Source organism: Typopeltis vanoorti, chromosome 5 (assembly GCF_054136105.1).
Source record: "Typopeltis vanoorti isolate ZY-2024b chromosome 5, IOZ_Tvanoo_1.0, whole genome shotgun sequence".
NCBI lineage: Eukaryota > Metazoa > Arthropoda > Arachnida > Uropygi > Thelyphonidae > Typopeltis > Typopeltis vanoorti.
This window is the reverse complement of record NC_143553.1, coordinates 115,536,893-116,649,636: the sequence shown is the minus strand read 5'-3', so window position 1 is coordinate 116,649,636 and position 1,112,744 is coordinate 115,536,893. Positions and strand designations below refer to the sequence as shown.

Here is a 1,112,744-nt window from a genome sequence, read left to right as displayed (position 1 = left end):
GATAAGGTGTTATTGAGCTATAAAGCTCTGATCATGGCAAGAGGGTAACAGCAATAGCCGAGCCTCAGTTAGAACTTCATTGGCTACAGCATTGCCATCCATTACCCTCCAAGTGTACCAATTTTAGTAGCCTTGTACGACATGCATTAGCTACATTGGTGCTATTCTTATCCCGGCAACCACACGGGCTAAATCATCAATCACCGCATCTTCTCGTTGCTATAAAATGGCTTTGATATAAAATACATAAAGGTGTGACTTTAATTTTAAAATTTTGGAGTTTTTTTAAGTAAAAAGATTTAATTAAAACTTTTTTATTAAAATTAAAATACTTTCTACAAAATAGTTATATATAAGTAACTGGAAATCAAAACTTTAGTATATTGAAAAATCTACTTCATTACAAAAATTAGTTAGTAAATGCGCAAATTATTGAATGATTTATAAAAATATCATATATTAATCATACATTATCAAAAGATTCTGCAATGTAGAGAACATCTTTTGGGAAGTATTACGAGTATGCGCGAGTAAGGAAAGAAAGAATCAAAAGATAGTGAAATTTCCACAAATCCCTCCACTTCAGCAATAATAAGAGTAGTGGTAGATATTTTTTTCCCGACGACAAATTAGCATTAATATTGTGAGAAATTATTCAAACTTGAAAATTTGAGATTTTACAGATATCACTCGCACGCGCCGATATCCAAATAGACAAAATGAACTGTTAATCAGACGAAATGTGGACAGATTACTATTTGTGTCTCAATTTTTACAATAACAGTGAGCAGTTTTTTAAACATTTAAGCTTGTAAAAGTGATACATATTTCATCATTTGCCAGTCTAGCAGCTATTCGTACATTCATCGTTTAATGAAATTAGATATAATTTCGTCTGTTCAAGAAAAATCAGGAAATTTAAGTGAAAAACGTTTATTTTTTTATAAAACAAAATGCCATATTTTCTTCGTAATTAAACAAATGGAAAGCAAACTCAATCTAAAATTCGAGCTAACGAACATTAAAAAAAAAAACTGTTTAACTGTTTCAATTAAACTTCTTTTAAGAAATTGTGGTATCTGCTTTGAAGTAGTTTACTTGTCACTAATTAACATTTTAATTACTTCCGCTGCTTAATTAACACTACAGGTCGCATTAAAATTTAGTTTGCTACTGATGTTCATTAAAGTGTTACATAAACATTGTGTTACACAAATATGTAAAAGAAACTGACGGAAACGACATTTCAAATAATTAAATAAATAAATAAAGGCAAAGTAGAAGGAAGACAGTAGAAGAGTCAAGAGAGATTTTTATGTTGGTTTCTTTTGGTAGCTAAGATCTCTCTCTAATGTGATTGCGAATATTGAAGAATTCGTATAAAACATTTCATAGAATGTTTCATAGAATTCATAAAAGTTATACGCCAACACGTATAACCTCACCCAGATATATATATATATATATATAAACACAAAAATGTGGTATACCGTTTATATGGAAAATGACGTTTTAAAATTTTAAATTTCACCCTTTGCATATTGCTCATGTCTCACGAAAGTGATTAAAATAAAAATGAATTTCTATCTGCATTTTTAAAATTAATTGCTTATAAATAAGAAAATGTAATATGGAGATGTGTTTGCTAAAACTGTTTAGCAATGAGATTTACCGATCGTTTTAATTAATGTTTATAGTTGGATTATGCCCAATTGTATCAAAACCCAAAATATGATTAATTTAAGCACACATAAGAATCCAGTATAAAAAAGTTAAATTGTCTTTTATATATATATATATATATATATATAGGAACTTGAAATTTTGACCAGATAGCTTATGAGAATACAATCCTCCATTGGATATACTTTAACTTGCAACTTAACTTAAAACACACGAACGCTATCCGGGAGTCTCCGTATTTGGCTTTTATTATTGCATTTGATAAAGGCCTCACTGACCTGACGGCTAGTTGGTTCTCTTCGAAAACCCAGCAGAAACCTTAACAGGACGGATCTTTAATATCCCCTATTTCTATATCATTTATTCGCGGTGGTGTAACTAATTACTTTGATAATGACTATTACTCACCGGAGAGTTCACTTATGAAAATACAAATCTCTGACACAGGATTGCTTGTACCGAATGGGAATATTTGCTATCTTAAGTTTTCTTCCTAGTCCTTGAAAAGAACAATAGGCCTGTGTACTCTTGAGGTTAGTCTGCTGCTTCGATGAGCGAAGTCTTAGCGCGGTGGTGGTACATTCATCTACATAGTTGTAATTTGCTTTGTTGATGCTCGTCTCAGGTGAAGCCTACATAAAACTACATATATACACACCGATGTTTTTGATTACAAGAAAAAATATTGCCTTTAAACACCAACAATCGAATATCTTTTTCTTTTAAAATTTATTCTATTCGTTTTCTTTCAGAATGCAATCCACACATTGCTTGAACATCTTTCATTCAATAGAAATGTCAAAGTCTTCAGTATTTCTACTGAGTGTATGTGTTCATCGGTGCAGATTCAGATCTTTGTCTATTGCAAGCAAAATGGATACTTATTAACAACAATCCATGCTGCCTTTATTCTCTCTCTAATGAAATAATACATATTTAACAAAAATAAAACGTTTTTATTACAGCAGGGAATCTGAATGGATTTATTTAATTTTTCATATTGCTCATTTCTTTTAGAAACTCGATAATAATAATAATAATAATAATAATAATAATAATAATTTTTTTAAAGCATTTTATTATGTCTCTGATAAATTACATACATAGATACAACAATAGTTTTATATACACATATATATATTTATACATAATATTTATGATACATTACAATTGTAATGTATTTACACTAAAATATTTACACATACATATTTACAATGGTTATCTTGAGTATAATAGTAATATATTTTTTTTTTATGTCTCAGATGAATTGCATACATAGTTGCTGTAGTAATTATATATATATAATATTTATAACGCATTACAAGTGTGTATAACAGATTCTTGCAAGTTAGTAATTTTCTTACTCGAAGCTTAGCAGAGCTTATCTGAGGAAGATAATAGATGACAGAGGGTGGTGGTTTCATGGTTGTGTTCCTATACTGGTCACAAGCCAGGTGTTGATTTTACTGTTTGTTGGTACGTGCTTGAAAGACTTCGACTGCTATTACAGTTTAACTTTTTTTTTTTTTTATTTTTATTTTTTTTTTTATTTTTGTGCAAATAGCGTTGGATTTAGACGTGGTGTGTTTGTTTCTTTATGTTCTTGTAGTGATAGTTTTTGAGAGGGGGGGGCCTTGTCATAGATTTGTGTGTGCATGTGTGGTGGGGGAGAGAGAGACAGGAATTGCTCTAATTTTCATTCTCGCTATAATATTTATATAGTGCCTGTTTCAGCTCTCTGTATGTTCCTAGGTTTCTGTTGTCGAACGGCAGTTTGTTTATCATGTCAGGTACGTAGAAGTTTCGGATGGCTTTGCCGTGATGATTGTTGTACTTATATGTTATGTAGTTTGTTGACTGTGGTCTTGTTATTTGATATGTTGTTCTGGTTACTCTATATGTTGGGCTGTAGTAGTGTTTTAACATGACTGTATAGTGGCGTAAGTGTTTCACCTTAAATATTTTGTGTTTTGTCCATGCTTCCTGCATAAGAGTGGGTTGTTCCCAGAATATCAGTTTTATCATTTTATCTTGCAACCATTGTAGCCTGTTAAGTCTGTAGTCTGCGCAGAATGCGTATGATGTGATTGCATATCTTAAAATGTTTTCACATAATGCTTTATAGATTAGTATTTTTATGTGGGTTGGGGCAATGTCTTTTAATCTGTATAGTTTGCTTGCTATTATCCTAAGCTTGGTATGTAGGTAGTTTGTATGGCTATTCCAACTTTGATCAGCATCGAAGTGAAGTCCAAGATAGCGTGTTGTTTTCACCTGTGTGATGGTTGTGATTTTAGGTTCTGCACTTTGTGTATAGGAGGATGAATGTTTGATAGTGAGATATTTAGTTTCTATGGGCAGGGTTTGGGGGTTTTTGAATATCATTAGCTTTGTTTTTCCAGGGTTTATATATATGCCGTTTTCGGTTAACCAGTTAGTGATTTGATTGATGTCGTGTTGCATATTTTTATAAGCGATATTTGCATTGTTGTGAATGGATACTATGGCCGTGTCGTCTGCATACTGGAAGATTTTACTTTTTAGGGGGAGTTGGCTTATGTCGTGTGTGTATATGTTAAATAGAATGGGAGATAGGACAGCTCCTTGCGGTACTCCACAGGTTACATGTACCTCTTTGCTGTGTGCTGATCCTATACGTGTGATATGCTTTCTGTTTTTCGTGTATGCTTTAAACCACTGGAGTAGACGACCTCCAATTCCGATATGGGTAAGTTTCGTTAACAAGGTTTTATGTGTTAGTGTGTCAAATGCTTTTGTTAGGTCAATGAAGACCACTAATGTTATTCTGTTTTTATCCAATGCAGCGTTTATTAGATCTGTGAAATCTTCCAGGAGTGTTGCTGTTCCTTTATTTTTTTGAAAACCATATTGTGTTTTGGGTATGATTTGAAATTTTTCAACGTATGTGGAGAGTTTCTGATGTACAATGCGCTCCATGATTTGGTTGATTACAGGCAGCGTGGCGATAGGTCTGTAATTACTTATTATGTTTCTTTTTCCCTGTTTGTGTATGGGTGTGATTAGTGCAGTCTTCAGTGTTTCAGGTATGTGTCCCGTTTCGAAGATTTTATTTAACAGTTTTTGTATAACTGGAAGTAGGTCGGTTGAGTGTTTCTTGATGTCTTTTGGTCTGATTCCGTCTATCCCCGGTCCTTTGTTAGGATTAATTTGTTGAATTGCCAGTGATAGTTCTTCTTTTGTTACTGTGGGGAACCACATCGACTGGATTGCTCGTGGACCTAGTGGAGAATGTTCGTTTGTGTGAGGAAAGGTTGTTTCTTGTAGCTTTTGGACAGAGTTCACGAAGTGCTGATTAAAGTTGTTTGCCAACTGTCTGAGGGATTTGGGGTCGCAGGCAAAGCTGTGTTTTATTGTTTCTGAGGCAGTTGGTCTGTGTATATTGTCCAGCATTTCATTAATCAGGTGCCAGGTTTCCTTTATGTCATTCTGCGCTGTTGTTAATTTGTTGCTGTAATAGTTTCTTTTTGCCGTTCTAATCTGGGTTGTTAGGAGATTCCGTTTTCTTTTGTATTCAGCTTTTAAAGCGATATTGTTTGGCAACTTCTTGTTTCCATAGGGCATATTTTCTTTGTATGTCTGTTAGTATGTTGTCTGTTATCCATGGATTTTGTTTCGTTTGGGGGCGTATTTTTATTTTTGTTAATGCTTTGTTGTATATTTTGTTAAATGCAAGTTTAAGATTATTATATACAGCTTCAGCAGAGTCTAGAGATGCTATCTGCATCCAGTCTGTTTTTCTGATTTCATCGTTCACTATTGCTTCGTTTACAATGCTATGATACTGTTTTGTAGTCTCAGTGATTTTTATGGGTTCTGGTTCAGTGTGTAACTGTAATGCTGTGAAATAATGGTCTGCTAGTTTGCATGTTATGACGGCTGCTGTGTGGCTGTTTGGAGGGACCCTTATATTTATATGATCAATGCAGGTTGAGGTTGTTGTGTTTCCGACTATCTCTTCTCGTGTATACGACTGTATGGATGGGGTTATGTTGTATGCCGATAATAGGTCTAGGTATTGTTCTGTGTTGCTATTTATGTTCCTAATGTTTATATTAATGTCTCCTATTATTATCAAGTATTTTGTGGTGCCTACTTTCGTGGCTGAAAGCCATCTGTTTAGTTCTTCTAGGAATTTTGTGGTTCTTAAGTTGGGTGGTCTGTATATTGCGTTTAATATCAGGGAGTTTTCTTGTTTGATGTTTTTAATTTCGATACATATGTTTTCTGCGTATTCTAATTTATAGTTTATTTCTGTTACTTCTAGTTTATGTTTGGTAAATATTATTACACCACCGCCTCGTTTTGTTTGTCTGCAGTGTTTGTGTTGTTGGAAGTGTGGCATTTGGTAGGAGGTTGCCTCTTCGTTTGTCGTAGATACTTCAGTCAGTATTAAAATGTCTATTTCGTCTATATCTTCCTTCAGATAAGCTTGCAGGGTCAGCCAGTATTTTTGAATGCTTCTGATGTTGATGTGGAGAATAGATAGTCCTTTTTTGGGGGATGTCCGTTGTTTCCATTCTGATATTGATTTCAGAATGTGGCAATTATCATGTTCTGGGGTGATTACGTCTGCTTGATGGTGTGCATTCATGTTGGTTGGTGTGTTGTTCCTTCTTTACGAGTTGTCAATATTCCTTTCAATGTGACAGCCTATTGAGGTCATCTACGGATTTTATTTCGATTGGTTTTGCGTCTTGTGTCTTTCTAAGGAATATTTTGCTGTCTCTTATCCATATAAACTGGTAATTGTTTTCTGTTTTTACTTTCCTTGCTTGGTAGAATATTTTCTGATAGTGTGGAGTAAGGTATTCAGACAACAACAACAATAATAATAATAATAATAATAATAATAATAATAATAATAATAATAATAATAATAATAATAATAATAATAATAATTTAACACAGTCATGCTAATACCCTAATTAATGTTAAAATTAATTGTAATCCCAACAAAAACATTTTACAGTTACAATTTTTTTGTCATTTTTGTCATTTACATTTTAATTTTACAATTTATTTTTATTCACAATTCACATTAACAATTACTTTTTTGTTAACATGCAATAGATAATGTTAAATACATTCATTTCACATTTCACAATAATAATTAAAATAAAAAAATCGACAACAACAATGAACAATTTCTTAAAATTTTACAACTTTACAATTTTACATTTCTGTACTGGCCATGTGCACAATTCGGTACATCGCTTTACTTTCACTTTTCATTACCTCTCAGAGAATGACATATATTTTATAATATTTAATAAACACTGCTATAATTTCTTACGTTACACTTTTCACTCTTAATATCATTATAATTTACATAATGTGAAATTTATATAATAGAACAATAACGATCACAGTAATCTTTTGCAAATATAGTTCACAGTTACACAAGGTAGTTAATATGATTACAGACTGCATTTTACATTTTGTTATATATATATATATATATATATATATTTATTTATTTATTTCCCTTTTTTTATTTGACAAAGTGCCGTCCTTATCATATAGCTATTTACATTTAGACTATTCACATATGATATTTGCGGTTCAGTGCAGAATGTTATATAATAATAATAATAATAATAATAATAACAATAACAATAACAATAATTATAATTATCATCATCCATATTATTATGGGTTAAGTTATTGTGACTTTGAAATTAATTGTCGTGATTGTCTAATGAGGATTATTTGATTAAGACGTGCTAATCTCACCTATTTCGAAGAATTGATTAGCTTTTATGAAGACAGTGGGATTAGCATACACTATTTATGTTTGGTATATTTATGGATGGAAAGTAGGTGTTGGATGCTGGTGGTTTGAAAAGTGAAAATAGGTGTGAGTGCTATATTATTTGTGTTGGTATAGCTTCCCTAGTTCGTGTTTTAATGTTCTGTAATTGTCTATGAGTTTTTAATTTTGTGGTAGGTTGTGGAGTGTCATGGGTATGAGATGTGATCTCACTGCAAAACGCTATGAGTTGTTGAAGGAACTAGGGTTGTAAAGAGTTGTGGTGGATCGTGTTATGCGACACGTGTCTCTGTTTTTACGATAGGTGTTGTTGAAGTAATTCCTCAGTGACATTCAGTAGTGTTTCCTATTTTTTATGCTCAGGATTTTGTGCATCGCCATAAAGGGTTCGGTTATTGGCTGGTGTATATGAGGCCTCCAAATCACTGTTGAAATAATAATACGATGTAATATTTCTATTTTCGCAAGTGAATAATAATAATAATAATAATAATAATAATAATAATAATAATAATAATAATAATAATAATAATAATAATAATAATAATACTGTCCAACCACAGATGCCAGATCCCTGGCTGTCAGATTGCCAAGAACTGTCAATTCATGTTGAAGGGTTGAAAGGAATAAGGCGATGTAGGAATTCGTCACCAACATGCGAAATCACCTAAACGCTTTTAACTGTTGTACAAGCAAAATAGTTACTACTTTAAAAACTACAGTTTTCATAAAAGAAAAGCTAATATGCCGAAGTTTAATAAATAAACATAAATCCGACGAAAATCATTGATTACCCTCTTATCGGAATGGATTCGCCTTCTTTTGCCATGCGCAAAGTTTCGAAGGGTCTCGCATCTCTGGTCGGACAGTAATAAATGTTTAGAAATTTTGGAGTGAGGTAAAAACATCAGAAAAATTTCTAACGACTCTCATGCCCACTTGGAAATTTCAGTCAATAATCAACAGAGATAATAAACATTCAGAGATAATCCAAGTAAAGTGAAAGGAATGTTTCAAGGTAACTCACTACCACCTCTATTATTCATCCTAACACTGATTCTTCTAACATTAATTCTAAAGAAAACTAGCTTTGCATATAAAATATCAAAGCAAACAGGAAACATATCTCATTTGTTATATATGGATAAGCTCGAGCTATAGGAAAAATCATCAAATTACGTTTCGGATTGCGACTCCCGGCATCAAGTGGTCTTGAATCTATATATTATTGAATTGGAGTGCATCCTTTCTTTCTCTCTCTCTCTCTCTCTCTCTCTCTCTCTCTTCATATTTTGGAAACTACTCCACTCCTGGAAGTCAAAATCAAACGGGAAGGATACTATCAATTTCTTTAAGATGAAGAATGACAGATTTGTCTTGAGGAATATATAAACTAACATCACAGCTCTATTAATTAACTTCCCAAAAAAGCTTTCCAAATTATTTTTTAATAAATTAATCCATTACGACTTACCGATATGGATTTCGTCAATAACACGTATAAGTGGCAAACTAGAGTATAGACGGAAACAGAGAGAAACAAAGAGTATAGACAGAAACAGAAATTATATATGCCCTTCTTCTTATTATTATTGTTCATTGAAATAGTTAAATTGCTTTAGTGAATTCTAAGCGACCATATGTTTAAATTTTCATGTACAGGAAGCTGCTTCCACAAAACTAACCTCAGTTGAACAAAAATATTCATATTAAATGCATAGAAAGAATATCATTTAATCATTAGCCAAAGATGCAATTAATGTTCCTTGATTGAATGTACAGTAGCGAACAATAATTTTGGTTATATTTTCGGTTTTGGTTTAATTTCAATATTTCGGTTGAGTGTTGCGTGTTTTAACTATGTCTACTATGTTTATTAACAGTTTTTTGCGTTTTAATAGTGTAAACGAGTTGTCATTTGTAGTATTTTATTAATTTTGTTGTTATAAAATGGATACATCTCCAAGAAACCGTTCAAAAAATGTACTTTTTCTCAGCACGCATCCATCACTTAAATATCCAAATAAACAAATTGAACTGTTAATCAGACGAAATCAGGACAGATTACTAGTTGTGTCTCAATTTTTACAATAACAGTAAGGTTTTTTAAACATCTAAACTTGTAAAAGCGATACATATTTCATCATTTGCCAGTCTAGCAGCTATTCGTACATTCATCGTTTAATGGAATTAGATACGATTTCATCTGTTCAAGAAAAATCAGGAAATTTAAGTGAAAAACGTTTAATTTTTTATAAAACAAAATGCCATATTTTCTTCGTAATTAAACAAATGGAAAGCAAACTCAATCTAAAATTCGAGCTAACGAACATTAAAAAAAAACTGTTTAACTGTTTCAATTAAACTTCTTTTAAGAAATTGCGGTATCTGCTTTGAAGTAGTTTACTTGTCACTAATTAACATTTTAATTACTTCCGCTGCTTAATTAACACTACAGGTCGCATTAAAATTTAGTTTTCTACTGATGTTCATTAAAAGGTTACATAAACATTGTGTTACGCAAATATGTAAAGAAACTGACGGAAACGACATTTCAAATAATTAAATAAATAAATAAATAAAGGCAAAGTAGAAGGAAGACATCGCTTTCGAAATGACATGTTAATGAAATGACATGACTTTGAGCAACGAGCTCTAGAGTCGGCGTGCCTAAAGACCAAAATTTGACTCAGATACGTCGACGATATTTTCGCCACTTGGTCCCACGGCCGCGAAGGGGGTGAAAAGGATCAATCGACCGTCAGATGCGGTGATTGATTCATTCAATCCAATACCCTTGGAGGGTAATGGATGGCAATGCTGTAGCCAGTGAAGTTCTAACTGAGGCTTGGCTATTGCTGTTACCCTCCTGCCATGATCAGAGCTTTAATAGCTCAATACCACCTTATTCCTACACTGTCCTCTACAGATAACGGGGAAGATGAAAAGCATTCTTGCTTCGCCCCTTTAAGCCAGTCCTTATAAGGATATAAGGACGGCCGCGAAGGACTAATACATTCCTTAGCCACCTGAGCAAACAACAGAAACGCATCGAATTCACCATTGAAATAGAAAAAACAACTCTCTTCCGTTCCTAGACACACTCGTCACACGTCTTCCCTTAGGACTGTCTCTCCTTCTCAGTCTACCGCAAACCTACACACACGGGCCAGCACATACAGAAAACTTCTTATCACCACCGAACACAAAAACTAGGGGTAATAAGCACTCTTAAACACAGAGCTCAAACTATCTGTTCAAATGAACAAGCTCCTGGTTAAGAGCTTGTTCAAATGAACAAGCTCTTAACCAGGAATACGAGATCATCAACCATACCTTTATAAAAAATGGATACAGTAAAATCTATCCACAAGATCCTCCACAGAGATACCACTAAAAACGAAAAAGATTTCAAGAATGCTATTGCCATACCATATATTAGAGGCCTTTCCGAAAAAATAGACAGAACACTACACAAAGACAACATCAAAACCACCTTTAAACCCCGACAAAATTAAGACACCTACTCAATATCCTACTCAATATCCAATTTTAATATCCTCTTCCACACCTAGCCCACCCAGGGGTGTACAAAATACAATACATATGTAACATACCATACCTAGGAGAAACAGGACGAACCATTCCAATCAGGAAGGATGAACACAAACGATATGCTAAATACCTCCATTTTGGAAAAATCGGCCTTTCTGACCACGCACTCCAAACATACCACAGCATTGATTGGAAAGGTACCAAGTCTCTACACCGCACCAACACCTGTTTCGAGAGGAAATTCAAAGAGGTATGTGAAATTCTCAAACATAATCCAAATCTGAATAAAAATGATGGTCTAACAATTCCAAGAATGTGGAGGACGCATCTGCAACCTTCATAGCAACCATAAAGAAAAATCTCAATACAGGAAGGCTTGAAATGTTTTTTATTTATTTATTTATTTATCTATTTATTTATTTATCCCGGAACATTCAATAGCAACCTGAACTGTACAAACCCAAAAGAAAATCGTAGTATTACAACATCAACTGTATAATTTCAGAAGAATCTTAGTGCATGACGACTTTAGCAGAGTTTATTGTAGTTTTCATTTATTTATTTTCTTTTTCTTTTTTATTTTCTTTTATTTATTTTATTTTATTTTATTTTATTTATCTCTGGAGGTCAGGCTAAGAAAAAGATTAGTTTACAACGTAGATTTAAATTACTTTTATAGAGTGCAACAGCATGTAGCTTGGTTCCTATACACATGTATCCTTCTGATGATGACCTCGATACACGGGTCGAAACGTCAAGTGTTATATTATTAATAATTAGTAAAATAATCATTTCAACACGTGTGTTTTGTGTCTCTAAATTCTTAAATATGAATGCTGATCACCGTGTAACCTTATAAGAAAGAGTATTTATTTTTAATTTCATTACATTGTAGAGTGACCATGAGATTTAGTTCTCTTCGTATGAAGAGATAAGCACTTTATGTTTCTGTTTTTATTAAGTCGGAATTCTATTTCTTTATAAAAGCACACGAAAAACTTACTTTTCGGAAGTGGTCATCATTACATTAGCTGTTTAGAGTAGAAAGACATACCAGTACGAAAAAGCATAGAACCTAAACAATTAGCGTGGACATAGGTAAGAATGTCTGGGCATGCGCAAATCGTTGGCATAATGAACCAACGCATTAGCTAATTGTTGATCAAGTGGTAAGTTTTGTGTTAAAAATTTGTGAAAAATGAATAAATATTATAAGGGAAAATTGTACTCACTGCAAAGAAAAGATCGCAGCACTGATGATGCTGCAAAAATTATATTTTGGCGCCCCCTAATTTTATCCAATACTCAAAATTTATGAAGTCCGAAAATTATGAAGAAAAATTAATGACACTAAAAAAATTATCAACTGCATAAAACATTAAAAATAATAAGATCCCAGGTAGGCAGCCCAATAAAACTATAAATAAATCCTATGAATATTCTTATGTATTCTTAGCATAATCCAAGCCTTGTCAATTTCGTTTACCACTGGCGCTGGAGAATGTTCAGGAATTAAAATCATAAGATACTCGTGTTAGCTCATTCCCTCTTTTGGACAAAACTTGGTACGTAGCATATCTTTATTTTAAAGTTAACGATGAGTCGTTATTCTCTATTCTACACATGCTGCCATCTATCGGAGCCTGTATTTATTGCCACTTGCGACAGTATGGAAATCGAATTAAATTCTAACATGTTTGTGCATGAGTTAGAAAGAATAGAAGAAAATTTTGAGTTTAAAAAATGTATGTTTGACGGAGAAAAAGAAGAAAAACAGCTAAAGAAGATCTAAACTAAGGAAATATTGTTGTAAGGTGTATTGTTTTTTAGTTTGTTTTAATCCTTTCTCAATTTCAAAAATTTCTACTGGAGTTATATCAGGCCAAACTCCATTTTTTCTGTTGATTTTGGAGTTTTCTTTCTATCTTCACTTTTATGCAGATTCATGTAAACATTTTTTGCTTATTCAGTGATTTCTTGTTTGCTAAATAATTTTCTTCCATTTTGTTCTTCAACAACTGTATTCTTCATCGATATTCTTTCTTCTAGATAAAAGATTATTTCTTAGAATTCTGAGGTTTATATTTTCATCGATGAATTTTTTGGATCATATCATCTTCTCTTTTCTTAATATCTTATTTTATTCTATATTTATACTTATTGCCTTATTTATTACTGCTATTTATTTAATTTTTTCCTTTCTGCAGTCAAAGGAACTCTCTGACGCCAACAAGCTCAGGATAGAAACAGATGGAGAGATTTGGGAAGCACCTATAAGCGTTAAAAGAACTCGAGACAGTCATATATCAGGAGGATAAGAAATTTCTGTAATGATCAACAGATGGCACCACTAGTAAATGGCTTCTTCCATAGCTTTAGTTACAGATGAATCCGATCAGTTGTTAGGTTTATTTCATATAAGCTATTTTAAACTTGGTTTTACTCCGTTTCCCAAGTAAGCAAACAGACAAACAAGTCAAGTTTGCGTCTGCAAGTGTTGCAAGTCTAGCTGACCCTGCACGTAGTGCAAGACCAAGGCAACTCATGGTAAAAGTCGAATAATAATAATAATAATAGTTGTTTGTCTGTTTGCTTACTTGGGAAATGGAATAAAACCAGGTTTAAAATAGCTTGGTATATATATATGTGTGTGTGTGTGTGTGTATAATATATATATATATATATATATATATTTTTTTTTTTTTTATTTTTTTTTTATATATATATATAATATATATAAAATATAATATATATATATATATATATATATATATATATATATATATATATATATATATATATAATGTTTTAAACAACAAAAGCCTGAGGCATAAAATATGCTCTATTTCACCTTTAAGCTCTTTAATTTTCCAGACTTTGCGAGAACCTCAAACCAATGCAAAAACTGACAAAGAAAGAAAGCTTACAAATTAAAATATCAAATGCATATTTTTAATATTTGGTGATTAATTTTTCTATTCTTCATTCCCATCGCATTCAGGGGTATTCTATCGTAATCTGAAACAAGAATATTGTACCAAATTTAATTGAACTAATAGATGACTTTTGGTCATATTTCTTTTGAATATAGCGATTTCTATTTGAAAGTCATGCAAAGCTCTTATGTTAGTTTGTAGAATTATTTACGTTCGGGGTGGTGAGTTCATTAGGAGTATCTTCTCATTTAGGAAAAACAAAACGCTCCTGAAGACGTTGAGTCAAGTGACTGTATTTGCTGTAGAAAGTAGATCCACAGGTATCTAACGGTTCTGCTTTTGTATTTGATTCATCAGAATGGATTAAAGGAGTGACGTAAGTGACTTTGAGCGTCATGTGATTGTTGTTATTTGTTGCCAGACAAGCAGGTGACAGTATCTCATGAGCGTTTACCCTTCTGGGTTTTTGACATACAACAGGGTTTAGAGGGTATCAGGAATGGTGTAATAACCAGTAAACTTCAAGACAACGGCATTCTTGTGGGCGGAACAGCTCATCGATGCACCATGTCAGAGAAGAATGTCAAGGATTGTGAACCCTGACAGGAAGGATAAAACCGGTCAAATCACATCTCAGTACAGCACTAGGGTCAAATGCTGTCCGCTAAGAACAGAATGATGCGACTGAGCACATGATCACCACTAGACAGCTGACGACTGAAAAAAATCTCCTGCTGTGACACGTCCTTGTTTGTACTGTATCATGCTGATGGCAGAACCAGAATATGGCGTCAACAACAACATAAGGCCATGGATCCCTCTTGCCAAGTAGAAACATTTGTATCTGGTTGCAAGGATGTAGTGATGCGGGAAATGTTTTCTCGACAGACGTTAGGTTCCCTGATTTCAGTTGAACACAGCCTGGATGCTACAGCCTATCTTAACTCTGTCGCTGATCATATTCACCTATTCTTGGCTGTAGTTTACTCATAGTTAAATACGTATTCCCAGCAAGACAATTTAATGCATTATGTCATAAACCGTGTGGTGTGTTAATGTAGTTCGAGCACCTTGCCACGAGCAACGTGTCTCCATCCAATCTGCAACAATTGGGCGATGCCATTGTGACAGTTGGTGAGCATCCCAGGGGAATGTTTTAGACACTTAGTTGAATCAATGCCACAGAGAATACAGACCATTCTGAAGGCAAATGGGGCGAGGGATACGTTTTCTTGACTCTCAGATGACCAAGACCTTCGTCTTGGTCTTGCAGACCTTCATCACACTGAAGCCCGCTACCAACTGAGCAGCAGCAGAGCATCCTTAAGAGAGTTCCCGGCTCATCACAAAAGCTGATCACTGCATAGGACTACGACGTCGATATCAGCGGGTCTAATTAATAGGTGACAAGAACCTTCTGAAAGGAGAAAAGAGGGCATCTTAGGCATTTTGGGCATCGTACAGAAACAGGTATTCTACAGGAAACTAACTCCCACTTCACACGAAAGTTTCCAAACCTGTGGAGCATCGGCTATATTAACATACACCACTCTCCAGCCATCCAACTTCATGGATCAGGAGACACTGCTGAAAATCACTAAAAAAAGCCCCCTAAAACTATAGGTGATCAGTACATGTTTTCTGATTTTGCAATTTACGCACTTATTAAAATTCAGACTGAGAAGAAAATACATATAATTTATGTAAATATATCACAAAATGAATAATTTGCAGTTTCGGCACTAACGTTCATCCAAAGCCACCTTGGCAATGTTAATGAGGACCACCTCATACTAGCAGTGGATTTCAACTGCAGTCTGGACCCCACAATGGATAAATACCAAAGCCAGGGACATCATTTCGCCTTCGCTCAGCTCCTACAGGATGAAATCAATAATCAATAATGACTGATACCTTCAGACACCTACACCCACATGAAACATTTTTCCTACAGCGCCAAAGGTGGTCTTTCCAGGGCCCTATCAGGCACGATTAGAGGTAGTAGACATCCACTCATACAATACTCTTCACAAAGAGACTCTCACATCTTACATCTTATGCATCAGATCATAATTTCATCCTCATTAAGCATCTCTATCCTTGAGCATATTAGACATAAAGGTGGAGCATGCTGCATCTTTAACAACAGCTTGCTACAGAACATAGAATATTTGGACATCTCCAGAAACCATATTTCTACTCTCACCAAACACACAGCAAGTTCACAACCAATCAGTGAATGGTGGTCACCCCCTTAAGACCAAAGTAAAGGTATTTACTCAAACGTACAGCGACTAGAGGTTTATGAGCAAGCATTCAATCTCACACGAAAGGCAGTAACAGCAATGCTACAATTTAGAACTCTCGTCTTAGAAGCCGATAAACTGTCACATTTGGAGCACTTTGAACTTAATAAGAGCACGGCGTAAGCACATTACCTTCACAGATGTATCCGTATGGCATTTAATTTCGTTAGAAGAACTCAACAAATGTCCAAAGCATTTCTACTATAACAACAGATAGAGGAAGCATTAGGAGGAGAGGGGGATCACGATGAAATATTATTAATATACTTTACACTACTATAAACACACAATCAAAGCTACCCAACATTCATCGATGCCACTAGTAAAATAATTTCTAATGGGAAAAGACTCTCCCCCCCTCAATGAAGCATAAACCAGAACTTCCCATCACGTTTTTCGATTTGGCAATTACCTGCTCTTCTCTACCAAAAGATAAATTTATCAGCATATATGATATGAGTTCTGAGTTTTACCAGTTGGGAGCACCTTGCCTATTCTCCAGAGAATATACGTTGAAACAACTACCACTGGTTTCCTAACCAGTATGAAAACATCTTCAATTAAGCGTATCTCAAAGAAAGGTGATGACTTAACAAAACTTGGTAAGAGGCGAGCCATTTCCATTATAAACAAAACGAATGTATAATAATATCAAAATCCATTGCCATCAGACTCAAACGCCCTCTGAACTAAATAACAGAGATGCGGCAGAGCTATGCTATTCTATCCCAGAATAATCGATCCATGAAACATGCTAATACTTGGATGCTCATTTCTGCATCAACATTAACAACAGTCTCACCACACTCTTGTTAGTAGCTTAGCTCCTGAAACAGCATACCAAGAATATTATCAAGCAACCTCAGGAGCCAAGCTACTAACAGGACTGTGGTGCGGGAAAAGGAGACGCCAAAAACCGATACCTCCCCCTATGCCTATCAACTGACTTACAGAGGGAAGCAAGTATCTGGGAATTTTAGAAAACAAATTTATTCTCTAATGTGGAGAGAATGTTTCCTAAATATTCTAAATATCTCTGATACTTGCAACAAGCAAGTATCAGAGAAAATGGTCGGCAATACGAGCCTCTGCTTCCATGTGAGGCAGAGCAATACTTATCAATAAAATAGCTTCCAGTGTCCATTTCGAAAAGTTCATCAAGAAAACACAATTAGAAAAATAACTCATATATATATATATATATATATAAACTGGCTCTCCTACAACAATTTCTGTCGTTGTCTTTATATGGGAAAGTAGGGAAGGGCTTGGTATCAGTCGACTATAAGGTGCCATCCTTATAGACACCGTCACGAAAAGCCACATAAACAGCCATGAAATGAATCCTCTAATCTGCTTCCTCTTCTGGCAGAGAGATACAATATCCTAAGAACATCGCATATGCTGATACATCTAATCAGCTTTTATACAAATGCCGTTCAAATGTGAAAAAACCTAGATCTTACTTCCTGAACTGAAATACTCAAGGAGATCCTCATCCACAACAACATGGTAAGTAATCCCACCACTAAAGAACAGCGTTCTTTCCCTGTATGGAAGTGAGCCATAACGAATATTTTATCCCTAAACGCATATGGCACTGTCCTCAATCCCTAGCAACCATAAATATAGGAACCAATCTGAGTAGATACATCATCAAATCTGCGCTTGCGATAGTAGCCTTGCAGAAGTTTCATCTGAAGTAAACTTTGAAGAACAAATAGTAGGCTATCCTATGGCCAAACATATCTGGCTAACCAGTAATACGATGGTGGTACTGACTCATCCAACGTGCAAATGGTGTATGAGTTCTCTAATCCCAAAGGCATAACAAGCAACTTCTCAAATAATCTTTCGCCATCGCAACGAGCACTCATTAAGTGGTATCTGCCTTACCGACGTAGAACCATTAAACTTGAGGCTAACTTACATACTATCTCTTTATCACTACGAAAACAAATTGAAACAACACCCATGTGGACACGAGCAATAACTCGTCCAGGTTACGATATGCATATGATTATTAGTAGTTATGTAGTATTCATCATTATAGACACAAGCAAAAACACAAAATGTTAACAAAAGTATTTGGACACCTTACGTGTCATGAAAATATTGGATTCTACCACATGAAAATATTCCGGGAGTGTCTATATAAGTGTGGTAACAAAAGTTGGGATGTGCTGCACGTTTAATGCAGTAATCAATGTTAAGATACCACGTTCAGCTGAACTGACAGACTTCCAGCTTGGGTGGTAGTTGGGTGTCACACCCAACTCCCACCACTCTCTCTCTGTCTCTCTCTCTCTCTCTCTCTGGACGTCAGCGTGACAGATGTCCAGAGAGAGAGGCATGCTTTAAGAGGCATGCTTTAAGTTACAACAGCAGAGCTGCTGCAAACAAGCCACAGATCCCCCCCCCCGAACGCCAAACGACGTTTGGGCTAGTGTCTTTCACACCATTGTGGGAACGATGAATCACGCTTCCAAATGTTTCGCTCTGATGGTCGTATTTTGATGTCAAGATTATCAAGGGAAGATTCCATTCCAGCAGGACTGCATCATTCCAACTATTTCAACTCTCAAGTTTGGTATAGCATCGCAAACGGTATTTGGGTGTTTCAGTTGAATGGGAGGGTTAGTCTATTAGTGGATGTACCCAATACCATCATGTTTGATTAAGCTTCCGAAGTTAGTTTGGCTGTGATCCTTGCATGTTTCATCCGACAATGTTATGTGCTAAACTGCCCTGATCTCCAAAATTGGTTTCAAAAAACAACATTGAAGTGTTGGACTAGCCGGCTCAATGTACAGATCTAAATCCCATCGAACATCATCGGGACGAATTAGAACCAGGAATTCTCTCCAGACAACAGCCATCGCCATCATTTTTAGCAATGGGATAGCTTTCCCCGAAGAATGGAAGAATATTCCTGTTGCGACGTATCAGAAATTGGTTGAAAGAATACAACAAAGGGCATTTAATCTCATTCAGACCAAAGGTGGTACCAGATTTCTAGTACTCACATGGTACTAGAAATATATTTAATTTTTTTTACCACAACTAGGTGTCCAAATACTTTTGGAAGCATCATGTGTGTGTGTGTGTGTGTGTGTGTGTGTGTGTGTGTGTGTGTGTGTGTGTGTGTGCGTGCGTAGAAAATTAACATTCGAATGTAAACAGAAAAAAAAGTTACATGTAGCATTAATTTTATTTGGGGAACAAAATAGTTAAATCGCATTTAAATTTTACATTTAACACATGAGCCTGGACCTTTGAACACAGATATGCTAGAATTCATTACCTGAATGCCATCATTTATACAATTATTTTGAACAGAGCTTCCTCATTTCTGTAGAAAAATAAATGTTCTTTGATTTGCGCTTTCCATTTGTTTTGGTTGGTTTCACTTCTTATTGATAAAAGTAATGTGTTGAATATTTATTTTTATCTTCAAGGATTAGCCATTTGCTTGTCTTGACTTCCCTAGTCTTTCCATCTTGCATTTGGTCTCTCTCTCTCTCTCTCTCTCTCTCCCTCTAAATAAATAAATAAATAACTACGTGTATAATGGTTGTATATTGCTTGTTTATTTAATTTAGGAACTATATTCCTACTCTTATGTCTACTAAAGAAATTATCTTGTTCGCTATTCACGTATTCCTTATTGTTTTTTTTTTTTTATGAATAGAAGTAACCTATAAAAGTATAAATATATAAGGTAGAATGTTTAGTTGGTGTATTTATTGCACGTGACAGTGTCCTTGTATTTGTTTCTGTTTAAAAGTTTAATTATTTTATTCGGAATCGAAAACACATGTTTCAGTGGAGTACGATAGATTCCTTCCCAAATTAAAAAATACCATATTGTAGTTTGCGTTTAATCCATGCAGAATATAATATTTTAACATATTTAAAATTAAGAATCTATTTAAATATTCTGTTTAAAATAGTACGTTAACATAATACTTACTTTCAGGAGAAGATGATTAATATCCTTGGAGGTTAATGGATGGCCATGCTGTAGCCAATGAAGTTCTAACTGAGGCTTGGCTATTGCTGTTACCCTCTTGCCATGATCAGAGCTTTAATAGCTCAATAACACCTTATCCATAATACTTACTTTATTTCCGCCATTGGTGATATGCGGTTTCCAGCTTAAATTACTATATCAATTTTTAATCCCAAGAAAGTTATTACACTGACTTTTTTTTCTGTTTCCTTAAAGTTACAATGTGAATTGTCCTGCAGTTCTAATCACACAAAAATAATTGTGCTACGAAGTTCATTTTAGTTGCATTTTGCAAATTAAAATTTACACATTTAGTTTTTGAAACATTCAGTATACGTTTATTTGACTGGAACCAATTTGTTACTTTTATAAAATCAGCATTCACTATGGTTTGCATTTGTTCGGCTGTGCCCGTAGAGAAAATTAGTACCGTATCATCTGCAAAAGTATTTATTTTACTGTTTAAGTTTAAGATGGCAGAAGTCATTGATATAAATACTCAATAAAATTGGCCCTAAGACAAATCCTTACGGTACACCACAGTCTACCGTTATGGAACTGATATAGCTGTTTATTTTTAAATTCGTGATCCAGCATTTAATAATATTTGAACCAATTTAGGACATAACTTCGTATTCCTATGACATGTTTTGTGCTAAACTTTTGTCTCATGCCAAATTCATTCATTATTTTTGTTCAAAAATTTCACTACTCTAATTCTTATTAAATTTTTATTAATTTCTCTAATATTGGTAGAAGGAACCTTCTTGAAATCCGATGGCAAACGTGTTCGTCATCAGTGATAAGTTAAAAATATACATTACAGGTTTCGTTATGTACATTTGATATTCTTTCATAATGTTAGTGTTAATGCTATCTATCCTAAGATTTGGCTATTTTAGGCTACGTATAACAATCTGGATTTCGTTTTTAATGTGGGTTAAAGATATATGAAGTTATCAATTATTGTGGAAGTGCAATTCCGAAGAGTGGATTTAAAATTCATTAGAATGCTTTCACTGAACCTGACAAAGTGCATGTTGAATTCTTCAATTAATCCTTTGTCTCTGTTTTCTCGATTCTCATCGATATCTTTAATTGTGGGAACGGTCTGTTCTGGTATATCTTTATTGGTTAATGTATTCCCAAACTTGAGTTGTTTTCTTGAGTTTCCTTAGCATGTTAAAATTAATTTCTGAAGTATTAGTTTTTCTTTATTTTAATTTATGGTGTATTAGATTTCTGAAGTACTTGAAACACTGGAACAAATGGCACTATTTGCTGTCTGAGCAGGGAAAGATCATCACAATCCAACATAGCATTATGCTCCCACCAAAAAAAAAAGTGGGAAAGAGATTTACCTGCCTATTTAATGATCTAGAGCAATGTGAATAATTTTCCTAAAATTGACTATAGATTTCACCAATCTTGTAATTACTATATTTAACTATCAATGTCTATGTAAATCCGCAATCAATACTGAGAAATCCCAGTTAATTAATGTGGTTGAGCTTTTGTGCATAAGACTGATATTCTTAATTTTAAAAAGTCTATTTATATAGAATTTAGAGCTCGCTGATGTTACTGATCCAGTCATCCTACCTGGATTCACTTCACAACGTGAAGTGAATCCAGGTAGGATGACTGGATTGCCAAAGTGTTGGCAATCCAACTTCCAGTGGAACTTTCTTTATGAGAATGCAATCATTAAACTGACACGGTAATCCAGTGCAAACTGATGCACAATATCCTGCCAACGCTAACGAAACCGCGCAGTTTCAAACTCAGCTCACTGCACTTAATGAAACACACCTGAAAACAGTAGAATACACATACTTCTCTGTTAAATACAGTTATGGATATATGCCCTGAATACTGCCTTAACTACCTGAAATCAATCACACCCTAGAAAATAACGATATTGACTCCACAGAGACCGCATTAGACACAAAATATGTAACTATTTCTTCATGGCTGCAAAAGTCAGCATCAAAAGTTTCCATCTAAATCCTACGAGAAACAACCATCATCCATTACTCGCCAAATCCTGGGCTCAGGATTTGGCAATACTGAGCGCAGGATTTGGAATAGTCTGTGTCCACTCTAAACAAACAACACCAACTCTGCAAGCCACTTAACAAGGGAGGTCAAGGCCTGATTTCCCTTGAAAACAAGATTAGATCCTTCAGGATAATCCTCCTCCTAAAGGCACTTCAGTGCAATCGAACTTATGTAACCACCTTCGATTACATCACGAAATCATCCACCAGAGGATTTACACTTTCACAATCCTCCGAATAGCCAGTCCTGCACCATCTCCACCTAAACTACCTCATTTTTACAAAGATGCTCTGCAGCGGCGGAAAAACACAGGACTTCATCACACACTTATAGGATCAACAGAGTCAGCTGTACTTACAGAACCAATATTTTCGTTCTGTAGACTTGTTATGTTTCGAACAGAAACATAACAAGTCTCACAACTGGCCAGCCCTTTCTTTTCCCTACATGGAACTGGGAAGGAATAAGAGACATAGGGGACCTCCTAACCCAGACCCTAAAGTGGAAAGTATTCACAAGCCTACCGATGAAGAACCCAAAAACTGAAAAGCAATATCAACAGCTGCAAGCCTCCATTATAAAAGCCTATCCAGATATCGCTACACCTCAGGAAATCCGTATTCCTTCTAGAAACTGCTCGGGACCGATATTTCATCTTGTACAATCTGAAGCCTCACTTCCAATTCTTCCCTCCAACTACAAGAAAATATACCACTTCCTCATGTCAGCGTCTCCATTCCCGCCCTTCTTATATTCATCATTAACCCTCTCATCTACAAGGCTGCATATGCCACTCTGTTTTCAGTGTGATCTGCCATATAAATCGAAGTGTGCCAAACCAGATTCCGACATACAGTGGAGACTATGGCATAACATCTTGCCAACTCCTTCTAAGCCCTACAAATTTCAGCTAAGAGAAACGGATCTATGTCTATTCTGTGACGTTTCGGGTACCTTGACACACACATCTAACCTGTCCCACAAACAAAGTGATAATCACCTATGCCCTGAATACTGCCTCTAGCACCTGTAACTACGTACACAGCAAAGAAGACTACTGGAATTTAGTCCACACAGAAGAAAACAGACACAGAACATGCAATTTCCTCTTCATCTGCGCCAAGACCGTCATCTACAGCTTCTACCTAAAACAGACAAGAAATAACCAGCACCTGTCCATCACTGAAACTGCACAAACCCTCATGTATATCCTCCGTCGGAAACTAAAAAGCATGCTTTTATTGGAACTTGAATACTTCAAAGAAACAAGAACTGTCGCGAAATTCATAGAGAAGTGGAATCCAATTGGTACCCTATTCTGGATTGATGATGACAATACGCTTCATCTAAAATATAACTCAGACTGAAACTGAACTGTAAATTTTGAATTCATTTATTGCATTCTCTGTTGTATACCCGAAAAGAAAATGTCTCTTTCTCTGTAATATATATACTTATGTACTTATAATATGTAAATAGTCCTTGTTACCTTTAATTTTATATTTTAATAAGTTAAATAAAATATATATATATATCTATCTAAATATCTGTCGCAACGCGGAAGGGTGCAGCCGTGTCGAAGGGCGCTCCTGCCTAAAGTTGTATATTGTGCTTTCGAAACTTCAATCAACTTCAAGATTTATACCTACATAATCGTAAGCACCTGATCTATCGCGTTATAAAATTAGTTTTCTAAATTTGCGAAGCTAAGAAAAGTTATTTTAAATTTTCAAATCTTCATTGTTCGTTTGCTTATTGTTACAACGGTATGCCCCTCGAGTGCCGGGAAAACGTGATATCTTACATTTCCCCGTATTCGCTGGAAGCAATGGCCAGTAAAAACCCCAGCATATCACCACCAGCAGCCGGTCTACGCCCGAGCTCAGCAGGAATCGGTGCAAGGTCACAGGATTCCGACTGGCAAAGGTCAGTACTCTCTGTCTCTTATGCCAATATTGTAGCTAATACCTCGGCGCGATTAATACTACTGCGACAACGACCACCGCGCGTGTAAACTTTCAGCTAGCCAACCGCGTTTCCCGAGACAAAGGAATTGTAATTTTCGCAATCGAAAATACCCCATTAGAAAAGTACCTAGATGCAGTAGTGCAAAATGTTCCCCCAAAAAATATGACTCACATTTCAAGAGTTGTCGGAACCATCCAAATGTACTTTTACAACGCATCTTGGTCTGAGACATTAATTAAAAAGGGAATAACATTGGAGCATGCCACGTGAATGTCTCACCAATCGCGCTAGCTCCCAAAAAAGTAACAGTGTCAAATATCCCACCGGAAATAAGCCATTAAATGCTTCGCGGATTACTGTCAAAATACGGCGCAGTGACAGGTAAAATCCGAACGCTACGAGCCTCTACAACCAGGACTGAATTCGCTCACATCAAGAGCTTTAGAAGACAGGCTCTAATGCACTTTGGCGACAACACAATCGGCTCCATACCCAAAATAATCAACACATACGGAGTACCCTACACCTTTTATATTACTGTTGCTGCTCAGTGCTTTTACTGCCACGAAGAAGGATATGTAAGGAAGTTATGCCCGTATATACCCAGAAATGAGAAACCAGTTAACAATACTACCAACCCTAGCGGATCAGAGAATCAGAAGCAGCAAGCAGCTAACCCCAAGAAACAGAGCATCCCTAACAAACAACAAAAGTCTCATGGAAACAACTCTCACTCGAATACCGAGGAGACAAAATCAAGTGGTGGCACTAAAGAAACCCAACGTTCGGAAGACCCTCCACCAACATCGATTAAAAGCAATCCTAGAGAAAAGGAAACAGAACACAGACAACTAACTATCTCTGATTAAGATAAAAATAACGAAAAGGTGCAAGAAACAAAAACGGAAAAACAGCTAAAAGTAAACCAGCGCAGCTGCAACAGGGAACCTTTTCCTCCAAGCATTCCGGAATGCTCCCAACAGCCTGTAGAGGGGGATGAAGAGCTCGAGCTTCTTGAGTTCTCAGATGATGAAGAGGAAACTGGAAATGCAGGTCTTCTGCACACTGACGGCCCACTTACAAATGAGCAGCTTCAGAGCTTTCTTAAAAACGTTCGAGGCTCTTCACAAAAACTGCTAACAGCCTGTGACTACATCGCTGACATCAGTGGCCTTATCACCCACCTGGAAGAATTAAGAACCATTCTGGCAGGAAAAAGAGGGAGAAAAACCACCAATATCAGGAAAAGGATATACTACCTGATAAACGGGCTTGAATCCCAGTGGTAGCGTAACTATCCGTAAAAGAATTGAGGATTACCGCACCAAAATAAAACTAAACCATAAAATAATGAACACCTCAGTAAACCTTCACTCACTAAACGCTAGAGGATGTGCCACACCACTGCGAAACAGGCTCATCCTGCAGCATATCCTTGCCCACCGGTCAGAAATAGTAATGCTGCAGGAAACTAACTTCTATTGCAACAGCAAAGCTTCAGATTAACACTGGAAGAACTGGCCTTATACCATGCACCACTGTTCTACCATACAACTTCATGGATCTGGAGTCAGCATAGGAATTCACCAAAACAGCGCTCTAAAAGTAGAAACAATCGATACTTACCTGGGTGTGCAATATATGCACCTATTACAACTCAGACAGGAAAGAAAATATATATCATTAACATATACATCCCACAAAATGAACAGCTTGCAATGCAGGTACTTGAGTATGTCCGAAACCACCTCAGAAAGTTCAATGACCACATCATACTGGCAGGGGATTTCAACTGCATTCTGGATCCTACAATGGACAGACAACAATGCCAAGAACATCGATACTCACTAGCTCAGCTTCTCCAGGATGTAATAAATGACTACGAGCCGACTGACACCTTCAGACACTTGCACCCACATGAGAAAGTGTTCTCCTGGAGAGCCAAAGGTGGTCCTACCAGTGTCCTATACCAGGCACGGCTCGACAGATACTACACATCGATGCACACAATACCCTACATCAGGAGAGTTACATATCATCCATCTCATGCATCAGACCATGATTCCATCCTTTTTTAGTATTTGCATTCCTGGACACACCAGACACAAAGGAGGAGCATAATGGATATTCAATAAAGCCTACTACCGAATGCAGATTATCTCAGAACCTCCAAAAAATATCGAAACTCTCATCAGAGATACCTAATTCGCAATCAATTTCCGAGTGGTGGTCACTCTTTAAATCCAACATTAGGGTATTTAACCAAAATATAGTCACCAGAGAAATTTGAATCAGCATTCATTCCTTAAAAATCTGCAACAACAACAGCAATTACATCACCCGGAATCTCAGGAATATCAGTCCTTAGAAGTCACCATACGCTCACATCTAGAGAACTCTGCAAGAAGACCACTAATAAGAGCACGACGCAAACACATTGACTTCACTGATGCACCCACAAATTATTTCTTCTCACTCGAAAAGCACCAACTAGAGTGCACCACTACATCTGCTATAACAACAGATGGTGGAAACATCATAGAAAAATCATGACGAAATTCTCTTATATATCTTGGTACTACAAACATTTACACCAAGCAAACTCAACATTTATGGATGCCACGAATATAATTCTCTCCGATGTAAAAAGACTCTCACGGCAACCAGGCGTAAGACAGAACTCCCCATCACGCTACACGATTTGACAACTGCCTGCACCTCCTTACCTAAAGATAAATCTCCTGGCATAGACGGGCTCACCACTGAATTTTATCAGTCCTTCTGGGAACAGCTTGGACCTATCCTCTACAGAGTATTTGTCGAAGCGAATACCAATGGCTTCCCACTCAACATGACAACATCAGTTATTAAACTCATTCCAAAGAAAGGAGACGCGACGAAATTAGGAAACTGGAGACCCATCTCTATCACAAACACCGACTGTAAAAGTATATCAAAAGCCATTGCCAACAAACTTAAACCCGCTCTGAGCGAAATAATAAATAGGCATCAGAGATATTCCATCCCTGGAAGATCTAGCCACGAAACCTTACACCTCATAAGGGATCTCATAAGCATAGCGAACAATAACAGTGAATCAATGGGTCTTTTAACACTAGACCAAGAGAAAGCTTTCGACCGCATTGAACACCTATACCTCTTCAGCTGATTGAAAGCATTTGGCTTTGGCTCAGGCATCATTCATTTTATTAAGATGTTGTATGCCAAGGCACAGTTTTGCATGAAAATAAACAACAGACTTACCATAACTGTATCATACAGCAGGTGTATTAAACAAGGCTGTCCACTTTCCGGTCATCTTTACACAATTTCCATTTAACCCTTTTTGTATAGACTCAGTATCTGCTTAGGGCATCCGCCCTAAACTTCCCTACCAAACCATAATTCTGACAGCATATGCTGACGATGTTACAATCATAGCCCACAAAGAAGAGGACTTCCATAACATACAAATGACCTACCAACAATATCGGGAGCCAAACTAAACACACATAAATCCACAGGGCTGTGGTGTGGTAAATGGACAAACCGAACGGATTCCCAAATGTCTGGTACCTGGTCCTCAGAGGGGAAACAAATACCTGGGGATTTACCTAGGAAACACGCCCTCTTATGTGGTTAAGAACTGGGAAACACTACAGAAACATTTGAAGCAAGTACTGGAAAGTGGGCAGCAATACGAGTCTCCGCCTTCACAAGAGGGAGAACAATAATCTTTAACCAAATAGCCGCCAGTGTCCTTTGCCATACACTAAAGATTCTGACGCCACCAGTGCAATTCATCAAACAATTAAAGTCAACCATATATCGATTCCTATGGAACAAATCAAACTGGCTTTCCTAGTCCAGGCTATGTATTTCTCTCAAAGATGGAGGGCAAACCTTGACCTCCATTGACAACAGGATAACAACCTTCCGCGCTCGATTTCTCTTTAATATCCTACAAGAGGAAATATCACATAAATGCACCACTGAATATATTTTCACTTCTGCCACTAGAAGTCGCTCTTTCTCCAAAACCTTAAGAATGACAACAGCTCAAGTGCCAGTAAATTTAACAAACTTCTACAAAGATGCCCTTCAACGATGGAAGAAGCAAAACCTCCAGCACACAGTGAAGACCGCATCCCTACCTGAAATCCTCATGGAACCCATCTGCCACAACATTATGGTAAGAAGCCCGATCACTCAGAAAGAGATTTTCTTTCCTCCATTGAGCTGGCGAAGCGTGAGGATCTTGGGTAACATTCTTTCTCCAAGCCTCACCTGGCACTTTCCAAAATCGCTCGAAAACCTGGAATATGGGAATCAGTCTGAGCAGATACACACTGTAAAGGCCGCTTTTCAAGTCGCTATGCCTGATAGCAGAAGAGAAGAGGGGCTTAGCCCTCCCAACAAAAGAAGATTTGGCGCCTATCTTTCTGATAAAAATCAATAACTCATGGGAGAAACTTACACCCAGCAACACCAACAAAATCTACAGCACTCTAACACAACAGTCGAACCAAAGCACTTTACTGGAAAATCCTGCATCATCTCATCAAACACTATTTCAATGGGACCTACCATATCGCACAAGAGCCATCAAACCCGACTCAGATATTCAGTGGAGAATGTGGCACAATGTATTACCCACTCCTACTATATTACGAAAATTTAACTCAAACGTCTCAGATAACTACCTGTTCTGCTACCAATTAGGAACAGCCCGGCATATCTACTTGGAATGCCCAGTCAACACCCAATTAATCAGTTTGTCTCGGGAAACGGCAGCTCTCACCTGTGGTAGTCTTCATACAGAAGAGGAGTATTTCAATCTCGTGAATGCGGAGTCAAATAACCATTCATTCTGCAATTACCTCTTCATCACCGCGAAAGCGGTAATATATAACTTCTACCTCAGACATACAAGACAGCACAGCAACTTCACAGAGAGAGAGAGAGAGAGGCAACTGACCCACTCATTGCAGCCTTCAAACGATAGGTGAGAAGTCGAATCCTACACGAGCATCACCACCATAGGCAAAACAACACCTTAGATCTTTTCCACCAAGACTGGAATCCACGGAATCAACTACTGGCTGAGCAGGGCGACTGCATGATTGTCCACTTTCCACCATAGAAGTGACATCATCCTCTCCCTCTCTCCCAAAGAAAGGAGAAGAAGGAATGTTGTGCTTAACAGTGCGAAAATTAATCAGCTGGTACTCGCATGTAAATATATAATATTGTGCTATAGTAACTATTATGTTCTTCCGCATTTATGTTCTTATACACTATCATGTCAAAATAAGTCTTAATGGCTTTTATCTAAAAAAAAAAATGTAATTCACCTTATAAGTGACTTCGATGTAACATACCTCAACAAGTGTATGAGCATATAACCTCTCTGCATGACGGCAGAGAACCCAAAACCGGTTAATCCTGTATATAAGATTGTTATGTTCACAATAAAAAAAAATCTATCATCTATCTTGACCTCTCTCTTTCACCCCTTGCTCTCTGACTCTAGGTAATACAGATGTTTAGTTCATGAATCAACTGTCCATAAAAATCAGTGAATTTTAACTGAAACTCCAAACTGAGTCTCCTTTCTATTTTACAGTCGCTGTACGTTGTTCAAAACATCCATTTGCCGAGACCTTTCGGACAATAAAAGAGGTAGGAAACATAAATTTTATCGACGTGCAGTGGCTTTAGGTGAACTGTGGAGCCATTTCAACTTGAGATGTCGGAAATAAAAGCATGTGCCGGATACCACGAGGTCACAAATGACTTTGGGAATTATCATTCTGTAAAGTAATGGCGACCTTTGTTGAATGTTTCCAGTCATTTATCTGGATGGAATGTTTGAGTGGCTTTATATGGAGAATAGCGAGCGAATCCTAAGAGCAACACCCTCACATATATATTTACAAAAGAAAGATAAAAAGAAAATAAAACAGTATTATGCGAAATTTATGAAACTTCCATGTTTGTAGCGACATCTAGTTGTAGAAATGGGAATTACCATAACGAAAAGGGACTTGATAAAAGAATGGGGTTTTTTTCTGATATCATCCGCAATATCTTAATATCGTTATTTATCTATTATTATCTTAATGCATAACGATCCATCTGATTTTGTACACGAAATAAATAACACAGTATATGAACAAAATTGTAATAAAATAAATTGATCAGATCTGTCGCTTGTTTTTCATTCTTTGTATTTTTTTCTTATGTTTTTTAAATCCTATACATACATAAGTAATTTTATTATTAAAATTATGTTTAAAAGTTGTATATTAAATCCATTTCCTTCTAAGACTAGCAAAGAAGCGAAACTTCCTGTATGGATCGTGCTGCCACCTAGTGCGCAAATATCATACTTTTCATACGTTCGTATGAAAAAACATACATGGCTCGATATTGATTGCTTATCTGACACAAGAGAGTTTTTTCAAAGGAGTTATTTTAATGGAGTAACGAATATGAAACATATGACTAATAATTTCGTTGCTTTCAATGCTCCTATCTATAATGGATCTCTGGTTACTTATACTATGAATAGTGACATGTTCATCCTACTTATATTTCCTCAGGGACGTAAATGTAACTCTCTTTAAAGTTAGGGTGACTTATTTTGAGAAAGAAATAGGAGAATATTTTTCAAGTCCCTTAATCCCTGACCACTCGAGAAATATTTGGAGACTCCATCTCTTGATCAGAAGTATAATCTACTTCAAAGGAACCTGGTACCGAACTGCTTCCCCCCCAATAACATAAAGATTACAAAATGTACCGTAACACACAAAGAGAGTGCTTTTGTCACCAGAGGGCTTTTTTTGTAAAATTCGCTGAATGCTGATAAAGCGAAATTATTCCAACAAACTATACATAGAATGCATTAAATTTCAACCCAAAGACGTCATTGACCCCTTAAATGCACTGCAAGAGAAAGATATTCTTATTTGTTTCCAATCAAAATAGAATCAAATAAAATAGAATACAGGGGAAAGTAATTCGGTTCTTTTTCGTTAGATGGCACTAGTGACTAACTTCAAATGAAACATCCATTTCATTAGTGTATTTTTTTTAAATTAATTTCCATAAAGTCAAGATTTATATACAGTGTCGACTCAAAACATTAGAAACACAACTTTAATATAAAAAATCCTTCTAGGTCATCCCGTGATAATACTAATAAAATTCGAATGGGGTCATATTGAGAATTAGGTAATAGGTATCAAATATGATATGAATGATATGAATTTATGCTCCTCAAAACACACAGACTTGCCTAACATTTGGATAGATTATTGTGATTTTTTAAATTAGTCGTTTTATGCTAAAAATAAACATTTTACGACTTATTTTGTCTGAAATATTGTTTTTCTATATAACAAAACAATTTTGGTCGATTTTATCATGATTCCCTGCTTCCTTGCCAACAATGGGTCCTGGCTTCGCACTAATCAGTACTTATTTCCGCCGTCTTAAACAAGGAATATCATCAGCCTTTCGATAGCTTAGCCAACTTTCATAATAATGCCCCACGTTCGCAGAACATATCTACTGCTTTTCGGTTGAGAGTTAAATAATCCGGAAATCTTTTTCTGGAGACCAAACATGAAACTTTTACAAGTCACTTGAGGTCTCTGTTGGCAATAATTTACAAGCTTCTAATCATTTTATCAAGATAATGAGAAACGTCGTTCGCGCCTTCCAGTATGCTTGCTGAGCACTCCATAATTTCCCTATGTAGAATATGTCATCTAGAGATGATAGATCTAGATTGCATTTTACCGGTGACTTTCATCACCCGGTGAAATACAATCGCCTTATGGCAGATTGTATTTCTGCCATAAGGCGATTTATTATTATGGGAGACCTGAAGTGATTGGTTCATCTTTGGCCTCTGGAGCATCCTTACCTGTTTCTTCTTGTTCCACTCGCTTCTTACCATCCAGCCTCCTGATCATCATCATCATCCTGATGGTACTTTGGTACTTACGTAATAGAAAGCCTCCACGAAAGCTAATTCAGCTGCCAATCATTCTGCTTGATTGTGCTTGGATTTTGATTGTGTATGGTTAACGTCACCCAAAGTCAAGGCCAAACTCTGAATATCATTCATCTCCTCTAACTCCTGCAATGCGATCAAAGCATCGTTCTAACCTTGCCAAAAAATAAATAAATAAAATAACGAATAGCTTCGATATGGTATATATATATATATATATATATATATATATATGGAATTACCAATATTGTATATGGTAGATGTATCATATCACCTTACATGTCCTACGGTATGGAAATTAGCTTATATTCACCCATCCCATAGAACGGAGATAAATGTCAGCTATGATGCTACTCTCCGATTTCATTCACCTTGTTCCTCCAGAAAACAACGGAAAGCCATCAACAGTCAACTCTTTCATCACTTGGAGGTTCAACAATTAACATTTAACCACCAATATGGATTCCGCTAGTGCCCGATCCATAGCGGAGTAGCTTACTACTATCACTTGTCAACCTGTAGCCGATACTCACATTAGTTTAACATCATTTTGTTAGTAAGGTACTCACATTAGTTTATCACGCTCATTACTCCCTCCATCTCCGAAAAACGACGTGTTGTTGTTTTTCATTCAAGGCATGGTGTCTTATTTGTGAATCATTTAAACTATATAAATTTTCCTTTTACACTTTATAAACTACCACTTTATCCTACCTTAGAATACTATTCTTAAATTTGGGAAATCAATATAGAATATATAGGGAAATATAATATATATAATATTTGGGAAATATATATATATATTGAACCAACTCCTCTTCCTCCTCTTTCATCTCCTGTACTTCTGTTCTCTGGAAGAGCTTTCATCATACTATTTTTCCCAGTTTCCAGCTGTTCAAGAAAAGCATCAAGAGATTCTTTCTTTCTTTCTGTTTCACTGTTTTCCCCATATAATTATATGTCATACGTTTTGCAATGTGACATGTGTGCGGGGAGTGGAACTGAATTTAAAAAAAAATACCAAATGAATAAGAAAATGGGATAAGTGCTGAACTTTTTTAATCCGTACTTCCTTGCAGAAGATTCAAATTAATGAGTCACCAAAGATTAAGCTATTCAACGCAAATCAGGCTCAGAGCGATTCTTTTTAAATCTTGTGTTTAACCTCCTTTGGCATATTTATCACAGTTATTCCTGTTAGTGGGGAGTGTCTCAACCTTTATTGGAAAGAAGCGTTAAATATTGATTATTCTATATGTCAGTAAGTCAACCCAGATTTTTTATGAAACTTCTAAAAGTATGTAATAAATATAAGTGACCATTTTTTCATTTTTTCTTTTTCATTATTCTCGCTTGTACCTCTGAATGAAATCTTTTTTAATTTCTTTTCCATATTAATGTCCTTTATTCCCTTATAGGTTAGTACGCGAGGCCTCTTAATCCTATCTAGCTTTTTGGAGACTGAGTGGGCTGTTCAATTTCCACCAGTACTTAATCGGAGATAGCTGGTCTATGGCCATCACTAATTATAAGCGACAACCGATGAAGAGATGGGCAAACAAGTGCTGCCATCTCTTGGTACCAATGATACGAAGAGATGCTAGCACATAATATGAGTTCTACGATCTATTGTCTTAAGTTTTTGGAAGAAAATCCCCTCTTGCCCTTGCCAATGATCGACTAACTTGTGACCCAGTCGAAGATAGGCTTAGAAAAAGTTTCTACAGTTGGCGACTAGACTTGAACTAAAGTCTATTTTCGGAAAGCCTAGCATAGAGTATGCAAGCGTCACTTCCACTGAGCTACACGGCCTTCTATTTTTACATTCAAATCTTTTTTTTCATAACATTCAGAAGTACTTTTTTTGTCCCATTGGACACCGTACGGCAGCTCGTATAGCGCATAGGACATTGGAAGGAAATTCTCTGCTAGAAGAAGAAGACGTGATTTGATCTGTACTCTCTTTCCAGAAATAAAATGTCAGCCACGAGATTTTGTACTTATTTCGGATTCATGAATCCCAAATAAATGTCAATAAAATGTAATTTTCGCGATAATAAAGAACAATATATACTGATGTTTGGACAGGTTGTCGTGTCTTGTTAATAGCTTAATTCTAATGAAGCAACTATTAAAGTTCAATCAGAGAGAATTAGGCGGTAGACTTGGTTTCAAATCCTGGGTGTAGAAGACGCGAGAAACGATCTTTAGGTTTTGTTTACTTAATGATAGCTTAGATGGTCTCATACAGAATTGGAAGATTTTTCTTTTCGGAGGTGTCGGTTTTTCATCCCACAAAACTTCCAAAAACCGGTCTGAGCATCTACGAATTAACGGACATCTTCCGTTATATCGCTTTTGTTGTTTTTGCCGTAATATCGATCCCGACCAATGCCGAAGATTATGGCTGCCCAAATACTTCCGATATTTTCGAATTTTAGTAGCACTTTTATGAGGATACTCAGAACGCTGTTTTATAACTTCCCCCACTAAATGAACCCTTTTCAGTCCCTTTTTAAATTCACGGCATGGTCTTCTAAATCTTTATTATTGGGTCTTGCGACAGTTGCTTTGTTTATAAATTTAGTGATACTCGCTGTTTTACTAGATGGGTAACGGTTGTGTTCACTATCATTCTCGCATAGCTCAAGATTTGTTTGTAAGCGACTTGAATGAAAGGGGGATACTCACTTGAGACTTGTCTTTCTTGGTGCAGGAAAAGGAGGGACTTGCTATTAGAGTTATTGTTAGTAGGAATGATTAGCAGACGGGATAGTAAAGAGAAACTGAAAAAAGATGGAAGTGGAATGGGAGCAGTTGTCGAAAAAGTATACTCTACCTTTTCTGTCTACACTATCTTCTATCTATAAAGAAAATAAAAAAAAGTTAAGATTGATGTAATTAGATATTTTGACGACAAATGGATGATACCTTTAGCGCAACAAATTCAAAAATGAACTCACACAAAAACGTGCACACGCATTACATAGCGGGGACTATGGCCGATCAGTCTTGATGATGATGGTGGTAAAGGTTTAATTTAATTCTTTATATTTCATTTTGGAATCATCCCATAAGGGGAGAATATAATGGTCTTCTTAACTTCATGAAATCTTCTTCTTTTTTTGCATGATCCAGGGTCAGTGTGGAAGCTGAACTAACAAGAGGTACTAATACTCTGTGTGATTTCCAGATCCTCTATTTTGAGCACATCTTAGTCTTCTATAACGTGGATGGATAATGCCGTCGTTCCTTTCCTTTATGGAATCTTCTGTTTTTGTTTCTGTAATAATGTTGGGAGTAGGGGACAACGCTATCTGAATGCACTTTGGTTCAATAAAAGAAACATCTAACGGTTGAATCTAATCGCCATCTTGGCACCTCACTCTGTAAATGATGTTGTTATAATGCGTGCTCGCCTGGTTCAATGGCTAGTTTGGACTTTATGAAATATCTTTCCTGTGTCTAACCAACTAACTGAATTATGTAGAAGACTGATTTGAAATCGGATTCAAACAAAGGCATTGAGAAAGCGGTTGCGGAGTTGTTTAATAAAGAGAAAACAGATTAATTTGTTTTGGTCATAAGTTCTTTGAATGTGGGAAATTTTTAGCCTACGGTGTCCAATTAAAAATATGCGTGGCTACAATACTTGGTCACCTCAGAGCGGAGACGTTATTACACAAAACATAATGGTCCAGTTTTACTGAAGTGAATCAATCAAAACCTTCTCAAGTTCCTCAAATTTCAAAGAGGACCTACCCTTCCCAAAAATCATAAGAGATGAGTATCTTTTCACGCGTGTAACTTTTAAAAAAGTCTGCACCCCAGATAAGTAATGTGTCCAGTCGTATACGTGAGGTTTTGAAAGTTGAATTTTACGAGGGGGGAGTCTCTTACGTTTTCTTATAAACACCTACAAAAATTATATTAAAGTAACTAATATAACCACAAAGTAGTAGCGGAGTTATTAATGTAACGTTTGTTCTTATATTCTTATATCTTCGTATGTTCTTTATTGTGGTTATGTTAATTTCATTTTTGTTCAAGTTGTTTATCAGAACTTTCCACATCTCTTCGTGTGTCCGATAGGCCTTAAAAACATCGCTACCATACCTTCACTTGCTATATGCACATGAAACTCTTGAATGTCTTTTTCGTACTACCTTACTACCTTAATGACAAAATTCTCTGGATAACGCTAGTAAAGAGCGTTATTTTTTTAACGTCAAAATCTCATGTTCTGTCGTATTATACTGAAATAAAATTGCTCTCATGCAACTGTAAAGTACGTATTCTGTATTTAAGATAAAAATATCGATTTTTCTTTATCCATTCAAACGATTTGTTATGCTTTATATACTACCCGGTTTCTTTGCCATCTAGACATGATATCAATACTCCAATACTTTATTAAGCTTAAATTTAGAGCCCAAAGTTTTCAACCATTGACCTTGCATTAAGTGAGACAGCGATCTCTTCCCGTCGAAGTTCAGAAGATAATTTTAAATTATAAGAGAATATCCACGCAGGCGTCGTTCCATCGCACTTTGCTTCTGGTACGTCACTCTTCGTTTGAAGATACCCTGAATGGGTCATCGAATCTAATTAATTTAGCTCAATATGAGCGGACTGAAGTCAATAATGTAGATAATCCATCATTTTAGCCTGTCTGTGATGTTAAGTTGAGACCTCCCGTTTAATCCTATAATCTACTTTACTCTCAACATGCACATAGATTATAAACACAGAGAGTGTGTGTGTGTGTGTGTGTGTGCGTGTGTGTGTGGAAAGATCAGCTTCAAGACGGAAATTACACCTGCACTGTAATATGAGGCACAGAAACATTGCACCACAAAAGCGGCAATTGGAAATGAGTAGAATGGAATGGTGGATGCAGAAAAAAGAAAGATGGTACGAATATAGAAAAGAGAACATCAGATCTGAAGTTTGGTTGTTTAAGATAACTCCATGAATATAACGATATCAAGTGAGTAATATATATATACCTATTAACGCTGTGTGTGCGTGTGTGTGTGTGTGTGTGTGTTTAACTCACGCTTTTCTATTTTCATTCCATTAGCGGTTGGATGGTTAAAACTTACGTACACTGTAAATTTTCTTGTAGCTCCTGGTGATCATGAAAGTACACTTTTTTTACAACAGATGTTTTTAAAACATGTAACTAAATAAATACTGGAAACTTGGCAATCATGAAAATGCACTTTTTTTTACCACAGTTTAAAAAAGTCAGTTTTATACAGTTTTTTTTTTTAATGAAACTAACTAAATAAAAAAACACCAAAATTATTCTATCAACTAATAACTTGTTAGCATACCAAATGGTCCAGTACGCTGCCCCATGTTTGGTTTTTTTTCCTTATTTTTTTTTTGTGAGATGAACTACGTTCTTGACTCTTATCCCTTCATCTGATTGAAGAAAATTTGTGGATGGAGTGTTATTGAGCTATAAGCTCTGGTCATCGCTAGGTCATCAATAGCCTAGTCTCAGTTAAAACTTCATTGGCTACAGCATTGCTATCCGTTACCCTGGGTCTTCCCACCGTCTAATCTGAAAATCTGGTTGCTGATTAACGCTTAACATTTCTGACTCCAAGGGTGAAGCAAAATGCTTCTCATACTCCCCGCTATCTGATAGGGAAACAGTGAGTGGAAATATTTATAAGCCAATTGCTCGCCCTGAGCGGGCTTAGAGATTAAACATCAGAATTCGAGTTTAAGATGACTTTTGGTCTTTTATGTTTGAAGTAATCTGTTGTTTCGTAATTTGCAGCTAGTTGAACCAATTTGTTGCGGTGTACAGATGCTTATGAAACGAACTTTGTTGCTATAGTTTGCAGGAAAGTGTAAATATAGGGGACATCTGTGTCCCGATGGAGTTGCATATTTCATACGAACCATGGAGCGTTTAGGATCATTCATAGACATTTATTTTGCACCCGTTGTAATTTGAGAATATTAGTATCAGCGATATGGCTCCAAGCCGGAGAAGCATAAGTGAGTATAGAACGAACCATCAGTTTGTAGATAAGTAGTTTGATTCTGGTGTTTAGTTTACTGTTCCTGCTGATAAGAGGATAGAGTTGAGCAATGGCTTTTGATGCCTTTACACAGAGAGCCTTGGTATGGCAGCTGAAAGTTAGCCTTCTGTCTGGTAGCTGTTTTTTTTTTTTTTTTTTTTTGGCTAGATGGGCAAAGCAAGAATGCTTTTCATATTCCCCGTTATCTGTAGAGGATCAGTAGAGGACAATGTAAGGATAGCGTGTTATTGAGATGATCTCTGATCACAGCAGTAACCGAGCCTCAGTTAGAACTTCATTGGCTACAGCATTGCCATCCATTACACTCCAAGGGTAATAATCACCGCATCTCACGGTCGATTCTGGTTGCTGATCCACAACTCAGAAACTTTTGATAGTTATGACAAACATTTCAAAAAGAGGTAGTTCACTAAATTATCTACAAATAGCAAAATAAAATAAAATAATGAATAAAAACTTAAAAGTATTTTGTACAATTTAATATGCAACAGGTTTATAAAAGAATTTCTTGAGTGAGAGCGACATTTAAAAAAAATGCAGTTTACGAAAAATCGATCCTACATCACAAGGTGTCGCTGTAATCACCTGGCTAAACATCGATTTATACAATCTAGTTTTCGAACATATTGAAATAAAAATTAGTGGCTATCAAAGTTATTAGGAATGAAACTACATTAAAAATTAAACATATTAGGTTTTGTCAAATTTATCTTTTTTGCATAATATATTTATAAAAAACAAAATTAAATATTTAAGAAATGTGATTTCTTTATTTCTAATAAGTAGAATTAAATAAAAATATAATTTTATTAGAATTATTTAAAAAAATAAAAAAAATGTAAAAACACCTTTTGGTAATTTATTAATTATCCCTATATGTTTTACTTTTGAATTGAATCGGAATCAGGATCGAGAATGAATCAATAATTGGATGCGGTCGATTGATTCATTCGCCAATGAATCAGTCGACCGCATCCAATGAAGTTCTAACTGAGGCTCCGCTATTGCTGTTACCCTCCTGCCATGATCAGAGCTTTAATAGCTCAATAACACCTTATCCCTACACTGTCCTCTACAGATAACGGGGAAGATGAAAAGCATTCTGCTTCGCCCCTTTAAGCCAGTCCTTATAAGAAATCGGAATCAATCGACTGTGAGAGAGATATGACTTCGTGTAGTTTGAATTACTGAACAACGATCAGAGTCTCTAATTAACTAATCGTGGTGTGGTGTTACTTACATGTAGTGGTAATCGATTGGCATCAAATTTTGTTGATTTATTTAAATATTTGTCTGAGGAAAGTTAGCAGATGAAACTGTTGCTTATAAAGCGAATGTTCCAACAGTTTATAGATCTCCTCGAAATGGAGATGTTTATCTTTCCAACTAGAGAATGTTTGCTCTTCCTTTATTTAGGTTTTTTGGTTCTTCTATTAAACGAAGCTTCATAGAAACATGATAGCGATAATGATTTTAAATGTATGCCTTTCCACACAGATACCATCATTTCAGACTCCATTTGCCTCTAAGCTAATACGTCATGTTCCTTCTTTTGTTTACATTAACAAAGAATAATTCAGTGCAGAAAATCAACGCCGAAATTCCCATAGGGAAAATGGAATTAGTCTACAAAAAGCGTACAAGAGGGAAAGTTCGCTTTTATTCGCACATATCAAATTTAGCAAGCACATAAAAGAAGCAATATTATGCCATAAAGGGGTTCTGAATGGTAGCTTTAACATGCCTCCAGATAAATTCCAATTCCTACAGGAAACATTCAAGAAACTCGCGATGGAGAATAAATAACAACTATAAAGATTATTCTGCAAAAATTTTGATTTCTTTTTATTATAAACAAATCACGAAATAAGATTTAGCTATTAAGTATAAATAAAATCAATATTCTCTCCGAAAACATACAGAAAATATTGGAATCCTAGGAGACAAGTAATTTGTTTGCTTTGTCAAAAACATTCATCTGGAAAGCTAAAAAAATTTATATGATAATGAAAATTTTAGATAATTTTTCTCTGTTAATTCAAAGCTTCTGGGTTTAGTCGTTATTCACCGTGTATTTCCCGCCTGACAAGTATTTACCAAGGATTGTAAAAATAAACCAAAGTTAAAGAATGCAATGACTTTATATTTAATTTTGTACTAAACCATGAACGGTTTCTTTAAATGATGGAGTTTCTTGATTTAAATTTCGTTGCAATTTACACCCATTACAGTTTCCACTTTCATGAACTAGAATATCAAAAGTAATACAACTGAAATACCGGAAGCGATATTAAAATAGTGTAGCTGCGCTCGTTGAAATGATGGCAAAAATAAATATCAAAATTCCAGTAAACATATGATCAAGTATACACATCTTAAATGTTTACCAAACTATATATTTTATGAACACAATCAGTATTTTTATTGTTCTGTTCACCATTAGATGGCGCCAGCATAGACTTTTTTTTTCGGAAGTCAATTGCTAAAGGCTTTAATAATAAATTAAATAATTGGGCATCTTTAATAATAATAAATATATTTGCAGTATATGAGTGTTGGAAAAACATGTTTTCGAATTTTAAATTGATTATTACAGATATATAAAAACTATAAAGCCAAAAATGCTTCAAGTTGGAAATTTTAATTAGGGATGTGAAGGATATTATATAGCTATAATACATAACTATTATAGCCAGATAAAATTGGAACTTCAAGCATCTGAAAATTTACTTCACGGCTCATGAGAAAATAAACTTCGGAGTTTCCTCAGCTTCCGCAGCTTAAAAAATAAGGTTCTGCCCATGACTCTTATATTCGCCTTTTTCTAGTTCCATTTTTTTAAGTTATAGTGTTCAGCTGACAGCTATTTCGACATGGTTTCCTCTTTCGCAGCGACCCTAATAAGAGTAAATTAATAAATCTTCTTAATCAAATAAAACAGAATAAAAAGAATTATGATATTTTTAGATCCAAAAGATATTCTAGATTAAATTGTTTTGAGTTCTATTTTTTTGATATTTTCTTTATATACCTATCCAAAGTTCACTTGTCCAAAATAGAACTTCCTGACACAGAATGGTTATAAAATTGGAGAAGAATGGATCAATAGACCGTGAGATGTGGTGATTGATTAATTCAATCCAATATCTCTTGGAGGGTAATGAATGGCAATGCTATAGCGAATGAAGTTCTAACTGAGGCTCGGCTATTGCTGTTACCCTCCTGCCATGATCAGAGTTTTAATTGCTCAATAACACCTTATCCACACACTGTCGTCTACAGATAACGGGGAAGATGAAAAGCATTCTTGCTTCGCCCCTTTATGCCAGTCCTTATAAGGACTGGCTGTTATTATATTAAACTTCAGACATTACAGAATAAGTGCCTGAGGATGATTCTGGATGCCCCCTGGTTCATAAGAAACACCCAGATCCATAGAGAAGTTAATATCCCTTATATCTCTTCCTTTCTCATAAATCTAGCTGAGAAGTTCTTTACCAAGACAAGTAACCATCCAAACCCGTTAATCAAGGAAGCCTCGGAATATAATGAAGAAGAAATCAACAAATATAAAAGACCAAAATCTATTTTAAGTTCAGCTGAACACAGTTTAACTTCACTGCCCTCAATGGGCGAGCATATAGCTCAGAAACATTCCATTCAAAGTTCTTCCATTACAAGACAAAGGGGAATCTGAAAAGCAATTTTGCCTCACCCATCTAGCCAGAAATGTTAATGTTAATGTTATTATATTATATTATGGTGGAATCGACCGTGAGATGCGGTGATTAATACCCTTGGAGGGTAATGGATAGCAATACTGTACCAATGAAGTTTAACTGAGGTTCGGCTGTTGCTGTTACCCCCTTGGGTGCAGAGCTTCGAGAGTCTGAGTTCGCTCTCTTAAGGTTTTTGCCTTAAGGGAGCAATTTGAGTCTCCGCGGGAAGTGTTCTCCGGCACTGCCCGGTAAGGGGCTTTGTCGGTGAATGCTTTTCTTCGGAATAAGAGCGGTTCTGCTCGGTGGTGAGGGTTCCCGTCACTGAGTGGAACCAACGCTGAGATATGGACGGTCTTTCGCCCACTATGGAGTGGCCTAGAGATCGTCCGAATTTTTTTTTTGAGTTCACCTTTACTTAAACAGGCGGTGATTAATACCCTTGGAGGGTAATGGATGGCAATGCTGTAGCCAATGAAGTTCTCATTGAGGCTCGGCTATTGCTGTTACCCTCCGCCATGATAAGAGCTTTAATAGTTCAATAACACCTTATTGAGCTATTAAAGCTAATAACACTGTCCTCTACAGATAACGGGGAAGATGCTTCAGTCCTTTTAAGGAATTTAAGGTTATTATATTATATTGAATATTAAAAAGATTGCGACATTGGCAAAGACTAATAGTGAATTAACAAATCTCCTTAATCAAATAAAATAAAATGAAAAGAATTCTGTTTTTTTAGAAACAAAAGATATTCTAGATTAAAGTGGTGTTTTGAGTTTGTTCTATTTTTTTTTTTTGATATTTTCTTTATGTTCCTATCCAAAGTTCACTTGTCCAAAGTAGAACTTTCTGACAAAGAATACTCATTATGTTATATTGAACAGAGAATTTTGTGGATCCATGTGATCCTTTTTTGGTTAGTACGTGAAACTGTGGGCTAATGCACCTTGGCACGCTTTGTCTGCCATCGAACAGAGATGTTTCGTATTGTTTTCTGAGCTATTGCTTCCTGAGCTTCAGCTAGTCATAATCTTATAACTGGAGCTACATGAAAGGATGGCCCATTTTAAATCATATCACTCCTGAACTTTTGAACTCACCAGAAGATTTAAAAACAATACTCTCAATCATCCAAGGGTCGGTAAACGCTTTCTGAGAAGAGTCATTCGCGGTCCAAGAGATAAAATCGAAAATATTATGTGCAGTATTTATATATAATAATGACTTTCCCGAGATATTAAATTTGAATATATACAAATATGTACCAATATTCACCGACGCTAATTCGTGATACCTGCAACTAAGAAACACGCCGCACTCAAAACCTTGTGAGCAGAAACAGCATCGATGGCAGCGCGCGGCGACGAGTGCAACATATAATCACTGTCACAAATACAAATGTGTGGCGACAGAAAATGCGCAAACGAATGGGCATGGCTGTGTCACATTATTATTATTATTATTATTATTATTATTATTATTATTATTATTATCAACAGACCTCCATGGAGTCAAGAGACTCATCGTGGGAGGTCATTCTCTTACATGCACAGCTCATCTTACGTCGACTTAAATGCATTCACTGTCCCTACACTCATCACACTCTCAGACAATGCATTCCAACCACCTATCACGCTCCATGCAAAAACTCTACTCCTCACCCACTTTGCTCACACCCACTTTATACAACATCCAGCGATGTCCTGTCGTTCTGTCCCTGTCTCCAGATGAAAAATCTCATCCACGTTAATCTGGTAATTACCCCTTAACAACTTGTATGTACTGATCATGTCTCCCCTTTTCTTTCTATCCTCTAGACTCTGTAATTTTCATCTTTTCAATATGTCCTCATATTCCAGAGACCAGAAACCAACTTAGCCAATCGTCTCTGTCCTCATATTCCAGAGACCAGAAACCAACTTAGCCAATCGTCTCTGAACCTTTTCCAATACATCTTCATCCTTTTGAAAACCTGGCGACCAAATCTGTGCGCAGTAATCATATGCGACCTGATCAAAGCCTTGTGTAATGGAATCAAAAAATTCTTCCTTTTACACGTCAGTGTTCTCCGTATCATTGCCATAATCCACTGTGTTTTGCTCAGCATTTTAGAAATGTCCAAGAAATTTCAACTTCCTCTTCACCATCAACCCCTTGTCTTTCATCTCTTCCACCGCCTCTAAGATATCTCCACCAATCCTAAACTCTGCAACCCTAATCTTTGCTTCGGAAAGTTTAAAATAGTCCATTTTGCAACAGTAAACTGATATTCGCACACACACACACACACACACACACACACACACACACACATACTTGCCCATTCAGACAGTCTATTTAAGGTCCTCTTGCACAGTTGCGACATCTGCTCTACTCCTCATCTCTCTCTAAATTTGCATCATCTGCAAACAACTACATATCACCAGTTAAGCCTGTTCCAATGTCATTTACATACATATTAAACAGTAGTGGACCCAAAACAAACCCCTGGGACACGTCACTAGTGACTTTCCTCATCTGTGATATCGCTCTTCCGTACACAACCTGCTGATACCTATCAGAGAGCCAATCTCCAATCCAACTCACTAATCTAATGTCCAACCCCATCTGCTCCAATTTAACTACTAGTTTGTCGTGTGGAAATCTGCCGAAAGCCTTGGCAAAATCTAAACATACTACTGAATGTGCATCTCCCCTTGTGCAATATATTCGTCACCTTGTTATAGTAAACAGATTGATGAAACACAATCTTCCTTTAACAAATCCATGCTGTCTATTAAAGAGAATTCTACTGCTCGAATCCAGTTCTGAATCCTTGTCCTCACTAGCTTCTCCAACACCTTGACCAGGCGAGCAGATTGGCCTATAATTCGAAGCCATAGTCTTATAACATCCTTTAAGAAGCGAAACAATTTTGCCATCTTTCCACTCCTTTGGAATATCAGCACTACTCTATGGCGTTCTACGTTCAAGTGAATCTTAATAGCAATTTCATGATTCTATAATGTAATTTATTTCAAAATGATCCTTAACTAGCGTACAATAATAGACGCTTGCGGATCAGGTACACAGCACGTACCTATTCTGTAATCAACAGGGTTGATTTGAAATTTAAAAATTGAAAGTGTATACACTTTTTTTTGCTAGATAAAATAATAAAATCTGATTGTAATTAATATGATTGTATTAATGACAATTGGATAATATGGCTGTTTAATAAACCCAAATACAGAACAGTATATCATGTAATTTAGGATTTCCAATACACCTTTTTCTTTTTTTAATAACTGAATACTTATTAAAATTTCGAAGGGTAGACACAAGATGCACAAGTTAATTCTTCTTGAGAGCGATGTCTATCGAAGTGGTTTATACAAGTTGTTTCAGGAAGAATGGTTTGTGAAGAATATTAAATATTTTTGTAGGCGGTAACATCGATTATTCTGAGTAAAAACGTTCACATGAACATGTCAATGGATGCGGAGATACTTGGAACAGCGTTATGCGATTAAATTTTGTGTGGGTTTGCATAAATCGGACTCTTTTAACATGATACGCGAAGCTTTCTACGATGAAGCAATGTCGAGGGCAAGTGTTTTTCGCGAGCATAAAACTTCTAAGGAAGGAAGGCAAAATGTGGAAGATCTTGAACGTGAGGGAAGACCTTCAACGTCCATCACAGAGATAATGATCAACACAGCAGCGATTGTCATCAACCACGTCAAAAGGAAGCGTCCATTGCTGAAGAATGGCTTCTTATTGCACCACGATAATGCAAGCCCAGATATTGCTGGTTGTGTAGTGGACGTTTTGCAGAAGAACAACACAGATATCCTACCACACCCTCCATACAGTCCTGATCTCGCACCGCGCGATTTCTGGCTGTTTCCTCAGCTCAAGAAACCACTAAGAGGCCGTCATTTCGAAAGCAACAAAGCATGTGTAAAAGCTGCGGAGGCGGTTTTGAAAGAACTCTCTCTCAAAAAACGGACTCTCACATGTGTTTAAGAAGTGAACGCAACGTTGGGACAAATGCATCGCATCTGATGGTAGTTACGTCGAAAAAGACCATGTAAATGATGACGATTAAAGGTAATCTGTTTTCTGTATAAATATAGTCTTATTACTTATTGAACAGCCTACGTATAAAGAGAATAAAAAAAGTTTATCGACCGAATGTTAGTAATTGTTCGAGTTAGACGCATGTCCCTCCAAGAAGTCGTTCTTAATAATAATAATAATAATAATAGAAATTTAAATTGTCATGATAGCTTTCTGAAGCAGCACTTTAAGTCACTTGATTTTGATCACGTGAAAAAAAATAATGAATTCGGTTTTACACTTTCTCTGTTTACACAAAATTCAACAGTTGAGTTATGCTACGAAGTAATCAACGGTAATGCCGTTATGATTATGCTTAAAGCCATAATTAGGATATTTTTAAAAAAATTTATACACAGAGTTTGTTGTTCATCTTCTGAGGTTCATCTTCTAGCTGTCATCTACCGAAACTTCTCCAACAAATAAATCATTCCGATAGAAAATATTGATATTATTCTTTTTTTGATATGTGCGACTTTGAAAAAGTATGGGTTTTGCTGTATAGAGTAGAGTACCAGCATTATCTGACTGTTTTCCACTAACTTACGATGTCTTGACAACCTTTACTTTGTAGGTTTCAAAAAAAAATAAAATTAAATTAAAAATAAGGTTAATAAATAATTATTTTAAAAATTCGAAGAAAACAGTTGACTTTTTTTCACCTACTGGCTTCCAGTGTAAGCTTCTACGATAGTCTTCAGATGTCAAAATCTCTTTGATATCTGATGTTAAAGATGTAATCTCTTTAAATGTGAAAGTGACATCTTTCGACAAACAGGAAATCAACGAAAAAAAAAAAAAAAGAAACAAATATTCTAAAAATTATCATTTCCGTTTATACCCGATAGTAAAAATTTGCAATTCCTTACTGTCAACATTTTATGAAAGAACAGTTAATAACCAATAAAAATACGCGAATTAGAAGAATATTAAAAATATTTTACCTAACACAATATGTAAGATCATTTTAAAATCTTTTTATATTCTTTATTATTATATTTGTCAAGAGAAAACTTCCTATTGAACTAAAATTCCAAATGGATATACCACTTAAATCACAATCTCCATTACATTTCCAATTTTCATTAGTCGTTTATTTAAATTGCTAATTTTCATTCCTTATTTGTAGCATCTACTAATTCTCATTTGTTTACAGCATGTTATTCGGCTTAGCAAATACATACTAACCTAGAGCATCATGACTTGATTGCTCGCTTGGCAACAATACATCTATGTCATACGAATAATGCATTCATTTGTAATGATAGGAAATTAATTAGCTTGTATAACTTGTTGTAAATCTATCATTCCCACGTGGCAGTTCATTTAGAGAACCAGATGTTGTCGGTGAAGTGAGTTGATATTGTCATCTATAGATTATGGCCAGAATATAATGATCTGCAGCAGATCATTAATATTATATAAATGAAGACGAACTTGTTGAAGAAAGAAAGAATTATAATTGACTAGTATAATTGCCTATTTTGTTAATAATAGACTTTCCGAGTTATTTTCTTTGTACGCAGACGAGTGTTATTTCGTAAACATAATACGTTATTTTATTTATGAATAATTTATGCGTAAGTTTCATTAGAAAAATAATGACCTGTCGTTTAAAGTGATGTAATTATGATTATCACAATATAATTAAACTAGCGTTAATAATTAAACACACAGACTATTATGAAATTATAATTATTTGAATATTTAAATTTATATTTATTTCATTTTAAACACTTTAAGGTTTTCAATTTAATTGAAATTTTCCTACAAATAAGGATTGATGTCTTCCTATCGCAACACACTTCCTTCCTCTTCTTCTTTGTCTATTTCTTAGAGTTTGAAAAGACAATGAAAAACAGAAACGTAGCAACTGTAAGTCACTGGAGTAATTGCCATCTGCGTCAGTGTCAAAGGCTTGCCAGTGATGTGATATTTTAACATTATCAAATGTGTCACACTGAAAAAAAATGACGTATTTTATAGGACCTCCCAGTAATTTATCTAAGCTGCTAATGAAAAGAGAGCAATAACGAAAAGTTAGTGACGAAGCTAAAAAAAATTGAAAGAAATATAAGTTTTTCCTTTTTTGCTGTTATAATAAAGGAGATATAGATTCAAATCCTACACGGGATTCAAATCTTCGAATCCAGTTTTTTTTTCAACGAAAGAGCATTGCCAAAAATCGACTGGGTTATGGAAGATCTTGTATTGCCTAATTCTGTAAATCTCATACAAATGTTCAAAGAAGCTAGAACTCATCAAATTTAAAACAAAAAGAGGGAGTGTGGTTAAGCTAGTACTGCTTGAACTATTACAAAACCAGTCTTATTGATTACGAAATCGATAACATTGAAAGTCACTCAAGAATATTTTTAAATCAAGAAATATTTAATATTGTCTGTGCCGTATTTGGTTAGCTGTTTTCTCTGCCTTAAAAATTAAAAAAACAAAAATTCGCATGAAAAATTCTTCTCAATAAAACTACAATCATGGCAGCTAAGCTATCTTCTGAAATAAATAGGTTATAATCAAACTTTCCGACTGCCCATTTACTATTGATGAAATTCGAATTCTAGCTAAGTGTATTAATTATGCTGTTACTCCGAAACGGATTCCGATTTCCGATTCCATAATCGATACGGGAAGAGAGGCATCCGTGACCTTTCCGCAGAAACAGCCAATGTCTTAAGATCTGAAGTTGCAACAAGTCCTTAACAGAGCAAAATATCTCTAACCATCTTAGTGTTGCAAAAAATGAATTTAGCGTTATCATGGTCTCTAATAATAATCATATTATTATTATTACTGCAGCTGATTTGAATGTTCTCTGAATGCATCGAAAAATGTCTCTGTTATTACTCTGCTTACAGGCTACGTAGGGACCGTCGTAGTTTACCAAACTGGGTCAATTTTTATGAGCTTATTTTTGCAACACAGATTTCATCACTATATGACCTCGACCTTGTGTTTGATACCAGTTTATGGATAATACTTTTGCCATATGGACTGTTTCAGGAAATGAACTCCAACAATTTTTCCATGACATCAAAGACCATCACATAACGTCAAGGCCGTCTTCTAGTTTGTCTTAAAAGCAAATAAAAAAAATAGTATATCAGACTAACTTTCAGAGCAGTTTTTTTTTTTTTTGGCTAGATGGGCGAACCAAGAATGCTTTCATATTCCCCGTTATCTGTAAAAGAAAATGTATGGATGGCTGTTATTGAGCTATAAGCTCTGGTCATGGCGGGGTAACGGCAATAGGCGAGTCTCAGCTAAACCTTCGTTGGTTACAACATTGCCATCTGCTATCCTCTGCATTTCATTCCTTTCCACACTCATATCTCAGAACAGCTTTTTTTTTTTTTTGGCTAGATGGGTGAAGCAAGAATGCTTTCATATTCCCCGTTATCTGTAGAATAAAGAACATGATATGTATGATTGGGGTAATATAGGGCTATTAGTTCTGATCATGGCAGGAGGATAACAGCAATAGCCTAGCCTTAGTTAAAACTTCATTGGCTACAGCATTGCCATACATTACCCTCCCTGGGTAGCCATTTTAGTGGCCTCATACGACATGCATGGACTACAGTGGGGCTGGTATGTATGTTTAGCAATCTCTAAAAATTAGAACGATCCCTAGACTACTCCACAGTCGCCGAAAGATCGTCTAACTCAGCGTTGGCTCCACTCAGTGACAGGCTCACCCTACCACCGAGAAGAGCCTCTCATATTCCAGGAAAAGCGTCCACCTAGAAGGCCCCACACGGGCGCCGCCGGAAAACACCCTCACCGGATACTCAAATTTCCCCCCCAAGGCAAAAACCTTGAGAGAGCGAGAATCTCGAAACTCTGCGTCCCATTTTAGTCGCCTCGTACGACATGCATGGGCTATACAGTAGCGCTATTCTTATCCCGTCCACCACAAGGATTCGGAACAGTTTTGATTTTTATATATTTATATATTGATTCATGAACTAAAAAATGAAAATGGTGTTTTTATTTGATTTAGAAAATGTTAGAAAATAAATTATTCTAAAGAATAAAAAAAGTAAGAATTATATAAAATAAAAAAGTAAAATAAACCCTATATTAAATGAATTCAAGTAGGCCAATGAGAGGTTTTATTATGGTGCTTTCTAGAGTGACAGTCACTTGGTATTTTATTTTACACAAAAGGATACACAATTTTATATTGATAAAAATGAACAGAAAAGCGTTCTTTTATCTGTTGTTGTTAATATCGGTAGTGAATCCAAATGACAGCTCCTTTCTGTTCCAGTTCCTAATAAATTCAGTGCAGTAATTAATCGTCATCTTCAGACTTTATCAAACAGAATCAAAAGTCTTGTAGATCATTTACTTAATACCAAAGCTATCACGTGAATTTTACTAACAAATAAATCTACTTAAACGTGAAGATCTTAATTTTAAAATGATTGCTCATCTAACCGGATATAATGAATTCAAACTAAGAGGCCACCTGGTGAGTTCGCTGGAACTAGAAACTTTGTATAGGTAGTTTTGAAAACGCATCTTGTAAACAGACGATCATGTGCGTGGTGACTGATTATTTATCAATACAGTCGTGGCATTCGTTATTATGTAAGGGTGCAACGTTAGCAGTTTTCTCTAGCTAAGTTTCATATCGACTTTCTGCGGGCATTCATTATAATTCGAACCGCATCACTGATTCTACTTGCTTGCAGTTACCATTACTAACCCTAAAGCCATATTTTACGACAAGCCATACTTTAAATGGTTTCCCTTGGTCCCAAATAAATGGTCTTCCAACCTGCTGATGGCGCACTATTTCTCTTCACCTCATACAATTCTTTGTGTCATTTAATACTAAATAATTTATTTCTTTAATTAGAGGGCGCTCTATATATCGGTACGTTATTACAGAACCTCAATGAAGGCCAAGATGTAGTACCCGTCTCATTTTCCAGTTTGAGATGTTTGTCGCTGCTCTTAACTTCCATTTACTAGCGCAACTACAATAAGAAAGGCTATCAGCGTGCATTTCTTGGAGAGGTTTTGTACTTATTACACATTAAGACATGGCGTTATAAGTGATAATGCTTATTACTTCGTGCACACCAGATGGGACTCCTTTGCCTCATGTAAGATGAAAATCCTTGGAAACCTGACAAAAACATTACCTATTTCAATTTAGACTCATTTGTTCCAAGAAACTTTTTCTAATGGGAATGTTTTGTTTTGTTCCACACACACACTACCTTCCAAAATATTAAGAATAGCAGTAAGATTATATTTAGAAGAATATTATGGCTGTAAATAAATTTTACAGTAGAAAGCTGTAAAAATTAACAACGCCGCGGGAAAAAAGCAAGTATGGAGTGATCGGAGATAATCCAACAAAAAAGTCGATTTGTCATTTTCATATGATGGTTCCTTCATTATACCAACTGAACTTAATAATGTTTTGGACCTTATTCTTATTAGGTGCGAGCATTTTTTTACTCCGTAAATACGCTATAATAAAGACTTCAACTTTACTTCTTAGAATGTCTTTTTTGTTTTAGGATTTTTAGAATTTGTTTCAATTATTTTTCATTCCTGCGATTGTTGTATTCCAATGTAGTTCTATATTTTACAAGTCCGTCCTTTATCGCAAATATGGTATTTGCCTTTTAACAGCCAATTAGAAATCACGTATTTTATATGTAAGCAAGATTTGTTCAACCTTTGAGCGTGCCTGTCAACTCACATTGAAATTTTCTTAATTTTTTATACGAGGGTAGTCTGAAAAGTTCTCGGCCTCGAATATAGATGAAACCACTATCTTCAATGTTTTTTTTTTACTTTGGTACATCTGTCATAAGCATCCATGCAACATTTCAAGTCATTCTATCAAGTAGTATGTTTTATACAGCTGTCTGTATCCCTTGAAATGGATAAAATTTAATATCGTGCAGTTATAAAATTCCTTGTAAAAGAAGGTTTAAAGCCATAAGAAATTTATTCGAAGTTCACAAAAGTATGGGTACTCTTCTCCTTCGTTTTCGACAATTAAGAAATGGACTTCCGAGTTTAAACGTGGCCGTACCAGCCTTAAAGATGATCCACCTGAAGGACGTCCAAAAAGTGTAACAACACCAGAAATCATTAATCAAGTGCACAATACGTTATTGGATGACTGGCGAGTCAACGTGCGTGAAATTTCTCAGACTATAGGCATTTCAAAAGAACGTGTGCGATATATTTTGCATGAAGAATTGTATATGAAAAAGCTTTGCTCAAGATGGGTGCCGCGCTTGCTCACAGCAGATCAAAAACGCATTCGCATGAAAACCTCTGAATAGTGCTTGGAGCATTTTAACAAGAATAAAACTGATTTTGGGCGTCCATGTATTACTATGGATGAGACTTGTATTCACCATTACACACCACAATTCAAACAGCAATCAAAAAAGTGGACAAAAGCCGGTTGTTAGAAGACAAAGAAGATAAAGTCAGTTCCATCAGCAAGAAAGGTCATGGCATCGGTGTTTTGGGATGCTAAAGGCATTTTGTTTATTAAGTATCTTGAAAAGGGTAAAACAATAACCGTTGAATATTATTCCGATCTTTTAACCAGACTAGACGAAATAATTCGTGAGAAAAGACTCAATTTGCAGAAGAAAAAAATCATCTTTTCATCAGGACAATGCACCTGCCCACAATGGTGTTTTTGCAATGAGAAAATTAAGGGATCTGCACTATGAATATTTGGAACATTCACCCTATTCCCTAGATGCGGCTTCTCTGACTTCTATGTCTTCCCAAAACTAAAATTCTTCCTCGCTTTTCAGCGTTTTTCGTCGAATCAAGAGGTGATTGCAGCTGTAGAGGGGTATTTTGGAGATCTTACTGAGAACCACTACAGGGAGAGATAATGGCGCTGGAACATCGTTGGAATAAATACATGTATATTAGTCTTAAGGGAGATTACGTTGAAGAATGAAAATAATTTTGAAATTATAAATTCGTTTTTTCATTGTTAGGCTGAGAACTTTTTGGACCATCCACGTATTATATCTCTCCGTGATAAACGGCATGTTACATGTTCCAAAACATGAAATTCTTTCCGTAACTATAGTCGAAACCCGTTATTCCGTCCGGCTTTATCCTTGTGACCATTAAACACATCTTCGGGATATTTGTAAGGATTGTCTGCCCTGCGCTAAACCCCCAAACTGGCAAACCTGAAGACTTAATTTTGGGCTTCCTTTGTCCGAGAAAGATTAATTTCACTATACAGCTACGAGATTTTCCTTCCCAAATAGGGGAGATGAAGAGTATATAAAGAAAGAAAATATAAATACCCCATAACTCTCAAAAACTGCAATAGCTTCCTACTGAAATTAAATAAAGTTTGTAAAGAGAAGCATCATCATCTTCTTCTTCTTCTACTCTTCTTATCGGGCTCATAAGCGTCTAATGATCTGAATGGTTACGAACTCCAAGGTAGCCTTGGTTTTCTTAACCATGATTAACCGCACCCGTAAAGAATATGTTCCATTTTATAAACATCACGGTGTATACAGGACTCCGTGTTCATGTGAAAAGATGTACGTAGATCAGACTGGTAAGTTTCGAAATCCAAATAAAGAATAACACAAAAGGGAAGAAAAAAGTATACTTGTTGTTCACATACTCAAAGAACATCGCACGCTAACTTGGCAGGCATCCTCTACTTTGAAGAGAAATGCTTCGACAGGTTGTTCGCTGTCGCTGAGGAAATGGCCTTTTCCTCAAAATCTTCCAGAAAAACATTCTTGAATTTGGGAGCACGGCCCATAAAACTTCCAAACCTTTCTGGATCATTTAAACAAATTTCATCAAAATATAAACTTCACACCCGAACCATAAGTTAAGGGTGTTTTAGCTTTTCTAGATATAAAACTTACTAGAACAACGGATGGTCACAAGATTTCTATCTTTAGAAAGTCAACACACACCGATAGATACCTACATGCTTCGTCTCACCAATATCCCCCACCTCAGAAATTAGAAATTATTCCGACACTAGCTCATCAGGCGAGATCTTTGTTGTCAGAAGAAGAGGAACTTCAACAAGAACTTAGTTACCTCAAAAGGACTTTCTTAAATAACTGTTACTCTCCTAAAAATATCTATAATCGTCTTAGTGTATGTAATCAACATAGTAATGAAGATAAGTCAAACCCAACAGCCTACATATCCTTATCGTATATAAGTTCTCTTTCACTAGCGAAAATCCTGAAGAAATTTAATGTTAAAACATATTTCTCCACCTTTCCAAAACTCCGATCTTGCCTCAGTCAACCTAAAGTAAAACAAACTTTCTTCAGTTCCCAGGTATAACAAATCATTTGCTGTTGCTGCAAACCATATTATGGACAGACATAAAAGTTCATCTCTCTCCGCCTAGAAGAACACGTTTTATTCTCGGCCAATACCAATGTTGAAGGACGACAATATCAAATAGGCTAGAACTCAACTTCAAACATCCAAAAATGCTCCGGTGAATTAGAAAGACGTTTCTTGGAATCCAAAGAAATAGCTGTCGACCCTACCCATCTAAACAGCAATCTCAGTTGCAGCCTGCCCGATGCACATAGCTCTGTAATCGAGTTTTGGGGCACTCATGATACCATTCATACGCACAGCGTATGAATGGTATCATGAGTGCCCCATTCTAACGCTCGGACTCAATTTCAAACATAACTACTACTTGTTCAAAACTCTGTTTTTGTCTAAAGTACAATATATTTTTAAAATGTTGTTTTCTCCATGGTACTGTATTCACCTGACAAAGTGGACATTTCTGATGAAACTAGTAGTGAAACCTTATTAAAATCTCTCTATATATATGTATATATAGTTATATATATATATATATATATATATATATACATGTTACATTGAATTGTTACAGGTAACAATTGAATATTAAATCTCTCTCTCTCTAATATATAATTAATATATATATATATATATATATATATTAAATTTAATATATATATATTAATATGTATAATATATATATTAATAATATATATAATATATATATATATATATATAATATATATATATATATAATATATATATATTTAATATATATATATATATAATATATATATATATATAATATATATATATTTAATATATATATATATATATATATATATATATATGTTCATTTTTAATATTAACTGACTTAAAACCCGAGAATTATAACAAAATGAGATTTATTTGAAAACGCAACATGTCTCGTCGAGATTGACTTCATCAGGCGTTAAGAACATAGAAAGATATTAAAAGACACTGAAAATAACATTGAGACACTCTAAAGCTATACAATTATAAAGTTATAATATTCGACTGTGAATTACAGTTATTATGAACTTGAGCTATAGTCCGTGTTAAAGTTCTATTGTTGTACACTTGTGCGTGTGTGGAACCACGCGATCTCCAGTATCTGATAGTAGAGCTGAAAGAGTCAGGCAAATTATAGCTGAGATTATTGTTCATATGAAGAGGGTCCAAGTTGATTTCTTTTGACTCCACATTGCGGCGTTCCACCACATCATGGCAAATGTGTAAAGTTGATGTCCAATTTATCTCATGTTGGCGGCTTTCGTTGTTCGTGTTTATTGAAAACAGGACATGGCCCGACAGAGCAGTTGCTCTGGTTCTCTTATAAGCAATGTCTCTCTGGTGTTCCTCGAGACGTAGTAGGATAGATTTTTCCGTTTGCCCATAGTAAGGCTTTCCGCACTCACATGTGACCTTGTACACCTGGGAATTGTAGAAGGTTGTGAGATTGTTTATAGTTGTTGAAACGTGATCTTATTTTTGGCAGAGTCGAGAAGCACGTTTGTATGTTAAACTTCTTTAGGATTCTACTCAGCTTTTTGGATAGTGTGCTGATATATGTCAAGACGATATGACCTTTGGAGTCATCCTGTGTCTCTACGTTGCTACGTTGATGGTGGGATAATTGGTTGTTAATATTTTTAAAGAGTAGCCATTGTTTTTAAAGGTCCATTTAAGACGTTGTAGTTCTTTTTTTAGTTCTTCTTCATCTGACAGTACAGATCTTGCACGATTCGCAAGAGTTGATATAATACCCAACGTTTGCGCTGGATGGTGATGTGAGGACGCATGCAAATATCTGTCCGTGTGTGTTGGCTTTCTAAATATAGAGACTTTTATTGATTCAGGCGTCTTGGTGAGTTTAACATCTAGGAAACAGATGGAACTATTTTCTTCAATCTCCATGGTCAATTTTATATCCTGATGGAGGTTGTTTAAATGGTTGAGAAACCTGTGAAGATTCTCAATACCATGCTCCCATGTGAGGAATATATCGTCCACATATGTAAGTCAAATTCTTGGTTTTAAACTAAAAGAGGAGATTGCCTTTTGTTCAAAATCCTCAAAAAAAATGTTGGCTAATACAGGAGAGAGGGGGCTTCCCATAGCTAATCCTTTGACCTGTTTATATAGTTTACCTTCGATTCAAAATAGCCAGAGTTTACACAGTGAGATAGCAGAGAGAACATTTTTGAAATCTTGTTCTTTAAAATATGGAGAACGTCCTGTGTCGGAATGTTGGTAAAGAGTGCTACCACGTCAAAACTCACCATGATGTCAGAAGATTTTAGTTTTAAGTCCTTTATTTTAGAGACAAAATCTGTTGAGTTTTTAATATAAGAAGAAGATTTTCTCGCATAAGCTTTTAACGATAACGCCAGATATTTGAATAACCTGTATGTGGGTGAGTCAATGCTGTCTACTATAGGTCTCAGTGGATAGTTTTCTTTGTGTACCTTAGGGAGACCATATAACCTTGGAATGAGTGGGTGTAAGGAACGGATGGAAAGCCGTGTATTTTGTGGGATTTCTGTGGTCTTTTGTAAGAGATTATTGATTCTATTCTGTATTTCTCTTGTTGGATCCCTTTCAATTTCCGAATAACTATCTGACTCTAACAGTGTTAAGATTTTTTTCTCGGTAGTCGGTTTTATCTAGAACTACAGTTGCATTCCCCTTATCAGCTTTTAAGATGACGACGTCCTTGTCAATCCATAGATTTTTAATTGCAAGTCTCTCACCAGGGGATATATTATCAGAAGGAGGTTTTGCGTTGTTGATTGACAGCATTGACTCACCCACATACAGGTTATCCAAATATCTGGCGTCATCGTTAAAAGCTTATGCGGGAAAATCTTCTTCTTATATTAAAAACTCAACAGATTTTGTCTCTAAAATAAAGGACTTAAAACTAAAATCTTCTGACATCATGGTGAGTTTTGACGTGGTAGCACTCTTTACCAACATTCCGACACAGGACGTTCTCCATATTTTAAAGAACAAGATTTCAAAAATGTTCTCTCTGCTATCTCACTGTGTAAACTCTGGCTATTTTGAATCGAAGGTAAACTATATAAACAGGTCAAAGGATTAGCTATGGGAAGCCCCCTCTCTCCTGTATTAGCCAACATTTTTTTCGAGGATTTTGAACAAAAGGCAATCTCCTCTTTTAGTTTAAAACCAAGAATTTGACTTAGATATGTGGACGATATATTCCTCATATGGGAGCATGGTATTGAGAATCTTCACAGGTTTCTCAACCACTTAAACAACCTCCATCAGGATATAAAATTGACCATGGAGATTGAAGAAAATAGTTCCATCTGTTTCCTAGATGTTAAACTCACCAAGACGCCTGAATCAATAAAAGTCTCTATATTTAGAAAGCCAACACACACGGACGTATATTTGCATGCGTCCTCACACCACCATCCAGCGCAAAAGTTGGGTATTATATCAACTCTTGCGAATCGTGCAAGATCTGTACTGTCAGATGAAGAAGAACTAAAAAAAGAACTACAACGTCTTAAATGGACCTTTAAAAACAATGGCTACTCTTTAAAAAGTATTAACAACCAATTATCCCACCATCAACGTAGCAACGTAGAGACACAGGATGACTCCAAAGGTCATATCGTCTTGACATATATCAGCACACTATCCAAAAAACTGAGCGGAATCTTAAAGAAATTCAACATACAAACGTGATTCTCGACTCTTCCAAAAATAAGATCAGGTTTCAGCAACTACAAACAATCTCACAACCTTCTACAATTCCCAGGTGTACAAGGTCACATCTGAGTGCGGAAAGCCTTACTATGGGCAAACGGAAAAATCTATCCTACTACGTCTCGAGGAGTACCAGAGAGACATTACTCATAAGAGAACCAGAGCAACTGCTCTGTTGGGCCATGTCCTGTTTTCGATAAACACGAACAACGAAAGCGGCCAACATGAGATAAATTGGACATCAACTTCAAACCTACGCATTAGCCATGATGAGGTGGAACGCCGCATAGTGGAGTCAAAAGAAATCAACTTGGACCCGCTTCATATGAACAATAATCTCAGCTATAATTTGCCTGACTCTTTCAGCTCTACTATCAGATATTGGAGATCGCGTGGTTCCACACACGCACAAGTGTACAACAATAGAACTTTAACACGGACTATAGCTCAAGTTCATAATAACTGTAATTCACAGTCGAATATTATAACTTTATAATTGTATAGCTTTAGAGTGTCTCAATGTTATTTTCAGTGTCTTTTAATATCTTTCTATATTCTTATCGCCTGATGAAGTCAATCTCGACGAGACATGTTGCGTTTTCAAATAAATCTCATTTTGTTATAATTCTCGGGTTTTAAGTCAGTTAATATTAAAAATGAACATATCCCAACCCCGAGTTAATAGTAGTAGTCATATGTGTGTGTGTGTGTGTATATATATATATATATTAAATCTCTCTCTCTCTCTCTCTCTCTATATATACAGTATATATATATATATATTGTTGAGAGAGATAGAGATAGATTGAGCTATTAAAACTCTAATCATGGCAGGAGGGTAACAGCAATAGCCGAGCCTCAGTTAGAACTTCATTGGCTACAGCATTGCCATCCATTACCCTCCAAGGGTATTAATCTTAATCACCGCATCTCACGGTCGATTAATCTTCCAACTTCCCCCCCCCCTATGTATAACCACGTAATAATTCAATTTATTAAGAGAATTTTATAAGAAAAAGAAAATGGTTTGCTCACAGACAGCAAAATATAATATATCCTATACAATAAAATAAAATAATAAATAAAATATAAAATTTATATTATATTATATTATATTATTATATAATATTATTAAATATAATATAACTTAACATAATATTTTAAAATCAGTAATTATTGGTATTTTTATATTAAAAATAGTCTTATTTTCCAACAAAGCAGGCATCTGCTAGAAAAACTGGTTTGTCAAACGTGCGTAACACATTCCCATCATATGGGAATGTGTTACTCACTCCATGCATTCAATTTATTGAAATTTGGAATCATAGCAAAATTTATATAGCCATTCTAATTTGTTTCTGTCGGAATGTTTGCAGTAGCAAGTAGCAGAATTTCGAAACATTTTCTCCAACTTGATGAAATTCAATAAAATTAGCTATTTATAATTTATACAAAACAATGTTCGTGGGCAATAATTTTCGTTTCCACACCATAATAAAAAAATAATGATCTAACGACTTTTTATTCCCTTATAGGGAGTAAGCTAGGCCTTTACACACTGTCTAGCTTTTGGAAACTAAGTGGGCAGTTCAATTCCCATCAGTAACCAATCAGAGATAGCTTGCCCAAAGTAACACGAATTATAAGTGACACCCATTGAAGAGACAGGCAAACCATTATCTGCCATCTCTTGGTACCTAACCCTAACAGGATATCTTATTGTCGTAAATAGCGTGAGGCCTACGGTCAATTTTCTTGAGTTTACGGGAGAAAAAAATCCGCTTTCCCCTGACATATTCCGACTAACCCGGGAACTGGTCGAAGAAAGGCTTAGAATAAGTTCCTCCTGTCGGCGACTAGACTTGAACTTAAGTCTCTCTTCAGGCTGCTTAGCGGAGAGTATGCAAGCGTCACTTCCACTGAGATACACAGGTGCTCCATGCTTAACATAAATTAATGTAATGAAATCTGGTATTTTATTAAATGTCTTTGAATAGTTCCAATTTTGATTTCAATCAAACTATTTTTAGTGGCAGAATTTTGTTTGGTTTGGCTTGATTGCATTTTACGGCGGGAGTAACTGAGGTTGCCCCTATTAATTGAGTGTATGAGTTGTCGATATATTGTTTTCGCGGAACCTTGAATGATGTGCCTCATAAAATATACGTTATTCGAAGAGGTCTTTGCAGCGGAAGTAGTACCTATGTAAAATTCGATAATGTGTTTAAAAAATATAGCGTGTTTATGAAACATAAACCTGTTTTGGCTTTGGCTTCTAGACATAATTTCGATTTTCCTATTGTCATCTGAATGGTCTGATTGAAGCACTGAACAAATTGAAAATATTAATAGAGATCATAAATATCAAATTTCATTTAGATTTCATCCCGATAGTGAGGAAATTTAATATCAGTTCGAAACATATGGAAAAAATAATAAATAATCAATAATTGTGTCGTGTCGAGAAACATCTCATGAGGAAGGTTGTTTCAGAAGACTCCAGAGGTATATGAAATAAAGGAGGAAGAGGAGAAACTGGTTCGATGTGTTTGCAGTTGTACTGAAAAGGGATGTTGGGCAGCTTCTGCTCTTGCTTCAACAGGCCCAACAGCAAAGTGAAGGAATGATGTCTGCCATTTCACTGGAGCAGCGATCTATGGAAATACCTGTAGAAGAGATACAGAGCTGAAGCACCACGTCTGTGAGATAGAAGTTGAAGTGAGCCTGTGAGGGTGGGTCATCTATGAGCTGAACTACTCTCCTCTGGATAGTATCAAGACTTTTTAGGAAGCTTTAGGTGTACCACACAAATGTGTGAACAGTATTCTGAGGATGGATGGATTTGGGATTTATATAAGGTTAGTAACTGGGTGGATATAAAATAGCTTCTTGAGCCGATAAGAATGCCTAGTTGTTTTGACATTTGCAATGCATTAAAGCAGATATGTTTTTTTTTTTTTTCAAACTACTTCTGGCCTTTAATATGGAAAACGATGGTCTCTGATGGACGAAGAAAATCACTCCATCACCAAATAACATTCTCAGACCTCCATGGCTGTGACGGGATTAAAATTCGCACCCTGTTGGTCCCACCATTACATCCCAACTATGTCAGTTTCTTTCTCCATTTTGATTTTGATTTCGCTGAACAAGGACAACAAAAACAGAAAACCAACAAAGGACATTTTTATTTAATCTCATTTACAAGTGAGGCGAAAGTGGAAACAATTATAACACCAGTAACAACGCATGCGCGATGTATAAAGAAAATGTTTCCTTTTTTATATATATTACTTATCGTCTGTGATGGCGACAACATCGTTTATGTTTTTAAATGGATTTTTTTACAGTCCTCTAAGGTTGAAAACTTATTCGATAAACAGGAGACCTTTTCAGCATACTTTACCAGTTGTGGAGAGCCGTACGACATATCTTAAACCGTAAGAAGCAAAAAATTAAGCTCCTATATTTGTTTTAACTCTCATCGCCACAATAGACTGTCTGTGGCAATAGGAATAATCCCCTTATCATTTGCATCTCAGCTACTTAGCCGTAATAAGATATTACATCACAACTGGCGAGATAATTTTTCAGTAGTAGAAACTTATTTGTTAAAGGAATAGCACAGTCTTATTTTAATTATATTGATTCAACAGTATTTTTTCTGTGTGCTACATTAGAATTAGAAGTAACTATAACAATATAAATCATTTAAAAGAAAAGAAGAGAAAACGCATCAACTAAAAGGATGGAAGATGCAATAGAAAAATTAATAAATTGCAATATTTTATTCTTGTTCTTGAGTGATTAGATATAAGAAGCTAACAGTTTCGTATTGCAATAATGCACATGAATAGATCTTACTCTTACTATTATATATCTTTCAGGTGTTATATTCTTAAAAGAATTCTTTCGTTCTTAAACTGAGTTAACAGTGAGAAACACGGAAGCCTACTCAGTGAACATTTTATACCAAAGGCTGAACAATTAACTGAAGGCTTCGGTTCTTTGTTGTAAAACACTACAAAGTGGATTCCCATTAAAATGATTTCAGATATTTTATGGAAGAACATACGAGACATATCTCTAAAGAAATTAGTCTTTTAAATAATGAAATTTTCATTATTTTAAATACCTTGTTTTCAAATGCCTTCAAAGTCTGCATCACCTTTTATTAAATCTAATCTGAATTGTTTGAAATTTTCCCTTTAAGATGCTTCAAAGTCTCAAAAAATATCCATACAACATTCGATTCTAAGTCAGCAGGATAATGGTCAAAGTAGATTATACATTTTTTGATAACAAAATAGTATCATCTAATTCATGCGTTGTCTCATTGACATCACACCGCGAGCGGGGTTTTCTTTTTTTTTTTTCCTTTTTGTCGTCATTCCATACAGCATAGGTCTTTTAAGCCCATAATACATGTGGATAAGCAGAAGGTTGAGTTGACTAGAAGAAAAAAGAAGGATGAACATTATACTAGAGGGACTTGTAATATAAAATAAATAGATTACTTGAAAGAACGGATGCCAGTTAGAACCTCAGCATTATTTTCACCATATGAGGATAAAGGTCAATCTTCCATCCCAGATGAATCCAACACCCTAACTGTGTAATCATAAGATGACCATATGATGAAAGCTCATTTAATGAGCTTTGGCATGGAGATGATTTTAAGACAATCCAATACCCTTGGAGGGTAATGGATGGCAATGCTGTACCAATGAAGTTTTAACTGAGGTTCGGCTGTTGCTGTTACCCTCCTGCCATGATCAGAGCTTTAATAGCTCATTAACACCTTGTCCCTACACTGTCCTCTACAGATAACGGGGAATATGAAAAGCATTCTTGCTTCGCCCCTTTAAGCCAGTCCTTATAAGGACTATATAAGCTTTGGCATAAAAGCAATTCCACGCCATAGAGTTAACATGGGCTAATACTTACATATACTAATATACTAATACTAATATCTGCACTGACAAATCCGATGTCGTTAGTATCGAACGGGATAAAAAATTGATATCTACAGATGATGCTAGGGGAAGGCATGTCCCTAAAAAAATTAGTAAATGAGCTTGCCAATGATATTGAAGCTTTCACTGAGAAGTATATGGCCAGTCATCGCTATTCTTCCCTCATATATAGACCTCCCCAGCCACTAAAATATAAGAATTATACTTGAAGAATAAACCAAAAAATGAAAAAAGAGCAAAGTGAAAACAACACTTGTTGTGATGTTTTCAGAGACATGTTCATGCAACACGCTACAAATTTATGGAACTTTACATCGATATCTGGAAAAAGTGTGACGAATTTAAAACACAAAAGAAGGCATGCTAGAAATACGGAAGAGAGCGAGAAAATATTTCCACCCTCACATGATTTTCACAGTTTAGAAGCATAAAGAGGATACGTGAGTAAACGTCCAGATAAGCAAAATCCAGATGAAAGAGTTTTTGGCTTCCAGCAAGTTCTGCCAACGCCACTTCTTTCGAATAACATTCCTTACTATACACGAATGCTATTTACTAACATTTTAACCATAAGACTGCTCGTTTGTTGAGTCTACTGAGTGGTATGAAGCAGTTGGATGGAAAGTTTCTGACCAAGTTGCTTCTTGTGTTTTAAAAAAATTGTGAGTATGGGTTTGCTAGATTCTGTAAACCATGTGAAAAAAAACTATTTAGACACCTACGGAGGGCAGAATCGAAAGATAAAATTAATATGGCTTTAGTGTTCAGTTGCATTGCTTAAAAAAACATCTCCAGAGTTCATTCTCCAGAAATTTCTGTTGTTGGGACACGAGTCTATACTATGAGAGTCATCAAGTCGCAATTGAAAGTGCAAGAGAAACAAACCGAACATGAAATGAACATCATGAAACCTAGACTCTGGTGGCAGTCTAAAATCAGAGTTAAAAAGAAGTTTCAAGTCACAAAGTTACTAAAATGAAGCAGAATGATTTCCTTGGTTTTTCACACTTTCCCAGTGAACTTCTGGTCAAACTAAACCTCGATGATGAAGGAGAGAAAGTGCAATAGCTCATCATTAAATGGCTGTGGTACATTTCAACTTTAAACCCAATCTGCTTCAATATAGCCTAGATGCTGAAACGCCGTATAGAACTTTAGATCTATAATATGATAATATTCCATGTACACGTATGCCATCTATTTTTTATCACATTTATACTGTATAAATGTGATATCGACATCCGCGTAAGCTGTAAACTTCATTGGACCTGGATGAGTAAAGACGGCGAATTTCTTCTTATGGAATACTTTACCTTCCTGTTGTTTTACTAAATAAGCATGTTTTGTCTCCTTCATGATAGAAGTAGACAAAACATGTGATCTGTGGGAAAACTGGAAAAATGTCTGACTTTTATGCTTGAAACCGCAAAGAAATATACAAAGAAAAAGAACTATTATATTAAATCATTTTAATATAATAGTTCTAAATAATTTTAATATAATTTTGCTTCTTGTTAAATTTCTTTAACAAGGAGTAAAATCAATAACTACTTATTGCCATTCATACTTTTGCAGGTGGGATGTAACTCAGGACTCTGTTATTTTCATTTGCATCTTATCTTTTTAATCTTCTCTTAATTTTCTCTGATTATTAAGTTGTAACTTCTTTTTCTAATGATGACACGATATATCTGGACGAAATATTACCTTTAATTGCAGTACACACTTCATTTCTATAATCTTTCAAATTTCTTTTCAACACGTTCGTTTGATGATATATTTTTAAGATTAATGCTTCCATTTATGATATTTAAGAAACCTTTTGCGTATATTATGTTATACTATACTATATTAAAAACAGTGGTATATTAAGTAAAACTGATTATTTCTTGTAAAATTTAACTTTAAAGCTAAAAATCAATTAAATATAATTATTTCTTTTTAGAATTTCTTGGGATTGTTATTATTTTTTCAATTATTTTTAAACTCCATAAATTAATTTTAAGTATTTCTCTTATATATGAAGATGAAGAAACGTTTGCATGTAATATCAACAGGAATGGCCACATACTTGCTAACTATACAGGATCAAACAATGCGGTTGTGGCAGGTCCCACTGAACCTACCCATCATAATACGTATGGCACTGCTGATGTCTTGGACATAGTCGTACTGCAGAACGTGAGACTACAGCACAGTTTAATGACACTAAATGATCTTTCATCTGATCATAATCCAATACTGCTGCAGTTAGGAAATCAAGAAAAACTGTCCCCCCCACACACACACTCATTCATTTCGGGAGTACTTTGGTTGACCAGAGTACTAGTCAAAGTACTCCTGAAATATATTGGTCCTGTTCCACTTATAAAATCCAAAGAAGAAATTGAAACAGCTGTTAAAGACCTGACCCAAAAAATTAACATAGCCTTTACAGCAGTCACTACTTCCACAACTACCCTCAGGTCCAACCACTTTCCAGGATATCATGAACCTGATCAAAATATCCTGGCAAGTGCACCACAAGACAAACGAATCCTACATAAGCTCAAGAAGTTGACTTCTATGTGCTTTAAGGGCATATATCACTGCAGAATGCAGTGAGAGATGCCCTTAAAGCACATAGAAGTCAACTTTAGGAAGAAAGATTGCCTTCCATCTCTCCTGACAATCACTCCATTTGGAATCTAATCATAAAGATCAAAAACAAAAACAAATCTCTTCCTCATCTCCAAACAGATCTGGGCCTCATCCACACCGATGCAGATAAAACCGAAGCAATAGCAGAAAGCTTAGCAAGCAATGTAAACCCTCATATGAACATCTAGACTTCAATCACATCTACAAGATCCATCGACATGTCAGATGTTCATTAAAATCTTCTGTAAGCTGCTACAATCAAATTGCATCCACATCACCAGCAGAAATATATGATATAATCAATAAATTAAAAACAAAATCTCCTGGACCTGATAGTATCACCAACAAGGTGATTAAGCTGCTGCCTCTTATAACTATTGTACATCTGGCCAACATAATTAATTCCATCCTCCGTTTCCAACATTTCCCTTGCTGTTAGAAGGTGTCGAATATAATTCCAATCTATAAGACCGGAAAAGATCCGCACCTGCCTCAAACTTATCGGCCAATCAGCCTCATCTCAAATTTGGGTAAAGTTGAAGAGAAAGTTAATTCTTACCAGACTACAATTCTCCGTACACAAGTTAAACATTCTTCCTAAAGAGCCGTTTGGGTTCCGTCAATTCCATAGTACCACAGAACAGATACATGGGCTAGTCGAATACATCTCCATTGGATACAGTTGGCATCAATGCACTTGGGCTGTTTTCTTTGACATAGCGAGTGCATTTGATAAAATTTAGCATTTCGGATTACTGCATAAACTGATCTCAACTGGAATACCATTGGAAATGGTTCACCTAATTAAATCATACCTTTCTGACAGGCGTATGCAAATGAAGATCAACGGTACAGTATCAGCACAGAAACGTATCATGGCTGGAGTCCCACAAGGATCCTTATTGGCACTGATTCTGCTTTCCATATACATGTCTGATATCTCGCACAATCCATTATCACCTATCATGACCCTCTACGCGGATGATAAAGCAATATTAGGCAGATCTCTACAGCCACATCTTGCCATCAAAAAACTGCAAGAACACCTACTACTGATTGAAAAATGGTTTTTCAAATGAAGACTGCAAGTGAATCCCCAGAAGAACATAGCCATGATATTCACCAGAAGACCGATGCTTCCTAAAGGGGACATCTTCCTGTTTAACACAAAAGTTCCGTGGCAAACAGAAGCCAAATACCTTGGTGTACTTTGTTGATTAGAGGATAGAGTTGAGAATGGCTTTTGATGCCTTTGCACAAAGAGCCTTGGTATGGAAGCTGAAAGTTAGCCTTCTCAACTTTATCCTCTAATCAACAGGAACAGTAAACTAAACACCAGAATCAAACTCCTTATCTACAAACTGATGGTTCGTCCTATACTCGCTTACGCTTCTCCGGCTTGGAGCCACACCGCTGATATTATATTCTCAAATTAAAACAAGTGCAAATTAAATGTCTACGAATGATCCAATGATCCTAAACGCTCCATGGTTCGTAAAAAATGTGCAACTCCATCGGGACACAGATGTCCCGATGGAGTTGCACATTTTTTTTGCACACAGATTTCCCTATATTTACACTTTCCTGCAAACTATAGCAACAAAGTTCTTTTCAAAAGCATCTGTACACCACAACAAATTGGTTCAACTAGCTGCAAATTACGAAGCAACGGTTTACTTCAAACATGAAAGACCAAAAGCCATCTTAAACTCTAACTATGATGTCTAATCTCCAAGCCCGCTCAGGGAGAGCAAATAGTCATAAATTTTTCCACTCACTGTTTCCCTATCAGATAGCGGGGAGTATGAAAAGCATTTTGCTTCGCCCTTGGAGTCAGAAATGTTAATCGTTGTATGTAATGTTCATAGGCAATTCATTCGCGAGTTGTTTGTCTTTCAATTAAATTGTGTGTTGGTTGTTTTAGAGGTGAAAGAAAAAAATATGATCTGTCTACTTCGGTTATGAAATTAGAATTCGCTGCCCATGTATCTAGGATCTCAAAAACCAATCATGCTTCATGTTGGATTTTCTTTACAGTTAGGTAAAAGAAGGGGTTATTTATGGTCAGCACTGCTTTGATAGGAATAATTGAAACGGAGATCAGTTTTACTTCATAAAATATCTTAATGTTCGCACGTATTCTTAAAATGGAATATAGTGAATTTTACTGAAGCAAAATCCATAATGTATAAAACGTAAAAATTAGCATTGAATAACAAGTTTGGTTAATTAACCAAATGCCTTCAAGATTACTGCCTCTTCAGCGTATTATGTATAATACAACTCCTCTACTTCACTGAACCTTCATCAATATAGCATGTAATTTGGAATTGTTCTGCATATCTAATCAATAATCCATCTCCACACTGTGTTAATGTAGTCCAATTTGCAGTAAACTGGCAAGATTTTTGATGTAATATTCATTCTTACAAACTCCAGTAAATAAATTATTCTTATGCAATATACACAGAGAACTGCAGCCAACATTAACAGCTTTTCATTTCATTATATCTTAAAAGCCCTTTCTTAGTTTTGATATATATTATTCAGAAAATCAATATAAATACCATTCATAATGGAGTTTTCAATTTACAGACAAATAAGCGAATTTAACTAAAAGAACAGAATTGTCGTTTCCGTATTTACATGCTGTGAAAGAAACGTTTTTGTTGCCATTATTAATCAAGTACCTTTATTTTGAAAATAGATACTGATTAAATATGCTCATCTTTTCCGTTTATTGATAGTCATTCTTCTTACTCGCTGCTTCAATGTTTTTCTGTATATTTTTCTCTCAGTTGTTATTGCAAACATTTCCGTCTAAAAAGGGAACTGATTTTTTTTTTCTTTTTATCTGTTGTGTTGTATATTTAAAACTGATTTCGTTTTAGAGCATTCTTGTGGTGGCTTAAGTAATATGGAAATTATCATACCTCTAAAATATAGTTTACCTATTTCATTCTTTATGCAACATCTACAGCTGACAGCGGAAATGTACATAGTCATCTGTCAGTAAGACAGGTCAAGAGCAGATCTGTTGAAGTATAATGCCTATGGTGTCAATTTTTTAACTTAAGTCTGAATTAAATGTTTCGATTTTGGCCTATAGAGTAGAATAAGACGATAGTATGTTTCCTGTTCAGACTATCATACCTGCCACGGCATTAGAAACTTTCAGGTTCTTCGCAGAAATCAGTGGTTTCCACATAGAAATGCGACTGCCAATACCGATATCCTCTTCAATTCACTGCGCATAGTTTGGTGAGATATGGGGCAGTAACAATTTTCTTTAAATGCTTCGCTCAATTGCAGTAAACAGAAAGTTCTCTTTGTCCGTACAAGCCTTCTCAGACGACTACGATCTCGTTCCTGTTTTAGAACCACAGTTACGCCTCTTAGACAAGCAGTGCGGGTTATTTTTCCACTGATTAAACATGGTTAGCCTTGTTGTTTTCAAAATTGTGGCTCCAGGCAGACGAATACCCACAATAAGCCCGTTACAGAATAATCCGAAAGATTATTCTTTTTCCCATTGTGATCTACACCATTGACAATTATTGACTAGCAGCATTCTTAAATAGTTTCCTAGAACACGTGGAAGCACTTGACCAAGTATTTTGCATATACGCTGGGTAAATGACCTTTACGTACATCTGCATGAAGGTTTCCTATTTCGTGGCTGGTATGGGTAAGACGATTAAGATCTCCAGTCTTTTGTGGTTAGGATTAATATAAAAAATGGGATTTCTTTGCCTAACCTATGGAATGCATGAACAGTTCGTTGCTGTGCAACATTGATGCATTACTTGCCGATTCCCTTCATAAATGCATTTCTCACTTAACTATTCTCCCCCCCCGTCTTCCAATCCGTAGTTTACCCTTTAGTTCAGAATACAGATTTTCCTCCAAATCCTCTGCCATTTTGGTTAACTCTTTTATTTTGTTTAATCTCGTGTATAATGAGAAATCGGCATTCGCCATACGCTTCTGCCACCAGGTGGTAAAATTCGCGTACTAAATTGTCAAAACCTAAAATTTCCTAAAGTAATGTGTATAGTTGTATTTTGAAATCATATTTTTATGTTTATTATTATATTATTATAATATAATTTACATGTCAATCCCCATTCGGCCTCTTAACAGGTCATATTAATCTTCTTGAGAATCCTCGGATAGCATATTGTTTTCTTGATTTTCTTAATTTTATACCACACCTTTTTGTTTCCTGATTTTTACCACATTTCGAAGGACAGTATCTTAAAATTACTGTTAAGTAGTAGGATCCTTTCTCCATTAATTAACTTTATTTAATTTGGTAATTAAATAAAGTTTGATAATTAAATCTAGGTTAAAGGTTGAAGAGATTACTTTTAAGCCATGGATGCGTTAATTATTTTCACGAACATGCACTTTAATATAAATAAACAGATTCTGTTGTCAATCTCCGGACATTGTGAATGCGTGATGGATGAACATTCATGGTATTCCTTCTTGCTTACTAATCAGATAGTCGATATTATCTTTCATCGCTTTCGATAGTAGGTATTTATGTAATAGGTTCTTAGTCGGTAAGTTTTTAGGTCGCTTAGCTTCTCGAAAACATAACTGGCCTGGTTGTACTCAAAGGATTAATCTTAAATTTAAAGGAGCCTGCTGAAAAAAAAAAAAAAATTGTGGATGATCGAAATATTAGAACGATACCACTTTTAGCACTTGAGAGTATCTGCAAAAAGTTAGCAACTGTTGTAATCTACATTACCTCTGTCTACGTTCAGCAGTTTTCTTCTTCTTCTGATCAATAACTTTCGTTGTATTATATTTTTAACTGTCGTTCAGTCATTACTGATATGTCACTTTCAATTTTTGTTTCTATCTCTTTCAAATTTCAATATTCTAAGTAACATTTTAAGTGCTAGTTATTCTCTCATGATTCTGCTTTAGTGCTTGTAATATTTATCAATTATTTTTTATTTCATTTTAAAGTTCTATTCAAACTGATGTCATAATAATTTTCTTTTAAAACGTATTTCAGTTTGTGGTACATTTAAGATGAGTCACTGAGCTTACACGGTAAAGACGATACCTTTTGTTTGAAAGACCACATAAGAATCCTGTCTGGAATGTGTAGAAATTTTATCTAAACTTTTCGATTTCATTAGTACACAAGTTTTACTCCCGGAAGCTTGTGTTCTTCATCTTTCAAGATAAACAGACTAGCCTTAGAACGCACGCATTTGACAGGTGTGAAAGACGTATGCAAATAGGATTAACTGCTGTTTGAAAGCAGCAATTAAGTTTCTATGAAGCCAAAATTGCTTAATTGCGACAAGCAATTGAGCTTGACACTAAACTGAAATTGTTTAGTATTAAGCGTGAATAGTTAATCTTCAGTAATCCGGCGACACAAGTTAATTTTCTCCAATCACGAAATCTTTTGATGGTTTATTTCGCGAAAAGATTTGCAAACTCCAGCTAGCTCCAAGAGCAAAGATTATCTTGAGAAGTTTCATGTCCAATAAGGAAAGTTTAAATTTAGAAAAGCCTAAAACGTCAAAGAATAATAAAGGTCTTGATTTATCTTCTAATTTGCACTATCAAAGGAGAATTCTCAAGAAGACTTACAGAAAGTTGAAGAATTTTTCCCCATGGATAGTGTGTAATGATGCTGAGGCAGTTATTGGGAATGTACAGCAGGAGTAACAACGGCTAATAAGGCCGTTGTATTATAAGTATTAACTGTGTGCGTGTGTGTGTGTGTGTGTGTGTGTGTGTGTGTATTTTTATGTGCATTTGAATGTTTCTTTGAGGACAAACTAGAGTTTGGCTGAAGCAAAAACCTTGCTATCTATGTGGGAAACTTTCTAACACACCTTCAGTTAAAACGACAACTCTCATAGGATACCTTGGAGTTGCATTGCATCAGAAGTGGAACAAATATTGAAAGATGAGGAATAAGTAAAGATATCCTACCTTTTATTCCCAGTGATAAAGAAAACGCTAATGACATCATCTCTGCAAGATGTATTTACTCATGAAATGAGAGAACTGTGAAGGAATTTATCGCGGAACATACTCTATACATGGGAAAATGATTTTCAGTATTTACTAGCATTTAAAACGTTAAAGATAGAAGAAAAAGGATTACTATCAGTAAATATACTGATAGTAATGGGAGATATGAATGCAAATAAAGGGAAAGGAAGAGTTGGCCCTTGGGGCTCGCGAGAAAGAAATGAAAGGGGAGACAGACTGATGGAGTTTTGTAGAAGAAGACACGAATTGATAGTGACTAACACCTGATTTCAACAACATGAGAGAAAACTGTGTACTTGAACAGCACCTGGACAGAGAAGTGAAAAAACGAAAAATCAGAATGATCACATATTAATTAACTCAAGATAGAGAAATGTAATAAAAATACAAAAACGTATCCTGGAGCAGACTGCAACAGTGACCATAATCTGCTCACAATTAAATTAAAAATCAGATTAAGACGAATAAATAAAGAAACTGCAACTAGAAAAATAAGAATTGATGCACTGAAAAAAAAATATCAAGCTGAACTAGAAAATAAGATCAGCAATATTAATATTGAGAGACCCTTGGAATAATGTGGACTGATTTAAGAGAGAAAATCAAGTAATGTGCTAACGCTCTTCTGGGTGAGGCAGAGAGGGAGGAAGCCCTGGATTACTGAGTAAATGATAGAAAAAAATGGACGAAAGAAGAAAATGGAAGAATAAGAACAACGAAGAAGCCCAAGTCAGATATAAAGAGATCAATAAACAAGAAACAATTCTGGCTAAAAATGGTAGTTCTGCAAGAAAATAGAAAAAATGATACAACAAAGGATATGAGAAAGGTCTATGAAGGCTTGAACTTGATTTCAGGGAAGAACAGAAGGAGAAAAAAAGTGGGGCTTTAAAGAAGGAAATAGGAAAGGTTTTTATTGGAAAATAATGAAAAAATGATAAGGTGGAAGAAGTATGTAACAGAACTTTATGGAGAAGAAAATGATCTGGAATCTGATCAGATAGAAAGGAAAGTCCTGGAATTGATGATATTCAAGGAGAGCTGGGAAAGGAAGGAATAAAACTTCTATCCATCGTCTTGGAATAGAAGACTAGAGGAAGATAGAATACCTAAAGACTTTGGAAGATATATTTTTATTTCTATTCACAAGACTACAGGAACGATGGATTGCAATAAGCACAGAACTATCAGCTTGATTAGCCACGTTGCAAAAGTCCTAAGGAATATAATATAGAAGAATGGAACGGTTGAGAGAGAGAGAGAGAGAGAGAGAGAGAGAGAGAGAGAGAGAGAGAGAGAGAGAGAATTAAATTAAGCACAGTTTGGTTTCAGGAGAAACAGGGGAACCAGAGAAACTATGACAACACTACGGATAATGGGGGAAAGAACAATCGAGTGCGATAACGATTTATATCTATGCTTTGAGGATTACGAGAAAGCTTTCGATAATGTTAATTACTCTGTTTTATTTGATATTTTGCATAAAATAGGAATAGATGAAAAAATGATCAGACTCTTGTTCACAATATATAAAACTCAAAAGCCATAGTTAGATTTGAAGGAGAGGATACTGAATGGATCCCTATAAGAAAGGGTGTCAGACAAGGGTGTGAGATATCCTCACTGTTTTTTAATGTCTATAGCGAAAGGATGATGAGGGAGGCCTTGGAAGATCTGAAAGATGGAATAGAGATAAATGGACATCTGATAAATAATATAAGATATGCAGATGATATTGTACTTATGAGCGAAACAGAGAAAAGTTGCAAATATTTTTGAATAGACTGAACAGGGTTGAAAATGAGAGATATAAAATGAAAATAAACGTTCAGACGAAAAACGTGATGAAGATTTCAAGTTAAGGAAATGATGGGATGGAAATCACTTTGAATGGACAAAGAATAGAGAATGTCAAATGTATTGAATACCTTGGGAGTTGGATAACAGATGACAATAGATCTAATTATGAAATTAAGAACAGAATTAAAAAAGCAAAAGCAGCATTTTCCCAAATATATTACATATTAGGAAAGAGAAATCTGAACAAGCAGTTCTGGACGATCTGGAGCGTGGGACATATGGATGTGAGTTCTGGACGATCAATAAGGAGATGACTGACCGATTGAAGGACATTTGATAAAGGCTTCTTCTGGGGAGCTCCCCATAATAGTATTGCAGGTGTTGGTGGAGGCAAGGAGAGTAAGACCCCGACTGCAAAGACAACATCAAATACTGGACGGGTAAGAGTCTTACAGAAGCAAGAGACAGCGAGGAATAGAAGAAGACTGTTCATCAGCTGCAACCGTCTCAAACGAGGAGGCCACTTGATTAGATGAGATTAGTCTCTATCTTGGGGCATGGAAATTTATGTACTATTCCAGTTAGTAATTAACGTGTTTGAGCAATTTATTTCATTTTCCCGGAAGCTAGTCATTTTATGAGGGTTTTCCAAACTGCGTAAGCTAAGCAATTATTTAAGAATTGTTAAGTCGGTGCATCCATATGTAGGAAGCTTATTTTAGGAGCGTATTGATATTAGGAATATGAGTCCTCAAAAAGTCTGTCGAGTCATTCTAACTTTTGTTGTTCACTGGACTATTTGCAGAAGAAAAAAGTTACACAACGTGTAGAAATTGTATATTGAAATACGTTTCTTGAAAGACAATTTTAAAACTTTTAAATTTGTGATTTAAAGATTTGAACAATTTGTGATTAAAAACCTGTATGTAAATTTTAAAACTTTTAAATTTGAGATTTAAAGATTTGGACAATTTGTGATTAAAAACCTGTATGAAGGCTTTTCAAGTGACGGTGAGTTACCCAGTCACGTATGTCATATATCATATATAGTTTTTTTTTTACTTGTAACGACGCCCTTTAAATTAGTCTGACTGGTTGAGTGAGCAAATACGCATGTACAGACTTAACACATCAACCCTTAGCTGATACGACAGAGGAATGGCAAGACTGAACAAGGAAGATAGGGTCCTTGTCTTCTCTCTTCGTCCCATTAATCCTGGGGTAGAGCAGAGAGAGAGAGAATGAAATATCTAATAACCGTCACATGAACAGCTTCATAAGTTAATTACATAATTTTCCTTCATAATTTTAGAGTTCAATAATCAATATTAAACGTAAAAGTTCGAAAATTGATCAGAGAGCTTATGCGAATAATGGTTCTAGCTGTATTCTCTTTTTTTTCTAATACTTAGAAACTATGCAGGAACGTTTATAGAGCAAAATCTCGATACTTCAGCAATCTCAAGTCAGAAAGTTGTATATTTGATAAGTTAACACACAGTCGGTAAGAATATAATGCGTTAAAATTCCTATTTCGTTTATTTAAATGCAAAATAATTATTTAAATTAGAACATTAAATATATTTACTAATGCCACTTTTTTTAAGTTTAGAATTCTAACTAAATTCTTAATATACTGAAATTGCTTCCTTTACCTTTTTATATTCTAAATATTTCTTTTATAAATTTTCTCAAACTATTCTTTTCAGGTTGCGAAGGAAATAAGAATCTACCGTGAGATGGGTGATTAATACCCTTGGAGGGTAATGGATGGCAATGCTGTAACCAATGAAGTTCTAACTAAGGCTCTGATATTGCTGTTACCCTCCTGCCATGATCAGAGCTTTAATAGCTCAATAACACCTTATCCTTGCACTGTCCTCTACAGATAACGGGGAAGATGAAAAGCATTCTTGCTTCTCCCCTTTAAGCCAGTCCTTATAAGGACTATTTTCAGGTTGCAAGTTAAGGCCATGCTTGTTCTTTTGCTTTAAAAAAAATTGAGCTTTCTTGAATTTTATTTGCAAACTTCAAGTTGCAACGTTTTAACCAAATATTGGTTGATTGGTTAATTAAATAGGTAATATTTGATTTTAAGTAAATTCCAAAATGATGGACATCATTAATATATCTGAATTTTGCAGACTACAAATTATGAATTTGCAACAATCATTATGAAATACTTATTATAAATGAAATGTTTTCATGGTTACATCAAATAATATAATAAATCAATTACTCAACCTCAGTCTTGTCTTACAAGACTGAAGTTGAGGCAAAAATAAGAGGTGACACTCTTTTTGCATTCTTAAATTATAACAGATTATACTGAATCCAAAGAGATTCAGTTCGGTAGTTTTGTGGTACCCAGGAATACTATTAGAACTTTTTGATCGTGCGAGTTATCCTCAAGGTATCAAGCTGTCTTTGAGGATGAGCACTCCAAACAGATAATAGTAATTGATGGATGGTGGAATTACACCTGAGAAATTGAATAATTCCACCATTGTGTTTATCTTAATTCTTATTCGTCATTTAGATGAAAGTGTCCAGATAGACAGTGTGCAACAAATAATAATTAAAAAATATGCGTCATTATTTGGACAGAAAATGGCACGTAATGTCAATGGGATCTTTATTGAGTCACTACTTATACTAACAAAATTATTATAAAGTAGATTATGGATATAAATCCATTAGAAAATAAAAAGTTAGGTAGAGATGGGGACGCATAATATCAAGCACCTCTCTCAGAATAACAGACATTTAGTGTAAGACTTCGCTCTTACGATGAGTTTTTATGCTTTGCAGAAATGATGATAAAGCAGACCAGCATGTTCCTATTACCATCGTATCATGAAAAAATAAAACTAAGATCATAACAATTAGGTACACATCTCATATATTTGTCAACATTTTTGCCTCCTCAGTTTCACTAAAATTATTTCTTCTTAGGAGTTTTATGAAACTTCTTTCCCCGGTTACAGTATGAATACTCAAGAACTTCGTCATGTGGGAATTCATTGGCAAATACGAACTACAACCAAGTCCTTCTCTTTACGTGTAAGGTAAAGCGAGTGACATTTATGAATTAGCAAGGGATGCCTGTTGAACGACAATTCAGTAGGAACCCTGAAAGTTCGATCTAATGAAACTCTGGTGAAACTTCGACAACCCCAGAAAGCTGATAGTGGATTTACTTCAGCTAATAAGAAGCAAAGGAATCAAAGCTTGAGGATATAAATGGTATACGACCGGTACTGGAAAGGCAAAACTGTGAGAATTGGAACATTGAACATATTGATACTTTTCAGGTAGAGTGGAGGAGTTAGTGGATGTTAAATGATGTACGGAAATTAGATGTTTTGTTTTTGAGTGAAACAAAATTGAAAAAATAAGGAAAGAAGAATTTAAGAGGAAACTATGTTTTGTTTTAGAAAGGAGTAGATGAGCAATCAAAATAGTGTTGTTTTAATCATCAGTAAAGAAGTAAATGACAGACATATAGAGTGTGATGAGATTAGGGACAAGATAATGAGGCTTCTATTTGAAGGTAATGGAATGCCAATCTTACTTATCCATGTATATGCACCACAGTAATGTTTAAATATGGAAGAAAAGACATCATATCGGGAACAATAAAAAGCCATAGTTAGAAATAAGAGCCTAATCATCTTTGTAGATCTTAATGAAGACGTTGGAGAAGAAAGAACAGCAGCAGAAAAAATGTCATTTTGTATTGGTGAAATAAATGAGGAAGGACAACAGTTTTTGATTTTTGTATTGCATCAGAAATTATTTCAAAATTGAAAACATTTCACTGGTTTGAGAAAAGACAAATCCACAGCATTGGAGGATAGTTGGGATGCTGAGCAAAATTCAATAATAGATTATATCATCCTCGATTAAGTCATCAAGTTTTCTTTGGTTTCTTTAGATTCATACGATTTCATTTCAATATCCACCTTTAAAGCGTGTATGGAAAATGAATATCGCAAGAAAAAAGAGATAGAAAGTTGAAGCTATTGATGTTGAAACAGACTGAAGCAAAGCAAGAATTTGAGTTTTCAAATTCAAGAACCGTGAGTTAATTACAGATAATGTGCATAAAGAATGGGGAACGTTTCTAGAAATAATAAGAGGAGCAGCATAAGAGGTGTGGGGAAGCACAGTACGTAATATAAATCCTATATAACCAAGAGCAACGCATTATATTACATTCTTTCTGTAGTCTTTCATTAGAAAGAAATAAGAAGAATCAAGTGGAAGCAGAAAAGGAAACGAAACAAGCTGGTCGAATGCATTCAAGACAAATACGTAAGCATTTCAGAAATTCGTGAAGATTAATAGATTTATAATAGAATTGTTTACGATTAGAGAAAGATCTGTGTAAATAATAACTAAAGAGGAAAAGATAAAACGATAAAACGCAAGGTTAATTTTACACATATTGTGAAATTAACTTGTTATCCACAATAAAGTAATTTTGGATTACAAGAAATGGAATAATGAAGGATAGAAGAAAAAGAAGAACCAATGAGGAACAAGTTTTTTTTTTAATAATGGGGATAGATTTCTCGTGACTGCTGGGAGAGAGATTACGATGATTGACAATATTGTTTTAGAGATCAATTAAACAAAGGAAAATGCCATCGTGAAATTAAATGGAACGAATACAGTGATGAGAGAGGAGAGACAACAAGAATATAAATCCAGAAGTGGTTGAGGAAGCATTCAAGGAACAGGAAAAATGGAAATTCTCTTGGACCGACGAATTGGATATTTAACAACTTGAGACTGATGTAGAGAAAGAAAGTGATGCCTGATAATTGGACCAAAGGAATTAGTGTTGTGTTATATAAAGGAGACTCAAGAAGGAAGTAGTAAGAAGAAGAATATTATTGTGTTACTGTATAAAGATTTATGAAAGGATTGAAGTTCTAACAGGAGAACAGTTTAGTTTTAAAACGAGTGAGGAAGTGTTGATTTGTTTTTTGCTGTAAGGACATTAGGAATTTGGAAAAATCCTATTTATGGCATTTCATTAAAGAAGATGTATTTTATCTCCACTGATGTTCACTCTGTTAATGAATAGTGTCTCTCCTACATATAATTTGAATGAACAAAAAAGTAGAAACAGCTGTGGTTATAGGCACGTTCAGAAGAAGTGTTACAGAGGAAGAGAACTACAAATGGTACATGTGTACACAGAACCATTGGCAACACATTAATAGCAGGAAAGGTGAGTTTAGCAAGTCTTGAAGACTAGTCAAAATCTCAAATATCTACGACATATACTTTCCTGTGTTGGAACTTTACATCAGGAGATCAGGAGAAATGAGGAGGATTTAAAGGGGGCCAAACCTTTTTAACGGTGTACGTAGTCTACACTGTAAGGTCTCACTGAAGTTCAAGCTTTTGATTAACAGACGTTACTTTGTCTTATGCAGAGAGGATAGGGAGAGACCAACAAAAAAAAAAGACACGAACAGACGACAAGCAATGGAAATTAAAGTTTTGCGAACAGCGTTAGCAAACGGTTTGGACATATACTGACACGGATTTAGAACGAACACCCAGAAGAATTATTATTAATATTTAACACCTCCAAGGAGTCCAAAGACTCATCTGGGGAGGACTGTACAAATCTGTCTCCGCCACTCAATCCACCAATTGACTGCAACTACACCAACGCCATCTGCTGCCTAGCACCACCACCACCACTATTATTTCCACAGACAATTACAAACATCCATGCCCACTGCAAGATTCGAACCCGCAGCCTTTTGGCTGGAGAGCGGATATGCAAACCACTCGGCCAGCCAGGCTGGCTTGAATGTACGAGGTGAAAGCTAAGGAGAAGAAACCAAGGGGAACACTACGGAAATGGTGGAGGAACCAGATAAGGGAAGATTTGGAAAAAACTGGCACAGTGTTCATGAAACAAACATTTGGGAGAATGGAAAGAAATGGCAAACTTAATCTACTTGACCCTGTTGGAGCAGTTCTTCATAAAAAATAAAATGTTGACATTCCGTGATATGGAAATAAGTAAAACAAAAACTTATGCTTAATAATAAGAAATTATTAAAGTATGTACGTGAGATACATTTATCCCAAAATCATTAGCTTTGTAGCCCCAGTACAGTTTATGAGGCTTGCTCATTTACTTAGAGGATGGGGAAAGGATTTTCAACTTTTCGGCAGAATCTCGAATATCAGAAGAGATGATTAAGATCGCTTCCTGTTGGGAAACCTTGGGATCGACTCCCTTCTAGGTGGTGAAGAACCGTCATGAGGAGTTTTCAACTGAAGGTAAGTTAGCCGGTCTCATAGTGAGAGGACAGTTTCCACGTCCGAAATCTTGGGGTTTCAAACAGATCAACCGACTTCCTGGATACACCTACATACAGGCATAAAATACTTCCCCCCTTAGAGAGACGCAGCAGGCGAAAATGGCAGGCTGGCTGCATCAGATTGCCTAAAACTCCAAATCAGGTGACTGAAGTAATGGATGGAAGAAAACTAATAGATATACTAATAATAATTCATCTCTCTCTCTCTCTCTCTCTCTCTCTCTTAATTTTTGAATTTAATTTATGATCTCCATATTCTGAAAAGTGAGACATGCTTGGTAGGAACACCAAGAGGGAGATTCCAGAATAGCCTCTGGCTTTGTAATTGAGCGAAATAATCAACAAATCTCTTTCTGTCGCGAAATGGTTCTGAAAGAAGTAAGTTCCCTTCACGCGGCGGACCACCATCATTACCGTATAGCATGATAGATATTAAATAATCATATCCCATAAATTCAGATTATATATATATATACTGTATATATTCATACAGGAAAAATTATTTAGTTACCGTACAACAAAATATGTTCAGTGCAATTCAGAATCTTCTGTGAAGATACTGACACTAAGTTTGAATTTGGTATTGTAAAGCACTGTCTGCAGTTCGGGACAAAATGACACATATCAAAGGAATCATTTTTCCTTTCTGGGTGGAATTAAAACGTTGTCCCAAATGCAATTATACAACTATCTAGGAGGCCTCGAAAGAGACAATGCTTTGCAAGCAGAAATAAAAAGAATGAAAGAAAGAAAAATGAAAAATAATCGAACATAAATTCTAAATATCTCAAAAGATTCAGAAAACGTTTTAAATTCAAAACTTAATGTAAACACTTTAACAGCAATCAATACATAGCCCATCCCTGTAATTACATATACTACAGAAGCATTTGACTTGACACAAGTCGATTTGGACAGAATTCGTCGTAAGACACGAGAATAAATGTTAGTGAACTTTACATCCAAGCTGTGATATATAAATCGATAATAACTCGCCAGAAAAAATGTAGAATAATGGAAGAAAAAAATTTAAAGATAAAGAGACAATGCTTTGCAAGCATTGTCTCTTTGCAAACATCTATCTCTCAAAAGAGAGAGAGAGAGAGAGAGAGAGAGAGGATATCCATACCCTGGAGGATGTCGAGTTCGTCGCTGAGATGTGTTTGAGTCAAAAAAGCTAGATGCGTAATTCAGTCGAAGAATAGACATACGTATTATAACTAGTAACTGGTAATAACCAGTTATTAGTGATGAAAACTTTCTTGCGAATAATAGGACAACATTGTGTTTTGGTAATATAAACGTTGATAAGATTATTGTCATCCTATTAAATAATAATAAGGATATTGGTTATAGAAGATCGTAAAAATCTCCCAGTATTGTAGTGCACATTGCATCTGCTACAAAGTTTGGCGAATGAAGAAGAGGATGATTTTAATCTCACCAGAAAAATTATGGAGAAGATTTGAAGTTCGTCAATTAGAGATCATTTGTGTACAGGAAGAAGAGAGTGAGTAAAAATGCAGAGTCTTGGGTACTTCAGCCTGGTAGGGAACTCCGAGGAGAGGAAGTCATGACTAGATAGGAATCTGGCAACTTATTTGCAAAGGAGAGAAGACGGACCCCAAGGTGGTAGCTTGTTGGCAGTCCTATGAGACAGATCCGATCAAATACTACGAAACTGAAACTTCTTCACCTGTATCAAGGACCTGAGACTGTTACCTATTGATGACATTTCTGATAATTTTGAGAGAACTGCAGCAAGAGCACCTCGACACTAGTTTGACGGATAACTGTTACAATATTTTCCTGGAATGAATTGAATGCAGGCTTGTTTAAGTGCAGTATGGTAGATGCCACACAAATATGAAGAATTGAAAAGATGATATGGAGGGGGTATAAATAACACAGTGTGAGGGTTGCAATCAGGAGCCGATAGATTGTTAGTGTCGAAACTGTTCGGAGTTCTTTTGATTTCAGTGAAAGACTAGAGGAGAAATGAATGTGCTGCTCTTGTGTGTGTGTGTGTGTGTGTGTGTGTGTGTGTGTGTGTGTGTGTGTGTGTGTGTGTGTGTGTGTGTGTGTGTGTGTGTGTGTGTGTGTGTGTGTGTGTGTGTGTGTGTGTGTGTGTGTGTGTGTGTGTGTGTGTGTGTGTGTGTAGAGGGGGGGGGGATTTGGCTGGTTGCGTTCATTTGTGCAGGAGCTGGAGGATAAGAGCTATGTCAGAAAGCCTGCATTTTGTTTAGAGAATGTTGCAGTTGTACCATAATAATTCCTAAAGGTTCAACTGCTCTTTGAACCGTTTAGAAACGCGGGATTTTATATCGAAAGAAAGCAAACAAACCAGAACTAACACAAAACACTGAACTCATAGCCTTAGTTGCTTTTGACGTAATTCTCAGTTATAACAACAATTATATGAATAAGGGTCAAGGTCAAGTTTTGCTCATTCGAAATGTTCAGAATAAGAAAGGACCTTTTTTTCGGTGAGGGGCATGGATAACTTCATTTGCACATATATGTTTAAGAACGAAGTTTTGGAAAGTAGTTGGATATTTTGATGGAATGTGAGATGAAATCTTCATTACACTGGGAAGTATTTTGGTTCAGTCGTAGCAGGTGTTTAGTTCAGGAAAATTGCAGAAATCAAGCCGTAAAAGTGAGGAATAGAACTCAGGACGAGGTTATCCTATTTGACACCCTAAAAAAGCAAAGAAAATGAAAACGGGAATGGTTAAGTTAAGACTTGTCCATAGTAAACGAATAAACAAGGAAGTCTGTTACAAAGAGGAGAGTGAACATCAACATTATGTTTTGATAAATATATAAAATAAATAAATATAATAAACGAAAAATATATTATATTATTTTATCGTATTATATTATATTAGTAAACATAATAAGTAAATAAAATTATATTAAAATATATAGACATATATTATATTATTACATAAGTAAATATAATAAATAAATAAAATATCAATTACTTGAAACCGAAATTAGTTTAATTTTATTTAAATTTTGAATGAAAACCGTACTGGGAAAAGTTGTATACTCTGTACCGTATTATAATGTGTACCTTATTTAGCAACAGCCACTTCCTCCAATAACTGAGGTGATGGTCCTTATTCTTATAAGGATGGCTTAAAGTGGCGAAGCAAGAATGCTTTTCATCTTCCCCGTTATCTGTAGACGACAGTGTAGGGATAAGGTGTTATTTTGAGCTATTAAAGCTCTGATCATGGCGAGAGGGTAACAGCAACAGCCGAGCCTCAGTTAGAACTTCATAGGCTACAGCACTGCTATCCATTACCCTCCAAGGGTATTAATTACCGCATCTCACGGTCGATCTCATATCAATCCTTTCTTCCTTCTTGAGGTAACGTCATCCTTAAATAAAATTATTATATAATTATAATCCATAAAGTAAAAAGGTGTTTAAATATATATGTATATAATAAAATACTTTAAATCCATAATTATTAAATAAATAGATTTGTGTATTATTATTATTAATGCATTTAATATTTTTATAGAATTCTAATTTCTAATTCAAAAACTGTCTTGAACAATTCGTTGATAAGTAAATGAATATCTTTCCACTAGTGTCAGCGATGCGAGCGCCACATGCTGTCTAAAGCAATTTAGGGTTACAATAATGAATTTAGTAGAAGAAACATTAAGAAAATTCGTGGATCCGAAACAATTGAATTGCATTCCTTCAAGATTCAAAATTAAATTAGCTTCAAGACTTTTAATCAGTTTGTAATTAATCCGTTCTTTAAGATGTTTTTGTGCAATATATTCGTTTTCGTTTACAAAAGACAGTGTAGGAAGTAATAAGACGATGTCATTAATTCCAATATAGCCAACTGAAGTTCTCATGAGAAACGTCAAGTAGTTGTGAAAGAATTCGATTGCTCATAAAATATTTAAAAAATTATTGTTTTAAAAAATCTTGTGAATGTACTTGGGCATTATTTCACTCTAAAAACTATTGGTTTAAGCATTAATATTATAACATTCACGCATGCACAACGTCCTGTTCGAATACGTTTGTTGTGTAACTGTTTCATCATAGCATAATGGATATCTTCTTCAACCCATCCTCCCCTTAGAATGGGTAGAGTCCCCTGATTAGGGGTCAAGACGAATTAATGCAGCAGACACGTCATTCCTCTACTGTATCCCGTACGGATAAGTATTTTGGGGTTGTAGATCGTGATCACGTGGACGGTTGACCCATTCTGAAGAAAAACCGGATTTTCTAGTAGAAAAGCTCTCTACTGCTGTATGATACCGTCTAACTCACCATAGAGGTTAACTTTCCTCCTCGGCAACTGAGGCCATAATCTCATACAAGTCTCCACTCTCAAAGAACGTCCCCACTCTTCCAACCACTCTCGACATTGCATATTCTGGCAATATAAAGGAGATAATTGGGATAACCTCCGAAATTTCTATTCCGATTTCCGACTATTGCTACCACTGACCTGACCCTAACACCATGAACGAGTCACAGGAATTAATCTCACGAGTACGAAATCCTTCATCTCCCATTAAAACCCATAATCAGCATCCACTTTCCAAGTCCTGGGTGAACCGAAAATGTGTCAACTCAGTCAAAGAAAAAATGCAGCTTATCGTATGTGGCTCGCATCAAGAAGTCCAGATTCATACTCTGCTTATAGCAAAGCACGCAACATATGCAAATCAGTAAGCAGCAGATTCAAATCCGATTTCGTAAAGGCCCCCAGAAGAAAACCGCCTCCTGTCCAAAGGTAGCCGTACCTTCTGGTCGCTTGCTAAGGCCGTTGGAACGCAATTTCTGCTCTCCTGCACTTCCACCTCTCTCTCTCTCTCTCTCACTCATCCTGATGGCACAACTCTTACTTCACCTCCTGCTGACCTCCTGATATCACTATTTTTCTCAGACTTCGGCAGAGATGACTAAAGGAAATCACCTCCTATCGTAATCCAAGAACCGTATGCTTCCTATAGCGTTTCGAGAGAAAGTCGTCAGAAAAGTACTAAATCACTTGGATACACTTTTAATAGATTTAGTTTAATCCTTTATCCAAGTGTGAGCAAACAAAGTTTGCAACTGAAAGTATCTTCAGGATTGGGGTAAGGTGGTACAACACCAGGGCACTCCTTGCAAAGGTGGAGCAAGCTACCAACACTCCTATCTCAGTATCTCCCATAATGCAAAACACATCTCCTTGCGGATATGTCTAATGTTATGCATTAAGGGAAGGGCCACAACCCAGACTAGTTTCGACTTTTATTGAGGTCTCTTCAGTGGGAGCCAGGCCCAAGTGGAGATACCAGGCAGAAGCATTAGCAGGTCATCTCTACCTATAGGAGTTGCCAAATGGTGTGCCACCCTTTTTTAATACATTGCTCTGGATTTAGAGAAAGATGTTGAAAGTTTATTTTTCACTTGGTTAGAGTATAATAAATTTAGTTTAATCCTTTATCCAAGTGTGAGCAAACAAAGTTTGCGCCTGAAAGTATCTTCAGGACTGGGGTAAGGTGGTATAACATATCCGCAAGGAGATGTGTTTTGCATTATGGGAGATACTGAGATAGGAGTGTTGGTAGCTTGCTCCACCTTTGCAAGGAGTGCCCTGGTGTTGTACCACCTTACCCCAGTCCTGAAGATACTTTCAGGCGCAAACTTTGTTTGCTCACACTTGGATAAAGGATTAAACTAAATTTATTATACTCTAACCAAGTGAAAAATAAACTTTCAACATGGATACACTTTTCTTGGCCAGATGGAATTTCTCCCCAATTGTTCTCAAAGACTGCGCTCCTGAGCTAACACCTGTCCTACAATTGTCTCTATAATTTATTATATATATCTGCTACTTATTCCAATGCATGGAAGAAATCTCATATTCATTCTATTCTAAAAAAAAAAAAGGTGATAGAAGTCTACCGTCAAACTACCGAGCAATTGCCATCACCTCTGCCATCCACAAAATAATGGAGAATTTCAACTCTTCCACTAATTAGAGACCGACCAACTAATCAGCGACCACCAGTATGGCTTCCTCCAGTATATATCCACAAACCTTGTAGCTTACATCACCCATCACCAGACACGTACCATGGAAAGGTTATGAGAAACATGCTGTCGCCCTTGACATTTCCAAAGCTTTCGACCGTGTGTGGAATCTTGATACACTCTGTAACTAGGAAGCCAGCTTTCTCACTGGTCGTTCTCTGCGATTCATGGTAGGTGTCTCCCTCTCTTCGAGCTTCATCATCAATGCTCGAGTGCTTCAAGGCTCTGTCCTATCACCTACTCTCTTTCTCTTGTTCATAAATGCCTACTCGCAATCTTCACTATCTTATCCACAACTTTCCTGATGATAGTACTTTCCACTCATCCTACTCATTCGCCAAACCATACAGTATTCTGACATCCCAGACTTTGCCTATAAGATCATCTACAACCAGTACCTTACACATTGATCTTCATACTATCCTTCAATGGAACGAGGACAACCGTATCATGTTCAATGCCACCAAAACACAGTATTGCTTTTTCTTTGGCAAAAAAGATCTCAGTTCACCTACCTTTATCCTCAGTAATACGCACATCACCAGAAAAGGTCAGATCTCTATGATTGGGTTAATGTTTAGCTCCATTCTTTCCTTCACATCAACAGCATCCAAGAAACTTGGCATTCTCTTTCGCTCAAGAGCCTATTTTACAGTCAACCGATTCTTCACTATGCACAAATCCAATCAAGTGATAACCATCATTCTTCCACTTTCTGTTGCGCCTATTAATACAAGAACTGCAGCCGCCCAGCACCCTTTACTGTACAACTGCAAACACAACGAACCTGCTTTTATTCATCCTCTTTTATTACGTCCACCTCTGTTGGAACAGCCTTCCTCAAGAAGAATTCCCAAACAACTACAACCTACAACTCTTTAAAAAAGAGAAAAGAGAACAAAAATCATCAATAGGCTTCTAACTCAGTCCTCGTCTGTACCGCCCCCCTCACACACTAAGGGAGGGGTACAGATGATCCTTCGACCTCTCGTGCATGGGATCAACATATAAAAAAAATTATTGAAAAAACCTGATAAAGGTTCCTCAAGTCATAGACGGGACACGAACTGTGGTCTTCCGGGGCTCGTTTATACCAACTGAACTACTAAGGATCTCAATGAATATAACACTTCAATTATAGTTTCATTGCAATTAAATGAATAACAGCAACTTGTCTAAAGCGTATGTCTATTAAAATCATCAGTTACCTATCAGACATGTCCCGTAACCATCAAGTAACCTGTTTGTGTATCTATAAATCAAATCCAATGGTATTACTTCGTGCATTATGCAAAGAATATACACAAAGCGAATTTTATGTTTTCTAAAGTTGTCATTTCTTTGGTTGTATTATTGTTTCGAGTTTTTCGATCTAAAGATGTGCATTGAATACATCACTGCAACACTTCTTACAGGACACCTTCTTTTCCTATCTTTATCTCTTTGTCTAATCTTTGGTTCTTTGAAATATGTCTTAAGTATCCTTTATAAGAGCTTTTCAATTGAAGGTAAGTTCGCTGGTCTCATCCGAATGGACTGGGGTTTTCATCGTCCTCCAAGACAAGCCGGTCAGAGAATGCAGGCAATTGCCAAACATAGCAGACTATGTTTTGGTTTATATGATCCAAGTAATTAGCCAGTGAGTTTAACATGTTAAACGTACTTAAGAACACATTAAAGCAGTTTTATTTCAGAATAAAGCTCTATCTACGAGTAGAAGGCCATTTTTGTGGCAATACGGAACCCAAATAGGATGATTTTGGTAGAACTCCTAATTTAAAATAATTAGCAATCGGTAATATATGCTGTCAAACGATATTAAAATTTAAGGAACATGTTTATAGATAACTTTTACAAAAAAATGAATTAATTATAAAGAAATTGTTGCTGTTTTCTGTGCAGCAAAATCTTCCAAAACTTTACATTCCTTGTTTCAGTCCGATTGTGCTCGGTCGACTCACTCTTGTACCGCTTATCCCTGTATAAACTGACCCTATACGCCATCATAACGGAGAATCAACTACTTAGAGTATCAGATCAAGGCTAGCGGATTGCCGTTGTGTATGTTTCTTCGTTTGCTTCTTTACTAGACCCATAATGTTCCTTTACTCAACTCAGCATTAATACCACTAACAAAGTACACTCTGAATAGTTCGCATTTAACTTTTTATATCAATCTATTTTATAACAATTTCACTAGTTTAATATTCATTGTTCATTTTAAAGTATTATAAGTAGAGATAATATAATTAAAATATAATAACGAACTATTTAGCTAACATTTATTCAATTTGTTCGACGAATGTTTTAAAATTTTTAAAAATATTTAAAATAACAAATTCAGATTTTAAGAGTTATCAATAGATTGTTCTCTTCATAAGAGATATTTTGAAGTCTTTAAAATCTAGACGAATGGGCTTACCCTTCGCATAATGATTCAATTAAACAGACGTTGCTTCTGTTTTCATTAATCATTTAAATTAAATTCCCAAGCAAAGAATTTATTTCCCAGTTATTTCCTCTTGTCTTTACTATATTAAGGAAAAGAATACTTACTTTCTTTCATGCAGCGTGGAGGGAAAATAAACACTCTTGGTAACGGAAAACCGTGAGTAGATATATAAATACAAAATTAATGACGGAAAATCTCACGTCAAAATATTTTTTTAATAGTATAATTTTCGCCTTTGTGTCACATGCATCTTCAGTACATGTTAAACTCGAATTAAACAATAGCTGACAATTCCAAAAAGCGCCACCTAAGTATCTGGTGTAAGATAACTAAAAAGGTCAATAAAATTTCTTAACGAAAAAAAAAAACAACTATATATACAGTAAAAAGTTAGGAAAGATTAGCTGATTTGTAAAGTACTATCTCCCATAAAGAGGATAGATGTAAACCATCTGATCTGTTTAAGTTAGGAGAGTAGAGTAAAGTTTCACATGTTTCTTTACAAGCCGTTCCGCGAGGAACCGACTTTTGTGAAGGACTCTTGTCTTTCTCCAATAAACTCTATGTCTAGGGAAGACGGCATGTTCTGCACGTCCATACTTTTCAGGTTTAAAGTATTCAATATAATATTGGTGTTCTTCTAGCCGAATAGAGGCATTCAATAGGAAGATAATTTTTTTCAAATTTAACTTCCTGTTTGTCCGAAATAAGACAATCCACAAGAGCAAAGAATCTGGTAGACACCTGGATGCTTAAGATGTGGAAGCTTGTCCTTAGGAGAAGTGAGAAAGGTGGAGATTTTTCTAAACGGTCGAAAGACAACAAAAATATTCAGTGGTTTTAAAACTTTCGCTATACGTTCACTGATGCCTTGTACATAAGGGATAGGGATGCGCGTTATTTCGTCCGTATTTGAAGAGGAAGATATATTAAATAAGAGAGAAATTAGTCGGAACACTAAATTCGCTGTATACAAGACAGTGTTCAAACCAGTTTTAACTTATGGATCTGAGAGCTGGGTCAGAAGTAAAACACTTGACCAAAGACTAGAGACCGCAGATATGAGAGTCCTGAGAAAGATTAGAAGCGTGAACAGATGGCATCAATGGCAATATCATATAAAAAACGAGGACATTAGGAAAGAACTTGACATTGTCAACATCCAGGAATGCGTTAGCAGAGCTAATCTCAGATGGTATGGTCACTTAAACAGAATGGGCGAAGAAAGATTAGCAAAACAAGTGTTCTCTGCCAGGTTGGCAGCAAAACGACCCAGAGGAAGACCAAGATATAGGCGGATTGATACGGTACAAAGTGCCTTAGACGATAGAAATATAAGATCTGATAATGTTGGAGTCTTGACAAGTAACAGACTGATTTGGAGGAAAATTGTAGATAGGAAGTTAGTAATGATGTAATTTTTTTGATGTAGTACTATCATATCCTGTACACCCCCTTGAGGGTATATAGCAGGAATTTGTTGATGATGATGATGATGATGACATATTAAAACTATTCAAAGCTCTTTTGATGAAGGAATTCTTGTATCCATTAGATAGAAAAGAAGAAGGAATATATTGCAGTTCTTTCTGTGAGAGATCGTCTGAAGAACAAAAGGAGTTGGCCCGATGAACCAGTGTTTTAATAGTTCCTGCTTTTTGACTGGGATGTTGATGAGATTTAGCATGGATATAATGGCCTGTATGAGTCTTCTTTCTATAGACTGAGAAATGAAGGTTACCATCTGGTTGGCGATGAATTAGAAGATCTAAACAGGCTAACTGATTATTTGATTCTATTTCAAGGGTAAACTGGATTGTTAGATGAAGTTCATTCAACTATATTACGTATAACTTCGAATTCTTACCTAAAGGTCTTTAATGATTCTCGTGATAAGTTAAAACGCAAGTTTGAATCTCTGGTCAGCCTACCTAGACCTCGTAATAATGTTATTGATACAGATAAAATAGTTATCAATGTTTCCGGACGTCCTCTAACAACAGTAAACGTTTTGTTTTATCAAAAGGTTATGATTTCGCCGTTGCTCCTAATAAGGTTCCCCTTATGGATTTTGTTCACAACATAGACAGAGGTATTCGATCCTTATCCCAAACAACAGCCAACAGGTTACGTTTTGAATGTGCGAAAATTCTCTTTAATGACAAGCCTCCTCGTCCTAATCTTTCTTACTCTGAATTTAAAGCATTGAAAGCACTGAAGAATAACAATAATTTAATGATTACGAAAGCTGACAAAGGGAAGGCTGTAGTTGTTCAAGATAGGATGGAATATGAGAGAACGATTCTCTATTACTCCACTACTATTCAACTTCTAGGCCCCTTAGATCGGATCTTACCGGGAATCAATTGAATAGACTTATTCTCTTACAGATAATGTATCGACATGGAATGAAGATCAAAAGAAAAAACTTAGAAGCTTCTTCGGTCGTCCACCTAGATTGCATGGTCTTCCAAATGTTCATAAACCAGGCATCCATTGCGGCCAGTTGTAGATTGTACAGTTTGTCCCACTTACAAAATTTCAAATTTTTTTTCAAATGTACTCACTTCCTCAACTACAAGAACTTATACACAAAATACTTTAGATTTCAAAAATAAAATTTCAGATCTTCATTTGGACGTTTCTGATATCATGATCAGTTTAGATGTTGTTTCTTTATTTAGAAATGTTCCTTTATCTGAAAGTATTGAATTACTGCAACAGGAATTTCCTTCAGACATTGTAAAAGTATTTGATTTTGTAATATATTCTGGCTATTTTTCCTTTAAAAATAAGTTGTATCAACAAATTGAAGGAACAGCAATGGGCAATCCTCTTTCTCCTGGTATCTCCAACTTCTTTATGGAACATTTTGAAAAACGTACCTTTCACAACATTTCTCCCAGACCTACTCATTGGTTCAGATATGTCGATGACATGTTTGCTATATGGAATGGCTCTTCTGATAAACTTCAACATTTTCTCTCGAAATTAAATGCATTTCATCCAAGAATCCAGTTTACTTTTGAAATATAATCTAATAAGCAGTTAGCCTTTTAAATCTTCTAATTCTTCGCCAACCAGATGGTAACCTTCATTTCTCAGTCTATAGAAAGAAGACTCATACTGGCCATTATATCCATGCTAAATCTCATCAACATCCCAGTCAATAGGCAGGAACTATTAAAACACTGATTCATCAGGCCAACTCCTTTTGTTCTTCAGACAATCTCTTACAGAAAGAACTGCAATATATTACTTCTTCCTTTCTATCTAATGGATATAAGAATTCCTTCATCAAAAGAGCTTTGGGTAGTTTTAATATGTCTTCCTCTTCGAAGACAGAAGAAATAACGCGCATTATTTTCCCTTATGCACAAGGCATCAGTGAACGTATAGCGAAAGTTTTAAAACCACTGAATATTTTTGTTGCCTTTCGACCGTTTAGAAAAATCTCCACCTTTCTCACTTCTCCTAAGGACAAGCTTCCACATCTTGATCATCCAGGTGTCTACCAGATTCCGTGTTCTTGTGGATTATCTTATTTCGGACACACTGGAAGATCTGCCTCTATTCGGCTAGAAGAACACCAATCTTATATTGAATACTTTAAACCTGAAAAGTATGGACTTGCAGAACATGCTATCACCACAAAAGTCGGTTCCTCACGGAATGGCTTTATAAAGAAACATGTGAAACTTTATTCCACTCTCCTAACTTAAACAGATCTGATGGTTTACATCTATCCTCTTTATGGGAGATAGTACTTTACAATCAGCTAATCTTTCCTAACCTTTTATTATATATATATAGTTGGTTTTTTTAATTTTGTTTTATTGACATTTTTAGTTATCTTACACCAGCTACTTAGGTGGCGCCTTTTGGAATTGTCAGCTATTGTTTCATTTGAGCTTAACATTTACTGAAGATGCCTGTGACACAGGCGAAAATTATACTATTAAAAAAATCTTTTTACGTGAGATTTTCCGTCATTCATTTTGTATTTAGAAAATAAACATTTTGGAGCACTGTCGTATATTATCTTTTTTATCAAAGATTTATTTCAGAGAGAGAAATCACAAATATGAGAGGCGAATGCTACTCATACAGAGTTTGTTAATGTTCTTTCGTATGGAAATAATGCTATAACTCTATTTTATTATAATCAATAAATTATATTTTAAATATTTTAAAAAATTTAAACTGTTTAAAATGTAATTATTGTCTACCAAAATGGTCGACAAAATCATGTCTCCCCTCTCCAACCAAACAAGCTTTGGTGCATAGAAGTTGGCGAAGTAATTAGGACCCGTATGGATTTCATTCCCTTGCTTACAGGAGACTTAAATAGCTTGAATAGCTCGCTCCATCGCACTTCAATATGTATAATATTCATTTATAATATGCTGCTATATCTAATGTATAATACATCTTTCGCTTTATACATATTGTCAATATTCTTGCATTTACGATAATGATAATTACAAGTATCAATATTTCTTTTTTTTTCGAAGTCGCTGCTTGAGGATTTTATTGGATAATCTTGCAAAGTCAAGAACGTTTTACTGAACACTATTGGTAATCCATGAAACGCTGCTCTTTTATGTGACTTGAAAAAATAATTAATTCTAAGTACCAGAATTTTCGGAGTAGAGTTTGGTTAGTGATTCGGTGAGATTAACAGACTTCATAAAGAATTTTGTATACTTTTTTGAAAACCAAATAATTCCATATTTTTATGAAATAGTGTCCATGTTTCCTCGCGATAATCTGAATATTGTTTTCGTTCATAAAGTTATATGATATTATATTATTGGATACATAAATTAATACAATTATCAAATGCATCAATAATAAAAACTTGAAGTGAAATAATTGGATACAACACGCAAACAATACATGTTTAGTTCAAATATTTTATTCTAAAAAAATGGAGAAATAAGAATATTACGAAATACGACAAAAGGAAAAAACGAAACATGAAAACAGTGTTTTAAAGTCTAAAAGACAAGTTACTAGTTACAACAACAACAACAACAGGATAATTATCAGTAACAACCACAATAACAGGAAATTTGTTGTAACAACTTAGTTGCAAGATTAAATTAGTTGCAACAACATGTAATTTATTAATTACAACAGGAAAGTTGTAACAACTTATTAATTGTAAGATTAACTGTTGTAACAACATGAAATTTATTAGTAACAACAACAATAAAAATAGGAAATTTGTTGCAACAACACTATTAGTTTCAACAGCAGTACTCAAGTTACTAGATAAAACAACAACAAAAAATAAGTTAATATATTAAAAGCAAAGATTTTGATGAATTTCAGCACTTCGGAAGTTAATTTTTATAATATGGTGGATATCTCTGACTAATCCCAGGGATAACATCTCAAGAGAATCAGTCATAGATATGCTGTCATTCTGAGTTGTTTATTTTATTTCTTTAAGACGCTTTACATTCATAATTAATAATGTTAAGCTGTTAAGAATATTATCATTCTTAATTAAGTCATTTATTTTAGTGTGTTTTGTGCATTTCTTTTGGTTGTCTTATTATTAAGAAATGCAGTGATGAATATCTTAATAATAAGACCTTTATTAATTAAATTAATACCAAAAACAACCTAAGAGAAACAGACACTCACTGAATAATACTAAGATTCCTAATACTAATGAGTACGAAGTGAAGTTTAAGTCGTTACTCTGACGCATCAACAAGCATAGTACTCGACACACATTTCACAATATGGAAGCACTGAGAAACAAATGACTTAATTAAGCTGATAACATTGTAGGAAGAATTCACGAAACAGCTGTGTCCTCGAGACCCTTCCATATTTCGCAGCACAGATAAACAAAGAATGCATAGAGAAGCGATATTAGTCCGCTGACCTATGTGTTTTCAAATTTGGTGCTTGTAAATCCTTATGTCATTTTCGGTAAGTAGTGGACGGTAATCCATAAACCTTGTTAGTCGATTGTTTGCGTTATTCCCAAAGCTATGTTGTCTGATCCATGAAATTATGTGTGTGAATTGTGTGTTCTTTGGACAGTTTATCTTTATGCAGAAAAACTGATTTTTCTAGAGGAAATTTGTTGTCACTTACCGTACAAAATCGACTAAATTATCTTCTTATGAAAAGTCTATCTGAATTTTTCTCTCTGTTTAGACGGGATTGGACCCAGTTGTAAAACTCAAAATACTAGTATATTTTCTTTTATGTTGTCTTTAATGTTTCTTTAATGTTTCATTTAAAAGCATTACATTTATTCAAATAAATTTGTGTGAATCCTACATACATATTACCGCATGTTAATGGCATGCATCAAACGAATGAAGAAAAAAAAGTGGATGTTCCTATATATAACGAAGAGATTATGACGTCATTAGAACCACTGTTTATATAAATACATATATTTTTACAAGTAAACTGTATTATGTTTCGATTTTCAAAGAATTTTGATTAATTAGAAATGTCACGTAATTATTATTATTAAACATCTCCAGGTGTGTCCAAAGACTCATCTAGGGAGGGAACCTCTTTTACAACTCTGTCTCCGCCACTCAATCCACCAACTGACTGCAACTACACCAACGCCATCTACCGCCAGCCACCACCACTAGTATTTCCAATGACAATCACAAACATCCATGCCCACGGCGGAATTCGAACCCGCAGCCTTTTTTGCGAGAGAGCGGATACACTAACCACTCGGTTAGCGTAAGTTAGCGTAATGTAGCATAAAACATAAAATGAAAATAGTAATGCATTGTTTTTCTGCATACATAAAAGTACATTATTGTAACATGTCTAATTGATCATTAGATTTCAAATAACTGTTGGAATATTTTGCTCCAGTTGATATAATAGTGCCGAAAGTGATGTATTATTTCTCTCATACATATTGGAATATAGGATCCAAATAAGGGATGAGACGCTTTGAAAGCATCTCATAAATTGCGAAAACAGCGATGTTTCGATGTTGACGATACTACAGTGTTAATTTTGCAATCGTGATCTATGAATAGATGTCAAGATAAAGTACCTTTGTAACACGGTGATAAAATAAATAAACAATATGAAATAAATAATAATATGAAACATATCAATAATCGAGATATATTATACTATATGAAGCAATCTCGAGCAAATCATAGGTGAGGGAGTTCCGAGGTTTAGATTTATAATCTACTATATATCTTTGTTTAATCTCCAAATATCTGAAGTATCTGAAGAATAAACTCCGAGTAAATATCGATGATTTCTCAGCAGAACAAATATGAGATTCAGATTCTAAAATCCAGTTTTCTTGCTTTTGAAACAATAGTTAAATAAAAGAAAATAAATAAATAATATATTTTCATTAATTGATAGGAGAAATTCATAATGAATCTTTCGGCTAGCTGAAGACAGATTGTGGAATGAGATAGCATTTTTACTTGGTATCCCAGTTCCACCTGTAGTTATTAACGATGTTCGTAGAGCGAACATGAGTTTTATCCGTAGGACAATTCTACTGGTAGTTTGACGAGATGCACTGATGTTCTAAACCCTTGTCAAAAGCACTCTTCTCTTCTTCCATTATAACCGACGTATATGGGTGGCTCGTATCACCAATGTCCATTGCTGTGCACGTCGAACTTCGAAAGGTCACGTGTTCATACTCCATAGTCGAACTTCTATGATCGCTATCTAATTGAGCTGTACAAAGAGTGGAGATCTCCATGCATCAGTATTGACAGCTTTTCTATGAGCAAAACTTTTTTTTTCTTTTCGTGAAATTTCAATTCAAGTTCCATATTCCCAGTAGAGAAAATCGCAGCACATGCAGAGGTTAAAGTTCCTTTGAGATAGACAGACAGACAGAGAGAGAGAGAGAGAGAAGGTGCTGCAGTCATTTCACCAATGTTGCTAATATATGCTGTGAGCGATTTTTTTTTGAGCCTTTATACGACTCATAGTTAGCTCAATATTTTTCCAAAATTAATCTGATATCGATTGAGGTCCATTTAGTTACTTTGTAGATAAGATAAGTTAGTAATAAAAGCAGCCATTGAAAACATCAGCTCAATATTCGCCCAATAAATCTGAGATCGACTTAAGAAAGATCCAGTTACCCTGCAGATAAGTTACTGTTGTAATTAAAACACCTACATTAATAAAAAAAAACGTTTTATATTCATGTCTTCAGAAGTAATGGTAATTTACTTCACTTAGCAAAATATACATAAATCTAGAACGTTTAAAGTATATTTAAGATGCTTATATGGGTTTAGTTTTATATGGGTTTTAAGCCCAAGAGAACAGAATGTATATGTTGTATATATTTATGATATATATATATGTTAAAAAGTTATTTAATTTCAATGACATGCGTATTCAATTCATTAATTTTCATAACACTATAAATATTGTAGCAGGCTTAAACAACGTTAGGACAGATGGATGGATGGATCAGATCCATATAATATAATAGGTTATTCAACTTTCCGAAAGTTATGATAAAACTGGGAGTGTTATATATTGAAAGGGTGCGGAATTACACATTATTGGTTGTGCTTAATACTAACAATTTTCTCAAGATTCTGGAAAAGTTGGAAAAAACCGTTGTGTTTTGTGTAATGGAGTTGGAGTCGGCTTCAGATCACCTCGGATGAGCTGATTATATATAAATAACTAATGGACATTATTCATATGTTTTAATACTGTTTTTTATTACTCTGATTATTTGGCAGAGTGAGGGTCAGCGTTGAAATCAAAATGATGAAAATGATATCCCTTTGTATGAGGGCAGCCGATAGGTGTGTCTGGCTAAAGCATTGATGATAAATCATAGAAATTCTCTGTAGTTAATACAGCCAGGAAGTTAGAAATATATCAAACTAAATTCAGGAAATCTAAGAAAGACGGATTGCCATAAAGTGGATGAAAAATGTTAGGAAGGGATGCAGGAAAGGGTAGAAAAGATCAATAACTATTCTCATCTGAACTTGCAGAGAAGTGGAGTCAAATCCCTTTACCAAAAAGAAAGCAATAGAGAGAAGTCCTACTTCGTGTACTTATATCAATATCGTCAAATAAAAACTTACAAGCTCCTAATCAAAATTTCCGTAATCTTTTTTGGATCGAGTTCTAGCTTCTTTACTATCATTTGATTTATCAGAATCTCAGTCTGTGCAATTAAATCACCTTTTGTTTCCTATAGACGGTTATTGCTGTTATCTTGTGCATCTAAAAAAATAGCTTGCTAAATACAGATATCCCGCATATATCTTAACTGGCAGAATTACTAATTGCATACTTTTTGTGTTTGGGTATTAGCAATTTTTCTTGTGATCAATGGAAATCTATGGAATACTTTTGTTCTTTGGAGAAGCCAGATTGGTTTTCTCAATAACTACCTTTGCGTGTAATCTTGCGCGATGCTACAGATTATTATACAAAGTCGTGACGGTGCTCTTTCTACTTGGGCGTACACTGCTCCTACATGACCTACGTTCTACCCTTTTATCCAATCACATGCACATTCAATTTTATAGGAAAAACCTAAAGAATTAAAAAAAAATAGAGAGAGTCTCTTACTTTGCTGTTAATCACATGCTGTATATTTTTAGTTGCATCTTCTTACTTGACTTTAATTTTCTTGTTCATTGGTGGTGGACAATACTCCACACATTCCTTCAGTAACAATTTATTAACAAAAGCCATTACCGCACTCTTTTGGGTTTTGGTTTGATACGTCGGTACTTCACCAGAGCTTTAATTATTCCTAAGGTAGAATGGAATCTTCCAGTAGCATTACTAACGACACGAGACAAATGCCATTATGGGAAAAATGCAAATCATTTGAGAGGGAGAAAAAGGATCAACAGGATTGTAACGCCCCGATGGAATTACCACACCTGATCAAATCACTGCCCAATACACTCCTCTACATAGATAACAATCGCCCTTCAACGCAACACCGTAACCTCTTATTCTTAACTAGTTATTCTTCCGAGTATACCGTGTTTGCTCTCCTCTTGGTAGTCCATACCCCCATTGTCGTCCAGGTTACATTGCTCTATAACATCTTTTACTCAAACATTCACATTCTTCGAATTTTTTTCGGAAGATCATCCCAATTAAAACTAATATTAAATCAGATGATCTTCACGATTTCTACCCATCATCTCCTGGGGCTGATTACTGTTTTCGCTCTTCTGATCCACACACTTGCTCAAACCGAACGATGAAAAATAATCGGAGTGAAGAGCTTTATGCTCTGTTCTACTGATCTCTGGCTACTGTCGAAGCCATAGTTCTCCTAAAAGCGTGCCAAGGTACTCCAAATATAAACACAAAAAACATGTATTCTGTCCTTGTCCCCTCGACACGCCACTGAGCGCAATTTCGTCTCTTTCATATTCTAATATCACTCACACTTGGATGGTGACATTGCAACATCATCCAAATATAAGAGACGGATTTTCTACCTTTTCATTATTGTCTCCTCCAACACATTGGACTACAATACCCGAAAAAAATTCAAATTCGTCGGAAAGAAATTGAAATCATCTTCAATATCTTGCAGAGATATAAAAATTCGACAAGTAATACAGTATTGGAGATTTGCCTCGGCTGCTTTCATACCTTGTGCTCCAGAATTAACATCCATCCTATATTGATAGCGCATGCTCTCACATTTCACTAATATTTACTGAACAGCATGAAAGCAAGCCCATATTAAACCTATTCCAAAAAAAGGAGATAAACGCCAGACACCAATCTGTCGTCCCATTGCTCTCACTTCAGTTCTCTCAAAAACAACGGAGAAGGTTATCAACGATCAGCTGGAAGTCCGCCGATATGGATTCCGCTATTGTCAATTCAGAGCATGACTTCTAGCCATTACTACCAACTTTTAGACACACGTCAAGAAAAATTGGAAGAAACTATTGTAGTTACTTTTGATATTTCGGGAATGTTGATCTCCCCTAATGCAGAAAGAATTCGTCAACGTAAGAAATGAAGTTCTTGGAAACTAACACATGAATCATATATTTTGCACTTACAGTCTAAGCAATGAAACGAATCGTGCTAAGTAGCATTGAGAGTCTTAAGAATTCATTGTGAAGTATATCATCTTCATAGATTCCTCCTTTAGACCTTATTCATTAGAGTATTCCTAAGGAGGCAGTTTTCTCTTTTCGAGGTTTAAAAATGAGAAATGATAATAAGATATCCCTGAAATATAACTGAAAGTAATATAATAAGTACCGGTCGTCAATCATCACAATTAGAAGGATCACGTTTTGAATAAAGCAACTTTTATTAAATAAATAAAGTAAGTTTTAATATCCTTACATCTAAGATATTTCTATCAGTCCCTTTTGAAAATGATATACTTCAATGGAAATTTTTATATGAATCTAACTCACGACAGCCTGTAAACCTATGGTGTATTAATGGTGGACCAAAGTTTAATAATCCGGGAAAACTTTTTTTTTTTTTTTTTGATGTTCACCTTACTGATCTCGAAGGTCCGTCGAAGGCCGTTTAAAAAGAATCAGACTAGCATGATGAGTAGGCTGAGCTCATATTTATAATAAAAAAACAGAGAAGAGTGGAGCATTTAATGAATTAATTAATTGTTACGTTAAATATGCCTTAGCACTATAGTCACACCTTAGGTTGAGAAAGTCGAACCTGGCTTTCGTACTTTTTTATTTGCTTTCCTGTATTTTTGGGAACTCTTAGGCACGGTACAAAAAAACGAGAGAGAGAGAGAGAGGGGGGGGGATAGAGAGAGAATGATTGGTATAGATTTAGCATTTGTTCATACGGTGCAACATATGGAGCAAAAGAGAAACCTTGTAGATAACAATCGTAATTTTTTTTTGTGTTCCCACTAGAAAAGATTGTAAATCGCTTCTTACATGTTAAGAAAGGCAATATTTACGATATGTTCATGTCACGATAGAGAGATGAAAGGTGAGAGTAATCGGAACGTGAACAATTTAACATTTTCACAGATTTAGACGATATCAAAAGTAAGACTACAAGAAAAGATTATTTTTATTTTATTTAGTTTTATTTAGTTTTGTAAGACATACGACAGAACTGCATTCTATAGCATTAAATCTTTGGAAACGTCCGCTGAAGAAATCCTAGGAGACATGATTGTTATTGAAATAGATATCTTAAATCATTGCTGATTTGTAACGTGTAAGGCTGGTCAAACGAAAAAGAGAAGCTACATATACTATCAGCAAAAATGAGGATTGGATTGATTTTGAGGCCCTCCGCAACATTCCAGCATCAGTTGCAGTGTTTCAGGATAAAAGATGCAACCACAGTTACACATAATTTGCGACAACTCAGTTGTAAAAGTCAAAAATAAATCACAAGATGAGAGCCTTAATTAACGTGCCATTATGAGGCTATGACGCCAGTGTATAACATCTGTAACTGCGTGTGTTCCTATGTCGATCTACATGGTTTTTCGTTTATTTTGCGATGAAAAACACAAGTGTCTGTATACTACCAACTAAATCATCTGCAGGCGAAAGGCTCGTACAAAGACCCTTTGCGTCTTAGACAGAATATCGTTAATATTACCGATACCGACTTGTCGAACGCGATCAAAGTTCTAAGAGATATTGTGAGGATCTACTTGATTTTTTCCAGAATTTTCTGTCATATTTGCGCAATGACGAATGACGTTAACAGAACAAAAAAACTCTGTGGACTGATGAAATCCATGTCACTGGATTGAGATCCTTTATCAGTTTTAATATGAGATAATTACACTGAATATGGGATAAGCTTTTAAGGTGAAAGATAGCAGAATGAAAGGATATAAAATGTAAATATAAATAGAAGTTAACTCTATATCTTCGGTTGTACTAAAACGTGAGAACAATCGAAGAAATGTCATCAAGAACAAGATAATTTTGTTATTCAATTCAAATCACCGCATCTGCAGTGGCAAAAAACAATCAGAAACTGCTTCTGTGAGTTTGGAGTTATTAGCAAAGATTGGAATAAACGTAAAAAGAAAGAGAATTAGCAGTTTTTTGTCTAAAAGATTCAATGAAAAGGTATGCAAAAGGTATACAAATGGAGGAGTAGTGGACTGAAGTTACTGCTATTAACATTGGCAATCAACAAAAAGGATGATAACCATTTAAACAGGATGGAATATTCGTGTTTATAGTCTTTTCACAATCAGTGTTGGAAGTAGTTATAAATCTTTAGTAAAGGAAGACAGAGAGTTTCGGGAACGGTTGTTATTGGGTTGCTTCTTATTGCAGTTGCTTGAGAAATTAAGGCAAAATAAGAGACAAGAATTTAAACTGATAAGCAAAATAAACTTCTGTGCTTATCAAAACATTTTAAGTGCTATTATTTGGATCAAAAGAACTGAAAGTAATTAAAAACAAATTATCAGAACGCTTTTTTGCCAGAATTGAAATCCGCAAAAAACGATCCGGAAAACGACGAAGGTCTAAATAGATTGATACAGTGTAGACAAAAATATAAGATCTGATCATATTTGAGCTTGACAGACAACAGATTCATTTGGAGGAGGGTGTTAATGGGAAGTCAGTAATGATCTAACGTTTTTACGTAGTTGTGCAATCGTATTATCCTGCACACCTCTTGAGTTGCTGATGATGGTTGTGGTGATGACTGAAAACAATAATTCAACTATGGAAATGAAGCACAGAAATCCCAAAGATTAACCCACCTGACATTCTTAAAATGTGAGCCAATACGAAGATTCCAGATAGGCTACGACATTTGCTTCAAGGGAGAACACAGCATTCCGTAATGATTAGAATTGTCTTGAAGACATAAAACATCCACAGCATACATCCACATAAAGCATCCACAGGCCTGCTAGAATACCGATGTTCTAGCAGGCCTGTGGATCTTTGATTGCATTAAATTCTTCAGCATCCCTAACTGCTCGATAAGTGCAGCTGGAAATGAATTGCCATATGGAAGTTGTGAATATTAACGCCTTCGAGGGAGATAACTTCGCTATTAGGAAAGGTAGAATGGAGATGATTAAGATTTAAAGAAAGGCGGGGAAAGGTACTATCAGACATCAGATATCAGATCAAACATGTATAAGTGCCACATTTGAGATCAAATGAGAGAAACTGTAATTTCTAGTTCTTCGGTTTCTGAAGAAGATGAAAGTTGTCTGTCTGTCTGTTAGCAGAAATCGCTTGTCAAACAAACCGAAAATGGAACATACCAAATACAATAAACTAAACTATTCATATGAGGAGCTTCATCTAACTCTGAAAATCACGACTTGTTCAGATACCGCTCTCTCTGCTCTCTCTCCAGGCACAATTCACAGACTAAAGATAGTAGAATCATTCACAAGCTTACCTGGAATTATTCTAAAGGTTTGCCGTAGGTTAGGTCCAATATACAGTACTAGCTGCTGGTTTTCAAAATTATTCATGATGTCCAACATAACTTTGAAAAGTTCATTTGTATTGTATGCTGTTAGAAATGAGAAAAAGAAAATTAAGCCTTTAATTAGAGGGGAAGTGAATATCCTACTGGTTTCATTATTATTACCTTCATGGTTTAAGCCATTTAAATAACTGTCTTAAATATATAACGATCTTAAATTCTATATAAACCTATATGAACCATATTAAAAGTATTGTAATTTTGCAAATCGTTAAAATAATAGTTTTCTTATAATTTATATTATTTTAATATGTTTATATATAATCTACAAAGCACGTAGATTTAGATGTGGTTAGCATTGCGAATCATTCGATACATTTTCTTTGATTATTCTAATTTTATGATTCGGAGGTGTGTGTAGAGAAGATTTCAAGTAGCAATAGATATGTGTGTGTATAGTCCTCAAAGACGAACATTTGCATAATTAAAACCGGGTGATGCAATTCACCTACTGGAAACGATGACTAGTATTTTGAAGGTGTTACGTTTTTTCTAAAACAAAGACCTTTATTAGTTCCCTTTCTCAATTTATTAACATTTCAGATATATACGTGAGTAGCACATTGAGCAAATGTAGTGTGTATTTCATCCGTGTTATACAGCGACATCTCATGAAGAATCAAACGTATCTACTGTCCGACCACAGATGCGAGACCCTCGGCTGGCAATGTGCCCAAAAGAGTAAATTCGTGTTGAAAGGGGAAAAAGGAATAAAGATGTACGAATTCGTCACCGACACGCAAAAATCACGTGTTTTATACGTAAAAGTTTCCAACTGTTGTACAAGCAAAATAGTTACCACTTTAAAAACTAGAGTTTTCATAAAGCAAAAGCTAATTTTCCCACGTATAATAATAAACACTCATCCCACGAAACGCATTGATTATCCTATTATCGGAATGGAATCGCCCCTTCTTCTGACATGCGCAGAAGTGTCGAGAGATCTTGCATCTGTGGTCGCACAATAAATGATCATTGTGTTTATTTAAGAGGGTTATTTAGACACGTTTTGATCCTTGTTAAATATCTTTTATGAGAAACATCCTTTCATATCAAACTACTTACGAAAATTAAAAATGAAATGATGGATTACAGTATGTTGTCTAATTAGTTAATTTTTTAAAAACTCCAAGATAGAACTATGCACCCCCCCCTCTAGAAAAGCTTGATTATTACGAAGACCATAAGGATTCAGAAATAATAAGACCTTATATGCGTGTGTTTTCAGATGGTATGTGCCGAATCGCTCTGATGGTTAATTTCACACTAATAACAGTTCGTATTCATTTCAACATTTACACTACTACGAGAGGGAGGGGGGTACTGAAAAATTATGAAAAACAGCTAGAACATGGTTCTACTTCAATTCCTTCATGGTATTTCTCACGACGTTTCAGCACATCCTCGTGCTGTTATAATTAAAACATTAATATTAATATGAATAATTATAATTTAGAATATTATGCATTCCACAAATTTGAATATTTTTTTATGCCCAATGCATCTCAATTCCTATATCTCTTACTTTCCTTCTTTTGTTTATTTTTTTTTTTTTTCGAAGACTTGTTTTAACAAATGTTTACAAGTAAACTTAAGGGACTATGCGGCATTCGTGTTTTTATTCCTTCTGGATTTCTTTTACAAAAAAAAAAAAAAAAAAAAAAAAAAAAAAAAAAAAAAAAAAAAAACAGAAAGCTACATTGAGGTGCGTTATTTATTCAAAAATGTTCAAGTAAACAAATCACATTTTAATATTATTCCGTTGCAATCGTATTTATTTATTTATTTTTATTTTTTGCTTACATGTTAGCTAAAAGTGAATAAACATAATTCTACGATATACTTAACCTAATACCACGCAAGTGAGAGGGGGGAAAAAAATAATTCCTAAGCCTCTTTGCATAAAGAATACGTATATACCATCCCCCATGGGAATTCTCCCTTCTGTTTTCGACACGCGGTACATATGAGGAAAACAAATGGGCTGAGTGCACTCTCACATCGTAATAAGGTGGGAACTATGAGCAACGTCAGCTGCTGAGGGATTGCACGGGAAAGGCAAAAACGAGAGAGAGATGGAGAAAACGATGAAGAAAGGTAAAAGCTTGGAAAATTCCAAAACTGCCAAAGATATTCGAGAAAAATGAAGCTCCAGTTGTCATATTAATTGCTGTTACCAGCGCCATCTAGTAGAGAATATTTGTCAAAAAGCCAGTTACTAAGATTTAGGATGCTTTGATGGATTGAGGTATGTTGTCTAATTTATTAATCTTTTTTTTCTTGGCGGAAAAAAAATCGTCTTTTTATCCGCCGAGAAACTTGATTACCATCCATTATCCACGTTTAGTTGGACATATGGCGATGAGAAAGCTAAAACAGCATGAAGTATGGGCAATATTTTATCAGTAAAATACCCATTTGTGCACTAATCAATATGTATTATCTGGAAACAGCTGACGAGGTATATCGTAATGATTAGCCAAAGAAAATAGAATTGCTTTATTAAGTTTCAGATGAATATTGTGATGTATAAGAGACAATTGTGAATCACTAAACCATTATTGTAATTTGATCAATTTAATGTAATCAGAAAGTCACGCAAAAACATTTCCATTTTCACGCAAAAACATTACCTAATTTTGAAATAATTTTATACGTCTGTTTGCTATATTTAAATATATACCATAAACTAGATTATTCCAATAAATTATATCGGGATTAAAATATTAAAATTCAAAACTTTATTCCTTTATCATCAAAATTATAAAATGTCTGGTTTAGTTTAAAGACAGTCACATTTCTACAGTCTTAATTCATTTAATTTATGCAAATAAAAATGTAAATTATTCTCTTGGTAATTATATATTAATTCCCCAAACGCTGCACAGGTGTCGTTACTATCGACAATTATCTTTTCCTTTTAGACATGGTAATTAGTGAGAAACAGATAGCATACATCATATAGTTATCTGGCGATGTCAATGTCAGCTTGATTGTTTGCCCCATTTATCTCGCGCTTGTCAATTTCAGGTCAATTGTTCGCCATTGTAACGTCCTCATTAATGAAGACAGTTTTGTTGGGAAGAGCAATGTGTATTTAAAAGTAAGAAATAATTACAGGAAGACATCAGTTGAAAAATGCTTAAAAAAACAGGTTAAAAATCCACCTGAAATAGGGATGTAAATTGTATTAATTAGCGAAGAAGATGTTATGCATTTAAGAATGAAATTAATTTTTCAAAATTAATTTAATTTTTATTACAAATAATAATGAAAACGTGTAATTCAATTTACTATTTTAGATTAGTATTTATATATTTGAAAAATGTTTTAGTAAATTCTAAATATATGCTAACACCTTTAATAATTCCATATCGTAAATTTTTAAATAATTTAACTTTTTTTTTTTTTTCAAATTTAATGTTGGTTGTGGACAAACCATTTCGTTTTTGTTTTTTGTTTTTTCATGTGATAAGAGCTCATATATAAACTTGCACAGCATATCCGAGAGAGATTTAGCAATGAATTGCTAGATAAAGTAAAATACGATCATTTCTTTAATAATCCACAACAATCTTTCCATTTCGAACTTGTACGTTTTGTAGACCAAAAATCCTTCATCGTTTAAGTGGCCCAAAGCCATCAAAACGTACTGCTTAAACCTGTGACACGATTGCAGGTAAGAAGACATTCTAAGGGTTTTAATACCATCTTTATTATCCCTTTTAAGAGATGTTCTGGAAAGCCTTTTATAAGCAACTTACCTTGATGTTGAGTGGATTGATAACGAGTTGGTTTCCAGTTGAATCGAGGTACCGAATGTTGTCAGCATTTTTGTTGCACTTCACTGCAAAAGCTACAAAGCAAGGATAAATCGCATTTGTCCTAAGAAAAAATTAAACGAGGAACTCAACTCCGATGAAAGAAGAAAATCTTTTTTTTTTCTGATTTTTTTAAAAGGATAAGCAAACCATTTACGCATTAAAGTACGTCTCATTCTCTCTATCCCAGGAATAAAGAATATCTAAAGAAAGCCTTGTTATGAAAAAGTGATTAGATTAATACTACCTCAAAAATTAAAATAATTCCAGGACGGAAATATTCTTCTATTTTAAAATACTTGAACCCAAATATCTCTGCCCTGCACGTAAAAAAGTAAGATTGTCAAATGGCTTTAAGAAAGATTAAACACCGTGTATATTTTACATGATTTATTCTTAAAAATTAATTTCATTTTTATTACAAATAATAATGAAAATGTTTAATTCAATTAAATATTTTAGATTAATATTTATATATTCGAAAAATGTTTTAGTAAATTCTAAAAATATGATAACACTTTTAATAATTCCATATCATAATATTATTATAATTTGGAATGAAATTTAAATTTAAATATTTAAATAGTGGTCTCCCGTGTGGTGGCCAGGATAAGAATAGCCCCAATGTAGCTCATGCATGTCGTACGAGGCGATAAAAATGGGTAACCCTTGGATGGATGGCAATGGATGGCAATGCCGTACCCAATGAAGTTCTAACTGAGGCTCGGCTATTGGTGTTACCCTCCTGCCATGATCAGAGCTTTATATATCTCAATAACACCCTATCCTTCACTGTCCTCTACAGATAACGGGGAATATGAAAAACATTCTTGCTTCACCCCTTTAAGCCAGTCCTTATAAGGACTTATATAAATTTAAATATACCCCATGTGGTGGCCGGGCTAAGAATAGCTTCACTGTAATCCATGCATATCATAAGAGGGAGATTCTTATGACATGCATGGGTTCTTATGACGCTGAGTTGGAAGGTCTTTCGGCTACTCGTAGGGAGTGGTCCGGGAGATCGTCATAATTTTTAGAGATGGCTTTAATTATTAATCCCACTGTAGCCCATGCATGTCATAAGAGGGAGATTCTTATGACATGGGATGACTTTCGAGAGTTTCGCGCTCTTAGGTTTCTTCCGAAATTTTGCTCCCGGTGAGGAGGGGGGGGCTTAGATTTCGGGGGTATATTTACTCTGAGAGAGCATTTTGAGTCTCTGCGGAGGGTATTCTCCGGCATGGCCCGTGAGGAGCCTTGCCGAGGGATGCTTTTCCCTGGAATATGAGCGGTTCTGTTCGGTGGTTGGGGGGGGGGGCGTTACTGAGTGGAACTAACGCTGAGTTTGACGGTCTTTCGGCTACTCGTAGGGAGTGGTCCAGGGGATCGTCTTAATTTTTAGAGGTGGTTTTACTTATTAATCCCACTTTAGCCCATGCATGTTGTACGAGGCGACTAGAATGGGAACCCAGGGAGGGTAATGGATGGCAATGTTGTAGCCAATGAAGTTTCAACTGAGGATCGGCCATTGTTGTTACTCTACTGTCATGATCATAGCTTTATAGCTCAATAACACCTTATCCTTACACTGTCCTCTATAGACAACGGGGAATATGAAAAGTATTCTTGTTTCACCAATCTAGCCAAAAAAATAAATAAATTTAAATATGGAGTGGAGCGGAAACCCAGGGCAACGGATGGCAATGCTGTAGCCTAAGAAGTTTTAACTGAGGCTTGGCTATTGCCGTTACCCAGCCATGACCAGAGCTTATAGATATATAGATAGCTCAATAACACCCCATCCATCCATTTTCTTCTACAAATAACGGGGAATATGAAAAGCATTCTTGCTTCACCCATCTACCAAAAAAAAATAAAATAAATAAATGAATATAATTCAAATATAGTTATATAGCTATATGTGGCTATCGTTTTAAAGAAACCTGTGTCATAGCTCTATACAATATACAGTATGACGAAACACGTTGTATGCTCCATATAATTAACTTGTTATCTATTTTCTCGGTTTCAGTCAGTCAAAAAAAAAAATAAATAAATAATATATATATATATATATATATATATATATATATATATATATATATATATATATATATATATATATATATATATATATATATATATATATATATATATATATATATATATATATATATATATGGCTATCGTTTTAAAGATACCTGTGCCATAGCTCTGAAATTAACTACCTAATTTTTAACCTACTGACGATGATCTGTTAATTTGGGACTGAAATATATGGCAGTATATTTGGTATATAATACTTTTATATTGTGTTTTCGTATCTATATGGTATATTATGTATCTATAATATTGTTAGATAGGTATAACATGCTGATTTCTAATGATATGGTAGACTAGGTGTTTTAATTGACAGAAAGAGTAAGGAAGATATATATATATATATATATATATATATATATATATATATATATATATATATATATATATATATATATATGTGTGTGTGTGTGTGTGTGTGTGTCTTTCTGTACTCATAAATAATGAACAAAGGTATATTATAATAAATACTATAATATGTTTCTATATTTAGAATTGATAGCTTCTTCAGAAGGAAGAACTAGAGAAATATAAGGAAAATACTCCAAAATACACTTCTTTTCAAACGTGATAATTCAAATTAACCACGTGACTCATCCAGCATAATACATTTAACGCGGGTTGTTAGATTTCTAGTCCAGCATATCACATGACGTTATTCTAGCAACCTTCTAAAAGCTATCGGATAACCTTATATCGACCCGATGTTCAAGTTTGATACTACGAACTTTTAAGGAATCCTCTGATGTTATGCATTCTCTGATCATCCCAAACAGAAATCGAGGTTCATCCTACACGGTATCTTGAAAGACTTTCATTCGATTAAGTTGCATATCAGACCAATCTATCCTACTCTAACAACCATTTTACAAGCAATGCAATAATAACAGCGAACATTATACTGTATGTATATATATATATATATATATATATATATATATATATATATATATATATATATATATATATATATATATATATATATATATATATATATATATATATATATATATATATTAGGATAACCAAGCAATTTTATATGCTTGGTTATTTTAGCTCCTAATCCCAAGTATGCAAACAATTAAGTTTGCGCCTGAAACAAAGTTCAAGTCTAAAGATGGTACAACACCAGGGCAACTCATTGTAAAGGTGGAGAAAGCTTTGATCACTATTCTTAGTATTTTCCCATAATGTAAAGCACATCTCACTAGAAGATGTATACTGCAATGCATTATGGGTGGGGTCACTACCCAGACCGGTTTACAATAATGTGTATATATATATATATATATACACATTATTGCTATTAATCTGTACTATCATAATTTTATACATATATTGTTTTGTTTTGTTTTTCAATTACATTAGTGTTTAAATATATTTCATATAATTGTGTTCTATAAGATCCTGACAAGACGTAATTTATATTATAACTATGGATTCTTTTTATTTCACTTTTCTGTCAGTAGATGGAGCCAAGATACTTATACGAAAGTGAACATTGGATAATTGACCATAAAGCGCTTTTTATGATGATTTAACAAAGTTAACATAAAATGACCCTTTTATGTATTTAAAATGGAAATATCACTTGTGTAGTGACTGTCAAGTCACTGGTCTGCATGCAATTATATGGAATAATGTTTTTTAAAGAAGTGTTTAACCTTTGCGGAAAAAAAAGTTTCTTGGAAAATATTAGAAAAAAATAAAAATTATTATTATTATTATTATTATTATTATTATTATTATTATTATTATTATTATTAAGAGATTCCTTTCTTTACCTCTACTCTGAATCAAGGGAGCAAAAAAAAAAAAAAAAACGAAATGCCATTGATACGTGATAATAAAAAATAATGTAATGCAAAATCAAAATCCATCTTTTTTTAAACTTAAGCAATGTTCTGGGTAAAAACCAATAGATTTGCAGTTATTTACGCAGTTTATAAGGCACTAGCTAAACAATGTCAGTGTCGGCAACAATGATGTCTTTTGGTTGTGAAGAAAGGCTGGTTGGATGTGAAGAAACTTTATAAGTTGGAGAATATTTATATTTTCTCTCCCGGATACTCAAGCTTTTATCCCATGAAACAAGAAAACCTAGAAGAATAACAAACGCAATGCAGATCGATAAACATTTGCAGAAAAATCTTTTAGGAAGGTAAAAAAATAATAAATAAAGAGATATTTACGATACAGAAAGTTGGTTTAAAAACGAAAAGTATGCAAACTCAGAAAAGGAGTGGAAATGATAAAGAAAGAAATAAGAATCTTCACTGGAAAGGGATGGGATATTTCCAAACTTTCGGGAATAAACCGTCAGTCAGTTACTACCCATTTTTATGTAAGAGTTAGCTTCATTTAAAGTAGGAAGTAATTACGATAAAATCTTAAAGAGTTTAAGAATGTTCTCAAATGACCGAGTATACGTAGAAATAAGCATCACCGTCAACAAATTCCTGAAATGTGTTCTCAACAGGTGCGAACGGATTACTATAATAATATTGAGTGAAAAGGTAACGTTCTTACTATTTTCTTAACGTTAATTTTCCTACAAACTAATCCAACTTTACCTTTAAATTAGTCCAAAGATCAAGAAGAAGACTGAGATCGAGGTGGATTGAATTGCATTGATCCTCATGGGTCTTAATTTTCCTCTGGATCTTTTTCTAGCATCAAAGACTTCTTCTGTTGACTTTTTCCTTCCCATTTAGTTAAAACAAGCATATCACCTAAGATTAGTCCTGCTCACACATTTATGAATCCTAACAATGTCAGATTTCTTTCTAGTGTATTCATTTTAATGGGATTCTGCCAATGATGCCATTTGTCCAATCTCCTCAATATTTGTGGTCAACTGTTTTATTTCTAACTCTGACTCTCAGATTTATAAGTTAAAATTGGTTTTCAGCGTACAAAACAGACAAAATGCAAACAGAAAACACACGAGTGGTAAACAGATGTAATACACTAGTCTTTATGGCCTTCGTTTTTTTTTTTTTTTTTTTTGTCCATAATTCCAAATAGCTCAATATCCATCGATACACTAGGTGAAAGAAAAGATAATAAAAGATCAGGTACGATTTCAAGAATAATAAACGTCAAGAATTTTATGTAGTAGCACATTATAAAGTATCACAACATACAACTTCATGTATTTTACAATATGGATCTTGTCATATAAAGGAGAAAACGTCATCTTAGTAATTCCATAGCATTTTTTTACAATTCTAACGTTCGCTTTTTCATACACTAAAACTCTTTACAAAAAGTGTTTCAACGTAAATCCTGTTGGTGCTGGCAATAATACGTGTAGGATATCCACAGTAATACTTTCGATTTGATTTTAAGGGTTTATGCGAAAGCATTTTCTTAAATGCTAGTAGGATTGAAATGCATTTAGTTAGTCTACAGGCTAACCAGTAATACATTGGAGGACCTCTTTGTGTCGTTTAATGCATATTGAAATCAGATTTTTGCTATGAAATTGAACTATCTAACCCGCGTTGTTTTCATGATCAATGTACGTTATTCATTTACAAAATCCTTGTAATTTCTGTTAAAGACTTCAAATCCTTAGTTCACCATTTCCATATGAATATACAGAGTATTTTCATACCGAAATATCTGTAAAGCCAGTTAGCAGCTTAGCATACTTTAATTATGCTAAGTTGATTTAAGTTTTCTTCCTACTGTTTCCGTCCCCCCCCCTTAAGTTAACTACTTTTACAAACGATTTCAGTAATTTATTTTATACATTGTGTTTCTTAAAACATCTCATTAATATTTTCCTTTAAAAATAAACAATATAAAAATTTGCTGACGCTTACTCCCCAAATGGAGTAGGCTAGGTCCGTATTGAGTCCCAAGTTTTTTGAAGATCGACGGCCAAAACAATCTTTATCCCCTTAGTCGTCACTGATAGCTGTCCCGAGATTATCAATGATTGAAAGACTTTCGGGAAGTAGAATACATCAGACAGCTGCTGCCATCTCGTGGTCCCTAGCAATAATACTATATAATAATTATGAAGAATAATGATGATGATGAATAAATTCCTGACATATGCCCGCAGGGGTCTACAGGATCTTAATAATGATAGTACTAGATAATTTATATCATTACTAATTTCCTATCAACAATTTTCCTCTAGTTAACCTGTTATCTCAATATTCCAGTATTATCGGATCTTATATTTCTGTCTTCTAAGGCACTTTTTACCGTATCAAGCCACCAATATCTTGGTCTTCTCTGGATCTTTTCCTGCCAATTTGGCAAAGAACACTTGTCTTGCTAATCTTTCCTGAGATTAGCTCTGCTAACGCATTCCTGGATGCTAAAATTGTCAAGTTTCATTCCCTAAAGGGTATATTGTTCATTCTTTTAGCATTAAGTTTTGTAGAAACTTGAAGCCCTTGACAACTGAGTCTGGAATACACTAGCAAATGAATTAGCAAGAAAACGTCTTTTAGTGGGTGACCTAGAATCGCACTTATAGCGACAATCATTCTGCATACTTAGCCATGGAATTTACCACGGCACGTTTAAAATATATGAGATACTCAAACATTGAATTTGTGTCCTCTAAATTTCAAAAATGCGTTTGAAAATATATTAAATCACTACAAACATTGAAACCTTTAAAAAAAAAAAATTTCGAAGGCCTTTGTTCAGTCCATTCATTCTAACAATTATCTCTCCACAGCAATTTGAATAATCCGTTTAGTGCATTCCTTTAATCCTTTCGATAGCTTAGCATGTATTTATTTTAGCATGTTATTTCTTCCTTTAGGTGTAAAATAGTTTTATTTATGCAACCCACTTTATACTGGCTACTACCACTCGCTAACAGAATTACTACTCTTTCCCACTTAGTCTAGACTCAGCATCTTTCTAGTTACGAGATGTGGCCATAAAGTAATAAGAGGGCAACATCATTTTATTCGTACTTTCCGACAGAGCATCACTTTGAGAACGGTATGCTTATAGAGATGTGCAACACATTTATCTAACTTTGCAGTTTTCTTTAAGAATCATCAGCAACAATTAAATGTACTCTGCAGCTATGTAACTTATATCTTTCGATATTTTTAATCCCTGAAAGTAAGAGATCTTTGTGGTCTTTTTGAGAGTAAGACCGATCAAGTAAGAACTTTGCCAATGTTTTTTTTTTTAATAAATAAAACTGTCTCACCAACATCCAGTGTGAAGTATATTATTATATTATTGTTATTATATGCATTATAGTTTCCCGCGTAAAAATTCTTTGTATACTGTAACGTTATCAATCTAAACTTAGAGATCAGTTCCACCACGATCACGAAGGACCAGGATTATGGCTGCAGTCGATCACTAAATCATTTCAAAACTTTGTTAGTATTGAAAAAATATCACTGACTAAAATCTCACTTCAAATAAACTCTTTCGACTTTGATGCTTGTTGCAGTCGACATGTATAAAGTTCATAAAATGTAGAGGAACTTCAGGTAAAACAGAATACCATTTTACATACAAAATCGTATTCCGTATTACCCAAAGTTCATATACATAAAACGATACGCATAGCATCGAAACATCTTAATAACTAGCTGCAATAAAAATTGTCAACATTTTTAAAACCTAGTGAATGAATAATAATGTAATTGCTTAAATTAAAATACTTAATGATAAAGTAGACACATAATTGTTTCCTTTATCATAATGATAGGTATAATCTCGATGGATACTATCTGAGGAGATAACCATCTGCTCTGATCTTCTTAGCTCGGTTGGTATTGCTCATGCCTTTTAATTGGAGTGACATAGATACGAAGAACTATTAAAAGGGCTTTACCACTGAAGGTAAGTTATATATATACATATAGTGATTTAAATATATCTGAAATTTGTTTGAAAAGCACTTTATAAAATTTCTTTGATGTGTTTCTGGACTTACTTAAGCTCTTATTAAGGTAATTGCTTCAAATATGATTAACCTAAGTAGAATTTGTTTATTGTACAATTAATAAAGAATATGAAGCAGTTTTTTTGTACGAGGAAAATAGTTTAACGTTATATCTTAACCAGAAAATTTAAGATATATTTTGAAGATAAACATGAGATCAAATAAACAAAGGATTTTACAAAAGTAACAAAATCGGCATTTTCATATAATGAGTGTCACTGTTAAAGTAGTAATAAAAATTAATTTTAGTTGTTTATTTGTTCAATGTATATTGGCATTGCTTTCTGGAAATAATGCATATAACAAATATAATGTTCTGTGTAGTAGGCATTGTTACCTTATTATATTTGGTAACAAAGTAAACATATATTATATATATGTTTACTTTAATCAGAAAACATAATTAAATGAAATATTATATCAAGTGAATTGAGATATTTGATTGATATTTCGATCTTTTATGAATGCTTTAAAAACTAAGATTTGTTACAACCCGTTTTGACAAACGTATGTCCGGAATCTTATGAACTTTCAAAACCATGTGTTGCAAGTACGTCATACTCAAACTGGAATTTATTCGTCCCCAATATATTCTTTGTTCTGAATAAACAAATATCGCATTTATCATCACGATATAAATCCCATATTCTTCGTTAAATATGAGAGCTAATAATACAGTAAAACACCTTAAATAACTCGAAAACAAATACACTTGAAACGTGAACACAAACAACACAAGTTATTTATGAACATGGTTTAACACGTACCATTTCTACTGTAAGTAGTTGATGAAAATAATTCCCTATTATATACCCACGCCTTGACAAACGTACATGGAAATAGTGCCTCTTGAATACAATCAGGTGACTTCATTAAAAGGTGACTTTCATCCAAAAGTGAATAAACATATTACTTGGAATTCCAGATGACTGTGTCGTATGACACTTGTTTTCCGTGTTAATTTAATTTAGATGAGGAGTTAATAACGTAAGAGCTTCGCCATATACATCAGTCATTCAGCAAACAATATTAACTATGTGAGAATTGCAAAAGACAAACTTGTTGAATTACTTCTCCGACAATCCTGTACTGGATACCTAAGTAAATCACGATTATTACACCAAAGCAATACCTGTTTTACTCATTACTATCTTTAATCTTTCAGAAGAGAGGATAAGATCAATTTTACTAATAAATGTCAAAAGATCTTTTCCTTCTGAGAAGTTTTCCATAAGTGATACTGAATTTGCATTCTTCTGTTCTAAATGCTTCCATCCATGCATCCATGGAGTAGTTTGAATAAGCCTACGTCGCGCACGCACACGTCCCCCCCCCCACACTAAACAGCCAAGAAACCAAAAATCTTATAAAAGAAAAAATAGACCCAAGAAAAAGAAAAATCTGAATCACAAAAATGAAAAGTACTAATAACGGAGGAGTGTTAATTAGTTAATTGAATCCAAAGAAAAGACCGATATAGACTTGCTACATAAAATATCTAAGGAATACAAAGACACATTAGTAGCAAATCCCGTAAGAAATATTTTCCAAGGCTGATAATATGTGAAATTGATACAGACAACGCAATAGACTCAATCCGCATGCAGAACGACGAACTCTTCATCGGCAACACCAAGATGACACAGAAATTTATCATGACAAATAAAGAAACGAACAAAAGAAACCTGATTATTGAAGTCGATCGAACGGTGAGGACCAAACTGCTGAACACTGATGTTAAAATGCTATGGAGAATTTGCCCTTGTGCAGACTACGTAAGCATTCTCGTATGATGGTGAATAAAAATCACCATCATACACGAGACTGCAGGGGAAAAAACACCTGTTCATTATACTTTAAAGAACATAAGTTCAGCGAGTGCCCACGAAATAAGTCCGAGATGAATTGCATAAATTGCCAAAATCACAACAAGCATGTCAAAACCAAAAACGACTGCAAACACATGGCATTAAGCAAAGACTGTCCGACATAAAGTACTGCTACAGACAGCTCAAAATTCAAAACATAGATTATGGAAAGCAATAATAAGGCTTGTAGAAACAGCACTACTTCCCTGACATGCCTTTAAATAAATCTACAACGCTCTATCAAGGCTGTCAATAACTTCACAGAAATCATAAATAGAAAAGATATAGGACTGGCATTAATACAAGAACCCTACAACATCAACAACAAAATATACGGCTTCCCAAGTAATTACAAAATATTTTCCAAAGAATCTGAAAGAAAGAGAACTGCAATACTAGTGATCAACCCTCAAGTCTAGGCAATATTAATTTCTCAGCACAACAACGAGGACTCGGTACTTATTGAAATTACGTACAGAGGAGTAAAACTTTTGCTGCAAGTATGTATCTAAACTATCACACTGACATAAAATACGACTTATAAAAAATGGACAACATCGTGGATTTTGCCATCAACCTCGGCCTAATCATCGGAATAGATAGTAACGCTCATTCTGTATTATGGTTTAACGAAACCACAAACAATAGAGGTAAAAATTTGGAAGAGTTCTTAGCATCAAATTTCCTACACATACTGAACGACGACTGTAACACTCCATCATTTGAAAATACCAGAGGAAGCAGCTTCATTGATCTGACACTGGCAAGCAAGGCTATTTTATCCTGGTTTTCTGAATGGAAATGCGAAGAAGAGGAAAGCTGTTCTGACCATTGCATATTGTTTCATTATCAGTAAAAAAAATATAAACGGAATAGACAACACAAACCATCGCATTAAGATCAAGTACTTCACCAATAAAACCAACCTAGAGATATTTGCTGAAGTATTAAAAAGATAATTTCATGCCTAATCTCAGAACATCACTTTAATGGGATCAGCAAACAACGGCTCAGCTTAGACAAGAACCTAGCCATCTGGGCATCAGAACAAGATGATATAGACTTCTTTGCTTATGGGCTTTCATCAGATCTGAAAACACCAGCGACCAAACACTCAGAACATTCAAGAAGCTAATCATCGAAGGAAGAAAATCAGTACCTTGGTGGAACGCGGGATTAGCAGTCCTAAGAAAACGTGTTAACGCACTCAGACGACTATATCAAAGAACATACAATAACCAAGATTTAAGAGAGAGAGAGAGTAGAAGACAGAACTACTATAAAGTCAAATATAGCTATCAGCCCAAAATTACAAAAGCAAAAACAGAATCATGGAAAAAATTCTCTACAGTTTCAACCGTATCGAATCCTTGGAATTGCATATATAAATTAGTAGCAAGCAAGAACAAAACGACACCTATATTATCAACCATCAAGAAAACAGACGGCAGCTACACTGCAAACTTAGCAGAAACTGCGGCTATTATAATCAACAAGTTTATTCCCGATGACGATGAATCAGCAGACAAAGAAATCCTTAAAACTTGCAGACGAAGAATGAAAACAGACATAGATACTTCTAACGACGACTTATTTACAACTAATGAAATCGAGTCAGTATTAAGATCAATGGATCCAAGTAAAACTCCAGGAGAGGACGAAATAACCAGCGACATACTTCTAAGAGCCTTTGTCGAATTCCCCGAATTCATATCAACAGTTTACAACGAATGCCTAAAAAGAAGGCGATTTCCTTCAATATGGAAACGCTCAAAAATTATACCCATAATCAAACCAGGAAAAGAAACATCCGACGAAATTAGCACATACAGGCCAATCAGTCTCATAAACGTTGCTGGTAAGGTGCTAGAAAAACTTCTTATAAACCGAATAATGTACTATGTATACTCAAGAAACCTATTAAGCAGTAATTAATATGCATTTAGACCTCAATCCAGCACAGTAGACTCAATTATGGAGGTAAAAGAGTTCACAGAAGACAGTCCACAGCAAAAAAAAAAAAAAAGACGTACTACTAATCTCACTCGACGTACAAGAAGCTCTTCGATGATGTTGAATGGTGGCCAGCCATAATTAATCAGTTAATAGATTTAAAATGCCCAACAAACTTCCTGGATCGAGCTTACAAAAAATTATTTTACAGACAGAAGAGCAACTATGACATTAAAAACTACAGCCCGTAACGAAAGAAGTCAAACGAGGCTTCCCGCAAGGCTCCTACTGTCGACCATGCTTCTGGAACATCCAGTACGACTCACTATTAAGACTTCCTTTCACTACCGAAACAAAAGTCATAGCTTTCGCCGATGATGCGATGATAATGATTCGAGGACGCAACGGCTTACAATTAGAAGTAACGGCCAACGAAGACCTCTTTAAAATTGCAGAGTGGGCACTCGAGAAGAAAGTTACATTCAAATAGCAGCAAGTGCTCCATATCTCACGTAAAAAATCAATACAACCTGTTACGGTCTAAACGGAAAAGTTCTCGAGGTTGCCTGTGAGCTAAAATACTTGGAGTAATAATAGGTGAAAGATTTACCTTCGACAAGCATATGTTGCCGAAAAAAAGCTTACAAGTTGTAAACCTCTAGCAAAGTTGGCAAGGATTAAGTGGGGATTAGGCCAACGAGCGCTGAAAACAATATATAGCGGAGCCATACTACCACCGATATCTTATGCTGCACCTGCCTGGAAACATTCATTAAAATCAACGAAAAATCTACAAAAGCTAAACAGAGTAAAATGCCTTATAGCCATACGTATAATTAAAGGATACAGGATATCGAGGCAGCTTGTGTTATTGCAGCTCTAACACCGATCTGCTGGAAAACACAAGAATTATCTCTAATATACGAAGTCACTTCCGGAAGATATATCGAAAGTTACAACATTGATCCAAATTGTTACGAACGTACACTTCACTACTTTAAGTGGCCTCATCCAGCAAAGAAAACAAATATCAAGGAGAAGGAAAGCTCTGAAAGTGACGAATTCCATATATACACTGACAGAAGCAAAACCGGAAGGAATGTGGGCTGTTCTTTCATTGCATGTAACAGGTAGTCCATTATACAAGAACGCTGATTTAGACTGCATCCTTTCTGTTCCAACAACCATGCAGAACAACTTGCTATAGTTCATTCGCTTACGTATCTCCAGGATATAGAACTCAACACCTCTCATCAAAAGACAGCAACACTTTACCGTGACAGTAGAGGCACTATAGACGACATAAAAAACAGAACAACCCTATAGCGTTAATAGAGCAGACTAGAAAGTTGGTTTGGAATCTCACTCTATCGGGATGGGAAATCAAGTTCCGCTGGGTGAACGCACATACTGGGGTTGCAGGAAACGAGAGAGCGAATCAGTTGGCTAAAGAAGCAGCTAGAAACGAACGGCTAGAAACAAGTTACCAAAAGTACTCGAAATCTGCTATAAAACATTTGCAGAAGAAAGAAACATAGACTTGTGGGAAGAAGAATGGAAAACATCAAAAACGGATCCACAACATAAGAATTCTTTCCTAGCAACAGTAGCAGACTCCGGTTGAAAAAACACGCCATTTCTTCAGGTTTAACCACGCTACTAACGGGACACGGAAAACTAAGATACTACTTACATAGATTCCATATCTTGGAATCACCATCATGTGTTTGTAGTTCACACCTTCAACAGACTGTTGACCACATACTTTACGACTGTCAGCTACTGGACTCCATCCGCATGTCCCTAATGCAACACGTCATTACTGCTGGAGACAAGTGGCCAGTGTCAAAACAGAGACTTATCGAAAAGTATTACTCAGAACTAATTAAATTTGCCAATAAGATCAACTACCAGTCATTGTAAAGTAACATAAATTACTGATATTGTATGAATTATATAGTGTAAATATATGTATATATAAAACTATAAATATAAATGTGCATGTAAAGGTCGGAGTATGTAGATGTAAAAATATAAATGTAAACAATAGTATTGATACAAAATTGGAAATGTAAATGTTAATCAGTACTTGGAAGCTACATGTAATATAAGCATTATATTCAATTGAGCTTGCAGGAATAAATTACCTCCTGGTAGGGTTACTATTAGGAGGAAAACGCAAAACACACCAACCCACCCACCCACATACACACAAAATCCGATGCTTGGTTTTCACATGATTCCATAAACATTCGGTGGTATTCGAATCAGGAGATTTAAGGGACCAGGAAAACACACGAACTACTGGGATATGGTTTTCGAACTAGCTTGAATAATGCAGCCTTTGTAACACAAGATGTTGTCTTGCTGGAAGAGTCAAGAACCATTGAGACACATTCTTACGGTACCCGGTCCGAAGCAATACACAGGTAAGACTTAGCAGTCAACCTGTATTCATTGGGGATAAGTGCACCTAATGATGTCTAAACAATCCTCTATAAAGCCATCACTGGCTTGTTTCTGAACAAATATGTAGTTTGTTTGGCCGAAAACAGAAGACTGGATGTTTTGGATCATGGAGATTTATAATAGGTTGGGATAACCACAAAAAATAACAATCTCTTCTACCATCCTTTTGATCGAAAAATTCTAAGATCGAAACTTCTGATTTAAACTCCTTTTCGTTAAGTATTCTTATCCTATGGCAAAAATCTTCGTCTTCTTTGAGAGAAAAAGCGAGACATTCTTTAACCGCAAGAGAAGCAACACGTTTGCTTAATTTGGATTTCGGCTATGACATCACCCGTATAATTATTACCATCCAGCTGAGTGTTACGGCAGAATGAGATAAATGACTAAATTACTAATGGGATGATAATATCGGTTTTCTCTCTCTCTCTCTCTCTCTCTCTCTTTCTCTTGTCTATGGAAGTTCGATCTGTGTTTCTAATCCAAATGTTTCTTAAAACGCATGTTTTTTAAGAAATAGATGGAAAACAAACAGACATTTGCCATGTTAATATTGCAAACTTTCGTAGTAGCTTTGCATCGTGTTTGTTTCGGTTCGCTTGAATCCCATAAGCATAAATGCAACTCTACTTGTATGATCTCTGTATAAGATAATGCAGTAATGTAATATGTTCCAGTGATGGATGTTTTCATGGTTTATCTTTCCATCTCTTGCCGCATTTAGGGATCAGAACCATTTACTAGCAATTTCTAAAGCAAAATATGTTTTTCACTACGCAAAGAGGTTCCATTAGTTAGTGATAAAGAATGGTTTCATATGAGAAACTCGACGTTTGAAACAACCAGAGAGTGGAAGTTTCCTATTTGCATGCATTTGTCAATCAAGCCCTTATGTCCTTGCTTTTTTTTATATGAGTAAATATCTGCATACATACTTGCATGGAAATGCGTCTTTGAATCGAAGATCAAACATAAAATAAATAAAATAAGAGTCTCCTTAAATTATTAAATGTTACAGTTATATATATGGAGTATCGTGTAGCTCGCGATATTATAGTAGGCACACGAGAATGAGTTGCCCAGAAAAAACGCAAAAGCAAATATGCAGTGTACGTAAAGCAAATAAATGCCTAAATTTTGAGCTTATTTTGAAAGAAAATAAGGGAAGAATTTATTTCTAAAAATAAGAAATAAATTCTCCCCTTATTTTGAATTTATTGTCTGTCTAATTATGTATTCTTTTTTTTTTCTATTTATTAACCTTTTTTTATCTTTCTCTTTCCACTCAGTCATTAAATGATCTTTCTTTTAGCTAATTTTTTACTTTAATTTCTCTTTCTCTCTCTCTCTATCCTAATATAATCTTCATCTCTTGTTGATTTTTCTATTCGAAATTTTTAGAGCATCTTTCTTTTATCTTTAATTTTTTCCCCATTGCTATCTGCCTTCCCCCCCCCTCTCTCTCTCTCTCTACATATTTATTTGATTTTTTTTCTCTTTCGCTTTATCTTATTATTGATATCAGTTAACTGCATCATTATCAGCTGAATATGAAAAGATTATCTCTTCCAAACTTTAATAATGTTGGACAGTTTTCAAAACGTAATTAACACTCTTAACACTTCCGTTGTGTGTGTTTTTCAAATTTTATCACTGAACATTATCTCTTCTGTTTGAAGAAAGGAAATCTTTTGTCATCATATTTTCCCTCGGTTTTATTCGCTACAGATGCTCGTGAGGCAAAAACTAATCTCTTGGGATTCCAAAAGGGAATAAGTTACTTCTGTGAAGATTAACCTAGTAATTGCAAACTAAAGTATTCACATGACGAAAGTCCAGTAGATCGTACGTAAACCTTACCGTGCTACAAGTAAAAATTAGGTAAATAGTTTATGATGTAAATGAAAAAAAAAAAAGATATTATTACCATATGACAAACGAAATCACTATTAATGACGCATGTAAAACCTTACTTTAGCAAATACAAGTAAACAATTTACTCATGTGCTCAGCAGTGATTAACTAAAATCTCCAAGGAATACTACAGTGAACTTCATAATCCGTTTTATTAGTAACATGCGAATACTTTTACTAAGATTTAGTACAACTCAGAACATCAACTTAAATACTCAACACAAACACAATATGTATATATATAAATATTGCATAATATATAAAATTATAATAATAACGATAGATAGATATAATATATAAATACAAGTAATATATAATATATAAAAAATAATACCAGGTACTTCAAAAATTAAAATGCTCCTAAAAAATACAGGTTCGCCTCAGACACCAAACAACTTTTTAGAAATGAAAACTACTAATAAATACAGAGATAAACTTCAAATGTTTTTGGGTATGCGGTAATGCAGTAATATGCATGAGTAATACCCTGGAAGTCCTAAAAAGGACTTTTTAGGACTTCCAGGGTAACAAATGGCAATGCTGTAGCCAATGAAGTTTTAACTGAGTCTCGGCTATTGCCGTTACCCAGCCATGACTAGAGCTTTTTAGCTCAATAACACGCCATCCACACAGATTATCTTCATTCAGATGACGGGATAAAGAGTCAAGGTCTCAGTCCATCGCCCAGTTCTTTTAAGAACTTCAAATGTTTTGGAGACCAGAATATCAAAGTATTTTTCAGGATTTCCAGGGTAACAAATGGCAATGCTGTAGCCAATAAAGTTTTAACTGAGGTTTGGCAATTGCCGTTACCCAGCCATGACTAGTGCTTTTAACTCAATATCACCCATCCACACAGATTTTCTTCATTCAGATGGCGGATGAACAGTCAAGGACTCAGTCTATCGCCCAGTTCTTTTAAGAACTTCAAATGTTTTTTTTTTGGCAACTAAAAGACTACAAACTAGCATACACACTTTAGAAAAGTGAATGGTAGACTGTAGGATCCAACTTAACCTCCAGAAAAGTTCAGCAATATTGTTTACTAGAAAGAAAATCCATACCATGGAGGATATTTATTTATTGGGAGTAAAGATTCCATGGCAGACCGAAGTTAAATATCTTGGAGTGATTCTTTTGTAGTAAACTCCTATTCAGCAAACATATTAGTTACATTACCTCAAAGACATCCAACGTCTTAGCACAGCTCTACCCTATGATCAACAGACAAAGTAAACTGGACACGCAAACAAAATTAATAATTTACAAGATGGTAATTCGACCGGTCATCATCCAGCATGGAGCCACACCGAAAATTCAAACATTCTAAAACTTCAGAGATTACAGAATAAGTGCATGAGGATGATTCTGGATGCCCCCTTGGTTTATAAGAAACACCCAGATCCATATCGAAGTTAATATCCCTTATACCTCTTCCTTTCTCATAAATCTAGCTGAGAAGTTCTTTACCAAAACAAGTAACCATCCAAACCCGTTAATCAAAGAAGCCTCGGAATATAATGAAGCAGAAATCAACAAATATAAAAGACCAAAGTCTATCTTAGGTTCAGCTGAACACAACTAACTTCACTGCCTTCAAAGGGAGAGCATATAGCTCACAAACACTCCATTCAAAGTTGTTTCATTACAAGACAAGGGGGAATATGAAAAGCAATTTTGCTTCACCCATCTAGCCAGAAATGTTAATGTTAATGTTCAAATGTTTTTGAACTCAGTGCTCGTGTTATAACCAGGGTGACCACATCTCATACTCTCGTATTAGATCTAGTAGTTTTTATTTTTATAAATTTTTAATGTTCTAGTACGTTGACCAACAGATCTAGTACTTTCTTCCTTCCGAATAATAATAACATCAACATGAGAGTTAGACATATGAGTTTAATATTTTTCTGTTCTCCCACCTCCCCGTATGTCACATTCAGTGACACAATCATGATTTCTCTCTTTTTTTCCTCCCCTTCTCACCGTTCGCTAACCTTTTCTTCCCCACCCCTGAACCCATAATGACGCAATCCGACTGGTATTAGCTAATGAAAATATATTCTTTGCTATTCAAACACTTCTCACGCGTTATAAGATCACTTGTTTTCATTGCTGTAGTGACAGCAATGAAAACAAGTGGAAAAATTAAATATTTTAATATGAGTAACCACCTTTTATTTATGCACAGCGTAAATTGTATCCCATTGAAAAGATAAATCCAACCGACAACGGGCAGTTTTTAGACATAGAAATGTATATCTAGGGGCGTTACGAAGAGCTTGATAGAGAATGGCAACTACTGAAGACTGTAGAAGCATTTGAAAAAAGTTTTTTTTGGAATAAAATTTTTGAAATGAAAAATGCTGTAGGATGAACAAATGCTTACTAATTTAACAACATTAGTTAAAGCTGTACTGGTCCTCCCTCATTTATCAGCAGCAACTGAAAGAATATTTTCAACAGTGATAATAAATAATAATAAAATAAGGATTCAACTATAAACTCCCTTGATGAATGGACTCCTTTTGACAAAAGAAAAATTGAAACTTTCATCAGCTACAGATTTTACTATCTCTGAAGAGTTAATTAATTTAGCAAGATCTACTAAAAATAATGAATAAATACTTCCAGTGTTTTTCTTGTGAATGGGCACCCCTGTATATGTATATATGTAAATAGCATAATAGCAAAAAACGGAAAATATAATGTTACATTATTTTAAACACTAAAAGTTATATATTAAATTAATACACATATTAAGTGGTAAAGTTACAATGGGGACTTCTGTTATGATGATTGGCAACTGCAGCTCTTGGACTCATAGATGACTACAGTGAGATGAGTTTTTTCTTTTCATTTTTGTCGTACATGTGTTAATTTAGAGGTTTGACATTGAGTTCATCTATGATAATCAGGTAGCAATATCGTAAAGTGTCCCAAACAGAGAAAAACGAGACCAAATAAAAATTTAGTACTTTTTTTTTAGATTTATTACTTTTTTCTTGCATAAGTTGGTACGAAATATTTTTGCTGAGTGGTCACCCTGGTTATAACCTATCACTAAAGAGAATTTTAATTAGCTAAATATATAAATGTTTATATATGTACATAAATTAATTTAATTTGTTAATTATGTAAAAGTACTTTTATATAATTTTACTTAATTTTAATCATTATGTACATAATTTTAATTTAACTAATTACATAAATTTTACTTGTGGACTTTACTTATGATAATCAGTATAACGTATATTTTAATATGTTTTAAGCTCAAAAAATGGTTAAATAGTAATTATTTTCAATTTCAAGATTTTAGGATCATTAAAATCATTGACACTTTTGGGTGGCTCTTCGCTACGGGCAACAAAAGTGCTTCCAAAACGTTTCATATTTTAATATTCATTCTCAATTTTTTTTTAAAAAAAAACGTTTTGCAGAATAAAACTTGAATATAAATTTGAATTCTTAATCATAGACGAATAAAAGTTGAACCTTATCAGTAGCTATTAATTAGAAGATTTAACACTAGGCGGCGCATTTCCATAATATCTATATCTTGATGACAGAAACGTAAAAATATAACAATTGAGAAGAACATGAAAAAAACAACAAAAAACATCATCATCATTAAAAACATTTTTCTCTTATTCCTTGGATTAGCCTCCATACGTCACTGTGCTGCTGCATGCTCTAAGGGCAAGTATTTTCGGCTGTTTGTGCTGATGGACAAAAACCCGAGTTTCCAGGAGGGGAAAGAAAAAAAACTATACCACCGTACAAGACCGACTAACTCACTATTTTGTTGAAAAGATCTGATAAACGTTCCTCATTACCAAGTAGCCCCTTATCAAAATAATAATAATAATAATAATTAATTAATTAATTAAAGTATATTTCATTGTAAATGTCTATTTTATTTGAATTTATGTCTTCATGTATACAAAAAATATGATTTATTTTTAATAGAACAAAATTTGGAATAGATTCCTCTTCATTTCGTATCCATGAAAATCCACATTTCAAGTAATTCATGTCATACTTACGAAGATTTTTCATCTTCTTCCTAGTTGGTTATCTAGAGATGTCAGACGACACACTCTTATTAATTTCATTTGATCCAGATACAATATCAACGGTTTTCTTGTTGCTTACAACTACTTCTATTTGCTATATTGCTCTCTTCTGTGCGTTTTATAAATCCAGTATTTAACCAGTGATCCATACTTGAGAATTTCAAAACAAATTACCGTATTTACTCGAATATAACTTGCACTTTTTTCCCAAAATTAAAGCTAAAAAATCGTGGTGCGAGATATATGCGGGGATTGTCGGAAACTAAAGTTTTCCGAAAAAAACTGAAAATGGTGTGACTTACCAAGAAGTTCCTATTCTATTCGTTATCGCTAATTTTGACATCTATGTGCATCGTAAAAGTCATCTACTCAAATAGCTTCATTTTCTTTCCCATTATTTCAAGCAAAAATTACCAGTAATTCACCAGACTTGAGATACGTAATGAACAATCCTTCACAAATGACTAATGAGAAGTAAAAGCAGAGCGAGAAACAGACAGCAATGGTAGGCCAGTAGAGATAGAACAGCTATGAAGAAGTGCACATGAGTGGTGCGGTATTAACAAAAGATCGCGCGAACCAAAGACAAAGGCAAGCCAACAGTTGAGTTGAAATGCTAATTCTCTTCAACCGAATTCCATAATATCTGAAACACATTCACTATATATTTCTTAGTTTTAACAGTTCACGACGCGTTGGTGTCAAGTAAAACAATATGTTGCACCAGCAATATATGGTTTAGCTTGAGTCTATGCAGCAGTTTCTGTTGGAGGGGAGATGTGATTCATTAATTAGTGTCGTTTATATTCCTAGTTCTCTCTAATTGCACTATTTGTTGAGAAATATATTACACAGACTGCAAAAGCCTCTGTACCTTATTCAGTGATACAATAAAACTACTTGTTTTTCAGCGTCTTCAGTATAGTGACGCTGTTGCGGAAGGCGTGTTGTTTATCGCACTGAGCGAGTTACTTTCTCAGGACGTGAACGTCGTGGCGATAGTAACTCGCAATTTGATTAGGAGAATTCATACATAATATATAATTTATGAAGAAATATATATGTTTAAAATAATCCTTTTTTTCTTAGTAATGATTCCGTGCATTAATGATGCATAGCCGAAAATTGCCACGTACCCCCCCCCTGAAGACCTTTCGCGTACCCCCCAGGGTGGGAGTACGCGTACCACACTTTGAGAAACACTGAGTTAGGTATATAACAGTTCTATAAAACAATTATTCTACTTAAAGGTCTCCATAAGCAAAAAATTGAATATTCGGTTTTGCTGAGTTGTGGAATAAAATTATGAGTTTCTACCTCAAAAAAAAAAAAAATGAAAAAAAGAAAACAAATAAAAATCCCTTGTTAATTTTTATAGATATTTTTTCTTCCCATCTGCGACACTAATGTAAATTTAAAGATAATTAATTTTATTTAATATAAATCTCTAACTATTTCTTCCTGTCTCTTTTAGTTTCCATTATGTTAGATCCATTAATTTTTGTTGAACATCCAAATTGAACTCTTCATCACCTGAATTTGGATCGTGGAGTCTTCATTTTTACACCTTTTCATAAATTTCTTTTTCTTTTTTATGATACAAACACGATTATAAAAAAATATAAAAAGTATTTTATTGTCTAGATTTTGCAGACACTGCTTTGGCAAATGTGCTGTTCCTTGTAATGAACTAGCTGAATAAATGAGAAGATTTTTCAAACCTAAGCATTGCAATCACTCACTTAATTTATTACAGTTAGTGATGCGGCAATGGAGGGGAAAAAGAAGAAAGAACAAATAGAATAAAGAGAATAAACCATAAAAAAGGTGACCGTCGTATGAAAAATCATTAAAACGGAAACAAGGTGATAAATAAGAGAAAGAAAGAAAGAAAGAGAGATTTTAAAAGATATATTGTAGGATCATTTCCTAACGTGTAAACGTGTTAGAAAATACCCCTACGAGTATATTAAAATAGCAATAATCATCGTCCAATTCTAAGAAACAAAACATTCAGTTTCTCTTAAAAATTAGTTCATTCGTTTTCTCGAGTGGTTTTGTGCACAACGAACGGAAGAATAGAATGATAAAACCAGTAGGTTCTGGAAGAAAAGTTAGCAAAATATGGAAAAGAAACACCGAAATTTAAGATAGAAATCAAGAGCGTTATAGAATGTGTGTATGTCTTCCATCAGGACAACAGATTGATTGAGAATAGTTTAAGATAAAGATTAACTATTGATGCAGTACGTAAACATTTGTAGCCGAAGGTGGATTTTCTTTAAATACTTGTAAATATATTCATTTATTCTAGAATAAATTCATTAGAATAACTTAAAAGCAAAACTGGAATTCCACCATTATAACTTCACGATGCAAACTCAGCAATCTCTGTCGGCTATCTTTGCTATGTTGGAATATTTTTGCTCGATAGAAAGGTCTCTCTCTCTCTCTCTCTCTCTCTCTCTCTCCCCGCGTATAAAAATGTTATTGGACATAAAAGAATGGCATTTTGGCAGAGACACAAAAAAAACTCTTCCGGTTCCAGTGTTTAATGATGCTCATTAAAGCCACGATAATTTTACCTCCCTCATTAATGTGTGTTTTCCCCCCTTTCCTGGCAAAGGAAACAAAAACGACGAAATTAGTGTGTAATCACCAGCCGATGTCTTCATTATTTGTTGCCAAGGCTGACAGACAATGTGCTGAACCGCTTCTTTCCTTTGCATCTTGCTGACTATGCAAGTAAGTCATTAATTAACTTTTTTTTTCACTATTTCTGTTTCCCCTTCCACACGGGCGGATTCGGTGACGAGGGACATTAAACATAAATTGAGAAACAATAATAATAAAAAAACTTAGTTGGAAATGATTTTCTTCCAAGACTGTTATCATTAAGCTCTGAAAGACAAGGTCCTTAAAGAATGCTGGTGTTCTGATCACCTTTACGGTACAATTATTGCATCCTTTAAGTGCAAAGGTTATCGCCCAGTAGAGGTACTTAGATCCAAATAGCGTGTGGTTTTCTAACTTCGGAAATGGACGTGTTTTTTTTTTTTTTGTGTTTTTTTTTTCTTTCAATTGCAGGATGTCTCTCTGGTGTTTAAGCTTTGGTAGACCACGGTGTTTTTCTTTTTTTCCCCTTTATCTAGCTGTCTTAATTACTAATAAATGGTTTCAATAACAAAAAGAAATCTGCAAATCCCAGTTTGATTACGTGCTTAACGACCACGAAGGAAAGTAGGTTATCAGACCACTCCCTGTTTTGTTTCTTTTTTTTGTGTCCTCCTTATAATAATTTTCAACCACTCATAAAATTCACCAATGCAGATAATCCCAACTTCCAATTTGAAAATCTCTCACTTCGATAAAAAATAAACACATTGAATAGACAAAGTTCTTTTTTTTTCTTTTTTCTTTTTTTGAGATGTAGCCTCAATAAACCATTATTAACTAAAAGGTTGAAATCAATGGAACATACTGCAAAAATATATTTGAATTTCGAATCTGTGAAAATTACTTTTTATTAAATAAATTAAATAAATTACTTTTTATTTTAAATTTTAAGAGGATTATATAATGCGTCATTATTATTTATTAAATACTAAATATACCGTATTTTTCCTTGTATAAGACGATACTTCTTTTCTAAAATTTTTAGACCAAAAATTGGGAGGTTATCTTATACACAAGGGGGGACGGTTGAGAGACCCGCGGTTGCCGGTTCGCGGTACCTTGTCTCCGCGAACAGGCTTCCACCAGTCACTAGCCTTTTTTAACTCTGTCGATTGACGCCATTAACGGCTGATTCTGAATAAACCAATCAAACTCTAAAAGCATTCATACGTCTGCAACTCGTTGGCGTGGTAAGTCATTGCATAAACAATATTTTGAGCACTAGCCCATAAAAACGATCGCCCTATTCTTCAAAATTCAAGTTAAAAGTAATCAATTACGCAAAAGACATGGAAATAAAGCTTCAGAGAGACAGTTTGGACCTCCTCCCACTGAGTGTGTGATTAGACAGTGGAGAAAACAGGAAGCACAACTACTCAAGATGGCAAAAAAGAATAGGGACTTACGAAGAAAACCAGCAAAATGGCTAAACTTGGAGCAGAGGCTTAAGACTTATCTATTATGGAGCAGCGCTGGAGTGGAATATGTGTGTCAACCTAGCTTATTCAATATGAGGCAAAAATGTTTGCAAGAGAAACGAACATTGTTGATTTCACAGGAAAGGCAAGATGGTTCTTCAACTTCATGAGGAGAGAAGAGCTGGCCATGAGAACACGAATCAAGTTAGCCTAGAAAATGCATCTTAAATGCACCTTGGTATGTATCTTAAACATATTACCTAATTATTAAATATGTACTTTGAATATATTAGAAAAAAATATCAAATGTGTTCTGTTTTATGTTTAAAATATTGATTTCTTAATTTTGGGTTCGAAAAAGTGGGGTTCGTCTTATACACGGAAAAATACGGTATATCATCATAGTCCACGCGGTTAGCCTAGTGGCGATGGCTTCGCAACCATATGCCTGGGGAAGGAGTGTCCTAGGTTTCGTTTCCCGTTGGCCACGGGAGGAGCTTAAGGATCTTTCTCAGCCATTACCAAGTTAGCCAGCCTTGGGCATAATTAGCAGGGTTTTTTCCACCAGTTCATCTCGGGTTTTTCATCCCGCAAGCAGGCAAACCGGTCCCAGTAAGTCATAGGATATAGTACGGCAAGGAAGGCAACGGGAAACCACATTGCTCATAGTCATTTCCCTAGATGGTGGCGTATACATAAGCTACCCCTAAACAGCCGAAAGTATATAACCACAACATATATCATCATACACTATTATTGTTATATATATTAAATGTACGACTATCTACTAAACATCGTTTATATTTATTAAAAGTAAATAGCATTTGTTATCATTATTATATAATAAATTATAAGTATATTCATTTGCTGTATTATCTATTAGATTAATATACATTAAAATAAGCTTGAAGTAGTTTTATTTTCAGCATGGCTCGTACAGAATGACTTCAAATCACGTATTTAACATGGACAGTATGATACTCCACCAATATGCGTCTCGTGAGACCTCGTTAAGACTTGAAATTGGCAGAATGACGGATAGCTTAAGTCTGCTTCGCTAGATGAGAACAGCTCGAAAACGTACACAGTCCAGGTGTAATACGAACGTGATAATTGCAAGTGGAATAATTCTGTTCGCTAATTGACGATTACGTTTTTATGACGCTGGTTTAACTACTCGCAATTAACGCAAGAGAAAGTGTAATACGCGTTAAAATTGAGTAACGCATAGATTCAGTTCTCATCTTCTTTCTAGCATGCAACTTGCAAAATCTACAGTTTAAAAAAAAAAAATCCAGTTTATTATTATTTTATTTTAATTTGTCTACTTTTTTGGTGTGGTTTCGTAAAAACTGTATTTCCCCTAAATTACTGCACTCAGCACCAAATTCGGGTGATTAGTTGGAATTTCCCTTTGGTTCCAATTAGTCATGCCACTGCCGAAAAAAAATCTGCAATATACAGTACTTTTCTCTTCATGATCTAGTTGTACAATGATTTTCAAATAATACTTCGTATTTTTATATTCAAAGAACCTTGAATATAAAAAACGAATTATTCAGATTTTTTAAAATTTAGTTCTGACTTTCAACTAATACAGTGCACACATAGCGATATACAGGAATGTAAGAGGCTTCAAGCTAGGTACAGCGCCATAGATAACAGCGCTAAACCAAGGCTCTAGCATATGGTTTGCAAGGCGGGAGTGTGGAGATGCAGTGGCAGTGATCCACATTGATTCGATGATATATCTAATCTTTACATGTGTATGTATGGGTAAATGTGCACGTATGTAAAGTTACCTGATAAAATTATCTCTATTCACTTAAAGTTTAAAATAACTAATCGGGCTGTCATGGAAACATGGAAAGACGTAACATATCAAAGCAAACTCTTCCAATTCTTCAAGGAAAGGAAACGTCTCCTGTTTTTCTTTTCGTTTTGGATTTTCTGATATTTCCATGTCACTTAGCAACTAATTTGTCCTCGAAACTTTAAGTTGTCACGCACACATAGTGGGTAACTAGCCCCTAGAAAAAAACAAACAAACAGAAGGAAGATATAATGATAACCAGTATACCCGTATATTGACACATCATAAGTATCAATGAAACTGCAATTTGAAGGACGCTGCGAAAAATATTGATTTTTTTTCCTTTTACGAAATTTCGGAAAGGAACTCCTTTATTTAAAAAAAATGCCTTTATTTTATTCCTACCTGGATTCGCATGCAGTTCTATCCAATCAAAGACTTGGTCGAAAACAACCTTGCGAGTAATTTATTGAAGAAAAAAAAACGCTTTGAACGAGAATAATTAAACAAATATATTATAAGTATGTTTAATAAGTACATCTTTGTTTAACACAGATATGTATATCTGCTGGCCTGGTTGTCTGAGTGGCTAATGTACCAGCTCTCCAACCAACAGGGTGCAGGTTGGAATCCCGAATTCCGCTGCTAACCTGGATATTTGTGATTGTCTTTAAGAAAATTAATATCATCACTCGGAATATGACTACAGAATATTCTATCAACAGGGGAAAGATAATCAAGACATGTTATGTTTATTGCCATTCAAAAACAGAGAGCACAATCTTTTCGCTTGCAGCAGCAACATCATGAGAGAGAGAGAGAGAGAGAGAGAGAGAGAGAGAGAGAGAGATTGTGTGTGTGTGTGTGTGTGTGTGTGTGTGTGTGTGTGTGTGTGTGTGTGTGTGTGTGTGTGTGTGTGTGTGTGTGTGTGTGTGTGTGTGTGTGTGTGTGTGTGTGTGTGTGTGTGTGTGTGTGTGTGTGTGTAGCGAATCTACCACATGTAGACGATCAAGCTATAGTTAGCAATGAGAACAGTTCTCACGCTACCTGGTTCAAGAAGCAAATACATAACCATCCAGCCAAGCTGCTTCAGAAAACAATATCCTCAATTATTTCAAAGTCCTTGTGATATATATGTGTTATTACAACATTCTGGAAAGTTTCCAAAGAATCGAGACTGGCATCACAATTTTACGTTTATTTTTACAGATATAAAATAAAATAACAAAAAAAACAGACCTTTTCAGAAAGGTAATAATTAGGAATTGATTTCTAAGGTATCCATCTTTATGTATATAACTATTCAAATGACTTTAAAATATGGGCCATAAAAAGAATTAATTTTTCTCAATTATAGTGGCCTTACTGAAAGAATAACAAAATATAAATATTTTAAAAAAATGCCTCAAAAGTGTGCTTTTTTTTTCTTGTGCTTTCATTAATGCATGTTTTTCAAAATGTCACACTTGATACTTTATGCGGCCTTACTGAATCTACTTAGAAACCAGGACATCCAGAATATACGCAGAAGTTCTTATTCTTGTTCTCTGGAGAGAACACTATCCATTGTCCTCTTCGACGTTGTCTCTAAATATGTGAAATACCGAGGCAACTCGTATTAAAATGTGTTAGTCTGCCTTGTTTGAAGAAACATGAGTATTTTTAATCTTGCTTCACGAAATCCCTGTAATTTTATTTGCACAGACTCATTCGAGATACACCTGGATAGAGATAGCTGGTTTAAAGCAATACATTAATCTGTATATCCGTTTTAATTTGTAATTCCCTATAAGCTAATTTTCCCATCATATTTTAATAATAAGTAATCTTAATAATGTAATATACGCGAACACATAATCTTATTATTACAATCTATTACAGTATCAACAGTAATAATTTTAATCTTCCACGGACTATCTTCTATCAGCCTCCATTTTTAAAATAAAACAACGTAGAATCATCAAACGAAGCCTTTGTTCGACTTTATAATATTCTCTTAGACTATTATATTACCATTCAACTATCATCAGATTTCCAAGACAAAAGTTTTAAAATGCAATTTATTTCGCCTTAGATATCTAGCTACATGAAACAAATAAATGTATAAATATGTATCTATCTACATAGTATTTAATTATTCCTTCATCTTTATTCTCTAGTTAGGAAAATTAAACTCAAACTAAGCTCTTTGAAATGCAAACATTCATTTGCACTTCGATGATCATAGTAGAAAAGTTGAAAATTTAAATAAACTCTTGTCTCTTGTTATATTACAATACACACTTTTAATTATCTTTCGGAGAGTCTACGAACGTTTTCATTAATTTTGAACGTGCGAGTGAAAATTAAAAAAGAAAGACAATTATAGATTCTGTTCAAATATAGAAATCTAAAACTTTTATGATAAAAGTCACGCGATACGAGACATAAGCTCGAGACAATTGCAAATTAGTCCATTTGATGTTTGATTAATAAAACCACGAGACAGCCGTCTTCCGCATGATATACTACACGAAGTATCTCGCGCTACATTTACCGTTAGAATCGAACAATTCATGCGTTGTTTCAATGTTTACATACTCATCTATAAAAGAGAATTTTAAGGTCTGTAAAAGCAAAAGAAATTGATGCTCAACTTATTACATCGTATTTTAGCATGCAAATGGACTAAGTGAAACGATTTTATGGTTATGAAATTCCACTTGGAACTTTGCCAGAAATATTGATAGGAAAGCACAAATCAAGATCTAAAAATTCAAAGAAATCTGACAAATTATACAAAATCCGCTGGAAAGCGAGAAGGGAAAAAAAAAATGAGGTTCTTGGCTCTTATCCAGAATAAAATGTAAATATTGAAAGCAGGAACTAAGCAAAGGAGCTATAAACACTACAAAAACATTAGTCACTAGAAGTATGAACTGTTAGAGAGTTGTTGAATGTAGAAACCATAAAAGAAAAAAAAATACGATCAGAGTATCTGCTGCAGACGATAAAAAAAAAAAAAGAAGAATGCATACACTACTGGTTTGAGAGTAGTTCGAGTGGGGATTTCACTATGGATAATTACATTTCATTTCAGGAACGTTTTATTCTTCGGAAGTGAAAGAAATAAAATAAACGACATTTTAATTTTCAATCATTTTTCCGATGATGGAATCAGTTATTGTTAAATAATATTTTCTGAAGAGCTCTCCTTAACCTGACTTATTTAATAAAAGAAATTTGTGAAATGCTTTAATACAATTTACTATTTCATTGCTGCTGTTCTTCAGGATTTTAAATGGGTTTCCACCATATCAATGAAAGATAATGGCAGCAAAAAAAATTTACGTAGAAAAGTATGCAAAGAACAATACAAAGCATCCATCAATGCGAATGAAAGTACAGGTGTAAAAAATATATAGAGATATTACGGGAAGAAGAAGATGAATGGACAATTAAATGTCCTCAGAGCCACATAAACAAACAGCGTGACTTTGAGTCCATTTGTGGATCAGATGAATAATTGTTTTTTTTTTTAATTTAATATACAGTAAAATAGAGCGAGCTATTTTGATAATAATTATTTACAAAATAATTATTATCATAGTAATTTTACATTTAAATTTTAAAATACTTTAATTGCTCAATAACACCTTATCCCTACACTGTCCTCTACAGATAACGGGGAAGATGACAAAGCATTCTTGCTTCGCCCCTTTAAGCCAGTCCTTATAAGGATTTTTAAGGAACGGGAGGGGGTAGGAGGTCAATTAATACCCTTGGAGGGTAATGGATGGCAATACTGCAGCCAATGAAGTTCTAACTGAGACTCGGTTGTTGCTGTTACCCTCCTGCCATGATCAGAGCTTTAATAGCTCAATAACACCTTATCCCTACATTGTCCTCTACAGATAACGGAGAAGATGAAAAGCATTCTTGCTTCGCCCCTTTAAGCCAGTCCTTATAAGGACTATTATATTATATTATATTAAATTTAAAAATACTAAGTTTTGTTTAAATTTTATAAATACCAAGAAATTTTTATACTTGGTTTTAATCCTTTTTCCCAAGTAAGCAAAACAAAGTTTTGCTCCTGAAATGTATTCAAGTCTGAGGTACTTATATACTGAGGCTAATGACCTTATATCCCTTGCCTTAGTATGTATCCCATAATACAAAGCACACCCCCTTTCAGTTGTGTGTATAATGCAATGCATAATGGAAAGGGCCACTACCCATATTTTGCCAGTGGACTTTCGGGTCTACAGGATTATTGGGCAGCAATGCTCTTGTCTGGGTAATGACTCTTCCATTAACACACCTGAAAGGGGGGGGAGTGCTTTGCATTATAGGATCCATACTAAGGCAAGGGTTCTTTTTTGATTCACATTAAATATCGTATGTATATTTTTAACGAGTATGTCCCTATTATACAATCTTACTTTTTAGAAATTTTAGTGAGCCTAAGATGGAGGTTACATAGTCAAATACGTGTAAAATGTAGGTTAGTGAAGATTCCTGTTTCGGCTTCGATGACCCAAATGATTTCGTATAAAAGTCAATGTTGGGTTGCGCCGGGCTTGATAAAGAGGTCGTAGAGCCCTCTCTACAGCAACATGGCTTAAAACTTTCAATTCGTATCCAGATCACCCACGTGATTCCCAACGTTAAGATTGTGTGATCTTTCGGTTTTAGGAAAACTTGGATCGGTTTACTTTGATCAGTAAATCGAATCAATGGCAGTGACTTGACCGATTTTGTTGATGTCATTGTTTGGTGGGACCTAATTAATTATTGTTAATGCTTATTTAAAATTCCTTAGTATTTTAATGACTATGAGTTAGTTCGGTATTCAAACTAAGAACGAAAGTATCAATGAATGAAGCGAAGCGGGATGGGGAGGTCCAGTTCATACTACTGGTTATGAAATTCGGAATATCAGAAGATGAAACTTTTTTTTCCAAGAATAAGGTGCGAGTGTGGATGGAATATCAATACAGTGAACTTTATTATGGCTATATAAGTCCTTATAAGGACTGGCTTAAAGGGGCGAAGCAAGAATGCTTTTCATCTTCCCCGTTATCTGTAGAGGACAGTGTAGGGATAAGGTGTTATAGAGCTATTAAAGCTCTGATCATGGCAGGAGGGTAACAGCAATAGCCGAGCCTCAGTTAGAACTTCATTAGCTACAGCATTGCCATCCAAGGGTATTGGACTGAATGAAACAATCTATGACTATATAAGAAACATACGATAAAATTTGAACTATGAAAAACAAAAACTTTGTGTGGTGTCTGCATTTAAGAAATGCATAGGGAGGAACGATAGAATTTAGAATACAGTGGGACCTACTTTAATTCGGTTGTCTTTTTGCGTGCATTGTTTTCATGATCACGAAGATTTAGAAAAACGTTTGAGAACTCCAGACATTATATCTCAACTACTTCTGTCACGCTTCTACTAAAATTACCGAATCATATTATACTCGAACTGCAAACGTGACAGTTACTTAATTCGTGTGTCGCCACTGGATATCTGGCCATGGCTGCTATGGCTTCGTCACATTTAAAGCATGCACATTCCTTGCTTACCTGACGTGAGCTACGGCATTTTACGAGCTGTAAGTTACTTTCAGGGCATTAAATCTGTAGAAATAAACTGCAGGCATATGAAAAAGGGGTTAAAATGTCCTGGATTGTCTGAAATAAAAGGTTTTCCATGTAGATGAATCGACGCTGAAATTGCATTCATTGAACATTTCTGTCTTTGTGGGTAGCAATGAATGTGACCGTGTTAGACCCATACGTCAAATGCAAAAGCAAGTAAAGCAACAATATTTTTTTATTGGGCCAATTATAACAAAAAACGAAAAACAAATAATCATTCATTTATCATTCTTGAACTAAACTGAAAATGAGTCGACTGCAAAGAATGCTTACGCCCCAATATACAACGTTAGTTGGTTGTGTAGTTGTTCAACATAAAACACAGTGTGACGCTGAGGTATTTAAAGACCATTATCGAATGATCATGTTTTTATAAAAAAAATTCCAGTTGTCAAAATTTATAAAATGCATTCTGTTGAGGACACGCTTTGAAAAACATGGATATAAGATAGTTTGGCCTGTTTTTATATATTGCACAATACTCCACACACTGAATACAAAGTTTTAATAAATTATACTCGATCAGATTGAAACTTATTGCAATGTTTTAAAGCGATTTATTCGCTTCTTCCCAAATGATACAGAAACTGAGTCTTGTCAAATTTCAAAATATTATTTGTCAAACTGTCATTAAAAAATCAGCTAATCTAAGATTGTCCCTCCCTAGATTAGTCGGGATAACCTAACATGTTCTCTTTAGTTGGAAAATACATCGCTACGATCCCATGATTGCCGTGAGGAACTTAAAATAGCTTTACCATCTAGATTTACTCGGATATTTTTTTCATTCCTCAAACAAACTGATAGAATGCGGTTAGACAACATCGAATGCATAATATGCCCGCTATAGCGGGCCTGAATTCAGGTTATTAGCTGAGAATGGTCTAAGGAATACTAAAACGGAGATGTCAAACAGGGTATGCCCACGTAGAACTTATACATGCAATCGGCTGTCTCAGGCGTAAATAAAAACAAAATATCAACAATTTGGTTTCATCTTGCGCAAAACAAACTAGCCGGGAATTCACGGTAAGTACACAGCATACATAGTTGATAGTTTTAGTGGCCTTCGTGCAAGTTCTATATATCCCTATCCAGTTTAGTAAATGGACTGTACGAAAGTGAATGGAAGAAACTAAAGAATTAATTCCTCTGAATACACTCTTTCGTTAGAATGTTAAAAGCGCAAGATTTTGGAATTCATTGATAAATTATGGGTGAGGCAGATTGAAATGCTGCCTTTCTGTCATATAAATAATAAAGCAACATGTGAGTTGAGCGATTCAAAATAAATATAAGCACTCAAAAAGATACCACTCCAATGGGCAATTAAATAATTAATATTACTCGAAAATATATGATTTGGTTTGAACAGTACTTCGATACTTTTCAATTCACGATATGAAGCGTGAAGATTTTTCCCCATTTCGATAAATAGTTTTACTCCTAATTATAATCATTTTTTGTAAAAAAAAATATAATACCATGTATACTATTTATTAGATCCTGAAGAACAAAAAATTATTTTTAGAATGATTTTTCCTCCTCGTTTTGAAAATTTAAAAAAATATACCGACTGAAGACCTTTAATACTAAACAATTTCTCTGATGTAATAAATATATCTATTATTTAGCATTGTCCTTCTGAGTGATCTGAAATAATAATAATAATCGATCATGTTGTTATCGAATAGCATGTTGGTATTTTCTAGTTAGTATAGGAATGCAATAGAGCCTGATATTATTAGGTGAAAGAAAAGACAGATAGACAGAATTAGAGATAGAAAATATGTCTCAGATCTTTTATATCATCATATAGCCAAATGTTATCTTTTTTTTTTTCTTAGCCAGTCTCATTCTGAACAATCAATGGATTAATTAAAACTTAAATCCCTAGGTAATGGATACCAATGTGATTAACCTTATTTATGTATGTTAACCACCTCGAGTTAGTGTTCTCTACATGGAATTGCTCTCCAGTCATTCTTGCAACTGACCCTATGACCACAGTGAAGTTAGAGGATGGAATTATTTAAAAAACCACTCATAATAAAAATAGACGGAATTTTATCTCCCCTTAGTGAATATTTCATAATGTGGGTTGTCTATGCCACCTGGCCAAACGTTAAGCGTCTCCTAGAATGCTTCTTTCCAAATACAAAAATCGCCTGACTGAACAATAAACTTTCCATAATACAATATTATAAAGTGTGTGAAGAGCCACCGTAGCTCAGGTATAATTTTATATATAGTGAGAGGATTTCTCATGGGGGGGGGGGTTAGCCCAGTGGTTCCCAAACTCTGTGCAGGTCTCATACGTAGATAGGGGTTTCTTTCACCCGGAAACTCGGGTTTTTCGTCCCCCGAAACTGGCAAACCGATCCCGTGAACACACACGGATCTATCTGCAGTCATAAATACTCAACCCCCATGAGGGGACTCAACTCGTCTCAATAGAGAAAGGGAAAGAAAAGGGAGAAAACTCCACACGAATAAATAAAGTGTTTATGTATCATATTACTGGTTTTCAAATCCATGTTTTGTTTTTACCTAACTTTCCATAAATGGTAATAATGTAAGTCATTAATTATAAGAATCAAAATTCTCTTTAAAAATGAACCTGTTCTGTTGTAAGTAAAGAAATGTCCAACACATTACATAATCTGCTCCAAATACGCATGACAAGAGGGCAGCTGTAGAATGCATGTTCTACTGTTTCCAATCGGTAATAGATGTCAGATTGGATCTCCGATGTTAAAATACCTCCATTTGATTGTATTGATTGGAAGGCGACCATATGCAATTCTCCAAGCAAGATCTCTCCTGTTAGGGTACCCTTGGAACTTCCTTAAGTTATGAAACGAAGTGGTATTATCAGTACGCAACTGTGGACGTTCGGTGCGAAAGAGGTTAAAGATTTCTTTATACTAAGTTTTGATTTTATTAATGGAAATAATGTCAATGCCAGAATGTTGTAGCAATCTTAGAATTAAGCACAGAATGGTGTCTTATTCAGGAATAATCTCAGCTTTTGGAGCATAAGGGAAGATGAAAAACCCAGGTAGTTCGGTAGAAAGGTCTGCACATGTGTGATTATCCGAAATATTTTACGGAGTTCTGAAGCTGTATTGCTTAACACTTTCATTGCCAAGCTGAAAATTGGGATTTTGTGTGGTGGGCAAATTTATTTTTATTTTTTATGTAGTTAGTGACGTCCAGGCGATAACGCGTGATCGGCCGTTTGGTGAGAACTCGCATCACGCGTGTCGTTCATTGCCAAGCTGAAAATTGGAATTTCGTGTGGTTGGCCAAATTTTTTTTTATTTTTTTATTTAGTTAGCGACGTCAACGCGATAACGCGTGATCGGTCGTCAGGTGAGAACTCGCATCGCGCGATATCGCGTGATTGGCAATGAACATGTTAAATAGCAAAATTGTAACACTAGAAGCTGAAAGCCTCCATGCTTAATCGATAGTTGAAGAAATTCTTTTTTAACTTCTTGGTATCGGCTGGACCAAAACAAATTGCACAGGATTACTATTTAATTGTTTTTCTTCGGCTTCTTATTTGTTATGTACAACTGAGCTGGGAAGATTATGGTTTTAAGTACTATGGCTTTAGAAGCAAAGGAAATGGCCCAATTTTCCAGTCTTCTAAGGTTTCAATGTATTTTGTATATAAGTTTTTTAACAGGTATTATTGGGTAAGAAGAGAAGGGAATTCCAATATAATGAGAGGCTTTCTCTTACGGGGGGGGGGGGTTAGCCCAGTGGTTCCCAAACTGTGTGCCGTGATGCCCTGGGGCGCCGCGAAATATTCCGATATTTTCACTGAAATCTTATTGAACTGTCTTGCGATTACAATACACTGAAGACAAAATTTGGCAGCATGGAACTAACTGACTTTTGGATATCAGTAAAAGATGAATATCCGCTGCTAAGTGATAGAGCTCAGCGAATCTTAATTCCATTTTCAATGTCACATTTGCGCGAAACTGGTGGTCGCTGTGATAAAAACGCAAGTATCGTGCGAAGATCAACGTGGAACAGGATTCATCAACGTGGAAAGCTGTGTCCAGTTTGATTCCAAGATTTGGGATATCCACAACAGGTTCACCCGTCCCACTAATTACAATTTATTTATTGAATGATTTCTTTGTTCAAAATATGTCTTTATTTAATACTTTTTACATAAATTGTTCGTGGATTTCAAATACGTGTTTCATTTATTTTTTAATTTAACCTATTTTAACACTAACACTAATTGAGCACAGCAACTGTTAGGTAAGCCCGTGTTCTGACTTTGGGCCCTGGGAATAATCCTGATACACTAAGGGCGCCGTAAACCGAAAAGTTTTGGGAACCACTGGATTAGCACAAACAAAATGGTTCTGAGATTCTACTTTCCAAATTTCTTCTAAATTTCCACAAATTTTGTTCAAATTTCCACTTTTAATTTCGTGTAGTTAGCATTGGATGTTAAACACTGGTTTTGCTGAATTTTTTTTCAAAATTACGAAAAAAGTGTATATGGAATCATCATTTCTCAAAGTGCCTACTATATCATTGGCACATGCTAATACCTTATTTTCTGTCATGGATGAGGGAACAGTTATCCTTAGGAGTGCTATACTGAAAATATCGATTTTAAGGATGCCTTATACTAGAGCGGAAGAATACGTGTCACATCCTTGCAAATATATGTTATTAAATGCAGTTTATATTACGTACTCAAATGAATATTAACCAATCTAAAGAGAAGAGCAGTAAGAATCCAAACTCATTAGTTGGAAGCGACTTTAATTACTCAGCAACAAAAATGGATGCAAGAACTCATAGCTTATCAGAGTAAGCAATTTAAATCATAATAGAACAATTAATTTAATTCTCTGGCGGTGTGTAATAAAGTTTCTTTAATTGAATAAAAAAAAAAGTCGATCCTTCGATTTGCCAACGAGGGAACAAAAGAAAGAATGATGCAATAACCTTAACTACCCATCACCACATGATGTTTAATTAGTTTTTTGTGATTGTTTTTAACAACAGAACAATGTTGTAGATAATAGGATTAATTGTTCGTGTTTTTATTGGTAGACTAAATTTAATTTCTCGAATATTTGTGGAAGTGTTCCATAGTTTCCGTGTACGGACATGTAATGAAAATAAGATTAATTTCTAGCAATATTATCCACGGTAATTTGGGATTTTAGCATGCGTAACCTTTAGCCGAAGCTGTTGGAAATGTTATTGAAAAATTAGAAACAGAAAGAGAAGATCAAAGTAATAAAAAACCTGAAAACGGTAAGGAGGTGTGGGAATCAAAAGAAAGGATTGAAAAATTGTAGGAAAAAATATGATAAAGAAAGGATTGAAAAATTGTAGGAAAAAATATGATAAACAAAGTAATGAAAATCAAAAGTAAAAAGAGTGAATAAAAGAGTAAGTGGAAAATGAAGGAAAAGAAATAAAAAAGAAAATTTTGAGAAAAAAAAATTAAAAACGTGGGACGATTATTTAGGTCAGGAAAAAAAATTAATTAAATTACATTATCATTAATGAAAAACAATGAAGGCAAATCTAGCGAGAATGGACAGAGGAACATCGTAATCTGCATAACATAAGAGAAAGATAAACAGCATAAGAAATAATTAAACAGAAATTTATTAAAGGGATTATTACATTTTAGCATCTAATTTAGAGGTTAAAATGGAGGTTACACTGCCTGCAGATTATAATGGATAATAATAATAATAATAATAATAATAATAATAATAATAATAATAATATTATTATTATTATTATTATTATTATTATTATTATTATTATTATTATTATTATTATTATTATTATTATTATTATTATTATTGAAAAGAATGTTTATTTATCGATAATTGTATATCATCTGTGTAATCCTTCCAAGTTACAGTAATACCATTGACTTTATTTAGTCCAGTAACTTGAAAAAAACTATGTTGACCCACTTAATTATCCTTCTTTCATATATCATTTGACTTCACGCATCGACTGCACATGGCAAGAAAACCTACTGTCTTTGGATTAAGTGGTTCCAGTTAATAGTCCCAGAAGAGATGCGATAATTTGTTATCGGAACATCTTATTGTTCTAAAAACAATAACTAAGCCAGCTGAAATTCCAGTAACCCTTGTGACGGAAGAAAACCGATTCATATAAAAGCGAAGTTACTTTTAGAAATGTGATAAAAGAAACTTTCTCTTGAACCCTTTATTATTTGATGATGACACGGCAATTTGGACTACCGCCAGGATTCTCCATGAAAACGGGTCTAAAGTTCCGTAAAAATTTTTGGAAAATGAATAGGAAAAAAAGTTGAAATAAAAGAACTATGGTAAATGCCTCTTTTTGTCTTTTGTTTGAATAAAGAAAACAAGCTGATAGCGGGTTAAGAAAAGCCATCCAATAGTACTTTCAGTTTGAATTTTGTTTCATGAGCTTTTTCAGAAGGGAAATGTTGAAAACTTGAAGGTATTTTCATCACAGTTAATAATGAATGCATACACCATGCTTATGATAATATTCTTATATTTATAAAATTTATGTTGTTGAAAACAACACAGATAAAAATAGCTCAGAAGTTCATCTGCTAATGATTTCAGAACTTATAATAACTCTTTTCTGGAGTTATATTAAAGCGGAGTCTACCGTAAATAGAGACAGATAATCCACTCTAGGAGATCTAGAAGCCATTATCCACCTCAGGCATCCAGTAAGAAGTGTGGTGGTGTCACATGGGGTAGTCAAAATCATCTAATAGAACATTCGTTGCAAAATTGAAACAGGTGTTCCACTGTAGATGCAAAAGGGATGATAGATTCTTGAAATTGTTATTTTGATTCGGTAATATACCTATAATCATGAATCACATTAGAAACGCCGCATCTCATAATTTTAAAAATATTAAAATTTGCTAAATATTCTAAATAATGTTCCGAATAAAATATAACTACAATTCGTACATAGGTTACGTGATGCACAAAAGGAGAGGAAATGTTTGACTGTTGTATCAGAAAACTTGGAGTACGCCTTATATGAGAGATTGTTCCAAAGGGATGAATGGCCAAAAATCTTTAAAAAATGTGATTTATATTGCGTTCCAAAATATTGGTAGAGCCAATATTATACTATAATTATGATAAATAAAATAAAGAAATCTTGTAACATCTTTTATTCCTCAAATGGATTAAGCTCTTTCAGTCCTAACTAAATTTTGAAAATAAATAACAGCCATTTTTCACTATTAGCTGTAGTCATGGCTTAATTCAGAATGGCTATTTCGTGATTTTCAACACATCGGGGAGAGAGTACAGACAATTGTCGCCATCTGATGATACTCAGTCTCACACTTGTATTGTCTGAAATACTAGTGTGGGATTATAAGGACGATATTTTCTTTGTGATTATCTGAGTTTTCAGGAGAAAAAAACATTATTCGCCTATGCTAGAGATCGACTAATTCGGAAACTCAGGGAAAAATGAAATGATCTAAAAGTTTCTCTAGACACTGAATCAATAATTACATTTCTTTTGTCCGTGCAGCATTTTGTAACTAGAAACGTTGTCACACGCCTACACAGCCACTTTAAATTTAATGTAATTAAATTTATCTTGAACCTTTTAAGTAGTTTTAAGAGTTTATTCTAGTTTTAAATTATAAACAGTTTCTAAAATTTTTATAAAATTTTAAAAATGTGACACTGTTCATCTAGGGCAGTGGTCGCCGAAGTGGTCGACATAACATTGTTAGGGGTCGATTCGGGTTCAGGAGTCGATAGAAAAATATAAGACATCATTATACGGGTAATATTTAATTCGGTTAACTTGGATTACCTCCATCCTGAATGACAACGCAATTAAGACTGAATCGTGGGAACAGTGACATGAATAGGACCTGGAAGATGGAGCAAGGTCATGAAAATAGTTACGGAGGCCAATCAAGTAGGCCAGAATAACGTATTTACCAATAAACGGATGTCGGTGGTTCCCGCTCGGCAACGAAGCACACCCTTCACATTGACAACGTTAGTAAATTGTATACTAAGTTAATAAAAGTCTTATTTATTTTATATGTAAGGAAGTTTGTATTATTGTTATTTTGTTATCTAAATAAAATTTTATATTTTATATATTAGTTATCTCTCCTATCGAATATGTAATGTTAAGAAGGATGTCAAAAACAAAAACGTATCCCTTTGACGTTAAGCAAATATAATAATATATACTATATTATGCATACAATAAACACTGTAACTATAAAATAAACAATCTAAAAATCTCACATAAGCGTCTTTTTTGCTTCCTATTATAACTACATAATAGTAAAATAGAGGGGGTCGATAAAAAGTCAAGAAACAGTTGAAGGAGTCGATGGTCAAAGAAGTTTGACGACCTAGGGTATCTAGGGTATTGCGGCTGGAATCAGAAACCCTGTGGTGTTTTGTGACACTCAATTACTTCAATTATTTTTTGCCATAAACACACTAATTTCAAGTTTCACGTACTTTGAGTCTCCCTTTCCTTTTCGAAATTAGTAGTAGGGTGGTCACTTCTGACCAAATAACGATAGGGTAAATGGTGGGGGAAGTGACAGCGGAAACGTGACGTCACTGCCATTTGACGTCATTGTGTGTGACGTCATGAGTTTGGAATGTTTGGAATTTCCCTGGGATTATATGTCTTAATGGCTTCAGTTCTTGTGTTTTGGTTGGCGTATGGTATTATTTAGTTGTAAATAAGCGACGTTATTGTTTTGAATGGAAAGGAAGATATATTAGTCGATATGCAATCATGTCGTGATTGTTGGGACACTTCTCACCAGATCAAGATCAAGATAAGACAAGGAATCGTGACGTAATTGTTAGTTGTAAATAAGTGAATAATAAATTTAGTTTAATCCTTTATCCAAGTGTGAGCAAACAAAGTTTGCGCCTGAAAGTATCTTCAGGACTGGGTTAAGGTGGTACAATACCAGGGCACTCCTTGCAAAGGTGGAGCAAGCTACCAACACTCCTATCTCAGTATCTCCCATAATGCAAAATACATCTCCTTGCAGATATGTCTAATGTTATGCATTAAGGGAAGGGCCACAACCCAGACTAGTTTCGACCTTTATTGAGGCCTCTTCAGTGAGAGCCAGGCCCAAGTGGAAATACCAGGCAGAAGCATTAGCAGGTCATTTTTACCTATAGGAGTTGCCAAATGGTGTGCCACCCTTTTTTTATAAATTACTCTGGATTTGGAGAAAGATGTTGAAAGTTTATTTTTCACTTGGTTAGAATATAATAAATTTAGGTTAATCCTTTATACAAGTGTGAGCAAACAACGTTTGCACCTGAAAGTATCTTCAGGACTGGGGTAAGGTGGTACAACACCAGGACACTCCTTGCAAAAAAAAAATTTAAATAAGTGACGTTATTGTTTTGAATGGAAAATGGAAATATATTAGTGGATAAGCATTCGTGTCGTGATTCGTGGGACATTATGAACCAAATAGGGGTAGGGTGAAAGGGGAAGCGACGTCAGTGTCCTGGATGTGTTATCAGTTGTAGATAAGTATATGGTTTGCGTATGGCATCACGGGTGATGGATAATGATAGGATAAATTTTGAAATGATTGTAATTTCGCTGGGGGCCCTCATCTGTCATTGACATCACATGGTGTGTTTGGTTCACTTATAGCATTGTGGATAATATTTAGAGATAAGGAATTCTGACGTTTTGTGTTTGGAAATTTCTGGGGAACATATGTCTCTGTGATATCACATGGTGTTTTGGTTTGCCTATGAAATTGTGGGCGATGTTTTTGAGATGATATCTTGGAATTTTCCCAAGTTGACACACGTCCATGATTGTCATCAAGTTTTGTGTTTGGTTGTCTATAGATGGGTGTAGTAATTTTCTAATACTGTTTGGGGTATTTCTTTCCTGTTAAAGGGTGGAAATTCTTAGATTGGAGTCGTGATGGCGGCAGTGATGAGGCTTTTCTGAATAATTTAATTATATGCTGGTGTCCCTCAAACACACACACATTAGACATGAAAAGTTGCTAATGTATCCATGATGATACTCTGATATATACCCTATGATTATTCTTATGGAAAAAAAGAACTATTTGGTAGTAGAATTACGCTTGCCAAAACATGTGAGCAATGATTATTGAAATTACAATTATCAATTGTTATGTTTATGTTAAAAAAAATACTAACTTATATTTCTTTCCAGAATGGGAACATCTTGGTACTATCTAGATTTTCTGAATATTCCAACTTGTTGATTTATAACATATATTCACAGCACAGAACACAAACACAAGTCTGAAAATGCAGTTGACTTTTTCATTATAGGTTATGGTGGCTAACATATATTCACAGCACAAAAACACACAAAACATAGGAGTTGAAAGATATTTCTGTAAATAACCAGAAAGGCTAGTTGACTATTTAATTTAGATTACTATCCGATTGGTTCTATGTATTAATTCTTTCCCACAGTTATTCATGCTATGTTTTCCCAAACCTGGTGAGAAAGTCTATGCGCCACTTTGTTTAGGGTAAGGGTTATTTCTGATTTTGAATTCAGACCGCTCTTAGAGTATGGAATTCTGACAAGTGAAATGATTTTTTTTTTCAAATTGATTGGTTATTTTTTATGTTTTACTTTTAATATTCAGTTTAACTACATATTCTAACAGAATAATTGAGCAAAATTAATAAATAAATAAAATGTATGTGAATTTATTTTCCAACTCTGTAGATTTCTCATTAAGTCTTATCTTAAAGATATCTCTCTTATCCGGTTGACAAATTGTTGTATGTAGGTGAGAAATCGTGTTTAGGTTGGAACTCTTCATTCCCATGGGAAATTATTGCTGTAGTAAATTAATGCTTACATGTATTTTTTTAAACTAATATGACTATTAATTTTACCTTCGATTCCTTGTGCTCTTAACCTATTTCTGTAACTGAAATTTATTATTTTTTTTTTCTTTAGCATTAGTAATTTTAAGTAACGGATATGAGACAAACAAGGTTTTCAACTCGCTGTTGTGTTTTGTTTAGAAATTCTTTTGCCAGCACAACAAATAAATAGTTATTTCTTATTATTTCAAATGAATATTAGCTCTGTAATATATACTTGGTTAATTTCTATGTTACCTTATATTTGGCTGTAATATTATTAACAAATTGTATTTGCTGAATCTAACATACAGAAATTAAATAAAGTGAAAAAGGCAGTATTTTTTTTTCTTATTCTTCTGCTTTAACATTTGTTCTGATGTTCATAGTGTATGATTTGCCACTGTGATTATTTTTTGTAATTCATGTGATTTTTCTCCATGTGACATTTTAAAACAAGTTGAACTATGGTTTTTACATAGCTCAATTATGTAAAACTCATTTCCGTTAGTCCCAATTTACTGTTGTCCTCTCATCCCGATGTTTATTTCACAGGATATTTATATATATATTTTAACACAATTATTATATTAGATATTCTCTCCAATGCAAATAAATAGTTATTTATTCTTATTTCAAATGAAAATTAGCTCAGAAAGAAAGAAAGAAATAAAGAAAACATTGTAAAGAAAAAAAATGTTTTCCCTCAAATAAATATTTATCATCAGAGCAAAAAAGAAATTCATCAGGTTTTACAAAGTTTTGAAATTCATGCACATATTGTTTTCATCATTTGTTATCATTTAAATGAAGAATGGGTCTGGCTATTAAGTTCGTTAATGTTTTTTTTTAATTTTTCTCTGCCAATGGCGAGTACTTTATGATATATGCATGCTGATTCACTTGTTATCTGCATGCTATGATATCTTTTTATTTTTTTGTCACTTTTCAGGTGAAATATTCTCCACTAAAATTCTGCCTATTAATTTAATACCCATTTCCTTTTGGGTATTAAATCAATTAAATCAATATTAAAAATGAAACTTTGTCAACTCTTGCTTCCAAGAATTGACAAAGTTTAACTGAGAGGATTTTCAAAAAAAAAAAAGGTTAGTTTGTGTCATGAAATTTCACAAGAAAAAAAAGTTATGGTCTTACTTAAATTTGTATAACACATCAATAACCCAATTTGTTCATTTAAATTTACACATTTTATTTGAATGAAATATTATTTACAAATTGTATTTACAGAATCTAATATACAGAAAATAAACAAAGTGAAAAATATAATCTATTTTTTCTATTCCTTAATCTTCTTATTGTAAAATTTGCACTGCTGTTCAAAAGTTCTTCCCCATGCTTGTGGAATTTCCATCATGTGGTTTTTGACAATGTGACTCTCATCTGAAAGTTAATTTTCATTTGGTGATCATTGGGAATTTATTATTGTAGTAAAATTATGGGTTGCATGTTTATTTTTTTGAAACAAATACATATATTTCTGAGCATTATTAAAAGCACAGAATCTTTCATTATGTTTCCAAAAGCATTTAAAAGTACACGTTATGTTTTCATATTTTGGACATCCGATTTCATTTAAATCAAGAACAGGCCTCCCTATTAACCTCGTTAATGTTTTTGATTTTTCTCTTCCTTTGGCAAGTAATATTTGATATTTGCATGTTGATTCTATCATCCAATTTCTTAGTTTGTCCAGAGGTAATGAACCAATTTCCCACTTCAGCTGATGGTTATATTTTAACACATTCGCTGCCAACTACGAGTATACTCGTAGTAGGTGAACCTGCTTCACAAGCCAGCTACGAGTATACTCGTAGGACGCTTACTTCCGGGAACGAGATTATTGTAGTGACCTTGAAGAAGCCAAAATGCTTGGCTTGTGGGGCTAGCATCAAAACTGTGAATTCTGATAGACCGTATATGCCCCGTACAAGCCAACTACGAGTATACTCGTAGGACGTTTACCTCCGGTAACGAGATTATCGTACTGACCTTGAAGAAGGAAAACTGCTCGGCGTAGGGGAACAGACCATGCCAAAGTAGCGTGGCAGCGAACGTGTTAATAACCAAGAATTCTGTTTTTTAACTCTTTCAGGTAATTCTTTCCAACTACAAGGTGATTTTGTCAATGCATATCTTACAATAATTCCATCAGAAATACAAATTTCTTTAGGAAATAAATTTTAACTCTTATTCAAAAGAAATTGGCAATCAATTATCCCAATGATAACTGAAAATTCGTATTTTTCACCCACTGTCGATTTTTCATAATCGTTTTCCTTCATTCTTCTTCTTCTTAGATTACTTCATATGGCACCACAAATAAATAGTTATTTATTATTATTATTATTATTATTATTATTTCACTGATTATTTGCTCCGATCTTATATTTTGTTAAATTTCTGTTACAAAATTCTAAACAATTAGAACTTTTCACAATGAAACTTTCAAAGCATTTTGTGGTTCACCCATTGTTTTTACATTACCAAACACAAAACACCACAACACAATACACCAGCTGCAGAGGATGAACATTTACCTTAAGTCCAAAGTCACTCGACTCTATGGATTTTTCTTAAGGTACTGTTTACCCTTACTATGCCCTACCCTGACCGTTCCTTCAAAAATGAACCTTTTCGCAGATTTTTCAATGACATGTTTTCACATGGTGCTGGATTTTGGTGTGTTTTTATCTTACTTATTGTGGGGAGAGGTAAAATTTGTATATGTGTTATCTGGAGAGTACCAACATTTTTTCTATACCAACCTGTAAGTCACATTTTGGGTTAATTATCTGCTGTCTCTCTGTAAAACAACAGAAATTCGATTATGTGAGCGAATTGTTTTCAGATGACTCAAACAATGTCAATAGGTAGCATTAGACAATTTCTAAATTAATCAATTACATGGATATCAGTTTTCAACACTTTTTTCCCTGTTGCTGGCATTAATTTCACAGTGGTGATTTTTAAAAAATGATTAAACAGAATTGCATTAAGGTATAAAGTTTTGGATTTAAATATCAATTTCTAATCAGAATAACTGAGTAAAAAATTCACTGTGGAAAAACACAACAACAAAAGCACACATTTTGGTTCATTTAAGTTTACTAATACATAAATTATTTTGCTCAAATACTATTTACAAATATCTTAACTGAGAAAAATTCGAAACATGTAATTACCTAAAAATATTTCACAATATTTAGTTTACACTCTTAACATTTTCCAAAGAGTTCAGTGGATGAAATTTTTGTTAATCACTGTTTCTTGGTTACATTACATCAAAATAGCTGGTCATGCAAAAGAGTTTTTAAATCAGATACCATGGTAACCACACTTCCATACATTTGGTATTGTGGCAGTCTGGAAATAGCATCAGGCCTCCCTAAACATTCTGCGTATTCTTTTGTCAGCAAATATACACAAATAGTTTTCGTAAAATGTTCTTAAAATATCCCAAAATAAAGAATATTTATTGAATTGGATAAAATCTTGAAAGTCTTATTTTACCATTGACGAATTTAAATGATTAGCGATAATATTCCACATGATAAGAATAGCTGATAATTCAGTTTCCAAAAATAATAAATTATTATCAATGTTGTACCTTTTTGGTGAAAATCTCTCACCATCTTCACATCGATTAGAAAAAAACTTTACTTCCATCAGCTCCTGTACCATCAAGTATTAGTTCCCCATCTTGGCATTTCAGAATATAACACTAACCAAGGTCCATTTCATAGTCAACTCTTTTTTGCAAGTAGCCGAGGATATCAGACACCTCCTGCATAACTTTTCCCAAGTGGTCCTGGATAAATATATCACAATGTACGTGTCTTCTAAAATAATAATCGGTTTCCATCCTTTTAGAGCTATGTGAAGAGTTTTGTCTCAATTTCAATGACTTTTGCGCTCACCCATTATTTTACTTTACTTTCCTGGATACAAAACACCATTGTATTGTGTCCCACCACAATACTATATGATACCTGCACTGGATGAATGAAATGCCATAACTACAAAGACAAATAACTCATTTGTTTTTCCTTATAGTACTCTCTACCTGACTCTTAACCCTGACTGTTCCTTCCAAAATGAAACTTTCATGCAGATGATTCACGGACATGTTTCTACATGTTGTTGTATATGATGTTGATGTGAGATCATCTTACTTTGAGTAATCAAAGGGCAAATATTATCTCTGTGGGTCGAAAGGAATTCTATATTATTTGTCCTTATTATGTGAAGTATCCTCAAAACGTGTTTTTGATGTTAGACCATGTGATTATTTCTGTCACTCACATGTCCGAAATTCTTGGCATGGGGGAAAAATAGCATTAGGTGGTGGAAGTGAAAAGGTCATCAAGAGGGTGACAGAGGTCTTCCTTGCAATGCTCCCCGACCCACCCCCTAACCCCCATCATCCCCCTATTCTCCCCACCTCTCCTCCAAAAGATGTCTGCTCAGGCTAGTGGCGATGAGTCAGCTCATAATTTGCAGATATCTTTTAGTAATGTCACCTCCAACTGGTACTGATAACTTAGGAGGAAAAAATGTGTTATTTTCCCCTCGAAATTTCAACTAAAGTTCACTTTATTTAATTTCTGTATATTAGATTCAGCAAATACAATTTGTTAATAATATTACAGCCAAATAAAAGGTAACATAGAAATTAACAAAGTATATATTACAGAGCTAATATTCATTTGAAATAATAAGAAATAACTATTTATTTGTTGTGCTGGCAAAAGAATTTCTAAAAGAAAACGCTACAGTGAGTTCAAAACCTTGTTTGTCTCATATCCGTTACTTAAAATTACTAGTGCTAAAGAAAAAAATAAATAAAATAAATAAATTTCAGTTACAGAAATAGGTTAAGAGCACAAAGAATCGCAGGTAAAATTAATAGTCAATATTGGTTTCAAAAAAAAAAATAAATGTAAGCATTAATTTACTACAGCAATAATTTCCCACGGGAAAACACAGGATTTCTCACCTACAATAAAATTGGTGACCTGATAAGAGAGATATCTTCAAGATAAGACTTAATGAGAAATCTACAGAGTTGGAAAATAAATTCACATACATTTTATTTATTTATTAATTTTGCTCAATTATTCTGTTAGAATATGTAGTTAAACTGATTTTTAAAAGTAAAATAGAAAAAAAAATCATTTCACTTGTTAGAATTCCATACTCTAACAGCACTCTGAATTCAAAATCAGAAATAACCCTTACGCTAAACAAAGTGGTGCATAGACTTTCTCACCAGGTTTGGGAAAACATAGCATGAATAACTGTGGGAAAGAATTAATACATAGAACCAATCGGATAGTAATCTAAATTAAATAGTCAACTAGCCTTTCTGGTTATTTACAGAAATATCTTTCAACTCCTATGTTTTGTGTGTTTTTGTTCTGTGAATATATGTTAGCCACCATAACCTATAATGAAAAAGTCAACTGCATTTTCAGACTTGTGTTTGTGTTCTGTGCTGTGAATATATGTTATAAATCAACAAGTTGGAATATTCAGAAAATCTAGATAGTACCAAGATGTTCCCATTCTGGAAAGAAATGTAAGTTTGGTTTTTTAACATAAACATAACAATTGATAATTGTAATTTCAATAATCATTGCTCACATGTTTTGGCAAGCGTAATTCTACTACCGAATAGTTCTTTTTTTTCCATAAGAATAATCATAGGGTATATATCAGAGTATCATCATGGATACATTAGCAACTTTTCATGTCTAATGTGTGTGTGTTTGAGGGACACCAGCATATAATTAAATTATTCAGAAACGCATAATCACTGCTGCGATCACGACTCCAATCCAAGAATTCCCACCCTTTAACAGGAAAGAAATACCCGAAACTGTATTGGAAAATTAGTACACCCATGTATAGACAACCAAACACAAAACTTGATGACAATCATGGATGTGTGTCACCCTGGGAAAATTCTAAGATATCTTATCTCAAAAACAGCACCCACAATTCCATAGGCAAACCAAAACGCCATGTAATATCACAGAGAGACATATGTTCCCCAGAAATTTCCAAACACCAAACGTCAGAATTCCTTATCTCTAAATATTACCCACAATGCTCCAAGTGAACCAAACACACCACGTGATGTCACTGACAGATGAGGGCCCCCAGCGAAATTCCATTCATTCCAAAATTTATCTTATCATTATCTATCACCCGTGATGCCATATGCAAACCATATACTTATCTACAACTGATAACAATACACATCCAGGACACTGACGTCGCTTCTCCTTTCACCCTACCCCTATTTGGTTGATAGTGTCCCACCAATCACGACACGAACTAATATATCTCCCTCTTCCATTCAAAACAATAATGTTACTTATTTACAACTAAGAATTACGTCACGATTTCTTATCTTATCTTGATCTTGATCTGGTCAGAAGTGTCCCACCAATCACGACACAATTGCTTTTCCACTAATATATCTTCCTTTCCATTCAAAACAATAACGTCACTTATTTACAACTAAATAATTCCATATGCGAACCAAAACACAAGAACAAAGCCATTGACATATATATACATACCCCCAGAGAAATTCCATACATTCCAAACTCATGCCTTCACACACGATGATGTCAAATGGCAGTGACGTCACGTTTCCGATGTCACTTCCCCCACCATTTACCCTACCTTTATTTGGTCAGAAGTGACCACCCTACTACTGAACTTAAATTCTTACTACTTCTATTTCTATTCATTTTTAAATTTTACGAGACTGCATTAATTAAATAGAAGTTTTTTTATTGCGATTTTGATAACCAGGGACGAATTTTCCATACTTGCTGCTCAAGCTCATTAATTGACAAAGAAGTAATATTTATTTGCTAATAAATGCATGCATTTATAAGCATTCCGTTTAGGCTTTTACTTTTGTAGACAGAAGACGTCTTAAGTTTGCACGGAAATAATTGAGCTTTGCGTTGTGTATCGAAGGCCAACGCTTGCTCGTCTAGTCAAAGCAACCTTGGCTTGCTCGGTTGTAGGAGCTTCCGGGTCCTCGCTGCACAGCACTGTGATTTCATGAGTATGCATAGCCATTCGACGTCATCTCACTCTGTTGCTTCAACACAGACTGTATGCAGTAAACGTAGCTCTAGCCAGTCAGAATCAGCCAGCCATTAGAAGTGTTTCTGTTTCTTGAAAAAATTAAGTTACAACCAACTTTTTATGAAAATGTTATTGACCAGTGCATAAAGAAGTATTGTAGAGTAGAATTTGTATTCAAGTAGTAAATTGAAAAAGATAGAATATGATTTGTAAAATAAATGTTGTATTTGTATGATTAAATGTACATAAATTTCTAAATATATTTGTTTTAAATGGAAAGTAATTCATTATTCCATGAAGTCTAATCAGACTTCAATCACACCTCTCACTCCCTGAATGATAACAAAAGCAAGCGTGAATTTCAAGACCAGCATTCGTCCCTATTGATAACCCTAAATGGCATTTCCATACAGTGAAAATTGAAAGGGTTAAAAATAATAAAACTAAAAATAAATAAACAAAAACGAGAGGCATTAATTACGATCTACTTTAATCAATGAGGTTGCAGGTGATCATGAAATGCATTCATGAGTCTAAGCATTATGACAACCCAGCCTGTTTCAGGGTTCAAGGTAACCAGAGCGCAAGGTTCTTTGAAATTAGGCTGGTAATTGTATTTTTCTTCTTCCCTTTAACCCTTTTTACTTATTAGTCCAAGTGGCCTTTTACGGAACTGTCCTTAGCCCTTCCAAACCGTACCCGTCCCGAGGATAAGGTGGTTATCCCTATGTCTGCAGATGCGTATGGTCACGGGGCCGGTTAGCCTGTTCTGGGGGATGAAAAACTCGAATTTCCTGGTGAAACCCCCCCTACCTCTTTCTGAGATCAGCTTTCGTCGAAAGAGATCAGATAAAGGTTCCTCACGTCACTGACGGGAATCAAACCCAGGCCTTTCTTTTTGACTAAAGGGCTTCGTCTACACCGACTAAGTTACGGAGGCTACCGATGATTGTGATATCCTGATATATGAATGGTTCTCATGGACATCACTGGGTCCTCTCATCACCATCGAACACACCTTGACCACTAATCCTTCGTAGTATTGTGTGGGACGAGGCATTGCGATACATGATGGCAATATGGCCAGAAGGATCAGGACTATTCAAGCAAGGCAACGCCCCAATCTTAAAAGGGATCGCATTGTGCAAGCATGGTTTGAAGAGTATCCAAGCTTTCTGTACAGTGTGCTGTACTGGCAGCCTAATTCTCTGGATTTGAATCGCATCGAACATTTGTGGAATCATCTGGAACGCAGGCTCCAGATGATTCCACAAGTAAAGGCCAGGGATTCGCTCAGTCGCTGATTTGTATGCATTGTTATGTCTAGTTAGTCCTGTACACCTTCTTTAGTTTAGCACAAGTAATGCCAAGACAAGGGACAGAAATACTCTGATTTCCAAAATCTTCCTTTCCAATTCTTCTGTCAGAAATTGGTGACAGGATCCCCTGAGATTCCTGTTTCACAAGTCGGGCTCTCGAGAATTAATTCGCCCATTGTTGATCTTTTCGTCAACACAAGCCACCTAATCATGGGTGCGGAATATTGCTGGTGGTCTCGCGTGGATGCTATTTGCATCTTCAAATCTTTTTGAATGCTATTGACCAGTTTAAGGCATTATTCCCGAAAGCTGTTGTAAGCACTTGATAACTATGACTTTTTTTTTGCCAAGTATAAGGCAAAACTTGATGCCCACACACGCACTTTGTTCATTAATTCCTTACAATGGGACAAAAAAATCGTGTCCATTTGTCAAAACCAGAGGCGGCTTGTGCATAGGCACTGCGGAACTGCAGCACCCCCAATTTTTCTCGATATATAAATATATTTATTAATTTATTTATATTTGCATGTAATATTTAATTTTATCATCAACAATCCTATACAATTCTCTTATTTTGTATAAAAAAAATAATAAAAATCCATCTTGTAGCACTTAGGAGGGCGAAGGACTCTAGCAGCACTGTGTTTACCACAGTGTCATATTGCTATGCGCGCAATCATATGCACGTCATATTGAGATGCGAGCTATTAACGTAATGAGGCACTGTCCGTCGCGCAGTTCCACTGTTGTTTATATGCAGTTTGCGCCAGCACTAGAATGTTTGTAGTGCTTATCGTGTTTACTCCGTCTCTTTAAATATTTGGACATTACAATTAAAGACATAACATTTGTTATAGTTTTTATTTTAGAACATTATTGGGGTTATTGACAATTATGACCTCAGAAATGCAATCTCAAGAAATAAGTTCCGTGACAGTAGTGAATGTAAGTGAACTACAAATTCTTCAACAGTCACACAAAAATCAAGGAAAAAGTTATTGACCTTTTCGCTTGAAACAAAACAAGAAGAATGGATTTTATTTTTAAGTAATTTTGAGTAATTTTAATTTTAAGTAATTATACCAAACTGTATAATTTTATCGATAATAAACACTATTTTTTTCATGTTTAATGCGTCTGTATACATATCCGCTTACAAAACAGTACGTTAGCGTGTTCACTTACAATAAGACAGGATATATATTGAGTTTCTGTCTGTCAACTGAAACACATGCAGTTAAAAAACAAACTTCTTGCTTCGTCATAGAATTATATTTCAATATATGTATTTATTTTAGAGTTCTGTTTGATCGCTTACAACTACTGTTTTGAAGTTTATCTAATATATTAAGTCACTTAGTAACCTGAAACGATTTTTAACCTTATAAAATAAAGATTCAAAAGCCCAAATCACTCAAACTTTCATACTCCTTATGTTTCGCATATTTTTTTTTTCTTATTTATTCATCCCTCTTTGTTTCTTTCTCCGTGCAGTCAGTCACCTAAATGGCGATGACATTTCCCTAAGTATATTAAATCCTAATTTCTATTTAAATTCCGAATACTTTTGCCCCTTCGGCAGACAACTTCCGCTTGGCGAGACGAATAAGAAACATCTGTCTGTGCCACATTATTCGCTCATGCATTATGCGCATGATCCGTCCCAGCTGTTTTATAACAGGCGGCAGAGCATACTTGCTTTTTCTTTTTGTTTGTTTGCTGATGACGACACCAGATGTTACTGACAGCGGAATTCCTTAATGCTACTGGAACGTCATTTGTATTTCCCAGATGACTGATTTGAGCTGCTCAGGGGATGTACATCACTGTCTAAAACTATTTGATCCCGCCCTCTGCTGGTGAAAAGTAAGTACTCGAGAACAACTTATATGGATACCAAAGTTCGGAAGTTTTTTTTTATTTTTATTATTATTATTATTATGATTATTTTCTGAGGAAGGAAACTGATCCCCTAAGGAACTGAAAAGGCACTGAAAACAACTGTGGAAAATAAACAAACAAAAAAAAGATTTCGAATTCAAGCTGATTAGCGGAAACTAGTTTCGAGAAAATGAACTTCCAGTGATGGTACTTTTGCAATGAATTTATAACAGTAATGATTCGGAATTTTTTTTTACACTAAGTTTGATGAGAAGGTCCATTGTAGTTAATTTTCTAACAGTCCAACGATTAGCAGTTCTTCGAAATATTTCACCTAAGAAGAAATTCATAGAATTTCTCATCCATAGTGTTGCTGGCCATATTCTAACTTACATTGATACGCGCTGTTATTGTCACAGAACAAATCGTACGGAGTACTGATGCAAAAATTAGAATGTAATCAGTAACCAACTTGACTATTGATTCATTTTGATTTTTTTTAATTATGAAAATTTCAAAGTCCTAATAATTTCTAATCAAGCCCAACCAATTTTATTCTTTTTTTGCTTTGTCTTAAAGCAAAGAATATATATATATAATTAATTTAAAAAATGTGGAAAAACGCTTAGCCCACTCATGGTGGTAATGTATTATAATCGTATATGTGTTATTATTTGCTGGCCTGGTTGGCTGAGTAGTTTACCTATCTTCCTTTAATGTTTCTTCACCCGTTTTGCTTGTTTGCTCTCTCTCTCTCTCTCTGTTTAAGTCACCCATCTGTGATTAGCTCTTCTCACATATTCATCAATGTAACAATGTCGTTTCTTTCTCATATCAATTTTCCCCATGTTTTTTTTAATTAATTTTATATATGTATTGAGTTTTACATAATCTAGAAACCCTGCTCTAGAGACAAAATATAGAACCTTTCTGCAAGATATTTCAGTCCTCCAGTAAGGAGGGTGACGAGCTCACACCAGGAAATTGAAATTCATCTCTCACCTAAAGATAATCACAAACATCAACGCCAGGAGTTCTTCGGTTTAATATCATTTTACCATTGATACCATCTGTTGACTCGCATAATTTTTATCTAGTGTCTACTCATCCATCAGCTGCTTTTCTTCCACCCAGCTTCCGGACCTGTAAGTTGAACTCGGCTGAATACTGTCTTGTGTACAGCGAGTTTAGTGTTGGGAGAATTTCTCTCTCATGCCATAAACATGTATTCAGTTGATTTCCTAATATACAAGTTTTGATAATTCTGTTCTATTTCCATATTTAATTTACATTTTCATTAAATCATGTAACTGGATTGTTTACTTGTTCTACATTCGACATGCAGCTAATGTTTTTAATGTTCCTTCCTACTTTCATAGTCGTTGTCTTTTGATTGCTGATTTACACACCAAATTTTTCACAACAGTTATTCAATTTGGTTTAAAAATCCTGCATAATTGTTCTGGATTAATTTAAGAGTATAAACATTATCAGCAAGATTAACAGCTCACATTTTCATATCGGAAATTGATGCCACTCTAAATCATGATCTGATTTATATTGATATGAGTGTAGATAGTGTGCACCCTCATCTTACACCAATGTTACATCAGACCATCTCCCTGTAGCTCCATCAATTCCTGCCACTTACAACTTAAATATGGGTTATATACTGCTGGATTTACTGTAGTGTCCTGTTCATATCATAATAACTGTAGTTTAGTTCTTAACAGTTTTTGTTTTAGCACTTTATCATGTGCTGTTTTTAGACGTACAACATTTAAGCACAGATCATAGCTATAATCCTATGATTTTTGACTATACCTACGAGATCATACTTGATCTCGTAGGTATACATTCGAGATCATACTTGATCTCCAAGTTTCACAATTTTTCTTGGCCTCTTCTCAAGTATGCTTGATAAATCTTATCTAAAATACACAGTAGATAAATCCCTTTGTAATTTTGGCATTCAGTTTTATATGCCATTGTATAGATGGATATTATGAGATATCTCCCAATCATCCGGAATTAAACCTTCTGACCTTATAAACATTTTGTCCTCTGAATTATGCAATGAAGCAACTGTAATGTTTTTATACTCCCATATTTGGGCATCATCAATTTCCTAATATGTACCTTCAAGGGTTGATCGGGCTATTATTAGAGCACTACATGATTAACTTGAAATTTTATTAATCTACTGTCAATAATTTGAGCGTGGGGGGTAACGACCCCACCTCGTAGTGAGTTATAAAACTCAAAAATGGGAAGCCAAGGCCCTACATGGAGCTGTAGTGCCAAAGAACAACAAGAAGAAAACTATCAATAATTTCCCTCCAAATTAGGCGACTACTTTTCAGCACTCGGTGTTGTCATATCTAACATTTCGTTCCTCTAAGAAAATTTTTACTGTGTCAGTCCACCTACATCTTGGTCTTCCTCTGGGATTTTTCCTTTCAACCTAGGAAAGAACACGTGTTTTGCTAATCTTTCTTCTCCCATTCTGTTGAAGTGACATTACCACTAACACATTCATGAAAGCCTTGGGTCCTAAAAATGCCCAAAATATTTTTGGGCATTTCTGGTCGAATATCATCTACTCCAGCTGTCTTTCCACATTTCAGATTTTTGATCGCCTCTTTCTATTTCAATTACTATTATGTTTTTCTAGTTGCATTTTTAATATGCCTAGTTCTTCCGCTTCTTGCTTCATTTAACACTCTTTCAAAGTACTTACTTTAGACATACGGAATATCATCAGTTTTTATGGCACTTTTTCACCTCTGATTTTTTCAGTACTCTTTTTTTCATTTCTGAGCTTTTTTAATAACCTCCATAACATTTCCCAATATTTATTGCTCATATTCTTACCAAAGTCATCATATGACCTTTGTTTAGCTACTTTTACATACTACTTGCTTACTTACGTTTTTCTCTATCTTGTCCTGTCTCAGACCACAAGCTGACTTATTTGTTGGAACTTTCGATAGCGTTTAGCTTTTTTTCTTCTTCACCATAATTGCCTTTGAAGGCAATTATGTTCTGAGTCCAATTATGTTCGTAGTTCAAAAGGTACTTTTTCTCTCTCTCTAGTTGAATCAATCGATGATTTTTTCAGAGTTTGCCGCTGCTTGTTCAAAGTTTGATTCTTGTTTTTAATTCTTTTTTTTTCTTCTTGAATAAAATTTGAATGTATGAGTTCATCTTTGAAAGTGGTAAAAACGTTGTTCCACTTTAAATCTTTTTTGAAAGTTCTATGCATATTTTTGTTTTTAATATAAAATTCATGTTTATCCTGCTCAAAACTAAGTGGTGTTCATTTCCTATTGATTTCCTGTGTATACTCTGGTATCCTGAACCAGCTATATCTTGCTGGTTCAGGATATCAGAAATATATCAAGAATTATGAAACTTGTCTTATTTCTAGTGTTTTATTTCATTGCGAATTTGTGCATGTTTTATACTGGAACATCATGCTAGTAATGATTATTTCATATCTGAAGAGAAATTCATTAGGAACTAATCTTTATTATTAGCTTTGTTCTTTTATCCAAGTTTTCCCAATATATTTCGATATATCTGGTATTCATTTTCAGATGTGCTGTTTTGATCTCTAATAAGAAATAATTTTTTCTTTGTCAACTGCTTTCTGTAATGATTAGAAAAATTCCTCCACTTCTTCTTTAGACTTTCCGTGAAATCACAGGTACAGGCGAGTGTCGTTGTCCAATTCTCCATTTGGATTAGGTCAATTTAGTCTGCTAGATCTCAAACTGTCATCTTTCTGTATCCAAGGTAGATATCTACTAATGGGATGCACCACGAGACGGTGAGGACTGAGCATTAAGTCAGAAGCCCTAGTTCGTCTTCTGTTTTTATGTTTATTTGATGTAGTAACTATGTCTATTTCTCTCGGCAGTAGAACTGGACGGAAACAGCGTTCCTGTGTTTGTTTTTCACTTCAGGAAATGCGCCTAAAAATATTTGCCGACCTACTTGAACGAGTGGATAGTGGAAAGAACCCTGGCCTTTGGTTCGAATACTACCGTGGCAATAAATGCTTATCTCCTGTTGTGAAACCACCAGCTTATTAAACAAGCGGGCAGCTTGAAAAAAAGTTCCATGTTTGGCCTCTAAGGAAATTTCGGCATTGTGTAGCCTTTAGTCCACCCATGCTGCTAATGTAGGAGAGCCTCATAATCGTTCCTGTGCGAAATTTTAAAGCAGTGCAAAAGAATATTTGAAGGGAGAGAGAGAGAGAGAGAGAGAGAGATGAGATTTTATTATTATATCTTATTGTGTTATTCATATAATGTACTTCATTTTTTCACAAATGACAATTATTTGAATTTACTTGTAGTATAAATTTGAGACGATGCATTTCATTTTTTTTTTTTATTTAACTAAAATTCCACAATATTTATATGTTAAAGAGGAATTCGTCCCCTATCAACCTCATTTTCTGTATCAACAGTTGACAGAATATAATGAATAAATAAACAAATGCAACGTTAAATTTTAAGTTCTTTATTTTATATAGAACTGTCTGAAAAATCAGTATTGCATAGGTAACCTGATCGACAAAAAAAAAGTGAAGTAACTTATGCAGTTTACGAGAAAAAATGATAAAATTTCCTATGGTACAACATACAAATAACTATGTTGTTACTATGGTCACATAACTTCAGTACATCATTTGCTTTCCCCCAAATGAGGGGATCAAGTGGGGGATAAATAGGGGCCTAACAGTGATGGAGCATACTCGATATAAAGGTGTATATAAGATTCTGTGGCAACAAATCCTATTCTTCACTAGAGCAGACTTTAGCGTACCAAGTGATCAATGCAACGTCCCAAGGGGATCCAACACATTTTCGATCGGATTCAACATCGTTAGATATCTTTATGTTCAAAATTCTCCTCCACCAGTATGAGTAGTTGCATTGTCATTGCATTTGCATTGTCAAAAGAAAATCTGATCTCAACCTTACTTTTACTAGTTTCAAAGAGCTCTTCTTTCTGTGATGTTGAGGGCGGTACCGCATTTCTCGTTCTCTTCAGATCGAATTGTCTAGAATTGTGTGTAGGCTAAAACGAGACTCATCAGAGACCAGAACTGTATCCCATGTGCCAGGGCTCCAAGTCACATGTTTATGATACTCGTTTTGACTCTCCCTCTTAGTTGGATTTAGCTTAATGGGATACAAACACTGGCTTCCTTGGATAGAGTTCACTTGAACTGAGATATCTTAATACAGTCCGGTTAGAAATATTTTCACCTGTAGCCACAGCGACCTCAAGAGACAGTTGGTTGCAGAACATCTCAGGATTCCATCTTACTTTTAGAACCAGATAGTGGCTCTAATAGCAAGACGGACTGCTCCGGAGGATGTAGCCGTCGGGTGACCTTAGCTAGTTCCTGTCTTTTGAAACTACGTCCATAGCGCCAAGGTGACAATTCGTGACACATTAAGCCAAAGTGTTACCTTCGCATGCGACTGCCAGCTTCAAATCATTCAACGGCTCGCGTCTCGTAGAATGCTGACATTCTGAAGGTATTGGAAATGTGGCTAACGCAAGCCAAAATCGGAATAAAGTACTGTGATTGCAACCATTGTTTTACACGTATGAGTAATTTGTGTGTGTGTGTGTGTGTGTGTGTGTGTGTGTGTGTGTGTGTGTGTGTGTGTGTGTGTGTGTGTGTGTGTGTGTGTGTGTGTGTGTGTGTGTGTGTGTGCCTGTTGAATGGTAGATCAATTTCTTTTGGATACTCTGAATTTGCATACCAGAATGCCTAAATGCTTATTATATCAAACATCACCCCTCAAAGAACTGAAGTAATATAATTTTATAATTACAAAAGTATATATATATATTTTTTTTCCTTTTTTTAAATTGTTGTTTGATGAACTGTTTTGTGAAAACTCTTCACTCTATCATTTCTGAGTCTCCGCAGTTTTTCTGTTCCAGGGATTCGAGGCATTTCTTCCCAAGTACTGGGAATTCCTAGGACTATACAATTTCGCTCATGAAAATTATTTTTAAGAATAATTATTATTTATTATGTTTTTTATAAAATGTGCCAACAACTGCTAATTAAATAACATGATTAAAACAGAATGAATTACCAAATGAGCTTCCATATCCAAATTTCAGCAACACGCACGCTCCATCTGTTGTTATTGCTCTAATATATGTTTTTGGTTTTTTTTTCAAAATTTTTCCAAACATTACATCCGAGTGTCAACAATATTTTGAATGTCTGTTTACGAAAATATTTCGTATATACGAACTAAGCCTAAGTTAAAAACTGTTGGGTCATCTGAATGAACGACAACAATTGAAATATCTTTTATTTACAGTTCTGGTCAATTCTTTCGAGTAAGACAAAACCGTAATCCGATTCTATTAATTCTTTAATTTTTGATATTTACTTTATTATCATTATTATTATACAGCTATCTCCATAGAGTCGTAAGACTCATTGCGGAAGACCCATTATTTACATAATACCTCTCTGTAAAAACTCATTTACTAACGTAGTACTCACAACTACCTCTGGCAATCAATTCCACCAAATTTACTGCTCTACATGCAAAACAAATGTAGTCTTAACATCCTTGCTAACCACACTCTTATACAATTTCACGGGTGATCCATCATTCTTCCCCTCGTGCAATGTATTGGGGAAAAAATCTTCAGTGTGATAAGGCATTATATTCCTATCCATCCAGTCCATAATTCTGTCTTTTACAATACCTTAATCACTCCCTAGATACTGATCGGCCTATAATTTTTAACTTCTGTTCACAGAAGTTAAAAAATAAATTAAAGATGTAACACATAAGGCTGCTTTGAAATTGATATTGTTCGGGGTTGTTCTAAGTAAACTACGGTTTCAATTATTTGCATTTCGAAACTAATTTTGAAAATATTAAAATTATAAAATGAATAAAATTAAAAGTATAAATAGTTTTTATTGTATCACATTTTCAAATGAGATCCAAGTTTAAAAATAAAAATAAAAATAGCTTCAGCAATATTATGAAAGTTCGTTGGATACTGGTGTGATATTTCGTTTTCGTTTAACTAAGGAACTGTCTTATCAGAAGGATAATTCTGTGAACTTTGGAGCAGCTGAGTGTAATAAAAATGTCTTTACGTGTAGTCGTATTAGTCATATAACGATAGTTTTATATTATATTTAAAAGAAACAAAATTAATGATCTATAAAATAACAAATAGCATTGTATTCTTTGTTGTCGATAAATATTTTAATTCGTAATATTTTTGCCGGAAGGCTTTGAACCTGATAAAAGGCACAACCAAAAAAATAGATATCAAAATAAAATTAAACTTTTTTTTTAACAGGGTGTTGTGTTCCACGTCTCGGTGGCGAGACATGGAACAAAAAACAAATCTAATAGCAACGCATGGGATAGAAAAATCTGTTATAAGCAAGAGAGATATGACACATTGAAATAAGGAAAAAAACTGGATTCAAAAATGTGGTAGAAGTTATTTGTAACAACAAAAAAGGTGAGAATTATAGCAGGCATGCATGACAATAGATGGATTTCAAGAAAAATAGACTAGTATTCCAGACAGATAAAAAGAAAACCTGATAGTTAACCTAGTAGATGGGAGGATCCTATATTAAAATCGGTAGGAGGGATATGGAGGATATTGGTCCAGGATAAAGCAAGTTGGCATCTTTGCGACATGCAGTTATGGAGAAAGCAAGACCGAGAACACAAGATAATCATGGAATCGTGGAATGAATAAAATTTGAACTATCGTCTACAATCTGAACGATATAATACTAATTTTTTACTAAAATTATAAATTATGATAAATTCGACTCTTTCCTGTTTAAGATTTGTAAATATCAATTTGTGACATGCCTCAAGTCTCGAGCTGCTTTTCGGGGACTCGAGGTAAGAAAGATTTGAATATTTCTGGGGAATTCTCGAGACAGGAATCCTAATTTTATAAAAATTAAAAAGAAGCGCTTTTTTAAGTTGTGTTTAGAACTGAAATTATATGAAAGAAAGTAATATATTCGGTAATTATTCCTCGGGCTATTACGTAAATAGTAAGGGTTTTCATATGACAGATTCGGCTGCCTGCATTTTCTATTATTACAATGTCACTATAGCTACATTGTGTGTGTGTGTGTGTGTGTGTGTGTGTGTGTGTGTGTGTGTGTGTGTGTGTGTGTGTGTGTGTGTGTGTGTGTGTGTGTGTGTGTGTGTGTGTGTGTGTGTGTGTGCGTGCGTGCGCGTGCGTGCGTGCGTGTGTGTGTGTGTGTGTGTGTGTGTGTGTGTGTGTGTGTGTGTGTGTGTGTGTGTGTGTGTGTGTGTGTGTGTGCGCGCGCGTGCTTGTGCGCGTGTGTGTGTGTGTACATGCACGCACGCACGCACGCACGCGCGCACACACACACACACACACACACACACAAAAGTTTAACTAATATAGAAATCAAATATCAGATGTGTAATAAATGAATACTTTTGAGATTTTTTATATATACAGTATATATCATATTTAAATTTAATTTTAAATAAACTTAATAAAATTTATAATATATTATGGATTTATTAATTTTTATAAAATTTAATTGATTAAAAATACATTTATTTACAATACACCTTTCAGTAGAAAAAACATTATTCTATATTTAGAAATATTTCAGCAAGCGTTGAATATCAAGGTCGACCGTGAGATGCGGTGATCAATACCCTTGGAGGGTAATGGATGGCAATGCTGTAGCCAATGAAGTTCTAACTGAGGCTAGGATATTGCTGTTACCCTCCTGCCATGATCAGAGCTTTAATAGCTCAATAACACCTTATCCCTACACTGTCCTCTACAGATAACGGGGAAGATGAAAAGCATTCTTGCTTCGCCCCTTTAAGCCAGTCCTTATAAAGGACTATAAGGCGTTAGAGATAACTGTGTTCAATTTTTAAACTTCCTTTTATAATCTCTAAACATTTTACAATCTCTGCTTGATATGAAAAATACTTAATCACGTGTTCTAGGCAACTAATTAAGTTTGTTGCTGGTCAGTCAATAGTGCTGATCACAATGGGAAAAACATCCGAAAGGGTCTTTCGGAGTTCCATAAAAGGCTTATTGTGGGTGCCAGTCTAGCTGGAGCCACGATTTTGAAACCAACAGAGCTGTCTGGTTTCTCTAAAGGTGAGATATCCCGCATGTTTAATCAGTGGAACTGTGGTTCTAAGACAATCTGCCGGGAACGATATCGCACTCGTCTGAGAAGGCTTGTACAGACAAAAAGAACTTTCTGTGTGCAGCAACTGACCGAAGAATTTAATGAAGGCTGACCCATATCTCACTGAACTATGCGCAAGGAATTGAAGAGGATCGGTGTTAGCAGTCGCATGCCTTGTGAACATGGGTTCATTCTAGCATTTAGGATCCTTACCACTAGTCTGAAACAGAATGGAATGAGGATCCTTAGATGACGAAAAAAAAAAGCAGAAAATAAGCCCACCCCAATAGACGCAGAGAGAGAGAGAGAGAGAGAGAGAGAGGGAGCGGAAGGTTGATTCACAGTTTTCTAAGAAACCTTTTAGCCTAAAAAAATGAATTAAAAAACTATCATTCTTAGAATGATGGCTTCCAGCGACACCATAACCATCCATAAAAAAAACCAAAACCAGTTTTCCAGTCACCAAACATAACCGAGCAAATCACCAAGACTCTATCAACAATTCTAATTGATTAAATAACCAGAGGATCTTCCACGTCACTAAGAACCAGGCCATTAGTACAGCCTGTCTTTCAACTCTGCTCACAAGCAGTGCATGATTAAGAAACTAATAATAATGATTATTATTTTTATTAACACTTCCAAGGAGTCCAAACCCACATCGAAGGAGGGCATCTACTCCACAACTCTCTGTCTCCACCACTCAATCCACCAGCTACAACTACACCAACGCCGTCTACCGCCCACCAACACCATTAGTATTTTTACAGACAATCACAAACATCCATGCCCACGGCGGGATTTGAACCCGCAGGCTTTTGGCTGGAAAGCGGATACGCTAACTACTCAGTCAACCAGGCTGACATACCACTAAAACTTTCCAAACATTGGAAGTACTAGTTATACATCATATATTATTTTCTTAACATACAACTGCATGAATCAGATCTATTCATTCGACTTCCGGTATGAATGAATTCTTTAATTTCATTATAGTTAGTAGCTGATTTCTGGCTGCTTCTGAAGATCAAACTTGCGCAGAAGTACAGCCACCAGCTGAAAGTGAGCAGACAGCAATTTTTCAAATGAAGCAGTAGTAGCAGCAATCACATCAACCGCTTCAGTGGAACATCACTCATTAGAAAATGCATCTAACCACTATTTATATATCAGGTCCATCACTTCTTGAAATTCTAAAGGATTCTCTCTTCCACAATACCATGATAAAAAGAAAAACTGCATAAAAACAGCTTTTGTTTATTGCCTTAGTGTGAAAGTCATAGAAGATAACTTATCCTTAAGTTTCACATTGCACTTCCCAATCCCTAAGCAGCCGTTAACATTACTAAATCTACTCCTCATCAGCCATGCTAAAACTCACACCTGAAACAGGCCGTCAACGATCAACAGCAGAAGATCTAATGCTAATGTGTCTGTTGTATCCGATAACACTTGGTTTGCGCTCAACCCTAACATCCGTAAAGAGTAATTACATGAGTATGTAATTATTAATCCAACGGACATCCTAAGTAGCTTCATTAGAGAATGCTTCATCATCTCAGTAACAATCACCGAAGCGGGATCTAACTTACCATAGTAAAACAGTCAACCCTTACTCTGCAACCAATGGAGAACTGGATACAATGACCTCCCCACCCCTCCCATAATACACAAATTTAATTCGGACTTTACGGAAAATTTTCTCTTCTGTAATCGAACTACAAATGTTCGCAATAGCTATTTGGAACACCTGTTCATCTTTGGAGATTACAGCTCGGTTTTAATCTGCCGATGTCTATTCACAGAAGAACACTTAAAGCATGTTCGTGTATGAGGGTTGTCTGAAAGGTTCTCGGCCTAACAATGAAAAAACGAATTTATTATAATTTATTTTTATAATAAATTATTTTTATTTTCAACATAATCTCCCTTAAGACTAATACATTTATTCCAGCTATGCTTCAACTCCATTATCGCGTCCCTGTAGTGACTCTCAGTAAAATCTGCAAAATACGCCTCTACAGCTGCAATCACCTCTTGATTCGAAGAAAAACGCTGACCACCGAGGAAGAGTTTTAGTTTTGGGAAGAGATAGAAGTCAGAGAGAGGCAAATCTGCGGGAATAGGGTAGATGTTCCAACAATTCATATTGCAGATCCCTTAATTTTCTCATTGCCAAAACACCTTTGTGGGCAGGTGCATTGTCCTGATGAAAGATGATTTTTTTCTTCTGCAAATCGGGTCTTTTCTTCTCACGAATTATTTCGTCTAATCGGTAAAAGATCGGAATAACATTTCCCGTTTATTGTTTTACCCTTTTCAAGATAATTAATAAACAAAATGTCTTTAGCATCCCAAAACACCGATGCCATGACCTTTCCTGCTGATGGAACCGACTTTGTCTTTGGCGCTGAACAACCGGCTTCTGTCCACTGCTTTGACTGCTGTTTCGATTCTGGTGTGTAATGGTGAATCCCAGTCTCATCCATAGTAATAATCGACACACAAAATCAGTTTTATTTTTGTTAAAACGCTCCAAGCACTGTTCAGAGATTTGCATGCGAGTGAGTTTTTGATCTGCTGTGAGCAAGCGCGGCACCCATCTTGCGCAAAGCATTTTCATTTTTCAATTTTTCATGCAAAATATATCCTACACGTTCTTTTGAAATGCCTCTAGTACCACATCGTCCAATCATCCAATACCATATCGTGCACTTGATCTGTGATTTCTGCACGTCCTTCACTTGGATCATCTTCACGACTGGTACGGCCACGTTTAAACTCGGTAGCCCATTTCTTAATTGTAGAAAAAAGGAGAAGAGTGCCCATAAACGTTTATGAACTTCGAATTAATTTCTTTTGGCGTTCTGTAAACCTTCTTTTACAAAGAAATTTATAACCGCACGATACTCAATTTTATTCATTTCAAGGGACACAGAGACACTCTTGATTCAGACAGCTGTATAAAACAAACTATTTGATAAAATGACTTGCAATTTCACATGGATGCTTATGATAGATGTACCAACTTAGAAAAAAAACAACCGTGCCGATAGTGTTGCTATCTATGGTCGAGGCCGAGAACGATTCAGATCACCCTCGTTCAAATAATAAATCATCTGGTCTACACAGATCGTCAACACTATTAAAGGAGCAATTATAACAGTTACTTTCGACACACCAGATATACATCACTGCATTTTCACTGAGTGAGAGAAGGGGGGGGGTGGACTGATCATCTTCTTGAAGTCTTCAAAGAGACGGTAAGAAGTAGTCTTCTCCACGACATCACAACAGTAAAATTATTGAACTCTTTTATGAACAAATGCACTGAAAAAAATCAGTTACTCAGTGAGCAAGACAAAAGGATCACAATCCACTACGCATTTACCAATCCGTATTGAAATAACGTACATTTAGTATTAAACATTATTTATTAGAATGACTCAATGCTATTATTTAGTTTATTCGTTGTATAAATGTGAAAACGTTGTTTTTATTTATTTATTTATTGTGTGGGGGTTCCCTTCGTTCTTCGACCGTCCCTTAGGACTCGTTGAACCCTCCTAATGAAGGATTAAGTAATATGCCCTATGACTGTAACCTGTGTGTTCATGGGCCGGTTTGCCTGCTTGCGGGTTGAAAAACCCCAGATAAAAACTCTGCTCTCCACGCCCAAGACTGGCTAACTTGGCTGGTCTTGGGCTTGGTGGAGGAAGATCCTTGAGCTCCTCACGTCGTCGACGGGAATCGAACCTAGGATACTCCTTCCATGATATATGATTGCGAAGCATAGCCACTAGGCTAATCGCGCGGACTGAAAACATTGTGAAGTATACCATATTAATACTTTACAGTATGAATTAGATATATTCTCCATTGAATAATTAACATGAAATAAAACATAAAATTCGATACTTTAGGAATCCCAATATACACAACACTTTGGGTTCCAGGGTTTTCCTATACGATCCTATGCATCGCTTTATACTATATTTAATATTTTAATGATCAGCCATATGCATGGAAAATAAAACCAATAAAACCATCGATGTATATGACCTTTCATTCATTCCCGAAGCCCTGAAAACATATTAGATGAAATTAAATATTATTGGGGGAAAGAAGAAGGACACAGAAATAGGGGCAAAGAAAGAGCGAAAAATGAAGTAAACATTAAAAACATGTTTAATAGGAATAAAATATTTCCTATGTATTTATAATAACATTTCTAACGTATATTACTGATGATGTTAAACAGTAGAATAATAAAGAAATGTCTGTTTTATTTTATAAGCAAAAGTCAAATCATAACCACCGAAACCACAGAAATCTTCGCATGATTAAAAGTCAAATCATGTTTCAAAACTAATGCAGGGCATTTTTTTAAAGTAGTAATCATCTATATGAGTTGCTTTACTATTGTACTTAAAATTACAATGGATACTTATAAACCTTTTAAAGTTCAGCCTTTTAATGTATTTTATGGATTTATTATTTGCAAATTTAAATTTAAAAAAATCTGTAGTAATAGTTGTTTTCTAGTTTTCAAATGAGGCAAATTGTTGTTGTTGTTTTTTAAGCATATAAATAACATAGTACACATTTATAAAGTTTGTTATCTATAGAAGCGTCACCTATATATGTCAAAAATTAAAGAAAAAAATCTAAAATCAGTAGTTTTTAAAGTACGTATTAAGATTTAAAACTTCATTGATTATGATATTTCATCTATCTATCTATCTGCAGGAAACAAACTTCCATTGCAACAGCAAAGCTTCATATCAACACTGGAAGAACTGGCCATATACCATGCACCACTGTCCTGCTATACAATTTCATGGATCTGGAGTCAGCATTGGAAATTACCAAAACAGCGCTCTAAAAGTAGAAATAATCGATACCTTTCCTGGGTGTGCAATATATATGCTCATTACAACTCAGACAGGAAAGAAAAAATATATATCATTAACATATACATCCCACAAAATGACCAGCTTGCAGTGCAGGTACTGGAGTTTGTGCGAAACCACCTCAGCAAGGTCAATGACCACATCATACTGGCAGGGGATTTCAACTGCACTCTGGATCCTGCAATGGACAGACTGCAATGCCAAGAACATCGACACTCACTAGCTCAGCTTCTCCAGGATGTAATAAATGACTTCGAGCTGACTGACACCTTCAGACACTTGCACCCACATGAGAAAGTGTTCTCCTGGAGAGCCAAAGGTGGTCCTACCAGTGTCCTATCAGGCATGGCTCGACAGATACTACACATCGATGCACACAATACCCTACATCAGGAGAGTCACATACCATTCATCTCATGCATCAGACCATGATTCCATACTTCTTAACATTTGCATTCCTGGACACACCAGATACAAAGGAGGAGCATACTGGATATTTAACAACAGCCTACTAAAGGATACAGAATATCTTAGAACCTCTAATATCTATATCGAAACTCTCATCAGAGATATACCTACTTCACAATCAATTTCCGAGTGGTGGTCACTTTTTAAATCCAAAGTTAGGGTATTCACCCAAAAATATAGTCACTGAAGAAATTTGAATAAGCATTCAGCCCTTAAAAATTTGCAACAACAACAGCAATTGCATCATCCAGAATCTGAGGAATATCAGTCCCTAGAAGCCACCATACGCTCACACCTAGAGCACTCTGCAAGAGGAGCACCAATAAGAGCACGACGCAAACATATTAACTTCACAGATGCCCCCACAAAGTATTTCTTCTCACTAGAAAAAGAGTGCACCACTATATCTGCTATTAAAACAGATATGGAAACATCATAGAAAATCATGACGAAATCCTCTTATATACCTTGCAGTACTACAAAAATTTGTACCAAGCCAACCCAACATCTATGGAGGCCACGAATATAATTCTCTTCGATGTGAAAAGACTCTCACCAACAACAAGGAGTAACACAGAACTCCCCATCACGTTACACGATCTGAAACTGCCTGCACCTACTTACCTAAAGATAAATCTCCTGGCATAGACGGGCTCACCACTGAATTTTATCAGTCCTTCTGGGAACAGCTTGGACCTATCCTCTACAGAGTTTTTGTCGAAGCGAATACCAATGGCTTTCCACTCAATATGACAACATCAGTTATTAAACTCATTCCAAAGAAAGGAGAGACGCGACGAAACTAGGAAACTAGGACCCATCTCTATCACAAACACCGACTGCAAAATTATATCCAAAGCCATTGCCAACAAACTTAAACCCGCTCTGAGCGAAATAATAAATAGGCATCAGAGCTATTCCATCCCTGGAAGATCTATCCACGAAAACTTACACCTCATAAGGGATCTCATAAGCATAGCGAACAACAACAGTGAAACAATGGGTCTTGTAACACTAGACCAAGAAAAAGCTTTCGACCGCGTTGAACACCTTTACCTCTTCAACTGCTTGAAAGCATTTGGTTTTGGCTCAGGCATCATTCACTCTATTAAAATGTTGTATGCCAAGGCACAGTTTTGCATGAAAATAAAGAACATGCTTACCATAACTGCACCATACAGCAGAGGTATTAAACAAGGCTGTCCACTCTCCGGTCCTCTTTACACAATTGCCATTGAACCCTTTTTGTGTAGACTCAGCATGCCGCCCTAAACTTCCCTACCAAACCATAACCCTGACAGCATATGCTGATGATGTTACAATCATAGCCCGCAAAGAAGAGGACTTCCATAACATACAAACGGCATACCAACAATATCAGGCAGCCTCAGGAGCCAAGCTAAACACTCATAAAACCATAGGACTGTGGTGTGGCAAATGGAAAAACCGAACCGATTCCCCAATGTCTGGTACATGGTCCACAGAGGGAAACAAATACCTGGGGATTAACCTAGGAAACACACCCTCTTATGTGAATAAGAACTGGGAAACACTAAACAAGCGTTTCAAGCAAGTTCTAGGAAAATGGGCAGCAATACGAGCCTCTACCTCCACAAGAGGGACAACAATAATCGTTAACCAAATAGCCACCAGTGTCCTTTGGCATACACTAAAGATTCTTACCCCACCAGTGCAATTCATTAAACAAATAAAGTCAACCATATATCGATTCATATGGAACAAAACTAACTGGCTTTCCTACTCCAAGCTATGTACTTCTCTCAAAGATGGAGGACAAAATTTGTCTCCATTGACAACAGGAAAACAACGTTCCGCGCTCGATTTCTCATTAATGCCCTACAACAGGAAATATCACACAAATGCACCACTGAGTATATTTTAACTTCTGCCACTAGAGGTCTCTCTCTCTCTCTCCACCACCTTAAGAATGACAACAGCTCAAGTGCCTGTAAATTTAACAAACTTCTACAAAGATGGAAGAAGCTAAACTTCCAGCACACAGTGAAGATAGCATCCCTACCGGAAATCCTCATGGAACCCATCTTTCACAACACGATGGTAAGAAGCCCGATCACTCAGAAAGAAATTTTCTTTCCTCCATGGAGCTGGCGAAGCGTGAGGATCTTGGGTGACATTCTTTCTCCAAGCCATATTTAATATTTTCCTGGCACTTTCCAAATTCGCTCGAAAACCTGGAATATGGGAATGAGTCTGAGCAGATAGACACCGTAAAGGCTGCGTTTCAAGCCGCTATGCCTGATAGCATAACAGAAGTGGGGCTTAGCCCTCCAAACTCAGAAGTTTTGGCGCCTATTTTTCTGATAAAAACCAATAACTCATGGGAGAAACTTACACCCAGCAACACCAACAAGATCTACAGCACTCTAACACAACAGTCGAACCAAAGCGCTTTGTTGGAAAATCCTGCATCATCTGATCAAACACTATTTCAATGGGATCTGCCATATCGCACAAGAGCCATCAAACCTGACGCAGATATTCAGTGGAGAATGTGGCATAATATATTACCCACTCCTACTATATTACGAAAATTTAACTCAAACGTCTCAGATAACTGCCTCTTCTGATACCAATTAGGAACGGTCCGGCATATCTAGTTGGAATGCCCAGTCAACACTAAATTAATCAGTTTGACTCGGGAAACGGCAGCTCTTACCTGTGGTAATCTTCATACAGAAGAGGAATATTTCAATCTCGTCCATGTGGAGCCAAATAACCATTCATTCTGCAATTACCTTTTCATCACCGCGAAAGCGGTAATATACAACTTTTACCTCAGACATACAAGACCAGACAGCACAGCAACTTCATAGAGAGAGGCAACTGACCAACTCACTGCAGCCTTCCAACAAAAGGTGAGAAGTCGGATCCTACACGAGCATCACCACCATAGGCAAAACAACACCTTAGATCTTTTCCACCAAGAATGGAATCCACGGAATCAACTCCTGGCTGAGCAGGGAGACTGCATTATAATCCACTTTCCAGCATAGAAGTGACACCTTTATCCCCCCCCCCAAAGAAAGGGGAAGAAAGAAGGATTGTTGTGCTTAACAGTGCGAAAATTAATCAGCTGGCACTCTCATGTAAATAGATAATATTGTGCAATAGTAACTCCTATGTTCTTCCACATTTATGTTCTTATACGTATCATGTTAAAATAACTCTTAATGGCTTTAATTTAAAAAAAAAATGTAATTAGCCTTATAAGTGACTTCGATGTAACATACCTCAACAAGAGTATGAGCATGTAACCTCTCTGTCTGACTGCAGAGAACCAAAAACCGGTTAATCCTGTATATAAGATTGTTATGTTTACAATAAAAAAAAATAAAAAAAACTATCTATCTATCTATCTATCCGTTTCTCATCCGACCAAGACGTGTTGAGTCCCCTGATTTTTTTTTCCTGCGCTACATCCCTCTGGGGACAAGTATTTTATAACACGCAGTTCTGCAGACATAAAATGGGCCGGTTTGCCTTTCTGGGGATCAAACATAAGTTTCATGGAGAAACCCCTCTAAACCTGTATGAGGCGAACTATGAGACCCTCACATCGTAAACGGGATTTGAACCGTGGTCTTTTCACTCAAAGGGCTCGTAATTCATATTTATACAAAAAGATTCGACTTGTTTTTGCTATGATTACGGCGAAAGGAATGAACAATACAAGATTAGTGTATTATTTATATTAATTGCGTGTGCTTCTGTTCATTTGGGGAAAACCCTGCTATCTCTCTATGATACCAATTAACAGATAAGCCCTTATGAAAATTATTCCCTTTCAACAGAGGGTACGAACGGGAGGCACTTTTCAACCAAAGAGCAATTTTATCTACCGTGCGGTCTGAATTGAATGTTTTAGATTAAACCCGTGTTAACACTCTTTGTCATTGAGAAGTTCTCTGTGTCTTCAGCTCACTTCCAATAAGTTCAAGTTAATAATTACTCACTAATATTCAACTTTTCCATCTAATGACCTAGATTTTTCAAGGGACAAAATTTCCGCGAAACAAACTTTATAAATATGTCCGATTTTAAAAAAAAAGGAAGAAAAATTAGGTAAAGTGATAATCGACGACCCACGAAGTCGTCTCTATTACCATACTATTGTAATTACGAAATGCAATGCTAGCTACGTAAATTCCAACCTGCTTATTCCCTTAAAGATATTCTCCTACAAAAAAAAAAAAAAGATCTGCTCACTAACATTAGCAGTTGCTGTTAAGTTTTTTATTTCCATTTCCTTCATTTATTTAATTAATTACATATTTATTTATTTTAGTTTTACTATTTTTTTTCAGTTTTAAATTGTATGTGTTTATTAATATAGATATTTCTTTTTACTCATGTACTTGCCTCACTTCTCTTCATATATATAAGTTAATTCAGTTTACCCAAAATAATATTATTTGTTCTTTAGACATTTTTCTGCTCGCACGTAATGAGTGTATAGATAACATCACGAATGTATAAGTTTAGACTAATAACAATGATTAATACAGAGATACTGTAAGTTTCTAAAAACAATTAAACGTTCTTTCTTCGTTTTATCAGCTATAAACCTCCATTCTTCGTTGGTCACAAATTTGCAGTAAGCTCTATGTTATATCTGCCTATGATGTATGTAGTGAAGAGGTCATTTCTGTATGTTTAGTAGGAGGAAGAATCCGTCTTTCCGGATGAAAATACCCTGCTACTCCCATCTGAGTTGAACTCATCCTTAGTTGAAACAATTCTAAAAAATTGTCCTCCCATCATTGATGGAATTCGAACAAAGATCTTCGAACATAAGGGTGTTTGTCGATCTTTCCAGTACAGCACGCTGGTTATCTTTGGTTTGTAGTTTAGCATCTTCCGCTTTTTTTCTCTGTAAAACATCTGTCGTGGCAAAAAACTGATTCCTTACAGCGTTGGCCAGGCGATGGTGACATTAACCGGATCCGACCATCCACTCGTAGAAACCTAAAGAAAGAAAAAGAAAACCCGATTATTCAACCGGATCCCTCAGATGATGATTACCCGTACGGAAAAACACCACTACAAACAGCCAGTGCGCGGTTTCCTCCCTCTCCTAACAGGCAAATGTCTGCCGCACTCCTGTCCCCCATCGCCCTCAGGATCCAGTTATTCTGTCTCATTTTTCGCCCATCCTCTAGGATTTTCTTTAAGCCACTCCCATCACTAAACCTTTGATGAGCTTTTTTTGTGTGTGTGCGCTGGATGTGCTACGTTTCAAACTATTCATCTGCCCATGCGGGAATAATTGTATGCTTTCTCCAATCTTCCTTACATTTATTTCTCTCTACGGCAGTGTGCCACTCGATTAAAATCCAATGCACTCATCACCCACCTCTCATCCTAAAGTATTTACCTAACATCGACACATATGAAAATGAAAGCCTGAGTCTCAGTTAGTAATTCACAATTCTATTTATTTATTCCATCGAAGTCTTCATTCTAACCGTTGACATCTGACAGATGTATATAACCTGTGATTAAGTAGTAATCGTGCTGTGTTTAAATACTTCTGCCCTTGGCAAGACTTGATGAGCACCATTCTGTATGCATGTTCAACAGATTACTATACACTGAGTAATGTAGAAATCAAAAAAAGATATGGATAATGAAAAGGAAAACTATCGTTTGCAAAAATAGTTTACAGTTTCAATAGTACTGCAGAACTGTATTCGATAATGCACCAGTCTGCTTTGCTTTACCAGAAGCAGCCTAGAAACAGGCTTTGAAAACTTTCGTAACTACAAACTAGGATGTTTTCTTTTTACTTCATTTTTAACTAATAAAAAGACCAGCATTATAAACTTCAGAAGTTAAACAAACTCGTTCAGAGTATCCTCTACAAGCATGCCCACAATGAATTTCCTTCCCCTAATGAAATAGTTGCTGCTTCCTTTTTACCGAATATCTTAGGGATTTTATTGAAGAGAATGCACTGGACTCTTTTTCGGAATTCATAAAATTTACACTAAACCCTACCATACCAAGCATCTTACTTTTTTGTTTCCTTTTATATTTTTAAACCAAACGATGAATCCCAGAGTTTTATGGTAATCCTATACACAAAAGATTCTCCAACAGTATCAGCATCGTGAATGGACAAACATTTGAGGAGGAAAAAAAAAACACTTTATTAACATTAGATTTCAAGATACGTCGATTGTGTACATTGTGCTGTTTAGAAAATAGCCAAGAGGGGAGATTATTCCAAAAGACAAAAGTAGGAGGAGGATTGAATGAAGAGCAAATAATGATTCCAAGGTTTTGATGTTGAACTATGAAGGAATGTTGAATAGCACCTGCACGTGAAAATGTTTGTTCAAAGATAAAGTGCTGCATTGAAAAAAATGCCACACCGTATTACGATGTGACATTTGTAATATGGTTATGTCAAGAGACTCCAGGTTAAGAGTAATTCCAAGTAGAGAAATCTAAGCATGTCCTATAAGGTTTCTAAGTCTCGCCTATTTTTCTCTTGCTGAGACTATACATTTTCACTCGTGAAAATTTTTTTAAATATATTTGTTATATTTTTTATATAAAAGGTGCCACCAACTGTTAAATGAATGGCATGATTAACGCAGAGTAAATTTTCCAATGAGTTTTCTTGTGTCCACATTTCTGATTTCTTGCTTCATCTGTCATTATAATCACAATATTTTTAATGATTCCAGTTCTTGTATTTTGTAAATCTACAACACACAATATTCTTAATGTGAACTGCCGAACATTTTCTTGGTATACGAACTAATCCTAAATTTAAAATGTCGGTGTTATCTGAATGAAAAACAATTCTGAAATATCGTTTATTTCCAATAATGATCCACTCAGACAAAGACTAAAACGATAATCCAATTTTGTTAATTCTTTTAAGTTTTGATATTTGCTCTTTTTTACATATAAAAATTAGCCTTAAGATATTTGACTGGTTCTTTGGTAATAATTTAAAAATCGTGTATAACCTACATGATACATTATTCAATTTGCCAAAATAAAATATTAATAAATTAGACACTTTTTTTCTGTTTCAGATTTGCAAATTTAAATTTATGAGAGATCTTGAGTCTCGAGCTGCCTTGTCTCAAGACAAAGATGATTAGAAAAATTCCCTGCAATTGCGTCCGGGAATTCCCTGAAAAAAAACCCTACTGCACACCTTGATACTGGATTAGACACCTTATAACTCATGCAACACTTTCATAGAAAATTAAAACAACACAGATATTTTAAGAATACGAAATAACCTTCGTACTCCTTATATTTTCCTATTTTTTTCTCATGCATACATAATTGGTTATCTTATATATATATATAGTTTCTCTGCCTTCCCTACCAGAATTTCTATATAGAAATTACAAATGTTTTTGTAGTTTTGGAATTTTTATTTATAAAGAAAAGGACTTGAATGAAATTTCACTACTACAAAGTTACAAAGTACCACTCCCACAGTTTTTATATTCAGAATGTGCTGTTGTGAATTCCGTTTTTCTCTCTACAGTTGTAGGAATGTTAATCCAATGTCATGTTTAGTGCATCTGGATCGTTAAGCAAGCCAAACGTTTACTATCTCTAATCCCACATTAAGATAACAAAAATCAAGAAACTAATTAACTAAATGAATCGTACCTGGCTTTTACGTTGGCATAAACAGCCTTCTCCGTAAAGCACTTTAACTAGAAATAAATAAAAGATCTAGATGGTAGCCCTACATTAAATGTTCTTTAAAACCATCTCTGAACAAGCGCACCATCAAACATTTTCTGTTATGTCTAATTGATGGCATTTTTGTTTCACAAATATCTCTCATTATTATTACAGTTACAGACAAGTTTGCACAGCTCGCTGTTGCTTTAAGAAAACCAAGAAAACTTTCTAAGGAAAGCTTTTAATTCACAGCGTGGGAATGTACGTAATCCTTCTATAAATTATTTATTAATAAAACGATATACTTTAATAAATAATATGATTTATGCATTTCTTTTTTAAAATATATTTAAAAGATTTAAAATTAATTATACTTAACATATAACTTCCCTTTATATTTTATACGAAATATTATATTTTTTTAAATATTTCGTATAAAATATTATACGAATAATAATTTCAAATGATTATTCGTATAATAATAATTTTACGATTATTCTTATATTCTATATTTTACGAATGTTCAAATAATTTTAATAAAGTCAAATGAATTTATTAAAATTATTTGACTTTATTTATACTTTCGATTTATAATTGTTTTGAAAGAGATATTTAATTCTATCAAATCTATCTGACGTTGCTCACTTTTCCATTTTTCTCCTTAATAAAAATGTTTCATGTTTGCAATTCGTGATGTTTTTCACCTCCTCGCTAAAATTTCAGTATACATTTTTAAATTTACACTTACATTTTTGAATGTAAATTCGAAGTACTTTTTAACTTTTAGATAATACTTTTATTCGTCCGGTTTTCTCATTTTAAAAATTGTTTTCATTTCTAAAGCCATAATAATGTTTCGCATTAGAAAGACAAACTATTTTGATTCAAAAGATTCTGATTTCACTCATCGTTTATAAGAATGAATAAATACCAATGACTTAATTTGCGAGAATAGCACGTCTGGCACACCGACAGATTGTTATATAACTGAAACATTTTTAAGCCAATCATAACAACTCTGATAAAAACGTTTTGATCGCGTCTATGTTACCATGGTGCTTATACGTAAACTGTGAATTTCATTTTTCTGAAATCAAATCTCAAGTCCATATCGGTAACTTTGAATATTTTTCCCTTAGGTTTTTGGTTAGTGAATGTGGTCGAATGGGGAACTGAGTCTTCCGTACTGGAATGGCAATTCGGTTGGAATTAAGGTTAGGATTAAGAATACATCTTAGCCCTAACTACTGCAGTCAAAATCGTTGCTTAATACAAACTGTTGCTCAATTTGAAATGCATATAGATTTCATAATAGAAAGGTTGTATTTATTATTATTGGAGATCAAACCTTTAAAAAGAAAGTCTATATAGGCATTCCGCTGGTTTAGAAAATGTTTAGTTTAATATATGTCCTCCTGGGTAAATGACGTTTGCATCCATAGCCCTAGGTAGTCCGAAGCAATACCCTTGTAAGTTCGATTCTAGTTTGCTTCTAGTGGAACTTTTTTGTAAGTCACTCTTTGTCCGATTCCCGAGTTAATCGAACTTTATAGAATTTTTCTACCAGGAACTCGTATTTTTTTTAAACCTATATATATAATAGAATATATAAGGACTTTACTATTCGGCTTACATACAGTGAGAGTTTATTAACTGCGCTCACCTAATAATGAATTGTTAATAAACTAATCATTCGTAGAATACCTGAAGTTTCGAAGCTTAGACCCAATGGATGCCACAATAGTAATCCTTAGAACGAGGCAAACTTGCTCTCATTCCTCACACAGAGTTCTTAGGATCAACTGACAAACGCAGAATGTTCTGTAGCAGAAGGATATCTTAATTCTTTCGGTTGTACATAATACATAGTGGATTTTTTGTCGCATTTGTTAGCGGTATATCAAATGCGTTTCAGTTTATAATGTAGATGATGAATGTGGAAGTTATTTAATAGTTTATACTGCATTTTTCATGTTTTCGATTTCCATCTAATATTTCCAATATATCTAAATAGTTTTACAAGATCATAGCCGCCTGCATAGCTCAGTCGTTTTTTTGCGTGTTGATTACACAATAAGATGTCACTAAAAGGAATAACCTCATACTTCCTTATTAATGTATTTTTCCATTTTTTTTTTTTTTTACAAAACGAATACAATTTGTGATAATAAATTATCTGACAAAGAATCCCATGTGTGGATGGTTTGCTATACTCCGAAATAGCCTTGGGTGCGTAAAGATTTTCTTTTTATTATTTTTTTTTCAACGCCATTCGCTCCTGAATGAAATAAACTGTTTATAGTTAATTTAATAGAAGTGCTTTATAATAAAGGGGCATTTAAGATATTCCAATTCTGCAGGAAACGATATTGTTATTAATTCTACTTGTTTATCAGACAAAAGGCTAGATTTCATTCTTTGTCTAATATTTCAGGTACGAAAGAATACAATGAATTTGTGTATATTTTAAATGTGCACCAAATTCTTTTCAAGAAGAATTGCTTAAATTCCTTAGGAAACATTCGAAGTAGTCTATGCTTCGTCACACATTCATTCATTTCATTCTCATACCTTATCCTAAATAATAGTTTCCTCTATAGTAGAATATTTATATTTCCATTAGAGAGGAGATTATTATTTGAAAAGGAATAAACTATTTAGAATGAAACAAAATAATGCCGACAATATTATTAGCATTGCTTTATTTTATTATCTTACTTGGTATTATAATTTCTGGAGTTTTTATTTTCAACAGTCTACAGGCCTTTGTTCCATAAGCACTATCTGATTAACTTCGATCCACAACCATTTCAAAACGAAACACCGTTATTATTCTTTTTAATTAATTCGTAGATTCTTTTCTAATTGCCTTCTGTTCATTTCATGCTAATTCCATGCCGCATAATTCTCACTCTACTAATTTAGTTGCTAGATTTTGTTGAATAGTTCTGTTTTCTTTCTTAATAATCTCCTGTCCAGTTGTTCATGAATATTTTAGCGCTTCATTTATATTAATTGCGTTTAGAAAGTTTGTTTCAACATACCATACTTGTCCCCATGTCTTGTACTTTATTTTCCATTATTTTTTAACTGATGTTTTTGAATTTAGTGCATAGAGTAAAACTCACGTCAATAGAAAAATGAATTGCATTGCGAATGTCCATAATTTTTCCCTAATAATTTAGGCCAATATATAGTATATTGGATTTATATTTCCAACGACAGTGTAATTCTCCGGGTTCTCAGATCACGTGCTATTGTTCGATAATACAACTGAAGAGAGAGAGAGAGAGAGAGAGAGAGAGAGAGAGAGAGAGAGAGAGAGAGAGAGAGAGAGAGAGAGAGATGCACCTACGCTGATATTTTGCAAACAATCAGCATGATTAATAGGGGGGATCAAAAGGAAGTCGTTGATTATTCAATTACAGATCCCATAACTTCTCATCTCCCTGCAAAATGGAAATTGGTCGAATCAATGATCAAATAAAATATTCCTAGGCTAACAGTAGTTATCCGATATTCCTGTGATTCGGTAATGCAATCAATAGATTAAATGATCAGGGTCGGATCCCGTTATCGGATACTGAGAAAGCAGAAATAGTCTGAATTCCGTAAATTCAGATCGTTTCTCCTGTTTTTCATAAGGAAAATACAATTTCCATATATATAACGTCCTGTCAAATTCTGCATGTAACATTTTGCTTGTTTAAGGCACTGGAACTACATAGTCTACTTAAATCTTGATCTTGTTCTGAGTATTTTCTGCGGTTCTGGTTCTAATATTGACCTTTTAATATGATTCTGCCATTGATGCCATCTGCTTATCGCCCTCCTCAAATCCTTCTCAGAACTGTCATATCTGTGACTTCTACGCTTCGATCAACTGTCTTATTTTTAACCCAGCTCTTAGATGAATAAGTTAAAATTAGTTTGAATACCCTTTTGTATACTGCTAGTTTAATAGTTTTTTTATGTGACTTCAACCCACGAAAGATTGCAATCCTATTGTATGTACTCTGATGCCTTGGTAAGCTAAATCATATTTGTTTATTTTTATATTATCCGGAAGTACTATTATGAAGAATAAACCATCAAACTAAATTTTCAGTCCACCTCCGGTAAGCAGGGAAGTGGTATCACAAAGGGATAGAAACATTTATCCCTTACGGAATACCCATGGCTGCATTTGAATCAGCAGCAAGTTGAATCGAGTGCTAGTAAGCTAACCACTCCATCAGTCAGGCCAATATGTTGGACCTCCTTTAACCCGAATTGCAGCACATATGCCGTTTGGCTTAGATTCCACTAGGTGGATTTGTTTTTCTAACATGTCGCATACATTCTCAATGGAGTTCAGATCCGGGCTTTGTGGTGGCCAAAGAAGATAGCAAAAGTTGCTGCTAGTTGCTATCATACTTGCTGAACCACTTCTGAACAATTTTGAGACGACAGTAGCATTATCATCTATAAAAAAACCTTTACCTGTTGGATAAAAAGTCGGCATTACGTTATGGACTTGATCAGCAACAAATTTCAAGGTATTCCTTGGAACCGACCTTCCAGCAATATCAGAAGGAACCGTTCCCTATCAACAAAACGTGCAAAACCATGACACCAAATCCAGAATCTTGAGTTGTGTTTACAAGGTAAGCAAGGTTCATTGGTTCATGAGGCTTGCGCCAAACTTTCTGCTTACAGTCAGTACAGAAGAATGTGTACCGAGACTCGTCGGAACACATGACTTTTTTTCCAGACTTCCAGTGGCCAGTGATAGTGTTCCTGACACCACTGTAATTGAACTTTCTGGTTCTTCGCAAAAATCAGAGGTTTCCGTATAGGACTGCTACTGCCAGTATGAATCCTCTTCAATTCCCTGAACATAGTTCGGTGAGTATGAGTCGGGAACAGCGTAGTTTAAATGCTTCGGTAAGCGTGTCAGCTCTCCGCCTAAGAGGCTGCGGGTTCGAATCTCGCAGTGGGCATGGATGTTTGTGACATCCTACAAACTTTGTGTGGAAAGGGAATCTGCGATCCTACCACTTATTCTAGCAGAAGACATCATTGCCAAAACCATGTGAGGCACGGCATTGGCCATACGGCGTCTACAGACGTCAAATGTGAATTTTTTTTTATTTTTTTATTTTTTTTGTCAGTTTCTGCAGATAGGAAGTTCTGTTTCTGCGTACAAGTCTTCTCAGACGACACCGATCTCGGTCGTAAGACAGTTTGTCAGGAATCCCTCTTAGAAAAACAATGTGGGTTATTTCTTCGCTGATTAAACAATCCGGATATCTTACCTTTTGAGAAACCGGTCAGCTCTGCTGTTTTCAAAATATGGTTTCTGTGAGACGAGCACCCACAATAACTCCTTTATCGAACCCATAAACAGCCTTTTTTTCCCCACTGTGATCAACACTGTTGACTATTACTGACCAGCAATATTTTTAAATCGTTGCCTAGATCACGTGGTGACGCACGCGACCAAGTATTTTGCATACACGCTGCGTAAGTGACGTTTACGTACATCTGCATAAAGGTTCATTGGACGGTATGTGTATATGTATGCACACACACACACACACACACACACACACACACACACACACACACACACACACACACACACACACACACACACACACACACACACACACACACACACACACACACACACACACACACACACACACACACACACAGCGAGAGAGAGAGAGAGAGAGAGAGAGATCTGAACCGAGTTCGTATGAAACGAATTATTCAGCAGAAAAATTTCTCCAAAAATATCTTTCCTGTTACTACAAAAAATAATTTCACTTTTTTTATATTTTTGTTTTGTTTATACTTGGAAGAATTTCCAGTAATGAATAATTAAATATTTTTCCTGTTTACCTACACTTTTGCGACAATCATCGACTACATATTCTTCAAGATTTGTATAAGAAACATATTCTTCAAGTACCTATAATAAAAGGTTCCACTGGAATTTTTTCCCAACTGATTAAAAGCAACTCAATTGTTTGTAAGCCAAAAGGGAAGTAGACTTTTGTGACAACAGTTCAAGCATCATGAGTATTCAAAGAATGTGATCTCTTTTTAAAGAAGAAAAAAAATCTTAACAAAAGAGAGATTTTTACGGAACAGTAATTGCATATAAATTTCCAACCCGAATCTCCAGTGAATAATCACGTGACCTGCTGTTGACATTTAATCGCTCATGCATTATTATTTTTCAATTCAATCTTATCATTTAGTTCCAATGATCTTGATTTTTCAACAATAATTTTATCCTGACATGATATTTCTTGTAATTTCGATCCCTTATTGTTAACTGTAGGGAAGACTTTTCAAGTTTAACAAATGTGATATGAACATTGTGCAATTTCCGATTAATACGATTTAGCATTTCAAAAAGCTCTGTTGTTAATTATATTTGTTGCCCATAGTTTAGAAATGGGCACCTATGCGCCTATTGAAAAAACTGCTATTATTTATACCTGTTAGGTAACATTGAAGCTAAAGATGGAAAGGAGGATATACTAACGAAAAAAAATCTTATATAGTTATCTATAATAATAGGTAACGAATATGTTTCTTTAGCGTTGCAAAGTGCGCGTGTTCTCCTGTCCGGTTTGCCTGTTTCGAGGAAAAATGACCTACGTTTCCTGAAAGAAAATCCTTCTACTTTCCCCATATGAGACCGCCTAAGCTGGATTCAATTGCAAAGCCATGATTTAGGTTCTTCGCATCCTAGACAAAATTCGAACCCGGGATTCCCGCCCATAATTTTGCTCATTGTAATAATTCCGTTTGCTAAATCTTAATATTTGACTTAAACACATTCTGTAAGTTAATTATATTATGCGATAAGGATTTTATTTCAAATAAAGAAAAAAAATCGAAAAGCAGAAAAGCATGGAATCGCCAAATAATAAATTATTTGACGATTCCATGCATTCTTGTACAACGCTGGCTAGGCGTTGTACAAGAATGTAGTTATTGTAAACAGCGAATGATAGTACTGACATAGTACAATCACAAAATTTCTTTCAAAAATGGAAAATCGATTGTAAAAAGATTTGTCTGCTGAAAGAAATCCTACTAAAAGATATATTTCATTCAACCCCAGTTAAAACTTAATATTTTCCACCGGCTTTGTGCTAACAAATTATACTTTTATTTCTATACTTTTTTATAAGTCAATTGTACTCTACTTGAAAAGGTAATAACGTTTCCAAGTATATTTTCAAGGTTATTATACAATTTTCATTGGATAGGTACTTAATAATAAATTTAAGTCTTCCTCTTAAAAATCACTTCCTAAAAGTTTATCAATTTTGAAACATTGTATTTGACATCATCTTCAGCAGCTCATGAATTGATGAATTTACTTTCTTCTTAGACTAGATAAATGAGAAATAATGAACATGCTTAATTTATGCAGCAGCGAGTATTTTATCTTCAGAAACAACATCTATACTTCCGCGTTTCAATGCCATTTTGAAATTATTATACAGAATAATGACCATTTTTGTATTACAAAAATATAATATCCTTATAAGGACTGGCTTAAAACTTAATATTGTAGCCAATGCTGTAGCCAATGAAGTTCTAACTGAGGCTCGACTATTGCTGTTACCCTCCTGCCATGATCAGAGCTTTAATATCTCAATAACACCTTATCCCTACACTGTCCTCTACAGATAACGGGGAAGGTGTTATTGAGATATTAAAGCTCTGATCATGGCAGGAGGGTAACAGCAATAGCCGAGCCTCAGTTAGAACTTCATTGGCTACAGCATTGCCATCCATTACCCTCCAAAGATAATCACTGCATCTCAGTCGAGCTATATTTAAAGGGAAAGCCGTTTCTAAAAATTCGGACAATCCCTAGGCCACTCAATCGTGGACGAAAGACCGTCCATCTCAGCATTGGCTCCACTCGGTGATAGCCTTCCACCCACACGCCACCACCGAGAAGAACCGCTCAAATTCCGAAGAAAAGCATTCACCAACAAATTCCCTCAGCGGGCCGTGCCGGAGAACACTTTCTCAGTAGAATCAAATTGCTCCCTTAAGGCAAAAACTTTAAGAGAGCGAACTCAAACTCTCAAATCTCTGCGCCCCAGGGGATAACAGCAACAGCCGATCCTCAGTTAAACTTCATTGGTACAGCATTGCCATCCATTACCCTCCAAGGGTATTAATCACCGCATTTCAAGGGCGAACCAGAATCAAAACGTAATGGATGGCAATGCTGTACCAATTTAAGCTGCTGTACCTCTTTAAGCCAGTCCTTATATAAGGACTGGCTTAAAGAGGCGAAGCAAGAATACTTTTCATCTTCCCCGTTATCTGTAGAGAACAGTGTAGGGATAGAGTGCTATTGAACTATTAAAGCTCTGATCATGGCAGGAGGGTAACAGCAATAGGCAAGCCTCAGTTAGAACTTCATTGGCTACAGCACTGCCATCCATTACCCTACAAGGGTATTAATCACCGCATCTCACGGTCGATCGTTCTCCAAAAACATAATGTCCTTATAAAGCATAATATAATTACTAGATCGCGTGTAGAAAAAGGTGTAAATATTTATCCTCTAATTTATTTTTAATTTCTTAGTGATTTTTAAAATTTTTCCTTATTTTATTTGTTTTTATACTAATCTTCAAATAACAGCTCATTGTAGTTCTTTCCACTAAAAACTAAATGATTTATGTCATGGATTCAAGTGGAGTGGGATATTTGATATCTGTGAATCTTGAGCATAGTGTGTTTTCACATAAAATGATAAACATCCGTTATGAGAAAAAAAAAGATGTAAAAGAAAAAGAAAAGATTAATTTCTCTAAGCGTGTTTGTCTGTATACATCCTCGCTCAGTGCGATATATAAAACACCTTTAGATATTTATTAAGCTAACGTTTCGCATAATAAAACAGCTTTTGACAGTAACACAGTAAATCATTTGGCTATTTGGTGTTTTAACGCGTCTGAATCTGATTGGCTGGCTGGCTGTAAAAGAGAATTATTTCTGGAAAATACGTGCCCCAGTTTGTGTACCGAGCAATCTTTCTCCCAGTTCATTCAACTTCCCCACAGAGTATTCATTTCATTACAAGGATTTTAATTGGTTGAAGCTTCTGATAAGTTATGGATAAAAAGATAACGTGGGAAGCAATTAGAATGGATGTAACAAGTGAATGAACTATGAAAAGTTTAAGACTTTATCCCCTCAGCAATTTTTCAAAATTTAGCCCCCATATGTGTATTAATTTTGACATTATTAATTCCTAACGGAAATAAAATATCTTTATAAAAATATTTTTTAATAAACTGCAAAAATAAATAAAAATAGCAAAAAATATTTGTTCATAAATCAAAACTCTGACAAATACTAAACTATTGGTCGAAATTCACATAGAAAATTAACATCAGTGACAAGTTATTTGATAGGATAAAAGGGATGTGTGCTTCTTCATCAGAAGAATATGAGAATTAATTTTGGGAAAGCAGTTTTATTGCATTGATTGGCTGATTATCCTAGAAGAAATTTGGATGCTTTGATGCTTTCTCACACTTGATATTTGAAATATTTGTATTTTATATTATTTGCATATTATCAGACATATATTACAAAAGTAATACATGTCTGATAATATGTTTACAAAGCTATTCGATATAAATCAAAATATGTACATAAGTCTGTACATATTTGATTTTTATTATTTGCATATTATCAGGCACGTATTACCGTTTCTGATATAAAGTTGCCTTCATTCAAACCAATTTAGGAGGTTTTGTTAATATAAATATTCAATATTTAGATTAATAAATCAAATATGTACAGACTTCTGCAAGTAGCTTTACAAATTAATTGGATATCTTGCTGGAGATTTGATCTTTAAAATGCATTAGACAGAATCGAATGGAAAAGATATGTAAACTTGCATTATCAAGAAATCTTAATACTATACGTAATAAAAGACTATTTTAAGAGGAAATCATCGTTAGACACTCTGGAATTAAATTTCATTCCTAGTTTGAATTGTATATTGATGGTTATTAAGATGAGGTTGAATATCCTGATAAAGGTTTCATTGTTTGTTTGTAAAAGAGTGGTTAGATGGGTGAAAACAGATTCTAGAGCAGAAAAGAAAGCCTAGTTTTTCAGGAGCTGAGGAAGCTATTGATGTGATTATGCTAAGAGAGAGAGAAAGAGAGAGAGAGAGAGAGAGAAAGAGAGAGAGAGAGAGAGAGAGAGAAATTGGGGGTAAATGCCAGTCCAAGGAGAGATAGGTCATCCTGTTTAGTGAAGTGTGTATTATTGAGGATGAGGGAAGGTGAGGTGAGATCCCTTTTGCGAGAGAAAAGGTAGGACTGCGTTTTGGCGGTATTGATGTTATCCTTGCCCAGTGATGGATGGTAAATGCAGATCAGTGTTTAAGGCACTGGTCGCACATGATCTTGATGTAAGGGATGTTTGGAAATTATATGGTTTGTCATAGGATACTGTGTGTGTGTGTGTGTGTGTGTGTGTGTGTGTGTGTGTGTGTGTGTGTGTGTGTGTGTGTGTGTGTGTGTGTGTGTGTGTGTGTGTGTGTGTGTGTGTGTCTTTCACACCATAACACCCTGTGAACGACCAGAGAGAAAGCTGACTTTTCCGTTACGTAGGGTAGCAAGTAGACGGAAGGAAGGCAGTTTGCAAAGCAGACCTTGATGTAAACACGATTGATGACTGCTGATGTCCAATATTCAGTTATTTAAATAATTTCAGGTTTAGAAATACTCCTGAAATTCTTGGGGAATTTATTTTTAAAAATCCATCTAGTCCAAATGCCTTGCTTTGAGCACTTCGTGTTTGAGTTCAGCTTGGGCCTAAAGTGCGTCATATTAGCAATGAATGCTATGTTTAGTCGAAATTTTCTGAATTATGAAGACCGAATGTGCAACTGCTGTATTAATCCAAGATCCGTTCGCGAATGTCAAGAGTTTTACTACATATTCCAAGCACTTGGAATATGACAACACTTGTCATATTCCAAAAAAAAAAAAAAAACCCTAAGAGCTGTGACGACATAGATTGTGATAATGGTAATCCAAAGATTAGGCTGGCCAGCAGTGACGTGATCCCTGAAAAGCACCTTTTACAAAACATAGAACCTCTGTTGAGAATCAAAAAAAAACCTAAAGAGCACCTTTTGAAGACATTGAGCTTGAGGATCCATCATTATTATAAGAAGTGTCTGTTATTTTGGTTGAGGAACACCAAAGACCCCATTGTCGCTGGAAACGTGTATCAACAGTGAACTGGTTTCGTTTATTAATAAAATGTTTACGAAGAACTCTGGTGTTCGCATGATTTTCTACAACAAAATGTATATTTTAAACGATAATAATAAACTGTAACGCACACAAGATAAAACAGCTGTTGGTTAAATTTTTGTGATGATCAATGGAACACGGATGTTTGTCAACGTTTTAGATGGTAGATAATGTTTCAGCGTTTTCTCTCTGGTACTAAAGCCATTCCCGTGCTTAATGTTATGTTGCTTTTATTTAGAAATGTTCCATTTAGTCGTAAGTGCACAGTTCCTAAATTATCTAATCTTTAGCCCAAATGTACTTTATAATCCTTAATTTGGTTTATAACATTTTTATGACATTCTCATGAGAAATTAAGAATTATTTAAGAATGCTATTGTGAAATACACTTTATATGGTTGTCTCGAATTATTTTAACACTTTATTAGTCAAATCTGACACATTTCCCCCTCCCTTTTTTTTTTTACGTTGTAGAAGCAGATGCATGTTTTCCAAATAAGTTCTAACTCGTTATGGAATCAATGGATGTCATCTCCTTCTATAACCTTCTTAAAGTTCGTTGGCACAGCCACACCAGTAACGTCAAACATATAAGATGTCGTCAGTGATATAATAATGTCATTTATAGCTATTTATAATTCCACTTCATATATTTGTATTATTTTCAATTAATGTAACTTGTTTTCTGTTGAAACTTTTTCCCGTTTTCCAATGCGATGTTCGTAAAGCTCTTAAATGACGAACAAAAAATGTCCAATTTCATTTGCTTCTAACGTACATTCTCGAAAATAATCAATAACAACAATGATAGTGATCTAGCGAGTGTAAAAAATCTGTATTCATTTTGTTATTTGACAAACCATAGTTGGTTCACATCAACAGTTCGGTCGTCACGCAATATCTTCATTTCGAAATACTCTTTCGTCTCCTAGCAGAGTAGGCAAGCGGAATACTATTCAAATATAAGTTTCTGGGCGTGTTTTTCTCATGTAAATCAAATCGTTCTCTAGAGAACGGTCTATTTTCTGTAGATGAAGCAATAGGTATGACCAATACATGGTGCAAATGAAAAGTACTTCGTCTCTCTTTCTCTCTCTCCTTTCATATCATCTAAGACCAATTCTTTATTTTTGACAGTTATGTGTAGACAGAATACTTCAAACGGAGAAATCATTTTTAGCTTAGCTTAGCGTAGTAACAACTTTGAAAACAAACTATTCATGGTATAGATTTAATATTCGACTGGCTTTGAACCCATTTTATTTACAATACAATCGAGATCGAGAAATCTTTATTTGTTCAGAAATGTGCCTTACAATCGAGTCAAGAGGAATTTGATTCAGAAGATATTTTTAGATTGAAATGTGCACCGTTCTCTGCAATTTACCTAAGAAAGCATTGGTACAGAGAGAGAGAGAGAGAGAGAGAGAGAGAGACGTTTAATATCAGTTGTAGTTTGGAAATGATGAAGGATATTTGTTATTACCTAATGCGCTGTTTTAACCACTTTGGCAATTGATCGTAAGTTATGCATACGCCTATAAAGCACGGATGTGGACAATCAGAACTTCAGGCTTGTTACATACTAACATTGCAATAGGGATATTATTCATAATATCGCATAATTTGAACGTGAAACTGTTTTTGGCATATTTATATAAATATAATTTTGTTTGGCCTAATCTTGTCATTAAAATGATCCAGTTGAAATCACGCAATAAATTTTAATGGTGAGCCAAATACAAATTTCATTTACGTTCCATCAATTAACAAGGGGGGGGGGGCAATGTTAGCATTTCAAATCGTTTTGGAATGATAAGAAACCAAACCTATCATCAAGTAATCCACTGCTATTAAGAAGTGGTTTAACATCGAAACATACTGTACTGCACAAATATAAACATACATTAAGCCAAGCAGACGCCTATGTGGGTAGCAAACAATACAATTTTTGAACTTGTTAGTTTGGCTCACAATGTCATGATTTCTGAGCCAATTTGACGTTATTCAAAGAACTCTATCGAGTGATGCTACTCCTATAAAAGTCTGACGAGTATGTTGAGCATTATATAGTATTTATGACAACTAATGTTTTTTCTTATCTAGTCTAGATGTATAATAAGTCCACTACATATGATTCTCTTGAAAATCAAATTTTGAAATGATTCAACAGAGGTCTTAAATACGAAATTTAGTTTAGTTCCATTTAGCCAGTGAAGAATTATTGTTATCACTGATGACCCGATTAAAACTAAAATGAGTTCATCCTAAATCGCAAATTTCATCAAATTCCATCCAGCTTTAGTAGCATTTGACGGTTTCTTTGTGTCTGCAAATTAGGATGGCTCGACTAATTTCTGTTCCAGTTCCAGTCCAATTTCAAGGAAATCCTTCCAGCCAGAGTTCCCGAATTCCTTTCGGCTTTTGTATGGATTGTCAGACAAAACGAATGCAACATATTCGGTGCTTTTTCGTTTGCTTGAAAAGCAATAAGTGCCGAGAAAAGGTGAATAAAATGATACAGCATCCGTTTGTGTCAAGTGCTAATATTAATAAAGGTACCGGTGTTCAGCAATCCCCCTCCTAAAAAAAAACACACTGTGGATATTTATTTTGTTTAACTTTTGTCAAAAGTATTGTAATTCCAAAGTGTTACATTTGAAATTTCAGATCATCCATGTCTTTTTTATTATGTTAAAAAGTAATTGAGTAAAATAATAAAAAGAAATATAAATGTATTACACCATACGTACATTATTACATTATATGTATAATATTATACTTAAGAAAATAAATATGCTTTCAGTATTTTACAGAACAAAAAAAAATTAAAATTAAATTCGTTTTTACATGAATTAACTCCATAGCTCAATTGGACGAGAGAGAAGACATTGTACCTTTCACTTGAAAAGATCTGAGTTCGATCCTCCAATAGAACCTGAGTTAGCCTATAAGGCGAAAACTTTTTTTCTTCTCTCTTTCTAGGAAACTTGGATTATTCATGCTGCATACAACATATTTACCCTAGTACAATTTAGACAAAAATATTATTAGCGGTGGTAGATGATGCAGTTTGTAGTTGATACATTGCAACGCTTGTGGATAGAGATTTAAATAGTGTAGACGGTGGGTCACCTACAGTGGAGTGCTGTATCGCGACGAATCCTAGGACTCCTTTGAGGTGTCACATAATAATAATATATACTTTACATAAGTATCTAATAATATGTTTTTTTATTATTTTGCATATTTTGTTTATTATGAAAATGATGTCAAATTATAATATTTACTTTAATTAACCTCATTCAAACAATTTCAATCAATTTTAATTTATATACCTTTATTATTTGTTTTACTTAAATTTAATATTTAACGTATTAATTTATTTTCATATGAATCTCGCTCACAGTATTTTGTAAAACATGTTTATTTTTTACTGGGGTGGGGGGGGGGGGGGGTGGGGGGGGGGGGGGGTGGGGGGGGGGGGGGGTGGGGGGGGGGGGGGGTGGGGGGGGGGGGGGGTGGGGGGGGGGGGGGGTGGGGGGGGGGGGGGGTGGGGGGGGGGGGGGGTGGGGGGGGGGGGGGGTGGGGGGGGGGGGGGGTGGGGGGGGGGGGGGGTGGGGGGGGGGGGGGGTGGGGGGGGGGGGGGGTGGGGGGGGGGGGGGGTGGGGGGGGGGGGGGGTGGGGGGGGGGGGGGGTGGGGGGGGGGGGGGGTGGGGGGGGGGGGGGGTGGGGGGGGGGGGGGGTGGGGGGGGGGGGGGGTGGGGGGGGGGGGGGGTGGGGGGGGGGGGGGGTGGGGGGGGGGGGGGGTGGGGGGGGGGGGGGGTGGGGGGGGGGGGGGGTGGGGGGGGGGGGGGGTGGGGGGGGGGGGGGGTGGGGGGGGGGGGGGGTGGGGGGGGGGGGGGGTGGGGGGGGGGGGGGGTGGGGGGGGGGGGGGAGAAGGATTCCGACAATATCATCAGCATACACAACAGTCTTGCTCTGTCTAAAGCCTATGGGCAGCAGTATTCCTCCCACTGCGTGAGAGTTCGTCAGTTTTATTTTAAAAAGTTCTAGTACTAAAGAGAAAAGAGGGAGAAGCCTTGCCGAACCCCTCTGCATATACGGGAATGGGGATCAGAATGGATCAGGAACCCATTCATGGCAATAGATGTTGTTCTATTGTAGAGGCTTTTGATAATTTCCCTTACGCAAAAGCCACACTCACTTTTCCTAGGATAAAGTGCAGGAAGTTGTGCTTTGCACTATCGAACTGCGAGTGCGAGTTCCTTGCTCGCCACGAAGTGAATAAGATCTCTTACCAGAAATAGGTTGAGTCTCATCGACTTACGGAACATCGCACACTTGAGTGCTGGTAAGTACTTTTCCCTTTCCTATGCCAAATTTAACAACATTAGAGACCACGTTACTTTTGTGAATAACTTGTAATCCGTATTGGTCAAGGGCCTTCAGCTACCCACACTATTCAGTGTCTTCTCGTTTTGGGAGATAAAAATCGCATACCCAATAACAGAATCAGCGAGCACGTGTCCGGTAGATAAAAAAGTAGTAAAAATCGACACTAGAATAGGCAAGATGAAATTCTGAATAGGCCGATAAAAACTCAACCCCAACTCCATCTAGGACAGGCTTTTCCTGAGCTTTCGTTCTTTGTAAGCCTGAGTAACGTTTTCCGATGTTATGAGTCTACTTTGAAGGGCGATTAGCTGTTCATGCATATATGTTATGTTCCAGGCGTTAAAGTCGCCTGTCACCATGGAGTCATCGGAAAAGGCTGTCAAATGATGATTAAAAAATTGCTGCAAGATATCTTCCGTGGTCTTGAAATTTTGACCGTTAACTTGTATTTGCTTTATCGTTTTATCGTCATATACTGCTATACGGTGTCCAATGTAAAACGCGGCCAAGGGTATTCCGCATAAAGGTGGAACAACCTAATGCGGAAATCGAGCTTGTTTTTTCTGTTGACGTCTTTAATTAGAAAATCACTTTGAATACCATTGCTCTGGTTTATATTGTTTTTCTTTCTACATAAGCCCTTTCTATCGAGAAATGTTGAAAAAGTTATTTTACCTCGTTTTAAAAGATGGCTGATGGGTCCCAGTAGTCGTTCCTCCATTTGCTGCACAGCAGTTGCAAATCCTCGTTATATACTTTCTGTAAGTTTTCAATATCCTTTGCATGTGTTAACGACCTGATGTAGTTGGTTACTTAAGAGAACCATTTTTGGTCTGTTACAGAACTGCCACCGCTATATGCCTTACTGTAACTAACCCTGACTCTAAGTTGCAAGAAATGTATACGCGGTCGAGACTCCTCCCCACGATCATGTGGTCCCGACTCTGCATGAATTATGCCTCCTCCAGACATCAATAAGGTCGACGTTATCACAGCGAGTTACAGTTCCCTAGAGCCATCGGTACAGAATTGTTGTTACCATCTACTTTGTCATATCGTGTGTCTTCGATGCAGATCCAGCACTATCCCCTCCGCTATGATATACCGAATCTCATAAAAATTAAAGTTCTAAGGAAGTGAAGAACCTACATCGCTGGTGGGTATCATTAGGGATATAGACAGTGAGGAAGCTGATGGTACGTCCCAAAAAATTCCTGTCTAGACATCCTGCAACATCTTTTTGTTTTGTAAAGGATTCCCACCTTCCCTCGTGCAGAATTCTCCGAAACACAAGAAGCTTTGTAAAGGGAAGCTTCTGCTAAAGTTTTCAGTCTCCTAAAACTTATAAAAATGCATCTCCTCTAGAAATATTATATGAACTTGATGATGTAAAATTAGTCTCCCAACAGTACGCTGTGCTGAAATAGATCGCAAACCGTTGACGTTCAGAGTGTCAACGCGAAAAGGGGAATTGCTAGTTATGTTAATAATTTAATATGATAAAACTCATCTTTCACTATTACAATTAAAGTCTCGTATAAGTCTGTTATGCACTCTTCATGAAGACCCATGTTTGAAACTGAGATAAAGTTCTTAAATAATTCTGATGAGACAGTTATTATAAGTATATCGGCTATGAAGAGTGTAGACAATTCAACATTCGCATAAGTATCGGCAGAATGTCGATTACTGCCAGGAGCCTTTCCATTGCACTAGTTGTACCCCGGAAGGAGCGATATATATATGAATGTCCCTCTCTTAATGTTACTTGGAATGGGTGGTGTAATATTTGTTGTTGCTTCGGTGGACTGGATCTGTGAAGTAGCAACTGCCTTGGCGAACGATGCATCTGTGGAGGGGGGGGGAGTTCTTAGTGAAAGCCCTCTTTTTGTGCATCGGCTTGTCCGTATTATTTGATGGGGACGCTGGGAGTGGTGTCTTACGCAGGTTGACGCTTCGTTTTTTTTTTTTGTTTTTTTTTAGCTTCTTCGTCACCATGTTCCCACTTTCGCTTAATGTTTGCCGAGGTTACTTCCATCTCTTCCATTATTATCCCCCCACTCCTTGGACAAATAATGATGGTTACTACGTCCTCAGCTGTAGCTGTTTCATCAGGACCAGTTGCTAGTAGCAGCGATGAAAATTCGTTGCCCTCTCTTTGTGCATCGGCGTGTCCGTATTATCTGATGAGGACGCTGGGAGTGGTGCATTGACACTCTTCCCCCAGTCATTCTGCCGCCGTCCGATGTGGACACGTGTTGATCTTGTGGTCTTATTGGCGGCATTTTCTGCAAGAGTTATTGCAGCGCTCTAGTTTGTGTCCAGATTCAAGACAGTTTCTGCATTTTGCTCACACACACACACACACACACACACACACATTCCACTCCTAGATGGTCACTGGAGCCACAAATAAAGCACTGCCTCCTAACTCCTGGATAGCTGACCATAACCCTGCAGATCTTATAAGAATGAAGTCGAGAACAGGGATGTTCATTTCTATAGTGAAAACATCTCCTCAGATTTCCATTCTGAGGTTTCGTTGTTAGTACATTTTAATCTCTTTGATACCTCCCCCATTTTGAAAAAACTTTGATGACTACTTTCCACATACTCTAACGGGAATTGTCTGTGGTCACTGTTCTTAAAAGACTTCCTATCATTATTGGGGTTACTTTGGCTCCAACATATTCAAAAACTTGCAGTAATTTGTCTCTCGTCGGCATGTTCTTGATCACTATTTGATATCTTCAACCCCCCCCCCGTAAGAAGTGAAGCTATAAATATTATTAGATACAGCTGCCTCACGTAAAGCTTAGCACACTACTCCTCTTTTTTTCTATTTTCGGATCATATTTCAAACCCTAGCGTTCTTACCCTAGGCAAGAGCGAGGCTATTATTATTAATTTAAGACAGAGAAAAGGAAAAAGAAAAGATAAGTATTGCGGTGAAAACCACTACAGTAGAATCTCGTAAGTCCTACCAACAAATATTAGTGTAGACCCTAAGGTCTACTAGCAAAATCCCGTAGGTCAGATACAAGATGTTTCAAGATGATTTCATAAGTTTTACAAGTTATCTTGATTATACAACAAGTATAGTACTCTTACTGAAAAAGAAATTGCAATAAATAATAATACTTCTCCGATTTATTCTAATTAATACTTCATATTCTTACTGAAGTTAATGGTTGTTGCATGTTCTTTGCTTTAATTCCTGAGCATGGGATTGATCTTCGAAAGCAGGAACTCCCACTTTAAATATCTTCCAATTCGAGTGATAATCCGGCATGTAATTAAAAAACAAATACATCACTCGTTTTATTGCTGAGCAAGTTATTACTGAAGGGGAGGGGACTTACGCGGCATGTTTACTATCCCTGAAATATATTTTTTTCGTCTTTCTTACGGACTTCTGAATGAAATCTTTCATACCCCAACGTGCTTTGTGTTGCAGAATCATTTTCGTTACATTTAATTACTATAAGATATTTTGAAAAGTTGTTCAATAATTTGCGCAGTTACTAAATATTTTTGATCTAATGAAATGTGTATACATTTTTCTATATACGAACACTTGATTTTCAGTTATTCATATGTCTAATGAACTCAAAAAATTAAGCAGAAATAAATCAATTTAACTGAAAATTAATCCGATTTAATAAATTTATTTGTTCCTATTTCTTCCCAATATGTACAAAATACTCCTGTTCTGTAATCTAAGATTGATGTAGTTCTGAATATATAGATTGATTGAAATTGATTGTTGTTCTTTTTAAATAATAAGATAACTAAATATTTTAGAGAAAACACTCTAGAGTTTTGTGCGTGTATAATATCTTATTTATATTTTTATTTTTTAAAGTATAAACTGCTTTAAAATTCTAAAAGTTAAAAAATTCGTTATATATCTTTAAATGATTCATATCATATTATTACAATTCTTTCATATCAATGCGTTCACTAGCTTAATAATTTGACTGTTGGCAAAAAAGGACTTAATATTTTGTAAAACATAAAATATGCGTATTTTTTTAAAAAAGACAAACGTTACATATACATATAAGGAGTCATAAAAAAATCGTTTAGAGCTCGCTTTTAGAAAACAACCGCTTTCCATCAGGGCATGGGATTCCAACCCATGATTTACCGGATTTACCGGACAAAATTTCCGGTTCGTATGTCAAATGTGAAAATTAACACCTGTTAATTTTAAAATGCTTTTAACCAAGATTTGCTTATCATTAAATTAACAGATTATTTTTTTGTTATTAATTTCCTGTTATTTTTGACAAATTTTGGCGAATAGGCCATATGTTGGAAAAACACTAGTGCACCCACCGATTCGAGACCCTTCGATTGCTGCGCATGTCAACAGGAGAAGAATCCATTCCGATAATAGGGTAATCAGTCCGTATTGTGGGATAAATGTTTATTATTACACTTCTCTTTTATGATCGTTGATTGTAGATAACTATGTTGCTTGTATAACAGTTGGAAAATTTTACCTATCAAGCACGTGATTCCTCGTGTTGGCGACCAATTCGTACGTCTTTCATTTCTTTCTCCCCTTCAGCATGAATTGACTATTCTTGGCAAGACGCCAAGCAGAGATCTACAAACTGTGGGCGAACTTATAGTAATTTAGCCGACATAAATGAGTCACGCTCATAAAACATGTTAGACGAATGATTAGCACGTGATCACACCAATCGAGCTGTAATTCGTTCTTTTGTCGTGTGGCATGACTTTCTGCGACAGTTTTAACGCGTGCCATGCCGATGTTCCGACGTGCGCTAAACCACGCCCAGTAGTGTGTATTTGTTTACTCGTGGTGAATGGTTTACGTATGTGTAAATCGACTTTATTATATAACAGACTTTCGGATTTAACGGACACCCCCCTAGCCCAAATTAGTCCGCTATATCGAGATTTTACTGTATATATACACACATACATACACATGAGGGTGTGCTGAAACATTGTAATAATACCATGGTCTAGGTATTAATGAGAACTTGATAAATACCTAAATATGTATTAGTCATAATGGATTACTAGTTATTTTGTAAATATTTTTGTGACTTCTTGTTAGTTCGGAAATAAATGAATATAACTGTGGTGTCAGTTTATTTCCAATACAGCTCTGAGGACATGTCCATCATTCGTCATATTGGAGAAACGGATTGCATCCTTCTTGATATACTTTGGCTGCGAGTAGGGGTTTATGTGATGCGTAGTAAGAGAGAGAGAGATGCAGTCCAAGAATATTCAAGACCGTTCGATGCGGTGAGTCGGAAGCTGGAATATAAATTGACGGTGACAGATTGCTGCTCGCATGTTTACAACTTTTGGAGACAGTCGCAGCAATATAACGATCTCAAATAAATGATAGTATCTGTAGAAAAAATACACAAAACGGAAACACTGTACAGCGTTGGTAAGCTTGGATATGAAGTGAATATCAGTAAGAATATAGTCGTTAATTTGTTTACTCTCCGTTGAACACCATCGGCACCTTTTGAATCATTGGAGTGGCATTCCATTGAGGGACTAATTGGGAACTTTCGAGCGAAATCAATTGCTCATTGAGAAACTTCTGAGGGGAAGATCAATACTTTTTGTTATGGATGGTTGGGCAGCTATAGATATCATCATTATTCCAGGAGAGGTTTTTATTCCAAGAAAAGCAATTCTTCTTAATTGAGAACCGAAGTCAATGACCAAAACGAGATGAAATAACGAAGACATTTGGTGGTGAAAACCAGGCTAAAATATAGTAGTCTAAATACAAATTCATATGTGGATATTTGTTTAGAAATTATAAGTCAGTACTACTTATAATTATAGAAAGAGATACGATTTCAACAAAAAAAAAAAAAAAAATTGTTCCACTTAAAATTTTTAGGCAACTTTCTAGATGTGGTCTTTTTTTTTTTTTTTTTTCACTTCTTCATACTTTTAAGTGCTATCCGCGATAGTTTACAAAGTCATCTTATATAAATAAATTATACTTAGCTAGAAAACCATAAAACATAATTTATATATTTTGAAATTCAAATGTTAATACTTTGTATAAGGCATATTTCAAAGGAATTTATGCAGAAAAATTAAATAATAATGATCAGTTAAACGTTACTTCCCATGTGACTGAAATATCTGTTCTTTCTTTTCAGTTTCTAATATAAAATCTTTTTTTTTGTGATTTTTTAATATTAATGTGAATGAATCTATTGTTCTGCTGATGTGCACAATAGAAGGATAAAATATGAACTTATTAACGACTTTAGTTTAAAATGATTCATAACGTATTAGGGACTTTGTTGATGCCACTGATGCTGTTTGTTTGATTATCCATGACGTAGTTTATTAATAGCGAACAAGTAAAGAATAAAATAATTACAACCACACTAACATATCGTCAAATTCTTTATTGTGACGTCAGAGTCAGGAAGACCCGCAACCTGGCCAACCTGTCACCACCAGCTGGCGCTGTGGTTAGGATGACACACTACAAACAATCCCTGATCGTAGGAACGCCACAACACACAAGGGGACGTTAGCAGAAGCATGATCGCTTGTGACGACGAGAGACCAAAGCTTAAAAAATATATTTCACCGAGTAAAATCAAATGGTCGCAATGTATTCTGGAATTCTTTATAGGAATATCAATCTATCTGAACCCCCAAGGACGGTTCAGCTACTGATTATTTGTAGTTTTCCTTTATTTATTTTTTTTTATTAAATATGTATTATTTCATTAGGGACAAAAGGCAGCATGGATTGTTTTTGTTTTTTTTCTTCAAAAAAATGATTAATTTTACTTACAATAGAGAAAGCTTTGAATCCACACATTGCTTGAACATCTATACTCAGTAGAAATATTGAAGACTTTAAAACTGGAAACATTTGACGGATTCCAAAATAGATTACATTCTAAAAGAAACATATTTGACTGCATTGATTTAAAGGCAATAATTTTCTTGGTAATCAGAAATAGAGGCGTACATACAGAGGTGTACGTAAGTTTAACATAAAAAAGATGATTAAACTACTGAACTCACAGAATGTGTGCTTAAATTCATCAGATTTGGGGTACAATTCAGGATAATCCAAGTAAAATGATTAATTAAAAACCACCAGTAAATCTCATTGCCAAACCACTTTAGGGAACAAACTGTCAAATTCCATTTTAGGATTTATAAACAACGTGTATCTTTTACAGCAGATAGAAATTTTCATTTTATTATAAACACTTTCAAAGACACATGAGCAATAATGCAAAGAGTTTGAAATTTAAAAACTTCATTGTTCATATAAAAGATATGCCACTTTGTTTGAAGTAAGTCATCTTTCTCATCTAATCTCTATTCTTTACATGTTAAAATATCCATATACAGTATTTCCGTTGTTACTTTGCTCTTTTAACTGCAGTCGTTAAACGAAAAATAATCACTACTCCTCTATTTCATCAGTATTCTTTATACCCATTTTTTTTTTGTTCAACACAGCATTAAATATTCCTTGCCAGTAATACTATAAAACAGGTTTCGTTAAGTTTTGGGGGGAAAATAATAATAATTAAAAAAAAAACACTTTAATAACAGATCTGTTGGGTTTTGTATACAAATAACGCTAACAAAAACTAATAAGTTCGGATATGTTAGAATTTGACATTATTCAGAAAACACAAACGGGATGAAGGTTTTAAATAGAATTTATATATATTATTTATATATATATATATAATCTCCATCACAGTAGAGAGATGTTTAAACATAGTTTACAACACTTTTCTTTTCTTTTTTTTTTTCCTCCTCTGCAGATGCCCAAAAAGGGACCAACATAAAATTCCCTCTTTTGAAAGGCACCACAAGGTTGTCATCGAACCTCAACAATTCAAAATTCATATCTGAGTTACCATTGTCCATTGGTTGATGTTTTGATATCCTTCCCGTCATGCTCTCTGTTCTCATCTACAGCAGATGGCAAAATGACCCTGTCAATGATAGTCTAAATAGAATAGGCTTTGGTGATATGCGAAGCAAATGTATCAACATCACGTGATACTTTCTCATTCTCTCTCTCTCTCTCTCTCACACACACACACTCCATTGGTGAATCAGCGCTGGATGTAGCAGGATGTCGATGTTGGGAAAAATGGATTTGGTGGGTTGATCATATGAAGGTGGGAACATTACCAAGAAGCAAGTGATGCGGTGGCGACAATTTCTAAGAAGAAAAAAAAAAAAAAAAAAGCAAGCAAAAAAAAAAAACAGCTTAAGCTTGCAATCCTGATAGCAATTTCTTTTTCTTTTCTTTTCTTTTTTTTTTTTGACGATCATCACCACAGTCTCATAGCATCAAACATCTTTTTCGTATGATTCTTAACTGCTAAGAGGTTAAAGGTCAGTTAGTAAATGTATTTGTCTGTGTATGTGGGTGCTTGCGCGCGCGTGTGTGTATGTGCGTGTGTGTATATATATATATATATATATATATATATGTATGTGTATGTGTGTGTGCCGCACAGAGAAAGGATCACAATAGACGACGCTCACAAAGCAGGAGACGATAGCTTCGATCGACCAGCGCTCTTCAAAATGCTTTTAAAGTTCTTAGAGGCCATCTGTACGACACTGAACAATTCTCACTGATTAGTTTTCTGTCGTGGCACCAGATGTCGCTCCTTTCTTCTTCTTTTTAGGTGGCAGTGGCGGTTCCTTTGGTTTTTTCCCTATGCCTTTTGGTGGCAAAGGAGGTTTCATCCTGGGATCCGGAACTTTACCTGCCTTAACATCGTCATAAAGGTCAGCGTAGAGAATATCGTCACTGTTGTCCGGCCTGTAAGGCTACAAAGGAATACGAGAAAAATGGTATAAGAATTGGAGAAGATTAAGCATTCAATCATTATTGATAACTAACATTTTATAGCTCTTCTCTTAAATTGTCGAGCAAATTTTTAAACAATCAATTATATTTCAAATCATAGAAATATTGCTTCATAAATCAATAATACACAATACTGTACTACAAATAGCAATGTCCGTGATATATATAGTCCTTATGAGGACAAGCTTAAAAGGGCGAAGCAGGAATGCTTTTCATCTTCCCCGTTATCTGTAGAGGACAGTGTAGGGATAAGGTGTTAATGAGCTATTAAGCTCTGATCATGGCAGGAGAGTAACAGCAATAGCCGAGCTTCAGTTAGAACTTCATTGGCTACAGCATTGCCATCCATTACTCTCCCAGGGTTTCATCCATCACATTGGTTGGCAATCTCACCATCATTCTCCGTGATAGTCCTTATAAGGACTGGCTTAAAAGGGCGAGGCAAGAATGCTTTTCATCCTCCCCGATATCTGTAGAGGACAGTGTAGGGATAACGTGTGATTGAACTGTTAAAGCTCTGATCATCGCAGGAGGGTAACAGCAATAGCCGAGCCTCAGTTAGAACTTCATGGCTACAGCACTGCCATTCATTGCCCTCCAAGGGTATTAATTAATCACCACATCTCACGGTCGATCCCATTCTCGGTGATACCTTATCCTTATAAGGACTGGCTTAAAGGGGAGAAGCAAGAATGCTTTTCATCTTCCCCGTTATCTGTAGAGGACAGTTTAGGGATAAGGTGTTATTGAGCAATTAGAGCTCTGATCATGGCAGGAGGGTAACAGCAATAGCCAAGCCTCAGTTAAAACTTCATTAGCTACAGCATTGCCATCCATTACCCTCCAAGGGTATTGGATTCAAGTTCTTAAGCAGAATCGTTAATACCATTCTCGGTGATACATTTCAATTTAAATCTTTTATCTTTAGCGATAATAAATATTGTATTGTGTCTCTATAAGCTAATTAAATTTACTTAATATTTTGGCATATTGCACTTGAAGCTTATTTATTAAAATTCGATTTAAGTATAAATAATAGTTTTATACTTAAAAATACTTTTGTAATAAATTGAACTATTTGATAATAAAATTTAATTTCAGAGTAAAATTGAACATATTATTATTAATAATAAATTACACAATCATAAGCAAGGAGTCTTTTTGGGACGTAAGTCGAGTGGGATTTTATAATCAATAGATACATGAAAAACAAACAAACCGTCTACTAGGATGAATCCGGTAATTTCCTTGGGTAACATTAAATATTTAGCGCAATTCCTTGCTCATTGCCTACAGGGCATTGTCCTTCAGTTACGATCTACCAGAGCAAGCTGGTACTGAGATTATACCTGTTTTTATAGTTAGAAGGCTATAAAATCACACGCGCTTATGTGCTTGATGAACAAGATTAGTTCTAGTACTAAAGCTTTGATGAATTCCTTTGTTCATCAAGAGAAGCGAAATCAGAAAAGTTGCCTTTCGTCAATCCTCACAAACTGCATTAGCGATGTGGGCAACAAAGTTAGAATAGCGGTATAAAAATCCTTTATAGAAAACACGTAAATACTCAAATGGTTAATGAGATCTTAAGAAATAAAATATAGAAAAATAAGGAATTATTTTATGTAAAAAAAAGTTTCATAAGAATTATTTAAATTTCTGAACGTGTTCAGTGCAAAATGTAATCTGCATTTAAATACTATGAGTGGAAGACATTCAGAGAATCAATCAGAGAACGAAAGAAAAATGACTAATAAGAAAAACTAAAACCCGTACTACTTTTGTCTATGATGGGATAATTAAATCTTACTTGACAAAAAAGGCTTAGAAATTCCTTGCATCATGTTTTAAAAAATGCCCTCGGTCATCAGAAGTTATGCTTATATTTTTAACATAACAATTTTAAGATGCGTATGTAACTGATAGTTAAAATGCAGTATGGTGAGAAAAGTGTTTTCCCCCTTTTCTCTTAAATTATTATTTATGCAATCGTCTATTTCTTATTTATTATATTTATAAAGGTTTTAATTTAAAAGCAGTCAAGTATTAATTTTTACAAAATAATTTACTGCAAACTTATTTATTTAAAACACTAACTGATATTAATTTCTAGCCAAAACTAAAAAGATATTTTATTACAATATTATTGTAAATATATCTTGTCTAAATATAAAGAATGATCTAATTATTAATATATAACTTATTATATTAATATATAACTATATAATAATAAATAATAAAATGTGTTTTATGCTATTTTTTCTGTATGTCTAACAAAACTGAAGAAAACTGTTAATTAATTTAAACTCTATCTTTGTACACCAAAATTATTTTCATTTGAAATTGTTATAATAAAGATAAATCAGAATATTGTGATTTATCTTTGTTATAATAATTTCAAATGAAAATAATTTTGGTGTACAAAGATAGAGTTTAAATTAATTAAAATTTTTCTTCAGTTTTTTTAGACATACAGAAAAAATAGCATAAAACACATTTTAAAATATAATTTAAATAATTTTTTTGTTTTATTCTATCTTTAGTTTAAAAACATTTACCATAATTAAATAATCATGAGCTCAGATCCAGTGACGATGGGAAGGGATAAATAAATGGTCACACAAAATGGGAAAAATAATGCTTTGTTAACAACCACAAACTAAGGGATAAATATACATTAAATGAAATAAAAAAATGGGCAGAAAGAAAATCTTAAATAGGCTCTGCTATACAAAAGCCTCTTCACGATTAGTGTAGGATATAATCACATTAAAACAACACCGATGTAGAAAAAGTGAAAATTATGTTTCTACAAACAACTGTTTCCGTGGTTGAGGGAAAGAAGCTTGAAAAATGCCACTACAATTGAGCCATGCGTGTATCTCAATAATTTGGAAGGGCAGTATACGATGCATTATTCAACAACAGACTAAATTAAATTTGTAGTCTTTTAATGAAATAGTTATTCAATTGTGCGCTCCTCCCTTTTTTTATCATTTGAAGAGGAATATGCATATTAAAGTCTACAGAAACGACCGTCTCTATAAAAACCGTTCTTACGGCACACACATACAATGAGTAACGGTTGACTACACACTATGCAGAAGATAAGGGGAGCAGTAAACACAGTCATAAAATGGAGTACACTAATCAGAGTCATTAGTGGGAAGAACACTAATATTCTATACCCTGTCACTAGGGGCACATAAACTGGTCAAGTAACATCGTAAAGCTAACTCCCTGAAGAACGTGTTGAGATTTTTACATCTCAGTACCAGAAGAAAGCATTGTGGCAAAATTACTAGCTGTAATGATTTCTTTTCTTGCCATGTTTGCTAAGAGAACAGGAAGTAATAATGGAGGATGCTGGTTGCCAAATTTCTGATATGGGCCTTTCTCAATGTGCTCTTTCGATTAAATTTGTCTTTTACTTTATCTATTTATGGTTTTGCTTTTTTCTCTCTTTTTTCAAACGCTTTTTTCCTCTTTTCTAATCTTTCGTATATAATTGGAAATGCTCATTTTTGAATGAAAAAGATGTCCACATTCACGAAATACAAATGTTTGTGGTAACCAAATATCTGTTTCCAGTTGATCATAATGAATTGTTTGCGCAGGCGTACATTGTTGGAATCTTGCAATATTTAATCTATTGGATTTTCTTTAATTATTGTTGATCCAGATTGTTGTTCCTGTAGCGAACATTAAAAAAAATAGTTTCAAAACAATAATAATTGCAAAAGTCAGACAAATGGTACAAAATTTTAGTAGCGAGCACAATTAAGCAGAGATTAACTCAAATTTAGTCTTCCAGATATTAACAAATCAGGCAGTGACTCTTGAGCCAAATATGGATAATGAGAGCCAAAATGTGTTCTGCTATAATTGTGGTAAACCAAATGTTAACGATCAGTACTTTTATTTGACAAAGGCATTAAACAGGACACAACTGTCGAAATCCGAAGAGTTAAACTTAATTTTTAAAAATAATAAATAAATAAATAATCCACAGTAATTGGAACACAGTGAAGCGAAAACACCCACCAAACCAAATCTATTTTTTGGCCTCTGTAGATACCTTTTCAGGTTTCATACTTGGACCATATTTGGGATGCAGTTGTTTCCTTAGTAGTTGAAGATCCCTTCAGAAATTCAGCCTTATCGGACTCAAATGAAGATGAATGGAGGAAGACAACTCTTCAAGATGCGTTTGCAGGTCGCATTCTTTAACCCATTTCAACCAAATATGGAATGTGATTATTCTTTGTTCTCGTGCTCTATTGAAATATCCGTTCAATTGAACAAAAACTCATGTGGGTGTGGTCAAGTCCTTCTACAGAAAACTTCTAAAGTAGCTACTTTCCAAATTTGGTCGAAATCGCCTCATATTACTGAGGTGATTTCGACCAAAATTCGAAAGAAGAAGCTATTGCTAACATAACCTAAGATGGAAGGAAACTGTAAGTGGGGTAAGCCGTCTTCACAGACGTCTCTGCAATCTTATCATTCAAACGACTTCGACGAAATTTATATACAGTTGTTTCTCTCGTTGTTTAAGGTTCCCTATTTATACAGCATCAGAAAATTAAATTCTATATATATACTGCTTTGGTCTCGTCGTTCAACTGATTGTTTTACCGGCTGTTTTATCTATTTCATCTTTTCTTTTAAAAGAATGATATCGCATAAAACATCTCACATGTAAAAATGTTGTTACTAATGTTAATATTTTTTAAAAGCGATCTCATCGTATGTTTCCGCAATCGATAATCCCGAGGAATAGGTTGGTTGCTTCTTGTCGAAGCATGTGTTCGCGGGGCCGGTATACCTGCTTTGCGGGATGATAAACCCCAGATAAACTAGGAGGAAGCCCTGTTGTCACGCCCAAGACGGGCGAACTTGACTATGGCTGAGGAAGATCCTTATGCTTCTCATGTCACCGACGGGAATCGAGCCCAGGACACTCCTTCTCCAGCATATAGTTGCGAAGCATAGCCACAAGGCTAACCGCGCGGACTAATTTCAAAGCGGTAAACTTGAACTTTATTTTCTTGTATACAATAGTCGATAGGAAGTATGCAATAATAAAAATAATTTTTACGTATATTTAAAACTGAATTAAAAAACAAAACAAATGGAAAATATATTTCGAAACAGTCGTCTGCGATAAAGTATCTTACCAACTATGACAACGTATATTCTTTAATAGTTTTTTTATGCATTATGACACAGTTAATGTATGCTCTATGCAAATTTCGTTACTTCTAAATGACGATACACAAACTCTCTTGATCGTTAAGTTTTTGCTGTCTAAATTTACAGTTTTTTAATAAAGTCAACGACCTGCAACTACCCATTACACAAATTGAACACGATACCTTTCTAAACTCTCGCAAAGAAATCAACATTTATATACGTTGTCAAAAGTAAAATCATACAAAATAAAGATATGTTCGCCGTTGCCTGAAACGTGATAGAACCATGCACCTAAATGGATTTTTTTCCTTATTTCGATCTTATATTTAAAGTTAAAGAAAAAATGAGATAATAGTTTTATGCTAATATAATATGCTATTTAAAATATTGAAAATTTTTTCTAAATATTTTGGAAAAATCGAAATTAATTACCCTTTTGAAATACGCCATTTTTTATTTACTTGAAACATAATATAATATTTATATTTAAAGTACTATGTATTATTATGTAGTACTTTAAGAAGGTTGGTTGGAGAGAAAAATCGACCGTGAGATGCGGTGATTAATACCCTTGGAAGGGTAATGAATGGCAATGCTGTAGTCAATGAAGTTCTAACTGAGGTTACCCTCCTGCCATGATCAGAGCTTTAATAGCTCAACAACACCTTATCCCTACACTGTCCTCTACAGATAACGGGGAAGATGAAAAGCATTCTTGCTTCGCCCCTTTAAGCCAGTCCTTATAAGGACTACGTATTATTACTTTGCAAGATCGACGAGAACTTCGGTGAGTTATAGCCAATGAAGTTTTAACTGAGGCTTGGCTGTTGCTGTCACCCGGTGCTTGAGCACTGGGGGTAATGAATGGCAATGCCGTAGCCTGTGAAGGTAACTGAGGCTGTTGTGTTGCCCCTTAGATGCTCAAATGAGCGGCTCTGCTCGGTGGTGGGAAAACCTGCCACGGTATAGAGGCTACCAGTTCTCCGAGATTCCGAATTTTGGTCCTGTGGAGCGCTCATCCGTGGGGATTGCACTTAAACATAGATACCGAGGGGTAACCGATGGCAATGCTGTACCCAATGAAGTTTTAACTGCGGCTCGGCTATTGCCGTTGTCCTGGGACGTAGAGTTTCGCTCTCTTAGGTTTCTTCCGAAATTTTGCTCCCGGTGAGGGGGGGGGGCTTATATTTCGCGGGGTTTGCCCTGAGAGAGCATTTTCAGTTTCTGGGGAGGGTGTTCTCCGGCGCGGCACGTGAGGGGCCTTGTCGGTGGGTGCTTTTCCCTGTAATATGAGCGGTTCAGTTCTGTGGTGGTGGTGGGGGTGCCCGTCACCGAGTGGAACCAACGCTGAGTTGGACGGTCTTTCGGCCAGTTGTAGGGGGAGGGTGGTCCGGGGGATCCCATAATTTTTAGAGATGGCTTTACTTATTCAGTAACCAAAGAAGTTTTAACTACGGCTCGGCTATTGCCGTTACCCAACCATAACTAGAGCTTTTAGCTCAACAACACCCCATCCATACATGCATTTTCTTCAATTAGATGAAGGGATAAAGAGTCAAGGACTCAGTCCATCCCCCTCCCCCAAAAAAATGCGTATTCTCTTATATGTTTAGTTTTGTTAAATTAGACGTTTATTGTTAATTTTCATTAATGTTTATTTTTGTGCTACATTAGATGTGTACGTTAATTTTCATTTATGTTTTATTATATATATATATATATTATTCTTTTTTATATATCATTTTTAGGAATCTATATCTACAATTTCTTCTAGTATAATATGATATAATGTTATCTTCAATATTTGAACTTTTGTTGGCATTACTGAAGATATTATTCTCCTGGGGAAAAAAAAAAAGGACGAATGATAGTTGATCACAGAAATCAAGCCAGTTAATTAATATAGTATTCCAATTAAATAAAAATATAAGACCCTCGTTTATATCTTTTTTTGCACTTTTTTTTTTGTCTCTTTCTTTTCATTTTACTTTTTCCAGACTTAGATAAAGACTTGTTGAGTTCGTAGGCTTTCAATTAATTTCAGTTTCCCCAAACTTTCCTCAAGGATCACTTCGTTCACGACAATTAGGTGCACTTCAACAACTACGAGGTTCGCTTGCAAGCGCGCGCACACACACACACACATATATACACAAAGAAAAAAAACTTCAGCCGAGACATTTTAAGATTTCTCTCAAAAGTCTTCTAGATTAATAGCTGTACTTCTAACGACACTGAAATCCATTATCTTAAAACCTAGAACATACTGCGGAAGATTTTAGTGGGTAGATAAAACAACTTCACCTTAATTAACACCATTCAGAAACGGAGTAATCCGCGGGTTGAATTAGTGCCGAGCTAAAAAGAAAGTCAAGACGAGAAATCTTCAAGAATGCAGTGGGAAATTTTCCAATCAGCTAAGTGGTGTTAAAGTGTCTAAACACGAAGCTTCCGCCACCCATTAGTCTAGAAGCAGCAGATACTACCGAACGCTATGAAACCCAGAGCTTAGACTCATTGTAACTGATCGCTGACTCATTGAAATGACAAAGCTCTGCTTTTCGTCGGGCAACATTTCAGCTTTTAATTGTTTCAATTCTTTCCAACAATATTACTTTATCTTCTATCGCAAGCCTCTCAGTTCGCATCTTTAATAATCTCATTTGTATTTATGTCAACAATGAGCAATTTTGCCAGGAGAATAATTAGGGGTAGCTCTTTCTCCTTAATTACACTTTAAACGCTCCCTTCTTCATGTACAAGCACATTTAGCCCTAATTACATAGGCCCTGCTAATTACTCCAACTTAACTTATAAGTGTTAGAAGATAAGACACGGTGAATAGGAATCCCCCCCTCCCCCTTTCAAAAAAGATTTTGATGACTAGACAGGGATGCCATTAAGTGCAAATTACTGTAAAAGGATCTCAATCGACCCAATAGAAGATTTCTAATGTTGGACCTATAAAATAGACTCGGAGAAGAATTTTGTTTTCTACTTCATTGAATAAAATCATTCTTAGTAAGATTTATCTAAGAAAACGTATACCACTTAAAACATCGAGCCTGCCTCTTTGGATAATATCAACCTGTTTTATTCGTTTATGAAAGAAACTTCCTTATTTCTTTAAGTGGTCGACTTCACATATAAATGTGTTGGTGATAAACTCTAAAACTACGCATGCGCACGTAATTTGTTTACAAAGTTCTGGTAATTTTCACCTTGACAAATATTGTGTAACCACAAGTGACGTGTAAAGTTTTCTTCATTTATTTAATTAGATTGCATGTCCAGTTATTTAATATTTATTTAATATATGCATGAGGTAGTTATTCATTTTCTTCTTAAGTGAGCCATAATAATTATTTAAAATATATTCCAAAGAAAAATTAATGAAAACGGAGACATTGAATTAAAAAATAAATAAAAACTCAATTTATTTTTTATTGTAATCAAGCCGTAAGATTGTGTATATAAATTTGTATAATATAATTGAAATGACGTTTCTCTGTTGGTGGGTTGGTTGTTTGGATATCATAACAGACCTTTCTAAATTGATCGTGATGAAATTTGGGAGATGTTTATGTCTTAAGCTATTGGTTTATTTTGTCCGCTATTTCGTTAGAGATTTCTGATGTTGCGAATAACCCGAGCTCTTGGCTTTATGAGCGAGCCATACTGACTCTCAAGAACCACCAAAGGATCAATAATACCGTGCTTAGTAGATTTGATGTAGGTGATTTATAAAGAAGCTTTAAGCAACACCGTATAATAATATTTTAGCTATAGTACGAATGAAATATTTCGTGGATATTTTAACAGAAAATTTTATGCGATATTATATATACAGTATGTCTTATTAAAAATGATATTTCTCAACCAAACAGTCGAATTCTGTAAATTATATATATATATATCTATATCTAATCATATTTAGTTTAACAATATATCTAAGGGCATTTAATTTAACAATAAATAAAATAATTTTTTGGCTAGATGTCTGAAGCAAAAATGCTTTTCATATTCCCCGTTATGTATAAAGAAAATGTATGGATAGGATAATATAGAGCTATAAGCTCTGATCATGGCAAGAGGGTAACAGCAATGGCTGAGCGTCAGTTAAAACTTCATTGGCTACAGCATTGCCATCCATTACCCTCCCTGGGTACCCATTTTAGTCGCCTCGTACGACATGCATGGGCTACTAATTAAGTAAAGCCATCTCTAAAAATTAGGCGATCCCCCGGACGAAGATCGTCCAGCTCACCGTTGATTCCACTCAGTGACGGCTCCCCCCCACCACCACCACCACTGAGCACAACCGCTCATATTCCAGGGGAAAGCATCCAACGACAAGGCCCCTCACGGGCCGACGGTGAACACCCTCCCCAGAGACTCAAAATGCTCTCTTAGGGCAAAACCCCCAAAATTTAAGCCCCCTCCCCTCACCGGGAGTAAAATTCCGGAAGAAACCTGAGAGAGAGCGAAACTCTGCGTCCCATTTTAGTCGCCTCTTAGGACATGCATGGGTTACAGTGGCGCTATTCTTAGCCCGGTCACCACACGCGGTTAAATAAAATAAATTTATAACAATTAACGATTAACATTTCTGGCATAAAGGGCGAAGCAAAATGCTTTTCAGACTCCCAGCTATCTGATAGGGAAACGGTGAGTGGAAAAATTTATGAACCGATTGCTCACCCTGAGCGGGCTTGAAGATTAGACATCAGAGTTGGAATTTAAGATGGCTTTTTGTCTTTTGTGTTCAAAGTAATCTGTTGGGTCGTAATTTGCAGCTAGTTGAACCAATTTGTTGGGGATGTACAGATGCTTTTGAAAAGAACTTTGTTGCTATAGTCTGCAGGAAAGTGTAAATATAGGGGACATCTGTGTCCCGACGGAGTTGCACATTTCTTACGAACCATTGTGCGTTTAGGATCATTCGTAGACATTTATTTTTTACACATTGTAACTTTAGAATATTAGTATCAGTGTATGACTCCAAGCCGGAGAAGCGTAAGTGAGTATAGGACGAACCACCAGCTTGTAGATAAGTAATTTGATTCTGGTGTTCAGCTTATTGTTCCTGTTGATTAGAGGATAAAGCTGGGCAATGCTTTTGATGTTTTTACACAGAGAAACTTGATATGGCAGCTGAAAGTCAGCCTTCTGTCCAGCAGTACACCAAGGTATTTGATCTCGGTTTGCCACGGGATTTTTGTGTTGAACAGCAAGTTGTCCCCTTTAGGAAGCATCGGTCTTCTGGAGAAGAGCATGGCTATGTTCTTCTAGGGATTCACTTGCAGTCTCCATGTGGCATAAATTTAAATCCTTATATCCTTATAAGGACTGGCTTAAAGGGGCGAAGCAAAATGCTTTTCATCTTCCCCGTTATCTGTAGAGGACAGTGTAGGGATAAGGTGTAACTGAGCGATTAAAGCTCTGATCATGGCAGGAGGGTAACAGCAATAGCCGAGCCTCAGTTAGAACTTCATTGGCTACAGCATTGCCATCCATTACCCTCCAAGGGTATTGCATCTCTCGACTCAATAAATTTAAAACTTTAAGATTGAATTTCTTAAAAAACGCTGATATTAATAATGTCATGGTGTACTTAATTTTTATCATTTATCAACTTTGCAATAAAGCAAAAATTAAAATAGACTATTTATTGTTTAAAATAATAAAACAGTAATATAAGTTTTTTAGATAAATTGAAGATTTTCATATTTCTATTTGCTTCAAAGGTTTTAATGCATTTAATTACTGTAAACTGATAGGTACTGAGACATTTATTCTTGTAACTGAATGACCGATTCGAATCTTGTTCAGGACAAAGAATATTTATAACCGCTTTTCAGCGAAATATAAGTTTGGTGTCAGGAGTTTATCTCCTTGAAACTTCGTTGTTTCTTTCCACAAAACAGACAGAAGCGGACATAATATACTGGACTCCATAAGCCTCAGCTGTTTGGTGGTAATTTCAAACACCAAACAACTCTGTAGTTCTGTATTGTTTCAGATTCTAATTCTACCGTCTGTAGGTATACATCTCACTACAGTATATATATTTTTCCAATCTTCCCACTTCAGTAGCGTTTATATTTCTGTATTTTATGAACAGTTCGCTATCTTACAAGTTACTCTCTGTAACCAAATAAAAATATTCTTTTAATTTAGTCATTTTTTTTTTTTTTTTGAAAGATTGATATAAAAGACCAGAATTTTAATGTTTTGGCTAGCAAGTGTAATTTAATGACATGTCGAGAAAATGGCTTTGTTTATAAAACGCAGGAGAAATGCTGGCTTATCAATGAGACATCGTCTTTAAGTTTTTTGGTTTGTTTGTTTCTCGTAGAAATATAAATGTATTTTTATGAATATAAGAGTGTGGTCTGAAAAGTTCTCGGCTTAACTATGAAAAAATGAATTTATTATAATTTCAAAAATTTTTTTTTTTTCAACATAATCTCCCTTAAGACCAATACATTTATTCCAGCGATGCTCCAGCTCCATTATGCCGTTCCTGTAGCGGTTCTCAGTAAGATCTGCAAAATACCCCTCTACAGCTGCAATCACCTCTTGATTAGAAGAGAAACGCTGATCAGCGAGGAAGAGTTTTAGTTTTGGGCAGAGATAGAAGTCAGAGGAAGCCAAATCTGAATAGGGTGGATGTTCCAACAATTCATAGTGCAGATCCCTTAATTTTCCTATTGCCAAAACACTTTTGTGGGCAGGTCCTGATGAAATATAATCTTTTCTTCTGCAAACCGGGTCTTTTCTCACGAATTTGTTCGTCTAGTCTGGTTAAAAGATCGGAATAATATTCTCCGGTTAGTTATGTTTTACCCTTTTCAAGATAATTAATAAACAAAATGCCTTTAGCGTCCCAAAACACCGATGCCATGACCTTTATTGCTGATGGAACCGACTTTGTCTTCTTTGGCGCTGAGCAACTGGTTTCTTCTGTCCACTGTTTTGACTGCTGTTTAGATTCTGGTGTGTAATGGTGAATCCATGTCTCATCCACAGTAATAAATCGACGCACAAAATCAGTTTTATTCTTGTTAAAACGCTCCAAGCACTGTTCAGAAATTTTCATGCGAGTGCGGCACCCATCTTGCGCAAAGTTTTTCATTTGCAATTCTTCATGCAAAATATATCCTACACGTTCTTTTGAAATGCTTATGGTGTCAGCAATTTCACTCACATTGACTCGCCGGTCATCCAATACCATATCGTGCACCTGATCAATGATTTCTGGTGTTGTTACACTTCTTTGGACGTTCTTCACGTGGATCATCTTCAAGGCTGGTAAGGCCACGTTTAAACTCGGCAGTACATTTCTTAGTTGTCGAAAACGAAGAAGAGTGCGCATAAACTTTTCTGAACTTCGAATGAATTTCTTTTGGCGTTAAATCTTCTTTTACAAAGAATTTTATAAACCAAAATACTCAATTTTATCCATTTCAAGGGATACAGACAACACTTTGGCTTCATACAGGCTGTATGAAACAAACTCCTTGATAGAATAACTTGCAATTTCACATGGATGCTTATGACAGATGTACCAACTTAGGGAAAAAAATCGTGCCGATAGTATGGTCGAGGCCGAAAACCTTTCAGACAAACTTCGTAACTAAAAACTTCATATTTTAAAAATTACCATAGTAGTACTACCTTTCTGTAAAATGCTACAGATATTAAAAATTCAATTAAAGTCGATTAGAGAACTATTAGTCTATTAAATTAAGTGTCTATTAGTCTATTAAAAAATCTATTAAAGAACTCTATGTAGAAATAATTTTAAAATTGAAATTAAAATAAATATTAAAATATTTATTTTAATTTCAAGTAACAGCATATTTAAGTCTCACTACGATAACATACTTCTGTAAGATTACAATACATTATTCACAGAGAATAATTTGAATTTGAGAATAGGGGAATATGTATGAAAAAAATACTTGCCTTGAATAAAGTATACTTACAGCCTCGAGCTCGCTCCGCTTCTCTGTTGAACTTTAATGTGGCGTATTCTGTTGGTGTATCTTTCCGCGCCACAGGTTTAGGGCCTTTGTTTGGCAACGCTAAATCAGCATATATTACTCCTGGTGGGTTAGTTGAACAGCTCAAATTCTGCAAGATCACATGCACACATGCATCAACACACCATGCAAGTCATGTTAGCATTAAAATCATTCAAAAGACTTCAAGAAAGTCTATTCAACATCATCGTCAACTATGTGACATATAAAGGGCAAACAGGAACTTCGTAGTATAAGGTAAAATGTTATCTACAGGCAAATAAATCATCAGATTCGCTTGTTATTCAAATTCAAGCAGTAACTACCAGAGTAATATTTGTTCACACATTTTATTAATCATTAAAGTTCCATTCACTCGTAGCTTTATAAAGTAAAAGCCATACCATATCTATTTGGTTATCGCAAACAGAAAACAGAAACGGGAGTTATACTTCGAAGAATACTTACAAGTTTATACAATAACCAACCAATTATTTAGAAAAATCGACCAATATCCAACAATTCTGGTATATATATATATATATATATATTGATCCTTATAAGGACTGGCTTAAAGGGGCAAAGTAAGATGATTATCATCTTCCCCGTTATCTGTAGAGGACAGCGTAGGGATAAGGTGTTATTGAGCTATTAAATTAAAGCTCTGATCATGGCAGGAGGGTAACATGAATAGCTAAGCCTCAGTTAGAACTTCATTTGCTACAGCATTGCCATCCATTACCCTCCAAGGGATCACCGCATTTCACGGTCAATTCAATGTATGTATATTGGTGTTTTTTTATTTTTTATAAGGACTGGCTTAAAGGGGCGAAGCAAGAATGCTTTTCATCTTCCCCGTTATCTGTAGAGGACAGTGTAGGGATAAGGTGTCATTGAGATATTAAAGCTCTGATCATGGCAGGAGGGTAACAGCAATAGCCGAGCCTCAGTTAGAGCTTCACTGACTTCAGCATTGCCATCCATTACCCTCCAAGGGTATTGGATTGAATGAATCAGTCACAGCATCTCACGGTCGATTGATCTATATATTGGTGTTCTTAAAAGAACTGGGCGATGGACTGAGTCCTTGACTCTTTATCCCGTCATCTGAATGAAGAATATCTGTGTGGATTGGGTTATTGAGCGAAAAAGCTCTAGTCATGGCTGGGTAACGGAGCCTCAGTTAAAACTTCATTGGCTACAACATTGCCATTTGTTACCCTAGAAGTCCTAAAAAGGACTTTTCTATATTGGTGTTCCTCATGTTTTAGTTATTTATTTTCTCATTATGTGATCAAAAATATGGTGTATTTCATAACTTAAACTTTTTGAAGTTGAATAAAGAAATTTTTTATATTTTAAACGCTATTTAATTTTCTTTAAAAGATTACATTTATTAACTTTATTAAAATAAAAATAATTAAAATATTGTGTTAAAATTAAAGACATTTTCATATCTTTCCAATAAGTAGAGTGAAAAAGAATCTAGAAATGTTCGGTGAATATTGGCAGTTACTTGGGAGTTTTCTCATCACAATTTGTGCCGAAGAATCAGGTTATGTCAGTCTTGTCAACTTGAAGTTCCTTTTAGACTGATTAAACTACACAGGTTATTTACGACTTACACTGTATAATTACTTTGTTCGTTTATATTATTTTCCTGTTTTGTATTAGATTAGTATAATACTCTCAAATTACCCTCATTGTGTAAAAGCTCCTGTATATTATTCCTTTTCGACAATGACTCCTGTTCACTCAGGACATCACCACAGCATTTTTTACATATTTTTTAAACTGAAGTGACTTCACAATAGGGATTAGATCCTTTCAGATTTAATATTTTCCTGGTGGCTTTATACTGGATGCCTTACTCGGGGTGCACAATATTTAAGGATGCAGCTAGAGAAGATAGCATATATCTTGCCCATATAATCTGCCTGAGTGGACTCTATACTACACGACTATTTTGAACAGTCTTATTTACTCAGATGTTTCTATTGTTTTTACTCACGGATAGAAGTAGTTTATCTTAAAAATCAGTTGTTGGTATGTTTAGTTCATTTTCATGTTTTTTTTTTTTTTTTTTTTTTTTTTTTTTTTTTTTTTTTTTTAGCAAAATAATTTTTCCGAAGAAATATTCCTTGTTCAGATTCACTACAAAAGTTTGCTATACGTACTTTTTATTATTATTATTAACTATTTTTTCTGTTTTCTTGTTGAAAATCTTTTCTTGTTGAATAAGTATTCATAGGTTAGTTTTTGTGACTTCGCCATTCGACATTATTTTTATTTGTTTCTTGTTTCGAATTATAAGAGAGTTTACAATTCTAAATTTATTTATATTGCGATATCTTTTTACTTTTATCGTCGTCTTTTTTTTTTTTTTTCAGTTTTTAGTGTATTCGTTCAAATAAAGTAAAAGAAATATAAAACTACAACAAACATTGTAGTAGTTTTAAGTTAATAAAACAAAACGTTTTACATTTTTAAATATTCGCAATGTATTTGTCTCATAATAATGTTTTGTATTCTCATTAGGGCACAAGGTTTGTGTTTTCAGCACATATGATTTGTACAATTATCAGCAATTTTATTCAGTAGTTCTTACTGAATTGCAAATACTGCGCATGCGCACGCGAACTCGGTTTTAATTAATTTTAAAAGTGCAAAAAAAAAAAAAAGTAAATTAGTTTTAGGGCTTCAGAAGCTTGTACTCTTCAACATGTACATTTCACCCCCCAAAGCAGGCAATCCGATTATTAGAAGACATGCAATTAACAGACAATACACTGGCCTCATAGCCTGAGTTGCTTAGGCCTAAATCCAAATAAACTTAATCGTGATTTACATGGAATTACTTTGGATAGAAATAGTGAATACTGCACTCTTTTCACTACCGTTGCTAACTTCTTGTTTATAGTAAAACTCATTTAAATACTGTTAAACAACGTTTTATTTCATTTTATCGCATAATTAATTTATTAATAAACAATTTATTGTGATTTGAAATTTTTAAATCACAATATTATAATTTCAAAATAATTCTTTTTAGAATATATATGTTTTATAGATAAATTTTAATAAACATTTTACAGTGATATAGAGTTCTATGATTATATATTATATTTGAATAAAAAGGTCTTCTGCACACTGGGGCTGCGAACGCTATTTGTGTCACGGGTGGTTTAACGTAATATGGCAACCATCTCAAAAGTTCTACACACTGCTCATGCGTGCTGAGTGAGATGACGAATTTGTTTCCCAACAGTTGCAAGCCAGACTAATAGTGCTCGTTTTCTGGGATTCAGGTAGAGAATCTCACAACGACCAATGTTTTTTAAATTTGAAACCTTATGTTGAACGTAAGGGTGACATGAGGACCGCTATGGGTGACACATGTGATGGAAATCGTATTGAAACACCTAGCTCATTCACAACTGTTTTGAGAATTATGTCTGAGATTTTGAAGAAGAGAAAAGTTCCTAGAAAAGTGGACCCACAATAGCTGATAAAGATTAACCAACAACTCCCAAAGGGATTGGCGAAAAGTTGTTGCATCGCTGTGGGATTGCAAGAGAAGAGTTTGGAACAGAACTGAAAAGTTAATCATCATAGTGAAAACAGCGAACATCTCGTTGTCTAAAAATGTCATTGGCAACAATCGAAGATTAAATTAATGATGATAATGGATTATTTCAAAAATGAGGGACAGCGACAAAGAGATACCCGCAGGGTCGACAGCTATATTACAAGACGTTTTCGCAAGACAATGTGCCAGAAAATTCTCAGTTTTTATTCCCGCTTCCTACGCAGTGTCAGCGTGTTACTTAGATGCGACTTCTTTGTTAGTACCACTCCCAACCGACCTGTCGCCTAGTCTGTCGCTGGGGGGGGGGATATTCTTGACTGTAGAAGCGTATGTTCACGGGGCCGGTTTGCCTGCTTGCGAAATGAAAAAAGCCAGATAAACTGGCGGAAAAAACCCTACTGCCCGCACCCAAGACCGGCTAACTTGGCTATGCCTGAGGAAGATCCTCAAATTCCTCACATCTTCAACGGGAATCGAACCTGGGACACTGCCTGAAAAGTCTCAGTAAAGTCCTAAATCCACATTTCTCATTACATTGAGATGTCACATGTTTCATGTGATGCATCTGATAGTATGAAAAAAAAAAAGAGTGGAAAGTGCCTCCACATCTCCTTCTGTGTATAGTCAATACCTGTGTGGTCTGAAAAGTTCTCGTCCTAACAATGAAAAAACGAATTTATAATTTGGAAATTATTTTTATTTTTCAACATAATCTACCTTAAGACTAATACATTTATTCCATCGATGCTCCGCCGCCATTATCCCGTCCCTGTAGTGGTTCTCAGTAAGATCTGCAAAATACCCCTCTACAGCTGCAATCACCTCTTGATTCGAATTAAATCGCTGACCAGTGAGAAAGATTTTTAGTTTTGGGAAGAGACAGAAGGCAAAGGGAGCGAAATCTGTGGAATAGGATGGATGTTCCAACAGTTCATAGTGCAGATCCCTTAATTTTCCCGTTGTCAAAACATCCTTGTGGGCAAATGCATTGTCCTGAGGAAAGATGATTTTTTTCTTCTACAAACCGTATATTTTTTTCACAACGTTTTTCGTCTAGTCTAGTTAAAAGATCGGAATAATATTCCCCGGTTATTGTTTTATCCTTTTCAAGATAATTAATAAACAAAATGCCTTTAGCATCCCAAAACACCGATGCCATGACATTCTCTTTGACGCTGAACAACTAGCTTCTGTCCACTGTTTTGATTGTTGTTTGGATTCTGGTGTGTAATGGTGAATCCAAGTCTCATCCATAGTAATAAATGGACGCACAAATCCATTTTTATTCTTGTTAAAACGCTCCAAGCACTGTTCAGAGATTTTCATGCGAGTGAGTTTTTGATCTGCGCGGCACACATCTTGCGCAAAGCTTTTTCATTTGTAATTCTTCATGCAAAATGTATCCTATACGTTCTTTTGAAATGCCTATAGCCTCAGCAATTTTTGAAATTTTACGTCGATGGTTATGACAGATGTACCAACTTGGAAAAAAAAAAATCGTGACGATAGTGTTGCCATCTATAGTCGAGGCTGAGAACTTTTCAGACCACCCACGTATGTTTCATAAACTGATAGAACCGCTCTATGGCAGCGCTACTCTACGAATGATAATAGATATACCATAATATTGTGCAGCAGTGATAGGAGATAAACAATGTAGATTATATTAAAAGTCTGTATTTTGTTAAATAAATGTTTGGTTTAAGAACAGGAGTACGGTGTGCAGAACTTTTGAAAGGACTTTCGCATTCCAAGGAGGGCTTTGTTTGTATTTGTTTTAATCCATTACACCAACTGGAATTTAAAAAAACAAACAATATAATCGTTCAAAAAGCCATTAACACTAGGAAAAAACGTGTCTAATTACTCACTTAGTTGGTAATTAATAACACCCTTTTATGGGGACAAATTTGGCAACCAAAAGAATGTACAAACTCTTAAGTGCAAGTTAATGGATTCTCTGGAAGAAATTTTCGTTGCGCCAGTGTTTCTGTGACGCATATACCTACTATGGATCCGGGATGGTGAACTGAGAATTAAAAAAAGTATTAGAAAAATCTTATTGTAATATTGATTAAGTATTGCTACTGATGATACGGGATAGCTTCTAGTTATATGTCGCATAATTTGGTCTACATAACTCCCTGATTAGGGAGTTGTGTAGGACAAAATATGCTTCTTTAGCTTCATTCTCTCTCTCTCTATCTCATAGTTTGTCTCCAAAATCAGTCTTTGATTTCCATTTAGCATACATATAAAGGCTAAGAAAATACACGCAGTTTATGCACATACGATTTTACCATTCATAAAAAAAAATTGTTTTTAAGAATAAGCAAAGAACCTGTATAATCATATGCTACATATAAATAACGAACCGAGTGTACGAAGCATTGTACATAAAGAACAAAAAAAAAAAAAAAAAACGCCGAAACAGTAACTCAAGTCGACTTCGTTTGTCGAGATAATTTTAGACATGCTTATTATTAGCAAATACAAATTAAATAAAGTGGAAATGTCTAAATGAATGAAATGCTTTGTTCTAAATCAAAAATAAAATTGTAGTGACGAGATAATAATTAAAAAGAAGGGAAGAACAAACACTCTTAGGATAAAAGTAGAAAATACTGAAAGAAGTATTGTAATTAAATTAGTCCACTTGCACTGATTTAAAGCTTTGTATATTATAATACGCATTGATTTATGCCAGATGGTCTGAGGACGATACATTGTCAATACGAAAAACCAGTTCTATTTGTTATGTATGCTAATGAATGAAAAGAATTTTACATGAAAATTATTAGCACTACATTGTATATGTGTTGAGTTTTGTTGAAGCTACGATATGTTTGTTTTGAAAAACATGTTTATTCATAGGTACAAACTCATGAATAAACATGAATAAACATGTTTTTGTACCTATCACAGTCTTCATTTGTAATAAAAATTATTTCTAAAGTATTTATATCTAATTTAATTTTCATTGTTTTTTCTCTCGCGTATTCCAGATGGCGTTGTATCATTTATCTGCTGTTGAACATTGGTTGGCTACCGCTATGAGGAACAATATAGCTTACAATATACTTTATTTTTTATGCTCGTGAAAAGACAAAAAGTAATATTAATATAACTGCAACTCTTGTTTTAACTTGGTTTATATTTGAACTATTACAAGGTTTTATATATCGCCACGTACACTCTAAATCAGTGCTTTGATACGATATGTTAAATTATTATAAAAAGTATGGAAATAATATGAAGGAAGTGCAATAAAGATATCATCTCTTTCTACACTTGGTAATATCCGACACATAATTTGAAATCGGTATGTATAATTTACGAATTACTGAAACGTTTCTCGTATTTAAACCAAAATGGAACGACATAGTTTAACAAAGTTTTTTAATGAAAAACTTTATCAAAATCCACTGACCAGTGTGACATAATTAATTATTTATTATTTTAATATAAGCATCCATTCAAATACGTATTTCGCAATCATTATTGCAAAATATCTGAATTTATTTCCGAAAAAACTTCAATGTAAAAATACACAAAATATTATTGCCAAACAGTACAATAATTTTTAAAATGTTAAATTGTATACTAATGCAACGGGAAAGCACCTGAATATAAATAGATTTTAATTATTCATAAGAATCAAATAGCGCAAATCCTTTTAGTCCAGATATTGATTTGGCTGACATGCATTAAAAGGGTGCATTTTGTCGTAAATACACCTAGAAAGCTATCAGGCATTATGTGTGTGTGTGTGTGTGTGTGTGTGTGTGTGTGTGTGTGTGTGTGTGTGTGTGTGTGTGTGTGTGTGTGTTTTATCTTTGTATGTCATCTACAGCAATTTATTTATAAACAAAATAAATTTACCGCTACGAACAGCACACGAACTTAATATCTAATTAACAGACATCTCCTATCAGACAGAAATATATTTATATTTTCGGCTTCTGAATTTTTCAGTCAGCAAACACAAAAAAGAAATATAATAATATACCAGCTCTTCTCCCTAATTAAATAGTTCGATTTGCTTGTACGTACACTTTTATTCACGAAGCTTTTTTTTTTAAGAAGTATTCTTTTATTAATTTGCTATGTTCAGTCTTGTCGAAGAAATGCAGCATGCAAGAGTTGATTCTATTTTCTCTTTCTCTTTCTCTCTGTATATATGGATGGATAGGAAGTTTAATATGGTGATGTCAGGGAATTTTTATTTATTCTATTATTATTATTATGAGGGAAGCAGCTGCCTTCTCGAGAAAATAATGTGTAATGAACTAATAGCATTTGTTAACATATATTAACTACTTAATTGCTTATTTTTTAAAAATGGCAAAAAATGTTTCTATTATTCTTATCATATTTAAAATGCAAAATCAGTGAAAATAATGTAGAAAAATAATTACTACTAATTAATTATTTTTAGGTTTATTTATGCAGTATAAAATTTCGACGGTGCTTAATTAGCATTGCTTTTTCGTTAAGGCAATCGTGCCGAGTTTATTAAATGTAATATTTTAATTGCATTGAATATTCGGGCACGATTTTTTGGTACGTGTTAAATCGTTCTTTATTAAGCCCTTCAATATATTTCGCAACACTGATCGTTAAGAAAATAACAGAGTAAAGGCTACGGAGATAAAAAAAAATGGTGAGGAACCGTTTGGCTTTAGGGGATCCAAAAGGGAAATAAATTCAGTAATTAAATAATTTTTTTGTGTCTGCAAAACTGTAAAAAAAAAAAAAAAGATTCCTATCGAAGACATAGCGATGTTGAACTTAGCATAATTATTGGTGCGTCTTTGAAGGAGATCTTACTGAAAAAGAAAAAGTGATTACGTTATTGGCGCTGCTTTGAAGAAAGTTGTTATCATCAAAGAGTAGCAGAGGATGCAAGCTGTCCACATGCCAAAATTCATCAGAGCCAGGCCATAGTCTGCTCTACACTATCCACCCATACTCTTCTTAACGCGTGATGCTAGTCGAGTGACACTGCTATCAACAGAATGTAAAGCGAATCATTATTCACTCAAAAAGATCTGGCAGTGGTGCAGTGGTTAAAAAAACCAAGGCAACGATGACAACGGTCCACGTTATATTTTAAATTCTCGGCATTTTATGATGCAGTATTCTTTCTTTCCTACTCTTATCCAAAATGATACTATTCTAATCCAATGAGATCCGTATCCAAACGCAAACATTTCTTTCGTAGTTTCTTTGAGTTTTTCAGTGTTATTTCCAGTGGAATTATTTTTGTATGACTGTCTGGAAAAGCACCTGCGGAGATTGTTTCAGTTTAGTTCATAATGAATGATGTAAATCATCAGACAAACAAGAAACTATGGATATACTTTAGTGGAAGGATGAAAATAATATTGCTGGGGAACCGCTATAAATCCTTATCACTATATTTCAGACCCATGACACTTAGGATCGAACTTCATACTAAGTAATGTCGTTCCTATTACCATTGTCTGTACAATATGAATGCATTTAACGAGCAAATAATTTATTATTATTGGTGTGTTTAAGCCACAGTCGGCCAACTTCGATTGCCATATCTCGATATTTAGTCATTTGTTCCAGTTCTTTGTTGTTAATGTTTTTATCACTGGGTATTGCGATATCGATAATCCAAACCTGCCGATGTTCGATAATTGTGATGTCAGGTCTATTGTGTTCCAAATGCGGATCGGTTTGTATTATAAAGTCCCAGAGAGTTTTTGCTGTTTCGTTTTGCAGTATTGTCTCTATTTTATGCTGCCACCCAGTTATCAGAAGTGGGAGAGCCATATTTTTTTGGATACAGGCAAATGAATTATTTTGGCCACTTGATCATGGCAATACTTATAGTCAGTTTGAGCTATTTTGCTGCAGGCCCTGATTAGATGTTCTACAGTCTCATCTTTCTGATCGCATAATCTGCGTTTGCTGTTATTATTGATGTTCAAAATGTTTGCTTTCATTCATTAGTTTGTAATGCCTGTTCTTGAGCTGCTAGAATAAATCCTTCTGTTTCTTTTTTAATGTATCCGTGTTGTAGCCATTGCCAAGTCTTGTTCACGTCAATTTTGTCCTCAGTATCTCTAAGAAATTTGCCATGCAAGGGTTTATTTTACCTGCGAACATATTGGTTATTTTGCTGTTCCTTTATTATTATTATTATTATTATTATTATTATTATTATTATTATTATTATTATTATTATAGGACATATTCAATCTGGATAAAGTTACACATGGTATGTTTAACAGAAGCTGTTTATCAAATGAGATGCGAAATGGCTTTGTGTTTATAACAATGTGCGACTGAATTTTTTCCAGTTCGTATCCGATTAAAAATCAGTAGAACGTGTAATTGTAAAAGCAGGTAATCCTAAACAAATATGTCATTCAGGAAGAAAAGAAAGGAATACTGAATACCTTTTGCATTAACTTCTAAAAACTGGATATTCCATCAAATTCTTCCTCTTCCATAATTGGAGTTCTAATCTTAGAAATTTGACTTCATTTAAAACGGTATTTGATATTTAATACAGCAAATCTATTCAATCATTGAAAACATTCAATCTATTGACTTGACATGAGATGACCCTGCATGAGAGCAAAAAAATGCTTAATGCATTTTGGTAAGTCATATCCATTAAAATACAAGAACTGATCATAAAATGAGTGAGAATCTATAAAAAATCATAAATTTCTTTGCCACTTTTGCAACGATCTTCTATACTCGTATCGCTAAAAACTATCGTCGTATTTCATGTAACTTGCAGCTTCATCAAATCTCTTACCAATGAAGGTTAATTAAATAGAGAAAAAAATTGCAAAGAATAAAGCAAAGTAAACCCAGACAATGTCCCAGTAACAAAATATTGTCTCAGTAAGGAAATGAGAGTTTATAAGAATCTATAACCCAATAGTAACATTTGTATCAATAATTTATAATAATTCATGTGTTTTACTAATCACTGACAGATATTTTTTACTTAATAATAAGCAAAGATTAGCACTAGTTTCTGATTGGAAAATATCACGAAATGCGCAAACGATAAATTACCTAGAAACAAAGTCAGTCTGCATGCTTTGTTGATCAGAACTCTTGTAGGGAACCCGAACTTTTTACAGCGGCGTGTATATATAGAGAGTGTTTCTATATGTTGTGGTGTAGAATAAAAGAGAATCGGAATTATTACAGGAAGAAAAAAAAAATGAGATCACCAACCTTAAGGCTAGCTCCGTTTTCAGTATGTCCACTATTACCACAGGTTCTGGGAGGTCTGTCTCTAGAGCTCGAATGTTTTCTCTTTCTTTCTCTCGTTGTCGGTACAGCATCCTCCATCTCTTGATTTCTGAGGTAAAGTTGATCTGCATTCATTAACTCTGTCCTTGGCCGTTCTATCCAGTGAGGGGGTGTTTTTCCATTTGCCTGATTTCCTGTTTTTTGAGAGCCTTTAAAACTTCTAGGAAATGATGGTACCTTCGCACTGTTCCCAGTAATGTTGGTGTCTCCAGACGTTCCATAGTCCTGTTTGTATCGAGGGATATTTTCGTATTCATGAACAAAATCTGGAGGGAGAGATTTGCGTATTCTGGAGCCAGAAAAGGGATGATTGGGTTGCTGAAATAGCAAAGAAGCCAACAAGCTTTTTTTTTTGTAAACTAATAGTAATCCAAGATCAATCAGAAGGAGAAAAGCTACTTGAGAATAAAAAAAGACAATTCATAGATTATTTTCTATTTCAAGACAGGTCATTACTCATGCAATGGCAGTTAGAATTAAAGCGTCTATAGAAAACCGTGCTTTAAAAAAAAAAAAGTTTCGGAAACAATGCATGCAAGATTTTTTTTTTCAATAACTTACCCCCTGTTGATGAAAGGGCATATTTTCGTACATGGCACTGCTTTCTGGTTCATTCGTTGGGGGCCCATTTTGTTTCCTACCTGATGGTGGAACATTTTGATAAAGGTTGTCTCCTGATTGCGAAATAGGCTTAGACGGGCTGCTTGCATCTAGGGAAGAAAGGAGAAAGGTCACTAAAATATCCATCTTCATAAACATGACAGGTGTGTACCACACAGGGGACACCTTAAATGTTTTTTTTTTTACTTTATCATTGAAAACACAAGAGGGATACAACAAAGGCGACTTTCGCTTGCTGATACTGTTCTGTTACAAACTTTTTGACATCAGCGAGAAAAAGTGATTAATGTTCGCTTTTGTTTATAAATCTAAGTTATTGGAAGTAAAAATGTTTTCAAAGTCGAAACTTGAAGTTTTCCGTTTAGAATCTTTACTAATTTGTAAGCTCATAATTTGTTTCTTGTTTTACTACTGATTCAGTGTAAGTACATTTTGATTAATTGCCGTGCTTTTAGAAAGTTATTTATTTTAACTGCCATTTATTTATTAGGAACATTGCCGTTAGGTGTCGCTTCGAGCATAGTTGTTAATACTACACCCGAGTATTGTAACAACAGTAGTTACAAAAATGAACATGAAGTAATCCATTCACGTTATATCTGACACGCAATCTGAAATGTTATTACCAAATAGTAAGAAATGTAATACCAAAATATAGCGCTTGAAAGGAATTTAATGTGACAAATTAAGTAATAAATAATGAGGATATTAAAGATCCATCATCGTTTTATAGCGAAACATAATGAAACTTGAAAAGATTCGAAAAGATTGACCGGAAAACTTCAAAAGATTTACCAGAGAATTTATGAAAATATAATCAACATAAGAGTTGTCGAAACTCTTATGTTGATTACAGACATGAACTTCGAAACTTTTCAATTTCGTTTTATCCTGGCTATAAAGTGATGATGAAAGCTTAATATTCTCATTATTTATTAAGTAAAATATATTTAAACTGAGAGACAAAAATATATAGTGGTGTTTTATTTAGACACTATTAGATATATTTTATAAGAACTTTTTATTATGGCTTTTCAAACAGGAAATGAGTAAGTGAAATCGGTATATTAGCTAGCTTGTTGGGATGATGAAATGCAGGTGCTTTCACTATTTTGCAGTGGTTATCCTTTAGAGTGACCCTTATCGCTTCTCGGCCTTTTGGCTTAGATCAAGTGTGTAGTATAGTTCGCGTTTTTTCGTGAAACAAACTGAGCATCTGTTCATAACCGTTGATATCGGTACGAGTCCCATCGGGCCTCACGATATATTTAACGGAGATTTACAGATCTTCCTAAACCCCGGACCGGGACAATAATAAACACTTGGGGGTGGGAATAGCTAGGCCCCCTCGCCAGCTATGGCCAATGTTTTGCCGCGCACGCGGACTCTCGGCATCGAGACTGACGCTGATCTCAGACCCCGACTTTTGGCTAAAGCCCTGATTGACTGCGTCGGTGCGGACCAGATATTTGGATTCACTCCTTTCGGTAATGGCAGATACCAGGTTGTAGTTAGGAGCGCAGAGACTAGGGACAAGTTGCTCAAAGGCTTTCAATGTAACGGAAAGTAAATTTTTCCGTTCATGGTGGGGAGCATTATCAAACTGCTCAAAATCTCCAGATTCCCCTTGGAATATATACAATGTGATGAAAAAATAATCCACGAAGTGTTTGGGAAATGGGGTGTTGTTCGAAACATACAAATCTTAAACGATGCAGACAACCCCCAATGGAAGTCGGGGGAAGTAAACATCTCGCTCGAGATGAAAACAGCGGTTCCAAACATCGGATCCGCTAGGGTAATGGTAAACTACCCTGGCGTTAAGAAGCAATGCTTCCGATGTGGATCCTTCGACTATCTAGGAGCGAACTGCCCAAAACTGACATGCAAAAACTGCCTAACGACAAGTCATTCACTGGACAAATGTCTCATGGCTTGCCTCAAATGCGGGTCCAAAGACCACAAAGTTAACACCTGCCCATCAAGAACGCATGCAGAAAGGATGGGAGGTGCTATTATACCAGTCACAGTCTCCTCAGTAGAGAAGCCTACAGCTACTACAGAACAAGAGTCGGAAAACACGGATTTTCCAATTATAAACGAGGCATACGGCAAAATAACGGCTATAGAAGAAAAGGCAGCCGCCACAGAAACCATAGCCTGCACACCCAAGAAAGAGAAGAAGCGAGAAACAGCCAATAAACAAGCTGTGTCACATGATGAAATCACTGCAGAAGGAAAAGTAAATAAAACAGAAAACATGGAGGCAAGCAGCGCCCCCTTCAAAAGACCTCTGAGTCCAGAGGAAAAAGAGATGAAAAAAATAAAACCAGAAGAATTGAGACTCCTCACGCAAAAGCAGGGGAGACTCTAAAGCATCTGGTTAAAGGTATCCCTGGGGTGGCAGAAAAATTTCAAGACGCAATAATGAGAATAGGGGAACCTGAGCTCCTCCTCGCTGGGAAATATGGTCCAAACGTAGTTAGTGCAAAATGGGGTGACTTATTTGTTGAAGACATCAGCCAAATCACCCCTGAGCAAGTACAGGTAGCCATGGACATAGACAAGGAGGCGGCATCAGCGTTCTTCATAGCTCTCTCCAAATTAGACATGGCCAAGGGAAGTGAGGTGGCTAAAAGAATAATGACTGCCCACAAAAAGCGACAGTCACAATAACCATCCCATGGTTTCCTGTCCACAGCAATAGCTCTCTAGTTCCAACAGGTGGGGGAGGGCCTGAGAACCTGAGCAGCGAAGGCCTACAGCGAGGCGGTGCAGCTTCTTGAGAGCTGCATCACTTAGGCCAGACCCTTTTCCCCCCATCTTTTTTTTTGGTTTTCCAGTTCTTTCTGTATAGTTTTATTTTCTCTGTACTTCATGTTTTTGTTTTTGTTCCATGTTTCCTTTTTAGGATTTTTCCTTTTTCTTCTAAAGTGAAAAATCAACGACCGTTTTAGAATCGCCCCTGGGGGGCAAACAGCTAAACCAGGTCAACTGAGGCCTCTTTTACCTACCCTACTACTATGCACTCTATCTTTATTTCCTCTCCCACTATCTGCTGACTCTCAGTCTATCTTACTCTACAGGCCGATGATGAAGTTTGTTGAACTCACAAATTATTATTATGATGATGAAACCCTGGGAGCGTAATGGATGGCAATGCTGTAGCCAATGAAGTTCTAACTGAGGCTCGGATATTGCTGTTACCCTCCTGCCATGATCAGAGCTTTAATAGTTCAATAACACCTTATCCCTACACTGTCCTCTACAGATAACGGGGAAGATGAAAAGCATTCTTGCTTCGCCCCTTTAAGCCAGTCCTTATAAGGATAAAATAAGTAAGTGGTAGAAAGGATTCATTCAATCCAATACCTTGGAGAGTAATGGATGGCAATGCTGTAGCCAATAAAGTTCTAACTGAGGCCCGACTATTGTTGTTACCCTCCTGCCATGATCAGAGCTTTAATTGCTTAATAACACCTTATCCCTACATTGTCCTCTACAGATAACGGGGAATATGAAAAGTATTCTTGCTTTGCCCCTTTAAGCCAGTCCTTGTAAGGACTATTATAATAAATATGTAAATATAACTATAAATAAGTTGTAAAGAAAATTAATTTACTTCATTAGAAGACGTGTAACCCTTGATTATTATTATTATTATTATTATTATTATTATTATTATTATTATTATTATTATTTTAATTTATTTTTAATATAAATTTATAAATAAATATATAAATATAAGTAGTATAAATATAAATAGTAAAGCAAATTAACTTAATAGCTTTACTTCAATAGAAGAGAATGTTATCCTTGATGATTATTATTTTTATTTCTTTTTAATTTTTAATTTACTTTTAATATTTATCATCATTGATTTGATAGTTTCACTTCAATAAATATAAAAGAATTTTACCCTGCTTTTTTTAGGTTACCTTTATTTAATATACATGACCTTTATTATCAATCTCGAACCCAGTTTGAAAATGTTATCTTTCATTTAAAACAAATTTCATTTAACAAATAGCAAGAAAATTAAATTCATTTAAGAAACTTTATGAATAAAAATAATTAAATGCGTTCTCATAATACTGTAAATCAACTGTAAATGATATTTAATTCTAATTTAAATACTATTAAATATTTTAATAATTTGAATTGCATATTATTTCAAATTGAATATTTTAACTTAAAATGTTTAAACATTATTAATTTAAAAATTTAAACACTTCAAAGACATGGCTGGAAGAGGGAGTAGCGTATTATTAGCATATGATCGCTCTCAACTAACAGATTGTGAGTTTCGATTCCAACCCTTGTGATATGGATGTAGGAATGTATTGAGACGAAACAGTTTTAAGAAGCAAAGAAATAAAAGGTAAATTCCCACTTAAAAGACGAATGACAAAATGGCGGAATATTTAGGAAAAGAAAACTAGATATGCAACAGTTTCATGAAAAAGAAAGCCTAAAGGAGGAAGATGGAAAGCTTTGATCCGACTACTATGGCAGTAATCATAGAACAATAGAATTAAATTAATAATAATATTTAACAGATAAATAGCTCAACTACAAATGAATCGAACCTAGGACACTCCTTCACAGGCAGATGGTTGCGAAGCGCACAACCACTAGGATAACCGCGCGGACAATGGTATTATTTATATATATATTATATCATGTATGCACTTTAACTAGATGTGTAAATTATATTTTTATGTAAATAAATAAATAAATGTGCTTTTGCAAGTTTAATTAAACTATTATTTTGTAACTTTAATAGATTTACATTTTGTGAATTTAATTATTATTAAAATGTTTTAAGACTTAAATCTTTAATGAAAAGAATCTATAAACCATAAAATCTTTTCTATAAGTTTTAAGATTATTAGATTGCTGTGAAATTATTTTGTTGTGCGTCAGTTTGCTGTGCATCATGCTGTTGAATGGATTTACATTCAGATCTTATATTCCATTTTTAACTACGTTTTATGAGCACTTTAATCCTTAATAAGGATTAATTTTATTTTGGTTTTCTAAAATAAATTATCTTTAGTTTAATATTTGAGTGTGAACTAGTCTACTGATATGAAATATAGATTGGATAGACATATTTGGGGGTAGGATATTTATCGCAACACGCATTTTTGGTGTATCTGTCACGTTCAGATGGAGGCAATTGATTGATTGGCCTTTATTCCATAGTTTTGAAAGAATCGACAAGCTGGCTTGTAGCATGGGTATTTCAACACCACACACACACACACACACACACGCACACTAAACAGATAATTTCACGAGATGTCACACTTAAGACGGAGAAATTATATTTAGCTTGTGGAACTTACAACGAGAAATCAGAAAACTTCAAAGTAAACAACGAATCTTAGAGAAACATTGAATTAATTCGATTAATATTAATTATTATGAAATAATAGCAAAAAGTGTGATTATATTTGAATGTTGAAACTTCGGTTATCCCTTCGGCAACTAGAAATATTTCTCGGGCAGTTTCTTTTCTTTTATTTATTTTTTATTTATTTATTTATTTTTATTTTTTTTTGAAATAAGACGAAATATTCTCATTCTAACAATTTATTTACACATAACCATTCATGTAAGAGTTTTAGTTAAAGTATACGTTATTGTACTTTGGAGAAACGAATAGATATTTTATTGTCTTGGTTTCACTGGAAATTTTAAACATAGGAACTAAAAGTAAAATATACATTAATCAAGTACTTCGAAGAAGTTCACGTTTGTTAAAAGAGTCAACATAAACAAAGGCAACATTTGAGTAAACACCCAGATTGCTGAGAAAATTAATACAGATATCATGGCCAAAACGAACTACAAAGGAGCTTCTTTTGGCGTCTGCAAATGAAACTAGAAATTTTATTTGACAGAGAGAGAGAATTTGAAAAAGAATTTTAAACGGGGCTAAACAAGAATAATTATGGGAATAGCATAAATCTACACACTAAACTAAGAAAGAAAGAAAAATGTCATTTTTTTACTAGAAATACAAATATAAATTCACAGGAAACCTCTTGAATAGGAATAACTTGAAACACGTTTCTGAATTGATCACACGCACACACACTCATACACACGTTTAATAGTAGAGTTTCATGCGCTATGACATTACGTGCATTGTAAACATATTTACACACACATCCAACATAATCTGTACCCATTCTTAAATGAGTTATGTGAAACTACTGAAATTATATTCGAATATCTTCACAGACAAAGGACTCAATGTCAGACTGTTTATTTATCGCCATCTTGTTTCTACTATTCAGAAAGTGGACTTTTCATTTTTTTATTTTATTTTATTTTCATTAGTTCTCTTAACATCACTGTTAATGAGTGTAAGTAGAAACCGAGTAAAATTCCAGGGATGATAACATACAATTATAAACTTATGTGAAGGATTAATATAAATGATCGACTTCGGATGCTCAGAAACTTTTCATGAAATGTAGTATGTCACGTGTCATTCCGTTATTCAATTAACTGCTAACACATTACTTTTATATATATATATATATATATATGTTAAAGATACCAAGAAATGTTATAGTTGGTTTTAATCCTTTTCCCAAGTAAGCTAAACAAAGTTTTGCGCGTGAAATATATTCATGTCTGAGCTACTTGTATATAGAGACTAATGACTTCCTATCACGTGCCTTAATATGTATCCCATAATGCAAAGCACACCCCCTTTCAGGCGTGTATAATGCAATGCATAAATTGCATTGCATTATGACCACTATCCAGACCGGTTTCGACCTTTATTGCGGTCTCTTCAGTGGAAGCCAGACCCGGAAGAGATACCAAGGTCCTTCCTTATAAGGACTGGCTTACAGGGACGAAGCAAGAATGCTTTTCATGTTCCCCGTTATCTGTAGAGGATAGTGTAGGGATAAGATGTTATTGAGCTATTAAAGCTCTGATCATGGCAGGAGGGTACCAACAATAGTCGAGCCTCAGTTAGAAGTTCCTTGGCTACACCATTGTCCGATACCAAGGTTGAAGTAATGCAGAAGTCATATATATCTCATATACAAGTAGACAAAAAGGCAATTGATCTTCTTAATAAAACTCTCTGGGTGAGAGAAAGATGTAGAAAGTTTTTACCTAGGGTGCAATATACGTTAAAGATACCAAGAAATTTTATAGTTGGTTTTAATCATTTTCCCAAGTAAGCTAAACAAAGTTTTGCGCATGAAATATATTCAGTCTGAGCTTCTGCATTACTTCAACCTTGGTATATATATCTCTCTCTCTCAGGTCTGGCTCCCACTGAAGAGACTTCGATAAAGGTCGAAACTGGTCTGGGTTGTGCCCCTTCCCTTTATACATTGCATTATACACGTCCGAAAGGGGTGTGCTTTGCATTATGGGATATATACTAAGGCAAGTGTTATGAAGTCATTTGCCTCGATATATATATATATATATATATATATATATATATATATATATATATATATATATATATCGAGTCTTATATATATATATATATATATCGAGTCTTATATATATATATATATATATATATATATATATATATATATATATATATATATATATATATTTATATATATGGGAATAAATTTTTAACTTGGGTATATTGTATATTAGGATAACCAAGCAATTTTATATGCTTGGTTATTTTAGCTCCTAATCCCAAGTATGCAAACAATTAAGTTTGCGCCTGAAACAAAGTTCAAGTCTAAAGATGGTACAACACCAGGCAACTCATTGTAAAGGTGGTTAAAGCTTTGATCACTATTCTTAGTATTTTCCCATAATGTAAAGCACATCTCACTAGAAGATGTATACTGCAATGCATTATGGGTGGGGTCACTACCCAGACCGGTTTCGACCTTTTTTGAGGTCTCCTCAGTGAGTAGCTAGACCCTAAATACCAAGGTTTTATATATTTATATATTTTATATATTTTATATATATATTTTATATATTTTTTATATATATATATATATATATATATCTCTGTTTGAATATCTTTTTTTCCGTTTTTTTTTTATCTGAGTTCCTTTATGATTTCCGATGTGTGCCAGTTATTGAAATGCTTCCTGGAGAAAACGTTCATCTCTGTGCATATTTGCTATCTAAGATCCCAGCAGGTGCAAGAAATTCGTGCAGTGTATGAAAATATTCATTTATAGCAAAGACTTCGCTTCCAAATTCTATCACCCCAGCTGGTAGACGATTTTGACACTGAAGGTTCAGAAAATGTTGACAGAACATTAAATGATAAAGAAAAGAAGAAAATCTTTGCTTAGGCAATACTACGCACATCATCAAGTGGTAAATTAATTTCATTTGTAAATTCGAAACTTTATTTGTGAAAATCAGAGCAGTTAATACCAACAGAACACCACACACACACACACACACACACACACACACACACATAAAATCGTTGACACAAAGATTTTATCTTTGTGTCAAAGGTCGACTTTTAACGGCAGCAATCGTTCGCCTTACTCTCTTCCCTGATGAGCTTTGAAATCAAATAGTCTTCGTTTCAGTTATCATTGACGGCTGCAGGTAAAAATCGGCTGCCTACCAAGCAAGTTACTTCGAGTTAAAAAGATCCGTCTACACTGTTAAAAATAACTTAGAGGATTTATTTGTTTTATTTTAAAATTGAAAAAGTATAAAAGTCCCTTGTCGTTTGGATAGAATAAACAGGATTGGATTCGACTATTCTTATACGCTGAATATTTTCTCGGTATAAAAAGAGAAAAAAAAAACTTATATTCACATGAATGTATTCTCTTATATGTACAAGAAACAGTTTTTCTTTGCTTGATCTTACCTCTGATTTGTCTTCTCCTCCTGGTGTCATCGGCTCTCTTGAAGGTTACAACTGGCCAACAAAGGATAGAACATGCAAGCAAAATCAGCAAGCAGGTAGGGTTTAAGTGAGGTAACATCAACAGAATTAGCAACTAATTAGGAACTAGCAGATAGCTTAACAAGTTCATAACGATAAAAAAACAAAAATTTATATACATAGCGTGCCGCAGGAGAAATCTACCAAGCTTCAGGGAATAGTTTGCTAAATGATTTACAATTTTTTAAAATTTACGTCAACATGGATCGGATTTCGGAAAGACTAAAAAGGTACATTCATTTCAAGAATAGTTCCCTAGTACAACATTAATAATTAATGTTTAATTAAGCAGTCTTTGTAGCCTTCAACAGCTCAGTCGGTATCGAAGATCTTTGGTTATAAAAATCCTGGGTTCGAATCCCATCTGGATTGCAACATCTTTATAACGGTTTCACATCCCGCAAAACAGTTTCTTCATGATTATAAAGTAAAGATAACTATTTTCAGTGCGTTTTAAGCAGTACTCCATTGAGTGCTATTAGGTTGATCGTGTATGTATTTTGCATTTTCATTACAAAACGTGCCGCATAAGTTATAAAACGTAGAGTGCACCCTACATCCATTTTGTTTACGGATTTTGTAAGAGCTGCAGTTGTGAAACAGCGGTGGAAATTTCAAGACTACGTTGTTCCTAATCAGACGTTCGTGATGAATAATCGAGTATGTGGGAATTTTGATCATTTGCCAAATATTTGAGGACGTGGCACATTCCAAGTAGTATTCAAACATTTTGAACTAATATCTGATATTCGTTTCTTAATATAATTCATTTTCTTATTCGCAAAATGAATGCTTAATCCGCTAATAAAATTTGTAGTGTAATATCTCCATAATAGTTAGACATCGTATACCTATGCCGCTATAGACTTTTGTCACTATAGGAATCAAATCAGAAGTATGGCAAATTGCCCCTGGAGCACCCTATATACACTTTTACAAATGCAGTATATATACTATATTATAAAATTATATGGACACCTGATTGATTGACAAAACATTTATTTTCATAAAACTGAAAGATAGACAGCCGTCATCTGACCCCAATTACAGAAGTCCCTCTTCCGAAAGTACCGTCTACAAATATAAATAAACGCACAAATATTCTGATTCATGTCTCTACCGATACGGAAGTTGCATACCTTAATAAATTGGATATTGGTCTCGCCTTTAACTGACATTCAAATCTGGTCTATAGGATTCATATCAGACTATGTAATAACTATTATAATCTTTGCACTTCCATTTTCTGAAACAAACTACTTCTTACAGTACATTTCAACATGAAATACAGCTTGATGTGATATTAACATTTAGCTGAATCGTATGACCAGAATCACTACAGCGTAAGACACACAAAATTATCCTGGAGTATTAATATGCGGTTTCGTGTCCATTTTTCCGAAATCTGTCACAAGGAATCATAGCCTAAAACATAAGAATCATACACACATCATAACATGTGTTATGGTGCATCCCTTGTTATGCTATATGACTAGTTGCCAGTAAAATATTAAAAATTCCTTAAAATTGGTGCCCAAATAATTTTTGCAACACAGCATATATATATATATATAAACTGTGTGTGTGTGTGTATGTCCGGGCAGAGGAAAAGCATGAGAAAATAAATCATAAATATTTAAAAAAAGCATTATTTAGTTTCCAAACTTAAAATTGAATCAGAAATTTCAGAACTCAGTACTGCAAAATAATGTCCAGTTAATAGATTTTTAGTAGTTCAATCTCGTGTTAAACTATTCGTGCAAAATATTCTCTAACTTAACTGAACTTATTTACACTAAAGTATTATTATTCAAATCCTATTTAAAATGATATGCTATATATCTCAGATTCTAAGATGTCAACGTGTTAATTCGATATAAGGAAGTAGACTACAAATAGATTTATTTATTTATATATGTAACGAATTATCATCAGCAGTTTGTTTATCTATCTTTACTATAGATTTCATCAAATATTTTATTTTAGAAAATAAAAATATGTAATCTGATTGGACAACACAATCAAAGGAAATTAAGCCTCTTTGAAGCGTGTGCCCACAAAGAACGAATTATAAAATTACTTAAACACTAACTTAAAATTATAGCGGAAACAAAACACATAAGTTTAAGTGTTTATCCATATAGAGCTCTCTATTAGTCTTGTCATTTAAATATTTTAATCGTTAATCAGCATGCCTTTGTTTAGTTTTAATTAACAAAGTGTAATTATTAAGCCCACAGAAAGAAATAAACACGTAATTACTTAAAAATCTAACTCGTAATTACTAAAATATTGATTTTTGCTATCTCATACATATGAAGAATCAATGAAACTACATTCCATTAATAATTTTTTATAGTATTTTAAAAATATATAAAAAATCCTTGTCTATTTGATATTATTTTTAATTTCAGTTACCACAGTTTTTTTTATTTTCATTATGGGATAACAGGTGGCGCTGCTTTATGTTCGCTAAAGACTCCTTCGTAAGAATAGCAAAAACGCACTTAGCTTTTCAATTGTTTCCTAGTCTTTTATCTCTAAAGAAATAACGAATTCGATTTTAGTTTCTAGGTTTTTTTTTTTTTTGCTTTTTTTTTTCAATGGTTTTTCTTGAATTTCTATTTCACTCGCAGTATAAAGTCTATACAAACCTAAATCTTGGACTGAACCATTAAAGAGAAAACGGAAGAGATTTACGAGTTACAAAGATCGAACCACACCATCCGCGCTGTGGCTAAGCTATCTGATTACGTCAAGAAAAGAAACAAAGTTTTTTTTTGTCGCCAACAAAAAATAGAGAAAGAATAAAATAAAACGAGGGTAAAAAAAAGCAGTAAGACTATTAACAACATATAGGATAGAAAAACTTTATTTTTCCAGCTACGAAAGAAAGTTTCTTACCCTTCTCGCTAGATGTCATTACGTGTATCCGCCACGAAAAATAAACAAGGAAATGTAAAAGGATGTGCGCTTGAATGAAGGGAAAAAATGGAAAGAAACGATTAATTTGTTTGTCCTAGATACGTAATGGAAACATGTGCAAGCGTCCTACTCAGCGTTCGTTTAGAGCACCGCAGGATTATAAATTAAAAGATGTTTGTTTTCTGATCGACAAGATTTACTGATACTTTCTTTGAAATCTTAGATGAAAAACATTTGCTTCTGATTCAGGAAACGGAGGTTATTTTAGAAACAGAAAAATAAAGACAAAAATCAAATATGTAAAATAACGACAAGACAGCATACTAACGAAAGTGTACAATTTGTACTGACGAGCATAACGACACGACAGCATACTAACGAAAGTGTACAATTTGTACTGACGAGCATAACGACACGACAGCATACTAACGAACACGTATATAATATAATATAATATATATAATATGTAATATTTTAGAAGCAGAAAAATAAAGAGAAAAATTAAATATGTATATGTAAAATAACGACAAGACAGCATACTAACGAAAGTGTGCAATTTGTACTGACGAGCATAACGACACGACAGGATACTAACGAATACGTATATAATATAATATATATAATTTAATTTGCATTTGTACTAACGTGCACATGCACTAACATGCCAGTACTGATTCATATGAATTGCATTATAAGTTTAATCGTTTATTAATTATTAAGGTGTATAAAATAATTTGATCAAAAAACTAAATAAAAAAATGATAAAACTTGACATTGTTTTTTATAAATAACTTTTATAAGTTTATTCACCTATTCTTTATTAAAATACTTAAAATTATCTTAATTTGTTTTAAAAACTAGCGAAAAATAGTAGAGTAAAATAGTAATAAACATTCAGTATAGTAATATATAATGGTATTTCAGAATAACGGGAATTTATATAAAATTTATTCATTTAATAATTATTAAGACGTGTAAAATTAATTTAATTAAAAATCTGAAGAAAACCCTATTTATTAAAAAAATACTATTATAATAAATATGGTTTAAAACTTAAATACTGTATTTCATAATTTTGCCAAGCAATTTTTAATTTCTTGCAGTTAGAGGGCAGCACTGTTCGTTAACAAATTTCTCAACAATTAGAGCAGGCATTAGAAATGTTTGTCAGTTAAATATATCACAAAGCAATCACTAATTATATAATCAATTAATATACCAACCTGTACATCCTTTTAAAGTTGGACTTCCATTCGATTGTGGGGAGACATGATAGGTGGGTTTATTCACAGTGGACTGATTTACTGGACCTTCAAAGCTATGACAAGACAAACAAGGGATGTGTTTTGTTTGGTTTTCATGCTAAGCAATGCTTGACATTATTGAAGTACATCACGTTCAGCCTCGAGTATGAAGAAAAACACATTTTCTGCACCTTTAGCTATTTGTTCTTCAGTCATTTTAAGACACTTAGGAATTGTTTAGAATTTAGAAAAAACGGAGAAGATTAAAACAATCCCTAGGTCATATTTTATCGAGATATCATTTTTAGTTCGAGTATCGAATTCCTGCTGCTTCAACAATTACTTTGTCTTCCAACGCGGCTACGCAAAATACAATCCTTCCCTTGAACAATTACTTTTTGTGTATTTTCAACAATAGAAAAAAGGCAAGTAGAACGCCCTGCATTTTATCAAACACGCTCGCGATAAACGAAGTGATATCTTTTCTATTTTCCATTTCCAGTTTAGAACTGCATATTGATAAATGGAATTCAAATGCAATAGCTCTTCTGGGAAAAACAGAAATAGCGCACAAATATTTTTAAACAATCTACCCGGAAACTTTTTATTTTATTTTTATTTTTTTTTATCAAAAACTAACTTTTGATTAAGGTGTATTTGATAGCTCGGGTAAGTGAAAAGGTGTTTTTGCTCAGTTAAATATGTTGATTACTACATGGTCTTTCTTTCCTCGTATATTTCTTTTTTATATAAAATAATTTACAGAGTATGTTATAGAATGCAAATATAAGAAATATTTTTATATTTTTGATTTAACATTCCTTTTATATTTTTGATTTAATATTCCACATGTAATTTATACACCAATATTTTAATTATATAAGAATAATCTAAATTGAAACACTATAAACTTTGTGATTAAATATTAATGCTTATACATTCTTTATTTCTATCTATGATTTGTTATAAAGTGAAGAAATGTATGTAAGATTTTGTAAGAAAAGAGTACTTAAATGTATGCAAATTTAATTTTCATTTTGAATTGAAATAAAATTTAAAATGAATCGCTGAGTATCAGGAGGATAGAGGATACTAATACTGACCCGTGATTTTATATTAAGGAATCATATAATGTTGATACAACACTAGGTAAACTTCGGAAGAGCATTGTTTTAATTATAAGAAACTTCTTTTTGCTGGAGAAAAGAAGTTTGTGATGTCATTACATAAAATCTCTGATCAGACCTATTACAGTTCGCATTTAATACGTAGATTTTTATAAACAAAATCGAATGCATTTATGTGGATATGAGAATTATAAAAATCAGTTCTTTAGTTTGTTGATTTTTATCTAGTAGGATATAGTGGTTTTAACTGATGTCTATAAGATAGTTTATAAATTCAGGAGCGTCTCATAGACTCGATATCTACTGTGCCCCCCCCCCTCCAAGCATGCAAAGCGCATAAACCGCTGTGGCGAATTTTTTAATGTCACCTCTATGAACGGAAGGCTGTAAACCTATCATAAATTAATATCATAGTGAGCGAAGAGTTATATAATCCAAAAATTCTGCTGAATGACCGATCTTGTAGTTTTCAAGCCACTTCAGGCCTCCCGTAAGCAAGATGGGAGTCACTCATCGAATGACGAAGATCAAACCACTTGAAGCCATTCGGAGAGAGAGAAACTCTATCTGTTCGGAGCACTAAGTCGGAGAGAATTAAACTATCCTTTAATTACTCAAATTACTTTTATGAGAAGTCACGCTACTTGGCAGTAAGAGATCATTGAGCCCAATGTACAAAGGAAGATGAGACCGAAGGTTATTCACATCCTCGAATAGGAGAATTCTGTTGCTTCAAACCAGACTTGCAGATGAAATATGATGTAAAAAGAATACGTCCCAGCCATATGCCGGTCCCGATCCCGGATAAAATTGGAAGGGGAGGGGGGATGGTGAACTACCCTGTAAAATTCTCACCAGGAATACTTTGTGGGCAATGCCTACAAAGTCACCTACGGTCGGAAACGACTGAAAGGGAAAACTAGTACCAAAGGGATGTTGATAACAGAATTGATGTACAAATGTTTATAAGTAATATTCGCAATGCTGAATAAGTTACTATTATTTGTTTGTAAAAAAGCGAGATTTATGTTGCGAAGCGAATGCATAAGCCAAACATTAACGCATGGAACGTGAGAAAGAAATTTGTATTGAGTTATTTTTAGCCTGTGTGTGTGTGTGTGTGTGTGTGTGTGTGTGTGTGTGTGTGTGTGTGTGTGTGTGTGTGTGTGTGTGTGTGTGTGTGTGTGTGTGTGTGTGTGTGTGTGTGTGTGTAACGGTTGATTATTAAGATATGGCTTAAATGCTGATAGATGTGTTGCGTACGAAGTTATTTTGCATCTTTGATTTGAGAGGATAACCTCGAAGAAAAAAGAAAGGTTTACCTCAGTTCATAGATGTAATGCTCAAGTTTAGTTAGATTGCATTGTGGGGAATGGATGATAATACAATAAGTGCTTTATAATCCGTTATGCAATTTTATTTGTTTATATCCGAGAGGATCATTCAAACTGATTTATGGTATTTTATAACTAAGTCAATAACTTTTCTAAAACCACCGACGCATAATTATTATAATAGAGTTTATTATTATGATCTAGCTCTAGTGTGGTTTTACGTGTGTCGATATTAAAATTCACGTTCATTCAAGGATAATTACAAAGTTTATTAATTAGGAGTTGTGGTTTATCGGAAAATGCTTCAACTAACAGTAGCAAGTATTTTCCCAGGCAACTTTATTAATCCGAAAAGAACAAAGATTGCCAATTACTTGTGAGCCGCTTATAATTGACTCAATTATCCTTTTCGCGCCTTCTCATTTTCTCTTTCTCCCTCTTAATTTCTAAGATATTTTCAAGTTCTGTTTAATTCCTCATACACAGCATACCGGTGTTGAAAAGAAATATTTAACAATCAAACAAAAAAAAAATCAAAAACTGTTAGAATCGTAGCACAAAATACCTCACTAATCACTTCGACACGCTTGTGGTTTGACACTAGAAGAGACTCCAACTGTCGCCTCTTGATTTTCTAATTTACAGGCTTAAGCACTTGAAACACGCCAAGCATCTCGTTCATTTAGCAATATTAAGCCAAGTTTCCTAAATGTAAGGAGCTCATCCCAAAGACTAAATAACATTAGTTCGTATTTATCAACGGTGCACTGCCTCTAACGTTCCTAATCGTAGCCAGATTTGCTGCACTGCATGCTGGGCTTCATTGCTCTTGTAACGGATATCTTTGAAATGCGACTCCTCGCGCACGAAAATGCCCTCCGGGGACTTTTGAAGGCTACGTGTGTGTGTGCGTGTAATGGTGTACCAGCATTCGGTGCTTCTCTTCCCATCTGCCAGCAAAGAGAAACCAGATGGCAGAAGGAAAATATGAAGCAGAAGGAAGAGGTTGATTAATATCGGAAAAGCAAATGTAATGTAGACATATTTACTGTAAATTAGATTAAACTAGGAGTGGGTCCGACAGGGAAGATCCGTAAGTAACTGACAAGACTTTACCGAAAGTGGATAACAGTAGCTTTATAGAAATATAATGACGCTGAGAGCTCTGGAATTAAATTCAAAGACCAGAGAAGGAAGATCAGAGAAAATATTCTCTGATTGGTACATTGAATAAACTTAGTTGCTGGTTGGATACGATCTGTCAATGGCATTTTAAAGTGACACTGGAATGCATTGATCAATCTTTCAATACCAGGTCTTTACAGACTACGAAAAAAAATTCCTTCATATCGATTTGCCTTTCTATACATATACGTAACGAATTTAAGATAAATGCTAGTAATGAGATATACACTTCTTCTTCACGCATTAGATGTGATATCTGTTGCGACCAAAACTTCGTTTTCTTTAATGGTATCTTTTAGTCTTTTTCTAGGTCTTCCTGCTCTTCTCTTGTTGTTTGGTTTCCAACTATAGACTTGTTTTATTACTCAATCTTCACTTCTTCTCTCCACATGTTCAATCCATTTTATTCTTCGGGTTGATACCCAATTGTTTATTGCTTGTATTTCACATTGTTTATTATATCTGTATTTTTTATTTTATCTAGCCCTACTTTTATTTACTATTTTTTTTAATATATTCCTTTCACCCGTGTTTAACATTTGTCTTGTTTTCCTAGTGTCTGGTCTTGTTTCTGAATGTCATAATAGGCCTGATTACTGCTTTATAAACTATAGAAAAAAAAATCTGGTTTTAGTCTCTACGCTAAGATGTTTATTTTTCCATATTGTTTCGTTCAAGCATCCTGATATTCATGCAGCTTTTGCAACATGTTCTCTGACTTCTAGACGTGACCTTCCTTCCCACTTCAGTTGATACCTAAATAGTAATTTGTTATTTGTTCAATATTAGTACCTTCCAATTCTAATTTGCATCTTTGTGGTTTGCGTCTAATTGCAACATTTACACAGGGGGTCTCAAAAGGTTATGATCATCATACTACACTTTATTGATTTTATGTGATCCGCCATTGTTTTCACTTTATTTTTTAAATGTAAATTTTCGGATAGGTTATTTAGATCATTAAACAATTCCTATGAAAAAATCGGAATGTGGTCGTAAACTTACAGTGCACACGAAGAGGCAAACCAACCTATGAACACACCGTATATAAGATATACTATTTATAATGGCACTGCCACCATCAGTTGTCAATATGGATGACCAGAATGAATGAATAGGCCTATTCCAGTAATATTGGTCGAAACCGAACGAAGAAATTTAGGATCATGCTGATCTCCTGAGTGAGTGAAAGGTATCTTCGCACTACGCCATACTGTTGAAGTCATAGAATGAATACAACGATATATTTTGTGAAGATACCATGCATGACTTCTCTTTTGTTTAGGCAAGCCTCTTATACGCATGCGCGTCTGCACCCAATTACATATAGGTGAATATTAACATTGTTGTATTACATAGGTACTTTTTAAATCACCGTATTTAACGGTGTGTTTGCATTAAAATACATTTCAGCTTAAGATAAATTATCATTTTTTAAAAATTTCGACCTTCTTAATGTATTGCTTAATTTTCCATTCTGCTCCCTAATATTTCTTTGCTATTTCTACTTACGTCGAAACAACCCAACCGCCAGCAGTAAACTGCAAAAAACACGCTGTGTTCGATTTATTTATTTTTTATTTTTCGCTGTTCGTTTACCCATTCGAAGCTTCTCCGAAAATGAAAAAGTGATATTGAAAGCCATACGAGATAAAAAGCAGCCCACTGCCGTCTCTTCCATCCCAAAGTGTCATAATTCCCGTTTGTCTCCAAAGCGAACGAAGACCAACCCTAGCGTTAACATTCTTCCGTAAGTCGATTTTTATGTTCCACCCCTGTGCCTTCCACAGCAGAACACACGAATCACTATCTTAATATTGATCAATGCAGTCAATCTACTTGCAAGAAGATTACATGGTGGAATTCAAATTGAGAATCGATGCTTTCCATTCTAAAAGCTTTAGAAATTAATCCTCTATCTTAGGGACATCGTAAAAGCAAAGATGTATGTCAGTAGATGACAGTTTAAAAATGTTACGGCTTCCATCAAGCTACTGTTCCCTATATATGTATATTAAATTACCATATACCTCTTTAAGGGTACATACTAGACACGTGGCGTGGGAGGGGGGGGAGAACATCGAAAGATTGATGACATTTGTCTGACCCATATCTCAAAGAAGCAAGCTCTCTCTCTCTCTCCTTTTATATATTGAAATATAGTTATCGCAAGTTCATATTACTGCATGTACGTGTTTGTGGCATCGATTAAAATATATCGGGTTGATTCAACTCAGTACGTACAGAATTGTAGACTGCCATTTAACAACATCGCTTGATATATTTTTTCTTAAACTCTTCTAATTTTTCTCATACGATTTGTTCACATAACTTTTATCGTATCATGCTTGGAACACCATACACCAAAGCAATGAGAAACTTTATGTATTTTCTCCCTAGTTAAATTATGATTAAAGCACATATTGATTGATGAACCTGTCGCGTATTAATAATCACATTATTATGATAATCACGAATCACCAGAGCGCGACACAGAACAATCAGGGCGAAGTTTTGAGAAGGGAAAAAAAAAAAAAAAACTGGTCTTCTCATGCTTTGCTAATAGTTTCAAAAGAAATCCGATATTCTAAGTTATTTGACTCAATTTCGAGTTCAGAAGACAAAAATTCTTCCGTTATATATTCATTAGGCAATTCTTAAAATGGGATAAATAATCTTAAGTTGAAATCATTATACATCACATTTATAATATAAAATTACACACGCAATATTTAGAATTCCTTTAAATACTTACTGCAGTGCGGTTATAGAAATAATTCGAGTTATATTTAGATCACGTCAAATTGTCTTTTTAATTTTATTAACTATAAAATGAAACCAAATTAATCTTGTTAACGAGGCATAAACTGTGATGTACTTCTGGCATAATAACGAGACACAAATCTTGATATAATTCTTGCACATCATGCACAAATTTACAACATGCATGTTAATTATTTATTTATAAACGCAATTATTAATTATAAAAATCAACATACAATCATGTTTTAAATAATAACAAAATGCCAATTATATTATGTTAAAGAAATAAATTTAATATTATTTATTTAAAAATAAAATATCTTAATGCACCTTTTTATTAATATTATAGCTATCAACTTTAAATGAATTAATGCAAAATCATTTTAAAATTTAAAAAAATTGCAAAATAAAGAAGGTGGCAATTATACATAAAAATGTGAAAGTGCAGATATTCATTAGGGTAAAGAGTAATGAGTCATTTAAAACAGTTAGGATAATAATAACAAATTTTTTTTAATTCATGCATATAATTATCATTCATAAGACAGCAGTGAGCGAGACCAAATGCATGCATTTTCAATGAATAACATGGGAAAATAGGATATAATATATAATATAATTATCATTCATAAAACAGCAATGAGCGAGACCAAATGCATGCATTTTAAATAAGTAACATGGGAAAATAGGATATAATAATATTTCTATATGCTTATAATAATAATAACACCCTGAATGTTGCATGTTCTTCAGAAATTATAAACATAAGCTATATTCATCTCAAAGGTGTGTTTATCGCAAAATAGTTACTAATATTTATTTCGTTTTAAGAACGATTTTTATAACAGAAATTTAGAAGAATATTAAATATCCGAAATTTTATTATATCCAAAGAAGAACAGAAGTAATAAAAATATCAAAATAAACTTACTTTTGTCTTTCTTCTCTATTCGGCTTGGTTGAGGCTGTGGAATTGGGAAAATATTCAGGTTATACTTACCACATAAATTTCAAGGCATTACTGTTTGCCGAAATAAAATTGTCTTAAAACTAGAGTACATGAAATGCATTTCTAGATCACAAATTTAAAGTGATGCAGATATAAATGCATTTGTATTTAATAAAAATTAAGTATGACATGCGACTCTCGTATGTAAGGTTAATTTGAAAACGAGTGAAACTTGAAGACAGCAGTAACTCCTTAAAATATTCCTCAAGGTAATCTTCGCCGGTAAGACAGAGTAATTCAATACTACACTTCCTCGGAGATAATTAAAGCAACTTAATCCTTACACATACACATATGCAAGTTACTTTACATTTCCGTCCGTGGAGTTATTATAGCACAAGAAATTTTCGATCTAACGTTATCCCATGTAGGTATTAGAGTATTATAAATGAGATTAGGCGTAGAATATGGTTACAATGCTTTCATGTATTCCTAAGCATCATAAAACTCTCAAGGGATTTTAATACTGTGAATTAGAAGTGTGTGTGGGTGGGTGGGTGGAAATTGAGTCAATTAGGCTTCGACTGATTCGCAATACAGGTTTCTGTAAATCAAATATGGAGGACCTTTAATGGTGTTCAACATGTAAATAAACTTCACAGTAGCTTATTAAACTGATAAAATTATTTAATGCACAATGAATTCTTCGCAAAGTATAATGAAATAAATTTATTGTACGGTAATGTTCTTTCTTAGCTCGTGTCTACTGATCTACAGTTCGTGACTGCTGTTTTTTTTTTATCCCTGCATATAAAACGCAATAGTTTACTCCTCAGTAATATTTTAATCGTTATTATAAATTATATGGATAAATGATTTTATCCGCAAAAAATAAGTATTTTGAAGCAGAATAAATCAATTAATTTGATATAAAATATATTTTGGTGTTGTACACAATTTCAAAGTTATTAAAGAAAAATCTTAAAAACTTCAGAAAATTTTTAAAGTTTATTGTCATATATAAATATTTAAATACTTTTAATGAATAACATTTAAAAATTCTGAATGTTTTATTTTGTTTTATTTTATTTTATTCATTTCTAGCAAGTGCAGATGAATTTACTTTATTTTTCAGGTAGATAAAATATATTCAGTGGCTCTTGTTGTCCAAAGTAACAAAACTATTAACCCAAAAGCAGGGAAAAAACTCATATAAAGAACTTAAATAAAAGCGAAAATGTATATTAAAATTTAAAAGCGAAACATATCTGCATAATAACTGGGCATACAGCAGGTAGTGCACTGAACTTCTCTGATTTTGTCAAACCTTTTTGATGACATTTATTCACTGAGGAATATCGATTGTTCAACAGTTTCGGCAATGATATATACCAGGGGTCGACAAAATGCGGCTCGCGAGCCACATGCGGCTCTTTGGGTACGTACGTGTGGCTCTGAAGTAAAATTAAAAATAAAAATAAAACTATCATAATTTCATTTATAAAATTTTTTAATTTTATAAAACGGAGAAATAACAAACGGAGAAAATATTTCTCCGTTTGTTATTTTTGTGTGATTTTTTCTTCATTTAATAAACATATAATTAATATTATAACTTGCTATATATTACTATAAATTTACTATAATATTACATTCAATTTTCCTTATTTGTAAAAATATATTTATGGCTCTCGAATAATTTTTAAATAGTTGTGAGGGACAGGTTTGGCTCTTTCGTCTCAAAAGTTTGCCGACCCCTGATATATACCATCATAAACATCGTGTTTCAATGCACTCGTATCAGCTCCTCTCGGAACTTTTTCACTGGTAAAATTCAGAGGCTTCTACTGGCAGAAGCGGGAAATAACATACTAAAGTGCAGGAAGTGTTGGGTTTGTTTCATCGAAGAAAAGTAATCAGAGAGAGAGAGAGAGAGAAATTACATTTCAGCACACCCTGGACAAACACTTTTCATATAATTCTTATTAGGTTTTAGCCTGGACCTATTCACTTCTGGACGAAGATCTTCCTCAATGTTCTCCATTCCATTCTTTTTTTCAGTTTTTCTCATCCATTGCATTCCAGTAATCCTGAAAATTTCATCTTACCATCTCTTACTCAGTCTTCTATGTACTGCCATCATTAATCTCCATTCCGTCAATAATTTAGGCCATCTTGCAATGCATCGTGCCCATCTCTATTTCGAATGCACAACGTAATGATCTAGGTTACGATGGAAGAAATAAACCCAATCTTCCCCATTAGAGGAGAAGGCATTCCTCAGTAATGAGAGAGAGAGAAAACAGAGGCTGAATACAATAAAATGCAACGCGATAGGTTAACTTATGTTGAGGATCCTAAATAAGATTCGAATTTGGTCTTTTGGAAAGAACAAATCAGCAATCACAGTTAGCAGATTCCTACTTTATATTATTCACACAGGACAATGGTTTTAAAGCCTTTTGCGGGTAGAATATATATATATATATATATATATATATAAGTCTCATTTTCTTTCCGACTGTGCAACGGAGACCATGAACTCCCCCCCCCCATCAAAGAACGATTCCAATGGAATGACGAAAAAGTCGTGATATAGTGTGACAACGTAAAAGTATAAATGCTTAAACGATGCAATTTTCAATTGAATTTGATAGCTTCCCAATGCTTTAGATCAATTACTTAAAACTATGGCTCTGAACCGCATATTTTTATGCTCTTCAGCTAAAGTACAACGATTTTTATTATTAATTAATCAATTTAATATTCAATTTCATGTAGTTTGTTCCTACAAAAAATAGTTTTAATAAAGAAACAGAGCATTGTTTTTTGCGTATTTCAAGCTGCTTAACTTAGTAACGTAAGTAAAAAAATATGGTTCGCATACTCTTTTGCTGCATATCACAAGGAGCCTGCTTCAAAATTTTGCATTGAGATATATCACTCCCATTGTCGGTCATCACTAGGCGAATTTTAGTTCTCGTTTTTTATATCCTAAACTGTCTTCTTCCCGGTCTTGTAGGTGGTTACAATAGATTTCACTGTCAAATATTCATTCTTCCTCAATAATCCCAAGCTTTTGTTGGTAAATGAAAATCGGTCACTCTCTGACAATGCGTTCTCGAGTGTCAACATCTGATATAACATCAAAGACGATAAGATATTGTAAATAAAAGTACCAAATGGATTTAAAAAAGGCAAACTAATAGTGATAAAAAGGAGGTAGAAAAATATCAATCTGCAACTTGGATTAACAATAATAATAATAATAATAATTAATAAATAAATAAACGAATATTGAACTCTCTCCGTAGTAGTTTATTTTTTTATATATATACGCCGAAATCCTAGTTCGTACGAACTTGTATGAAGACTCATGTGGTTAAATTATTTTATTAGATGAATTTTCGGACTTGAAAATAGAAACTAGATTATTATTATTATTATTATTATTATTATTATTATTATTATTATTATTATTATTATTATTATTATCAACATCATCATATACCTCACTGATTTATCTTAGCCGTCAGTAACCACCTATCTACTCATGGATAATATCTCTCTAAGGAAGTTGGTTGAACAATCTCAATGTATGACACACTTTGATAGAGTAAAATTCAACATCAAGCTCTAACAAGATAAGACGCCATCTTCATATCAAATATTTTAAATTTTAAAGAAACATCTCATGATTTTGTTGAAAGTTAACTCATGAAAATTCTATCCTAGTTTTAACTAAACAATTAATTACGAATTTTAATCGAAAATATTATATTACTAATTTTTATATAAATTAAGTTAAAAAAATTGAATATATTAGTGCTATCATTAAAAATAATTAAAGCCTGATAATTAAATAGCATAGCCGACATAGATCAGTTGGTTTCGACAGAGCAATTTGGTTGGAAAAATTTGGATTCGAATTCCGTCTATGACTCGAAGAACATTCATCGGGGATTTTCAATCAAAGGTAAGTTAGCTGGTCTCATACTGTGATGGACGATTTTTTTTTCTCGCCCGAGAACTTGGATTTTTTATCAAACAGACAAACCGGTCCCGTGAACACATATGTACAGATAGAACACTATTGGACAAGGAAGTAACGTGAAACCAAATTGTTCTATAATAATTCCCCAGTAAAGTAGCATTGCTACCTCCCCAACCACTAGATTGAGGGAAAACACGCTCAATCAATTGGTTATAATGAATTTCTGTATATAATTTTTTCTTCAATAGAGAGATGCCGGGCTTAATACTTAACCCCTTTTCGTTAGTTGAACAAGTTTGGTAAAGTTTTATAGTCAAACCTCCCATGATGCATCTTTTCAAGATTGTTCAGTTGTTCTTTGTTATTATATGATACAAGACCGAATGATTGCAATACATTCTCGAAGATACTTCTTAATATATTGAAGAAAGAGCAAAGTAAATACTAGATTCTTACATCAATGCAAATAAGTATCACTTCTATTTCATAAGCCAGTGAGACCATCTACTAGAAGCCTGATGCGAGAAAAAATAAATAAATAACACTAAGCTTAGAAAAGCAAACTTCTGTTTACAAGGTTAAAAAATGGAGAGATTTCGAATTTGATTTAGTGAGAACTTTGGACTTTTTTTTTTCTGTTAAGACGTCAAAAGCACTTAATCAAAGGTTTCTAAAAATGCACTGCGGAGATCTGTAATGGTACTGGAGGTGGAGTTCAATTTCCTTCAGGCCTAACGACTTCCTCCTGTTGTCGCCTAAAGACTAAGTTACCGGAAGGTAATGGCAGCATAAGAGTCATGTAGTGGAACAGAACAAAAGTTCCCTCATCCGTAAGCTATACACCCCAGCAGGTTTTGGGCTCAGAATTTTTCGCAAAGAGAAAGAGGTTTCAAAAATTCTCAAATCCCTTCCCCCCTTGTCTCTCCCCGTTGTCATATATTCGCTCGAGGCAACTTCTTTATGTGACAGTGGAGATGCGAAGCTTCCTGTCTTTATGGCCAGAATCAACGCTCACGGGCAAATTCGGCGTATGTGTAGGAAGAGGCCGACGAGCGTGACCTGCTTCAGTCGGAGGTCTTAACAGAGAGAGAATCCACTTGACCGGAAACAGTTGCCTTGCTAATGTACGGCCCACTGCTCTGTTCCGTTGGGTTTTTCATGCCGACCGCAACTTCAGCGAACTCCTTTGTCTACTGCAAAAGAAGCAAGACGACTTCCAGAACCACACACACACACACACACACACGAGCGCGCGCGCTCGCGCACACAAGCGTTGGTCGAGCGGAAACAGTGCAGTTTTAACAAGGGAGACAGGTAGCTTACGGGCAGAATTCAAATAGTAAGTTGGTTGTTGTTGCGGTGACCACATGCGGACACGAGATGTGAATGTGTGTAGAATTTACGAACGAATATGAAACGTGTACATCCCTCGCTATAAATTGGATTGAACTTTTGGTTGGATTGAACGTTTGGTCATTCTTCCCAACTATATAAGATTAGATTGACATATCTAAACTTTTTTTTTATGTGTATCTTACCCACGAAATGATTTTAATACAATATATACTTATCGTACATTTGATGTCTTAGGTAATCATTAAGCATGAATTCATGCTTAATCACAATGAACAATATGGCGGCTCACTACAAAGTAGTGAGCCACCATATTGTTTTTTAAAAAAAAAGCACTAGTTCGGGCTGTGTGGCATATTGTATAATATTCACAGCAAATTTCAGTTCTCTTTTAGCTTCTTTTTGTACCAAACTAGGACGTTATAAGATACTGAATATGTGCTTCTGCGCAAGCGTCGCTACCACATGGAGAATGCAGTTCAACAAGCACCATCATTTCCGCAAGCTGATCTTGTATACATATATATGTCTGTTTAACAGATAATCGATAATTTAAGGTGTCGTTTTTAGGTCTGGGTTTAATTCAATCAAGAAAAAAAAAAGCATTTGAGGTTGACCATCTCATGGCTCTTATATGAAAAAAAAAATAAATTCACAAGCAAAAACAAACTGAATGGAAAGTCAGGAGAAGCATGTTAGTGACGACATTTCTGAATATTCCTTAAGTACACTTCAGAAGACTACTAAAAAAAAAAAAAAGGAAAGGAAAAACGTTATTAACGAAATATGGAACCTAAATTCTTCACCATCCTCCATACTAATATCTAACAATAATGTTTGAATAATTTCATGTTAATATTTGACACGTAGTTTAGGACTTACATAACTCTATAAACTTTACTTGTGCAAATGAATACACATTTCCTATATCCTGTATGCGTACTGACCTCATTTCCCAGTTCTTAAAAGAACTGGGAAATGGACTGAGTCCTTGACTCTTTATCCCGTCATTTGAATGAAGAAAATCTGTGTGGATGGGGTGTTATTGAGCTAAAAAGCTCTAGTCATGGCTGGGTAACGGCAATAGCTGAGCCTCAGTTAAAACTTCATTGGCTACAGCATTGCCATTTGTTACCTTGGAAGTCTCCTAAAAAGGACTTATCTAAAGGTAACGCCGTCTCTGAAAATTCGGACGATCCCTAGGCCACTCAATCGTGGGCGAAAGGCCATCACAGCGGTGGCTCCACTCAGTGATGGCCTTCCATCCACACACCACCACCGAGCAGAACCGCTCAAATTCCGAAGAAAAGTATTCACCAACAAAGCCCCTCACCGGGCCGTGCCGGAGAACACTTTCCCCGGAGACTCAAATTATTCGCTTAAGGCAAAAACCTTAAGAGAGCGTACTCATATTATTAGCAATAGCCGAGTCTCAGTTCGAACTTCATTGTCTACAGCATTGCCAAAGGACATCATTTATTTCACATTTCTGATAATTTCCTCTCTATCCTTTTTTATAGTCCTTATAAGGACTAGCTTAAAGGGGCGAAGCAAGAATGCTTTTCATCTTCCCCGTTATCTGTAGTGGACAGTGTAGGGATATAAGGATAAGTTGTTATTGACCTATTAAAGCTCTGATCATGGCAGGAGGGTAACAGCAATAGCCAAGCCTCAGCTAGAACTTCATTGGCTGCAGGACAGAAGGAACATGTGGGGGGTGTCAATCACAATAGAATCATCACATCTGGTTTAGCTCATCATTTCTCAACATCAAATCACGTCATAGATTGGAAAAACAGTTCTATGCCTTACATCGAGGATGACTACAGGCACAGAACCTTCAAAGAAGCAGCTGTGGTACTACCGCACAGGCAATAATTTAAATAGAAATCAAGGTACTATTCTTAAAGACATATGGAAGAATTTCATCATTTCTCTCAGTTTAACAGAACTACAATATGCAAAAAACTACACAACACGTGGTTATGCACCGGATTCTGACTGAAGCATTCAAACGCATGCACGCCATCAAACACGAATTATCAAATGTAACGGCCTAGCAGTTACTAAAGTGTATGTTTTACATGTAACTTGATGCATTTGTTTTCACACCAGTACAGCCTTGAAAATGCTAGACTGTGGCTAGTGAAACTTGTTGGCTCTTTGTATTTGTAATCATTAAATCTCATGGTCTTTTAACAATAAAAGTTCTTAGTTTTAATACATTAGACCAAATATGTACAATTTAAATCTACGAATATATTGACAGACTGTTGCGTAAAAAATGGGATATAAAATAAAACAAAAATTAAATGAACGTAAGTGTCCAGTTAACAGTGAAAGATTTAGACAAGTGAATGATCAGCGTGTAGACTTAACAATGGGAGAACACGTGATGATGAAACAAACAATAAGAACATTGTTGAAAAATGAAAGACCAAAGCAGTGAAGAATTGGTCTATGAAATATTAAACAGACAACAGTTACAGAGTCATCAAATGTGGAAAGATAAATTTAAATACCTCTTTAATTTTGACTACATTAACTGGTAAGCACCACATGGCCTTAAAACGCATCCTATAAATGAACATTGACTTACTCTTTAAGACGAAACTCCCTGCTAATTTAACTGTGTTAGTGAAGTTAATAGAGGTCACATAATTCAAATTAACTTAGGTTCTGCATGAGTTGCTGACGCGCAGTGAATAATTGGATAAACACATAGATTATGCCATTATCAGAATTCAGCTGCTCTTGCGTTAAGAATCTACCAGTACGAGATTAATTGGACTTTCTGAAATATCGCATATAAGAATCTTCCTCTGAAATAAGACCGATGAAGATTAAACACAAGGGCAGATATTGTCAGGTATTTAATTAATCCCTTAAGGTACTAAGTTAACATATGATCCGTATTATTATAATTATACTAGTGATATATAGTCTGTCAGAGAATTGGTGACATCAACTAATTTATTATTAGCTCATAGTCTGATAGAGGTGGAGCAATGATACTCAAACTTCATTGCTAATACTACATGTGTGTGTAGATACCAAATTAATAGCTTAATCCCCAAGCACATTATCGCTATTGAAAACACATTACCAGACTCAGACAAGGGAATATTGGCTTGACGAACTGGGAGATGCATGGATAGTGCGTAGACAAATGGATAGCATACCAAATGAACGGCTAAGAAAAAGATAATCTGAAAAGAGAGGCTGATGGAGGAAGGGAGAGAAATGAGAGAGAATGATAAAAACAGAAAGAAAATTAAGTGACAGACATTAAGATACAGACCGAAAGAAAGAAAGAAAATGAATGAAATATTACTAATGCCATGAAAGAAAATCAACTGCATTATCGTTATATTTATTATCTTCGTTGTGACTGCTATTAATTATGATCAAAGAGGGAAAAAAAAACACTCCGCATACCAAGCTAGTTCATGTTTGGAACTTATAATGTCTGCGAGTAAAATCTCGATGCACAACAGAGAGTGTTGTGCACTTATAAAGCAGAGAGTGTTTACAGAGGAGGGGGGTGGGGTGTTTAAATGGGAGTGTTTGCAAAGGTGTCTGTATAAGTAAAATACAAACTAAGCTGAAATCTTTCTTTTACAACCTTTGTAGCAACCAGAGCAAGCCAAAGAAAAATCTCAATACAAAAAGACTTGGTGAAGTAATTTTTTCCCCTTAATAATCAATAGCAATTTGAACTGTACAAGTCCAGAAGAATCTTAGTACAGGAGGACTTTAGCAGAATTTACTGTAGTTTTTTTATTTATTTTATTTATTAATTATTTTTTTATTTTCTTTACTTTTATTTTATTTATTTTTTACTTATTTGTTTATTTTTATCACTAGAGGTCAGGCTAAGAAAAATATTAATTAACAGCGCAGATTTAATTTACCTTTATACAGTGAAGAGCATGTAGTTTGGTTTCCTATACATGTATCTTTCTGATGATGACCTCAATACAGGGGTCGAAACGTCAAGTGTTATTTTATTAATAATAAGTAAAATAATCATTTCAACACGTATGTTTTGTATCCCTAAATTCGTAAATATGAAAACTAATCTGAAATGTCTTGCTAATCGATGTGGATGATGTCGATCTTCCTAAAGGATGATTAAATGGAAATTTCTCCTGGGATAAAGGAGACAACAAATTAAAACTAAATAAAAAATACTAAGTTAGTAAAATACAAGAACAGGTTTATTTTTTTTTATTTATTAAAAAAAAAGGTGGGTTGTTAAATCGATATTTAAAACAGAAAGAGAGGAAATATTCCATTTAGCTGGGGACGGAAATTTAGCTCTGTGTTTCTGCACCTTCTTAGTTATATGGACAATTTAACATCATCGTTTCGATCCTCAAGCGGCATCCCGCTGAGGGTTTGGAAACTCTTCACTAAAGTGAGTTAAAATCCCATTTCCCTCTGCGGGTGATGCAGCTACAATGATGTTCTCTGTAGTTTCCCGAGCAAGTTGCACGGAAGTTTTGCTCCGATTCCGTGAATAATGAATCTTCACTCCTTGTGTGTATCAGGAAGAAGTTCCAAATGAAAGCCTTTCAACAATAAAAAAAAAGGTATGCGAAGTGGCTGGCTATAAAGTGATGGTTTTATTGTTAGCCTGATATACACTGCGCAAGAGTTACGCGTGCTGAAACATGTTCTGACAGGTTACGACTTGCACTTGAAATAGTTGGGTTACTAGAAATTGTTGGTATAGCAGTATACTACTAATAAAAATTGATCTTCGGAACAAAGAATTAATATCAGACGAGAGGGGTTGCAGAACCGATAGCGTATTAGTGCCATGTGGGTGGGAGGGAAGATATTAAAGAATTTGAAGCGAAATGTGTAATTTACATAAAAAGGAAAACTAAACAGATTTAGCAGTACGCTTCTTAACACGTACAAGTGTTCATAATCTGCTGTCATTTCCTCTTACAATCATTGAAAATACATCAACGCTCGCTTACGGGGCCGATTTTAGACACGAGATTTCTTCGTTCTTTGCTATTATTAAACAAAACACTAAAACTAAACTGGCTATTAAGTGTATCACGATTTCGTGCAATTTCTTCCCAGAAACATTATATTAAACTGAGAAATTTGCATTCCTCCCCATACAAATACATGATAACCTAAAGGAGCAATGGTACCCGATAAATACTTTTAACTCCATTAGAAAACTAAGTAAAACAGGTAAAGAAAGAACAAAAATAGTTATGTGCAATTGAAACTGAGAATGAACCCTGAATGGCTTGTTGAACATTTTACATGTTCGAGTAGATCCTTCAGTTGGCAGCCTTCCAAGTCTACTTTTTGGGGGTTATAATTATTCCGTCATTTCTATTAAGATTAGAACGAATCCCATTTTATTTTATAAAGGAATATCTTTGTTCTTACGTTTCGTTAATTATGTTTTATCTGATCTGAAAAAAAAAAAAAACTTTATTCAGGAACATTTATTACATCGTCTACTTCTGGGTTGTATTATTTTTTATTTTAATTTACTATTTAATTTTACTAAATTTGTCGAACGATTTCAATTTGGATTACTATTTTGTCATCTGTTTAATATCGTTCTAAATTTACGCTCTAGCGTCATGAAATTAAGCTTTATTCCTTAGTATGTTCAATCAATACCGATTTTTCTTAAGTCTGAATCAATAGATTAAAATATAGAATACGAGAGATCATTTCTGTTAGCATATAAAAACTAAAGAAAAACTTAATACAATATATACATATCCACGTCTTGTACACATTTGGACTCTGTTCCAATTAAACAGGTTTGCAAAGCGATAGATAGGCTTGCTGTTCAGATCTCATTAAACTCGAATTCTAATATTGTTCCACCTTTCAGACAGTTGATAATTGGCAGAAATGTTTAGAACAAATAAACAGAAATCTGCGATTTTCCTTGCTATAGCTTTCTCGGCATATAAAACAGACTTTTTTTTTTTCGTTATCCACCGGAAAAGAGAAAGCAACTCGGTTGTTTGCAGTAGCCCAAATATTTGTCTGATGCTGATCACGTCTGGCTGCGTCCGTAAGTTGACCCTAGTCACGCAGGTCGACTTCACTTCCCGTAATTATCCGATAACTTCGTCAGATTGGTGTTATAAATACATTACCGAGCAGACCCATTGGTGAGGAAATCGGTGCCAAGTATATGACACATATCACGATGGGGGAAGAAAAGGTGTGTGATCCCCAAAACTGGAAGGACAGGAAAAGAAAAGAAGAGAACTAACCTTCAAAACTACTCAACTTCACCAAGTCCCTAGTGGAAGCAATTGCCCCCCAGGATTTCTCACATTTCAAACTGCAGAGGTGCAATAACATTCCCTGATAGTCTAACCCTCCCTTCATCTCCAAATGGCGGAAAATGTGCTGACCACAGAAATGCTTAGTTGTTAGTACAGCCCGTGTTAGCGTTGCTTGGGAGGGTGTTTTATTACCTATGGCTAACTTGTCAGTAGCGCATGCACGAATTTGACATTGACATCTCTATCATGGTTACTTGAGGGCACGCGCGTCTGTTGTACACATTAATTTAGCCAAGGAATGATTTATTTGTTAAGGTGTAGTGTTTAATCACTGACGGATTTTGTGGTTATTAACTTTCGTCAACTGGAGAGAACTTCATTCAGCTTCTCCCCCACCTCACTGTCATTGTTCTAATCCCACAAGAAGAATCAAGGATTTTGCTTACTACGCAGACGTCTTCTCCTCATGATAATGATGACGAGAATGATAATGAGAAGGAATAAGATGGCGATTCCTCCAATGGTAGCTGCAATGATCAAGACATTCTTGTTCGGCAAATCACTAATTGCCCCGTTCACTGAAAGAGAAAGAAAAATCTGTGTTAAAAAAGGGAAAAACATCTATATAAAAATCAGTGTAGCAATTATTTTTCGTAGCATATTAACAATGGGTTTTAATTAATAAATTAAAAGAAATCTATGAAACAAAGATATTCATAGTTGAAGTACGTGCAGACGTATTACATAAAGGATGTCATACATGACGTCATAGTTTGCTTGTTAAAGCTATAATTTATATGTGACCTAAACAAAGCTATAGTATAATGTGTTTTCTACAGGACACATACAGTACATCCATTAGCAATAGAATTAATTCTATGAATTACCCAAATACAACGCTACTGCAAAAAATGAATTGTTTTTAAGAAAAAATTCCAGTCTTGATTTGCCTTAATGATAATAGCTTTCAAGATATATACTGTTTGATATATTACAAAGAATAAATATACCTAATATTTTACTACATGCAATATTGAATATATATAAAGATAATGAAATAAAAATAAAAATAAATGAAAAGTTCTCTGAAAAACAATCTATAAACCAAGGAGTAAGACAGGGATGCCCTCTGTCTTCTCCAACACTTTTCAATATTTACATTAATAAAATATTAATACAGTGGAACACCTTAAACAATCAAGGTATAAAAATTTACGGAATACCAAAATAAATACGCTATTATTTGCAGATGATCAGGTAATAATATCACATAAGAAAGACAATTTACAAAGAGCAATATATAATTTAAACATTATAGTAGAACAGTTTGGAATGAAAATTTCCATAGATAAAACTTAAAAAATGGCATTTTGTGGACAAACTCCAGTTAGAAGCAAAATAGCTATTAATAATAAAATAACAGAAGAGATAAATACTTTCAGTTATCTTGGATGTGAAATATCATATGAAAGAGAAAAAGACATAAAATTAAAAACTTCAAACTTTTTGCTGATTATAGGCCTGATAAATAGAACACTCAAGCAAATATAGTACAAAAAGAAACACGCTTGAAAATATACAATACTTTAGCAGTTCCCACATTATTATATGGCAGAGAAATTTGGGCAATAAACAAACAAGAAAAACAAAGAATAAAAACCAGTGAAATGAGATTTATGAGAAGAACTGCAAAATACACATTATTAGATCAAAAAAGGAACGAAGACATTTTAAAATTACTAAAAACAAAATCAATAGAAGAAAAACTAAACAATTATAAACAAAAATGGATTGAACATGTAAACCGGATGGCCAACACCTGACATCCTAAACAAATACTAAAATATAAGCCAATTGGAAAGAGAAGGCAGGGTAGACCTCAAAAAAGGATATTGGATGGATAATGAGACCGGAACAGACCAATATGGACCAATATACCCGTAATTAGTGTTATGATGATGATGATGATAGCTTACGTATTTCTTGAGTTCTTCAAGACAATCATCAACATTTCTTGCTGCCTCTCTCTCTCTCTCTCTCTCTCTCTCTCTCTCTCCATTGTATGTTAACATACAAAACATCACTTCATACAGTCTACCTTGGAAGTTCCAATGGATGAAATTTTTAAAAATAAATGATCATATTTATTTTGTTTTCTTGTGTGGCGTTGTGAGCCAATATCTTAATAACTCTTAACGTGAAAAATTTCTCAAGCCTAATATTTTCTACATAAGAAGTTTTTGTTATGTTGAAAATTATTTAGTTAGCCTAGGTATGTTTTATGATATCAATACATAGAGTCAAAATGTTTTTATCGTTTACATTCGGTATAAATTTACATCTCATTGAAGCTTTATATTACTGCTGTTTATTTACAGAGTGTTGATGTGTAGATCTTTCTTTCAATTCAAATTAATTTTATTATTTTGTGTGAACCACTTACTTTTTTTACCAGACGAAACTACAGCTCTTTTATATATTCAGTCAATGTAAATGCTTCAATTGAAATCAACTTAAAATAATTTAGTTTTGAAAAGGAAAACCAAAACTCAAAAATTATCAATTTTGATTTTAAAAAAGTCTAGTATTACTTTGACTTCATGAAACATAGGGTAATTAATTAATGCATACAAACATCGGCAGCTGCTACTATTGATTTAATTATAGCATTTTTAAGTTAAATACTTCCATGCTGTGTTTAGATCAATATTTTTTATTAACAACTTTTTTTATAATTCAAACGTGATTATCATGTGTTTAGTATTTGTGATTTAATTATATACGTCTAAGGAAACGGCAAAAAAAAATAATATTAACAATAATTAACAATTATTGTTAATATTAATTATAAATAATAATTAACAATTCTAATATGAAATAGACAGAATCGGGTTTCGCTTTTTTCCAATCCTGCTACCTGGTTAGCGGAGTGGTCGGCGAATCTGCTCTCCAACTAACAGGTTGCAGATTTGAATCCTAGTGCAAGCATGAATGTTTTGTGTATGTCTTTAGGTTGGAGATAAATTGCATCGTCCGATGTCAGACTACCAATAAACATATTAGTGGTCTGAAATATCTTCGAAAAAGAAAGTGCCATGATTGGTCTTTAGTGAGTAGATTTTCCAATTATTTAATCCTTAACCCATCCATGGCTAGTAAATAGTTGTTGGAGTCAACGTGTGCTGGCTAAGTAGAGATACGCGTGCTTATCGTAAGCACTCATGGATTGGTATTCCAGTAACCGATTCTAAAAATCACATCGGTGGATGCGTATTGGAAAGGAAACTGCTCATTTGTAGAAGCAAAACTCCGGGATTTTGAGAAATAAAAACCGTGTCAAACACCATATAAAGCCATCTTTAGTTGGAAAGTTCTTTGATCTTACTCATGTCTCCCAGCATAGAGAGCGCTTGTGAACATGAATGTTTCCAGCAGTTTGCAAACATTATGAGAGTTTATTAAACAGGGTTCATTCATCACGTATTTTATCGGTACTGATCTAATGAAATAACACAATTCTGATAGTGAGCAATGTGTTATTACAGTCCCTTCTATTGAGTCGTTTAATGTTTAGGAAAACGTGCATTAGCTGTAAAATGGAGTCATACAGAGATTGTCTTAAATATGGACCTAATATCCAAAATGGACGCTTTCCTCCTGTTTAATTTTCCAAGTTTCAAACTAATGAATTTTCACGCGGATGAAACTAGACGCGATCCTCCCTCGTAGGTAGTTTGTTTTCAAAGTAAGAAACCGCTGGAACGAAGTGTTCTTAACGAATTCTTGGAAACTGCAGTCAAATGAGGTGAGGAAAATCCGCTCACTAAACGGGGAGAAAATCTCCGAGGAATAAGCAACTAAACGCACAGCATCCGAGCTAAAAGTACAATCACTTCCGTCGGAAATCATCCGTCATCAGCAGCGCATACTTCCCGCTTCCCTCCTCGTGATTTACACTTGGACGTTAGCGGTTTTCCTCTTCGTGACGAAGAGTGACGCGCGCCGCATTTCCTTAAGCTTTGGTACACTTGATTGAGGAAGCCAAGTTTTGCAGATGATTTAACAAGGAATTTCCAGGAGCAGGTAATAGGACGTGCAGTTTGCAGCTCCTCCCTCTCCAGTGGCTTACTCGCATTATGCACAAATGCTGTGCAGAAAACTTCTCTCTCTCTCTCTCTCTCTCTCTCTCTCTCTCTCTCTCTCTCTCTCTCTCTTTTCGCAATGTAGAAATAAAAACGAACTCTCGCATTTTTTCCCAATCGTTTCCTCTCTATGTTCTTCTTGCAGTCTTTTATATTTTATTTTCCTTTCCAAATGACTGAAGAAGATACACACACACACACACACACACACACACACACACACACACACACACACACACACACACACACACACACACACACACACACACACACACACACAGAGAGAGAGAGAGAGAGAGAGAGAGAGAGAGAGAGAGAGATCGAATATATGTATTATCTAAGAAAACGTTTATAATTTTGAATTCGTTTTTTTCTCTTCAAGAGACTGATAACTTTCTTTCTAATTAATTAAATTTATAAATAAAATTTAAATTTAAATTTACAGCTTAGAGTACGCTTGGTTAAATGCGATGTATGGTCTGTACAGTGCAGAAACTTGGACCTTGTAGACAACACCAATAAAAAGCAATAAAAAGACTTGAAACCTTTCAGATGTGGTTATACAGACGAATACTAAAAATCCCATAGACAGCAAAAACGTCCAATCAAGAAGTTCTGAAACAAATGGAGAAATCACGTGAACTTTTAGATCCATAAAAAGAAAAACTGCATATCTTGGTCACCTACTTCGTAATGAAAAATATAAGATACTTCAATTGATTATAAAAGGGAAGATAAATGGAAGAAGAGGACAAGGAAGACGAAGAAAATCTTGGCTGGCAGACATCAGATAGTGGACTGGCATGAACTCTGAGGAACTGTTCAGAGTGGCTGAGGATCGCTTAAAATTTGTCAGGGTGGTCACCGACCTCCTTGGAGATGGCCCGCAAAGAAGAAGAAACACATAAGAAGCCATCATATGCTATTTTCGGCTCTAATTAATACCGAAACAGAATCTATTGTAACAATCATGTAGGATTTTTAGCAATGTTCCCTACCGAAAAAAAGATAGCAGTTTCATTGTAAGGGAACTGATCTAAAGTGCACTCATGTATATTTTTATCTTTTATCACATTCTGCAATGAACGTGTAAGAAACTTGTATACATCAAAATCTACAGTACCAGGAACGTGTGAAATATTAATAAGTAATGGGTAAACAGTACTACGCTGAAGAAAGTATGGCTCAAAATATCAAGGTGATGCTAATCGCTTTCTTTAAGACGTTTGAAGAGTTTGATTAGTTTAGAACTTCTGAAGCAACACGCCTTGCAAGTAAAACCAACACTAAGGCTTTGTACCACACTATACCATGCAGTTCTGAGTGTCCAATGATATAATGTGTGTACATGTACTTGATGTACAACAGTACAACAGCTCAGTATACACAATACTTGATGTACAACAGTACAACAGCTCAGTACAACACCAAAGCTGAAGGTTATTCCTTATTAGGCCCACCAGAAATGAATAGAACAAGAGAAAGATCACTTGAAAAACTGTATCCAATCAGAAATATCGTATTGTGAAAAAAGACAACTCAGAGTAACTTGCATTCGCCTTAATTTCCCTAAAACAATTTGGGTTAGACATTTTTGACAGCACTCGTAAAAATTATGTATATTGTGCTGTTAATGCAATAGATCAGTGTTTCCTAACGTTTTTTGGATTTTGCTCCACCTCAACGCCTCGTAGATTTTGATGTCCCCTCTCTAGCATAATAGTCAGCCAAGTTCTGAAAAAGTATAATATAAATAGGTCTTTAAATAAAACAAGGAACATAGGTAAAACTGTTTTTAATTTGACTGTCTTCAATGAATATAAATTTTATATCACACTTTGTATATTCTAAAACATAAATCGAATTGAACTCGGAAAATAAAATCCAAGTAATGCGATCCTTGAGCTTTATGTCTGCTACAAAGAGTTTTTACTTGAGGTTCTAATTTAGTCATTTTCAATCTCAAATCCCCATCGTTTGTGATATCCAGATGATTTCTTTTTTTCAGTTACAAGTCATTTACAGCACTAAAGCCACATTCAACTAAATATGACGACGAGAAGGGCAACTGTATTTTTTTGGCAAAACTAGTTGAATTTCGGTATTTCGTTTCTGTCTCATCAGAAAGCCATGCCATTGTTCCTTTTATGTTGAATAAATTTCTAATAGACTCATCATTTTGCTTTTCTGAGAGTTCTTCTTGATACTGTATTTATGTCGACTGCTGTACTAGTGATGTCAGCTTTTTTTCTCGGAAAGTCAGGGTTGCAACATCGACAATTTATCACCGACAATGGTGAGTTTTTTGAGTATATCGGTGATGAGGTGACGAATGCAACGTCATTTTCTAATTGCCCCCCCAAAATATATTCAAATTGCTCCCCTGCGGGGCGTACGCCCCACTTTGGGAAACACTGCCATAGATGTACGAAGCGCAGCTATGTTGGTTGTTATTCAGGGCATACACAAAATGTGAAGGGTGTTATGATATTATGCAACTCCTTTAAAGCACTAAAACTATATTTTTATAATTAATATTTCTTAGAAGAGAAATCTTCAATTAATAAAATATATTCCTTGCAAAAAAAAAATGTGTGTGTGTGTGTGTGTGTGTGTGTGTGTGTGTGTGTGTGTGTGTGTGTGTGTGTGTGTGTGTGTGTGTGTGTGTGTGTGTGTGTGTGTGTGTGTGTGTGTGTGTGTGTGTGTGTGTGTGTGTGTGTGTGTGTGTGTGTGTGTGTGTGCTCGCGAGTAATCAAGAAAAAGTAATTTGTAGAAGTATTTGTTGAAGCTGCACCCCCCCCCTTCCTTGATAAAGCATCGCGAGGAAGACTTTTCAAACGAATAGACGAGATGAATTGAACGAGAGGTGAGGATTTAGTTCGTGCCGAAGGTAGACAGTGAACTATGTTGGTCAGCAATTACTTATGTGTTTACATGCTTATAAGAAAGTGAAGGAATAATGATAGACAGTTCTGCAGAACTACGCTTATAAAAGTACCTAACAGAAAATGCAGAAGGCAAAGAAGGCTTAAAAAACCCGGTAAGAAAGAAACTGAAGTTAATCTGTGAGATAGGGATAGTCTGTTAAGCGGATTGACCTTTTCCAGATAGCATCAAACATTTCGGAAATATTTCGGTGCATCATCTTCAACTGTAAAAACAGCCTTCTAAGGTTCTGGGACTTATACAGTGTTAACTGAGAGTTAGTTGCTACTTGGTACTACTTGACTTGCTTCGTAATTGTGCGTTACTTGTTTGCTACTTCTTAGTCATTTTTACTGCAAGAGGAAATCAAGTTTTACAGAGGATAATATTGAGCCAGGAAACGTTAATGTGTAAGCCAATATATGAAAAGAAATCTCACCTTGCTTGGTGATATTATTAAAGCGGGAGTGAAATAAGATCGTTCTGTTTGCCTTACAAGAAATACCATCTAAAAGCTGCATGAGGAAAGAAAATCAGTATCTGAGGCTTAATATCCCAGAGAAAGTACGTGGTACTCGAATACGTTTGAGAGCATAGTCTATACGCTGAGGTAAAAGGATGGAAAAGCAAAGGTTTTGCTTCCTCCTATCAGTGAGTTCACTTCTATAGCTCTAGGGATTTTTGCTAGAAAATTATACTGAGCTGTTACTGTGGTACTAAAAAGTATTTGATTTCGGAGCAGTCTTCAAAAACTCATGGTTTAATTTAGAATTACTTAAAAGAAAGACTTGTAGCTGTAATCGTATTTCCAGTTGAAGCAGAAAGAAGCTCGTAGCTAAGGCCATTTCGAGTTGACTTTTAATAAGGAAGGATATATTGCTAGTAAAACTGTTTCAAAAAAGAAAAAAAAAGAGAAGAAGAAGGAGAAGGAAATATAAGATTATGGGGGCGAATCACAGGACAGAGAAAGGAAAGAAAGAAAAAGACAGCAGGAGTCTGAGTACGGAAAGTGCATTAAAAGCAAATCCTACATGCTTCATGTACGTCTTCGAACTGATATCAGTAATGAAAGACAGGATTAGAAGAAGTCACGTGTTTTTCAGCACAAAATGGACAAGTGAATGAGCGATGGTACAAAAGCTATAGCAATTTTTTTTTTATCTTTCATTTTTAATGTTTTTTTTAATTGAGGATAAAATGTGTGATTTCCTTAAATTTATGGATTAAGGCTGATTTTTATTTGGTTATTTTTTTAACCTGATAAAGGTGGTCACTGACGGGAATCGAACCCAGGTGTTTCTTTGCGAAAGCTATACGAAAAGAAAAATAGGAATCTGAACAGTTAGTTTAGTAACAAAAAACTTGAATCATCACCATAATCAAGTAATATATGTAATTAGCAAAGGTTGGTCGATTGGTAGAGCCTTTGCTACTAATGCCTCGCAAAAAGTTAAGCAAGTTTGAGCGCGATTAGTAGTTAGAAGAGGTAAATCGTTCGATGTTGTTGGCACACTCTCCCTCGAAGAGTCGTTGGACTCCCTGGAGGTGTCACATAATCATAATATTTATCTCATTTCTATAGATTGATAAATATTCATTGATCAAACCCTTGCATTTATTTCGATATATTTCATTTCTTGTTGATGGAGATTAGTTATTGAATATTATTGGCGATGCTTTAGGTATTATTTACTGATGTGATTTGGAGTTAATTTGGCTATAAAAATATTCTTCGGCGGCTTTGTCTGGAAAATAACAAACCGAATTTTCCAGAGAAATATTCTTCTCCTAGTATATGAGAATGGCTAATTCGCATTCACTTAAAAGGCCTATAAAGGTTATGTCATTTTAATAAAAGAGGATTTTTGATCTCTTAAGATGGCCTCTAATCAGAACCAACAGTTCGACACAGCTTTCAGGCCAGTGAAACCAAGTCTAAGCACTAATAAAAGGCGAATATATTGGCTTATGAACAGAGCGTGCCTTTTAAGTAATGCAAACGAAAAAAAATCCAGTGGCGAAGGTTAGATTTTCATATGCTGCCTGGTAAATTTCGAATCTTAACTTTCTTTCTGTATTTGGCTATAAAATATGAATACCTCCATAATATCTTCAATTTTAAACATAATAGAGTGGCCTCATAACCTTAGATGCTTTTACCGTGATTCTAAACAACAGCAACATCACATTCGTGATAAACATGTATTCCTATTTAGTACAGAGAAAAGTGTTCTGTTCCATCTGGTGAAGGTAAGTTATAATGATGGGAATGAGTCTAACATTCACTACGAACCCGTTGTAACGTTTAGAAAAATGGACACACGACACTGCGTTCACATTCTGGAAATGACATCAAAAAGAAATATATTGGGAAAATGAGATAAATGAAATCAGATAACTCGCTTATTGTTTGATGAGATTACAATATGATTGGTAGTGAAAGATGATACACTTTCAACTAGACGTTTAGAGTACATCGACAGAAGTGCAGCAAAGTATGAAGTATCAGTGGAAATAGCGTAGCTAGAGTTTTGACGCCCTTGGTACTTGGTAAACTCGTAGCTACGCGCCTTTCTTTTCTTTTCTTTCTTTCTTTTTATTTTTTAGTGTGACAGTTTCGATAATTGATAAAATATCCTGTCAGTGACGTCCTTTTAACATCGAGGCTCTTGGCAACTATCCCAGTGCTACAGCGTTCTTTCGCCCTTCATATATATATATATATATATATTTTTTATTTTTTTTTTTATTTTTTTTTTATTATTTTATATTATATATTCTAGCATAAATATTTTGAAGTATAAAATACATAAGTGGCTAATATATAATTCATGCATGTGGGGCGCAAACCAGAAACCTCAGACAGGAGTATCTAAAGACAAAATCCAGGAAATTTAAAATTAAAATGCTAGTTTATCAAATGTTAACAAACTGTACAAACATTTGTTAGAAAGAAAGGTTAAGGCTTATGAAAAAAAATTGCAATTATAAATAAAAAAAAATCGAGACCTTCTTCTTCTGCAACTTATCCCACCTAAGTAGCGTCGCTGTTCCCAATGAGCCTCCTCTGCATCCTCCTGTTTTGGGCTGTAACCACATCCAAGTTCTTCATCATCAGGTCCTCCTCCACCAGATCCCTCCATCTCTTCTCTGAGTGCCCGAACTTCCTTCTCCCCCTGCACATCAATCTGCTTGACCTTTCTTCCAATATACTCGTCCTCCCTTCCTCGTCAGATGAACAATCTCAACATTTTCTCCTGTATCTTCGCTCCAAAGTTCGTAACTTTCACCGTTCCCCTTACACAGTCATTTCTCAGACGATCCTTTCTGGTCACACCGCACATCCACCTAAGCATTCTCATCTCCGCTACTTCCATCCTGCTGATGTTATTTTTCCTCAGGGCCACAGTTTGCATAGCATACGTCATAGCTGGTCTCACCATTGTTCTGTGGATTTTCCCACTTTAGATTGACCAGCACCCTCTTATCACAGCACTCCTGGTATCTCTCTCTCCAGTTCCTCCATCCAGCTTTTATCCTTCATCCCACTTCCTTCTCAGCCTCTCATTCCTCTTTCACTGTTCAACCTAAGTATCTAAAGTCCCTTCGAGTTCTAGATCTGTCTCCTGGCTGCCATCCACTTTGCAACACATATACTCTGTCTTTCCAGTTTAACTGCCACTTATTCTCTTGATTCTGCACGCAGAACGATGTCATCCGCATAAAACATTGTCCAAGGGATCTTCTTTCACCTCTTCCGTCATCACAATATTACACAAGAACGGATTTAATGCTGACCCTTTAGGGGAAAAAACTCAACGGCTCATTTAGCTGTACGGGCGTGGCAAACCTGAGGTATCTAATGCTGGATCATGCCTTACTTCTTATAATATACATCTGTTATATTATCTGTAGACTGGTCCCTCCCCTTCTTTCCCTTTACCCTCTAATGCTGTTAGAGTATTCAAAGGCCAGGGATGAATCTTTCCTATATTTTGCTATTTCATTTCGTCTTATGCAGCCACCGAAGGGGTCAGCTAGCCCCAATAGGTGCCGGTCCCAATCCCGGATAAATGGTGAGGGTTGACGTCATGAAGGACATCAAGTCATAAAACTTCACTGCCATCTTTAACTGACTAAATCGCGACTTAATTCCATTAAACCTTATAGTCCTTATAAGGACTGGCTTAAAGGGGCGAAGCAAGAATGCTTTTCATCTTCCCCGTTATCTGTAGAGGACAGTGTAGGGATAAGGTGTTATTGAGCTATTAAAGCTCTGATCATAGCAGGAGGTAACAGCAATAGCCGAGCCTCAGTTATGACTTCATTGGCTACAGCACTGCCACCCACTACCCTCCAAGGGTATTAATCACCGCATCTCACGGTCGATTCTTCCATTAAACGAATTCCTTAGTCCTTATAAGGACTGGCTTAAAGGGGGGAAGAAAGAATGCTTTTCATCTTCCCCGTTATCTGTAGAGGACAATGTATGGATAAGGTGTTATTGAGCAATTAAAGCTCTGATCATGGCAGGAGGGTAAAAGCAATAGCCGAGCCTCAGGTAGAACTTCATTGGCCACAGCATTACCATCCATTACCCTCCAAGGGTATTGGATTGAATGAATCAATCATCACACTTCGCGGTCAATTGATTCATCCTCTCCAATCTCTTCCATTAAACATTGTATTCACTGAAATTTATTAAAATGTATTCTTTTAATAAAATGGTATCAATATGAAATCATCGTTTTTAAATTAAGTTTTAAAAAGCGTATTAAATAAACTCATAAAAATGTTTGCTATTAATTTTATTTAATTTTATTAAAGACAATATTATCTTTATTTTTAAAATAAATTTATTTATGAAAATATTTCTATAAAAATCCTGCAATGTAACTGGTTGCGTTGGCATTTCTGAAAACCTCCAACTATTCATAGTTATACGTTCAATAAACAAAGAAAATAACAAATTGGTTTTTTAATTCGAAAAATTAACATAAAAGTTTAATAAGCAATATCAGTTTTGCTTTCTTGGAAAGTAGTGATAGTTCTATGTATGGATGAAGTTTTTATTAGCTACATTCAGGTTGATGCAATTTTCTTGTATAAATAAAATATCTTCTCGGAAGTTACGGGGATGCTTAATGTAAGGTGGGGGGGGAGTACCTTGGTAATAACAGTAAATCACTTTGCATATATTTGTTTGTACACAGAAGGACAAACGCATTTTGGGAAATAGTTTAAATTAATTCCCAAACACTCTCAGAGTTGAATGAGATTACGGAAATTTATCGGATTTGTATTCATGAAGTCATTTCTGAGATGCTCTTAGAGAGAGAGAGAGAGAGAGAGAGAGAGAAGGAATAAGAAGCAGAAGCGTTATTGTTGATTCTGAATACTAATCTTAGATTACGCCAGAGAGCTGGGTGGCTTTATTGCGATCTTTATAATCTAGTAAGTTAATGGAAACAGCTGAATATTGTGGTGCACACACTAAGATTGGTAGTAATTCTTTAATAATTGTCCGCAAGATGGCGTATATGCTGTCGTACTTCTACGGAAAAAATAAACCGAGTTTTAATACTGGTAATAGGATTATTTGAATTCTATCCTGAAATCTAGCTAGTCATTATTATTATTATTATTATTAATTAAAATTAATTAATTAATAAAAACCACCACCGCCTCCGAAACCATAAAACACAGCTTCATGAAAGACGCAAAACCGATCCAACAATTAGGCAAATGACTTTAACCAATACTTTGCCAACTCCATCCAAGAACTGCACAGAAATATTCCTCCAATCACAAAACGTGACTCTCCACTTGGACCACAATCAAAACAGACATTATGGTTTCCAACCATAAAAGAAGCAGAACTTCTCTCTGCAATACATCAAATCAAACCAAACAAAGGCCCAGGCATTGATGGTATCAGAACTAAAGGTATAAAGCAACATGCAACTAGTTTAAGTCAGATCCTACTAAAATTAATAAATAAAATATTTAAAACAGGACAGATACCAAGTATGCTAAAGACCGCCGTAATCACACCCATATACAACCATGGAAAAAGAAATTTAATCAGCTATTACAGACCCATAGCAACATTACCAATTATCAATCAAATAATGGAGCAGATCATACTGAAGAAACTCACAGCATACACAGAGACCTTTCATATTATCCTCAAAACACTAATGGTTTTCAGAAAAATAAGATAACAACATCTCTCTTGGAAGACTTTACAGACGTAATTAATACCGCCTTAGACAAAAACAAAATTGCCATGGTAGTCTTTATTGATCTAACTAAAGCATTCGATACACTCACGCATCAAACCTCGTTAGAAAAGCTGAGGCATGTTGGAATAGACGGGCTACTTCACAGGTGGCTTACAAACTACCTTCAAAATAGAAAGCATATCACACGTATCGGGTCAAACCGAAGCAGAGAGTTACCAGTAACCTGTGGAGTACCACAGGAAGCTGTACCCTCCCCAACCCTATTCAACATTTACACGCACGATAATAATAGGCTACCACTCAAAGGTAAGATATTCCAATACGCAGACGATACAGCAATAATATCCATCCACAATAACGCAAGCATAGCCCAAACAAATATGCAACATGACATAAATCTGATCATAGACTGGCTCACGAAAAACTCCATACACCTAAACTCAGAAAAGACAAAATTAATTATATTTTCCGAAATCCACTGAGTCAACCAGTTGATAACAAATATATAACCATCCAACATCCACTTTCCAACATAAAAAACACACAGAACAGCAAAACCACTGCATTCACTCAGGTTGAAACAATACGATACCTTGGAATTTACTTCGATGCAGATATGAACTGGAATAGCCACATAAACCATGTACACAACAAACTCCGAACAATAAGTGGCAAACTCTACAGGTTAAAAGACATAATTCCCATACGCCAAAAACACCAATATACAAAGCACTATGCCAAAATATACTAAGATACGCTATAACAACGTATGCTTTCTGTGCACCCTACAAATTAAATTGATTAATGTTGCTACAGTACAAAATGATAAAACTGATCTTTTGGGAACAAAGAAAAAATATCGACCTTTTCTATATATTGCAATGTCAGAACACAAAATACTGACAGCAAAACATTTATGTCACTATGCAGCTTTGCTAAAACATTATTTCGATGCCAACTACAGGACAGTCAGAAATACATACCGTATAACAAGACCTCAGACAACTAATTATATCACATATAAATACAATAATCACTACAGAAAGGCCACGCGAAACTTCTACATCTCAGACATGATAAACAAATTACCTTTTGAATACAGAAACCTTACAAACTACAATAGACTGAAAAGAGCTCTAAGGACATACCATGAACAAGAATCACGCACCCAAAATACCATACAAACTTAATGAAACACAATATATTCGTTCAGGCTTCCAGTTCAGCGACGGATCAATACATTCCAAGTTATTTTGTGTGTGTGTGTGTGTGTGTGTGTGTGTGTGTGTGTGTGTGTGTGTGTGTGTGTGTGTGTGTGTGTGTGTGTGTGTGTGTGTGTGTGTGTGTGTGTGTGTGTGTGTGTGTGTGTGTGTGCGCGCGCGCGCGCGCGTGTGCGTGCGTGCTTGCGCGCGCGATTTTCTCAATCATAGATTTCGTAGCTTCCCAACACAGCAAAAAAAAAACAATAAATAATAACCAACTGGTGTCATCCTCAGATAAGCTTACATATAAGCTTCGAGGATGAAAGTAGAGAAATTAGTTCTCATCCAAGATGTATCATATGTAATCATATACCAAATGCATGTAATGTACGTATCACATGTAAACCAATGTATGTAATATACGTATCATATGTAAACAAATGCAAGTAATGTATCATATAACTGTAACAAAAGTATGCAATATAGAGTGATTATATCCATTGATATTGTATATATAGAGTGTAAAATTGCAAAGAAACATCTGTAATAATCATCATTATGATTATTATTATAATAATATACGTTGTAAACAGTTACTGTTATTATTATTATTAAAAATAGTTTATGTACGAGAAAGTATTTGTTGTGCATAATTGTGTTCATATAATGTATGTAATTTATCTGAGAAATAATAAAAATGTTAAAAAAAAATTGTTGTTATTATTTCTTCATATGTGCTGGCATTTATTAATATTAATTAAAAATAGAACATTAGAAATATGATTTTCCAAAAGAAGCTAGGCCTACTGATCCGAAACATGAAAAGTGGATACCTCTCTCTTTGGTCAACTGAGACATCTTTGAAACATTTGGGTTTAATTTAATATAACTTATGTAGCCCACAGAGAAAAGGTTATTTAATTTAATTTCTTTCTTTCTGTTCAAAGTTTTCGCTATCTTATTTCTCTTACTTAGATTTTATGTTTGGATTTGGTTTCGAATCTAATTTCATAAATTTGCATAATTAGTTCCATTTTTGTTTCTTCCTTCATATCCGTTTTAAATTCACTTCCTTTTTAAGAACACAATCTCTGGTAATCAAGAAGCAAAATGAAAATTCGCTTTGATGTTCCTGAAGAAAATAAATGTGGGAATATGTGCGTTAACTTGTGGTAACTTCCACGATAGGAGAATCATCTATAGAAAAAAGATTCAAATCTATTTATGTAGAGAAACTCTTTTCTAGGCTTTTTTCCCGCCGGTTTCCAAGTTCGTGGATCTTTTCGACAGTCAAGTAGGTTTATTCCCCCAAAAAAATTTCCTTTTTTTAACCACTCAATTTAGAGAAATCGAAATCGACTTAATGAAACACACATCCGAGAATAAGTGCCGATGAAGATTAGGAACATGTTTAGTACAACAGGCAGGAGAATTGTACAGGAGTACAACGATGAAGAAAAAGAAAAACGTTGCAAACTGGCTACACATCGATTTCCAGAAAGGCTAAAGAAAGGTTCTTTCATTTTCCTTTAGGTTTAGGAGAATGAAAGAACGCAAGAGTATAACTTATTTATTTTTAAGAAATACAATGGAATATGTAAAGGATTTGAGTAACTAATATATCAATATTATACATTAATTAATTACATAGTGATCTTGAAAAATATCTACTATTTCAATAAAAATTATATTTTTAATTATTTTCATATTGTGGATGACCGGCGATATACAAATCATATTATAGCTTTTGTACAGCTTTATTCAGTTGATTTATTCTGAAAATCTATGTAGTGTACGAGTATATTGTTCAAAATTAGAATAAGCCGTAGCGTGTAGAAAATTCGTTCCCCCAACGCATTTTTAAGAAACCCTACTTACTCCACAACTAGATTTGTAATACTAATGAAGGGGTTGGGGGAGAGGGGTTACGACACAATGTCTGGTTCCTCAGTGAGTATATGGATTTTTTGTTTTGCTTTTAGCATACCAGTAGTGATGACGGACGGAGAGTATTTTTTTGTAAATATATTGTTATTATACTCGTATGTATATATATTTCGTATGACGATAGAACGGCCGTGAGCCTCTTTTACGGGGAGGTACTGCACCTTTTCATTCCCGCCCCCTCTAATTTTTTTTTCTTTCCTCTAATGTCTTTCCGACCAAAGGGTTTCGTCTATACCGAGCTACGGAGGCTCATATATTGTTATTAATTTTGTCAAATGGCTATTAAAGTAATTAAAAAATAATGATTCAACTTCTGAATATAATTCAATGAAAAGATACTTACTTAAACCGGAGACAAGGAGATCACAACGATTCGATTTTCCCACTTCATTCTCAGCGACGCAAGTGTATTCGCCATAAAATTCGTCAGAATTATCCGGGAGGATGAAATAACTCTTCAAATCGTCAGTTTCAAAGTTGGCTAAAGTTTTGTTTTCCAGGAGCCAAGTGAAGTTCACAACAGATGGATTTGCTTCGACGTTACATACTAGGGTTGTATCTTCGCCGTTGGCGATTTCAAACACAGTACACTCAGGTTTATCTAAGAAAGAAAATAGGGTATTATCAGCGCACCTTCTTTAATAAGAAAATCTCTTTTTCTCACTGCTCGAAGCAAAACATTTCAAAGAAAGAAATTAAATAAAGAACTTCTGGATTTAAAGATAACCTTGAGATAAAAAAAAGGAAGAATGTACGAAGCTATTTTTGTATTCTCCCCTTCTCTCTTTTCTTTTTTCGTCAGCTTTATTTTATTTTTCTTATTCTGTAATAGACTGTATTATTTGTTTTATTTTCCTTATTCGCTCTGTCATAGATATCCTTTCAGACTTTTTTTTTTCTTTTCAAATCACGATGATATATGAAACTTAACTGCCTCCACAGTTCCTTAGACATACGTCAATTCTTATTTCAGTTGTGTTCTGCAAAATCGATGAGACCAAATATACTTCAGCACTATAATTCACAACTCGGTAAAGTTTAAAAAATGTATAACTATCGCAAGCGTAGTTTATGATGATTATTATTATGAACAACAAAGGTTCTAATACTATGCTTGCTTTGGTAGAACAGTTAGTAAAAATCACTGCTTGTTTACTGCAAAAGCTGCCGATTTATAAAGCACAGATGACTGAGAATGCTCCACTGGAAGAACTTATATAATTCCTCAAGTTTATAAAACTTTCTTAAAAAATTAGCGCCTCGAGTGAAAGATGAAAGATTAGACAATCCGGAAACACTACCCTAGATACTTCACATCTCCAAATGCACATGATATAATCTCGCACCAGACAATGAAATGCATCTACTAAACTAAAGCATTCCCACACTCATGTCCGCGGTGAGATTCGAAGGCATCTTAGTTGGTTGAACAGCTATTCTTGCTGTCAACTAGGTCGTTATTTTATTTATTATTATTATTTCTCTGCTTTCTCTACTTACACTTTCACTCGTTCATTTTTCCATGCATTTTCTTTATCGATGACTTTTTTTTTTTGAGATTCTTTTATACGGCGTCATGGAAGTTTAACCTACTTTAACAAGAGCTAAAGACCAATTCAGTTCCTGGAATGATTGAAGAAATTCGTTTAAAAACATTTATATAAAAGTTAAACCATCAACGATGAGCTAGATGCAGTCACTCATTCAAATACCACAGCTATGTAACTATTGGACGCAGGAGTGTTAAATGCGCACATTGTCCCCTTACCGAATTGTCTCTTACTTTATTTTAGTTCTAATTTCTAGGTTGTCGTAGAACAAAATTGCGAGCGAACTTTTGTCGTATAGAATGGAATAGTTCTAAATATAAATATTTATAATTAGGATATCATAAAATATATGTATTTTTGTAAAGCAACAAAAATGAGTAGTTAAGTTGCATATCCAAATAAGCCTTTTGAGTTGTGTTATACAGACGAATGTTAAAAATTCCATGGACAGCAAAAACGTCCAATCAGAAAGTACTGGAACAAATGGGGAAATCACCCGAACTTTTAGATATTATAAAAAGAAGGAAAACTGCATATCTTGGTCACCCACTTCGTAATGAAAAATATAAGATACTTCAGTTAATTTTAAAAGGCAAGAGGAATGGAAGAAGAGGACAAGGAAGACGAAAAAAATCTTGGCTGGCAGACATCAGTCACCCAACAAATAAGTTAACCTACCAACAAGTAAGAAGCTTATTTGTTGGTAAGTAACAACAAGAGTGGACTGGTATGAGCTCTGAGAGACTGTTCAGAGTGCATGGGGGTCGCTCAAAATTTGCCACGGTGGTCGCCGACCTCCGATAGGAGATGGCACACAAAGAAGAAGAGGAAGATCCAAATAAGCAATCTCTACATTAACAAAAAATGTACACAAAATATCGGCATATTACTTGGACAATTCTTCCTCTTATTATCATTATTATGGTTTTACAGCCCAAATCGAGCCTTGGCCTCCTGGATTTGTTGCCACCTATTCTGTATGTTCAAAATTTACTTCTCCAGTTTGTACACTTTAGTATGATGTGCTATCTTTACTATTGGTGTCTAACCCGTTTTGTTCTAGGTTTTCGTTTACGTCTTTTACAAATAATTTCACTATTGATTTTTGTCGTCATAAGTCAAAAACCATTTACAATCTTAATACCAAAGATTAAAATGATACTTTGTTCTATTTTATTTGAAAGTCTTTATACTAAACTGGAATGGTGTATCAACTTACCTGCACAATTCTCAGGTTAATATTAATGTAATAGTTTTTAATGCTATATATATATATATATATATATATATATATATATATATATATATATATATATATACATACACACACACACAATTTGGAGTTGTTATATGCTAAAAAAAAGCTTTGCTGAAAAAAAAAAGGAAAACCCCTAATCAAAGTCAGCATCTCAGTTAAACCTTACAAAACCTTTCAGCTGGATTTAGAAAGTCGTAATCATAGATTAATAAAGTACCACAAGAGGGCAGTACTTACTCGTTTCCTACCAACCACTCTAGTATTTCTTTATAATCGCATAATTATAAACCAACTGGAGCAACTTGTTGCGATTCTTGTAATCATTCTCGACAAAACAGACTATACTAATAGATTAATGGTTTTAAACAGAGCGCCAATAGAAGTTTTATCACTTCGACCATCTATGACAACTATTAGTACGATTCAATAATGACTGGATGAAAGACATTTGGGAGGAAACAAACAACGCATTGACGTATTAATTAGATAAGCAATCATTTTCATCTGGGCTATAGACTTCTAAACAACTTCGCCAAAGAAAGAATGAAAGAAAGAAAACATGGTCGTTAAGATCTTAATTGAAAACTCCATCATCGGCTGTTAATACGAACAGGTGGCCATGAAAGTAGGAAGAAATAAGATAAAGAATAAAATGAAGCGTAAGATGAGGCGCACATCACGCTTTAATGAAATTTATTAGGAAAGAATTAACAGCAAATTAAAGTGAAGTGAAGAACAACACCAAATGATGCCGACGATGGCAACCTGTAGGAACTTAAAGTATTAGCGTCAGCTTGGGTTCGTACATCATATCTAAACAGGAAGATATGAAATATGTGCTTCTAGCACTATGGCATGCTTCTTATTTGTTGGTAGGTAACAACAAAGTCGAGTCATTTATCTTCTAAGCTGACCACAGAAGAAAGGTTATAATTCTTAAGTCATCTCTAGCTTAGTCTTCCGTTTCTTACCCTGAAAATATAAATGCATTGAACTTTAATATAGTCGAATATCTCACGCTGAATACAGAATAATAAACCACCATTAAAACAGACAATGTATGTTGTCGTTGCTGTTAGCAACCAGATGAAAGCAACAATGTTATTTACTCTGACATAACAATGATGCGTCACAGCTACCCAAAGGAATTTAATGATGATGGAATATAATATCTGGCTATTTCTTGTAAACCGAGATGTTGAGATGAAAAAACTTTAATTGAAATTTTCATGGCAGAATTTTATGCAAATTCGTCTATCATGGAAGTAACAAAACATTATTAAATAAACGAATGAAAAAGTGAATCCAAATAAGATTTTACGTTGTGTACACTGTTTTTAATTATAAATGAAGAAATTCATTCAAAATAGAATGGAAGGTTGTTGTTTTTTAATATAAAAAAAAAGGAATGAATTACATGCGTGAACTCTCTACAAGTAAACTGTTTCACTGAAAATTGTGTTCGAATTTTTTTTTTCTCTGGACAAAGTTAAGAAATCGTTTGCTTTTGTATTGCATCACCTCTTCTACCTGAGTTATATTTTAATATTGAATTCCCCCCCCCCCCAAAAAAAAACAAAAAAAAACGTTTTACTTGAGATCAGTTAGAGGCATCTTAACAATACTCATTTATTTTACACACAGCTAAAATTTCGTTATAAGTCCATCGCTGATGCCTTGATAAATATATACGTATAATTAGGAAACTATCGGATTTATTTTGTTGTATATTAATCGCATTATATCATTAAATAAATGAAGATAAATTTCCTTATTTAAAAATAATGAAGCAAATCACAATCAACAGCTTCAAATGTTTATAATCTTACTTCAGTGCAATATGCGATCTTTAGAAGAAAACTTATAGACTATCAAATATTATTTTTATTTTTGAGAATTGGGATCGAACTAACATTTTGCAAAGCTATGGATTTCGTACTACATCGTTATGCTATCCAATATTTTACTATCTTAATATAAAATGAAACGAAGTAAGCAAACCTGGAGAAAGCCTTAAAGCTATTAATGGAGTATTTCGGATGCAATTTCGGTCCTCTAGAAAAAACAGTATTGAAGGCGAAAAATAAAGACGTTATCTGTGAGTAAGATAAGCAAAAGAACGATGATATATTTCATATTCATGTGTAGTGTGTAAGAAAATTAAAAAAAAAAAAGGTTAGATTGGGGAAAGGACAGAGGATTCCTTAATGCTTTCAATTGAAAGCTTCAAAAATAATCATTGGCATAAAAAAAAAAGACTAATTCGAAGCTCGTCCAGGAAGAGAGAAACGTTTCTGGGCATTTTTATTTAAAGGTGAGTTATCCGGTCTCAGACGAAGATAAAATGTTTCTTCTGGAAATTTGGGCTTGCTTACCGAAAACCATTTCACTCTGAAAGCACGCAACTGGCAGGCCTAATGATTTCGGGCTCTTGCGATTTCATAGCATTGACGAAATTAAAATGAATGAGGCGCAAAACTTGTGCACAAGAAGTGAAAAACTCCAGAGATAAATTAGCGAATGCTTTAACAATATTGCCAAACTTACCAAGGACAATCATAAACACAGCTAGGAGAACATCAATAAAAGTATGTAAGGTGTGTTATTATTCTATTAGTCATATCTCTGGTTTTGAAACATTCTATAACTTATTATTATGTTGTAGGAATCGTATTTTTGCCAACTATTTTGTTACGCAGCTTGCTTTGTGTCGTTCCTTTCAATACCTTATTTCTTAATTTTTTTATGTATTTATTTTTTATTAGCTATCATAAATTCCACGCAAGAGAGGTTTTCTTTTCTCTCTCTCGTGTTTGTACGGCTTATCTATTCTAGAAATATTGACATCATATTGATTTTCATCTGTTTAGAGTACTTCGATGGTATATACAGCTATTGTGTGTATGTGTGTGCATTATTAGAAGGATTACGAATGTCTTTAAGACCACTACTCTGGCTAAAAGAGATAGTCTTTGTTGCTTCCATTCTTATAAGATCGCTTTTATCGTCTTTGTCCTGTATGATACTTTGATGACATTTAATGTTGTTCCTTCTACGTTTTGTATTAACTTCCATTTTTCGTATTCTCTTGAAATTTCAAGTATTCTTCTTCTACTACTACTATGATTGTAATGCTATCTGCGTTTCAGACGTTCTCTCTATTTTTTTTTTCTGTTCTGGATTTTGCTGTGTTCCTTCTCCGTAGGCTTCATGTCATGTTTATTAAGATCAATACTGGTTTCATACATAGAATAAAATAAATAAAAGAACTTTAAGGATTCCCTTTTAGTATTTTCTTTATGGAGTGACAGTACACTTTTTTTTAAAAAAAAGTTTTTGTTCGGATTGAATTTCTATGGCGGGTTTTGCATGAGCTGCACATGATAGAAACCAAAAGTCTTCTATCTGTTGCACTCCCGTCTTTTTCGTTGCCTAAATCTATCATATCTCTTCTAGGATATCTTTTTTATGATGAACAACGTATCCAGTTTGAAGGAATGGTTACTTCAATAATAATGGTTCGCATTTCAATTGCGTAACGAAGATTGATTTGTGCTACATCTAAAAATAATACAAGCCGTATCCTTAACAAAGAATTATTTATTATTATTATTATTATTATTATGTGACACCTCCAGGGAGTCCAAAGACTCATCGAGGACCACCTACTCCACAGCTCTGTCTCCACCACCCAATCCACCAACTACAACGAACCGCAACTACACTAATGCCATGTACCGCCCACCACCACTAGTATTTTCACAGACAATCACAAACATCCATGCCCACGGCGGGATTCGAACCCGCAGCCTTTTGGCTGGAGAGTGGATACGCTAACCACTCGGCCAACCAGCCGGCGTGACGTATTTTCAGTGTCTGAGACCGCCGAACACCTCAAACACGAGGATGAGAAAAATTTAATGTAATTTTTCCAATATTATTTGGAAAACAATCTCTCCAAAACATACAGGTCTGCGATTATATGGAAATATTAGTTGTTTTCAGCGCGTAAAATAAAGAATAAAGTAAGGAATGGCAACCCATCAATCGGAGTTCTGCAATGCAAAATAATTGGTTGACGGGTCATCCCCTTGCGAGCCGACTCGTTGATAGTTCCCTGAGCTTGCAACACCACTTTTGATAAATGGTTCACACCACAAGTGGAAAATATTTCCATTAATGACGATTCCATTTACAGCAGGTAGATGGGAGATCTTGGCTTATTAAGCAAATAATTTTAGCCAATATCGAAGTAAGGTTTTCAAGGCACGTTGAAGTGCATTTGAATTTCCAGAGCTGCCTAATACACTTGACTGACTTTTCAATATGTAATAATTCTTTATGGCGTTTCATAAAGACAGTTGTCTCACAGATGAAGTGTGTAACCAGTTCGCTTTTAAACAAACTCTGACGGAGAGAGAGAGAGAGAGAGAGAGAAAGAGATAAAAAAATAATATCTTAGTCCTCAAGGTTAGGGATAGCGCAACGACCAAATTTCCCACTAATTAGAAGAGTTATGAAGCTGCTAAAAGAACCAGAAATAAATTAACTATTTTGCAGTGTTCTCATGAAATATTAAAAACATTTTGCAATGTCATAAAGCAAATAATGAGTACACTTAATTTCAGATTTCATTAGCAATAAACCATTGCTAGTAAAACCTGCATGAAAGTCGATCTTCCATGTATTAATAATGGATAGATTAATGATAATGATATAAGATTACGAAATATCTGCGAACAGTTCAGAACGAGGATTGGTAATTCATTTTATCGACATCGAAACATCCATAAATTTAATGTTCGAAGAAGCGGATCATTATGGTATTAGAAGACAGACCAGAACTGTTTAAATTTCATGATGTTGGGCCGCAGATAAGAGTAAAATATGATTCTGATAATTATTTATTTTAAACTAAAGTATCATGATCATGGATTTATCAGAGTAGGGACAATAAAGGAATCAAACCATCTGGAAGTATTGATAGAGTGTAAACGATTTCTAGTCGATGTGCTGTAGGATGTCCGTGTCATCTAAACTCTATCGAAACCCGCTGGATTGAACATGAGATGTAACATTAAATGATAAACTAAAAATATACGAATAATATCAACACATGGCAGAAAATAACACCTGAAATCTTAGTTTAGTAAAAAAAAATGAATGGCAAGATAAAACCATGTCACATCTTGCGATGAAATTCATCTCCACAATCATAAATATCAATTCTGACCTGGGATTTGGACCCACAATCTCTTTGTTGTTAGCGGATACATTAAACATTCTACAAACCAGGTTGGCAAATGAAAAGACATATTCAGTCTGCAGACGTAAATATGGCGGTATAATATCAAATGTAAAATAAAATGAATAAGTCGCTCAGATTATCTGAAAATTTATTTTCAATCCAATAGCTAAATTTCTTAGACAGTTGGTAAACGTACTTTTAAAGATGAAGCCAAAAGTGTCACTGGAATATTTTATTTTAATTATTTATTATATGTTATTATTATTTTTTTCCTGAACATGTACTGACACCTAGTGTCATTTTATGAAGTCACATCAAAATAAAATTAACTAAAAAACATGAGAGATGCTTAATTTACCAACAAAAATACATCAAATATAAATAACGACAACAATACCGCTAATAATAATGAAAACAACAACAATGACAAGAATCAAATTAGTAATTAGTGGTTGCGTGTGATGAAAGTTAAGTAATCGATTTTTGCGCATGATCTGTTTTTGGAAAAGCCAGCAACACAGCAGCGAAGAGAACATAAACAGAAGCTGATTTTAATGCGTCGATTTTAATTGCAAACCGAGAGCTCCGTTGCTTTATCGATCACTTTTTCATTAATTGCTGATGTGGCATTAATTAACGAACCTAGTAAGTTAATCCTTTTAGCATCTTGTTAATTCTAAAGAGTGATAAAAATTATTCCATAATAACTTGAAAGATTTTCTACTCAAATTAAAATATTTTAATTATCCGATAATCACCTAGAATGCCATTAGTCTACGAATTGTGTTAAGATATTGAACTACAAGAGTCAAGAGCAGTTCAACATTTTAAAGCGACTGTCATAGTAGCGATCTCATTATAAAATTCCGAGATAATCACATAGTTTAAAGCCATAATCCAAATATATTCAGATTATGATGGGTCAACCACTAGCGCCACCTGGTATCCATTTAAATAATTAACGTCGATTATTATAATTACGCAATTTTAAACTCTTAAAAGTTTGTTTTTAACAGTAATTCAAAGTTGTTTGTATCGTTCAAAGGACCACTTCATTTAATCCATTCTTTCCGTAATTTAGGTGATTCCATTTAATTGACAAAATTTGTGATATTTGTTTGCTTAACGAAGTCATTAGAAGGATCTTATCAAATGTTGCCGCATGCATTTCTCACATTCTTCTCTAGTTCTAAAGTAAATACTAAGAAGAAAGGGGGGGAGGAGAAAAAGAAAGTGAAAACAATTAATTTCAATGTATTCGTTTGCCGATTACCTACAGAGAACATTGATGACCGTCTTTGCTTCCGCCTGACCGAGTCGATTGGCCGCCACACATTGGTACGTGCCGGCTTTGTAGCGGGTCATGCTAAAATTGAGGGACAGTTTATCGTGTTGAGACACAACGATCTCTCCGTATCTCCATGTGAACTTGCTTGGGGGCCAAGACGATGCATAACAAGTGACTTCTTCGGGAACTTCGCCTTCTATAACCTCGATTTCCAAATCAGACACCGATACGTTTTCTGGTGGAACTATTAGAAAAATAAAGGGAAAAAAAAGAATAAAAAATGATTGAATGGAGATGCAGTTATGTCTAAGTTTTTTTTTTTTCTCTCTCTCTCCCCTAGTAAATAAAATAATTAAATTGACATTGCATACACTGAAATGTGGTATTTAACTGCATCTCAATATTTATATAATCAGCACATAATAATAATAATAATAAATTTATAACTTACTAAAGGTGTTTTTTAAACTAATCTCATAGATAAAATTAGCATTCATCGAGTCCTGTTTCTTCAATCGACCAACAATCGAATACTAAATACCAAAATTTCCACGAATAAATAACAGTGGTAGATTCAAGGTCACGAGTGTTGCCAACTCTGACGGTCTCGTGTTGCAAATGCCTTTTTAATTTAAAGTGGGCTTCACTACTCTCAGAGGCATACACTGCTTGAAAAGAAGTCAATGGACACTATAGTGTGAGGAACAAACAGCCATGCCGGACACCTTAATAAGATGTAAGGCTCCTTTCGTAGCGATGACTGCAACAATCTTACCTGGCATATTTTTTCACAAGCGTATGATTACGATCAATTTTTGGACCATTCTTCCTGTAGGCATGTAATGAGGTCCTGGACTGTGGTGGGAAGGATACCCCATCCAGTTCATCCTACAGATGTTCAGTACGGTTAAGATCAGGACTCTGTGGAAGTAAGTTAAGTGTGGTTGTGCTCGTGTCCATAAACCAGGTAGTTACAGATGCAGCCTTATGAGACGGTGCATTGGCTTTCTGATCGAAACAATGGCCAGTTCCACAGAAACGTCACAAAGTAGGAAGCATTACATTGTCTAGAATGTTCAGATACCTCTCGGAATGAATGTTCGTGGGACCACAAACAGAGGTCCGAGGCCAAACCAGGAAAATAAGACCATAACATTATACCGCACCTCCGAATTTCATAGTTGGGGTTACGAACTCCGGTAGGAGACGATCACCAGGCATCCGTGACACCCACACCCGTCTATCTGCTGGGCAGAGGGTGGAGCGTGATTTGTAACATAACACACCTTTCCAAGTCCCAGTTTAGATTCTCTTTGCATCATTGAAGACGACGAGGCATGTTGGATCGTGTAATGTGGGGCTTGTATATTGCAGTCCTACCATGGAAACTAATGTTGTGAGCCTCGGTTCCGAATGTTTTGTGCAGATTCGTGTGCCAACAGATATCAGGAACTCCACGTTCAACGTGTCGACCGACGAATGACAGTGTTCACATATTATCCTTCGTACCACCCTATAGTCACGTTTAATGAGTGTGTAGTTGACTCCGTGTGCTTCCATCTCAGTATGATATCACTGACTGGTGAACCTGGGATGATTGAATTTGTCAACAGTTTGCCGAACAGATAGTCGTGCAACATTACATCCTACCACTACCACTTCATCAGTTTCATTCTCACAGCTGTTTCACCCGGACCCAGTTTAACTGATTTGGGAGCATTAAATTCCTCCAGTTTATACCGGCTGCAAACGTGACTCGTTAGATGGCACGATGCACCTTGCTAATGGGGGATGTCAAATGACTTCTTTATAAGCAGTCTCACATCTCATTTAGAACACAAACTTATAAGACAAGCCGATTCAAATTCTCTAATAATTTAAGGGCATTTATACATATAAAAAAAAATGTTCCTTCTTTATATTTTGGAATAATTTATGCACCTCATGTTATTAATATAGGTGCACATCACCTGAAACGTTACCTAGTATCACCATGAAAAAGGTTCATTGATGATAATGCAGACTGTTTGAGTCTTATTTATTGTTGGATGTTTTGAAGAGCTTTGAAGTTTTGGCATTCAGAAAGCTTAACTGCACAAACTCTATACGTTATAAAGAACTTTTATAATATTCCTTATAATATTCAGCCAATATTATAAAATATTCTCGTGGATATTTCGAATTGGCTGAATATATCATAATTAATTTCTTATTTATGGATCTATCAGTCTTTTTCATCTTCGTCAACATTTATAGGGAGGACGGATACTTACAGATATTTAAAATTGAAAAATTCCTTATACAAAATATTTATTTTGATTAAAATCATATCAAGCAACAATAATTCATGAATGAGAATGAATACGGTTCCTGTAAATAATTGCTATTCGAAGATACATTTTCATTATCCAGAAAGCATAAGGCACTCTCCACGTTTTTTACACTTTTTATGTGAATTTCCACCCACAAAATATAATGTAAACTTGTGAAATAACAGTACTATTGGACGGCTAACATTTATCTCCAGATAACCCTACCTTAGAGACCAATAGAACTTTTTCTAACCATGTCAGGCCTCCTAATATAGAAGTGCGTTAGTCTCACAATGGACGATGAAATGTACTTATTTACTACGTAAAGACATTCAAAACAACAATGTCAAAGTGGAATTCAAACTCATAGCCTGTAGATTCATTATTATTATCATCATCAGCCATCGTCGATTCACTGCTGGATGAAGGCCTTTCCAAGATTACTCCAAAATTGTCTGTCCATGGCTCTCCTTTTCCATGTCACTCCTGCAAATCGGATGATATCATCCATCCACCGTGATTTAGGTTGGCGTAGTGGTCATTTTTCCTCTCGAGGAATCCAATCCAGTACTTCTTTTGCCCATTTTGTTCACCGTTGATCTTGTCATCGAGCAATATGCCCAGCCAATTCCCACTTTAGATGTTTCACTCTTCCTATGATGTCAGACACTTTGGTTTGATTTCTTATCCACGTATTCCTTTTGTCTTGTGATACTAAGCATACTACTTCTTTCCGTATTGAATTGTGTTGCTCTTAATTTTTTAATTTCCTTTGCATTTAGTGTCCATGTTTCACAGCTATATGTCAATACAGGAAGAATACATTGGTTAAAAACTTTTCCCTTCAGGCATAATGGTAGTAGTTGGTATTTGAATATTGAATGTAATTTTCCAAATGTTTTCACCCAAGCACTGCGTGTTTTAATTTCGTTCATGATATTTTGTTCCATTGATATATGTCGTCATAAGTATATGTAATGATCTACTTGTTTAATTTCATCATTATTGAATTTTATTATATTATATTTTATTATTCGGCTAAGAAACAATATGGGATGTAATATCCCTTAACTTAAGCAAGTCATATGTCTCCGATATGAAGCCTAAGCATAAGATTAGGACACCACTTGGCAATTCTCATATAAGGGATGTAAATTCTGTTCGCTACAAACTTGATATTACCTTGGTCTACCTACTCACTGATGACACCCCAATGAAGTGGAAACCGGTGCTGGCGGATCTGGCTTTGAGAGGCTCCACTTAGAGGTAGGTTTTTACCTGTCTCCGAGTGAGGTCACCCCTGTGATTATGGCTCTGCTTGGTGGTGAGGTGAGCCTGCCACTGGGTAGAGCCAATGCCGAGAAGTTCTTCTCGGTGAAGGGGTGAGCCTGTCATCGAGTGGAACAACGCTCAGTTGGGCGATCTTTTGGGATCGTCTTATTTTTAGAGCCCTCTTCACCTATACATAAGGTTGAAACCATTCTCTGATAATATAGAATGGTAATACAGCTCCTAGGGGCTAAGTTCACATTATGGGCAAATATCAAGAATAGCGATCGCAGCTTGCTCCACCTTTGCTATGAGTTGCCTCAGCTTGCACTACTTTAAGGGTCAGTTGCTGCTATCCAGGTATTTGCTTACGCTTGGAATCGCCGAACTTTATTTATATTTATATAGTTTCTATATTCGGCATGAAACTCTTTTGAGTTTCTTATTCGGCTAAGAAACAATATGGGATGTAATATCCCTTAACTTAAACAAGTTATATGTCGCCGAATTGAAGCCTTTGGCTCTTCATATAGCTAATGAATTTTTTTATTTCTGGTTGGACATAGCTATTAAACATAACTTGGGTCTTCTTTAGGTTTATCTTTAATTCAGCTGTTTTGTAAGCAATTTGGAGTTCTTGGATACGTGTCTGCAATTTTTGTGCGGTTGAAGTAAAGATAACTATGTCACCTGCAAAGCGCAAATGACTTAAATATCTTCCATTTATCTTCAGATCTTTCCTTTTCCAATCAAGAAATTTGAATATTTCTTCTACGCACACTGTGAATAATTTCGGAGATATTGTGTCACCTTGTCTTATACCTCTCTGTATTTCCACAGTAGAGATTTTTTGTTGGTTTCATAATGCTTTAAATATTGCATAAGTTTTTTCTGAATCAAAGGCTTTCTCATAATCAATAAAACCAAGACATAATAGTAACTGATATTACACAGTTCAATAATCTGTTGTACAACTTGCATATGGTCCATTGTGCTAAAGTTACTAAAGCCTGTAGATTGAGAGCCGATATGCTCTCCATACTACCAAACCATGCTACAAAAAAAAAAAAAAAAAAAGTCTCCATTGCATTGATATGACAAATTCTTATTTTACTACCAAAACAAACACAACCCAGCCTGACCTGAATTTGCCTTTAAGTGAGAAAGTATGTCATAATTTCGTACTAATCTGTTAGTTCTGTACACTTCACATATCCTGGCTATCACTGTGCTTTTACAGATACCTAATTAACTTATCAAGGTGCTCATTGGAAATCCATTATTAACCAAGCCTGACGTTTGTCAAGGATAGGAGAAACTTTACAGAGATATCTTAATCTAGAATGATTTAACTTGTTTGGAATGGAGATGAGATTCTTTTTTTTTTTCTTTCAAAAAGTTCGGTTTGCAACCCTATCCCCTGTACGGCAAAGAACAAACAGCCTGATAATGCTTATAACTGAATAGATCACGTGACGAAGGCTACATGACCTTCGTTGTCATAAGCAAGCCATCTGGTGCTAGAATCATTGACTAAAAATAACTACGTTTTTAATGAATTTGAAATTTTCGTCGCCTAATAATTTTTCATAGTCTTCAAGATACTACATTTCCGCAGTATCTTTTGACAAGAAACAGCAAAGAAGAAAAGAAGCTGACTTCCGTTAAATTTTGTAAACTACGAAACAGCGATAAAAGCTAGTTCCCTGATATCTTAGGCAATATGTATCTTCACCGCTGGACACCTTGGATTATTGATTCTCTGCTGCTGAAATGATAAATCATCATGGCTGCTACTTCCTACACGATTATACTTCGTTGCTTTAGACTAATCAGCTAAGATTTCCCCTTCTTTTAACACGGCCCCAAAGGCTGTTACAGTAAAGCTTTCTCGTTCCAAAATATTATCCAAAAGTGTCAAGTTGATCACACATTTTAAGCTCAAAATTACACTATTAATTTAGAAGAAAAATTAATCATTCATAACTTGTAGAAACTTTACGCAAATTCTTGTTTTCTTTTAACCGAAGATACAGCATGGGGTGGGTTATTATTCTGATTAATAGTTGTCAACAAATAAAAGCCCCTGAATCGTACACACCGATAGAAATTCCACTATCATCGAATATCATTGACCATTAGAAAATAATAACGAAAGTACAATAACGTAATTACGCGACGAAAAAACAAACAAATCGTTTTACGTGGAAATTAATGATTTGTTCGTATCCATGAATGAATAAATAACAGCCCCCCTCCTTAGAAATGGAACCCGAAAAGTGAACGCTTCCTCTGCATCCATAACCTGCAAAACCTTGACATTAACTCCATTCTGACAGAAGGATTAATCGGATTTAGATAGAAGAATAATAACAATTCTACTTTACCTAATTCTACATAATATATCTTCATGAGATACTTAAAATGGTGTAACAAGTTTAAGAAATTAGTTATGTGTATATTTTTTTATATTTTTCAAAATATGTATTTATTAAATAAAATAATTTAAATACATATGAATTATATAGAGAGATAATCGGAATTTAATACTTTACATTTAATAATAATAATTTATGTATGAAATGCATTCGTTATATGAGTCAAAAGTCAATTTAAATAAGTCCATAGATTTATGACTTTTATATATTAAAATATGGTACTGTAAAAAAAGAGTTTTAATATTAAAATATAGGAATGAAAAAGGAGAATTTAACCATTAAATATGTGAGTGAAAAAATTGGTATAATAGCCCTTTTAGAGAGCATAATGACATACATTTATAAAAACAACAGAAAAAACTGTTTAATTTCTTTGTATATATTATTTTGTAGACAATTAAGTGAACAAATCGATGACTATTTAAAATAATTCGCAATCCAGAAAAGCACTTTTAAACAACAACTGCTTTGTCATTACTTAAAATCATTATTTTTATATGAATGATTGTTCTGTCATCATGGAATATAATTCACCAATCTTAAAACTCAGAATCGTACCACATTCATCATCGTCTGTTCGGATGTCAACCCCGTTATTATTAATCAGGGATAGGTCGCCATGTCCTTAGAACTGAAATTATAAAGCGTTGAAGTCCACCTAGAATTTTACCTATTGAAAGGTAGAAGTGCGCTGTATCTCATTTTCTGCTACATGGTTTGTGTTGTTAAAGTATGCTATCTAAATTCCAAAACATATTATCATAAAAGCTTTGCTTTTTTTTTGGATTACCTAAAATAGCAGTTACGTAAAAAATTCAGAAAGTCACAAGTAGCAATAACTTCAATATTAATTGATTTTCTCAGTCGATTTTTTTTTTTTTTCGTTTCAGCTTTTGACAGTTTGTTATTAAATTCTTTAATCGTTGTTTAATTTCAATCTTTGTTTTATTAATTTCTTTATACTGGCTTAAAGGGGCGAAGCAAGAATGCTTTTCATCTTCCCCGTTATCTGTAGAGAACAGTGTAGGGATAAGTTGTTAGTGTACTACTAAAGCTCTGATCATGGCAGGAGGGTAACAGCAACAGCCGAGAACTTCATTGGCTACAGCATTGCCCCCCCCCCGATTGAGATGTATCCTTATAGTCCTTATAAGGACTGGCTTAAAGGGGCGAAGCAAGAATGCTTTTCATCTTCCCCGTTATCTGTAGAGGACAGTGTAGGGATAAGGTGTTATTGAGCTATTAAAGCTCTGATCATGGCAGGAGGGTAACAGCAACATCCAAGCCTCAGTTAGAGCTTCATTGGCTACAGCATTGCCATCCGTTACCCTCCAATGGTATGGTGGATTTTTTTTTCATATCCGATTGAGATGTAAGTCCTTATAAGGACTGGCCCAAAGGGGCGAAGCAAGAATGCTTTTCATATTCCCCGTTATCTGTAGAGGACAGTGTAAGGAGAAGGTGTTATTGAGCTATATAAAGCTCTGATCATCATGGCAAGAGAGTAACAGCAATAGCAGAGCCTCAGTTAGAACTTCATTGGCTACAGCATTGCCATCCATTACCCTCCAAGGGTACCAATTTTAGTCGCCTCGTACGACATGCATTAGCTACATTGGTGATACGTAAGTAAAGCCAATCTCTAAAAATTAAGACGATCCCTAGACCACTCAATAGTGGCCGAAAGACCGTCCATCTCAGCGTTGGCTCCACTCAATGATGGCCTTCCACCCAACACCACCACCGAGCAGAACCGCTCAAATTCCAAAGAAAATGATTCACCGACAAAGCCCCTCAGCGGGCCGTGCAGGAGAACACTTTCCCCGGAGACTCAAATTGCTCCCTTAAGGCAAAAACCTTAAGAGAGCGAACTCAAACTCACGAATCTCAGCATCCAATTAGTCGCCTCTTACGACATGCTTGGATTTACATTGGTGATACGTAAGTAAAGCCAATCTCTAAAAATTAAGACGATCCCTAGACCACTCAATAGTGGCCGAAAGACCGTCCATCTCAGCGTTGGCCCCACTCCGTGATGGCCTTCCATCCACACACCACCACCACCGTGCAGAACCGCTCATATTCCGAGGAAAAGCATTCACCGACAAAGCCCCTCAGCGGGCCGTGCCGGAGAGCACTTTCCCCGGAGACTCAAATTGCTCCCTTAAGGCAAAAACCTTAAGAGAGCGAACTCAAACTCTCGAATCTCAGCGTCCAATTAGTCGCCTTTTACGACACGCATGGATTTACGTCGGTGCTATTCTTATTCCGGCAACCACACGGGGATATTGAGATGTAATTTTTTATTATTATTCTTATTTTTACTGGCTTAAAGGGGCGAAGCAAGAATGCTTTTCATCTTCCCCGTTATCTGTAGAGGACAGTGTAGGGATAAGGTGTTATTGAGCTATTAAAGCTCTGATCATGGCAGGAGGGTAACAGCAACATCCAAGCCTCAGTTAGAGCTTCATTGGCTACAGCATTGCCATCCGTTACCCTCCAATGGTATGGTGGATTTTTTTTTCATATCCGATTGAGATGTAAGTCCTTATAAGGACTGGCCCAAAGGGGCGAAGCAAGAATGCTTTTCATATTCCCCGTTATCTGTAGAGGACAGTGTAAGGAGAAGGTGTTATTGAGCTATATAAAGCTCTGATCATCATGGCAAGAGAGTAACAGCAATAGCAGAGCCTCAGTTAGAACTTCATTGGCTACAGCATTGCCATCCATTACCCTCCAAGGGTACCAATTTTAGTCGCCTCGTACGACATGCATTAGCTACATTGGTGATACGTAAGTAAAGCCAATCTCTAAAAATTAAGACGATCCCTAGACCTTCCATCCACACTCAATAGTGGCCGAAAGACCGTCCATCTCAGCGTTGGCTCCACTCAATGATGGCCTTCCACCCAACACCACCACCGAGCAGAACCGCTCAAATTCCAAAGAAAATGATTCACCGACAAAGCCCCTCAGCGGGCCGTGCAGGAGAACACTTTCCCCGGAGACTCAAATTGCTCCCTTAAGGCAAAAACCTTAAGAGAGCGAACTCAAACTCACGAATCTCAGCATCCAATTAGTCGCCTCTTACGACATGCTTGGATTTACATTGGTGATACGTAAGTAAAGCCAATCTCTAAAAATTAAGACGATCCCTAGACCACTCAATAGTGGCCGAAAGACCGTCCATCTCAGCGTTGGCCCCACTCCGTGATGGCCTTCCATCCACACACCACCACCACCGTGCAGAACCGCTCATATTCCGAGGAAAAGCATTCACCGACAAAGCCCCTCAGCGGGCCGTGCCGGAGAGCACTTTCCCCGGAGACTCAAATTGCTCCCTTAAGGCAAAAACCTTAAGAGAGCGAACTCAAACTCTCGAATCTCAGCGTCCAATTAGTCGCCTTTTACGACACGCATGGATTTACGTCGGTGCTATTCTTATTCCGGCAACCACACGGGGATATTGAGATGTAATTTTTTATTATTATTCTTATTTTTACTGGCTTAAAGGGGCGAAGTAAGAATGCTTTTCATCTTCCCCGTTATCTGTAGAGGACAGTGTATGGATAAGGTGTTATCGAGCACTTAAAGCTCTGATCATGGCAGGAGGGTAACAGCAATAGCCGAGCCTCAGCTAGAACTTCATTGGCTACAGCATTGCCATATTTAAAGGTAAAGCCGTCTCTAAAAATTCGGACGATCCCTAGGCCACTCAATCGTGGGCGAAGGACCGTCCATCTCAGCGTTGGCTCCACTCAGTGATGGCCTTCCACCCACACGCCACCACCGAGCCGAACCGCTCAAATTTTCCGAGGAAAATAATTCACCGACAAAGCCCCTCAGCGGGCAGTGCCGGAGAACACTCTCCCCGGAGACTCAAATTGCTCCCTTAAGGCAAAAACCTTAAAAGAGCGAACCCAAAAACTTTCGAATCTCATCACCCAAGGGGGTAACAGCAACAGCCGAACCTCAGCTAGAACTTCATTGGCTACAGCATTGCCATCCATTACCCTCCAAGAGTATTGGATTCAGTCTATTCTGAGATGTAAGCCAGACATTTTACTAAATGTACTTCTAAGATGTAGTATTTTAAATGGTGTCAATATGTAAACATCAATAATATGTTTTTTACTATCATATATAACACTTATTTACAAAAAAATTATTTATTTATTTTTCTTAAGTAATTTATATATATATAAAGTTGGAAGTTTTTAAATAATACAGCACAAAGTGGAGAGGTTTGTTTTAATTCACCTTTAAAAAAAACGATAAATGAAATTTAATATAAAGATATCGGTCAGCATTTTTCTATAGCATATACTTTTTATTTATTTTAATAGCACCTTTATTAACTTCCAGATAGGCAGCATTGTCCTTATAGCTCCTACGTCCACAGGTGCTCAAAATTCCATATTTATTGTCACATGACTTTAATTAAAGCAGAGGTGTTCTTAAAGCAGGAGACGTTTAGCCTTCAAAGCATGTAGCATTCGAGTGGTTGGACTTTTAAAAATGATTTCGCTTATTACTTATAATTAGCATTTTCTAGCGTTTTAATAGCTAACATGGTTGCTTCGTTTTTTTGTTTTTTTCCCTTACCCTTGTCAAGTGCCAAAACTTAGGATATTCTCACTGCACACGGGGTATTTAAAAAAAATTAAAATAAACAAAAAGACATTCTCTAAGAAAACGCCTCTTTGGGAACTCACCTATAGGTAATTACTTTTAAAATAAGTGGCAGGAAGCATTTTTCTTCTTCTTGACTAGAAAAAGTTAGTATTAATAACCTTGGAAAGTTAATTAGAGCTGGATTAGTTTAAAAATTCTCAAACAGTTGACTTTAATTAAAGTGGATTAAACGAAAGACCAAGCCATGATTACATGCTTGCCTTTTGCACGTCCTTGGTTTTGTATTCTCATCCTCCACTCGTTCTTGAACAGTATACAAACACATCGGAAGCAGTTCTGGATGACTAAATCGACAGCAATGTCTATTTGGTTATCTATTCTTAAACGATTCAAACTTAAACATTAAACGAGAAGATAAATTTGAAACTTGGCAAATGAGATCGAATGGAAATATAAGTAGGTTCGTCTCAATTATCAAAAAAAAAAAAAATAGCGAAGAAAAAGAAAGAAGAAATAAAATAGACGCATTAAAAACTGTCAAAAGCGTGGGTGAATAAGGTAAGTAACAAATTATGAACATGTTGGGGAAAGAAAAAAGAGAAACAGAACGAAGATGTGGAAAATAAAGAAAATAATAAAGACGGAGTGGAACAGGAAAAACAAGTAGAAAACAGAGGAAAGAAGCAAAGCGTAAGAAAGAGAAAACATGAGACGAGCTAACTCCTCCGATTGAAAAGCCCTGATAAAGGTTCTTTCTGTCATAAACAGGATTCGAATGCTGATTTTTCTAACCCAATCGCTCTATAGAAACCAACTGAGTTAAAGAGGCTCAGCTGAGCAGTGGAAAGGGGGGGGGGGATGGTAAATAGCGAAAAAAAAAAGGAAATTGGAATAATAACAAGAATGAGACGAGAAAAGATAAAGGAAAACGATATAAGTATAGTGGCTCACTTATAATCAGACATAAGTGAATCACAAATAAGAAATCAGGTGAGAAATCTACGAAAAAAATAGGAAAAGAAAAGAATGAAATAGTATATGAACGAAAAAGAGATGGGAAGAAAGAATAAAATACAGGGTGGCCATAAAATAACTTTCCCTCTTTGGAGGCATCTGTAGCTAAAACCAATAAACGGAGACCAAATTTTATATTGAGACTTTTGAAGGCACGGGGAGATGAATTCCGCGAAAAAAAGATTTAGTACAAAAGTCGCCGATAGGAGAAATTTTGGCGCTGGTGGAGCCGAAAGGAGTCATATATTTGCAATAAACGCAGGTAAAAAGGACTATGCAAATTTTACTGTGCGTAAGTGACAGTAGCGCCACCAATCCCACTTAAAAAGGGATTGGGAACGTTCGAATGACTGACGAATTGTGCTCAATATGCGTCCTACCTTCCTCAGCGTGTTTTATTTGTTAAGTTGTTTTACCTTAAACAGTGCAATGCCGTAGCGTCCTTTCGGGAATTTAGAAGGCTTCATAACCTGCGTACAGGTCCTATGTCAGCTGTAGCACTGAGAGCTATGATTAAGAATTAAAATTCAAATTAAAAGAAACACACGTATTAACCACAGTGAAAATTATTTAAATGTAAATATTTCATCCTAAGTATCTTAAGACATCATCAGTTCAGTACAGTAGTTTAAAACAATAATAGGAATAACATACAGTTAGGGCGCATGATTACAATAGAATCTCATTAAACGTGCGTAACGTGTTACAGAAATATATATATATAAAAAAATAATAATTATTTAACAATTTTGTATGACAATTTCCGATACTTTAGGAATAGTAAGAACGTCGTTGCGGTTTAAGTTTGGTCTGTGTAGTAGGGCTTCAGAACTTTCTTTGTATAGACGTTCATTTATATAAAGATATATGTAAAAGTTTAGACTTTTCCCAATGGATCCTATGGTTTGGATTTTCAATTCCGTGTTGAGAGAGGCCAGATTTCTGCGGTTTAAAAAGACGAATGTGGTCTTGATGTTCCGAGATGTGTTTCTGAACAGACCTACAAAGTAAGACAATTTGCATGAGCATGGAATTTCATAAACGCCAGGCAACATAAAAGATGAGCGTTTGTCCTTAGGAGAAGGTAACAAGTTGTAAAGTTGGTTGATAGGTTTGTAAGTAGTGGCAAAATTGTATTTCTTCATAATTTTAGAAAAACGTTCGGAGATGCCTTTGACATAAGGTATGGGAATCCTATGGACTTCTTCCTGTCTGGTTTGATGTGTGGAGAAATGACTACTGATGATTTTTTGAGTTGTTTTCGGATTATATCCATTTAGGATGGCTGTATTTTTGATTACTTCTAATTCCTGGTTTAAAGATTCTTCAGAGGAGCAGAATTTGTGTGCTCTGGAAAAGTAGTAGTTGATTTAATAATGCCAGATTTCTGAGATGGATGATGAGCGGAAGAATTGTGAATGTAGCGAACTGAGAATGTAGGCTTGCGAAAGACAGACGTGGCGATGTTTAAAAAAATATGATTAAGAAGTTTGAAGAAACTGGGTCACTAGGAGTCAGACCTGGCAGAAAGAAAGGTCAGCACATTGAAAATCATGTATGTGGTCCAGGGGACCCTGATTCTGATGAATAAAACATTATTTCCTGTGAGTTCAATCACTACATTAATTTCTGTGTCTCTCGCAAGTTGTTGTTTTAGTTTAATTATTATTATTATTATTTTCATTGTAACGCGCCACACATCCAGCTGGAATGAGAGACGCGGCTGTCGCTTACGCCGGCTAAATGTTATTATTCCATTTTATCTGTCTTTAATGTAATTATCCGCTTGTTTTCGGCTCCGCCAGCGCCAAAATTTCCCCTATCGGCGACTTTTGGTACTAATTTTTTTTTTTTTTTTTTTTTCGCGGAAATCATCTCCCTATGCCTTGAAAAATCTCAATATAAAATTTGGCCACCCTGTACAATTGCGGTACGACGGAAATAAAGTATTCAAGGAGGGGCAATATACTTAAATTCGGAATTCTGAAATGTTTAGTGGAATAGATGAAGAAAAATACTATATGCCTCTCTCTCTCTCTCTCTCTCTCTTTCTCTCTCTCTCTCACATATATGCAGAGAGAGAGAGAGAGAGAGAGAAATAAATAGCATAAACAAATAAACAGAATAGAGAGTAAGTAGATATAGTGGGCCCGTAGCAGCTGAAGGCAGACATTGTAAAATATGATAACATTTTTTCGATATTCTAAAGATGAGGAGATAGACAGACAGAGAGAGAGAAAGAAAGAGAGAGTTTTTAAATATAATAAACTAAAGATCTAAAGACAAAGAATAAAATGCCAACGATCGAGTGGAAATGTATTTGTCACTCACGAGTTTAAAGATAACGTTTATGCAGGAAAAAAAAAATTCTCCAAAATTCAATTCACTGACTGTTAATTTGGTACTTTAGTGCAAAGTTGGCTTCGAGCCAAGCCAGAAATAGTGGAGTGTTCCACCCATTGATAAATGTGTCCATTTCATACTCGGTGTATGTGGTCGTAACGGTTCCTGTGGCGGTTATATATAGATACACGGATGAATATACATTTACATAACTTAAACAGCGAAACGTTACGAATCTTTTCTTGGCGGTGCAAAGATTAGGCAAGTGATTGTGACACCCAATGGAATATAAATATTCTTTCGCGAAGGGCTGACAAATCCACGAATTTCGGCACTTATCAAGACGTCAGAAAGGAAGAAGAAAAGAAAAAAGCGAATTTGTCATAGTTCGTAACGTTCCCTTGCTAGAAATGCATGATGAGGCTATCAAGTCCTTTCGCAGGCTCTCTGACATGCTTTTTTCTCAGCTAAAATGCTTGAAATTCACAAAAATTGAATCTAGGACAGCTGTTTTTATATCATCTCTATTACTTCTTTGAAAAAGTCTTTCTTACTGAACCTCAGCATTGCCATCCATTGCACGAAAACTTTGTCTAAAAGTCTGTTAGAGGATATAAATTTACTTTTATGAGACGATCGATGATGTTCGATCTCTTCTGAAATGATGAGAAAGAGAGGAAAGGTTATGCTCAGAAAACATATGATAATATTAATATGTGTATGTAACAGAGAGGAAAAAAGAAGTTGATTTCATTTGTGAAGTAAGTCAAATGAAATACTTGTTTCATATATGTTGAAATAAGTATTGATCCAGCACTATATTTCATAGAAATATATTCAATACAAATCCACTATTTTCTCTGATCTCACATTCGACCCTTCACTAGCCTGGTTATGCTAATGGATAGAGTTTATTATTTAAATTAAGGGGATATTAAATCCCACATTGTTTCAAAACCGAATAAGAAATTCAAAGATCGGAATCAAGGAGTTTCATGCCAATATAGTAACTATAAAAGTATCGGCGACTACTAGAACTAAAACACGTAGTCCAAGTACGTAGTACAAACTAGGGCAACTCGTAGCAAAGGTGGAGAAAGTTCTGATCGCTATTCTTGGTATTTTCCATAATGTAAAACCCATCTCCTACGAGATGTATGATGTTATACATTATGGTGGGAGGTCACTATCCATACCGGTTTCGATCTTTATTGAGATCTCATCAGTGAGTAGCTAGACCAAATATAATACCAAGGGTATAGCGAAAAGAACTTATATACTCTGCTATACGAGTTGTCAAAAAGGAACACCCATAAATAATTTAAAATAAAGAGCCAATAGGCTTCATTTCAGAGACGTTCTCCAACAAATAGACTGCTGGTTTTAATACGAAATGAATTTCGCAAACGGTGTTTACGAAAGTTTGGGATGTCGTGGATATGACCTTCTCCAGGCATCCCCATCGGACGAAACTTTTTGGGTGTTTCTTTGCTGCTGCTGTTCCGTATTACAGACCTCTAATGATCTTAAGATCAATCACGATATTCTTAACACCAATGAAACCTGTTGTTAATTGTCACGGTTGATGTTTAGACTCTGTACACTTTAGTAGAAGCCGAGAATGTACAGCTATCTTAGTTTCTGAGCTCCTCAGAATCCTTGTACACTCTTTTAACTCTTGGATGAGCGCTTCCATATTGAACTGTCGAGATTTTCCTACGACACTTTTCAAGCGCACTTTAGTGATGATAGCTTCTTTTCAGTTTTTTGGTTTGAAGCGATATGCTCATATTTCCATCCAAGATTAACAAAAGGATAAGCTAATGATATACCATCACACGATAACAACTGTTTGAAGTGTAATTCTTTCCCAACTGGGCACTAATAGTATAAGGATACAGTCTACGCTTTACATATTGCCAGTTTGCAGCTGAGATGTATAAGGAATAAGTACAAGTCCGATGCCAGGCGACACACGATCCATCAAACTATTAATTATTTCCTAAATTGAAGACACAGCTCTGCTTTGCACTATCTTTCATTTTGTTCTATTGAGAAAGAGAGAGAGAGTTAAGAAAAATTTCATGAAAATGAAAATTACGCTATTAATATTATTATTATTATTTCACCACAATCTATGGATGGGAAGCTACCACAACGGAGGCATTACTTTTGCATCCCTCGTATTTAGAATCATGATAAACTATCCATTTTTCACCGAGTAGGCAAACTAATGCTTGTGCTAAGAAAAACCGACTTGCGACATTATGATAAGATATAAAGCTTGGTCCACGTTTGTCACAGGTTGCCTCGGGGTTGCACTACTTATTATGGTAGTGCTCAGCTTATTTCGCGATAAGGCAAGCCGATAATTTTTCAAAACACAGCTCACAGGCGAATGTAAATAGAAAGACCGAGGTAAGTGTTTCTACCGCTTTAGGATGCACGCGAAAGCAAGCAAATATAGGGGAGAAAGATTACTTAAAACAAAATGCTATTAATCAACATTTAGTCAGATTAAATTAGAAAGTTATTGCAATTCCAGAGAATGAATACTGGATAAATTTTGTTTGTCTGGTATTCTTTGTTATTGAATTTTCAGGGAATCATTTAATGTATTAAGGAGGATAATTACACATAATTTGCTTTTAAAGTTTCGTGACTTCAAAAGCAAATCACTACATAACTATTTCGGCAGTAACTGATAGTTTGTTAACATATATATTATATTTTTATTCTTAAAAAATTAAAGCAACATCAAAGAATCAGTTGAAAGCAAATTTATTTATTCAAGGTATCCAATTATCGATTACTTTACTTAAACCGATCTGCGCATGCTCAAAAATGTGCTACTAATGGAATCCAAAACTTAACTACAGCGAAATTAGTTGTGACGCAGTGGTGAGTTTTGAACGCAACACAAGGAAGGAGAGAAGCAGTAAATATCTGCCTGTCTTTTGCTTTTAAGATATATCGGAGAAAAAAATGTCCAGACGCCATTTAGAGACAGTACAACTTTTTCAACCCTACAAATATTACAGCAGTTTATATCTGCACATTATACATTAAAACTGGTTAGCCTTTATCGAATAATAGCTTATAATGCTCTTATAAGATTAGATCGCAGTATTAGAGAAATTTTAATTTCTCTAATACTGCGTTCTGTTTGCTGTGATCATTTTTAAAACTAATGCACAGATTATATTAAATTTTAAACGCATTAAATGTATTATTTATCTAACATACAAAAAAAAAAAGAAAGAAATTCTCTTCTGTGAGAACTGCATCAGCGCCATCTGTTTCTCGTGGGGACAACTATTATACATTTTTTTTATACTCAATTAAGTGAAATCAGGTAGATAAATGAGGAAAAGTGGGGAAATATTAAAATATGTTCAATATTATTGCACTTTGTCAACACTAACATTTGGGAGGAGCTAGATATTTTCAATTTTGTATTCATATTGGAAATAAAAGAAAGAAAAGTAAAAAAAAAAAAAAGAGTGCGGAAAGATAGTAAAGACTTGGCTAGTAAGGCCTTATTTGCTTCTTCTAGACATCGTGAGCACGTGTATAATAATTATATTCCTTGACACGAAAGAAGTATTTCGGTTCTTAAAATTTTAGAAATTAAATGAAATAACTCAAGAAGGATCCATAGGTTAATCCTCCCATTTATAGGATTACCCAGCTATGCGTTTCCAGAAAGAGAATCTTTCTACCTCCGGATGGGACTGACTAACTCAGTTTTAGTTGCAAAAGTCCTTATAAAACTTTTTGTCGTACTACGAAGGGAATTGAAACCCAGGTCTTTCCGATGATAGGAGATTGTCGCAAATGGCTGCGCTAAAGACGGATTGAAATACTCGATTTTATTATATTTTATTTTGGAGTATCGTGTCCCCAAAACTGAACTAAAATTAGAGATCTTTAAAGATGGCTTGGAAAGTCATGAAATCATCTAAGAACTTCCACCTTCCTTCTGTATTGAAACTAGGTGGAAGCTCTTCTGAAAGTTAATACTTTTGTTTAACAATTACCGCATATGTCAGCGTATAACACAATAATTTAAGTTACAAAAAATGGATGAAACAAGGGGTCATCGTATACCCCTGGGGAAAAATCCGAAGTTGAAGCTATTTTCAGATTCATGGTGAAGGTTTTTAATGTATATATGATGCACCAAGTGAGGACCATTTTATTAACTTTTTACTAATTAAGTAATTACTAATAATAAATAAATACTAATAAGCATATTGTAAATTGTTCAGAGTAACTGGAATTAGCATGTTAACGTGCTAATTCTAGTTACTCTGAAACTGGAATTAGCATGTTAACGTATTAATATAGTTTGTTTATAAATATTTATAAACAAACGTGATGTATTACGTGATTGTTTTATATTTGCACAGTGCTTTTACTTATATTCAACTAAAAGCAATGTATTAGAAGTCGTTACCGGCAAGTGTAAAATTTGTGGTTGTGTAATACGGCAAGTATATCAAAATATATACAGCTTGAAAGAAATTTTAAACTTTTTAGAGTCTTGTACGCCAGCATATACGGTATTTCAATAATAACATGAATATTAGAGCATTGTATAATGAATGACTTATAAATAACTAATGAAATTGCGAGAAATGCAATTAGAGAATGAGAATAGTGGAAACAGGTGAGAGACATAGAAAGGGATTTAGGAAAGCTGAGTGCTGTATACGAAAACAGAAAGAGGTAGAGAGAGAGATAATGGTCGAATAAAGCAGGTAAACAATCATAATTAGGAATATGAGAAATAAACAGGTAGTTAGACAGTGGAGTTAAAAAAAAAGAAGTAAGTGAGACAGAAAGAGAGAGAGAGAGAGAGAGAGAGAGAGAGAGAGAGAGAGAGGGGAAGGAAAGGTGAATGAAAGAGATAGCAGAGAGAGAGAGAGGGGGGGAAGTGAGTGAAAGAGATAGCACACACACACACACACATTATCTAGAGCATAATGCAGGGTATAATTACAATCTACAGAGTAATTAGACGCTCTCTCTGAGAGAGAAGCGAAAGAAGAGCGACATGCCATGGCTACTCACTCACTCACACAATGCTATCTGCGAATGAGCACTTTAATGTCTTTGTTAACTTCGCTAAACTACTAAACTATCGACTTCCGCCTCAAATGAAACAGAGATTGCCACACTTACATTGGACCCGAAAGAACATGCTACTAGCAATTCCTTCCCCCGTTTCATTGTCTGAACTGACGCACGTGTAGTTCGCATTGTCTCTTTCGCGATCCAAGCGTCTTCCAGGCCAAGCGGTCATGTTCCATCGCAGTACGCTGGAAACGGAAATGAACCTGTTGTTGACCACATCTTCCGGATATGTTATGGGACGGATAATGTACAGGTCGGAGTCCATGATACTTTCGCCATCCTTCAGCCACTCAATGTCACACAGAGGATCGCACTCCACGGTGCAGTTGACACTGATAAATGGAGCATCCCAAGCGGCGCCATGCTGGTCCGGTAGATCATTGATGAACATCCGAGGCGCTAGAGGAAGATACCAAAGTGTACCTTAGTCCATTAGGATTTGCACAAGATAATTAGCATCATTGAGTTACTAGTGTTGTGAGATTTAGCGGTAGGGGTGCTTCGAATGTTTCTATGTACGGTAATTAAAGCGTTAACAATACGCTAGTGTAAAACTACTCTTTAAAATTAACAATCTACGTTGACCGTGAAAATTCTTTCAAAAATGTGATAATTCAAGTCTAGAGTTCTGCAGCACCTTAGTTGACTGCTGAATAAACACTGAAGCACCCCTTACTGTGCTATATTATAAATAATACACATCATAAATAATACTGTGACATATATAATAGGAACAATGTACCGATATTATAGCACCTAGTCTAACAATATTAAAAATGTTCTTAATAATATAAGAATAGACACTATGCTCCAATAAGATATTTGGGGGGGGGGGAGGTGGGGATTCTTGAGGATATATCTGAGGAGAAAGTATCATCCTATGTGCTGTCTGTGAATATACATTGAAATGCTAAAATTATGTTGTACAAAAATTGAAGACAGCTGAAAATCTACCCTTTTGGCTGAGATAAACGGTTCTTGAGTTGACTCCACTAGTCCACGGAAAGTTTTCTGAGGTATTCTGGACCAACCAGATAGAAGAACGTCCCGGAGGTGGGCAACCTAGTGAGGCATTGGCATTGATCAGCAAATGTTGCATTGCACATAATCACAAATACTCGATGGGATGCAAATCAGGAGAATTAATCGGCCAAAGGAATGACAATGAATGCTTGGATATGCTCTTTGAACGATGCTTGCACAATGCGAATCTTGTTGTACATGGCATTGTCTTGCTGGAAGAGTCTAGACCCATTGGGCCACCAGGATACTTCCATCCAGATATTGCTCGATCCTAAACAATCCTCAAGTAATAATTACAGATGACGATGAGTTCAGTGAAGTCCACGAGAACAAGCTCAATACCAGGATACCGCAACCACAGCTGTGTCCACTCAGTCATGCATTCTGGTTGCAGGGGTGGTCATAATATTTTGCTTCGTCAGTGTATATTAAAATACTTGAAAAAATCTTTTATTGTTACCAACTTTCTCCTCAACTTAAATATTACTAAAAAAAACTAAAAATGTCATTAATTTGCATTAAATATGAGAAAATTCAAGACATAAATCATAAGCACTCCAAATAATTTTTTCCAAAAATTCTAGATCTCTGCTTTCTAAGAAATGTCGACTTTAATAAATATTCCTTAAACAGACAATTATTCTGAATTGAAAAAAAAAAAAAAAAACATTGATTGCAAAAATGATAGTCGACTTCGAAGCTATCGAGAATTTTGCGTATTTTCATTTAGGACGCGATATTTGTTTTCGACGTTAATCAACTTCACCTGGTAGAAGTCAATTTGGAACTCGTTGCGTTATTTCTTGTAATTTTATTGTTGTCAATGTCGGTCATTTTTCATGTACTTAATTTAAAGTATTAGTTTACATAACAGATTTCTTTGACGTGAATTTAGAACGAACTGGCTATAGTTCATTTATTTTATAGCAGTTTATAATTAGAGGGTAGTCAAATAAGAATATAAAATAGCCTCTATAGGTTATGCATCAAAACTTTCTTTGAGTAAATTCTTAGATAATTTAAAAGACAGAAACATTATAAGACGCTTTCTGTACTTTTTTTTTTTTTTTTGCGTGGTTGGCAAGAGCTAATCAAAGTGTATCCAGAGTTTGTCGTTAGTCAATTTGAGATTACATCGCTAGGTGGCGCACAGCAAGGTAAGTTACCATAGCAACATTTAGCGGTACAGAAGCGTGATGTCATTATTTTGATAAAGCAAATTAGAGAAAAATTTTTGCATGAATTATTGTTTATTGTCAATATGCTGGCTTGTATTTAAAAATCTTTAAAAATATATCAACAACTCTAGTAATACTAATAGACCAGAATTACTACTTTCTCCTCTCTTTACATAACTTACTTCCATTGGAAAGAGAGGAAAAAAGAAGACTCGAACACCATTTTGTTTCTTACCTATCAATCATAAAAATATTAAGGTTCTTTTGAAAAAAGGATTTCCCCGTGTGGTTGCTGGGATAAGAATAGCACCAATGTAGCTAATGCATGTCGTACGAGGCGACTAAAATTGGTACCCTTGGAGGGTAATGGATGGCAATGCTGTAGCCAATGAAGTTCTAACTGAGGCTCTGCTATTGCTGTTACTCTCTTGCCATGATGATCAGAGCTTTATACAGCTCAATAACACCTTCTCCTTACACTGTCCTCTACAGATAACGGGGAATATGAAAAGCATTCTTGCTTCGCCCCTTTAAGCCAGTCCTTATAAGGACTAAAAAAGGATTGCTCCCTGTGTGGTGGCAGGGCTAAGAATGGCGTCAGCGCAACCCCTGCATCTTCCGAAATCTCTTAGGCATTGAGAGAGCATTTTGAATCTCTGGGGAGGATATTCTTCGGCGTGACCCGTGAGGGGCCTTGTCGGTGGATGCTTTTCTCGGGAATATGAGCGGTTCTGCTCAGTGGTCGGAAACCAGTCACTGAATGGAACCAACGCTGAGTTGAATGGTCTTTCGGCTACTCGTAGGGAGATCGTCTTAATAATCCCACTGCAGCCCATGCATATCGTACGAGGCGACTAAAATGGGTACCTAGGGAGGGTAATGGAATGCAATTCTGTTGTCAATGAAGTTCTAATTGAGGCTCGGCTATTGCTGTTACCCTCCTGCCATGATCAGAGCTCAATAACGGGGAATATAAAAACTCAGATAACGGGGAATATGAAAGGCATTCTTGCTTCGGCCATTTAGCCAAAAAAAAAAAAAAAAGGATTGCAAATTACGAAGCAACGGATTACTTCAAACATAAAAGACCAAAAGCCATCTTAACTCCAATTCTGATGCTTAATCTCCAATCCCGCTCAGGGAAAGCAATTGGCTCATAAATATTTCCACTCACAGTTTCCCTATCAGATAGCGGGGAGTATGAAAAGCATTTTGCTCAGAAATGTTAATCGTTAAAAAAAGGATTATGGAAAATTTATGACATTCTTTTTTGTGAATATCGTTTGAATTTTTTTCTTAATCTTAAAATATGAGAGATAATATTTACCATTAATTGATCGATATTTTCCAATAGAATTCAGTCTAGGTAAGATAATTGTTTCTCCAAAATAATGCGTTTCATGTCTTTCTTATAAATTCTTGTTTTAATCAATTATATAAAGGAATATCCGAGTTGTTACTGATTAGTGTGAGAGAATTTTACAAAACTTCTGACCAATTTGCATAATCTTTTTCCAATCGTCACAAAAGAAGGAGAGCGAGAAAGAGATAGAATAAAAAATAAAAAAAAGTTGAGATTGAACATATAAATGCACCAGAGGGAGCCACTAACCAAATTACCAATACAGTATGACAAAAAAGAATTTAGGGTGGGTAGATGGGTGGGGGAACACACATTAATCCTCTCCTGATGCGCAGTTAAATATAAAATGTTGGAGAAGTAATTAAGAAAAGAAATACCATTTCTGTCTTGGAGACAAGCGACTTTGAAAAAAAAAAAAAAAAAAAGAAAGAAAGAAAGAAGGAAAAGAAATAAAGAATACAGAGCTGTGCTCAACTTGCTCTGGCAGAAGATTCATTCCCTTGCCAATGTAGAGCTGACTGCTTTCCCGGAAGTAGAAAGTCCGGCATAATCTTTATAATTCAAGTCGTCTTAATGATTTAATCAGTGGGTCTTAAGCAGATTTGAGATATAATGGAATTTGCATATGAATCAAACTTATCTGCATCGATAGCAAAGAGAGAGAGAGAGAGAGAGAGAGAGAAGGCATTTGGAAAAATTCTTAAGATAGCGCGAAAGTCCTGTGGGGTTAAAAGGATATTTAATTTCCGTATTCAAGATGGAATTTTTAATGATTCTTATCAAAGAAATGAGAATAATGTGAAAGAGTCTGAATATTTACCATGGGAATGGCCGATTCTCAAATATACCTAGTAATGTGATCAGTTAAACACCAGATGCCGACGCCAATGAAAGATTTATGTGTCTTCTCAAGTGTTTAGAGGTTCCTTTTTGAAGCTTTTCTATGGCATTTACTGCAAGATAGCGAATACTTGCAACAAAAGTAAGAGTTAAAAGGTTTACTTTGAAGTTCTGATTGCAGTTTTGTGCTATTTTATTGATAGCCATTTATTTATCTTCCGACAAAATCTAAGTTAATGGTTTGCAAGTACTCTGCTAATTGATACACGCCCATTGGCTAATGGTTTCTGTAAGATTTAGGAGGAATACGAAATTAATTTTAGCATCGACAGTTGAGGATAGTAATGCTTTCAATTTCATGAGTTCATTTATTTAATTACGTTACAAGCAGTATATTTACGGTAATCATTTATTCATTTCCTGTTTTCCAGTATTTTCGAAATATTTCTAAAGTGTTTAGAATGGAAATATAAATTTAGAACTATGTTCGATTATAAGTTGATTTGAATTTCTAAAGAAACTGAATCAGTTTTCACATAACAATAAATACTTTACGTGAAGTCCAAATTAACGAAGCATTTGAAAGAATTATGTTTTCATACGTTATTATAATAGTCTTGTGTATTGATCATAGTTTATTAACGTGTATTGGTTGTCGTGGTCGCCTTAGGAGGGCGCTATGATCGATTGCAGAAATGGAGAAGCGTATTTAAAAAAAAGAAAACTACTTATTCATTACTGAAAGCCAAGGGAAGTAATTAAACAACAAATTATGAAATGCCTGGCTCATTTTTAAATACAACTTTTACTTACTAATATTTTTGTCGTGCAATGTTTTTTTTTTTTTTTTTTTTGGCTAGATGGGTGAAACAAGAATTCTTTTCATATTCCCCGTTATCAACAGAAGAAAATGGATGGATGTGTTATTGAGCTATAAGCTCTGGTCTTGGTGGGGTAACAGAAATAGCCGAGCCTCAGTTAAAACTTCATTGGCTACAACATCGCCAACCATTGCCCTCTGGAATCGCCTGAACTAAACCCGTGCAACTTGTTTTGGGCTTCTATAGATGGGTAAAGCAAGAATGCTTTTCTTATTCCCCGTTATCTGTAGAAGAAAATGTATGTATGGGGTGTTATTGAGCTATTACCGCTGGTCGTGGCGAGGTAACGGCAATAGCCGAGCCTCAGTTAAAACTTTATTGGCTACAGCATTGCCATCCGTGCAACTTAAAAAAAAAACGAAACAAATTCGATAGATGGAACTGAGTCCTCGACTCTTTATCCCGTCATCTGATTGAGAAAATCTATGAATGGGATATTATTATTATTATTGGGCTATATAAGCTCTGATCATGGCAGGAGGGTAACAGCAATAGCCGAGCCTCAGTTAAAACTTCATTGGTTACAGCATTGCCATCCATAACCCTCCCTGGATACCCATTTTAGTGGCCTCTTACGACATGCATGGGCTGCAGTGGAGCTAATCTTATCCCGGCCACCACACGGGGGAGTGCAACTTACAACAACAACAATGTTACTGACTTAAAGCAAATGCTTTTCATATTCCCCCGTGTGGTGGCCGGGATCTGGTGAGGTAACTATGAGTGGGAAAAATTTATGAGCCTATTGCTCTCCCTGAGTGGGCTTGAAGATTAGTCATCAAAATTGAAATTTAAGATGGTTTTTGGTCTTTGTGTTTGAAATAATCTGTTGCATCTTAATTTGCAGCTAGTTGAATTAGTTTGTTAGGGTGCACAGATGCTTTTGAGAAGAATTTAGTTGCTATAGTCTGCATGAAAGTGTAAATATAGGGGACATTTGTGTCCCGATGAAGTTGCACAGTTCGTACGACAATGGTGCGTTTAGAATCATACGTAAACATTTATTTTGCACACGTCGTAATTTGAGAATATTAATATTAGCGGTATGGCTCCAAACCGGAGAAGCGTAGGTGACTATAGGACGAACCATCAATTTATACATAAGTAGTCTGATTCTGGTGTTCAGCTTACTGTTCCTGTTAATTAGAGGAGAGAGCTGGGCTATGGTTTTTGATGTCTTTACACAGTCTTGATATGGGAGCTGAAAGTCAGCTCCCATATCAAGAAGAGCGTAGCCGTGCTATTCTCCGGAAGATCAATGCTTTCTAAAGGAGACATCCTCCTATTTAATACAAAAATCCCAATGCTAACAGCTCAAATATCTTGGCATACCACTGGACAGAAAGTATGCCAAGATATTTGATCTGTTAGCATTGGGATTTTTGTATTAAATAGGAGGATGTCTCCTTTAGAAAGCATTGATCTTCTGGAGAATAGCACGGTTGCGCTCTTCTGAGGATTCACTTTGAGTCGTCATTTGGCAAAATATTGTTCGGTTAGCAGTAGGTTTTCCTGTAGTTTCTTGATGGCTAGATGCGGCTTCAAATATCTGGTTAATATCCCTGTATCATCTACGTATAGAGCTTTGATAGATGACAATGGGTTATCCGGGATATCACACATGTATATGGAAACAGAAACGCTGTGAGCTGAGAAAGTTTATGAGCTAATTGCTCGCCCTGAGTGAGCTAGGAGATTAATACTCAGTGTTGGGGTTTAGAATGGCTTTAGGTCTTTTGTGCTTAGAATAGTCCATTGCGTCATAATCAGCAGCCAGTTGGATCAGTCTGTTAGGGTGCACAGTTGCTTTTCAGAAGAATTTGATTGAAACTGCATGAAAGTGTAAATATAGGGGAGATTTGTGTCCCGATGCAGCTGGACAGTTCGGATGAACCATGGGGCGCCCAGGATCATTCTGAGACATTTGTTCTGGATACGTTGTAATTTGATAATATTCGCGTTTGAAGTATGACTCTAGGCCGGTGAAGCGTAGGTGAGTATTGGACGAACCATCAGTTTGTATATGAGAAGTTTGATTCTGGTGCTCAGCTTACTGTTTCTGTTTATTAGCTGGTAGAGCTGAGCTATGGCTTTTGATGTGTTGGCACAAAGATTGCTGATATATGAACTGAAGGCAGTTTTCTGTCTAGTATTACACCAAGATATTTGATCTCTGTTTTCGACGGAATTTTAGTGTTGAAAAGGAAAATATCTTCTTTAGAAAGCAGTGATCTTCTGGAGAACAGGACGGCTAGGCTCTTCAGGGATTCACTAGGAGTCGCCATTTGGAGAAATATTGGTCAATTTGCATAGGTTTTCTTGCAGTTTCTTGATGGCTAGGTGGGGCTTTAAAGATCTGGCTAATATCGCTGTATCTTCAGCGTATAGGGCTTTAATTGAAGATAATGGGTTGTGTGGTATATCATACAAGTATAAGGAGAATAGGACTGGTGCTAGTAAGGACCCTTGTGGAACTCCAGCCAAGATGTGTTTTTGTGTCGAGACTACTCCACACAACCTGACTTGCATGCGCCTATCGTAGAGGTATGCCTTTATAAGTTGGATGATTCCGATTGGTACGCCAGATAATATTAGTTTGTATAGCAAACCATAATGCCAAACCTTGTCAAATGCACTGGCTATGTCAAGGAAAACAGCCCCAGTGCATTGACGCCAGTTAAAACCTGTGATGATGTGTTCTACCAATCTGTGTATTTGTTGCGTGGTGCTATGGAACTGTCGGAAGCCAAACTTCTCCTCAGGCAGGATATTTAATCGGAGTACTGAATCTTGAAGTCTGGTAAGAATTACCTTCTCGGCAATTTTGCCGAGATTAGAGATGAGGCTGATTTGTCTGTAATTTTTTAGGCAAACTGGGATCTTTTCCAGGTTTATGAATTGGTATTATGTACTCCAGTTTCCAGTAGGAAGGGAAATATTTATAGTGAAGGATGGAGTTGATTATATTTGTTAGATGTACAATAGCTTTACGTGATAGAAGTTTTATAACTTTGTTGGCGATACCATCGGGTCCAGGAGGAGCCTTTTTATTCTTGAATTTCTGAATAATAGCATATATTTCAGCAGGTGAGGTGGGTGCAATTTGAGTGGAATGTGTGAGAGCAGAATTGAGCTAATATTTGACGTTACGGTGGATCTTGTATATATGACTAATATCAAGGTGGTCGTATGCATGTTTGCATTGTTTTTCAAGATGATTTGCTATTGCTTCAACTTTATCAGCATCAGTGTGGATGAGACGTGAATCTGTTTGGAGGGTGGGGGGAAGAGGTTTATTTCTGTTTTTAATATTTCGGATAAGATTCCATATGGAGTGGTTGTCAGTGGAGATGGAGGTCAGTTTTTCTTCCCGGAGTTGAGTTCTATGTGCTGCGAGGGCATCTCTCACTGCAGAGTTGAACCTGTTCAAGATCCGTTTATCTTGTGGCGCCCTGGTGTTGTGGTATCTTTTTCTAGCCTTATTTTTTTCTCTAATCAGATTCATAGTATCTTCAGGCAAGTGGTTGGATTTGCAGGTAGTTGCAGGGGTAGTAACTGCTGCACAGGCTGCTGTAATCTGTTCTGTTAGATTTTTAACAGCTGTTTCAATGTCCTCTTTTGATTTAATGATGGGAACAGGACCAATATATTTTGGAAGTGCCTTGGAGAGCCTTTCCCAAGGAATGAATGAGTGAAGGGGTGGGGGGGATAATTTTCCAAGATTTCCTAATTTTAACCGTATTGGGTTGTGGTCTGATGATAGATCGTTAATCGTCATTAAATTGTATTGGACTCTGATGTGCTGTAATATGGCTATGTCCAATATATCAGCCCTACCATAAGTGTTGTGATGGGTGGGATCAGCAGGACCTATTACAAGAAGGTTGTTGAAACCAGCATAGTTCTGTAGTATCTATCCATTTTTGTTGGTGGAATGGCTATTCCAGGTAGAATTCTTGGCATTTAAATCATCAGCCACAATGGTAGGCTCTCCGGTATCAAATAAGGCGTTCAAACCCGAGAGCAATAATGATTTTTGTGGGGGTAGGTATGCTTCAAAGAGTTTTAATTTCCGACAGAACTCGTGAGAATCTCAATGCCGGTGACCACAAGGTTGGTGGTAGGAGGGATGTTTGTGAAGTGATCAGAGATGAAATTTTTAATGAAAATTGCCTTGCCTCCACCTCTGTGGGTTAATCTATCAGTTCTGTACAGTACAATTGGTATCCACAAATTTTGGGATTGTCTGAAGGTCTTAGGTGCGTCTCATTTAGTAAAAGGACATCTGGCTGATGTCTTTGGACAAAATTTTGAAGTTCTAGAATCTTATTTCTCATGCCACTCGCATTCCATGCAATGATTTCTAGAGATTCTAGTTTTAGTTTGTTACCATTCATTAGTGAGCGCTGAAATGATGGCTTGGATGTCCTTTAGAAATCTGTTAGTAGAACTTTGTGAAGGATTGGATCTGCTAAAATCTAACAGCATATTTGCCAAGGAAGAGGTAATGATAGCTGTCAGATTTGGGTGTGATGCTGACTGTTCCAGGGAGGATGTCTATTTAGGGCGAGTTACATACGCATATGTCCTAGACTGCTGATTTTGAGTTGTTCTTTTTTGGGAACTCAGTTTTCAGTAGATGGGCTTCTGAGTCTTTGTTCTGAATTATAGGAGGCTGTGAAGTAGTCGCTAATGTAGGTGTGCTAAGAGAGAAAGAGTATGTTCCTTCTTCAGATTTTCTATTGCGTGGATTATGCAAGCATCCTCTGTAGTTGGTAGTGTGAGGACCGCCACAGTTGGCACATTTGGCAGGGGTAGATTTTGGCTTAGTGTAGGTATTTGTTGGGTGACCGACCCCCCACTTCAGGCATTTAAACTCAGCCCTACACATTTTCTGGGCATGACCAAACTTTTGACATCTATGGCATTGCCCAGTTGAAGCTCTTTTTCTTAACGGTTCTGTAGAGATTTTCAATCCACAGATGGTCGTCAGGTCAAAATGTGTTTGTAGGTCTGACTGATCTCAATCATCACTGTGGCATTGGAGTCTTGTCTATCCTAGTCATTCTGCTGACCTTTACTGGTGGTAAATCATTCTGGCGCAAATCTGCAGTGATTTCTTCTGTAGAAACATCTTCAGATACACCTCTAATCACTACCTTGAGATTTTTTTCTGAACCAAGTGAGAATGTATGATACTGAATACCCCTAGTATTTAATTCAAATGTTAACCGACGATAGTCCATCACAGTCCTGGGGTGAATTTTAACACCGTCTGTGACATTCTTTGCATGGTTGTAAGAGATCTGTAAGTTGTTCATTGTAGTCCTTAGTGACATCCATTTATTCTTTTCACGCAGAATAATCGGGGGGATCTTTTCCCTTGAGGAGGTAGGAGAGTCTAGGACAGGGCCATCTTCTTCCATTTCATCTGAATTTGGAGGTGCAGAGGCTGACGTTTTGCGCTTTTTGAGAGCGCGAACCTCCTGATAATCAAAGTGGTCTGTAAGGGGATTATCATTAGCAGTTGTTGCTGTTTCGCTAGCGCTGTCTTGAAGAAGTTCTAAGAGTTGAGAGTCATCTATATCAACTTCTTTTATTTCATGAACTACCACTTTTACTGGCCATTTAGCGTGAAGCAAATTGCCTATATGTTTGAATATTGCCAGGAGCTGCTTAAATTAAGTTCTTCGTATGGTGCATCCATGGTTAGACCCAAGCCATGTTCTGTAGCGCAGGACATGACTTTTCCTTTCCACGATAATAAGTAGACAGTTTCTAATGAAGTAATGGTACAATGAAACAATGGCGAAACTAATGGCAGTAGGCCTACCGTATCGCCGTTGTTTTGAAAATTGGTTGACTTACCTACTCAGCTGATTCTTTGGACCAGTTTGAAAACCAAAACGATTGACTACTGTAATACTATTTACTGTTAGTAAATATACTCATTAACTTTCTTGGATCACATTTTATAATTATCAAAATCACGAATCATATATATGATTTACTTACTTTTTTAGGTGGGTAATTATAACTTAGTTCTTAAAAGAACTGGGAGATGGACTGAGTCCTTGACTCTTTATCCCGTCGTCTGAATGAAGAAAATCTGTGTGGATGAGATGTTATTGAGCTAAAAAGCTCTAGTCATGGCTTGGTAACGGCCTCAGTTAAAACTTCATTGGCTACAGCATTGCCATTTGTTACCCTGGAAGTCCTAAAAAGGACTTTTTCACCGCTAGCTCATTCTTACCTAATTATAACTTATTGGATTGAGTAATTAATTAAAGCTCTGATCATGGCAGGAGGGTAACAGCAATAGCCGTGCCTCAGTTAGAACTTCATTGGCTACAGCATTGCCATCCATTACCCTCCAAGGGTATTGGATTGAATGAATCAATCACCGACTATGTAAGTAAAGGTGAAATCTCAAAAATACGGACGATCTCTAGGCCACTCCATAGTGGGCGAAAGACCGTCCTAATCTCAGCGTTGGTTCCACTCAGTGACGGGCTCCCCGACCACTGAGCAGAACCGCTCAAATTCTGAGGAAAATAATTCACCGACAAAGCCCCTCAGCGGGCCGTGCCGGAGACTCAAAGTGTCCCCTTAGGGCAAAACCTAAGAGAGCGAACTCATTAACCCAGGATAACAGCAACAGCCGAACCTCAGTTATACTTCATTGGTTCAGCATTGCCATCCGTTACCCTATATGTATGGGCATCTCATATAAAACCAATCACCGCATCTCACGGTTGATTGATTCTTCCCATCAAGCCCTATACTCAATTTAGTTCTTAAAGTTCTTAAAAGAACTGGGCGATGGACTGAGTCCTTGACTCTTTATCCCGTCATCTGAATGAATAAAATCTGTGTGGATGGAGAGTTATTGAGCTAAAAAGCTCTAGTCATGGCTGGGTAACGGCAATAGCCGAGCCTCAGTTAAAACTTCATTGGCTACAGCATTGCCGTTTGTTACCCTGGGAGTCCTAAAAAGGACTTTTTCTATTTCATACTCAATTTACTTTTTTAGCTAGGCATAATGTACGAAATGTATATTAATATTTAAAAGGTGTATTAATAATATTAGTTATATGATCCAAATTTTTTAACATTTAAAACATAATAAGAAGGATTTTATTTTTGTATTTAATTTTACTTCTTATTCCATATGAATATTTACTTTTTTAGAGTATACATTTTTATATATTTTTGTACATTTTTAAAGCATATATTTTTAAAAGTCTGCGCGGTTAGCCTAGTAGTTATGTGCTTCGCAACCATATCCTGAGGTCGGAGTGTCCTAAGTTCGATTCCCGTTGACGACGTGAGGAGCTTAAGGATCTTCCTCAGCTATAGCCAAGTTAGCTGGGTTTTGGGCGTGGACAGCAGGGTTTTTCCTCTCAGTTTATCTGGGGTTTTTCATCCCGTAAGCAGGCAAACCGTCCCCGTTGCACGGAGGTTTGTTTAGTTGGTTGAGAGATAGAGGGTAACGGATGGCAATGCTGTAGCCAATGAAGTTTAACTGAGGCTGAGCTATTGCCGTTACCCCGACACGAAGCAGGCAAACTGGCCCGTGAACACACACACACACACACATACACGGATTACAGTCATGAATATCGCCCTTAAGGGATGCAGCAGAGGAGTGGAGAACCGGCCGTATTAATTTGCCAGTAACCCCCCTCATTAGGACAGAACTCAACCCTCCTAAGGGACGGATGAGAAGGATAGGATTTTTAAGAAGGATGAAAGCATTCCTTGTATCATCACTGACAATATTCTCGTATGACCTACTTGAAGTCCAAGTAGTACAAGAGATATTGAAGAAAAGAGTGAGAAATGTTAAAAAAAAAGTTGAGGCATATAAACAGATAATGGAGTAGTTATGAATTACTAGCAGTGTTGAACATTTTATACGGAGATCAAGAGGTCGTGATCATTGGAGATTCAGGCGTGCTGCTTACAAAAACTCCTAACCAGAGAACAAAAAGAGAAAGAATAAAAAACGTGTCTTACATTCAAGAATGAAGAAAAAATAGACATACATATTTTCCAATTAGTTGACTAATTCCTTTCATTAATTACATTTACTGAAAAATTATTACATAAAGAAAATCACCATCTAAAACCTAATTTAATATACGAAAGTAGGTTAATCAATAAAGTATTAGTCTGTGACCTTCCTTAGAGATCGGGGAAGAGGAGAGTTTCAGTGTGTGCTTGAGAATGGCTATTTCTCCCACTTTAGTTGATATGGAGTGAAGTGAGAGAGAGAGAGAGAGAGAGTTGATCATCACATTCATTACCCTCTCTCTCTCTCTCTCTCTCTCTCTCTCTTTCTCTCTCTCCAACAAGCAATGGGAGAACTAGTCAATAACAGTAAAATGTTGACGATGCCACAAAGTCGGCACAACCGTTAATTAGAAGCATAGCTATTTACCTTGTATACTGCCTTAGAATCACAACAAATTACGATATTAATGTTGGGCCTTTAATGAACTTGCAAGGCGCAAGAGAAGTAACCAAGATGATTAACCACCAATAGCATCTGGATGTGACATTAGATGCTTTGCTGATGACTACAGAAGAATGGAGGGAGTTTAGTGAAGCGTAAAAATTAAGGACAGAGGACAGTGGAGAGGGAATAGCAAACCAATATTTATCTTCTATAAATGGCCCTCACTATTCGAATTCTTCTAACAAAGTAAAAAAATAAAAAATAAACTTCAAATAATAAGATTCTTTGTATCGTTGTTCTTGTAGATTTTTTGCTAAATCCATTGTTAGTATTTTGTCATTATAATCAATAACTGCAAAAAAAAATATCATTAAGGAGTTCTAATGTAAGTCGTTTACGTATTGAGATGCAAACGCATAACAATAATGATAAGAAAAAAATATGATTAATGTTCATAGACATGATCAGGTATAATTACAATACATGCTATTTATTTACATAATCGTTATTATTTTAATGCATGTAGTACTGTAAATTTTAATGACTGCTTAGATTTGTAATAAGTTATGCAACTATACATTTGCGCTAGGCGCAACAATCTCTGTACTTTAGCTTTTATTGCAGCGCATATTTCTCCGGGTATTTTAATTCAGAAATTAAATTACAGCTGTCTGCATTTTTATAATAAATATTGAATCGCATTGTCTATTTGTAAGTATGTAGGCAGCAAGAATGAATTGTTAACCTTTTCGATAATGTTTTCATTATCTGCTGCAATTGGCTCGCATTCAGAGTTTATAAATGAGCATGCGCTGACACGTCACAGCCAATGTTGCTTTCCATAACTCGTTGAGTTAATCTGAATACAATACTTGTATTTGCGAAACTCTCTGCGGTCTCTTGGTAAGTGTGAAATTAGCAACGCATGACCAATGTAATCTAATAGTTTCAAAATACTTGGGTTGCCGATTCAATTTTTCTTATTTACAGTGGGGAAGGGGGGGGGGATAGGTAATCACTTCGTACAAGAAAGTACGTTGCTGTTAGAAAAATTGCAACAGGAGTTATTCATCCGTGGGCAAAGAGCATTGCAGTGCGACTGTTGGCAGGGCAAATAATCAGCGGGCAAGGTGACCTGCAGTCGAAAATTGCAACGGCGTCTTCCATATGCTAATTTCCCTGGCGCATTTCTACTAATTTGTTTTTTTTTTTAAACTGGCTTTGTTGATTAGAAAAGGATCTAATTAACAGTAGTAGAATATGGGCAATAAGATAACTTTAGCGTCACCAATTAACAGCAACGCATAACAGCGCACGCGCACGCACACACACAAGCACGCACGCACGCATACACGCAAACACACATGCCTGAAATGATGAGGAGATAAAAGGAAGATGAATATGGACGTGGAATATGTAGTCAGATACAGATCCAGATGGCATTTCAGCAATGTGTTCTTAGGGGACCAGCTGCTAATGAGTGCTGAAATCTGGCAAACAAGTCTCCCATATATAACATCACTCTCTCTCTCTCTCTCTCTCTCTGTGTGTGTGTGTGTGTGTGTGTGTGTGTGTGTGTGTGTGTGTGTGTGTGTGTGTGTGTGTGTGTGTGTGTGTGTGTGTGTGTGTGTTCTTTCCGTTCACTTTATCTTCGATTTCAGTTATCATGTTGTTGTTTCACTCTTTCGTTTCTTTCTATTTATATTTTTTACTCTATTATATATTATTATGTTTCACGGACCGTGAGCATCACTCTTTGTGCATGCCAACTCTGTATGTGTGTTTTTAGGCTGGTTTATCTAATTTATGTGAGGGGAAACTCAAGTTTTTAAAACCACCAGTTCATTTTTCTGAACTTTTTTTTCTCCTTTATTTCTTCCTTCTTTTTTTTCTCCTTTATTTCTTCCTTCTTTTTTTTTCCCAGAGTAATTTTTAATAGCCACTTTACTTCTGAAAACCACTCACCCAATTTTAACTATTTTGCAACTATCCTTTACTTATGCCGTATAGTAAGCCAGCGTGCGAAGTCACTCTGTTTACTGGATGCCTGAAGTGGCATGACAACGCCCCCTGTCTCCAAATGTTTATAATTCCATTTAGGAAAAAAATGACTGGTAATTAGAACAATCACGAACCATCCTCCACTAATTATTTATCTTCTCAGAAGAATATCATAACTCTTAACCATTCTTCGACCAATCTAGATCTTTTCTCTCATTTGTGCTTCTAACTATACAGTAGACATTATTCTGGTTAAATTCCGAATCAGGGCATAATTTCTTTTAGAGGCTATGGTGTGACATTTCCACAGTAATGTGCTATTTCTGTTATTACACAAATTCCAAATTATACGGCCTTAGTAAATTAACACAGCCATCATTTTTGTTTTGACTACTATTCTCTGCCTTAGATACTTCAATGCCTCGCAGCTAAAACAATTGTTATGGGTATGAAGACTTTAATTTCGATTCTGCGTTGCATCTTGACCTTGTATATAAGCCTATGCTCTTCGAAAAATCTCTCAAGTCTGTTCACGATAAGAATCAAGCATACCCTAACTATTTTTAAATTATCCAGTTTCATTTGGTTTGTTTCTTTGTATATAAAATTAAACTGACAATATTTGAAATTGTTATAATTCTTGATCACCCAGATTAATGCATAACTAACTCTTATTTAGAAGCATTGGTCAAGTGTTAATAAACTATTTAATCACCAACTAGTTTCGCCGGCAAAGTAAATTACAAGCTAGACGTTAACTGACAATTCTAATTCAATAACAAAATAGTATTGAGCGTGAAACAATACACGTGTCGCGGATACATGATTTACTTGTTGAGAAACATTTTGTAGTTGGCGCTGAAGTTCATTTCATGTGTGTTTAGTGATCTGATTAAGGTCTTCCATATATCAGGTAGGATTAAATCTTGGTTCCTGTTGAGGTTTTGTGTGGAACGGGCGTCTGTAGCTGCTTCTTTGAAGATTCTGGAACGGTAGTTTTCTTCTATATATAAGGCATATAACTTTTATTCCATTCAATAATGTGGTTGGTTGTAGAGAAGTGGGAAGAAAGGCCAGATATATCTTGTCTGTTGTTTCTTACATAACCGGTGTGTTCCCTTTGTCTCATTTAAACTGACAATAGTTACAAGCTACCAGCGGGTCTAAAGCTATTTTTAAAGTGAAATGTAGGAATTATCTTGTCTTACACAAATACAGTGGATTTTGTGATCTTTTGCTACAGTAATGTCGCATTTTTTGCATGCACTTCAACATTGTGTACGTACAAACTCAATATTTTTTATTTTATTTTCTATGTTATTATTTAAATAATTATTGAGATCGTTTCGAGTCAAAAAGATCATTATTATATGATATCTTTTATTCTTCTACCTAATTAAAAATCACACTAATCTAATAAGTTTTTCGGCTATTTCATCGCCAACTTAGTTTACTTCGTTTTCTTCTGACTTTTACAAGTAATTTGTAAATTTTCTCTCGAGTTGCATACCAAAAGTGATGCTGATGGATGGATCTTTATCATCAAGCTTTCCAACTAATACTGGAGTACCACATTGCTGCATTCTTTCACGTACTCTGTTCCTTTCACATATCAACTCTGTTCTCTAGTTAACTGCAATTCTAAACCAAATATGGTTAAGAAATTCAAATTGAAGTCAAATGGAATTGCATCAAATCGCACTCCTTTTTCTCATTACAAAAAGCCCATCATACTATACCAACAAACAAACTTTACAGAAGATTTAGAATTCTACTACCCTAAATTCATTTCTGCTCTCCAGATCATTCGTGTTGCTAATTTCGGTAGCATTTTCCAATAAATTTCTGTCTCTGTGATAAAAGACTTCTATTTCTTTCTTGGCAAAAACAGGTACTGTGTCCTCAGCATCTACAAAAGTAAGTTTTCTATTTCGCAAATCCATCCAATCAAAGAATATTTTAACCCATGTACAAGATGAACAAGAAGTATCTCTCTCTCTCTCTACTCACCATTAAGTCCACTCAATTAGTCCATTGTCATTCACGGAGACATTCGGTTTTTGCTGCTACATATCTTCGCTGAAGAAGTTTCCATGGTCAAAGTTCATCATGTTTAACATTATAAATTCCTCACATCACAACACATTAAACCATGTGCATAAATCATTTATCAAAACAATTTTCCCCTCTTCGTTTATCTTCTCAACTTTTCCAAACAACTTTCCTTACTTTGTATTTCCTAAAAAATTACACCCCTCAGATATTTATATTATAATGATAATAACATTCTTCTCTCCCCCTATTCTTAGTTGAATTTTGATCACGCACTATTGCTCCAAAAAAAAAAAAAAAAAGATTTAATCCAGCAAATCGTGCCGTTCAATCCCTCATGTGTGTTTATCTTGTCCACATGAAAGAACGAAGGTCTATCATTTATAAGGAAACACTCACTACAGCCAAGGGAGTAGGCTAGTGTGATGTGGCGTGCCCAGAGCAATGGCAATTTATAGCAGTCGCTGTAGTGTGTGGTTATTTGTCACCTCTACAGTATGTACTTTGTTGGCGGGATCACGTGAATGGTGGACACATTTACACTCTTTTTCAATCAACACCAGCTAAAGGTCTAACATTAAAGCTCTCCTCTGTGCCATTACACCTATCACTTCCCGGTGCACCTTTGGGGACTTTAAACATACTTTGCACTGTGGTTAGGGAACGAACTTTCCAGAAGTTGTTTATACTGTTGCTTAGCAGCTAAAGACCACAGAGTAACAAACAGGAACGGTCTCTAGAGAGTGTATAGAGACCTGGGATGATGGTTCGATGACATTTTCTTTATACAACAATAGCTTTTGTTTCTATTGAGAAACAAAAAAAAATGCTTCTATGAGCTACGTCTTTGTAGTCAGCAGACTGTTAATTTAGTGATGGTTGGAAGCTCACGGGATTTAGGAGACTGAAGAGCGATGGGGAAAGGATGGTTTGATTAGAGTGCTTGTGGGAGAATGACCGAGTAGCAACAAGTGAAAAGATCAGGCCAAAAATAAAAACAACTGTTGGTTGACAGAACAATGCAAATTAATTAGAGTGAAAGCATAACAGGAACCAACTCATCTCCCAGATAGAGTCGAGGAATATCGAAATTCTTAAATTATTTCTACCCCATTAACTTCGACGGTATCCCTAAAGTTTTTTTTTTATTTACTTGATTATTATGTATCGATTATACTTTGTGTAAAGAAAAAAAAAAGATTCCTGTAAGAGCATCTTTATCAAAGTTGTTGAAAGATGGTGTTATGGAGCAATGTAAATAGGATCAGAAAAAACCTACTAACTTCATAATAGCATATAAAAATTGTACCCAAAAGAAACGTATTGTGTAATTAATTCATTCATTAATTATTAACTGATGTGCGAAGCTTAATCTTTCTAAATAAAATTTAGAAAGTCTCACTTTCATTACAATCTGTTTCTGAAATTACAGGCAAAACAAGCAGAGATGCAACTGTGAATTCTCATGGAGAAAGATCGTGCAATTCAAAGGAGGTACCGAAGCGTGCATTAGACAAGCTAATTCCAAATTTAAGGACTGCAAGTCACGAAATATGGTGATATTCTATTTTTTTTTTAAGCTAGGCTTGAAAACAATCGTAACAGTTACTCATATCACAGTACCAAATTTCATTCATTAAAAATACATAAATAAAATGAAAGAAAAAAGTATATTTCAGTACGGAATTAGCTTGCAATTTTTATATTTTTGTATTCAGTATGAAGTCACGCCTAAACCTTTTAAGTATTAGAAAATATTCTCCAAAGATTAGATATATTTTGGATAGAGTCTCTAGATACAATCACCTTCTGTTCTGCTTTCATTTTGTCTCGTAATCCTTCTAGATAAAATAATAACATAATTTCCTATATTTCATAACATTCTTTTCAAAAAGGAATTTTTGATATAGATTTTTTATTTAGGATTTAATTTTAGACGATAATAAACTGTTGAATGTTCTGTAGATAAAAAAATCTCAAAATCCCTTTTGTATACAAAGACCTCAAAGAAAATAAACTTTAGATTAGCTTTGTGAACAAATGACCATGATATAATTTATCTGCGACAAGATCATTAGCTCCTCTTTCTAAAACTAGTTAAAAATAAATTAAAACTTGTACTCACCTTTTGGATCCAGGAAAAAATATCCTTTGGGACCCGTACCAACTCGATTGACAGCTGCGCAAGAATAGTTCCCTCTGGTGAGTAATTGTACAGGTTCGGTAGTGAAATTTTCACTGGTTTCATATAATTCTACTCCATCTTTTTCCCACCTGTAAGCTTCTGCTGGGGGTTGGCCAGGATCATCCACATCGCATTGTAACATGGTCTCCTCACCTTTTTCTGGATAGTCGCTGAGTAATTTTATTTCTGCAGGTCCGGGTAGAACTATAAATGAAAACGAATGAAATGTATTCAGATATTCAATTGAAAACAATCGAATTAGACAGAATAATGACAATCTCTGCATTTACCTGTTTCTGAAAACCACTGAATTTGAGAAAGAAAAAAAAACTAAAGATTTTAATGAAACCCCAGACTCAAAGCGATCTTACACACGATTACTTTCACACGGAGATTAAAGAGGGTACTGACTCAAAGAAAATCCACTTCATTTGCATACTGAAATTAATTTTAAACGCTCGATTTGTAGTTGAATATTGATTGGACCATAAGCTGAACTCTCCTTCAACTTAATACTGTTTAATACTCGCAGAAATTTCATTTTAATGTCCCAATGCTTTAAGCCAGAGTCATTCGCTATGGAAAATACAGCACATTAAAGTTCCATTAAGACTAACTTGCATGAAAACAGGATAATAGTATTAATTAGGGATGTTTGGTGGGTTACCAAAGGAATCGGAACTTGATTGCAGGTTAGCTTCGATGTAAAATACGTATTGAATGTTACTAAAATAAATTTCAATGAAAAATGAATAAGTTAATCACTTTAGATTATCAAAATTTTCACGTAAGCTAATATTACATATAAAATATGCTGCTAGTTTGATTTGCTTTTCTATTTTTTTCAAGAATTCAAAGATACATGTGATACATTTTAATTAATAAGTATAATTTATTCAAAATCTTTTAAAGAGAAATCCACATTTTTTAAATGTGTACTTTTTTGGATCGTTGGAATGATATATATAGAATGGTGTATTATCGCAAAATTTAAAAAAATGCATTGTATTTTTAATTGTTCTGATTATAATAAAAATTGTTAATGTTTTGAAATGCCACAAATTATTATAAAATCTATTAAACAAAACATGTATTTATTGGCTATTTTTCTGATTTCTCTATATGGATAGTGAGGCCTCTGGTTTTCAGAAACGTATGTAAAGTTTGAAGGCAGTGAGATGACCAAGACATTAAGTAAAAGTAAACTTTATATGCCATTAAATAGAAGGATTATTTATTATAAATTTGTTTCTCTAAAGCAAAATATGACTAACGTTAGGATGGGACTCTTTTTTAATTTAATATTTATTTATTTATGGTATAAAGAAGAAATTTCACCGAGTAAAATTCCTGGTTGTGACTTAGTGAATCATTTTTAATTGTTTACTGTAACTTCCATTTTAAATGAAAAACTGCCAAATTTAAAATCATCCCGTGTATATTTTGATCATTCCCACAACCTATTACCGTAGAGAAATATTACGTTGAGAAGATTATTATTATTAGAGTCCTTATAAGGACTGGCTTAAAGGGGCGAAGCAAGAATGCTTTTCATCTTCCCCGTTATCTGTATCTGTAGAGGACAGTGTAGGGATAAGGTTATTGAGCTATTAAAGCTCTGATCATGGCAAGAGGGTAACAGCAATAGCCGAGCCTCAGTTAGAACTTCATTGGCTACAGCATTGCCATCCATTACCCTCCAAGGGTATTAATCACCGCATCTCATCGGATCTCGGATCCGTCCCCCTCACATGTTTAGAAGTCCTTATAAGGACTGGCTTAAAGGGGCGAAGCAAGAATGCTTTTCATCTTCCCCGTTATCTGTAGAGGACAGTGTAGGGATAAGGTGTTATTGAGCAATTAAAGCTCTGATCATGGCAGGAGGGTAACAGCAATAGCCGAGCCTCAGTTAGAACTTCATTAGCTACAGCATTGCCATCCATTACCCTCCAAGGGTATTGGATTCATGTTTTGAAGAGTTGTCTACAGACCATTAAAATTATCTGTTATGAATAAAAGAAATTACTGCGTTAGCCTTTTATTGCTTATATTTTGAAAATCTTTATAAAAATTTAATATTAATTTGATTTTGAAAACATTTTTATATTTTATTAATTATTTTTAGTATTCTGTGAAACATTGAGATAAATAATTATTAAAAATTATAAATGCCAATAGCAATTCAAATTGGCAGTTCTTTGTCTTATAAAAAGTAACAATCGTTTGAATTTCTGAATTATTTGGAATTAAAACTCCCCAAATAACTGAATGCATTCTTGGCGAAAATCTCTTTTCCAAATTTAATCTCTTTATAATATCTACTGAAGAAATTAATAATTTTTTCTCTCGTCCATTTTCTGCTGCTTACTTCCTGTGTAATGCGTTTCGTGCTTTTCCCCCCCTTCTCTTGCTTTAACGTTCGCTACCCACCTACTTAATCCTCAAGATAATTGAACCTAGTACCTATCGCGCACACTTCTCATATCCATATTTTAGCACTTCTTCCTGGGAAGAATATAAAACTGTCTTCTTCTACTCCACGATATTTATGGAAATGCCAGACATTGTGCGCCTAGACGTTGATAATAAATCATGCTAACAAGGAAAACAAAAACATCTTCCCTTTAGGTAATAGACCCACCAAAGAATTCTGGGAGGAGGTAACGTAAACAAACAGTGTATTCAGTAATAAAACCAACAAATAAAAAAGACAATAATCTTCATTACTTTGTTGCATTTATTATTTCACAAAGGTACCAATAGGTGGCGCTCAAGACATGATAGACGAAACGATAAATGATCCTTCCATACTATGTGCTGGAAGTGGATGTTCAATTTTTTTTTTTTAAGTGCTATTCGTCAATCGCCTTGATCTAAACATCAAACAGCTGCCAACTCCGTATTTTGTTATCGATTTTGTTAATAACATCGCGCGAAGAAATCTTTCAACGTATATATAATTTTTTAATTGAAACTATTTTAATTTTTTTTTCTATTTTAACTCCAAACAAAGCTTTTGTTAGCTGAAATTATCCCGAGTTTAGTTCCTATTCATTTTCTTTACAAACTAAAGTCGACCACGTCAATATAAAAGATAGCATCGACTCAAGAATGCTGTTCTGCTTTCCGGAAAATAAGTGTTTAGTTTCAATGGAGTTCTCCAACAATTATGGAGTTCTCCAACATCTCGTGCACCACATGACGCCTCCGGGTTTCATGCCTTCTATTTCATTAATGCAAGTTCATTAAAGAGTGAACAAACGCCAGAGGGCGTTAAGTGTGCAAGTGAAAAGTTGAATTAAGTCTACTTTTGACTTTTTTTTTTATTTTGAAACCTTTTTAGGGGGAGGGGGAAGTGATCGTTGATAAAGTAATATACTCTTTACTTTGAGGTTTAACCACAATCTAAATAATTAAAATATTAAACTTTATTCTATCAGCAAAATTAATATAAGATACAAATTTGAATGCGATATGTGCTCGTCGTGTACCACATGCAAAATATCTGTGTTAGATGCAATGTATGATAAAAAAAAATAATCTGGACTGTATTTTTTACTGTTCCACAGTATTCTTGATATTCCTTCTAATTTGCTATCATTTCAACTCAGCTAAGTATTGGTTTGCATCCTTTGTTATTACAATGTTACAGTTGAATATGCTTTCTTTTAGTAACGAAGTAAATTTGTAAAAAGTTCTATTACATTGGCGTCAAATATTTTCAAATTTTGGAGTCAGTATCATCGATCGGAAAGCTATTTCGACTATTAAGCTTAACCTTAAACTGTATCTCTAACTAGAAAAATACAATTTCATAAAAATACTAAAAGAAAACGGATACTCAAAAGTAAAGAGAGAGTCTATGCTCATAAAGGAGCCTCAAATAAAGTCAGTGCAGTATAAATTTCGTATACATAAATATATATTTGGTCTTTCATTCAGATGTTTTTCAGGTGGGTGCGCAATTCTAATTCTTCATGGTTTTGGATGATTTTATACGACTGCTTCGATCATTCTTTCTACCATCTGTATTGGACACGTGATCGTTTTAATTAAAGTTCCGTTATCAATTATACAGCCACGAATATAACTAACTATACCATCTCTGAAGTTGACAGAACAATCACGTGTGATTTGAACCAAAAGAAATCGAAGCTCTCGACTCATTATTTCCACTGTCATTGATATTTCTAGCGACATTAACGTGTGCAGTGAGATTTTTCAAGGTTGCCCTTTTTTTTTCTTTTTTGTCCATGCACCTAATCCTTCTCTTGTTTCTATCGAACTGTCTTTTTCCTGCCTTTTAGTTGCATGATCGTTCTAATATCAACCATTATCAGTAAGCGTCCAAGAGATAAACTGCATTGACACACAGAAAATATTTTACCAGCTTTATTTCTTCAGTGATGCATTGGATCTAATACACATCAGCGATTTCATTAGTGTCGTGTCACTAAATATTGGGCTTTGTTCTTACCTTCTATACACTTATGTTTTCTGTTTATCATGCAGTAATTTATTTATAGAGATTTTGAATGACATGTGATATCGCATAGCGGATGTCACCTACAACACAGATTCAAAAAAACTCCAGTTACTGGATCGACTGCTTCTCTAATTTTTGTGCAGTGGGGTTTTGTGCAGTTTATAATTTTTTGGGCATAGATTTTGTTATATAATTTTCATGTAAAACATGTTGAATCCAAAACGGTTTGAAGTGTCTCTATTATTTATTATTTAGTATACTTTTTTATTTTAATGTAAAGGACAGAGAAACATAGAGAGAGAGAGAGAGAGAGAGAGAGAGAGAGACTTTCCCTTTCGCTTTATTTCCCCTTCCTTTTATTATTTCGAACAGAAACTGCGCGAACAAAAATAGTCTGTCTGACTGGCCTAATCAAAACATACTGAAGGATCTCTAGTATTGAAGTACTCAGAAAGAAAGAAAATGAGAAAAATGTCTTTTCTCTTTATTTATGCATTTTCTCTGTTTCTCCCGCACTCGATTTCTCCTTCCCTCCGCATTGATTTTCTCTTTCTTTCTTCTATATTTTCTATCCTTTCTTACTTCTCTCTCCTTGCAGAGCATGTAAAGATGTAGAGCATCATCTTGCTGTACATCATTTTTCTGTATTTCTATTTTAATTTCTTTATCTTTGTTTGTTTCTCTCTCTCTCTCTCCTTATATTTCCATCATTCTTCTCATTATTGCTTTCTTCTTTCTTCCCATTTTTAAGTCGTACTGTTTCTCTCAATTTTCCCCTCTGCTTCCTCTTTTACCAGTGTGTATTCCTCACATTCATTCTTCTATCTGTCTCTCTCTCTCTCTCTCTCTCTCTCTCACACACACACACACACACACACACACACACACACACACACACACACACACACACACACACATTCTTCTGTCCCTTTATCATCTCGTGTCCCTCCCTGTCATTGTCTTCCCGTTTAAACAACAGAAAACGCTTCATTGCTGTCAAGAAGGCTTCTACTTACAATTAACAACCACCTTCTTAGGCTCCGATCGTTCGCCCCATCCCGCTGCATTTTCTCCCTCGCAGGAATAGTTGCCGGTGATGTTTCTGGTCACATCCAGCCACATAATCTCCTTCTCCGTCGTCTCGTTCATCAGTTCGTCGTCCTTAAACCACCGTACTCGCAGTAGGTTCTGAGGATTGCCTTCGTCCATGTCACAGAAGAGCGAGACGCTCTTCCCTTCGGTCACAGGCACTGGAGAAATGCTCGGTTTCACTGTAGGCGGATCTGAAAATGAAAATGGAAATTACGGTTAAAAGACAAAGTGGTTTCTAACTTAAAAGGAAGGAGTGACGCTTGGAGAGCACAAATGCATACAAGACAAGAATTATGGGGATTAAAATTCAAGTTAATTTTGCGTTGAATGTACAGGTTAAATCACTAGGATGTACATTACAGCATTTTTAAATAAACACAAACGAAGATTAATAAAATAACCCAATGATTTTTAATTATGAAAATAAAACTCAAAATAGCATCAACTTCATAAATGCTCTTGTGTATGAAACCTTTCGTAGACAATGGTAACTATGGTAACAGTTCAAGGCACAAGTCATAAATGATCCCCAAACTGTTCAATACTATTAGCATCGCCGAGATTTTCTTCACATTTTTGAAGTACTAAGCAACACGAACATACAAGCATCCCCTACTCCAAACCCGTATAATCCCGGAGGTTATTTTATTCATATCGTAACATTTCTTCGAAGATTTCCCAAATTTGTAATCATATTTGCATTTCCATTTAATTTAATGTCTGTTATGACGAGATATCATATATGAAGTGTAATGAAAGCAAAGGCTGGTGATTATGTGGTTTTTATTAAGTGGAAGTTGCTATCGAAGTCAAGCATAACACAATTTATTATATTTTTCTATATCGGTTTCAAAAAATGGTTCTGAGTGATAGTTTTGGAAATACGATAATCAATGTAATTCATATTTATATTATCGTTACTTATATTTTGATTTTAAACTAACATTCAATGCATTAAATTACAATAATATTAAATTTTCATTATGACATCCTAAACTATGCGTTATCGGAACGAAATTTAAACTAATAACATGATTTGAAACTAAAAACTTTTAAACCACTTTAAACCAACATTTTATATTCTGTTTATTGATTAAAATTATAAACTACGAAGAAGTTCTTTCTTTTATCTGTCTACGCTTGACAAACTCTCTTATATGATGTTTACCATGTACTTAGAAAAATCTATGATAGCTCGCTATGTAGCCAATAGATTGCGCTGACATTTCTTCTAGTTTGTAAAATGCAATTTATTAAGCTAATACAAGTTATTTTTATTGAAATTATAATTCAATATAAAAATAATAAGTTTTCTATGATAACAAAATGCTGCTAAAATTTTATCTTCATTTTTAACCCTTTCAGAATAGTAAAATTGCTGACAGAGAACCGAAACATATTTGTTTAAACTATTTAGCAAATTCTTTATTTTAAACATATTAAATTGAATAAAAATTAATATCATAATTATGACGTATTTAAAAAAATGCAAAATGAATTTCTCTTTTCATTTACTCTTGATTATTAATAAATAGCATTAATTATTATCCACTGATATTTTCAAGAAAAAAATTGAAGAATCGTTTAAATATTTAAAAAAAAAACATTCGCCATTTACACTTTTCAACACCAGTGTTACCACAAAGCTTTTTTCTTGGTCCCTGTTGGCTCTTTCTCTTTGAAACCTAGCGAAGTATGTTTACACCAGTTGCATCTCATTTCTAAATGGGATTTTTTTTGTTGTTGTTCTTGGTGGTGTTTTATAAAAACATGTGAGAAAAGTCTTAACTTTTGTAATACCCTTGTGTAAACTAGAGTAGTTTTCTTGTTACTAGAATGCGTCATTCTTTGACATCGATTTTTATTAATTCAAATAATTGCAAACTCCTAGGTGAGTGCTTTTATTTCGATATTACAAGGCCTGCGTGAGGGATACGAAAGGGATATCTGGTAAAAAGAACTAAATTAAGAAGGCTCTTTCACAAAGTTTAATTTTAAAAAGGCTCCAAACTATTTTTTTTTTATCCTAGCCACCAGAAAACACGGTACAGTTTAATATCGCATCTATACATAAGCTCCACAAACTTTATTCGAAACTCACAAAACTGATGCAAGTTGCATTGTAATTAAATAATGTGCTGGCGCCGCAGATTTTCAAACATAAACATTATACAAAATATATATATTAAATATATAATTCAATACAGGATAAACTTCTTTCCATATTTTTACTACGTACATATTTATATATATTTATTATTTTTGGATTTGCGGAATAAATAAATATACATCATTTATCATAATCAGTATATACTTTATTATTTTATAAAAATAATTGTAATAATTAGTTATTAGCTAAAATTAATGCTAAATAAATTAAAATTTAATCAAAGCCCCTCTGTAAGCGCAATCAATTCGAAGAACAACCAGACATTACATCCTTTGACTGGAAAAGACATGAGTTCAATTCTCGTCGTCACTAATGGAATCTTTATATGAGCTTTTTCAATAGAAGGTAGTCAATCTCATACGGAGTTACAAGGGTTTTTTACCAAAAAAACTTGGTGCAGTTTACAGAAAAAATGACGTTGTGTGTAACTGATGGATTGTGCGGTAGGGTAGAGACAGTGACGTTTTGAGTAAATGGCGGGTTCAGGTTAAGTTTTAAATATGTTATAATGTTATAAAAAATATGTTATGGATCTTCGGATCCAAATTTGAATCATGATCTCGCACAAGAAGATATAAACGAGGGGAGGAGGTCTGGAAAGTTCTTATAAACACCTAGAACAATATAATATTAAAAGTAACTGACATATCCAAAAGAAAGAACATACTAATAGCAGAGTTATTAAGGTAACTTATGTTCTTACATCCTCGTGTATTCTTTCTCGTGGTGAATCGTGATCTTGTAATTGTTTAACCTTTGAAATACGGCTCTTTTTAACGATCTAAATCCTTATAAGGACTGGCTTAAAGGGACGAAGCAAGAATGCTTTTCATCCTCCCCGTTATCTGTAGAGGACAGTGTAGGGATAAGGTGTTATTGAGCTATTGAAGCTCTGATCATGGCAGGAAGGTAACAGCAATAGCCATAGTCAAGCCTCAGTTAGAGCTTCATTAGCTACAGCATTGCCATCCATTGCCCTCCAAGGGTATTGGACTGAATGAAACAATCCGGTAAAACCAACGACTAAATAAATGTGTCGCTATCATAATTAAATTATCTTATTAAATTACATAAAAGGTGTATTATTATTTTATCAAATTATTTATAAATGTGTAAAAATTTTAATAAATTATCTTATCTTATCTTTTTTTTCTCATTTTTTTTCATAAAATAGTAATAATTTTAAATGCTTAATTATAATATATATTACAAATTAATAATATTAAATAAACGTAATCGCATAATCTACTGATGTACAAAGAGAGGTCACAGTCTTACCAATTTCTGTAATTAGTATTGTATATTTCTGAATTGAAAATTGTTATTCAAAAAAAAAAAAAGTTAGAATTTAAGTTAGAATTTATAGAAGCTTCGATTGAAATTAATATTCTAGTGAAGAAAGCTACGGAAAAACGGAGTTTGTTTCCAATATTCACGAGAAATGTCGCTAAGCAAGAAAATAAGAAAGAATAGTCGCACATTTGTCTATACACAATGTCTAAAAGAAATATTACATAACGTTCATAACGCAAAAGGCTGGAAATGTGACTGTCAAAACAGTAAACCTTTGAGGGAAGTTATGGAAAGTAAGACAATAGCGACACTAATTAATGACATATCACGTAAATTGAAGAATTGTTTTGATAAACGTAATTCGTCGTGTGAAGGGATTAGAGTGTGAAAATTGGCAGTGATTTAGGAGATGAAGTCATATAAAGGAAGAAGGCGGCGAATTTGTAGGGAGTCAGTTCTTTCTAAGAAAGTCGATTCTACTGACACATATCTCATAAGTGGTTGGATTTTGAACAAAGAATTGAGTGAGCCGTTGATGACTGATCGGGTTGAGAGGGGAAAACATTCTAATGAGAACACTCATAATAAACAGGCGGACAACACGTCGCATGTCACGTGCAGCGACATTGAGATTTAGAAATTTTTGCCACTTACTCTGGCTACAAAATAGCGTAAATGGGGTACATTTTTATTAATATTATACCCAGATTTCATAACGAACATCAAAGTAATGGCAGCAAAATTGAATTTCACGTGAACTGAAGGTATGCAAAAAGAACTTAGAAAGCGTAAATTGGGAGGCCATTTGCATAATGATGAAAGAACATTAATAGGAAATATTTGAGGATAATTTTTGTAAAATAAAATGTCTTTAAGTTTATCCCAAAACGTAAATTGTAAAAGAAGGTTGAAATCAGTTGGATTAAGTAGTCAAGTTCTCAAAGAAAGAGGCCAAAAGCGAATACTTTGGAAAGATTAGAGATTTGATACGGATGATAAATAGAAGCACAACTTAGTTGTAAACAAATCCTTAAAGACTGTAAAGCTGTTACAATTTCAGTTACAGGAATACTAACATCAATTCTAAAGACTTTCTAAAAAGAGTAGAACGCAATCTATCATAACAAGTTCTGCGGATGTCCCTTTCAATGACTCAAACTTGGTGGAATAACTATTTTACGTGTTTATGTAGACAAAAGAAAGATTGAAGCAAGGATAATTCAGGTTGAGAAGTGTGATATGGCTATCGGAGGTGGAATGTGTTAATATTTTAAAACATCCGACAACTGATAAGGATGATGACAGAGATGACATATCTCTTTTAGTGATGCTTAACTGTAAATAAAGATTAATTAAACTGCTCAAGGCATTCTGAAAAAGTAATTACCATCAGGAATTATCCCTTCAAATGAAACATTGCAGAGATCGTTCGAATTTATGACACGGAGAATTATAAGTCAGTTAGTGTTATAAGTGGTATCGAAGTTTTCAGAGCATTCTTAATAGAAATACATATTGAATAAGTCCACTGCATAGTTTGTTCATTTTTGGCAGTTTGGTTCATTTTTAGGAAGTGTTCAAGACATAAATGAATCATATGGACAGCTATGGTATGATTTATTTCACATTTAAAGCTGAAGTTCCCTTGTAGGATGAACTGCAACTAAATATTTAGATGCAGTTAATATAAAAGATAAATATCTTTATTTTTCAGTATGCAAGTTAAATACATTTTTCCAAGAAAAACGAAGTTTTTAGTATTGTCTAACTCATCTATGCATGAGACTGTTTATTGCACTTCAAAGTATTGGATATATATATCTGCTGTTTATGTATGTTCCAGTGTATTCATTTATCGTTGGTTTTAAGCTATTACAGTTGTACACGCTATGGGAAAACAACAATAGATACACTTCAATAATGTACACACAGCGACGCAATCGGCAAGCACGTGTAAAACACAATGGACAAACATTAAACAATAGATTGATGATGTATCTATTCCATTGTTTTATTCTGTTGCAAGATTTCAACAAGGAAATCTAACAATATTGGGAAACCTAAGTCAGCTGACAACTAATTGGAATTTTCTCTTTTAAAAAATGGGTAAACGCCATTGCTTGATTAAGGGTATAGCGTTATTGCAATAAATTTAATACTATTTTAACGTCAAATGTATTTTCGTTTCAGTTAGCGTGCTCCTAAAAGGATTCTCGTAAAAGGTTTCAGTGAAAAAAAAATGCAATAAAAAACACACATTAAGAGAAGAATTCTGCTTAGTTGGAATCAGACGATGTTTATTTCTGTCACTTTCAATTCACTTCGTTAAAATAAAATAAAAAGTTCTAATCCCCAATATCTTTTAACCCAGTTCTGTTAATGACTTTGAGTCTCGAATAAGCCTAAGCAATCCCCATATTCTCGATGAATATTAAAACTAGTTTAAAAATTGCTTAAATGTTAATTACATACCTTCTCGCATCTTGATTAAAGTTTAAAAAAAACGAACGAAAAAAAAAGTGTTAAATATATGTGTAATCCATTAAAATGCATTTAGATGTAATTATAATTATCATTACGGAGGTGTTATATGAGGGCATGTCACAAAAAAGCCATCAAAATAATATAAAGAAACGAAAATAGACGCTACTTGTAGTGCAAGTTTTCTTGGTGGATTAATTACTATGTTTATGGGATTCGTTTGTTTGTTTCTGGTTTGCAGCATGGGTAAGAATGTGCATTTAATAAATTATATTACGTTAGTTCACTTAATTTCGCTTGCCACATGCCGCTTACCATGCAAACGGTGATTAGAATGTAAGGACTTTACACACAATGACGGAGGCCCCTTTATGTCCGCTCTTTCACTACTCCATTGTGAGCTAAAGTGTTATTGCATTTATGATCAAATATTTTTTGCAGGTGGCATTAAATTTATATTAAGAACCGTAGCAGCGCTACTAGACAAAGTAATTTGAGCTAAGTCATTAGTCTGATATATCTTCTTACATAATAGCATGGTTCTTAGATGAGACAACCTGTAGTGCATTTTTTGGTCCATCTCCCAAGACAACATAAGATTTTTTTTTATATATATTATTACTTTGTTAACGACAGAGGGTCTTTTTTAACGTTTAGAAATAACAAATTAATTAAGATCTTTCCTTATATTTCATTTTACTGAATTAGTTGGATTTATAACATAACTAATTTTATGAATTAAAAGTATATAATCATCATTAAATTATAAATTAATAAAATACGTAATTTAATTTCAAAATTAAAATAAATATAATTATACGTAATTATGATGAATCAATGCATAATTATAATTCTAAAATTGAACTTTGAATATTTTGAAAGATAACTTTCATGTAGATCCTTAGATGTAAGATAATAATTGCTGCCTGGTTTTCTTTGCTGTATGTGTGTGTGGCAAGCTAATAGTTTAAAATGTCATAACATTTAATTCCATTGTCTTGCAAAATTTGTTTTATGGTTTTATTTTATATCGACCTTTTGAAATTAGTGTCACTTCTCCAAAATGCCTTCCCGATCTTACCTGATTTTTCGTCTCGTTATTAAAAAAATTATCTGAATATCACTACAATATTCAGATATGCTTGATTTATTATATAAATAAACTTGGCTGTTCTAGTTAGAAGGTTTTTCATACACTTCATCTTATTGTTCTTCTATTTAGAAAAATATATGGTGTTTCAATGATTTACTAAAAATAATTTTTAACTTTAAAGAATCTTTAAAGAATATTAAACGATTTCAAAATACTAATCGAATTCTATAAAATTATATATTTTAAAATTACATAATATTCTGCATTATACTTTAAGAAAAGCTTTTGGTCAGTGGCTGCTCATGGCCTGAAATCGTGGGGGGTGCTGCAACTTTCGAAATATACATACACACTGTAAGTACAGTGTATACGTGTTTGGATGAAATATCAAAATTATGGTAAAAATTAAAAAAAAAAATTAAACATGAAAAAATATTGGATAAAATTATACAGTTTGGTATAATTCAAAATTACTTAAAAATGACTATAACAAATGTTATGTCTTTAATTGTAATGTCCAAATATTTAAAGAGACGGAGTAAACAAGATAAGCACTACGAACACTCTACTACTGGTGCAAACTGCATATAAACAACAGTGGAACTGCGCGACGGACAGTGCCGCATTACGCTAACAGCTCGCATCTCACTATGAAGTGCATATGCTTGCGCGCGTAGCAATATGACACTGGAAAACACAGTGCCGCTAGCGTCCTTCGCCCTCCTAATTGCTACATTATTTCTTATTTTATTATTTCTTTTAAAAAATAAGAGAATTGTAAAGGATTATTGATGATAAAAATAAATATTACGAGCAAATATAAATAAATTAATTAATATATTTATATATCGAGAAAAATTGGGGGTACTGCAGTTCCGCGCCTATGCACGAGCCGCCCCTGCTTTGGGTTACATTCAAGCTACAGTATTAACTTTATTAAATCAACACTCATAACAATACACATTATTTTCAACTGGCATTCATGTCCTTCGTGTAGGACAACTAATCTGAAGATAAAATATACATATAAAAATTAAAGTAGTCCAATATTATATGAAAATATATTTCATATATGAAATAAAGTCTAATAAATTAGAGAAGCAAAGGCAAACATCACGCAAAGTTGTCAATCAGATGATGACAACAGCCTTCACTTATGTTTTCCTTCGTTCAAAAATGTGACTTTTTCTTATTTTTTCACACATTCAAATATCAAAAAAAAAAAAAAAAACTTCAAATAGCGCTGAAATTATAAAAGATATATATTCATAAATCCATGTATTTTTAATTTTAATCAAAACAAAAATTGAGTTTTCATATTTTAGCACACACAAAAAAAAGTTTAATTCTGAATTTTACATAACTCAGTTTTAGCTTCCTCCATAAGAGCATCATTGATTTTTTTTTTCTTCGAGTACTGTGAGTTTCATTGTAATGCCACACGAAACCAGAGAGTAGATGATTAATTTCATTGCTACAGCATTTAATATTTATTTGAAAAAGATTTATGTAATCTGACTTCGTGTCACATTCACAATGCTCTCAGCCTTTAGTTTAATCATCTAAGAGCTCTTTAGCTCCGATGATTAGCAAGAACACGGACAGGAGAATACGAAATAATAATAATAAAAAAAGAATTTGGATGTGTGAATTCAAATTACATTTTATACACGCACAATATGATCCAAATCATTTCGAAATGCTACTACAGCTTATTGGTGTGAATGACGTCATTGAAATATATTTTCAGTTATTTCTAAAAATGAAATTCTAATTGTTAGAAACAAGCAGACGAGATTCTTGCAGCTAATGGAATCGCTTTCTCATTATTGAACATTGTAGTCACGTGCTTTTCAATTGTGATATTGCGATTGTGAAACCAAGCCGTGATTAATTTTATTAGATATGAAATAACTCTAAGAAGGATGTTAAAGCACTTCTGCATGTTTAGATATATTTTGCTTGCTGTAGTTAGGAAAATGATTAGAATTAAGTAGAGATGACTCGGTCTGGTTTGACAACAGAGGTAGATGGGCACGCTGGCAATAATTTAATGTAAACAATAGATTCCGCAAAAATTACATTGTCGAAAAAACTATCAACGCGCTATTTTCAAGACATTATCGAAAAGAAAAGAAAAAATTATAATAATAATTTCCTCAAAGGGGTTAGTAGCTGTTTGTTTAGATTGCAACAAAGTGAACTATGGGTTCATTTCGAAAGGTTATATATATATATATATATATATATGTGTGTGTGTGTGTGTGTGTGTGTGTGTGAAAAGTTTTTTACCCCTTCGGTATAATATATGTTAAAGTTACAAAGATTTTATAATCTTGGTTTTAATCCTTTTTCCCAAGTAAGCAAAGAGACAAGTAAGCCAAGTTTGCGTGTGAACGTGGTTCAAGACTCTTATGGTGGTAGTGCAACACCAAGGCAACTCGTGGTAAAGAAGGATTAAGTTCTGATCACTTTCCTTAGTATTTCCCATAAAAGTAAAACACATCTCCTAGGAGATGTATAATGTTATACATTATGGGTGGGGGTCACTACCCAGACCGGTTTCAACCTTCATTGAGGTCTCATCAGTGAGTAGGCAGATCCTGAAATGCCAAGGTTTTACCTATTTTTACCTATGCAACTTGCATAGGTAAAATTGATAAGCTCTGCACTGCTTAAACCTTGGCATTTCAGGGTCTGCCTACTCACTGATGATATATATATATATATATATATATATATATATATATATATATATATATATATATATATATATATATATATATATATATATATATATATATATATATATATATATATATATATATATATATATATATATAACCGCAAGGTTATATATAAACGCAAGGATTACTGGTTGAGAAAAGAAATTCGCTAATTAATTTGTTTTATCGTGAAGTCTCGTATAAATATTCCTTCGTACTCCGACCGGAATCGAGCTTAGGTCTTTTCAAGAAAAAGGATGATATCTTTTGCAAGATAGTTGAAATAATGTGTTATTTTGGCGAAGTGAAATGAGTTTACGTGGAAAAATCGTCGGGTGAGTAGATTATTTCATTATAAAGTGAAAAAAAAAAGTGATGGATGGGATGCAGATTACCAGAAATGTGCGAATTATCTTTCACACATGAACTTTGTTTTCAATAGATATCGGTTTTTTTTTTTTTTTTTTGTGAATTAAATAATAATGTGGCGATAAGAGTGATTCTTGGGTGGTTCTGGGATGAAAAGACAAGTAGAGAATAAAAACAAACGGTGGTAGACAAATAAGATGTTCTCTTCTATCTTATAAGTTCGTGATCACATAAAAAGAACAAACATAAGAGCTATGAGAGAAGGTCCTTTTCTGTTCAATCAAAGTTCTCGTGATTCATGTTCAGAAGGAGCCATTTGTGCCACTTACTCCTAAATCTATCGTAAAGAACTTCTTTTTGGTTCGTATGAATGACCTCATGGTAAACAGTAGTCTATAAAACAATTGTAATTGATCTACAATGTAATTTATATTTATATTAAAATGTCAATTGAAATTTTCCAATTTAAACGAAGATTGGAAATCATCGCTTTAGTGACCCTTTACGGCAACTTCAAATCTAATTCCATGGCCACAAATCCCATCTCCAGGATGTTAATGTACTGTTAACCTAACGTGCGTTATTCTTACCGTATTTGAATTGATTGGTCTAATACTAATCACACGGATTTAGTTCGATGTATAGCGAACAAAGGGGATCCCAAATAGTCCTAATGAACAATAGAATGCGAAACAAACATTGGAATAAGTCCTGTAGGGAAACAGCTCCAATATAATAAAGGTTTCCTATGTCAAACTTGAACATTACCAACTAGGATAGCTTTGAGACAATTACGTTTTGGGCGTAGTATTATTAGTGTATTTTAATGGACGTTTTATTTGATTAGTTACTCGCAATATGCTAAATATTGGATGTTGCACTGATTCCCCAGTGTGCCAACCTTTAGGGTATCCGTAATGGGCCACATTTATTATATTCGCACATTACCTGTGTCAGACCAATACTTCAACAGCTCCCCTCGTTGTAGACGTCCATTGTTACAACACTCATGCGTTCCCATAACAACATCTATAGTTACTGTGTGAAGATACATCAAAAGGCACTTTCTCTTGCCTTTATAATGTATAATAATAGCCTGCTTTGAATATCTGGTGGCTTTCAGCACTATTATATTCATCTCGGCGGTATTGGCCTGTAGAAAACTCGAAGAGTGGTGGTGAATTCTTTCCCTTCTTATATCCGAGCCGTAACCTCATTTATAATGAAAAAAAAAAGAAGAAGGGTGGGGAAGCTGCTTTGTAAAGATGGGAAAAGACAATGAGCCGATTTTCTGACGACCTGAGGGATAAAAGCTATGTAGGAGAGATGACCTACATTCTAAATTGCAGATAAAACAGAAAAGAAAATGGAATTCTACTGATGGTGTCAAGCAAGTCGAATCGGAGAATATAAAGATGTGCCACTATCGACATGCAGTATTTGGTCTATTTCATTATAGCAAGTGGAGCTAGTAATAGATCGCGTAGTTGCATGTTAGTCACGCCATCTGTTGATAGATTAAGGAATAGAATTTGAATAAAAGTAATTTTGAAATGAATTTCAATAATGATTAAACTGTGATTTTATAACAATAATATATTAGACTCGGCTCAATACTATATTAGAGACATCCTCAATTTAAATGAAATCAACTAGCAACAACACGTGATTGCCAACCTTGACAAGTACAACCTTAAATATACAGGGTGATCTAAAAGTCGCGCGCATCAAAGTTGAAGTTGAGTTGCATCGAAGTGTTTGAATTCTAATTTTTCGTCTCGCCTATAGATGGATGGCGGAACCCTAGGACTATTGGCCACTATCGTGTAATCTATCCGCCACGTGTCGGGTTTTGGGCACCTCTGACTCTGTTGTTACTCAAAATTCGACAATTACGAGATTAATCAAACGTTTTCGGGAAACTGAATCAGCTGCATGCAAACAGTGACATGGAAGAGTGCAGTGGAGAGCCACCAAACGATTAAAACGTTTTCCACACTACATTCACTTAGTTCAGGAATTTAAGCCATTGGATAAGGAAAATGTGTTGGGTACCGTACATGGTTTCGATCATTTGTTGAAGAAAATGGAGTTCACGATCTGGGGAATGTTTTCTTCGACGATGAAGTGTGGTTCCACCTAAGTGGATACGTAAATAACGAAAATAATAAAATTTGGTCATCGGAAAATCCTTATGATTTTTCCATGATACGTTCTTGCATTCTTTGAAAATTACGCCGTCGCATTGTCGGACCCAGCTTTGAGAGGACAGTGAATAGCGTACTTTACCAAGACATGATCATCCACTTCGTGGCTCTCCTTGAAATTGAAAAACGTGATTGCTGCTTTCAACTGAATGGTGCTACTTGCTATACATCAAATGAAATAATGGAATTTTTGCAAATGTATTTTGGTGACAGACTGATTTCTAAAGGACATTGGTCCCCAAGGTCGCCAGATTTGTCACGTCCACATTTCCTTATGGGATTACCTGAAAAGTAAGGTGTATAAAAATAATCCTCACACAACTGATGAACTGAAGATGAACATCATTGAAGCAATCAGAACAATAATTCCATTCTTCGAAGAGTTGCCTCCAATTGGATAAAAAAGATCACGTGACTGCGTTCAAGGACGAGGCGGCCATTTTGAACATTTGCTACAAACGAACCTTGTAACCGTAAAAATACGGTTATAAGCTTTGTTTGTAGTTTGAATCAAAAGAATTATGTCAAAAAATAATATTAACAATTCTAACTTATAAATATTCTTGATACAGTAATCTTCAAATAAGTAAATTTAACTAATGACCATTATTAATAAACAGCTAAGAGTTTTTTTAAAAAATGTAGCCAAGGATTCAGACATAATTATTTTAAATTCCGAGTGACTGTTAGCATCTGTAAAGGCCAATATTTTGACCCTTTAGGATTAAGTAAGTTACTAAACTTTATAATTAAACAAAACCTGAAAATGAGCAGCATCTAGAGCACCCTGTAATCTAGTTAGAAAATTAATTGGAATTTGAATATTATTATTCGAATAATATTTAAAATGACGTAAAATGATATGCACATAATGTACAGTATCTCCATTTAAGTTTCACTTCATATGAAACAATAATATTTAGATTTTTAACTTGGAATAAAACAGTGCATACAAACAGTGGTAATAATATTACCATAGCATAATACGTGCCTTATCAAATGAAACTTATGAATATTTGAAACGAAATTCTTACGTTTGCAAACACAGAATGACTCTTTTTTTTCCCCTACTTGCAAAGAAACATGCAGACAGTGATCGAAACGCATTCGTTCAAACCTAAATATTCACAAATCATGTTACTAATGCGTATTTTTCCCTTGAGGTATATAATTTACATGTTTAACTTCCAACCGTTGTGGAATAAAGAATAGTTTAAAATAATTCTCCAATAAATCAGGTAGTTACTGGAATCAGATACTTACGAAGTCTCTCTGGGATATTTCATTACAACAAATGCAACTTTTTTTTATGTACATAAACGCTCAATTTAAACAGCTTTACATCTTAGTTATTTTCTGAATTCTAACTACGCCATTCTCTCTTAAAGAGCACCATACACTACTAACAAAGATATAAAAATAAAATTGTGCTCAACTTTCTTCCAAAACACCAAATTTTCTTAACTACTACCAACCTTAGATGGAGTACTATCAGTCATCTTGGTAGAAACAGAGAAAATTAGCTATTACTCAGCTGAGGGAAACCTCTCTATAACTGTTATTATTTTGTCTTTAGCGTAGGTTTCCCAATAAACAGCTTCCAGGAAAAATGTACTCCATAACGGGGCTTACGTTGGTTGCTAGGGGAAACAGAACTCCAGGAGACGGGGGTCATTTTTCACTGCAAACAAGCCGAATTCATTACAAGAGATAGACTTAATGGTTCTCCTTTTGGAGCTTCTAGCCAGCTAGTTTCAATGTAATTCACAAGATCACCGTGTTCTTTACGAGAAGAAAACACACACACACACACACACACACACACACACACACACACACACACACACACACACACACACACACACACACACACACACACACACACACACACAGAGAGAGAGAGAGAGAGAGAGAGAGAGAGAAAGGAAATATATGGAAATTTTATTCTGCTTCTTCTGCTGCAAGTCCTAAAATGCATAAACACTTCTGAAATCTAAATAGCTTCCGCTCCAAAAATCAATCCACTTGCTTCTCAATTACATATAGAAATTGAATTATCACCGCTGTCTACCTCATATATAATTCGATCCCTTGTATATACATCCGCATACAATTATTCATCTTCTTAACGTGTGTAATGTTCTGAAGAACATGCGGTAAAACTACATGCGTGAAATTATATCTGTGAAATCTAAACTTAAACTTAGTTTTCTACTTGGCAAATTTTTGATAAAATAAAATTTCCTGAGTTAATATGACCTCCATAAACTTATACAGGAGGATGTACTTTGTTCATTCAAATTCTTTTTTTTCTTAATATTTATTTTTATTATTTAGACTGCTCATTAAGAATGAAAATTAATTTCGAAATAATAATTAATATACGCATATAATAATTTCACTCTACTATTCCAAACTTGCTATAAATTGTATTAACGTATTGAACAGGTATGGAAATGATCGGACACAATAATTTAATAACGTTGTGTTTTGCAATAACATTTTTCAAAAGTGACGTAAACCATTATCACAAATTAGAACTAGAGATATTGTGATTTGTCGCTGTATCCTTCTGCGTAATTCTTCCACTAGGAATAGTCCGATTTAACTAAACTTCAAATCACAGTAGAATCTGAGTAATGATTCTAAATATCAAATATCATATTATTATTATTATTATTATTATTTGACACCTCCAGGGAGTCCAAAGACTCATCGAGGGAGGGCACCTGCTCTACAAACTCTGTCTCACCCACTCAATCCACCAACTCACGGCAACTACCAACGCCATCTACCGCCAATCACCACCACCACTACTATTTCCAAGACAAGCACAAACATCCATACCCACGGCGAGATTCGAATCCGCAGCCTTTTGGCTGGAGAGCGGATACGCGAACCACTCGGCCAACCAGGCTGGCCATAGATGGCGCTGAAATCCATCAACTCTTCCATCAAATATTCCATCGATTAGATATAAATAATTCAAATGAATCGTTTGAAAACTTTATTTTGCTTAATTGTCTATCTAATCCGAAGATTGGACGAAATTTGATTTTTCATTTAATCTCAATTCCCATTTTGATAAATGGAAAAACTCGCTACAGCAACGCCGTCTATGGTCAGATAATGTAAATTCAACATATAATCTGTAATTTCTATATTTTGACTATTAATCTATTTCTTAGAAGAACTAAAGCAATATACTCACATAAAACGTTGATTTCAACAGTGTTCGATGCATTTCCCCATCCTATTGCATTCTTCAAAGAACAAGAATAAAGTCCTCTGTCTTTTTTAGAAACAATTTTGATGGTTAGATTCGGATATCCTTTATCATAAGGTTCGTACTTTTCCTTCAGTTCTTCATCTCCTTTAAACCACCTTACGTCGGTGATATTACGAGGATTAGCTTCAGAAGAACAATAAATAATGGCAGTATCGGATTCGTTTACAATAATACCTCCAGAAGGTTGGGCAACCACAACCGGTGGGTCTGCAAGAAAAACAAATATATTCATTTAAAATACAATAAATGTATATTTTTATACATTGAAATTACTTCATTGTTTTAATTAACTTTTACTTAAAAATCTAAATAAAAACTTAAATTTCATACATTTAATGTATTGTAATTTTAATTAATTCAACTTCAAATGAAATGATTTGCTAAATATGTATTTCTTTTAGTTGGTGTTCAGATTTTATTTTTCCATTACCGTAAGCAGGCATAAGAATCGAATATTATTTCAATATCTCCATTTTTTAATAATATAAAACTTAAATATATTCCTTCCTTGCTTTCATCCCTTCCATCCCTCAGAATGGATAGAGTTCGCTGATTAAGGGTCATTTCATTTAATGCATTCGGAATGCCTCTTCTCTTCTGCAACTCCTAAGAGCGGGTATTTTTATGTCTGTATATTTGTCTGTTCACCAGGTCTGTTGGCTTGTTTTCAGCGATAAAAAACAACCCGCGTTTTCAGGAGAAAAAAGCTAAGCCTACAAATGCTAAGAAGAGGTGAACACCTCTTCTTAGCAATTATGGGCGATGAATATGGAAACTGAAAACCGGCTTCTGTAAGTCAGAGCTCATGATTTCAGCCTACTGGGAATAAAAAGGCGTTACAGGATTTTAAATTTACTTGAAACATATAATGATACCGTATAATGATAAATTACCAATTTATATGGACTTTATTTTTGGATTGTTTTGGTGGCTTTTCATATAGAAACACTTAAACTCATCAAAGCATTATTTATTGAATTACTTTAACACCAATTCACTTTATGCGTTTCCATGTTAGGTGTCAAACACGGTTATCAATAAATATTAGATGGCTTTATGAAATATTTAAGAGACTTTTAAATCTGACTGTCTTGAATTGCATTTTAAGCCTATTTTGTAAGATTTAGTATGTTCAAAATGGATTCAGTGTGCATTCTATATTGATTGAATTGAAACAGTATTAATTATCTTCAAGTATGCATTATTCTTTGTTTCTATTTTAAATAAAATAATATAACGTCTTTTATTCTTAAAGGAGTTATGAAAAGTTCTATTAACCATAACTTTTTGAAGTTCTATAGGCAGTTGGTCTCGGCCTTTCAACCATCACTGATGGCTGATCTAGAGGCTATCACTCATTAAGACTTTTAGGGAAGAGATTACGCACATAAGTGCTGCCATCTCGTGGTCCTAAGAACTGCTAATAAATCCTTACATGTATATAATTTTGAGAAGGGAAACTCTATCAGTTTGTGCTCAATTTCAACTGACTTGAAATCCGATTAGATAGTGGCTTGAAAAAAGTTTCTCTAGTGGGATACAAGAATCGAACCTAGAAAGGCTTTGCATTGGACAGTTTAGAGAAATGGAAGCAACCATTTCCACAGGGCTCTAGACATCTTCTTATCTTCGTCTTATTCCTTTCCTCCTCTTTTACCTTAGTGTCGAGGATTTTTTGCTACATTTAACAGTTACCGTATCGAGGATAAAGGTGGCTACAGCCCTATGCCTCACGGTTTGTCCTATGTCTGTAGATGAGCATGTTCACAGGCCAGTTTTCCTGTTGTGGGGGACAAAAATCGGAGTTTCGGGTGAAAAAACCCAGAAACTCCGGATTTCTTTCGACTAAAGGTGAGTTAGCCGGCTAATTCACCTTTAGTCGAAAGAGACCAGATAAAGATTCCTCACGTCATTGAGGGGAATCGAACCCAGATCTTTCCGACCAAAGGGCTTCGTCTATACCGACTAAGCTGCAGAGGCTTGGGATCATACTTACTTCTTCTTCTTCTTCTTCTTGAGTATTCTGCAATTGAACAGGTTCTTCTCTTAGTAGCAAAAACTTTCCTTCCACTCTCTCCTGTTCTGAGCCTTCTCTTTCAAGGTTGTGTACCTATCTCCATTCAGCATGTCATCTAACATTGTTTTCCTTACTCTTCCTCTGGGTCTTTTTCCGTCTATTTTTCCTTCGATGGCATCTCTGGTGATTCCATTCCCTCTCAGAATATGTCCCATCCAGTTTCCCTTGCTTCTTTTTATCCTCCTTAACAAAGTTCTTTCTTCTTCTACTCTTTTTAAGACCTCTTAATTAGTTATTTTATCTGTCCATTTGATTTTTTCCATCCTTCTCCAAATCCACATCTCAAAACTTTCCAAAATCTTAATTTCTGCTTTCTTTGATGTCCAAGTTTCAGCTGCATAGAGGGCAACACTCCATACATAACATTTTATTAGTCTTTTCTTTAGGTTTCTATCCATTTTACTTCTGAATAAATTCCATTTTCTATTAAAGGCATCTCTTCCCATCGCTATTCTTGCTTTTATGTCACTTTTACATCTTCCATCACTGCTAATAACGCTTCCTAGATATTTAAATGTCTTTACTTGATTCAATTTTTCCCCTTTTATTCTGATATCCATATTTGCCTCTTTCTTTGCTATTTTCATTACCTTTATTTTTCTGATGTTAATTTTCATTCCATAATTGATACAGGATCCCAGTAATCTGTTCAATCGATGTTGTAGTCCTGTTTCAGTATTTGATAATAATGCCTTGTCATCTGCGTATCTTTACTATAAATACATATAATTTTATTGAACCTGTATTCCACAGTAATGTTAATCAAATAACGTACATTTTTTAAATTAAAATTCATTCGTACGTAGTTACACCAATCTCCCTTATCCACACCAGTTATGCAATACTGCTATTCCTTGTGTCACAAAATATATTGATTTAATTGAAAATTAAGCATCATAAGTGATACCATAGTTACTAAGGCTAATTTTATGAAGTTTCGTAATACGTCTCTAAATAATGGCATTTGAAATGCTTAAAATGTTAGAAATATCTGCACACCATTGCACGCTATAGAAGAATTTTCATAATAAGCAGTATTTAGCCTGCAATATCGACTTTTCATATCACAAATATCCAATAGAAAGAATTCTTGGAAATCGAAATGGCTGATAAAAAGAAATTTTAAAGAGACGTCTATCTGAAGTGGATTCAATACTTGATTAACTTCGGTAGCCGAAAAGACTGAAAAATATGTTGCTTACTACTGTTAACATTACAAATATTTCAAAAGTACTTCAACATCCAACACTTTTTTACTTTATCCTCGGTGTAAGATTGATCTATTCAACGCAAGATATCGAAATAGATCATTTGAATAATTACTTGGGCACTATGCCCTTTTGTAGGAAGGAAGTGCGCAAGTCCGTCGTTGTTACACACATAGCCTTCGCAGCAATCCATCGATTCCCAATGCTGTTTTAGTAAGCAGGTGTCAATGAAAGAATGGAAATGCTGAAAGAATTCAATACGTATATTTCCACATGGGGCTTAATATTTTCTCGAGATACAAGCATTGGCGAAATTCTTGTCGAAGATTTAAAAAGTACTGAATATCGGAAGATGTCTTTTCTTTTTATTATTATTATTATTTATTTTATTTCTGAAAATCTTAAATTATCTTTCTTTCTTTTAATGTCTTCCTCACTGAAGCTACCTTTTCGGATCCACGAATAATAATTGTTTAATTTTAGTCAGCATGATGCATATAATCACGTGTTATTTCAAAAGAAGCCATTGTTATAACAATGTGCTGATGGAAGCAAAATCTACAGTTTACTTGAATAATTCGCGTTAAACTCAGCTACTTTTATTACAACAATATACTTGCAATTAACAAAATAAAACAGTCCATTACGTCATCACTCGAACCGAAAAACATGAACTCACGTGCGAAACGGACTGAAAGTGATTCGTTCACTTCAATTCACGCGTCAATTCTCGAGCTGTCTCGTGCACAGCTACAAACAATCACTTTGTAATTATTAAACTAAAATAGTCAATTTCGTCGTCTTTTCAAGCGAAAAAAAAAGAAATGAACAACAACAAAAAAAATTTCCAAACGAGGCGAAATTGTATACTCTCGTTCTCTTGACAGTTATTTCACATATGTCACTGTGTCCTCGGGCTAATTTAAGAACCTTTTTCGGAAATTCTTCTTTCTCAAACCAACCGGAAATGATTTTAACGATCCATTTATTCTTAAAAATTCTAACGTCTACTTCTTTTCAAAGCTGCTACCAAGAGAAAAAAAAAAAACATTTTTGCTGAGATCGCACGTGTTTTTCGAAGACACGGTAATGAACTAAAAACCATTTTATTAATTGTAAGTTTCGGCCCAGTGAACCCTAGGTAGAATCGGTTTGTGAACATATCAAGAGCAGAACAACCCGAGCTGGCACTGCATTAATAACGTTTTTCATTTCGGTACCAAACATACTCCACTCCACGTGGTCGGAACTCCTGCTGCTTACAGAAAGTAAGAAAGAAAATGAATATTTTAAAGCGAATCTTTCTTCTTTCGAGTGATTTATGTATCCTGTTATTCACCATGAAGCTTTTATAAACTCTTTCATAACAAGATATGCAGCTTTTCATATATTTTTTTTTTCTTATACTGAAAAGCATTCAGACTATAGACATTATTCTTTAGCCGTAAACTATTCATTGAAATTGTTTAAGGCTTTGTTTAATTATTATGCAAAAAAAGATTGGGTAACTTCTCGTATATTAAGATAGATTATGTTACGGCGGTGTCGCGAGTTAAATTAGTGTTTAACTGTCTATTATATGCGTTTTCAGCTTTGCGTCTGTCTGTGGGGGGAAAGAGAAAGGGGGGGAAGGAAAGAGAGAAATCTGTCAGAAGAACTTTGTGGTATCCACCCGAGAATGACTTACTCAGACTCAGTTATTTTAATTTGAAATCAATTTCTCTTAATTTAACATTTGCATTAACAGAAATGAAGTAGCCATCAAACAATGTCTAGCTGTTTTTGAAAAACAGAGAATTACTGAAAAATTAAAACGACGTGTTGATGGGATTGTTATATAGTGAATACGTTTCCATGGCATCATCCAGTGTTCGCGCATGGTTACAGGAACTGGTCACATGGATTACATTTGGTTTGGTTTCGTACCAAAAGTTAAAGCGAGATAGTGTCTAATCTCAATTAATTTGTCTTAAACTTATCACGAAGTACTAACCGAGTGGACATATATATCATCATTAGTTCGTTTCATTTAAAAGTTGTGTACTGTTTCGAACTGGATATTTAGTTAATACATAAGCCAATTATTATAAAAATGATTGGGAGACCTGGTTGGCCGGTGGGTAAAAAAAAAAAAAAAAAAAAAAAAAAAAAAAGTTGGCCGAGTGGATAGCGCATCCGCTATCTACCCAAAAGGCTGTGGGCTCGAATCTCTCCGTGCGCATGGATGTTTGTAATTGTTTGTGAAAAATATTAGTGGTGGTGGGCAGTAGATGGCGTTGGTGTAGTTGATGCGGTTCGCTGTACAGTGCCCCTCCCTCGATGAGTCTGTGAACTCCTTGGAGGTGTCACGTAATAATATGACGTTGAAATAATAGCTAAAGCCTCGTCATTAAAAAGGGGAAAAAAAGACTTGTTCTCAAGATACTATTTCTCTCTTTTACCACTCCTAATAGTACTCCTATTTTTCAAATCGGCCTGACCTTAAAATAGTATTTGGAATGTAACATTTGGAATAGTGTACCAAAAAGCTTGCTTAAAATGTTCGATGCTATCCAGAAAGGGACAATTTCGTCAATGCTATCTCACAGACGATCTGTTTCTGCATTGTGTATTGCATAACTACTCCACCGAACTGATCATCAATATCCGTCCAACCTCAAAGCATGCAAAACTATAAGTAACTAACTGTCAGTCAACATCTGTTCACAGTCCAGAGTCAAACCATTCTTCCCTTCCATTCCATTTACCTCTGTTCTTCATAACAGCTTCCCTGTTTTCTCCAATACTACAGCTTTCATCTGTATGAAAAACACTTTAACGGATTCCTTTTTTCCCTTAATCACTTAATCTCCTCCCCCTCCCCCCACACACATTGTTTTTATATGTTCTGCGGCATTCATGTGTGTGTGTGTGTGTGTGGGAGGGGTGTGAGAGAGAGAGAGAGAGAGAGAGATTAAAAATTATATGGTTAATAATAATAATTATTATTATATTATGAATTACGGTTAATTATAAGTTAAATATAAAAATTGCGATTGGATATATTTTATCAACTTTTTAAAAATTTAATTTAAAAAATATACTATTGAAATTTAAATATAATTTATATTTATATCTAGAAACTGTGCTTTATATTTAGAGATGGTGCTTATTCCTCTAGAAATAGAAATCCAACAAAAAGGGGTTTTGGAATTAGAATACACCAGCTATGAGAACTAGAAGAAATTTTTGAAGAAAGAAAGAAAGAAGAAGTCTTATTAACATTAAATTTGAATATCTGTAGGTTGTGATTTTTCAGGGAATACATATGGAGGGAGATTGTTCCAAAAGCGAGAATAAAAATGACGAATAAAGAGAAGAGCTAACAGGTTTGTTCAGAAAAACGTAGAAATGGATGCCAGTTCGGATAAATAGTGGTGGCGGAATTAGATTGGAGGAATATGCGGGAACTGAAAAGGGATGTCTGTGGGATAGAAAGCGAGTTTGAATCAGAGAGAGAGAGAGAGAGAGAGATTCTGGGCTGAAGCAAATTATGCTCTTCTGAAGTCTCAATTTTTGAAGGATATTTTGGAAACCTCTCATGGAAGAAGCTATAGATGTCTTTTAATTATTATTTTATATATCTATTATTGGAAGTATTATATATTTCTAGAATCTCAAGAAATCCGATGGCATTTGTATATCTGAATAAAAATAAATATGAAAAATAAGGAGAAACGAACTTAAAACCTAATAAAATTAACAGATTAGTTATCCTTCAAGTCAATAGATAAAAGATTTGGATATCGTAGCAAATTGTAAGTTTCGTTTTTTTTTTTTTTTGTATTTTAATTTTATATTTTTTATATAACTTCTAGTGAGGGGAAAAAAGTACCTAATCTAGAGATATTAAATTTATCCATGTCCTTTACGTACAGGAAATGACGTAAGTGAACAATGTGAACGTAATCAATTACGTTCACATAGTTTATGATATGTTTCAAAATTGGATAAAAGTTTATTATTAATGAATTTTTCCTCATAACTTTTAGGGGGGGCGGGATTGAAGTAAAAACAATTGAGATAATGAGATGACATAATAGGCTTTCCATCTAAGGAAAAGATGAATATTGGCTAAGATAAATGTCAGTGGAATAGGAAAATATTAAAAAAATAAATAAATAAAAGAATGGATATAGATTTCAACTCGGGGTTTAATGACAGCGGAAGCAGACAGTAAGATCTTAAAATTGGCTGGCATAGTTTATCTTTATTCTGTCGAAAATTAAAGATGAATTAAGTAAGATGTATTTGGTATGAAAAGTGGCAGAATTTTAGGGTTTCTAATAAGGAAGTTCAAATATAAGTAAGATGGGCTTTGGTTCACTTTATTTTCTTAGGCAGAAGTACTAACCAATGAATTTAAAATGATAAAATTCATTTTATTAATTAGTAATTTATTTATTTAATTCTTGAAATATATAAATAAATATACATATCATTTGATTAAAACAAATTAATGTATTTAAAAAAATAGAAAATATACATTTAATTACTTGAAAATGCAGTAATCGTGTAATTGAATAAAGAATTCGAATGTATTTAAACTTATCTTTATAACATAATATACAGAAAGTTCCAAAAAGGTTTAGTTTATAACATTTTAAGATTTTTAGTACAATTTAAGATTTGTTTTAAACACCTTTTTAAAATCAAAATATTTTGTATATGTGTATAGTATATTACATATAATTAGCTATTTAGAGTTGGGTGATTGATTCATTCAATCCAATACCCTTGGAGGGTAATGGATTGCAATGCTTTAGCCAATGAAGTTCTAACTGAGGCTCGGCTATTGTTGTTACCCTCCTGCCATGATCAGAGCTTTAATTGCTCAATAACACCTTATCCCTACACTGTCCTCTACAGATAACGGGGAATATGAAAAACATTCTTGCTTCGCCCCTTTAAGCCAGTCCTTATAAGGACTATAAGGATAATTAGCTATTTACCACCGTAATCTTCTACTAACTTATCCCAGTCCTTATAAGGATAAGTTAGCTAGAAGATTACGGTGGTAATCGACCGTGAGATGCGGTGATTAATACCCTTGGAGGGTAATGGATGGCATTGCTGTAGCCAATGAGGTTCTAACTGAGGCTCGGCTATTGCTGTTGCCCTCCTGCCATGATCAGAGCTTTAATAGCTCAATAATACCTTATCCTTACAGATAACGGGGAAGATGAAAAGCACTCTTGCTTCGCCCCTTTAAGCCAGTCCTTATAAAGACTATAAGTTAGCTAGAAGAGAAGATTCCATACCCTTGGAGGGTAATGGATGACAATGCTGTACTAATGAAGTTTAACTGAGGCTCGGCTGTTGCTGTTACCCCCTGGGGCGCAGAGATTCAAGAGTTTGAGTTCGCTCTCTTAAGGCCTTAAGGGAGCAATTTGAGTCTCCGGGGAAAGTGTTCTCCGGTGAGGGGCTTTGTCGGTGAATGCTTTCCTTCGGAATATGAGCAGTTCTGCTCGGTGGTGGTGGGTGGAAGGCCATCACTGAGTGGAGCCAACGCTGAGATGGACGGTCTTTCGCCGACGATTGAGTGGCCTAGGGATCGTCCGAATTTTTAGAGACGGTTTTACCCGAACATATGGCAATGCTGTAGCCAATGAAGTTCTAACTGACGCTCGGCTATTGCTGTTACCCTCCTGCCATGATACAAGAGCTTTAATAGCTCAATAACACCTTATTCCTACACTGTTCTCTACAGATAACGGCGAAGATGAAAAGATTCTTGCTTCGCCCCTTTGAGCCAGTCATTATAAGGACTATAAGTTAGCAAGAATCTCCGTGTGATGGCCGGGAAAGAATAGAGCCTATGTAATCTATGCGTGTCGTAAAAGAGGCGACTAAAAATAGACACCGAGTTTCGAGAGTTTGAGTTAGCTCCTTTAAGGTTTTTGCCTTAAGTGAGCAATTTGAGTCTCCGGCATGGTCCGGTGAGGGGCTGTGTCGGTGGATGCTTTTCCTTGGAATATGAGCGGTTCTGCTCGGTGGTGGAGGAGCCAACGCTGAGTTGGACAGTCTTCCGGCCACTCGTAGGGAGTGGTCCGGGGGGGGGGGTCGTCTTAATTTTTAGAGTTGGCTTTACTTAAGTATTCCCGACGTAAATCCATGCGTGTCGTGAAAGGCGATTGAAATGGACGCTTAGTTTCGAGAGTTCGCTCTCCCAGGATTCTTTCGGAATTGCTCACGGTGAGAGGGGCTGATTTCGGGGGATTTGCCTTGAGAGAGCATTTCTAAGTCTCTGGGGGAGGGTGTTCTCCGGCGTGGCTCAAGAGGGATCTTGTCGGCGGATGCCTTTCCCTGGAACATGAGCGGTTCTGCTCGGTGGTGGTGGGGGGGGGCTGTCACTGAGTGGGGCCAACGTTGAGTTGGACGGTCTTTCGGCCACTATTGAGTGGTCTAGGGATCGTTCTAATTTTTATACAGGACGTATCAGGTCCGATGTAGCTCATGCATGTTGTACGAGGTGACTAAAATGGGTATCCAGGGAGGATAATGAATGGCAATGCTCAGGCTCGGCTGTTGCTGTTACACTCCTGCCATGATCAGAGCCTTATATAGCTCAATAACCCTATCCTTACACTGCCCTCTTAAGATAATGGGGAATATGAAAAGCATTCTTGCTTCGCCCATCTAGCCAGTCCTTTTAAGTTAGTAAGAAAACGTCAAAATATGAATTTTGAGTAGATTTCTGCTCGAAATCTAAACAATACATCAGTGGTATCGGTGATAGAAACATGTTACTATCAAGAATAAAGCGGTTGAACTGTCTCAAATAAAAAAAATTGTCTATTCATGAGTCATTAAATAAGTTGCTTATGCAATCTTCTTACAGGTACACGTTGGGGTGAACTGGATTACATGAGAAAAATCCAGGGATTATTCTCATTTACGACTAGTTAGTGGGGGGGGGGGGGAATTAACTCTCTGTTAAATGAATTCGTTAATAAATTCTCTTTTGGATGGTCAGAACGGATGTCATATTAACGATTGTATTGCAAATAAAGACACAGACTTTGTACGAAGATACTTTAAATAGAAGTGGTCAAAACAGAACATCATTTGAATTGTTAGAATGTGCTTTTTTCATCATAAATATGTGCTTTGTCAAAACTTCATTAGTTCTCACGTAGAGCTGAATGAGACGATCTTAGTGCATGTTGTTAGAAATATGAAACTTGAGAGAGTAGTGATAAAATTGTATTTTAAAAATAGCAAAACCGATTCAAAATGATCAGGAATAACTGTTTATTAATGCACTAAATTTTGAGTGGTTCGCACGATTTCGTGGTGGCGGGTATTCAAAGGAAAACGATCCATAACCACGAAGGTTTGTCACAGTTAGAGGCAGTGAAAATGTGCAAAGAGTTCCTGAGCACGTCAATAAGTTCACGAATGACTAGTAAAAAGAGTGCTGAGAGGAAGCAACAATTGCTTCATTACAATGCACCCGCACATTGTCATTGTCTTGCTTCGCAAATCCACCATAGCGCTCAAACATTGGCCTTTATTGGCACCAACGGACTTTTTTTTTTTTTTTGGTTTTTAAGAAACCTAAATAAAATTCCATTAAGCAGTGTTTCTTAAATTCGTGTGAACGCTGTATGTAAATGTTTCATCTTCCTGCAGTTTTTCCCTATCTTTATACGAATTTTAGATAGTTATTTAAGAGACAAACTGTGTATATACGATACTTTTTTTTTCATATCTCCCTAAGCTACCGTAATCATAATCTATTAATAAAATCATCGCAATTAATATCACAATATAAGCTGATACTCTCAAGCAAATATCCATGAAACAATATCTGAAACAAAGAAGTCATTGTTTGAAGTCATGAAGCTATCACCTTCATCATTTTCTTCAAACTTTTACTGCAACGAAGTGCTTCTGCGTTCGATTCCCATAGGGAACAATTTCTTTCGGTGTTATTTATCCTTGCCTGCAGTTTCGTATATGTTGGTTTGTAACATTAAACCCATAACAAGGAGACTATTCGTCCTTCTTAGAATCACTTTGTGTGCTTTTAGAAGTACCATTAAGACCAGTGTAATTAAAACAATGTATACGTTTTAATCCCCCGGTGGGAACTTCATCGCTATCAAATTAAGATTATTTGCATGATAAAAAGAGGTTTTTGTAAGCTTTTGGCCTCTTTAGCAAGTAAATAGTCTAATTTGCTGTGGAAGGAAGCCCCCCCCCCCAGCTGGGAACTGAAACACGTACACGGATTTTAATTGTCGCCTGCCTTTGAAAATATTTATTGGAGTTGTATCAATGAATCGGAAGTAAAGAGAATGCGAAAGAAGAATTAAACACACGGACTGAATCAGGATGCAAATACTAATTTAATGGAGGGGGGGAAACGAACAATGTCAGTGAACTGACATCCCAAGAAGAGGCACTTTCTCATTATAAAGAACGTTTCGAGAAAGAATCGGGGACAAGTAATGGTTACGATGTATCAGAAAGAAGTTGGTTTGAGAATTCGTTGATGCTAATTTCGGATAATGATTGAAATCAGAGATATTTTTTATGAGTTCAGGAAAATAATGTTATGAAATTCACGCCTTTTTTTTGTTTTAATTCTTCACAAAATTCAAATCAGGACTGTCTCTTGGGCACACCGACTTCGTGAAACCGTATCGTCACACTTGTAGCACGACATGGAACCTTCTCATTTTGATAACCCAAATGGATTGTTCTACAAAATGACCACAACGTCGGCAACACTAAATTTTCCATAAGGTCAGTGTAACATTCGGTAATTGGTCACTACAACTAAAGGGCCAGCTAATAACGTTTCTCCTGTCAACTGCCATAATTAAGCCCGTTCATATGTCTACCGTCTAGTTAGAGTAGAGATCTTCATCACGAATTCAAACCTGAGCATTGTACGAGTGGCAATCTCAATGCGATGCTCTTTTCACTATTGTTATCGTATTTTAATGATGATGTCCGCCGTAGTGAATTGTATAAATTAACTGTGGCGGTCTAATTTTGCTGAAATCGCAAGAACTGATTTATTATTAATATAGCACCATAAAACTTTGCTAAAAGTAGCTATAATTCAAGATTCTGGGATTATCTAATTTTACATATGCTTACAATACTAAAATACTACTATGTTTGTGTCTCATTTTATGTTAGGAGTATAGTCATTATAGGGACTGGCTTAAAGGGGCGAAGCAAGAATGCTTTTCATCTTCCTCGTTATCTGTAGAGGACAGTGTAGGGATAAGATGTTATTGAGCTATTAAAGCTCTGATCATGGCAGGAGGGTAACAGCAATAGCCGAGCCTCAGTTAGAACTTCAATAAAAAGGTTTTTATTCAATAAATAATAATAAGCAACCTTAAATTTAATACTTAAATATTAAAATACCTATTAAATCAAAATTTTATGACCACCTTCGTAATAATTCCTTATGCCAGTACTGCAGACAGGTGACTTGATATGGATTCTATAAGATCTTTAACGTTGCATGAAACCTGCCGTACCAGATGGTCAGAATTACTCTCGATAAATCTGCGACTGTTTGGGATGAACAACTCAAAAGTCTTATCTCTCTGTTCACATATTTCCAGAATTCTATAGGATTCAAATCCAGAGAAATCGGTAGCCATGGTAACATGTGGAAGTTGCTGTTCGCTGAACTAATTTCGAAAGATACCGTAAATGTGGCAGGCATATTATCCTGCCGGAACACATGTGATAAGAAAGTCAACATGAAAGAGTGGTGAGTTACGATGGATAGAACTTTGTAGCAATTATAGTCAGTCTACGAGTGTCAGCGATACGAGATTTCCTGGAAAACATGGGATATAAGGCTGCTACCCCTTGCCTATTTCTGTTGACCATGATATCGGGGTAATGCCACGTCCAACGTTTTCGCTTAAGCCTTCAATTCTGCCTACTGGCATAGCTGGAAGTGAGATTCATCTTAAAAGGCAACTTTTTAATAGACTTTCCAATGACGTCTCTGAAATGTAATCTCTGGGTGTAGTCGATGATTAGGCATAACCATATGCACCTTGACTGGGCACATAATTCGAAGGTTCGTGCAGAGAATACAACTTTCAACTGTGATCTGAGAAACAGCTCCATGTGTCCCCTAGTTAAATTCCATACTCACCCGTTTCAGTTTTTCCTCTGTGGAAAGAGGAAGGAGAAGATAAACAACCAGTATTTACCAGGAGTATCCAAAAGACTTTTAGAAATCTTAACTAGAGAACTCTGCAAACAGTATATAATATCTGCAGTTTTCTGGACTCTATCATCCTTCAATCGGTACCCTAGAACTTGCTTTTTTTCTAAGTCCGTCATATCACGTCCCTTGCCCATGTCGATCAGCAACTTCGAGTCCCTTAGCATGTCACATTCCTCCAGTACCATTACTGCTTTTCGCAGTAATAAGAATGCCACCTGGCAGAATGGATAGACTATTGTGAAACAAACGGTGGTCATAATATTTAGACTGGACTGTGCACATACAACTTGCAAAGATACATTTAGAAAGAAGACGTCGGTAGACACCAAGTTCTGCTTGATTAAAATGGAACGTAGATGGAGCAGAGATTGACAACTTCCAAGATTATCAAAATGACTAATTCTCAACAATATTTGTAGTATTCATAGCGCTTGAAAAGCAGGTAACACTTTGGAACGACTGAAAATGGTATGTATCTGAAATAATATGTATCTTACAGCAGCCAGGCGAACTCTACATCAGGACACTGAATTATCGAAATTGTAAAGTGGGATTATGGAATTGGTTCACAGATTTTTCGAGATGCTACTACCATGAACGGAAATGTACGTGTAGTGTACATTATAGACACCTCTCCACTTATCTATTTCTAATAAACTACCCAGCCGAGATCCCTGACCTGAAACACGCGTCAGATTAATTGGATTAATGTGTGGAGACCAATACTATTGGAGATTAATATCTCTGTATTCACGACTGTATTTCCTGAAGAATCTGTTAATTTCTCATGAAGTTACCCAAAGTACTTGGAGTTTATCAAATGCTGTGGTACAGAAGAAAGGTGAGCATACATCTATTTTTAAAGGCAATATTTTGGTCACTGTCAGTATTTCTCAACGTTCCCATACTTTTGGCAACGTAATCTATTTCAGAAAGCAAAAGTGGGATTTAAAAATAAAGATAGTTTTAATAAAATAAAAACGCGTTACTGTCACAAATCTGGTTGCCCCTCAAGACGAATGTTATTCGATTCCTTTTCTGGTTTAAGTTATTGAGAATGAATCGAAAAATCCAATACTAAAAGAAATACGGAGAGAATAAGGAATTTCCAATAAATGAATGAATGGAAAAATATCATAACACACAAGTGAAGGTTATATTTGTTGCCATTAATCCAATAGTGTTTCAAAAAGCTGTACTAAGATCTTCTTTTTCTTTTTCTTTTTCTTTTTCTTTATGTGGATTTATTCTCAGGTTGTTCTGAATACATTTGCCTGAAACGTTACCAACGGTCGAACACGACTGAAGCGTTAATTCATCACGTCTCGTATATATATTAATTTTGTAGTGCGTTAAGGTTTCGTGTTCATACGATACCCTCTTAAGATGACACGCATGGATAGAACATAGCGCTAATAATGAACACGACCTCTTCTTTGCATTATTTTTTTTTTTTGGTCTTTTATTTTTAAGGAAACTCGTTATTTTTTTATGATTAACGAAGAAACGCAATACCAACAACAAAAAAAGAGGTTAAGATATTTTAGTAGAAATTCAAAACAAGCGAAGATAACAAAGCACTCCTATTAATGTTGCGAACTACTCAACACGAGCAAATAAAGCTCTCTTAACTAATAAGCGTCTATAATGAAGATTTCTTAATGTAATAAAAATAATCGTTCATCTTTCGTTTCCTTTTTTAGTGTAGTTTTCATGAGAACATACTTAAAAAAAAGAGAGAAAAATTAATTTCGGGAAGAAAAAAAAAGAATAGATCGCTTTAAAGATAAGAAACAGGAAAAGCTAAAAATAAGAAAAAAAATAAAGAAAGAAAACCAGTACATTACTTCCTAGTGAGAATTTGCACCGTCGTAATTCCAAGGTTTTATCTGCGCTGTTGGATGCTTAATTAATTTAATCATGGATGGATTAAAACTATGCATATTAAAGAACTTCACTATTGCTCTTATGTATACTTGCTTTTATAGCTGTTGACAAAAGTTATGGATCAGATGTTAGATAATTAAGGGAATAAATAAATATAACGATTATAACTTCAGCCAAACTACGTATCCAATGAGATTGAGTATGAAGTTGCCATTCAAGGCAGCTATGTACCATAGACATTCTTTAACACACACACACACACACACAGAGAGAGAGAGAGAATGAGTAAAACAGATGGAGAGAGAGAGAAAGGAACTGAGAAAGAGAGAACAGAACATAGAGAGAGAGAGGAGAGGCTAATATAACAGAGAGAAAGAAAAGAAGAACAGACAGGAATGGAGAGAGGAACAGCGAAGGAGAGAAAGAAGAAGAAGAAGAAGAAGAAGAAAAGAGAGCGAGAGAGAGACAGAAAGAAAAAAGAGAACAGATAGAGAGAAGAAGAAAAGAGAGAAAGAGAAAAAGAAAGAGAGAGAGAGAGAGAACAAAAGATTCTCAAAGTGAAAGACAGAATAGGAGAAATCAATCTTATTCCATTCGCTAATTCCAAAAGGGACAAAGTATCACTATAAGATGAACGCTTAAGTAGCTGACATCAACTAGGAAATTAATTCCCATACGTGGGCAATACACTCAAGGGAAATGAGTTCTCTGATTACACAATCAGAAGGCATTGTGGCTATCTGTAGATACCTGCGAAGCTCTGGGATTATTGTAGACTCCTTAGCAATTGTTGTAATTATGCGTATCTTACTGTGTGCAGTAGCTGCTTTTGTACTTTGTGGCTATTTGCCCAGAGAAGTTCGTGTTCTGTGGAAGTTAACATGTACACTCATCAGACCATAGAACTAAGCAATAAACATAACAACTATATTATGTCATGTCTAATTCTATCTATTTATACTGTTTACTTCAAGCCTATTCAAATGTCTTATTAGGTAGTTGTAACGCATGACATTCCCGAAATGATAATTACTTAAAATAATGAAAACTATCATCTTTAGATCAATGACAGCGTAGTGAAATCCTTAGGCTTAGCTAAGCCTAATGGTAGGTTTAGTTAACTAATGCTTAAATGTTAAGCTCTTTTATATAACATCTATTGAAATGCTTTGTTATTCTTAGAATAAGTTTCTGATTGCAACAATCTTATACAAATGATCGATGTTATCTTAAATAATAAATTATATTATTTAAGATAATCCTTTTTCCCAAGTAAGCAAACAGACAAGTAAGTCAAGTTTGGGCTGCAAGTAGTGCAACACTAGGCAACTCGCTGTAAAGGTGGAGTAAGATCTGATCACTTTCCTTAGAATTTTACCTAATGCAAAGCACATTTCCTTGCGGAGATGTATGATGCTATGCATTAAAGTAATGGTCACTACCCAGACCGGTTTCGACCTTTATTAAGTCTAATGTTAAAATAGTGTTCCCAAATGACTGTTCGTTACTTAACTGAATAAAAGTGCATTCAGAATTACAGAAAAGCAACAAACAATTAATCGAAAGCTCGACCATTAGCCGTAACAATTCAGCAACGATAAATGACCTGCCACTATTTACTCCACTGATCTCAGAAGGGTAAAAATGGTAAATAAATCATTTTCTAAAGGAGAAATTCTATTCATGAGAATGAATAGAAGCATTGGGTGCGTTGCTTTTACTAAGGCATAAATTTTATATTTATAAGATTTGCAATTATAAATTAATACCATCTAAAATATATGCATTGTGAAGTATTTTCAATGTGCGAATAATTAAGTTCTGTGTTGTCACCCGAAAGACATTTCTTAGTCAGTTTGTAATAATGACCAATCTCTCTCTCTCTCTCTCTCTCTCGGCTTTAGTTTCATTCTAAAGTCCTTTACGGATGAGAGAATGGCTGATCTACTTGCGAATGGTCTAAAAGCATGATGCAGGAATTTTGCAGAGTAGATCCGTTTCCTCGATAACGGTATAGTGACAGTAACATCTAACCTAAGCCTAATCTTAGTTCTGTTAATGTATCGCCTTCTCAATCCTTATTGACACCTTCTCATTAAGTCGCAGACCCGTTACCTGATCCATTAACATTCCAAATGGCGAAACACATACAAATGTCGCAGTGAATCCTGGTATATAATCAATTAAATGCCGGCAGACTCAGCTCTTGAGTTCTGTTCCCATTTCTATAAGAGAAGTGCTCTTACGTATATAAATACTCAAACAAAACTGTTCTGCAGTTAACTGTTAAAAATGTAATTCTAAAACATCACGGTATGTCTTGTTTTTAATTATTAAGGTGTATATATTATTTATTATGTTGTAACAGAAATAAATTTTATAACTATCGCGCAATTTGAATTATGTTTTATTAAAATGGAAATGTTAACTATGTATAAATTCTGCTAACGAAATTTATATGGTATTTTAAATTATTTTAATATATGTATATTATTTATTGTGTCGTATTAAATTGAAAATATTAGTGTAAATGAAATATAAAATAATATTAATTGTTTAATATTCTATATTATAGTAAGATATAATTTATTTCATGAAAATGTTAAATTATATTTAACTTAAAATGAATTCATTAAACATTAAAACATTAACAAATGTATTTAAAATGAATTCATTTTTAAGTAACTTTAGAGTTTAATAACTCTGAATTAATTGAAATTAAAATGCGGAATTAATTGAAACTAAAAACACCATATAATTCTTTAGATAATAGAGCTCTAGTTAAAATGAAAAAAGTATAAAATAAAAGAAATGAAAAGAAAAAAATAAAGAAAACTATATTAGATATTTTATCATTGTTCATATGCAAGTTACTGTGTACTATATATACTATATACACTTTAATATATTTACAATATGATTTTTATATATAATTATAAACAATTTACTGCCATCTAGTGTTAAATTAAATAAGGACTAAAATGCAATTGCAATAAATTGTTCCTAAAGTGTTAAAATTAGAGAAATATAATTTAAAAACAATTTGATTAGTTATGTGATTAAAATAAGTAAACCTAAATTAACAATTAATTCATTTAAAATCATTTATAAACAAAAGATAATATTGTACTTACATTGGACGTGAAGAATAGTGGACTTGAGGAGTGGAGCTTCTCCTCTGTTCTGGAGGACGGGATTGGTTCCCTGGCAGAAATACGTCCCCTGGTGGTCATGACGAGAAACAATGATTTCAATTTCGTTCACAGTTCGATATGTGCCATCTTCTTCTAATTCCATATGAATATGCGGCTCTACTTGAACAACTTCCGATCTATTATACCAGGTGGCATTTGCAGCTGGTTTAGCGCCATCTATAGTGCAAATTAGGCGAACTGTTTCTCCTGCCGTTACTGGTGTTGTTGGTCCCGTTACTTGGAGTTCCAAAGGTCCCACTGTAAGATTTTAAAATCAGTATGTGAAGAAATAGGAATGATGATTTGTTAAAAAAAAAAAAGCAGAAAATATCCTCGAAATTATTCCTATAACTTTTAGAAATACTCTCGTTATACTAAACTGACTTTTGCTCATAATGGAAAAATCTTTGTATGACTTTGCATGCATTTCCCATGCTACTTTTAAGAAATGGAAGAAATCCTTCGTTTTATAAAATATCTTGTTTTTTAAAGTGGCTATACAAATTCCAAACTATGCATGCTTATAATTGTACGTTGCTCTATATATTTGTGCATTTCCTTATGCGTTTTTCCTTTGTTTTCATGAAATCTACATAATTGCACCACTTCCAAGAGACCAATGTTCGTGCTTACACTAAACACCTAACAACGCATTTGCAAAGTGATTTCATGTATTTTATTATATCAACATGTCTAGAGTGGCACATTTGCGTGCTTTTGCTTATCTATTAAAAATAAAAAATGCTACAGGAGTTTTAATACGTGAATTCATAATGTTTATTTGTTTTAGTCAAAATGGTGCTCACTAATATCAGAAAGAAGAAAATAAGGGATTTATATAAAAGGAGAGAAGAGGTTGGAGCAGGGAATTGGTTCATAAAGAAAACTCATTAAAGAAATAGCTGCTGTGCTGTTTGAATAAAAAGATATTATTGCAAACCTGGAAGGGATCAAACTTCTTAGTGTGCTTAGAGTATACCGAATACGTTAATGTGACTGTGGATTAAATCATTTAACTAAAACGAATAAGACTTTACTCATTCAAAAAATCGAACATTAGAGAGTCCCTCAAGTAGCATTTTTAGCTGAGCAAGACACCAATTATCCGATTGAATTATGGATGCTAAAAGTTTCAAGATTTCCGTATGTAAAACGTAATTTAATCTAAGAACCGAAGAAGCCAAAAGAATATTTAAATATCTTAACATGTAAGCAATTTCTATTTTAGATAGTCTTTAAAAAAACTTAAATGATATTTAGCCCTGTATTTTATACATCAATATTTTGCACAGAATGTTATCTGGGAATAACTTGCACCATTGGCGTTTTGTTAAATGATATGTATAAGTATCCTTTGGACTAGTGGATTATTTGCCTTTCTTCCATGTGCCAATCTTCTGAAACTGTACTTCCTACGCCCAGGAGATTTTTTAAAATATATTATATCATATATTATTATTATATTTTAATGTAAATATATATTAGGACACACAATCAATCGACATCATTTCATTAAATAAATAAAATTCAATTTATAATAAACCCCTCGATTTATTAAACATGTTTTTTAAAACAAAGTACGTTTAAAAATCACGTGATTTAAAAAAAAAATCGGAAACAAAATAAAAATTGTTTACTATAGTTTGCAGTGGAATTATTCAAGAGAATATCATAATTTTTTCTGGCAACGAGAGTACATTTTTCTGCACTTCTCTCAGCAAAATCAATTTCTTATATCCGTAATAGGCTGGTTTGCTTTATTGGTTATTTTGTTGACATTTCTTTCATATAATTTCTTAGCGGAGATGGTCGTCTGCATCTATGTTTGTTCATTAAGCCTTGAAATAACTTAAACTCTTTGTGTTATCGTCCACTGTTCCTTCTGTAATTCTTCCTTTACGAGCCGAGTAAAATATCTCTTGTCTGCACCCATTTATTACGTTATTTGTCGCTATCCGGAAGATTCTCTTAAAACCTAAACAGCTTCAGCATCGTACTTCACTGCTGGATCCTTTCTAAATCCGAATGGCTATTGTACTCTTACTTTACAGTTCACTTCTATAACAGATTTTTCTGTTAGCTATTTTGTATATTTTGAAGAAATATCGGATTAGAGAATATAAATGTACTTCAATAATATTATGAATGAAAATTCAGTATCCTTCATAATTTTCGTTATCTGTTCTGACCATATTGATAAAGTCACAAACACGTTTTGACCCATCTGTGAAAAAAAAACATACTCGACATTAGCGTTGTTTCAGGGTAATTAGGTATATGTAGTATCATATTCCTATCTCCATGGTATATAAAAAAAAACATTAAAATACTTTTCTATTTTTTGTTTTATATTCTTAAAAATATTCTTATTAGAATTTTTTTCCCTATAATATACTACTCAACTTACTAAAATTTAAAAAGAAATTTAATAAATTATGTAATATACCAAATTTATTTTTCTATATGAAATACTGAATAATCTTCAAATATAATAATTACGTAATTTCCCGTGTGGTGGCGGGGATAAGAATAGCCCTAAAAATGCTACTTGAGGGACTTTCTAATGTTCGGTTTTTTGAATGAGTTAAGTCTTATTCGTACGAGGCGACTAAAATGGGTATCCTGTGAGGGTAATGGATGGCAATGCTGTAGCCAATGAAGTTCTAATTGAGGCTCGGCTATTGCTATTACCCTCCTGCCATGATCAGAGCTTTATATAGCTCAATAACACCCTACCCTTACATTGTCCTCTACATATAATGGGGAAGATGAAAAGCATTCTTGCTTCGCCCCTTTAAGCCAGTCCTTATAAGGACATCATGTCATAATGTTTATGAATTACGTAATTTTCAAAACTCTGAATTTTCTTCTTAGTTCGTATATTTCTGTGATACCGTATGAGAAAAAATTCCTAAAACTCCGAATTATTTTCGGCTTAGTTCGTATATTTCTGTGAGGCCATATGGGGAAAATATTACAGTAAGTAATTTTGGTAGGTTAAATCAGACCTGTCCATATTTCCAGACTAAAAGTAGACCTCAAAATATTTGGAAGTTTATTCCAAGAGTGCTGATTCGTGTATTTTGTACTTCTTTAAGCCTCGATACTTTCAAATTACAGAAGCACTTGAAGTATTCGAAAGGTACCATCCGACTCCATAATACCAGTTAGCAGCTGAAGTACGCATATGGTCTTTCTCAATTTGGAATGCATTATATTTTGATCGTCACTATAAGAATATCGAATAAAGCTATTTTAAAATGTATTTAAAAAAAAAAAGTTTGCGACCCGATAGACATTGTCATTAGCAAAATACTTAAGTTGTATGTGTATGAATGAAACAAATAAGTGTTAAGCACAATCAGTAGGCAACATTAACCTAATAATTTCCGATTAGTTTTTGGTCTTGGATATAGTACGACACAATAACAACACAATCCCCATGATCCCTAGATACTAAGTCTTTATGTCATCATGTTATGATATCAGACATGTTTCACTAGTCTTTAAATGAATTTCGTTTTTAATAGGGAAATTTTGCGAGTTTATTTATAATAGTCGACAGTGTTTTAGTCTTCCATACACCTTTTTCTTAAAAACATTCTTCCATGATGAGAACAAGAAAAGAAATACCAAGCAACATTCAAGCTATTCATTCGCAGTATACAATCTATTTGAAATTCAGGAAACTAAATGAATGAATTAAGACGAAAATCTGTCACATTTTAATTATAAATTGAAACGTTTTGCAGGCAATTTATTTCGCAGTTTAGTATTATGGATAGTTCACAATATACAAAGGAGAATGGATTCAGGGTGGATTATTTGTGTTTTTTTTTCCGGCAGGTGGCGATAATGAACTGACTGTTATAGCATTCCGAAGACTTGCTCTCTCTCTTTTTTGTAGATTGCAAATTTTGTAGATTATGATGTCACACCATGATATTTAGAGGTGAAGGACCTAATATTATCGAATGCTGAGTACTGTGTGGAAACATCCTCTCCTTTACTGACCACTGAAAAAGATCTGCAATAATCCAGCATAAAAGTTAATGTTGGTTCCGGAATCATTTTGGCAGATTTCCTTCGTACTAGTTTCTTTGTCTGTTAGTGTATCATCATTCGGTAGAAAGACACATACACTAGTTGGCCTTCGTCATTTCCCCTCCTTATAGTCTTGACATATATAGCTCCAAGTGAGGAACTCTGCTGTCCAGACATTCACAAGAAACAGTGAGGTACAATCAGCTTCTGCGATGATGTTCTGTAACAGAGACACGGCTCTGTCACAGAACATCATCGTCTCAATAAGTGAGGTGGTTATGTTGAAATACTTCAAATTTACGATCCAAGACCAAGTTCAAAAGTGCCTCAATTCAAACATTTCCAGAAAAAAAAATCGAATATTACATTGTGTATGCCAATAAATATAATTTCTATAAACGTGACCCAAAATTCTCAATTATTGTTTAAATTTTAAAATAAACATTGATAATTTATATTTCATCCTTTTTTTTGTTTTTGTAGAACTAAAATATTATGGAATTTTTCAATTATTTTAAAACTTTTTCCCAAACCTTACTTTCTTTTTCATACGCTTGAATAACATTCGTAACATTTTTCATGCAGTTTTAAATTGTGAACAAACTCTTGAAAAGTTGTATCAAGAACGGTTAAAACTAATTTTCTCTCCAACTTCATGTTTGCTTCGAAAACAAAAGCACAGAAAACAATTATGTATATATTTTAGTGAACCCAAGTTATCAGTTTGCGTCCAACAGAGGCAACAGATGTTTCGATCACAGCATGTAACCAGAGCTAATTCATGTTCGATGCGACACATAAAAGTGGCCGATTATTTGCTAATATTATTCTAATTCTCTTTACGCTTCTAACCTGAGCTATTAGCTGTCAGTAAAATGCATTTTCTTGAAAAATTACTCGAACACTTTTGCATTCTCTCTTTTCTTTTTTTTTTACCGAAACATAGCTAAACGCTAGTAATTTCAATAGACATCATTTAAGAGAGCTGAAAACGAGTATAGTAATCAGGCGAAATGCAAACCTTCGGGCTGGAAGTTAATCATTTCATTCAGCCAGTTGTGTATCGCCCATTAAAGTAAAATATCTTTATTTAATTGTAGAACACAGTTGTGTAGTTGAGACTAATGAGTCAAGCTGCAGTGTTTGTGCACCAGATCGACATATAATAACATTAATTACACAGTAAGTCACTCAATAGTCAGTACTGGGCTGGTGCTGGCTAGTTTATAAGTGTTTTGATAGAATTGAGGCTATTATAATAACTCGGAACCCAAAACAGACGTGAAGGGCAAGTAGCAAGGAGAATGAAATAACCGTACACTTCATTAAGATTAAATATTGCAGATGTTTAGAATATCGGAAGAGCATTTTATGCTTTTGGTACTAACATTTTCCTTAATTATGCTAAGCCTCGTTAGGAATTGGATGCCGACAAATAATGCTTGTTTATTTTAATACAGTGCACGTAAAAGTTTGATGACTTCTTCACTAATCAGACAGTTATTTGGTAGAATCCTGATTAAGTTTATTTCTAAATAAAGTAACAGTTGATCTGATTTGTGACAAATTTCACCAGTAGCCTCTGATAATATGCAATTATAATTTGAATGCATTGCAACTGAATCAGATAAAAGGAACCATGCTTTCTAATAGGTAGGTTGCCATAGTCACGACTAATCTACTGTACTATTTGATTCAATAATACACATGTTTGGATGAGTCCCCCAATGATAAACTGAAGAAGGCCTTACTTGTATTATACGCCCCGACAAGTCATTAGATTGTGCTAGTCTGGGCTATTGTTAGAACTAGCGATGTTCTCCAAATATATTTTTTTAATTAAAAGAATAATGGTTTTGTCATCTTCTAAGATTCAATCAAGAGGCGTTTTTCTTTATCTGATTTTTCCCTTTCAGTCGTTTTCCGACCGTAGATGATTTTGTAGGCTTTGCCCACAAAGTATTCCTGGTGAGATTTTTACAGGGTAGTTCATCGTTGCTTTCCACAACCCCCCCCCCCAATTTCATCCAGCTCGGGAACGGCATATGGCTGGTCTCGTATTCATGACTGCAATACATGTGTGTTCACGGAGTCCATTTGCCTGTTCTGGGAGACGAAAAACTCGAGTTTCAGGGTGAAAAAAAATCCCCTACCTCCGTATGAGACCGGTTAACTCACCTTTCTTCGAAAGAGATCAGGTAAAGGTTCCTCACGTCACTGACGGAAATCTAACCCAGGTCTTTTCGACCAAAGGGCTTCATTTGTACTGACTGAGCTACAGAAGCTATTACGTTTTTGTATAATATGCAATTATAATTGCATGTTATGCAAAACTTTTATTACAATTATACTGTTCTTTATTATAGAATTATGCGAACGTAGTAGCTAAGGTTACGTTTATTATATCTGTTAACAACGTGAGTTTTCCTGGCCCGACAAATTTTTTACTATGACTGATCTGTTACAAGCATCCATCGTTCAAAGCCTGATGGACCCAATTTCTAAACACAATGGTTGTGGGTCATTGAAAATTTTAATTCATTACAACCTAATGACATTTATGTGTATTGCGAACTCTGTCCTCCCATTTTGCGAAAAGAGGGGCGTGTTTCTGGATATGTACTCATTTGCGAATACATTCTTTTATACAATCCCTCTCTCATACATTAGTTTGGTTATCCAAATGGATACCTCGGGACTTCATATAGTTCATTAGACTCGTTTTGGATTATATCATGATGATGATGATCATCATCATCATCAAATACCTGATATATATATATACCCTCAGGGAGTGTACAGGATATGATAGTACTACATGAAAAATTTATGTTCGAAAAATTGGATTATATTTGTACATAAATATTAGCAAGAAAATCTTACTACTTACTGAATATCTTTTATAATTATGAAATATGCTGGAAATCAATACCGAAATCAAATAAGAAATAAATACAGTAATTAAATTAACTATAGATGTCGAAGAAAATATTTTCGCTTACCATGAAGATCAATTTTTATCGAAGACGAAAGTGGATCTTTTATTGCTGCATTCTTGGCATGACACTCCACCTTTGCTCCAAGATCATCTCGGTCTAATAGCAAACTCAATCTGGATGTTACCGTAGCGGCTCCATTTTTTTCGGGAGTAGTTTCCGAAGTCGATGACAACTTTTCCGTATCCTTCCACCAAGTTAATTCTGGAGCAGGTTTACCCCCCGTCGATTCACATTCTAAATTAAGGGTGCTTCCTTCATAGAAGTAACCCACGACTGAACCATTCTGAACAGTTTTTCCTTCTTTTTCAATCACAGGCGCGCTTGGTCGAGCTAAAAAAAAATAGACAGAGTGTAAAAAAAAAGTGTCAATGTATAAGTGAGTTTTAATGTTAAACCATTAATGTAGTCATTTGCTACGTAAAGATGCAGTTTAGGACTATTAGGATAGACTAATTACAGCTAAAAACATGTAAGCAAAGTAAAACTGTCCATTGATCAATTAACCTTCTGAAAAAGTGGGATAAAAACTCGACAATTTTTATTTGTTTTTCGTATAATGAAATGAGTTGCTGGCTCCTAAAAAAAAAATGATAATATTGAATAGCACGAACTTGGCTGATCGCACTCTCTTAGACCATACTTAGAAACAACAACACACGAAAAAAAAAAAAAAAAGGTAGTGACAACCTCCTTGAAATCAAGCGATTAGCTTTTAATCCATTATGTATTTCTTTTAGTAGCGTTACAACAACCGGATTCTTAGCTACATCCAAAGATTCTCCGTATCGCCCAAAGTAATCGAAGTAAAAATTAAACCAACCATAAAAAAAAAAAAAAAAAACTCACTACAACATACGAACAAGAGTAATGATGGCGGACAGGGGCATTAATTGTAAATGACAGGAGAAATGAGGCACAACGAACGGAACAGGGAAGGTCTCATATGTTGACACCCATTAACATCTTCTTGTGTCAAGTTTCTTCAAAAAGACGTCTTTAGAAAAATAAAAAAAAAATAAATAAAGTGAACATCTAGAAATGATTCTTTCTTCCGATCATTGCCGAGAAAATGAAGAGAAAATATTTCGATACAGTTTCTTTTTTTAAAAAAATGTATTCTCTTACACATTCTTAAAAGCTAATCTTCAGTAACAGATGGTCGATAAAGCTGTCATATTGTTACACTATCCGACGAACATGTCGGATCCCAAGTGGCTAAGTACCCAAGGGTATAAGTTTGTTATCTAACAACCCATGCGTAAACCATTTAACGAGAACGGAAGCCTTTCCCCTATTTCCTTGTATACATAGCTATTAATGAGAGGCGACCATGTTGAATTACCATCATTTCGAGACGTGTTTTGGTACGCAGACAAGAAAGTTATCTTGCAAAAATCAACACATCTGGGAATTCTTTCCAAGACAGTTTGAAGATAAGTGTTGTCTCCAAACAGTGAATGATATATCAGTTTCATCCACTCTAAAACCGTTTAATCTTAACAATAGTCCGCGTAAACCTTAAGGAATTGTTCGTCTTGTCGGGTTGGCGTGTCTTAACCGATTTGAGAAAGTTCCGTTAATAGATACCGTATCAAATCGAGATGTCTTGTTAAGGGATGTTTATAGTTTCTTTATTCAGTCTGAGGCAACTTTCAACGCAAGGAAGAAAATATAATAAAGCTATTGAATTTCTCAAACCCTTGGTGGCGAACTTTCTAGATGGAGTTTATCTCCATAATAGCGTGTAATGTAACCTTCCTGGATACAATTTAATGTTTAAAATTACTTCGTCATCGTCGACGCCAAACTGTACACCACGCTGCACAAAAGTACTAGATAATAAATAGAAATATGTTCGAACAATTTAAAACAATGGTTGTTAATACTTCAATAACATGGCGGTCTTGTTAGTACATTTTCAAACAATAGCTGTTAGCACGTCAAACACAAAACACGCGAAGCTTATTACACCAATAGGAAACATTGTGGGCTTATGAAAATAATCGTTGGAGTTTGTTAAAACTATTTACAACAATAGTCACTCTCGTCAAAAGCTGGTCGTGTAACAATAATACATTTTTAAAAGGATTTGAATCCGAAAACAATAATAAGAATTTAATTCAAATTAAACGAAAGTATGTAGGCGTTTCACAAGCATGCATTGGCCATTTAAAATAATAATAATAATTATTGTTATTATTACTTTATTCACATAATGGATACACAGTCAAAACAGGATATCATTTAAACACAATTTGACTGGTGATACAGAACAATTCAGATTCTACCCAAGAAGCTAATAATAGTCTGTCAGGTAGCGTCGTAAAATATGAACTGTTCCAAGTAATACTGTTTTTTTTAAAGGTCATATGGGGTCAGTTCGTTGAGGTTTAATTGCTGTAAATAATTGGACAGCTTCTTTGAAATTGCACCAAGTGCACCCATAACTATTGGGATGACTTTTGTGTGTTTAAGCCACAGCCGACCAACTTCGATTGCCAGATCTCGATATTTAGTAATTTTTTTCCAGTTCTTTGTTGTTAATGTTGTTATCACTGGGTACTGCGATATCAATAATCCAAACCTGTTCGATGTTCGATAATTGCGATGTCAAGTCTATTGTGTTCCAAATGTCGATCAGTTTGTATTCTAAAGTCCCAGAGAAATTTTGCTATTTCGTTTTCCAGTACTGTCTCTATTTTATGCTGCCTCCAGTTATCAGAAGTAGGAAAGCCAGCCATATTTTTTACATACATCCCAATGAATTATTTTAGCCACTTGATCATGGCGGTATTTATAGTCAGTTTGAGCTATTTTGCTGCAGGCACTGATTAGATATTCCAGTCTCATCTTTCTGATCGCATAATCTGCATTTTCTGTTATTATTTATGTTCGAAATTTTTTCTTTGATTATTATTATTATTATTTTATTATTATTATTATATGTTATGTTATTTTTGAAGAGAAATTAACATAAAATGTCATTTGATTAATAGCGAAATGAAATCGAAATGAATATTACGATACCCTGGATGGGACAAACGTTGGTAAGAAAGAAAGAATCAATTTATTAATATTAGATTTCAATCTCCATAGATCGTACTTTTTTTTAGACAGTACATAAGAAAGAAGGTTGCTTTCAAGACCCACAAGAGGAAGAATGTGTTCTGAGTCGAATTCGAATGGGAAAAAAATGTTCCCAGTCGTGTTCCGAATTGAGTCAAAGATAGATTTAAACTGATCGTTTTGCGTGACATAACATTTAGAGGAATTATGAAAACTAATCATGCCAGGCCTACTAAACAGAGATCACTCTTATATCTATAGGAAAAGATGTTTAGTATTGGCGAGATAATCATTAAAAGACCTGAATGGCACTTTAGATAAGAGGAAAATAATCCAAACTCTATTCTAGATTCTAGACTACAGTAGTACCTCGCTTAACGCTACCCCATTCAACGCTGTTTCGTTATAAGGGCTCTTTTGCAAACGTTCCGAAATTCCCCAATCCTCAGAAGTCGCCACCTTCAAGTAATAATACCAGGTAACGGTACATAACTGCCCGAATTTTTCGGATTTAAGTACTAAAAAAGATGAAAAAAATCATATATATATATATAATCTACATGCAGAGTGTCTATAACGATAATGTTGCTATGGAATGCTAAAGAAAAATCGTTCGCAAATTATTTAATTTTATATAAACAATACATTTATTTCAGAGTGTATATTTAACCAAGCTATATAGATGTTTACGTAACCAATAAGTGGTAAAATTCCAGTTGACGTTCAGATTAAATTTTGTTAACACAACACTGTTAACACCTCTGCGTTTTTGTCAGAAACAAGCATTGCAGTTGAAAAGAACAAACGGCGAACGCTAAATCTCATTTACGGTAAAGAGTATGTTCGGAATATTTAATAAAATGCTAGGTAAGCCTGTATGCTAAACTTCATTTCTTTCATTAAAAATGAAAAAAAAAAATATATATATATATATATATCCGGGCACCTACGCACGTGTTGTAGTATCTGCTCAAAAGCATGCCTGTGACAGTTTTATTAACAATGTGAACACCAGAGCAAGCTTGTCGCGAGCAGTTCTCTGAAATCAACAACAATGTGTGCGTGTCTCGCGATAGAGAATGTCTTGCGCAGCTTGCTATAAGCATGTTGTGTGCCTTTCATGAAGCTAGAACAGTTTCAAGTATCTCACTTAGGCTCTGTTTACATTCTGAAGCACGAAAGATATTTTACTCCTTTTTTGTTGTTTTTTCATTTGTTAGATGACTAGAAACAGCCGAGAATTAAATCCTCATTATAAAAGTAACACTTTCTTGTTAAAAGATATAAGTAATAGATATACATACAATTCCAGCTTCGATTTCTTTTTCTAAAGAATAATAAATCGTGAAAGTTTTTTTTTTAAATAAGACTAGTGTTTAATGACATCATTGGACTTGATCTGTTGCAGAGTGGTAATACAGAGGAATTTAGAAATGGTGATTACTAAGCATTTATTATGCTATTGCAACTTTCAAAAGTGATTAGGAAACTAATTAGTTTATTTTATTCTTCTTGTCTTTCGTCAGCTTAAAAAAAAAAAAACACGATCTCTTTAATGGAGTTCTTTTATTCCACATTTAAAACGTAATTAAGAACAAATGAAACAAAGATCGGTATTATACCAAAAACGTTTTTTTTCTTTGTTTGTTTTTTGAGGCCTTTGCTTTATTTTGATATATTTTAATGCTTTTTTTAATCCGTTTTACTTCATCATCTTCGTCTGCATTTAGGGATTATTTATTATTAAAAAAAAGCAGGTAAACATCCGGGAAATTAACTATTTAATGAATAGTCAATATTCGGAATGACACAAGGTGGCGCTGATGTTGAATTGTTGAATCTGAGATTATAAACATTGATCACGTCCGTGGATATAACGAGTTTATTTTAGTTATTTTTTTTCTTTATTAATTTCCTCCCTTTTTTTTTTTTGCAATTACTCTCGTACTCAAACTTTATTCCAGACTTATCTTCATTTCCCATTTCTTAAGTGGAACATCTCTTACGTCACAACTTATTATATGACGGAAATAGCACGCTAAGTCTTTAGATGAAACTTCCGATGTTTACGGTTACAGCTCTCCTTTATTCTTACATGCACTCCATTTTAAGGAGCTCATGTAAGAATGCGTTCCTTAATACGCTTCCTATATGATTTGCTTAATATTAATTGTGATCGTGCGGGATAATTATCTTCGCAGCAATTTGTCAGCTTATCATAATGATAAAATGAGGCTCCAGAACTATGCCGAAAAGTGAAGGCTAATAATTTAGCCTTTCAAACACTTTACTCATATAAGTCAGCCTGGAGAGAGAGAGAAGAAATTAACAAATTAAGCATACAGCGAAGAAATAAACGATGTAAGATAGGCAGTGAAATGATGATTGAAAAACCTTCGCTCATTTCAAATAAATGCAAACTATTTTCTCGGAAGAAAAGGATTTTTTTTTTTTTTTCCCCAGAGATGGATCTAATCCATCCATAGAATTGACGTCTAAGTTTTCAACCTTTCGTGAGGAGATTCCCATCTATTTCTCAAAACATGATAAAATTATAGGAGATTAACTTGTTTTTCTAATTAACGTCAGGTGTCGTGAGGCGTGTAGACAAGGTCACTCTGTGTTACGTCAGTTGTTTTGTAGACGATGCTGAACGTCATTGGCGGGTTATTTGGTCATCCACGATACTGATTGAGCAATGTGTGAATGTACCACGTTTCAGAGACCAGTGTAGTATGCATATTAAATGAGTGTGTCCCCCTGCGTAATTTGCTGAAGATCCACTAATCCACCTTCTTGAAAAATCCTTATTAAAGATTGATACCATCCTGATCAGGATGGTATCAGTCCGTCTTTGTCCGTCGACGGTCTTATGGATCTTTTTCATGAGTTTTTGCATGCCTCAAACATCCATTAAAGCTATTTCGAAAGGGCCATGACGAAAGGGTGTTTTGGTGAAAGATTTTGGAAATGTTAGAACGTTGAACAAGCAGTACGTAGGAAATCTCATGAATGGATAAATCTCCATGACAACGCTCTCACAAACGCAGTCCAAACTAGTGCTGCAATTTTTAACGAAATATATCATTCTCATATTTTCGTTCACGACTTGTTCTGATTCGGACACTGCGCCAATCCTTCCTTAGCGTAGGCGAAGATTCCAATTTTCTGGAGCGATCACGAATTCTGTACCTCCCTCTCCTACCCCATAATAAAATATTACGAGTAAGTTTCGCCAATAAGAAGCTGATTATGCTGAACCTAAAACAAAGGAATAGCTCACTTGGGTTAGAGGAGCCCTTTGGTTGGCAAGACCGGGTTCAAATCCAATCTATGACGTAAGAAATCTTTGTCAGGCTTTTTCAATGAAATGATTAGTTAACGAGTTTCATAAGGAGGTGGATGTTTCTCCAGGAAACTCTGGTTTTCCGTTTCCTGGAGAAACGGAAACGTTTTTCTGGTTTTCCGAAGTTGATCTGATGCCGATGAATAAAATTCATCTCTCAAGACGATCAGAAATATCCATGCCAAGGGTGGGATTCGAACCAACAGTCTGTTGGTTGTAGAGCAGATATGCTAACCACTAGATCAACCAGTCAAGCTTTACACCTTTCCACTAAAGAAAACAAAAGTGCAGTAATATCAGCATCTATAAATATTTTAGTAGCAATTAAATAAGCCAATTGAAATATCCCAATGAACTCAGAAAAAAACAGCTGTCAAATTTCAAAAACTTCAATGAAAAAAAAAAAAAACTAACAGTAAAAGTTTCAGACTTTCTTCTTTTGTGTGAGATTTTTGCCTTTTGTTTGTAACTCTCCTCTTAGATCAGTTAATAAAGGACGTAGCGTGCTTTCCCAAAACGAATCCACCTATTTACTGTCTCACAATAACAAACACGCAACAATGAGTATTGCACTTGTAACAATCGAAGATTTTCGCACATAACTGAACTTTGGCTAGAATAATGATTGTTGTAAGTAACTGGACAGACCTGCAAATATTTCTCAGTATCATCAGCTACTTTCTTTGCTCTATTCCGTGCAAAAGTGCTTTTTATCAGAAAGAAACAGATGGGTTCCTTACGTGAGAAGAACAACGTAAGCAACTGAGTTATACGATGGTAAAACAGCGAGTCTACTAATGTTTTATACAGACTTTAAATGAGAATTCCTCGTACCATCGTATTATACATTATTTCTATTAAAGAACAAACTCACGTGTTTTCTATTAACTACACAGAACTCTAGACTCCAACAAACCTAAAATAATATTATTCTCTATTCTTTTTCCCCGAATAAATAATGTTTAGTTGAATGTATGAGGCACCTGCAAGAATGAGATTTTGATTTTAATCGATCCTTGAAAAAATATATTTAATTAAAAAAAGAAATCAGAAACAGAAGAACACTTATGATTGTAATTTACATAAAAGCTAAATACAATGAACGACAAACGTAACGTATATTATTACCTTACAGCACGAAAATATTTATTTCGTTTGAACTGTTTGGCAGATCTAATGAATTATTTTTTTGTGCCTTGCGAATTGCAAACATTGCGCTAAATTAAAAAAAAAAAAGGAAAAAATTGTATTTATTTTACTGTGTATCTTCTTAATGGAAAGCACTAAGAGCACTCTTTTTTCAGAACGAAGACATGAAAAAAAAAAATCTATTTGTTATCTTAAAATACTGGAGGGAATACAAGGGAAATTTCATTATGTAAGAAGCGTGTGGGATATTGACTCAAATGTATTTTTCCCTATTTCTTTTAGTCTCTTTTTTAACAAAATACTAAAAAATTCTAAATCATTCTCTCTGATGAGGAATATGAATGTCAGATCACCATTTCGTGAAACAAATCAATGAACATGGAATTATATAATCACTAATTATGTACCTCAGTGTTTCCCATACTTTTGCTTACCTCCTCTCAGGCAAAGGAAGTTGGGCAGAAGTTAAAATAATATTTCCTTTGAACTTGAATAACGATAAAGGTATTTATTTTTTTAACATCTGCATTCTAATGAATTACAAACATGAAACATTTTTAACTATTAAATACACTTTTAGTTATACGAATCCAATATACATCCGATTCTATATTTCCAGTCATAAATGGGGCTCCACGATGAAAACAGTCCTTTTTTTTAGTCCAAAAGCACATAAAACCCAACATCCCGCCTATAACTTGCACATTCCTTATAAAGTATTACACAAACCCGATTAAAACCCAATATCACATTATCGGCAGCATTAAAAATCCTTGGGGGGGGGATGCCTAGACTTCGGAAAACATTGACCTGCCTATATTAGACATAACAGGAGTTTATCACATTATCGACAGCATTGAAAATCGATTCCCTAAGACTAATAGAGTACAGAGTTAAGCAATTTAAAACATGTTTTTTTTTTTAAATAACTGGGAGATGGACTGAGTCCTTGACTCTTTATCCCGTCATCTGTAATGAAGAAAATCTGTGTGGATGGGGTGTTATTGAGCTAAAAGCTCCAGTCATGGCTGGGTAACGGCAATAGCCGAGCCTCAGTTAAAACTTCATTGGCTACAGCATTGTCACCCTGGAAGTCCTAAAAAGGACTCTTCCCTATATTCCTCTTCACAAGTATCCTTATAAGGACTGGCTTAAAGGGAAGAAGCAAGATTGCTTTTCATATTCCCCGTTATCTGTAGAGGACAGTGTAAGGATAATGTGTTATTGAGCTATAAAGCTCTGATCATGGCAAGAGGGTAACAGCAATAGCCGAGCCTCAGTTAGAACTTCATTGGCTACAGCATTACCCTCCCCGGGTACCAATTTTAGTCGCCTCGTACGACATGCATTAGCTACATTGGCGATGTGTAAGTAAAGCCAACTCTAAAAATTCGGACGATCCCTAGACCACTCAATAGTGGCCGAAAGACCGTCCATCTCACCGTTGGCTCCACTCAATGATGGCCTTCCACCCACACACCACCACCAAGCAGAACCGCTCATATTCCGAAGAAAAGCATTCACCGACAAAGCCCCTCAGCGGGCCGTGCCGGAGAACACTTCCCCCGGAGACTCAAATTCCTTAAGGGAGCAAACTCATACTCTCGAATTTCTGCGTCTCAGGGGGTAACAGCAACAACCGAGCCTCAGTTATAACTTCATTGGCTACAGCAGTTGCTCTGATCATGGCAGGAGGGTAACATTGGTGCATTAGCTACATTGTTGGTGCTATTCTTATCCCGGCAACCACACAGAGACCTTCACAACTATAATTAACGCTATTTTAATTCAATTATTTACTTATATATTTTAAAATGGTGTTAAAAGATTATGAAGAAATTAATAAAAAAATTTTAATATTTTAAAATTTTAGAAAATTATTTAATTTCCTATATTATTTACATACGTGTTTTATATTTGTTATTGACCGATACTCTTGCTTACATAATATTTATCATACTTTTTGCATGTAAATATAACCGAGCTTTTAATGGTTGGATTTTAATTATATTTGAAATTAACTTTGTCCAGCCATTTTGGATTTCACCTGCATCCAATGAATCAAAGAAATGCTTAGTGATAATTGGCAGCATGCTAACATATCACTGAATGTCAATATTCTTATAATTATAAGAATATTGCCATTCAGTGAATATTAATCATTTTAACGATCACTAGAATTCAAATCCTCATAATGGTAAGCATTTTACGAATCACATAAAATAGGCTTGCTGCAGTTGACTGGATATTTACTTAGAAGCCTATATGTTATAAGTCTTTTGGGATGGGAAATTGAGACAACTAATTTTTGGCAAAACTTTAACACAGAGTATAGCTAGCGATATATCTCTCTAGCTAACGCTTTAGCATGCGCTAATTACCAAAAGCTCATTCCTTGTGTTACCGTACCAGACTAATCACTTTAAGCATACCGTACTAAGCAGATTTTCTTTTTTGCTTGAGAATTTTTTATTTAAAAAAATGAAATCTCATTTAAAGAAGTAACAGATTTCATTAGTGATAATCAAGTTAGCTGAAACGGATTTATTTGGACATCCGTCTAAACCACCTTTTTCTAGAACCTCAAATGGTATTTGAAGTTGAAGGAAAGTTACTCCTCAAACATAATTTTGTTTCACTTTGAAACTTCTTGGGTATTTTTCCATATATAATGCTTCCTTAATACAAGTAAAAATAAGTGTAGGTTCAAATCCCGTGTAGTTTATGAGAAGCACTTAAACGGGAATTACCACTAAAGCATATCATCCTGTCTCACTAGATATTATAGGATTTTTTGAGTCTGCTGGAAAACCTGTGGAGAGACGACAGTTTTCGCCTCATGGTCTTAGCTGCCTCAGTTTAGTTTTAAAATAACAACTAAGTTAACAGCTAACATGTTAACGAAATAAATCAGAGAAAACATACATATATATATGCCTTTAGTTTAGCTCAGAAACTTTAATTAAATACACTAATAATTATGCATGTTGCATTTTCAATTCACGTCACCATTTTTTTAATATTTTACGAATGTCTTTAGATGGGAGATGAATTTTATCTCCTGGTGTGAGACCACCACCGGGAGATATTAATCAATCGGAATCAATCGATTCCGATTGATCAATCCTCTCTCTTTCTTTCTTTAGCCCTCCAATAAGCAGGATGGTGGTCTCACACCGGGAGATAAATTTCACCTCCCATCTAAAGACATTCATAAAATATTCAAAAAATGGTGACGTAAATTGAAAATACAACACGTGTAATTTCTTCTTATTATTCCTTCCCTCCTCGTTTACCCTGCGGTGTTGAGGATTTTTCTACATTTAGCCGTATGCTTCCCGATGTATCTTATGCCTGTAGATGCGTGTGTTCACGGGGCCCATTTGTTTGCTTCGTGAGACGAAAAACCCGAGTTTAACCCGAGAAAAACCTTTTAGTGGAAGAGACCAGATAAAGGTTCCTCAAGTCATGGACGAGAATCGAACCCAGGTCGTCTTTCCGACCAAAGGGTTTCATCTAAACTGACTGAGCTACGGAGGCTCGATACCTGTAATTTATTTAGTGAAAAATATATTTTTTATCTTATTGTTAAATCGAATACTTATTAAAATTCTTTGTGTCTGTTTTGTATCTTAACTCTGGATGCCCTGAAGTTCTGATTAACCTCCGAGTCTCAAGTATCAGAGTTCTACATTATTATACATTGTTTATTATGGCAAGAGTTCTATACGTAAGTTTAGCTTACCCAAGCCCAACTACACGTGAAAACAAATATAATATAAAAATACAGGACAAATAGAATGTTTAAGTTTTACCAAAATAAAAAAATAAATAAATAAACGAACTATAAATAAAATCATTCGTTTGATTCTGTGTATGTGTGTGTGTGCTCTCTCTCTCTCTCACTCTCACTCTCTCTATTCACATGCCTTTAGCCATCCTATTGCACAAACACACGCACAGAAAGAAACTATTTATGGCATCTTATAACACCATGCGGTACTAAGTCATAAGTGAAATAGTTGTCCCACTTTGGTATGTCATAATTGGTCTGGAAATAAGATTCTGCCTCTCGTGCACTCATGGAACGCTACCTGCCCACAGCGAAAAACAGAAGTTCTCCTTCGGTATTTACTGTAAGCGCTGAAATTGCTAACGTTATGTGGCATCACGGATTCCTGTAATGATAATGTTTTTAATTCCCGCTATTAAGAAAACCAGAGCATCAACTACCCAAGAGCAAACGGGGATGAGGTTGAGGGAGAACAGTAATTATTGTAAATGCTAAACCCCTTTCTTATTACAGAAATCCATCTTTGGAGAAACGCGAGGATCCATTGAAAGGCGAGCGTGCAAAATGTCTTCAAAAGGGGTCTGTCAATTTCTTTTTGAAACAAACGCAAACAACAAACTACTGATTAATCCGATGATTCGCAAACTCCTGAAGATGTATATTATTCAAAAGAAAAAATAAAAGAAATTCAGGCGAAAATTAATCATGCCTCATTTTTGAATAGTTTTATCTTCGACTACTTTGTTTGGTAAAACTAATTTTTCTGAAATCACGAAATGTCCAGTGCGAAAAGCAAATAGACGAAAGGCCCTTAATGGAAAAATCTTTAAGAATCGCAAGCCATAAAGATATTTTATAAGAATAATACCGACCCAGCACATTATGCTAACGTATTACTTCTTCTCTATCTTTCATTATTTCTAGCAATGGCAATAGATATGCTGTTGCCAGGGGCTGAATTAATTACAATATTTCCAAGGTTTTATTAAATCCACTACTAAAGTTATTGATTCCTTTTCACAACCATCAGTCTTATTGTGATTTCATTCCTTTGAAATAATGATTTTTATCATTTCTTATTGCCTTTCTTCTCAGCTGTTACCTTCTTGATGAGTACCTTCAAATGTACCTTGTATGCATTCTATTATCTTGAATTTACAAAATATTAAAGAAGAAACGTCAAACAATAGAAGTGGTAAATGAATTCTTAGGCCAATGAACAAAATCTTCTCCTACTTTCTGATGGCTGCTATGTAATTATCAAATGGTTATTGGCTTTTTCTTCCAACGAACTCCGTCTGCGTTTTCGTAAATCTTTAATTTATTTGCAGTTCCATACACAATGCTTTTAACCCACGTAGTGTAAGAAAGTAAAGTTTGAATAAATGATAATTACTAACTAATTGCTTCTTTTGATTCAGCTACCAGTTTGATTTCGTCAAATATCATTTATTCATAATAAAACTAAAGTTCGAATAGGATGATAAATTTTGCATGTTAAACCATTACTTAGATTTTGATTAAATTTAGTATAGTATAAACAGAATTCTATCACTGCTATGTGTGTATTTTTCCGATGTCATTATATCAAGAGTGAAATGTACAAGAGAGCATACAACAAAGATTTCATTAGCAGCTATAAGTAAAAACTCACGTCTTCTTAAAACATCATTTTTAAAACGTAATGGATTCGTCATTTTAAATATGATAAACTAATTTTATCGTGAGCAAAATATGATGACCATCCAGCTTTTCGGCCAACCTGACTGCATGATTTAAGAAAACAAGCCAGTGGTGGATAACCTAGTACGTGGATTATTCTGCTGGACATAGTCGCATCCTCTCATCCTCATAGAACTCACCTAAACAGCTAATTCTTCCCAGGGATTGTTTCGGACCAGGTGTGGTCCTATATAGTGATTGTAACGCGATAAATTCTGGACTATTCCAGAAATATCTTAGGTCACAAGGGCGGCATTGTGTAAGCGTGATTTGACGAGTATATCTAAGAATTCCCCGTGTTGGACCAGAATACCTCAGGACATCTTCAGTAATCTAGTGGAGTCAATGCTGAGACGGGTGTAAGCGATTATCTCTGCCAAAGGGGATCAGAATGCTTTTAGGGAGGTGGTCATAATGTTTTGGATCACACACACACACACACACACACACACACACACACACACACACACACACACACACACACACACACACACACACACACACACAGACCAGCCTAAACATTATGACCACAACCTATATAGCCGATCATGTGGGCCGAGTGGTTAGCGTATACCCTCTCCGGGACTGGGGGTTCGAATCCCGCCACTGATATGGATGCTTGTGGTTGTTGCATTCATTTACACATACAAATATATACCAAGATGGAGTTGGTGAGTAGATCCAGCCCTCCTGTATAGGGGAGAGGTTTTACTAATATATATATGTGTGTGTGTGTGTGTAAAAACTATTGTTTCCTAGCAGAATAAAATAAAAAATAAAAAATAAAAAATATATATATATATATATATATATTCTTTTTTGAATAACAAAAACATTGCGATAAATATCCTAACGGAAACTTCTCTTGCTATCTTTGATTTACATTTCCACTTCAGTGATATAATTTTACGTACCAATGTTTTTCCCACTTGACCAAAATTTGAAAAGGATGGACTTTTGTCATTTCTAAAACAGTGTATTTTCTTAGACAGGCGAACTGGCGACCGTTGTGAATGGTGACGCTTATCTTATGTGAATTTTCAAATAAGGAATATTGTAAAAGCCACATTTTACAAAATCATGGGAAAATCAAAATCTGCCTTTCGGCATTGCCTTTGTGCGTGTGGCAGCGATCACTCAGTCCACCACAATTCCCATTTTTTTACTCTTTCACTGTTTCCTAACATTAACTGTTAGAGTTATTCATAAGAATTCTGATTCTTTGTAAGCATTGAATGATTTTTTTTGCGGGCAAGTTTTTATTGTTTTCAAAATAAGTAAAAGTTCTACATTTTTTATCTCTCTTCAACACGAGAATGACTTAAAAAGAAACCAAATGGGACGTGAATGTATTTTGCTACCATTATTGTAACTCTCTGCCATAGAGAATATATTTATTGACTTTCCCAAAACGTCTTTTTATTGGAATAATACTAATAAGCAATTTTCATTAAAATATAACTTTGCAAAAATTTCACCTTTCTCTCTATTCCCCCCCCCCTCCTAGTGCTGATAAATTGCTACTAACTATAAATGTGAACGGAGATGTAAGACGAATCAATAAAATCTTTAAAGCATGCATGAGTAACTAAGATTTTAAAGAAAATGGAGGTACATTTGGGACATTTAAAGCGTGGGTTTTTAAAAACCACTACTAGCATTAATCTAATTGTAGGAAAGCCAAAAATTGCGAACGTTAACGATAGAACTTCGAAATGGTATTTAGGATGAATGTAGAGTACGGTGAGATGAATCACTGTGTTATTGCTAGAACTAAAGTCTTTGGATTTCATTAAATGCAATTATAAATGTTAATTTTTCTTTGATGTTTTAAACTGTAAATCACGTTAAAAGAGTTAAAATAAATGACTGGAATAAGAGAAATCCATATGCGAAATATGAAGCAAGAACAGTAATTATCTGGGAAACAAATTTGGATGAAGAATGAAAAAAATTCAGAGAACATGCAAAAAAGAAAAAAATAGAAAAGAAAAAGATTTACAGATCCATGAAAGCAAGATGACAATATGACGTCATCAATCATTGGCACACATTATAATATATTTATTCATACGATTATCACTGAAGATAGTCCAACGTTCTATTACAAACAGAATTCGGGACTTTTTAATTCTGTGCGTGAATAGGGGGAGGACATATATAAGTTTGTAGAACATACTGTTCGAATCGAATCTAGGACTATTATAATTTTTTTATATGTGAAAGTGGATTAACGTAGCCGGACTAATATTGTACTGCGGTTTTCAAACAGGCAAACCGGCCAGAAGAACACACGCAAGTTATAGGCACCACAATGGACTCATATCCTGGGTTGCTAATGCCTTCATTATAAAGAACAACCATCACCACCAGAACATTCTGTACACAAAATACAACACCTAATCCTAAAAATAACATAGAAACAGAATTTCTTTTATAAAATAGTTTAAGTGCAATATGTAGTTACACCATCAATGGATAGCTAAAAAAACGCTTGGTAATCTGCTACTGCATAATTAAAAAGTTCAATAATATATGCAGCGTAACCGTAAAACTATTATAACAAACACTTTGTTTACATTTTTTTTTGCTTAGTTTGAATCATCATTTATTACAGCCGCATAAGCTTTGGAAACACGAATATATTTCTACGAACCTCTCTCTCTCTCTCTCTCTATTGTCTATTCTATCTATTTTACTCTCGCCATCCAGCTGCTCGTTCTAACTTTTCCAAGTATTTTCTTTAACCCCTCCAGCTCATTCTGCTATTTTTGTCTAAATAAAATGTCCTAGATGGAAGCCAATAGCCGAAGCAGATGTTTACAATAAGCCTGTTTACCTACAATTTACTCTCTATAGGGCATACGGAAAACAATACGAATGACTAATTTTACTTAAGATGTAAAAGTTAATCAGCAGCAGCCTGTCTCCTGGGAAATAGAACGGCTAAGCATAAGTTTTCTGGCGCTTGAATTGCAAACCTTGAGTAGATGCACACACGCGGAAGCCCTGGCAGATAGACTAGCGCCGACTCCGAGTAGCGGAACAAATCTTCTGTAATGAGCATCTCTAAGCAGATTTCTTGACAAATATATCTTGGCTCCAAAATGAACCGCTTAAATATTTATTTAAAATTTAGAAGGGCTTTTTTTTAGGATACTAAATAATGTCGCAATTTTTTGTAATGGCTTGGCGAATTCGAATAAAAGCTTAACCTAAGCTTACTCTTGTAATGTAAACAGTGTTAGACATAACATAAAACTGCTACAATCTACTGAACAATAAGCTAAACAGAATTAAGGGAAAAATTGAAAAATAAAAATTAAATGAAACAAAGTATTTAATGAATAGATGGCGCTTGCATAGTTTTGTTTGTTTCAATGATCAGACATATTTCTTTGCTCCGATAAAAATATGGAAATAAAGTAAAGTCAATTTCATTTGTCCCCGTGAGGGAATGGGTGGGTTCTCCTCCCCACCATAGCTCCTTAAGTTCAACAACAAATTACAACTGGCAAGCGTACTTGAATGTTACTAATTTCATAGAACAATCATGGTGATAATGATCACGGGGATATTGGAGGTGCCCTTGGTAGGAAAGTCCTAGGTTGGAATCCCATCGATGGTGCAAGGAACCCTATAGAGATAGTAAATTACGGAGATTAAGTTAACTAATTACCATATCGTTTTGGAAATCAGTTCATAAGAAGCAAGATACATCTTATGAAACACTGCAGAATTTTAAAGACTTTCCAAAGCAAGGTAGGGATTAGAAGATTGTTTCCACTCGGTGTATGAAGCTTTTGTTATTGCTCGAAACATTTGAATGAACCGCTTAAATATTTATTTAAAATTTAGAAGGGCTTTTTTTTAGGATACTAAATAATGTCGCAATTTTTTGTAATGGCTTGGGAACTCGAACTCGAACAGAGGAATAAACCCTGACGACATAATACAATGGACTTTTCAAATTGTTTCCACCGTAATTCTAAATCTGTTTAAATAATACTTGGTCATTGAACTTAATATAAAATAAGATTGGATGAAAACGTTGAATCCGATGGTAAGTTGAATTGCTAAAGCAGATATACATTTGAAATTCAAATAAACCGAGGATTATTTTCTTGCTGAAGTTAGGTAGTAAAATATTCCTTTCTGTGAATTATTCAGTCTCAAATTTTGTAAATGGTAGAAGTTTCGTCTTCTTAAAATTCGAGTCCATTCCCCTCATCCCAAACCAGACAAGCCCACCAGAGAATGGGCGTGCACTTAGCAGACATAATTCATTCTTTTGATCTTAGTTTAGTCACCTATGCAATGATTCAAAACATTCCATCTTCTGTTTGCCTCTCTCTCTCTTAAAAATCTTGAGGCAGAGAGAGAGAGAGAGAGAGAGAGAGAGAGACAGAAATAAAGATAATTAACTCAAAAGGATGTAAATGCGTCCAGAGACTTAAATAAACAAATTTACATAAGAACGTTTCTCTTTTCTAGATAAAAATAATTAAATGATTCTTAAGTGTAAAGAGAAGAATATTCTTGGGTTCACACACACACACACACACACACACACAACGATTCCCCGTAATCTGTTAATATCTCTAGTGATGCTAGCACAATGAAATATTGTATATAAAATGTGCACGTGAAGATATGATTAAAATCACAAATCAGGTAATACTGGAAATGAAGCTTAAACGGGGAACGAAAACAAAGTGGCCACTATATTGACACCAGGATGTCTCATTCAAGTGTGCATCACTACCAGCGTCGGTTGTTTACATTAAAATTAATAATATATTTAACTACGTACTGAAATGTTTTCATAATCCGAAATGCTTCTATAATATCGACTTCATGACTCCGAAAAGTCATCACTGAAGAAACACAAAAAGAAAGAATTAACGATAAACTACAGAAAAACTAGGTAACGTGTGTTAGAGTAACAAAATATAAACCGATCGATGGATATCAAAGCTAGTGATTAATGATGAATTTTAGAATGTGGAATAACTCTTTATTTTATATTCTAAGGTCTCTCTCTATATTACATATCTGTCACTAATCACCTTACGAATCCTCCAGGACAGCAAAGTTTTTAAAAGAAACATGTCACTAATATCCAAAAGGAACGGAAGGACTGTAAGAGATTATCGAAAGCATTTTGCTCTTGAGTATTCTGTTTGTATTTTGACGTAAATGCTGTATAACCTTGGATCAGATTTAAAACGAATACTAAAACAGTGGCAATGTTTTAAATTTTATTATTTTATTGAATGATCTAAACTGTAATATGCTGTGGTATATTGATTACTTTTATTCCAAATGAACCGACATCGTTATTCGAGCTGTGGTAAATGTATTAAAATATTAATATTAATATTTTGTCTTCTTCTGGAGAAGAAGATAAAAATCATACATTTTAAATTCTGATGATATAGAGTAACTAATAAGTTTATTTCTAAAAAATATTATCCTTTAAACTTATTATGCTACGTAGAGAAATTGGATTTGCCTAAAGATATAATTAGTTATGTACAGAAGAAGAAGAATGTATTTTTTATTATTAGAAAACGACGAACCAATCGTCAAGTCAATGATATACCGAAGGAAAAGAGAGAGAGAGAGAGAGAGAGAGAGAGAGAAAGAGAGAGAGAGACCAACCTGCAGCCAGTGACGCATATATATATATTTCGCTACAAAATGAGAAATGTTTTGTTTTATCAGAAGAGTCCTGATTTAAAATATATCAACATGACACCTTTCTGTGATTTTTAAATTTTTAAACCACAATTATATTATTATCACTATTAATTATTATAATCTGACATTTAATATATATAATATCTTGTGAAATATAATAATAATAATTAATTTTTGAAGAAAAATTTAAAAATTCTTAGAATTAGGATAATTTTTGATAATATTATAATACACCTTTTAATTTTTATATATATTCTAATATTAAATATTTCACTGAAAGTTGAAGCTACCATGGAGAGTTAATCGACCGTGAGATGCGGTGATTAATACCCTTGGTGGGTAATGGATGGCAATGCTGTAGCTGATGACACGGCTATTCTAGCCAGATCTCGTCAACCCCTTCTCGTCACCAAAAAACTACAAGACACCATCCTGAATCTAGAAAAATGGTTTAAAGACTGGCGACTACAATTAAACCCCCAGAAAAGTACAACGATACTCTTCACAAGAAAACGAGCATCCCCCAAAGGAGACATCACCCTGTTCAGCTCTAAAATTCCCTGGAAAACTGAAGCAAAATACCTAGGAATACTTCTCTCTAAGCGATTATGCTTCAACAGCCACATCAAGAGCATATGCACCAAAGCTTCAAAAGTTATCGCCCAGCTATACCCCTTGATCAACAGACACAGCAAACTAAGCTCAACAAATAAAATACTACTGTACAAGACAGTGATCCGTCCCACAGTCATATACGCCTCCCCAGCCTGGAGCCATACCTCCAAGACAAACATCCTCAAGCTACAAAGATTACAGAACAAATGCCTGCGAATAATTCTGGACGCCCCGTGGTTCATCAGGGACGCCCAGATCCACCAGGACATAAATATCCCCTACATCTCTCCACTACTACGCTCCCTAGCAGAAAAATTCTTTATGAAGACATCTATCCATCCAAACCAACTGATACAACAAGCCGGAAACTATGACGGTAATGACTACTGGAAACATAAAAGACCGAAAGCCATCCTAACACCCAGCGACGAATAACCACTTCTGCCCACTCAGGGCGGGTTAAAATAGCTCACATATCTCTCCCATCACTGCTCCCGAAACAGACAACAGGGAATATGAAAAGCGTCAAGCTTCACCCTCTGCGCCATATACAGGGTGTTCGGGATAAATTTGACAGTTTCGTAAGGAAAAAGAAAATCTTCTTTGTATCTATTAAATTTAATGAATTGACAAAAAAACATTACAGGCAGAGTTAATTACAATACTATCAACAAGATTTACTCAAAATAACCACCATTAGCATCGATCACAGCTTCAATTCTGCTTCGGAACCTCGAACAAGCTGATGCTACAGTCTCCCTGGGAACGGCCGCAAAAACTGTTTTAATTTTATCCATTAACTGGGCTTTTGTATTACTGGAAGTGCGATTGGTGTCTTTTTCAACTGCGCCCCATACAAAATAATCCATGGGGTTAAGGTCTGGGGAGTTTGGAGGCCAAACATTTGGACTGGTGAAGTCGTAGAAATTTTCAGACAACCATTTTTGACTTTTCCCAGAGGTGTGGCAAGGGGCCGAATCCTGCTGCCATACATACGGCCTACCATTGGCTACCCTTGTTATCCAGGGCTTGACTACAGTTAGCAACTCCACGAACAAAGCCCGAATTCCAATGCCAGGGTTCTTCAACACCTGTTCCTGCAGATTTGCGAGGAATTCTGCTGTACGAACGCAATCAGATCGTCTGCTAGGGATCTTTCTTCTTGCTACATCCTCGTAGTCACCATTGCAAGTCTCTAGTTCATGCCTGATTGTTTTTACTGTATTCAGGGAGCATTGGGCAGCAGTCGTAGTATCCTTATTTTGATGGCGGGCACGAATCATCATGATACAAGTTATTCTCTTCCATGATTCAGGTGGGTTCCAGCTATCCATCCTTTCTGACATCTTGTATATGAATGAAGAAGGGTCCAAACTTTTAAATGAAGAGAAGTGTGTGTTAATACATGTAACTTACGGAAAAATATAATTAATTATAAATATGTCAAATTTATCCCGAACACCCTGTATGTCCTGCGTGTCCTGAAGCTACCATGAGGAATGAGAGGAATAATCTAAAGTCCTTTTCAGGACTTCCAGGGTAACAAATGGCAATGCTGTAGGCAATGAAGTTTTAACTGAGGCTCGGCTATTGCCGTTACCCAGCCATGACTAGAGCTTTTAGCTCAATAACATCCCATCCACAAGATTTTCTTCATTCAGATGACGGGATATAGAGTCAAGGACTCAGTCCATCGCCCAGTTCTTTTAAAAACTTTAAGCTACCATGAGATGCGGTGATTAATATCCTTGGCCAATGAAGTTCTAACTGAGGCTCGACTATTGCTGTTACCTTCCTGCCATGATCAAAGCTTTAATAGCTCAATAACACCTTATCCCTACACTGTCCTCTACAGATAACGGGGAAGATGAAAAGCATTCTTGCTTCGCCCCTTAAAGCCAGTCCTTATAAGGATTAGGACTATCTTTTATTTATTATTATATATATTTATATTTACATTCAAGTTGAACTTAATACCTAAACAGATTGGTATATTTCAATAAACAAAGATTTGATAGAATGAGGGATTGTTTGGCATCAATCAAATTATTGTGTGAAGGGTTAAATTTCCTCAAACAATAGAAACACTTTAATTGGTTGCAAGCAAGCTGGTTCAATCTGTAAAGTTCTTCCCAACAGTAAATTTAGAAGATGCTTGACTATATGTACATATAGCCAAGCATCTTCATTGATATCCCCATCCATAATGAAAAGCTAAAGAGCCCAACTAACTGAGAATAAAAACTTAAAATATACTCAAATTAAAAGCAATATATGGATTCTATTTACGAATCTCATCCTTTTGTTATAAGTAGTTTAAAAACAAAGAGTGCATGTGATCAAAATATTTTTTTCTCGGTTATATTACACCTCGCCTCTTAGTAATCGTAAAATCTTATTTTCTCTGTTTTAAGATTAATCTTGTCACCTGCTTCCCCTTATAAACACACACAGAAAAAAGAAGGGAAAAAAAACAGCCTCTACATTATTTGCGATACAAAGAGACTTACTTCTTGACTGTTCAACCACATCTGACTGCTCACACATACTCATACTGAAAAGCAACTAGGGAAACTGAGCTGCTTTCAGATTAACCATTTTATTTGCTACTTTTTTTTTTATTTCAGCTGGTAGAAAATCCTGTTCTTGTCTTTTCCAAACACACTTTACTAGAAAAAGTGTAACTTAAAAGAAAAAAAAAATTATCAAAGTGTGCAATGGGGAGTCTGTTGTATCCAATGAACTTTCGTTTCTTTTTTTTTTCCTTCTTTTTTTTTCTTTTTTTTTGTAACTTGTATTTTAAATAAATAAGAAAACTCGAAACACAAAAGGTAGCATTGTGAAGAGTACTATCGTTATATTTCTTCAATTTATGAAAACTCGGCACTTGCAAATATTTCTTATGGGGTTGTGCACGTCGCTGTACCAACCCTTATATTAAATACAATAAGTTGGAGCAGTTGCAATATTGATTTATCACATTCATATGCTTACGAGCTAGATAAATAACAAGGATTTCCAAGACGGTCTAGCAGAGGATGAGCAGAATTATGCACAAGACGACTACTGTTTGGATTTCACGTAAGGAGATAATGGATACTGTCAGCATTGAGGCTTAGGGTATTGCTTTTCTCGATACAGGTGAATTGCAATTGGAGGATTCCAATGTATTATGAAGATAACCCATTTCACACTACACACATGGTCTCTCTCTTGTTTCTCGCTGGCTGTCTTCTAAGCACGTGTTTGGAATTTCGCAAACAAAAGTTGCAAACAAATGGTATTAATGTTTGAAGATTTTTTTTTTCAGGCGAACAGTCTGAAAGAAGGATTTGAAAGCAAAAATATATTACAACTGCGCGAATTCTCGGTACTAGAAGCATTACTAATATAAATCATGCATACATATTGGTTTGGCATTTTAGTAGCTTTTTTTTTGTCCAATGGCTTTATTTTATACACTGTCTCAAAGATTATTCTAAATTAATTATCTTTTATCGCATTTCATTCAAACACGAAGACAAATGGAATATAATCCATTTAAGATTATTTCCATTTTAAACCTGTAAATGCATCCTTTGGAAATTTATAAATAAAAAGGCTCTACATCAGTTACTCACTAATGGACTGTTTGCATTACAAGGGAGTGATGTTGTAAGAGTCTGTTGAGATCAATTGAGTAAGAGATAAACGCTATTCAGTAAATTCTGTTCTGATTTATTCTTATGCATAGACCCACCTATACCATGCTGACTTTCAAAACCAGATTTGCAGGAATAAAAACCTGAGTTCGAAACCAGTTTGTAGGAATAAAAAACCTGAGTTTCCGAGAGGAAAAAAAAAAAACGCTGCCACCACCGCATGAGAATGGTTAACTCACTCTTAAATCAAAAAACCTAATAAATGTTCTTACCTTCCTAGACGGGTTTCAAATCTAGTTCTTTGCAACAGAAGGACATCGTCAACATCAACCTAACTACAGAAGCTCTGTTCAAACAATAAAAAAAACATTCCTTCCATAAGGAATAAAGGGAAGTTTATCTCCTAAAATCGCTTGATTCTTTCCAGAACAGAAGGCCCTTTTCCTACATATAACCCCTTTCTTACGACAACCTCCATAAAGCTGGTATTTTTCAGGACGCTGCTCCACCTAACTAGCCGAAGTCATTCTGCCACTTTCTCTAAACATGTAAAAACACTGGAGTCTGACTTGATTGTCTACCAAGTTTCAAACGTTGGTTAGATAAGTTTCAAACTTATCTAACCAAATTCTCATTTTCCTCCTTTTAATTAATCTTTTTTCTTTAGAAAACCTTCCTCATACGGCTTCTTCCCAAAACTACGACCTCCAGCTGTTCAAAAAAATACATCAACATGTTCTCATCTTTTTGTTAAGCGTTCAGAATGATTGTATGTGTATTTATTACTTTTTATTATGAATTTCAAAGCTTGTTATTATTGGAAAAAAAAATTTTTTTTTCGATTGTTTTTCCAAAAATTGGAAAAAACCGTACAGAGTCTGGTTTTGTTATAAAGGCACTTTCCACTTGATGGTGAAAGCTAAATTTGCCGGTCTCATGCGTATAAGGCAGGGTTTGGTTTCTAAAAATTTATTTTTATTGCTGAAAGAGAGAACATGCATATAGCAAACTATGAAAATAGAATTAACCATAGCGTAATTATCTACAATTATCATGATTTTATACAAAGGCAAGCTCTGGCAATAAGAGGATATATAAAACAAACTAGAAATGGGTGGAATTTTTTTACGATTAAAAAAAAATTGCATTTCAAAAAAAGGATTATAATTAAAAACTTGATAATTCATATTACTCCAAAAACGCAAAAAAATATATAATTGATTATTTCTCCTTTTAAATAACTTAATGGTCAATTAAACTGCATTTCTTTTTTTTCTTTTTTTCTGGGATCCGTTTCAACGAATCCACAGTCATGACATCTAACCGTATGTATTACTCCATAAAATAAATGGTCGAATGCAGTTTAACAAATAGGATTGTTCCAAGAAAGCAAATTTTAAAGCAGAAAAGCCAAACGAGGTTCGAAATAAAAGCAGATAGATTGATGATGTAGTGATGGTTGTATTTTATTTTACTTCGTCTGGCAAGTTCCCAGTTTATTTCTACAAAACTTTTGAAGTTTTTTCGATTTCCATTGAAATCTTTATATGTTAGTGCATGCTAATAGCTGCAACTCCTGGTGCACTCTTGACTGAGGGATTTATCATTTGTGATTTCGAAATACAGCACAAATCTCAAATTTCTCTTCGAATTACAGTTCTAAAAGCAATAAACTCTGCACCCACTCTTTACGTGGCAAGCGAACTAAGAATTTGTCTTCTCAAAAATCTATTTTTCTCCTATTTTCTGCTTTTACAATGTTGGAATTTGTAGTTAAGTGTCGTGCCTAGTGGGTGAATTTAACTAAGAAAGCATTTGTGCGCATGCCTTAAAAACAGGAAATCAACTACTAAGTAAGTCTTTCCGATTTACGAGAATCAACACTTCTGGTTTATTTTATGAAATGAACTTGAATCTACTGTAAGTCTCCAATTATCGTGCTTTTTTATAATAATTTTCTGGTGTAATGAACTTTCTGTCGCAGAGGGCGCTACGATCAGCATTGTTAGTTTCCATAGGGATAAAGCGATTCTCTTTTCACTTTGATACAGTTATTTGGTTCAGTTAAGTGAAATCAATTGTTTAGTAAAGGATTTAGTTTATTTATTAATAATATTCTAATATAAAATAATATTATATTATATAGTAATGCAATGCGTAATCAATGTAATAATGTTAAAAACAGGAATGATGTACTGGATGGTTCCAGAATCTCATTGTAATTGCACCAGTGATTAATCAGGTTACGACATAATGTTTATTTTTGACTGTTTTAATTCATTTTACTCTTTTTGATCTGTACATGCTGTCTGACGAATTAATATTCATGGGCATTCTTCGCAGTGGAATGATATGATTTTCTGTTTTCCCTACTACTTATAACCGAATGAAAATTTGCATGTATTGACATTTCTTCGGATTCTTTCGAATTTTCATTGTAATGCATTTTGTATTCGAATTTTTATCTCGTAATGATTGTTTTCATAATGAGATAAAAGACGTCATTTACTTCGGGAAGAAGCAATGAATTTATATTAACGTAAAATGAGTTTAATACGTAAAAATCAAACTTGAGTGGAGATAATTAAATTTATTTAATATTAATAATATTAATTTCATAATAGAATTAGCTTGTTTCACTTATTTCGAATACCGCATTAAAAAATTTAATAAGCTTAATGATAGCGAAATTAGTTGGTTTTAGACGGTAGTTTAAGTTTTCTTGTGAGATGCATCTAATCAAGACCAACTTTAATTTTAGTTTTTTCGACAATTGCATTATTATGATAATGCAAACTATAATTATTTTGAAATTTTCACTTAGTTGAATTTAATACTATTATTCGGGATAATGTATCCATTATATATTCGTATACCTTAACTCACAACTACACTCTTTCTGTCTCTCTCATACATACATACACTAGCCTGAAGCCAAATACTTAAACCTTGGAAGGGACATGTAGATGTGGTCAGATTAAAAATGTAGCAAAGGTAAACATTAGGGAAAATTCAACATTACAAGATCCACAAATTCATTAGAGAAAAGATGGCCCGGAATATAGCACATAGAATGGTAGCAAATATCAGGCTCGTAACAATGGTACACATACACCTAGTATCTCAGTGAAGTGCATGTAAAGCAAACAGGGGAAACGATTTCACACAATGAAATTCCTCCTACTAACAACGTATGCAAGTAGGGTTTGATTAAAACTGAATTAATCACACCAGAAGGCTTGTGGAAGGTTGTTGTGTACGCAAACTGTCTGTTACTAACGGTATTAACTCGAAGTCCAAAAGTATGGTGATTCCATTTGTTACAAAAGCCCATTGCAAGGTGCAAGTGTGGCCCCCTTAGCTGACTAATTACTTCCGCTTACAACAAAGCCGGCCATCTGTTGTCAATGTTTGCCGTTTGTGTTTATGTTCCTTTAGGAAACATTACAGTTGACCTGACGAGTTTGTTCGACATTGGAGACGGTATAATAAGAAGGAGGTGCAGCATGAGCCAATCCTCGCTTCGTATAGAGAAGAAGGTTACTAAAAACAAGAACAATGAGAGAGAGAATCGATAGATAGAATCCTGTAAATTGCGAAAAATATGAAATTGTTAGAGAAAAAGCGCCTGAAGCTTTTAGGAAATATAAAAATTTTCACTCTACCAGAATTTATTAATCATTATCAATGCGATTAATGAATATTTATTATTAACATCAAACTCTTAAATTGAAGAAAAATTTTAGAATAAACAATGAGTCATTTCCTATTTGAAAGTTTTCGTTCCTGAAATCTCGAATCCCAAAAGAAATCCACTGATCTATTAGATGCGACCGTTTTTTAATTTTAATGGATTGTCAATATTTGACATCACGAAACTGCTTTGTTATTATTCAGTTTGATTTTTATCAAAATTTGGGTTTCAAGTTATAAACGTTTTATTATTTAATCTTTTTACTTCTGAAATTTGATTAGACTTTAATTCCATAATAACGACAACAGATTGTTCCTGTCCTTGACAAAAATATCATTTCTAAAGATATTTTATTCCTTTAATTCAGAAATTTATTAAAATTCTGAAATATTATTCTTGTCTGTATCTTTATTAAAACTAAGCTAAAGTAAACAGAATGGCAAATAATTTTTATACAGAAATAATTTAATTCAATATCCAGTTGCTACTAAAACATTCATTACAATTGTAATACATGCATTGTGTCATAAAAAGCTATTCAAGAGTGTTATTATATCGATGCTTTTCTTCTTGCCAATATTTAATTTGAGTGCTTTTATAATTCTTTTGATTCTCAAGGAGAATTCTGATTTTAATTTCGATCTGTCAACTGGGTACAAATTGGATATTTCTTTATTTGCAAATTTTCAGAGAATTCCGGACATTACTTTTATTTTTTTATTTTATGATGCACAGATTAATGTTGACATAATATTTATAATTGACAATTTTATAAGAATAGCATTTTATCCATTCCGATAAATGATAGCACTGCATAACACCTCCAATTAAATAGTAATAACAAATATTAATGTTCTGTTGTTATTACGGGAGAACGAAATCTAAAAAGTGAAACACGCTTCAGATGATTACGTTAAGATAGGCCTGTTTAAATCATTGAAAGCTAAAACACAATTAGCTCTTTTTTTCCCCTTCTCTTTCTTTTGCTTCGTAGACATAACCCTCATCCCTCTCTCCCGTTTCCCCTCACACAATTCAGGTGAGCCCAAGCTTACTGCAAAAAACGAGTAACTCCGTCTGTTGTTTAGCTTCCGGCTCCAGTTTCAAAGGCGAAAGAATAAGCTGCCACCAGGGAAAGATTCACTTGACCTCTGAATAGCCACATAACTGTTAGTTCTCATCTTTGTCTTCGCCTATTTTTTTTTTCTTTTCCCACAAACGGTTTCAGCTTGTTTCTATTTCCTTTTATTAGTATTTTCCAAGAAAAAGGAAGAGAGAGAGAGAGAGAGAGAGAGAGAGAGAGAGAGAGAGAGAGGGGAAAACGAGTATCTTTATTCTTTTTTTTTTCATGCATTATCATCAACATCCGGAGAGGTTTCGATAAACACAACGACTATTTTCCTGTAAACTTTTTATTCCTCGCTTCTAGATCATTACCACATTGCCACAATTTCGCCATTAACTAATGACCTTCTCCTATGGAGAATTTCCGTAGTCCTATAAGTAATAACAAACTCATGTATCATCTCGCGATTATTCTGCCAGCGAGTAGATTGATTGCAGCAATTGTGGGAATCAGCAGTGCTGCCCTCTGTGTCATAGGAACACCTATGTACAGAATGAATACAAGCCAACAGTGGTGGGTGAATTTCATATAACTACGTATATATATTATTCTAATTATATGAATCATAACATTTTTATAACTAATATTAAATAATAATAATAATTGCTTTTCTGCTAATAAAAATAATCATCATTTTAACTGTCCCTCAAATGCTTCAATCCATATAAAAACAATAAAATAAACAGATCCTTTGTAACCCTGTAGAGAGTTCCATGCAGGTGTTTGTGTGCATTAAGTCGGGATCTTTCTTAATGGTGACCACACACGCGGTTTTAGGTTTGCGTGAGGCCACCGTTCTTTCTCGCTCAAAGAATATAAATAAAGATGGATATTGTGCATTATTTAGTTCTTCCTGGAAACCTTCGAGAACTTTTTTTCTCATTTTTCACTACGCACTTTGACTTACGTGTGTGTGTGTGTAGGAAGTCGCTATAAAAGATCCTAAAATGTACTTGCATGTTAAAGATTCTACAAAGAAGTACATACGTCCGCACTATCTGACACTTAAAGCTATCCTAGAGAAATGGATCTTGGGAGAGTTTAAGAATATCGTGTGGCCTTTGAACTTTTATTTCGCTTGGGGTATGGTGGGAAAGAATAATTCGGATGGCAATTCACGTTTTAATTTTACCATTTCTTTTATTCGGATTTTGTATGTTTTTTTTTTTTTTCATATAATTTTTCTCTGCTCTTTATGTAAATGTGGAATGGCGTGCTGTTTAAATTGCGTGAGCTTTCGAGTTTGCGTGATGTCAGCAAAACCTAACAAATCGCAATTATATATGCGAAAAAAATGCCCAAATCTATGTGTTTATGCTAAGACGTCTTCTTAATTTGGTTACATGATAATTTATTTTAAATAAATAATAATTAAAATTGTCCTTCAATAAAAAAAAATGTAGCAACAACACGCAAACATGTTTGTGGCTACTTTTTTTTTTTTGCCCTGCTACTTTACCTAACACAGAAGTGTTTTTTGTACATATCTTTTCATTTAAAAAAAAAAAAACACGGTTAAATTTTTTATAAGTGGGAAGTACTTTGTAGGATTAGTTATCCCAACGAAAAAAAGAAAGAGAGAAAAAAATAAAGAAAGAATTGTTAAATTCACTATTACTCATTTTGAATTCATTTTAATTGAGGTTTTCGTCGTATTCAAATTTTCTCCTAAAACTAAACTTGCTTTTCTTTATGCAGATTTAGCTCTTCCACTACAGTTAATCTCATGCAGTTAAGAATTCATATGAACCAACTCTCTACCCCTTTTGATCAATCTTATGGATTGATGGACGACAGCTTCTTATATCATCCCTGGTAGGTTTCTATATGGTTTAAAGTTTTTTTGTGGTTTTTTTTTTTTTTTGTATAAGTAGATATCCTTCGTGGTTTTAACATTACCAGCAGACTTCTGCAGTTTCTTAGAAAATTTCACGCTAATTCGAGCCTTCTGTCGCAGTTGGAAGGAAGATGGGACATGTGCTTTTCAACTAAAAAAGATTTAGGTTCAATTCGTTTTCATGCCGAGAAGAATCGTTATAGAAGTTCTTTCAAATGAAAGTGATTTAACCAGTCTCGTACGGATCAGAATTTTCCCTTACAGAAACTCTGTTTTTTTTTCTTCCTTTCTCTAAACTGACAAACCAGACACAGAACACACACACAACTGACAAACAAGAATACTGTGACGCGTAGGTTGACGATGGATTGCCTCCCCCCACCCGTTCATCAGTCTTCCGACTACTTGGAGATAAAAGAATATTCGCCATGGCTATTGGCATCGAACTGCTCCAATTAATATTTCTGAAGCAATTCTAAACATGTCAAAACACGTTTCAACATGTTTTGACATGCTGTTTCAAAAATCTTGTTCGTTTCGTATAAGATAATCAGTAAAATGAGTTTCATCCCTTTATATCCAAACATCGTATAAGCGTCCTATTACTGCGACCATTATTAGATTTTAAGTTATTTCCTTTTTATAATTTTTTCGATCCGAATTTCTCATTATTGCTTTGGATTTGAATGAACTAAAAGTTGCGATTATTTTAAAATATAGTTTTTTATTTGAGCTTTTGTGTTGGAGCACATTAGATGCTGCAGAAAAATAAAAGTAAATTGAGCTAAATTAAATTTCGTAAAAATTATTTGCATTTTACAATAAATTTCAGCGAGGAATTTTTTTTTGGTAAGGAAATATATTTTACTATAAAGCTAAGCTTTAGAAAGTCAAGGTTATAAGCATCAACGAGTTCTTCCTCTAGGGCGAGAAGTCTTATGATTGGGATGGCTCTAAAAATCCATTTACTATCAGCTTCCCTCAGAACCACATATTAATGGCGCTATCATTTGATGGGTGTTGTGATATCGGCAGCAGCATATTTCTGCTCTCCATTCTCCTGCATCTCTCTCTCTCTCTCTCTCTCTCTCTCTCTCTCTCTCTCTCTCATAACATTGATGAAAGTGGAGAGAAAAAAATGAACCAGGTCTCTTCCGGATTCATCGCCATCGGCAAACTCGTGATCGCATCTTTAGCAAAACTATTTGATAAGCTTCTTTGATCGTACACGAAGCGGAAAAAGTCAGCATTCCTGTACGGACAGACACGGAGGGTACGATTTCCCGTCGATAGCATTACGAATTTGTAAAGCATGAGATTCAATTTACAAGTTAAAAAATAACCAAAAAAAATTTGAGCAGTCATATCGCGTTTTTCTTTAGACCGATGTTTCATTTTTTTTCCTGATAAATATTGGAAATGAGAGAGAGAGAGAGAGAGAGAGAGAGAGTAGATAAAAATGGGAGAGAATAGTGGTGAGAGGAATACCTATGAAAGTTATCCATAAATTTCAACTTTAGTTTTTACCTTGCTAATCTCCTTTTACTCGGTCCGTGTATTTTGAGTGATGTACTTTTCCTTACTTTTCGTTTATTTATGAATTTATCTACTTTTTTTCTTTTTATTTATCTATTGCTAACTTTATCGTTTCTTCAGACAATTATCTAGACACGCTTTCTGTCAAACAAGACCATTTGGTTATCTTATTCCAAACTTCGCCTGTTTCTTTCAGGAAAAAGTCAAAACTTCTTTTTTATCCATCTACGGAATATCATCGTTCCCCCTCATTCTTTTCTTCGTCTTAGACTATCTCAAGATGTCGTGTATATACTGACGGACACAATTGATCCCATATCCTACTGCTACCACTGTCTCTTCTTTTCCGTTCCTATTATTGGCAGCACGGCAGCTACCGCTGCAACTCACGAGATTCTAAAGGGATACTCTAATCAGATAGGAAAGCCTCACTCGTCAACACCCGATAAAGTGAAAGCTTTCGTTGCTTGTTTTGCTCTCAGAGTCGCTTATATAACTAGAACAGCAGTTTAGCAAATTCTTGTTCAAGTGAAACAGAACGGGCGTGGAAGATTCGCATATTTTACATCCTGAAGTCTATTGAAAGGAAAATGGGAGGGACTTGTTTGTTTCTTTTATAATGTTTGCTTCAACTAGCAGTGATTATAATTCTTCACCTTCCATTTATCAGTGGCTTGTTTTAAAAGTTGTGAGCTTATCTTTCTCTCTTTGATCTACGTTTGAACAGTTGAAGCTGTGAATTAAGGAAGGGAAATAGAAGAGGAAGATAATAACACATCACAGGTTCATTATTAAGCTTTTAAGTGTATTGTACATTCTGGTACAATACACTTAAAAGCTTAATATACAAATAAATCAGCTTAACATACAAATCAGCTTAGATCAGGGTTTCCCAAACTGTGTTCCTCGGAAGGTGAATAAGAGTTCCACGAGAAGTTCTCCTGGAATTTGTCATTTTAGTTTTCTAAGCATTTTTCACGAATAAATATTTTATAGTGGAAATATTCTGAGGAGAATAATATTCGTGAATATGTCGAAACGCTCAGACCCAGAACGCCTAATAACACCAGTGTATCGTTAATTTTCACACATCGAAACCTTTCAACATGGAAAATGGAATACCGCTGTTTATGACCGGTCATAAAAATTGCCTGCAAGCCGATTACAACAATAGGCGGAGTAGTAGTAGATTTATGTCCCTAGAGAAAGGACTCCAGCTTCTTGTCCCTTTCTCTTCTCAAGTACAGTGTGAATATACCCTTCAAAAATATGTCGTTCGAACCCTACGATCCTGGCCCTCCCGCATTTCAGGGTTCCGCAGGTCGGCTGTCTACATACCACCGAACCCCTAACGTTCATCTCAAAATAATCAAGGTGTTCCGTTAAAATTTCAGGATTTATGAAGTGTTCTGTGGTAGGAAAAGTTTGAGAAACGCTGGCTTAGATAATGAGTGACCATCACCAGATGGCGATACGTTAATCTGCTCTTGTCTGGAGGGAGTCCGAGTATGGTGGGATGAATTAGATGAAACAGTCGCGGCCAAGCGTAGACAGAAGACAAGGTTCCCTCTGTGTGGGCGGTAGGTTTGCGAGTCTCTGACCTCCCATTACATATCCCGTTCCCATTTCGTATTCCTAATATTTATTTATTTATTCGTTCCCATATAATGAAGGCAACTTAATGAAACGCAGTTTTACTATATAACAGAAAACATAAAAAAACTCAAACGACCCCACTGATATTAATAATTCTTATAAAAAAAGTTTCTGTATCCACTAGAGCAACATCTGTGGCTTTAACGGCCATATAAATGAGGTACGCTACTTATAGTTATCCTCAAACCAGGAGAATTGTTTCTAAGGAAACCTCAACCATTGTCTATCTCAGCTGTTTAAACAACACACAGCACAGATCCTTCCTTCAAAAAGGCAGCACGTCTACATTCATCACAAATGATATTTCGCATCAGAGAATGCAATCTAGAATCATCCCCTCCCTCCCTCCCCCCCTTCGATTTGCTTTCGTTACCTTATGTTCCTTAAAATAAGAAACAATAAAGAAATTCTAATTACTGAGACCTTTAGGAGCTGCAGCATCTAGAACTAAAACTGGCTTCCCTTCTTCAGTTATACTGATCCAACAGGGGAACTGAGGTGTCTACCATTATTAATAACCTAACACAGATAGTCCACCTACGCAACAGAATAGCAGATAACCCTCATCATCTTCTCAATGTCTATGACCTCATCTTAAAAGTTCATCTTCTAAATACATACTGCGGATGTCGGCTCTCCTCTTGATAGCTCAGACTACATCCTCATCCAAGTTTCCTTTACCATAGAACAACCTTTATGCAACAATTTTCAGTCTCATATCCTTTGGCATTATAAGGGTGCGAATAGGATAATCTACTTGACTTCTTCTTCTCTTTTCCATGGTCCGAATATTACTTCTGTTCTCCTGATCTACACACTTCCTCAGACCACAGAAATTAAAACCTTCATCCCATATTCCACTCAAAATTTCCGACCACTATTCATGTCCTGGTTTTCCAGCAAATGTGCCAACCCAGTTTTAAGAAAATCATTCAGCATGCTAGAGACGCTAAAGCAAAATTTAAATTCTGGCAAGCTGAGACTTGATTAATCTCCTAATTATGGGAATCAACACATCTTTGAGGAATGAGAATTGAATGGTCGATGGTATATATATTCCGAGATAACCACTTCCACCCGCCTTGGGAGAATGGGGCGTGGTCATGCTGAAAGAGTTCAGATTCGTCGGGCCTGATTGCCAATACGTAAGACAATATCTTTTTCAAAACAATTCGCAGTTAACAGTTGGCAGTCAAGGTGTGTTCAGTGGAGATGGGAGGACTCAGTGACGATCATGAGAACAATTCCACATGCAAGGATACTGTCATCATCGACCTGTTTCCAACTAATCTAGGGACTACGGAAATGGCGTTGTACTCTGGCATGCAAAATAATTGGTATACTCGGAAACTCGAATGTTTTATCCTCAAGAAAATAGACCAAAGAACTTGCACTCTTTCAGACAATAATGTCTGAAAGAGTGCAAGTTCTTTTTCTCCCTAATGGTATATTAGGGAGAAAACGGGGATGCAGTAAAATATTTGAGACGGTCACAAAGGTTCCATGTGTTAGAAAAGGATGGACGACCCACTGGTTTAAACATTGGATTTAATAACTAATGAAGACATGTTATTTTTCTTTATAAGTAGCATGTGTTACACAAATTTTGAAAAATAATTTTATCCATAATATACCATTAAATCCAAATGAAAGTCAAAGATAGTCCATTTTTGCTTTCGTAAAAGTATATCAAATACATGAAATATTTCATGTCCATTTGAATGCGTTTTTTAAAAATGTGTATCACTTATTTTCCAATCTGTCTGCACTCATTTCTCGACTTTGGCAGGACAGGACAGATTAAGGTTCGGTTTTTAAGATCGTTATGGAAATTTGTTCATCCATTCTAATTTTGGTGGTATGTAGAATCTCAATTCAAATTTATCGTGAGATTTCAGTTTTTGGTTATGATCGAGACATTCTTTGCTATTCCATATTAGACAAAATAATATTATATTTGTCTACAGCATTTAAGTCCAAAATGGCTTTAGATTGCATTTATGATAAAAAAGGATAATTTCCATTCAACAATACTATTATAAAATGTTCAGTTTTTTGAGAATCTTTGTATTTTATCACTTATTAGCATTTTATCCTCAAAGCAAAGCAGGTTAAAAGAAATACGCCTGGTGATTAGAAATGATTCATATGTAGAATTACTTTAATACTTTTTATCAGCAGGTGTCAGCACTGTAACAACAAAAATGGCGCTGTTATATTGGATTATACAAAATATCACTTTCTTCTAAGCTACTGTCAGCCTCCATTTACAGGCTACACTACTGCCACCTATTGAGTAAAAAAAATTAAGGCTTTATCGACGTATCAAGAATTAGCTTTATTTTTGATTACAGTTACTTTTAACGATTTTCACTTTAGGATTATTATATTTAGAGCACCTTTTCCATCATCGATGATAATAATCTAGGGATTCCTGTAACGGCTCAGATTACATTATCTCATAACTGGGATTGTGTTTGTGCATACGTGACCCAAATTTGGAACTTCTGCTTGAGTTCTATTATTACAGCCATCAACTGATTCTAATCACTTGCATTCATTAAAATCCTTCGGAATTCCTCTAAGCTTGGAGCTGCAACACTATCGAGCAATCCAGGTTGCAAGCTGATGACGTCACCACAGAAGACGCTAAGGAGGATGAAATTTATGCAATAAGACAATTTAATAAGCATGTCGTTAGTGGCATTGAGGAACGGCTTGTTGTAAAGGAAGGAAGCGAGATGCTATTGGAGTTCGTCCAGCCGTGGAAGGTTACACGAAGTGGGATAATCGGAGTTCAGAATGTCACACAATCAGACTGAATTAGACGCGACCTGTCGGAAAGTGGTGCATGGAGATAAGCCGTTTAGAGTAAACACTTATTGATGAAAACGCATATTCATAAACGGAGTAAATTGGAAATACCTCACTTCCTAAACGTATTCTTATTGGTCACTAATAACTGTGACTATTATTAACCGTGTTCCTTTTGTTCTCTTTTGGTTCTTTTAATCATTCGTTCACTCTGTTAGTCGATCGATATTCGCTAATCACCCATTCGAATGCTGAAATGAGTTTAAATTATTTCTCCTCATGTAGAGATAAATGTGGATGCAATGTCAGGTTGTAAGCTCGGTGGAACCTAATTAGAAGCTTAAATAGATATGAAAATGCTTTGTCCAAGTTTGGACAAAACTTTCCCGCGTCCAATGGGTCAATGACTATTATTCGAATTCTATCTAAATTACATAATCATTCAAAATATGTCCTTGAACATTGGATGTATGATAGAGAGAAATTTTACAGTTATCAAGTGTGCTACGGTATAACATTAGGTTGATGCCAAAACAACACCAAAAATACGACTTTTTAATAACATTCTTGAAAACCATCTCTATGCTATCAACATCATGCTATAGAGACGTAGCTCAGTCGGTATAGACGAAAACTTGGGTTCGATTCCCGTCAGTGACGGGAATCGAATCGAACCTATCTGGTCTCTTTCGACTAAAGGTGTGTTAGCCAGTCTCATACGGCTAACTCACCGTACGCTCTCATACGGAAGTGGAGGGTTTTTCCACCCGGAAACTCGGGTTTCTCGTTTCTCAGAACAGGCAAACCGGCCCGTGAACGCACGCGGATCTACACTCATAAAATCCATACTTAATCCCTCATTAGGAGGGCTCAACCAGTCTTAAGGGACGGTGGAGGAACAGGGGTAACCCCATGATTCATTGCTTCGATCATGAGCCCAATTTATGTATCTAATCGGTTATTCCAACATCCCTGCATTGGTGTGCACTTGTACGTGGCACATATACAAGAACAGTCTTTTGTTTTTTAATATGAATCTTGCTCACAAAAGATGTAAACTGATAGCATATTGGTCCTGTGGGTGAACTAATGTGCCAATAATGAAAACTGACTTGAAACCATACCATATTTTCAAGTCAATTCAAGCCTAGTAATTAGAATGGGGATTTCTTATTTGTACTATAGAGTCTGGACGATGGCTGAGTTGTAAGGACAATTTTCTTTGGCAATATGTGCAACAGTCCTTAGGTCCCCTACCGTAAAAAAGAGATAAGAGAGAATTCAATTTGATAATATTCAAATTTCTATGCATATATATATATATATATATATATATATATATATATATATATATATAAGCGAAGAATCTTTATAAGGGCTTTGCAAATGAAGGCGAGTACGTTAGTCTCATAGGATGATAGTAGATTTTTTTAATCCCGGAATCCAAAGCATTTTTTTTTTTTTTACCGAAGAGCAAACTGACCAGAAGGCGTGCACACACAACGTTAACAGACACAGTATACTGGCTTCATACCTTCAGGTTGCTTTGGTCTTGATTAACTCAATTTGAATGGCGTTTCCTAAAAATTAAAAGTTGATCGCTTTAGGGGAATTGAAAGAAGGGAAAAAAAGTTATTAAAGGTATTTTTCATGTGACATATTCATTCATTGCGAAAACGTATCTAAAATATTTTGTGGTTATTGATGCTCACATTGATTTTGTATGTTTCGAAATCTATTTTAGATCTAACTCATGAATCAAATTAAGAGTTTGAGTGATTTTTATGTACCCATCATTCTTTTCACTTTAATTAAATAACTACATGATGCAATTCTCGATATATCATACATATCACAGACAAACTTCCGATACAAAATGCTTCACGCATCTCTGAGGAACGAAATTAAGCTCGAAGACTTTTCAAGTTGAGTTAGTTCCCTTCCCAAGCTGAATCACTAAAATCTGTTGCCATTACTGGAGCCTATATTTAGCTTCAATAATAACAAGCCTTAAAATGATAAAATAGGCTTAAATCATATGTGTTTTGAGTGCCCATATTTTTCTAATTCTTGACTACATACACGTGTGCTAATTGAAATCTTTAAATGATTTTTATAACCTAAGCTGTTGTCATAAAGACTATTTTCCGCTTATAATTCCGGAACCTGCTGTGTAATCATCACTTCACTGGCTGCACATTTTACTACTGTTCCATTTCCTCTCTTCTAATCATAATACATCTGAATCCTTTTCATGCATCCCTGCAAAAAAAAAAGAGAGTAAGAAAAGCAACAAAGCAAAAGGAGATAAACGAAGTCATGGAACTGGGATTGTTCCTAGCTTTGCCTTTCTTCATGCAACGGAGTACAAACATAATTTGCCCAATTGAGATTTCTAATAAGCAAGGTGAAAATATCGCAAGAATGATGAAAATCCTCTACTACATGGATGATCTAGGTGTCATCCATTGCAAAGAATAAAAAGTCAGGAAACTAAAGATGATCTTACGTAACATCATTCGCTTCTTTACCATATATTCATTAGAAGAAACAAATTATAACAACGGAAAAGCACTGCCAACTAACAGGAGTCATTGTAGATACCTTTTCACGAGCCGGTGAGTTCGTTAGGATGTCGATAACCCTTCAAAAAAAAATCCGATTTGTGACATTTTCTTACGGAAGAACAATCAAATCTACCTCGGGAATACGAACGAATGATATCGTTGGTTTTAGCAATATGGCTGATAATCGCAGTACTGGGTGGCCGAGTGGTTAAAGTATCTGCTCTCCAAACAATAGATTGCGGGTTCGAAACCAACTGTGTGCATAGGTGTTTGTCTTTAGTTGGGAGATGAAATTCATTGTCGGTGTGAAACCACCGCCCTGCTTCTTGGAGGCCTGAAATGGCTTCTGGAGAACTCATCCATGGTACTATTGTAGTTTAGGTTTACAGAAAATCCTTCCGTGGGTGGGGGGGGGGCATATAAAAAAAATAAATAAAATCACAAATTCTAATCAGTCCGAGGTTTGTGATTATGACAAGGAAATTACTAGGCGCTAATCAAGTTACGTATAAATATAGTTCTACCATTTTGATTACTAGTGGCTATTATAGTGTACATTAATCAGAATCTTAGTAGATGAAAAGAAATGAAGGTTCCTGCCAGTATTGTATCAACCACTTTCATTTTCCAGCATAAACCAGTAAATTTTCATCTTCACACAATAGAATTCGCCAGATCACTCACGAAAATTGTGGTGGCACAAAATCCTGTTAATTCCGAGTTGTAACCCTAGAGATTCAATCTATAGATCTGATCTCGTCTACAAAGTACCCCCTTCATCGGCGCAGAAACACACACGTGAGAGAGAGAGAGAGAGAGAGAGAGAGAGAGAGACTCAGTCTCTACACAGAAACATAATCTAAGATATATCCTGGAAAGCGCTTCTCCTATGCAATTACGCACATATTCAAGAGGATTACTGGCCGCTTCGGCACACCATCATTTATAACGTGTGTCTGTCGGACAGAACAAGCGGTGAATATGAGACATCAATCACTCCTCAGCAGGGAACATAGTGGAAGCTTCTGTAGGAAGTTGAAAACCCAAACCTTACTCGGTATTCACCACATGGGAAAAGGAACCCTGGGATGAAGATGGAGAACCAGACGGAAGGTTTATTTAACATCGAGGAAGACCGAATATGCTTTATTCTCTAAAATTAAATAAAAACACCTTTGTGCTGTTGCTAAGGCCTTCATGGATGTCGTTGTCCGTTGATCAATTCTCATTATGTTTACTGCATTTTTATGTGTTTACAAATACAGTATACTACCACGAGTATTAGGACACATCTCGTAGCAATAAGAAATTAGTCACTGGACAGTACTGTGTTATACTCAAAAGTGGTACCAATCGCTATTTATCGTAATATAGTGAAAAATCTTTCAAAAGACTCTTTACCCGAAGGTGAGTTTATCGACTTGCTATGGCGGGATCTTCGTCCAGAAAAGCACGGATCTCCCTCTTTCCCAGACTTGCAACTGCTGTCGACTCATGGTACTAATATTAGTACTTTAGATTTACTTCCCTTTGGGCGAGAGTCACTTAAAAATACTAATAAGAATGTTTCTGCTACTCTCTTTTTAACCATCTCTCAAACCGACTATTACCTATCCTCTTCTTCACCACATCACTCTTTCTGACTTATATGTATATTTTTTTTCCTTTATATATTCCCATATCTGTCACCCTCTGATATCACGCTGCCATACACTTCGTGCCATTTTTCAATATATCCTATGTTTATATTTATTTTTTATATCTTTTTTTGCCATTTGACTTTATCACACTATCTTTTCACTCTGTCATTTTGTATTTTATTGTGATTTAGCTGTATTTTTGTTTATGCGTACTTTTATCTGTCCATCTGTCTATCTAAATTGTTATCGACTTTTTTATTCTTTATTTGTCTAACTTCCTTTGTTTTTTCCTTTGTAAGTATCTCGTAGTTTATCCAACAATCGATTCTCTCTCTCTCTCTCTCTCTCTGTCACTCAGTGGGCCTAAACTCTATTGACGTTGACTACTAAGCTGTTTTCGATAACTCCCACACCTGGAACACTAGTCTAGCACAATATGGGAAGAGAATGTCCTATTGCACGCTACGACTCTCTGTCACAGACTGCATGGCATATGAAGACTCCTGTTCTATAATCTTTCACTTTCATGACTGTTTCCTAGCAGACAATTCTTGCAAGTGTAATAATTCAGGCACACTATTTATTGTAATTCCATGCATTGCTTGTCACAGACTCTCGCGACAAACATTTTCCAATAATAAAACGATTTAATCTACCTTTCTTTTGAACTTGAGAATTTTGTTTGATTTTTTTAAAGCTCTTGCTTGGATAATCTGTGGACAACAAATATCCCCAAGCTTCGCTTTCAATATTTCTTTTATTTATTTCCTTCTATCCTGTATTTTATTTTTTCCCCAATTTTTTTTAGAAATATTTTCTCAAAGCATTCAGCCAACATCTTCCAAATACCCTTAACTCATCAACACACTACTACTACTAATAATAATAATAACGAAATTCTAAAAAAAATTTGTTATCAATAGCGTCAAAAATAATAAAGAATAACATAATTTATCTGGGCCCAAAATGACAGCCATCCGCTGCACACACATACAACGAATACCTGAATTATTTCAAACAAATCGATCAACGCATTGTTTCGACACTGTCTGATAAAGCTTTAGTGCAAACGGGAATGGAAGCAGAAAAAAAAAGGGGGAGGAGGAAATATGAAAAATAAAAAATAATCTTTCCATTTAGGGACAACCATCGATTTGTAATATTTCTATCGGTAGACAGTCGCTTGTAATATTTCGAGGCTGGCGAATTATGCGTTATCCATGTTGCGAACTAATGCTGTTAGTAACGAAAAATCATGGCAAAACAAGACGGGAATGATGGATCGAATTCGGATAGATATACATATGGAAGTACCTAATCTTTGTTTTTCTTTAGGGGGTGGAAAGGGACCGGGGGGGATGTTTGGCGGATTCAGTAAAGGCTTCGTTTCTTTGTCATGACCCTTCCCCGTAAAAAAACAGCGTCTTTCTCCCAAAGAAGAAAAATGTCGCTAAGAATGATAAATTTAGGGTGTTAAGTCTTGTATTTTTAGACGACTCCAAGATGAGGAATGAATCAAGCATTGCTGAATGATAAATAGATCACGCAGAGAATAGATTTGGTAGCGTAGAAGTTATCAACAAAAACTGATCGACAATATTTAGTTTGATTAATCTTAATGATAAATTACAGATATTCTTTCCAAGTAAGATCAACATGAGATGTGTTTCATCGTAATTTAATATCGGATAAATACAATTAAGGGATCGTCTGTGGGTGGGGTAGAGTAACACTGATAAATTGTGCGAGACATTATTTATGCTTTCGGATGTTAGACATAGATCCGAAAAAGTAGAATAATGATTATACGTTAATATTCTGTAATTTGATGCAGTGACCGGATAGGCTATTCACTGAGCAGATAGTTTTTTTATTATTAATTAATCTTTTTATTATATTATTTTATGACACCTCTATCTACGAAAGATTGTAAATCTATAGATCTGCCAATGATTATCGTAGTTCGAGAGGGCAGTTCTGCGCTAGAGAGTACTGTTGTTTGTTGGTAGCCCACTGAGCAATAAAAAGTCATCCTCACCCAGATACAATCTCACTCCCTAAACACATTAAGTTTGAGAAAATATTAATTTTAGTGAATAATTCTAAATGGATTAAATATATATGATATTGTTTAAAGATTTTTTCTGCGTATAATTTATATTAATTGAAAAAATTAATATATAAATTAAAAACACCTTTTATTTTTAAACATCGATTTTACTTAAAATTTGCAAGCTTGAATTTTTAGCTCTAGAAAGTGAGACCCAAAAGTCCTTTTTAGGACTTCCAATTAACAAATGGCATTTGTTAATTGGAATTCAAATTAGCAAATGGTTAACAAATGGCAATGCTGTAGCCAATGAAGTTTTAACTGAGGCACGGCTATTGCCGTTACCCAGCCATGACTAGAGCTTTTGAGCTCAATAACACTCCCTCCACACAGATTTTCTTCATTCAGATGACGGGATAAAGAGTCAAGGACTCAGTCCATCACCCAGTTCTTTTAAGAACTGTTAGCTCTAGATGAAAAGATGAGAGCAGGTACATCGATAGCCTTGGAGGGTAATGTATGGCAATGCTATAGCCAATGAAGTTCTAACTGAGGCTCGGCTATTGCTGTTACCCTCCTGCTATGATCAGAGCTTTAATAGCTCAATAACACCTTATCCCTATACAGTCCTCTACAGATAACGGGGAATATGAAAAGCATTCATGCTTCGCCCCTTTAAGCCAGTCCTTATAAGGATAAGTTAGCTCTAGATGAATCAATCGACCGTGTGATGCGGTGATTGATTCATTCAATCCAATACCCTTGGAGGGTAATGGACGGCAATGCTGTAGCTAATGAAGTTCTAACTAAGGCTCGGCTATTGCTGTTACCCTCCTGCCATGATCAGAGCTTTAATTTAATAGCTCAATAACACCTTATCCCTACACTGTCCTCGACAGATATAGATAACGGGGAATATGAAAAGCATTCATGCTTCGCCCCTTTAAGCCAGTCCTTATAAGGATAAGTTAGCTCTAGATGAATCAATCGACCGTGTGATGCGGTGATTGATTCATTCAATCCAATACCCTTGGAGGGTAATGGACGGCAATGCTGTAGCTAATGAAGTTCTAACTAAGGCTCGGCTATTGCTGTTACCCTCCTGCCATGATCAGAGCTTTAATTTAATAGCTCAATAACACCTTATCCCTACACTGTCCTCGACAGATATAGATAACGGGGAAGATGAAAGGCATTCTTGCTTCGCCCCTTTAAGCCAGTCATTATAAGGACTATGTTAGCTCTAATTTGTTATTTGTTATGCACAGATTAAGCATAATAATGTGGTGATGTAAAGGATGTATTTAAAAGTTATTAAATTATATTGATATAAAGGACTAATAGTGATACAAAAAAGCCATTATTATATATTATATATAGATTCAGTTTTTCTTATATAAAGGACTAATAGTGATACAAAAAAGCTATTATTATATATGATATATAGATTCAGTTTTTCTTATAGCTTATAAGAATATAACCTTCGGAACCCGAAATGTCTTTGTTTGCACTACATAGAATACATGAATTTAGTCCTCGAACCCATATATTTGCCTTTTATTACCGTGTTTTGGATTCAATATCCTGACGTTATCCGATTGATAGCTAACTTGTATAGTTAACAAGAAGCCACGGTTAGAACAGGTGTTGGATTAAATGATTGGCTTAAGGTTGAAAAGGGAGTTAGTCAAGGATGCCTACTTTCTCCTCACCTGTTCAGTATCTATGCTGAGGACATCATGTGTGACACAGAGCACTGTATTATCAGTACTCTTCGACAAGGTTAATGAGATCAATAAGAACAGAGGGCTTCGGCTCAATCCAGCAGGACAAAGATTGTGAATCTCAAAGGAAATACAAACAGGGAAGCTCCTGAGAAATCAGTGCACCTTAATGGAGAAAGAATTGAGGAAGTCAGCAAGTTTGAGTACCTGGGATCCATTATTAATGTGAAGAATTGCTGTTCAGAAGATTAGGAATGACTAAAACAATAGTCAGAGATTAGTCTAAAATCTGGAATGATGGATCTATCTCCAAAGGAACAAAATTGAGGTGTGGATGCAGCTGTTTTTCCACCAGCGACTTATGGGTGTGAGACTCGGAACCTAAAGAAATCTTATAGGAAAAGGAAAGCTGCTTTTAGGATGTGATATTACAGAAGGCTGTTGAGGATATTATATACTGAAAGGTAGACAAACATTGGTGCTAGAAAGGATCGGTAGAGCTTTAAGAGCTCCTTAAGGATGTTGAAGTCCGAGCGGTTAGCCTAGTGATTATGCGCTTCGCAACCATATTCCTGGGAAAGGGATATCCTAGGTTCGATTCCCGTGGAGGACTTGAGGAGCTTAAGGATTTTTCTCAGCCATAGCCAAGTTAGCCAGTCTTGGGCGTGGACATCAGAGTTTTTTCCAACAGTTTATCTGGGGTTTTTCATCCACAAGCAGGCAAACCGGCCCCCGTGAACACACAGGCTACAGTCATAGGATATAGTACGGCAAGGCAGACAATATGAGCAAGGTGGTTTCCCACTTTGCTCATAGTCATTTCCGTAGCTGGTGGCATATATAGCTACTCCCAGATAGCCATAAAGCTAAATACTATCAATCAATCAAGGATATTGACAGAAGAAAGTTGAAACACATTGAAAGGATGGAAGAGGAACTTCTCAGAACAGTAATAGAAGGTAAATTTCCTGGAATAAGAGGAAGGGGTAGACCGTTAGTGAGATGGATGGATGGTGTGTCTGGAGTTACTGATCTTCAGAGCTAAAGACTCCAAAATAACATACAACAGGACCACTTGTCGAGGACTGATGTGGCGCATCACCGAGCAACTGATGATGATGTCCAATGAATAGATGGATGGATCTTGACAGTTCTCTGATGAGAACTGCCTTTCCTCATCAGAGATTAAGCAGAAACCTTATGAAGGAAAAAAGCCGGTATCCATCCATTCATAGCATAACATATGGGTAGTTATATACAGACATATATTCTGATTATATTTTCATAAGATCTCAGGAAATGTTTGGATTTCGCAATAAGAATAATAATGGATGCAAAACATCTTTTATATCAATAATTTAACTGCCAAAACGAATCCTTTAAGCTCTATATTTTAATATTTTTTTAAAATATATATTTGCAGTTTTAATGCTTGTTGATAACAATTGCTCATTCAGCACATTGAAACTGAGCAGCTAGTTTTAGTTGCAGAGTTATAACAAGCTAATTGATTCTGTAAATGCATTGATATATTCAGTGAAAGTATCTTTCACTGAATATATCATGGGATGTTCCAGTATCTATGATTACTGGAGCATCCCATGTTTCAACTCTTAGGTTTATAGAGCTGCTATGAGTGTACCAAACTCTGCCACATGGTTGCAAAATATGAACCACAGACCGCAAGTGCCGTAAAATACCATCGTCTCTTTCTTTGAAAACATCTCAACATTTGCTGGACATAGTAACACAAACGTTTATAGTTGCAAAGTATTGCAACACTAATTTTCCATTGCTAACTTCGGGATTTCCCATGTTACCTTTTTATGCCAGATACTCACCTACTAAAGTAGATCTTCTGAAGGAAAGCCAAAGAAATGATTTTTCCTCTCATATGAACTTATCCATGGCGGATTTCAAACGCACCTTAATACCCACAGGGGGGTTGCGGCTAAGGGACAGATAATCCAGAAACCCTACTATACTAAACTAATTATTTTCAAGCTACTTTACAATCCTCCAAGTAATAACATTCATATGCACAGTGGATTCGAATCCACAGTTTAGTTGAGCGAAAATGCTTATCCTATGTACTCGGTCAACCAAGCTAACAGATGCCCAGACCGTAGTCAAAACTATAAATAACCAAGAATTTTAATTTAGTTTATAAAACAGTTTTACTCCTTTTTTATATTATTAAAGTATCAATACATTAAATTTACGCTTTATTTTATATCACATTTAAATATTTTTGAAGTAAAAGTAAACATAAAGATAATAATAGCAGATCTTTAAAGAAAACACCAACTAGTTTCTTTTATAATCTCTTTTAAAATGAAGTTCGAAACTATAAGTGATATTATAAGTGATATTAGTTATTTTATCCGACACAAAGTAAATATATATCTCAAGGGAAAAAATCAACTGTAATGCGAGATAATTAAGAGCGACACAGTTTTTCAAGTAGGTGTCTCTTCGCATATACTACACTGCATTAAAGATTGTTTCTTTGTGAACTTATGCCAGACATTCTCTATTATGTACGGTTAATCTCTCACTCGAAAACACAACAGAGGCCCTTCACTTGCCATCTTTTCCTTTTTCTTGTGGCTAAATCTAATTAAATTTTCAAGCCCTTCGACTTGCGAAGAATTTCCCCCTTAACTTCCATGAGGTGCTAGTCATTGTTCATGGGTGAAACAGGTATCTAGGAGATGATTGATTGATTACACCATATCGGCTAAGGAATGCTATCCATCACTTTTCTCTTTTCCTATATTGCTTTTAAATGACGTTAAAGCATAGAAGACAAACGAGAAATTACTGAAGATCAGTGATGTGAAACCACCTACTCCCTCTGTCTTATCCCTCCATTGTTTTTTTCAGTGGGTTGAAAATGAAAGGGGGATAGTGTTGAACTTACGGTATCATAATTCCCTGGGATGCAGGGAATATTGTTGCTACTTGGAAACACACACACACGCTTAAGCCTTTATGTGTGTATGTGTGTGGGAAGGTAATCAATAGCCAATAATTGACTGCCAACGAACGTAGAGAGTTTGGATTGTGAGACACTCGATGGAGTTGGGAGATGAGGTGAGTTGGGGATTTTCTCTTTTCTATCCCGGCGTGTTATTAATCGGTCTTGTTATAAGGGGATTGACGAAGTTTTTAAAAGTTTTCTAGAAGGGATGATTACAGGAGTGGCTGCGATGGAAGAACTAGAATTACAAAAGAGAACGAATTATAATCCTGTAAAGTAATTCAAAAAAAAAAACGGAGTGATGGTTTGGCGACTATTTCGATCGACTGTGTTTACATAACGGTATATGACAGTAATGAAAAAAGTACTCATTTGAAATTTAAAAAAAAAGTTGCAAATATTAAAAAATTATTCACTTGATATAATGGGACCACGAAATTTTAAAAGTGATTTGTATAATGTTTACTTTTCTATTTAAAAATGCTCCGGAGTTGTTGCGATATTAGCTAAAACGGAACGTTCTTGAATTATGAAATAACCACTGCGGGGCAGAAATTTTAATTAATTCCCGGAACCGAAAGTAGTGTTGCCTATTCACATATTTAGCTTCCTTAGCTCAATTAGATTCAATGCTATCCATTACTTAGAGAAACTTGGGTTGGAAACCACTCTACGTGGAGAACCTTTATCAGAACTTTTGAGGTGAAGATGAGTTAGCCGGTCTCATGCGGAGTTGGCAGAGTTTTTTTACTTCCTGAAACTCGGGCTTTTCTTTCCGCGAAACAAGCAAACCGTCGGAACACATGCAATATGCAGACATAAGAGACTACGGGCATAAGGATTAACTACCCTATTCCGATCTGATTTCAAAAGCTTGCATGGTGTGGTCTACGTCAGCGTAAAACATTATGAAGAACGACTCATTTAAGTTATTCGGAATCATGTTAAAATATGTCTTTTATTTCTTCCATATCTGTAATGCTATCTGTCTTTTTAACCAATTCTCCTCCAGCTTCCAACCTTTGGTACTAAAAAGGTTCCAAGAGGAACGATCTGTGGAACTTCTACTTGTAATTTACGTGGTCATACTACTGCTTCCATTCCTAATCCAAAACATCTACTCTACGTTATTCACAGAAATCATCCTCACGGGCATGAAAGCCTTCCTTCCTTCATTCATCCAAAATTCTTTCCCGCTTTCCAACCCATGGCTTAACAAAATGTGCACCAAAGCGGTTGAATAAAAAAAAAACAAAATCAAGATACTGCAATGTGACTTGTCACAAGAATCTCAGCTTCGTATTCAACTTACACTTAATAAATGCAAAACAACCAACAGAAAATCCAAATCATACCTCATAAAGGCCGGTAGCAGAAAACGTGTGTCCTCAGCCTTTGCAAAGACAAACGGACTCAACTTTTGTTCATCTGCTCTCTAACTCCCTTCCCCTCTCTCTCTTTCATTCAAATGCCACTACTATCACAGCAGCAAAAGATAAATCACCTAAAGACCATCTGGAGTTAATCTTCTATTCCAAGGCGATTCGCCTCCTACAATACAGTAAAGAGAACACCATAGCTTCCTGTGGTCTTACGTCGAAAAGACATCAAAATTATACTAAATGAACTAGATAGAAAAAGTCTTCTGTAGGAATGATATTTGTCCATTTCTCCTGAAACGTTGTACTTCAGAATTTACATAAGTCCTTTATGGTCTCTGCAATTTTCTCGCATAGAAACAAGCATATATATCCGACCTATGTTTAAAAAGGAGATAAAAGTCTGCTCTCCAACTAACAACCAATAACTATCACCTAAGCCCACTAAAAAATAATGAAGAATGTCATCAGTATTGAACTACTGCTACCCGGAGGCCCACCAGTTAATCAGCAACCACCAGTATTGATTCCTCCACTCTATATACACATAGCTGACCTTTTAACTACAACACTCAGCACTGGACACGTAAAGTTAAGAGAGGCACGCATTATCGCTCTTGATTTTTCCAGAGCTTTTGATCGCTTCTGCCATCAAAGCCTGCTGGATAAATTGTCATGCTTTGGGCTACCTTCCATCCTCTGTGATTGAGTATCCATCTTTCTCTCAGGTCGTTCATTACTTATTACGATGGATGGTTACCCCTCTTCGAGATTTTTAACCAATGCACTCAGGACTCTATTATATTACTCATTCTCTTCCTCATACATATAAATGATCTACTCTCGATCAAACATAATCCTGTCTACAGCTTTCCCGACTATAGTACACTACATTCCTCGCACTCGTTCCATAAACTATGCAATGTGCAAATATTCTAAACTTCAAATCTAAAACAAGTGCCTTAAAAACTGAACTCGATACTATCCTTCAATGGAACGAGGAATTCTGATCACTTACATTGCTGCTAAACACTCAATCTTCCTTTTATACGCAGTTCTTCAGACAACATCATATCTCACTTCTTTGACTGACCTTTACTTGCAACCTCTCCTAGCATAAACGCATCACATTAGTTTCCCCGTTTTTCTAAAATAACTGGGCACTCTCTTCCGCTGAAGATGATACTTTTCACCGATCCAACTACAAATCCTGAACTCACCGTAGTGGACTGATAGATGATTCTTCCCTCCCTGACTCATTTCAACTACTATCCCTAGACACACTGTTTCAACATTATATCTTTTCTTCTACAGGTTTCGTCATTCATTATTCTTTCTCTCTCTCCGACGGGCTTGTCAAAACACGAGCAGTGGCTACCCGATATCCTTTCACAGTAAAATGTCAACAGATTCTTTCAATAACTTTCTACACGCACTGATATGTTTTAGATTCTTGCACGTTTTGTGGATGGATTCGATATATTTAAAAAAAAATCAACTGCATTTTCTTTTAAATTTTCTATAGGGGAAAAATTATGATGCACTAACTTAGTTGAAGAAACTCATTTTTCCCAATTACCGACAAGAGAATTCAAAAATATTTTGTGTGCAGTTATCTTCGATTTACAATATGCAATCTGCTAATTTATAAAGGGAAAAATCCCTTAAATGAAATTCCATAAAATCAAAACTTTACCATTCTCATTATCTGTTAACTGCCCACCGCCATATTTCTAATTCCAAGAATTGCAATTTCATAAAGACATTAGTGGACAACTAGCTCATTATGAAATAATTAATTAATATCGTACTGTCATATTTGCGTGGAAAACGATTTGACACTGGTGAAGAATAAAACTGTTATAATAAATTATTTTACCAGATTTCTTATCCCGATCTTTTCTAACGAGATGTATTTTTTTTTTGTTCGCATAGTGTGGATTTCATACAAATTCAAATTAAAACGTTTATTATAATTATAATTATTATTTTATTATAATGACAATAGTTTAATTTTCGCAGAATAATTACATAGACATAATAAAATAATAGTATATTACGTTTTTCTTAAAACACAGTACAGAATGCCCAGTGCATTCATGTTTTGTAGAGATATATAATTCTAACAGTATTAAGGTTTTATGCATTTATTGTATTAACAGGCTTTGGAAAAACAATATTTGGCTTATAGTAAAGGTGTCTGAAGATGATATTAGAGTACATAAACTTTACTACTACTACTGCTAATAATAATAATAATAATAATAATAATAATAATAATAATAATAATTATTATTATTATTATTATTATTATTATTATTATTATTATTTAATTAGGTCCACGCTGTTAGCCTAGTGGCTGCGCGCTTTGCAACCATATGCCTGAGGAAGGAGTGTCCTAGGCTCGATTCCCGTCGACCACGTGAGGAGCTGAAGGATCTTCCTCAGTCATAACCACGTTAGCCAGTCTTGGGCGTGGACAGTAGGGTTTTTTCCCACAGTTTATCCTGGGGTTTTTCATCCCGCAAAGCAGGCAAACCGGCCTTGAGAACTCAACGCTACAGGACATAGGTTACACAGGGGCATAGGGCTGACCACCTTATTCTGTGAACGGTTTGAGGTCCGATGATTAATAAACCCTCGACACCTCAAGATGAGATGACAGATTATTTAAATTAATATATAAATATTTGATATTAAATATTACTACAAATATCAGAATGCCATATGCAGGTAATACGTACGTCATATCTATTATTATTATTGAAACTGCTAGAGAAAAGGCTAATTCGCAAGTTGTTTGCAAAACACTCTCAACTGTAACCATGGTAACAAGTCACTCTAACACACTCGCACGAAAAAATAACATAAAATAAAAATAAAAACACTATCCTGGCCACTTGACTTCTTAATTAACTAAAGGCAAGATAAGACTTTATTAAAAGCGGGCGTACTTTACATACCTAACTACTAAGGACCAAGCCAAAATTTCAAGTAACGTTGTTAATTAACCAAATAATAGATTAAAAAAAGAGTTTAAAAGCTCGTAATAGCCACTTCCGGCACCCAATTCGGATTCTAATTAAGGAACACTTTGGAATTCAATTGTGGAGTAGTTTGTTGCGTTTTTCGTACTATCGTTCTAAGCTTATCAGTGCTATTTCATTGTACCGACCAACTTCAACGGTTGCTGTCACTGATGATAATTCTCTCCAAGAGTTACTTTTTTAGGGAATTCCTTTCTAGTTGCGCACCCCCTCGAGTTTGTATTAAGTGGTATAATTGATGAAGTTTGTAACTTTCTTTGATTAGTTGAATAAAAAAAAAACTGGAAACGTTTTATATCATTATTCGAGTAGTAAGTACGAAAACAATATTAAAAACAGATATGATAATATTTTTACTAAGTTTGCTTAAACTATATATATATATATATATATATATATATATATGGATATGGATACATATGGATATATATATATATATATATACATATATATATATATATATATACTATTTGTATTCTTCATTAGAAAAACTGAAGATATTCTAAAAATAACAAAATGTTCTAAAAATATTTAAGAATATATATGAACACCTTACAATTATACACTTAAGTAAATCATAAAAAAAGAAAGAGAAAATCACCGCATATCACGATTGTGGACTAGTTGAACATTCAATCCAATACCCTTGGAGGGTAATGGATGGCAATGCTGTAGCCGGTGAAGTTCTAACTGAGGCTCGGCTATTGCTTGTTACCCTCCTGCCATGATCAGAGCTTTAATTGCTCAATACCACCTTATCCCTACACTGTCCTCTACAGATAACGGGGAAGATGAAAAGCATTCTTGCTTCGCCCCTTTAAGCCAGTCCTTATAAGGACCGCATATCACGGTCGATTGATCACATTCAATCATCCACATAATCAGAATTAATAGTCCTTATAAGGACTGGACTATTAATTCTGATTATGTGGATGATTGAATGTGATCAATCGACCGTGAGATGCGGTGATTGATTCATTCAATCCAATACCCTTGGAGGGTAAGGGATGGCAATTCTGTAGCCAATGAAGTTCTAACTGAGGCTCGGCTATTGCTGTTACCCTCCTGCCATGATCAGAGCCTTAATTGCTCAATAACACCTTATCCCTACACTGTCCTCTACAGATAACGGGGAAGATGTGCTTCGCCCCTTTAAGCCAGTCCTTATAAGGATATAAGGAATTCTGATTATATTCATTCGCAAATGCAAATGAATTAGATTAATTCGGTATCTCTATTTAAAATAAAGATTCAACCTGTATGCATAATATAAATGTATAAATACGTAAATTGCCAACTATTTTTTTAAAATTATAACATATATATATATAAATATTTTTTTAAATTATAATATATAATATATGGATATCGATATCTAGCATGAATATTTCTTATCAGAAGTCCTAAAAACGAGAGTAAACTTGATTTGATTTTTAGAATAGTTGGACCATCTACCTATAACAGCAAAATCAATCATTGTACTCAGCCATCATCGTTTGAAGATGGTTCTTTCATCTTTCTTTGGCTAAAGCGGAACCCATTTGTCATTCCACTCGATACCCAACGTCTTCCGCCAGATGGGAATGATAATTATTAAACGTCACACGTTCGTAATTTTTTACCGCCCATAAAAATACAGCCACAAGTCATTCCCAAAACATCACGTTTCCAAAGACACATGTATCTGTATTCGTTATCTCTCTCATATATAACGGACTTTCGTCCGCTACCAATAGTTACATTGCCTGACACCTTTCCTTTTACGACATCCGCCTTAACACATGAGTGATCTAGCCGTTCCTGTAGCGATGATATGTGACACACCTGTCTTATGCACACGGCACATAACTAGAGAAAGGATAACGAGATTGGAGTGTCTTACAGTGTGGATGGTAGGCAGGTGTCGTGAGAAAGTGTCGTATATATGTGAGGCGATATTTTAACCGCTTTTCTTTCCTTTTTCATTGACCATACCAATATGCCGATGAAATTAATGCTGTTTCCATGGAAACCACTATATTAAGATTATAAGTGGGCGATAGTCGATATCTCCATTTTTCTTACAAAAGATTTCTTATTGTAGGCAATTTTCAGATAGACTATTGTGCATATTTTTATCATATTTTGAAATGCGCTTATAGAGTAATAAATAAGATAGGGGAACTAATAAAAAATGAAGAAATATTTCTCCAACGGCTTACCGATACATTATTCAAGATCTTCCAGTAGCAAAATTTCGCAGATATTCATATACCATCAAAATATTCGAACTTAAAGTCAGAGCAGATGTCAAAGTGGAGAGCTAACTCCGGTTATATTACTACACTAATAGTTATCGATAAAAGCTTCGATGAATGGCATTCTATGAATACAAACCACGATTTTGCATTATTTTTGGGAGTGAGTATAATTGCACAAAAATAATGGTCTCGTTTGTAAAGAGGGGGATCATTATGGCGATCCTCAGAGCCGAATATAAACTATATATATCAAAAACAAATAAAATATTTCTGTGACCTAAGGATCACAGCTAACTAATTTGATTTAGTTATAAGTTATTACGTTAATGAATCTAAGTTAACGAAGGTACAATATATACAGCTATAAATTAGAGCTAAATGTTATTTATAATGTTTGGTAAAAAAACGGTTTTAAAACAGAAGTTACAAGAATCCGATCGTGTACACTCTGAGGGAAATTAGCTTCATCGATAGCTAAAAAAAAATCCCAGGTAACCAAACCTTAGTCAGTACAGTAGGTGCGAACAAGTACTCTATTTTATAAATTATCAAGATGCTAATAAAGTAAACCTAGATAAGAATTAGTTAACTATTATATCTCAATTAAAACTTCGATTTTTATTAGTTACTTCATTAAACTGATATTTCGTCTTGTTAAAGTTGTGTACTTCTTCTGTATCTGTTGCTAACAGACTCCGTAAATGGCAAACATACAAGGACTTGTTGTTTCACTGAAATACAAACTGTTTACATGATGTCTTTGACTTTAATTAAACTTGAAAATCCACCTGTAACCGCCTCCATTGCTTAGTAACACACGATCTCATTCTTAGCATTCGTATTTAAATGTAGTTTGGCGTGTTCTTCCTCAAATACGTCAAGCAAGTGGATTAAAAGTTAGCATACATTTGTGTAAAGGATTAACAAAAGGTTGAAATTTGCATAGAATTTTCATAGAAATTTACAAACCGTCTGCATATCTGGTAATATTAAATCGAAACGGATGAAATGGAAGCGGGAGCGAAGCAAAGTCGAGTTGAGAAATGGTTTACGATATCTGTTCTCTAGTTAGTAAATCCTCCACGATGCACGCGGGCGGCAGGCCTCAGAGCAAAACAAATTGATTATCAGCTCAGCAAAGAGAAGAGAGAGAGAGAGAGAGAGAGAGAGAGAGAGGGAGTCTTCTCTTTCCCATTTCCGCCTTAGCATCCACATTAAAACGAATAGTTCAGATCAGCGGAAACTGTGATTGATACCTCTTAACTCTTTATGTATCGATGCAGAATTCATTTTGAGAAATTAAACTCTTGTAATGCTTCCAATCATCAATGTCGGAAACAACAGATCCAATTTACCCTGTCATTTACTGATGTCCCGGCATAGCATGCGCACATGGGATCGATCAATTGGCTGCCACATGCCTGTAGATGCTTCGCTAAACGAACGAACGTAGTCAATAGAAGCAGTAGAAATACAGTGCACTGATGTTGTATGCAACATTGTTATCGGGATGTTGTTTTTCCAGTCACGAATTGACTTTTTTTCCCCCTTTTCGTTCGTTCTATTTAGAGTTTGTTGCCCCATGTATCAGAATGTTCTCTTCCTTCATCTCCCTCTTCTTTCCTGTTTTTTCGCCCTTTCCGAAGCTATGGTGGGTAAAGTTAACAAGCCTGTATTAGAAAATCTAGCTCATAATCTTACCGTGTTTATTCATCATACCCATCGATGACATGAAGTTATTAGCTACGCTTAATTAGAGCATGTACGCTAGATATTTTTATATATAATCTATAAAATATAATGTAAAAAATAAAGTTCTAGGAATAAATTTAATTTTAGAAATTATATTAAAGCAAAACTAAGAAAATTTAATAAATTATTTTAATGTGTAAAATTTATTACATATACTCTTTATATATAAATACAAGGAAAGCTTTTGGAGGATAATGGATGGCAATGCTGTAGCCAATGAAGTTCTAACTGAGGCTCGGCTATTGCTGTTACGCTCCTGCCATGATCAGAGTTAATAGCCCCATAATTATTGTCCTTATAAAAGGACTGGCTTAAAGGGGCGAAGCAAGAATGCTTTTCATCTTCCCCGTTATCTGTAGAGGACAGTGTAGGGATAAGGTGTTATTGAGCTATTAAAGCTCTGATCATGGCAGGAGGGTAACAGCAATAGACGAGCCTCAGTTAGAACTTCATTGGCTACAGCATTGCCATCCATTACCCTCCAAAGGTTAATTATTGTCATTAGTTGCAAGCTAAATAGATTATTAATATTAATAACGTGTTTGTCATAATCATCTCCAGTGAAAACGTTTTGAAAAATTCCCGTCCCCTTCCAGACTAGCGAAAATATTTTTTAATTACACATATTTTTAATAATATAAAACTAAATATAAACTTTTCGAATATAAATTAAATTTGCTTTCTTTAATTTATCTGAGAATATAAATTGAAAAATACATTTGAAGAGTTTAATAAATTATTTCAATGTATAAAATTTATCACATATACTCTTTATATATATAAATATTATCATAGAGTATTGTCAAGTACTCTCTAAAATCACCAAGAATCTGTGAGTTTGGAATTTACATTATTGTATAACAATTAAACCTCCTTAACCATACAAAGAATTTTAAATTTCTTCATATGTCGTTAAAAATGTTTCATACAACTGCATATCCCATCCACTCTGTCAAGGAGAGTCTCCTGTACTTGGAGAACCTCCATTCTACCAATAATAATTTTTTATAAACATCATTCACTAATCATTATTACTCTGTTAAGATGAGGAAATTTTTTCCTTTAATTCATTTTTTCTTTAATTAATTAATGTTTCAGTAGCAGCTGGTCTTGTTTTCATTGCATGTAGTGTAAGTGGAGAGGTCATCTGATCCCATCCAATCTTATATTCCATTAACCTATACTTGGTCTTCACAGCCTACTAGTGATCTGTGGTCTGTTAAAGTCAAATCATTCGTTTCTTTTTTTATAAATCTAATTTTGGTTAAAGTAATGTGGTTATCCTGTGTCTGCTATGCATGTTAATGTTTTTTTTTTTTTTTAATTTATGTGTTTTTGGCAAATTTTGCTATTCTGCAGAGATAAAACGCATCCACCTACATAGCAAGAATTCTCCTTCAGGCGAATAGTAACCCCAGACACGTTTTTCTAACGAAACTAGAGAGAAGCCAAGGTGAGCCACACGCACATACATATTTACATGAGGCAACTGAAAAAAAAAAAAAAAAAACCTAAGGAAGGTAATTATACTGCTCAAAACAATTAGGGAATATTTTGGTGTAAATTTTAAAGTTATAAAAATAATTTACAAATGTAACACATTTATTTAAAAATATGTTTAATATACAACAGTGTAGAACACGCAGCTGCGTACAAAATCATGTTAAGACTTGTCGAAACGTGTCATAGCCGTATTAGCATGTTGGGGATATAAAAGCGTGGTTTGTTGCGCTCACTTCCACAGTGCATAATTATCACTTCAATTGTAAACTTGTGTCACCTACCACTAATTATTTTGTTAAAAATGGCAGAGCAACATGATATCCCAGAATCCATGGCTTGGAGTGCCATTGATCGATTAGAAGCTGGACAAACGCAGCAAGTTGCCGTGTATCTCAAAGCGTAATTTCGCGACTTTGGAATCGCTTTCTGGAGACGAGAAATGTTCGAAATCGTCTTCATGCCATACGTTTATATGCTCGAAGACCAATGGTTTGCATTCCCTTACTGCAAATCACAAAAGAGCCCGAAGAATTTGGGCACAGGAACACCGTAATTGAACAAATGAGGATTGGGCTCGTTTACTTTTTAGCGACGAGTCCAGGTCGACGAGTCTGCAACCAGATAACTGACATATCTCGATATCGCCTGAAAGTGGAACAAGAAATAATCCACAGTTTGTTCGTGAAAGACCCCAACATCAAGGTGGAAGTTTGATGGTATGGGGTGGATTTAAGTATAAGTGGCCATACTGATCTCTGTTTTATCAGAAACGTTCCTTAACAGCCCAAAGGTAACGAGATGACAATTTGAAACCAACAGTTCGTCCATATGCTGCTGCAATTGGCCAAGAATTCATTCTTATGGATGACAATGCTCGTCCACACCTTTTAAATTTGGTACAAGAGTGGTTTGAGGAAGAAGGTATTGAACGAATGGACTGGCCTGCCTGTTCACCGGATTGTAATCCAATCGAACATGCCTGGGTTGCTTTAGGTAAGCGCATTTCTTCTCGACTGGTGCCACCACGATCGCCTCAACAGCTCGAAATTGCTCTCACAAAAGAGTGGGGAAATACCCCACAAGAACTGTTTGAATCATCTTATCCGGTCCATGCAATCAAGACGTACCGCTGTTTTGGCTGTTAATGGAGACCATACGCCCTATTAAAAATTAACAAAAGCGTTTTTGGCTATTCTTGTTGTTATTCTTGTTAAACTTATTTCACGCTAAAATGTATAATTTGTAATAAATATCGATTATTTAAACAATATCTCATCAATTACACCCTATCCATAAGTAAGAAATATTTATTCATGTATAACGTACCCAATAGTTATAATTATTTGCAAAAATTTATAATTATCCGACAGAAACTAAAATATCCCGTAATTGTTTTGAACAGTGTACTATTAAGACTCTTAATTCTCTGGCATAACAAAATGTCATATTTGATTGCTGAAATGTTTGTCTATGTTATCATCTTAAGCCTAAAAATGCTTATGGACCCAATTTAAGTAGAATCATCATCTTTGAAGGAGAAGATCAATCTTCATAACATATTTTTCTATTCATTTTTGGTGTGATATTTTTACTGACTTTCTAGATGCGATGTTTAAAGCTGACTGGGCTTTTTACAAACATGAAAGTCCCATTCCTTTCTTAAACTGAAACTATATGTTCCTTTGTTAATAAAACATTTCCTTCCGTAAATCATTGTAGAAGCTATATGAAGTTCATCATGAAAATATCCAGTAATTATTCAAATAAGCAACTTTGTCCTCATTGCAAACGCCAGTTTTCGATGTCTTGTCCTTCTTCGATGTGTTTACTTTGGACATGGCTGTGCTGTTCTTCGGGACAAAACTCTGCTGGAGAGATAGTTGAAAACATAAATGAATCCAAACAAACAAAATATATCAACAGGTCTCAATTGTAGTGTGCACTGGGAATACAAAACTCACATTCTTTGAGATTTTTATAAAGTTGAGAAGTGGAAAGATTGCTGAAGATTAGGGAAGGAAAAAATACTCAACAGTATTATAGATATTATAATGATAATGCTCACATTCGGTACCGAAATTTTATTTTAATACATAAAAAGAAGGGGAGAATTCGATTGACTTAATCTTATTTCCACATGGCGAAGATTGGAACCTGTAACTAAACGTAAAGAATTTGAAACGCCTCTGATTATTTAGAGGTGACAAGATCTCGCATGACAGAAATGTACTTGGTGACTGCTTATGAATTATACTGATGATATGATGACGTAGATTGCAATTAGTAAGGACAGAATAATCACTGTTCCGCGACACTGAAAAAAAAGATTATCCATTCAATGCTACTGGAAAAAAAAAAAGTTTGAATCCCAACCTATCAAAGATTGTAAACGAGTGTGCTACATTAGAATCATCGATAGTTTGACGGCCAGATATATATTTCGGAAACACTGCTATATTGAGCAAACGTCAAACCTTTAAGCCACTTCAGGGCTCCAATAAGCAGAGCTGGTAACCTCAAGTAGGCGAATAAAATTCGTCTATCGGCTTAAAGAGATTCGCTGAGATACTACACTACTAATTCACAGTCTAGTGGTTTAGAAAGTGTTATTTTTTTTAAATTTTTTTGGGGGGGGGAGATGGACTCCTTGACTCTTTATCCCTGCGTCTGAATGAAGAAAATCTATGTGGATGGGGTGTTATTGAGCTAAAAGCTCTAGTCATGGCTGGGTAACGGCTAATAGCCAAGCCTCAGTTAAAACTTCATTGGCTACAGCTTACTGCTAATCGTTATATCCTCGATAACCCTGCCTAGAAAATGTTAGGGTAACTAATCTTCCATAATATAGTTTAATTGTATTATATATAGAATGATATAAATTACTTCTTGATCACTAGTTCAAAAAAAAATTATGTACTCTTGAAAAACTATTTAAATATAATAAAAAATATCATAGTATTTTGAATTATTTAGAAGAAAATATACAATATCGAATTTATGATATGATTTTATTGAAAAATTAGTTGGAATTCCATTCTGGACATGAGCAACCTTTATAAGAAATTTTAACTGAAGATAAGTCAGCTAGTCGCATATAATGTTGGCAAAAGTTCGTGCGTAGGGAAATTTGGATTTTAAATCCCGAAAAACTGATACTGGTCTTTGAAAATAAATAAATATAATGGCAGATATATTCGATGATGAAAATAGGATTGACCTTCTACTCGTAATACTGATTATGATTATATGAAGCCGAACTACCTGGTCAATTGAGTAAAAGAATATGCGCATGGATGAAAATTTCAATGAAATTATTTTAAAGATATTTATCAGAAGCTGTATTTGGGAAGTAATTTTAAAGTTTACGTAAAAGAATAAAAATAAATAAATAAAAAAACTTAAATTAGTTTAAAACGATCATTTTAAGCTAAGGAGAATAGCTTACGAAATCGCTCCAACAGACTTCTTTCTGTAGTCTATTTGAAATAGTTGCGATTTCTCGAACACGTCGTAATCACAGAAAACACAGCACACACCGAGTCCATACATAGGTGTCGCTGCTGTCGTAACAGATTTGTCACAAAGTTCGATTTGCAACATGTTAGATTCCGAAGTTAAAGTAGAAAAAGAACGGATAAGACATGGGAACCATTAGCAAAATGCTAAACACAATAGACGCGTGGTTTTTTTTCCTCCCGTCTTTTTCTTCTTCTGCCGATACAGTAGTCAATAATATGCCACCCTCCCCCCCATTCTCCTTCGACTTTCTTATCTCCAAGTGGAGAATTCGTATCGATTCCCTTTATATTTCTCTGCGTCTCTCTCTAGCCCAAGTTATAGGCCGCACACTGGCGAAAAAGGTTATTATGCATTGTGAGTGAATTAGCACACAACACACACACACGCACGCACTGCTCTTATCATTTTAGGAATTGCTGGATATGATTCCGAAAGCTAACCGCTGAATGGAAGAAGATGGAATACTAAAAGGAGAAGAAACAGAGAAATTTTAAAAAGTATTACTTAGATAGAGATTTACTAAATAAAATGGGATACGAAGAAGAAACGTAATCGGTTAATAATATAAGAAAAATAAAGTGAAGCAAAGATGTATTCGTCAATTTACAGATTACTACCAACACGGTTTTTAAGCACTACTGAATTGCTGTCCAAAGTTTATACTCCATCCTGAAAGACGGAGGTCATCGTTACGGACTGTATATCCAAGATAGTAAACAATCCTTAATCGATTGTGGCTAAGTGTGTCGATTTGATCAATACCATTCGCAGAGGGAATGGATATAAATGGAACGTGGAAAAGTAGTCGTTCCCGCAGGAGAGAGGAAAGTTTCTGATGGCAAACTCCCCCATCCCTAGTTCACGTTGGTATCCGTATGAGCGAGTCAGTCATATGACGATAATCGGCCGATTGGTTTTCATATCCGTAATAGCAGTCATTCATGTAGAAACGATTTTCCATTTTCCCAACCTGACTTATGGGTCAGTCTGTAATTGATTAAACAACATTCTCTTATACTTCTCTGAATTGACATTATTACGAGGAACGTTTAAAGCATGGTAGAAATTTCCTACCAAAGGGATTCTTCTGATTGTTAATCCAGCTAGTTTTATTTAGAAAAATACTCTAGCTTTTAGCTCTTTAGCTAAGTCTAAAATTAAAAAAAAAAAAAAAACTATTAGATAGTAGAAAGCGAGCTTCGCAGAGTTGTCAAAGAATTCCATGGTTTTATAAATAAATTGGGTTTAATGGATCAATAGAATATGCTGCAGAATCATCCAAATGATCATGTCACCATTTTGTCGAATGTATAAATTTGTAGATATTGAGTTAAATATTCAGCATTATAACTCATCTATAAAGTAGTCTGTGTATTGTAATAATGACTGTACATAAAAGCATGTCTTTTCAACTAAATGACACGTGTGCCTTTGTTTAAATCACGCTTAAACCACGAGGAATCGTTAAAATGACTTTTCAATGATAGGTGATTTAGCTAATCTTCTGTCAAATAGATAGAAGGGCGAACTGATGTCATTGAGATTCATCATATTTTCAATGAATCCCAGCTAACTTATTATTGTTCGGAATTATGTCCAAAGTAAGTAAGGGTGCAAGTCCACTGTACTGTATCTGTTAACTACATGTATTCTAACTCATCTAAGGCCTTTTGTTCTTAGAGTCCTAGATCCGAACCCAAGTCATTCCAGCCTAAAGGCATCGTGAATGTTAACTCAGCCATGGAGTTCTGTTTCTTAACTCTGTTTCTAAATTCTAAATTTAGCAACAGATAAATGTAAATTATCTTAAAGATTAAGACAACTTGTGTTTTTACAGTAGCATTAGAATGAGAAAACATGATTTCCCATAACATTATTATTTATATAACCATAACATCGGTAATGTGACTGATAACAGAAGGATGGAATAAAGAGAAAGAAGAAATAATAAAAAAAATACGTTGAAGCAAAAAAATAAAAAATAATAAAGAAAGAATTGTGAAAGGAAAAATAATCGATTGGATGAGAAAAATAAAACGAAAAGAAATTCAAAGAAAGAAAGAAAATACGAAACAATATACATGTACTAAATAAAATCAAAAAGGACTCACCATGAGTGATTAAGGTTGCATAAGACAGCGATGGACAATTTCCCTTCAAATACGTGACGTCACACTTGTAATCGCCTTCATCTTCCATTCTTAGCGGAGAGATACGCAAGTACGCCGTCGTTTGCTCAATGAAGAATTCGGCCCGACCTGGGGCTAATTCCTGTAGAGGCTTCGCGAGCGAATCGCTGTACAAGTAGAGTCGCTTCCAATCGTTCGACACGTTTTTCGTCCACGTAATGAAGTAAACTTTACCGCACGAGGTTATGTCGACATCACAGGGAAGGTCGGCAACTTCTCCAACCAGTCCGATCACGGTAGCATCACTCCCTGAAAGACATTGGAAGTATATACATTTAACATGTAGAAATTAATATAAGAATTCTTTATCTAATTTACAAATATAAATCGGTTAATCGAAGAGTTTTCATATGCTCCCAAAGTTCTAAATTTATTTAAATTATATTTTTAATTTAAATTCTAATTATATTTTTATGAAATATAAATAAAATTTTAGGAACTGAAATAAAAATTTAAATAATTAAAACAAGATGTTTGTTTTTAAATTTGAATTAAAAATGAAATAAAAATTAAAATACAGTAATTTATAAATTCGATAACTAAAAATTAAATAAAAGTTACATTTCTCTGTAACTTATGGAGGGTGATGGATGGCAATGTTATAGCTAATGAAGTTCTAACTGAGGCTTGGCTATTATTGCTGTTACCCTCCTGTCGTGATCACAGCTTTAATAGCTGAATTTAAAAGCATTCTTGCTTCTTCCCCTTTAAGCCAGTCCTTATAAGGATAAGGGCTTTAACTTATGAATAATAATTACACATCATTATTCACTTTGTTGACTGTTTGTTGTTGTGGGATAGTGGTTTCTGATAGTAGGTAGCAATTCATCTCATAAAATTTTCTGGTACACTTGTGCATTCACTGAACGTTTGGTGAAATGCAAACGACCAACACCGTGGTCAGAGGTCGAAATTGTAATTGTACTGTCAGAGAGAGGATTATCATATGTTCAGAGGTGATTGGGGAATCAATTCTACTCAATTGACTTGGATTCTCTTTTATGCAATCGCTCTCGGACCTCTTTTGTGGTGCCACGAACATTGAACTGCGAGAAGTATCCGAGCATCCTGAACAACGCAGTGCTTTCTACTTTGTAGCGGTTCTACGGAACTGACCATTGTCTTTCAGCAAGACAATGTACCGTGTCATAAGGTTGCTTCTGTAACTGCATAGTTTGGTGACATGAATTGCGTATAATGTGTGTTCTCAATGATGTGCGAAAATATTTTGAGTCCTGAAGTTTGAAAGCTTCCAAACTGCGATAGTTGGGCATTAAAAAATCCATCAGAACAGCATCAATTAGGACAATTAGATACCAACCATAAATTCATAATGTTTCCAAAATATAAGGAAGATTAATATACATTTAAGTTGCCATACATACAAAATATTAGCAGTGACTGCCAGTTTGTAATTAAGACGTCAGTATATTCTGCCTATCACATGAGTGTTCACCTACTTCTTCCTGTTTTTCGGGAAGAAAAACCAACTTTCTTTAAGAATAAACTCGCTACCTCCGTACGAGACTTTTTAAGCTCTCCTTCAATTGAGAAAGTTAATATAAAGTTCCTAGTAACTGCGCTAAGCAACAGGTTTAGCTTGTAAAATTAGCTTAGCTTGTAAAATTTAGACGTACTTTAGAGCTAAGACTTCCTTGAAGAACATTTGCGGATACCCTATGTATTGTCAAAAGGAGAAACAACAGACGAAAACCTGCGTCTAAGTCACTTTCTCCTTGAAAGAAACATAGAGAATTATTTGCGCTGAGTATAATTGCAATTGATGAAGTGTGGTTAAGGTGCTTGCACCAAAATTAAAGCACAGTCTGCAGAATGGCGTCATCGAAACTGGCGAAGGTCACACAAAGCAAGACAACATTGACCAAATTGAAATAAATGGTCGTTGGTGGAATACTCCACTGGTTCACTTTGCGTTCATCGAGAGATGCAGTTAGTTAAACAGTCAATAAAAAGTACTACGAAACAGTTTTTACCTCGAAGTTTTGCTTCCATTTATTTGGAAAAGGCATCTAATTTAAGAAACAGACCGATGACTCATTATGATAATGATTAGAGTCACAATGTCTGTCAAAGAATACTAATTCAGTTCCAACAGCGTTGTAGATGTAAATAAAAATTTAGGAACGGAAATTAAAATGTAAAACAATAAAAATAAAATATTGTTATTTAAATTTAAATTAAAAATTAAATTAAAATTAAAATACAGTAATATATAAATTAGATAACTAAAATTTAAATTAAAGTAACATTTGGATTCAATCCAATACCCTTGGAGGGTAACGGATGGCAATGCTGTAGCCAATGAAGTTCTAACTGAGGCTCCGCTATTGCTGTTACCCTCCTGCCATGATCAGAGCTTTAATAGCTCAATAACACCTTATCCCTACACTGTCCTCTACAGATAACGGGGAAGATGAAAAGCATTCTTGCTTCGCCCCTTTAAGCCAGTCCTTATAAGGACTATAAGGACTAAAAATGTTATTTTAATTTACTTTAAGTAACATGTTACTTTAATTTACTTTAAGTAACATTTTCTCTAAAAATGTACACAGCTATACTAGCCAGATCTATTAAACCGCACCTTGTCACCAAGAAACTGCAAGAAAACCTACAGAGATTAGAGCACTGGTTCTCGGAATGGAGACTGCAAGTAAACCCTCAGAAGAGTATCGCCATGCTCTTCACTAAACACACAATATCCCCCAAAGATGACATCTTCCTATTTAATATCAAGATTCCCTGGAAAGCAGAAGTCAAAATCTGGGTGTACTGCTGGACAGAAAACTAACCTTCAGTCCACATATAAAACCTCATGTACAAAAGCATCAAGAGTCATCGCACAGCTTTACCCTCTTATCAATACGAATAGCAAGCTGGATACCAAAATAAAACTGCTCCTTTATCAATTGATGATTCGACCCATTATTACTTATGCTTCCCCAGCCTGGAGCCACACCTCAAGTACAAATATCCTCAAACTACAGAAAGTGCAAAACAAATGTCTCCGCATGATCTTGAACGCATCATGGTATGTCAGAAATGTCCAACTCCACCGGGATACAAATATCCCCTACATCTACTCTTTCCTGCAGTCTTCAGCAGTAAAGTTCTCAGTATCCTCTTCACATCCAAATGAATTAGTGCAACAAGCAGCCAATTATAATGAAACAGACTTCTCAAAATACAGGAGACCGAAGGCCATCCTACTTCCAAATGAAGATCTCTGAATCACACTCACTCAGGCAGAGCATTTAGCTCATAAACTTTTCCTCACACAGCAATCCTTATGAGATAGCAGGGATTAAAAAAGCATTTTGCTTCACCCTTATAGTCAGCAACGTCTTGCGTCTTGCGTCTAAAAATGAAACTGCTAGTATTACTATCAGAAATCAAACGTGTTTTTTTTTTTTTTTTTTTTTTTTAATTTTGACTCCAAAATATGCTGTTAAGGTATACGGTCAAATATATTAACCGTATGTCAATTCGCCAGATTTGACTTTTTTTTTCCCGCTTATTTTTTTTTTATCATAAACAGTTTCTCCTTCACATATTATATTCACTGTATGCCAATTCGCCACATTTGACTTTTTTTCCGCTTATTTTTTTTTTTTTTTATTATCATAAACAGTTTCTCCTTCACAGTGGTAACTTAAAGGAATCTTTTCCCATTCCTTATTCGGTTGTCTCGAAGGAAACTTTTAAAAGTCGTTAATGTCTACCTAATAAGTCAAATAGAAAGAATACGGTTGGCTGTTGAAGACCTAAGAGCCCTTTGTATGTTACTGAGTTAGTAATCTTATTATATTGTGTCCATATTTTTTGTGCGAATGTGACAGAAGTGCGTACAGTTAACAAAGGATGCCGATGGAGTAACCACGAAAAATCAGGGTTTCCAGAAACGCCATAAAAGTTTGGATAATCTTGGAAAAAATCAACAGTCCTATTAACTCTGTTTCACAAACAATTAGATTTGATGAAGTTTATTAAGCATCTTAGGCAAAGAGAGAAAATTTCAAGCATCTATTATAGTTAATTCCTTTCTTTTTTTTTAGAAGTATAATAATTGAAAAAAGGATTTATCTCATATGAAAACCAACAGATCGAAAAGCTGTCACGCCAGAGTACCATAATTCAAGCACTAATAAAAGGTGGGCTCTTATGCGGAGTTCGTGTCTTTTAAGTAGTACAATACTAAGCCATATGAGAGATGCCGAAGATGATATTTTCACAAACTCTCTGATACATTTCGAAAGGTTTAAGGCTTTTATACATTTGGCTATAAAACATAGATCGATCCATAATATCCTCTATTCTAATATCTTATTTATGCCAAATTGAAGCCGTTTTACTTTAGTATTTAAAAAAAGGCAAATATATTAGTATGGTGAAAATAATATGAATAATTAAAACCTAATTAAAAGTACTGAACTCGTAACCTATATCCGAAGTATCTTTAACTTGTTTCCTTCTTTGTTTTCTTTACGTAGCCAACATCACTCTAATGCAGTTCCTTGATCGTAAGATGTGTTAATGAAAATCCTTCTCTCAGGAGGTGGCATCATTCTTCGTACAAGGATATCCTATCTGGAAATCAGCAGCATTCACTCATGGGATTTGTAGAAAGAAGGTTCAGTCTCGAGGGACAAAGAATGTAGCTGGAATTACCTCCGAAGTTAGAATCATCGAAGTAATGAATAAAAAAAAAAAAAGAACGTTAAATGCAAAAATATTTCAGTGAAGTTTGCTTAGAGATACCAATAAAGACAACGCCACATACGCAATTGAACTCTAACGTCTGTCGTTTCTTTCAAATGAAGATTCAAAGGTCATGACTTTTATGAAATGGTTAGAAAGACATCCTTCGACCAAAAGGGATAAACTGAATAAGAAATCCCGACTTAAATAAAGGAAAAACGCATTTTTGTCTCCTTCTGTTCCTTTTTTTTTTATTATTAATCAAACTCTCTTAAATGGAGAGTCTTTTTATGAGAAACAAGACTCCCATTGAAACAAATAGAGAAAACAGAGCAGCTTATTATGTGCACAAAAAATTCTATTGACAACATATATACGATGGTGCCTATTCTAACCTCATTTGGTAGCTTAGATTAACCTCATTACTTGAATACTATTTTTGTTCATGTTGTTTATTGAACATCAAAAGCTAAATTCATAGTCTGGTACTCACGATGAGCTGTTAGGTATAGTCACTTCCTGCACTGCTGCGAACACGCACTAGATCCCACCTCAGCACCATGGCAACGCAAGCAAGACATTCCGCTTCAAAAGAGAAGATCATAAACCTGGGTACACAAACTAATACAACTACATAAGAAGGAAGCAATCTCTTTATTTTTTTCTTCTTTTCTTTTGCTAACTTGTCTCAACGGCACTGCACATGCGTAGTGCATTAGCTCATAAAATCCTTCTCTAGAGGATTCAGTTTTAGAGAAAACGGATGGGACAACATTTAGCACTTTTCTCTGAGGACTCAGAATTTTTTTTTTTTCAGTGTCGTAAAATTGCGGAAGAATTTGATGGGCTCGTAACGCGTTTATCATCTGCCAATTGAGATGCTCGCAGAACAGGTTGTTTCACCCCTCCCTTCACCCCCCCCCCTGCTAAAAATACATGAAACTGTAGACTGATGATATGCGGGAATACATATTTTATTTCCTGATAAGGATGCAACAATCCTACCTCATTTGAAGTTATTTCCATTTTTCGGAAGAATTTCAACCAATAAACAATACTCACATTAGATAAGCAAGAAAATATGATTCAATACTGTGTACTTTAAATCATCCAGTTATAGGATCTAAGATGAGTTTCTTTGCACATTATTTTCCATAATGAGAAAGGTAATATTCATAATTCAAAAACTAATTGAACAAAGAAAAAAAACATCCATTTTTCAGGTACAATAAAAAAACTAGGCTATTATGAATACGCGATATGCAACCTTTAGATAAGAAATGGAATTGAAAGAATGACTAATCCTTAAATTATCGAACCCAGTCATAAGATAAGTGACTGATTTTTAAAATATGCACAATAAAGCTCTTAACTTCATCTAGTTTCGCTTTTCATAGCGCACAGAAGAATAGTTTTCGAAAGATAAATCTCTTCTCATCTTCTGTTGAATAAGCTAGTCCTCGTTTGTGTCTTCCTTAAACTTAATCTTTCACTTCTAATGGCCCAACAAACAATGTTCTGCAAAGAAAGCGCCAGCAGAGATAAAAGGTTATAAATGAAATCGACAAAATTAGATACCCCTTATGATATTTCACTAGTGGGGAAAAGCAAAGCATTGTTGGCCCTAATCGGGTGAAATAAATGGCTTCGAAATCTCCAATTGTGACGTCAGCGACTGATGTAATTAATCTAACAGTCGATGTCATTGTTATAAGTTAAGCGATTGTTACAATGGGGCGACAGAGCGCAAAATAGTGTAAAATTCATTCCATGGAGATTTACAATAATTAGCTCTTCTAGTCTTTTATCAACAGAAGCTACAATTTGATAAATGTGGTTATTCTTTCTCTCGATAAGTTTTAGATTCATTCGGTAAGTGCATTTAATGTACTATGGCCAATAAAACCGTTCCATAATGACTTCAATATTCAAGTAAGGTCGCATGTTGAATAATTTATGTTGATGTTCAGATGCCAGTTCTGTGTTTTCAAATATATCGTTGTTCGATGCATCCAGACATGAAAGGGTGATACTAAATGTCGATTGCAAATAGCAGAAAAAAATATTCGCGGTTCGTTTTCCTTTAATTACCATCCTTGCCTATAATTACAAATAGTCTTACCACACTTAATCGGTGATCGACTGTCTTTTTATCGTACTGTTTCAAAGGATAGAGGGCCAGTTGATCAGAGAACAGTGGATATTAGAAAGAATGCTTAAGGATATTGGAAGGCGATGTTTGCTAGTTATCATAGATTTCTTAATAAATCCTCATCAAGTCTGGATAGATGACTCGCTCAAATTAAAGATCAAAGACCAGATATAAAGCATGTCAAACACACCGTAAATCTCTCGTGAATGTTTTGTTTTTCTTATAAAGTATTAGGAAGTCTTAAAGGCCTATTTCCAGGGTACCTAATCCGACAGTGTCTACCTGTCTGCGCTGTCCACAGCGCTAGCCTACCCGAAGAAAGAGCGTTGTAAGTTCATTTCTAATTACCAACTAGAATAACTTTTAATAAGCCGGATTCCCAAGTTAGTCGATCTCTAGCATGGGCAAGCAGGTTTTTTTATCTCGGAAATTCGGGGTTTTTCTCCCGTAAAATAAAGAAAATGGAGAACTCTCACACTATTTTCATACAGTAAACATAGTGTTAGGAATATGAACCACAAGATGAAGGCACTTATCAGCCACTTCTCTTCACCGGATACGGTGTACCATTAGTGATAGTCTTGGGCCAGCTATCTCTGATTGACAACTATTATAGACTGAACTGTCTACCCCTCAATCTCCAAAACTTAGATAACGCTTAAATGGCTCGCCTACTCCCTATAAGGGAATAAATAAAAGGCGTCAGCTGATTTAGTTTTTAATATAATCCGAGAAGGTGATGCCAGCTCAGACCCCAAACGCCCAAAGAGCAGAGCTGTGGTGCCACACCGTGAGGTAAAAATATCCAATTATCTAACTTAGCTTTCTGCTAGATCAGAATATTTATTGCATTCTATTGACTTTTTGTTTGTTTGTTTGGTGTTGAAAAGAATCAGTATTCAAGAGGAAAAACCTTTTTAGCCTCTATATGAAATCAGTCTAACCACCATCAGTTGAAAAGTCGTTATAAAATTTTATCGTATCAAACAATAACTGTATCGACTGGTGGTATTGTTATTTCTGGCACTGAAAACAAACTACCGCATATTGTTGCAGCGCGGATGCTTTCCTGAGAGTGAGCTCACTGTAATTCCCACAAAAATCTATCGGATCTACGTGCTACTTGAGAATGACACTAGTGTTCATGAGTCTCTTCACTTAGGTACTTAAACATACCGTTTTTTTCTTGAGTGAAAGTTAAATGATCGCTAAAGTCATTTATCAAAATATGGGAACTGTGCAATTTTCACTTGAAATACTACCTTTGTATAATTTCAGTTTTCTTCGTAAGTTATCTCGATCAATAGTAGAGGTCATGACAGACCAAAAAAAAATCATCATTATCATCCCTTCGTCCATTACTAGTAACCTGTTATGACTAAAATAAGTGGCTTTAGCAATATAATTTTGCTTCATTTGGCCTGATTGTAATTATAATAGAAATAAATAATCAGTTGGCATAATGACCAGATTATTGTTTTTCAATCAAATCTGTCTGTTATTACAACATTAAAAACCCTATTTTCTGAAAAGAAAAAAATTCCTGAAATCTCGCTATGAGACTTGCTAACGCACCGATATTTGAAATTTCTTTACAAAGTTTTTCTGGTCCCGAAGGGATGATTCTAGGAAAAACGCTGAAAGATAGCGTAATGTTTTTTTTACTTTCGGACAAATGCTGCTTCCGGATACACAACGCAGATATCTTCATAAAGAATTTAACTCTGTATATACATTTCAAATTATGATATGTATATATAATTTATATTTATTTATTTTAAATATAAGTATATGCATTTATATATCATTAAAATAAATTAAAATAATACTTTATATTATATTTTATATATATTAACAAACTAAATTTTTTCTTTAGTTATTATATTGCTTATGAGGTCTTAAATAGCAACCAATTAATAGGCAAATTTTTGCACGTTTCAAACTAATCGAACTCTGTAAATTTATAAAGAACCTGCTATTTCTACAGACTAATAAATATATGAATTCCTCGTAGGCTTTCAACACATAAGAGATTTTGACGTTCAAATATGGCCAGGCTACAAGAAAGAGTTTGATTGTTCGTCAGAGCAGGTGTCCAAGTTGGAGAGCGCCTTTGTTTTCTAAGACGACGTATATTCTGGCCTAGAACCGTTCGCCAGGTCTGCCTTGAATTATTGGAGTGTGCTTCCCACAGGACGATAGAGCGAGAGCGCCAGGCAATTATCAGGTAGAAGAAACGGTGCGAGATACTGGCTTCGCAAAGTGTTGAGAGAGAGAGAGAGAGAGAGAGAGAGAGAGAGAGAGAGAGAGAGAGAGCGGTGCTCTGCTTGTTATATGGATCCAGTTTCATTATTGAGCAAAGCAGACAGAAACCACTCCGTTAATCCGAGGGCTGCAAGAAAAGATTAAGAAGATGATTCCCACTTCTCAAACTTTACAGGTTTGCTGAGGAACGGTAATCATCATCATTTTTTTTTTCTTGCTTTTAAATGAAATATTTAATGATGTTTGCAGTTTGTGGTTAGCTTACGGTTTTCTTGAAATTGCTTCTGTTAAAAAGTGCAAAGCAATCATCCTGGAATTCAAGTAACCAAGGCATTTATCTTAATTAGAAGTTCTCATAAATGTTAGAAAGAGATTAATATTACATTTCATGAAACTTACAGGATGACCATTTATAAAAGCAACAAACATCGTTCGTTGATTATTAATAATTTCACTAGGGGGCGCCGTTGAAGATGAAATTGTCACATGAAACCTCCTGATTATAAAACCAATTAATTTGTAAATTTCATCATGAAAACGTTTTGAATACAACGCAATAATTTTCTTCAGATCTGGTCTTTCTTGCCTGATAGAGAAACGCGAGAAATGCAACACTAAAAGGATGCCATCTGTTTGCTATTCGTGTCACGCGTACCGTATGGACGAGTGACTTATCTCATGTATTCCGGTCACTTTTATTTTGTCTTCCGGTAGACTTTCCGCTAAAACAAATCTAGGTCATCTTGTGCGAGTTTTTGCACCTGTCTCGCAACCTGTGATGGACAATCATTTATCGGAATCTGTACTGCGTTAGCCACCAGGCAATATACTCTATCTATCACTGAGGGATTTTAGAAATAGACTGCGTTGTTCGATACATCACTTTTGGTTGGAGGATTTTAGGTGAGATGTATTGACGCCAATTTTAAAGACGTTTTGCTAGAAGCAACTACAAGTCGCTGCTGTGAGTAGAATATATATGGAGCATCACGTTAGCTGATAGGACTTCATACGAAACACGGAATAGGAATGTCGTAGGTTTTTTTAAGGTAAAGTCTCGGGATAATGTCTTTCGCTTCAACTATATATAACCTTCACCCTCCAACTTAAAGATTACGATTCTATCGAAACTTTTATCTTCCGTGCAAAAAAAAATTATTTGTTCATATTTATAGGTGGCGACCTCTGGCGGCATTTGGTTCTAAAAACATGAAATCGGGAAAAATAGGAAAATAAATGACATGGTAGGAATAGATTTGCCAATCCATTTTAGAATCAAATAGTCCATTTATTTCTCTATTAAATCCATAGACACTCGCTTTCTAGAAAATGACAGAAAAACTGGAAGTCCTAAGTACTCTCTCTGTTGTCTTCTCTTTCTCTTGGTATATGTTGATAAAGCTATGATGTGAAAACCATGATGCATAGAATAGTAAAATATGGGATAAATACAGTTGACAAATGGTGAAAATATCGCGTTAGCTGATTTTTTGGTATCTACCTTGACGTCTATCACCCTACAGGATAGAAATGGGAAAACAGCTGCTGAGTTCAACTACATGGATTACAAATAAAGTTGCATGGGTGTAATAAGTCACTTAAAGGGAAGGAACACGTAAAACTTCTAAGCAAACAAGAACGCCTACTTGTTTCAGTAACTAGTAGTCACTCTACTAGTTACTGAAACATCGATATTGTTTTACCTCATCTGCTCAAATTGAAATGGACCTCTTTAACCTGTCTTGAGTAACGTCATCGGTGTGTGTAATATAGCGATCGACATTCGTATTTATTAATTTTAAGAACATACATATACTAATATTTTAAGGCTGAAAATGAAGTCTTCTTTCTTTCTTTCACGGTTTTCCATAGGATTATACTTTTTAATGATTTCGCATTTGTGAGGATTCGGAAAATATGATTCTCTGTGATGGAGAGATATTAAAAGATAACACCTTAACGATAACTTGAACTTTTATTATTATTATTATTATTATTATTATTATTGTTCCGGGAAACTCCAAGGAGTCGACAGACTCATCGAGGGAGGCCCTAATGTCAAGAACAACTATTCGACATTCACACAGTATCTATCATACCTTGCCTTGAACTCATTCACGGTCGTAGCACCCACAACAGACTCTGGAAGCTTATTCCACTCATTCACTACTCTCCAAATAAAAAACCTAGCTCTAACACCCTTGTCAACCACGCTCTTGCCCAGCTTCCATTCATGGCCCCTAGTCCTCCCACCACCAGTCATATTTTCAAAAATATCTTCTGGATCAATCTTATAGAAACCCTTCAGTAATTTGAATGTCTCAATCATATCACCCCTCCTTCGTCTATCGACCAATTTCTGCAACCCACAAATCTTCAATCTATTCTCATAAGGTTCATTCCACAGACCTGCTATCATCTTGGTCACTCGTCTCTGGATCCTCTCCACTTCCTCCCCATCACGAAGAAACCCTGGTGCCCATAACTGGGCAGTAGTCCAGATGGGGTCTTATCAAGGCTCGATACAGAGGAACAACAACTTGTTTGTCTCTGCATGTTAAACTATTTTTCAGAAGCCAAGTGATTTGGTGAGCTGTTTTAGTCACTTTTGCAATGTGCCCCCTAAACTTCAACTCCCTATCCACCAGCACTCCCAAATCCCTGGCCTCATCAATCTCCTGGAGTACAGTTCCACCAATGCGATATACTGCTGCTAATCTTTCTAGAAAATGATAGAAAAACTGGAAGTCCTAAGTACTCTCTTTGTTGCCTTCTCTTTTTCTTGGCATATGTTGATAAAGCTATGATGTGAAAACCATGATGCACAGAATAGTAAAATATGGGATAAATACAGTAGACAATGGTGAAAATATCGTGGAACTTATCGCGGAACCAAAGTGCATACTTGACACTTTGGCACATTAAATTGACATCCATTTTTCCTAGCCCAGTCCTCCAAACTATCCAAATCATCCTGTAAAATTTTGACATCCTGTGCACTCATAATTGCTCTACCCAACTTTGCATCATCAGCAAACAAGTGAACACTTCCTCTCAAATCCTTTCCTATATCATCGATGAACAAATTGAAAAGCAGTGGTCCAAGAACAGAGCCCTGCGGCACTCCACTAGTCACAACCCGTCTTTTAGACTCCACTCCTGAATAAACTACTTTCTAGTATCTCTCCTTCAACCACCCTCCTATCCATCTCACCAACCCTATATCTATCCCCATCTGCTCCAGTTTACTGATTAGGGTTCTATGTGGTATCCTATCAAAAGCCTTGGCAAGGTCCAGTAGTATTACTGTAAACCCATTACCCCTATCCAGTTCAGCCGTCACTGTGTTATAAAACGTGAGCAAGTTACTGAGGCATGATCTACCTTTCACAAAACCATGTTGTCCCCCATACAATATCCTATTTTCATCTGTCCAATCCTGTATTCTTTTCTTGACTAATTTTTCTAAGACCTTGACAATGATTCCTGATATGCTAATCGGTCGGTAATTTACAACAGCAGTCTTGGAACCACCTTTATGCATTGGAACTATTTTCCCCTCTTTCCATCTACTCGGGACTAACCCAGACCCGAGACTCAAATTAAACAAAACGGTCAAGGGTACTGACAATTCTTTAGCTGCTTCTCATACAACACAAGCTGGTATACCATCCAATCCCACAGATGTATTGACATTGAGGTTATGCAATAGACTACTCACCAATCCCACAGATGTATTGACATTGAGGTTATGCAATAGACTACTCACCTCCACTTCATTCACCACAACTCCCGTATAATCTACTGGTACATTCGTTTCTGCAATGTCACCACCTGGATGATATATACTTGCAAAGCGCTCACTCAGTAACTCAACTATATCAACTGATTCAGTTACCTCCCTACCATCGGCATTCTTTAAAATCATTCTGCCATGTACACTTTTCCTTTTACTTGATACATATCTATAAAACTGTTTAGGATTCTCTTTAGCCTGCATGGCCAATGTTCTTTCGTAATCCTTTTTTGCCTTTCTTACCACACTTACCCTTCTGGCCTGCGCTTTATACCGTTCGTGTGCTTGCCGGTCACCTTTCTCCTTAAATTCCCTCCATAGTTGTTTCTTTTTTTTTACAGCTCAAGCTTAATGGTGTTATTCATCCATTTAACCCCTAGTTGATTTATTATTCGGACTCTAGGTATACAATCAGCCATTGCTTCATGCAAACACTTCTTAACTACCTCCCATGCACTATCGACTTCTAGTCCTTGCAGTTGTACCTGCCATGGCACTGAACCAATCAAAATCCTAAGCTTGTCATACTTTCCAGCCTGATAATTCCACATGTACCCTGTCTTAATTGAAAATTCTACACCTTTAGCCACCTCCCAAGTCAAGACCCTATGATCACTCTCACCGATTGGTGACAATGTGGTCATATTTGTTACAGCCAAATCCTCAGATGTAATTACTAGGTCAAGCACTCTCTGACCCCTAGTATTTTCCATTACATGCTGTCGCAGATAGTTATCCCTTACTAACCGCATAAAATCCAATTCCTTCCTCCCGTGTGTCCTCTCCTCACTCCAATCAATGCGACCATAGTTGAAATCTCCCATAATAATCACCCTCCTTCCACCCATTTCTTCTATTTGCTTGTGCATACTGTCACCACCATCTTTTCCATTACCTGGTCTATAGCAGCACCCAATTGTATATTTAGTTCTGCTAGCCACAATCTCACACCAAATGGCCTCAAATGTGCTCTTTTCTCTATCCTGCAATTCAACTTCTATTCTCCTTGGCTGCAACTCATCAGCTATCATCAACAATACTCCTCCCCCCCATTTTATTCTCCCTGTCATTCCTGAACACACTATACCCATCACATTCAATCCCACTAGCTATATCATTTACAGTCAGCCATGTTTCACTAATACCAATAACCTGTGATCTGGAAGTGCCGACCATGGCCAAAAACTTATCTTAGTATTATTGCAAAATATCAAAATATAGTTTACTTTCCAGAGAGTCACTACTTTAATGCTTATTGGTAATTTAATTTGAATGACTAAGTCTATATAGCATTAGCTCTGTCGGCGACTTGACAGCAGTACTATTCTCGAATCTAGAAGTCTTGATAAAGTTCTGCTTTTGTTGTTTGGATTATGTAACTCTAAGCCCACAAACTCCACTAACTCTCCTGGATGAAAATAACAGAAAAACATTTAAATATACCAACAGATAAGCTTAAATAATATAAAATATTCATATACAGGATGTCCCAAAATTCACGCAAGAAGTAATTTTGATAGAAAACACAGGTTTTTAATTAAAAATTGTAATTTCTTATTGATTCATAAAGTATACAGTATAGGGTTATGCATGGAATAGCATATCGGGTAAATAGCCTCCACGGCTTTGCTGGCACATACGCACTCTTTTGTCGAAATTTTCCATGACCATTTTGCATAAATGTGGCTGAATTTCGTTGATACAGCGCTCAATTTCCTCCTTCTTGCGTGGGTGGTCGTGGTCTTGTTGGCATAAATCTTAGACTTCAAAAAACCCCAAAGAAAAAACTCCAACGGTGTTAAGTCACATGATCTCGGCGGCCAATTCTGATCACCAAAACGGGAAATTACACGACCAGGAAATTAGTCATGCAGTAATTGAATTGTTTCTCGGGCTGTATGGCATGTGGCACCGTCTTGTTGAAACCACATGTGGTCTACATCCGTATCTTGCAATTTAGGCACAAAAAACTGGATTATCATATCGCGATAGCTAGCACCATTAACTGTTATTGCCTTACCAGCCGCATTTTCGAAGAAGAATGGACCGATGATGCCTTCAGCCCAAAATCCGCACCAAACAGTGACACGTTGTGGATGCATTTGTTTCTCAACAATCACTCGTGGATTTTCTGAACCCCAAATGCGACAATTTTGTCGATTAACGAAGTCATCAAGATGAAAATGAGCCTCATCGCTGAAGATGATTCTGTTCGAAAAATAAGCATCCACTTGTTGTTGTTCCATAATCCATTCAACGAACTCTCTTCATTGTGTGTGTGGTCATTTTTAATAACCCTGAACTGTCAGCTGTCACGCTGTCTTTTTTTTTCTCGTTGGCAACACTTTACCGCACAAATGGCGCTAAATTTAAATCTTGCGTGAATTTTGGGACACCCTGTACATTAGATGGAGCCAACGGATTTCTCCATTATAGATACATCACTATATCATTTTGTTTCTTCCTATACTGCATGACGAAATTACATGCTGTAATTTCGAAGTGTTCGTTGAGTTTTTTAACCAACATGATATTGCACTGACCATTGAGACGACAATAAAATAAAGAGCATTATTGTGATATGGAAGAATTCCGAGTGATACAGAAATCAAATGTATAGCTTTCTGAAACGTCATACTGGATTATTGCAAATGATCTTGGCATTTTAAAATATTTATTACAAAACAATTTAAACACGGAAAGAGCTACAGAAGCGGATCTGATACCAGTAAGAAGAATGGCTCTCAAAGCTGCTAAGGTATCGTTGATGATCAAGTTTCCACATGATAAGTAATGAGTGTAGGAAATGGCGACTTAACAATAAAAAAAGCAAGTTTTCTTTTGCAGTTTTGTGAATTCAGACATGTTTTCACTGTTCAGAGACAGTTTAGAAAATAATTTTAATATACGCACCTAAAATCATCGTTTATACCTGTCACATTTATTAGCATTAAGGGGATAACTTTCTGAATGAGAGGTTGTCCGAGTGGTAGATCCGTTTCTGAATCCATATAGTAATTCCGATGTTTTCTTCCTCTCAATTTTCACCACATTTTTAATTTCAGCTTCTAACTTTTTCTTTTGCGTATGGTCAGGTTAAGGATTTTGTTCTCCGATCCATTTATCCCCCAAAAATAAAATGTACTGGAAATTTTCCTTAGACACGAGAAAAAATTTATATATCTAATTCTTCTAATTCCATCGCTTTTTTCTAAGTCTGTTAAACTTGAGAAGCATTCTTATCACTATCCATTCTCAGTCCAACTTCGACTCCACTGAGCTGACTCCTTCTCACTGTCTTGATGCGCCTCAGTAGAGGCGAAGTCTTTTGATCGGAATTACCTGGATTCGAATCCCATTTATGACGGAGGAAGTTTTATCAGGGCTTTACGACTAAAGGTATGTTACTCGTCTCATACGGAGGTGAAGGGTTTTTTCTCCATGGAAACTCTGGTTTTTCATCCAAACACACAACCGGCCCTTGAGCACACATATCTGCAGATTTAGAACACCTCGAGGAATGACAGTAGCCTGTACTAGTCTCACGCTACGAAATAGCAACTTCTTACCAATACTTCATCTTGGATCCCAATTTCAATCCTGGTATAACACTTCCATATACTAACAACAACCACATGAGCTTAAGAAATAAGCATTCTTCAATGGTGTCTTCCAGAGACTAAACTCCGCCACTATCTAATGTTCCTGTCAATAATTTTCTTCTCCCTAACATTTGGTTCATCTACTGTTGGTTTATTCGAAACATTTGTGGATAGAAATACAAACTTTTCTCAAACATTCTACATGCCACAATATATCGTTCCGACGATGTTCAGAAATGTAATATTTCTATTGTTTCAGGTCGCTCATCAATTCCCCTAAACCGCTTACAATATATTACATTGTATCATTAATATTTTGTGCTATCAAACCATGTAATCATCATTATTTATAACCTTTCATCTTGTTCGAAGTTGAAGAGGAATCTCACCAATTATCTACCGGCTTACAGATATTTTGAAATATTGGATTATCATGAATGCGTAGTTTGAAATCCAAAGGCATCTGTCGAAGATTATTCATATCGCATGATTTGTACTGATCATTATCAACAAATTTTTCTATTTTCATCTGGAATCAATTTAAGAATGATAATGATCTCAATTCGGAAATTAAGAATGATAAAGGTCTCAAATACTTATAAGGACTGGCTTAAAGGGGCGAAGCAAGAATGCTTTTCATCTTCCCCGTTATCTTATCTGTAGAGGACAGTGAATGGATAAGGTGTTATTGGGCTATTAAATTAAAGCTCTGATCCTGGCAGGAGGGTAGCAGCAATAGCCGAGCCTCAGTTAGAACTTCATTGGCTACAGCATTGCCATCCAATCGGCTACAATGCGGTGATTGCCATCCATTACCCTACAAGGGTAATGGATGGCAATCACCGCATTGTAGCCGATTTCCGCCACCTTCCGCTCACCCTATCACTCCAACACAGAACTCAGAAGTCGAATTATAAAATATTTATAATAAACTAATAAAGGTGTATTAAATAATTAATTCTTTTTTTATAATTAAATTGAATAAAATATTTAAATATTTTATAAATTAAAATATTCTAAAGTTTGCTATAATAATTTTAAATATATTTAATAAATTAATTTTATTACCTTAATTTTGATTTTTCAATTGGCTGTCAAGTTTGTGTCATTTAGTAGCCGAAAATCAATAAAATAACTGATCAATATTTTATTTCGATATTTATTTTTATTAATTATTGTTAAATGATTAACAATAACATGTAAATTATATTATTAAGTCTATCCCATCGATCTGCGTATAAATAATTCAAGAAAAATAACACTCTATGCAATACATTTCCCAAAAAAACAATGACTCGACGTAACAATTATCGAGCTAAACTTAAATCAACTGCAATCCGTCAAACATCTGTTAAAGGCCCGGATGAAGATGCTTTACTATTTGGCGCTCTCTATAATAAGTGTTCCGTTGCATGCATGTATATAAACAAAAATTCATCAATATTGCATATACTGCAAAATTGTTACATCTGTTCTTATAAACATATTCCATCAGTTGATATACTTTCTTTGATAAGAACAAAATGACAGTAGATCTGTTTTCCATTACAAGGCGGTGATCAGCAGCATATACAAAAAAAAAAAAAAAAAAAAAAAAACGTCGAAGATGTGAGCATTTTCGAGAAGTGCGGGAAAACTATTGTGAATATCAACCTCAAGCGTTTTCATTCCATCGGATTGCTTCTCTACTGCTGGAATCCGAAGAAACATTACAGTTCGTGCACCTTAATGGCATCGCATGGTTTTCTTTTGGAACGCAAAACGAACGCCGTACTTAGCACTTGACGGCAGTTTGCAAGGGGAAACGAACAAAGACAGCATCGGAACACCCGAGCGTACGTAACAGACTTAATGGAGCTTCGTTAGACTCATTTTAATCGCAGATAATGAACTAGCAAAAGCGGCAATACGACGACTTGGGACCGAATGAAAAGGCCCCATTAAAAGTCAGGCGATTACATCAAAGGAAAGTCGTACAAGCGATCGGAGCCATCAATAAACTTGCGGAGTGGAGAAATAATTTACTTTTGTGAGAACCGGTGTGGAATAAATTATCAACCTCATTTTTCTTTAAGTTCACAGCTTTGATAGAGGCCATCACATAATGACATTTGTGTGTGTTAAGGTCTGCCCTGCATTACTAAGAAATTCTCTTCGATTTGACATATTTCGCTTTAGTTTTAACGCTACAAATAAGAAGGCTTCAGAATGCCAAAGAGCTGATTCTTTGATTCTTCGGTACGATCCAATTCTCAATAGTTTTGGTTTGTAACTAAATCTAAGGGCCATTCACTTCCTCTATAAAGACGCACTCATAAAAGATGTACAGTTCAGTACAGTTCTTTTGTGTTATTTAGACATTTTTGAAGAGCACCATCCCATATTCTTTCATCGCAACTTTGGGAGTTCGACTTTAGATATATCCTCAGGCCATAAACTTTATAAACAGCATATCTTATAATATTAATTAAATATGATATGTTGTGGAAAAATAAACATTTTATTACGTAAATTTAATAATTTAAAATATAACTTAATAATAAATTAAAATTTCAAGTTTATTTATTTAACTGAGGCTCGGCTATTGCCGTCACCCAGCCATGACTAGCGCTTTAGCTCAATAACACATCATCCACACAGATTTTCTCCATTTAGATGACGGGATTAAGAGTCAAGGACTCAGTCCATCTCCCAGTTCTTTTAAGAACTTAAGGCTAACTAATGAAAAAGCCCTTTTTAGGGCTTCCAGGGTAACAAATAGCAATGCTATAGCCAATGAAGTTTTAACTGAGGCTCGGCTATTGCCGTTACCCAGCCATGATTAGAGCTATTAGCTCAATAGCACCCAATCCACACAGATTTTCTTCATTCAGATGACGGGATAAAGAGTCAAGGACTCAGTCCATTGCCCAGTTCTTTTAAGAACTTAAGGCTAACTAATATGTACAACATTGATTGTATCTTGGTAATTTTTTTATTCTAGTTTAAAGTAACAAACGGCTCATTTAACTCTCTGCCTAGTTGGAATGATACTATTGACTTTAAGGCTTAAGTCACTTAAAAAAAAAATTTAAGTTTTTACGTTAGCCTGAAAAAAAAAAATTTTTTTAGAGTATTTACGTTAGTCTAAAAAAAATGTTTTTAGGCTAACGTAAGAATTGAAAAGTACCTTGAATATTACTGTTTAACAAATCATAATTTCTATTTCATTTTACCTAAATTATTCGTATTCATTCCGGCTTAAACACTCCTTGTCAAGAATTCGAAGGTCCGCTCATTCCTACTGGCTTTTCAGAAAAAAAAAACCTCGAACTTAAAACTTTACCCAGCACAAATACCGTTTAGATCAGACTATTAAAGTAAATTGGATATCAGGAGATTAGTCTTTTAAGAATGTTTTTCCCCATCAGTGGCGCACTCAGGATTTAATCTTGAGCGGGGCCGAGTTGAGTAGAGTATTCATGACCTATGACTGAGCATATGCAATGATCACTAATACCCATGATCTCCTCTGTCCCGGCTTGGGCAAACGAAGTAGGCTCGGTCCACCCGAGCACTACTTCGTTCGCCTTGTTTTCACAGCGGCCGTGATTCCCGAGAGCTATAGGGTATTCGCACCTTATGTGACCGCTAATTCATAAGTAGTATAGAAATAGAAGACACGACACAACATAAATAAAAAAAAATGAATTTTAATTAGGAAAAGTTTCGGAAAATTTTCTAGTTTTTTTTTCTTTTTTCTTTGGAGGTGCTAGAGCCCCTTGTCCCTCCCCCCCCCCTCTCTGAGTGGGCCACTGTTCCTCATTAACACAAAATTTAGTGCAATATTTTTATAGTATGTTAATCTCCCACGGACGGTTGGGTTCAACGAGTAAGGTAAGGATTAAGTTACCTGAAAGATTTTCAAAGCAAGCAAATTCAGATCTCCACTAAGTAGGATGATCGTCTCCCACCAAGGCGATAAAAAATCATTTGCTACCTAAAATGCTTTCACAAACAACTATTCTACAGTAGGATTTTAACCTATGGTCTGTAGGTTGGCAGATATTACTACTACGTGTGTGTCAACTAAACTTTTAATATCCATTTATTCGTGGTATGATATACCCAGAATAATCACAAGCATCGGAGGGTTCTACGACTTACAGAAAAATGTTGGGAACTCAAGAACTAATGGGTATATGAACCAAAAATGGAAAGAAATGTTGCAAAGAAAGAAACCGTGAAAAATGAAGTCTGCTAAAGAATGGTTGAAAACTTATCTATTTAAGTAACTGCCCCTTAAAGTGCAAATTGTTATAATGAGATCTAACGTTTTAAGGAAACAGGATTGTAATGTATTTGTTCAAAAGCAGCACGCAAAACTTTCACAAAATATGCCATTTTAGCATAGGAATATTGTCCTCTCCGATAGAAGATTTAACTCATGTCTTGTGCATTTCACTGAATATAATTCCAACAGGAAGAATAAGAACACAAATGGTGTTAAAGATGAGCTGAATTGATAAAGCCGTTTCCACAAGTAAACCTATTCGTGATAAATCAATTTGTCCAAGTTCTAGCAAAATTAAAACCAAAAGATATAGTTTAGTAAGAATCCCCACATGACATACGTTCAGACACCATGTGGCTATAAGGCGTAGGATTCTATCAATTTCACAAATAAAAAATTCCCGAAACATTAATTTAAAAAGGAAACGCCAATGCTTCGCCTGATTGCTTACATATATATTAAAATCGTATCAAATAATGAATAATTGATTTGGTATGCAGAATAAAGCTATGTAAGTTGTTTCCTTATCTCGGTAAACTAGCCAAAATGTTGAATATTATGCCATTGTCTTCCAGTGACGTCTTGAAATTTCATAAAACCTCAATTTTCAATTATACTGCCAAAACTATCATTGATTCCTCGGCTCATTACATAAACTATTTGAATAGAGAGAACAGTAAGTATTAACAAAGATGCATTTGTTGTGTAGTATTGGCTTGCACTATCAGTAAGTTATTCTGGGACTCCATCTAGTAATAATGAAAGCGAAATAGTTTCGGAAATAATGATAAAATGAAGCAGAAAGCGAACATAAAATAATATGCATAGATCGAAAGAGTATTACGGAATATTTTTCTTGATGGCTAAATGAAAGAATAAAAGACATTCGAGACAAAAGAGGTTGGAAATGAACAGCCAACTCGAGCCGAATTCAAATGACCAATTCACTGTGGAAACAAAAATGTTAACAAAGAAAGAAAAGGAAATAGGAAGAGGTAGTTACAAACTTAATTTAAGCAGCAAAGTCTTTTGCTTTTCCTTCCAAGGAAATTATTAACCAGCAGTCCAAACTATTATTCTAAGCCGTCTTCGGAGAGTAGAAACTATTTAGAGCAATGCTTAGTTCATTAGCCCACGTCCGTCTGTGCATGTAATTTTAAACTATAGCAATAACAACACACGGAGCCACCCAGTAACTACTTGAAATACATTCTTAGGTTGCAAACTGGTGGAGAGAATCAAAGGGATGATTATAAAGGAGGCGATATTAACCTAACTTTGAAATACCGTCACGAGTTCTCAACTTGTCTGAGAGAGAGAGAGAGTTCACGAGCACTCCGTACCGACATCCTTTACCAGTAGAACACTATTAGTATGTAAACCGTCTGCCTGATTCTCATGTTGGCCCACGGCTAAGGTTGTAATTAGTAAGGAGACGGTTACGTGTGTAGCAGGAATACGAGTGTATGTTAGCAGGGGGATGTTGCTGGCAGGAGAATAAGAAAAAAATAGAGATGTGATGGAATATGATGGATTAACCAAATATGAGCTTTTGTTCATGCAGGGTTAAAACATCGGCTAGTGAGAACTGTTTACTGTCGAAGCCTTTATGTGCATTGTGGAAACAGCTTCGAATGTAGAGTTTTTTTTTAATTATCTACTGGGTATCAGAAACCAATGTTAATACCAGTGATGAATATCGATATTGACATTGACATATCTGGGACTTTCTAGTATTTTCTAACCGAGAATCAACCCCCTCTCTCAAAAATCTTATATGAAACATAACCTAACTAGTGAAAATAAGGCAGTTTATTCTGAAAAAAATTGTTTTAATTTATTTTTTTCTTGCTTGTTTAGATGTTGTATTTATCCTTCGGTAACATATCTATCTCCACTTTTTTAAATCCTCTTCTCTTCTGTTTAGGTACTCTATGCTGTTGCTTCTAGTATTTTTAAGGGAGTAAGCTAGTAGTGTGGTAGTACTCTATTAAAATAAGGTATTTTTCTAGAGAAAAATATATTATTTAAAAATAATTATAAAAGAATATTTTTGTTTTAAAAATAATCATAATTATTCTAATTTCTTAAAAGTTACTTGTACACCTTTTATTTAATATTATATACAAAATTAAAAGAAAGAAAGGCGTGATTTTTATTAGATTTCCGTGAGTGAAAAGTGATAACTTTTCACTCACGGAAATTATACTTGCAACTTTTAAAAATTATCGCACGATTTTGTTTATCTGTCTAGGCTGCTTAAAACTGCTTTCTCTTGTTTTTGTATATATCTTCCATGGACTAAAAGTGTGGTAGAATAAAGTCAGATTTGGACTAGCTTCAACGGACATTGGAAACATTACTAAATTATCAACGTCTTCATTTTCACTTCTTATTAATTTATTCATTGAAATGAGATTTTTGGAGTCAACTTTATAAAAAGTTAAAATCAATCTTACAGTTCCAGTGATGCTGTCAGATGTCCTGATTATTTTGCTTACAATTAATTATACCATATACGTTTGAGAAAAGCGTATTAAGTAATAGAAATAAAAATATATAAATAACCTGACATCACACCATTCCATGTAACTATTTTGAGTGTTTTTAGCATTTCGATAGATTCTGAACTCATTTTCTACTTTCATATTTAATTTGATATTGATTACTTTTCTCATATTTTTTCAAACGAAAGTGCCAAATACTACCTGAGCAAAAAAAAAAAGTTCTAAACTCATCAAAAATATTTTTTTTTTAAAAAAATCATTGATGCTGAAGAGATTTCAAACGAATGTATGGGCCTATCGCAATTGTAACTGTCGATTCAGTGTTCCCACAAGCTCCCTAATAAAACAAGTTCCGTGACTTCATTATCTGTGTATAGAGATAGATATAAATACAGAGCGAATGAAAAAATGCTGCTGAGAAAACAGTGAAAGAAAGATCAATAGGAACAATGAAAGAGGATGACTCCTTTTTGTAATACTGTTTATTTGGATGGAATTAATGAATCCACACAAAATTTATTTAAAACAAAAGAAAATAAAATTCCAAAATATTTCTTTAAAAACTGTTTTGATGAGAGGATTCATTTCCCTTTCCCCAACTTTTAGTGGCGCATTGCAGATAATGAAGTTTCGTCTTTGTGTACTATTATTGCGCTTAGCCACAGTATAAACCCATTAACGCTGTTTACGCATGGCAGTGAAGTAGGGATGGGTAGCGACATTTACAGGGGTATGCAGCTAATCCTCTTCGGTATTACAATGGGAGATTAGTTATCTGAAATGGCCACTGAGTTCAGTAGAATACACTGTTTTAATGGACTCCAAAGAACAACTACGAATTTAAGTGAGTTTTATTATGAGGTGTTTTAGCAAAGGAAACAAGCAACAAGTTCGTTCTGGATCAGCAGCACTACACTGCTGGAAACATCCTAAAAAGATAGATGTCCCCATGAAAGTGGAACGAAATTCCATCCTTCTAGAGAATTTAATTAAGCTACAGTAACGTTCACTTAGAGGTACGCACTTCGCCAGAGTGGAGCAGAACAATCCAGGGTGTCTAGATAGGAACTTAAACCACGCTGTAAATGAAGAACTATGTTAACAACCTGCCTTTTATTTCTTGTCTCTTTCTTGCTTGTCACGTAGGTGAGCCTCGACATGGGTGATGGTGAGAAGATGCGAAGTGGAAAGCCTTGTTTCTTGAGCAGGCTAGTGGCGAAACGAAGAAAAGTGTTTAATTCTGTGAGAAATAAAGAATCTGCTAAATAAAGGATATCCAGAAACGAAAATTTTCAAAGTGCCCCAAACTTGTGTCTCATGTGATTCAGAAAACGATGAAACTCCATAAACGGAGAATGTTTATCTCTAAATATTTCCTTACTTCATTTAATTCCATAGTAATTTAAAGTACTTCCTGCCCCCTCTTCTTTCTTTTTTCTAGTAAATCATCACCCATCTGTTATGGGCTTCAGTTTTCTAGGCAAATATTGTTACATTAAACAAATAAATAAAAATTGAATAAACTAAATCAAACTATTATATTATATATTAATCATTTAATTACAATACTTGAAATTATGTTAAGGTTTGGCTATTTTGCAATTAAGTTTGTATTTATTTCCTAGTTATTTCGAGTAGTTAATCTTTGTACGTTTTTGTTTCATAATTTTTCTCAATATTTTTTTAAAAAATTTTATAATTTTTATAACACAAATTACTTGAATATTTTTTTAAAAAAATTAATAATTTGTTATATTTTTTATAATACAAATTACTTGAATACGGTTACATATCTTTTTTTTTGGGGGGGGGGGACTGAGGACTGAGATGGACTGAGTCCTTCACTCTTTATCCCTTCATCTGACTGAAGAAAGTGTGTGGATGGGGTGCCATTTAGCTATGAGCTCTGGTCATGGCTGGGTAAAGGCAATAGTTAAAACTTCATTGGTTACTGATTAAGTAAAGCCATCTCTAAAAATTAGGACGGTCCCTAGACCACTCCATAGTGGCCGAAAGACTCCAACTCAGCGTTGGCTCCACTCAGTGATGGGCTCCCGAACCTCTCATATTCCGAGTGAAAGCATCCACCGACACAGTCCCTCACCGAGCCATGCCGGAGAACACCCTACCCGGAAACTCAAAGTGCTCTCTCAGGACAAACCCCCCGAAGTAACCCCCCCCCCCTCACCGGTTCGAAATTTCGGAAGAAACCTAAGAGAACGAAACTCAGCATCCCAGGGTAACGGCAATAGCGGAGCCTCAGTTAAAACTTCATTGGCTACAGCATTGCCATCCTTTACCATGGAATGGTTACTCATTCTGGTTACATATCTTGTCCTAATATGTGTTCCTTGGATTTAGTTTAATATATTTGATAAAGGGTGTATACTTATACAGAAAAAGAATTATGTTTTGTGTAATTTATAAATTCTAATCAAAGGTTTTTGTATTTTCAAAGCAAATAATAATTGTTAATTTTCTTAATACTACATTTTCCTATTATTAAATATCTCATAGATATGCGTTTATTTTGTAATTGAGCAAGTTGAAATTAAGAGAAAGGGTTCTATTTATTTATTTATTTTCAAATTCTAATATATGCTACATAACGACATCTCTAACGGATTCTAAAAATAAAAAATAAAAATTAAAAAAAAACTGCACTTTTCTGAATAACTGTTCTCTTTAGGCTCAGCAATAGTCTACTTAAACAGCATCTTGGTAAGTTATTTATTACTAAATGAATTTTTCCGGAGAAAGATAAATAAATAATGTCTGCTCGCTACCGAAAGATGCACTTGTGAATCACATGCTACCAAGAATTTATGGCATCAATTTCAGTGAGGAAGCAACTAGCCACACACACACACACACACACACACACACACACACACACACACACACACACACACACACACACACACACATGCCAGGAAGATTCAACTACAGCTAAATGTTCAAAACAGTAACATATTTTTAATTAGTTATGAAATTACCTGATAATGAGATTACCAGTACTTCGGGTAAATTAGCTTCATATGGGCTGTATGATTATTAATAAATGATGGGATCTCGGTATGAAATAAACGGCTGGCCATAACCAAGAAGAGGTAATAAAGAGACATCAGAAAATTACAATTCTAATATCCCTTTGTTAATAAATATGCATTACTAATAAATGTAAACATTCCTTCCGGCTTCGCTATGGTAAAGGGGAGATGTTTTATGATAATGAATTCTTTATGGCCTTTTCAGATCTTACGACCCTGTTGAAAACTTCAAGAATATTTATTCTTGAAGTAAATTAAATTCTCTCTTAACTCCGCTCTAAAACCTTCAAAGATGGATGGATTTTAATAAAGGTGGAAAGTAATTTGTACAGTGCCTTTGCCGTACTAAAATAAAACCTCGATATTAAACGAATGATGTTCAGATTTTTAAGAAAAGACTTGGAATGAAAGCAGGCTGAAAGAGAAAGTCATTCGAATCTGTTTGGTGAAAATCACCATATTTGTATTAGGAAGATCACGGCTGGTTGGAAACAAGGTTAACTTGCCCTGCTTGCTATCAGTAATATAGCAGATACAGATTCTGGGTCCACCAAAACCCAATATTTTTAAAAAAAAACAAAAGAAAACAAAACATGTTTTTAGGTTTGAAGTTATTGTTGTTTAAAATTTGAATGTTTTCTTAGAAATTTTTCAAAGGAAACAAACATGTAAGAAGATTGATTTTTGGGATCGTTAAAACAGTGAATTACAATCCGAATAAATGAGTGTACGAAATAATTTGGTATTTCTATCCAAACTTCTTCTTCTGTTAAATAAACATGTTTTAAAAGCTATATAAATACTTTAATGCCTTGTTATTCACAAAAGAAGTAAGCAACACTATTTTAACCCTAACATTTTAGAAATAGGCATCCGGTTACTCTTCTATTATCGCAAAGGATGAGTTGCATTTCCAACCCGTACTAAATGAAACAATGTTCCTAATTCCAAATCAGTGTGTATTTGCCAAATTTCTTCATGATAAAAAAAAAAAAACTGTGCCAAAGAGCATTTAATCTGTTGGTTTGTCTGAGACAAGTCTGGTAAAAAGTTTAGAATCAAATCAGTAAGTCGTAAGTCTTTCAATTGTAGATCTAACACCACATGATTTCAGGGAAGCAATTACATATTTCTTTATTATTTATATTACTGCCATTTGCGCAGTTTAAGTCGCTATGTTGATAAATGTGAATTTTTTGGGAGAGGAGAGGGAATATGTTTACTTTGCTTTATTAAAATGTAATTAATGTTACATATAGAAATCAAACTTTATATTCTGATTAAAACAAAAATAAAATATAAGTATAAAACTGAAAATAAAAACTTAGAAAATACGATACGAGATCTGAATTCAAAAAAGCTGTTATTTCTGCACATTATAATTATAATAGCTGTTGTATATATATACAACAGCTATTACCAGTGAGGTACTGAGGCTAAAAACTGAAAACTATCTGGACATTTCCAGTTTTCTGATATTCGTCAGTAATTCAAAATATCATACTCAAGTATCTTACCCATCTCAATACAAATTAAGGAATAATAGTTCGGTTTTAGGAAACTAAAATATCTGAAATGAATTTCATAATCTCAGCTAGTATGATGGTAGTATACTTGCCAAAAGTTTCGATTCGATCCACAATTTTATGAATTTCTTAAAATTTAATTTAACAACTTTTATTTTGTAACGAAGAGTGATCGAAATCATGGAATATCTACACAACATTCACGTAGGGTGTAGGCATCTTCGAACTTGGGAATGATCAGAATGCCACGACATCTAATCTGCAAAAGTACTGCAGTGTTGAGTATTAAAATGTATGCATTTTCTTTTTCAGATTTCTTATTTTAATCTCTTTCAATTCTGCTCAAGCTCTTACCCTATTTTTAATTCGTTTACTTTCACAATCGCTCTCAGCATTACCTTACTATCCTCTTCATTGAGGCGACAAAAAACCTACCTTCCTATAAATCTTCATTATAAAGGTAAGTGCAGCATCTATTTTCCAGTCTTAATGATAAATAGAATGAAGTTTTTATGGTATGGAAAATCGTCGTACAGATACATTGACCTAATGACATAGGTCACTTTTTAGATATCGAATGTTAAATAGTATAAACTTTACCAAAAAAAGAAGAATAATCCAAGGATGTTCAAATAAACAATTATATTTGGCTTCCCTAGAAAAGAATTGTAAAATGAAATATTTTGGCATTATCAATAGCCAGTAAGAATTCTATTACATATGAATGTACTAATACTCTAAATTCGGTTGTCTTCATTGAAATTAATCTTGCTTCGTATCCTTTTATGTGTGTTCTAATACCATCCAGTAGCCTCTGATTAACACCACATAGCTCAGTTCTTTACAAAAGAACGAAGATGTTAATGATTAAATAACGATATTGCATACCCGAATTATGATATTTAATTATGATTATATAATTAATTACTTTTGATTTTTTATACATTCAGTAAAAGAACTATTTCTTTTATTGAATTATTTCTTTTACTGAACTATTATAAAAGAATTCATTTTTAACGTAAACATTTTGCCTAATCTTATTTTAAAGGTTTATTTGAAAGAACACTTGGAGAGTAACACCTGCTGAAAGCGTTACCCCCCCCCCCTCCTTCCACTAACCATTGACTCCTTCCCTCCAAACATCTATTACGACAATAGTTGCCTATTCAAAGTCACCAATATTGCCAAATCTGACATTCCTATATTGCAAATATATTTCTACGGAAAATGGGCCTCATTTTTCGCGCGTATCTTACTAAATACAGGATGGTGAGCTAGATGTCTAGTCATAGGAGAGATTCAAAATATCATAGGGTAGCTACTAAGGTACTAAAGAAAGATCAGAAAGATTCAATTTTTGATTATAAGATAATGAGAGGATACTTTTTATTACTTATGACTCATTCAGCCAGTGTGTCAATCGCAGGGGTTTATGCACCCCAAACAGTTAGTCCCGAATTCATAACTGGTAAAGCGAGTTAGGAATTTTATGAAATACTACGGACAGTTTTAGATTGCTTGTTAAGGAAAGATATTCTCCTGCTAAAGAGATGTTCTCCTTAGCAGGAGATAAGTCCGTAGTAAAAGACTGTTGGAATTGAGCCATGCCAACAGATTAGTTACTAACACTTGTCTCCAGTAGCAACCAAGAGGTCCTTATATTTGGACAGCAAATATTTATAGGTGAACACATTGGAACAGTGGAAGACAAGTATCTTTAATGTACACACTTATCCAGGAGAGAGTATGGCGGTGACGTATGAGAATAATAAAAGCCAAAGTAAGACTGGACGAAATCTTCCAAGTCAGTTCTGTCTCACTGGACGTAAGTCAAAGTAATCTCCAAAGGGTTTACAAAAGAAATTTTAAAAATGGTGCTCTTTGGGAGACTGACAAGAACATACAATGCTCTTGGAGAAGAGAGAGTCCAGGTTGTAATATAGGAAACATCTAGCTCAGTTAAAAGACTCCTTAAAAGACAACATCTAGTACCATGAATCTCAGAATTGGCATGGGATCTGATCAACAGGAGGAGAGAGTTGGGATAAAAAGAAAATAAAAGAAATATGAAGAGAGAGTTCCAGATGAAGAAGCACTACAAAAACGATGTTTGGGTTAGTTCGTGACAACATGATTAAGCCCAAATCATTGTCATAAAAGATAGGAATGGAACAGTACTAAACGAAGAACTGGAAGTCAAAAATATATGGAAAGAGTACTGTGAGAATCTGTACACAGCAGAGAGGATGAGGAAAAGTTTGAAGAGATACCTTCCCAGGGGGGGAATGCCGTGCTAGAACCACCTCCAGTTAGTTATGCGGTTGGAAGAGCAGTTACAGAGATTAATAATAATAAAGATCAGAAGCAGACGGAGTCCAGACAGAGTTAATTAAGGTCAATGGGAAAGGAGGCGTGAGAGTGTTTCATAGATTGATTATGAAGATATGGATTAAAGGAGTGAACTCTGGAGACAGGGAAAAAGCAGTATTCATACCGCTGCACAAGATGGGAGATACGAAAGATCAAGAACTATAAAAACTATTAGTTAAATGTGTCATGTAAGCAATGGTTTACTAAAGAACTAAAGATTATTCTAACTGGGATTGAGGCTAAATTCGAGACTGAGATAAACCACCTGAAGAACAAAAAGGCTATAGAAAAGGAAAGAGTACCAGATATCAGATTCTTTGCCGCTTCTCAGATCATTGAGAAGTATAGAGAGTTTAGACTTTCTTTGGTAATGTAATTCATAAACTTCTTTGGGTTCAGCATGCGAATTTGTGGAAGATACTGAAAAAGAATGTGTTTTTCTCATTACATTATCTGGCTGATAGCTAATATGTACAATGAGCAAGATGCCATGATAATAACAAGTAGCGTTGGATGAATCGATTAGCTTCAGATATACAAGGGAGTTAGGCAAGGATGCCTATTTTCTCCTCACCTGTTTAGTGTCTACGCTGAGGACCTTGGGTATGTAGCACTGGATGAACTGAAGATAGCAGTAAGGATAGGTGGGAGGTGTCGGTTAACAATCTGAGATATGCTGATGATGATGCGATACGCCTCTCTAATGACAGGGAAGAAGTAAGGCGTATCTTGGACAAAGCTAATAAGATCAGCAAGAACAGTGGACTTAAACTAATCCTAGCAAGAAGAATATGGTTCTACAAGGAAATATAGATAGGGAAGATCCTAAGAAACAAGTGTACCTTAATGGAGAAAGAATTGAATACGTCGGAAAATTTTAGTACCTGGCAGCATCAAGTACTGTTATTCCGAAGAGAGAATAAAATTAGGAACCGCTAGAATAACGTCACACTTACTCGTATCTCAAGTCTGGTAAGATGAATCTATCACTACAGGAGCGAAGCTGAGGATTTTGGATGCTACCTTTTTTTTCAGTAGCCACTGATGTGTTTTAATTTGGAACCTAAAGAAGTCTAGTAGTAAGAGGAGAGCTACTTTTGAGATGTGATGTTACAGGAGACTATTGAGGATCTCATACTAAAGAGGGACAATTGGTTCTGTTCTAGAATGAGAGTTTTAAACGTATTGAAGATGAAAGCTGAAATAATTTGGTCACAGAAAAAGAAAATGAAAGGGAGACTTCTCAAATTAGCAAAGAGGGTAATGCTCCTTGAAAAAGATGGAGTGGTAGATCCTCAATAAGATGGAGTGATTGGTCTTTCGAGAGTGGATGTCTTAAGAAAAGGCAACAATAGGACCATATGACGAGAATCTGTGAGACATTTTTGAGTGACAATATGGAATTTAGTGAAATCCAGTGAAATTATGGTTTTAATAGTCTGATTTTTATATAGTGTATGTGTGTGTGTATGCGTGTGCGCGCGCAGCATTTTATTGCTTTCTAGATTCGGTTACTAACGGTGAATTTACAGGTTACTAATTTACACCTGCACCTGTAAATTCACACAGTAACAGATGTAATAATTAATAGTTTAAAAAATAAAAGGTCCTAAATAAATAAATACTAATCTTAAGGCGATGAGGTTAGTAATTGTTAACTGCTTGGCCCATTTACCTCTTTTATGGGTTGAAAAACCGAATTTTTGGGAGGTTAATCAGCAATTATCCATCTTCGTATAAGACGTTGTAATACTCGCCTACAATTAACATGCCCTTATAAAGGTCTTCACTTCCTGGAAGAGGAAGTTTAGATTGTTGCTAAAATTTAAGATCTGATGATTGACTGATTTTGCGTGTAGTAATCACCTGATTGCTTATAAAGAAAAACGTTTGTGAACATTCATAAAACGTAAAACATTATCCAAATAATAGCCTTATGACAATATCCAGATCTCTAGTCGGTTAGTATCTACTGCACACATCTTCTCTAAATATTTCTATGATATGTGTTCATCAGAACTGCCTCAATAATTCCTCCTCTATCTACTAAAATGATCAAAGTACTTGTAACTATCACCCATGTTTCTTCACTGTCCAACTCCATACTCAAAGAACACGTTTTCCTCTGCATCTTACATTCCTGCTGCTGATGTACTCTGGAACAGCCTCCACTTCTATACGTGTTCTAAGGAAGTCAATGCACAGGTCTCCATATCTACTGTAAATAATTTCCTCCGTATTCAAAAGTCTTCCCATATGCAGTACTCATGTACTAGTTTGACCAACCAACCTCTAGCGATAAGGAGTCTAACATTAAAAAAGTGGAAGTTTTTGTAGAATTGTTTTCAGAGTTAATGGAAGTAAATACAATAGTTATCATTTCCATTCAAAAATTTCAGAAAAAGAACACCTATCTAGTTACTCCGTGTGGTGGCCGGGATAAGAATAGCTCCACTGGAACCCATGCATGTCGTAAGAGGCGACTAAAATGGACGCACAGTTTCGAGAGTTTCGCTTTCAAGTTTCTTCCTGAATTTTGCTCCCGGGGAGGGGAGCTTAGATTGTGGGGGATTTTGCCTGAGAGAGCATTTTGAATCTCTGAGGAGGACGTTCTCCGGCGTGGCCCGTGAGGGACCTTATCGGTGGATGCTTTTCCCTGGAATATGAGCGGTTCTGCTCAGTGGTGAGGCAGCCCGTCACTGAGTGGAACCAATGCTGAGTTGGACGGTCTTTCGGCTACTCGTAGGGAGTGGTCCGGGGGATCGTCTTAATTTTTAAAGGTGGCTTTACTTATTAATCCCGCTGTTGCCCATGCATGTCATAAGAGGCGACTGAAATGGACGCAGAGTTTTGCTCTCTTAGGTTTCTTCCAGAATTTTGTTCCCGGTGAGGGGGGGCGGGCTGAGATTGCGGGGTTGTTGCCTGAGAGAGCATTTTGAGTCTCTGAGGAGGGCGTTCTCCGGCGTGGCCCGTGAGGGACCATGTCGGTGGATGCTTTTCCGTGGAATATGAACGGTTCTACTCAGTGGGGGGGGCGTCACTGAGTGGAGCCAACGCTGAGTTGGACGGTCTTTCTGCCGATCGTCTTAATTTTTAGAAAGGGCTTTACTTACATACCAGCCCATGCATGTCGTAAGAGGCGACTAAAATGGGTACCCAGGGAGGGTAATGGATGGCAATGCTGAAGTTTTAACTGAGACTTGGCTATTGCTGTTACCCTCCTGCCATGATCAGAGCTTATAGCTCTATATTATCCCATCCATACATTTTCTTCTACAGATAACGGGGAATATGAAAAGCCTTCACCCATCTAGCCAAAAAATAAAAATAAAAAATCCATCTAGTTGAATTATGTTTTGGATTATCTGCGTTCGTTCTAAAATACGGCCAGAAATAATCATATCGCATTATATGAATAACATTTCTTTCTTATCTCCCAAGTGATGGCATGTTTTGTGGTTTCGGCATCAAACTTTCATAAGTTCCGCACCGTTATTCAGTATCTGTTTGATACAAAATGTCATACGATGAATGGTGCCACTAGCAGATTATGCTCAAACATATGGGATAGCATAATGACAGCAGTGTGTCACACAGATGTTTGCCATGTCTAAAATAACATTCCTCGCATATTCCTATTAACCAACATTTCGCAACGTAATTAATGTCGTGGTTTGAGATACGAAGCAAATACGCAGCTAGAGTCTGTGGATGTTTTCATTTCATCATCGTGATAGATTGAGGCGGTTAAAGGTTAGTACAGAAGGAATTCTATGATATACCTATTACTGCCTTCATATAAACCTGGAATATTATGGATTCTTCCTGAAATAAATTTCAGGAATTCTCCTATATTTCGTTTCCGTGTTCGCCGAAACTTTTAATGCCAAAAGAAAATAGTTTGCCAAACCTCAACAATGAAATAAAATAAAATAAAGTGGTTTGTTTATGCCCCCAATTCGGTACTTTGAAATGAATTAAATAAAATTTATAACAGAGTACTTTGAACTCCGATATATAATATTATGCTGTGTAAATGGCTTTTCTTGCATGTCAGGTACGTTAGCATTTCAATGGATTATGAATGCCGAAATTGTTGTTAGCAATTTTTGTCAAATGTGTTAACAACAAATGCATTTTAAGATTTACCTTCGTTACTCCATGAATGACCGAATAATGAAATATAAATAAATGCAAATATTTTAGATTTATCCATCGCGTTTCATAATTTTACATAAACGGAATGATGGGTCTTCTTCAAAACATAAAAATCACCCTAGGGGTGGGCAAAAAAAAAAGTGGCAATCGTTCGAGGCATCTCGTTAATGTTGTGTTGTAAGAAATTAGTTTTTACAGGAAAAGCGAAAGTTAGATACGATTATGAAGGCAAAGGTGACCTCTAAGAAACATAAAATCATGTCTTGAGAATAAGTTGGGGGAAAGGAATAAAACGTGGAGGGTAGGGGAAACACGTTAAATCAGGGATTTCTTTGGAATGCTACACTGCTTACGGCCGTTACAGAAAAGAGTTTTGAATGAGATGCAAATCGTAGATAGCAGCCAAGCAGAAGGTTTTCTTGTTAAAACGAAGCATCTCATCAACGAAGTCCCCACCGACTTAAATGGTGAATGAATTTCACCTCGACAACGAAATTCTTTCTCTCGGAGGGAGGCCCTGTGGTCGATCTTAATAGTAGGTGACAGAAGACGTCCGTTCTATCAACCGATCCAGCAATGGGGGAAAGGGGGGGGGGTTGATTTTCCGCTTCTCAGAATCTTTTCCGAATGAGAACTTGGAGAAACAAAGCAACTTCGAAGATTTACAGAATATAAAAGGAAATTGGTTAAGGGGTAAACGAAGAATTCGAAAAGAAGAAAGGAGTTTTGATTATTTCTAGTAATACTAGAATGAATGTATTATCGACTTTTGCTTAGAAACTAAATTTAGGAGATACTGTTCATATTCAGTATTAATGCATCTTGCCAGTAATAGAGAGAGAGAGACATAAAATGTTCGCAATTATTAACATTTTTAAACTCCGTTTTGGCTAAACTTCATTCGTGGTTGTAACCCAATTATGTTAAACTGGGGCATAATAATTCCCTTTATAGTGAATGCAGCTGCAATTCCCTGTTTGGTGTACTGGAATCTATTTTAATTTCTTCTTATAACAAAGTTAATTATAGCAACTCTTTCGTGGGATCCTGTGAATTAGTTATTCTAATTAATTATAGTGTGTGTCTGGTTTACGAATCCACTCTAAGATATGCGAAATATTCAAAAGGTGGTTTTCAGCAAGAAATATCTAATCTCTAACGCAAATAGTGGGATTTTCCTGAAGACAGTCTAGAGTTATACTCGTGAAGCGTGCACTTCGAAAGGAAAACACCGATCACGACATTGAGATAGGATTAATTTCTCTAATTTAAAATGGAGTGTATGCACTGGAGCTAACATACCGAAATTCAACAGAGAATAAAAATAAGTTACGTTGCATAGCAATTAGGATCTCATCAGTATTCAGATGTCGAATACAAGAACTCATGAGGTTAATCATAATCTGATTAACTGACACAATACTGACATTGCTAATATGTTGGTGCAATTAAACCTTTTATTTTGTTTATTTTCATTACCTTCCTCTGTTAAAATAAAACGATAAAGAAAAAGTATGCACGAGAAGCAAACTTCCCCCCTGAAACAGCTCGAAGAAATCTCGCCTGTAAAATAAAAATGCGGATCAATTACACGTGCAATAGAAAACGCCTGAAAGATTCTAAAGATAGTCTTCTACGAGTAAAACCGAAGAAGTTGAGAATCGACTCATAAAAGTCGGCCGATGTTAAACCGTGTTGAGAAATCGAACATCAAATCCCACTCAGATTGTGAAGTGCAAAAGGCTAAGACAGGAACCGGCTACTTTCTCTCGCTTTCTCGTCTTGCACAGGAAAGAACGAGGAGACATCAAGAGTAACGACTAGGTATGATATATACTGATGGGACCACGAGGGTGTCCCAGATGCCTTATTTATCACAGCTACCAGAATCGCTACTATCAGTGCCATCTAGTGTCACCATCCTTTCGGATCTATGATACAGATAAAGTGGTTGCTAGTCAAAGTCGTACTATCTCTCTCTCTCTTTCTTCCGATTTTTTCTCCTTTATCTTGCAGACTTTCGTATTCGTTTCCATGGTAACGCGCTGCGGTGTCACTAGCTTGTTCTCGTAATGAACGTCTATCAAGTTTTCGCAAGGGAATTCCGATCACAGACAGGAGCTGATATTTCGTTATCAAACGCATGAACTACATTAAGTATCCCCGTTATGGTTTTTCCCTGTCCTTTTCCTTCAATCCCCACAGTGGTCGTTGGGAATGAACGAGAACATTTCTCATGACCTTGATGTCGTGACTTACAACGAGTTAGAACTTTTCAACTTTTCATCGGCATTTTTTTTTTTTTTTTTTTTTTTTTTTTAAAGTCGCGTTGGTCTTCTAACAGCGTTCGGGTGGAAAAATGAAAGATCGTAAAAGAAGATTCATTTGCATAAGTGAAGACATCGGCGTCGAGTTGGTTTAAAGAGACGAACGCGCACTTTATGTCGGAGGTGATTTCTGACGTAAGTTTCGTGTTAGGCATGCGTGCGTAAAACGCCGACCGTTTTACGGGGAAAAAAAATAAAAAAATAAAAAAACTTTGAAATTTCAAGATTTTCAGAAAGTTTAAAACGGGCACTTATAGAAGTTGGAATGATGTTGAACACACGTAGTTAATAAAACATCTCAGGGGCCCATTCGCTCACGACTGGAAGGTATTAGTTGATGTCTTCGCCATTCCAGGTCGTTGATCCGTATTGCCTAACTGTCTGGTTCCTCTCTCCTTTTTGTTGTTCTTTTTTTCTCCTATTTTTTGGTGTTTTTCTGGTTCTTTCTTATTTCTTCTTATTTTCTTTCTCTGTATTAGATTTCTTTCATGTTGCTTCATTCTTTATCTTAACATTTACTTCCTTGTTCTTTGATCTGCTTTTACTTTTTTGCATTTCACATCCCCTGCATCCCTTCTAGTCTCCATGCTACCACCACCCTATTTTTCTGTTCTCTCCTTTTATCCAAATTAAATGTCTCGGTACACATAGAGCGGTGTAAGAACTTTTCTATTCTCTTTTTTTAAAAAAAAAAAAATCACACATATAAAACATACACACACACCTTTATAGTCCAGTCGGTATCGACGACATCATTTGGATGGAAAGAACTGGGTTCGAATTCCATCTACAACACGAAACTTTAACAGAGATTTTCAAGTGAAGACGAATGTCAGCTGGTTCGTTATAAAGATGCTGTCTTTCGTTCTAGGCTTTTCGTCCCACAAACAGCCAAATAGGTCAGAAGAACACACGAAATCATTAGATCTATTTTCCTCAAAGTCTTATTTGGTTCAGCCGTAATCTCAAATAACAATTCACACAATTTTCTTGGTGATACTGTCTATCATTATAATCAAGTTATAATTATAACTTGAAGCATTGTAAAAGCTTACTGACCTTCAACTGAATTTTCGAACAATCATGTTGAAACAAACGAAGGTAAAATTGAACTGTTTATATTATTATCACTGTTACTAATATTATTATCACTATTACCAATATGCCAACTTCGTCCTTATAACGACTGGCTTAAAGGTGCGAAGCAAGAATGCTTTTCATCTTCCCCGCTATCTGTATCTGTAGAGGATGGTGTAGGGATAAGGTGTTACTGAGCTATATATAAATAAAGCTCTGATCATGGCAGGAGGGTAACAGCAATAGCCGAGCCTCAGTTAGAACTTCATTGGCTACAGCATTGCCATCCATGACCTCCAAGCAACTTCATCCAACGCACGAAGTATTATTTAGATATTTATTTATTTATTTATTTTGTGTATTTGTGCCTCTCTTTTTATAAAAGATATAGTCTCATATATCATCAGTAATATAAATGAATTAAGTAAAAGTTTACTATTTCTATATTATTTTACTTATTTTTTATATTTTTTTAATTTCTAATATTATTATTTTTTGACACGGTCCAACTCTAGTGACCAAATATTGAACTTTGACAATCCACTTCGATTCTCCAATATTCTAATAGTAATATTGCAATTTCCTATTTATTAAAATAAATAGTTATTTTTATACTCTTACTTTTATAAACATATTGCATTATTTATTTTTTAAATATACTACTGAGTAGAGATAAAAACGCTTAGAAAGTTGTTCGATAGTCTATAAAGTTTGAGAGACATTGCTGCAATATTCCCCATTAGTAACGCGACCACGTTAGCGTAAGATTAGCTTGCAGTGGACTGAGATCAAGGGTTGGTGAAGAAGATAACTAGAGGCAGTTATACATTCCATAAAGAAAAACAGTTTCTTGACGAAGTAACTTGGCACAGGTGAGTGAACTGTGCCCGTTGCTAAGCTATCTCTAATTGGAGGAATAAATCGACTTAAATCAACAAATAAATCGTTGCTTAAAAAAAGATTAACTTATTTTTCCCATTTCCTTTCCTAAACATGTGATTATTCGTCTATTGCTAGATTCGAGGGTTGCTTAACCGAAGTTACATGCTTTAATTATTCGCTGCAATAACTGCCCATCTCGTTCGCTGTCTCCATTAAGGAAACGCGGTAAGAAGATATGTGAAGGGGGTTTTCCGCGAGCATTGAAAATATCCGTTTTCTTATTGAGTATAAGTGTCGGGTCGCACAGAAGTTGTTCCTTGTTTTCTGCAAAGAAATACTTAAGAACACGACGCTAATAACCATCAGCGTGACCAATAAATTAATATAATAATCATTTAGCGCACGTCTTTTAATCAAAAGATCTTTCTTATCTGCATCTCCTGCACGCTCGCCTTTTTTTTTTCTTTTGTTGCTTGCCTGTGAAGAAGCAGCGGCGTACAAATCAAAAGAAATTAGCCCTGGGAGAGTAGTTGAAATCTTAAGAAAGAAAATTAAGGAGGAAGACATTCTCTCTCTGATGAATATTAGCTTGAGATGATGTGGAGGAAGGTTTTTAAAAAAAAAAAAAAGAAAAAAAGAAATTTCGAGAGATAAAAATCGTTGACTTGCACATTAAAGAGATTCATTGAGCATTTTAGGTGGCTCACATTTAATACTTCAATTAACGTAATGTGTACGCCGATAATTAATTAGTTATCTCGTCGTCAAGTGAAAGTTTGCGTGTTTTCTTTTTTTGTACTGAACTTCCTACTTCTCTTTCTACAGCTTCTTGTTGTATCACCTTTTATTTTGCAGTTCGTTGCACATGAAAGCAATGTGATAAACTCCCTTTCCAAATTTTAATAAAAAAAAACGTCTCTTAATTTTATAATTAAATATTAAAAAATTTAAATGGTGTATTATTATATTCCAAATAACTCTTATTATATAAGTATTTAGGAAATATTTTTATCTTGATAATAAATAATTATTTAAATAAAATTCTATTATTATTAATTATTTTATCTTATTATGAAATAATATCGCAAATCGATAAAATAATAATATTCCATAATCCTCATATCAATGGACATTGTACATCCAGATACTCACTTGCACATCACTTGATAAAGCAATTTATTGTTACGCAATAGTTGCTTTCATTGGGTTGAAGAAAGGACTTCTCAGTTCTCGAATTTAAATAATCCGACAGAATGTTTCATCGGATGTTTTGAATAGATGTTTGTGTTTTAGCTATTATTGAAATATTATCAAAAGGACTGAAATTATTTGATTTGTATAGACTTTACCTAATAACGCACGCTTTTCTTTGTAAAACGCACTAGCCATTTATTATCGAAAACCTTATAAAGATTTTATCAATTTAGACTTATCCAGCTGTTCTTTATTTAGAGTCATTCTTCATCATATGCTATTTACAGCAAACAAATCATGCTGGAATGAATGATTTTCTATTGGATACTTCATTGTCGACTTGAAATGAAATCAAACAACCGATATAAACTGGAAACAGACAGAATCAATAGTAATAGAAAGTTCATGAAAGGTGTTGGACTATCGAGTTTCTTCTTTTAACAATTGAAAGTCATAATTGATAATTTCTTCTAAATCATAAAAATGTATCAAAGTACTAATTTCATTTCAATAATGAAACCCTTTGAGATAAACAATCGTCATAATGTCGTCTGCTTTTCAACAATGGAAATTCACCTCAGAATATGAATTTTTTGATAACTTTCATCTTTTGATAAATTTCATCATTTCCATTGTTGAAAAGCAGACGAACAGTTATGAAGATTGTTATCATCTCAAAGGTTTTTTTTTTTTTTTCATTATTGAAACGAAATTGGAATTTTTTATACATTTTCATGATTTAGAAGAAATTATGAATTATGTATATCACATCACAATGAAAATTAATACGATGTGAAAATATTGCATAGTAAAAGAGGTGTGCATCTCTTTATTTAAATAAGGATTTACTATTCGCGTGAAATTCCAATTTTTTGCAAAACACTTCAATGACAGATAAATAAATATATTTATGCCCTTCAAACATAAGATTCCTTTATTTATTTTTTTTTTCGTTTTTAATTTTCTTATGTGACTCTGACCCACAAAAGGTTTTTGTAAACCTATAGTACAATTTGCACCGTGGATGAGCTAAGAATTTTTTCGACTTTTTAATAATCTTACATATTTTATATTATTTATTTATTTTTACACAGCCCAAGAAACCTTGCTGTGGAAACTAAACATGGAACTTTTTAAAGCCACTTCAGGAGTCCAATAAGGAGGGAGGAGAAGTCACACCGCACGATGAAATTCATCTTCCACTTAAAGACATTCATAAACATCCTAAGGGATTCGGACCTTCGGCCTGTTCGTTTTGAGAGCGAATACGCTAGCCACTCGGTCAACCAGAAAATTTATTCGTGTAAAGGTTTCTTCTTCAAAACACACACACACACACACACACACATATATATATATATATATATATATATATATATATATATAAACCAGAGAGCGAGAAAAAGAGGGAGTTAGCAGTAATACTGAACAATAACCATTATAAATCATTTATAAAATAAAAAAAAATACATGACTATAGAAATCACGTATAAAAATAATCAAAAATCAAGTAACACAATCTCAAACTATCAATGAAACAGTCTTAAAAAATAAAAAGAAAAGACAAAAAAAAAAAAGAAATAAAGAGCAAAAAATCAAAATTAGTCCGCATTTTTCCAATAGCCGCATACTGTATTGCAAAAGTCGCAAAAAAAAAAAGTTAAGTTTCATGGAAAATAAAAGACAAAACCGCTCTTCCATTTTCTGAAGGTGTAACTAAACGAGCGCATTTAATGCATTTTAGATAGTTATGGCGTGATCATAATACAACGGACAGATGAGTCGCACCGAACACTTTATCGTCTCGATAAACGATCACTGCCTTCCACTTAACTCGTACCTGATTTCTGTTCGCATCGGTAATGAACAGACGATAATGGCTTGGTCCATTTTCTTTTCTTCAATCTCTCATTTCATAGGAGAATATTTCAGAAAGATGAGTCATTAATTTTCTTAAACACTCCTTGGTAATTATTCTAATAAATTCGAAGAGATTACCGATTAGCAAAAATAAAGATCGACCACATTGTTTTAATAATGTTTCTATACAGAAAACAGTTTGATTAAATTTATTCATTGTTGGAATGATTCATTATCAAGAGTATTGTTGTTGAAGCACTGTTAGAAGTTTAACAAATAGTCCAACAATGTTTGTAGACACTAGTGTTTACGTTTTTCTTTGTATGCATTACTTCATAGTAGTGCATACCGAGGAAACTCCTGGCAAAGGTGGATGAAGCTCCTACTGAAAAATGTTGATATTTATTCTGCATTAGCAAGCACACTTTCATTGTCTCTCCGACATATTAAGTATGAAATCTAACTACAGTGCAAAGAGTAAATTTCTGAAAAGAAAAACGTGGTACCTATTCTACATTAGCCTTAATATTGAACTACTGAAATGAGTTAAACCGAAGAAATGTTAGACTGGTCTTTTGTAAGCATTATTTGTGTATTATTTTCCGAGGTATTAAATCACTATTTGGACTTTCTCCGATTTCGTTAAATACATTGATTGTGCAACATTTACATGAATCCAGAGAGAAAGAAAGAAAGAAAAGAGAGAGAGAGAGAGAGAGAGAGAGAGATCCATACAAAGAGAAATAACGAATCGTTAACTGAATGCGGCCGAGTTCCGATAATGGACCTTAAGAAGTGCAACTGTTATCCAACATCCCACTTCATCTAAATCCACATCTCCGTAAACAGCATCAGAAGAGAGAAAGAGAAAAAAAATAAAAAAAGTGCCGATAATATCCGTTCTAAGACGGAACTTGTGTAGCTCCCATTCAACTGTGTTATAGCAAACCCTATTTGTAACCCTTTTTCGATCCATAGCGACAACCGTAATCTGTTAGGAAATCTCCAGAGTACACACACACACACACACACACACACACACACCAAAGAGAGTAGAGTGTGTCGAACATTGAAAGTGACAATGGTAACAGATAGTGTCATCTTCGAACTTCTTGTCTTTTTTTTTTCTTGAAGAAAAAAAAAGCGAAGAAAGGGCAAGCGTAGAAATATAGCCTTCTAACTTACTCCTTGTTTTGTGTTTAAAGTCCGAAGCAGTGATGCGGGGAAGTCTGCGGTAGAAGTCATTGTTAAAGTTAACAGGTTTTGACAAATAGACCCATCATGTCGTACACTGAGTCCCCTGGGGAATGTCTCTCGATATAAGCTGAGAAATGATTCTCATACTTATTTATGATCGGCTAGAATTATATATCTTGGCAACTCTGTCGTTACTGATAGCAAAGTCCAAAATTCAAGTGTTTTTTTTTTAAACTTCTCTTGCTCAAATTGTAGACCATCACTTTATTGTTGATAAAAACTATTGAAAGGCAGGAGATAAAACTTTAGTCAGAATAATCACTAAATATTTAATGTTGGATAATTTTTTTTTAAAATTAAGTTGTTAATTGGTGCTATAAGAAAATTTATAAATGATTTCCTAATTTGTATCTAAAAGAGGAGAAAAATTAGCCAAGGGCAATTCGATTGATCAAAGAAGATTAGGGTATCTTTGTGAAAATTGATTTATATTTAAAAAAAAAAAGAGAGTCCTCGAAATTTCATTTTGACGATAATACTTAATGGGTTTTATGATTTTACGGCCTTGTGAAATTCTTTAGCTATTATTTGACCGGGAGTATATATTGATTCATTTCTAACAAAGAAATTCATCATATGGTGTCGATTTCGTCAGAACAGTCAGATTTTTCCGTATTGTCTTCAATTCTTTTCAACAACAGTGGTGTGGGTTTCTTTTCGACAATAGAAATTCATCTTGTGCAGTCGATCGATTTCTTCTCAAACCATGGAAATTTTTCAGAAGTTGTTGATTTCTTTTTTGACAATAGAAATTCGTCATAATTGACAATCTCTTTTCAACAATAGAAATTCATGGTGAAGTATCAATTTCTCTTTAACAATGAAAATTCATCGAAATGTCAGTTTCTTATCAATAATGAAAACTCACGAGAAACTCACGTGTCATTTCGTCATAATTGTCAATTTCTTTCCAACAATGGGAAGCTATTATAAAATATGATTCTGTCTACCAATTAAAATCCATCAAAATGTTACTTTCTTTTTAACAATGAAAAAACCTATTGTTGTTCATAACAAACATTTTGATAATGTGTCAACTTATTTCAACAATGGAAGACATTTATGAGTTGCCTTTTTCTTTTCAACATTCAAAAATCGTATTATATAGGCCGTTATTCTTTAAAAATAAAAACAAAATTCATCAGTGGATGAAATTTGGTTTTAATTGGATTTTGGTAAGTAATGATAATTTTTTTTTTTATATAACGAAAAATTTCAGTAATGTTTCATAACGATAAGTGAACAGACAGCAAAAATTTCACCTGTACTATAGAGAAACGTCTGCAAGTTGCACATCAAGAAACCCATTTACCAGCAGGAAATGCTATAAAAAATACTTTATGTAATCATCTTTTCCAAAATGATGTGACAATAACGTTGGCTGCTTAATCTTGCGCTTCATGTTCACAGAAAGCCATTACAGGCTTTATTAAGGAAAAATAAATTTTAACACCTCTAGCATGTTGAAACTGTCTTCTCTCAAACTAGTAGACTTCCTGTCGTTTATAGACAAAAATAAAAAAAAAAGCAAAGATGTCTGAAGACCCTCTCATCAATCAGCGTCCTGTTTCCTGAGACTCTACGTAATAATTGACTTCCAAGTAGGGATATAACGCCTGCTAGTGACAGCGAGAGAATAAGGACACAGCTGAATGTCATCGAAGGAGGCTACTGTTCTAATAATCGGGGATGGTGTGCACTTGTCTAAAGCTGTGTAGCAGGAACCAACTGTCCGTCGCTCAATAGAACACACTCGGTGTGTGGTCTCTTTATACGTCGACGGACAAGAGCTCAGCAAGCTATATTTGCTGGAGGATATAGCATGCATATTACACTCCCTCATAAACATCCCCAACTGTGTTACACTGGCAACAAACAGGCCACTTATAAATGGACGCACATAGAGTGACGCTTGGACACGACCGATGAAATAGTTAAGCAGCTTAGGATTAATTAGATAATTATTATCATTAAGAAATCCAATACAATAAATTCGTCTTTCAGAAATTAGCTTTTTGCTTACGTTTGAGTGCATTATTGGTGGACGACGGCAGTTATTTGGCAGGAACCTACAGCCGGTTAATTGACATTAATCTTTATGACCAAAGTTGATTGCTCTAATTACTTTTATATTTTAAAATCATATAAATCCTGTTTTAGTCTATCGTTTTATGCAATGATCAAAAAAGCTCTGTTTTTAACGTCTTAATTTATGTATTTTTTTCTTTTCCTGAAGAAGCTTCCTAACCTGAAACCTTGGAAAAGTAATAAGCAGTAATTCTCGTTGTTTCTCTTAAAGGCTAATTTCGGTATCAATTTAATATGATCAGTAGGTTATGTGTTTAATGTATAATTCTTTCAAATTGGTAACTTATTCGTAATTTTTATAAAGCTACACAAATATAAAATTTATTTTTACATCTTAATAAACTTTTTAAAAAATTAGTAATATAATTTTTTTTTTTTTTTTTAAATCTCATGAAAACTTTTTGTATTTCTTTTTCTTTTTGGCTAGATGGGTGAAGCAAGAATGCTTTTCATATTCCCCGTTATCTGTAGAAGGAAATGTATGGATGGGGTGTTATTGAGCTCTAAATTCTGGTCTTGGCGGGGTAACATCAACAGCCGAGCCTCAGGTAAAACTTCATTAGCCACAGCGTTAGATACTGCCATCCATTACCCTAAATTCATTTCAGGTATTATGAAAGTGTAAATTTCAAGATGTGAAAAGAACAAACATTATCGTGTGGGTTCTACTATTAGGATTTCCGGTATTCTGAAAGAGTAAATTTATATTTAAAAAAATAAAATAAATAAAATGGTGTGTTTCTATTTCCATAGTAATATAAGCTCTATATTTAGTAAAGTATTACAACATTTTTAATTTACTTCTATCATATTAAATTTTATAAAATTTTATTTTCGTTTATTCTTTTTTTCTTAAACTTTCCATTTTGACTTCAAAAGTACAAGTAACTGAGAAATAATGACATATCTTTAATAACGTAAAAGCTATCCAAATATAATTCCTCAAATCTGTTAAATAAAAATTTTTCATCAATCCATGTGCAGAAGATTCTAGTTAATTAATTATTAACCATTCAGATCAAATATATAAATAGAAGAACATTGCTACTTTCAAATACAACTGTCAAGACCTGACTTAAAATTTACTAACTCTTTGTTTATTTACTGAACCTTTCAAATCTCATATATTATTAATAATCGGAGAAAAATGAGATTGCAAAAAATATCCTATCCCTGTCACTAATGATTAAACTGGCTTACACTACCGATAGGTTGAGCCACGGTTCCAGTATTTGCGAGATTTCTTGCACGCTTTCAAGTGCTATATTTCATTAGATATCAATTATGCAAGAAAATTTGCACAACTGGGGTTGTTTTGAAAGTGATAGAGACACAGAAATTAGGTGGCACAGTGTTAGATTCTACTATGGTTACAGCCTACAGTTGTCTGATTACATTGACAAAGTGTGTTTGTTTTTCGAAATGAAGATGGAATCCTAGGTCATGTGATTTCACAGTCTTATCAAGAAATATATCGCGAAGTAGAAACGGCATCACCAAAGTCTACATCTCTTTGCATTAATCCAGTAATTGAAAAAATTTTATTTGAAAAGAGGGCAGAGAACTGTCTGTTTAGTGATTTCAAAGAAAACTAATTTATAATGAATAAAGTTTATTGCATTTTACATTCAGAATCCCTGGAGATATTCTTATCTAATTCTATATTTCTTTCGTTTATCAGAAAAACTTGTTTTATTACCGGAATCAACTAGTTTAAGTTACTAATGTCAAAATTAGACCTTTTTATGCAATTCTCTAAATGCTAATCTATCACTTTATACAAGAAGACGTTATGGAATGTAAAATAAATTAATTTAAAAAAAACCTCAAATAATCTGTCATTTTTTATAATATAAACATGCTTCATTCCAATCATCTTTATTGCATAAAAGTCCTAAATTATTCAGTTGCATGGGTTTTTTTTAATCATACAAGAATAGAACTGCTACAGCCTAATTGATTATTCAATAAATACAAGCGTCGAATACGACGCTCTTAAGAGTATTTGACGTTTGCAATCTCAGAGTATGTGGTCAACTAAAACTAATAGAAGTTGCTACTGAGTGTTCTCAGTAGCAACTTCTATTAGTTTTAGTTGACTACAAAAACTGCACTGAGTGTTCTTTTTTTTTTCTTTTTCTTTTACTTTTTTTTAAGTTATTCGTTTCTTTTCTCTTACAGTAACAGCTGATTGTCCCTGCTACGAAACTTCACAATGGAAACCAAACTAACGTTAAATATCACTCCTAATTCTGGATTTTTATCACTAGAGGGTGCACTTTATATGCATTTTAAGTATCTCTTCTGCGATAAGCACGCATTTAGAAGATTATGTCATAAACATTTATTATTTCAAATATTCAGACAGAGATCGACGAGTGTGTCGTTCTTAAAGTTCAACTAATTTCGGTAAATATTTTGATGTCTGTGAGAGTTTTCGTAGCTCAATCTGTTTGAATGATGTTCTTTGATTAAAAAAACATGAATTCGAATCCCTCCCGGAATACGAAGAATCTTTGCAATTACTTTTCAATTAAAGGTGAGTTAGCTAGTCTGAAGTGGAGGTTTTTTCCCTTAGAATCTCGTTTTTCATCCCGTAAAATAGCAAACCGGCCAGCAGAACATACACAATTGAAAACCGTAATATACTATGCAGATAGGATCAACTCCTGTCAGAGCTTTAAGCAGGTTTCAAAGAAGCTAACTTATTTTGGCCGTGATAGACCATTGGGCCTAATATGCAAAAGGAAAATGGAAAAATGGGATCTTGCTAACTGTTTTACTCTCGTAACAAATCAATGCATTAGTTTTAATAACCATTTGTTAGAAAAAGGGGAGAAATGGCCCCTTCGTATTAACAATTGACATATTATTATTTATGTTTGGCTTCTTTATTTAATTTAATTAATTTTTTTTTTGTAGTTTCGAGTCAGGTATATTTTTTATATTTTCTTTATATATCATCCTTACAAGAGTATGTGATCAAACGTCTTCAAATAAATTTAAAAAAAAAATTAATTTGGACAAAAAAAAAAGTTAAAAACAATAAAAAAAATAAGCGAAGAGAGGAATAGAGAAGTATTTTGAAACAGGCAAAAAAAAAAAATGATGGGAAGAGAAGTTTAAGCACAATTAGACCGACTTCACACTCAGTCACCAGCCTCCATAAGCACAATTGAAAAGAGTGCCAATATCTGCGAGTGCTTAAAAATAGTGAAAAAGGACTTCTCAGTACGAAGTTCATTTTACCTACCTTACCAGCTACTAATTACACTCGGAAACGAGTGAAGCTATCAACCACAGCGTATCGGCAAAGAATGCAACTCTTTCCTTTTACACGAAAACCAAACTAGTTCTGCAGTATTTGCATTTCTCCATAATTAGCATACAATCGACCGCAGAAAGCTAAGTAAACTTACTGATCTTCTTTAAGTTTCGAATCACTCGACAGTGATTCTAGGCCGAGAAGAATATATAAGGATTCAAACAATCAATTCTGAAAAGATTCATTTAAAGTACCATTTCCTAAAGTTTGTTTAAAAGTGTTATTGTTGTCATAAACAACAGACATATTTCAACGTATACAGGTCGTCATCAAGTCATAGTAAATACTCCACTAATCCCCGAGTGTACTTGAGGGCAAATGAGTCTTTTAAAATAAAAGGGGTGTAGCAGGCAAACTAACTGAGGCACACCATCGTTATTCTTCATTATTGGATTAAGCCTCTTCGGATGTCACGCAGGTGCAACTCTTTTCTCTCTTCCATTGTTCGCTGCTCACGTCATCCATCGTTCAATTAGAATGCAGTAAAGATGTTGACGAACAAGCTGAGATTACTAACCTATTACAACCGGATATTTCGTAACAGTATGGATTTTTTTTTTTTTTGTTTTGTTTCTTGTTAATAAGTGATTGTTCCTCGCTACAGTGAATGTTTTAAGCTTTTGTCTCAATGAGTTTTTTTTAATATCCTTTAAAGTCTTTTCTCTTAGTCTTTCTTTATTTTCATCATTTCGATAGCTCCACCCTAGAAATGACCTTATTGGCAAGTTGGCAACAACGAAAGATAACACCTGTTAGCATGAACGCTCCGGTTGCTATGGACACCGCTATACACACCACATCGAATAGAATCTCGTCTGAATTTCTTTTCCGTGTGATTTTTAAAAAGAACAAATTGGTTTTGCAAAAAAAAAAAAAATAAAAATAAATAAATAAATAAATAAGATAAATATCAAAACGGATATCACAAAGTATAATTTTATCTCTAACCACAAAACAATTTAAAATTCTTTCCGTATAACAGATTTTTTTCAGCGAAATATAAACGAGAATCGAATCGTTTAAAATAGTAATTATTATTTCATATTTCAAACAACAATAACGAAAGAAAAGAAAAGAAAGAAAGAAAAGAAAAGAAAAAAAGATTTAACTATATTGCATCAATTACAGTTGCAGGGGGCGCTGCTATCGCAACTACTACTCAGTTACATAATTTTATGCTAATTTTCTTAGTATTTACATCCTAATAAATCGACAATGGTAGAATCCAATGTCAAATTGTAACAAAAATTGTTTAATTGTAAATAACAAAAACAGAAATGTTCATTTCATTTCACACAGGAAAAAAAAAAAAAAAGAATTGTTTCATCTATCAAACGTGATTCTTGGTTTTGCCGCTAGAGGCCGCACTCCTTATCCACTCTCAATGTTTTTTTTTTTTTTTTCATCACATAAAATGCAATTGCAAAACAAGGTTCCGTAAAAATGTTCCTCTTTATATAAAAAAGCAAATAATCCGATTTAGTCTCCGGAAAGATAGAATTATTTTTCGAAAAATATTTTTTACACTTCAGGGAACAAAGAAAAAAAAACATCCAACCGTATTTGTTGAATACAAACCTTAAAATATACACCAACGCCAAAAGGAATCCTTTCAAGCTCAATTTCGCTAACGTATTCAAAACCAAGAGGTCACTGAAGACTTTATAGCTCACGAGTTATAGCCACAAGTTCTTTCATCTTCTCGTCAATGTGTTTACATACCTTTCATTTCGGCGTGCAGAAACTGTAAACATTTCGGCCTGTTCGTAACAACAAATGCGACTGCCTGTGATACAAAACAAGGCCAGCTCATTCTATCAAGATTTCTTTCAACAAAACAGTAAAGGTAGAATTGTCTACAAGATAAAAGGAGTTTTTATAACCCGCACTTGAAAGATTTTTTTTTCTTTTGTTCTACATTGCATTGTTTTATTACCACAAGCCAATCTGTAGAAAAAAAGGATTTTTTAATTGCCCTCTTACTACTTATTCCGTTTTTAAATAGAAAAGCGAGAGAGAGAGAGAGAGAGAGACGTAATCAAAATATCTTTCAGACGACAGATGGGTACCTTTTAGATGCATTTCGTGCTTTTACAAACATATTTATAATTTATAAACAGACTGATCCTACTTTCCTCTAAAATTGGATTTCATTCTAGTTAGTTCTATGCTATTTAAGAAAATATCTTTCGAAAACTGCAAAATCTAAAATTGAAGTAAAATGTCGACCATTTTCAAGAACTTCATAAATCTAAAATTGAAGTAGAAAGCGCATAACTAAAACTTTTGTATAAAGTCATAAATAAATTTTAATATTCATTTTGATGAAATGAATATTAATAAATTTTTTTGAAAATAATTTTAATTCTTATTTATATTCAAATACACCGCTCTAAATTTTGCATGAAGTTATTACATGAAATTATCAACTTTTGAACAGCCATTACAAAAATTATTAATATTCATTCTGATAAAATGAATAAAATAATAATTTTATTAATATTTCATTCATATTCATTATATGTTTTCTTTTATTCTTTTTGTCGTTTATACGTAATCATGAAGCCCTGCTCTTTCGACCAAATATGGAACTATCGGAAACCATTTCAAGCCTCCAATACGCAGGAAGATTGTTCAATGGCCAATGAAATTCATCTTATACCAAAAGATAATCATAAATATCCACATTCAGGGTTCGATTCGAACTCCACAATCTACTTGTCGGAGAGCGGGTACGTTGACCCCTCTGCGAAACCAGGCCAGAATTATTTGTCGAAAACAAGTATGTCAAAATGCACACATCAAATTTTAAAGGCATAGCGCAAAATTTAACCTATTTCAATTATATTAAAAATTCGAACCTTGTTTTAACTCAATTCGTCGCGGATATATTAGTACTATCTCGATAATCTGAACGAAATTAAAGCAAGAGGGCGTTTAAATTAATTTACATTTTCAGATTAATAGAATCTAAAAAAAAAAAATAGGTTTTTTTTTCAGTCAGTTATAATCGTAAGAACATTCTTAGTCTAACAACGGAAAAAGTATATACGGTTAGGCTACATTACGCTGAAGTTATTTCGTTCTTCTCTTTCATTTTGTTTCTTATGTTTCTATCTGTTATAGCAGCCGAAGATGCCAAAGAATCTTATTAGTAGGTATTTCCATTTTTTTTAAGCTAATGTTTCCATGTCTTTTACACTTTTTGGTTCCATTTGTTTCGTATATGCCTGATCAAGCAGCTGAAGAAAAAAAAAGAATATTATTAAGTGTCCATTTTCTGTCTATGTTATATAAACATTTTCATGCCTTTTAAACTGCTTATTCTAGTTTCACTAATTAGAAAAGTCTTCAACATTCGCAGCATCTTTTTTATGTTTGAAACTTCTTCTCAAAACGATATAACGTCCCCGCAGCGAAGCCATTGGCTTGGTCACCTTAAGATGGAAAGATCGGATTGGAATTTCGTCGACCGGCTCAATGGACATTTGCAAGAAATGCAATTTATAATAACCGAAACGAGAGGTAAATGTTCTCAAAGTTTGGGTGTATCTTCCTCCATGAAGGAAAATTTCAGATTTGTGACTTTTTTTTTATCATTACTAGAATTACGTTTATTTTAAAAAAAAAAATTAATTAATTAAAAAAAAACCGAGTTACTTGACTTTTAGGCAGTAATTGATTTTTTGCAATTTAACCTAATATGTTAAAGAAAAGAACACCATCTTGTCATTGCTGACAGTCCCAGGTTCATGTTTGATAAAATAATAATAATAATAATTAAGTCTTATCAGTGCGGTTGCACCGTATTTCATCAGTACTGCCGCCAAGTATAGACTGCATCAACATAGTCATTTTTTTTTCAGTTAAAGCAGAGGGCAATGTTTAAAAGTCCCAATTCCAGTACGGCATAAGTTAGGCCTAATGAGCAGGAGCATTGTAATGATGAATTTTCCATTTAATGGTTATCTACTTTTGCTGAAACAACTCTTTACGGATAGCTAATTAACACCTTAATCAGCACAAAGATCAGCAGGCAAGTCAACGAATGGACCATGCCATAGAACAGTTCAGTTTACCGAGTCAGATTCGTTTTTTTTATCACATCGTGTATTTATTTTGATTTGGTTATTTACCTGTCGGAAATCGATAAGCAAATCTTTACACATGTATAGTTTCTTTGGAGAAATTATGTATGAGCGAGCTGGTTAATTTAAAATTACAGTGTATGATCTTGTATTCTACTTATGTCAGCAGTCTACAGTATCTTCATTTATATATTTCTTGCTCAACCTGGAAAGTGGGAAAATTTGTAAATCTTCCATTAATGGAACCAGATGTGTTTAAGTATTTAGAAACCATGCGTAGAGATGCTATTTTGGTAGTCTAACTTTGGATATATTTTATTAATACTCTCTCTCTCTCTCTCTCTCTCTCTCTCTCTCTGTGGAACACTTCAATAGCTGCTGCGTATATTTCGGAGTCAGTAAATATTGAAAGAGCAACTGTTTTTCGGCCGTGACACTAGACGTCTATCCCAACCTCATATTTCATCTAGAATAGATGTACTTACAACTCATACGGCCATAGATGTCAGTAGGAAAAGTTATTTTAGGGGAATATCTAAGGAAATATATCCAATGCGAACACAGAACTGAACGATGGAAGATTGTCGAAAGAAACACAATGGCTGATACAAATGACCACGTGACCAATTATAGTTGCCACGATAGACTAATAGACTATATTTCTTTTCTTAAGTGCGAATAAAACTTGTGAATTTGAATTTTCTTGAAAAGTTATATGAAGAATCGTTTAGGGACTGTGCTTGTGTATTAATTTAAAATATGATGACAACGCATTAAGATAATTGTGAAGATTCTTCAAGACTTTCTCAAATTAGTTTGTTCCTTTCTTGAATGAACAGAAGAGCTTTTTTTTTTTTTTTCGTTTTGTTTTGATATCAGTCTGATATGCAGAGCGGATGGTGGGTTCGAATCCTGTTGTAGCGTGGATTAGGTGAATATACTGACATTCAATGTTTTGGGTATGGCCGTTCCTTAGTGGAGGCTTGAAGTGGCTAAAATGTAGAGTGCAAGGTCGCTATTTTGGAATTATTCCTTAGTGCATCCAGGAAATGCGCTGTGCAACTTAATGTGCTTACTTGTATAAATATAATAATAATAAAACTAAATTATGTAAGTATATAATAAATATAATTATAATAATAAACACAATAACTATAATAATAAAAAGAATGATATAGTAATAATAAAATTTATTTTGCGATTTAATTATAAAATGCAATTATATTCATTTTTATAATTCAAAAGCATTGAACCGTTTTCGATACCTTTTGTGTATAATTTTAAGCATTTCCAATAATAAACTATATAATTTTTTGGCTAGATGGATGAAGTAAGAATGCTTTTCATATTCTCCGTTATCTATTAGAAGAGAATGTATGGATGGGGGTGTTACTAAGCTATAAGCTCTGGTCATGGCGGCAATAGCCAAGCCTCATTCTGAACTTTTTGTTTTTTTTGGAGGGGGGGGAGGTAGATGGACTGAGTCTTTGATTCTTTATTCCTTCATCTGACTGAAAATAATGTGTGGTAGTGCTATATCCCTTCATCTGATTGAAGAAAATGTGTGGTAGTTCTATTGAGCTATAGGCTGTGGTCAAGGCTGCGTAACTGCATTAGCCGAGCCTCAGTTTGTTGACTACAGCATTGCCATCCGTAACACTGGGCTTTATCTTTCTTCTCTTCTCTGCACTATATCATTTCATAATAGAGTATACATAAAACAAAAAGGTGTATTTATATTATTATATTTTAATAAACTTTAATAAAAATATCTAAATAAAAAATAAATATATTTTGTAATTTATTACTATATATATTAAAAATTATATCCTTTTTATGATTTTGTTGTAATATATTAAAATAATAACTGATTTAAATAATAATAAATAAAGGTTCATTCGATGATTGACTATGGTTTAACTTCATTTTAATCCTAGTAAAATTTATCCATCGCATTCTTTTTATATAAACCGAATCACCTTTTTTCCATCGTCAAAAATGTGTGGTCCTCAAAGCTTTCTTAAGCTAGATTAGACCCTGAGGGGGAAAAAACTATCACTGTTGTCTCAGCGAATTCAGATGTTGGGTAATTTTAAAAATTCTTTTAGACGCATTTTGCATGTTTTCTTGTCTTGATTTGAGAGATTGTTTTTTCTTGCCATTACAATGTAACTTGATCACTTATGGTAAAAGCATAGTCTGTTCTTTGCTATTGCTACATGTCTTAGGCAATACAAACCCTACGGTAGTTATAAGAATTCTTTAAGACGTGCTCTTAACCGTTTACCTCTTGATTTGAGAGCTTTTTTTTTTCGTGTGACATTAGGGTGTAACCTTATCCTTCATGTCTTAATTGTGTACAGGAAAAATTTTTCTCTTTGCCAAACGATAAGAAACAGAGTCCTCTATCGTTAAACGAGGGCGTTGTTAATCACGATCGACAACATCAGTTTAGTTTTAGAGAGGCTGTCAGAGCGAGAAGAAAAATCAGACAATTTCTTGCAAGGGAAGTGCTCCGTCTCCGCTTGAACCGTTGTTATAATTAGAAGCACGTTCGCGTAGACGAACGCCGCTGTATTCAAGTCAGATGCACACCATTTTTCTAGCTTTATTATTGGCTTCTTAGTAGTCGAATCCATCCACTGAGGTAGTGTATTATCAACCTTTTGTAATTGCACTTACTGTGGGATGGGGGTGGGGAGTGGTCTGACACATGGTTAACGCAGTGGTAGAATGTTTATTCTGCTACTCCTAATGTGTACCTGTCAGGATATCCTCGTGACCCCCCCCCTCCTATCGCCTTTGCTTTGCCTTAGGTTTGTGTCTGATATATGCTAAGTCCTCTTCGTACTCCGATGATATTTGCAACATTAGCAACCCCGTCACGACTTCTCTCTCACCATTAGCGTATATCGCTCACCCTCTCGTCTTGCCATGAAAAACTGCTCCAACTACTATACTTCAACGTCTTTGATTGCCTTAAGTCTTCGAAGACATTTGTTTCAAGAAAAGCTTAGGTCGGAACAAGTCTTAAGAATTGGTGAAAGAAAGCCTTTAAGAATTAGACATTGTGGATCCCATGTCTGATGCTATTAAATACACCGTAGTTAAGAATGAAGGATCATTTAGAAACGGCATTCGCCTTTTTTTTCCCCCTTTTATTTTTTGAATGTTCATTACTGCAGCGAAGCTTCTCGAGATCTGCGCGAGCCGCTGAAATCGGCGAAGTGCGCGCTGTGCGATCCATTGTTCATTGTTACACTTGGAGGTAATATTCCTCGGGCCCTCGATTATCACTCTTTACAGGACTGCCTTAACAGCAATCGACGGGTGGGTTTTAATGGTTGGTGGGAGAGAGCAGGAAGTGTGGTTGGGATGCTAGTTCTCCGAGGAGCGATTAGAGCCCGTTGCTAAGGCCGTCATCTGAACCGTTACGTGTTGCTCTAGTGATGCATTTCTGATAGGGGTGTGGTTTATTGCCTTGCTCTTCATCTTGGCTTGTTCGTTGCATTTTTCTTACTTGGAGATGGGAGATTTTTTTTTTTTTTTTGGTTGTAGGGATGCAGAAAAAAAAATACCTTTTTTTCCGACACGCACAAAGACAAAGGCAGGTGCTGGATTAGACTTTGAAACTGCATTTACTGTGGGGATCGAGCCATTTTTTCCAGGCTACTCGATACTTTCACCTAATATACATTAAAAAAAAAACTTTCTGTTCAACGGGAAAATGTGTTTAGCTCTTTGGGGTGTAAATATTGGTTCTGTCTATATGCAGTAGTAAAGATTATAGATGATATACCTCTCTCTTGTTTCTAACAAAATTTGAAAGCTCAGTTTCTTTTCCAGAAAAACACAACCGCTGAAGCTGCGATGTTTTTGTTTTTATGCCATCCAGTAATTGGTAATGAAACTGAATGAGGAAAGTACGGAGGTTAACAAAAGCCATTCTAACATTAATAATTTATTTGACCTGTATGTCTTTAGAGGTGAAGCAAGATGCTTTTCATATTCCCCGCTATCCGTTGCGGTTACAGTGAGGGTAAAATGTATGAGCAGTTTGCTTGCCCTGAATGGGCATGGAGATTATGCATCGCTAAAGGAGACTAATATAGCTTTTGGTCTTCTATATTTGAATACGTCCGTTGCCTCGTATGCTGCAGCTTGCTGAACCAAATCGTTGGGGTGCGTGGACGTCTTTAGGAAGAACTTAGATGCTAAGGATTGCAGGAAAGAGAAAATATAGGGAATATTTGCATCTCTATGAAGTTGATTGTTTCTAACATACCACGGGGCGTTCAGAATCATTCTCAAGCACTTGTTCTGCACTCGCTGTATTTTGATAATGTTAGTATTAGAGGTGTGGCTCCAGGCCGGAGAGGCATAGGTGATTATAGGACGAATCGTCATCTGGTATAGCTGCAATTTGATTCTGTTGCTGAGCTTGCTATTTCTATTAATTAGCGGATAGATCTGAGCTATGGCTTTAGATGCCTTTGTGCACGCAGACTTGGTGCGCTGATTGAAAGATAGCTTTTTGTCGAGAATCACACCCAGGTAATTTGTTTCTGTATGCCAGGGAATTTTAGTATTGAATAGTAACACATCTCCTACAGGCGACATTGGCCTTTTTGAGAAAAGAACGGCTGAGCTTTTCTTGGGATTGACCTCCAATCTCCACTTAGAGAACCAATCCTCCAGCTTTAGAATGTTTTCTTGAAGCTTTCTGGTAATGAAATGGGGTCTGAGAGATCTGGTTAGTATTGCCGTATCGTCCGCATACGGGACCAAAATGGAAGTCATCGGATTGTGTGGGATATCTGACATGTATACAGAAAACAGCAATGGAGCCAGTACAGATCCCTGCGGCACTCCAGCAAAGATGTGGCGCTGGGAGGATGTAGAACCGTTGATTTTTACTTGCATTGATCTATTCTGAAGATATGAATGGATTAAATGAACCATTTTTAATAAATTATTCCTTATAAGGACTGGCTTAAAGGGGCGAAGCAAGAATGCTTTTCATCTTCCCCGTTATCTGTAGAGGACAGTGTATGGATAAGGTGTTATTGAGCAATTAAAGCTCTGATCATGGCAGGAGGATGACAGCAATAACCGAGTCACAGTTAGAACTTCATTAATGTAATGAATGGCAATGCTACAGCATTGCCATCCATTACCCTCCAAGGATATTGGATTGAATGAATCAATCACCTTAATAAATTATTAAAGCTCTGATCATGGCAGGAGGGTAACAGCAATAGCCGAGCCTCATCAGAACTTCATTGGCTACAGCATTGCCATCCATTACCCTCCAAGGGTATTGGATTGAATGAATCAATCTCACCACTGCTCCCGTAAAAAATAGTTAAATTATTGAACTCTGTTTCCTGAATATGATTACAGGTATTCTTATTTCTAAATAGGTGAACGTTCAAGCAGCAATAACATTTTCTTAAAATTTGTGAAATTTATCATATTTATTAAACATTTTCTTTATAATATATTTATATTTCCAAATAATTTCATTAAAAAATGCTTTTAATTTTAATTTTTTAGTGAAAAGTGGCAATATATATATATATATATATATATAGAGAGAGAGAGAGAGAGAGAGAAACGCACGGTCCTTCGTTAACCAATTGAACTGATAAACCGTAAACTTAAAGTTGTGTTAAAAGGCTCATCTTCAGAATTGACTACCACTTTAAAGATAATTTTATACACATATTTAATCAGACAGTTTCTTTATCTCTCCTTCTTCCTCACTTTATTAATTTATTCTCTTAAACTGCGCTTATTTTTATTTAAGATAAGATAAAAACTTCAGCTTATTAAATTAGGCTTCATTTAACAAACATGACGTTCGATTTCTACTTTAAGCTTAACTTCTTAATTAACGAAATTGTTTATTTACAAACTAGACGATACTATCAAAGTAATTACCAACTCGTCTCCCAAGTAATTCTCAGTAGAATTTATCTAAACATCATTAGCGTACTATTCATTTATTCATCAGTTTTAAGACTCGTTATCTAAAATCGCCATCTCCAATACCATTCTTTTTTCCATGCATGTATATTTAAATCTGGTTTATAAACTCGACCGTTCAATTTTTTATCTACAAAAGTATTGCACTCTTTTCAAACAGATCATTGGTATCTGCAGATTAAACTGAGATTGGTTTATTGCCGCTACATTTCCGATGATACATAAAGCAAGGTATGTCTTATCTTAAATTCTGAAAAACTGTACTATTTCATGTAATTTGTTGATGAGATTTTAGCTTTTATTTTTCCTATTTTTAAATTTCTAAACTTTTTTAAAGAAAATACTTTTTCCACATTTAATTAATTACGCAAATTATATTAATTCGTATATAGTTTATCATCTGGTTTTAGATTAGTTAATTAATCCTGAAATTAAAACTATCACAACTTTACTCGTAAGCCTAGTTGGTATTTCCTCGCTGGGTAAGCCAAACCCCATTTTTTGAAAACGGGCCAAATCACTAGAAGGCGGAGGTGACAATTGACAAGCGGAGGCTATGTATTGTGCATCGCCTTCCACGTCTTTTCCTACGTACTTTCACTTCACTGCTGACATCCATCTTGTATCAACTTTTTTGTTAAAACCCGAACAGCAAATGTGCAACTTCAAACAAACTGCATTTGCTTCTCTTCTTTTCATTTATTCCATCTGTTCTCTTTCCTCTAGAACAACAGTCTTCTTCATGAAGTGTTCCACAACAACTAAGCCTCCAATTCCTCAACAATAAATGTGAATAGATTTCTCATTTTCCAATCCTACACATGACAGTGATGTGCTATAGCTTCTTTTACATCTCTGGTATGAGATCGATATATTAAAAAAAAGTAGAAGTTTATCTATATGAACGTTGATTAAGTCCCCATCTCTCATCAGGTTTATATAAAAATAAATCCAAAAAAATTATCTTCAAGAATAACAATTCATTAAAAAAAAAAACCATTATTTTAGATTTTTTTTAATCTTCACACACCATCTCTGATCATTGTCACATCATCTATCTCTCCTTGGGATGTATTTTTTTTTATTACGGGATATTCGTATTATTCCTTGAAGGATTTATACTCAATAAAAACCATTTTCTCTGTATTAATGGGCGTTAGTCTTAATACTGCACTATATATCACAGGCTTGAAAACGTCAAAGGGCTCCAAGTAATCATTTCTAATAGTCAATGTGTTGTCAGTCTCCAAAATTGCCACTATGGATAATTTCTAATAGCTATATAGCAAGTTATATGCGCTCAACAGCAACTCTTAGAGTTGTCATAGTAATTACCCTTACGTTCACAAAAATTAAAAATATTTTCTCATTTATTCTATCATTTATCTATTATTAAAATTTAAAAAATGCCATTTAACTGTGTAACCCAATCATAATAGATAATAGATATAATATAATGGATATAATAGATACATGGCTTAGTACCAGAGAATCATTTTATTTAATCTTATATACAAAAAATAAAAAGGTGTTTGAAATACTTTACTTGAAATTCTGAAAATAAAATTATTTTTGTAATTTATTTTATTAATATTGATAAAATATCACGTTGTTATCTTTATAATTTAAGTCAATTTAATTAAATCATAATTAAATTATAATTTAATTTAAGTCAATTCCAAAACGCCTCTTCACATATGTGCTTGATCACCAAATATTACTTCTTCGAACTGTTACGTCATCGGTACTCTAGTACTACTGTATCATAGCATAGGAAATTCTGTATTAATACGATACTGAAATTCCAAATTTAACATATAATCTTTTCCAAGACTCCAATACGATATTAAATCGAAATCAGTTCTAATTCTTACATCTAAATCGATTTTGATTGATATAAGAATCAGAACTTGTTCTATTCAGCTAACATAAGAGAACAATGCAATGTTTTATACGAAACGAGACAAGGCCTTTACTTCTCCTGACACATGACCTACTATCCTCACTACCAGTAAGCATGGATGAACTAAAAGGCTAAAATAACATTTTTTTCCCTTCCTCTCCATCACGGTGAACTCTATGGCGCAGTAACAACAAAACCTTCTTTGGTTCTTAGAGTAATGGACTAAGATGAGAGTTCGTCCTTAACCTGACCGCGACCACTTTTAGGTAGCTCTAAGTTACAGAAAAGGAGTGTTTGAAAGAGAGAGAGAGAGAGATTGTTACTAGTCTTCCTGGTAATGGAAATTGCCGCCAAACCCGATAGAGCGCGAGCCTCTTAGACTCCTTCAAATGAACTACACATTAAGTTCCGTTTGCTACTAAACCTTAACCATAGTGTGTTGATGTAGCTGTTGAAGTTAATGCAATATAACCAGCAGTCATCTACTGAGTGGGCAGTTGTCAGGGAAAAAAAAAAAATAATTAAGTTCTGGAATAAAGACGCTGTGCGCCACTATGAATTCTCTGTGTTTGAAAGATTCTGATTCCCATAACACAGCGTATACATTTGAGGGTTTCCCCCCCCTAATAAAAGCTCAGAGAACAGTGTCCCTTTACCTTTTTTTTTTGTTTGTTTTTTCTGAAAAGAATCTCGACATTTTTGCACCCTGTAAATGAACATTCCCACAATCCTGCAAATCATTCGAAACTTCATAACATTAGTGTAATAACTAATTACAACAGAATGAGGACAAACAAAAAAAAAAGTCACGTAGTTTGCAGTTTATTAATTGGTCACTCATGCTGTGAAAAGAACAACCCACTTTCCTCTTAATTTTTTTTTTTTTCATTTATCATTAAATCGAATGCAATTTTTATTGCGATATTACACTTTCGTAATCTCGACGTAGATTTTTTTGCGCTTAAGTAATGAAACATAGTTAACAAAAATTAGCTTAAATGATTAGTAAACAGCTTGGAATTTCTACTTTTTTTCTGTAATTATTCATATTTTTTTCCTAAATGAGCTGCAGGGCAATTTTCTGAAAACTAAAGTTAATGAGATTGTTTGCCTATTAGAGGAAGAGAAAAACAGACTGAATTTTTTTTATTAAAAACATTTAAAAATGCTTACAGTTACAAAAAAAAAAAAAACTATAGCTTTGCGATTCTTCACAAATACCTAGACCAGGGATTCTCAACCTATGGTACGCGTACCACTGGTGGTACGTGAGCCTTACTGGTATACAGGGCCGCCGAAAGGGGGGTAACATCTGAGACTTCTGTCACGGGCTCGGCATCGAAAAGGGCCCGACCATCGGGCCCTGACGTGTCACATAACTGTGTTTATAATGCATGGTTTTAATTCTCGTAATAATACAACAATGATTAATAATAATGGCATATCGAGAATGGTACTGTGTTTTGTTTTAGACAGATGGCTACGCTCTTTAGCTCGCTGTGTGAGTGTCTGGAAGACACTGATTTTCTCTGCGCGGATCACTGTAGTTATAGCGGGTATGATGTCAATAGGCGATCGTGCAAGGTTGTTGCAGTTGGCTGCGCTAGCGCTAGCTAGTAATTGCATTCACAGTAATGTTCCCTGCCAGAACGCTTCGTTCTTATTAGTATTTCGATAGACGAAGGTTTTGTGATTGTTTGTAAAGGTGCAACTGTATAGGGTAGGCCGTGCGCAAAAATATAAAAGTAAGTATTCTTATTAATTTGATTTTTTAATTATCAAAATTATATTTTTAATAATAAAAATTTGACTAACAGAAATGTATCATCATAAATCTGGAAATCAAAAACGAAAGGAGAAAAGGAATCGTGAGAAGGCAAAATAAGATTTAAAAAACAGGCATTTACTACTGAAATATTTGAAGACAGAAGAACACCAAGATATTGAAAAAGTGTGCACTTTTTTAAGTGGGGCCCGGATCACAGACTTGTCACGGGCCAAAAATTTTCTCTCAGCGGGCCTGCTAGTACATCTAATATTTTGAATTAAATATAGTGGTACGCCACTGGAAAAGGTTGAGAACCCCTGACTTAGACAATTTTGAACGCTTCAGAGAAAATGCTAAAATCCATGGATAAGAACAATGATGATTCGAGTCTAACCCTAGGAAAATGTACGAAACTATGACTATGACGTTATGTTTAGATTTTGAATGTAAAATTGACTTGCATTGTTTCTATTTAACAACCTCGTTGTTTTTGGTGAGTATTTCGTCTGGAATACTGTTGAAATAGGAAAAAGATTACTGGCTTAGGTTTAACTTAAAATTTATTGTCAGTGAATTTATCATCCAATATTGCTTTCTTTTATTGAATCCAAATAACAGAACAGACATTGTAAGTCCATATTATAGCATAAATATGGTGTAGTTTCGTTCAAATAACTGTAATTCAGTCCATTTTGAAATGGAACAAAAGAATAATATTTTATTGATTGACCGTCTAGCACTCAAATTGAAGGTAAGGGATCTGAGGGAAACTGCAAAGAACGAAATGATCGATATGTGTCTATAACAATAAAATGATGAAAAGACAGAATGAAAAAAAAAAAAATAAAGAAAAGAAAAGAAAAACTTAGAACGTGAACAGCTTGCCAAGTAGCCTCCAAACACAAAGAACAAATCCCAATACCACCCAGCACCATCACCTTATCAAAAGATCATTAAGACAAGCAGCCTATGGGGATCGATTTTGTACTTTACTCAGTACAAGTGAAACCAACAATCAATGGAAAGGTACGTGCGTGTTTTGAGCCTCAATTATATCTGTCTTAAGACTCCGGAACTTTACTTCACAACTAGGAAAAAGTCATTATATCACTGATCCTTTTGATCCTACTTGGAGCTTTTCATTCACTCTTTTAATTACCTGGTCTTCGTTGCAACACCCAATCAACAACTTTCTCCCTTCTCTGCGATCAAGAACAACTCTTCCTTCCCATCTCCCCCCCCTCCCATCGTTACCTCCCCCTTTCAACTGGTCACTTGCAGGTTAACACACGCTGAGAAGGGCTGCGTGTGTTGAAGCTGACACGAAGTGTCTCAAGTCTACAATCCTGTTATTAAGTCAGTGCTCGCTTTGTTGCGTGCTAGTGGGTGCGAGTTGGAACATGTGGTTTATCCAACGATGAACTTTTTATTTTCTCGGATATTCTTTCAATTCGTAGATAAATTAAACTTCTTTTGAATTTTTGAAGTGTCAATGATTGCAAAAGTTACGCTAATTTATGATGGATTAATTCGCGCTGCACAAACATGTGTTGGTTGTCACCAATGCGACACTTCGAGCTGATAGAATTAATCACACTGCCTCGCATCAAATTCATATCTTAAACTATGAAAACATTCTAAGAGCAATCGATTATTTCATGCTAGGTTTCTTTGCTTAATTGTTTTTTCTTACTACTACTTGATAGGTTTCACAATGATCTATATGAACATAATAAAACATAGTGGTTCAGTTGAGTAGAAATCGTCCTTAATTTTAAACTACTAAACAGAAGCAAGACAACTAGTCAGTGCTTTCGACACCTACCTCGATATTGTTGTTCACAGCCTACAATACAGCTTTGATTTCATTCATTGGCAGAGGAGCATTATTTGTTTCTGTTTCGATTTTTTTATGAGACCTTTCATCTAAAAGGAGATCAGATTAATCTGTTGTTGTATTAGTATCATTAGTTTAATCAAGGGCGATCCCACAAGCAGCTTATTTATTGATAATATATTCAATATTCTTAATTATTACTATTAATACTGTTTATAATGTTGAATAATAAATAATGCCGTAATAAATTATGAAAGTTATGCAATACTTGTGATAAATGTGGAACTTATTTAATGAAAAGACTAAAGTACAATTAAAACGTTTCTAAGGTAAGTAGGAGTCACTAAATTGAATTTGAAAATTACTGATCTAAGAAATGTCACTGTGAATATTTGATACAGTCATTGTCTCACAAAGGACATTCACTTATTATGACATCTGTGAGCTATTTTTGTTCCTTCTATTCTTTTTCTAAAGAAATTTATGAAGGATATTCGAAAGTCATCTATTTCTACTTTATTCATTGTCTTAAGGAAATGGTTATGATTTCTGATCAATTGTTTCCATAAAGTTCTCATAAGCTTTGGTAGCACAATGCACTTTTGGGTTCGCAAATTTTGAAGCTATAAATTTGGAAATAATTTACTATAAATTAATATACATTAGCAAAAGTTATTTATATCTTTCACCCCTTTTACACGAAGTTCGTGTTGTGCCAAGTCAATTTAGAAAGCGCTATTAACTATAATAACAGCGCTAGACGATAATCTTTACTAAATATCGCCCCAGAAGTATCTAACCGGAAGATCTAGCCTCGTCACCTTAATAGATAAGTGGTTTGGGCCAGCAGTACCAGCTGTTACCACATATCTTCGTGAACTCAATGAGAAATTAAATACCCTCTGCAATCCCATGCGGTGATTTAAAAGTGAAGATGCACTTCATCGCTATCCTTTTCAGAGCATAAGTCGCGAACCGATGCCCTTTTACCTTACTCATGGAAAATGAATGGTTCCAGAGTATGTAGTGTTGTTAATTTCACTCTCTATCAAATACGAAATCACATGAGCGCGCGCACAGACGATAAGAATCCATTGTTGTCATCGATAGTTAATGCAAGGTTTATCCTAATATAATTAGGGCTATCTAATTGACCGTAGGATGTACCTTCGTTACAGTTCGGTTCAATTTAGCGTGTACAAAATGGATGCGGTTAAAACGTGCTATTTCACAGGATTTTCGTTAAATATTTATTAAATTGATGCTGGAATATAATGAATAGAATGCAATCATTCGAATAAAAAAGGATTAAAGGAATACCAAAGGAGACAAACAACTTTACTCGGCATAGAGGAGTGGGAAAAAAAAAAAAGAAATGGAAAAGAAAATACCAAATCTTTTCGGTGGAAAGCGCACATAGAATGCTTGCAATAAAGCTGCCAGTGGTACTCTTTTTTCTGATGTTGCCTGTCACATCAAAAATTCACTACTTTTCAAGAAATACCTTTTCATTGCCGACGTAGGGACCCCGTCCTTCTAACACTACATAGACTAGCCATTACCATATATGCTTCTCTACTTTCAATCAATAGCAGAATGACGGAAACTCTTGGCAGACCTAACGTATGAGGAAATAGGTTTTTCTTTTATACTGCATGTCCTTTTCAATAAGAACCGATATTTCAAATGATGATTTTTCACTTAGAATTACTCATTTCAACAACGAACGTTAGATCCTCGGAAGAGAAAAAAAAATGGATTACTAAAAAAGAATGGATGGAATGAATATTTAGTATTATCTGAGATGGGTTTGGGTATCCTCTACTTTCTTTTAAAACATTATTTTTTACATTTCTATTATTTATGGAAATTCCATCTTTCTATATGATCTGTAGAAAGTCATTCTTCAAAAGATCATTTCCACCGAATATTTGACCAAATTTCATATGACATTTTTATAGATATAGTTTTGTCATGAAAAATATAATTAATAAACAAATTAATCCTAAAAATAAAGTGTTTTTAATAATATTTATTTTAAATTTATTAGTTATTTTTTATAATATTTAAAATGTTGAGAAATTTTGATAATTAGTTAAAACACCTTTTATTATATAATAAAATGATTTTATATATAATCTACAGCAAAATTTTGTCGACTCCCAGAGGGGGCATGGGTAAAGGAGGTGAGAATTTAGATGATGAAAAAGTCCTTTTTAGGACTTCCAGGGTAACAAACGGCAATACTGTAGCCAATGAAGTTTTAACTGAGGCTCGGCTATGGCCGTTACCCAGCCATGACTAGAGCTTTTTAGCTCAATAACACTCCATCCACACAGATTTACTTCATTCAGATGACGGGATAAAGAGTCAAGGACTCAATCCATCGCCCAGTTCTTTTAAGAACTTAAGAACTTGTCGACTCCCAGGGGTAGTAGATGCGGAGACGGAGATTCATTCAGTCCAATACCCTTGGAGGGTAATGAATGGCAATGCTATAGCCAATGAAGTTCTAACTGAGGTTCGGCTATTGCTGTTACCCTCTTGCCATGATCAGAGCTTTAATTGCTCAATAACACCTTATTCCTACACTGTCCTCTACAGATAACGGGGAAGATGATAAGCATTCTTGCTTCGCCCCTTTAAGCCAGTCCTTATAAGGATAAGGATTGTCGACCCCCAGGGTAACGAATGGTAATGCTGTAGTCAATGAAGTTTTAACTGAGGCTCGGCTATTGCCGTTACCCAGCCATGACTAGAGCTTTTTAGCTCAATAACACCTCATCCACACAGATTTTCTTCATTCAGATGACGGAATAAAGAGTCAAAGACTCAGTTCTTTTAAGAACTTTGTCCATAGTAATATTGCTATGGACAAAATTGCTGTTATGGGGATTAATAATGTTATGGGTACGCGAATCCTGCTGTGGTCTTGGATGTTCGTGAATATGAGATGAACTTCATCATCCGAAATGAAAAAATCTAGCCCACCTAGAGTACCAATTTTATAATAACCTTTCGTGGATGACATCCACATAGATAAGCAACTTATTCATTTTTAGAAATTTCAATAGATGAAATATGCCTCTTTTTTTAAGGCAATCACTTGTAACATTAGTTACTGAAAAGAAGGAGCTCAGGTGCAAGAGAATTCCGCTACCAATGTCTGGAAAGAAACCACCGCTCTATTTATACTTTTTCTTATATCCTTTCTCTCTCTCTTCGTCTTTCTTACTTATTTATACACAAGGAAAACAAAATTCATACCAATCCTCAGGAAATTTAATATTCTAACTCTGAGCTTCTGAAATTCGTTTAGAGTTTCTTGTTTGTTTATTTCAGTTTCTTCATTCCCTTGCAGTCCGTCCACGTAATAGAGACAACTCCCAACCCGCAACCATAAATCATATCCCCTTAAACACTGAACTCTTATCACCTAACGTAGAAACTTTGTTAAAGTTTTGCTTCTGTCATTTTCACAGTTGTAAAACACACACACACACACACACACAAATGCAAGACATTTCTATCCGTCACTGCGTTTCCGGTAACAAGCAGGAAGTAAAAAAAAAAAAAAAAAACGCTAGTCCAAAGTTCAGTGATGCACAATGGCACGCGCCAAGCGAACAAAATTTAGTAAAGAATATATGCCCTCATGTTTTTCAGCAATCCGCGCACACACACACACATAACACATCAAAGGTAGGAGGAGTCTGCTTCACTCTATTACCTTCATAGACCCTAACAAGACTTCTGGGACACACACAAACGTATTCTCAAGAAAAACACAATACATCTGTTGCCACGTGCATCTCCGTCTTTCACGCATCCCTAGCAACGGTTACCAGGAGCAGCAGGAAAAACGCGCTGGTGCAGACACAGTCATATTTCAGCCGTGCTCGACAAGTCTTGCCAATCATGCATCCCCCGTCTCTTTTTAGCGATCCGCCTAGACCCTGATCACTAGGGCTCACGGAGGTCACTTTTGTGTTGAATCTCCGTCTTTGACTTGCTACATGATAAGACCAACATTTATTTCTGGACCTCTTCTTCGTCCAAACAGAAAGTGCCAGAAAGTTTATGGTTGATGAGGGGTGGATGTTTGTTTGTGTTTAGAGCCCACCCGGATATCTGTGAGGCGTATAATCTGACCAACCTTCAAACTCCTTTCAAATTTATGGAGTTTGGAGTAAACGTGGCTTAACTTCAACCACTCTTGCGTGCTAAGAATCACAAGAAAATACACAACTGAAAACGATAAAACATGAAACTATATAATCTGACCAACCTTCAAACTTCTTTTTAAATATATTTATATATTTATTTATAGAGTTTGGAGTAAACGTGGCTTAACTTCTACCACTCTTGCGTGCTAAGAATCACAAGAAAATACACAACTGATAAACAATAACATGAAACTATATACTTGAGAATATTTGAGAAAGCTCATTTAACCCGGCAGAGAAGTGTTGACATTTAATTTTGTTATTATTTTTTTTGGAAGGTGGTGGAAACGAATGACTCACTAGATAAGAACAATTCCAAGAAAAGAAAATAATAATATGTATATCTCATAACACTTTTAGCTTTGTATTTTATTTTATATTTTTTATTAATTTTTTTCGAAATAAAAAAATGTTTGGCTCTCTATTAGATGTTTTTATTAGCTTTCAGGTTGTCACTGTCAGCCATTAATAGAAAAGAAAAAATACTGTCTTTGCTGAGCAAGATGAGCTTGCATGCGAAAGAAAAGAAATCAGGGGGGAAAAAAAGTGGAATCCTAAATTAGCTTTATTAAAGTAGGACATCGGATTACATGGGAACGGTGAAGGTGCATTTGTAATAACTTGATAAAAACTGTTAAGAGAAACACGAGGACATTTATTCTGAATTGTAATCTTTTCTTTATTTCTAAGAAAGCAAGAGATGCAAATTATGAAACAATAAAATGGAAGAAATATGAATATGTAAGAAACTCGAGTATATATTTTTCTTTTGATTCGGCTCTTTGTAGCTACGGCGAAAACCTTGTAGACTTCAGGTTCAACTATACCGATAGAGATAATAAAGTCGCCGCCCATTTTTTCAAATGGTAAGCTTTAGATATAAAGAAAATTTCATAACAAAAATGTTTACATCAAAGGTGCTTTCTCATATTGCATGTCAATGATGAACGTCTCTAAGCAATCAGTTCATTCGAAGATTTGGAAATCTGTTTCTGGCATGTGAAAGAAAAGAAATCAGGGGGAAAAAGTGGAATCCTAAATTAGCTTTATTAAATGATTTTTTTTTTTTTGGAAGGTGGGGGAAACTAACGGAAAAATTAAAATATTTTTGTTGTCATCGTATAGTTTTAATTCTTCCTATATGTTCGCTAGTTCTCTCTGTCTATTTCACTTTCTGCCTTTTATTGCACTAATCACTTTTTAGTTTTTCCTTCTCTTTACCGCGTTCTCTCTCTCTCTCTCTCTTTCAATTTCTTGTATTGTATATTTTGCACTTCTTCACTATTACTTATTCTTTATTACTTTTTGTCGAGTTGTTTCTCATACTTCTGCTCTGTTTCCCTCATTTTTTCCCTCTCTCTCTATCTAACTTCGTCCATTTCGTTGTGCAATTTCTTCATGATCTTTTCTTCTCTCTATCCCACTGATTCCCCTTCTTTTTCTCTCACTTCTTTCTTCTTTAATTCTTTCCTGTCTATCTCAATCCTTTTCAGTTCTCTTTGGTGTGCACTATCACAATCATAGTAGTTTTTCTTTCTTTCTTTTATATCTACTTCTCCCCTCCTTTCGCCTTTCTCGCTTATTTTTTGCTTTTTCTCTTTTTTGTTTTCTCTCTCTCTCTCTCTCTCTCTCTCTCTCTCTCTCTATCTGTCTATCAATGGTTCTATCTCCATCTTGCTCCCCCTTTTCTCCCAATTTTCTTCTCTCTCTCTCTCTCTCGCTCTTTCTTTCTTTTTGTCTATCTATCTGACTAGGATTTTCTCTCTTAGCCCTTCGTTTTCTCTTTTCTCTTCGTTTACTCTCGCTCTCTCTCTCTTTCTTGTTTGTTCATCTACCTGACTAGATGAGCCTGCGTAGCTCAGTCAGAGACTTTGACGAAGTCTTTGGTCGGAAAGACGTGGGTTCGATTCCCGTCTGTGACACATGACGAACTTTTATCTCTTTCGACGAAAGGTGAGTTAGCCAGTCTCATACGGAGGTAGGGTAAATACAGTAAAAATCTCCCCAAGAATACTTTGTGGACAATGCCTACAAAATCACCTACGGTCGGAAAACGACTGGAAAGAAAAAATTAGTCAATCAGTATCTGACTAGGATTTTTCTCTCTCTCAGCCCTTCTTCCTTCTTAGTTTTCTCTTTTTCTCTTCGTTCTCTCTTGCTCTCTTTCTTTCTGACTAGGTTTTTCTTTCTTTCTCTCTCTCTAACTGACATCGACCATTGCGTTTCGCGATTTTTTTTTATTCTTTTCTTCATTCTTTAACACTGATTTTCCCTTTGTTGTCTCTATTTTTTCCCTTCGATATTTCTTTCTTCTCTCTTTCTCTGTCTTATAATCCGTTTTATTTCTGTTTTGTTTGCTCTCACTCATAGGTATAATCTTTTTTATATCTATTTTGCTTCCTTTCTTTTCGCCTTTCGCCCTTCTTACTTCTCTTCTCTCTTTTTCCCTCTCCTTCTCTATCTGTCTGTCTGTCTGTCTCTAATTTCATGCACCTGTTATATACTTTTCTTCCAAACCATAATTTTCGCTTTCGTTTTGATTGTCCTCGTCCTAAAATAATTTCAATCGAACTGCAAATAATGCAGACATCTTTCTAAATATCTTTTTCCCAAAGCGACTGATTCAGAAGATCCATTTAGCTGTCCGAATAAAATTTAATATTTCCATAAAACAAATTTAGTAAGATCTTCAGAATGCCTTTTCCATTATATCTTCTCTTACGTCTATCTTCGGGGATTTCTTAAGATCAGTACTTATAAATATGCATTATTGAATCATATTTGCGCAAATGTAATAAATATCATAAAAGACACGTTACACATTTCGCCTTAGCTAAGGATCTTCTCTCTTGAAGAAAAAGATATTTTTCTCTCTTTTTTTTTTTTTTCCTTTTCTAATTTTCTTCTCAACACTTTAGAACATCGCACGTATCCTGAAGGGATAAATTTAATTACTTAGCGAATATAATACTTCCAAGTCCATCCGCGAGTCTTATGAATTCAATTTAAAACTTTACCTTCTCATAGTATGCAGTTGATGTAGTAAAAACGTATCCCTGTGGCGTTACTGACGAGAGGTAAAATGAGTTTTCGATTCCAACTAGACGGCGTGGAGGTTTCGCGAAGCCTGGCCTTTGCGTAGGGTCATTTTTCATGAAGGGCACATGGTGACAAAAAATATCTTGCAACACACTTAAGAAAAAATAATAATTTCTCTTATTTTTTTTAGCTTAAAATATTTCTGAAAACAAATTATAGTTTTAAAAGTGGCTGAGTCAACCATCATAAATCTTTTCGTAATTCCTTCAACCAAATGACCTTCATTTTTTTTCAACTTGACGGTTATAAAGGTATATTTCAGAAACAATGTCGCAATGGTTAAGCACTATGGGGAAAGATGCAGCTATCCTCCCTCTTTCTCATGATGGAGGGAAGATATTAATTTTCTTCTTAAATTCCTTGACTAGTCGAATGCCATTCGTTATTACGGTAGCCTACATCTCGGGTGCCTTAAGCTGTTAATCCATTTGTTGTTGCTATGACTCGTTTTTAACACTGCAACAAATCCCGCACATACTTATTCGAAGTACTTGAACAAAAATTCAATTGCTATGCAAGTCCTTTAATTATCTGTTGCTAGATTTAACATTTATATTAAGATTAATTCATTTTTTTTAATTTTCTTCGGTTTAGTTAGTTATCCTCAAAGCTGCATATAATTTTTTGATCCTCTCCAATCTAAATATTTTATCCATGAAGCGTTTCTTTCTACATCTTACTTCTAAATTAATTTTCTTTCTTCTTAGATTTTTAATCAAAATTTGTCAATGAATCACCACATGCCCTAGCTTTATAAAAATCCGAATCTTTCTGTTTAGGTTGTATAAAAGGATCTAACCTTTAAAGGGAATTCTTAATCGACAGTGAAGTGAATTCACTTTGTTTTTTCAATCTATATTCAGTTTAACTGACTCGGGCTTTTTAACTTATGTCAATTTGAATTTAGCAATTGTAGCATTTGCCTCTTTTTCTAGTAATAATATTTAGAAGCATTTCAAATAAATAAATAATATGTGTGATTGTCTGTGGAAATACTAGTGGTGGTGGTGGTGGTCGGCGGTAGATGGCGTTGGTGTAGTTGCGGTCAGTTGGTGGAGTCAGAACTGTAGAGTACATGCCCTCCCTCGATGAGTCCTTGGATTCCCTGGAGGTATCAAATAATAATAATAATAATAATAATAATAATAATAATAATAATAATAATAATAATAATAATAATATCACTTTCTCCTTCCGTCCGTAGGTCACAAATTATTCTGGATGGATCGATTTTGATAAAGCTTATGATTCGAGATGATTTTTAATAGCTTGCTTTCTTGAATAACTTAATTAGTGCTCCAGTAAGACAGTTATCCTATCTGCAGAGTGCGTTATGGCTGTCAATTTGTGTGTGCGTGTGCGTGTGTGTGTGTGTGTGATCTTCTGGTGGGTTTGCCTGCGGGATAAAAAAAACGTTTTGTGGAGGGAAAACCCTTCCACTTCCATGTGTGAAATCTTTTAGCTCGAGTTTCAATTAGAAAAGTTGAAATTTCACTGTATACATATAATGGAACTTCGCTGAATGGATGGATTCAATATTTCACAAATTAGAATTTATCCGCACATTTCTATGTTAGTCAGCGCCATTTAAATTAGAGGTAGGAATGAAAATCAAGCACATTTTATGATTATGATAATTTCACCATTTTTTTTATTTTTCTACTTTTTCTACAGTTCAAAATATATATGGAATCCCATCATTATCCGAAAAATAGCCGAACTCATTCCTCAGTCCCATTTATTTAGTCCAATTCAGATGAGATTCTGAACTGCATTCAGAATCTCATCTGTTTACCTTCTTTCTAATAAATTATGACACCGACACAAATGCTAAAAAGATTCTACTCCTTCGAAACATGTGATTTACATATATTCTGCACAATTAGATTGTCAAAACTATATTTGAGAAATTCTGTATAATAGTATTTGAATTAAAGGTACGGATAGCAGGCAACTTGCATACTAGCATCTAATACATTAACGAATAATGTTTAATATATGAATGATTATGGCATCTAATAAATTAATACGAAATGCTCCATTGTCACCTGAATCATAATTATATTTTTAACTCGCATAGATGCGTTTGAATCCTGATTTGCTGCTCATTTTAAAACACGATAAAAATCAGACGAGACGATATAATGTAAACCTTTCCTGATTGATCACCAGATAGCTTTATTGTAGTCAGTGTCTTCTGGGGATGCGGACAAAGCTATTCGGCTAGGTGTCGGTAAAGTAAATTCTAATGAAAGAGGAAACGAATGAAAATATGACACGGAGAAGAAATGAATGTTTTCTATGGTATAGTATACGCCCACAGATACGAGACCCTTAGACACTTCTGCGCATGGAGAATCCATTCCGATAATAGGGTAATCAATCGGTATTGTGGAACGAGTGTTTATTATTATACGTTGGAAAATTAACTTCTCTTTTATGATCATTGTAGTTGTTAAAGTGGTAACTATTTTGCTTGTATAACAGTTGGAAATTTTTACGTATAAAGCACGTGATTTCGCGTTTTGGTGACCAATTCGTACATCGCCTAATTTCTTTCTCCCCTTCAACATGAATGGACTCTTCTTGGCACAGAGCCAACGCCAGCTCTCCAAAGTGTGGGCGTACTATACATATCATAAGATGTATGTATGGTGAAAACAACTCGAGAAATCATTCATCGCATGTCCGCGCGGTTAGCCTAGTGGCTATGCGCTTCGCAGCCATATGCCTGGGGAAGGAGTGTCCTAGGTTCGATTCCCGTCGACGACGTGAGGAGCTTAAGGATCTTCCTCAGCCATATCCATGTTAGACGGTCTTGGGCGTGGGAAGCAGCCTCCCCCCCCCCCCAGTTTACCTGGGGTTTTTCATCCCTCAAGCAGGCAAACCTTCCCCGTGAATACACACGCAGATACAGTCAAGAATACTTAAGACAATCCCTCCAGCCATAGGTCTGAATTGTCAGCTATGCCGGTCCCGAGCCTGGATAAAAATAGGGAAGAATTGAGATGGTGCTATCTCTCCGTAAAAGGGGCTCAAGGCCGTTGAATCACCACACGAAATGAATGAATTAAATCATTGCATGGTTCCTCCACCATGACAATGCGCCTTCTCATTATAAGCATTTTCACTTCCAAGAAACCATTCTATGATATTATATGAAATATATAATATCATACATATACTTCGTGTTATTAATATAGTTTATGAAATCAAATAACTTACTATATTTCTCAAAATGTAGATTTTAAGTAACAACATTTATATTTGCAACATAGAATTTTAGAGTTATATATATAGAGAGAGAGCAGGTCAGAACTATCGCTTATTTCATGTCAAATCATAATCCTTACTGTCTAAAATTTGATCCACAAAGATTACATAAAAATATGTATATTGTCTGAAATTGGATCCACAAAGATTACATAAAAATGTGTAAATTATTCTTTCATTAGTAACACCCGGAAGTTAAATAACGAATTTCTTTTAAATGTTAAGTATTACATTTTATTTTTGTTTTTTCTTTCTCTTCTATTTTTTATATATAAAAAGAAAAAGAGTGTGCCTTAATATTTTATAAAAAAATATGATTTATTCTATGTAATTCTTCCAAAAATCAAAATGTAACTCTAACTCTGTATAAATTTTATGCAAATATTTAAATATTATTATTTATTCGATTAAATTAATGATTGTTTCACCGGAGAATGCGAATTTTCATGTTTCGTACCATAAATAGTATTTTAATACAGAAAGATTTCACTTTTACGAAGTGAATTTATTCGGTCATAAAGATGCCTTCTGTAGAATGATTATTCTTTGTTCAAATGCTTTCTTATTATTCGTATTCACAAAATTTGCCTTTCATATTTGGGGAGTAATACATTTCCCTTACGAATCTCAAATATTCTGCATGAATAAAAAAAAATAATAAAATATTTCAAATTAAAAAAAAAAAAAAAAAAAGCAAACGTCTTACAGAGTATTCCAATCTTTCGAAGCAAAATAACGTTAGAAATATAAAATTTTCTAATGTTAATTACGCAAAACTAGAGAATAGAAAATACAAGAACGAAAAGAAGAAAGAAATATTCTCCATAAATCTGTAGCTACGTTACACATGCGGAGAACAATATGAGTGTGTAAATATTCGCTAAGAAGGGTATAAAGAAAAAGTTATTTTTACGACAAAAAATCTTTGTTAACAACAAAACCTCGTTCTCTTTTGGTTTCTTTTCTTTTTCCCCTTCTTCTTAGCGACAAAACATGAACGTGCTCATTAAGACGAGAGCTTCTCACATTTTCTTGCATCTTGCCGTCAGCAAGGACACGATTCGTGGGCACCCCTACTCGTAAACTGTCTTAATGAACCCAAAGATTAATTGCCTCCGATTCACACTCTTATGTACGAACCTTACAGCTCTACGAGACAAACGGAGAGAGAGAGAGAGAGAGAGAGAGAGAGAGAGAGGAAAATCATTAATTCTCCACCAGCTCATCACCTATGAGGTCAAGCACTTGTTATAGGATCTAATGATGAAGACGCAAACCATTCTAATATTCAATACTCGAGTGATTGTTGCAATACATTGTTGGTATTGGCAAGAAAATAAAGTAGTTTTCTTTTTATCCACTGATAATATGAGCAAGAAGCACAAAAAAGTTTGATATGCATTTCTCAGCCCGGAGTATCTAACCGGATAAAAAATTATTTTGCCCATTACTTTCACTGAACATAGCATATTTGTCGTGTAAAGTGTCAATTCCGGTTTGGTCTCTTTGGTCTCTCTTATATATATATGTCCTATGTCCGTAGATGCGTGTGTTCACGGGCTGGTTTGCCTAATCTGGGGTGTGGGGGGGAGCGAAACACCCGAGTTTCCGAGTGGGAAAAAACCCTCTTCTCTCTGAGACCGGCTAACTCACCTTTAGTCGAAAGATAGGTTCCTTACGTCATGGACGTAAATTGAACCTAGGTTTTTCCAACTGAAGGTTTTTCCAACCTCGTCTACACCGATTGAGCTACAGAGGCGCCTTTTTTCCAAAGGAAAATATTGACATTAATTGCATTGAATAATACCGTTATATGCTGCATGTGGCAAATATAGCTTTATCAAAATGTACCAAATATCTCGTCTTATTAATTTGTTTTTTTTTTTAAATATTCGTGAAAATTTTTCCACATATTCTATCTTTAGAAATAACTGGCATTAAAATAACCACCTTACTCCGTAGTATTGATTTTTCAGTTGCTGTTTTTTTCCTAGTCTGACAGCAACTAAATAAACTCGGTAAGAGAGAACAAGTTCAAGAAAGTGGAGACCATACATCACACAATGAGTGGTAACCAAGGTAACGTCAGGATATTGGATTACAGAATACTTGTTAACTAGTTCCTAACTATCACTCTTGAACTAATTTAGATCTCAGAAATTCGACAATAACGACCTTGGACTTGGTTTCCCATAAAAGTCAGTGAACTTCTAGTGTTACTGAAAACCTAGCGGCACTCTTGTAGGCCAATGGCACAGCATAGCTCTTCGTAAAGAGATAAAATACCGTACTTTCTCTTCCGGGAAATTCTGTCGGCTCGTGATTCTGTTACAAATAATAAAGGAACGTAGCTACTAAGCACTAAGCGCACTTACACAAATACCCAATTACGTATGGCGTTCAGATGTTTTGTTATTTTACCACTAACGCGAGATTTGATCAACAAAGAAATAGAGTACCATTTCTCGTTGACATGACTATCGTATGGAGTGATATATCATGTCTCGCGAAAAGAAGAAGATGAAATAGCATGGAGAAAGAAATCATTGGGTAGATGTCTCATCTAATTGGATCTACAACAGTGTTTCAATTGGGATCATCTGATGGGACATGTTTCTTCCCCCCTAATGAATTTTTTTTTTCGTTCTTTATAACAGTAAGGGAATTCTTCCATCAGAGCGAGCGTTTCACGTTTTCTTTTCGAAAAGATAAATAAGCGATTTATTCGGAAAAATGTACAGAAATTCGACAAAACAACTTTTTTATTATTTTAACCCGATTGTTATTTTTTATTCTTCTTTTCGAATATCTGATCTTCATATAATAATAATGATGAATCATTGAGAAAAAACCGAATAATGATCCTCTAGCTGAATAGTTTTTAAGTGTTTATTACTGTAAATAAACTTGATAGCTTTTCTTCGTCCTGGGATATCAAGCTTTGGGTCAAATTCACAGTTCAGTTAATTTGCGTTATTCTATTTTTAAAGTATACTTATTAGTTAATAAATGGGTTTTCTGTACAAATTTCCTAATAACGTATTTCATGATTTCGTTTAGGTAATGTTCGTAGATGCATACACTACTTGCAAACAAGTTAACGGACAACACCCCGATGGGCAAGATGCATCGTGTCATCTAACGAGTCACGTGTTTGTAGCCGGTAGAGCTTTGAGGAATATGAGGCTCACAAATCATTGAACTGTGTCCGGGTGAAATAGACACGAGAAGGGAATTGACTGAGTTTGAAAGAGGTCTTGTGATAGGATGCTATGTTGCAGGCCAATCTGTTCGGTAAATTGTTGACAAATTCGTTCATTCCAGGCCAACAATCAGTGACACCATACTGAGATGGAAGCGCACGGAGTCAACTTCGAGCGCTACCTGCAATGGACGGCCCATCACACTCACCAAACGTGACCGTAGGGTGCTACGAAGAATAATATATAAAAACCGCCATTCGTTGGTCGAAATTTCGTTGAATGCACAGTTCTAGGCATCGACTGGAACACCACTCTGAACAAAAATATCAAGAGTGGTGTTCCCGTCGATGCCCAGAACTGTGCATTCCACGTATGGGCCAATGAATGGCGGGTTTTGCATATTATCCTTCATAGCTCCCTACGGCCATGTTCGGTGAGTGTGGTGGGTCGTCCACTGCTGCCCGCAGTGGACGGCCCATCATGCAGCGTCATCTTATCCGAACCAAAATGCAGAGTGGTCTTCAGTGTTGTAAAAAGCGTGTACAGTGGGACGTGGAAGTTTGGAAAACTGTGTTATGGAAGAACGAATCAAGCTACACCTTCTACCGAGCAGATGGACGATTTGGTTGTGTCGGATGGCTGATAAACGTCTCTAAGCAGAGTGCGCAACTCCAATTATGAAATTTGGAGGTGGCGGTGTGATGGAATGGTCCTGTATTTCCTGATTTACCCTCAAACCTCTGTTTGTGGTGACCACGAACATTGAACTTCGAGTGGTATCTGAATATTCTGGACAATGTAATGCTTCCTACTTTGTGGCGTTACTACGGAACTGACCATTGTCTCTTTCAGGGAGACAAGCACCGTATCATAAGGCTACTGCTGTAACTGCGTGGTTTGTGGACATGAACGTCACCACAGTTGACTGATTTCCACGGAGACCTGATCTCAATCCTATTGAACATCTAGAGCGCCGGGTGAGGTTAACGGACGTCCGCCCTACAACAGTCCAGGACTTCATTATATGACTACAAGAATGGTCCAAAATTCTTAATTAATCGGTATTGTACGCTTGTAGAAAGTATGCCCATAGGATTGCTCCAAAATTCTTAATTAATCGGTATTGTACGCTTGTAGAAAGTATGCCCATAGGATTTCTCCAGTCATCGCAGCGAAAGGATATCCTACATCTTATTACGATAGGCGTCAAGGCTGTTTGTTTCTAACACTACGGTTTCCGTTGAGTTCTTTCCATGCAGTGTATAGATATTTATATTTTTTTATATAAAATTTCCGTTGACTTCTTTCCACGCAGTGTATAGATATTTATATATTTTTGTATAAAATATTAGATACCAAATTACCAAATTCTAATATAAAAGCATTATATAAAATTCAAAATGGTGCATGTTCATATTCTAAACTAATTAAAATTATTTTCAAAACTAATACTAAAAATATTTTAATCATATTAAATCTTGTTATATTTCTTAAATACAGATTTCATGTAAAGTTGGGAGGTTTGTCGATATATATAGAAAAATTCTTATGATTAATCTTGAATAATGTAAATATTAAATAACATAATTAATTTTATGATCCCAGACCACGAAAGGTTGCAAACTTATTAATAGATAGGTTTATTTACTTAATATATATATATATATATATATATATATATATATATATATATAATCCGAAAACTTTATTTTACTTAACAAATAAAAATTTATGTTATGCTATTTAGACCTCCAAAATACGTGACTGTATTCTTACACCGGGTAATAAAATTGATCAGACTTGATATATAAAAATTATTAACTCTCTCGAAATAGAGGAATCGACCGTGAGATGTGGTGATTAATACATTTGGAGGGTAATGGATGGCAGTACTGTAGCCAATGAAGTTCTAACTGAGGCTCGGCTATTGCTGTTACCCTCTTGCCATGATCAGAGCTTTATAGCTCAATAACACCTTATCCCTATACTGTCCTCTACAGATAACGGGGAAGATGAAAAGCATTCTTGCTTCGCCCCTTATAAGCCAGTCCTTATAAGGTCTCGAAATAGTCACATATGAAGCATTCTACCATCGTTCACTAAAAGGAACGTAACAGTTCAAGCATTAAAATTTCAAGAAATTTTGCATGGTCTTCACAGATATTGAATTTTACTTCAAGAAAATTCAATGTTCTAATAATATTGTTATATATATATATATATATATATATATATATATATATATATATATATATATATATATATATATATATATATATATATATATATATATAAAATTACAAACTTAAGATAACAGGCACATATTTTTGTATAGAAAAATTCACAATTCTTATTAAACTTTGAAACTAAATTTCCTGGTTCATTCATATTTTTTTCCCTACAATAATGATTATTTTCGTTATTCGGATTCCCTCAAATTGGAAATAGTCGAGCATTTTAATTAAGAAATGACAAGATTTTTAAACCGCTCAAAAATTCTTATTCACAATTACAAGGAGCTGGATATTAAATGTCAATACGCCTCGTGAGATTATGACATTGATAGGATTCCTTTTAAAATGACGTATAATGTTTCAGACAGAGTGAGGGAGAGGGAAAAAAAATTGTGCTTTTAATATCAGAGTCATAGTTCTTTTTTTTGTTGTTTCCCAGCTTCACAAACTAATTAAACGTTACACACACTCTTTTCACAATGAGCGTTCTAACCGTTCAGCACGCAACCCTGGCAATCGAGTTTTGAACAGTTAGAGATGAAATATTTCATAGCACAACAGAAATTTCTCTCTTTCAAGAGATAAAAGGATTCCAATAGTCAGAAAGACAAACAGCCATCTCGAAGCACGGACCACTTCTGTATTATTAAAGAAACAGCTACGGATTCTCAAAATAAAAAAGAACATAAAAATGCTTTTTGCTATTTAATCTTGTAACAATTTTAAACTATAACAGAGAGAAGCTCTAACGTCATAATAAATTGAACGAATTTTTTTTTCTCTTAGGATATAATCAATTGGATCCTATACTTCCTTTGTGAAATAATAATTGCAATTTTTTTTAAATGAACCCTTCTCATTTCATAACAATGGGAGAATTTTTTAACTATAAGGGGGAAAAAAGTCGAACTCTGTTGAAAAATTAATTTTTTGCTTTTAAGACAACTATAGCACAATTATATTTTCATCATATATGCATTTGTAAGGTATTTTAAGCTAAAAGGGAGAATTAAAAAGAATTCATTTGCTATTCTTTAGAAAATGTAACTAAATTTTACTTATTTAAAAGTATCATATTTACTGTTATACTTTTTTCTTTTTTTTTATAAAAAAAAAAGTAAAATGCACCGCTAGAAACAGTTAAACATTGGTGTAAAGTCTACATTTTAAAAATAGATACCTGCGAACTATTAATAACATTATATATTTTATACTTCATTTTTGAGTTATGTGCATTAAATGTCTATTAATAACAAGTATATTGTTAATAATTTTAAATGATTTTTCCAAGCAGTTTTTATTATTTATGCTAGTAAAACTTATTCACTTTAGCCTTTTTTTTTATTATTTTCATTGATATGTGTCAATTAATAAGTAAATTTTTAAGAAAATGGAAATTTGAGGTAATTCCATGGGATAATGGACGGCAATGAAAGAAGTTTTAATTGAGGCTGGGCTATTGCTGTTACCTCGCCAAGACCAGAGCTTATAGCTCAATAACACCCCATCCAAACATTTTCTTCTGCAGATAAAGGGGAATATGAAAAGCATTCTTGCTTCACCCATCTAGCCAAAAAATAAATAATAATAATAATAATAATAATAATAATAATAATAATAATAATCTTTACGAATTCGAAATGATTTTATATTTAATTACTGATTTCAAGTATATCTGTATTATCATTTACCGTAACAAAAAAATTATTTATGCAATTAAAAAGTTATTCACCTCAATATTTTTGTACTATTTAAGGTAATAATTATCCACCTCAGCTATTGTATATTAGTTACAATAATAATATTGTGCTTGTGAACAAATTATAGTTCAATTTTACGTTTTGAATGTTCATAATCATAACGGTACACGTTTTGTAATACTTCGTGTATTTTAAATGTTTTATAATTATTTATGTTATATGTTTGAAAAAATTTCATATATTTTCTTTTCATATATAATTTTATGATTTATGTTATACATATACTTGTAAAATTTTTAAATGTCTCATAAATTAAAAAGATTATTATTACTATAAAAACTGAATTTTATAGAGAGAACATGAATTGATGCACCTTTAGTTGTTTTGAATATAATATTGTGCTTTAAGCGATGTCATAAGTCAGCTGTGCAGCTAAGTAGGAAGCAATGAACTCACACAATGTAGAGTACATAAAAATCATCTATTCTTTCTATCGATAAAAGTTATTTTCCTCAAAATATCGTCCAGCTCTGAGAATTCTATCGTTCGCATGCATCCCTGTTTCTTCGATAGGAACACGTGAATTCGGCACAGTAAGCAATCCCTTCTTCAAAAAGCAACCTTACTTTTCTTCTCCCAATAAATTAGTTGCCTGCGATCAGCAAGACGCCAATTATCAGTAGAACAGATCATTTTCTAGAAGAACAGCTCAAGTAAACGCAAATTAATTACAATATCCTCCCTCCATCAATACGTCACGTTTGTATTAATCTCACAGAGAAGTAACTGTCAGAAAAAAAAAAGTTACTAATCCTTGCATTTATTTCAAACAGAAAATAAAATAAAATGTATAATTTTGCAGGCAATTAACCCAGTTATCATGTAAGCAGTTTCATCATTAAAATTACCTTGAGCAAACGTTAATATTATTAAGATCAGCATTCTTTCCTAGATGCAAGTGAATAAAGGGTTTAATTAACTTTGAAATCTAGCAACTTCATTTTTATAAAATCACAGAAAATATTATGAAACAAGTTGAATTAGTTCCCGATTTCTTCTAACTCCCCATTTTCTTTCCAAAGGATCATCGTAGTGCAATCACTAGGTAGATGGATCCTTTACCCTTAGGTTCAAATCCCTTTAGGATGCGAGGAAATTTTCTTAGGGCTTTAAAACTGATGACCAGTTATCTGTCTCGTACGAAGGCAGGAGACTTTTTTTCTTCCCGGAATATCAGATTCTTCATCGAAAAACTGAAACGCCGGCCACAAGAACACAATCAACAGCCTTAGTTGCTTCAGCTTGACAACTAAACCTATCTGTTGTTTGTTAGCCCTAAATTCAGTTTTTCTTCATGCAAAACATATTCAGACGTGTTCAAACTTGTTCCAACCTACTCTATTGTATTTTAATCTATCGCTACATGAGCTGAGTTGAAACACTTACAAAAGGAATTTAAATGAAGCTAATTTAACATGTTACATATTACTGACTAATTTATGATAAGTATTGTCCAAAACACTTTTGAAAACACACATATCTATAAAAAAAAAAATAAACTAAAATAAATTAATAAGTGATGGATAATTTTGGTATTGCAGATTTAGAATATATTAATTGACAAAATTAATTCATTAAATACAAGGGTTTAATTTGTGTGCCAATGTTATCAAATAATCCCCCCCCCCTTGCAAACTACGAATAAAATCACGTATTCTTCCTATGTGGAATTTTTCTTAGCTCAAAATTAAACTGGAAAATAATGCACGTTATCACCCATGTGACAAATAAAAAAATTACAGATTAATTCCTATTCAGAAATTTGTTATTTCAAAACTTCTCTGTTAAAGTGCAATATAGTGTTACCTCCTTAAAAGTTAGGTATATATTAATATATATAAATATTATTGCATTACTCTAAATAAATAACATCACAGTTAAACTGGAATTAATTTAGTCCTTATAAGGACTGGCTTAAAGGGACGAAGCAAGAATGCTTTTCATCTTCCCCGTTATCTGTAGAGGACCGTGTAAGGATAAGGTGTTATTGAGCTATAAAGCTCTGATCATGGCAAGAGGGTAACAGCAATAGCCCAGTCTCAGTTAGAACTTCATTGGCTACAGCATTGCTATCCATTACCCTCCCTGGGTACCCATTTTAGTCGCCTCGTACGACATGCATGAGCTACATTGGCGATAATTAAGTAAAGTCAACTAAAAAAAATTAGTTAGGACGATCCCCCGGACCACTCCCTACGAAAGACCGTCCAACTGAGCGTTGGCTCCACTCAGTGACGGGCTCCCCCACCACCGAGCAGAATGGCTCATATTCCAGGGAAAGGCATCCACCAACAAAGCCCCTCAGCGGCCGTGTCGGAGAACACCCTCCCCGGAGACTCAATATGCACTCCCAGGCAAGCCTCCCGAAATCTAAGTCCCCACCCCCCACCCCTCACCGGGAGCGAAATTCTGGAAGAAACCTGAGAGAGAGAGCAAAACTCTCGAAACTCTTCGTCCATTTAGTTGCCTCTTACGACATGCTTGGATGCTTGGATTTGCATTGGGGCTATTCTTTCCCGGCCACCACACGGGAGAAATTATTTAGAAATGTTTTCGGTTTATTTGTATGATTTGGTTAAAAAAAAAAATTAAATGGTTTGTAAACGTTTTCTCAAGTCAAGGAATACTAAAAAAAATAATATATTAGAAAAAATTAATTATTTTCTGTAATATATTTTAGTTTAAAAAAATTACATTTACATTTCCATACATTTTTTAAAAAAATTCAAATGAATGGGAGGAAAATATCTAAGTAAAACTTGATTAGATCACAAGATAAATAACATTTCGGATAATGGAACACATTCAACCATTTTTTAACAAGATCTGTGCTAAAGATAATAAATAAATGAAGCGATTTTAATTCAAAATGTGTTTAATGTTTTAAATAAGACAGATAGTTGGTATATTTAATATTTAATAATTTGCTTCCGTAAGCTGAATATTGCATGATTTTCCCTCATAGTTAAAGCACGTTTGCAGAAATATCGCTCCACTTGTAATGACAACACTTATGCGCATGATCAAATATTGCAGCCCAGTAATATAACGCAGTTTGTAATCTACCAAAAAAAAAAAAAAAGTTATCTTATATTTTATTTTATCATTTTGATCTTCTTTTAAGTTATAACAAAGAGAAACATACCAACTACCAGGTGTAGTGATTGTTGTTGTCTATGCTTGATAGTAAAGGCAACACTGAAAGAGATGGGAATTGCAACCCTGTTTGTGAATGTTTAATGTTGCTTAGTTCTATCTCATCATGCCATGCAATTGACAAGGTAGATTGGAAGCCGATCTACCACCGGAAATTGGTCACTGAAGAAGATGATTTCTGGTCTCTCTTATATACGGAGTCTATTCTAGAAGATAATGCCATGAATAATCTCCTAGCTACCAGTTCTTAATCAAGTATTTCTGCCTTTACTAGTCTAGTCTAACATGTACAAAAGTCTCACAAAGAAGTAAGCATACGTGGTTTGTCTTTTTTTTTCTCTCTCGCTGGCCTCCCTGACTCTTATACTCTTATGGCTTGCAATCTCTCTCTCTCTCTCTCTCTCTCTCTCCCACTCACGTGGTTTGTCTTTTTCTTAAAATGGCTCCATTTTAGGGAAAAAGAACTGCTATCTCTTATAGAATGCTTTATACACTATAGAAATTATGAGGCATTGATGTTATGTATACTATAAACATAAATACATCGTTAATATATCTTACTTCATCTCACAGTTCCAACACAATACAGTAGCTTCTGTCAGCAATACTATAAACAGATGACGGTTACAAGCAAATTAGACTGGTTTGCAATTTCCATGAGGGCGCGGTGTTCTACTCTTCTCTATAGATACAACCTCTTGTGTGTCTAATAATTGCAACATGCACACAGATGTGAGAATTACAAGCCAATAACAGCGTCTCTTGGGAAATTACGTTTGATGGAAAGTAACATATGACATCGTTGCATGTATTAATCCAAATAGCTACAAAATTCCTATTTATGCAAATTACTATCGAAAGTGCTAATTTTATCTATTAAAATGTACACAAATAACTTTAGATTTTTGATCATTTGCATTTCGTACCATTGTGCCTAAAGCAAAATTTAATTTCGTAATCAAAGGATTAATGTCCTCAGACGGCTTCCGTAGTTGTATTAGGTGACAATGGATTAATATTTGAGCGTTCCATGTTGTGTGGAGATGCAGAGACTAGGAAGTATTTACTTCTGGGATTAAAAGATAAGTCCTGGAAATTGCTATCTGGCTCAACCGTAATCTATACTCTTAAGACTTTCGACCCTATTTTTATTTTCATATTTTATTTATTATATTGTGTTATGTTTCGAATTCATCTACTTTCCTTTTTTATTTATTTATCATATTATATATTTTTTACTGTTATACTTATTATTAAAGTATAAAGAAAATGATTAAAGTATAATTTTACAATAATTAAGTAATATATTAAAGGATATTAAAGGATATTATAAATCCATTGATATTTTATAGCTAAATATAGAAATTTTTTAACTTTTCTAAATTTTCCATGATGCATATGAGAATTATAACCTTCGGCACTTGCATTGGTTCAGCTGTCAGATCGGTGAAAACTAATTTAGATACTAATAAAAAAACAAACAAAAGATAAATTTCAAAACTTTAAATTTTCTTTTTAGATCTGGCTATAAAATATGGATGGATTAATAATATCCTCCGATTTAGTATTTTATTTTTATATTTTTAATTGAATTTATTTGTTTATTATCAGTGAATACATTCCTTCTATGGAAAGAACAACCTCCAAAACTGTGTGCGAGTACATTTTTGAATAGTTAAAAATTATTAGTATTCCTAATGTATCAGTTACTATTTATTTAAAACAGACAGTTGAAAACATAGCATTTATGGTTACGCATGCTTCGATTTAAGCATAAAAATAAAACCAATGCGATAAAGGCAGAAAACTTCGCTAATAACATAAAAATAAAATAATACGTTTTTCTGTTTTGGTCGATTTCTCTCTATTAGGATTGGTCACGGTCTTTTATGCTTTAAATACGTCATAGGAACGCAATCGCTTACCAAGAACCTGGCTCGTGTCATAGCGAAGAGTTGAAACACTTCATTTAGAAGAACGTGCTTGGCGCGAGCTAACACCACAAGCTTGTGCAGCAAAATTGGAAATAAACATTTGATATTTATCGTTTTTTAACGTTTATTTTTGCTTCTACACAAACCGTAATTTTAGTTCTATTTAAGAGTAATTTAAAGCATGCCTTTTACAAACAACGTCATAAATCGTACGTGATCATTAAGTTGGTGGTTTATCTATAATAATCATGGCGTCGAAATCCATCCAAAGAAATCTAATTTAAATAAAATTCTCATAATAAATATCAAATGTATAATTTGGTTTCAAATTTTGCTGCAGAGGTATCATTAGTGTTGCGAAATCGTACATTAGCCCTACAATTAATTCAGTTCAGATTTACAGTTAGGAAAAGAACTTAATAAATAATTGAAACCCTGAATGGCTACTCGCAAAGAAAATGTTACATTTATTTATATTTTCATTTACTTTCAGATTACTGCTGCTCACATTTCGTATCTAGCTAGAGATACTTTTATTTTCTGTTTCACTAATAAGCCACAAGGCGATTGCAGAAAATTATATCCTAATATTCTATCGTTCATTATTCATCATTCTTTCTTTTCTGAATATAACAGCTGCTCCAATAATTATCTGTGTCCAACAGAAAAGAGAGGAAAAAATATTCGCCTACAGTGTAACGTAGCCATTTTACAGTTTCTCATACATCAGTTTAGATTTAATTTAAAAAAAAAAGCGTTTTCAATCTAGGAACCGATTAGACTCGAAAAACAAGGTAATTATCCCTTTTTCAACGTTTTTCTATCAAATAAAAAACGACAGAAATGATTCTCGACTTTCGGAGAATGTTTTAACAGATTTTTCTAAAATGTGATTAGAGACATTTCATTAATTGATAACTAAATTCAAACGATAGTTTTTTGTTAATCTATGTATTCTAGATGCTGTTACCAGCTAGAACTTTTAGGCTTAATACCTTCTCTTTCTCATTGGCAAACGGGTTTCGCTACATTTTTTTTTTTTTCATTACTGAATGACAAAGGAGAAAAAAGTAATTTTTCTTAGCGATGTTCTTAGAGACAAACAACACCTATAATACTAATACATCTTACGTAATAAAGCCGATGTAAGAGATCATGGAATGGCAGTTGTCTTTAGATTTTTTTTATTTTATAAAGGCTTTTTAAATTAAAAAATTAAATAAAACAGTCAAGTCATCGTGGTTAGCTGCTACATTAACAGAAGAGGGCATTATTTTAATTCAGTTTTAAGCAATCTCTGGTTTTTTATTTTATTTATTTATTTATTTTTTAAATTTAGCCATTTAAGGGAAATATTAATACCTATTATTCTGCATTATTTTAATTTTTAACAATTACTTTTCATTTCGTATATTTTTGTCTACAAAATCACGTGATTACAACAACAGTGTTGATATCCATTCAATAAATTATTTATACAGTTAAAACATGGCTTTTTTTTTTTTTAACCAATGGCTAATATGCTTGCTGACTTCTGACTCTCCTGTTTCATTTCTTCCAAGTTTCATTGTGCAGTTAGGTCAAAGAACTTGCTTTCACTCTTCAATAATGACCTTCCTCGGCGTATATTTTTAACACTGCTGACTTCCAATTTTTTTTTTTTTTTAACTTCAATCAATTCCCCTTTTTACACGCTTGAGCAAATTACACCTAGCAGACACATTTGAACCAAGTTTTGAAAGAACTAAAGATTACGAGCGAGGAAATAAAAACACCACATGTTGAGTGGTATCCATAATTTAACCTTTATTGCTATTTCGGACTTCTAGCTTCTTCTTCTTTTTTTTTTTTTTTTTTTTTTTTAATTGTCTGTATATATTACAAGAGTTTGCACGTGTCAGTTTCCGTAGAATATCATTTTCAGGTGAGATTTCTACACATTGTTGGCAATCCAAAGCAGTGAATCTATCTACTGAATTCTAATTCGCCTATAGGATCATTCCGTTACACACACACACACACACACACACACACACACACACACACACACACACACACACACACACACACAAAGAAACGAACTAAAAAAAAAAGAGTTTGACAAGTGATGGAGAGTTGAAAAAAGAACGCTCCCCCCCCCAAAACTGTTAAGCTAGATTTTTTCTCTTTGTTCCCAAAACTGTTGTATATGGATGGGCTATACAAGAAAGCTCCGCTCTAACCGCTAAATTCCTAGCGTGAGGAGAGAAATATGCCAATATTCTAAGGGATCTAGAGAGGCAATGCTCTTCTGATTCCTTCTTCGTTACTATGAAAATCCTCGCTACATCACTGGGCCCCAAAGTGAAGCCGAAGATCGAGAGCTCATGTTTAGCGAAGCTGCTCATCGTAAGACAAAGGCGAACTACTAGCAATACAACCACAACGATCACAAGACGATATCGCGTCGGGAAAATTTGAAGGAAAGCCTCCGTCCTTGGGTGTTGGGATATAGTGCTCACTATAACACCTCTTCCTTCGTTCTCTCTTTCACTCTTTTTTTATTTTTTCCCCCTTCTACCTACTTCGCGTTAAGGCTGCTAATCCAGGAACCGTAGAAGGTCCGTTTTCCATTTCTCACAAGAGAAAATTCTTCTTTTTTCTTCTTCCGGGAATAAAGTGATGAGGATGGAGAAGAATTCCTTTTCTTATGCATCATGGAGGGTTTTTTTTTTTTTTTTTCTTGAGGAGCGAAATATAAGCAACAAATGACCCCAAAATGGGAACGGCTGCTGTCTTGTGTGATCTGGATTTACGGTAAAACAGCCGTACCCGGAGATGAGGCCGTTGAACGTGCTCTTGGGATCGCAGAGCAATATTTTGATTGAAGTCATGGTGACAGCGTTTCACATCTATCCGAAGGCATTCACCATTCGCCCCTCTGCTCTCTCTCTCTCTCTCGTTCTCTCAACGAATGGAAAAGGAATGCTAATGGTTTGGTGTGAAGCTGAAAATTTCGCTCGGATGTTGGAAACGAAGCGTTATAAATTCTGACGTATTATTATGTGAAATTTCTTCCCGTAGATGTCCAACCATCTCCCGCATATCAGCCGACATTGCCTGGCCAAATACATTTGCGCTATCGAAGAACGTTTATTTAAATTTACCATTTGGGGAATTTTTTTTTTCCAACAAATAGGGTTAACAGTGCGTTTTAAACCGTAGCTGTTGACAGAAAGATAAGAGTATTCGCTACTAGAGCTAATTCATGTATAAACAAACATGCATTATTATTATTATTATTATTATTATTATTATTATTATTATTATTATTATTATTATTATTAATGATCTAAGGTGCTGATTGCTGGTCATTAAAATAGCTATTTCCATAGAAGGGATTAAAATTCTGCATTTTACAAAAAAAAAAAGTTTGAATCGCCTTCTATTGATATTTTTTCTGTATTATACAATAAAAGTATAGTGAAATGAAAATCTGTGATGGTTTTAATTCTTAATCTCTTTTTCTTCCCTTTAATTGTATGCAATGCTATGAGAGGGATTCTATTCTGTTTTACGCATACACGTAGGCCCACATCATATCATGTAGGCTTTCGAAACCAGATCTCACGGAACAGGGGGAGGTTAATTTTTATTCCATTAGTCTCTGATGGCTCTGCATCGGAGACAAGCTTGCGAGAGAAGAAAACTTCCATTTCCGTGTGAGACCAACAAAGTCAGATGAAAAGCCTTGATAAACGTACTTTGCGTCCTACACGGGATTTGAACCCAGGTTTTTCCAAATGAGGGTGCCGTCGAAGCCGACTGATCTAAGGAGGGATAGCGGGATTTATTTATTGAAAACCAGATAGCAACTTTTTATAATTTTAGATTTTAATTGTTCGCATTCAAAAATATCTAAACATGCAAGTAAGTGGGGAGGAGATTATAAAATATGTGTTAAACTGTCATGCGATACTTCAAAATGTCGATCGGTATTTTATTCATTTATTTATTTATTTTGAAAATTGTGATCGTAAATTTTTAAAGAAAATAGCCTGCTTACTTGGTTGGTCTCGATGGAGCCTTTTGATTGAAAAGATGTGGATTCAAATCTCGTCTATGCAGTAACGAACTTTATCAGGGCTTTTCAATCAGAGTTGTTAGTCGATGTCATACCAGGCTGGAGAGCTTTTTCCGTCGGAAACTCGATTTTCGGCTCCAATAAACCGATCCCTGTGAACACATATGTTTACATATATGGTATCCTATTGAACAAGAAAGGCAACGGGACACCACCTTGTTCTATAATTATATTTCCCTCGTAGAGTAACATGGCTCCCCCACCAACTACTAGGTTTAGGGAAAACACAACAGCCAAAAAAGAAAAGAGAGAATGAAATAAAGAAAAATCACATATATTAAATTAGTACAAAATACTGAGAGAGAGAAAATCAATTAAAAATGAAAGGGAAAAGCTTAAAAAAATGAACGTAGATGATGCAAAACGAAATATAAAGATTTGGTAAAAAGAAGAGGTGAAAGAGAACGATAGTAAGAAAACAGCAGAACAGAATAATAAAAATTAAATGGTGCATTAAAATGAAAGCAGTAATAGAAGGGGAAAGTAAGAAAGACAGAAAGATGGAGAACAGATAAAACTTATGATGGTGGATAAGTCTTCACTGGCGAAGTGTTTTAACTTTAATAGTTTGTGTTTCAAGTGAGGAATTCCGACCAAGAAATAATAAGCCATCTGTAGATTAATGCCAACTAGAAATTCCCTTCATTATTTCAACTGTACAGGAGAATATTACCCGTTCGTGCCGAACTCTGTTGGAGTATTAGTCTGGGTGAACAGTGAGAGGTAGCAATTTTGGTAACGGAAATCGAAACAAGAAACCTTTCGCAATGAGAGGCGAACACGCCATGCCCAGTAATTACTGTTCCTTCGGCTGAAAGCAGCATACAGAGAGATCAAAGAAAACAAAACAAAAAAAAAATAATCTTTTGACCCAAACGTTGCGTTATTAATGATTAGAAGCAATTAATAAAGCTGTGGTTCAAAGTGAAACTCCTGCTGCCCTAACAGATTGAAGGTGAACTTGGTGTATCGAAAAAACACCCCAGCTATAAAGAGGACAAAGTCAGAATTATCTTAAAGCGATCTTGGATGAATAAAAATACAGGTTTCATGGATGAAATTACAGTGAATAGTAGCCCTTCGAACCTCTCTCTCTCTCTCTCTCTCCTGGTGATTCAAGGTGACTCGTTTCCGCTTTAAAATTGCATCAAACGAAACGACCTTCACTTGCCTTTTTTCGTATCCGTTTTTCGCATTGCAAAGTGGGTGAAAGCTAATAGAATAATTTCTTTTCTTTTCCTTGAACAAAGTATTTTTTTAGCAGTTGTGCTTTCAGTCTTGTTTCCGTATTCCGCACGAGACATTCCCCCCCCCTCTTTTTTTTTTCTGTGTTCAGGAATGATTCGCGCTAAACACCTGCCAACGCCGCTGTCAAAAACGTGCAACCAACTAAACCAGCGTGTCCTATTAACCCCTACCTTAGTCCTCCCCCCATTTGGGACGGCGCTGTGTATGACGAAGATAGGGAGGGTGGCAAGTCTTCGTCGTCGTTTCCGTTGCATTTTCGTTTCACGCCCGTAGGCGAGTTTGTTTCCTCAGCAAGCGGACCGTACATGCGGACACCATTCGACCTGAACGCTGTGGCGAATCTCGGTACTATGGAACACGCAAAGAGGCGAAATAGGGTTTCGAAGAGCAGTGTTACGTAGAAGGATGAAGCGAAGGGTGAATTTTACTAGATTCCGAAGAAAGATATAGAAAAGAAAGAAAAATAAAAATGATGAAATTGCCATCGTGCTTACTTGTGTATAAGGGTTGACCTTTACGGTAGTAGGGGACGAAGATGGTCACGTAGGCCATTTAGGATATAGCGAAGAAGACTGTACGTAGTTTCTAGTCACTTTTGAAGTATGAAATGAAAGGGGAGAAAATACTAAAAGAAATCGCGATAATGGTATGTGAATATATCCCAAAGGAACTGGTGCAATGTCCTTCAGCCGAAGTGCGAACACTGATGGAGCCGTTTGGTTAATGTGAAACCAATACTTTTGACGGGCGTACTGTCCAATGACTTTATTATGCTTATTGCTCACTTCGAGTGGATCGTTCGCGTGTTTAAGTATCGAATTTCCTCTGTGCTAAGTTAGAAATGTCACTCTTCAACCCCATTCGCAAAGAAGACATCATCAGATACTTGACAGCCGACTTCTCAATTTTTGATCGACAATACATAATAGATATATCACGTGGATATTAATCTAATAGCTTGGAAACGCATGGCAATATATTCCACTATTATGTGACTATAAATTAAGATGCTCTTTAGAATTTCAAATTTTACTACCGTATAAAGAAAAATTTTAATTATAAATTAGAGACATTTGTTTAAATCAGAGTATTGTTCTTTCGGTGAATAACAATTAGAATCACAGGCTAATTATAAACTAATTAGGTGTGTTAATAAGAATTGTTATTTCCCAAAAAGAAATTATAATAGTTCTTGAATATCTACATACAGCAAATGATTCAGTTAATAGATAATTTATATTTAAATTTACCCCAAGTTATTGTGATACGTTGAGTTAATGTAATTAGTAGCTGTTAGATAAGAGGAATACCCACTTTATGTATGGATACATAATGAAAGCCTCCGTAGCTCAGTTGGTTTCGACGGAGACCTTTGGTTGAAAAGTCCTGGGTTTGAATGACCCGAAGAACCTTCATTAGGGCTTTTTTCAATCAAAGGTAAATTAGTCGGCCTGATACGAGGTTTTTTTTCCTCTTTAAAAGTCGGATTTTTCGTTCTTCAAAACAGGCAAACCGGCCTCCAATAAGCATAAAATGCTATTGGAATAGGAAGGCCAGGTTCTATAATAATTCCCTTAGTAAAGTAGCATTGCTAACCAGCGAACTACTAGATTAAGGGAAAAGCACGCACCTAATATAAACGAATTTCTAAGAGGAACAGTGATATCAATTTTTATATCTACTATCCTTGTTGTGTATTTTTTTTTATCCAAAAAAAAAGCAACGTCACAATTTTTCTATGATCTTAAAAGGGAGATCTCTTTTAAAAGTCCATACAGTCGGATAATCGGACTTAGTTTTCAACTTTTCAGCTGAAAGTGAGATTGGTGTTTATTCCTGCTGTTATATGAGGTTTTTTTTTTTCATGCAGACAAAAGACTAAGTGAATACCTGACATAATATACGAACCCTTAACCCTAGGAGGTCGCGGTCTAAAAAATTACAGCGTAGATCGCGTGTATCTATGGGATACATTCATTACTAGTATGTGCTAAAATGCGATAAAAAACAAAACCACTGCCAATATAATGGTTTATATTAACCATTTTTATATTAAATAAACATGATGGTTTATTTATTTTCAGTTACAATCTAGAAATTATTGAACAAAGAAACAAAGAAAAAATAAATAAACCAATGCTATACTGACATCGGAGTTCGCGTTATCCCTCAGATACAATTTATTATGAAATATCACACTCCTTTACATAACACGTGTTAAACCAAAATAGACCGCATAAACAGTGTGGAATATCACTCGTAAAGTATTAATGCGCAGCTACTCATGACCCACAAGTTATATAGTGGATATGTGTAAGAATATTTATGTTAAACATTTTGTTTGTATCTGTCAGATCAGCTGCGACCTCCGCAGGGTTAAGGATGGATCAGACACACGGAAAGGCTACATTTAATTGCTTTTAAACCTCTAATCAGGGAACTCAAGTCATCTTAAAATAGGATTATTTCCTATCCCTCATAATAAAGACATATTTTGTAATGTTAAGTGAAGCTTATGGATCAAAAAAATGAATAGTAATGATAATAATAATAATAATAAATACCATTAAATTTTACAGACAAGTCTACATTATTTATTAATGATCGGAAAGCTGAAGATGTTAACACATTTCCTTTTCTTTCTTTTTTATTTTATTTTTATAAATTCCACTCACAAAAGGTTGTAAATCCCAGATTTGTGCAGTGGGTGGAGTAAGGATTAGACAGTCTGAAGCATTTTGTTTTAGATACCAAAGTTGACATTTTTTAAGCCACTTCTGGCCTCCAATCAACTGGGCCGTGGTCACACAACGGCATTAAAATTCCTCTGCTACCTAAAGACATTCATAATATCTACGATCGCAGTGAGATGCATTATTATCGTTTAATGTTTTATCAAATATATTAATAAGTATTCATATATTTTCCTCTTTCTTTCTTGGAAATTAAGACGTTTTCTTTAAAATACAATTTTAAACTTTCATGATTTTCGATGTTTAATATTTTCGCAGTTGAATAATTTCGTATTCTAAAGTTTTGCACATTAAAAACCTTTTCTTACGTAAAACATTTGTCACCAGTGCGTGTCTAGTCGTCCCTCTATTCCAAAAGTTCCAACGAGACACAAAAGAAACCATTAAATTAAAATAAAAGCTATGTTTAAAGATTCAAGAGGGGAAAAATTTTTCTCTTGTGTCCAGGGAAAAGACGCTTTTAGCGAATTAAACCTGATGCGATAGAATAAATGCGAAAGTTATTTTCTAACAGGAAATGGAATTCTCATTTGTTGACATTCAGATTCGCTTCTTTGCTATTTCAAATAATTATTGTTGGAGTTTATTGCAATCATAATCTGAAATTAAAATCAAAGCGCCATCTGAACAGAACCGATAAAAAACATAATGAAAATTAACTTGACACGTGACTTGCACCTAGCAACCTATACTTGCGCATGCTCAAAAAGAGAAAAATCGACAACAATAAACCCACAATGAGGTATACAAAAGGATTCAAAAGAATAATATTTGTTATGCATTCACAGAATCACTTTGTGCAGGGAAATTCTACATAAAAGCAAAGACTCTTTACTCGCTTTCTTTAAAAAGTTGCTCATCACAAGATCGCACTTAATTCCCTTGAGTCAAACTAATATACGAAAATTGTTTGTCCCTGGAGACTGTGGACGAGAAAAATTCATCAGCATATTATTTTCGATCCATTTTGTGTCTCTCTTACCTCCTCTTTCTCATTTATCATTTATTACTTCATCAAATTTATCGTCATATCTTGTTGCTAGTATTCTTTTGGTCACTGCCAACCTTATTAAGGATAGTTAATTTTATTCCTTCCATCTATCAGTGTCGTTTTTCGTTTAATTCATCAAATTTAATTCCCTGCACTACATTCATAATTATTTATTAATGATCAGAAAGCAGAAGTGAAGACAAATTAAATTTACAATCTTTGTAAGGAGAGAGAAAAATGAAAAAAAAAAAAAAAACATTGCTTAGATCCTCTGCTTTATATGAGGATGAATTATTCATCTCCATCTCTACGCTTTTTCCTATTTTTTTTTTTTTTTCTACTAAGTACCGGTTTAATTGATATGATTTTAGCACAAGTGCATTGCATCGTGAGATTAGAAGACATATTTTTTTTTAGGATGGTAATGTTTGCATCAAAGAAGATGAAATCCGAAAGAGAGAGAGAGAGAGAGAGATACGACGAATGTAGCATATTATATAATTAACTAGATATACATTATCCATTATAGTTGAGTTATTTGTTTAAATTTCTGGCAGGAAATTATTTGTTAAACATATTTTAAAGAAGAAAAAATCTGCTATACCTTTTATCACCAGGTTTGTTGCGCTAATTGAGGAAAAAAAAAAAGCAAGGCAACACGCTTTGCATCATATTTAACCATTGCAAAAGTTTGCGTCACCAACTGTAGGATGCCCGAGATTTTTTTCTTTTTTAATTCTTACTGTTACCATTGTAATTGAGCCAATCTATACTATAGCTTTTTGAATTATAAAAAATAATAATTATCATTTATGTAAAAAATAATCCCACCTATGCTACTAATTTGCTAGAGGTTAACACATCTTTCATAAGTAGGGATCACATAAAGAGATCAAAAAAATAATAATCAAAGAACTCTATGCTCCAGAAAGAATATAAATGTATCAAGAAGGCGTTGTGCAAAAATCACGAAACATCTCGGTAGCTATTTGGGTCATTTTACTCAGGTAAGCCGATGTTTTGCAGTTTATTATCATATATGGAGATAACTGAACACCAAAAGGTTTTCTCAAATCACTTCCGTTATGTAGTAACGTTAAGCTGTCTCATTAACCAGATTCTCTATGAGATTCAAATTCTATGATCGGATCACACCGATATGTTTCTAACCTTGTTCTTCGTGTCATTCCAAACGAACCCTCACGAGGCAATGATGCGTTACCATCCTGAAACCATTAAATATAGGTGTATAGGAAATGCTGCATGACTGAGCACACAAGATCTTCCACGGTCTCTATAGATGACTATGTAACCTCTGGAAGTAAGAAGAGGACAAAGTTTATAGTGTCAGTGCGACCTCTATCCACCAGACTATTTCTCCACAGTCTGGTTCCTAGCTGTTGTTGACGAGACACCTCGAATACAACTTCTCATGTTGAAAAACGTGACACTGGAATTGGGCGCAACGGAACTTGTCACAATAGACGACCTTCGGGTTGTCAGTGATTCAATTGCTAGCGATAACATCGAAGGTTGCTTTTTTTTGTTTGTTTGTTTGTTTGTTAACTACAGAGGATGAACGGTTTGTGAATTAGGTAACGGAGTTAAAAATTATGTCTCCGACTGTGTCGTGATTTTTACCGGAAATCACTAAAACGCTCTCCATTCATTGGCAAGTTACTTCCCTTTTCCTGTATATAAATAAACTCTTGATGCGTATCCTAAGCATATTTTAAAGTAATACGCGCAGTAATTTCCGAGAAACTCTTGTATTGGCTATATATAAGGGGATGAACTAAAGTTCAAGAAACAACATTTAACTGAATTAATAAAGAGAAAAGGTATTTAAAACGTTTGCTTAAAGATCATCGGATATGCAACTTAATTGTCTGTTCATAGATATTTGATGGCTTTTCTGACAAATTCATTAAATGTAATTTATTCTAGATATATTCATGGCAACTAAAAAGCAATGGTCCATACACAGGCAAGAAGATTGCCATTACATTCCTTTGAAGATCGAGGATTTTCTTAGCAGTCTAAGGAATTTATTACCTGTTAAGTATGAAAGAGTCTGTAAATATTAAATAAGTGTTTGTCACTGTTTGACGCGTATAAACTGATCATCATGAGTGATCTTATACTCGGAAGAAAATGACCTGTTCAAGGAAGACAGAAGAAATAACTAGTTTCCTGAATAATATAATAAAATAACAATAAAAAGAGTTCTGCGAGACACTGGAACATGAACGCAATGGAATAAAATCAAAAGTAAAAAAAAAAGAAACAGTGACTGGAGCCAACAAAGTGATAACGAGGTGAAGAAATGAGATAAAACAAAAATAAATAAATAGATAACAGATAAGGTAAAGAAAAAATGTGAAATAAAAATAATATTTTACATAGAATCGTTAAAAATCATTAGAAAACAAAAATTTAAAAAGAATTTAATAAGTACACCAATAAAAATTACATATAAAAAATTTTAAATTTAGAGAAATGGAAGTATGTAGCTCATCAAATCGACCGTGAGATGCAGTGATTAATACCCTTGGAGGGTAATGGATGGCAATGCTGTAGCCAATGAAGTTTAACTGAGGCTCGGCTGTTGCTGTTAGGGGTGCAGAGATTCGAGAATTTGAGTACGCTCTCTTAAGGATTTGCCTTAAGGGAGCAATTTGAGTCTCTGGGGAAAGTGTTCTCCGGTGAGGGGCATTGTCGGTGAATGCTTTTCTTCGGAATATGAGCGGTTCTGCTCGGTGATGGTGTGTGGGTGGAAGGCCATCACTGAGTGGAGCCAACGCTGAGATGGACGGTCTTTCACCCACGATTGAGTGACCTAGGGATCGTCCGAATTTTTAGAGACGACTTTACCTTTAAATATGGTAATGGATGGCAATGCTGTAGCCAATGAAGTTCTAACCGAGGCTTGGCTGTTGCTGTTACCTTCTTGCCGTGATCAGTGCTTTAATTGCTCAATAACACGTTATCCGTACACTGTCCTCTACAGATAACGGGGAAGATTAAAGCATTCTTGCTTCGCCCCTTTAAGCTAGTCCTTATAAGAATGTAGTTCATGCATGTCGGACAAGGCGACTAAAATGGGTATCCAGATAGGGTAATGGGTGGCAATGCTGTAGCCAATGAAGTTCTAACCGAGGCTTAGCTATTGCTGTTACCCTCCTGCCATGATCAGAGCTTAATATAGCTCAATAACACCCTATCCTTACATCAGATAACGGGGAATATGAAAAGCATTTTTGCTTCGCCCATCTAGCCAGTCCTTTTAAGGACTACATCTATTTGAAGGGAAAAAAGTACACTATAAGAGCGAGTGATACACAGTCCATTTTAGTACTTCCAGGGTAACGGATGGCAATGTTGTAGCCAATGAAGTTTTAATTAAGGCTCGGCTATTGTCGTTACTCAGCTATGACTAGAACTTTTAGCTCAATAACACCCCATCCACACAGATATTCTTCATTCAAATAAAGAAGATAAAGAGTCCAGGACTCAGTCCTTTTTAGGACATCTGTTTGAAATCTCCATGCCCATTCAGGGCGAGCAAACTACATATGTTTGACTTCTATTTAGAAGAAGAGAAATTTCAGAGGGTAACAGATGGCAATGCTGTCGCCAATGAAGTTTTAACTGAGGCTCGGCTATTGCCGTTACCGCGTCCTGACTAGAGCTTATAGCTCTATAACACCCTATCCATACATTTTATTCTACAGATAACGGGGAATATGAAAAGCATTTTTACTTCACCCATCTAACCAAAAAAAAAAAAAAAAAACATCTCCAGTTTCATTTTTTTTGTGACTGTGAAGCAATACAGTACAGAGTTAATTAAAACAATAAAAACTTTTCTCTAGATCCAAATAATAGATACGTTTATATTTGTTTCTATTTTTAGTGAAATGTGTTTTATGGTACAGGAATGCGTTCAAACTGAAGTGTGGTTTTCTTTGGGTGCCACAACGTTATACTATCTACTTGGTTCAGAAGATGCTATATTAGAAATTTCGGTGAACGCACAGGTGGAAAAAACAGAACATATTTGTTTGAAGACATGAAAATGAAACAATTAAACGAGAAGAAGAAGAAACGAAATTGAAGTTTTCTAACACAAATAATGAAAAAATAGATAATAGCATGGCATAAAGATAATAATGGCATGGTCAGAACACACACACACAAAAAAAGGGGGGGGGGAATATAAAAAAGAAAATAAAAACACCAAGAAAAAGGACAATCAAGAAAAAAAGATTACGCTTGTGCAAAAAAAAAAAAAAAAAATTAGAAACAAATGAAAAAACTGAAAATAACCAGAAAGAAATAGATTACAGTATATAAATAGAACAAATGTATATATAAAGCTGTAAACTTTCATATAGAAACCAAAAGTCAAGAAAGATAATTAGTGAAACAGCCAGATTTGTGGATATTAATTTCTTAAGGTTCAAAACCAAACATCATTTACATGCGAGGATCACATATGTAAATTGGTACACTCGGAGAAGTCTGTGTGTGTGTGTGTGTGTGTGTGTGTGTGTGTGTGTGTGTGTGTGTGTGTGTGTGTGTGTGTGTGTGTGTGTGTGTGTGTGTGTGTGTGTGTGTTAGAGAGAGAGAGAGAAATGCTCGCTAATGCATCCTGTAATGTTAGATGCAGCAAGAATGTACTACACATTAGGAAAACATTCTATGAAAATTATTTCCTGGAATACCATCATTACGTTTAATAACACTCTTAAGACTTATTGCTCTTGAAGCAGCTTTAATTAGATCATTACGCAATAATTACGTCAAGTTCCATTTAGCTAACGCGATTTGCATTAATAGCAAAATACACTAAGGAAACACATTATTAGAAACAAAGTTCCCAATATCACACTCTAATCAGAAATTTATAATGCAAATGTCAAGAAATGTCAACGTTACAAGAAATTCATTGGAATATATCTTAAAGTATATGAATATTTCAGTATTTACAGAATTATTTATATACTTAAATATTTCGGTATTTATCATTTAAGGTGGAAAGATATGGTTTTTGTGCCCGTCTAGGATACTGGTAACTTTTATGAGGACTTTGCAACTGAAGGTGAGCTAGCCAGCTTCATATAGAGAGCAGGAAGCTCAGGTTTTTCATCCCTCAGATGAGGCCCACCAATAGCACTTAACAGATATACTGTTCACACAACTTACTTCTCTGGCCCTAATTCCAAACCAATCTAAATCTCAACACTTCATTTATATTACATTTATTTCTGCCCGCACACCACTAATACATAAAATGTACATCTGAAATTATTTCACCTGCTAATAATACAACAGCAATTTAAAGAAAGGTGAGATATGTTTTACATCTACGTCAGTTCTGATTTTTGTTAATCATCCTAGCGAAGCTGCGAATAAAATATACCACTATCATATTCTTAATATAAAATCCCAATCTAAAACTTAGAATACGATGAAATGACCTTTCATATTTTTGTAAGAACTATTATTATTAAAAGCAAATCCAAAATTCAGGACACAATGGCATATTTAAGTTCACACTAAAGTATTACTAAAAAATTTCAGTTTTTAAACACAACGAATCATAAGCCGCATTTTTGTATGTGACGTGCTTTATAAAAAAAAACACAACAAATTAGTCCTTATAAGGACTGGCTTAAAGGGGCGAAGCAAGCATGCTTTTCATCTCACCCATTATCTGTAGAGGACAGTGTAGGGATAAGGTATTAATGAGCTATTAAAGCTCTGATCATGGCAGGAGAGTAACAGCAATAGCCGAGCCTCAGTTAGAACTTCATTGGCTACAGCATTGCCATCCATTACCCTCCAAGGATTGAATCAATCAATCACCGCATCTCACGGTCGATATTGCCCACAATAAATTAGCATTAACTTATAAGGACTGTCTTAAAGGGCGAAGCAAGAATGCTTTTCAACTTCCCCGTTATCTGTAGAGGACAGTGTAGGGATAAGGTGTTATTGAGCTATTAAAGCTCTGATCATTTTAATCAATAAAATTAATTTTTAATAAAAATAAAAGCATATATCAGATAGAGATTCATATAATACTCTATCAGTCTTTATTTACTAATTTAGCACTTATGCTCTGTTGTTTTATTACTACACCATAATTAAAAATAGATTACTTTATTTGAATAGAATTTTTCCATCTTAAATGAACCCGTGGTATGTTTGGATCAATTATAATTAATCAACCGTGAGATGCGGTGATTAATTAATAATACCCTTGGAGGGTAATGGATGGCAATGCTGTAGCCAATGAAGTTCTAACTGCGGCTCGGCTATTGCTGTTACCCTCCTGCCATGATCAGAGCTTAAATAGTTCCATAACACCTTATCCCTACACTGTCCTCTAGAGATAACGGGGAAGATGAAAAGCATTCTTGCTTCGCCCGTTTAAGCCAGTCCTTATCCTTATAAGGAATAAATCAACCCGTGCAGATGAAACCCTGGGATGGTAATGGATTGCAATGCTGTAGCCAATGAAGTTCTGAATGAGGCTCGGCTATTGCTGTTACCCTCCTACCATGATCTGGGCTTTAATAGCTCAATAACAGCTTATCCCTACACTGTCCTTTACAGATAATGGGGAAGATGAAAAGCATTCTTGCTTCGCCCCTTTAAGCCAGTCCTTATAAGGACTATAAATAAATTAACCCGAACTATGATGGTTATATAAATAATATAAATCAACCCGAGCTATGGTGGTTATAAATATAAATAATACACGATTTTTAGAAGCTCTACGCCTACTGTCTGTGCTCGCTGTTTGCCAAAAACAAATATTTATGAATAAATAAATATACTTGCGAAAGAATGTTATGCAGTGTAACATGTTTACTTCGATTGTTGATTATATATATATTTTATGCTACTTTTATCGAACGAAAGTAAGCCGAAACTCCTTATGAAAAAAATTCAACGACTGAACGAAGTTGAAAACAAAACATCTAATACAAATACGACTTTAATTCATACACATAAGTAAACTTCTTGGATGGAGGCTTGGAATAAATATCCTTATAAGGACTGGCTTAAAGGGGCAAAGCAAGAATGCTTTTCATCTTCCCCGTTATCTGTATCTGTAGAGGACAGTGTAAGGATAAGGTGTTATTGAGCAATTAAGGCTCTGATCATGGCAGGAGAGTAACAGCAATAGCCGAGCCTCAGTTAGAACTTTATTGGCTACAGCATTGCCATCCGTGCAACTTAAAAAAAAAACGAAACAAATTCAATAGATGGAACTGAGTCCTCGACTCTTTATCCCGTCATCTGATTGAGAAAATCTATGAATGGGATATTATTATTATTATTGAGCAATTAAGGCTGTGATCATGGCAGGAGAGTAACAGCAATAGCCGAGCCTCAGTTAGAACTTCATTGGCTACAGCATTGCCATCCATTACCCTCCAAAGAATGAATCAATCAATCACCGCATCTCACGGTCGATATTGCCCACAATAAATTAGCATTAGCATTAAGAATTATTGTATAATAAGTTGTATATATAAATCAAAATGGTGTTTTCTATTCTTTTACTCTAATTAAATTAATTTTCTTAAAATTTATTATTATTTTTATTTTGAAAATTGTTATTTTTATTTTATTTATATTAATATAAAATATCAAACTTATGGAGAAAATTCATTTGCGTAATAACTTTCCTAAATGTGGATGTAACTACATTTTATAAGAATGCAACACTGTTATCGAATCATTTTACTTTACAGACTTCGTTTCGCATTTGGTTTACAGAACTTAAAGCACACGTTATCGGTGACCATGAGCTCAAATGTAGTTATTTTAGAAATTGTTTAAATCGCAGTTTAATTGCTTAGAACGGAGTGATATATAAATGCTTATATGAAATAAATTCAAAGGGGATTTTTATATTAACAATGTTGCATTCTCATATGAAATATTGTTACATCCACATTTAGGAAAGTTATCACGTAAATAAATTTTCTCCAAAATTTTTATATTTTATGTCAGTATAAATAAAATAAAAATAATGATTTTTAAAATAAAAAAAAAAGAAAATTAGATAAAGTTTAAAAAAAGTAATTTAATTAGAGTAAAGGAATAGAAAACATCATTTTGTTTTATGTATACAATCGCCTGTTATATATTAATTCTTAATGCTAGAATGCTAGGAGAACTCTGAGATGCGGTTATTAATACCCTTGGAGGGTAATGGATGGCAATGCTGTAGCCAATGAAGTTATAACTGAGGCTCGGCTATTGCTGTTACTCTCCTGTCATGATCAGAGCTTTAATAGCTCAATAACACCTTATTGGGGAATATGATAACGGGGAATATGAAAAGCATTCTTGCTTCGCCCCTTTAAGTCAGTCCTTATAAGGACTAGAATGCTAGTTTGTTCTAAAACAAGTGCTTCAGAATGATTCTGAACGCCCCGTGGTATGTTAGAAACAATCAACTCCATAGAGACACAAATATTCCCTATATATTTTCTCGTTTCTACGATCCTTAGCAACCAAGTTTTTCCTAAAGACGTCCATACACCCCAACGATTTGGTTCGGCAAGCTGCAGCATACGAAGCAACGGACATATTCAAACATAGAAGACCAAAAGCTATATTAACCTCCTATAGCGATGCCTAATCTCCATGCCCATCCAGGGCGAGCAAACTGCTCATAAATTTTACCCTCACTGTAACAGATAGCGGGGAATATGAAAACCATCTTGCTTCACCCCTAAAGACATAAATGTCAATTGTCTAGTTTGATGTGTGGAAAAAAGAGAAGACTACAGAGTAATGGGTGACAATGCTGTAGCCAATGACGTCTTCTCTTTTTTCCACACAACAAACTAGCATTAAGAATGAATATATAACAGTGATATATAATATATAACTCAAAATGCTCTCTCATGGCAAATCCCTCGAAATCTAATCTAAGCTCCCTCATCGGGAGCAAAATTTCGGAAGAAACCTAAAAGAGCGAAACTCAACGTTACCCTTTGACGTTGAGCTTCGCTCTCTTAGGTTTCTTCCGAAATTTTGCTCCCGATAAGGGAGCTTAGATTTCGGGGGGGGGGTTTTGCCATGAGAGAGCATTTTGAGTCTTCAGGGAGGGTGTTCTCCAGCATGGTCTCGGTGAGGGTTTTGTCGGTGGATGCTTTTCCCTGGAATATGAGTGGTTCTGCTCGGGGGAGTCCGTCACTGAGTGGAGCCAACGCCAAGTTGGACGGTCTTTCGGCCACTATGGAATGGTCTAGGGATCATCCTAATTTTTTGAAATGGTTTTACTTATTCAGTAGCCAATGAAGTTTTAACTGAGGCTCGGCTATTGCCGAGCCTCAGTTAAAAGAGCTTTTAGCTCAATAACACCCATCCACACATTTTCTTCAATCAGATGAAAGGATAAAGAGTCAAGAACTCCGTCCATCTCCACCCCCCTCAAAAAAAATAAATAGTTTGTTGTGTTTTTATATTTATATTTATATTTATATATAAATAAAGCACGTCGCCTGATTGTTTTCATTAGGTAATTGTAAAATTATCTGCATGATTTTGTATCCGTGCATGCGAGCAAGTATTTTAATCTTATAGTTACCTAATGAAGACAATATTTTTTTCTTTTTTTTATACTTATTTATCTATGACCTCTATAAAAACAAGGCAATTTCATCCGAAAACTGCTAATCAATCGAAGTAAAGCTTAAATAGTAAATGAAGGAATCCTTTATTGCCTGAACGAACATACTCTTGTTTGTATTCGCACACATACTCAATAAACTACAAGTTTAGTGTTCTTTAGAGACGATTGCCTTTTGCTAGGTGTCTGTCAGATAATCCAAGGCAGTTCAACTGATACATCTACCCATAGCTACAATGCTTTGGTCGATAGGCCAACGAGTAAGAGATAATGACAGGGCAGCTTTACTTCCCACCTTCGCTCCTAAGTTTCGATCTCTAGAGAAAGATCCACATCCTCAGGGGATAGAGAGTTAATTAGGAGAGTAACAACAGGAATGAGTAAATTAAGCTAAGGAAAGTAAAATGCAGAGAGAGAGACCCATTCAAATGCGGGACAGTTGATAACTTCTTATCGAGACGTTTCGACTCGCTCGCAACGACTTTCTTCAGACTAACCTTTAGTGATCATAAGACTGCTTAGAGATTCGGTTTTCTTCTTACATCCAAATGTGATGACGTCACTTTCTCAGGACTCTATTACAGGGAGTGCAGCGAATGTAACACGTCGGGGAAGACACACCCGTTCGTTTCCTGGGTATCCGAACCAGCTGACGTAATGACAGCACGCAGTTGCTCGGAATCAATAACACGAAAGCGCTGATTTCCCGCAGGATACATCGACAGACAGCTAGATGCAAGGTTTTGTTGCCTCACGTCCCACCCACTAATCCCTCCTTACACTAGGCCCTTCCGGCAACAGATTTGTGTATGGGGCGATGCAAGCAAGGAAACGTGTGTATGTTCCTATCGTCTTTTGCGTTATTAGCTTACTTTCACTGTGATCTTACAGAATAAGGAAAAAAAAAAAAAAAAAAAACAGAAATCTTCTTCGGATGATACTCGATTAAGGTAATTTTCTTTAGATGGACGAGTCTTATAAGACCAAAGATCGAATAGTAAGTTTGACGGGTTCCTTTTTCCGTTTAAGGGTTTACGGACTACTCTATTAATTCAGATAAATTAAAGAGCATGGGTTACCACTTACCTATACTTTTCCCATTATCTGTTCTTGTGACCTATTAGTTAATATCTACAAATAAACTGTTTTTCATTTTCATTCAGCTTTTAATTAACTTATAGCTAACCACTATTCACATCAACTCTTCATATTACATACTTCGAAGCTCATTCCTTCGAAGGAATTTTTCAGAATTCCTTCGAATTCTGAAAAAAAATTCTGATCTCTTTGATTATTTAATCTAGTCTCTAAAGATTGATTTTCTAAGCTTCAAACAACCAAAACGAGACAGTATTCCTTGAAGACTTCGATGTCACAACTCAAATATCCTTCTCTTCTCTAATTTCGCTGGTAAAGTTGGAAGAAGTAATCTCACACAAATTATCCAGTATCTCACTAGAATAACAAATCATTCTCGCCATTTTCCTAACACCTATCACCCTTTTTTTTAAGCGATCTTCTTCTAAATATACTTTAGATCACTTTGGTAACTCAGACCCGTAACTTCTAACTTCATGAAGGGCATCATGCGATGTCTTCCGTGAAGTCTATCCTACCTTCCATAGTTTTACTTTCCTGATCCAAACAGCTTCTCTGAATAAATAACTGAACTCATTCATGAAGTTCATGTCGTTACTACTGTAAATATCTTAGTGGAAAGCATAACAATTGAAAATAGTAATAATTTTACTGGAATTAAAGTCTTTTCCCTACCATCTCCTATTCCACTAATAATTCCTAGACTATCTAAGCATTGGTTCACCAACAAGTTGTACCAAAGGAGTCCAAGAAAAAAAAATGGAATATCTGTGAGATACAAAGATCACCACAGCTGCAAGAGGTCCATCAACTAATCCAAACCGTACTTTGAAAGGACGACTGCAAAAAACTTATCTGTTGTACAAACGGCAGTTGTTGAGCCATCAGCAAGGTGGCTGAGTGCAATTTCTGTCTTGCGTGCGCTTTGCCCCCTCCCCTAGACCGTAGCATCACCTTAAACATAATGCTCACCTCCTGTCATCTGGTACATAGAAGATCAATGTAAATTACTCTCACCATATCATGAACAGTTCGTTGCACATTTACTCTGAAGCCAGAAAGAATTTGAAAATATCCTGAAGAGCTACGATATGAAACATATTTTGATATCCAAGTGGATATCAATTATACTTGGAATAATCATCCACTCTGCGTTTCATTACAATATAAATCATTGCTGCTGTACCTTACAACATGAGATATTCTTTCTCTCATTTTTTTTAATGACGTGGATGTTTGTTATTATAGATTTTGGAACGTTTGGAATTTCGTTGGGGACTCAGTGTTTCGAGCTTTTCTGAATAATTTAATCATATGCTGGTGTCCCTCACACACACACACACACACACACACACACACACACACACACACACACACACACACACACACACACACACACACACACACACACACACACACACATTAGGCATGAAAAGTCGCTAATGTATCCATGTTGATACTCTAAATATGTATCCTATGATTATTCTTATGAAAAAAAACTATTCAGTATTAGAATTACGTTTACCAAAATATACGACCAGTGATTATTGAAATTACAATTATCAGTTGATATGTTTAAGTTAAAAATAAAAAAACACTTACATTTCTTTCTAGAATGGAAACATCTTGGTACTATCTAGGTTTTCTGAATATTCCAAATTGTTGATTTTTAACATATATCGTTAAAAATCAAAAATTCCAAACATTCCAAAATCTATAATAACAAACATCCACGTCACGATTCCTTATCTTATCTTGATCTTGTCAGAAGTGTCCCCACCAATCATGACACGATTCCTTATCCACTAATATATCTCCCTTTTCCATTGAAAACAATAACGTCACTTATTTACAACTAACAAATGACGTCAGTTATCTTCATCTGATAACAACAAACATTCACGTCACGATTCCTTATCTTATCTTGATCTTGATCTTGTTAGAAGTGTCCCATCAATCACGACACGATTCCTTATCCACTAATATATCTCTCTTTTCCATTCAAAACAATAACGTCACTTATTTACAACTAACAAATGACGTCACTTATCTACATCTCATAACAACACACACCGACGTCACGATTCCTTATCTTATCTTGATCTTATTACTAGTGCACCACCAATCACGACACGAATCCTTATCTCTAATGTATCTTCCTTTCCATTCAAAAAATTAACGTCACTTATTTACAACTAACAAATGACGTCACTTATCTACATCTTATAACAACACACACCCACGTTACGATTCCTTATCTTATCTTGATCTTGTTACTAGTGCACCACCAATCCAACACCAATCCTTATCTCTACCATCACCCATAATTCCATACGCGAACCAAAACACAAGAACTCACCTCACTGACACATATGCCCCCCCAGGGAAATTCCAAACATTCCAATCTCATGACGTCACGCCCACAATGACGTCATCTTCTTATGAACCACTGACGTCACGATTCCTTATCTTATCTTGAACTTGTCACTAGTGACCACCCTACTACTAACCTACTCTCCTTTGCAAATGGATCGCCAGATTCTTCACTGTCATTTATTACTTCTTTCTAGATTTTCTCACCGATGATAAAGTAACTTAGGACTACTTCTCGTAAGAAATAACTCACTTCATCTTCTCTTAATTTTGATGCTACTCATATCTTCATTCAAGATCCCATTTCTATTCTTGGATTGACTTAACCTTCAGACTTTCCTAGAAGCACATCATATTCGTAATCGCAAAAGAAAACAAATGTAATTTTTCTGCTCAATCATTTCTCACATGTATAACTGCCAATGCTGTAGCAATCCGAAATCCGCCCAGAATTATTATAAGATTTGGGGAAAGGTGGGGGGGGGATGGATAGGTGATGGACTAAAAACCTTTCTAAAATGATACTATACTGAAAAAGGGAGTCCGCTTAATAGGAAGAGTCGTCTTACACACACACTCATTCATTACTTTCGCACGGACATTTTGTTTCTGTCTTAGACATCTTCTCCGGACATGGAATTTTCATTGATGTAGTGCTGAAATGGCCACAATCATTCCTCCACTTTCATTTAAGCAACGAACAGTTTCTGGTCAAGATCCATTTACTCCAGCTTCTAGCTAACAGAACTAACTTCTCGTCTTTCTTCTCTTTTATTTCATCTATTCTTTTTCTTTTAAATGATCTTTTTTTTTGTCGTAATCAACGACTAAATCTTCCATATGCAATAAACATGTCAACAGGTTCCTTTATCCTCCTTAGTCACTTGTCAACAGATGGCACTGCTGTGTTATAAGTTTTTCAGCCTCTTGTGTGTATGTTTGTCACACACACACACACAGAAATTAGTATAAAGGTGTTATTCCATTTCCCACGTGATTAACAATAAGTGTTTTGGAGCTTCAAATTTTATACTTCTTAAATCTTTTAAATGTATTTGTTCCCGGGAACGAACACAATCAAAAAAAAAAAAAAAAAAGAGAGAGGGTAGGCGACAGAGAGAGAAAAACAAAAAGAGATGTGAGAAATGAAATAACCGTTTTCTGACTGCTATGCTTTTTCTTTTTTCCCCTTTTTAAGTCATTATTTCTGTAGAGTAATATTTCTTATTAATAGCAATTGTACTTAGCAATTTATATTGCTAAGTACAGTTGCACAAAGTACACAAAGTACAGAACCCTCACAAAGTATACAGAACACTTTGTGAGAGTTCTACATCTATTTCTATACAGATTTCTAGCTAACCGAAATAATCATCTGATGTTTAGATCACCAGATGCAAATAATTCTCTAAGCTATCATCTTGGATCTCTGAAAATCATTAAACTGTGACACATGACGAGATGGGAATCTGTGAGATGTATAAAACTTTTCAATGCAGTCGTGTCTTTCCCTGTTTTAATATTTTCTCCTCCCACTATAAAATAATCACTAATGATTCTTGTTTACATTTCAGACGACAGGTAAGAGGTCAGCTCTTTCGTCATATATGCAAACACATACTTGTCATTCTATGTGTGTATTGGTAAGGGGGGAAATAAAACCTCAGTTTTGAAATTTTCTAACTTTTGCAAACGTTTCTCAAAATAAGTGTGTCACCTGCTCGCCCATAGGTCATAAAACTTTCTCGTCTTGACGTTAATTTAAGAGGAAATACACACTGCGGTTATAGAATGGAGGTATACAGACATATATGTGGACTTGCAAAAGTCATCACCAGTTGTTCAAACCATCCATCCAATTTATGCGTATCATTCTCTTAAGGATAGAGCATCTATCTTTCACACCTACATCTTTTATTCGAAATAAAAAAAAATGCAATCCGAACTTCGCTAAACCGATCGCAAGGAAAGTCATCGTGTTCTTTTCCATCCACCCCCCATCAACGCTACCGCTCACCGAAATAAAATCCTAGTGAATCAGAAAGCCTAACATTTTATTCAAAGGTCAAAAATGTCTCGAACGGCCGTTTCCTTTATACTTTTTTATGTGACTCTCACCCACGTAAGATTTTTGTAAACCTATACATTAATAGTGGCTAGGCTAAGCCTTTATTTTTTCCATTTCTTTTATTCATTTTATATATGTTGTTATTATTTATTTATTTTGTATTTTTACATAGTCCGGAAACCCTGATGGAATTCTTTCAACCATTTCAGGCCTCCAATAATCGGAGTGGGTCGAGGGTCTCACACCGGGCGATGGAATCCATCTCCCACCTAAAGATCGCAAACATCCATGCCGACGGCTGGATTCGAATCTGTAGCCTGTTGTTTGCTGAGTTTTTATCATATGCTCTCCAACCAACAGGCTACAGCTACCAACACAGGTCATGATATCTGATCGTTGCAGATTTGCATTGTTGTTGCTATTGGTTACTGCAATCAGCCGGATTATCCTATAATAGAGAAATGTATTACTACAGAAGTTTAAAAAAAATTAAGACATCTGGGAAAGGATATTCCCTATATAATATCTACTAGGGAAATCAGGGCGAACAACATCTCAGCTTTTATTGTTTCCGTTTGCGTATATAAAAAGAGAAACTGTTGCTTCTTTGCAAGACCAACTTGCTCAGTCTTCCGCAAAATATTATTTTCGCCATTAAGTCATCTAAACAGCTGCCATTCATTTACTTGACTTTTGTAGAATCCGGAATGATTCCTTAACAATAATCATTCCGAATTTCACTAAAATTCGTCAAACACTTTTGTTCCTGATACTAGATCACAGACGAAAAGACCAGTACAACCTTCATATGAGCCATTGTTGTGCTTTGTGAGTAATAATCTGTAAATAAAACTTAATAAAAGCAAAAGAGATGAGAGATGTAAACGAAGTATTCCATATTATAAGGGGGGGGGGTATCAGTATGTAACAGGAGGTACAAAGAAATTGTCGATCGCTTCGATGGACAAGCATGTAAACAGACATTTTATTTAACTAGAAACGACAATCGTAATCATTAGTTGAATTTGCTTGGTAATCATCAGAATGGTTGGTGGGGGGGGGGGGTCGTACTCTTAGCCGAGCGCCGAAATCTCAGGTACAGTTGAATTCATGTTTGCAATGTGATTGGGCGCCATCAGCCAGGGGAGTAATGCTTCTAATTTTGTGTACGTAAGAACAAACGTAAACAGACGTTCGCAAATCACTGCATCCTGGGTCGAGAGTACGAATGTGCAGAGAAACAAAGTGTGTGCGTTGCTTGCTCGCTGTTCCGTGAATGGGCTTTTGTCGTAATACGTTTGCCTTTAACATCAATCTGTCTAGTGTTGCGAATGTCTCCGTACTTGATTAGAATCTTTCTTTCTTTTTACGTGTTTCATGGCTCAGTGTTTCTCCCTTTTTTTCTTCTTTTCTTTCTGTTTTCTTTATTTTGATTCCTCATTCTGTCTGTCTCCACCGCCTTCATATCCTCTTGCATTCTTTTCTTATTCCTGTCTTCCTTCCTTCTTCTGACATTTTATTTTTTACCCATTTTGTCTTTCTCCAATCCCTTATTAATTTTGGTTACCTCTCTCTCTCTCCATCTATCTCTCACTTATTATTTAGATCTTCCCCCCCCCCTTGTTACTATTCTTTTCTCATTTTTTCTCTCGTATCTTTCTTTTATTTTCATGTTGTTTCTCACTTCCTATTTGTCTTCACCCTTCACTCTCTCGTCATTCCTTATTGAAATCTTTCTTTCTGTATTTCTGCCCTTGTTCGTTCTTTCTATCTGTCTGTCTGTACACGTGCTGCTTCACTGATAACGAACGTATGTTCTCGTGGCTTGTAGTCTTCGTCGACACCTCAAAGAATGGGGGGGGGGTTAAAAAGGATGGCGAAAGGGAATTGATAGGTAGAAGACAGGGAGGTAGATCGGGCTGTACAAATGACCATGTGATTAGGGGTAGGGGGAAGCGTTAGGGTAGGTTTGTTGACAAGTGGCCTGACAATCTTCTCTCGCTCCGATGCGATGAAAGTGTCCAGTCGGTCAATTTCGGAAAGACAGCACGCGACTTAGGTTGTCGCTGGAATGTCACGGGACCCTTGTTGAAAAGAACGTTAGTGATGGTCTCGAGGCTTTATTCTGCTGCTTGTAATCTGTGTCACGTGATTCGCCATGTCTCCTGGGTCAATGGATAGGATTAATGGTAATTGGCAAATGATTGGGTTGGGATTAATTGTGAGAGCTGATGTACGTAACCTTTTATTTGCTATTGCAGCAGTGAGTCAGTCAAATTGCAAAAGTAGGCCATGAATATCCGTGTAAATATCAAGAAACCAATACATAGGCACATATATACTCATTTCCTCAAAACAGTACTTTCCCCATGCATTTTCCCTATGGAAATGGTTCCGAAAATGATAAAAGCTATAATTATGTAAATGGCTTACAATATGTGTGGTTCAAAATACTCAATGTTTGTGTTATTGTTTATCGCGATGTACTAAATGCATATCTTCAGATCGATATATAATCAACCTAACGAGGAAAGTGTTTTCGTTCCTGAAGCAACTGAGATTTTTGCAGATTTATATAACAAAAGTTTTTCGTTGTATTTTAATTAAAATAGTTTAAAATTCACGAATTTTTCTTTTAGAATTTAAAAGACATCTTTTAAAATAATGATTAAAATTATTACAGAAACAGAATGACTACAGATGTATTCGCCTTCTGCCAGTTTTGAAGTACAGTATTCTCAATTTCCAATGATTAGTATTTGTCCTTTGTACTGTGGCTATTGGTTAGCTTTGTATTGTTGCTATTGGTTGAGATTAAAAAAAATATGAATTTGGAGTTCATATTTTTAGATAAAATAAACATTTTAATAGATAAGTATAAAATTAAAAACAATATGTGAAAATTTTATTTAAATGTTTATCTCGATGTTAAATTTCAAATAAGAAAGCAAATAATTCATTTACACCTTTAAATAAATAGAATATATGTGATAGAAATTAAATAAAGATGAAAAAATTAAATAAAAAATTAAATATAAATAAAGTTAATCGACCGTGAGATGCGGTGATTAATAACCCTTGGAGGGTAATGGATGGCAATGCTGTAGCCAATGAAGTTCCAAATAAATTGGAAATTGGCTCGGCAATTGCTGTTACCCTTCTGCCATGATCAGAGCTTTAATAGCTCAATAACACCTTATCCCTACACTGTCCTCTACAGATAACGGGGAAGATGAAAAGCATTCTTGCTTCGTCCCTTTAAGCCAGTCCTTATAAGGATATAATTAAATAAATAAATAAAGATGAAAATATCTATTTCTATTCCAGGTTGAATGGTCGACGGTGATTAATGCTGTAGCCAATGAAGTTCTAAATGAGGGTCGGCTATTGCTGTTACCCTCCTGGCATGATCAGAGCTTTAATAGCCGAATAACGCCTTATCCCTACACTGTCCTCTACGGATAACGGGGAAGATGAAAAGCATTCTTGCTTCGCCCCTTTAAGCCAGTCCTTATAAGGATATTTATTCCAAGCCTCCATCCAAGAAGTTTACTTTTGTGTATGAATTAAAGTCGTCATATCCTTTGCATATTAGATGTATTGATTATTTGTATTAGATGTATTGTTTTCAACTCCGTTCAGTCGTTGAATTTTTTTCATAAGGAGTTTCGGCTTACTTTCGTTCGATAAAAGTGGCATAAAATATATATATATAATCAACAATCAAAGTAAACATGTTACACTGCATAACATTCTTTCGCAAGTATAATTATTTATTCATAAATATTTGTTTTCTGCAAACAGCGAGCACAGACAGTAGGCGTAGAGCTTCTAAAAATCGTGTATTATTTATATTTATATATTTATAACCATAATAGTTCGGGTTGATTTATATTATTTATATAACCATCATAGTTCGGGTTGATTTATTTATAGTCCTTATAAGGACTGGCTTAAAGGGGCGAAGCAAAAATGCTTTTCATCTTCCCCATTATTCCTTATAAGGACTGGCTTAAAGGGGCAAAGCAAGAATGCTTTTAATCTTCCCCATTATCTGTAGAGGACAGTGTAGGGATAAGTGTTATTGAGCAATTAAAGCTCTGATCATGGCAGGAGGGTGACAGCAATAGCCGAGCCTCAGTTATAACTTCATTGGCTACAGCATTACCATCCATTACGCTCCAAGGGTATTATTAATTAATCACCGCATCTCACGGTCGATTAATTATAATTGATCCAAACACACCACGGTTTGATTTATCCTTATAAGGACTGGCTTAAAGGGGCGAAGCAAGAATGCTTTTCATCTTTCCCGTTATCTGTAGAGGGCAGTGTAGGGAGAAGGTGTTATTGAGCTATTAAAGCTCTGATCATGACAGGAGGGTAACAGCAATAGCCGAGCCTCAGTTAGAACTTCATTGGCTACAGCATTGCCATCCATTACCCTCCAAGGGAAATTTCAACTCATAATGCATCTTTCACAGTTTGATTTCTTAAGTTCTTAAAAGAACTGGGCGATGAACTGAGTCCTTGACTCTTTATCCCATCATCTGAATGAAGAAAATCTGTGTGGATGGAGTGTTATGGAGCTAAAAAGCTCTAGTAATGGCTGGGTAACGGCAATAGCCGAGCCTCACTTAAAACTTCATTGGCTACAGCATTGCCATTCGTTACCCTGGAAGTCCTAAAAAGGACTTTAATATCAGAATTCACAGTTTGATTTCTTAAAGTTCTTAAAAGAACTGGGCGATGGACTGAGTCCTTGACTCTTTATCCCGTCATCTGAATGAAGAAAATCTGTGTGGATGGAGTGTTATTGAGCTAAAAAGCTCTAGTCATGGCCGGGTAGCGGCAATAGCTGAGCTTCAGTTAAAACTTCATTTGCTACAGCATTGCCATTTGCTACCCTGGAAGTCCTAAAAAGGACTGTAGTAATCGAAATTCACAGTTTGATTTGAGATGGAAAAATTATATTCAAATAGAGTAATCTATTTTTAATTATGGTGTAGTAATAAAACATCAGAGCATAAGTGCTAAATTAGTAAATAAAAACTGATAGAGTATTATATGAATATCTATCTAATATATGCTTTTATTTTTATTATAAATCAATTTTATTCGCAAAATAAAATAATAACAATTGGTTCAAATATGTTTCACAACAGTTTCAGCTGTTTTGTTTGGGGATTAAGTCCAAAGCAATTAGGTCTATTAGGCCAATGTGAATGTTTCTGAGAAAGAAGCATTTACAGCATGGAATAATTCTACTTCTTCCCCATGTCTTATGTGGAGATGGAATAGAATTACGATCCTGAGTTGAAAAGCCCTTATAGAGGTTCCTCGCGTCCCAGAACTGGATAATCGGAGCATTCATTGAACTGCCGTATCGTAGAGTGAACGGTGAAAAGTTTAGAGCAGTGCCAGAATTTCCTTCACATCGTAACGGTAACCTATATTTGCATATCCTTTGCATATTATGATTATACCTCAGCTATCCTAGTACCTTTAGAAATATAGTGTATATGGGGAAAACTAAATTCAAGGCAGCTGTTTTCGCCAACGAAGAGCATCTGTGCTTTACCATAGTCAATACCTGCATTTTATCATATTCACAAAGTACTCGTATATTGCAGTCGTTTTCAAACTGTTTGTCTGGCGCAACCATTTTAGGTAAAACGAAAAAAGAAAGTCCGCGCACCATGCCAGTGTACCATATTAAATTGAAATCGTAAAAAAAAAAAAAAAAAAAAAAATTAAATTTTCCTTTCTATTTTTAACTTCTCATTCCACCACTTCAGTGTGCTACCTATGATGTAAGAACTTAGATGTATATTGTATTGCAATATTCAACAGTCAAAATCTTAAGTAGACACATACTGCTAGTAGAAAAGCCGAAATTGTATTTCGATTTTGAAAAGCAGTTATAATTATTTTAAAACAAATTCAGATTAAAGATGAGAGTTGATTGGTTAGATTACTTCTACTTCAACTGGTTCCCACCAATAATTATACATTACCTTTTATCGTTATCAGTGAAACTAAACAAATGAAGAATTAGAACAATGTTTTAAGGAAATTTTATGTGTTTTCAGAACAAAATGAAAATTTTGAAAATGATATACCGACAGAACTTATAAATTACTCTAATAGAAAAGGGATGTTGTCAAAACAAGCATATTGTTTATTCCTGAAACACTTGGGAATAATAATAATAATAATAATAATTAAAATCGCTGTTTAAGGGGGGGGGAGAAGCAGCCAGGATGAAAACGCTCTTAAGAAAACGCAACCTCCTTACATTGTATTAATATTAAATGAAAGTATTAAAGAATATTTACATGTTAAAATATATAATTCTCATGTAATATTCAGGTATGGGTCTGCGCGGTTAGCCTAGTGGCTTTGCGCTTCGCAACCATATGTGTGGGGAAGGAGTGTCCTAGGCTTGATTCTCGGCGGAGACATCAGGAGCTTAAGGATCTGCCATAGCCAAGTTAGCCCGTCTTGGGCAGTTTTTTTTTTTTTTCCAGTTTATCTGGGGTTTTTTCATCTCGCAAGTAGGCAAACCGGCCCCGTGAACACACGGACTGCAGTCATGAATATCTCCAATAGGGATGCAGCAGAGGAGTGGCGTGATGGCTGCATTATTTCGCCGTGACTCCTCATTAGGAGAAGACCCCAACCCGTCTGTAACAGACGGAAGGGAGAGATAGATAGATTAAGGTATGGATGATGAAATTAAATTATAAAAGATAATTTGAATTCAGCAATTTGTTTTCCTATACCTAAATATAGCGTATAATAAAAGTATGATCTTTACTAATTTGGGATCCCTCCACTAGAGGGATCCCTGCCGAAATGACCTGCTTTCCTCCTGTTAATAGAAGAGGGAAAGCCTGCGCTGATGCAGTAATTAAAAGAATCCTAGTTTCGGTAATAAAATTCACCGGGCTGGTGTTTGTTAGTTGCTTACATTACCAAAGTAATTAAGGCTACGAAATGAGTAGTGGGTCATGTAAGTGCACGTGTTTTCAGTTTATTTCTTTATTTAAAAAAGAAAGAAAGAAAAAAGAGAATCCAGTATAAAAGTAATGCCACCTGCTCATAAGACTGCTAACTAACCTTGTAATAATAATAATAAAAAAAACAGTTGAAATGCCCTTTGAGATGAATCTAATCACCCGATATTCTTTTTGAATTTCTGAATAGTAGTCCTTGATAAATGATATTCCTTTGAACAGAGTTAGATGGAATTGAAGAAGAAAACTTAGTTCGGTGGGTTTGGATGTCGGAAAGAAGCTGCTGAACGGCAGTTCAGTGGCACAGATCCCATGGAGGTACCTGCGGAAAAGATAATAGGCGGAAACAGATAGAACGAGAATGAATAACTAGTCAAAACCGAAATGTTTTCTACCCTAAATGTGAGAACAGTATTCTAAGGTTGGACGAATTTGGAATTTATGCAAAGATAATAGTTGAACAGATGAAAATAATGTTTTGATCAGAAAATGACCACGAGTATTTTGCATGGTAATTAGGCTATATGTGATGTATTTGTGCCAGGAATAGACATAAAGGTCAACAGCCAAAGAACAGAGAGAGAGAGAGAGAGAGATAATTTTTCTTCCTTGATATCTGGGAAGGAAGTGCTATGTTTGACAGCAATGAAGGTGATTTAGATCGTCCTCACCACAATAAAGAATGGCATATACTGTATATTTTTTATCTCAGTCCAAACCACAAAAGGATTGGTAACTTATAGCACATTTAATACTGTGGTAGACTAACAGTTAGCTAATCGGAAAATCCTGCTCTGGACACTAAAAAAGGAACAATTTTCAGATCATTTGTTCGTGGAGACTTTGATGTTCCCAATAAATAGGATGATAGTCTCACAGTAACACTGTAAACCATCCACCATCTATCAGTGAAAATCATCTAAACTATTTTCCAGTAATTTTCAGATGAGTTACTAAAAACTCCATTGTAGACATTCAAATAATACTTAAAACATTGGAATAAAAATCCACAACACGCGAGTTTCAAGAGAGAAGTGTCCTAAAATCTGGAAACCATGTGATACCAAGTATTGTACAATTGCTAATGTTATAAATTTGTTTGTTTTAATTCATATATTTTCACATCTGCGCATTCCATGAAAGAAAACAAATCGAGATTACAAATAAAATAATAAAAGAAAGTATATAGGCTCCCTTGTACATCAAAAGGATATTATATTTCTTAATTTTCTATTCTCTAAAAACTAATCTAATGCAACATCCTTTCCTGAACGTAACATTAAGATATTAGTAAAGGGAATTTATTTTGAATTAAGAATGGTATAGGATTAAACAAAACTCGAGTTTAATTACTTGGTATATAACGTATATTATAATCCGTTGATATTTTGAAACATAATTTAGTAGTTCTCCAAAGAGTAATCCATAACATCAGAAGCATTATATGTCACTGTCTGGAAATGAGTCAATATATTACTTGCAGGGATTCAGATTTTTCCGGTATTCCATTAGCGTAAAATTGAAATATTGAAGAGTACTGGCGACTTTTATACCACCATAATAGAAACAATGATAATCCACATTCCATCTCACATTTTGGGGAAATTCATCCAGCTGACAGGATCACAATTGTTGAGACGTTACCAATGTGTCGCGAGATAATTATTGAAATAAAAGTGAACTTTCCTCGGAGAAATATGGAGCCCTGTGATAATTAACAACGAAAGGAATATATTCAGCCATTCAACACGTTCACTAATTGCAGTTTCGGGTAATTTGAAGCCTCATGATCATTGCACGACTGTGCTACACATAACGGTTAGAGTGGTAATTAAAATGTATAGTGGAGATCGTAGGAGCGTACATGATGATGGCTGGAATTGCCAAACAGTGCACTTTGATGTCGTGTTAGGCGATTTTAAACGTGATCCGTTGCATTCATTAGTGTAGACATGGTGTGCTGAGGTAGTCGGGGCTTTAAAATATGTTGCTCGTTCGTCTCGCCAACGTAGAAAGAAGATAGTAACCACTGCATAAATTTCCGCTTTCTGTCTTTGTAGGCGTCTATAATTGCGCGCTTATAGTGTAATCTCCTTCGTCTACTATCTGAAGAGTTCTCATCTCTAAGTGGGTTGTTGTTTTTCTTTATCTTAGATTACTTGAGCATGGTGGTGCAAGTCAGATTAACCTCTTGCCAAGATGTACGTACCAAGTGACATTAGATATCTTCGTCATTTGAAGTCCTTTTGGGTTGCAGTGGTAACCAACTCTGTCTACTCTAATTGGAAAAAAGCAAATAAGCAGAAAGACAGGAATAAAAGTCTGATCAAAGAGGGACTAAAGGATTCAGTCTTCTTGTCCTTGTTGTTTATACGCTTTGCTCATAGTCGAATCTTTTGGTTTTTAGCATTGCTTTACTATTAAATAAAAATATGATGGAATTTTCATTTTAAGGAAGCTAAAATAAACTATAATCTCACAGTGAATTAAACGTAAATTAAATAACTAAAACTGTATATTTACCAACTTAAATTGTACAGATACATATTTTCTTCTATCTTTTGTTTAAAAATACTACGTATATACTCATATAATGTTTAAAAATATAAAAATTATAAAACTGCACGTTTTCTAAATTTCTTTTCTATTTCCATTGTATTACTAGAGGTTAAATAAACCAAATAATTACTAAACTGTATGTTTAGTAACTTAAATTTGGCACTTGGATATTTTTTTTCTTGAACCATTCTTCGAAAAGAACGTATCTGTTTACATATTGCTTAAAACTATATATATATATATATCATTACAATATTTATAAAATAATATATTATGTAAAATGAATTTTTGAAACTTTCTTAAAAATGCTAAATTAACGTTTATTTTGCGTTTAAGATAATATATATATACTAAGAAACTAGTTTTTAGTTTATATAGAACAGATCCATATTTATGTGTGAGATACGAAACCTGTAATAATAATTTTGGATATCCTGGAATCCAAGTCCTTCTTAGGACTTCCAGGGTAACAAATGGCAATGCTGTAGCCAATGAAGTTTTAACTAAGGCTCAGCTATTGCCGTTACCCAGCCATGACTACAGCTTTTTAGCTCAATAATACTCCATCCACACAGATTTTCTTCATTTAGATGACGGCATAAAGAGTCAAGGATTCAGTTCATCGTCCAGTTCTTTTAAGAACTTTAAGAAACCTGTAATTTTGATAATTGGACTCTAGTAATCGACCGTGAGATGCGGTGATTAATACCCTTGGAGGGTAATGGATGGCAATGCTGTAGCCAATGAAGTTCTAACTGAGGTTCGGCTATTGCTGTTACCCTCCTGCCATGATCAGAGCTTTAATAACTAAATAACACCTTATCCGTACACTGTCCTCTACAGATAACGGGGAAGATGAAAAGCATTCTTGCTTCGCCCCTTTAAGCCTGTCCTTATAAGGACAAACCTGTAAATTTTTTTGGGTTATTTAATTTAGTTTCCTATGAAGAAAAGTTAAAGATTATTGGCTCTAAAGTCAGAGTCAGTGATGGAAAATAAAAAAAAAGTGGAAAGATTTCAAATTAAATATTGAAATAGTAGTCTGGTTCTTTAAAAAATGGAGAAAGTTATTTTGTGTTGTATTTCGATTTATGTTGCTCGAATTTTGTTAATTTGATGAATAAAATATAAAATACCAATAAAAATCGAAAGCTAAAATAAAATTCGAAAAGGATAAAAGTTATTAAATTGACAAAGGAGAAAAAAATAATAGAATTCATAACTTTGGGGTAAAAATATAAAGCTGGAATGGTAAAACAGAAAACTAAAAGTGAAAACGAAACCCAGAAAAAAAAATAGGAGCACTCAAATTATAAGAAAATCTTAAAAAAACAAATAAGCACCTAAACTAAGAAATAAAATTGTATAATCTAACCACCACATTTTTTTAAAAAATATTTTCCAAAACCCAAAAAAGAAATCCTATGATACTACCATAAATAAATTCTATATTGCAGCTCTTAAAACAGACTTCTTAAAGCACTGTTAAGCACTGTACATACTAGCAGCTCATAATAATTAAATTTCATTAGAATGAGTCTTGTATTTCAGATGTTTTTTAACGAGGTAATAATTTAAAAGAAATGGAGAAAAGCCAGTTGCGGTAATGAAAATTATCCAAATGTCCTTGGGATAAGAATACTAAAACTATCAGTCAATGACTACTCTTTTGTGCTTCTTCCAGCCTCTGTACATGCGATAATTACACAAATTTATATACATAGCGGTCTGCCTTTATTTCTTACCTCTCCTAAGTTTTTTTTTTTTTATTTATATTTCATTCCTTTGTAAGCGAAGAATCATGCGAAAAAGGGAAGTGGCCATAATTGCCATCACCACGAAATCACCCCTTAATAAAGCCCACTAAAAATAGCGTATTATAAAAATTAGCTTTCACTTCTCCTCTAATAAACATGTAATATGCAAATACAAAAGGCGCTCATTACCGCCCTGGTTGATGGTCTAATATGAATAATTGTTTCTTGGCAGAATCTTCGGTTTCCCAAATGCCATTTCACGTTGGGTTGTTAAGTGGAAGAAGAAGACAGCAAACGACACAACGACATGACAGCCTGCCATCTTCTATTAATCCAAAGTGATTCAGAGGGGGTACCATGTTGCTGGGAGGCACGCTCGGAGCTTGCAAGAACATTTACACAGGTTAGGAAGATGTACATTAATGATGAAAAATGATAGAGGTGGATTTTTCTTTCGCACGCTTTTCTACGGCGCATTTTTTCCCCTTTCCTCGCTGCGAGTTTGGTATGAGGCTGGCACGGTGTGAAATGAGAAAGATTCTTGATAAAAAAAAAAATTTAAATAAAAAATTAAATAATAGTCTACGGAAGCGAATATTGCGAGTGTGCATCACCAAACTATGGAAAATATCTTTAATTATAATAATAAAACTTATAATAATCTTAAATAAAGATGCAGTGGTTCTGCATCATCTAAAGTTGCGATTTTTCTGCATCTGCATAATACTAAACATATTCAAATTCGGTTTTATACAAACAAAAACTGTCCTTCGTGAGGTTCATACCATGGTCACCGTACATGAACGAATGTCTTCTGGTGGAAGGCCAATAATAATAATAATAAAGATGCATCATAACTAAATATGCAAATTTTCTTTATCGTCTAAAAATGCACTCTTTTCGGCTTCTAAAAATCATGACTTTAGATCTTTCGCAGCTCAGTAGCCCTTTCGGATCCCTTTAGTTGGAAAGACCTGGGTTCGAGTCTCGTTTATAACACGAGTAACCTTTGGCAGGGCTTTTCAACTAAAAGTGAGTTAGCCAATCATAACTTTAGTCATAATCTAATTATGACGCTGACTAATGCACCTTTTAGCCGGTCTCATACGGAGATAGAGGGTTTACCCCCAGAATTCGGATTTTTCATTCTTCAAAACAGGCAAACCTGTCGCGTGAACACACATCTACAGACCTACAATACTTATCCTTAGAGAATACCGCAGAAGAACGGCATCCGGTCTGTATTAAATTGGTTAAAATCCTTCATAAAGGGACTTAACCCGAATAAGGACGGACGAGAATTGGTTGGATGGAAAGATCATAACTAAAAGATGAAATTGTTCTGCATCTAAAGATCACAACTTCTTTACCTTCATTTCACTCACTGCTCGATTTAGGTCTTTCCCTTAACTTTCCAATTCTTTCTGTCTTTAGCCAATGTCCACCATCTTATGCCAAACCTGTAGATCATTCCTCCATCTTGTTCTTCGGCGACCTTTCCTTCTCTTGGTATCCGGTCAGTGCGTAAATTTGTCCAAGTTTCGTCTGTTAATCTAATAATGATGCCAATTCATCTTCATTACAATACTTCACAATATCTTCTACACAACTCGTCTCTCCAATTCTATTATTTCTAATTCTATCACCTTTTTCTGTGCTATGTGGCGCATTCTGCTCTCCAAGGATCTTTATGCTACAGTCTTCCTGTTTTGCAGTCATTGCTCAGGTCTCGCTTCCATCCATAACCAGTGGACTAATGCACATATTAAATAGTTTTTGTTTGTAAACATGCAGGTTATGATAACCAAAGGTAACTAAAGACGTAATTTTTCTGCATCTAAACATTCATCGTAACTAAAGATTCCATAATGATGCTGATAAAGAAAATTATCATGTCATATCAAAACTAGTAAATGGTAATAACAGCGATAATGTTAATAAAACAGTTATCATGACCATAATAAGAGATGTGGATGATTATTTAGTATCAAAAATAAATTCGTAAAACTATCGAATATAAATTAATTTTCTTTCTTTTTCTCCCTTACTAAGATTGTTTTGTCGATTGGATGGTGTTCTGTGAAGAAAGGAGAGAGAGAGAGAGAGAGAGAGAGAGAGAGAGAGAGAGAGAGAGAGAGAGAGAGAGAGACAACAATGAGGAAAGAGTTGCCAAACGCGTGCGAAGAATATCCCTCTAGGGGGTTACAAATTAAGGGTATTATTAAAAACTCGGCGCTTAAACCGATACAGCAATTAAAATCCTACAGCGTTCTATCTAAAGCTGCCCTTATCATCACACAGTTGGGCTTCGGCGTAATCCTATAGAAGAAAACCGCTAAGACGGGTTTAAACTGTTTTCCAAGAAAAATGACTAATCAATAGCCAGTAATGGATATCAGAGCTCCTAATGAGACTTCTCATTCACGGTGTTTGAACGCGACGCCTTTTGCAACGACAAAAGGGGTTCCTACGCGAACATCAAAGCGACAGCTACGGAAGAAATGTAGGAGTTTAATCCCCGAAAGTTCATTTCCGTCATTTAATACATTCCCTCCCCTGCTTTATAACCAAGCACAACTTTCCGCAAGAATGAACGCCAAAATCGTAATTTTCGCGAATTATTAAAAATCCATTCTACGTTACCTCCGACGAGAAAATGAGGTCAAATCGAATGCACTAAAAGACGGAGTTCAGAAAGGATAAGGATTTTTTTTTTTTTTTTTTTTTAAAAAAAAGGTTATTATCTTCATAATCTCAATTAAGACTACTGCGCGTTAATCTTCTTAATCTCAATTAAGTCTTCTTGGAAATAACCCCTGATATTAGCGAGTCTGTTGCGTCCGTTTCTAATATTTAAAATTCTTTTCTCTCTAAGAGATAATGAACAATGTTACATCATAAACAGTGCTGTACGTAACTGTGTTTAGGGGCGAGCGTAAAATGCTAATACGTCTTTCTAAATGTTGTACTTGGGATGAAGCACTAACTGCGTACACTAACCGATTAAAACAAAGCGGCTACTAAACTTTCACTGGTTTCGAACCCACATCCTTTTTCCACATTCAGAGATTATTTTTCCAAAATGTTGGTTGGAAACCAGATACTCATGCCATTTGGCCAACCAAGCTTCCGTAATAAGGTAGATCCCTAAAGTTTTGGGGATTTATTTATAAACATTCATGGGTTTCTTAATGTGAAATCAGTACTAAAACTCCGACCAAGAGATTATCATCCAACGACTACAATTTAAACACGTGTTGAATCTCTTAGGTTAAAAACCTTTCAATTCTATTTGCATATTTTAGAAACGAAGAACTCCAAACGTGCTAGATCTTGAGAGTATGAAGAAACTCCTTATACGAACGAGGTGCAATGAGGGGATGCATTGTAATGGTGGCGACACCAGTTGCCTCTGGTACCGAGGCATCTTTCAACACTTCCTCTTGTAACTGCCTTAAAAAAAGCGAGGCTTACAGTTTGGTCTTGTGGATGTACACTATTTTTTTTCACGTTCAATCTCACTTGATGAGCTTCGAAATGGGTTTCTTGTATTGTGTAGATTGGGTAATAAACAATGATACTTGCAAGTCGCGAATATATGTAATCACAATCCAAAACAGTCTATTATAATGGTAAACTGTAGACGATTGGTTCACCTATCAACTGTCCATCAAACATGCCGCCGATTTCCAAAGGTAAATCATTTATATATATTATTATTATTATTATTATTATTATAACGTAACACCTTCAGGGAGTCCAAAGACTCATCGATGGAGGGCACCTGCTCTACAACTCTCCGTCTCCACCACTCAATCCACTGACTATAACGAACCGCAACTACCATCAACATCTACATCAACGCCATCTACCGTCCATCATCACCACTAGTATTTTCCAGACAATCACAAACAGCCATGCCCACGGCGGGATTCGAACCCGCAGCCTTTTGGCTGGAGAGCGGATACGCTGACCACTCGGCCAACCAGGCCGGCAATTAAAAGATAGGTTTGTGTGATTTTGGTTTGAGACAGATGTGACCTGTTATACCCAAGTTTTCAATGGTAACAGTATATTCTACTTGAGACTGTTAGGCAAGTCATTCGTTGTACGGTACTCGCCCTTTACTTCCGAACATTCTACGTTCGAGTCCCTTTTATATGCCATTAACATCCTGAACTCATTTTTGTCCGATAGGCATGATATAAAAGTGACAATGAGATAGCAACTGGAAACAGAGCACATTGACAATTCAATACGTCAAATACAATATCAAATAAATTATTTTTTAAGAATTTTAGTATTGTACAGTTTCATATTATAAAGCGATATATCATATGAAGCATCATCTGAGCCTGTGTAACTCACCCACCTCCATAATGCTAGGCTGCTAGAAGAAAGATCGTTCCAGATTTGATTCTACTCGTTAACTAGGAAAAACTTTTGGTAAGCCTCTTTTCAACCGGTTACTGAGTTAGTCGATCTTTAGGCCGTGGGTTAGGAAGGTTTTGCGAAGACTCAAATTTTAACATTTAATTCTGAACTTAAAAAAAAAAAAAAAACGTAGGATTTTCAGCGTTTCATATAACAGTATCAGCTGTACTCTCGCAACCGATTTCCAAAAAGGTTAAGGTCCAAACAGGTCCGTGTACTACCTTTGGAAATTAAAGATGTTAGAAGATTTATTATTATTATTATTATTATTAGATAATGCTTTGAAAAGTATACGACATAACGTTAATTTATGCGCATGTCCCATGTGCAAGCAGACTTCCAACAATGGATACTGCAATCGAAGTTTGGAGCACCGATGTACGCATTAGGAAATGAGATCTAGTCTTGCATATATCCATACAATCAATTAATAATTCTAAATGGAAGGATAAACTGAAATATAGCAGAAGATACATAGAAACCATTCGCATAACGAGGCTGTATGCAAGTATTTTTATTTATCTTCTGTGAATATTTCAAATGAACGTGATAAATTGCTGGAATGTGTTCATCATAATGATGTCCAGCGTTAACTTTTTCTCAGAATAACTATTAAAAGATTTATTTCAAAGAAAATCCACATCTTCTTGTTTTATTTTATATTAAAGGTTTTTATTTATTTATTTATTTTTATTTTTAATTTGCAGAGTTTAGGCTTTTGGCATCTTGAATACATTTGTTTACAGATCGAAATTCCAGGGTTTACTTGATTGGAGAATTTCTCTCCCAAGTGTTTCTAGATACTTTATTATTGCACCTGGACTCATGTAAACAAAGTTGTTACATTAGTATTACAGAAGCGTTGTTTTCTTGAAATACCAGGACAATCGTTTTCCCTAGAAACAAAATCCCCGCTAATAGGTGGTTTCCAGCAGTTGATTAAGCAGTGTTGACTATGTACTCTCTTGAAACACGAAGATTTGAAAAGTAAAGTAAAACGAATGTGGTATATTATGCATGACCTGTGAATCCAAACAAAGCTTGAATATCCTGAAGTGTAACTAACCGACCAAATACAGGTGGTCATATGGGAATGCAATCAAAATCTCAGTTAAAGAGTGCTGCAAGTGCTATGAATAATTAAGTACATGCGTAAACAAATCAGATGGAGAGAATAGCCTAATTTCACGGAACACTGAAGAAAATGTTTCACTCAAGATCTTATTTTGTAAAATGAGAGAAAAATGGCGAGAATGAAGCGGAACTCTTATATGTACTATATTTATTTACCCATCTATGTATTCCAACAAGAGTGTATAGTAATGGTAGGCTTGTTGTTGACCTGGATTACGGCCGAAGCAACTGAGCTATAAATAAATCCAGTGTAAATTTCTGATAATTGTGGGTGTTCTGGCTGGTTTTGCGAGCTAAAGAAACCCAAGTTTTCAGGCTTAACTCACCTGATTACTATCTTTTAATACTAATAATGCAATATATTTATTATACATATAAAATATAAATAAAATCATTATAATTAATCAAATAGTTTTAAAAGATGAAATATTTATTAAGTTTCAAGGATTTTTTTTAGTTTAATATAAAACACCTTTTTATTTTTAATATAAATTTACTTGTTTAGAGATATTTTGAAAATTTTTGTTTTTCTTTTAGTAGTTGCGTTATCTGTTGTGATATCTCAAAACTTCCTACATTTTGAGTTATAGTTTAAATTGATTTTTCTCTGGTTTTTAAATTTTAACACATTGTGGTTTTGGCAAGATATCTTAAAAACTATTAGTCCTAGAATATTTTTTTTTTCTTACACAGCTTAATATATCCAGAATATATTTAACTAAACTTATAATCAATGATATGCATTTTAATTTTTAAGTTTATTTTTCAAACATGCAAGATTTGTGTAATAATCATTATATGAACAAATTAAATTTTTAACTTTAAAGGAACTGATATTTGTTCAATAATTTTAGTTTATATTGTTTTAATAGACATGATAGAATATCTGTAGCAAATTTGAACTAAAAAAATTATTTGTTTCATAAAAAAGTGACACAAAAATGCATAATTTTTAATAAAATTCGATTTTTTAATTAATTAAATTAATTTTTATATAATTAAATTAATTTTTATATAATTAAATTAATTTTTATATAATTAATAATTATTTAATATTTAGTTTTATTTAATAATTATAATAATTAAAACAAAATTTAATTAATTTTAATTTTTTTCCAATTCCATGGTACATTGAATCCTTGAAATAAGTAATTACAAACATTTCAAAATGGGTGTTCGTTTACTTATAATCTTTACTCTGAGATCAGGAAAGATTGCAAAATTCTTGAAAAGTTTACATAACGAAAGTTACATCGCACTATTCTGCGATGTAACGTACAAAATATTGCACTTCCTTTTATTTCTTCATTTTAAAGATAGATTTGTTTCTATCGTTAAATGTAAAGATGAGAAATAAAGCAATAGAAAAAGATTTCTTACATAAACATTTATGCAATTATTTTTGTCATATGCTTTCCACAAATTTGAGGATTTCTCACCTCCGAATTGTATTCTTATAGGTGGAAAAACCTACGCCATTAGTTTATCTACTTGGGCCAAAATAATACTTTTTTTTTAAGAATTAAAAGAAACCAATAACGTAAAGCTGTGCACTCATACAACTATTTTAAGGATTAAATTCGTATCCATAGCTACAATTCCAAAAAATTCAGAAATGACCGGATTAAAATTCGCAACTATCTCACATCATTCTTCACAGATACCAGTTAATCATATCTAAAGAAAAAAAAATTATTTGTTAATGGTCAGCCCGTGATTAAAATGTTGATTAAATATAAAAAGGGAAATTTTTCAAACAATGTTTATTTTTAGCTGTGACTCGAAATGTTCGAGTAATACAGAACCAGTGCCTGTATTAAGTTGCGAAGAAAGGAAAATACAAATGCATTAACAAATTCAAACAAAAAACCAGTCATGCTAAAAGCTATTGATTTCTCTCTCTCTCTCTCTCTCTCTCTCTTTGCCTTTCACCAATTATTGAACAGGTTTATTCTTGTGAGAATGGACTTCTGCATGCGTTTGTTATTTTAAAGGCAATAACAGCAAAACGTAGTCGTCAATAAATGATAGAGATGATTGCACGACGTGCGCGCCCTATAACTGTAGGCGAAAGCCAGCACCGCTTATTCCTATTCATAGCTTAGTGGTTTCGGAAAACGGAAACTGAACAATAGTTTCATTCCACTCGCCGCACTTCGGCAAACATTGGCGGGCATGCAGCTCGCAGATACTCCGAGGTCAGAACAATTCCTAGCCTGGAGGTCATTGAGGATGGTAACGTTTTCCCGCTCGAGCACTATACTGGCAATTGCACGTGCTACCGAAATGACCTTTGTGTTGTGCTAATAGAGTGGAACTTGGAAACGATACGAAAAGTACAAAATAAATAAATAAAAATCCACTCACTAAGGATGCGACGCATACAAACCTCTTTTCCTAGCAGCGAGGAGTAATGTAGTATTAGTTACGGTATTTCCACTCTCTTCGTTCTCTCTTTTTCCATTTTCATCCTTCCAATCACCGAATTCTTCAGTTGATCTTAGAAGAAATCCAATATTCGATAGGAATTACCCCTACAGTTTCATTTATTATATAAGACGAACGTTTCTAAGCCGCTCTGTACAATGTAGTTTCTCTCTCTCTCTCTCTCTACGAGAAGATATAGTCTATGAATAATGGCAATGACGAAACAAAGTCAAATATCCATGATTTATATCATAGGTACAGGCTAATGGATTAAGAAAGTGATCCAAAGCAATCGATTGTAATTTATCTACTGATCTCGCTGTCCATCAGGATTTTGGTGCTACGTTTGCTACTAAGTATAGCTTTATTTTATTATTATTATTATTATTGTTATTACGTGACACATCCAGGGAGTCCAAAGACTCATCGAGGGAGGGTACCTACTCTACAACTCTCGGTCTCTACCAACTACAACTAACCACAACTACACCAACGGCATCTACCGCCCACGAACACCTCCACACCACTGGTATTTCCATAGACAAACATCCATGCCCACGGCGGGATTCGAACCCGGCCTTTTTGGCTAGAGTTAACCAGGCCGGCAAAAAGATAGGATACACAGAAAAAAACTACAACTTTCCACAATAGAGGTTTGTTTGTTTATTTTTTGTGTGGGATTCCTCCATTTTCCTCATTCGTCCGCCAGAACCGGTTGAAGTTGTGACCTCCAATGAGGGACTTCTTCACTAATATATTTTTCGACTATAGATCCGTGTTTGTGTTCACGGGCCGGCTTGCCTGTTTTGAGGAACGAAAAACCCGAGTTTCCTGGAGAAAAAAAAAAAAAAAAAACTACCTCCGTATGATACTGGCTTACCCCACCTTTAGTCGAAAGAGACCAGATAAAAGTTTCTCACGTCTTGGACGAGAATCGAACCCATCTCTTTCCGGCCAAAGGGCTTAGTCTATACTGACTGAGCTACGGCGATTCCACAGTTAACTAGTAAATGTCATCATAGAAATATTGCGGTACATCTACATGCAGTCTTTGTGGGTATCCAGAGAGTTCATCGAAAAGGCAATTCATCGAATGAACAATTCATCGAACGACAATTCGTCGCAAATGCAATTCATCGAAAAAACAGTTCACCGAAAATATAAAATTTTCGAAAATGTTATGAGAAAATTGATCCATTTAGAACAAAACCTTATAGTTTTTCTTGTCCGATAACTGTTTCATGTCTGTTCAAGGGACTGATCTGCCTGTTTCCGGGAGCAAAATCCCAGCCGTCTCTATATTATGCCTGCTAACTTACCTTTAGCAGAACAGGACTGATAAAAATTATGCGTAAATGGGATCCAACTACCCAGGTCTTTCTAACTAAACGACTTCGTTTTTACCGACTGAACTATGCGGGCTTCATTATTATTGTTGTTGCTAGTAGTAATATGCGACCTCAATACAGCAATTATTATGGGATTTACTCAGATTCGCTATGTGAAACTTTTACAAGAAAATGTCGAATCGTTCCAGTTTTTGGTTCAAGTATTTTCGGGGAAACAAAGAAACAACGTGTGGAAATTATGCATTACAAAAACTCTCTGGCTTAGCAGAATTAGTAAAAGTTGTCGGTACAAGAAGCTGTCTGCACGGTTCAGTTTTTGTTCTAAATGGATTACTTTTACCATAACATTATCAAAAATTTAAAATTTTCGGTGAATTGTTTTTCGATGAATTGCATTTTACACGAATTGTTTTTCGATGAATTGCATTTTACACGAATTGTTTTTCGATGAATTTCTCCTGTAACCGTCTTTGTGTATGTAAGCATGAAGGATACGAAGATGAGGAATAAAAAAAGAACAGGTAAAAAAAAACTATAATATTAAAATAGGGGAGGAAAAGAAAAACAAAACAGAGAAAAGCAGAAAAAGAAAAAAAATACAGAATAGTTAACGATGAGGAAGATTGAAAGAGAGAAAGGGAGAAACAGAAGAGAATGAGGAAAACTAGAATTTTGAGAGAGAGAGAGAGAGAGAGAGAGAGAGAGAGAGAGAGAGAGAGAGAGAGAGAGAGAGAGTGAAAGAAGTAAAAGATAAACTCTCTCTCTGTTGAAAGTTAAGCACAAGTGAGGTTGAAAATAAAAAAACGATGCTCAGCGTTGAGAAAGAAAGAGTTGGAGATTCTAAGAAAAAGAGAGAGAGAGAGAGAGAGTGTTGGAGGTTTTACTTTTTCACGTCTTTACTACGAAATTCTATAAAGCAATATCTTTAAACAGAAAACCCTCATAAAACAGCAGCATTCATTTTCTTGCCTTCACTCACCTTTTTCTCTATTGCTAAGCCGATATATTTAGAAATGAATAAACAAGCATTAACGTGTCTACTTATCTCCATCTCCTGTATTAGTACAAACCCTATCCATGCATTGTTTTCTCTTTTTTTTTTCTTCTTCATTCTTTCTCTCCACAATAAACTTATTATGAAGCCACGATTAACTAAATGACGGTGACGCGAAGCCATATAATACCTCCTTGTGTAACAGTTATCATCTGCTCCCAAAAGACACGTGTTTGGCAAGCGGCCCGTTACCCCTAGCAACCGATACACATTACGCCAACATCTCGCAAAGCACCCTTGTGACAACTAGCAGACCACCACCAGTGTGACTCCCGTGTTGTTGCCAACAGAAAGATTTTTGAAAAGAAATAAAACTAAAATAAGAAAACAATGTCAAAATAAGGAGAAGAACGAAAAATAAGAACTCTTCACTACATACAGGAATCACGGTCTTGTTATAGCGTGGCTAATTACCACAGGGAGGATCTCGAAGCACAAATCACGGTTGGCTGCTTGCCATAACAATGTCACTTCTACCCCCCCCCCCCTTTTCCAACTATCTCTGTTTACCGTTAGCTACGTTCGACCTTCACTTTTTTTTTCCGGCCTACTGAAACCAAGTGGTGGTGGTGCAAGCAAAACTCTATTTCCGTCGAATATGGGGGTGGTTAAAGTATCATCCAGCAAGTCGGGACTGTTAAAGAAAACAGCGCGTGCACGGCAGACCTTCTTCCGTTACCACCCTCCGATCTGATAGTATATTTGGGCATTGTTGAGAAAGGCAGAAAAGAACAGGAAGAACAAGAACAATGTGACGGAAGACACTAATTATAATTGCTTGATATCTTACTGAGTAACCGACAGGTGTCACTGGAAGTACTACTATCGAAACCAGTTTAGTACGTAAGCTCTAAACATCACTACAATCCAGCAATCTCCTCGCTGCACAAATACCATCTGTTAGAAGACATTTTATTATAGAATATTCTGTGCTATTTTTTATCTTTCTTATATAATCTTACTATGACATAAGCTCCGATAGTATTTCTGTCTTATTTAATCTTGCTATATCTCTATAGTTAAACGTTATATCTTGCTAGAGCACATACCCAGTGTTAGTTTTTTTTTTCGTACTTAAAAATCTTTAATATAACATAATATATAAACATTTAATGTAATTATAATATAACATCAATATATATATATATTCTATATGATACTTTTGCTACATTATTTATTATTATTGAAGTTTATTTAATCCACTCTAAAATATTAAATATAAGTTGTTCATATCGAAATATCTCGTTAGAATAAATTGAGATTCGGAGAATGAATGAAAAGTCCTTTTTAGGACTTCCCGGGTAACAATTAGCAATGCTGAACCGAGGAAGTAAACTGAGGTTCGGCTGTTGCTGTTATCCTGGGTGTGAGTTTTTGAGTTCGCTCCCTTAGGGTTTTTGCCTTAAGGGAGCACCTTGAGTCTCCGGGGAAGGTGTTCTCCGGCAGGGCCCGCTGAGGAGTTCTTGTCGGTGAATTATTTTCCTCGGAATTTAAGCGGTTCTGCTCAGGAGTCGGGGAGCCCATCGGGGTGCTAGGATGGGGCGGCCGACACTGAGTGGAACCAACGCTGAGCGGTTCTGCTTAAACGGGGAGCCCGTCGGGGTGCTTGGACGAGGCGGCCGTCAATGAGTGGAACCAACGCTGAGACATGGACGGTCTTTCGCCCACTATGGAGTGGCCTAGAGATCGTCCGATTTTTTGAGATTTTACCCTTTACTTACTAATCAGGGTAACAATTAGCAATGCTGAACCAAGGAAGTTAACTGAGGTTCGGCTGTTGCTGTTATCCTGGGTGATGAGATTTTGAGTTCGCTCCCTTAGGGTTTTTGCCCTAAGGAAGCACTTTGAGTCTCCGGGGAAAGTGTTCTCCGGCATGGCCCGCTGAGGGGCTTTGTCGGTGAATTATTTTCCTCGGAATTTGAGCGGTTCTGCTCAGTCGGGGAGCCCGTCACTGAGTGGAACCAACGCTGAGATATGGACGGTCTTTCGCCCACTATGGAATGGCCTAGAGATCGTCCGATTTTTTGAGATTTTACCCTTTACTTACTAATCAGGGTAACAAATGGCAATGCTGTAGCCAATGAAGTTTTAACTGAGGCTCGGCTATTGCCGTTACCCAGCCATGACTAGAGCTTTTAGCTCAATAACACCCCATCCACACAGATTTTCTTCATTCGGATGACGGGATAAAGAGTCAAGGACTCAGTCCATCGCCCAGTTCTTTTAAGAACTAAATTGAGATTCGCGTTAGAATAAATTGAGATTTTAAGTGGGATCGAACGTGAGATGCGGTGATCAATACCTTTGGAGGGCAATGCTGCACCAATGAAGTTTAACTGAGGTTCGGCTGTTGCTGTTATCCCCTTGGGCGCTGAGATTCGAGAGTTTTGAGTACGCTCTCCTAAGGTTTTTGCCTTAAGGGAGCAATTTGAGTCTCCGGGGAAAGTGTTCTCCGGCACGGCCCGCTGAGGGGCTTTGTCGGTGAATGATTTTCTTCGGAATTTGAGCGGTTCTGTTCGGTGGTGGGGGAGCCCGTCACTGAGTGGAACCAACGCTGAGATATGGAGTGGCCTAGAGATCGTCCGAATTTTTTTGAGTTCACCTTTACTTAAACAGTCGGTGATTCATACCCTTGGAGGGTAATGGTTGGCAATGCTGTAGCCAATGAAGTCCTAACGGAGGCTCGGCTATTGCTGTTATCCTCCTGCCATGATCGGAGCTTTAATAGCTCAATAACACCTTATCCTTACACTGTCCCCTACAGATAAAGGGAATATGAAAAGCATTCTTGCTTCTCCCCTTTAAGCCATCCTTATAAGGATAAGGTTGGAATAAATTTCATCTTACCATAACGTTAATATTTAATCTTACTATGACTATGAAACATACCTATTAGCTTTTTTTTTAATTTAAAATTTCATGAAAATGTTTTTAGAAAATAGTTTTTAAAATTAAAACAATATTTTAAATAAAAGTTCTTATAGTGGATATAATCGATATTTAATTATTATATTACAACTGATATTTAAATATATTCACTCGTGAGGTTGCCAAAAGAAGAAGAAGAAAATTAAATCCATCTTATTTATTATTTGGAAGGCTTAAAAACTCTTCTATATATATATATATATATATATATATATATATATATATATATATATATATATATATATATATATATATATATATATATATATATACCAAGTTAAAGATTCCAAGCAATTTTTAAACCTGATTTTACTCCATTTCCCAAGTAAGTAAACAAACAGACAAACAAGTCAAGTTTGCGCCTGCCAGTATTGCAAGTCTAGGTAACCCCACACGTAGTGCAAGTCAAGGCAACTCGTGGTAAAGGTGGCTAAGCTCTGATCACTATTCTTAATATTTATCCTTATTGCAAAGCACATCTCCTGGAGGAGATGTATGATGCTATGTATTAAAGGCAAGGGGCCACTACCCACACCGGTTTCGACCTTATAAATAAGTGAAACGGGCTCTAAAAATAAGACGATCTCGAGAGATCGCCCAACTTCGCGTTGTTCCACTCAATGACAGGCTCATCCCGTCACCGAGAAGAACTTCTCAGCATTGGCTGTACCCAGTGTCAGGCTTACCCCACCACCAAGCAGAGCCATAATCTCATCTGTGACCCCACTCAGAGACAGGCAAAAACCTGTTCCCAAGCAGAGCCTCTCAGAACCCAAGTCTCACCCGCACCGGTTTCGACCTTTATTGAGGTCTCCTCAGTGGGAGCCAGTCAAGAAATACCAAGATTTTAGTAAACTTGACATGTTTGTCTGTTTGCTTACTTGGGAAATGGAGTAAAACCAGGTTTAAAATAGCTTGGTATCTTTAACATTTATTATACCAAAGGTAAAATACTTTCTACACATTATATATATATATATATATATATTTTTTTTTTAATTATACACTTTTAAAATTATTTTATTTTTAAATTTTCTTCCTTTGTTAATAAACCATTTGATTATTTATATCATTTAAGTACCTAAAAGTAAATTTTTAGGTTCTTAAAAGTAATATTTTTAAGAATTGGTAATAAATAAGAATGAGGTCCCATGTGTTCGGTAGGTATAAGAAAATAAGCAAAAGCATTGGACATAAATGTAGAAAATTTTAAAATTAAAATAGAAATAAGTAGAGCATATTGTATGGATAAAAAGTTGGACACAGTTGGACTAAGACAATCAGCCACTCCATATAAAGGAAGACGAACGCCTGGACGTCCAGAACGAAGATGGAAGGATGATATAATGGAGATGGTTGGAGAATGTGGCCATCAAGAAAGTCTCAGTAGAGAAAGATAGGAATAAAAGGAGAAGGCCCGTGAACCTAAAAATGGTTATAAAAAAAGGACTTAGAAGAAGATCTCATCATCGTTAGCGTTGCTGCTTTCAAACACTTCACTCTGCTATAGAGTAAAAGATAAAAATGATGGAGTTTGTGGAATTTCTGAATATATTGAATATTTAAGGAAGTATACATCATTGGAAGATATACGAATAATCGGAAGACAAAAATTGAGAAATATATAAAGTATTCAAATATAATTAAGGGCGATAAAATTCCAAAAAGCTTATATAACAACCATGTCGAGACTAATTAACACTAAAAACTTATTCTTTCAGCAAGAATAAAAGTGTCTGCATTATTTCCTTTTGTTTGAACATTTTATTTCATGCTAATAAGTGAAAAACCTGATAGCGGTTATTCAAAATGGAGTTAGGTATATGTAAATCCTTCTCAAAAAAAAAAAGTTCATACTGACACAGATGCCCTACGGGACTGACTCCAACGTCATCTGTAAATAGAACAATACTAAAATCAATCTGATAGCAAAGAGATCCGTCTTGTGGCGATGTCACCAATATTTTTTTTTAAACTAAAAAACAACTTTTTCTGACAGTAATTGATTATCTGGCGACGATCCTGAATTTCACATCGCACGTGTCTGCCTTCCAATAGAAACATGTGCTTTGAAAGTTATCTTTCCATTACATTGCACTGACCCGCTAAATGGGCCTTACCGAAAGAAAACACGTTTGTTACCTTTAGCTAATAAATAGGGACTGCTATCGATACCAATGCTTCGTATAGAGGTTGATAAAGGCGCGCGTTGTTTAGGCCACACATATTTGGAAACGGTGATGTTACGTTAGGCTATAAATACAAGCAATACTCCAAATGGTTTATTGATTTTGTCTGGGACACCCGTTGCAGAGAACCGAACTAATTCTAATCTTTCTCCGCGAGGCACTACAGCCTACTGTGATGTCATGTACAGATTGGTTTTGTTCTAATTTATAGATTTCCTATGTGATGATGTCTGCTAGAGGATATCTCTACCAATATGGGGATATTTGTCCTGCATGGAGTACAAAGGTTGTTCGGCGTACTGGAATAATCCAGAACTTTTATTACTCTTTAATCAATGAATAGCAACCTTTGATGGGAAGTAAAAGTATAATTATATGCATATGCATTTCTGTGTGTATTTGAGCGAAGAGAGAGAGAGAGAGAGAAATATATAATACTTTTCACACGCACACACACACATCATTCTTCTCTCTAGACATTCTAAATATCTTTCTAGTCCATTTTTTCGCCTTCCAAATAGTAATAAAAATGGGTTTTACAATTCAGAATGAGAAAACAGACACTCCCAAGATATTTGATCATGAAAAATTGATACACAAAGAAAAAAAAAGAAGCAAATAAGTGTAAATAAAGTCTACCAAAAAGTAAGATCGCACACGTAAGATATATTTCAAATATCTAGAGTATCTGTTTTCTTATCAAATGAAATCCTTTTCTCTCATTCTTTCTCTCTGTGTTTTTTTTTTTTTTTTTTTTTTTCTCAAGAGAAGCTGCAGTTATTCAGGAATCTAGGTCCCTGTTCTATTTGTTTAGGCAGCCGTACCCCCATTCTCATCTCTCTCTCTTGGCTGAGTTTCTTGCAGTGATGTCATGGCTGTACTAAACTCATGACGTATTGATTACGTGTTCAAAAACGTCATTACAGAACACTCTCCTCTTTGAGTCATCAAGTTCTAAATAGAAATAAATGAAAAGCTCCCTCTCTCTCTCTCTCTCTCTCTCTCTCTTGAATTTTCAACCAATATATAAAATCTAAAACAACAGTGTCTTTATTCTCCCACGATATCAAATATTATTGGTTTTAATGTCTGTTTTTACCATAATATAAATCCTCATTTGTAGAAAAGAGAGGTATATTTTTTATGATGTGAACAGATGTGCGAATGTTTTTTTTTTTTCGGTTGACCAGCAACGAAATATTTTTAATTCAACGCATGTCTCGCTGTAAGGTCTTTGATATGCAGTAACAACAACCATATTCCCTTTCTCTGCTATATCTTAGTCATTTGTGAATTTGCACACAGGTAGGTGTTCCTTGCATTATTTTTTCCCCTATCCATAAAATTCCACCCGGTATTCTTTAATATATTTACATAGTTCTGTCACGTTTCTTCAGCCAAGATCAATTTCAGCCTCTGCATCCAAAGACAGTTTCCTACATTTATGATTATCCCCACAATGCTCATTTGACTTTATTTGTAGCTTTCATTTTTCTTTTGCTCATTTTCTTCCACTTTTTTTCATCTTCGTCACAATGGGATGATAGATAGAGGATATATATCAAAAGAAATGACATAAAAAACAAAGAAAATAAAACAAAAGAAATATACACACACAAACAAAACGTTTTATCTCTTCCATAACTATTATTAGAGAATTTGTTTTATTTTTATTCCTTTCTTTTTTATATTCCGATGACTAATCATGCTAATAAAAGGAATCTGAAAATATAGTGATAAAAAAAATTAACTACTCTTCTTGAGTTAATAGTACCTATCTTAAAATAGAAATCTGCATTTATCTTTCACATACAATTTTGTTATTTATGAAATAAAAGAACAAAGTAGCGAGACTGATTTTCGTATTGAATTTGGTATCGAGTGATTATTGTAATATGGGTATTTATACTCAAATATTTTGCAACTTTTAGATGACGCTAGTTCGAAGAAAACATGACTACTTTTAGATTAATACGGACTAGGACATCTGGGCATTAGCGAGACGTATTAAATATGGATTAATATGAAAATTTATCAATACATAGATACAGAGAGGTTCTGAAATTACGCAAATGTTAAGCTATGTTTTACAGAGTCGATGCGATGTCTAGACTTTGTGTTTTTAACTAAATAAAATGTATCTCTTGTTACTTTAGGATAGTCTATAGTAAAGTCAATCTAACTAGCAATGTCTAAAGTACAATGAGTGCTCCGTTATATTTCTTTTTGTTATTATAAGTTCTTTTTTTTATAGTCCACATTCGCGTAATCATTATTATTATTATGAAGAGACACCTCCAGGGAGTCAGAGACTCATCGAGGGAGGCCACACACACACACACACACACACACGCGCACGCACGCACACGCCCGCTATCATACTTATTGTTGAATTCATTCACACTGCCTGCACTCACAACATCCAATGGCAGTCCATTCCAATCACGCACCACCCTCTGAGAGAAAAATCTAGCTGATAATGAATGCTACCTTCTTGGCGGCATTCATTCTCAGCTTCCAAGGATGCCCTCTCATCCTTTCCCCACCCTCCATAAATCGAAATCCTGTATGACCTTTTCAGAAGTTTGTAAGTCTCAATCATATCACCCCTCTTTCTCCTGTTTGCTAGTGTCTGCAGTCTACAAATTCTCAATCTGTCTTCATCATCAGTATTCCACAATCCTGTAGCATTTTTAACACTCTCCTTTGTACTCTCTCCGATATATCAGAACCACAACGAAAACCAGGAGACCAGACCTGCCCACAATAGTTCAAGTGAGATCTTATCAAGTCCTTGTAAAGAAGAAAAATAACATCCTTATCTTTACATGTGAACATTCGTTTCAGCATTGCAATTATCATTTGAGTTGTATTTGCAATCTTTGCCAGATGGCCCCTTAACTTCAACTTCCTATCTATTAACACCTCAAGATCCCTAGCCTCATCAGTTTCCTCTAGCCTAATCCCACCAATATAATACGACATTGGATATCTAATCATGCCGAAGTGAATTACTTTACATTTACTGACATTGAACTGACACCCATTTTCCCATGCCCACAATTCCAGCCTATTCAAATCATTCTGCAAAGACTGCATATCAGCAGCATTCCTGATTACCCTATCAATCTTTGTATCATCAGCAAATAGCTGTATGTCACTTGTCAAATCCTTCCCAGTATTATTAATGAACAGATTGAATAAAAGTTGACCAAGCACTGATCCTTGTGGTACACCACTTGTTATTATTTTTTTTTTATTATTAATCAACGCCATGCCACCAGTGTGCCCTGTAGGGCCCTCAAGGAAAGAACTGTTATAACCTTCTGCGCAAGCCCAAGTGTTTTAAGTCCTGATGGCTCTGGTAAACCTCGGAGTTTCCCCATGCTCCTCCCGTATCTTACTAATTAGATATTGGTTATTTTTATAATAATTTACTTTATTATTATGGCTATAGGCTAGTGGGCGCCTTGTTCCCACTACCTGGGTATCAACTACCCAAACGTCACATCTCTTTTAATCACTAAAAACCTTGCAGATTCAGATCCCCCGTATACTACTTTTTGATATCTGTCAGTCAGCCATCCTCTTATCCATGCTAATATTGTATAACCCAAACCCATTTTCTCATGGAAGACTGCTGCAATTTATGCAGCAGTCTTCCATGCTGTATTCTGCCAAAAGCCTTAGCAAAATCCAAAAGTATCATGGTGTATCCATTCCTCTTGTCTAGTTCAATGCTAACATTGTTATAGAATGTGAGCAAGTTGCTAAAACAACCAAAAATATGCACCTGCTAATATTGCGCAGTTGCCATTTAATTATTTTCGCGATACAAATCTTATCTTTTTCTGTAAGCGCGTAAAATTATATCCGGAAACAAGGCTAAGGCTGCCTGCTATTCTGAGTCAGCCGCATTCTACTGACAACGCACTACTCTCGCGGGCCACTTTCGCCTCCTTTCCAGATATTCAGGTTTCATTTGGTAGGAACGTCAGCACAAAGAACATGAAATAGAATAAGAAAAAAAAAAGTGTCGACAAATTTAATAAAAATTGGCTATTTATTAGAATTTTAGGATTACTCTCAGTATTATACAGCGCTTATAGGATTTGAAGGTTGATTTAGGGATTATTAAACAACAGAACACGGATCTATCTTTTCTTCTTTTTATAGCTTTACTGGGATTGCAATTCCAATATGTTTTTTTTTTTTTACTGAGTTCAGTGTTTAGTGCAAAACATAAAACCTGTTTGTGAAAAGTTAGTACTTCCGAAGACCTGCCATAAAATGATAAAAGAATAATAAGATATTACTCCAAATTTATTATATGCTAAAAAGAAAACTGCCTGCAAACTTTTTGCCTCTTCGCATATGATAAGCTTCTACCTATGCTCATTTTAGCTCCCGAGTATAGCTTTGTAAGCATTTATTACGAAATCAATAAGCCAAAACGGCGAAAACGAGAATTATAAAGTTTGTAGTTTCTTATTCGGAGATATTATCCCTCCTTCCATCAAGGAGAAAAAAAAATGCTTAAACGAGAGAGGAAAAAAAAAAAACTTAATGTTCCGACATTAATCAATCAGTAACATCATGATTAACCAGATGGTCGATAAAATTACTGAAATTACTCATCGAATGAGGTGCTCTAAAAAGCCAGCAAGTTTGATTTATACTATCAGAAAGAACCACAAAAAATAATAATAAAAAATTGCTAAGCGTTACTACATAAGATGCCGATCCAGGAATCTAGTTGAGCAAACAAATATAAATTATGGTAGCTAATATACATGTACGTAATTCTTAACGGCCTCTCTAATGTGATGTGGAGTGGAAAGCTTGAGGTATGCACATCACACTACGAAACATGAGAACATATTTCATATTTTTTTTCTTCCCCTCACATATAAAAATTCTTCTTATGTCCTTCATCTATAAGAGCTAGATGAAATTCCTATCAACACTGAGAAGCTTGCGAGTTTGCTAAAGATTAATAGTGTAAAGACATTTCAGTATAAGATGGAAGGAAGAGTTAACTAATTCTCCTCTTAAATGTTCAAGAAACATCGTTTTCTTTACAACTTTCTCTCTTCTACGTACTGCATCTGGTTTCTGTTTGGTGCATGCGAATTTTTTTTTTCTCTAGAATGTCGAGTCTTCGGTTTTTTTTTTTTTTTTTTTTAGTCTGCTTCGTTTGTTATAAGTTATCGCAGTGTATTCTAAAATAACTGGAAGAATCTTCTTGCTATTTAAATTATTATTAATATTATGATTGCAACGTTGAAAAAATATAGAGAATAATCTTATATATAAGATAACTTAAATAATATTATGTAGGTATATTAAACAAATGTTACTCTTCAGCAGTGGATCTTAACCTTTTCGAAGTCACGGAACACTTTTGATTATAAGAAAAATTTGGGGAACACCAAAAGCATTAGGGTCATAAAGCTAACAATAAAAATATGCGCATAGCAGTCTTCAGTTATCAGGATCAGAATAGCCAATTACACTCAGAACTGTGTCACGTAACATCTTTCACCGGCGGAACACTTGTAACTAGTTCGCGGAACACAAGTGTTCCTGAGACCACCGGTTAAGAACCACTGCTCTACAGGTTTGTATCAAACCTTACAAGTGTAGTGTAGTAAACAGCATTGCTATTATTATTATTATTATCATCATCATCATCATCATCCATGTTCAACCCTCTCTGTTTAATTATCTTTACTCTTCTATGAGTAATTATCCTAAGTGCCTTGATTAAGTTTTCTTAATCAAAGTGCTTAGGATAATCCTTAATTTATAACCACCTTTATTAATCAAGCTGGTTATTAATAATTACAAATTTAATTAAGTAAATAAAAATAAATAACAAAAACGAATTACTAGATGACAATTTGCAAAAAATGGAAACTGTGTGCAGCATATCGTTGAAGATTCTTGTAAAAGAATCTTCAACGATATCCAACATTTTGAGATGCTGGAATGCATCTCAAAATGTTCATTGTACATAAGTACAATGTTTTCAATAAAAATAAAATTTTTAAATATTTAATTTTAAAATTTAAATCATTTATTATTATTATTATTATTATTATTATTATTATTATTATTATTAAATTTACAATATAAGGGTGTTAACTTGAGCCATTCGACTTATTTCAATCTTCTAATAGAACATGGATGAAAGCATGAACATAATTGGTGTATTCTTATTTTACGAAATCCTTCAGTAATAACTTCTCTTAAATGTCAGGCTACATTTACGGACTCCATGGTACGATAGGTAACAAATATCTAAGAGTTCTGGTAATTACTACGTAAATTTTGAATGCTCTCATTAATACATTTTATATTTCATGTACCTATTGCATTCGATTATTTATTTACTACATTTTATCAAATTGAACAGAATAAATGTGCGATTAGCTGAGTCTTATATGTTTAACTAAGCTCTGATTGGATGGATTCTGTGCATGATCATTTTCATGAAATTAAATAATTGATTATAAGAGAAAACAGAACTAAATTATTATTTACTTTAAGTAGAATGTTACCATTTATGGTTATTAATATTCAATAAATTTTAAAAGAGATGTCTTTTTTTATATCAATTTCGTTATTTTATCAACAAAATATGCTACCTCTACGCTGTAAACATTTCAGATTAATTATTTACTAACGTTAATAAAAAAATAAAGTTGACGGACGTAGTAATGGCATAGGCTTTCTGTTGACATCTAACAACAAATGAACATCGGAGATGCGCAGTACGACTGCGCTCCATCATTGGCAATTCACCGGTGCTTATAACTTGCTTAGTAAACAGACATACATCATTTATATTTACACTAGTCATTGCATCGTACTCTTTCTGTTATTTTCGTAGAAATAAATTTCTCTTGTTCGAGAATAAATTACAATAATTATTATACTTAATTTGTACATTAAATATTTATATTCTCATACTAAAAAAATAAACTATTTTTAATTAAATTTTGTAATACTAATTGAAAATGAATTACACCTTTTTTAAATATGAATATAGTTATTTATATAAAAATAGTAAAAATAATTAAATTCTTAAAACGGGTTTCTATAATTAATGATTAATCGTATATATGGTTATTGATATTAATATTCATATTAATATTCATAAGTTTCTAAAAGTGATGTATTTTTTAATAGTTCCAGCATTTTGTTAACAAAATGTTACCATTACAAAAGTAAATAAAAGATCCTTCGATACAACGTTAATTGTATTCGGAAAATAAATAGATAGCAGATTTTGAATTGTTGCTTTTTTATTATTTAACGTGTGTCGATATATTTTCAGAAGGGTATTTCAATTTTTTTCTTCAAATCTAAGCCCGACATACTAAGACTTAGAATCAGAACATCTAATATTGACATTTATATATAAAACAGAGTTCAGATATTCTTTGAAACTTTTAGGAAGTTTTTTGTTGGTTGTTCTGATTACAGATCTGCACCATATCGAAGCCTACATACGTTGACGTAATTCTGCCTGGAAGCCATCAAACTTTTATGTAAAAAAAAGTATATTATTCATTAAGGATTCGAACGGACTGATTTAATAATGACATCCGGGGATTATAGTGGGGTCACGAAGAGCGGTCTTCCCGTGCCTCGGGTTGTCTGTGTACCGTCTGTTTAGCGATCGGTGGGACATTAAAAAATAAGACGCAATTGGCATAGTGAAGTAAACAACTTGATCAGATTGCGTTATCCGGAATGTGAGGCAAGGAGAGAGATGGGCTGTCAGAATCAAGCTATGGAGTAAACAAAATAAAATAAAAAATACCAGACAAGATCGACTTACTCCAACTAGAAGTAAACGGACTGTAGAAATTATTAACTGCAAGCCAGAACAGCGACAGAGACGTTGGTAACGAAAATATAGACAAAAAAAAACCCCCGAGGAACTGGCTACAGGAATAGAGAAAATGAAGATTATAAGAGAAGCACAGGTGTGTGTGTGTGTGTGTGTGTGTGTGTGTGTGTATACGAAAACGAATGAATCCACAGTACAAGATACCTCTGCATAGTAGGGCGATAGCCTGCGTACCAACTTGATTTCTTTCACCAGATACATGAATTTTTTTTTTTTTCCCTACACCTTTTCAGGCGATTCCACGTGCATCTTTTTTTGGGCCAAAATCGATTTTTTATGCAAGCATTTAAGTTCATTATTTATTTCTTTATTTTTGACGAAACTCTGGTGTTTATTCCCAAACACTGAGGTCTGAAATGGCTTGAAAAAGTTCCATGTTGGCCTCTTGCGAGTTTCCCAACTCTATAAACGTGGATAAAAAAATATAAAAAGTAATCATCGTCATCAGTGGTCCTAACAGACACTTAAGCGCCTACGATCTTCCAACTATTCTTGGATTTCGCAACCGAACCTTAACTCGAGGATAAGACGGTTAAGCCCTATGCTTCCCGGTGTGTCCTATGTGTGTGTTCACTGGGCCGTTTTGGCTGTTCTGAAGGACAAAACACCCGAGTTTCCGGGTGAAAAAACCCTCACCTCCGTATGAGACCGGCTAACTCACCTTTAGTCGAAAGACACTAGATAAAGGTTCCTCACGTCACTGACGGGAATCGAACCCAGGTCTCTTTGACCAAACGTCTTCCGTCTATATCGACTGAGCTACTGAGGCTCTATAAAAATTAATAGAAAATAGAAAAAAATCGTTAACCCAACCAGAGTACTAATGTACTATAGGTATACAACCTTTCGTGGGTGAGAGTTACACGCACGCACGCGCGCACGCACACACACACAAACAAAAAAAATCCATAAAATGGATTATAAAACATACACCCAAAATACACTATAATAGACAGATGTATTGAATATGTTGGTGATTATGAGTGGATATCAGCTTTCCTAAGACATTTTTATGAGTGATGGGTTAGATAAGAGAGAAATCCTGACAGGAAGGTTTTTTTTTTTTTTTTTTTTTTTTTTTCTTTTTTTTTGAGAGGGACATGATGATTCGTATCCATCAGCAAACCAAGGACACTACTAGACTATGAGGTACATTTATGCTTGGCATAAGTATTCTCTCTCTCTCTCTCTCTCAAATTTTAATTTTCTTCTCTTTCTTTTGAACAACAGCCGATGCAATATAACTTCTTCGTAATCGTTGGGAATGAACTATTGCTTGAAATTGTGACTACAACGTAGACAAATCAGAAAAGATTGCGGAAAGGAATTATATTAGCATTACTACTGAGGGCCCCTCCCATCTTAGAAGATGCTCCAAGATTTCTTTCCGCTAAAAATTTGACAGTAACATTAAGCTAGTCGCATGCAGAGACATACAGAAAGAAAGTAATAATTTTACCGTTGCTGTACAAGAAAAAAAAAAGAGAAATCAAGTATAATTAGAAGCCGAAAATAAAAAAAAAGTACATAAATATGTAAGCTTCGAAAATGAGCTCACTCAGACTCAAATAAAGAAAACAAATTTTCAAATGATAAAAGGTTCCTTTTCTCTCTGGAAGAACACAAAAAGAAGTTTGGCAATTATGCAAACAAACTAATAAAAAGTCCATTAAATATTCCATAAAATCAGGTAGAATTTCCTGCAGTGCAAATAATGAACTAAGGATTTGGTTTGTTTGTTTTTTTTTCTACTGCTTAATGTGCAGTTTGTTCTGCGACCAGAATGCATTATGTTAATACATGTAATAAGAGCAAAGGGCAGGAAATTGCCTGACAATATTAACTACAGCTTTAGAAGCATCGCAACCGAGAAAATGTTTGGATTCGCTATACGCGCTCCGATACAATGGGCAAAAATAGCAGAGAAGGTTGAACAAATTAACCGAATGGGATGGTTCGTGTTTAATATAGCTTTAAGAACTAAGGAAATTTGGCAGACAAGAGTTGCAAATAATGCAGAAGACCGAGCACTAATAGTATTTTAAATCCAGTGCTAAGTACCAGGTAGTACTGGAAACACACGCAATTTTGAGGATGTAAATGCAACCTCAAAACTCTCTCCTTTATTCTTCCGCATTCAGTGGATTCATTTACATACTCTTATAGGCTTTAGGAAACTAGTTTTTCTAGTTATCCGAGAGAGAGAGAGAGAGAGAGAGAGAAGGAACTATGACATCATCTCCTTGAATCTCTATCCCTACCGCTGTGATCTACCCGCCTATAAAAAAAAAAGTCTTAGTATAACTGAATCAGCTTCACCGCTTCAAAGAACTGTGCCGCCAAAGTGAGAAGTAATTTTTGGTTCCAGGCAGCAAGGCCTTCTGCTTTTATGGAGGTGATGAGGATCCAAACTGGAGTGGTGTACTCTTGCCAAACATGCGCCAAGTCAGCGGCCCAGACGGTACTTGGCGCTCATCCAACACTTCCTTCACATTTTCCTCCCGTCCACATCGGAGTCTCATTCTAGTGGGTTTTACTACTTGATCTGAACTTGTCCTCGCAGTTGCTAGAATGGCATTCGCAAGCGTGCACACCCATCCACCCACCCACACACACATGACAGATTTTGTTCGTGGGAGGAGATATTATACTTTCTTTTTATTTCTAGCCGTTGTTAAGCAATATCCGTACCCTTTGTGCATATTTTTTTTATTTCAAAGTAATTCATCCAAACCGTGGAAAAAGTGTGTGTGTGTGTGTGTGTGGAGAGAGAGAGAGAGAGAGAGAGCCTTCTCGCACGTAAAATGTTGGTGAGGCAACTTCCTCCAGAAGTATGTCGGGACCCCTGTAAATATAGTCATATGGTTGAGGAAAGTCGAGAACAATGTTCTTCCCATCTCATGAAACTAGAATCCTTGCTTCAAAACCAGCCTCCCTCCTCCTGAAGCATACAGCTGTTTACCTTCTTTGATGTGATTGTAATATCGCATATTCAAAATAAATAGAAAACTCCATAGAAGCATATACAGAATTATATTGCCTAAGATCTGGTGGTGTCACAGTACAACTGAATAAGTATGCTCTCTACACACAAAACGATAAACATTATACTAGATCAGTAGTTAGATCAAATATTTCAGAGATCTTACACATCTTATTACGAAACTGAAATAAAAATAGAATCTATAGAAATTATTTCAACTCTCGCTATCTTCATGAATCGTAGTTGGTCCTAATTTAATTCTAATGTTACTCAGTTAAACATACCGTCCACTGAATTAGAATCTTCCCAGAAATCAGTGGCTTCTGTGTATAGGCATGCGACTGCCAATACAGATCCTCTTCAATTCCCTGCGCATAGTTCGGTGAGATGTGGATCGGGAACAGCCCTCATTAAATATTTCAGTCAATTGATGCACACAGGAAGTTAAGTCTTCTCAGACGAAGGAGGTTCTCGTTGCTGACAGACTCTCTTAGGATCACAGTTACGCCTCTTAGACAAGCAATGTGGGTTAATTTCCCACTGATTAAACAGCTGGGATATCTCACCAGTCAGCTCTACTGTTTTCAAATTCGTGGCTCTAGTCAGACGGATACTCACAATATTTTTTTTTATATATATATATCACAATATTTTGCGCGCGCGCGCGCACACACACACACACACACACACACACACACACACACACACACACACGCACGCACGCACGCACGAAGATAAGTGTTTTTCTTAAAATGTTTGCTATTATCGGGTAGTATACATAGTTCCAAATGGAAGATATCTGAAATAAAAGAAGTAGAAAAGCGAAAAGAAAAATAGGAGTGTGGAAAGGGAATCTTTCATTGATTCCTTAAGAATAATGGTTTGTTAATTCAAGAAAAAAAAAATCAAAACCAAACAAAGTGTGAACTCGCTAAATTATAAAAATCAAAGCGCACACTGACGCATTCCATAGTCCAATAATGGATTTCTATTGAAAAAAACTTCTCCAGTTATGTATCTCCTAGAAGGAAACATGCCACCAATAAAAACTCGCTAATGCCAAGGAACCGAAATCATTTCTTTAACTCCATCCAAAGAATGCTTTGTAATAATTATAAAAATCTATTAACTTAAGCAAACAGAGAAGGCGAGGCAAAAAAGAGAGGAACGATAGCTAATTATCTGAACATATAGTACAGATTTGATCTGTAATGAAGGAAGCAGATGAAAATAAAGCGAAGATTAAAGTCTATCATTCCCCCCCTCCCCCTTCTTAATTTCATTTACTTTTAGTCTTAATAGTTTTCCGTGTGAATTTCAGTTTTTTCCTCATTGCTCTTGATGGAATCTTCATGACACGTTGGAACAGACAGAAGATAAAACACAAAGAGTGATTATATTATAAATGTAAACGCAGGAACCAAAGGACGTAGATAAGGCTTAGCAAGCAACGTGAGCACGCCACTCGCTAAAAGTGATTAATTGTAAAAATGCCATGCGGAACGAAGTTTTTTTTTTTTCTTTTCGAAACTACTAAAACTACGATACCTTTCGGTCATCGTCTGACCGAAACGGTCCACACCCCGTAAACCCTTGCCCCAGTTTCCACATAAGGATACCCTTCCCCTTCGTTCCCCCCTCTCCCTCCCTCTCCCCCAACAAAATAATATATATATATATATATATATATATATATTTATATATATATATATATTATTAATAGTAACCCGGGTTTCCAAACTTATTTCCCGTGTCTCAAGCACATCCCCATGTTCTTTCCCTCTTCCTCCCCCCCCTCCGTTTACATACAACCTTTCAGCAAGAGCGTGGATTTAGAAGGCTTCTTTAAACCAAAAACAAGGTATGTACAAAGTTTTTCCACATTTTCTATTCTGCCATAATTGCCTTCTCTACTCGCCCATAATGCCCTAATATATATATATATATATACCCCTTTTTGAGTTATGTTAGCCAATGTATTAAATATAAGGGACACTCCTAAAAAAAAACAGGCTAAAATAGCCGTTAATTATGTATATTATTTCTGGGAAAACTCCCATGTTACTCCTCTTTATTTAACTATTATAATTACAGCTTTTTGCCTGCTTCAGTTTAGGAGTACCCCTGTTTGAATGTCATTGGCTATTTACTCATGGATTCTTAGGGCATTATGAGTGTAGATGTACTAAAAAGTATATGTAGCCTAAGGAATAGAAAATTGCACATACCTTTTTCTGGGTGTTGTGGCTTTTCCTCTGTCTGCGATGTCGAAAACTGCAGAGTGTGTGTGTGGGGGGGTAGGCAGTTTGGTAGAATAAGTTAGAAAAACCCGGGTTTTTTCGTAATATATAGAAACATATACTTTTATATAGGGTGGGGAAAAAGTGAAAGGGTTAATTTTTTAAAATAGGGAGGGGGAAGGGGAAAGGTGGTTTTTTTAGGCCGTTAATTATATTAATTAATTATTGATGTTTTTATTTAGTGAAGATTTAATGACGATAATTAAATAGCCATTTTGACTATGCTCCTCATCAGAGAAATATTTACCCGACTGTCTATTTAGGATTTTAGGTTCCTCACGAAAAAAAAAAAGGGGGGAGAGAAATGAAAGAAAGAAGAAGAAAAAGAGATCTAGGCCATGGCTGTTCCCGTCTGGGAAACTTTGCTGACGTACGACTGCTATTCTCCATCCCCCCCTCTTCAGTTCTCGATTTGTGTATCGCTATTCTGAAGGTGGTTCCCCCCCCCCCTTGTGAGGTCAAAGCTCGCAGCTGCTCGCCGAACTTACCTCTTCTCAGTAGAGCATAAACAGGAAGAACACACCCCTTGGGGTAGTGCTAATTATGGATGTGTTTGTAGTAGGGTTCTCACGCAGACCCTATAGTGTCGACTCTACGGGGGAGCCGATCGTGTGGGAAACACCAACACCACCTGTCGATTTATGAGTGCATGGGGGAAAAAGGAGAAAAGATAAGAACTACTTTGGAGATGAATGAAACCGAGAAAAAAAAAGTTTGGAAAAATTTATCAACTTATTACTATCTCGTGACCTTTCTAATGCACGCAATACTTCAAAAATAATGTAATGGTAGATTTAGATAAACTTTATAGGAGCGTGATATCTCAAATACAGCCTTTAGAATATAACTGTATATATACAGGGTGTTCGGGATAAATTTGACAGTTTCGTAAGGAAAAAGAAAATCTTCTTTGTATCTATTAAATTTAATGAATTGACAAAAAAACATTACAGGCAGAGTTAATTACAATACTATCAACAAGATTTACTCAAAATAACCACCATTAGCATCGATCACAGCTTCAATTCTGCTTCGGAACCTCGAACAAGCTGATGCTACAGTCTCCCTGGGAAGGGCCGCAAAAACTGTTTTAATTTTATCCATTAACTGGGCTTTTGTATTACTGGAAGTGCGATTGGTGTCTTTTTCAACTGCGCCCCATACAAAATAATCCATGGGGTTAAGGTCTGGGGAGTTTGGAGGCCAAACATTTGGACTGGTGAAGTCGTAGAAATTTTCAGACAACCATTTTTGACTTTTCCCAGAGGTGTGGCAAGGGGCCGAATCCTGCTGCCATACATACGGCCTACCATTGGCTACCCTTGTTATCCAGGGCTTGACTACAGTTAGCAACTCCACGAACAAAGCCCGAATTCCAATGCCAGGGTTCTTCAACACCTGTTCCTGCAGATTTGCGAGGAATTCTGCTGTACGAACGCAATCAGATCGTCTGCTAGGGATCTTTCTTCTTGCTACATCCTCGTAGTCACCATTGCAAGTCTCTAGTTCATGCCTGATTGTTTTTACTGTATTCAGGGAGCATTGGGCAGCAGTCGTAATATCCTTATTTTGATGGCGGGCACGAATCATCATGATACAAGTTATTCTCTTCCATGATTCAGGTGGGTTCCAGCTATCCATCCTTTCTGACATCTTGTATATGAATGAAGAAGGGTCCAAACTTTTAAATGAAGAGAAGTGTGTGTTAATACATGTAACTTACGGAAAAATATAATTAATTATAAATATGTCAAATTTATCCCGAACACCCTGTATATATATATATATATATATATATATATATTTTTTTTTTTTTTTTTTTTTTTTTTTTGCAAGTAAAATGGTTAATGGCATGTCCATAAAAAGTGAAAGATCTCTTATGTCATTTACAAATCAAGTTCGAATTATAATTTTAGTAGAAACGATTTTTTTAATTGAAATAATACTCGGGATTCGAACCTATAACCAATTGATCGATTAACCACCTGGTTAATCAGACTAGTGAAATAGCACCTGGCATTCGTGTTTGCACATTCAAACACCGTTTTTTGGTACTTTTTTTTATTTCTGAAACTATAACAGATAATACAGCACTACAAGCGAAGCGACAATTATTCAATTTGTCATTCTTCTCTTTAAAACAAAATCCTCTGACCTGTTGATTCCAAGAAAAACGTTTGTTTGAGTTTTTCATTTTTTGTTCGCAATTTAAAATAAAAACTAAACGAAAAAATCGAATTTTGTCTTTAGTCTTGTTGAGTACATACAATAAGCTACTTATTGTCAAACTTTCAAAGTTCTGAAACAAATAGAAGATTCAGAATTTCGTGTTTGAACAATATCTTCTTAAAAAGTAGATTGTCTTCATTTATTTCTACAAGAAAATCCTATTTGGATTTTCTTCTAGAAATTCTGTAGATTCTTGTTTCAAATCTGGATTTTAACTGCATTAAAATTCTGAACGCCATAACGTGTCAAATAATAACTGGTAGAACTTAAGGAGAGGAGGGGGTAGTTAAGGGACCAGCGAACTTTACAAGAGAAATCAGCGCAAATTAATAAAAGCAAATCCATACATTATTTGTATTAGAATACAAATTATTATTTTTTAAATTGTTAGTAGGGAAAAATTAATAAATTATATTCATAAACTAAGAAATGTTAAGCGTAATAAATAAATATCACCCAGTATCCCTCTCTCTACCTAAAAATCTGCCCCCCCCCTTCTCTCACTAAACCTAAAGTTCTGGATCAGTCCTTATAAATATGAAATATTTCAGTTTTTAGACGTTACGATTGCCAGAGCGATAAAGCAACGTTAAATTAGTTCGCTACTAAACTCTCTATCAAGTCAATTATGGATTTTTCAGTAAACCAATGTTCACCTTAAATATTTAAATCTCTTTGAATTTTGATGTACAAAGGGAGGAGTAACTAATTATAATTAATTTCGACGATTACTTTAATTCCATAACGAATGTTTCAGATCATTTTTGTAATCTGTTTTTTGGGTTATCTACAAACCGAGACCAAAGCGCCACCTGTACGACAATGCTGACAGAGATCATATTAAAGTGATAAAGTGAAAAAAGGTGTTTCAACACGACCTCATCTTGTCTTTAGTGTTCTTGTAACTTCTTCAATGTATCTGTCTTATCTATTGATCTAGCAAACGTTTCTTGTAAGTACTTTGCCAATGGACTTACCACAGAGTTTCCCCCGTTGGTCCCATTAATCAAAGCTGTCTTAGATACCTACGGGATAGAAAAGACACACATACGAGTCACATGATGTGTGTAGTCGTTAAAAAGTGGGACAAGCTTCTGTCTAGTGACACTTTCTCTAGATTATAGCGTCATTTTACTAAAGAGAGAGGAAAAGTGATACCAATATGAGAGAGAGAGAGAGAGAGAGAATAAACAGCAGAGTGATATAGTTGGTGCAAAAAAAAAAAAATGAAATGATAGAGAGAAAAATGAAGGAAATAAGTGAAAATGCAGAAAAAGAAAAAAAAAACAATGAAAGAAAAGAGAGAAAGAAATAGATAATAGACTGTGAAATGAAGGATGTGTGTGTTTGGGGGGGGGAGGTGTTTAATTCACTGACATATGGCTGTGAGAAATGGACACTACATGCAAAGGAAATTCAAAAATTAAGAGCAACATAATTCAATACGGAAAGAAGTATGCTTGGTGTCACAAGACTAGATCACAAAAAGGAATACGTGGATAAGAAAGCAAACCAAAGTGTCTGACATCATAGAAAGAGTGAAACATCTAAAGTGGGAATGGGCTGAGCATATTGCTCGATGACAAGATCAGCGATAGACAAAAGAAGTACTGGATTCCGCGAGAGGAAAAACGACCACTACGCCAACCTAATTCACGGTGGATTGATGATATCATCAGATTTGCAGGAGTGACATGGAAAAGGAGAGCCATGGACAGACAGTTTTGGAGTAATCTTGGAAAGGCCTTCATCCAGCAGTGGATCGACAATGGCTGATGACAATGGCATATATATATATATATATATATATATATATATATATATAGAGAGAGAGAGAGAGAGAGAGAAATGGTTATCAGACAGTCAAATGAAGGAGGGCGAGTGAAAGGAAGAGAAAGAGAAAAAAAAAGAAAACGAATACAGATAGAAAAAATGAGACAGAAAGCTTGTGTTTGTGTTTGAAAGAGAGAAGAAAGAAAGACAATTTGAAAGACAATGAAAGAAAGAGACACGACTTTCGAAGAGAGAGAGAGAGAGAGAGAGAGAGAGAGAGAGAGAAAAAAAAAGAAATCAAGAGAAAGAGAGTATATGATCAAAAGAGAGAGAGAGAGTACATGTTTTGTTTGAAAGAGAGAAAGATTGTGTGTGTTTGAGAGAGAGATAATGTGAGTTTGAAAACGAAAGAATGAATGTACGTGTGCTTGAGAGAGAGAGAGAGAGAGAGAGATTTTTCTCCGTTTCATCCTCCTCTTCTCCAAAAGAAAGTTAGTAATCTTTTTTCTTCTCATATGATACTTCGAGCTGTTTCGTTGATACTACACTTCTCAGCAGGAGCGAGTATGTTTCTAAAACCGATTAAAGTCATGTTTTCTTGTAACATGAAAGTTTAAGAGAGGAACACACACACACACACACACACACACACACACACACACACACACACACACACACACACACACACACACACACACAGTTTTGGCGCTTTCCATGTGAATTTCGATGGACTAACATATGGCTCGACGCAACTATTCGTGCTATCCCGGTGGAATGCCGTCAGCATAGAAGAAATAACTTCGTCTGTTTAAAATAATCGCCGAGCATGTATTCACTCAGGTTTGTGTATCAGTCCATTCGTTGAATACAAGCTTACTATTTGTAATTCAACTTCTTCTTCTTCTTTTTGCAAGGCCAAACTTTCTTCAAAATCGGCTTTAGTTTCACTGCACGTTATCTCAATGACATCTCAGCGTTAAGAAGTTTAGGGCAAACACTGCGATTCCAACCATCCATCTTCCCTTGCATGTTTCTCTATTACTATCCACACACAACGAATTTCTTTCTACAAAATATTAAGGCTTTCCCAAGACAGAAATGGGAAGAAAAACGATAGCAGAGAATCTTTTACTGGAAGCTGCAATATTACAAAGAGACACGCAACGAAACGAAGAAAAATATAAACAAACCCCAAACTTAAATATAGTGTAGGTTATTAGACGACTCGTGGAAACTGCCTGCGGAGCTGTCAAAATTTGACATTCTATCTCGTTCTAATTTCCATATTCGACGTATTCGTATAGCAGCTGCGCCCTCTAGTGACTCGATGATGCGAATAAATATAGTTGGTAACAATTGTTCGGTGTCAATGCTAACAAAGACTTAGAAGGATCGAGTTGAGAGGAGGGATTCTCGAGATGCAAAGAAGGATCAGAAAATTCGTCGAAAGCTAGCGCGGGCATTAGAGGCTTTCCTTTTTGAAATATTAGGGGGAGGAGCAGAGAAGAAAGAAAATATTTGAAGGAGAATATAGTCGCTGCAAAAATAGGAGTTTCCATCTAATCACCTGTCTCTCTCTCAAACTATCACTTTATTCTGTTTTTCAGTTTCTTTATTTTTTTTGTTACTGTTAAAAAATAAAAACAATTAACACACACACACACACAAAAAGACATAACAGCAACGCAATATAGAAGCTTACCATTCTTGCTACATTTTTCAAGCGTATATTATATCTGTAAATTATGATTTTTCTCAGGCCGGTTTGTATATAATATGGGATGAAAAATCCAAGATTTCGTGAAGAAAAATGTTGCCATCATCTCTGTGCAAGACCCGATAATAATCCACGCAAACTTCGGTCTCTAATTCTAGAAAACACTAAAGAATTCATTTATGTAAAGTAAATCTATTTGTAATCTTTTTACGCATCTCAAACAACCTCAGTGTCACACTTCACTTCTTGCTCATTTATCCTTTCTGATTTAAAAAAAAAAAAAAACGAGTATTTACCTTTACATTTTTTTTTTTTTTTTCGCTAGATGGGTGAAGCAAAAATGCTTTTCATACTCCCCGTTATCTGTAAGTAAAATGTATGGATAGGGTAAGCTTTGATCATGGCAGGAGGATAACAGCAATAGCTCCTCAAGTAAAACTTCATTGGCTACAGCACTGCCATCCATTACCCTCCATGGATACCCATTTTAGTCGCTCGTACGATAAGCATGGACTACATTTATTTACGGTCCTTAGTTTTTATAAGGACTGACTTAAATCAGCGAAGCAAGAATGCTTTTAATCTTCCCCGTTATCTGTAGAGGACAGTGTAGGGATAAGGTGATATTGAGCTATTAAAGCTCTGATTGTGGCAAGAGGGTAACAGCAATAGCCGAGCCTCAGTTGGAGATTCAATGGCTACAGCATGGCCATCCATTACCCTCCAAAGGTATTAATCACCACATCTGACAGTCGATTCATATACCACCATATATATTATGTACGGTCCTTATAAGGACTGGCTTAAAGGGGCACAGCAAGAATGCTTTTCATCTTCCCCGTTATCTGTAGAGGACAGTGTAGGGATAAAGTGTTATTGAGCTATTAAAGCTCTGATCATGGCAGGAGGGTAACAGCAATAGCCGAGCCTCAGAATTTCATTGGCTACAACACTGCCATCTTTAAAGGAAAAGCCGTCTCTAAAAATTCGGACGATCCCTCGGCCACTCAATCGTGGGCGAAAGACCGTCCATCTCAGCGTTGGCCCCAATCGCTGATGACCTTCCACCCACCACCGAGTAGAACCGCTCAAATTTCGAAGAAAAGCATTCACCGATAAAGCCCCTCAGCGGGCCGTGCCGGAGAACACTCTCCCTGGAGACTCAAATTGCTCCCTTAAGGCAAAAACCTTAACAGAGCGAACTCAAAACTCTCGAATCTCAGCGCCCCAGGGGGGGTAACAGCAACAGCCGAACCTCACTTAAACTTCATTGGAACAGCATTGCCATCCATTACCCTTCAAGGGTCGTTGTTTTTACCAACCCGGATGGCCAATCTTATAGTCCTTAAAGGACTGGCTTAAAGGGGCGAAGCAAGAATGCTTTTCATCTTCCCCGTTATCTGTAGAGGACAGTGTAGGGATAAGGTGTTATTGAACAATTAAAGCTCTGATCATGGCAGGAGGGTAACAGCAATAGCCGAGCCTCAGTTAGAACTTCATGGGCTACAGCATTGCCATCCATTACCCTCCAAGGGTATTGGATTGAATGAATCAATCACCGTATGTGTAAGTAAAGGTGATATCTCAAAAATATCGGACGATCTCTAGGCCACTCATTCGTGGGCGAAAGACCGTCCAAATCTCAGCGTTGGTTCTACTCAGTGAAACTCGATTACCGAGCAGAACCGCTCATATTCCGAGGAAAATAATTCACCGGCAAGTACCCCTCAGCGGGCCGTGCCGGAGAACACTTTCCCCGGAGACTCAAAGTGCTCCCTTAGGGCAAAACCTAAGAGAGCGAACTCAGATAACAGCAACAGCCGAACCTCAGTTAAACTTCATTGGTTCAGCATTGCCATCCGTTACCCTATATGGGCATCTCATATTGAATCAATCACCGACTATGTAAGTAAAGGTGAAATCTCAAAAATACGGACGATCTCTAGGCCACTCCATAGTGGGCGAAAGACCGTCCTAATCTCAGCGTTGGTTCCACTCAGTGACGGGCTCCCCGACCACTGAGCAGAACCGCTCAAATTCCGAGGAAAATAATTCACCGACAAAGCCCCTCAGCGGGCCGTGCCGGAGAACACCTTCCCCGTAGACTCAAAGTGCTCCCTTAAGGCAAAAACCTTAAGAGAGCGAACTCAAAAACTCGTCGCCCAAGGGGGTAACAGCAACAGCCGAACCTCAGTTAAACTTCATTGGTACAGCATTGCATTGTTGCCATCCGTTACCCCCAAGGGCATTAATGAACCAATCGACCGCATCTCACGGTCGATTGTTCACATTCACCTTCTTTGGATGGCCAATCCTTATAGTCCTTATAAGGACTGGCTTAAAGGGGCGAAGCAAGAATTCTTTTCATCCTCCCCGTTATCTGTAGAGGACAGTGTAGGTATAAGGTGTTATTGAGCAATTAAAGCTCTGATCATGGCAGGAGGGTAACAGCAATAGCCGAGCCTCAGTTAGAACTTCATTAGCTACAGCATTGCCATCCATTACCCTCCAAGGGTATTGGATTGAATGAATCAATCCTCTTCCAGATTCAATTACTTCCGGATGGCCAATCTTACTAACTTATCTTACTAACTTAAAATTTTAATGTAAGTTTATCCTTCTTTTTTAATGGTGTGCTATAGGAAACTCTAAATTTTTGTTTGATATATCTTTTATCGAATAAAAAATATTAAAAAAATAATATTAATTTCACTTTTTCTACTATTTTAGTAAACAAATAGTGAACAAATAATAGTTCATTTTTTTTATCTAAGAGTTCAATTCTCTACTAGTATCTGATAACCAAACATACATTTATTGAAATAAGTAAAATAGCTTCACAAAAACCAAGTACAACAGCATAATGCACTTACCTTGTATACAACTTTCAATTGTTCGCGTAGAAAAATGCACCCACACATACATAGGGTCAGCTAACTTTCGAAATAAGTGCATAACAATGTCTTAGCTTAAGTAGTCTTCCGTATTTTTCGGTGTTTATCGCCCGAAGTGTTAAAAGTAACTTCTTGGAATATACCGTTAATGAAGGTGAAGTGTTTCTTGGTGCAGTTTTATAATAAAAGCTAATGGAAGCGCTTTTTGCAATGACAATTTAAAGAATAATCAATTTTGCGTGAGACAGGCATTGAAAATTAAAATCCTCGCAAAAAAAAAAAAAAAATCGACTTCTCAGAATAAAATGACTTTTGGCGTTCTTTCAACTGAGGACTCCAATGAGGATGCACGAATATCGATCGAAAGTTACGTGCTTTTAGTTCGCTTAAAGATGTAATATTTATGGGAGAGGTACAAACAACGCATTCGATATTTTGTGACTTGTAAGGAGAACCATCCTAACATAACACTCTTATCTACGGTGTCAAGGAATGTTACAATAGTTTCTTGTCTTAAGGCATGTTTAAATGAATAAGACATTGAATTCTCGAAGTGGTTTCTATTTATGCCTTTTCTCCTGGATTCTTCTCCACTTTGACCTAACAAAAAAGATTCGGAGAGGTCAAGCAGATGAAATAGCCTATGTATATGGTGTAACTGAATAGATTGTCTAAGTTAGTGCCCATAAATATTTTTATTGATCTCTAAACACACTTCACCAAGCTATATGGGCTTGACGATTCACTTAACTTTTGTGCTGTTAGCAAAATAGTACAAACGTTAAGTGAATCCTAACCACAAAACATATTGCTAACTTTGAAAACGATACTCAAAAATATTTTAATCTGCCTCGAGTAACTACTCTCTGGATAGAACAAACAAGTGTATATATATATATATATAAAACATTCAAAGCATATGTTTACTAATTCACTTATTTTGCTATTCATTCATGTTACTCTTTTCGTTTGCTTGTTTTATAACGAAAAGTTTGGCTTTAACAAACCATTAGTACAATTTTTTTTCTGATGAACGTGGACAATTATTATTCTATCCATGTATTTCATAACGGATTAAGTGTGCGAAAGCAGTTGAATACTCATACTCATAATCTTTACTTTAAATCAATTTTATTTTAAATATATTTCTGGTCCTTTAGTCCTTATATAAGGACTGGATTAAAGGGGTGAAGCAAGAATGCTTTTCATCTTCCCCGTTATCCGTAAAGGACAGTGTACGGATAAGGTGTTATTGAGCTATCGTGAGATGCGGTGATTAATACCCTTGGAGGGTAATGGATGGCAGTGCTGTAGCCAGTGAAGTTCTAACTGAGGCTCAGCTATTGCTGTTACCCTCTACATTGCTGTTATATTGCTGTTACCCTCTATTTCTGGTTTCTATAAAAATGTAATATACTAATTTTTCTACAAAAAAATAAAAAGGTGTATTCTTAAACTGTAAATAACTCTGAAATATTTTAAGCTATAAGCATTTAAATTATTAGAATATTATATTTTAATACTTAATTATTTTTAAGATATATTTAAATTAATATTGAAATAAATCACAATTAAAACATTCGTAGTTCCTAATTGAAGTCATATTTTAGAACACCAATAGTCTAGTTATTTGACTTCTGCAGCGATGTTCCAGTCACCTTAAGAAATTCTTAAAAATCTAGTTTTCCATGTCTTTTCGAATTTTTTTGATAATTTCAAGTTTTTTCCAGGCTTGGATTAATCCTTAGAATTCAGATATTTCAAGCTAAAGCGACATCCAAGAATTTCTTTTTTATGTTGTACTTATTTAAGAAGTTAACACAAAATTTTATATTCTCAGTAATTTAACTTAGATGGTTACAATAACGCTTCAAGAAAGTTCATGCAGAAAGTTGTAATAAAAGGAACATTGAGTCTGATTTTATGTTTCGTGTCGGGAGCCTTTGTGCAATTGTCACTATTAGAAATTTCGATTTCACGGGGCAAATACCTTTATTTTCTTAGAAAAAAATGAAGCTTTCCAGTTTAAAAATGTATCTTTGTGTCTCAAATAAGAATGAGAGAGAGAGAGAGAGAGAGAGAGAGAGAGAATTACCTTAGTGAAAATTGAAACGAATGGGAAATGGTAAAAGAGAGAGAAAAAGGAATGGAAAAGTAAGAATGAAAAAGAAAAAAACCCAGAGAGATATTTAAAAGGACGAACTCTGAAATAAAGAGCATATCAACAAAAAGAGGTGGAAAAATCGGGGAAAAAGAATAAATAGAAAGAGGGAGGAAGAACGAAAAATAATGTAAGAAAACGAATAGATAAAAAAAGTAAAGAAAGGGAATTGAAATGTGAAAAGAAAATAAGGAAATACAAAGAATGAAATTAAAAATTAAGCGCAATCCCGACATTAGAAATCAGGAAGAAAGAGGATCAGAAAAAAAAATAAAGAAAAAAAAATGGAGAAATTTGAATTAAAAAAATCTTTAAAAAAGGGAAAAAAATTGAAAGAAATAAATTAAGCAAAAAAGCAAGATCGAAAAAAAAAATTGGAACCACACATAACCACAAACTCCGAAGATATAGAAAGAATAGTGAAGCGAAATAAAGCCAAAAAATATACAGAAAGCAAAAGCAGAAACACAGTAAGACATACGAAGGAGTATTGAAATGAAATTTTCTAGCAACAGTGAATCTTACTTAGAGAAAGAAAAATCCCCAACTTCTTAACTAACATATGCGCTTCGCTTACAGCCCGATTTTTTTCACGCTTGGCAAGAGTTCGTGCAGCTCCATAAAATATCCATAGCAACGACCAAATCCGTCTTCATAAGGCGAATCTAACTTCGAGATACAACCCGATAGAAGGCTGCATTATTTACGTAAAGGAAGAGCTACACTGTCAAGCAGACATACAAAAAACGCAAATAAAGAGAAGGAAGTTGCTAACAAATCTCAGATTTCTGCAATCATTGCTCTGATGGATAAGGGAGAGAGAGAGAGAGAGAGAAAACACCCTAGTGAAACAAATGAATAATGAATCGGAGTTTTAAAGAATCCCAGTAAACGACTAAACAAGAATGTCTCTACTTTGTCCGATCCTTTCCACCTCCATCGGAAAAAGTTACGCTCCATTCGTATATCCTTAATTAATAAGTAATTCTCGCTCCATGTCGGTGCCCGTACTTCAAAGAAAAACTGACTCGTTGCTACAGAAGGATACTGTTAAACTTGGTACGATTGCACTTCTTGCGGTACTAAAAAGTGCGGTGATTAAGGTACAAGGGAGATGAAAAGAATCTTCTGTTTTCGTAGAGCCTTTTCAAAAATTCATTTTCGTTTCAGATATTCACATCTCTGGAGAAATCTGTCACCATCCCTTCTATCTCCTCATTCCATATGCCTGACGAGCTGATGCATTCTAGTCTTCTATATTTAGTCAATAAAAATTGGGGGAAATAGTACGGCGTAAATAGTACAGCGTAGTGAAGTGGCAAAATAAGAGAGAAACAATACACAAACTAACAATGCACCAAGAGGGGAAATAAGTCTAATACTGCAAATCAAATGCTCATGCAAATGTAGATTTTTTAAAAATTTTTCTCATTTATTAAGTAATTATAAAAGAGATTTATGAGAATGTTGTGATAGTCTGTGCAAGTATATTAAGCTTAAAAAAAAAAAAAAGAATGTAGCGTCTAAGTCAACGTAAGTAGTGCGACACTTTTTTTCCAACCACTCATTTCCCTAGCCCATCACTGAAATACATAAATTCACTAAATAAATAAATACTAAAAATACAGTACACTAAATATAAATACTTAACTAAATACTAATTACATAACTGTTCTTTATATAAATTTCTAATACATATACAACATAATAATATATCTAATCAGGAATATATAATATATGCGGAATATAATTAATATAATATATTATATATATAATTAGTATATAATATTTAATATATATAAGAAGAAATTAGAAGAATTCATAAATTACTACACAGAATTGTGGACAGACGAATACTTTAAAAAAGACAACTGGCAAACAATTAACGAAAATGAAAAGGAAATAACTAAAGAAGAATTAGAAATCAGCCTGAAAGAAACAAGAAACGGATAATCACCTGGAGAAGATAAGCTATGTTCGGAACTATATAAATACGCAGGAACAAGATTCAAAGAAAGACTCTTATTATTTTTAAATAAAATTTATTCAACTGGTATCCCCCAATAGAATGGAAAAAAGCAACTGTGATTCCTATCTTTAAAAAAGGTAATAGAGATGACCCTAAAAACTATAGAGGTATCAGTATACTAAATTCCTGTTACAAAATATATAGCAGAATCTTAAATAGCAAACTAATGAAATATTCCGAAAACTTTATTTTAAAAGTACAGAATGGATTTAGAAAAGGACGACCATGTATAGACCCCGGCTTTTTGCCTAAAATTAATAATAGAGAAAAGAAGAGAATACAATTTAGAAACACATATTGCATTTATTGACTTTGAAAAAGCATTTGACAAAGTTAAAAGAAGCATTTTATTTAACATATTGAAAGAAAGACAAATACCAAATAATATCCTAAAAGCTATCACAAGTATATATGAAAATAATCAAATACAAATAAGATTAAATCACGAGCTATCATATACGAAAGAGATAAACCAAGGGGTCCGACAGGGATGTCCCCTCTCAGCAACACTTTTTAATATCTACTTAAATGAAATAATAATAAAATGGAATAAAAATTTACATCAAGGAATTAAACTTTATCCTACAGTAAACTTAAACACTCTCCTCTTTGCCGACGACCAAATAATAATTACAAATTCTGAAGGTAACTTACAGAAAGCTATTTTAGATCTAAATGAGATAGCTAAAGATTATGGTATGATAATATCAACAGAAAAATAAAAAAAACTATGGCCTTTAAAGGACAAGATCCAACAAGAACTAAAATAGTAATAGATAACAAGATCTTAGAACAGGTGAATTCATTTAACTACTTTAACTACCTAGGATGTATGATCACATAAGTTAATGAAAAAGATATAAACGTAAAAATTGCAAAATATTTAAAAATAACAGGTGTAATTAACTCTATATTTAAACCAAACCTAGTTCAAAAACAAACCTGACTAAAAGTATACAATATATTAGCCCTACCGGTCTTAATGTATGGAAGTGAAATCTGGACAATAAAACAAAAAGACAAACAAAGATTAACAACAGCAGAAATGAAGTTTATGAGAAAAACTGCAAAGTATACCTATTTGATCACAAAAGAAATGAAGAAATTATGAAAGAATTAAACTAAGAACCAGTAATAGAAAAAATTAAAAAATAGAAACATAAATGGATATAACACGTTCAAAGAATGAAAACAGAAAGATTACCAAAACAAGCCTTAAAGTACAAGCCATTAGGGAAAAGAAAACCAGGACGTCCTCTTAAACGATTCAACGATGACTTCTAAGGCCGGAACAGGCCATGCTAGGCCTAAATCCTTGATACGCATGATGAAGATGACGATGATGATATATTAATATAAAATAATATATATGCTTTGTCAAAGTGTTTTGTAATATATAATTATTACTCGTATAAAATTATTATTATTATTATTATTACATGTAAATGATAAAATTTTAATTGTCAAAGAAAGAATACGGCTTCATTCTGGGATCTGTTTTCTATTATTTGTGACATGTGCAGTAATTCTCAGAAAACAGATTGCTGAAATATTTATTAACTAATTCTGCATTATTTTTGCCTATGTCTGGAGTTTTTAGCCCATAATCTGTCCATTTCTCATTACGCGTCACATTATACTGTTCCTTTTTAGCATATTTTATAAGAAATCTTTTTTTTTTTTTTTTTTTCAAGTAATCCTGCTATGAACTGCTCTCTGTATGTGAAGTCTATAAAAAAAGTTCTATACAAATTTGAGATGCAGGTGGCGCTAGCATACTACTTCTAAAATTTAACTCGATTTATTAATAATTTATGTTATTTGCATAAAATTGTATTTAATTTATATTTGGCAGATATTTTAAATTATTCTATGAAATAACAATATAATTTATATTATAGTTTTAATTTTAAGAATAATTAAGTAAATTAAAGTTTTTAACTCAAGAATAAAATTAACATAATACACCTTTAATTGTTTTAGATAATTAAATTATACATAGAAGTTGGTTAAATGGAGAGGCAAGAAACCTACACTGTCCTCTACAGATACAGATAACGGGGAAGATGAAAAGCATTCTTGCTTCGCCCCTTTAAGCCAGTCCTTATAAGGAGAGGCAAGAAATTAGAACAAATTCGAGGAGTCCTTTTTAGGACTTTCCTGGGGTAATAAATGGCACTGCTGTAGCCAATGAAGTTTTAACTGAGGCTTGGCTATTGCCGTTACCCAGCCATGATGACTAGAGCTTTTAGCTCAATTTAGCTCAATAACACCTCATCCACACAGATTCTCTTCATTCAGATGACGGGATAAAGAGTCAAGGACTCAGTCCATCGCCCAGTTCTTTTAAGAACTTAAGAGAGGCAAGAAGACAATCCAATACCCTTGGAGGGTAATGGATGGCAATGCTGTACCAATGAAGTTTTAACTGAGGTTCGGCTATTGCTGTTACCCTCTTGCCATGATCAGAGCTTCAATAGCTTATTAACACCTTATCCCTACACTGTCTTCTACAGATAACGGGGAATATGAAAAGCATTCTTGCTTCACCCCTTTAAGCCAGTCCTTATAAGGACTATAAGCAATAAAAAGGATCGAATGGTAATCGATCGTGAGATGAGGTGATTAATACCCTTGGAGGGTAATGGATGGCAATGCTGTAGCGAATGAAGTACTAACTGAGGGTCGGCTATTGCTGTTATCTTCCTGCCATGATCAGAGCTTTAATAGCTCAATAACACCTTATCCCTACACTGTCCTCTACAGATAACGGGGAGATGAAAAGCATTCTTGCTTCGCCCTTTAAGCCAGTCCTTACAAGGCAATAAATATATAGAAATATATTTTATTCTTTGAATAATACTTATGTTCATTATAATTCGTATGTTGAATTTCTAAGATAAACCAAGCAGTGCATCCTTCTTCTTGTTATTATTCATTTTATTATTCACTCATTTTTTGAATAGTTAAGTGATTTTAAATGCTTGTACGCATTTCATCTAAAACATTCAGTTTCGGTTTGAGATGTCTTGACTTTATGACAGAAAATCGTTTTAGTTATAATCAGTGCATAACAGGGGGAAAAGGGAAAAAAACAGGGGAAAGAGGGAAGGAAAAAAACTGAGCAATCTTTCCGCTTCGAAGCTTCAAGTGCGAGGCAAAATTTATGAAAAATTAGTAGTTTATTATGAAATTGAGTTGTGGAATGAAATAAGCTGCACATAGTAAGATAGAGTGCGTCAATATGCAATGGCCCGTGTGATTCCAGAAGCCATAAAAAGTGACATAAATTAAAACAAAATATATATCTGAGTGCTGAACTAAATATTAGTCCATGAAAGAGGAGTAATCTGTATTGCCAACATTTTTTTTCTCTTATAACTTCACTTACATTTTCTTCTTTTCCTTCTTGGTCTAATTTTTTTTTTATTTTTTTTATTCTCTCATTCAGTACTTTCTTACTCTCTCTCTCTCTCTCTCTCTTTATTTCTTTTTGTACTCTTTATTTTTCTTCACTTCATGTAGCAACTTTTTTTTTTGTTTCTTTCTCTCACTCACTGGGATTTTCTGACTATGATATCTTCGTAGGGCTTCAGTAAGCCTTCTCAATCTGTGTCATTCCTCCACTGCACTGTCATCGGAAATTTTAAACTGTCAAAGTGCATATAATGAACGTCACTTTGTTTAGCGAGTTGTGTTGCAGGAAAATTTTCACTTCTATTACTTCTCAAACCCTCATTTCAGCAAGAACTCCGTATATTTATTCTGATTGTATTACCGTTCCAATAACATTATCGACACCTAATACTTTTTTTGCACATTTATTTTGCTTCCATCTCGTTAAAACTCTGACATTTTTCCGAGTCAAGAAAAATGAACACGTGCAAGTCTTTTAAAGTCTTAGGGTGGACGTTTTTTTTAACGATCTCTGCTTCTTCTCTTTATGCAAGGTGTCAAGATGACAAGCTAGGGCTGTACTGCGTTCAAAACACACACCTCATTGATAATCTTTATAATCTCTAGGTGCAATTTAATTCCCCCGTCACTTTCTTCACTTCCATACCTAAACATTTTTTTTTGGCTTGAAGAGAACAACAGAAAGAAAACGCTTTTTTAATGCAATTTTTTAAAAAAATGATTTCTCTCATAGCTAGCAAAGTAAACATTATAAAAACCACCTTTAATCATTAGCCTTCCCTTCGAAGCTTTACAGTAAATTTCTTGAAATACAGAAGACAACCGGAGAGATTACTTCTTCGACTTATTACTCAGAAAACTAAATCTTAACCTTACTGAACAAGACATAAGTTAAGAAATATCCTCAAATTTCTGATTCATTTGATACTGAAATAAAGCAGCTTTTCCAAACTAAGTTTATAATGAAAGTAAGGCAAGAAAAAGGACGTTTAAATGGATCTGGTGTTTAGATTAAATAAAAATACTTCTCTACAGACAAGGAATAATCGTGTATATAAATTAATTTTAAAAAATGGGGAAACAAGGAGAGTGATAGAATGCTAAATCCATATACTGTACGTCCACAGATGCAAGACCCTTCGACACTTCTGCGCATGTCAAAAGAAGGAGAGTCCATTTCGATAATAGGGTAATCAATGGGTTTCTTGGGATGAGTTTATTATTATATGTCGGAAAATTAGCCTTTCTTTTATGAAAATTCTAGTTCTTCATATGGTAACTATTTTGCTTGGACAACAGTTGGAAAATTTATAAAGCACATGTTTCGCGTGTTGGTGACCAATTCGTACATCCTTTATTTCTTTCTCCCCTTCAGCACGAATTGACTATTCTGGGCACATGACGCAGTTCTATGAAGTGTGGGCGTACAATATTAAAGAAATCATTTACGTGGAACAGTCATTGAATAGCACACTGAGTGAAGGCAATGCCTTACAAAAGTCAATGGAAGAATAAGAATTGAAAGACTGTGAGAGAAAACAAGAGAACCACGATATGCTAATGCGCTCAAGATAATTAGATAGATAGATAGTGAGAGAGAGAGAGAGAGAGATAAAAAATATGGAGTGATGAATATATAAAGAGGAAAAAAGCGATTTAATAACGGATAAATTGAGAAACACTGCTAAACAGAGAGAAAGAAGGAAAGAGTGAAAAACAGAGGACTGTGAAAGAGACAGATTGGGTGAATTGAAGAAAAAAGGGCAAAAAGATGAAAGGGAGGATGAGGAGAAATACAGAGAGAGAAATGACGAAACTAACAGAGGATAAAGCGACTTAACGAATTTGAGATAAGTGACTAAAACAAAGAGAAAGAATGAAAAAGAGTGAAAGTGGAAAACTTTTTGTTTTCCACTTTCACTTTTTGAGAAGGGGGGGACTAAAGAAGCAGGAAGGTAAACAAGGAGAGAGAGAGAGAGAGAGAGAGAGAGAGAGAGAGAAAATACAGACATAAAGAAAAGAGGAAATGTCAAATGAATAGATCGAAATGGATCAAAACATTAAGAAATAAATAACTGATATGAACAAAAAAAAAGAACCTCAAAGGACTTTGAACAGATATATATAAATAAATACATAAACAAATAGATAGAAATATATACGAAGAGCGCACATAGAGAATAGATAAATAGCAGGATTTAAGTAAACCATAACAGCGCCATGCGAACTGCAATGCAGACGTAAGATGCTGCTGTGTAGTCCCAGGAGGTGAAACAGTCTCAAATATACAAACTATGATCACAGGCTTAAGATCACCAAGGGACTGCTGTATCGACATTCGTTTGCTTTGATTCATGCCGTACGGAGGATGAGGTGGTCCACTTTCAAAGTTCGTGCACGGAACATTTGTCAAACTAAAACACTTCTATTTGCACAGAGCCACTGGATGTCACATGCTTCGTGGCAAATGCCTCCTCTTCCGTTAGCTTGTTCTGAGTGTGTGTGTGTGTGTGTGTGTGTGTGTGTGTGTGTGTGTGTGTGTGTGTGTGTGTGTGTGTGTGTGTGTGTGTGTGTGTGTGTGTGTGTGTGTGTGTGTGTGTGTGTACTTTGTCCAAACAGTTTGCCGATTAAATAAATTCGAACGCTTGTGTTTATTAATCTTACGCTTATCTTCAAATGCCACTGGCTTCAAAGATTTCTAAATAGATATGTACCCTGGGGGTTAGAAAGTGACGTCGCTATCGTTTTAAAATAAAAGGCAGTACTACGATACATTGTGGAGTCCAGAATTATGAGTAGTGGAATAAAGGTGACTTACAGAAATGCACTCTTTACAGGGGCGGGCGCTCTTACTGCCAATGTAGGCTAGGGTTAAAAGCACTTGGGGCCTCGCTTTCCAGTAGCCTGAATGTATCCTTGCGTTTAGTGAAAGCTAGACAGCTGGAGTAAGGTTAGCTACTAGGAAGAGAGAGAGTGTGAAATGGCAGAGAATGTTCAAAGAAAGGTTTGGAAAGAGATAAGACATCATCGATCCATTAATAAGCGTTGCGCAGCTTTCAAAGCGAACTCGCATTTCTGGAGGACTTTCCCAGTGGGAGGCAGAAAGGCTATTGCTTAGTAACGGACGTGTTTTACGAGGGAGGCAGCAATAAGAAGCGGCCGTTAAGTGAGGAGTGTGCGGCGTTTACCGTCGGATAAGGGGCATTGTCCTACGGCCACTCTTCCGTCAGTAACCACAAAAAGAAACCGCTAGAGTACCGCTTGCTTCCGTCAAACGTAGAAATGACACGACTTCCCCTGTCTCTTACAATCTTTATTTGTGTCGTGCGGAAAGGCGGCAGAGGTCACTTTAGCGTTTGCTATGAATGTTGCCCTTTAGTCACACTCACAGCTGACACCATTCTTTCCCATTATCTTTTCTTTTCTCTTTTGCCTTATCTCTGTATTTATTTCCTTTCTTTCGTTCTATTTTCTTTCTTCTTTACGTTCTTACGGGTTTTTGTTCTTTTTGTTTTGCACAAAATAAGTTTGCTTGTTATAATTTTCTCTTTTTGATTTTTAAAAATAATTTCTCAGTTACTTCGATCATCATCCTTTCCCGCATTATCGTTATCGGCTATTATGATCAAGTTATTTGCTTTCGAGACTACAGAAAAGATATTCGTCCTTTTTTGGTTGTTATATCTAGAGAAAGCATGTTAAAGGATCGATTTGCCTTTTTGTTCTGCAAAAATTAAACCTTTGGTTTTAATTCAGCCTTCCGAAAAACGTCTACAGAATGCATTTCGTCAGGCACGCGATTCGAATCCACATCTCTTTCCTACTCGACTATTGAGCCGTTCCTTAAATAACAGGAAAAGCTGTAAAAGAGAATTAACAGTGTAATTTTTTTTGCCTTTAATCAGACTTCTTATTTCTTTCTCTCTCTCTGTCTTCTCTCGTTTTTTTTCTTTGCTACCCAGAACACACCAACAAGTCACTGAGTAAGGCTACCGACAGATCTCACCTTTATGGCATTTACATCCGTTAGGGATATGAAGACAACTTTTTAGGCCTTTCCATGTAAAGTGAATTGAGTTTCAGAAAGGTGACTATTTCTTACATCATTCTTTCTTACTACTAAACAGACACAATTGTCTGTGAACTGAAATGACACACCTGTCGCAACTTATTGTATGCTAATACTAAACAACGAAGTCTTTTTGCTCTAAGGATTTTCCTTGTCCTCTTTCAGTGTCACTTTCTCCATATAATGAGTACACGAGAACGGGTTCACCATATCATCGCACCACTGAACTGGTTTTGACCAGAACGATTTTTTTATGTGATTCCCACCCACCAAAGGTTTATTTGTGAACCTGTAGTACATTCGTACCATAGGTGAGTTAAGGTTGTTTTTTACTTTTTTTTCCCTATTTTTAACCAGTTCCAGAAATCCTACTCTAGAGACCATGCATGAAACTTTTTTCAAGCCACTTCAGCTCTCCAGTAAGGAGATAGATTTCATCGCCCGGTGTGATGAAATCTATCTCCTTCCTAAAGGCATTCATAAACATCCACGCCCACAGCAGGATTCGAACGATCAGCCTGTTGGTTGAAAGCAGGTACTCTAACCCCCTCGGCTAACCAGACCGAATGTTGTTAATATTGTGATTCTATACAGCCTGAATGCTGTATGCAAAAGCATATATTATTATTATCTTTCACACGCACGCATTCAGTGAGCAAGCACAATTTGTTCTTTCGAGTCTCTTCTATTAGAAGAATTAGAACGAAACTTGCTCTATTACTTAATAGATACAGCGAGACTTGATACAGAAAATATTTGATAATTATCATCTCGCTTCCAGATTGCAATTTGACGTTAAAAGAATCAGCATACACTATCTTAAAGGAACATCTTAACAAACAGCAAGGATCCTTCGCAGATTTACTTTGTACACCACCTTTAAACCAGCTCATCCTGGAAGTTGTCATCTTTCTTACCACCTATCAAAGATACGGTATCACCTTTATCCTCGCCAAATGCCCTTCTTGTCATCTTTGCTACATTGGATAGACTGGCAGTTCTGGTGCTATTAGAATCGAAAAACATCAACATTATATAAGACTTTTGGATTCTGAAGGTTCAAGCCCTGCATCTCATGTCATTGATACTAGACGCAGAGTTCACTAAAACCATACCAAGATGCTACACTAGAGTAAGCTCAAATGTAATCGTCTATTTTTTGAATTCATGTGAAGCCTTACGCCACCGTCCTAATCTTAATCGGACAGAGTGTATGCCTATTTCTAAGCTTTGGGAAGTGATTGCTGTTAGTTGTTTATAATTTTAATATTCTAAGACTAACCTCTTAGCTTTTGTCTAAAAGAACTAGTCGAGTTCAAATCCGGTCACTGTCTGAGACGGGATCTGAACCCAGATCTCCTTCTGAAGCAAGAAACATGGAATCTACACAGTCGCGAAGGTATCCAACTGAGTTGCGAAGGTTTTTATTTTTGCTATTGAATTTTATATATTTTTTTTATTTCTATTTTTCAGCCATATTTTCCCAATTCTTACCCATTTTCTCATTTTCAAAAATTAGTTGCTCCTTTCTTCTTTTTCTTTCTATATATAATTTAATGTTAATTCCTATTTCATCTAAAAAATGCAAATGATAATATTATTAGTTTCGGGACTAGTTTGAACTAAACGGAAAGAGATTTTTACTGTGATCCTTTTTTTGTATATTTCTTAAAAGGTCAAAAATATAAACAAATTTTGCATATTTTAAAAGTCACAAAAAATGCTTCTCACGAAGTGTTATGTAATTTTTATACGATATATTATTATTTGCAAACTATAAAATAAAATGAAAAGTAAAATAATTATTAATTAATTTAGTAAAATTAAAGTATTAATTAAATGAAGGCAAATAAAATATTTTTATAAAAAGTAAAATTACTTCCATTTTAATTTAGGTTATAAGATTTTATTTTATTTTTTTTAAAATACACCATTTCTGTTATATAATAATTAAATATTTGTAGTTTTGCTGTACGAATTGCACCTGCTTGCATTCTGGGAAAATGTAATTATATTTCTAATATTGCTCTTTAGTTAAGTTATAGTTTCGGCTCATGATAGTGTGCAAGATTGGGATTTCTTGTGGCGAGATTTGAAATTCCAATAGAAAAACAAAAGGCTTCCTCAGTACGACTTTATAATATAAAACAATATGCCAAACGTGCCGGGTTTGTTCAACAACGATTCAGTATGATCCAAATGAATCTTGCAAAATTATATACTGTAATATGATAGGAACGTAAAATAATAAAAAAGAATACTGAAAGGGGCGACCATATTTTTGATCTGATTCAAACTATTATGTACAATAAGAAATTCAGACCTGTATGTGAAATTAACTTCTGTTTCCTTTTGCCTGCTCTAGAATAATTAGTAGCTGCATATTATGAGTCGAAACTGATAATAGTGATTCACCAGTTTTCATTGTCAATACATCGAATACATTGTGACTGAGTTGTAAGCCTACACTACAAATCATCACCATATATGCACCCTGATGCCAATAGAACATTATTTGCTTAGGATGTCTTGAGAACTGTCAGGACTCTATGTCATAGTTGCATTGCAAGTCGTCCAGTAGCTGGAACATTCTCTGCAAACAGAATGGCGACAGATCCCAAAGGAACTGTTGGATAACTTGATCGATTCGATACACTGTCGTGTGAAGCAAGCAAGTGGAAACCATACAGAAGGGAGCTAAGCGACAGTCGGTCTGACAAACCCAACACGCTCTGTTTGACCATGACAGTCCATAATATTGTTTCTGAATAAATATTCTTTCTCTTCTGTCTGAGTTTGTTCTACTTAGCTTCAAACAATTTCAATGCGAAGTCTACAATTATATTACGAACGTTTATGATGGTTACTATGGTAACTTGTCAACAATAGAATTTATTCAAAGGATTCGTTATTTGGACGATAAATTAGTCTGTAGCGCCACCTAGTCACGATCTTCGGAATCGAACTTGAAATGCTGTGTTTCAGCGCCCCCTAGTGACGATTATGCATACTAGTCGAGACATTCACGAATATAAGAATTAAAAACTGGCGACCTTCAAGATTTGGCTTCGAGTAAAGGTGTGCGGTGTTCGACACTTGAGAAATTTTTGTGTCGGTGCCAAATATTTCTTCTCTACCAGTCAACAGCATTGTTTGTAGAGCCGTTCCCCCCCTCCATGGTATATGGATGTTCATTGAACCCATCGCTAATTTCGAAAGTGGGTTAATTACAAAGCGATTCTACTACAACAGCCATCAAAGAGTGCTATCCGAATATCGCACTTTGCCACAAATGCTTTTTTTTTTTTTTGCTTTTTATCATCCCCCCCCCCTACTTCGAAAGAGTTCACATTCAACCATGCCATGAAAAGGCCATTTCTGATAACTTAAATATTTGCTAGTTGAACCGGTAGTTCTCAACGTCATCACACATTATTATGCTTCGAGGTAATTCAATGGATAATTATTCAGTGGATAGGATGTCGTCGTTCACATATTGTGGGAAGCCTCTCTTCTCACTAATGTGCATTTAGAGAACAATAGCAACCCCATGTTTCTGAAGAGCACAATTCAGCAGAAATTGTCGTGTTTCTTCAGTGCATCAAACTGTTTAGAAAGTTATTCTACACAGGTGGCCTTTTCATTATTTTAGTGAGAGAGCAGTGCTAGATGACAGGGGATATATAAGTGGATAATTGAATTAAAAGCCTCTTAACGATCTATTGACGTAATAAAATTAAACACTAACTATAACTTAGGACACTTTTACAAATAGAGAATTTCCTGACTTTTATATAATTAAATAAACAGTTATTTCCAAACTGAATTCTAAGGAAGGATTAGCGAACTGGTGTGTACATCGTTTGTCTATATTAATATAAAGACAGGATGATGAGATTAGTAAAAAAGCTTTTAAAAGAATAATTCACTTAACAACTGCCTTACATAAACATGTTAAAAATATTAGTTGGTTCGTATTTTATCTCTCTTTAACACTGTGCAGTCTACTAGATAATCGATAGTGGCGTCGTCTAGCGGATATTCGCGAAACTTTTCCTGTGACTGATGGCATAATATAGATTGTTTCAGCTCATCACTGGATATCGCCATGCAGTGTGTTTAAAGAAAATTTAAAGAAAACTCAGCTACGAAAACATTGACATATGTATCCCATATGACAGATATTTCTCAAAGTGTGTTCATTATGTAACTTACATTTTGTATGGGAATCCCACCCATGAAAAATAGTTAACGTATTGTACTTTATTACAATGGATGGGCGAAGGATTGAATCTACCACCTCAAGAGATTCACAAACAGGTGGGATTCGAACTTCACAGCCAATTGGTTGGAAAGAGGATACGCTATCGACTCAGCCAATTAGATGGGTTTGTCAGATGAATGTACAAGAAAAATTGCGTTCAGAAGAATTTTTTCATTTGTGTATTGATAACTCTTTTTGCTGCATGCTGAATTTGAACCCGCATTTCCTCCAGTGTGAGAAGATTATTTAAATATACAATAGTTTTTTTTTCCAAGTCGTTAAAATAGGAACTCTGATGGAACAATGTTTGGACGTTTTGGTGATCATAAGCTTTTTTTCCAAATAAACTTCCTATGAAATACGACCTTAAGCCTGAAGGAAGTAATGCAGTGTGAACAATTTCATTTTTATAGAAAGTTTTTTACCTTGGGTATACTATATGTTAAAGATATCAAGCTATTTTAAACCTGGTTTTAATCCATTTCCAAAGTAAGCAAACAGACAAGTAAGTCAACTTTGCGCCTGCAAGTAGTGCAAGTCTGGGTGACCCACAAAGTAGTGCAAGTCTAGACTTGCACTACTTTGATATTAGAAAATAAAAATGTGTTTGAATACGCTTGGTTATGACGATCTGCACGTATTTCGTGAAACTTAACAGATTAAGAAAAATACTTCGTGTAAACAACATGGTTTACGCATGAGTTGAAATATTTCTTATAACCCAATGACCTATATCTTAGTTAAGAAATAAATAACGGTAATTTAAAGCAAAAAAAAGGCATCAATTTAAAATGCCAGTTGGAACAAAATCTACACCATTCCCAAGCGAAACATGCCACAACGAAAATAGAAACCAAGGACATCTTCGAGAAAATATCTTAAGAAATAACTCCCAGCTGCGTTCTAAGGGAATCAATCAGGATTTAATACCTTGACGCCCCTTTCTGTCTAACAAAACCTTCCCCATAATCTTCTGTCTGAAATACACGCACTGTTTTACAAAAATGTTGCTAAATTTACTACCGAGGTTAGTCACAAGGCTCATCAATATTCCGGTTATGTTAATCGAATGGGTGTGACTGGCCACACGAAAGATAGGGGATTTTAATTTGCGCGTGCTCATTGTGCTGAGAAGATTGGGTCAGAGAATAAAGCATTCCATTGGAAGGTCCCTTGACAGCTGCAATATAGTAAAAACAAATTCGTTGACAGGCACAGAAAAAAAAAAAACAAAAAAGAGAAAAGCAGAAAAAAGGTGAAATGAAGAAAATGTTTATTAAAAATAACAAAGTAATAAAAATATGTAAAAAGAGTAAAGAAAGGAATAAAAAAGTAAAAGATGATAAATGTTAAAAACGATCTTTTAAGAGCGGTTAATACCAACTGCTAAATTTTGAAATCAAAGAAAAAATATTTAAAGAAATAATATTTCAAAATGCTAATTAAAAAAATGTAAATTAAATTATTTAAAAATTAAAATTAAAAACATGAAAGAATGTAAATTTTTAAAAAAATGTAAATGATTATTTAAAAAATGAAAAAAATTTGAAGAACTAATTTTTGAAGAAATGCCAAAATACAAAATGAGAAAAATAAAATAAATGAAATTAAAAATGAAATTAAAATATTTTAAAAATGAAATTTAAAAATTTTAAAAACGAAAATTTATAAATGAAAAATTGAAATAGGGAAATTTAAAAGTGAAATATGGAAATTTAAAAATAAAAAATGGAAATTTAAAAATGAAATATGGAAATTTAAAAATAAATAATGGGAATTTTAAAAATTAAAACAATTATTTAGAATGTTGAATAAAAGATTAAGCTATAAAAATATTGAAGTATTATTTTAAAATATAATATAAAAGCATTTTAAATATACTAGAAGCGTAGTTTGTTGGGGAAAAAAACAATCGATAAAAGAAAAAAAAAAGAAAAGAAAAGAAAAGAAAAAAAATAAAACACAAGAGGGCTGACCGAAGAAAAATTCTACACATTAGATGACTATTCATATGGGTTTCCATTAAATATCGTAGTAAACCTGCCTGTTTACAAAGCCTTGACACTAGACACAATGCCTTATTTATAGATTGCCATTTGGTATGTGGGCCACAGACAGTGCCAGAACACATCTTTGATTGTGTCGATTTCGTCCTCGTGCACTCTTTATGGACTGGATCCAAGTGACGAACGTGCACTTTATAAACCTATTCGCATCTCCCCCCCACCCCTTGCTTCTTCTCTTCGTCTTGTCTGTAAAAATAAATACAAGTATGTCGTCATGAAGAGAGTCGTTGTTAACATAATGGCCGGATTTGGCAGTAATGTGTTTGCTTCCGTTTCTAAGAGAAATATGGCTGCAACAAATGGGAGTGAATTTGCGAGTGAGTGTGCACAAACACACGCACATAGTTGTATGCACCAATAAAAATTGAGATCTTCATGATGGCTAAAAGGGTGGGAAGCACATTCTCTTTTTGTTGGCGCGACTGTCTACGGAGCTATATATTAAAAAAAAAAAAAGATGGAGAGAATAAACACGAATAGTGAAGCCTAAACACTCCCTCAAAATATGGCATAATATTATTTTTATTGTTATCCACCTCTTCGCAGAATATTTCTGATAAAATAATATACTCTGGTTCAATAATAATCTCGTGTCTAGCTAGTCCCATTTGTTCGTATGAGAAAAAAAAATGGAATAACCGCAGAAAACAACTTTGACGGAATATTACATGAAACACAAGACTGCCGAGAAAACCTTAAAAAAATGAAAATGTGTTAACAAAAGCTAAAAACTCAACATAACTATGCAGATAGAGAAGATATGATTACAATGCTTTCTCAATAATATTTCTTGTTTATGGAAAAGAAAATTATATACAGGCTTTCTTGACATTTTCGCTCGTTTAATTTATTTAGAGGAAGTACCTAAATATACTTCAAGTACTACATGCAATGTATTCAAAGTACTTGTTTATTTCAAATGCAAATACTTTGAATTATCTGTACTGATTGGAGCATTAGGCATGAGTTTAACCATTTTATCTTCAAATTACGGCTATTAAACCCAATCTGGACAGGTCTTAAGCCTTAGGCCCATATGTAGCTTGGATTATTATTAACTTTATTTGATTATTATTATTGTTATTTGAAGTCTAATGTATAAAGTACCTGAAATATACTTCAAGTGCTTCAGGAAAATTGACACGAAAAGCTACACATATGAACAAAGTAAAAAAAAAATCATTTTAGTGATATTTTATTCAATATCCAGAAACCATACAAATCAGCAAAATTTAAAATTGGGATGTACGATTGATGAACATTTCAAAAGGTATTCAGATGACGAATACGAATAGATACTTAAAATATTCAAAGTACTTCTATTTACTTCAACTATTTCAGACTGCATGAAGAACTGAAGTAAAAAACTCAAATACTTAGAGTATTAACTACAAGTACTACTTTCAAATACTTAGTATCAAGTAAAAATAAAGCTTATTGTCACTTCGAGTATTAGTACTTTAACATTTATTTACAGATAGAGAAAGCTGCATATATTATTCACTCTTTCCATCTTACGAGTGAACTAAATAGCACCGAAAAACCAAATCTAAGCTTTAGATACACTCTTTAGTTATTCCGTTTTTTGTTCTAAGATTACGTAAAATGTGGCTTTATTTTCCTCATTTAATTTTTTAATATATTATATATCTTTACTAGTTTAGGCTACACTTTTCATTAGGTTAATGAAATATGAGGATATAAAAAGAGTGTTGTGTAGAGACTCATCTTCAATAAATATAGATAAAAAAAAGCAAGAACTAGCTTTCTTTTTTCCAGTGTAAATCATAATAATGAGGTCTTTCTTACATATTTTGTTAAAAATTTTCACATCTATTTTTCACTAGTCATTTTTATTTCTACAATTGGACATTATGAAAGAGTGTTCCCATATTTTACATCTAGCTTGTTAAGGTATATAAAAAAAAAAAAAAAAAAAAAAAAAGCTCTTAATGATTTACTTTGTTAGTTGATCAGATTACGCTGAAGTAACTTAAGCATAAAGGTAGAATATTTCGTTCTGTCAGTTGTGCGTGTTTCTGGCAAATTTGAGTAATATTTAGCAGAAAAAAACAAGCGAGATTCAGGGTGGAGGAATCATATTGTTGCATTTGTATGACACTGACTAAACTCGTTTTAGTTGAAAAATATTTTTTGAGAGAACTATTTTGTATTTGTAACCATACGACACAGCATTCGTAGAGCAGTTGGTTGGAAAGAGCCAAGTTCGAATCCCATTTAGGACACGAAGAATCCTTATTACAGCTTTTCAACTGAAGATGAGTTAGGCGGTCTCAGACGGAGGTGGAAGGTAAACCATCCATAAATATACACATACCTACAAACATTACTATTTATTGTGGAGCAATGAACACAACGGAAGAGCTTCGCCATCCTGTGATCCTGATAACTATTAAATTGCTATGAACCAAACAACGTCCATCTAGGTTACTAGATGGACGTTATTTATGGATCAAATATATATATATATATATATATATATATATACGCATCCTCATAGGCTTCGTATCCATCATTTATTTCAATGTAATAATAAATGGTATTACAATTTAACGTAATGTGAATGGTCTTACAATTTTAATATGCACTTCGCATCCACAGTAACTTGGATATACATATACATATGTGTATATCGTGTCAGTTGCGTGGTTGCTCTATTAATAATAGAATTATAAACAATTAAAAAAGGTGTATTTAAAAGAAAAGATATTATGAAAGAAAAAGGAAAATTGAGTCAAAAATGCAATTTAATTATTTATTTATTTAGCTTTTACAAATGGTTCAATAACAATAATTAAAATTAATGGTAAAAAACAAAAGAAAGACTAAAATGTCTTATTTAAAGCAGGACGAGGCAAAGTTACGAAGTATAGTTGTGTAGATAATACGAAGCAAGTTGGCATAAGTGTCTGTACATTGGCGTTAAGTGTCATAATTATTTGTAAAAGCGAGTTTAATTATGAATTTAATTAAAACATTGTTTAACCAACTAACGTAAATATAACATTCTTTAAAAATGAAGTTGGACGGTCATCAGAGTTGTTCACTTTTCGCTCTATTTTCACTCATTGTATTCTTGTGAAAAGGATCGGTTCTTGCACAAAAATTTGTACTTTTCTGTGCTCTTTTCGAGAAAAAAAAATAATAATAAATAAAATATCGTATATTTCGATAAGATGCAAAAGTTCCCAAAAGGCATGCAAACAACTTTGCCAATTCGAAAACATTCAAGAGGGTTTGATAAAACTGTGAACGTATTCAAAAATATTTCTTTAAAAAAAATAATAAAAAAAAACAGTTCTATTCAAAGCTTCGTTTTTCCGTAAAGGCAAAAAGGAAAAAAAAATTCAAATTATACAGGATTCATAACAGACGTAGGAACTTAATATAGAACAGAGCAGAAAAAAGAAAGCGCTCATGCTTTTACGTAATATTATTCACAGTTCTTTTTAAGTGCTCTGTTCGTTTATGCCCTCAAAAACTTCTCATCTCTCAGTGATATTATTGCTTATTCATGAGCTACGAAAATGAATCAAGTTTTTTTTTTTTTTTTTTTTACATTATAAAGTTCCGTTCAGTGCAGCAAGCCAAATAGGATAGAAAAGATAAGCACCTACCGAAGATTACTAATACACCTTACCAAATAAGGCCTTACAAAAACAAAGAAATACAAAAAAAAAAAAAAAAAAAACTTTATTTTTATTCATAACTGCTTAGTTTACAAGTTTTCACAGCCAAATAGCCGTTAATACCGGTACTTCTAGATGGCATTACTTGTGATCATAGGGGGCGCTAAAGATGATCTACAATGTAGATGATAAAGAACTATCGGAAAGGTAGGTTTAATAGACAAATCCAACCAGAGTATGGACTTCCGTGCTTCCGGTAAGCTGACAGCGCCACTCAGCGGTTCGTGTGATAATTAATACACTTAATTATATCAACAAAAATTGATTTTCAAAATACATTTTGAAACATGATGTTCAAGATTTTCACCTCAATATGTTATCGAAGAAACAATTACGTGATGTAAAAAAAAAAAAAAAAAAAAGCGAAAAGATGCACAATAATCTTGAATATCGGAAAGAATTAATAATTAAACATTGGTTTACCTTCGAACAATCAATAATTATTATAAATGTTATGTCGTGTCTTCTATTTCTATACTACTTATGAATTAGCGGTCACATAAGGTGAGAATACCGTATAACTCTCGGGAATCACGGCCGCTGTGAAAGCAAGGCGAAAGAAGTAGTGCTCGGGCGGACCGAGCGCTACTTCGTTTGCCCGAGCCTGGCCAGAGGAAATCACGGGTATCATGTATTGGCGATCACCGTAGATGTTCAGTCATAGGTCGTATGTAATGTGTATTATCAAATCGTCTACTCAACTCGTCCCCCCCCCCCCAAGATTAAATCCTGAGTGCGCCACTGACAAGGATACACATGCAATCAAGCGTCTAGAAGCGCATCTAATTCTATGCATAGTATACACAAACACATTATTTAAAACTGGTACATTGATACTTAAACCATTCTTATAGAATGAACAGTACATTATCGCCATTTCGTTTTGATTGTTACAAAAATGATTACAGTAATTGAATCGTGAAAATTCTAATCACGAAAACCAGAACATTCATAATCCTCAATTGAGCGATTAGAGAAATGTTACGACTGTCTACGTTTTCAAGCAGATTATACTATGCCTTATTATGCTACGTGAAATACAATCCAGTACACCTGGTGATTAATATCACTTAGAAATGTAGTGATTTATGTGATCACTAGTAAATGGTTCAAGCTGCAAAATCAGAAACACAAACATATTGTTATGAAATATAAGTCGAAGTTATAATTCGTATATTGCAATCATCGAAGAAGGCTGTTCTATTTCTTTTAGATCATACATCCATAGCGTTCGAATATAGCAAAAGATATTTATACCATCAGAAGGAAAGTACAGAAGCAACCATGACCATGATCCTTACAAGGATTGGCTTAAAGGGGCGAAGCAAGAATGCTTTCCATATTCCCAGTTGTCTATAGAGGACAGTGTAAGGATAAGGTGTTATTGAGCTATAAAGCTCTGGTCATGGCAAGAGGGTAACAGCAATAGCCGAGCCTCAGTTAGAACTTCATTGGCTACAGCATTGCCATCCATTACCCTCCCTGGGTACCCATTTTAGTCGCCTTACGACATGCATGAGCTGCATTGGTGATATTTAAGTAAAGCCAACTCTAAAAATTAGGACGATCTCTAGATCACTCCATAGTGGCAGAAAGACCGTCAAACTCAGCGTTGGCTCCACTCAGTGACGGGCTCCCCCAGCACCGAGCAGAACCGCTCATATTCCATATTCCAGGAAAAGGCATCCACCGACAAAGCCCCTCAACTGACCGTGCCGGAGAACACCCTCCCCGGAGACTCAAATTGCTCCCTCAAGGCCTTAAGAGAGCGAAACTCAGCGTCCATTCAGTCGTCTCTTACGACATGCTTGGATTTGCATTGGCGCTATTCTTATCCCAGCAACCACACAGGGACCATCCTTATCCTTATAGTCCTTATACGGACTGGCTTAAAGGGGCGAAGCAAGAATGCTTTTCATCTTCCCCGTTATCTGTAGAGAACAGTGTAGGGATAAGGTGTTATTGAGCTATTAAAGCTCTGATCATGGCAAGAGGGTAACAGCAACAGCCGAGCCTCAGTTGGAATTTCATTGGTTACAGCATTGCTATCCATTACCCTCCCAGGATTTTTCCCATCCGCAACTCAGACCATGACCATAAGTTTAGTAACTTAAATTAAAATGGACTATATATATTACAAAAAAAAGGTGTTTTCTTATACCTTAATTTTAATATAGAAAAATAGCAGTTTTCATAGTAGAAGATATGAAAAATAACTTTTTATTGAGTGGACGATTTGGTTTATATAAATTCAGTAGTTAATTTCATTTGAATGAGATACATTGACACACACTCATCTACAGAGATAGGACACACACCAGGAGGCATAGGTCTAACCACCTTATCCTCGATGTTACGGTTGCGGTTGCAAAGTTTAAGAATAACCCCGACACCTTAAAATAGAAAAGGGAGGATTAAGTAAGTATTATTAAAACGCGCTAATAAAAGATGAATATATGGACTCGTAGGCTGGATTCGTGTCTTTTAAGTAGTGCAAAACCAAAAGCAACTTCCATGACAAAGGTTATATACTCATAAGCTGTCAGGAATATATAATCTGATTAAAATTAGAATGGATATTTATATTTTATAATTATAATTTATAAATATAATCATAAAGATTTATAAAGTAATTATAATTATTCATAATTACAGTATGTATATATATAATTATAAATTTATAATTACAGTATTTATATATATATATATATATATATATATATATAATTATAATTATATATAATTATAATTATATATATATTATATATTATATAAATTATATATAATTATAATTATAAATAATAATAAATTATAATATCAAATAGATAACAGAAATGGCAATTAATAATGAAATTACAATAACTGAGACTTAATTATATCTTAATTTATCATTTCAATTAACAAATGGTGTTTGAAATATTATTTATGTAAATAATAAGAAAGTTACATTTTTAAAGTCACAAGCACTTAAACTACATTTCTTTTTATAAATGCATGGAGTATAATTATTAATGACATAATTAAGAACAAAAATTATTATCCTGCCAAAGTACATATAGTTTCGATTATTCCACTGTCTGTTTTTTACAAGATCAAAGTGATTATATCTTAGCTCTTAGCTAGATTGCGTTTCTAGTCATTTCCAATCTTTAAAATGACATTTCTCCTTTCGCTTTTTTTTTTCTTATTATATTAACTTTTCCGAAGCTATTTCTTTGACAGTAATGTTGATAATTTATGCACAATTACGATATCCTTTGCTTTGTGTGCTAAAGTTAAAATTCAATTATTTGCCTCACATAATCTTATATTTACTAAAAGAGTGCTTTAATTCTACTACTGCATGCATTTGCATGCTAAGAATGCCCAATTTACTGCACTAAATACTATTTCGAATCACGGAAAGATAATTTTCTTAATTGGTTACAGTCATTAGTTAAAATCATGAATTGTACATGACTTTCTTCACTCCACCTAGAAGGCTACACCAGATAAACTTCAGAAGACGAAAACAAAAAAGGTCAAATTTCATCTCGTGTTGCTCTTGTTGTTGGAAATAATTGTACAGAAGCGTTTTCTTTTAGTTGCTATGGTTTCCAATAGGGAAAACTCATTGTAATCATCTTTGTTTAGAATGGATAAAGAGGTTACAATAATGAAACTTAATGATCTCTAGAGGGGGGGGGGTGATTCAATTCTCTGTTTATGCGCGGAAAATAGGTAAACATTTTAGATTATCACAAAGTGAATCCCTTTTACAATGAACCTTCGCTATATAAGATTTGCTTTTCGAGTAGTTTTTGTAAGAAAATAGCTCATAATCCCCCAGTTTTTTAAAGCTATTTAGCACTTGCCTTCCTTAAATTTATTTAAATTAAAATAAAAGTTTTTTTTTTTAATTTATTCCAGCACCTATTTTGAAAACAAAATTTTTTTATTAAAATTTTATTATCAACTCAAAGCCTAACATTAACTTTATAAAATAAAATATTTAAAAAAATACATGGTGTCTATTTATAAAGAGATAAATATGTCTTAATTTTTAAAAAAATTGCAATTTATTTGAAAATTTCAAATTATTTTATAAATTGCAAAATAGTATAAGAAAACTTTGAATTTTTAAAGATTAATCTATTTAAAGAATCAATTTAATATTCCTAAATGAAAATAAAACCCTATGACTCATATACTATATGATTGTTTTAGACTGCAAAATAAATTCCAGATTACTAAAGTAATAAGATGATATCTAAATAAAATTACGTTATATTATTATTATGAGTCACCTGCAGGGGAGTCAGGAACTCATCAAGGGAGGCCATATATACACGGGCCAGATATCATACTTATTCTTGAATTCATTTGCTACTTGTACACACACAACATCCAAAGATAATCCATTCCAATCAGCATTCACTGGCAATCCACTCCAATCACGCACTACTCTAGGAGAGAAAAATCTAGCCCTAATTCCCGTTTTGACAGCATTCATTCTCAACTTCTATGGATGGCTTCGCGTCCTTTCCTCACCCTCCATGAAATGAAAAAGTCCATCAACTGAAATTCTGTATAACCCTTTCAGAAGTTTGTAAGTCTCAATCATATCACCCCTTTTTCTCCTGTTTTCAAGTGTCTGCAGTCAATAAATTCTCAATCTATTTTCATAATCAGTATTCCACAATCCTGATATCCTTTTTTCACACTTTCCTTTACACCCACTCGACTGTATCAGAATCACGGAAGCAGGAGACCAGACCTACGCACAGTAGTCCAAGTGAGGTCTTATCAAGGGCTTGTAAAGAGGCAAATTGCCATCCTTATCATTACATGTGAAAGGTCGTTTCAGCATTGCAATTATATTTTGAGTTGTATTCCCTGAAATTCAACTTGTAATCAGTCTTCAAGCCTGATCAGTTTCTTCTAGCATAATATACCACCAATATTAATACATTGGATATCTAATCATTCCTATTTGCATGACTTTACATATACTGACATTGAACTGACGTCCGTTTTCGCCATGTCCACAGTTACAGCCTATTCAAATCATTCTTCAAGTACTGCATATCAGCAGCATTCCTGATTACCTTCCTATCTTTGCAAATAGCTGTATGTCGCTTGTCAAATTCTTCCCAATATCATTAATGTACAGATTGAATAACAGTAGACCAAACACTGATCCTTGTAGTACACCACTGGTTACTTCAAATCTTGCACACTCACATCCCCCGTATACCACACTAATCCATTATAATCCAAACCCAAGTATTGCATAGATTGGTAACAATTTATGTAACAGTCTTCCATGCTGTATTCTTTCAAAAGCTTTAGAAAACTCCAAAAGTATCATGATTTTGTGTATTATCCATTCCCCTTATCTAGTTCAATGGTAACATTGTTATACAATGTGAGCAAGTTGCTAAAACATGATCTTCCCTTAGTAAACCCATGAAGTTCATTGCAAAGTAGATATTCACTGACAACCTATTTCTGAATGAGAACTCTAACCAATTTTTCCAAAATCTTTACAACCACTCTTGAGATACTAATTGGTTGATAGTTGGATACACCGGTCTTTGCACCACCCTCGTACATTGTAATTACCTTAAATTCTTTCCATTCCTGCGGAATCTTCCCTGTTCTGAGACTCATATTAAACAGCCTGGTCAAAGGAATAGCCAGTTCATCTGAACAGTATTTTATCACACGTGCTGATATCGAATTCTTATTCAGTTTGTGAAACAGCTGTGATACCTCTTCTTCATCGACCTGAGTTTCATCATTCGGTGAAGAGATAGCAGTGAACTCGGTGTTGCATACATCAGGTTGATAACTTTTAGCAAATTGGGCACTCCTTAAATAAATCCGTGCCCATTTTGATATAAGTGAGTAGCTTGATATTTCAAAGTAGTTAGGTTTCAGTGATGCATTTTTAGGCTCAGTTAGGAAACTATGAAGATGTTGATCTCATATATAGCGCAATGCACTCTTCTTGGTATTTAGTCATACAACGAAAGGAGTATTATCTCAATATATGCCATCATCCTTTTGAAAAAATTCAACAGAAATTCCAAATTCCACATGAGGTTAAATTACTGAAATAGAGTAAGAGCTGGAGATAAATTTTGTCGCTTCCAATAACCACAGAAAACAGAATAAAATGGATGCGGAAATTGTCATATATTAATATATGACATAAATATAAAATATTTTATATTAATCTCATAGAGGAAAGAAACACAGAATTCGCTGATATTCTAAATAGAATGAAGTTTGTAGGGGGGGGGAGGGATATCTTATTGCGACTAAAATATAATATTCTGTAATGAAAAATAAATGTTTAATAAGTAATACATTTCTATCAAGATAGACTGCTAACGTTACATTAAGGAGAGAGAGAGAGAGAGAGAGAATGGCTGAGATTAGAGTTAACAAGATTTTCTGTTCTACAGATTAGCATTTTTAGGAGCTGATAATAGATATTTTAAGGCATTTTGTTGTGCTATCATCTAACTACGGCTGCTTTTAACTGACAATGAGCTCGCTACTAAATGCAGGTGGCATCACTTTGCTATTAAAAATGGACTTGATAGAAAAAAAAAAAAGAAAAGAAAATTGCCATTTAAAAATGGGCTTAAGTAAACTCAACCAAGCGCGAAGCTATTCTATTTTTAAATCATAAAAGTCATCAATCAATGAATGATATGCAAAAGAAAAAAAATAAATAAAATGTGAGTGTTGCATGTACGGTATCGTGCGATGTTTTTACTTTTAAGAGTAGGTTTAACAATTTTTTATTAGCAATAACACAATTACAACACTAAACCTTACTCTTACAAGGAGTTGAATGGTGAAGAATTTCCCTATATTTCTTTATTAGTTCAGGAACGAAGGAAATGAGAAAAACCAGAATATGCTTTATGCTCGCAATACGCTTTATTCTTGTTACAAACAATCTAATTTAGCAGAATGCTGATAACTTCAATCATCACGACAATAAAGAAAGTTTTGCAAATGGTAATTCATAAATATTAATGTAGTCGAACGTAGTTTTTCGACCGATATCCAATGTATAATTTATTAGTAATGTATAAACTACTTCTAATGCATGACTTATTTCTGTATAAAATGTAATTGAATAGTGATTTTATGCACCATTTTTGAGTGTTAATGCATAAATTTTATTTATTTATATTTCCAAATATCAATTGAAACGTTTTTTATGCTACTGTGCATCTGCAATTTAAATGAAATGTGTTTCGTGAAGTATAAAGTACACATTGCCAATGAATCCTGAATGAATTCCATCGATTCCTTAGATTCAAATTGTAACATTCTACAACACACATACACGCACCACTGTTAGTAACTCAAATTTTATGACTACAATATTATATTAAAGATGAAAAATCAAGAGTGATTGATGATATCTGTAGACGTACTAGAAGATATTGTCTCGACTGCGAGGATATCCCGAAACTAGATTCGAATCCTGTCTAGGACATGAGGAACCTTCCTCTATAGAACAATACAAATGAAGATAAGTTAGCCGATCTCATAAGAGGCTTCCTACAAAACAGACAAACAGGTTAGGAAACACTCAATTAACAGACGTAATTAGTATCGCCTTAGTTGTCTCGTGTAATGCCAGTCATTCCGAATACTTGAAGGGTAGTTTAGGTTATCTTTACAGTTATGATTATTACAAGAATACTTGCTTAGATTCAAATACAATGGGAGGGTAATTATGGGTGTGTCTGGAGTGAATAGCGTGTGTTAGATGCTTTGGATAAACAGTATTATAGAACTCTACTTACTGCAATTTCGCAATAAATCTAAATCTTTACTTCTAAGAAACTAAGTAGAATAAAGTATGCATCTTGCTTGTGCATATTCTTGGTTGTACATCACTTTGTTATTTTTTTTCGTAAGAATGAAAAAAAAAATCACTTTCTTACCGTACTGCTTAATTTCGTATAATCAGAAAATGTCCAAATGCAAGACATTCAGATATTCACAATAAAGTCGAAAGTGGTTTCATTCACTCCACTTGTACACTCCCAGGCAAAACTATTAGAGAGTTATTACAGAAAGAAAAAGAACTGGTCAAAAGTTGCGACCTCGGTAACTTCTAATGGAGAATGTGAGAGTCACACTGACCTCCTCGCCAGGAGTATCATTAAGATGTAGTAGAATATTTCTTTCTATAAAAAGAAGTATGTTCTTTCTACAGAAAGAACACTTTCTTTCTGTACACCAATATTGTTCCAATATATATAAAATAGGTTCAAGACGGAGGTGTACTAACTATAGAGGAATAAGATTGTTGTGTCACAGTGCAAAGATTTATGAAAAGATGATGGCAACAAGAATAGGAGATAAAACAAAAGGTCTGAGAGGAGAGCGGTTCGGTTTTAGAAAAGGAAAATCAACTATTGATCTAATTTTTGCTGTAATAGAAATGATGAAAAGACAACGGGAATTTGAAAAAAGCCTTTGATTGAATTCAAAGGGGAAAAAGTCTGGAAAAGATAGGCATACCAAAAAATAAGAAATAATCATGATAACGAATATGTATGTTAAGTGTAAGAGCAGTGTGAAGACTAAATTGGGTAATGCGGATTGGTTTACACTTAAATCGGGACTGCGACAAGGAAGTGTGTTGTCTCCATTGCTGTTCGTTATGGTGATGAATAGTGTCCTGGATGCTGTTAATAGCCGGAAAGGAGAAATAGTTGTGTTTTCAGATTAATGTGGTGATTTCGGCACATTTAGAAGAACTGCAGATGAAACTGGACAAATGGAACAGTGTGACACAGAACTATGGCTTACATATTAATAGCAGGAAGAGTGAGAGCTTGGCTTTACTTCGTACTGGAAATGTAAACGTTAATAGTGTTAGACTGAAAGGGTTCTTCCTGTTGGTCTCTTCTCCTCAGGTTTTTCCTCTCAATTTCACTTCTCTCCTCAAGTTGAACACATTTGAAGAGTAGTAAAAACTTCATGAGATATCTGGCATATCTTCCTAGATATTTTATGCCTCCCAGATATCTGGGAATCAAAAATATTTGCAAAGTAAATTTGCATACGCCATCTAGTATAGTTATTAAGTATTGCTACAAGGCAATAAGAGAATAATCTAAAAGAATTCTCACTTTGTAAATAACTTACAAAAGATCTTTAGTTCTTTATGTTGAGTGCGATAGTTTCTCTATAATGTATATAGAAAAGATTTAATGATATGTTTTCATTAATAATTCATATCGTTTTTTATTTCTACCACTTATGCCATGAAGAACTATGATATTACGTTAGTTTCTTATACAAACACACGTGGGTAAGAATATTTTATTTAAAAAAAAAAATATCGATCTTTCTATATCATGGCCCTCGATATCATCCAAAATATTCTCTCACCGCTAATGAATATAAAACAAAATTAGTTACAGCTGAAGAGACTTGGTCTTCACTGAAGGATTTGTATCCTTCTTCCTATCCCACCGATTATTAGCTTTCATAAGAGCGATTACCCAAGGCTAAACGGTGAGTTAAAAGGTTTTTATTGTAAAGTTTTCATTGTTTGTTAGTTAATAAAAAATTAATTTTGAATTTTTATGCATTATTTGCGTTTTATTGCAAGATAATGGAAATAACGGATTTCACATTTACTTTTGGAATGTAAATATATATATATATATATATACACACACTTTTAAAGCAAGCCAACTGGCCGGAGAACATATGCGATTAAGAGATGTAATACACCAGCCTTATAGACTTGAAGTGCTTCACCAGTAATTCCTATTTTACCAAGGTGCGGTTTAAAATCCGTTATATTATTATTATATGGAAAATCACAATATCTTCTTATTATTATCAAGGATTAGGCATTTGCCTATTCGGGCTTCGCTGGTCTTTCTATCCTGCAGCTGGCCTTCCTTTCTTTCTCTCTCTCTCTATCTTTCCCTTTAGCCTATATTTCTCCATCTCTTTAAGTTGCCGATATCTTTCCATCCTAAAGAGATGTACTTTCCATTTCTCTCTATATTTCTTCATCATTTCATTTACGTTGTATATTACTAGCTTTTTTCTGATGCCTTCATTTCTTATATGGTCAAATTTTGTGCATCCTGTAATTGTTCTTAAAAATCTCATCTCTGCAGCTTGTTTTTTACCTTCATCTTTCTTTTTAATCTTCTGTTTCTTAACCATATTACAGAGTGGGAATACCCATTACTTAAAATTTTAGCTGAGTTTATCCTTTTTTTTTTTGTTGTTGTTGTTGTTCAGTAATCTTTTAATTGTTCTACAGATTTTCTGAAATGTCTTTATTTTTTTTTTGTCTATATCTTTATCTTTTAGATATGTTATTATGCAGCCTAAATAATTAAACTGTGTCATCTGTTCTACCATTTTATTTTTTATAACTATTTTTGACCTAACATGACCCGATCTTTAAATATCATGCCTTTTGTCTTCTTTTGCGCAATTTTTAAATTGTATTCTTGTCTTTTTTTTTTTTTTTTTTTTTTTAAATTCGTGAACTGATTTTTTGAAGGTGATCTTCATTGTCTTGTAATATAATGTGATCATCTGCATACGGCATTGTACTGATAATAGTTCTTCTGGTTAACTGGATACCTTGTTTTGTTGTTGTTTTCCATATTTTAATAATTCGATCACTATAACATGTTGAACAGAGTTGGAGATAAACTACATCCTTGTCTTACACTTTGATTAATTTCAATCTCTTCTGTTAATTTATTACCTAATTGCAACTTTTATTTTTGTGTCTTCATATAAACTTTGGATAAAATGATAATATTTCAATTAAAATGTACAGATGCACCCTTTTGTCTGCTACTGTCTAATTGAATAGTATGATAGACTAAATAAAGTTCAATATAATAAATATTACGGCCAGCATGAATTACAAAAAGAGCATTTAGGTGAACCTGAACTTTTTATACACCTTATACTTTGTATTTATAGCAAAACAAAATCCCTGAGTATCTTTAACATATACAATGTTAAATGATCCACGGTGACGCTTATGGATGTAATATCAGCGCGCGTGCCCATACACATATATTACAGATGCCTATTTATTTAGACTGTAAACTTTAATTTACATTTACTTAATATAATATGTACATATATATCCTATATATGTATATAAAAACCTTCTTCCCGTATTGTTCGCATACTATGCAAATAATTTATTTATCACATACCCTCACGCTTAATTGATTTTTTAACTAAATTCCTACCAAAAATAACCAAATTCTATCAGTTCGATACTATTATATTAGTCCTTATAAGGACTGGCTTAAAGGGGCGAAGCAAGAATGCTTTTCATCTTCCCCGTTATCTGTAGAGGACAGTGTAGGGATAAGGTGTTATTGAGCTATTAAAGCTCTGATCATGGCCGGAGGGTAACAGCAATAGCTGAGCCTCAGTTAGAACTTCATTAGCTACAGCATTGCCATCCATTACCCTCCAAGGGTATTGGACTGAATGAATCAATCACCGACTATGTAAGTAAAGGTGAAATCTCAAAAATACGGACGATCTCTAGGCCACTCCATAGTGGGCGAAAGACCGTCCTAATCTCAGCGTTGGTTCCACTCAGTGACGGGCTCCCCGACCACTGAGCAGAACCGCTCATATTCCGAGGAAAATAATTCACCGGCAAGTACCCCTCAGCGGGCCGTGCCGGAGAACACTATCCCCGGAGACTCAAAGTGCTCCCTTAGGGCAAAACCTAAGAGAGCGAACTCATTAACCCAGGATAACAGCAACAGCCGAACCTCACTTAAACTTCATTGGTTCAGCATTGCCATCCGTTACCCTATATATGGGCATCTCACGGTCGATTGATTCCTCCAGATCCATACTATTATTACACACCAATTTAAAAAAAATAAAAAAAAAGAGAGTGATGCTACAATTTCTTAATATAAGCGAAATATATTTCGCTTATATTATTAAGAAATATTATATTATATTATATTATATTATATGCTTATATTATATTAAGAAATTGTAGCATCACTCTCTTTTTTTTAAATTGGTGTGTAAGGAATTTTTATTATAAATAAATTAGGGTTAAAGTAATAATTATAATATTATATTTATATTAAGAATTTTATTAATATACTTCAGTTTATTAATGAATTTAATTTTTTAATTCAAAGTTTAATAAAACTTTCTTATTATTAAATATGTTTATTATGAATTCTTAATAACTACCTGTGCAAACTTCGACTGAATTTCGCTGGGCTTACTTTTTATAATAATTTTTTTCACAATGAATTTAGAAAGAATTGATTATAAAAGAAATTCTTTGAGATGGAAATTATTATATATTCTACTGCAATTTTGAAGAACGAATAGGGTTATTTTACATTGCAACTTTAGTCGTTCTTTTATTTAGACTTCCCTACTCCCTTAACAATCGCTGATCTCAGTGCTCAACTTCCTATCTGCGTACTGGCACTGCGTTCTGAAAAGGGGAATATCCCTCACACGACAGATGTGCTTTATGCTATGAGAAAAGGAGGTCAAGGTCATCCGATTGTTGCCCTATAATACATTTCTTTGTATTGGTTTCTTAAGTTAAATTTATTCAACTGGAAAAAAAAAAGTATATAAAATAATTGGTTAAATTGCAAATATAATATATTTACTATAAATTAAGAAATATTTAAGGAGGATAGAATAAAGAACGAATATCAGAAAGAATAACATAAAAGAATGGCAGTGCTAGCATAGGCTCGGAATCATTACAGAACATCTACTAATATAAAGCATTATAGGAAGATCATGGAAGGAAAGAAATTTCTGGAGAAATGAGAAATGGAAGCATAAACGTTACACTCTTAGAATCCGACACAAAGAAATAATTAATTTTAAAATAATTTAATTTTCAGAAAATTACAACGAAAATGAAAGAAAAGAAAATTACATAGTTTGAATTTGATGAAAATCAATTTATAAATTAATTTCTTTATTTAATCAACCTATTTATTTACTGACTGTGCTTGTTCAAACAATCCCCCACATAAACAACGATACCTAATTATTAGTAAAAGTTTTGTTAAGTAGCATCATTTCAAAGTAAAATTCCATCCAATCATCGCTAGCTGGCGTTTCTCATTGAGAATGATGAATATTATACATTTCATATTCTGCTAACTTTTAATTACTTTTGCCTACAGGCCTCTTTCCAAGGCTTCTAATATTCAGAAAACAAAGATAATAACATGACCTCCTTGTCATTAAAGATAAAGCAATCGATTGCATTCTCAGAGAATTCCCATCGTTGCATATCACCTCACAATTTCTTGTGTTCCAGAGAGAGAGAGAGAGAGAGAGAGAGGCATCTGGCAATTCACTGCAAGCCAGCAATACGATCTAACCATCTGTGTCTAATATGATATTTACTCGAGATGACGTATTGTTATTTTGCTAGAACAAGCATTTATTATAGATAAGACATTTTATTAAACAACCTAGTTATTCTTGCCGTATGAGAAAGGATAAAATAGAAGACAGAGAACGCTACCACCTGTCCTTTGGTAGCATTAAGGAATGGTGTTTGTTTCGTGAAGCCAATATTTGCATGCAAACTAAAGATAAAATAAATTGTCGTTTTTTTTTTTTAAAGTTTAATAAGGCGAGTTGTTCTATAAAGATTTTTTTATAAGTTTAGCAAAAATTGGGTCTCTTTTCATATCTGTTTTCTCATTATACCGAAATGAATATATTATATCAGTATAATTTTCTGGAATTGTTTCGTAGTCATTATTTGGATCAACAGTCATATTCAATTGCGTTACTCTGTTCGAGTATCCAAATTCACAATATATTTTTAAAAATTAAAAAAATATATATATCATTTAATTTCTTTCTTTTTTCCTCGTTTTTTTTATTTGGTAAGACAGAAATGTATATTTTAATACATTTTTGTCCCTCTAAACATAAATAAATGAAAGTTTAAAGTTGATCTATTTAATCTTTAAATTTATATATAAAATATAAGTTTAAATATAAAAATTTAATAGAATATTGTAATAAAATTAATGGATAAAAAACATTTAAATTATATCTTCTTTTTTAATTTTACAGTAATTCATTATTATAATAATTAAAGTATATATTTAGTTTTTTGTGATACTATCATTTTCAGATAATGTAAAAAAGTGTGCATTTTATATGCTTAAATTCTAAATCTAAATATATTTACTTTTTTTTTTTTTTAACAAAGAAAAAGAAAGGCCTTGAACATTTTTTAACGCGGAAGTAAGGAGTTTTTTTTTTTTTTTATCTTCTCCCTTCCCTCTGATTTTTTAAACTCATATGCATTTTAGTGTTTTACAGTTCACATTTCCGCACGCTTCACAATCCATAGGCTTTTCGTACATACGTAGTATGAAGAAATCGCGGACTAGACTTCCAGACACTTATTTATAGAGTGCTGGATGGTATCTGGGACATTACTAGTTGCCAAAAATCAGTCTTAGAGTTTTCCAATTTTTAAACGGAAATGACACAGCGTCAGTCTTATACCTCGAGTATAAATGGAAACAGTGATGGGGGTATGAATCAGCAATAGATTTGGTTCACTACATGGGCTTGTAAAAGAATTTTTTGTTGTTGTTTGGTGAAGATCATTCAACTCATCTTCCTCCCCTGCTTTTACACGTGTACTGCTTAAAAATTATTTTGAACATACTAATTTTCAACGTTTGAAACATATTTATTTTTAAATAATTTATGTACTATTTTTAATATTCTTAAATACTAATTTTTATTTTTAAACATGTTAATTCATTTATTCATAGATATGTTTCACGTTTACAGTTTATATTTCAAAAAGGTTTAATTTAAAGGTAGATAATTAGTTATTTTAGCAATTTATAATTAAGATATAATGAATTTTATCTCTCAATAAATAATAGCACTAGATTGTTCTGTGGGAGCGAGAAAAACAAAAATAAGCAAGAAAAAAAAATTACATTTCAAATGAGTTGTCTGTAAAAAAAAAAAAAATAATAATAATAATAAATTACCGAAATCTGACACGTGCAAAGATTACCAAAAAGGCTTCAGACGAAATCAACATTGTTTGCACGCGACCATGTTTTTTTTATTGTTGCAGTGCGCTCACAGAGCGTGATGTGTGAAAGCGACATGTACTCTATCAGCAAGATTGGCAATCAACAGAAAATGGATATGCATAATCCTTTAATAAGTAAATGGAGAAAGATATATGAAATAGTTTTTCATATTACAAATGAGAAAGATATGTAATAGAATGGATAATTCCAGGAAACTCACGAAGTGAAACGCATACATCATATTTCCTATGTTCAGCGCCTAATTCTGCATACGTGAGATTGCAATAACACAGCGATCCACAACACATCTATCATATTTTTGTCAGTTGTTTCGTTTTTCACCGACTCGAGCTATTACTAGCAATAATTTGATAGCGTTACGGTCTATACAGACTCTTGTTAAAATTTCTTGGTAGCGGAACATTTTGTTTTTAAACATAAATTGTGTACGATAAAGAGCACATTCGAAATAATTAACATTAGCTTTTCTCAAAATTATTCCACGAAATTTGGAAAGCAAAGTCCACAGTTGCAGGAAATCACCCAACTGATTTCTTTATTCTTAATAGTCCTTATAAGGACAGATTTTTCATTCCTTTTCAGGAATGCTTTTCATCTTCCCCGTTATCTGTAGAGGAAAGTGTAAGGTATTATTTTATTGAGCTATTAAAGCTCTGTTCATGGCAGGAGGTTAACAGCAATAGCCGAGTCTCAGTTAGAACTTCAATGGCTACAGCATCGCCATTCATTACCCTCCAAGGGTTTCATCCAACTCAACCATTTACTTCTATTCTTAATAATAGTCCTTATAAGGACTGGCTTAAAGGGGCGAAGCAAGAATGCTTTTCATATTCCCCGTTATCTGTAGAGGACAGTATAGGAATAAGGTGTTATTGAGCAATTAAAGCTCTGATCATGGCAGGAGGGTAACAGCAATAGCCGAGCCTCAGTTAGAACTTCATTGGCATTGCCATCCATTACACTCCAAGGATACCCTCCAAGGATAGGATTTGCTGGCTATTCTTAATAAATTAAAATGTCAGTTCTTAATAGGTTGTTATATATGAAATTAGAAACGGTGTGGATATAAAATATAATTAATATTTTAATTTTATTTTAGATTGTTTTAAATAAAATTAAAATAATCTAAAACACTTTAGATTATTTTATTTAGATTATATATTTTTTAAATTATTTAAAAAATATATCTTTCATTGTTTTTAAAATTAAAATGAAAATAATTGATTTTTATGCTTTATCGGCCATCAGGATGATAAAAAATCTCAGTGCTGCCATCTAACGGTCGGTTGGAGATTTCTCTAGATTTGGAAGCAATGACATATTGAGAAATTGATGCTAATTAGGTTGAATCAACGATGGTTTGGTAGCGTTCCTTCTTATTTTCGTGAAACATATTTGGTACATTTTGACACTTATTCATATCATTGCTATTAGCGTAAATTATTTCAATGGAGAAATTTTATTTCAAGAAATAGCAACAAAATTTATGACCGTCGCTATACACACAGTAAGAAACTGGGCAATTCTTATCTCTCTTTTCTATTCCAGCAGGAATGAAGGCAAAAATCTGAAAAGCAGAAGAAATGTTATCTCAATTCCCAAAGACACTTCTGCATTTACTTGAGACGTATTATCTTCTTGGAGACACCTACGTCTCCCCAAGCACCAATTATAATGCTCAATAGTATTCCCGTTTCTTCCTCCATCTGTCTTTCTCTGTCACATTTTGCACATTTCGTAACGTATTTCTTTTCTTTTTTGGCAAAGAGACAATACCTTTATCACGAAAGGGGCGGGGCCGCCATTTGATCCGACAGAGAATGATTAGGTGTGTATGGTCACACCTGGTGTGCATGTTTCTTCGACCGGGTGGATATAATGGTTGCAAAACCCCTCGTGGGGACGAACTTTACCTTTTTAAAGGTCTCCGTTATCTTAATGCGTGGCTCTTCAACTTATGGTACTTATTTCTTGGAGGAAATTTCTAAAAACATACAACGATAAAAAAAAAATACAAATGGAGCAAGCTTCAGATAAAACTCATTAGAGTTAAAGAGGGAATCGGTTTGCTCCTGCGTGATCGGCATTTGTGGAATTATGTTAATCGAATGAGATGAACACTATGGAGATCGCAAGCAAAGAGAGTAGAACAAAAGTTATTTTGGCTACTGTGTAAATAAACAAAAAGGTAAACTCAAAATTTATTTAGCAAGCTACTCTCTGTAGTAGATGGTATATGGAAATTTATTTTTATGTTAGATAACTATGTAGTTAATGAACTCTGACCTGAATTATCGAGGTTTTTGACGTGACCCTTAACTCCTTTCTGAATCAAAAAAAAAAAATACTTCTAAAAATAATCTACGATACAAAACTTGTATAACCCATCAAAGAGATTCATAAAAACACAGATTTTCAACTGCATGGCCATGTAAGTCCCTCCACAGAAGGAAATGTAACAAAAATTGTAAGCATAACAAAAACTTAAACATTTTTATGCAAGATATTTTTTGATATATTCACAAGCTTTATTCTGTACGATAAAACACTTGATAAAATCAATCAAAGCTAGTTACAGTGCTCTGACTGTAGCCTATTTGATTACTCAGAGAATCTGCATACGAACGTAAATATTTAATCAAACATTTAGATGTCTACATGCACTACTCTAGTAAAACGACTCAGGTTCATTTTAGGGTAACCTTCAGCACGCATGAGTCATTGTCATAACTCACAATGTCAGAATATTGTCAAAATATTTGAGAAAGAAAAATAACCGGTTTTCTGAAGAAAAACGCTGCTACCTCCACATTACACCAGAAAAATTACCTTCAACTGAAAATTCGTAGAATTTCTAGGTTTTTCACTTCCTACGGGGGGGGGGGGGGGAGATTCAAACTAATCTTTCCAAGCAAGGCCATCCTCAATTCAGCTGAGCTAGGAAGACTCTACTCCCTTCACCCACTAGAGATTGATTGGTGAATGCTTGTGTTTATAGCTAACTTCTACACCCCCCCCCACACCAATTATCCCATTTTGTATTTCCTATTTTTTTTATTTTCTATATATTGTGATAATCACGTATAATTATCTTTGCATCAATTGCTATTAATTAAGCTATCATCTATCCATAACTATTTAATTATTTTAAATATAGCTAAATTTTCCTATTGATCATATTTTCTCTACAAAGTGCGTATATTCTTTGGTCGTTTTGTCTATTTATGGGATGGAAAACCTCGTGTTCAAGAGAGAGAGAGAGAGAGAAAGGTAAAAACACACGCTCTAAAATGGTCCAATACAGGATATCCCAAAATTCACGCAAGAAGTAATTTTGATAGAAAACACAGGTTTTTAATTGAAAATTGTAATTTCTTATTGATTCATAAAGTATACAGTATAGGGTTATGCATGGAAAAGCATATCGGGTAAATAGCCTCCACGGCTTTGCTGGCACATACGCACTCTTTTGTCGAAATTTTCCATGACCGTTTTGCATAAATGTGGCTGAATTTCGTTGATACAGCGCTCAATTTCCTCCTGCAAGGCGTGGGTGGTCGTGGGCTTGTTGGCATAAACCTTAGACTTCAAAAAACCCCAAAGAAAAAAGTCCAACGGCGTTAAGTCACATGATCTGGGCGGCCAATTGTGATCACCAAAACGGGAAATTACACGACCAGGAAATGACTCATGCAGTAATTGAATTGTTTCTCGGGCTGTATGGCATGTGGCACCGTCTTGTTGAAACCACATGTCGTCCACATTCATATCTTGTAATTTAGGCACAAAAAAACTGGATTATCATGTCGCGATTGCGAGCACCATTAACTGTTATTGCCTTACCAGCCGCATTTTCGAAGAAGAATGGACCGATGATGCCTCCAGCCCAAAATCCGCCCCAAACAGTGACACGTTGTGGATGCATTTGTTTCTCAACAATCACTGGTGGATTTTCTGAACCCTAAATGCGACAATTTTGTCGATTAACGAAGCCATCAAGATGAAAATGAGCCTCATCGCTGAAGATGATTTTGTTCGAAAAATAAGCATCCACTTGTTGTTGTTCCATAATCCATTCAACGAACTCTCTTCATTGTGTGTGTGGTCATTTTTAATAACCCTGAACTGTCAGCTTTCACGCTGTCTTTTTTTTCTCGTTGGCAACACTTTACCGCACAAATGGCGCTAAATTTAAATCTTGCGTGAATTTTGGGACACCCTGTAGAAACGATATATTTTAATAATGAATCCTAAATAATGTCAAATTAATAAATGAAGTTCATGTTCATTAAATAAGTATATTAGTATAATTCTAATTTCATTTAATGAATTTCATCGTCCTGTGTACGACCCCCTACCCTGAAGTAGCTTCGAAATTTTCCTGTTTGGTCTCTAAACCAATATCTTTGAAGTGTTTAGCCTTTGCTCCATACTAATATACTGTACTATAGGTTTACATTCTTTCATGCGATTCGTATAAAAAATCCATTATTCAAGAGAAAAATTATTGGTGATATTGGTAAAATACTTCATCACCAAAAAATCAACTGAAGGCAACATACAGTGCAAGTATCTCTGAAATAGTGTTCTCCTTTACATAATTTTCTTTAAAATGACACTGAAACGTATTTCTTTTGTAATTTTATTCAATGCACTATTTTAAATGTTCTCAGTACTATCATCACAGTTTTGTGTCTTCAAGAGGTTTTGCAGTTTTCGAAAGAGCCAAAATAGCAAATGGTGGGTGATCAAGTTGTCAGTAATACCTCTTCACGTTGCCAAAAACTCGACCTATCACTTATAAACAAACTTTTCAAAGTGAGCCAACACTTCTGTTCAAAATTTCTACGAAACCAAGTCTTGCTGTTACTTTATTTAAAATGCACTTTCTGTCTATTAATTGTGGGAATCTCTTCATTCATTTCATTGACATTTTTGCGACCTATTTACATTTTTGTATACTTGTCAAAAACTCATAAATCAGTCGAATAATATCACAGCGTCTTAGTTTCCGACTTCCTCAAATGCCTGAGAATTTGACTGTAATTCTTGTTCTATGAAATGATAATGATGGCTATCATTGAAGCTTAGTAAGTCAACAATCAAATAACTGGGTATTAATCGTGTATATATATATATATATATATATATATATATATATATATCTTTTTTACGCCCTTTCCCATATTTTCGAAGGTAGTGTACATGTTTTAGACTTAATGAAGAATATAGTCTCCTACACATTATGATATTGTTATAGCTTTTCTAAAAGGCCGCATGAAGAAAGCCTTAAACTGTCGACCTTAATATTAAAAAATAACAGTAGTTGACAGTCTTACAGGTTATTCATGCGTGCGTTTGTATCGACTATAATATTTATGAATAAATATGTTCATATGCAAATAGTGGTGCGGGGAATTGCTTCTCAAATATCTGAAAACCTGCTAGATAATGAACTTCCATTATTACTGTAAGAACATAACGGGCTGAAGTCTATATATACGGAGGTATTTTGTTCTCGTAAATAAGTGGCGAGCAACCGCTTCTCCTTTGTTGTGCCGAATTTAATATTAAACTCTAGGGTTTTTTTCACGAAGGGGGGGGGGGGGAAGGAATGAAGCAAAGAAGGGGGGGGAGAGTTCTTTCTCTTCAGAAACCGGAATTCCATAGCGCTAGCCTTCGATGTACGGAAAGGAGAGCAAAATAGCATAGACAATATTAGGCCCTCGCATTCAGCCTTGATAAAAGCATGTGGTTAGCCAATAAGGACCTTATTATGCGTTGATGATATTAGCACTTTTCTTCTACGTCTATCTCACTATCTCTCCATCTATCTATCTTTGTTGGTGGGTAGGACATGATTACCGCTTCTTGTCATAGAAACAGCAAAGACGGAGCCGACGTTATCTGCCCCCTACCAGTGCTAATGGCTATGGAGGATGAAGGGATTGGGAAACCGAAGGGGGTGGAGGGTAATGAATCCTTTGTTTCCTTTGCAGCTATTCTATGTGCCATTATAACAGAGACTCACACGGTAAAAGGTGGATCCATTACGCCCTGCTTCGTACAGATGCTAAATTCCTAACTTTTTTTTTTTTTTTTTTTTTGCGTGGTTTTCCACTGTTATGAACACATAGCACCAATTTCTTGTTTAGCGAGCACAGAGATGGAACGTCACCCTCCCACCCTCTTTTCCTAACTCGATGGTAACAAAGAATAACAAAAAAAAAATTCTGAAACAATGAGATGATGAAGGACTTTTGCATCCAAACGTTTCCACAAAAGCAAAATCACGCTACCGGAAGTTGCGCGACTTAAAAGAAAAATGGCGTCCTTTGAGACTGCGCATCCAACTTTCTTTTCCAGTTAACGATATGAGATTCGCCACGTCTTAACAATGAGGTTATTTGTGGGTCTGTTAGGTTTGTTCAGCTACATAATTTCATTTTTTTAAAACCCGCTTTCATTACGCTCATAGCAAATTTTTCAAATGTAGGTTTTCTACTTCATTCTTTCTTAATCACGTGACTCTATTCTTTATGGAATATTCTAGAAAGTTGCTGGCGGAACTTCACTTCCTTAAACCAATTTCTTTACGCGTGAATGGCGTGCATTTAATGAAACTAGACGTCATGTCTAGGACGCAGTTACAGCGCTTATTATCATATAAAGATGTGAATGGCTTAGTCTGGATTATCGTAAAATGTATGAATACGATGAGCGTATTATCAATATATAGTAAAACCAAGACATGAAAGAGAAATCAGATTGTTAGTAGTTATGTCTTTCTAATACTAATTTTTGTTCGGAAGTTTTAGACGGATATGGCACAATGATATCATCAGGAGGTATTTTCAAATCCGGAGGTTCTGAAATTTAGTGTCCTGATCCTGCTACAAATTGGAGAAAGCATAAATAAACCCAGGTACACTGCCCACCAGCATATAAAACTACCTACGAAAGTCTCTGGCTCCTAAAACTTTAATATACTGATTATGACTTTCCACGTTTTCACAACAAATTAAAGAAATTTAGTATATATTGTTTCAAAATATTAAATATTTATTATATAAAAAATAATACATTAAAAAAACTTTCAGAAATTTTATTTCTATTTTAAAAGAAAGTATCTTTTTACATAAAAATGAAAAATAAATAATACACCTTCTAAAATTTCTAATTATAAAATTATAATTAAATTCTGAGCTAGCGATTTAGGGTAGAGGTGGTGACGATGAGAAAAAAAGTCCTTTTTAGGACTTCCGGGGTAACAATTAGCAATGCTGAACCAAGGAAGTAAAACTGAGGTTCGGCTGTTGCTGTTATCCTGGGTGTGAGTTTTTGAGTTCGCTCCCTTGGGGTTTTTGCCTTAAGGGAGCACCTTGAGTCTCCGGGGAAGGTGTTCTCCGGCACGGCCCGCTGAGGGGTTCTTGTCGGTGAATTATTTTCCTCGGAATTTGAGCGGTTCTGCTCAGGAGTCGGGGAGCCCGTTGGGGTGCTTGAACGGGGCGGCCGACACTGAGTGGAACCAACGCTGAGCGGTTCTGCTTAAACGGGGAGCCCGTCGGGGTGCTTGGACGGGGCGGCCGTCAATGAGTGGAACCAACGCTGAGACAAGGACGGTCTTTCGCCCACTATGGAGTGGCCTAGAGATCGTCCGATTTTTTGAGATTTTACCCTTTACTTACTAATCAGGACTTCCAGGGTAACAAATAGCAATGCTGAACCGAGGAAGTAAACTGAGGTTCGGCTGTTGCTGTTATCCTGGGTGTGAGTTTTTGAGTTCGCTCCCTTAGGGTTTTTGCCTTAAGGGAGCACCTTGAGTCTCCGGGGAAGGTGTTCTCCGGCAGGGCCCGCTGAGGGGTTCTTGTCGGTGAATTATTTTCCTCGGAATTTGAGCGGTTCTGCTCAGGAGTCGGGGTGCTAGGATGGGGCGGCCGACACTGAGTGGAACCAACGCTGAGCGGTTCTGCTTAAACGGGGAGCCCGTCGGGGTGCTTGGACGGGGCGGCCGTCAATGAGTGGAACCAACGCTGAGACATGGACGGTCTTTCGCCCACTATGGAGTGGCCTAGAGATCGTCCGATTTTTTGAGATTTTACCCTTTACTTACTAATCAGGGTAACAAATAGCAATGCTGAACCGAGGAAGTAAACTGAGGTTCGGCTGTTGCTGTTATCCTGGGTGATGAGTTTTTGAGTTTGCTCCCTTAGGGTTTTTGCCTTAAGGGAGCACCTTGAGTCTCCGGGGAAGGTGTTCTCCGGCAGGGCCCGCTGAGGGGTTCTTGTCGGTGAATTATTTTCCTCGGAATTTGAGCGGTTCTGCTCAGGAGTCGGGGAGCCCATCGGGGTGCTAGGATGGGGCGGCCGACACTGAGTGGAACCAACGCTGAGCGGTTCTGCTTAAACGGGGAGCCCGTCGGGGTGCTTGGACGGGGCGGCCGTCACTAAGTGGAACCAACGCTGAGACATGGACGGTCTTTCGCCCACTATGGAGTGGCCTAGAGATCGTCCGATTTTTTGAGATTTTACCCTTTACTTACTAATCAGGACTTCCAGGGTAACAAATGGCAATGCTGTAGCCAATGAAGTTTTAACTGAGGCTCGGCTATTGCCGTTACCCAGCCATGACTAGAGCTTTTTAGCTCCATAACACTGTATCCACACAGATTTACTTCATTCAGATGACGGGATAAAGAGTCAAGGACTCAGTCCATCGCCCAGTTCTTTTAAGAACTTTAAGACTAGTTACTTGGATGGGGTGGTCGGCGAGAATGGATTGATTCATTCAATCCAATTCCCTTGGAGGGTAATGGATGGCAATACTGTAGTCAATGAAGTTCTAACTGAGGCTCGGCTATTGCTGTTACCCTCCTGCCATGATCAGAGCTTTAATAGCTCAATAACACCTTATCCCTACACTGTCCTCTACAGATAACGGGGAAGATAAAAAGCAATCTTGCTTCGCCCCTTTAAGCCAGTCCTTATATAAGGACTAGTTACTTAGAGGGATCAATCGACCTTGAGATGCGGTGATTGATTCATTCAATCCAATACCCTTGGAGAGTAATGGATGGCCATGCTGTAGCCAATGAAGCTCTAACTGAGGCTCGGCTAGCTGTTGCTGTTACCCTCTTGCCATGATCAGAGCTTTAATAGCTCAATAACACCCTACACTGTCCTCTACAGATAACGGGGAAGATGAAAAGCATTCTTGCTTCGCCCCTTTAAGCCAGTCCTTATAAGGACTATGTTACTTTGGAGTGAGGAGGGAAGAAAAAAAGTCATTTTTAGGAATTCCAGAGTAAAGAATGACAATGCTGTAGCCAATGAAGTTTTAACTGAGGCACGGCTATTGCCCGTTACCCAGCCATGACTGGAGCTTTTAGCTCGATAACACTTCATCCACACAGATTCTCTTCATTCAGATGACGGGATAAAGAGTCAAGGACTCAGTCCATCGTCCAGTTCTTTTAAGAACTTTTAGACTAGTTACTTTGGGTGTGGGAGAGTGGAAAATCGACCGTGAGTACGGTGATTAAAACCCTTGGAGGGTAATGGATGGCAGTGCTGTAGCCAATGAACTTTTAATTGAGGCTTGGCTATTGCCAGTTACCCAACTATGACTAGAGCTTTTAGCTCAATAACACCTCATTCACAATATTAACGCAGATTTTCTTCATTCAGATGACTGGATAACGAGTCAAGGACTCAGTCCATCGCCCAGTTCCTTTAAGAACTAATTACTTTCATTAGCAATTTGTAATAAAATGAGGATAAATATTATATTGTCTTTTTAATTTAATTATTTGCAGTCAGCTGATGTGTGATATAGACATCTACGATATAATGAATTATTTAACTACAGATATTAATAATTAATTAAACGACAGATGATTTTTAATGCAAACGTTTATTAAAATATAATGAAAAATTTTAATAAAACTAATAAAATATCCTAAACTACACATCGTTGCTAATAATAAAAGCATATATACATGCATATTATAATTAAATTATTCACACCGAAGATCCAGGTTAATAATGAATTAAAATTATTAATGATTAACTTAATTGATCGTAAATTAAATATAACAATTATCGATGAATAATTAATAATAGTGATTAATATTAACGCAAATTTGAGTGATAGTAATAATAATAATAACAACAAAATAGTGTGAACGATAATAAGCAAAATCGCATGTAGTAGATAATACAAGAGGAATCAGATTCATAAGAATTACATTACAATACAATAGTAAAGTTTTGAAATAACATTATTCGAATTTTTATTCTTGTATTATGTCTTTAAATTGCCTGAGTTCCTGTGGCCGATAAAGTGTGAAGTCAATTATTTTACTTATGAAATGAAAACCGAACACAGAAACAGTTTAGTAAGCTTGGGATGTTCTGAAACTTTTCTTTTCAAATTATTTTGAAATTTGAAAATAATTTGAGTTTCAAATGATTATTATTTTATCTTTCTACGTCGCTCGCTAGCAAACTACTAGAAATATTCCACTATAAATCAAAAAAAAAAAAAAAAAATTCGCCAAGTATGCAAATGTTAAAGCGAGCTTAGAAAGTTCGGCCAACTTCTTCTTCGTTTATTAATTCGTAATTCAGAAATTTGGTGAGATATAATTTCAAATATCTGTCGGAGATCCCGATTGGAAATACGTTCTTCGTCATTATTTGCAATTTACGCTGACGGCTTATTAGCTTTTCACCTCGTTCATTGGCCGCTGCCGATGCGGGGCATCAAAAGGTGTCATGTGACCATAAGAGCATTAGTGGCTAAGATCGGTAGCATTGGTTGCTGAATAAGCAAAAATATCCCGAAGCCGGTGAAGTGTTACCGCTGGAAAATTACAAGAAACCCCACGACAAAATAGCGATTTAATAATCATATTAGAGAGAGGAGGGTGGTGGTGGTGGGGGAGGGATTTCTCTGAAGAGTCATGGCATCCATTTACATTTCGAAGAGAGAGAGAGAGATTGAGAAAGATTTGATGAAGAAACAAATGGAGAAACAAGTAAATTGCTTTTGAAAGAAACTCAGCGGTAAGGCAGTAGGAAATCAAAAGTAAGTAAAAGTAATATTGGCGAGAAATTTTGCTGAAAAGGTGAAAACAAGAGAGAGAGAGAGAGACGAAAGAAATTATAGATAAAATAAAATTAAAAACAAAAACACACGAGAGCACAATAAATCGATGAACGAACCAATCAGCCAGAAATAGAGAGAGAGAGAGAGAGAAAGCAGAGAAGAATAATAAATGAACAAACAAAAATAGAACCCAGAACTAGAAAACACACACACACACACGAGAGAGGAGGGAAAACGAGAGAGAGAGAGAGAGAGAGAGAGACTCGGAAAAATAGAAAACAAATTGAAAGTACATGGTTGAAAGGCGGTCATGGTTGCACTAAACGACACCAGATTGCGCCATTTACAGTAGTACATCATAGTTTTAGGTCTTCCTTAAACCAATATCGTCCACGCGGTTAGCCTAGTGACTATACGCTTCTCCACCATATGCCTGGGGAAGGAGTGTCCTAGGTTCGATTCCCGTCGACTATGTGAGGAGCTTAAGGATCTTTCTCAGCCATAGCCAAGTTAGCCGGTCTTGGGCGTGGGACACAAAGGCTCCCCCCCCCAATTTATCTGGGGGTTTTCATCCCGCAAGGAGGCAAACCGGTCCCGTGAACACACAGGCCTACAGTCATAGGATACAGTACAGCAAGGAAGGCAACGGGAAAACACCTTGCTCATAGTCATTTCCCTGGAAGGTAGCGTATAACATATATAGCTGCCCCTAAACAGTCGAAAGGCTATAACCACAACAACCAACAAACCAGCATCTTAGGAAAATTCCACGATGCTCGACATCATCGGAATACATATAATCATACGGTATGATATTACGTATTTCCTTGACCAGTTCTTCTCTTTACGCTCAATATGCGACAGACTCGTAAGGCAAAGACTGGATCCCATGTGCTTCCAACAGACTACCACAAGTCGGTGAATTCTATCTGTGAATTAGTGGTTCCTCTTTCATCAACAGACTTACAGCGTTTGACAATCTCTCACTTCAGTACCCCCCCCGTCTGTTTGTGTGCCTCTTGTTCTACAGAGAGGATGTCTACATTCTCCACGAGTACTCTTACCAGCACCACAACACAAGCGTGTTCTGGTCGTGTTTTACTCAACCACGAATATTTTCCAACCTCCCAGAAAAAGAAAAAAGACAGAAAAAATAAGACAAGATAAGAAGACAATATGTATAATAAAAGATTGATAATAAGGTACGAATAAAGATAAATAAGAAATCATGGGTTACAAGAAACTAATAGTTGAGAGAGAGAGAGAGAGAGAATTGTTATAAAAAAGTCTCTTTTTCCGAAACATTACCTCCACGCCTCCGCCCATCAACGATCGTCCGCTATTGCCCAAAAATGAAAACTTCAAATGGAGTGATTTCGTATGGATTTGGGTAAGTCTTTTGCAACCGCCTAGCTCGAGTTTTTTGCTACCTCTTCTGTATATACCAAGAACTGCCACTAAATACTTGGTAAGTTTATTTTCTGATGCTGCTAGAGGTCGCCAATTTCAACGAAACTTGCTAAACTGAATAAATAATAGATAAGGAATAGAATCGAAAGTGCACACGATGAAAATAAGTCCTTCGCTTTCTCAGATGAAAAATCGACACTTCATTCCTTTTAACAGCGACGTTACCCCCCGGTCGCTATTGACAACGGAAGGCCACTGCATTCAAACATTTGGTTTCTGCCAACATTGACAAAGTTCAAGCAAAATGTTACTCTATTAGTAACGATGTGCATGCGATAGGCTTAACTCTGTAATACGCTTTAGCATCTATCGGACCATAAGGAAATTCTAAGAGACAATAGTCTTGGTTTGCGAGGCTAATTCAAAATATTAATCTCTCAATCTTGGCTCTCCTTTCTTGGTAATGCTTAATGCGGGGGACTCGCAAGATGGTAGTAATATGACGAGCCGCAATGCCGGTCGGAAAACGTCACTTCGTATCATCGGCAGGAGATGCGTTTTCACTTGGTTAAACAGCCTCCTAGCGAAGCTCTGCAGATTCACGAAAAATTCCTCCCTCCCTCCCTCTCTCTCTCTCTCTCTCTCTCTCTCTCTCTCTCTGCACATAGCATAGGTCTTTTCGCGAGCCATTTGCAAGCTGTTTTTCGATCGACAAACTAAAAGGAAAGAGTGCACAGTGATAGAGCGAGCGGAAGTCCTAAGTCATACCGAATTGTGAATCCATTACTGTAAAAGACGGATTTCATCCAAAAAGAAGATCCTTGCTGACATTGTGTACGCTGCGTGGCGTTTAGCATGTGGTTCTTGCATGTCCGTGTGGGGAGGTAAAACAGGCACTCACTTCTCCAAAGGGAAAAAAAAAAAAAAAAGACATAGATGACAGAAGATTTTTTTTTTTTTTTCATCGATAAAATGCTTCCAGAGGAATTCTCTGTCCAGCCGAGGCACATTGGAAGAGGGAATTCTCCATATGACATGCTGAAATTATTGATAGATACGCGGTTATTAAGTGAGAGTCTTCGACGGAAGTGGATCGTATATCACATCATAATTCTTTCCCACCGCTTCCAATCTCTCTTTATTATTCATTCTAAATTTTTCTTTATTCTCGTTCCCTCTTTGTTTTGTATTGTCCGTTTTTCTTTATTATTCTTTGCTTCTTTCGCTAACTTCTTCTTTCTTTCCTATTTATTCCCTATTTTTCAATATTACATTTTTAGAACTCTCTAATCTTTTTATCTTATTTTTTCTCTTCATTCCTTGCTTCCCTTTCTTTCCCGATTCTCTCCTTCTTTCTTTCCTCACTATGTTTTTGTTCTTTTTTTTGTTTCTTTCTCCTTTTCTGTTGTTCCTCTTTTTGTGCATCTTCTTCTTCTCTATTCTTATATTCTCTACTTTTTCCTCAATTCTTTCAAATGTTGTAATCACTTTCATTCTTCGTTTTTCTGTATTCTCTCTCTCTCTCTCTCACACACATACACACACACAAACATACATTCAAGTGTCTATCATATTGTGGAACCTAAAATGCGGAGGTTCAAGACTTTAGATAAGTCCAACAAAGGCACAGAAGGATCCAAAATTTTTATGCATTTAAAGCTTGTGATGAGAGTATTCAAAATTATTAATGACGTCATAGAGCAAGTGTTATCATTTTCTTTTCTATCTTTTTGTTTGTACTGTACGCAAGGGTGGACTTAATTTCGTCTCCCCTGTGCACTATATCTCAATGTGTCTTTTACTCAAAATAAAAATAACAGCCATACGCATTCTCGTATCATTTCTTACATCAAGGAAAGGATGTAAGAAGTGACATGATATATATATATATATATATATATATATATATATATATATATATATATATATATATATATATATTATATATATATATATATCATGTCACACACACACAGGAATGTGTATGGCTGTTATTATTTTTGTAAAAGGGAAAAAGACGCATTGAGCTACAGCGCATAGGGGATGCTATATATATATATATATATATATGTGTGTGTGTGTGTGTGTGTGTGTATAATCCAGACACCCTGCTTTACAGATCAAACATGGAATAATAAACAGAGATGATCTCGCACTGGACGAAGAAATTTATCTCCCACTTGGAGACAATCGCAAACACCCATGCGATTTCAACCCGCATCTGTTGATTGGAGATCGAATATACTGACCACTCTACCAGCCAAGCTGGTAAAATTTATTTATAACGTGAATTATATTGTAATAGTTTAAACTTACCTAAAGTTTAAGTGCCATTTTAATGTGAATATTTTTTGTCGGAGGGCAGTCTGCAGTTAACTTTGCATAAATGCAGTACTAATTAAACGCATCTTTAAAAAAGTGTATTACGAAGATATTGAAATAACATTTTATATTCAATAAAAGTATTTTGATAATTATGATAAATGGGTGAGCTTTGATAAGTTTAAAATGTTTATAAAACTTTAAATTTGAGATAAATAAAAAAAAGTTTTGAAAAAAAAAATTGTTGAACTTTAAAAATAAATTCAGGTCATGAAAATCAACATTGAGAGAGAGAGAGAGAGAGAGAATTAATGGTGCTAATATGATCACTTCACTTCTTGGGGAAAAAAGAAATAATAGGAGAAAGTCATATTTCCAAAAAAAAAAAAAACACCAACCACAAAAATTGTTCCAATTTTTCTTGCATTCTCTTTCACTTATCGTTAGCTATCATCCCCTCTTCTCTCTCACTCTTTCTCTCTTTACAATAGTTCTGAGTTACACTTGACGACGTAAGCCTAAAGGAATGTTGACAGTGGTTAGACGGTATCCCATCTAAAACGTGCAAAATCGAAGAAATTCAACAACTCCGGAGGCTCAATTGGATGACAGGGAGACAATGCCATGTTCACTGATTCTTTCCGTGACACCCTCCCCCCCTCCCTTCAAACTTCTGCCTCCCGGAATAAGGACGTAAGGAGATAGCTCCAGGTAAAGATATGATACCTCTATGGAACGTTAAAGAAATAAGGAACAAGAAAAAACACTTCCCATAGAGAGCAATAAAAAAAAAGTTACTAACTCACAAGGAAACATGCTTAGAAACTGAATAAAATATTTTCTGTTTTGTGCGTTTTTTAATGGCTATAATATACAGATAAAGTGGGAAAAGAATAGATTTTAAACGCCTGAAAGCATTTATGAAATTGTCATTTGAAGAAAGATTCCTATAACTCAATCTCTATGAGGATCATGGCGACACCTACACAATTCGAAAGTCCGTTACTAAACAAGCCGACTGAAATGGTCCATAAAAAAATTAATAATGTTGTATACAGAAAAATAGTTATCACACCGCACACTTATCATTAATAATCACACGTAAAGTAATGCAAATTGTGTTTATTTTTAGTTTCGTTAATTAAAAGTAATTAGATTTATTTATTAGAACAATCGTGCAATGTAAACACAAGTGTACACAGCGTAATTCAAAAGCAACACTTTTTTTATGAATTTACTTCAAATTGATTAGCTATTTAATAACAATCTTAAACGTTTTCGTAATGCGATCAAACCGATGGTATTTACTTGATTTAGTTAACGATTTCGGTTCAGTAGATTTCTCTTCCAGCCGAATGGGTTCATTAAATTGCAGAGAGCGACTTGTTGCCATGGCAACGCGACTGTAAATATTTACAAATGAATAACATCGACGGCAATTATTCCTGAAAGACGTAATTTCGGTCGGTGAATGAAATTCTTCGTCGCATTCCTTTTAAGGTGGATTCGATTATGCATATCTGATGAGGGGGGGGGGGAGGTGTGAAAGTATAAATAGTAATATTTAAATTTATGATAACATTTAAGTTAACCGATGCGAACAACTAACCTGGTTTGTGTTCAATTGAAGGAAATGATTTTCGGAACTTTTATTTAAAAAAAAAAAAAAATTCGAATAATCCGATCAACAGGAGAGACTGAAAAAAAAAACCACATCCAAAGTGGTCTACTAGCTTCTTTTGATCCTCAGACGTATCTCCTTTTCTTTTTACTTCTTTTGTCAAACGATAAAAAAGCAAGCCAACAGATAATTAGGGTGCTAATAAACCACTTATCAAATAATGATATTTTCTCTTTATCAGCAAATCTCATTTCGGATCACGTAAGTTGGTAGATCGATGCTTTCCCAGCTAAATGTGTAATTCCTGATTATTATTCTTTCGTACGATATCCTTTTATTGTGACCGTGCTCTGCTCAGGAGCATACATATCGTATTACGTTTTTTGTTTTTAAATGCTGTGTATAAGCCACAACTTCAGATGCTAAGTAGCGCTTTTATTTTTTTTTTTTTGAAAGATGTTTATTGAACAGCTCGTACAAGGGCGGTCTAAAAAGTTCTCGGTCTAACAATGAAAAAACGAACTTATAATTCAAAATTATTTTTATTTTTCAAGATAATCTCCCTTTAGACCTCCCTCTAGCATCCCAAAACACCGATGCCATGACCATGCTCCAGCTCCATTATCCCGTCCCTGTAGTGGTTCTCAGTAAGATCTGCAAAATACCCCTCTACAGCTGCAATCACCTCTTGATTCGAAGAAAAATGCTGAACAACGAGGAAGAGTTTTAGTTTGGGGAAGAGATAGAAGTCAGAGGGAGTCAAATCTGGAGAATAGGGTGGATGTTCCAACAATTCATAGTGTAGATCCCTTAATTTTCCCATCGCCAAAACACCTTTGTGGGTAGGTGCATTGTCCTGATGAAAGACTTCTGCAAACCGGGTCTTTTCTCACGAATTTTTTCGTTTAGTCTGGTTAACACTTTCATTGCCAAGCTGAAAATTGGAATTTCGTGTGGTTGCCAATTTTTTTTTTTTTTTTCAATTTAGTCAACGACGTCCACGCGATAACGCGTGATCGGCCGTTTGGTGATGTCTCGCATCGCGCGATATCGCGTGATTGGCAATAACGTGTTAAAAGATCGGAATAATATTCCCCGGTTATTGTTTTACCCTTTTCAAGATAATTAATAAACAAAATGCTATTAGCATCCCAAAACACCGATGCCATGACCTTTCCTTCTGATGGAACCGACTTTGTCTTCTTTGGCGCTGAGCAACCGACGTCTGTCTTCTTTGGCGCTGAGCAACCGACGTCTGTCTACTGTTTTGACTGCTGTTTGGATTCTGGTAGGTAATGGTGAATCCAAGTCTCATCCATAGTAATAAATCGACACACAAAATCAGTCTTATTCTTGTTAAAACGCTCCAAGCACCGTTCAGAGATTTTCATGCGAGTTCGTTTTTGATCTGCTGTGAGCAAGCGCGGCACCCATCTTGCGCAAAGCTTTTTCATTTGCAATTCTTCATTCAAAATATATCCTACACGTTCTTTTGAAATGTCTAATAGTCTCAGCAATTTCACGCACTTTGACTCGCTAGACATCCAACACCCATATTGTGCACTTGATCAATTATTTTTGGACGTCCTTCACGTGAATCATCTTCAAGGCTGATACGGCCACATTTAAATTCCGCAGCCCATTTCTTAATTGTCGAAAACGAAAGAGAAGAGTGCCCATAAACTTTTATAAACTTCGAATGAATTTCGTTTGGCGTTAAACCTTCTTTTACAAAGAATTTTATAATCGCACGATACTCAATTTTATCCCTTTCATGGGATATAGACAACACGTTTTATTCAGACAGCTGTATAAAATAAACTACTTGATAGAATGACGTGTAATTTCACACGGATGCTTACGACAGATGTACCAACTTAGAAAAAAAATCTTGTCGATAATGTTGCCATCTATGATCGAGGCCCAGAACATTTCAGACCACCCTCGTATAACCTCAAATGCCCAGGTTTCTAATTCTAGATCAAGTTTAAATAAAAGCAAGTATTTATTTATTGAAACTAAATTCAGTCCAGTATTTTATACAGTTCGAAAGTTCATTTGTTGTATAATTGAATGAAATAAAGAAACCTCTCTTTCTCTCTCTCTCTCTCTCTAAATTCTTTAAGATTTCACTTTTTCGGGGGGGGGGGGAGGGTAGAGGCACGTAACAGGCATTTTTACATTTCTAGATAACTGAGTTTTCATATCTAATGACGATTTTATAAACTTACAGATAACGAGAGTACAACCGACTACCGCCGCCATCTTCTGTTCCTAACGCAAACTGGTATGATTACCTGGAATAGTTTGAATTCTATTATTGATTTTTTTGAAGATTAAAAACATGAGTTTCTGGAAGGAAAACCATACTCTCTTATGAAAGATTAACTAACGCGAAAGATCGAATAACTTGAGATGCAACTAAAAAACAAATGGAAGCGTAGAAACGTTCCTCTAATCTGTGGCTAGAATCGAACCTATAAGGATGTTTCTTCAGGTTGTCTAGAGGCTACACGAGTCTACTGAGCTAAGTTGGCCACGATAATGCAATTTGATTGGAAAGATTTGTTCCGGTAAACCAGCTACAGAATACACGAAACTGACAGACAACTATGTACATAGGATTAACCTCTCTTGTAGCGTTAATTAGTTTTCAATGAAGTATTAATTAATTAAATCTAGGAAGAATTAATTATTATGTACAGTATTAATTAGATTTTATATATATTATTGTTTCGGATTTTTCTGTTTTTTAAATAACAGTGAAAAAGCGTGAAAAATTAATAAAATATTTTAGATATGTGTTATACTAATTGTTTTTCTTTTAGACTTATTTACAATTAAAATACCATGACGACAAAATATTTAAAGGCCTGAAACTCCTCAATGTCTAATAGACAAATTGTTGAATCGTGCGAGTGACATCTAGTGAGAAAAATAAAAACTAACCAATAATAAAGTCATATATTTTATTATTTATGAAGCGTAGAATGGAGTGTGTTCTATTTTACAAACAATGATAAAGTAAAGATGTTCTTATGCTAGATGGTAGAGGAAAAACCATGTGTTTCATTATCGTTTTTCCTCAGCTTATTTGAGTATTTGTTACTTAGCAACCAAACACGCCCCAAAGGGAAGAATCGAGTACAAGCATGTCACGCTAACTTGTCGTACAGCGTTTTTTGATTTTCATTTGAATGATAAATCTTCTTAACATTAGCTGTCTGAGTGTATCAAAGCTTTTGTAAAGAGACACACAACGCACAAAAGATGTTTGTTATTTCTGGTTTGGTTATTGCTTCTTGAACGAAAATAGGCGTCAAGAATAGATGGTCAAAAAGCGTACGAAATAGAATCAAAATGACATAACGCACGACAGTTTTTGTCCGCATTTGTTACTCTGAACTCAGTTTCTCGAGTACAGCAATGCAGAAAAAAAAAAAAAAACTACGAAATATTCAACATGCTATAAACATTTTCGAAAATGCATACAAAGTAAGCAGGGTTTCAGGAAGCGTGCAAATACAAACAGACATGCATCGAAATAGTGGAATTTCGATGTAAGTATATTTTTCTCTTACGCAAATAAGAATGTAAGACAGTTCTCGAAGTGTGTGAGAAGAAACAGGTTTTAGGAACTAAAAGAACTAGCTGCAAGAAGAAAATTTAAAAACAAATCGTACTTTGGAAAGTTAAACTCCTCCTAAACAACTTATTTTAGTAACGAAACAAAAGAGAAAGAGAGAGAGAGAGAGAGAGAGAGAGAGAGAGAGAGAGAGAGAGGAAGCGATTTCGACAGTCTGTTATTTGAATTCAAATTTCTTGGTCTGTTACCGAATTTGGGTTCAGTTCCTGAGATCAACAGGATTATCATTTTCAGGGACTCCAAGAAAAAGAAAATATTTAAAACAATTTCATAAATCATCACTTTAACTCCTACGATTTGTTTTGACATATTCTGTAATTTTAACTGTTCGGATTAGGGTCGTGGAAGATAAGCTCATCGGATGTTCTATGCATTTGTTATGTCAACTGTGTACTTTGGCTGCTTTGTGAATTTACAAGAAAGAAAAGGAGAATTTTATGAAGGAAAAAATCCACTTAAATTCATTTCAGACCTCCTCATTCCTATTTGGAAAAACGTTTCTCTTATCCTAAGGGATATTAGATCAAGTTTTTGTGCTTAAGTAGGACGCTTCAAATAGACAAAGTTTGGGGAAATCTCAGCTAAGTTCAACTCTACAAAGACGGTTATTTAATCGATAACTTTTTTTATCGAGATGTTCAAATCCTTGTTGTATTCTAAACGGAATTCAACGAGGACGCGGAGGACTTAAGCTCAAGGTACGCTAGCTGATTTCATATGGAGGTGGGTTCCCCCAAGAAGATCTCACTCAGTTAATATACTGCCATAGTTGTTTTGGCCGTAATACCCAACGATAACTCGTCTGTTGTTTCAATAACTCAAGTTGGTTAACATGATTTAAGTTCGTGCAGTAATAGAACTACGAATTGCATTTACCACATGATTGAAATTAATGTAAAAGAACAACCAAAATGATCAAACGGGAAATTAGGAAATAACTCCTATGGGTTTCGTTGCCTAGAATGAGTGTCTTGTATTTTCAATTATCATCTAAAATGGATAAGAATGTAGATTGGTCATAACATGCACATCGGCTTCAAATCTTGGAACGATTCTTGAATATTTCAGACAATTCAAATTGATTTATTTGTGAATAATAGTATCATAAGTACCATCATCCAATAAGTATGGCCAGTTACTTCTAAATAAAACTTTTATTTAAACAAGTAAATTTCTCATTATTTTAAAGCCGGATACGAAACTCGGAGATCGAAAACTATCGAAATCTAAGAGTTTCATGCCGAAGAACTATCGGCGAGTCCCAAGCGTAAGTCAACACCTGGGTAGTACAATACTAGAGCAACTCGGAGGAACTCCGAGTGTTGTACTACCCAGGTGTTGACTTACGCTTGGGACTCGCCGATAGTTCTTCGGCATGAAACTCTTAGATTTCGATAGTTTTCGATCTCCGAGTTTCATATCCGGCTTTAAAATAATAAGGGATTTATTATCCTCTTAACTTAATTTATGCCCCCGAAAAAAAATAGCCTCTTGGCTTTATCGAAGTAAATTTCTGTTAAGTATATGTATTCAACTGACATATTTGAACGTGGCAAAAGTTAAAGATTCTGGGCGATGCAGTCATCTTCAACACTTTCTTTGGATATCTAAGAGAAGTGAATTGGAATGATCAATCATGAAGAAGTCCCAAGCATTTTAAGTTTTGCAATGAATGTGCACTGACGTTAGCTAACTATCTGAATCTATTTTGTTCAGATATGTTCAGATTTCATGACGTTTTGTATGCTTTTCTTCGTGGATCGAATTCATTCCATTCTTCTGGAATGAATTCGATCCGAATTGAAAACGAGTCATATTTGTTTATTAACCTGTAGTGTTATCAATACTACTCAGTGAAATTAATTTGAAAATTGATCAGGCAATCAGGACAAGAGGGTCGGAAAGTGAAACGGCCGTATTCTATTTCACGAAAGCAATATACCCAATCAAGTATTCAGTTACAACTCAGATATGACAGGACTCAAATATCCATGACATGTTCTATGGCCGTATCAAATGACAAAGGTTCTCAATATTCTATAGAAACTGCTGTTCTCGATGCCGATGATGAGCATTTTCAGACAGATAGGAAAATAACCTTATATCTCCCACAACAAATGTGGGAAACCAGAGAAGTGTCCGAAATCTCTCTTTCTATGTTCTACTATGCATTCAGGAATTAGTATATTAAGATGACTACTAAAATAAAAAATCATTTTAGTGCATTCATTCTGTCCAAAAAGAAAAAAAAGAGAATAAATCTGGATATATTTTGGACAATTTAAAATGTGCAAGATACATCGCAACATCAACAGTGGATAAGGAATTTAGGGAAGAAGTAAAGAGGTTTTGGCCAAAATTGTACGCTATTACAGCCTGTTGGAACTTTCCAAAATCAAGAGTGGTTAGCATTATGAAACTGATAGAAGACCTAGAATTACAATGACATTGTTGAAAAACGATCCAAGCAGGCAGGTTGAAAAGACGTAACTGACGAATCATGAAGAAGATGGTTACACCATTTATGAAAACTCCTGTGCACAATATAAAATATTATACGTCGAACAGCTTTTATCAAAAAAAAAATAATAATAATTTTTCCCACTGAAGCTAAATATGCCAGAGTTTTCTCCTAAATCTGAAACTAGCAGAAGAACACATATAAATAATATAAAAAATAACATCGTGGTATCCAACAAGAAGTACAAATACGTTGAAGCATTAATGACAAATAATGTGGAGATGGGAGGAATGATTTCCTAATTAAAATTAGTTCTTCAAGATTAATGTCTTCGTAGTTTTCTAGAAAATGGCTAACTCAGCTTCAGTTGAAGTCTTTATAAAGATTATTTCTGGAATCACAAATGGGTCGCGTCAGTTCCTGCATAGTGCAGTTGCTAGAACGTCACGACACTTTCCCCTCTCCCCTTTTCCGGTTGAAAAGCCCTAGGTTCAAATCCTGTACAGGCCGGAAGAAATCTTTATAGAAATCTTTGTAGAGCTTTTATCAAGTGACTGTTTAGTTTTTCTCATAGGTGGCAGGATTTCTGTTCATGAAAACTGGTTTTCACCCCCACAGTTAACAGACATGGTACACTGCCTGATAGCGTTACTTATTTAGGCCATAATTCCATCCATCCAACCGTATTCTAGATGGGATTCGAATTCAGGTCATTCCAGGAAAGATAAACCCCATTGTACTTCTGATTGTTCTGAGATTCAGGCAGAAGGCCCATACTGTAAATTTTTAACTGGAAAAATCTAGTTTGGAAACCGGATAAAATGAAAGTAAAACTTAGAATCACAACTAAAGTGAAACTGAGTTAAAGTAAAGTTAAAGTGAAACTGAGTTAAAGTTATTTACTTCCGAGACGGAAGTAAATAAAGGATTTTATTTACTTCCGTCATATAAGAACATAAGTTTAATATCATTTTTGTTCTAGGTGTCGTTTCCAGAAATTTCCAGAATCCCCCCTCGTAATTTACAAACACAATACACTTGTATTTTGACCTGGACTACTTGGACGCTAACTGTAAATAACGAAATGTCTGGAGTGTCTGAATACTTCGAACATATAATGCATCGACAATGAGTCTTTTATGTAAATTAGTTGGAGATACAATAATAAATAATAAAAATGCTTTTAGACAGTATATATTCTATGGAAGCAGCTGACAAAAAGAATGTCATTGTTTAAAGGAACAACAACGCCACCTATATTACTCGTTTGTGTTTATTTAATGACAATAGTGTAGCTCGTTATGCAAACTAGTTTTAGAAAAGTGCGTACTCCTAAAAATCGAGGTAATTAAGCCAACTAAAAGTACACAAGACGCAGATGACGTCCCATTTTCTGGGGATTGCATAATCTGTGGGAAATATAAAAATAGAGAATATTTTCTTAATTCTCAGCATTTTTTTTTTTGCTGTATTTTTTCATAATTTTCGTTTGCATCATTAAACGGATGCAGTGACCGTTGTGTGTCCATCTTGCACCAACTAATTGCAGTGCACTTTACGAAGGGAGCTTAACCGTCTTGTTAGCAGACTTGGTTACAAAGCGCACAGGTGTTTTGTAACTGGTAACAAAAGGAGCAATTAGAGAGGTGCAGGAGGTCGTTTGGAAGTAATGGCGCGAAGCAGATCATGAGGACAGCCAACAATGACCTTCCTATGGGCGTTCGTCGCGACTAGATACATGGCTCAGTGATTTTCACAATCAACTTGCAAGGGAGCGGTAAAAACAGTTGATGAACACCATTATTACTTCTTTGTTTAGTGGCAGACGTTCTAAGTAAAGACCTGGTTAAAGTAAGAGACTTCACCTCAGTCAATGTGAAAAGTCAAAAAACTGATAGCACTTCGGTAGAATCGTTAATTTACTTGCTGGTAGAGATTCAGTTAAGCGAAAATGAAATAAAACCCAATAATTCAATTACTACTGTATTATATTATACTACTACATTATAATTTCGTACCTCTCATTATACTACTACATTAGTGTGTAGGGATAAGGTTTTATTGAGCTATTAAAGCTCTGATCATGGCAGGAGGGTAACAGCAATAACCGAGCCTCAGTTACAGCATTGCCATCCATTACCCTCTAATGGTATTGATCACCGCATCTCACAGTTGACACGGCCTAATCACTACTACATTATTCAATATAAAACTTTCTTAAAAGATACTATATAAAATATATTAAGGTATATTTATAAATTTGAAATTATTTAATACTTTTTTAAAATTATTATTATATTTTATTTATATAATATACTATTTTAATATTTACAATTATTTGTATATAAAAATAGTAAACAAAAAATAATTCTATTTATATTTTAACTCATTTTTATTACCATACACATACACACACAAATCTAGTATTGAATATATTCGTTGCTTGCTAACTCCTGTACTTCTAATTTTTGTTTAGGATACAGGGTCAGAAACGGAAATACTTTAAATAGCCAAGTTCTATCAGCCATTTCTACATATAGTTCATGAGCAAGTACTCACTTTAAACTTGCGTAACGTCTGTGTAAGAAAACCGATTACGTCAGACTAAAAAAGGTTATGCCAATGCTAATATTACTTTTATTAGTGTAACGTTTTAATCTAGCGCAGAGATTTCTAGACCAGAAAACTGTAAAATAATCTATCTGTAGTTTTAGTAATAACTACCTAACTCAATTTTTTTCGTAAACTGTGAATAGATATTAAAACGAAGGCAGAACACGTACGTGCTTGAATAACAAAAATTTAAAGGGTCGTTCCACTCTTTCGGCGTTATTTATTAAAGATTATTCTTATACTTTCTACTGTCTTTATAACATTGAGAAATACTTCTTTGCCTAGGTACGTTTATTAACAAATAATGAACCGAATTTAAATAATTCTATTATCATTTTGGATTTATTAGTAGACCATAGTTATTCATAAATATACAGTTGTCGACACGTTTTGCCAGCTAAATTTATAAATATGCATTTGTCAACAAATGCATATTTATATTTATATTTATATTTAAAATCCATAAGAGCGAAACGGATTTACTTTAAAATTTCTTTAGCCTTACTTCGTGAAAGAATCCAGCACATCAGATACGTACTTAGTAAAACAGACCTCAAATGCTTAGATCTTTTTGATGACATCTCTATCAACATAGATAATAAATTTGTAACATACTTGACCGCACGGTGTAAAATAGTTACAACAAAGTTTTTTCGAACCAGTAAAGAATTGCTAATTAAAAAAGTCGATAGACTTTATGAAAGAAAATGTAATTCTAGACCATGTCTCCCGGATGATAAAGTTATTTTCAACCTTTCGGACCACACTCTTTCTAAACAGGAATCGGACATATTAAAAAAAAGGTTTCAAATTCGCCATAGCTCCAAATCACATCCCAAAGATAGATTTCTTTGGGATGTGATTAGATAAATATGAACCCAAAGATAAATATGAAAATAGCATATTTTTCAAATACATCATTGTGCACGTTTTTCACGTCCTTTTTTGGTACAAAACTTCAATTGATTTAATTAAATATTCTAAATAAGCTAACGACGGTTGGTTGTTATTCTTTGAAAACTGAATTATTTTCATTATTTTTCATGCATAGTTTCGCTCTTGTTTAAAAATTCATATTATTTTATAAAATATTTTAAATTATTGATTAAAATTTTTCTTATTATTATCTAATTTTTAAAATTAACTATTTATTATGAAATACTTATTATATACACCTTTAATTTTTTTATATAGTTCTTATTGATAACATAATAAGAAAGAGGTGAATATATTATATTAACTTCGGTCTTCTTTGGTTTATCTTATTTGGTTTATTTTATTTTAAATTCACTTCTTTTCTTTATATTTAAATTTTCACTTCGGTCCACTTCTTTTCTTTATCTCTATCTCTACCTTTAAATTTTTAAAAGTAGAAACATATCAAAAATAAATCTATTTAAAAGGTCCAGAACATTGATTTCATAAAGCCAAGCCTTGTGTTTAGTTTCAAAACATCGTTGAAGCTAAAGACTTATTTTCATCTGAATGCCAATAAATATGGAAACAAGACCCACGAGTGTCATCAGAGTCCCCAATAAGGAAGTGTGGTCTTCGATTTATGCGCATTCTCCTAGGAAGGTATTGAGTGAAATATATAGTACGATATTTGATGTAATTCGATAACTAATGTTTAATGCAGTGACGTAATGTATCTTGTAGACTAAAGCTAGTCGAACTTCTTTTAGGAAACATTATCTTATCTTAAACTACCTTGTTTCAATTTCATTTTTACTAACACCCCCTCCTCCCCTCACACAATTTAGCACTTCATATAACACAAATGAAGTACACAGTTGCCCTGGAGTGTGTCATAGCGAACATTTTATGGCAAAGTTAGATGAAATTCTTCCATTTATGTAATGACATTCATAAAAGCTGTGTCATTGAACACAGTTTTCGCCATAATTGCATCCCCCCCCTCTTTCTTGATAGCATATCTAAGATGCTTGTACATCGTAAAGACTGCACAGTAAACAAATCATAAATGAGTAAAGTGCTCATTTACTAAAGGACGAAAGTGAAAAGTACGTGAGTCTCCATATTTTATACAAGTCCGACAAAATGATGACCTAATGGTTTTGTACGGGTGTGTATGTGAAGAGAGAAAGAGAGAGAGTTTATGGCCTATGTGATTTGGTGACATCGAAGAATTCTGTCTTTGAAGAAAGTTGCTTTCTCGATCCTTTCTTTAATCAGATATAGGGGACGCTTTTTATCGAACATAAAACGCCAGAAAACGAGGGATTATAAGAGGTTGACTACGAAGCAGGCAGAAGCTGAACGCGAAGTTCATCAGATGGAGAAGCGAAGTGAAGTGACTTGGGGATTTTTTACTCTCCTCCCCCCTCCAGTTTTTTTTTTTCTTTCTTGTTCATAAGTCCATAAATCATCCATGGAACGCTAATATCATGACGGTGGGAGTGAAAGACATGGAAATAGCGTTCTTTACGAATCTTTAGCCACTCGTTCGCTATGGGCCGCAACTTGAGGTCGAGTTGGCGCAGTTGCTGGGCTGTAACATTGATAGGCATGTGAAGAAGGGATTGACTGATGGATGGATTTTCAGCCGACGGCAAGTCAAAACATTTTATTTAGCCCTTTCTTATTCTCTACAAAAGAGTGTTTGCTTTTTTGGACAAGGTACACTGCGGATGGATGCTCCAAATGCAGGTGAAACTGATGCAGTGGTGATTAATGTGAATAATTCTGCAAACGAGGAACATTAACCATCTTTCTCATCATTTAATAAATTTATGATCCAATAGTTAAGATTAAATATCAAATACATTCGTTTTTATTTCGTTTGTAAGTATATTCGGTTATATAAATTGAAATAAATTTGACAAGACTCACTTATCGACTTACCTCAGGCAATATTACGAAATGAAAAATTAAAGACATAAATATTGTATTTAACGACAAAAATTTCAGTTCTGCATCTTCAATAATAAACTTCCTTTTTAAATTTAAAAATAATTATATTTAAAAAATAGAGATAATCATGTAAGTTTCATCATTATTTCAATTTCGATTGTTATCATATGGCTTTTGAAAACGTGACTATCATTTTGAAAAGATATTCGTATTACATTCTAAATAAATTGCTTGTTAGTTATTTAAAATTAATGAAGCAATTACCTACAGGTTTCTGTACGAAACGAAATAATAATAATAAATACATTAAAACAACATCTTTCATATTAGTATCATCGATACTAGCGCCATGTAGTGAAAATATTTTAATATAAAACGTACAGAAAATGTCAAGTCATTTATATATGGCTTTGACAGTCAAGTAACAAAGCGAAAATATCGCAATGAACATTGCATAACAAATATCAAGTTCATCAGTCGATCCTTAAATATGCAGATATAATTTGTATGTTGTACTACCTCAAAGTATTCAACTATTCACCAGGTATCATTTGATTGCTCTACGCTAAAACATTCACTGAGTCATTGATCCCAACCTGCTAAAAATTTCAACAAACATCTCTTGATAGCTGAGTGTTCAAATATTTATAGTATTGATTACGTTCAGGACCAACCATTATAAACAGCCCTAAAGATGTGTTGCGATTCCATTATATCCTAACTGTAAGCAAACAGACATCCAACGTACTCCGTAAAAGTACTGAAAAAAAATCGTAGATCATAAATGAGGATTAAACAAATAGCCAATGAGCACATTCATATTTGAAAAACAAACATGATCAGAAGTCCATTTTGAAAGAGAATTACTGTTGTAAACAACTGTCCTGGATGAAAAGGTCATTGACCATCTAAAACATACATAAAAAGAGTATTCAATGTACGTTGAATCTCCTGGAAGCAGTTCAGTAAAACGAAGCTGGAAATTATATATGTTACCAGTTGAGAGATTCCATAGATGGAGTTATTAGGATCGCACATACTTTGGAAGAGTCCACATCTTCCAAAGGATGTAGCTAAAGAGAGGGGGGGGGGGGCATTTCTGCAATGAATGACTAAAAAATACGTTTGTTGGGGGGGGGGGAATTTAAACAATGCCATTTACAAATTTTGAAAGTGTCTTAATAATCTATCTATACGTACATATTATTTTTGAATTTCGATTGTTGTTTGAAATTCCTCCAGCTAGAAAAAAAAGCATCTAAATTAGGTTTTAAAATCACTATTACAGCAACAGTACTTTCCTTTATCTGGCAAAGTAATATAATGTTCACAGTAAAGAATCACCTAATTCCAAATATGGCAGCGTCTAGTGATTATATCTCTTATTCTTGTCACCAGACTACTGCCGATAGTTTAAATTTCACAATGAAATATGATATAAAGTCAAAGAACAAGCAAAAACTGTCATTAAGACAATTGGGTTGTAACGGTTCTAAAGTTCTAAAAAGAACTGGGCGATGGACTGAGTCCTTGACTCTTTATCCCGTCATCTGAATGAAGAAAATCTGTGTGGATGGAGTGTTATTGAGCTAAAAGGCTCTAGCAGCAATAGCCGAGCCTCAGTTAGGACTTTATTGGCTACAGCATTGCCATCTAATACCCTCCAAGGGTATTATCCAAGGGTATTATAGTCCTTATAAGGACTGGCTTAAAGGGGCGAAGCAAGAATGCTTTTCATCTTCCCCGCTATCTGTAGAGGACAGTGTATGGTAAAGTGTTATTGAGCAATTGAAGCTCTGATCATGGCAGGAGGGTAACAGCAATAGCCTAACTTCAGTTAGAACTTCATTAGCTACAGCATTGCCATCCATTACCCTCCAAGGGTATTGGATTGAGCATCACTCCCCACTCCAAGGGTATAAACCTTGAATCACTCTAAATAGTTTGACTAAGAATAAAAGTTGTGGGTGTTTTAGCGAATGCTTTATATCTAGATAGTATGCAATAAATTACACGCGTAATTGATAGAAATGTATAAGTAATTTTTGTTCATTTATTATTATAAATGAGAATAAATTATAATAATTTATTTATGAAAATACTTTTACATTTATAAATAAGTTTTTCTTCTAATAATAGTTAATATGTAGTATTAACTAACTAATATGAAGGATTAAATAATAGTTAATAGTAATATGTAGGTTTTCAGTCGAATAAATATTCACCGAAAGATAAATATTCAAGTTTTTTTGTTTGTTTTTTTTATTCAGTCGTTTCTTCTATTCCTTCTAGGCATATCGAAAGCAACAGGTAATGATTTAACGGAGTAAGTTTTCCTTTTGAACTTTCAGATCAGTTAAAAACGAAGCTTCAACAAATCTTTGACGTTTGTCTTAGAAAAAGATGACGTCAAGACCAGTGGGTGGAAGTGAAGGGATCAATTTATTAAACGGAGAAAGATACGTCACGGGAACCCTGCGGATGACATTAACCCTACTGAAAGAGTAGTCTAAAGAAATAGAGAAGGCATCTCTACAATGTAGTAAGAGTAGAGACGTACACGAGCGTGGAGCAGCGACAGGCCTCAGGATAAATAGATTAGTAAAATAAAGATAAGCGGAAAGCTCCAAAATTTAATTCCATTCCGCTGTCACACACAGAGATAAGTATTGTATTTGGAAAGAATGCAGAGATTGGATGGCGGGAGTAATGCCGTGATGTCTCTATGCAAAATATCTTTCCCACTTATGAGATCATCACTAAACTTAATTTGCTCTGTTTGGTGATATATAACAGTTTATTATTTCTTATACACTGTCTTTCCAAAAGTTAAAGTACACTAGTTTTTTTTTTGGGGGGGGGTTGTAATTATAGATTTTCTCCAACATCGTCTATATAAATTATGATGAAAGTTGTATGGTGTGTTAGTAATGATTATTTTTCAGTCGCTTCTTATGCTTCCTATAACTTAGCTTTATTTTTTTGTATTATGATACATTTCCTTACGATACGTCAGAATGACTCGAAGTAACTTCAAGTAAGTTTATTTTATCAGTCAGAGCCTTCCATCTGAGAACATATTTTCAATGCAAATATTTAAATTTAAATGTCAATCACGGCAAAGATGTTGTATAAAAGCTTAAATTTGCATCGAAGATTCCAAATTCTAATGATTTGTTGTCGCATTTTTGATAATTGGAGGGAAAACAAAATTTGGAAGTAAACGATTAGGTATAAGACAACAGGAAGGAAGGAATTATAAATTCTGAGAGAAAGATTTCAAATGGACTGCGATCGAAAATCCTCATCCATCCCGCCCCTTATACTAAATAGTTCACCAGTGAATTAGCCCTTTCCAAATGTGTTGATTATCTTAAACATAATCCATTTCTTCCACTAAGTGTCTCCTGATCACCAACAGAAATTAATTATAGATTTTACTCTAATAAAACAGGTTTGTGAATTCAGAAAGGTTTTCTCCCATTTTTTCTCTCTCTTCAGCTGTCTGACTTTTTCCTTCTGCTTTTTTTTATCTATGTATTATATTCACTTTTATTTTTCTCATTTCTTTCTCTCTAACTTCAGTCTTTTATCTATCAAGGATGCGAGAAAATTTTAGAAGCTTTTCAGATGAATATGAGTTAATCAGTTAGACGTAGGTGGAAACTTGGAATTTTTCTTAACAGACGAACTCTCCGGTGAATAGATTTGACAGCCATAATGCTATTAAATCACAAACAAAGCCCACTCTTTTAGTGGGCTTTGTTTTGATTTTTTTCTTATCTATTTCCTCTTATTATTATTATTATTATCCTCTTTCTCTCTCTCTCTCTCTCTCTCTCTCTCTCTCTTTCTCACTCACTCATTTCATCTATTTTTCTTTCTCTTTCGTTATCTCATCTCTTTCTTTCTTTCTTTTCCAGTTTTTCTCATCCTGTATTTTTGTTTCCGTAACCAAATAAAACAAAAGTTTCTCGCTTGTGTTTTTATCACGCACTCAGACAAAATGAGAATTATTATAGGTTTCTGGACTGTTCTGACACGACAGGGTCTCAAATTAAAATAGACAAGAAGGTATATTGTGAGTACTTCCAGTGTACATTCTTTTCTACATGAATTTTCGTCTATTTTAATGCAGTAACATCTACCTTTAGTTATACATTCTCAGGTACGTCTAGACTTCAAAGTACAATGCACTGAAGAATGAAAGTCTGGAAGAATGCCAAGCTGGCAATCAAATATCGTTTGGCTTCAGAATAGGTTGCAGACATGTTTGCACAATTCTAAACATGCCTAACTTGAAAACAAGAAGAAAAAAAAAGAAGGAATTAAAGTTAAAAGGAGTTGAAGAGAGAGAGCGATGTGTTCTACTGTCCAGTAATACAAGGGCTAATGCATTTATACCATTTAATTGACTTGATGAAGACTTCTTGTAGCAGCATTTGAAACATTCTATCAAACCAGATGGTGGAAAATGCACATATTTCATTGCCAAGAATATATTTGCCAATAAAAACCAAAGTAGGAGAAAGAAGAATGGAATAAGTGCACGTCTTTCCCATTACAGCAAAAATGTTTAAGTAGCTTATGAAAAATCTGTACGCTAACATCAAATTGGCTTCCTAAAAAAAAAAAAGCTCTTGATGGGAGTGATTAAAAGACTGAAAGTATTTGCAAAGAAGCACGCATAAACAACATGAAAGCCAAATAATCTCTGAACTGGCAAATCCCGACGTTATGAGAGAAGTGCAGTAAGAAGCTACATTTATTAATCCATAACCGTATTGCTGTCTGAGTCTTACCCAGTTCACCTTAATCTCACATTTACTCTTCTCCCTGAAGCTAGCAGTGACGTGCGTTTAGACGCAAAACCATTTAGACGTGGATTTCTCTAAAGAATTGCTCTTTTAGTGGGCTGCCAGCGGGGAAGATGACTATAAACATCTTCTCGGTTGAGAGAGAGGATATGCTATAAGACAAGACGTTATTAGGCAAGTTAGGGTAAAGAGAGTTTCCAGATAGAATTCTTTTCTCGTTAAGCACTGCACTCCATCTTATAGAAGAGACGAGATGGGAGAATGTCCTCTAAATAGAGATGCATTTCAGGTCAAAGATTACAATAAAAAATAAACACAAAATATTTGCAATTTTTCGCGAAATCAGAACACTGTAGTACTCCAAAGGTTTTAGGTATTCTTTAAAACGTGGAAATCATCCAAATTTATAATCTGTATTTTAGTGTCAAATTAAATTTATTTAAAAAAATTAAATTAAATTAAATTAAAATATGAAATGTTATTTAAAAGTAAAATTTGTTTCAAATTAAAAAAAAAGATGTCATTTTTAAACACCATTTTTTATTTTAATAAAATTTTCTATATATAATTATGTTATATGTCTGTGTATAATTGAAGTGGAATTGTAGAAGATGAGAATCAATCGACCGTAAGATGCGGTGATTGATTTTATATGAGATGCCCATATAGAGTAACGGATGGCAATGCTGAACCAATGAAGTTTAACTGAGGTTCGGCTGTTGCTGTTATCCTGGGTTAATGAGTTCGCTCTCTTAGGTTTTGCCCTAAGGGGGCACTTTGAGTCTCCGGGGAAAGTGTTCTCCGGCACGGCCCGCTGAGGGGTACTTGCCGGTGAATTATTTTCCTCGGAATGTGAGCGGTTCTGCTCAGTGGTCGGGGAGCCCGTCATTGAGTGGAACCAACGCTGAGATTAGGACGGTCTTTCGCCCACTATGGAGTGGCCTAGAGGTCGTCCGTATTTTTGAGATGTCACCTTTACTTACATAGTCGGTGATTGATTTTCAATCCAATACCCTTGGAGAGTAATGGATGGCAATGCTGTAGCTAATGAAGTTCTAATTGAGGCTCGGCTATTGCTGTTACCCTCCTGCCATGATCAGAGCTTTAATAGCTCAATAACACCTTATCCCTACACTGTCCTCTACAGATAACGGGGAAGATGAAAAGCATTCTTCCTTCGCCCCTTTAAGCCAGTCCTGATAAGGATGTGTAATTGTTACATGTCTGTATGATTGATTTTCAAGTGTGTGTGATATTGCGTGTTATAATCGTATGTTCAAGTACAAAAACTTGTTAATGAATTTTACACATAATTTTATTTTTTATATATAAACTGTTCATGCTAGCATTTCTTTAAAAAGATTCATGTATTTTGATAACAAAAACCAAAATTTCAGCAGGATAGAAGGTTAAAAAATGCATATTTGCAAAATGTATTTTGCGAATAGACCTTATTGGATTCGCCATGCAGGTGGACTTGAAGCTGTACGAGTTCAGTAACACCGTTGATTAATAAGTATAGAGATATCCACAAAGATGATGATGAATGTGGTATCACCATGACATATAAATAGAAGATATTGAGTTGTTTAAAGATGTAAGCTTTTATGTTAAACTAATGGGTATGTAACAATGAGAAATTTATAATTATTTATTATTTAAATAATTTTTTCTCATTCGAATATCCTTATCTCAAATTCCGCGCGGTTAGCCTAGTTTCTTTGCGCTTCGCAACCATATATTCGCCTGGGGAAGGAGTGTCCTAGGTTCGATTCCCGTGAACGACGTGAGGAGTTCAAGGATCTTCCTCAGCCATAGCCAGGTCTTGGGCGTGGGTGGACAGCAGGGTTTTTCCGCCAGTTTATCTGGTGTTTTTCATCCCGCAAGCAGGCAAACCGGTCCGAGGACACACATGGATTACAGTCAGGAATACTAACCCAGCCATAGGTCTGATTCATCAGCCTATGCCGGTTCCGGAGCCCCGATAAAATTTGAGAGGGGGGGGGGGAATAGATGGTACCGTGAACTTCCGTAAAAAAGGGGAAACACTGTATCATCACACGGAATTCTATTTATTTATTTTATCTCAAATTATCTTTTATTATTTTGTCGTATTTATTTATTTTTATTTCATTCTTCGTTTCAATATTCCTTCTTTACTTTTTTGTTTTCATCTTCGTAGTCCGACACTGGTACATAAAAGATTATTGGTTTCTTTATATCATTTTTGGTTTATTTAATGAGAAAATAAATGATTTAAAATCCGAATCTCGACACGTTACCTACTTCTTATATCAAATGCCGTCCAAATAATTTCTTTTGCTTATTTATGAATAGTAATTTGCAAATATACATTTGCAAATTATATTTCTCTTTTAAGTGATAATTGTTTTGACAATTATTTGTACTGCTAAATAAATAAAATAATTCCGCTTCACGAAAGACACCAATCCTACAAAAACGAGTCTTTTTTGATCAGCTGCGCGCAGTCAAACCACAATAAAATGTAAAAATCGTGTTTTGAGATTTATATTGTATTATGATCGTATTATTCATGCAATGAAATATCATAAAAACACTTTAATATTATGAAAAGAAAAAGTTTAGTTCGTAACATTCTCAACAGTGTAACTCTATAAATTGACTTCGCCTAATAGAGAACATTACCGATAGACAATTTGCGCTTGCGTCGTGAAGATTGATAGGAAGAATACGATTGTATTAGGTTAACACACGTGGGAATATAAGTTACTTTTCCTAACACCACTCACGAAAGGGTGAAAAATTAATCGTATATCAATACTATGGATAAACTGAGGATTATAAGAAATCACAGAATCCTGTTCTAACGAGCACTAACATAAAACTTTTTAAGTCATTTCAACCCTTTAATAACTAAGTGGCCGTATCACATCTAGTGGTGAAAATCATCATCCATCTAAAAGCATTTACATACCCATCCTCACAATACGGGAATGACCATACGGCATCTACGAACGTCAAATATGATTTTTTTTAAACTACAAAATGAACTTAGTAGTTTTAGCCTTATAATTTTTTTATACTATGCGATCTCCATTCAAAATATGTTATAAATGTATGGAATGTTATCATCATCGGTGCACTAAGTACTTTTTTATTCTTTATTAATTTTATATATTTTTAACTTATTTTTTATATAATACGGAAATCCTGACCGCAATCACACCAGCCGGTGAAATTCATCTCCTACCTAAAGACAATCTCAAACATCCTCGGCTACGACGAGTATCTTGTTGAATATGTTAATCAATCAGTCAACCATCTGAATATTTATAAACATATCCGATTAGATATTGACCTGCTATATTTATTTTATATAATGTGTTTCAGAGAGATTCTATTTTTTTTTTTTTAATGATTATCCTCATAAGAGAAATCCAAGTACGTTAAGAGATAGCTGTGACCAGGGATGGTGTATATAAGCAGATGTTTTTCATATACTTGAGAATACTAACTTTGAACTGTGTGAATGTTCCTCTTTTATCATTCATCAACGAAAAGTTGTTTCATTTCTATGCAGACTGTTTCATTTTGTGTGTGTGTGTGTGTGTGTGTGTGTGTGTGTGTGTGTGTGTGTGTGTGTGTGTGTGTGTGTGTGTGTGTGTGTGTGTGTGTGTGTGTGTGTGTGTGTGTGTGTGTGTGTGTGTGTGTGTGTGTGTGTTGGTTACTCACGAGTTCTATGTGAGTTTATTTCCTGCATGAGGTCAACTAGTGCAATGCCAGTTCCTAGAAATGGTAATTGAAGTAAGCGAAATGAGTCACTGCGATGCATTTAGTGTTTGCTCCCAAGGCATAATATCACTTTCGTTACACTATTTCATAAAGAAAGCAACTTAGTTTCATCCACTTCACTCAGCGTGCAAAAAAAAATAAATAAATAAAAGCATCAAAACTATAAACAGAGAAATGCCCTAAATCTTCACAGGTGAAAAGTTGAGACAAAACAAGAACAACACGATTTTGGTGTACTTCAATATTCCTATGTGAATTACTGCGAACTATTGCGAGATGGACCAGTTCTTGATCTCTTAAAATTGTTGCAGAAGGTCGCATTTCTTAAAGGACATTGATAGGATTTCAACCGGCAAAGAAATTCTACGCAGAATTTGAACCTTAATCCTGTAAGCTGACAAAAGCTACCAGTATTATATTTCTTTCATCGGTTATGTGTTGTAGATCGTATGACTGGTTGCACAATGTTGTTTCTCGGACTTTTCTCACTTAGACGTGTTTACCATACCATTCTTTGGATATTTTATTTCTTCTCGAAAATGCATTACGTACAAAAGCGTGAAATCCGAGATGTATTCGTCTCAAAATTCGAAGTTCTACAAAAGTCAGAGAATACTTAAAAAAAAAAAAAAAAAGGGCCAAGAAAATATTATTATTTTTAAATAAAATACAAATTGGGTTTAATCCACGTGAAGATCATCACCCGCGTTACTTATTTTTCTTTTTATCTTTCTTGGTATATCTTTCGTCCAATCTGTTTCAGCTAAGATTTAAAATTCAATTTTTGTTCTTTTCTAATTTTTATATCGGTTTTTTTCTTCTTTTCTATTTATTAGTCTGCTTTTACGTTTTCTTTGGTTTAAATCTCTCCTCTAGTAAATATTTTCTACTCTTTATTTGTTATTTAACTTTTGCAAATGCACATACTTCTATACATCCACTGTAAACATGCCGTTTGAAATAATGTAAATCAGTCTATAAATATAACGGGGAATTAATTATTTGCGAAATACATTTCGTATTTTCTAGAATATCGGGTTTTTGTAGTAGTTCTTGAATGCAGCGACTTTGTGCAATGTCAAGTTAAAGTGTCCCGCATACTGTATCTTAAAATAAGGAAGAAGTAAGAATTCTAACAACTTAATTCAATAAACGAAGCTTAACAACTACTTTGGAACAAAATATTGAAACACTGCCTGTGATCCTAGTGTATTTACGGTAATTTTCAGGTGAAAAGATCTAGGCTCGAGTCCTGTGTAATATTTGGACTTTTCAACTGAAGGTGAGCTCTGCCAGCTTCATCTGGAAATGACAGTGTTTTGTTGTTTTGTTTTTTTCCTCCTGGAAACTTTAGGTTTTCATGCTCAAAACAGACACAATTAAAAACATATAATGCAAACTGCCTCATAGCCTTAATTTTTTCCGTAGTAATTCCAACCAACTAAACTCATTCGCAATCACCACGTTACACGAGGTGATAGTGAGAAAAAAATAGGACGAATAAAAGAAAAGAAAAGAAATGTTTAAGAAGAATCAGATAATCACGTATTTGACAGAATAAAAAAATAAATAAAAACGGAGTCAGACATTTATTTTTGAAACTTATATATTCTTAACTATAGTAATACATTAATGTAACAATGTACATATATGTTTCAAAAATTTGTAATTGTTAGTGGAGCAGGAAAATATTTTGGTCTAACGTGACTTGTCACGTGAGTGACTAATTGGAAAAAATCAATATTTTAAAAAAAATTGTACACTATATCAAAATATCATCTTATCTATCGATTCGATGGTGGTTACGTTTATTACTTTTTTTTCCTATTTATATAGATTTCTCTCGTTCTCCATTTTCTTCTTTTTCTTCTTCACGTTCTCTGGCTCTTTTTCTTTCTTTTTTACGCTTCTCATAATTCATCTGTTATCGTTGTCTAGCTCATTAACTAAGTTTATTTTCAATATCCATTTATTATCTTTACTCTGTCTTTCTGTTTCTTTTCCTTGCTATCTCTTATCTTTTTGTTTCTCTTTCATTTTATTTCTGATATTTTTCTTCTAGTTCTATTTGTTTTCTTAAGATCCTTGTTTCTTCAGCGCTTTTTTTTATTATTTATTCATTCTGTCTTTCTTCATCTATGTTTCTTTTTCCGAACTCTCTCTCTCTCTCTCTCTCTCTCTCTTAGGGATTTTATCTATCTTTTATTTATAATATTAACGATAGATATTCTTTTATTCATTCATTTTAGTTTTGCTTTCTTCCATTATTCTAATGATAACGTGAAACCCAACTAGAACGGAATAAATAAATAAATATAAAAATACCTGACTATTTCCCTTTCGTTATTATGATCAGCTATTAATAACTTTGATTGTATTCCTGAATGAGGAGAAATTCGTCGGAATAAAAGAAAGAAGAATTTTTTTTTGTTGTCAAAATCCTTTTTTTTTTTTTTTCGCTCATGAAAACTTATTTCGTATTCCAATTCTTCCGCTTCGAACAGACGCTCGAAGCTGTGCATAAACCTTTAACAAACAAAGCCTCGAGTAAATTACGAACTGTTTCCTCTAGGAACATTTACCCTCAGTAAGCTGGTGATTTAGATTGGCTGAAGTTACCAACCACGGTGGCGAACGATCAATGTTTGCCATCTGTTATGATTGCCGACTTATTGTTTATTGCTCTTTCAACTCTCTTCAGAGAGGGGGGGGGGGAAAGCAAGACAAAAAAAAAATATGCTCTCTATTCTCAATGTTAGTATTTAAAATTTCAAGAGGAGAACACTGTCACATGTGAAGATACCGAAGAGAGAAACTCTCTTCTTTCCCCGGAAACGAAAGAAGAGAGAAAAATTACTTCTATGTGGCATGGGAGATCTCTGCTATTATTTCGACGTCAAAGGATAGCAGTGATAAGAGCCGATGCTCTCAATAAGGAGAAACGACCATTTAACGTAATAAAATTGTTCAATTACTATATTTAATTTAATATAGTAATTAATTTAATTATTTCTTATATTAATCTTTTGAATATTTTCTCAAAAATTGATATCTGGGTAGGAGAGAAACAACCACTGTTAATATCCACAGAATTAGATTATAGTAATGGCTATGACGTAATTTATCTGAGTTTGCGCAAATCCTCTGATAGTTTTCCACTTAGGACTCTCTTGATTGCAGTGTTTCAAATGGATATTGATGTTCACTTAGTGAGATGAATAGGAAATTGGTTGACATAAACACGACCGGAAGTGGGATTCATACGGTACGGAAGTGTTCTGAGAGTTAGGTGGTGAAGAGTTCTACAAGATTAAGAATGACGGCTCTTGTTGTATTCATAAATTAATAGGAGCTTATATATATAATATAATATAATATAATATAATATAATATAATATAATATAACTATATATATATATATATATATATATATATATATTATATTAATAGAATATATTTCCGGTCATACATATATATATATATATTATATTAATAGAATATATTTCCGGTCATACATATATATATATATATTATATTAATAGAATATATTTCCGGTCATACATACATATATATATATATATATATATACATATATATATATATATATATGACCGGAAACGCCACCGGAAGGCACTAACAGGGACACAAAGATCCAGAAATAACACAAGGTAGTAAGTAGTGTAAAAAACGTTATTAGGCGTAACTGAACAGTTCAATAGTAGTTGGATACATAATATGGTAAACGAGGTGCATATCTGCCCTCTCAGCGTTCGTAAAACGACGCATGTTCGTACGACGTAGAAAGCTTGAATGAGGAAGCCCCAATTGCTCACCTGCAGCGCTGGCGAACAGCGCCACCTATCACTTACGGGTGGCGTTTCCGGTCATGCTTTCCTATATGAATATGGTTGATTTTGATGTTCTCTAACTCCCTTCAAAGTTTGTAACTGGAATTTTGAACCACCTTGTATATATATATATATATATATATATATATATATATATGGATATTTTAGTTGATCTGAAATATCCTTAATTGCATTGGTAAGGCAAGTAATACAGTACCACTGTAGCTTGTTCACTGTCGACGAAGCCTTTGATTGAAAAACCCGGGTTCAAAACCAGGCAAACTGGCCACTAAAAGACTCCTAATTCACACACAAAAACCTACATTTAGACATAACAATAGCCATCTTAACCTAAAATTATGGTACGAAGGCCAACCTAGGCAGGTGGGCCTAAAGGACCTGTGAATAATGCAGATCATTATACCCTTATATCAAGTCTCTTTCGTCAGCTATATATTGACTAATAGCTCACAGTTTTTTAATGGGATTATTTCATATCAACAGGTTCCTTCTTCTTCTTTTCTTGACTACTTGCCTACATATGGCATTGATCTGCTGAAAGTTTTACAGTCTCTCGTGCGTGGGGGTGGCATAAAAAAAAATAATAGTAATAAAAGACAGCAGGAATCAGTTGCATCTGGATCATCTGCTGCTAGAGGCTATAATAAAATGCTATGAAGAAGAGCTTTATATATATATATTTCACTTTAGAAATATGATCTACGTAGACAGATGAAATTTTCTCGAACTGTCAAATTAATTATCATCGCAAATTCCTATTTTCAACGTTAATTAATTTGAATATCAAATATTCAATTATAAAGGAATGCTTCATTTTGATCTCCAAACAGTTTCTATTCAAAATATAATGTTTTTATTATTTTATTCTATTTTAAAGTTATCAACTAGTAGACACATTCCTTCTCTAATTAACTTAGAAGCGAAGAGAATGTATGCACAAGAGCAGTCTCTGACATACACACAGGATATGAACTTCTTTACGACAGCAGAGCAATATTAATGTTTTTTTTGTTATTTTCAAATTCTATTTGTATTTATAAAAAAGGGAAAAACTGCTAAAATAAGATCCAGTGAAAATCCTAGAGGAATAAAAAAAAAAAAAAATTGACGCAAAGGCTTACTAATACTTTAAGACCAAGACGACATTAAGGCAATGTAGGATGATACTAACGACGTTTGGTTTCCTTAATAATCTTTTTCTTTGATTTAAAAATGAAGCAATGTTTGGATTTTTTTAAAATTGAAACAATGTTAGTTGGTAATGAAAAGTATCTAAAGGGTAGTTTCAACTTAGGGAATAACTTGAAGTTTGGAGAATTCGTGTGAGACTGTAAAGGGTGAATAAATGAAGATTTTGGCCTTTTTCAAAAAAAAAAAAAGGGGGGGGGGGCAAAAAATTTATGCAAGAGCAGTCCGTCTACAAAGAAGTCACACTGTACGTCACTGCGGAAATTTGGACGTTAAACTATTATGATAATCAACGAAAGCAATCTAAACTATGATTAATTTGTCAGTACTCATCAAAGTAAATACAAAATGCAACGTTACATTCAAATGACACGCTTAGCAAGAAAAAAAATGCAAATACAGTATTTGCATATCCTTTTGTCCTTTACAATCCTCACACAAACTCAGCAGACTTCGAACTTTTCCCTAAGTTGAAACAACCACTCCTTGGGAAATGTTTCGTCGCAATTGACGAGGTTTCTGCTGAAACGACCTATAGTACCAAACATATCAACAAAAAAAGTTTGCTAACAGACATATAAAACTTATCCAAACATTAGACAGGTGATAAGGAAATGGCGATTATATTAAAGGTCTGTAAATGCATTTTTGTTAAATAAATGTTTGTTTGAGCCTCCGTAGCTCAGCCAGTATAGACGAAGCTCTTTGGTCGGAAAGACCAGAGTTCGATTCCCGTCACCGATGTAGAAAACCTTTATTTGGTCTCTTTCGAAAAGATGAGTTAACCAGTCTCATACAAGGGTAGGGGGTTTTTTCTTCCGAAAACTCGGGTTTTTCATCCCTCAGAGCAGACCAGTCCCGTGAACAGACATGTCTACAGTCATAAATACTTATGGTAAGGAAGGCAACTGGAACCACTTCACGTCATATCTCCCTAGTAATTAGCTGCAACCCTCTCAAAAGAGAGGAGACCACAGGATTAGGAAATGTTTGTTTAACAACGAGTACATTGTGTAGACATATCCCTCCTATTAAACATACTGGCAAAAGTTATCTCTACGCCAATATAAACATTAGTCTATTGATCTAGAATGTTGGAGGAAAGGAGTGGTTGATTATATCGCATTACATCCATGATCATTGCAACACAAATTGTTCTTAACAACATTCATGAACTTGTTTATTTAATGTCTGCTTCATAGACGCATTGAGTCACACGCTGAGTCACATCCTCCCTCCTGAAACTCAGTTTTCACTTTCTCTTACTGAATATAAAAAAATGTACGCTTCTGGTTTCTTCAATTTCATGCGCTATTGTTCGTATTGATCATGCAACTTTATAATTTATCACAGAGATTTCTTATTTTAAATTAAAATTACAGACAAAACTCTCACACTAACTCGAGTGGCTGGAGGTTGGTTGGGAGTCATATCTGGAGAATAGTTTGGCAGTTTCGTCCCTTATCCGGAATCGTATGTCTAAAGATGCGAAATATTTAGTGTTTAAAACATTTGGATTTTGAATTTTTTTTAAATGTTATTATTATGTTTCATTCAGAAGTTTTTGCTTGGACTGCAGGACTTGTGAATCTTAACATGTTTTGGTTGCATTTTTTATGATAATCCTACCATTGTAAGATGGAAAAAAATCTATAGTTTATTATCACAAGAGCTAAGGGTTAGATAAATAATGTACAAAACCTATTCTAGAGACCAAGCTTGGTACTTTCCCCAACCATGTTTGAAATATGCAAAAATAGACTGGAAAACTATTAATCCTATTTAAATATTGAATAAAAAAATGCAGAAAATTTAACAAAAAAAATTTTTTTTTTTTATCATCAGCGTAGCTTTAAAAGGCTAAAGAAATGAAATTTGACTTCGAAGAAACTATTCAAAATACAAATACAATATGCATGTTTTGGATTTTTGCTACAAATATTTTATCAAAAACAATTTCCAAACTAAAACTTGTTTATTACATAATTTTTATTATATAATTATCTTTGATCAGTTCTTTAATTTTATTAAAAAAAACAAAACAAGAAATTAAACACTATCATTGTGCTTCCTAATCTCAGAATCATAAGATAGTATGGGGGAAAAATAAAATAAAATAAAAACTAAGATAATAAACCAAGACTCACTTCAACATTACTCTCACAGGGAATTGTTCTAATAGTCAACAGAAAGAATATTTGAGCAGATATTTAATTTGTAGGATATAAAATATGAAAGAGCAATTTCAGCCACGTTGTACTTTAACCGTGGAAAAAAGAACATCTGTTATCGCACAGAAAACACTGATATTTGCTACACAGAGCGGTCATCTGTAGCTATCTTTTCCTATATCTTCCTTGCGAGGTTATCAACAGTTGTTCTTAGCTGACCCAAGTTAATATTATATTTTTGATGCAGGTGGTATGTATTAAAGCATAAATTTAGGTGATGGATCCAGTGTTCTTATGAGACACATTTCCCGAAAAACTTCTTCGAATAAATGGCTTTGAGAAAACAATCTCAAGAGTAACAATTGGCTAAGATATTGAAGTAGCCGAGTGTGTTTTTTTTTTCTTTTTCTTTTCCCTTTCCACATATAACAGAATCTTTCTACTCACGTAAACGGTAGAAATGATAATATAAGTCATAAACAAATTGTAAAAGACGATATATATATATATATATATATATATATATATATCAAGAATAAAATCCATTTCTTTATTCGGTATTTATTTTACACAATTCAACGCTGCGTTTAAAAATTATTGAAAAAATACTCCAATTGTATGTTACTGCTCATATACTTAGACATTAATTGAGTTCAAACTTTAGTAAAATTATATTATATTATGTACCTGACTCATTTCTAGAGTTTCATGCCATTATATATAATAAATAACTTGTATTATTTATAGAATTTGTTAAAATGTTTAGAATTTTAATAAATATTTAAATTTATTTTTAAAAATTTGCTATATTATTAAACACCATTTCTTTATTTATAAGATATTTTACATAAAGTGACAGATTGCGAATATGAATTCGAAGTTATACTGGTGGCTTTTCAATAGAAAGCTATTTTTTTTGATTTGGTAAGTCCATTAATTAATTTGAAAAAAGCAAAGAATTTAATTCAATTAAGCTATCAAAAAGCCATTTTTTCAAAGCTGTTCATAGATTTAACCAAATTTACTAGTTTTAAAAGTACGTAATTTTATATTTACTTTTTTTAAAGCACATAATTTTATAAGAATGATTTCTGTAGTGTAGCGCCACCTCTTGAGCAAAACTGAGTGTAGTATCTGTTCTTAGTAGGACATGTATCGAGTAATGGATATAGGCATGAGTCGTAACAAAATAGTTTCATGGACTACAGGCTGAAGACACCCTTGTTAGATTAGGTTATCGCGATCATCTTAGTATTTTATCCAGTACATTTATGAATATTATCAGAAAAAACACCAATAAGTTTTTTTTTTGTGTGGTATAAGTCTCTTCAGTTTGGGATTCAGTGTAACAGGAATTGCTTGTCATCTCTCTCTCTCTCTCTCTCTCTCTCTCTCTCTCTCTCTCTCTCTCTCACACACACACACACACACACACACACACACACACACACACACACACACACACACACACACACACACACACACACACACAACAACAGGAACACTTCAAACTGCTTTATAGTAACGACATAAATATACGCAAAACTGAACAGTAGATTGCATGTATCACCATTATCTTTCCTTAAAGTTATACCGCAAAAGCAATACACATGCATCGGTCAATCTTAAGCTGCCGTGCTTTTACGCCAAAAACGTGCCACTCCACAACAATATGATATACACCATGCAATACTAATAACAATATGCGTAGAATAGATCCAAAACACTTCTTTTTTTATTGTGCATGCAATCGGGTGTAGAATTTCTTAGAGACTTGCTTCTTCAGAAAAGCACCAAAATATCGCCAGTTTTAGTTATAAAATGTTTATTTAGATCACGTGCAATGTGAATAAATAGCTTTCACATTCTCCATAATAAATAACATGTAGATCATCTGGGTATCTTTTGCATCAAAAGTAAATCACCGACTTTTGTAGATGTCTCCCTCGTGCATTAGGATAAGGGAGACGCCTTTCTTCTTCCCAAACCGCCAATTCATCTATCACCTTAGTCGACGTGCGATGACTTCTTCTCTATTTTCTACAAGCCCTATTTTTGTTAAATCTCTTTCTTAAGATAGTTTTTGTTTTCCTTCAAAGTTTTTTTCCCCCGTTACTCTATTCTCACCGATTTTTTGTACACTTTATTCGATGCTCTCCATACCTTTTATTTCATTTTCAAATCTTCTTTCCCATGTCTTTTTGATCCGTTACTGTTCAAGTATTATTTTATACCCTTTTCCCCCCTCTAAGGGTTTCTACTTTTGTGCATTCTTCCTCGATATATTTACCATACGTATTTGTTTTGTTTGTTCTGTATGCTTTGGAATTCTTTTAAAATATGTATAAGCTAACAATGTATAGAATTTTTACTTTGCAAAAAGTCCATTTTATCTACTATAACGCCATTTTGCGTTAGAAATGGAGTATTATTACATCACAACAATACTGGAAAAAAATGTGCCCGTATGTATCTTCCAATAACGAAAACGCTCTGTAGCCAATTTTCTAGCATTTGTTTATAGTAATACGAGTCAAGCACTTTACATTTATGAGAGGAGAATAAAAATAACAGCAGATTTAAAAATACTTTCATTTTTTTCCATAAAATGCAACACAAATTCCGAATAATATAAATTATATATTCATTGTTAAATTATATTTGGTCACTCAATTACATAATTTAAATTGAATATATTGATTTTTAATTGACCAGTGATTTATAAACATACAATGCCAACAAGTTTCGCCAACTGAGCTGTTCGGCTTCTTCAGGGTTCATAACGATAAGAGAAAACTCGTGGCTAGTACAGAGAAAATGGAGTAACACTATCGTATAAATTAAAAAATCGAAACAGACTCTAACATTATACGCATCGAGCGTGTTGTAATAGTCACTGTTGTGGTAGCACGTTCTGTAGTTATGAGCGAAATGAAATTCTAACAAACTGAGTGATCTTATTAAGGTTTTCCATATGTCGGCTATTATCATTCCCTGGTTTCTGTTAAGATTTCTTCCAGAACGGAGGACTACTACGGCTTCCTTGAAGTTTCTACAACGGAAGTCTTCTTCTAGATAAGGCATGGAGGCTCCTATCACACTCAATAGTGTGGTTTGTCATCGCGAAATGATGGGCTAGACCTGAATTGTCTGTTCTGTTGTTATTAGCATCATCTATATATTTTTGTTCTTTTTTTTTCGGATTTCAAGGCTTCTCGACGTCTGTCCTATATAGTATAGTTTAGCCACAAGAGATGTGGCCTAAACTATATACTAAACAAGAGATGTGGCCACATGGGATGTTGTACACTCCAGTGTGTTTGAAGAAAGCATTAATTTTGCCATTGCTATCTTTTGGTGATCTTTAAACGTGGCGGACAGTCTTTACAGGTTTGAACGCAACTCGGATGTTGAAAGGCCTAAGAAGGTTTGCGATCTTTTTCGACACTGTACATGTATATATATAAGGAATAACTATGGAAGATCTGTATTCAGTGGTGGTAGGTTGAGAAGTCTTGAAATCCGAAAAAAACAAGATATAGGCGAAACAACAGAACAGACAATTCAGCTCTCGCCCATCATTGCCCTTATAAGGACTGGCTTAAAGGGGCGAAGCAAGAATGCTTTTCATCTTCCCCGTTATCTGTAGGACAGTGTATGGATAAGGTGTTATTGAGTTATTAAAGCTCTTATCATGACAGGAGGGTAACAGCAATAGCCGAGCCTCAGTTAGAACTTCATTGGCTACAGCATTGCCATCCATTACCCTCCAAGGATATTATTAATCACCCCTTCCTCATTCAAGCCCATAGTTGGCATTGTATGCTTAAAAATTGTATATACTTTAAATATACTTTAAAAATTGTATATACTATATTTAAAAATCATAATGGGTTTGATTCCCCTCTTCATTCAAGGGCATCATTGGCATTGTATGCTAAAGAATTGTATATACTATATTTAAAAATCAAAATGGGTTACTTCCTGCATTCTCATTATTTTAGAAAACACATTTTATTTAGTAATTTTAAGCATATTTTGCTATTATTTTTAATAGATGCTTTAATAATGCATACAAGTTATATGTTAATTATTAAATATCCTAAATTATTTTGAAGCATATGTTTCCATTTTGGTCATTCATTCTAGTTTAAAAGATCAAATGAAATTAATAAAATAAAGCGATGTCAGTTTTTTTTTTACTTAGTAATTTATAGTTTACATAAATTGATCTTATATGTCTTTTGCATTGCCAGCCAGATAAATGATGTAACGGCAAACCTATCCTGGACAGAACAAAGTGATGTTATTCCACTAGCTAACTACACCATTGAACAAACTATAGTGTCTGAAATGATTTTTCATACCATTTACAAATGAGTTCAGTGTTTCTTTTGTATGGGTAGATTTACATTTTTCGTCTTTATCATCTTATAGTGCGTGCTTTCAAAGACGTACCGGGATTAGCCTTGTTGTCGTTATTATTATTCATATAATCTTAATACTTCCACAGTGAAAAATAAATCATCTCTGAAGTATAGTTATCTTATATCAGATATCGTATTTTGGCCTTAATATTTTAAAAATCCGTATATGTTGGTTACAACTTGGAGGCTTTTCCATACAAAGATTACCTTAGTAGGTCTTAAACAGAGATTTTACATGACATAGATTTTTTTTTTCCAGCAAAGCATTTGGCGTGATAGCGAATTATGGACATACTTCTAGTTTTTTTTTGTTTTTGAAAGCTAATCAATTCACCCAGAACTGGTTTAGCTTAATAAAAAGCAAATGACGAGTCTTCTGTTTAAATTTACTGTGTTAGACTGACTTTTTTTTTTTTTAATGTCAAATCTACCCGCGCGAGGTTGAAAATCTACTGCACATCATTTCCACGAATGGGACAAAATAGTACAAATTCTTCCCCTCTGAAGAAGATCAAATGTAGTTTTTATGACTTTAGGCCTTCGTTAAGCAACATAATGAAGACTTTTACATGGATTATACATGAGTTAGCAATACAATGAAATTCAAGGCATATTTTTGGGAAAAACTAAAGCTTTATCCACTTATAACCAACTCAGGACATTTATATAATCTGTTTGTAAAAGAATAACAGGAAAAGAAATACAATATTATATAAATGCTATTTATCTGAAGGGTACAGTGGGGAGGATTCGACCTCTGTTCACTTATGCCCCCCCAATCAGCGGAAGTAAAGATATGACTTGTTTCAATTTGTCTGATTTATTCTAATATTTTTACTCACTACAGAAGGAAAATGTTGGTTTTAGTCTTTACCTATAGGTGCCGGTCTTAGTTCTGCTTAAAGAAATCCCCTCCTCCTTTTTTTTTTAAGTTATCAGAGAAAAGTTGATTTAATAGTTTTCTGCCGAAGCAACTGTTTTGCGGAATGAAAAACTTCTGCCCTCCGTATGAGACCGGTAAACTCACTTTCAGTTGAAAATCCTGTATAAAAATCGGGATTCGAACCCTGTTTTTCTATCGAAGGGCAAATGTCACATCCTGGTAACTGTGCCACGGTGGCGCTATTTTTATAATAGAAAAATTTACTCTTTTGTCCATATATTTTAAAATTTTTGATAGAAATTTCTCCCTCTTTCTTTCTTTCTCTCTCTCTCGCTCGCTCACTCACTCTCATTCTCTTTCTTCCTAGTCATTTTCAGTTTCTGTTTTTTTTTTCTTTCCTCAAAGTTATTCCTAACCACATTCTTCTACCTTCTTTTTTTTTTTTTTATCAATGCCATTATATCCTTCAAAACTCTTTAGCTGACTAAAATTTTTCCTCATTTTTCTAGGTTGCGTTCATCGTCAACGTTTCCACTTACCTCCAGACAATAATTGAAGATAAGGTCACGATTTCCCTCTATTTACAGACAGGATGCCAAATAAGTGCTAAATAAATCGAACCGTGAAGCAAATGACAGGCGCGGAAGAACACGTGAGTGGAAAACAACCTAGCAGTCTCTTCTAAAGATGGATGAGAGAGACGAGAGACAGCAAAGACGCGCGCGCACACACACACACACATCATCACCGCATTTCGCTTCAAGGCCTAAAGGAAAACAGCTTAACGCAAGATTATGTGCAATAAGTTCGCTAAATAGCAGTCCATGAGATTTGCAACCTAGGGTGTTGTTAGAAGATTTCATTAATGACCGTACAGTCCTTGCACGGCTCAAGAGGACAGTTTGTGACGTCTGTGAACGAGGATATATTTATCATAAAACCGACAATGCTTCCGAAGCTCTATTAATTGGGATTGTTAGAATAGCGATGTGATTTGTGGTATTTTCAAGAAAACTTGTTTGCAAAAGTAGTTATTCACTCGTTAATGTGTCTTCTGTATTATATATGTCCTAAAATGCCTATTTTATATCATTCGGAGAGCAGTTAGATGTCTTTATGGTGTTGATAAATTTAAATGGCACAAATGCCTTTAAGACCTTCTCATTTGTAATAATTGTACTGCGCAGATTAAGTAGAGTTAGCGTTATAATAAATGAATGATATTATTAGTCTTATAAATCATTAAGATGAAAAGGCTGAATAATGTGTAAACTAATCCAAGGAGAGATTCAGTAGGAAATCCGAACCTAATAAAATGACGAAAAGAAAGAAAATATAATTGGAAACGATTTAGTGGAATATCGAAATGGTACTCGGGTGATATGCCCCATTGATATATATGAAACTAATAAAGACTTTTTTTTTTCTTTTTTTTTTGGCTAGATGGGCGAAGCAAGAATGCTCTTCATATTCCCCGTTATCTGTAGAGGCCAATGTAAGGGTAGGGTGTTATTGAACTCTGATCAAGTCAGGAGGGTAACAGCAATAGCTGAGCTTCAGTTAGAACTTCATTGGCTACAGTATTGCCATCTAATTCCCGCCCTGGGTACCCATTTTAGTCGCCTCGTACGACATGCATGGGCTGGTATGTAAGTAAAGCCCTGTCTAAAATTTAAGACGATTCCCAGGACCGTCTTAATTTTTAATGTAAAGACCGTCCAACTCAGCTGTAGTTCCACTCAGTGACGCCCCCCCCAACACTGAGCAGAACTGCTCATATTCCAGGGAAAAGCATCCACTGACAAGGCCCCTCACGGGCCACGCCGGAGAACACCCACCCCAGAGACTCAAAATGCTCTCTCAAGGCAACCTCCCCCGCCTCACCGGGAGCAAAATTCCGGAAGAAACCTAAGAGAGCGAAATTCTCGAAACTCTGCGTCCCATTTCAGTCTCCTCTTACGACGGCTATAGTAGCGCTATTCTTATCCCGGCTATCACACGGGATTTATAAAGACTTAATTTGCATTTCAATTTATATTACTATTACAATAAAAATAAAATTAGGTGTGTTATATTTTTAAGTTATAATAAAATATAATGAATAAATAAATTTTTATTAAACTTATAATATACTTATATATGTTTCTACTTTTTTATATAAAATTTCTAAATATTAAGAAAATTTTGTAATGATAACTGAAACATTGCAATCTTGTTCCTTTTAATCCTTTCTTGGTTGTAATGTTATTAATAGCATAATTGAGAACAGCGAAGAGAAAATAAGAAAAGTGCAAAGAATGCTACACGAAAAAAAGAATATGAAAGAGAATGAATACAAATACGTAAATATATATAAATAAACTGCTGATTAATAAATAAATGAAATATATGCAAAAAGAGTAATATATATTACTCTGTATATATAAATGGTACAAAATAATAGAAATCTGCAAAAGTAAAACGAACCCTAACAAATCTAGAAAAAATAAAGTATAAATGCCTACTTCTATTTATAATGTAAAAAAAAAAACAGAGAGGCGATCACAAAAAGAAAACGAACCAAAAAAAAAAGCGAAGAAATTAAAGCAACAGAGACATCATAACATTAAATGGGAGGAGAAAAACTAAAAAGTAAAAACAGAGAGAAATTATTTAAGATTCACTCTATAATTAGGGGACTAAAACGGAGATAAAGATTTTTTTAATTTCTCGCAACCTCCAAGATAGTAGGAGCCTTAATAAGATAAAGATGCTGACCCAGTCGTGGTTAATTGTTCAGCTATTACGTCACTTGCATGATTCATAGCTCAGTAAGAGGCAGCTCATTGAGCACTTAACTCCAATTTCCATTGAAAGCGTTAACATCATTGAGACAACAGCCAATTGGAAGTTTCCATTTACTTGCAGCTTATTTAACATGATTGAACGTAGAGTGTTGCATGACGACCTTTGATGGGTCAACTTAATGCATTTAGTTGTCCATTTGTAGTGCCAAGAGCATCCAGTATCGCCTTCCGTAGCGTACCGACGTCCTCGGCAAAGAGGAAACACGTGACATCAAATGACCTCGTCAACTGGTCTGAAAATGGAACGGGGGGAGGGAACAGTACTGGGGGTTACCCCCCAACCGTATTCTAGATAAGATGCGCGACCAAACGAAGAAAACGAGAAAGTTTTTGTGTCGTTACGGGACAGACGGGAGAAAGTACGACCCTTGAGGGGAAACCTGTAACGGCCCACTATTCGAAGAGGCTGGTGCACGTTCGCCACTCGAAAAGAACGCACCTGAATGCCAAAAGCAAAAGTTAGCTTCTGAAACGAGAAGACTGGGAACTGGAGAATCTCTCAGAGCTGCTCATCTTGCTGCATTTTTACCTTTACGGACAACACGGATTGCATTTTAACTGCGTATTTGACTCCATTCAGCTTCTCTCAGCCACTTGCTCTCTCAGGCATCCAGGCAAGTTGATAAAATATTGCAAAAAAGCTCACCGTAAATGCTTGAGTGTTTATATTCGCCTCCCACGTAACCTGAACACACTCACCAGATGTTAGAAGTGTAAATATATGTTTTCTGTATGCCCTACCAAGAATCCCTTCATTAAGTGTTTTAATACTCTGGTGAAAGAGATGCGAGAATAGATGAGCTTATCAAGAGAAGCTGTTATCACTAAACTGTCCAAGAAAAAGGAATTGATTCTCAGAATGTTTATGTTTCTTTCTAGTATATCAATTGAGAACCTTTCTAACTTCAATCTGTTGTTCTTGGTTTCTTTTAAGGATAAAGAAAAAAAAAATCAATAATATCGAATTAATGTCTGCAATCCACTACAGCCCTACCATTATTGGTTTTATTTCGTTTCCCTTTAAGATCAAGGGGAAAAAAGTGTTCTAGCAATTGTTTTGAGTAGTTCACTGAACACATCTTTCTCCGTTTAACTATGGATACCTTCTGTGTTTATCGCTAATATAAAAGTTCAGGATAGATTATAGAAAACAGAGTTTGTTATATGTTTTGGAGTCTGTTATGTTCTCGCCTCTGGCTAATTAGATTTTCATTTATTACTACTTCTGGATTTAGAAAGATATATGATTAGTTATTGGATATATGATTATTATATGGATAACATATTCGGGATCATCTTAAAATAAATAAATAAATATCCTAGTTTTTATGTGTTTCCGTCTCATCTTCAATGTCACAAACTGTTAGTTGAAACCTCCCCCCCCCCCCTTGTTGCAAAGAATTATTGACAAATAGCCTTTTGTACACACGTTTAAAATATTCACATTTCCTTTATCTATTTTCTTTTTTTTTGTTCTAAGAAATATTTGTGGCTTCATTTGGATTAAAATACTTGGAAAAGCGGTACCTACGGTTGCCATGGAGAAATGCCGCGTTCGACTGTTGTGTCTAATGAAACGTTTTTATTATACAGAGAGATGGTTAATAAATAAAACTACCGATTGAAAAATTAATCTATAGAACCATATTCTGAAATCATATGGTAAATTAAAAACAATTAATGTTGGTATTCAGCAATTTTTATAAATACTCCATATTATTATTTTATTGGTGTTTAAACAGATTTGACATTTCATGAGTAGTTTAGAGCCAATTTATGTACCAAATGTAAAAGTAATTACTATAATTAATTAGTAACTAATTATATAATATTAAATAATTAGTAAAAGTTTTATTTCAAAGAAAATTCAAACATTATCTTAAAAAACATTTTGACTGCTTTGCTACATCACCTTTTTTGTCAGATATCACCCAACCCAGAGAGTCAGGAAGTGTTATAGTTATATATTTCATTACAGCTGTTTCTATTCGCTATAATTTAATATTGTCAATTGAAAATTGACAATATTTAATTATAGAAAAAAAAATTAAATCAAATAAAAACATGTAACATTAAACAAAAATTCCCCCAAATTTGCTTGTTTATAACCTTTGAATAATGAACATTAGTACTAAAATACTTGCAAGATGCATTAGGAGATTCTTTTCCCTTGGTGTACTTAATAGATTTAAGTAATAGCTTAAGATATGTATAGGTTTTAAGGATAAGCATAATAAAACACATTTCAAAGTATCATTTGACTCTGTTTACTTTTCTATATTATATTAATTTTTCCCATCTAAACTAGCATATGTAGAAGTTGTAGTTCCTAAAGACCAGTATAGACAAGGTTTACAAAGAACTGCTAATTTCTGAACTTTGAAATACCGTCGATGCTCCAATAGATCGATCGTTGCAATGCAATTAAGTGGATTAGAACTTTATAAAAAAAATCCCGCAAGTTTAGCATAGCCCTGCTCACAATTTTCCCCTCTTCTAACTCGAATCTGATTATATTTTTTCCCCTTGTCTCTATCTGTGCGAGTATAAAACATTACTTTTCCATTTTGTTTTTCATTCTCTCTAAATGACACCTTCCTATTGCGATATTGTTTGAGGACTCAAGATGAAGTGGAACAAGCATTCTCTTTCTCTCGAAAGTGAAACGAGTACATATCTGTAACAAATTATACTTGTTACCGACTGTATCAGTATCTAAGTGCCGAGATAGAAGAAACAGCCTCATGCTCTTGTGACGAACCCCCCGGTTTACCCCCTATTACAGAGGCCTGCAGAAACTTTCCTAATTGCACCCAAATGCTTGTGTTATCGATTTGTGGGTTCTTGAAGTAGCTCGCGACGTTTAATTAAGGCGATTTTGTCACAAAGGGTTGTTATTTGGCTCATGAAAACTACGTTATGATCAATACTGGATACATTAAGATGCTCTGTAAAAAAGGGGGTTAAAAGTGGAGGGGAGGATATCGCCCTTCAATTGTTTTTTGATGACCTTGCCGATTTTACTAATCACCAAAACGGGGATGATTTTTTTTTTTATCGGTTGATTACCACCGGAAACTCTTCACTTTTTTTTTTTTTTTTTTTCAATAGACTATCTATCGGGACGATAAAAGCTATTGGATGAAACAGAAAAGGATTGCTGTTGATAGAGAGAATTTGAACAAAAGCAAATCTCTTGAGTTTGTAATGGTCCCCAAGATCGAGTTAGTAAAAGAAAATGGGCGACTTTTACTTAGCTCACTTTAAACTGATTTAACCTCCACTGATAGCTTTTTATGTTCTCGATAGCCTGTTATTGTCTAGAGATTTTTCAGATCTTAGAAAGGGTATTGTCGATGATCTGTGACAGTCACTTGACTAACAGACATCAGAATCATTTAATGTCTGGAATGTAATGGTAAACAGAATGCTATCATTTACGACTTCCGTAAATGAACTTGTTAAAAAAATAATTTAAAAAAATCTTTTATCTTCTAGTGCTATTGAATTCCGTCTCATCCTTTTTTGTTGCCTCTCTCCCCCCCCCCCCCCAAGATTTGGCAAAAAAAAGGGTCTCATCGTAAACCTCATTAAATTCTAGGGCCCTCTATAGCCAGATAGAATTTCCAATAAAAAAAGCTGGCCAAAAGTGTTCAACTCATGCAAAGAAAAAAAAATCTGAAGGGGAAAAAAAAAGCCAATGGTTGCTTCTTCTCATATTCTTCTGTTAATCCTATTTCCCCTCCTTTCCTTCCTTCAAGGCTTTCACGGCAAAATAGGCGGAATCCATACAACCAACCAAATTAACCTTACAATAGTCTCACGGCAACTAGCGCTGCTCGCAATGAACACAAAAAATATTCTAAAATATATCTATGAATAAATGAAAAAAAAAAAAAGCTTTGAAAAGCCAGAAATGAAATTGACAATTTTTGCTGTTAAAACGAGTATTTGAATATTGTGACGTCACTGAACTAAACAGAAGATACGACTTTATTTATGTGATCATTTCGTCAATTTTTTTAGCTTCCTTTTGCTTCGCATTTTAGAAGGGCTCGTAAGCAAGAATGTTCCGTCCGTACCACTGCGTGAGCCCGTGTATTTATAGAACGCTTGGAAAGTGATGTTTCCTCTGTCTACAAATAACCACTACGGAGAACAGTTTTGGAAACAAAACAGCTGATGGGAGACTCCCAGAAAAGAAGAAAAAAAAATGACCACCGTTTGATTCTTTTAAAACACGAAATATTACGAGTTGGTTGTGCTTCTAGAGAGAGAGAGATAGGGTTGTTGGGGGGGAGGAGGGAAAAAATGTATGAGATTAATCACGTGGTTTTAAAATAGGTTTGGGAATGCGTGTGTGGAAGCGAATCTTATTTTTTTTTTTTAATCGAAATTTTATATTTTTATGAATTTTTTCGTTATCTTTATTCGTTTAGAAAAGATTAAGAAAAAAAACGAGCAAAGGCAAGAAAATAATTAATTACTAAAATGTGAGGAATATAACAAGAATTACGTAATTTACAATTTAGGAAGTTATTTACATGCCATGGATGGAATTTTTATTGCAAAAATTTCCAAACCTGATAAATGACAATCTAGAAGAGTCAATAACATTTATTTAAGAAGAAAAACCCTACTGCATTCTGCTTCTTAATCGGCTTACGAATGTGAAAGAAGTTATGCAACGCCTGTCTTCTATAACCTTGTCTCCAACTATAGTACTACGTACAATAACCTATGACGTCATCGACACGTTGACAGACTTAGGTGTCGATTTCAAACTTCGATGTTGTTGCTATAGCAAAATTTCGATTAGGAAATCGATCATATTTGTTAGTGTCTATATCTTTCTATTGTTGGCATGCGTTGATTTTTAATCTAGTGTTGCAATAAACAACACATTGTTGCGTGGCAGACTAAAACGTCGACTATTCATTTTAATGTTTAAAAATAGAATTATCCTACATTCTTAACGGTTATATTAAAGTACATATTTATATAAAAACACATCATTTTCTAAGGTATGTTTATCTATTAAATAGTTCAGATAAATTTTTAAAAAAATCCAAGTGCTTACCTTTCACTCCAGGTGTCAAGCTGAATACAAGGAACGCTATAACACTTGTAACTCGAGAAAGGCTTAAAGATAGCCAGTGGGTCCTGCCCATCATCCGGCTTACTGTTGAAGCTTGCGAGGTGGTAGCAACGTTATTTGATCGCTTATGGCCTGCAGGTATCATGATTGCCAAGGGTTCACTGGGACATAGTAAAAACCACAAATATAAGTTCACACGACGAAAAGCAGACGAATATTTGCATGCGTTATTCACTTGATCACACAGGTGGTGCTAATATCCTATAGCAATGCGTTGTCAGGTGACATAATGCTATATATGAAGCCAGGACGTGGAAGAGAATGAAGGATGTGTGCGAACCGGCTGCGCGTCTGTCGTAATGCAGGAATAGAGGCAGCCGTCCACCCCGTACCACAGTCGCTTAGCGAATGCAAGCCACGGTGGCCAAGTACTCCTGTCTCTTTCGTCCTCCGCTAGGTGGAGCTTAGGTGGCCACGGCCGTCGATTGCCACCGAAGTGGGATAGTCGCGGCTGATGCAAAGAAGAAGAAGCGAGCGGAAGTTGGAGGGAGAGAGTTGCTGTCGTGGTCACGTGGATGCGGCAGAGAACGCCAATAGGCGTCATCTGTTGGCCATTTGAAGTCTGGCTTTTTTTCCCCCGTTCGAGTAAAGTGGAGGACGATCGAGATATCCGCTAGAGGTCGTTGTTAGTCCTAACCAAATTCTACCACCTACGAAAATAGTCTTACAATTGGAGCGTACAGTGAAACGCCGGCATTTGCTGTGGTGAGACTAAGAAAGCACAGTCAGTGCAGCTTCTTAAAATCCCGGAAGTGAAGCGGATAAGATTTTATCGAACCAGAAGAAAAAAAAAAAAAATCAACAGGTCACCGACTTGCTTCTCGTCTTCCGGCCACCCATCTGGAGTCACTAGGTATCGTTTGTCTGCGAGAGCCGGTGGTGGTATCCGCACGGAGGCCGTTGATACACGTGTGTTGGGGTGTCGCTGATCGCCAGCTGGAGTGGCGGGGTGGTACGCATAGGATGCTGGGAGCGCAGGTGTCTGCACACGCGCGCCACTCAGCGTTTGTCACAAGGCCAGGTGGAAAGGCGGAGCACTGAGGCCGTCAGTTTGTGACCAAGAGACCTGCTTAGCAGCGTGGTAGAGTTAGTGCTCGCCTAGGGAGATAACGTGGCACGCTCTCTGTCGAATCCCTGTTCTGCTATGTATAGGATAGGCCAGTGGAGAATGGCACTCGCCATGTGGGCGTCCTGGGTCCTTTTATTAGTCGTAATGTTGGAAAGTAAGTGCATGTCTTTATTCTAACTTCTCTACGAATCTAGAAAAATGAGTTTTTGTTGTATTGTTGCTACTTTTTGCAAATGTTCCTATCAATTGTTTAAATCCATTGTTTATTCTTTTCTTAAGTCATTACGAAGTTCTGTAAACAGAGGATCATGTTGGAACGAATAAAAAAATAACATTCATTGTTAATTCCTTATCTGTCCCTCATTATCCATGGGGATTAAGGATAATCCTTATTTTTTATGGAGGACACTGAAATGAGAAGAAAAAAAATCTTTGTAATAGGCTTAACACAAAACAACAGTTTTTTCCTACTGATTACTCACTCTCGTTAGGCCTAATATATTAATCACTAATTATGCTTAAATTATCAAATCAATTAACCACTCATCACCTTCATATAAAAAAGATGTGCACTAAAAATGACATTAATAATGATTTTAATACTTCAGATAATAAAAAAAAACTTCGTGTCAGTAATCTGTCCTTTTAATCCATTTTTGCCAAACTCTTACAAGGATGATAAGAATTTCTGCATTTTTTTTTTTTTTACTTTCCCATAAGGTAGCTAAAAGGTGTGTCTACTACTTTTCTTATCGTGCTCATTTATTTTTTATCGTTTTGATATAACAAGACAAATCACCTTTCTTAATACCATATTTCAAGCTAGCAACAAACGGAGAAGAAAAAAGCGATGTGATAGATCCTAAGATGTAGGTATAAGCATTTATGAACCGGACTAATTATGGTAAAGAGGAAATGAGTTCCCCTGAATTAAGTAGGCCGTCATTATGCAGTGATGAATGGGAATGATTAGGCCTTCACGTCAAGTTTAATTCCCGTCTTCTTAATTGTGAGTCCGCCATCATTCTTTCACTTTCAGCTGGTGATGTAACATTGTTTGTTTTTATTATTACATAAAATGATTTTTTTTTTTTTCGAATAACGTGTTTATCTTACTACAATTTTTATGGTTGATATTTTCGGTTGAAATTGACTTGTTTCTATGATGCGTGCTGCCATTCTTGTTTTAGCGCGCGCCTGTATCACGTGGTACAATCATTTCTTTTATTTCTGGGTTATACTGTTTCGAGCTCAGAGTTAGAATTTCGAAATCTAGACAAACGATGTTCCGTTTTTCTTTTTCTTTATACAGTTTTGTACAATGAATAAAAAGAGTATGAAGTTTATTTCACACGAGACACTGCGTGTTTCTAAAAAATTGCTTTCTTTTGGAACATTATTTATAGACATTAATTAAAAGTGTATTGATTAAAATAAATATAATTCTTAAAAATAAATGTACCAATTGTGATAAAAAAAATATTTATCTATAACAATAATTATGTAAATTATTATAATGTAATCGTTTTAAAAATGTATTATATTATATATGAAATGTAAATATGAAAGAATTAAGTAGAAAAAGTAAGTTTTGTTATTTATTAATAAGAAAGAATTAAGTAGAAAAAGTAAATTTTGTTACTTATATTTATTTCTAATTCCTCAGTATGATAAATAAGCTATTTAACTGCAACAAAATTACTAATTTTGCAATGCATTTCGATAACTCTCAGTCCTTATAAGGACTGGCTTAAAGGGGAGAAGCAAGATTGCTTTTCATCTTCCCGGTTATCTGTAGAGGACAGTGTAGGGATAAGGTACTATTGAGCTATTAAAGCTCTGATCATGACAGGAGGGTAACAGCAATAGCCGAGCCTCAGTTAGAACTTCATTGGCTACAGCATTGCCATCCATTACCCTCCAAGGGTATTGGATTGACAGTAATAACTCTCAGTAAAAATTAATGAAATTTATATATTATTGTGATAGTATTAATAAAAAGGGTGTACTTTTAAAACTTTTAGAAAATTCAACAATATTTGAATTAAGAAAAAAAATAAGTAACTCAAATATTTTATTTTTCATATATATATATATATATATATATATATATATATATTAAATAATTTATATATATAAATCTATATTTTATTTTTATTCAATACCGATTATGTGACATATTTTTAATATGATTCCAATAAATGAGATTCTTGACTATTTTGAAAAACTGAAATAAAGAAAGTGAAGCTGTTTCTAGCAAGTCTGTATTTCAGTTATAAAAACCAACATTGTTATTAAAGAAAATTTAAAAAAAAAAAAAAAGAAAAAGGGAAGAATTTTTATGAAAAATATCTCCAGTTATGTGGTAGAGAAGATGTCACTTTGATGCTTTTTTAATTTTATTTTTTAAATTGCAAACCAAAATATTGTAAATCTACAGTGTATTCAGTAACATTATGAAAGGACAGAGTAAGATAATACGAAAAAATCTTGCTCTAGAGACCATACTTGGAACTTATGTTCAAGCCACTTCAGGCCTCCCATGTGGAGCTACAAATGAATATCAACTATCACTCAAACTTTTAATGACAACCGGTGGATCCATTTCACTGTTGTCATTAAATAATAAAGAATATACTCCGGATAAATGTCAAACAAATCCACATGCTAGATTGGGATTCAAACCCAAATGGAGATGGGATCCATTTGGCCAATCAAGCAACAATAGAAGGGGAAGGAAGGATAACATTACATTAAGGGATCTTCACTAATTCTCCGATTTTCATGGTAACATATCGGTGTGGTTGGAAGTAAATTAGAGCAATTAAATATTTAAGTTTGAAGATAAAATTTTATTTTGGATGGAACAAAGATATTAAAGGTCTGTGTTAAATCGCTCTTTAATCCTGTGTCTTAACTCTTCAGTCGTCTTGAGCAGTGAAACGGCGTTCTCTTTGATAATGATGTCATTTAATGTTCTAATTCAACAGATCTCTCTTTCTCTCTCTCTCTCTCTCTGTCAAATACGTCTCTATCTGCTAATCCAGAACTTTAGTGTTTGACATTTCACACGTTCTATCTGTAAAATCCCGTTTTACGGTATTACTCTGTCTAAAATATCTTTTTTTTTTTTTTTTTTTGAGATTAGTCAGCCTCCAAGAGAACAAGAAAGATGGCTTAACTGCCTGAACGTGTCAAGTGCAATGAGAATTCCGTAAATAGAAAGAGAAATAGCACTCCAAACAGAGAACTGCATTTATCTCCGCATCTCATCTAGAGATCAACACATTTTATTTTCTTTCTTTTTTTTCTTTTTTTTTTTTTGAGAGAAGATTAAGAAAGCTTGACGTCACAACTCGTGCCCATTTACGAACGAGTTTCTATTCTGTGAAGTGCAAAAATACATGGCATCAATTTAGACAATGATAATGGATCCCAGTTTCCGTGTAATGTTGTCCTATGACAGTTCTGATTATTCTCCAGTATCTCATAGTCACTTCTCGCTTTTGGACAGATCACAATTGTTCCTGTACGGATGAAAGGACTTTTCGAAGATTTTCTACTTTAAAATGACCTTTCGTGTAAGAAAGTAGAGTATTAAGATCTGTAATGATAACGTTATCTTATCGGAGACCAATAGGATTCTACCAAGCTGACTTACACAAATATGAATGGCGCGAAAGTATTTTTGGAAATACCAAAGTGAAGAAAGGGGGGGGGGTTAGAAGAGCATTGAACGTTCATCGTCAAGTATACGGCACTTTTTTTGACGTCCTGCGATTATTAAGAAAGCAAATGTTCAGTTGATATATCTTTTCCTCAGGAGAATGGTCAATGTGATATTTTCTTTTCTATGTCATTAGTTATTTAAAATTTATTGGTCTAATTCAATTGCTGTTGTTGTCATAGTTTTTTTTTTTTTTTAATATTTGGAGTCCAAACATTTTGTTTTAAAGCGAGCCTTTCTTGTTGTCAGATAGATGTTGTTTTTCTGAGGATTCAATTAATTCCACCTTTAAACCTTTCTTCAAGTTAACTCAACAGATCGATTGTGGAGTTAGTGAGTGGAAATAAAAACCGTAACGTCAAGAGTAATACTATGTTTTTCAAATTCTCTAACTGTATCATCGAAAATTTCATGTTTATTCCCTTTATAATTTTAATTTTGCAAATGATTCTTCGTAAATTGCTTATTATGCTGCCTTCCTCAGGTTTAGGAAAATATCAGCTAAATTTTATTTAATATTTAGCTAAGTTCATTAATATTAGATAAAATTTAGCTGATATTTTCCTGAATCTGAGAACGGCAGCATAATAAGAAAATTACGAAAAATCATATGAAAAATTAAAATTATAAAGGGAATAAACATGAAATTTTATATAAACATTAATAATATTATGTAAACATAATATTATTATATTATAAATGAATAAATTATACTTTTTATGATCACTTTATCATCTATACACTCAAATGTTTTCTTATTTCAATGTTCAATTCTTTAAATATCACACACACACACACACACACACACACACACACACACACACACAGTGTATTATATATTTGCCTGGCGATGAAACAAGTAGTAACGTATTTGGCTCATACCCCCCCCCCTCCAAAAAAAAAACCGATTTGGTACCCCCTAGCTATATTAACCAAAACTGCATATCGTAGTTTGTGTTGGTATACACCAGGGGATGTCAAATCGTTTTTTTTTTTTTTTCAGGTATGAGTCAAATGCGTTAGTATACTACTTGTTTCATCGCCAGGCAAATATATAATATACTGTGTGTGTGTGTGTGTGTGTGTGTGTGATATTTAAATAATTATTTGTCGTATAAAGAATTGAACATTGAAAAAAGAAAACATCGGAGCGTATAAATGATAAAGTGATCGCAAAAAAGTAAGTTCTTAAAAGAACTGGGCGATGGACTGAGTCCTTGACTCTTTATCCCGTCATCTGAATGAAGAAAATCTGTGTGGATGGAGTGTTATTGAGCGAAAAGCTCTAGTTATGGCTGAGTAACGGCAATAGCCGAGCCTTAGTTAAAGCTTCATTGGCTACAGCATTGCCATTCGTTACCCTGGAAGTCCTAAAAAGGACGTTTCTCCTCCTCTCACAAAAAAGTATAATTTATTTATTTATAATACAGTATAATAATTAGAAAATAAATATGGTATGAAATTTAATTATAGCATACTTATTATAATATTTAGATAAATTAACATTAATAGGCAAACAAATATTGTATTTTAAAAAAAAAGCATACAATTTTTTAAAATATTGTGTAAATTTACTTATAAATATTCATAAAATTTCTTCAAGATGTTTCTCTGTAATTTAGGGACAAAATTTGTTTTAAGGTATTTCATTATAATTGACTGGCCGCTTTGTTGAAAGTGTACGCAGGTTGTAGGCTGGCATACTTAGTTTAGACGATTATGTAGAGAAGGTCACCATGAATACGTATATAGCCAAGAGTTTTTCATTCCTGATTCTTATTTATCACACTATTTCAATAATATGAGACCTAAGCAACTTTTTATGTATACGCTTTCGTGTAATAAAGAGAATATGAATGTGTCCGAGATAATTGCGTAATTTTGAACAAAATTCGTGAATTGCTTCACTTTACAGGTAGTTCAGTAAAAACATCCAAAGAAGACGTGATTATGGTCAGTGATAGTGAAAAGAAGCCAAACGCGTATAACATGTTCCTACATTGTTCATTACAGAATGTAATGTATTATTTCGCTGACTGTATATTTTAAAAATTTTGACAGGCATAGCTTAATCAGGCGAATCTTTAGATATTTGCCAAATGAATTCTGTAATAATTACAAGCCTCTTATTTATATGATTTTTATTTCATTTCTGTTGTGACAACATACAATCTTAGGTTGAAAAGACTGAGGTTCAAGTTCTAATTAAGAAGTAAGGAGCGTTATAAATTTTTTTTTCAGCTAAAGATGAGTTATCAGAAAAAGCCTTATGTCAACCAGAATACCCACATTTAACACACATAATGTACGAATCTCTTAGCTGTAGTTATTTTATTCTTCCTTGTCTTACATTGTAAAATACTCTTACACTGTAAAATACTATTCGGTCATACTAATTAATATTTATAGACCTTAAAATCGCTTATAAAAATATCTGAATTCCTTAAGCGCGTATGAGAATGAATCAATATTGATATGATGGTTAAAAAATCAAGCTGCTATGCGTAAGAAATAAATAGATATAAAAATTAATGAAAACTAAATAACTGAAAGACCTCAAAGATGAAATGAGAAAGGAAAAAAAAACATTTAGAGAGAGAGAGAGAGAGAGGGAGAAAGAGTGATTATATTTTTGTGTTTTGTTCTATAGATGGCAGATATCTAGATAGATATTTGCACGCGAAATAGAAAATCTCAGGAATATTTTCCATAGAAGAACATGGGATAAATGGATTCGAATTTTTTTCCAAAAAAAAAAAAAAAAGTTTGAGTTGTTTTTTTCCAAAAAAAATCTTTGAGTTCTGTTTCCCAACATTTATTCTGCTTAACCAACTTCTTATAGATGTTTCATTTCGCATCTTACTTCTAATTCCACTGCAAAAAGAAAGTGCAAATAATTTTGCTGACGCAATACTTTATGCAGTTTCTAGCATAGTCAGTATCCAATTTGATTTTCTCGTGTTTTCTAGGTCTTTCTACTTTAATTTCCAAAAGTGAAAAGGGGAGAACTCAATTTTTTTATACATTAAATCTTTAAACAGAACTCCCAGAGAGCTTTTGCTACTACAGCAGATGTAATTGAAGTAAAAAAAAAAAATATGGGTTTTATTTCTTTTATTGTACACACAGCTTTTAAAAAGAAGCTAACTCTGCAAATTCGCGATCCATGTTTCCCTACATTTTTACGACTACACAAAGGAATAGGACTGCAGTTTGGCATCTGGCTTTCATCACCATATTAATGCATATAATAAAGACGAGCGCCTTTTGGTTTCTCCTAAGACTGTACGCATTATAGAATGTTAAGTTTCTGTACTAGCTCTCAGACACTTGAAGAAGAAAATTATCGTGAAAGATTTTCCCATAATTCAGCTGTTTAATCCGAGTAGTGCTTAATCTAATCCTTTGGTATGGGAGGAAATTTAATATATAGTTCGTTTAGTGTTCATTAATGTTAACGTTATAATAACTAAGAAATTTGCATAATTAAAAAATGAAATTTTTAAAAGCAATACAAATATTTTAGCTCAGAGCTTGCTTCACCTTTGCCCAGAGTTGCCTTTGGTGTTATAGAAATGTCATTTTCAGAAATATCCTAAACAAAACTGTAAAATATTTTTAATTACTAAATAACATTCAATTGTTGATTTATTTGTTCCGGTTTCAGAATAACTTGTTCAAAAGACTCAGTGTACGAAAAAGTGTTATAGGTTTTTAATATTTTGTTTTAATATTTGTTATATACAAATATTAGAACCAATCTGTGTAATAGACTCTACTCAGTTATATTTGAATGTGTAAATAACAAAATATCTTTATTTTAAAAAAAAATATAATTTTTAGTTAATCCTTTCCTGTAAAAGTAGCTTCACTGCAGCGCAGTTATTTACAAGAATATTTGAACTTTCGTTTAAAATATTTCAGTACATCATACATGTGTGCGGGAGGATCAGAAATTTACATTGCTCTCAATTTTTTTTTCTTTCTGTCTATAAATCAATAATAGCAATACAGAACCTCCTCAGTAAAAAAACAAAACAAAAAAAAAAACATAGAGAATAGTCTGCATACGTATTACTATATTAAAAGAAAAAAAACCATTGGAGTGTATTGTAAATGCTGCAAACTTTCTACTTGATAGACTGTTAATCAAAAGCGACTTTATAAAGCTTTGTTCCAAAAAGTCAGGAGTTATTATGTTATACAAATATCCTTCTCATTCTTAAAAATAGTTTCCGGATCAGTAGAGCATATTTGAATTGAATTTTCAATAACAAATCTTGTCATGCATAGCGAAGTAAATCTGTGTTTACATACCTACAAAACAAGAACTCTAAGAGGGAACAAGTAAGATTTTAGTACGGATGAAAAATAAAATAAAAAATCAACCTTTGTGATTCAAGCGAACAAATCACTATACTTGACTTCATGAAAGGATTGTGTTACAATCACCTAGTTGAATCAGTGCCAAAAGTGGCCTGATGCCAAAGAACCCCACCCTTCATTTCCCCACTAGGTAGACTTTTATGTGAATTTTTCTCTTGTAATACTATTTGCATTACACAAATCTACAAAAGAAAACTTCCAAGTGAGATATGTATTACAATGAGATTATACTTAGCTGGTAGCAAATATTGATTGTGAATATGCCACTAAGTCTTGCGAAATAATACAGAGGTTGTTTAATTATGTTATTCAGTAGAGGATTCACAACCTGGGCGCTATTTACCGTTACAATCTCAGCATGGCTTTTGTGAGGCGTGCATCGCTCTTGTTCCTAAACAGAGCAAACGAGCCGCCACAAGATGGTGTTTCAAATTAAGTTGTAACTAATTAAACTGTAAAGGCTTTATTCAATTTTGGACACGGAAAATGTAACAATAGAAATTTGATTAAGTACCATATAGAAAGCCAGCACTTGAAACGGAGAATTTTACAAGATGCACTGGCTAGCTTTCGGTTTATTTTCTTTTATTTATTTACTATTATTTAGTTTCAAGCTTTCGTCCACTACTATTGTTGATATTATAATCTTATTCGTTTTTTTTTTTAATTTTCTCCATTCTTTGATTCATTTTTCATATTTATATTGTTTTCCTTGTGAGTCTTAGAATACATTTCAAGCTATTTATTTGATTTTTTTCCACAGTAACCAATAAAAGCAGCAAAATTGTATATAAATACGAGGCATGCTGTTAATTTTAGACAGGATAGTTCCACATTTCAGTAATAATTTATCTTATGAGAGGCTATGTTTCTATTATTCTTTTAATTATTATAAATAATGAATTAAATTACCAATTTTTTAATTGAGACTTCCACCCACAAAAGATTTTTGTAAACCTATAGCATACTTGTACTGTGGATAGGCTAAGGAACTTCTTTTCTATTTTATTTATTTTTGAATAGTTGGGAATCCTTCTCTAGAGACCAAACATAGACATTTTTAAACCACTTCAGGCTTTATATATATAAAACATGGCGGGATTTGAACCCGGTAGTATCCGCTTTCCATCCCGCAAGTTGGAAAGCGGCTACCTGGCCAACTAAGTCGGCAAAAGTACTTTTTGATATTTTATTAATGTCTAAGAGTGTCAGTAACAAATGTGAAAGTATTCCTGTAGTTCTGTTATGAAAATATGCCAGTGAGGTTAATGTATCCGAATATCTTTTTTTTTCTTCTCTTGAAATCTTTCTACCTCTTCCCCTACCCTTTATCCCCCCCCCCTAATAGCAGCACTGCGATCATGCTTTCGTCAACGACACGCAACGAACAAAACTTTTCTCCGATAGGTGTACTGAGTGAGTGATCATTGCCCACAGGTCTCGGAGGTCCTTGTAGCCATAATTACCACTTCTCCCTTCATAAAGCCAATAACACAGTAAGATTAGTAATGGTGGGGTAGTTGCGAAAGTATTTAACGTCGAGGCTCATCACTTTGATGGCCTTGGTAAGTAAGCGAAGCAAAGTCGATAAGAATCAACCGTCCCCTAAGTAATACTAACTAACAGCCGACTTGGAAATGTTTCCACCTCTTTCTTCTTATTTCTATCAGACCTATTACGTTTTCAATTCGAGGACTGTCTGTTATTCTAAGCTTTTTTTCCCGTCTATAACCTAATTACTTTTCCTGATCCAGCATAGTTTATCCTTTTGTGTTTATTCTATGTTTCTTTTTTCACTCATTGAGTGACTCACGCTTCTTAAATGTTATATAAAGTTTCATAAGTATCCTAATTGCACTGCTTATTAAGTACAACTTTGTGATACCATACAACATATCATAATTTTAATTAAGTCCTTATCCTTATTAGGACTGGCTTAAAGGGGGAGAAGCAAGAATGCATTTCCCCGTTATCTGTAGAGGACAGTGTAGGGATAAGGTGTTATTGATTGAGCTATTAAAGCTCTGATCATGGCAGGAGGGCAACAGCAATAGCCGAGCCTTAGAAGAATAAATCCTCCCAGGGTTTGTTCTTCCTTCCTAATTTTTTATGTAATTAATCACAGCCCTCCTGTGTAATTAATAGTCCTTATAAGAATAAGGATTTTCATCTTCCCCGTTATATATACGTAGAGGACAGTGTAGGGATAAGGTGTTATTGAGCTATTAAAGCTCTGATCATGGCAGGAGGGTAACAGCAATAGCCGAGCCTCAGTTAGAACTTCATTGGCTACCGCATTGCCATCCATTACCCTCCAAGGGTATTAATATTAATACTACCATTCCACAAATGTAACTAAGTTCTTATAAGAACTGGGCGATGGACTAAGTCCTTGACTCTTTATCCCGTCATCTGAATGAAGAAAATCTGTGTGGATAGAGTGTTATTGAGCTAAAAAGCTGTAGTCATGGCTGGGTAACGGCAATAGCCAAGCCTCAGTTAAAACTTCATTGGCTACAGCATTGCCATTTGTTACCCTGGAAGTCCTAAAAAGGACTTTCTCTCCTCTAAATTTTTAATTAATATTATATATTTATATTGTATCTAAAAATGAAAACGGTGCATTAAGTATACCATATATTAAATTTGAGAAAGTTTAAAATCTTTCATTTAATGCTTATTTGTAATCATTAAATAAAAGAAAATATCTTTAAATAATACTGTTTAATTTATTCTGAACTTTATTAGAATTTTATTCACAAAAAACTCACTTTTATTAATTTAACCACATTTTTTTAAATATTTAATTTAATAATTTAGTTTGCAAAAATACTTTATATAAAATATATTATGTTTTAATAATTTAGCTTAGTAAAATACATTATTAATTTAACAAAAATTTAAAATAAAGTACTTAAAGAAGCTATGCCATTCATATCCAAAAACGTATTAGATGTTATTCTCAAAATTTTCAAATATTATATAATATTAGTTATATTTATTTATTTGTTTGTATATGTATATATGTATATATGTATATATATATATATATATATATATTTTTTTTTTTTTTTTTTTTTTTTTTGTAAATCCTTTACGCCATGGATAGATACTTCGTATGTTGATACCTTGGGTTAGAGAGAGAGAGAGAGAAAGGTCGATCGTCCAATTCCCATCTTTAGATACGTTGGAACTTTTTCAAGCCACATAAGACTTTGTTATAATTTGAAATGGCCAACACATATGAAAATGCTACGTGAAATGGCTATTAAATGCAAGCCAATATTTATTATCTACTTCCTAGTTAATATCTACTTCCTAGTTAATAATTATATAATATTATATTTAATAATATATAATATCATATATTTAATAATATATAATGTTATATATTATTAATTATTTAATAATATTTAACTTAGTATTTAATTCAATTTTTATATATTTACTTTATTTATACTTTTATAAACTGTATATGGAAAAATTGAATTGTTACTAAAATGACAAATTACTAAAGGTTGATGTTTATAATACTTGCGATATATTTTATATTAGTATGATGTTTAATCTATTCTCAAACATAAACAGCAAACTATTCGTACAAATCATAATCAAATTACAAATCAATTTTAATGGGAATAGTTGTATGAAAATCGAAAATTTTCATACAACTATTCAAGTGAAAACAAGCATCAACATTAGTAAAAAAATGAAAATTACTAATTTTCATAATTGTAATTTCAAATTATATATATATTTTTTATATTTATTATTATTATATAAATTATTTTATCATTTTATGTTTTGCTAATTAATATATCTCGAATCGTCATGTGAGATATTTTAGTCATAATTTCTCCATAGATGTCGCTGCTATAGAATGCTATCGATTATTAATAATATCTTAAATAATCTCGCTTATAGCGCAAACCAAAACACGAATGTAAAAGAGAAAGGAGAGTAATTGCAGCTTATCTATACTTATCTTTGGCTTTCTTCCCAACCAGACATTTGTCTGTGGTTGTTTTTCTACCCATCCTTTTAGTAGAGCGATTTTATTTTATTTTTTTACCTAGAAAAAGGGAAAGTCATAGATTTAATTACCAAAAAGCGTTTCCTGGAACTAATCTGGTAAGATCAAAGTTAGGCTCGAAAATTGCAAATTGAGTTAGAAGCGAAATTTTGCTTGGCGTTCGTAGTTGCTACTTTCTTTCACTCATATCCAGATAATTTCATAATATGGATATAAAATAAAAATTTACTTGTTTGTTTATATCATTTAAACAAGTCCACTTAACCATAAATGGATAAAAATATATTTTTAAAAATTTTGTTTTCATCAAAACCTCTTTGACGAAGTTGCCTTGATAAGTAGGTCACTAGATGGGCTTGGATTAAAAGCAAACAAGGTTATCGTCATATCTTCGGGGAATACAATGATAAAAGTCCCTGTGTAATAACGTCAAAGTGATAGGAATCACACTAGCTGGTTCGAAAGATAAATGGTTCCTCTTATGAATTAGGCTTAATACCCATATTTTTATCCAATCTACAGCTTTGTCCTACTTTTTTTTTTTTCGTACTGATCCCTATTATCTTATGACCTGAAGATACATTAAATTATTTTAGTGATTCTCTATTTAGCTTTGGTTCACAACAGGGAAATCTACGTAAAAGAATTTCGCAGTACCCTAAAAGATGAGATGACTTCAGTATAGAGACAGAGTTTGCTGCAGACGTAGACAGTTCTAAATATATACAATACTCTCGATCTCAATGACTTTACGCTCAGTTGGCATTCGACCAACAGCGTATATCCCATTTGTTTGACAGAGTAGAGCGAAGACGTTTTCACAGAATAAGTGTTAGGGTCTATAAATGTTACATGTTATGAGATTTACAAAATATTTTATTGATTTTAATTTTGAAATTGTTAAGTTGCTAATGAAATATAAAATTATTCTTGAATGCATTTAAAGGAAAGGGTTGAATATTTGATATACAAAATATAGCTCAATAGATTTTTAAAAGATTAAACTTTTTGAAGACTGAGTGGGCAGTTCAATCTCCACTGGTACCCAATCAGAGACAGATGGCCCAAGGCTATCACTAATTAAGCGGTACGCAGTGAAGAGAGACGGCTCAAATGTGCCGCGATCTCGTGGTTCCTAGCCCTAACACAATATATTTAATGTCTGAAATAATGTGGGTTCTACGGTCGATTTTCTTGAGTTTATAGGACGAAAAACCCGCTTGCCTGTGATCGACTAACTCGGGAACTGGTCGAAAAAAGGCTTAGAAAAATTTCCTCTAGTTGCCGACGAGACTCGAAACCAAGTCTTCCTTCGTGCTGTCAAGCGCTGTGGTATGCAAACATCCACTGAGCTACACAGGCTCAAAATAAGAAATGACTTTGACATAATATGACTTCAAGATGAGTTTAAGGGTAGAGGAGAATGAATCGTAGTTTAATGATTCTAAGTAAGATTTGCATTTTTGACTAAAGCGATCGCGGGCTGTTGATGGGATTGCCGTAGCTTCAGCGGACATATGGAAAAAGTTGTAAAGAGATGCAAGAATAACTGTGATGCTGAGAAGGACAATAGTATAGAAGGATTTTAAAAAATAATCATTCCTCTTTATAATGTCTTGATGCGATACTGGTCTTATTGACTGAGTTTTTTAGAAAAACGTAAAAACAGCAGTGCAGAATCTGGTAAATAAGATAATGTGAGAAATATGGAAAATGTTGAATACGAGAACGGATTAAGGGATTGCAGAGTGTAGAGGAAAAGAGGGAATTAATAATGAAAGCATTTTAGGATACATAACGGAGGAATTTTTCGCCGTATGGTAGGGGTGGTATCCTTGGAAGTTGAGTAAGAATGTAATTAGCAAGGAAGTAAGAAGCAAGTTTTTCTCATGCTGAATAAGTGTAATATATTCCCTCAGGGAATGAGTGATGAGTGTATATAATAAACATGTGATCAGTTTTATTAACAAACAGAATTCGTGGTGCCTTTGTAGCGTTCTGGAAATGGAGTTTTCATCCACAGCGTTAGGCTGTAAGATGAAAGACAGTATAAGTTCGATTCTAGTTGTCAACTAGTAGAACTTTTCTAAGCTTTTTCTTTGGGAAACTCAGATAAAGACCATGAGATGACGAATAAAATTTGCTAAGTCATCATCTCAGTTTTGGCTTAAATCTATTTGAACTGCAAATAAACAATTCGAAATGCTACAAAATGTCATATATTGACAAATAAATACACCAAAGCTTAAAAATTGCCAATTAGTTCTATGTCTGCCTGTCGTGATAATAAATTACATATACACCATTGTTTTCAAGTAAACTAACCAGATAATTAATCAGTTCAATAATAATAATAAAAAAAGGCATATCGTAACAATTATGGTTTGTAAATAATACAGAAACACTGATGGAAGTCCAGGTATAAGCGCGAGGTCCAAAAGGGATGATATTATTTAATTATAATCTTTCCCCATAACTGAAAATCAGAAATTGTTAAATATTTTAAGAAATACTTATCGAGATATCGATAAATATAAAATAGTTGATGATGGTAATCACTGATAGTGAGTACAACAATAACCAATTAAAACTGCTAATAGTGAACACTGATGTTTGTGAATAGATTTAGGTTGATCTAAATTTCATTGTTCGGTGCAAGACTTCCACCCTGTAACCAAGAAGTCTGAAGTGGCTTAAATAAATTGCTATTTTTAGTCTATAGATCCATGTTTCCGATCTACCATAAATGTATTAAAGATTTATAAACTTTCGCGGTGATATCCACATAACAAAATATAAACGTAAATTCTAAGTATTTCTTATTAATATACATATATTTATAATATGATATATTTTAAATATTTATAAATTATCTTATTTTTATCGTATATTATATTGTATATAAATTATATAAAATATTTATAATATATATTATTAAATATTTCTATTTCTTAATAGAAATAAATAAATAAATGAAAATAATCGAAATGAAATATTTATGTGATAAATAGTCAAACAGCAAATAATAATAATTATTATATTTAATATTTAAAATATACTTATAATAGCATTAAATGATATTTGAATTGCTGATATTGAAATTAAGTAAATAAATCAAACACACAGAATGCACTTAAACTTGATATCCGTACTTACAAAACACTTTTTGATCTTCTTTAAAATATGTTTTACTTTATGTCCAAGATGACACATGATTTAATCTAGGCAAAGAAAAAAACAACCTTAATAACGTCTGCTCACTGAAGGAGAAAACCCAACCGAAGAAAGAAATGTAGAAATACTAATCTGTAATATGAAACCCAAAAGTTAATATCTTATACGATGATTTACGCTTTTTGTTTCATATTAACTTCCCAAGTAAGGAAATGCAATAATATAAACCCTCGGAAGATTTACAAACTGCAATATCCTGAAAAATATCGCGGATATTTCTATTGTCCTCCATGTTCGAAATAAATTTCATTGATTGAATTTCTGTCTCCCCTCGTATATCAACACTGCATATGGAGAAGACCATCTCTGTAGTTTTAGCTTCAAGTTTCGCTGTTAAATCATGATAACTTTGTTCCCCGTACGGAAGTAGAATATTACTTTTCTGTTGTGATATATGATCCATAATACGTCTTATATTTTGCCTTAGCAGTGTATGTTTCCTAGAAATTACACTTATATATAGTTGAAATGTATTGTATGACAGACGTGCAGTTTTACGTTACCGTAAGTAGGCACTTCAGATAAAATTAAACTGATACTATTGTGATGACGTCATAATCATGCTGTAACCTGAGACCAGACAGATATCAGGCCTGTGTTTTAAAATAAGATACACCGATTTGGTTTTTGCAAATTGGATATTCATGCGTGATAGAGCGAGAGAGGTGTCTAATCCTTATATAATAGTTTGCAAATTTGTGTTCCACCCTTCCGTTATAGACGTTTTATAGATCCTAATTTATTTGTTCCTCTTCCTGGTATCGAGGTTATCTGGCGTAATTCCTATGGATGGGAACTTTTTTTGCTCTATCTGGTGGGGGAAGAAATTCGTCATGCAAGACGACCCAAGAAAATCAAAGAGCATTTTAAAGATAACATTTTACTTAAAAATAAATTTACGTTCTTTTTATATTTTAAAAAACTTTCTCTTCATAAAGAATTGAATAAAACATATAATAAAATCAAAATAATAGATTGTAAGCTAGGTCACCATGCACTGCCATCTAGTGAACAAAATAAGACTTATAAAAATTAACAAAAATTTCATACTCAAAAATTTTCTAATCTCTTCCGGTTTATGTTTTTTTTTTCTTTTTTCTGTATTTCATTTCTTTAGACATGATGCATCCAATGAACGTACAAATGTGCAATGCTCATCCTACACAGATGAAAACAGAAGCATATTAACATGCGAAACATCTTTTTTTTTTTACTTCCCAAAGTGTATTAAAAGCCCCAAGCGTTAGTCACGCAAAAGAAGTAATTTCCTGAGGACAGTGATGATGCAGTCACCATAGCAACGAGGATATTCTAGTTTCATAAACCTACTTCCAGGAATAGCCTTGAATAGTTGGTCGTGTAGAACTGAATCACGCGGAAGAGAGAATTCCTTGTTTACTCAGCCACACGTGATCTGTTCATATTCACATAGCGACAAACAGCTTGAAAGAAGACACTTTTATCAGGAAAGCAATATTTACAGAAAAAAAAAAAAAAAAAAAAACTCGGGATGTAAAATTGTAACTCTCTAGGGTTCAAATACTACCTAAAAGGTCAAGACAGAAAAAGGAAACCCTCTTTCAAACGACATTTCAAGCAGCATTCAAACGACAGAATCACTGCATTTGTATCTTTTCACGCTTTACTATTCACACACACACACACACAGACAGAGAGAGAGAGAGAGAGAGGAAGCACGCGGAGAGAGTAACCATGACGTCACACGTTCGCCGCATAGGGAATTGCAGGATATGAAAAACTTTTTCCACTATATTTCTAACCGTATTGCAAGCCCTGCGAATCTTTCACTTTCACTCTTTCCCTTAAAACATTCTATCTTGATTTTTCTTAGCAATTAAGAAAACTTTAATGTTCTTTCTATTTCTTTTTTTAATCAATTCCTCTTTCATCCACTCCTATCCTCATTTTTCTCTACTTTAAATACTTCCCTTCTTTTTTTTATGGAAAATTAAAAAAGAAAATATACAGTATCTATCTTATATTCCTCTCTTTTTTTGTCTTTATTCTTTTATTCTATTCTATTCTTCTCTCTCCTTTTCTTCAGTTATATCTTTCTCCTTTATCTTTTCTTCTACTGTGGGAGCACACATGTTGCCAACAATTTTCATGTGCAGTTGAAGCGTCACTTGACTTGCACCACATTTTTCAACTTTCCAAAAGCAACGTGTCATTTGCTGACAACCAGAACATTTCTAAATATAAACCATACGGACTTCTTTGCCAAAAAAAAAAAAAAAAAGTAGATAAAGGTGTAAGTTATTAACATATTTTGTGCTTACGTTGAACGCTGTTACCTATTAACTCAAGCGTTGAAAAAATCTTAAGAGTGTTTTAAAAACTTTTGGCTGGTTTATTTAATCAAGGAGAGAAATGTGTAACAAATAGTAGCATTCACCTAGCGTAGCATAGCTTCAGTTGTAAACAGAAGCGAATTTAGCTGCTGAGACATCTTAAAAAAATCCTGTGTTGTCTAGACTAATATAAGAATTTGTCATAGATAACAACTGTGACATTGTTAAGACATTTTCGAGTAGATTACCAAATCAGTTTGATATCCAAGTCGGATTTGCAAGTTGTTAAAAAATATCACTTCTACGAACTTATTGATAGCTGTGATTAAACACCTCGTTAAGAGACGATTAACTGTAAAGAACACCCCATTTCTAGCCGTATACTCTATAGTTATTTTTATACATTTCTTCACCTTTATGCTGCAAGCTGATCTCAAAAGGTAATAGTCAGGTGTTTGTCTTCTAGCAACGTCTGTTTCCTTGTAGAAATAAGTAAGCAATTGAATCCACGTAGTCGAACAGACATAACATACCTGCCTCATATTAAAGAGAACGATCAATATGAGGGCAACTAGGAAAGTGTAAACAATACTGGTTGAATTATTTAAAATCAACGCTGAAGCCATGTGGACGGTTTATTTTTCCCAGTTAATTCAGCTTCAGCTGGAAATAACTAAAAATGTTTCTAGCATCTTTGACTGGTTTCGAACCAACACTTTTCAAATCATCTGTCTTTTTGACTGCACTTAGGAAGTGTCAAGAAAAAAGGAAATGTAAAGAGGATCAAATGAAAAGAAATAATTTCATATGAGAGAGAAAGAGAGAGAGAGAGAGAGAGAGAGAGAGATTATATTTTCTTTTAGCCTTTTACTATCTTTTGTTCTTTCTTGTTTTCTTTCTCGCTTCCTCCTAGTCATCTGTATTTGTTTTTTTTTTCTCTTTCTTTTTCTAGCTGACTACCACGTATTTTATTTATTTTTTTCTGTCTCTTTCTCTATTTATATGCATTTTGTTTCCTTCTATCCATCCATCCGTCCTCGTTATCATCTTACTTTAGCTTCGGTCTCTATCGATCAATGTCTACTCTGTCTTTGGCTTTCTGGATGGAATGAACGACAAAGAAAGTAGGAGAGAAAGAAAGAAGTTAGAAAGAGAAAGAAGAGGATGGAGAACGAAAACGATAGGAAGTATTAGAGAGAAGAAATTAAAGAAATGATGGCTGGATACAGAGAAGGAGAAAATGAAAGAAACAGAGAGACAGAAGATTAAAAAACGGAGACAGAGGAAAATAAAAAAAAAAGAAGCAAATACCTCAGAAAAACAGAGAGAGGGAGAGAGTAAAAACGGATCGATACAGGAAAGAAAAAGTGTGAGAAAACATAATGGAAGCTAAGTTTAAAGATAAGAAAGAAAGAAAAGAACGAAGAAGGTAAAAAAAAGATGGAAAGGAAGAGGATTAATTGATTGATTTGAATTACTACCGAAACAACAAAAGCTATGAACTAGTGCATCGTAGCTACTACTTGGCTTTTCTGTGAGATCAAAAAACCCGATTTTCTGAGGGGAGAAAACCCTCCCATTCTCGTATGAAATCAATTGACTCAAAAGAAAACGGGGAGAGAGAGAGAGAGAGAGGACTTGATAACAAACAATAAAGCAAGAGAAAAGGGAGATAACAAATTTATAATAAAGAGAAAGGGGAGATTCCCCTTTTATTTAATATTCTCCAAGTGTGATCCTCAGCTTAAGAAACAAACAAAAAAACACTCTTAGCCCAAAGTCTTGTGCACAGAAAGAAAACTCCTAAGAATCGAGTTTGCTCGAATGATTAAAGAGCACCATACGTCTGGCTGTCAATTGCTATAAGAAAAAAAAAATCCCTTCTGGGTTAATCAGCTGGGGGGAATGACAATAACGAATTGGAATGTCGGCCAACAAGAAGATAAACTCAGGGCTTCGGTCAATTTGAGACGAACTTTAAAATGGAGCAGTGCGCTAAGTTTTCTTTTCTCCAACTTTCCGAGATCGGCATTACAGCTACGGCCAATTCTATGACCCTCACGCGAGTCGATTCGTCATGCACTGCGTCTCTCTCTTAGTGCACTGATGTCGTTTCCGGCTTGTGTGTGTTCACCTCCGTGTAGGGCATCCCGTCCGAACCCAGGTGGGACAATAGCAGCAAAAAATCATTACGGTCTGTTTGGCGAAAAGTCAACGGAAATTCTCCTAGGGAAGAGAGGGGGGGGGCAACGAAATATACTGCCAGTAAGCGACACGGGGGGGAAAGGAAAGATTAACCGAAAGGAAATGCGTTTTCCTGTCACGATTGAACCATGAAACTGGCGACATTACGGAGAACAAATTACGTTCGTGAAAGTTTAGGACACCATCGGATTCCGCTGTTTCTTTCTTTTTTTTTTTTTCCTTTTTTTTCTGTTTCTGTACGGTGTTACCTCTTTTGTCCCCCCCCCTTCTTTTTTTTTTTCCACTTGGAAACTCATTGAGATTCCGGTACACTCTTTCGCGCTAACCGTAAATAATTGGCGGAACACAATTCTTCGCCCGTTATTACGAAAGAATTCTATTTGAATTTAAACACATTCTGGAAAGGGATTTCAGAGTCGGAAGAACTTTGGGTCGACAATACCGAGTCAAGAAACTCTGAGATGTCCTTAGAGAGAGAGAGAGAGAGAGAGAGAGAGAGAGAGAGAGAGAGAGAGAGAGAAAGAAAGAGAGAGAGAGAGAGACTAAAGCTTTTAGCCTACTTTTCATCATTAAGTTGAAAATACTTTGGCGACAACTTTCCTTCTCTTTCTCATTCTTTCTCTTCTTTTCCTCTGTTATCATTTTTTTGACTTCACTAATCCATTCGATTTTTCTCTTTTTTCCCAACATATTTGTTTCTCATTAGATTCGTATTGATTCAATAATTGAATGCTACCTTATTTCATCACTGATATGTTTTGTTTTAATTTACGAAATCTATAGGGTTGTTCAGTTTTGCTTATCTTGAACACACACACACACACACACACACACACACACACATACATACATACATACAAAGAGAGAGAGAGAGAGAGGACGATTCAGTTTAAGGGCCTTTTTTCCACATGAACTATATGAAAACGAGTGGTTAACAGATGTATCTGACGTTCTCCAACTGTCTTTTCAATTGCAGCAAATTATTCGGGTATGAGACGTAGATGGAAAATTTATCACGAAAAAACTCGGGTTTACTTCCCACTAAGGTTTATGCTCAATAAGGATCGTATTGATGTTCTTCTTCAAAAACTGCAGGCCAAATAGTGGTTTGGAGAATGTAAAACAAAAGGCCCACTTTGATGGGTTCTTTTTACAAAGAACCCCACAGGCGACAGCTAGCTTTCACTTTTCAAGATGAAGGAATGGAGAATGAGTGTCTAGTTGGATTGCCATCATGGAAGCATCTGTAGAAAAGAGAAAAAAGACTGCCTACTTCATAAATATTATATGGTTAAGCTTAAACGTCTAATCAAAACTAAGAATTCTTTAATCAGTATCGATTAATTTATGCGTTTCTCTTTTTATTTTTAGGAATAATGAGCTGAATATGTATAGAAGTAGAGGAGAGTAGAAAAACATCACAGCGCACAGAAACAAGAGATGATGGGCGTTAATGTTGAGATGCATCAAGCCAAATATCTTGAATAGACAAAATTCTTCTGGTCGTTTTGTGGTGAAAGGTCAGAATGAGGAGTGGTGGAATATTAGAGTGTATTTGTATGTGGAAGCTCAAATAGGATTCAACCAAGGTATTGGCTAGAACAGTGGCGCACCCATGGGGGGGGGGGGGGTAGAGGCCCTGGCATCTCCCCAAAGAAAAAGGAAAAAAACACTAGAAAATTTTCCAAAAATTCATTTCTTTATTTATGTTGTGTCGTGTCTTCTATTTGTATACTACTTATGAATGACCGGTCACATAAGGTGGGAATACCCTATCGCTCTCCGGAAAATCACGGCCGCTGTGAACGCAAGGCGGACGAAGTAGTGCTCGGGCGGACCAGGCGCTAAGAATATTTTTATCCGTTCAACTCGGCTCCCCCCCCACCCCAAGATTAAATCCTGAGTGCTCAACTGGACTAGAAACTAGAAAACTCGTTGCACTTTGCTATTCCTTATTCATATTTGGATTTATTAATTTTTGGCAAACTGTTTAGAAAACCTAGTGTCGATGTACACTTGGTTTTCTAAACAGTTTGCTAAATTCCCTCCCTACTAGATATAGGGAGGGAATTTTCAGTGGATTGATGAATGAAGGCCTTTATCCCAGTTTGAAGTATTTACGTAACACAGAAATAATAAAAATCACATATAATAAAAACAAACAAAAAAAAAAGGTCACAGCGAATGTTTTGGTCATGTGGACACAGCAGTTTGACCATGGAAAACATGAACAGAAGTTATGGAGGTCATTACACTATAGCGTCAAAGGACACGAGATTTAAAAGTGACAGTGGAAAGGACCTTCTTTAGGTGGGGAAACTTGGAGAGGGTTGTAGGCGGAGTTACCTAGATGAAAGAAATAAGAAAAGATCGAGAATGTTAGAAAGTGATGGGATTGGTATTTAATGGATAAATTGATCATTTGTTTTGCATTCTTATTACTTAACAGCAACTATCTCAACATTTATTCTAACTTAGTTTTTGGAATTGGAAAAATACTGACCAGTTGGAGTGGTGAAGATTGAAATCACTAAAGAAGACGACTTCACTGCTCGAATAGTTGGTTTGAAGGAAATCGAAGTTAACAGATAAAAGGTTAAAAAAGCTAACTGAACCACGGAATTTGTAGAGCAGGAGAAAAACATAACAGAGTAAGAAAAAGTCAAAGAAGATTGAAAAGAACATTGACATTATGTACTCTCTTAGGACATCTTATTATTATCATTATGGTACTTGCGCAACTATAATAATGTATTTCGTCCTGCATTGTATACCGTATTTACTCGAATATAAATCGCCCTGGCGTATATCTCGCACCCCTGATTTTACTTTACGAAAAAAAAAAAAAAAAAAAAAAAAAAAAAATTAAAAGGTCGCAATGTTATGGCAGTTTGAAATATTTTGGAATTCGGTTGAAGAAAATCTACATTTCAATTCAATAATCGTCGGCTTGCCTTTCGTTGAGTCGCGCGATCTTTTGTTAATACCGCACCAGTCATGAGATAGAGATGGAAGCAACCAGTAAAGGAAAGAAATGTTGAAGTGAGAGCATCGACTTCTGTTTGGTCTTGGATTTCCCGGGGGGGGGGATTAAGAAACCATCATTAGAACTGTTGTACAACCGAATTTTGAGAGCATGGGACATGATTTTGCTAAAATAATTTAATTATAGAAGCCTTGTCGCTAAAGGATTCAAATATATCGGGTGATGAAAGTGAGCGGCTGATCGCGTAAATAACGTTCATAATTAAAATTTAAATGCATTAATTTTATAAATAATGTGGCAGTTATAATAAATACTGAAGATTTAATTATAAACGTCAATTTAGTTATTTTCCTAAAAATACTTTAGTTTCCCTAAATCCATGCATATATCTCGCACCACGATTTTTTAACTTTAATTTCGGAGAAAAAAAGTGCGAGTTATATTCGAGTAAATACGGTAGTTATGGCAATGGCGTAGCAGTTAGCTGATCTTTAATTCATTAAGAATAGGAGATTCAGCTTTAGACTAATGTAAGTTGTTGTAGGTGTCCTCTGGTTGCATCTTTAAGAAAGCATTTTTTGCTAGTTGCAGAAATTACTATACGGTTAGAAAAAATATGTTAGGTTTTGGGACCTATCACCCATACAGATGACATATCCGTTTCTTGATCAGTGTCCTAGATTGTATCCATTGCACACTGTCTTCCTTCATACACCTTCCAGCAGAGTAGGAGATTGAAATTATTCCCTAAAGGACAATAAACCTCATGTCGAAGCGGTTTACTGCTGTCCACCGTATGAGAGGAAAGTAGGTCTCAAAATGTACAATCTAGGCTTTATAGACTAAAAATGAATGGGTCGATCCCTTCCCAAAAAAAAAGATAACGGCCTAATAAAATATGCATCGTTATTCTAATTTCGTGATACTCATATGTAACGCATGCGCAGTTGAATCCCATCGAAGTGCACTCTATCTGCCACGCCCACAACTTCAACCGAAAACAGCATATTTCAGAACCACCGAAGCGAAATACTTTATAAAATAACAATTCTTTTGTCTGAGAACAATCTGTGTTGTACCCACTCCATCCATTCTCTTTCTTTAAAATATATTTTTTGCCTTTATTAGGATTCTTTTATCGGGGTCAATAAGATGCTTTTTTTTCCCTCGATTTGTTTCTTAGGAAATGAAAGTCTAGGGAACGATGTTCTTTTGTCATCCATTTAATCTCGTGCCCAGACAAGATTAAAATCTGCACAATGTACGGCAAAAAAAAAACAAAAAAACCTAGAAATGTAGATTTCCCAAACGCTGCTTGCCTACGTACTGTATCTTAATCTCGTTACCAGATATAATTTGCCACAGTGGAAACAACAAACAGAAAAAAAAAAAAGAGTCAACAAACAAATAACCCGTGCAAGTACTTTGAGTTTGGATTTGTTTTTAGGGGTGGGTAAGAATTGGGGGAATAAGATTTCTACATTAAAGTAGCACTTCTGAGGGTTGATCGATGGGTTGGCGTACCACAAGCTTGAGCAAGTGCCAAGAGTACTTGACAAAATTCAGCAAACTCTCCTATAGAGGCACAAAACACACCCGTCCATCTACCCACCCACCCACCCACCCACCGAACGTGTTGAGAGTTTTACTTATTCATAAACCATCATAGATTTAAATTTAATTTTTAACTAACCCATAAGTCGCGACGTACATTTCTTTGATGAATTATCCACTTCAACCATGGGACACTAAAAATAGTTTTTTTTTTTTTTTATTGGACGCTAATAATTTTTCCAGTGAATAAGCTCGTATTTTTTAATCTTCACTTACTTTATGACAAATCTTTACTGCTTATGGGTTAATGAACAAAGGTATAGTTTTATCAATAATGACAAAATACTTTGGACTTAAGTATTTGTCTTGTTTTTACAGATTTCGAAAATCAATATACTTATAACAAGAATAAAAACAATTTTTTTTTTTTCTCGCTTCCTTGTTTCTGCTATGTTTGTAGCGATCTATCTTCTTTTCATTGGCAGCTCTACATCAAGCTAGATTCGCTCTGGTCGGCTTCTGAATAATACATACTATGTCGGAAATTATTTTCGGGCAAGACTTCCCTTCGGATTATCCGTGTGTGGCAGGAAATTGAGAGAGAGAGGGGAATCCTCCAATACATCGACTAGCGAATCTCTGATCTGTTATTTATCATGCTGTATTGAACTCAAGTTTAGTTCAAACATTGTCTTACTAAAAAAAAATAATAAATATAAACAACATAAGCATATGATGAGCTGAATGGGCCAGTTTAATTTATGGTCCTTCTTAGCTTCATTGACTAAAATAACGCTAGAAAAGTTATTAACTTAGATGCGAATAAATTAGATTTGTAAGATTATTGCAACATATCTAAACATGTTAAAGAAAGTTACCGATGAGTATTATTAAGACTGTCATTAGGATCACCATATTACGTGAATTGGATTTTGCGTCACGTGGCGTGTTAATGGAATTGATATCGATTGGTAGATTGTATATTTTAGGAAATATAAAGGGAAGTTGTTCCGAAGTAGAGCAGCACAGGAAGTGAACGAATATAAAATTTTTTCTGAGAGTCTAAGTAGAGCTAATTTAAAGTGATGTAGTCACTTAAACAGAATGGGAGATCAAAAATTAGAAAAGCAGGCATTTGTTACCAGGATGGCAGGAAAAAGATCCAGAGGAAGACCAAGATGAAGGTGGGTTGATATAGTAAGAAGTGTTTTAGAAGATAGAAATATAAGATCTGACGATGTTGAAGTCCTGATAGATAACAGATTAATTTGGAGAAAAATTATTGACAGGAAATTAATAATGATGTGAACTTTTCATGTAGTACCGTCAAAGAGTATATCCCCTGAGGGTACATGTCAGGATGATGGCGATGAGTTCTGATGAATCGTGACCGTGTAACATCTGCAGAAAAAGCATGCAGTAGAAACTGGGAGTCTGTGTGAAAGAGAGCAGAATGGATTGCAGATAAAATTAAAATTAAAAGAGAGCAGATATTAATTAATCTCATTGTGTCAGTTAGGCCTGTTTTTAGAGTCAAATTTTAGGGAGCTCTTAAATGTACGGTCGGGCTGGTTGGCTGAGTAGTTAGCGTATCTGTTTTCCAGTCAAGGGGCCGTGGGTTCGCTTCCCACCAGGGGCATAGGTGTTTGTGATTGGCGTACTAACTCTTTATGAAAAAAGGCATGTGAAAACCGAATCATTTCTTTTAGCAGAAGCTTCAATCCCAAAACTAAATGAGTTGCGGGAGTAACCATACTGTGGCAAAATGGCGTCACTTGTGAATAACTGATTAAAATCACCATGTGAAAGTATTATTAATGAGGAGATAGTTTGTTATTCGTCTAGATTTAGTTGTTCAGAGATAAAGTAACAGATTTGACAAAAGAGAAAACTTGATTTTTTTGGATGCTGAGAAAGTGATAGTTGTAACAAGTTTATGCCAAAAAGAGACTAGATATAAATAAATAAAACACTTTCCCTTTCTAGAGATTAGAACTAACAAATAAATAAAAAAAATAAATTCTCACAAAAGTATTTTGTGTGTGTCAGAGAGAGAAAGAAAGGACGATGGGATTTTTTTACTTACACTGGAGTTAATATGATTACGCAAATCCACGAATACGAATGGTTGAAAAGAAATAGGATTGTAATACAATATTTCTGGAATAAGAAAGAAAAAAAAAAGAGTATGGTGTCCTGTTCTTCTTTATTCAACCTTATCTATGCTTCAGAATAGAAAGATATTAGTCCTAACTAATGCTGCAGCTCCTGGATCACAACAAAAAAAATTATAAATAAAAGGAATATATTATCGTTATACTGGAAACACTGTTGTAACAAAATGAGGTGCATGCATAGCAGATATTATGATCCATTGCAGTTTTGTACTGAATAGTAATTCTAATTGACATTTCATCTAAATTCATCCTGCGGTTCAATAACTTTGTAGATCGCTCCCCCCCCCCCCCCGTCTCATTATTGCTTTACTGACAATTAGCTGCTAAAAGGTAAAAGAAGATTCATGATAATTGTTGTTATTCATACTTTTTATTTATTTATTTTTTAAATAGTTAAATCAAATAAGTTATGAAATGTGTAGGTAACTTCAACCCAAGAGAATTTCTCCTCAATCCAATTGCATACGAAGCTGGATTAAGCAAACATCAACGGGACAAGCGTTTTCTCTGCAATTTTCGCCGTGAAGACTTAATAACATTATTTAGTCTTCAGGGTTTCGTCTAATGCAAACGAAAATTGAAATTCTTAAACGGCTAAAAATGAATGAAAATTAAGAAAGCGATAATAAAATTTTGAGAAGATCTTATTTAAAATATCCTGGCTAACTAGGGCAGCGCTTCCCAAACTGTGGACCGCGGCTCCCTTGGGGGCCGTGAAATAATGAAAACAAATTTAAAATATTTTAAGACTAAGTGTGGCATATCAAATGTGTATGTAAGATGCAATGAATGTAATATTTGCATTTAAGTTTTGCGATATTCACTGTGTATGTTTTGTATTGAATATAAATACAATAAATATTAGAATAATATATATCTGTATTACGATTTTTTTTTTGATGGGGGCAGTTTACATCCATAAGTTTGGTAAGCATTGAACTAGGGGAATACCATTTAAATGCACATGATCTCATGAAAAGGGATAAAAACACGTGTATTTAAACAGCATTTTTGCCTTTCAAATAACAAGGAGTATCTAAAAAGTTGTTTTTAATAAATCACAAAAGTATTTGAACACAAAATAATAAAAAAATAAAAAATAAATAAAGTTCATGGAACTTTACTGTTAAATACTGTTAAATAAAATTACAAATCATTGCAAGATTATTATAATTATATTGATATATAAAAAAGGTGTATATTATAAAACTTTACTAATATTCTAGAAATTAAAGAATAATTAAAATATTTTTAATAATTTTAATAAAAATAATACTTTATATTACATTCTATATGAATCTTTAAATTGATTTTATAAGTAAATTATTTTTTAAAATTAGAAATGACATTCAGAAAAATGAATAGATTCAGGCAAAGTGTTTGGCAATATTTTATAAGATAACTGCTATCGAGAATTTTTTTGTTTCACGCAACCATTGTTGCAAATCCATTTGTATATTTAAATACTCAAAACTGTAGATCTATTATTTGCCAAATAACATCTCTCGTGTATGTACATTACAATATAAAGAATTTGAGAAAAAATTCGTGGCTAAATTTGTTCACTGAGTGATCATTTGAGTTGATCGTCATCGGCAGCCGACTTGAGCTAACAGTGGTAGTTAGCGAAGTCCCATTACCATGTCGACCGTGGAGGCGTTCACGTGTGCCTGTGAATGGATCACGCGTGCGGAATACGTAACACAGCATGGCCAACACACAAGTTCATGATCTCGTGTAAGGCAGTGTTGATAAGCGACGCTAGTGGTCGACACACGTGACTCGCATGTCATTATTGTGACGTTATCGGCAAATTCTAACAGGACTCGTGGCATTTCTTCAGCTGGTGATAGACGACACTGTTTCTTGCCACGGAACGTGTGAAGCGCGTGAATAATTTACACCCCATAACACGACACCGCACGCTGGCCTGTTACGAAAGCTGTTTAGCGGTCACTAACAAGTCTGAATAGGGAAGGAGAAAAATTAGGACGAAAATGAATCTCCACCTTAGAGATGCCTTTTATTTCCTTTTCTCTTCATCGTCTTTTTTATTCTCTCTCTCTCTCTCTCTCTCTCTCTCTCTCTCTCTCTCTCTCTCTCTCTCTATCTCTCTCTATCTATCTATCTATCTAAATTTTCATCTGATTTTTCTTTGTCTATTTTATTTTATTCCTCTTTTTTTGTTTATTTATTTATTTTATTCTGCCTTTTCCTTCTTATTCTCTCTCTTTCTCTTTATTTTTTTTTTTTAGTTATTTTGTCCATTTAAAAAAAATCATTTTATTTTTCTTTGTCTGTTTTGATTTTGTTCTCTTCCTCTTTCCTTTCTTTTTTTTTTTTATTTATTTCTTGGATTGACTTAATTCTATTTCAATGCTTTGTTTCTCTCACTCTGCTAGTCCCACCATAACAGTTTTAGAAATTATAGCCCAGAAATACTGTACATAGATCAAGGATTAGGTAGAAACGAAGGTTATTAATATGTTTTCAATGTTTACATATCGTATTTTCTCTGAAATACTTAGACGGCGCTTTTTATACGAATTAAACTGTTTTGAATACAGCCGAAGTATCGAAAACGGTGAGACCTGACTAGTGGATCATGAATATAAATTGCTTCCAATAAACAATATCTGTTTATTGGAATATCTGTCCTAAGTATATGTAATGATCTACTTGTTTAATTTCATCATTATTGATTTTTATTATTTCTGATAGGACATAGCTATTGAACATAACTTGGGTCTTCTTTAGGTTTATCTTAAGTCCAGCTGTTTTGTTAGCAATTTGAAGTTCTTGGATACGAGTCTGTAAGTCATGCGCAGTTGAAGTAAAGATAACTATATCATCTGCAAAGCGTAAATGACTTAAATATCTTCCATATATTCCATTTTCCATTATCCTGATTTATCTTTTTTCGCATATCTTTTACTTCTAAACTATACCTATGTAAAAGTTACAACCGACTGCATCTCTAAGCGAGCAGCCACGACTTAGTTCAAGAAGCGTTGAAACACGCTGATTAAATCCCAACAATACTTCTCATTGTTCTGTTTCGAGTCCTCACGAACATGCATTAACACACGATCATTTCCCTCTGGGTGTGTATGTGTATGTATTGTATATATATATATAAATCCCTCTACAATAGATTACACCCCAACATGCCAGTAACCTATTTTCCATTGTTTCATATCTCCTATCCGCTTCCTCCTTGACAAACCAACCTATTTCCATTTCCTTCTTCGATGTCTTCACAATAAGCATCCCTCTCTAATCTCAACCAGCACCCACCCTACACTGCCCAAATTCCAAGGAGACAATCACCAGGAAATTGTTGTACTGAAGATTATCGTGTATACATGCAAGCTTACCTTTCTAGCAGTTCGTGCTGAGTGCAGAAATACTCACATTTGGCTGTGGGCTTAAACGTAACAAAGATCTGGCGTGACCAAACACTATTTTTCTTTATTCTCCGAAGTATTTCTTTTGATGCAAAATGCTTTCCTTAATGTAGTACTTCACTTGTCATCTAGGTATCACTTTATTATGCGATTGCGTGACTTGATAAGCAAACAATACATGGTTTCAAATGACCATCCTAGTCAACAAGGTGCTAACAACATATCTTTGCAGTCATGTGATATAATTAATGAAAGGAATTTTTTTTATGAATCAGTCGAGTCAATTTATCTGTTTGATATTTGCGATGCATTATCAAAAAATAAAAGTATTTTCAAAATAATTCACTAGTGCTTATAGATTATAATTATAAATATTATAAACTGTTGAAATTATTTTAAAATATTAATTATTTTGAAAAAACCCTACTTATTTTCCAAAAAAATTTTGGCACCGACTAATTTTGACTAATTTTAGTACATTCCGGTGTATAATTATATTATGATCGATTGGTTTGATGATTGCCTGAATTAATTCTCATGAAAAATTGTCACGGCTTGGTTCATTTTATTTCAATTGAGTCCACATCACTGCAATTCATATAAATTTTCCGCAGAATAATTTTAGGATTTCTGTTAAAATTTATAGATTATTTTAACTTTCACTTCAATCGGATCATTTGTAGCGAAAAAATTAGCTAAGAAAAATTATGTATATTTAGAATGCATAAACAAAAATGGGTCTAAGTCAGTGGCTCTCAACGTTTTTTGGATCATGCCCCACCTCAACGTCTCAAAGAGTTTCATGCCCCCCCCCCAGCATAATAGTCAGCCAAGTTCTGAAAAAGTATAATATAAATATGTATAAAGATGTACATTTTCCAACTGCCCCCCGAATATTCAAATTGCCCCCCCCTGCGGGGTGTACGCCACACGTTGAGAAACACTGGTCTAAGTGAAATAACGCACATAAGTTTTGACAGGTTCATTGGATTTTTACAAACTCGGCAGATCTCTTTTAACAATCCGTCACAGACATCGTGATAGTTCTTTCAAAATGAAGAAAAATATCGAAAATAAAAAATTAACTCTGAACCATTTATCTTATATTTGCATGTGAAAAAAAAAGCAAACATAAGAATAGAGAAACTTCAGAATAGTCATTTCTGTTGATAAACCAATTCTAGGTTCAAGACTGATCAATGGCCTTTTTCTATTTGCAAAACGATTTGCAAAGATGATGAAAAGTTCTTCATGACTGCCTAAGATGTCTTCTTTATTAATTCTCCCTCTCGATAAATAAATATTCAGCCGTTTTCCCTATTTAAATTTTTTATTTAAATTAATATAATATTTAATTTTTCATTTTAATTTATTAATTTTATTTTAATTATTAATTACCGATATTTAATTAGCATCATTTAATTATTGAAATTAAAAATATTATACTGAATAATCATAATTAAAAATTAGGATTATTCAATATAATAATCAACAAATATATTTAATAATCTTTCCTGAAATCCCAATAATATTTTCTAGATAGGCACTTTTCCATTGGTTAAGAACCTCCAATGAGAACTTTGAATTGATTGCAACTTTATGTGCAATAAATATATTTAATTTAGAAAAAATCTAACACTAGATTTATAAACAGAAAATCTTATTATGAATTTAGTAAAGAGTGTATAATATTTTTAAATACATCAAAGTATATGAATTAAACCGAATAGTATAATATATACACATTGTAATCGTTGGCTATTATTTAAATAAAATAGTGAAATAAATACAACGAACTGGATATTCTAGGAGCAAAAGAATTCTCTCACTGTTGAATAATTAATGCTGATTATGATGAATATCTAAATAAAATTAAAAAATTTTTGCTATAACTAAAAATTATATTTAAATATTTAAGATAAATGAATGCATTATATAAACATTTTTGAAATAAATTTTAAATAATTTTTGAAATTGTTCCAACACCAATTATATGTTTACAAGATGATTATAGAAATGAACTTTTTGTAAGCTTGCGTATATGCAATGATGCTTGGGTATATATAAAAGTCAGAAATACACAATCAGTCCTTATAAGGACTGATTGTGTATTTCTGACTTTTATATATATATATATACGCAAGGATATAAATTTCTGTTATTTACATTCTTCTATTTTGCATTCTTCCTTCCACCATATTTTAAGTTTCGGAAGTATAACAATTCCAGAGTGAGCTCATTAACTTGCGATAAATATTCAGAGGACTGTACGACACACATCTGCAGCATCCACTCTCACTTCTCTTTCACAAAATTCGAGGATTTGGGACGACTGATTAAGTTCTGAAGTTAATTTCTAAAGACGAAGTTGCAAATGGTTTCTTCAAACAGTTAAGCATTCCATAAGACTTTTTTTTTTCTTTTACTTGCTCAAAGACTTGTTACTTTCTATGGAAGTGGAACTGCAAAAAGGAAAAAAGGTACTTTGCCGAGTGCAGGAACGACAAAGTCGTTTGTTCTTCATAGGTGGTGCGTGGCCGACAGATCTTCATGATATGTTAATTATTCTCACATGATAGTAGCACGCACTGGAGCGTGTGAGAGAATCAATGAATTTTAAGTAAGTGTAACTTACACTCCTAATGCCAGCTAATTATTTTAGAGGAGAAAAATTAAGATCGCTACCTTACGACTTCTGTAAGTGCCTTGACGAATTAGGAAATTTCAACTTTTTTTTTAATCGTCTTCAGGATTTTCTTAATTAGCGAACTCTACTCGGAAATATACGTCGGAAACAGAAAAGTTAAGCAAAGAATCGTCTAGGGGAGATTGAATTTAACGTGACGATGCAAACCATTATATGCCAACTTCCAGCATGCATTCGCTTTTAATATTACATATTCAGCGATTAAGTCTCTAAAACTAAATATAAATACAATTTATAAATAATGATAAAGGGCAGTCGGTTTAAATAGAATTCCATTTAGAATAGAGAAATGATATTTATGGATCATCTCATGTAAACGTTTGCTTCTTTAGCAGTATTTAATTTATATTTAATAAATATCCTGATAATTTCTATTAAGAAGAACCCTGTGCATTATTTGTACTTTTCGAAAAGCATTCTCCTGGCTGCCCAATCTCCTGATTTGAATCCCATCGAACATTTGTGGGATCATTTAGAACGCAGCATCTGCTTGATGACGAAAGTGCATCTCTCAGTCGCTGACATTTAATACGTTTTTCTGTGTAGTTGGTTGAGAATACTTCGGGACAACTTCTGTGGTCTAGTCGAGTCAATGTCAAAATGCAAGCGGTTATCAGGGTCAAAGGAGATCCAACACGCTACACGTTTCGGCTAACGAGCGTATATCTCATAGAATAGACAAGCCAAACTTTAGAGCGCACAGAATTTATAGCGGCATTAATGGAAAAAGACTTCAATTCGAACATCAAGTATTATGCATATTGTTGAAAGACACGTAAACAGGTGTGACATTAATAGAGTATTAGATTAACGCTGACAATGTTGACGATATATATGAACAAGCATAGTTTGTTGATCGTTTTGAAAAGTGGCTTGCTTTGTTAAATTAGGGCTCAGTGAAACTTTAATTAAAAGATAAAAGAAATGAAAAAAAGATGGGGAGTTTCTACAGAAACTATGAGCTAAAAGGATTGACGTTATCTTACATTTACCGTTTTCTAAATGTTACCGAAAATCTGTAGTGATTTCTTTAAATGATCATGTGCAGCCTTCTTGTCTATTAGCTTTCTAACTTCTTGCGTGACACTGCACTTATGTTCTTACAGAACTATCTTTAGCCTTTAACCTGGAAACAAATACATCTATAAGGATTATTAAATCGTGTGCTTTCCTCTTCACTTTCTACATCGACAAAAGACCACACGCATAATTTCATATAAAATTTCATACTACTATCCCTGTTTCCGAGTCACAACTTAATTTTTTTAATTAAAATTTTATGGAAAAAAATGTGACATCATTTTTGCTCCAGTTTTGTCATACTTCACCCCTATTATTATCATAAAAATAACCCACGATTCCAGGAAAGTTTGTGTCGTCTTGTGTTGTAGTATATATATATATTATGGGTTCGCTAATGAGTGAGCTACTTGGTCTATAGTAGGTAGACGCAAATATATTTCTATAGCCGTTATTATAATATTAACAGTACACATCGAGGCGACCCAAAGGCAAGTGGTTTCTGAGAATAAAGACTTGATTGCGTTAAGCTTGTTTTAAATGTACGGATTTTTATCCCATATCTATTAAAAGTATTACTGTTGTGTTATATGCCACAAGTAGCAAAATAATGCTTATGTTAGACATTATAATGCCATCTATAGGCAACATTTAAATACTGCATTGCAGTACTTGATAACTTCACCGATATGCAATTTGCAAAAGCGACCTCTAACGGTAAATAGAAGCATTTTCTTAACATACATTCTTTTCGGGTTTTTTTTTTTTTTTTTTTAGGACGAATGATCTTTACAAAAATTCGTTTTTATTAAAAATCCATAATTTTGTTGTTCACATTTAGCTAGCGAGTCGCTTGAATAAAAGCATAAATCTACAAGAATATCATACAAAAAAGGGAAAAGTTCTCTTTTAGAATTCTTTTTACTTGCACTCATAAATATCCGTCCGACAATTGTTTCCTTTTAACCTACTAGTCATTGGTGAACGTCGTAAATTAAGTTTTATTCGACCAGAAACAGGCGTCCTTGTCTGATTTGGGCATTGCTAGTAACATTTCTATGACAGCATAAAAGTCTATGGTCAGAAAACCTTCGCGTCGTTGTCTAGATACGCCTATTGATAATGTAATGTTTTCTTTGTCTTTTCCTATAAAGATATTTGCTGGTTTATTTCCGATTCCACCAACAAAGAAATGAAATTCTTTGCAAGGATGAACAGATGAATTTCTGTCATTTGAACCCATCAGCAAGTGCAGGATCCAAAACTTATATATGAATGAAGGGCCGTTTGATTGTTTTTGTTTTTTCTTTCTATCTCTTCCTAGACACAACGTGGTTATATCTAGACCGCGCAGTCTACCAGTAGGAATCAATAGAGAAGATTTAATGCATTTTTGAGTCGGGATCTTATATCGATATTCACAATATTAATGTCGAAATGAATTTCACTGCGCCCTCTATAGTATTTCTCTAGGCCTTTATTGGTGCAAACATCTTGTTTGCTTCGATCTCAAACAACAAGAAGAATCCTTCCATTTTCTGTGCTGCCTCTATTTTTACTACAAACAGATATTTAATTATAAATTCTGATGGCTTCCTGCATCCATTCTCACTGTTTGTTTTGTCTTCTCTTAGTTTTTCCAATTCTTGCATTATAGTTTAAATTTAAAAATATTTTCAATTTCCTTATTTATTTTATCCACTCTTCTATCCAATGTATAATATTTCATTTTTTGCTACTTCTACGTTGCTATCCTCCATTTTATTTTCATTTTTGTCTAAAGTTTACTTCCGTATTCATTTCCTGGTGTTATAATGCATCTATGTATTGTTTATACAACATTTTATATTACAGATCAATTCTCAACTCACTCTTTCTCTCTCTCTCTCTCTCTCTTTCTCTCTCTCTCTCTCTCTCTCTCTCTCAGTCGAATTTTTATTTGTATTTATCTTTCTCGAGGCCTTCTGACTATTTCTTTTAATAATTATCTGATGTTCATTCTTTATTTCTTCCATATCTAACATGAACTGTTTATCTTGCATTCCTTCCTACTTATTATGTTCAGCTTCTATTCTTTTTTCTATTTAAGATGTTTATTTGCTCTATACTGCAGTCTTATTTACTTGTAACTTCATTGGGTTATATACACCGAACTGTACAAGCTCTAAGGATGGTTCACTAGATACAATCCGAAGTTAATTACAAGAACTGTACTGGGACCAACCACATAACATTAATGAGAATTGAGACTTGCATCCATTGATGAAACGTTGAAACAATTCCCTAAACTGATAATTAAAACTGGTTCTTTAGTAGCAGACTTTTCAAAGCATAGACTGTATGGGAATTTAATGGGACACCTTGAATGTATGAAGAATATTACCAAAAATGCAAATACTATTCCAAGTTGAGAACAGTTTTCTTATGAATTTCCACTAACTTTCATTCTCAACTTCTACGTTGTATTGCACGATAGTTTTAAAATGACAGGTTCCTTAAAATCTAGCGCAGTGGTTCCCAACCTTTTTCCACTTGTGTACCCCTTTTAAACCCATTTCTATAAATGGGTCTAAAATAGCTGTTTTTAAATACTGACACTTTTGTTCAGTGCCTATCTTAATATAAAATAGTGGTTTACTTGTTTTTCCGCTATTACTGATTATTTTTTGGTGCACCCCTGAACGGCCCAGTACATATCCCCGGAGGTACGCGTACCACCGGTTGGGAAGCAATCTAGCGTATGGATTCTCATCATTAGACTTTTAAGTCCCAAATTTGTATTGTGATTAAGACTTCAGATATTCCCATTATATGATCGACTTCTGATTGGTTCACATTAATGACACGTGACTGCTGATTTCTATTTGGTTCAAGATGTTACCACAATTTCAATAATTGTTATCTTTATTAACCGGATGATATTTGCAGAATGGAAAAAATCCTTCGAAAACAGTTCGTAGACAGACAATTAAAAAAGTAATTCATCGACAAAAAACTTATCGGAAAAGCAACTAATCGAAAAATAAATTATGCGACAGAACTATTTGGTTTACCACTTCATCGATATTCAATGTTTCTTCAAGGTTTTCATCCATCATTGATGTGGATGAGCTCCCTGGACGTTCTGTCTCAATGGCATTCATGCAGCCATTTTGCAATATATGAATCTTCTCTTATACTCTTCGTAAAATACCGTTACCGTAATATGCTGTAAGATTTCAGTGGAGAATTTATTTGCTTACAGTTAAAGTCCACGAAAAATCACATCACTGCTCACTATTCTTCTTTGATGCGTATAGTTGGCGAAACATCTTTTACACGGTTGTATCAACAAGGGAGCAAATTTTTCAATAAGAAATGCGTTGAGATTTTATGTTTACCATTTTCGGAGAACCTTGATACTTTCTGATACTTTCTGACTTATCATGGCAGATATCTAAATATGTATTTAATTATATGATTATTAATTTTGATGGTTATTTTGCCTATTTTTCTTTAGGAGTGCCCTTTTTTATAATGTCATTGGCTTTTAACTCACTTTTTAGAGCATTATTGATATTTTAAAGTCATAGATACATGAAGAATATTCCTTCCTTATATTCTTCGTGGACATACCTTTGTAGGATGTTCTCGGTTGTCTTTTTTTGGAGCAGCATCACGTGTATAACGATAAACATTCATATACCACTGCTGAAGTGTGACATATAGGATGGGGGTGGGGGATGTGGAGATAGAAAAATGTGGGAGCTACAAATGCCGATAAAACAAAGGTATGTGAATTTAAAATCCTAGTTTCCAAGGGTAGGCTGTAAATTATTTGGTAAGAAGGAGGATGTAAGGAGGTAAGAGTATGATGAATCAAGATTAGGGGTAGGAGTCTGTGGTTTATATGGATTAGCAGTGATATGGTTCATCTTTTTGGTTTAAAGATATTGATTTTGTTATTAAGCATCAAAATATTTTTATTTTAACGAGGGTATTATATTAAAAAGCACAGTTAAAATTCATTTTGATTCTGGATTGGGTGATGTTTCTCTACTGATAGCGATAATATGTGAAATGTCTAAAAACGTTTTTTTTTTCAGTTTCTTTATAATATACTGTAGCTTTGGTCTATTTTAGTTAACTACATATGATGAAAAATTCCTAGATTTCAGTAATGCGATTATTTAAATAGTAACATCTTCGTGTGGAAAAAAAATTCCCCGATATTCTTAAGCAATATTTGGGCTATCTAATTAAAATAGGAGAAGCTCCACCAGTTAGCTGATGTCTTCCGTGAATATATCTGAATCGATCTGGATAGTGTCCGTGCAAAAGAAAAATAATAAACACTCCCCAGGGTAGACAAGGAGATAAGAACGCATCATTTGACATGGTACCATTCATCCAAGTGTTTTGCCTTCTTAACTGCAACATATCTTGATTGTCACCAGCCGATGTGATATCATAGTAATGAAATAAACAATGTTGTATATTTACCTCATTTTTTTTTAAATTTTTTTCTCTCTCTCTCTCTCTCTATCGGGTTATTTTTTCTCACTTGCTTTCTGTCTATTTTTGTTAGTTACTTTATATTTTTCGCTGTTTCTTTCATTCCGTTTTGATCTATCCATTCTTTACTACTAATCCCTTTTACGTATAATGTTTACAATCTGTCTATTTCAATTGTCTGTTTTATCCTTGATCTAGTTCTGCTTGCTTTTATCTTTGCAGCAGTCATTTTGTTCTTTTCTCTGTCATCCATTCCCCATCCTTTGTTTCATGCGATAAATATGGAAGATATCGTCTTGGTTTTCATTTCTTCTTCTCCGATTAGGTAACCTTGCCATGCCATTAGTATAATATATCGAGTCATTTTAAACTGCATGTTCATGGTACCCTATCACTCATGCATTTTTCACATCTCTACCTCTATTGTTCTTCTCTTTTATCTGTACCCAACGCAGTCGCAACAAAAACAACACATGGTTCATGTCTCGCTGTTCATTTATTTAATTTTCTCTTTCCTCCCTCTAACGGTTAAATTATGTAGCAGAGAATAATGAAATAAAATACTCTTATCATTTACCATCAAGGATAGTGTAGCCGTTATTTAATATGCCAGAATCAGAAGCGCCACTTGCTTGAAAGAAATAGAGTTAAAAAAAAAGGCGAAAAATTCACAGTGACTAATGCGCAAATCCAAAAGGCAAAGAAAAGTACCCAACATCCGAGTTACAAGAACATTTATCAGCCTCGACTACGCTAGCGCAAAGAACAGTTTAAATAATGACCCATTTGCTAACCCCCCCCTCTCTTGTTTTTTCCCCATCTTCTTTCGTGTACATTAGCAGCTAGCATCTCCCGATGTAAGCGTCCAAGGATAAAGAAATATTCCACCGTAAATATCGTCCTGTTGAGAAATGATTTGTTGCCTGCCTGTGAGGCTCCGATGACGACATTTTTGAATACACCTGCTTTGATGTGTCGCTTACCGTGTGCTCCGAACCATTTCATTCAAACACGTTTTCCTATACTAATATATTCTCTCTTTCGTTGTTGAAAGGGTACCGTAGCAAGTGGTTACGTTTTATCCTCTACTTTTTCTTCAATTACTGACAAATTTCAATGTATTAAAATTAAAAAAAAATCTCCACTGTTGTATTTAAAAAACAGCAAAAATTGGTTACATGGAATTTATTTTTATATTATTTATATTATTATTTATTTTATTTTTTGACAATTGACATTTATGTCTTTAGGGGTGAAGCAAAATGCTTTTCATATTCCCCGCTATCTGTAGTGGTTACGGTGAGGGTAAAATTTACGAGCATTTTGCACGCCCTGAATGGGTATGGAGATTATGCATCGTTATAGGAGGCTAATATAGCTTTTGGTCTTCTACATTGGAATATGTCCGTTGCCTCGTATGCTGCAGCTTGCTGAACCAAATCGTTGGGATGTGTGGACGTCTTTAGGAAAAACTTCGATGCTAAGGATTTGTAGAAAACAGAAAATATAGGGAATATTTGTGTCTCTATGGAGTTGATTGTTTCTAACATACCATGGGGCATTCAGAATCATTCTCAAGCACTTGTTCTGCACTCTTTGTATCTTGATAATGTTAGTATTAGAGGTGTGGCTCCAGTCTGGAGAGGCATAGGTGATTATAGGACGAATCGTCATCTGGTATAGTTGCAATTTGATTCTGTTGCTGAGCTTGCTATTTCTATTAATTAGCGGATAGATCTGCGCTATGGCTTTAGATGCCTTTGTGCACGCAGACTTGATGTGATGGTTGAAAGATAGCTTTTTGTCGAGAATTACACCCAGGTATTTTGTTTCTGTCTGCCAGGAAATTTTAGTATTGAATAGTAATACATCTCCTGCAGGAGACATTGGCCTTTTTGAGAAAAGAACGGCTGAGCTTTTCAGGGTGTTGACTTCCAATCTCCATTTGGATAACCAACCCTCCAGCTTTAGAAGGTTTTCTTGAAGCTTTCTGGTAATGAAATGGGGTCTGAGAGATCTGGCTAGTATTGCCGTATCATCCGCATACAGGGCCAAAATGGAAGTCATCGGATTGTGTGGGATGTCTGACATGTATACAGAAAACAGCAATGGAGCCATTAGAGATCCCTGCGGCACTCCAGCAAAGATATTGAGCTGGGACGATGCAGAAAACCGTTGATTTTAACTTGCATTGATCTATTCTGAAGATATGAATGGATCAGATGAACCATTTTTAGTGAGGCACCGGCTGAGATAAGTTTGTGCAGGAGTCCAAAATGCCAGATTTTGTCAAATGCTTTGGATAGGTCTAGGAAAACAGCTCCTGTGCACTGGCGCCAGTTGTAGCTCGTGGTGATGTATTCCACAATTATGTGGATTTGCAAAGAACAGTTTCGTTTTCGGCAACACCATAGTACTACCCGAAAACGAAACTGTTCTTTAGGTCATTTACTGAGGTTTGAAGTCGTAAGAGGATGACCTTCTCCGAACCTTACCCAGATTGGAGATGAGACTGATTGGGCGATAATTGTGCGCTAAGTGTGGATCTTTGCCTGGCTTTTGTATAGGAATTACATCAGCCAGTTTCCCGGTGGAAGGAAAATAGTCAAATCTTAAGATTGCATTTTTTATACTTGTCAGGTGCACTACTGCTTTTCGGGGCAGCAGCTTGATCACCCTGTTCGAGATGCCGTCTGGTCCAGGAGCTTTATTGTTCTTAAGTTTTTTAATAATATCATATAATTCAACAGGTGATGCAGGTGCAATATGGTCAGCACTGGTATCTGGGAGATTTAATGCATGCCTGACCTGTCTGTGGATTTTGTACAAGTGACTGAAATCTAATTTGTTATAAGAAGGTTTGCACTGCTCCTTAAGATTATTTAGTATGGCCTCTGCCTTATCTGCATCTGTGTGGACCAGGTCCTGGTTTGAGATTATGGGGGGAGGGATAGGTTTTTATTTTTGATGTTTCTCAGTAACCCCCAGATAGAGTGATCAGTGGGTGAGATAGAGGCCAACTTTTTATCCCAAACTTGGTTTCTATCCTTTTTAGTGCATCTCTTACTGCTCCATTCAGTCTATTAAGCACTGTCTTGTCCTGAGGAACGGGAGTGTTACGAAATCTCTACCTAGCTCAGTTCTTCTCTCTGATCAGGTCCATAATATCCTCAGGCAAACGACCAGGCTTGGGAACAGGTTTGTGGAAGGTTGCAACCGTTATATCGGACTTAATCTGTTCGGTGAGGCTAGTCACTTCTGGTGTGCATATGTGAGGGACGGGTCCAATTTGATCCCGAAGTGCTTTAGACAATTTCTCCCACGATATGCCTGAATGAAAGGGAGGAGACAGGCATTCTTGTTCTCCCAATTGCAGTAGTATTGGGTTGTGATCCGACGACAGCTCGTTTAGTGATTTAAGGCTGTACTGTAGTTTAATATCTTGCAGGATAGCTATATCCAGGATGTCAGCAGTGCCAGACGTACTGAGATGAGTTCGTTCCGTGGGTCCAGCCACAACAGCATAGTTTGGTCCTGTGTAGCTAGAAAGGATGCGACCATTTTTATTGGTAGATTTACTGTTCCAAGCAGGATGTTTTGTATTGAAATCTCCAGCGATGACGACCGGTCCTTTTACTCCAAGGATGGCATTCAGATCTGGGGTCAATAATGTCTTTAATGGAGGGTTGTAAGCAGAAAAAATTTTAAGGTTTCCAATTGAGTTTGTGAGGACATTAATTCGTGTGATTTCGAGGTTGGTTATTGAATGATGACTGATATAGTTTTTGATAAGGGTGGCTGTACCTCCACCTCTGTACCCAAGTCTGTAGTTTCTGTAAATCTGATACCCTTTGATTTTCAGGGTGTCAGCAGGCCTCAGGTGAGTTTCATTGATTAGAAATATATCTGGGTTGTATCTATTATTGAATTCCTGGATTTCTAACACTTTATTTTTGATACCGTTGGCATTCCAAGCAATAATCCTAAGAGAATTTGGGGAGATTTTTTTCCTATGCATCAGAGAGTGCAGATAATATGGATTGGGTTTGCTGTAAGAATCTTTTTGTAACACTTAGTGATGGATTTGAGTTGCTGAAATCCTGCAGCATGTTTGCAAGAGAAGAGGTGATAATAGCTGATAGATATGAATGTGGATTATTGAGGTTCTGTGCTATCTGTTTGGAGCGGACCACATCGGCATATGTTCTCGCTTGATGTTGAAGATTCATTTTCTTAAGGGGCTAAGTTAATGATGGGCGAGCATCTGTTATCATGATCTTACTCTTGGAGAGGACTGAGGAGCCTGAGCTTCAGGAACTCTCGCACTAGATGACGAGGTAGATTGATGATTTGGATCGTTCCATCTGTTTTTGGGGTGATGTATACACCCTCTATAATTAGCAGGGTAAGGACCCCACAATTAGCGCACTTAGCCGGGATCGATTTTCGCTTGGCTCAGGTGTTTGTGGGGTAATTCTCGCCACATTTTAGGCATCTGAACTGAGTTTTGCATAGCTTCTGGGCATGGCCAAATTTTTGGCATCTGTGGCACTGCCCAGATGATGCTTTCTTTCTCAATGGTTCTGGGATTATTTTGAGTCCACAGATTGATTTTAGATTATAGATGTCTTTGTAAATGTTGTGAATTTCTACTAAGACTAAAGGCAACATATTTGATCTAAACATTCTAGTGACCTTTATGGGAGGTAGATCCTGTAAGTTAAGGTCAGTAACTATTTAATCCGTGTCAATATCCTCGGAGACTCCTCGTGGGACCACTTTCAGATTTTTTTTCGGAAGCAAGTGAAAATGTGTGATATTGAGTTCCTCAATATCACACATTTTCACCTTGTGTCCAGTTCCTTTGTAAGATTTCTATAATCAGCCGCCGTGGTGGGCTGAATTTTTATGCCTTCGTCTACATTTTAGCAGATCTCTGACTTATTTTTAAGTTAGCCATGATGGTTCTTAGTGTTCCATCTCGGCTTTTCCCTTAGGATAATTGATGGCACCTTTTCATTGGGGGAGACAGAGGGATCTGAAATGGGAACATCCTCGTCCATACCAACATCATTTGTTGGCTCAGCAGCGAGAGTTTTTCTCTTCTTACGAGCGTGGATTTCTCCTTGATCAAAAGGATTAGAGGTAGAGACAACTAGATTGAGTTTTTCCTCCATTTGAGGAGCGTCTTCGATTTCCTCAACGTCGACTTCAGGTGAAGAATATAAGTTTAAGTAGCCGGGTCAATCCTGTTCAAACGTTTTTTGAGAAGCTTTTTAATAAAAGTGAGTGCTAGCCTTTTATCCAGTGACTCGATAATGATATCGGGGTAGATCATGCTAGTAGGCCATGTCAGCTTGAACTTCTTTTGGAGTTTATCAATAAGTACAAGAGCCGGCTCTTTATCGAGCAAATCAGTGAATACGTCTAGGTCAGGTACGCTCATATCGTTATAACTGCGTATGAGCGCTAATAAAAATCCCGCAGATCTAAAGACCTGCCAGCAGAAATTTTTGTAGAATATCCCACAGCCGCAAAGGACTGCCAGCAATACCAAGCGTAGGCTAAAGAAAGCAATAGCAATTAAATTGCATCTAATCAAAGTCTTACCCCTCTGATATTTCACAAAATGAAGAACGCTTCGAATTCATTCACAATCTCTTATGCGACAACTGCTATCGGCCGTTTTCTACTCTCACCCTTTTATATCGGCCATTTTTCTACTCTCACCCTTTTAAATTATATTTTGTATTATATTATTTTCTACTCTCACCCTTTTAAATTATATTTTATATTATATTATTTTCTACTCTCACCCTTTTATTTTTTCTACTCTCACCCTAAAATATTTAATTTTTTTTTATTGTCAACTTTAGGAGTAAATGAAGTATGTTTAATTTTGGTTTCTTTTGAATCTTCTTCTAATTTTTTATAAAGTTCGAAAACTCTTTGGAATTATTAAACATTTTAATTTATTTTAAATATTCTAAATTTATATTATATAAAATTTTTGTTTTTCTTTATTATCTGCTACACAAGAAGTAATTAAATAAAATGGTAAAGAATACTGCGTAAATGTACTTCATAGCTTTCAAATCCGTTATAATTTATACTTTTATTGGGCTTATTTAATTTATTAAAATAATTATTTAATTCCTACGTGTTATTTAATTCCACTGTTAAAGGATAACGCACGTCTCTTAATCGTTGTTCATTAATAATCTCATATTATTATAATTTCATCATCATATTAATTAAAACATATAATTTGGAATGCAATGTGAATAGTTTAAGAGATAAAAGTTGCTCAGAATATTTCAAACTCGTTAATAATCAGTGAGGATTTCATTTCGCTCATTCCACAAGCGTTAAATTTGAAAATCCAAATTTAAAGGAATCTAAACAAAGAAATATTTATTATAATATATTAAAATAAAGGATATTATTTATACGTCGATATTTTATATAAAAATATAGAAAAATCTGAAAAGTTTCAAAATTTACCAGAGTTTGTGAGAATGTAATCTTTGGTATTTGGAGTTGCCTTGCCTTATTTTACAATTACTTAAAAGACACGGACTCTGCTCAAGAGCCCATGTAGCCGATGAAAAAAATCCTTCACATTTTATTAGGGATTTGATTAGATTAATTTCGACTATTTTATATTTGGCTATAAAATATGGATGGATGTATAATATCGTCCATTTCTATATTTACTAATGTCAATCTGAATCTTTTAATTCAATATTTTATTATTAATTATAATTTCTTATTACTATTCTGATGAATATTTACTACACTAAATATTTACTGGATTTAGTGTAGACTTCCCAAAGAACTTCATGCCTGGGTTTTCAAATATCTTTAAAGAAATCCAGTCTTGCCTAAAATTAAATTTAAAGACTGCTAATCACGGAATTAAGAATTCGCAGTCTATATCTTACCAATGACTTCTCACTAATGCTTTCGATGTAACAAAGAGTGTAATTAAATTGGTAAACACAAACTTATATTTCATTATTAATATAGCCGGAAGCAGTTTCAATGTAAAACTTAGTAACCATAGCAGTAAAAGAGTTGTTTGCAATTTAGATGATAAATTTTAGATGATTATATTTCTTTTATTATCAATATCTGTGTATTATTCAGCAAAACTGATTACGAAGAACAAAACATCTTTCTTTTTCCTTAAGAAATCTTAAACTAAAAATGTATTATTGCTCTATGTTATTATTAAGAATCAGCCACCATTAATAGAAATGTATTGAGGAGTAAACAAACATATTTTTCCATGATAATCTCTGACAAACTGACATAGTTACTCTCATGAATAGTTAATATGTAAAATCATGCGTAATGCATAGCAAAATCAGATTAAAATTACTTGATATCTTTGACTCTTCTTTCTTCAAGCAGTACATAATAGTTTGGAGAACAATATGCCTTTAACATATTGTGTTTAACTATAATTAACAACAATTAACTGCATTTTACAATATGGTCTTTACAAATAAAGTTCAATCAATATATAAAATAATGCACCTAAACTGTATTCTGGGTTGACGTTTTAGTAAGGATCCCCTATACAAAATTACAAGTGAGTTTAAAAGATAAAAGTGCTAACACAACACACAAATACTTTGTAGGCATGAAACATTATCTTACTTTTAGCTATGCCTGAAAACTAAAATTTGTTATATTTTTTGCATTTATTAACTTATATTTTCTTTAAACATAATTATTATAGAACCAACCTATTATTCTCTTTCCCTAGATTCTAAAGCAGCTATAAAGCATTTAACAGCATCGAAAATAGCAAAGAATGTGCGAATTTAACTTCCATCTACCGGAATAATAATCGCTTTGAGTTAACATTCTGGCTTTTCTTATTGGACACAATAATTATTTACTACCTACCTTTCTTAAAATATTTTTTATGTTAGTTAAATTGATTCAAAATAGTTTTTATTCGTGATTTTAATTAAATACATAATAGCTCACTGAAGAGTAACTTTTGTTGTTGAGTTAAATTTATTTTATTTATGCCAACTGCAAAGTGTTAATATGGCTGCCATGGTATGTCATGATGGAGAAAATTCTTTACAGTGACTGGTTACGAAATCCAATCCAACCACTTTTACTCACATATTAGAGCCAATTGTTATGGCGAAGTAATTTGGTATGCATAAAATTTTCTGGCATTATTGGCCGATTAGGTCCCCCTCTTAAACCAACAGGCATCTGGTTCGAATCCCACGGTGGACAGATGTTTGTGATAATCTTTAGGTGGGAGATGAATTTCGTCGTCCGGTGTGAGATCGCCTCCTAGTTTATTGGAGCCTAGAAATGGCTTGAGAAAAGTTTCATGTTTGGCCTCTACAACAGGGTTTTCGGACTACATAAAAATAAAAAAATCCTTAGCCCACTCACTGTACTAATGTAACTACACGTTCACAAACATCTTTCTTAGATTGAAGCCACAGCGAAAAAAATCTACATCGTTTATTAATTCCTTTTTGTTCACAAGCCTGCTTTATGGAAGGATTTGTTGAATAGAAATTATGGATCACCGCTAACTCCCCTTCGGTTGAAAAGTCTTTATTAAAATTCCTCGTATCTTAGATGGGATTAGAATCCATGTCTTTACAACCGAAGGGCAATGCCATGACGTCATTGCCAATGAGTTATGGAGGCTGTTTTTTAGGGAGGAAAAACCTGAGTTATACGGGGAAGAAAGCTTCCGTCTTTTTCTTCTAAAACAGGTTACTTAACTTTTTCCTGAAAAGATCTAATAAACGCACTTTCATCACAGATGCAATTTGAATCCACCTCTTTTCCATTAAGGGACCATTAATAAAACTACTCGGCCACGGAAGTGTACATTTCATTTCCTTACTGACACTTCCTCTACTTCTGCGGAGTCTCATCCCAGCTATTCAGGATCAGCTTTTTAAGTTCTTTCCTTCCTTCTTTGGTCTTCCTTCTTTATGTGACAATTCTCATAACCTCTAGCCATGTTTTTAGGTCTTTAGGTCCATTCACTTATAACCTTACAATTCTCAACTTGGATTTGTTTCTAGACTTTCTTCCACATGACCAGATCATCAGATGATCTGATCATGTGGAATTTCTGTTCCATAAATTATAGCTGGTTCTTCCATCTCTTAAAATGTCTTTTGTTTTATTAGCAATTCACGATGATATAATACTTTAACGATTCGTTTCCGCTTCATCAAGCCATTTCCAGTTCTGTTCGTAACCTTACCATCAATTTTCCCACGATATTGCAAAGAATTGATTCTTCTTACCAATAATCTTTTCGGCAGTCTTAACCAAAGTGCTGCTGATATTTTCTTCCTCACCAAAACGGACATCATGTATTCTGTCTTGGATGTATACTAATCTTTAACACTTTGGCTTGACGACATTTCCCTTCATAATTCGAATTTAGCATAATCATCAAAGATTAGACACCGTGGTATCTCGTCTTAAATATCATGAGTCAATTCATCCATCATTGATGAATTGACACATGGTGTTAAATGTATTGTAAAAGGAAGCACTAACTTACTTCTACGCGAGCTTTTTTACAAATGATATAGTCACGTTATACATATTCTCAATGGTGTCAATATATTTGCAATGAATTATTTTCCTATTTAATATCCATCCAATAAGTTCCATAAAAAGTCGACAGTAGGCTTTCTATCGATGTAATCGTCTTCGTTTTTAAACGTAATAATAATTTTTTAAATTAATTTACTGATCCAACAGTTTTATTTATTATTATTTTTTTTAAATTTATTTATTTATTAATATTTATTTTTTTATATTGATATTTATATTGATATCATTTTAAGTGGGTTCGGGCATTTTATAGATTCATTTTATCTGGACTATAGCTCGGTGTCTTTCCATAAGTGAAAAACGTTAAAAATACTGTTTAATAAACATCGGGCAACCGACAACCTATCTTCTTTGAAGAGCTTTTTTTTTTATTTAGCTCTGCACATTTTTTTTAATGTAATTTGAAATTTACTCTATACTTCAATTAAATTTAAAGTGCTTGAATAATTGTTTGTATTTGTGTGCATTTAGTATTACTTATTGTGTTACCTTCCTCATTAAAAACAATATATTAAAATATTAAAGATTAAAATTAATATTAATTAATATTAAAATGCAAAATAATTGTCTTTTAATATTTTCGGCTAGCTTACGTGAATGTGAATTGACTAACCCTTGGAAACCATTCTTCTGTATATCTAATTGTTTATTTATACCGAATGCTTATTTTATAATTACATTGGATCATTTTAAAATTTGCTAAAAATTCTTCTATAATTAAAAAATTAAAGTATATTTTTATAATTATTTTCCGAATCCTTTCTAACACCATTTATAAGGACAAAAGTAAAATAAATAAAATTATATAAAAGAACCCGGAAGTAACGTAACTGGATTTTAATTGCCTTAAAAGCCCAATTACAATAAATAAAAATTCGACATTGTGCAATGCGGCTATGAACTCTAAAGACAAATATTGCTGATAATTACGAGGTCAGTGTGCACGATTAATGCAAAGTTTTGTTCACAGCTCAGATGTGAACCATAGAGGAGCTATAGACTCAAGGTTAAATAAATTTCTCCCTACGCTTACAAGAGCAGGGATAACGAAGGAAGAGAAGGTCACTTTAATACAGCACTCAGCATCTCCTCTGCGAAGCCTCACGAAAACTACTTAAGACTGAAGCGTCTCAAGGCTGCCTGAATTCGTAATTGACTTTTTAAAAATTTCTTAAAAACACTGTTTTAGAGGCAAGAAGTTTTGTAAACTAACTACACTTTCTGATATGTTTTTTTTTTCGCTTGCTTAATGCGGCACAGAAATAGCTTTACTTCATTCTTCGATTAAAGAGAAGTAGAAGGAATCCATCACGCATGCGCTTACCAAAAATTGCAATATCATTACCTAATTACTTTCCCATTTGTCTCGCTTGAACTTGCCATGTGGCAACTATGAAGTGGGCTTGTAATGACATTTTTTAAAACACCTCTCTCTCTCTCTTCATTTGAAGTATTGTTTGCTAGATGCGTGTAACGTATCCTTTACTTCCTGAATCGGCTATTTTTAGTATGAAGTAATTAGCAAACTCTCCATAGAGATGTGGATGTTTTTATTGTTAACGTATAAAATAAAACATTCGGGTGTGAGAAGCTAAACCAATTCATGAAGCGAATGGCTCATTTCATTTTGACTATCTTTTCATAAAATTGTGTAATAGAAAGCACAACTACTTGATTTCTTCTCAAGACAATCCAATTTTACAGTCCTCTCTTCAGTGCATTATTCATTTTAAAGGTTGTATTAAGAAAAAAGGTGTATTTAAAAATTTTATAAATATTTAAAATAAATTTTAAATATATCAAGTTGTTTTAATTTTTTTCTTTGTTATATAAGTTTATTTATTATTCTATATAAAATATATAAGAATTCGACCAAACCTTGTAAAAACAAAAAATAATGTTAGCTACCATTACAGAATCAAAGAAAAAACAAAAACAAACAGATGAAACCAGGAATTATATCTATCTTTATAGTGGAGTAAAGATGGAGGAAAGGGCAAAGTCAGGCGTAATGATGTTTATACATAAATATTTGAGAAGAAATATTATACGAGTACATTACAACTACTGCAATGATAGAATCATAGAGACAAGACTAAAGATATATAGAGAATATTTAACAATAGGCAGCCCCAGAAGAGGAAAAAGAAGAAGAATCAGACATTTTTTTATCAACTACAAAAGATCATATATCAAAATAAATCCTTCTGATTATATTATAATAATGGGTGACCTAAATGCAAGAATTGGTAATATCTCACATAAACTTAATATAGGACCGATAGGTGAACTAACATGTAATAAAAATGGGAAGAGATTAAGAGCATTCGCCTTATACAACAATTATAGAATAACGAATACCTACTTTAAACAAAGATATTCACAGATTTACTTCGCAGGCAATAAATACAAAAAGTATCATAGAGTATATAATAGTTAATATCCCCTCCCTATGGCTTTAACAGGCCTTTAAGGCCCACAATCTTCCAAGTATGCTTGAATTTCGTAACCGAAGTACGAGGATAGGATGGTCACCCCTATGTCTCTAAGTATTCCTGGATGTATCCCTGTGTGTGTTCACGGGGGACGGTTTGCCTACTTGTGGGATGAAAAACCCCAGATAAACTGGCGGAAAAACCCTGCTGTCCACGTCCAAGACCGGCTAACTTGGCTATGGCTGAGGAAGATCCTTTTAGCTCCTCACGTCGGCGACGAGAATCGAAAACCTAGGACACTCCTTCCCCAGGCATATGGTTGAGAAGCGCAAAGAACGCTAGGCTAACTGCAGGAACAATAGTTAATATGAAATTATCAAATATGATCATAGACACCAGAGTATACAGAGGAGCAGAGATACAGTCAGACCACTGCTTACTGGTAGGGAAAATTAAATGGAAACTAATTTGGGAGGGAAGAAAAAATCAAAAGAAAATAGAAATACAGAACTATATAAAATTAAACTCTTAGACGATGAGAATATTAGAGGCCTGTGTCAGAATAGAATTAGAGATTGGTTGAGTAAAATCGAGAAAAGCAGGACAGTGGAGGAAGAATGATCAAACATCAAATATATATTAGAAAATGCTGTAAGAGAAAGTTTGGGAACAACAAGAAAATGGATAAGACGCAGAGGCCTAAGACAATGGGACGAAGAGATCAAACAGATAATTGAAGAAAAAAAAGACAGCATATATATACAATGCCTAAATTTAAAGACAGATGAATCACTCATTGAATATAAAAGAAAAAGAGCAATAGCAAAGAGAGCATGTAGGGGGGAAAAATAGAGAAACGTATGAAATTTTATAGCAAAATTAGAACGAGACTGCACATTAAAAAGACCTCATACATATAGAATCCTCAAACAAATGAATAACGATTTAAGAGAAAGAACAAAAATCGATATGATCGAACTAGAAACTTGCAAGGAGTATTTCCAGAAGCTATAGCATGATAACTCCTTGATACAAGAATCTTCCCCAAAATGTGACGTCAGTAATATAGGTGAGTTTACATAAGAACTACAAAATACCTTCAAACAAAGCAAAACAGGCAAGTAACCAGGAGAAGATAATATAAACACAGAACTTATTAAATTTCCAGGTAAAGAATTTAACATCAGATTTCTAAAATTTATAAACCAAATATACAAAGAGGGAAAAGCTCCAAAAAGCTGGGGTAGAGCTCTAGTGTTACCAATTTATGAAAAAGGTCTAAAAACAGATTGCAATAACTATCGTGACATCAGTCTCCTCAATACAAGTTATAAAATCTATGCAAAGATGTTAACAAGTTAATATCCTATGACGAATCACAACTGGGAGAAGAACAGAACGGATTCCGTATGGGAAGATCATGTATAGCCTCAGCTTTTATCTTAAAAATAATTATAGAAAAACTTAGAGAAAACAATATTGAAAAACACATAGCTTTCATCGATTATATAAAAGCATTTGACAAAATTTTAAGAAATAAACTATGGGAAACTCTAAAGCAATATCACATTCCAAACCATGCTCAATTAAATTTAATATGCGCTATTAAACACATACCATTATAATGGAATAGCAATACGACAAAATGATATCATCTCCACTTGGAAACCCATAAATAGAGGAGTCCGTCAAGGTTGTCCTTTATCACCCATATTATTCAACATATATATGGACAATATTATCAAACAATGGAGAAAAATAAATGCATGTGGCTTCCAAATCAATCGACATACAAATATAGACACACTACTCTTTGCTGATGATCAGATCATCTTTGGAAAGACTGAAGACGAACTGCAGAAACGAAGCTATAATTTAAATAATATTATGCATCTGTACAACAATATGGCCTAGAATTGTCAACGGAGAAATCTAAAGTCATGGCTTTTTACGTAAATAACCCTGTCAGAAGTAAAATAATAAATAATAAAATAATTGAGCCAAGTTAATACATAAATGAAATAGATATTGATTTTAAGGTGATAAACTATAAAAATCACTGGAGTAATTAACAGAACCTTTAAACCCAACTACGTACAGAAACACACAAGACTTAGAGTCTATAAAACAATAGCCAAACCGACACTGTTATATGGAGTGTGAGATTTGGACCTTCGGAAAAAGAGATATTCAGATAATTCAGGCGACAGAAATGAAATTCCTTAGGAAAACAGAAAAATTAACCCTATTAGATAAAAAAAGAAATAGTGAAATAATTAAAAATCTCAAAATCAACCCATAACAGACTCAATGATTAAATTTAGGAAAAACTGGCTAACCATATAGCAAGAAAGCAGAAAGAAAGATTACCAAAAAAAAAGATCTTAACATATAAGACTAGAGGAACAAGAAATAGGGGACGACCAAGAAGAAGAATATGGACTGAGTCAGGAACAGGCCACGTAGCCTAGAACCTGGATAGGAAGACGTTTTTACTATTTTATGACGTTTTACTTGTTTTAAATGCTAATTATAAGTTAACTGTAAATACTAAGTGTATCACTTTGCTAATATGGTCCATGGCAGATAATAATGACACCTTGTGGTTGGAGCGACCTTGCTTTCAGTTCCAGCCATGGTACGAGGGGAATGCATTTAGTTGAATAACTTCATCTAAACTTTAATCAGCTAATCCCATACAGAGATTAAGGATAATTTTTCTGATAAATATTTAATGTTGCATTAGATAATTGAAGTCTATCTTGGTATTTAATGTTACTTTTCATTCATTTCAAGAATGACGAGATAAGTACTGTCATGCGAAAATATGTTTTACAATTTTATTTTCATTCCTAGCTTAACGATAATAATCTGTACTTTTTCATTGAATTCCATTGTTGAGTTAACGCTTTTCAGGTTACGATTATTCAACCAATATTTATCTAGCAGTTGATGATATAATTGTTGTAAGGCGTGTGCAAGCCTAGTCTTATTAAACCAATATGTTGATACTAGTTGTATGTAGTTTTTCTGTAAATTTCGTGTTTGCTACTTTAAGGGATGAAAAATGGGAGTTTCGGGAAGGAAAAATCCTGCCAAAAAGAATTCTAATCAGTTTTTTTTCCAAGGACAACGTTGATATCGACTAGAAGAGACTTTCAATCAGTAAAATATACCATAGGTCAGTGGTGTTCAACCTTTTTTTACAACGCGAGCTACTTTTCTATAAAAAGTTATTCGGCGATCTACTCTCTTATATAGATCACGTTCCCCCAACCTGATATCTGACTACGCTCAAATAAACAACTAAAAAATACATTTACACAACTAAAAACTTTATTTGCGTATTTAAAAATTTATTTATCACTTTTAATTATTTTAATACAACAAATATTTTAATATAACAAAAACAAACAAACAAATATATTGGAATAAAATATTTATTTCTCTATTTTGGAAAACCAAAGTTAGAAAACACATCAGGTTGATTACAAACTCACAAGTTACAGGAAATGTTGGTTGATTATAAAAAAAAAGTTAATGTGAAATTTGGCATTGTTAGAACCTCGCAATATTTTCATAGTCAAGTTGATATGAAGAAGTGGCCAATCGCAGACAATCATCCAAATGATCATTTGTAATTTGGTTCCTTGATTTATTTTTATGACGGTCATATTTGAAAAAGCGGATTCTGACAAGTATGTCGATCCGAAACACGACAGAATTTTTCGCGCAATATCAGTTAATATTGGGAATTTTTCACGTGCATACTTCCAAATGACTTCATTGTTTATTGATTTCAAATGTAAACTATTCTGAATGTTTATTATCTCAAGTTCTACTTCAGCTTGGTTTATATCGAACAGCCCACTAATTTTATTTGAAATTTCTGTGATGTTCAAGTTTTCTTGAAATGGATTATTGATAAAAGATACAATCATTTCAGTTTTATTAAAATCTTTAAATCTTGAATTTATTTTTTCCTCAACTAATTCTATTTCACGAATAAATTCTTTTAAATCATAGCGAAGCATTTCTTGATTTTGTTCAAAAAATTTTAATATTATGGGAGATGTCTAAATTCGCGGTCATTTATATTTTACTTTAATAAAAGTAAGTATGGTTGGAAAGTTTTTATTGAACTTAACATGTCAATTAAATTTTTATCTCTACCTTGTAACCCTAAATTTAAATTGCTTAATTTCATACAGAAATCTACTAAAAATGATAAGTGTAACAACCATCTTTTATCACTCAATTGTGGATAAATATCTCATTTTTCACCAAGAAAAAATTTTTATATCGTTAATTAATACAAGAAATCTTTCTAAAAATTGACTTCTGCTGAGCCAGCGAACATTATTGCACAACAGAAGTTCCCTATCATCATCTGCCTGTCATTTAAATCGCCGTTGCAGGGCTTTTCCTCGAACAGAATTTACAATTTTAAATGTAATATCCAAAACATCTTTTGTGTTTAATCTTTTACTACACAGTACTTGTTGGTGAATAATACAGTGGTACGTTAAAAAATTTGGATATTTGTCATCGTTTTTACATAATGAAATGAAGCCTGATTTATTACCTATCATTGCAGGAGCACCATCAGTAGTAATAGACACAAGTTTAAAAAGCGGAAGTTTGTGTTATTTCACAAATTCATCAAATGCCGAAAAAATGTCTTCTCCCCTAGTCCTTCCCAATAATGGTATAATTTTCAAAAGTTCTTCTTTACTTGAATAATCTTGAAATACCATGCGAATAAATACCATTAACGGAGCAATATCAGTGAAGTCGTTTGATTCATCAAATTGTAATGAAAACGCAACACAATGAATGTCTGACATTAACCTGGCCTGGAAACTTTTCTCCGGCAATTGGGACTCCTCCTTTCGGCAATTTGAAACCTTGTCTGTGGCCTAGAAGTAGTCTCTCTCTGGCGACGTCTCGAACCGAGAAGCTCCTTTCTGGAAGCAGGGAACTCCTCTCTCAAGCAATGAATCCGGGCAGTCTCTCTGACAGCGATTCTGGAACCGGAACCCCTTTTGCTTGCTTCAGTCCCTTTTTATTAGGCCTCCTCCGAGACTTCGCATGAAGTTTGGCATCCCCCAAAGAATCGGTATGAGTCTTTCATCTTAAGTTTCAAGTTTGGCAGGCCTTTTGTTCTCCTCCGCTTTCTTTTGATTGTAAGTTGCCGGCCATCGTAAAGTTTGTTTGAACTCTTTCTGACTGACTTCGGAGATGTTTACACTTAGAGTCTGCAAGCCTTTCCTCATACATACAAGTTTCAATAACAATCTTTCTAATGCCGCCATATACAGCTTCGGCGACAAAAACATTGCCTTTGTTTTTAACACTCTAACATATTCTTATTAAAGCAGTATATACAGTTAGCTTCAAAAGAATTATTTACAAAAACATCTAATACAAACTATACCGAGACAAACAAAGTTTATTTTTTTACGATATTCACAATGGACTTAACTTAAGCAAAAAATCGATGTAATGTGCTTTGGAATATTTAATATTTAAGCTACAATCGAGTTTTTACATTTTGCTTATAATCGTATTCACTGGACTCGCTGTTTGACTTCCACTGATCCAAATTAATTCATTTACCTGGACTTATAAGAAAATGACTGATTTGACAATTTTAACGAAAAATAAATAAACAATAGCAATACACTTAAAGCGAATTGAAAATAATACAAAATAATGATAAATAAAATATTAGGTTTTCAGTTTTAATTAAATTTGTAAGTAAGGAGGAATACACAACAGATCGACCAAAAAACGCTCCTCGATATCGACCGGTCACCTCTATATCGTCCTTCACCTATGGCAGGGGTTGAACACCACTGCCATAGGTGACGGACGAGTCAAGTATTTCATCAGTAGCTATAAGTGAAATTTTTCATCCATTTAATATTTTTGTATACTGAATTTAAGTTTTCGTGTATCTGGATTCAAACGTACGTGACAATGTTATGTGGTGTATTTTGAATTCGCAATTAAATGAGTTAGCAAATAAATAAATTAATTAAATTAAATTAAAATAACAACGAAAATTTGAAAGATCTGTGTATTTCATTTACGGAGTCTACTTTACGTCCTTGTTTACTGATAGTAATCATTGAGAATATATCCGTTATATGCGAAAGTTGGATATAAAGTAATTTTTATAGTGACCCAGCAGATGGGAATTAGAGTTGGAAGTTTTGTAACGTGTCCGACGTTCCGTCGCAATGTTTTTGATGCTACCATGAGTTCTGTCGTATTTGTTTCAGAGTATTAGGAATGAAAAGCATAAAAATAAAATGTCTTTCTCGTCATTAGATATTGGCGTGGCTGAAATCTTATTTCAGCTCTAAGCAGAAGTATTAGGGAACATGGTTTTCCAATGTCGTGTTTTTAGAAAAGTAAATCCAGCGTATCTCATTCAGAAGTGTGAGATACCCTTGTATCTCATACTTCTGAATAGTGGATGAAGATGAGTAAATGTACTCCTGCTGTGTGTCCAAATATACTGAAGATAAATTATGTACTTGTTTGCCTAGATTTCAATGAATTCGTCAGTAATCTTGGTACACGTTCCTGCAACTTATCATTATTCACTGTAAATACAAAACTATATTTTTGAATTTGTTTCCCTAAAGACATTCCAACGAGCTAAATCAAAAAAAAACCCTCAAATGTATGTTAAGTAATAAAATTTCGCGCGCGCGTGTGTGTGTGTGTGTGGGGGGGGGTTTACCTAGTGATTTGTCATTCCATGCTCCAAGCATTTCGGTCCATTCCTTGGTTAGTACGATAATTGCCTAGATTCTCTATTGTAGTTGACCTTGCTTTATTTGTTTCTATGGATACTCTGAAGAATTTTATTCTGCACCGTGTCCACGTCAACTTTTCTTTCACATTTCCTCAAGCCATGTATCCACAGCACAGTCCTGCACCATAATATGACGCATTTTACCGTTGATACTCAGCTGAGTCATGTCGATGACAGTGGCCCTGCACTTGAGAGATAGCAATATATTTTGGCAGAGAACATTCTCCTGGCAGCTACCATTCCAGTACAAATCCGTCTATTTTTAAAGTGTCTATCGTGATTTACAACTTTATTTCACAGCTTACAATAGACCATTGTCTAATCATCAAGTGATCTGCATTGTACGCCACAAGCTCCATGGAAATTGAATCCCTGTAATCACAGAACGTGTTATAATCTGACCTAGGAGTGAAGGACGTCTAGAACTGTAGTTTAGATGCAGAAAAGTAGACGTTTTTGGTGTATTCCTATTCCTTTGAGCTCCCTCCCCAGCCACCATCCATTGCCGTTTTTTTCGGTTTTAGGTTGATGGGATAGAAGGAACATGTAGTATAATGAGTTATGTATCTGAATTCTTGCTATATTTAACTAACCTTTGCTATCACTATTAGCAACGTTTAGTGTAATAAACTTTTAGGCTAATAGTGATAGCAAAGTGATAGCAAAGAGTTCACTTTAAAGTGGGGGGTGGTCAAGATGCTTAAAGTGACAACTCGTATTTCTGATCTTATTATTATTTTAATTACGCATTTTTGATTTTCTTTCTTTGCAAAGAAAGTGATATTAAGAGATTAATTTTATACGAAATAAAAGTTCCCTACGTGTGTTGCTATAGAAATCGGTGATAAAATTCTCTCTGTTCGATGTCAGGTTAAAGACGCATAAAGATTCAGTGCTTTGCGGACTTATTTGATTTTCACTTCTTTTTATTGCGACTAGCTTTACAGATCAATAACTGCTTTCTATTTTATTTAGTATAAGGCTAACGAGAGGACAAGAATTTTAAATTCTTGTCCTCTCGTTAGCCTTATACTAAATAAAAAAACATTTTATTGGTTTTTTATTTAGCATAAGGCTAACGAAAACCTTTCAATAGGAACTTGCAATATAAATCTGTATAAGATAATGTCTTCCATTAATCGCAGTATTCCGATGTGTATTTATGAAGCCGAAAGAAGTTAAACAGAAAATTCTGTCCCATGGTTCCGTAGAACCATGGGACATGATAAAAAAATATTGATAAAAAAAAAAATACTTTTTTATCAAAAAAAACAAAACAGTGTGGATGTCTTAGTGTAGGTGAAACAAATTCATCCACCTTGCTGAAAAGTAAGATCATATCTTAAATTCGGATTAAAACATTTGACTTCTAGCCTTGAAATACGATTCAAAACACATCTTAGAGTGGGCGCTGGCATTTTTTACATTTCTATAAACACGAATATAACTGGCCAAGCAAAAGATATTTTCGACACCTTCCTTGGGGGGTAAAAATAGCTTGCATTTGTAGTTAAAATTGTGCCATCTGGGAATGATATCTTTCTGTCCGCCCTCGGAAACTCCAATGTTCAGCTTTGAGCGAAAGCTGAACACTCTTCATACCATTTCTTTTGAGATTTTATGTAAACCGTCGTCAGAAAGAGAAATGAATTAAAAATCTCAAATAAATGAAAAGGTCAAATAAATAATATGATAGTAAGAGGAATAGACACTCCAATAAATGAAAAAGACTGGCACCATCAACAATATATTTGCAGATATTAAGGGGAAAAAATGTATATTGATAGATAGAAGAAACGAAAGATACAGAAACAAGAAAGATAGAGGGAGAAAGAAGGAAAAAAAAAACCCATAATGATGCCTGGAAACCAATTACTGAGTTGAACACCCAGCAAATGATCGATAAATTCTGCTATAATTAATTCGCGCAAGGCAAATTCCACCTTACACAAGTAAGTGTTGTCGCAAATAGAATAACAGGAAGGCGAGGTTTTTGAAAGGAAGAAGAGTTGCTAGTAATCAGTTGTAAATAATAACGGAACTAAATTAAACAAAGCACAAATTAAATAATCGACCGTTGGATAGACGACAGATAAGAATACAAGGAAAGAAAAAAAACTAACAAAGGAATTAATGACAATCACTTCTGCGCATACTCCAATAAATGAAAAAGACTGGCACCATCAGTTTTTTTGAACAAAATAATAGAAAAGGTGAAAATAAGCCGAATATTATAGAAGGAAAAAATCGGCATCCAACATGCAAAAATTCTAATGTTTGGTTGGGTGGGTGGTGAGATGAAAATGATTTCCCTTATTTGAAATGGATGGTAATTCATATGTTTGCCCTGCGACTCGAGGCTTTATCTGCCTAATAGAAAGCAACATTAATAAGTTATTAACGATGTAGTGCGAGGAAGCATACCAGGAAAGAACGAAGGAACTGCAGATGAGTTGCGAATGGGGGAAAATCCGTTTATTCCGGTGTGAAGAAATAATTTAATTACGGCTCTGTGCACTGATTGAGAACGATGAATTGTGTTCAGGGAGGAAGAACCAACGGAGGTGGAGTTGAGACGGGTTGATGAAAGATATTGATGACTCTTGCTATCAGTGTCCATTCTATATCAAACGAGGGAAGAAAAAATGATTTCGCAGATAAAGAACAAAGAATGTAGATATCTAACAAAGCATCCTCTGGATTTCCTACTTCCGAACACTTTTTTTTTCGTGTTATCTTTATTGCAGAGATGGAAGTGAAATCGAAGAAATTTTAATGTGATTTCGTTTATCACAAACATGGTTTATTGTGATAAGAGAACAATAGAGAGATCAATAATTCAATCAGCAACAGTACAACAGCTGATTAGCTTAATTGTACGTGTGTATATATATATATATATATGTGTGTGTGAATATGTACGTTTGTGTATATCTATTATCATTTTGGTCCGTACTGGTGGAACTCCCAGGAAAAAACTCTCCCGGAACTCCAAATGATGAAATTATCTCACGAAGAAATTCTCCGCAGTTCGAATTAAAATAAACGTTCTAATGTCCTACCTCCCCCACCTCTCACCCCCCACCAATGGGAGAAGGCGAAATTCTTTTAACTCTAAATTTTGAAAATCAGTAAACAGACATTAACCACACTACCATCATTGGTACGTGCAGTTCATATCTGCCTACGATTTGTAAACTTGTGGATGACGAATGGTACGGTAGATAACCGCATCCATCTCGTGTTCCTAATCCTCATTTGTATTATTGTGTGAAATAGTGTAAGTTCTACGTTCGAATTATCTGAGTCTCAGAGTTTATACTCTAAGAGATTAGAGTTTAAATTCTAATTCTAATTTTTCTCTAAGAGAGAAAAGATCTCTTCCGAAGATCTCCTAGTTCAGGAACAGTCAGAAAAAACGTTTTGGAAAATTTCCTCTAATCATAATAAAATAAAACCTATTTGTAGCGGTATTTGTTTTGCAGACCAATACTAATGAAAGATATTTTTTTCGCACACAATTTTTCATTTGTTCTCTTGTTATACTGTTGTTGCTCTTCTTATTGTTAATATTTATTTCCTTTGTTATCATTTTAACAGTTAAATGTCTACTTCTTATAAAACATCTCGTTTTCCAATTTTACAACAAAGTTATATTTGTTAAAGTTAGATTTTTCGTTGTTATAAACATATTTCTCCCTTGAAGAAAACCTCCCGTCCTCCTCACGAGATATGCCTATCATATCACCTCCATAAACATAGTTTAGTCGTTTCAAGTACATCGGGAGCTTTTTTTTTTTTTTTTTTTAGAATTTCTCTAAAATTTTATACTGATTCTCTGTTTCAGATATTTATCACCTCACCCATGTCAAAAATGTGTTAAACTATCTCAATAAAAGCAGTTTTTTCTCGACACAGCAACTACTAGAATAATTTGACATAACACAACGAAAACATGTAGGAATTCCTCTGAATAGCGCTGCCGTAATTTTAAATCTATTGTAAAATTTTAAAGATCATTTAACGCAATAATAGTTATATTTTCTAAAAGCAAATGATTAATATTATTAAATTTCTATTAAATTATTGTTCTACATAAGTCTTTTTAAAAGATAATGTATTTTGCATTCATACACCATCAAATATTTGTTTATTATTACATATAAAATATAATATAAGATATATATATATATATATATATATATAGGGTGTTCGGGATAAATTTGACATATTTATAATTAATTATATTTTTCCGTAAGTTACATGTATTAACACACACTTCTCTTCATTTAAAAGTTTGGACCCTTCTTCATTCATATACAAGATGTCAGAAAGGATGGATAGCTGGAACCCACCTGAATCATGGAAGAGAATAACTTGTATCATGATGATTCGTGCCCGCCATCAAAATAAGGATATTACGACTGCTGCCCAATGCTCCCTGAATACAGTAAAAACAATCAGGCATGAACTAGAGACTTGCAATGGTGACTACGAGGATGTAGCAAGAAGAAAGATCCCTAGCAGACGATCTGATTGCGTTCGTACAGCAGAATTCCTCGCAAATCTGCAGGAACAGGTGTTGAAGAACCCTGGCATTGGAATTCGGGCTTTGTTCGTGGAGTTGCTAACTGTAGTCAAGCCCTGGATAACAAGGGTAGCCAATGGTAGGCCGTATGTATGGCAGCAGGATTCGGCCCCTTGCCACACCTCTGGGAAAAGTCAAAAATGGTTGTCTGAAAATTTCTACGACTTCACCAGTCCAAATGTTTGGCCTCCAAACTCCCCAGACCTTAACCCCATGGATTAATTTGTATGGGGCGCAGTTGAAAAAGACACCAATCGCACTTCCAGTAATACAAAAGCCCAGTTAATGGATAAAATTAAAACAGTTTTTGCGGCCCTTCCCAGGGAGACTGTAGCATCAGCTTGTTCGAGGTTCCGAAGCAGAATTGCAGCTGTGATCGATGCTAATGGTGGTTATTTTGAGTAAATCTTGTTGATAGTACTGTAATTAACTCTGCCTGTAATGTTTTTTTGTCAATTCATTAAATTTAATAGATACAAAGAAGATTTTCTTTTTCCTTACGAAACTGTCAAATTTATCCCGAACACCCTGTATATATAAAATAAAATAAAATAAAAGAGATCAATCGACCGTGAGATGGGGTGATTGATTCATTCAATCCAATACCCTTGGAGGGTAACTGATTGTAAAAGAGATCAATCGACCGTGAGATGGGGTGATTGATTCATTCAATCCAATACCCTTGGAGGGTAACTGATTGCGATGCTGTAGCCAATGAAGTTCTAACTGAGGCTCGGCTATTGCTGTTACCCTCCTGCCATGATCAGAGCTTTAATATCTCAATAACACCTTATCCCTACACTGTCCTCTACAGATAACGGGGAATATGAAAAGCATTCTTGCTTCGCCCCTTTAAGCCAGTCCTTATTATATAAGGACTAATGTTTTTGAATTTAGGAAACAGAGAATGGAATAATACCCCTGGAGAGTAATGGAAGGCAATGTTGTAGCCAATGAAGTTCTAACAGAAGCTCGGCTATTGCTGTTACCCTCCTGCCATTATCAGAGCTTTAATAGCTCACTAACACCTTATCCCTACACTGTACTGTCCTCTACAGATAACGGGGAAGATAAAAAGCATTCTTGCTTCTCCCCTTTAAGCCAGTCCTTATAAGGACTAATTGAAGATTGTTGATCGACAGTGAGATGCGGTGATTAATACCCTTGGAGGGCAATGCTGTAGCCAATGAAGTTCTAAATGAGGCTCGGCTATTGCTGTTACCCTCCTGCCATGATTAGAGCTTTAATAATGTTCAGAATTGTTGATTCGTTTATATCCCATAATAATACAGGAATTTTTAAATAATTTAAAAATTATATATAATAAATTAAATAATAATATTATAATAATTTATAAACATGTGGAATTTTCTAGGAATGGAAGATATATATATATATATATATATATATATATATATATATATATATATATATATATATATATATATATATATATATATATATATATATATATATATATATATATGTGTGTGTGTGTGTGTGTGTGTGTGTGTGTGTGTGTGTGCCGAACACGTAAAGCTCGTAAATTTCAGTAAGGGTATACAATTTACTATTTTGTAAACACTGCACCTTTCCAAACGATATTTATATTAACACACGACCAGAGGACGCTTTCTTAAAATAAACAAGCTAATGGAAATCCCCAACAGCAAGTCTCTAAGATCGATCGTTAAACGGTTTATTTTGTAAGCTTCGTGTGTATGTGCGTGTGTGTACCAATCTTTCAGCTATATACTGTGGCTACACACATACACACACACACACACACACAAGCACATCTTTGTCGTAGTTTATGAAACTTAACGACACACTGAAGTATTTCTTTGGTTATTTATTTTTTTCTTTCCGTCCATCAAGAATTCCGAAGTGCTGATCTAACGGGGAGGAAGCCACGCTTTTTCGCCGGTAGCTGACGCCTTCATTCCCAAGAGAGTACATCCTTCGTTTAATCTGTTTACCTATTTTTAGATCGGGTCGTCTGGCCATGCTTCACCTTACAACTATTTCAGTGATCTTCGTCTTGGCTTTCTCCCAACCCAGCAAGGTTTGGTAAATCTGTATAGCTAGAATATTCTTTTCGTATGTGAAAGGCGTTTGCTTCCTTCTTTTTCTTATTAAGATAAATTGAGAAATTTATGTTCGGTAGAAGAAAAAAATGAACGCTTTCAAAATAATGAAAAATAAAAAATTGCTTTAATTTTTTTTTTTTTTTGATATTCTAAATTTTTTGAAACATTACAAATAGTTCTGTAAACTTTTTTTAAAAAAAAGTGATGTGTTTTAAAATAAATTTGGAACAATTTTGTCCAACTTTTAGAATTTTTGATTTTTAGAAAAAAAATATTTAAATGCCTTTTTTTTTGGTTAGAATTACTATAAAAGTATTCAAATTACAAATGATTTGTAAACTAAAAAAAAAAGATCTAAAAAAATAAAAATGTTGAGAAAGTTTCTCAATCTTTTAAGATTTTGTATATTTTTCCAAAAAAATATTAAAACACTTTCGTTTTTGAAATTATTCAAAATATTAATTATCCAAAATACAAATGTTTTGTCAACTTTTTTAAAAAACATTTGGAGCAGTTTTGTCAAACTTTTAGAATTCTAGATAATAATGGGTATTTGTTTTTGGAAATGAATTAAATATTTATATATTTTATTAATTTAACATTATAAAATTATCCCAAATACAAATATTATATTTTATTCTTTATACAAATATTTTTAAAGTGATTTTAAAAAAATAAATTTGAACAATTTTTTAAACTTTTAAAATTTGAAATTTTTTTGAAAAAAAATTAAATATTTCTTTATTTTAAAAATACTGTAAAATGATTATCCAAAATATTTAAAAAGTATTATCCAAAATATTCAAAAATTGTATCCAAAAAATATCGAAAAGTATTTAAAAATATATTATTAAAATCAACTATCTTTTTTTAAAAAAAAAAAATTGCATTCTATAAATATCTGAGTGGAAATCTTACTGAATACGATCAAATATCTATAAAAACAATCTCACGCGTCTGTAATAATTCATGCATGTCTCATCGAAAGTGACTCCCAAGAAAAGCGATACGCCTCTTGTAAGTGCCTCCAACCATGTAACTGCCTGTTTTTCACCTTCCCATTTGTTCATCATCATCATCTGTACTCATCTTTGCTCTTTTAAATTTTACTCGCTTCAGGATATGCGCATTGTAGTATCCCATCTAATTAAAGATAATGCGAAGCAAAAAAAAAAAAAAAAAGATTTTTTTTTTTTTTTTTTTTTTACATAAGCTGGGTAAAGGGTAGGGATAGGAATGAGGAGCAACAAACGCACGAGGGAGGACATGTGCCAAGGACAAGAAACACACACATACAGACGCAAGCACAGACACACCGACACACGACAAGTTTTAGCTGGAAGCGATTCTTTTATCAGATTGTGTTGGTGGTGAAAAGCTCAGCGCTATTACAGCGAGCTGATAAGGGATATTGTAAATGGTTGGCAGCCAGTTTTTTTTTTTTTTTTTTAATTCTAAGAACCTGTTTCGAACTCCAGGGTAAGTAGGAACATTGCACTAATCTATATAATGTCTACAGCATTGTATTGGATGCTCATTAGCTGATGTCGTTTCTTGATAATACTTTATACTCTTTTTTTTTTTATCTTTCTCTCGTTACAGAGGAGGGGAAAAGCTAGGAAGTATCCTTCCCTGATCTTAGAGATTGCAAACAACCCAGTAACATGTTTTTTTTTTTAGGATAATATCTCGCGATTACGATATAGGCGTGTGCTTGACTTTTCCACGAAACAAGTAATTTTAATTGTCGCTTAATTTTATTATACAAAACAATAAGAGCAAAAAAATCCGACCTGAAATATAAAAAAATAGAAAACTATCCAAAATTATTTCCTGTTTCACCAATATTCGCGGAGTACACACACACACACACACACGCGGGCGCGCGCGCGCGCGCGCGCACGAGTACATAAACAGTGGCGGCTCGTGGCTTGAAATCGTGGGGGTGGTGCAACTTTCGAAATACACATACACACTGTAAGTATACGTGTTTGGATAAAATATCAAAATTATGGTAAAAATTTAAAAAAAAATTAAACATGAAAAAATATTGTTTATTATCGATAAAATTATACAGTTTAGTATAATTCAAAATTACTTAAAAATAAAATCCATTATCATGACCCCAATAATGTTCTAAAATAAAAACTGTAACAAATGTTATGTCCTTAATTGTAATGTCCAAATATTTAAAGAGACGAAGTAAACACGATAAGCACTACGAACACTCTACTACTGGCGCAAACGGCATATAAACAACAGTGCAACTGCGTGACGGACAGTGCCGCATTACGCTAATAGCTCGTATCTCACTATGACGTGCATATTTTTGCTCGCGTAGCAATATGACTCTGTGGTAAATACAGTGCTGCTAGCGTGCGTTCCTCTCCCTCCTAAGTGCTACAAGATGGATTTTTATTATTTTTTTTTATAAAATAAGAGAATTGTATAGGATTGTTGATGATAAAATTAATACAAGCAAATATAAATAAATTAATAAATGTATTTATATATCGAGAAAAATTCGAGGTGCTGCAGTTCCGTAGTGCCTATGCACGAGCCGCCCCCGTACATAAATAATGCAACACACGTTCAGATCTGACTTTCTATTTCTGACAGAGCATCGAATATCAATCTCACTGTGCATCACTGACTGTACAAAGTACACTTTTTATTTTGTACCACTTTGTATTATTATTATTTTTATTTTTTTTTTTTGCCGCAAGGGTAGCACTTGTTTTTTGTGTCTTTTTTTGACTCTCTCTGGTTTAAGATTTAATTTCTCTATTCAGTTAAATTCATCTTCCGTTATGGGTGCTCTCCAAATTCTGAAATCACTCCGATTCCCTCGATATTTGATCTTTGAAGTTTGACTGTCCCCAATCCAACCACTCAAACAGTGAAGTCGTATTCTTAGAGTGACTTTAATATTCACAATTGCTCCTTAGCTTCCCATTGATAGTTCTACTGACCAAGCTGGAGAGAATACGGAAGTATTTCCTGCACACAATGATGAAACGTAGATCGTCCGACTATCAACCATAATGCGAAATAACTTCCTCCACTCTCCCAGCGTTCTTGATTTTTCATTAAGCACTTTTCCATCCAGACATACCACGGAGGTCACTTCTCCTTTCGGTAACTCAGACCATCATTTTGTAAGTTTCCTTTTCCGCAAATGACTTTTCCCTCAGCCATTCTCGACCTTGTGTCCTTTAACAGTAAAACGTCGCCAAGTGTAATGACCCCAGGACTATTACTCTTTCGCTCGCTCTCTTTGTCTCTCTCTCCATGGTCAAACCATTACTCCACTCTCTTGGTTTAAACACCTGCTTCTAAGTGAGTTATTTTTTTCTGGAAGACCTTTAGTCTTCATTCTATTCCAAATTTCCTTCCGCGATCTCTGCCATTATTTAACAACTGGTGTGCTAAATCAGTCTAAGAAAAAAAATTCAGCAAACTGCAACGGTCTTGAGAAAACTCAGATTCATTGTCAGTCTACAATGAAGCGAATAACAATTGCAAAACAGCCATCAACAAATCTAACATCAGCAAATTCAAATCTGACATTGAAACGGATAAATAATAAAAAAAGGAAAAACTCGCTTCTTGTATAAATGGCAGTTGTGGGTTTAGAACTTTTGAAAAGGTCACTGGACGAAATTTCTACCTCTCTCTGTCTCTCCTTGATTGCACCACTGTTATAACGCCCAAATGAAGATAACTTCCCAGCATCATTCTTCTCCTGGAACTCCTGTATAACGAACTAAGAGAATTCACCTCCTACAAAAGCACAAAGAGTTTATCACATGGTCTTTCGTAGACAACATACTACAAGAATTTTAAATAATCTGGATGCTAAAATGTCTTCTGTTCCCGATAGTATCATCCCAACTGTCCTTAAAACCTGCCATACGTTATCTTTATGTTCTTTAATAATCAACGGACATCTGCACATAAACGGAAGCAGGTCTATGCCTATTCAAAATAAAGAGTCTTCCGTCGGACTATTTGTTCATTGTTCTCATCTGTCCTGAAAAAACTAAATAATACAATATATTTCCAAATCAACTTCACACTACTTATTCACACCCCCCCCCCAATGAATTCGCTCAATTTTGATCTACGGCAGATCTATTCTATTTTCTCAACTGTGGATAGATGCCACTGAAAGATTTTGAGAAATGCGGGTTTCCTTGCTAATTTCAATACATTGGATCGGCTTTGGCATCTTCCTCAACAAATTCGTTGGTAACTTCCACTCAGTAATTGATTAACCATTTTTCACTTGCGTTGATCCCAGTCCGTCATTATGAATGGCCTCCTATCTTTGGGCATTCCCGACAATGAAAGACGGGAATCCAGGAACTTCTCTTTACGATAGTACACTCCATTCCACTTATTCGGCAAACCTTGCGATGCTCAGATAAGAACTTCGACAACCTCTAAATGTCTCTTCTCGGAATGACATTTATCGCTTGTAGTCTTTCCTAGCACAACCTCATAACATCTATCGCGTTTGCAGTCTAAAAAGAAAAAAGAAAGGGATATCCTTTGTGGATCAAGACGCTACTTTTCATCAATGGAACCGCTAACTCAGTGCACATCCCTAACTGCTTATCCTAAGAATCCTGTTCACATATTTGGGGAAGTGTACCAAAACTTCCCCAATGTTTCTATGCTGACCAAAGGAGAGCAACTCGTCCGATCCCTTCTCCACTCGCTCACTCCCACCTCTATCTCACAAAGGTTCTATTTCAGCTCTGCTTGTTTTCGAAGACTCTGTTCCACTGAACTACCATCCATTATTTCTCACCACTTTTCAAGAAAAATAACGACAAGTTCCTTCTCAATTATCCCTTATTTAACCATTGCGTTAGCACTATAGATTCTGCAATTTCTTGCGTGTGGATAGGTATTATCGAATAATATATGAGAAAATTCGATCAAATGATATTTCAAGGTTTGTACTTTTTTTTTTTTTTTGCTTTCCCCAATTTCTATTTATTTATGTTAAGGATAGCCCAGATGAGCCTGTTTTGCGATAGGAAACCTAAATTTCGTTAAAAATAAATAAAATAAACTACATCTTTGGTTTCAGTTAATTTTTTATTTCGAAAATAAATAAACAAAAAAGCGATGTATAATTTTGAAAGTGGCTTCTGTAGTTTTTAAAAAGACTAGCAATAATTCTTCGCATTTGTAACAAAGTCTCCCCCCCCCCCGTTTTTTTTTTTTTTTTTTTTCAGTCGAGAATCTTGTACCTTGTCAAGGTACAAGATTCTCGACTGAAAATCATACAAGATCTGAAAAAACGTACAAGAGCATACGTTTTCCTACTCATAAACTTGTTATAAATTTACTCAAGACAAATAAAAATAGCAACACACCTTCTATTACTTACGTGCTAACTTATATATTTTCCTACTTAAGAAAAAAATAAATCAAAGAAAAAAAATCAACTTCATAATATTTCCGACAAGGGATTTAGCGGAGCCTAGTACGGTAAACCCTTGATGAACTCTATTTCAGAATAAGTTTACATCTCAGAGAATCTTTTGAATTTATCCTAAATCTCCCCAAGTTTACTCGTAAAATACACAGAGTAGAACGATGTAAGGCATTTGTAATTCGATATGCATCTGCTTGTACCAACACAAAGCATACTAACGCGAGAAAATGAGCAAATATTTCAAAATCCTGGCTAGGAAAAATATTTCAATCCATATTTATCTAACAGGTTGAGTCGAACGGATGTATTATTATTGTCTAAATCAAGTTGTCGAGGTCCATCACCGAACTTTAACTCTCTCTCTCTCTCTCATAAAGATATCAACCATCATTTTATTTATGCTACAAATAAAATGTGCATGATTTCTGATTAATACCCCAATTAAAAATGGAATATGCGGGTTACCTAGCCCTAATTCTGTACTTCTGTCTACTACATGATAATTTTAGTGGCCCTGTTCAACTCATAAAGAACTGAAAAATGTTATATCGCAATAAAACCTGAACTTATGCTTGCTACGAAATATAAATGTGTGTGTGTGTGTGTGTGTGTGTGTGTGTGTGTGTGTGTGTGTGTGTGTGTGTGTGTGTGTGTGTGTGTGTGTGTGTGTGTCATTTGAATTAATTCATTTGAAATAAAACAATCTAGAAAATCTTAGATATTCCGATTAGCTTTTACCATATAAACACTTTTCATGAACCCAAAGAGAAAAATGCATATATTGCATAATACATGTCACTGATTTTCGTGACTTTTCACATATAAAAGAACTGAAGGATTATAATTATCTTAAAATAGAAGAATTACGTAAACAAAAGATCGATTTCCTAATTAGCTCGACAACTTCATACTCTCTCTTCAATCCTAGACCTTTTTTTTTTCACTTCTGTTCAATGATAATAATTAATGTGAAAGCGAAAGAGAAAAATATATCTTAGCATTAGTAACCCAAAGAAGAGAAAGATATTACATTATTTGTTGTGCAATCTCGATTTTAAAATATTTATAGCGTTCATAAATAATGTAATTACTTATGTCAATATCACAATAGGTAATACTTAGCAATCTCTAACATCTCATGAAAAATAAATATGAAATGCAATGAATCCATTGTTGACATTATTATTAGAGATTTGCATTGCGACGTAACCAACAAAAGAAATTAGTATCCAGTTGAAAAAAGGAATATTAACATTATAGCTTTTAGATTATTTGTTCAAATACCATTGCCTTTCAAGCTGATAAATACTTATCGTAACAAGGTTAAGAAAAGAAATTATATTTACATATTTTAGTAATTAATATATTATTTATAAAACACATAATTTAAAAAAAAAACGTATTAAATGAAGGCAGTTCCTTCATACTCGTAACAATCGAAAGAGAGTGAAATGTACATAACAATGAGCATGCGCTTATTGAAATGAAATGAAATATACAACATAGCACTGAATGCGTATTGTTGTCATAATCATTTATGAATGATAAAAACGTCTGTCTGAAATGTAACAATGTATATTTCATTTGAAATGAACAATAATTAAATAATTGTTATGATAAAATTTCCGTTATCTCTGCACTATGTGCTGCCCTCTGGCGTATAAAATTTGTTATTGCTTTAATTTTATCCCTTATGTGTACATGAAATATACTTGAAGGTAAAATAGGATTTTTAAAAACAATAAACGTAGTGAACTGGAGATAATTATAGTTTATAAATATCCACAATATCTCCCAGTTATTTCCAGAATATACTATTTTCTTACTGCATGCTGAAAGCAGTATAAAAAAAAAAAAACTGAGCCTTGTATCTTAATAGATAATGTGGAGCTTAATAGATGATGTGATAAAAGGCAAGAAAGAACTCCGATAACTTTTAAGTTCATTTTTTTAAAACATTTGCTCTCGATTGAAGTTTAGTTTCGTATAAATATATTTCCGAAAAAAAAATTTTTTCTGCCTACCCCCTCTACTTAAATGTTTCTTCTTTATTCATTTGTGGCTATAAGTAGAAATTATTTTTCTTTCTCTGTGGTTGACGCATGACGTGTGTCAGTATGATTTATTGCCCATTCCGACAATCAATAAACACATCCCCTGCGGTTCTAAGCTAGCGGAATATTTTAATACAAGATTTATACAACTCCTAGAACAAATTGCCCTCCCAAGTGCATTATTTGATAAATTTAAGTGATCTAAGTGGAATGGAAATGAACGAGAGATTTGATTCAGAAGAAACAAACAACAATAGGCAACACTGCGCATGTATGATACTGCGCATTTAGAATACAGGCGAGCAGCAACAATAGGCGCATGCGTACTGTTATCCAGATTACGTTCTCTGTTGACTGTTACAAGTATGTTGGAATTGCTTTTAGATTCGATAGTTTTTTTTTTTTTTTAAGTATGTAGTCTACAAATGATAAATTAACTCGATATCAAAATATGTAATTATAATTTCATTTTTATATAGGTAAGGTACGTTCATATTTATTTTTTTGAAGTATCAGCTTGAAAGACAATACTTGAATGGATAATATAATATTTATATGTCAATATTCCAGTCTTTTTAAATGGTTATCAATTTAGTTTTATTTTCTTTGGTAATTTTTATTCCTAAAGAATTTCAACTATTATTTCTGATATAAAAAACACAGAAAGCTTTTTAAACTCTAATTAAGTAGCTACACAACCTATCATTTTGTGCATTTTTTTTTAAATTCTCCCTCGATTCTTTAAACTATCACTGCTGGGAATTTTATCTTTTTTTCTTAAGACATTCTCCCCAAAGTATACCACAATAAGAAACGCATTGGAAGTCTCAAGAGCTATAATAAAGTACGTCTTTCCACATTCTGCTCTTTTTTCTATCCACAGCATTTTGTCCCTTGTGTGAGAGAGATATGAGGATCACAGAGTAGTTTGGAGAAATAAGAACAAAAAAAGAGTTTCAGAAATAATACTGATGTCAAAAGTACAGTGGGAGATTTTTCCATTTTTTTTTATTTTGTTTGAGGTCGGTTTTTATTTTACCCTATGGAGTTTGTTCATTTTTTTTTCAAAAAAGGGGGGCTTAATGTTGTTTATTGTTAGGTATATTGGAGTCCTTGGTTAAAAATAACTGAATATGAGAGAGTTGAAAAATAATAATTAAAAAAAAAAACAACGGATAGGGTATTCTGATTTTTAATCCTTGACTCTTTTTTTTTTTTTTTGGCATTCTCTACCGAATTTTATGAAATACCAGATTTTTTGGGTCCATATTATTATTATTAATATGTTTAGCATCGTAGAAATTTATGCAGCGTCCAATCAGTACTTAGATAATAAATAGCAAATATGTTTTTTTATCTTTATATAATTTAAAATGCTTAAAAATACATTGTTAAATGAAACATTTAATATATTTAATATATTCATGGCCATGCTAAATTATTGTTATAATTTAGAATGGCCATGCTAGTAATTTCTTTTAATGGTAAGTGTCCAATTTTGACACCAGAGGCGCTGCTATTTTACGGATGTTATAGACTTCGTAGCTTATTCGGTTTCTAAGGCATCTTTTGTTTGGAAAAAACTAGATTCGAAATCTGTCTAGGACATGAACCTTTATAGGGTCTATTCAACTGAGGATCAGTTAGCCGGTATCACACGGATCTGGATGAATCTCCAGTTTCCTCAAGAAAACTGGGATTTTTCATCCGTCAGACCCATCAAACCAACCAAGAGATTTACATTCAAGATATATAAAGACTGACATTGTGACTGACCTTAGTTTCTTTGCTTGTAATTCCATACACCATAAAAGATCCTTTTTGAAAACAATTCAACATTCCTTCTCTAGAAACGAAACATCGAACTTTTTCCAAACCATTTCAGGCCTCCAGTAAGCGTGACGGTGGTCTCCCATTAAAGACAAGCGCAAACATCCATACGCAAGGCTGGATTTGAATCCACAAACTGTTGGTTGGAGGGAGTGGATTTATGCTAATCATAAACGAGCCGATATTTGATTAATATATAATAAAATATTAATATTTCGAAAGCCATATTAATAGTTATATACTAATATATTAATATAATAATATAGTAATATAAAAAACTAAAGACTTGAAAATATAATTAGTTTTCTAAGAAAAAATCAAACATAACAAAAACACCATAAATTTATCATAATGAAAATCATAGAAATAATAAAAAAAAAAGCTTGCACTATTTCGAAGGAGGAAAGATCGAACGTGAGATGAGATGTGTTGATTAAGATTAATACCCTTGGATGGCAACGCTGTACTAATGAAGTTTAACTGCGGTTCGGCTGTTGCTGTTACCCCCCTTGGGCGCTGAGATCCGAGAGTTTTGAGTTCGCTCTCTTAAGGTTTTTGCCTTAAGGGAGCAATTTGAGTCTCCGGGGAAAGTGTTTTCCGGCACGTCCCCTTGAGGGGCTTTTCTTCGGAATGTAGAGGCGTTGGTTCCACTGGACGCCACTATATTGAGTGGTCGGATCGTCCGAATTTTTAGAGGTCGCTTTTACTTAAACAGGCGGTGATTAATATCCTTGGAGGGTAATGGATGGCAATGCTGTAGCCAATGAGGTTCTAACTGATGCTCGGCTATTGCTGTTACCCTCCTGCCATGATCAGAGCTTTAATAGCTCAATAACACCGTATCCCTACACCGCCCTGTACAGATAACATGAAAAGTATTCTTGCTTCGCCCCTTTAAGCCAGTCCTTATAAGGACTTTCTTCGACTTTCAAATTCGTTGTTGCCCATGTAGTTTTTCTTTCTGTTTTCCTAGTGTCATCGTATTCTTTTCTTCCTGGCATCTTTTTATTTCTCTCTTGTTTTTCCTGCTCCCCTTATATCCTTGATCTTCGGTTATGTCTCATTCCTTTAAGAATGATTAACTGTAGACGATAGTTTGATTCGTTTTAGCTCCCCCCCCCCCTTTGCCATTAAATGTTTCCCTCTACTCCCACCTTTAACTAATAAACTAAAATTTGTAATTAATTTTTTTTTTTTTTTTTAAACGTGGCAAATTTCCACTTGACCTGTCTGTGCAATTTATTGTTATAAGTGGCGTAGCTTTAAAGTTTACTCTGCCGTTCGTAAAAGTTGTCGGTTTTCTTTGTAAGCAGACAGAATTTATCTTCTTAATAATCGGATTACGGGAATGATGATCGTATTAATAACCACAAGATCCAACGAACAAATGAATCTTCGGAAATGATTCTTTGCTTTCAGAACATGAACACGCACTCTCGAATATATAAAAAAAAAAACGACAGTTTAAGCAAATTAAGTCATTAGCATTCTAATTGGGTGTCTTAATTAGAAGGATCACATTAATTCCTTTACAACAACACGCAAGCATCCCTCTTAGAATTGCCACCAACTATGAGAGAAGTCAGGTGTTCCGGTTTTTTTTTTTTTTTTTTTGTTTGTGCGCCGTGCACAATACAGAGCATCTAAAGCCTTGAGGTAGTTGAACAGGTGCAGCAGAAACACCTGTTTCCGTATACAACACAACTTCCGTAAGACCCACACTGGCTGTCTTCCTATATTTCGCAACGTAAAAGTTCTTAGCCAAACTCCATAATCCTTTCTTTAAACTTAAGAAAAAAAAAAGTTTTACATGAAAAGCGGCAGGTTTTTTAATATCCCTGCACTAAGAAAGAAGAAAAAAAAATTGAGTTTAAGTTCATGGAAAATAACATCAAAAGACTATTACAAGTTAGGAATTACAACGCACAATTAAAAGCAACGAGTATTTAATTAGAGTTTAGGAGAGCTTTCTTATTAATTCCCAGTTCTGTCGTGTGAGGTTGAGTATAACTCACACCAAACATTTACATGACTCTATAAAGCAAGTCTATTTCCTTATTGTGTGATTATACTTAATATGATACTTCACTGGATACCTCAGATCTATCTTATTACCCACAAAAAAGAACCATTTTCCCCCAGTATTATTTTTAATAACACTCAAATTCCCAGACAAGATGAAATTTCTCTTCTCGCAATTACCATGACATCAAGCCTCTCCTGGCATAAACACATCACAACCATTGCATCCTCAGCTTCCAAAAAACTAGGCTTTCTCTTTCGTTCAAGACGTTACTTCACTTCAAAACAGCTGTTAACCTTATACAAATCACAAATCCGCCCCAGCTAACAAATACTGCTCTCACATTTGGAGTGGGGCTCCAAAAAGCTCCCTCAAAATGCTTGACTCAATACAGAGGAGAGCAATTAGACTGATAAATGATCCATCTCTTACCGACTCACTCCCCCCCACTTTCACATAGACGTTTAGTCTCTGCAATTTGTATATTATATAAATATTTTCATGGAAAATGCTCATCCGAAATAACATCAATAATTCCACCACTCTGTGCTAAACCCATTGGAACACGTACAGCCACCGCCCAACATCTCTTCACATTACACCTTGACTCACAGAACAAGTTTCTTTTCCTTCTCCTTCATCCCTGCTACTGCTATATTGTGGAACAGTCTTCTGTATTATATATATATATATATATATATACAGTAATCCCTCCATTAATGCACCCCCGATTAGTGGGTCATTTTTTTTCGATACCCAAATTCGATTAGTGCGCCTATATACATCTTAAAAATAAATGTTACAGATTTTAAAAATTTTCTATTTATACATTTTTATGCCTAACTATTTTAAAAAATCACTCACGTGAATGAAATAATTTAGTTACTGATTTTAAACATTTTACAAAGTTATTTTTAATGAATACTATGCTATTTCCATGTACGCTATGTATACTATGTTACAAATTTTTACCGGCAAAATTTATGTCGTCTGATAATTACATAGCATTTTCCTGATCGTATCTCGTACCTCCTTTTGCAATTATTTTCCTTACATTTTTTTTTAATTTTAAAGTATTTTCCCAACCTTTCATCATGAATAAAAGGTTAGTGAGCAAAAAAGAGTGAAAGTGTGAAAATGATTCGAAAAGTGATCTCATTGGAAGAAAAACTTGAAATAATAAAGAAAGTGATCAAGGCGAGTCCAGAGCAAAGATAAGACAAGAACACAAAAATGGGTGAATCAACCATAAGAGTAGTTTTTAGCGAAGCTGCTGAATACAGTATTATAATGATTGAATTAGAGAGACTTCTTTGTACACGGATCGAAGATTGTAACCAAAAACGGATCCTGCTAAGAACTGACCTTATTAAATCAAAAGCATTAAGTCTCTTTGCAACCTTGAAAGAAAGGGCTATCAATGATGGAAAAGAAGAATTCCACGTTAGTGCTGGGGGGTTTGAGAAATAGCCTACACAATGTTCTGATCACAGGCGAAGCAAGTGCCGATGGTGGCTGCAAATTATCCAGAGATTTGAAGAAAATTGTATAAGAAGAGGGCTATTGCGACCAACAAATATTTAATGTCGATGAAACTGGCCGTTGTTTGAAAGCCAATGCCTTTCAAGACTTTTCTGGCCAAATCAGAGAAATCTCAGCCTGGTTATAAAGTCGCAAAGTCGAATGAAATTACTACTAGCAATATACGATCCATTTGGAAGCACATTCTTTCAAATAATTTTAGGGGCTTTTCAAATGAACCTAAGTTAATTAAATCTCATTCTGAGAAACTGAGTGATTCCAGCCTGCTAAATTTAGATGCACAGCGGGAAGATCCTGAAGAATATGAAGAAAATTTAAATCACTGACAAGACCAAAGAGATTTCACAGAAACAAATTTAAAATATTTGTTTAAAAAAAAAAAAAAAAAAAATATATATATATATATATATATATATATAAAGATAAGCCAGGAAATGTGAAACGTTTTTGTGTCACGTTTTTTGTCGCTGACCAGCCCGGAACTCGGGGGGGTTGGGCGCCGTAGACACCAGGGGGGGTAGAGCCCACTAGTGTATATATATATATATATATATATATATATATATATATATATATATATATATATATATATATATATATATAAACCTCGGCATTTTATCATTTATACAACATGTCATATTTTTATGTATACGATGCGTCTTCATCTAATCCACAGAGTACAGGATGCATCTTCATCCAAGACACATACAGTAAAGGATGCATCTTCATCCAATTCATATATCGCTGAATGAAACCCCATCCAATTCATATATCGCTGAATGAAACCCCATCCAATCCACAGAGTGCAGGATGTATCGTCAGTCAATCCACATATTACGGGATACATCTTCATCCAACTCACGTATTATATGATGCGTGTTCATTATCGGTATTCACGTTTATCAAAATCTTATAATCAAATCAAATGTTTATAACTGTCTTCATAAGATCATTGGCATATTATGTGGCTGCATCTAATGTAACTACATCAGATACATACGAACATCTGGATTGAATCAGTTCTAATTGTTTTCATAGGAACATTTATTGCAGAAACGAGGACTTTGCGATAACGCGCTTGAAGATCTATGTAAGATCTTCATCGTCGGGATAGTACGTCATCAAATACAAAATACACTCACGAGCCAAAACATTATAACCACGTACTGTGTAGACTTTCTTTGGCGGAGATAACCGCTTGCATCCGTCATCTTGAAAGTGCCTCCACTAAATCACAGGTGTCCTGAGATATTCTCAGTAGACAAGATTACGTTTCGGAGGTTAGTGACTGAGCGAGGCACTGGCGTCGAACAATGACTGCTGCCTTCTATGAATCAAACAAATATTCGATGGGATTCAAATCGGGAAAATTAGGTGGTCAGAGGAGCATTCGAAATGCTTGGTATGCTCTTCTATGTTTGCACAATGCGAGCCTTATGAGACTGGGAATTTTCTTGCTGTGAGAGTCGGATCCATGGGACCACACTGTCGCCACGTAGAGCAGTATCTGATCGTAAACAATTCCCAGCTCAGAATCACTGTTCTAGGTGGGATCAACGGGGATGAAAGGACCCAGTAATGTTCATAAGAACAATCATCTATTCCAGGATACCGCACACCACGGGCCTGTTTCCGGAAATAGGCTGGCTGGTCATGATGTTTTGGCTCATCAGTGTATATATTAGGTTACGTGAAGAGGTGATCTTTGTCAGATGAAGAAATGGCGCCTATACATCGAATGAACATGCACTATATCGTAATTGAGATGAAAGGGCAAGAGCAGGAAGGTTGAACAGGAAACTTGCTTAATGGGCATCGTAAGCCGAATTTTTAAATATTTGCTTATATCCTGACATCAGCCTTCGCTGCCAGATCGGAATGCTACTGACGATGTAGCTGTCATTCCATCATTAAATTAAAACATTGATTTTTTTTTTTTTACTTGATGCAGCTGTATCTAAGGAAAAGTGTCTAAACGCGTTTACAGGTGCACTGACAACTTGTCATTAATTAGTTAGCCGGCTTACTCCACTTCAAATGTAAACTTAATCAGCAATTAGAATCGCATTTGGCATGCGTATTTCTAGAAAGAACCTGCCTGTTAAATAGATCAATCTATGTCAATGGAAAGTGAAAGGAATATGCCGATGTTCTCTGCACTTCAAACATCTAATTAAGCTCGTTAATGTCTGCAAGGGAAGGTAATTATAAATTACACTAAGTTGAAGAACGCTGAGAAACCTGTAGAGTCTTATCTCGTTCTTAATCCACTTTATTTGGATAACTCACTGTTTTTAAGAAATTAATCAGAAAAATAATTGGATTTTTTAGATAACTTGATTGAAAACAGTCTTATACATATACATAGAGAATTTTTAACAAATTCCACTTCCTTAAAAAACGAATTGAAACAAAATTACAATTTTATAACACTTAAATCATTTCGAGAAATCAACCAGCTCAGATATTATTGATCATATGAAAAATAAAAAGGTATTGGAGGATTATATTTAGTTCATATATTTATTTTTAAAATTAATTTAAAATAATTAGAAATTAAGTATTACTTTATTATTACTTTTGTTTTATATACTTAATTAAATTAGTAAAAATAATTACATGTCATTTTTTTCTACTTTCTTACTCCAATCAAATTAACCTTTATCTATTAACAGACTTTATAAAATAGAAATCTGACCTAGTCCATTTCGCAAACGTAAACTAACTTTCAGTAATTTAATTAACATTTTCTATCTGTAAAATATTACATTTTGCGAGTAATCTTAGAGCAGTGTTTCTAAAACTTCAGATATTCAAGTACCCTTTCTTAAAATTTCATTATTACCAAGTACCCCTTATCAAAATAATAAATAAATAAATAAAGTATATTTCATTGTAAATGTCTATATCAACGTTTTCTTGTTGCTTACAGCTACTTGTGTTTGCTATATTGCTCTCGTTTGTGCGTTTTATAAATCCAGTCTTTAACCAATGATTCATACTTAAGAATTTGAAAGCTAAATAAAAAATTACCGTATTTACTCGAATATAACTGGCACTTTTTTCCCAAAATTAAAGCTAAAAAAATCGTGGTTAGAGATATATGTGGGGATTTTCGGAAAACAAAGTTTTCAGAAAAAAACTGAAAATGCCGTGCCTTACCAAGAAGCTCCTATTCGCTATCGCTACTTTTGCTTTTGGCTTCGAGAACAGTTTCCTTGGTGTGCATAGATAAAGTCATCTACCCAAGTAGCTTCATCTTCTTTCCCATTATTTCAAGCACAAATTACCACCAATTTACAAGACTTGAGAAACGTAATGAACAATCCTTTCACAAATGACTAATGAGAAGCAAAAGCAGAGCTCAAAACAACAGCAATGATAGGCTAGTAGAGATAGAGCAGCTATGAAGACGTGAATATGATTGGTGCAGTATTAACAAAAGATCGCGCTGTTCAAAGACAAAGGCAAGCTGACGGTTGATTTGAAATGCTAATTGTCTTCAACCTAATTCCATAATATCTGAAACACACTCACTATATATTTCTTAGTTTTAACACGTTCTCGATGGGGTGATGTCAAACAAAACCCTATGTTGGCCAGTGGAACATATGATTTTGCTTGAGTGTATACAGCAGTTTCTGTGGGAGAGGACATGTGATTCATTAGTTATTGCCGTTTGTATCCCAGTTGTTTCTAATTGCACTATTTGTTGAGAAATATATTACACAGACTGTAAAATGTCTCTGTACCTTATTCAGTGATACAATAAAACTACTCGTTTTTCTTGCGTCTTCAGTATAGCGACGCTGTTGGGGAGGGCGTGTTGTTTACCGCAGGGAGCGAATACTCTTGCCAGGACGTGAACGTCGTATAATTTCCATATAAAAAAATGGAAAATATCCTTATATATAAGGATATTTTCCTTTTTTTTTTTTTATTAATTTATACATACATACATATATATTTATTTTTTCTATTTGTTTTGCATGGTCCGGAAACCCTGCTCTAGACGTCCACTAAAAAGACAATCACGAACATCCATGCTCACGGCGGGATTCGAACCAGCAAACTATTGGTTGGAGAATGAATACAATAACCGCTAATCCAGCCAGACCACTGAACCTAACACTTAAGGGAGAGTGTTGGAATAAATAAATATCTATCATTAATTAACTTTACTATTAGTTAAGTTACTAGTGCCATGGATAAAAGCTTCTAAACTTTAATTATTAAAGTATTTATATAATTATGATTTTCAAGATTTTATCATTTGAATTATCACTTATTGATAATAATAAAATATACATTAATTTTAATTACATAATTTCGTTCTTCAAGGATTGTGAATTTTAAATCAATTGGCTTATTCTGACTGTTCTAAATCTTGTTTGCTAAATCTCGTCTAAATATTTTAGAATTAGAAATACTTTTGCTTCTTTATTGCTTCAATATCGGTATTGCCTTCTATGTTAAAAAATATTATTTACTCTCACACGCCAATAAACAATTTCTCTAGGACATATTGTAGTAATTACCAAGATATTGACGTCCCACAAAAAAGTACAGTCCAAGGTTATCGCTTCAACCGTACCCTACTTTCTTCGTATCTACTAAAGCCCAACATTTACTTGTAGTGTTTCTTTCTTTCTTTTTTCCCCCCTTTTTCCGCAATGACTACTTGTGTTATCTCTTCTGCGTTTGCCGCACTTGATCACATTTGTAGAAACTTCGCTGTCCTCAATAGTTCCAGAGAACTTAACTCCTCTCTTTTTCCAATTTTTTTCCTGTATTCTTTAATCAAAAGAAAAGAATTTACGACTTATAACGGCTTTTTAGGAGCAAACGATATTCTTCTAATAGGATTATAAAAAGATTGGCAAAAATCTTTGCAATGCTACGTTTTCTCTACTGATAAAACACATAATGCAAAAACATTGGGGCTCAATATTGATAGAACATGAATAATAAGTTCTATATGATTCACGTAATCTTTATGTTAGATTTAGGCAGTAAATGTATGTACATGTATATGCTTACTTTTAGACGAAGCAGCAATGCGAATAAAACTCGCAAGCAAGTTTAATTTTTCATTATTTCAAACGACAACAATGACGTTTATTCATTGTTAAAGCAGACAGCAATAAAAAGTGTACATTTTGGTATTGCTGTCTGCTTTAACAATGGAGAAACGTCATTGTTGTCGTTTTAAATAATAAAAAATTAAACCTGCTTGGAAGTTTTATTTGCATTGTTTTATTCGAACAGCATTAAATTTCTTTGTTAGAAATCATCATCATCATCATCATCATCATCATCATCATCATCATCATCATCAGCCTTAACATGCACTCAAGCACTTATAACCTTTCAAGTATCCTTGGATTTCGTAACCATAATTCCAGAGTAAGATGGTTAACCCTATGTAGAATACTCTAAACTGCCTGTGTTCTACTGGTCAGGTTTCGCTGGACGAAAAAACCGAGTTTCTAGGCAGAAAAATCCCCTTACCATCGTATGAGACCGGCTAACTCACTTTCAGTTGAAAATCCCTGATAAAGGTTCCTCGCCTCCTAGACAGAATTCCAACCCAGGTCTTTCCAACCAAAGGGCTTCCTCTATACCGACTGAGGTATCGAGTCTCTTTATTGTTAAAAAGCTCTAATAATTGATAGAGAACCTGCGTAGCTCAGTAGGTTTGTCTTGTACGTTTCTCTATTGGTAGAAAGCTCTAGAAAATTTTGCAAGTTTCTCTAGGAATTGAAACCTCTCGCGATTTATATTATAGTATATTTCTCTATTGTTAGAATACTGTAATAAATATTGTTGATTTCTCTATTGTTAGCAAGCTCTAATAAATATTATAGATTACTCTATTGTTAAATTTTTAAATAAATATTGTAGATTTCTCTATCGATTGAAAGCACTAGTAAATATTGCAGATTTCTCTATTACTAGAAAGCTCTAGTAATTATTGTAGATTTCTCTATTGTTAAAAGCTCTAGTAAATATTACAGAATTCTCCATTGTTATTAAGTGGAATAATAGGAATTGCAGACTCCAATATCTATTCACTACATTTGAAAACATGTGTCGATTAAACTGACTTCATTTTGACTCCATTTTGCAAATGATTGCACATGTATTTATGCCATCAAAAGATTATTATAAGTTAGTCAAGTCAAGAATTATGATACTTCAAATTGGTTTTACAGAATCTTCCTTTATATGATTTTTAAATATTCAGCAGTATTAAATAAAACTAAAGTGACTTAATTCTATTGGTCTTTTTATATGATGGATATTCAATTATAGTGGATATTTGTCGAATACCTGTAATGTTCATTTCTCTATTGTTAGAAAGCTCTAATAAATATTGTATATTTCTCTATTGTTAGAAAGGGTTATTAAATATTGCAGACTTCTCTATTAGTAGAACCCTCTCGTAATTATTGTAGAATTCTGCATTGTTATTAAGTAGAACAATAGAAAATCTAGATTCCGATATCGATTCAAATCAACATCTAGTAACTGAGGTATGGATTCTTTTACGAAGATGGTTAGTAATCTAACAACATGGCAAAGAACATGAACAGTCAGTGCACATTCAGGAGCTGTTATAGCAAAGTCAGCTGCTATAATTGGTGGATATCCGTCATGACTTCTAATACAGGCAAAAACTGATAAACAGGCACATTTAGTTGAAAACAAAAGTTTTTGTCGCCTGTGTGTGTGTGTGTGTGTGCGCGCGCGCGCGCGTGTTCTACATTCTGCAGAAGTGTTCGTCATTGCACATAACCCAGAAGCACGAGGATGAAAGAGTTATCGAAACCACACGAGTGTTGTAGCAAAGGGACCGAGGAATCTCGTGCACACACACACACACACAAACAAACAACCGAACTTTTCATTTTTCTTTTGTTGTTTTATTTGAAAAGTAAACTCGATTAATTAAATGCTGTCGTTTATTCGATGTCACTCACAGAGGTTTGTGTCGGTCCCAGAGCGACACATCATTACAGTGGGATCCGCTGTTTGGAGTACTGATTATGTGCTTGGCATCCTCGCATCTATCACAACACACGCGCTGAAAGAACAAAAGAAAAAGAAACAAAATGGTTTTTTCTCTGTAGCCGATGTCAACATCTGCTTCCAGATGTGTTTACTTAATTCGCAAGCAACATCTAATCGATTCTGTTTATATTAGTCGATAAGAAAATGAAGAACCTTTCCTTCTTTCTTAAATAGTCCAGACGGGACAAAATTACACGCTAATGTTGTCGATTAAAAAAAATATTCTAAACACCATTAACTTGAAGAATTTTAGTTTGGGAACAGGGGGGGGGGGATTCTTCCTAGAAAGCGATTTTAAAAGGTTTGATATTCGTATTTTTCTACTTATTGCATAGCGACATCTTACTGTTCTGGTAGATGTTCGTATAATTTTTCAGTAAGACTATGACGTCATTCTATTTCAAACATTGTTGAAACTAACATTTTTGGAACGTTAGTTTCAACATTGTTTTCAGCAGAGCTTGTACTCATGCATTGCTTATTTTATGAATATAATAACAGTTATCAGTGTGCCTTTATAGTACTGGGGTACTATAGTACTTCACTTCTCTGCGAGGTCTACTAATCCCCATTTTACGATTAAAGTAGATTTTATTTTTTTTTAAAAACCCTAACGTTTATGTTAATCCTATACAAGAAAGGTAGAAAACCTCCAACAACATTTAGTGCCGTTGATAGATAAATGTTAGTTATCAGGGTCCTGTCAAACATTTTAAGACCATTTCAAGCTTCCAGTAAGCAAGTATTCGTTCTCAAGAAATTAGATCCCATATTTGTTAACTTGACAATATTTTGTGCAATAAACGAATATCACACACACACACACACACACACACACACACACACACACACACACACACACACACACACACACACACACACACACACACACACACACACACACACACACACACACACACTCATTGAAGCGAAAATAGATTCGTGATGAATGTACCCACGTGATACACGGAGGTCAGAGAATGTGCGAGTCACATTCTCTGACCTCCGTATATCACGTAGTTGCTCCAGAATACCTCAGAACACATTCCGTAGTGTACTGGAGTCAATGCTAAGACGGATGCAAACGATCAAAACTGAGATACCTACCTGAGCATCTATTATGTAGATGCTCATGTTTTGGCTCACGAGTGTATATAACACATAAAAATTTGCTTCACAAGAGTACTCATGACTGTGATGTAATAACATTATAAATGCTTAATACATCCAATATTACATTATCGTTAATCCTCAGTTGCAATATTGAAAACTATAAAAGTTGCAGTGCCGACGTCACGCACTTGTTTTAAGTACCATGACATTGCTAATATTGCGTTGGACTAGAACTCCATGTGGAAGCATTAATATCACTACCAGATATTAAAAAAAAAAGATTGTCATCAAGTTAACAGGAGTGCGTCCCTTCCAAGAAAAAAAAATGGGACAAGTGTTGTGAAGAGGAGGCTTGGAAGGGAAGGGAACATGATCTCTACTAAAAGCGATTAGTGGTTAGTTGAACTGACACGTCAAATAAATTGTAGACAGGAATTACACGAATAATAAAAAAATATAAATCGAAACTCTTGACTAATAACATGCATGCATCAGTTTTTTGAATAGTCAAAGGAACTTGACTGAAATTTATATCAATGATAGAGCACTATTTTTATGAGTCCAAGTTTAACCGACCTACATGACCTTAGATCGCCGTTTGTCCCGTTTGTCAATACATTAGATCGACCAGTTTAAATTTATTCATTGTTAAAAAAACGCAACAATGAATTCTGATTATATAACAGAAACAATTGTAAATTTCCTCATGGTTACTACAATCAACAATGGATATTGTAAATTTCTCTTTCAAATTGTCTAAGTTTTTTTTTAAGTATGTCTGTAATTACAATACGTATTCTAATTACAATATCTAATTTGCATTATCAACTATTGAATTTCTCTCTATTTGAATATATTTATTTTCGAAATAAAAACGCGATAAAAATAAATTAATATCGTGCTGGAAGCAGTATTGATTATTGCATACCTCAATTTATTTGCGAGTATCACTGGTTTCAAAAACGAAAAACTCTATAGGATTTTATCCATTGAAATTCACTGTTAGGTCAAATGGTGGGAGGGAAAGGTCAGTGATTTCCAAAGGTTTGGCTCAGAAGAGCTACTTGGGGCTTATGACATCCAAGATGAATGTTGTAACAAGGTCGAATATGTACAAGTTGCCCCGGAAATTCTCATAATGAGAAGGCGTACTAAGATATGTTCAACTTCGAGGGCTCTTGTGAACTTTGACATCGGCTTTCATGCATTCAGAAATAAGTCTTAGCGAGGCAACGTACTCGAATTTATGAAGTCAGAATTCGCTTGTATCCGTCACACGTGAATTCTCAATTTGCTTTCGCATCGCACAAAAATTTTGCTTGCATCAAATTGGAGTGTTTTTCCAATATAACATCTCAATCCAACGAATGCAAGTAGGCAATAACTACTCAACCATCTTAACAAGCAAAACGGAAAGAATTCTGTTAAATTAGAGTTCGAGCTAGAACGCAGCATGAAGAGGGTCAATCATTCGAGTTAGTTCGAGAAGATACTGGGAAATATTAAACTCGACGTCTGACCATTACAATAATTGGAGAAAAAAAATCCTAGTAGTTAAGAATATTTTCCAAATAAATAATCGATCTGTATACGATGAAAACCACTATATATATTTGTAGAGACTCTAACTTATACTGCTAACAATACACCAGTTATTTTTTTTTAAAACATCATAATAAAAAGATCGTAGTTATACTTCAAAAAATTCTGGAATTAGTCTACTAAATATCGATATTATTCTGAGTAATCTTCCTAAAACATTGAAACTATAATAGTAAATGATTCGTGGTTATTCAGAGTAATCCTATTGAAACATGATTTTAAAATGATTGGCTTTTGTTATTCAAAGATTTATTAGGTTTACGTAAAGTAATCTTGAATGATCCGAACTAATCCTACTAAAATATTATTCAGATACTTCGGATAACGATTAGGATAATCCTACTTAAACATTATTAGGAGAAAGTAGGATAAAAATTAGAATAATTACTATTATCTTAGTTATCCTATTAAGACATTTGTTAAAATAATGTAGGATAATTATGATGGTCTTTTATGTTATGAAAACATTTATTAGGATAATATTGGATAACAATTAGGATAATTACGATCGTTTTATTTATCCCTATTAAAACATTATTAGGAAATTATAGGGTAATTAGGATAATTATGATGGTCATATTTTAAAAAAGATTAGGATATTATGGGATAAGACTTAGGATAATTACGATGGTCTCAGATATCCTATCAAAATATTATTAGAATAATATAGGATAATGATTAGAATAATCATGATGGGTCATGATTATAGGTGGTCCTAGTTACCCAGATAGGATAGTACTGAATTAAGGAGGTGATGATAGCAAATGATTCCACGTGCAGGCTGTGTACAAGATATGGATGCAAGGTTTTAGATGTGTAGAGTGTGTTTGATGGTAGAAAAGACTTGTATAAGAAGGGTGGCCTGCACTTGAATTCTTTTGGCATCAGGAGACTGAAGAAATTACTTCTTCAGGTAATTTCTTCAGGCTCCTGACTCTCTGCGTTAGAGAAAATAGATCTTCAAGGGAGGAATTGGGGGAAAAATGTCTGTGAAAGTTCAGCTATGGTATGCAAACGTGATAGAAATATCAGTGCCTTCGAACATGGTTATGTATGTGGCGAAGGGTTGGAAAAATATGCTTTGGGTTCGGACCTTTTAAGTATGTCTGCGGAGGGAAAAGAGAAAATTCTAGAACAAGACCAAATAGATTGCATATTTAATCATAAGAATAGGGTAGGTGGTACTTTGTCTACACACAAATTCCAGGAACATTGGAAACAAAGGCGTTGAGTTTGTTGCTTTAATGAATGTGATGTGGCCTAAGATTGTTTTCATTAGTGAAACCTGGCTATCAGAATCAGATATGGTAATTGGGATCCAGTGTAATGGGTATACTATTTTCAGGAATGACAGAAGAGTTAGGAGAGGAGGAGGAGGGGTACTACTAATTATATCAGACCACTTAAGTCCAGTTAGGGCTCAAAATACAAGAAAACAATGATGGTAACAATGTCCCATGTAGTGAGTTTGAGTCTATCTGGTGTGAAGTGAATGATATAAAATGAAATACATGGTGGGGTGTTGCTACAGATCTAGCAGCTCATTTGCAGGGGACGAAGAAATGCATTGACAATTTAGTCTTATGGGTACCAAATGAGTGATCATTATGGATGACTTTAATTTTCCAAACATTGATTGGGTAGAAGATAATTCTCATCATAAGAAAGAAGAGGAATTTATTGAATTGTTGCGAGACAACTTTCTCAAGCAGCATGTAAAAGAAGGAACTCGGGGTCAAAGAATGTTGGATTTGCTCATAGCGTCAAAAAGGATCTCTTCAAGAATATGGCTATTTTATCACCAATTGGTGAGAGTGATCATGCTGTTCTTTCTTGGGAAGTATCTGTTGTACTTGTATTGAAGCTCCGATTAAAACAGGTCACATGATGAAGTACAAAGCTGTAAATTATAATCAACTGAAGAGAACTGTATATTTGGTCCCATGGTATCAGTTATGGCAATTAGGGATGCTACTGATATTCAGCAATTACAAAATAATTTGAATAGGCTGAAAATTTGGGCAAACGAAAATCGCTATCAGTTTAATGTTGGTAAGAGTAAAGTTATGCACTTTGGAGCGATGAGATTTCCAGCGGTATATTATATTAGCGGGGTTATGCTACAAGAAACTGATGAGGCCAGGGATCTTGGCGTATTAGTGGATAGGAATTTGAAGTTCAAAGGTCATCATATACCAAAAGTTGCAAATACAACTCAGAGGATGATTGCGATGTTGAAGCGAACTTTGACATGTAAGGATAAGGAAGTTATTTTGCCTCTTTATAAGGCTTTGATAAGACCACACCTGGATTACTGTGCGCATATTTGGTCTCTCGGCTCCCAAGGGGATAAAGAAGGTATGGAAAGGGTGCAAAGAAGAGTTACAAAGATTATATCCGGATTATGGCATTTAGATTATGAGGACAGATTGCGTGTAAGTGGATTGCAGCCTATGATTAACAGGAGAAAGAGGGGTGATATGATAGAGATCTATAAACGTTTGAATGGTGTTATAGGTAATCAAGTGATGAAGATTTTGAAGATTTTCGTTATATGGAAGGTGAGGAGAGAACACGGTGGCATTCATGGAAGTTAAGCTTGTTCGTAGTCAAGGAAGGGAGTAAGAGCTAAGCTTTTCTCTTACAAACCAATGGGTGAGTGAGTAGAATAGTTTGCTTTAAGGGGTGTGTGTGCATCTAATTGGAATGAATTTAAGGGAAGGTATGACAGCTGGTTTGGGTGATTTATAGTCTCCCTCGATGATTCCTTGACTCCCTGGAGGTCTCAGATTTTTTTTTTAATAATAATATTTTTTTTATTGATTGCTAAAATATTTATACATACAATAAACATCTTATGTGACATTGCATCTTATAATTTTACAGAGTGAGTTCAGCACTAAGTGCTTCAATTTCTACATTGGATTTTAATTAAAATTTTTAATAATACTTTTTTGCCTTTATATTATGTATTTACAACACCTGTTCTTCTAATATTAACAATGAAGATTATACAGAATTTTTGTATAATTTTTTATTTTTTTGTTTTATTTTTATTTTATTTATTTATTTATTTATTTATTTAAGTTTGAGAAAGAGTGATTATTCATACAAATTTCTGCATTTGCTTATAAGGCTAACTTGTAGATGAGTGAGGCAAGTTAATCCCACCTACTTCGAAGCTTGAGTTAGCTTTTATGTAGAGAGTGGGATTTAGCTTTCACTATCTTCACTATTTGTGTTGTTGCTACTGTTTATGTGGGATGTAGGCTTTGGATGCTAGTGATTTGTGATGTGTATATTAGTGTTTCTTAACTTTGTTGGTATATTTTCCAGAGTTCGTTTTTTAATGTTCTGTAGTTATCTACGTGTTTTAACTTTCTTGGTAGGTTGTTGAGTTGCGTAGGTATCTGATGTGATCTCACAAAAGAACCATATGAGTTGTTGAAAGGTGTGGGGATGTAGAGAGTTGTTGTAGGTCGTGTTATACGATATGTGTCTCTGTTGTTTCGATAGATGATGTTGAAGTAATTCCATGTTAATGTCATGTAGTGTTTCAGGTTTTTAATGCTCAGAATTCTGTGTATCGCCATGTGCTTGTCGGATATTGGTTGTTGCGTGTAAGGTGTCCTGATCACTGTTGACACGATTTTCCTGTGTAGAGTTTCTAATTTTGTTAGGTGGCTGTTTGATGTATTTGTATAGACTGTTATTCCGTATCTGAGTAGGGATTCGCAGATACCGTGATATAGGAGTTTTTTTTTTATGTTGGATGGAATAATGTCTTTAACTTGGAAGAGTTTTGCTGCGATGATCCGGAGTTTGGTGTGTAGGTATTCTATATGTTTTGTCCATTTTAGGTGGCAATCAACATAGAAACCGAGGTATTTTGCGTGTGTTACAGGTTTGATTTCGGAACATTGGCAGGTATTTTTGTTGTTAATGCAGCGGTATGTGTGACAATGTATCGTTAGTGATGCGGGGAATATGATTCTTGGATTGTGTATTATCAGCATCTGTGATTAAAACTTATTGTTTAAATATTATTATTATTGTTTAAATAATATTTAAATGTATTAAAAATTATTAGGATAATTTAGATGTCCTTAAATACTCTATTAAAAGCTTATTAGCATAATGATTAGGATAACTGCGATAGTTATCTTAGGTATCTTATTAAACATTATTAGGATAATTATTATGTTCTTGGTTATCCAACTAATACCATCATAACTATCTTGCTTAAACATCTAATGTAAGGAATCATACTTTATTTATTCGTGTGAGATTTCCCCCTTTTCCTCAACGGTTCCTTAGGACTGGTTGAGCACTCCTAATGAGTGGGTTAAGTATGTATTTTTATGACTGTAGATCCGTTTATGTGTTCATGGGCCGGTTTGCCTGCTCTAAGAAACGAAAAACCCTCTATCTCCTCACGTCATGGACGAGAATCGAACCCAGGTCTTTCCGACCAAAGAACTTCGTCTATACCTATTGAGCTACGGAGGCTCTAAACATTTTTAAACATCTCATTTATTAGGCACCTTACTTTAACACTGGAATTCTCATTTGTAAACGTCTTTCTTATGGAATAGTGCCACTTGCTTAAGCGAAGTGTAAATATAAATAAATTAAACCGATGGTCAAGTACCCTGTAAAGACTCCGGAGTTACCTTCCTTAAACTTCCAAGTTATCCTAAAACAGCGAAGATATCGCAGTCCAATTGCGCACTTATTGAGAATTACGCCACTCAAACCTCGTACTCACCCAGAGTAAGCCTACTTAAACATCGAAGTTTTCCAACATATCGAAGAATAATGAAATAAAGTTTTATAATGAAAACGAATCCGATGTAATTCAAATAATTCGCTTTACAGTTGATGCTAAACTATTTCTCTTTCGAATATTCTGAAGATCATCAAAGCTTTCGTAACAGATTTGGCGTCATAGAAACACTGTACACTATCCTAATAAAACACCACCATAAAACCAACAGTATTTAATTTCAGCGATGTTAACAAATTGCTTCCACTTGATAATTGTTTTCGTTTGCGTGTCAATTGTTTTACTTTGACGTCTCTTCCCTTTTAAAATCCATTGTTAGTAACAACATTTGCTTTGGCGCTTATTTTCATTATTGTTGGAAAGTGACATTTCGTTTTCTGATTGTTTTCATGATTGCGTGTTTATGGTTTCATTGTTGGGAATTTGATTCGTTTCCTTAGTCATAAATCGTCTGCTTACATCCAATTTTTATTCTTTTCTTCATTCAAGTATTCTTCGCTATTGTCGTAAGAACAAATATTTCTTTTTACGTGTTTAATTACATGTGTACTCTACGGGGAATTTAAACGTAACTATTGTAATTACTTCCTGTGTCTTCTTGTTCGATGTACGGTACAGCCAGTAAATAACGAAATTTTTAGAATCCACCGAAAACTAATATAGTCAAAAAAGAAAGAAAATAAATGAAATCCGGCCCTAAATCAATATGAGAAAATTATCGGGAAAAAAGGACCGTCCCATGAAGACTGACATGAGATGTTTCGTTAATTGAGACTCAAGATTTATTCTTAAAAGAACTGGGAGATGCACTGAGTCCTTGACTCTTTATCATCTCAATGAAGAAAATCTGTGTGGATGGGGTGATATTGGGCTAAAAGCTCTAGTCATAGCTGGGTGACGGCAATAGCCGAGCCTCAGTTAAAACTTCATTGGTTACAGCATTCCCATACGTTACCCTGGAAATCCTAAAAAGGACTTTTTTCTATTCTCTCTCAATGTTTATTTATAGTCCTTATAAGGACTGGCTTAAAGGAGCGAAGCAAGAATGCTTTTCATCTTCCTCGTTATCTGTAGAGGACAGTGTAGGGATAAGGTGTTATTGAGCTATTAAAGCTCTGATCATGGCAGGAGGGTAACAGCAATAGCCGGGCCTCAGTTAGAACTTCATTGGCTACAGCATTGCCATCTATTACCCTCCAAGGGTATTAATTAATCACCGCATCTCACGGTCGATTCTAAATTTCCTTACCTAAGGTTTATTTTTGCGTTCTTAAAAGAACTGGTCGATGGACTAAGTCCTTGACTCTTTATCCCGTCATCTGAATGAAGAAAATCTGTGTGGATGGGGTTATTTTAGCTCTAGTCATGCCGTTACCCAGCCATGACTAGAGCTAAAAGCTCTAGTCATGGCTGGGTAACGGCAATAGCCGAACCTCAGTTGAAACTTCATTGGCTACAGCGTTGCCATTTGTTACTCTGGAAGTCCTAAAAAGGACTTTTTTCCATAATTCTAAGGTTTATTTGTAATATACTGTAATCAAATATTGTAATATTATAAAATATCAAAAAGGCTGTGACTATTTTTATTTTAAAGATATAAAGCTAAAAGTCTTTTATTTAGATAAATAAGTAATTCTCGGAGAATATTATTGATGTATTCGTATTTTATAGAAAAATTTTAAAAAATCTTAAATATTTAGAAATTTGCCATAGAGCTAATGAGAATATGAACATGGACATCAGAATGATTTTGGTTTGCAAACGAACTCTGATGATTTGGGTTAAACTATGCTAAAATACATCTAACATAAATATTATACGAAAATTATAATTTAGAATATTATGAATTCATCTATTTATAGCCAAATACAGAAATAAACTTAAAGTTGCAAACTTTACCAGAGGCTTATGAAAATATAACCTTCGGCATTGAAATTTCTTTAGTTTGCCATATTCAATAAATACGAACTCTGCCTACACGCCTGTTGTTCGTTTATTTTTAGTGCTTAAAATAGATTTCACTGACTTTTGAGTAGTATTTTATGCTTTTGTCTCTTAAATAGTGCCAACCAAAACAACTTGGATTCACATGTTTATATTCTCATTAGTTCTATAGTATGGAGTATAGTATAGAGTACTAGCGCTATAATATAGTATAATTTAGGTTTTTCTATATTTATCTATAAAATATGAAGGCATCAATAACATTCTCCTTGCATTTTCTAAATCTCTTAAAACTTTTTTTTTTAATTTATATTTTAAAATTAAAATTACTACACCTTTTTATATTTCATAATATTGCAATATTTGAATGCGGGATGTTAAAAGCAAACGAAAGTTGGTGGAATCAGTCTACCGTGTGATGCGGTGATTGATTCATTAATGCCCTTGGGGGTAACGGATGGCAACAATGCAATGCTGTACCAATGAAGTTTAACTGAGGTTCGGCTGTTGCTGTTACCCCCTTGGGCGATGAGTTTTTGAGTTCGCTCTCTTAAGGTTTTTGCCTTAAGGGAGCACTTTGAGTCTCCGGGGAAGGTGTTCTCCAGCACGGCCCGCTGAGGGGCTTTGTCGGTGAATTATTTTCTTCGGAATTTGAGCGGTTCGGCTCGGTGGTCGGGGAGCCCGTCACTGAGTGGAACCAACGCTGAGATTAGGACGGTCTTTCGCCCACTATGGAGTGGCCTAGAGATCGTCCGATTTTTTGAGATTTCACCTTTACTTACATAGTCGGTGATTGATTCATTCAATCCAATACCTTTGGAGAGTAGTGGATGGCAATGTTGTAGCCAATGAAGTTCTAACTGAGGCTCGGATATTGCAGTACCCTCCTGCCATGATCAGAGCTTTAATAGCTCAATAACACCTTATCCCTACACCGTCCTCTACAGATAACGGGGAAGATGAAAAGCATTCTTGCTTCGCCCCTTTAAGCCAGTCCTTATAAGGATATAATCAAGCGAAAGTTATAGGTTTGTTAAAAGTATTACATAAATAAATAAATAAATATACGATGTATATTACATATTACATAAATAAATAAACAAATACGATGTATATTACATAAATAAATACGATGTATAAGAGACATCTTTTCATAGTTTCCACTTTCAACGTCTTAAATCCTACAATAGCCAACAAATATTGTAAAAATTCTAGCTCCATATCTAAGCACATCGGTTTATAGTTATTTATCAAAGTAAAACTGGATGAGTAACTACCCCCTCTTGTTCTGCCCACTTTGGAAGTTCGACAGCGTGGGAAATATTCAAGTGCTGTTAGCAATTCCTTTTATTGTAGAACGTAAAAAAGCAATTCTCTTGTTGAATAGAAGCACTTTGAGAGTGCCCTTTTCAGAAGCATATACACGGCTGGTAATTTATGCAAGCCAGTATATCAAGATCTTATTTATAGCATGTAATAGATGTGGGAGCTACGGATACTGTTCTTGTCAGCGCAACGGCTATGAAACCAAACCCCCCAAGGGTAGGGGGGAAGTTATTGAGAGAATAATAATTCAACTTTTCCGGAGTGCCTGGTTTCAAAAACCTAGATGCATGGCTATGCCTCGGACTCGATTAAATCTGTCATTTAGGAAATATGATTAATAATACGTCAGGATGTGGAATTATAATTTTTTTCGGTGCGTTATTTATAGCTCTATCTCATTACTTCTAGAGCCCTTCTGGGTTTAGATAGGAATACGGGCTCCGTAGGAGTTCGTTCAAAGTTTTGCTAATAAAAAATGAAATATAGAAAAAAGATATCCCGCCTTGTAAATGATGGACGGATAACAGAAAGAAATTAGAATGGAAGAGAGGGTTGGATAAAATAGTGTTGTGTGGAGAATTAACAAATCTTGGTCCACTACGCGATTAGAGGAAATTAATCATACAATATAATTTCAACGCCTTTTATTATATAACAGAATTAATGGAGTCCTTTTTGAAAGATTACAGATGGAAATAATCAATATTCTACGTAATGATACCTTTTATAATGACTAAATAAACTTAAATTAATGAAGCGATCAACAAATAATTGATAAAATTATGCCGTTTTTAATTGCTTATAGAAGTATCTATTAATCGAATTATGTACAGGTGGCAGAGCAATATATGATTAATTATCATCAAAATTAGGTGGGAAAACATGTGACGCTTCTAATTTTAAAATTCTGCGGTTTAATTTACTGAAAACAAAGCCAAGCGAAAAATGTAAAGCAGTAAATTGATCAACAATTAATTTTTTTTTTTTTTCATATTTTGAATATTTTGGTAGTCTAATGCTTCATGTGTGCTCGGTGTTTTTTTTTTTTTTTTAATTAATTGTTGTTTTCAGGTATGCTTCGTTGTTGTTTTGAGAAAACGTTTCACTGCTTAATTTATACAATGAATATTTCGTGATACATGCACTTACCATTACGTTAATTATTGTAGAAAATGGAATATATGCGTAGCAGTTAAGTGTTGAATTGTTATAAAAGGAAATATTATAATTAAGATTTTGAAGGGAAAAAAAAAAGAAATGATGGAATAAAACAATATACGTGGTCTGTGTAGGCTACAAACTGCACAGACAAAGAAGCTTTTGTGTATCAACATGATAGACAAACTACCATCTCTAATAAAAGAAGCATTAGGTTCTCTAGAGAGCTGAAACTGCAATATAGAGGTATTATAATTAGAGGGAAAAGTCTCTCTCTCTCTCTCTCTCTCTCTCTCTCTCTCAAACACACACAGTTCCTGCACTGAAGTATAATCCGTAAACGCCCATGGCGCTTCAAAACCTAAACCATAGTTGCCTAGAATTATTCTCATATATTAAAAAGTGATATTAATGTACGCTTAATCCATATAACACTTCACTGATAAACACGTAAGCAATACAATAGTTAATCTCAGTAACCTTCAAGTTTCCCATCTTTCCCCCACATTTAGGCTGGCTTGAGTATATTCAGAACCGAATAACTTCGGCACACTCCCTATTTTCTCTAATCGTTATTTGTTTATTTTTACGTACACTGAAACAGCGGTGACATATTAAAGTGCTAATCGCATATAAGCACTTTGCATCAATCAATATTAATGAACTTACCCTCCATCCGTTTCAGTAATCTAATTATTAAAGCTATCAGAATTCTATAATGCTGCTTAAGCCCATTCCATACTTTTCCAATCTTAACTTCGTATAGTTAATATAACTTCCTACTACTACTTATTTTAGTTAATCCTATAATCTCTTAAGTTATAGTGACCAATAATTTTCCTGAACTTAAATTTTTTTCTACTTAACAGATTAATTAGTATTAAATTCATTGGGATGCGAATCCACTCATTTTAATATTATTCAGCTTAATTTTCTAAAAATGAAAGAGGCCTGAAATCACCAGAACGAATAACCAAAAATTAAAAAATCAAATAAAAAAAACGATTTTCTTTTTTTTCAATTGTCAATAATATTTCACCTTAATCGTCTGCACTGGTTTTTTATTATTGTTGAGCAACAATGAAAAAAATTATTCGTGTTGTTTTCATAGAGATGCACATTTCGTTGTCTGCTGCTCTTGCCTTTTGAAAATCCAAAATTATTCGTGTTGCTTTCGTAGAAATGTATATGATTTTATTTATCAAATGTGCGCCTGCTTCGTGATAATAATGCAGCCCAGTCTGATGTATTTAACTTGACGTACACACTTCGTATAAAAGCCACTGCTTTTTTTTTTTTTTCTTATTCATCACGCAGTAGCCAGGTGGATGAAGAATTGACTTCAAACCAGATGTTCTTTTTCACGGTGAGTGAGTAGCGACCCATGAGCTTTATTCCTCACGATTACCAACCCCCAAATTCACTTCCTGTAATGGTGTGGGGTGGGAAATGTTTAGCGTGAATCACGTGCCACAGGAAACGATGTATTCCCCAAGTTAAAAGTCTGTAAACATACACCATGTGGTATTTTTCCTACACAAACTAAACCACCTTTTCTCCCTTATTTATAGACGTTCAGCTATTATTGCATTTTCCATTTCACTGAGACTTATCCAACCGTGAATTTAATCACTAAAATAATAACTACCGAAGTTAGCTATCAGTTTAAATACGTCGCGCAATCTGATTCTAGTGAAGCGTATCTTGCAACTTTTAACTTACGTAACTAAACCATGTTCTGAGGATTTTATTTATTTTATTTTTACCCCATTCGTCGTGGGTAGGGTAATATCCCTAGTTCCCAAGAGTTGCTAAGAATCGGATCCCATTGGCAATGCTTCTCTGGAGAATTACTTATAAATTTTTCAACAGTCAAATATTCTAACAATTGCCTTGAGGTTGTCATGACAACCAAATCTCGAACCGGTCATAGAGGAAATCAACAAGTTCTGAGAATTCGGTTTGTCAGTTTCCTGGTCACAATTAACTTTGTTTTTTTTTTTTTTTTTGTTTGTTTTTTTGTTTAACTAGTCGATAAATATATTTCTTTGACTTCTTTCAATTTCATGATAGGCAATAAACAAAGAAAGAACGCCCGTGTGGGTTTCGATCTTTACGAAGAAATTGATTTTCAAGCTTCCTCGGCACAATACGATACTTCCTTTAGATTCGCATTTCTTATGAGCCGTGTGTGTGTGTGTAAATAGGATGGCTGTTTCAAAGTTGGTGCAGTTTTCCCCCAACACTAACATTATCTTCAGTTGACTAAAAATTTCCACCTTCTTGAAAGGGTGTTTGGTTACTTTCCACTGTTTAAAACTTACCTGAATTGAAGTGAACGATAGCCAACTTCACAATTCAAGGAGTCATAAATCTTTTTTTAAGTGTTGCTTCCAACTCGGTAAAATGCTGCGTGTCGTTGTCATGACAACCGGATACTATTCGAGATACGAAGTAGAAGCTGACAGTTATATATGAGCCATTGCTTTTACATATCAGATTTGAGTAATCAATTCAATTTCTTCTCTCTCTCTCTCTCTCTCCGACGTTCTTTCTATCAACGTTCTATAGCTATAGAACGAGAAAAGATGACAGAGAAATTTAATTTTTCTCTGTCATCTTTGCAAACATAAATTCTCTCTTTATTCATTCACGTTCCTTCTTCGCACGGTCCATTCTACATAATTATTTTACCAATTAAGATTTAATTAGTCTTACCTGTGTGTTGATCATAAGCTTCTTTTCTGTATCATCTGTACGCACCAACTCACCAAACTTCCCTGATCCCATAACTCCTCACACTACGTTCGATACACGAAAAGAAAAAATAAATAAATATATAAAATAAATCAACTAAAAATAAAGAAAAGTAGATGAACCTGCTAGTAACCGCAGACACCTAGCAAGAAAGCGTGCTAACAATCAGAGCAGGTCGCTGGCAACAACACACTCCAAGCTGCGGTTTGCAGAGTAGTAGATATTTATAAATTTCTACTCATCCGTGAGTTTGCACCGCTACTGAACCCAAGTGTATTGCGTAAAATTATCAAGCGTGCCGTAATCTGATTAATTATCCAATCATGAAACCAATAATAATCATACGGTTGCGTGTTGGTGGCCGCAAAGTAGGTAAGTAACGGTGGAAGCGTTATAATGATGGGATGCAGATCACAAACAAAGTCGTTGAACTTATTAATTGCTTTTGTGAGACCGTCTCTACAAACCAACTTAAACAAACGTATCAGACGTGAGTGAAATCTCAATCAGTCGAAAATTTTCACATTCTTTCAATTCGGTCTTATCACTGAATGAAAAGATCGAATCCAAATGACCGAAAAATTCTCAGAACGACATTTCGTAGCCTTATCATTAGTAAGAACAAGTGAAAAGACATTTTGAAAATGATGTTTCAATGTAGATTATTTAGTAGTTGCTATATGATTAAAGTAGTGGTGTGAGATGGCTTCATCCATAAATCTTAAGATACTAAGGAGGTACAATAACAATTATATTTATTTCTTTTTATATTATATTACAAATACTTTTATATGTATAATGAACATTTTGAGCTGCATTCCCATATCCTTTCAAAAAATCTGCAACCAAGTACTACGTAACATTCTCCATTTTCTACAATGATGCTTATTTTGCATCTAATAATTAATATACCTTATTTATTTAGGCGTTAAAAAGATTTAATTGAATTACATTAAAGTAGATTAGATTAAAGTAACGGTGTGGGATCGTTTCTATCGATAAATCTTAGGATATTAAAGAATTGCAATAATAATTATAATATTTTTTTAAATTTCTTTTTATAATATGGAGTTTTTAATAATAATAACGTTATTATTTTTTATATATGATATTTACAATACTTACTTGCACTAATCTGCATACAGGTATTTACACGTACCGCTAACATGTTTTTACTAATAATAATATTTTTTTTGTATACAAGCAAATTCTGTATATATCCATATATATTTACATTACATATGCATAACATTACATATACTTTTTTAACATTTTATTATATCTCAGATAAATTACATACCTACATACAGTATTTTTTTTTTGAAATTGAAATAATTTATTGATTGCTAAAATATTTACATATACAATAGACATCTTGAGTGACATTGCAACTTATAATTTTACAGAATTCAGCCCTAAGTGCTGCATTTTCTACATTGGATTTCAATTAAAATTTTTAATAATACTTTTTTGCTTCTATATTATGTATTTACAACACATGTTCTTCTAATATTAACAATAAAGACTATACAGAATTTTTGAATACAGAGTATACAGAATAATAATAATAATAATAATAATAATTTATTTATTTTTATTATTATTTTTTTATGTGTCAGATAAATTGCATACATAGATGCTGTAATAATTATATATATATAATATTTATAACACATTACAATTGTGAATAATAATAATAATAATAATAATAATAATAATAATATATATATATATATATATATATATATATATATATATATATATATATATATATATATATATAATACATTACATGAACAAAATTGTGCATAACAGAAGATACTTGCACGTACATAATATTTTTTAAATAATAATAATTGTTTATAACGTATATTATTATAATATTAACAATGATGATTATTACAGTTTTGTCTGCATTTTTCACTCTATATATACAATAACAACAGATATAATTTCTAATAATAATAATTTTTGTATTATCGTCATACAGATTATTTACATATGTACAATTAAGACATATTACATTTTCTGATCTGTACAAAATTCTGTATGCAGTTTAAGTACCTTATTTTTTAAATATAAATACACATAATTTTTTTCATATCAGTATCATCATTTGTTATTATGCACCGTACTGACATTACAATAATTTGCAGTCTATACTACTACTACTACTACTACTACTAATAATAATAATAAGTCTGTACTAGACTATATCGACTAGATATATTCTATGTTCCTTGCAACTTTATATATATCATTATTGCATTACAATTAATAGCAAGTACGATCATTGTAATAAAGAGATAAAGAATATTCCTTCACTCACAAATGTTTCCAACAGATGTCGCTGATGACAAGGGTTGATAACTTTAAATATACTTCACGCCTTTAAAAGTTTTTTTTTTTTTTTTCTAATTCGTTGTAGCCTTGTCAAGGAATTTTTTTTTTTTTCTTTTTAGAAATAGATGGTCAAATTCGGTAAGACTCGAATTTCACTTGGCTGACATGTCAGCCAATCATATTACTAAAACGTATGAATTTGAGTTTTCTATTATAGGATTATAGCAAGTGCGTAGTCATTTACATGACATCCTACTACATAAAACCAGTCTGCGATATTGATTTGTTTGACACCAACGGTAGAATTTAATTTCCGGCAGTCTATCAAAAATTCAAAGACGATTGACTGCTGCCATCAAAGTGCAGAACGAGAGAAGGAGAAAACAGAGAAAGAGAGAGAGAGAGAGAGAGGGAAATTCTTCGTTTCTCTTTTACGTTCACCCATTAAATTTCTAGCATTCCCATGAGTTTAAAACAAAATAAATATCCCGAATTAATTACTCGAATGGCATTTAAATGCGTTACTGTCGATTATCTTCGTTCGCTAATAAAAACATTTCGAAAAGTGTTTTTCTTCCACTTCCAAATCCAACCCAAACCTTAATCAATTGTCGTGTGCAACATACAACTGAGAACTCATCATTAATCGTGTAATTTGTGTTGAAGTGTTAACTGTGATTCGTTACTTTCCCTAAACAAAACCAGGGAAAAAAAAATTGAAATCCTTCAAGGAACATTAATTTTAAGTAACGGATAGCGATAATAAAAAGAAATTACCATCACGCCTCGTTAAGACTACTTCTGTACGAGGTGTTGCTATTGATAGTATTTGAATACCAACAGTAATTAAGAAATTCACCTTAGCTTCAGGTCCACTTTGATCTAATCAACCGAAATTAAACAGATATGGAAACATATAAAAATGCATTTAGTTAAATGCATATGTAGCTATTAGATTCCGTCTGTCTGTCCGTAAGCAAGCTCCTTAGGCAAGCAACGAAAGCTATGAAACCAGTGTATTATTATGTCTGCGTGTGTTCGTTGGCTGGTTTGTTTCTGTTTTGTGGTGTCAAACCCAGTTTTTCATTCCTCACAGGATTTATCGAGCCAGCCATTTGAATTTTTATTTCAATTGAAGAATTTGCATGGGCATAAAGGGACCAAACTTGTCGAAATTATTCATTTAGATGGTCAAATTTAAATCAAAACTGAAATGCTCCACAAATCTCGATAACAATCACAAATAATAATTTAGAATAAAAATCTAGGTAGCCAGAATGAAGCAGAGATCGAAAAAAACGCACCTAGATCCCACGCGTTTTGCGAAACGCACTTTACAAAATATTTCCTTATTTTAAAATTATTTTAAGAGTGCATTATAGTGATTAACTTATGACTGAACTTACTTGAGAAGAAAATGTATGATAGTTCTCCATGTGACCCATAGGTGGAGCTAGTGTTCTAGATTTACGTTTTTATATTTATATAGCATATAACACGAAGATGCACCAAGAGGTATTCTTTGATGGTGTTACTAATACATTGGATTATTTTAAAAGCATTAATGTCACAGCCATTTTGTGTTCTGTTCGCCCCATTTAGCACTCTCAAAATATTCGGTAATCGAAAAATCAACTAAAAAAAAATGCATTCATTAATTATCTCCTGTCATAATGTGGGTATGTTGGTCTAATAAAAAAAAAAAGAAATGAAAAAGTAAAGTTATTAACGCTTACTTGGAAATATGCCAAAATTTTAAGTGCCATTACTTTTGTTAGGGGAAGTACTGGCTTTGCTCCAATAGAAGATGGCGTGCAGAAGGGGGGTTGGAGGGGGGTGAAGGACCACGATTGCAACGAAAGGATTATGGCTTAATAAACATATAACTGCACGGTTACTTAATTTCAATCAATAAGAATTTCTTCATCAAAAATTAAGACGAAAAAGCATCCAAATAAAGATATTAACGTAATAAAAGTCTTGAGAATGTCTGCATTTTAAAAAGAAAAATGACTTTAATTTTATGACCAACTGTTGAATCCAAAGGAAATAAAAGGCTGTTATTCAAATGGATGCTTTAGATGGTTTAATGTTTTAATAGTTAAAGGATAAATCTCAACCGGATTCAACAAAACACGAAATCTTATTATGAGGTTTTTTTTTTTTTTTTTTTTTTTTTTTTTTTTTTTTACTGAGACGACTTCTATCAACAGGAAGATGTTCAGCGGACCATCTCTTCTGATGTATTTTGTTTCCTTTCATCGATTTTCTTCCTTGCTAATCAAATTCGTGTCATCTTTCCATGGGTTTAATACTAAGCAGAAGAGATGGTAGGAAAAGAATGAATAAAAAATTCAATCAAGAGATAAATTTAACATCAAATAGATTACTATCTTTTCTTCCCGGTTCCTCCTTGCTTTATTGCTTCAACTTTCCGCTTATTCTATCAACGATGTTTTCCGTTATTTCTAATTTTGGTATCGTTTTCAGGAAGCAAGTACATAAACTCCATTTGGAGATTAATGGTGCAGAGCAGATGAAAATGGTAGCAAGCTATTGATTTGGTGTTTACTACTGATATCAACCACCATTCAGAGATACGAAGATATCCCATTTCTTGTAATTCTTTTTTTTTTTTTAATTTGTCAGAAGATAGATGGCCATGATCGAATTTTAAGAAATGTTAGAAATGTTAAGGAAGGACGGTAGAACGAAAACATCAACAAGTTGGTTGAATTATTATCGCTAGAAGAGCCATTAACACAACTTAAAAAACAAGTCTCGATATAAATTATATCGCAAATATCATAAATATTGAATCCATAAAATATTTTGGGGTTAATATTACGACACTAGTACAATTCAACGACTGTCGTATCTGTCTATTGCATGTATTCTTTACAAATATAGTCTTCTTTTTGTTTAATAGATGATTAACACGGTTATGACGTTATGTTTCTGTGACTCATTTGGCAACAGGTAGTTTCGTTTGTTGCCATGGTGACACAGCGGGTTCCGAATAGTATATACTAACTTGGCACATGATATTTTAATTCGTCTATTGGTCTATATATACGAAATAATATATACATGATATATTATTTCGTCTTCAAGAACGAAATTGATGACCGTCCGTAGTTCGTTAGCAAAATCTCGCACGATTTCAAACTTTTGCTTTTTGGATTCGATTTATATCACAAATATGCGTACTGCATTTTAAAGAGCTAATTAGGAAATATTTCAGCGCTTCTACCAAAGGTGTGATTATGTAAGAACCATCCTCTCAGAGCATTACATCAATTCGGAAAGCTTTTACTGCCATTATTCTTAATGCAACATATGATGCGACATATATTTATTCTTGATAATTCATATATGATAGACTATCAAGAAGATGTCGGACCACAAACAGATGGACAGCATTGGGGGGGACACCTATAGCCAGAAGTGGCTATAAAAAGGGTTAAAAGAAGAAAATGCATCATATAAAAATTCTTCATTATTCAAGAGTAAGATTCACGCCGTATATAGCTTATAATAATCTGGATACTTGCAAAATGCAGAATTACATTATTTATATGTAACCTACGAAATAAAAATCTCTGGAGAATGCGGCACGTGTCAAAAGTTCCTGAACAATGTTTACTCTAAAATTTAAAGAAAATATGCATGAAAAAAAAAAAAAAAAGACTTGCCTCAATTGAAAGGGGCGGATATGATATATTTTGCCATATACTTTATATCTTGATGTATGTGAGCATTATCTGTCACACTAGTTTCTTGAACTTCCTTACATGAGTAAGCTAACCTGTTTCTGTTGAGTTTGTGATGGCAGCATCCCAAGCATTCCCTCTGATGTACAGGTCCCGTCGCTTTCGAGTGCGTTTGGGAGAGGCGGAAATATCTTGTGGAATACCAAGGTGTCTTTGATAGTTTTCCACATCCAGAACTGCAAACAGCTCAAGTATGTTTACACACGTTTCGTTTCTCATCATTATTCAGAAAAAAAAAAAAAAAAAGTCGGATAATGCGTTGTACACACCACTCATCTAAACCTCGAGAACTCTGTCGTCATGTTCAATAATGTGATGCGAATTCTCTAAATTTAAATCCTTACGTTGTACGTAGAATTTTTCATGGGTATCTCTGATCACTGTTCAATCTCATAAGCATTTTCGCTGAAAATGCCGCATACAAAATGGTTTGTTGTCCTTTTTCAAAGCGTGTAGAATCCATTCCTTGTAAGGGAATAATGCACCTCCTTTGATGCATTTGTCCAGTTGTGCAATGGATTCACATTTCTCTAGTATCATCTCGTTTTGACTGGAAGGGAGACTCTGCAAAGCTGTCTCTTACGAGCTGTACCTTTATTTCACTTGTACTTTTCGGACCGCTCTCTATAGGGAATTATTAGAGGTCACGTGACATGAATCTAAAAATCCTGACACTACAAGACATAGTATACATATCGTTTTTTTTTTCTTACAAACCGAATCCGTCTCTCGTATTGAACGAGATTTCCAGATAGAGGTTTAATTACCTTCGTCATTCTAAAAGTGGCATCAGAATAGAATGGCAGGTGATGGACCCTAAGAATGTTCCCTATAGAGAAAGAAGCGAGCGGTCCGATTTTGTACGATTTTGTTTACATTATATACCATTTTTCAACGCCTTTTGGTATATCCTGTATCCTATCTTGGATACGACACAGGATATACCAATAGACTTTGACATTGAAAAATGCTATATAATGTAAACAAAGTAACTCTAAGAAAATGAAATGCGTCGACGAACAAAATCCGAAGTTAAAATTTAATTCACTGAAATCCTACAGCATGTTTTGTTTTTAATTGTAATAATATTTTTTGCATTGAATATAAATCATATGCATAATATAAATTAAATGAAATGTTGCCCTTTACTAGAAATATATCACATAACCAACAATTTTCTTATATAATCCTTATAAGGACTGGCTTAAAGCGGCGAATCAAGAATTCTTTTCATCTTCCCCGTTATCTGTAGAGGACAGTGTAGGGATAAGGTGTTATTGAGCTACTAAAGCTCTGATCATGGCAGGAGGGTAACAGCGATAGCCGAACCTCGGTTAGAACTTCATTGGCTACAGCATTGCCATCCATTACCCTCCCAGGGTACCCATTTTAGTCGCCTGGTACGACATGCATAAGCTACATTGGGGATATTCTTATTCCGGCCACCTTTTTTCTCTAACAATTTTAGAAAAGTTCTAATAGTTCTATGGGCGATGGACTGAGTCCTTGACTCTTTATCCCGTCATCTGAATGAAGACAATCTGTGTGGATGGGGTGGTATTGAGCTAAAAGCTCTAGTCATGGCTGGGTAACGGCAATAGCCGAGCCTCAGTTAAAGCTTCATTGGCTACAGCATTGTTATCCGCTACCCTGGAAGTCCTGGTTAGTAAGTAAAGGGTAAAATCTCAAAAAATCGGACGATCTCTAGGCCACTCCATAGTGGGCGAAAGACCGTCCATATCTCAGCGTTGGTTCCACTCAGTGACGGGCTCCCCGTCCTAGCACCCCGACTGAGCAGGACCGCTCAAATTCCGAGGAAAATAATTCACCGACAAGAACCCCTCAGCGGGCCGTGCCGGAGAACACCTTTCCCGGAGACTCAAAGTGCTCCCTTAAGGCAAAAACCTTAAGAGAGCGAACTCAAAAACTCATCACCCAGGATAACAGCAACAGCCGAACCTCGGCGCACTTGAAGAACAAAAATAATTTATTATTCATAAATGTTAAATATTTTAAAGATGCATTATACTCAAATTTAGAATATTATGGATCCGATCCTATTTTATACCAAAATATATAAAATATACTTAAAATATAAAAGTTTCAAAATCTATAGCAGAGAGAGCATGTGATAATATAACCAACGGAGTTGCCTTGATTTGCATGGCTTATAAAAGACACAACCTCTGCCCAACAGTCCGTATACGTTTGCTTTTTTAGTAGTGCTCAAATTGCGTTTCACTGACCGGATAGCTGTTTTTCATCAGAAACCTGGCATCACCTAGGGCGCAAAAATTCTCTCAATACCTTAGCAATCCGATATCAGAATGTGAAATTCATCACAAGAGAACTCTAAGTAGGCGCATAAATCACATTACCAAAGTGAGAATAGATAAAATCAACAGTTCGAAACAGCTGTTAGACCAGGAGAACAAATGGATTCCTTGACAGAGCTTGTATTTTTTAATTGTGAAAACCAAGGAATATAATATAATATAATATAATACCATTTTTTTTTGGCTAGATGGGTGAAGCAAGAATGCTTTTCATCTTCCCCGTTATCTGTAGAGGACAGTGTAGGAATAATGTGTTATTGAGCAATTAAAGCTCTGATCATGGCAGGAGGGTAACAGCAATAGCCGAGCTTCAGTTAGAGCATCATTGAATACATCATTGCCATTCATTACCCTCCCTGGGTACCCATTTTGGTCGCCTAGTACGACATGCATGAGCTACAGCAGGGCTGGTATGTAAGTAAAGCCCTCTCTAAAAATTAAGACGATCCTTAGACCACTCCATAGTGGCCGAAAGATCGTCCAACTCAGAGTTGGTTCTACTCAGTGACGGTCCCCCCACCACCACCACCACCACCGAGCAGAACCGCTCATATTCTAGGAAGAAGCATCCACCAACAAGGTTCCTCACGGAAATGCCGGAGAACACCCTCCCCAGAGACTCAAAATGCTCTCCCAGGGCAAACTCCCCCAAATCAATCCCCCCCCCTCACCGGGAGCAAAATTTCGGAAGAAACTTGAGAGAGAGCTCAAAACTCTCGAAACTGAGAGTTCATTTTAGTCGCCTCTTATGACACGCATGGATTGCGTTGGCGGTATTCTTATCCCGGCCACCACACAGGGTAGTTATCCATATAATATTTTTATCCTTATAAGGACCGGCTTAAAAGAGCGAAGCAAGAATACTTTTCATCTTCCCCGTTATCGGAAGAGGACAGTGTAAGGATAGGGCTATGAGCTCTGATCATGGCAAGAGGGTAACAGCAATAGCCGAGCCTCAGTTAAAACTTTATTGGCTACGGTATTGCCATTCATCACCATCCCAGGTGATGAATGGCAATACCGTATTTCAAATAATACAGAGTTAAGCAATTAAAAACTCTTCATAACTTTTTTTTTAAAATAACTGGGAGATGGACTGAGTCCTTAACTCTTTATCCCGTTATCTGAATGAAGAGAATGTGTGGATGGAGTGTTATTGAGCTTTGAGCTCTGATCATGGCAGGTGGGTAATAGCAATAGCCGAGCCTCAGTTAGAACTTCATTGGCTACAGCATTGCCATCCATTACCCTCCCAGGGTTTCATCCATCACTCCTTCTCCAATATAATATTACATAATGTAATTTTATATATAAACTAGGGGGGGGGCTCCTCCCCCTGACGCCTACGGCACCCAACACCCCGTGTTCCAGACTGATAGGCTAGGCGTCTGTTGTTAAACCTTATTTGATACGATACATGACACTGCATTCAGACATATCTCCGAATCCGATGACTCGAACTTTGAAGACTCGACACTCAGGGTAGCCCCTGAGTTTCAAAACGTTTCAAATAACTGGACAAAAACGTTACATAAAAACGTTACAGCCTACATCCGTTTCAAACCGACGTCACTTCCGTTTCTTATCCTTAAAAGGACTGGCTTAAAGGGGCGAAGCAAGAGAATGCTTTTCATCTTCCCCCGTTATCTGTAGAGGACAGTGTAGGGATAAGGTGTTATTGAGCTATTAAAGCTCTGATCATGGTAAGAGAGTAACAGCAATAGCCGAGCCTCAGTTAGAACTTCATTGGCTACAGCGTTGCCATCCATTACTTTCCCCTTTTTCCACATCCGTTTCCAATTTCAGCTTATCATTTTATAGTATAGAGTAGATATAATTATTTGAAACATTAAAAGGTGTATAATACATTTTTATAACATTTAAAAAATTTAATAATTTTAAATTACTTTCTTAAAATTTAAAATTCATTATAAGTTACACTATTTTTGTTTTTTTTAAAAAAATAAAACTGATTAAATTATATAAAAATAAAACATTATTATTCACGACATAGTTTCTGTAGAAAACAAATCAGCAAGCAAAACATATTTCATAGTATAGTATTTAAAATTAATATTTAATATTTAAAATTAATATTTAAAATTGTGTCATCAAATATTTTTTGCAATATAATTTTCAACCTCTCAAGTTTTTGTTCCTTTTTTTTTCGGGACACTCTACTTTTCACAAGCTTTTTACAACATTACATAAAACACCCTCAATAAGTCATTATTTCCAGAAGAAAAAAATGCTGTTAATATGCCAAAAACTAATAATAAAAAAAACTAATCGATTATCGGAAATTTAAATTTATTTTCTTCTCGGCCACTCAAGCCATTCACTGTAAAAGTTTAGCCTTCGCCGTACCTTCCGCATCATCGACAACTGCATCCGTGTTTGAATCGCCAGTTCCATTAGCACACCACAGTATTCTTTCACTTGTCGGTTCCGATAATTAATTGCTTTTAACCTTAAATCATTTACAAGGAAAAGCCAACACAAGGGAAGACTTGATTTTTATTAATTACCACCCATTTGACTTTCACCAGGCCCCCAAAAGTCGGTTTTGCTAATTATATACTTAAATTAGACCTTGGTGGGAAGGAACTCTATCTAACTTACTTAGAGTGAATCAAAAATAGCTTAAGGTTGTTTTATTTTTTTTTAATTCTATTTTTTAAATTCCCCCACCGATGATTGTCATGTCATTGCGTAGCCTGTAACCCAGATTTACTGTGAACTGTCTTCGTCAGGGAATTCCATTAGCACAAGTGAATAATGTTTCGGGGAGTCTCATGAGGGTTCTGGATGAACGAGTAAGCGCGTTGTGTTTTCGTTTCTATCGTTCATTCATCATTCTTATCTGTATGTAAAAAAACAAAGATTAAAATTACGGCCAAATGCGGTCCTACGAATACTTGAAAACTTTTTGAGGTAAATATCGTGTTGAATTTGGTTCTTGCAACAGAGAGAGAAAGAGAGAGAGCGAGAGAGAGAGAGAGAGTAGAAGAATAGTTCAATGTAAATCATGATAGTGTTACTGAAACAAAAGGTATTAAACAGATTGATTGACTAAAGTTCTAAATCGTTATGCCTAGAGCAAGGTGTTTGGTTTATTCCTCTCAAGGAGATGATATTTTTTTACAAGCCACTACTCCTATCTTCATCTCTGAATAGGTAACTAAGTAAACGATATCATCTCTCATAGATGGAATGCTGGGTAACAACCAACTGCCTTCTAGAGGATTCTCCTACACCTTTAAAAATACACCAACGAATAAGGTTTCTAGTTTATTTAAGCCTTGGCTTATCTTTGCTTAAGTTGATGATTCGTCATCGTCCAGTAGCATCCTCTAGCAAGAGAGTTGCAGCAGATGAGTAGCTCTTCTCCATTTCTCTCTATCTGTCGCCTCCGTCATTCTTAAACCAGTCCATTCCACGATGTCATTGAACCACTCTCTAGTTGGTCTTCCACGTCTTCTCTTCCCCTCAACATTCCCTTGTAATATAGTTCTTTTGAGGTGTCCCGAAGAACCTCTCAGAAGATGTCCCGCAAATCTGGTCTTTCTTTGCATAATATTCTTGAGCAGTGTTCTTTCCATCCCAACTCGTCTTAAAACTTCTTGATTTGATATTCTCTCTGTATAGCTAATCTTTTCCATCTTTCTATAACACCACATTTCCAATGCATTAATTCTTTCCATATCTCTCTTTCTGAGTGACCATGACTCACTTCCATAACTTGCAATACTCCAAATTGTTGCTTTAACTATTCCAACTCTAACACTCATTTTAATACTCTTGTTTATTAAAATCCTCTTCATTTCTATAAATGCCGATTTAGCTTTGCCTATTCTATTTCTAATGTCCAACTCTGAAGTTCCTTTCTCTGAGATCCAACTACATAAATATTGAAATCTTTCCACTTCTTCTAAAAGTTGAAGATTAAATAAACAAAAAACAATCTACTCTAGAGACCAAACACTACACTTCTTTAAGCTACTTCAGGCTTCCGTTAAACAGAACAGTTGTGGTTGTGTTGTAGTCTTTATGTGGCATCTGAAAATCACCGATCACATAAAGACTTTCACAACCATCCACATTCGAATCATTCATTCTTCGAATTCCAATTGAAATTCGAAGCCGCAATCAGTTGGCTTGAAAGTGGAGTGCTAACCAGCCGACAAATCATATTTGCTTTTGTTCTGACTAGTTTGCGGGAATTAAACTTTTCTCACTTCTGCATGAGACTGGCAAACTCTTCTTCAACTGAAAGTCTTATAAAGTTTTTCGCATCCTAATGGGATTCAAAACAAGTCTTTACAAATTTCAGCAAGTCATTCTTTAACATCTTGTAAAACATTTTTGGGAGATACCGCAGAAATGCTAACAGATATCGTATACTGACGGTAAATTGCCAGCTTAGCGAATAATATCACCGCTCTCCAATCAACAGGCTATGGGTCTCACTAATGCATAGTGGTCCCACTACTGCAAGTCCCACTACTGCATAGCGGTTTGCACGAGTCTTTACGTAGAAAGCGATTTTCGTTGCCGGTTGGACACCACTGCCATCTTGATTATTGAAGAACTGAAATGACTTGTATAAAAGTACTATATTTTGTCTCTAAAGCAGAAGAGCCAAATTATCTATCCTTAGCCTATTCAAAATATGTATGATAGAAGAACAACCTTCGTGGGAAATATCCCCCCCCCCAAAAAAAAAACCGAATCACGACTCGTTTATAAAATACGTAACACTTTTAGCAGATATACAAAGATATAAAAATAAAATTGTAATTTATGAATAAGTTAGAAAAAAATTAACAAAATAAAAATTTTCTTTAAAGTTTTCCATCATCAACGAGGAGAGAGAGAGAGAGAGAGAGAGTAAAAATTGAAAATAAATAAAATATCGAAAAACAAAACAATATTTTTGTTCAAGTTTGTTCAAGAGGAATAAGTAGAATTTGATTATACGGTTGTTATATACCTAATACCGTCACTAGAGGTCGCTTCATATTTGATATTCTAAATATATATTACTATTATTATGATTGCTCGCATTATTATTAATCATCCACAAAGCTACTGAAGAAACTTCAGAATTTCTAAATCCATCTTTTATTATATGTAACACTACCACTGAAATCCATTCGAATCTGATTTTTAAACGGAAAACTAGAAGCTCTCAGAAGAGATCACTTTTAAATTATGCTCCCCCCCCCACTATCCTAGCGAGTGTTGGAAAAAAATTGCTCATCGGTAGCAAGTCATATAATTGTACCCGTCCTACGTTGACTTGTCTATTTTCACATTCAGAGCTTAAATTTTCCATTTCTTTTTTTTTTAAATTTCCTCTCGCCATCCCTTTATATTAATTTCATTTTTTCAATTATTATTTATTGTTTTTAATTATATATAGCTTTTGGAAGAATAAAAAAAAGGCTTGTGAGGAATGAAAACCTTGAAAATCATTTGATTTAAATAAATAAAAATAAAAAGTCCCTTGAATAAATTTTCTTTGATAAACTATGTTTAAAACATCGCTTTAACTTGAATGAAAAGCGGATGTGTAGTAATATACTTAATACCGTCACTAGAGGTCGCTTCATTTTCATATTCTAAAAGTCGGTTAACCTTTTTTTTTTTTTTTTTCAAAGCATAAATCGCTATTTTAATTTTCTTTTTTGTGTTGTCTTTTTTCACTCCCAATACACACTCAGTTGACCGAATATCGAAAAATTCAATTTTTCCATAAATAATTTTAAAAAATTACTGTTCACATAAAAAAGAGACAGATCGTTAACAGAGCATTTAGATATTAAAAATTTAAATTTTCTGCTTCGCAACTTTGGAATTTATAATCATCTTCCGCATTTAAGTTTTCTGACTGGTTAAAGAATTTAGCAAACACTCATGAAAGAACAGAAATCAAAGTAAAAGAAAGAAAGAAAGAGAAAGAAAGAAAGAAAAAAGTTAAAAGTGCGCATGAAAGATAGAATTACTGTGACCGTCTCCAATTACTGCAGTCGAGGATTAAACTGTTCCTTCCAAGAAGATTAATGTACTTCACTGCAAGAAAAAGATGCAGTATTCTAATTAATTAATGTATTAAAATTCGCTTTTATGGACGGATTTATTGGAAAGGTCCTTTTATCTGATGTTGACATGGTTACAGTATTTAAACTGTCGGTCTTTTATTGATTATTTTTGAATGAAAGAGAGATTAGGAACAGTTTTTCAACAGTCGATTTTCCCATAACCAAGAGCTTTACATTGTATGTATTGCAGCAAAGTATCCTTTAAAGGGGCACAGTGATGATTTTGCATCGCTCTTGCACTTATCCTCATTTGTATCTTTATTTGTATATAACTGAAGTACTTTTTGGGACATCTCATTACGATTAACAAAAAATGGTTGTTTAAAAGAAATTCATTCATTTTCACTTAAAAATCCCATTCATGTATCAAACGAAGTTAAAAGAGAGTTTTTTTACTCTCTCAAATTTTATAATCGACATATCTTTTCCACGTGCGTTGCCACGGCAACGTCACAATAGATAATTACTGTGTAGCTGCTAGAATTATTGTAGTTATACCTCAAGCTTGGCGCACTCGAGTGGCATTATTATGTTCGCTTGGGGAAACTGTTGCGTGCCTTTAAAATATTATTGTGTAATTGTTGACATAGCGTATGATGTGATTGCGTGCGTTGGTAGCCACTATCCCTGATGATGTATGGCCAAACACACTCTCTCTCTCTCTCTCTCTCTCTCTCTCTGTATGCGTGTATTAGCATCGCATCAAAACAGACTTTACGAATACTATAAAATATATGGCGTTTACTTCTGGCATACGTGCATGCAAGAGTTTCTTTTAAATTAATAATGATGTATTTCCATATTTCGGATCAATTGTGGAGAAAAGCGGGAGATGTTGTTTACCATGGAAGATGCTGTTATCTTAGAATCTTTTAGAGAGAGAAAGCAACGGAGATTTCATCAAAGGCTGTCAACATTAAATCTCTATACTATATTTTAATTGGATTTTCCTTTACCACAACTACTCATCGCCGTCTATTTCTAACTTCCGTTTTCAAGGTAATGACTTCTAAATAGAATTAATTATCAACATACACGCCGCCAAGAGCAGCTACTATATCTCTACATAATACGTTTTCCAAATATCTACCTTTTCGTTAATTTGTTTTCTCCTGTAGGCGTTTGTTTGTTTGTGCAAATTCTCTCTCTCTCTCTCTCTCTCTCTCTCGCTCGCTCGCTCGCTCTCTCTCTCTCCCTTTTATGGTTTCAATGATTCTTCTGTAAATTGCTTTTAAGCATTTTACTGATTTACTTTCATTGTAATTGCTTTATTTTCCAATTTCGTATGTCATCCTTACTTCCTTTGTATGCACTTCTATGTAAACTGTATTATTTCATTCTAAATAGAAGTATTTAATTATCATTTAAAACTAACGAAACTGAATTGCAAATGTAGCAAAGTTCTAATGATTACAAAAGGGATGATAACCTGGAAATTTTCGTAATTATGAATATGGTGACCGGCCATGTGATTAAGATACTCGAATTAAAGACTGAATTATTATATGTGCAATTTTGAAGCAATTTAAACTTCAGTTTCTTTGTAAAATCAACATTAGAAGATTGATCACAATTTTGGGCATATAGATTAACAATATTTTGTTTCAAAATATTGGGAATTATCAAGAATGCAACAGAGAGTATTTAAAAGCTGTTTTGCAGAGTAAACAGGACATTTTTTGTTTTCATAGTTTTATTCTCTCTCTCTCTCTCTCTCTCTCTCTCCATTCTTTTTTTTAATCAAATCTAGTACATACAGAATACCATCGATGCAATTGTTTTGTTGATACCCAAGTAGCGGGATCAAAAGAAGAAAAAGAAGAAGCGACCTATTCCATTTCATTTATAAAAGACCGGATTTCGATTTTTATCATGATGACAGTTTATTAAATAAAATGAAATTCCTGACTGAAGGTAGGATGGTTGTTCTTATACGAAGGCATAGGATTTTCTCTTCGGCTAATAGACAAACCAGCCTGTACGCACACATAAAGGAAAACCAAGCAGCTAGGGGGGGGGAACATAATGATCCCCATTAAGAGATCTCACTAACTGTGTGCAGTCAGAAAGTCTGTGAGCTTGATTCTGGAAATAATGCTCAAAAAGATATTAAATTGATTAGGCCAGATTTAACACTCATTTGGAAAAGAAGGTGCTTGAATTACTAACTGCGAATCATGAATAAGAAGTCCGCGGGGGTTAGCCTAGTGGCTGTGTGCTTCGCAACCATGTGCCTGGGGAAGGAGTGTCCTAGGTTCGATTCCCGTCGACGACGTGAGGAGCTTAAGGATCTTCCTCAGCCATAGCCAAGTTAGTCGGTCTTGGACGTGGACAGCGCGATTTCCCCCTCCCCCAGTTTACCTGGGATTTTTCATCCCGCAAGCAGGCAAACCGGCCTCGTGAACACCCACGGATAACGTCAGGAATACTTAAGACAATCCCTCCAGCCATAGCTCTGAATTTTCAGCTATACCTGTCCCGAGCCCGGATAAAAATAGGCGGGATCGAGGTAGTGCCGTATACCTCCCCGTAAAAGGGGCTTACGGCTGTTGAATCACTATACGAAATAAAATGAATGAATGAATGAATGAATAAGAACTTGATATCCCCTTTCATAACATGCTAACCAAAGTGATTTTAGTTCAAAAATTAACATATTAACATATAGCATATAACATATTAACATAAACATTAACATACCTAGTTCACTTTTACGACAAGATTAAGATTTCAACAAGATAACACGCTGCTAAAGAGGTTGGTCTGAGGTGGTTTCACTTCTAACATTCCTCTGATTTCTTAGATAGCTTGCTGTAGTCAAGGGGAAATCAAATGCAATCTTTAGCGGTTAATACAAGTTAGTTGGGATCGGAAATAGGATTCTACTCACCTGTCTATATAGTTTCTCGATGCAATCTGAAAAATATGCCTTCATCATTACCTTCACGCTTACAAATTAAACCAATCTAAAAAATGTACGCATCTCTGTATCTGATTTTCCTCAATTTATTAAAAATTCATCATCGAAGTAATCCAAATAACCATACATTTACATGAATTAAAATAAATAATTTCAGAATGAAATTCTATATCCTTACAATCTGTAAGAATTCATTAAGAATTCAGGATAGATCTTTCTCTTCGGTAAAGTTTCAAAGACTTTTGTGTGTGTGTGTGTGTGTGTGTGTGTGTGTGTGTGTGTGTGTGTGTGTGTGTGTGTGTGTGTGTGTGTGTGTGTGTGTGTGTGTGTGTGTGTGTGTGTGTGTGTGTGTGTGTGTGTGTGTGTGTGTGTGATTTTTATTTCGGCTTCTTATAATCAATGAGTAATGAGTTCTGTTTAAGAACCCGTGTCTTCCAAATCGCTGCGTTTTGTACAAGCTTTTCTTAGTGAACCGGACACGAAATTGTATAGAACGATCGATATAAGATTAAGGGAATGCCTTCATTGAAATCTTTCACTCGTGTGTACACAGACAGAGTCACAAACTCGGAATAAGGTCCATCATTAATATCACATTAGTAATGGCACGCTAACCTAACCTTGCAACATTCCAGACTCTATCAAATACATAAGCCAAGAGAGAGAGAGAGAGAGAGATGGGTTAGGAAAATTCCGAATTGCATTCCAAGCTTGTATATCAATAATATAATATGTTTTCTGGATATTTATTCATATAAAATATTAATTTCATAGAATAATATGAGAATCTAACTTACCTTGTCATTCCCAAGTTTTTCCTTTTGGTGATTCTTGAAATTTTCTTATTAATGTATTCATTAGAGAAATAATGAATATATTATACAAGTTTTCATATTTGTTTGTTTTAATAAGCACACAGTGTGTTACGTATACACCTGCTATGAAATGAAAAATAAAACGAACTTTTAATTTAAAGTTTCATATCCTAATCGAATGTAACCATCTTTCAACCGAAACATTATTTAGTTAGATAAATTTTTCAATTTCCTTTCTTTTTTTTTTTTTAATTGCGGCCTACCATTTTTAATCTTTTTATAAAATAGCATCGGTTTGATTGACTAAGGTGAAAGTGAAGTTACATGTTTCCATGGCAATAGTAGTTTCTTCTTGGGTCCACCAGGTGGCAAACTAGCTAGCATAATTTGTGTTAGCAATGCCAAGTATATTATATTTTAAAACGCAACACACGCTGAAACTATAGTATTAATATATATAAAAGAATTGCGAAAAACAAGTGTTAAATACCCTGAAAATAAAATAAAGCAAGGCATTATAGGAAAACATCTTAAGATATACTAAAATACATTACCGATTCTGTGCGGACTGCAAAGCAAATTAATATTAGTACAATATAAAATGGCCATGCTGATTTTATGATTTTATATATATATATATATATATATATATATATATTTTTTTTTTTTTTGTGAAACCAAAGGCGCAAAGTTTGTCCATTATTTAAAAAAAAAAGCGATGAATTTCAGAGACAGATACAGGATTCTAGAAGTGTTTTGATTTTTGTTGTCTTTGAGATGCTACGGGTATATATCTTTATGCTCTTATTTATATGCAAAACTGTCTTAGTAAAATACTTGAAAACAAGATGACGAATCGCCAGAGTCAAGGCCAAGTCTGGTTATGACATATTGCAGCAACCTATCAGTACAATATTTTCAAAAGTTTATTCTCATCAGGAAAAGTTTATTTTTTTTAAGAGACATTTCTTAAAAAAAAAAAAATGTTGATAGATGTTTTAAAAAAATGATCTCTGTTAGAAAAATGCATTCTAATATATTCTACATTGTATGATTATTGAAGGATTTGAGTAAGAAAATAACAACTGATAGCAGAACCGATTGGAGCATGCGCAGTGAATACACAGAGGCCATAGACAGAGCGCACGACCTAAAAATTCTATTAACATCCAACTTTGCTCTTTTCAGATACCATATAAGAAAAGGAAGAGAAAAATGTTTTTTTTTTCTTCAAGAAAATGAATGTAATAAAGAAAATATATGGAACTTTTGCTCGCAACTTTCAAAATGCAATATAACACAATAGCAGCTAAACACGCAACTCAGATTTTTAAAGAAATAGAAAGATGAGGTCTCCATTTCTTTATTCAGCTTATTTCTTATTTTACTGGATTCTAGACAAACTAGCGAGCGTGAAACTGACCTCATTTTCCTTTATTTTTATGGTTTCAGGTGTATTATCCAGTTACGAGGTGTGGCTATTAAATAACGAGACTGGTTGCAAAATGTGGTTTATTATTGCAATTGTACAACTTAATTGTTATCCTCTTCAACATACTCCCCTCCTCTGCATACGAATTTTCCATTGTTGGAAGCAGTGCTGCAAGTTATCAGGTGTTATCTGCTTCAGTAGCGCTGCCGTTTTCTCCTTTACCTCATCCACAGACTGGAAATGGGTGCCCTTCAATGCGGATTTCAACTTTGGAAAAAGGTAAAAGTCGCATGGAACTAAGTCTGGCGATTAAGTTGGGTGATCCAACACTCGGATCTTCTTATCAGCCAGATACTGCTTTACAGGGCACTATGGGCTAGAGCGTTTTCCAAATGGAGAATCCAAACGTTGTTCTTCCATCGGGTATCTTCTTCCACACTCGTTCTCTCAGTTTGGTCAGAACCTCAAGGTAATGTTGATCAACTGTCTGACCCTCTGTTATCCATTAAACCATTACCACGTCATTGATATAAAAAAAGATCTGCATTACTTTCAGTTTTGACTTGCAAGGCGTTTTTTATAACAGAGATCATTTTTTTAAAACATCTATCAACATTTTTTTAAGAAATGTCTCTTAAAAAAAAATAAACTTTTCCTGATGAGAATAAACTTTTGAAAATATTGTACTGATAGGTTGCTGCAATATGTCATAACCAGACTTGGCCTTGACTCTAGCGATTCGTCATCTTGTTCTCAAGTATTTTACTAAGCCAGTTTTGCATATAAATAAGAGCATAAAGATATATACCCGTAGCATCTCAAAGACAACAAAAATCAAAACACTTCTAGAATCCGGTATCTGTCTCTGAAATTCATCGCTTTTTTTTTTTTTTTTTTTAAATAATGGACAAACTTTGCGCCTTTGGTTTCACAAAATATTTAATTTTAAAATTTGTACGGATAAATGTGAAGATAATTTATCATCTTCCTTATCCTTATAAGGACTAGCTTAAAGGGGTTAAGCAAGAATGCTTTTCATCTTCCCCGTTATCTGTAGAGGACAGTGTAGGGATAAGGTGTTATTGAGCTATTAAAGATGGTAATATATATAATATAATATACATATATACATATACAAGATGGCAATGGTTAATATATATATATATATATATATACAGCAGGACTGCACAAATTGATTGTCTTTAACACGTTCATTGCGAATCACGCGATATCGCGTTATGTGAGTTCTCACCGGGCGGCCGATCACGCGTTATCACGTGGATGTCGCTGACTAAATAAAAAAAAGAAAAAAAATTTGGCCACCACGAAATTCCAATTTTCAGATTGGCAATGAAAGTGTTTAGGGCCAAATCCAACTGGACCACCTGACCAAAGATCAGGCCACCACTTCGGACCTTGAATCTTAGACTAGTCCACTGCAGCTAAACTTAATTAATAATTAATTAGTATATAAATTAATTAATAATTAATATACTAATTAATATGCATATTTAAATTTTTAGAGAGCTACAATTAAAATTATTTACAAACAGATATAGCTACAAAATTTCTCAATAAAAACCACTTAAACATAAACACAAAGTTTACTAATAATTTCACTGAAAATATTATGCTTATTCTCAGTGTTTGTCCACTCAGGGTTAAATGCTCGTTGTTCCGAATCTATTTTACGCTTTTTTACTTAAGCTCATCGTGTCGAGATTGACAATATTAATTACAAAAAACTAATGATGAAAAACTCACAATAATGCAGGTTATGATAACAGTTATGTAATGTATTGCTCCAGCTACAACTAACCACTACACTGCCAAAGCCAGTCAAGGCAGGGCCAACTTTGTGTAATACGATTCGTTCTCCTTCGTAGACATCAAATCGTCATCACGGAGATGTAACATTGAATTTCCCCGCAGCGACACTAGCGCTAACAAAATCTCGAAGCGATTGTAATAATTTGTTATTAAATACGATAGTGGGAATAACTCCAAATGCAATTTATTGTCGAGTTGAGAAAGAAACATGATTGTGACATTAATCGCATGAACGTAAACATGCAGAGTCTTAGTAAAACTTTAATTCAAATCGTCTAATTTCATATTCCCCCGTATGATTAATTAATTTCAATCAGGCAGACGAGACAAAATAAATAGCATTGCGGGCCGCATGCGGCCCGCATGTTGTGCAGGCCTGATATACAGGATGGTAATGATAATATATAATATACATACATACAGGATGGTAATGGTAATGTACAGGATGGTAATATACAGACGGAACAAACTACTTATACATATATACAGGATGGTAATACGCCCAGTCATCACTTACGCATCTCCTGCATGGAGCCGTACCTCGGATACAAACATTCAAAAACTGCAGAGGATACAGAATAAATGCCTGAGAATGATTCTGGACGCCCCATGGTTCATTAGAAACTCCCAGATTCACAGAGAAGTCAACATTCCCCACATCACATCCCTCCTTTATGATCTAGCAGAACAGTTCTTCCCCAAGACAAGCAATCATCCAAATCCGCTGATCAAGCAAGCTTCAGACTACAATGAAGCAGAATTCTGCAAATACAAAACATCTAAGTCCATTCTATGCTCAGCTGAACACAACTAATCTCACTGCTCTTTCTAGGGAGAGCTGAAAGCTCAATACCTCTCCACTCAAAGAACGTCCCTCTCAGACAAAGGGGAATTATGAAAAGCATTTATGCTTCACCCATCAAACCAGTAACGTTCTGCGAGTTGTGAAAATCAATTGCAGCAGTGAAATTTAAAGTGTAGTATTTATTATTTTCTTAGCATTAGATTCAAATTCATTTAAACTCCTGATTGGAGAATCGCTTACGGTTGACTCCCGGTGGAACTAGTAAAATCACGACATCGTCCCGAACCTTGTGACCCCTTTTGCGAAGTATGCAATGGAAACTGTAAGTCACTTCTTCTACCAGTGCAGCGCATTTGGCGAAGGCTGGCCGAAGTGTTTACGATCCCGTTGCACACTTTCTCCGAGGTGATACTATTGCAGTTTCACCCACGGGTGAGAAAAAACAAAAAATACCTCATTTTTCTCATTAATGTTATAAAATATCACGTATGGAAAATACATAAAAACACATCTCTCACTGAGGAAGACAATCTACCACCGAATTAGGAACTGAATAAAAGATACCTGTTGGGCGAAGAGCGGTTCCCAAGGAGGTGTAGGCCACCGATCATATATCAGATTACATAGGGGGAGGGGGGTTAAAGTATGCATATATTTGTAACATCACTGTTTTTATGACCTTTTAAACTCAGATTTTTTTTATTAGTTTTGTCATTTTAGTCTAATTTCTTTTTTAATTCCATGTAGGGGGGGGGGGGGTCCTGAACAAACCCGGGCTGCGAAGGACAAGATCGAGGTAGTCTGAGCCCTTTTAGGGGTGGGGATCTCCCTGGCCAGGTCTCCCCTGATTTAAATAATTAAACTTAAAATTACAATTGGCATGAATGGTTTTGAAATGTCTTTCTATATTACTTTTTTTAAGAAATAGCCACACTATTATTGCATAATAAACAAATACATGAGCCATTATGATTGATAAAGCAAGGCGCTCGCATCTGATTTGAAACTATATGCTTGATTATAAAAAAATAGCAGATGATGTACAAGGCCAGGTTTCACATTAAATGCTATCGAATGTATATTTTTTGTGCTCATTTTTTATTTTTATTTTTTATGGTATTTTATATGGAAAATACTGAGGAAAGAGGTCTGGAGCTTGCTCCACCTTTACTACGAGTTGCTCATAAGGCACTATTTATGCTTGCATCCGCCGAAACTTTTAGTTTCTATACATTTGGCACGAAACTCTCGTAGTTTCTATATTCCGCTATGAAATAATGTTGGATTCAATATTCACTTTGTACCATCCTGTATTACATTTGCAATGTTTTTTGTTTATGTTTTCTTGCATTTTAGCACATACTAGTAATGAATGTATCTCTCAGATATACTGCGATCTACGCTGCAAAATTACCGCTGCGAACTTCAAAGTAGTTTACAAAAATTTCTTTGATGGCGCACTAAAAATTCACTGCGGGCGCCATGGCGCCCTCGGGCACTGCGTTGCCGACCCCTGATATATACGCTTTAGATTAAACATACAAAAGGTATAGAAAAAATTATTTTAGTATTATATATATTATTCTTAGGAACTCTTATTATTTCACTTTTATTGAGATGCCTGTAAAATATAATTGTATATATTATTCCCAGAATAATGTATTTCGCATTTAAAAGAGAAAAAAATGAGAAAGATGTTAAAATTCGACTGTGCGTTATTTATGATGTAAATAATGGATTTCAATGCCATATATTAATTATTTCTATGTCTTTATTTTCAATTACCGCTAAGTGAATTGCAAATAAGTAAAAATATGTATTTTTCGATAGCAACGCAGTCTTTTGTGATAAAAATGAAATCAATTGGATAGAAGCGCATCTTCGTTTTCTATTCAAAACTCTATCTAAGAGCCATTGTTATTTTCACCATATTTTGCCTTAATCCTCATTGCAGATGATGGCAAAATCAAAATATAGCCCGGAAAATGGGTTATGAATCCCAAACAAGACTTTCAAATAAAATATGATACGCACTCCTCCACTGGTGATTATGCATATACTTCGCAAATGTTCGGATGATGAATAATTTGCAAATATATTTTGACATTCTGTCACTTTAAGTTTAGTTGAAAATTATGATAAAGTTCGCAAATGGCGTTTAGAAAAATCCCAGACTCTCATCTTGATAGCTTTCGTTATTATTCTGTCCCTCCCCAGTGAAACTCTAAACGTTTGCCACATCCGGTAGAGAATTCTTGGAGTGAATAGCTTGGCTTTTGTCTGACGGGTTAACGTATTCAAATATGGCTCTGAATATCCGATCATACACTGCCATTTCTTATTCTAATATTTGAATTCAGGGTTGAGACAGCAGTAAAGCTTGTTTGTAGCCGCAGAGATTGTGGGTTGCGATGGTCGCAAAAGGGAGAATAAGTGCCGCAATCTCTCACCAAAGTAACAGAGTGTGGGAATCGTATCGGATAGAAAATCTTTAGTAAGTGTTTATTTGAATACATATCGCTTTTTCTATCTAGCTATGTTTCTTTTATATTTGTTACCCTTTTCCTTTACTCTCTCTCTCTCTCCCTTACGATCCCTAGATAAATCCTCATCGTCTTTTCTTTTTTTTTTTCTGTACATTATTTTTTACTCTCTTCAATATCTTATTTCAATCTATAAATAGTTTTCTTTTCCAAATTTAATATACTTCAGTTTACTAAAATATAGACTTCGATTTGGCTTAATTAAGATAATAAAATTAAAGATATTATAGATTCATTCATATTTTGTACCCATATATAGAAAGAATCTTAAAAGTTTCGAAATTTGCCAAAGATCTTAAGAATATAACCTTCAGCATCGGAGTTGTCTTGGTTTTCACTACTTAAAAGACATGAATTCCGCTCAGGAGTTCATATGTTCGCATTTTATGAATGCTTAAATTAGGCGTGATGTGTTTCGATCTATCGGTTCTCATCAGAGACCAGGCAGAAACCTTAAGAGAGTCAAAGTCTCTATTTAATTGCCATAGCAATCCTATGCTTTAAGTTCATTTCTATATTTGATTCTAAAATATAAATGCATTCACAATATCCTCCATTTATCTCTGTTTTGAATAATTAATTTTTTTTTCTGTCTCTATTTACATATTTTTTGGTTTCGTCCTCTGACGATTTTATTTTTATTTTTATTTTCTGTGAATCACCATCAAGGAAGGTTGTAAATCTATAGTGCGTAACTTGAGTACCCTGAGTAGGCTAAGCGTTTAGATAATCCAGAACGCCCTCTAGAGAGCGAACAATATTCTCCTGCAATTTGGAGATTTTCAGAAAGATGTGAATATTATTGCCTGCAGTGAGATTTAAATCCACCCTATTATTGATTGGAGAGTGGATTTCACAGTATAATTTCGAAGTATAAGTACTTTATACATTTCGATATTTTATCTTAAATATTTTTATAGGGACATTTCAGTACTGGGGGGTTTATAGCGATTGATCCTTGTCTAAATCATAGTCCGTTTTAATTCTACGGGAAAAAAAAACGGGTTAAAATTCCGTCTGTAATGAAAAAGGATTTCTGTCTGTTTGAGTTTTCTCTGTGGTTTTTGAGCAGAAACCGCTTGTCATAGGTTTCTGTTAGAAATCACTGACCTGATCTTCCTTTTCAGTCGTTTCCGACCGTAGATGACATTGTAGGCCTTGGCTACAAAGTATTCCTAGTGATTTTTTTTACAGGGTAGTTCACCATTGCTTTCCCCAATCCTCCGAATTTCGTCCGGACTCGGGACCGGCATATGGCTGGGACGTATTCATGATTGTAATTCATGTGTGTTCACAGGGACGGATTGCCTGTTCTGGGGGGACGAAAAACCCGAGTTTCCGGGTGAAAAAAAAACCTTACCTTTATATGCGACTGGCTAACTCACCTTTAGTCGAAAGAGACCAGATAAAGTTCCTCAAGTCACTGACGGGAATCGAACGCAGGTCTTTTCGACCCAAGGGGGCTCTAGAAATCTAATATTAATACTGACCTCTTATAATAATTTTTTCGGCAATTTTTTTTAGCCTCCTAAAATAGAGGAGGCTAAAAAAAACCATTACTGCTCCCCTCTCTCTCTCTCTCTCCTTACTTCCAATGTTTTTATTTGTTTATTTTTCTGTTTTCTAATTATTTAGTTTTCGTCTTTCTATTCCATTATCTCTCTTTCAAAAGAAAAATCTTTTTTACTCGATTTTAGTTTAATGCATTTCCAGACGAGATGGACTGTTAAGTAAAATTGAAACATAAACTCCTTAAGGAAATCGAGCTTTCATATTCACCGCTTACCTTAGCGAATTCTAAAATCAACACGGAGTGTTTTTCTTCACAAAGGAGACTCTTTATCGAAGCAGCGAGTCTTACAAAAATATCGCCCGTCTTTGTCTAATGGGATTAAAAAACTTTATCTCCAAGCACCGATATTTGTTTATTTGTCAACGTCAACTGTTAGAATGATATTAATACTTTTCACAGACGATATCTCAAAAGACTCTTAGATCGAAGCAGTCTTTTCATTTGCCACTTAATAACAACTGACGATTTATCTGCATGGAAGTCGAAAGATTGTTTTTGTTTAAAAAAAAAAAAAAAAAACTTAAAATATTTTGGCAATTTACTTCGAAATAGTTTATTCTGTTTATTTTAGAAATGTGTAAATATCGAATTTTTTTTTCCATTTCAGAAACTGTATTTTAAAATTCTGGTTTCTTAAAAAAAATATAATTTAATATTCTTCTAATAAATAAATAACACAATGATCAACAGTAAAATTTATATAATTTTTAAAATTTTCGGGCTTAATTCTTCATTACGTTTTAAATTTCGGTTCAATAAACATCGCTATGATTCCAATGTTGATTTGACTTTTCGTTTGAAATTTCGTATCTTGTTTTTCTCCTTTCGCAGCTGGAAATGCCATAAGCACTCTCTTCCAAACTCCCTAAGAGCCGCAGAAAGAGTGTTGGAGCAAGAGGAGGGGGTCGGATATCCATTCTTGTAACAAAGTCGAACAAATGTACCTTTTGTAACAAGGCTAGTGCTATTAATCAGTACGACAGCAATCCTGCTGGCTATAAGCACTCAGGAATTCACTGATCTGCTGTGTTTATTGAATGGAAAACCTACTACTGCACGGCATGGGCAAAGAGCAATTCCGAAAGATAGAGAGAGTAATATTTGTTATTTAGTTACCGAGACTGTTCATGTCACAGGCATTTTAAAACATTTTCTTTTACCAGTTGTCATTTACGCTCTTTGCTGAAAGATGTCACTAGTGATCTATTCTTTCCTGCTGTTGGAGCTATTTGTTTACAAAATTTTTTTGAAACTTAAAAAAGAAAAAATATAAATATAATTATAAAAGATATCATATCATTAATATTTGTAATTGCAGGTATATTTCGAAAGATATTTTAATTAGTTCTTACACACCTTTTTATTATTATTATAATTTTCCTATATTAATAGAAGATAAAAAAAAAATTCTGAATTTAAAAGGATTGATTCATTCAATCCAATACCATTGGAGGGTAACAAATGGCAATGTTGAACCAAGGAAGTAAACTGAGGTTCGGCTGTTGCTGTTATCCTGGGTGTGAGTTTTTGAGTTCGCTCCCTTAGGGTTTTTGCCTTAAGGGAGCACCTTGAGTCTCCGGGGAAGGTGTTCTCCGGCAGGGCCCGCTGAGGGGTTCTTGTCGGTGAATTATTTTCCTCGGAATTTGAGCGGTTCTGCTCAGGAGTCGGGGAGCCCGTTGGGGTGCTTGAACGGGGCGGCCGACACTGAGTGGAACCAACGCTGAGCGGTTCTGCTTAAACGGGGAGCCCGTCGGGGTGCTTGGACGGGGCGGCCGTCAATGAGTGGAACCAACGCTGAGACATGGACGGTCTTTCGCCCACTATGGAGTGGCCTAGAGATCGTCCGATTTTTTGAGATTTTACCCTTTACTTACTAATCAGGGTAATGGATGGCAATGCTGTAGCCAATGAAGTTCTAACTGAGGCTTGGCTATTGCTGTTACCCTCCTGCCATGATCAGAGCCTTAATTGCTGAATAACACCTTATCCCTACACTGTCCTCTACAGATAACGGGGAAGATGAAAAGCATTCTTGCTTCGCCCCTTTAAGCCAGTCCTTATAAGGAATAATACACATTGAGTCTACTAATGATCGATTTTCACCACCACTTGACCGCAATTAACTATATCTCACCCAGTAACTTTTAAGTCCGTGAACGTGCCAATCCCACACTAAAGTGTAATCGTGATAAATAACCCCTTATTTGTCGTTGTTTTTTTTTTTTTCATCTTTCTCTATAAGCAGTGGAAGAAAAAGACTATTCATTTGTAGTTTGCTCGCAATGGCACGCGCTCTGATGTAACAAGCCATGCTTGTCGATTTCAGCACGCGTAATGAACGTGTTTCACTTTGAAGGGTACAACAATCGAGCAGCTCCGCCTATTGCAAGTCAGAGGAAACTATAATGCTTCAAAATGACATAGACGAATGACAAAGACTCGAAGAAGTTCAAAAGGTAGATGAGACCTGAATGAAAACTGTGCTACTTGACACGAAAATATGTGTGGAATTTTCACTCCAGGAAATGCTAAAAACTAAGAGCCTTCTTTCATTGTTGTCTCTATTATTTTCTATAATTCTAGTTAAAATTAAAATATTGGACAGTATTATAACTTTGAAACCCGAATATTTATTTCATTTTTTATATAAATAATTTAGAACATAGGGGAACTTCAAAAACATCTTTTATGAAAATCAACTATGTATCGATCACTCCATAATTTTCTGTACATTAGCAATGCTTCACGCTGTAAGAGGGCGTTTCGATCGTCTGTGAAAAAGTAAAGCAGCAGTCAATTCGAAAACTTAGGCCATTTAATTCGCTGAGAAAACTAAGGGAACTTATACAACAGATATTAATATTTTATTAATATATTAATAAATATATTAATAAAATATTAATTTACATTTGCTGAAATACATTTAATACGGATTTAATGCATTTTTATTTTTAATTTAATTTAATTTTTATTTAATTTAAATATTTTATGAAATAATTTAATATTAATATTAATATATAATATATGTTTCTCGTTTATAAATATGAACGTTATTAATTTATATCTGAAAAAAATTGTAATAATCTTTATCTCAGTCCATAGAATAAATTGAATCTTTTCTGTTTAATATAAAGTTTTCAACTGTTGAAAAATATACAAATGCGTTTAACGCCTGTTCTTGCATCCTCTGAGACTTTTGTTAAAAACAGGGGCGCATCTTACAAACAAAGAAGCTTTTTTTTTTCAAGAGCTGCGAAAAAGGCAAAAATAAAAACGTTTCTTCGGTATCGCATTGCAAGTGGAGAAAACCCGTCTCTGAAAACACCATTTAAATTAAAGATAACAACAAACAGCAAAGGAAACTTCGTTATAAGTAAAATAAATCGAACAAACAAAACAGTAAATGAAATTGACAGTTTGTGTACTGAGAGCACGTGTCACGCTTTAATAGCACAGTAGAAAATAGAAAATGTTGACGTAACCAAGTACTGGAATGCTGTTCTATAACCAAGTATTCCACGCGTTGTTATTTTAAAAGTATATATAGTTTCTTTTTATTACTGTTTTATTATATTTTCTCTTTTTTTTTTAAGTTTCTGAAGATGTTGAAAGCATTCAGGAAAAATTCATCAACATTTTAAGAGTACAGAATAGTTTTATATATTTTTTCAATAATATTATGTTTTCTTTTACCCAAAGGATGCTTTGTATTCTCTTTTCAGCGGTTATCTCTTGGGTCTTTTTATTTACTTGATTTATTTGGGATTTGTCTGCAAATTGTAGACATGCGTTGAAAGTCGCAGGTGTGAGCAAATTTAGGTACCATGAGACCAATGGAAACTTGTTATAAACAAAAGAAAAAAAAAACATAACCTCTTATTTTTTTCCCCAAATATTCTTGGGGAAAAAAATAAGAAGTGTTCAAAACCAGATATTGCACAAATAACGACATATAAGAAATTAATAAATTTATTATTAAGGATTAAAAAATTAGTAATAAACTACACTCAATGGTGTTGAATTATTAATAGTGACAAATATCTAAGGCGCCTTTAAATTTCTATAATAATAATAATAATAATAATAATAATAATAATAAAACAGGTAAATCGATCGGGATAAATATCACAACGCCATCTATGAATCAGGCAGAGAACTATCCCATATCTTTCTACTCCAGTATGAGATATATTTCATTCATCACTAAGTCCTTTAATTTAGACAGAGAATGTATTTTGTATGAGATATAAAACTTTCATGAAGGCAAATATTTAATTTTAGTCATTATTGCAATTATTCTTGCTGGCAAGAATGATCACATTGAACTCTCACATTTCATTCACACTGCGACAATGTTAACTAGGTAACTAGCTGTTGAAAATCTCGTTTTTGTGCCATTTTAAAAGCGTTTCTCCTGCTGGGATTAGTGTGTAGAAGTGTCATTTTTTGTGTGAAGACTGTAAAGAGAAAGTCGATGTACAATCCAATACGACAATTCACAAGAACGTGCGTGTCCACTTCTAAAGCGTATAATTATAGCACGCAACGACACAAGATGTGTTTGCTATTCTACTTAAAAAAAAAAAAAAAAAAAAGCCTTTCCTCAGAGGCGCAAATTATGGGGATTGATTTGACCATAGTGTTTGACGTTCAATGGGCAAACAAAAAAAAAAAAGCGTTTTTCTTGGTCGCGTGATTTTGTCATACCCTGCATCTCTGTTTCTCTGTCATCCCCGGTTGCATCGCTCTGATTTCGAGTGAAACTACGTGCTCCGCATGGTTGCTGACTGCAGCATATTACCGCTTGGCGTTCCACTCAAATTACGGGTCTGCACTAGCCAGCGGCTAAAGTGCTCTTGACACATCGATTGTTCTTAAGACACGTGACTTCCTTCAGCGTCGTCTTCGGTGAAATTACCCCATCTGCTGACCTTCTTTGTTCGAGTAAGCGACGGGGGTCAAACGCTGTTCACAAGCACCCCCGCTTAAGTCGTTAAGGAAATCACACGTCATCTATGTCGCCACATCAGGGACCTGCTATTCGTTAAGTTGTCTGTTTGGCTTCCCACTTGGATTTTCCACGTTCACCACCCTTAATATGTTAAGGCGGGCAGATTAAAAATAAGTTCGGTTTCTCTCTTTCCCATCTTTGAACAGACCACAACCGCCGCGAGACGATGACAAAATTCCTACAGTATCCTAGACGATCGTCAGATGGCGCTGCGAACACGCGCGTTCTGCTTCAGGTGATAAAAGTCCCGAGCGTGGTTTTTAAGAGAACGCTACACATTCTAGCGTGGACGCACTCGATAAATCTTTTTGTTTGTGGTCATCGGTGAACAGCGGTCAAGTAAGGTCACCGCATTGAAAGTAACGTTCCGCAAACAACGCCGTAATCTCTTCCACAACCCCTGTAGGCATGCAAAGTTACGGTTCTGCTTGTAGTGAAAAGAATGTGTTCGGCCCAATGCCAAACAAGAAAAAAAAAACTTGTTTTTGTCGTGATGTACAATTTTATCTATTGAATTGTTGTATGACCTCTGTGGGAAATTCAAATACGGATATCCTCCTTGTGTCATGGGATCAAGGATTCATACCAACATGATCAGCATATCTCTATTATTGTCCCATACAAAACATTCGTTTATGTGCAGCAAGATGTGGTCCTAACAGACTTCCTAGAATGGGACTTCTCTTTTCACTTTTGTTGAGCTTAAAAAACACAAAACGTTTTTTCTTCTATCTTAATTTTTATGTAATTCCGACCAAGAAAGTCGTAAATCTATAGTGCAATAGTACGTGGATAAGCTAAGGATTTTTTTTTATCTGTTTTGCATATTTTTTTTTCAAAAAAAAATCAATATTTACTTTTTATTTATTTATTTTTATTTTTTATGTATTCAGTAAGTACAAAACATAGATTCTCTTATAAAATGTCAGCTCCTTTTCAAAAATGAGAATAAATGTGAAACGAACAAACATATAAGATATAAAACGTCATATAATTACCCTTCTTGAAATGCGATAAGTAAACAAAAAATAACATGATACTACATGCGCATGAAAAAAACACCAAAAGTTTTAAAAATAGACTGAACTGTTAGCGACTATTGAAACAGACCTGGGAACTAGATTAAGTAACCCATGGAAACGAAGTCAATGAAATGCCATCTCTTGGAAGGACCTCTGTCGGACAATCTATGAAATCCATGTCCGATCTATGTTTAACCACCACTTTCTATTTTATTCTCAGAAAACATTCTTTGATTTGATGGAAATGGAGATAAAAGTGAACAGTAGCGCAAGAAATAGAACGAGTCTTTTATGTATGTCCATTACAAGGAATGAGCTGACCAGACATTTTTTTTTTTCTCGTTTACTTGGATAACAAATAGTTCGCTGTGGGAAATTTCTACTAACAGTGGATATTCGCATGCAATATATTTCTTTCACAATAGCTATCATCATGTTAGTAAAACAACCTTCGAATGTGCCAATATCCATACTTTAGAATACTTCTTTAATAAAACTCCCTGAATGGAATTTGGTGTTAATAGTTCTCTAACTAATAAGTAAGAGTTGGAACAAAGCTAGTTGTTGCTGTTATATTCTGTGGCATGACCAGTGTCGCATCCCAGTTCAGCGGCTGTTAGATTTTTAATGAATTCTGCAAAACGTAGTTCTGTAGGAACGATTTCTGATAAAATCTAAAAAAAAGCTGCAATAATTCGCATTGTTTATTCCCTAGAGAGTTTAATAGACTCCAGTCGAATCCTTTATTATTTGCATGTCTGCTCTAAGCGTGCAACCTACAAAACTGAACTGTTTTTTTATAAAAGTAACTTCTCATTTCAAATAGCAACCTGGTTGGACTTCTCTGCATTTTCTTCAGCATATTAACATCCTTTAAAAGAATAGACTCCAGGCTTCGCAACACATCTAAATGAGATTTCACTATAAGTTTCTATATGAGAATAATTACGTCTTTGTTTGCTAGCAAAGTTCCTAAAAAAAAAAAAAGTAATGAAAGTATTCTTTGTTGTTTTGGCCGAGTACGTGTTATTAAGCAGACAAAACAAAACACGTATATGCTACTGTTCCCACTTCCTTTTTACTTTATCCTTACCCATGGATTATTTATTTCCCAGTCTTTATTTAAAACTTATATGCAAACTTTTTTAAATATGAAGATAAGCAACAGTTTTTTTCACTTCTATACATATGCATTATGGGAAAAATGACGTTTTTACACTACACATTTAATTTCTACTAGTCAGGAAAATCAATCGCTTTTCTTTTCATTTTTTTTTTAAATCGCAGCATACGAGTATGTTTCAGAATAAAAGGAAGCGTGAGTGAATACTGCTGAAGGAGGGTCTATGTTGTAATTACTTTTTTTTATTTCGTTTTGATAGATCAGAAGGAGGGGGGGGGAACATAACAATCTTTAAAATTATTGCTTGGCATATAACTAATAAAGGGGAGGATTAATTTTGAATGCTTCCTCTGTAGCTAGCAAAAAATTCAATATAGTATTCTGTGTTTTTACAAACATGTATAATACATTATAAAAAAAACATATGGTTAGATGGCTGGTGATAACATTGTTTTGCTTAATTTATGAATAGAACGCCTTTAAAAAACTGAGTAAAGATTGTTTATAGCCCGATTTCGCTCTATAGGCCATGACTACGAATTCCATGAATGTTTGTGAATTTTTTAGGTGGAGGATCAACCAGTATGAATTACATTGTTCGGTGCTACCGGGGAACGAGTTTTGGTTTATTGAGTAGACTTTCCGATCTTGATTACATTCGTATAAGGGTGGGATTATCAAAATAAATAAATAAAAATCGAAAACATGATTCATAATGTAATCATTGCCTGTATTGTGGGTTGATGATGGGTTTTTTTTTTCGCTATACATTAAATTTTTTATTAGTAATTTGTGGATGATACAATAATGTAAAACTAAAATGTATCGATATTATATTTCTATAGTAAAATATTTAAAACATAGATATAAATTTCTTGAATTTATATCCATAGATTTTCTCGGTGATAACCATATACTGATTTATAATTTTGATTTAGTAAGGATATTTTTAAAATAAAAAATAATATTACATTTATTTAATGTTTGATTTCTCTTTTAATTTTAACTTATAAAATTAAAAACTTTATACACCATTTCAAAAATATTACAAATGTCTTATAAATAAACAGGGAAGGTTGACATTCTGTAATTTAATATATATGGGAAGTCAATTGAATAAATTCATATGGAATAAGAGAGAAATTAGTCAGAACACTAAATTAGCTGTATACAAGACAGTGTTCAAACCAGTTTTAATTTATGGATCTGAGAGCTGGGTCAGAAGTAAAACCCTTGACCAAAGACTAGAGACCGCAGATATGAGAGTCCTGAGAAAGATTAGAGGCGTGAACAGATGGCATCAATGGCAATATCATATTAAAAACGAGGATATTAGGAAAGAACTTGACATTGTCAGCATCCAGGAATGCGTTAGCAGGGCTAATCTAAGGTGGTATGGTTACAAACAGAATGGGAGAGGAAAGATTAGCAAAACAAGTGTCCTCTGCTAGGTTTGCAGTAAAAAGACTGAGAGGAAGACTAAGATGTAGGTGGATTGATACCGTAAAAAGTGCCTTAGAAGATAGAAATATAAGATATGATAATGTTGGAGTCTTGACAAGTAACAGACTGATTTGGAGGAAAATTGTAGATAGGAAGTTAGTAATGATGTAATTTTTTATGTAGTACTATCATATCCTGTACATCCCTTGTTACTGATAACATTACTGATAACATGGCAGGAATTTGATGATGCTGATGATGATGATATATATATATATATATATACAGGGTGTTCGGGATAAATTTGACAGTTTCGTAAGGAAAAAGAAAATCTTCTTTGTATCTATTAAATTTAATGAATTGACAAAAAAACATTACAGGCAGAGTTAATTACAATACTATCAACAAGATTTACTCAAAATAACCACCATTAGCATCGATCACAGCTTCAATTCTGCTTCGGAACCTCGAACAAGCTGATGCTACAGTCTCCCTGGGAAGGGCCGCAAAAACTGTTTTAATTTTATCCATTAACTGGGCTTTTGTATTACTGGAAGTGCGATTGGTGTCTTTTTCAACTGCGCCCCATACAAAATAATCCATGGGGTTAAGGTCTGGGGAGTTTGGAGGCCAAACATTTGGACTGGTGAAGTCGTAGAAATTTTCAGACAACCATTTTTGACTTTTCCCAGAGGTGTGGCAAGGGGCCGAATCCTGCTGCCATACATACGGCCTACCATTGGCTACCCTTGTTATCCAGGGCTTGACTACAGTTAGCAACTCCACGAACAAAGCCCGAATTCCAATGCCAGGGTTCTTCAACACCTGTTCCTGCAGATTTGCGAGGAATTCTGCTGTACGAACGCAATCAGATCGTCTGCTAGGGATCTTTCTTCTTGCTACATCCTCGTAGTCACCATTGCAAGTCTCTAGTTCATGCCTGATTGTTTTTTCTGTATTCAGGGAGCATTGGGCAGCAGTCGTAATATCCTTATTTTGATGGCGGGCACGAATCATCATGATACAAGTTATTCTCTTCCATGATTCAGGTGGGTTCCAGCTATCCATCCTTTCTGACATCTTGTATATGAATGAAGAAGGGTCCAAACTTTTAAATGAAGAGAAGTGTGTGTTAATACATGTAACTTACGTAAAAATATAATTAATTATAAATATGTCAAATTTATCCCGAACACCCTGTATATATATATATATATATATATATATATATTTATATATATATATATATATATATATATATGTATATATATATTTATATATATATATAATGTATATAAAATAAATTTAATATATATAATGTCAGCCTTCCATTTTATTTATAAGATATATAGATGTTTTGTAGTTTAATATATAATATAATAAAGTGCAATTTAATAACATTGAATAAATTTTAATGCTGTCACACGCATGACTTCTTTCGGGTGCAAATTTACGTTATAGAAATCTAAAAAAGCTCTTCATATCGAAGCTCGCCACATTTAAACACAGATACTACATACCAATGACTTTGTCTCCTTAAAATATCTGGGTAGTATTTCCATTTGTATAGCTTCTCTGCTAAAAATAAATAAAATAAAATATTGCTTTCTCACAAACCATTCAAAAATTGTGGTCTTTTGATATCCCTCAAGATTTCCATATTTTCAAGAATCCTCGGTGTTTGTAAAATCTTCTGTACCTGCGGTAAGCCTTGCATAGGCCAAATGGTAGAAAAAGAGAAAAGAGAAATCCCCTCTACTCACTCAAATGATGTCAATCAACCATTTGGTCGACTGGTCTATAGCTACAATGACTCGTTTAGAAGATAATTCCTTGGCATTTCGTTTCACAGCAATCAGTTGACGTTATCCGTTTATTCACAAGGAATCCTAAATAAGAATTAAGGCCTAATCGTGCGTTACTGATAACATCTCTAAATTGATCCTGCAGTCCTTCAAATTCAACTGCTTTTCAACAATCCTAGACAAGTAATAAAACAGACAGACAACTGATAATTGATGACATGGCATATTCAACTCATGATTCATTTTTCTATTATCAATGATTTATTGCATTTCATTTTCTAAATATTAATTTTTTCTTGCGCTTATAACGCCACCACTCCTTATTCATAAAGAGATCCTTATAAAGTGTTAAATAAACGACAGTAAATCTCGGTTATTCCAACTTTATTAAAAGGACTGGCTTAAAGGAGCGAAGCAAGAATGCTTTTCATCTTCCCCGTTATCTGTAGAGGACAGTGTACGGATAAGGTATTATTGAGCTATTAAATCTCTGATCATGGCAAGAGGGTAACGGCAATAGCCGAGCGTCAGTTAGTACTTCATTGGTACAGCATTACAATATTGAAAGGTAAAGCCGACTCTAAAAATTCGGACGATCCCTAGGCCACTCAATCGTGGGAGAAGGACCGTCCATCTCAGCGTTGGCTCCACTCAGTGATGGCCCTCCATCCACACGCCACCACCGCTCAAATTCCGAAGAAAAGCATTCACTGATAAAGCCCCTCAGCGGGCCGTGCCGGAAAACACTCACCCCGGAGACTCAAATTGCTTCCTTAAGGCAAAAACCTTAAGAGAGCGAACTCAAAACTCTCGAATCTCAGCGCCCCTGGGGGTAACAGCAACAGCCGAACCTCAGTTAAACTTCATTGGTATAGCATTGCCATATGTTAAGGTAACATATGGCAATGTTACCGTCTCTAAAAATTCGGACGATCCCTAGGCCACTCAATCGTGTGCGAGAGACCGTCCATGTCAGCGTTGGCTCCATTCAGTGATGGCCTTCCACCCACACGCCACCATCGAGCAGAACCGCTCAAATTCCGAAGAAAAGCATTCACCGACAAAGCCCCTCAGCGGGCCGTGCCGGAGAACACCTTCCCCGGAGACTCAAATTGCTCCCTTAAGGCAAAAACCTTAATAGAGCGAACTCAAAAACTCATCGCACAAGGGGGTAACAGCAACAGCCGAACCTCAGTTAAACTTCGTTGGTACAGCATTAGCATTGCCATCCATTACCTCCAAGGGCATTAATGAATCAATCACCGCATCTCATGGTCGATTCGATTCATTCTAACTGGAGCCCCAACTTCATTTATAGTCCTTATAAGGACTGGCTTAAAGGGGCGAAGCAAGAATGCTTTTCATCTTCCCCTTTATCTGTAGAGGACAGTGTAGGGATAAGGTGTTATTGAGCAATTAAGGCTCTGATCATGGCAGGAGGGTAACAGCAATAGCCGAGCCTCAGTTAGAACTTCATTGGCTACAGAATTGCCATATTTAAAGGTAAAGCCGTCTCTAAAAATTCGGACGATCCCTAGGCCACTCATTCGTGGGTGAAAGACCGTCCATCTCAGCGGTGGCTCCACTCAGTGATGGCCTTCCACCCACACACCACCATCGAGCAGAACCGCTCAAATTCCGAGGAAAATAATTCAGCGACAAAGCCCCTCAGCGGGCCGTGCCGGAGAAAACTCTCCCCGGAGACTCAAATTGCTCCCTTAAGGCAAAAACCCTAAGAGAGCAAACTCAAAAACTCTCGAATCTTATCATTCAATCACCCATGGGGGTAACAGCAACAGCCGAACCTCAGTTAAACTTCATTGGCTACAGCATTGCCATCCATTACCCTCCAAGGGTATTGGATTCCCAACTTCATTTGAATTGGAATATATATATATATATATATATATATATATATATATGAGCTTTTGCTAAGTGTAAATTTGAATTAGGCTAAGTTATGTTGGATAAAATGTAGAAAGTTTAAAATATCTCTGTATATAATGAGGATGTTAAAGATCCATCATCTTTTTATAGCTAAATGAATTTAAACCTAAAAGTTTTGGATTTTACCAGACAGTTTATGATAATATATCCTTCGGCATGGTTGGCACAATTTAAATGACGTAAACTTTGCCTAGAGGCCTGTATGGTCGTCTTTTATCAGTGCATCTTTTATATCGAAGATTCTATTTGCATAAACCCCCTGGTGAAATTTGAAACTTTTAAGTTTCAGTTTACTTTCTATAAAAAGGTAATGGCTCTTTAATATTCTTATTATGTATTACTTTACTTGCCAAACTGAATTATTCAGGTTCTATATATTGATGCCTGTTCATATTTTTACAGTTATGATGTAACCCATCTTAGCTGCACTATTTGAAATCCTGAGAATAAAAACAAAAAGTGTTTTTTTTTGGGGGGGGGGGGACGGGATGAATACTGTTTTCTTCATTTCGTTGAAATTTTCCTTGTAAAAATTTCATCTAATTTTTATTTTATGAGTTATCGCTTGTAAATTTTTTACTTCGATTTTTCCGGTTCTATTAAAGGTCCGTGATCATTCAAGTTACAGTTTTCAAACTCACCCCTATGAAGAGAAATAAAGTGACCGGCCTTATGCTCAATGAAATGCACTTTCTCAAAGGTTTCTGTATTCTTTGCCAGATTTGAATTCTTTGCAGGTTGAGAAATCCGAGTTTCCGATTTTTATGAATCCAATCTGTATCTTGTCATTGCTAACGTGGATTTCGAAATAGAATTCAAACTCAGCTGCAGGCTTATTAATAGACTGAGAACTTCATATGTAGGCGGGGTTGATAACTGACCTCAAGTCTACTAAAATTTCTTGCCCTTTTTAGTAAAAGTTAGGCCAAATTCTTCTACTATCATTTTTCTTTCTTCCTGACACTCCTATTTTAACTCCTCTGAATCTTTTTTTTTTTTTGTACTTTGATCGATGTATTTCAGATTCTATACGCTGATATTCAGGATATTTTATGTTTTATCTTCTTCCTCCAATTCTTTGGAATGACAGCTCCTTGGAGGTTGAGACCTTTGCTGACTGATGGTGGACACCACCAATCATGTGGAGTTGGAGGATTGGTTATAGCAGACTTCATCTTTTCTCCCCTACTTGAGTCGTGAACAGGTCTTGATCCAAACGAAATATGAGAAAGGGGGGGGGGGGAGAGTAATCCAGAGAAAACGACTCTTACTAAGTTTCTTTTTAGATGTGTTTCGCAAAATGCGCAAGCACAGTTTTGTTCTTCTGTTTTTGTCTGTCCGTTCCATTCATTATCATATGCTAACCTTGCTGTGAATGTATCATTTTAGGAGAAATTTTAAATCCGTGACCTGTAACAAAAAAAAAAAAAAAAAAAAAAAAGAAGAAAAAGAAAAAGACAATTAAAATGATGCAAAGTGAAGTTCACTGATGGTAGATCGTAGAATGTAATATATAGGAATTGTACTAAAATTTGATCAGTCGTTTCGGTTTTCTATTATTTTCGGTCATATTTGACAATCTTATTCGCAACTACAACATTACGTTACAAACAACCAACCAAATAGCGTAATAGTCGGAGTGCCTAAGCTACAAACATTTTTTTTATGATTTCTGAATAATTTTCATTTTTTTTTTTGTTCTTTAATCTTGGCTGATGGTAACAGCACTACCGTAATAATCGATTTCGTATGATTGCATCCTTACTTGATTGCAAGTAGAATAAGTATGGTGGAATATGATAGTTCGGCTTGAAGATTAAAAACAGATTTCTACGACTGTTTCCATGCATTTTAATTATCCTAGAATCTCTAGAACAAACATTTTCTTGGATATTATTATTTTTTCTTTTTTTTTTTATCCAAATAAATTCTCAATTCAATGCATAGGAAGCTTTTTTTTAAAAAATCTTTTGTCTCCATTCATGTCCATACGTAGGAGATTCACAAAAGGAAGGGCAATCAACACATTATCCCTGTAAGCTACGAGAATGCGAGGATTTCATCGCAATTACCAGAGTGCAGGATTGTGCTCTATAGCAGGGAGACGATGAATGATGATGGTAATGTTCTCCACCATAACACATTACCAAGTCTGAAATGCTAAAAAAAAAAAAAAAAAAAAAAAATCGTATGATCATTGAGTGGCTTCCGGAATCGTCTAACAATGATTTAATTGTATTTCAATATTCCATCCTTCCTGAAGATGCTACAAAAATAATAATTCAATCATAATTTTCATTCACAGAGCCTCCGTAGCTCAGCTTGTTTTCACGGGATCCTTTATTTGGATTGGTATTCCATCTACAACTCGAAGCATCTTTATCAGGATTTTTCAGTTATAGATGAGTTAGCCGGTCTCATACGGAGGTGGTGGTGGGAAAATTCGTCTTTTTCTTGTCTCAAAACAGTAATTCGGCCCGTAAACACACGCATCTATAGACATAAAAATTCTCGCCCTAAGGGGAAGGACGCAGAGGAATGGCAAGCTGGCTACATTAACTGCCTAACCATCCTTCTTTCTAAACCCATCTTCTCAAAACATACCAACAGTCTGATTTTTTTTTTTTTTTTTTTTTTGTATACGGCTCTAAGGATTTCATTTTCTGAATATATACGTCACATTTTCAAATTGCAAGATTTGAAAAGTAGCTAATGACTTTGTTAGCAGTAATGGTTTAACCTACCTAAATTGATGTTTTAAACTTTGTTCCTCCTTTAAGTTTTGTATTTCTTTTCTAAGTCTTAATTAAAACGAATGCACTGCGCTTTTTCTTCTTTCTCTATTGTTCAACCCTTATGTGCTTTTCATATCTGTGCTCACTCACTACACTTTCAAGAAAATTTTTATATTATTCACCAAACAAAATACTAAATAGACTGAATGGAATGTCGAGAATTTTAATAAAGACTCTCGGTAGGTATCTGAAAGGAAAATAATAACGGCTAACAAAATAAGAAAGAGATAAATTAAAATAATAACAGAAGCTTATCTTAGCCAAGAACGGTTACCATAACAACACTTAAGTGCTTTCGTAACATCTGGGAAAATGAATAATGAGTAAGCTTTTCACAAATCTTTTCTGCAAAAATGTGAAATAATTTTCAATAGAAACTTCTAAACAGCTAAATTAAAACTGTTAATATTAATAAACATCCGTTTTTATTTTAAATAATATATTTAAATAAGAAATTCAGATTTCATTTCCTTAGAAAATAAATGCATTTAATAAAAATGCTTCCAAATCCAGAAACGTTGCTAACTGATAGCCAGTAAAGTTTGAACATATGCGTGCATGTGTTGAGAAGCTTCAGTCAGTATCATTTATACGTGTTGCATGCACACGCGTAACATGATTTTTCGCGTATTGTAGTTCCTTACCAGACAGGAATCCGACATCCTAAAGAAAGATTTCAACTTCTCCATCACCCCTAATTTCATTCCAAAAATGGACTTCATTTGTGGAATTAAAAAAGGCCTCCGTCCTCTCCCAGAGGCTACAGCTAACGATATTAGATTCCAGACCACGATTATCCTTGCAACAGCAAAATAACCCAAACATAACACCACTCGATAGGAAGGCCATTCGTAACTTAAGAAACAACAAACAGATATTCATTACTAAAGCTGACAAGGGGAACTCCACAGGCATTCTTAACTCAAAAGACTATTTCACTAAGATAAACAATCTCCTGTCGAACAGTTCCACGTATAAAATACTAAAGAAAAATCCTATCATGACAAACCACCACGAAACAAACCTGCTGATCAGAAATATAACTGGTTGGCCTGAGGAATTAAAAAGAAAACTCAAATCCGCACATCCCATAACTCCTTGCCTTAATGGTTCCCCAAAGTGCATAAGGAGGATGTTCCACTGCGTCCGATTGTGGATGGCAGATCCTCCCCTACATACCTATTGGTTAAACACCTTGCCAACTTACTAAAAGAAAAAATTAGACAAACAGAGTCCTATATTAAGAACTCTCAACAATTTGTAAAGAAACTGAAGTACGTTAAGACATCACAAATGGACATAATGGCCAGTCTGGATGTAGTTTCCTTATTTATGAATGTTCCAGTGGAGGAGGCCATTAACATTAACATTATTAAAGATATCGTCCCTACAGACATTACACAGTTGTTCAATCATTGCCTGGAATCAAATTTCTTCAAAGTAAACAACATAGTTTACCAACAATTGAAAGGCTTAGCAATGGGTTGCCCACTGTCACCACCTTCAGCAGACCTATTCATGGAAATGTTGGAAAATGAAATTTTTACCAAATTACACCTAAACCATCGATATGGTGGAGATACGTTGATGATATTTTTATCATGTGGAATGAAAATATGGAAAACCTACAGGTGTTTTTAGAGAGAATAAACTCACTGCACAACAAAATTAAATTTACTTTAGAAGTTGAAAAAAAAAAAAAACAGACAACTCCCCTTCCTAGACTTACTGATGAAAAGGAAGGAGAATAATTTTAAACCTTCTATATACAGAAAACCTACAGATACTGGGCGTTATTTACATTATTCTTCCAACCATCATAGATCACGAAAACAGCATCATTTACATGTTACGGAACAGAGCCAAAAAGTTTATTTCAAACGAAGAAGAGGTACAGACAGAATTTTCTCAAATTGCTATAACACTATCGCAGAATGGTTTTCCTACAAACATCATCAACAAATTCCTTTCTGAAGACAATCTCCAACACCAAGGAACAGTCGCCGAGTACGTTTCAACAATAGTCATCCCTTATGTAGATTCAGTCTCTTCAAGATTAGCGAGAATGTTAAAATCTCACACATCAGAGTGATATTTAAGCCAACTGCTACCATCAGACAAGTATTAAGATCTCCTAAAGACAGTGTACCATTTTTCAAATATCCAGGTGTTTATAGAATTCCATGTACGGTGCGGTCTTTCATATATTGGGCAAACTTCAAGAAGCCTGGAAATCAGACAGAAGGAGCATGTTGGGAATGTCAATCACAACAGGACAGTCTCCTCAGGCTTAGCACATCACTTTGTAACTTCCACCCATGCAATTGACTGAGAAAATAGCTCTATGCGTATTAAGATGATGATTACGGTTACAGAATTTTCAAGGAAGCGGCAGTGGTATTAAGAACGGGTAATAACAACCTCAACAGAAATCAGGGTGCCATACTGAAAGATAGATGGAAAAACTTAATCGACTCACTCAGTTTAATGGAACTACAATACGCGAAAAATCATGTAACGCGTGTGCATACAACACGTATCCATTGATACTAACTGAAGCTTCTCAACACATGCACGCATATGTTCAACCTTTACTGCCTAACAGTTAGCAACGTTTATGTATTCTCTCATATTTTTTTTAATGTACCGTTCGAGCCTTAACAAAGCTAGACAGTCACTAGCGAAACCAGTAGGCGGGATTATACTAATATATGTATTAATTAAAGATATATTAATCAAAGGTACATTTATATTATTATATTATTAATTGAAGAACCTAATGGTCTCATAACCACAAAAAGACTAATTTTATGTTGATATTATATATTATATTATTATGACAATAATAATAAAATAATAAACGAACACTCTTTATATATATTAAACATATGTAAAATTTATTATGGTGTGTTCTATTTAGATCTTATTATTATGTAGTATATTAAATTTTTAAATTTATTTATTTTTAATAAATTATAAAGCTATTTATTATATATTTTCTATAAACCAATCATTTATTTTTTATAAAATTAGTAAGTAAAAATGATACATTAAATTTAAATATACAAATATAAATGCGACAATTACATATTGAACATATGTGGAGCTCTTGATGGTCTATTTTGTACAAATCTGAATATTTTGTACAAAGAAATTTCTTTTCAATGGGTTTTTGAAGGAAATACTTTTTAATAATGATGTTAAATGTAGCTCACGTAGAAATAATAAGTCCAAAAGAAGGTTGAACAGACTCAAGCTGTGGAAGTTCATGCATAAATAAAGGAACGAATCTTCGATTGATGCAAGCCACATTCGGGTTTCAGAACATTATAAATTCAATGATTATCAAAACAGCTGTAAACGTCGTGTTCAAATTGGCCAAAAATAAAATAAAATACCGAAAGAAAACGAAATGATTGAATGAATCAAATAGAAGTATGTTATTTTCGCTTTGTATACTTGTGTCATGTGACATATTGCGAATCTCGCTCAAAGTGACAGTGGCGATGACAGATGACAGTCTGAAACACGTGAGCTCTCAATCCATCACTGGTCAACTCTTTTCCCATCCCTGCCTTTCCCGTGTCTATCCCCCCCCATCCCCTCTCATACCCATCGTTCATTCAATCATTTGCCCACTAGAGGGAAGCACGAGTTGAATCTCGTGGTGTGCAACAAGGCGTATACCATGTGCTATTGAAAGAGCGATTAAAATGATCGGTAGACCACTCAATTTTCGCCGATTGCGGCCGTATTGGCTGAATGATGTAGCACAATATACCACTTGCCATCGGCCATGAAATATCTTTCTTGCAAGGTTAGCCTCGCCTTGCTAAGCTCCAGCTTAATGACTATTTGTTATTGATGAGGTTCGTAGAACATAAGATCAAATATTTTGTTATCGGGAACTGATCCCTAAGCAGTATCCCTCTCTCTGTTTGGATGGTTTCTCTTAGCTCAAACTGTGCATCATGTATAAGGGTTGTACGCCGCACTTAGACATGTTGTTTGATAGTCTCGAGGACACGTAAGATACACAAGACTTACTAGGTTTTATACCAGAAAAAACGCTTTAGTTTTTGACAGAATGCAATCAAAATTTATTTTAAATTATACTGATCTAACCGGGAATCTAAGAGCTCAAGAACATTAAGAGAAACAGGTAAGAAGAGATCTGCTCTTTTCCAACAATCTAGATGCTATCTAAAATAAAAAGAAGCGATTGAAATCTTCATTTTTCTTGAGAGAAAAAATTTTATTTATTTATTTATTTATACCTATGTGTTAGCCCTACATAGTAATTAAGAAATTTAATAGTTTATTCGCAACACAGAAGTAAATAAATAAATATTTTAATTTGTTAATCCGTGGATTAACAGACCACGTGCGATTAGATGCACAAGAATAAAGTGACATATTATTCTTGACAATGCGTTCGTTATTATTAGGCAAAATAATGGATTAAAATATTATTATTTTTTACTTCTGTGTTGTGAATAAATCAATAAATTTCTTTATTGCCATAAAGAATGGCATGGAGATCAGTGTTTAAGGATTTGATTGTATACAAGATCTTGAAATCTGTAATGTCGGTCATAAGGCTTATCAAGGTGATACATACTTTCATATTACATTGTATAGGAGAAAGAGAACTGTAATAAAGTCAATAGGTCCTGGCGCTCATCCGGTGGGGAGGGGCGGGTGGAGAGAATTTGAATAAATAGCAGAAGTTATCCAACACACGACATCCACTAAACGACCAGTAACAAACCCATCCGATTGCATAATTACAAAGAGTGGTAGGCAGCCTGCTAAGGAAAGCTTTTGTGCCAAATCTAAGAGTAACAGCAGTTTTCATCCAAATTTTCAATGGCAAATATCTAAAGGTGTCAGCTAAGTAATCTGTTGTGAATACTTGATGGAAACTGCAAAACGATAAAAAGGAATGAACTTGGTCTCAAGCTATGACGTCATTGGCAACAACGAATCCAAAAACGTTATTTGCTTTTTATTTTATAGTGTCGGCATTATATTGGAGTGTTCTTTACTATATCAATGCATGTGTTATGTACCAAGAGGATATATTAGAAGCAAAGCAGGCACAGCATATTCCATCAGGAATCAACTTTAAACTATAAGTCATGACACGAAATATTCGAGTGACCTCAAAAACATCTGCGCATGACTATGGAGGTAAGTTCACCGATAGACTGGTACATGTACTTAAATGTTCAGTGGCAATTAGGTGTACGTAGGGTCACGTGACACTTGTTGGCGAATCAATGTTGCTACAATCATCACCTGAGTCCTTGCCCAAGAAGTGGGGCATGCAACTGGGATCGTTTGAATGTTATGCCTAAAAAAAAAAAACCTAGATTTCTAATTTCATTATTTTAATACACTTCAATGACACGTGATTTTTAGAAGAAAATCGAATAACAGTTGATACATGCTATATAAGTTGCCTCACGAGTGATTTCGATGATGTTAGTCGTACAAACCTAAGTACGTTTATAGTCTTGTCAGAGAAAATTTTCACTCGCAAGCAAAATTTCATTTTAAAATATTTAAAAAAAAAATAGGAAATAAATAAATAAATAAGAAATCAGTGAAAGAGAATCATGATCAAATTTTACCAGATCAAATCAAACTTCAGAAGGGGGACACCGAGACTTTCGTATACTCTTAACCTACTTTACGCATTCTAAAGTGGCTAAGTAGCAACCTACTTGCCCAAGTTAATCCTTTCCTCTGGGCTGTAGCGGTAGGCGAGGAGCAGCACGTCAAATATAGTTTCTCACACGCGACACCTCTACAAATCCAGTGACAGCCACAACTGTAAGCTCTGCACAATCCGTGCATGTCGCTACCCTGAAATGTCAGGGCAAACATTCCATCGATGAAAGTAACTTCTCTCGGTAATTCCTCTCTTTTAGCCAGGTGTCAGCGTCACACGCTCTCTCCCTTTCGTCTTCTCAATCCTCTTTGCATCTCACCAATTCGTAAAGGAAATTGATCTTGTCTTCCAACAGACCGCTTGCATCTCAGTTAAGTTGGTCGCCAAAAAAGATTTTTTTTTTCCCGAAAAACATCTGTCGGCTAACAACATTACACTTTCACGTTCGCTGCTAGAACATCGTCGGAAACAGGGAGTGTTGGGCTGATGGGAGAATGGAGCAAAGATGGTGATTGAGGAAGCCGTAAAGGCGAAACCAGTAGCTGGGTGTAGGCACAACGGACGGTTGAGAACTCAAGACGAGTGTGGCGACGCAAACAAATGGAGAACATTAATGCAAATACTTTCTCTTGCAACGAGTATCTCTGCGTCTTTTTCTATCGTTCTCTCTCGTTTATGATCGCATTAAATCAACCAGTTAAAGTCTCGTACTTTGCTAACTAAATGTGGTTTTGTCGCCTCCTTGAATCCTTTATACCAAAAATACAAAATAAGGGGCAAATAAAAAATTATTGTTAATAAGGGCGGTGGGATTAATCTAAAAGTTCTCCAAAGTGTTTATTATTTTTTTCTGACTTCCATTCACGAAAAGTGTAAACCTATAGTTCATTAGGGGGCTAAGACATTTTTATTTTATTTTTACACAGTCCAGAAACCCTCCACTAGAAATCAAACCTGTAATTTTTTCCCGTAATTGTTTGTTTTAAATGGCTTTGATAGAATAAATAATTAGAAATAATAATAAAATGGTATAAAAATTTCCTTCAAGGTATTAAATTTCCTCTACTGTGAACTTAAACACTCTCCTTTTTTGCCGGTGACCAAATAATAATCAAATTCTGAAGATAACTTACAGAAAGGTATTTTAAATTTAAATATCTCATTTAAATTTAATTATAAATGAGATATCCAAAGATTAATGGAATGATAATATCAACAGAAAAATCAAAACGCGATTCACTTTAAAGGACAAGAGCCAGTAAGAAATAAAATAGTAATAGATAACACGATTTTAGAACAGGTGAATTCATTTAACTACCTGGGATGTACGATCACATATGAAAATGAAAAGATATAAACGTAAAAATTGCAAAATATTTAAAAATAACAGGTGTAATTAATTCTATATTTAAACCAAACCTAGTTCAAAAACAAACCAGACTAAAAGTATACAATACATTAGCCATACCGGTCTTAATGTATGGAAGCGAAATCTGGACAATAAAACAAAAAGACAAACAAAGATTAACAACAGCAGAAATGAAGTTTATGAGAAAAATTGCAAAGTTTACCCTATTTGATCACAAAAGAAATGAAGAAATTATGAAAGAATTAAACCAAGAACCAGTAATAGAAAAAATTAAAAAAATAAACATAAATGGATGGAACACGTTAAAAGAATGAAAACAAAAAGATTACCAAAATAAGCTTTAACTTACAAACCATTAGGAAAAAGAAAACCAGGACGTTCTCTTAAATGATTCAACGATGACTTCTAAGGCCAGAACAGGCCATGCTAGGCCTAAATCCTTGATAAGCATGATGATGATAATGATGATGGCTTTGATAGTTGAACACATGAATTGTGTAGTTGCAATTCTGGCTAAACAATCATGTTTTCGAAAAAAAGGCTCCCCTTCACAAACATTTGGCAATAGCCAACTGCTATTTTAAGCATTTCATGAAGTAGCTGCTGCTTCTGGTTTAACAAATTTCACACAGTTTTTGTTCCTGTGATGAAACGCGCAGGCTACATTAAAAGCAAGTTGACAAAAGCACCTCCAAAATAGGAATGAACCAGACATTAATATGAAGGATATTATAGCTTAATCGATATTTTATAGTTATATAAAAGAAGAGTAAAATTTTGGAAATTTACCAAGGAGCTTACGAGAATATACATTCAGACATCTGAGAAGCCTTGAGGCCTTTCGGCTCTATACTTTAGGAAATTGATTATGCATCTTCCGAGAGTTCACCTATGATGAACTTAAAGGAAAATTAAGTTGCCATAGGATAAAAATCACATATTACGGAAAGGAATTTCTCCTTTAAGGTTTCGACGTAGTCTCTGATGCGAACCAACAGTTCGAAACAGCCGTCAGGTCACTGAAACCTAATAAATGGCGAACATAGAGCTGCTGGGCCGAGTTCGTGTCTTTTAAGTAGTACAAACCAAGGCAAATTCGATACCAACAGTTATATTCTTATTAGCGGTCCTTGTAAACTTCGAAACTTATTTCTTTCTATATTTGGCTATAAAATATGGATGAATTCTATGATCCTGTTTCAAAACATTTGAATTAAAAGCACAAATGTGTGAACATTTCGATCACATCTCCAGTTTTTCTACAAAACATTAAAATAAAGAGTTTCTATTGGCCAAAGCACTTAATGACACAAGTCGTCTATTAAATAATTGTCACCATGCACGCATGCGCGACTATGTCCCCATCGGCATGACCTACGAATCCTTTGTGTTGCCGAGTTTGTTAGTGACTAAAGATCTGTAATTGTTAATAATTAAACTGTCTCGAGGGCAGGGGGGGAGGAGGGGGGAAAGAATGACACGAAGCGTGCATTAAGTCATTCTCGTCTAACACCGGGGACTTGTCGAATTCTTGCAGACTCAATTCCTGGGAGAAACAAGCAAACGAAATCAGATGGGAGCTGCAAATCGGAACGCTAGCGTTTGTTCGTTATTGTGATTTAGGGCCGCGTTAATTGAATAAGAATGTGGCAATTATCCAATGTTCGCTAGTTGAACGGTATGTTTGGGAGTTGAGGTTCTGTGAATGTCGGCATAACTGGAATCAAATCATTGTGGTGAAATAAGTCGATTCATTACGTGCGTGAGGTCTCCAAAGTTTGCACCAAATATGGTCGAAAGGAGAGTTATAGGTCTCTGCAAAAGTAATCCACATAAAACATGTCCATTCCAATTAAACGTGGCCCATATTTTCCCATTTAAATTATTAAATAATAACAATTACTCTATTAGTTCCATATTTACTGGAAATGGTCTGACTTCAAATTGTTCAAATGACGCAAATAATTTGCGTCATTTGAACAATTTGAATTCGGATTAATTGAATCATTCTGAACAGTGTTTAAGCAATTATTTCCCCTTCATTGAAATGAACTGGAAATAATTGCACTGAAATCAAGGAACAAACAACTGCTTGTTATATATTTTACTCTTCTTCCACATTGCGCTATCGATAATGACTCATTTAATAGAGATTTGTGTTTCAAAGATTAGCGCGTAAATAACGTGGTGATATCTTCTGCTATTCTTTCATTCTATAGAAAACATTATAAAGTATTCAATAAAAAACTTGTTTTGGACATGCGATCAGTTCAGTTTCGTGAAATAAGACATCGTTTTATATTTTTATTGTGTGTAGCAGCAGCATCGTATAAAGTGGCCTGCTCTAAATTTTAATTATAAATTTATTTTATCATTATATTTACTAATTAAATAGTATGTTAGATTTTAAAAATTCTAATTCAAATAATTTTTATGATTATTAAAGAGAGTGGAAAGTGAAATCAAAAACAGCTTCCGAGATGACAATTGAAAGATGCATTTGGACTGAAGTATTGAAAATCAAGTACGATGAATCGGATTTAATACGATAAAAGTTCAAAAGACTGTTCACATATTGTGAAATTAATTCTGGAAACAAATATTTCTTTGTTTTCCCCCTTTCTTTGACCTTTTTGCTCAAAAATATCTATTTGACCCACTTTTAGCCGTCTGAAATATGAGTCAAATCCCATATTAGATCAAATTCAGCTAGCGTTTCGAGGTCACTCTAAGTTTTCATTTATTTATTTGTTTTGTTATCTTCATTATTGTAATGGTGATTAATTAAAAACAACTACAGAATTAAATGTAGTACTGATACCAGCACATTAAGCTAAAAATGTACCAACACTTAACGACCTGCAGAAAAAAAAAAATTAAGTGACCACTGCCTATACCTAAAAATTATTATTATTCATTTTAGTAGGATTTCGATGTTAATTTCGATGTTAAACACAACAAAAACTCCTAGTGGCACTACTAACTAAAAGGTGAAGTCAGCATGTTTTGAGAGTTTATACTTTCCTGCTTTCATCTAGAACTAGTAACTCTTTTAGGCTTTGAATACCAATGATAGTTTAGGTAGTAGTTTAATCTGTATCCAAACATCATTTTAATCAGTCAATATTACAAAGCAGAATCCTCTTTGATGAGTATATTTCCGACAGCTAAAGAAGCATCAACATTGATATTTACATTTTACATTAGCAACAGTTCACAGAATCAAAGAGGATGCTCGTTATAGAGTAATATATGTATAACAATTTTCACGAATGCTTCCAAAACAGAGAGAAAAAAAAGTAAAAATAACTTCACATATCTTTTTGAAATTTTATTTTTGATTAACATAAATTAGTAGAAACTAATGACTAGAGTGACTTCTTTGATTGCCGAGTAAATAAAGTGTTTAGAAGGAGGGTTTTAAAGAAAAATCCTGATTAATATACACTCAAGGGGCCAAAACTATTTGACCACCTCCCCAGGAACGTTCTGGGCCTCCAATGGCCGCATACACTGGTCTTGGATTGATTCCAAGTCCAAGTCTGTCGAGTCACATTGTTACCATGTAGAGCATTATGGGTCCGAAACAATCCCGGGTAAGAATTTGTGTTCGTGGTGGTTTCAATAGGAATGAGAAGACCCGTTAATGCCCATGAGAACAATCTCCATACCAGATTGTCGTCACCACCACCACCAATAGTCTATTTTTTTTTTACTTGCCAATTGTGGTTTGGCTGGCCGAAAACAGGACTGAATAGCCATAATGTTTTGTGCCATGAAGGTAAAAACTAGGTCACCAGCTACTAGAAGCAAAACTTGGTAATTTTCTAACCTATCGGTATATCAGTAAAGGTATTTTAGAATTTAGGTGCATTTGTATTGGACAAACAATCAGACTTCGGGGTCTGAACTTAAGAAAGTATTTAAAATAGCAAAAATACTATTTAAAAATGTTGGTATGGATGAAGATGACTGTGAAATTTAGAAAAGTGCATCATGATAGATAGATAGATGAAGAAATTTGAACATTCTCGCTCGAATAATATTTGATTTGTAGGATTTTTGCGCCCATCAGTTTCTCCATATCCACTAGAGCTCTCTTTCCGTTTATCAAATTAATGACTTCTGATAGTCTACCAGTAGAGCGTGTCTCCTCGAACTGGGAGGACGTCATTTCCTGTCTCCACAAGAAACCTAGAGCCCTATCATGTGACATTCATCTCTCTCTCTCTCTGCAACCGCAGACATGACCTTGTGAACAAGTCCCGCTTCTCCTCCTAATATTATTACCGACGCTGTGACCGTGTCAACAGATAGGACACATATTGAATTTACTTGGCTGTTAAATTAATTTTGACACGTCACAACGAAACCGAAACCCTACTTGCAGAGTCGTTTCATATCGACGGGTCATAAAAATCGACGCATAAATCCCCTAAAGCACATGAAATATTGATGTACGTTCACTGCCGTTTCTCGTTCTTGTTTATTTTGGGAAGCTTGGAGGGAATTTAAGTTAAAGATGGCTTTACGCCGTCACACGTACAGAAGTTCGATTATTAGCACCCAGATGGCGTTAGCGTATTATGCAAATGAGGTTCGATCTATTTTAAATTTATTTCTTCTATAAAAACATTTTATTTATATAATAAAACATCGCAAATTTATTTTAAAAATGTTTCTAAAAATATTATTTTGATTAATTAAAATATAAATATTTAAAGGTTTTTTTTAATAATAAACCAATTTCTTGATGATATAATTGGAGTATTTCCAGATAATAATGATTTTCCTTCCCGTGTGGTTGCCAAGATAAGAATAGCACCAATGTAACTAATGCATGTCGTACGAGGCGACTAAAATTGGTACCCTTGGAGGGTAATGGATGGCAATGCTGTAGCCAATGAAGTTCTAACTAAGGCTCTGCTATTGCTGTTACCCTCTTGTCATGATCAGAGCTTTAAATGCTCAATAACACCTTATCCTTACACTGTCCTCTACAGATAACGGGGAAGATGAAAAGCATTCTTGCTTCGCTCTCTTGGGGTTTTTGCCTTAAGGGAGCACTTTGAGTCTCCGGGGAAGGTGTTCTCCGGCACGGCCCGCTGAGGGGCTTTGTCGGTGAATTATTTTCCTCGGAATATGAGCGGTTCTGCTCAGTGGTCTGGGAGCCCGTCACTGAGTGGAACCAACGCTGAGATTAGGACGGTCTTTCGCCCACTGTGGAGTGGCCTAGAGATCGTCCGTATTTTTGAGATTTCACCTTTACTTACATAGTCGGTGATTGATTCATCCAATCCAATACCTTTGGAGGGTAATCGATGGCAATGCTGTAGCCAATGAAGCTCTAACTGAGGCTCGGCTACTGCTGTTACCCTCCTGCCATGATCAGAGCTTTAATAGCTCAATAACACCTTATCCCTACACTGTTCTCTAGAGATAACGGGGAAGATGAAAAGCATTCTTGCTTCGCCCCTTTAAGCCAGTCCTTATCGTTATAAGGATTATATAATTTACATAATATGATATATACATTTAACATTAAAATAGTATTTTTATAATAGTAATTTCTAACTTATAATAATAAAAATAATATACAATGCATTTATCTTATAATAAAATAATCATTTGTTAAATTAATACTAAATTTATATAAAGTATTTATATTCATTAAATGTAAGACATGATAAATATATAGGATAAAATTTATTAAATGTGACATAAATGGAAATATTTACATAGTTCGTAGATAAAAGTGCTGTTGAGGATTAGTGCATCTCCAAATTTCTTGAAAGATGGCTATCCTGCCAGTTATTTTTAATTCATAATTGTTTAAAACACTCGTACTTCCATAAACGAAATTTAGATAGCTGTGAACCGGGTGACATTTGATGGAAAGGTCATTCACAAGAACTCTGAAATATATTTTAAAAGAAATTAAGCATATATTTTCTAGCTTTGGTTATCGATCAATAAACAAAAATATATCAATAAATAACACGAAAAGTATATTTTGAAAAGTACATTTTGAAATGTAATATGAAAAAAAAGTAAAAAAAATAAATAAAAGAGTTTTTTTCTTCTTCTAAATTGCTTTCTAAATTTTAATGAAAATAATTTGAAAGATATTTATGAATAATGGATTAAAATATTTCATCAGTTAAGGGACCGATAACAAAATCCTCCCCCAAGGATAAATAAATAAAGTATACGACGAAAGATTGGACTGATGACATTCTACACCCCAACATCTAATTGTGTCTTCAATTTCCCAGTTATAGCTTTTCTTGCCTTGTTGTACACGAAGTTAGTGGAATAATGTAAGCCGTTTCGTTCTTTTTTATGGGCAATCTCAGGAATTATACTGATGAGCTTAGTAAGGACCCGTTTCATGACGTTCTTTATCCACTCGTTGAAAACGAGGTGTTGTTGAAGAGCAAGGTTCCCCCCATTAAGCGTCTACTGGTGATTTACGGTGCTGCAGACAAGAATGGGGTGGTGTTGGAGGTTTTTTTTTATATGTGTCATAAGTCTGTAGGTACCTGAAAACACACATACGGGTTGTATTGACAAAAGAAAGTTGAAGGTGTAAAATAGCACCCGTGACGAGGTTACAGCTATGGAAAGAAGTCTTCCAAGTTGTGCTACTCAGTGTGTGTGTGTGTGTGTGTGTGTGTGTGTGTGTGTGTGTGTGGTTGATAACTTCATTTGCTCCGACTGAGTTAGGGAACTGACTGATTACAGGTTCCTTTTTACTAAGTCTGGGTGACAAATGAAGTGTTGGTTTTCTTGGATGAAAGAAAAGCATTTGCAGACGGGCTAGACAGACAGACTGGAGACAACAAGGAGAAGGAGAAAGCAAACAAATAAAACAAATCTTTAAAAAACGCCTTAAGCAATCATCTCACCATCTCTACACAGACAGGAAGAATAAACCTATAGCATAGATGGATGATTTCCGCTTACGGTTTCTTGATGCTTATCTAATTTGGATTATTATCTATTTATTTTCTTAACTAATTATGTAATTTATATAGATCGACAGATTTATTATATAATGTAAAGCAACTTGAGTCTTATTACATAATTATTCGCTCCCATCTGAACTAATTCAACGTATAAAGAAACTGTTGCTTAATCAGTTGTGAATAGTTAAGATGGTAAAAATTGCACTATTTACCCTATTGGACTAGGTTTTGGTATTCTCTTATGATATTATAAAACACGTGATGGAGAAGATAGCCATACACTGGCATCATAAATAGAATACGCTGTCTTTGCATCGTTTGATTCACGACAGAAATTTTTCCGTTTCGAAATCATTGACGATATCGATATGCAGAGTCACGTGACCATATGAATATATTTTGTGTTGAGTTTTCTAAGATTTGCATAGGCTCAAGTGAATTTTAAATATTGGCGAACAAACAAAAATGACTATTGCATTTATATTGCAAAACAGCATGCCGAAGAAGAATACAAGCTCGCCTTCACATTGCTTGATTCTTGTACGAGATTTTTCCGACATCTTTAATGTCCCGTGGTTCTGATGTCACGTAAGTCATAATATTAAATATGATGTATCTTGCGTATATGTGAGATATCATAACGAGTCTTTTCACTAGTCTGACTAGTTTATTCCGTCATTTCTTGGTATGTTACACTCTCCTTTCCTCAACTGCCGGAAGACACTAAAAATACTCATCAAGTAGATTGTCCCAGCTGCTTCAAAAGACTTTCACTCCTAAGACAAAACGGTTCCTTACAACAGTACTTCTCCTCAGGCGTTATCTGATCCACACTCGCAATTTGGCAGCGTTACAACCATGGATGACCTCAATTTGATCCCCGAATGTTGACCTAATTTTGTGAACACCGTTATGTGCTACTGAATAGTTACTCTGCCTTGACCTAAACAAAGTTAAGAAACACATGATTTGCATCATGTGAATGATGGAAATCATTCTCACTGCTTCCATCTACACGTCACACGCACATAAGTCTCAAATTGTGCATCCTTGATTTTAAGTCGTTTGTCAGTCATTGGTTTATTGTACGGTCTGTTAGTATTAATATATAATTTGTAGATTAATTAATGAAAGAGAGAGAGAGAGAGAGAGAGAGAGAGAGAGAGGTCAAACAATATACGTACAACAAATTGAATGTTTAAAATAAAATAACATAAAAAATAGTCTTGAGGTAAACATCCTCAGATTACTTCATATGTCCACACAAGGTGGCACTACATTCGTTTCTAAGTGCAGGTCATTTTCCTCAAAACAACTGGAACCATAGTTCCTTGTCATTTACCCAAGCCATACCAATACAATTGTCTCTTAAGGACGGATCCTTGGTAGATGGCGCTGCAGTTCCCTTCTATATATTTTAAGGTTCTTTAATATTTTGTTATCGTAAGCTGTCTCTGATACGTTGTTCATCCTGTTATAAATAATACGTAGGTGAATAAAGCACATGAACCATGTTTTTTTTTTTTGTTTTTTTTTTGGTTCTCTCCCAGGTATGTCATTGAACTGAATTAAGTATTATACAGAACTTGGGGAAATTCTTTGTACACTTTGGCCTTTATTTGTATGCAATCCTCCAGTCCGTGTGCATTAATATTTAACTGTAGCGAGGCATATGGCAAGGGTGTCGCATCAAAAGCTTCTTCTATGAGGGAGAAATGCGACTCGCCGAGAGCGAGCCGTCGCCTTCCGATGTCAGTTGCTTTATCGAAATATATCCGAAGAAATCATGCCCTGTACTGACGTATTCTAAGCTACACTACAGATCGGCAGGCAGTGCAATGAAAACGAAATTACGGTCTGTTTTACAAACAGCACCCTGCAAGCTGGTAGCATCAAATATCAATTTGTATGGAGGAATAGAAAATATTAGAATCTCTGCTGATATATGTTTCATTTTTCTTTGCATTTATTTTATTTTTTTACTGTAATCATAGAACTTATGGAAAAGGTCGAGAAATTTGTTTTCCACGCGGCGCTAGAGGGCGCAGTACTTCACCATTTCCGTATTCTCAATATATATAAAAAAAATGGAAATTAAATATAAACGTGTTTTTATTTGTTTTATAGAGGCTTTGGATAGTAAATAAGTAATTAATTAATAATTCTTTAAAAATTGAATAATTACGTAAATATTAATACTAGTTAAATAACATATTAAAAATCTGTCAAATGCTTTCTATAATTTAGTCTTCATTGCTGCTGGTTTACAGTCGAAATCCAATCAGAAGCAACAGATTGATGTAACTTCATCACGTGATTAAAGAAATGAACAAGCGAACGATGAGTTTTTTGTGAGTCATCGTTTGCTTGTTCGTTTTTTATTTTGATTGGTGGAACAATTTGCCTTTAAAGAAATAAATGTAAACGGCTTCTATTTCAATCAGAGGGAAATAAATATAAATAGCAAAAATTATAAATGGAATAAAAATAAATTTACTTATTTATTTAGATCGAAATATCAAGTAAATGGCTTTTTTTTTGACAAGTAATTCACTTTGAAATCGATAGCAATAATAATTTCTGACAATATTCAATTTTTTATCCTGTTTCAAGCAAAAATAATCAATTTACGTTTCACAGTCGAAGATTACACTGTGATCATTTATACAATTAAGGTTTTTTTTCTTAAAAATAAATTTCTGAAGACTGAATTATAAAAGTTATTGAGATTTACGTAAGAAATAATAAAAGTACAATTAAGTTTATTAAATGTGAGCATGCTACATTCCCAATTCAAATACATCATATTTAAGAACGTACTCTAAGAATTATAGTCATTAGCTCTGATGAGAGATTAAATTTAAAGTTGATTGAGAGAGATTGGGTGGATTAAGGGATTACATGTGCAGATAACGCGCAATAAATCTATTCACTACCGGCAAGCTAATAAAAGTAGAATCTATGGGAAAGCAATCAAATGAAAGTCAGAACTCGCTTCTGTGAAAAGGGCGGTTATAACGGCCACCACGAATTCTTGCGTGCAGACAGGTAACACCCCTAAATAGAAAAGGAATGAGTGACTTTTGTTACTCCTACTTCCGTGGTAGGAGGGTCAGCAGGTTGGCCTCGTGTCGGCCCAGTATGTGACTATAGAAGATGGCTGTAATGATAGACAGCACTTGCGTTTATACGAACATACAACTCCGGTAGTGGTAAATTTAACTTCTTTTTTTTTTTTTTTTCAATCTTTTAATGTGTACGTCAGCTTCAATAATCGCTAGAGTTCGATTACGAAGAAAATAGAGATAAACGAAAACGTCTGAGGGAAAAAAAAAAAAATTCTAAATTTAAAGTTATACACAGCAAAGCACATTCACGTTAGCATAGATGGGCAGATCAAAATCAGAAAATTTTCTCAATGTTGGATATCTTTCCATATAACAAAACAATGTCGTTTGTTGTCGATATCATCCTACCATGTTTCCATGACAACAAGTCGTGCTCACAGCAATCATTATAATCTTATTTTTACTGTTGTCCAAATGATGTTTTCGGCTATTATTATTATTATTATAAGGCTTTGCCTTTTTTATTCGTTGCTAATAGACTATGTTTGAATTCAAAATTCTGTGTTCAAACGTAGTCGTTTAAACGTACTTTTTTTTTTGCTTACGTTATGAGAACATTAAACTGACCACCATCACCAAAATTTCATGACTTCGCCTATTTAACTATTACTGTAACTAGTTGTAATTATTGTACACAGCACTTTAAGAAACTTCGCGAGTTCCAGTGAATGTAATGGCTTCAAAAATTCATAACACTTCTTATATGAATTCTTAATGATGTATCATGGCAACAGATAAAGAACAAAACAACTTAATAGTTCCATGATGAGGTCATGAGTCATGTCTCTTGTTCAGTTATTCGCTGTAAGGATGCTTATAACGAAGAGGGAACATCCCTCTCATCTCCTACGTCTCTTGAATAATATTGAGAAGAGTTTTCTTTTATTTCTGACTAGATTCAAGTAGATCGTTCCAACCGACTGGTGTGCATCCTATCAATAGCGCCACGAAGATGTCTTACACTATAAAAATTGTAAATAAAAATAAAATAAAAAAAAAGGCAAGGGTAAAAACAGATCAGCAAATAAAGCAATAAAGAAAAGGAAGAAGATAAAATAATTAGAGATAAAGTAAAAAATATATATATAAAAAAAAGTAATGCAACAACAGAAAAAAAAAAGAATTTGAGAGATCCCAACAGACAGATTAGGAAGTGTGTTGTAACAGGAAGGATGGAATAAGAAAAGATGCAGTTATAAGGCACTCTTACGATAAGTCTCGTCCATACAAGGCAGTAGCAGACTTTGGAAAGAATAAATAAGTCGCCACGTGGCATTAATAGCAGAAACGCACCCTATCAATACCCACCTTAGTAGCCAGAATGTAACATCCCCGTAATCCTGTGGACTGATGTAGGTCAGGCCAGTTAACCAATGGGTGTCGTCTTCCGAAAGGCAGCTACTCGGGATGAAAAATCTCTTCCGACCAACTTCTGCCGACAGTCGCTTTGTCTTTTTTTTTATTTATTTATTTCTTCCGTGTCCAACCGACGTTAGTGGTACGAGGGCACTTTATCATCTTAATCCACAAACCGGTATCGAGACTAAACAAAAAACAAAAAAAAAAAACAAAAAAAAAACGGCCAATTTCTCCTTTTTTTAGGAAACCATTTCCGATAGCGCTTTCAATAAAAATTGGTGGGGATTGGTAAACCCCACCCCCATCCTTCCCTCCAACACCACTCTGATGGCCGATCCATTAAGTCACCCCCTCCCTCATCGCTCTCTGACTCGTTAAAATAAATTTAATTGCAAGTTTTACGAGAAGAATCAGGTGATGCGACCCGACGGAAAAGGTTTACTGGAATTTCATGTACTTTGGCGCCTTCCCGCTCCACTGGACGCTGTACCGCCTTCCATCTATCACCACTCCTCCCCCCCTACTCCCATCCTCCCTCCGACCAAAGCTTTATAACTACCTCGCCCAACATTCTTTCCGCCTATTTGTAACTCCGTACTTCTAAACGCCTTCTCTCAACTCCCATCTTTATCTTGGCCTTGCACTTTCATTATCTAAGTGCCCCTTCGTTCGTCGGTAATGTTCGGAGCAAGGGGAAGATGGTGGGGAGGAAAAGGAAAACTTGACGTTAAAATTTCACCTTTTACGTGGTATTCATGAACAATTACGGTAGCACGAGGCTCCACTGTCGAAGGAAGTAAGACAAGGATAGATGAATTGCATTGCACCCATAAGGAAGAGAATCTTAATGGACATAAAGGCGTTATTTACTTAGTCGAGTCAAATTGATGAGACTTTGATTGAGACTTCCGATGTTTGTTAAGAGTTTTAGACTTGGTACACTGCATATGCAAAATGTAAGATACTCGACTTCTGACTCTAAAAGTTTTCCAGAAACAATTGAGTTTCTGTTGGCAATTGGAGATCTATAAATAAAGTGTCTTGAAGAACAGCGACAATATGCACTGGTCCTATAAACTTTGGTGTCTTATGAGAATAATCTAAGTTTGGCAGTGATCCAGCCTCATAAGGAATGTACAACGAACGTCCTCTGGACAGGATCCTGCTGTAGCAAAGACGAGATGTCATATGTCTTTGCTGCCATGGAAACAGTAATCTACGCTGTGAACTTTCTCAAAGGACGCCTCAACAGTGGCACTTAGACAAAAAGGAATCATTACTCGCACGTGGCAAACTATTTACTCTCTCTCTAGTTAATGTCTATGAAGCATATATTCCTTTTCTCTCTGCATCATGAAACTTAGGAAATCGAGGAGGGGGGGGGGGGAAGACCACAAGTGTCGCGAGTGGTGAACTTCAAACTGAAGCGGAGGGAGACGACCCTGACCTACTGAACTCCAAACCCTCCGCTGTGCGGATGGTGACACTAATATTTAGGACGTGTTAATAATATCTTATCCCTGTTTATCGTTTCTATTTTCCGATTAACCCCTCTATTTTTTCTTGATTATTCTATACATTTGGATCTATCTACCTTTTTAAATTTTCTTTCTATTTCCAGTATGTTTTTGTATTTTTTTAAATTCCTTATTATTCGTAGTGGCATAACTTCCATACCTACTACGAAATAGGCAGAGAAAGTGTAGCGTATCTTTTCGTTACGTAAATTACGTTCTATGTTACATAATTTAATCTGTAAAAACATTCTCAGTAAAAGTATTGTCAAAGAGTATTTAAAATCGGGTAGTTTGTGCTAGCTGATGAAGTAAACAACTACATCAAAGGTAGGTTATGCACTAAATGGAAGGAGGGGGAGCTGAAGTAATAGAAGAGGCATTGACATCAATAGGATAGCGGGGGAGTGAAGGTTGAGAAAGTGGAGGGTGATAAGGAAGACTACATCCTTCCACTTTAGAGTCATCCGACCTGGTGATAAATGGAAGAAAAAAGGAATTAGATGACGTATGTCTTGTAACTTGGTAACTGGAGAAGAAAGGACAATAATGTAAAGAACTGAATGGGACGGAAGATGTTGCTCGGATGTTTTGTCTATACTCCTCTCTCTCTATCCCTTCAATTCCGACCTGGTGATAAATGGAAGAAAAAAGGAATTAGATGACGTATGTCTTGTAACTTGGTAACTGGAGAAGAAAGGACAATAATGTAAAGAACTGAATGGGACGGAAGATGTTGCTCGGATGTTTTGTCTATACTCCTCTCTCTCTATCCCTTCAATTCCTCCTTCCAGTAAAATATAACTCACCTCTTACTTAGTCCATCCTTTGGCAAGCTAAAATGATAACCAATGAACCATCCAGTCTAAGCTATCATTTCTTTCTTCTTTATTGATGGTTTATTTTAGTCCTTACACTTGACTCGCTGAGGCATTAGCTTTTGCTAAACTTAAAAAAAAAAAAAAACTTTTAAAGGCTTCTGTGTTCAAGTTCTTGATCTCACTGAAAGTTATTGCGAATGGTATCAAAATCGTAATTATGTTATTGTTTATTCTGTCTTATCTTCTGTTCATTCTTTCTTATTCACGTCATTTTATTCCTTCCTTCTTTCTATCTCCATCTTCTCGGTCTTTCTTAATTATCCACCTGTTTTGTGCCTTCATTTATTTTACAGATAAGCCTTTGCATCTTTTTTCCATTTTCTTTCTTTCTATATTTTCCCATCTGTCTATTTGTCAGTCCATTTCTTGTTCCTTTCTGTTTTTTTTTCTTATTTCTCTTTATGTACATTTATTTTATCGCTTCTTTCTTTTAGGATCTGATTAATCTGTTTGGATTTATTCATATCGTTCTTCTTTAAGCATAATTCATTCTCTTCGTCTATCTATCTTCTTTTTTGACCTCTCTTCCATTTATCCGACTCTCTACCTTCCCTTTCTTGTTTCGATCTCGGTTTTTTTTTCTATTTCTTGTTCCAGCCCATCATTTTTTCTTTGTTCAGTCTATCTATCCTCTCCCTTCCTCTTTCTGTTCTTTTTTGATTTTTTTCCCTTCGAAGCAATTTCCATGCAGTGGCCATCTCGCAAGGTCACTGTGTCGTTGCTAAGGAATCAAACGACGTTTTCCATCTGACCAATGTCAAGAATGTCGTTCTTTTCATTTCGAAGAAAGGGACAGGCCGCCACATGCGGAACAACTGATGTCATTGGTGGGTGAAGGGTGTACATTCCTCGTGACACCGAGCTGCCACTAAGATCGATAACTTACTGGCTCTCGAACAGGACTTGCTCCGTCAAACATCTGTCAAATGTTTTTTTTTCTTCTTTTTTTCGGATATCGGTGGCTGTGGAGGTGGAGATATCAAAAGAGCTCTACAAGATGAGCTGCTAACGTCGAATCACGAGAGGTGAAGATAGCTGAGTTAGCCACATTCCGATAACTTCCTCAAAGTTCTGCTATAAAGCTGCTTTGAAATGCGTCGAGTGAGAAAATTTTTCTTTTTTTTTTTTAATTTTATTTTGGTAGTTCAATGATAGAGGGCAGTAGTATCATCATTGCGTCTTTCAATAGGTATATTTTGAAACATGCAAAAAGTATATAAAAATTATCGCTTAGATGCAAATATTCTTAATGATAAATCCTCCCTCGATGAGTCTCTGACTCCCTGAAGGTCTCTCTTAATAATACTATTTAATAATAATAATAAATCATTGTATGTAGTTGTCAAATTTGTGGATGTTCTCGCAGCATTTTGTCTGCTTTCAAAGATAGATTTCTTTGTGAGGAAGAAAATAATCCATCTTTGGCCTTTACTGAGACTGGATCACCTAACCTAGATTACTTCGCCCAAAGTATTGTACTTTTAGTATAATACAGACGTGCTCCATTGAGAACTATCATAGTTGTGATGATTACAGTACTACCTGATAGATATAGTACGCCCACACTTGCAAGAGCTTCGCTTGGAGACTTGCCAAGCGAAGCTCTCGCATAATAGTCGATTCATGCTGAAGGGGAGAAAGAAATTAAGGATGTACGAATTGATCGCAAAAACGCGAAATCACGTGCTTTCTTGTCTGTCGCTGTACTAGTAGTAGCTTGATTTTTGTTGTCGCAGAAAACGGATTGATTACCCTATTATCGGAATGGATTCTCCTTCTTGTGACATGCGCAGAAGTGTCGAAAGGTCTCGCATCTTTGGGCTTACTATACTACTGAAGCTTTTCAATGGCACGTGTCGAATCATGTGACATTGCAAAGTTTGATATTGCCTAAATTAACTTTAGGCAATATCAAAATAAACTACAGTTATTGTATTTAATTTCGGGTATTTATATAACATCCCCTCCTATTATAAAGTGTCATATATAATATCAGGCTATTAGTATTGATAATTATCCTTTGAAATAATGATTACAAAAAAAAAAAAAAAAAAGAAAGAAAGAAAGAGAGTTGACAAATATGGCCCAAATTGGAGTTATCTCAACTATGGATGTGTTTGAAACTTGTGAGTTTTTCTTAATCTTTTTGGTGTATTTCATTCAGGGTTTTATTTTATTTTATTTTTATAAATCCTTTCAATTTGAAAAAAATTTAATAGCTATGTAAATAATTTGTTGTTTCAAAAAAGATTGTTCCGTCTCACGAAAAGGATTCGGTAATTTATGCATGATCTCCTATTGGATATTTCCTTTATTTCTGAATACTTGTCTCTATGACGTCACAATCATGTAATTATTGAAATATCATTTATGGTCAACAATGAGAAATATATAAAGAATTAAGTATAGAAAAGAGGAATGCAAGGAATGAATGTAGAAAAAATAAATGCGAATGAAAACGACATAGAAAGATATAGACATAGAAAACGAACAGTTTTTTTTTTTTCTTTCGATGTGAATCATATTGCAAACCACCCTTTCCATTCTGGCCACTGGAAATATCGCAAGCTCAGGAATGTGACATTATGAAAACCACCAGATTGGTCGTTAAATACCAACAAAGCAATAAATGTCGAACTTACCATCAAAGCACACTTGTGACCAGCAATATGGTTCAATATACAGCACACGAATCTGTCCATTTACAAAAAAAAAAAAAAAAAAAAAAAAAATCTATTAAAGCTTTACTATAACAGCAATTGTATTTAATTACAAAACTCCCAAGCATTTTCCAATAGCAGAAAAAAGACAGATGGGGAAATGTTCGTGAAATGCTGGTTTGATGCGGTAGCATTCCTAAGATCTGCAGGAGGTTATCGTTGTTGATTTATGGGAGTTTCCCGTCAATGTATTTATTATCACTGTAGGGTGGGTTAGGGTCGTAAATTCCACCCGTAAACTTTCTCAAACTGCCGAACTTCATAGCCATAGAACTCCTTAATGATAGTGACATAGTCTGATAACGCTACAGCCGACTCCTACTGGCTGATAGATGGCACGTGCTATAGAGGTATGTCTAAAATGGTAGAGAGAGAGAGAGAGAGAGAGAAAGAAAAAAAAATGAATTGTCGACTGTACGATGGATGCTTGCAGTTGTGAGTTTCAACTTGACGTGGATATTTGTAACTTTATTATTACCTTCGATGACAATGTGATATTTCTTAGCAGGTAGGATGCTTGCCTGGTTGGATTCGATTTCCTTGCATGTTCCTTAAGGCATTTTTCTTGAGAAAACGAGGCCATATTTTTACCATTAAGATTTAAAAACCATTCAATGGTCTTCTCTATTTAGAATCTAATTTAAAGTCCTATCGTTTTGTAATGGAGAAAAATAGTAACGGTGCAAGTCGGTAGGTGGCGCTTCTGTCAGATGGCCAGCGAATGTTTTTTTTTTTCCCCTTACTTTTTTTGTTTTGACTTAGTACTTACTGTGGTCTGCGCGATAGCGATATAACGTAGGTACCATAAGCCGTCATTTCTACTAAACGTCTTTAGATCGATTTAGCTCAATCGCATTATTGATTTGCTTGGATTGAAAGAAGGAATTTTCGTTTTGTTAGCGATCGATCGTCAAACATAACCTCACAGTTTAACTATGGTAGCCCCCCCCCCACCCCCCATACACGCAGCTATCGATGACAACTAGCAATAATGTAGTAAGTCAAAAAAATCAAAGAATGAGAAAGGAGAAAAAAAAGAGAGAAAGAATGAAAGATAAAAGTTGTAAGAAAGAGAGAGAGAGAGAGAGAGAGAGAGAGAGAGAGAGAGAGAAGAAGAAGAAGAAGAAGAAGAGAAAAAAACTGCCAATCCTATTACACTTTTTGCGTCGAGAAGGTAGGACAGAGGAGGTAACTGAACATGCTGGCCGACTTTCGACTTGTTCGCTAGCTGAAAAACATGAGTAAGGAGGAGAATTTTACAAGATATCTTCACTTAAAAGCATCCTTTAAACATTCTCTTACAATGAAGACACATAAATCTTCACTTTTTTTTCATTGTGTAGAAGCTTAATAAAAACTACGGACAAATTTTTCTTCTTTTTTTTTTTTCACAAAAAATAAAAGAGGCGTTAGGTTTTGTGTTAAGATGTGTGACCTTAATTTCTTATTGGGTTTGTCTTGAGAATCTAATTAACGTAAAATGTTGAGAATGAAGATCTTAACAAGAAAAGTTTTGCTATGCATTGTGGGTAACGGAAGCTATAGCTAACGTAGCATTTCTCCTAATTGAGTCTAGATTGGGGAAGTCCTCGGAGAAATGAGAAATCTTCAGCATCCTCCTTCCAATTGTATATTCGCTAAGCCTACATCAGTTGTTTGAACTACAAAGCAGTGTAAATTTCTAATCCGATTTCAAAACGGTCAGTATGTTGTATACTAGATTCCTCTGTTACATTTCCACCTCCAGCTGCCTTTCGCTTTAGCGTTGAGGTGATTATGACACACGGTGGCGATGTCATCCGCTATCTTAACACAAGTAATTATCCTTTCGCTGCCTACTCCGTCAATGCCAGTTTCTGGTTGTCGGCCATTTTAACAGTAATGACAGATGTTGCTCAGAGGGTTGGTTATGGATGAAAGGAGGATTGATTGGAAGACGTATTTCCAAGCGAATCAGCCTAAGTTCATTAAAGTATAGTTTCCGCTACATTTTGAGCGGCAAAGAGGGAGGGAAGTCGGCCAAACGTGGGAGGAGTTCTTTTATTAAGTTGTTCAAGTTAATTGCAACTAGCTTTTCAACGCTAATACCCACCCGCCTTCTGTGTAGCTGATGGAATGGTGTTTGTCCGCGTATAAACTTAATCATGGAGTATTTACGAACTTGGAGTGTTTTTCGACAAGTAAGAGCTTTAAACTTTGATAAATTCAAAGGTCAAGAGAAGTATGTTTTAAGATGTCGACTATTCACTTGAAAATAACTTTGTTATTCGTTTGTGTTCCGAAAATTAGCAGGAATATGCTACAGATTATTTCTGAATATTTATTTTGACACAAATGCGTGAAAGTAATTTTACCATCTTTACAAGTGTGAGAACACAGTGATGTCATCATTCAATTGAGGGAAAAAAACGTGGATTGGTTGTATATATGTGACCTCAATATTATATGAGGTGTAATGAAAAAGTAACGAGATTGATTTTGTTTTTTTCCTGTTAACCTGTTTTTTTTTCGGTTGGTGATATGCAGTATCTGAAGAACATTCTACTCCTGTAGATAAGGCGATATTTTTGAATTGGTTCTGATTGTGGAAAGTCTTCAAAATCAGTGTATTCTTAGCTCATGGAACAACACTGAAACAAGTCAATTAGTGAAAAAATGAAATAAATAAATAAACGAAGTTAAAAATGAATCTTTCACAAAGTTCTTATCTTTAACTTAACTCGTGCATTTATAGTATACCTTCCTTCCGCGTACACATATTCGTATGCACTCATTGTACTGTAGAATGCAGCCCAATCAAAGCGTCTGAGATGAACTCTGTATGATCTCAATAATAAATGGTAATACGAAACATAAGAAACGGTTAGCCAGAAAACCGACAAAGGAATAAACAGAGGAGTTCTGAAAAGTGTGGTGAATCAACGGACTCTCTCCACAGCTGAAGGTTTTGCTATTATCTTCGTACCGAAACCTACGATCTCAATTTTCATGAAGATGACTTATTACGTTGTAAGCCAAACAATACTGTTCGAGTTCTGCGATGGGAGATCACAACGACTGACAGCAGTCCTCAGTAGACCATGGACCATAGAGCCAAAATTAACCTGAGTATTAAATATAACGAAGATGTTATGGTGTGGAAATAGCAAGTCTGCTTCGAATGGGATTCCTTGTCGTAATGTCCTGTGTCCCATTTCCGCAGATCTGTCGTCACAATCCTTGATGTATGACCTAGCTATACCAAAGTTAAGATACAAAATCTTTGTGTGAACCAGCGAGAAATGAAATCAATTAAGTCAAAAATCCTGTTTCCATTTATCAACCGTTGATGGACATCTGTTTTCGTAGCCAAAGACGTATTTAAGGTTTGCACAAATAAAGTGCTTGTGAAACTCTTAGGTGCCTGTGTGATATTTTGCCAAATAGGGGAATGGAATTGGTTGAAATTATAGCAGGGACAACTAGACATAGTGAATTAGAAACTTTTATGCAGATGTAGGTAAACGTCACTTACGCAGCGTATATGCAAAATACTTGGTCACGTGCGTCACCACGTGTTCTAGGCAACTATTTACGAATGCTGCTGGTCAATCATTGTCAATAGTCTTTGATCCCAATGGGAAAAAAAGAAAGGATCTCTCGGTGTTCGATAAAGGGAGTATTGTGGGTACCTGTCTGGTTGGACCACGATTTTGAAAATAGCAGAGCTGAAAGGCTTCTCAGACGGTGAGATATACCGGGTGTTTAATCAGTTGTAAAATAAGACGCATTGCTTGTCTAAGAAGCTTAACTGTGTTCCTAAGACAGTTTGTGAGAAACGAAATCGTCGTCGTCTGAGAAGGCTTGTACGGACAAACAGAATGTCCTACAGCAATTGATCAAAGCATATCTCACCGAACTATGTGTGGGGAATCGAAGAGGAACATTGTATTAAAAAGAAGTTTCCAATTCAATAGCCGATATGTGGACAACAATAATAAGTATCCTAGGACATGTCAATGGATAATAAGACAATATGTGTTTTCAGAACCATGATCAACAGTTTCAATATCAGCCACGAAGCTTTCCTTCTTATTTGATTTCAGATGATGCATTGTGGGTAGGCAGTTCTTTGGAGATTTGCAAATTCAGACTCGATTGTCTAACCAGAACACTAGCATGCTCTGTTAGGACTTGCTTTCATTATTCCAAACTTCACAACAAGGAATAATGTACATCAATAATAAATCTCATATAAAGAGCGGTCTGTTTATCTGTCCACTGTACAAATTTACAGTGAGGAACTTACTGCAAATTTGTCCGGACATATAAAAATACAGAGTCAGCTTTAAGATTCTTCGAGTCAGACGTGCAGGCCCTTAGGTTCCGACAGATTAAAAAAAAAAGTTCTTATTTCTATTAAATTTTAAGGGACTAGCAAGCAAATGCTGATTTGCTCTGGACCTTTTCCCTCCCCGTAGAATCGTCTATGAGTATATCATAAGACATTCAAAGCATGTACTTAGATCGTGCTTAAAAGAAGACGTGCCAGTTAGAACTCGTCTTATATGATGGCTTGGAAATCCCACTCGTACAAACTTTAGAAACTTTTAAAAGTACGTGTATATTCTATTTGGTTAGGATTATCCAGAGCCTTTTTTATTGTAAAAAAATCGTGTGTCAGTGGAGTTCCCCTGAACATAGAAAATTCAAACTATCGGTGATGTATGAGTATGGGAGTAATCGCCCAAGGATTTTAATCGATATTCTTAACATTTAATATTTGGATGTTTCTCAGCAGATAAAATTTTTCCTGCAAGAAAAGGAGAAATATATAAATAAATAAATCTCGAACTAGTGATTTAGATTATCCAGACATTTACGAAGCTAAATGATTGTACTAAAAATTCATAGGGATGTATGGGTGGGTTGGGATTGTGAGGGTATATAATCGACCCTTCTTGTACGGGATCGGTTCCTGTTTTGGAACTAGGCGAAGCCAAGAAAGTGGCATGAAAAATCACGGAAATAGATTGCATGCAAGAGCATTGCTAGATGCGGTGTAAGCAAGAAAACAGATGCTATAATGTTCTGTAGATAAAAAAGAACAGACAAGTGCTATTTGTAAAAAAACACATATCCGAATAAGAGAGAAAAAAAGTGAAACAAAATCTACTATATTAATCCCACATTTTACGACTAGAACTACCTGTTCTGATGAGACAATCTCGCCTTTATTTTCTCTGCTTTAAAATCAATCTTACTATCATATGATTATTAGTATTTACACTAAGCCATTGATCTTCAAATAGAAAATGTAATCCCCAAGATATCGTTTAAACTCTAGTCCATCCCCCCCCCCTTAAGGCTTCCCTGCTTTTCAACGATCAGTTTTCAAAGGAGACTTCTGTGTCAATCACGCATCGTTATTTCATGCCGTTGAAATCAGTCTTCCGCTGTCTGACCCTGTTTACGATATCACGCAAGCATTTATTCAACCAACCAACCTTTGAAAACAGTTACTTTCTTCTTCTCTCTTTCCAAGTTAGTCTCCAATTTCTTCGCTGCAACACACACACACACACACACACACACACACACACACACACACACACACACACACACACACACACACACACACACACACACACACACACACACACACACACACACACACACACACACACAAACTTTCACCACTAAAGTTACAGCTTACTTGCTTTCCTGTTACCAGAGACTCTTTTTTTTTTTTTGTTTTTTTTTTTTGTTATAAGATGCGTTTCAACTTACTGGTGATGTTATGGTAGTTGATCTCTTGATTTTTATTTTTTTTTTGGCTTTAAATCTTCTATTTTCTGTTTCCTTCCATAAATATCGAATACGTGCACTAAAATATTTTGATCTGTTTCGTTACTGATGCGTAATGCTAACATCAACAGAAGCAGCCTTGTATCCAACTATGGTGTAAACATCTTGATACAGATGTAAAAGGATGATATTCGAGCTTTTGTAGGTGTTACGACCATTTTTCAAATCTCTTCTGGCTTCCAATGGTCTCTAGACGGAATATTGCGAGATTTATTTCTGTCAGCTACTAAGTACTCCATCGAGGAGTTGTACGTTGAGAAATATAACAGGATTTAGTAGGAATCTGTTCTTATAAAAGACATAAGTCTACCAGATAATAATTTATTGTGAATAACTGCCGAGACAAAAGGAAGACAACAGTAAGGGATTATTCGCTTACTGTGTAAATAATGATACTATTTGTTCCAGCACGCAAGTCTGTATTTCGTTTGTTGTTTGTTCCGTGATATGAGAGGCAAAGATAAATATCTGTAGGCTTATAAAGTTCTCAGAGGACTGGATGTTATTCTTCCAATACATGTCCTCGAAAAGAGGATACAAGTGGTTTTAAAACAGCTGGAAGGGATGTGCAATTGATAATGGACCTGAAAATTATGCAACGATAATTACATGATGCACATTGATTATTTGTTCAATTATATGTGTTTAAAGGTCGATAGAAATGTCATCATTTATAAAATCCTCTGACACCTGTTTGTTCCCAGTAGGAGTATGCAACATTTTTAGCTCTAACTTAATGGAAGTCGGTAGACGGTTTCCATCTTTTCATCATTTCTGCAGCCGAGTATGTTTTGCGGCGTGGTAGATGAAGAGAGATGTTCCTAAACCTAATCAATATTTATTTGTATCTGCTGGTGTGTATGGGTGCAGTTCATGAACGGTTTCGCTTGGGTGAGAGATTAAACACCGTAGTTTATTCCCGAAGGAGGAAAAAATATCTAGTTGCTTGGAAAAGAGATCGACTAATCCTCTGGAATTGGTTGAAAAAAAAATGGTTGTTGATTGGAATCAGACCTGTAATGGTATTTCTTTTGCAGACCTATCATCGTGTAAATTGTCATGAGGATAAGACACTGAGATTTTCCTTATGGTTTACACATATAGACCATCAAAATATTAGAATTGGTTTCTCCATCATGACAATTCTCCTGCTCACTCCGCTTTGTCTGCACAGAAAGTTCTAGAACTACTTTTTTTGTTTAGCAACCTCCTTAATTCTCAAAAGAGTTTATGTCATCATTATCATAAAAAGATGCGAGTTTTAATTATAAGTTTCAAATCAGAATTTTTTGTGTGTGTGTGTGTGTGCTGTCTAATGGAAAAACCATCGTTTCCAGGAGAAAAATACACGCTACCTTTCACAGATAGTGGTAAGTTACAACTTACTGTAACTTACCTTCATTTGAAAGGATGAAGATTCCTCTTATCACAGATGGCATTCGAACCCAAGTATTTTCATCCAAAAAGCATAGTCGATACAGCCTGCAGAACTGCTCTAAAAACAGTAAAAATAAAAAAAAGAATCTGAAATATGTGGCCTCTACTAAGAGGTACATAAGATAGTAACACGTATTAGCTTGAATTCTGAAATAAATATTTCATCTTGTTTGTATGGTCTTTTCTATTTTCTTTTTTTTAATCAACTTAATCATGTTATTAGCTTGCTTACTTAAGTTATAAAAGGGTTAAAACAATTACATTATTTTATAAAAATTAAAGTGCTCATGGTATTATTAAAGGGTCATCAAAAATTTATGAGTCGCTCCCTTTCTCTCTCAATAAATCTTTGACGTTCCACTGATATTTAAGAATGAAGGTACAGTAGCCCTAGTACCCATAACGAAATATTCATGGCCTGAACAAGGACATGATTAAATGAATGCCGCTGTGCATTATGGGTATTTACTGAAACGGATTTAATGCAATTACTTTTAGTGATATTAACCTCTCGTTCTCTTCCACGGTATTTATCTCTGCTTTTTTTTTCATTTCCTTAAACATCAACTTAAAATCTTAACTAGAAAACTATTTTTTTTTCACCCTAAAACTTTACTTGACGCATGACAAGTTTTATATTTCTGTTTTAAAAGTGCTATAAACTGTAAAATAAAAACTATCGTTGCGTGGAAATATTTTATCGTCAGCCACTATCTGTGAACTGCAAAGTTATATATTTTGCGATGAACTAAATCTTTCCCAAAGCTGTTGCATAACACGGTAGATCTCATAAAAGAATTTTCTCGTCCTTATCGTTCGTAATATTCAGCAATGATTCGGTTTCTTCCCCTGTGCCCCCCCTCCGATTGCAGAAGCTATGACGCCAAACTAGAGAGAGAGAGAGAGAGAGAGAGAGAGAGAGAGTTTCCCCCCTAGGAGAATCTCTTGTGCAAGGCAGTAATGAGTCTGCCCAGGTTTCCAAGTTCCGTGAAAGGCGAAATATCAGAATCTCCAATCATCCTAGTTAATTTATTTCCAAATTACCGCAGCCTTTTACTTTACAGTGCCTCTAGTGGAAAATTTAAGAATAAATTAGGCGCCGAGCTTTCATAATTCCCTAATTTTATTATCAGAAAAAATAATATATTATCTACAAGGTTTTTATGCAAACATTAAAAAAGCGTTTGCAGTTCATTAATCTATCTAGCATCCAAATAAATAAATTTATCGAACGAAGAAGAGAGAAAATATGATAAAATAATTCACCACCACAACGAGATTTTGATCAAAAATGATCGTGACTGAAGCTATCAAAATCAAAATTCATTCTCAGATTTAGTGGACGGGCGCTATTCCCTTCGAAATACATTTTTGTTGCTTCCAGAGACACCAATTTGCTGGAAGGATTATTTAAAATTAAATTTGGAGTTTCGCTAATAATCTTTTTAGTCTCATTTTGTTTATTTTTTAACAAAGAAAACAGCATTAGTTGAATTTAATGCGCAGGCGCATTGTAATGGTGAAGTTCTCTGTTAAAATTTCTAGAGATGTAGTAAAATTCAAACTCCATAGGAACGAAACGTATTCAAATGAAGTACCTACTTGTATTCATTTGTAGCTGTTGATGAGTTGAATCGGGACTCATCATTATTGAATATTCGTCCATCTTTAAAACGCTAGCATCATCGAATAAATTTTTATGCCTACATTTTTCATCAGTCCATGCTAACAATAATTATGCTGTTTTTTGTTGTTTACACAATAAGAACCTTGTCCCAGATTGGTATAGTTCACCAGAAAGATAAATTGTCTTATTTATAATACGAGATCAAAATATATTCATCTCTAGAACGAAAGCATTTTAATTTTTAATTTTTTCTCCTCTGTTAAATATTTCTTTGTTTCTCTTAAAGATCCTCAGACACTACTTAACGGTTTTTTTTTTAATTGGATTTTAAAATGAAGAAAACTCCTTGCTTCGTTACTGGTACGTTGTTTACATGAAAACCCTTTCTGGATGTCTCAGCAGTTTAAACAATCTCGCTAACAAGTACTGTAATTATCTGAATATTTTTTCCGAATTATCCCAAGATTAATGATATAAAAATGAAAGAAACCCTATGTTTTCTGATTAGATATGTTAAACTACAGCTGGCTTGGTTATCTGAATTCTAATTGAGTTAAGTTCTTTTTTAGCTACAGAAGTTGCAGCAGAAAAATCTGCTATTCATATTCATATTTAAAATGAAAACTAATTTATGTATTTAGCATTTGATGATATATTAATGTCATGTCATCTGTGCAATGCACAAAATATTGCTAATGAAAAACCGAACAGAAATAAAAGTAATTTTGGTTTTCTTTCCAGGATACGAAGCCATCCAAATCACACGTCTTTCAGTGCCTAGATGGGTAGAAAATGGAACGCAAGATTCAGTGACATTGGACTGTGAATATGAATATTCAGACAAGGACGACAAACTAGTGGTAAAGTGGTATATAGATAATGATCCCAATCCTATCTATCAATGGATAACAGAACATGGGACCAGATCTGTGTCGGAAAAAATTTATGAGAATTTTAACTGGAATTATTCCGTTTCACCTTCTGACAACTTTACTCGCTTTCGTGCCCTAAACATTATTCGCCCCACTACGAAGCATAGCGGGAAATATTCATGCACTGTAGTGTCTTTGCATAGTCAAGATGTAGCAGAACAAGTCATGACTGTGTATGGTAATGATACAGTTTATTTGATTTTAGAAAATTTTCTAATATTTGTGTAGGTTTTTATTCTGTGTAATTATGGAAGTATAGCAAAAAAAAAAAAAAGATCCATTGTAAAATAAATGATATATTTTGAGGGGGAAAAAAGGTAGATATGTAGCATTGTTTTCGTATTTTCCCTCGTATTATACAATTAACAGAACTGTACTGTGGAGACATGCGACATGATCCGTAAGTAGTTTACACACACACACACACACACACACACACACACACACACACACACACACACACACACACACACACACACACACACACACACACACACATGGAATTCCGGGCATCGACTACAACACGACTCTGTACTAAAACAACGAGAACCGAGACTCGCAACATGGGTTTCACATGTACGACTGCAATATGGAAGCCCTGATTACAGGAACCAACCTGCAGCGTCGTCTTCAGTGGGTAAAGAGCGTGTACAGTGGGACGTAAAGGCTTGTAAAGCTGTGTTATGGAGCGACGAATCACGCTACATCGTCTACCGAGCAGATGGACGAGTGTAGGTTTGGCAGATGCCCTGTGAACGTCACTTACCAGAATGAGTAAACCCAACTATGACATCGGAGGTGGAGGTTTGATGGTATGGTTCAGCTTTTTCATGGTTTGCCCTCCGATCCTCTGTTTGTGGTGCCACGAACATTGAACTCAGTGATGTACCTGAATATTCTGGACAATGCAATGCTTCCTAATTTGTGGCGTTTCTACAGAACTGACCATTGTCTCTTTCAGCATGACAATGCTCCGGGTCATAAATCTGATGCTGTAACTGCGTGGTTTTGGGGACACGAACGTCACCACACTTGACTGGTCTTCACAGAGCCCTGATTTCAACCCTATTGAACATCTGTTGGATGAAATGGAGCGTCGAATGATGTTAAGGGACGTCGTCCCCACAACAGCCCAGAATCTTATTACATGCTTACAGGAAGAATGGTTCAGAATTCAAATCGATCGCAATCGTACGCTTGTGGAAACTAAGCTCCGTAGGATTGCTGCAGTCATCGCAGCGAAAGGAGGTCCTACGTCTTATAAAGGTGGGCACTACCTTTATCACACTGATGTCCATTGGTTTCTTTCGAATCAGTGTATACATTATGCTGACAAAAGTATTTGGACACTTACTTGTGGTCAAAAAATGCGTTTTGATTTCATTTCTACTACCGCGTGGAATTACTTTTTGGCCTAATGGCAGTAGCTACCCTTTGGGGCATGCTTTCAACGAATTTGTGATTTTGCAACAGGAATAGTCTTCCGTTTCTCGCTCAAAGCTACCCCATTGCTGATGCTGATCACAGCCGCCCTGGTCTGGAGAAATGCGGTGTTTTAATTCGTCCCAAAGGTGTTCCATTTGGTTAAAGTCTGGACTCTGAGCCGGCTAGTCCAACACTTTAATGTAGTTTTATGGAAACCAGTCTCGGACGTGCAGTGCAGTATGGCATTGAGCACTGTCGTGCTGAATCATGCGGAGGATTACTTCCGAAGCGCTTCCACAACTTTAGAAGCATGCCTTGTCCAGAAAGTCATCTGACCTTCATGGTTTTTGGGCACGTCCTTCAATGGACCAAGCCCCATCCAACTGAAACACACCCATACCAAACGATAGTTGGAATGATGCAGTCCTACTGGAATCGTTCCCCTGGTAATCTCCAGATCCAAATACAACCATCAAAGTGAAACACGTGGAAGCGAGATTCGTCACTCCACAGACCCTTTTCCAATCATCTACGGTCTAGGAACGGTGTGAAAGACACCAGTCCAAACGTTGTATGGAATTGAGGGGGGTTAGAAGTAGTTGTATGGCTTGTTCTCAGCAACTCTGCTGTCGTAACCTAAGGCATGCACTCTCTGCAGAGAGTTCAGAAAGGTTTATTGCTGACAACGTTTTCCAGGTTGACTACGAAGTCGCTGATGACGTGTGCAGGATAGGGAGAAAAACGAGAACTGGAGGGTGGATTTCCGAGTGTGGACTATGAGGATAGGTGGAACGAATGATGGTAGGATGGATGTGATTGTACGGTTACTCTTGCTTAGAATACGGGTTTATTTATTTGTTTAGAGTATGATGATACAGATAAATAAGAAGGGGAAAAAAAGAAATATGTATTGTATTAAAATTAATTTTCGTATAAAGATTTGGCCCATTATTACATTTGAAAGTTGCTAATGTAGACTGCGTTCTGGAAATGTACATCTAGTGTGCAAGGAAATAAGAATAGATCAGTGTTTTAAGTGAAACGAAACAACCAGAAAAACATAACCTATACAGGTTCTTACACACATGCAGCAATCTTCATTACATAAAATGAATATGCATACAGTATGCATACTGTATGTATGTACGAGTATATTGTTGCAGCAACATTCCATCGTATCTAACTCATGGTCGGTGTGTTCCCAAGGCTTCTCTGAAGTGATTACTTAAATCAAACATGAAAACAAACAACTCCAAAGATGAGGAATCTGCTTACTTTAAACACAATAGATTAATTACGAGAACTCCACTAACAAAGAATGAGTAGCGCCACCTTTTGGAGGTCTTCCATAACTGAATTATTGAGTACGAAAAAACCAGATGTCTATGAATTAAAAAAAAAGACCAGAAATCCAGGATAAAGTGGATTGTTTTGAATAAAAATAAAGATAGAAAGCACTTTCGTAAACATAAATGATAACTCCCAAGTTCTTCAGATGCCCACTGTTGTCATTAGCTATTATAGTCTCAATTTCCATAGTTAGTATCTGCCTTTTCAATCTTCCAGCGAAAAGCATTCTGCCTTGTCAACTCCGAGGGAAACTTGCATTAAGTGTGGATAGATAGAACAAACATACGAACATTGCCGAGAATATTTTGAAAACTTCTTCTTGACATGGTTTAATTAACAGAAATAATGAGCCTGTCGTGAAATACTCTTCTAGGGTATTCAATTAGATTTTCCCATGAGTTTCTGCGGGGCTAGTTGCTTTCAACAGTAATTAACCTCCCGCATCCTTTATAGATATGACAGAATGACAACAATCTGAGTATACGAGGACTCTCTTGCAACTTTTCCACCCAACTTTTCAACAATGCAACAAGAAGCTACGCATACAACGTCAATGACAGGAGCGAACTGTAAATGTTTGTCTTGCCAAGAAAATCATCATTGTTGATTTCATCTAGAGTCGAAGTTCTTTGCCAACCCTCCTTCCCACCCACCCCCATACACGCACATTCTATTCTGTAAACATATTGTAGTTGACGAAAGACACGATTATTCTTCGAGTAACTTTGAAAACTCAGTAAGGAAAACTTAAACTTAGAGGTGAACTCCTTAATTGAAAAATAATAAACTTGACATAATTAATTAGGAAATAGTTTTGAGAAAAATAACAATCGATGAAATTGCTAAAGATATTAGGTTTTATTCTTTTCGGTTTATTTATGTTATTTCTAGATAATTCAATTTTTGCATATTAAAGTACTTTGCGGTCTTTTAAAAGAATTAACTAGGGTTAAATTAAAGTTTTAGTTATGACACCAGGTTTACATAAGTGCTTAGTTAAACCTAGTTTTGAAAAGAGGCTTAGCTAAAGCTAATTATGAAACGAGGCTTAGGCTAAACCAAGTCTCGTTTCATAATTAGACTTATAAGCCTACATAAGTAAGACTCCTTTTGAAAAGAGGCCTAGTTAAGCCTAATTAGGCTTAACTAGGCCTCTTTTCAAAAGGAGTCTTACTTATGTAGGCTTATAAGTCTAATTATGAAGGAATCCTTCATTTAACTGCTTTAAGTTTATTTTTCCGAGTTAAGACTTTTACTTGTCTATTAATCATAAGAGCTTAACTAAACCTAATTTAATAAGAAAAGGCCAATTAAATAGGCTTAAGGGTATTTTTTAAAATAAAGATTAATTACTGACACAACTATTTTAAAAAGTATAAAAATCGCCTGACGAAAATTACTATAAAAATAACTAAAATAGAAGGGTTTGAAGCACTCTAGGGGGTTGGATAAGACAGACTTGACGTGGTTGGATTCCAAAATAGTGATAATAAGATAACCGTAGGAAGCAACCGTAAAACAGTGGCATGACATTCATTCTTGCGTGTAGCCTGAAATGGCAGTGGCAAAGAAAAAAAAAAGTTCCAAGTGTGTCTGCTCCATGACGGGAATACAGAAACAACCACCGAACAGCAACAGAATTTAAAGTATGTCTTTTATTGCTTTTCCGATGGGCCCACCAGCATCGCTATCACATCATGCAGCGCTAATAAAAATATGTAGTGCTCAGGTTTGGACATGCTTTCCGCAAATGGTAACATTTTATTTTATTTTTTTTATCGAATTTTCGATATGGTTGTTCATTCACATTATCGCTTATATATATATATATATATATATATATATATATATATATATATATATATATATATATATATATATATATATATATATATATATATATATTTTTTTTTTTTTTTTTTTATTATAGGAGCTCAAAATGAACGTTTAGCTCTGAATTATACAGGTTCAGTTAATGAGAATTTATTTTATTTTTTTTTCACCTTCTCTCTTTCCTTTTCCTTTTCATTTCTCTCTTTTTTTCTCCATTGTTGATCCTCTCCCCGTTTTGTTTTTACTTCTCCTATCTATCTTCTTCTATCTCCTCCTCATGTTCCTTTTTTTTTCTTGTTCTTTCTTGCTTACTTATTTCTTCATTTTCTTTCCGTTTTGTTTATTTCTACTCTCTATTTTCCTGCAATCGATTCACTCTTGCTTTGTTTTTACTTTTTTTTGTAACTATCGTTCTTTTCTCCACTTGTTTCTGTCCCACAGAAGACGTTCCTTTTGCGTGCGTGCGTGCGTGTGTACAAAGTACCCCAGTATTTGCATATCCTCCGGTAATACATACTGCCATCAGAAAGTATCAAGGCACTTCTCTATCGCAAAGAGATACCTGTCAGACAGTCGAGTAGGACTCCCAATCGTGCATCACCTGAGGAGGCTTCGTGCATTCGGTCGAGAGACCTAACGGCAATGCAGTAGTAGATTCACTTACCGCTGGGGAATCTCGGTGATACCAACTTTTTTAGAAAGTGCAATCAACAATAATCTACTCACTGACTGGTTATTTCCTTAGGCTCACATGATTAAAACATTTCTTTTGCACCGAAGTATTCTCAACATATCTCCATCTGTGTTTATAAATGTGTGCCAGAGGCATTAACACATAATTAGTAATTATTTGTCAAAAGTCCACTTGTTTTCTAGAGAGCAGCGCTGTTTGGAGTGCAATTAATATCGATACGCCATCTGTCGGAAGTTTGATTAACTTCGTTTTGCTGTGTAATGCATCGCAGCATTTCCCATCATCACAGACTTGATTCCCAAGGCCAACATTTTGGCAGTTTAGCTTAATATTTAGGAATTTAATATTACACTTGCAGAACTTTATTAATTGCCTATATTTCCGTCCAAACAGGCTGAAAATTGACACAACCCTCATAACATCGAGGGAGAAATGAAGCTTGAATAAACACCCTCTTACGTTATAACCGAGGTGCTACATAATTAGATTCTTGCTACTCTTAACGTCCTCCCATCCTTTAGTTTACCGTCGAGCGAACATAGTGGCGCCCTCTATATCCGAAAGGTATGTGACTTGAAAATAACGGATGGAAAAGGTATTCAGGAGGAGGGTTAAAAGGGGGAACAACGGGAGGAATATATCCTTGTGCCAATGCACCAGCTGTTGCAGCTTCGCTGACAAGGAAAGGGCATGTTTTACAGGGACGAAACCAAGCAAGTGATCGCCTTCCTTTTAATCCAGGCTGGAGCGGAGAGAAAGGTTTAAGGAATGCAATGGAAAAGATTTGCTTGCGTATAGAACGAGAAAAATCATCGCATTTTTTTGAACAAAAAAAAAAATCTAAGTAATGTATCTTACTGGAGATTTGAAATCCAACATGAAAGGCAAATGGAACAAAAGGAATTATGGGATTTTGACGCGTTTGCTATCCAAGAATATTGGTTTTGAAATCAACATTTTTTGGAACATCTACTGCGCATGACTGTCATTTTCAACCTAAATTTCATCGATTTGCTAAATGTGGTTCTTATATTTATTATTTAACACGAGGTTATATTAATTTTTAAATGTTATTGTTGATCAAAATTAACATTAAAAATTATCATCCTGATTATTCATGCTAGCAAAACATTTTTTTTTAAATGTAGGATAAGTTTTATTTAAACGTAAATTTTATGAAAGCTTGCAACTGAATTTTATGTATTGCTTAATGCCATGTTCTTTTCAGCTCCTGCCAAAGATGTTTCCTTCAACTACACGAGAATGAGTGGAAAGACTTTAAGTTTGTCCTGCGAAGCTGATGGCATCTACCCTCTTCCTGAAATCCAACTTTTTCAGATGGGGCCCACAGATGTCGATCCCAGACTAATAGAAGATCCCGAGCTGAGTGTTTCTGGTCTTGATGATGATGACGATGACGACGACAACGATGATAATAAAAATGGAAAGGATGATGATGATGATGATGACGATGACGATAAAGACAATGCAGCTGCCAATGGTAAAAATCAAAATGACAAAAATTCATCTAAGGACGCTCAACAAATAGGAAGAATAACAAACGAGATGAACAACAACGAAGAGGAAGATGAAGAGGAAGAAGATGCAGGAGAAGAGGAAAATAAGGACACAGAAGATGCGGAGGAGGAGGAGGAAGAGGAAGAAACTGAAAATGGAAAGAGTAGTAATAATGAAAATGGCAATGGACATGAAGAAGAAAACGGTGAAAAAAGTAAAACTGTCAATAAACATGACGATGATGAAAGTCAGGAAATGTATACGGTGAGAGCGACGATTATTTTGCACGAAAGTGAACTATCGCACGAAGGACTCACATTTTTCGATTGCAACATTAAACTGCCTGGCACATCGTACAATTACAGCAAACGAATTGCCTACATACCTCGTAAGTAAGCTTTCTACATAACATTTGTACATAACATGCCTGACCTTACACCAGGTAGAAGAAATTAATTCGAATAAGTTTTTCTTGCCCTTTTTAACGATACAAACATGTCACTAATGACGTATTTATATCGTTAGAATACTAACGTGTTTAATTTTAATAACCAGTTTTCTTTGCTCAAACAATAATAATAATGTATTTATTAAAATAAGTGATTTAACAGCTAATCATCTTTTATATATCATTAGCATTTAATGACTGAATCTCAAATGAAAGTCTAACAAATTAACCACCCGTTATGTGCTAGTGAAGAGTTGAAAACCAACCCCAACTTACCAACGATTATAATGAAACTTGGAGACTTAGGCTCACAAACCAATAATGAATCCTGTTTCCAAATTGTTTTGTTTTTCAGGATTGTAGGAGTGCATACACAACGGTATAAAAGAGAAATATAAACATTCTTATTGTAGTTGCATGCCAATAAAATCTCATAAAGTGACTTTTTTTTTAAAGACCAATTGGCATTAAAGTGCTTCAGAACGTTTTACGACTGGCACCTCTCCAAGCAAACCACAATCACATTTGGTTTTAGATACAAATTTCAACATAAAGAATAATAAAAACAGAGAAATGTTGAGTGAAACACTGTAACTGATTGATAAGAAACGCATACTAGCTATATACGAGATTGTGTGCCATTACAAAATATTTACTTGTGTATTAACTTGCAAATCCTTGTCCGAATGAGAACATTCATAGAGAAGGTGAAATATTTCTATTTGCACAACCTGAAGACGGTAGACTGTTTCTATTAAATGTTAGGCACAAGCAACATTGCAACAATTTACGGAAGCGGGATAGGCTGAGTTGCTGAAGAGAAGGCGTTGGATTTTGAGGTGAGTAGAAATAAAGTGAACATTGAGCAGCATGATCAGATTGTCACTGAAGACTGGAGATTGTGGGGGGGGGGGAGAATCGTTTCTGAATGTAAATTCATTTAAAAATTGTATGGATTTTTGCGGTAGATATATTTATCAAGAATTTATATGGCGATTTTATAAGCAAACACAGAAATCTTAAAAAGTTTCTCTCTAAACTGGACTAGTCTAATCACAGAATGTTGATTCGTTTAGCATTTGATTTTCAGTAAAAGAATAAAAATTCTCCTTTTTTCCTCAAACTACTGTTGCAGATGTGGCGGTAGTATGAAAAGGGCATTATCATGTATAAGGGTTTCTGAAGATAATTTGGGCGATTTTATTCAAACAGCAAACGTTTGAATAAATACACAGACCTGTCAATATAAATGAAGGATACTGGTTTAACATCTATCAAGCAATTTTAGTGAGCTATATCCAAAAATTTATCCGCTTATAAAATGAAGTTTTGATCCATATTATTCTGTTTTTTTATTCACTTTTTTTGAAAAATTTCATAGGATTTATTCATTACTATTCTTTCGTTTAAATTGTAAAACAGAATAACAAAACAAAACTTTATAATCTTCATAAGATTATTTAAGGTGAACTTTATAGACATTTATAATACGTAAGTATTACTTACGTATTATAAATGAATCTTCGAATTTTTTTTTTTTTTTATTTGTGAGGGAGAAAGAGGACAACTCGTGTGAAACCAATCTCACAGTCATAATCTTCTCCACTCTCACCTATCCGTTTATTTTTATTTTTTTACTCACATATTTAACACATAAATATATACACATTTATACGTTAGCATATAGTATATCAGACGATGCCGTTTAACCCTACATGAACTTTTCGAGACTGGGGAAGGGGGGAGAAAATCAGCTCAATCCTTAGCCATTTATACACCGTTTTGCCAAGACTGTCAATGATTTTAATTGGCATCCGGGAAAGACAGTATGGCAGACAACTACCGCCATCTTGTGGCGTGCCTAACCCTATCACTGTATATTATTATCTGAAATAGTGTGAGTTTTATATTCGATTTTTGTTTTTAGTGGCGGGATTAAAAAATCGTGTTTCCGGGCAGGAAAACTGAATTCATCGTACCAGGTTTTCACTAAATCGGGAACCGGTCGAAGAAAAGCTTAAAAAAATTCCTGTGGTTGACAAATAGAATGTAATATTTACGTTACATTTTTCATAATAATTTACGATAGAATAAATAACAGCAACAAGTGATAATTAAAACACGCGCGCGCGCGCGCGCGTGTGTGTGTGTGTGTGAATGTCATATCTCATAGCATTCTCAAAGAATGCTCATACATTCGTTGTAAATATTCTAACATTTTCTTATGTAATTCATGTAATATTTACGTTACAAAGATGATTGAAAGGTTCCAGATGCACTCGCCTTCATAAATTCTCTTTCTCTAACAAAGTGAGAGAGAGAGAGAGAGAGAGAGATGCATTAACTGCCTCAATTCTTTCTATCCAAACAGCTTTGTAAAGGTGAATAATAGAGTTGTGCTTTTTTGTTTCTAGTCACCTCTTAAATATTAGTTCCATTTCTCTCTCTCTCTCTCTCTCACTTTCTCCAGACTAATGTTCTCGCTAATTAGGGATTAAGTTTTTTAATGTTCTTAGAAGGAATGTCACAAGTTACTAATTGCTTCCTCCAACTTAAACGTCTTTATTTTAAAGCGAACAGAGCTCAACGTTTCATAACAGTTGCGTTGACTTATTTCCACCACCTAGAAAAGTTGCTAACTTAGTCCCATTTTTACAATGTCATTCAGTTTTAATAGCGTTGCTAATTGCATGCTTTAGAAAAGGCATTTAATAAGAGACTGAAAAGGACTACAGTCTAAAGAGATGGAAAGAAAAAAAAAAACAGTTTACAATTATTAGAATAATAGCATATAGTTGACAAATTTGGATAGAAATTTATGACAGCTTAAAATGTCCTAATTTAACATTTTCAGACACTCATTTAATAAGATTTTCAGACACAATTGATAGGAGATTATTTCTGAATTTTATTGCAAAGAAATAAATACTAATAAATACTAATAGATTAAATTTCATTGTTCGTACAATGTTTATATCGGTTCTTCACGCGCATGTTTATTTCAGTTCTTCACGTGTTTGTATATTTTAGTTCTTCACGCGTATGTTTATTTCGGTTCTTCACGCGCATGTTTATTTCAGTTCTTCACGCGCATGTTTATTTCAGTTCTTTCCAACAATAAAGTTTGTTTTATTTGTTGTAAAGCACTCAAAGTGTATGTTAATTTCATTTTTAGCTAACAATGAATTATTTTTATGATTATTTCTTTAAAACACTCCATTAGTTGTGCAAAAGAATTTTCTCAGAATAATAAAGCTGATACCTTTCACAAGTACTAGAATTGCGCCATAAATCGTGTTTTTTTTTTCTTTTATTCTTTTTAGAAGTAGCACTTTGGCGCAATCATTCTTTGTGAAATACAAGTTAAGTCCAAAGAAAAGAAGAGTCAGTTAAAACAATGTCACCCTTGAAAAGTCTAGAAAGCCAGGCTCGCAAAATCTTATTAAAAGTGATTTCTTCCCCTCAGGCCACAAGAGCCCATTCACTTTCTCTTCGACAGTTCAGAGATTTAAAACGTGTTCCGTTGAAAATCTCCCCAGAGGGCGTTTTCTCAATAACAACACACCAGAGCAACTACCTCCTGCAACGAATCAAATCACTGCATCTCGGCAAATGCCACACGTCCGTGATTTTTCTAACGTTTTGTGTCTCAGCTAGAGAAATAAAGTTTAACTAATCAATACATAGTAAGTTGAACTCTTTGCTTCCCTAAATACCATAAAAATGGTACTTAGTTTAAAGATAAACATTGCCAAGCATGCATCTATCGTCGCTTCGGATCCTAATGCGAGTTAATAAGTTTAATAAACTACGTGGAAATGGTACTAAGTCCGAACGAGCAACAGTTCGTCCCTCAGACTACATTTTAAGAATTAGATTAGGGGATGACGGGAGAAAAAGTCTTAAAAACTAAGTGGCGTGATTTCTGTAAACTTCAGTTAAAGAGAAAAACGGAAAAATGCGAAAGCGTCCGCAATTATCCGGAGATTTGAACCAACATCGTTAAATATTTACCGAATAAGTGTTTCTCAGATAGGTAAGAGGAAGGGGGCTAAAAACTATGAACTCTTCAAAAATATAAATTAAAAAAAAGTTCTTGTTATGCATTCCGATTAAATCCTCTTGAAAAATTCTTTTAGTGGCAAATTTCGTTTTTCTTATTTGCGTTAGGACTTACCGGATGTATTCCAACACTTTGGTTGTCGGACTGCATTTTAAGTAACCTTATTACCAACGTTTCGAGATGTGATCAGAGTTCATTTTCAAATCACTGTTGTAATTTGGATGGGCTCTATGTAAAATGTTATTTGGTTCGACAAGAAGTTTTTTTCGTACTTACCTTGTCATCTATCGAGATGGACTGCCTTGATCAACAGAAATCGATAAGTATTTTCATTTGCTTCTCCAATACCTTAAGAAGAGACAGTAATCCAATTTGTTGGTTTAAAAAAAAGGCTGGAAAATAAATGTGAACATCAGTGGCCTCGTGTGCCCTGCAAAAGTTCTCGTCAATTTGATCGTATGCATTGGCGTGCGTCAGCAGAAAAGTTTCCGGGGGGGGGGTGAGCTTGGAGACAAATAATTACATCAATAAACGTCTTTTAGCTTTTTTATGTAATTATTTGTCGATGTAAACTATAAATACATTAGTTTCATTTTGCATCGATTTTAATGATCTTTACTTCTTGGGGAAAAAAAAAGGTATTCAGAATTACTAGTTTTTAGTACAATTTCATATATAAAAAAATTGACCAGCATATTTTATTAAACATCAGCTCATTAATTAATCCTAAATTATATTATTTCATTTAAAAGCCAAAAAAAATCATAAAACTAACGAGTAACATAATATTGAATTACATACACTTACCTTTTAAAAATGTATTTTTCTGTTTAAATTTGTCTCAGTATAAACTTCCAATTCACTCAGTGACTCACTAGACACAGAGGACAAACTAAATGGTCACTGTTCACAAATCAGAAAAAGTCTAAACATGAATAAGTGAATTTATGATGGCATAATTAAAAAAAAAATTATGAAGAGAGAGAGAGAGAGTATTGCAGAAATAAATATGGTTTAATGGAGCAGCAAATCATTTCGTAAAATTTGTTGCCTATGTTATTTGTATTTCTCTGGTTTGTGTATATTTCGCTCCGTTTTCCAAGAATTTTCTTTTGTTTACTGAGACTCAGTATACATAACACCCGATCATTATCGGAATTATCCACACTTTCAAGAATCCTACATTCATCATATATTTTTTTTAAGTATCAGCGGTTCTTCTGTCTTATCAATCTCACATATGCTGGTATTTTGTTGTAGATCAACACCGTCTTATAATATACAGAATATTCAGTTTTATTCAGGAATAGATATTTTTTAATGTCTGTTGTTTCCGAAGACTACAATAAAATGTCTCTATACCGTTAAAAAACTTTGCAACCTTAACAGATGCTATACTGCACAAGAAAAAGAAAAAAACAATTAGCATTTTTCTTCTAACATCCACTTTCAAATTTTCAGTTGCAAAAAACATGTGTAACAGCTGTTTGTAACACAGCCATCGGATATAGAAAGCGCTCAACTCATGACAAGTTTCAATTGGATTGGTTGACACAATAACCAATCACAGCCACTAGGTGCTGGTTGAGCTCAAAATGTTAGCTCACCCAGCCTCGCCTTCTCAGCGGTTTACAAATACTAAAACGTTAATTATTTGACCTGCTGCTCCCTCTTCACATCTTTTCAAAGGGCTCAAAGGTGTGTGCATTTTGAAAGCACACCCGGGCTATTAACGCGAATGTGACGCAATGTATACGCGTCGAAAAGTGACCTCTTCATGAAGCACTAATGCTTCGTTATCCTCGTGAAGAGGGCAATGAAGCATTAGTATATTGTGTTTAATTTTAGGACTCACGCAAAGTCTGCAAACAATTGGGGGAGTCTTTAACGGGAATAAATGCAAAAATTTAATATGGGTCATACTGATATTTCGTGGATGAGCACCGCACACCTAGCACACCCGGAATATTCGCCCCTGGTGTACATATAGATATCTCCTTCTTTCATTTATCATGATCAACACTTTGCACAGCAGCAACTTGAATTTAATTTTAATGTAGAATTATTCGTACTGAAAAACATACGAGCAATGAGTCCTTTTTTCCAGTCTACAGACGTTTAAAATACTCGAGATACTTTTTTTTTTAAGTTAACTGCACCAAAGAAGGATTGTTGACAATCTGTAATAAGTTTTTGGTGGGCCAAAGATTATAATTGGCTCAGTTTCGGATTTCTCCAGAGTAGGGTTCTTATATCTTATCCATCGGCTTTAACAGGCCTTTTAACTTTAACCCACAACTTTCGAAGCATTCTTCAATTTCGTAACCGAAATGCGAAGATAAGATGGTCAGCCTATACCTCTAAGTATTCATGACTGTAATCAATGTGCGTTCAGGGGACCGATTTGCCTGTTTGCGGGTGGAAAACTCCCAGATAAACTGGGGAGAAAAACCCTGCTGTCTAGACCCAAGACCGGCTAACTTGGCTATGTCTGAGAGAGAGATCCTTAAGCTCCTCACGTCGGCGACGGGAATCGAACCCGGGACACTCCTTTCCCAACCATATGGTTGCGAAGCGCATAGCCACTTGGCTAACCGCGCGGACCCAGAGTAGGGTTCGACTCCCTTCTATTGGTATGTGGAATTTTTATAAGGGTATATCAATTAATGATGAGTTAGCCAATTTCATATGAATCTAAGGTTTTTCTAGCGGCAAACTGACCACACACACACACACACACACAGAAAGATAATATTACATTTGCGTCCTGGTTTTAGTTGTCTTCACGTCATACTACATAACTACAATTCCTGCTTTAATCAAGATAGTGGTAGTGGTGTTACATCGGATGATTTATAGTTCAGCGGCTTTTTATCTTTAGATAATAATGGATCACTTCATTGTTTATTGATTGCGTTTTATTACTAATACATTTCCAAAGCTTTCTGGAAAGAGTTTCTAAAAGACCAATGTCACAATGAGACTTATAACTCGATTTACTCATTTGGTAAGCAAAGCTACAACCCGAACTTCATCATGACCACATGATAAACCAATATACTTTTCTTATTGGCAAAATCAAACTCTCTCTCTCTCTCTCTCCTTTAAAACGTAATGTTAGGAGCACTTAGAGTGGTATTGTTATCACACTTGGTTACATAAAAATATGATCTAGGTAAGGAAAGAATGAAGGAATATTTATACTAAAGCATCTCATAAATTAGTGTAAAATATGCCACCAAGATCGTGTGCTTAATGTAGGCCATAAACGTCCTGTTCAATGAAAAAAAAAAAAAACGTTGGTTATTTGAAGTAGTTTTTCCGGCTGATATTCAAGAGAACCCATATTCTATTCAGGTTCTTATGGAGAAATAGATCCGGAGAGAATTAAGATCTAGTTTCAGTCAAATTTACTTGCATTACAGGATTTAAGAAATGACAGGATGATCTTGCGATTAATGAGACTTTTGTTGGAAAAAATGTATCTTATGGGTTCGATTATTAGTTGAACAGTGAAGTTGGTTACATTAGAAGATGATCTAGGTAAAAGCAGAAAACACATACACACAAAAAAAAACAAAAAAAAACAGAAAAGCAGAACCAGTGAAGTCAGCGGTGCAACTTTTTTAGTTTTCTTGTAATTTATTTATTGCGTTTTTCGTCGAATACATCCTATAAAGAATCTAAGCAAAACATGAATAGCATGATTTACTGTATACAGCACCTTTCTTTTAATTATTTCATTTACTAATTAAAGTAAGACCATAAAACTCTCGGATTCCATTTGTATATGTTAAATATTTAACTTTTAATCTCTGATTTACGTAAAAATAATTAAAGAAGTTGCTGCGAAACTGTGTATGGAATTCACATCATATTATATACTCGGATTATTTTTTTCTTATTATTACCAATTTAATAATTTCCTTGTTAACCAAAAAAATCGTCGGAACTCAAGCCGTTAATCGGGGAATTTTTAATGTTCTTCATATTAGGAAAAGTATGGTTATTATCTTTGCTAATAACCATACTTGGCATTCATTTGATCGAAAAAATCAACGGAGCGATCAAAAATATTTCGTTATTTTCGATAGATCGGCTTAAATGTTTCTCTGGAGATGTTTTTTTTTCTTCTCCAAAATATTTAGGCAGATTACAAAGTAAATCTTGAGCTCCAGAGAAAAATTTCTTAAAGAGTCTTTCATGTAAGCGTATTTATACTCGAAAGCGATAGAAGGCAGGTAAACTCATTAAGAAGAATTCTTTCTGAGCTCTGATTAAATCGGATGCATCTTCCAATCGGCTTAGATAACTTTCGAGGCTCAATGGCATAAATCCTTTAGTTGGACGCCCTGCTAATGACGTTAGCGGAGTACAAAATATTAAATACATGCATTCTTGTTCAACATCCATGGCAATTGACGAAAGAATTTGTTTTTTTTTCTCTGTTGTTGTTCTTGTTATTTGTGGGATTATTTTCTTTGGCGTAATAATAACACATTGAGAATACTTACGTAACTGAGATGCAGCCAAACAATTTCATAAATGGGAAACAGCGACATCTGGTTGTCCTTAATGAAATTAATGACAGATTTTTCAATTATTAATAGTATTATTTTTTCCTTCGTGTTTTGTTCATTAATATTAATAAGCTATGCAAGGCAGTAGCCTCCTTCGATGTAACTTTCTCTTGTGAAGCAACACACACACAGACACACATACACACACACACACTGAAACAACAAAAAAGAATGCGATTTGTTTTGTTCTTTTTCTCGGTATTTTCATTTTTAATTCACATCGAAAAATTTACATATGTTGTGAACATTGGGAATGTGTCTGAAGTTAGAAAAATAATTTTCCTGCCTTTTCTTAATCTTCCCCATCCTTCAGCAGGTTCTGCAAATGTAATCAGAAAAGAAACGAGAGAGAGAGAGAGAGAGAGAGAGAGAGAGAGAGAGAGATGACGCATTCTAAATAGACTGCGTTATATTCCACAAGCAAGGGGTTAAGATCTCTTCTTTTATTTTATTTTATTTTTTTTACTTTGTCATTGCTGTCAACATCGCAGATTACAAAACCACCCTGTAACACTCTTAGCCTCAAAATTAGAAAGAACGAATCACATTTTACCATAGACTGGCAGCGAGATGAAAGAACACAGAATTTGTGATATATTTTAATTCACTTATCTCCACCAGCCACTCTTATGTGTGTGTGTGTGTGTGTGTGAGGCAAAGGAAAAATCGATGCTAACTACTACACCAACACTTTACCGTCTCTGGCGAAGACCACTTTATCAACAATGAGACTAGCTGTGCCATGTGACAGCCTTCTTTGGCGACCTCGCTGATCTGTTTCCTTGTCCCTTTCACTCTCTCGTCAAGTTTGTGTTTTAGACTCTACTGGCGAAAGAAAGAGAGAAAAACAGAGAGAATAATGGTGGGAATATAACTCGAGCGTTTGCGTGCCTACTGGAAAGAAGATTAAAAAAAAATGCTAACAATCGAACAGTTGTTGGTATTTAGTGTTTAATCGCTTGAAATGGACATAATGAATTTTGTGTTTTCACTATGACAATACGCTATTTGTCAACAATGGTTATTTCTTGCATTACAGTTTTTTTTTAAGTAAATCGGGACCACTGTCTGTTTTCACCAGGCAAAATTTATATCCCGTATTTTATAGAACGTATATTTTTAATACTAAATTTCATAATAAAATAATAACTTTTAAAACAGCCTGAGGATTGTGTTGGATCGATCAATATAGTCCCCATCACCACCACTACCACCACCCAGACACATTTCATTTATCAATAAATAATTATCTGGTCTGAAAGAATTCTACAGACTGAATGAAAAGATGTTAGTTGTACTGGAATAGATCAAATGATTTAGCCTGGATTACTCGAAATCTAAATCCTAACCTAACATGCCTCATGCGCCTCGAAGATAAAACGCAGACAATGCACAGATTCACATCCTTAGTTGCCTCTATACTAATGTAGATAACTACAATTTGAAATATAAGCATAGAGAACACAAGCTAAAATTGCACTTTTGGCCTTTGCTCCTCAATAGGATTGACATACAAATTACTATTTTTCTAATGTATTCAGGATCCGAGCGTTAATAGTTTTGTATAATGTAACATGCAAAATATCAACTATTTTATTGCTCTTCGACGTCCACTATCTCACGATGTATTTTCCGTCTATCAAACCAGATTGCTTGCTTCACTCCATCAGCAGGAAATTTAATAGAAAACAAGCGAAGTATGATAACCACTTTTATGGTTTCTGCAGAAGTTGCCAGGGCTTTCAAATTTTGATAAGTCCAGCCATTTTTCTTTGGCATTCGTTTCGGGAGATATTAAAGCAAGTCATAAAAATGTGTAACTTTAAAATTTTTTTCGCATTTATTTAATTTTTTTTTTTTTCCGAAGATCGTAGAAAGCTGCATGCAGTTTTTGATGTTTGTTATGACTGAAGTGGAAGTAAACAAAAGAGAGTAAATATTTCGAGAATCAATTTAATCCGAAAAATCCTTTTATGTAAGATTAGTTTTGTCTCACGAATTTTTAAAATCACTTTTTTTATATATTTCTGTTGATTAAACTGGTTTACGAGTTTTTAAATCTGGTTAATAGCAAGCTAAACATTTTTTTTTTTAAATGTAAAGCTAAAACACTAGAAATCTTTAAAAGTAGTTACGTAACCATAGCAACAAGCGATCCGAAAGCTCTCCCTCTCACTCGTATTATTTCTATAGTACTTGTATTATAATTTTTTTTTAAATGTAGGCGCCTGCATCATAAAAGAAAGCTGCATTGGTGTAGACTTTAGACGAGTAATCCGACAAAGAAGTGAAGTAAATTAACTCAAATATCTTTAATTAATTACCATCGAAGCTAATTTCGACTATAACATAGATTTTGTATTATTTTGTATATACACCTTTATCTATATTATGATGTGAGCTAAATAATCTTAAAAAGTTAACTTCATTTTTAAGTAATATCTTAAATTTAATTATTATTTTAATACACCATTCAATATTTTACATAAAGATATTTATTGTTTCTCTAAATTTTAGTGAGTTTACAACCCTTTTTAGGACTTCCAGGGTAACAAATGGCAATGCCGTAGCCAATGAAGTTTTAACTGAGGCTCGGCTATTGCCGTTACCCAGCCATGACTAGAGCTTTTTAGCTCAATAACACTCCATCCACACAGATTTTCTTCATTCAGATGACGGGATAAAGAGTCAAGGACTCAGTCCATTGCCCAGTTCTTTTAAGAACTTAAGAATGAGTTTACAACCGTTCATTGGTTGTTTTGAGAATAAAAAAAAATCGTTAAGTAAATTTATTCTAACATACTTCAATTCCATTAGGATTTACACTTGTCATTATAAGCTATTTACTGCAATGCTGAAAATATCATATATCTTAAATAAAAAATCAAATATAAATGTAAATATTATCTTTATGTAAAATATTAAATGGTGTATTAAAATAAATATTGGTCCTCATAAGGACTGGCTTAAAGGGGCGAAGCAAGAATGCTTTTCATCTTCCCCATTATCTGCAGAGGACAGGGTAGGAATAAGGTGTTATTGAGCTATTAAAGCTCTGATAATGGCAGGAGGGTAACAGCAATAGCCAAGTCTCAGTTAGAACTTCATTGGCTACAGCATTGCCATCCATTACCCTTCAAGGGTATTGGATTGGATGAATCCTCCATCCACGAGGAACTTATGAATTAACGTTTTAATATTATTTAAGTGTATTATAATATAGATAAAGGTGTATATAGAAAATAATACAAAATCTATGATATAATTAAAATTAGTTTAGATAGTAATTAATTAAAGGTATTTGAGTTAAGTTACTTCATTTTTTTAAATCAGACTACTCTTCTAAATTCTAACGTCTACACAGAGGCGCTATTCTCTAAAATTATTATGAAAACTATGCCATTTAATAAATGACAAGGAACTACTGATGCAGGCGGAGATAAATCGTTAACTCTGCTTCAGAGACTGTACCTCAAAGTACTTCACGCTTCCATTAAGTGAGGTGTGGTCTCTCACCAGGAGATAAAAATCATCCACCATTAGACATTTAAAAATATTCATGCTACAATGGATTAATGAATCCACAGCTTTTACGTTCGGTAGCGGAAGCAATGTCTACTTGGCCAGCCAAACCGGCATATCTTGATAAGCAGTTAAATTTAATAAATCTAAATATTTATCGGAAATTTAGTAGGATCTTGAACAAGATCCCATTATTTTACTCTTGGCATATTTTATTTTAATTTTTTATTTATTTTATTTTTTTAAAAAAATCAGTCATCACTGATTTCCCAAACGTTCCAAGTCTACTATTCGGTAAAATTTTATGAAAAGTTTCGTATGTAATAAACGACAAGGATCCATTGATGCAGACGTCGTTATCTACAATGCTTGTCACTTATCCGAACTATTCGTAGTGAATAATTTGTGATCATGTTGAGTTATTTTCGGTTAGGGGGTTCTTCATCATCATTTATTTATTAATCAAGACCGGGAGTTATTGGTAGCTCTTTCATGTATCCCATTTATTAAATATCAACCATCACTTTAATAAGTTGATTAGCAACACTCAATTAAGGATTCCACGTTTCTCTTACTGCTTCGTTCTGAATTATGAACGCTGTGGGTTGTTCGTTGTTTGGATGTGTCGCTTTGGCTCGGCAGGGATAAATAATAAAGGCACACATATCATGTTGACATCTACACTCGCCTTCTTCTTGTACCGATCAAGCAAAATGAAGTAAGAGATCTTAATTAATCTATTTAATCTGATATGCCGCCAACTTCCGCTTGTTGTAAGACGTTAGAAAAATAAGCGGTCTTATCGAAGACAGTTATTGTGTTGAGTTACGATGTCTGTCACGGCAGAAAAGTTTTAGTCGAGTTTTGTGTTCGTTTATTGCATCGATCGGGAAAATTTAAATTGTGAAAATCATTGTAAATGTTGTTTGAAAACAGACTTTTGGAGTGGAGAATTACATCAGTCATTAAGGAAAATATAACCCTTAATTAGGTGGGATTGTTCGTAGAAAGAAGTAAACGATGCGGTAGAAGTTCGGGATGAACAAAGCTCTACCAGTTAAAGAAGTATTCAGATTCCAATAGAAAACGTAACTCGTTTAAGAACACGATATAACTCAGCTGTAGCGATCAATACAACTGAATACAAGCAGCTCATTCAGATGAAAAAAAACTTTTTTTTTTATTTTTCGCCTGATCCATGCAACAGAGAGCTAAGTTAAGGTTAATCTTAGGTCGTAATATCCCTAACGTATTTTATGGACTTATTTATACCCCAAAACGTTTTCATTTTATGGAAACTTCAATATCTTTTATGGCGTTTATCAAATATTTCCAGACCATCCAAACACGTTCGTAGTCAGATCTACCGTTATATTAATAGAGTTATTTATAAACCTTTGCATCCTCTCCAGTGACGTCATTTCCTGTATATAGAGTGACTGCATTCTGGTCTGTCTCACTTGGATATCTCATTATTTTTATAAATAGAGCCCTTGATACGAGTAAAGTATCCATGGAAACACTTTAGATTGCGCGCGCGCGCGCGAGTGTGTGTGTGTGTGTGTGTGTGTGTGTGTGTGTGTGTGTGTGTGTGTGTGTGTGTGTGTGTGTGTGTGTGTGTGTGTGTGTGTGTGTGTGTGTGTGTGTGTGTGTGTTAGCAAATCATTTATTTAACCATCACTATTAGTTTTGAGCAGGTATTTCTTATTTAATATAAGGGATGTTTAAAACATTACTAACACTTTTTCGAGCGAATAGTAGAAAACTAAATATATTAAGTAATTTATTCTTTCTCTCCAATTGGGTATGTGGTCATGTAAAGCATTTTGCATTTCCAAAAGTACATGTTAAGGGCAGTGGGGGCAGGATATTTATGGGCTATGGAAAGATGAAAACGATAGGTGGATGTTAATTAGAAATAAAAAGTGACGTCACGCCATTTCTTGAGTATTATTTAAGAATGAGAGGAAGCCGTTTGAATCTACACATTCAAGACTACTGAAACCTTTATAAGGGCTTATTAGCCAAAGGAAAGTTACTCTCATACAGAGAAGGTTTTTTTTATTTTCTTGAAACTTGGGTTTTTCTTTCCAAAAAAACAGGTAAAGAGTAATGTTTTGTTTGTAAATTCAGACTAATCAAACCAATGGTTTCTTATGCCTATTTTACAGCTATTGCTCGTGGCTAATCTGGTACTTCATCCACCAGTTGGTTTATTTGCTCATTTGGATTACAAGGAATATTTTAAGCTACTTCAGGCCTTTAGTAATCAGGATAATGGTTGGATCACAATGGACAATGAACTTCATCTACACCCAAAGATACAAACATCCATGATCACAGTGGGATTTGCAAAATTGCACTGGAAAAAAGGAATAATCGTAACTGAATTAGTTCATAATCATTCCTTCAAGAGGTCATTACCTTCCCGGTAATGACCTCTTGGATGGATACTAGTAGTAAGAAGATTCTTCTTCACGTTAGCTTTTAGTAGGCAAGGCGAATTCCGGTCCAAAGCTGATTTTAATGCACAGTGTGTGTGTTCGATGACTTTATGTTAGTATTTCAAAATTCATTCTTCTGTTTCTTCCCTGAGTCAAAACATGTCCTACGAACAACCGAATTATGGAGATTTGAAAAGTAGCCTGATGATTTGACAAAAAAAAAAAATAAAATAAAATAAAATTACTTAATAGGAAAACAAAAAGATTACATTGATCAGTTCAGTTAAATAAATATTCAAAGTGGTCACTGCCAGTACGAATACACATTTGACGCTGAAATTATGAAAAATTTTAGGAGCTTAGCGATTAATATGACCAATTAATTCGTCTCTCTTGTTCATCGTATTTTTGTTTACTTTACTGGACTAAGATTTATTGACTACATAGACTTATTCTGAGATTGCTCCAGCCAACCTATAGGTCAGGAAATTTACCTATTTAGATCCTAATCCGTATTATGTTGCTTTGAGCGGTCATCTATCGACAACATACTCATAAGTAAGCCACCTCTTTTCGCAATTGTCGATGGAACACGCCTATCTGGGATGTATCGTAGTCGAAATTGTTTTCAACACTTCCATGATCATTGTAAAACACACGTGCATTCTCCGTTCGCATTTACTTGTAACAGTGCTGTCATAGTCTAATACGACAGATAGCTGAAGTACCACTAGCTTGCACACAAAGCTGTCCGTGTTCCCTTGAGCATGTCCAGTTTCAAATAGTAAGTTCCGTAAAGGGCTGAGAATTGCATCTGTGTTCAAACGACATTTCTGACTGAGATAAATATCCTCTGGAAGAAACATCTTGATGTACTGACATAAGGTTATCGGACAATGTATATTTTTCCTTCGGGCGCCAATAGTGAATAAAAGATAATGTGCTTAATTCCACCTTTTCCAGGCAACATAGATAACAAAAGAGAGCCTAAAATTTAGAAAATAAACTCACCAAGCGACGATGTTGAAGAGTAGCACAAAACCACTTTCAAACACGTTATATGACAGCAGTATTCAACGATGCTGGCTATTACAGAAACTCAACCAGAATGATATAAAAAAATAAATAAATTCTTTGCAGAACCTTTGTTTTTTTTTATGACGGCCATGTGAAGTTTCAGAAAGAAACTTTACGTGGCCGTCACTTCGCATAACGCAGAACTTATCAAACTTTATAACATATTAAACTATGTTTCTTGTAAAAATCAGTGACTTGATGAGCGAGTGGCCACCCGACAAATATTTTGACGTTCTGCTAACTGAGTAGGTGGTTTGATTTGTGTATTACAACCAGAACTACTCAGATTTTCTAACCTCCCTTTGGATGTCTTGTTTACCGCCACATTCTCACACGATCGCACCTCTGTGTGAATACAACTTTATAGCTATGCGTTCATCGTTTTCTCTTTCTCTCACTCACTCGAGTTAATCCGTTCCATCTTTTCAAGTTTTCAAACGCCTCCTTAGGCATGTTTTACATGTACCGATCAAAGTGGCGTTACGACCAGTCAGTACGTCAAGAATAACGGAAACTGAAGATGGCAACAGGAAGAAAAGAAAACGCACAAGGTTACGTCGAATGTACGAACCAATTCAATATTCATGAGTTTATTCGTTACATCATCGATGGCGAAGGGTAGCATCAACCCTGACTACCTTCACACTTTGTCATAGAATGTCGATGAATTATTCATGGATCTCCCTTTGAATGCATCTTTTGGACCGCACTTAACGAAAATCAACGGACCACAGAAGAGTTTTCTGGGAACTTTATCAACGCTACAATAACCCTCGTGTGTATGCGTTTGTGTATGTGTGGGAGTGCACCAGCACATCCGCAAGCTTTTACCTTCGTTTCCGAAAAGGAAGTCCCTTTTGTCATTGCAAGTTAACTGTAGCACCACGGAAGAATGAGGCGTTTTAACATTTTAGGAAATTTGCATGCATTCGTTATCAACAAGATACTCATTTTTCACTGTAGAAAGCTGCTTACGCTAGCGTTAGATGATTCAAGTTGACCAATAATAGATCGTCCTGATCAAAGCTATGTTTTGAATATTATCACTTTGTTAAAAAGTCTGAATATCATATATAATGAGTAATGTAAGTTAATTAAAAAAGTAAGTAAATATATATAAAAGAACTATTTTTGTATAAAAAACTAGTTTATCTGTATTTATAGTTCTTATATTTTCAAATGTATGAAATATCTTAAAATTAAAAAACGTTAATTTTTATTTTGTAACGACACCTAATATTTATATGTATATATTTTCATTTTCCGTTGTCTGTCTACTGATTTTTTGTTTTGGAACGAGTATGAGATTCATTCAATCCAATACCCTTGGAGGGTAATGGATGGCAATGCTGTAGCCAATGAAGTTCTAACTGAGGCTCGGCTATTGCTGTTACCCTCCTGCCATGATCAGAGTTTTAAATAGCTCAATTTTTTGTTTTGTGGGATGTGTTTCAATATTCTGGAATGAGCTATTTACGGAATAACCTTTGCAAACATGTAAGGTTTATTTTTTCAATTTCAATATACTATTTGTCACTTTTAAAAAAATGACATAACAAATCATATAAATGATTAATTAAAAAATTTCAAGTTAATCGCTCTTTTAACCATGGTAGAGAAGTCCCAAATAATCAAATGAATTTGGTTGATAAAATTATTTATTTTTATTTTAAAATTTCATTTTAATATGACATTTTAAGTGTGTGTGTGTGTGTGTGTGCAGTTGTTGGAAACAACTGCACACACTAGCCTGCTTATTTTTTTAATCATGTTGAATATTTTTTAATCATGCTAAATATATAATACATTATAGCTTATTTATTTTTAATTAGATAGTCCTTATAAGGACTGGCTTAAAGGGGCTAAGCAAGAATGCTTTTCATTATCCCCGGTATCTGTAGACGACAGTGTAGGAAGAAGGTGTTATTGAGCTATTAAAGCTCTGATCATGGCAGGAGTATAACAGCAATAGCCGAGCCTCAGAACTTCATTGGCTACAGCATTGCCATCCATTACCCTTCAAGGGTATTAAACTATTTTTAATTAGATTCCTTCCTTATAAGGACTGGCTTAAAGGGGAGAAGCAAGAATGCTTTTCATCTTCCCCGTTATCTGCTGTAGAGGACAGTGTAGGGATAAGGTGTTATTGAGCTATTAAAGCTCTGATCATGACAGGAGGGTAACAGCAATAGCCGAGCCTCAGAACTTCATTGGCTACAGCATTGCAATCCACTACCCTTCAAGGGTATAAATCACCGCATCTAATAGTTCTCCCTTATTTTACAACTATATTAATTATTTTTAGGTGGATAAAATAATTTTTAATTTTTAAAATTTTTTTATGTAAAATTGATTTTTACAATTTTTATCTAATAAGAAAAAGCATTTACAATATTAAAATTATCATTCTATCTTCTTATTTATTAACTACCATTTCTTATTAATATTCAAATGAAATAATATGGATTTAAAATATAAAATTAAATGATATCAATAATTACAATTGTACATTCATTTTCAAAAAATCAAAGCATTCTACTATGATATTGAGCAGATCCTAATTTTGTTTGCATAACAAAGATTTTGAACGAAGTTTGTGATCAAATTCTATGGCAAACAAGTTAATTCTTTGTCCTTATAAGGACTGGCTTAAAGGGGCGAAGCAAGAATGCTTTTCATCTTCCCCGTTATCTGTAGAGGACAGTGTAGGGATAAGGTGTTATTCAGGTATTAAAGCTCTGATCATGGCAGGAGGGTGACAGCAATAGTGGAGCCTCAGTTAGAACTTTATTGGCTACAGCATTGCCATCCATTACCCTCCAAGGGTATTGGATTGAATGAATCAATCACAGCATCTCACGGTCGATTGATTCCTCCAAGTTAATTCTTATCCTTATAAGGACTGGCTTAAAGGGGTGAAGCAAGAATGCTTTTCATCTTCCCCGTTATCTGTAGAGGACAGTGTAGGGATAAGGTGTTATTGAGCTATTAAAGCTCTGATCATGGCAGGAGGGTAACAGCAATAGCCGAGCCTCAGTTAGAACTTCATCGGCTACAGCATTGCCATCCATTACCCTCAATGGGTATTGGATTGAATGAATCAATCACTCGACTTTCCTCCCGGTCCAAGTTAATTCTTATAGTCCTTATAAGGACTGGCTTAAAGGGGCGAAGCAATATTGCTTTTCATATTCCCCGTTATCTGTAGAGGACAGTGTTTGGATAAGGTGTTATTGAGCTATTAAAGCTCTGATCATGGCAGGAGGGTAACAGCAATATAGTCGAGCCTCAGTTAGAACTTCATTGGCTACAGCATTGCCATCCATTACCCTCCAAGAGTATTGGGATTGAATGAATCAATCACCGCATCTCACGGTCGATTGATTCTTCCCCAAGTTAATTCTGAAAACTCTGAAAACTATATTCCTATTTTGTGCAACTAATATTTAGGCTTAAAATTGGTGTATTACACCAATGTCTAAAAAATGATCAGAGGCTGGGCAGTATTGAAAGTTGTCTTACAAGGCTGACCTCTATCGGAGAAAAAAAAATCAAGAAAATCAATTTATTTGCAGATATAATATTATTATGCTGTTCATATCCAAGTAGAGAACATTTTACATTCTATTCGTCTAGATTGTAATAACAGATGACTACTTAACAATCGAATAATGCATTTTCATTTCTTTTTTTATGTGTCCGATAGCATGTTCATTGATCTTAAATTTAGAACAGGCTATGTTAATGGTCTTTTCTTAGAGAAATTCGTAAAAGATATTAGAAAGTCAAATTGGATCATATTTAAAACATCCAATTTCACTAAACTGTGGTAAATGGAAAGAAAGAAGAAAAAAAACGAATATGCGGTGACGGACAAATCTAATAGATTTCTTTCAACTGAAGCAGCAACGATTGGTTAGAAAGCTATTAGAACTGTAGGCTTCATTCAAAAATAGTTCACTGATCGCTTGGACGGGGAGAAAAATGACGCACGCCAACAATAGAGTGCATGCATAACAGGCGTTGAAATTAGGACGCGAGACCTGAGAAGGAAAAAGTGGTGTGCGTGGAATTTTGATAACGTACTAATAACCTACCAAACACATTGACGATTTCAAGTTGTACACGAGTAGAACGTCGACCAATAAAAATCAGCTACTAAAATGAACGTTTCGTCTGCTTCCAGGTTCATAATGATTTGCTAGTAGCCTGCTTGCTATACTCCCCTTCCTTTAATGGTCCATTGACCAAATTTTTCATTTACATAAACACAAATACCCTCTCCTGGGATACGGCGACAAAGGATACATATCAATCACTCGAAGCATAAAAGAGAATGAAGTTCCCATTTGGTCCATTGGGAATTTTATGTGCTCCTTAAGAATGTGCAAGTTTAGCATCACCATTTCGTTCGCGCTATTTCTAGGAGAGATTTCTGTATTTAAAAAAAAAAGAAATTGAAATTTCATTCTGAAGATTTGAGAGTGCATATTTTCCGTACTTAGTCCACTGTGTACGTGTCGAAGTATTGTTATTGATTCAGTAAATGGAAATTGTTGAGGGATCGATGATGGATAACTTGGACTAGATTCACTTTGTGAAAAGTAGGCGAAGAGTCCTGTTTATGGCTAATTTGCTTATTGACAGGGTTCGACAAATTATGCAAAACTGTCCTCTCCAGACAAAAAAATGCTCGTCCAAGACCTATTTTTTTAATGTACCCCAATACGCCAAGCAATTCTATAACGATTAGTGGTATTTGAATTTTCTTAAAGTTAAAAAGTATTTTGTTTACAAAATTCTATTGTATCCAGTATGCAGCTACTCGCCATGTGCGAGTGTATTTGTTTAGTTCCGCTTATTGATACTTTTTCTTCAACATAAGGGATGTCAAAAAGTAAGAAAAGAATTTACGTCGTTTGAAGAAATATTTATAGACATTTTGGTGTTTATATTAGTGGATCTTTGGATTTGTCTATCATTTTTTCTTGGATCTCCTTTTCTTTGAGGAAAAATTCTTGATTGTCCCTAAACGACGGAATTCCAATCACTTTCCTTGAACCATAGGCACATGCTACTTTTCCATTCTCTTAATATAAATAAAAGACAGAGGTTTTTGTCTTTTACTATGACAGGTTTAAGTGCTTTTCGCATGTTGTCTTTCTTGTTATCTGATATGCTCTCTTGACGTAATTTGGTATTTAGGATCTTGCCTAAAATTAGTAAACTCATCTTGATTTTGGTGATAGAGTGCGACACCGAAGGTTGAAAAGAAGAAGTCCAAGTCGAAGAGAAAGGATGGTGGCGAAAACAGAAATTCTGTACGGAACTAAGAATATCAGCGAAACGAATAGTATAAAATTAAGAGAAAAGTATAAAACGAATAAAAATAGAAAACGATATCAGTTTTGAATTAAACACATCCATTTCTAAAAGTAAAATTAGGCAAGATTTATATATAATAAATGACAATAACTAAATAGCATTTACAGTGCACATGCCATAAACAGCTATATGTTCAATTGCTGTGATGATAAATGACTTGATACAAGAATTCTATTGAGCTATGTACGATTTAGGATGGTTTACAATCATTTAATGACTTTAATAATAACTATATAGATCTATAAAAAGTAAAAATCCGATTATTTTATTGTTGGAGTAGTTATCAAGATAATATTTGATTTTTCTGGCGATGACATGCGAAGATGGTCACTTTTCAACTGGACTAAGTATTTTCCAATTAAGAAATAAGTTTGTTGTTTATCGCTACATGGATTGCTGAAGAATCATTTGAATCAAGATGATTGAAATAACGCCAGCAAAACGATGAATAGGAAGTTAGATTGTGGATAATTGGAATATCAACATCCTGATATGAAAAACAAAATACGTAACATAATAAATGGAAGAGTCAGAGAGAGACAGAACTTATTCTAAAAACAAGATAAAAGCAGATACGAAGAAGAAGAAAAGTATAAAACTGAACACACACACACACACACACACACACACACACACACACACACACACACACACACACACACACACACACACACACACACACACACACACATATGGAGGCAAAAGTTTAAAAAAAAATCTGTATGAAAACTAACTGAGCTCTTGAGTGACAGATAAAGCGAGCCACTATATGCGAAGAAGGCAAAAACACAGATAAACACGCAGTGTACACTACGAAACCCAATGGGAAAAGTGACAGTTTTCGGTAGTGCTTTGAGAAGTTGCAAACATATTTGAAGGAAGATACGCCAACTTCATTTACCCAACTATCTCTTTAAAATTTACCTTAAAGGAAATCAAGGAAGGTTTCCTTATCTGAAGAAAGAGTATCCACCCTCCCTTCTTAAGAGAAAGAAATTTCGCAAGAGTAAGGACCCTTAGGCACCTATAATGTCCGATCCACCCACTCTGAACAGGTGATTTCCTTATCGATCTACCTTTTATCTAGCCAAGAAAAGAAAACCTCAGAATCAACGTTCATAAATCGAATATTACCGAGGTTGATTGATCGCAGACGTGATCAAAGTGCCATCTAGCGGTAAAACTTTGAAGACAAGAATGCAAGCTAAAGTAATCGATATTGATATCAGTATCTGCTTTTCCTCTATCATCTATCTTGTGTATTGTTGGGAAGCTGCAAATATAATACATCATCTTTAAATGACACTCTTTGGCAAGGCTCGTTGCGCCATCTACACTCCATGCCTCACTGACTACTGTTTTCTTCGCTGCTTCAAGGACATTAATATATTAATGGGTTTATGTCTTGGCGCAAAAAAAAGTAGATTATACTCGTTTCATTTTGGGGCTGGCTATAGGGCAAATAACTCTCTCTCTCTCTCTTATTCTCATCTGTTTCTTTTATCGACTACAGTTCTTCGATTCTTTGCTTTCACCCTCATGCTACTTTCTCCTTTTCCTGTTCATTTGATTCTACATTTTCGTGCCATCTATTTTTTTTATCTACAATCTACAAAATCCACTTTATTGCTACAACTTATATTTATATTTATTTTTATTCGACAAATTCGACAAACGGTTTGAAATTGAAATATCCTCGAGTATTAGCATTAACATCATAATTATGAAAAGCATAGGCTTATTAAGCATTATTATTAAATAATAAAAATGGTGTCCGAGTTATGATAGACAAAAAAATTCAAAGAGAAATAGGAAATAAAGTTACGTTTTCTAAATAGAAGAAATTGTGATAAAAACGATAAACTAAAAAAGATGTCAGAGTATTGTATTATGAAATTAAAAGGACTACATTTGCATAATATAATACTCTGAAAATTTTATAAATATAGAAATATATCAATTAAAATTGAATACCTTAAAGAAAATTAAAATGAACAATAAACAGTTGATGTAAATATTAATAACTATAGTTATATAATAAAGTTAAATAATTCGAAAAATTTACAAAATAATATAAAAAATTAGTGTAAATTTAATAAAAATAATTATTAAATAAACTAATTTAATATAATAAAGAAATATAATAAATAAATTTAGAATAAATATACATAGAATAAATATTTTTAAATAAGTTATCAATAATAAAATGCATATGACAAATCAGAATTTCAGAATTGTAAAGAAAATAAATGAAAGTCTTTTACAGTAATCAGTTCTTAGTCAGTTAATATTGCTCGTTCAGTTACTGGTTGCCGGTAATATGCAGATTTATAAGTGATGAAAATACTACACAACTGCAGCAATTTCATGTTATGAAATATGATCATGATCAGTATTTATGATCCAATTCTAGCGGTATTATAGTCTAAAATAATATGAGTATTACAAGCAACTTTCCTGAGTTGAAGAATTAAAAATTCGAATTTTAAGAAAAAAAAAACTACTTTCCTGCGCTGAAGTTCGAGTGATATATTCACGGCGATCGTTTATATATATATATATATATATATATATATATGTGTGTGTGTGTGTGTGTGTGTGTGTTCTGACAGCTCTTATCATAATATAATTGCGGTAATATGACATGGAGCATGTTGGACCATATGGCAAAACTTCAAAATAGGTTGCAATATTTAAATGTTTAATTATAGATTATAAATGAAATATAAGTTACATTACTACTAATTATTTCCGAGAGATGGCAGTATATCGATAAACAGTTTAAAAGAGGACATATAATATAAATATATATGAAAAAACTAAAGTTGTATTTAGCAACCATATAATTTTTAATAATAAATCATTTATAATAAATTTATATCCTTTAAGAAACGAATATACTTTAGAGGAATCATTCATAGAATAAAAATGAACCGACAGAGAGAGAGAGAGAGAGAGAGAGAGAGAGAGAGAGAAGGTATAAAACGGAGAGATTTCCTATAGTTTATCGACCAGAAAGACTAATGTGTTTGACAAGAGAGCGAAGAAGAAAGATTAATGGCTTCGTGGTTGGGAAACGAATACTTCTCTACTCTCACCTCTGATGCATGTCAATAGCTTTAGCTGGATACGAACGCTAGCAAAAAGGAGTTTTGTTCTTGCGATTTAATACGTTTGGTTCTTTTCAAACAATCTTTCTTACCGAAAAATAAAATCGCACGTTTTATTTGTTCGTTATCTCTTCGTCTAATGTACCATTTTAGAAATCTTAAAGGATAACTAGGTACCGGGAGATCAGGTGGAAAAAACACCTTAAGATGATTAACAATCATCCGCTTGTTAATTCACTGATTTGAAAAGTTTTAACTAAGTGGGAAATTTTGGCTGACGATGAGAAGCCGTTCTGCATTATCAGAAAGTTTCGTATGAGCAACTGATAAAATAATGACCTTACGGAACTCTCCGTAAATCTACGCCGTTCTAGACTAAAGAGATTGTCAGTCTGCCCTTGTCATCTCGTGTAAGCGAAACCTACAAATTGCCTATAAGCTCTTTAAATCTATGTATTGTTCGCCTTGAATCGAGAGAATTGATGGGATTATAATTTCTAAACTACCAATTAAATTTACTCACCTGGAAGCATCTGATAACAGTGTATTATCTTGAATTACAAATGTGTATCCAAAATTACATCCTTTCTATTTACTTTCTGTTTCCGTAGCAGCATGGAAAGTCGGTTTGTTCTGATTATTAGTCTCCGAGATGTTCATCCCCTAGAGATTGGCTTCTCTGCATAACTCTAAAGCACGGCCGGGTAGCCACTATTCCATTTCGATTCCCAGCGGTGACATCCTTTAAACCTTGTTCACTACAGAAGCTTATATTGTGATTTTCTAAATTTAATTCGCCTCGTCAACGTTTGTTTTCACTTTCGCAACACTCCAGGCTGTAAGTGGAAACTCACAATGCTGCCTCTTTGCCGTAACAAAGGGGTCATTTGTTATCTACAACCCCTTCTAATCGGACGCTCGTCACATATCCGACGCGCGTGGTCGTTATTAGAGCGTTAATGACGACTAAATATAGTTTTCTGTACGTCCATCCGATGGAGGAGGCCCCTTTGCCGAAGCACTGTGTTTCTAATAAACCATCAGGGCGTAACCTGCCGTCTGTTTGACGCAATCATAACCATCAAATTGTTGCTCTGCCAAACTAATATAACGATGGAGTTCTGTCTATTATGAAAGCTCCCAGGAATGGGCAAGACATAAGCGTCAAAGAGAGAAGAGCGAAAAGGTATTATAAGTAAGACCAATATTTAACACCTTTTGTAATTAGCGACGTGCGGAGCGTCATTTTTGTTTGGAGGCGGAGTTGAAATATGTATGAGTACTAAATCTCCATAGAGTTAAATTGTCGGTAATTGACGCTGGAGAGAGGGAATTTTGTACGGCGTTCTTTTGTTCGTTTGGCTTTAATATGACACTAATGAACCCCTTGATGGTGGCATGTCAATGGGCGTCTTTACCTAGAATGGATGATACTATTTTATGACCTTCAATCAATGATAAGCCTCGTTCTTCATTTTCTAAGCCTAAACATGGTTGTTTAAATATTGTTCGGCGATGAGTATTTAACCATAATGATAGCTTTTAAAATATGGGTTCAGCATCATCATAAAGGCATTTTAATAGCAAATCCGGTTAATTATAATTTATCTTTAACTCTCTTACAATCCGTTTTGAAGAAAGTAGCTTGCAAAGCGCCCATATCGCTTATAACGTTTTATTTTTTATATACAAGTGCAGCATTATTTTTATAGTATTACCAGCTAAGTAATTATTTAACTTATGTTAATTAAATTAATTAAAAATTGTTGGTATGTAATTGTTACTCATCTATTAACTACGTTTTCTTTCTGTCATATTACAATTCTTATAATTGTTTTTTTTTTTAAATCTCAAACTTACTTAATTTTTTCTTGATAATTTAATTATTACACTCAATTAACATCAATTAACCAAATATTCCGTTAACTAACTTAACAAAGAAGAGATTAGTCTGAAATAAAAAAAATACATAACTCAACAGTTAATTGTTGTGCAAATAATGAGGAAGCTATTAGTTTGTTACCATGGTTTCTCTCATTGTTGGATTTCACTTGGGCGTTCTGTTTGTTTCTGTTTCAGGCTTAATTTCTTTGAAAAGCGACCAGCAATTAATCGAAAATCATAGATAAATGATAGTTTTCTATGAGATTTTATCTAAACATGAAAACAGAATCGCACACATTATAATTCAGTTTAAAAATCCACTAGATAATTTACTTCTTTTATTACATGATTTAAATATGAAAAGATAACAATTAAAAGCATCACCGTTTCTATTCTGCAATAATGTCGAATTTTAAATTATTATAGCAAAAACTAATAGCGAAACTTTCTTTCTGGAAGGACAAACGTGCGTAGAACATTAACGACAAAAAAAAAGTTCCCCAAAGGTGAAGGTTTCCTCTTGACATTTTGATCAGCAAATTCTTGATGCGTGTAATTTTGTGTGCTGACAATGCGACCGCCGTTATAACTGTCCCGGCCGGCCGCTTGCCGAGAAGCTGATGGGGTGTGACGTAGCGAGAGAAATGAGAATGACCAGCAGTGCCATCACAAGTTTTTGCGGCCTTTTTTGTTTCATTATTCCGTCAGTTTCGCCGGATACAATCACTCCAAAGAGCCACTTCCAACCCACTGGACCATATGGTTGAAAAATCTGTTGTATCTTTCCGGATCTACTCTAGATACAGTCCGAGATTTCTCTAACGTCTACTGACTACCAGCAAACGAAGCCATAGGAAACCGCTTATTGCTATTACTGCCCCCTTGCGGCATGTCACTTCCTTATGGGAATAAATGATCATTTTCGTGCGACTCAGGGATTCGTGGCCAAAGACCATTATGAGCACCTCTAATGGATACATTCGGGCCTGCTCGCTTGTAATAAACAAACGATGAGGAAGAGAACACTCCCAGGACATTCTCAGTTCTCTTATAGTCCATAAAGCTGATAAACTTTTCATGGCTTTTACAATGTTAACAGAGGTGGTGCACTTAGGACTTCAGGGAATAAACTTGCAGTCATAAATATTGCTTAGGAATATAAAATATGACATTGTTTTATTGAAGTAGCCTATCCACTCACGTTTATAATTATTAATAGCTGCGGCGTACACTAAAACACCGTCTACCGAATCGTAAGCGGATGTAATGATCTGCTTAGCAACGATGAACCCAGATAAGGAACAAAGGTGCTTCAATAGGGCAAACATTTTCTCGTAACTGGTTTATTTTAAATTACGTATGTAATTCTTTTGTCTGTCTCTTCATATATTTATCGATATTTATCTCTTGTTCATTTTCGTTTATCTTGATTCTATATCTTTAATATTCTTCGCTTGTTTTTTCTTATCCACATAAGTTTTGCTTATTGGCCCTTTGTTCTTTCTTTTTTATTTTATTGTTTCTATAAATGTTCTAGGATTCCCTATTATATGTATGTTTCCCATTTTCATTCTCTCCTTTCTTCTGTCTGTAATTTATTCGTTTTTACATAATTATAATATTTTCATACTACGAATTCATCTCCTGTTTTTCCTTCTTCTTCTTCTTCCTTTTTTCCCTCTTTTACCTTGCGGTGTCGAGGGTTTTCTATTCCTTTAACCTCAAGGATATGGTGACCAGTCCTATGCCTCCCGGTGTATCCTATGGCTGTAGAAGCGCTGAGTTTTCAAAGCCAGATTGCCTGTTTGAGGGATGAAAAACCCCAGATAAACTGGGGAGAAAAACCTTGCGGTCCACTCCCAAGACTGGCTAACTTGTCTGAGAAAGATCCTAAGCTCCTCAGTTCAGCGACGGGAATCGAACCCAGGACATTCATTTCCCAGGCATATGGTTACAAAGCGCATAGCCACTCGTCTAACCGTTTTCCCCCTTCTCTCTTTTTTTTCATGCGCACTTTTCTTTCCATATTTTCCTTAACTCTTTATTCTAAGTCGACCATTTTCTATTCATTGCGCTTCTTTCTTTTACCCACTTCTTTTAATACGTAGATTTGTTTTACAAAATTCTCTTTTAATTCATGTTCTCTTTTCTCTGTCTATCCATCCCTTCTTTCTTATACACAAACAATCCCATACATGAACACATCATAGAAGTTTCATTGCACCATCATTCTATTTATTTAATGTTTCCAACTACACACTCGACAAGCGATTTCCCTCCTATAAAATTTTCTATTGCTGCAATAAAACCTCCATTGCTTTCTTTCTGTGCATTTTGTAAAATGAAGCAACGAACAACCATCATAAAAGTGCATAATGGGTAACGTACTTCTCTTCATTTTCTTAAGGATTTAACTAGTAAACTCTTCACAGATTCATATAGGCGAGAAAATAGTACGATAATTGTAGTTTCATCGTGGAACAAAGGATCTCCAAGAAAAAAAAAAAAAAAAAACAGGAAAACATTAAAGTCAGTTGCTAGGCAAGTATTTGTTCAGATGCATTGAAAGAACTGTAGACTAACTATATCTCTACATAGGAACAACTGCTTTAATTAAATACTTTTACTGCTAATTCTGATTAAGAAAGCTGACTGAAAACGTCCCGATTTTCAGTAAATGAGTTTTAATAGAAACTAATCTTTTGCTTATATTAAAACTCTGATGATGCTTAATCCAAGCAAACTTCGTTTACAATTCTCATCTCGATTAGGGTTGTCAAATGTTTTTTTTTTATCGCCTTAGCTCAAATGAGAGCTGTTAATTCTCTAAGAAAAAAGAAAAAAGAAGGAAAAAGTCTTGGTAGCGAACTAAGTTATCCTAAGTCTTTAATCCTATTCATTTTAGTAATCCGTTGCAACTGCGGAGGGCAAAAGAGGGGAACATGAAGGCTACCAGTAGAACTGTGCAACCTCCTAGTGACTTCCTGTAGCACAGCACCTTCGTATCCATAATGCATGTCTAATTACCCGGCTTGGTATAGCTTTAACATTCGCTAATTACCAGCCCACATTACGACCACTAATGGTGTTAATTATTCACGCATTTCAGCGCCATCTTTCATACGATTCATGAAGCAGACCAAGTGAATTCCTGATCTCTCTCTCTCTCTCTCTCTCTTTCCCTTAGTCGCTGGGTATGAGATTAACTGAAGAGTATTTGGCTGTGAAGCGCGTGTGTTTTGAATTCAACGACTGTTTTAGTCGTGCATGGGCGAATTTGATGAAATTGTGTGGAAAAATGGTTTTGTTTGGCTTCTCTGCAGTTAAGCATTCTTTACTCTATTAAAAATAATAAAAATATATAATAATAATGGAACGAAATTCTCACCTGCGTTCACTCTTAAATTACGTTCTTAAAAGAACTGGGAGATGGACTGAGTCCTTGACTCTTTATCCCGTCATCTGAATGAAGAAAATCTGTGTGGATGGGGTGTTATTGAGCTAAAGGCTCTAGTCATGGATGGATAACGGCAATAGCCGAGCCTCAGCTAAAACTTCATTGGCTACAGCATTGCCATTCGTTACCCTGGAAGTCATAAAAAGGACTTTTCTTTTTCACTCTTAAATTATTCTTATAGTCCTTATAAGGACTGGCTTAAAGGGGGCGAAACAAGGATGCTTTTCATCTTCTCCGTTATCTGTAGAGGACAGTGTAGGGATAAGGTGTTATTAAGCTATTAAAGCTCTGATCATGGCAGGAGGGTAACAGCAATAGCCGAGCCTCAGTTAGAACTTCATTGGTTACAAGCATTGCCATATTTAAAGGTAAAGCCGTCTCTAAAAATTCGGACGATCCCTAAGCCACTCAATCGTGGGCGAAAGCCCGTCCAGCTCAGCGTTGGCTCCACTCAGTGATGGCCTTCCACCCACACACCACCACCACCGAGCAGAACCGCTCATATTCCGAAGAAAATCATTCACCGACAAAGCCCCTCAGCGGGCCGTGCCGGAGAACACTTTCCCAGGTGACTCAAATTGCTCCCTTAAGGCAAAAACCTTAAGAGAGCGTACTCATAACTCTCGAATCTCAGCGCCCTTGGGGGTAACAGCAACAGCCGAACCTCAGTTAGAACTTCATTGGGTACAGCATTGCCATCCATTACCCTCCAATGATATTAATCACCGCATCTCACGGTCGATTCCACTCTTATATATATATAAATACAAAAAACCGTATCTATCTCATATTCTCTTAAGTTGGTGATGTTTCTTTATGAACAGAGAAAATTTCCATAAAATAACATCAAGGCTTGATATTAATAATTACCTTTCTTATAAAGATGCAGTTGTTTACTTTAAACTCATTTTTCCGGAATTCTTTGAACAGTTAGTAGAACAGTCACGCAAGAAATTTGTTCTCACCATAAATTACGACTTCTGTGGGACGATTCTGTTTTAGTTTACAAGGATTAATATAAACTTCATTTTTAAAGAAGATTCCAAGCTAAATGTAATTAATCTGTATTTAGAACCGTCTTCTAATTTAAATAAAAATAGAAAGTGTTTTTGGAAGAACAATGAATTAAAACAGTGAACTCGAAAAAAAAAAAAAGCTTTTATCAGCTTTACCATATCATGATAACACACGCTGACGAATCTAAAACTCGAAACATTATTTTGATCAAATGCAAAGAGAAAAAAAAATGCAAGTTAAAGTAGGTATTTCCTCAAATCCATGAAATGCAACTGTATCAATTTCGAACAGATAGATGGATAGATAGATAAAGAGAGAGAGAGAGAAAGAGAGGGAGAGAGATAATCTATCTGCCTCGAGTATCCCGTTTTCTTTCAGAGGCAAACATCGATAGCCATCTAAGCATGTCTACTTCTGTGTTCACCTATGAGGGAGTAACCATCCTCTACTCCCCCCCCACACACACACACATACCCGTTCCTTCTCGTTTCGCTGTTACCTTCTCTCTTTCATCCATCAGACGGATCGCGTGGTGTTTAATGTGTTTTTAGAACTGTGGCATCTTTTTTTAAAAATCCATTTTCTTATCTGGTTTCCAGTGTGTGTGTGTGTGTGTGTGTGTGTGTGTGTGTGTGTGTGTGTGTGTGTGTGTGTGTGTGTGTGTGTGTGTGTGTGTGTGTGTGCAGCACGTGCCGTGACGTCTGTGCGAAGAAAGGCGCATGTGCCAGCTGGCTGAGAGTTGCTGATGAATGAATTTGTCAAGAAGACAGAAACATTCTGGGCCTACGATGCTCTACTTTTGTGCATGTTTCGGAGGAGAGAGAGAGAGATATGATTGATGCAATAGTGGCTCCATTCTTCAAAAGCCGGTTACAGAAACAGCTACCGTGAGGAAGGTACAATTGCCTTCATGCTAACCGCCAGTCTGGAAACAACTCCAGGTGTTCAGTGGTCACTGTGGATGCCATGGGAAGCACGGCTTGTAATTCATCATCATTCAGATAACACTGAAAGCTGACCAGGTTGCTATTAAAGTTACTTCGTGTGGTCCACATAAGTGCAATTTTTTTCTTTGCTCTGCTGTAGTCATACAGTTCTTCCGTGTCGCAACTCTTGGATGTTTTCTCATCCTTGTAAGAATAGAATTAAAAATCTTGCATTTAATTAGGTTGAGCTTGCTTTGTAATGTTTGTTGATAAACTCACAATTTCTTTTCTAATTTTTGAATCCCTTCTCATCTATTTTAATTAATCTGGACGCAATCTGGGGTTTAAAATTTAATCTGGGATTTAAAATAAAACGCAAGCATTGCATAAACTAGAAGTTTATGCAATGCTTGGGTTTTATTTTATTAACATTAGGATCATTTCCTCTCGTGCACTGACGCTGTCCATCATCCATTCAGTATTTTTTCTTGACACTCATTACCTAAAACATTATGGCCAACTACATCTAAACTGTCGTTTGGCCAGAAGCAGGCTGGTAGTTGCAGAATCCTGGTATACGGATTATTCTCATGTATATCATGGGTCCTCTAATCCCCATTGACCACACCTTGACCACTTAAGCTGATATTGCACTGTATAGTGACAATGTAGCCCGATGCACATGGACTCTTTACAGGAAGACAACACCCGTGTTACAAGGTTTGCATTGTGTAAGTGTGGTTCGGAGAGGATATGCATTTATTTCATGTGCACCCCTGGCCGCATATTCTCCTGATTTGAATCTCATCGAACATTTGTGGAATATGCGGAACGCAGAATCTGCCTGTCGACGCCAGTGCCTTCGCTGGGTCACTGATCTCCGGGAGATTATTCTGTCTAGTTGGTCCAGAATACCTCAGGACATCTCCGTGGTCCATTAAAGTCAATTCTAGTACGGGTGCAAGCCATGATATTGTTGCCAATGAAGATTCAACGCACTACTATGGAAGTGATCATAATGTTTTGGCTCATGAGCCTATATGAAAATTAATGCATTTTTTATTAATCTCTCTCTCTCTCTCTGTATTAGAGAAGATATCAAGACTATAAAGAGCAGAATATAATTTAAACATCACAGTAGAACCACATAGAATGAAAAAATAAAAACAATTGTACTGTGTGGATAAGTCCAAATCAAAAGTAAAATACCCGTGAATAATAAGATAATAAATATATTTTAATTATCTTGGATGCCAAATATGCTATGAAGGTGATTATTAACATATTAAATTTAAAAAAAGGCAAGTTTCACAAGTTGCAGGTTTAGGATAATAAATATATATTCAAAATATATTAAAAACATGAAATGAACAAGATAAATAATTTAACATTGCAAAATATCCGATTGTAAATTTCTTAATAATAATTAAGTTAAGAGTTGCGTCGACTGTCTTTTCCACTTTTTTTTTTTTTGCATTTCAAATTAAGATATGAAATCGATGTATATTTCCTGATTCCAGCCATTGAGGTGAAGTTTCCGTGGCCGCTTAAGCCTTATTACTTGAGGTGTCTCATCTTTGTCCCAAGATGTGTCCTCAGTTTTGATCTAGGATTTTAGACCATTTGTTATAATGGTCTAGTCGTTTGCATTCACAAGTTGGACAGTCATCGTCTACATAGACTATACAAATAACTAAGATAAATTGCATTTTCTTTGTTCCATCCCCTTACGAAATCCCCACATTATCTTATTTCTATTTAAACACTTCTTTCCCATCATTTTCTGGTTCCTTGGAATCAGTTGCAAATGCTTCACGCCAGCCTTTCTTATCAATTACAGGTGGCGACATGGTTTCTATGCCACTACTAAATAAAAAAACACCGGCTATCGTGAACTTTTTTCAGAAATTCTCTTATAGCATACGTCCTCATCAATTATTTGTTTAATTATTTTTATGTAGTGCCTTTTAAAAGGTCGATATAATACCTTGATCCAAAGGTTGGATCTTGGAGCTTATATATTCTATGGCAAAAACTCAACTTTATTTTACTGTTACAGCTAATAAGGGTTTCTATGCAGCACCTTGGGTAGGTCTGTATTCTAACAAACACAAGTACTTTAAGCTCCATATTGTTCTTCTTTAAACGATTACGCTTTGCTTGCAATAAAAGTTTATGACATAATTCGCTTTTGTAGTGAAAACACCTTGGGACTCTCGATTTTCCTATTTGACGTTGTGTGATTTAACGCCGCGTGCGCTACTTTTACTAAAGTCCCGTGTGTTGTGTTCATTGGATTTACAAGCTAATGTCTCATCGGGAAGCATGCGATAACTTTTAATTGTGATGGATGGTCATCAGCAGCTTTGGCGTTTGGATCGAATTTCTCCTGAAATTGCAACCTAGAGAATTCCGTATATTTTTTTCAAGAGGCTGAACCATCTCTTGTATCTCCTTGAATTCTTTCTCGTTGTTCCACACTCTTTGTGTATATTGTTTCAGCTTGACTCCCAACTTTAATTATAATTTTACCGGAGATAGGTGTTTCTTCTGCATATTCTTGAATAAATCACGTGAACACTAACTTAACCAATGAATAGTTTGTTATCCCGAGCAAAGTCAAGTGCAGTTTTTCTTGAAACGATCATGCTTTTTTTTTTGTTGTTGTTGTTGTATGGAGAACTTTCTATGAACATTATTTTTTTTATTAAATTGGAGAGAAATATAAATGTAAAAAAAATGTAAAAAACTAATTGACAAACTAACATATAAATGCGCTGACACGCATGCGCATCTATGAAAAGTTTGCTATTTTATTTGAGAACGTAGGAATGTTACTCATATTACTTCTAAAAGGTTTATTAAAATAATTTATTTTATTTTTCTTAAAATTATTAATTTAGTTATGTATAATAGTATACTTTTTAAAATTATAGAAATACAAAATACACCTTTAAATATTCTATATATGAAAGATATGTATATTACTCTCGTGTATTTCTTCATTTTTGTTCCGACCCCGAAAGGCCATCGTATATCTCACAACAATAATAAATGCTATGTTCAGGTTTAAGTACTTCCCCTCTGCATGGAAGTTGGCAGACGTAGTTCCTATATACAAACCAGGCAAGGATCCTCAGCAGCCTCAAAGTTATCGTCCCATAAGTCTGATATCTAATCTGGGCAAAATAGCAGAAAAAGCTATCCTTTCCAGAATTCAACTTTCAGTAAAAAAATTAAACATCCTTCCTTCAGAACAGTTTGGTTTTCGCCAATTTCACAGTACCACCCAACAAATTCACAGACTAATAGAATTCATTATCACAAGTTATAATTGGCATCAATACACCGGGGCAGTTTTTCTTGATTTAGAGAAGGCGTTTGACAAGTTATGGCACTTTGGACTACTATACAAGTTGATTTTAGCTGGCATTCCATCAGATCTAGTTCAAATTATAAAGTCATTTCTTAGTGACAGACGAATGCAAGTCAAACTAAATGATATATTATCTACCCAACGACGCATCTTGGCAGGAGTTCCTCAAGGGTCCCTTCTGGCACAGATACTTTTCACGATTTACATGGCGGACATTCCGCACAATCCAATGTCATCCATCATTGCCCTATACGCAGACGACACAGCTATACTAGCCAGATCTATTAAACCTCATCTTGTCACCAAGAAACTGCAAGAAAATCTGCAGAGATTAGATCACTGGTTCTCGGAATGGAGACTGCAAGTAAACCCTCAGAAGAGTACTGCCATGCTCTTCACTAAAAACTCAATATTCCCCAAAGATGATATCTTCCTATTTAATACCAAGATTCCCTGGAAAGCAGAAGCCAAATATCTGGGTGTACTGCTGGACAGAAAACTAACTTTCAGTTCACATATAAAAGCCTCATGTTCAAAAGCATCAAGAGTCATTGCACAGCTTTACCCTCTTATCAATAGGAATAGCAAGCTGGATACCAAAATAAAACTGCTCCTTTATCAACTGTTGATTCGACCCATTATCACTTACGCATCCCCAGCCTGGGGTCACACCTCAAGTACAAATATCCTCAAACTACAGAAAGTGCAAAACAAATGTCTCCGCATGATATTAAACGCACCATGGTACGTCAGAAATGTCCAACTTCACCGGGATACAAATATCCCCTACATCTATTCTTTCCTGCAGTCTTCAGCAGTGAAGTTCTTCTCAGTGTCCTCTTCACATCCAAATGAATTAGTGCAACAAGCAGCAAATTATGATGAAACAGACTTCTCAAAATATAGGAGACCGAAGGCCATCCTACTTCCAAATGAAGATCTCTGAATCGCACCCACTCAGACAGAGCTCTTAGCTCATAAACTTTTCCTCACACAGTAATCCTTATCAGATAGCAGGGAATAAAAAAGCATTTTGCTTCGCCCTTATAGTCAGCAACGTCTTGCGTCTTGCTTGCGTCTTGCTTGCGTCTTCATTTTTGTTCCTGGCGATTTTTATCGTGTTCAGCAGCGTTTTATGAACCGTGATTAACAATAATCTTTGGCTCAACGAATGTTAATAATTTTGTTCAGAAATCTTATGTTTCTCAAATCATTTCATGTTTGGTTTAAGCTGAATAATTTTAAGAAACTAAATTATGTAAAATGGTACAAAACCTGTAGGTTACAATATTATACCTTGCAGACGTTTAGTTTCAAACGAATGACGCTACCTGTTATCACAGGAATTGCAGAGGTAATTTCTTCAGGTCTTCACTATAAAATAAAACATCTTCCTATTATCATCCCTCATTCTACTTTGGAATAGCAAACACTACTTTGAAAGAGACGTCGTCGTTGTGACTTCCGTCCATCGACCTTGAATTGAATTTGAACTTCATTTTCTTTATCTACAGTGGAGACCGGCAGACTTATTAAGCTCCGGTAATTGGTAAACGAAAATTTCTTTAAACTTTAAAAAAAAAAAAAATTATCGAATGTTAATGAAATTAAGATTCTTTTACATTGATGGAAATTGCTTGAGGTCTTTAACAGCTTAAATTTTGCATAACGTTTTAAACGATCTGATTAATAATAATAATAACCTACATTCTCATTTTTGGCACAAACAAATTATTTAGTGGGGACTAAAAATACATGAATTTTAGGACATAAAAAAAAAAAAAAAAAAAAAAAACAGAGAATCATAAAATGCATTATTGTCCACGATTCTATACTTTCTATGATTGGGATTATATTTCTTATGCATTCTTTTATCTCGTATAAGAATGGCACTGTCGTATTAAATAATTGTTGTCTTTTCATGCAAATGTTTATTGTATTTCTGCCACTATTCACCCATTGTTAATATTTTTTTCTTATTTTTGCTAACCCCCTCACACAGCGCAATTCGTATAAAGTCTCTCTTTCGTTTTTTTTTCCTCTCGAATTGTTAATTCATTTATCTCTGTCATTTGTAGACATTTTTTATTTCTTCTCCACGCTCGGTTAGCTTATCTGGTTGTTTTTCGACTGTATAATCGACCAGAAAAAAAAAATTCTTTATCATAAAAGAATGTGCACGGTAATGGAAATCGCGTCAATTCTTTTATAACTCCTAATATCATACTACCAATTCCCTGTATTATAAATATCCCTATAAACTAGACAAGAAAATATTTAAGTCTCGATTTATATTTTCTAATGTCATTTACTTCCTTATGACTGACTCCTTCCTATTCCCCAGATAGGCCCCCACCTCCTTTTCAGTGCAATGTAAAGTATAGTACGCAAGAAGAGCGAACATGATCAATAACTTCATACAGCCATCAATAATAGGAGGTTCAAAACAAACGCTACATCTCTCTCTCTCTCTCTCTCTCTCTCTCAACTGCCTCTAGCATCTTTGGCTTTTCCAATTTCCTGCTGCCTCCCGTGTGTGGTGGTGCTATTTCATTATGTATTCAAAAGATAAAACGCAGGAAAAAAGTAGATAAATATAATAGAGAATGCGTTATGGCAAATTTTATGAATTTATCACCCATATGACTGGGAGGAGTTTACATGGACACAGTAAGGAGGGGATATTAAAACTTGATGTCGCATTTGTTCGAAAGATGAACCACTTTATGCAACGACAGTTTGTCGCAAATGATAAATTCAAATAATTCTTTGCTAATATGAACAGAATGTTTGATTGCAAATAGGATCAGAAGAAAGATTGAGAACTCTTTTAAGGATTGGGAGCATATTAAAAATCTCGACAATGATGGTGATCAGAGATGGCTCTTTGATTTTTAAACATTAAATTGCTTTTAATCTGAATTATTTACTGGATGACGATGTCGGATTTCAGAAATTAAATTATTCAAAAGTATATTCATTTTAATCAATTTATCTCTCGTCTTTCTATTAATGTTAAGCTTAGCCTGTCTTGTTTCGTATTAACCTGATTAATGCTATGATAGGACGATTAATCCTAGCTGCGAAGTCTTTAAGTTATTTAACTGCATCTAGTCAGTTCTGTTTTGTAGGAGGAGAAAAACATCCGAGTTTTTAGGAGCAAAAATCCTGACACTTTTGTGTGAAAGATCAAGTTAACTCGTCTCAACTTCATAAATCCTTCTAAATCTTCGCATCCTATGGGATTCTAATCCAGTCTTTTCAACCAAATGGCATCGTTCTACCAAAGGAGCTACGGAGACCTGATATTATATCTGTGTAATATTCAAATACATTTATTAATCAATTTATTTTAAGTATAGTAAAATATACATCCATTTTAGCAATTGTATTATTTTTAAAAGCTGTACGAATCCCACTTTTCTTTCATATCAATCATTGTTAAAGTTTTTCATTTAGTAATGAAAGAGTTCAATGTCTGACTGAACAAGAACGAATCTTATTGTGAAAGATACAAGAATGAATCTTATTATGAAATCTACAAGAATGAATCTTGTGAAATTTACAAGAATGAATCTTATTGTGACAGCTACAAGAATGAATCTTATTATGAAATTTACAAGAATGAATCTTATTGTGAAAGCTACAAGAATGAATCTTATTATGAAATCTACAAGAATGAATCTTATTTTGAAATCTACAAGAATGAATCTTGTGAAATTTACAAGAATGAATCTTATTCTGAAAGCTACAACAATGAATCTTGTGAAATTTACATGAATGAATCTTGTTTTGAATGAATTTGTGATTCTACAAAAATAAAATCTTGTGAAGTCTACAAAATAAAATCTTGTTTTCACAAAATCAGTTTGCTATTTTTTTTTTGAGATTATATTGAAGATAGTCTATTTTTAGCGATAAGCTAGAACGGAAAACGAAATTCTGGGCACAAGATACTAACTATAGCAGTTAATAGAAGCACATTTTCCCAACCTACGACTTTATAATAAGATCAGAAAAAGATTTGCGAAATATATGCATCATCGTATGTTTGACATACAGCGCCATTACCGTAATGGAATGGAGAAGATGTTATGTACGAACCAGCTAATAAAGTCATGTTTGATTATGTCTCATTACAGCAACAGCTTTGAAAGTATGGCTGCTATCCAGAGTGCTTTTCTATAAAGTGCAATGGCAACTTTTTAAACCATCTTTGTAAGTGTAATGGCCGGAGAGGGCTTGCTGTGGACATTATGCTTGTGTCCATAGATTGAGATCGTAAATCACAAGGCAGGAACGTCGCTCGCTGTGACTTTTATAGCACTTCGAATATATATGGCTACGAATGCTGCGAACATGCGCCGGGGTGGCCTCTTCTCTGTCCAGAGCCGGAAATGACGATCCTGAAATATGTGACCAGGTTCAGCCACCCTTATTTCTTGTATCACGTGCTTATTGGACTTTCCCTGCAGGTGTATTTGGAAGTGATTGATTAAACCATTATAGCTAGTCACCTCTCTTTTCGGTTTGGATCTTTTCGATTTCCCCTTTCTTTCTCTGTTTTATTTTATGTTTTTTTTCTCCGATTTTCAATGTTTATATTTATCATCTGTCTATGTTTCTTTCCTCTTTCCATTACATCTTTCCTTCTAGCTATTTGCTCTCTCTTTGTTTATTTTTTTTTTCTTACTTTCACCCACCAACCTTCAAAATGATTTAAACTTGTAATGCATTAATACCGTGAGAGATAAGGATTATTTAAATTTTTTTTACATAAACCGGAACATCAAACTGGGCATGAAACGCATCTCCCTACTAAAGACAGACATGGTGAGATTCGAACCGGTAGACTCTTAACCGGAAAGCAAATGTAAGTTTTTATAGGCTAGAAAGCAGCACTAAGAATTTTATCTTTGTTTTCTTCCTTCTCTGTTTTTTTTTTTTACCTTCGTGGTATTGAATTCACTTTTACAATTACAAAATACGTACTGTTTGTGATTATTGCATGGTATCCTACTTGGAACAAATAGACTTATAGTCCTTATAAGGACTGGCTTAAAGGGGCGAAGCAAGAATGCTTTTCATCTTCCCCGTTATCTGTAGAGGACAGTGTAGGAATAAGGCGTTATTGAGCTATTAAAGCTCTGATCAAGGCAGGAGGGTAACAGCAATAGCCGAGCCTCGGTTAGAACTTCATTGGCTACAGCATTGCCATCCATTACCCTCCAAGGGTATTGGATTGAATGAATGAAACAATCTCAATACTCCTTTTTCCTTCAAGGCAAATACACTTTGCAAATCATTTTCTATACAAGACACGATTATCAATAAAAATTAAAGGTGTATGTGATATTTTTAAAAAATTTCAGAAAAATTTTTAAATTTAAAATATATAACAATTTATATTAAAATATAATTTTTATTAAGGCATTTTGTATATAAATGAATTGTTTAAATTTTATTGATAAAGCACGTAAAATATTAAGCATAATGTCGAATAATTTCGTCTTCAAACTATCAAATGAGATTAAAAATCAGCACCTTTTGTTGTAAGGGAACACTCAGGCCATTCGTACAAGCACTTTTAATTTGTTTATAGGTTAGACATTTCCATTTATTCATATACACTGCAACGTGTACAGTTCACGTAAGTGAAATATTACCCATGTAGTGTTTATAAAGGAATTTATCTGACATGTATTCTAAGAAGCCTTAGAAATATATTATATAAAAGCCTGATTTACGACTTTGAAAATAATTTGATAGCCAAATTAATATTGATTCGGAGTAAGATTAACATAGAAATTAGATACAATTTGTGTAGCAGTTATCGAAGCCAAATTTCATGATGACTTTAGTAATTTAAACAGATCTTTGTTCCAATTTATTTAGTGTGATGTTTTTAAAAATAATTTCTTATGTGATTGCAAAACTTTTGTAAATTGAATAATGCCAAACAGATCAAATAGCAGTTTACTTATTCACTAAAGAATGCTATCAATTTGTTTATTCGAGGCATAATTATTTTCCGTTTTAATAGCAATATATAAAAATGGTGCATGTTTATAATATATTAGACAATATAAAAATAAAATGAAATAAATCTACTAACGCTTTTTATTCCACTAAGAGAGTAGGCGAAGCCGTTTAGCCCGAAGGTTTCCCAAGACTATCAATGCACCAAAAATGGCCTATATTATAATTTAGGCCATTTTAGTACACTGATATTCACAGTATTTGATGATTTATCTCTGTTGTAGTCTTGATGTACGTTTTCTTTTCATCTTCACACGTTGTTATGTTCAGACATGCGTATCTCTCTCTCCTGACCCTTCTGTTTGTCCCACATAGCACATTCCCGTGAATACAGAATTTTGTAGATCTGTTTGGGGAATGAAAATGAGAAAAGGGAGAATGCCTCCCTGTTTTCTGTCTTCAAGGGATTGAATGTACGAAAGTGATCCGCTGTTCTATATTCTTGTGCGTCTCGAATATTTATTTTTTAGAGGATTTTTTCTATCATTTTAATTACATCCCGACATTAAAAATCATCACATGCGAGATAAATTCACTGTTAAAAAAAACAGCAAATCTCGCAAGATGAATGAGAGAGTTTTTTTGACATATAATAGCAAAAACGTTCAACAAATGAGAAAAAAAAATATATAAGCGAATTTTGATTAGGGAAAACCAATAGCGACAAGTCTTCTGTGGTCAGAAAGAAACTGAATTTGAATCTTGTCTACGACGCGAAGAACATGAATAAGTGATTTTCAAGTGAACGTTAGTTATCCGTATCATCACACACACACACAGAGAGAAAGAGAGAGAGAGAGAGAGAGAGAGAGATCAAATGCATTAATAACTACTCACTTGTAAATACACGTTTACAAAGAAGCCAATTCATAGCCTTTGAGATTTCGCGTCTCTAAACATATGAATCGCGTGCCTTATTTACCCCAAGTACACAATAATTAAAAGGAGGAAAGGTCGATCGAAGTGGACGCGAACAATGATAACTGGAATTCCGAAGTTATTAATGACTGTTTCAATAATTACGCATTCCTTATGAGAAGGACCCTGCAATTTCAATAATGATTATAAATGTTCGTTCAAATATATCACTTAATGGCAGCCCACACATCAGTGTCGCAGTCCAAGTAGAGTTCCTTGTAACGAATTCGCTATGACGAACGTGTGATTAATGAAAATTGGCGGCATTAATAACAATTTAGAAGTTAGACGGGAGAGAAATATACGGAAAATAAGCAACTGGATACCCGAGTAATGGTAAGGAAAGTAGAGAACAAATTAAACTGTCACATATGGGCCACCTTAAGGATACGTAATGAAAGCAAATATAAATCAGAGTTTTTTTTTAATCTGTCTTCTATTGGTTTTTTCAACTTTTTCCTTTCTTCTTCTTCTTCTCTCTCTCTCTCTCTCTCTCTCTCTCTCTCTCTCTCTCTCTCTCTCTCTCTCTCTCGATATCTTTCATTACTTTGTATTTCTTTTGGCGTTCTCTAGTTGTTGATGCAGTCGCACCACTTCCGGTTCTAGCCAAGTTGTTATAATTGCCGGAAATCATTTCTTCGTGTTCCTCACCATCTCACGCGTCGTTTGACTGGTTCGCATCATTGACGGCATTTTGCACGACACCCCATGGAGATAAAGGATTAAGGAACTACTTGTCATCGCCAGTTTTTGGAGCTCCTTCAGTCATAAACTGTCGGAGTGTTCGGAGTTAGGTCATCAATATTAACTGCAGCACTTCTAAGAGCTGGTTGATCGATGACCCAAGTCATCAAAGTTATGTTAATCATTCGCTAAAAGCATCTAGATCAGCGAGAAATAAATACTTTCTTTGATCACTGCACCGTATTATGACCGTCATTATTATCATCTACGACAATACCCATTTTCGAAAGAATTCCGATAAAACAAAAAATAAATAGATAATATTTTACATTACGTGACTTGAGCTTATTATATTTGTAAAATCAACTGCTTTACAATGAGCGCTTATAAATTTATAAAATTCCGAGGATTATTTAAATGTACTAATCCTTTCAGTGATCCTCTGTTAATCAATAAGGATCATAAGATGAGTAAGCAGAATTATTAAATGATTAAGAAAAATCCGATAAAAGATTTAAAAAGTAAATAAACTGCTGTCGCTGGCATGATAAGGATTAATGTAAGATTAAGTCCGGATTAGTGAGGGGATATAAACATAAATGATTAAGTAGGGGAAAAAAGGAAGAATTAATTATCATCTTACAAAAAGAATAAAAGATTTGTATAAATTACTTAGCATTACTCTCCTACGGTGCTGAGTTTTAGTCTTTTATAAAGAGAAGAGTCAGTCGTTTCGTAAATATTAGAAGCCAGAAACACTGTTTCTTTTTTTTATGATAATTATACAAGAAAAAGATGTTGGTTCGAATTCCGGCTAGAACAAAAAAAAATTATAAAGCTTTGGAAATGAAGGTTAGTCATTCCCATACGGAGTTATTACAGCTGTTCCGTTCTGAATGGTTTTTCATTCCACGACAAATATAATGGCCAGAGAGCATGCGCAGTTGACAGATATGGTAAACTATATAGATAACATTCACGAGCTTAACATGGAGTTAATTAGGTTTTGATGCAACTACATTATTTGGCCATGACAGGCCGTTAAGCTTCACCAGTCAAGGAGAAGGTGAAAGAAATAAGCGGAGTACAAAGTACTTTCTTTTTTTTTTTTCTTTGTTATATCGGCATATATACAGTCCTTGTATAAAGTAAAAGTTTTGAACTCAATATGCGAAAAATTACAGGATTTGTTTTCAAACAATAAAACAAAACTTTTTTGCTGCTTCTCAACTTCGCTATAAGTCACTCGACATTGAAGGCACCATAGAACAATCAATTCTTCACTTATTAATCGAAGATAGCATTACATTTGAATGCTATATAAATCCCAAACCTAATATACAATAACTTACAAATAGACAAAAGCTTTTATCTTACAGATGCTAATTTTAAAAAAGTAGTAATTAACACGTAGAAATTATCAGCTTGTGCTATGATAGCCAAGTATACTCTTGCGAATAAAATATTGAGAATTGTGTATTATAAACAGTGTTGTAAGCATCTCTCGGGCTTCTGTTCTCATTAACATATACTGAATATTAATATACGATCCATTGAGGTAACATAATGTAAATGTTTAAACTTATATACTTATATACTCATAGTCAATTTCGCGACTTTAACCAAAACAAATTTCGTCAATAGTTTAATAGATTCTCCAACGAACAGAATAAGAAAAGAAAAAAAAAAGTCTGAGAAAGGAACTGACCAACACTACATGTTGACAGTGAAAGTCACGAACATTTGTCTCTGTCCACTATTATGTATATGAGTTGTCTGCATAGAAGACAATCTTTTGATGATACCGGAACTATCAATCACGTTGCTATGGGAACGAGCTTTTCCGATAACAGCCGGGAATAATGATGATGGTGGTAGCGCCTATATGCGCGCGCGTGTGTGTGTGTGTGGGAGTGTGTGTGGAAACGAGAGCTCCAAGTGGCGTCATTTTTCATCGAACGATTGGAATTCATTAGAAGCCCTATATTAATATATGTCGTCTCCGGCACTCCATCCTCTCCATGAAAAACGTCTTTTGAATACCAACTTCCGGCCTACCACCTACTGGATTTTGTAGGTAATTAATTACTAGTAATTTGCCTTTACTGGTATAGCGAGAAGCCACTATGAGCAGTGATAGATGATTGTATTAGGTTAACAAATATTTGAACGCATCGAACTGAGTTTAACCCCGAATATATTCACTTTAAAAAAATGCGTGTTACAGGATGTTATTTCTGTTCAAAGCTTGTGAGTTTGCAGTTAAAACTCTCTCCTGGAAATAGGGGTTGTTCGATGACTATCACTCACCCTTCCTGTCATTTATTTTCTTCCCCTTCCGTCTCCCTCCCACTTCCTTTTCTGAACTTCTTCTTCTGGGCTCTGGTGATGGAAGTTCGATTAAGAATTCCAGGTGATAGCTTTTTTTTTATGACTCATGACCAATTGATAGGAAGAGATTAATGACACACACGCTTTACCCTGGAGCCATAAAATACTTTTTTTACTCCTTTCATGCATTTTTTCTTGAGCCTTATGAACCTTTCTTCCAGTCTTCCTCGATTTTTTTTGTTTTGGTCAATCATTTTTTATGAGATTTGAGCTTTCAGTTTTTCTTCCAGTTTTTTTTTTCACTACCTATAAAGGTATTGGTTTCCGTTTAGCGAGTTAATACCCACCTTACCGAAAAACCTGTTGCCTGGACATTGTTTCTTTGAAAAAATGTCAAATGTGTTATGTAATATCGTTCTGTTTTGAGATAAAATATTTTATTTTCATGTAAAATGAAACCAAATTGGTTTTATTTAACTATTTTTGTTTAATTACACTATTTTTCTCGGCAAGTAAAAAACTAACTCAGACTTTGACAATAAAAGAAACAGCTTTAAAAAAAGAGTAATCTAAACCTTTTTTCTTAAAATTCTTAAAAGAACTGGGAGATGGACTGAGTCCTTGACTTTTTATCCCGCCATCTGAATGAAGAAAATCTGTGTGGATGGGGTGTTATTGACTAAAAGCTCCAGTCATGGCTGGGTAACGGCAATATCCGATCCGAGCCTCAGTTAAAACTTCATTGGCTACAGCATTCCCATTCGTTACCCTGGAAGTCCTAAAACGGACTCTCAACGTAAACCTTATAAGGACTAGCTTAAAGGGGCGAAGCAAGAATGCTTTTCATCTTCCCCGTTATCTGTAGAGGACAGTGTAGGGATAAGGCATTATTGAGCTATTAAAGCTCTGATCATAGCAGGAGGGTAACAGCAATAGCCGAGCCTCAGTTAGAACTTCATTGGCTACAGCATTGCCATCCATTACCCTCCAAGGGTATTGGATTCAATGAATCAATCACCGACTATGTAAGTAAAGGTGAAATCTCAAAAATACGGACGATCTCTAGGCCACTCCATAGTGGGCGAAAGACCGTCTTTATCTCAGCGTTGGTTCCACTCAGTGACGGGCTCCCCGGCCACTGAGCAGAACCGCTCAAATTCCGAAGAAAATAATTCACCGACAAAGCCCCTCAGCGGGCCGTGCCGGAGAACACCTACCCCGGAGACTCAAAGTGCTCCCTTAAGGCAAAAACCTTAAGAGAGCGAACTCAAAAACTCATCGCCCAAAGGGGTGAACAGCAACAGCTGAACCTCAGTTAAACTTCATTGGTACAGCATGGCATTGTTGCCATCTGTTACCCCCAAAGGCATTAATGAACCAATCGACTATGTAAGTAAAGGTTCAATCTCAAAAATATGGATATGGACGATCTCTAGGCCACTCATTCGTGGGCGAAAGACAGTCCAAATCTCAGCGTTGGTTCTACTCAGTGAAACTCGATTACCGAGCAGAACCGCTCAAATTCCGAGGAAAATAATTCACCGACAAAGCCCCTCAGCGGGCCGTGCCGGAGAACACCTTCCCCGGAGACTCAAAGTGCTCCCTTAAGGCAAAAACCCTAAGAGAGCGAACTCAAAAACTCGTCGCCCAAGGGGATAAGAGCAACAGCCGAACCTCAGTTAAACTTCATTGGTACAGCTTTGCGTTGCTATCCATCACCCCCAAGGGCATTAATGAACCAATCGACCGCATCTCACGGTTGATTGATTCTCCATCTCTCCATCGAATTTAAACCTACTGAACGAGAAAATTATTTTTACTGTATACTTGCCAACTATAAAAAGGTGTGGGAATACATTTCAAAATAATTTTTTAAAAAAAATGTAATTACTATTGTAATTAAAATAAAATTATGTAACATATTTATAAATATGTTATAGAATTTTATTTTACTAACTTCATCATTAACTAGTACTCTGTTTTACCAGCCATGAATAATTTAATAACTATTAAATGGCTACAGCATTTTCAAACCAAGCACAATGTTTCTACAAAAAATTCGGCATTAAAAACGTTTCATTTCCTAACGATTTGTGTTTGATAAAAACGAATCGGTGTTCGATTCAAATTTTAAATAAAACGATAGAATGAAAGTAATATAAGGTTTTGGTATAAGCCAAAACTGCATAAAAAGGGGTAAAGTAGCCAAAAGTGTTGAACAGGGTAATAGTTATTCTGCAGTCAAATAGAGATTCTATACGAAATTTGATGGTGAAATCATCCAACGGTTTGATGAGTCAAAACCACCTAAAAAACTGCACGTGGAGGAACGGACTTAGTGCACAGCCTGTAATCAAGTGTGAATGCTATGCATCATTTAGTAATGAGGTCAAACGAATGAATCTATACACGAATCTAAATGGGCAACCAGACCTCGTTCAGGTCAGTTAAATGTAAGTTTGTCTTATTATCGCATAACAGAAAATAAGCAATTCGATTTCTATTGAAATTCAGGGAAGTAAAACGCAGCAGCAAATCGAAGAACTCACAAAAAACTTTCATTTTCAGTTCAGTAATAACTGCTACTCACATTCAATGATAATCACCTCGTTTACTATCGTTACTTTCTAAATGTAATTAACAATTCAATAATAATCACTTCTCAGAATAATTATTACTATATATCATAATTGCAAAATGCTGGATAGAAATAAAGTATATATATATATATATAAAGTTTTCATCACATGTTTTCTCCGTATATATATATATATATATATATATATATATATATATATAAAGTTTTCATCACATGTTTTCTCCGTATATATATATATATATATATATATATATATATATATATATATTTTATTATGCTTTATTCATTACAAATTATTCAAATAAACATTTGGTGTAAAACCATTATACACATTCAGATTGAAATTTGGGAAATTATCGCACGTTATTCACTTTCATTTATTTAAATAAAAATTTGGTAATTACGGTTTATTAAAATATTTTTAAATATTTCAATATAATTTAATAGAATTATATTTTTTAAACTTTATTTAATATATACATAATAATATATAAGGAAATAGATCTTAACTTTAAATATATTTAATTAATATGACGATTAAGTGGAAAACAGATTCTTATTTGGGAACTAATAGGATATCACAATGAACCTCTGTTTGTTATTGTGGTTATAATAACAAACAGAGGCGGCTCGTGCATAGGCACTGCGGAACTGCAGCTGTCCCAATTTTTCTCGATATATAAATATATTTATTAATTTTTTTATATTTGCTTGTAATGTTTAATTTTATCATCAACAATCCTATACAATTATCTTATTGTATAACAAATAACAAAAATCCATCTTGTAGCACTTAAGAGGGCGAAGGACGCTAGCAGCACTGTGTTTATCCACAGTGTCATATTGCTACGCGCGCAGGCATATGCACGTCATAGTGAGATGCGAGCTATTAGCGTAATGCGACACTGTCCTCGCGCAGTTCCACTGTTGTTATATGCCGTTTGCGGCAGTAGTAGAGTGTTCGTAGTGTTTATCGTGTTTACTCCGTCTCTTTAAATATTTGGACGTTACAATTAAAGCCATGACAATTGTTATAAGTTTTTATTTTAGAACATTATTGAGGTTATGATAATGGATTTTATTTTTAAGCAATTTTGAATTATACCAAACTGTATAATTTTATCGATAATAAACAAGTTTTTTTTCATGTTTAATTTTTTTTTTAAATTTTTACTATAATTTTGATATTTTATCCAAAAACACGTATACACTGTGTATACGTGTTTGGATAAACACGCATACACTGTACACTGTGTATACGTATACACATATACACTGTGTTTGCACACACACTGTGTTTGTACAATGTGTTTGTATATACATGTGTAAGTACGTAAACACGTACTTACGCTGCGTGTATGTATATTTTGAAAGTTGCAGCACCCTCACGATTTTAAGCTACGAACCGCCACTGATAACAAATATACAGAATATAAAGAATTCTTCCTCACTGCATTGCTATTATTGTAAAGTAATTATATTCATTATTTTAAAGAACCAAGCATTTTATCCCGATGCCATATGCTATACCTCAGTAAAATCAGTAAAAATGAAAGAAATCGTATTTTCATAACACAAGTGCAGATAACGAATTCTCTCATTTTTACTGACTGAAATCACACATCACGTCATGGATTATCACATAATCTGTAATATTATGTCATATCTCACGACGCATTATTAAAAGCTTACGTAATATGACGTCACAGATGTTACGTCAAATATTCTTTATCGAAATCAGTACCGCGTAGAAATTGTCTGGAGTGCAGATAAACCTAAAAATTTCTTACCTTCAATCTGAAATCTCCCTATCCCCCCCCCAAAAAAACCCCCGATCACTTCGTTTTTATACGACCAATATTCCTCCAGCACTTTTAAACTGACTAAAGAGGAATTTCTTACTTCAAGTCGCTCCCGGCACAACTAGATTGACATCCTAGTTCTCTATCGGCTTGTAAACCTAACGGAATTAAGCGAAAATCTCTTCGTCATCCAACCTTTCCTAGCACTGAGTCACACATAATAGAAAAATCACCAAGTTTCCATCGCTACAGATTATACAACACGTAATCTTTTCTTGACTACTTTTTAACGGTTCGATGTATCTTAGAGCTTCAGCAGAGAAGGGATGCAGTGAAAGGAAACAAGAACAGTAGGGGGGAAAGGGCATAGAAATAGTTATAAAGTAGCTGGTTTTGTCGGTGGGTCTGCGTGTGTTCGCGATGCAGAGACTTTTTTTTTTTTTTTCCTACGGAGTTTCCTAATCCAGCTACGAACTGAGAGAGTCGATGCGAGATAGCTGGTGTTGAGACGGCTCAAGGAGAAAGAGAAGGACGATGATTACTACACACAAGATATCATAACATTTCCTTCAGTTAGAGCGTATTGGTGATGGAACATGTAAACATTCTGTGAATTTCTATCGAGGCCAAGAAACCAAACAGTGACAGAAATACTCCAGGAGTAATCAATAAACGAAAAAAAAGTTCACCATGAGTGGAAACGTAAGCAATGCAGCAAGCACAGAGTGACCGACAGAGAGAGAGCTACAAGGAATTATCACTGGATTTACAGACACTCTTCGGTCGAACGGATGCTTTTCCTCCCCTTAGATTTCTCGTTGTTTTTGTTTCTATTTCATATCTGTACGTTCTTGGTTGAAATCCTTTTTGAATTCCAACAGAAATCTTTGCTTACATTTTTCTATCTTCTTGTTATTTTAATGATATTGATGTTTTATTATTTCCTAAGGATCAACTGAAACTGAAGTGTGTTTATGGATCATCACCGATATATAATAAATTATTATTATTATTATTATCTGAGACCTCAAGGAAGTCAAGGACACATTGAGGGAGGTTATAAATCACCCAATCAGATATCATACCTTTCCTTAAATTCATCCATACTACATGCATTCACTACCCCCTTAACGGCAAATTATTCCACTCACTCACTCACTGCTCTCTGTGTGAAAATACGGTAATAAAACAGAAATAACTGAAGGTAAAAAAATATATATTTCTCTTAATAATAATACTTCCAATGTCTTGTCTTAAGCTTTCACGAACCATTAAGATTCTTAGCTTTGGACTTCACAACCGCTTTGAGGATAAGGTGGTCGGTCCTATGCCTCTCAGTGTGTCCTATGGCTGCGTGTGTTCACGGGTCGGTTTGCCTGTTCTGGGGGACGAAAAAAACCCAGAGTTTCCGGTTAAAACAAAAAACCTTTCCTCTGTATGAGACCGGCTAACTCACCTTTAGTCGAAAGAGACAAGATAAAGGATCCTCACGTCACGGACGGGAATCGAACCCAGATCTTTATGGCCAAAGTGCTTCGTATATACCGACTGAGTATATACGAAGGTTCAGGGAGTTAGAGAAAGTTAGGGAGGTTCACTTCCAATGATAATTTATTAAAAACATACCCAAAATATCAATAAGACTTAGGGAGATAGCGCACAGGCACGCACGCACGCACGCACACACGCACACACACACTGGTGGGGCGCATGTTTATGAGCGTACCAAAAAAAAAAGGCGTTTAAAAAGCAAGATAAAAATTTTTTGAAAGTACAGATATCGTATACCACCATTCCATTTACAAACTTCATAAATTACAGATTAGTTTGTTTTATGCACTTTCTTATTCGGATCTACAGTATATACAGTATTCATATTCTTTATATTTAGCACATATAAGCTAAGACAATTAAAATTGCTTTAATTTTTACAATCGATGCCTTGATATTACTAGGTACATAAATTAGGAGTTAGCTATATATCAAATGCATTTCTATAAAGAAAAAGAAATCAAAGGAAGCCAAAAAATATATATATTCACTCTTTGGTAATAAACTAGAATCCATATTATAAGATTCCTGATAACGTATAGAAAAGAACACAACGCAGATCACTCTCAAAAAAAAAAAAAAAAAAAACAGGTTGACAATCACTACTTTAGAAGAATTCGTCAAGCGTACTTATCTAAGCACATCATCATTCTATTAAAAGAGAAACTATTATTATATTTATCTCTTAGTATAATTATCATCTGTTTCTGGTTTGAATGTCAGCCGAAACAAACTAGAGATGTGAAGCCAGTATATTAATTGCGTATGTTCTTCTTACCGGTTTTCTGGAAGAAAAACCACTTTTTATATATATTTATTTATATACATCGGCATGTAGAGGGAAATGAAAAGAAAATTAAATAGTGGGTAAAAAGCAAATACACGTCAGTAATTTTTTTTTATAAAAAAATAGGGCTATCAAACATCCAATTCATGGTTCTACGAAGACAGCAAACTGTCCCATCCCTTAACATTAACATTATAACGCAGCAGCAATAAGATATATAATGGAAAAAAAGACTCTCTCGTTTCTTTGACGTCACTCTCCAGATGCTGAACCCTATTCTAAAAATGTCGCGATCAAAGATGACACGAGCTAATTAAAGCCTCAGAGAAGTGACAAAGTGATCAACGGCAAAGGTGTTACGGAACAAGGGAGGGGGGACACTGTTCAATAATTGAATCCTCTAATTGCCGCTTGATATAATGACTTGTATAATTAGAAATCAGTTGTCCTATGATCCCACATCACTGTTGCCAGAGCATCTCAATCCCTCTGTCTGTTTATTGTTCAATATTGTCTGCTAGACTGGCTAATTAACATTACCCAACGAAGTTGCACCGGCTGTGCTTGTCAAAAGAGAGGAAAAGAGTTGTCGTTAATTAGTCTTACAGTCTCGTATTATGCCATCTCCGTAGGAATTTTTTTAAACGAAACTTTAAAAAAAATTCTAAGCGTATTTCATGGTAATATCTTGCTTGAGCTGTTTTCTATTGAGGGACTATATATAACAGTCTATAGAATGATTTGAAACGAGCATGGCAAGTATCTGATCGTGACTAGATTTTCGAGATGAAATAAAAAGGTACGTCTTCGTCTGTTGTTAACAAGACCCATTGTGATATTAACTTTTTTTTATACTTTATATGAACCTCTTAAGTTCAAAAAGGTTTACTGTTGAGAGATGTTTCCTTCACATACCCTTTTTCATAAGAGAAAAAGGCCATGCTTTCATTTTAGCATTGCAATGAAAATATAAAATTACTCGATAATTTTAAACAGACAACTATAATCCTCCCATGAATTAGTATTCGGATATTAAACGATAGCTTAAAAAGATTTTTGACAATTGATATTTATGACTTAGGGGAAAAGCAATATGCTTTTCATATTCCCCGCTATCTGTTGCGGTTACAGTGTAGGTAAAATGTATGAGCAGTTTGCTCGCCCTGATTGGGCATGGAGATTAGGCATCGCTATAGGAGGCTAATATAGCTTTTGGTCTTCTATATTTGAATATGTCCGTTGCCTCGTATGCTGCAGCTTGTTGAACCAAATCGTTGGGATCTATGGACGTTTTTAGGAAGAACTTAGATGCTAAGGATTGTAGGAAAGAGGACATATAGGGAATGTTTGTATCTCTATGAAGTTGATTGTTTCTAACATACCACGGGGCGTTCAGAATCATTCTCAAGCACTTGTTCTGCACTCGCTGTATTTTGATAATGTTAGTATTAGAGGTGTGGCTCCAGGCTGGAGAGGCATAGGTGATTATAGGACGAATCGTCATCTGGTATAGTTGCAATTTGATTCTGTTGCTGAGTTTGCTATTTCTATTAATTAGCGGATAGATCTGAGTTATGGATTTAGATGCCTGTGCGCACGTAGACTCGATGTGTTGGTTGAAAGATAGCTTTTTGTCGAGAATTACACCCAGGTATTTTGTTTCTGTCTGCCAGGGAATTTTAGTATTGAATAGTAACACATCTCCTGCAGGAAATATTGGCCTTTTCGAGAAATGAATGGTTGAGTTTTTTGGGGGTTGACTTCCAATCTCCATTTGGAGAACCAACCCTCCAGCTTTAGAAGGTTTTCTTGAAGCTTTCTGGTAACGAAGCGGGGTCGGAGAGATCTAGTTAGTATTGCTGTATCGTCCGCATACAGGACCAAAATGGAAGTCATCGGATTTTGCGGGATGTCCGACTTATATACAGAAAACAGCAATGGAGCCAGTAGGGCTCCCTGCGGCACTCCAGCAAAGATATGGCGCTGGGATGAGGTAGAACCGTTGATTGTGATTTGTATTAATCTATTCTGAAGATATGAATGGATTAGATGAACCATTTTTAGTGAGATACCGGCTGAGATAAGTTTGTGTAGGAGTCCAAAATTCCAGATTTTGTCCAATGCTTTGGAGAGGTCTAGGAAAACAGCTCCTGTGCACTAGCGCCAGTTATAGCTGGTGGTGATGTATTTCACAATTCTGTGGATTTGCTAGGTAGTACTATGGTGTTGCCGAAAACCAAACTGTTCTTTAGGAAGGATGTTTAGGTCATTTTCTGAGGTTTGAAGTCGTGAGAGGATTACTTTCTCCGCAATCTTACCCAGATTGGAGGTGAGACTGATTGGACGATAATTTTGCGGTAGGTGTGTGTCCTTGCCTGGCTTATATATAGGGATTACATCAGCCAGTTTCCAGGTGGAAGGAAAATAGTGAAGTCTTAAGATTGCACATTTATTATATTGGTCAGGTGCACTACAGCTTTTCGAGGTAACAGCTTGATCATCCTATTGGAGATGCCGTCTGGTCCAGGAGCTTTATTGTTCTTCAGTTTTTTAATAATATTATGTAATTCAACAGGTGATGTGGGTGCAATATGGTCAGCACTGGTATCTGGGAGTTTTAATACGTGTCTGACCTGTCTGTGAATTTTATATATGTGGTTGAAGTCTAGATTTCATATGCAAGTTTGCACTGCTGTTCCAAATTTCTTGCCATGGCATCCACCTTGTCGGCATCAATGTGTACAAGGCCCTGGTCGGAGAGTACTGGGGGAAGAGATTTGCCCTTGTTTTTGATGTTTCTTAGTAATTTTCAGACAGAGTGATCAGTAGGCGCGATAGAGGCTAATTTGTCTTCCCATAGACGGTCTCTCACAGCCCCGTTAAGTCTATTTAGATTTGTTTTATCTTGTGGCGCACGAGTGTTACGAAATCTTTTCCTGGCTCTGTTTTTCTCCGTGATCAAGTTCATAATGTCTTCAGGCAGACGACCAGGCTTGTGGACAGAATTGTAGAGTGTGGCTACCGTTATGGCTGAATTAATTAGTTGGGAGAGGCTTGTAATTTCAGATTCTATGTCGTCTTTTGTACGAATGTGAGGAACAGGGCCAATACTATCCCTGAGCACTTCCGACAATCTTTCCCACGATATATAAGAGTAAAGGGGAGGAGACAGGTATTCTTGTCTTCCTATCTGAAGTAGTATTGGGTTGTGATCAGATGACAACTCATTTAATGATCTTAGGCTGTATTGAAGATTAATGTCCCGCACGACAGCTATATCCAGGATGTCTGCGGTTCCAAACGTACTAAAGATGAGTTGGTTCAGTAGGACCGCTACAACAGCATTGTGTTATCCCATGAAGTTGGAAAGGATGCAACCGTTCTTTAAATTAGATTGAACACAAATTTAAATTTGTAATCATTTGTAATCATAATGGAATACAAGAAATTTGATCGACCGTGAGATGCAGTGATTAATTAATACCCTTGGAGGGTAGTGGATGGCAGTGCTGTAGCCAATGAAGTCCTAACCGAGACTCGGCTATTGCTGTTACCCACCTGCCATGATCAGAGCTTTAATAGCTCAATAACACCTTATCCTACACTGTCCTCTACAGATAACGGGGAATATGAAAAGCATTCTTGCTTCGCCCCTTTAAGCCAGTCCTTATAAGGATAAGGACTAATCATAATGGAAAACCAAAGTGACTTCTTATTGCAAACGTCCAAATAAATAAAATTCTCAGTGAAAATAAAATTAAATGAAAAAAATATATTGCTTCATTTAGCTAAAGAGAATTGGACTTGTATTAGTAGACTTTTAAGTCTTTAGACTGGTTTAAAATATTAGTAGACTTAAAGACTGATTTAAAATGCGTTATTTAAGTGAATTTGAATAAGTGAATTATTCAAACTTTAATTAAATAGAATAGATTTTCACGAATATTCCCATATATATATTTTTTTTTATTGTTCATTTTTACTCGGTATATATATATATATATATATATATATATATATATATATATATATATATATAAATGGGAAATAAATGAAGAGAGTGCTATGAAGCGGTCAGTATACTTTTTTTCCTTATGTGGAAAAATTTTACATAAGAATATACCTCTTAGAAATAGCGACGGACTTCACTAGAACTATGCGAGTTCTATAGTGTATTATACACAACGTTACACTGCACTTTAGAAGCTATTTATTTTTTCCCTATTGTGTCAGCGAAATGTAAACGTTAGTTGTTACTGTTTCTGAAACACTCAGTAAGAAAGAAAGCCACAGATACTTGGTTCTGTTTCTTTAGAACTAGGTATCTGGTGACTTTCAGAATGTTTTGAAACCCTGGTAGCCAAAAACAAACGCAAAAAGAATTAACAGCCCTTATAAAGTACTGTTTGAACAACACCGATAGTCTAAAAGCTAATGTTGACTGTACCCTTCTGTGTTATGTGATGGTGATTCGTAATCTTTCTTTTTCTTTCCTTTAAAAAAAATAACATCGATATAATGGACGTCTACAATGTAGGAAACTTCATAGAAACTTAGGATTATGTAGTTTTCTTGTGCACTCTGGCTACTCGCCAGTCACAAACTTTGCTTTTAAAAGGGTTGCTTCGCTGATGTTATTTTTCGCCATGTTTTCGTAGTGTAGTCTTGGAGGACTTGGAAATGCTTTGTATTTCCTTATAACTTATAATAAGAAATGGGAATTTCTTTAATATAGATACAATATCGACGTCTTAATATCGCCACAAAGTTTCTTTCTTTCTTTCTTTCTTTTTTTTTTTCGGTATCATTCCTCTCACTGTAATTTTATGCCTGAAAGCTATTCAACTAGAAATCGATTTATCTTAACAGCGACACCTAACGGATACAACTTGAACCTGCTGTAATTGTTTACCTTCTAAAAGACATATCCGTGGTAGGACATTTGTTCGAAAAATACATCTACCGCATTGGCCTGAAATAAGGTGGAAGCACTTTTCACATCGCAACTGAAGACTCTGAAAAGAAAACTGTTATCTAGAAAGGTGAAGAAGAAATGATATATCTTGATCTTATGCTACAGATCTACGAAAAGCATTCATTGTAGAGAGGCTGGAATCCATCATAAATGAAAACATGGAGGTGATAAACAGTGTTGATATTTTCACTTGAGACAGGTGACGTATATCGATGGCTATGTGGATGTGTGCACTTGAGTTATTGACAACCAGTAGAATACAAATCCTGAACTTTTCAACATTGAGAGGTTGTATCAATCGATAGAATCTCTATCCGTTCTCTCTATCTCTCCCTCTCACTCTCTCATTCATCGAAGAAATTGTTTTCAATGATTTCTTCGATTTTCAGTTGTTTTTTAATGGCTAATTTTAGTTCTTCTACTAGGATTAAAAGGAAAAAATGTTTGTATTTCTGAAAAGATGACGCCACAATTAATTTCAAAACGTTTTTTAAGTGCAACACTATTCAATTCAGAATCCACATTAGCATTTCATAGAGAATTCAAAACAAACTTATTTATTCCATGTCATTTTAAAAATATTTATTAACAAAATATTTATTAATAAAATACATTAAAAATAGTATAATAATATAGTAGTAAAAAAATTTAAAAATGAGAAATTTTGATTGATAACGTTATAATACTTCAACATCTCTTACTTAAACTTTAATTAATATTATTTGTAGGTTAAAACTGAGTGGTTGTAGTGCTGTTATAAAGATATTACGGATACTGAATATGAATATGGACGGAAACGTGTGACTTATATTATATATAAGGCAAAACAAGAAGATGGAGTTACGTTAATGAATAGTAAATATTTCGATTCTATGCGAAAATTTCTATTGAATGATAATTTTTATCCCATTATTGAATGTGTCTGGTACGTGATGTAAAATTTAATTTATCAACCATGAAGTAATTTTCTTTCAAAGTGATTGAATGAACCAGCAAAAATAGATGATATAATAAAGGAAGATTTCAATTTCCTTTCTAAAATTGACCAGAGATTGATATTCTGCTCGTAGCACGATGATTTCTCTATTTCAGTTATATGTTTTTGTTTTTACGTCGATATGGAAATTATGCTAAACGAATAGCGAATATGCTGAACTTGAAGTTTTTCATTGTAAATTATGCGATTGTGGGGATTCATCTAAGAGAACTAAATTAAACAAAGATATCGAGTGGATTAAATTCTAATGATAAACAGGAAGTGTTCAAAGAAATCATGTTTTCCATCGACAACAGCTTTATGCTACTTAATCATTTAGAAATAATTCAACGAGAATAAGAACTGAATGGATCAATCAAATAATGAAAGAGAAAGCGACTTGGAACAACTATAGCGTGCCTATAGTTGTTCTAGTTGAATCCATAAATGAGAATCAAAGAGCGATATAAGTTATGTAGGCTTGTAAGTTTAACATCTGTTGTGAGTAAAATAATGTAGTCGGCTGTTAAGGACAGCTTTCAGCGACATCTAGATTCCAAGAAATTACGAACGAATTGCATAGACAGAATTACACCTTTAAAGGTGTAATTCCTTATTCATCAAATTTACTTAGTTTCTATAATATCATTGCTTTAAATGTAAAAAGGTTTCGATGTCATATTGCATTTTTAGTAACATATTATCATATTTACACACTGAGGAAATGCGGCATTAAGCGTAAGGTTGAAATACTTAGAAGACTGGTTAACGTGAGAGAAGATATTCCCCTTATTCTTAATTTATATCCATGGCTTTGAATATGGAATTTAAAGTATAATATCTGAATCTGCAGATCACACCAAAGTGGACAGAGTATTGAGAAGTAAAAGTTTCTTGCTTCTTGCAGACTTAAATAGGATATTTCGTTGATCTGAGAAATGATAATTAAAATTAAAAGTTTAAAATGTGAAATTCTTCACCTAGGTACAAACACCAAGAGTGTAATTCCAAACTTACTGTTAGGGATTACCCTTGGATGTTTGTTCCTTACCCAGATAAAAAAGGAGCTATAAATAATCTTGAAATTCAATATTCTATGCAGTGTGATAAATAAGAAAATTATAATTAGGACTACTTAGAATACTGTAATAAAGTAAAGAGAAGTTGAAAGAATCATAAAAAGGATGTTTCTGTCTTAGAGGGGATATTAATATTAACATACTGGGGAAAGTGGAGAAGGATAACCAGATTGATCTCCGAAATGAGTGTACTACACATGCTAGTCCCTGAATTACAGACTTTTATTTAATACCGTATTAAAAAAAGCCGTATACCTTTAGCTCGAATTACAGAACATGTTCGGTTTGGCATAGATTCCACAAAGTGTTGACTTGCATCTACGTCTACAAAATACCAAGCACCCACCAGAAAGTCCTTTAACTGATCCAGATTTCATGAGGACTTGCTCCCAGACCGGACTTTCCTAACATGTCCCATACATCTTAAATGGGGTTCCGATCCGGGCGTTGAGGTTGCCAGGAAAGATGGTGGAAGTCGCTGTCACGCTCGCTGAACCATTGCTTAACAATTCTTGCGCGATGGACAGTAGCATTGTCGTCCATAAATCAACCGTCACCTGCTGGATAGAAAGTCAACATTGCAGGATGGACTTGATCGGCAACAATGTTCAGATATTCCTTGAAAGACACCTGACTTTCCAGCAATATCAGAGTACCCGTTCCGTACCAACAGAACCACTTCCAGAACCTTCAGTTCTGTTTACAAGGCAAGCTGACTTCATTGCTTCATGGGGCTCCCGCCAAACTCTTTGCTTACCATCAGTACAGAAAAACTTGTACTGTAACTCGTCGGATCACATGATTTTTGAAGTCTCACAGTGTTCAGTCACTGTGTTCCTGACACCACTGTATACAAACTTTCCGTTTCTGATTGAAGTTTATATTTCGATTGGGAACAACACAGTACTAAGATAAATATAATTTTAAAATAATAATATTTGCTTTTATCGAAGACAAAATTGTGACAGAATAGCGAAAGATCAGTCAACCCATGGGACAAATCTCCGGAAATTATTACAGTAGAATATTTTTTAATATAAGTGGTGTTTTTTGTAGTTTGTATTTAATTACATTATTTTAGGTAAGTTTTATTCTTATTTAGAAATACTAAATACTTTTATTATTTACATTCTTTATTTATTCAGATATTTCTTGGTTGTATGAGATGTTGAAGGACATTTTACTCTCGAAGATCCTGTTTGCATCCTCACCTGACGTCAATGCCTTTTATGTTTTGCTTCCTTGGATAGGATTTTATTCTAATACTAGTAATTACGAATTAATAGAAACAAACGTAAAATTTTAATTACTTCTAATAATAATTATCAAAAGAAGATTTAATTGCTTAACTTGGTTGCATTAAATATTTTATCAATAATTATTATAAATCACAAAAACTTTGGATTCGACTCCTGTCTAATGATGTTCATGAATGCCCACTTCGGGGTTTTATAGCCTCTTTGATAAATATAAAGCTTTTATATAAATTAATTGTTGATGATTAAGTAACCGTTGATGACTGAGTCTTAATATCGTTATCATTAGGAATTATTATTATTATTTTATTTTAATTAAGAGGCAATTTAAATGGTTCACTATATTACATTATATATACGAGTATAATGTATATGATTTTGACAATTTTAATAGTTGATACACAGATAATAATCGTAAAATACATGCAAGTTATTATAAACTTGAATACAAATAACCGTAAAATATTATAACTAAAGTGTGGGATTACCTTTCCAAAAATTCGGAGTGATGTACGAGATCGTTCGAAATCTCATTGAGTGACTCAAAACGATCCACTTACAGCAATTTATAAAACACAAAATTATATGACTGGCACACTGATGATTATTTGTATAATGGGATTTTTAAAGGTATATAATAATAATATTTATGAAATTTAAAAATTATTAAAAATGAATCTTAAAATTTAACGAAAACGCTGTATAATAGTTATTATTATTTCTAATAAAAATAAATTAAATTACTTTGATAACCAGTGCAAATGTTGAGGATGTCACTTCCATTTCAAAAACACTAACAAGGTAAACTTTTTATATAGAGAGACGAGAGTTCTCCTCTACCTTTTTTAATAATTCAATATATTATTTCCTAAACCCATTTCTTTCTCTTTTTTCGCTGTTCGAAAAGCTGATGCTTTAACTTGGCAGAATTCGCTACTTGTAACTATTTTTCGAGTTGAAAATGTTCCCATTCAAAGTGTCATTTGTGATTGTAAGTTTTCTTGTAATTTCCCATTTAATTGCAAAGACAGTTATTCAATCACTGTCAAATCACAAAATACTGGTTTTCTTTGTTGATAAACCTATTTCCTGCTAACTTCCAAAATTTCTAAGATAAGAAAAAAAAAATCGATTTCTCGTACTATCCGCAACAGGAAACTTGTCGCCAAAATAATTGATTGTCTCGTGCTGTCTGCTCCACACTGTCTCTGCAAGTTAGGTACTAATAGATCTAATTTGGTTGGACAATAGGGGATGGACAACAAGCAAATAATGAACTCCATTGGATATAATTAGATGTGTAATGCTAAAGATTAGTGATCATTAAGCTGTTGGGCCGAAATTCTATAGAGAAATGGTGTCAAGAGATTCACAGAAGGGATTCTAGCAATTATGCAAAGAACTGTTTGCTTACTAATCAGAGAGAAAGATTGGCGAAGCATCTAAGTAAATATCAGCTGTGCTGAACAAATAGTACGTGTTATAATAAGGGGGGGAAACGTTCTTTTAAGATAGCGCTACTAAAATGGCGAGTAATCCTCAGGTACCATAGACAGCTCACAAGAGGCGTTTGGTAATTCAAGATAAAAAGTTATAAGATATAGTTGCCGGTTGAGTGGTTAGGGTACCCGCTCCCTAACCAACAGGTCACGGGTTCGAAACTACCCCGTGGATTCGAACCCGTGACCTGTTGCTCTCTTAGGACTCTACCTGGTCTCTGATGAGTACTAACAATCCGACACACCTATCATGTGCTTGTGAAACCTAATCAATGTACTAATAAAAGGTGAATACTAGCTCCTGGGCAGAGTCCGCATTTTTTAAGTAGTACAAGCCAAGGCGACTCTATATTGAAGTTTTATTCTCATAATCTCTCTGATAAAATTCAAAATCTTTGTTTCATTCATTTGATTGCAAAATGATGATGGATGTTTAACATCCTCCTAATTTTTTTACAATAAATCAATAAAATAAAAGTCATAGTTGAGTGGTTCTGTTTACGTACAAACAGATGGAAAAACGAATCTGATGGATTCTTAGGCACTTTGTGAAAAAGCAACTTCTCAATAAAAAGATGATAAAGAACAATGAAATCTGTAATATCATATTAATGCAAAACTTTAGCACATTATTATAGTTAAGATGAGAAATTTTATATTTCAACCTTCAAAAACTCTAACGTATTAATTCAATGCATTAATATGAAAAGTGTACTTTGTGATTATGCGACTAAGTTTTAATGCGATATTCCCTACGTGGAATTTTACAGAGGAAATAAGGTTTGATCTAAGTCTTCACGTTTTGGTAAACTTTATCCATCGAATGCACAATGAACTGAAGAAAAATAAAAAATGTCTTAAATTTTGGATGAATTTTTCAACAAATATTTTTAAAGTAGAAATCAAGAAAGAAGCTATGTATGTGTATATTAGCAAGTTTCTAAATCTTAATACGAGATAATTCAAATATAAACTTTGTATTTCTAATTCGTCAACTCAACGAAGTACAAATGAAACACATTAGGTCGAGGTATTTCAACAGAACATTTCGACGATAAAAGAATCTTTGTTAAAACTTTGTTTAGCATATTTAAGAAGTTACGGGAAGTGGGGAAGGGGAATGAAGATTTAAAGGCTGAATTTGATATTAATGGAATACATTGAGATGATGAGAAAACCTCATTTTTGTTAGATTAAAAGTGCTAACGAAGGTACCGTTATTTCAACAATCATTGCTGTGGGCAGAGTTAGCAGATTTACTCTCATTTAGGAATATCATAAATGCAATGAATCAGTAATGTCCTCCCTCTCTCTCTCTCTCAATTAGACTTTATTAAACTTTTCTGACGCAAAAGCAGGCAGAACATAATACCCCAAGGCACTGTGCTCCATTTACTCGTTGCAATTTAAATAAATTGCGAAGATTATTTTCTGAATATATTAAAAGTATATTAATATCTATAATAGTATATCAAAGTATTAAATTTTAGTCATTATTTATTATAATTATGCCTAGGGACCTAGAAGATCTCTCTTGGTTGTTTTTTTTTTAATTATATCTACAATAAATTTCTTGCTTTTCAAAGTTTCCGTTTAAATTGCATGAGGGGAGAGAGGGAGGGAGAGAAGAAAATTACGTGTCATATCCGTGCGTGCGGAAGGGTTGTGCTAGTAGATGAGACTAAAACTTCTAGTACGAGAGAGATTTATGGAAGAAGATTAAAAAAAAAAAATATGTAATAGTTGTATGTGATATTTTTCTTTAATTCTTGATTTTTTTTTATAAAAATAATTTCTGTGAATTTCTAATTAAAAATCAGATACAGTTCTGGAATCCTGTTCAAGGTTGGTTTCTGGTAATATTTGTAGTTAGGACTTACGGCTACCTTAACACTTCTATCGGTGAGTTTCCTCTTATGGTTTGGTCAGGAGTGGTGTTGGTGCACGTTCGCCTACGGCTGTTGGTCGTGATGTTATGTTGCGCTACACACACGCACATCCCCCCACCTACACACACACAAAATCATATTTTATATTCTGTATATCTTAGCGCCATTCCACGTTTTACTTACATATTGTGCACAAAGTCATTGCTTTAAATAAATAAAAATTGTGAAACAATATTATTATAATCATCATTATAATGCTAATTCCGAATATAAACCATATTGGTCTATTCCAGTTCAATATCCATCTACGATCTTCTTTTGAGGTCTACTCGGATTTCTCTTTCCAATTGGTTTATATTTTATTAATTGTTTAGGATATTGGGTGTTGTCCATTCGGTTTACATGTTCTATCCAATTTTGTTTGTTTAGTTTTTCTTCTATTGATTTATTTTTAGTTCTTTTAAAAATCTTTGTTCCTTTTTTTCACTTTGATATAAGTATTATGCTATTTTTTAAAGTATGAATGAGATTAGTATTATCTTCTCATCTTTACACCTGTGTTTTGTAACATTCAAGTAAGATTAGGTTGTCATCAATCATTGAAGTATGGAGAATAGTATAGTTAAGACGATGGTTGTCTAACTGGCTGTGAAGAGTAGGATGTTTGAGTACTAAAAATGTAAAATGAGGAAAAAAGAAGGTAAATAAATCAAATGAACGGGGCCTCTGTAGCTTAGTTGATATACACGAAGTCGGTTGGGTGGTTGGAAATATCTGGGTTCGAATTCCGTACGCGAAGAACCTTTTAGGACTTTTAGTTAGCCAGTTACATATGGGAATAGTTTTTATCCACTGAACCAGTTTTTCCTCCCTCCAAGAAAGCAAATAGCCCTACGCAAAATGCACATAGGATGAGTCATTCTATCATAAGCCACCCTGTCAAGTTTCTGAGAGGCAAGTTACTTGGCTCTGACAGACCTTGAAGTCTAATACGACAGGGAAGATAACACGATGTACGTCACATTATTTGGGGAATCTGCATAACTTCGTGGTAATTCTTATTATTCTATAACAATGTAATGAATTACAGGCTCGATCCTAATCATGGACATGGATTTTCTACGTCTTCTTTCAGCCAATTCCTTGATTATTCAGTTTTGGCCACAGGGAATATTTTTCCTGGAAGAAAAAATATTTTGATTCTGTAAATTGAATAGATCTGTTACAATAGAAACCTATAATATTAGTGAGAATTAGAAACTACATGTGTGCGGTATTGCTCTTCATTTCTTTTTTATCTAGCACGCTAACAGAAATGCACTCAACTGCCATGATTGTGAAAGGTTGATACAGAGAAGCCTATCGATTAAAAAAAAAAAGCTAGGCATAAAACACTGATACTTCCTTGTTTTGGGTATATTAAAAGAAGTTTATATTTTTATTTACATAATTCTATTTACATCCGATTCTTTTAACGTTTATTTTATTAAAATTATATCCTTAAAATCTAAATAAATAATATAAATCAGCGAACGCTTTTTATGCCTCTATAAGGAGTAGGCAAGACGAAGCCTCTCTTAACAAAGATTAAAGACCAGTAATCAGTAATATAATTAATAATTAATAAAATCATCAACTTCAAGCGTACTCTAATTATTTATGTAAACAAAAGTGGTTGGGAAGATCTGACCGACTACGAATATCATACATTTCTAATGCTAAGAAAAGAACATTTCAATTTATATTCATTGCATAAAAATACGTTTTTTATCCTTTATTAAATTAAAAAGATGCTCTTTTATCACTATGTACATTTTGGGAATGATATTTCCGAACATGTGGGAATTTGTTGGCTAGTTATTTATAATTTTTAACATCTGAATAAAATGGTGTCTCTTTCTTTATGAATGATATTTGATTGTTTGCTATCTCTAAAATAATTTTAGAGATATCATTATTCTAAGTTGATAAAAACTATAAAATTCTCACTGTTTTGTATAAGAATTTATCTTATATTCACATTGATCTTCGGTGGGTTAATGACTAATAATATCATGATGCATCTGTATTTTAATGATTTTTGCTCTTATCAGAATTACATTTAAACATAAAATTATAAAACAGAAGATTGTTTTGTAGTTCGTTTCTTAATGTTCACTATTATTAGTTTAATTTAATATCTTTCTATAACAATAAAGGAAGTATAAAGTACATTTGAATAACAACTTTTCAAAGTGTTATAAAAATAATATTAATATGTTTTTTATGTACACATTTACACTATCCAAATTATCATATAATTAAAAATAAAAGCATATACCTCTAGCAATGTAATACTGTAAAGTAATTACACTTAATAATGATGTTAAGTGTATTGTGGATATAATGCAGATAGCAACTAAGCATGCATGTATATAATTCAACTGTGACACACACGTATCACTTATTTCCTAATATTCCTAATATATGAAAACTGAGACTTATCTTTAAATTTTATTTTTTTCCGTAAAATTTAAGTGACATGTTCAAGTGTAAATCCCATTATTTCAAACAAGACTCGGGTAAATTTTTATATATTTTTCTGTCGCAATAAAACTATGAAATAATTTATAAAAATAGAAATTCTACAACTGCGTCTTTAACAACGTTAACGGTTGTTTTTGAACTTTCTGTCAAAGAATGTTTTATGGATAGAAGGAAAAAAAAAGCGGAATCTTTCACAATTGAATGATTGAACAAAAGGAAAATCCACATGAATATAACCCCATTTATCGGATTTTCCCAAGAAAAAAAAAATCTTGGGCGTTGTGAGGAGAAAAAGAATCCTAGGACTTTATACCTTTCACAGCGACGTGATAAATGATCTTACCTGTATAGAAATATTACGACTTCTTTATTTTAAGATTGCAGTCATACGTTAGAAAGAAACGGTTTTTTTTTTTTTTTCCCTAAGCAAAGGTGGTTTTCGCGTTAGTGAATTCCTCTGAAGACTGTCCTAGAAAATTAATGGGTCAGCGCGAGAACTTTTACAAGAGGGAGCACATTCTCCAAATTTCAGAACGAAGAATTTTTTACAGCCTTAAAAGACCTTCATGAAGAGAAATGCACTTGTCATATTCGTCATCCTTAAGATCCCTATTAATAGTTATTTTAAAGAAGACGGAGTAAACAGGTAATGAAATTTTGCTATTTACAAAAGCTTTTAAAAACACTTCAGAAAGGCGTTGTGAGTTTATTATATTTGGCAGCCATATTGCCAATTTCAGTTTATATTTTGCTTTTAATGGCAGCGCATGCGCAAATACTCATCTTTGTTAATTGCAATCAAGAAGCATGAGGAGGCAGACGATAGCTGGAATTTGTTAAAATAGAAACAACTTTTGGTATTTTAAAATCGCTAAATTATTATTATTATTTCTATTAAAATTAATTTTCGTTTTTCAAAGTTTATAAATCTCATTATCAATTTGTAGACTATGAGAAACTATCAATCTCTCCGTTAATTAAAAATATTAATTAACGGAGTTCCTTTCCATTTTATTCGCATACGGCCTTTTATAACGTCAGTGTTTGAAAGAACCAAACTGGAAAGTAAAACAAATGCAGTCGAATTGGTGGCCTGTTGCCCTCTTTTAGAGTGCATACATAACGGCATACATCAGGGCAGACGAGAAAGTTCTGTACGAAGCTGTTGAGATCGATTTGACATTTCGGTTTTCGCAAGTAATGTGCGCAAGCAACGAACAATGTTCTATTGACTTCATTAGTGTGGTGGAGCCTGAATTCCTGCACTTGCTAGATCCTTTCAATCATGCCTTTACGTATGAGACATTTTCTTCCCATTTTTTCTCCTCTAGTCTATCGGAATTTTTTGGTAGGCCTTGATTGCTACACGTTGCTGTTGTTATGGTAACAAAACACTTTGTCTTGCGTCTAATGCGTGCAATGTGTTGTATTTTTATGTCAGAACTGTCAACTACTCTCTGGCTAGTGATACAAGCGTTCATAAATGAGTAAGGATACAGCCTCTAACGAGTGATATAAATAATGTATACAGGAGATTAATTCCGTACAAGAATTGTTTCTATAACACATCCTGAACATGCAATAAATAGTCATCTAAAAAAAGAAGCAAAAATCATTCCACTATAAAGGATGTACAAGTCCAATTGATTCAGTACGATCATTTCATGATAATAATAATAGAAAATAATTTTTTTTATCTGCAGTTTATAAACAGTTCGTTGCAGGTATATATATATATATATATATATATATATATATATATATATATATATATATATATATATATATATATATATATATATATATATATAGCACCTTAATCGTTTCAGATTAGGGTACTAGAGTCACGTCAAAGATAGAAGAGCGATTTCTTCCAGACATGTGTTTTCGATGGTTAGACGAGAGTGTAAATTTGTTCCGAAAGTTAGCTCGGACATGCTTTGGTGGGACGATGAGGTAGCAGCTGTTGTGCAAAGAAGAAGAAGAAAGGACTGGGGTATACATGATAGAGTGATTGGAGAAGAGTATAAAGCTGAGAAATATGAAGCCCCACGTTCGCGAAAAATGAATGGACAGAGAGTGGGCGATACGTGCTTCGAAAAGAATAAGCTATCCTGAAGCAAAGTGTTTAAGAAATGCGGGCGATGATGTCGTAAAATGGCGAAACGGTCGGATGTTGTGGAATAATGATGAAGATGATAAATGATGCGATGACTGGCTCCCTTTCTCCATTATGTGCGATTTATAAATGACGTGGCATAGACAGGATTTCCTTTTACAAACTAACATCGTGTTGTAATCTTAATCGTAGCCTAACGTGTCTTAATCTTTAATCATTGGGCTAGAAAGAGTCGAGGAAGTGATGTGGATGGGATTTTCGTTATGGAAATCATTTTATGTTTGGCAACTCTACTAATATTAAAAAAAATTAATAGATTTTCGTTTGCTTATCCTAAATGCATAAATAATATTATTTCGAATCAGATTTAAAAAAATACAATTAAATAGAACTATAAAGTACTCCACATAATCTGATTAAAAATAGTCCTTATAAGGACTGGCTTAAAGGGGCGAAGCAAGAATGCTTTTCATCTTCCCCGTTATCTGTAGAGGACAGTGTAGGGATAAGGTGTTATTGAGCTATTAAAGCTCTGATCATGGCAGGTGTGTAACAGCAATAGCCGAGCCTCAGTTCGAAACTTTATTGGCTACAGCATTGCCATCCATTACCCTCCAAGGGTATCAATCACCGATGCTTAAGTAAAGGTGAACTCTAAAAATTCGGACGATCTCTAGACCACTCCATAGTTGCCGAAAGAGTCCGTAATGATGAAGTCCGTTGGTTCCACTCAGTGACGGGCTCCCTCACCACCGAGCAGAACCGCTCATATAGAAAAGCATTCACCGACAAAGCCCCTCACCGGAGAACACTTTCCCCGGAGACTCAAATTGCTCCCTTAAGGTAAAAAACCCTTAAGAGAGCGAACTCAAAACTCTCGAATCTCAACGCCCCAGCGGGGTAACAGCAACAGCCGAACCTCAGTTAAACTTCCCCTCCAAGGGTATTAATCATTGCATCTCACGGTCAATTAATCAAGATTATTCTGATTATATTCTGATTAAAAATTCACTTCTTATGTATTTTATATATTTTATCTATCTGATTAGTAATTTACTGTATAGATTATTTTAGTAAAAAAATAATAAATACCTATCGAGACAAAAAAAATTTTATTTTAAAAATCTAAGATTATTAAAGATTTAAAATACAGTTCTTTTCGATTTTATTTGCTTCTATTTGTTGTAGTGATGTGTAGATAAAAGATGTATTCTGAAGCTAGCTCTTACAATGTCCACTGATAAACTTGTTTCTACAATGATTGGCGGACTATTTGCAAAGTGGTTTATTTAAATGAAAACGGCTGCCAGTTATTGGCTATTTACCTTCTGGTCAGTGGCTTTAAATTAACGACGGCATAAACGTAGTATTCTGTGACCAGGTGACTGATCACTCCAAGAAGGGAAAAGTGTAAATGTTTTCCGTCAGATGTCGCTACCATTTCAAAATTACTTTACAAACTCTTTAATATCATTAGTGTTTCACAAGAGTATATTAATAAGGAACCGAATTATTCTTCTAGACTTTAACCTTAAATGTATGTTGTTCATAAGAGTGGTAGCTAATGTTTAACGACACAAGCTACTTTCCCCTTTCTCTTATTAACCTCTGTAAGGTCTCTACAGATGTAATGTCGTAACGACTGAGTCTTTTATATGCCCACATTAATTAGAATTTTTTTTATTTTGTTTTCTTACCTAATTCGCTCTGCGACTGCCCTCTGCTTCGCCCTTATAAGATTTTTTTTTACGTTCACACAACAGAGAGGGACATTTAATTAGATCGCGACTGAAATGAGCGTCTGTTGTTTTGCTTTTTAAATCTTTGATTAAAGCGCAAAAGGACAAAAGCAAAGGAGGGAAAATTGAGTGGGGGGGGGAGTGAGTTCCAAAAACAAAAGTCGATTTACTTAAGTCATTTTAATGTTTTTCTTACGTTTCTAAAATAGCAGCTTTCTGATGTAATACTTCTTTTTTTTTTTTTTCCCCGAGTTTCATTAATGGCTTAGAATTTTCCAAAATTAAGATTCTGTGATCAGGTTTTGACGAGATGCTTTGACAGTTTTAGCGAATCTAATTACTCGCTTTAGATACCTTATTAGAAATGCCTTTCGCTATCGTGGAAATTCAATACGAACATCATTACACCGATGGTAGAGAAGTATTGGAAGAATGACGACCAAATGGGAAGCGGTATAGTGTCCTTACCTAGTGCAGTCAATACGCATGCATTCGATTGGTTTATCGGGTTTTTCTTTTATAAGATCTGATGTTAGGTGCCATGATCCTTTTATTTTTGCTTCCCTGAACACTCACAGTACCATAAAATAACAAATTTCCGTTTTATTTTGTCATCTGCAATATTTTTTTTGCCATTAGGATTTCTGTACTTTAATATTCTGTCTTTCTAGTACCATATTTTTTTTTCGAATACTTCTAACGACTTGTTTTGGACTTTAATCCCCGTTTTACTGCCAGCTGTATATCCGAGATCTTACATTCGTTCTAACTGGCTGTGCACGTGTTATTATATTGTTCAACGCAGGTTAGCGATCTTACTTTGTTCGGAAATGTAGAAAGTTTGAACTATTCTCATTTGTTTAGTGTTTATGTTTTCCATTCAATGGATTAATAGTGAAGTAATAGTTTTTCTTTATTTTTGTGTTTTTGGCCAACAAAGCTTAGCAGGAAAAAAAAAAGTGAAGTTTTATTGTTTTCAATATTCTTAAGAGAACACACACACACACACGTTAACATAAAAATTTTAAATCATTTGTTACTTCAAAACATCGGTAATTATAAGAAATGCTTCAAAATTTACAAATAATTTAAATTTGTCCTAAAAATCCTGGAGACGAAATCGTATTATTATTTCTATCCCAGACTGTTATTTCACTATTATAGAAAATTATCTATGACGATCTTAGCACTTTTAAATTTAAATATTAAAATATAAATAAAACTTAAAATATATATTTATTATTAAAATTATAAAATATTTTTCTATTCTTTAATAAATCAAAAGTTTGTATTAAATATATAACCACACCATTTTTATTTTAGCATAGTTTTCTATAAAGTGAAGTTTATTCTATCTGTGACCTTTATTAATAATTTTAATTTCCAAACTATATTGGTATAATGAAATGCCATAAGTTGCTATTCGTATACTCCAGACAAAGATTTTCTTTTTTTCGGGAAAGTAGTATAAACCATTTTATGAAGTTACATTGGCTACTGTTTCCACTTTTCAACACAGATGCCGTGTGGGAATCTTATATTATATATTTTTGAGGTAGTATGTGATTTTCATCACTCAATGTGAGACCACCCACCCAACTTATTCAGTCTTAAGTATACGATGTTTGATCTGTAGAGGGAAAACTTTACAGATTTATCTATCTCTTAGCTCACCTACGGTACTGATGTACGATAAACTAGCAACATTTTGTTGGTGTGATGCATATAAAAATTTATTTCCATTCTAGTTATGTTCATACTCAAATTATCAGTTTGCAAACCTTTGCTCTTAAAAACACGTTCGAATATATATTTTAAAGTATGCAAATAACAAATGTGATTAGTTCTATAGGTACTGTATTATTCGAAATGCGCATGTGTGTTGGTTTAATTTGTATGCATTAACCTTAATCCAAAAATATATAAGAATTCAATCTATAAGAGTTAAAGACTTGTGGGAAATTATATTCTACATATTTTATACATACATTAGCATCTGCTTCTATAAAGTTTAAGAGTTCTTTATGTTTCAAGCAGGATATAGAAAATGTGGTGAAGTAAGGGAGTTGACATCCAGTTATGATTGCTAAACCACTTTTCATTTTTTGGGCTATTTGCGTTTTAAAAAAGGGAATTGTGCGGCGAATGAATTTAAATGTTTTATTTTTAAATTTTCTTTCCATGTTTTTTGCATCATGATTCATCGATAATTTTGTCCTCTTTCCCACAGATATCCTTGACTTATTTTATTCACTTCTGTTTTTAAGTAGTGTTGTCCTTTTCCACTTTTGACCTCAAATTTGTCGATACTTGGAATACTGTTCTCATATTTGGGGAATTGCAATAAAATTCTTTCTACAATTCTTGACACTCTTCAAAAGAGAGCAATCAGGTATTGATGAATCATATTTTACAGACTTACTCTAAACACTTTCTTCTAGGCATGATGCTTTGGTCTTGTGCCTTTTCTTACGGGCATTATTCTGCCTAACTCGTCGCAATCCTTTCCCCACCTTCCTTTAAGTCTAAAAATACGAGCAGCTTTTGATAAGGACTACAACTACTCAAAAGCACGTTAATAAATTTCTTCTCAACTACTTGTTCATGTATAAGTCCTGATATGCTATAGGTTTTGTAAACTCCAGTGTTTTTTTTTTAATTAATATTAAAGAAAATAATTAACGATTTTTTTCTCCGGATATTATTTAAATATTTCGCTGACTCGACAGTTGTTAGAAATGGTACTAAAATGTAATTTTAATGTTTTGTAGTCTCTTCTAAGGTCTCAAAATGCTCGTTCTAGATCAAACAATATACTAAAAATGTTGGCGTGGTATTTCTCCATCCTCAACACTTTTATAGCGTTGTTGTAACCGAGATTGCCAACCAAGTTTCCAGTAGAAAAACGCTTTCATCTCCGTGTGAGACAGGTTATCTCAACTTCATTAGAAAAGTCCTCATGAAGATTTCTTTGCATCTTAGAAAGGATTTGAACCCAGATCTTTCCATCCAAAGAACATCGTCGATATCGACTGAGTTTCTGCAACTTCTGCCATTTACGTGGCCACACAGTGAAGGATTTTGTTGAAATTCTTATCTTAAAAGGAAAATGGGAAGTTTCTAGTATTATGGGATAGGAGATATAAAGTCTTTGGATTGCGTAAACACAATAATTCATATATTTATACTCCTATATTTAATACATGGAACCTTGTGTATATCTGCATACATGTGAGAAGTGATATTGATTACGTTTATAGTTTAAAAGATATTTTATGAATTTCATTCGATGTTCCAGTTGTGTTTCGTACAGAATACTCGGTTTTTCATTTATGCTTTCTTTGTTGTCTCTTGCTATAGTTGTATTTTTCAATCTTGATATAAGTATCCCTTTTTAAAAGTTTTTATGACCTTTAGACTATAAGATTTTGCTTATGTTTTTATAATTCTTATATATTTATTTATATGTCGAGTGATTATGAAAAGAAATCATTCGAACAGCTTTACTTGTGTAAACTGATCTATATACGTCATTAAGCAGACGGAGAGATTTAGAAAAGAAGGGGCGGGGGATTTATTTTATAATTCCTTCGAAAATGGTTAACTATTGGTATTAATATGGATTCAACAAAGCCATGATAGGTCATTGAACCAATCACTTTTAAGAAAGATGACACACACACACACACACACACACACACACACACACACACACACACACACACACACACACACACACACACACACACACACACACACACACACACACACACACACACACACAGCGTAAAATAAAAGAAAACACTACATAATTTCAATAACTACATTACTATTTTGTACTTGTCTTGGATAATTATTTTCAGCAATTTCTTTATATAACCAAATTTTCTCTTATAAGATATTTAATTAAATGATAACAAAGATTTATTTTCAATTCTCTAGACAGTATTCAGCAATAGATATTACTGGTGACATTAGATGCTATCTCACCACGACTCTTCTGTGTTTCAAATGATGATTGGAATGAAAAGATTAGTCTTGGCAACTAACATCCGATGTTATCAGCGATTGTCAAGAAGTACTACAAAGGATATTATGAGTTATTACCTTAAAATAACAATGTAATGTTAGCCATTAAGAGTAATAAGCTACCAAATCAGATCCAAGTTTAGCAATGGCAATATGATTACCAGTGCTAAACGAACCCGATGCGATAAGAACCTTTGGAATAAATTATAATGGAGTCTTAATGCGGTGAAACACTTTTTTTTCACTCATAAAACACATTTCACGAGATTCTAATCTTCTCTTTATATAATTATATTCTTAGTTAAAACAAAATTCTAATTTTGTGATTCCCCAGACGAGTGCTAATTCAAAGAATTAGCATGAAGAAAACGAAATGAAATATGTAAATGGCAAGATTCTTAGCATCATCTTATATTACTTCTAAATCATTAAGAAAGTGATAGGACATTATGTATATTTTATCAGTAATTGCATAATTATTGATAATATGTATTTGAGCCAATGCGGTGCCTCTTGGAAGCTGCAAGGCGAATTACCCAGTAGCTCTTTCGCAGTTGGATACTGCTATAAATCACAATGTATTAAATAGTAAACAAATTTTATAAAGTCAATAAAATTTTATATATATAAATAGAATTTATCAAATAAAATTTTTAATTTATTAAAAGTTTAGTATTTTTAACTTATCTAAGAATATTTTATAATTAAATATAAATTTCAAACACCATTTATTATCTTACATAACTTTTATAAATAATAAATTCGAAAGATGGATTAAAGAAATCAGTTTTCGGTTTCGTTTTCCAGTTTTCCCGTTCAGCATAGGCGCACACTGTTGTCATTGGGTAAGGCCACTTCTAAGTTAAATGATCTTTCCGATCGCTGATTGTTGGGTGATCTGAGAATCGCCCGATTTTTGGCGAGGCCACCTCGCACATATAAGCAGGTCACCCTGGTTAGCATCCAAGGATTTGGGTACGTTGGGAGGGCCTCACCGTTTCCATGGAAAATATGTGCTCTACTCGCTGGTAGGAGTAAGCCTGTCGCTGAGTGAAATGATCTTTCGGGTTACTCCTTGTTCGGTTTGCCCAAGTGTCTTGAGGCAACCCAACATATAAACTGAGCATTTCTTGATAAAGTTTGTGTCAGATGCCGTTATAGTTCAACCCAAAAAGAGTATGTCAGATAGTTGCCTAGATTCTACCCTCCACGTAACTAATACTTTATGAAAGAAAACTATCCATGTATAGCTAATGATCGACAGTGCCTGGATTTTCAGACCCAGACGGACGTACTCACTGCAGTTGAATTGCAAGGCCAACTCATATATCGGACACGATCCACATTCTAGTGAAGAGATTTTAGATACCATATTATAATATATATATATGCTTCTCCAGGCTTAGCAAATGTCCATTTGAACAAACCATAATGGAGTTATTGACGTATCAGATTATCTTTAACTCAGTCAATCGTTCCATCACTTTTGTTAATGCTGTGTAGTTAATGCTGATCATTTTACCGTAAAGAAAAAAAAAAAAAAATAGCGTATTTGTTCTATCACTAGAGTGCATTCGTTAAATTGCAGATTTTTTCCAACAGTATTTTATTCTTTTCTTTCTTTCTTCCTAATTTCTTTCATCTTCAATGTTGTGTATCGTCAGTATTGGTGAGAGAAAATCGCCTCGCCTCTCTTTCTCTCGCTCTCTCAGAGGATCCATTAGTCGCCGCGCCGCCAAAACACAGTGGAGAAATAAGCGTGAATGAAAGTTTCGTCTATAATTAAGTCTCCGTGAAAATTAAACGAATTATTTTTTTTTCAGGTCTTTTGTCTTTTTCTTTTTTTTTTTTTTAGCCTCGAAAATGTGCGCGTCTCATGCATGCCAGAGTACGTGGCTGGCATCGCAAATACCCTTTGAGCCAGCTAGATTTTGCAAAGGAAATGGGAAAAGTGCAACGCACACGAGGGCGAGAAGTATTAATTAGGAAACTTGTAGAATTAGAAGGCGTCGTAAAATGACGCAATTTTTTTTTTCCGCCAAAGAGATTTAATACGACCATGGGTGTAGTCCGAAATCGTGTGTTTGGTAATGACACCGAAAATGGTCTCATTATAATGATCATTTACGTACAGTACATTATGATTCATACATTCATAAATTCCCTTGTCTTCTCTGTACTTTACGATACCTTGTTACAAGACTGCTTTGTCTTACTACATACTTTACCAATAAACGTTTCATAATCCTGTCGCTGTTGTGGGTGCAGAAGGGAATTGCTGGAATAAATTATGATCCTATAAATCCAGTATGTGTTCCACTTTAGACAGTTATTTCTATTGTTACCTGTTAAATAATCTCCTGATATTTAAATACAAATTAAACATTTAGAAATGATAAATTTGTGTGTGTGTGTGTGTGTGTGTAACTTCAAAACTATCGCATCTGAAAACAGCTTGACAAGACCTAAATCTTAGTGCGAACGACATTTACCTACAACTGTATATTAGATTCATTTCTTGGTATTCCCAGAAAGCAATAACATCAGAAGAAATAAACCCTACACTACGTTTCCAAAATATTGAGACAATAGTATTACCATACCATGTTCAAATGTAGATTGCGATAATTGTGCAGAATTCTAGTAGCGTAAAAGTATATACACGGATCTTTGTCAAGCACTTGTAATGGACTGTACGTCTCACTAAGCCAGTTTCAATGAGTTCAATGCACGCACATACACAAATTTAAACAAAATCACTCAAAAGATTCATAAGCTTATCAGGGAAATATGACCTAAACTGAGACTATGTCATATAACCTACACCAATGTTTTAGACTGAGCGAGTTGGATATGGAAGAAGCCAGAGACAGATATTTCATTTTCCACTAACAATATTTAAACCTTACTAAAGGGATTGAATTTAAGACATAGCGATAAAAAAATACTGCTTGAGAAACATGCCTGAAGTTTTATTAATCAACGAATCATAATTGTTCTTTTGGGATCTGTCAATGTCAGAAACAGCTTATCCATGAAAATGATTCGGATCTTCAAAGTGTCCTAAGGTAAAAGTGGGTTTGAGAATAGTTTATTCAGAGGTGGCTATTGACTGCTCTTAAGTCTTTGAAATGGTTCATTAAACTATATGATTACTTTTTTATATGTCCGACTACTCAATTATTGAAAAAAAAGGAATAATCTTTTATTCTCGATATATCCCCCATTGATATATCTAAGAATGATATGAATGATAGTCTTAACAGGCTTGATTTCCTACTGTAATGAATATAAATTCAATGAAAAACCTTATCTTCAGGTAGTACATGAATTTCGTCACCCTAAGTGAGACCATTTCCTGCTTATTGTAGGCTCGAAGCGGATTGAAAACAAAAATCCGTGGTTCGTTTTTAGAGCAGGATTCTGAAATGATCCAACTCTTATCCTACTTACGGTATTGACGTGTTTTAGGTGTACAGCCGTTTGTGGATGGAATTTGCATAAAAAATGAATCTCTCAATAAACTTAGCTACTTCGTTAAGAGTTTCAAAAGAAAATATTATTTGGTTTACCACAAGCTCGGTGGAAATGACTTAAACTTTCATTCTAAAAACTTCAAAGTTTAGTTGATCTAAAGAGATTTTAACTAGGTTTTCAAACCAAACTTCCCGGAGAATTTATGCCCTGTTAAAAATAGCTCCATTACGAAAAAATAGCCATAAACTGTCATCTGTAGATTTTATTTCTGCTCTCTTCAGTTTTATTGTGAACATTTTTCTTCAGCCGTATGGTCATTTTACATCATGGATAGCAGTGAAGATCGTCGACTTCTGATGGATCTTATGGAAACGAAGCAACCACCATTTACAACTTCTCCTTTCAAAATCTCATAACTTGCACACGCGCATAAGTTAAAAATACAGATAAAATAAATTACGGCTCCTCCTCTTTTCTTTATTTCCGCATTCCTTAAAGATATCAAAAATATTTAATCCAATTTCTTCAATTTTTCTTCTATCGCACATTTCCATCTTTATATATATATTTTTTTTTTCGTTAGGTCAGAAGTTAGGTACAAAAAAAAGACTTCGATAGCACCACTTGCGTGTCATATATGGCCCATATCTCAAGAAGTAAAGCCAGCTCTATGACGTACCATCACCACTAGCTGACAGTTATATGCTCTGCCTGTCACATCTGCCACCCCAGATGATCATATAAACCCGATAGGACATTTGGTGAAATGGCGCGTGTTATGCACAGTAGGCTTAACCCTGAAACTTGGGGAGTTTCCCGAAAATCACTTCAGAAATGTACTTGCGTCCTGATTTACGAACCAGCAAGAACAGGTTAGTGATACTTTAATGTACTGAGTTTAGTAAGAAGGTAGATAAAAGGCGACAGTCACATCGAGAAAGATTTATTGAAATTGCAAAAGAATTGTGTATGAGCAAGAAAAAAAAAAAACATTTGAAGAGACAAAAGGACTAGCGAAAAGGGGGATAATAAAAACTTTTTTTTTCAGGATGGAAGATACAGAGGTCAAATTTATGTTAGTCTTAGGTTCTAAATTCGATGTAACTTAACCAAAGGTGTTTAGATAAATAATTCTTTCTTTTTCAGAGAAATTAATAAGGAAGGTTATAAATTATTTAAATGAAATTATGTCTCATTTAAAAATGTAAACGCAAGAACATTTGCTTTATTATCGACATAACAACTTAAAATTAAAATGTGTATAAGCTCCAATATTATATCAAGTAAAATAAAATATAAATAAATTATTATTAAATAAAATACATTTTTCTTCTTTTTCTGCACTGTATAGAAAGCAGTATATTTATTATCAAGAAATGGTATAAATTAAAGATGCCACGAAATTATATTCTTGGTTTAATCCTTTATCCAAGTGTAAGCAAACAAAGTTTGCTCCTGAAGTATTTTCACCACTGGGCAACTCGTATAGAGAAGCTAATGACTTCACATCACTCGCCTTAGTATCCCATAATGCAAAACACATATCCTTACGGATATCAAGAAATGGGTACAGAGGATATTATAGATCCATCCTTATTTTATAGCCAAATTAACTGAAACTTAAAAAAAAAAAAAAGTAACGAAGTGTACCACAGAGACATTGGAGTTGCCTTGGCTTGTACTGTTTAAAACACACAGACTTTGCCAAGTATCTTCGTATTTTATTTTACTGAAGCTTTGATAAAGGTTTCTATTGCCTGATTACAGCCGTTGTTTCTCATCAGAGACCAGATCGAAACCTAAAAGGAATCTGCTTTTCAGTACCATAACAATTGTTCAAAACTTATCGAAGCCTTTTAAGTGCTAGGTTATTATTATTATTATTACGGGCGACTCCAAGGAGTCCTTAGACTCATCGAGGGAGGTCCTAAACATCATGTCCACACAACTATACGACATTCTCACAGTATCTATCATACCTTGCCTTGAACTCACTCACCGTCATGGCACCCACAACAGACTCTGGCAGCTTATTCCACTCATTTACCACTCTAAAAGTAAAGAACCCAGCTCTAACACCCTTACTAACCACTCTTGCCCAGCTTCCATGGATATCCCCTAGTCCTCCCACCACCACCAGTCCTGTTCTAAAAAATATCCTCTGAATTAATCCTATAGAAACCCTTCAGCATGTCTCAATCATCTCCACTTTTCCGCCTATTGTAAGAGATACAATCATGCACCTGCTAGTTCCAGGTTATATGTATATTTATAGTCCTTATAAGGACTGCTTAAATTTATAGTCCTTATAAGGACTGACTTAAGGGGAGAAGCAAGAATGATTTTCTTCTTCCCCGTTATCTGTAGACGACAGTGTAGGGATAAGGTGTTATTGAGCTATTAAAGCTCTGATCATGACAAGAGGGTAACAGCAATAGCCGAGCCTCAGTTAGAACTTCATTGTCTACAGCAGTGGTCGATATCGACCCCAGGGGTCAATATAACATTGTTAGGGGTCAATAGAAATATATAAGACATCATTGTACGGGTAATATTTAATTCGGTTAACTTGAATTATCTCCATCCTGAATGACAACGCAATTAAGAGTGAATCGTGGGAACAGCGACATGAATAGGACCTATAAGATGGAGCAAGGTCATGAAAGTAGTTTCGGAGGCCAAAATGACGTATTTACCAACAAGCATCTTTTTTTTTTTGCTTATTCTATTATAATTACGTAATAGTAAAATCTTTTTTTGCTTATCCTATTATAATTACGTAATAGTAAAATATAGGGAGTCAATAAAAAGTCAAGAAACTCTTAAAGTGATTGACGGTCAAAGAGTATTAATCATTAATCACTGTATTTCACGGTCAATTCTTCAAGTTCCATTTCATCCTTCTACATATTATCATGTTTATCAATAATATTTTATAAAAAAATAAAAAGCTGTCTTAACATATTCTAAAGAAACTCTAAAAATTAAAGAAAAAAATTTAAATAATTTAAGAAATTTAATAGTATATTATATTTGCCAAAATACTATATAATATATTTTTAAAAATATATTTTAATGTCATTTAAATTAGAACCAACGATGTCTGGTACATATGTTTATAGGCTTTATAAAACATAAACAGTATAGGTTGAAATGCTATATAAATTCTTGTTTCCAACTTAAGTTTTCTTGGATAAATCCGCTTCGACTTCCGGCAGTCTCCTTGACAACAAGAATATTGTTAGACTTTGGGTCTCTAGATACTGATATGTGACTTTGGTCTGTGTAATTTCACAAAATTGCTTCTGTTCTTTGAGCCATGAGTTTCTATACCGGTCTTATGAGGATAATTATTTGGCCACGTGGTAGCTGTTCTATAGTTTCACACCTACTTAGATACAGTAATTAACCCAAGAATATCTAAACGAACATTTAATTATAGGAACGGAGAGAGGATACAGCGGGAGGCAAGTAATATGTAACTGAGCTATTTTGCATACGAGTAGCGGAATCTCTCCACTGTCCTGCATGTTCGAGATTTTCATCTTAATCTCCTGTAATGCGATTAAGCCCGATGTGGGCCTTCAGCGTACTTCAATCATGACCAAACTGTGCTGAATCTTAAGCGAATTAGAAGAGGATGAAATAAAGTGGGTACATCATCAAAACAGAAAACAAGTTAGACTCGAAATAACCTTGTCTGACTTGCTCGCAAATGGCTTAACTTTAGCGAGAGAGAGAGAGAGAGAGAAAGAGAATAGTGTAATAGATACAATCATGCACCTGCTAGTTCCAAGTTCATAGTTCAGAATGAGGAAGAAATATTTTATTATTAGTAGATGATTATACTGTGTCACGTTTATGAAAGCTAATATTACGTGTTGATAATGGAAGTGCGGTAGAAATATACTTGGATGAGATAGGATTAACAGTAAAAGGAAAACTCGCATTCCTTTCAATAGAAATAAAATACCTCATTTAAAAAATTATTTTAATAACTTCTAAAAAGATACTTCAATTTCTTTTAATGGTGATACTGTGTCCCATCGGGTAACATTTGATTTGGAAAATCAGCTAAAAGACACAAGAGAAAAATGTGGTAAGGACGATGGATTGAAATACTCAATGCCATAATTAGCCTGATGTGATAATTTTTTTATTAGGAACAAAATCAGAAACAAAACAGCGGGTTTGTTTCTAATTTTGTACCTATAATATAAAAATAGTATATTTTGTTTTTAAAAATTATTAAATTTTTTTTTTAAAAAAGTTGTTTCAATTTTAAATCCAGCATCATTGTTAGCCCCTCTAGAGTTTTCTAAGTCCCAAAATTTATCTAAGGCAATGTTGCTTCCCAGACCAAAGCTAACAATATTAGCAAACGAACCCATGAAATAAAACACTGGATTGGGATGAAATACTTTTCATTACAAGAATTAACATGATTAGAGAAGTGGATGACGTCTTCACTCTTCAACCAATAAGCTGCGAGTTCGAATCCTGCTTTGGATGTCGATGTTTCTGATATATTTAGGTGGTGGATGGTTTTCACTGCCCTTCTCATAGACAACCTAGATCCTAGAAGATACGCAGTTGATAGACATAACGAAAAATGTTTCGTGTTATTACCTTAGATCACCATTTGAAGCAGCCATAAACAGAATCGTATCTCTAACTATTACCTTATATCATGTTATTGCATTTTCTCCCCAGATTCTTTCTGGATAGGTGCATACACCAACTTTTTTTTTCTGCTTGCTCATTGGCTGAAGCTTTTTTTTTTCTTTTGCCTTGCAACGGAAGTGTTATTACATGGCAAGACACCCCTTATTTGTTGCCGTGAACGAAACCTAACCTCTAAAATACATTACACTTCACATTCGACGAATGGATATTGCTAAATCGCAAAATGTTGTGGCAAAAGTTCACAGTTGGGAAGATTGGTGAGTATGGAGTTTTTCGCAAACGGTTTACATATTTCGCCATATGCGGTGATATCTGTGTCATCTGTTAGAACACCAACTCTCCAAAGCTTCATCACACTGGTTTTTTTTTTCCCTTTTTCGTGAAGTGAAATATCGTCCTATTACTTTGATATTGGTTTTCCTTCCTTTCTCTGAAACCAAAAACCACCTGAAAATATTTATGGGATAGAGTGATATCCTCCTACCATCGTTTCATAACATTCTACGGAAGCGAAAGATTCTATCATATTTCAGCCGAATGCAATGACGCAATAATTTCAGGTTTTTCTAAACGAAAATCGGAAGCTTTATGCGTGATATGTTTAATGAAGTCTCATTTGTGCGAGACTAGAATGGCGACGATAACTGGGAATTCAAAATAATACGAAATTGAAATGAATTTCTCTCTTACTTATTTAGCTTTATGTTTTAGAACTGTTTGTGATAAAATTCATTGCGATCCATTTTTCCATGTTTCGTGGTACTTGCTTTTGGCATTCTTTTTTTTTCTGCTTGCTATCCATTCCTTTACTTGTTGCAAGGCACGTTTTTTGTGTGTCTCTTCGTTTCTGATCTTATCAAATTTCGCATCAAGTTGAAAATAATTCAAAATAAAACTCATTTTCAGGTAAGAGCACCTTGGATATCGAAATTGCTTCTCTTAGGATCTAAGAAACAATTCTTATAAATCGCCAGTCATCTGGGTTCATTGGGAGCATATTTTTTTTTTCACCTACCAGTTCCCTTTAATTTATGTAAATAGGAAAATTTAAGATAGTTCGCTGCTTGGCGTGTAGATGGCGCTGATGTTCGTATTTTTGGTTCTGAGTAATTTAAAATTTTTTCTTATTGAAATGTGGTATTTGGAATTAGACAAAATCATGTCTACAGCACATTAGCCAACTGACTCTAGAGGTTATTATTGTGACAATAAATAATGCCAATATACCAAAATTGCGTTACAAAACGCCCACTTATTTACGAATAATTTCCTTGTTTACTATAGAAATAATTATTAACGCATCAGCGCTTAGACTCAGTAACTCAGCTAATATTAGGGCTATCCAATTTTGGATATTTTATGATCCATCATTTATGGAAGTCAATGATTAGAAAAAACGCTTGAAATTATGCTTCTCTGAGGGTTTTTAAGCTTCTTCTTTTGTCTTCATTTTAAGTTCGTATATTTTCAAAACAAGAACGACTATTGCAACAAGTTTTTTTTTCTAATAAAGGGCTTAGTTAATCGAAACTCTGTCGTGGAAAGGATCTCTCCTTCCTATAACTTGGCAAGTGTTTTAGTTTGAGTAGAATCTTCCAGAGAACGTCTCAATCTATCTTGGAATATCCTTTTATAACGACGGATACGTTCACCAACATATTTCAAGATGGGATCCAGGGATGCGATTACAAAGCGAATAGTCCAAGTTTAATAGGAAAGAAAACAATAAAATAGCTAAAGAATTAGTTATAGAATCTTGATAATATCGTGGATGGCTGAAGACATCAAATATATTCGAAAGTCTTGTATTTGAATAGCATCGATGATCGGAGGGATGCTTAAGCCTTTTTCAAGTGAGCTGAGTTATCTGGCAGGATTTTTCTTGTGTGGAGGATCCACAAGTGGGGGTAACTATCAAGCATACTGATAGGTATGCCTAAAATTCCTCTAGTAATACAAAGAACAGAACGAGAGAAATAAAAATTTTACTTAAAGAAAGACGGACAAAAACAATGATAAATTTGAGTATATATATCTTTTGATAAAAGTAAGGGTTGTTAATATAAATGATAGAGTAAGAAGAAGGGAAGAGAAACAAAAACAACTCCAGATGAAGTCCTTCGCTGCTGTTTCTTGCCAGCTAAATTTCTGTCTTCACTCTAGAACGAGACTATAAACGTTAAAAATACTCTCGAACACCAGAACAGTATCCCACTTAGGACACATTAACTAATCAAAACAAGTGTGCAAGACGAGGTTACATGTGGTAGCTGGCTGTCATCTGGAAGTGTGCCAAACAACGTATAGCATATTCTGACATCGACAGTACTACGAAAATATCAGTGATAGACTCGACTTAGATATGGTTGACTTCCCTAAAACAAGGAGGGTGAAGAGAACAATTTCGAAAGAATAGCAGTTTATTCCATCTCCTTCGCAGTACAAAAATTCTATTTACTAGGATTCATGGTTGTGTGTCAGATGGTTGATTTTTCTTGTGTACACAGGCGAGTTCGGTGTCATTGAGATACCGATTTTCTCTTCTCGTTTTGGTAACTTTTATTATCAATATATTTCAAACAAGCTAATCATATGACTGATCAGATCGGATAGACTTGAACTATTAGTTTTTTTTTCATACATTTCAGTGTCCTTGTAATGAGGTTGCTAAAAATGAGGGGAAAAGTGAATGAAATTGTAAGTTCTTTTTCTTATAAACATTAAATGACAATCTTACTTTATTCGATATCCTTTAGTCAGTAATTTTGGTCTAACATTCATCTCAATCCATTGTGTTAAGATCTAATGATGCTACAAATTGATACTCTGTGGACAAATCATTCATGCATATCCGGTTTCGTGGACCTAGCCACACTCCCCTAAACCGTAACCTTCTTAATCGTTCACATCAGTTTTCTCTGTCTTTGAAATTCCTCCACCCCCGCTCTTAAATGATGAAACGGCAAGGGATTGAAAACTTCAATGTTTTGCTTAAACATACACATCTGTTAACATCCCCGTGGCTATTTCTAGTTATAGCAACAAAGATAAGGAAAGCATCCTTGGCAGAAAGCCGAATAGAGAAAGTGAGTTGGGTGTGGCTGCATGGTTTTATAGCAGTTTGTCTTGTTAATGTACAGGCAGGAAGGGGTATTTGGGGACTTGGTAATGTAGGTAGGAAGCATTATAAAATTACTTAACGAACTTGTTAAGTGAATAAACTTGCCACCCATGTTAATTCCACGTTTGGGGAATTTTAATTTGGACATGTCCATAAAAGTTTACAGAGACACGTGAATCACATTTTTATCTCTACCCTTGTGGCCATTAAATCGTTACTTTATGTATCCCTTATATCTTGTTTGGTTCCGCACACACACACATTCTCATTAATGTATCTTTCCGCTTTTCTTTTTATCTTCGTTATATCTCTGATTCTGTCTCTCTCTATATTTTGTTTCTTTTGTATTTCTGTGTTCTTATTCTTAATGCTTCTTGCACTTAACCATGCTTTTCAATTTTATGTTCTTTATCGTGTAAACTGATGTGGCGTTTGTATTATATACAATAAAATATATAATATAGACCACACACGGAATTTATTTGCTATAGGCCTTGCATGTGGAAGTGATATAAAAATTATATTATGACCAAAGCTGATTTAAATTCATGGTTTAATTATTTTTCAGTACAGCCAGTTTAAATATAATTTTTAAAAAATTAGCTAACGCCTTTTATTCCCTTATAGGGAGTAGGCCAGGCCTTTATACCCTATCTGGCTTTTGGAGACTGAGTGAGCAGTTCAATCTCCACCGGCAGCCAATCAGAAATAGCTGGCCCAGGTCGATTACTAATTATAGGCAGCCACCGATGAAGAGGCTGGCAAACAAGTGCTGTCATCTCTTGGTACCTAACTCTAACAGGATATGTTCCTGTGTGGAATAATGTGGGTACTACGGTCGATTTTCTTGAGTTTACGGGACGAAAAACCCGAGTTTCTGGGAGAAAAAACCAGTTTGCCCGTGCCAGAGATCGACTAACTCGGGAACCGATCGAAAATAGGCTTAGAAAAAGTTTCTCCAGTCGGCGACTAGACTTGAACCCAAGTCTAATTTCGAGCGATCAAGCGCAGAGAACGCAACCGCCACTTCCACTGAGCTACAGAAGCCTTAAATCTAATTTTAATGAGTGTTATTAAGTTTATATAAATAAACCTTAAATAAATATTTTCTTTAGTGAATGTTCACTATATCACTATATTTAGTAAACAGATAAACATGAATAAATTGATTAAAATTCACAAATTAATGATATTTCAGTATATAAAAATATAAAAAGAGTGTATGAAGATATTTTAAATTTATTTCTGAATTTAGCAAAGTATGGTAATTTTATATTAATTAGATTACTATATTATAAAATACAAAAGAATATATTTAAAATATATGATAAATATTTAACTTACGATCACAATAAGGATCTAAACTAGTCTAGGTGGCAATTTGTAAACCCAAAAGTAATCTTTCTAGACATTCCGAACTCTGTAGGCGTGTGGTGGTTTTGTGCGAACACTTTCCGATCACGATCTCCTCCGTGTTATTTCCAATCACTTTAAGTGATTTCTAGCCAGTTTTTCCTGTGATTTTTCTACCAGAGTCGGTAACAATAATATAATGGACCATCTCTTTTTCGTACTAACAAGACATTTCTACCAAGTGCATTATATTTTAAACATAAAAGATAACGAAAAAAAAATGTTAATGTGTTATTATTATGATGTATAAATAGGACTTATAATTCATTCATGAATGCCAATAGATTTTTAGTAATAAAAGCTAATACAAAAATATATTTGAAAACACCCTAATAGCAGTTTCTGCTAATTATTAGGTGGTTGCGAATATAGAAACCATTGTATAATGCATTGAAATATTAATTTCAATGTCAAATGGGTGAATATACATAACAATTACTGGTGCTTCTGCGGGGAAGTCTACAAAGATCGGAACTACTTGCTAGCTTTATCTAACCATAAATAGAACTAAACATATGATTGATATTGCTAAACAAGTAGATAGGCAGTGATAAACAATCCTCGGATGCATACGTTCACTCAATAGAATCACTATCCTCTCGTCCTGTCTCACGAGATTAAATGTGTACATATACACTATGTTTATATGTATACACATATAACCATTCTTAGCTGCGAGGTAATATGCTTTGGTGTATTAGTCATCTATTATAAGTTACGTGGTTGTTTCAATATCTTTCTCGAGAGAAATATGCTGGACTAGAGATGACAAGTATTAACTAGCCAAAGTAGAGTTTCAACTTTGTTACTCAGTAGTTACATGGAGTCCGGGCCATCCCATTAAAATATTTTCATTCCTGTACCTAAAAATTAGTACAGCAAAATGAAGGTGCTTATGGTAACCTAACTTGATTTAATCTATTTTAATTATTTAAAAAATTAAAGATAATTTTAATTATAAATAAGCAAATTAATCAAATGCAAAAGGAATCACAATTAAAAGAGTCTAATATATATAAGTGATTTCAACACTTAGAATTGCAAACTAATAATCATCTACCGACTATTATTTTTCTGACAGTGAAATTACAAAATGAAGGCTGAACACATGCTGAATCTATTGTGCAATGCTCCACTCATAGGGTTGCAAAGAAAACAAAACTATAAAATATTAAAGGAAACTAGGAATGAAAATACCACCAACAGAGCGTTCCACTATCATTATCTTGCAAAGGCGAAATACAAGAGTCATCATTACTATTCTCTATAGGGTTATCTCATTCCTCTTTACTCTAATTCGACCTGAGCATAATAAGGCGGTGCCCTAGAGAGAAGTACAAAAACGGATACGCCCTTAGTAAAATAGTATAGCGAAAGAGGAAACAGCGGCTGACACTTTTACAAATTCTCCAAATAAAAGGAGACAAATCGGTATTCGGATCATTTGCTTTTCCTAACAGTCCAATTTCCATTCGGTGGCTAGCCATGGTTTAGGATTCGAAAAGATGACCGAGTGTTAAAATGAATGGAAGACGAGTTTGGAAAGGAAAATTAACCATCCACTACTATCTCACAAAAACACAACGTTTCTGAATTACCGATGTGGGCCACAACCCTGTCGCAACATCATTTATGAAGAGAAATATATCCTCGGAATTAACCGCATTGTCTCTACTTGAAGGAACATTTAAGAGTGTAGTTCATGTGTGCAGTAGAAAAGAGTTTTTCCCCTAGCGATACTTGTAGTTGGGTACAAGAGAAGTCATTCTATATTATCGACAGATTTATCGTTATAGTTAATGAGTTGGGAAGGAATCAATTTATAAAATGTTCTACAAAATACGTCTGATTCACAAATATCTTAATCGATTTCTATTTCATTTCGATGCAGTAAGTTGCATAAAAACATTTATTCATTTTTTTTTGAAGCAGGCGAATTAACACTTGTATTGATGATATTAATGATTAAAAATACTCCAGATTCCTAGTATACTATTTCGTTTATTATATAAAAAAAATGGTTTTATTATAAAATTTGATTTTTTAACAAAGATAATAAGTTTAATAAATATTTATTAATAAATTACACTTATTAATATAGAAAAACAATTTATTTTAGACAAAAAGTAAATTTTAAATTAATAATAATAATATACTTTTTTTTCTATATCTTTCCTGTGTTTCATAGCAAAACTGAGAAGAAACAAATTGATAAGATTACTGTAGTAGTAGTAGCAATTTTTTCGTGCTAGTTGAAATATTTAGATTTTTGTTATTCAATATTCTTCAGCATGAACATCCAGAAATCTTGTCTGCCTTGTGACTACTATTGTACTTCACTTTCTGTTATTCTTTCTGAGTTAATTAGAATACTTAACATTCATCACTGTTTTATGATTTTTCTATTCATTTTCAGCTGACACCTGATTGGTTGCTTACTAATTACAAGTTTTTGGTTCTATCTATTGATATTTCCATATTATATTTTTGGCAAGTTTGTTGAAAATTAAATACTTCTCTTTGTCAGTTATCTTCTGCGTCTGTTGCCATGACTACGTAATCTGCATAACGTATTAGATTTACTATATTAGTATTCATTTTAAATTCATTTAACTTCTTATGTTTTAGTTCTGTTATTTCATCTATTAAAATATTAAACAGTAGAAGACTTAACGAATCACCGTCTAGTTCTTTTTCTTCATTTCAGTTTCTTTTGATTCATTACTGCGGTATTTTATTACTCTTTTATTGTCTGTATAAATATCTTTGCTGTACGTTTTTATGCTGCTTTCACTGTTCTATTTAAGTATTTTGTAATTTGATGCTGTCGAATGCTTTATATAAATCTATAAACATGCACTCGCTCTTCAATTAACACGCTACGGATTCGAATCTACCGTGAGTATGGATATTTGTAATTGTTGTTATGAGTTAGAGATGAGTTTCATTGCCCGGTGTAAACAAGTTCCATATTTATTTAATGACTAAAGAGAAATTTCTGGACTATGTAAAAATAAATATGCAAATAAATAAATAAGAGACAAAAAACCTTAACTTGTCCCTGTGCTGATGTAGCATAGTTTTACGCCCGTTTATAGCGCTTTTGAAATTACGATTTCAAATTTTGAAATTGTTGGCAAGTTACAAACAAATATGTTACAATTAAGAGGGAGATGTTAAATCCCGTTTTATTTTATAGCCGGGTACGAAACTCGGGTCGAAATTCATCGACCTCTAAAGAGTTTTAATGCCGAAAAAACTATCGGCGGAACCAAGTGTAAATGATTCACTTGGATGGTACAACACCAGGGCAACTCCATGCAAAGGTGGAGCAAGCTCCCTCACTAATTTTAATATTCTTTCATAATGTAAAACCCAGCTCCTAAGAGATGTATATATATTGTTTTACATTATTATCTTTGTAGTTAACGATATATAGTACACCACTTTGGCAATTCGATAGTAGTGGTATGTAAGTTTCTGTTCACTTAAAACCTTGATATTACAGGTCTAGCTACTCACTTATGAGACCTCAAAAAAAGGTTGGTGTTGTACTATCCAAGTGATCATTGTGCTATAATTTCAAATTTTGAAATTTGAAATTGTAACATATTTTGTTTACATTTTATTTTATAATAAAACTAACAATTTATTTTAAAGGTTTATTTAAAAAAATTATAAAAATTAAAAGAAATTTTTATTAAATAAATAAAACATTAAGTATATAATAAAGAATAACAAATATTTTTAAATAAATAATTGCTTTCTTTGAAATATAAACCTATTCTTTTTATAAGTAACCGCTGAGTATGGCAAACAAACATTAGAGGTTGACCATAATTTGAAGTAATTTAAAATAAAGTACTGAAGGCGGTGGATGGATGGGTAGTTGATGAGTTCAAGAGGTATACACCATCTTAATATTAGTCTCGACTTGACATTAAATAAGACACGCCTCTTCCTTGACCAGTTCTGTTTTTTTTTTTCTTCTTTGCGGTAGTTAAGCTATCTCAAAAGCTATCCAATTATTGTTCTTTTGCCGGCTATAATCTGATGACTGTTTCAACGATAGCATCACCTCATTTTCTATTCTTCCTCCCTACAATCGCCAGTTATTTCTAAACGCGTGCGTTCTTTTCTTCAATGCGCCCAGTGACGATGCACTGAAGCGTTGTGAAATTATATAAAAACATACCACTTTATCATCCATTATGGTGCAAGTTAGAGTTAGAAACCTAAGATGAGAGGCAAGTATTGGGGGGTGAGGGGGTGGGGGAAGATTCTAGAGAAGCAAAGATTAGCGGGGGAGAAAAAGGGAATGAATGCAGACAAGACTAATCTTAGCAACCACCTTTTCTCTGCACACATTACTGAAGGGTTGCGTTGGCCCTCATGAGAGGGAATATATTTTACCAGAGGCTATAAAACTCTTAACCATAGTAATGAGATGAATAGAGAAGGCTTCGGTTGATCCTCAAAAGCCATAAGTTATGAGGTTCCCTTGAGTCCTCTATAGCCAATGTATGGGACGTAAATAAAAATAAAAACCCCGACTGTATTGTGAAGAATATCGATTTACCGTTGAAACTCCAAAGATGATTACATTTTCCTAAGGATAACGCGTTATTTTAAAAGTACCAACAATCTAATTTTAATTTCTTCCTCTCTCTTTAGTCTCTTGCGAGATCTTTCCTTGAACATAAATAGATTCTGCTTCCATAAAGTACCGTCTATCTACTAAAGGCACTTCTCCAGTGACAATAGCGTTTTTCATTTTAGGTACAGCTATTATTTGAAAGGCTAGTGGCTAATTATAAAAGCTCTACCATTTAATGAAAATATTTAATTTTAAAATAATTCAATGTTTTCACTAGGCTTTTATTATTTTGATTTTAGGTTACTGGGACATCATAAACGCAGTCAAGTGTTTGGGAGGAGTTTATTATTCATTTCGCTTTAATATAATAACATTAACCCATTTGTTTTATTACTAAGAAGTAATCCTTAATTAATGTCATATCCTTCGATTTGAGGGTCAGGAAAATGTGACAGTGTCGAGTGGTAGGAGATAAAAGCATCTCTAGAAATATATCGCCAATTTTCTTAGAAAAAACTTAAAATTTCAAATTCCAAATACAACACCTTAATATACTTTACGAATCTTAAAAAATAATTTAAAATATTCACAAGATAAAACGGCTGCGAACAAAATGAACTTATTACGAACTTATGATTTTAGATTATGATATTATTATTATTGTATGAGTACCTCCATGGAGTCCGAAGACGCATCGTGGGATACTCCCCTTGTTTTGGCCCCACCATCCAAGTGCTGAAACATTTCCCCTGCGTTAATCCTATAAAACTCCTTTAAGTAACTTAAATATTTCTATCATATTATCTCATTTTCTCCCATCAACCAACTTTTGCAAACCCTGAATCTATTTTGATAGGGAGCATTCCCCCAGGTGAGTCACCTCTGGATCCTCTCCACCCCTCCCCCCCAAAAAAATCAGATCATGAAACCTGAGAACAGTAATCCAGATGTGGACGCATCAAGCCTTTATAAAGAGGAACGACGAATTTTTTATATCTGCTGGTTAGTGTGTTCTTCAATAGCGAAATTATATGAGCTATCTTGGCAACTTTAGTAATATTCCCTCCAAACTTAAACTCTATCTACTAACACCCACAAATCCTAAGCCCCATCTATTTCCTAGTGGACAGTTCCATCAATGTGATACGCAGCTTGTAATCTGTTTATCCCAAAATGCATAACTTTACATTTTCCCACATTAATATCCATTCTATGCTCCCAACCCAGCATTATAAAAAATATAAATAAATTTCAAAAAAAAAAAAAAAAAAAAATTCTGAAGCTGTGATACTGGGGAACGGGAGTTCAAAAACACTGAAAATATAACATATTTAAATAAGCGCCCTCATCCCTGTTTATAAGACATCTTCATGAACTCCGATATCAATAGCTACCGCTAGAGGGAGTTAAATCACGTAGTTAAACCTAATTGAATTGTTGGTTGCTACCAGATAATATTATTAGGAATGATAAAGCTTGAGAGTAAATTTGATTTCAATTTTACACAGTGACACTATTTTGTGTTTTTACAAGTCAGTTTAAAACCTCTATTCTTTTAATCACTTTGTATATAAGGAAGTACCTAAAGGCAAACTTTTTATTGCAACTAACACCACTTAAACAAGAAATAATCAGATTTATTATACGATACTAAAAGAAAAGGAGAGAGAGAGAGAGAGAGAGACTGGGGGGATAGAGTGATAGAGGGAGAGTGAAAAGCCTCGATGAAGGACCCAAAACATTTACTCACTTGCTAACAAAATTTCCACATTGTCTAGCGAGCCATTACACTAGGTGTAGAAAAATGAGGCAGCAAATCTAATTCTTCCAGTCAGTTCAGTACAGTTGCTCAATTAATTTCCTGTCCTGCGTTTCTCCGTGCAGGGTAAAGTACCAGAAAGGTCACACACTTGCACCAATGTGTGTGTGTGTTCTAGGTAGAGACAAGTGTTCTGTTCTTTCAATACGTTGAAAAATTCTCCTTCAATGCTTTAGCGAAAATCAGAAGCGTAAACTTTCATGGAATATTTCATTAGTGACGGATATCAAAAACTCATTGAACACATTATTAGTCTAAATACTCGAATAATGGAATTAATACGTTAGTCTGCTAAACCCCGCGTCTGTGCACCATTAAAAAGAATATGCAAGTAGATAACTATACTGTATGATGCTTAAATACACAAATATGTTTGTTGTTTGCTTTTATGTGTGAAATATCCGTAGGGCTTTCTCTTGAACAAACCACGTGGGGCCAAGCCTATTCAATTTCATGGTAGATGTGCTAAAATATTATTAGTACGATATTTAAAAAAACGTGATAAATATTCTTAAATATCATATTTGGAAAGTACATAAAAATGTCAGGTAGTACTTTTTTATATATACATTTCGGTCATCCTCCTTACAAAATATACGGGGGAGAAGGGGGGGGGGGGGCTTCACTGCTAAATCCTAGCAGTGAAGGCCAACATTGAGGCGGTCTTCCCCCATTTTGTGCATTGGTCTTCTATATTACATTGCATTCTGATGGCCAAAAATCTTACTGAACGGGTCTATTACTAATTAATAGATAACTTGCTGTTCTTTCGAACACTTCCTATACATAATAAACAACATAAATATATAATAAAATTATATTATATTGTATTATATAGTAAAATTATAATACTCGTCTTTCTACCTATTTATGTATAATTGAGTTATTTTGTAGTGTGTAAACATTTAAAAAAATAAATTAAAAAAATACATCATTCAAAATTAATATAGTATACATATATATAAATATGTATTTTATTAATTTAAATTGTTCAGCTGTTTTATGAAACTTCTTTTTATGATTAACCGTGGAATCCACTGCTTCTATAACTTCAAATCACGTCATCGATGGAAGAAACGAAGAAAATGGAAACACCCGATCCTCCTATAACTTCTTTTTTTTGGGGGGGGGGGGGGTTGGACTGAGTCCTTGACTCTCTATCCCTTCATCTGATTGAAGAAAACGTGTGGATGAGGTGTTATTGAGCTGAAAACTCTAGTCATGGCTGGGTAACGGCAATAACCAAGCCTCAGTTAAAACTTCATTGGCTACACAGCATTGCCATGTATCGTTATATATCTCACTTGTATATGTATATATATATATATATATATACATATACAAGTGAGATATAAAAAAGAAGTTATATATATATATATATATATAACTTCTTTTTTTTTGGTGGGGGGGGTTGGACTGAGTCCTTGACTCTCTATCCCTTCATCTGATTGAAGAAAACGTGTGGATGAGGTGTTATTGAGCTGAAAACTCTAGTCATGGCTGGGTAACGGCAATAACCAAGCCTCAGTTAAAACTTCATTGGCTACACAGCATTGCCATGCATCGTTATATATATATCTCACTTATAATATATATAGCGATATATCGCTTCTTCTTTCTATGAATTTATTTATATCTATTTTAATTGATTATTTTGTAGGTATATAAACAGTTTATAATAAATTTTATAAGAAAATAAATATAAGAAGTTACAAACTAATGTAATAAATATAAACAATTATTTTATAGTTATTTTTATAAAAGTCAAAAATTTTTTTGACAAACAAATACATTACAAAATATTTCTTGTATATATTTTATATAATTAAAATTATAAGGTATATTAACATTTTGTTCATCTTCAATGATAATAATTAAATCTGCATTATTTTTAATTTAAAATTCATTAAAAACAAATGAATTAAAATTAAAAAAAAGTTGCAACAGAATTTTTAGTATATTATTAAAATTAATAGGCGGAACTATATTTAGTATCGATTGTAGTCTACTCTAGTTTAATAATTAATTTGAATAAAGCTTTGAATGCTTGATTAAACATAATCCCAAATTTTTGTTGTTATTTCACTCTAGTATTTATGTTACTTTCAATTAAAAAAAAAAATCCCATAAATCTTCTATAATTTAGCTATTTATCATTGAATAATTAAGAATAAAATATTCTAGAACATGACCGAAATTACCGAGAGAAAAAAAATCCTAATTAATGCATATTTTGTACTATTTTTCTTTCCTCTTTTTTATTACATTTTTTTAATATTCCATAAACTCACACAGCACAAATTTAGCTTGCAAAAATGTAATTAAAATTTCTTTCAAGTTAAAAGAATTAACCCTGTTGTAGTAGCTTTGGTTGCAAAGCTTTAGGTAGCATTATCTAAATGACTCTAAGCAAACAACTAAATTTAACTGGCTCGAGTATTTCTTTTTCTTTAGCGTTCTCTCGCAGTGTTAACGTACTCCTGAGCACGCGGGTTGCTAGGTGATCAGTACTTAACTATTGAGGTTATTTATGGCTGTATATTTTGGGCATTAGAGAAAGAAGAAAATTAATTTGTGCAAAACAAACTATAATATACATTGGTGATCTTAGGCCTAGAAGGGTAGCAACAGTAAAAAAAAAATTAACGTATACAAATAAACAATATAACATGGAAGACCTCGTTTAGTAGTAAAAATAGCTCTCTACAGACGAGCTAGTTGTATCTGTAAGACGTTACATCTCATGGTAGATACCATGTTGCAAGTTGCAAACGGTACTTTATTAAAGCGGTGTTAAAATTCTTATATTTATTTAAATAATTTTCAAACTATTTAAGGTCGCTCATAAAATATAATTTAACCTATTTTTTGTACGACTAAAATTTACTGTTTTTACCATAATAACTTTATTTTGAGCAACAGTTCGCCACAAATATCGCCTTACGGTGAGCCTCCGTAGCTGTCAGCATAGACGAAACCATTCGCTCGGAAAGACCTGGATTCGATTCCCGTCACTAAAGATGAGTTAGCCGCTCTCATAGGGAGGCAGTTTTTTTCCACCCGGAAACTCGGGTTTTTCGTCTCCCAGAACAGTCAAACCGGCTCATAAACACACATGGATTACAGTCATGAATTCGTCCAGTCCATGCACCAGTCCCGAGCCCGGATAAAATTGGGGGAAGGGGGAAGCAATGATTAACCAACCTGTAAAAAAAAATCTCACCAATAATAATAATTATTATTATTATTGGTGTAATAATAATAATAATAATAATTATTATTATTACACCAATATTTTTATATAATATTACACCAATTTTATATTAATATTACACCAATTTTATATTATTATTACACCAATTATTATTATATAATAATAATTATTATTATTATTACTATTTTGTAAAATGAGATTCGGGGTAAAATTTGTGGCTAAAATATTACTGTTATTTTAGTAATAACAGTAATATTTTCTAATCTGACTGAGTGCTTTATTCTTATTAGCTATATTCACTCAAACATTAACCTCTCTCTCTCTCTCTCTCTTTAGCTGTCAAAGTTCAATGTCCTTTCTGTAGGAGGTTTCTGTTGGCTGCCTCTTATTTCATACCTTATCTATTTATGCTCAATTTTATGAACCTAAAATTTCACTATCTTTAGAAACTGTTAAATCATATTATCAAGAATTTCTTTCTTAAGGCTTTCCTTAGACATATGTCATTCTGAGAACACCTCTCAAGGGTGTTCCTGTGGCTGCCTGTTTTGACTATTTGCTAAAAAGATGTTATTTACCTTTGGTCGGGTTTCTTTATCTCCGTGTTATGTTTAGTTTTGTGTCGATCTCTTTTGCTGAAGTAGTTTATATACGATTTTTTTTTCAGAGATTTGATGTAATGTTACTTCTCTTTTTTTCTCTTCTTTTTCATCTATAAGAAAGTAGAGTTTATTTATATGAGTATAAATTAATATGCTTTTTGCATATTTATAAGTTAGGAGAAAAAGAGATAGTCTCACATTTAAGTTTTTATTTTAAAGTTTAAGTTTCTCAATTTCCAACTTTTTTGCGGTGTAGTTCTTGTGAATATATATTTGGTCGTCAGAAGAAAAATTACCTAAAAAAGAAATGATATATATTAGTGCCTGTATAGCTCAGTGGATGTGGCGTTAGCAGCGCCACGGCGCTTGACTCAGTGGATGTGCGCCACAGACTGCACGAAGGAAGACTTGGTTTCAAATATTGTCGGCGACTAGAGGAAATTTTTGTAAGCTTTTTTTTTACCGGCTTGGTTGGCCAAGTGGTTATCATATCCGCTCTCTAGCCAAAAGGCTGCGGATTCGAATCCTGCCGTGGGCATGGATGTTTGTGATTATCTGTGAAAATATTGGTGATGGGCGGTAGATGGCGTTGGTGTAGATGATAATGATAGTTGGTGGATTGAGTTTCTGTATATACGTGTATATACAGAAGTATATACACGTATATACAGAAGTATATACACGTATATACAGAGACAGAGAGCTGTAGAGAGCTATGGAGAGCTGTAGAGAGCTATGAAGACAGAGAGCTGTAGAGTAGGTGCCCCTCCTTCGATGAGTCTTTGGACTCCCTGAAGGTGTCAAGTAATAATAATAATAATATAACCTCTTTGGGAAGTTTTTTTTTTTCATTTTAAATTTCCTTGTTAGTATTTATCTATTTACATGTTGCTGGTGGAGCTACCGTATCTCCTTGGGTGTGAACAATGCTATTTGATGGAAAACGTCAAAGTTTGAATCCTAGGAGGCGGATAACATTTTTAAAAGATTAAGTTAGGTTAGGTTGATTAGCTATTCTTTGGACGTGGAAGGATTTCCCTACCAAAAACAAGAAACAGAACACACGTAATTAAAACCAACATGTTGTTGGCCTAAACTTGTGTTCATAATTTCTGGATTTGGTGCATACCCCCCCCCATCTGATCTGAGCCTATTAAAGCTACAAGAAATATTCATTCTAGTCTCCATTTACTTATTGCTGGACAGCTTTTGCCTTTCCACGTGGATTTGCCTTGGACATTTACCTGATCTACGTCCTTTTGGGTTTCAAGGAGTATCTTCCATCCAAATATCAAGTTACTATTCTAAAGCATTCGCTATTTACATTATTATGTAAATAGCGAATCTAGGCCGATGTTCTAATACGATTGGTTGAATCCTTTAGAATTTAGAATGATTTGTGCCTTCCCAAATGCGAAGTTTGATGACGAAGACAGAATAGCTATTTCTCCTAGTGTGGATTCAGACCTTTGGTTGTAATACTTGGAATGATGGACGCCGACGGATATATGCAACCACTTCTGGATGTGGAAAACGTTTACTGATCTATACAGAGTCCAGATCGTTATCCAATAGAACATCTTTGGGACAAAATAAAATATTGGATATAGTCCGTGTGAGAACATGCAACATCGATAGATTGACAGGTGGGTATGTTGAAGGAAGAATGCTTCAAAACACCTGAGTGGTATTACCACTCAGCTGTTGGAGAGTATGTCGAGGATTGTATTCTCGTAAGCTCTCAGGTCAACTTACGAAACTTCCATAGTTTCTTCAAACATTCGGCTTTGAAATAATGCTGGATCTAGTATCCACTTTGCCGATGTAATTTTACATCGCCGAAATAAAGTTTTATAGTTCTTTCTTTTGTAAATACGAAAACTGCATTTACAAATAAGGTGGAATTAGCATTCATAAATTCACCTAAATCCCTCAGATAAGAATTTAGTATTAAAGCGATTGTCGTCTTTTTTTAAACAGACCTTTCGACGAATAATGCTAGACAGTTAATTATGTACTATTGAAAAGGGTTAGGTCCTAATTCAATAAAATATGATAACCTACATTTCGATTAAAAAAAAAAGATAGATGAGCAAAGGAATTTGCATAAAAATTTATTTACTGGCATTTTTGAATAATTTTAGAGAATTCATTGTCGAAGATGTTCAGAAATCTAAATTATATAACACACGATGCATCAAATTAGATTAGAACATTTTACTAATCAATAGAATACATCTTGCAATATAGACAGATCCAGAAATTTTTTCTAATTTAAAAAAAATCACCTTATAATTAAAAAAAAAGGTACACACTGACAATCTGGAGATGGAGGGAACTCTCAGATACATCTTTACTCTGTTTTCAAGAAAAAAAAGACATACGAGATAAAACGAAATAAAATAGAGAGAACTACATGTCATCTGCACATAGGTGAAAGAAGACGAAAGTAAAAAAAAAAAAAGCATCACGAAAACACTTCAAAGAACAGTACGAAATTTATACGGAAGAGATGTGTAATTACTGTGTAAGAATGCTCGACAAAGCACTTCCTAGAAATCTTGGCAAAGAAGTTCACCAGTTGTTTACGAAGGGTAAAAATAACACACACACACACACACATTACTCTTACTGTACAATACATTCACCCCTCACCTATATTTTTTTCCAAGGGTTCACTGACAAAATAGAAGCAGTGAACATAAATGCATGTACGAACTACACTTAAAATTAAAAATTAAACGAACAGTCTTAGATTTTGATTTGTTAGTTAAATCTATTAATCTTAATTTATTAAAGACACTGGATTGGAATGATTAATCGAAAAATTATTCGAAAGTACTTCTCTTTTATTTTTTTAATTGTGTTTATTCGGTGTATGTTCAAGGCTTTTGTGCTCTTCCCTCAGTCATCTATTTTGCTGCAAATTTCCATTTTGTACGACGTTGTTGCTACTTCTTCGAACTGCATACTTTAATCCGATTTAGGTTAACGGGCAACGGCATGAATATTTCAAAAATTGCAATAACAACTGAAATATTTACGCCAACGAGGTCTAAACATTCTTATTTAATGCGACTAACTGAGTCGGAATTCATGTTTAGTGTACGCATGTGCCTCTACATGCAGTATATTATAACGTGCATGGTATACTGCACGTTATGTAAAATGATCCCCCGAGATTGCTTCCCTGGAATTCAAACTGCAAACGCAATGAAATAACGTCACAGAAACTAAGATGTTATCCATATTGCTATGAATACATATATATATATATATATATATATATATATATATATATATATATATATATATATATATATATATATATATATATATATATATATATATATATATATATATATACTTGTTATATATATATATATATATATATATTTTGTTTTGTTCTAGTTAGGAAATCTGGGAAAGATAAAAATCACCCTTGATAGGCTTTTCAGGATAAATAAAGTTTCTACTACTGTAAATACTGTAAAAGATAACAAAATAATGACAGTAAAATGGTATACTCGTATTTCTTGGAACTGACGATAGATGGAGTGAGCTGTCATTACCATTTTCTTCTTTCTCCATATTAATTGATATTACATTCATTGTTGCACATGTGAAAGTCCTAGACCAGATCTAAACTTGTTATAAATTTAGTTCAGAATATTGACAAACAAATATTCACAGTAAATTTACCATTCTGAACTAAACTTATAACAAGTTTAGAGTTTATAACAAGTGCGCTCTGTGCTCCTGCGTTCTGAGGTGCAAAAGCGTAGTTTGGAAATTACTGACGTAAACTGGGTTTCGTGGCCCAACAACTATTTCGAACTGTTGGTTCTCATCCGTCTGAAGGGGACAAAAACTCATTTGTTCAATACTACATCAATCCCATGTCAAAGAGTTATATTTTTCATAAGTGAACTTATGAAAAATATAACTCTAAAATATTAAAATATTTTAATATAGAGGTTATCTAAAATATTAAAATATAGAGCCGGAAAACTTCAATTTAGAGTTTAATTAATGGTCTCTGATGAAAACCAACATTTCGAAACAGCTGTCAGTAAGCACTAATCAGAGGAGAATTATAAGGGTTCTTGGACAAAGTCCGAGTCTTTTAAGTAGTGCAAGTCCGGGCAACTCCGACGCCGAAGGCAGTATTCTCATTCACTGGTAACTTTCGATCCTATTTGAATATATCAAGTAAGGATTGATAATATCTTAAAAAAATCAGCTTATTAATTTAAGGGCTATCATTAATTTAAGTGTCCAGCAGTGAAGAGACGGCTCAACAAGGGCCACCAGCTTGTGGTTCCTAATCCTAAGACATATTTTAATGTCTGAAAATAGTGTGGGTTCTAAGGTCCATTTTGTTGAGTTTCCGGGAGAAAAACTCGCTTGCCCGTGTCAGAGATCGACTAACTCAGGAACTGGTCGTAAAAATGCTTAGAAAAGGTTCTTCTAGTCGGCGACTAGACTTGAACCTAAGTCTATCTTCGGGCAATTTAGCAGTCTGGTAAGCTAAATCCATAATTTAGCTTACCAGACTGAAGTGTTTTGGTGCTCTATATTTTAATATTTTCATCTCGCACTATCGTCTAGAAAGAGCCGACAAAAATTTAAGTTGTGAGTTTCTTAAAGATAAGGATAATATGTTAAAGAACGGGATATTTCATATTTTTTAAATATGAAATATCCTGTTTTATTATCCACTATTATGAAACTGCGTTAATATCATATATAAGATGATAATAACATGAAGGATATAAAAAAAAGAGAAAAATTAAAAACGTTGCTGTACATCACAGTAAGCAAGTATTTTAACGCATTTTTCTGAGTGTTTTTAAATTACTTTTCGATTCAGTAAAAAAAACGTACAGATATCATTCCTTTATCCCTTTTTTTGCACACCTTTTCCCCAGTGATTTGTGATAGATGTTCTTCCTTTCCATTTGTCCTGTCGCTCCCTTCTAGCTGCAACTTCAAAAACACATTTTTAATATCAGGAGAAAATGATTACTTTGTGAAATGGGCTATTAAAATAATCTCTGCATAACGACTGCAGCAGCCATCAACGATCTCACACTCAGCTTCCGAACAGCTGGATATCGACTCCAATAAAACATTTTTCGCCGCATCTTCAAAAGTTCCGGGCACACCGGGCAGATGCTGAGCTCGTCTAGAAAGAGCCGACACCTACTGCTAAAGACAATGCATTACTGGCAGTATTACTTTACTGTCCCCATTTCCACCGTTGTATATATATAAAAAAAAATCGAAAGTAGAGATCGAGATGCTAGGAAAGCAAAGAAGATAGGATGACGGTGATGTCCGGGCAACAGATGGTGCAGCAGTCCGTCGTAAAGTCAACCCGAGGGTCGTTGAGAGTCACTTGAAAAGAATGACAAGGAAGAAATTTATGAGAGAAGCCAACAAAAAATTTCTATTTGCAGTCTCTTTCCTTTTTTTCCCACTTCAATTGACTTTTATTTTTCTTGTAATGACCGAGTTCTGGATTTTGTGAGCACGTTGGTGTTAAGGCTTTCCTTTTGTTTGTGTCAATGTTTTGCGCACCTTCTTGCTCATTTTTATCGCGTTATTTTTTTCTTTTTTATTGTACTCTTAACACCTTTAGCACTGAAATTTATTCACTCTCTTTTCTCTCTCTCTCTCTCTCTCTCTCTCTCTCTCATTATGTTTAGTTTCTCTCTTTTTCTTTCTTTATATGCGTGTTTTATGTCATAATTTTTCTTTCTGCCTGTTTTCGAAAATCTTTCAAAAGGTGTTCACTCTCTCTCTCTCTCTCTCTCATTCATTTTCTTTTCCCTCCTTCTTTCCCCCTTCTGTTTCTCTCTTCATTCATCTTATAGCTCAGTCAGAATAGCATGTGTCCAAAAGTTCTAAGGAGCTGAAATTCATATTCTTGGACACAAGAAACATATGAGGGATTTTTACCTGAAAGTGAGTTAGCAGGTCTCATAACAGAAAGTTATTCACTCAGAAACTGAGGTAATTTTTACCACCGATAAACACACCGTCTTAAGAATCCACACACTTTCCAGATATTTAGCACAAGGATTTAGCTGCTTCACTATAATAATAATAATAATAATAATAATAATAATAATAATAATAATAATAATAATAATAATATTTTAGTTGATCTAAAAAATATTTACATATATTCAATAATCATCTTGACTGACATTCCAACATATTATTTTACAAAGTACAGCAACTAAGTGCTGCAGATTATGGTTCATTTTCCACATTAGATTTCTATAAAAAAATATAATAATTTTATTATTAAAATTATGATTATATATTATGCATTTACAAAACGTATTGTTATGGTTTTTAACAATGAAATTCATACATTTGTTGTAATTATGTATTAATAATAGTTACTCTAGTAAATTTTACTAATTAGTTAATGATAGTAATACTTTTAGTAATTAGTTACTGTAGTAAATTACTAATTCATAGTTGCGGTTGAATAAAGATTACATTTCTACAGTATTTATACAAAAACAATAAATTATATATATTTAGAATTTCGTTTTTAATGTATTTAAGTGTTGTAGTTGTAATAAATGGATTTTTTTTGTGTTGATCTCGATTGAGTTGCAATGTCTTAACTTGCATCCTCGAAGCTTTTTTATTAAGCTTATCTGAGGATGACACCAGTTACTGTTTATTGGTGTGATTGCTGTGCTGGAATTAGGCTGATACTTGATAGGTCTGATATTCACTACAGCCAAATTTGAATGTCATAACGCGTCGCTGAACTGGAAAGCGGGAACTAATATACTGTACTTCATTAAATTTATAAGGTGTTTAGGATGCTTGTTTATCGTTCATGGTAAGTTCTTAGGACCTTTTTCAGTCTATTGTCATTTGCAAGGATCGTCTATTCAAATGGTAATTTATTTAGCATATCTGGGATGTGGAAGCTTCGAGTGGCCTTTCCGTAGTGATTATTATATTTATATATGATGCAATTAGTTGTCTGAGTCTTGTTATACGGTATGTATTTCTGCCTGTCCTGTTGGCATCAAAATAATATTTTAGCATAGCTGCATAGTGACATAAGTGTTTTGCTGTTAGTATTTTGTGTTCTGACATTCCAATGTATATAAAGCCGGTATTGTCTCTTTGTTCCCAAAAGATCAGTTTTATCATTTTGTATTGTAGAGACATTAATCTATTTAGTTTGTAGGGTGCACAGAAATCATATGTTGTTATGACGTATCTTAGTATATTTTGGCATAGTGCTTTGTATATTAGTGTTTTCAGGCTTGTGAGAACTATGTCTTTTAACCTGTAGAGTTTGCTAGTTATTGTTCGGAGTTTGTTGTGCAGATGGTTTATGTGGCTATTCCAGTTCATATCTGCATCGAAGTAAATTCCAAGGTATCGTATTGTTTCAACCTGAGTGTTTGTAGTGGCTTTACTGTTCTGTGTGTTTTTTATGTTAGAGAGTGGATGTTGGATGGTTATATATATATATATATATATACATAAAATGATAAGCCTTTTTATGTCATCACGTTTTTTGAAACGTTTTGAAACTCAGAGGCTACCCCCGTTTCGAATCTTCGAAATTCGAGTCATCAGAATTCAAGGGAACCGGCCTACCAGTCCGAAACAAGGGGAAAAAAACCGATCTTTCTTTTTTTCCCCTTTTTATCCTAAATATAGTATATTAAAGATACCTTGTCATTTTTAGGTCTGGCTCCCACCGGCGAGACCTCAATAAAGGTCGAAACCGGTCTGGGTAGTGGCTCTTGCCTTTAATGCATAGCATCATACATCTCTGCAAGGGGATGTGCTTTGCATTAGGGGAAATACTAAGGAAAGTGATCGAAGCTTACTCCACCTTTACCACGAGTTGCCTAAGACTTGCATCACTTGCAGGCGCAAACTTGACTTACTTGTCTGTTTGCTTACTTGAGAAAAAGGATTAAAACCAAGTTTATAAAATTGCTTGGTATCTTTAATATATATATATATATATCTAAATATATATCCAATACGCAGATATATCCAATAAATCCAATATATATATCGTCTGCGCATTGGAAGATCTTGCCTTTGAGAAGTAGCTATTTAATATCGTGCAATTAGATGTTGAACAGAGTTGGGGAGAGAACAGCTCCATCAGCTCACGCCTTTTATTCCCTTATAGGGAGTGGGAGAGGCTCCCTTAGCCTGGATAATGTTTGGAGACTGATTTTGCAGTTTAATCACCACCGATAGCCAATCAGATATAGCTTGCACGAGAACATCAGTTATTTAAGCGGCATCTACTGAAGAGACGGAAAAATTCGTTTTTTCTCTTTTCTTTCCTACCCACTTATATTCTCTTTGTTTTCCAGCTCTTATTCAAAACTAATGCTAATTAGTGTTCTTTCTTTTTCAGTAACTCCGAGTCAAACTCGTGCTATCATATACACATTACAGCAAACCATAATTCAACAAGTAATGTCCATCCTATTCTTTTGTTTACTCTTCAATTTATTTTACTGTTTTAAACTTTTAAACTCATTAAACTATAAATCTCATCAACGTAATATTTTTCTTCATTCATTCTTAGAAATAATTTCCTTTTAAAATACGAACTGTAAATATTTAAATCCAATGGTAAGCAGTTTTTATTCTTTCTTTCCAATCTTCTCCTCCTCTGTGGTATTAATGTACTATAGGATCAACAACTCTCAAGGAAATTCCTGTCGTCTTCTGTTTTCTTTACTCTGTACTCCATTTTTCTAACCGATCTTTATTTTTTCCCTCTTTTTATCTTTAATTTTTCTTGTGCATCGCGTAGTTTTCATGCATTCTTATTTTCTTGTTTTACTTTTTTTTTCTATCTGCAGTATTTTGAAGCCCAAGAGAAATACATGGCTACTAACAAGGTTTTTAAGATGGCTGAGTTTTGTTTTTTTTTGTTTCCAAAATCACATCGCTGCCGCATTGCATCTAAAATGTACATCGTCTGGGATGCATAAAATTTCCGAAATACTTGCTGCTTGCTTATTCACTCATGACCACCGATACCTACTTTCACCTAGATGCGTCTACATTTTCTTTGAATACAAAGCCACCGAATGGGAAAAGAAAGAAAAAAAAAAGAAAGGTAACATAGGAGAGTTTTTCTTTTAGACTACATATATTTTCTCACCAGTCTGGTTTTTGCATCACAAGAATAATAAATGTAAAAAAAAAACGCGATCATTCTTTCTCAAGTTTTTTTTCTTTTCTATGATGTTCCTATAGCTTTTCAACAAGTAAATAAAAAAAAAATATAAAATGAAACAAAACACTCTTTCAGTTCTTTCTGATAAATCCTTTATGAAATCCATAATGTATTATTTGAATTCAACTTGTACACCTCTTGGATATACACATCACCGATCGATATTAATGTTTATGTCCTATTCTCCTGCTTTGATTATATACGAAGCGGACCAACAGGCTATCCTCTGGAAGATTTGGTCCTGTTATTCAGCGTGTGCTGTAATCAGAATCTTTTTTCCCTGCAGGGACCAAGAGCAGCTTAGATTGGTGTTAGAGGGTACGATAAAGCGTCAAGGCTATGCCAGCCAATTCCTTCTCATTCTTTTATTTTCTTTTCTTCCTTTCTCTATCTACCTCTCATTTCTTCAGCGCAATAACTCTCTACGTTGAAACCATAAGATGCCCAATGACTTCTGTAGAAAGACTGCAGGGGGGGGAACGAACAGTTGTGGTGGTGGGGGTCTCCTTTGCAGAGAGAGACAGACAGCACTATTACAAATTCCACTTCTCTACCTACTAGGCACACAGTCCTACGAATTCCTCACCAAAAAACTCTGAACCTCGCTGCCGGAGATTTATTGCGTCTTCTGTTGGAATAAAGAAATGAAAGAGGAAAGAAATTCAATCTCCTTCTCTCTCTCTCTCTCTCTCTACGAAGCTGGACCTATTGGTTGAGAGCTGCTTTCTTCGTATTCCATCTGATCTTCGTGTGTGAATCCAAAGGAGAGAAAATGACTTGTGTGCGACATACATACTATACAACCAAATATTCCTTCTCGTTCTAGCTCTTTTCATCTTTTTTTTAAATCCTGATTTGCATCTTTCTTTCTTTATTCATCATTTTTTTAGTCTTTCTCGCAAAACCTGTTATAGGCTATACGGTAATTGTTGATGTTTTCTACTCCGCGTCAGTTTTATCTACGAGAAAAAAAAAAGGCGATAAGCGCCACCTAGCGGGAACAAAGCGAATCAGCCAAAGAATACACGTGTGTCTGATTCCAAACGTTGATACAGATGTCATTGAGAATCTCTCTCTCTGTGTGCCGCCGTCTTTTGTTACTTGATAAACGGATGCTTAGAGAACTTGACATCTTCTCTACTCTACTGCTATACTACCTACAACAGAAGGGGACCCTTTTTATATTAAAAAAAGTTCAGCAGCTTCATCATAGTCAACATTGAAAGGCACCACCTGGTCCGATCTAGTTCTCTATCTCTTTTTTCCGTATGTTGCTTTTCTTCCAACATCCCTTTTGCTTATCTAGACGGAGTCCACCCATACATACATACATACATACACGCGCGCGCGCCAGGATTTTATTCCCACACACGATACATAAATACTTTGGAAGATGAAAATATATATTGCCTAGAGTGTCGCTCTGGTGCTACCTGTTAGAAGTTTTTTTTTTTTTTTTTTTTAAAGCGAAATTTAATTTACTACAAATAAAAATTTTGCACTTTCAGTTGTAATAAAGTAATTATACAAAACTTCTGCATCTTAAAATAATCAATAATGTAAGTAATAATCAAAAATGTAAGTAATTAAAGTCAAAACTAGTTAAAAATTAAACAAAAAAAACTCTTTAAATATGGAATGTTAAAAGCTCGTGATAAGTGAGTTTGCATCAAAACTGAATTCAAAAACAACACTAAATGTTCAAACAAAATTTTGTATTTGCCAAATAATTTATTTTTACAAAGTCTAAAGAAAGTTCGCAATTGCGCAAGTTTAGAACCTCTACGTATCTAACTGGATAGTTTGTTTATTTTTGATTTAAAGAAATCTCACTTTCTCCTCCGATAGTGGGTAAACGTAGAAGAACAGATGGTGCCCATGAATCAAAGCAATCAATGACGTTTTTAAAAAATATCTGTGGTACTGTAACTTGCTACTTTATCGACATCCTGGAAATTCGTTTCCAGCCTATATATCATGCAGCTATAGATGTGTCATTAAATGCAAATGTATATGCAAATATAAAGCGAAAGAGATGTAAATAAACCTTCAATAAGAAGATGTATGTGAATAGAAACTTGTAAGCAACAGGTGACTCTTTTTATTTACATCTTTTTCATATCTCTCGCCATAATCTGAGGCTTATTTGGTTTGCTTTGTTTTTTTAAGTTCTTTGGTCGATATCTATCGTGTGCATTATCCATATTTTTAAATAAAGTTTAGAGGATGATTAAAAGTCGGAAAGAAAAGTCCGTCTTTATTTAAATTTAAACGTTATTGATGTTGTGTGTAGCAAGCGCTTTAATTGGACAACCAATTAAGGCACTAACCAATCAGATTTCAAATTTTGCTAATGCTTAATTTTTGTGCCGTTTGTATATCGCTAGTACTTTAATAGATGGCATATCGAATTTTATTTACTGCCTACTTTATTTATTATTATTATAAAAATATTAAAGTATAAAGCAAAAATAATTTTAGCAATTTTCATTTTTATTTATATAAGCCATAAATTTATATATAAAAAAATTAAAGTTTTTATTGTAAACTATCAGAAATCAATTTGTTTCTATGTCTGCAGTTATTTACACATTCATAAGGTAGGTGAAGTATTATTCATTTATTTTTTCTTTTGAAAACGATGTCGCAATATTTAATGAAATATCACGAACGATCCTATTGTGAAGATAGTCATGGAGAGTGAATAAAAGCGACGTCGTTCATTTTGCTAAGTAATCGTTCTGCTTAAAACTGTTCCAACCTAATTCGCTTCTGTAGTTGGTCATGCCAGAGATGAGAAGCAATAAATTGAGTTTATCTTCTTGTTTTATGTGTCAACGTCTCTGCATACAAATTGAATATGTTGTTAATATTTTCAGTGAAAAAAAAAAGTGTTTTTTTTTAGATGTTGAAGTTCGTTTTTGGCAAGCAGTTGCTTAGCGGAAGTTTACTGAAATGATGTCGCCCTCTTCACTGTAGGGTCAGACTAAATTTAACCCTCAAGTGTCTGTTAGCTTCGATTCGCATGAGTTGTTTTAGTTTTTACTTGATTCTTTTTCGTGCGTCGATTTCTTTAACAGGAAGTCACGTGATGGCCAATAGACTTGAATGTCTTTTTATATAATGTATGTATATAAAATGAAACAAGCAATTTAGTGCAAGAGGATGAAATGGAGAATGTGTATTGCATCATGAAAAATATGCACTCAGTAGGCAGTTTATGGGATTTTTGTGTGGATTTACAGTTTATAGTTAATAGGATTTTTGTGTGGGTGGGTGCGTGTATGCATACTTACGCATGCATGCTAAATTCAACGTAATAATAATAATAATAATATTATTATTATTATTATTATTATTATTATTATTATTACAATTGGAATTTTAAGTTTGACTTTAATTTGCAGTGTAGTTATAATAATTTTATACTTTATGTATACAAAGAACTATTTGAAATAATTCACATCAACAGAATCAGGAGTGTATCCTGAAAAAAAAAAATGGAAGATGGGTAGATGGGTAATGCTTCAGAATATCGCTGGGCTTTCTTATGATAGGGGGATGGGAACAAAAACACATTTACCTGCCATTCTATACCCCCAAGCGAAAGAATTCACTCTGAGACTGATAACTAACTCTCCGAACAGGGAAATTGTTGTAAAATTCACCATTATTTTACCTTTTTGTGAACTATTTAAATATAATCTATGATTTTTATGACCTGTGGTAGTGTTATTTTCTTTATTTGGTGCTAAAATGAGTTCTGCGAAAAAGGAAAAAAAAAAATGTACAATCTTGGAACTAAGGAAAGTTCAAAGCAACCTCATACTTTTGAACCACGTGGTGGAGAACTCCAGCATGCTACTTCCGGGATAGTTTTTGCCAACTTTTCCCGTCCGTTCCTCAAAACAGCAGAACAAATACTGCACACCATTTCACAATTTTACTCCACGGAAACGAATTTGTAATCAATCCCAGAAATATCGAAAAAATATTAAATTAAATTTAAAAAAAAGTAAAATAAATAGTTAAAAATAAAACTTTAGGCCATCACACCAGTTTTGAGTTAAAAAAACTAATAAAATATTCTAAATCTGATTATTTTATTTTCCTCTACAAAACTAAGTTTAATATATCCAAACTTTTTGGCAGTTTTTCCAAGATTCCCTTTTGCAGAACTAGATGTACACTAAAATTCCGTTTTTAATACGATAGAATTAAGAATATGGTCATGTTTTACAAGAAATGACTTCTTGATGACGCAATGTTGAAATAAACGGAGAAGTGAATTTAAGTGATTCTCGAAATTACTTAAATTTTGCATACTGGGAATCTTATGTATCAACTATGACACCTACTGATAGGAGCGCATGCGCACAAAACTTTGAGTAGTCAAACTTTCGTAGGTTATGTCCATGACAATAATTTGGTTTGAAAAATATTTGTATTTATTATTATTTTTATTATTATTATTATTATTACCTCATTTAAAATAAGGTATATTTCTGGTATTTAAAATAAGGTGTACTTCTGAAACTTTGTTTTATATTTTTTTATGAACTATATAATTCTAATTAACGAAATAAACAATTTATTCTTTTATGTACAACATTTTCAAAATACGTGATTGGAGTCTACGACTTCATTTTTCTGACCGAAACTCCAATTGAGTTTCCGCCAGGAGAAATACTTTCTTCTCCCCCCTATCGAAAATGGTTTTCATTTTCAGAAACCTCCTAAGATGGAATTCGAATCCAGATATTTCCAGTCTTCTAATTATTGGATAGGAATATTAAAGAAATACGAGGCTTCTGATAAATTAACCACTCTGTTCCACTAATCATGTTTTTTCAATATCATCTCAAATAAAAAAAAAATGGAAGTGATCAATTATTACATGCAATTATTCCCACAGTGATTTAAGTAAAAATCTGTAAAATTTTAGAGTATTATTAGGATTTTTTTGATAAATAGATAAAATTATAATTAAATTTATTGTAAATTATAATATACTACTAATGAAAATTTTTTTCTCAAAATCTCGTTAATAATTTTAGTTTCATTAAAATCTGAAAATACACCATATTTTATATACAGGACAGTTTTTTAAAAGAATTTTACAAATCATTTGACACCAAAATCCCGAAAAAGTCCTTTTTAGGACTTCCAGGGTAACAAATAGCAATGCTGAACCGAGGAAGTAAACTGAGGTTCGGCTGTTGCTGTTATCCTGGGTGTGAGTTTTTGAGTTCGCTCCCTTAGGGTTTTTGCCTTAAGGGAGCACCTTGAGTCTCCGGGGAAGGTGTTCTCCGGCAGGGCCCGCTGAGGGGTTCTTGTCGGTGAATTATTTTCCTCGGAATTTGAGCGGTTCTGCTCAGGAGTCGGGGAGCCCATCGGGGTGCTAGGATGGGGCGGCCGACACTGAGTGGAACCAACGCTGAGCGGTTCTGCTTAAACGGGGAGCCCGTCGGGGTGCTTGGACGGGGCGGCCGTCAATGAGTGGAACCAACGCTGAGACATGGACGGTCTTTCGCCCACTATGAAGTGGCCTAGAGATCGTCCGATTTTTTGAGATTTTACCCTTTACTTACTAATCAGGGTAACAATTAGCAATGCTGAACCAAGGAAGTTAACTGAGGTTCGGCTGTTGCTGTTATCCTGGGTGTGAGTTTTTGAGTTCGCTCCCTTAGGGTTTGCCTTAAGGGAGCACCTTGAGTCTCCGGGGAAGGTGTTCTCCGGCAGGCCCGCTGAGGGGTTCTTGTCGGTGAATTATTTTCCTCGGAATTTGAGCGGTTCTGCTCAGGAGTCGGGGAGCCCATCGGGGTGCTAGGATGGGGCGGCCGACACTGAGTGGAACCAACGATGAGCGGTTCTGCTTAAACGGGGAGCCCGTCGGGGTGCTTGGACGGGGCGGCCGTCAATGAGTGGAACCAACGCTGAGACATGGACGGTCTTTCGCCCACTATGGAGTGGCCTAGAGATCGTCCGATTTTTTGAGATTTTACCCTTTACTTACTAATCAGGGTAACGAATAGCAATGCTGAACCAAGGAAGTAAACTGAGGTTCGGCTGTTGCTGTTATCCTGGGTGTGAGTTTTTGAGTTTGCTCCCTTAGGGTTTTTGCCTTAAGGGAGCACCTTGAGTCTCCGGGGATGGTGTTCTCCGGCACGGCCCGCTGAGGGGTTCTTGTCGGTGAATTATTTTCCTCGGAATTTGAGCGGTTCTGCTCAGTAGTGGGGGAGCCCGTCGGGGTGCTAGGACGGGGCGGCCCACACTGAGTGGAACCAACGCTGAGCGGTTCTGCTTAAACGGGGAGCCCGTCGGGGTGCTAGGACGGGGCGGCCGTCAATGAGTGGAACCAACGCTGAGACATGGACGGTCTTTCGCCCACTATGGAGTGGCCTAGAGATCGTCCGATTTTTTGAGATTTTACCCTTTACTTACTAATCAGGGTAACAAATGGCAATGCTGTATGAATGAAGGCAATGCCAATGAAGTTTTAACTGAGGCTTGGCTATTGCCGTTACTCAGCCATGACTAGAGCTTTTTAGCTCAATAACACCCCATCCACACAGATTTTCTTCATTCAGATGACGGGATAAAGAGTCAAGGACTCAGTCCATCGCCCAGTTCTTATAAGAACTTAAGAACTTGACACTAAAATGATTTTATTTATTTTATAAGTAAGAATTATAATATGAGTAGCTTGACATAACGTGACGTAATATAATCTGACAACAGTAATGGTAGCAATCTATTTTAATTAGAAACATCAAATTTAGGTTTTAAATCGACGAACGATTTGATGTTTACAAACATAAAATGACGTCAGCATTCGCAATTATCAAGAGTAATCTGTAAGAAAAGGCAATGCGAATAAAATAACTGATAAAACATTCTATTAAACTCTTAAGTTATGCAATATCCCTAAAGACACGCTTGGCAGTTACATATAAATGCTGTTTCTGAATTATTGATCAGAGGCTTTAAAAAATACAAATCTTTCAATTTCAATTTTCCACCGATTTGTCCTGGAGGCCCCTCCGTACTTCAGTATATATATATATATATATAGTTTAAATAAAATAGGAGTGCTTCTTTGAAATTGCAGTATTCCTAATCATGTGACTCGGAAGATGGGATTAGTGAAAACGGATATTCCACTTCAACGTAAATCACTGTATTAGAATCCAGTCCACAGAATCTCCAGTCGGGTCATGGCTTATAAAGATTGTTTTGTTGTGAAGCGGAAACCAAAACCTCATTACTGAAATACAAAGCGGGGATTTTTTTGTATATTATTTTACATATTTTGTGCATGACTATCGAAAGAATAAGATGTTTGTTTCGCTTTTGCAAGGCTCTGTAGTCGCGATCCTTATTATAGGTGAACGAAAGGTCTGGTAGGAATAAAGAAAATCATCACGATTTTTGACGGGCGTCAGAGAATAAAGAGAGTTCACAGTAAGTAGATGGAATTTCATGAGATTGGAGGGAGTGGCTATTGTCAAGCAGGGTTTTTGAATGTGACGGGTGATATTTGAAAGCTGTCAGCTTGTTGACGTAAAGAAAGACTTCTAAACAAAATAGATTTTTATGTTGAATTCAAGAATTAAAACTTCCTCGGAAATTTCTATTAATTGTGGAATATAGCTCTATGGATTTCTATTAACACCAATAGACTTGTTTAGAATTTGATGTCGTAGATTTAAATGTGCGTCCGAGAATAATGTCCAATATCCTTTTCCAGGATCCATTTATTCAGGAACTCTAAAATGTAATATATTTTTTTGAAATAAATAATTCCTGTTTTTTATCATATCACAGAGTTCCTTAACCTCCAACTAAATTTTGGAAATCTGTAGACAATCAGTGTCAACCCCTTAGCACCAACATGACTATCACCGATTTCGAGGTTAGCAACTTCCACCATTTTGTGATCCTAAATCCTAACTGGTATTGTCTGAAACAGTGTTAGTTCTATAGGGCTTTTTTTTTTAGCTGCTTGAGTTTCCGGGGAAAACCTACTACCGCCATCTCGTGGTTCTGATTGTAAACTTATATTATGTAAATTCGTCGGCCTGGTTGGTCAAGTAGATAGTGTACCTACTTTCCAACCAACATCCTGCGGGCTTGAATGAACTCTATGTACATAGATGTCTGTGAATACCATCAAGTAACAGATGAATTCTTTCTTCTTTAGTGAGAACTCTACCCTGTCCTGTTTATTTGCTTACTAGAGGCTTGAACAAGCTCGAAAAAGTTTCATGTTTGCTTTCTAGACTGTTTCAAAAACAGATGTTCCAAAAATATAAATAAAAAAGAGAAAATATTTGAGTTTACAGATGTATATCATAAATTGAAAAATGTTTTATATCCAGGTTTTTTACTCCATGCCTTGAGGAATGATTATGTTTATACACATTCTAAAAGGAGCGTGTGAAGTGTCATATTTATATCTGAAATTATTTTCTCTGTCTATTCATATCTTCTCATATTTTTTTCTATCTCATAAGAACCGACGAAGAAAAAAACAATGCTTTATTTAAAAAATAATATAATATACAATTATTAAATAAAAATTCTATTTTAATTTTTTATGCAGAATTTGACTACCAGCATCCAGATACACCATTTTATTTTTTACATACGTAAAATTGAGATAATCTGCCAAGATTTTAATATCAATGTGATATTAAAATCTTGGCAGATTATCTCAATTTTACGTATGTAAAAATGGATGGCAATGCTGTAGCCAATGAAGTTCTAACTGAGGCTCGGCTATTGCTGTTATCCTCCTGCCATGATCAGAGCTTTAATTTAATTTAATTTAATATCAATGTGAGGAGAATCAATCGACCGTGAGATGCGGTGATTGATTCATTCATTACCCTTGGAGGGTAATGGATGGCAATGCTGTAGCCAATGAAGTTCTAACTGAGGCACGGCTATTGCTGTTACCCTCCTGCCATGATCAGAGCTTTAATAGCTCAATAACACCTTATCCCTACACTGTCCTCTACTGATAACGGGGAATATGAAAAGCATTCTTGCTTCGCCCCAGTCCTTATAAGGACTAAATATCAATGTGCCCAGATCCGCCGGGACATAAATATCCCCTACATCTCTCCACTACTACGCTCCCTAGCAGAAAAATTCTTTATGAAGACATCTATCCATCCAAACTAACTGATACAACAAGCCGGAAACTATGACGGTAATGACTACTGGAAACATAAAAGACCGAAAGCCATCCTAACACCCAACGACGAATAACCACTTCTGCCCACTCAGGGCGAGCTAAAATAGCTCACAAATCTCTCCCATCACTGCTCCCGAAACAGACAACAGAGAATATGAAAAGCGTCAAGCTTCACCCTCTGCGCCATATATGTCCTGCGTCCTAATGTCAATGTGAGAGTCCTTTTTTAGGACTTCCAGGGTAACGAATTGCAATGCTGTAGCCAATGAAGTTTTAACTGAGGCTCGGACATATCGCCGTTACCCAGCCATAACTAGAGCTTTTAGCTCAATAACACCCCATCCACACGGATTTTCTTCATTCAGATGACGGGATAAAGAGTCAAAGATTCAGTTCTTTTAAGAACTTAAGATTTCAACGTTTGGTCATTTTGCTATTGAGGTGAGGTAATCTAATTTGCATAAAAAGTAATATTTCTTGAAATTAAAACACTAAATTCACTGTAATTACAAGAAGCTTTTTTTTTCTATTTCTATCCACCTCTGCATTTTACTGAATATTTTTGTGCATAATGTTCGTTTAGGTATCCATCGCTTGCTCTATTAACATCAAATTGCATCTGTGAAGACACAAATCTTGTGGGAAAAAAAAAAGGCTGATATGGTATATTAGATTATCAATGAGGCTCAAGAAAATTGTTGACAATTTTAAGGAAATTTTTTTTCATATTTCATTTCGCCATTTTTTTATTAAATGATATCAGGAGTGCTGATTATTTTTTGCTTACCTTCCCCATAGTTTACATAATTTCTTACTTCTTTTTAATTTGAATACTGATTCCCACACCGCTAGTCATGTAGACGGAGATTACTTTCTGAAATAAAAAAAAAAGTATCTCTTTTTACTTAAACTCAAATGACATTAGCCGGACGAGTAACGTAGTATAGCGAGGTGCCTGTTCGAAAGATGCTGACGTCAGCACACAGCGTTTAACAGAATAACAGACAAAACACATGGAAAACAAAACAGTAATTTTACTCCGAAACAAACAAACAAAAAAAATAATTTTATTCCTGCACCAAATCTTCTACACCATGCAAAAATGCTAAATAGTAAATTTGCCACAGAACGTCTAATGCGTATTTGAAGTCAATACACAGTGCCATCTACTGGGATGTACATTCAACTTTTTTTTTCTTCTAGTCGTATTCTAAGTACCCTCTTTCCTCTCTTATTTGCACTGCCTCATAAATACTACTAGAGATTTTGACGTATCGTTCTTTTATGTAACATCTTTTATGAGAGCGGGGGCAAGAGCAGAAGGTTTTACAAATGCGCCCCCTGGCGGTAATAAAGGGATTTTGAGTATGCAATTAAAATAGATTTGTTTCAGCGATAAATGCGCTCTGCCGTAACCCGAGTATTACATTAGTTTTATGGTCATGTTTTTCTCGTGGGCTGTTTGGAAGATCGAGTAGATAAGAGGCCATCATAGATTACTTGTAAGCCAGTAAGAGTTTAATGTGTTATGAACATATCGTGTTTGTTAATCGAGCGTATATGTCAGGTTTTTGCCACAAAAATTTCCACGGGGCTGAACATTTGCAGTTATTTCATAAAAAGATATTAATTTTCACCCAGTGCTAACGCTAGGTGGCGCTATTTTTTATTAAATTTTCTTCTGGACTCCGAGTTTATTTTAGTATCTTATCGGAGAGGTACTTAAACACAATCCTAAAGACTTTTAAGTGCCAGAAAAGTTTAGCGTGGAAGAAGCACATAAAATACTTTATTAGAGAAGTAGCAAATTACGAAAGACCTGTCGATCTTTTCTTTAACTATCTTCTTTTCTTACAAAATCTTTTTCCGGTGCATTCATTAGAAACGTATAAAAATTGTAATGGTATCTTACAGTGTGGATTTTCAATTCCTTTTTTTTTTTTTTGTCTTCCGTCGTCTGAAGAAAATTTACAGTAGATAGAAACTATTGGACTTTAGCCACATAATGGAAGAGAATCTCTCGGTAGAAGGATTGGTTTTAAAAGATATTAGATTGCTGTAGTGATTTCTGATATGTGGTATTGTAGAACGGTTTTATTTCTTTAGCTAGCCAGCCGGAATTGTACATTGTTGCCAATACAAGTTTGTTCTTGTTAATAAAAAGACGAATTGATCAATAAAAACAGTACTGGTTTGGATATTGGTTTTTTTGTCATGTCCAAGAACATAGGGATTCCAAATTTATTAGAGTTTTTTCCCCTCCAGAAATATCACAAAAAAATCTGTGGTTAAAATAATATTTTATATCAATGATGCTATAGTTGTTCAGAAGACGTTTTTATCAATATACAAAAATATGCTAATCAATTGTTGTGGCTTATATAATTCCAAGTTGATGTTGTTTGGATTAACTGACCAACTGTCGAAATCTTAGAACAACAGATATAGTGACACTATCGTATTGTATTGGTAGTGTACTGTTATACCAATAGATTTACATATTGTTGCTTTACATTTGCTTGATTTATTGTATATATGTTGTTAAAGCGAATCTATTGCTGTCATAAAATACTTGAGCAGTAACTGGAAACAAACAACAGATAAATATATCTGCAGTGATCCTTTACAATTGTAAAGGATCACTGCAGCAAATGATAATTTTACTAGAGCAAAAATGTGAAACAGTAACAAATCAACTGAAACAACAATCGACAATATATAAATCCTAACAGTTAGATTGGATGCAACAAAAACAACGGATAAATGGCTAGAAATTATATGCAATAAAATTAAGGAAATACGCTAGACCAACAGTAGATACAAAGAACAGATCAATATTAAAATGATGGACAAAACAAACATAGATTATGGGGATAACAACAAAAAAGTTGCACTCGTAGATGCAACATGAGAACGTGGAAATGAGTTGCGTATTGAACACCGTGGTATTAATATTAAATAAATTCTTATTCTTCTGCTGTCTTGCATATATTTTGCATATAGGGCATATTTAAAGGTTTCTATTTATAAACATAGAGCTGTATATTCGAAACCAACCGCTAATTTCTAGACAACAAAGTTACTAGATTACAGAAATAAAAGCGTAGGTTTATTTATGGATCACTTGGCAATGGCAAGTTTGTGTTTATAAGAGTCCTTGGTGGACATCTTCCACATATGGTTCTTCATAAAGTGGCGCCTAATACATGTAATGAGTATGTACGAGGCACTAAGAACTCGAGAGGAAATCGTAAACCTGTAGCGGGTATCGTTACAAACATGTGTTTCATCCACTTCCAAACGTAATAGCTTTCATGAAAGCATGGGAATGTCTTGAGTTGTAACTACTTCTCTCTCTCTCTCTCTCTCTCTCTGTGTGTGTGTGTGTGTGTGTGTGTGTGTGTGTGTGTGTGTGTGTGTGTGTGTGTGTGTGTGTGTGTGTGTGTGTGTGTGTGTGTGTGTGTGTGTGTGTGTGTGTGTGTGTGTGTTTCTGTCTTTGACTTTCCTGAGAATTTTAATGCGATTTCCACAGTTCTCATAGACGCCTTTAAAGCTAAATCTGTCCGATTTTACACTTCTTGGTTGTGTGCCAGCTTGCAAGGATGTCATAGCCAGCACCATCTATCGACAAACATAAGAACCAAGAGTGAAAATATGATAATGGATTTGTTTTGTTTGTTTGCATCTGCTTGATTATTTTATGAATGAAATCATTTATTACTGAAATACCTCTGATTTGTGGTATTAAGATTTTAACTTTCATTCATTAATTTTTTTACTCGATTCTGACTCCTCATATGCAAAAGGAAATGTAAATGTGTGTAAGACTAGCTCTTTGAGTGACACGTCGTCATATTTCTGCTTACAAATAGATTAACGCCATTTATAGATTGGAATTCCGAGAATTAAATAAGGCAACTTTAATCATTTGTCTATTATCCAGCGCATGTACCACTACTTTCTATTTATTAATAATAATATCTGTAGGTTTCAGATAGACCACTTCGTAGCTCCTAGTATTAGATCACTACCTGCTTACTACTGGCCTGAAGTGGATATAGTAAATGTCAGTTTAGTATTCAGAACAGGGTTTCTGAATTATTTATCCAAGGCACTAATATATAAGTGTAGGTTTACATCCTTTTGTGTGAGGGATTTGCATAAATATATTATTAATTTTATTGCTGATAACTTTAATTAAAATTAAGTATACATAACAAAGGAAAATTATCCAAACATCGACTGTTTTGGAATACAGCAACCCACTGACAAAACACGTGCTACAGTTAGATATAAAGACAAGAGAATGCACACTAAACGACCCTACTTGTGTACAATATTGAAAATGGAATACAGTTCAAACTTAACCGACTTCTAGTGAGTTGTTTTCACAGGCCACCAACCACTTTTTATTATTACAACATACTTGGAGCATCGGAGATAAGGTGATGTTGACATCATTGAAAGATAAAAATGTCGACTAAACTGCATAAACTGACGGAAAGGGATATTGCTGAATAGATGTGTGTGTGTGTGTGTGTGTGTTCCTCCAAGCATCATAGATCTCCTCCCTAGGAATTTAGGACTTTTGCACCTGTAGAAGCTGTGCAACCATATTACGTTCTGAACTCTATAGTCTCAATTTCCCTAGAAAGGCCACTCCATACTAGCCACCTATCATCCCAAACATTCTGCTGCTCGACTTTAATTTTGATGGAGTTCTTTGTGAAAGACCTCCACCAGAAGATACGTTTGTATAGTCTGAAAGCCGATACAAACGTGTAGTATAATGAAACTATAGATTCCGGTATATACAGGATTGGTAGTGGCAGTAATGTTATCGTATGGTGTAAAGTATGACATCTTGTCTTTCCCAGAAATACAAATAGTCCTCTGTGGGTAATACCTTTTCTTAATTGCGATGCTCTCAGGATAAGATTGTAGATTTGTGTTAGTTTATTTTTGCTGTTTCTATGTAAGCTGCAGGGAGTTTATGCTTCGTTCTCACAGACGTGTTCCATGGCAAGCTTGACTGCGTTATAGTTAAACCAATAATTGCGCAATTCATAATGCAGCAGGTTATGTTGTGCTACCAATCACTGTTTTTCTGAGACATTATTTTGATCGTTGTGATAAGCTTGTTCGATACAACACATTTCCACTTTTATTTATAAAAATCCCATCGTTTTATTTCGTATTTGCATCACACGACCGTAAAATAAATAAAAAATATAACGAAAGAATAAAAATAAAAACTAACTCCACTCCTTTAGTCCAATAAAGGTACTAACGTACTATGAGTTTACAACCTTTCCTACCTGGGAGTCACATAAAAATTAAAGAAAATTTATATTAGCGTCATATAAGATTATACTTGTTTTATAACACTCAGTTATACATCGTTTAGAATCGGTAGTTTCCAATTCGTTCGAGACTTTTTTTTTTGTAAGTTACTGTTGTGTAATTGTTCTATTCCTTTAATGTGCTATTTCATTAGCGGGGAATTGCGGATAACTTCCGGTTCCGGAAATGGTCTTAATAAACTGTAAATAACTGAATTTAATCCGCATGACGTAATGCGGATTAAATACAGTTATTTAATCGTCATTAAATAATTGTATTTATTACAGTATTTAATACATTATACTTCATTAATTAATGAAGTAATATCATATTACGTCATTAACTAATGTCATTAGTTAATGACGTAATATGATATTACGTCATTAACTTTACACACTATCCCAACGGTCGTAGCGGTGACTTCCATAATTATTTACAAGATTTGCAATGGTAAAAACAGTAAAAAACTATGTTATATTTTAAAAGATTTTAAATCATTTAGATAAAGTAAAAGTATTATATTTTAATGCATCAAAAATATATTAAAGAGAAATTATTTTTTTTATTGACAGAAAGAATAAATTAGAAAACAGTTTATAATTGACACTGATTTCATTTTAGATAAATGTTATATATCTATATAGATCCTGATTATTCTGTTGTTTGTGTTTTCTTATGTGTATTATATAATCAAAAGTCTCTGCGCAGTAAGAAAGTTTAAATTAGTGCTGCCATCTTTCGGCGAAAGTAAGCTTTACTTTTTTTTTTCTTACAAATTTAGAATAACGTAAGCCAGTAACTTTTTTACAGCAGTAATTAGAAAATGGAAATTAGAATATCCAGAAGAGCTGGGAGCACGGAGTAACCGAGGGAAAAAAAAAACAAACAAATGGAAAACAGCGGACATCCAGTGTCATCTCATTTGAAATCTTGATTTGGAAATGCGATCTTAGCATGCAAAGGCGCTTGAAAAGTAGCTTCTGCTTCCTTTGACTGTTTTTCCTGCAAGTAGCGCTTCCAATACATGCGTAATAAATCCACAGTCATTCCGGTTGCTCTTAGACGCTTTCTTTTGACCAAGAGAGCCATGTTTCCATCGGCTTCTTAGTAAATACACGTAAAGAAAATAGAAACTTCTTCTTCTCATTGCCGGTTGGTACCGTAGTAATTTTTTTTTTCTGTCTTTCAAGGAAAACCGAACAGATTTCTTCCTGTTTTTATACGCTTAAGAACCTTCCTCTGCTTGTCGAATGAAAATTTAACTTTCTCTGACTTTCCTTCGCTTTGCTTTCGTGTGCTGCACACGTAAATCTGAATTGAAGAAAACCTTCCACGTGCGAGCCTAAAGCAATGACGTACTACGTGCATCCGTTTTTTTTTTTTTTTTTTTTTTTTTTTTTTTTTTTTTTTTTTTGATGGCGCTCGAAGAAGAAAGTGAGATACGCTCTCTGTTCGAAGGAACTTCGCTCCCGGAGTTGGGTTCTCCCTAACTATTCACTAAATCTGACTAGTGCGGTAAATCTTGCACGCAAACTTCACCATTCACTAAATCTGCCTGTCGGTCTTCCTGCCTTCCTTCAACGAATCTGGTCAATACACGAAGGTGCCTAATATAAGCAGCATCCAAGATACCTGAGTGGAATAACTGAGTAACGTCATTGCTTGTATGCGCATTTTATAGTTGTCGGTATTAATCTCTTTCTCTGTCTTTCTGTCAATTCCTCTCATCTTTTTATAGTTTAACTGTCATTTTCTCTCTCCATCCGTTTGATGATTCATTTAAGTAATATTCATTATGAAATATCTCTTTAATTCCATCACTGATTTCTTACGTGATCTTTCACTACTCTTTCTCTCTATTTTCTTCCGATAATCCTCTTCTTTTCTCTTTCTTCTCTCGCTATCTGAATGAAATAAGATCTGCTACATGCGAGCCGAAAGCAATGATGAAAGTCAACGTGCTTCGGAATTATTGATGGCTCGGAAAAGAAAGTGTTACTCTTTGCATTAGTATCTCCTATTTGGAGATACTCTGAATGCAGATTTTGGAGAATGTCTTTCTCTCTTTATCGTGGAATATATTTATGTTTCTCCATAGGAAGTTGCTCCTTAGATTCGCTTTATATTCAACACTAAGCAGATCTCTGAATGATATAATCACGTAATCACAAGAAAGATATTTATTTAACCAAATATTTCGGTCTGGAAATAGCAGACCATCGTCGGTGGTATTACAAGAACAGTTTAAAAAAAAAATATACAAGCTAGAATACTTTTTTTTTTTTTTTTTTTTTTTTTTTTTTTTTTTTTTTTTTTTAAACTGTTCTTGTAATACCACCGACGATGGTCTGCTATTTCCAGACCGAAATATTTGGTTAAACAAATATCTTTCTTGTGATTACGTGATTATATCATTCAGTCTTATGTCGCAAGTATCCTTAAAACAACATAAGCAGATCTCTCTCTCTCTCTCTCTCTCTCTTTCTTTCTTTCTTTCTCTGTTTGCTAATTAATGTAAGCAGAGCAGTAAAAGCTTTTTCTTCCTTGTGCTTCGGTTTATATCTGTCGGGCAATTTTTCATTTGGTCTTTCTTTTTTCTTTCTTTCCTTTTTATTTCATATCACTCCATTCTTTAATCGTTTCATCATTACAACTGATCAACCACCAGTTGGCAACTGGTTTGGGAGACCTGAAATGGCTTCAAAAAAGTTTCATATTTGGTATCTCGAGTGGAATGTTTTGGATTTTCTAACTCTTCGGCCATGGACCACATTAATGTTAATGTACTACAAGCTAACATCATTTTGTGGTCGGGATTTTTTTTTATTTATTTTAAACTTTTAATAATCGACATTCGATTGAAGGCAGTATCCTGATATCCTTTATGAAAGCTGACATTCATGTTGAGGATATTTACGTGAATGTAAGAGACAGGATCTTCAACATGTTGAGAGGAGCGCTCAAGTATTTGGTACACATACTAAAAGGAGATGGAACTTCCTCCTTCAGCAAAGATGCTGCAATATTACAAACAAGTTGATGCTTAGAAATCAAATCCTCACGTATTTATTGAAAAAATGAATTACTAAGCTGAAATGAGCTCATTAGTGAGCAAGGAGACCAGAAAGTAATTTTGCATCTGGTCTTTATACGCATGTTGAAGGACTTCTAAGAAATAAAAGTTAGGTGAATTTAGTTTATGAATGATCACTTGCATGAAATATAAAACCAATTAAAAATCGATTCCATCTTATTCTCCGGTTCTTCTTTATATCTCCTTGTCATCAATAAACGGAGAGATAGTTACCGATGACATCTTTAAAATAACAGAACGGTGGCTCGTGAAGCTTATTTTGAATCGGTGAAAATCTTCAGTTTTTGAGTCTTTAGCAATGGTGCAGCTCTGTGGCAACGCTAACGACAGAAAAACAATACTAAAGCTTCACCAATTTTTACAGAAGGTTTGGAATGGTAGGCTTTAGTTCTGAGATTTTTGGTGCTCAAATCTGTAAAAATCTCAGTTCATATGCTAAAGCAATCATAATTCTTATTTTTTTTTCTCTTTATATTCCGTTAAAATAAACTTGGTATTAACTAAGATGTTTATTTTGTCTGCAGGTCACTAACTCATCCTGTACGAGTGTCAAAAAAAAAAGAAAGATTTTCTTCTTTCTTTGTCTCTGCTACCAGCAGTATACGATTAGAGTCAGTATTATTTCTTGTTAACGGATCTCTATAAATGGAACTGTAACCGAGGAAAGATGCTCCGTCTATAGAGAAAGTAGTGAAGCCATGCGAATACAAAATCACCTTTGATGATATATTTTTGTCATCGGAACGTGTTGCTTTTTCGTATGTTTTTGAAGCAGTTCCGTCCGTTGCAAGCTGATTTTATCTCATATTTATATTTTATATTTTTCATTTCATTATTATCTGGTTGCTCTATGTTTCATATAGCTTTTTCGTCATTTTTTCGTCATCACTATTGTATCTATATCCACATTTATATTTGGTAGAAATTAACTTTTCTCCTACTTTTTTTTTATGAATATGTCTATTCGTGTCTACCTCATCTGACCCTTGATAACTCTTGCTATTCTTCTTTCTCTCTCTTTTATTTGTAGCATTATTAGCACACTTTAAAACGAAAATATTCCAACAAATAAAAATAAACGACTGCTTACTAATGGTTCCTGAAAATAATCCCAAACAAGTAATCATCTAAATGTAGAATTATCATTAACTATCACTCGAGGTTTATCTGGTATTATGCTGGTATTCAGACAATTCCGTTGCATTGCCTGAAGGGATTATTGGAATGATCGCGTGACTGCTAGCCATAATGAAAGGTATATTAATGTTAGAGACGAGAACTTGCTTTCATCTACTGAATAAACTTGATGACAGCAGGTACTCGTAAATGTATATCCTCTGTGTTGCAGTGCTTCAATACTACAGTACATGCCATATAAGGAATGTGTCACTGATTTTATAATTTTACCCATTTTAACAAAATCAGCTATGCCGTATACAAAAAGTTAACAATTTAGTTATTATTATTATTATTATTATTATTATTATTATTATAGTTCTAAAAGCAGGAACAGGCGACTTTTATCCCATCTCGAAATCAAACTTTGTTACAATGAAACGATTTGTTGCTATGGATAACTCTGGTGTATTGCAATGTAACGACATATACAGGGGCTGCCGACGATTCAGTAAATACATATAATACATGCATTCATATATTATATATATATTATACATATTATACATACATATAATAATGTATGTATAACATTTTCAACATCAAAAATACAGCGCATAGATTTCCTATGCACTGATCGTATACAACAAAAGCATTGCTGTGTAGGATTAGACATGCGTGGATTGGAATTAAGACAGTTTCGAAGCTAATTGAAAACACTGCATGGATGCCCGCTTCGTGAAGCCTACTCTTCAATATGACTTGATGCATTTCTGTTACTCTTGCAATCGCGTGTGTTATCTATTGAGACAGGACGTTGAAGAGCTTTTTTTCCCGAGGGAAAAGAAGCACTTTCAATATCTTCTGTTGTTTGCTTACATCTTGTCCCCTCTCCTCCCCCCCCCTTCCCTGACTAGAATCTCATCTCAGGTATCCGAGCGCTCAGGTTTCACAGAACATCTAGTGAATTTTAGAATGCAGAAAACAAAGTATACCATCTCTTCGAAATAGAGAGAGAGAGAGAGAGAGAGAGAGAGAGAGAGAGACGGAATATTGTATATCTATTGTTTGATGGTGCTTTGCTAGCTTTAATCTCGTACTAGTGAGCCGTTTTTACTTAGTCTATGTTATCTTACTTGAGGACTTCATCTTGTGGTCTTTCTTACCAACATACAAATTATTTTTTATGTAAGATGTCATTCTGTTGACAGCAAATGACGTGTACTCGTTAGCTACAATGGACGTGGTCTTTATTTGATGCCATAAAGTAAATGTGTCGCATCATCATCATAGTATACGAGATGAGAGTAGATTATGAAGTTGTTTTATCTTCTTATCTCCACTAAGAAGCTTTTTGATTACTCTGAATGTTCGGAAAATATCTAAGTCCAATACATTTCTTTTTAGTGATGATTCCTCCATAGTGTGATGCATTGATCGATCTACGTTTGGCTTTTTTTTATCTGAAACATAGACCTCTGATGGATGAGGCAGATTTTCCTCAGGAATCTTTAACAACAGATTCTGAGTCTCATGTCCATGCTTTATCTAAAACTGTTCCACGGTTATTTTATTAAACAGTAATCAGAATAAATGTTTTTAAGAACCTGTTGTGGTCTCTTTTTCGCATCTATCTGTTCAAATGTAACAAAGCTTTTCTAACTGATGAATTTAAATGAAATTTGATACTTAAATTTTTTTTTTAAATTTCTCCAATTATTATTATTTTTTTTACTGAAATCAGACAAATTATAGTATCTTAATAATACATTATATGAAAATTACGTATATACTATTGTATTATAAAAGCGTCTAAATTTTTAATAAACAACTACAGATTGCACCACTCAACAAAAATGATGTCATTCATTAATACAAATATTCTATTTCGATTATGACACTTCCGCATGTAGACTACCGATGTTATAAATTAGGGGCTCCACCCTTAAGTTGTTTGGCGCCAAACCCTACTACTAAGTTGAGTGATTCATGCTATGAAGATCCGGACAACCTGCAGTGAATACTTCGAAAGTAGATGAAGCAAAATGGGATAAGGTGTGCGGAGAGGGGAGGAAAGTTATCACCATAAATCCTCTGACACTGGAGAAGAGATTTAAAAATATGATTATATTTTAAATAAGGAATGTAGGTCCTACGGATGTATGTTTCGCGGGTATAATTTACAAAAGAAATTCCATTGAATTTAGAAAATGGGTAATGTAAAATGTTTAGTTTTTGATTGATTTTTCTCGAAAAGTATCAAAGAAAGAAGGACAATGTTGAGCCTGTTTTATTGATTTTAAATCCTGCGCGACAGAAAAAGTTCCATTCCAATTTGGATCGTTTCGACTTTTGAAAAATAAAAACAAAAATATTTGTAAAATTGAAATATATTTGGGATTTTTGCCTGTCAGCTGACAGGAAAAAAAATCCAAAATGTATAATGTATGACGCATTCCAAAGGATAATATGCGCGTTTTTAAGAATACCGACAATGTCGGAACAGGTTCGAGACTTTTTAAATGAAGATGATGGCCTTGAAGACAGAACGAGAAGGTAAGTAGTTTTCCTAAGCTATTCCTTCTTTCTTATTTCAAAACGTCTGCAAGTGTGCCCTATATAAGGTAAGCCAGAAGAACATGGAATTCTGCAAATCCCCGGATGTTTATAGGAATTACTGTCTTTTGAAGGAAGGGAGCTATGTAGAGTTTGGATGGGCTTATAAACAATTCTAATATTATGGCTTTGGAGTAGAGTGGTGATTTTGATCGAAAGATTTCCCGTGTATAGGAGGATGGAAAGAGTGTCTCTAATAATGAATCTTTGTTACGGAGACATATTAGGGAATATTTTATACGAACTGGTTGAGTAAAAACTGAAGTTCTTTTTTCTCTCTATTATTTTAAAAGTTTCCGCCTTTTAAAATGGAAATTGCCCGTAGTGAGGGAAAACTTCCGGTAATGGAGTTGCGTTTGACTCCTATGTCAACCAATTTAATGTTAAAGTATCCTGCTTTTCTCACACCTGTTTTTATATCTGTTGGTATGCTATCCTTATTATCCTAATCAATATCTTAATAAATATTTATTTGAAATATTTGCTGTATAATATCCTGAAATAGGATTTCATGAAAGACCGAGATTCTTTCCTTTGAGGAAAGATTAAAGACTTCGGCTCTCCAAATTTTTTTTCTTTTAATTTTTTCTAAAAAATAGTAATGTAATTTTTATTCTACTTTAATTTTTTTTTTTTAATTTCTTGAAAAAATTTTCTAATATCTTAAAAAAATAAATGCACCTTTAAATTTTATATATCATAAAGTAACAATTAATATGACGTGTCAAATTATTACCAACCTATGAATCACTTCATTGGTTTCATGGTTTGACCTCATTGGCTTGAAAAATAGGTTTAATTAAATTATATCTCAAAAACTGAAATACTCCTTTAAATTTTATAGTTGTACCATAATGGTCTTCATTTACTTATTAACGAGCTATGAATGGGAATTCATAGGCTGGGTGAGAAGTTTCTAAATAAGTAATGCAATTTATATTAATAGTTGAATAAAGATTCTATTTCTTCCATACAACTTATTTCTCAGGGAATCTAAGATTTGTCCTGTTTATTGCAGTTTTAGATCTTTTATGTCTTCCGCAGATTTCCAGTCACTTTCCTCTTTCAGAGATTGCCAATAAACAAACTACACATCATGGAGAATTAGAATAAAGGCATTTCATCCTTTAGCTCAACATCAAATATTACTGATCTTCTATCGCTATTTGGCCGATACATTAGTTCTAATTAAAGTTTGATCATTCAAAATCTGGTGACAAATCTTGGCTATTTTAAGAATGAGAATTCTTTTCCCTGTTGTCTGCATCTAGATTTCGATAATACTACATTATACTAAATAATAATAATAATAATAATATGTATACTTTGATATACATATAATGGAGTATGAGCAAGTTACGAACTAAGGAAGCGGAAATTTATGCAGTAAACTTTAAAGTTAGGTGACATCTTTTATCATTAAACTTTTATAGAAAACTTAATTAGTTGCACAGTCAACTGCTTTGAGGAGAGGCATTTGAAAGTATATTCGTTTTTCATTCTCTGGCGATGATTGCAGATTATTTTATAATAGTAGACAATGACGCAAAATTATCTTACCTCACCCTATTAAATAAAAAATAATAATACATAAAAAACATTCACATCTCATTGTAATTTGGAGCTAAATTTATCCACAAAAAAAATCCCCATTGTTAAACGTTTCTAAAATTCTCTTGGTTTGTTACAGGATACGAGTTTTTTTTTGCAGTTTTCTTATTATTATTTGATATTGTAATTATAATATGGTGTTTTAGTGTTTGTTACGTTTATTATTTTTTAATCTTATAGATGCGCATCGTAAACTTCTTTTTCAGCATAAACATAATTTTGACTAACTTTAATTAAATTTCTCTGTTTTTCTAATCTGCTTCGTAAATTTGAACAATCAACTTTCGCTATAGTCTCTTGGGTGTTCTCGCTAGGAAAGTATCAAGTTCCTCGCAAATGGGTGTGGTGATGCGTTTCAGCGGTGAGAGAGGAAACAGACAAGGAGGGAAAACTTCATTTAATTACCGGCATCACCTTTAGCAAAATACTGTAATTATGGCAATATGGCCAGGATGCTAAGAACGGAGAAAATCTGTAAATATTATCTTCTGGGCTGGTGCTTTGTACTGGAATGGCTAAGTACCAGGATGGGATGAATACGAGACGTTAATCTTTCTCATTTAGAAGTGCAATTAGTGTTGTGTTTATTTGCGCTGAAACTATTAGGGATATAGTGATAGTGATTATGAAGAAAGAGAAGAAAAAATACAGTAGTAAGTGGAAGGAGAATGAATAAAAAAAGAGAAAGAAAATTGCAAAAAAGAGAGAAATGTTTGATAATAATAGAAAAACAGGAGTAGTCACTCGAAACGTGATAACCGGAAAAAATATGAAGGAAAAAGTAAAACATTATAAAAACTATTAAAATATCGAAGCGAATAAGAGAAATAATATCGATTAAGGACTCTCGAAGCTGTAGATCACATTACTAGAGCGAATTCAAAGAGATCCAAGAATTTATGTAGGTGGGGGGGGCAGATAATCTTCCCCTCCTACTCACAAGTCTTCATATGCAGTCTGAGGAATGGCACATGTCCTGTGGTTGGAAAGATATGGGTTCAAATTGTGTTCAGGATTGGAGGAATCTTTATAAAGACTTTAAAATCCATGACAAACCAGCCAGTGAACACATGCAATTGATAGTGTAACTGACAGGCAGGTAATTATTATTTCATGTTCTAATCGGTCTTAGAGTGATTTTTAAACAGCTGATTCATTGGCAGCATCTCAGAAACAAATTAGAAATATTAACGAAAGATAAAAATCATCTCCCATCTTAGTTTTATGAATAATCGCGAAAATATTCAGAACAGGAAAGAATGTTAGAAATGTATGGAATTAAAAGCAAAACAATAGAGGTTTTTTTTGTATGTCTCATGGCCTAACATGTTGCGTGTTGATAAAGGATCACGTGTGTTTTGTGTGAGAAGACCGACCTTGCTTATTGGAGACTGAAGTGGCTTGAAAATGTATCATCCATTTCTAGAGATGAGTTTGCATTATTCTAACACTTATTTCATTTCTAAGATAGTAAGGCAGTCCTTCCCAAGTAAGATTTTACTTGGGAAGGACTGCATAACCCCTACCCAAGGAAAAACAAGAAAGTGAATAATAAACGATGAGAACAGATGAAAGAAGAGATGAGATTAGGAAAGGGAGAGAGAGAGACAGAGAGGAGAGAAACTAAAAAACGAAAGAAATAAAAATGAAGCAGAGGGAAAATAAGTTATAGGAAGAGAAAAATAGAAACAAAAAGTTGGAAGTCAAAAATATAAAAGAGAAAAAGTAGAAAGTATCAAGAAACAGAAAGTAAGATATAAAAAGAGATAAATGTAGAAAATAGAAATCCACAATCATGAGAGAAAGAAGAGAAGGAATATAGAAAAACGAAGAGTTGGAAAGAAAGAAAAAGTAATGGAAATAGTGGAGGGAGAAATTTTTTTTTTTAAAAAAATCGGACAAATCTGTGTTCGTATCCGTTGTTTGTTGCGCGGCTAAATTCAGAGCTCGTAATAAAAATTCGCCGTGAAAAATAACGCAGTTCAGTGGCGGAGCTCGCCATTACTCCACCTGTAACTGAATTTGCCCCGAGAGCCATAAAGCAGCTCGTGAAGGGACGTCATTTATTTCTCAGTCCTTGCTTAGCGTACGAAACCTCGCTGTTGTGTGCGCGCGAGAAAATTGTATCTAATGACAAAGCCGTAGTGCCCAGCAAAGCAACTCCAGTCCCTTCTCTCATTCTTTTTTTTTTTTTTTCCTTTTCTCTCTTCTCTCCTTACAGACTCCACCAGCCGAAGACCACTTTGGGGGAAAGAAAGAAAGATACGGAAGGGGTAGTGCTCGGACGACCTTTGCTGCACCTCATAGCCATAGATCTTAGCCTGAAGCCACTGGTTTCGTAGCCATCTACCGCACGGGAGCTACATAAAGGCGACATTTACAACAACGCCGATGCCACTTACTGCCGCTATTAAAGAACCCTAAACCCCTCGATGCTCTGCTGTTTGTCTTCCATTTTGGCAGCCTGGATCACGAATAACTGAAATCTTCGAACGAAATCTTACGGCACCAGACAATAAGAGTTCCTTCCTGTCTGACAGAAAATCTCTTTTTTTTTTTTCCCTTTTTCTTCCCCCCCCCCCCACCCCCAACCAACCATCAGTGACACTTTGCCCATCACAAAGACGATGGTAGACTCCTGGGGGAGGAAAGAGGGGTCTACACGTGGTAAAGATGAACAACACACATGCCAGACATTATTTTTTTGATCATTGACGCAGCAAATGTCAAGGGAAGTTCAATAAAGCTGAAAATTGATGAGGGGAAAATACCTTCCAACTTTTTCCCTTTTGTTCCTTCAGTCATTCACCTGTGTTATGAGCACGTTAACTATACTTTCATCCCCCCCTCTCATATTTGTTCTTCGTTTTCTTGTTAACTTTTAATGTCATATCGATCGCGATAGAGGGCGCCACCTGACTAGAGAAATAGGTACATTTGTTTTCCTGGGGAAATCGACTAGATTGGTAACATAGAAAAGGTTTTTCCCAACTGCAAATCCTTCAGTTTATGTTTATTTCCATTGCTATCGACCAACTATCATAACGTCCGCATACCGATCTACAGAAAATATATACGAAAATGTCCCATCTTCAATATTTATGCTGAATTTCATATAATATCGCATGCTAAATTTAGAAACCCATATAGTTTAATGTTTATATTAGGAGTAAAGAAAATATTTTTTTTTGCTCTATCGATTTCCAAATTCACACCATTTTTAGATTTATATGTATCGAGATAAAATGAACATTATTTACTTTCTATCAACTTGAAAACTTGTTATTTTTCAGTTTTTTTGATGAAATCTATGATGGAAATGTAACGTAGATTGATGGATATTAGTTGCCTATTGTTTTAGAGTAAACGAATACAATATTTTATCCACTAAACATTTCTTTTAGACATGTAAATTTGAACAGAAAAGTCGAAAAGGAACTCTCAAACTCTCTAAGAATTTGTTTTCCGTAATCTTATGTGTATTATTCACATTTTCTCTCGCATTTTGGTGAAAAGAAAGATAAAGTGTGTTCATTTCCGCTTTGCACTTGGGTGCAGTCTGTTTTTTTTGCATATTGTACGCTTGAAAAGCATACGAAAGTAGAGCATTCATTTCTGGGTCAGTTATTTCAGCCATCCTAAGTTTCACGGTTGATTGCCCCTTATTTTGCATCTAATTGAGAAGACCAAGGCAACTTGCTAGTCAATTTGAATACGAGAATGCCATTCATGCAAATCGCTGATTCTACGACCGCACGTTTATTGGACGAAATTTTACACTGAACAGTTAGATTAAGTTGTGACGAGAACTTGTCTTCAATTACAGCCAATCGTGAAATTTTAGGAGGCCATTAAACTGGGATGCTCTCTCGTCTCTACTGTTTCAAGAAGTATTTTTTGCTTCAGTTTGTCTTTGAGTTTTCTACACTAATTTTCTCTCTCTCTCTCTCTCTCTCTCTCTCTCTCTCAAACACACACACATAAGATGAGAAGTAAGTCCTTGTATATATATTTGCTTTGTATATACCTTCGTTTCTGTTTTTTGTTTTTTCTAAACAATCTCGTGTTCGTTTTCTGTTATTTCTCTGTTTGTATCAGTTAACTATCATTGATTTCCAGAGTTAGTCCGGTGGCCTTCAAATGATATAAAAAATTTTCTTTGCTTTTTACCGGTCTGAAGTAGGTTAAGAAATCAACTATCTAATTAAGAATTAATTTCAAGTTTTAGAATGAATTAGTCCGTATTTGTATTTCTTTAATTGATTTTTTTATCATTCAATAAAATAAAATAAAATTGAATAAATATTATAATAATATTGTTTTGATGAGGATATTTCAGGATTAGCACAAAAGGCATTCAAACATTTTCATAATTGGAATATAAATTTTAATTAAATGTAAAGAGGATAATAATTAAACGAAACAGTCAAAATAGAAAGGGACTACTTAGATTGATGTGTTAATGCATGACCAGGAATATTTATTCTTTTTTTTCTCCTTTAATTCTCGCAAAATGGGCCCGACTAGTGCTAGACCATTTATTCCACAAGTTTTAATAACTAGCTGAAGCTGGCGATTTAAACTCGCTTATGTCAAATTCATATGTTGGATGATGGAGATAACAATAATTTCAACTGGCTCACGTACTTCATTGTTAGACTGATTATGGCAATAGTGTTGACTTTTAGGCTCATCTGTATATGAAAATTTCTTCTGTGGCATTCTTTTATTGCTGTTTCTTGTCTTAAATTTAGTAAGATTTTCTTTTTTGCTCATTTAACAGGTAGATCATTTTAAATGTGCTGTTCATAGAGGCATTGAAAACTCTTAGGAAAACTTTTTCTCTACGAGGTCCATTTTTCTGTCTATGAGTATTTGCAAAAAGCAAGGCCTTTCAGCCGCGAGCAGCAAATTTTCACGGGCCTCACCGCAAAAGTTCTGACGTCACCTGACCTCGCCGACCAGCTAATCAAAGTGGTAATGCACACAAAATAGCGAGACATCATTGCGCAAATAAGAGCTGTACGACAAACTGCAGCGCGTCTTTATTTCTTGCCGTGGTTCAAAAGCAGATGAAGTACCTTAAGGAGGGTCGCTCCGTTAATAGCGGATTTCTACCTCCGGGGATTAACGGCGTTTCATTAACCCTCGGAGTCATCTTGAGCATCTCGGAAGACGGTTCGAGTTAGTTTTACATGCCTCATCTTCTTTGTTTCTTTCTGTTTATTTTGCTATCTTCTTTTGCCTGAGTATTCAGTCCCATTTATTGCGCCTACTTCGGTTTCTGGTAGCGTATTGATCAGTTTCTTTCATACCCATTTCTTTCAATGCTACAGGAGTCCCAGGCTTTTGGAATGAAAAGTATGTAATGGTCATGCATTAAGTATGGATAGGAGAAAAAAAGATTTAATAAATTAGGATTTTAATTCTTGAAATATTAACCTATCAATTAACCAGCAACAACAGCATCAACAAAAGTTGATTCTTGCTTGATTCTTATTTCAGTCTTAGTTTAATACAAAATTTATATTGATTAAAAAATGGTGTATTTCGAAAACTCACTATAGCGTTTAATATATAAATATTTAGGAGGATTTTTCTTTAATGTTATTTATTAAATAACTTTTTCTTCTTTTTTTAATATATCTTATCTAATTATATGATATAAATAAAATAATACGTTACATTTTAATACAATCTTTCCTAAACTGATCATGGTGCCATCATACACTTGGTATGCTACTTCTGTCCTTTAAGCTCCACAGAGAAACGAAAGATAACCTGTGATTCATAAATGATGAATCACAGGTTATCTTTCGGTTTTATTCGGAGGTGGGCGGGTTTCCCTCCCCCCCCAAAAAAATGTCGTTTTATCTGTAAAGCAGGCATAGTAGCTATTGGAGACACACGATTGACAGACTGGATACATTGGCATCATATCATTAGTTGCTTTGATCGTAATAACAAACAGTCGTCCAGTGCAGTTTGACTCGTGCTGAATTGTCAGTTAAATGTGTCAGTGGCTTGGCAAATTTAATATAAGTCATTTAACAATGATAGTTCGTAGACATTCATCTATTAATACGCATATACATACAGCAGCAGCAAAACAACTACAAACATGTCGCTTCTTTACCTTTCATAAAAATGTTACGAATCAAATTGCGAAACTTCTGAAGCAAAGAACTTAAAAGTTGTCTTCACGGCTCTACAAAAGTATCCCTGATGCTAAAATCGCGAAAATAAAACGAAAGTCTCATCTCAAAACTAGATTTGGTCTTATAGCCTTCTCTTTACACTCCTCCTCTTCTCACATATATTAGGCCTAGTGGCCTGTTACGTTCGTATTAGGCATGGCTTATTACGATTTGAAACCGCGACCGCCTCGAGGATAAGGTGGTTAGCCCTATACTTCCCGGTGTGTTCTACGTCTGTAAATGCATGTATTCACTGGGCCGGGGACGAAAAACCCGAGTTTCCTGGTGAAAAAAAACCCTACCTCCGTATGAGACTGGCTAATTCACCTTCAGTCGTAGGAGACCAGATAAAGGTTCCGTACCTCTTTGACGGGAAGCGAACCCAGGTCTTTCCGAAGAGCTAAGGAAGCTCTTCTCTTTACCCTATAATTCAACATGAGAAGTTACACAGCACATCACAACAATGAGCCACGCGTTTGACATCTCGATGCCATATTCAATAGCTGGTTTATGCGCATTCGCATATAAAACATTATTTTAGAAACCTTTATGTCAATACCGTTTCTATTTGCAAGTAATCTGAAGATGTGCACGACAAGATGTACAAAAATAAATAACAAATATTTTTCTAATAAGTTATACGTGGTCAAATTAAGTAAAGATAAGCATTAGCAATTATCGTGTGAACACATCCTTGTATTATTATTATAATAAATAATAAATATTATTATACTATTATTAACATCGATTATTATTAATAACTGAGTTAAATGTTTAAGATAAGAATTCTTAATCATCACATTTACACATCCCAGTGTATTGTGTATTGTAATATTTCGCATCTCTCTCTCTCTCTCATGTATATATATATATATATATATATATATATATATATATATATATATATATATATATATATATATATATATATATATATATATATCAATGCAATAATATAATATATAAATGATATTTTCAGTGGACTATTCTTTGTAGTGCTAGGAAATGGATATTATTGATTTCAGTATCGTTTTTTAAACTGATATTTTCGAACCTATCACAAATGCAGACTTCCAATGCTCTTTTTCTTGTTTATGGTGATTTCAATATTTCCCATCATTCAGAACTGATACCTTCGTGGCAGATATATTAATGCACCAAGTCTAGCTTCCGACTTATCCACCCAATACGGAATATCTAACGCAGTGTATTTTTTCTTTCCTACTAGCATATTCGGGAATCGATGAAGCTTGCTTTGAAATTTTGTTCTATAGTCAAACTTTTGCCTACTCGAACTTACTGTTTGTTAAATTAAGACTGTTGGCTTCATTTATGTGTTTGTGAACAGTTGGATGAAGAGAGCGTATGTATTTGATCTGACGTAATACTTCGTGATTAGTTTCAATTAGATCAATCAATAGAGCCATGATTACGTGTGATTGATTAGGATTGCGGGTGTAATTCAAACGATGATCATTTTAAACAGCATATTTTGTATGAATTGAAGCAATGTGTGAATCTAATACGGGATCCTAAACGCAAGTCGTGTTGACACTCTTACGATCATTCCGATGAATAGGTTGGATAAAACTGTGCACAATTCCACGATTTATTTTCGCTACAAATTTAAAACTCTTTCTCTCTGTAATGATCACACTTTTACTGCACGTCAGTTTTCATGGGTTGCTATGGTAACGGAGCAAAGAGAGGAAGTCGGGAGTAAACACAAACCTTCTCACTTTCTCAGAGACTATGACGTGCAAGAAAATGACTGAGCTGGCTTGAAAGTATCCGATTTGCTGATTCAGTTCTTCGAAGAAATCCTACTTTGTAAAGCCATAGATTTAGTAGAGACGTTTGTCTGCTGCTTTAAATAAGCCGTCGATGCCGCGTTGTCTTCTGATGCCAACAATCATAAGCCCACGAAATGATCACTTAATGTTTTGGATTTTGGTGAAGGAGTTTTCTGTTATCCTCATCGCACTTCAGACACTATCCTCTCTTAGCAACGCACGCCACCTAGTGACGACTTTAAGGAATTAAATTGGACTTTGAAAATTTCGAAACAAAAGAATAGTTTCTTCCATCTAATCTCCACGTGCATGTTAGAACTAAAATAAAATTTGAGTCTTTAATTAAGTTGTAAATTTAATTCTCTAGTCGATTTTCTGGCAGGTACTATCTCAAGAATTTATAGGTTACTGCAGAAAAGGGAAAGACGTTCGACTCTTGCGTATATTGCATAGAGGATAACACGTATTGTCTTATATAACTTCTCTCCTCATTTGGTTTTTACACGTTTAATATATTGAACTTTTCCAATAACTTTTCACACGTTCGTGATTAAAAATGAATTCAAAGGGAACAGGAATTCTGGAAGTCAATTTGATATACGAAAAAAAATTATATATCATTTGTTATGCGTATTGGGACCTTCAATGAAATTAAACGTACTGAAATATGTATTGTGATCGTCACTGTCGTATTCTTCACATATATAAGGCAAACAGGTACAATATACCCTATACCCTTAGAGACAAATGTACATACATCTAGACATTTCCACTAACACGTAAAGAATTCAAAGACCGAGAAAGCCGTTATCATGGGATGCCCAATCAGTGGTTATTCGTTCGTAACCTTAGTAAAAGACTGTCACACGAAATCCACTATAGAAAACCATATCATCTAATAGAAATCAGAGTACTCGGCCAAGAAACCCAAAGGATAAGCAAGGAAACTTACACTAAGGGACTACAAGGTTTTTCTGAAAGTCGTACGGGAATATCTGCAATCGGATGTTGAAATGATAAACTAGGAGGAAGTACAAGGGAGTGCACAATGGATTCAGGTAGTAGTCGTAGTAGTATTAGGATACCACGTAAAGAGCTGCATAGCATTCATTTGTACAGAAAATCGAGCATCAACAAACACCGACGGTAAAGAACACCTTGATTGGTCTCTAGAGTAAAATCCTTGGAGTGAGGAATTACAATGCATACTTTTCTGAACGGATTGGTGAGTGTATGGCATATGCAAGGGAACTTCTGTCAGAGTATGGGGTCTCAATTGCGAATTTGGGTGAGAGAAATGTAAGGATCTGGAGCTGTTTATCATGATTGTAATACCTAGTAGGGTGAGCTCCAAAAGATGTGCAATACTTCTACGATGCTTTCTATCTTAAAGGCAGAATTAGGAAACAAATTCACAGCTCTTTCAACCTAATAATGCACCAGCTCCTGTTGCAAATGCTGTTTAAATAGTCAAGTTTAAGTAGAACATTTTTAGGACGTAATGGAAGATTGGATGTTGTATTACCAGACCAGTGCATCCTTTTCATCTCGAAAACTAATACAAAATTAAAATAATTTGTCGGTTTAATCAGTAAGGTGGACAGCGTTCTCTCCTCATCCAACAGAGTATGGGATTCGAATTTCATTTTACACATGGATGTCATAGAATGACATTAGATAGTAGATGGATGTCATCTCCAGTATAAGACATCATCGTCACGCTTATTGAATGCCTGCAGTGTCTTGAAAAATCACTATGTTTGGTCTCTAGAAGTGGGATGGAAATACCTTTGAAAATAATACACAAGATACAATAGTGTTGTTTTTCGTGGGCAGGATTTACATAAAAAAATCCTTCATATAAAGGGGTTAGAAAATTTGTTTTCTTCTAACTAATTTAGCCCTGTTTGAAGTTACTAAAAAATCGATACTTTTATGTCTGGCAAATAAATAAATTAAGATTTTTTTTTTACTTCACCAGGTCTGTAAATTCGCTGCATCTTCTTCTTGTAGGAAACCTTTAAAATAAAATCTGTTTAAAATTCCCTAATGCTCCTTCCGGACACGAAGTTTCTCATGGTCTTCTTTCTATTCTTCCTCAATGTCAATTTGTGAGGCTGCTGCTGTTACCATGGCGACAAGCAACGGAAAGAAAGTTTGAAGTAAACACACAACTGATTTCAAGAGCGCGTGATGTGGGGAAAATGACTCAGCTGGACCGTAACTATACGACCTGCTGATTCAGCTCTCTGGAGGATCCACCACCCTCCCGAATCGCGGATTTCTTGAGAGGTTTATCTCGGTATTTAAAAGAAGGGTAAAGTTTGCAGCTTTTTTACTTACCTGGCATAAACGTGGTTAGGTTTCGGACTTGCTATCACGCAAACGTAGGCCACTTGCCTCACTTCATCGCGTCCGCATACTTGTTTAAAGCTACCTAAGGTGAGTAGTAAGCAACATTGCTAGGCAATCATTTAATTTTCTTTAATATTATTATGCGAAAATAATAATCTCACGAAGCATAGCCGAAGCGCCATCTATTAAGCATTTGGTGAACTTAGATTACATTATGTACAAAATGATTTTTATCACCATCGTTTGCAGACGATTTTTGCAACTATCGTTTGCAGATGTTATTTTTTTTGTTTTAGGTATAATATTCATTAGCAAAGAGCTTTTTTTTTTTTTTTGCTAAAGATCGATCCTAATAGCATCGTTCATTTTCTCATGTGACCGTATGCTCATTTGTTAAATTATTTTGAATTTTGATGCTATAAAGCAAAACGCAAAAAAAAAAAAAAAGTCCCACTAGATGAAGTTGGAAAATATAAAGAGCTAAATCTAAGAAATGGTTTTTAATCTAAATAACATGAACTTTTACATTTCGGACCATTTTATTGTTCACTGCATGACTGAAATGATTACAAAAAGCAGACGTACAGAAAAAATTGATACGGATGCAAAGCAAATTTGTACTTTGCCCAGAAGTATTATCAGTAGAGTAGAAGAACTTAGTATTATTAGCATTATTTTTAGTATATACTTAGTAGAACTTTTAACATTTAGAATTAAATAAAGCAAATCTTAACTAGCATAGACTTTAGCCTCCTGCAATTAATAGAATAGTAAGTACATATAAAATAATAACAGTAACTTATCACAGTTACATTAAATTATTTCCAAATACTTGTTTACGTGTTAAATTATCTAAAATATCTACTACTGTTATAATATTTTCCGGAGGTTTATTCCCAATAGCTAACCTTTAGCTGCCCTTAATTACTTTACATTTTATGTCCTCCAGTTCGCAATTCCTGTGAAAATGTAAAACATTCCCATAATTTAAATTGTTCATTCTTTTAACAGTTTTATGGACTTAAATCCCCTCTTCTTGAGATTATTAAGTCCAAAAATATTTTGCAAAATGAAATGAAATGCTTTCTTTGTACAAGTAGCGTTCCGGATGTAATCTAGTTGCTCTCTTCTGTATCTTCTCCAGTATCTCTATACTTACATTTCTCCTACGACAGGGACTCCAAATCTCAATACCTTATATTGAGGAATGATTACATCCTTGTCTCTGCTAGCAAAGTTCAGGCAAATTAATGAGAGAATCCCATTTGTAGTTCTTACATCCGTATTTCACCGTAAAACATTTCATATTTTATTACTATTATTCCTAAGTCCTCTCACATTCCAAAGTTTTGAGTTTATCTTTACCCAAATAATAGGTTACCCTTGACGTTTTGCTAGCTGGATAGGAGAACTTGACATTTTAAACTGGTTAAATGTCAACTGCCATTTCTGAAACTAAAAATATTATTAAATCAGTCTGCAGCAAGATTTCTCGATCCCCCACTTTGGGAACATTTGAAAATCTTGACATTAAACTTTTAATTCCATTATCAATGTCATTGATTAAAAAAAAACAACAACAATGGACTCATTACTCTTGTGGGACCTTGTTAATTACTGGAACCCAATGGGAGCATTTAATACTTCCCTCTCTCTTAATCACTGTATAGCATCCTTAATCTTCTCTCCATTCTGACCACTTCAGTGCCTTATCCTTGATGTTGTATTTCTCCAATTATTAAATATGACAAGTACGGTATCGAATGCTTTACTAAAACCCAAATAAATAATGTCAAAACTATTGCCTGCATTTAAATCCTTTGTATCATAGTAAGTTTTATAAATGGTAACCTTTAACCAAACTATTACTATTTTAATATTTTTTTTTGCATTTAAATGTTTCTATACATTGTCCTTTATAACAGACTCCTGCATTTTATCTTTTAACAGATATTAAATAAAAATACTGCTTTTCTTAAGTATTGCTTGATGTAATGGGATGGGATGTATTCCATCTACACTTGAAATCTTAAATGCACACTTCATGCTTGTTTTTTTTTTGTGTGTGTGTGTGTGTTTCAAGTTCATTCTCACTTACCAAATTCCCTTTTAAGTTCGCAACCAGCACATAGTAGATTATTAGCTTCATACTACCATCATTTATAACTAACATATTTAATTATGTAAATGTAGATGCAAAACAAAATGTTGTCATGCATTTGCAATCTCGCATGGCTGGTATAATAATATTCCCATCGCTGTTCTTTAAAGGATTTTAGAGTCACACCTTTCCGTTTTGCTAATTTGTATGCATTTAAATCCTCAATTCTTTTTTTAATACTCCTAGAGAATCATTTTTTTTATATTCTGCTTTCATAAGTCTTATAAATTTAATGCTTGTTGATAAGCGATTTTCTATTTATTGTGACTAGCCGAATATCCTCAAAATCTATGCCTGTCTCAAAGAGTTTTAGATTTCCTTATCTGGCTGAATAATTTAGTTATCATCCATTTTGGAAAGTTTTTAGAGCGATATGCATTTTAAGAGGGATAAAGTAGATGACAGCTTAAAGCATAATTTCCACGAACAGATTCGATTTATCCTATTGATGTTACTATCGATGATTCTCGTTTCTTAAATCGTATAAACTCGAAACGTTACCTCTCCCATAACAAGGAAAATTACAGCCTAATTCTGTGCTATATACACTCGTAGGTCGAGTTCCTAACTGACATATGTGTTATAACCACACGCTTCAAGTCTATCGTTATTATAACGATCGAAAATGGCTACGACATGTTTCGATTGGTTTCTTAGCTGGTGAATTCGGTCCTAGCCACAAGAAGTGTTGATGTCTACAGATATTTCCTCGGGGCAGGAAAAATGACGTTGCTATCGACTTGGGAGAAGTCGACTTGATCAGATTATTACTGGGAGAAGTGTATTCGCGAAAGAAAATAAATAAATAAATAATATTCTTACAGTGCAAGCAAAACGATGACCAGCAGCAATGAAAGTGGTTTGTTAATGGCTTGTAATCATTCGCATGTTTTTATGTTTGAAGATAGAGAAAGTGTTAAAAAGATAACGCTGCTAGGGAATTCTGAACCTAGTTTAAATAGATCGCGGCTATTAGTGATTGATCGTTTGATTTGCTACTAGTTAGAGTACAGCTTAGTCTTTAAAAATGAAAGAAGATACCATAAGAGATCATTTTCAGATGTGTAAATTCGTCTTCATTTTAAGAACACATTCAACAGTAATGTGTAATGTTAAAAGATCTTCAAACGGCTATTTATTCGGCAAAAGGATTAAGTAGCTTTGAATCCTAACTTTTAGAAGATCGAAGGGCAGCCGGTACCGCCCTTAACCTCAATGGCAGTTCAGTATAAGCCTATCAATGATTTTAGAGGTATCAGGGAAAGAGTATGGCAGACAGCTTCTGAAATCTCGTGATCCTATATCCCAATACTCGTATTATTGACTATAATAATGTAAGTATTAGTTCAATTTTCTCAGAATGAAAAACCTTACTCGCCTATTCCACAGGTTGGCAACTTAATCGATGTGTGAGCTGTCACTCATGGTCCAAAAACTGGTGTCATAGTCCTAACACATGCAGTTAAATTTTTTTCTAAACTCATCCTATTTATGGGAAGTCTACTGACAGGAAAACATTAGCTAATGAGAGACAAGTGATTTTCGTAGATACCATTCATATCTACTGTCACCGTACGATACTCATGATGATAGCCTTTGTCATTTTCTTGAAGCAACTACTACCATAACTAAACGAAATGAAGATTTGACCTCTGATATTCCTTAAGTGAAACATTCCATAATATTCTACATCTCATACTTAATTTTAAAGTGTTTCATTGCCAACGTCAATCCATCTCGAAGAATTTATCCATCAACATATATGAAAACATCTGACAGTAAAATACAAATGACTGATAGAGAATAAAGACGAGATAAAAAAAAAAAAACGATTTTCAAAATTCAGCTTCAACTTTAATTTCTAAGCCACCGCCAAAAAGAAAAAAAAAAGGTGCTTTTTTGACTTGAGCATTGATCTTCGAGTATACATCCGTGAAAAGAGTAATCCTTACCATTCGTAAATGGATATGACTGGACTCGAATAGCGTTGTTTTCAACAGCTCCCTATCTTTCTCCATTTTCGATAATGAATGGAGACGATGCAAAAGCTAGCACTTTGGCTGTATTCGACGTTTATCTATGTACACGACAGAATGTGGTTTTCTTATCACCCTTGCATGGTCGATAAGCTTTACAAGAAATGCCACACTGACTTGCTTGGCTACTTCGCAAAAATCAAAATCGATCTAATAATAGCCATCAAGAAAAGAAAAGAAGTCATTTTCTGGAGAATATCTCTACGCTAACAAAAAAAAAAAAAAAAGAAAGAAAAGTGATTTGACTTATTTCCTTTGCCAAAAGAGTAAAAAAAACAACAACTTGGGGCTTTCTTCTCAGAGAAATGCGTCTATTGTTTGGGATGACACGTAAAAATAACACCCCTTTTGTCTCTTGACCTTAAAAAATAGCAATTTTAACCGTCTCTTTGAGAATGCATTTCTGTGTTTTTTGCCTTCCAAATTGACAAGAGTAATATTTACTTCCCACTAATTTAAACACAGATAAAACGCTCTCCTTCTTAAGTGCTTGCAACCATTTTTGACAACACAATGAGAGCTAACAGTTATTTTCCATTGATCGTCAAGATAAACTTGACACTGTTGGATAGCTTTTGCTTGACTATCTACAAAACTGTCTCAATGCAACCAGTTAATTCTAATTAGCCAATGAAATAACAAAACACTTTTCAAAATAAAGAGATTCTTCTACAGTAGCTCAAGGAACTAATTATTGCTCCCGTTTATTTTTTAGATAGGAGCGATTGGCTATCTAATTCTTGAAGTGAATAAATAAAAAGTCGATATTACAAAAAAAAAATTCACTTCATTCTACTTCGGAAGCATAAGAAATGCCTCTATTTTTTTAAATGGGTTTAACCTATGGCCCTTATTAAATAAAGATCAATATTAAAAGCATGAACAAAGTTTAATAAGGGCGAACATTATATGTAAAGACTTTGTAGTCATTAAAATACACTTGATGAATTTTTTTTTTAAGCTAAGAGTTTCTAGTAAAAAAAGAAATAGATTCTTAATTACAGGCATAGTTATAAGTTTCAGGTTAAAATCCATTTCGGAATTCTTTATTATTTAAAAATGTTTTTATGATTTGACCTTATTAAAATTGCTGTTATTAAGATTTGTTGTGCTTTTTTAAAATTTGAAAAATGTCAAATTCTGACAGACCATTTTGTACGATGTCGTCCCAGAACTTTTTTCCTGATGGTGTTGATTTGACAAGTGGTTCGTGTGTGAAAAAATGCCGCAAGGACATTGAGACGATGTCTGGGTAACAGAGGCTTTTAATAAACTAAGTATTTCCATTAAAATATTTTTCTTATTATTGATACGTCGAATTGTAGTTTGCGATCAATGAACTAGGTAGCAATTTGCGTTTATGATTTTTAAGGGGACGGAAAAACTAGTTGCCAAAAAAAAAAAGATATATCGGAGGATGGAAGTCCATATACTTGTAACAAGAGCTTCAGTAACTATCGCACCACACAGTTTTGTGGGTTTTTTGTAAGCCCCCAGAAATTGTGATTTGCCATTAGCATTAGATTTTTTCTTAGTTTTGTACATTCCAAAAAAAAAAAAAAAAGCTTGATTACTACTGCATATATTAAAATTCTGTGGTTAAAAATGCGCACAAAATGCAACTTTCGAGAACCATTTCCTTGATTACAGTAGCTGCACTGGCTTTCGAGTAAATATTATAATCAGAATGAAGCAACCGGCTTTATCTTCTCCGGCAATTACTGTTTAATGATTTCCATGTATACTTAATATGTTTCTTTTCTTTTTGAAAAGGCAGTTTTTCATGTTAAAATTACCAATTTACTACGTCCTAATATTACAGGGGAAAAATTGAAACCCAAAATGGAAATATAACATGTTTCTATTAAATGGCTATTTTTTCAATAATGTTGAAACAAACATCAGTATTTGTATACTCAAACTCCAGATCTAATACATGTACCAAATACATTAGCGACCTTTTTTTTTTTTTTTGGCTAGGCTAACCGATATTCAGAACTGTACGAAAGAAATTAAAGAAAGCAGATTGCTTGCTGCTTAATGATAGAGAGATTAATCTCGCGTAAGGGATCAAATCTCCAGTAGCAACGAATGAATCCAGTTAAGAAAGCATCTTGGGATCCAAAAATGTCCATAGCAGGTGCCAGACAGTTTTTTTTTTTGTTGTTGTTGTTGGTTCCCTTCGCATCCAGTAGGTTTAACAAATGGTCTTGCTGGCATCATTTCTCATCCTATCTGTCAGTAAGAGATTGGTTAAACATGGTAGTTCTTTCTATGTTTGTTTTTGTGTAAGGGTCGTCGCTTTCTGCCTATTCACCATCTTGAAGACTTCCTTAATACAAGAAAAGAAGTTGTGGAGAAAAATCAAATTTACAAGTCCATATAAAATCGGAATAAAAAAAATAGAATATACTTTTCGTTTTTTGATGATACAGTTTATTTTTATTAATAGACAGTTGTCATATAATTTATGGCTAACGAACAACCTTTTTTTAAAAAAAAATATATTAAATAACTGAAAAAAAGTAGACTAAGATAAAAACCCAATTTTAATAATCAAGTTCACAAACAAATGAAATGCAAGCAAAAGAAGTTGCCAAGCAACCACTCGAGAATTGTTGCTAAGGTAACTCGAGCTAATAATGAAATATCATTTGAAGGCATTTGAGTTACATAATTAAGAGTTCGCTACGAACCAATCAAAACAAGCACGAGATCTTTGAATAGGAAATGCACATTAAAGTATTTACTTTATTCATATTTGTATACTTGAATGTAAATATATATTTTAGAATTATCTTAGATAATTAGAAGTGAAGAGATTATACTTTTATAATTGCTTCAGAGCATTTAAAATTACATTTTAACTCATTTTTAAGAATTTCTTTTATAAACAAAGGTTTTTCTTTTACCTTTTTTTTGTGCTGTTTCTTTTTTTCGAGTGCAATGCAAATGACATCGTTGTTAAACAATCCACAGCCTGGTGTGCTTCAAGTCATGTCGACAGTTCAGCCGATAGGGAAAACGTTTAGATCCCATGCGCCATGCATAACATAACATACCTTTTTCCAGTAGGAAGCTTTTGATAATGCCATCGGTTTTTCGGATAACGTATCCAGTTTTCAAACGAAATCACTGTTGAGGTTTCTATATATATATATAAATTCTGCTAGACAGTAATAACGCAAGGAAGTGAAGCAGAACTACTTTGAGATTGTATGCTAAAAACCAAAGACTATCATTACTGAAATCGACACAAAACTTCTTTGTGAGCACGAACTTGCACAAGCATTGAGACCTCGTGACACTCAGTTCGCAAACCGACCAAGTGTAACGATGAACTTCGAGTAAAAAACTGATCAGCTCATGCAAAGCAGTAGGGGGGGGGAAGCGAAAAGGGGTTACTTGAAATTGCATAATGCTTATTCTAGAAGAAAAATAAAACTTTTCACAAACTTTTCTTAGAATTAAAAACTTTTTTTTTTCAAAATATCTAACTGAATGTTTTTCTTTTACAGCTGTATATACTGCAAATTCTGGTGAGTAAAATTTAACTGTTGTTAAAAAAAATTAATTTTCAATTCAGTAAATTGCAATTTGGATCAGAGATTTGCAAATTATTGGAAAACTAGATATTTAATTTTATATGTATGGAATTCTGGGTAAAAAATGACCTTTTTATACCACAACATATTTATTTGGAGTTGAATTACAGCTAAATGATGTGAAAATAAAAGTGCTTAATATTAATTAATAAAACTACCACCAGACGGTCCCATCTTCCTTTTCCCTCTTTATTACCTTGCGGTGTCAAGGGTTAATTAATCATCGGACCTCAAATCGTTCACAGGATAAGGTGGTTAGCCCTACTCTCCGGTGTATCCTATGCCCTGTAGTACTGAGTTCTCAAGACCGGTTTGCCTGCTTTGTGGGATGAAAAACCCTAGGAATAACTGGAGAAAAAACCCTGCTGTCCACGCCCAAGACTGGCTAACTTGGCTATGGCTGAGGAAGATCCTTCAGCTCCTCAGGTCTCCGACGAGAATCGAACTTAGGACACTCCTTCCCCAGGCATATGGTTGCGAAGCGCACAGCCAATAGGCTAACCGCGCGGACTAAACCAACCACTAGACGGTGTCTTTTTTTTTAATCTGCAAATACTTTTGAAAGTAAACAAAGTATAATGTTTTTTTGAGTTATTTATAAATATTATATACCTACAACAAAGTCATATTATGTAAATATAAATATCACACATATGTAAGAATACATTAAATAATACTATACATAAATAATTAATCGATAAATTAAAATTAACCATTTAATTAATTAATTAAAAATTAATTATTAAGTTTCATGTATGAAAGAAAACGATACATTGGATCAACATTCTAGTTTTATACTGCTAGACTGCCAGAAGAAAGACCGCTATCACTATGTTCGATTTTAATCGCCGAACAGAGGAACTTTTCAGTGGTCGTTTTCCGAATTAATGAAGCTATGGAAAAGGCAAGTAGAGTTCCCCCTCTGGAAAATTCATGTTGTTAACTCCGGACTTCAGAAATATCGACCATGGAACTCACGTTATTTCTGATTAATGACAGGTGGGGTTTAGGAACATGAAATGGCGGCAGTTATCTACCATGTTCTAAGCTACGAACTCAACTATCAGCGATGATTAAGATGTAGAACGGCTGCCTACCTACCAATATGCAAAAGTTAGTACTACGAGGGCTCTGCCTGTTCCTTTTGTTGAAAACAAGATGTTAGAGGCATTATTTTTATTAATTTATGTAAAAAAAATTGAAATTGTGTTAAATCATATTATACACAAGAAAATAATATATTATGGTTTAATTAAAATAACTAATGCAACGGTATTTTACTTAATTAATTATATAATATTATATTATAATGTTCGATCATACTATACGTAAGATAATAAATACATTATGCTAAAAATCTTCCATAATCAATACATTAAACTCTTATGTCTCCTTGCTATCCTCATGTGGAATTTTTGATAATATCTAGATCTTCAAAGAGGATCGGATTTCTTTACTAGGGCTGACTTCCACCTTTAGCTTCCATACAAACAAATCTCAGCCATTGCTTATTTAGCCTTCAAATATTTTGGTGTAGCCTTTCACTCAAGATACGACTTCTCCCACGTGACCTCCCTTACACAATAGTTTTCACACATTTGGGGTGATATACCTAAAATCTTACCAGCTCCTCTTTCATTCCATTCCACCTACTTTTGTTCCTTGAAATAACTTTCTGTTGTTTTGGAATAACACTTCCACAGTGTTATTATTATACTCTAATGTAATAATAAATATAATCTCTATACCTTCCCATACAGATTACGTTCACGAAGTCCATCTTTGCCACGTGTCCTTCGGATTTTGCGAACCATTCGTGTGTGAATTAAAACTAAACTAAGTACTGCAAAAACAGTCTAAACAATTCTAATTATATGCACTTGAAAATAAACCCCTTACAATTTAATTTTTTTGGATAGACAGGTGAAGCAAAAATGCTTTTCATATCCTCCGTTATCTGTAGAAGAAAATGTATGGATGGGATAATATAGAACTATAAGCTCTGATCATGGCAGGAGGGTAACAGCAATGGCCGAGCCTCAGTTAAAACTTTGGCTACAGCATTACCCTCCCTGGACACCCATTGTAGTCGCCTCGTACGACATGCATAAGCTACAGTGGAGCTGGTATGTAAGTAAATCCCTCTCTAAAAATTAAGACGATCCCACAGACTACTCCCTACGAGTGGCCGAAAGATCGTCCAACTCAGTGTTGGTTCTAATCAGTGACGCCCCCCCCCCACCACCACCACTGAGCAGAACCGCTTATATTCCAGGGAAAAGAATCCACCGACAATGCCCCTCACGGGCCACGCTGGAGAACACCCTCCCCAGAGCTCAAAATGCTCTCTCAGGGCCCCTCCCGAAATCTAAGCCCCCCCCCCCCCTCACCGGGAGCAAAATTCTGGAAGAAACCTAAGAGAGCAAAACTCTCGAAACTCTGCGTCCCATTTTAGTCGTCTCTTACGACATGCATGGGCTACAGTGGCACTATTCTTAATTCTAAAGGACACCACATGGGGTCCTTACAAATTAATTTTTTTTCTTTTAAATTAATTTAGCGGGGAATGTAAAAAGCAAGAATGCTTTTCACATTCCCCGTTATCTGTAGATCACAATGTAAGGATTGAGCTATGATCATGGCAAGAGGGTAACAGCAATAGCCGAGTCTCAGTTAGAACTTCATTGGCTACAGCATTGCCATCCATTACTCTCCCTGGGTACCCATTTTAGTCGCCTCGTACGACAAGCATGGGCTGTAGTGGAGTTATTCTTATCCCGGCCACCACACGAGGACAAACACCTCACAAATTAATCTTTTTCGAGTTATCGAATATAAATATATTATGTAAACTTATGAATGGGTAACTAAATTTAATTAAATATTTTTTCCTCTTAAAAATATAAGAAAATTATATAAAAATAATACAATGGTATTACAAAACTCGGAGTTCTGCTATAGTCACCTTTGACCTGCAGAAGTTCGAAAATTCTCGAAGAAAATCTCAACCTCGATACACAGTGGACAGATACGTACTAGGAAAGAAGCAAATAAACAAAATATACTGCGGGACTTTCTGTGAGAAACAAACTTTCAGTCTTTTTCCAATGGAAACCTGTGATGGAAAGTAACCCAGACGGACTTCAATAAACTGTTACGTTCGAATGGCAACTGTCTGAGTGTGACGCTTTGTTCCCGATGCCTTTTTACTGCTAAAGGTATCTTTCCACTGTTTTTATTGGTGTCCTTCTGTTAATGGGATCACTGCTGTTATCCTCATTTTCTTTTATTGCTAATAATAGCGAGACTTTAATTTCTGTTCGTCCCTCTCCAACTACTCCTACAATCGATTTTCTTCGTTATTTCTACTTGTACTGGTCAACTACTTTCTCTGTACTTTTACCTCGAGCAACACGTACACACTGTTTGGTTTTTCTACTGTTTTTGCACTTTTGCTATCATCTTCGTGCTCCACTTTTTTTTCAGTTATGAGAACGAATCTTTCAAATATTATTGAAAGAGTCGTTCTCATAATTGAAATAAAGTTATTACTACTGTATTTTATAATATAATACTTCATGTTTCAAAAACTCCGAGTTTTGTAATACCATTGTATTATTTTTATATTTCCTTAATAGTAAATAAATGTAAATATTTAATTTAATTAAATTTATTTAGTTTTATTATTCTAACACCATTTGACGTATGAAAAATATAAATATAAATAAAATATATATATAAAACAAAAAAGTAAACCCTTACAAAGAATTGTTTTTTTTTTTTGTTTTTTTTTTTAGTTAACGACTAATCTAAATGTATTATTGTTATCTGAACTTCCAAATGGTGTTAGAATAATAAAACTAAATTTAGTTAAATATTTACATTTGTTCCCTATTAAAGAAATATAAAAATGACATAAAAATAATACAGTGGTATTACAAAACTCGGAGTTTTTGAAATATGAAGTATTATAAAACACAGTAGTAATAACTTTATTCATGAAAATATAATTATTATAGTAATAGGTTTATCAATTATTAAGAAATGTTTTCAATTTTAATTGTCTTAGTATATTTAATTTTTTTTTTCCAATTTAGCAAACTTTCAAAGCTAACACTCCTAGGTTTGAAAATGCAAACTTAAACTCGGCACGCGTGTCTAATACCAGTGTATGCTTTAAGTAACATAGTTGAGGGCGATCATAGCAGTTGGCTATATGCTGCCAATTCCTGCTGTAGAACATGTATTCCGAAATATTCATACATCACATACTTCGGAGAAAGCTGTGATTATATAATATTTAATTAGTTGGAGAAATGATCTTTTTGGCTGTTTTCATTTCCACCTAAATTATCGAAAGATTCATTCTCATAGTTGAAAACAAAAAAGTAATTTATTTGAGTTAACGAATTGCTATCTTTTAAAAATAATAACAATACTAAATTTAAGTTAATTTAAATTAAACAGTATTTAAATTTAATTTCATTGTTATTTATAAATGGTGTACCTCTAAATTATTTAAAAAATGTAAATAAAAACAATAAATCAAATATTTTATTATCAGATTAATAAAAAAATTTTAATATCCCTTTTTTTTATATGAATAGCACATTCGTGTGAGCACGAAATAGCCTGATGATGTATAACGTTTTCCTCAATGCTCACTGGAGATTGAAATGGTTTCTCTTTCACATCATCTGTCGCACTTTTTAAGGTATCGCCACTTCTGGTAATGTGCGGTGGGTGGTCTCGGAGGAGATGAATGTTGCGCAATGTCTTACAGACTTTCAAAGATTGTGAGTGTAAGACACGCATGGGGATAATCAGCGGACACCCTGTGAATCTGTCACTTGGGGGTAGCCAGAGAACGCGTGCGGATTCTTAACAATACGGGCAAGCGAACATTACAGCAGTGACCATCAGACCTGCATTAGCAGAATGTGCAATAGAATGTCCACTTTACTGACACTTGGATGAGGTTATAGGGATGTAAAGGGGTGATAAGAACTCTTCACTTGCTGCGTTTACACTGTTTTCGAATTTATTTTCCTGTTCTAGTTCAGCTGGCCGTTTACAGAGAATAGCGTTTGTCGGCGACAAAAATAGCTAAACAGAAGTACGAGAATCGTACACTTGACATTTATGGAATTGTTTTTCGTGAAGTTCCCTTTTCGGCAAGAATATATGACGTGTAAAAGCAAACGGGCGTGTGATGATTTTTTCTGGTTACGTTGAACAAGACGATATTTGCAAATGCGCATTTATGAAGTGACATTTTCAGATATTTGTCTATTTATGTTTTCATTTAAACTCTGAGAGTGTAATCCGATTTTTTTTTTTTTTTAGATCGATAAAAAAGAATTCGGGATCTTTTTCTAAATTTAATTTTTCTAAGTCAACTTTTTTTTTTTCAGAAATCGAGATTTTATAATTAAAATTTTGTAATTTAATCCATAAGTATTAATTCTAAGAGTTATTTTACAACTAAAACTGTGGATTCGTATCCCACTATAGCCGTGAATGTTTGTGAAAGTCTTTTAGCAGTACATGATTTTCATCCGCCGTTGTGACCCCACCAATGTTATTGTATTGGAGGTCTGAGTTACAGCAAAAGGAAGACACATAAAGAAAATGAACATAAAGACTTCAACTATTTCTCACAAAGTCTTTACTTTTTAATCAAGAGGCTGCAGCTTCGAATCCTACCGTGACCATGAGAATGCCTTTCGGTGCTTGATTTTCATCGCCTAGCTTAAGATCACCATTTTGTTTATTAGATACTTGAAGTAGCTTCCAAAAGGTCACGCATGGTCATCAGGTTCCTGGATTATGCAATTCTTAGCCCACCCCCAATCCATTTTTTCGAACTTTCGTGGATAGAGTTACAATAAAAATGTAAGTAAAGCTGCATCAACTTATGGAGCTTGCTCCACCTTTGCCACAGATGCTTCCGTATTACTCTATTGGAAACGTCGAAATTTCAAAAAAAAAAAAAAAAAAAAGTCTTTTTGATGATGATGATGATCAGCGACTTTTTTAGACACCGACCTCTGCAATATACCATGCTTCTACTCGGCCTCTGAATATGACAAAGGATCACATCTTTTTAGTAATGCATAAGCAACTAGTAGAAAACATGGAGTAAGTTCCATAGGCTATCATAACACAGTTACATTTAAACACTTTATTTTCTTAAGAAAAACATCAGTTTGCTTGGCGGATATTTCGGAATTATTCTAAACGATTTAATCACAAAGCGCAACCATGTAAAGTTGTTATTTTTGGATACTGAAAAAATAAATAAATAAATAAGGAGAAAGAGAATGATCTCAGAAATTCTCGATTTTTTTAAAATCCAAAACAGCAGTTTATCCCCCCCCACCCGGGTGTCAGCAATAAATTTAAGAAACAGCTGAACTCTCTCTCTCTCTCTCTCTTCGTTTGAGGCTTATCAATTCAATTTCCGATGACATAAAAAAATTGTAGATTTATTTCTGATTTAAAGCCCTCCCGGAAGCGGCGCTAATATTGACCCAATAACTCCTCCCCCCCCCCTTTTTTTTTGAAAGGGGGGTGATGAGAGTGTTCAGGTGAAGATGGATGACGATAACCACTCGTCCAAACCACCAGAGTCCGGAACACAACATTCCTTCGTTTGATGCGTTCATTTTCGGCAAACCTCAAGGGGGAAAAACGGCCGCTATCATATCAAGCCAACCACCCCGCGTTAGTATGGTGCCGAGAAGAGTCAAAAAGGGTGGGAGCGTCGAGGGTAGGGATAGAATGAACGTAACATTTGCGAAGGGAATATTGCAGTAAGATTCACTGAAGCGGACGTCTGTCGATCGCAAAAGCTGAAACACTGGAGACCTGCCACCGCTAAACGGTGGTCGTCAATTGGATTGCAAAGCTCAAAAGAAAACGCTGGGAAACTTACGGCGCGTGCACTTTAGCACACTTTACAGTGAAAGCCTACGATCTAAGTACTGCCTTGCTCTCGACTAGAGCTGATTTTCCACACTGTCGACCGTAACATCTTAACTTTATCGGGTGGGAAGGGGGGGGGGGGGACGAAGGCTGGCGAAAAGAGAAAATACACGACCGTAGCAAAAAAAATCATGTCAGCGCAAAAATTATTTTAATATGTTAATCCCTCCCCCCCCCCCTTTACCACAGGGTTAAGATTAACATACGTCGTTAACTCGTCCATTACGAATTAATAGCATCGCTGACTTTCAATGACGTCATTTCGATTACGGAAATGGCCGCACACAAATTTCACTCGGCAGTCCCCCCCCGTTTCACCGAGGATTTAGAAATACGTGAAACTAGCGGCACATGTGCAAATGGTAGATACCCGTTATTCTGTTCGCCATCAAGAGGGTGCGTGCAAACGCTAGCTACCAGCGTGTTCGGGGTCTCCAAGTGAAAGCTGGCGTGTTAGCGATGTTCTTCACGAGCCACTAAAAGTTTTCGAGAATGGTTCGAAGTTCAATATTTTCAGGCGAAGAGGCACCGTCATGTCGCACTAGTAGTCGACCTTCGTCGAGATTCAGTGCGCTCTTGCACTAGTGGAGCATATGTTTTAGGTCACTGGTTAGAACCGATGAGAGAGAGAGAGAGAGAAGAAGGGAGCAAGTAAGAGAGAGACGGTTGATACCTTCTCTAAATGTTTCCTATAGTGACTCATAGCTAAGTTTAGTGCTTTATCGTCTATAGGAGGAACTTCACTAAGGGGAGCTCTTAGTCTGTGTGCACGATTAGAGTAGATATAATGGGCAATATTAAGCGTGCGAGGCCCAAGATGCATGTCTCTTCCAGGATAAGAACGACCATAAGGTCTTATCGAAGTTAGACAGAGTTCAGTAAATGGGAGTCCCTTTCACGAAGACACGTAAAAGTGACTGAAAGCATTGTCGATTATTCAGGGGGTGAGGGGGAAAGAAACATATATAGACAAGAGTAAGAATGATAAATGGGACGATCTCATGAGCTAGTCTTTGATACTGTTACTCATTGCGACTGCTAACTTTCAGCGCGAATAACAAGAACGAAAAGTAAACTCTATAAATGGAATAGATGTTGCTTTCAAAGATGCTCTTCAGGAAGTTTTACTGTTACAGTGATTGTTCACTTGCAAGAGGAAAAATATATTTGCCTTACTATCTTCTGTCAAAAAAGCGATGAAAAATGGTATAGCATGAACTACTGCTGTAAATCTTGGATCCGAACAATAAATAGTCATCTGTTCAGTACTGAACTGTGGCTATGTAAATCTTGAATTCAATAAACAAAATAGGCAATAAAAACAGAACAAAACGTTTGTTCTCCTGTAGGAGATGTCACGTCTATGTTCCTCAAGACGAAGTGAAACAGATGTATCTGTCTGGCCAAAATAAGGTCGGTCACAGTCGCACATAACTTTATAAACACCTGTAAAATGCAGTTAGTTGTGTTTTGGTTTTGGTCGTCTCAGAAAAGAACGAAGTTTTGGCAGAGCTGTATAGTCGGTCTTTATGTTGAATTTCTTCATAATCCTAGATAGTTTTGAGGTAAGAGAGCTAATAAATGGTAACTGTATGTGAGTGATAGGGTTGGATTCATCTTCTTGTCGAGGTTGTTGACGTGGTCTCAAACGTTTAGTAATGTTACGAGATGAATATCCATTATTTAAGAAGGTGCTTTTCAGGAAGTTAAGTTCTGTTTGAAGGTCTTTTTCTGGGGAAGTAAGACATATTGCACGATGGGCAAGGGTGGAGATGATGCCTAGGGTTTGAGGAGGGAAGTGATGAGAAGAGGCATATAAATATCTATCAGTGTGGGCGGTTTTTCCGAAAAATTGAAAACTTAAGACAGTCAGGTAATCTACTGATCTTTAGATCCAAGAAGAGGAGAACGCCGTTAATCTCTAGTTCTGATGTGAATCTAATGTTCTGATGTTGATTATTTAAATGGTTTAGGAAGTTTTGTAGTTCCTCTAAACCATGTTCCCAGATAAGGAAGACGTCATCAATGTAGCGTAACCACAGTTTAGGTTTTAAAGTAGCTATAGAAATAGCTCTCTCTTCAAAATCTTGTAAAAAAAATGTTAGCTAAGACTGGGGATAGAGGGCTGCTCATAGCTAACCCGCTTGTTTGTTTATATATTTTATCTTCGTAGCAGAAATAGCCGGAATTAATGCAGTGTGTTAGTAGAGCAAATATTTTCTTAGAAACCTTGTCCTTAAGAAGAGTCAGAACTTCATCTGTAGGTATATTCGTAAACAGAGACACGATGTCAAAACTCACCACTCTGTCAGAGTCTCTGAGATTTAAATTTTTTATTTTTGAAATGAAATCTTCAGTTTTTGATGAAATATGAGGAATTGCCAACTAAATGTTTTAAACAAACTGCAAGATATTTAGGCAGACTGTGCGTAGGTGAGTCAATACCTTCCACAATAGGTCTTAAAGGAGTGTTCAGCCTTGTGGATCTTAGGCAGGCCGTACAAACGAGGAATGAGGGGATGGAGTCTTGTGTGTCTAGGAAGTTCAGAAGTAGATTTCAGAAGAGTGTTTGTACGGTTATGAAGTTCTCTTGTGGGATCACTTTCTAGGGTAGAAAAATATCGTTCAAAGATTAACAACTTATTAAGTTGTTAATCTTTGAACGATAGTCAGATTTGTCTAAGATTACAGTTGCGTTCTCTTTATCAGCAGGTAAGATAATAATATCATTGCTGTTAAGAAGCCGGTGGATTGCTTTTCTTTCATATATATATATATATATATATATATATATATATATATATATATATATATATATATATAACTGCAAGTGAGATAGTCGAAATATTAATATAAGCTTAGATGTATCAGTTAATATCACCAGCAAGGATTTTAACTGTTCAAAAAAAGTTTAAAGGCAAAAAAACGTTTATTGAAAATGTGTGAATTATTTTTCAACAACTCAGAGCACGAATGAAATTGTGTGATATTTAAGATGGTCACTGAAAATAAACGATTGATATCACGTGAGTTACATTTAGATAAATAAATTGGAAGTTCATTTCGGTAGAAAAGTAGAACCAGGTGTTAGCTGATAGCGCAAGATTCGATAGCTTGGAGACTCGTTGAAAGAAAGCGGCGCAGACCTTGAAAGCAAATACAAAAGAAAGGGTTAACCGATGTTTTGAACAATGGCACCATCATTGCCTTAAGTGCGTAGCAGCCTCTCAAGGGGCAAAATTAAGTAGAATGAAACAAAACAAATGTGTTTACTGCCTCTACTTTATAGCCAACATCTTGTTTTTCAGACATAAAGTATTTAGAAGCATTGATTAAATTTTTATTATTTATAACCGTTTCGGTTAATAAAAATCAGAAAAAATTCTTAATGATATAGAAAATATCTACTACTTAATCACAACCACGATTATGCACATCATGATGGCACTTCCATCCACCCATCAGTGGCTCTAATAGGCACTTAAGTGTCCATCACCTTCCTACGATACTTGGAACGCCTTCTACTGGCCGGTTTTCCTGTTCTGAGAGACGAAAAACCCGTGTTTCGGGGAGAAAAAAAGACCTCTATCTGGTCTCGAAAGAGACGAGATGAAGATAAGCGAACCCAGGTCTTTCCGACCAAAGGGTTTCGTCTATATTGAGGCTCTTGACGCACTTAGAGGGTGAAAAGAATATTAGTTATTAGTTTATTAGGAAGTGTAAAAAAGAGAGAACGAATATGTAAAAGAAAGCACTACAAAAATTACTGACAAACGTTTTGAGTCTTTAAATTGATATAGTATATGGCGACTTTCCTTTTTTATGTCTGTGTTAAATCAGTCGCAAAAGCAAAATATCTTTCCTGATGTTTTCACACGAATATTTGGTATCAATCTATTATTATTATTCGCTAAATGATCTTTAAAGTTTCCAAAATTCGAATGAAATAAAAATAAAAAAATTAAATTATGAAATATCTGAATATGTGGAATATTATAATAATTACGTTTACAAAGCACTATAATAAAATAAAAAAATAAATAAATAAAAAAAACGGGGAGTGCAACTAAGTGAGGTAAGAGCAAGCAACGGAGGGGGTGATTCCAGTTGCAGAAGAGCTACTGTTTCGATTCCACATGAGAGGGCTGTTTTTTTCTTTATAAGATACATTAATCTTCACACTATTTGTATGATGAGTACAATTCAAAGATAAAGGCTCAAACTGTTATTCGGTCGATGAATGCGTTTGTTGACAAGATACAATTGATGACACGAAAATGATTGGGCGAAGACAGCGCTGTGTAACTAGAGTAGCATTTACTGTTCAGATATTGTAAAAGTAAAATAGCCAAAAAGAAGCATTTTCGTATCAAACATTGAAATATGATGGAAGAACCGCACAAACAACTATTCGAACAAGGAGCATATTTGCTCGAGAACCAAGCAATCTCCCATTTTCCTGCTGTGGGAATATTTCCCGAATATTATTATTATGTCTCGGAGTCAGAGAGCCAAACTCGAAATTCAAAACCCACGTGCCGAAATTTAATAAAGACTCAAGAATATAGGAGAGAGCGGTAACCATGACAACCAAAAGAAATCTACAGTTCCAGGAATGACAGCTTCCTTATTTTTTCTATAACTTTGGTTATTCCATAAATAACATCAACTTTCAGACGTTCTAGTTTGGGGGGGGGGGGAAGGGAAGGGAAGGGGAAACTGCATTGCCAAGATAATGGAGGGTAATCGGCAGCCGTCAAGTGTGGTCCCTGAAGAAACCTGGCTGATCACTACGGAATTCTAAGATTCCCCAAAGATTCGGAAAAAGTTTCATGCTTGGTGCAATTTTATTTTTTTTCTTACTGTTTTTTTTTTTTTTAGAATAAATACTCAAATAGAGAAACTCCTTTAGTATATGGTTCAAAGCAACAACAAAAAAGTATAGTAAAAAAAAAAACTGTTTTTCCCTTCTATCTGTTAATCCTGCTACTGCAAATAACAAAATTTCATTTCTTGACTTTGTATTTATGGGATTATTTCGAACTTTTCCATTTATTCCAAAATAATTCTGATTATTCGTGTGGATTCACAAATCACTTTGAAGAATTTTTCTTACGTAAGCGTTGTACCTTTCTTCAACTATTTTAAGTTAAGAATTGTACTTAAGAGTATTTTAGAGATTAGCTAAAATACTCTTTTTACCCCTTTTCGGCTGCAATGTTTTTATACGCTTCAGTTAACCGGAGAGTAAGATGATCGAAGTACCGAGTAATGCTGGGATTTTCTTCGTTGCTTAGAAAACCACGTGCTGCCATCTGGTGCACAAATAAACCATAATATGATATACAATTAATTGTCACTATACTGTATATATATGTGTGTGTGTGTGTGTGTGTGTGTGTGTGTGTGTGTGCGTGCGTGTGTGTGGATCTCATCTTAAAATATAGATAAATAATAATAATAGAATTTTTTGTAAACTGTAATATATTGTTTAAATTAATCAAATTATTTTCAAAAATAATCAATTAAGGCATTTAATTAAAATATATTAGTGCACCGTTTTTTTTTTTTTACAAATAAAATTAGAGATAAGGTAATGTTTTTCATTCATAAGTTATCACTAATGCAATTAGTAGAGGATAAACTATCCTTCATACTAGAATACTAGCGTGTTTCCACAGCCAACCGTGCTAGCTGGTTGAATGGAAACAGGTCGTGTGGTCGTATGATTTGGTCTAATACTCAGTTTTATGATTTGATTAGTTTTGATTGTAATGGACCAGGTAACGCTTCTTCTTTACAATAGGATAAAGGACAACTTCACATGCCATGAACGTTCAAGTATTAATAGAGTTTCTGATCTTAGATCAAGGAGTTGGTTGGACTGTGGTGCATCAACCACATGTAGTACTGGTGCCTTTAGCAGATTCCAACTACAGTCCAAACATGTTCCTAGGCGTTTTATTAGTTTGTAGTAAGAAAACCTGCAGTGTCTTAAAAACATACATCTCTGCTTGAGACCGGTAACTTTTTTTTTCAAGTTCTCATCCCCCCCCCTTTACTTTTTTTGGATAGATTTCAAAAAAAAAAAAAAAAAAAAAAATTCATCTATCCCACATTTTTAACCAAGAGGTGTTTCTTTCTAACACAGTGACGTTATCCTTGATAACAAATAATTAGAAAAGAGGAACTATCAGTGACATTCCTGGCATAAAGTTTCCATAATAAAAAACTTAATAAAGTACAGTGGATACCAGACAGAAATTTCTAGTCAAGTGGAAGGGGGGAAAAATTCCTGTATATGATGGAATTCATGCCTGATCTCTTCACAAACCATTACGTAAATTCAGATGACAAAGATTTTATTCAGTCAATGATTTATGCACTTATAATGACGAATATAATCTGCCCTTTTGTAATATTGAATCGCCTATGAATATAACTTCGAAAAGGCCATATTGAAAAGTGATCCACCCTGTGGTTGAAGAAGTCCGTCGTTGTTTTTAACAGTTTTATAAAACCGAAACCTGACTTAATTTTGATAAATTTTTTTCATAAATGCAGATTAGCATATTTTACTTTGTAAAATAAACATACCTTTTTTCAAGTTTTTTTTTCCTAATTGTCCATCTGTAAATGAATTTGTATTAAATGGATAAATATTATTACACTTTCAAACATCGATGAAGTTTAATAACATATGCTAATTATATCCATTAGATGGCTCCCTAAGCTTTCATTATATTGTTCCATCCATCCAAGACAGGTTGAGTCACCTGATTAAGGGATTTTGGCAAATTAATGAAATCGGATTGTCATTTCTTTGATTCATCCCTCCAAGTGTGTTCACTGAAAATATATACTTCAAAAGAAAGATTTCGGTATTGCGACCACATGTTTATTAAGATAAATAAAGATAAACAAACCCGACAAGTTCCGTATATCGTTTGACTTACATCTTCAGGGGTTAAAGGTAACTAAAAGTTTAAACACAAGAAATGAGAAATTACTCAAAATAGTCCATTAGATGTTGTCATGGCGGTCTAACTGTTCATCAAATTAAAAAATCCGATGCAGAATCGATACACACGTTAATGCATGCTCTGTTTGAACAAGGCTGGATGTTGTCACGTTCTGTTCTTCACGTTCACTCTGTCCGAGGTCTTCACTTAGGCCAGTGAAGTTGTATGGTATGCTAGGCCTGATTTGTGTTCACTCCTTTTTGGCACGTCTTTTTGATGTTCGTTCATACGAATTTCTCCTGATCTTCCCGTCTGACCTACATAACAGATGTCACAGGAACAGTAAATTTTATAGACACCTGGTTTTTTTTTAAAGGGTGATGTGGGGGTTTTGGGGGCTGTAGAAATCTTGATTTTTTTTTCTAGCGGTAGAAAAGCTACTTTAATGTTATACTTGGCGAGCTCACAATAAAACCAACGATCTAATTAAAAATATACCCAATTGGACTGAAGAATTAGAAAGAACTCTACAATCAAAACACCCATTAGTTCCTAGAATATATGGAGTACCAAAAATACATAAAAAAGATACTCCTTTAAGACTGATACAATGCTGGATGGAAGAGGCTCTTCAACCTCAAATCTGGCAAAACGCCTCGCTAACATAATCTTACCACACATAGGAAAAACAACTTCACTGATTAAGAACAGTGTACATTTCATTGAGAAGGTAAAGGATATAGACATAGAACCTTCAGACATCTCGACAAGTTTGAATGTAGTCAGCCGCTTTAGAAACGTTCCCAGAAATGAAACAGTGAATCTCCTTGAAGATTTTTTTCCACTGGACATTATAGAATTATATAAACATTGCATAAAAAATAAGTTCTTCACGTATCAAGACAAATTTTGGGAACAAAAAAGAAGGACTAGCAATGGGCTTCCCTCTATCCCCAGCTTTAGCAAACCCGTATATGGAAAACTTTGGAAATAATGTATTAAACAACTATCATAAAAAACAGAAAATTTGGCTTCGTTATGTAGACGACGTTCTCATCATATGGACAGGAACAACAGAGGAACTCACTGCTTTTAAAGATTATCTTAATAATCTGGACAACAACATCAAATTCACTTTGAAACAGGAAGAACATAAAAAACTGTCTTTCCTTTGATATCCTAATAGAAATCAATGAAAAAGAAAACAGACTATCTTTCCCCATTTATAGAAAATCCACCAACACAGGAAGATTTCTTAATGCTGCCTCACACCACCACCACCCCATGCAAAAAATAGGTTAAATAAAAACCTTGAAGGATAGAGTTTACAATATTTCCAGCACAGAAGAAAAGTGGAAGGAAAAATGACATTATTTAACACAGATCCTCACAAAAAATGGGTTTGAACCTAAGACAATCAAGAAAATCCTCAAGACACCTCCTACCAGCATCTCACAAAAGCAAGATTTCAAGTGTAATTTGTGATGCTATTATTTCTTGCTATTTATAAAGCCTTTTATAGAGCCTGTTTGCTTACTACGTCTTTGGAATACCGTTATTTTAATTAGCAGTGCATGCTTTCTCTCTCGTAACCTTTCTTGCTTATACTATTGCGTACTATATTTATCTAACTTTCGCACTACGAGGCTTATGCCTATGGATACTAGAAAATTTATTTTATTGAGACAGCGCCACTAATATCTTTTAATTGGCATAAAGCTCAGTAATACGGCTGGTTGATTTCTCTCTCTCTTTCTCTGACACAAATTCCTTCAGTAAAACTTTACACAAACAGTCGTAGTCTATTTGCACTTAACTATACGCTTCGGCTATCTCACTTGGTTTTCTGCTCACAAGTCCGAAACTTTTTTAGGAACAGTGCATTGTAAAATAAATAATCAAGTGGCACTCTATTGATATATAATTAAAACACATTTATTTACATTAAAAATAAAGTACATTAAATAAGCGATAGGGAGGTTACTCTCTCTACCTACCTACCTATCCTTTTGGTATAAAGAAACAAACTTTCCCTTTTCAATATTAAATGACTAAACAACACATTTACTCTGTTACTTCTCTGCTTAAGAAAACCAAATTGCCGAGACTAATTCACTCATAAAGAGATTAACTAGCTATGGAAGTTATCTTACAATTAATATTCCAGTTAACAACAATTCAGAGGACTCTCTTATAGATATTTCTTATCAGTCCATCTATGACATATCTCTTAGATTACCAAAAGAATGTACATTAAAGGATTGGAACACACTTACGGAGGCTCTTTGTCACGACACCTTCCAAAGGTCTTGCATCAAAGTCTCTATGGTTCTTCTTTCATCTTAGGCTTTTCTTTAGGGGGGTGTTTTGTCAGAGTATTATCGGTTCTTGGATTGCAATTTTCCTGGCACTCAAAAGCTCAGGCAAGAAGTCTCAGCATTACAGGCTTGAAGATCGTTCTGCGGCTTTTGGCTTCGGTTGACTTCCCAATTTTTTTCCTCTGGCGTGGGTTCGCCGTAAAGTCCGTTTCTCTGGGTCAGTATGCTTCTGGTTCTCTGCGGACTGCCTCTAGCTCTCTTCGATAACAGCGCTTCGCCTCTCCTGCTTTGGTAACTGGACCTCGCCTCTGATCTCTCAGAAGCTGGATCTCGCCTCCCCTCTGTCGGCAACTGGACCTCGCCTCCTCTCGACTACCTCTGGTTCTCTGCCGAAACTGCCCCCTTGATGTTCGGCTCAGTCCTCTTTTATTTCCGCCTTCTCGGGACCTCGCACCAAGGGTTGTAAACCCCGAATAAATCGGAAATTCTCCTTGATCCTTTTGTTAAGGCCGGCCCGTTCTTTTTTCTCCTCCGTGCGCTTTTTTTTCCTTGTCTTGTCGGACAGCGGAAACTTCTCTGAAACTAATGGAACTCTTTGATACTAGCTTTGAAGATGTTCATGCGCTGAACTTACAACTTTCTCACACACTTAATCATAAACAACTTTCTTGTTCTCTTATACATAGCTATTATACATTATACAAAGTTCCGATGGCAAGGCATTGCTTTTGTTTTTGACATTCTAGAAACTTTAGTTAAAACAATCAATTCCCATAGGGTTATTTACATTAAATATTTAGCAAAAATTACATAGAAACAAGGTTATTTTTGTAACAGTTCTCATGAGACTTGACCTCTGTAAAAATCGATGTAAAGCGCTTTGGTATTTTTAAGCTACATCGAGTTTTACACAAGAACGTAATCACGCCTCCATACATCAAGAATATTACAGACAAATTAGCCAAATTACTAAACAAACATAACATTAAAGTAGCTTTTCTACCGCTAGAAAAAATATCAAGATTTCTACAGCCTCCCCAAAACCTCCACATCACCCTTTAAAAAAGCCAGGTGTCTATAAAATTTACTGTTCCTGTGGCATCTGTTACGTAATCCAGACAGGAAGATCAGGGGAAATTCGTATGAACGAAAACATCAAAAAGACGTGCAAAAACGGAGCGAACACAAATCAGGCCTAGCATACCACACAACTTCACTGGCCATAATGAACTTTGGCATAAAACGAACATGGAAATTTAAGGAAGCTGCAAATATGTTTAGAATCCCAACCCAATGCAACAAAAATCAGGGCCTAATTCTACACCAAGTTTGGTCAGCATTCATAAAAAAATATACCTAAGTCAGACCTCGGACAGAGTGAACGTGAAGAACAGAACGTGACAGCATCCAGCATTGTTCAAACAGAGCATGCATGAACGTGTGTATCGATTCTGCATCGGATTTATTTTTTATTTTGATGAACAGTTAGACTGCCATAACAACATCTAATGGACTATTTTGAGTAATTTCTCATTTCTTGTGTTTAAACTTTTAGTTACCTTTAACCCCTGAAGATGTAAGTCAAACGACAAACTTGTCGGGTTTGTTTATCTTTATTTATCGTAATAAACACGTGGTCACAATACCGAAATCTTTCTTTTGAACTGCTAAACCACAGAAACCTACGCCTACAAATATATACTTGTTTGAAAGACTGATTCTCTTTCTAGCCCCAAATGATGATGACGACGATGATGATAACTCTGCCACCGTTTTGCTGTCAATGGAGTCACTAGTGATACTAACTGCATTTTTCCTGCCGTTGTTTTGGTAGTGGGCAGAGGTATGTATTCATTATTTGTTTATATTTGGCATTCATTATTACTCTATTGGAAATAGACTTTGGAATGCTTAAAAAAACTTTTTCAAATGAAAATTTCTAACGAACTTTTTCCACCATTTCAGGCCTATGTTGGTATTGGCGGATTGTACTCACTGACTTCTTAAAAATTCAGTATTTAACTTGAGGGATACGTGAAGTCTATCTGCCATCGCATTAAAGTGCCATCAGTATTCAGAGTCAAGCAGAAATCAACGAGAAATAATTCAATACAAACACACATATATATACATACACGCACATATACACCACACACACAAAAAGAAAGAAAGTAAGAAAGACAGAAGAAATACGTGCAAAACAATGTAATTCGTGTCATGGTGATGATCATCCGTCAAAATATTTAAAAAAAAGAAAGAAAGAAAGAAAAAAGCACTTATCCTCATGTCGCCTTCCTCTAGTCTACCACTGACTGCCCATAGCACGTCATGTTTATATGTTGTGTGTGTGTGTGTACGCTCGTATTTGCATCCTCCTTCCTTCACTGATTGACCTAGCCACTAAAAGCTGTGATTAGGGCGGACTGTGTGGAAATAAGAACACTCCAGAATGCAGATGGTCGCGATAGATAGAGAAATAAAACAAGACAGAGGAGGGAGAACAAAATGATCTCCTTAACAAATTAGTTATATTTGTTAAGGAGATCATAAAATGACCTCCTTAACAAATATAACTGGCACAAATTTTCTTCTGAAATTTCAGTGAGTGAGTGACAGAGAGTATATGCGTGTGTTTGTGTGTGTGTGTGTGTGTGTGTGTGTGTGTGTCTCGTTCAAGTGGATAAAGCAAATACTAGTTGACGTTATCCTAACTGGCACTGCGCTAATAATTTAAATATTCATTTTCAGCGTCTTTTTACATTCCTTCCTGCCTCATTATTTATTTCTTCTTCTTCGTATTTTTCTTATTTTATTTTATTTTTTTATAATATTAAACTCCAAAACTTTTTTGATATTCTCTTCTTCGAATTATTATCATAATTAAAAAACTCTCAAGAAAAATAAAGGTATACAGCATTCATATATAAAATATAACATTATTATATTATATGACAAGACCATAAAAATCAGCCTTTTTTTTTTTTAATCGTGGTCATAGCACTACCAGACTGCAAAAAGAGTTTGCTGAATTCTTTATAATGAAAATACTGTTATATCAACGTATCAAAGGCGTCAGAGGATTTATTTATTTATTTTTATATTTTATCAGCGTATCAAATGTTATTTTTAAATAACTAAATGGCATCGAAAAAAAATTACACAAATATTTCCTAATGGAAGAATGCTTCGTATATATACCCATTTGTTTTAGGTGCTCAACTGTGAGATTTTAACATAATATACGTTAACTCCATATCTATCTGTATTTTAATAAATATTTTAATAAGTTGCACTAATCAAACTGAATGTGATGTTACATTTCAAAGTTTCCATGGCAACATTAGTTTCGTTTACATCTACTAGGTGGCAAAACAATCACGTATACTCCCATTATCATCAGCGCCACTAAACGATATCTTAACAGTAACACACACGAAATCTGTAATTATCAATATTTTATTATATGCAGGCTATAATCATGTCATTTATACACTTTCTGCTAAATTCACTTGCAACTCACAACGCATGTAATTTTCTTGCTAATTAACAATTTTGGACGATTTTATTACGAATACTACCTAATATTTATTTATATAACATATGACTTTTATTTAGAAAATTACTATAAATATTAATGAAAGACCGACATTGTAGTATTCGGTTTAGAAATGCCACAAGTATTTCAAATAAGATTGTAAATGTGTAAATGTTGTAAATTTGGTGCTTCGTTCGATAAAAATATGGTGTATAAGTAATGTATTTCCACGAAATATTTAAAAGAACTTATACGGAATTGTCAAAATTACACTTTTTTTTGCGATTTCCACGAAATTACCTGAGGCCTTACTTTTGTAGGATCTAATAACCACCAAACTGTGTTTTAGTCCTATTTAGAATTTAGATTTAGTTGAATACAATGAAATAATATTTGACCTAATTCTATACACTACCCTATTTGAAATAAAAATTTTGCTAACTATCCACTTGAAAGAGACAGTCTGCAATTACCGTCTCAAATAATGCGAGGCTGTTTTTATTTTGCTACGCTCACAATTTCTGCCTCACTTGATGTAAACAGCATCAAGTACCTAGATTGCTAAATGCGCTCATGCTAGCTTTTATGGATGACGAATGCCGATATAGCTGGCCTTCGTTTTCAATGTACAGTAATAATAGGGTGAATGCATGCAAATATGTGTGTAACGTGGAAAAAAAAAAGAAAAAAAATACTCAACTACAGCTGTCAAGATGCAGCGTTATGCCTTGTACATTCTAACGTTTAGGCATCATTTTGTTTCTATTTGAAAGAAGAGTTAGTCATCTCCCATACGTTTTTAAAAGACTTCGAAGATTAATAAATTTATGTACCCTACAAGTTAGTGAATAAATAGAGTTTTAAAAAGAAGATGAAGTTGGGGGAAAAAGAGACTGTCTGTTAGAAGGAGAAAAAAAAAATTAAAAAAACATTAATTTGGTCCCGCTTTCAGAAAACTAACTTTATACGAGCTCAAAGTACCGGTCAATAAATTGTAATTAGAATCAATTCTTTAAATATTTTAATTTATATGTCTATTTCTTTCTTTTATTTATGCTACTTTTTTATTTACCAAAGTTATTAGTTAGTCGATAACACCTGTAGCGCCATCTAGTCATCTATTTCATATTCTTATCCGGACTTTGTGCTCGAGAAAAAAAAAAAAAGCTATCTTGTCCCTACCAATCGTGCCTGTTAAATGTATATATCAGCAATATGACTCAACTAGTCACTGTATCGAATAAAACTCTAGAGAGTGGTGTAGGGGTTTCATTTTTTGTTTCATACACTTCTTTTTTTTTTAATCTTATTTTTTTCTGAAATTCTTAATAATTCCTGTAAAAAAAGAGAAAAATATATATTATATATTTGAACTCATTTACTAAATAGTTGGTTTATTTTTCTCAGCAATAGCTGTTGTTCATTGTACTTTTATGAGTGACTCATGCTTTTTTTTTTTTTTTTGTTATTTTACTTCTGTTGGATATGTATCAGTCAACTCTGTTTTAGAAAGATTACAGCTATCATACTGAAAAATATCAAGTTCTGTGCATAAACTATACTTTGAAATAACAAGGTCTTCAGGAGTCTTTTATTTCACCTAACATGCACAACAAGTAACAATTATCAAAAAAAAAAAGAAAGGCTAAAAATATCTGATTTTCATCATGAACTAAGTGTCGGTGTGTAGATGAGTAGTTCGGTGGGAGAAAGGAGAAAGATCTGATCGAAATATCAGATGCACACTGAGAAGTGATATACGTACAGAAAAAAATAACAGAAAACACCAGATAATCTTTTAACATCTACCAACTTAATCAGTTTAATATTAAGTGAACACAATAGAACAGATATGTATGATGTTTAGAAAGCTGTCTTACTTTACGAATGCTTTACGTGGAATTCTGTAGGTAGCAGGACTCATCTTTCTTTTACAGAAAGTTTATATTTTTAAAGAGAGATTCGCACACTGTTATTATACAGGGTGGCCATAAATTAACTTTCCCTCTTCGTAGGTATCCGTAGCTAAAACTAATACACGGAATAAGACCACATTTTATATTGAGACTTTCGAAGGCATGGGAAGATGAATTCTGCGAAAAAAAATATTTAGTACCAAAAGTCTCCGACAGGGGAAATTTTGGCGCTGGCGGAGCCGAAAGCAGTCAAATATTTGCAGTAAACGCAGGTAAAAAGAATTATTCGAATGACTGACGAATTGTCCTCAATATGCGTCCTATCTTGCCTCAGAGTGCCTTACTTGTTAAGTTGTTATACCTTAAACAGTGTAATGCAGTAGCGGCCCTTCAGTAATTTAGAAGGCTTTATAACATGCTTACAGATCCTATGTGCTGTAACACCGAGGGCTATGATTAAGAAGTTTGAAGAAACTGGATCACTAGGAGATGGACCTTACAGAGGACGGAAAGCAGTGCTAGAAGAGACAGTAACAGGCGTTGCTACTGGTTCGAAGACACAGGAACCAGTACCGGTCCAAGCGCTCGTGCTATAGCTCGCATATGGTTGATATGGCTTATGGTACAGTCCGGAAAACCTTACGGAAAATGTTTCACTTCTATCCGTATAAGTTCAGTCGTGTGTAAGCACTAACTACCGCAGATTATGATAAGCGCATGACCTTCGCACTAACGTTTCTTGCCCAAATGGAGGTCGACAATGACTGGCCTTGGAGAATATTGTGTGATGATGATGAGACCCATTTTTCTCTGAATGGGTCGGTCAACTCACAACTGCAGAATTTTGGCATCAGAACATCCCCAAGCGATCCAGCAAATACCACTGCATTCTCCAAAAGTAACCGTGTGGTGTGGTTTCACAGCCGATTTCATAATAGGACCATACTTTTTTTGAGCGTGGTACCCCTACAGGTTCTGTAACCTGCTCCATTACTGGAGAAATTTATCGACGAATGCTGGAAAATTTTGTCATTCCTGCATCAGCAAAGACAATGTTTGAACTCTTCGTCTTCTTCTTCTTCCTAACATGGAATATAGGCCATGTGGCCGGTTCCGGTCTCATGCCATCTCTTTCTTGGTCTTCCGATTCTTCTTTTTCCACTTATTTTGTATCTGTATAATATTTTTGGTAGTGTGCTGTTGTCCATTCGATTTAAATGTTAAGTTGTTCTAGCCATTTTTGTTTGAACTCCATAATTTTTATTCAGGATGGAGCACGGCCACACATTGAACGTTCAGTACAGCGCCTTTTACACCAGCATTTCAGTAATGACAGGGTTATCAGTCAGTTTTTTCAGACGGCATGGCTGCCTCGATCCCGTGACATCACTCCATGTGACTTTTGGCTGTGGGGGTATTTGAAATCCGTTTTGTATGTTGGTGGCGTTCCCAACTTGCATGTCTTGAAAGAGAACATAAAACGGGCTGTTATCAACATCCAATCCGACTCCGTACGCTCAGCTGTAGAGCATGTCGCACACCGGATGCAATTTGGTGTACACAAGAAAGGTCAGCACATTGAAAATCGTGTATCTGGTCCAGGGGACCCTGATGCTGATGAATGAAACATTATTTCCTGTGAGTTCAATCACTACATTAATTTCTGTCTCTCGCTTGTTGTTTTAGTTTAATTATTATTATTCTTATTATAAATTGTAACGCGCCACATATCCAGCTGGAATGAGTGACGCGGCTGTCGCTTGCACCGTCGAAATATTATTCCATTTTATCTGCCTTTAATGTAATTATCCGCTTGTTTTCAGCTCCGCCAGCGCCAAAATTTCCCCTATCGACGACTTTTGGTACTCAATATTTTTTTCGCTGAAATCATCTCCCCATGCCTTCGAAAGTCTCAGTATAAAATTTGGCCTCATTCCGTTTATTGGTTTTAGCTACAGATGCCTTCAAAGAGGGAAAGTTATTTTATAGCCCCTGTATTTGATTACAAATCGTGGAGTATATACATGCCAGAATTGCATATGACTGCAGATTTAAATCTTAAAATGCTTGGTTCATAATACATGGATTGCCTTAATTGAGTAATACTGACTTTCAACATAGCCATTTTATTGTTTCTACTACGTACAGAAGATTTTTCACAAAATTTTATTTTTATGTAAGAGAGTCGTTTTCATGTAGCATTCCACCAGTGATCAGCAAATACATTGACGTTAGATCCTCCATGGTACTTCTTTATTACAGAAAGAAGTACTAAGGAAGATCTAACCATGTAGATCTAACCATCTTGTTCTTCGATATATCTCCGAGATTTCCAGGTAATTAATTTAAAGATGAGTTTAAGAAATTAATTTTCAAGGTACTTACTACAACCAAACTCTGAATTTGTTGAGAACATGTAATTATCATCCTTCTTGGTACTTTACCAGCCCTGAAGTCCCACAACCGGCCAAGTATCCTTGGCCTCTGAAACCTTTATTTTTTTTAGGATAATAGTTAAACTGCATGTGTTCGCCAGGTCGGTTTGCCTACTTGAGGCATTTCTTAAGAATACAGATTACAAAACTTTATTAATTCGCGTCCTTGTCTTTAAATAAAATTTTAATAACTTATTTAATTTCAATCCACACCTTTATCAACATCCTTCAAGATGACCTAAGAGATCGATAATCCAAGATCTGCTAATCCAAGGTTAAGTTCCTTATTTGAAGACACAAACCGAATATCATTTTGCTTCTGAAAGACCAAAGAATCTTTTTGACATGTAAGATCAACTTACATGAATGTTTTTGATAGCTGACATCATGATCATTGTACTCCATAGTTAGCCATTGCTTTTGTATTCCATACTCTATCATGTGATTATCACAAAAACACTTGGACATTTTATAATTGGTGTGTTAATCAAGAAGCTGAGGGGTTTTAAGTATCTGCAAAATAGCAAACCAATTCTTTTTAAGTTTTTCATTTCAAATCAGTTGAATGAGGAATAGTAATGGATGCATGAAACTTACCTTTACAAAGTAAAACATCTTTTAAAGAAAAATGGATATACTTTTCGGATTCACCATTCAACTATAAATAGAAAAAAATATTTAAGATAATAAAACCATCTCAGGAGTGCGCTATTAAAAATTTCTAATAATCGAATATTGTAATTAATTATTTTAATAACCGAAATTCAAAATTAATTATTCTTAAAAATTTAATATGAGATTTAATCATTGTAATCATTGAATAATAATACTTAAACTAAAAGAGATAACCTGAATATGTAAGCTACTCTAGAATACGAAGTTAGTACACAAACAGCTGGTGTTTTCTAATAATTGCACTTTTAACTACTAGCCATTTGGAACTGTCGTAAAAATCAACGTGTTCTAGCTGAGCCATGTTCTCCCTATTATAAGTTCATCGCCCATTAATAAACAGTCAAATTCGATCCGCGTAGGCTGTTCTTTTGTGGCAACTAGTTGGAGACACTAATGGAATATTCATGTCGCTACTCTACTCTAAGAAGGGGATGGAGGCGTGAGCTTTGATGACATGGTGTTACAGCTGAGATTATAATGCAGACTAAGGAGATCGAAGCAATGGACGATAAATGGAGGAGAGTGTCTTGATAGCAAGTGTTCAATGGTGCTGAGTGTGGAAAATGCGTGCATTTTGGTCGTTTCAGCTAAAGTATACAGAAATAAGTTACACAGAAAAGATTGCTTACATCACTGAGAAACACAAGGGTTATTATTCACAAGAGTTAACCAACCCTTTCCTTTAATTCGCTATTTTCCCCTTCTCCTTCTTAATTATATGCTTAATTGGTTCTTTTTTTTATTTCGCTCTATTCCTTGCTACGTCTTTTTTTTTTTTTTTCTTTTGCCAGATTAATTTTTAATTCTAACAAGATGCGTTTGTCTAAAATGTTGAAAGCACTTATGAGATTAGTTTTATTCCTTGGTATTTGTTTCGAAATGATAGAAAATATTAATTTTACTAGACATTTGGTATTTCGGATCTTTACTTAAATTTGCCGTGTAATCCTAATTGTAATCTAAATTGAATCTTTTTAGTGATCGAAAGTAGTTAAAACTGGAAAAGATGCAAAAAAGCGTGTTTCAAATGAAACTGTTTATGAAAATAAGAGAGAGAGAGAGAGAGAGAGAGAGAGAGAGAGAGAGAGAGAGAGAGAGAATGACAAGAATAGTTTTATGAAAATATGGGCATGAAAATGTTTCGGAAGAGTAATCCCTAGCAAATACTCTTTTTGGTTGGAAAAGACCTTCGGTGATTCCCATCATAGTATGGGAGAAGCTTTTAGAGGACTTTTCCCTTAAGATGAGTTAGCCGATGCCATACAGAAGTAGAGGTGTTTCCATCAGGAATCAGATTTTTATTCTGCAGAAGTTGGCAACTGGCTGGAGAACATACGCATTTAATAGATTGAATCCAGATATAATAATTCTCATATTCTTTACAACTAAATGAACGAAGATAAGTCTACAACGGATTTAGGTTGTGTTGCTGTAAAAAATAAATAAATTATATAAATGGCTTTCTCATAGGAAATTTACCTGTATTGATAGAAGCTCCTTTAAACAGGTTAATTAGCAGCCATACGATTTGCAATCTCCGGTTGTCTTATGATTTTCGTTTGCTCACACTCTTTATTTAATTTTATTCATTCATTTTTATATTTTCGCGACTGACAATATCCAACTAAAAGTTGGACGGGTATTTTCTGCAATCAGACATCCGCTAAGATAGCATAATTCTACTTTTATGTGAATTCTTCTTACGAATGATTGGGGGTCTCGAGTACATAAGTATTGCGGGCTGGCTAACAGATAGATAATCCGGATTTCTGATAAAGAGAAAAAACATTGTACTTTTTCGAGCTACTTCGAGTTTCTGATAATCAGGACAGTGCGACGAAAATCGTCTATCACCTATGGATCGAGCAAAATCCATGCCAAATGAATGGTGTGCCTGTTCTCCAAATAACACATTTCGGTTAATCGGAAGTCCGCCGATTTTTTTTTTTTTTTATAGACTGGCAAATGGATGAGACTATGTGATCATCATCATCATCATATTGTCTGCTGGAGGATAAAGACATGGAGAGGGATAACAGCGTTTCAACAGAAATGCAACTCGGATGTCATTTGGAAAGAAAAGTCTGTAGATGCTTTGAACAGTAATTAAGAATTCCAAAATTCATATTTTGGTAACGCAGTGGACGAATGAAATTTATTTTTTATGTATCGAGTATCTTGATGATGAGTTGAATAGTCAATCATATCGAAACATTCATTTAAACTATCATACCATTCATATATAAACTAGTTACTGAATAAAACCTGAAAGAGAGAGTATGTAGACGAGAGAATGACAATGTTAGGAGTTACGTAGAAGCGAAATTAGATCCCTCCAATAGGTAGTGACGGAGAACCTTCCAGATATTGACATAGAGTTATATTTCTCAAAGATACATATAGGTTATGAAAGATTCTCAATCGGGATTGTCCTTATATATTTAGAAGAAATCAAATGCACGATTTATGTTTAGCTGTCTAAATACAAAGGCAATGCTGAGTATGAGTATGTTCTGGTAGCTGACTTTTTAGCGATAGCCCTGGTTCCAAAATAACAAATATCTTGTGTAGTCGGGCCATGCTTCAGCAGGCATGATAATATTTCATTGTAGGTTATACCCTCATGTTTGTTTCTGATTTAAGCCAATACACAATACAAAATTGAATCGGATTGGCCTAAATTGCCAGTCTTTTGTTTCAGTAGCTAGGCAAATGCCTACAGATGGAATTGGAACGGAATGGAGATTGAGATCAGAAGCCCTGGTTGGTTCTCCACATTCCTAATTCCTCCGAGTTATCTAGTTTTGATGCTTAAGCTGTTAATGAGTTGGAATAATGTAAAATTAATCCTGTCGTGCTATCATCGATTCCTGTTGACAGTGTATATTAAGAATTTGGTTATGAAGATGATAATGAAAGGAAATGTGTGAACTCTTGTCGGGAACAGCGTGTACTGAGGGTAGGCCAAAGTCCTAAATTCATTCTTTCAGATGCTGCACTTGAGTTTCGTCAATATAAAGATATCTTTGGTTGGTTTAGTTTATTACTTCTATTTGATTTATACTACGGTAATTATACATTTTTCAAAAACCATCTCATTTGGATTTTAGATTTCTTGTTTTGTATTTTTGTTGAAAATTTTGGACTATGTTTTAACACGATGGTCTTCAAAACTAGAAATCAATACTTAAAAGTATTCTACCAATTCCGAACACGATAAACATACAACCAACGAGAAAAAGCATCTAAGAAAATGATTCTAATAATTTACTGACAATTTGAACGAATAAATAATTTTAAAAAAGTAGCCTACGATGGTTCTTTTTTCTATTTTCCCATGTTAAACAAGAATCATCATTAACGTTCAATTCAATATTTTTCATGCTCTAATCTTATCCGTATCGATTGTACTAGCTCATTAAGATCACCATTACAGTATCTAATTTTCAATAACTTCAGTTCACATTTCTGTAATCTTAATCTCGTGGCTAATCAATCAGTAGCTTGAAAGTTACTACATTAAGATGTCATTCGTGTTAAAGAACTTTTTTGATAACGACGATGGATGCTTTGAACTTCGAGCAGACCGTTTAATTCTTAAGAAGGATGGATAGTAACACAACATTTTTTAGACTCCCAGCAACAGTTGGATTCGGACAAACATGAGAAATAAACTAAACCACAACAGAGCGATTCTTCTTAATTTAGGCAGTCGACAAACGTCTAAGACATCGTGTCTGTCATCTTAAGAATGTGTCGTCATCGTCCTTATCCAAGCAAGTAATCCACTTTACGAGGAACATTGAGTATTCACTGGAAAAGGGATATTAGCAAGTCGAGCTTCAATGCATTTCCAAGTCATTATCATTATTATTATAGGTTTCCCATTGTCAGATGATTTCGAAGCTATAGATTTTTCGACCGGCTCTCATTAACTCGTGATGGCTTTGCTTGATAGCCGCCTTCTAGAGATGTTCGTGGGACATATGAGCTCACTTACATCGGAAAATGGACGATTTAAACGGAATCCGATAAGGCCACTGTACAATGGGCAGAGGGGGTTATTAAAAACACGTGATTTAAATAAATAGTTGCCATTAGCTTAAACATGCCTGCTGGGAGAAGTCTTAATGGAATAAGGGGGGAGGGAGAAGATCGTTTAGAACAATTTCTTTGAAGCACTTATGGTAGTGTTTGACGTACATTCGGACATGCGCATTTCGACACAAATCGAAAGTTCGTTGGCTTAATTGAGATAAGGGAGATTCGTCGTTTGGAAGTTATCGATGGGAAGGATTATTTGGAAAGTCAAGTGTATAGTTTATATTATCGAAATGAGTTAAGAATTAATTTTGTTGCTGCTGTTTGATTGATATTTTAAAGGGGAGAGTATTTATTTTGGCAAATATATGTGAGTAAATCGGGGAAAACGGACGAGATTCAATTTGTCAAATAAAGTATTTTTGTTTTATTTGATGTAATGGAAATAATGTAGTTTTATGACCATTTCAGATAATAAAAAGTCAACATTTTTTGGCTATTTTTTTTCGAGAAAGTGACAACGTTACATCGAATGCTACAGTATTCTGAACTCGGTCTTCCATGCACGCCATTTCTATTACTTACTTTCACAATACTAGATTAAGTTGAACGTAACATAAAATGTTTTATTTGACAAATTATTTTTTTTTTCTGCTTTGCAAAAGGAATGCAGTTTTTGTTCTCTTGGGAAGTCATGCCAAGTGATATTTATCGGCAGATGATTTTTTGTGAACTTGAAACCCTTTGTATGGAAAGACATGGATTCGATAGGACACGAATAACCATTATAAGGACTTTTTTTCAACTGCATGTAAGTGAGCTGGTTTCATATGGCGGTGAAAAGTTTTCTCCTTACTGAAAGTCGGATTTTTCATCTGCAAAACATCAACTGGAACAGAAGAATATACCCAATTAAGTGATATAATATATTGGTCTCGTAGTTGCTTCAAAAAATCTTGCCCTTCTGTATTAAGGAAAGAAATGTTTGTCATGATAGACGATATCAAAAATTCGCACAAGGCCGAATGATGGTAATGATGAGGAAAGGTCTGATGGACAGCGAACTTCGGACTGTAAGTGATACTTCTGTAGTTTTAAGGTGAGTGCAGGAATAAATTTGGGCTACTTTCCTATCTGTGAGTGATACTGTCAATCAATACTGAATCATATCATGACGTAATATTTGAATTTAGATATCGTGATATAAACGTTTACATTTGCTAGAGTCTCAAGTGTATTTGCTTCATGATGATGATGATGATGCCGAGCTATACGCACGCGCACACATACATACATACACACGATCTCTTCGGTAACACCGATCGCTGGAAGGTAAGTGGTTCATCACACACACACATATATATATATATATATATATATTTTTTTTACCGATAAATGCCACTTAGTATGTGTGTGTGTGTGATAATCTATGATCACAAATATCACAGAACACTTCGCTATAATTCGCTTTGGAATACAGTAGCGCCACCCGACGGACAAAAATTACAAAAAAAAAATACGAGAAGGATTCATTTGTATCTGATGAGATATTGCTAGAACATATCGAATAAAAAAAAGTTTACAAGGACTTTTTGATCTCCTCTAATACTTCATGCCAGTCGAGTTTCTGTCAATAATTGAAAATCTTCTCTGAAGAAAGAGTTAAGAAGGTATTATTTCGTACCTTGAAGGAATGGATGACAGGGCTAGTGAAACAGGATATAAATCCACCGATGAAGCTGAAAACTTAAACAAAAACATTGACTATAAAAAATAAATGCCATCTAACCAGAATCAATTATTATTATGATTATTTCGTGACACCACTAAGATGCCACGAATCCTTTCTCGATAATTAATTAAATATTAATATTAATTCTTAAAGATCAATAACATTACTTGTGCTACATTATGACTTTTTAAGAATTCGTATTAAAGTTTACACTTTGCATTATGACTTTAGTCTTCATAGCTCAGTCGGTATCGAAGCCCTTTGGATGTAAAGACCTCGGTTCAAATGTTGTCTAGGACGTGAAGAACCTTTATCAGGGTTTTTCAGTTGAAAGTGAGTTAGCCGGCCTCATACAAAGCTGGAGGTTTTTTCCTCCAGCAAAACAGACAAATTGGTCAGAAGAACACACGCTATTCATATAATATATTGACCTCATAGACAGTTGTTCAGGTGGTAGATCCAAAATAGACGAACAAGTATCATGACTTTTCCTATCAAAAATATATCACAAGTGAACGTAACCTTCGAATAAATTCACCGTCCGAATACGCATATGATGATTAAAAACATGGCAGTTGAGCGAAATTTTCTATGCTACAAGAGCTTAGTTCGGTTTGTATAACGTACATTGTTCGGTGATTCAGTGTCGGTATGTGAAGCCTCTCCTTTGGCTGGTGCTTTTTATAGCTAACTAGGGGGATCCTTCCCCTCCCTGACGCCTACGCCCCCCCTAGTTCCGGACTGGTAGGCTGGCTCTCCTTGAATTCTGATGACTCGACACTCGGGGTACTTTCAAATAACTTGACAAAAAACGTGAAACAAAAACGTTACAAAAAAGGCTTATCATTTTATATTATAGGGTAGATTAATATCTTATATAGTTCAGGCATTTGTGTTCAGTGTTGAAAGTCGGCATGTTTCATAAAAATTTCAATTGTCCTCAGGAGTACTGGAGCAGTTCATTTATGAAAAACATAATCATTCATTCGCTGTAAGGAAAGTGTTTTACACATCCTTCGGTAAGCGAGGAAGAATTAATGTTGATATGCATAACAAATCACTGATAGTTGTATTTAAAAACTTAAGCACCTTCTTAAAATTCCTCCTTAAGAGGCCATTACATATTATTCGTTTAACTCCACTTGTTCCAATTTTTTTTTCGAAGATATCGAAAGATATTCGATTATTTTTTTCGAATTTATTCTCCTGTATTCTCTTTAAGATATATTTGCCGTGATGTCGTCAACGATCAAGTGGATACTAATCACTCCACAGATCCCGCTGACGCTCTTTTATAATTTTTGCTTCGAACTAATTGAAGTTCGTATTTGAGTTTCAACATTTGGAACACAATTTTTCAACAAAAAAGATAAAGTCATAGCAATCATGTAGTTAAGTTAACAGAAGAAGATCGATTTTCTCTTCAGAATTTTTTAAAGTTCTCTGATTCTGTTGTTAGTGGTCATCAAAATGCGTTGCCATACTACTAAAAGATGCATAAGCAGTTTTATTTTTCTAAATAAAACAAACGTTGAGTAATCATCTCCTAAACGAGAATGATAAATAAGAAAATGTCACAATTTTTTCCGTTTTGTGTTTTTGAATTGATTTTTTTTATTTTGGCTTTGATTCTATTCTTTAATATCAGTGGCGGCCGGTGAAAATTTTAAGTGGGGGTGCTGCATATAAAAAAAAAAAAAAAAAAAAAAAAAAAAAAATTTTCCTAATCAGTAATGAATTTATTAATAAATACATTTACATATTAAAGAATTGCTTTATTAAAAATATTTCATCCTCACCACGAACAAATATCAATAATAAAAGTTTCGTATCAATAGCATTGACAAGCGCAAACGAACATCGGCGTTAGATCGCAGTGCATTTGTTTCGTGTAACGATAATTGAAAAAATATAATTCTTTTCATATTTTCAACAGTGACACTTGTGATAATTCAGCCTTGTATCTATAATAAATACCGTATATTCCGGCGTATAAGTCGACTTTTCAGCATTGAAAAAAAGTACTAAATTTTTTAGGTCGACTTTTTATTACTGTATTTTTTTTTTATATTTGGTTTTATTTCATCCCATACTTTCGCTACCCATTCACACATAGTTACCAAAGACGCATGTCGCATTTGTCCTCCTTTCGTGTAACTTTTTCTCTTCTTGCATCCACGCATTCCACTGTTCTCGTAAACTGTCTTTAAATGGCTTGTTTATACAAACATCCAGCGGTTGCACTAGTGAAGTTAACCCACTTGGAATCACTGCCATATTGGTATTATTCTCTCTTAATAAAGATTTTGTGCTCTCGGTTAAATGGGATTTGAACATGTCCCACACTAAAAGACTGTTTGGATTTTTTAATGCACCTTGTCGTGTATTCCAAATATTTTTTATCCACAGCTTAACTCCTGCTTCGTCCATCCAACCATTCTCATGAATATGGACAAAAACGTTTCTTGGAATTTTGATCCTTGGCATTGTTTTTCTTTTAAAAATTATCGTAGGTTTTTTTAATTTAGTACCATCAACGGCTTTTTTTGAAACGGCTTTTTTCATGTCCAGTTGTTTTTAAAGAAATAGTTTTACTTCCTTTCAATTCTACTGTACTATTCCCAATCATGTCAAACATAACTGGAGTTTCATCCATATTTCCGATTTGAGACAAATAATTTTTTTGCTTTCTTTTAACAATTATAAATCTTTGAAAACTTAATAACTTATCATCCAAGTCCTTTGGCAGCTTCTGTGCGATTTTCGTTTCTAGTCGAAGCACTATATTTTTCCTTTCCATAAACCCGCTACACCAACTCACTGTAGCTTTGAAGTTTTCGCTGTCCTTTTTATTTGCTTTGCCCCACTTCAAAGCAAATAAACGAATATTAATTCTCGTTATAATGAGTCCATTTTGGCGATTTTCTCGAACCCAATCCGCAACATTATTTTGCAGAATAGGCCACTTACAAATTCCTTTCCGTAATGCGCACTTATTTTTTGGCATTTTCATTATTAAAGTTTCATTTTTTCTCCAATCGCGAACTAGTTTTTCGTTTACTCCGAACTGAAGTGCAGCAAAACAGTTATAATATTTTCTTTTCCAAATTTAATCACTTTGCACTTAAAACTCGCGTCATATTTCATTCTTTTAAAAGGAGCCATTGCACTTTAGTTCACTATTGGTCAACTGGTCAATACGAAATAAAATTTATTTTGTCAACTAGGTATTTTATATCTTTTGCCAAAATAAAGAATGGAAAGACAAAAAAGGCAGTTATGATCCCAGTGGTTGACGCCTGTATAAAAATTTTACTTAAAAACTGTCACAATTTTTATTTTTAAAGAAAATTTTCGAGTCGACTTATAACGACGAGTATACTATAAAAACTCAAATAAACTCAAAAAATTCCAATATAGACTTATACGCCAGGTCGACTTGTACGCCGGAATATACGGTAAATAATTATATGTTGTTTTAACAAAATAAAATAAGATTTACAAAAAATAGTTCACCACGCACACGCACCAATAATGAACGTTTCGTATCTCACAGAAATAAGGCGCGTAAGCATACTAAACATACACTGCGGTTTGAGCAGTGTGGGAATGAACGTAACGCGCAATGACAAGTGCAAAGGAATATCGCGTTAGATCACAGTGCATTTGTTTCGTAATCTAAAGCGTTAAGAGAATAATTCCAATTATTAACTATTCAATCAATGTCGGAATATAAGCTGTAACCTTTAACATGTTATATTGCATCTATATAATGTTGTAAGCATTGTTATTATTTATAATTTTTTCCTTGGGGGTGCTGCAGTGTCGTGGTGCTTATGCACGGGCCACCACTGCTCAATACTTTTCGTTTTGTCTTTAACTTCATCTTATGGTATTTTATCCTGTAGAATGCAATGACATTTCTCATTTGTTTTTGAGAGCATAGGTCAAAATATAAGCAAATTACATTAATTCTAAAACGGTTTGAAATTGATAATAAAAGCAAAGAGGATATGACTTGCATTCAGTTGTATAGATGAACGGTTTGTAAGATGTGCAGATATATTAAAATATAAAAAGACTTTCCTAAACAAATAATACTTCTAAAATCTTTAATTTCCCAAAGAGAGTTGGAACAGAGTTCCATTAGTTATAAGTATATTTTATACTTATACTCTACGGCTACCAAAAAAAAAAAAAAAATCGTTACTGTCTTGGGATAGTAAGCTCCAAACTTACATATTATTTTTTGAAATAGTATAGTATAATTTCAGACAATAATATATAGTAATGTAGCATTTATTTCTCCGAGTTGCATGATTAAAAACATCTCGAGTTTTCAAAATTATGAAAACCTTAATTTTCCTTTTCCAAGGCTAATTCGGGACTCGACTGAAAAAAAAAAAACGGTGGGAAAAAATTCTTTAGTCAACAATTGAATCCAATGTATAATGGCATTGCTCCTGGAGATCTAGCATTATGGAAACATAAACATCGTCGCAAGGCTACTCAGGTAACTAAAATAAATCAGCTAACGCATTTTATCCATTGATAGGGAGTAGGCGAGGCCTTTCTTAACCACCTTACCGGCCATTATGGATCAAATACGCATCCTCATATGTTTCGCATCCATCATATATTTCAACGTAATATGAATGGTATTACAATATTAATATGCACTTCGCATCCATGATAAACTGGATGTATATATATATATATATGTCTTGGCCAGTAGCGTGGTTAATACTATCTAGCTTTTGGAGACTGAGTGGGCAGTCAGTCTCCACCTGTAGCCAAAGACTATCACTGATTATAACGGCAACTGATCAAGAGCCTGGCAACAATTGCTGCCATCTCTTGGTACTTAACCAAAAAAACTGGTGGAATAGCTTCCATTAGAATTACAGAAATAAAATTCACATCACATTACTGAAACATGAAAAATTGTGGACTGGCACAGAATTGTGTTTATAATTATTATATGCTAAATTGGATACAAACAACAGTTTGACATACTTCTGTAGGAACTCTAATATTATAATGTTCCTGATTCAATAATTGATGACTTAATACAAATCAACTGGATATGGTAACGTACTCCTACATGACATTATTTAAGCTATGAGTTCACTGCTCACTTTGGTATAGCATTAATTGCTTATTGCTTCAATGCATAGCATTCCACTAGTATTACTTCTCCATAATACTAGTGGAACAGCACAGTCTAACACATTGCCATTTGTACAGGTTTATGTATACCTTAAGGATATCAATGAAATAATATTGACAAAATTAGTCAAATAATCAAGGGTCAATGAATGACAGTCACTCTTAAGCCAAGACTTTATATAGTCACTGACCACTCTCAGTAAAGGAATCGCTAAAGACTAAGGTTCCAGATGGATATTACTGGCACCCAATTTATTTTTATTAGAGAGAGAGATTTAACAGGAAAAACTGTGAAATATGAATCACGAAATCCATGTAATAAAAGAACTATTGGTATTTCCAAATAACAATAATGATATAGTAATAATAATAAACAAAGTAAAAATAAATTAAAAAACCCTCATTGCTTTTCACGCTCATTTACTATGAGTCATAACTCAGCTAATTTTTGTTAAATCAGAAATATACTCTTTCTGCTTTGATTAAGGTTCTAGAAATATTTCAGCACAACTGGAAAATCGTAAGATTTTTTCCCTCTACGTCATGAATATATGTACTGTACATATACGCATATACTATTGAATTGAATTAACTTATTGGCAACTGAATTAGAAACTTTTAATACCGTGTTAGACCTCCTGTAGCCCAAATTACAGCACATGTAAGCCGCCACAGCGCAATTGGAAGAATAGCGAAACATTGCGCCCTTCGATTGCAAAACACCTGAGTTCGATTCTCGTCGTGACGAGGGAATCCTTATATGGACTTTTTCAATTGAAGGTGAGTTATCCGCTCTCATACGGTGGTAGCAGAGTTTTTCTGCCGTGAACTCGGGTTTTTCATCCTGCATACAGACAAATCGGCCTTCAGAACACATACAATTTACAGACAAAAAATACTGCTGTTTGTGATGATGGGCGATAGATGGCGTTGATTGTCGTAGTTGGAGAATTAAATAGTAATGGAGATGAGTTGTATTTAGCTAAGTAGTGTGCACTCCCACGATGAGTCCTTACACTCCCTGGAGGTGTCACATAATAATAATATGCAGTTTGGCATAGGCTTTCACAAGGTGTTGTATTGCATCTACATCTAAAATATACCAAGGATTCACCAGCCAGTCCTTAAACTGGCTCAGATGCGACAGAAGAGCACTTTGCTCCCTGTGTGGGACATTTTTCTAAAATGTCCGACACATTTTCAGTGGGGTAAGATCCAGGCTCTGTGGTGGCTAGGGAAGTGGTGAAAGTTGCTGTGAGGCTTACTGAATTAAATGCTGAACAATCGTTCCTCAATCGACAGTAGCATTGTCGTACAAGAAACATTCGTCACCAGCTGGATAAAAAGTCAACATTGCAGGATGGACTTGATCGGCAACAATGTTCAGACATTCCTTGTAGAACAACCGACCTTCCAACAATATCAGGGTACTCGTTCCATACCAGCAGATGTCCCATACCACTTCCAGAAACGTGAGTTGTGTTTATATGGTAAACTGGATTCATTGCTTCATGGAACTTCAGTTAAACTTTCTGCCTACCGTTGATACAGAACAAGGTGTACCGTGACTCGTCGAACCACATGACTTTTTCTAGTCGTCTAGTGTCCAGTCACGGTGTTCCCTTCACTACTGTAGACGAACTTTCGGTTCTTTGCAGAAATCAATAATTTCCATATAGACTTGCGACTGCCAATGCCGATCCTCTTCAATTCCCTGTGCATAGTTCGTTGAGATATCGGTCGGAAATAGCTTTCATTAAATGCTTCGGTAAAATGCTGCACACAGGAAGTTTTGTTTGTCCGTACAAGCCTTCTCAGACGATGGCGGTTCTCGTTTCTGACAGACTGTCTTAGGATCAGTTACGCCTCTTAGATAAGAAATGTGGATTATTTTTCTACTATTCCAACATCCGGGATATTTCACCTTTTGAGAAAACAGTCAGCTCTGCAATTTTCAACATCGTGGCTCTAGCCAGACGGGCACCTACAAAAAAAACCCTTTTATCGAACTGCCAAAGATCCTTTGTGTTTTTATCATTGTAATGAGCACTGTTGAAGATTACTGACTAGTAGCATTCTTATATAGATGACTAGAACACATGGTGACGCATGTGACCAAGTATTTGCATATAGAAAAAGTTCCTTTATTCGGTAACTGGTATCGAACCTATAATTACAAGACAAAAGAATCATTATTGGTTCGATTCTATCAACAATTAAAGAAATGTTTACGGGCTGTTTTATCTGGTTCACTAATTAGTCAACCTCTGGCATATACAAGTTGAGTTACTCCTTATCCCAAAAAATTTTAAACCCCATATCTCAGAAAATTGACATTACAACTAATTACAAACTATACAAATCTTAGAATTCAGGATAATTTGCTGGCGGCAGTTGTCTACCATGCTTTTTCCCCCAGTGTCTCTAATATCATTGATAGACATGAGCTCAGTTTTGCCTGCCACGAATGATGGAAACTGACCACTCTCCAACTTCCAACTAAAAAATATAAAAAAAAAAGAAGGAAAAAAATTACTCGGGTCCAATAGAGAATGAGATCCTCCTTGTGGTGAATATTAGCAGATTTTCAGATATGTTTAGCTCGAGAATCGAAGAAAAGCTTAGAAAAAGTTCCTCCTGTAGGTGACTAGATTTGAACTTAAATCTATCTTCGGACCATTTTTGTTCTTTATTTAATTTTTTTACAATAGGGTTCATTCTGTTCTTCAGTATTTTGCCGTATCTCTTATGATCTATGTTCAATAAACTTATTCTTCTATTGTTGTCGTTGTTATTCTTACTTCCTTTTTTAAAGATATGGGCAGCAAATGATATGGGTTTCTCTATATGGTATTTTCAAATTAAATCCTTTTCATTAATAAATAATCATCTCTCTCACGCACACAAAATTCATATGTTAGTATAAAATTATTGCATCATTTGGTGCAATAATTTTATACTAACTGCAATATTAATAGGTATAATTTGTTAATTTTAAGTTCATAAATGTAATTGTTTGATCCACCAGAAGAGCATCAAATGATGCAATAATTTTATATTAACGTATTTGTGTGTGTGCGTTAGAGAGATGATTATTTATTAATGAAAAGGGATTTAATTTGAAAATACCATATAGAGAAACCCATATCATTTGCTGCCCATATCTTTAAAAAAGGAAGTAAGAATAACAACGACAACAATAGAAGAATAAGTTTATTGAACATAGATCATAAGAGATATGGCAAAATACTGAAGAACAGAATGAACCCTATTGTAAAAAAAAAATTAAATAAAGAACAAAAAATAGTCCAAAGATAGATTTAAGTTCAAGTCTAGTCACCTACAGGAGGAACTTTTTCTAAGCTTTTCTTCGATTCCCAAGCTAGTCGATCTCTGGCACGGGCAAGCGGATTCCCCTCCCCCCCCCAGGAAGTTCGGTTTTCCGTCTTATAAATTCAAGAGAATCGACCGCAGAATCCACATTATTTCAGACAGTAACACATCAAGTTAGGGTTAAGCAGCAAGATATGGTAACACTTGCTTGCCCGTCTCTTCTTCGGTTTTCGCTTATTATTGGCCAGCCTGGTTGACCGAGTGGTTAGCGTATCCGCTCTAGAGCTAAAAGGCTGCGGGTTCAATTCTCGCCGTGGGATTGGATGTTTGTGATTGTCTGTGAAATACTAACGGTAGTGGTAGATTGCATTGGTGTAGTTGTGGTTCATTATAGTTGGTGGTGGAAATAGACAGTTGTAGAGTAGATGCCCTCCCTTGATGAGTCTTTGAACTCCCTGGAGGTGTCAAGTAATAATAATAATTAGTAATAGTCACGAGCCAGCTATCTCTGATTGGCTACTGAACTGCCCACTGTCTCCAAAAGCTATACAGGGTTAAAAGGCCTCGCCTTCTCCCTATAAGGGAATAAAAGGCGTTAGCTGATTATTTTTTTTCTAGAAAAAAAAAAAGATTTAAAAAAAGGAAGATCGATAGGTTATTATTCTAAATTATACATATATTCTAAATATAGATTCACCCTCAAACTACTGAGAAAAATAGAGAATTCAACTTAGAAACGAATCTGGCATTCATAGATTATACTAAAGATTTTGACATGATAGACAAATATAAACTCTTTGATATACTAAAAAAAACATTTTCCTATAAATTTATTAAACCACTCAACAGTAAAAAACACAACCAAAGATTTGAATAGGAGAACTAAGACAAGAATGTCTCCTATCTCTAGTATTATTTGAAATATATAGAACGAAATAATCAAAAAGAAGAAGATAATCAACGAAAAAGGAATCAGAATAGAAAATAATTTTATCACACATACCTTACTCTTTGCAAATGAGCACAAATAGAATTTAATAATAAAACAATTGCTGAAGAAACACATACTATGGTATTCAAAGCGAAAATGTACATCCGAACTAAAACAGTAATAGTAAGTCAATAATTTTACTTACTATCGCTATAAATTAAGTTACAATGATTTTACAGATTTCTAACAAAAATTATCCAATTCTTCAAAGTTGAAATAATAAATAAAACATTGGAGACAACATTAGTCACCAAAAGAAGTGGACTAATAATATGTTTAGTCACACCAACATTATTATATGGTAGTGAAGCATGGACAATAAGAGAAAGAGATCAAAGAATTATTGAGACATACCGAAGACATACTGTTATTATCATAGAATGCCACTTTTGCAACAGTTCAGTGAGAGATTCTGTCCTGCTTCAGCTTCCTCAATCAACTTTAAGTGATGTTATTATGAAGTGGAAACGCTTAAGAGCAAAAACAGCCCAATCATGCCCTGGTAAGACACAAAATAAAAGAGAGAGGAAAATGTTCTCATTCTATTGAAATATAAGATTAGAGTTTAGGACATTAGCTATAGATCTTCAAGTTTCTAATAATTGGGCACCATAAGGAATGTCAAATGAAAATGAGGAATGGAATGTACTCTTATTAGAAGCTATGGAGAGGACTTGGTCAATGAGAGTAGGTCATTTATGCCCAGGATGAAGAGAGTGAATGAAAGTGCAGAGCCCCAAGGTACCCACATTGGTGGGGAAATCTGAGGATAAGAAACTGTCTCTTTGATCCTCATTACAAGGCATGATGGAGGCTTTCTCTCCTTAGATGGAAGGCAGATCATAGGATGATAGCTTGGTGAGCAGGCTTCAATGCCTGACCCATTCACAAATACAAGAAATGTAGACAGTGACCACTTGAATTTCTCCAAGTTTTTCCATGACATAAGTCCAGAGATAGGTGGTGAAGGCAGCTGTGGATTGAAGGTGGCAGAATCGATATTGCTGGTTATTAACTAGCGGGTGGGCCTTCGGGAAGCACAGAGGTTGGCTGCTTGTGGTTTCAAGTTTTTGAGAATATAAAATGAGAAATTCGTCAGCAGTTTGTTGGTTGACTTTTATCACTTTTATTTGGAATAAGGACGTTTCTATACTATATGATAAATGTCAGTTGAGGTAATATAGGATAGGTGTTAGTTCTAGAGCTGACGTTTCAGCACAAGAGATGGGACATCAGGACCAGATATTTAGGGGTAGTGTGGAAGGGACAGTTCCTAGTAAAGTGAAAGGAACTTTGTCTTGGTCATCATTGAAGGAGTTGACATTACTAGTAGGTCAGCCTTGTCTTTGGGTGATACTACCGTATCCAGATTAGCAGAGAAAACATGCGAGAGTAGCAACTTGGTAAGGGATGAGAAAGCTCAAGGGTTATTTGGATTTGATGCAAGTATGCATTTGATCTTTCAAAATCTGATTCGGATTTATTTATTTACAACTGTTGCGAGCTGTAACACAGGTTGGGTGTGTAGCTGGAGAATTCGGTTTGAACTATTTGTACAGTGCCATATTTTTGTTTGTACTGCAGTGAAAAAGTTTAGGTGGAATAAAGGCGTTCATTCATGAGAGGATGATTTCTGTTACTCAGTTTGGATTGGCAGAATATAAAATGAAGAAATATATGTCCTTTGGCAATACAAGTGTTCTAAATAGGCGCTCTTATAAGTGTCAAGGGAGGCATAAGGTTGCAGTCAGAGTTACCAAGGGGAGAACTGACATCCATAGTATATTTGGAAAGGGAGCTTGTTAAGAAATCATGTGTTGGCAGATTGGAAGTTCTACAGGTAATGATTAAGTAGAAGATGATAAAACATATTTAGCAGGGGTTGGAAAGAAAAAAAAAACAAAGCAATGGCAAGACATTTTGGGACAAACTGAATAAAAATTTAATTGAGACAATGTAGTTAATCTTATGGAAAGATTATTCTTTCAGGACACTTTTCTTTTCCAGTATGTAACTTTTCTAGGTGATAACTTCAGAGAATTTTTCTATATATACAAGGTAGCAATTTTACTTTGAATTGAAGAGCGTGACTGTGCTTTGTGTAACAAGTGAAAATGTTAGGAGTGCATGTGAAATAATAAAGAAAACCTGCATTAAGAAATTCTGCTGGTACAGAACCTGAAGAAACAGTTGAACTGCTGTTTATTTTGCAGACGTTTATCATGAGAATGTAGGTAAATTAGTGCCTGATGTGGGCTTTGAGGTGAATGAACTGGGGTGCTTGGAATATTGCAAAATCTGGGTGAATTCTGTAATAGGATTAGATAGGATATCAATGTGTGTATTGCATAAATGTGTAAGGGAAGTTTAATTAAATTAAGGTTTAAGTCCAGCTTTGGCAGAGTCCCAGGATAGCGGGAGGAGCTTAAGAGTGTGCTATCACTTAAGAGATCCAAAACAGAGTGAAAATTAGAGACCTATTATTATCGTAAGAGTGGGTTTGTTAAGGAGAGGTCTTGGCTCAGCAATTTACCATTTCATTATTGTAACAGAGTAATGGTAATTGGATAAAGGCAATGCCTACACTGATATTCTTGGGCTTTGCAAAGGCATAGGACAGAAGAATTATCAACCAGACATCAAAAGGTAGTATATGAAGTAGAATAAAGATTAAGCAGGTGATCAGTGGTATGCCACAAAGATCTGTTCTTGGTCGATTGTTCCTTAATCTCTATATAAATAAATGATAATTGATGTAAATGGAGGAAAAATCTAATGAGTGATATTCAGTTGTTTGCTAAGTTAGGGGAGAGCAACAGTAAAGAGATACCTCATGACTCAAATAAGAATAACAATGTGGACAAAGAATAATGATTTTTTTCTTTCAAAAAAAAAAAAGTCAGCTAACGCCTTTTTATTCCCGTATACGGGAGTAGGCGAGGCCATTTAGCCCTATCAACTTTTGGAGACTGAGTGGGCATGTGGCAAAATATAATTATGCACTTTGAATTGGATATCTGATAATTGATGAGACCAGAGATTTGACAATCATGGTTGGCAGAAAACTGAAATTCAGAGGCCAAGCTGTAAAAATTGGCAAAACAGCACAGAAAATTTCATGGGTGTTTAAAAACATTCTGACTGGCATGCAAAAAGTCATTATCCCTCTTTATAAGGGTTTGATAACCTTGCATCTGGATCATGTGCTCAGATTTGGTCACTTGGGGATGAAGTGGTTGAGAGAATTCAGAGGTAGGTGAACAAGATGATTTTTTCTGTAGAATGCTTCACATGAAGATTTTGTGGGTTAAATAAATTAACTGACAGAGAAGAGGGGATATGCGGAAACAGTTGCCAAGAGCTTCTGTAGCAACTCTTTCCGCATATCTCCTTTTCTCAGTCGGAATGGATAAAGCCCTTTAATCAGAATGACCTGGATTTGATTTTCATCCATGATGTGAGGTGTTTATCAGGCCTTTTCGATTAAAGGTGAGTTAGCCGGTCTCACACAAGGGATTATTCTTCTTCTCCCAGACTCTCAAATTTTTAAACCCTTAAAATAGCCTCCTCCTTATGTACTAACATAGAATGGAATAACGGTAGCCCTCAATGGTTCTAGCAAGGAGAAGTACTTCTAACAAATCTTGAATCTGAATGCTAATACTGGTATCCTTGATACCCTCCTACACTAACAACATATGTTTCTAAAAGGGTTTTATAAGAATGGATGTGGGGATTATTCAATATACGCTGCTTGGAAAGAACTAAATGGACACCATAGCATAGGAATCCCATACGTCCCGTTTTATTACTTCTGTCCCGGCGTCCCGATATGTTTAGTTCGGCACGCTAAATGTCCTGGATTTTTTACAATATAAAAATATTAACATTTCTAATAAGAACAAGTCGTAATATTTTGGGATGCTTTTAAAATTGTATGTTTACAAAAAAAAAAGCAGACATATTTATTTTGTAGTTCGGTGAATTACTAGAATATTAGAATTTTGGGAAAACGATTTAGTTCCATACATTTCATTCAGCCGGAGAAAAGAATGCCAGAATGAGGGAGACAGTCGCCCAACAGTATGTTTAACTAACCGCAACCACGCATCTATTTCGTTCGTCTGGTCGGCCGTAAATTTTTAGCAATCTTTTGTCAAGCTTAGTTCGATATCCGAAGGTCCAAAATGTTTCTCATTGATCGACATGTTTTTGAATATTAACGCGCAACGATAGTTCATTTTCTTTCAACCAATGAAAAACATTTCGGAACATCGGATATCGTACGCTATGCAAACTAAGCTCCACACGTCAAGCGCTAAATTGTTTTTATATCGCTACAGGGCAGAGCCGCTGAGAGAAACCTTCGGGCCCGTGACAAGTCTGTGGTCCAGGCCCCACTTAAAAAAGTGCATCACTTTTGTTTAATAAAAAAAGTCATATAAAACATTAAACATTTATTAACAAAAAGTATACAATAAATTCAAAACTCGATACATTACATACCATACAAAAATTAAATAAAAAGAAAAATTTTAAATTTTTATTGCCAAATACACTTCCTCACTTTATAGTTAGAGAAATCTTTAATCATCATGTCATAATCAATTTTCATTGCCAGGTCATGTTCTATTGATAGCAAAGCTAAGTTGTTTAATCTTTCCTGGAGCATTGATGATCTACAGAAGCTCTTTCACCTTTGGCAACTGTTACTGGTATAGTGCAAAACATTCTGATTGAAGTACATATTTCGGGAAAAACACCGTGAAGTTGAAATTTATAAATGATATTTATTAAATCTAGTCCTGGTATAACATCTTTAAACGTGGCGTTATAAATCTTTTTTTGTGTGATAGATTTCGTCTTTCAGAGATGAAAGACGTTAAAAATTAAGTCTTTCGAATATTTATTTATTAAATTATTGCACGAGTCAGAAATTTCTTGATGATTCATTGTTTGACAATATTGGTGAAAATAAATTCTGAATGTTTTTTAATGATGTGAAACGCATGTGAAGTTGCGAAATAATTGTATATAGTATAACAAAATATAGTTCTTTTAAAATGTCCTTGTGTATCATCCCCATCTGCTAGCTTTATTCTCTTCGCTTTCGACATTTGGGGTTATACTCAATTGAATTGCAACAAGTGTAGCTTCAGAGAGAACATCTTGCCACTTATTTCTAAAATGTTAAGTTTTTTCAGAAGAGATTCAACATTTGCTGTTGCAATATCAATCGATATGGTACTAGATTGAAATATTTTGTTTTGTTCGTCAATGGAAGCTAAAATTTTAAACCAAATTGTTGCAAAAAGTATTGCTTTGAAACTTGAAAAATATCGTTTTAGACCAACAGCTTCAGAATGGCCTTCATTTGATAATTTCCCAGTCAAAATTACATCTTCTAAAGCTTTTAAAACACTTGGAAGCTTCTGAGCAACCGGTCTCACCCCATCGATTCTACAACTCCAGCGAGTTTGAGATAGACCATGAAGAGAACAGCCAGTTTTTTCTAATAAAATTTGCCATCTCATTGGGCTTGAGCTAAAAAATGCAAATAAACGCTCCAAGTTTCCAAAATATATTGTACTTTCCGAACAACATTTAGCTGCATTTACGCCCACTACATTCAGTGAATGTGCTGCACATGGGGAATAAAGAGAAGTTTCATTTTCTTTTACAATAAAAGAGCGAACACCTTTTATTTTTCCACTCATATCCCTGACCTCTGCAGTCTTGTATATCAATTTCTAGTTGATTGAAGCGTTCTAATAATTTTTTTGCTTTCTTCTCCAGTTTTATGATAAAAATCAAGAAATTCTATAAACCTTTCAAGAATTATCCAATTTTGAGTTAAAGAATCTCTGAAAACATATCGTAGTATTAAAACATTTTGCTCGATATGTGACGAATCTGGAGTTGTCACAAATTGTTGAATAATAAATGGCCTTCTTTCTTTTGCTTAAAATTTTAATACAAAATTGCTGCAAATGTCAATGAATTCATTTTGAGTTTGCCATGATAAATAATGGGCCTGAAGTCGTTGGCCAGTGTTTTGGGATTCTTTTACCTTTTGTAAATGTTCTTTTAGTATGGAATCATGATGCGCAATTAATTCTAATATCCCCAGAAAGTTCCCATTATGTGGATTACCAATTTGTTGATTAGCACCACGAAATGATACATTTCTAGACGCTAAAAATAAAATTACATGAAGCAACCTTTTAAGCAATTCATAAAATTTTTTTGTTTCGTTAATAACTAAATTTTCCATTTTGTTGTTTACTCCGTTAGCAGTTAGAGATTGTTCTAATTGCCTCCAGGATAAGTAGCACTCTTTATGAGATCGCGATTTTTCATTATCAGGCAAACGTGTATATAACATTTGCCACTTTTGTTTTAGAGGACAAAATCCTTCTGATTTACTTAAATCGCTGACAAGTTTTTTTTTTTTTATCATTGCTAAATAATAGGCAGGTAACACAATATAAGGCTTGTTTGCTTGAACTCCAGCGTGATCAGTCTCGAACTAACTGATCACGGCCATTTGATAACTGAGAATAAAGTAAATATGAAGAAAATTTTCTACCTTTACAATCTTTTGGCATTAACTTGACCATATCATTTAACTCAGATTCGGATTTTAGTCCTTTAACAACTATTAATTGCCGATTTACATCACTAAAGAAATCTAGCCAAGTACCTGGATCTTCGTAATTTATAACTTCGGTAGCTTGTAAGTTGGTAGTCGCTTCAGCTTCACCTCCAGTTGAAGTAAATTCTTCATATATTAAATATTAAATCGTTGTTACCAACTGCATCGGTTGTAGTGCTGATCGTTGCTTCAATTCCAGGTCCAAGCAACTTTTTTTTTTTTTATCTTGAAGGTTTAAATTGCCCCTAGCGTCTATTTCAGTGTTCACTTCAGAGTTAGCTGCTGCAGGTCCAGGTGAAGATTTTTTATTACTTTTGTCAGCAGTTATACTATTAGCACATTGTTTACTTGAAATTTCAATATCTTAGTGTTCTTCGGTCTTCAAATATTTGAGTAGCAAATGCTTGTTTTTTTAAATCTTCTTTTGCCTTCTCACGATCCTTTTTCTCCTTTCGTTTTTGATTTCCAGATTTATGATGATACATTTCTGTTGGTCAAATTTTTATTATTAAAAATATAATTTTAATAATTAAAAAATCAAATTAATAAGAATACATAATTTCATTTTTTTTCACGGCCTACACTATACAGTTGCACACTTTACAAACAATAACAAAACCTTCGTCTATCAAAGTGATAACAAGAACGAAGCGTTCTGGCAGGGAACATTACTGTGAATGCAATTACTAGCTAGCGCAGCCAACTGCAAAACAACCTTGCACGAACGCCTATTGACGTCATCACCCGCTATAACTACAGCGATCCACGCCGAGAGAATCAGTGTCTTCCGGACACTCATTGCGAGATAAAGAGCATAGCCGTCTGTCTAAAACAAAACACAGTATCATTCTCGATATGCCATTATCATTGATATATTATTACGAGAATTAAAACCATGCATTATAAAGTTATGACACGTCGGGGCCCTTTTCGATGCCGGGCGTGTGACATCTCAGATGTCACACCCTCTAGGCGGCCCTGCTACAGGGTATGTGATATAACCTAGTTTTGAACTGTTCATTTCGTATTCTTGCATTCTCGTATTAATTGTGAATATTGTATTTTTTAAATTAATAGTTATACCGTTTGTTAAAAATGCCCAAAAGAAAATAATTTCAATGAAAAATTGAAGGATCTTTTCCCTTTCATTTTCATAACAAAAAGCAGTGATTGTGATAGCGCCAGGGTTTCTTCTTGATGGAGAAGATCCAGAGATGAGTGACCAAGATGATAGCAGGTCTGTGGAATGAATCTTATGAGAACAGGTTGAAGATTTGTGGGTTGCAAAAATTGGTTGATAGGCAGAAAAGGGGTGATATGATTGAGACATTCAAATTACTGAAGGGTTTCTATAGGATTAATCCAGAAGATATTTTTGAGAATAGGACTGGTGGGGGGAGGACTAGGGGCCATACATGGAAGCTGGGCAAGAATGTGGTTAGCAGGGGTGTTAGAACTAGGTTTTTTACTTGGAGAGTGGTGAACGAGTGGAATAAGCTGCCAGAGTCTGTTGTGGGTGCTATGACCGTGAATGAGTTCTAGGCGAGGTATGATAGATAATGTGTGAATGTCGAATAGTTGTTCTTGACATGATGTTAGGGCCTCCCTCGATGAGTCTGTCGACTCCTTGGAGTTGTCCGAAATAATAATAATAGCTCAAGAGTGAAATGTAGCGTGTGCCATGCAGAATTTAACATTGGCCACGGAGGTAAGGCAGATACAACTGACCATGTCAATACAAAAAAAGCACCACAAGTCTGCTGTATCTGCAAAAAGTTCAAGTCAATCATTGACATCATTTTTTGGGTATCAAAAGTTAGGTAGCCAACAAATTGAGTTGGTTGCACAAGAGGCTACATTTGTTTTTCATGCAGTTAAACACAATCACAGTTTCCAATCTATGGATTGTATGTCCTGTATTTTAAAAAAATTCTTGAATAAGAAATTTTCATGTGCACAAATAAAGTGCAAGGTTATTATCAAATTCAAATAAATATTTAATTTTTTTATTTTAAAACATATAATACTAACGCATAAAATTTATTTCTCTTAACCCTCAATTCTACAAAATTTATTGTGTCCCGGGTTTTTGTTTTCAAAAAATGGAATCCTATAGCATGAGGAACAAACAGCCATGGTGCCCACCTTAATAAGAAGCAGAACCTCCCTTGACACTCCAGTTCATTCCACAGAGATGTTCAGTTCCCTTCATGCAGTCATTTCACCCAAAAACAGTTGCACTGACTTGAGAGCATCATACTCCAATTTATACCAGCTACAAACATGACTGGTTATATGGCATGATGCACTTTGCTCATGGAGATGTCCACTGATTTCTTTCCAAGCAGTGTGTGTGGTATAAGGAGAAAGATGAAGAGGTCATCATTCGAAGTAGAGTAAAACAGTTAATGGGGATAAAGCATTTAGATTGTTTGCTAAAAAAAGTGGCAAATGAAATGGGTTGAAGTTGCTAGTGTTCTTGAAATCAATTTAAGGATAGGCATGATAAAGGTAAACTGTGAATAATAGTTAGTGTGGGCCTCCTGTGATGAATTTTCAACTCCATGGAGATATAAGATTAATTATAATAATATAACATTTATAAATAAAACTAGATTGTTTCATTAATATTAATGATTATAAACTGCATATTGGTGTTCAGAGAGCAGTAGATGGAGAATAAAGGGGAAGGAGTTTGAAAACCATTTTTCTAAATTAGTTTGTATAGTTCAAAAAAAAAAGAGTTAATTTCTGCAACAGATGAACTTAATTGTGCACTATTGCACACATGAATTTTTTATTTTTTCTCATAAGATTTACATTTAATACAAATCATTTAACTTTTTTATTATGAAATCACATCAGCACCTTGGTTACTTTAACAATTTTCCAGTTGCTAGGCTACTTTTATGAAAATGAAATCCTTTGTACAAAAAAATGAAAAAAAGTTTAGAAGTGCTCCTAATTGTCATAATACCATATTTACTCGCAGGATTTTCCCAATTTGAGGAAATAAAAAAAAAAAAAAAAAAAAAAAGGGAGGGGATTTGGAATATATTTGCAGAATTTAGAACTAGCATTTAGCATGCATCATTATTATTCATATATGTATTATAAATTTTTACTCTAGTTGCACATTCAACAAATTAGATTTAAAAAAAAAAATAAAAAATGCACTCACCACCCAGTACTGTTAACAGCACAATTTTCATCTACTAGTCTTGAAGAAATTTAGGCAATGTCTTCAAGTTCCATAAATCTTCATTCACTGTTTAATATCCATCTGCTGTTGGGAGATGTTCCACTGAACTGGCTACTACCATTCGCCCATTTTCTTCCAATCATGTAAGAACAAAGAGTAGCCAATGCTCAACACCCACACTGTCAACCTCAAACAGACTGAATGAACTTATCTTCCTTCATTCCATCCACCTCTGTGATTTGGAAGAGTCCAGTATCCCAGTACTGTTTTTCACACTAGCACAATCCCCAATTCTTTACAAAACATTAATACTCTTTCTTTTTTAATCACTTACTCAGACACAGCACTGGTGTATATAGGTGTGGCCTATCATATTAAAAAAAATGCTATAAAAATATTTTTTATAAGTCAACACCATTGAAAAGTTGTGCAAAAGGTTATTAAAATTTGCCAGTGAAATGTTTCAACTACTTCTGAGGATATCATACACACTGACATAATATTGTTGCCCTGCTGGATGAGTGGATAATATTCCTGCTTTTCAATTACAGTAATCTCTCAATTATCCAATTACAGTGGAAGAGCAATTTTCCTGTAAGATAACTGAAGGGTTGGGTAACCAAGGTAAAATTACATGGTACTTTATTGGAAGTTGACACACTAACCTATTCAAAGATTAGATAACTGAGGAATCAGTTTTTAGATTATCTAATCCTTAGCCTATCCATTGTAATAATGTATGATTACAACCTTTTGTTGGAGATCTACATTAAAAAAAAAAAAAAAACAGCTCAACACCCACACTGTTAACCTCAAACATACTGAATAAATTTATCTTCCTTCATTCCATCCACCTCTATGATTTGGAAGAGTCCAGTATCCCCATGAGAAAAAGAAACTGAAGGACATGATTATCTGGCAGCAAACAGGAGAAACCACCACCAATGAAACCATAAAGAAGATAGAAAGTGAATATTCAGAGTGTTAGCTATATAGAAGTTGAAGATGTGTGCTAGTTTAATGAGTTGCAGTTACTGCTGCATCACATAAATGAATTGAGTTATATCTGACATGGCACAACAAAAATACAAGTCAGTGGATCTTTATCATTCGTTGTCCAGTGGAGATGGTATCACGATATGGAGTATGTCTGGTCAGAATAGGGACCCACATGTACTTTTTCATGATGTATGTCCCCAGAGAGAGGGTTCCAGGATGTTGTATTGTCACGAAGTTTAACTTGTAAGGAATTAGATCAAGGGTCATAATCCATAATTAATATAGTGAATTCACACTGATATCATTAGACATCTAGTAGATTCAATGCTACAACTTTTCTGACCATACCCCCCCCCCCCCCCCCCCCGATATGTTACAGATTTTGCACTCTCATGTGTAGGAGTTGATATAAAAAAAAGCACAGGCTACTTTCCACAAGAAAATTGGTCCAATACAATATTGAACAGTGGTCGTAATTCAACGTTATGTTAATAATGGATTATGCTATGTACTGTATACAGGTTTTAAAGATGAAAGAACTTCCATTGAAAACAATATAGCTTTAGAAGACTCTTACTGTTAAAAAAAAAGATGAAAAATATACCAAGCCGTTTTCTCCCAAAAAATTGCCATATGATCTGAAATTGAGATGTTTCTGTATGGGCCAAATTCAGATTTGTGTAATTTCATTTTGTTTCCCAAACTCTTAAAATAAATATATATATATATATATATATATATATTGAAAGGACAATAATTCAAAGATGTGGAGAAATCTGAAGAAATGCAACAAAATTCTTAGTCATTCTGAAATTTGTTTCACTGTGTTCCAGGACTGATTGGTAAAAGAAGCTTCAGAAGATGACTACTTTGCAAGAGATTAGCCAGGTGTTCAAAATATGTTGATATTTTTAATGTTCCATTCTGTTAAGTAAATACTGTGCTCTTACAGGAGCAACTAAATCACCAAAAAAAGATTGTTATATTCAGTTTGTTACTTGTACCAGAGGATTGGCAATTTACATATGTAGTATGATTTCAAAGTTCATTATTAGATGGTAAGATGCGCAGTCAATCAAAATTGTTGATTCAGTAATGCAATATATTTTTTTTTTACTAGTAAAAATTTAATGTAAAAAAATTATTAGCATATAAACTTTCCACTTATTTAGACCAAGAACTCTTTAGAACATCATCAGGAAAAATTCTGCAGGTAAATACTGTAATATGCACATTGTTGGTTTTTCTTTTGTTTTAGAAGCATGTCTCAAGAAATGGAAAAGAAAAAGTATATGTAGGCATATTTTCATCCATGCTTACCAAGAGATTTAACTGATTATAAAATTTCAACTAAATGCTAACAATAAATTTGAACTAATGATTTTTTTTTCTTTCTTTACTCAAAACACTATCACTACAGTCACTTTTTTTAATGATATTATTCCTCCAATCTCTAGTTTGTAGTGTTGCACACATTGAAGTATTTATTTATGAAATATCCTTTTTAAATAAGTTACTAAGACACATTTTAAAATAACTTTGCATATATGAAATATTCAAATTCGAGAAGTGGAATTGTAAAACTGATATTTTGAATTTCAATAACTTAACACCAATAATTCTTTCAGTTTTCTATTTCTGTTGCAAACACTTTTCAATCATCTGAATTATTTTACATCTTACATTCACTTCAGTTTTACAATATCATGAAATAACAACTTATGCATTGAATATATATATATATATATACAAAAATTTAGTTACCTAGTAAAGATGGCAAATCTAAAAATTTGCTGCAAAGCACTTTATTACAAAATAATTGCAAATGGCAAATTTCTAAGGAAATCAGTATGCCATGAATATTACAAACAAAAATGTTAAACAACAGCAGAGCAACTGTGTGTAGATGCATAGTTTATTTTATATATATATATACACACACCAACATTATTTGTCTTTCTACTTTTCTTTCATTATAAGCATATGGCAGCTATCCTTTAAAAAAAAAAATCATTTTAAGTAAAACAGCTTAAACATAATTTTTGTAATTTATGCTTCCATCACTCTGAAATCTTTTGCTTTAGAGAACATGCCACAGTATCTAAAAGCAAGAATTGATCATAAACTGTTTATGGAATGTAATTACAGTACTAAAAATAAATTACACCCCCCTGAAGTAGAAGAAAATTCATTACATGATAAGGTAAAACCACATGTCAAAGATTAAAGCAGTAGTAGCACCTGGAAACTGCTACTCTTAAAAATGGAGTCAAAACCTTTCATAAGTTCACAAATGCATAGTTTAATGTGTAATTTAGTGAATGAAAATCACATTTTCATTATACCACTTAGCTTATGAGTGTCATTTTGTCTTAAAATTTACTGTGCTCTGATGAATATTGCAGTTTCTTTTAATAGTACAAGGAAAAATCTACTAAATTTAATACTGCTTTTGCAAAATTTTAGAAATTAACCATGTTTATTTATAATTAGAATTATTGTTTTATTATTTTTTCCCCAATAAAAGGATAAGACATAACCCAGAAAATCTACTTAAATTTACAGGTCTGAACAGAACATATTACAATTACTTTTTTTAGTAATTGCATTAACTACCCAAATGGCTGTACAGATAAAATATATCAAAAATATAAGCTTAGGGTATCCATGTTATCTTAGTAGTATCCAAACATCATCATATTAACTTCAATGGACATTTCACATACATTACTGACGTGCAAACATGTCAAGGCCAGTTCGGTGGTTAATAAAGCATGAGGTTGAAATACTTGTAGACATATAGTCACATAAGGGATAACATGAAACTGTATAAATACTACAAAGATAAATTTAGTCTTTAATGGCAATCTCAGAAGCATATTTGTTAAGTGTTAAAAAACTTAGGAACCATTGTATGGTTTCTAAATTTTTTTCACATTTTAAGACTTTTACCGTTGCAAATAATGCAATTAGACAATGGAAACTTTTTTTTTTTTTTTGTTACTTCATTTCATTGCCTATACACTGTCATTTTATTCATTATTATTAGCTCAATTTGGTAAATGTTTTACTTTGCTATTCAGATAATTATAGTATTATTTATTAATGTTATAAAGGTTGCAGCATTACAACATTTCAATAAATTAATATAATACTGTGCTATTTAATAATAATAAATAGACATAAAATTCGAATAGCAGTTTTGCATTGGAATGCAATTTTTGGAAGAACAAACAATTCCATAATCGTTGATATAATAGTATGTCAAAAGAATATAAAGTGGGGAGACCATCCTCACAAAAGAAACAAGGGAAATAATATCAAGGCTTTATATGCCCAAAGGTTAGGTTTAATATACTTTTTCAATTTTTGGTAGAATTCATCACTATATTGAATTTTCATTACTAGTTGATAGCAAATTGATAGAATGAGAGAGATTAAAAAAAAAATGTCCTTCCCACCTGCCAGCAAAAAACCAGACATCATGAACCTCTCTTTCCTCAGGAAAAAAAATCCTGTATGCACATCAGTTAGCATTTCTTAACCTCAGCAGATTTATCTGTGTTCTCCTCAGTTCATTTGTTTTGATTGTGCCAAAGTAATTAGAGCTATGAAGTAAATGTACTTTGCCTGTAAATTGCAAATTTACATGTGTTGCATGTAAATTGTATGTGTTGTTTGGATGGTTTGCAAGATGCAAAATTGAGATTCAGGCAGGAAAACTCCAGATACTTTTGATCGAGACTGGGTAATTCATCTTTTTTTAGTTGAAAAGCCTTCATAAATATTTCTTTTGTATTAACAGGAATTAAACCCAGGTTACTGTCTTTCTAACCAAATCACCACTATCGAATGCATTACAAAAGGTATACAACTACTAAAGAATGGAGAAGAGTTGGAACTTTGTTATGCATTGTTTCTGTCTACAGTTTTAGCAGTTGTACAATAGAAAGCAAGCAAAAATATCTGATATTCAGGATTGCTCTTATAATATATATATACTGTGTTGAAATAATTATTGGGAAATTATTGATAAATTTATATATGAGGTGAGACTGAGGGAATGTAGTCTTAAAAGTCTGTGAGAAATAGATGGAAGAGAAGAGATATGATGGGAACATATGCATTGGTCAAGGGATCTTACATTATATTATAGATACAAGGAAAATTTTGTTACATACACACACAATGGTTCAGCCCACAGCAGATCCATTGTGTGTGTAGGGGGGGGGGGGGAAGATCATGATTATTCCTAAAGGAGTGGTTAGGAAGCACATGAGATTCAGGTTCTTATCATGGCATGTGGTGAACTAGTGAAAAAGCTGCTAGTGGGAATATTTCATTGAATGTGTTCATGAATGTCAATTTTATGTTTCTAAATGTAAAAGTTATGTACTTTGACCAGAGAAGATGGAATGAGGCTTATCATATTGAAGGAACTTTGCTTCAGGATGTGGAGGAGGAGCAGGATCTGGTGATCATGATGGATAGAGAACTGAAGTTGAGGAGACAACTTCAAAAAAAAAGAACTCTGACAAGTACAGATGAGATAAAAGTTCCAGTGTACAAGCTTCTGATCAAACCTCATTTGGATTTCTGTGCACAAATTGTCATCTGACTATTTTGGCAATTAGGAAATATTGGAGAGCATGCAAAGGTGAATAATTAAGACTTTCTCAGGACTCTGGAATGTGATCTGTAGAGCTTGGTAGACATGAGAAGAGGTGAGATATAGGTTGGTGAGAGAAGCCTATCAGATAGATAAAAGGGAATTATTTTACAGGCTGATGGGAGAACGAGAAGTTATCACTGGTAATTACTCCAATGAGTAAACGAAAAAGACTTTTTTTGCATAGCAGGGTATGATAGTTATTGTGGTATGTGAGTGTTTGACCTCCCATGATAAGTCTTTAGACTCTATGGAGGCTTAGAAGTAATAATAATATTATATCAGTGGCCTATCCTTTTGTGACACTGGTAAAAGAATGCAGAACCCAAAATCAACAAGCAGCAATGAGGTGTCATAAGGCAAAAAAAACACAAAAAAGCATATTATTGCATATGCTAGCCTGGTTGGCTGAACACACAGTGTCTCCACTCTCTAACCAGTAGGCCATGAGTTCAAAAGATGACAATTCTGCTTATTGATGACTTGAAATGGGTTGCAATAGGGCCATATTTAGTCTCTAAAATAGAGTTCTTGCTCACCAGCAATAGAAAATATATGAGTTTAAAACCATTTGCGGGCGAGAGTTTAAAAAAATTATATATATAATGTGTTTATTTGCTTGCATGATATAAAAATCTGTACCACTGGATTGCAAGACTTTCACATTTGACTACTGGGCTTAAAATTTTTAACTGGAAGGGGAGGGGGGTATTACTCATTGTTAAATCTATCAGTTTAATGTAACTTACATCACAATAACTGTTGGCTTAGCTGTAATAAATATGGATCTTCCCCTCCCCAGTTTCTATCAGTTTGTTTGCTCAGTTGACCAAGGATCAGAAAATAATGCTTACTGTATGATACCTTTTATTTTTATAAGACGTTTTCATGGGCAATGCGATATATGGAAATATGAGGAAAAAAAAAAACCCTTCAAATTTATGCTTGAAAACGAGACCAAGGTGGATTGCTATAAACAACTTTTAAAAGAAAACAACTTGAAAGTTGTTTACAAAAAAAACCTTAGTGGAATGAAGGAATTGAACAATGCAGGGCAATTAATGTCTTTATACAAAATAGAGTAAATGATTTAAAAATCAAAAGAAAATTGTCACAAAATGTGATATATGAAAATGTGAAGAAAAAATACTTCAAATTTATGATTCAAATAAGAAATATCTCTAAATTCTATGGTCTAAGATAAAGTTAAAGTCCTAATTTTAATTTCACTATCTGTTGAGAGGACGAAACCACCAGCATAATTCATTCTTCCTGCACGTGTGACTCATCACTCTTCCATCCTGTATATGCCATATGGAATGGATATGGCACTCATCCCATATGGCATTTTCAATTTCAGAGAATCTCATGCACCATCCACTATTCATTATGAGCAAAAAGAAATGTTCACTGAACTTTAATAGAAAACCCAAAGAATACATTAATGACGAGTCAAAATCACTTAAACATAATATTCATTAACACAAAAATGAATTCTTTCTAAAATTTGATAATCACCTAAATAATTATAGTTCTATAATATTATGGTGAACATGAAAACAAAATGATTATTAATTAAAACAAAACAACAACAAACATATTCCTGATTAAGAAATAGGGGAAGCTTTTCTGTCAGTAAAGGATGAATTGGATAGACTGAAGAAAAAGTGTATTTCTACAATAACTGTATCAATCAGTTATCAAAAAGTACTACAATTAGATTATTAATGTTTGGCTATCAATTTGCATTTTCATGTGCACACACAAAAATTGCTTTGCTCCACAGACTACTCCTACTCTTCTTCAATTATTTCACCACCACTTTCAGGCTCAGAGGTTAAATCTAAATGCAACAAGATGCATTTCCCACATAGATTACAGGATAATCTCACTGTGTAATATGACTGGAAATCATAGTAATCAGGGGAAGTATGAATACATTGTTTTTCTGTACATACTGCACTGTACAAATGGAAAAGTTTTTTTTTATGACATGAGGTCATGAATAATATGGTTATCCAGTGTTTACATATTTTGCAGAAGAAAAAACTATGAACTGAGTAAAAAATGGAACCTTTCCTTCATAAGATCAGGTAGTAGTCAGCTACAAGTAAATTATGAACTGTGCTAATTGTTTTAGTTTGCAGAAACTAGTGTGACAAAACTTAAAAGCAAATGGTTATACCAAAAAAAAAAAAAAAAAAAAAAGATTTTGTAGTTAAAAAAATAAACTATTTTTACTTAGATATATAACTGTCCCATTGTTCTTGTATACAGATCATTCTGAAGTAGAAGTCCACAGTTGCCTTTTTATACATAAGCAACTGTTACTCTTTCTACTCTTAACTGTTATATTTATCTGCAAGATATAAATAATGATTACTAAACTATGAAATCTAGATGAATTTTCTACCTCTCAACTCAGCATGTATGAAGTGCAGGTTAACCATTTAACTTTAGTAGGAGGTCTAAGTCAACTTTTAAAAAGTTTCTTAAATACAGTTTTGCATACAATTTATATGTTTCTTATATATTATGCAATATACCACATAAGTAATTTAAAAAAAATCAAAGTGTGGTCATTACAATTCTTCATAAGTTTATCATGAGCAATTCAAACTAACATATTAAAAGCAAGTATTCTTCTCCTCAGCAAGCTTGTGCATTTAATTACTATATCTATGCTATTGCTAACCTTAGCCAAGAATAGTGAATGAATTACAAGAGTGTGGTTTCTTTAGAGAAGACATGTGCAATAATTTTACAAGTATAATACAAAAGATTTTAGTACATATATTTTATTCTATATTGTTTCAATAATAAATAAATAATCTGTGAAAGGGATTGCTCTTGTAAAATTATGTACAACAATAATTCATATTTATTGTTTAAACGATTTTAAGCATCTTCAAGAACTTTTTCAAACATAGACATACTACATGTAAAGCAGGTTTAAACACATAAAGTTAAAGGCCAGAATCGTGAAGACAAGCACTGAATTTCAGTTATTTATTTAGCGCATGGGAAAATACAAGAAATTATTGAGCAAAACTATATACAGACCGAAGTCTGGTTAACCAGTTGATGGCACTGCCTGAAAGTAAATACCAATTCCCGAGGACTCCAGGAAAGGAGGGTATGGGGCAGTCATCAGTGATATGATGCATAGTCTGCACAGCACCACATATGCAAAAAGGTGATTGAAATTCCCCACAGATGTAGTAAGTAGGCACAGCAGCCTTGTACAGTCTTAAATCTGTTTAGCCAAATTAGGAATTTCAATTTCAGTTCAAACCAGTTCAGGCTCAGAACATCACTCTCAAAGACTAACTGTGGTTCTAAGTGGTTGCATTCAATCAATCCTGATTCTGAGACAGTGCTCCAAGCTGTCAAATATGATCTTTATATACAAAGTGTGGAGTGTCTCAGAATGTCAGATGAACTTCATTTTCTAATGAAAAATGCATAATATCACCTTCACAACTTTGCCAAGGTCCAATGAAGTTGCTAAAGTGTCCTGTATAAAATGATATCAGAACAAGTTCAGTATTAATAGTGCAGATGCTAGCAATGACTTGACAATACTCAGTGATGAATGCTTTAAACAAACTGTTACTTGCAATGCAAAGTGATGGGTCTTTCAAGTTTCATCAAATCCAGAGTTAATTAACAAAATTAATGAAAACGACCTAAGAGAGGGCACTTCCTATCCTGATAAAAGTTCAAGAACAAGATCATGTTGTTTAGCACTTTCATGGATGTAGCTCACTGAGTTAGTTTCAGAAGGGTAAGCTACTGATGTAGATCCCTATTCCTGAGAACTATTATAGGCACTCCCAGCACTTCTCAACTGAAAGCAGGTGCTTCCCCAAAAGAATACACTCAGCAGTAAGGAAAAGAAAAATCAAGGACTTGGAGATGGAGCCTCACACCCATCAAATCCGGATATGGTGTCATTACTGATTATTACTTTGTTCTGATCAATAGCTCAATTTCTTATCAATACTGAAAGTGAATGAATTGCTTGCAAAATGTAATGAGATATGGATCAGGAACACAGAACATAACGTCTTATATTTTGTTGAATAATACTTATTTGTAATTTTATAAAATGTTAAAATTCTAATTCCCAAAAAACTTATTATTTGGGAACCTTCATGGAGTCAACAGACTCATTGCAGGAGGTCCACTCAACCAACAACATGTCTATCATAATGAGCTTTGAAGTTATTTATACTACATGCACTCAGGTAATGCATTCCACTCACTAACAACTCTCCACGTAAAAAACCTACTCCTCACTCCCTTCTTCAACACATTTCTATACAACTTCCAGGGATGGCCTCTCATTCTTCCCATCTTAACATCCAATCTTTTTATAATTTCTTCTGTATTAATCTGATAGCATCTCTTAACTTGAAGGTCTCTATCATATACCCTCTTTTCCTCCTATCCACCAACCTCTGTAATCCATTCTCTCAAACACTCTTCATAACCAACACTACAGGGTCCTGATATCACTTTGGATATTCATCTTTAGACCCTCTCTAGTGTTTCCACATAACAATAAAAAATAAGGTAACCATATCTTAGCACAATAGTCCATATATGGTCTGACCAATGCCTTATATAGATGCACCACCACCTCCTTTATCCCTACATGTCAATGTACTTTTTATCATAGAAGCCATATGATGTGCAGTCTTTGCAATATGTGCAATGTGCCCTCGGAACTTCAGTCCACTGTCTACCATCACTCCAAGATCCTGAATCTCATCCACTTCCTTCCTGAAGCTCCACCAATACAGTATATAGTCCTATATCTCTGTATCCCAAAGTGTAACAGCTTGCATTTATTACCATTAAAACTGCAACCCTACACATTTATCCAAGCTAAAAGTCTATTCAAATCTTCCTGTAGAGAATTAACATCAGCACTACTCCTGATAATCCTACCTAACTTTGCATCATCGGCAATCATTTGAAGATCCCCCAGTCAATCCACATGAAATCTCATTAACAAACAAGTTAAACAGTACGGGCCCAAGAACAGAACCCTGAGGCATGCCACTGGTCACCTTCCTTTTCTGAGACACAGCTCCATCATACACAACTTGTTGGCATCGTTCAGAGAGCCAATCTCCAATCCATCTAACTAATACACTATCTATTCCTATCCTTGCAGTTTGTACATCAACTTATCATATGGTAATCTATTGAATGCTATTGCAAATTTGAAGGATATGATGCATATAATTCTCCTTTATCCATCACATTCATCAGCTTATCATAAAACAAAAGCAGATTGCTAAAACAAGGTCTACCCTTCACAAATCCATGATGACCATCATAGAGAATCTTATGTTCATCCACCCAATCCTGTATCCTGTATCTAACCAATTTTTCCAACATTTTGATCACAACTGCAGATATACAGACACCGGTCTATAATTGGAAATTTCTGTTCTTGAACCATGCTTGTGGAGAGGTATTATTTTGCCTTCTTTCCATACTTAGGAACCTTACCCATCACAAGCCTCACATTAAATAACCAGGACAAGAGCATGGCTAACTCTTTTGCACATTTCTTAAAAATACATGGTGATATGTCATCCATTCCCAGTCTTATTAAAATCTAACCTGAGCAACGCTTAATACACCTCCAATGCTCACCTTCCTACATGTTGCGCAGCATCATTCACACCACTATGATATACACTGATGAAGTGTTCGTTAAATAATTCCACTATATCATTTGCTATGGTTGCTCTACTACCATAAAAGCAATATGATGTGCAGCTATCCACCAGCATCAACCTGCCATAATTATTTTCCCTCTTATGTTTAGTTATTATAAATAAACTCTTCCATTAGCATACATTCTTCATATCTTAATATGAATGCTATACAGGTACATGGATTCCTTTCCAAGGAATCCATTTAATGTGAATTTCGATGGGAGATACATTTTTTTTCATGTCTTTTGACTTATTTTTTTTTTACAGACTGAGAGCCTTATTATTATATGAGGGTTGATGGTTATTAATTTTTGTTTTAAATCTTCGATTCATGCAATTAACAATTTTTCCAACTGTTGGATGTTGATTTCACTATGAGAATGGATGGTTTTTCTTTGCTGAGAAGAGATTAACATTTTCTTTCACCCACTTCTTTAATTTTAATCCTATCTTTAAAGGTTGTTGTTCTTATTGCTGACTTGCTTAATTTAAATTTATGTGCTATGTCCAGACAATCTCAAAACCAGATTTTAACTTTGTATCCCAATTGATAACAACATGCATCTTTTTATGTACTGGTATATCCTCACTGTTGTGACTTTACTTTGCTAGTCTTACTGACATGTTTAATAAGGGTGCAAATCAAATCTGTAATAAATTATGTACATGAAAACAATAGCACAAGAAGTGTATTGAACTAGTGTTTACCTCTGTTTTTAAACTTCATCTTCATATCAGTAATGAATTTTGAACTTCCAGATATGAGATGTGCTGGGTAATGTGGAAAGATTGGTATTTAAGGCATTGGTCATAATTTGGTCAGCACCAATCTAGCGGCTTGAGTCATCTGAGTACTACACATATTGGCCACTGAATTAAAAACCTTTATGCAGATATACATCAATATAACTTATGCAGCATATATGCAAACTACTTGGTCACATATGCATCACAAAACAAAGGATCTTTCAGAGTTCGATAAAGGGCTTATTGTGGTGCCTGTCTGGCTGAAGTTACAATTTTGAAAAAAGCAGAACTGACTGGTTTCTCAAAAGACGAGATAACTCGGGTGTTTAATCAGTGAAAATAATAACTCATATTGCTTATTTAAGAGGCATAACCATGGTCCTAAGATAGTCTGTCAGGAATCAGATCGCTGTCATCTGAGAAGGCTTGTATGGACAAACAGAACTTCCTGCGTGCAACTGACTGAACCATATCTGGCAGTCGCATGCATGTACAGAATGCACTGCATTAAATGAAAGTTTCTAATTCAGTGGCTGGTAAGTGTACAAGGTTTTGTAAAAAGATGAATGATGTAAAGGAGAAAGCACAGAGCCTTGAGGTACTGTTAAATAAATCAGATGAGAGGAAACCATCACTATGGTATCAATGAACAATCAGAGGGGGGAGCTGGCAATCTCCCTCTCAAAGGGTAAGAGAGAAACCATTACGATGGCAACTTGAAAAGGCTGTGATGCTAGACTGATCAGATAACTGGGAAATATCAAGAGGAACCACAAAATTCTCCAGATCATTCTATGGCCTGTGTCCAAAGGTGGATACTATTAGGTAGTGAAGAAACTGGTTATTGATAACCTTCTCCAACACATTTTTTTTTTGTTGGTATTGAGATGAGGGCAATGGGACAATAGCTTGATGACTGACTTTTATCTTCCTTTTTAGAAATAGGCTGGATAAAAGCTTGCTTTTATCCAGCCTATTTCTAAAGCCTATTAGTACAACCTGTAGAGGCAATACAGGATGAGTGTTATTCTGGAGCACCAGCTCTTAGTACAACTGGAAAGATATCACCTGGGTCAGAGGACTCATTAGATTCCAGGCTATTCAGTATTTTTATGTCTATCTGTTGAAAGATCAGAGGAGATTGCAATCAGTATGTAGTTTGTGGAATAAGCAGGAGCTTTGTCTTGGTTGTCTAAACAAAAGTTCAAGAAGAATACTGATGCCAAGAGATCTATCTTATGTTTAAGAAGTTGCCATTATTCCACCAGGATGGCAGTGTGTAAGAAAAAGGGATAAAAGCAAAAGTTCTGCCCAACAGCCAACCAGCTTTGGCAAGGGACCAGAAAGTTTGAATGGCATTTGAACAGGAGGCAAGCTTAGTGTATCTGGCCCTTATAAAGTATGCTTTAGATTTGCTAATTTTATTGCAATTGTAACAAGCTATAGTGTAAACTGATTGAGAGACTAGAATTTTTAGCACAGACTGGCTTTTGCACACCTATTGTATAACCAATGCTTGAAAAAACATCGGGGATTTAGTGGAACAAAAATAAAGGCACTCGTTGTAGCAAGAATAATTTCAGTTATTAGACTTAGCAAGTGCTTCGATCAGGAGAGCAGAAGCACTTGCTGAAGATTGTTCCAGTTGGGCACCACTTGCAGAAAAAGAAATATGGATAAGGTTATGGTCAGTGTAGCCAAGAATACAGCTAAATGTCAACATGTATCTGAAGAGAAAGTTGGATAAATAGAAGGGTGGGAATTATCTGGAATTCTGGTAAGTAGGTAGGTTGACAATTTGTGTTAGATCATTCAGCCATTCTTCCAGCTTGGTCTGTGAAGTTTAGAGGAAACCAATTGGAATTGTGAATGTTTAAATCTCCATAGATGATTACATCGTTGTTTGGATGGTTAGACTATATGTGATCATCTTTCATACATAGTTCATCAACAGATTAGTATAAAAATCAGAATTAATAAAGGCAGCAAATGAAAGCAACAAAATGAGATTCCAGGTCTGATCATCCTTAGCATGGGATATCAAGACCTGATAAAATGCACATGTCCCACCCTTCTTGCAAAAGGCATCAGGCGTGATGTATTGTGGAAAGTTTAGGTGAGTTGTAGTTCTAGTAGGGGTTGCCAAAGGGCAGTACTGCTCCCTGGTAGGATTACCTAGGGTGGGGTGGGGTGCTAAGAGGCAGGGGGCACCATGGGGGGAGCTGAAGGTGTGCTGCAAAATGCTGAAATGTGCAATAATTAATTGCTGCTCTTTGATTATTATTATTATTATTTCCAAGACATTTTTCGAGTTTTTTGTTGGTAATTTCTGAAGTGGTCCTTTTTTACATTAATAGTATTGAGTGTGTTATAATGTATTTTCCCATATTCTTGTTTACTTAACAAAAATGTGAAGCTTTTAGCTATGTAAGTGTTAAGCTTGGCATAACACTTACATAGCTAAAAGGCTATGTAAGTGTTATCACAATATAAAGATAAATATTATTATTTACAAAAACTGCTTTCAAATATGTATGTACGCTTATTTCTGCATGTTCCAGAATAGAAATGGCAGATGCAGATAAGTCAAAGAAGAAATGTAGGCAGTATAGCATTGAATACCTAAAATATGGATGCATACAGCACCAATGCCTGTTATGTGAAAGGGGTCTTCTCTAATGAGGCCATGAAGCCTTCCAGAATAATTGAACATTTGAAGAAGGTACATCCTGACAAGGTAAATAAGAATTTAATTTTCTTTCAATCTCTCTGAGACAAATTTCAAAAGTGACCAACAGTTTCAAGCATGTTTTGCAATGCTTCACAACAAAACACCGATAGTTTGCATGCATCGTACAGCATTTCATTGTTGATCGCAAAGTCTGGAAAACCATATACGATTGGTGAGGAACTCATTCTGCCAGCTGTTAGTGAGGTTCTGAGTACTGTTTCATATAAGTCACCATACGACATAATTAAGATGATTCCTCTTAGCAAATTCTGTGCAAAGGCGAGTAGATGAAATGGCTGCTAATGTTGAAGAAGCATTATGCTGCATATTAAGGACAACAGACTTTGCATTGCAACTGGATGAGTCAACTTTACCAGGAATGAATCTTTGCTTTTAGCCTATGTAAGCTTTGTAAAGAAAGAAAGTTTGGTTCAAGATTTGTTATTTGCAAAGCTACTAGATACATACACTAAAGGGGAGTCAATATTTTGTGTTGTTGAGCAGTTCCTCAAAGTTAAGGAAATCCCACTTACTAACATACTTTCTTGTGCAAGTGATGGAGCACCATCAATGACAGGTCACTACAATGGGTTTATCGCCTACTTGAAAAAGCAGTACCAAATATATTTACCATTCACTGTGTCATTTATCTCCAACATCTGGTTGCAAAAAACCTCAGCGATCGCTTGTACAACTCACTACACACTGTCATTACTGCAGTGAATAACATTAAAGCCCATGCTCTCAATGATAGACTTTTTTGAGAGCTCTATGATGAAAATGATGAACATTTTGAACGTTTACTGCTCTATACCGAAGTTTGTTGGCTGTCAAGAGGCAACTGTTTGAGATGGTTTTATGATATTTTTGATACCGTTGTAGAGTTTTTTGAAGACAAAAAGGCTTAGCTCAGTGATGAACTCAAAGCTATCAGGTATGATGTTGCTTATTTATCAGATATATTTGCAAAATTTAATGAAATTAATTTGCAGCTGCAAATCTTCTATCTCAACATTTATTTCAAAGTTAAATCTGTTGAAACGAAACCTAGGTCATCATGAGCTCTACCAATTTCCCAGCCTGTCTGAGTTAGATGGAAAGTGCAGGGTGCAAACTGATGATCTGCAAGTTTACTGTGACCATTTGAATATGCTGCATGAAGATATGACTGAAATATTTAAGGATCTACTTTTGTTGGAAGTTCAAGATTGGGTAATAAATCCATTTTCCGATACTGAGGTAGTGAGAACCATGAAGGAAAAACTAATTGAGCTACAAAATAACTTTGAGCCGAAGCCAAAATTTAAGAAATCTTATCAAGAGTTTTGGTTGCAGAAAGAGATCTCTGCTCAATATCCTTCACTGTGGGGAGTGGTTAAGAAGCTCCTCATTGCATTTCCAACATTATATTTGGTGGAACGTGGTTTTAGTATGGTCATGCAACTTCTTTTGAAACAAAGAAATAGACTCTAGATAATGCAACATGGAGATTTAAGACCCCCTGCTAAATGATATTAAACCAGACATAGGAAAACTGGTATTACTCCATAAAGCCCATCCATCACATTAAGGATTTTCTGAACATTCAAGTCAATAGCTGCTATTGAATAGCATTATAAATACAATGTTTTATTAGATTTTAATGTAAAGTTGCTATTAAAATTAAATGTTTTTTTTAAATTTAAAATAAATGTAAATTAATAATTTGTCAAAAGTATTTGACAAAGTTAAAAGTAACATATTAAAAGAAAGACAAATACCAAATAATATCCTAAAAGCTATCAGCAAGTATATATGAAAATAATCAAATACAAATAAGATTAAATCACGAGCTATCATATACGAGAGAGATAAACCAAGGGATCTGACAGGAATGTCCCCTCTCAGCAACTCTTTTTAATATCTACTTAAATGAAATAATAATAAAATGGAATAAAAATTTACATCAAGGAATTAAACTTTCTCCTACAGTAAACTTAAACACTCTCCTCTTTGCCGACGACCAAATAATAATTACAAATTCTGAAGATAACTTACAGAAAGCTATTTTAGATCTAAATGAGATATCCATAGATTATGGTATGATAATATCAACAGAAAAATCAAAAACTATGGTCTTTAAAGGACAAGATCTAGCAAGAACTAAAATAGTAATAGATAACAAGATCTTAGAACAGGTGGATTCATTTATCTACCTAGGATGTATGATCACATATGAAAATGAAAAAGATATAAACTTAAAAATTGCAAAATATTTAAAAATAACAGGTGCAATTAACTCTATATTTAAACCAAACCTAGTTCAAAAACAAACCAGACTAAAAGTATACAATACATTAGCTCTACCAGTCTTAATGTATGGAAGCGAAATCTGGACAATAAAACAAAAAGACAAACAAAGATTAACAACAGCAGAAATGAAGTTTATGAGAAAAATTGCAAAGTTTACCCTATTTGATCACAAAAGAAATGAAGAAATTATGAAAGAATTAAACCAAGAACCAGTAATAGAAAAAATTAAAAAACATAAACATAAATGGATGAAACACGTTCAAAGAATGAAAACAGAAAGATTACCAAAACAAGCCTTAAAGTACAAGCCATTAGGAAAAAGAAAACCAGGATGTCCTCTTAAACGATGACTTCTAAGGCTGGAACAGGCCATGCTAGGTCTAAATCCTTGATACGCATGATGATGATGATGTAAATTAATAATTTGTTTTAAAAATGTTATTATCGTTCCTTGTGGTTGTGTGAATCGCTTTTCTGAATGTAGGGTGGGGTCAGGTAAGGAAGGGGGGCACTGACAATGAGTTTATGGAGTCGAGGGGACGGTGGCCCGAAAAAGTTTGGGAACCACTGTTCTAGAGGATGCCAGTTGAAGTTTAGTGATGAATACTAGATTGGGCTTAAATTAATTTTTTTAGAATAAAATTCAACAATAACTGAATTTATTTTAAAAGTATGCATATGGTTTAGTCTTATTTTACAATGTAAATACCATAAAAACATCCAAAATTTTTAGTTTGGGTGATTTTAATACTCAATTACTTTCTATGCAATTTTATATTGCCGTTGCCGAGTTCATTGGAAAGAGTAAAGCAAAAACAGATAATTCTGAAGTTAATCTTTTCCATGTCCACAGCAGTAAGAGGAAATATGTTACTGATTTTTTTGTAAATAAAAGAGACTTTTGTAGAGCTGAGAGCTACATAAGCTACATTTGTTAGTCTTTTTTTTTGTGTGTGGGAAGGGATCTACCGATATGCTTAAAGTCATCCAACTGCACAACACAAATTTCTCCAGTCAATAATTAGATTTTAATCCTGTACCTTTACCTATGGAAAATGAGGAAGATGCAGAGAATCCTCAGTATCTTTGTCTCATGTAGATGGGCTATAACCCAATCAATAATAGTTAAAATGTTACTGAAAGATGATATTTAATGTTCTGATATTCTCCCATAACTGTGAGAAGGTAAAGCAAGCTAAGATATGTAACTTGGAAAAGTGTCAGAAAGAAATTACTTGATATCTTAAAATATTTTTCTACTTAAGTAAACTTAAGTAGAAGAATATTCTAATCAGATGCAAAAACTGCATTAATAATAAAAAATAACATGATAGAGTATATAATATAGTATTTCAAGTGTTTTTTTTATTTGATTTATCTTCTATCTTTTTGTTTTAAAAGAACAGATGGCAATAACTTGAAGATAAACAAAAGATATATGCTAACTGAAATTCTTATTAATTATATATAAGATTCTATCAAGTTTAATTTTCAGAGGGTTTTAATCTAAAAATCAAAAGCATATATAGTCAGTTCTGAAATAACACTTTACAAGCAATAGCAATTTTATTGATTTTAATGACAACTGCCACCATCTTATATTTCAAACCTTAATTAGTAGTATATAACGTGTTCTGCAGCTGATTTTTTAACTTGCAATGTAGAAAAATTAACTGCAAAACATATAATATACCTATATGTATAATACCAGTTAGGATTATGAACACCAGCATTAGTTGCGTGCCATATTTTTGTTGCTTCTGATTTTACATACTTCTAGCATGTAAAATGAGAGGCAAATGAACTACCAGGAAAAATTTGAGGAGCAACCAATTTCCAAAAAAGTTCAGAATAAAAGTGTTATCTGTTCCATTCATGGGAATAAAAACACATTAGAACATTTATTTCTTATTCACTGAGCAATTTTCACAAACAAAATTGAATGAAGTATTAGATTCAAATTTCAATTTATCAAAATTTTGGGTTTTATTTTAGAAAATGAGATTAATTTTGGAAAGTTTACCCATATTTGATCATGTGAGAATTTGTTTATATGATATGCCAAAAGAATCACCAAAATTTTAAATTTTCAGTTATTATTCATATAATAACTTCAAATAACTTTTTTTCTTTTTCATTTGAAATGAATAATACTGAAATTAGACGTATGATTTATTTGATTCTGCAATACTATATTTGAGAAATCCAGCAAAAATGCAGAAACAAATTTTACCTGTAAGAAATCTTGATTTGTTTCACGTACTTTCTAATTATTTCAATATGAATTCATAAATAGTATACCATACATATACAAATTATTCTAAAAATCTAAATTATCCAACCTTCAAATGACTGAATCTTCAATTATTCAACCAGCAAACTGAATTCCTCCTGTGGTTGGATAACTGAGGATTTACCACACACACAAGTAAAAGCTACTAATGTACGTGACATTTTTTTTCACCCTAATTTTAAAGGGTCAGAAAATAACTATATAACATAAGACATAACAAAAATGAAACATTCAATGTAGTGTTTTATAATTGCTATATTACTAATAACTAAGTTTGAAATTAGTTTCAGGAAATGGATTTTTCTGCTTGTTGTGTTTCTTTACAATTTTTATATTAGCATTTATTCATCATACATACAGTGCATCTCTGGAACTCACTGCATTTGTTTTAATCAGATAAGTTGTTCTTATCACACAAACACACACACACACATCTGGTAAAAACATACTCAAGCTAGGATATATTTCATATATTTCACAGTAGGAATGCACAGTATTCTGTTTTGGTATTCAGCATGTTTTCAGATATTCAGCTTCGACTGAATCAGAAGAAAGATATGGTATTTGACTTCCCAAAGCAGAAAAATTTCTGTTACAGGAGTCTTAACAAATGCAACCAATTGGGAAAAGACTCCTCTTATCTTGTGTGACTGAATACAAGACTTGTTTTTTTAGGTTTGGCACTTTCCTTGGTGTTTTATTTTAGTTTATATTATACAGTTTTAAAAGTTGCTCATCTTAAGAAGTATTAAAATTTGTCATAAAATATCGAGAAAGAGAACAGTTTTGGCCATAACTAAAGAAAGAGAATACTTTGAAGTTTTTATGACTTACTGTGAAGATTCAAAATTTGAAAAATGTAAAATATGCAAGCAATAAAATATTTGGGCATCACAGGGAAAGAAAGTACACATCAATGAATTTGTAAAACAAAATGAAACTGAAATACCAAATCATAATGCAAGAACAAGTAAGAAGTTAGAATCTAAAGTAAAATCACCAAACAACAAATGGTATTTCTTGTGGAAAGGCTTACACGTTGGTTACACATTCTTACTAAATAGCTTAAGGAAATTACAACGTACAATAGAATATACATTAAAATAAATTTTAATACACTTCCAACATTTCGGCAACGTCACGCTGCCATTATCACAGGAACTTAAAAACAAGACACATGCATGCAAGCACAACACACAGTAAATGAGGAACGAAGCAGGAAGCTATTCTTTCTCCTAAAAGTCCTGATGGTGCCCCCTAGCAAGCAATGTTGGTATTCTTGGCCGATTGGACTGAAGGTCTTCTGATGTAGGTTTCCCAAATTTGGGGCAGTCTCATGCAACTAAATCTGTTGAGGTTTGGATTGTTTCTTAGGGCTGAGGCTGATTCCATGAATAGCCTTTTGTATTTGAATTTACTACGGTGTATTATCTGGTCTTGCAGACCATGCACTGGATACCCGCCATAGAATACGGTGGAAGAAAGCCACGATAATACACCATAGTAAATTCAAATATGAAAGGCTATTCATGGAATCAACCTCATACCTAAGAAACAATCCAAACCTCAACAAATTTGGTTGCATGAGACTGCCCCAAATTTGAGGAACCTACATCAGAAGACCTTCAGTCCAATCGGCCAAGAATACCAACATTGCTTGCTAGGGGGTACCATCAGGACTTTTAGGAGAAAGAATAGCTTCCTGCTTCATTCCTCATTTACTGTGTGTTGTGTGCACGTGCCTTGTTGTTAAGTTCCTGTGATAATGGTAACGTGACATTGCCAAAAACAAATGGTATTTGTTTACAAATGATCTAAAAAAAATATCACACAAATGACAAACAGGCAAATTTTTTGCATTACACTATATCTGAAACGATTGCACTGGTAACAGACCATACTCAATTGTATAAGAAAAGAAAAAAAAAAATCAAAAGGTTAATGAATAAACTTATTTCACAGTACAATTTCTCAGAGAAATTTTCTTTCTGCACCAGCTACTAGCATATTTATTGAAATTGACTTTTCTCAGAAGGGAAAATGTTAACGAAGAAACCAGACCTAGGCTTCACCTAAAATTGCAGAAAAATTTCTTTTCCTACGTCATAATTTATTGCAAATTTATTTTAATAGTAAAATCAATACGTAATCTCTATCTCTATATTTCACAATTTAAAATAAAAGCTCCACAAATATTTTTATTTTATTACTCGAGGAAATAGTGCAATATTTGTACTGACATTTATGTTTAATTTTTTTTAATAAATGTTCTCTATACAATTTAATACCAATTTTATTATATTGAAATGGAGAATGTTATGAATCCAACCATACTTGACAGTCATATGTAGAAAGCAACTTAAAGTCTCAAAATTTACCAGAGCCTATGAGAATATAAACTTTGGCATCGGAGTTGCCTTGGCATGCCCTATTTCAGTGTTTCCCAAACTTCAGACATCCGCGTACCCCTTCTTAAAATTTCATTATTACTAAGTACCTCCTAATTAATTAATTAAAAATAAATTCATTAATTAAAATTAAATATATTTTATTTGAATTTATATGTTCATGTAAACAAAAAATATGATTTATTTTTAAATTTTGATTCTCTAGATATGTCAGATGACACACTCATCAATTTCATTTGATCCAGATGCAATATCAATGTTTTTTTATTGCTTACAGCTACTTGTATTTGCTATATTGCTCTCTTTTGGGGGTTTTACAAATCCAATCTTTAACCAATGATCCATACGTAAGAATTTGAAAGCTAAAAAAAATACTGTATTTTACTGAAACTAAAGTTTTCAGAAAAAAACTAAAAATGGTGTGACTTACCAAGAAGCTCCTACTTGCTATAACTACTTTTGGCATCGAGAACAGTTTCTTTGTGTGCATCATCAAAGTCATCTACCCAAATAGCATCATCTTCTTTCCCATTATTTCTAGCAAAAATTACCAGTAATTTACAAGACTTGAGATACGTAGAGCAGCGAAGAACTGCATATGATTGGTGCGGTATTAACAAAAGATCGTGCGAACCAAAGACAAATTAGCATTTTAACAGTTGAGTTGAAATGCTAATTCCCTTCAACTGAATTCCATAATATCTGAAACACATTCACTATATATTTCTTAGTTTTAACACGTTAACGACGGAGGTGGTATCAAGCAAAACCATATGTTCCACCGGCAACATGGTTTTGCTTGGTCTATATAGCAGTTTCTGTTGGAGAGGGGATGTGATTCATTAGTTAATGCTGTTTTATCCCAGTTATCTCTAATTGCACTGTTTGTTGAAAAATATAATGACTCCTTTAATTATGCATAGCCAAAAATTGCCACGTACCTCCTAACGACCTTTCGCATACCACACTTTGAGAAACACTGCCCTATTTGAAGGACACGAATTCTGCACAGGAACCCTTTCATTAGTGAATTGAGTAGGTTTCACTGCACTGATAGGCAGGTGTTAAACTGTTCATTCTCATCATAGGCCATACAAGAATCCATCTGTTAAATATATCATAGCAATCCTTTGTCAAAAAGTTAAATTCATTATAAGTGAATTCTCAGTAGGCACAAAATCACATATTAAAGAAGAGAGTAAAGATACTTAATATAGATTAAATAAGATAAAAAAAAGTGTAGAATATTATGGACATATTTGTATTTTATAGCTAAATGTTAAAAAAAACTTAAGTTTCAAAAATTTACCACAGAGCTTATGAGAAAGGTAAGTTTTCATATGCTTTGGTAAATTCTTCTAGGTTTTGTTATAAAATATGGATGGAACATAACATCCTTCTTTCAGTATCTTACTAATACCAAACTGAGGAATCTCAGATCTACTTTTAACATTTGACAGTTCATTATATTTATGGAAAGCAAAAATTTTGTTTTCACTTTTTATCAAAGAAGAGCCCAAACATCTTCATTTCTGCATTGTAAAGTAATCCTTAATAAACAAAACTGGGGATATTAACCCTTTAACTGCTAGGGTCGAGCACGGAAAAAAATGGCGACCTTGCTACAATTGAGTTAACTTGATTTGATCTTTCAATGTGTAATACTCATTTAATTTAGTTTGTGAAAGCATTTGAATTGAGCGGGCTTATAGTGGCCATCTCTTAGAATTAGAAGGAACTAATTTTCAAGCTTCTATCTGCTTTGTGGCGCTATCTTTGTAAAAAATTGTGAGACCATGAACAATGTTATCAGAGCTGTCCTTCACAATAGGAGCCAGGTGAACATGTGATGCAGTGATTCCAGGGTTAGTAAAAATGGCTTTGACAAGCAGACAGCAGCGTTCTCTTACTGAGGCAGAATTAGTAGAAGTATCAGAAACTTTACCTTCTGATTTATCAGATTTCAGTGACAATAATGATATTTATTTTTTTAGAAAATAGTGATAGTGAAAGTCAGATATCGAACCACCAGCACCAGGGCATCCACGAAAAAGAAATCGTACTGACGCTTCATTGTTTCAATGGCGTGATACAAATTTTCGTCCAACAGTTCACCAATTCAGTAATGATAATTCAGGTATTTCAGCAATTATAGATGATGGTTCAACTGTTTTTGATTTTTTCAAACTATTTTTCCCCCTTCATATAATGCAACATATTGCTGATGAAACTAATAAATATTATGTATTTTTGACTCAGAAACTACCACCAGCACCCCAATCTTGTTTACAAAAATGGAAAAATACTATCCCACAGGAATTATATATATTTTTTGGAATCATAATGCTTATGGCTAGGGTAAAAAAAACTAACAATAGCAGAATATTGGTCCAAGGATCCCCTCATAGCTACCCACAGTTCACAGACTACATGTCCAGGGACAGATTCCTTTTACTTTTATGTAATTTACATTTCAATGACAATGAAACTCAGGTTCTGGGACAAAGACTACATAAACTACAACCAATTATCAATCATCTGAGAAAAACCTACAATGAAGTATTTACCCCTTTTCAAAATATATGTATTGACGAGAGTTTAGTACTGTTCAAGGGCAGCCTCCAGTTCAAACAGTACATTCCTTCAAAAAGACATAGATTCGGGATCAATCTATGATCAAAAATTTTTTGTGTTGTGTGACTGGATATGTGTTAGATTTTGTAGTGTACACAGGGGCAACTACAGACATTATTCCAGAACGTGAATTTGGGATTTCTGGGACTGTGGTGCAAACCCTAGTGGCAAGTATTGTATTTGCAGAAAGGGCATACGTGATTAGACAATTGGTATTCTGGCCCTCTTCTGTATAACTGGCTACATAAAAATGGTACCAATGCATGTGGAATGTTAGGAAAAACAGGAAAGGGCTGCCGAAACTAAACAAAAAATTAGACAAAGGACAGGTAGAATCCAGACACACAGATGATGGTGGTAAAATGGATTGATAAACGAGAAGTTTGCATGTTGACCACACTCCACACAGACTCTATGAAACAATCAGGGAAAGTTGACAGGACAACAAACACACCAATAATGAAACCTGAATGTCATGGATTTTAATAGGAATATGGGGGCTGTAGACAGGATAGACATGATGATCAGTTCTCTTGAATGTGTGCAAAAGGCCTTCAAATGGTATAGAAAATTCTTTTTCCATCTCTTGGATCTTACTGTTCTCAATTCACATATTTTGTATAATGTACATACTGGTGAAAATATCACACATGCTAATTTTCAATTGACTCTCATTAGAGAATTTTTTCAAAAGTTCCACATGCCAAGACCAACCACTACAGGGTGACCAACCCCTCAGACTGAGGGAAAGACATTTCCTAATAGCTGTGCCATCTACACCACCCAAGAAAGCAAATCCCACTAGGCATTTTCATGTGTGTTCAAATACCACATTGGGGCAAAGAAAAGAGAGCCTGTATATGTGTGCCAAATGTGGCATAGCCTTATGTGTACACCCCTGCTTTCAAAATTACCACACACTACTAAAGTATTGAAGTATTTTTGGGGAGGTGTTTCTCACTTGAAGTTGTGTGTGACATTATTTGACATGGAATAAACAAATAATTTTCAAGATAAATTTTGACATCCCTAACTTGAAAATAAAATTCCTATATAACATTTTGGTTCAGTGACTTCAATTTATACAAGAAAACAGTGCAAAAATGTGTAATACATTATAGTAACTATTCATATTATTCTAAAATATTTTATAATTGTGAAAATAACTCAGCAAGGAGGGTCATACTGGTTATTTAGTATCTCAGCAGTTAAAAGATTAAAGACCATGCTTATTTTATAACCAAATGTGTGTGTGTACACATATATATAAAAAGCTCTGAATAAAGATCAGAGCTTATGAGAATACAATCCTCAGCAGTGGAGTTGCCTTAGCTCCCACTACTTAAACTTTTCATGTTTATATATATATATATATATTCGGATATGAAATATGAATTGATATTGCTCCTCTTATGCACTGACCACAGTTTACAGGACTACTTTGGTATTGAATGAGAGTTTTGTCCTTTAAGGTTTCTGTCTGATCTCTGATGAGAACCAACAGTTCAAAAGAGGCCAACAAAACTTTAATCAAAAACCTTCAATTCAAGGCATATATAAGGCATTCACAAGCCAAATCGATTAACACCCTTTTTGAATTTTTTTAAATTTTAGTGTCAAAGCACTTGATTGACTCCTAACTTTTTATATTCATAATAAATTTCCCTAATAATAAGGATTAATACCACTAAATGGCCATCGAATAATAAATAATTTATTTCAGAAACCAATCTAATTAACTCCATACTCCAATGTAAATCGTTGCAATAATGCAAGTCAAACGCAGAAGCAAGTACTTGATAACGGTAAATTGTTTAGTGCTGTCTCATCGCAAAAAAAGTAAAATAATTAACACGTTCGCTGCCACACTCCTCAGGCATAGTTTGTTACCACACCACACGCCAAGCGCTTTCACTCCTTCAAGGTCAGTACGAATAACCTCGAAGCTGGCGGTAATCAACATACAAGTATATTCATAGTTGGCTTATGAAGCTCATATACCAACTACGTGTACACTCGTAGTTGGCAGCGAACATGTTAATCAGTTATAGTCTAACTGCCGCAGAAGTAAGTACTTGTAAATTTTAGTGTCAATTGTTTTTAGAAAAAAGAAAAATTACACCGTTATAATATCAAGATGGATGAGACTAATAATAATTATTCAGATGTGGAAAATGATGAATCTGATGGTTCTTCAATACAATTTATTAGCAGAAAGCTCGACTCAAGAAAACATTTATGTATTTCTTTGGATTCGTCATCTAATTGTAGCAGTGAAACATTACAACAAATAATTTGATTGGGCGGAAAAGAAGTTGTAATCCTGATAAATGGGTTTGAAATGTGCAAAAGCATAGAAGAATAAAAGATTTGGAATACAGAAATAGAAGGGAAAATTTAATACCTGCAAAAACATTTGTAGATGTAATATGTCGATGTTGTCAGAAGTGCAATGAAAAAATACTTCGGATGAAAGAGAAGCTGCCAAGGAGGCATTTTATAATTTAGACAGTCAACTTGAGAAAAATATTTTTTTAAGAGGTTGTATTAAAGTTAACGAAATAAAAAGAAGGCGCCTGAAGGATGACAGTAAAATGCCAAGATCACGTTCTTTGACATATTTTCGAAATATCCGAAAAAATGATATTTATGTTTGCAAAAAATATTTTAAGGATAGTTATCAGATAAGTGGCAGACGAATATACGACTGTTGTTGTAAAGAACAGGTTTCGTCTTTGATTGATCGTCGCGGTTGCCATGTTCCAGGCAATAAAATCGATGACGTTATAAAACATATAGACTAATTTCCCGCCTACACTAGTCACTACACAAAAGCTTACAATCCAAGACGAAAATATTTAAATCCAGACCTAAATATTAAGAAAATGTATGAACTGTACATCGTGCAATGTGAAGATGAAGATATAGTACCGGTGAAAGAAAAATATTACTACAAGGTATTCTCCACTAAATTTAATTTACATTTCAAGCAGCCGTCTAAAGATACATGCCAAACTTGAGATTCTTTGCAAATAAAAATTCAGTCTTTGGATAGTGAGGGAATTCGGATGGCAAAATTTGAAAAGGACGCTCACTTACAAGAGGCTGAACAGGCTCGTAGTCATATGGCTGCAGATGGAATGGCAGCATCCGAAGAAATTTTTGTATTTTCTTTCGACTTAGAAAAAGCTTTAGCCTTACCTAAACTAACTATACATCGGTAGCTTATTATAAGCGAAATTTATATGTTTATAATTTCGGTTGCCATGATTTTAATAAAAATATAACCCACATGTTTGTTTGGCCAGAAACTGAAGGATCTTGCAGGTCTCAGGAAATTTCATCATGCCTAATAAAGTATATAAAGACTTATGCTAAAAATTATGAAAAAATAACAACCTATTCAGATTCGTGTACCGGACAAAATAGAAATATCAAAACTGTCTTAAGTTTATTGAAATTGGTTCAAAGTACAGAAATAAGAGCTGAGTCAATTGAAATGAAATTTTTGGTAAGTGGACATAGTTATTTGCCTAATGATTCAAATTATGCCATTATCGAGTCACATGCGAAAAAAATTCAAAACATTTTTTCACCAGATGATTGGTACAATATAATCAAAACCAGTAAAACGAAAGCATCATTTAATGTGGTTCAGATGACTCATCAGGATTTTTTCTCAACAAATCCTTTAGAAAATTCTATTATTAACAGAAAAGTAACAGTTACAGGGTTACCAGTAAACTGGCTTAAAATGCACTGGATAAAATTAGAAAGGATGAAACCCCACGTCATACAATTCAAATATGACTTTAACGAAGATTCAGAATTTCATGCCATTAATATAAGAAAATCTGTAGCAGGTAGACCACTAGGTCTGAAAAATGTAGACCAGCCTTTGTTATATCCTACAGGTAGAACTGTGACAAGAGAAAAGATATGATAGACCTGTTGAAATTCATTCCTCCTCCATAAAACAAAAAGTGAGAAAATAATGTATATTATTTTCTCACTTTTTGTTTTATGGAGTTAAATCGATTTGGCAAGTGAGCGGCTCATATAAGGGTGCTTGGGCACTCAGGTTTCTTAAGCAGTGCAAGCTAAGACAACTCCACTACCATGGGTTGAATTCTAATAAGCTCCAAGTCTTTTTTCAAACCAGGTTTTGAAATCAGGATGGTTCTTTTTATTTTTGCATTTTCATGGGTTACATGGTTAGGCAAAGTATTATTACACATATTTTTCAATCTTTCTTCATTCTGTAATTCTGATGAAGCACCAAATATCCAGCTGAAACTTGTTGAATTAAATTTTATAAACAAATGTTTTATACACATCAAAAACTTTTTTTATCAGTTTTTAATAAGTATTTTTTTTCTCAAAACATTTGATTATAAAGTTTAATTCAGTAAACTTCAAAACAAATATTATACCACAGTTCAGTGCATCCCTACATCACAGATCCTATATCTGTATTAAATTCATGAACTTTAATTTATCAAGTTATTTTAGATATATATGTACATGAGGATTACAAAAGTCTGAGACACACATTTTGTATATACAAAGATTACATCATTATCAGAGATCTCCAGGGAGTCAAGGACTCATCAAGAGAGAGGCTATAAATCACCCAAACCAACTGTCATACCTTCTCTTAAATTCATGCACTCACTATCCCTAGAAAAACGTGGCTCTTAGCACTTTCTTGACTGTGGACAAACTTAACTTCCATGGACCTGTGCTCTCTCTCCTCACCTTCCACATAACAAAACACCTTTATCATATCTTCAGTTAACCAGAGTCTGTAATCCACATACTTGCAATCTGTCCTCATAATCTAAATCCCATAATCCAGAGATAATCTTTGTACCTCTTCTTTGCACCTTTCCACAGCTTTTTTATTGCATTGGAACTGGGGGAGACTAAATCTGTGCACAATAATCTAGACAAGATCTTATCAAGGCCTTATAAAGATGCAAAATGACTTCCTTATGCTTACACATCAAGATTTGTTTCAACATTGCAATCATTCTCTGAATCGCATTTGCAGCTTTTGCTCTGTGACCTTTGAACTTCAAATTCCTATCCACAATTACACCAAGATCCCAAGCCTGATCAATTTCTTGTAGCATAACCCTGCTAATATATCTATGCCGCTGGAAATCAGTTTATGCAACAGCCTTTCATGTGGTATCCTATTAAATGACTCAGCAAAGTCCAACAGTATCATAATGTATCCATTCCCTTTATCCAACCGAGTCATAACATTATTATAAGTTACGAGCAAATTGCTCAGACACGACCTCCCTTTACTAAACCTATGCTGTTCCTTGCAGAGTAGAGCTTGTTTGTCTACCCATTTCTGCATGCAAGTTCTTACCAACTTCTCTAAATCTTCATGAGATCTCTATCATATCTCCAACATTCTTAGAAACGTTTTTCAAAATATGCAATACTGAAACTTGGCTGATGGAGCATGATATAGTTATAGTATTACAATGCAATAGACATTGCATTGTAACACTGCATTTTTAGGATGGATAGAAAGAACAGGATGGTAGTAGAAAGGAAATACTGCTGATGACAGCAGAAATACAATCAACAACAGTAATAGTTAAGCAAGGAGGCAGGGTCATGGAAGGAAGTTTGAGGGCAACATGACAAAATATATAGTTTCAGTTGCAGCTAAAAGCAAGGAAAGCAAACGAAGATGTAATGTAAACAGCATGCAGCGGCAAATATTCTAGTGAGCACAATGTAAGTAATTATTATAGGGAAGTTTGACTATAAACTGGAAGGAGGAACTGATACATTGGGAGAGGAAATAATGCAGAAACTGGGGGATAATTACCAAAAAAGCACGTGATGAAGAGGACCTGGAGTTCGTGAGTGCTGCAGCAAAAAATTTGTCCGTTACCAAGGTAGTGTTTGCTTCTGATTGAGGGAGGGAAATGAAGATCATTAAGTCTTGATTTGGGAGGGCTAAGAATGTAGAATTTTCAAGTAAGAGTGGCAAGTGGTATAGATTTTTTTGAAAATGGTAAGAGGCTGAAAATGCAATACGTATGCTTGGGGAGATATTGAGGATCTCTATGTGGAGAGGATTAATATGAGAGATGAGAGAGAGTGTGGGTGTAAGAAGCATGACATGCTTATGGATTGAGGCATCTCTGAATGTGAGCAGTAGTGGGCAAAAGGCAGAGCCATGAACATAGATACAGAGGTAAGCAGGATTGACGGTACAGCTGTGTGCACAAACAGTGATGTGGCTGATGATAACAGTAAGACAGCAGGTGTGACTGGTGGTGAGTGGCAAGATATTCGGTGTGCAAGGTAGTGAGAATGCAAATGGCAATGAGACAGTAATTGAAGAGATGAAAGTGGAGTTGGTGAAGATGAGGCAAGAGATTAAGCATATGAGGAATGAAGCAAGGAGAATTACAAATTTGCATAGAAGCATGAGGAAGAATGGGATGAAAGATGACCTTTTGAAAGAGATATTGAATGATTTGAGAGCAGTTCTGTATGGGGATTTGATTAGAAGTGAGATGAGTGAAAAGTGCACAAGGTTTGTTTTCCTGGAGGCAGAATGACTGAAGCATTGGATATGAGTTTACATTCTTCATAAAGGGGTGATAAGACTAAAGTTTTGAATTATAGGCCAATCTGCTTGTCTGGAGTTATCAAGGTATTTGAAAGACTAGCAAAGACCAGAATTCAGAACTGGGTTGTTATTATTATTATTATTATATGACACTTCCAACGATCATTGCAGGAGGGCACTCTATTACACATCTCACCATCTTCCTACTAGTTAATTCTCAAACTACACAAAACACTACTGCCATCAACACCATCTACTGCCCACCATCATCATCAACAAACAACAACAATAATAATAAAGAGTTGCATACAAAGCATGGATTGACAGCAGCAGAATTCTATTTGCTGAACAGCATGGGTTTGCTAAAGGAGGTTCATGTTTTAGAAATATGCTTACTTATTATAAGAAGGTGACAAATGCACTGGAGAAGGGCGGATGTATACACAGTAATACATTTAGATTTTGCAAAGGCCTTTGATAGCCTGCCTCATGACAAACTGGTAATTAAATTGGAACAGATGGAGTTGGATGGATGGTAGATTAGTGCAAGAGATTAGAGATTGACTGTCTGATAGGTATCAGCAAGCTGTGTACAAGGAAGAGAAAAGTCAAAAGTGACTAGTGGTGTGTTCAGGGGTCTGTTCTGAGACCATTGTTGTTTAATTTGTATGTGAATAATATCAGGAAGTGTTTAAATGGTGATATACAGTTGTTTCCAGATGATGCAAAGTTGGGAAGAACTATAAGGAGTAGAACGGATGTTGTAGTGTAGCCTTGCAAGAGGGGGCATGAAAAGACTGAGTGAATGGGAAAGTGAGCAGGGCTACTAGTTCAATGTAACGAAGTGTAAGGTTTTGAAATTTGGGAAGCAAAGATTAGATGCAGAGTATAAAATTGGTAGTGATATTTTACAGAAGGCAGAGGAAATGAAAGATCTGGTGGGTGATGTACAGGGACCTAAACTTTTGTGGACATTTTGCTAAAATTATAAGGGCAGCAGAGCAGATTATGGAAATGATGCAAAGAACAACATGTGGAAGTTATGATATTACTGTATAAGGCTTTGATCAGGACTGCATATGCATTATTGGGCACAGATTCGATTGCTTATCTTTCAAAAAGGATGAAGAGATGTTGAAGAAGGTTCAGAGATGACTAAGGGTTTCAGAGTTCTGGAATGTTGAGTATGAGGACAGATTAAGAGAATGCAAGTTGCAGAGCCTAGTGGATAAAGGGAGGAGGAACATGACTGAGACAAATTGGTAAGGAGTAAATACCAGATTAATGTGAATGACCTCCTTATACAGCTTCCAGGAGGAGAGTACAGGAGATGATTCCTAGAAGCTGTATAAGAAGGTGTGGGCAAGGGAGTGAGGAGTAGGTTTTTTGTGTGGTAAGTGCAGGGTGATTGGAATGCATTGCCTGAAAGTGTGATGAATTCAGAGACAGTGAATAGATACATTTAAATCACACTATGATGAGCTGTATGTCTGTGTGTGTGAAAGTGGGACCACCCACGATGAGTCTCTTGACTTCATGGAGGTCTGATGATGATAAGTGGAGCATGTGTGGAACTACAGCAAAACAAGTGCTTGTGACAAACAAGAGATAGTTTTCTGGACCAATGTTTGGCTTAAGTCATAGAAAATGGTCAAGAGGAGGGAGGTATATGAGCAAAGTAATATAAGAATGCATACCCAGATCAGGAGGATGAATGAGATGAGAGTTAAATGGATGAGTAGCACTAACTTGGAGCTGTAAAATATGTGGTGGGAATATATATATATATATAAAGAGAGAGAGAGGAGATAAGCAGGGTAAGGTTTATATGATGATGCATCAACTTCAGCAGGACTCTGGAGATAAGTAACTAAAGCAATATAAGCACCAAAAACATTAGTTATAAGGAGAAGATGAAGGAATGCAAGTAGTAGATCTGGATGAAAATGCAGTAAAATAGAGATGTCCAAGATGGAAAAGGATATTGCAAAATTAACACAGAAGGAAGTTTCACAAAATGGAGGGAGAAAGGGTAAAGTATTCAAGACTACCCATGGAAGTTGTATGAGCAATGATGTGAGGAGTGGATTTTTTACTTGAATGGCATATATGTGAGTGGAATGGATTGTGGGATGATGATGATGTGAATAAGTTTCAGATGTAATATGACAATTACAGGTTGAATAATACTTTGCATGATTCTACTGATTTCTAGGGGAAAGGAATATATTCGAACAGAAATGTATGCTCGATAGCAAGAGGTGCACTAATTCTTTTATGCCAATGCTTTGCCAGCTCAAGATGACATTATGAACTTAAAAGAATTATCCAATGAAGACAAGACTTAAGAAATAAAGAAAACCCCACTTTTATTTCTATATGTGATTACCATATTCCGTTGAAATTTATTTGTTAATGTTCTACTGTAATGCAGAGAGAGAGAGAGAGAGAGATATTAGGACTCAAGCATGTCTAGGAACTGTCTTTGTGATTTAAATTTTAAGGTTGTAATAATTTTGCTTTCTTCATCTAATGAAGCAATCATTTTTTTGGGCAAGTTGAGCTAGTTTGCTCTTAGGAATAGTCTATCTCAATTTCTTTTTAATCATTGTCCATCTTGTCTAAAATATTGGTTCCGCACTAACTGAGGACTGCAGAGAAGGACAGAGGATCCTTTTAGTGGTCTGGGATCTCTCTCTCTCTCACATCTGGCAGAAACTTTATTCAGTAGTTTGTAGGACTTCTAATTTGGTGATGTTGTGGAAGATAATATTAGGTAGCATGATGATATATAACTACTCTGGTTTAGAGTGTTGCTCTTTTTCAGGAGTTTGGCAAAATGCCTTGATTGTTGTATCTGTTTTGTTCAAATGCTGGCAAGAGGGGTTGTTGCAATACCAGTCATGAGGAAGAAATGTCCTGTCCTGGAGACTAAAGCTTTGAAAATACCTAGTTTTCTGAGTGGAATAGTGATGTGAGATAGTATGTAAGTACCTGCCAGTATTCATGGATTTACAAGAAACTAAATGTCTAAATGGTTAGCAACAAAGATATCAGGAAGACTCCAGTCTTTATTATTAAATTTCAAATGTAAAACTCATTCTAGAATAGTTATTGTCAAGAATATATCATCTGAATGTAGACTTTTGAGGGGAAAGTTGGGCCATCCTATTTCACCATGAATATTTATTTTGCTTCTTTCAGTATTTTGACAAGACATAAAATTATCTTTTACAAAAAGAAGACCTTGTGTTTGATGAAATATACCATTTATCCTGCTAGGGTTTATTCATCTTTCCATTCAATCGTTACGCATTACACTCAATGTGTAAAGGAAGTTTTAGATGTTTTTTATAAAATTATTTTGGTAATCACAGTGTGAGGAATTATTTATTAATATTAATAAAATATTAATTTATTTTGAATCCTACCATGGACACAATATTTATGAATGTCTTTAGGTGACAGATGTATCTCTTTCCTTGTATGAGACACCACCCTACTTACTGGAGATCTGAACTGGATTACCTAACCTCAGCTTACCCATGCTAATAATATTAATGTATGACAGGTTTACAACCTGGGAGAAGAAGGAATGGCATTCACATAAAAAAAAAGAGGAAATTAAGAAGCAGATGGAAGGAAATCTCATAGAGTTCTTTAACTATGTGGTAAGTAAAGGAAGTATGATTATGAAAGGACAACTTTTAATGAATGTAGATAACCAGAGGCAATAGAAACAGAAAAAAATAATCGAATTACTGGTTGATCACTTTGCAAAGGATATATAACATTCACATGGAGATGCTGCGGTGAAAGATGAGAGAGCAGAAATAGATGAATCAGAAATGCTTCAGATGGTTATGAAATCTCAACATGAATATAGACATAGAACTGGATGAGATATTATAATAACCCCATCCAATTGAACTATAAGAAATCAATTGGCAGTGTCTCTGATCAGGCTGCTTAAGCCAAGTCATAGCTGAGTTGGATAAAGGAAATAGCTATATGCCATGACTGACTGGATTTTGCAAAGGAATTTGACAGGTATACTCTATAGAACCCTATTATGTAAACTGAAGTAAATGGGAATGGATATAAAGCTAGTGACACAGATAAGAGAGTGACTGGACAGACATCACACAGGATTATATAACAGAGTAGAATCAAAGAGAAGGCAGGTAATCAGCACCTGTCAACTACAAGAAATTGATGAGGTTAGGGATTTGGTGGTGATGGCATATAAGACATTGAAGTTCAGAGGATATATTGCAAAAGTGGGCAAAATAGCTCAAAAGATCATTAGATATTTAAGAACAAGAATACACTGACAATTGAAGATAAGGAAGTTCATCTCCCTCTTTATAAAGCTCTGATACAACCATGTAAACTATTATGCATGGATTTCTTGGAAAAGAAAGTGGTGAAAGGGTTCAAAAACAAGTGAACAAGATGTGACTATGTCTGCAGAATGCTTCTTATGGAGATAGACTGATAGCTGGAAAAGCAGAGATATGATAAAAATATATATCATGAATATGACAGGAAGTTACTAAAGGATTCTCCCCCGTCCCCCTCCAATATACGGTGAGTGAAGGAAAGTTTAAGGAGAGGCATAATAGGCATTTTATGAATAATGGTTAGTAGGGCCTTCTGTGATGAGTTTTTGATTACCATGGAGATACTCATGTAATAATAACAATAATAAAATAACCAGAGCTTACATCTCTTCATGAATTTTCCATTAAGAGGTGCATCTTGCTTTTTTTCTTTTAAATTTATTTTACTTCTATTATATTCTTTATATAAATCATTAGTTTAAAGTACATCCTAACAATGATAAGTATAGTAATTCTAATAAGGTAAGGAGACTTTTAAAAACTGAAAGTTGCTCAAACATTACTAGTGACTGTCAGGATGCATGAAGATATATTTCATGCTTTGAGTATAAATGAATTCAATAAGTACTAATTTTGCATTGTGTGTAGATGACAGTGGAGCTGTGTGTAGTTGGTAGATTAAGAAGCGGATATGGTGAGCTGTGTGTGTGTGTAGTAGAGTAGAATGTCTTCCCTCGATGAGTCCTTGAAGGTGTCACATAATAAATAATAAAATGCTTATAAGTATTATTACATTTCAGGCACACCAAATATGATATCTTGATAGAAAGATTCAGAAAAATATTTGAAATTAATATAATGAACACTAACATAATCAAAATTTCACATAAACCTTAAAGCAACTCACACTTTTAAGATCATTTTTATTGTAAGCACAGCTATTATTTTTTTTCATGATCAATAAATAATTTAATAGTTTTCCAAGTATATATATATATATATATATTTGCTTTTATATGATTTTAAGTAACACAATAATAATTTGAGAGGTACCTGTATTTACTGGTCATCATATACATTTAGATATAACAAATGTAAACAGCCATTTTTTTGCTTCTGAGTTTAGAAAAACAGCTGGGGTGAGAGGAATCTGAATATTACTCTAAGAATTTCAAAGCATTTTCAGAATTTGAGCCGACGTTTTAAAATACTTTGGAATTGTTTAAAATTATTCTGCAATAAATATGCTTTACCTGGTGTAAATTATCTGAAATTTTTGAGAAATAACATTAATATCAAATTATGACTGTTGAAATAAAACATGCTGATTTAAGAATTATTACTGACTAAATGAGAAATGCAACATAATTCCTATAGAGTTATAAAAAACTCCTCTGTTTTTCACAACTTTCTTACTAAAGAAATTACTCAAAACTAAAACTGGCATTAAAATTTTCAATACAGTCATTGAACTGTAACAAAACTTTCAGTTATGGTACATTTATCTGGAAAATGAGCACTGATTTTTTTATTTTAGCAGAGCAAAAAAAATACAGAAAGCAATTCAACAGAAATGTTTCAATTACAAGAGGCTAGTCATTAAATATGACTATTTTGATATGTGATTTTTTTTTGTAACCATTACAAACTATTTTAAAGCCACTTTGAGTACTTTTGTAGCATTCTGAGCTGTTCTTCTACACTTTGTAATGATAATATGTTCAAAGTATGTGGGGGAAAAAAGTTTTTTTTTAAATTGGTTAATGAAATGTGCATACAACTTTCATAATGAATTAAGCAGTTGTACATAGTGATCATTTCAGAAGAGTGATCAAAGTAAGAGACTGAGGTGAATACTAGTAAGGTAGCACTGAATGGGTTGGGAGGAGTATAAGTTATACAACCATTTTTACAGGACAATTCTGAACAGTAAGTTTGCTCTGCAGGATTATTCTGGCCCATTTCTCCTTATATAAATTAAGCTGACACTGAACTGATGAGGAAGTCTGCATTTATTACTATAGTGTGTACTGCAGTAATGAAACTGTTTTATGGCATGACAAAAAGCCCAGTAGGAGAATAGCAATATATTTTCAGGTTGACAACCAGAAGAATGATAGCAAAAGGTGAAAATAGAAATGTCATTAAAAAAGAGGGAAGGGAGGGAATTCAATAATTCTTTTAGGATAAACAGTATTGACTTTCTAAATCTTTCATAATGTCTATATTTTAAACTTATATGTTGTTAATACCATTATAGTAAATAATCAAACAGACAAAAAAAAAAAAAAACCTGGTTACCTGAAACTTAATTTTATTACAAATTAAATATCAAGTAACACGTTATTATTAGCTGTAGTGTAACAACAGCATTTGCAGAATGAATATAGTAACTAAGCAAACAGTTATGAAACAAGTTTAACAAGTGGAAGGAACAGCCTTATCTCAAAAAAACTTAGCAAATTTTTATATGGTTCACTTTGAAGAACAACTACTGCATTTCTGAAACCTTGTGTTTGATAGGTTTGATATCTAGCCCTGGTCTCACAATGAACTTTAAACTTTTTTTAAACAACATCAATATCTATTGATGTATTACATTTAATGCTGACATAGAAAAGACAACTTCTTACCTTTCTAGAGTGTCTTATATAGCACCTTCCCAATGGATCATTAAATTTCTCTGTCAACAGAAAGCCCATCTTTACCAGAATATACGTGTTTGATAGGTTTGATATCTAGCCCTGGTCTCACAATGAACTTTAACCTTTTTTTAAACAACATCAATATCTATTGATGTATTACATTTAATGCTGACATAGAAAAGACAACTTCTTACCTTTCTAGAGTGTCTTATATAGCACCTTCCCAACGGATCATTAAATTTCTCTGTCAACAGAAAGCCCATCTTTACCAGAATATACGTTTGTATATTAGATTCTAATGATTAATCTAGATTAATCAGAAATTTGGTATCATCAAACTTTTGCACATTAAGCACATGTCATTTCTCATAGAATCAGCCAGCACACAAATATGATTACATTCAGCATGACTTTTTCTTTTAATGGACATGATATCCATAAGCAAGATAAAATAATTATTTGCCTAAACAACCCCTCTGCTGAAAATACAAGTCAGACAACTTTTCTACTTCTTTCTCTCCTGTTTGGAAACTAGTCTCTTTCTCGTTAATACAAAATTCTTTGTTCCTATAGATTTAATTACTATGTGAGGTTCAACACAGAGAAACTATGAATTACATTCATTTCCAACAACCCTGGGTGAGTAACCATGATATCTGACCGTATCAAATGGCACATTACTTCTTTGCAGTTCCTTTAAATTTGTAGATTATTATAAAAGGCATGTGAAGGATTTCTTCACAAACCTCAATCTGAATAACTATGCAAGAAATAGACATTTCTTTTCTTGCATATCAGAGATAGTTATTTTAAAAATGAGCATTTACTCTTTTAGTAATAGTAATATGATATTTAAAAGTGATATGAATGTCAGTGAGCATGGTTGTGAATCTGTTGAATGGATGGACTACACTTTAGGTTTGGGCATTTTGAGTGTGTGAGGAGGGGAAAAAACAAAGATGCCAAACTGAACCAACCAAACTGTACATTTAAGTATAAGAAAAGCAAGGAGGTAACTTTTTACATCTATATACAAATGCCAGGAGCATTAGAAACAAAGTGGTTGAATTTGTTGCTTTGATGAATATTGTCATGGCCTAAATCTCTTGGCATTAGTGAAACCTGGCTCTCAGAGTCAGATGATGTAAGTGGAATTGAGTGCAAAGGATATAGTATTTTTAAGAATGACAGAAAAGATATGGGGGGGAGGGGGAAGGAGGGTACTACTAATGATATCAAATTACTTGAGTCCAGTTAGAACAGAAACACATGAAAGCAATAATGGTAATAATGTCCCATGTAACACCAAATGTGAGGCTATCTAGTGTGAAGTGAAGGCTTACAAGATGAAATACATAGTGGGGTGTTGCTACAGACCTGGCAGTTCATTTGCTGGGGATGAAGAAATGAATTGCCAAATTATTCTGATCAGCATTAAATGAGTAATTATTATGGGTGAAGTAAATTATCTGAATATTCATTGGGTAGTAGAAGAAAAAACTCATGATAAGAAAGAAGGAGAATTTATTGAGCTGTTGCATAACAATTTTCTCAAGCAGCATGTGAAAGAGCAACTTGAGGACTTGAGAGTGTTAGATTTGATCATAAGATCCAGAAGGTGACTTAGTTAAAGATGCAATTGTTTTGCCACCAGTTGGTGACAGAGATCATGCTGAACTACAAATCTAGAAATTATGAAAAACTTAGGAGAATACTATGTTTGGTTTCATGGTACCAGTTTTTGAATGGGAAGCTTTGAAAAGATGCTTAAATGATGCAGTATCTGAATATATCCCTAGAGTTTGAAGAACAAATAGAATGAGAGTGAAATGGATGTGCAATCTTAAACAAGAGATCCACAGGAAGAAGAAGATGATGTGGAAGGATTATCACAATAATACGAGTGAGAAGAGTTATGAAATATATAAAGCTTAGGCCAGAAAAGTTACAAGTATTGTATGGAAAGCTAAGTTAAAGAAAGAAAAGAAACTCGCTGCACAGGCTAAAGGTGACCCAAAAGAATCTTATAGTTATTTTAACAATAAAAGTAATTAAATGCAACGAATGTTGAATGCAGCCATTACCCTAGTATCAGTAGCAGATGAAATAGTTCAAATAATGATTGCTCACTTCAAGATCTATCTTGGTATATGTAACTCACTGCAACCATTACATTATATGAAGAGATAGATCTAGAAGAGATGCATGAGGAGGTTCTAGAGCTGTTGCATAACTTGGATAAGAATTTAGCCATTGGAATAGATGGGATATCAACACATGTGCTAAAGGAATGCTCAATCAAACTAGCTAGGCCCTTGACATGTTTTTATAATTTGAGTCTTAGCTCAGGAAAGATTCCACAGGTATGGAAAGAATGTATGATAATCCCATTGCACAACGGTGGGACAAAGACTGATGTATCTAACTATTAACCCATCAGTATCTCTAGAGCAACTGTAAAGATGTTAGAGGAAGTTGGTACGAACTCACATACAGAAATGGGTGAACAAACGAGATATATATACTTTGCAAGAAACAGCATGAGTTTACCGAAAGGAGGCCATGTCTGAGCAATTCGCTCATAATTTATAATAATGTTATGGCTGAGTTGGATAAAAGGAATGGATACACCATGATACTGTTGGACTTTGCTGAGGCATTTGATAGGATACCACATGAAAGGCTGTTGCATAAACTGGAAAATATGGGATTGGAATATGTACTATTGGCTTGGATAAGTGGGTGGCTGACACAGGTATCAGAAAGTGGAATATGAATCAACCAGATTTAAAATGACCAGTGATGAGTCTCAGGGATCAGTCTCCTTGGACCACAGTTTGATCTATATTGGAAAGGAGCTGACAGGATATCTTCAGTTTGCTGCTAATGCAAAGATTGGCAGAACAATCAGAGAGGCTACTGATGTACAGCATTTACAGTAATTTGAATAGGTTGGATGTGTGGGCAAATGATAATGGCTATCAATTTGATGTTAATAAGTGTAAAGTTATGCACTTTGGCATGATGCGATATCTAACAGCATATTATATTAGTGGGATTATGCTTGGAGTAACTGACGAGGCTGGAGATCTTGGAGTTATAGCGAATAGAAAGTTGAAGTTCAAAGGTCATAACAAAAATTGCAGATACAACTCAGAGATCTCTAGCCTTGTCAGTTACTGCAAGCATAATCTCATCAATATAATATGCTGAAGGATATCTGCATATTATATTAATGCACTGTTGATATTGACTTGTAAGGATGTGGAAATCATTTTGTTTCTTTACAAGGTTTTGATATGCCTGCACCTGAATTAATGTGCGAAGTCTTGGTCTCCTGGTTCCAAAGAGATAAAGAAGATGTGGAAAGGCTGCAAAGAAGAGTTACAAAAATGATATCGTGATTATGGAATATAGATTATGAAGATAGATTGAGAGCATGTGGACTGCAGAAGAAAGAGGGGTGATATGATAGACGTCTATAAACTTTAGAGACGGCATTATAGGATATCAGTTGATAAAATTTTTCATTATATGGAAAGTGCAGGGAGGACGAGAGCATTCATGGATGTTAAGCTTGTGTGCAAATAAGAAAGGGATAAGAGCTAGATTTTTCTCTCTTAGAACCATGAGTGAGTAGAACAGTTTGCATGTTGAAGTAGTGAGTGCATCTAGTGTGAATGAGTGAAAGAGAAGTTAAAAAACTGGAGTGGGAGAGACATGACCTCCCTCGATGAATCCTCGACTCCCTAGAGGTCTAATAATAATAATTTTTGAATACGTAAGTTTCTGTGGTTTAGCAGAAAATATTTGTTTATTTTTTATTAAACTCATTATTTATCAAAAAACATGGTCTCAATACTGGAAGCTTTCTACAAATAAGATTTGTATTTACATT

The 1,112,744-nt window shown here is 34.6% G+C and overlaps 2 protein-coding genes and 1 pseudogene across 4 annotated transcripts; 2 read left to right on the top strand and 1 right to left on the bottom strand.

The window, feature by feature from the left end:
* Window positions 1–204,595: 204,595 nt before the first annotated feature.
* On the bottom strand, window positions 204,596–692,036 carry LOC150106743 (hemicentin-2-like). 3 transcript variants are annotated; one of them, XM_090393308.1, is made up of 18 exons: window positions 691,862–692,036; window positions 437,935–438,261; window positions 375,725–376,051; window positions 368,619–368,936; window positions 349,980–350,264; window positions 334,354–334,620; window positions 328,792–329,055; window positions 308,916–309,266; window positions 289,707–289,961; window positions 280,717–280,974; window positions 264,359–264,490; window positions 252,261–252,294; window positions 244,900–244,994; window positions 240,674–240,724; window positions 231,757–231,905; window positions 231,118–231,513; window positions 220,260–220,407; window positions 206,869–207,032 (listed from the first exon to the last, which is right to left on the bottom strand). In XM_090393308.1, the coding sequence occupies exons 1-18, from the start codon at window positions 692,022–692,024 to the stop codon at window positions 207,010–207,012; spliced, it is 3,843 nt and encodes a 1,280-aa protein (XP_090249434.1). In that variant the 5' UTR covers window positions 692,025–692,036; the 3' UTR covers window positions 206,869–207,009. The 3 variants fall into 3 exon arrangements, with proteins under 3 accessions (XP_090249436.1, XP_090249434.1, XP_090249435.1); XM_090393310.1 differs by lacking the exons at window positions 220,260–220,407; window positions 231,118–231,513 and having other exon boundaries at window positions 204,596–207,032; XM_090393309.1 differs by lacking the exons at window positions 240,674–240,724; window positions 244,900–244,994; window positions 252,261–252,294.
* Window positions 692,037–693,023: 987 nt separating this feature from the next.
* LOC150106742 (uncharacterized) lies at window positions 693,024–1,040,983 on the top strand. Its single transcript, XM_090393311.1, has 6 exons — window positions 693,024–693,162; window positions 866,369–866,737; window positions 873,090–873,767; window positions 1,020,703–1,020,723; window positions 1,038,787–1,038,899; window positions 1,039,022–1,040,983. The coding sequence occupies exons 1-5, from the start codon at window positions 693,084–693,086 to the stop codon at window positions 1,038,888–1,038,890; spliced, it is 1,251 nt and encodes a 416-aa protein (XP_090249437.1). The 5' UTR covers window positions 693,024–693,083; the 3' UTR covers window positions 1,038,891–1,038,899; window positions 1,039,022–1,040,983.
* Window positions 1,040,984–1,085,461: 44,478 nt separating this feature from the next.
* On the top strand, window positions 1,085,462–1,086,347 carry LOC150106741 (zinc finger BED domain-containing protein 5-like; annotated as a pseudogene).
* The last annotated feature ends 26,397 nt before the right edge of the window (window positions 1,086,348–1,112,744 follow it).

Coding starts and splice junctions, on each gene's coding strand:
- LOC150106743 (XM_090393308.1), bottom strand. CDS start 692,024: ATGATACCTGCAGGCCATAAGCGATCAAATAACGTTGCTACCACCTCG. Junction 231,906..240,673: donor GAGGAGAAGACAAATCAGAG/GTAAGATCAAGC, acceptor TTTCTTCCCTAG/ATGCAAGCAGCCCGTCTAAG. Junction 207,033..220,259: donor AGCGGAGCGAGCTCGAGGCT/GTAAGTATACTT, acceptor ATTCCTTTGTAG/CCTTACAGGCCGGACAACAG.
- LOC150106742 (XM_090393311.1), top strand. CDS start 693,084: ATGTATAGGATAGGCCAGTGGAGAATGGCACTCGCCATGTGGGCGTCC. Junction 873,768..1,020,702: donor ACGAATTGCCTACATACCTC/GTAAGTAAGCTT, acceptor TTTCTTTTACAG/CTGTATATACTGCAAATTCT. Junction 1,020,724..1,038,786: donor TGTATATACTGCAAATTCTG/GTGAGTAAAATT, acceptor TTCTCTTTCTAG/CCCCAAATGATGATGACGAC.